General features: G+C 39.5%; 22 protein-coding genes and 2 long non-coding RNA genes across 132 annotated transcripts; 12 read left to right on the plus strand and 12 right to left on the minus strand.

The window, feature by feature from the left end:
* The first annotated feature begins 12161 nt into the window (after positions 1 to 12161).
* Positions 12162 to 41133, plus strand: MMEL1 (membrane metalloendopeptidase like 1). 6 transcript variants are annotated; one of them, XM_041124649.1, is made up of 24 exons: positions 12162 to 13013; positions 13151 to 13314; positions 21282 to 21341; positions 22210 to 22371; positions 22789 to 22869; positions 23361 to 23456; positions 24074 to 24192; positions 24890 to 24955; positions 27249 to 27383; positions 27989 to 28078; positions 28345 to 28481; positions 28986 to 29079; positions 29315 to 29443; positions 29730 to 29828; positions 30523 to 30606; positions 30889 to 30992; positions 32870 to 32928; positions 35069 to 35188; positions 36275 to 36408; positions 36971 to 37036; positions 37737 to 37797; positions 39187 to 39282; positions 40201 to 40277; positions 40693 to 40805. In XM_041124649.1, exons 1-23 carry the CDS (start codon positions 12964 to 12966, stop codon positions 40233 to 40235), a joined length of 2241 nt encoding a protein of 746 aa, XP_040980583.1. In that variant the 5' UTR covers positions 12162 to 12963; the 3' UTR covers positions 40236 to 40277; positions 40693 to 40805. The 6 variants fall into 6 exon arrangements, with proteins under 6 accessions (XP_040980583.1, XP_029875246.1, XP_029875247.1 ...); XM_030019386.2 differs by lacking the exon at positions 37737 to 37797 and having other exon boundaries at positions 12171 to 12975; positions 40693 to 41133; XM_030019387.2 differs by lacking the exon at positions 37737 to 37797 and having other exon boundaries at positions 12171 to 12677; positions 40693 to 41133.
* Positions 41134 to 44757: 3624 nt separating this feature from the next.
* On the minus strand, positions 44758 to 55656 carry TNFRSF14 (TNF receptor superfamily member 14). The gene is made up of 10 exons (XM_030019391.2): positions 55311 to 55656; positions 54902 to 55007; positions 54183 to 54308; positions 53414 to 53569; positions 52897 to 52987; positions 52192 to 52349; positions 51864 to 51880; positions 47434 to 47534; positions 46764 to 46866; positions 44758 to 45069 (listed from the first exon to the last, which is right to left on the minus strand). Exons 1-9 carry the CDS (start codon positions 55407 to 55409, stop codon positions 46827 to 46829), a joined length of 894 nt encoding a protein of 297 aa, XP_029875251.1. The 5' UTR covers positions 55410 to 55656; the 3' UTR covers positions 44758 to 45069; positions 46764 to 46826.
* Positions 55657 to 64136: 8480 nt separating this feature from the next.
* Positions 64137 to 90745, minus strand: LOC115343226 (transcription factor HES-5-like). 3 transcript variants are annotated; one of them, XM_030018938.1, is made up of 4 exons: positions 90727 to 90745; positions 65758 to 65825; positions 65396 to 65576; positions 64137 to 65267 (listed from the first exon to the last, which is right to left on the minus strand). In XM_030018938.1, the coding sequence occupies exons 2-4, from the start codon at positions 65818 to 65820 to the stop codon at positions 65026 to 65028; spliced, it is 486 nt and encodes a 161-aa protein (XP_029874798.1). In that variant the 5' UTR covers positions 65821 to 65825; positions 90727 to 90745; the 3' UTR covers positions 64137 to 65025. The 3 variants fall into 3 exon arrangements, with proteins under 3 accessions (XP_029874798.1, XP_029874796.1, XP_029874795.1); XM_030018936.2 differs by lacking the exon at positions 90727 to 90745 and adding an exon at positions 66597 to 71167; XM_030018935.2 differs by lacking the exon at positions 90727 to 90745 and adding an exon at positions 66403 to 71167.
* Positions 78892 to 89981, plus strand: LOC115342985 (transcription factor HES-3-like). Its single transcript, XM_030018324.2, has 6 exons — positions 78892 to 79011; positions 79337 to 79517; positions 79736 to 79997; positions 88267 to 88348; positions 88484 to 88649; positions 88748 to 89981. Exons 1-6 carry the CDS (start codon positions 78946 to 78948, stop codon positions 88999 to 89001), a joined length of 1011 nt encoding a protein of 336 aa, XP_029874184.1. The 5' UTR covers positions 78892 to 78945; the 3' UTR covers positions 89002 to 89981.
* PANK4 (pantothenate kinase 4 (inactive)) lies at positions 90728 to 117982 on the plus strand. Of its 3 annotated transcripts, none has more exons than XM_030018918.2 (19): positions 90925 to 91184; positions 94512 to 94594; positions 95460 to 95668; positions 97850 to 98033; positions 98574 to 98666; positions 100115 to 100268; positions 101259 to 101440; positions 102991 to 103072; positions 104227 to 104327; positions 106242 to 106397; positions 107368 to 107480; positions 108002 to 108089; positions 110008 to 110159; positions 111644 to 111699; positions 112292 to 112341; positions 113740 to 113847; positions 114260 to 114360; positions 114866 to 114934; positions 115513 to 117982. In XM_030018918.2, the coding sequence occupies exons 1-19, from the start codon at positions 91025 to 91027 to the stop codon at positions 115724 to 115726; spliced, it is 2355 nt and encodes a 784-aa protein (XP_029874778.1). In that variant the 5' UTR covers positions 90925 to 91024; the 3' UTR covers positions 115727 to 117982. The 3 variants fall into 3 exon arrangements, 2 of the variants coding, with proteins under 2 accessions (XP_029874778.1, XP_040980581.1); XM_041124647.1 differs by lacking the exon at positions 90925 to 91184 and adding an exon at positions 91455 to 91830; XR_003924035.2 differs by lacking the exons at positions 114866 to 114934; positions 115513 to 117982 and adding an exon at positions 113141 to 113233 and having other exon boundaries at positions 90728 to 91184; positions 114260 to 114278.
* LOC115343222 (probable glutamate receptor) lies at positions 117237 to 133499 on the minus strand. Of its 5 annotated transcripts, none has more exons than XM_030018921.2 (11): positions 132177 to 133499; positions 129871 to 129978; positions 126736 to 126767; positions 124177 to 124236; positions 123526 to 123705; positions 122412 to 122638; positions 121471 to 121568; positions 120714 to 120931; positions 119222 to 119447; positions 118345 to 118592; positions 117237 to 117768 (listed from the first exon to the last, which is right to left on the minus strand). In XM_030018921.2, exons 2-11 carry the CDS (start codon positions 129941 to 129943, stop codon positions 117667 to 117669), a joined length of 1464 nt encoding a protein of 487 aa, XP_029874781.1. In that variant the 5' UTR covers positions 129944 to 129978; positions 132177 to 133499; the 3' UTR covers positions 117237 to 117666. The 5 variants fall into 5 exon arrangements, with proteins under 5 accessions (XP_029874781.1, XP_029874782.1, XP_029874785.1 ...); XM_030018922.2 differs by having other exon boundaries at positions 129871 to 129981; XM_030018925.2 differs by lacking the exon at positions 132177 to 133499 and adding an exon at positions 130956 to 132135.
* A 2690-nt stretch (positions 133500 to 136189) lies between these two features.
* PLCH2 (phospholipase C eta 2) lies at positions 136190 to 256102 on the minus strand. Of its 18 annotated transcripts, none has more exons than XM_030018914.2 (24): positions 189344 to 190551; positions 181241 to 181387; positions 180635 to 180878; positions 179971 to 180100; positions 174196 to 174366; positions 171199 to 171292; positions 167423 to 167626; positions 166203 to 166323; positions 164051 to 164222; positions 163689 to 163796; positions 161095 to 161253; positions 159189 to 159281; positions 158620 to 158720; positions 157568 to 157665; positions 156569 to 156751; positions 156009 to 156116; positions 155703 to 155827; positions 152660 to 152744; positions 151990 to 152136; positions 150973 to 151052; positions 142880 to 143939; positions 140291 to 140320; positions 139262 to 139286; positions 139064 to 139153 (listed from the first exon to the last, which is right to left on the minus strand). In XM_030018914.2, the coding sequence occupies exons 1-22, from the start codon at positions 189462 to 189464 to the stop codon at positions 140310 to 140312; spliced, it is 3762 nt and encodes a 1253-aa protein (XP_029874774.1). In that variant the 5' UTR covers positions 189465 to 190551; the 3' UTR covers positions 139064 to 139153; positions 139262 to 139286; positions 140291 to 140309. The 18 variants fall into 18 exon arrangements, with proteins under 18 accessions (XP_029874760.1, XP_040980092.1, XP_029874763.1 ...); XM_030018916.2 differs by having other exon boundaries at positions 139090 to 139153; positions 139262 to 139289; XM_030018900.2 differs by lacking the exons at positions 140291 to 140320; positions 189344 to 190551 and adding exons at positions 241661 to 242146; positions 256005 to 256102 and having other exon boundaries at positions 136190 to 139286.
* A 6335-nt stretch (positions 256103 to 262437) lies between these two features.
* PEX10 (peroxisomal biogenesis factor 10) lies at positions 262438 to 269181 on the plus strand. The gene is made up of 6 exons (XM_030018927.2): positions 262438 to 262641; positions 262953 to 263033; positions 263552 to 263958; positions 264773 to 264948; positions 265249 to 265384; positions 268314 to 269181. Exons 1-6 carry the CDS (start codon positions 262530 to 262532, stop codon positions 268383 to 268385), a joined length of 984 nt encoding a protein of 327 aa, XP_029874787.1. The 5' UTR covers positions 262438 to 262529; the 3' UTR covers positions 268386 to 269181.
* Positions 269182 to 270873: 1692 nt separating this feature from the next.
* On the minus strand, positions 270874 to 278184 carry RER1 (retention in endoplasmic reticulum sorting receptor 1). Of its 5 annotated transcripts, none has more exons than XM_030018933.1 (8): positions 278064 to 278183; positions 275121 to 275236; positions 274751 to 274836; positions 274092 to 274196; positions 273717 to 273816; positions 273095 to 273173; positions 272854 to 272989; positions 270874 to 271971 (listed from the first exon to the last, which is right to left on the minus strand). In XM_030018933.1, exons 3-8 carry the CDS (start codon positions 274829 to 274831, stop codon positions 271882 to 271884), a joined length of 591 nt encoding a protein of 196 aa, XP_029874793.1. In that variant the 5' UTR covers positions 274832 to 274836; positions 275121 to 275236; positions 278064 to 278183; the 3' UTR covers positions 270874 to 271881. The 5 variants fall into 5 exon arrangements, with proteins under 5 accessions (XP_029874793.1, XP_040980107.1, XP_029874794.1 ...); XM_041124173.1 differs by having other exon boundaries at positions 272854 to 273014; positions 273095 to 273148; positions 275157 to 275236; positions 278064 to 278177; XM_030018934.1 differs by having other exon boundaries at positions 273095 to 273170; positions 275157 to 275236; positions 278064 to 278177.
* Positions 278185 to 278318: 134 nt separating this feature from the next.
* LOC115343224 lies at positions 278319 to 460898 on the plus strand. Of its 17 annotated transcripts, XM_041124170.1 has the most exons (13): positions 278319 to 278937; positions 279747 to 279845; positions 280974 to 281084; positions 282582 to 282660; positions 289476 to 289575; positions 291171 to 291267; positions 295679 to 295786; positions 307495 to 307571; positions 315493 to 315578; positions 330464 to 330537; positions 433943 to 434001; positions 460450 to 460505; positions 460851 to 460898. In XM_041124170.1, the coding sequence occupies exons 5-12, from the start codon at positions 289537 to 289539 to the stop codon at positions 460471 to 460473; spliced, it is 564 nt and encodes a 187-aa protein (XP_040980104.1). In that variant the 5' UTR covers positions 278319 to 278937; positions 279747 to 279845; positions 280974 to 281084; positions 282582 to 282660; positions 289476 to 289536; the 3' UTR covers positions 460474 to 460505; positions 460851 to 460898. The 17 variants fall into 17 exon arrangements, 1 of the variants encoding a protein (XP_040980104.1); XR_005932626.1 differs by lacking the exons at positions 289476 to 289575; positions 307495 to 307571; positions 433943 to 434001; positions 460450 to 460505; positions 460851 to 460898 and adding exons at positions 283152 to 283205; positions 294481 to 294601; positions 317841 to 317920; positions 333850 to 333886; XR_005932624.1 differs by lacking the exons at positions 289476 to 289575; positions 307495 to 307571; positions 433943 to 434001; positions 460450 to 460505; positions 460851 to 460898 and adding exons at positions 283152 to 283205; positions 294481 to 294601; positions 333850 to 333920 and having other exon boundaries at positions 282582 to 282755.
* Positions 459770 to 607896, minus strand: SKI (SKI proto-oncogene). 3 transcript variants are annotated; one of them, XM_030018919.1, is made up of 10 exons: positions 607797 to 607896; positions 603534 to 603678; positions 602460 to 602558; positions 579255 to 580176; positions 475380 to 475505; positions 474782 to 474897; positions 472734 to 473008; positions 471441 to 471742; positions 468575 to 468805; positions 459770 to 464805 (listed from the first exon to the last, which is right to left on the minus strand). In XM_030018919.1, the coding sequence occupies exons 4-10, from the start codon at positions 580164 to 580166 to the stop codon at positions 464617 to 464619; spliced, it is 2151 nt and encodes a 716-aa protein (XP_029874779.1). In that variant the 5' UTR covers positions 580167 to 580176; positions 602460 to 602558; positions 603534 to 603678; positions 607797 to 607896; the 3' UTR covers positions 459770 to 464616. The 3 variants fall into 3 exon arrangements, with proteins under 3 accessions (XP_029874779.1, XP_029874780.1, XP_040980094.1); XM_030018920.2 differs by lacking the exons at positions 602460 to 602558; positions 603534 to 603678; positions 607797 to 607896 and adding an exon at positions 580289 to 581180; XM_041124160.1 differs by lacking the exons at positions 459770 to 464805; positions 602460 to 602558; positions 603534 to 603678; positions 607797 to 607896 and adding an exon at positions 466824 to 467778 and having other exon boundaries at positions 579255 to 581188.
* A 4959-nt stretch (positions 607897 to 612855) lies between these two features.
* Positions 612856 to 618503, plus strand: FAAP20 (FA core complex associated protein 20). 5 transcript variants are annotated; one of them, XR_005932621.1, is made up of 4 exons: positions 612856 to 613354; positions 615117 to 615264; positions 615457 to 616573; positions 617947 to 618503. XR_005932621.1 is itself a non-coding variant. In XM_030017642.2 (4 exons), the coding sequence occupies exons 1-4, from the start codon at positions 613251 to 613253 to the stop codon at positions 618017 to 618019; spliced, it is 948 nt and encodes a 315-aa protein (XP_029873502.1). In that variant the 5' UTR covers positions 612863 to 613250; the 3' UTR covers positions 618020 to 618503. The 5 variants fall into 5 exon arrangements, 2 of the variants coding, with proteins under 2 accessions (XP_029873502.1, XP_029873503.1); XR_005932623.1 differs by having other exon boundaries at positions 612862 to 613354; positions 615929 to 616573; XM_030017642.2 differs by having other exon boundaries at positions 612863 to 613354; positions 615951 to 616573.
* Positions 618504 to 619475: 972 nt separating this feature from the next.
* On the minus strand, positions 619476 to 689547 carry PRKCZ (protein kinase C zeta). 5 transcript variants are annotated; one of them, XM_030017611.2, is made up of 19 exons: positions 689388 to 689547; positions 687859 to 688067; positions 682658 to 682779; positions 678066 to 678155; positions 677601 to 677651; positions 657886 to 657971; positions 654811 to 654942; positions 653529 to 653610; positions 652753 to 652805; positions 650540 to 650728; positions 647492 to 647589; positions 642964 to 643050; positions 642099 to 642234; positions 640600 to 640687; positions 639738 to 639857; positions 638720 to 638799; positions 638054 to 638143; positions 624982 to 625097; positions 619476 to 622237 (listed from the first exon to the last, which is right to left on the minus strand). In XM_030017611.2, exons 2-19 carry the CDS (start codon positions 687927 to 687929, stop codon positions 622150 to 622152), a joined length of 1779 nt encoding a protein of 592 aa, XP_029873471.1. In that variant the 5' UTR covers positions 687930 to 688067; positions 689388 to 689547; the 3' UTR covers positions 619476 to 622149. The 5 variants fall into 5 exon arrangements, with proteins under 5 accessions (XP_029873471.1, XP_029873470.1, XP_029873474.1 ...); XM_030017610.2 differs by lacking the exon at positions 689388 to 689547 and adding an exon at positions 688891 to 689240; XM_030017614.2 differs by lacking the exons at positions 677601 to 677651; positions 678066 to 678155; positions 682658 to 682779; positions 687859 to 688067; positions 689388 to 689547 and adding an exon at positions 672749 to 673003.
* Positions 689548 to 689571: 24 nt separating this feature from the next.
* On the plus strand, positions 689572 to 783776 carry CFAP74 (cilia and flagella associated protein 74). 10 transcript variants are annotated; one of them, XM_030017584.2, is made up of 40 exons: positions 689572 to 689790; positions 691889 to 691999; positions 734266 to 734416; positions 735398 to 735488; positions 736858 to 737004; positions 737758 to 737856; positions 739702 to 739806; positions 740941 to 741114; positions 741683 to 741793; positions 743023 to 743125; positions 743868 to 744025; positions 746007 to 746217; positions 747116 to 747298; positions 748373 to 748546; positions 749688 to 749806; positions 753555 to 753621; positions 754077 to 754166; positions 756060 to 756230; positions 758152 to 758326; positions 759667 to 759779; positions 760617 to 760739; positions 761854 to 761975; positions 765991 to 766119; positions 769283 to 769370; positions 769975 to 770148; positions 771482 to 771615; positions 772264 to 772540; positions 773029 to 773136; positions 773818 to 773972; positions 775214 to 775348; positions 775752 to 775861; positions 776247 to 776302; positions 777038 to 777157; positions 777432 to 777584; positions 778449 to 778578; positions 779120 to 779274; positions 780333 to 780471; positions 781234 to 781361; positions 781857 to 781991; positions 783210 to 783776. In XM_030017584.2, exons 3-40 carry the CDS (start codon positions 734293 to 734295, stop codon positions 783321 to 783323), a joined length of 5100 nt encoding a protein of 1699 aa, XP_029873444.1. In that variant the 5' UTR covers positions 689572 to 689790; positions 691889 to 691999; positions 734266 to 734292; the 3' UTR covers positions 783324 to 783776. The 10 variants fall into 10 exon arrangements, with proteins under 10 accessions (XP_029873444.1, XP_029873447.1, XP_029873442.1 ...); XM_030017582.2 differs by lacking the exons at positions 689572 to 689790; positions 691889 to 691999 and adding an exon at positions 732784 to 732916; XM_030017581.2 differs by lacking the exons at positions 689572 to 689790; positions 691889 to 691999 and adding an exon at positions 732791 to 733269.
* On the minus strand, positions 694668 to 726063 carry GABRD (gamma-aminobutyric acid type A receptor subunit delta). Of its 4 annotated transcripts, XM_030017620.1 has the most exons (10): positions 724813 to 725464; positions 722436 to 722554; positions 713666 to 713778; positions 713013 to 713080; positions 711882 to 712102; positions 710982 to 711064; positions 708567 to 708704; positions 707499 to 707654; positions 706688 to 706899; positions 694668 to 705410 (listed from the first exon to the last, which is right to left on the minus strand). In XM_030017620.1, the coding sequence occupies exons 2-10, from the start codon at positions 722489 to 722491 to the stop codon at positions 705111 to 705113; spliced, it is 1347 nt and encodes a 448-aa protein (XP_029873480.1). In that variant the 5' UTR covers positions 722492 to 722554; positions 724813 to 725464; the 3' UTR covers positions 694668 to 705110. The 4 variants fall into 4 exon arrangements, with proteins under 4 accessions (XP_029873480.1, XP_029873477.1, XP_029873476.1 ...); XM_030017617.1 differs by lacking the exons at positions 722436 to 722554; positions 724813 to 725464 and adding an exon at positions 725957 to 726063 and having other exon boundaries at positions 707499 to 707651; XM_030017616.1 differs by lacking the exons at positions 722436 to 722554; positions 724813 to 725464 and adding an exon at positions 725957 to 726063.
* Positions 783777 to 788874: 5098 nt separating the features above from the next.
* Positions 788875 to 795215, plus strand: TMEM52 (transmembrane protein 52). The gene is made up of 5 exons (XM_041124171.1): positions 788875 to 789101; positions 789142 to 789203; positions 790149 to 790193; positions 792218 to 792387; positions 793061 to 795215. The coding sequence occupies exons 1-5, from the start codon at positions 788985 to 788987 to the stop codon at positions 793378 to 793380; spliced, it is 714 nt and encodes a 237-aa protein (XP_040980105.1). The 5' UTR covers positions 788875 to 788984; the 3' UTR covers positions 793381 to 795215.
* Positions 795216 to 818730: 23515 nt separating this feature from the next.
* On the plus strand, positions 818731 to 864726 carry GNB1 (G protein subunit beta 1). 8 transcript variants are annotated; one of them, XM_030017634.2, is made up of 13 exons: positions 818731 to 819086; positions 838850 to 838912; positions 840355 to 840406; positions 847669 to 847776; positions 848457 to 848495; positions 850298 to 850404; positions 852225 to 852288; positions 854503 to 854665; positions 857360 to 857426; positions 858954 to 859155; positions 859535 to 859751; positions 862521 to 862632; positions 863018 to 864726. In XM_030017634.2, exons 4-12 carry the CDS (start codon positions 847720 to 847722, stop codon positions 862625 to 862627), a joined length of 1023 nt encoding a protein of 340 aa, XP_029873494.1. In that variant the 5' UTR covers positions 818731 to 819086; positions 838850 to 838912; positions 840355 to 840406; positions 847669 to 847719; the 3' UTR covers positions 862628 to 862632; positions 863018 to 864726. The 8 variants fall into 8 exon arrangements, with proteins under 8 accessions (XP_029873494.1, XP_029873496.1, XP_040980101.1 ...); XM_030017633.1 differs by lacking the exon at positions 818731 to 819086 and adding an exon at positions 819724 to 819961; XM_030017638.1 differs by lacking the exon at positions 818731 to 819086 and adding an exon at positions 819724 to 819961 and having other exon boundaries at positions 863021 to 864726.
* Positions 864727 to 881718: 16992 nt separating this feature from the next.
* NADK (NAD kinase) lies at positions 881719 to 912653 on the plus strand. Of its 8 annotated transcripts, XM_030017622.2 has the most exons (13): positions 885421 to 885636; positions 885911 to 885995; positions 890990 to 891203; positions 896281 to 896364; positions 900859 to 900988; positions 901523 to 901631; positions 901873 to 901958; positions 902250 to 902352; positions 903199 to 903350; positions 903864 to 903963; positions 904598 to 904755; positions 905949 to 906031; positions 907138 to 912653. In XM_030017622.2, exons 3-13 carry the CDS (start codon positions 891031 to 891033, stop codon positions 907283 to 907285), a joined length of 1326 nt encoding a protein of 441 aa, XP_029873482.1. In that variant the 5' UTR covers positions 885421 to 885636; positions 885911 to 885995; positions 890990 to 891030; the 3' UTR covers positions 907286 to 912653. The 8 variants fall into 8 exon arrangements, with proteins under 8 accessions (XP_029873483.1, XP_029873482.1, XP_029873481.1 ...); XM_030017623.2 differs by lacking the exons at positions 885421 to 885636; positions 885911 to 885995 and adding an exon at positions 881719 to 881815; XM_030017621.2 differs by lacking the exon at positions 885911 to 885995.
* Positions 884299 to 885233, minus strand: LOC115342754. The gene is made up of 2 exons (XR_003923887.1): positions 885005 to 885233; positions 884299 to 884640 (listed from the first exon to the last, which is right to left on the minus strand). It is a non-coding gene; the product is annotated as an uncharacterized LOC115342754 (long non-coding RNA).
* A 1070-nt stretch (positions 912654 to 913723) lies between the features above and the next one.
* Positions 913724 to 927572, minus strand: LOC115342751. 6 transcript variants are annotated; one of them, XR_003923886.2, is made up of 10 exons: positions 927383 to 927569; positions 926960 to 927032; positions 926239 to 926392; positions 923108 to 923253; positions 921309 to 921485; positions 920400 to 920513; positions 917904 to 917985; positions 917245 to 917331; positions 915060 to 915207; positions 913724 to 914572 (listed from the first exon to the last, which is right to left on the minus strand). XR_003923886.2 is itself a non-coding variant. In XM_030017640.2 (9 exons), the coding sequence occupies exons 1-9, from the start codon at positions 927418 to 927420 to the stop codon at positions 914541 to 914543; spliced, it is 969 nt and encodes a 322-aa protein (XP_029873500.1). In that variant the 5' UTR covers positions 927421 to 927554; the 3' UTR covers positions 913724 to 914540. The 6 variants fall into 6 exon arrangements, 3 of the variants coding, with proteins under 3 accessions (XP_029873500.1, XP_029873501.1, XP_040980103.1); XR_005932619.1 differs by lacking the exon at positions 917904 to 917985 and having other exon boundaries at positions 913724 to 914116; positions 914208 to 914572; positions 927383 to 927554; XM_030017640.2 differs by lacking the exon at positions 917904 to 917985 and having other exon boundaries at positions 927383 to 927554.
* LOC115342755 lies at positions 917119 to 918801 on the plus strand. Its single transcript, XR_003923888.2, has 3 exons — positions 917119 to 917226; positions 917497 to 917724; positions 917824 to 918801. It is a non-coding gene; the product is annotated as an uncharacterized LOC115342755 (long non-coding RNA).
* Positions 927316 to 961826, plus strand: CDK11A (cyclin dependent kinase 11A). 9 transcript variants are annotated; one of them, XM_030017596.2, is made up of 28 exons: positions 930268 to 930283; positions 931431 to 931525; positions 933446 to 933971; positions 934705 to 934840; positions 935948 to 936075; positions 936990 to 937110; positions 937456 to 937509; positions 938151 to 938223; positions 938916 to 939061; positions 944483 to 944618; positions 945304 to 945419; positions 945955 to 946079; positions 946677 to 946815; positions 947388 to 947518; positions 948710 to 948832; positions 949998 to 950093; positions 950772 to 950900; positions 951702 to 951767; positions 952354 to 952529; positions 953266 to 953356; positions 955008 to 955129; positions 955473 to 955578; positions 956203 to 956324; positions 957252 to 957359; positions 958361 to 958477; positions 958758 to 958906; positions 960492 to 960681; positions 961713 to 961826. In XM_030017596.2, exons 3-28 carry the CDS (start codon positions 933647 to 933649, stop codon positions 961803 to 961805), a joined length of 3318 nt encoding a protein of 1105 aa, XP_029873456.1. In that variant the 5' UTR covers positions 930268 to 930283; positions 931431 to 931525; positions 933446 to 933646; the 3' UTR covers positions 961806 to 961826. The 9 variants fall into 9 exon arrangements, with proteins under 9 accessions (XP_029873453.1, XP_029873455.1, XP_029873454.1 ...); XM_030017593.2 differs by lacking the exons at positions 930268 to 930283; positions 931431 to 931525 and adding an exon at positions 927316 to 927446; XM_030017595.2 differs by lacking the exons at positions 930268 to 930283; positions 931431 to 931525 and adding an exon at positions 927796 to 928201.
* Positions 961827 to 961882: 56 nt separating this feature from the next.
* Positions 961883 to 986535, minus strand: MMP23B (matrix metallopeptidase 23B). Of its 5 annotated transcripts, none has more exons than XM_041124166.1 (10): positions 984848 to 984927; positions 979234 to 979288; positions 978298 to 978632; positions 974275 to 974420; positions 971236 to 971375; positions 969865 to 970032; positions 967751 to 967915; positions 966704 to 966814; positions 965583 to 965709; positions 961883 to 964890 (listed from the first exon to the last, which is right to left on the minus strand). In XM_041124166.1, the coding sequence occupies exons 3-10, from the start codon at positions 978466 to 978468 to the stop codon at positions 964716 to 964718; spliced, it is 1203 nt and encodes a 400-aa protein (XP_040980100.1). In that variant the 5' UTR covers positions 978469 to 978632; positions 979234 to 979288; positions 984848 to 984927; the 3' UTR covers positions 961883 to 964715. The 5 variants fall into 5 exon arrangements, with proteins under 5 accessions (XP_040980100.1, XP_040980098.1, XP_029873492.1 ...); XM_041124164.1 differs by lacking the exon at positions 984848 to 984927 and adding an exon at positions 980210 to 980369; XM_030017632.2 differs by lacking the exons at positions 978298 to 978632; positions 979234 to 979288 and adding an exon at positions 986371 to 986535 and having other exon boundaries at positions 984848 to 984953.
* MIB2 (MIB E3 ubiquitin protein ligase 2) lies at positions 986464 to 1039123 on the minus strand. Of its 6 annotated transcripts, XM_030017603.2 has the most exons (21): positions 1038992 to 1039123; positions 1038406 to 1038539; positions 1029656 to 1029790; positions 1022470 to 1022820; positions 1021827 to 1021998; positions 1012245 to 1012351; positions 1008624 to 1008818; positions 1007178 to 1007320; positions 1005022 to 1005129; positions 1003685 to 1003789; positions 1002777 to 1002939; positions 1001636 to 1001769; positions 999512 to 999660; positions 998726 to 998882; positions 997841 to 997995; positions 997080 to 997206; positions 995424 to 995654; positions 993528 to 993706; positions 990396 to 990580; positions 989547 to 989612; positions 986464 to 987699 (listed from the first exon to the last, which is right to left on the minus strand). In XM_030017603.2, exons 4-21 carry the CDS (start codon positions 1022714 to 1022716, stop codon positions 987458 to 987460), a joined length of 2865 nt encoding a protein of 954 aa, XP_029873463.1. In that variant the 5' UTR covers positions 1022717 to 1022820; positions 1029656 to 1029790; positions 1038406 to 1038539; positions 1038992 to 1039123; the 3' UTR covers positions 986464 to 987457. The 6 variants fall into 6 exon arrangements, with proteins under 6 accessions (XP_029873463.1, XP_029873464.1, XP_029873466.1 ...); XM_030017604.2 differs by lacking the exon at positions 1029656 to 1029790; XM_030017606.2 differs by lacking the exons at positions 1003685 to 1003789; positions 1029656 to 1029790.
* Positions 1039124 to 1054851: the final 15728 nt, after the last annotated feature.

The raw sequence follows: 1054851 nt of genomic DNA on the forward strand, positions 1-1054851 counted from the left end.
CATTTCTTTTACTATCATTTCCCTGCGGAAGATTAACTGTGTTATCATTGTACTGCTTCTGCATCAAGCAATTTCCAATTTTCCAGGGCTCTGAGGAGTCGCTGTCACCATTAATTTAATGTGTTACATGAAATTATCCCTGGCATTATAGTCTGCCTTTGGAGTCTTGGCTATTTCAATTATATTTCAGCTAAACTGTTCTATGTTGGAATCTGTTGGTTCAGTCAGCCATTACTCAATGACACCTTAAGGAAAGTGACTCATTACTTAGAAGGCACAGCACTCCAAAGCTGTGGGGTTTGGAAGGCTCTTTCTCCTCCCACTCCTGCTGTGCGTTCCAGGAATGACTTTTTCATATTCATTTGTTCTGTAGGATGCCAAAGAATACTGCAGACCTGCACCTGCCTCACAGATGTGTACAACTCTGACACCCCAAGCACAGGAGCAGTGGTTTATTTGATCACAAAAGTGCTTGGAGGGTAGAAGACAAATACAGGATGATATTGCTGTTTGTAGCATTCAGCAGTTGAGAACATACAAGAACAGGTGGGGAACAAATTGCCATCCCAAATGGCAAGGTTAGAGAACACGAGCCAGTCCCAAAGACACATTGGCAGAGAGCGGAAAACAATCATGATCATAGTGACATTCTTTTTGGTTTCTCACCAATGGACTGGCAATAGGCATGCAAGTGAAAAAACACAGCTTCTATTCTGGTCAGCTGCCATTGCCCAGTCTTGGCCTTCCCTTTTGTCATAGCCTGCTGCCACTGACCCTCTGGGTTCCACGCCTCAATACAGATGTATAACCTACACGTCTAAGACACATGCAACTATTTAATTTTCAATTAATTTGATTTCCAAAGTTTATTTTGGCTATATGATGCATGGACAAAAACTTCCTTGAGACCTTGACAAGTCTACTCTGTGTTCCTGAGAACCACTGAGTACTTCTTCTGCATGCAATTCAAGACCGAGTTTAACCTGCCAGATTAGCTGTGGCTTTAGGTGTCTTACCATCCAACCCGATCATTTTTTTATTTGGGTGTTCCCTACACGATTCCAAAAAATGAAGAGTTACAGAGAATAAACTAGCATAAGGATTTCCCCACAGACTGTAAAGGAAATTAAGAACAGTATCTGATAATTTATAAGTTTGCATGTCTCATTCCTGAACTGCATCACAGTAAATGAGAAAATTTAGCTGTAAAGCCAGAGGGGGAGTATAGTAGGGAGCAGGAAACACAGGAGGATGTTAATGATTCCATTCCATTCCTGTTTTGCATTTTGTTATGCCCCTCAGTTGTACTTTCATCTGCAGGTCAGTGCTGCATATGCCTAATGCAACCTAGCAAATATGCTTCACGGGTGTCACGTAGCATGATGTATAGGGCTCTGAAGTCACAAGTGAGCCACATTTTTAGATCCAGATCAGTAGCGGATAAAATGAAAAACTGACAGTGATTCATATTTTCCCACTAAAAATTACCATCTCATGGAGCATCTTGATTGCTTAGAAGCCTCAGATGTCATATTATAAGACATTCAAACACTGGTAATATACACAATATGTTCTCTAAAAGTCGCATTAAAATCTTACGATATTAGGAACACCTCTGAGTGCTGGTAACTGTGTAGGGTTTGTTCTTTTAGTATAGAGTTTTAACAATAGAAACATTTATACCTTACCATTTTCTTTTTTTTTTTTTTTTGCAACCTTGCCAACAGTATTTTTGCTGTTTCTTTTCTTCTCATGCATCATTTGTCCATTCTTGGGCAATAAAATCTACTTACTGGAGAAACCAGGTAATTAGCCATCTACATAAATTGCCCTGTGTCTACATCATTAATTTGTTTGGATGTTTTAATTGATTGCATTCTCAACTGTTTTGGATGGCTTAAATGCCAGCTAATGCAATCCAATTAAGCCTCTTAATAAACCTGACTGATGAACTGCAATATAATCACACATCAAGTAGAGATGTAGAGGGAAATGCCACTGAACTGACAGTTTAGAATAGACTGCCATTTTGAAAGACCCAAATCACTTCTCAACAGGGAAACTTCTAATTGACTATAACTGGTGGTGGATTTGCTATCCAAGATCTGATTCAACACACCTTTTAAGCACACACTTAAGCCAGTTCCTATCCACAAAACATTTTACATAGAATCATAGAACAGCCCAGGTTGGAAGAGCCCTCAAAAGATCACCTGAGCCAGCCTCTCATGGGAAAGGGAGCCTAGACGAGATTATCTAGCACCCTGTCCAATCGCACCTTGAAAACCTCCAGTGATGGGGACTCTACCACGTTCCTGGGGAGGCTGTTCCACTGATTGATTGTTCTCACTGTAAAAAAAAAAAAAGTTTCTTTCTTGTATCAAGATGAAACCTTTCCCAGTGCAACTTCCACCTGTTGCCCCTTGTCTTCTACATGCGTCTCCTTGTGAAGAGAGAGCCTCCATCCTCTTTGTAGCTGCCCTTCAGGTACTGGAATACTGTGACAAGGTGCCCCTGAGCTTTCCCTTCTATGGGGAGAAAAGACCTAAATCCTTCAAGTCTTTCCTCATAGGGTAGGTTCTCCAGCCCTTTGCTTATCATCACCCTCCTCTGGACCTTCTCCAGTCTGTCTGCGTAAGTCTGTTCCTGACTGAGGCTCCTCCCAAGAGCTTTCCCTATAATTGTCCTCTCCATTCTTTAATATTTGCTAAAATTTATTGCCATTTTTGAAATTATTTATTTCCTAGACTTTTCAAACTCATAGGGACATCAATTTATTCAACTCATAGACATCTAAAGAGTTTAATCAACAAATATGTGAAGCGATAAGAGTCCTAGAGGTAAGATTAGGAGTTTTTATTCCACATTTATTTTAAGCTAAGCTAAACTAAGTAGTAATTTTACCAGAAAACTGCCTTTTAATAGTCTGTGATCAGTCACCTGACTACCAACTGTAGAGTTAAGGTTTCTCAAGTTGATTGTATTGCTATTATTTTTATTATATTACACACAAAGAGCAATACACATAAAACCTTATTAATGAAGGCTCTAATTCTACAAACACTGGACCACTCATATTTCCAAAGATTCTCATCCTATAGGCATTGCAATAGGGGCCAAAAATTTAAAAAATAAATAAATAAATAACCAAACCAACAAAACAAACAAAAAGCAGCAGAGAAATAAAACAGATAAGATGGGAGAGAAGAAATTAACAGTAAATACTGTACACACTTTCTAAAAATCATCTAGCATTTTTTTAAATTTTGAAAAGCCTAAGTCCTGTTACCTAAAAGAATGAGTTAAGAACATATGTAGACTAAAGGAATAAAGAAACTCAATGTTGTCAGCTTCTCCTGGAGAAGGTAGCAACTTGATAATTATCTCTAGGTAGCAACAATACAAAGGAGATTTCAGGCAATATAGGGGCCTCTTAAAAAAAAAAAATTCAAACAAAACTAGATGAGGCAGCTAAAAGTTAAGCTCATATTGGAATATGATGCAAACTTCCAATAGTGCCCTGCAAGCAACTTACTTAAAGATGGCATAGTGTCTTTATGTCAGCTCTGGAGGTCTTTTTCTAAACCCAAACAGAGGTTACAGATTTAATGGAGTAATGTGTGTGAAATTCTCTGATCTGTTCTGCCAGATGCCAGACAAGACATAATAGCTCCTCTGGCATCAATGTCTATTAATCTAATATTGACTTTGATTCTCTGTGACTTCGTTTCATCTGTAGAATGGGGATAATACTCTATTTCAGATGCTTGTCAGTATCTCTTAGTTCTGGGTACAAAGTGATGTGAAGATTACATTATTTTTACATTTTACATTATTGTAAAATTGCTACAGATTCTCATCAAACCCTTTCCCCAATCAGCGTTGCTGGTAAAGGTCACCCCTCTGTTCTGTGTCTGATACCCACTTGTTTATTTGTGCAACTGTCTCTGGCACAAGTAAAGGCAGAGCCTCAGCCCTTAGTGGGAACAAGAAAGCATCCTGGGCATCCCACGGTATGCAGCCCGCTGGTAGAGATTTTGTGTTTACTTTGTTGACAATGGCAAGGGTTAAGAAGCAATAAAAGCTTTTCAATACCTTCCTACAGGCATGACACTGCCTAAGTTTTAGCCCCAGAGTCTTTGCTGTACTTTGGAATCCACATGCCATTTAGGCACACCCTGTACTGCAGGCAGAGTTGGCTGCTTCTGAGAGCGAACCGTATGCCAACCAACTAGTACCTAATGCGAAACTAACCACAGAGGTGCATCCAGAATCCAAATCCTTTTCTAGTGGGCAGTCAGGTACCTCTGCATCTCCAGAGCCAGAGTCCATTCCTGATATAAGGCACCTCCAGCAGTTACTACATGAAAGAAATGGCCAGACCTCTCTGCCTTCTTTTTTCCTGCAGGTCCTGATACTGCCACAACCACTTTCCACACAACCACCAATTGTTCATTCAGGATGCAAGTTCAATACATCTTCAGACTGGATGATGCGGAACTTCTAGTTTCCACAACAGTGTCCTAATCATCAGTGGGCATGCAAGAAAGAGGTAAGGTATGGGTGAAAAGGGGAAGTTTGCTGGAAGTTAAGCATATTTATAACCATTTTGATAACTCAGGACTTCACACCATGGACAGTCTTGCTGAAACCTAGTGTAACGATTTATTGAAGAAGGTCTCATGGTTTGGTCTTCTGTGTTCAATTAAATGATAAGTACATGGTGTGTAAATGCATATGGCTATGGTTATATACTCTAAATTTATTCAACTGGTCTGAATGTCTTTCCTTGGAAAATGGAACTATCTTCTGTCATTTGCAAGATATAAACAGTACATTTAATTGATATTACAGCTGAAATTTGTATGTGCTCTGTCGCTGAAAATAATTTCAAGTAAAATATCTTAAATTCATTTTGTTTGTAATACATCTTCCCATACAGCAAAATAATGCAAAAATATACCTTTTAAGTCATGCACATATAATTTTAAAACATTGTGTCATTAAAAATGTAATTGCAATATTCCTCACTGTACTGAAATTAAGTGTATGGAAAATGAGACACAGCCTTCCAGAATACGTCTTCCCACCACAGATATTTGAAAAAATCTCTTGGGAAAGATGTAAAGCACGTCATGTAAAATGAGAACTTTCCTAAGAATGAACTACTGTAATAGGACGGACTTTTCTAAATGCTAACAAGCTAGGAAATCATCTTGTCCACTTAAGGACAGTATTGCTCGTGCCTGCCGCACAATCTATTTTCCAGTCTAGATATAAAATCAACTGATTTCAGATATGGTTGAAAGGGTTAATTCTCCCCGATAAGTCTCTGAGCAGAGCATTTAATTCATTGGGCATTCTAAGCCACCTGTGCGTGAGAGTGAACGTACAAGGGAAAGAGAGAGGGAGATGTAGGCACAGTACTTTGCAAGACCTTTATTGGGCAAAGCCTGTTAAAAGAGATCAATGCTGATAATAAGAATAAGCATTTGTTTCTGACTGCCAGAAGATGTAAACATTCTAATTACATCCCAGAAACTACACAAGCCACCTGACCTCTGCAGCTGAAAAAACATTCTCCACAAGACAGAGGTAAGACAACTTCACATTTTTACCTGCTTCTCTGTGCAAAGTGCATGCCTTTAGGAATTCATTACAGAAATCATTGCATACCTTTTATACATAATACCACTAATGTCTGACATTTTTTTCTTCTGATGTTCGAAATATCATTATCTCTAAAGGGAAGGCAAGTGAAGAGTTTTGAAACATCATTTCAACTTCAAATCATCTAAACTTCAAGGTTTTCCCAATTTTAATCTGTTTCAGATGTGCACCTACTAGGACTTATTTACACTACACACATCTGGTAGCAACCAGCTATGAGAAAATATTTGAGTACTGATTTTTTTTTTTTTTATGCTAGTTGACAGATGAGAGGGTTACACTGGCTCTCAAAGACAAACTCAATTATTTTTGAGCACAATGAGTTATCCTCTGTAGTCGGCATCCCTGCTACAATAAATCAAAGGGTAGCATCCAGCCATTGTCCTGGAGTCATGCATTGTGCTGATTTACTGGGGGCTAGGCTCTTTGTTTGTTTGGTTTTAATGTTATCCTATAGCTTCAGATTGTTTTCTGCATTTAAAGTAAATGCATATACTAGGCTCATTTCTATCAGTTTCTTAAATACTCCTTTCACTCTTCAGAAGGCAACTGCTTAGACTGAGGTTAATGAAGACATTTACTAACATTCAACACTACTGAAATAGTTATACTGTTTTGGTTACTAAACAAAATTAGTGATGTTGATAGTAAATCTGACAATTTTAGACATGCATTATAAATCTTGGTTCAGGTGAGTTTTCCTATTTAGATTAATTCATATACACAGAAGAAATATAACTTTGTATCTGTGTAACCTGAAACCTAGGTCACAACAGAGTGCGAAATATTTGTTATCCATCAGTAGCAGAATCCAAAGCAATAGAATCAAAGTGAAATGCAAAGCTGGAATGCAAGGTAGCATAAGCATGTGCTTTGCCTATTAACACATTCATTTACATTCTTTATTGTGCCCCCACTAGAACTAAGGTGTCACCCAGTCCTAGAACTCTTGTAAGTTAAATAGAACACAATATCCCATATTGCTGTGTTTTCCTCTATTGAAAGAGGAACGGGCTCAGAAAGAAATCAGAAAGGAAAAAAAGCAGACACGTAGGACAAAAAAGTATGAAATCCATTGGTAAACTACTTGTCCTTGTTTTCTCACCTATGGATGACTTTTCAAAACAAGCTGCTTTTGCTGTTTGTGTCGGAGACAAGGAAAACATCTTTCCACAGAGCAATTCTTGTTGATTTACTATTGGAAGAAAACTGTCCATCCAACACACGTTATAGAATTTTTGCTTCCTAGAGTTTGCAGTGTCCTTCTTTTTGCATGTGCTAGTCAAAAATCCCTATGTATGTTGTTTGTATACGTGCATACATTATAGAATTGGGAAATGAAACAGTAAGAGAAATTTTCCAGCTAATCAGTTCTCATTTCTAAAGCCAGAGTCAAAACAAATGATCAACAAGTGCTAAAGTAATGCCCTTTCTGCAAGATTTGTGCTGAATTTTCAGAGACATGATTGCATGATGAAGTGCAGGGTCCTTTCCAGTCCTTCCTTGGAAGCTGCATCTGCATTGTGCCAGTTTGACAATAGTGCTGCTGTATCAAAACAGAGATAGCTCTTCACACTTTGATGTGCCAGCAATACGCAGAACAGAAGGCTTGGCCATTCCAGGGGAATAAATTTATAGAAAAGTTACACATCATAGCCACATCACACTCCACTAGGACTTGCATGGAATTGTTGTGGAATGTCACATTGCAAGTAGTTGCCAAGGCCAGCCCATTAGAGCCCTTCAAAAACCTCTGCATTAACCACCAATGTACAGAAGTGATGTCAGAAGTTGCATGCCCACGTCACTTTAGATAACTGCCTGGCATCCAGAGGTATGTGATTTTCCCTCACATCTTAGTATGGGTCAGTTTATAAGGAGATACAAAGTGTAACAGATAGAGATGGATACCTTGTTTCCATGGTAACAATACTTAAGACACATCATACTAAAGATGATGTCAGCACCATGTCCTGTTTGATTTTTATTGCTTTAGAACACAGAGTCGTTTATACATTTGATGTAGCTGATTAATACCTGCATGAGAACTTCAGAGCACTGGCTGCGAAGTAACTACTCTATTGTTCATGCAGTCCCTGATTTTCTTGGAGTACAGAGAGAGTAGCAACCATTAGAACATCTATTCAGATGACCAAGCATATTCAGTTACATCAGTACTAAACACAATAAATTGTCTTAGTGCAACCTGCCTAAGTTGTTGAGAGAAGGTCATAGTCAGCACTGCGGAAAGACTGTGCAAAACCTCAGGATGGCAGGGAACTAAATGAGGTGATGTATTCTCATATAATCCTAGCACAGGGTTTATGAGGTGCACATCACCGATGGTAAAGCAAACATATGCAGAGAAAAAAAAAATGCACAACCCTTCACAGTTTTGATCTTTAGAATCAATTCCTTCTAAATAGAGAGTTGAAGCTCAATTTGACATTGCAGGCAACTAAGACATAGCAACCAAACTTCTGAGAAAAGTAGTAGTATCCTTGAATACTATCTTCTCCCAGTGCAGTGTCCCAGGTATACCCATGGTTACTCCAGATTCTCCAAGGGAAATATGAAAGCAGAAATATTCACAGCCCTGAATCAAGTACAGTCTCCCAGGCAAGTGAGGCATGGGCTCAACTATTTGCTGTTCAGGGCTGGAGCTCTCTGACCATAAATTCCTCCCCAACTTGAGAAACTTTCCCAAGAAGAAAAGCATTGCATAAAAAACTCCAGACAGCTCCCTCTCTCTTGGAACCACAGTAGTTCTGTGCAGTTGGGATGCCTTATGCCTGAGGAAGCACCTCTTTAGTAAATAGTCATATATGGGGTCTTAAAGTTCACAGTAAAAACATCCTAAAAGGAGGCAGTCATCCAGATTGGCTACTCAAGCCCCACCCATCCAGGATCCAAGTGTAAAAATCTATGATTTGAGGCTTTTTTTAAACTGCAACCCTGCCCTTGCAAGATCTTTACAAATCCAAAATCCAGTAACAGAAGGAGCTCCTTTAGTTACAAGCAAGAGAAAAGGGAAAAATCCTTTCCAAGTAGTCCAATAGAAACAGCAAATGCCTCCTTGCTTCTGTATTTTGCATCTACATTGCTTTGGGGAAAGAGCATGTTTTCCAGTAACTGAAAACCCCTACTGTTTCTCAATTTCTGGAAGAAGAAATCTCCAGATTGGTGTTCACCTTCACAGTATTGCAAAGAGAGATTACACTTCTAAAGCTAATTTGTAAAACAAGGGTCTAATGGATTGTGAACTAGACCAGCAGATGAAAGGCTAGTACATGAAAATTTCTGCAGGCGGTGCCTGCCATTGTAACTTTGGCAAGTCACAACACTTCCCTGTGCCTCAGTTTCCACATTAGGATATAAAGGAACTGCTTTTAGCAATTTCCAGTTGAAATGCACTGCAGAAAGAAAAATTTTTATGAATAATTTAGTCAAATGTGAGGTTTAGGGAAAAAATAACAAAAAAACCACTTCTAATTTGCATCATCAGATCTCCTTTGCCATAAAGGCTACAAGGTGATACTGAGACTGTGTCAGAAACCAAAATAGGTCTTTCCCCTTAGAAGCAATGAACAGGGACCTCACTGCACTAGTGGAGAACTGTCAAAATGACAGATTACTCTATTTCAGTGACCACACAAAGTTGCTCAAGACAAATCAAAATTAATGATTCTGCAAATATGTCCTTTACAGTTGCTGGTGCTTTTCCTCATACAGAAGAGAAGCACTTTTTTTTTTTTTTTTTTTTTTTTTTAACTTACAGCACAGCAATCTAAATACTTGTTACTGGATTTCCCATCATGAAGAGAAACATCTAATGAAAACAAGATACATCATTCTTAAATCAAATCATACTGTCTGGTATTGCTATCTCTGTGTCTATCAACATGTATTTTATAGCTCATGTCTCCCCTCACAAACTTCAGCACAAAGCAGAAACGCATCATGTCACAAGATTCTCTCACGCCCATAGAAGTCCTTTACAAAATATTCAAGTCTTCCCACCCTCAGCACGTCTATACTCAGGGCATAATTCTGCTCTCACACACATAATTACAGCTCCCTTGACTGCCTTTAATATTAGCTCTGCTTGCCCCTCCTTAGGGGGGGAATTTGCCTATAGATGTATCAAATAGAAGAAAAAATACTTCCTTCTCAGTTAAAAGGTGCAAAAGGATTCTCTTCAGGAACGTCCACATCAAATTTTCCCAGTATCTTCCATCAGCAAAAGTGCTCAGTTATTTATTTCACCAATACCTTAAGAACAATGACCAATTTCAGCTTCTTAAGGTCCAGCACATGGGATTTTATTATCTGCTTTCTGTATATTCTGTATAAATTTTATTGTCTGAAAGCACACACCAATGGGATGGACGCTCATTAGTTGCAACAATTGCTCCTAAGCCTACAGGCTGTTCTGATTGTATTCAGAGCCTGTATCGGCTCTGCCTCACTGTCAGGCACATCCTATTGGCTTCCAATTGACTTGGTTATACTTGCCTGGAAAAGGCAATGTATATATACCTATGACACTTAAATTATGCGCTGTGTTTGCCAATCAGTCCAAATTTGAATCTTAAGAGGATAAAAACAACTTTTCCCAATAGAAAATGGTATTAATAGTCAGGCACTTCCTTTACTTCTCTGCAACAGCTGCGAACTTCTGGATGACTGCTTTGGGTTATGCACTGCTATTGCTCACCCAGATGCTGACTTAGTGTAGAAAAACGGGTAAAAAAAACAATTTAAAATAGGACGTGAAGGAACATGATAAACTTACTAATCCATTTTCTCCGTTTTCTGACATTCTCTAACCCAAAACAGGCTCAGCACTACCTCAACCATTTGTCACTGATACCTGGCTGAGAACTGACAATGGAAGTATTTTCATTACAAATACTAAGCAGTTTATTTCAGAGCTAAACTGCAAGAGTAAAAGAAATAAAAAATATTTGTCAGTACTGACTTTCCAGTCTAATGTTCAGCTTGGCCTAGCATAACCTTTAGAAAATGCAAGCCAATGCCATTGCTACACCCAAAGTTCCTTGTACTTCCTACTGGAAAGAGTATACCTTTTCCTCAGCTCTACAAGGAAGTGAAGCCATTAGAGATACAGGAAGAGATTCTTGATATAGTTCCCACTTCCCCAAAAATTTAAAAAAAAAAAAAAAAGTATTTCCTTTATGATTAGGTCAATGCTTTTTGAGGGAATCTATGAATTTTCTGGGGACATAAAAGATCTGTATTCTTGGTGCTCATGTACAACCTCAATTAAGTCACTTTGGGCCATGTTCAAATAATTTATACAGATGTTACTTAGGACTTTTTAAGTCCTCTATCTCTTGATTACAGGGGCGGCTAGGGTCTGCAGGCTGAGTAGCAGGCAGTCTGAATCACTCAGAGCATTCCTAGCCTCAGAGACTGTGTTAGTCACAATGGCTACAACAGGCATGCATAGAAAGCAGTAGGAATAAAGCTCTTCAGTTCTTGGCATCTTAATTCGCCACCGGTGAAACGGGCAAAATAATGCCCTTTGGTATCTTATAGCCATGTTACAAGAATAACTACATTAAATCCTGTGAGGCGCTTGTCTATTGCAATAGTATGGACCTTAACTAGGTAGACCTTCCTCAGAGCCAGCTTAATTGTAACAATAAAGCTGTTCAGCAATAAGGAAGATTCACATCCATAGGAAACTAATCTTTTGTTAGCTGTACAACTTCCTGCAAACAGAAATAAGAGCTCACTGAACTCATTAAATGTATAGCGTTGTCCTTAAAAGCAACCTTCCCTTCTGTAGCTAGTTTTCACATATGGACACCCAGGATCTGCAAGTGCATGCGTTTCTTTCAGATCCTTGTGTTCTTATACTCCTCCTCAGATGGTGGGATGAGAATAGCTGCCTTCACACTTGACAGAAGCCTAAGATTAACATGACTCTGAAAAAAAAGGCAAATTCTCATAGGGGTTTTGAGGCAGAGTAGCGACTAGAAGAGGAGACTTAGACTCCTGGCAGAAGACACTGGCATTCATTGTTTCCTACCCCATTGACGGAAACAGGTCTGTGTTCACATTCTTGGAACACTCTGCGTGTACGTTCCCAGTAAACAGGGCTGCCACAAAAAGATCCTGCTCTGCCATCAGCCCTTCCTCCCAAGTATACACAAAACTTGGAATGCTGGTGAAGCACTCGGGTTGAGAGAGGTACCAACCTTAAAATTTGTACAGTGTGAACTTTGGCAGCGAGTTACACTAGCTCAATAAACCTGCCTACGGGGGAAAGAAAAAAGCCCAACCAAAAAAACCCAACCCCACCAAGCTGGTTCTCCCTCATTCTGAAGTCAGTTCTGGAAAAGAATAAAATAAAACCCCAGGAGAATCAGATGCCTATCCTGCCCTTGCTTTTACTGTCTTTCCCAGTTGTTACCAGATAGATTTCCAAGCAGCAGCATAAAAGAATTCTCTGCATAGCCTGCAACAATCAATAAATCGGTGTGTTTTCAAACGAGAAGCTGTTCCCGTATATCACACCCAAAAGCTGCCAGCACTCCCAGAGCCAGAGGGTTTCGATAGGTTTGCACCTCCCTGACTTCACGCTCCTTCTGCGAGCGCAGCAGCCAACTAAATAACCTGGGAGCAGGTTTCAGGAAAGCTAGAGGAAGTTTAGGAGAAGCTGCGGCAGAGCGGAGCTGGTGCTGCTTGCAGGCTCCGAGAGCCCAGCGCTCTCCGCTGCTGTGATGCAAGCCCTCCTCCCCCCGCCGCTCGGGAGCATTTGCCTGGAGCTGGGATCCGCACACGGCTGAGCTCCCAAGTTGGAGCATGGCTCCGAGAAGACTGAGAAGCTGGAAGGCACAAACTCCTGCAGACCTGGGAGCTGACACGTGTTCTAGGAGCCTTCTACTTTCCCAACCCTTCGCGTGTGCTAAGGACGGAGCAGACACGGCTCAAAGGCGCTCACACCTGGAAGGATCTCTTTTTGGATCCTGCTGCTGGTAACAGAGCTCTGCAGACCTACTCATAGCCACAGAGGAAAAAAAGAGGAAAATTCTTTGAAACAGCAAGACACTTTTCAAAGTGAGGAGTCGAAGGAGGCAGTTTTTCCCCTCCTTCCCTGTCTGGGAGAAAGGAGTTGCCCAAGCTGGTGATGAGACTTTTCCATACTTCGCAAAGCAGGCTCCTGAAGTTATGACACTGCACCACTGAGAGCCTAGGGTAGTGTAGTCCAGAACAGCCCCCAGCAGCACACCCCGAGTGCAGACAATCTGGCAGGCACAGGAGATGGAGAATGAGGTTGGCAAATCTGTGGACAATCAAATGGACAAATACATGTAATAATTTGGAAGTTTTCTTTATCTGTCTTTGCTTTTATTCTGCTTCCTTTTTCTCCCTGATTTGTCATGCATTTATCCCTCTATTGATTTAGCTGTGCTGTTAATTCTTTCTTACCCTCCCCTCCTCAATTTAGAGTTACAATAATGGGGAAATCAGAAAGTCAAATGGATATTGTGGAAAAATCAACAAAATCTGGGAAGAAATCCTGGAGCTTTGTGGCAATCGGTCTGGCTGTCTTGCTGCTCCTCATGACTTGTGCAGTGGTCGCCCTGGTGATCCTGTATGCCAGCAGCAGAGGTAAGGAACCTGTGAATAATTCCCCTCTTCCCTCTGCAAACAACATACAAGTCTTTTCATTTAGCTCTGCAAAAACAAAAATACAGGGAGACAGTGAGGTCACCTCTGCAAGGGACTTGGCTATTTCTGCCTTGTTCCATGCTCATGCACAGAGAGGATTATGTTGGATTTTATTTCATTTTTAAATTACGTGATGTAAGATTCTATGCTTTTAATTAATTCTATGCATTTTATTGAATTCAGCATTGTTTTGACAAAGGTAAAAAAAATGTTGCACTATTTTAGAGGAGAAGGTGCGTATCTGTGCATCTGTGTGTAAGGCTTGACATTTCCTTGTTTTATAGAAGCCTGAGTTAAGATTCATTATTGCCAGGAGTTACAAAGCAACAGCTGCGTAGCAGATCTAAAGGGGAGATTGCTTATTACAATGTGAAAGCTTTTTTTTTTGGGGGGGGGGGGGGGAAAAGCCAGTGTGCTGCTGAGGAAAGAGAGACTTTTTAAATATTACATCAGGCAATTTGATCTCTAAGTGAGATTTGGTTCTGTGACTTTCATGCAAATGTCTTGTCAGGAACCTGACAGTGAGGCATATTACTTTGAGGTGCTTTCCCTAATATGTTAACTGCAGAGCATGCTTACTCTCAAAATGAAGTTTTTCCACTAGCACACCAAATGCAAAGTCCTGTTTAAAAATTCTGTGAAGCAATCGACATGATTGGTAGCAGCACCTGCTTCATGTTTGTCATTTGCATGAATGCTTCTTGGATTCAGAGCTTTGCTAAAACACTAGAGACTAAAACTAAGAAGTCTGAACAGCAAAACTGAAGCAAGGCATTGCTTTCTCCCTAAAACATCTCTGCATCCCCTGCCTGCAGTGAACTGCTTGCTTCAGCACTCGTAAGTAAAACATTGCACAATTCTGAGTAATAATGCATGAGAAAAGTCTTTCTATTGTTTACTACTTTTGCTACCAGCAATTGAATGTTATCAGCATTTGTTCCAGTGTTAGATGAAATCTGTGAGTATTTGGTATTCATAATACTCATCAGAAAGTTGCTTATATTTATTGTATTAGCTCGGGAGACAGGAGGAAAGAAATTCCCCAGAGCTAGGTCCTAGGTCAGGAGTTTCTGTATCAAAATATTGATGTATGCAGAATTTTGTTGCTTGCGTGCATAAAGGATTTGAGAAATCTGCTCTACATCTTGCTTCTTAGGTTCAGGGAAATCAGAATTTGGGTATTAAATATAATTTCCAAAATGTTCGTGTCTCATCCAAATCCATGACAAGAGTCTGTGCACGTAAAGCAAGTGCTAACTATTACATTTCTTTGATGGAAGGCTTATCTGTCAAAAAACAGTTCCAAAATCTAAATATTTTGCAGGCTTGTATCAGCAATTAAACTGTCATTGGAAATGTTTCCCGGATTCAGACATTCCTGAGCAAAATGCAAGTGCAAGGTGATCAGAGAGCTGATAATGCTGCTTGTCCTGTACAGCGTGCAGCTCCTCCCGGCTCTTTTCTCATGCCTTAAAGAAGTGTTTTCAGCACTGACCTAGTGTCAGTTTCTGCCGGTTTACATCGGAGCGTACATAGTTGAAGTACTGCAATAGGAGACACCAAGATGTGGTCGTTAGACTCTAGAGTAGCCACAAGCTTTAGGTAATCCACAGGTAGGAATTGAGCAGCAGGAACTTTAGTCTACAGCATTTTTAGATGCGTGCCTATATGCACTATTTGGGTCTAAAACTGAGAAAGCAAGAGCTCTTCAGTGCAACCAGTGAATGTTCCTGCAGAACAGGAACATTTTTGTCTTGAAAAGTTTTGTCCAAATGCTCCACTTGGAGCATTCTGTTTTGATGTTACATCTAGGTCCATACCCAATGCTCAGTCAAAAGGCTGAAGTCTTTCTTAGACTTACCAAGTGAAAAGCATGTATTGCTCAAAGCTGTGTAACAAATATAAATCCTGCACAGCAACAGGAAGAAAATGTAGCTGAGCAGCATTCTTGTGTTGGAACTAAGAATGTTATCCTTGGGATTCCTTTATTTCTAATTTCACTCAAATGTTAATTTTGAAGTGTGTATGGGACACTGGATTGTTTATTAAGAGCAGATTCAGATTCACCACTTCATCTTTGTACATCCTGTATCAGAATGACACTGCCCAGACAGGCTTCTAAAAAGTAATTCTGTTTAGCTAATGGCAAAATAAAAGGATTACCTGTCCTGCCTTACATTCTCTTTTTTTTTTTTTTTTTTTTATATGAAGGTATACGTAGGCTTTGTGGTTCAGGGAGTACATTTTTGCTCTGCTTGTATATAGCTTGCAGAAGAGCATTGTGGTGCATGAAACAGGCCTTTGGTTATAGCAATAATGCCCGTAATACGTGTTCATACTGACTGTGACTTATCTATATACCCGGACAACAAAACCACTGAAGCTCTCACAGCAATGCAGTTATACAGTTCTAGAAGCAGTTTGAGGATTTTTGACATCCAAAGAAGTTTTCATACCCATAAAACCTCATCTAAATAAGCTAAAAGAAAATATAGTAAGAATAGCAGAGTAATATTTGGGTGATCATAGATAGGGAAGCAGACAGAACTGAAGTAATTTGTTTTTGAATCTGAATACACCACGCTCTCAATCTTTCCATCACACCCACGCATACATCTTTGCAGCCTTTTCACAGCTCTTTCTCAGCTATGTTCTACAAATATTTACTAAACTCCAAATCTCATCACTTGTTGGAAAGGTTACAGCCTGAAGAACATTTCAACACTTATTGTAGCTGACATCAAGTCACAGTGAGTGACTTTTCCAGACAACTTAGTTACAAACAACTTCCATTCTCACCTAATTGCTGGACCTGACTGCTCAAAAGTCATGTTACTAGTTTAATTGATATTTTATTCACTTTCTGGCTTCCACGTTTGTAGGTTTCTCAGAAGGAAGATTCACAGATTATCTTTTTTGTGTCTGCATCCCCACAGGTTATCACTATTCACATCTATTACACAGGCTGCTAGAAAGCTAGAGGGCACGCTTATTCACCTACGCTCTATCCTGTTAGGCAGGCTACAAACAAATAAATGAAGAGAAATACAACACTGGAATTTAGCAGCACCTTGTTCTGGGAGTGGATTTCAGAAAGCCATGTTATGCTCCTGCATTTCCTATGCTGTGAATGCAATTAACATGCACTTGAAAAATAGATTTGCAAGAACCTGCTGACTAGGGACAATATCTAAACTGGTCACTGGCACACTAAGAAAAGGTTGTGGTTGAGATCTGGCTTGTCTCCTAGACTGCTGCCTAGTCATTCTTTGACTTCATGAACGTTCATTAATGAGGCATCTATTCAAAGGAAATGGAGAATTTAAAGAAGTGGCAGCTAACACAAAAGTCACGATGAAATGACATTTGGGTGGCAAGACTTCTCAATTGTACTCAGATGGAGCTACATGAATGTGGAATGACAGGCCATACAGGGCTGCAAACGTGGGCAAATACTCAGCTTACTGATTCTTACATGAAATTCTGTCTCCGCCATGATTATAGGTAGACTATAGGTAAGAAATCATAAGAAAGGTGGAATAAAAACAAACACTTGTGTTATGGAGTCCATCTGAAGACACTGACATCTGGTATAGACAGCCCTCTCGGAGGGAGAAAAGCTAAATTTGGCAATTACATTATTTGTTGCAAACAATTCACTGTTAGCAACAAAGGCAGTCTGCAGTGCTGACAGCACTTCTGCAGATGAGATCTGTGTGAGAAGAGATAAGGTGCTGAAAGGTAAAGCTCACACTTGACTGCCTGATGACAACTGTGGATCTAATTGTTTCAATGTGTGCCATCCCCAGCCATCTGTGGTCCTCAAAATGCACAGTGGGAAAACACTAAACACAAACTGTGCTTCAGAGACTGTACGGAATGATTTGCTTTGCTTTTGTTGTGTAAAAAACTTCAATAAGGCTGTGAAAAGCAACTTGTATTTGAAAAAAAATTGTCATTCAAAAGATGACCTGCTGAAGAGGACTACAGTGCTCTACAGACCTCAGAAGTTATTCTTATATCCTGCTGCTGACCAGTAAATGTAATATTGTTCGATGGCTTCTTGTAAAGTCAAATTAAGACAATAGAATTCTCTACACTGAAGCTCCGTGTGCCCTGAAGCATGTCCCAGCTCTGCCATTTTTCAAGTGAGCAGTTGACCTCTGAAGTAGCGTCTGGAGTGCTTATTTTCTGTCATTTTCTTCCATCTGGAGTAGTCCCACAGCTCAGGTAATTTTATTTAGCTCCATTAAAGCTTACCTTCCCTTATCAATTCTCTGATGGTGCTCTGTCAGACTGAAAGTGAGGAAAGCCTTCAGTCTGCAGAGGGTTCAATGGTTCTTTTCTATTTACAAGACTATCAACAGAGCAAGAGTATGACTTTCTTAATGAAGTAAATGCAAGGGTGATACTGCAAAGGTCCTGAATTTTGAGAGCCATGAAGGAACTTCGTACTGCACAAAGCAGTTAGAGCGATTAAATCTTTCTGGCCCATTTCTGTTCTTTTGACATCTCTCTTTGATAGTTTCAAAAAGTATACCCAAGGAAGGGTATCTCAGAAGAAAGAGGTGGGAAAATGGAGTAATTAATTTTGAAAGAGAAAAAAATGTAAGTGGCTAGATCCTAGATGAACTTGGCTGTGGGAGAAGACAAGTATTGATTCCCCACAAATCCTTCCACTGATGTGTTTACTTTCTGTGCACCAGGGGGAACATGGGATTCAGAGCTGAACAACATGCCAATTTTCATCTGCTGCAAATCACTAGCTTCATGCCTTACAGTGTCAAACATGAGCCCATGTCCCACTTATGATTTTATGTTCAGAAATTTCCCATCACATCCATCTAAATCCTGCTAGACATTTGTTTTGTTTTGACTTTTAGGCTTTGTAGAACATTAATCCGAGTTGTCCCTCCCATGTCTGTACTTCCAGCAGTCTTTGTCCATGGATGTCAAAGTAGGAGTCTCTTATGTCATTACAGCTCAACATGTCAGCAATATTTAACCAGGAAGGAAAAATAAATACATAGAGAAATACCTATGTTTATACTGAAAACTTGGGCAGTTGTTTCTCAAGTAGTTTGAGAAAATGAAGTGCATACAGTTGTCTAGCTGAGACTTTAGAAGGTGCATTTTACATTTGTTCCTAGTTATTTGAAGTTCAAGAGGTGCAGTAGGCAGAGCCTCAGTCAAGTGAGCAAAGACCCAACAAATACATTGTGAAGCAAAACAGGGCAGTGTTGGTCATATCTCATACGGAGTCAGGTTGGCTTGGTTCTTTGTCAGGAATGGTACTGAGGCATAAAAGAGATAATTGATAGAAAAACAAAGGAGCCACTTTTAGAAGTAAACTGAGAGCCCCTCACCAGCCATTTCTAATTATCTGGTTTTGTGGCAGAGTTTCAGAGTCCTGAGTGTGCAACCAAGGTTTCAAAACAGATTTGGCTTCCCTGCTTATACAGCTCAATTACATTTTCACAATCACAAGGGCTTTTTGAACGTGGAGAGTTAGAATCTTGTTGAAAGCAGTTGGTTCTGGAAAATGAAGTTAAACATTGTCAGGTTATATTAAAGAAAGAAGCTTTGATTTAAAAAAAAAAAAAAAATTATCTCTTTCTCACCTTGCCCATTGCTATTTCTCCTTTATGGAAAATTTCCATATGCCTTTGAACCACTAGTTTCTTTTCCCCCAAAGGATTTTTTTTTTCTTGGAAATACTCTGGACTTTTGGTGGTTGTGTTGGAGTTCTGGGGGTGTTGGGGTTTTTTGTTTGGTTTGTTGGGGTTTTTTTTTTGGGGGGGGGGGGGGGGGCTGTTAAATTATTAGAGAGTTTAAGAAACTCCAAAAATTGGGCTTAGCTTCATCCAGTGCTAAAAAAAAAAAAAAAAGCTAAACCCCTCTATGTGAAGCTTCACATTGTTACATGTATTTTGCTCATCCCATGTTCAGACTGCTAGACACTAAATTATAATAAGGCATGCAGTTATTCTACTGCAGATCTACTCCCACACAGCACGACAGCACTCAGCTGAACCCTGAACGTTACATTCCCAATCACAGTGGGGGCTTTTTATGTTGCTTCCACTCATGAACTTCCAAGCCCTCTTTTCTCCCCTACTGTTTTATTTCTGTCTGAATTAGTGTAATCTTGTTTGCTGTCATGTAAAACACTTATTTGCATTGGAAGGAATTTTTTTTAGTAACTCTTTTCTGCAAACATCGTAGTGTAAGGATCAAAAAAAATGTTTTAAAACATGGCTAATCCTGTTGGAAAGTAAGGGTATCAAGTTTTCGTTTTCCAGTGTGGAACCAAGTAGTTGTCTATTTAACATAAGTAGATACTAAGCTAGTCCAGTTTCACAAGTGGGAAATTAAAACAGCAAAATGAATTTTCTTGTGCCCAGGGCCAAGGCCACTCATCAGGCTGGGGTGTTTAGATACCTCCCATTCCAGTTCTACAGTGAACAGCACGCAAGAGAGTGACACGACCAGCATCACAAACACATTCACTATAGCACTCAGCGTAAAAAAATCATGTGTTCATGTACAAAGGCTTCGGCGTAAGTCTACAGTAGAACTTACGGCTGTGAATTCACATCAAGACCCTCTGGAGTCACCACCATCAAACTCCTAGCACTACATTTAGTGTAGAGCACCAAGCAATAAAAGCTAGGGTCTGTTCCAGTTTCTGCTCACCATCAATGCATTAGAAGTGCATAGGCTTTTTGTGGATCTTCTTCACTGGAAGAATTTCACAAACTAAGGCTAAGTGGTCAAAAATAGAAACTTAATATCCAGGAGGAGCGCTTTCCAGCTTCTGCTGGAATGAGCATACAGACCCATTTCCCCACATAGAGGCACACATCAAATTCTTCTGTTTTGGAAGTCACAGCAAAATGCTTCTGCCAAGGTTTCATTGCCTGTGCTCCCTCTCAAATTCCCTGTCACATCACTCCTTCTTCGTGGGCTGAAACCAGCGAGTCATGAAGGTCCCCAGAGTTCCCAAGTTTGACTGCTTTCAAACTACTGAGGAAAGTGATCAACAGGACTGAGCCAAGGTCTTAATGGAACAAAATCTGTGTTTTACTAGAAGTATGCTCATGTAACAACTGAAACAGCTGGTAACTAGTACACCCATTAGCTCTTGGCACAGTTTGTACTACACTTACTCAGATTTGCTACTTGGAGATCACCGATAATGACTTCACTGGACTTTTCCAGGCTTATCTCAAAGGCAGAACGCAGACTTGAACATAGGTCCACAGTCTCCATTATATGCTATTTCATCAGCCCTAAACATTACTGATTAGGGAGCAACCTCTCTGCTGAACAGCAGGGAGTAACCTTGAAGGGCATACCTGAAATTTTGACCAAACACTGTTACCTGCTCCCCCCTCTGCCTATTTGATCTTTGTGACTACAGTGTGAAAGCGGTAAATCCAGCTATGGGCTTTTTGCCCCCTGGTTAAACCTCTCAGTCATGGTGACTTTGAAGATCACAGAAGAGCTCAGATGCTCAAATCATCTTAGTAGATTGTCTAGAAAAGGATCTCATACTTTCGGTACGTGTCAGAAAGACTGTAGAGGCAGTTGGCAGGTAAAAAACAAACAAACAAACAAAAAAACCACAAACAAAAAACAAACAACTGGTCTTAGCCTCCTTCCAGGAAAGTTAAAATTCACTGTCAAGACTGTTGTAATACTGCTTCCAATACATTTTCCTCATAAATCTGTAGATAAGATGTTTCTTCACAGTTGTCATTTGGTATCTTTTACTGGCACTAATATTCACTCGCTTGCTTTAAAACTAAATGGAGCTGTCACTGAGGTTGGGCTGCTGGCAAGTGACACTGGTAGCAATTCCAAAACAACTAATTCTATCTGCTTTCTTATTCCTCTCCCTGCAGGCACTCACTATGGCACCAATTCAGGCAACATATGTACCACACCTGGATGTGTTACAGCAGGTAATGATTGTTACCATGAATGATTATTGCAGAGGTGATGTTTTACATGTTGTTAATTCTACTGAACCTGAATAAACAATAGCTCAGGCTTTAAGACTGAAGAAGTTGAAAAGGAATGAAATTTCCCCTTTGGCTAGATACACATTGCTAACACTGTCAAAGGCAGCAAGTACAGCTGTCCTCAAATACAGTTCCATGTGTAAAAACTGAGCAAAAAACCCTATTCTTACTTCTGCATTGTATACTTTCTTTGTCACCAGGAGTATCATTCATAAGGAAGTAGTACAGGAAAATTCCCAGTGTGGGCAACAGTTCTCTGGCTCTGGCCTGAGCCACAAGGATGTGGATTGACCAACGCAGTCTGTATCTATGAAGTATAATAAGAATCCCCTTAGACTGAATTTTCTCTCAAAGAGAATGTATTCTACACATGGGGCTATTCACCTTCTTATTTTTGGCATCTACTTGTACACCTCAAGAGAAGTAAGACTCCAGTCCAGATGTTCCCAATTGCACCCTGGAAACACTGACTTCATGGGTAGGTACCTAAGCTAGGACCCCAGGTAGAGCACTGGGCAGCATGCTCGTGCCTGTAAGGCATTGTGCTCTGGGAGAACTATTCTGCCATGCAGAGGCTCCGTCTGTAAAGCAGTACAATTGCAATACAAATGTTTGCCGTCAGATGCTTCCGTGCATTTTTAAGCAGAAAATAGGATCCTTTGAGTCATAATACGTGAGAATGAGTCTTTTCCACTATAAGCAGCATAAGCAAAGTGCCTTCTTGCCAAGCAGCTTCTTGACAGTCTTTGGTAGTCCCAGAGATTACCAGGCAGTCTGTGGAATTCAACTCTCCAATTTTGATACCTAGCTGCTAGAATAATTCAGAATATGGACCCAACAGCTGACCCGTGCAAGGATTTCTACCAGTATGCCTGTGGGGGCTGGCTGAACCGGCATGTTATCCCAGAAACTAGCTCCAGATACAGCATTTTTGACATCCTGAGAGATGAGCTGGAGATCATCCTAAAAGGTAGGAATGAGGCTACTCTATCCTTGGTTATGCACTTGTGTTTAGTTTCAGACATTATTTACTGCACATTATACAGAGAAATAAACTTCCACAAGTGTTGATTGTGATTTTTTTTTTTCTGTAGTCCTTTAATCTCTACATCTCTTACTACACCCATTTTGTGGGAACATCCTGTTCCCACTAAAAATTAGCCATAGGTGATTTGGTATTAACTTCAAAAGCAGCAGGACAAGCTGTATGCATGTCCTTCTTCCTGACGCTTTTTCCATTAATAGCTCTTTAAAGAGCACTCTAGTTTCACAGTAATTGAAGCCTACAATAACAAGTATTTATCATAGCCCTGAATTCTCAGTGATTTCTGTGAAAAGATCAAAGCTCTCCAGGGCAAAAATCTCACTGCAATGGTTCCTTCCCCAGGTGTGTTGGAGACTTCAGATCGAGGGGACAGAGAAGCATTTCAGAAAGCTAAAATACTTTACAAGTCATGCATGAATGAGAGTGAGTCTATTCTTGTTCCATTGATTGATTCTCCTGTTCAATACCAAATGTACAAAAGTACCAGTGTACTTTTAAGCAAAAGTCCAGTTAATATCTATCTTATATACATGGCCTTGCCTGGAAAGCTAATCTTCAGATGAATGAAGATGCCTTGGTACATCATTAAGGCTTAATATACACATCCTGGAATGTAGAAAGGACGGATGTGGGTTACCTACCTCTGGTGTCAATGCAACGCCTTCCCTTCTGAATGCAAAAACGTGTCCCATTTCATCCTTTCCAAACCGATTCAGTCAAAATTGGTACTGAAGTCAACAGAAGTATTTTCATTACTTTTCTGAAGACTAATGTAGGAGACAGATGATTTAATGGTCTCTCATTTTCTGCTATGACAAATTCAGTTTCAGATTTAAACTGTTAGGCCCATTACCTATTTTTCTTCATTTTTTTTTCCTATAAAAACAATATAGTATTTGTTTTTCCTCTCTCAGGTCTTATAGAGCAACGAGATTCATTGCCTCTGCTAGAGGCCTTAACGATGGTTGGAGATTGGCCAGTGGCTTCTGCAGACTGGAATAAGACCAAAGGTAATTCTGTGCCTGAAGGAGTTCAGTAGTGTTAAGTCAGAATTATTTACTGCTCTAAGGAGACTCTGTCATTGAATTAGATCCTCCATTTTAACTTTTTCTTCACAAACAAAAGTCGGGGTATCATACACATTTAGCACGCAGTGATCTGTCTAAATAAGATAGTATAAATTTAATACCCATATTATAAGATCTCATTCATGAACAGTGTACATTTTAAGACAGTTAGGAAACCTAAAGGACCAACATAAATAATGAAAACAAAAGCAAAGTAACCAATATAGCTGTGTTCTAATGCTTGCATATTAATTAGGGTTTGGAGTGTAACTGCCTAAGTAGGCAAGGTCATGGTGATTTATACTATGCATCGGCAATTGTATATATAAAGTAATCAGTAAATGATTTTTTTTTATATATATATATATCACTGAGACAGATAAGGCTAGTAAGAACAGTCTAGCAATTTCTAGCCACTATAGGAATGTCCTGTACAAATATTCTCACATCATGTCCAGTCTGGTTCTAAACAATTTCAGCAATAAGCTTGCAAACTATACAAGTTAATCAGTCCTGATACATATTGATAAATGTTGTATATTTTCCCTTTTACCTCCTAGAGCCAAATTGGAGCATGGAAGAAAAACTCTCCATAATGAACTCCAGATTTAACAAACGTGTCCTCATTGACATGTTTGTGTGGAATGATGACCGGGATTCCAGCAGACACATCATTTATGTAAGAAAAAAATTGCAGGGAATTATTTATATGCCAGAATCATAATGGATAGTTATTTACACTGCCTACACATGAGCTTTCCATAAGTCAGTGGGTACGCACACTACTGGCAAAACGCATGCAACAGTTCCGTACCCCAAGCGGCAGGTCTGTCCCAAAGTCATATTGGGAAACATTTTATGGTAGCATAATTTTTGTTTCAGTTAAAGACATAAAAATCAATGGACCTGTGCTGATTTACAGTATTTAAGCGTTATAAATTCTTGTGACTTGCAAAATGATGGTGAGGTTTAATATGTAGCAGGAAAGCATGTTTTTAAAACATGTAATAATATTTCAGAGTTTGATCATGTATGTTTATGCATAAAGTCTAGCCCTCAAGTCAAGCAACTTCTTTTCCAAGTTGCTTGAATTTATTCTTAGATCTCAATGGTTACTGAAAGATTTTGCTTAATAATCCCAACTAAGTATCCATCCTGTCCTTGTCTAGAAATCCAGAGACAAAAGTTGTACCTTCCACCTCACCCCAGTTCCTAGAAAGCTAAAGTTCTCTGATATTTGGTAAGAGTGTACTAGCATCATTCCAAGACTGAAAGGATGGCACATGTAGCACAGTTCGTGTTGCCTTTCAAGGATACCTTTGGACAACACCAGTTCCTTTTCATCACTAACTAAAGAAATGTATGATTTCCTTCAGATTGACCAGCCAAGTTTAGGAATGCCATCCAGGGATTACTACTTTAATGGGGGCAACTATCAAAAAGTAAGTATTCCTTTTAATTTATTTAATATGTGCTACTAAACCAACTTTATTACTTATCCCTGTGTTTTGGAAAACTCAAATATATGAATCTTCATGTTATGCAACAATCAGAATTAGACTGTAACAATCATTGCTACATTTTTTCCTAGTTATGCCAAAATTTTGTAAAGTTTACAAAAGGTCTGAACAACTGTATAAATATCAAGCCCCGCCCCCAAACTGGCCAATTCATACAGATGAGAACGTTATGGGAAAATAAAATCGTTGTGTTTTAGAGCTTAAAACAGTCTCTAATTTTGAAGGATAGGTTCACATTTTCAGGGCAGGTTATCTTGGATTTGCTTATATCTTCTTCTAAAGCCACTGGTTCTGGCTACGATTTCACAAGGTACTGGAAAGATGGATTATAGATATGGGAGAAGAATTATCATACTGGATCATATCTGAACATACAATACACCAAAATACGTTTTGTTAAACACCAAAACATTCAGAATTTTTCACGTTTTCACTCAGAGGAAAGAAGTTAAAAAATAAAAAGTGTTTTATGTGGAGCAGCAAAAGCTATATTAATGGAACAGATACTCAGCTAGTAAGAATCTGCTGCCACTTACTCCCCCTTTCCCCCAAATTACCTGAAAACTGTGAGAGATTATTTTCTAGCTGCTTTACTCTGCCAATTCTCAGAGCAAAAACGTGAGGGTTTCTGTAGATACATAGAAAGCTGTTGCAGATAATTTATCCATTTCCCAAGATGAAAATACTGCTCTAGTACATTTTATTTGCCTCAATTATGTCATACTAACAAACAGTATTTGCAGCCTAACATCAAACTGATTTTCCTAACATGAATGGAAGGGAATACAGAGACACAACAATCAGCATTTTAGACTCTTTTGTCTAGTGGTTATAAATGGAGATGAAAACATCAGTGAGAATAGTTTTCTTCTTACTTCAATGTATTTGACTATATTCTCATCTGTAATACAGTCCAAAATATAGTCCTGTGAAGTTTTTATGAGATTGTTTCCAGACCCTCTGGACACCTACATCAACTGCCAACTTCTATTATCTGTCTCATGACACAAAACAATCTCCATGTAGTTGTGTTGGGAACTGCAGATAGCTACTGGGACTAGGATTCTATTCCACAAGTTTCACCTATAGAGTGGCAAGTTACAGTAGAAAAGATTCATTCAGTTGCATGAAAGTCAGACTTAGATTGACTTGTAGGAGGTAGAAAATCAGGTACAATACATAGCCAATCCTAAATTAGCAAAAGCAAATCAGTACTGCTTAAATACAGTTTTAATTTGAAGCTATAAAGAAGAAGGGCTAAGGCTGTGTTTTTAATCTTAATGAATGATGAGGAGACACAACCCCTTTTTATTTGCTATTTAACAGCTCGCTTCCCACAGACAATGACCCAAACTCTGATGACCCAAACTCCCCCTGTGCTTAGTCCAGCATCTTTTGGCAAAACTCCTGCTGAGGCCTGTGGGAGTCTGGCCTGATTAAGGCCTCAGCATTCAGCCTAAAAACACAAACCATCATCATCATGTAAGTGCCCAGACTCAATTTCACAGTTACTGTATTTATCTGGTTTCCAAGGTCTATGGAGGAAGAAAAGTATGCAGGAAGAATAAGTAGTGTTAAGCTTTGCTGTACGAGAGATCAGTACTCCCTCAGCAGCCAAATATCTTTTCAAGGTCCATTCTGAGACATAAATCACAGCCATACCCTCCTATTAGAAATAAAGCAAAGGTATCACTGGGAACCATCTGAGACGGAGCTTTTCTTTCAGACAGTAAAAACAGAGTTTAGAAGATTTACGGTATTACTTTCAGAGAACTTAAGCCTTCCATGTTTACCCTGGTATTTTGGCTAGTAGGGATCACTATTCCCATAGTGTAACTCAAAACACAGAGGCTTCTTTTTGCTCAAGCAGTAATTCTAACTCAGAACACCAGAGCGTTGGATTACACAGGGAAGCAGAAAGTGTTGCTTTCACTATGTATTTTGAGACTGGCAACTGCACTGTAAGGTATTTCAGGTTGAACTGAGGTCCTAGGTATTGCAGTAGTATCTATTATAGCAGGAAAAGAGAGATGAGAAAATGGAGTGGGGAGGGTTCCACTGGAGACAAGGGCAGAGGCTGTGACCCCTGGACCCAACTTTTTCACAGCACACTGTAAAGCTAAAATAACAAAAGAATGGTTTGCTGAATGCAAAATGCTAGACAGCAAACCTTTTCTTCACAGTGCCACACACATGTTCTCTTTCTTGTGTGCAGGTGAGAGAAGCTTACCTGCAGTTCATGATCACCATTGCCAAAATGATCCGGGAAGACAAGAACGTGTCTAAAGACGATTCCTTTGTCCAAGAGGAAATGGCTAGGGTTATGGAGTTTGAAACAGAGATTGCAAATGTAAGTACAGAAATCAAGAACTTCTCAGGGTGTTGCAGGGGCAAGGGGTGAGGGGGAGAGTCTCCTGCTGTTTTGTGCAGCAGTTTTCAATATAGCAGAAAACCCGCAGCCTCAAAGAATGCAGGGGGAAGATGACTTTTGCCGTGAGCAGCCCAGAAATCAGAGCCTCTGTGTGTATAATTATGTCTACTGCATACACTGCTACTGTGTCTGCTCTAGTCCTAGCCATATTTATTTTTGGAAGTCTCCTAAAGCAGGATAATCTTCTGCTAAACATACACTATGATAACACCAGGGCTAGCTCCCTTGCATCCTTAGAAGTCTACAGTACCCTAAAAATCTCTAAGAGCTTAGTCTTCCATTCTAAAGAGGATAGAGGGAACTGCTTGGCTCAACATATTACTGAAACATTATTGAATACTGGGTCCTGAGTTCCTGTACTGAAGTTTAGAAAGCAGCACCAGACACCATCATGTGAGCTTTCTTTTCCAAAATAAAGTGGTTTAGTCACATATTATTTGAGCGTGTATATGTGCATGCATGCAATTTCAGCCATTGACACTTGTGTCAGTTGATTCTAGTAATAACTTTGTGAATGTCTTCAGGCAACTACCCCAGCAGAAGAAAGGCATGATGTAACCTTGTTGTACAACAAAATGACCTTAAAAGAGCTACAGGAAAAGTTTGCATTGAACGTAAGTGCTTAATGAGCAGTCTAATACTTTCAGCCTCCTCTTATTACCATGCTAATTGGAAATGGCTTCGTGAAACGATCCATGATGCAACAAAGAGAGGTATAAAGTCATTCCCATTCTTAATCTTGTCCTCAGAGTCTCTTAAAAAGCATTTTTCTACTGAACAACACTGCAGCTACATTCAATCCCACAGACTGCAGAAAGTCCAGACAGTTACTAAGACACTTAAACACCTGACATTGATATCTGTCTTTCTGTTTGCCTAGGAATTTAACTGGACCTTCTTCATCCAAGGTGTCATGTCTTCAGTAAGTGTTCAGGTTGACCCAGAAGAAGAGGTTGTTGTATATGGCATGCCCTATCTGCAAGAGCTGAAAGCAATTATCTCAAAGTACTCAGCAAGGTAAAGAAACTGGAGAATATCCAAGACAAAAGTAACGGAAGTATTGTGGAAATGTAAATTATTAGGCCCACTTGCTAGTTCTGCCAGATCTTCCACTTCACTGTAAAACATGGGTAATGTCTTCTAAGGTCCCAGGGTCCCAAACTACTGTGGTAGTCTGTGTCTCACCTGCTCACATGCTTAGAAAAGGTTAAATGGGAAGGAAAAATACATCATAGGCTTAGCTCTTTTTACACTCTAGAAGGGGAAAAACAAACAAACAAAAAACCCCACTTAATCCCTGAACAGATATGGTAGTACAGTCCTCAGCCTGGATGCCTCTACAGTTAGCCAGCCTGTTAAATAAGAACAGTTACCTGTAGATGCTATAAAACTGATGACTGGCAGCAATCATCTGCTTTATCTCCATTCAAAATTAAGATCTCCCTCTGACTATCTGCACTAGTGGTTGGGTTTTTTTTTTTTTCATCAGGGGATTAAACTCAGTTTTGCTTTCCCACGCAGCACTATCCAGAACTACCTCATTTGGCGACTGGTGATTGATCGAGTCAGCAGCTTGAGTCGACGTTTCAAGGATGCTCGGGCCAGCTACAGGAAGGTATTTCCTCTCTTCCTAAAAAGGCCATAGAGCATAGTACTGGAAGAGTCCCAAAGTCACCAAGTCAAGTCCTTGTCAACACCATGACATGATTATGTCACATAATCCCCAAACAAATCTAAGAACAGCAGTCACAACAATGGAAACCTTAGTCTTAGGTTAACCTCCTCTTTAGGCAAAGATTTAGAAAAGCGATGCGTAGGCAGAATTAATCCTGTGGCGTTTTGTGTTACAGGCACTTTATGGGACAACACTGGAAGAAGCCCGCTGGAGGGAGTGCGTGAGTTATGTCAACAACAACATGGAGAACGCAGTGGGAGCAATGTATGTCAGAGAGGCATTTGCTGGTGAGAGCAAGAGGATGGTATGTAGTTTACCCTTCATACTATTGTACATCCACAATGTCTACAGTGCCTGTTCCCCTCCCACCTGATCTCCCAACCTATTTTGTCTGTTAAAGATATCATCAATCACCCAAGAGTCAGAAGGCATAAGAACTCATTTATGATGCTCTTTTAAAGCTGAGTACCACAGTTTAGAGCATAGAATCTGGGGACATCATCTTTCAGTAGGAAGCTTTTCAGCCCTCCTTAGCTGTGCCTGGGAAAAATAGCATATAAATGATTAATTTCTTACTGCCTCTCTTTTAGGTCCGAGATTTAATAGATAAGATTCGTGAAGCATTCATCGAGACTTTAGATGAGTTACAGTGGATGGATGAGGCATCTAAAGAGAAAGCTCGTGAGAAGGTCAGAGACAACAAGGAACTTCAGTATTTCGTCATGAATATGAAATCTTAGGAATTTTGTAGCCTCACTATTCCCAGTTCCTCTACAAATGAGAGGAAAAAAAAACCTTTGATGTTCACTATCCTGTTATCCATTATCCTATTACATTGTCCTTTTCTTTTTAATCCTTTGTTAGCTCACATATATTTTTATTTCCTTTAATGAGTCTTTTGAACCATGTTATAAATGAGGAGAGAAGATGGCACAAAATGTGTCAGTTAGAACGACAACCGAACACAATGCACTCCCCCCCAAAAAACTTTTCAAACTCTTCATGGACTTTAGGACCATCAGCACTGTTCTAATAGCAAGGAAAAAAACCCAAAAGGCACTAAATGATGGTTAAGCCCAATCCATGTCAGATGGTGCTGTAGGGTCTGTGAGTCTACCATAGTGGCTGGACACGAGGAGATGAGAGGAAGACTCTATGTTCCATATTAAAAAAAAAAAAACCAAAACAAAACCCTCTCACTAGGCAATAGGATGCATTTGAACAAGGTCTTTAAATATTTGCATCCAGTTTCTCACAAACAGGTGGACAATAGCAATAAAGAATTTGAACTATTATGTTTTGAAACTTAAAAAAAAAAAAAAAAAAAAGACCACACCAACAAAAACCACAATTAAGAGGAAACATTATACTCTTTTCTTCTAGGCAATGGCAATTAAAGAACAAATAGGCTATCCAGATTATATTTTGGAAGATCAGAATGAAAAACTAGATCAGGAATATGCCAATGTAAGTATGCTCTGCATACCTCAATAAGTACCTCAATATAAAAGCCTGCACTTATTTTCTTGCCACTTGGAATACTAACACCTGTGCAACTGTCATTTCCAAGTGACTGGACAGCATACAAAATTGATTGTGTTGAACATTTTAATAAATAAGTTCACGCAAAGAGCTAACTATTAAGTGATACCTTGCAATCAAAACGTTTTTTAGAAGATACGTTCAGTGGTATGGGGAATTCTTCTTTCTGCACAGCTCACTAACACACTTGGATATCTGTTTCTTTAGTTAAACTTCAGTGAACACAACTACTTTGAAAACATTCTGGAAAACCTGAGAGCGGGAGCCCAAAAGAGCTTGAAAAAACTTCGAGAGAGAGTTGACCAAGATATGTAAGTTTCCAGACTGCATGCTACAGACACAATCTAAATTCTGAAATAATAGTTATTGTGTTTCAGTCCTATGCTGTAGATAGCCGAGAATACTTATGTCTGAGATCTTATAAGTTATTTCATGGAATTAAACAAGTAGTTCATTGTCTCTTGTGGTAGTTCATCCAGTTCTCTTGGACTCTCTAATCCTTCATCAAACTGCTTCACATTCAGGTGTTAACATTGCAACTACTTCACACAAAAGCAGTGACAGATCTTTCTGACAACTCAGCAAGGAGGAGATGAGATAAACAATATAATGGAAGTTCTGAAAATTTATATTCAGGGGAAAAAAGTTTAAAATATTCTGGCCAGAATTCTGTTGGCAATATGCCCAATCTTGGGGAAGTTGAGCACCAGATCTAATTTATGTCTATTCCCAGCCGGTTACTTCACACTGTACCTAGTAAAGTATAAGTGTATTTTTCAGGAACTTCCTGTCATAGGTGCAGATTTGGCTGCTTCGTGATCCCTTCTTTGATTCCATGAATGCATCCTGAGTAAGTCTCAGGTCTTCACCTCTATTGCCCTAGCTGTTACCTCACAGTTTTTCACTCTCAGGCAGATCTTCAGCTAGTGCTAGTCTTAAAACAACCAAATAAGAGTGACATGTTCATAAGTTGTTACTAACATCTCCAAGGTGAGCAGCTGGCATCACTAACCAGTAAGAAGCATTACTACACAACATCACCAGGACAACCCCTCCAGTCCTTCAAAGTGCAGTTGAGTTCTGGCCAGTCCATGACATGGGTATGTCCCAGAAGCCCCAGCTTGCATGTTCAGCAACAAATGCCTTGGAATACAACCTGATTTCCAGAGCTATGAGTTAGCCGATCTGAACTTTTAATAGTCCGGTTAGCTGCGTTGGAGGTGTCTGTCTCAGGAAGCTAACTGGCAAAGCTGCTGCTGAATACATTAGTGTCAGATCCACTGTAATGGGCGGCAGAAGTAAGGAAGCTAATGCCAACTGGATGCATTGTTCACTAGTAGGCTTCCAGCCTGTGTGATGCTGGAAGAGATGTCTTGTGACAAAGGAAAGTAGATTCCAGTAAGAATTTCAAACACCTCTTCACAAAACATGAAATAACACAGGAGTTATTAATAAGCAAGCAAACAAAAACTCTCCAGAGGGAAGCATGAGTCAAGTTAATTGTTGCAAAGCCTATTCATTTTTTCTATCCCTCTTCCTGTGAAGTGGTTTTAACTCAAAAGGAGAGTACACAATGTAGAAGAGAAGGGGAAGAGAAAGAAAAATACAAAGAATAAAAAGTTAGAGGTATTGGAGAGAGTTTCCAAAAGTAGCCTGCTCAAAAATTACTTCCCAAAGTTCACACTCATCATCTATGAAATATTGGACTCCAAATGCAGATATTTAAAACTGAATAATCACAGACAGATATTTTTTCTGATTTTTCAACAGACAAGTTGGGTCCTAACTTCTGATTTGAGTAACTGCCTTCTGCTGCTCAAAACATCCTCTAAATGCTAGTTTTCTTTTGAATGTAAACTATTGTTTCTTCTCAAGCTCAGATAGGATTAAGATGAGCTGGTAAACAGTTACCACATTCCACCCCAAAGTGGCTGTTCAACATTCAAGAGCAAAAGCATTTCTTAGTTTCACTTGGCATTGTTTTGGATGAAAGACGCCCATAAATGAGACAGTTATTTCCTGGTATTAGTATTTATTTACAGCTGTGTTCAATGGCAGCCTTCTTCCCTACCTCAATCATTTCCTTATATGCAGCCTGCATTTTTTAACAATAATAATTCAATAAACAGAATGTCTAAAAAATAAATAAAACAACATTACTAACTTTGTGTGCAACGTTTATTTTTAGATGGATAATTGGAGCTGCAGTGGTCAATGCATTCTATTCCCCCAATCGGAACCAGATAGGTAGGTTTACGACAGTTTTAAACAGCTGCATGGAAATAATTAATCATTTTTTGCACTACAAGGGTGCAAGTCTGCTATCCAGAGGCAAACCTGCCTGTGCCCTTATGGAAATTCTGGGCAAGGTAGACAGGCTGTTCTTTTCAAGCAGTTGCTTTGTTGATGACTATTCAGCTTTCCCCACTCTGCCCCCCCAACTTGGCAGGCATAGCTTATATACTGTAATTGGAACAGCCTTATGTTTGAAGGCCTGAGACAGTAGCTGCTACTATACGAGTGCCAGCTTCAGAGACCAGAGAATGCTCACTGTGTATTCTGGGCTGTTTGTACTCATGTTTCCACATCCCTGATAAACATATGGGCAGCTCTCCAGTTTGCTATCTGTACAGATGGTACTTAAATTATGTTGATAAGAGGAATACCAGACTGAAGAAACCTGCCTCTGCTTACAGCATGTCAGATCTGCAAGTTTTTGCAGAGTTGCTAGGCTGACCTTTCTTGTTCTTAGCAGAGAAGATCTTCAGACTTAAAACATAGTGAACCTGTCTGGCTCCCCATGCTCCTCGATCTCCAAGCTGCTGCAGGTGACCAGTAGTTCAGGTTAAGCCTGCAGATGCAGAGTCTTTGCTGACTTCTGAGCACCTCAAACAGGAGAGGAACCAAATAATTTCTACTAAGTAGTGCTTATTCAAATTCCCAGACTGCCAGGAAGATCTGCCATCCAAGTACTGCCAAATACCATAAGAGGAAAAATTCATGCCTTTTTTTAGACCAGACAGCAACTGTATCCTGCTCACAGGGCAAAGGCCAGAAACAGAAAACAACCCAACCAACCAACCATCACAAGGGAAAACTTAGATAATGGCTAAAACCAGAAACACCCAAAGCGCCAATAACTTAGCCCTCTGGCCTCATCAAAAAGGGCTGTTTTCCATTTGTGTAGCTTCCACTTACCTCCATATCACAGGTACAGTAAAAGCTGTGACCACTCCTTCAGCCATAGCAGGGTACTTCCTCAGCTTGCTAGTACATACTGTCTTGGAGCTATACTTGTAGTCAAGCTCAGGCTCCCTGTTCATCCACAGTGGTTTTATGCTGATAGTAATCAGCTGTGAGCCAGCTTTCCAGGCAGGGAACTCGGGTCTTAAAGAAGACTGGTTCCCCTACAACTTTGCCCTTGTAAGTAATATGGAAGTAACTGGTTTAAGCAACTTGAAGATGAACATGCAGGCCAAAAGTCCAAGCACAGCTACCCGCAATAGTGTGGATGTTGGTTAAATCCTGTTTCTCCCTGTCTCTAGTTTGAGGAAAATAATTTTCCATACTGCTTTCAGTTTCCTGCTTCTGTCTTACTGCAGGCTGTCTTACATATTTCTCCCTAAAATTGTATGGATAAAACCTTCCATATAGTCAAAAAGGTTTTTGTCTTGAAATGAAATATTTGCTATGTAATTTCAGTATCTCACTTCTTAGAAAGTATCTTATTAGAATGAGTTGCTTGCAGTCTTAAATCCTCTAGAAGCATATATGCTTTTCATCTTAGGTAGATGGGATGAAGACTAAGTCCCATTGATCATATATAAGGTTTTTGCCAGCAGACTGGAGAAGGCTAGACCTCCTATGCCTCCCCACCCCCTGCCCTCGACTGGCATCCAAGTGCACTTGGTGGTCTGTAGGAATTACTACTGTGCGTACAGTTTTACACACTGAGTATTGTTGGTAATCAGCATATGATTGCTAACCTTTCTTTAACAAAAATAAAGCAATAAAACATCCATGAGTTCCCCTATAAAATGGTTCTAAAACATAAACTGTACCTATCTCCAAAAGACAGTTAACTAAACATTTTGTTCTTGACTTACTGCAGCATACATTATGGACCAAATTAGGCTAAAGTTGAAATGTAAATGATGCTTGGTTCTCAAACAAGGAGATATTGTAGTTGCAGATGTGCTAAATTAAACCTTCATTAACTTGTCATTTTCCATTTATCGAGAGAAACAATCTCACATGAGGAGGCATGATGTTGTTTCTAATCATTTTATGTTTCTTCCTGATCCTTAAACCAAGCAAACAATCTGTCTGCAAAGTATGCAAAAATAAAGCCATCTTACAGCATCTCCCTCTCTCTTCCCCTCTGCAGTTTTTCCTGCTGGGATTCTACAGCCCCCCTTCTTCAGCAAACACCAACCACAAGCCCTGAACTTTGGAGGGATCGGGATGGTTATTGGGCATGAAATTACTCATGGGTTTGATGACAATGGTGAGAAGATAACTGAGAAAACAGTATTCTTTCAATTGCACTCATTACACCGTAAGAAATCAAAGTTACACGCTGCTGTGACTGAACTATCGATGCACACACAATCACATACCCGCTACTGGGAGCGATACAAGCACACTATTAACATTCTGTTGAACATTTTGCAGTAAATGTTTCATAAACTAAGCAGGTCACACAAGAAGTAAGCAGATGTTAAAAATAAATTGAGTCAATGACAATTCTCAGTAAAAGCTGTTACTTTTACAGCATCATCAGATTGGAAATACAATGCAAGCAGCTATACTGGCTCCTAAAGTAAATTGAAATCTGTGAACTACATTCTTGGGATGGAAGAGCTGTCAGGACTGTCTTGAAATCACAGGAGGCTTTTTTTTTCAACATGAACGTTTGAAATAAATTGACTTTATTATCTTTCTAGAATGCTATGTAAAATAGTTTTGGGCAAAAACTCACATCTGATACTGTAAGCCAGTAATTTCTTATACATGGATTTTCTTCAGTGTGTTTTTTTTATGTTAAGAAAGCTCATGCAGATTACACATAAGCATACAATATAGCCTCAGAAATCTAGACCTATAGTGAAGAAAAAGCAGCTCTAGCCAGAGAGCTGAGAACGCAAACACCAGAACTGCAATTCCAGCTTTCTCCTGGTGTGGCAAAGTAATTAATTCTTTATGAGCCTCAGTTCTGTCACATGGACATACAGAATAAGCACCTTAGGCACCTCAAAGGTGGTGGAAAGTTTTGTTACATGATGTCTGCATAATCCAGTTTGAAATAAAATTAGGCCTTAGTGCTGTAACTGAAGTTGGGGCTGCTGACTGAACAGGAAATCACAGAATAATGGAGAATAGAGATGAAAGGACCGCAATTGATCTTGTCCATTCCCTTGTGCCAAAGCAGAATCGACTGTGCCAAAAACATTTCTGATAAATCTCTGTAGCACAGACCATCTAAATCAAAGGAGTAAAGAGGGGAGGAAGTGCAGCTCTAACATACTGGAAGAATGGTTGCTCTAACATACTCTCACTCAAAACTTTCCTCTTTTCTTGGACTTTTGTACAGGTAGGAATTTTGATAAAGATGGAAATATGTTTGACTGGTGGAGCAATTTCTCAGCTATGCATTTCAAGGAGCAGTCTCGTTGCATGGTTTATCAGTATGGGAACTACACATGGGAGCTTGCTGGAGGACAAAATGTAAGTAAAACCAACTGTTTTCACACCACTAGTTTTTTAGACAGAAAAATAATGTAAATGGAGAATCTCTACAGACGATAAGCATAAAACCCCACATACTACAGGCTAGTTGTTCTGGAAATAAGATACAGGGGTTGTTTCTTGTAAATTGGGGATACTAGTGTAGCCTAGAAAACCAGCAATATCCATGTGCAATTGGGTTAATGGTGAAATGGGCCCATGTGTGCTTTTTCTGTCAGACACTTTGAGGTGTTTTTGCAAGGGGGGGGGAATCTGGTGTTTGCTACTGTATTTTGCCAGTCCTGCTAGCATATGTTCTGCCCAGTAGCCCATACTCTGTTCATGTTATATTTGTATATATTTTCACTATTCTAATCTACAGCTTTTACCCTATTAATTTTTTATTTTCATTCTCTCCTTTCTTTGCCCTAGCACAAAGTCACTGCTTCTTTCTGTTCCAGACACGACTGTCTATCTGTGATGTATGACTGCTTCAGCTTGTGGTTCTTAGGGTTGCTAATGTTACTGACTGTAGAGTAAATTAATGATTATTCTTTAATAGGTCAGTGGAATAAGCACATTAGGAGAAAATATTGCAGATAATGGAGGAGTCCGACAGGCTTATAAGGTAACTTTCAAATATACTGTGAGTTAACTTTACCCTTGGGATTCAGCAATGGGGTTACTTATTCTGACATAAAAAACCTGATAATTAGCATGTAAAGTACCATATTAAAAAACTTAAAAGCCTCAATTATATGTCTAGAAGCTTATGTCCCCACAGATCCAATCACAGTGTAGGATTGCTGGCATTCTTGCACCCAGCAGACCACCACCTAATTCTCCTAGCTATACTTTGATGTACTAAAATCCTTGATGCTGCATACTTCTGTCTCAGGTAAACAAGGGCAGTGTTCCTAAATAGGCACACTATTAGCTAGGAAAAAGGTAAAACACCCTCCGTTTTCTAAAGCCCTTAATTCTGAAAATGGCAGCTACAACTTCAAACAGCTTGTCACATGGCAAGAGAGCACTAATTTCTTGGCCACACAGTTTGGTGATATTACGAAGCAGAGCGACTGTTTTTTCCAAGTTGATTTCTCTCACGCTTTTCATCTTTGATCTCAAAAGTGACACGTCAGGTAGGACATGAAAAGAATAGATGGAAATACCATCTCTTTCCCAAGAGGGACACAGATCATATCTACCAAAATACCTGCCCCTAAAAGCCTAGCTCCTTTTGTTGCTTTCTTTATGTGTTTTATAAGCTTTAGGAAAATAACACAAAGAAGTCCCTTCTACCGTGCTGCTATTTATTTTCCATGCAGCTAGAAAGCAGAATAAAAATGCAAGGATTGATAACCTCAGAACTGCCTGCTGCTTTCCAAGGTAAAAGGTTGCTTCAACCAGTCAGCTATTTTCAAACCAAGAGAAAGGCAACTGATATTTCAGAGCACGACCTCCATGCTGTGGTTGAAAAACTATTTTGTTTGGCATGGTTTTTACCTGTTATAAACACTACTGCATATCACCTTATTTTTCCTGCTCTACCAGAGGAAGTCAGCTTCCAGACTCAGGGAAGTCCAGTATCTTTAACCCTCCAGGCTTACAAACCATCATTATGAATAGCAACACAGTAGTTGTCGGCACAAAGGCTCTTTCCATGTGGAGCTCAGGTGTGAGCATGGAATGTTCTTTTCTACAAATAATCCTAACAGATGTCATGGTAAAACTTTTTATCTCTGGTGTTGTGAATATGGCAACAGTTAAGGGTGTTTATAGAAGACCATCCTGAATTTTCAGAAATCTAAACTGATGATTCTGACTCTGAGGGATACCGTTAAAATTAATTACTTAGTTAAAGTGAATATGTACTTGCTTCTAAAAGCTATTACAAATGGGGAAGAGTAGTATGGTATGACATAAACTGCCTGCATACAGAATCCTCTGATGTTCTCTGGTGCTGAATGTATTTTTACCCTCACCTCCACCTTTTGTATTTTGTGTGCTTTGGGACTATCTCAGCAACTAAGAGGATAAGGTAATAGAACGTTTGAAATTAACCAGCATGAGGACACATTAACTTGTCTCCATTATGTCAATATACCTAAAAAAAGAAAATTGGCCAATTAATGTGTAACAATAACAGGTAATGGATTTAACATTGAGCAAGGTTATTATCTGCTATTTTATGAGCAGTTACCTGAAGAGATAAAAATCATCACTACAGAACTGTGGAGAAGACTTAACACTTTATTTCCAGATACAAATTCCTATAGAAAAAGTCAGTGAAAGCTCACGATGTGGCGTGCCTTTCGCTAAAACGGCGTGTGCCACCTTGCTGAAGAAATTCAGAGTAGATCTCCAGGTGACTCCGTGAAGAACAGGCATAGCTTCTCGCAGTGAAGGTCAACTGGCCAACAATAACCACTACTATAAAACTCCACTTGCATATGAGAGTTTGGCACTTTTTCCTGTTTTATAAGTTTTCAGTTCAGAGATTACCATACTTAAGAAGCTGAATGCAAATTATCTTTGTGGTTTGGTTTTTTTGCTAGAAAAGTCAACAGAGTACTTACGATGACAGCTTTTTCATAAAATTGGCTGTACTACTTGTATTAGAAAGATAAAAACTACACAAATATAGAAGGGAAGACGTGTTGGGTTCATATACATTGTGACTAAAATCCCTCACCCCAAAATAACATTCATAATACCCATCATGCCTGAATAGGCCATCCTGCAGCTTCTCTGAATTGAATCTATGATCATTTCTAGGCCTACTTAAAATGGCTGGAACGGGAAGGGAAGGAGCCAAAGTTGCCTGGACTGAATCTGTCCCACAAACAGCTTTTCTTCCTCAACTTTGCCCAGGTAAGAACGGAAGGATAAATTAGGTTATCTTAAAGGTTAGAGAGAAAATCAGTCCCAAGCTCCACTTGGACAGTGATTCACCATTGAATGCACTCATCAAAAGATCCTCAAGAGAGATGTGAAAAAGATGGGTTAGTGATTAGAGGAAAGAGTTTTCAGTAACGTTTCTGAGGGCACTACTGAAACCTGCTGGAGTGAGGATACAGAGAAACAGGGCATCTACCAACAAAAAGGCATGTCAGACAACAACTTATGGAGGAAAACAACCTTCAAGAGCTTGCCATTTCATGTAAATATCGGTTCCACTAACATTTATGACAAAACTCCTTTTGCTTTTGATACAGACAGGGTTTCATCAATTTTTTAACAAGTGACGGAGAAAACTGAATGCCTGAGAAATACAAAGCCAGCAGCCTTGAAATAGGAATACATATTCAGATCACAGATGTCGCTACAGAATCCACTTATTTTCCTCTATATCACTTTATTACAATGCAGAAACAATAAGTTTGCCGAGTTGAATTTCACCCTTCAGCCTGGATAAGAAACTCCCATATGTGTACACTCTTAGAGTAACAAATATTTAACAATAGGTTAAATGTTTGACAGTAGGCCAACATACTTAGTGTTGTGCCTCAGACTCTCAGACTTCAGCTCATCTGTTTGAAGGAACACATGGGTGAAATCAAGAGCTAATATACCTATCCCAAAGCATCAGATCTTGATCCAAGAACTCTGTAAAACAAAAACTAATTAGTAAATAACTGTATCTATTCTGCCTCTGCTATAAAATGTACTCCAGCTATATTGTAACAAATTGGGATGGCTCTTAGGGAAAACTTTGAAAAACAGTGAGAAGGTCCCCAAACTGAATTCCCTGTAATACTGACCCACTGATTATTAATCCTCCTTGTCTAGGTTTGGTGTGGTTCCTACAGACCAGAATATGCTAGCCAGTCAATAAAGACAGATGTTCACAGCCCTCTGAAATACAGGTGGGTTTTACTAACTGATTTACTAATTGATAACTTACTTGGTTCAACCCATTGCAGCGCAAAAGGAAGGAGTGGCTCATTGCTAGCAGCTATATTCTAACAGACAAGATAAATGTAGACTAACTTTCAGAATTTCTCCCATAGCTTGTAGGACACTGCTGAAGAGTACATTCCTTTACTTGGCCTAGTGAATTTGCCAACCTACAGAGAATGGACCAAAACCCAGACCCACTGTTTGTTCTAGCATTTCATTAGTCGTATTAGCTATATTTTTCTTGCATCAAGTATCCTGTATTCTGAGACAGCAATTGAGTTAGGAGACTCTAAATCATTTTATGGACGTGGCTTTCTGTTTTCCAGAGCAACAATCTCCATGCACTGTATCCACATAAATAAGTTCCTTCTCTTTGTTTAGGGTGATGGGATCTTTGCAGAACTTTGAAGCATTCTCAGAGGTGTTCCACTGTAAAAAAGGCACAGCCATGCATCCTGTAGAGAAATGCAGAGTGTGGTAACCAAAAAGAACACTGGCGAGAATGACGCATACTCTGGTGACACAACAAACAGTTCTTGCCAATGATGTGCCTGCTGTTCTCCCATTCAGTCACAGCCAAGGCTAATGGTGCAGCTACTGTGGTGAGAATCAAGGAAACTACGGCACTCAAGCTCTTGCAGTTCCACTGGGAAGTAGACAGGTATCTCAGTGACCGATGGGCTGTGCTGAAAGCCGCAGTGTGCTCCAGAACAGAAATGACTGTTTCAAATGACATCCTGACTGTTATTAAGATACCGCATCAGGGTTACAAAGACTAATTCTTAAATAAAAAAAAAAACAAAACAAAACAAACAACAAACAGCTATATATCTATTTTTCAGAAAGGAACAATACTTTTAATATGTCTTACAACTACACCTTCTGAGACTCAGCAAACCTGTTTGAGATGTCTCACTGAACTGTTTTCCAGCATTCATGTTTCTGGTGCATTCTTCCCAAATTCAGGTTAGAGCTAGTTTTAAACTCTTGTTCTGTCTGTATACTTGCACTTTGATTACTGCTTTGTTGTAAGAGATTGCTATTTGTCTTGATATGTTACAAAGTGAGCTGTATGTTAAGATGCCTGTCGGCTGCTAACTTAATTGAAAGCTGCACTCTCCTACTGCACTTGAGTTCCTCTGCTCCAAAGAACAACTGTAACATGACCTTAAAGTGAGGTATTACTAGATAGAAAGATCACATTTTTAGGAGTACAAATTCTGTTGTTATGGTTAAAATTACAGGGTCCCTCCCTTCAGAGATATATTTAAAATGATGCTTATTCTTGTAGAAAGTGTATAAAATACTTTTTGCCAAATAGCAAACATGTATCCATAGAAACAATTAAGCTGTTTTTAATCCTGTGCCTTTTCATTTTGCCATAGGCTATTTTTCAGTATTTACACTTAAAAGTGTAACAAGTATTAATTTTTAATTAAAAAAAAAAAAAAATCACGGTAGCCAATTCAGCAAGCATTTTACTATAGAGAGTTTTGGGTGGCTTTCCTCAGTAAGCATTCTAATATAAGGATAATATTTGAAACTGCCAACACTTCATAGTGAATTTTAAATTCTCTTCCAGCAAATGCTTTTCTTTCTAGCACAGAAATCACTGGAAAGCAAGATAGCAACTACTAGTGTTTAGCTTACGAAATGCCAAATCACACTATTCATTTGCTTCACAGAAGATTTCGTTAACACACCGCTAGCAAAAGCTTTGATTATCTGAACAACAGGGAAGGAAATTAAAATCACTTAACAGAAGCAGCTTTGCCATTAAGAGATGACCCACTGAATTATTCTGGCCATTTAGCCAGGTAAAAGCTGGCTAAATCACTGAATGAAACCCTCCTGATTTTTGCATGAATTTTACCTGCTAAAGTGAAATCAGTCTACAGATAAATCGCCGCTTTTACTGTAGCTGAGAATATATAGTTCAATTACGCTTTATTTCTATCTTAAGAGTAATCTTGGAAGATAACTTTGTCAGAGAATCAGTGCTACCTCAGGGATTAACCACTCTTCTGTGCCCTTCAAAGTTTGAGAGTTAAGTACAGAAGGGAGAATAAGTAGTAAGAGGGTTTAGTTACAAGTGTATTTATTTAATCTCTCTTCAAAAGACTAAGAACAGACTGTTCAGCACCCACCAGCAGTTGCCTACTGCAAACAAATATTACACAAAGCACAGAATTTGGCTTTCAACGCAGTTAATAGTAATACAAAAAGTGTTTCACATCTAATTCTTTTCTATGCTGCACCTCACATGACTATATATATAGACCTCTTCAGGGGAATGCAACGTGAATTACATTTTGGTTTTGTGTTTATTTCAGCTATGTCTGTTACCTGAGGAGAATTGCACTTGACCACATTAATTCTAACAAAGATGCCGATTCAAGGCAGATTAAGTGGCAGGAAAGGCTATTTTTTTCAGATGGGAATTGTTGGATTCACATATATAAGTGCCTGAAAACCTTAGGATTGACTGACACTAAAAAAACAACAAAAAAATGGTGACTAGGAGAGTGCACTAACAAGCTCTGAGAGCCCTTTAAAAAAAAAGTTCCAATATTCCGTGCTAGGATTAAGCTCCCCTTTAAGTGACTTAAAAGCTCTTAAAGGAAGCCTGGAGGTACAGAACCTGACACATTTGTGTCCTGCTCATGCCTCCATACAGTTTAAAGTGCTTCAGGTATGAAAACTTTTGGTTGTACTGAGACACATAATGAGATGTTTATTTCCTGTTAGATAGTCAGATAAGGTACTGTGTGTTCCTGGTACTTTACCTCAGAGCTGGATTAGTTTAGAATACAAAACACACAAATTCACAGTAGTTTTGCAACACTTAATGCTTGTCCGTTTTGGTAAGTTCCAGTTCTCTCTGATACTGAACACCAGAACCTTTTGAAGTCAGACTTAGTAATGCTACTAAAACACAACAGAAGCAATTTCATATAATATCACACTAAATCATCCATGCAACTCAAAGATTAACAAAGTGGATACAAGTTAAAGCTAGTTAGGAGATAACACAGACTGTAAAACAGAGATGGACAGTTAACTAATTTAGACATTAATCAAGGTTCAACTCAAACTATGACTAACCATGAGCTTTTGGCTCCATCCAGGACTAGAACCATGTAGTGAGATCACAGATGCAGCAGCAGATTGGTGAGATTCTCATGTCCTTAGAAGGCTTCATGCCAATTATATTATTTTCTGCCTACCATCATTAGAGAGGTAAGAGGCCAATATATCCATGATCTGGTGAGAATTATGAAGCCTAAGTTCTACATAACAGCAGTGCTGTAAGATGTTTGCAACTGGATGTTGAAGACAAGTCTAATTATGTTCTATTCTGGTTTTTATTCACTTTAAAAGAGTTTTTGCTCTTGCATTAACCAAATGCTCATGTCCCATGCCTTGTTAAAACTGACTGTCATGCAGACTAGGTTTGTATTTGCCCCTGGATTGGATTATACATGTAATAGGCTAGGGACTTAATTCTTCTAAATTGCACTTTATCAATAAAAATTGACATGATCTACAACCTTCCTTAGTACGAAATGCTGTCCAAGCTTTGTTCTGGCCATTAAGTGAGGTTCACCTTTCTCATCACATTTAAAACTGATGTTCATCATTTGACTACTGTTTCCTATTGGAAGGATTTGAATTTGTTTTAACATTAAATGACTGGTTACAAGACAGTCAAGTGCTCTGATAAATCAGCTTTTGTTATTTAATTATTTGTGTATGGTGGCAGGCAAAATAAACTGTATTTAACTGCGTTTTGTCCATCTTCACTTACTCAGATTTTCCATGCCAGATTGCATGCATACAGTAAAGATAAATTCATAGTCAAGTAATAAAAACTGCTTCCCTTGTGTAGCTGGTATCTTCATGCGGCACTTCCAGTAAGCTAAGTGGGCCAAAGTATGTTTCTTTCCTCTGTCTTCACATGCCTTTAAAAGCCAAGTGTTTACACTGCCATGGACTCTCCAAGAGAAGTGTCCTGGCCTGAGGTGCCTTTAGTATTTGTCTCCTACATATCACAGTAATAGAAACCTATTTTCTCAGCTTGTTCTGAGAAAAAGGAGTTATCCTAGGACTCCTCAGGGGAGTCCTGCTCTGCTGTGACCATACAAGTCCTTTTGCAGCTTCCACTCAAGAGATCCATCCTAAGAGTTACGTCCAGATTAGCCTGACAATCACAGATTTCATAACAAGTTCAGGTAGTTTGCCTGGCATCGTGGAAATGTTTTTGTTCTAGGGTTGTTAAGAAGAGGGTGACATTTTAAATACTACGCTGTTCAATAGTTTAACTTGTCTATTAAGTCGCCAGTAACAGTACCTCAGGATAAACTACGATTGGAATTCTACTTTAGGAACAGGAAAATTAGGTAGCCTGCTTCTTTTAGCAGCAGAATATCAGAAAAAAGAAGCGAATTTGAGGAGGAACTTTTTAATGTAAAATCCAAGAGACAACATATGAAGGGCAAAAAAAGAAATAACACAAACTATTCATTGCCAATATGAACGATATCACAAATTCAAGGATAGAATCTGGCACAGTATCTTTTACATATAACACTTATTCATACTTACAGTGGTCCAGCTATCATACAAGACTATTAATGCAAAAAGGCAAGTTTACTGCAAATAGAGTAACAGAACAAAGACAGTCTTTGCCAGCTTCATTTTTGCTTAGAAATTTCATCCTCCTGTTTTTTGTTGTCAGATGTAGGCCTCTTCATTGCACTGTAAGAAATACAGAAGCAATTGTGGTGGGGGAGCAGGGTGCATAGTCCAGTATGTTCCCAACATGCTGGAAAGGTCCCTTGCTCACGACACAGGTCAGAGAGTTATGCACAAGAAGAAAAGCATGAGATTACAGAAGAAGAGTCAGCCCAAGTTGTGACCAGTAATACAGTGCTATTAACTGTCTCAATTGGACTACAACAGCTACAAGTATACTACAAATATTAGAGTAATATTAACTTAGCATGCACTCTACAGATAACAGAAATGGTCCTAGGGCTAGTCAGATTTGCATATAATCCTTCTCTAAATGTACAAGTTATTGTTCTTTGTTACCATATTCATATTTTGGCCTTGAGAATTGCATTCTTTTTGATTTGTTCACTTAAGTCTTAGCAGAGGGACTATGAAACTGTCTGATACTAGATTGCTAGGCAGTCACTGCCTACCGTGAGGGAACTCAGGGAAGTGACAACAGAGTCTGTGTGTGTGTATATATATATATATATATATGCCAAGCAAGGGAAACAGCACGCAACCCTGCAGAGGTCAGGTGGAGGAGGTTCACGTGGCTGACAATTTAATTACTCTGCAAAATCATTAAGCTCTGGAGATGTGCCATTAGAAGTTCTGGCACATGCAACTGCTGAAGGGATAATTAAAATGTGCCTGGGAGGTTTTATTCCAAGTTATTATTACAGCACATGGAAGTTACTTTATTTTTTCATGTAAGTTTATTATGCCTCCCACCTGCAGAAGACTCTTTCCATCTGTCACTTTGTGTCCATGCCAGCACAACCCAAGGGCATAAGCTACAACCTCCCTTTACAGTCCCACACACATCCTTCTTTTCTACCTCTGCTGCATTCACACCTCCCCTCCCCAGTTACAGCCCCCTACATCACACTAGCTACCAATGACCTTGATGAAACAAGAATAGAGATGAGAGAGAGGCTCAAAACAACTAGGGAATGGCACTCCCTATTGACCGCTACGTTCCTGTTCCATAATCATATGTACAAGGGTCACAGAAGAGGAGGAGATGTGCTACTGCAAGTGAGAAACAATTCAAGTTGAGGACAGGGGCGGCACCAGAGTTTCACTGACCTTAACCTATCAGTGAGTGAGCATCCACAAAAAGATAAATGCAGAGGACTTTCAAATTAAGATTGTGGCTTGTTAAGCAGGGTCTGTTACTGTGCGCTTAGTTCACACCTGTGCCATCTGCAAGCTTCCCTTCCATCTAAGTTTAAGGCAACTGCCAATTCAAAGTTCAGAGCAGAGATGGTAATACGTTTCCAGGAAGATCCAGGTCCTGACCAGACTAAGCTTCAAAAACCTTCAGTCTGTCAAGTAAAATTTTCCAGCACAGCTTGTTAGTATCGTGTGGTACAACCAACCATCCTACTGTCCAGCTGTTGCGCTGGACTGTCTGGCATCTGACCATTACGTTGCATGTTGCTGGTGGCAGCAGCTACATACTGAGTTTGTGAACACCAGTGGTAGTGACAGAACACAGCTTTACAAGCATTCTATGTCTGAGAGCCAGTGTTAGTAGCAGAGGGACTGTCCGCTGTGCTTCTAAGACACTGATTATCATTTATCCCATGATCAGGTGAAGTTTCAAGCTACAGCTGGTTTCCCCATTTCAAATCAGGACAGCAATTTCAGCTACATGCAACACCTGCCCCTACCTGAGGTTTCATACTTTCTTCAGCAGCTGCAATGACTTTACAGTTATTTTCAAAGGAACAGAGTCACCTAGGGAGGCTTGTACAAGACGGTCTTTTTCTCCACCTGCACAAGTAAACAATGTATTTAGCATTAGGTAAGAACGAAACCGTTTGTCCCCAAAACAAGGTCTGTAATATTTTTTAAAGGAATTTGCAATAATCCAGAGCTTTAACTACTGAAACAGGGCTTATGCGCTTCAGGAAGGAACAAGATGCATATTGATAATCTGCAGAGCTTTCAGACATGAAATACTCTCCACACACATACTGCCCTACACAGACCAAGACAATCTGTCAGACAACAAGACTGACACACACAGAGCACTTCTTTTGTCATTTACAGTTGCTTCCAGGCTAAGGTACGTATAATGTATGTTTATATGTCTCAGTCAGGCACTCTGATGAACAGCCTCCATTTTAGCCCCCTCTAACACCCTTCATCCCCAACCACAACAGAGCACCTTAATCAATAACTAAGACAGTGGACAAATCCATGTAACTGGACAGAAATTGGCAGATCCTGCAGAAAATACTTTAGCCTACTGGAAAATTCTGTACCCAGAGGTGTTTTGCTGCAGATTCCATTTTAAACTCGTAGGCAATTAAGCATCAGAGCAGCTTTCTTACATACTTAGGAAAAGAAGAGAGATTCCGATGTTTTCCAGAATGAAAGGAACATGAAGTCTTTCCTTTTCCCATGCTGCCACCTGGTGACAAATCAGGCTCCAACTCCTAGAACAGACCAAAAGACATATCTAAACATCAGCAAGTTTTTTTCCAGACTCCATCAAACACACACTTGCTATAGACATTAAACACACTGCTGCTATGGCAGGGACCCCCCAAAAAAAATTTTTTTTTAGTTGGTAGATTGCTGATCCTAGTCTGATGCTGCATCCCGTCTCTTTACCTGACTGTGCAAAGCTCCCAGCTTATCTAGTGTCTTCTTCCAACTGCAACTGAAGTCACAGAAACCAAGAGTTCCCACCCAGGCCCAACTGCCTGACAGTATCTTTTAAAGGGTCTTTCCAGTGGTCAGCAGGACAAACGTGGTTTCTCAAGTCCACAGCAAATACAAGCTGAAATGTTCTTTGTGGTGTTGGCCCCATAGGTTACCTCTTCCTACAAGTCTTGCCTCTCTAGTCTCAGGAGTAATGCAACAGCAAAGTTTCTGTGCTGTTTTAGATACGCATCTCTAGCTTCTCTGATCATCTAATAATTATGGGGCTGGAGGACAGACATTTCTTTGCAAAAACATCTTTGGAGCAACTGGTGCCTAAACACTACAATAAATCCCTCCTCCAAATGACAACACTGAACAAGAGTAATATTTAACTCCTCTCCCCTCTTAAGATCTTCATCTGCTTTCACAGCTGTTTAATTAAAAGTTCATCTCAGTAAAAAAGTAATACTGAATAACTTATGATCCAGAGTATGCCAATATAATAATTTAAAGATCACACAGACTCTAAGGTACTCAGCCCATGGTCCAGCAGCAGCCTGTCAGCACATTGCAGCACCTAGAAAAGGTTTACGCATGTCTAGCACCCATCTACTGAGGTTTACAAAGTGCTTTACAGACTCTAATTAACCCAAGGTGAGAATTAACAGATTATGCAGAGACGAACAGCGATCAAATCTTCAAAACTTGAATACCACCATATTAAAAGCAAGCTCTATGGCCACCAAAAAGCCAGGCACTCTGTCAGAAATGTTACGGCCAGGTAATGAATTGCACAATTGGCATTTCTGGAAGAAAACAATGTACATGTCAGCCAGCAAGGTACCGAGTAAGCTGAAAGCATAGCGAGAGTTGCAAAGTTGCAAGATCTGAAGTCTGTTCAAAGCCACACGTATCACTAGTGCAGATGCAAAAGCAGGATGCTACCCCTGCCAAAGTAGGCTTTCAACAATAAGATTAAGTGGCTAGAAGATAAGAAAAAGCCAGAACTTACCCCAAGGTTGGCATCTAGCACAGAGAAGGCTGAAGTTTCCTTGTCACTGTTCCCTACACTCTCTCCATTTGAGGTTTTGGTTTTACCTTCAAAGTTTGCTCAAGAAAGCTTTTTACTAAACAGTGGAAGTAACCCTTCACACGCAAGCATTGTAGAGGAACAAGCAGAGGTTAACCATTAGAAAATTCTATAGTCAGCCAAATGTTGGAAAACATCCAACCCTAGGAAACATTAACCAGCTACCAAAGAACTAATCTAGAGAAAAAAGGTCAGGAAAAAAAAAAAGTTGTGTTTGCCCAATGAATATCTTTACTGTTCGTGGTGACGTATTCAGCAAGTCATATCAGACCAGCCACAAAACTGGCAAACTCAAAAAATAGTAATGTATTTGCTGGGTGCCACTGATACTTTCAGAATGATGTTAGAACTGCCTTACTGACTTGTCACATATTTGACCACCGAAAATAAAACTGATTCTAAAAATGCAATAAAGTCAGGGCTTGTTAAATTCTTTTTGTGTGACTGTCAGCAGACACACAAGAATCGACGAAGTCTGTATCTCTTTTACTTTAAGATACTTTCAAACTTTGACATTGGGATTGTAAATACTGTGGGCATCCTTTTTTATATAAAGACAGCTAGGAGTAAAAGAAATTGTAGACAGTTTGCCCTTCCGTGATTACTGCAATGTAAAGGTTTTCATAAACATGACTTTTATTGGGACTTTTAAAAAAAACATTAAAAAATCACAACAACATTTTTATTTTTAGAACTTTAACAGAAGGTATTTCTTCATGGACAGATCTGCATGTATAGAGCAGAAATTTTAAAAGGAATTTTAAAGCATTCTCTAAAAGCTTTAACTTTCCGTCGCTTGCAGCTTGATTTTACAATAGAGCTGTACTTTTGTACAGCTACCTGTAGCCATTCTTATAAAACATAATGTTGAGTTTCTGGAATGTCACCTTATTTTGCAAAAAAATACAGAACTAATTCTGTGAACAAACTAACAGAGTTTTATAAAAAATATGAAGAAGTTGTCTATCACATTTTCCCTAAGCAAAAAGACAACCATTTCCCATTTTCTTCTATTCCTCATAGTCATGTGGGGAAGAGGTATGCAAGTTCGTTGGTCAAAGAGCTGTGGTTCCTAGATCCGTGGCCTGGGTGAACATGAATTCAGAGGGACTGCATTAGTGCAGCAAAAACACAGGCAACCTGTGTCAACTACTGCAAGCTCTTCTCCCGTCTCCCTTCTACCCCTCTGCTTTTCCTTAGAGTCATTCGAAACAGAAATGCAAAGACACTCGCCATGTCAGCCTCTCTCCATTTCCACTAACAGTTCCTTCTGCAGCCTGTGCAAAACAGGCTTCTGATGCTTTCACCCTGATGCTTTCACAGTACATCTCAGTATCTGTTCATTCCATCAGGTCCAGAGCCTCCTCCCAGGTGTCCCACTGCACCCATCGTGTGCCTTCTCCATGCCTCTCTCCATCTTCTTCCCCATCTCATTTTATATACAATTCTTCACCTGAGGCTCAGCTGATAAATTAAGCATTACTATCCTCACCAAATCCTTCTTCAGAAATCTACGTTCACCATGATGCTCTTTAAGAATAATGCTTTTCCTCAAGATAATGCCAACAGCCAAGCAACTTGGTGTTTTCCCTTCTTCAGGTAACAGGAAAGTTCTTCTACAGAGAGAATGTGGTTTTGTTAGTAAGAACTTTATTTCTAGACATAATGTTCACGTAGGACCTTAACTTTCTTTGTCATAACACGATTGCAGATTAGAGCAGATGTGACTAGCAAAAGAGAGTAGTTGTGTATATGTCATTCACAACATTACTAAAAGCTAAATGTTTCTTGCTGTGCAAGATTCCTCTTCCCATCAGTATTTTCTTCATTTCCAAAAAGGAAAAACTTGTACAAAATGCATTTGGAAAACGTGTTATATATTACTTATGTGGAATCTTTAAAATGAAAAAGAGCTATTTTTTTCCACCAACAAACGTATCTTGGAATAATGACATGCATATCAAGTGATAACTGTCCAAGTTGGTAAGTAAGTAAGAAAGAAATTCCAGGCGTACCACACAGGCCGCTGCTCCATAAAGCAAGGAAAGAGCTTTACAACCTCTGACGATACTGACCAATACCTCGATTGCTCAGCTATTTCAAACTTTGATGCCTCAGAAGATGCCACTTGGCTACTTCCTGAGCTCCTTTGCAGATCCTCCTTTTCATTTTCAAGCTGTCTTTTTTCTCCATGAATATTTGGAAGAAAGGTTGAGATTTTTTTGTTGGGGTGTTTTAGGTTTCAGGGGAGGGGAGGTTGTGGTTGGTTTTTTTGTTTTTTTTTTTTAAAGCCAACTTCATTGGCTACAATAGTTCAAACAAAAATGGCTATTCAGGCCCGGTTTCTTCAGGGTCGGCAGCGGTTTCCTGCACAGGAACAGTTGTTTGATTCCCACTCTCCATGGTTAATATCAAAGCCTGACCCTGCTGTCCAGTCTTTAATACATGTCAAAGGAAAACACAGAGTATGAAGAGTCAGCTTTTATTAGCAAATGCTTGCTATTTTCACTACTAACAGCTAGACTTTTGCATCTTCCTTAAGAGCAAGAGTCACTGCAGGTCCCCTCAAATCAGAAGTGCAATTACACAGTCCATTCAGTGTTTTTCCTATGAAACACATCCCTGTCTGCACAGATATCAGATCTTGCAAATCACTAACAGGACCTTTTAGGGGATACGTAATACTGTAGGATGGAGAGATAAACAAACACAATTGTATTTTTTAGTAGCAGTCCATCTCCTAAATCCCCTTAAATACTCATTCTTGGACCATGTCAGGAGATAACAATGGCATTGGGACTAGATCCCAAGCCTCCTAATGAGAACCATATAAAATGCATTTCTACTGCATAGCCTTGGGGATTCTGGAACTCACAGACACTCCCAGTGTCCACAAGCTGCTCCAGTATGCACTGAGCCCATCAAACACATGGCACATACAAACACCAAGCAAAAAACCTACTTCAGATTTCAACGTATTACCAAAAAAAAAAAAAAAAGGAAAGAAAAGAGAGAGAGAGAGACTCACCCCTGATTCCTGCACCGCTGCAAAGAAAAGGAAACAGTCCCATCAAAATGCGGTAAGGTGAACTTTTTAGTAATGCATTTTTCTAATCACGTTATCTTGTTCTTACATGTATGTAGGAGTGGTTCAGCAGTGAGCCTGCATAGGCACACCCCCTAAGGGAAGCATCATTACAACAGGTTAACTGTGGCACACAGGAATGTAGAAATTTCCTTACGGTTCACCTCTAATTGGCTGCTAAGGTTTCAGCTCAACATCTAGTGAAATGACGACCATTCTTCAGGATACTATTACAAAACTACCCCTTTATACGCACACTATTCGTACTTACGTGGCACGTAATTTTTCCTTCTCCTCCTTTGCCAGATATATGTAAGGGCAGCTGCAACAACTAGCACGATTCCAACAACAGAAACAACAATTGCTGTAACAGAGGGATCTGAGGAAGGGTTGCTGTCGTCTCCTTGTACCCGGCCATTCTCCTTAACTCTGATGTGAGAAAGAAATAATTGTGTTCTTAGAACCTGTTGACAGACCTTGCAGTGGAACTGCTGTACTGTTTTTAACATCACACCTCCACATCCAGGCACATTCACAAAGGTCTTTCTGACTTGGTGGGTAATCCAGGAAGGAGCTGACTTTTACCTCTTTGTTTTAATGCTTGTAGATGCAAACTGATTCTCCCCAGAAGCAACTCTCACCTGTTCTACTATAGCTAAGGGATGTGCCAGCCGAAACCCAGGTACCCAGAGGAGTGCACTGCTCTTCATGGGTCCAGATCCAGCTCTGTTAGAGCTGTCTGAGAGTCTCCTGTGCAGTGACATGTTAGGACAAGAGGCTGAAGGCTGAATCTGTCATGTTAATGAGTTTATAAAGAGAGAAGTGAAGCTGTTCCCAAGAAAGAATGGGACATAGGAACAAGCTTCCACACTCGGTGCCTTACTGGAAGCAGGAAACTGCTGTTTCGAAGACAGCAAAATGCAAACCCAACAGTTAGAGAATAGTCCTGTGCCCATAAAGAGTAAGAGCTGCTTACGTGGGCGACGGTATACAACTGTAAGACATGTTGGCTGTTGAGGAGGTTCCAGGAGGACAGGCTTCACACACATTGTCAGTGGTCTTTGTGCCTGTAAAGGAGAAGACAACAGGATTTCTATCTGCACCTATGGCTAAGGAGAGCTTCAGTTCAGCATGATCTTTGTAAATGACCAAGTGATTACTGCAGAGACTCTTCACTGCAGACAAAAGCTCACACGCTTCTGTCTTTGCAGACAGAAAAAAAGCATTCTTGGCCACATCAGCTACCTCAGCATCTAGGACTTACATGGATCCTGCAAGCTTTCAGCTGTGCACTGCTGCTCTGACAATTACAGAGAGTACAATGGACCAGTATACATCATACCTAGCATGCGCTGGCCCTATCCATTCACACTGGTCCTTCACTAATTTTTTTTCTGGATGAACTGACAGCCAGCCTCCTCAAAGTCAAACTCCAAAGGCATTCCCCGTAAGAAGCTTTTGCTTTCGGTGTTATTGATCCTATGTTGGCTTACCCCTTTCCTTTACCATACTGCCAGGAAAGCAGACAGTGTAGCGCTGACAAAGTTCACAGTCTTCGGTCCCCAGATAACTGCAGAAATACCCAGGCAGACAGCCACACACGGTATTCTTCGTATAGGTACATGCTACCTCTGGCACTAGGTTGGCTCCTAAGAGAAACGTACACGCACAGCCACAGTATTTACACGGGTACAATCAACAGATAAAAAAGCAAGAGTGAACATTTAGCCTTGCCTTGATGCACTGGTGAAGAGCACCAAAACTAGCAGGATTAGTGAAGATGACTCCTTTTTTGATGTACAATGAGAGCCCAGTTCGTCACAGACACAGCATCTTGGGTCACACTTAACGTCTGTCCTAAGCGTTGCATGGCAAAAGCAAAATACTCCCAACTCAGGCGTTTTTAAATTAGCTGTTCTGCTAATTAACTGTCCTGCTCCACCAGGAGCTCTTTCAGGCCTGCCTTATCCCAGTATTCCAAGACAGCTCTTTAGACATCATGCCGCAATCTAAAGGAGCCTTAAAGTGTTAAGAGAGGCTGTAGATCAGACTTCCAGTGGTGCCAGCTGAAGATCTATGGCAGTTTTTCCCTTCCATCACCCATAGACAGCATTCTGAGGTCTGCACAGTGCCAAGAGCCTCTCCGTTCTTCATACTCTAACCGATTCATCAAGCGAATGAAGCAAGAAAGGAGAAGGAGAGAATGTATCCATGAAAGGCATGAAAAATCCATTTAAACTGGTTCTTTAGCATCCTCCTTACCTTTATCACACAGTTTACATTTCCTGCAGTGTTCTAAACCATTGGGATGATCTGTGTACGTATCCTCAACACAAGGTATGCATGTCGTGCTGGAATTTGCAGTGCAATGCTTGAAAACCCGAAGTCCTGAAAACCAGAAACAACCCCCCAGGGAAGCGGCTCCATTAGCAAAGCCAGACCAGGGACTGACACGGGCCTTAAACTGCCCTTAACTACCATAAATAACCTACAAGGACCTCAGAAATACCCTAATAGCAATTGCAGAGACAATCCTAAATCAGAAACCAGGACCCAAAACAAAAGTCCTTGGGAACTGTGCAATTAACCAGCTACCACAGCAGAGAGACTGTGGCGATCCTTGCTTCCCCTCCAAAGGCTCCAAGGAAAGGGACGGGGCCTCGCGCTGTTGTAAGCGGGGCGGGAACGCAGGCTGGAAAAAGGACATTCTGGCGCGATGCTTGCCAACTGTTGAGTTCCAAGTGACCCTTGTCGGGGTGCAGCCGTGGCTGGCTACAGCGGAGAAGGCGGGAGGCAGGCAGGGAGGGAAGCAGGGAGGAAAGCAGGGGGGGAAGCAGGGAGGCAGGCCGGGAGGGAAGCAGGGAGGGAAGCAGGGGGGGAAGCAGGGAGGCAGGCCGGGAGGGAAGCAGGGAGGCAGGCAGGCACGGAGCCTTTCTCCGCAGCCAACGTGGCGAGCAAGGGAGAGCTCGGCCGTTACCTACCGGCAGCACACATCGGGCAGCACTCGGCCCCGACGGGATACTCTCCCAGCCCGCAGGCCAAGGCCTCCACGCGATCCAGCTGCGTGACCAGCACAACGGCGAAAACCTTGAGGCAATACAAGGGCGGGTTTCCACATCGCGGCTTGTTTACGAGACGTTCGACTCTCGAAAGGCCGGCCGCCTCGCACGGCGGAGGTCCTGACGAGAGGACAACACACACACACACACACCCGCCCTCCCCCGCAGGGCGCTGGCCGCTCCCCGTCCCGTCCCGTCCCCCGCGGGACGGCGGCGGCACCGCACCCCGAGGCGGGACGAGAGTCCTCCCGCCCCCCCTCACTCCAGCCCCGGGCGGATCACCGGCGGGGAGCCGGCCCCGCCGCCGCCCGGGCCCCCCCGGCCCGCTTACCAGGCGCATGGTCCGCCGGGCCGGATCCCGGAGGCGCGGGGCTCCGCGGCGCCTCAGCGGCCTCCCCGGGCTCGGCGCGGCCCGCGGCCGCAGCCCCATGCACCGGCCCGGGCCTGGCCGGGCCCCCAGCGGCCGACGGAGCCGGGGCGGCGGCGGCAGGGAAAGCGAAAGCGACAACCGCCCCCGCCCCGGCGGGGAAGGAGGGGGCAGCCGCCGCTTGGGCGGGCCGGGCTCTGCTTCAGCTCCCGGCGGGGCATGGGCCTCGACGAAAGGGAGGCGGGAGAGGAGAGGCTGAGGGGAGACGGAGGAGAGACTGGGGAGGAACTGAGGAGAGGCTGAGGGGAGACTGAGGAGGAACTGAGGAGAAGCTGAGGGGAGGCTGAGGAGAAACTGAGGAGAGGCTGAGGGGAGACTGAGGAGAAACTGAGGAGAAGCTGAGGAGAGGCTGAGGAGAGGCTGAGGGGAGACTGAGGAGAAACTGAGGAGAGGCTGAGGGGAGACGGAGGAGAGACTGGGGAGAGGCTGAGGAGAGGCTGAGGGGAGACTGAGGAGAAACTGAGGAGAAGCTGAGGGGAGGCTGAGGAGAAACTGAGGAGAAACTGAGGAGAGGCTGAGGGGAGGCTGAGGAGAAGCTGAGGAGAAACTGAGGAGAGGCTGAGGAGAGGCTGAGGGGAGGCTGAGGGGAGACTGAGGAGAGGCTGAGGGGAGACTGAGGAGAGGCTGAGGAGAAACTGAGGAGAGGCTGAGGGTGATAGCATATTTCCGTACATTCTGAATGGTATGTCTAAATATTTTGATGGTTTTAATATTTTGTACCAGCTGTGGAAACTGGTTTGCTGCGAGGTGACTGTAAAAGTGAGATTTGGTAAATAATTATTAGAAATCTTACACTAACATGATGATTGAAACAATAGACAAAAGTATAGCCAAGCAATTAACTAGTAGAGGTAGTTACTCATAAGTTTTGCAGTTCTTTGCTCTTATGACTAGATGTTCCTGTATGCTAGACAAGAACAATGTTGAAACTGACCACATGTGATTGAAGCTGCGTTAAGCTTCAAGATGAAGGAACAAGGACAAGAATAAAGACTTCAAGGACAGCCAACAAGAACTTCAAATGGGTCGGTGGTCGCAAAAGCAGCCCTTTGACTCAGATCCTTTATTGCGCATGATCGGATGTAGGCAGTATTATGATAATCAGTTGCAATCATTTTTATGTATATGTATACTAATCTGATTAATATACAATTAGTTATTCTATATAACCTGTTTGTGCTAAAGCTGTGGTATGCACGCTACGTGGAACTATCCCCCGTGCATCCAGCGCTGCAATGAAGAATGCCTGCTTTCTAAAACTCCAAAACAAGTCTTAGAGAGTTTCTTCGACCGGCTTTTTGGTATCAAGGGGAGGCTGAGGGGAGACTGAGGAGAAGCTGAGCAGGGCAGGAGCCAGCAGCTCCCCGGTTCTGGTAGAGCTGCTTTCCTCATCCACCCAGCCGGTTACACCAGCGAAGGTTTTGTCAGGGAGGGAGCCGGGCCCCGAAGGCTGTAAACGCCTCAAAACCGGCCGCCTTTGGGTCTCTTTTCATGAAAACCTCTTCACAACTGCACGCGAGGCTAAGCAGAAAGCAGTCGGCTATTGACAAAAGATGTTGAGGATGCCTGGCTGAGAAATTACTTGACCAAAGAGCAAAATGCCCGAGTCTGCCGTTACACTTGGTTCAAGTTCCTTCCGCACCTCCTGTGTGTTTTGCGGGGTGGGCGAGCTGGATCACTAAGCTGGTTTAAGGTGCTGGCTGTCAGTCAGCTTCAGCCTCCCAGCAGATGTTTGGATTACCGAAAGCATAGGCAGCATTTAAAAACAGCTGTTGTCATGAATATTAAAAATGTTGTTGAAGTGGGTCACTGTTCCTCGAATACTGCGGATGAAGCAGTTTATGTAAATGCAGATTTCCCCCCCTCTCATTTTGAAGAAAAAAAAAAGGAAAAAGAAAAGCGGTAAGACTTCACTAATTTCTGAAATGAGCGGGCAGCATTTCTTGCAGCAGGACACTGCACGAGAAGAGTGCAAAGTGACGAGCTTTTTGTCTAGGCCTTTGATGAGGGCAGAACTGCAACGGATCTCTCATGGAGCAGGCAAGCAGACCTGCGAGACAAGGGAGCTGTACATCTGCTCCTCTGCCAGGATGTCCACCAACTAAAACCGGCCCAACTAGACCGTGGCAGGGATCGTATTTTCGGTCCGCATCTGGTAAAAGTCAGTTACCTGCCTGTGTAGCTGAAGAGGCATCAAACTCCTGTTATTAGCATTCCATAATTCTTGACGCCTAAGCTTTTCAGGGCAAGCACACCAGGACTCCCCAGTCAGTTTAACTGGCACCAGCTGCTGGAAGAAGAGGTCTGTCTCCTTTCGGTCCCATCCCACCAGTCCCACCGCGCTACAAGTACACGTGAAGCAAACGGCAATTGGGAAGTGGCTGAGGCTAGAGTCAATTCTGACAAGCAGGTGAGAGAGTTGTCTAATAGCGTTAGTTTCAGTCCTCCGCGCCTCAGCCTATTTCACTCTGCAGCTGCAAAACAGTAACAGCAGCTGCAGTAAGGGAGGGGTGCTGGGGGGGTGGCAGTGCTATTGCTTTCCTGCATCAGCGTGCCTGCGCTGGCTTACGGCGATGGCGAGGCGGGGTGGCTTGCCAAAGACCATGCAGTCAGTCTGGCAGAGCGTCTCCAGCGCTGACTTTGGAGATGCCGGGGATGGCCAGCTCTGGCACACGCACAGCGCCCAGAGCATACGCGACCAACGCTCTGGGACAGGACGCACAAGCTGAGTGACACCATGGCCTCGTTACCAGTCCCGTCTCTAACTTGTGTTGGTGGCGCACCGTGCGTGCAGTTTGCTCAACTTTTCCTCTGATTTTCAGGTGATTATGCGGACTTATGTAGCTATTTGGCGTGGACAAAATAAGATGAAAGAAAGTGAAAGCTCCTTTAGACAGGAAAATGGTGAAATATGAATGTCAGGCTTCCTCTTTTCATAATGACAGAGCTTGGGGGGGTTTCTAGATTTGGTGGCTGGGGGACAGAGTTACTTTTCCACTGTAAAGTGATCGCAAGTAGTCTCTTGACATGTACTGATTTTACCATCCGGCAGCTGCCTCGGTTTCCTACACATCACCAGTTCTTTTCCACTGCTTCGGGTTTCAGTTGACATGGCAGATCACACTTCTCTGACAAAGGACAACTGCTGCTCATGTGACAGGAAGGTCTGAGCTTGCCTCACCTTGCCCTGGCATGGGTTTGACAAGTCAAAATTCATTGGTATTATCACTTCTGCAACAGGATTTTCGCTGTTAGAAATCTCTCGGGCTGCGGCCAGCATTCAGCGCTAATATAGCACTAAATTTTTAGGCAAGAAATCAGTAGTGCTGTCTACCACTGTGATCTAAGCAGCTGGGAGAACCAAGGGGCTGTCCTACTTTAAAGTGCAGTTCATGGCTGGGTGGGAAGTACCTATTTAGCTCAGCAGTATTCCTCTAATCAGGTCATTCCCAACTTGTCTCCCTAACTGCAGACCAAGGTTGGGTTGGGGTTTGTTTTTTTCCCATGACCCCATCACCATTTCAGAATACAAAACCCCTGAGCCTGGTATAGATTCATACCAGCTTCCATCAGACTCCAATAATCACAGACTGGTTGTGCCTGGTTCTTCACAAGCAAAAGGACTTTCCCGGGTGTGAAGGTACAGAAACGCTGCTCTGGACGGCTGAAGGACAGTAGATATTGTCTTCAAGTGATTTAATACTGATTTACAGGCCATAAGAAATAATAGATCCTGAGAGAAGCCTTTCAGGACTATGAGGAGGGCAAAGACCTTCTCCCCCTCCTTCACACACGTGCACGCACGTGCAGCATCTTTAGTCCAGGATTTACGTTTGCAGGTGCCCTCTATACAGCTAATGTTCAAAGGTTTCCCAGAGCTGCGTGCCCTTGATCACTTCTCAGAAGGTTAAAAACCACCAGTCTGACTCCTTAGTTTTGTTATTGCTGGTAGAAGACATATGGAGCCTGGAAGTTAAGATAGCAGCAGTCTTCTCATGTTTTCAGGGTTTTTTTTAACCACTTATAATTTTACCAGTCTGTTTGTTTTTTTGGACTGCAGTATAACAGCTGTGCTCTTGAAGTGCAAATACCTCTCCTGGGGAAAAAAAAAAAAATAATCAACAGACTTAGTGCAGTCTGTTTGAGAATGAAAAAAGATAACATTTCCTATTGTGATCAAATATGTTTGTGAGCAGTGGAACTTAGAAGGACAAGTTTCCTGTAGCTGTACGTCTCATGCTCGAAATATGTTGTGCTTGATAGGGTACAAGCGCTGATCAAAGCTTGTCTTGCGGTGGAAAGACTTGTAACGTTTCTCTCGTCTCCAAGTTCTTCAGTATACAGCAATAAAGGTGAGTTCCTGTTGGTGTCTTTCCCTTAAGGGACTAGCAAATTTGAATCTCCCTCTCTACCTAGTTACCCATTTTCCCCAAACTCATGTCAACATAATATTCCTGAGACCTCCAACTGTCTTTTAGGTTTGGTTGAACTGCCGGTCAGTCTCAGTGGGTTTTTTGCTCCTGTTTTGACAGCAGCACCAGCGTAGCATTGTGCATTTCAATTTCCCCAAGCAGGCAGTGTGAGACTGAGGCACAGAAGGTATCTCTGTTAGACAAACCAGAGACAAATGAGGTCTGAGGCATCCTGGAGCGACCAGACAATCAGTTCCAAATTGGTTATCATCTTCGTGCTCTTGTGGTTTTTTCCGTGAGCGTCTGAATCACCAACTCCTGCAAGTAGTTACTGCAGTTCTCTACTTCCTCCTTGCTGCAGGACGATGACTGCACAGCAGAGCCGACTTAATTTATGCTGACGTCTTAATTCCTCATATAATTGGTCAAAATATTGAGCAATTCTTTATTTGAACCACACTATGCAGTTCACATGATACTGTAGTCAGTAGATCCTGTGACAGGAGCATTCAATTTATGAGATAAGACAACAGCAGTCCTGTAGAGATTCCATCGTCGCGTTTGGGAAGATCCACGTACGTGCCCTTGCCCAGGAGCTTGCACACAGCAAGGGCATTGCGAGGTGTGGAAGGCAGAGCCCCAGTCAAGGCTAGAATCTGAGCCTTCACTGTTAGGAGAGAAAGAAGAGGGCAAAAGAGTAACCCTAGATCTCGGGCAGGGGATGAGAGGGGATTAGTTCAAGACTAAGTAACGGGAAGTCTGTTTATGAACATCTGTTTATGCATCTCCTATTGTTCGTGCTTGGGCACTGAGCTGACGGGGGCCAGAGCCACCGTTCCATCTGCACCTGTCTGAACCTTCTGACTGGTTCCAGTCCAAAGCTGTGATTCCAGATCAGGAATCCTGAATACGCCTCAGTTCAATGGCCATCTAACCCTGGATTATGTAGTGTAACTGTGGTTGCTTTGGGACAGCACCTACAGAACATTTCCAGGGTGCTCTCTACCTGCATGTGGTAAGGTTTCTATGACTCAGGTATCTCTCAGTGTGCGCTGGTGACTCATACTTATATGGGGTTTTTTTTCTGGCTGGAGAGTGGAAATCGGTTCTATCACTGTCCCATTGTTACGCACTCAGATTTGCGTTCAGATGTGTAATGGCTGGGGCTGAAGACTTTGCTGAAGACCTTAACTGCTTTAAGAACAAACAACAGTCTTCTGCATCAGGGTTCTGATGCAGGCAGGTTGCATGCAGCTTATCTGTATTTTGAGAATACAGACCAGCACATGAAGATTAAAAAAAACTAAAAAAACCCCCAGCATTATAAATGTGTTTCCAATAGCATACTGGTCTATGATCCAGTCATCCTGTACATTTTTTAATTTTCATTGCCTATTTGTTTTGGTGGGTTTTTTCCCAGTGCTTTTTTCCTGCTGTAATGTCATGACAGACCCATATAAGCCACTTGGAAAATGTGTCCAGAATTAAAACTAATATTCACTAGTAGATATAGTGAAATGAAATTACTTCAATTTAAGTGATATTGAAGACATCGGACAGAGAAAACTCTTTGTTCCTTCTAACTTTGATAATTTCTAAAGCTTTATCTTTAGGAAGCATCAATAAAAGAACACGTAAGTGTGTCAGTAATACATCAGTGGTGTCTTTTTAAAACGACTCTAGCGTGAAAACGTTGAGTAACATTTTGTGTGGGCAAAACCTTTAAATGTAAATGGAAGCAACAGACCTGCAAAGTCCTAAGTTTTACAGCATCAAGGAATTGCTTAAATTATCCTTTACAGATCAAATACTAGTGAGAGAAGTGATAGAAAGTAGCTTTTGCACCAGGTTTCACAACTAAATTTTAAAAGAATTCTACTCCAGTACTGCTAGGAAAAAAAAAAAAAACTCTCTACATCAGTTGTATGCTTCATCAAGTTACCCTATTCATCTGTCCACATACAAACAATTACAGTGTCATATACGGAAACTGGGAGATGGAAAAGATTTTATGAAGTTTCCAGCACTGACTGACATCTGATAGCTGATCATTAAAATGAAGCAAACCAAATCACATGAAGCATACACTTGAAAAACCCTAAAATTCTGCTTGAACTGACTTCTTTACTCATCCAGGGGGAAAGTGTTTTTACAGTAACTGTGACCCCTGGTGGCTAAAAAGAAAAAAAAGTTAAAATATCATTTATAAACTTTGCAAGGGCTTTAGTGTCATAAAATTGTACTCACAGTGCAATATTAAAAAATTGTATATATCTAAAGAATGTTTTGCAGTAAGGACTTTTTTTTTTGTTCTAAATGCTCTGACAATCGTTTTGCATGGTTATAGAAGTTTATATAGCAAGTTCTCCGCATCATGAGCCAATTCACTTGCTGGATAACAATAACAACATCATGTCATTATTACATTATAGTAACATCTCAAATCCCCAAATGAAATTAAGGTATCGCTTTACAAAGTTAGTGCCAAGAACTCCAGCATAAAAGAGTGTATAGGGACTCTGTCACTTAATGGCATCTCCTACCACAGACCCCAAATTCCCTATTGCAATAAAAAGCATATATATGACAAATCAGTGGTAAAACGTGGCAGAACAAATCATTCCTTGTCATAACAAAAGACAAATGAAAACCTGCATGAGCAAGCAATGTGTGATTTCTGGCTAACGTAACTGGATTACATATTTCTAGCCAAAAAATCCCATAACTTCATACGTAAGTTGCAGAACTATCACATTTCTTTTACCAAAAGATAACATTTTCCACCTAAGTTTGTGCTTGCACAAACTGAGTTTATTATCATGATTGGTTTATTGTCAGAGGAAGGGAATTTGCACTGAGCTGTAGGGAATATGCCCAGTCGGGGAACAGACTATGGATGTTTCCTGTTGTGGTGTACAGTTTTTTGGTTTTTTTTTTTTTAATCCACTACTGCTGTTTCAAAAGCACCTGTGTTCCACATGAAAGAAATAGAGCTGTTCATTTAAGACATGCAACCCAGAACAGGATCTTGGCTATTTCTGCTGGCCAATATTCTGAAGTTTCTGAAGAAATCACGCTTGCAATAACAGTTAATAGAGGGTTTCTTTAACGTTAGGAGCATATAATTTAGCAATTCAGTAATTACTACAAAGAAAGAAGGCTCTCCAGGAATCCTTTTTCTACTCTACAACTCTTTATTGCTGAGGGGAGAGATCAGCTCCCCCCACTTGAGTCAAGGTCCTGGCTTTTAGGAGAGCCCAAACCAGCATGAAGTATTACCGACGCTACGCCATTGCTTCCTGAGGAAGCAAGCTAATGGGAGGGCAAGGGAGCCTAGGCTAGAGAGATTTCCTTCTTCACTACAAATTTCCTTCGTGATCTCAGGCCAAGTAAATACAGGAGGTACAGTTCATTGCTCTACCTGTGCGTCTGCTGCTTCTATAGAGATACCCGAAGCAGTTCTAAACTAGCTGCCTTTGGTAGAGAGCAAAACCGCTACAGCACAAAGTTGAGCGCAAACCAAACGTATTTTCCACCCGTCCTCGCACGGAGAGGGGACGGGCTGCAGGTGGTGCCGAGGCCCCGGCTGCCAGGCACATCCCAGGGATAGAACTTACTGCTGGCTCAGGCACAGCTCCCACGAACTCTGACGAGGGGTGCTCAAGGAGCGCCGAGGGAGGCGAAACAGCAACAAACGGCCCAGCCCAGGTCTGCGTGTCCCTGCCAGGGCAGCGCTCACCCGTCCACGTCTGCAGGACCTCCACGGCTCTGCCACCCCTGCTCCGTGCTGCTGCAAGCAGAGCTGCGGCAGGGCTCTCCCCCAAGGCTTTGCGGGACGGTTTGTTTGCCCCTCTGAGCTCTCAGAGAAGAAATGGTGGGAAGGCTTTAGAGGACACACAGCACTGCAGTGATTTGAGTCTGGTTCCTCTCAGTACGAGATAAAACGATGGTGTGGGAGGAGGACTCGGGTTCCAGCTGCTGCCTGTAGGGAGACCAGGTGCCCAGGTCCAGGGCTTCACTACTCGGGGGAGAAGGTTCTGTGTGGATAGGAGGGGCAGTGACTAGGGAAATGCTCAATACGATTCAGCTGAGACAATCTGCGTGACAGGAGCACTTGCTTGGGGTTAAGGGTGTAAGGGACTCAGGTGATGGGAGTCATGAGAATACACAGAGTAGATGAGAATAGACAGAGTAGACGAGTATATGAGCTCCTTTCGCTTTACAGAAAATCCCACCTCTTTAGAAGACTAACATCTTAGTCCTTTTCAGGGGCGCAAGTGGCTGCATATCCCTCAGAAGGAGAGAACCCAGACAGAAGTTGCACACAAATGCATTTTATTGCTCTCTACAAACACAGAGACGCATACATAGTATGCATGTAAGCCATAGGGCTGTCCCAGTAGTGGGAGAAACGCTATCCACCATGAATTAAACCACTCAAAACAGACAAAAATCATTATTATAATGAAAATGCTAGAAAAAGCATAGCTTACACCCAGAATGTATAACATTGACAAATCAAGCCTTTTACCTACTACCTTTTCTTTAACATAAAGCAGTAACATATTCTTTTTCTAAATTGAAAAAAGCAGCAAAACAGTAGAAATATTCCACATAGTTTCCTAGCTTCTGTTCATCCATCACACTTTATATACTAGGACTATGAAAGGGTCATTGGGGAAAAATCCAAAACAAAACAAAAACCATCTTTGATGCTGTAGAAGTTATAAGCAAACAGAGGGAAATTGATTTTAATCAAGTGTGCATGAACCAAAGGGTAGTAAATTTATCCTCCGGAGTGACTGAGCAAACAAGTGCCACTAGTCAAGCCAGAGCAAAGCTGATGGCTCTTACAAGCAATATGAGAGAAATCTCTCCTACAGCAATTCTTGTCCGTCACAACTGTAACATTTACAAAAATACCCTCCTTCATTTTGAAGACATTCACCCCCTGACTGGGCAGCATGCTGTGTTACTGTTAGCAGCAGTACCTACACAGCTTCAATACCACTCAACAGAATGCCTGAACTTTTGCCAAAGGATCCCGTAAAAGTCAAAAGTATGCCATTCCTTTCACACATAAATAAAATACACGGGGAAATAAAATTCCCTACAGGAGAGAGGATCAGAGCTGGACTATCAGATGCAGTCAGATCCTTCCTCTGGACTGTAAAAGGCAGAGGTCCGTGAAGTAAGGACTCCCCCGACTACCAGGGCCTCCAGAGAGTACTGGCATCTTTCGGAGATGCTTGCTTCAGGGTGCTGGGGTTCCCAGGGGAAAAGGAGACCTCCGTAGCAGCTGACTGGCTCTTCTGGAAGTGGCTTAAAAGTTTGGTCTGTGTTTCAGTTCGGACTTTGTGAAGAGAGAGGAAATGGAAAGCTTCTTGCAAACACCTAGAGTAGCCCTCTCTGAAGTCGAACTGAGAGCTTTTATGGAAGGATCCTGCAGCTAGAGAAGGGAAGAAAAGAGGGAGGGGCAAGAAAGAATAGTTTAGAGCAACTGTGCATGGCTAGAGATTCATAAAACTGTCACAGATTTGCAGTAAGCTAGAGACTGAAACAAAATTCAATACTCACTCTTCATCTGCAGCTGGCTCTGCTGCTTCAGGTAGCTGACAGTCATCTCCAGGATGTCGGCTTTCTCCAGCTTGGAGTTGGGCTGGTGTCTCTGAAACTCCTTCTCCAGGAGCAGTTTCAGCTGCTCGATGCTGCTGTTAATCCGGTCACGACGCATTTTCTCCACCACCGGCTTCCTCAGCTGTAAAAAGCAAAGGAAAAGAGACCTATTATTAGAAGGATCTTCTCCCTGCCATTTCACAGGACTGTTTGTTGCCCGTCACCGTTCCTAAACAATGTGGACCAGTTTCTCAGCTGGTGTAAACTGCTACGAGAACAGCTGAGAGCGTGGCTCGGAGCTGCCTTGCTGTTCCCGGACTTACTTTGTTTTTCTCCTTTGGTGTCAGCAGGTTGTCGGGCTCCATGAAAACAGTGCTGGGAGCCATCTGTCCTGAGGAAGGAAGGAAGGAAGGTCTCAGAGTGGAAGTCCGGGAGAAACGTGTTGCTGGAAGCTGCCTCTGCCCGATATTTATACTGTACAACCTCACCGAGAGTCTGTGGGTCTCCGGCTTGGTGGAGTTTCCCACACTCCACAGCCAATCAGGCAGATAGGCAGCACAATAGGAGAAGCATCTATTCTTGCATGCTCCATTGCCAGTGAATGGCCTGGGGATAATGACCTTCTCCCAGATGAGCAGGTGGGGAGTGTGTGGTACGTGAAAGGCTGGGATCAGAATTACGTGTCAGAAGCTGGGAAAGAGCTGGCCTTCAATGGGAAAAGGCTGCTGACTAATGCCGCAGATCAATAGCATTCCAGACGCAGCCTTGGGTTCACATGCGTGGAGGAAGGAGGAGGTCAGCTGCCGACGGCGAGAAGTAAACCACTGCAGGCAGGCTGCTGCGTGGGGCTGCCTTCCTCTCTGGGGACGCACGGAGGCACACGCTTAAGCAGGCACAAGTGCACACGCACACACGAGCAGCTTCTGGCTTTCTGAGATAAAGAGCAGAATTTCTTTAAATCCGCTCACCTTGTTTTCTCTATAAGCCAGAGCCAGTCGTTCTCCCTCAGGTGACTGTGACACCAGTTTTGCCCATGTGAAACAGAAGAAAGCTTTTCCCGTTTGGCTCACTGCAAATAAATACTCTTAATTGTAAGTACACGCAGTTACTGAAAACGTTTTCTGTTTTGATCTTTGTTCTCTTCCCTTGGTATCTTACGCACCTCTTCAGAATACTCTCAAGCCACGTCACAAGCGCTTTATGTTTCCATTTTCAAATACCTTCAAGATAAATCCGTGAGAAGGATCTCAGACTGTTTTGGGATCAGTTCAGTCTCACATGCTGCTTTCTCACTCCCTCCTCAAAACATGTTTTACTCTAATTATTTTCATTTAATCCATGCACAAAGGAAAACGGAGTGCAGGAGAAATTTACATAGCCCATAAACTTATTAGAAATCAAATTCCTGATTCCTCATTATTCTCCACTGGGCCAGTTTCTGCATTGAGATGCACAGTCTTTGCTCAATAGGTGCCTGCAGCTGGAGGAGTTAACGGTCTTGCTATTTGTATTCTATAAACACACAGCCAGAGATTCATATTGGAAAACTTGAACCAGATCCGCCTGCATTTATCCTGCCTTCTGCTGGTGCAAGTACTGCTTTCTTTTACGAGCTCTAACCTCCCACAAACAGCTGAAGAAGGAAATGGCAGCAGAGTGTTTTCTGCATCCTCTGGATGTGCAGCCCGGACGGTGCGGAGCAAGGCTGACAGCAATGTTGCCCTGTTATACTACAAGAAGGGCGAAGCGGGCAGGCAGCAGCATTAATCACACATCTAGAACCACGCGTTCTGGTCCCAGATTTACTCCAAACGTGCTATGATGTCACCTAATCAGTTCAACACACTTCTCTGTGAGCATCAGTATCTCCCTCTATAAGATTCAATACAGGAATAATAATAATAATAATCGGATAAATTACTGTCAAGTAATGTTAGGGCTTATGTTTGGGGATCTCTTGCTGTAGTAAGTAAATACTGTTTGTGTTTACATTAATGTATGTGTATTAGTGTATATATTAATATACTGTTTGTGTTTACATTAATGTATGTGTATATGTATTAGTGTATATATTAATATATATGTGTGTGGTCATGCATGTCTTTTAATGTGAATACACATACACACAGACACACGGACACAGTTCTCTCTCACTCTGCAACTCATTATTCGTAAGACCAGGTAAGGCTTAAATGACCTCTTCCAGGATCTGCTTTTCCATCCCTATTGTACTGCTCTTGAATAGGCTCCCTTCTTTTCGTACAGAGCAGCAGCTGTTGAGCTCTGAGTCTTTTATGTCAAGTTGTGGGAAAGCTTTTGTGACACCATTTCACATGTTCTCCTCAAAGCTTGTGGATTATCTTTGAGCCCATGTAATGCCACCTCTGAAACCAATCTTTCGCTCTCTGCATCCCTCTTGGGGAGATTCTCTGAAACAGAAACTCCTGGGTAGTAACTCACTTCTTGAGCTCGTTAATCAAGCGCATGAAGAAGAAATATGCCAATCCTGTGATCAGCAGGCTCCGCTAGCAGTTTTGCTAGAGACAGTTTCTGTTTTCCAGATTAACTCACTAGTAAGCAGCTATAAAACCAGCAATAATTTCCCCTTCCGGTGCAAGTCACATAAACAGGCGCTCCAGTTTTAGTCCAACAAAGCTGTTTAAAGTGTCAGGTGCCTTCTCTGCAATTACCCACAGTACACAACAAGAAACTAAGCCTGCTTCTCAGGAATCTGTGCATTATTGCATTCCTGCATCGCAGGACTTTTATTTTGGGGGAGGACAAATTAACTTCCCATGATAAAACTGTAGTAGAGCAGATGCGTGACTTGAGTGACTTGGTCTGCCTTCGGCTTTCTTCTGTCACGTTTGCAGGCTCTGGCCGTTTCTGGGATTTTCGCAGTAGTTCTGAAGGTGTGAGGGGGAGAGGTGAGAGCCCAGAGTGGCTCTCGCTGCCTGCGCTGGGGCAGCTGCCTGCAGCCCCTCAGCCGATCCAGATCAGGCTGAAGGCATTGCCACCCCCACGTCTGCCACTGCTGATTCCACCTGGGATTGCTACAGCAGGATTTTACACGTGAACCTCTTACTTATCCACTCAGGACCCAGGGGATTACAAAGTTAACTCCAAGGGAAGAGTCATGCTAGCCTGAACCACCTTACTCTCCTTGGTCTTGCTAGAAATTTTGCTTAATCCGCTATTACAACATCTAGCTCAAGTTAAAAGAGAATGAAAACCTCTATCTCCTTTCTTGCTCCAAGAAAGTAACTTCCATGTACCTTCTTGAAGGAAGGATTTGTATGGATAAAAATGCCCACTTGATTTTTTCCAGGATCACAAGCATCAAGTCCTGTTCCGTGTCTGTTTACTGCGCGCGCTTGAGATGCGATGGACCTTTTTTTCTCCTGCTGTTTAGTAATTACATGGTTAGGCATTGTCGCTGTAACCCAAGCCTTCAGATTTCCTGCCTCGAACTCTGCCACGGGCTCAGTGGAGCACAAGGCTGAGAGCAGGTGAAGGCACACCATGCTCCGTGCCTCACGCCGTCTGGATGTGGCGAGCCCCTTGATGCCTGTACCCTCATTTTATCACCCGCATGCTGCTTTCAGAGCAACGTGAGCTCGGGTCCCTTAGGAAAAAAACATAGTCCAGCAAAGGCAGTACTGGCTTTCCTAGCGGCGATTCCAGAACAGCTCTGCTGCCCCACATGTGGCCAGTCCAAAGCCAAATGGAAAGGAGTAGGAGATAGTTGTGCCAACACTTTACCTGATCGCACTGCGGTAGTGGCTGTGCACTCCACACGGGTCAAGGGCTCAAAATTTCTTCTCCGTGAGGATCCAAACTGAGCCAAAGCCTGATACTGAGCAGGCTGAATGCTAAATGATCTTCTGTGGCCTCGAGAAATTCACTTAACCATAGAGGCTGGAGGCCCCACATATTTAGAACGTGTGTGATAATAAAAATTACAGTGTTCAATGTATTATTGTGAGGTGAATGTAGCAAAATCTCCCCCAGATGGTAAATCCACTGAGGTTCCTACTTCCTCCCCCTGTGTCACACGTGAATTTTAAAGCATCTGAAATAAAAATATATATTTAAAATAGCTTTTTATTTCCTTTTCAGTTTCACAGTCTGTCAGGGGAAAAATTAGCCAATTACTGACCATCTTGGGAGAGTTACTCAAATTAGATGCTCAATTACCCCAAATAGATGCTCTGCTTCTGCTTTGGCTGGAAATCCTGAAGAAAAGTGGTAACAAAAATTCCTCCCTATTATAAAGTTAGCAGAGTCAGTGGACTTTACGCTAAGGATAATGAATTCTGAATTACACACCTTCTACTATGGTTCCAAACATACACCGTATTGCATAGAAAACTTATTAGGGTCCCAAGATACTGGATCTGGATAACACGTTTGAAATACGGCATTAGCAATAGCCTTCCCCCAGAATCTCTGCCAGATGTTAGCTCTTTAGGAAGACTTAAAGACGCTGCTGCTTTCCCAAGTCTTGAGAGATGCTCACTGCTCTCCCATTGCCTCCCTCCTGATACGTGCTGCCCAGATGGCCTTTTGGGAGCAGGGTTTCCCACTGAACACAATGCAGAGGCAAGCACCGTTGCTAATGTGGTTTGTAGTCAGGCACACTTCCTTTGTGGCTGGAATGAATATGGTTAAGAAATGGTGTGGGAAACTCAAAAGTACACAATCTTCCATAGCCTTATGCTAGTAAGTCATTTAGAAAGCTAAAAACGCTTGGGAGCAGGGACAGAGTAATGCTTCTGAATAGAGAACGGGAAAGGCAGCAAAATGTAGGAGACTCAATTAGTGCCGAGCCCTACAGACCATCCTGAGGTGAAAAATAAAATGGGTCCAATCCTAAGGACCTTACCTGGATCCTCACTGAAGTCAGCAGAAACTTTGGACTCCATGAAGAGTGAAGCAGACTGCTAGATTTGGCCTGCAGCTTTCGTACCTCCAGAGCTATTTCCTGATCTCCGGTAAACTGGTGTAAATACAAATTACCTCTACACCTACAGTGGAATTTATCAAAATCCTAATCAGCAAAATTTGAGCCTGAATTTTCACCTACCAAATACCAATACCAGCATCTGGTCTATTGTTCCCCCTTTCTGTCATCCAAGCAACACAGAATAGTTTAGAAGTATTAATGAAGATAAAAGCTTCCCCACAGTATTACTGGTATAAAATCTGATCTAATTTTCTTAAAAGCCGAGCCCAGCTCCTATACATCTATATAAGGGTCATACAAAAGTATCATGCTATCCTCATGGTCCGTAGGAGCCATCTTTTTCCCTCAGCGCTGTGCAGCAAAGAGGCGCAAAAATCCCGTTGCAAAACTACGATGATGGCTGCCTGAACGGGACCTGCACTGGTTGTGTTTCAAAGCTTGGTTTTTCCACGTTTGCTCAAGGAAAGCACACCAGCTGACACGTGGGGCTAGGGAGTCGGTGCCCTGCCGTACCACTACGGGTGATGTGCTGCAATGGTTGCCGTCATATTTGGGCAGGCCAGCCTTTGATAAAAAGAACAGCAAGACAGAGGTACTGAGCGACAAGCGACGCCTGGTAGCAGAGTCTCTTGGTATCTCTCAGTGACTCCATGGGGAGTCCTAGCAAAAAACCATGTTATTCTTCTGGGCAAAGCTGAGCTGAGGCAATGCCTCCCCTACAGCAGAGCATCTCCAAGCTGGCAGGAGGAAATCGGTCCTGTATTTGAAGCCCATATGTAAATTACAGCAAACAGCAATTCAGATTAACATGCCAGGGCAATTAAGGACTGGAGCAGCTTCTCTATGTGTTTGCAACATTTTGCATAAGCTTACGAGCAGCTTGACTAATATCAAGGGTCTGTGTTTCCCAGGACATACTAAACAAATCTGGGGAATTAAAGAGGCGAACAGAACATGTGGCTCAGAAGTCTTCATGTGGGCCAAAACCACGTCTGCCACCTTCGGTGGGACAATTTTCTTTGGCCTTACTGGTGGACGGGCAAGGTTCTGCTCCTGCAGCTCCCTATCCTGTCACGTCCTCCCAGCCCTTGCTCTGCTGCTTGGCAGTCCCTTGTTTGAGTCTGGCGCAATTTCTGTTTGTCTGCATAGCTTCCTTCACTTTTTTCCTTTTACTCGGGGTTTATTTTGCCTTCATGCAGTTTTTATAATCTGATTTTTCATTCTGTCACTCTTTTTCCCTCTGTCTGTCACAGGCAGATGTGGTTTGAGGGCAGGAGTGTCTTACAGACCCGCAGACTGTGTGAGTTTGGAGTTCCTTCCAGTTTCCCACACTGCTCTCCTATTCACTGCATTCAGGCAGAGGATAAAGGAAGTGTGCCATGCTACAAGCTGAATTAGAAATGGTGTTTGACTTCCCTTTGTACTTCACAGAAACCTTGCTCTGGGTAGACCATCTGCATAGCACTCACTGTGGAGAAAACCATTGATCAAGGCCTGTCAGCCCAGCTGGGGGAACTTGGGAAAGTAATTCCTTGTGCCACTTCAGTTCTTTAGGGCTTAACATCTGGCTGGAGGGGGAGGCGACAGTTGATGGTTTAACAGTCTTGCTTCCTTTCAAGTTTGGGATGCTGTTTTGATCCCTGATAAGCCTTTCTGAAATCCTGATTTTAATAACATGGAAAGCATCCAGAAGACCAGGAATAATGCACTGGCTTTGCATTTTCAAAGTGCTTTACAAATACCAGCTAATGAATTCTCAGCAACCTCCTCTGTGAGATAAGGATGTATTAATAGCAATGTTTTACAAAGGAAGAAAAATGAGGCACGCAGGAGAAAACCAAAATTTCAATATTTCAAATAACCTACTGGTTGCAGTGCTTCTATTGCCAAGTGGCTATTTGAGACATCTGGTTTACAAAGATGCTCAGCGCCCACTTTTGTTTTAATTAGCTTTGGCATCTCTGAAAAGCTGCCAACTCCCTAGCTTGTGGGAGAATTTGGATTACCGGCCTGGACCACACTCGCAGTCATGCACCACCAAGATAAGCAGATGCAAAAGTTCTCCTTTGTACTCAAGTTCAGTAGCAGTTTTTGAAAATGTTATTTATAAGCCCATAAAATGGCTGAAAAGGAAGATGCACTTAAATCCTTGATCAGGAAATACTTAATGATCTATTCGACAGAAAATAACTTGATCTCTCTAGAAAGTAAACTAAGTTTTAATTTGTTTATTCATGCTCCTGAAGACCTACCAAAACCTCAGTCCTAAGCTGCAGCTGTCCTTAGTCCTTGTGCAGATCTGTCTGTCAGCACCATTTAATTTCAATCAGCTGCCTCCCAGCGGTTACGGTTATTCTGGGCTTGGAGCTCCCTGGAGGAGAGGGTGCCGTGTGCCCTGAATTACACGAACTCTCTGAGTTTATAAGGGAATTTCAGGCCCCGGACACTTGGCCTGGATAAAACCAGTGACTCAGAAATGAGGAAGGGGCCATTCTGCTTTAGCTACAGTGTTGTGGTAGCGTGCATACCAGATCCCCAGTACCTAGTGCTGCAGATGATCGTAGGGCACGGTTTATACTACCAGCTACACTGGAGATGTTCTGGGAGTCCTGGTCCTATTCTTAACCCTCTCTAGACCGTTTTCTTTAGAGTCTGGTTCTGTTTCTTGCACTAAATTCCCCTGATCCTGACATCTGACAACATGTGGCGTGGTGATGAGGGCACCCAAACTCTGCCTTGCAAGGACCAGAACTAGACTATCTAGCTTTTGAAAAATGGTTCTTGCCTGCAAAGCAGGTGCCCGCTTTTCTCAGACATGATCTCTTCATTCTACTGCCGGCTGAACGTGGCACAGATGTTGTTCAGTCCTCCAAAATCCACCTGCCTGGCAGGGTGGGACCTGACACTGAGCCCCAAGACACCTTCACCAGACACGCGTCCGTTGTGCTCCACAGTGTGGTGACTGACAGCCGCCAAGCATGAGAAAGTGGATTCCGGTAGGATCTTACATCCCAAAACTCAGGCTGAGCTCAAGGGAAGGGGAGAAATTCACTGGGGCATAAGGGAGAACCAGCTTCGCGTTACAAACTTGTTCCCAAGGTAGGGAGCAATCGGATGAGGCTCAGGGGACACCAGGGAAGCCTGTGACTGTTATCTCCCCTCTCCATCGCTGCCCTAGCTAGAGCTGAGTGATTAAATATCTGACAGATGCAGATAGGATTAATTGCTGCTCTTATAAGGGGAGAGGTGACTGCCCTCCTATCTGGCACGAACACACCATTCCCATCTTGGCAATGACAGCAAGTGGTTGTTGGGGCCAGACCTCAGGAACCACACTCCCAATTCTCAACCTGCTCCTCTGAAATATTCTCTCTGCAGGATACCTTCTCCTTGCCAAAACGCTTGGCAGCACTATTTGGTAAGTCTTGTGATTTTTATCGTGAGACTCATAATACTTATGGCCTTCAGTAAGACTTCACATCCAAGCCTCATGATTATATGAAGAGAGAAAATTAATGATATTGATCCAAACAAAGTCCAAATGCTCAATAATAAAAAACTAAGTAAAAACAAAACTCCCAAACTTTTATTTTTATTAGAAACATCAAAATGTTTTTGTTAAATCCCTATGACTTTCAGCCGATTTCTTGGCTTCTTGAAGCCAAAATTTTGACATTTGAAACGTTGGCAGTAATGCCAGATCCTCAGAGATGCTGAGCCCGTTGTAAGAACTGAATGCCACCGTCTTCCAAAAAACCCCACCCAAAACAATGAAGGAGGCGCATGAGCTCAGCAGCTTCTGTGTTTGCTCCCTCCACCCCACTGTTAGTGACAGGCTGTTCTCCTTCCTTGGCCAGAGCTGAGTAAGTGACAGACTGCGTGATAGGGTCTGCGTATTTCAGAGGACTTTTGGGGAGCGTGTGCTCCCACTGAAGTCAGCAGAATCTGGGGTGCTGTAGAGCAAAACTCAAAAACGTCTGGTAGCACGTGTGAGAGAACTGCCAGGTCTCAGCCCTGTTGCCGAGATGGGGAACGGTCACGTTACCAGGATAATAACTAACCCAGCACTGGCTGGTGTAACTATAGAGCAAGGCGTAGCCGAGTCCCCTGGTAAAAGCAGAAGGATAGGATATATTCTGTGGTTGGTTTATATGGGGTTTTGAAGGAGGAGGGTGGTAAACACATAACATGGTGGCTCCTGCAAAGCCTGCTCCCAGGGCAATGTGTTCCTTTGAGACATAATTGATTCCTGCCATCAGGCACCAGCCTGCTCTCCCTCAGGGTCAGCGCTTTCCCACATCCAACTCCATTATCCCACAGACCATGCCTTTTGTACAACACACTCCAGCTATTCATGTGCAAAGCAGCTGTAATCCCCAGACCTTTCAGAGTCAATATACCAGGAAATAATAAATCCCTCTTGTGCACTCTTGAATATGCTGAGAGGTGACTTGTGGGAATTTCAGCTGGGCAGAAAAATAATAAATTCTCCTTAATTTTTAATTATTTGTAATACTCGCTGTAGAAAGACTATGTCGTTGGTGCATGACTACTTCAGGGTCACCCACACAAGCAGCTATAGAAATTGCTTTTGCCTGTAACAACCCTGAAAATGCAGATCCAATTGTCTCATATGTTTCTTAATGATCAAAGTCCACTCTCCTTCACTTATGCACCTGGGAATGGCAGTATATTAAGCATTCTGGATCTAAAGAAAAACTAATTAAAAAAGGTTAAACCTGTGAAGAATGTACTTTACACTAATAAAAGACCCCTTTTTGCCAGGGTTCTAATGTCTAAAGGAGGCAAGATAATGCCATGCTAATGACATTTAATGGAATACTTTATACAATAGGTCTAATAACAACATAACCTTTTCCCCTGAAAGAGGCAGATTTCACTACCCCTCCACTCCGTTTGTTCACACAGCAGAATTATGCTTGGCTTGTGAGAGCGGAAGAAGCCAATCCTGAGTAGCAAGTTTTACAGGATAATTTCTTTATATATTGCCTCCCATGGCAAACAATTTTTAAACTATTTACCGTGTAGAATGTAGTATCACTGAAACACCCTGAGCAGAACACGGTGGGCAGGGTTAGCTGCACCTGTGGGGCTGGGAGAAGGGATCTTCATCTGTGACACCAAAGGAAGCAGTGGCTCGCAAGTTAAAAACTGTCAGAGGATCATCAGGGTTCACCTCAGATAGGTGGTACCCTGTCTTTTGAAACCTTATCCAAGAAACCTCCACGGAGCAAGTCATAAGAGTATGAGGATGATGAAGGGATGTGGTGATACTGCAGGGACTTGTGGTGCTAAAATCTAGGAATCTTAAACATTAGGACATGTCCAGCCGGCAACAGTAAGGTATGAGCGTGGCACAACATACAGACCCAATAGTTTCATCAAGCATTCAAAGGTAATAATTTCCACACAGATGTGTCAGCACAGGTCGACTTGGGACCCCGGCAGGCGTCCTCATTGCTACTGTCTTCCTCAGCGATGCTGCCACTAGCGCATCACCTGTGAAAGTGAGATCAGAGCTAGCCAGGCCCTAAAACACATTTTACCTGTGTCAATAAGCCTTTCCAGCAATGCTAACCACGGGCTGGCCTGAGGAAGAGACAAAAGCCGACTAGAGATCAGCCTGTACACAGGCCAGACCCTGCAGGGCCCTGCTCTCCAGGCAGCTGGGATGGCAGAGGGGTGTCCCAGGGAAAAAGCATCTCTGCCAGGCTCCCAACAGATGGGGAGAAAAGAAATTCCTCTGCAAGACAACGAGAAGCAGCCACCCTTAGCACTCCCACTGCAGAGGAGCACTGCTCCTTCTCCGCTTCGTTCTCACAGGTGTTCATCCGTATCCTCAAGCGCTGCCAGAAAAGCACGAGGGCCGCTTCAGCCCTGTCCCTAACCCCCGCCACAGACACGGGCTCAGCTCCCGATTCCGAGAGGGCTCTGCCAAAGGGTTTAGCAGCACCGCTCCCATTTCCCAGAAGAGCAAACTGAGGCACGGTGAAGCAAACCAGCCGTCCCCCGGGACAGCCAGTGCTGCAGCTGAGCTCGGTATTCCTGCCGGCCACCCCTGCGTGTGAACCAGTGTTTCAGCCCCCTTGCCCCATGTTGCCCCTTTCTCTTGGTAAACAGAGACCTCTGAGAAACCCCTGCCTGCATGGCGAAACATGCGCTTTTCAGCCTTACTCGGTGAAAAAGCCATGTGAGTTCATCGTGCCTTGACAGAAGCGCAGGCTCCACAAAGGAGTTATTAGCACCAGGCTGTGTGGGTTCGAATTTCTCTGCGTTTCCCATAATTTTCCCCTATTGATAACATTTCTTGTTGGGACAATAGAAGTGTGCCTTGCAACTACTCGCGACATTAGTGACGGTGCTTGAGCCTGAATGATTTAAAGGGACAGAATCCAACTCCCAAAAGACCATCTGGCTATCAGTTATAATACAGCAATAAAGGTCAGGGCTGCTTCTCAGGAGTTGGGAAAAAGATGTTTTTTGACACTGAAGAGTCTCTTCAACCCGCTTGGTACATGCCTACCTGTCGGCTCCTAGCTTCAAGGCCTGCCACCATTGCTCCCTTGCTAGGAAAGGGATAACACAGGACACCAGCTCCTGGAGGAAGGCCAGCCAAAGAACACAGGAAAAAGGCCAACACCTTATTATAGCTGGCAAAAGCTAGGGCATGGTTTCTGAGCTGTATCTTATTTTGTATCGCAATCCTTTGACTGCTTCAAAGCGTTCATGAGATGTCTTGTCTCCTGGCTTTCCCACAACGCAGGGAATAAAGGGCTCCAAGGACAACATCTGCCCTTCACAAAGAGCTAAGCCCATTCAGGCCCATACAATGAAAACCACGAAGCTGGCTATTTCAGTGACGCCTCCCTCCTTCCTGTCAACTGCCCATTAAACTCAGGCTTCACTTCAGGATTTCCAAGTAAGAAATTGTCTTTGGCTTTCTTACCTCACTGCACACTTCCCTCCACCATTTCCATTTCCAGATTCTCAGCCACGCTCACCGTGCACGAGCGGTGCACTGGCAGAAGACGAGGACACAGATGAGGGTCTGCCTAGGGCACTACAGGCTAGACCCTCAGATGGCAGGATGCAGCACAGCTTTTCTCAGGTAGGTTCTGGGTTATTTTCGGTGCTGCCTCAGGGACTGCATCCAGGCAAAGATTTTTTCTCGTAAGACAAAATCAGAACTGACCTAAAGTGTCCACGCAACTTCATTCTTTTTCTTGCCTGTACCATAAAAGAAATAACGTTTGCTTAATTTTTACCGAAATTTTCATGCAAACACGATCAAGCAGCACTATCCCCATTTTCCAGATAGGAAAACGGAGCGGGGATGACACGCTAAAGGTTACACAGGGAGGCAATTACGTGGCCTCTGAGATCTCACGTTGGGCAAACTGCGGCAGGTACAGTCTGCCGCGGGGCAGTGTGATGCTCCTTGGTCAGATGAGAACAGAGCGCACCAGAAATCTCGGGCAAGAAGCAGAACTGACCTCCTTGGTGAGGTCCGAAGATGGGCCTCGGCCACTAAATCCCATTCACAACCTGCCTCTGACTTCCCAAGGCCTAGGGCTTCTGGTTTGAATCTGATGCTACTCTTCCGCCCATCTCAACCATCATTCTTGTAAACATCTGTACGAAAGAGAGAGAGTAGAAAAGGTAAAAGAAAGAGCTACAGGGGTGATGAGGCACGGGCCCAGTTCTGTGAGGAGGTGTGTGGCTGTCCTTAATGACGGCAATGGGAACACTGGTGCAACGGGCTCACAGAGCCTGGGGCGTTAAGGGCAAGAGAGAAACAGAGGTTACTATTCCCATTTGCTTCCCATTCCCGCTTTATTCACCCTGTCCATCCAACATCCCGCCATCCTGACTGTCGATTCTCCACAGCATTTAGAAACGTCATGCAAACAAACCTGTCGTTTCCCACCGGTAACGCTTTGGCTCACCCATTAAAAGTGTAATGACTGTACGGACAAGCGCAAATACACCCACACTCTGGCCAACGGCACCTCGGAGGCTGGCTGTAAAGTGCCCTCTCTAGAAAGAGCAGAGAGATGTCCTTGGTGCTGTTGATTTTAACCCCAACAGTGCTCCCCTTCTTCTTTTCCCGCCTTCCCCCAAAAGCGTGCCTCCTCCATGCCACAAATGTGACGGGCACAGGCAGGGACTCAGGAATGCAATTGATCCCAGACAACCAGCTGGAGGGTCAGTGTTTTCCCAGATCCCTGGGCAGCCCCGAAGAGCCACGCTGCACACTCCACCAGTCGGCGTGGGCAGAAGGTTATTCTCTCCAGGGCATTTGCAATCAATGTACCATGCACTAATAGATGCTTCCTCTATTGTTCAGCTGTGTGCCTGGATTGGCCGGATGGCTGTGGGAAACACCAGCAATCCCCAGACTCACATATCTGCCGAAGCTCCCCGATGTATAAATAGAGGCAGTCGGTAACTGCCAAAGCATAGCCTCACGCTCAGCGCAGCAGCCCGACGTGGGGGTCTCTGCCCAGGACTGAGAGCGCTAAGAATGGCTCCCAGTAACACTCTCATGATCCACATGGAGGAGAAACTGCTGCCAAAAGAAAAGAATAAAGTAAGTAGAGCCCTTGACAGGATTGGAGAGGCTGGCCTGCGCTCTATGCAGTGGGCTGCCACTATCAAATAAATACTACGTGGGGAAAAAAAGATGAGATAAGGAGGGAGAAAATGGTCTGGGGGAAGGCAAATAGGTTAAAGAGAGATAAAGGAGACTATGCAGGTTTTTAAAAATGAAACTGAGCGGGGAACAGGTAGGCAGCATCGCAAAGCTGTCCTACCAAAAGAAAGCATCTTTGAACATGCGTCTACCAGGGCATCAGAAGGGGAAATTAGGTCAGGTTTCAGAAAATCCTTAACAATCTGCTGCATCTCTCTTACAGCTGAGGAAGCCAGTGGTGGAGAAAATGCGTCGTGACCGGATTAACAGCAGCATCGAGCAGCTGAAACTGCTCCTGGAGAAGGAGTTTCAGAGACACCAGCCCAACTCCAAGCTGGAGAAAGCCGACATCCTGGAAGTGGCTGTCAGCTACCTGAAGCAGCAGAGCCAGCTGCAGGACCAAGGTGAGTGCAGAACATGTATTGCACACCGCTTAAGGTCTGCTCCTCCCAAATAGCCCTGGCCCCTGAAGCACGCAAGGGTATAACACACCGGGTCTCGTCACAGGAGCGAGGCTCGTGAGCGCAGGCTCTTGAAAGAAACTTAATGTATGAATCACCACTGTCCCACGTTTTAGTCATGATCTTAACCCACTGCATTTGCGTCTTTCATTCTTTTCTAGCATTCATTCACAAGAATCTAGAGCAGGACTTTAACAGTGGCTACCTGCGATGCCTCAAGGAAGCTATGCATTTTCTGTCCTACTATGAACCCAAGAAGGAAACTCAGGTGCAGCTAATCAAGCATTTCTGCAAAGCTCAGATGGGTGCAGATGTCACGTACTCTCCTGCTCTGCGTAGTTCACCCCTGTCACCCTGCCTGTTTGCCAGAAAGCAACCTGCCCAGAAGACTGTGGCTGCTGCTCCTACCATCTGGAGACCGTGGTAGACCTGCTGAGCTTTGCTTTATTCCTGTGTTTTGCTACAAAGACTAGAGGGACCTGTGATTTAATAGTTCCTCTTTAAAGTAGGAAACATTGCTTTCCAAAGGTGGGGGGGGGTGGTGGTTATTGTTTTTCTGTCACAAGAAATGCGGGTCACTGAGTAGTTTCCCTTCATAGTGAAGGACCGTGTTTGTATCTTGCAGCAGATTTGCTGCTTTTATTGGTGGCTCCTAGCCAAAGAGAGGACCAAGTTCTGTGGTGATTTAGAAAGCCAAATGCCTTTCAGTTTCCATCACACTTTTGCTTGGCAAGGCTGTTGAGTCTGTGGCTGTCAGTGGAAATCTTTCTGCTAACTCCCTGGGTCATGGGTTCAAGTGCTCCATTGTCTCTAGATAATATATTGACCTTCCTAAAGAAGAGCACTTTGAAGAATGTTTCTTGTATCATAAGGAGAGTATTGAGCCTTTACCTTTTGAGTGAAAGATGTTATTAAGAAATGCTGATTCTTCTGAAGTTCCTATGCTATTTTTAGTATACCTTCTTACAGAAAGTTATGATGAGAACAGATAGCTCTAGGGAAAATTCTCTTAATGTCAGTATGTGCTGCTCTCAGTTGAGGGATAACTGATGCCTTTTGTAAAGGAAATGCCTGTGATATACCTTAAGGAAAAGGGGGAGGAAGGGAGGCAATGAGTACTTTATAATCATTCACTGAACATGCTAAAGAGCTTAAAAAGCTTTTATAAAGTTGTGATGTATTCATCCTGTGTGATGTTCAACTTTGGTGTCTTCACTGTACAATACAATAAAAATGGTTTTAGTCATTAATCCTTTGGTCTGAAATGATTAAAATGGCTAATACTCCTGGACTAAGCGATGCATGTAGACTCCTTCTGCAGCGGGCAAGCTACCAGATGTCATATTTCTGAGCCCTTCATTCCAGTTCATAGTTTATATTTGTGAAATTCATTCGGCAGAACAGGATTTCAGATCCTGCAAAGAAGGAAGCAACCTCTGGCAAACTTGTCAAAAATTAAATCGGAGGTGAAATTGAAGTGAGACACTGAGAGGTGTAGACCTAGATACTTAATAGCAACCTATTCAGGCTTCAACAAATCACTAATTTCACAGTCACTTTATTTCCCCTCATTCCCCATTAATTTGCCCACCAACTTGCATTCAGTCTTACGCTTTCTGTCCATTTAGGAGGTAGCAGCATGCAAAACCCCTAATAACTTCCAAAGAGCTTGGCACCTGACTCTGCTTGGGGATCTTACCCTCCTTCTTGAAAATACCCACAATGGGGTGAACTAGTTTTTGTTGTCTTTTAATTTTAGCACCTCCCATTACCTAAACACAAATTCTGTTAGGCAATAACAGAATTGCTTTCTTTACTGAAGTGAAATATGCCCATATATGGCTAAAAGTATACATAATTTGATAGCAAACAGAGATTGAAAAAGCATTTCCTCTCCTAATTATTTCCTCATAATCTTCTTTTCTTCAAACATTTTATTCTCTTTCTCTGACATCCACCTAAGGTTCCAAACATGCCATGAGGAGGGCCTGTGCGTCCGAGTTAAGAAACTGCCACACTCCACCAGGCTTTTGAGTTTTTTTTCTATCCAGCCTGTTGTAGAGATGGTCTCTCTGCCAAGTATATTTTAAATGATCCTCCCTTCATTTTTGCACCCCACCTCAATGCAGAAAACAAATCTAGCGTATCCTCTTACACAGAGGCTTACAACAGCCTGCCTACCTGGCGTGCACCAGCTGAGTGACCCAAACCGAGCAGCCGGGCTTCCCGTGAGTTGCAGAGAGAGGCACTGCAGCATCCGTGGGCAGCCTCAGCTCGAGCCCCGTTAGACTCTTCTGCAATTCTCTATGTACAGGCCGTGTGATTCCCGTCTCCTGAGGATTAAGTCAGCTGCCCTCTGGGGATGTGAGGAAGACTAGTACCCATTATAAAGGATGTGCTTGTCCTTCTCCCACACAGCTACGCAGAGGGGATGGATGAGGTGAACGAGCAAAAAGGGATTCAGAAGGTATTTGGGGAAGCAGGAAGAAAAGCACGAGAAGGGGATCCTAAAGTCACCCTTGAGCACCTTAAATACCAACAGCCTCTCTAAAACACAGCACCCTCCCCAATAACATTCACTCACTTTTCCTTAGAAGAGTTCCCATTCATTGCTCGGTGAGGACCATTCACCTTTTATTTTCCCTTCTCTTCAAAGCAAAATAAATCTGCACAAATAATCAGTTCACAAAACTATTATCTAACCGCAGTAACACACTTTTTTGGATACATGACAGGGAACCTACTCATTCTTCCAGAGATACATTAACATCATGAAACACCATTGGTCAGCAATTTCAACTCTCCTCAGATTCCCTGGGAGAGATGCCCTTGAAAAGCTTCATTTCTAGCGTATGCTTTTTTCCTTAAGCAAAAGGAAACCTAGAATATCTCATCTTATCCAACGGCTGCTTAGTTAAGCACTAAGCAAACTCAGATCTGCTAAGCTGACAAGATCAAACCACATTCAAACACTGCTAGCTGTACCTGGCCAGTCCTCGCTTGATTTGTGATGAAAGCCTCTGTTATATGTACGGAAAGGACCAAAAAGCCAGCTAGCCAGGTCAAGAACACGTTGCTCTACCTCATTACGGTTGCATGGATCATTTTGGTTATCATTTTACCCTGAACGCATCAGCTGGTTGAGTGCTCTTCATCTGTCTGCCAGTGCAATACAAGGTGGGGTTTTGGTACAGTTCTGCCATTCATCAGGGGCTGATACCAATGCTGCAGAGAGATCTGTTCTTCCTAATGAACTACTAAAAAATTCAGAAGAGATATTTTTAGATTTTGTGGTTGCTTAGCGATCTTGAAAAAGTCACTTCACTGCTGTGCTCAACTTGTCTTTGTCAATTAGTACAGGCTTCTGAATCTCAGCAAAATTCAAGCTGTTCATCCACGCCTGTGCATTTTTTAATCAAACCTAATTAAGGCAGTTTGCGATAGGAAGTTTGGGGGAGTTCAGGCTCAGCTGAAATGCAGCATGCCCCAAAGCACACCGCAACCTGACTATGCACCACAGGGACTGGGAATAGAGTCACCCATGGCATGGAGAAGTCTGCTGCTATTATGTGGATGGGTATCTTCTGCAGCTAATGCGTTGCCACCCAAGTAAACCACGTAGTGAATGTCACAGTTGGCAGCATCACTGCAGTTTGTTTAAAACTGACAGCATAAACAGAAAAGAGAAAAGGAAACCAAAGAAGAGCTGCACAAACTGAAGACTGTTGGATTTGAACCCAGTCCCTCTAGTTCTAGGCTAACATGGGACCAGGCCGTCGAAATGACAACTGTGCAAAACTCATGTGAGATCACAGTCAGACTTCTAAGCCCAGAACTCCTGCCACCCATATTGGCATAAATCTGGAGAGACACGGCTACTGTCATTCAAACCACAAGGTCTGATTCTCATTTACACTGAGGCTGTATTACATTACTCTGGCTAGAGTGGGGAAGTCAATCATGCTTAGCTTTTAGCGTACATGAGATTCAGACCTACTGTTTGAAGAGTGGTGTAAGGGAAAGAAGCAGTAAGTGCCTCCTTGCTGGGCAGGGGGAAGAAACCAAACCTCACCAGAAAGCCTCCATTTGCTCCAGGGAGTCAGATCCATGGCTGGTGCAAGCACACTGCTTCTGATTTTCGCCAGCCAAAGACTTGCCTCTCTGGGCTTTAGTCTACCAATTACTTGACAGCTAAAAGCCAGACCTCCGGTTTCACCAATTTTAGCACAGCAAAGGTTATGTTTACAATTTATTAATTATTATCACTTATAATAATTGAACGCAAAGGTTCTTATTGCTCCTCTGTCCCCTGGGGTGACTCTCCCCTGCTCCAACACATTCCCACCCTTAGGGGAGATGTTGTTTATTATGCTGATCCCACAGCCCAGGAATACTCTCCTGACAAAGCCCCTATTAACCTCAGAGTGTGGGCCTGAGTTTCTCAGAGTTTCCCACACTTTCTTCCCTATTTATGACATTCAAAGGGACCACAAAGGAAGCGTGCCTCACAACAGCCCACATTAGTGACGCTTTTTGGCTCTGCATTGTGATGACCAGCAATTCCTGTCCCGATAGACCATCTGGAGAGCTATTTTCCCAAGGAGCACATTGATCGATCAGTATTATGCGAGAGCCCTTTTAAAACTTGGGAACGTTATGCTCTTTGACACTAAATAGGTGTCTCGAGAGGGGTTGTCAGAAAGATTTCAAACCATTTAAGGAAGGCACAGAAAAAATAAAAATCGTAATTATTTCTTTAAAAACACCATCAATAGCATTTGTGAGACACGCTGACAGGAAATGGTCTAAAATAAAAATGCTCTGAAAGTAATATAGAAAGGAAAGCTTTAAGCCATCAAGTTGTGTGCTATAAGGACAGCCACAGACATACAGGAGCATTGCTTTTTAAATCTGCATAACATAGACAATGAAATTCTGGTTTTCTGGACTGTTCCCTGATAGTCCACCTTCCTCCCGACCTGGTGCTACATTGCAATACACTGGGTTCCCCTCCACAGAAAGCTAAGTATCAGATGAGCTAGGAAAGCTGCCAATTGGTATTACAAGTAGTAGCAGCTTTTGTGAAAACTGTGTGTGTAGTTAGTCTGCACCTGGGCTGAAATCACCACCTACAAACCAGAAGCAGAAAGCTCCATGGCCCAGTACGAATTTGCTAGGCTAGCGGTCCTCCGGCTGTTTTGATTTACGGACTATAATGAACACAAGCCTACTGATGATAGTCTTGGGGTTAGCTTTACCTTTCCTGGATCCTCTGCGGTTGCTCCTCAACTCAAAGCAATCTATGGCACACAGATTGTGCACCATATCTCAGGGTCAAAGGGTGAGCAGCTACAGTTGGAGACAATTAACATGGTGGTTCTTGCCTTAGGAAAAGCTAGGATTCCTGCCTGACATGCAAGGTCTGTTAAGTACATTGACAGTTGTTGGCAGATTTCTGTTTCCCCTTACACGCTTCAATATCTACACCACATGAGAGTGGAGACACCTCCCTGTTTTCACGTGTGATTCTGAAGACTGCATCTGCATGACGCAACTCATGACTGTGATGTGATTTATAGAGAAACAAGGCCACTAAGAAAGCAAGCCTCTTTGTCCACAGCATCGCTGTCATGTCTCAAGAGCGGGTCCAAATTTCACACCATCCTCCAAAGGAGGGAATTATTGCATCACATTGTTTAGTCAACTCCACGTTTCGCAATTTGGGGGATTTGTTTCTTTTAATCCTTCATTCCAAAACCAGGGAAACCCCTGCTTCTGAGCCTCAGGCAATCTTTCATTCTGGCTCTGCAGCAACAGTCAGGGAGAGGCACAAACTTCTCCCATGGATATGAAAGACAGCGACAAGGATTTGGATCACAAATGTGTTTCAGTGGGACAGACTATTGCACTAACAGCTGAATTTTTAAAAGGCCCAAACTGAGCAAACTAGTTACAGTCTTTTAACAAAGAGCAACCGGACTGCCTACAGCACAGGATTTCTTTTCCTTACCGAAATCCTTGCAGGAGGTGCATTCTGCACCCAGTTCCATAACCAATATATTCTAGGGACAGCCTTAGTCTAGACAAGTTATTATTTTGAAGCATCAGTTGGGAAATATTGTTGCCATTAAGTTTTCAGGCTTTAATAATCAAACCAAACAGGGTGGGGAAGGCGGTGGGGGGAATATTTGTTTCTCTTTTATCCATCAGCAGTATACAGCAGGTAGGTGAGGCAGGCGAGGGGGGAACTGAAGATTTGCTCTCTTTTCAACTAACAGAGAGAGGGGGAGAGAAGCTGGGAGTTGGTGAGCCCAGAGGGCTGTTGTTTTGTGCGCTTGCTGCAAGGCAGCATGCCTGGTTCACCATTCACATCAGATGGTGCGAGTCCACAGTTCCGAGGATTTCCCACATTGCCCCATTCACAGTGTTAAACTGTCAACAAAAGAAGTGTGCCTCTGTGGGTCCTGAGAAGAAAGCTAACGCCTGCTGCACCATCTGCCCAGCACTTAAAGGAAGGGATAATGCTTTAATCAGTGGGAGTTGGTTTAGCCCTTTGGAGTCCAGGGGCATTGTGCTGGGGATAGGATGGCATTATTTAAAACCACTCATTTCATATTTCCAGAACTGAAAATTGGGTCAAAGCTTCCCTCCCATCTCACTGGGCCCGCTGCTGCTGCAAACATATTCCATCCCATACGGTGCGTGGCAGGACCTGCTGTCCATTCCATCTCATGTGACCCCTGAGAGAGACGCACAAAGCCCTGTGCTTGACTTCAAGCTCCAATAATGGCAAAAGTACAGGCAGCCAGGGACTGCCCTGGCTGCAAGTAATACTGCTGATTACAAGCTGACAAAATAATTCGGGGAACTGATTTTGAATAGGACTCGTACTGCCTATTCAATTACAGGTTTTTGACAACCATCAACAATTGAAATTGTTACACCCTAAGCGATCCATCTAAATGTAAAATGTCTTTGGGCTGGGAAGGGAGGAGGGGAGAATGGCAGACCTATGAAAATCACTGCTGTGAGAAGCCAGGAAGTTAAAAGGGGCTTTGTAAGCTTCAGATTAATAACTAGTTACAGGATCATCCTTTGCAGGATCATATCCTTTTATGCAACAACCCTATGTCTGCTGGAACATGTTGCTATCTATGGACCCACAGACACAGGTTTTGGCCCTGGCTTATCGAGAGGGATGCTGAGGGCAGGTGAAAGAGGCTGACTGCAGTTGGCAGTGAAATGAAAGGTTTCCTTTCTGGTTTTGAAAGGCAGACACAGGAAATAGGTAGGGTTTTCATGAATATTGTTGTAGTAAGAAATAGATATTAAAAAACTAACATCCCCAACCTGCTAGCCTATTAGCGATAACCTAGGTTTACTCCCTGTTCTAGGCCCTGACCACGGAGCATGCATTAAGGAAAAAGAAAATTATGCCCACGCACGACTCCCCTTAAACCCACAGACCTCCACACGCTACAGCTGAAACAGATGTACCATAAAGCATAACTGTGAATTTGTCAATATGAGGCCTCACATGCTTAACTGACAGATCTTAAATGTGACTAGCTTTGTATTGGATTGTGCTGGGGGGGGGGGGGGGGGGTGAGGGGGGTGGGCAGTAGACCTGGAGTAGGCAACCTAGAACAGCCTGAAAAAAATATCTCAAAAAGGCAGCTTTAATCCTGGATCCTATCTGGTCCTTTCCACTTCATTACCTGTGTTCATTGCAATACACGTGGCACATATACTGAGAAAGCCCAAGATTGAACAGAGCCACAGGATACCCTAGCACCTGCATTTACATTCTGCAAGTGGGATAACACAAGCAAAGTAATAGACAAGAATTGACTTTTCACTGCATCGCAGTTGTCTGTAAAGGGAAGATATATTTAGGTGCTTTACATGGAGACTCAGGACCAAGGGAACAGTAAGGCATTTACAAAGTGGCATGAAATTAAATAGGACATGTTCGGGAAAGGCATCATAATCATTACAAGTCACGGGCTGCTGTAGGAAAGCCCAGATTACCCAAACAAAAGCAAGGAAGAGCTCTGAATATAACTTATAGAGGGACTTTGAGTATTTAAACAATGGAGAGGAAAATATTTCAAGGTAACTGCTTAGCACAGATTGTTTTAAGGGTTCTTCCCTCGATTTTAGTCTCTAGTTGTCTGAAAATTATCTGGTACTGTATTCATCTAAGCATGGTTTAACGTCAATGAAAGGGTTTAGTCCCTCTAATTCTGCATCTTTTCCTTTTCAACCTTTCTTGGTCATGGGCACAGAGCATTATCTCTTCCTGGGATCAGTCTTCTGTGCTTAATTTCACCACAGCCTGGGAAAAGGCAGCACATTGAGATGTTGACATTCCCAACATCAGGCAGAAGTTTGATTATAATGACGGCAAACGCTTTCCCACGTTCCTACCCCAGCGCCGTAATGCCAAGCCCTATTGTGTCACACACTCCCCAGTCCACCTGCTCCTTTGGGAGCAGGGTATTATCCCCAGGCAATTCACAGTCAATTTGCCATGCTGTAATAGATGCTTTCTTTATTGTCCCAGGGCATGCATGGATTGGCTATCGACTGTGGGAAACTCAAAGTCGCTTAGGACCCATACATTTGTATGCAGCCACTGCGTATAAATAGAGGAACTCCCGGCTCCCTTCTCCACCCGCTAACCAGCAAGCTCTGAGCTGAAATCAGCACTTGGGATAATGGCACCCAGTGCTCTCTCCCTGGAAATCCTAACGCCCAAAGAGAAGAACAGAGTAAGTATCTGCTGTCTCTGTCACCGCGAGGGCAAAGAGCTGAGAAGGGCTGAACCCCTTTAGCAGCAGGTTCTATAGAGATGGGAAGGGGAAAGTTTTCACTGCTAACTGTCCTCTTCCCATTTTGTGTTACAGCTCAGGAAACCCATTGTAGAGAAACTGCGTCGCGATCGGATTAACAGCAGCATCGAGCAGCTGAAACTGCTCCTGGAGAAGGAGTTTCAGAGACACCAGCCCAACTCCAAGCTGGAGAAAGCCGACATCCTGGAGATGACTGTCAGCTACCTGAAATACAGCCGAGGTGAGTACATCCCCCGATCACGCTTGCTGCCCTTACTTTCAGGCAAAACTCCAGTCTGAGTCTCCCTGTGTAACACTTCTCCTCTTCTGCCCTTGCAGCTTTTGCAACATCTGCCAAAAGCCTACAGCAGGATTATTGCGAAGGGTATGCCTGGTGCCTCAAGGAAGCTCTGCAATTCCTGTCTCTCCATTCAGCAAACACAGAAACGCGGATGAAGCTGATCTGCCATTTCCAGAGGTCGCAAGCGGTGTCTAAGGACTCTGGTTCTTCTTCTGCACCCACTTCCACCCACCAGCCTCCTGCAAAACAAGCAGCACTGAAACCCTCCTGCAGCCTCTGGAGGCCTTGGTAGGCCAAAAGTACGCTTATGTGTTTCCTGGACATTTGTTCGTATTCCAGAGGAGATCGTGACTTGCTACGCAAGTCCCCCCACTCCTCTCATGAGTAGGGAAGAATGTTTTCCTTTTGTAGAGCATTACTATGCTTGGATGTCTGCTTCCCTTCTTCCAGAAGGACCGAAACGATCCCACCAAGTGGAGAGAAAGTTATTCTAAAAGAATGTGAGATGTAATCCTCCTGCTAGGATGACTGAGAGGAGTTGTTCAGAGAGGAACACCGACTGTTCTTAACCTTAGTGAGGTTGTACGTGTACATCTGTTGAGAAAGCAGTAACTTCTAAGATGTTCAAGCTAGTATTTTCAAAAGTGTCTGTTCAGGAGGAGCCCTTTCCTCTGACCTGCCCCACTTGAGACTCCTAAGTGTCCCAAGCTACCCACACCAGTCCTGCCCGGCTGCAGCTGTAGCCGCGGGGGCCCAGGGTGTCTCAAGCAGAGCAGCTAGTCTAACCGGACACGTTTGAAAACCTAGCTTTCCTATGGGTGCCATAATGGGTTCTATAATATTTGTAGTCTGTATTGAGCATGCTCCGAAAATGGTTAAAACCATAACTCAAACTACGTAGAGGAGATTCCTCAGGATGTCTTGCTCACAAAATCAGAGTATTGTTTGTGAGGTTCAGGATACGTATGCCTTTTATAAAGGCAAAAGCTCATTTTTATATCCTTATAGGAAAGAAAGTTACGGCTGTGTTGTCGATTTTACAAGAAATATTTATCGAAGTCTTTCATGAAAGGCAGGTGTACAAATTATATTTACTCTTTGGTACCCTACCACCAGGGGAGAATGTGAATTCCTTACTGTCCTTGGAGGATGCTATGGCATGTTATGTGTGAGCCGCACCAATTGTATAACCTGTGCCAGAAATTATCTTGAACTTCAGAAGTTGCAGAAACTTTTAACAGTACAAAAATAAATAAAAATCTAGTTAATAAATCCAGCAAGTTATTCTTTCTTGAGCAGTTCGCATAGCTGATTTCCCTGCGGTCCCTGGCGTTAGAGGACACGAGACAAAGATTCCGGTAAAAGTAAAGATATTCAGAGCTGGTATTTAATGGCCTCACCAGTTTTGCGTCCAGTGGGAACCCCTGCAATGCCGCTTTCCACAGCAGGGAACATACACAGCTCCGAAATATCAGACCCCAGCTCCCTCAATGCGAGATGAAAATAGGGGGCACGCCTAAACCAACAAATCCTCTGGAAATTTAAGAGCCCGGAGACTTGTCAAGAAAGGTCACAGCGAGGGTGAACTCGGGGAGACCCGTGCCCGACTCCCCAAAACCACAAAGTCTTGATTATCGGGTACAGCCCGCCAAGGCACGTCACCCGACACCTCGCGCTCTCGTGCCGCGCACCCCACTCACGAAACAGCCTGAAACGCAGGGAATTTAAACCTTTTTTTTTTTTTTTGTCTAAAGGGCAGACGCCCACAGCTGCCCAACTGCACGCCTGCGTGACGCGCGGGTCAACACAGCTGACGTCAAAAGCAGCGCCGCCCTTGCCAGTCGCACGGCTGAGGCAAAAACTGCCAGGGGACCGTGGGCTTGGACGTCTCCCGTGGGGTGGGGGGGGGGGGGGGGGGGGGGGGGGGCCGAGGCTGACCGAGCCCCGCCGCACCGAACCGGCGGCGAACGGCTCCGCCGCTTCCCTCACGGTCCCCTCACGGTCCCCGCCCTCTCACCTCTCTGACGTCACTTCCCCTCCAGCGAACGGCCGGCCGGGCTTCTCCGCCGCAGGCCGAGGCTGACCAAGCCCCGGGGCTGAGGGGGGGTGGGGGTCTCCCCTTAGCTTTGAGGCCCCACTCGCGTTCGCGGCGCGTCGTGCCGTGACACTCGCCCTCGCCGCCCCCCCCCCCTCGGGGCCGGCGGGCCGGCGGGCGGGGCCCCCGCGCGTGCCAGCGGGCGGGGCCGGCTGCCGCCTCATTCGCATAATCTATGCGCCAGCCTTGTTAGCATGCAGATGTATGCGCATGCATTTGCATGCCGATGAGGCCAGGCGAGGAGTGGGTCGCGTTCAAAATGGCGGAGCGGGGCGGGCGAGGGAGCGGCGGTCACGGCAGTTTGGACAAGAGCATCACCCTCCCGCCCGACGAAATCTTTCGCAACCTGGAGAACGCCAAGCGCTTCGCCATAGACATCGGTAACCGGGAGGGAACCGCGGGGAGGAGGGGGCCGGCGGGGAGCTGGGGAGGGGGGGGGGGGGGGGCGATGGTCGAGGAACGGGCGGCGGCTCTCGCCCGCTGAGGGGACGCGCGGGGCACGCTGGGAAATGTAGTCCCCCGAGGCTCCCGGGCCGGCGAGGGACCCCGCAGGCCGCACTACAACTACCGGCAGGCACCGCGGCGGGGGAGGCGGCGCGGGGCACGACGGGACCGGTAGTCCCGCCGCCCGGCGGTGGCGAGGCGGAGGCGGGGAACGGCACTACAAGCCCCAGCGTGCCGCCCGCGGCTGCTAACGGGCCGCGGAGGGAACCGGGTTAGCGACAGCCTGGGGCTGTCCTTGGCGGCGAATGGGGGGGGGGGGAGACGCAACCCCAGCGGGCCGTCCTGCCCAAAGGGGAACGGGGCCCCGGGTGAGAGGACGAGGCACCGGGACCAGCGCCGGTTGCCCTAGGCCCGACTGGGGAGCAGCGCTGCGGATCCCCCCCCCCCCGACCGACCCTCGGTAGCTGGCCCCGGCGAGCAGGGAGCTGTGTTTGCTCCTGGAACGGACCTGCAAGATGAAGGGGGGCTGGGGAGAGCTGCTTTTCCACCCGCCCTGGCAAAGCAGGGTGGCTGCAGAGATGAGTGGGTTTGGCGTGGATCGGGGCGGGGGCCTGTAACAGCAGCTGGCAGCACTTGCTTCCTCAGTCACCCCCAGAAACACCCCACGTCCTGTGCGTAAAGCCTGAGAACATAACGCCTCTAGGTGTACAACAGCCTGCACCAAGGGACAGATGGAGTCATGCACCTCAAAGTGAGACCCAAGCACCGCAGCAGGGAGCTGTGCTGGTGGAGGGGGGCCGTGCTGGGACACAGCTGAGCTAAGCCTGTTAACAGTAGTTTCACCTGTGCAGGGATTAGCATTCCTTCTGTGGAGAGCTGCAAAACCAAAAATGCCAGCGCACACACTTCACTTCTCTTTCGCAGTTACTAGGTTAGTGGAACTATTTAGTAGGAAAGCTGGAAGAAAGTGTTCTTCAGCCACAGTACCGTGTGGTACTGGTGCAAGCCTCCATTCGTCCTCTGGCTAACACCACTCTGGGTGGTGTAGACTCACTGTGTAGTGGGAAGAATATACGCACCATAATATACAATCTTGTCATATCACAAATCTGCTTAACTCCTTCAGAAGCTACTTGTTTCATGCCTGTTAAAATAACAGCTGGAATCGGTCCTTTCTGTGGGTCAGAGTGGAATTAGAGTTGTGGGATTAGTTATAAAGCCTAGTTACATGTCTCAGCTGGTGTTCTGAACGGATTTAAGTCTTTAAAAACTGGGAGAGGAAGGGGAGAATGTGTAAAGCTTTACATAGCATTTATCTGGTGGTAAATTAATTGCTGAAGCACATTTATCATTATCAGTGTTGTACATTCCAACACAAGCTTCGTGATTCTTCTACTTAGAGGTTTGGAAGGAAGCTTTTCCTCATAGCACAAAGCTACTGAGTTTAGTTTTTTTTAAAAAAAAAAAAAAAGCAAGCCAAGAAGAACCTCACCTTTAAGCAATAAGCTAGCAGAACAGAGTTTGGATTTTGTTTACCAGAAAATTTAAAGCATTAGCTAGTACACTGAAATAAGACCCAAGGTCAGGAAAACTTTACTGCTTTTGTTACTGTAAGTGTCTGTCAGTGACCGCTCAAAGTTGACGTCACTTAAATTTTGCTGGAGAAAGCCACCTATTTTTCTCCTACAGGTTGCAAAAATTTTCCTGTTTATTTGAGCACTATGGAAGAGGTGAGAGTACTGTTATGAAAGCAAAGCTATAAGCATTAGCTGATTATTTTTCACTTGCCTATGCTGTATTTCTTGATTACGCTTGTTTTATAAAGGCAGCAGAATGTAGGGCCACTGAATTTAGCCATTATGTTATGATCTAACATTGCCAGGTTTTTATTTACTGTTGGGACTTTAATTTTAACCCAGTAGTTGGTCATGATTACATCCTGTCTTGTATGCAGTGTGTTCTATGAGATGCATGGTAAGGTTGCTGAAGGGGGTGATATGCCAGATCTTTGGCAAGAGGCAAGTAATGCATGCAGACTTAAATTCAACTACACATTAGGCCTGTAGCACTGAGAGATATGGACGACCTGACTGCCTTGTGCTCCTGTTCTGAGAGCATGGATGAAAAGTTAGAACTGACTTTCTGTCCAGATAAGGGTGGTTATAGTCTGCAGCCCAGGCTACTTTTTATGTCAAGTTAAAATTAAGGGTTTTTCTCCAACAGCCAAAGCCACTTAGAGGTTGATGAAGCAAACAGATACCTTAATAAGATCCTGATACTCAGGAGTGGTTGAAGAGGCATTTTTCTTTCTGAAGGGGAAAAAAAAGTTAGAAACTTAACAAAAATAAGCAGGCTTTGACAGCCTCCTACTTTCAGGCTCAAATATCTGCTTGATTAAGATACCGGAGGTATCGGAAGCACCAGCAGGTACTGGTTTGGCCTAAGGAAAATCAGTTAGTGGAGTTATTCAGTCTAACTTCATAAATTCACTTCTGCAGGTCAGAGGCCAAGACAGCACAGATAGGGCAAGTGGTTAAGTTCCATTTCAAGATGAGAGTTGGAAGTTTTATTGTCTTGATGTAAGCGGACTCAAGGCCTGAAGAGGGCGATGAGGCTGGTCTGCTCAGACTTGCATGTTGGCTAGTATCACTAACTGGTATGCTTGAGGAACATCATTCAAGTGTTCTTTACCCCAAAGCCAAGAATAATCTTGCAAAATAGTTTTTTGTACTGAATAGAGTCATCTTCTAAGCAGCTATGAATGTGTAGCTTGTCCTTGGAAGCAGGTTAAGAATATTTACCTAAGTGTTCCTGGTGAAACACTTTTTGATTGTGCATATGGCAATGCATTGCTCAGTTGTGGCAAACCTATTTATAAAATCCTCTTAAAAGCAGCAGATTTGGGGGTTTCTATAAAGAATTTTCATACAAGATAAATAACAGTGATACATGCACTAGCCTAACCAGTTAAGAACTTCCACTTATTTCTGCTCATCTTCAGTCATCCCCACATCAGTTGGGCATAAGCTCAGCTTGTGGAGCTTTTCTCATAAGTAGCGCATCTAGAGTTAACCATGCCAAATCAGTTTCTAGACAAGGGTTCTTTGGCTCTCTGCATTATGCATTTAGCTTAATTATATCTGGCTTTAGCTGAGGAGATATTAAAACCCAAGAACTTTTTGGTCAAGCATACATAAACATAAGTTAAATTCTTTGCTCTAAGGTAAGGCATTAATCATAACTTGTCATCTTTTTATTAATAGGTGGTTCATTAACCAAGTTGGCTTATTATTCAACTGTGCAGCACAAAGTGGCAAGAGTGAGATCCTTTGATCATTCTGGAAAGGTGAGAATTATATCATTAATCAGTTGCACGCAGTTGACTCCTAAGAGTGAAGTACTGGACTGGCTTCTCACTTTAGAACAGACTTCATCTGAAACCCATCTAGTAACTTGTTCTATATAAAACTTTAACTAGAACTTCCTTATAGTTTAAGTATGACCTTCTGTAAGTCTGTTGTTCTGAAGTTGTCACAATTGAAATGTTTATTTTCAACACACATTCTAGTATGTACTGACGCTTACAGCCATCCCTAAGCATTTGTACTGCAGCTCAGATGAGTACGTGGCTCCTGTTAATAACTCTTTGCTACGTTCCAGGGGAAATTAGCCGTTAGCATGGGTTTGGCAATTATTTTTGCTTTGCAAGCTTAATGTAGCTCTAGATCTAAACTCATGTGATGATACATCATACACGTTCTCTTTACTGAAAGACTGATTGCAGGGCTTCAGAGTTGTGCAGCCCAGGCACAGGCAAACTCGGTTACATTCCTTACCTTCTTGGAAGTGCTCGTATGACCAGTTAGTGTTTGAAATAGTTATTTTCTAGACAGATAAATTCAGTACTTTTTGTAAGGAACCCATACTCCCATGTAAACTTAACTTTACTCATACAGAGATATTTCATTCATGTCTAATACATGGGAGAATTGATTATATTCTCAGCTTACAGAGAACTAAGATCTGTTGAAACTGTATTCTTCTTTGAAAGTAGCTTGGAACGTTATGTTGCTTGGGGTGTTTTTAATATCATTAACACAGTGTCAAGGCAAAGGAAGCACAGGTATTGATGTTCAGTAGTTTAGCATATAACCTTGTTTCTCGAGGAAGGATTTTGAATGATCTATAAGAAATTCTTTTCTCTTTTAAAGGACATAGAAAATGAACCTTTGTATGAAATATCGGTTCAGGAGGAGATTACAGCTCGACTTCACTTCATTAAATTTGAAAACACTTATATTGAAACCTGCCTAGATTTCATCAAAGACCATCTTGTCAATACAGAGACAAAAGTCATCAAAGCTACAGGTGGTGGTGCCTATAAATTCAAAGATCTTATTGAGAAGAAATTGGGGTTGAAGTAAGTGGAACTGTTTAAACTTAGTTATAGGAGTATTCTTCTTCTTTGATGACATTTTAGTAGGCTAACTTTCCACTTTGCCCATCTGCCCTCAAAAGCCATCTGCAGCACAAGAGTGCAGCAGTAGAATGTGTGCATGCATCTTGGTCAGACCAGGCTGACTCGCCTTGTTAGTGAACATAAGCTGCCAGAAGATAAACCGTATCAGTAACTGACACAGTAGAGGTGTAGGAATAGAGCCAACAGACAGGAACACAGGGTCCAGGAAAAAGACGGTAACAAGAAGAAAGCAAGGTATTATCACAGCTTTTTTTTCTATAAAGGATCTAACTTGCACCTACTCCATTTTCAAGTTAAATTAGTCTCAATTATGATAATGGTTTTTACTTTTCACCTCTCAACTAGCAGTATTTCAGTGATGGGACCCTAGCTATCAGTAGCATGCTTTGGATATACCGTTGAACTCTACTGGAATAGACACCCAAATACACAAAAGCTACAATGAAATACACAAAACCAATAAAATGAAGTAATATTTGAAATAAAGTAGTAAGTAGTTAGTAAATTCATTACTAACAAGAATTTTAATTGGGAATCTTTGATCAGCTACTGTGATGAGGTGCGTTTAAGTGCGTCAGTCTTTCTACTTTAAGGATGAAATTCACAAGGCGACTTCATTATTACAAGCCAAAATATTGCTGGCAAACACTTTTCTTTCCTGGATGTATCTAATCCCTGTAGTTGCCTGGGTTCTCCAGTTAGAGTTCCAAAAGCTTCTAACGTTTTTCTGTGCATGCTCAGAAGTGGGTAATTAATATGATGTAGTAGCTAACTGTATAGCTCCTACCTAAACTTCATACAGAAGCATAGGATTGCAGGAGACTAAAGGGCAGTCTCATGAATTTACAGCCTCATAAATTTACCATGCTATCAAACACCCTATGTTAAGAAGCTGCTGTAAGTATAGATAAAAAATATCATTAATTTACAGCAATATAAAACATTACCTGATGTTACTGGGGAGACCTTCAAGGCACCTCTCACGCTGTAACTCTATGTAATACATTCTTCAGTTTCTGAGGTACTGTGTTCATCCTCTTTTATACTACTTTTGCAAATTACTTTCTTCTGATAGGTAGGATTCTGTTAACTTTTTTTCAAGCCAGCCTACATCAGTACCTTATTGGCTGTTACTAAAAATCAGTTAATTGAGACAAGGAGGCAGTTCTCCCCCTTTTCCTCATGTGGTGCACCTGGGTTTTGTTTCTTTGAGGTTTTTTGGTCATGACATACTTAATTGGTCCACAGGCCCAAAAAGCAGCACCTTCTCCATCCTGACAAACTTAAAGCATTCTGTGTTAATTCAGATTTGTATTTGTGCTTTGTTCATGTGTTTTCAACAAGGCTTATGATATTTCATGTAAGAAATTTAGTATATTTCATTTAAGAAAATAAATAAGTAACAATAAATCAGTAACAATAAGTAACAATAAATCAGTAACAATACATAAGACATAGAAGTTTACAGAAGTCAGTAAGTGTTAGCTGACTTAACTACATCGTTCATCTTATCTAAATTATGTATTGTGTTCCCAGACTCCATACTCGGGATATATACTGTTGTGAATGCTATTATTCTTGTGAGAAGTCTTTTTTTCCCATGTTTCGTAATCCCAGCAGTAGGGTTCTCGCAGTCACTTTAATCTGTCATAAACAGGTGCTGAAATGTTGAGGGGGCCCTTTTTTCCTTTATTGAGAAGGAAGGGGAAGAGCAATAGAAAATGTTAGGAAACTGTTTTGTTAGGTTAATTTCCAGATAAGTTTCTTGACCTACCTTATTGCACAGGTGCACATATACTTGTGCTAGCACCAGGGCACCAAAGAGGCAGTGTAAATAAGCAAACAGGGGAGCAGGATTATTTTTAATGACAGCATGATTAATGTAAGATTAAAGTTACTGTGTAACTACAGTCTAACTTCGGACTCTGTGTTCTGGCATAGAAGGTGAACATCTGCAGATGTAGGTTTCATGTTTTAAGAGATCTGGACTTTTGCCATGTGGTGTGGGCTACTATCTCCTCTTTGTAAAGTCTTTAAAAACTATTGTTCTAAAAGCATACGTGCTTATCAATAGGACTGTGAAGTTTACGTAAGGGTTTTTTTTCTCCTCCTTCCCCTCAGAGTAGATAAAGAAGATGTAATGACCTGCCTAATTAAAGGATGCAACTTCGTGCTAAGGAACATACCCCATGAAGTGTTTGCATACCAGAAAGACTCAGATACAGAGTTCCGATTTCAGACAAACCACCCAAATATTTTCCCCTATTTACTGGTGAATATTGGCTCTGGGGTTTCTATAGTGAAGGTGAGTGGTTGCTAAAATGTTTTATTGTTGAATTTGATAAAGGCGATCTGAAACATCTTACTGTTTTAGATTTGTAGTTGTTTCTTCCTGGGTACTACAAAGTTCAGAAAGAAAATAATGATTTTTTTTTTTTTTTATTTCCATTTCGTACGGAGTTATGAATGCTTTTCCATTCACTGCCATAGTTTCTTTTTAGTCACATTTATTTTGGTGTTTAGAAAAGTTGTTACATTAACAGATGAGGACAAAGGCTGTCAGTTCAGAGTGATTTTTAATATTTGTTTGTTTGTTTGTTTTGGTACACTGTTGAGGGGACCAAATTTTGGCCAAGAATTAAATACAAAGATTTCAGAAACTGCTTGTGCTATAAGTATTTGGAACATGCACCTCTGGAGAGCTTCTCACCTGATATTTACACAATTAATAGTTTCACCTACACTAATTCCACTGTTCAAAAAGCCCCACACGCTCTCATATCTGACCGTGTGCTTATAGTTATAATAGGACTTTCTAGACAAATCTGTCCTGTTTTATTGACAGGTAGAAACAGAAGACAAATTTGAATGGATTGGAGGGAGCTCAATTGGAGGTGGAACCTTCTGGGGTCTTGGAGCACTGCTCACAAAAACAAAGGTATCAAAGTGTCAGTTTTAAGGGGCGTGGGATTAAATGACATGCTAAGAGGAAGCTGGAAATGTTGGAATGCCAAACCCTTTGAATGGGGAGAAATAATTATTTTAAGTAATGTTTGTATGGGAAACCAGAAGTCCAACATTAGTGTACTAGAAGATGAAAAAGATTATGTCTGCCTCTTAGGGGGTTTTACCTTTTATTCAAAGAATTGTTGCCCTTGTGCAGAAACAGAACAGGCAGTTCTGCAATGCTCAGGACAATTTTAATACTCTCCATTAGGTGCTTGTGGTCCTAGACTGTTAGATGATAAGGCTAAGTCCCTGGCTTATGTTCATATTTTTGATGCTTCTGATGCATAAAAGGAAGCTTTAAATGCAAAAAGATAACAGTAGAATATAGGGGCAAAAATGATAAGGTGCTCATCAGTGGCAAAACAGTAATCCTACTTGGGGCTCAAGGAGTTTGCCAGCAAGGACAAGTAGTGTCTAGAATGCAGAGAATAGCCGCCTCAAAGTGGCCTGTTAATTTTCTGTACTCTTTTTCAACATTAAATGCCTGCCTAGTTCCTGCAATGTTATCTGCAGAAGCAAAGCAGAGAGCGCCCAATTACTGCAAAATGTCTGGGAGTAGAGAGAAGGAATTCTAACTCTCTTCATTACACATCACGGTTTCAGGGGTTTGTCACTTAAATCCTAGGTTGGTGATCTGCCAGAATAAGGCCTGATTTAGTACTGCTCTGCCTAACTCAGCTCTTAAATCATGCTGGTTTTTTCCTGTCTCAAAGACCCATGTGGCTTAAATAGGTGTCCCTAAATGTCAGCGGTGTAGAAAAAGCTAGAGTTACATATGCACCAAATGAGAAAATGTCAAAGGGAAGACCCATACTCGCAATATTTTGTTTGATGCTTTTAAAAAAAGAAATCTTAGAACATGACAATGTCTGCTCTTAATTTTCTCTGATTTTGTAGAAGAAATTAGGGTTAATGCAAGCTTAATTTCAGGGACGTTAATGCATTTCTGCAACAGTAAAGGCAGACTTAGTCTTTTGGTTTTTAAATATTTTTTTCTTATGCTTCAAGAAGACATAATTCTGTTTGCTCTTAGTTACTGTGTTTCTGACTTCAATCCAAGATAAGAGATGCGTGAGGCTTCTGACTATTTTATATGTGCTGATCCATCTCTAGTTTTCAGGGTTAATTCAACAAATTATTTGCAGATAACTGCAGAGGACAGTTGTGCTTTTCATCGTTAAAGGAGCTCCACTTAAGATCAGTGTCTGGATAAGTCCTTAAAATTGGAAATAATGTATCTGTTGTTGGCAGGGTTGATTCTAAGACAAGCCAAAACCCCTGGTTTTGCTCAGCAAAGATGCTGCAGAACTCTGGGTTTATGGGCAAGGTTCTCTGGCTGTCCAGGAAAGCTAGAGTAATTCTGTTTCTCATCCTCAGAAATTTGATGAATTGCTGCAGCTTGCTTCAAAGGGACAGCACACAAATGTAGACATGCTGGTGAAAGATGTGTATGGAGGCGCCTACCAGACCCTGGGGCTAAGTGGAAATCTGATAGCTAGCAGCTTTGGGAAATCTACTACAGCAGATAAAGGTATTGGTATATATAAAAAATCTACCCAAGATTTGCTATACAGTTAATACTTTATATTGCCTGTCAGCATGGATTTGCTCCTTGTGCTAGCTTCCCGTGAACAATTAAATGGATGGAAAAATAGTTGCCAGCTTCATCAGCAGAAACATATCTTGCCTTATCCATTTCCCTATGTTATGCATGCTGGGCTGAGAGGGGACTTGAAGCACTGCTTGAGTTGCTTGAGTTATTTGGAATTGTTGTTTGAAACTAATGAGAAGAAGAAATGCAACCATCTCCTCTGGCCCTTGGGAATCTGATATTTATAATGATCTAAGAGGTAGAGCTGGAAAATAACCACCAGTCCTTTCCATGATCTTGCTTACATGTGTTTTGCCTGCACAATATTATATTGATTAAAAATATTATATAGTGCTGCCTTATAAGCAGGCATTCAAATTTTCAATTTGGGATTGCATCAGTCTAGGCAAATGACAAAAATAGCTGTCTAGTTAGCCCAATGTTAATTCGTTCCTGTGGGAAATATAAGTGGCTTTCTTGAAAGGACCTTTCCAGAAAAGGACCTATGGCAGTGATTTACTGTAATTTGCAGTTTTATTTGCAGTATTATAATAAAATGCTTGCAGTGTATCTCAGGTCAGGATGGATGGATGAACCATCATCTGTGATTCCTAGAAAGAAATGGAGTTCTTGCCATTTGCTGCTGCCTTTCAAGCAGGTTTCTTTCAAGCAACATTTCACAGAGGCTTAGTGTTTTTTTCATGGTATCTTCAGTCAAATACACACACCTTGTTGTCTGAAGTACCTTTTTTATAAAAGATTTTTGGCCGCGGGGGAACACCTTTCTTCTACATGCATAAAGAGATTGGTCAAACTGCGTTTTGTTGGTTTTTTTTTTCCCCCAGCTGTAAGCTATCTTTTAGAAAAGTACAGTCCATTTGAGCATTCTTCAGCTGTGTTTAATTTGGTTTACTCTTTCTTTCCTTTAAGAATTTTCCAAAGAAGATATGGCAAAAAGTTTACTACATATGATCAGCAATGACATTGGTCAACTCGCCTGCCTCCATGCCAAACTCCATAACTTAGATAAAATATATTTTGGAGGATTCTTTATTCGGGGTCACCCTGTTACTATGCGCACAATAACCTACAGTATCAACTTCTTCTCCAAGGTAATGAAAACAGAGATTTTCCTAATAGCAGAGTCACGTGTTTAGTTATCTTTCTAGGTTGTTGTGAGACTTTAATAAATGAATTTGCACATGAAGTAAGCTTAGAGGGCTGCTGTTTAGGTAGGTAAGGCAGGGCTATAAAGATCTCTAGTGGGAGGGGTAAAATCAATGTGAAATGCCTGGAAGTTCTGTCTGGCCTCTCTTTCTCTCTCCCTCCCTCCCTCTCTCTCTTTATTATTATTTTTTGATTGACAGTCTGTCTTGTAGCTGCCAAGTAATGAGTTTTCACTATTTTCTTAGATAGCTGCCATTGTTATTCAATTCCTCTTGCTGACTTGCATCTATTTCTTTTCACCCCTTAGGCTATGCAATGTGGGATTGTTCTGCTGAGATAGTTAGCAGTTATTATCAGTGGGGTTTTTTGTTGTTTGTTTGTTGTTTAAAAAAAAAAACAAAACAAAAAAAACCAAACCCAAAACCCAACCAAGCTGTAGTTCTTTGCAGGTGTTGAAGCTGTGGAAAATACTGAAGATTTTTCGCTAGAAAAACAGTCAAGTCCAAAAGCTCACTTAATGGTTGTTACAGGTAGATTAGTTCCTGCACTTTTGCAATTTTATAGAATAGATGACACAATTTTTTTTCCTCATCTCAGTGCTTCAGGCAAGACACTCCCGTATGCTACTTTTTTTCACCCCTTTGTTTCACCATTGCGGTCCCTTTCTGTAAAACTGTGTTGGGTTTCAAGAAAACTATTGCAAAACTGCAGCTTTAGATTCTTGTAAGAATAGCTTTATCAGTGATTCAAATCAAAATCTCACCATGAATTGTAGCCAATCTTTTACTATAGTTTACTCAGTGTTAACTGTTCTCATAGTTGCTGCTGCAGACATAGCTGATCCTCCTTCAGAGAAGACAGCGTCTCACCCAGGCTTGCCAAGGAAAGCTAAGAGACCCTGCTGCTAGGATGGAGGGTGTTCTTATTCTCCCTAGCATTTGTGTATTATATTAACAATTAAACTAACTAATTCGATGGGGGAAAGGCTTGCCTATGGATAATATACAGAGTGTCTGTATCTTGTTGGATGTTGAATAGCAGTGTAGTGAAATAAAGATAACGAGCAATGTCTCGAATGTGTTGGATGCACAGTGGCACACACTTCGGTTGATGACCTGGAAATCAGATGACCTTATGTTTCCAGCCTGTTCAAGCAAGAGGAGTTGAATATTCATGGAACAATGCAGTGGTCTTTTCTAGTGAAGGCACTAGCTTCCCTCTGCTTCTGTGGTTGTGCAGGCTTAGAATACACACCACTTCTGCATGTATTTTTTTCCCAGCTGTTTAATAATTGTGGAATGATGTATGTAAGCAGTTCTTCCTGAAGCTGTGTTTCAGAAGCACCATTAAAGTTACTGAATGTGTTAGAATGTAGCACAAATGAATATTACCATCTTCTAGTTGTTTCTGTTAAATTTAAGTGTAAAACTAGTGACAAAGAAGTACATGTTAGCCATCAGGGACCATCCAATTGCAATGTTTCATATTGTGGCAGGGAGAGGTTCAGGCATTGTTCCTGAGACATGAAGGCTACCTGGGAGCCATTGGGGCATTTTTAAAAGGAGCTGAACAAGACAGTAAGTACAGCACTGCTATGTTCTGTATATGCTGTGTTCTGAAATGTCAGTGTAATGTCCAAGTTTCTCTTAAGAGGCTGCATGTAAGTTCTTGCCTAAATAAATACATTTGGTACTAATAAACACAGATGCTGGGCTTTAGTTTTATATATTCTGGCAGGGACATCTTAATGTCTCACTGTTTTTCCTGCTCACCTTTGAGAAGCCAGCAGGATTTGGCTCTTCTCTTTTCTGCATTTCTGCAAAGAGCAGTTGTAACTCTAAATCAAACTGGGGAAATGTGGTTTCTAAGAACTTTCCCCCTCTTTGAGTGACCAGCTTCTATATTCAGTGAATGCACTGAAGAAGACCAGCGTCTCAAAACTCTGTTTGTTTGAGAGTGAAAAGCCTCACAGACATTTATGAAGGATGAGACACTTCTGTCCAGCATTCTTTGGGTATAGGATGCTTTGGTTGAATTCTCCATTTTTGTTTTTTGTTGTTGATGTTGTTGACTAGCAAGCCAGTCAGTATATTAGTTATAGTGGAACAGATAGTGGGGTTGTTAATGTTACTTAGTTTTAGTAAATATCAAATATACCTCAGAATAATGGATGTGGAATTCTTTTCATACCCGTTTTATAGATACGGGCAACGAACTAACTACTGAGGAATTAAAGATGTTGCTTCTGCAGCATGTACTGTATATCTGAACTTGATTAAACTTCTCAAAAAATTTCTAGAAGTACCTTTAGTGTTTATATGAAACTTACATTGTGCTTTTGAGAGTTTTGTAATTATATTTTGTTAATAATGGATATAGATTTAGAAATAAGAAATTATTTGTATGATCAATGATAGTGCTTTGAAGGCATGCTGGTTATAGCCCTTAATGACAAGGAAAGGGTGTTAAAAAAAAAGAATGATTTTTAGAACTTTAATTGTCTTATGTTTCATTCAGGTTGAAGCTCTTTAGAGCTAGGTAATTCACTGAGTGGTTGAAACATTTCTTTTGGGGGTTAGAGGGAAAAATTATGTTTACTGATATAGACAAGGGAAGATGGCTTTTGTAGTGAAACAGCTCCTCTGAAGGGATGCTAACTCTGGACTTGCTCATGGGAGTATTTTCAGTTTTATTTTCAGGTTATGTGTGTCTCTGTCTTTCTCTTTTCTAGATCCAAATCAGTATAGCTGGGGAGAGAATTATGCTGGGAGTTCTGGTCTTATGAGCACATCACCTGATGTTTACCCTATGCAGAGAACGAGGAGTGGTACAGTATGTGGTTGTCTTTTCTAGAACTAAGTGCCTTCTGTCAGAAATGGTGATTTGAAAATAGATTATTATTTTCAAGCTAGTTGCTTCTTGCCCCTGGGACTCCTGGTTACCAAAAGAAGTGACTAATATGGTGTCTTGTGTCATGTGTGATGCTGTCTTGTGTCTTGGTTTGATGTAATGTCTCATAAAAACAAATTGTGGCTGCTACTTTGTCTTATTCTCCTTCACCAAAGCCGGGTGGGGTGGAGGGGGAATGCTCATCTCTTACCCTTTCTCTGAAGTAGCTGGATTTTGCTACAGCTGAAACACTGTGCTTCAGAATTTTGAATCTGATGTTCCACTGTCTTTAAGCAGCGTTTATTTACTTCCTATGAGAAGAGAAATATATAATTGGACAGAAGAGCATGAGCCCAGTCATCTCTTAAATACACTGACAATACAGTAATTCCGATTTCACAGTGAAACTGGCATACAGTAAGCAATCAGAAAATACATTAAGGTTCTTAAAATATTCTAATACTGCATCTACTGAAGTGCTTTTGAGAAGAAGCTAGAATAGTGGAGCTCATTGTGTTACACTGTCTTTTACCAATCCGCATGTCAGTGTTTTTCATGTCAAGTTTTTTTTTTTTTAATTTACTCCATCTTTGATTTATCTCCTCCCAGTTTTCAGGAATTAGTTTCCTAGACTTGCTGTAGGGTGCGGGGGGGAGGAGCAGGCTTTGGTTAGTTGTTTTCTGTTGGTTGCTCAGCTTTTTTAGGCCTGAAGATGAGGTGCAGAACTCTTACTGAATGGTTTCCCACACCAAGCCTTAATATAAGTCCACTATGAGCTGCAGATGATGGATTTTGTGGGTTGTGCCTATATGTAAAAAATGTATCTAATTTTAAGCTCTGCCATAATGAAAATTATTGTAATGAAATTGTGGATTATATGTATGACCAAAAAATAAAAACACGATCCTTCTTAATTATAAAATATATGACAGATTTTTAAAATATTTATGCAGATGTAATGATCTCCTGTTGTTTGTCAACCCTTTAATCTGTGAAAAGATTATTTTTTTTTTCATGCTGGCAGTGGTACAGGAGTCTCAAATCAGCTGTAATGTACTGTCCACAGCTTCTGCATTTTGAATTCTTCTATTGTTTGGCACTCACTTTGTTCACATAAATTGAAATCTCTTTGCAACAGTCAGAGTTCAGAAACGTCCACTTTTCAGCAGCGAAATTAATACTGAAGACAGCCGTTCTCTAGCAACCACTTTGGTTTACGTACACAAAATCTTGTTACATTGTGGAATTTAATCATTACTTAGCCTGAACATTTCTAGGCCGTGCAGTGTTCGCAAATGCAATGCTATTATCTGGTTGTATATAATAAACGTGCACGGTTTTTTTAGATGCAAGAAATAAGGCGCACTTTATGTACAGAGCTGTGTAACTATACATATTTCAATTAATCTCTGTCCTTAGAAATTTGATCCCAAGCATTGTTTTCACAAGGCGTAAGGAAAAGTTTTGGAGACTTGATCAGGATTGTAAAAGGAAGTTGTAAAGCAGCATAGCACTTTACAAATAAGCCTGTGCTTAGCTCTTCCTGCTCTTGTCTTTGAACCTGATAGCCCAGCAGATTTGACAGTACCGGGGAGGAAGGGAAGGAAAATAATAAAATAGGGGACCTGTAGTAAGTTTTCAACATGAAACTTGATAATCTCTTTCTGTAGGGTGGACATGGATAAATAATCCATGCAGGAGAGTGGATTATTTATGATGACATTTACTCTAATACAGTTGTCTGCAAATTTGTCAGTCTTAACTGTGGATGGACTTCTGTAGCTCTTATACTAGTTTAGTTTGTTAAGAATCAATTTCTGAGTAAGTTCTAATAAATCTCTTTCATTTTTCACCTAGTTTGACATGCTTGAAATGGATAGGTTGGAGAGACCGCTTGTTAACCTACCACTGCTGAAAGACCCATCAGCCTATATTCCAGACACTGTTGACCTCACGGATGATGCCATGGCCAGAAAATACTGGCTCACCTGCTTTGAGGAGGCACTGGATGGGGTAAATGTCACAAAACAGTCATATGTATGAATGATGCAAATATTTAGCAAATAAATCTTCTGTGGACCAACGCGTTTACCCTGCAAAATATACCTGCTGTGTCAAACCTATTGTGTGTAAGTACAGTTCCTCTTTCCCACTGTTAACAGAGGCATCGGACTTTGTCGCAGTCTCCTAAGGAAGGGCTTGATACCTTCAAAGGCAGAAGTATCTTTCTCCTGTGGTGCTTTTTTTTTTTTTTTTTTAAAGGTGTTTTCAAAGCGTCTTCCTGCTTAAATGGCCCTTACCACTTCTTTATACAGAGCTGGCAAACAGGATGGTTACACAATCAGAGGCCAAAAAGGCAAAGGCCAAAGATACTTGCATTGTTCTTACTCTTGGGAGCAGTCCTACTGACTTACAGCCACTTTTGCATTCAAAGAGCATGATTTAATCAGACATGAGTTATTTTTTCTGCACTGTGAAACTGATTCAGTCAGTGCATGCTAGTGCTTAAGAGCTGTGTATACTTAGTAAGCCAATCCAAATCAGAAACTTCATGAGTGTGTGTCAGGAGGAAAAGGGCTGGGAAAAACACAGGGGCAACACATTGACTTGACCTTACTGTAGTAAAGAAAAAAAGAACCCAAGAGGTTGATGTGGACTGTTAAATTTCTGCTTGTTTCTCCTTTTGTGTGTGTTTGTTATTTTTTTCCCTCTCCTATAAGTAGTTAGAGCTTGTGTTTAATTTCTGAAAGTACAGTCTTGAAAATAAACTAAATCTTTTGGGAAGAAAGGGGGTATTTAAAATTATTCTTTGGTCGTTGGAGTAAAGGAAAGCTGGAAGATACTGTGTGGGAGGGACTGGAAAGTATGCAGGCACTGCACACTATAGCAGATGGAGGGGTTATTTTTCAGAATGAACTTCAGATCAGTTACATCGAGGAAGAATTTGTTTGGTAACTTCAGTCCTGCCTCATTTCTCTACCAGGTGGCAAAGCGTGCTGCAGCCAGTCAGCCAGACTCTGTTGATGCACTGGAGAGAGCCGAAAAGTTCCGACAGAAATACTGGAATAAGCTCCAGACACTCAGGCAGCAGCCTTTGTAAGTGTCTTTATTTTCCCTTTTTCATTGCTTGCTGAGCAGAGCAAATTAAAAGCTAAGAAAAAACTAACTAAAAGCTAACTAAAAGCTAATTAGCTTATGAAGCAGAGCAAACTGAAAGCTATGTAGGCTGAAGGCTATAGCAGGTTGATGTGCCAAACGTCAGGTCCTTTGCACAGAACTTTTGGATCTCATATATTGGAATTTAACAGAAAAATTGTATCTCGGCATAAAATTTATTACTAATAATGTTACATTGTTATTAAAAATGGTAGCATGTTAATTCCAGCATCTAGCTTTGCTCTGAACATGTTCCCTCTCTGTATTTAAATAAACTGTGTAGTAGATTTACCACTTAGAGACAGTGTTTAGCACATGTGGGATGTAAAGACTTTTAACTTAAGTACTTGTGTGACATGCTATGACTTATGGAGGAAACAGAGAAGAAAATAACATTTTTCTGTTTGAAGTAGTTGATCTTTTTTTTTTTCCTCCCCCCCGCCCCTTCTCCCTTTTTAAAGTGCGTATGGCACCTTAACGGTTAGAAGTCTTCTGGATACAAGGGAACACTGTTTAAACGAGTTCAATTTTCCGGATCCCTATTCAAAGGTAAGTTGTTCTTGCTTTACAGGGTGGACAACATGTAAGTTCAAGACACTTTTTCCATACTCTGAAACTTTGTTTAAGTAATGGCTTATAGGGAAGAGATTAGTAACTGGCTGTCTTGCAGCAGTTTTAACCAGTTGGTGGTTGTCACTGAGGAGAAGCAGCAATGGGTAATGGGATATAAAGCCTTTGACCTCTAATGTGCTCATGGTGAGGATGATGCTAACCAAAAATATTCCCAGCTTCAGTTGTCTGATACTTCTGAGAAGTGAATTGATGGTGTCAGTTATCAGATACCCTTGTAACTTGGTCCTTCAATGAGGAAGCTTTTCCTTCAGTTTAGAACTGAGGAAGCTGCATGGAGAAGCCTGCACTTCTGATTATGGAGTACCTCACAAGTGACCTGAGAATTTCAATTTTGAGGACAGTCAGTTTATTTATTTCCCTTCATACTGAGGCTACTACTACTGCAGTCTGACAGACTGCAGGAGTTTTTCTTTTTTTCTCTCCTCATTCTCATAATTCTCTTCATGGTGTGGAAACCATTTTCAAATTTAAAACTATCCGTAGCTATATAAGTACTTTGCAATAAATATGTAAATTGCAGACAGTTGTAAAAGACACTTGGCATTGTTATCTTGTAGAGCAGTTAATCTCAACAGCTCCATGCAGAAGTCGGCAATGCTAGGAACTCCATTTCTGTGTTCCTTTAACTACCTTCAAGTGTGTTTTCTTTTTTTTTTTCCTTCCCCCACCCCAGACGGAAAGAAAAGGAAGGGGGGTGGTGTTCATAAGCAGATAGTCATCCTCCCCCATCTCATCATGTCCAAAAAAGGCCTGAAAAAAAAGAAAACCTTCACACATTCTCTTAACTTGCTGAGGCAGTCTCTCCTTAAACCAAACTGTGCTGCTTTCCTACATATTGTCTCTGGATTAATTTACTGCGATGCTGTGAAAGGATTCTTGATAACTTCTGTAATTTTTGAGATACTCGGCAGAGTGGAGTTGAAGTGTATACAAATGCATAACCTCTAGCTCTTAAAAATATCTGTTGCCATTTGGCAGCTTTGTATTTTATTCTGTAACAGAATATGGTTGGGGGAGAGGACATGTGAAGTCAGTATTTCTCAAAAATAACTTTCTGTAGGTCTGATCCTCACCACATGTCTGTGGGGACATATCAATAACAACAGTGCCAGTGTCTGGTTAGAGATATTTTTCTGACTGTTGATGTATTTCTACAAAATACGTAGAAGGTTTTCCCTAGTTGTATTGTCACATGTTACATTCACTCTAAGAAAGAGGTAAAAAACATGCGAGGTGGCTTTTACTTATGTTTGTGTTTTGGTAATTGAGACAAAATACTGCCAAGAAAAGGTCTTGATGTAAAGATGGTACCCAGTATCACTTCTAAATTTTTTAAGATAACTAGCTATGTAACGCTGATCTCACTGTAGAGAGAAGCAGAGAAAAAAATTCAAGAGCTTCTAAGCATCTGGGATGATGAAACTCTTGATACAAAAATCAAAAAAAATCTTCTCCAGTTTTTGTAAAACTGCTCGTGGTAAGCCTTCTCATGGTAATTACCTGGGTTTGATGGATCATGTTACTACTAAAAGTTTTTTTTGTGTGTCCACTCTGCCATTCCCCAATCTGCTCAAGATCTATTGCACCTCTAACTTATTAAGAAAAGTAATTCTTGGGCTACAGATCATATCCTAGCACTAATGAAGCTTTTTATTAGAATCCCAGGAAACTTTTTTCTTGTTGATACTAAGCATGCTGATAACAGTAACTTGTTGGTCCATTAGAGGCCATGAACGTAGAGGAGAATGCTTGAACGTGGTCTTGGGACTGAGACAACCAATGATGGGTAAGAAATTTTTGTCTATAAATCCAATGTTTCATGTCTTTCTTACAGGTAAAGCAGAAAGAAAATGGCATAGCCTTAAAATGTTTTCAAAGCGTAATCGAATCTTTGGATTCATTAGGCTGGGAGGAGAGGCAGTTTGCTCTGGTGAAAGGACTTCTTGCGGGGAATGTCTTTGACTGGGGAGCAAAAGCAGTCTCAGAGTAGGTGTTAAATATTTTAAAAGCACCCTTTTAAGATACAGAATATCCGACTGTTCTTTTTTTAAAAAAAAAAAAAATAAAGTGCACCAATCTAATTGTAGTTTTTATTTCACTTTAATCAAATGTTGGTTGTTTATTTACAAGCATTGTTGTGGTGCGGGAAAGTTTATATTTCCACCCTTTAAATCTGGCAGACATGTCACTGTGAATGTTTGAATTAAGTGATAGAGCATTTAATATTCCAGTCTGGCTGCTTTGCTTGTAGCATTGTTATTAGCACTGCTTTTGGGTATGCGTTGTACTATGTTCTGGAATAGAAAATATCTATTTTTCTGCAACCTCCTGTTGTCCTGGTAATCACAGTATATATTCAGCAGGCTGTAAGTTAGGTTGGGTAGTCTCTTTTGAGGACTAAATACTAATTATTTTTGATCAACATACATTTCTGTTACCATTTGGAGAGCTTTTTTCCTTCTGTCCTGTCAGCAGCCATGAATTCACTTAAGGATATTAATGCCAACAGTCTTGAAGTATTTTTGATTTTTCAATTCTAGAACTTTCTTTTTGTGGGGCTGATAATACAGATCCAAGAGCATGGTAGAGGGATACGGTTTTACAGCTGACTTTCAGCACTTCCTTTCCCTTTCTGCATCTTTGAGGAGTTTTCCCTCTGATTAAATCAAGAAAAGTCCATTAAAAACAAGGCGATTCAAGGCTACACGGGCATTCTTAGTCTTGTGTTACTTCTGATGTTGCCCACAACCAGAAACTTGAACTGACACCAGTTAGAGCAGTTAGTCTACTTGCCACTCGTGTTACTGTAGCTCTCAGTCTCTTTAAGGAAGGAACTAAGAGTTACAGACTGAGCTAAATGTCACTTAGTACTAGATTTAGGGAACTTCAGGAGACTTGTCTGACAAGCATTGCCCACATGGTGTAATATTTTAATTGACAGCTTAAAATCTAGCCATCTCATTACGTAAATCCTCATCACCACCTATGTGTTTGGGGCTACTTTACTATAGATATAGCCAGTAGCAGTAGCTTTTAAAACCTTTATCTGGTTAATTTAATTCCTTTTTTTCCCCCGCAGGTACAACTTTAAAAAACTTTTGTAGACCAGCCTTCAAATTAAACTTTGTAAAGCACTGTTTTACCATGCAGATATTTTAGATCATGACTACATTTTATGCTGGTCTGCAGACCAAAAGATGTCTCTTTTGCCTGTAGTCTAGTGCCTGCAAACACTTGTGTATTGCTGAAGCTTTTTTCTTTTAGCGTAAGAACTCTGATTTAATGTACATCTGAGCCTTTTGTTTTCAACATAAGCACAGAGTATCTGTTTCTCAATCATTGGACCTGTCCACACTCCGTTATAATCAATGCAGTAAAATTGCTGACTACCTGCTAAAGAAATGTTTGAATTATATTCATGTGAGATGAAGTTACTTAATTGTGTACCCTTTATTTCTCTTCTGATACAGTGTTCTGGAATCTGAGCCACAATTTGGATTTGAAGAAGCCAAGTCAAAACTACAAGGTATAGGGAGATCTGTGGTGGTGGTTGGAACTGGATGTTGTGTTAATATGAGAGCGGAGGAGGGTGTGAACGTGTTTATTGTGGCAGTTCTGCTGCCCAAATGACAGGAAATCATCAGTACTTGCTAGGGTTATCTGAAATACAGGCTACAGAGTTTTGGTGGAATATTCCTGTTTGTGTTCCAAAGGAATTGAAATCTGAAAATCTCTCTCCTTGAGCAGAAGCCTTAGCCACACAGATATTCAGAATATCTTGCCCATGCTATTTTTCATAACAACTGTTCTAACCCTATCAAGGAGATAGTGTCCTGGGAGGTACAACACCATCCATCCTAGGATGAGTCGTTATGATAGCCAGCTTGCATGACTTCATTGCTTTATTATGAAAATTCCATTTCAAGACTGCTGTAATTGAGCTAGTCCCATAATTAAGAGCTCGGGAACTCTTTGAATCTACACGTTCAACATTCAAAACCTGAGCTCAAATACTTTAATGCTTAAGCATCTGTAAAGAGGCACCTCCTGCTTTTCATCACGTGTAGAATGACTGTTTGCCTAAAAGAAATGCTAACATGATTTTGTCTGTGACGCAGAACGTCCCTGGTTAGAAGATTCCTACAGTCAGTGGCTAGAGCGACTGAAGGTACGACTCCACGATTGTTGCTAACCACTGAGTAATTAAATACCTTAATCATAAAACCACCTTACTAATCCTGGCTTTTTAAGAGATTTAACAGAACTCTGTTATACAGTAACAGTACCGGTACCGGTAATTCAGCAGCCTTACCATAAAGAAAGGAATAAAAGGAATTAGTCTGACGCTTCATTACTTACCAAGCTTCTTAGCTGAATTCCTTCAGAAACTGCAGCGTTTGGAATCCAGCTGCTTTCAACGCTGTTCCAAAGTAACCATATTGTGTCCCTTCCCTTCTTTATAAGGGCACTTACTTCTATAGAAGACAACGCATGATTTTGAAAACTTGGGCCCAAATGTAATATTTGGATTGTTCCTCCATCTAAGGAGCCAACCTTAAAATGACATTAATTGAGGAGCTTGCTGAAAGTAATTAACTTACCAATTAGCAAAGCTTTTTTTGCCCTGTGTGATTTCTATTACTATTTAATCAAGGTTAATTGAAAAAGCTTTTGTTTCTTTGTGTAAATCTCTATGTTGGCAATGATAGCCAAAAGGTTTGGTGTGAGTAGACTACTGCAAATCATTACGTATTACATCTTAACACAAAAGTATCAGCTAATCTTGTATAACAGTGATAATTAAGGAACTTCAAGCACTGTCCTGACAGTCTTTTATTAGGAATTAAGCATTGTTCACTATAAAAATTCTTCTGCTGGTATGAACTGGAGTGAACTAAGTTTCATAACATCAGATTTAGAACAAATTAAAAGGTTAATGGAGAATAGGAAATATCTTTTCATTTTAGGATGTCACTGCCCCCAGCAGTCCATCCTGCCCTTTCCTGGCAGAAGGGAATCCTGTTCACCCTACAGCATGCTAGCTTAAAACAGCCACAAAGGTAGGTTTACCCTGATAACCAACGCGTTCACGTAGGCAGCTGCCCATGCTGCTGCTTCTATTTTAGAGAATGGCATTCTCCAGCTGCATGGCATAACAAAACGCTAGCCATAATCTAGCCTCCAAACAGTAGGATTATAGGCCTAACTACCCGCCGTTCAGAAGCCTCTGAAGTACGTTCCTGCTCAGAGCTGCTGGAGTTAGGCATGTCTTTAATTGGCAGATGCAGGTTTTATTAACAGAGTTTGAAAGACCTCTCAAACAAAGCAAAATAACTAAAGGCTGTTTTAAATAACTGTGCAAAGACAAGGTTAGGGAAACTGATTTCTTCCAAGGTCAAGTGTAGGTGATGTCCTGATGAGTTACGCTGCTACTAGATAACCAAAATTGCCAATCATTTAAGGGCATAAAATGTGGGGTCTTAAAGTGAGTAGTTCTAAATAACACAAGCTATTCACTGAAATGAATTGTGAACTCAATCCTGAATACATTGGTTTTCTCTTACAGGAGGGTCCCCCTCATAAATGTGCCTTAATTTTCGCAGATAACAGTGGAATAGACATAATTTTAGGAGTCTTTCCTTTTGTCAGAGAGCTTCTTTCTAGAGGGACAGAGGTAAGTGGTTTTCATTGTGAATTCACCGTGTAATGGAGCTTTGGTAATTGGTGAAAGGTTTGTTAACTGCCTACCAGCAGTACCCTTTGCCAAACTGGCTCCTAACATCTAAATTGGGACTAAGCCAAATTCCTGGATCTCCAAAGTCTAACTTTAAGTAGACTGTGAAAGGTAGCAAAGCAAAGCGAGCCTCTGTCAGACCTAAGTCTGTTGAACAAGGGTCTGTAATGTCAGAAGACCTGAAATAGCTGGTTTAACTGAGGGAAAATGAGGACTGAGCCTCCGGCCTTTCTCTTCGCATTTCCTCTTTTGTAAAATAAGTCAGGTAATAGTGATTTTAAACAAACGAGCAGCTCTAACACCATCTGTGGACTGCATTAATTGGTGAACTCTTCTGACATCTTCACCTCAGGTTATACTGGCTTGTAACTCTGGCCCTGCCCTAAATGATGTCACCTACAGTGAATCCCTGATTGTTACTGAACGGATAGCAGCAATGGATCCAGTTATTCAGTAAGCATATAACCAGGCTTCATTATGTATCACACAGTACGTAGAAGGAAAAAAGCAAGCTAATTGTTACATACTTAGTTCATATTTAACTGTGTTTCTTGGTGTCTGAAATCTGCAACCAGGAAGTAAGCTGAGGCCGATCACTTACTTTCATTAAGGTGAAAAATCTAGAAATTGCATCTTTCTTGAACATCCATAATGATATTTGTTGTCTGTGTCTTTCCTGATAAGCACTCAAGCTACTAAAACATAAATTTCCTATGTTAATAGAGGAAAATACCTGTATTTCACATATAGAGTATCCCCAGCAGAGGATACATAGCTGACTAAATAATCCTTTTGCTCAAGGAAACATTATGTTTCTTGGTGAAGTCCTAGCAGTAAAAGAAGCCTTTGCAAAGAAGACTTAGATATTCATTGTCATCTGGCTTATTACCAGATTTGCACGTCCCTGTTGAGGTAGCTGTTTAATGTTCTTGTCTTTTTTTTTTTTTTTTAAATAAAGATCTGCGCTGAGAGAAGAGAAGCTGCTGTTGGTTCAGACAGGTTCAAGTTCTCCGTGTCTAGATCTAAGGTATACCGGCAAAGTACCAATTTGTTACTTGTCTCCATCAGCTGCAGGATGTCCAGAGACTTTGCTCTGGAGCGTCTCAGCCGCCTTTCCTGATAGGAATCAGTTTTGCACAACCATTAAGGGTTGCTTGGTCTGGATTTAAAGGCTTGTAATACTGATCGAGCCTTCCTAGTTGTTGGACATCTTATTTATCATGTTTGTGTTCAGCAATGACACATTGTCAGTTTCATGAGCAGCTTAGTTATGGGTGATGTAAAATCCTGCACGTGACCAAGAACTCCACTTGACTGTAAGAAGCATGCCATGTTGTTAACCTATTTATTTTTAAGTAGCTCCTCTATTGGAGACAGAGCTTACCTGTGTTTTCTGGGCAATCCCAATTCTGCGTGCATGTCATCAAGCTTTTAAAACTATGTTTCAGTCTCACTTCCTTTGATTTAAAGTGTTCCTGTTTATTGGCATCAGTTGTTCCATCCCCCACCACATTTTATGTAAATCATAAAGCCCTTATAACAGCCTGTCCTTCATTTGTAGCATGTGTGAAGATGACTGTTTCTAAACCAGACTTCTCATTTCAGCCGTCTGGATAAAGGTTTGGCTGTGCTGGTCAGAGAACGGAAGACAGACTTGGTTATCATTGAAGGCATGGGGCGTGCCATCCACACGAATTACTACGCGGCTTTGAAGTGCGAGAGCCTCAAGCTTGCTGTTATCAAAAACTCCTGGCTTGCCGATCGTCTCGGAGGGAAAATTTTCAGTGTCATTTTTAAGTATGAAGTGCCATGTAAATGATACGGATCTGGTCAGCTGGGTGAACAGGAGCAGCAGAATGGACTTGCACTAGTTTTACTTTAACTGTAAAGAATGTATTTTTATTACAACAGGGAAAAGAGTTCACAGGAAATTCCGTATTTATATTGTGCTTTGTGACTTAAAAAGCAACAATATGATTCACTCTATAGTATACACACTCAAATATATATATGTATATCACTCATTGTTTATTTTGGTAAGTGTTTATTTTAATGCTGCAGTATTTGTGATGAAAAGACTTTATTTTTTTGTTCTGTGAGACATTCATATAGAAATATATTTAAATGTCAATGAAACCTTTTTTTATACATCTCTGCCTATTCTGCCAGCGATGACATGGCACATACCAAATAGTTTTTAAAGTGCTAAGTGAAATCTGACATTGCATTTTCCATGTCAGCTTTTAAAACTTACCCAAAATGTTCCGTGCTTTTTGCAGTTAATTTGATTGAAGGACTGATCCACCTTCTAACCTAACAAACATTGCTTAAGCTGTATTTAAAATAGAACTGTCATGACCTGAGAGCGCATAGCAGATAACCAAACAGCACTAGTTTACCAAGGTGTGGAATAACTCGTAACTCCTATCGCTTTCACTGTTTGTTGTTGTTAACAGTTGCGTGGGCGGGGAACTTGGCAACTATACTAAATTACTTAGCAGTAGCTGGAAGTCCAGTCTCACTAAGTTACCCTCAAAGTGAATGTGCAGTGCTTTATTCAGGAACAGCTAGTTTTTTTCCTGTCACAGGGATGTTAGTTTCTGTTGCCTTCAGGTATTTAATGCTGGGACTGATAAGAATCAGTCTCTTTGTTCATGCAGTGCAGTTAAAGCCATTTCCAAGTAACTGAATTTGCCTTTCTTTTCCCCTCCATCAGATGTGCAGTACATAAATGGAGTAATTTAACCATGAATTTGCAAACCAACGTGTGCATGCATCAATCATTCCAGCTCTGAAATGAAAAACAGCTTAATTAGAAAAGTATTTAATATGCAGCTGAGATTACTGTTCCCCATGAATTTCAAAGATTCTTCTTTGAGAGCCAGAGAATAATGCAAAACACTCACTGCCTCACCTTTGCCTGGTTAACTTGTACTTTAATTGACTGATTACCAGACTTTGTGCTCTACTACTGTTGGAGTTCAACTATCAATCTTCTTCCTAAATACTTCTTGATCAGGTTAACTAGGATAAAACATCCTCTCTAGCTAAACAGTGAAACTTACCCTATGCTGGGAAACTGACAAAGGACAAGTCCATGTCTTTGCATTTCCTAAGTCTAGTAGTTCCTTAATTGCCTGGTCTCCCTTTCTCGGGTTTAGGCCACTGCAGAGAATGCAGTTCAAGTCCTGCATTTTGGGGGTTTATGCAACAGTACTGTCGTTTCTGATTCAGAAATGACCTTCACAGTGACCAGCATCTTCTGCTTAGAAGAGGGGGAGAGTACAGTCTGTTTATAACTAAAATGTTTAAGAAGCAGTTGTTCTGGATTAGAACAGTCAGATGAGAGCTTTAATTTTTCAAGATTGTACCTCATACTGTAATTAGTAATCAGAGGCTTCATATTAACCTACCCCAAGTCACTTACTCCTACAGGCGTTCGTGTACTTACATAGTAAACTTCTAAACTAAATACGGATCCACCATCTTAGCCATCTCAAATTTGTTTTCCCAAGTTGTTAACCTCCCTTATTTTTAACAATTACACTCTATCCCTTGTCAATTTAAATTCTTCCAAGCCACTTAATTTTCTTCTGTATCCAGCTCCACCACCAATCCAGAGGTGTTCTCTGTGTGTGTTTGTAATTAGAAAACTAACACTCTAGCCTTGCAGAAAAACATCTTTCTACATTGATGTAGTTCCTATGAAATACATATGGTATAAACCTAATACAGGCCCATTCCTTAAGCAAAAAATTCTTAAGCATTAGCCCTCCCTGAAGTCTCCTGGCTTTGTCTTGTATTTTCTTTTATACGTAGACGAGTGCACATTTCTTCTGTAAAAACAGAGCAACAAGATTTCTGAAAAACAAGAGGGGAGGAAACAAGGGGGTGAGTTGTTCTGTGTCATGGAATCCACACGTAAGTGCGCACAACCCATCTGTTGGAATGGGTCGAGAACAAGGACCCCAAGGTGCACATTCAGATACTAGGGCAGTTTTCATTTACATGTGTTTTCCTGCTTGTCAAATGACTTAAGAACAGCCATACTTGAGAATAAACTTGTTATTGATGATTTACTGTCCTCTGTACACACTCAGCATATTGGAATACGGTTTGGCTGCTGAGGAATTACAGTAAATGTTTCTACTTAATATTTTTTGGGGGGCGGGGGGTTAAACAATTTTATTATTGTTACCCTGTTCAGGCTGCAAAACTATCACACAGCCCAAGCGATGAAATTTCAGCGCTTTGAAGAGTAAATATGTAGCATGTCTTCCCCCTTCCCCCTCACCCCACTGCCTTGCTTTCCTTAGAAGAAGCAAGATCAGCATGGAAATCCAGCGTTGTGCACAGTGGAGCACTGGTGCCTCGCTTGTCTGTGCTAAACACAAGGGGTGCAAGGAGGTGGGACGGGAGAGGATAACCATCACCTACCTTTACGTGTCCAGCGGCGTGTCTGCTCTTATTCGAGAGCTCCACCACAGCTGCAATCACTCCCAGTGCCAGGCCAATTGCAAGAGTAAGAAAGAGCCCACCCAGAGCCTGGGGCTGCAGCGGACTCCATCTGTCCCTACTTTTGTGAAGGCAGCTGGTCTCCCACCACTTGTTGCGCAAGTAGTCGAGATCGCCCGATTCGCGCAGTTTGAGGACAGCAATGGAGAGCTTCTTAGTCCACAGGGATGCTGGCAGCAGTAGAATGAGAGAGAGAGAAGAGCATGGGAGAGATCACAGCCACTATAACATTTTTAAGCAATCCGCTGCTATACTACCACACGGGCTTAGCTGGGTGCTGCTTCCCAATTTTCAGATGGTCATTCTGCAAACAGAATGCAACAGACTAAGCCAAATGCTTTTCTTCGGTAACAACCGTTCCTGCCCTGTCCACAGAGATACGATAATACTTGCAGTGTAATGACACAGCGAAGGTACTTTGAGAAATACAAGCAGTCGTGCTCTGCAAGAGAACAAACTGCCTGCCCTGCTAACTACATTAGGAGCTCTGCATTACTGGGACCAAGGCAAAACCAAAAAGACCCACAGGAACCAATGACACCCCTGAGAGTTGGAATTTTTTGCATATTACAGTTCAAAGTAAGAGTCAGTGAGTGCTAGTGGTAATTCATCTACAGAATGAAAACGTAGCATAGCAGGGTTACCAATTTGTCCATACTAGGTTATTAGTGCTAATGCAGAAAATGCGTGCAAGTTTCAGGACTCGGCTATGCCAGGCTTTTTGCTCTGTCAGTCTGCTACTTCAGACCCATGAAATCCAAGTGGAGAAGTGGGACAGAAATGGTGCACAGTGACTAACCCTGGGTAGTGGCAATGCCAAATCCTCTGGCTCCGATAACTTCAGGGGCCCTGATCAAATTGCAGTGCCTGGCAGCTGCAAGGTCTTGAGAGATTGATTCACCAATGAAGGCATAGTTTGATTCCATCACACGTTGAACTGCTTCCTGGTAGGTTTTGACTAAAACGCGGTCTCGTCTCTTGTCCATATATTCATAGATCATCTGATGGATAGGATTCTTGGAGTTCTGCGGCCCAAAAATCCAAGTGTCAAACTGAAGTGTAAAACAATCATCTGAAAAAATCTTCCTAGATGTGCAGTGGTTGCAAAACAATTTGGAGAATAAGAGTACTTAAACCATTGCCCTTTGAGCTCAACAAGGCCAAGTGCCGGGTCCTGCACTTGGGTCACAACAACCCCATGCAGCGCTACAGGCTTGGGGAAGAGCAACTGGAAAACTGCCCGGAGGAAAAGAACCTGGCAGTGCTGGTTGACAGCCGGCTGAATATGAGCCAGCAGTGTGCCCAGGTGGCCAAGGCGGCCAACAGCATCCTGGCCTGCATCAGAAATAGCATGGCCAGAAGGAGCAGGGAAGTGATTGTTCCCCTGTACTCAGCACTGGTGAGGCCGCACCTCGAGTCCTGTGTTCAGTTTTGGGCCCCTCAATACAGGAAGGACCTTGAGTTGCTGGAGCGTGTCCAGAGAAGGGCAACGAAGCTGGTGAGGGGCCTGGAGCACAAGTCTTATGAGGAGCGGCTGAGGGAGCTGGGGCTGTTTAGTCTGGAGAAAAGGAGGCTGAGGAGAGACCTCATCGCTCTCTACAACTGAAAGGAGGTTGTAGTGAGGTGGGTACTGGTCTCTTCTATCAAGTAACTAGTGACAGAACATGAGGAAATGGCCTCAAGTTGCACCAGGGGAGGTTTAGATTGGATATTAGAAAAAATTTCTTCACCGAAAGGGTTGTCAAGCATTGGAACAGGCTAGCCAGGGAAGTGGTGGAGTCACCATCCCTGGAGGTATTTAAAAGACGTGTAGATGCGGTGCTTAGGGACATGGTTTAGAGGTGGACTTGGCAGTGCTAGGTTAACAGCTGGACTCGATGATCTTAAAGGCTTTTTCCAACCTAAACAATTCTATGATTTTGTGATTAAATATTTCCCACTCCCCCAAACAACCTTTGCAGGCATCCAGTTAATGCATCCAGAAATTACCTACGTCAGTCCTCGTGTTCAAGGTACACAAGGATAACCCCTGAAGACTAGCACTGCTTTCTTAAAAGAGAATACACTATAAAAATATAATTCTCCACATGCTTTTCTCTCTGAGAAAAGGTGGAAGAAGAGGTGAACAAAGCAACAGATACCAATCACATTATTTGAAGTATTACAGGAAAACTGATGGAGTCTACAGTGATGAAAGTGGTAAAAGGACCTATAGGCACAAGCTGGACAACTTGGCCCCAGTTTAGCAGTTCTACGGCATGTGTGTATGTGCACAATGAGATTCTCTGCACCTTGAAGAAGTAGAAAGTAGAGGAGCCGTCCAGAGTCCCAAACTCAAGCTTTCTTTGCTTCACAAGATCTTCAAAAGTCTGGATTGGGAGCTGCTCACTGCCAGAGCTCAGCAGAGCGGTGAAGTTGGCGATGTAGGCAGCCAGCAAGGCGATGGTGAACAGCCACCAGACAGCAGCGATGACCCGCACAGAGAGCGCTTTGGGCCGAGGGGTGACACCTGCACGACCAGAGGAGCCGATAAAACGTATGGGAGGTGATGTACGGTGAGAGAGAGCAAAGAACTTTAGATCCATGAGCCTAACTTAGACTTCCCTCTAAATAAAGGCCAAACTGCAAAACTTGCCCTGCAGCTACTTCATGCATGAGCCTGAAAAAACCTACTGTGGCTGGTTTGAACTGCATCAACACTGCATGTAATGCAGAGTTGAAGCAACATCAGTACCCAAAAGCAACATCAAACAACTCCACTCTACAAAGCACCAGTGCGATGGTTAGCTTGACATTCCCTAGAGCAATTGTTACAGCAGAAAATATATGTTCCTCAACTGAAGCCAGCCATCTGTACAATTCCAACAAGTTTGCAGTCAAAACTCCCCAAACGGGCAGTTTTAGTGCTGCCAGGTGTCTCTATTGGAACATCTTTTCCCCCATCAGGATAGCACACCAGTGTTACAGACAGATGAGAGGTGGCTATACAATCAGCTTAAAAAACCATACTGCTCCCATAGCTGCTTTGTTGCAGTCCTCCCAGCTCACCTTGCAGGGCAAGTGCTCCTGCTCCAAACCAGAGGCTGTTCAAGAAGGTAAAGTGGTTCTCTTCATTCTTTGGCTCATTCCATTCACAGGGGCTCAGTCTGTGGGAAAATGACAGGATAAAACCAGACATTTGGGGGGGGAAATTATAAATAATCCTGCAGTGTGACTGCAGCAGTGCAGATAGCCTGGAAATGCCCTTTCCTTTCCATGGTAGCTCCTCCTTCACCCGAGTTCCAGTTTAACCAGTGCAGAGGAAAGTACTCCTGCTCAATGCCTCAAGTAGTTTGCAACAGTGATGGCTCAGGGGGTCCAGTCACAGGTTTGCCAGACACTTTCTTCCTGAGCCATTGCATCATCTAGTCTCCCTGGCACACCTGACTGGCAATATTGGCTCTGTTCCAATAGTGTCAGACTGAAGGCTGCTCCTTGGAGCAAATCCTTACCTATAAAGATTGTGCATAAAACTAGAAAAGGAGCAACAGAGCTTCTGTTCAAGACTACAGCTGCAGAGAGCATTAGTGCAGCCTAGTCGAGAAAGGGGAAGAAAGCTGAATCTCCTGGGAAGGGGGTGGAGTGGTGGCAGAGAGAATCTCTTCCACAAGTCAGCGGAGGATATAGTGCATAAAAGCACACCAGGAGAGAGACTTGCACGACAGAACATGGTCATAGTTCAAAACAAACTCTGATAAAAGTGAGAAAGAAGAGCTGAAGTACAAACACATAGTCCTTTTAGCAACCCTAGGTAATCCACATAAAGAGATATGGCGCTTTTCATGGGGAGATCCTGCTCTCAATGCTGTCTTAGTCTGACGTGACTTAAGCTTTATTAGCCCTGGTTCTGGACCTGTACAGAAGGTTCCTCAAAGCAAAATGCTACCTGGTACTTCCTTTAAAACTGAGATCTGACTTGAACAAAATCTGTGAAACAAATTCATTTATACCTGGCAACAAGAAAGAGGCAGAAGCACGTCAGCACATAAGCAAATAAAAGGCCAGTCCAGGTCTCCTTACTGAAAGGAGCCAGGAAGTGGAAGAAAGACATCTCCTGAGAGGCGGTGTCTTTTCGAAGCAAGATTCCAATCCCAGTCTGCAGGAATGGCGTGGTGAAGGAGACCACCTCTTCCCTTGCTGACGTGACTGTCAACGGAGCCACTGCAATGTCTGCTTCCTTTAAGATGGAGATAAAAAATAATCAAGCATCCAACCTACCTGAAGATTTCTGTCACTCAAACAGAATGGTTCCCAGGCTGAGTGGGCACACATCTGCATGTCAAATCCCTTCTCTGTGTCAACAGACAGCTATCATCTTAGACCGTGAGCTCCAAGAAATAGGACAGTTTTCCATTTTGCATTGTTCTTAATGGGGTGCTGGTTGGTACCTGGGGCTTCTGGTTTCCTACTACAGCATCACACACACAAGCTGAGGCTGTGCACCATGAACCACATTGGGTTTGTTTACCAAAACCAGAAGGTATGTTCCTTTCTGTTTCTAGCTGCAGCAGCTACGTGACTGACAGCTGGACACATGACTGACTTCAGAGGAGCAAAGAAGGTTTAGTTCAAATGTTACCAACAGATGACAGAACGCTAGCCATAGGGAATGGCACCTGACGGGGTAAGATGTGCGTTCAAGCATCTCCTTGAAGAGTCTAAGGGGTTACCATTCTGAAAGAGACAAGTTTCACCTAGTGGTTAAGTTCAAGGTAAGTTTTCCTTACAGCCATTATCTTTGTTTCATTAGTGAGCTAAGATGTCTGTACAGTCTCTAAGACTACAAAGAAACACTGGGTAACCTCTGAGACAAGACAAGCACTGCACCAGGAGCGCCTTGTTGTAACAATGATTTCCTGCTGTGGCCATTGTCTCCTTGTTCCTTAGTTTCCATATTTGTAGGCCAAAACCAACTACAAGTCTCGCTATTCATTAGTTCTACACAACAGGCAGGATGACTCCAAGTTGTGCAGTCCCTGAGCAAATCCTAACGAAGTCTGAGAGCTGCTAGCACTGTTCTTTCCTTCTAGAGCTGCAGTTTGTCAAAAATAAAGTGAAAATTACCTGTCTCAAAATTTCACCAACCATCCCTGTCCAGTTCCCATTGGAAGAGACGGCACCATACTGCCCATCGCTCACCACCTTCACCTTGTAGCTGAAGTGAAGCATTGCAGCAAGTGCTTTCAGCAAATCAATGCAGTATCCCTCCAGTTCTGCACTTCTCACCATGACATAAGGATCTTCCTGCATATTGAGGGAAAAATACACAATTACACGCTCCCACAGTCTGCAGTGCAACTGACTGTGAATTAAACCGTTTTTTTGGCAAACCCTCCCCAAAGACCTGTACCCACATTATTGGGGGGACAACTTTTCCAAACCTGAAAGATATTCACTGCAGTCATGTGCCACCACTAGTCATAGACTACAGCTTCAGCAGGGCAGTCTTGACAGAGCAGTGATTTATAGAAGTGTACACCCAGTCCATTTTGTGGGCTGACTTTGATAGCCCTCAAACCCTCCCACTGCAAACTCCAGACAGCTTGCACCTCTACACCACTGAGCCAGTGCTCCAAAAACACTCTCTGTGATGAACAGGGATATCGGTGTCAAAGACAGCCCAAAAAACCACCTGCAAATATATGGGTGGAAAAAAAGGCAAAGTGTAATTCCAGCTATCTCCCTGCCGCTATCAGTGTTGCGTCACTGCCTTACCAGGATTGTTGTGACAGTCAAAGTTGGAAGACCCTCTTCTGGTCCCCTTGAGCCAGTGCCCTGCAAATCAAAAAATGAAGAAGAAATAATTGGATTTCAAACTCCCATACATGGCCCCACTTAGCTAGGGTGTGTCTTACATTAGAACCTGGGGTGGATGTCGGGGGGGTGTGTGCATGTATTAAACCAGCTATAAATCTGCTCCTGTAAGATGCAGCAATCTCACCACCATTGTTCTCTAACAGTAATAAAATCACAAGCATTTCACTTTATTGCGTTTTGCCAGCATACTCTGTCCAAATAAAAATCACTTTAAATGCTGTCACAATTCTTCAGATACTCAGTGCGTACAGTCTTCCAAAGAGATCAATTCATGTTGCAGACAAAACAATTAGCAGCCAATTAAGGTCTTATTAGAGAGCAATTCCAGGAGACACAGAAGAGTAGGAAACCCGAGAGGAGGAGGAGAGGAAACATGGATTCACTTCTGCACAGAACGCTGAATTCAAGAGTACATTTTCCAACCTTACAGAGTCATACAACTCGAGGTAATTTCTGATCAGTACTACTTTGGAACAATTCCAGCTTTTGCCGGTAAAGCAGTCTAATTCTGTAAGATTTGTTGGTCTTAAACGTATCCCTTTATTCTAAAATTACACAGCGATGTTTCTAAACAGAGTGAGAGAGCATGGGTGTGTGTGTATGTGTGTATATATATATGTATGTACATATGCAGTACAAGATCTGCAAATGAAGCTCCATTTCTTCCGGGAGCAGAACGATCTTCTTTCAATTCTCTCTCGGCAAAGGAAGGATTTGAGGGATGAGCTTTGTCTTTGAAGCTCTGATCAGAAGTTACCTAATGCAGAGTGTTCTGGAAGGAATGTTATTATTGCCAGATAAGCTACAATTTGCTCTTAGACAAAAGCAAAAAAGTCACATTGCTTTTCAGTTCTGTTTAAAATATTTATGCCTACTGAACAAGAGGATGAATAAAACAAAAAATCCTGGCCTATCCCTCTTACTCGGCTTCACCCACTAGTTATTGAAGGTCGAAGTGGTTCTTAAAAAAAATAATCTCAACAACACACTACAACTTTTGTAAATATACCAGAAAAGTATTTTATTGGGCAAAAGTTGCAGGGTTTCAGTAGCAGGAGGGTGGGTAGAGGTGGCACAGGGGTGACGTCTGCAGGAGGTCACAAACTGCCCAGTGCTGGACACGGCCATTTCAAGCTGGCTTAGAAATGGACAAAACAGACCCACAGCACACCAAACCTGAATGAATCAGACAAGGTTAAAGACGTTTTTTGCATAGGCACCATGAAAAAGGGTGGTAACTGCTGGATAAGAGACAACGCTAGAGCAGGAAGAGACACTGAAGACAATATCAGGTCAGGAAAGTTGCCCAAACAGGGGCAAAGGAGAAATAAGAAAGCTACCAGAGCAGGAGGGACGGTAGAGTGGAAGAAAGGCCAAAGAAGAAGAGCCGCCCCAAGCGAGAGCAGAAGCGCAAGAGCTGCCCCAAGGAGGGACAGAGAGGAGATGCAGGAGGAGGTACAACCGTAACGGGGCTGCAGTGAGTGGAAGAACCTGTGCAGGAGCAATTGAGGAGGAACCACACAATATTGACCCCAATCTCCCATGCCACCTTGTTGCCTCACCAAAGGGACTGAGTATAAAATGCGTGCAATGAGGGGACTGGAGACCAGGAAGAGGGGAGGACAAGAGAGGAATTGTGTTTCTCTAGGGTTTTTTTGTTTGCTTGTGTTTATTTCTCAATGCTGGAATCAACAATTGGACATTTATGCCAATTGAAACTGATTGAAATTCCACGACTTTCCCAAAAACGCTCTTTTAGGCACATGACAGGCATCCAGCATGCTTTGAGATTGAGAAATGAGCTGAGATTCACGTGATACAAGTTCTGTCTCTACTTATGCCATTTGGACAATTAATTTCAATTAATTGAAATTACGTTACCATAACCAATGTTACCATAACCAACTCTCCCATCATTTTTGATTGGAAAGTCTGTACGACAAATACCGCATTATGTGAATATATACGTGTTCTAGCAGGTTAGATTTTAAGTGGCATTTGCCATCTTTCTTCCAAAGCCTGAGGAATTACGCCCCAGACATACCCTTTTTGCGTTAAGTGCAAGCTTTTGGAAATAAAACACACAATCTAAGAACTAATAAAGGTATCTCTGCATGTTCATATGTGTCTGAATTTTTTAAGTTTATAAAGGTCATAAGTGACGCAATAAGTCTGAGGTTTAAACTCTATAAGCCGTGAAGACAGGGCTATGTGCAGATTCTTCCTTGAGGCATGATTGAATTTTGAATTCTGGACAAAAGATTGAGTAAAAAAAAGCATAGACATACAGACTTAGGTATGGCCATCACTAGCCATGAAAAGTACATTTAAAGTAATAACTCTTCACAGATTAAAAGCATTGCACACTATGATCACATCTATTTCTGCATTTAGAATGTAAGTCCTTTTACACATATGCCTTCGTTGGTAGCTCTGCACCAATGAACTTAAACATACCTTACTCACAGCATCATCATTCCTCGTAGCTCCTGAAAAAACACAACAACAAAATCAACTTCTTGCAGGGCTTATATTTACAGCTCCTTAAAAGTGAAGTTTCATACCCTCATTTCATATTGCACTTAAATAAACAAAATTATTATCCTTGACTCACAAGCTCGTAGTGCAGTCGACTTGCAGCAGTTTTGTCAAGTTTGTTTCCTTATTCACAGCACAGTAATAGTTAAACAAACAGAAGCAGAAGTAGACACCACTAAATTCAGGCTGCAGAAGGTTCTAATTGTAACCTAATGATTATGGCTGTCACTCGCACATTGAGGAATGGACTCTGCAGAATCAATTACCTTATTTCCTTATTGCCCTCCCTGACAAGGTGAAAAGCCAGCTCTCCTGCTACTTCACACAACTAAGACTTCCCCCTAACTCCTGCAAAACCGTGTCTATATCCCCAAGGAAAAGCCCTGTAAACAACCAGAAGTTCATCACCATTAAGTTCCAAGACAGTAGGTTTTCTTCTTCTTCCCCTCCCCTACTAATGATAGGTTCCTACTGTCAAAGGAGCCAAAGGGGTTGCAACCATTGGGGTAGAAACCTTTCTCCACCACGTCCTACTCCGTTCCCCCCTCAAATTATAAGCACCCTGACTTTTCATTCCTGCGAAGATTAAAACCTCCAAAAGGGCCATGACCAAAACAAAAAACCAACAGTGACAGCACTAGAGAAAGAGGGACCAGGAAGCCTGTCTTGTGTTGCCTGTTCTCTGTATCCCATCAAGGAACAGAAAGTAAGGAAAGTACATAAAATTGACAAAGAATTGAGAAAGAGTTCAAGTGTGAAGAGAGCCGGTGCAACCCTGTAAGCACCATTGGCGTAAACACCAAATGTCAAGTTGTCAAATCTGCTATTGACCTTTTCTGGATCACTTCTCCTTCCTATGCCTCGGTTTCCCATTTGTAAAACCAAGGTAAAGATACTCCCCTCTTTGGTAAAAACACCAAGACCCACCCATAAAAGTACTATCACTGAGGTTAGTCGTTCTTCTGGGTTCTACTCTGTGCTCTGCTGTGTGACTTTTAACAAGACCTGTTAAATTATCTGACCCACAGCTTCCCCGTTCATAATACTCAGGAGAACACCTCAATCCCACCCCAGCTGCAAGAGAGCTAAACTACAATGACCGAGATGCAGAATTAAAACCACAATTGTGTCAATATGTGACTCATTAATTGCCCAGGATGTTTTTTCTGGAATGTGCAAAGCATTGCTCCTTGGAATCAAAGAATTCACAGCGCAAAAGCCAAAAATCCCTCAAGAGAAAACAAAAAATCTAGGGTGTTTTCACTCTTTCAAGCAAAAGCTGTGAGTTTTTCATGAAATATAACAACATATTCATTCATTATGTGTTATTCGTTCTTTGGTTTTGCATTTTCTGGCCTTGTGCTGAATTCTACATTATTGTAAAACAAAACCTGTTTTTTCCCTCTCCACTATAGTTCTCCATGGGAGCTGGAAATCTTCACAAAGGAGTTCTCTTGTCTCCCTTTAGAAGCTCATTAAAGCCAGTAAAAGCTTTTTGAGGCTCCTTTTTGAAGACCTGCTAGGGTTTCTTGGAAGAAAACAGTCTGTACTGAGGGCTTCAGCTCCCCTACAGTGGCTCTGGATGCAGCTGTTCAAAGCCCCATTGTAGGAACTCCTGAAAGGACCGTCAGTAATCAAGTTGCAGCACTAACTCAAAGTTCATTGCAGTGACACTGCTCAGAAGCCAAGTCCTCATTGTGAGAATCCTCTGTGAGAGTCTACAAAAATGTAAGACAAAGAAAAGAGGCTCATCCCTCCACTCCCGTTCCCCACAGGCCTGTGGTTGCAGGAAATGACTGTGGCTGCAAAAATCAGCCTTGTCCTTACCCCTTCTACTCTGAACACGCCCAGCCTTCTAAGGGGAGATGGCTCCCTGCTTAACTTCTTGTGAAAAAGCTTGTAGCACTCTGAAGAACTGGCCAACCTCACCCCAATTTTCTACCCCATCCTCCCTCTCTAGGCTAGTACCCTCGCCGTTGCGTCCTTTGCCAGCATTTCCCCTTTTGCAGCTTGTGAGCAGGAGGGAGAGCTGAACTAAAAGAAGAGGCGATGGGTCAGGTGGATTACAGTTTTGGAGTACGCTGGGACATTCAGGATGAGGGAATTCTCAGTATGAGAGAATTTGACCATCGTCACAAAAGCAAACGGCTGAAGTATCTGTAACCTGAGGTGAACTGCTGCTACCATAGCTATGCAGTTACCAGTTCTGGGTAGATAGGAGATGGGTGTGCAAGATGGACAGGAGACACAGCAGAGGAAGTGAAGTTGCTCTCCCAACCCTCTGAACAGAGAACCAATTTTTATCTCCCAGTAATTTTGCAAGGTCAAGCTACTCCTTAGCCTGAGTCTAGACTCCAGGTACAGAACACCAAAAAGCCACAATAAGATTGAAACAGCAGCATTTGTTGTTCAGTTGCAAAAGCAAGCTTCCCAGCTCCTCACACCGAGAGCAAAGTGTGATCCAACTGGCTGATCGCTGTGCACAAGTCCCCAGCAGGCTCCTACTACTGTCCCTTAGGAACTTCAGGGGGAACGTAGCGTTACCGTTTGTCTACAAAGTCTGGACACTCACAGAGCTGACAACTTCAATGCACTAAATCCCCTCTTCTTCCCAAAACATGCCGCGAGCAGAGGGGCTAAACAAGTAACATGGAAAACATTACTCACAGAAGAACAAGTTAATCGGCGTATCTTGCTGCAATTCAATGGACCATAGACTCAAAAGAGTGCAGCTTTAACAACAATAATGGTGTTCGAGGACACCTAACCACCCTTTTTCTAGGCTTTCTCATTTTCCCTGATCTCTGTCACCTGATTTACAACTATAGCAGCAAAACCATTTAATAACAGCGCTCATGATAAAGTCACAATCACAAGCTGTTAACAACAAGGTAGGCCTTGGTGATGTCTTAATAACCAATTTAAAAGAAAAGTCTTAGATTAAGGCAAAATCCTGTAAGCACTAGCAGTTAAAGACTGAGAGAATTAACACTCTGTAAAGAAGAACAAAACCAGATTTGGATGCAGCCAGCATTTTCAGATCATTTTTCTCACCTGTCTGACTTGATTCTCTCAGGAGCAGCATGGTTGCAATCACGCAGAACATGAAGTGAAGACCTTTATCCATTGGAGCAGAAATATCTACTGTCTAAAGGAAACTTCCTGCTAGAGATGAAAGGCAAGTAGTTAAAGCTGGTTGTACAGCTCCTCATTGCTGGGTTAAAATCAGCATGTCCTGGGTTTTCTGCACCTCATTCTGAAGAGTCCCAATTCAAACAAAGGTCTCCAGGTGAAAACATGGTCCCTTCTGAGACCAGCCATAACAAATACTAAAGAAAAGGTTCTGGTGAACACTTCACTGCAGTGAAAAGGAAGTAACAAACCTATCCAGTGGAGGTATCCACTGGTTGTTGCACTGTTTCTCTTGCAGTCAGCTCTCCACAAAGGAAGGAGAACTGTGCCACGATCAGTGTGCCAGCTCTGGAGAGAGGCAGCTGTAGGTATGTGCAGTAACAAGGGGCACACGCCCATGGGTTCCCAGAGAAACCAAAGCACTGAAGCAGACTGCTCCTGAGTACTAGGTCCTTATGCTCTGAGAAATGGGAAGGTGCTATTAAAGAAATTTTGGTAGCCAGCTGAGGCACTAATAAACCAACCTCCTCCAGGAGGTTCTCATTTGGGGGGCTTAAAAGCAAAACCTTAATTTCACTTTTCATTTGGGTTGCAGAAAACAAGGGTGTTTATTTCATTTGCACTAAAATGATCTGAAACAAAGCTGTTTCACCTTGCGTCAAGTGATATGAGAAACCGTTTCTGAAGCCCTCTTTTGTCTCAACCTCCTACTCTTAACTGAACAAGGCAAAAGGGGTAGGGGGGAAGAGGGTAAAAACCAGCATATTTAGTAACTTTTTTCATTTCAAACTCTGCAATGAAATTTCTGCATGGCTTGAAATAATTGTACATTTTTCATTGTCAAACAGCAACAGAACTATGAAAAACAAACAATGCCAGGTTATATTAAGTCTCAAGCTGCTGCAATATTTTTGATTGTATTTGTCATCATAGTGTCAAACAAGGTTCAGAACACCATTAGCCCAGAAGCTATAAAAACTGTATTAAAAATGCCAAAGAAAACTTACCATTTAGGAGACTATGTAGGCAAAAAAATCCTACATATGGTGTTACTTGCTTCTGACTGATGCTCAGAAAACACTGGCTTCAGTTAACCTTAGCTCATCAACTTTTATGAAATTTTCCCCAAATCTGCATTCCTGTGAAAACTCTTGACATTACAGCTCAGTAGTTTCCCCTCACTCATTTTCTCTACATTTTTCACCTAATAAGAGAGGTGAATAAAATTTACACAGACGATTCTTTCTGGGTTAAATTTGTTGTTGCTGTTGTTGTTGAAAAAAAATTTCAAAAGGGGAATACTTTGATCCTTGTGAAAGGATGAAAGGAGAGGACTGACATTTGAGTTATGGATCAGCCTACATTTTCTAAAAAAGTAATTGTAGAATAGAGACAAAGTGGTAGCTACTGTTAGCTGTTGCCAGAGCAGCACATGAACTGAACAGCTAAATCACCCAGCAGGGCACATAAAGGAAAAGTAGCAGCAGTCTTCAGGTTGAGCCAGTGAGGAACAAAGTTTTTCCTGGTAGATTTAACCTGTAAAATTACTGCTACTTTTTCCTTACAATTTGGTACCTACTACAAAATGATCTTTATTTCAAGTGGCCTCCTTCAAAAAAAGCTAATCAGAGCTGGTAATATATTGCTTGCATCACCTTGAAAAGAAAGAGTTGTTAACACACTGGCTGCTGACTGTCTAGAAGAACAGAGAGAGTGTAAATATGTGCAAAAAGAATTTTTGCTAAGGCTAATCCAGTTCCCTAGCTCCAATTTAGTACTAGAGTCATTTAAGGACAAATGGAATCAGTTAGAGAGAGAATAATGGGAGGGCAGAGGGGATTAGTGCCTCCCAGTGTGTAAAGAGTTCCTTAGATACAGCTTAAATTAATCGTTGCGATATCCATTCACCATCTACCTGAGGAGGTACTACAAAGTTTTCTCATGCTGGCTTTACAGCAAAACAAACTAAGGATTTTAAAAGTTACTTTGCTAGAATCAGCTCTCACTCCTCAGAAGGTTTTCGGTCTTTCAAAATGTAAACAAAGATGACAACATCACTCCTCAACCAGTCTTCTGTACGCAGTGCTGAGGGAAGGCATCGGTATTAAAACAGCAGCAGCAAAGATGAACAACCATCAGCTAGGAAGGAGACAGCCTGTTGCACACAGGCTTTGATCCTTGTCATCTAGAACAAGAACAGCAGTGACTGAAGGCAGTATCTCACTTACAGCGATTCCTTTAGCCTCTCCTAGTTCCGTTTGTCTGACTGGGTACTAGCAGAAGCAACGCGATGAACAGGCACAATGAAACTGCTGGAACACTGAATGCTCACAGGCATTCAACACTATTATACAGTTAAAAGAGAGGGAGGAGCCAGGCTAAGGGGCTTCTGCAGGACATGCCAGCTCGTACTGCAGACTCTAGGGGCACCTTGGGTTTTGGGAAAGAGAGGAGGAGACTACACCCAGCAAAAGGACAATATTTGGAAGCAGTTGATCCAGCAGCTGAATACTACACTGAGGCTCAGAAAATACTATTACTGGGTTGCTGTGTGGTCCTGTAAAAGTCCTCTTTCTTTAGAATAGCGTCCTATCAAGCTGTGCCCATCTCTCCTGTCTACTGATAGCGTAAGCTGCTCAAGACTTTCTCTACTCTGTGACTGTCTCGGAACATCAGCTGGGGGACTCATGTATAACACCAAAAGACCCCCAACCTCCCAAACCATTACATACCTCTAGTATTTCCTCGCAATGCCCAGACAACTGAAGGAAGGCCTGAGCTTTAAGGTAAACCATTAAATCCCTCTCTGGATTGTACAGTGCTGTTTAATACACAGGCACACAAGTGAAATTCCTGTCCCCTTCACCCTTCCATTTACTAGTTTCACTTCAAAAGTGAGCTGAAGTACAACGCTGCCAAGTGGCCAATTCTGTTGGGCCAGGTCATTTATAAATACACACTTCTAGGCACTGTAATAACAAAGAAGGACCTTCACAGGAATTCAGCAGAGTAAGCTATTACAACTCATCCTGCAGGGGAGTTGGAATATGTCCACACTTAAGTAAGGAACAAAAATTTACTCCTTACTTGACTTTAAGCACTGTTCAAGATGGAAAATTCTCCAGCAGCTTGCACATCTTGGCCTTCTTTCCCTAAGCTTTTTCTACACATGCCACTGAGTAAATCAACTATTAAACATCAACACAGCTTGCCTTCTGCAGTCAAAAACTGCTTACATTTCAATAAAAATTGCTTACAAGACTGCATTTAGTGAAGCTTGCCCTAACAGAGTTCAAGGGCTTGACTCATAGCTCACTGCAATTAAGGGGAGTCCTTAGATCACTTTTAATGCACTTCAGGCCCCAGATGGTGTAAATCATTCTTGCAATGTGAATTATGGCAAGATGCTAAGATATGTCATAAATGATAATTACATCCTCTCTATAGGACAAAACAGAAAGAGAATCCAGAAAAGTCTATTCACCTTGGATTTCTCTCAGAGGCTTTGACCTGTTGAGAGGTTCATTTCCACGTGCTATCTTTGGTAGTTTGAATGTGATTTGTTCTTCACATTCTCCCCTGATAGCTATGCCCTAGAGATTCTGGCAAAGGGCTACATGTAGGGGGAAGTTAGCAAAAATCAGATTAGCTGAGGTTTCCAGCTGCTTTTCATGCATATTTTCAAGGCTTTAACAAGGTAACATTATAGTATGTGATTTTTCACAGCTGGCAGCTACCGAGGGCTGATAAGCTCAACTACAAGCAGGTGAAAGCATCTCAGCACAGGCAAAATCAGTTTTTAAAAATACAATCAAATGTTCACCATCAGTGTTCTTAAACACTAAGCTGGAGGAATACAAACCATAAATCCCAAGTCCAGCCACCTATAATACACAGCTTGTAATTTGGAAACTTTGGACTTCTAATCTTACAGTTTAATGAACTGAAAAACACATACGAGAAGAGCAGCTCTGGACAAAGGAACATACTTGCTGTCTCTGTACAAGCCAGCAGGAATAGATACAAAATGGGCTTTCTCTAGGCAGTGTTACCAATTTGATTGATGGATGAGGTATAGCCAAGGAAGTGTTCTCACATGTTAGTAGAACTCCCTTACCCACACTGCCTTTCTCTCTATCCTCATCCAGCAGTTTAATCGTCGGACTATCAGACCTATCTCAGTAGCTTTTCAGTCAGTCACTGACCTTTGTGAAGAATAACGATTTCAACTGCCTTTCTGAGCTCCTTCACACCTGCAGCCAGGCTTTTGTTCCATTGCATACATCCTGAATGGAGCACACAAGAAATCATTGTGCTGCATTAGCAAGTGACTCTGGCCTAGATTTGCATGCCTCCTATGGATTCCTAAGTCTGTTGTATTACATGTGTGCAATTCTAGTAAAAATTTGCAGCTACTATATGGCAAGCAGTGATTAACGCAGAGTGAATGCTACTACCTTAGCAGATGGCATGCACTGACCACTGTGGTTTCATGCTTAACCTGTGTCTACAAGGTATCTGCCCGCAATTTCACGTGGAGGAGGGAGAATCTGCTTCTTCATCTTGATTATCATACGAATGGTAGAGAAGATCATCAAGAAAGTAAGAGCAGTGAGGCATTCGTAAAATGAAAATCAGTGCTGCTTGGAACCTCAACTCCTGACTCCCTCCACTGTTACCGAATCCTTATTGCTTTCCTTACCATTTTAGATAGCACCCTGCCCACTGAGAAGATCTGAATAAGCAATTTTCCTCTTCCCCGATGAAGACCGGATGAATGATGAGCAAAACTGCATAGTAAGCTTCTGCTACTCAACAGTGTAGGTACCATGAAATAAATTCCATTCATAGTAATGCACATCATTAATGGTCTTACGTAGTGTAACAAAACAAGCAGTAAAGATAGTTACTATTAATTTGGAAGCAGGAGGGCAAAATTCACATGTACTCTAGTAAGATAAATCCAGACACTGTTTTTTAAAAATTCAAACAATGATAAAAGTTTTGAAGTGCTACATGATACTGCCTTCTGTGAGGTGCATTAATTTAACAAGTATTGCTTAATCAATTAAAGATAAAAATAATCTGATTGTGAAACTTGGTCTTTGAAAAGACACAAATAGGCCTTTTAAACATTAACTTTCTAAAGCTGTCAAGTTGCATGTACTTTCTTGCTTTAAAGATAAAAAAGCAGCAACGCCCTGCAGCTTTGCAGCCCAAAACTAAAGTATTACAGAGTGACTTTTCGTCTAGAGAATGTTAATGAAATTTGCTTTGTGTTAAGACACAATGTGAGACTAATCTTGGCAGATCACACATTCTGCTGCTGATTTACCTTTTTTTCCTTCAGAGACTGCAGTGATATTGTAGGGTTACTTCAGTGCATGTTCCAAACCTTTGTTGCACAAACCTCAAGGGCCTCTCATCCAAATTATGAAGACAAGCAATGAAGATCTGAGCCAGGATGGACAACTGTGAGAATATTTTTAGAAAAAACATACTGAAGACCATTTGAAAAGATTTAACCAGAGAATTAAACCCCTCCCAGCCCCTATCTCCATGTCATGATGATATCATTAGCTACAGTGAGCCTTACATTTTGCTATCTCAGAGTTTAAATGCTTGTGGCCAAACAATACTAAAATTAGAAATCAAGAACTCCTTTCTAGTCCCACAACCCACAAGTAAGCTGACAACCCTTCCAGGAGAGAGTATGAACTAAGAAATGTGCACTTTCACTGTGCATTTTGCTGGGACAGGAAGAGAAGATATTTTTGAATTGGACAGGTGAAGAGCAAATTTTTGCTGCAGTATTTTCAGCCAGACTTTAAGCAACCTCAGTGATGAAACAGGGTTATCTATCTTACTTAGAGAGCTGTAATAGAATAAATTAGGTCCTTGGATTATGTCCGTTTGGCTTCTAATTACATGAGTTCCCCTAGAATTTTCATCTATAGAGCCATCACTGGCTGCCAAAGACAGACATCAGTTTGAAACGATCCATGTGCTCTGTCACACAACAACAGAATGCCAGTCTCTACCAATACTTGCATGCGTTTTGCTGGACCTGAGAAAATTTGAGCTGGATCTGAAATGGCTACCACTCTGAAAAAGAGTAAAATTAAATGTTATCCACTAAGGAATTTTTAAAACAAGGCAGATAGAATTAACCATGTTTGTATACCACAAACTTCTAGACAGCATAGAAAAAGTGTGATGTTACAGCTAAAGAGTCAACAGCTGGAAGGTTAAATATGTTTATTTTAGTAGTGTAAGGTAGTCTTACAAACAAATTTTTAGATTTTGCAATATACACAGAAGAATCATTACAAACAAAAGCAAAATATCCTCTCAATAATAGAGACTCTATGCAGCCTGAAATAAAATTAAACCTCTGTTTCTCCTTAAAATGCATCTCAGTAAACATTCTTCTCCATCACTGATAAAATGTACATCTATAATAAATGACATAATAATTGGGGGGGAGGGATCACATCCCTAAAACTAAAAAGTAAAAAAAATCGGGGAGGAAAAATTATTATTCTGTTTAGGTTGGTATTTAATTCTAAATATGTCCATCTAAAAAAATTAAATATCTCTTTTTTAAAACATATCATTGAAAATTTTGCATGGCAGTGCAATACAGAAATAGTAAAATTCATCCAAAAAGTGCTATATACAGCAGCATTCTTAAAATACCATAAAGAAGGGATGGTGCTGTGTTCAAGAAGAGACTAGCATGCTTTTTAGCCATGTCTGAATTAAAGTCAGAAGATATTCCTGTCTATTTCTAGTAATTCCCTTCCCTCTCCTGTCTCATTCCCACAGATTATATTTTGAGACAAGGAACAGTCACAGTTCAAGTGTGTGCATGTATACATATATGTGCAGACATATATTTGCATACACACAAATGTATATCTATATTTATATATATAAACAAGCTTGGTTTATAAAAGCATTGCTTTGGAACATAGTGAGAGCTCTTCTTCAAAGAGAGACAATATGGATTTTCACTGAAATAAACAGGTCCACGATGGAAGATGGACTTTACTACATTATTAATTCCCGGAGAAGATACCCTCAGAGGCCTCAAGCTCTTCCAAAAAACTAAAACAGAACAGGGAGTATGGTTTTAAATCCAGCCTCTTTTCATGGATCCACAATTTGTAAGAGCAAAATTTACCTTAGCAGTCATTAACATCACATAGATGTTTACCCATTATAAGAAGCAATTACTGAAATTAGTAAAGAACATGAGATTTGCACAGAGCAAACTGCAAATGCAACAAGTGGTCACACACAAAGGAGGCCAAATTTTAGGCTGGGAAAAGTGTAACTAAAAAAAAAAAAAAAAAGGAGGTCAGCTCATCAGGACTGTAAAAATATTAAGTCTCCGATTTCACTTGATTGTTCTATTTCCACAAACTGCTGACAATTTTAACACTCATCTATTCTTTTGGAGTCATGATATTAAGTATCCTTACAATCAAGAGAAGGCCAGGAAGCACTAAGCCATACGAGGATATTTGTGCCTCTCAGGTCACTACGTTTTTTGGACAGGTATGTAAACATTGCCTTATTCAGTGCTCCCCAGAACTACAGTTTCAGCATAAAGAAGACTTCTGTGTCAGTATTAAAATCAGTTTGGTTCTTAGGCTGGGATGTAAACACGGCAGGAGAAGCTATATCCATACAAACTGCTTTTGCAACGCTGCAGGCTCCCTCTGGATTTCCTCTCTCCTCGATGGGACTCCCACTGAGCTGGCCTAGGCTTTGCAGCCGCTGTCTCTCCTGAGCTTGCTTAGCCCTGTTGGCAATGTACCGCACCCTGCTCTGACTGCGAGAGGAAGACCTGCGAAGGAGTCCCAAGCTCTCCCCTTCCTCTTCAGATTCAGTTGGATCGAGACTGATAGGGGAAGTGATGTCATTTTCCTGCTGAAAGGCTGTCAGCTTCTTTAGCTGCTCAGTCAGTTCATCCTGGGATTTGACTGAGGATCTCAGGCCTGAAGAGCGGCGCTGCTCTCGCATTGATCGAGTGACAAAACTCCTGCTGATGCTACGGTATTTGCTTTCAAAAGTGCACACAATATCATCAGAGGTAAGGTCTCCAAGACTCTTGGATTTTGCCTGGTTATTCCCAACCATATCGTGTGCTTTGGATTTGTTAGAAGACTGTCTGAGACTTTCCATGTACAGCCTGCTCCAGGTATGCCTTCTAGGAATGGATGAGAATGCATCCTGAGGGCTCCTGGCAAGAGGACGGGGGCACAATTCATCCGCTGGCAGCTGGCCAGACCTCAGGTTAGGATTGGATTTGCTCTTGCTCACCATTGGCATCTCGTTACCGGATGTTGTAGCAGATCGTGGGCGCATGCCCTTTCTTATGGCAAGGGGCTCAAAATTTTCGTGACGGATGCCAAGATCTGGAAGGCTTTTGCGAGCTAGATTCGGTAGAGAGAGATCTATCACAGTGTCATTGGAGGACATGCTGGAAGAGGAAGACATGCTGTCACGATGATTGCTGCAATCTAGCTTGCTCCAGATCCGGTCATTAACAGTGGCATCAAAGTATACCTCTGCTGCTGGAGACAGGCTACTTGGAATTTTTATTAAGGCTGAGGAGTCTGACATCTTCAGTCCTTCACTCTTTGACCTTCTTACTAACATGTAAGAGCTGGTCTGAGAAACAGGAACCGGTAAAGCCTGGGCTTTCTGGAAAGTGTCTGAAAGCAAAGTTGTCTGTGTGCTGTTAATCGCATTGTTTTTCTGGAGTAGAACAGCTGCTGCACCAATTTTTTGCCCTTTGGATTCAATGGTGCTTTTCATGTCTGCTAATACCTGACCTGGTTGGTCATTTTGCTTCTGGCAGTTTTCACCAGGTTGGCCAGCAGTCTTACCAGCTGCCACTACCAGCCAGGCTTTTTGAGGATGCACTGCCAATCCAAGCTGATCTTCAGCTTTACCGCATGCCTGTGTCCAACCATTTTCTTCCTTGAGACATCCTGCTATGCTTGTCCTCTCATCTTCTTGGACTACTAAACTTGTGTCAGCTGCTCTGGTGACTACCTGCACTTGGTCTTCTGCATCCAGATTTGTTCTTTGTTCTCTAGTGAGTAGAGATTCTTGAGGCCGGTTGGATGTGCTGCTTACTTCTGATCGAGATTCAGTGGAATGATCAGATACAGACCCTTCTTCAGAATCACTGTAAGGAGTAATGGGTAGAGGGAAGAAAAGGCTGGCATGTTGGTTTTCATTGGCAATAACAGGCTCTTCGGTGATAGTTTCTAGGCTGCATAAAGAAGTGACTGACCTCTGTATTGAGAAATGGCAGACATCTACTTGGGAGACATGAAAAGATAGGAAAAAAAAAGAAACAAGAAAAACAGAGATACAGGGTTAATTAGCTATTACAAATTGCAGTTTAGCTGAACATTTATTCTTTATGTTTATCATTTTGTTTTTAAGGTAGTAATTGCATATATTAATCATGATTTTTAAAATAACTTATGATTTCAAATGCCTGGCTAACAGCGGCAAAAATTTCTGCTCGTTCAGTTTTAGCTGCCCAAAAGCCCTGTTGCTTTCAAAACATCTCAGTCCATGCATAATAGCATCATGTTACTTTCCTGATTATCTAATTCAAACAACTGTATCCATCAATTTCCTTGTGTCCTTTGTGTCTCCTCTCATAAACTAACTTTTCTTCCTCCATCATCCAGCACCACTTGAATCGCTTTTCTCCTTCCTTCCAGCACTCAAACATGTCAGCATATCAGATCATAATCAGACCACATATAATAATCAGAACACCACTGCCCAACCAACAGTTATGATCCCAATGATCCATTACTCAGAAGAGAAGCAGCATAGGACTCCTGGAGCAAATTACAAATAAAATGATCTGTACGCATACAATGGAATGTAGTCAATATGCCTTTTAAAAACAAAACAAAAAATTTAAACAGACTAACTCTGTTTTCCTAAAAAAGTTTGTAATTTATTTTTCAAAAAACTATACAGATGCATGGTTCATGAACACCAGGCTGACAGTACAATCCTAAAGAATCACAACAGCCACCAATTACCTGAAGAAAATGCTCCATCCATCTGCCATGTTTATAACCTGTACCCTAAGAGCCAAAGCCATCATGCCAAAAAGACTATTTCCCACAACTGCAAACCACAATGCAAACATGCATTCAAGAACTAGCAAAGCACCACTGAGCCAGACAACAACCTTAAGAATATAGGAGCAGTTAATTATAAGGCAGGAAACAAACAAAAACCAGGACTACAGGCAACAAGGCGCTTGAATCAGTGACACTCAGTAAACAGTTACCTTTGACTTGCTTGTCCTTTCAGTTCTTAACTAGAGAGAGAGAGTGTGCATGTGGAATAATAGGACAGAACAGAGGAAAAATCCAGTTAATGTAGGGAAGGCAGGTGCAGATAACAGGATAAATTAGTGCTGAGGGAGGGAAGGGAAACAGACAGAAATATTCACACATTTTTGTAGGATCCTAAGAATTTCCGACCAACCAGAGCACTCAATGGCATCCATAAATGGATGGATATTATGTCCATTGCTTTGTCATAGAAGAATAAAAAGCAGTTTTTGCTATTGTTCAAGAAATGCACTCCACTGGAATGGGGAATGGAATCCGGCCTCCCCTTCTCCAAAGCCCTCTCCTAATGCTATGAAAAAAAAATCATCTGCATTACCAAAGAATGCCGAGGAAATACCGTGCCTTTCCTTTCAGCACCAGTATTTCCAATCCAGCGTAGTGGCAAGAAGCTTAACAATGGAGACAGCTGTTCAATGGCCTATATTACATTCGTTTGGGAGTGTTAAAAGGGAAGAAGGCACATGTGCCCATAAGCAAAATCCACCATTCACAACACAGCAGACTTTTCAGTATCTGAAGGAGTATCGGGAGGAGTCCAGAGCTGATCAGACTAATGAGCTCTCCTTCTCCCTATCTAGGCTAGGCCATCAGCATAGATTAAGGCACACTTGCAAGGCAAAATGCTGGAAACTGTAATGCGGTTGCCATAAAGGGGACAACTAGAGACTATAGTTTCCTGTCTCATCCTTGTGGCACTTCCCATCAACAGAATGTTAATTATGAAATGCAGCCATATTAGGCTAACGTTACTGGTTTCCTTGGTTTCTTGGCCCAAGGCACTAAAATAGCAGGCAGATGGGGAAAGCATGCTGTTTGTGCAAACATAGTGTTTGTCACTGGATCATCAGCATCCAGTCCAAGTGACTATTTCACCATTTTAAAGGTTTGCTGATTCCATGCTTGAGAAGTCAGATGGATTTAATCAAATTTCAAGCATATCACAATATTTATTTAGTGACTTGGGGGGCTGGCGGGGGACCTGGCACTGGTAATGGGAAATGGTTTCATATGTCACACTACTCAGAGCTTATGAAAAGCCTAATGCCAACAATTTGGGCATAGAAAAAGTTCTGCTGCTTTGGATTTATTTCAAGTCATGGGAACCGGCAAACTTCTCCCCTCCCCCTCCCATTGTCCCAGTATTTTCCTAAAAGCTCAAAGCAGATATTAGAAAAAATGTATTAAAAAAAGAGTAAAAAAAGAGAAATGAAGAAAAATTGTAGACACTCAACCAGATTAAATTGATCAAACAAACAGAATATTTTGAATTTCTGTATGAGGTTTTCAAAGAAGTCCACTATAGGTGGGCAGTCAGAATCTGTTACTACAAAAGGAATTACTTCATAAGAAGCATCAAAGTCACTTAACTGTTCCTGAAAAGGTAACCATCAATGTCCAAATTCCTTGGACAATTAAGGGAGAGGGGAAGGGATTTGAAGAGAAGCTCTTGTAGTCATAGACAAAAGCTGTATTTCTTTACTTCCTCTTCACATTTCTATGAAACAGAAAATCTTGTCAAAATCTCTTCCCTTCCCTCCCCTCCCTGCCAAATCAGGATTAAAAAAAAGCCAGTCTCCTTATTAAAATATATACCTTGGTTGCCTCTGTTCCTATTTTCCATCTTTACAAACATACAGTTCCTGAGTAAATATACAGTCACGTGATCCCAGTGACCACATGCATTTTCCTGGCTTGAAACAACCGTAAAATGCTGAAGCTTAAGCAGCCTTCTTTTAAATGGACGCATTTTACTTCGCAACTGGGAAATGCTAACAGTCCACCTAGCTTGGCTGATGTCAAGTAACATCAGCTCACATACCTTGCTGCTTTATATTGTGCAACTGTGCCCTCAGGTCACAGTCAAATCATATACATAACATTAAGCACATCTATAAATGTTTGCATACTAGGGATTTATACATTTAGGACCAGAATGGTCTGCTATGTTCATAACGTGTGATCTCCTGAATAACCCAGACCAGAGAATTCCATCCAGTAATCCCTGAACTGATGGCAGTAATTTTGCAAGTTCTTTGAGGAAGGAACTGGTTTTATTGTTAGCAGAGTGCACATTAGATATCATTTCTGATGTGGTTATCCCTCAATGAAACACAAATACTGATAATGGAAATACTGTTTGTTAATATGGGTTTACCATATTCAGTCTCTACTTAATGCTCTGGTTTGGATCTTAAAATTTACTTAGTATCATACCACATTCACTAAAAAAAACCCAAGGAAACAAAAAACCCTGAACAAACAATCCAAACATTCATGGACTATTGACAGTTTTACTACTGCAGATGGTTAGCTAGGCATGGAAAGGACTAATCTAAACCAGACACGTCTAGGAAAAAAAAAAAAAAAATTTATGCACTTTTTTTCTGTCATTGCCAAAAATAAAGAAAAAGAGCTCTTGATAGCAAAACAACATACAGGAGCTTCTAAGTAAAGATGCTATGCAGAAGCTGAGACAATGATGTGATCTAAGGTGGAGAAGGGTGAAGAAAATCTGGTCTTACCAGTAAAGAATATAGGGGATTTACTTCGAATTTCCTCCAATTTTTGAACGAACAAGGCGTTCATTTCCCTCTGTAGGGTGCCCACTTGCCTTCGAGAAGTTTCAGACCAGTGCTTGGGGAATTCTGGGCTTCCAAGGCTTTCTAGACTGCTGGAGTTGGAGGATACAGAGCCATTGCTGGCTGCAACCAAGTTGACAGTGCTTCCATACTTGCCACCTGATTGGCACTGCCACCGCTGCCGGGAATGAGCCTTTATTCCGTGACATTTAGATTCAACATTTTTCTTCCCTGGGGTCACAAAAGACTGGGTGCTCCTTGTTAGATCATCGGCAGTTCCAGGGCTGCTGCAAGACTGCAAATCTGATTGCCGCCTGGGCTGACCTTTAACACCCCAGTTTTTTAGCTCTAACCTCTCTTCTCCGGTTATACTGCTATACTGATCATGGTGAAGTGTATCTTTAGCAATAGGCCTGGAAGGATGGTCACTCCACTTGCATTCTAGATCTGGGCTTTCTTTGGAACCAATCATGCATTTCATGCAATTGGTGGCCACTCCAATCCTACCAGAGCTGTTGATGGCACAGCGTGCAAAGACACTTTGCTTCTCGCTTTGGTGCTCCTGAAGCCGGACCCTGTTAGACCTCTGTATGGGTTCACTGAAAGCAGCACCCCCTCGAGCACAACTTTGGCTTTTGGCTTTACGAGAACTATGGGCCTTACCTTTCAACCCCTTGCCATGCACCTCCCCACTGGCACCATCTCGGGGAGCTGGTGACAGAGAAGCACTTTCTGGCTCTTGCTCAAAGCGAGGCTGTGAGGCAGCTTCCACTTCACGGTCTTCACCAGCTCCTTCAGAGCTGTTGTCTTTTGTGTCAAAAGCAATTTCAGGAAAGCCCTTCTTGTTCTTCTTCTGGCTTTTGGTGGGTGCACTGGCTGTCCGTCTCAAGATGTGGCTGCTAAAGGAATGTTTGCGATGGAGCTGACCAGCAGCATGACTGTCCAGAGAGGCCTGCTTTGGATTTCTGAGAAACAGGCCTTTTAGACCTAGAGCTTGTTTGGCCTGGAAAAGTTTAAAAAAAAAAAAAAAAAAAAAAAAATCCTTAATAGAAAATGCAAGTCTCTTCCTTTGGGTGCAGGAACTCACGTACAACTGATCAGTTCACATATGCACACACATACAGAGTCTCCTGCCATATTCTTATCATCAGCATGAGAACTAAACCAGAAATAGGACAGAGATTAAAAATGAAAAGAAAAAAAAAAAAATCAGTAACAGCAGCTTTGCAAAATTTAACATTTTTTTTGCTCAACTATGTTTTTAGATAAAATTTTTCAACCAGGCTTATCTCTGTATTTGTCATAAGTTTCTTACTAGCATATAGCTACCTACAACAAACACTAGATATTGAAAAGAAAAAGTAAAAAACCCAAAATATTTCAGTCTACAAGGATCTAATTCTGAAAGCTGAAGAGTTTCTCAGTGTGTGTTAAAAGCCACAAAGCTTGAGGTATTCATAATGCCACACATTTCAGACTCTTTAAGACTAAAATCAGAGTGCTTCCTTTTTAGCAATACAGCTTTCTGGGGTTTTGTTTTTTGTTTTTGTTTTTTTAAACACAAAGCTCTGTGAGGTATGGGTCAGTTTTCCAACACAATGTGCACACATCTGTCCCAACAGTTTAATGACATGGATATACTGCAGAACCTGGAGGAGACATAGGAAATCAATTCACCACAGGAATCCAAGGATAAATGGAGACTTGCAGATTTGTTGCAAACTTAAGTCGTTTCTTTAAAGAATGTATGCTAGCATTTATGAGATAATTATACAAAATGTAAATCAACCCCCAGCCCCCACTTAAGTTAAGATGCAAGTCTCCTGGATTCCCAAAGTCATCAACTAGAATAGCAGTACTTCTCCAAGGGCAACATGGAACAGTTAAAATAGGTTCTGGCTCTGAACCACCTCTGAAAGGACCACCACTGGTTACAGAGGGAGAGTACAGAGACCAGCTTTCTAATCTGGGCACCCAAAGCATATGTATTTAAAGTAGGTGGTGTAAATGCTTCTTCTGAATTGCCACAGAGGAATTAGTACAACTAGCTTCTGCACTGTGAATTCACATTCTGTGCAAACTGTGCTCTAGTAGGAAATCCCGAACAAGGCTTCTGCATCACACTATAATAAAAATAAAGCAACAAATGCTGCAAGCTTATGTTATCTTAAAGTGTCATTACTAACTTTGAGGCCTTGCCCAAGTTAAGTCCAGCTGGAAAATGCAGTAGTTAAAAAAAAATTTAAGCATGTTTTTCAATAAAATAAATCACCTGCGATTTTGTAGACTTAAACACGTTAGGACTGGGCCAATTAGAACTGCTGGTGATTTCAATTAAATTGGAAACACAGAGCTGAATTATCTGCCTTGTGCAGAACATTATACTTGGGCAGAACTGGACATCGGATGTTTTCCTGTTTCTTAAACTGGAAATAGTGATTAGCACTCATACTTTAGAGAAGAAATTTGTGGCATGGAACAGAGGTTCCAGCTCTGGAACAAAACTGAATGCTCTGAGTAAATGAGAAGAAACTGAAAAAACCCCCAAACCAAAAAAACCAAACACAAAACAAGCTATAGAAATGGTGATAATTTTTAAAAGTTGCTTTAAAATCATTTGAATTTTACTTTTCATGCAACATGAGGTGGTTACAGAATTTAGCTGATAGTGACCTTTTAAGCCAAAGAATATTCTTGACTTAAAACAGATAATAATAAATTGGATGTTCAAATGGAGATTTACATTCTTTAGGAACTGTTGTGAAATAAACAGTGGATGTAAGAGTATCATATTTTTTCAGTATAAAGGAGATCAACACTTCAATTGAATTGAGCACTGTCATGAATAGCAGTTGAACTATATGCATGACAAATGATCATCCAATATTTCACTTTCTACCTGTGTGATTACATTTTGATAATTTCCTACCATACAACACTTATCCAAAGACACTCATGTATGTTTTCATCACTGAAAAAAACACACTATAAACAAGTGAAGTTAGTCAGGGTGATAATACAGTACTTCATATACTTCAGTACTTATTTAAGCATTAAACATATATATTCACCATCATAAATCTCCCACCATCATACAACTGATTTACATTTGAAACAGAGAGTTTCAGCATTCCTGTAAAATTCCAGGTGTACTTGCCAACTTTAAAAGCAATAGGCTGATGCCTGATAAAGAGTATGTTGGTTTTGCTCTGTACGTAGAGTCTCGTACACATAAATCACTTAAAGCAGAGCAAGAACCATTTCCCTCCTAATCTACTTCTCCTCCTTTGTTCCCTTTATTTCCCAGTTAGATCAGACCCTCTTTAGTAGCTGTAGCATAAAGAATTAATAAAAATAGAGTACATAAGCCTGTGATTGAAATGCATTGTAAGAAACCCATGATAAAATTTGATCAGCATCCATGCTTGTTGGCACTTGCTGTCAGTTCAGTTTTTACCCTGTGATGTCACATGAGATCACATTTCTGCAGTGCCAAACAATGGCACATAAATGTCTCATTTAAATTACAATGGTCTATCTTTCACCCCAAGATATTCAAGTACGTGCTCATGCATTTCAAATTTTGCTTTGTAGGACTTAATGGATAGATATTAGCTGCACTGTACAGTAAGCTGTACAGGAAGCTGCTTCTGTTCACAAATGTCCTGCACAATCTGCCATATGGGATCAAGGTTTATTTGTCTGACACAAAGCCCAGTGAAAGCATTCAGAATATTATTTTTATAGTTGACTGAAGTTTAGTTACCACATGCCAAGATCCAGTGTGAGGAGGAGATGATTAAAAAGAGACTTAAAATGGCCTTTAAAAGTATATACAGGATAAGATAAAGAAGGTAGGGATTGATTTTTTTCCCATACAAGGCAAAGAAAATGTAATTTAAATATTAGTAAACTTTCTGTGAGAGCCAGACTACTGAACAGTCTGCTTGGATCATTGTGGATTCACTTTCACTAGAAAGCTTCAAAAGGAGATTATGCATTTGTTCAGGAGAGAAGGGAAAAAGCATTCTGCTCCAATGGATAAAAGTTGGCAAGTACACGAATTTATTGCTATAAAAATCAGACAAAATAAATATTTGCAAAACCCAGAAAAAAACTGTCATACACACACACACAAATAATATCCAACAAAAATAAAAGCAAAGCACTGATGGAATGGGTGACACTCAGTGCAGGGGCCAAGGTATGATTCTAGCTTATTTGGTGCATCTTTGTTAAGCTAGCCACTATTGCTTGAATCAATGGAGTGATTCAAGAACCCAAAGACAAATTTGGTTAACGGAGGGGGAAAAAAAAAAAGGTTTAAAAAAAAGAAAAAAAGAGAGCCATTTTGATGTAGATCCAGAACACGTGCTTTCAGCTTCTAGTCCAGATTTTACAGGACTATTTCATTCTTTAAAGCAGACTTGAAAAACAGCACAAGAGGCTTTCTCACAATTTAGCGAACAATTCACTGTTAATGTTCTTTTCCGTGTGAAAGAAGTGCATTATAGTACACCAGAGAAAAGGCAGTAGAGGTAGAGACTCAAAGAAGAGAGAAGGGAAGGGTATAGAAGGACTTTCATCCTGGATCTGCTTCATACATAGAGGGCTCTCTGCCTGATCAATGGCCCAACAGAACTGACCAAGTCAAATGTTGCAATTCATGTTACATGAGTTGAAGAGCTTCAAAATGCAAATAAGGAAACATTGATGCTAATGAAGCAACTAGTTAGAGGCATGCAGGTGTGTGGTGGTGGTCACTACACCTCCCTGAGACAGGAGGGGGTACCTTCAAGGCGTCTAAAAACGCTCTGCTTCTAAAAGTAGACTTTTTTGACAAAGAGAAGCCCACTGAAATCACAAACAGACAGAGTAAAGGCAAAATAACAGTGAGGGAGGATCTCAGAGATATGCACATCTAGAAAACCACAAGAAATTCTGCAATACATGGATAGACTACAGAAGAGACAGAGACAAAGAAAAGTCTCCAGGAGATAGTGCAACCTAAAAGAGATTTCAGTTAAACACAAGTTAAGCTGAAAAAAAATCTAAGACTCTGCTTTAGTAATATCAAGCTACTGAGCAGGTAGAATATCTACATTTAGAAGAAAGCCCCAAAAGGTTAGTGCTTGCATTAGAATATCTGGATTAATAAAGGATGGGTAAATCCAGGCTGATAACTGTGGTGATTTTTCTGCCCATAATTAAGAGAGGGGAAACAGAGAAATAATTCTAGTTTTAACAGAACTTTGTTAACTGAAAAATCAAAGCAGAACATGATTCAGAGAGACCAAACCAGAAAGGACTCTGTAATATTTGTTCCATATTTTCAGTAGTTTTTATTAAAAATTATAAATTACCCCCCCCCCCAACATACAAGCTTTCCTTCCAAATCCTTGTATTTTAATCACATCAGTGCACAGCACCAGCGTCTTAACACCAGCAAACCCAAAGAGACTGCAAGGATAATAAGAAACAATAAAGGATGTCTAATAGACACAGAACATGAAAAAGGAATAAAGCAATCAAAAAAACAAATCAGTGCAGTAGATTGGAATCTAGTGGATAAGGACAGGGAGGAGACACCATGATACACAAGGGTCTTTTAGTTGTTTAAAACACTTACCAAAAAAAATCTAATGTCCTCAAAATAGCTGCCAAGTTTAAATCGGCATGTTGCCCTACTGCAAATTATAACTATCACCAGCCAGTTACTCATGAAGAAGCCAATCAGAGCAAATAATCATGAAAGGCTAGGTAAAGGAAGGATTAAAAGAGAGATAATGCGTTGCAATATTGCCAAAGGAGATTTGAGGTGAAAACTCTTAAAACATTCACAAAGACTATGAACATTGCCTCTTTCATGAAACACTGCTATCCAGAGCAGTGACTTGGAAACTGATGAAGTTAACGAATCAGTGATTAAGGCAGGCAGACCCAGTTTGTCTTTCATTTAAATATCCCATTTGCCAGTGGATACTAAGCTACAGACTGACTTCCAATGAAGGATACTGACACATTTGCTATCCTTACAATAGTACTGAGAGAGCAGTGCAGAGGACACCACCTGAAAGTAGCAAACAACTGGAGCTTCATGAATGCACACAACACTGGGAAGAGGAGGAGAATGTGCCTATTCTCCATCCTTTTGACTAAAGAACAGAACAGAAAAGAAGAATTTACAAAAAGGATGAGTAGGGCTAGCCAAGGCAGTTGTCATCTCTACTGGATGCATGCAGCAAATAGATGCCTGCTTTCATTAAAGGACACAGGTGAGGGACAGAGTCACTAATCGGATCAATTCAATTCCCACTGGCCTCGTGCCCGAGGCTGAGCTATCTGATTTTCGTGGTACAATCATGGAGAGTTTGATAGAACTATTCGAGAATGAGCAATAGATCTGGACACAGGAACTCCAAAGAAGTTCATGACAAAATGTAAAGCTGTTTGAATCAGTGCCAATGCGTGCATCCAGCAAGTGACTGTAAGATTACTGTCTCAGTAACCTTACAGTCAAAACTACCCACAGTCAAAACAGGCATGACTTACATCCTATACAGTTCCCTTGAACCCAAAAATATAGTCAAGAAAGATCTTAGCATTGAAATGTTCAGCTTGCCATCACTTTTCCTTGAAGCCTGGGACTAAATGACCATTTTACCATGACCTGGGTACTAGCCTTTTATCTGTGACAGGTCCTACAGTCCAAAATTAAACACTGCTCATCTGGTCTGTCCTGCTCAGACCAACACCAACAACCTCTCTTTCACCTAAATCTTCTAAAGTCTCTTGCTCAATAGAGCTAAATTTACACAGATTCATAATGCCATCACAGGGAGTTTCAGGCACAACTCCTAGCCCTGTCAGGATGAAGCTATACCTGCCTAAAGGTTTTGCATTAGACATCAAATAAAAAAAAAGCAGGAACTGAGCTAAAATGTCTAAAGTGACATTCTTTCCAGAAATAGCCCTTTTTCCTATAAATACAAAATGAAGCTTTCCTGGGATTTATCTCTGTTTCATCCCACAAGAGTTTGGATTAAAATCTAGCAGTTGAGAAAGCTGTTTTCCTTTTTAAGAATTTTTTATGTTTATAAACATATGAGAAATGTTTTAATTCCTCTTAATGAACAGCACCACAAGCAAAGGAACTCACGAATTCCCGGCCTATTCAATGCCGCCTCCTGCTGTCAGGATGCTGATTTTACAGCTTGCTACTACGGAAAGCTCAGCCGGTCATTGCGAGTGGATATAAACTGGTTTTGAGATTCTAAAGGCACTGCCAAGATACTTAGCTACCTGAATTTCATTGAAATTAATACCACAGAAGGAACTAAATCCAGTGCACTGTGAGGAAAGAAGCTATCTCATTTTCAGCTGGCCTAGGAAAAAGTTTGAAGTTAGGGCTTTACTTTCAGCTTGGAGTTACTCATGTGAATGTAGATATAGCACCCAGATAGTTGTATTTTTCCTGCATGTGAAGCAAACACACTCTTAATAACAGAAAAGCGGTGAAAATAAGTCCAACAACTATTATAAGGATCATCTTTCCTCTGCATTTTAAGTGTTATTATAGAAAAACCCCAAAGCAAATAAGCCTTAAGAATTTAACTAAATGTAAAACGTGAAAGCATCAGGCAGACAGAGCCTTTATAGAATAAGCTTTTCAGGCAAGAAGCACTCGTGGTTCAGGTGTATAACCTTTTGTTCAGCAAGGTGCACTTAGTGTACTGGACACAAGCAGACTTATTTATATAAATGTGTGCATGCTGCAATGAAATAACCTTCCCTATGGCTCCCTCAAAAAGGCATTGCAAGAATCTCTTTATAACTTTCCCTACAATTTGCCTTTATCTCCATGTATATTCAGAAAGATCTCAGGCTACCATGGCAATCACAGAGATGAAGTTTACTCTAGTTGAACAAACACGTTAGCTTGGACCTTCACCCACCGGGCTTCCCTAGTGTGATACAAAATCCTGTCAGTTTATTTACATATGCAAGCTGTACTATATTACACTGAAGGCACTCACCTTACCACAGATGTCATTAACAGCCACATGAACAAAGATGGATGCCTCTTCTATACCTTCCAGGTACACGTGTCGATAACCTGAAACAGAGTGAACAAAGCTGACAAGCAGTTGAAACAGATGATAGGAAGAGACTTTCCTTTTGTAAACAGCAGAAGAAATTAACTATTTTTTTCCCAGCTCCTCCCTGCAATAAGCATCCAGGCTTGTGCATCACCTAGCCACACTCAGTTATCTAAGAGTGACACCACTTACGAACTTAACTGCCATTTCTTCTTGTCCCTTTTATTTTATAAAAAAAGCCACATCCTGTTTTTTCCAGTGTCCATTATTGCTGCTGTCAATTTGTGACTTAAAGTTGACTACATTCTCCCTTGGGGACTTACAGTCCATTATTCATGCCGCAAACATTTCAACTAAGTTCATTTTATTGAGACTGGATGTTTGTTTTTGATCTTAAACACAAACTTTTTTCTTTACTTTGAAAGAAAGAAGAATATACACAGAAGACGCTTGAATGTGAAAGAAGACTGAATTGAAAACAGAAATAGGAAACTGACAGAAAATGCACTTAATAACCTGGATCCCATAATTAGAGTAGGTAACTATCTGTTCTATATTAAACTACTACTGACAGTAATATGACCAATCAAAACTCTAGTGTCTTTCAAAAACTGCTGTGAAGAAAATGGAGGAAAAAGCAGTATGAGATAACAGGAGTAAAGAGTCTGTATGGTAGTCTTCCAAGCCCAAAATATTTAGCCATCCTGCTTAACAATCTTACCCTTTTTTAAAAATCTAGTCCCATAGAGTTAATTGATTTATTCTTCATCATCATATAGGTCAGTTGTGGACCAAGGTAGAGAACTCAGGGTCCAAACTCCCAGTGTCTTGTTCTAACTAGAAATTTCTGCAGCAGACACACGCACACACATTAATCCAGCATTCGCAGCTTCAGTTATCACAGAAGAAGAAGTCCTAGCCAACCGATTTGGGATTTCACCGTTTCTGTCTTACCTGGCATCATACTGCTGAAAGCTATTGTTCTCTGTCCAATAAAATCACGACCAATTGGATCATGATCCCACACAAGAAACCGAATCAGTGCGATCTCTGGCATGTGTAGTGTGAACACCAACGTTTCCTCCCACATTGGGTTAAAACCTTGGAATGAAGGAATCAGCTTTAGATATTTTGTTCACAAGATGCAAGAAGAAAGACAACTGCCTACATAAGGAATGCCTAAACTGCAATGTCATTCTCATATTTGTAATAGTTCGATCATTGTTCTTGGAAAACCCAGTACTCTCACTCACTTCAGGTAGAGGCACAATAACACAGGAATTTGCATGAAATAGAATTGGATCTTACTTAAATTTGGCCCTGCTTTCAGCAGGTGTTTGGACAACCTGACTTTCTTTTGACCAGAGCAAGCTCAAAATACCCTTCTCACATACAATGAGAAGTCAGAGAAATTACTTGTTTTACACCAAAACCTCCACAACGTTATACCAACTCAGTCAAACAACTCAAGATCCAAGTCTGATTAACATTAAGAATGCTTAAATCAATTTTTTGGTGCTTTGCCACTATAGAGACCAAATTTCATCTACTCATCTTTATGAGCAAAACTTGCCTGAATGAGGATATTTCAGCCATAAAAACCCTAAAACCCACATAATCTTACCATTATCATCAACTACTCTAGTTTGTTCTTTGAAGCAATCAACGGGTAAGCCTATAACTTCTACTTCAACAAATGGATCTATGATCTGGAAAACAGAAAGTAACAAATATTGAAAGAGTGACAAGGATTAAATTCAAGCACATAGCTTTTACAGTGTGAGTATTGTACATTATTGTCTTAATTATTGGTCCTGAGCCTTTCTGTAATGGATTATTATGCTGATGAGAGATCTCTGGCTAAATCATCTAAAAGCATAATTTAGAATAATCATGTTGTATGCATTTGTGATCATTTCTCTCTTCTGTTCTATTTCTGTGTTCTCAAATGAACTTTAAACACTGGTCTGCATATGAACGTTTTCTAACGTAGTAAATAATTGAGAAAAAGCTTTAAAATATATTCAAAACAGACATTATGATAAACATGTTCTAAAGCAGCAACATTAAAAAAATCCCAACAAGAATCAAGAGTCATCTGTTAAAAATCTCAGTGTCATGGCACAATGGACAAGGCAATGGTCAAACCAAATGGGAGGTCGAGTTCTACCTCTGGCCGATTTGCAAACATCTCCTATTACTACCTTCCATTTCCGGAAGAAACTCTGCTTAGAATGTAAGCTTGAAAAACTAGAGCATGTCTTGTAGAAGGTTGCTGTAATTACCTAAGACTAGAAAGCCTTTGACTCTGTGGAGACCTCTTTTAATTAAATGTGAACCTCAACTGAATTATAAGTTCCCTGAAGGCAACAGTGGGAAGGACATTCTGGGGATCACAAAGGAGGACTATCCTGGCACTGAGTCTTTACATTCACATCCTACTAGGTAGCCACAGAGATATTCCTGTAATTAGCCTGAACCTCTTCAGTTTTTACTTGTGTTCTCTGAAAGGACGACAAGTTTTGACAGAGTTGAGTCTCAGAGTGACACCTCTATCCCTATTCACAAGGAGTAGGAAAAGGCAGGTAGCTTTAAAAGATTAATCTGTGTTCCAGCCTGTGATGTGGCTCATAAAAAAATCTATGCTGGACCCATTCAATTATATGTCATTTGAAACAGCAACCTGATACCCAAATCTACCATCTGTCTCCCAGTAAGTAAAAGTAACATTGAAGACAAGAGTACATATAACCAACTATTAGATTTTTTGAAAGCTTGTTACTGCTTTCAGATACCAAGAATGTAAACAGCCAATGCAATCTCAGCAAGAATGAAGAGTCTTTTTGATGCTTAGGGAGAACACAGATGTTCCTTGTGCCCATGTCCCTATAGAATACTCTACCACTAAAGAAAAATCAGAAGTGTTGTATCTGCTTTTTGTTACTTTTCGAAAGACACCTCATTCTCAGTAGGAAAGACTACACAATGTATTTGTCAAACATCTTATCTTGTTTGCCTAGCTCTATTCTATAAAATCTTTTTCGTAACATAGAGTGGTCAGCACAATAAAGGTCTGATTTTTCTCTGGTATAATTATACGCAAAGGAAACATAAAATAAAACATGGAATTTTAAACACCACCTAACTTACTGTAGCTTTCAACAGGGCTTTTATTTCTGAGTAGGCTTATATAGTGTAGATACCTGACTTAGCTCAGACACTGACAGCAATCAAATCAGGGAGCACAGGAAATTGGGTAGGATGAGCCAGGCTACAGGTGCTTGTCTGAAAGTTAAACTAACCCTTGCTCAGGGTTAAACTAACTGCAAATTTGGTATCTGGACAGACTGGGTGCAGATTGTTCCTTAAGATTATTTAGGCATTTTATCTTAACAGTGTTAATTTTCTTATATATTGTTGGCCCCTGACATGGGGAGTAAGTTTGTATGTTTTGCAGGCACTTCTAGAGTAATCACTTCAAACGTGACTGTTAACAGTTGTAGGGAACTGGCTTCATGGGCTCAGGTAGTTTTCTTCCAAGATTATGTTCTGCATGAATTAATTCCCCTACTGTTCAGGATAAAATGAAATTCCAACAGATTATTCTTCATATTCTGAAATATGAGTGCAATCTGAATTAGGACAAATTCCATGTTGTTGCATATTAATAAGAGTGGAAATAAATAAAGAAATGGAAATGGAAATAAATTAATTAAAACACAGGTAGGTTCACTAAACCCTCAGTATGACTCTACTGTGTTTGTTTTTTAGGGAAGTTTACCTGGTTTGATGTAGTCACCTAAAGAGTTCTGTGGAGAAAGGGTATTTAGAAGCTGATTGCAACATTCATATAAAATTCAAGCACGTAAGAACTCATTTGAGAGGTTTGATTCTAATTGCAAAAGGCTAAAATGAAATTTTAACTCTGACAAAACTTCATCCTAGTATTCATTAAAGACTAATATTTAATAAAGTCATGTGGATGACATTGTGACACCAAAAAACAGCACAAGAAATGAAGAAAGCTTCTTTAAAAAGTTGCCAAGAGGTTGCAGATCTGGCTCCTTTTAGTCTGATACTTCATTAAGTGAAGTTGCCAGGGGTTTTATAAAACAAATAAGGGAGCAATAAAAAAAGAAAAAAAAAATTAAAAAAAGAATAGATCACACAACAGAAGCCAGAATGAAGGACAGAAAGAAAACATGTAATAATACGGTGCTAAATGGAGGACTGGGAGCAGATTCATGCAAGCAGAGGGAAGGACTCCCAGGTAACCCTGCTTGCCTTGCATGACAAGCTCAGCAGTTTTCTACATTTATTTTTTTTAAGAGACAGACTGACTTGGCACTATTTGCAAGGGTGTTTTGAAGGAAAGAGGATGTTTAGAGTACTATGGTGAGTAAAAACTTATCATGATGAGCTTGTTGGCCCTTTTTTGCTTCTCCTGGAGGCACTGTGTTGACAATTGGAGGAAAACCAGCAGACCATTCCTGTGATGCAGAAATTAAGAAAACCACCTAAAGATCTAGAATGCTAGTGACCTATTTTATTCATGTTCTATGACTCCTGACAGATAACTGCAGGAAGTTAAATCCTCATCCTTAGCCCAGCCAATATGGAAATAAACCTTCTCCAACACACAAGAACAATCACCAATTGTCCCATACCTCTCCTCTGTCTCCCAACATGGAATCACGTGGTTTTGGGAGTTGTTGACCACTGATAATTCTCAGAACCAGCTGTTTCTTCAATTGACCAGGCAGTGGGTCTTCAGAATTTGGATTAAAGACACCTGTAAGAATGAGAAGTCACATAATGTGAAAGAAGTGCAATTTTCGTGATCTAGTTATAGATACCTTCTGTCTCATTTGCTTCGAGCATCAGAAATGCAGTCTTAAACAAACTATAATAAGGATCCACACCCACTCTTCTCACGCAATAAGTGATCCACTTATTTTGCTTGTTTTTCTTACCTTGACACATGCAGTTTGGTTTGAGGACATAGCCACAATTCCCATTGGCACTAAATTTGGCCCGGTTCAGTTGCAGCATTCTTCCCTCTGACTGGTAGTTTAGTGCAACTATATAAAAAAACAGGAGGTGATATTACTTACTGAGTACGTTAACACCATTCTTGTTTGTAGAACCAAGTTAAAGGAAGGACACCTAAATACATTTTCACATTTTACTTCTTGGATGCAAAAACTCAAATGTTTTATGAAAAAGAATTCACCTACGTAACATACATCACAGCCTCAGGGAGAGAAGCTCTCCAAAAGAGTCTGAACTCTGAAGTCCCCTTGCATTTGAGAAGTTCATTTATTTCCATTTATCAGACAACTACTTGGATGTAAGACACATGTTTGAGGTAATCTATCTCGGTAACAACATAGACAGGAATAAGGAAGACTCAGTTGTCAGTAAAGTTGGATGAGCAGAGAACTCGGAGTATTTTAAGAGGTGATTCCAGTGTTCCTATTAAAATATCCCTCCTAAAACAAAACAAAAATAAACAAGTTTTCTTTCTGCTCACCAAGTTGGCATCCAGCATTCCAGAATGGCTGGGGATTGTAGTTGCTAGAGTCTACACGATAAGAAGATGGGTAGATGCGGGACAACTGATGCTGGTTGAAACGTAGATACTGTGCTGGCTTTTGCTGCAGTATCTGGTGGGCTTTTGTTTCACTGAAAGATGAAACCTGCCAGCTGGAAGAGACTAAAGAGAAGAGAGGAGGACATGAGAGGTAATCTCCTTATTTATTTATTTATTATCTAGATAAAGCGTTCAAAGCTACATGGCGCTAGTTCCTTATAACTATCAAGCATCATTTGAATACATCCCACTCAGAGGGAGCTATTACAGCAAAATCATTGTGCTTAATGGAGGAGTTATGGTTGGGAAAATGAAGCTGAATATAAGGAATGACCTGAATCTTCATTAAGAAGTTTTAAAAAAAAGTCTCTAAGATTTTTTTTTAATTTGCTCAAGGCAAGTTTGTTTTCTGGCAAGCAATTCTCTCTTTTTGGCCCTTTTAACTAAAACTTGATTCCTGTCAAAATAAGATACAGAAAACTTAGAAAGAGGACTGAAATATTCTAGAAATTTAATGCCCGATGTTTCATCAGATCTGACTTAAGAATCTAGACTTCAAGCTTGAAATGCTCTTCAGACCACTCTCCCCAAGAGCATAACTAAGTCCTCTGTTATTTCCCAGGATTTAATTGTTGTGTGGCAGCTTTTATACAAGCTAGCAAAGACTACATGTGTACTACTTACTACCTGTAGTAACTTTTTCTCCTTTATGGAAGCTGTCACACAACTTTAGACTCACTTTGTGGATTCTGAATAGCAAGTGGTCAGCTACTTCAAAATAGTATAGCTTTATTGTGTGCAGCTCTTCTGTTAAAATCTTTTCAGGGTCAGGGAGAAACAAACAGAAAACCAGCTTTCAATAAGAAGATATGTAAGAACATAAACCTTTCAATTTCTTTGTATAGCAATTATTTTCAGCAGACTTTTAGTTCAACCTACTTTCAGTTTCAACGTCATGGGTGCCAACAGACTTTGTGTATTTCACCAGGTCAGAGAGCGCCCTGGACAGCTTCATTGTCTTCTTCTGTCGGTTTATTCTAGAAAGATAAAACAAATTAATTTCCCATTAATCAAGGGGTAAATTTTATCTTTCATATTTAAAAACAAATCAGGGTAAAGAAACATAAGAAGGTTTTCTTCTACCAAGGAGGTACTTAATAGTTTTATACCACTTCGCTGTCAAAGCACAGCAGTTGTGGGACCAATGGCATGAAAGTACACGGAACAAGTAAGTCCTGTTCTTTCTTGTTAATGGCAGACATAAGTATTCACCTACTAAGATCTGGTGGGGAGGACTCTAAATTGCTTTCACGAAAGGGTGGAACATCTATTCACATCTATATTTACTTCTCAAGTCAAGGGCTAACAAAAAAAAAAATTTAAATCCCAAAGAAATAGTAAGAAAGTAATGCTCTGATCCTCCTTATTTGCTTCAGGTTATCACTAACAACATATCTACTAAACTCCCCCCAAAAGCTCCAAAGTATCCTAGAGAACTGCTTGATCTGATTTCTTACTTTTGAAGCCTGAAGCTTAAGCAACCATCCTGCAAAGGATCTTTGATGTCAGGATTTTTGAAGAGGCAATTTCAAAAGAAAAATCAAAACCATCACCTGAATTGTGATGCAACTTCATTTGGCAAATTATAAAACAATAAAAAAAATCAGCTGGGGACCTGATAAACTGCAAATCCACCTTAATGGATTCACTAGGCCACCAGTCAAATGGCCTATATTTCAGCTGGATGAGATGGTAAGAGCTCAAAGCACATACAAGGTCTGCTGTACTTCGCTAATTAGTTTGAATGGCACCAAGAGATCATTCTAATGATCTTGTGGCAAACATCGGATCTACCCTTATACCAGATCCCTGTCACATGCCTGCAGCCTTCAACAAATTGACTTCTAGACCTGAAGCATATCTATTTAGTGGGTATATTTATGTAGGTATCTTTTTCAGAAACAAAATTGCCAAATCACTTGTTAACAAACCTGCTGTAATGTACAGAGCTCCTGGCTAAATTTCCTTGAGAATCCGAATCATCTTCACCCTCTTCCAGACTTGTTGCCTTTTTCAATTTGCTTCCTTTTTTCTGTGCCACAAGGAAATAAAACCATAATATCATAACAGTCTGATCAACATTTGAGCAGCTGGATACAATTCTGCTTTGTTACAGCTATGAGTATATTACTTACAGAAAATAGGAAACGACAGCTTTTGTAATACTCAGTATTGCAGAACAATATGCATGCACGTGGGGAAGACTCAGCCCGAGGTCAGAGCCTTTTTATAAAGGAATCAGATCCTCAGATAAAAGGTGCAAATTAAATTTTAAGCTTTTCAGATTAGATCTTGGGATACTTTTAGTCCTTGATGTAAATTGAAACTGTTATGCACCATTATAACCAGTTATCCAGCCTACCCATTCAGTGAACAGTCTGATAGCAAGCCTCTGCCAGACAATGCGATTATGATATTCATCTCTACCACTGTGTGCAAAGAAAAAAACCTATCCAAGAATACAATATGTAGTGTAGACCTAATCTACCGAGTGACTCACCTTGCGTTTAGAAAAACTGCCCATCAATGACCGGCTGTGCCTTTTATTGGTGCTGAAGTCTTCCCCAGATTCCACATCATCCTCAAGTTTATTCTAAAGCAACCAAAGAGAAAGAATAATGTAGCAGACCAAATAGAGTGCTACAGACAGCATATCTGAACATCATCAGAAATAGTTTGGGAAGCAATCCTCCCTAAAGTGTCAACAGAACTGGAGCAGACCAATGCAGGCTTTTTTTTTTTTTTTTTTTTTTTTAAAGCACAGGCTGAGTAAAAGACCTTTTATCCCAGCAATAACTGCCATCATTTTTGTCCATGGGAACTTTCAGAGCAGACAGAAATCTCACAAATATGTAACCCCAATTTTATTTTCATCTAGGCAAAGTTTGAATGCCCCTATGCCACATAACATTCATTGACACCAGACTGGTTTATAGCTTAATATTTGAAAAGCATAGTTTAACTGGACTTATTTCTGCCAGCTACACAGTTTTCCTAGGATACTCCTAGTATCCAAGGCCAAGAAGCCTTGGCCTTGTAGTGCATCTTACAAGAATAACTGTCTGATACACCATGTAAATCATTAGGCTTAAAAGTACATACAAAACTTATGCCATAGAAAGTTTTGGGAAGCTGATTTTTAGTTCTCATCTAGTTTTAATCCCTAGTTAGTACACTTGCTTATTATTGGAAGATCTCCAATGTTTTTCATTTGTATGCAACAATCTTCCTAAGCTTTTTGTGGCTTATTACAAATTCTAAAATGACAATGCCTCAAGTTCGTTAAGTGTAGTCTGTGGGCTGAGTACATTTTTATAAATAAGCATTAGTATAAAATTAAAATCAAATGTAAATGCATAGAACATAGAGAACCAAGGCAAAAAAGCCCAACTTTCATATGCACTTTTTATAACGGAAAATAAAATTCTTTCTGTTGAAAAGTAATTTCATTTTGTATATTTCATGCTCCAATTGCTGTGTGAGCAAGAAAAAAAGCTTTGCATATCTGACAGTGATGTTCACCTGGCATCATCATTAACTGAATGAATTCAGCTGTGAATCTGAAGTCAATAATATATGATTTATTCAGTAAGCTAATAAAACACAACAAATGGAAATGCTAAACTTGTCTTTGTCTGAAATCACTGAGAAAGACATTGGACTTTAGAGAAAGAGGTGGTTAGCATTTCAGTTTATATTTTGAAGGACTGCCACATTTCATTATTCATCTGCAATAACTGACTATCCCTCTGCATCAAGTGTGAATCATAAAAACAGCTAAAATTAAAATCTTATTATCAGCAAATTAAAAAGCAGCTTCCACTAAATGGACATAAATGTGAAAAGTATTCTTCCTTTTAATACAGCTTTTATATAAGCAACATGAGGTATTAACTAGGTGTCATGACAAAATATTACAGAAAATATTACAGAAGAAGGGAACATGTTTTCTTATATATTGAATTAGCTAAATAAGTGTTCGTCAGGGCAGAATGGAAAACAGCTTCAAAATCCCAGTTCCACCTACGTCTGACTGGGCATGTGAACCTGGCTTTACCACATCCCAGGGGAACATTTTGGCTATCTGGTTATTCTTGAGTTGTATTATCCTAGTTAACCTAGACAGGAGACAGGAATCTTTTCATCGTGTGACTCACACTTATCTTGTTTTAAGGAAAGTGCTGAGCATTCTTTAGTTTCATTAGTACGATGATGGCTGCAGATACCTGAGGTAAACTGAGCTATCTTAACTGGGGAGTCTCAAAACAGAATTAAAAGCCCAACTTTAGACATCCACCTTTGAAAGAACAAGCATTACCGTTATGAAATAATAGTACTATATAGCTACAGAGACAAACAAAACAATCAGGTCTAGGGGCAAGTGAAGTACGATAAAACATGTTCACCTTCTTACTATCTGACTTTAGACCAGCCTTTCCTGATGATGGTAGAGTGGTAACTGTAAAATTGTTTGGATCTTCACAGTCACGGATTTTGGATTCTTTTATCAGTGAATCAAGTTTTTTCTTTGCTATATTCTCCACTCTTTTCCTATTAGTAGATGCCTACAAACAAAACAGAATCATTAAACTAGGTAGTGATGAAAAAAGTCTTATTAATTCCAGCCAGGATTAATGCAAACTAAAATGTTGTATGCAAGAAAAAAAGTAAAAAAAAAAAAAGTTATTCATTTGCATAATGTGAAGCAGTTACCTGCAGCTCAGTATCAAACAATGTAAGGTATGGAAGCATATGAAGCCCTGAAGTAGATGTTAGATCTAAAGTATAAACAGATTGTCTGAAGTGATGAGAGAGTAAAACTCATTAAAACAGTTCTACTTGAACCAAGACTGACCATTAGCAGACCTATTCAGATGTCATGTCTGTTACAAGCCAAGGATGTGCTAACATAGTAATAGTTATTACTGAGATGACTCTCCATACTGGACTGGATTAACATATGCTATGTTTTGCAACACCAATTTAGTAAAAAATCTGATCTATTCCACTGTGCTGTCCAATAAGCCATTCTTCACAGAAATTTAATAGTAATGGATACATGTCAAAAATGACTATACGGTATTTCTCTCACACATCAGGGTTGATGGACAGCATTCATATGCTATGTCAGGGTTGACTCTGCAGCTACAATAGATGCAAGCTTCTACTGGATGGAATGGGAGAAGATTTAGAATCTTGATTTCAGCAGTTCAAGGGCAAAATGTAAGAGAACTCCTTCTGTGAGGAAGTGGAGGGAAAAAAAATAGAAATCCAGAGTTTTCTTTTTCATCCAGGAGGCACAAACTCACAATCCCAGGTCTTTTAAGAGGTGACAGATTGTGTTTTCTCAGTAGGCCTTAAGAATTCCCAGTTAAATTTGTCATGAAACAAGCTATGATTTTCTGAGCTCTTCAAAATTTGGCTTGGAAAGCAAGCCAGCTGTAGCAAATCTCAGATTTAAAGCATCACTAAACCTCACAGCAAAGTGAACTGTTAGTAACAAAGACAATGAGGTCAGCAAAGTAATGCCTACTGAGCTTTTAGTGAGAATAATACACCCAACCATAACATGTTACTAGCTAATTTTGTTATGAAAGATGACACTTTCTTACTGGCATTAATTTCTCCATCCATTCAATGGAAGAAAAATAAACATTCTTTGACATCTCTTTATAAATAGTATATCTGTGGGCTAAGTTGAAAAGAATCACGGCAAAAGTAATTTCTAGCAATGAGAGACCTGCTAACATTTCTGCTTGTTCAAGCATTGGGATTAGGATCCTCTCGAAACAAGCCATCTTTAAGTATAGAAAATTTCAGCAGGCTTGTCAAATCACCTGCCTTGTTGCCTTTGGATATTGCCTGAGATACAGACAAAAGAACTAGAAAACATAGGAAAACAAGCTGAGTGAACTTTGTTGATCACAGTGAAGTTTCAAAGTGAAGAAATGTCCAATTCTCATTTCATTAGTTTGTGCAGTTCTAGTTTCCCTGCACAGTCAGCTACGTAGGTAGCCCCCAAATGGGTTGTAAAAGCTTTTGGTTTGGCTTTCAACTCATTTTCTCCCTGTTCAAAAGGCTCATGTCTTGATACCAGGCCTGATCTTACATAGGTGGAAAGCCTGCTGAACTGAACTGTACCACACCACTGCCTGTACAATACCTTCCACTTTGAAAAGCTGCATCATGTAACAAGAAGGTGTCAAACCCCAAGAAGTATTAAAACATCACAGATCTCAGCTTTAGAATATTGAAAAGCGATATGCTAAAACATAATAATTTTAAAAAACAAACAAATTATTTTTCCCGTTTGGTAGACTTATTCATAAAGAAGTTTCTCTTTTAGTTTTAGATTAAAAGGATCAAATTCATAAGATAAAATGAGGAAATATCCTGGAGGAGAGAGGACTGAAAATCTCTCCAAGGCAATCTGGGTTATGTTATTACATGGTTTTGTTGTGTATTTTATATTGTTTCTGTAAGATGCAATGTCACTCGCCAGAAGATCAAAATGACAAAAAAAATTAACTTTTAAAAAGGATGGAGAAATAAGGGATTTTCAGATTGAAGCAAGCAGAGATTAAAATATTCTCCCTTTTTAACACCTTCTTACAGTAAAAATCAACTAAACACAGCATTCAGCAAACCAAAGGGATGCTGTGTAACAATGACCACAATTTGACATAAGTAGAACTTTTTTTTCTTTTTTTTGCATTTGAGGGGAAGAAGACTATGATGCAATAAAGAATCATGAGCTATTACTATTTAAAATATTAAAAGACACAAAAATTCCAAACTTGAAACTTAACCACTAGAACTGATGCTGTCTAGTATGCACTTCTGTCAAATCTGTCCCCATGAAGGTTTAGAACCTAAAAGACTTGTGAGGAATCCCAAGGATTAGACCACATCCACGTTCCAGAGAACTCATACAAGGTTTCTTCTCACTGGGATGGGAAAACTTAACATACATTTACATCCAAACTGTCACTTAACTTACATCTCCATTCATTAGTTTACAGTCATCATCAATCTCATCAGCACTGTCCTCATCAGAAACTTCACCTTCCTCTGCATCATCACTGATGTTGGCTGGAAGTTTCTTCCCCTAGAAGATAGAAAGATTATGCAGGCGGGTTAGCACGCAGCTCTTGCTATCACACATATAAAAAAAAAGTAAAATTATTCAAAGCATGCAGCCAGGCTCTTGCTGATTGACAATACATTTGTTCAGAACCTTAACTACCAGGTTCTTAAAGACTGCTTTTTGTAAAATGATTTAGGTTAGGGTATAAGTGATAATCAGGCAGAAATCGTAATCATCACAAAAAAAGGGATGGAACAAACGAAGCAGGTTTTTACCTTAACCAGTATCTTTCCTTTAAGACTTGCTGGGGAAGGGAGCTTGGTAGAATCATCATTGTGCACAGAAGACAGATCCAGTTTGTCTCCCAGAATTTCTATAAGATACTGAGCCATCTTCTTCTGCTGAATAACACTGCAATGGTTCTCAATTGACAAGATAACAGGGTACCTGGCAGAGACATAAGCAAGTATCATCAACTGCAAATTTAGTTTTTATAGCATTAAGAGGATAACAGTTATTACTGTCTGAGCCATTCCTGTAACAGACATCACCACCAATGAAATCCACAGTGGTTCGATAAATCAGTGTGGGCACAGGACTGATACTCCACTACTCACTCCAAACTGAGTGGTCGTTTTTTTGACAGCCACGGGATAATTAAACTTCTGCAATCTGATTTGATGCATTTTTTTCCAGAGCACACTTTTTGCCTTCCTACACTACCCAGTCCTGAACTTCATTTACTATCAAAGAGATTCTAGCAAGCCATTCATAAGGAAAAATTAAGTAGTCACTGCCTTCAACTCTCCTCTCCAATCGGTCCTTCAGCTCTTTTGTACTCTCACAGATAAAAGTAAATAAAGGTTCCAAGAACTGAAAAAATCCCCAATGGGGCTTTGTCTTTACCTTCCCACTTCCAACAACCAAGCGATAAACCTGTTGTGTTAGTTCTTCCATGAAAACTTTTCTAGCTAGCAACAGAGCAGTGTCATACAAACAAGCCTGCAGATAAAGCCTCTTCTAGAAAGACAGTAAGCCTTATTTCTAGATTTAGTTTTATTGTTGTCATATATTGTTGATTCTCCAGGTTGAGGCCAAGAAATAACGTTTTTTTGAAAGGCATCATCAAGATAAGATTTGTGAAACATCGATTCCAGCATGGTTGGTGCCATATAAAATCACACTGAAGATGGATTTCTGTTTAGAGATGATGCATTTTTAGGATGAGCACAAAAGCCAGCACACAGTGCAGTTTTGTAGGGCTGAATTATGAGGGATTCATTAAGTAAAAACTAATTAGGAATAAAAAGATGTCTATCATGACATCTGGCCCTCATTAGCTCCTCATCAGGAAAAAGGAGGCTTTCAGCCAGACAATGCCTGCAGGACAAAACTTTCCCAACTGATGACTATCGTTAGATTCCTAGCTTTGCCTGAAGCTAGTTCCTTAGCTGAATTTGCAGCCTACCAACAGCTAAGCCTCCAGCCTGTCCTGGGAAAAAAAAAACACCTGCAAGTCTGAAATATGTTTTGTTCAGTACCAAACTCTGACTGAGCACCAATATCTATCAAGAAAAAAACCCACCACAAATAAGTTGTAACACAGTCCCACTTAGCCTTTCTGTAAAGCTTTTAAGAACTGCAACAATTTCAGAAGCATTGCCATATATCCTGCTGGCCAGCTTTCCTTTGATTTATTTACCATGTCTTCAGGCAAACTCAGAAAAATTCAGGCTCACAATTAGTTTACCTGGGCTGAAATTTCAGGGCAGGGTTAGCTCTATTAATGAAGACAGATGGACTGCTTAGGAGAAGCTACTGGAAAATTTTTACAGAGATAAATTTATTTGTCTTAAAAAAAAAAAAAAAGAAAAAGATAGGTTGACACACACATTTTGACTCTCAGGAGGAGGACAGTACTGCCAAGGTATATGAAACTTCCCATTGTATAATTCTCTGATTTCCTGAGCAACATACAGGTAGGGAAAATAACCTATTTCTCTTGAACAGTCTGCTTTCTCCACAGTTGGGCTACTGTCTCTTTGTATTCCTTTGCTGCCTGACTTGCTTCCTATCCCTGGAGTAACCAAGCGTAACCTTGACATCACTGGAGTACACATCCAGAGAGATATGTGGTTAAACCGTCAGCCTTTCACTAAAAACATTCACTGTCAAAACATGTTAATCCTCTGGTCTTCTACAAACGGGATAAAGACAGTCCCACAACTACGTACAGACTGCCCCGACTCAGACAGTTTTGCCCTGTTATTTCTTTCTGAAGGCTTTCTCCCCACACAAAACAACTCAGAATTCCATCTGGCATATGCAGGAACAGGTTAGATTTTCACTAACTGCCTTTACAAGGATGCCAGGGAACACTCCAGCTTATAGCCCTGAGACTCAAAAGTTGGCAGACTGTATACATACTCATTCTTGACAAAGGCATATTTGTTGATAGTTTCAATCACATCTTTGAAGAGAATTTTGGAAGTCAAAGTGTATCCATGGTGGACAATTGGTTCACCGTCCGGCCCATCCCAGCAGTCAACTGTAGAATAGAAACAACGACACCCATCAGACAAGTAACATCTGGGGCCACCACCTGTGGAAGACTATGAGACCCTGCAATTCCCTTCAGCATCCCAGCCAGGCATGTACCCAACAAAGCAGGGTAAAGGTTCGTTCCCACCCTTCATCTGTATCTCCCTCCTCACTGTGCTCAACGTCCTTTCTCTAAAGAAACTTCCTGGCCTTGACATTCTACTGTGTACAGATGACTGTTCCCATTGTTTGAGAAAGCCCCAAGCAAAAAAGATCTCCTTTTAACAAGTGCTGAGGATTATTATGGCAGGAAGAGAGATGACATAGCATAGCATTACTTTCATTATGCTACTGCTGAACCTGAAAAGGAAAGCAGAGAATCTTAGCCAAGCTTCTCACACCACAAGCAAAGCCAAGACCTAGTCATCTCTAGCCCTCCTTGGATTTTGCCTAACCTTATATTTGTTTACAATCATATTTCCATGAAATGTTTTGCTCCTCTGAAGTATCCATTGGCATATCCACAATCTAACCTGAGCAAACCATGGTATTGGCCTTCTCAAAAACTGTGAAAACACTTTGATGGTCAGGATATTAGAGGTGATTATGAAACGGGTACTCTCTCAGAAAGGCACTACAAACATCAGAAGAGATTTCACATAAAGGCTTCCTGGTCACTGCAGAGACTGTCAACATTTCACGTAATAGAACCCTACTTCCCTTATCAGAAATATCGGCTTTCCTGTTACGTGTAGCAGGAAATCTGCCATATTTTTGAGTTTGCTTGTCATGCACTCGGCTAGAAAGTATATACACCAATACATTCTACTGAAAGTTACTATTCTCTCTACAAAAATATTTTTACATTTTTTTTCCCTCAGTACCAATGACACTACTCTTCAAATGTCTGCCTTATTTCCATGCTCAAGAAAATTTGTCCATTATACTGCAACATTATTTTGTTGTTCTTTATGAAGGAAAGACACCATTTTACTAGGCTTTTCCCTCTGCCCAATTACCATGTCCTCTGCAGAAGTCATCAGTCTTCCTTTACAGAGGAGAAACAAAACTATGGAGCCTACTGATGATTCCCTTTTGATCTTTACCTTCTACGCAACGACAGCCAGATTGTAGCACCCATGCATACATGTCCACCCTAGACTGGGACATCAGTTGATCTCCCATGAGGTAGGTATTATGTGAAGAGGTAATGAAATAGTGACTCAAAGGAAAACTCATGTCCTGATTCACTTGGTAGTGTTCTGGGTTGAATATGTCCCCTGATGGACTCCTCATGTAATTGGTGAAACCTGTAAACAAACAATACTATAAATAATACAGTTTTGTCCTTTTTGTTGCTGTAGCCTTCCTAAAACCAGCCTAAAAATGCATCCCTACATTCACCAACACATTCATGAACATGTAAGATAAATACCACCACCACACTCCAACTGTCACGATGCCCAATTGCAATTATTGCTTTCAATAAATTTATAGTTGCTTTGTACATTTCCCTGCTCTGCCTTTCCTAAAAAAATATGTCTATTTAATCCAAACCTGACATTTTAGGCTTATAATTTTTGTCAAAAGACTCTGCTGGGACATTAAGTTGCATGGCATACAAAAGCCTCCAGGGATCTGTGGTCATATCCTGGCATTGCTCCTCAGTGAAATGAGTTGAAAGATATATGGTATTGTACTATGTAGAGACAGTTTCTAGTGGCCCAACACAGTGTGAAGCAAGGGAGATACTCTCCTCTCCCTTATTTCTCCTGAAAATACCAGGAGAATGTCAACACACATTGGCTTGTACAAGCAACAGTCTCTCATTTTGATATGACACTGCATGCACAAACATGCATGTGGCTGGGAGAGATCTGCAGTATTGTATTACTGTCACTTTATGAGACTGAAGTTCACTCCAGACTTAACACTGAAAAATCATTTATCTGTAGTACTTTCAGTGATGCTACTAGAACTTATTTTCTGAATTAGTGGGATGCTTGCAAATCATGCAAACATCACCTGGACAATTTCTGTATTGCAATCACTCTTGTTCAGAAGCAAAGTTTTAGCAAGTTACATTTTTTATCTTTGTATGAAATGGCTGCTCTCAGATCACCAGTATACATTTGTGCACATACACACAGACTCTTTCACAAGACAGACTAACATTAAAAACTGTAACTTTCATGTCAAGCCTCCCCAAAATTCTTTTTGTTCACCACTAATGAAGGACTAAGATTTCCATTCACATCCTGACTTTAACAGCTGCTGACAGCAATGGTGCCTTTATTCAAAAGGTCTCTGCTTCAAGACTTCTAATTCTCCTGACATTTCACTCATTATTCCATAAATAAAACAGTGCCCATATAAAAATCCTGCCAAAGTTACACAAGGCAAAACAACTCCAGTCTTCAAAATCAATCTCAGAATACTGGTCTACAGTACACAGTGAAATTGAGCTTGAATAGAATTTAAGATAAAATGTCACCTTTATGACGGTTCTTATAGGCTTTACATCTTGTGTTGATGAAAGTTTTATTAAAGGAAAAGAGCTGATAAATACAAATAGCAGCCAAATCTTTTTGAAGAATACACTAGGAAACAGTGCTAGGGAACCTCAGTGTAGCCTAATATTTGAGTCTCTTGAGGCACATATCATGATCAACTAGCAAACCAGTAACACAGCTAGAGTAAAAACAAAAGACTAACCAAGTCAGAGCAGATACCGTGAAAAATTGATAGGGCACAGTGTCAGCAAACATACAGCTAATCACTTTTGGCAGATTAATTATTTCTTCTTACTACAAACCAAACAGCTGCTACAAGATTAATTCCACACATCACTGTTAGGGCAGCTTCTGAACCAACACTATTGTTTGCTTTAAGCGCTTGTTAAAATATAGTATCAAAATTGTTATAATGAGTTCACACTAACTGGATCTATCAGCCCTACAATGAAGAAATACGAATGAATCGAGATATTGGCAGCAGTGTGTACCATAGATCTCCAGTATTTACATGCTCAGGAAAAGCATACTGACACAGTGTTTTATTTTGATCAACAGAGGAAGGTAAGAGGTTTTTTGCAAGACTCTGTTGAATGAGCTAATTGTCACAGGCCAGTTCAAGGTGCTTCATGATAAAAGCCATCACAGCTGAGGACACAAGGCACTACAGACACATGAATGAACATGAATGGGCAAAGAACACTATACTATTATTTTACTACTACTGAAGTGCCTCTATGTGTGGGCAGGATGCTCCTGTCTGGGCTGTACCAATTTGAGGAATAAACGTACAGCTTCAGTTTCCATAGCTGTTGTATTTCAGTCTCCCTAGGCAACACTCGATTTGTCTTCTGGAAGACAAGAGGAATCTAAAGTCTCAACTACACACAAAGACAAGAAAAGAACAACTTCTCTGTGTGCATGTGTGTGCACACATGTGCATACATTCATATGCATGCAGATATATATCTATGCTTTTTAAGCAGTTCTTTCTTCTTTGTTAGTACCCAATCCAGCAGCGTGCCCCTTGTCAGCTCCTCAGTCAGCTCTGTTCGGATGTTATCATCAATACACTCCAGAAGTCTCCTGTATTGGTTAAGCTCTAGATTAGATATGTTCTGTTCTGTTGCACTTCCAGCAAGATACTGGAGTGGTTAAGTCTCCCATAAGAAGCAGAGCCTGCTAACGTGAAGCTTTTTCCGGTTGTTTCAAAACAACCTCATCTTCTACTTCCTCCTCATCAGGAGATCTGTAGCAGACACCCAGCAGAATGTCACCCATGTTGGGCTGGTCTCTAATCCTAACCCATAAACTCTCAACTGTTTTATCATCCGTTCTTAGGCAAAGCAATTCTATAGATCAGGTTAGTTTTTTAAAAGTTTTCCCTTCTGGTATGAAAAACTACAATAGTTTGAAAAGCCTAGTCTTACCTTTCTAGCTATGAGGAAGGCAAAATAACGAACTTGATTATTGATTATTTATGTGACTGCCAGTGACTGTAAAGCACCAGAGAATAAAAACATGAATATGGCAACTCCTACACTCACTTGGCATTAGTATAAGCTTTAAAATAAATTGAAAATTTAGCCTGAAAGTAGAACAGACCTGAATCCACCCTAAGCAACCATCATTTCTTGAAAAAAACTCCCACCTTACACAATATACCAGAAACTACCCACTTCTTCATGCAGTAAACCAAACTGAACTTATAATTGGCCACTTTTCACTATGACAACACACCCATAGAAATAGACAAGACTGATTTTCAAAAGGTCCTAGAACTTTTGCACAGAATCTAATTCCTGAGGAACGTACTCTGTCCTTGAAGTCAGCGAGATCTGGTAGAAGATTTACTATTTAGGGGAAAGGATTTAGAATCAGTCCTCAAAATAACAGCTACCATCACGATGGTACAGCATCATTATATTCAGAGTGAAGGCTTTAGCAGCAGAGGTCATGAAAGCATGCTTCTATATAAATTTCATCTATCAACCCACTTCACATGTTTACTCTGGATCAGATCACTCCTCTTATTAAAACTTAAAGGATTTCCAAAAATACCTGCAGGAATGATGCAACTAAATTCTACTGTATTTTCCAAAAGCACAAATAAAGACACATCCAGCTCCAGCTGATCTTTGATGACTGCTACTTCGTCATGATATGTACCTTTAAAAATCTTCCAGAGAGTACCAATTTCCCTTTACGTTCCTCAGCAAATAATAGATATTAAAAAAAACTACTGAAAAGCATACTCTATACAACATGACAAAATTTGCTGACTATATATTATGCAAACAAACGTTAATATTCTCATAAGCATTTAAGCAGTTGCCTCTTTCCTATGAAAGCTACCCCAGCCAGCTTACCATCAATCCCCAGAGCTCCCTCCTGCTTGTTCTCCAGGCATGGTTCAAACTTGCTGATGATTTCCAGGCAGTGTTCTTTAGTCACATTTGTCATCTGTAAAAGTAGCAAAAATGAAGTGTTAACTAGTAATCACAGCTTCTCTTAGCTCTTTTCTCTGTATACAGTTTAACAGCTGGCCAGAATATCCATAGTGGTACTAAGGATTTCCAGTTACCCAGTGAGATTCTTACTCCTGTCAATCAGTGTCAGGTCAGATAAGAACTAGACTGCTTTGTGAAAAGTTTCTGTCCTATTGGCAGCTGCCTGATCACAGCCAATAAAGACAGAGTTCTGCTTTGTAGGTCAAATCTGGTTAGAGTGTTATTAGGCACACAGAGCATCCAAACAGAAGCAGCTTTGTCACAAACCAATGGCATTTTTTCTCTTGTAGGATTAAAGGATTAGTTTGCATTATCAAAGGTTTTTACTTTAAAATAAAACAAGAAAATGCCTCATCTTTATGCAGCAGACAGAAAAATCAGTTACTAGCAGGGTAACGTAGAATCAGGACATAATGCTCTCAGAAAGCTCCTTGAGGAAATCTGTTAACTTCAAGGTTGCTTTGCATTCTCAACTGAAAAAGGAGAGAGTACAAAGGGAAATACATGTTTGTAAATGTTGTCATTTACAAAAAAAGGTGCATTTATGATAAGCTGTAGCTTTTTTTACCTTGCAAAGTTTTCGTAATTTGATTTTAACACTATTATTTAATATTCCTGCTATTTACTGTAGATTTTTCCTCTAATTACTACCCCTGTTATTATTGAATATTCCTGTCCTGAGTGGTCCAGCAAATCCTTTCCATTAGGTGCTGTACATGCCACATGAAAATCAGCCCTTGTCAGCAGAGGGAACTGCCAATAAAGTGACCAAGTTGATGACTGCTTTGGCAACATGGAATCTTTGCTTACGGGGAAAAGAAACCACCAGCATATCTACTACCAGATCAATGCCTTTTCTGGGGGTAATTTAAAATCTAATAAATAAAAGTAAAAGAAGAGCAAAAAAAAAACCTAACCCTTTATTTGCCCATACATTATAGGTTTGCTGGGTTCAAAAGATAAAGCTCTGGAACAACAGAAGGTTTTTCTGGTACAGTTTCAAATGCACAGAATGAATACTTGTTTTCCCTGTACAGATTGTATGAGAAAGGGTAGCACTAGGCAAGGGAGAGAAGCCCCACAGGCACGGGTTGTCCACATCAGTGATTAGCTGAGCCGATTTGTGTCCTGTGGCGAGTGTTCATTTTCCTCTCACCATCTGGAGGATCAATTGACCAATGAAATGGAAACATACCCCACTTATCTAAAAAGATAACTGCCAGAGAGGTATCTTTTTTTATTCATTCATTTCTTAGACAACATTTGAAACTGATGGAGATTTATGACTTACAGGCACGCAGCTTCAAAAGAGATCATGAGAGAAAAAGGCAAAGATGAGTCAATGCATTTGTTCCTGCATTGACTGCATCTTGCTATCCAACTATTTTTCCTCACTTCATAATCTTCCACAAGTCTCTAGATGAAAAATCATAGAATCATTCAGGGACCTCAGGAAGTCACCCAGCCCAAAATCCTGCTCAAAGCAGCATCCACTACAAGGTCACATCAGTTAGCTCAGAGCGTTACCTAGTCTGGTCCTCAAAACCTCCAGGGATGGAGGCTGCACAACCTCTCCAGGCAACCTGTTCCAATGGGTGAATGTCATCATGGTACAGATACTAGATGCCTTGCCGTTTTCTGGTCTGCCAAACTACCATGTACCAGAAAGACTCAAACTTGTTCTGATCAAGGGGTATTTGGGGTAGGAGTAAAAGTGTTAGGCTTCCAGGTAGCTTGGTTACAAAGATTCTTAATGCCATAAAGGTTCAAGTCAGTGACAGAGGAAGCAGATCAGTGGGCAGGAATGTGGTGCACCATACACACAGAGATAAGAAACTTTTGTCTTTTACCATTATGTCCCAAAAAAAGAATATATCAACACTAGTTTCCTTTTTTCATGAAAACATATGTGAACTGTCAGAAAATGGACTTCCGTAACTTCAGTGCGCATAAGTGACTGATGGACAAAATTTCTAATGTGACTGATGTAGGCTAGCCGCCTTGTTAAATACAGTAACACAAGTGGATAGCACTTACTGCAACAGAGCACATAGTTTGCTGGTATTTTGCTGAATGTGCATAAACAACTATAAGCACAATGTATAGGTGCACTTCAATATCTGAATAGCAAAGCTTATAAAGCTGTAAATTAACATCTCTGGAGAGCTGTAAAATGCGTCACATTCATGAACACCGTTAAATATCAAGCTTATCATTATCTACTGGCTGCTGCCACCACCCCCCCCGCCCCATATTATTATACAGGGCATATACACATTACCTGGTTTGTCAGAGAAAAATACCTCACCTGTTTCAGCTCGGCAAAATGGGACAATAGTCTTTAAGACCCACCCCAGCAATGGAGTTAAAGCACTAAGAGACAACTTAATATGTACTACTATATATCCTCAAAAAACTTTCCCAGACATTAATTATCCTCTCAACAGCTCTTCAGAAACATAATCTTCCACTTTACAAACTGAGATAGTGTGACAAAGTATTTCAGTGTCTCATCATGGACTATGCACTAAGTCAAAAGCAGAGTCAGAAACACCATCTTTGCACCAGGCTACTGAATACTGGGAAAAAACAGATACTGAGGAAATTGTCCTAAGAGAACACGTGAAAAAGAAAGAAACTGCAGAGGCTTTATTTAGGGGGACAACGAATGTCTACAGAAAAAAGAGGTAGTGAGAGCAAGAAGATTCAAGAAGGAGTCATGCCAGCCTACAAGATGAAAATCAAGAGGCATCTAACTGTCTATTTTTCACACGCATGACAACGAAGTTCCCACCCCTTTTAAATGGCAAACAGAAAGGCATGCAGACTGGAAGTCTTTTCCTGGCTTGGGCCTACCTTCTGTTCAATCTCCAGAAAGCGTCTCAGATCATCTGTATCTAGGTAGTCCTTGTGATTGCTGTAGGTGAGCATTAGCAGGTACAAATCACGTCGTGTTGACATCATCTTATAGAAGGCACAGAACTCATCAAAGCCCAGCGTGCCCTGGTTATCATCCGTATCAGCCTCCTGCATTACACAATAATAAGGCAATGAGATACCCAGTTGCCCAGCAATAGCCTGAACAAACTTTGAATAAACAAACTCCTGCATGAGAATAAAGCAACACTGAAATTAAATGCAGGTTGATACTGCCTGACATGGCTAGTCACTGTACAGCCTGCTAGAACAGATTGATTTATCAGGCTGATGCTTGTCATGTGAATGCTTTGCACAGCTTTCCCCTTTGAACCTCTTAAATGTATGCACTAGTGAATCAGCCAAGAAACAACTTTTAAGGTCTTTATTGTTCCACAGGGAACCCTGCTCGAAGGATTTCTTCTGTCTATGGCAGTGAAGTAAGACAGTGTACCCTGCAAGATAGAACAGAACATGCATATGTCTGGCAGAATTACCCATTTGTATTTTCTTGAGAAGGTCATTAGAACCCAAGTCATCTTGAAATTAATTTTATATCTGGGATTTGGGAGGATATCTGTTAAATGCACAGCCATAAACTAGTAAGATCTGCAAGAATACTAATTTTGCAAGTAAAGAAAAAATCATCAGTAAATGACACTATATTGTCTGGTATATCTATCCCCTACAACATATATATTTCTTGGTTCTTTACTTTTTGGGGTCAGGTGCCCCAGCCCGTGATCCAAACCATGCTCGGTTGCATCAGCAATACTACTTACTGTTTGCCCACCGTGGCGATAGAATTTCTTCAAAGAAATCTTGTGAGACTCTGATCACAATGGGATCCACCCAATGATATAACTATTTGAAGGAGAGATTATGGAATTACTGTGTTTCCTAAAAGCCTTTTCCAAGAAGTGTGAAAAAATGAATGAGAAATTCTGCCACGGGAAAGTATGAAAGAGGAAAGCTGCAATGTTTCCCAAACAGGATAGACAACACTTGCGCATTTTATCAAAAGAGGCTTATCTAGCACTCCCTACTTTGTTCTCAATAAAGGAGTTGTCAGCATATTGCTTTACTCACGTTCACTGTAGACATGTTTAAGGACATTTCAAGCCACAAAATTAAAAAATAAATAAATGAGGCAGGTTTTTACCAAACCTTCATATTTTGCACTGAATTTCCTTCACGTACTGTCACACGTGCACTTGTATCAGTTGAGGAAAACACTGATAATAAGCTCTCACAACCACGGACAGCAGCACTGAGCAGCCTTCACAAAGCACTTCTGTCCTGGCAAGCTGACATCAATTCACAGTTATTTGCCCAAGAACAAAGTACTGCCATGACCCTGCAATTCATTCTAATGTACCCACAGAGATTTTTAAAAACTTACACAAACAGCCTACTCTTTCCTTGTTCCCAAAGGACACCCTGCACTTGTTCTCTACTCTTTAATCTTGATAGACCTCACTATTTTGTCTCTTGTCCAGTCTCACACTTCAGCAGTTTCGGAGCCTGTACCAGCTACAGCACTGCAGCTGACAGTACTGTGGAGGAAGTGACTGCAAGAAGAATGAGGAGTCATGAAGTCATAGATGAAGCTTCTTTAGAACTGAGCCCCAGGTGAAAATATGAATGCATTTGTGAACAAGAAGTAGCTAATAAAAATGGCTTTTGCCATTGTAACTATGGCAAGATTTTTTTAAACAACTCACTACTACTTTTTTAACTAGAAAAATTAATATTAAAGGTAACTTTCTTTCAGATCTACATGTAATCTACCCTATTATATCTTAAAATACTTGGTGTAGTTATTTCATTAACCAAGAGATTTGATTTTTAATTTCAAGGCTGCTTAATATTCTGATTCTAAGCTATCAAATAGCAATTATATTTTCAGCTGAGACCAGCTCAGTTTCAATTATGCATTGCATGTGGAAAAAGCAAACCTATTCTTCTTTGTTAATAGCATTTCTAAAGCACCCAATATGTATAGTAATTGTCATTGATTACAAACAGTAAAACCAGAACACAGCATACAACAAGCACAAATTTTTTCCCAGGAAAGTTTTGCCCAGTCTCTTCTATTTGGCTTGCATCAAACCTAATGGTTCATCCTGGAAAGGGAGTCACTTTAATCTACTAATTTTAATGAGTTTTAAAATTCAGTTCTTCACTGAGCTACATCCGTAAACCTAGTGTTTGCTGGTGTGAAAGAAAAAAACTGAAGAAAAAAAAGTAACCGGTGAAACCCCTTGGTTTTCTCTGGCTGTACATGCATGATTCTCAAAGGCTTTTGAGCCTGGAATGTGTCCAGAACTGAATTTTTGAAAATCCTATTGAAAAGGCTAGCATGACTTTCTAGTAAACTTGAAGCAGTGCTTGAACAGCTGCCATTCCAACTGTGAGATTTTCAGGCACCTAAATGTACATTATGTTTCTGAAGGTACATACATACTCTGTCCAGACATTGCATAAGAAAAAGTAAAATAGCTGAAAAGTCCTCACCTCCAATACTCTCATAAGGTACAGGCTGCGCCCTAGAGGTAACAATTTTCTGTATGGAAACAATCAGGGACTAACACAGTAGCCCATACTCTTGCAGAAATACGATCACAAGCATTCATCCCAATGGCCAGTACTTTTGGAATTCAAAGAACTTTCAGTTGGCAGAAGACATCTCTTTTGCACGAACTGCTGTTTAAATGCAATAGCCTCATGTAAAATTTTTTACGGTCATAACCATACAGGTCTTAATCCATCAATTGGATAATTTATCACGTGCAGAAATGAAAGACACAAACTGACTTTTTTTCTTCCCTAAACAAAAGCAAAGGCAAAGGAGAGGATATTTGCAAGTTCCTGGTGACTAGCATTTCATTCCATTTAAAAATTTCTTTTTCTATTTGGACATGTATATGGTGTTATAATGCAATTGTGTGCAACAGCATGGACAAATCTACTTTCAAAATTCATTCTGGTCCACATAAATTTTATGCAACAGAAACAGAAAATGGTAATCAAAACAAGGGCTGGCATAGTAAGAGCAGCCTGAGAGAAATGAGCACCCAGCTTCCTGGGGCATCTGTGTGTTATGAAGCTTTTATTTCTCTTTTATTCAGTAACATACAGAAAAAATGCTCAAGTATTTTAACTCTACTTCTAAACTTCTGTTTAAATTTCCCCCTAGCTGCAAACTCTTTTTCTGCGGGACTTTCTGTTCCTAAAGAACAACTCACCCAAATGATGGCAAAATATTCGCCTGATGCATACACTAGGATAACCTGTATCAGCTGATTACTGGAAACTTTCCAATCGCCTTTCCTTCCTTCCCCATAACCTTGAGTTGCTGTGGTTTGCAAAGTTATCCTGTTCTCCGTGCTCCATTTGAGCATCTTTTACCATTTTGGACCCACAAAGGAATTTACATTGCACATAGGATGCAACCAAGCAGGCTTCAGCATCAGCTGTCAGCAGGATGAGAGAAAGAGCAGAAAGAGATTTAAGTTAAAAATGTTTTCAACCCAGAGGCATTAGAATAAAAACATACAGCCATGGAAGAGAAGGAACATTTCAAGGCCCATTTTTAATCCAACCAAACTAGTCAGAAGATTTCCAAGTTACACTCTTTCCCAAAATTATTCTCTAACACTCGTCTCTTCTGCTAGATATAAAAGGCCATAATCAGAGGCCATAAAGTCAGTCTATAAAGACTGTCCATGGCAAAATGCTGCGGCTACATCGGTTTCTAACCAATGAAAGAGATCATTTTGCCTTCCTTTCTTTTCTCAGGAATAAGTTAAAGGAATGACAGCTTCACATCCAGACTGATTACAAAATCACCCGTCCAATTGTACATTCATTTGTTCAGTTTCATGTTAAAATACTTATCAAAAGTCGTGCTGACTGCCACTATTCTTAACTTCTCCTTGATCCCCCACAAAACTACCCATACTGTGCATGTTTCCATGAGGTCTGCGCATAGGACTCACTGAGCTATGCAACATTATGGCAGTTTATTAAGGAACAAGAGCCGGCATACTAAAATTTATTTGCACAAGATTTATTAATCGTATCGTAAAGCCCCAGTTGACTGTTTCTTTTTATTTTTTACTGTTCTTTAGCAATGGAACAATTCTATAACTAGTGGCTGTTGTCAGCGAAAGTGCTTTTCATTCAAGGTTCTTAACACCATCTAAACCTTGAAGCTTAGGTTTTACACTTCTTACCATTCCTCTCTATATGGATCAATTTCACACACAGGTAGGTAATTCTCTAGGGAATACTAAATTCAGAATAATGGAACAGAGCCCTCCTAAATGATAAACAGAGCCTAATTTTTACAACTTAGCAGAGTTCATGTCAAAATGAGAGCATTCGCTCACTAGCGTGAATCAGTAAAATGATTCCAAAGACTCTGATATGATTTCAGGTTTCTATTTCATAGGACTGAAGGTTTCTAATGTTCTTGTCCTAGTGCACTGAAAGAAAGATTAAAAATAAAAAAGGAATTTTTACACTTCAGCAATACCAAAAGGACTACTTGTTTCAAAGTGGTCTTCTACCCACACAGCAACAGGAAAAAAATATATGCCCAGGCAGTCTCATTCCATAAGTACTTCATCAAACCAGGAAAAATCACCCCAAAAAAGAAGAAAAGCTTCAGAAAATGAAGACATGAACTTTAAGAAATCTTTAAACAGCCTTAAATTGATTGCAAACTGCCCAGGAGTTGTACTACCTCAGTAGATGCTTAGAATAAAAGATGGCTCAGTCTTCAAGCACCAACAGAGAACAGAATTACCTTTGCCTTGCCACAGATCTTTGTGTGACCTTAAGCAATTCACTTATTCCTGCTTCAGTTTTGTGAAATCAGGCTTAGAATATTTCTCCACCTTAAGTTAGGCAAAACTTAAGTATTCAGCTATACACAATGCCTCGGACAGATTCAGACTGCCTAGAAAGTCATTGGTAGATAGGTATTTGATCCCTTTCAGTGCTACTGAAATTCCAGTATTTAGTTTTCTCTGAAACGATCTCTCACAGCCTCTCCAAGAGAACATTCTTTAAAATACCAGAGCTGCTGCAAAATTATGCTGAGATGTCCCTGACTCCGTGTAGGGCAAAAGTCATAGTAGTTCACTATGCTGAAAACTATTGATTCAACTTCTGCTTAGGTCCTTCACACAACAGACTTTCTGATTACAAAAGCATACACATCTCCATAGTTCAGTTGCCCAGTAAATTGGGTCAAGGTCAGTAGAATGCAATGTCAAACAAATAGCTCTTAGCAATGCAAAAAACCTGACAGATACGGAAGTTTGCATACTGGATATTTTATTAGTACTGGAGGATATTGGATACTTTACTAGATGCTATTTATTAGAGAGAATGTAATCAGAGGAGGAAATGTGACTGAGTTTCAGATCAACAAGTATAGCAAAAAAGCAATCTCTGTACTGTGTGTCTTTATGTTATGTAACACCAGGAGGTACCTGGTGTAATGCCTTTTTCTATGAATAACTATTTATGATGTGTTTCTGGAGCCCTTTTTCAATTTATGAAATGGACTGTGTAGTATCTCTCAGTAGAGTGGAAACAAACCAGATGCTGAAGTATTTACAATCTCTCCTACCAGGTTTCACATTAAATCTCCAGCAGCTGAATCCTTGTTCTTTTAGAAGAAAACACATTTGAATTTCTTACCTTAAACATTTGCTTGACTTTTTGTCGGGGTAGGTTCACATTCAGTTTGTGCATTAGCTGGAGCACTTCACTAATACTCAGACTGCCATCACCATTTTTATCTGCCTCATCAAATGTCTGCTTCAACCACATTGAACAGGAGTTAAGGAACAGCATGGAATATTAAGGGATATTACTGAACATTATGTATATATGATTTTTTTTCATGTTAGGAAAGACTGTATATGAGACCGAGGATGAAAGAAAGTTCAAGGTATAACTCATGTTATTTCAGTAACAGTTTCTAGAGTTGCTATGCTCAATATGCAACACATGCTATTTACCCATACTACAACACAGAAGAACTAACTTCTGAGCAAATTTCAATGTTGCATCACACTTTGTCCTGTATAACCAAATGAAATGGACAGCTTTACACAGAAAGTAACAGACGAAAGAACATACCTGTATGTTTTTCAGTCCACTCCAGTCACTCATCTCCAAATCTTGCCCAGAACAATCCTCTTCAGGGACTCTGTCTCTGGAAACAGGGAATACAATGGGAACCGCTTTGAAGCTTTAAGCCTAGTGCTTGTTTTAGCAAAACAAATACTTAAAGGAATCCCTATGCTATTGATAGCTCTCCACCACTGGAAAATACTCTCAGATAGTCTAAGAAGGATATTGGTCTCTGGTCCTTTGGCGTTTTGAGAGGCTGTCTTCATCACTGATCCCTGCCATCAGATATTTTAGCCCTGTGATCCAGGTGCGTGCTTCCTCTCCACTGGAAGATACCAGGTCAAGAGATTCCATATGGTCTCCATAGTAGATGCTGAAGCAGCAGTTGGGATCAAAACTGCCATCGGCATAGCGCTGAAAGATCTCTGATTGCTTCCCCTCGCAAACTTCCTGAATAGAGTCGATAGAAACTAGAATGACAAAAGCGTGTAGTTCATTAATGACTGTGTGCATGCCCTAGGCCAGACAAGATGCATTTATTCTGTAGAGAAATCCTGTAGAGAAAGGGCTCAAAGCTCACATTGCAAGGTCCCCAGTTCACACAGGTTTTGCCTGCAACTCATTTACAACATAATACAGTACTGCAACCTGCAAGGCTAACAACAACAACTTAATCTTCATAAACTATTAATCATAAAATAATTTACTGCCCTTTAAATTCAAGTACAACATTCTTCTTGATCACCCGTGAATGAGCCAAATCCTTCATTTTTGTTTGTTGATAAGAGACCCTAGGAGGAATCAGAAGAAAGGTTCTGTGGTTGACACTCACTTTTGGCTTTCTCATTCTTTCGAGAGGGTCTCCAACGAATACATGACTTGTGCTCGTCCAAGTAATAGAAGCGGACCAACCCTTTGGAACTGCCACGGAGTTTGATCATTTGGGTACCAGTTTGCATGGAACTCATACATCTTTCCACTGAAGAGAGAAATAAAGTGATACCAGTAAGTCAGACTTCACTCCCTTTAAAATCACCTTTACAGGAAGAAAACATATCAAGCAGCTACCAAATTAACAGTTCAAGTCAAAGGACAAGATTTCCTGTACAGTCTAATATATGAGGTCAGATTACATGATCAAAAAGTCAGAAAGATTCTTGGCAACTATGGACTTACCTGTAAATGTGAAAGTTTTCATTCCCGTATTAATAGGTATGAAACATACATATGTTAGAATTGGTGTAAGGTACATACCCTGCTTAAGACCATCTTGAATGCTTAATTCAAGCTCCTACAATATGTAAAATTTGTGCTGCACACAGTATGAAATTTCACCTGGAAGTTTGGATCCTTGGCCAGCAAAAACTAGCACAGTTCCACCCATGTCAGGAAAGTTATTTTCATTATACCTCAAGTTTTTGCCTCTTAAGCATACAGTAACCTTGTGGCATAACTTCAGTGAGTTTTTTTCACGTTCCTCTCTGTAAATTCTGGAGTTCCTGTCAGCAGTATCACTGTTTAGAAGTACCATGGCTTCTTATGAAGCAGTTTAGTTTGCATTCTGTCTATTCAGAATCCAATTAGAAAAAAAAAATTATTACCCAACTTGGTCATCAAAAGTATTCTAGGAACCCTAAAAATTCAAAAGCTTTTATGTACAAATGACTTAAGAGTTAAACCATTTTCACTGCCTTAAAAATTAACAGCAAGAAGGTGATTAGAATCCAGTGTGTGACTGCAAAGATGAGGCCAGCTTCAAAGGCTACATTCTTATAAAGAAGTCTACAGTCAGGGTCAACAACAGAGTAATTGTAACCTACACCGGTCAGGGAAATGTATAACCAGACAAAAATCCTAACAAGTAGAGGGGGGCATTATTTTGATTTGCCTTCTCTAATATAAATAATATTTTGCTGTGCTTAAAAAGATTCCAGAATTTTCTTCTTGGGAAGAAGCTGAAAGAACAATACTGAACAGATATTCTTTGCACTGATCAATGTTTTGTGTAAGGTGCTCAGATACTACAAGGATAAGTATGAATAAAAAGATATCAGTATTTTTTTTCTATCCTATAACATATATTATGAGTAAATCCTCACATTTACATTAAAGTGGATCCAAAATATCAATTAAATATTGTTCTTTATGACTGAGTTAGAAAAAACATTGAATGCTAACAAAGTTGGATTTGTAGCCCATAATCTGGTGCTATGGAAGAGCTGTAATTTTCTCATAAGCACCTTAAGTTCAGAAGCTCAGTTCTACAAATACTCACCCAGATAAGCTGCTCCCAGCATGTGAACAATCCTAATAAGCAAACTCAGAAAAACAGCTCTCCCTATTAATGCAGTTACAAGATTAGGACCTAAAATGCCTAGTGAATCTATATAATCATATTTTAGTATTCAGTCCTAATTCATAAACATTTAGCCACCATTTGCCAATACCCATGACTGATGAAACACAAAGCACATTCAAAACTCACTAATAAGCAGAGTATAATAGAACTACTAGCAGCACACTTATTTGGGAGGATTTAGAGAACTACTAATACTCACTTTCTGATCACTCTCTAAATCAAACTACTATAAGTATCGGTTTCTAGAATAAGCACAAGGAGATTCAGACACTATTCCTAACTTGCTTGTTAACACCAAGGTATCACAGTATGTCTGCAAAAAAGAAACCAGATTTGTAACGGAAATGTTTGATCTTTCACAAGAGAAAGAGTCTGAGGCAAAGCTAAGCTGAATTTATCAGCAACGTTATTTTGAAGCTCCTTTAGCAAAAATATGGCATTTTTAGAGTAACAGAACAACACTAGGACTTCTGCAAACCATGCAAAAGCTTTATAGCCCAAACGTTTACTTCCCACCAGAAGCAAGAATGCCCATTTTCATTACATACAGAGCCATCACAAAGGCATTGCATGTCTGCTGTTTACATCACACTTTTACTTGCCATCCAGGCCAAAGAAAATAGTAAACTCTGGAAATAGTACTTTTAGAAAGTTGAGATGGAGTATCAGCTTTGCCTCCCATTGCTTCTATGGATTAAGTCACTGATCCTACAAATTTACTTCCAGATGTTGCGGCAAAAATCTAACAGACTGTTCTTCCAAATCACTTAAAATCACGTTCTCCTAGGTGGTGGCCTTTCACCTATATTGTACTTTGTCTCTGGGCCCTTAAAACACGTTCCCCTCCCGGGGATTTGGCAGCATTACAGACAGTGCAGCCAGCGGCCTTCAAAGAAGCAAGTCTTAGAAGAAGCTCCCTCAAAGAGCTTTGCTGTCTCTCAGCAGGGCTCCTCCTCTTTCCTTGGGAACTGCTGTTAAGCTGAGGCTCTTGCATGCAAAGCCCCTGGAAGCAAGGTTGGGGCCATGCCCATGCCTGCCCAAAGAGGAGGCATTCTTTTGAAATTCAGCTGTTGCAAGGAGCTAAGCTTGACAACATTAATGCAAACTGTTAGCAACTGGCTGTGTCCCAGGAATGAATGCAGAATCTCGTATTTTCTGCCAGGTCGCCCATTTATTTCCCATAATGACAGAGCATAGCCTGTGACTTAATTTTCTTGTGGCTTTTCTGCCTGGTCTAAGTAAAATTAAAACTATTACCATGTCCAATGTATTTATGTATTTTTTTCAGACCTAGAGATGAGAAGTGTAAATTACTACTCAGCTTCTGGATGGAAGAATGAAAACCAATACATAAAATACATATTCTACTAAGTACAGATTTATAAATAAATAAAAGGAAATTCTGAGGTCAGGCTCCTCTTATCAATCTGTACATACAGATTACAGATGAAACACTGTCCAAACTAAAACACTCATTCCATGTATTCCAAAAATGCATCAAAACCAACAGAATTCTTTGCAGTGATTCAAGCCTACCTCTTGGGCAAAGGCAAAAACACCCAAGAGAAGCAAGGCAGAGTAAAAAGAAATGGAAAAAATCATTAACGTTCCTGTGCTTTAGAGCTTATATTCAGCCAAATTCAATTAATTTACTCCGGAAAAGAAGGTTCAACAAAAGGTTAATTTGAATGCAAATAATTAATAATAAAAGAAAATTTAAATTTAAAGCTACAATTCTGTAGAGTACATTGTTTATGTTAATAAAATATTTACAGAGAGAAGGTGTTAAATTGAGAACAAAATAATCCCCATGTAACATTTTGTTTCTTAAAGCTGGTCCCTTGGCTTCAATCACAGATGCCCTTAGATTAAATCAATGTGGTCAGCAGGTATCAGTCATAAAAGCAAATGCTGTGCTACGGTTCAGAAGCATTACTGGAATTCACTACAACATCAGATCCAAAGTGGATTCAAACTCGGCTCGACCATTTCCCAGACACTGCAATTTTTTCAATATCTGCTTTCATTCCAGTTCAGCAGAAAGATAAATACTTCTCAAATTTACTGTGAGATAATAATTATGGAAAGCTTAAACTTATTTTAATTTCACAAGGTTTATAGTTTTTTGAAAAAAAAAAAAAAAAAAAGATTTTTGGTCAAAATAGTTAATGAAATTTCTATTAGCCCTAATAACACAGACTTCAAATCACATTAAATTTCCAACTTCCTCTTCGGAAGTTATTGCAGTAAATACTTTTATTTGAAGAAATGAGAAGAGCAGAAATGGGAGAAGTATCAAAAGAACACACCTGTTACAAAGCAGAAAATAATAAAGAAGCACCAAAATAAAAGTACACTTTATACAACATGCATTTACTTTGCTTTTACATGAAGTAAGAACATACTCCTTGGCTGTTAAAATTTTAATAAGCATCCTTGGATAGCTTTTTTAATGCAGCTGTTCATTTCTGCTGCAGGATTACTCACCCAAACCCTACCCAGTACCTCAGCAGCTGCCCTGCTGCCAGTTCCAGCTGATCTGGACATTGGACTGTTCTTTGGTGATTCAATGCACAATTGCAATTAATGTTTGAGGACAGAAACTTGAGTTCAGTTCTATACAGCGTACCTGCCAATTGAATGGTCAGACCATACCAAATACTTGTTTTAACTATCTTTTTAGTTTTGGTGACACAAGGAAAGGAAAGCACAAGAAATGTCTTCCTCCTTCTGTCAGGAGAACAGCAGCAGCTTTTCTGGATCCTACCAACATGACAGGAAGGAAAACCTTTAAGGTAGTGCAGAGGTGTTAGCTAGGGGTAGCTAGACAACAACCAGGAGATTGAGATGGAGAGGGGAAACAGTGCACCTCTACACCTCTACATATGTTTGTGCACTGAAATAGACACCCTTACCTGTCTACATGACTGAAAGTTTAGAGCCCTAGAGAGACTGGCAGAAAAATTTGTGGGTGAGGAGGAATCATAGTGGTACTTATATCAAAGAAAAAATAAGATCTTTTTTCTGAAATCTTTCACAGCATATAAATGAGAATAGCACACTGATGAGAAGACAAGTATAACTGCTTCTCCTTACCATTGTCCAGATACCTTCTTTAAGGATTCATTTCTATACTTCAAATAAAAATCCCTCAGTCTTGAAATGAAACATATTTTGGAAGAAATAGCTCCTAACTATCTTCAAAGGCTAAAGTTTTCTTCTTGGTTAAGTAATATTTTGCACGTCAATAGTACCTTTGTGCAGAATTCAGTCGAGCTTCAGCTCTCTTTTGATCTAATGAGTTGCCTCAATTTGCAACCGGACAAAATACAGTCATGGAGAAATGGATCTCTACTGCGGCAAAAAGCACTGTCATAGCTGAGCAGGAAACAGAAACATAGAACACTTAGTTCCATTCTTGTGTTCTTACAAAGTGACACTAGGCTGATGCAGCAAAAAGACTCAAAGTGATTTTTCATAGTTAATAGTAACATTTACAGTTACCGTAAAAAGTTTTAAAGTAACAATAAAAAACAAAACTACAGAAATCATAACTCCCTACAATTTGTCCTGATACAACAAAATAAAAACAGAGGCCAATACCATGCTTATTGTTAGAAACATGTTCTAATGTCTGTTAATTATTTATGGTTCAGTAGCATTATTTTCTTTTAGGAGTTTCTGGGTTTGATGTAAATGTGTGAAGGAGTGGGAGTATTTTAGCATGTGAGGATGAAAAGAAGTTAGAAGGATTGAGTCATTGAGTATTTTTATACATGGACCAGCTTTGTCAAAAGATTCACTTCCAAAGTTCAATACGGCTCCAGGTTATGTTGTACAGCCTTGGCCCTAGCCAGTCTCTTCAGAAAAAGTCCGAAGGCCAGCACCACGCAACACTGCTGAGTTCCGCCCTGTTAACAGATTCTGACAAGATGCATCCTGATAGTATGGTTCAAAACAACCACTCTTCTAAATACTATAAGGAGAGGAAAATAGATTTCAGAGGCTTATTTTTCTTCAGGGCCTCCAGAAGATGCAACATGTTGGCCAGCCTAGAGAAACCCCTCCAGTACATGTGCACTATAAGAGCAAGCTGTTCCCTTAAAATATTGCCAAACCAAAACAGCTTTCCAGCATGCAAACAGAGGACTCCCACACTTGTCATACATTCAGCACTGCACATCCATTGAAGAGATAATAATTGCTACGTTCTTTAAAAGTCTCACTGGAAATGGTTTTGCAGCTATGACTGGCTCATCAGAAGGAAAAGCAAAGAACTGACTGGCTCCGAGTACTCCTGCCAGGAATATCAGTTTCAGTTTAGACAGGAGGCATCAAATATTTTTAAAAATCAATATATAAATATAATAATATAAAAGCATATTAAAAAATACATAAAATATATCCAGTACAGTGTGATGGGAATTCTGTTCAGCTGAAAAGTCTTGGATATAGAAGATATTCTGAAAATTCTGAATATGAACTGTACAATTGATTTCTGTGAGCTTGAGGAATATTCATGACAATTCATCATACCACTCTCATAATAAAGGCTCCCAGAATGTCACTTCTGACCCCGAAGACATTCACTCAAGTAATGGTCTTATCACAGAAGTTTTAACATTAATCGTTGGCTACAGCAGCCTGGTTTACTCCTTATACCGGCACCTATGCTAATGGAATACATCAGTAGTAAATCCTACTTGACCCATTGCCTTATGAATCAAATGAATTGCTATTAAGAACAACTTCTGTTACATAGAGGATTTAGCATCCTGTGGTACATAATGGAGGCAGACCTTCTTTATTTATTTATAGTCTTTAAACTTATTTATTTTTTATATTTATTTATTCTTTATTATTACATATTTAAAGTACAGTCTTTTCCTACAACATGAACTCATTGAGGGAGATGCTGGTTCAGTTTTCTCTTACATAAAAACTGGACTGTTCACTGGGTGGATTTTACTTCACACACACAGAGAAAACCCCCAAACCAAATAGAAAAACCCAACCAACCAACCAAAAAAAAACCCCAAACCAAAACAAAACACCCAAACACAAAAAAAACCCCAAAACCCCCAGAACCAAAAAACACAAAACCAAGAAAAGGAGATATTGTCATGCAGTGAGTGGCATGATCAAAAGTTAACCTAAGGTATTTTCTGTCTACGGTGTTCATAGATCAGGTATAGCAGGCTGATTTGCATCATTATGCCAGGATCCAATTAAAAAACAGACCACATCCAACTTCATTAACCTTCATTTTTTTCATTTTTGCAGTCCTACAGACTTGTGAGCAGTTCCTTCTCACCTTTTAAACTAACCATCTTATTGCTAGTGCAAGAAGTTTCTACCCCTTACTCGCTCTCACTGACTCAAGCCTCACTAAATTTCAGGACTCTACTATTCTTTTCTTTGGCAAAAACATTTTAAAGTATCTTTGAAAAAGAAAATTTCTGTATAATCCTGCCAGCAATGGTTTGGACAGTGTTTGCTGCGTACAAGAGTTAATGCAAGACTGAATCCATCCTTAAAGCGCACAACCCCTAATAAATGAGATGTTAATGGGAGAAGAGATGCTCTTAATCCTGTGGAAATTAGGGTGCTTAACTCGAGGTCAGTCTGTCAGCTCTCCATCTCTTGGTTGAGACTCCATCAGCCATCTGGATCCAGGGAAATGCAGCAGCAGAGTAGCATGGCATTTCTGGACCTCTGCAAAAAATTCCTATTAGTTTCTAAGCTATCTATACCTCCAACTTTCTTGTTAAAAAAAAAAAAAAAAAAAAAAAAATCTTTGACTGGCAAAGCTGACAACAAGTAGGACAAAAAAGTGCTTCCAACGCAACAGGTGGTTCTGGTCAAGGTCACTGCAGATCTCTTTACTGGACCTGAGCAGCTCAAGAAGACTGCTTTTAAAATGCATTTACTACAACAGGAAACATATAATTTTTCTAGCCATTTCCAACTAGGTTTACTGGTTTTATTACCTATTTAAAAGAAAGGCTGCTATGAAGCAAAAAGGGACCCTTCTCAGATAGCTAGTGAAGCTTAAGAATTTTGCCATTGTATATCAGCATTCAGAAAACAACCTCCCGAGAGTCCAGTGACCTACTATGGAAGAAAACGGAGATACTTCTAAATGCTCATTTCAAAGATTGAAAACTACAAATATTGCATGAAAAATTGAAGGGTTAAGAGATGTACAAATTCTGGCAGATAGCAAACCTATCTTACTGTGAGTATGGAGAGGGAGATAGATTCTATCTATGCAACAGAAAATTTCAAAAAGTCTGCACACGTCAAAACGTACAACTTTGCATTTGCTTTTCCAGAATAATGTAAAGAAATCAGAAATGAAATGATAACTGAGAGGTTCTTGAAGACCAAAAGAACTGCACTAGCAACCATGCAAAATAACATAGGACTAGGGCTGTGTCTCAAGTTCTTCCTTCTTTTCCACTCCCCCACGCTACAGCTAGACAAAGTTGTCACTAAATACGATTTAAACATGAAAGCTTTCAAGATGATACCATCTTGCTCAGTTAAGTGGCAGGTATTCAGCCTGCATCTTACCAATATGGCCGATTTTCCATCTCGGAGAAGCTACGATGCTGCCACCAACCCAGAAAAACTCTTCAGCCAGACGGGCCACTGAGAACTTATTTTGAAGCAAGGGAGTTTTTGAGGCATCCATATCTGAGACAAAGGGCAGCTTCAGAACTGAATATAAGCACTGACGGCCTTAGTAGACATCAAGATTCTGTAGTACCCATTTTCAAAAACGCATAAAAATAGCATAAAATAATAAATAGCATAAAAATAGCATAAAAATATTATCAGGAAAAAACAAGATAATCGGTGATTTCCAAAATCCAGTGGTATTTTTCAGGTTGTTACAGAGAAGTTTCACAGTGAATTTAGGCCTCCTCCCCTGTCCAGATTTAGAATATTAAAATCCTAACAAAATCCTTTTTATTCTATGTGACGTACCTATATGTATATTTTTGAGGATTGGGTGGGTTTCAGTTCAACGTTTTAAAGAAGACACATGATAGACACGGACAGGGCCACGAGGCAAGATGGCATGTAGATGAATCCATTTCTGGACAGAAAGGCCTCCCGATGATATTCTTTTTCCTTTGTTACTTTACCAGCTGCTAAGCATCCACCAAGACATTATAGCAATTTACAGTTGTTGGCTTCTCCGTGCTGCCTCATCCTTCTGACAGCAATTCCTACACAGAGCTACCCCTTTTATGTATTTGATTACTAACAGATTTGCAAGTCCCACTCTTGCTGAGGGCTTTACTTGCTCTTCAAAACCAACCAACAATATCCATTGCAGTAAATAAGTGCACAGTTAATAGTACAATCCATTCCCCTCTCTGCCCTGCTGAGCCACCCTTGCCTTTCACTGCGAATCTGTCCAGGTGCGTAAGCTCTTCAGTCTCTTTCCAGGTCTGAAAAAGCCAGAAAAATCATACTTTCTTCTCATACAGCTCTTCAAAATATCATTGTACCAGTCCTCATCTTTTCTCAGAAGGTTCTCCTCAGTATTTTAATGGACATGCATGATAAAAGGAAGAACATTTCTCCCTAGGCAGTAAAAACTAGATACAATGCAAACACAGCAACACATGTTTGCTTCAAATCCTAAATCCATCATACGCACTAATCCTAAAGCCGTGGTTCTGCCCTATCCAGTCAAGGGATTTAGGTGACATGTTACAGCTGTAGGGAAAAAAAAAAAGGTTTAAAAAAAGTGCTTTCTTCTTCTTCTTTGCCTACATTAGCAGCATCTTTCCATCTTGCAACACATTTAGGAATATCTTTGCAAACTGTCACAACCCCATAGAAGATGCTTGCTTAGGACACAAGCCAGTCAGCTACACTGTACAGAGCAAATGCTGTACACAGAAACCAGGAACAGTGCGGGTGCTTGAAAACTGACAGAGATAAAAGCAGGTAAGGATTAAATTTTAAAAAGCACTAAGTCACTACTTCATTCCATTTGAAATGCATCCATTAAACTCCAAATACAGAAATCTGTCATTTATGTTATTACAACCTCTTAATCTACATTAAGATTTAGGTACGATATACAATTGCTCTTGCCATCTGTGATCTGTACAAGGAGCCTAATATGCTTCTAGCTTGATGAGCTAAACACAAATTGCCCGTTTAAAAACACATTCATTAAGTGCTTCCTACTTCTCCTTTCACAGTTTGAAAAAGTTTTAGAGTAGTTAATTCTAGAAATGACTCACTCTCAATTAGAACTTGTTTATTTCACTATGCCCAGAGTTCTTATATTAGGCTGGACTCTAAGTTTAACCACAGATTAATTCCAAAGAAAAAACAAACTGGGTCTTCGCTAAGGGTCAACAGTGGCAATAATGCTACGTACGCTCTTGTCACATTCTGCTGTTTATTCAAACATTTCAACAATAGCCTTCCATTCTCCTAAGGCATCTTTCAAGACTAATTTAGTGACATGACTGCAAACTAATTGTCATCAAAGGAGGAGTAACTTCCATAAAATGCTAAGAAGCATATATCCATACCACAGAAAACCGCTACACAGAAGGCAAGAACCCATGAAGTATTGTTCTAAAGATCCTAAACCTTTTTTCAGATGAAGCAAGATCTAGCATGGGCCAGAATGACACCTGAGAAATGTGAGCTTAATTACCTGCTCTACTGCATGCTTTTCTGAATTTCTTAAATAAATCAGTAAATGTCTTTGTGGGTAATTTCCATGCTATAGAAATAACATCTTAAATGGGGAGAATGACATTGTTGTACCTCACAAGGTAAACTTTAAGCTCTAAATTATAAGGAGGCAGAATTAAGGTAAACTTTTGCAATAAACCAAAAGTATTGCAGTTGTTTAGCCCCTTTTTTTCCTCTTGCAACACTAATCAGGAGGATTCCTTGTAGTCTTCCTTGTTGTACATGCAGCAAAATCTCAGTAGCTGGCACTTTGTGTGCTAGGCAGGAAGAGGTACTCCTTTTAAAATTCAAAAATTAATTCTGCAAGGACATCCTAGATTCTCCATTAACCATTTATGTGTTATCAATCTGGGGACAAAGGGAAGGGAGAAAAAGAGTGAAACCTAAGTCCTATTGCAGCATTGCCCAAGATATTCGTTTCACAGTTCAGAATTAGAATTCTGCACAAGCAGGACTTTGAATATGGATTTGTTTTTATTTGTGTACGGAGAAATGCCAGTGATTTATAGCACCAGAAATGAAGAACTATTTCAATGTTCAAGTTAAAGTTAGATTTGTAATCCAAAACCCACCCAGAGAAGGTTATTTTAAATCATTTTAGTTGATGCTATCAATCCATCTTTCAGGCCTCCTAAGAAGATGATCACATAAACAGAGAAAAATTAAATCTTTCAAAAAGCCCCTCTATTTATTGATTGCGCTAGATACTAGGTAACTGTGGGAAAGCAACAGGAAACAAGAAAGGGTTAAATGTGACATAATCCCTCTCCCAACTCTTAAGCATACTGAGCTGAGTACTTAGGATATAAGCCTACTGAAATGGGTTTCTATTCTTGCCTCATTTGACATCCTCAGAAAAATCTTGCTCACCTGACACAACATGCAGATTAAAGACTTCTTTCCATGGCACTTTAGAAACTTCTTATTCTCTGAGTCTAACAAAGGCTTTTCATGCCACAAAAAGATTTGAAAACCAACAATGTTTGAGTCTGCAGGCTGCTCTGTGGCTTAGCTAAAAGTGGAACTCAGAACACTTGACGAACAATGCTAGAATGTCAAAAGCCTTCAAAAGAAGACATTCACTTCAAGAATGGCAGAAAAGCCAGATTCCATCATACAGAGCAAGAGCATCTTGCAGAATATATAGAAGCACAACTTACATATGGTTTGGAAGATGGAGAAAAGCTAGCAAAATGGAGATCCTCCCTAGACAAATGGACTTATTATTAATGCAATCCATCAGGATGGATGGATTCCTTTCTAACATGCATGCTTTACTGTTGAGAGAAGGAAAAAGTGTTAAAAATTATTTAATACATAGGAAAACAGCTGTAGCCCTCAAAGTAGAAAAGAAAAAACTAAAAATGTCAATGTGGGAAATCTCAATACAGAGGCCAGACTCTGATCTCTCTCTTGTCTTCTGTACATCAGGATTCAAGCAGAAGACAAAACAAAGAAGCAACAGAAGAGGTAAATTAGGCTCACAGTGCAGCAAGCAGCTTGAGCATATCAGGTAACAGCATGCAGACACAATTTCTGTACTTCAGCTCGCTGCCAGTTGAAGATGTTACAGAAAATACTCGAGGCTTACTTAATAAACTGATTTTCAGAGTTCAAGATATTGATTGTCAGAGACATTAAATATTACAGACCTGATACTGTAATTGACCTGTAAATCCACAAAGATTAGACTTGTGACTTCATGGCTATATACTCCATTTGTCCTTGCATGAACACACTACAGACCCAGTTTACCAGATTAACAAACTAAACTCATGATTCTAAAATACTTGGAAACACATGGGCAGCCATTAGTGATACACGTATTAACTTTAATACAGGTCTCACTATTTCGCACTTTCTATCCATGGAAATCTTGCTCCTAATGGCAGTAGAATAAAAAGAGATGATTGCCAACCCACAACACAAGTCATAAAATAAAAGGAGGAAACAAAAGGGTTTAATGTCATCTGGCACACTGCCATTTATCTGTACACTCTTCCTCTCACTTACTTTTACCCTCCCCATTGCAATTTCAGCTGTAAACATCAGTCAGAAAGCCCTGGAAAAACTGCAGAAATTACAGTTACAGCTACATCTCAGACACCCCAGCCTAAAATCTTCATACGAGTTAGTAGGCCTGTTACTGTCTAAATGCCGAGAAGTTTCTAAGGGAAATAACAAAAGCAAAGAAATCTGATTGAAACGTACATCACTAAATACAGTTTAGAAATACATCTGAATTATGGTAAAGGTTCAAACCCCAACATACATAAGCACAAACATGAAAACAGCAGGAGCACAGAAAGCTTGACTTGATGAACCGAAATCATGATGCTCATTGACTGCTTCTAAACATGTGATTTATGTTTCTTCCCTTTCCCTCAGAAATGCTGCTTCCTAAAGGACTAAAGCAGCATAAACTAGACAGCAAGACCAGTCAACTCGGTTTCAGTTTCTCCTCTCCTGGAGCCATTTGCCTTCAGGTTTCCATGGCGCTCTATGTACTGTGTGTCTGTATGCAACAGCTGCCTATGTTTCTGGTATGACCTCTTCCCAAGAAGAGGGATACGGGGAGTATATGCTGATGGAGCATAGACAACATCTGTTATATTTTCTATATATGTCTGACAACTTAAAAACTCCTGCATTAGTTGTATGAAGAATTCGCTAAAACTACCACTTTCGGATGGTTTTGGTAACTTCCAAGGAAGGCACAAATTCACATACATGGACAGTTATAACCAAATTTCCTGCACTCATTCAATCACCCCTTCACAGGCTCAGAAAGGCCAGAGCACTGGCTGGACCACAACATTAACCCCACTGTGTATAAGCTGCCTTTTCCTTAATTCTAACATAACCCTGCTCTACTGACCTTTGACATGGACACAGACAAAGCTCTAGTCTACTACAGACTGCTAGACCATCTGGACGTCAACTTTAAGCACAGTAATCCACACTCAAGATTAAAGCCACGCATCTTGCCTGTGGCAAGTGGAAGCCAGGTTATTTACTAGCTTCTGTTTCTCACCCACCATGCTCCAAAGCTCAATATTTTTGCACTGGCTCAGAATATACTCAAGTTATTCAGTTTCACCCAAATACATCTGTCTTCAGTACACATCAATTTACAAAGTCACTAATTCCACTGGGAGAAACAGCAATGGCTGTAACATTGCATGTCCTGGTGCATCCTTTCAGTACTGGAATTCACAATGGGTAAGCCCAGAGACAGCTGCTTTAGCTAGGCAACCACAAATATTAATGTTTCCAGAGCTTTCCAAAACTGTTAGAAAGTCACATTATTGAAATGGACTGATCCTGAAATTTCCTTAAATTACTTTATTCACATGAAGGCATATTCGTGGAACTGAGAACCATTAGCAACAACAGCACCAACATAATGACAACAATTAGTCTGCCTCCCTCCGTGATGTTTAGTTCTCTTGAGCTCATCTGAAAAAAATGATGCAATTATTTTAATTAAGTGAGAATAGGCTTCATGGTTTGGGCCTTTGAGTAGGTTTTGCATTAAGGAAGATTGTTTTTTTAATAAACAATATATTAAGATTTTTGTGTCATGTTTTATCAATGAAACTGTAGAAATATTATTAACCCTTTTCCACTTAAAACATTCACGATCTTTGAGATATTTCTATAGTTTTTGCATTCAATGATTAAGATATAACAACAGTAGCTTACTAATGAACTCCACTAAGAATTCTGATGCTGGTTTTGGCAAAGGAAATTCAATTTTCAAGATATCTTCCATAAAAAGGATTTAAAAGCTATTTGAAGTTTTTTCCTGCAAAGCCGTAATATTGAAATTTTGTTGATTGCAGAAAAATGTCAGCATAAAATAAAAGATTTTAAGACTACAAATGTTGCTCTAAGGTCACCTTTTCTCCTACCTCTGACTTGTATAAGAAAATGTTGCTACACACTTAATTGAAGTAAGATCGTAAACTCTTTACATTTAAAGATCTTTCAGCACTTTACCATCTGTTCAGTGACATGGGTCATAAACACTGAAAGGGAGATTAAGGCAGGTTGGGAGGGAAGAAATCCATCAACATGATTGAATGCCTTCTATGAAAACACCTCTAAGCATTCAAGAATCCAAGTCAAAATTGGTACAGGAAAACAAGACAGATTGAAAGACATTCAGAAAAGACATCTACTACTGAAATGCATCACCACAAATTGATTTTAACTCACAAACTTTGCTTCCATATTTGTGGGTGAATTTTAATATATTCTACCTGTAAAAGACTCAGAACTCTTCTAGACCTTCCTTTTGTGTCATACACATTTTTTTAAATGTGACAAACTCCTTATTTGTTCAAATATATACCAGTTTCATGAAACTGGGAAAAAAATGGAGCTTCATTGTCTCTAGGAATAACTCAGTCTTCATCTTCATTCAATGCTTTCCTCAGCTTGTGTGTCATCCAAGAGACACCCTTATGAGGGTATACTGTAAATTGAGAGAAAAGAGTGGGATTAAGCCACCAAGCTCAAATCCACAATGGAGGTGAAGGTCATCATGCTCTCTCTCAGAAATGCAGGCAGGTTACATGGCAGCACAGAGCTGCAGATGCACAAAGAAGAAATTGCAAGGTGCTTGCTCAGTTACAAGGGTTACTACTCTGGGAAGATGTAGCTGACAGGTGAGAGTGGAGAGCTTCCTCTAGAGCCACTAGCTTAGTCTGTTTGTTGCTGAAAACAAAATGTCAGAATCATTCATACAAAAAATTAGAAATCTGTATGCAGCAAGGCAAAGCAGATGGCTTGTATTTAAACAAACTGGGAGCCAGAAAGTCCTGTGCCCTGGAACTTCAGTAAAGAAATGTATCCACCTCTCACCTTTGTGACTTCTTCCTATGAATTATAATAATCAGGCATGCTCCTCCCCCATCCCAAGGACATCACAAAGTTCCAGCCTCTACCGATAGGCCTGACAAACCAGAATTATTTATCTAAATTTTAAATATCACAATAACTTGAAGAAAATGAGATTTGGCTCAGAACCATATTTTGGCTTTGAACTCTATTAACAAGAAGACACTTTCATAGGGACTTACCTGATCTTGGACATTTTCTTTTGACTGGCAGGAGAAGCGGTGGGGAGGTGACAATATACCTTTCATTAATTATTAGCTGTTTCAGAAAAGAAATAATTTTTTCTTGTTTCTACCTTCTAAGAAATCACGAAGCTCACATTCACATCCCTTGTTAACATTTTAATGAGCGACTGTTCATGAAACTGAAATGAATAGGTGAAGCAATAATTTTGTAATCTGAATCTATGCCACAGTTTACAACATGCAATCAGCGCGTATTCGGAACAAAAGAGCATGAAGCACTGAGCAATGAAAACAGAAATGTGATTTTAAAATGATGGAGGGCACTGAAAAAATTTCCAATAGTGCCTGTAACAGTAGTGTTTGATTACAAAGACTGTGCAAGGTGTAAGTTCAAATAGAGCTGAATCTTCCATAGGCTAAAATAAGGCAATGCACTTTCATGGGAGATCACTGCCTCAAAAGAAGTTGGAAGTTTTAATATTTGTGACAGAATTGAGAAAGCACAGTCCCTCATCTACTTCTTATTTTCCTTTCAAAAAGATATCACTCTATAGAACCCAGGATCTGTAAATCTTAGAAACCAACTGCAGGTCTTTTTGTAAGCTTGAAAGACGACCATAATTGTGGTTTTCTTCAAGCAGGAGCCACCTGCTGTAATCCCCAAAGGGGAAAGATTACAAACAGTGGGAAGCACAGTTGCACAGTGAGTGCGGGCTGCTGAGTTGAAGTCCACAACAAGGTCAATGACTGCAAGTCAGTACAGCTTATTGCCCAATTTTTTTTAGTCTTGGATTCAGTGTAGTTGAGGTAAACATGCAGGAAGTAAAGTAATTGCTTCTGGACTCTTACAGGAAAAGTATTTGTATCTTTCGCTATGGTCTCCAGTATCCACCTCTGTTTGAAACAAGGCAGTCTGACACATTCATTTCCCCCCAGGGTTTAGAACCAGAGGACAAGCAGGCATGTGAAGGCTGATGAAAGAGTCAGCTTGCTGGCTGAACTGTGAAAATGGGCTCTCTGGAAAATATTTTACAGAGATCCACATTTAACTGTGTTTCTGGACTTTGTTCAGTACTGGGCTGGTCCACATTCATCCTGTGTCAGGCCATGTCATACCATAAAATTTAGTTGCTCTCTGCCACATAAACCCTTTAGATCTGCAGAGACCAATACTGATTATCTCTCCTTCTGTAATTCCCTAAAACGAGAAAGCTTTCCCTTTTAGCTGAACTAAATTGACATTCCCCAGTCAAATTATTCTATCTAGGGATAGAAGGGATATTAATCACAAGAATCTGCATGTAAGGTATCAGGTTTTTTAAGCTGTCCACTTAGCATTAACATGAAATTTTCTTTGCAACGTTTCTCTCTTTTTTTAAATCAAACTGAAGATGAGGTGTCTGTAAACTGTCTACAATTGAAGTCAGAACAGCAAAAAAAAAAAGTGTGTGCATCTTTAGTAACAAGGCAAAATCAGTAGACGTGATGCTGGAGAAATAGAGAACACCTGTGTACTGATTTTTCTCTGGTGACCTACATTCCAAGAATAATCACCTTGATTATATCAACTCCTCACCAGAAGACTTTTAAAGAACCCTTGCAAATGGTGAAACAGAAATAATATCTAAGAAGGTGGATCATACCTGTGTAAGTCAGTTTAATTATAAGCCATGTTAGTATCAGGACCTTAAAAGAAAATTCTGTTCCTTTTTTCTGCTTTTTTCAATTAATCATAAAATTAACATTAACAGTGACAACGGGAAAAATAATTTTGCTAGAAAATCTCTAAAAATATAACTGAAAAGCAAAACCGTAATTGTTCAACAAATCAACAGACTTCATAAAATGAACCTATAACAAGCTGATATTCAGCCCAAAGAGCAGCAATTATTTCAAAATTAAAATCCTTTTGGAACCCAGACAGAAATCATGTCTTCTCCCTCACTGATTAATATCACACCTGTGTCAAACTAGCATAACACAATGGCAGATCCACAACTCTGATAAAACTGAGACAAGAATGATGTCATTACTGATACTTATGGTCTTCACCTCAGAAATTCTGCACTTCTGCTAACTTATTGTTTCCCACCATCAACTCACAGTGGGGTTTGGAGCAGCTATTGCTATGGAACAACACAGAAGTGTTAAGAAAACAAAACCAAAACCAAAACATGCCATGATGTTAGTGAACATTAAAATAGCTGTTTCAATGAATTTGTTTTGCCAAGATTTCTATGACTGTCAAAATAAAGGATCCATCTTGATTTATGTCTTATGTTGTTCAGCATGAAGTTTAACCTGAGAACTTGTAAGATGTCACAACTGCTAGATAGAAAAATTAACTGAAGTACATCAAGAAACAAAAAACACATGATGCTTTAGGTTCCAAACCTATGCTTGCTAAGCACATCATCTCTCATCACCATGCCATACCAAGGACTTCTCTTATATCTTACTGAAGATAAAACCTGCTTTTTTATTTATAGTAATGACAATAGAATTTCTCAACTGAGAAATCAATTTACAATCCTAAAATTAGATAAGGATCCACAACAGCTAAGTCTACCTTTAAAGAAGTATTATGTTCTTCCTCTTAGAAGGTAGATATTCATCATTTCCTTTCATATAAAGTCCTCTAATTAGTTGGGGAAAAAAAAAAACCACCAAACCACAGCAAGAAAGAGATAGTTTTACATAGAATATTTTATTCTGGTTTTCTCCCAATTAGTTCTTGTGAAATGAACAAATTCCTGCAACATAAATATATGCATTCAAAAGCAGTCCCACAAGAGATAATTTTGGTCATTGACAAGAGAATAAAGAAAATATTGCTTTAAAATGAATTTGTTGTGCAGTGTTCATTTCCATTGTGCACTTGTTTCTCCCACATATAGATAAACGTTAATGAAGAGGAAAAGTTAATCCTACATTCATTAAACCCTGTGCAGAATTTTCCAATTAAATTATTTATACTGAAAGTTCTTGGGTTTTCAGCTGATCAGAAATAAAAATGTAATTTATTTATCTGCTTAAAATATCTAGATTTGCCACAGAACAAAATCTGAAAAGATATTTGCATGATAAATTCATCTGAGAAATACAGCTGAGAACGTTAGTTCGTGCTAAGAAATATAGAAGCTATTTTTGGAGGCATTATTTTTTCCAGGCTCCTTCCTCAGTTCAGCTAATGGGATGCTGAATGACAGACTGTAGAGTTTCAATCACCTTAAAAAGAAGAAAAAAAAAAAAAAAAGATTCTACTATAAAAGGATGATGATTCTGAACGAGCAGCATTTCATCGTATCTGATTTCTACTGGACTTCTTATCTTTTACTCTGTATTATATCTAATTTACTCAATATCAAAGATGACAACGCCACAGGAAGAAATTCATTAAAACTACAAATCGGATAGCCTGTTCAGAATCACTGCTCTTCCCGCAGTGTCTGAATACATCAGGAAAATAGCCGAAGTTCTTCCTTTGGATCAGAACAAAAATTTCTGACAAGAAAAGAGGATCCATGGCAGCCCAATTTTCTCCAGCATACTGAATTTGTGAACTTTCACATTTTGATTTTCACTTAGTTTCACATGAGCATTTTTAAAGAATACCACTAGTCTTTATTACAGTAATAAATACATTAATAAAGTGTTTAAAAAAGATAAAGAAGTGTAAGTAATCTCTTTTCCAGACACACATAAAGGGACAAAAGCCTGAGAATGATTCCTTGTATGCTGCCTAGGGACTTCACTAAATGAGAAATACATCAAATCACTATACTTTCAGTAATAAAGCATGCTTTCTTCTTCCCAGTGTTTAATAGCCTTAGAGTCATGTTAGTTACTTTATACCCTACTTTTTTGGTAACAAACAGGTAGAATTGCATAAGGAAAGCAGAAGGTGTATTCCAGCAAATTTCAGATCTCTATTCCAAAGCACAGAGGCACTTTATGTCATAATTTCTGCTTGTGAAAAGTGGATTTAATAAGTACTTCCACTGATGCAAGGTGAGAACTGAGCTTCGGAAACATTCTCCAGTTGCTTTTTACAAGTACAATTGACTGCACAAGATGCAAGTTAGTAAGAAATCAGGCCTGAAGTGTTTTCTGAAGACAAAAATAAGCTTTTTTTATCCTAAGTAGTTCACTGATCCTTCTTTTGGATAATAGATGCATGATGCTCATTCTCACTCCACTGCACTTGCACAAGTAGAGCAAAAGTGGCTGGATATATTAGCTTCTTCAGCTGAGTTCTGGTCAGTTTATTCTCCAGATCTAACTATAACTGATCTAAACTGCCTGCTAAATCAATGAAAGAAAAGCTGTTCCTTCCTCTGAGAAACAGGAACACTACCAGAAAACAATTTCACTGAGGCCTTTCCAGGATGATGTAATATAGTCACCCTCCAACACTTCAGCTAATTTTAAAGCGAGTCCACAGCATATTAACTTGAAGCCTATAGCAATTAAGCACAACCTTCAGAAATGGACTTCTCCTCAATAAAATTTGAAAGCAATATCCCCATTTTAGGATAAGGATCTAAACTTGGACTGTATTATATGATTTTTCCAAAGTCAAACAGATATATTAAGGAATAGAGATGGGAACTGAGTTCAGTTCTTCTAGGAATGATAGCAGTACTTTGCCTAAAGCATCATTCTTTATTTACTGGTAGAAGATAATGGTCATACCTACCTTCACACAAGGATAAATGGGCTTCCAAACTTAGGAAGGAGCTGAGGGCATGCAATTACAGATTCATCAGAAAAGGATATTTACCCATGGAAGGAGTATTTATACATTTAAAATAATTTTCTTGTATTAAAGTTCTGTCTGAGATCACTGGGGCTATTTGACCATTTCTTGACCTCAGGTTTCTGTAGTTCTTACTGATGATCAAAGACAAGGAGTTCGCTTCTCAGTCAAGGTAGGACTTATTCCCAGGTGAGAGGTATTGTGCAAATGCTGTTCTCAGGAGTCTGTTGCAGTTTGGAGGCTGAAATTCTGCAACGACAGCTCGCAAGCCCTAATCTTCATCAAATCAAAAGCCTTTGGTTCAGTCAGGTATGGATCTTCAGATTTGGATCTGGAGCTCCAGCTTCTTAATGCTCCCCAGTTCATACAAATAGTAATCAGATGGTATTACTGTATTTTTGTATATACTAGGAACAGGACTATGTTGCCTTTGAGAAGGACTAAGTTTTAATCAGAAAGTGATTGTGAAATGGTGTTCAATCTCACTACAAAAGGTAAAGCAGACTAACAGAAAAAGACATGAAACATCACAAAAGGTATTTTCTGCCTAGCACTAGCTAAATGAGCAGCCAGGATCAACTACAGTGAAATGAATGGCAGGAAGCACTAAAGAGGCATTCAAGTAATTGGGTAACTACAGTGTCAATAAAAGATACTACAGACACACTCCGTTCACATTCAATTACCAGCTTGTCACTGTGAAGTGTGGATCTGATTCTGCTCTCCATTAAGATGGTGTAAATCCTTAAAATGATGTAGAACCTGTCATTTTAAAAAGATTACCCTGATTTACAATAGATAATCTGAAAGCAGAATACTTGTGCTTTCCAGGTTAGGGATGTTGGATCTCAACTCCAAATCCAACTGAGTCAACGGAATTATATGTTTTGTAACCAAAGTCCAATTCACCACAAACACAGACTTCCTCGGACATGGGAGGTAGAAACAACTTCCATCCCAAGTAAAGCTAAATGCTAAGTCACAGTAACAGAAAAAATGTAGGGTAAGCAATACACATTTTTATTTGACAATATATGCATTTATCATAAATACTGAGAGTATAGAGTTATATTCAACCATACACAGAGTAAGCAGGTAAGTCATGCTCAAGCCAGTTTCTAACTGGCTTGGCAAAAGGATGAAAGAACCATCTCCTAGGATTCCAGTTTTCCCATCTCTCCCCAGAGCACAAGGACCATCAGTCTGAACCCAAAAAGTACTGTTGACTTTGGGTTCTCAGCAGGATCTATTACACTGGATCCTTAGCTGCAGCAAAGGTAGAAAACAACTACTCTAATACAGTTTTTATATAATGATATAAAGATGACAAAGCCTTCATCAATACGACTTTTTCTCAGAAAATGTTTTCCTGACCTCTGTGAAGTGGGCAAACAGCTGACACACAGCATATGGCTACAACAGGTAACAAAACGGGCAAAGAAAAAAACACTGAACAAATCACAAATTTCAATCTCACCAAATAGACCAGAGCAAGAGAAAACACAAGCCTTAGCTGGGTCTTCCAGAGCTTTGTGAGGTGTTACAACGGAAGGTGGTTGCCAGCTGTCACATTCTTAAAGGACTTTCCCAGACAAGATGCTTTACTCAGCATGTGGCCCATTCTTCTCCCAATGCTACTCTGACAGACAGTATGAATTGTTTCTTTAGTGATAGCTGAACATTTCAGAATTACTGGGAATAAGTAATTTGTTAGATGATCATTCATGACTCATCAGCTTCTAGGCAGCCAGAACCTCCAAAAAAATAAGGGAGAGTGGCAAGTCACTAGAATACTTAAGTCTTGAGAGTCAGCATGTTAGTACCTCGTTATGAATGTTTTAATAGTACATCATATGAAGACTTCTAGAGGCATTCATATATTATGGAATTACTGGCTTTAGTTGCATCACCACTGTTTTATACTTAAGTGACAGGAGAATCATATTTCCTTTTAATGCTACAGATGACAGCAAGAACGTGGCCACCCTTTAAAAAGAAACTTCATTCAACTGCCTTGCCTGTAGCTTCAGCTCATGGAACCTCTGCTCTTTTTTAAGTTACCCCATTTGTTTTCAAGGTGCTTCCACTAGCTAGCTTAGAATGACACCATCTGGCAGAAACACTGAGTTGGTGAACATCCTTAAATCGCAGTCTCAGTATTTTCTAACTACAAACAAAGAATGAACCTGAATAACTGCTACATGGATGATTCTCCAAGGAGATCCTTAAGTAAGGGCCCCTCTCTCTTATACCTGTTTTCAGAAGTTGGAAGCTGAACCTAGTAGTAAGAAGTGAAAACGACTTTGGGCAACAAAATTCCTGCTCCATCATACCTTCCTCGAGGACCTTGTCTGTTTAAAGTACAAATGAATCCACAATTGTACCTCAGGTTTCAGAGAACAATACTTAAATGAGGAATACTCGGTCTGTGCCATCATGACATTTTCAGAATGAAAATACTTTGGTTTTCAGTCCTGAAACACTTCTGTTAGAAAATGCAGTCAATAAAAGTATGTTAAATTAAAAGGTTTCAATCAAACTGTACCATTTCAATCAATCCAAAAGTTGGGGATTTGCAGCTTATGAAGATTTAAGAAAATCACCTTCTTTCCTTGGAACAAGAGAAATTCTTGCACATAGGAAATAGTTTCTCACCATTCTCTCTATTTAGCATCTTGTTAAATTAAAGCTTGCATGCTTCTGAATCTCTAGACTCCATGCCAGAAATATGGCACAGGTAAATAAACCCTTACGCCAAGTTTTAAATATGCTTCAAGTTTTTTGCTATTTAAATAAATATTGACAATGCCTAAATGCATCTCATCATCTCTGCTTCATTCTTAACAAATCTCAAAGGAAAATATTGGTTAATGTTTTCCTGTTCTTCTAATGCAGACTGAGACTCTTTCATTACTTACCTGAATTATTTGCATAGTTCTCACAACTGTTAAATCTGTCACAGACTAGAAGTATTCTTTGATTTTACATTATTTTTATTAATAAAGAATATCATTACCAAAATGGTCATAAAATACAGAAAAAGCAATGGGCATTTCTATTTACAACAGAAGAGTTTTCTATGTGATGTTCTATGGACATCCTCTTTTTTTAATTTACAATTCTGCTCGATGAGACTCTTCCAAGTAAATTTGCTTTAATTTTCACATTCACATCCTTCTTCAGTTACTGGAACAGTATATGCTGCGGTGATTACTGACTACTAGGTACAGCCACACCTGTCTGCATTACCTTTTCTCACTTTCTGAATGAATAGCATTGCTTTAGCTTATTTTTGGTATGCTAATAATAAAGACACAGAGGAGCCAAAACCAGAGTTAATGGATGCCAGGCTTGGTTCCAACACCTAAACATCAAGTTAGATCCAAGTGTTTTTCCACTTTGGTAAAGTTTTAATCTAGATATGATTTTTTTGAGCCAATGTTACAAAAGAAAAGTGAACTTTAATGAGTGTGTCCTTCAAAAGATATGGCAAGATATTAATGAACACGTGACCAAGTATTCTATTAGTTGAAAATACAGGGAGTCAGGGCTACAGATATACCTTCCCAAAGACATGAGGGTATTAGAATAGTATCCAGTGCACACAGAGTAGCTTTTCTGAACACACAGAAGCCATACTTCTTTACTTGTTGCATAACTATTGTAAAACCACATGCCTAACAGGCATAAAATACAAAATGCGTAGAGACAAGCAACTAGGCATTTGATTCAGTTAAAATACATCACAGGTAAAGGTTTCTCTCGCTGGGCTTTTACCAAATAAATCAACAAGAATATAAAGTTTTTAAAAAATAAAAACTGGGCTTTTGAGAATTGGTCTTGAATTAATGAGATATCTTAAGAAGCCATCAGTACAGGAGGTATGACTTCCAAGTTCAAATTGCAGAAAACTGCAGCATAGTTATAACAGCTTGAGGCAATTCACAGAGAGGACTGAATTCATCCCTGGTATAGCTCCACCAGGGACAAGTTCAACCCGAACTGATTCTGTGCACTCTTCTTGTTTGATGGGTATAAAGAAACTATATTTAATTAGAAGCAAATCACACATTTTAAAAAATTTAAACAATACAGCTGACTCACAATAGTACTGGCATCTCTTTTCTCTATTCTAATGTGGGTAGCAGAAGATCTATAGTTAAAAACAGAAAGCCTTTCTTTATGGTGACAGCTAGCTACTTAAGCGAGCAGAAAAGGGACATGAATATACCTGGTGCACTCCTTCTCTGCACTCTTCATGCAGGAAGAAGCAGCCATTAGAGATGCATGTATTATTTAAGGTTTGGTGGTAACAGGAGGCAAAAGTATGGTACAGCAAAGGCTGCCTTAAGAAACTGCTATGTATTTGTTATAAGCAATTAAGTTCGAATAACAGAAAATAAGTGTCCAAGAAAGCTCTGTAAACTATACTTTTCACTGTAGTGAAACTAATTTCCCTCCAAAAGGTGGTTAAAATAACATTTTGCCTTACCTTTATCTGGGCTGAGGCATTTAATGGTGCTTGCATCATCCATATTCCAGTGAGAGAATCAAGTGAACAAAACACCAGAGGAAGCAGCAAAGACCATATGTACATCACTGATATTTCAAAAGACTCTTTTAAATAATGAGAAAAATAACATTGCACGTTGGTCTTTAATGTAACATCAGAAGGTTCCTAAGGATGCTTGCTGCTTCTGGTCTGAGCAAGCTCATTTTTTATTCCCTGTATAGTAGTATATCAGGAGCTGCTGACAGGTAGAAACCAGCACAGGAGCTCAATGAATGTTACCAGCCTTTCACTGCAACTCAAGTGTTCAGCCACCTGGGATAATAATTTATTAACTCTTTGTTTTCCCTACTCTCAGATAGGATATATGGATACATTTTGCTTCACTCCTTCAAAAAAGAGCTGAAGGAAAAACTTGTGGATATTAGGAAATAAGCACAAAAGATAACTCACTTTATTCCTCTGGAATGTGTATCATTCAGTAGGCAACAAACATCAAGAGGGTGCTACTTCATTTAAGAAGGAAAAAAAAAAAAAAATTTTTTTTTATTTTAATGCTTCCCCTGTGTCCATACAGCATCCTACATATTGTTAAGGTATCCTCCCATACTTGCTTAAGTTGAGAAAGCAAATCTACAGTTACTGATAAAAATAGGCAAGCTGTTCTCTTCAGACTTCTGTCTGACTTCTTTTCTTGGCAAAGACCATGTATTTCCCTCCTTTTTAACTTGCAAGGAAATATTAATGTAGAATTAATGGAAAAAGGCTAGGAAACAATGCACATTATTGTATGCTGTGTCCCAAAACACAATGCACAAGGCGGCAGATGCAGACCTTTGAGGTCTGCCTAAATTCTGGAGAAGAATTTCCACATCTTTATTTGATGGTGCTGCCTAAAAGTTCCAACCAGGAGTAGTTCCTGCCTATACTATATGCCACTGAAATACACAGGATAAGACAATTTGTGCCTTTGAGTATTTGAAATCTAAATAAACAGGATTGATAAATCAATGGAAAAAGATTATTCTCTCCTTTAGAAAAGGAAAACTGATGCATGGGGTCAGGGTAACAAGGATAACAGTATCCTGCTCAAAATACATGGCTTATCTGCTATAGAACCCTGCAGGCATTCACTCCACACAGATTTAGCAGTCATTGTTGCTCTTGATCTCCCCACCTCAACCGCAGTAAGTGAAGTCAATCCATTTGTGCTGTTTGACATTGCTCTGTTGCCTTATAACGCGTCATTTCAGTCTCGACCTACTTAAATGTGTATGTGAGGTGCTGTGTCATGCTTACAATTATTTTTCTCCCACCCTGTTCAGTCTTTCCAAACTAGAAATGTTGAGTCTCAGTCACAGTTTCCAGTTGTTACAGCTAGATTGTCCTGCTGTTTTCATTCTATATTGTCTTTGCATTTTAGGCATCAGTCAGCATTCCAGACAGATCAAGATCTTTGCAAGATCTGACACAAACCCCCTACAATTTTCCTTTAGGCATGAATACCATTGTCCTTACCATATAAGGAATGATTTCAGATTTTGGCTCAAGTCTATTTTCAGCAAAACATTATTCTATTTGCTTACTCGTTTTCAACACTAGCTATGTCCCCTGAGATATCATCTCCTGAGCAACTCAGTTCAGGAGCACTTGAGGAGCACTTATTCCAGGAGCTTCCTGGGGTATCATGTATTTACACCACATTACACCTGGGTTATTCCTATTGCATTCACTGCGTTTTTAATATATGCTTATCAGGGCAAATACTGAGGACCCTTGCTGCTGTACTGCACTGTGCAAGCTCAAGCTGACATAATATACACGACAGTGGCAATGGCAAAAGGCACAAAGATACTGCATACATCGTGATGTTTTTTTGACATGTGAAGAAACCATAAGCTGCATAATAGGTTGAGGTCTGGCAGCCATCATCCTCCAAGCTTTTGAAATAAATGATAATTTCATATATAGTCTGCTTGACTACTGATACACCACTTACTGAAGGATAATCAATTCTTTACACAGAAAGCAATATAGATTTCATCTGCTAGTAAATTAATTGCTATTGAAAGACTCCAGTCCTCCCCAAAAGCAAGTCAAGAACTAATTTAGAGTATTTTAAAGGCAAAAATATATGCAGCAGCTGTATATATTATGAATGCACACAGCAAATCCTTACAGAATCCAGCATTTCTTCTGTGCTTTCCATCCAATTTAGACTTGCATATCTAATTTAAATAAACTAACCTAACAGGTAAAACACATTTATGAAGGACATAGCATCATCCTGTGCCCATGAGGGAAGCTGGTTTTCAATAATGGAAGTGTTATTATTTAAAACAAAATGCTGAGAAAATAAACATTCTGGGAGGTAACATTTCACCTTTCAAAGCTAGCAGATTTCGATGTGACAATTATTTTTTAAGTCCACAAGAAAGGCAGCTCCAAAACTAATCAAATAATGATGAAAATTAATCAAAATCCATTGATAAGAGCACAAACATGAGGAAATTTTGATCTGATTTGTTGGTGTGTGGAAAAATAATCCATGTAAGTGTGGATTATCTTGCCTTTTTTTCTTAATTATTAATTTCTCTTTTTCTCTTTCTTCCTCTGTACTGAATCCTACCTGTGTAAGACTATTCATATGTTACCCTGGAACTTCAGAAAGAGAAGAAATTAGAAACAGAGACAGTAACAGTGAAAGGGACCTCTTACCCTTACATCCAGACTACTGTTACCAAGAAAGTCTGTTATAAAATGTCTTTCCAGATTGCCTTTCTGCCTATCCTGAAATAAATCAGGTTTCTTGGACTCACAGGACCAACAAGCCCTTTGTCTTAACGGTGACAACTACATCATACAATGCATTTAATAGAATGTTCCAGGTTTATCCTAAAAGAAACTAGCATTTCTGTGCCACTGTTCTTATTTCTTGTAGGCAAGTACAGGTTATCAACAAATCACTGTCTTGTATCGTAAAGGAGAAGCAGGGCAAGGGCTGAAGCCCAGAAAATGTCTCTAAGACAACATCTCTGGGGAATACAGGGACAGGAAGCTTTCACACTACATACAGGCTAGGCTCAATACATTGCCTAGAGACAAATCTCCCATTCAACACCAGCTATTCTTCACAACTTTATCAAGAGACAGAGCAAATTAAAAGATAACAGCTAAGACTGATCAACTAATTCACTGATTAGCCACTCAAACTGATCAAAGTTTGTTGCTTTTCCAGGATTTACCTTTAAAAAAAAAAAAAGTTAACTACTCACAGCTGAGACTATAATAGATTCAGAATCAGTATTTAGTTACTGTAACATACCAGTTTCATAAAATAAAATGTTTTATTTCTCTGGGAGTTTTTTGCTATGCAGTTAAAACTGAGTCACAGAACAAGTGCCAGAGAAACATCTGAACGCATTCACAATACATGCAAATTTTTTGAAGTAAAGAAAAACAGATTGTGCTATCATAGAGACCAAAGCATTTTACAACTAAAAGATGCTCTTACTCAGAGTAACATGTAGTCTAAACCACAGGAGATTTCTATATGAAAAGCCAATCCATTTGCTCTTGAAATCAATGACAAATTTTTATCTGGCTTTCATGGGCTCTGAATTGCACCCAGAAGTGCGTATGTGACAGGGAGAGGTCACTGGCACTCCACTTTGGAAAGCACAATACTAGCATGGAACAAATCTATGCCACTGTCAGTTCCATATGATAGAAAGTATAGCATGCCCTAATTCCTTCATTCTCCATCCTCAGCTATCTAGTTCTACTAACCAGAGCAGAAGAGTGACTTGTGGCGTGGTGTTATCGCATCACAAAGATTTAAGTCCTAAGAAGGGACTAAAAGGGGACAAGAATTCTCTCAACTCCTACTCTCCCAACTATGCAGAGAATGCCCAATATAAGGCCACTGACCAGCTAACACTTCTAGTTAAAACAGCTAAGCCATTATGTGACAAAAAACTGATCTTGCTTCTGTTCAGCTAAGCCTGAAAAGCACAGCACAGTATCTGATGCATTACTACACTCTCATCTGTAAAATACACCAACCTTTATTAGGGTCCTTAACATTAATTTGGATGCAACTTCATCACATGGTTGTGACTCATTGGCAACTATAGGTCCCCAATCCATACAGGATATAAGTCTATCACAGACTCTACTACACAGCCACAGCACTTCAGCTCTGGCCACCATCCTAGCTAGGCAACTAGGAAAGGAACCAAGCACTTCTAGAGCAACAGCATGAGCTACCTAACAAGCTTCAAGTAATAACCAAGGTTTTGTCTTGTGACAGTGCTACACACTATAAGGTTGCATTACAATTTGACCATATTTTCACCTGCACATTCATCCTTCATCCTGAGGCTCCAGAGGTACTGCTGTCACATATTATCACATTTTAAGGCCTATTTCCTGATAGAAATAATAGATCTTAATGCCTAACCCAGGGGAGGAGTGTTACTGCTTCTGAGGACAAAATAAGGCGACTGGGAAATGCAGCACAACAACGTTACACTGCAGTTAAGACCAAGTGGAGAACGTAACATCCACAATGCCAACGACATTTTAAAGAACTCATGAAAGTAGACTACTTCGCTCTCATTGAAAGCCATCAAACTCCATGCCATATAGTTCCATATCTCACAATGCACGGCATCACTTCAAGACCTTCTATAAATCAACTTCAACACATGTGGGTGTCTGTTCTTAAGTTTTTGTTCCCATAGTTACCAATGTACTTTACCACATGAGAAAACAGCAGGTGGCTAGACATAGAACAAAATCACCATTCTTTTAACATAGAAAGAGTTGGAAAGTTTCAAATTAAGGTTTTATTGCCAAATGCTTACAGACAATTACCAAGAGTAACACAATCAGATCAGCAAACTATAGGATCCTTCCATATATCTATTTCTCAGTCAACAGTAAATTCAACAACATCCAGTAAAATGATAAATTTCCAGCCTTGCATCTGATGATGCCACAGGGTTGCACAATCTAGTGCAGAAATATAGTTTCCTCTTTTTTGTCATTTGAAATACTCCCCAGGCCCCTTTGATACCTTTACATGTGCTTTCTACAGAGAAAAGGTAAAGAAGCCCAGCACACTGTGTACAAGATAGATTTCTCACAATAAAATCATCTTTGTGGGGTAAAAACAAACACCAACAGTCTGTTCAACCAAAACAACAATTTACTTGAAGGTTCCTATCAAAACTATCATACCTTGCAAGATAATATCTTTTCCATTTTCCACTAAAATAGAGGATAAAATGCACTGACATTTTTCTGGCATTGAATGTGCTGCAAATGACAACATGATGTTTTGCATGAATATGTTTTGTGACTTTTTGTATAATTAAATAAGGTGTTGTGGTACTGTGTGCTGTCCCTTACCTTTTGCTTTTTTTAAGGTAGATGAACAAAACTAAGGTCATTCACATGGCCAAATGCCTACAGGCTCACTTATTGTCACGTGTGTATGACAGCAGGACAGGAATTAGAACTTAACAGTTAAATTTTTGTATCTGCTATAGAAATCCTCTGCCACCCTAGCCAGCTCATTTCTCTGGGGCTCACTAGCCCATTTATAACATGGAGATAACAACTGTTCCTTTGACTTTTGAGATCCTCCTCTCCTACTCCAAATACACTCTAACAGGGGGTTTAAGCCTCTGCTCACCACAACCACCCAGTCCCTGACAGGCCACTGTCAGGATTCTTCCTTTTTGTGCCTTGATAGATTGTTAATTGCATGTTTAACATGCACTGAAACTTCAGAAAATAGATTTCTTTTTTAAACTCCAAATGTTGAAATAATAGTGTTACTATAAGTAACTTCTTGAAGCAGTAGGAAAGACAAAGGGAAAACTCCATGAACATTAGATTTAACTTGAAAATGAATTTTACTTTATGTTCAGTCCCTGCTATACCTTTTCTGCAGATGCTTTCTACAGATGAGAAATAAAAAAAATTGTTCAAGTTCCAGGCTACTCTCATTATACAATTAATTAGACAACATTCTGAGAAGCACTCCAGCCTTAACTGCAGCCTTTAGTAGCTTGGGAGGTTGGAACTATGCCATCCTGCATATTTTTACTAGGTGTTCTGCCTTAGCACTCTCTCTGTAGTACTCTGCTATACCCAGATCTAATGTGATATATAAAAGTTTCATCAAACATCACTGAAAATTTCAAAGTGTTAGGAGCATATCACAATTCTGATTTTATAAATGGAATAATAGAGGCCCACAAAGACTATGCCTCCTGGCCAAAGATCCCAGAAGCCAACAGGATTTTCTGAGAATGAGCTCTACTACAAGATCTAAATGATTCATTTAGAATTGAGTGAACAGGAAGTTGAATATTGATCTCCTCAGTCCCATTTCATCACAGTAAACAAAACCATCTTTCTCTTTTGTAGTTACAGCTTCCAATTTATAGTGGGCTAAGTGAACTGTGCCTACTCGGCCTCCGCTAGGCACAACAGGGCAAATTCTGTTCTCAAATTCCATTGGCCTAGACGCAAAGTAGATTGACTGACTTTGATTTGTACTGCTGGCTTTTCAGGTGAAGCAACAATACTTTATACCGCCATAATGGCTGCAGTGGCTTTATGTCAACATTTCGTATTTTGCAAGCTACTCGTCATTCTTTTTTATCCATCTAAGGTGCAAGCATCCACTTGAAGCTCTTCGGGGTTTCCTCTGGAGCTCCAATATCTTTGTTACTGAAGAGGTTCTAACATTCTAGACTCATAATGAGATGGGCTTGTAAAAAAATATTTATCAGCTCCTTGTTCTGCTGATATCAGAATACAGTTTGCCCCTCTGTCAATTAAGACTGAATAAAAAGCAATTCTTGACAATTCCTGCTGCAAGTGTATTTCCTCCATTATATAGCTGATGTCAAAACTAATCTTTCTAAAACCCGTGTTTTTTACTGCAGGCCACAAAGCAGCTTTTAAATTTAACTTTAGGTCACTAGTAAAATCCTGGATTATCAACCAGTTTCACTAGCAAAATGATACTGTTACAGTAAGCATTCAGTCTCCAGCAGCTTCCCAGAACCCCCATGGCCGGGCTGGCAATAGCAACTAGATAAGGAATATGAAACACACAAAGCAAAAAAAAGACAGCATCGGCAGGGAGAAATCAGGTGCTGAGACGGGGATGGGAGAAATACTATAAATGTGAAGAGCTAGCAGCATAGGAACCCTATAAGTAAAGGAGGTTTTCAATATAGAGAAAAAATATCCTCTAGCTTAGCATCATACTAAATTGACGTTATATTGTAAACATCCACAACACTGAAGTTTAGGTAGGAATACATTTTACTGATGCAATATTCTGTGTGTTAGCAAATAGCTGTTGTTTCCAGGCAAGAAAATGAATTACTAACTGAATGTACAATCTTTCCATAATTGGTACTGACAGCCAAGCTCACTCCTTTCAGCAGTAGCTACAGTGGGCTTACTGCTCTTTAAAATGTATTGTATTTCTATATTTCAAAGTCCAACAAGTAAAATTTCTGTTGAAGACTAGAAGGCAAGAGAACACCGAGAAAGTTGTTTCAACTGAGCTGGTTTAACCTGATTTTTCCACCACAGCATGTCTGAATAAACAACATGCACAACCTTTATTATTTCAGTCTTAGCTCCTTTTCCAACTCAGATACTGGAAGAACTTAAATACTTCATTGGCACATTTTCTTCAAAGACCCATAAATCATCTTGGCCATCCAAGGTTTTCAGGCAACCCACATTCTTCCAAGAAAATCTGTGTTAATCAAGGTTGGAAGATGCTTGTGTCTAGCCAAGAAGGGGGAAAGGCAATAAAGAAAGAAGGAAAAGACAGTTTCAAATAGATCTTGGGTCTTGGAAAACCTTAAGAACTAAAGCTGAACTATCTACCACACTGAACTAGTACTGATGAGCTCTCAACCACTTCAGTGAGAATAGTACTCCATAGTGCTACAACTTCAGCAACACATATACCATAAGCCCTTATGCTACATTTCTATTTCCTGTGGTGTTTTATAAGCAAGTTTCCAACATGTTTTCAAACTTCTGACTAAGAATCTGGAAATGAGAGAAGGACTATCATCTGGGCCACCTTGCTTAACCAAAAACACTTTGGTAAGTAGTTTACATTGTGTGCAGCAGATAAAATCTACAGCTGCTCCAGTGACAGCTGCAGACAGACAGATACAAGGCTTAGGCTGTTTGCTGCTGGAATGCATGCTACTTATTTTAAGATCATTAAAAGCAAAGTATAAAAATCCCTTGGCTTGTTCCTCCTCTCTGTCCCTTCAGGTTTTATAAATGAAAAGTCAAATGATGTGTTATATCTTGCTGTAGAATTGCTCTCACTGTAATATCATTAAATATCTAACAAACTACAACCAGCCCATATTCAACAGTAAAAAACAACCTTTGAGTGTGACTATGTGGCTATGCAGATGCCTCACCTCCAGCCATAGCTGTTTTCAAAATGTATTAAGTCTGTACAGAGTTCTCAGGCAAACATCTTACCTGCCTTCAGGAAACAGCCGGCTAAGGGAAGGCAGATCTTAAAGGTACACTAGGAAGGAGTCGTGTTTGAAATACAACCCTGAACTGTGGTATTCCTAATGTCCATATTTTATGGGGAAAAAAGGGAAGCAAAATATTTTTATCCACCCACAAAGAGGAAGCCCCTACCAGAAGTTATACAGTCAAGCTGAATTATACAGGTAGGCACACTCCCACTGTTAATACTTGTGAAGAATCACTAGTGCCCTCCTGACATCAAGAAGTATTTTACTAGAATGCATCAACCAGTGAAATTTTGATGCCTCTACTATTTAAGATTAGAAACTACTAAGCCTTTCTAAAGGTCACTCTCAGAATTTGGATTCTTATCATCCCTCTTTGAAGAACCTTTTTGCCACTGGGAAGAATGAGGGGAAGGACATTTCTCAGTGACAAGATGCATTTGCCGATCATTCAGCATCAACCACAGACTTAGGAGATATGGGTGGTCAAATCCTCATTCTGTCACAGCCTTCCCAAGGAACATCATAAGCCACTTAATTACTCTCTGCCAGATTTGAAAAGATGTTTATGCCAGTAGACATGTATATAAGTACCTCAGTTTCAGAACAAGAGAGGCATCTACTTCCTATTTACTTGAAGAAGACTCAGTCATCTAGAAGTTTTGAAGATTGCATTAGCTGCCTACATGTATCTGGGAATGCAAATAATTTAAAAACCCATCCAACGTTAAAACAGAAATTTTTTTTTAAGCTTCTGCCTTTAGGCAAATTGCAAAGCATTCAGTTATCAAGGGAATAAAGTCCACTTGCATACTTTTCTGAAGGCTGCATTAACTGAATTTCAACTTCACATTAACCAAAACCAAGTCAAACTTTACTCTAACAGCTGTATTAGCTACTTTAGATTGTAACATTGAGATTTGCTAACTTTGAATTGTTTGAATGTCTCCCCTTTGGCTTATAGCCTGCTCTTTAAATCCAAATGGCCAGGGGGACCATAAGAAGTATAAAAAAAAAAAAAAAAATTACTTTTTTAGAAGAAACCTCATCTACTTCCATAGTCACACCTTAGAAGTACAATCTTAAAGGGGAAGACCAGAGTACATGGCCTTCATTACCAGTTGTCAGGCACTTATCTTTGGCCTTTGTTAGCACCTAACAGGACTGTATTCAATATCCAGTACAAACTGCAGTCTAAGAAACAGTTCAGGTGAATGTATGCATATCTGAAAGGACTGATTTTCCACACATTCTACTCTGCTGTGAAAGGGTGTGTGTTTGAGTATATGTAGCACTGAACAGGACATCAGGCTTAATTCCTCATTCAGCTACTAACCTGAGGATCATTTCCCTTCTCGGTAACTCTACTGTTCCTATCTTCCAATACTTTCCGTGTCTTTTCTACTTAGTTTTGTAAACTCCTCCAGTGAGGGTCTAAATATCAGCTACTATAGCACGGGCCTCATTATTACAGATGCATCCAAGCAACAGAGACACAGCTCACAGATTAACACTAAATTACCTCAGATCCCTTTGTTTCTCCATACAGTCTTTTTTCTCCCCTTAAAAATAGAAATGCATTAAAATTCTTGCTTGAATGCAGCCCAGGACAATTCCTTTATTACATTTTTTTTCTGTTGATAGTGGAATGGGGCATGCTTATAGCTCCCTTCTCTATGCTTGTTTGTGTTACTGCTTTTAAAATACTTTTACCCTACAGCCTATTGTCTGCAAAGCTCAGTTTCCTCTAAGCAGCTAGTGTCAGCGCTTTTAGAGAGCTGTGGAAAAGGCGCAAAACCACCACAATCAGAAGACAATCACGGCTACATGACTTGTCCTTATAAACAAGTAATAACATGCTTCATGATAAATTGCATCTTTGTTGTGTGCTGGGGACAAGATACAAGATACCCAAAGACAGGAATGGAGCCAAGAAACAAGTTAATCTTTTCATTTTTCAGAAGAGAGCAGACAGAACATATGACATATATGACAAAATGTGTGTAGTAAGTAGCATTTGGAAGTGAAAACTGTCCTGAGCTAATTCTCTCCCCAACATCAAAACTTGTAATTCATTCAGTCACAACTACGACCTGGATTTCCAAACAGAGACACAGTTTTCAGACAGTTGAGCCATGAAGGGCTGAAAAATGCATAGTGAGGTGGTCTTAATTACTAATTAGTCATAGAAAACAACATATGTTTGCATATATAAAAAGCAGCTGCGTTGCACTCTGCTCCGTTGTTCCAAATAAATTGAACAAGATAAATGCATTGCTCTGTATAAGCACTAAGTAGATGTAACATTCATGCTTTGTTAAACTTTCCAGACACTCGAGGGTGTTTGAAATTATGATGCATGTTAAATTTAAGCAGATTTATTATCCACGTGTTCTGAATGTAATGAACACTTCACTGCCTCACATTTCCTACTTAAAAAATAGTGAATTTTCTAAACAGAAAACACGCGTAGCTCATGTAGGTCTAACAGAAAACCTTTAGTCATACTGAAGTAACAGTGAATGCCTAATTTTAAACATTTTCCTATAGCTTTTTTATTTATGCACACACAAGTTCAAGTGCCCACAAGAGCAGTCACAATAAAACAGACTTCCAAAAGTGTTGGGTGTTTGTAAGCCAAAGGGAACTTTGTGTACTTCGCACTGGAAGTTCTTAAATAAAAAGTTTCATCATGAAAATTCTAGCAAACACACTCAGGTCACTCTACCTGCTACCAAAATGAGAACAAAAAAATTCGCACTGTCAGGCCTCATATTTAGATAGTTGCAACTCTAATACATTTGATTTTGGATATTTTCCAAGCTTCATTTTCACACACAAGATAGAAACAGAAGATTAAGATGCAGCTACACAAGGAAATCCATATAGAGTGTGGAAATTATAGTTCACTAACTGCACTAATTTGGACTCTGGATACTTATTAAGATGAAGTAACACACCTTTTTGCACAGTAAAAAGGCATTTCGAAACAGAAGTTATTCCAGTGTACTTTGCATTTTGTAATATATAATAAAGTCCCTAAGCAGATACTATGGGGAGAAGGTTGCAATTTCCCGTGTCAGATTTTCAGTGTATAGATGAACACCCAAAATGAGATGTCCAAGTCCTACTTGAAAATTTAGGGCTTGTTTCTTTACTTCCAAGCACTCTTCTTATGCAATGCTTTAATTTAGACTATCCTGAGTACTGGTGCAGAATTAATCAGGTCAGTGAAAGCAGACTGCTAGCCCTGATTACTACACCTTTAAATACTTCATTTTACTGTCAGTTCAACTGTTACTCTTCTATTTTTAAATAGGTTTCAAACTCAAGACCCACAGGGCAGGGGGACAAGCCCTTCCCCAAAAATGCTGTTGACGAGAGGCCAACACCCTCAGCTCTTGAGGTTATTCCCCTTTTTTTCCACAGCTTGTTTACTGGATTGTTAAGCATCCTGGCAGCAAATGGAAGGGGGTGGGGAAGAAGACGAGCTGCCACATTTCTAAAATTAGCATCTTCTGTCTCCGAGAAGCCTGTGGAGATTTAAAAAATTAGGTTTCTCTGCAAGATGCAAGAGAGATGTGGAATTTAAACTGTGTTACACAGCTAATGTCTTAAGCTCTGTTTCATACCAGAAAGCTAGTTCACCTTCCCTTCCCCCCGCCCCCCTGCTCCCAGCTGTCAGTCAGAGACTATTACCACAAAATACCAAGTCCATTTTATTATATAAAGTAATTGCATTCATTTGCCCTGTCATCCATAAGCAGCTCCATGACATCTTCCACATGAGCTTGCCTATAAAGTCACAGTCTCATTCCCTTTTACAGGTCACTCCCGCTGTGCTGTCAGAAAGGCATTGCGAGGACTGCAATTCCCTGTTCAGTGTGTTTTTCTCCTCTCAGCTGTATTTTTTTGGTCCTCAGATACCAGGTAGTGCCCTGCTCAGACAGTGTGTTGTGTCCTTCTTCAGTCTTTAAAAGGCAAACATTCATAATAGAAGCTGCTGCAGTTAACTGCTGTATCATATATGCATGTGTAGATATAGACATTACTGTACTAATCCTAATTGCAGAGCAGAATTACAGTAACATGTTTTTAACACACCTGCTGCCATGAAAACACAATGAAAAGTGACAATATTTTGATCTTTGTTATTTATTAATAAAACCCAGCACTAAAAAAACTGATTGTGCCTCAGTTCCTGTCAACCACACTCATGCTACCAGTACCACTTGCTCTGTATAAAAATATCAGAAGCAGAAATAGACCTGTGTTGCAAAATCTTAACTCAGAATGTTGGTCTTTCACAGATGGGCTTTAAGTTAGAAATGGAAGAGACTCAGGAATGAAACTCAAATTCCTTTCCAAGAACCAATAAGTGTGCCAAAGTCTTACTTTGGTTTACCTCCTGAAGGGAACCAAAGACTCAGCCATGAAACAAATGCAGGCTAGCACAAACAGATTTAAAACATATGAGATTGGAAATTTTTGTTCCAAAATACTCCCCCCCCCCCCTTGTTTAAGCAATTGTATTTATTCTACTCCTGTTAGAAGTTTCAGTTCATGTCTTATAACAACCATATTTGCTTAGATAATCTCGCATCACTTCTTTCAGATATCAGAAACATCAGTGGACAGTGTTGCAGCAGAGAATTGTGAAAAGAATTGGAAAGATTTTCTTTCATGATTTCTACAAAGGGAAGTGCCCAAAATAATACATGTATTTTGGATGAAAATGTTTTGTTCTGTCAAAATAGTTACTGACTTAAAAAGCACAAGACAGAAATATATACTAAGTAATATACACTACTTACTACTAAGTATATCTAATATATAAAATATATAGTGTATATATAAGTAATATATACTATATACTACTAAGTAACATTTACTATATACTAATATAGATAACCTTAAATGAGATGTTTCAAAACAACTAAAGAATCTGCACATTTTGTTCCAAAACTGAAGAAACAGGTTTATTTGAACATTGTGAAATGCTTTTGTATTTTTAATCTGAAATGAAAAACAAATGAAAAAATTCAATTTTACAAAGCATTTCACATTTGGTGAAACACCACAGATCCAAAGTAAGTGATTTCATTCAAGTTACTCTAGCAATCTGTAGTTTAGATGTTTACTATAAAATTTTTTTGGACCTGCTTTGAGTCTTGAAGTTAACAGGAGATGGTCTTTTCAAGTACTTCCTGACTGGAGACAGAAAAATCTACATAACCATGAACCAAAATCCAACAGGGCTAATAAGAGGGCTCAACAGACACGAGTTTAGACCTTGTCACATCCTAAGCATTGGGGCTGTCCTACAAATATCACAGAGATGCTGTAATTCAGAGCTTAACACAGGAACTTTCTGCAAGTTAAGTCTCTACACACATCTCGCTGCTAAATCAAAACTGCTGTCACCCCTTTTAGCTATTTCCCACTAATTAAACGAAAGCATAGAGTTCCATTTATTTTATTAGGCAGTCTGAGCTCCAAAAAAATCACCTGCATGCAGCAGCTTCACTGTTCTTAGTGATATCCTGTATGCACTTTATGTTTGCTCTGACCTCTCAGAATTATTCCCAGGATCAGCCTTTGTTACTAAAACCTAAGCCAACTTAAAGGTGACCAACAGCCCTGATGCATGAAAAAACCCTGCTCTTTCTTTATGAGACACCCCTGCCCCCAACAACACAGTGAATTTAGCCTGTCCTCACTGTCCACAGGCCATGGTTTGTTCATTCTTGCTAATAAATTATGAATGCTCCCCCCCATACGCATCTGTTACTCAAATCACCAGCTAAATAATGTATGAATAGATGAAGAGACTCTTCTGAGGGGAGAGAACTGTGGGGGACTAAACTTTGAATCATGTGCTACAGCAGCAAGCATCAAAGCTTTACTACCAGGTTTGACCCCAGCTGGGTTTTATTTTTTAAAAGGGTTAGAACTAACCTCTTATGAACATGAATGGCTAAACAGCAGGGGCATGGCATGAAAGCTTGCCCAGAAATGAAGGGAAAGAACAAAACCCCAAATGAAGAAACCTGCTAGAAGCACATGGTTATCAAAGGTCTTCGCTATCTTGTATCAGTCTGAACTGGGACAGAAGGTTGCAAGTGAATTGATAATTTTCACCAGAAATACATCAACAGTTAATTCCCACTAACAAAGGCAGTGTTCTGGTTCAAGAGAACTGATGCAATTTGAAAATACAAAGCCTGCAGAATAAAACAAAAGGTGAAGAAGGGCTCCTCAAGGAAGTTTCTAGGCTTAGAGTAAGCTTAGAATGTTAGAAAATTAGAAGACAGTCCTTGACAATATTCACCTAATCGAACCACAGCCACACAGCTGCACGTAGAAAGATCATAAACTTCGTTATTCTTAGTAGTTCTTTATGAGGCAAATTTATAAACACGTGTGCAAATAATTCACAGTTTCTGTTATCCAGAGATCTTACTGCTGTTTCAGGCAAAAAGAATCTGCATTGAAATACATCTGCAAAACTGTGTTTCAAAACAATACCTTTGGAAAGGGGAAAAAGGGAATTGCCATACTGCATTAGGCTGTATCTCCACATAAGACAACCGAGGTATATTCCTGGAACATCCAATTAAAGCTTGTTAGACCAAAGTTTGAACAAATTTGAAACAAACTAAAATCTGCCTAACAGATCAAAGGATGAAGGAAGTGTCCTAGCGTCAAGAAAAGGGGAATTAGTTTCATCCTTGGATGCCTTATCTGATTACACTTTGTACCCAAGGAGTCAAAGTATCCAGTATTATCTGGAAGTACTTGTTTTAGACAATCTCTGATGCATTACTAAGGATATCTGATCATTGGCTGGCATGTTGAATTCCCTACCAACATACTATAGATAAGCAATTTTTCTTTCTTCATCCATGTAAGTTGGTTGAGCTTGGCAGCACCACTTTTAGTTTCATCCCATGGATGCATAAAGGCTTCATTACATTTACAGATCCAGCAAGTCAGTCTTTAAGTCCATTTACTGTTCTCATTATCTTAATATTCTGCCCTTTTCTTGAGATGCAGACAATCTCCTGATTTACATCAAGCAAGTTGAACAGTTACCTTTTAAAAGTTTGTGACAACAAAACCAGTGCACCACAATTCCAAATTCCTAGTGGATGCAGATAGCCCTGGAGCAGGAAGAAGGCATTTAAAACAGTAGCTTTCTTCCTCTCGGAAGTCTTCATAGACAAAAGTTCCATGAGGGCCATTGCTATAAAAATCCACATTTGACTATTCCATCTGAGAGTTGTTATTTCAACTTTTTGACCAGTCTTTCTCCTTAAAACATGATGCAACTGAAAAATTTTTTAAGGATGCTTCCACTGTAACGTTTTCCATGTGTGTGTTTATTCTTCTATACATTTTCAGCACTCCCATGCCTCTAGCTTATTAGAAATCATTATACAATAACTTCACATCTCCCTCAATGTTAGTGTTCATGTTTTGTCCTTGTAAAATACCTTCTTCTAAGAATCTTTAGGAAAGTTAACTTATCAAGCCTTACAGTCCATAGCAAACGAAAGATTCATACTGAAAGAATCACTTTCCCTCCAAGACAGACATGGGAATGCATTGAAGGGAAAGCGCCTATCACCTGTAAGCATTTTTTCAGACAAAAGCAAAACCAAAAAAGATCACGTTACATTGCACTTTCAGGGAGAAGATTTATTAGCAAACAAAAAGGCTTACAAACATCTCTAGCATCAGCTCCAGAAGAAAACCAGGTAACCATGAAAGTTTCCATACTATTGCTGGGCCTGCCTGTTTGGAGAATATGACCTTGCAATGGCAAAAAATACCAAATCATGTTAAAACTGCCTATGTACCTTATTTAGGCACTGTATACAAATATTTGTAGATTAATAAAGCAAGACTTACCATTTCTCCAATTCTCAAAGAGAAGGACAAAATTGCTTTATACTGTTATCACGTAACTGACAGAAGCCAAAGCTGCAGGTGGCTTCTGAACAACAGCACTGACAACATGACCACTTAATCTGAAATATTTGCAGCCCGATGAAAAAAAAAGTCTAGTTTGTGTTTTGTTGTTACAAGTAAATCAATGACATGTATTCTTTGTGCCCTAGCTCCTCAGCAACATACTAATTATCCATAAACTTCATAGTGTAATTTCCTGACCTACATCTGGGACCTGCTTTTTCCCAGACACTAGGTGGAACAGTAAGGAAACTTAAGACACTATAGGTTGCATCTGTTGATAAAAATCACATCGCTTAGTAGAGATGTAGCAGATATAATCTGTTTAATGGCCACTATTCCCAGTTTAATTTAAAATCAAGTAGTCACAAAATACAGGCATACTGGCAGGCTAAACATGAAAACAGCTGTACAATGCAAATTCAGTTTGGTTAAACTTCACAAGAGCTATAACATCCAAAAGTTATGTTGTCAAACCTTCTGCAGAGAAATTAGCATGGCACTCATGAAACTCACAGGTTTCCTGAATTATTGCATAGCAGAGATATAATATAAAAATTACAAAATAGGATTTCAGATTCCAGATCTTACTCTGATTATAGTTTCTACTGTAACGTTAACTTTGGTGCAAAAGTTAAAAGCATCACCTTACGATATTGTTCTTCAGAAATGCTGAAATAAGTTTAGGTTGGAAGGGACCTCTGGAGATTGTCTAGTGTAGCCACTTGCTCAAAGCAGGGCTAAAACTTCAGATTTAGGTCAGGTTGCTCTGTACTTGTTGACTTTTGAAAAGCTTCCAAAATGAAGATTCCACAGCCTCTTCAGGCAACTTGGTGTAGCACTTAACAGGTCTTAATCACTGTCGTTGAGGTCCTTGCCCGCCGCGTTCAAGTTTCCCTTGTTGCAACTTGTGATCTTTGCTTCTTGCCTTTTCACAGTGTACCTCCGAGAAGAGTCAGGATCCACCTTCTCTGTAAGCACCTATTAGCAACGGAAAACCGCGAGTACATCCCCTCCTTGGTTTCTCTTCTCCAAGCTAGCCCCGTCCAGTTCCCTCGCGCTCTTTCCCTGTACATCAAGTGCTCCAGACCCCTAACATCTAACCAAGCGCTCCTGGAGTCTCTCAAGTGGGAAACATCACCCATGTGTTGAGGAGCCAAAACTGGAACCAGTATTCGACGGGGGCCTCAGAAGTGATGCTCAGGAGGGAAAACGATCGCCTCCCTCGACCCCCCGGACACCCTGCCAAGGCTCCCACCAGTGCATTAGCCCTGACTGCCACCGGGATGCGCTGCTAACTCACACCGAACTTCACACCACGGAAAGAAAAGCCTTCCCGTCACGTTCAGCAGGCTTTGAATGAGCCCCGAAAAGTGCTACCGCTGTCAAGGGCAGGAAGAGAAAGAGAGAATGGCACAGCTACAGACTGTTCAATCTTCACGGAAACTGGAAATATACCTTTAATTATTTCGCTGTGGAGAAGGGCACGAGAATTCAGTGCCCAATCCACTGCATGAACTAGAGATCTTAGGCATAGAAAGCTATGCCAATGCAGGCTAGTGTCTTCCAGGTAATTGCCAAAGCCTCCTTACTTTTTTAGTGCAGCTCATCCATCGAAAGCATAAACATCACCTATTCAGGTGCTGAGGACACATACAATATTTATTTCTCTATTATAAAAATGAATAGAACAATCCATCACTGCAGTGTCGCTTGTCCCTAAATTATCTAGTTACGCTGCACATTTCACAACGAAAAAGTAGCACGGGACTTCACAACTCCCTCACGCTTCTAACTTTTATTATTGCCTCAAACTTTGTTCTAATCAAACTGGGAAATCTACATAGCTTGGATGTTACTTGAAGTCAATTAGCAACTTTTACTGAGAAGTAGACAGCAAACTGCACACAGCACAATCAGTCAAGTCACCTGGATTCACAGCAGGAAAGAAAACCAGGTTCTACACCAGACAGTAAAGAACCCAGCACAGACTCTCTGATGATAGTTATTGGCAAAGTCACTCTGATACCAAAACTATATTTATGGGACATCATGGCTGTGACACACAATGCAGAGAATACAGACCTTATCCCTATCCTACCAGTCCGTAAGAAGCTTGAATCTAACATCTGGTACTTGCACTATTAAAAAACGCTCCTCCAGCGGAGGATTAATCATAAGCATCTCAATAATACTGTGGCAAATGCATGCTAGAAGAGTGGGAAAGGTTATGTAAAGCCCACAGAGAGAAGAAAAATGCAAGAATAGAACTGTTCCACTGGAAGAATATCCCTAAGGTCACTATTTCTGTGGCCACAGAAAAAACAAGAAGGTAGCACTACACCCTGTAAGACAATTAAGTGGTTGTTCAATAGAGCTTAGAATAAACTCTAATCTCCCCATTTAATATTTTCTGAGGACCTGGCTTGCACAGCACCTGAATGCCTGCAGGTGCTTTTAACAGTTAGATGCATTCCATGTGTTAGCTGTAATTTACTTGTCAGTCATTTACTTGGCTAATTATCTACTCAAAATGGCTCATCACACAGGATACCTGAAGTGTTACAACCATCATTAAAGATGTGATAGCTTTATCCTCTAACAGAACAAAGATACAAGTAACATCATCCTCCATACAAATATGCTTTGTCATAAACATACAATTGACATATGCATATACAGAACCACAAAAAACACACAACACTGGAGAATAAATCTGAGATCTAAACATGTTAATGGCTTAAATGAACTATGTACCACAGCCAAAGATAAGAGCAACTGCATAATCAAAACTGATCAGCATAACCTACAAGAGCAAAACTACTGTATAATCACTGAGAGAATGCAGGTATATCAGAACTGTGTGGCAGTTAGCATAAATTAGTCTATTCCAGATACCAATGATTAATGACATTAAGAAATGATGCATAGCATTTAGCACACTACATTGTGGTGTAGCCCCTCTTATTTAAAAGCCAACCTTCATTTCCTCCATCAGTAGTTTGTAAGGTACACTTAAATGTAATGTCTATAGCTAATGAAACTGCTCTGAAGTAAACAAATTTGTCAGAGAATTATGAATTGCTCTATCTTTAGCATTACCATTTCCCTGAAGCAGTACATATTTCTTTTACAGTAAGTGGAATGGATTTTCATTTACTTTACAGTCTTTTTACTCATCTAGATACTATGGCCATAATTAATAAAACATGCCTGCCCAGAGATAAAAGAGCTTTTGGAATGACAGTGTGCTGATAAGGTCTAAAAAATATTATCCTCTAAACAAACAGGGTCAAACACCTAAATAAATATCTCTGAACAAATGAGAAAGAAGGAAGAGTAATGTGATGTTATCAAAGTACTACTGAAAAACAACTATGCCCATAAGCACGAGTACAATTTATCCTCTAGCTAAAATTCTAGTGTATACGGTAAAAAGAATAAATCCACCTACTGTGCTTCTGCGGTGGGCTTCCTAAATCCATTGTCTTGTAGAAATAAGAATATTTTTTTCAATTGCCTGTGTTAGAAAGTAAAAATACTCAGCATTTTCCCTCAGTCTTGCTCCCTCTTCTGCAAGTCCCTCTTTCTGTTCCTGTGAGAAGGCAGTTTAAATTTCATCCCATTTATTAGCTCAGTCACTGAGGAATCACTGTCAGTTTTCCGATGGTACAAGCTCCTTTACTGTACACAACACCAGAGGAAGCGGGGGAGAGAGAAGAGGTAGGATTTTATCTAAACTACTTTTTGCTGGAACAATTAACTCTTCATTGACTGACATCTCCTTCCTGGTATCTCTAGTGTCAGTTGACACCGAAATGTCTGTTCGTGTAAGGCAACAGGGAATTCTTTATGACAGCTGTTTAATGCTCATGTTCCTTCTTTTAAGATTTCCTCTGCTTTTCTCTTCCACTGCTTAGCAAGGAACTACAGTCAGACACTGCCACAGCCATGACTTCTTACAACCATATGAGGTGTCCCTTTTCAATTATGCCAGAGTGATTAAGGATCACAAATCCTATGAACTTTCTGAGTTTACTGTGATCCCCAGTCACTAACGGCTTCTAAAACTTCTAGAGATCTCTAATACAGATTTATTCTCCACCAACTAATGCTTGCTTCTTCTTCAGGCAGAGTATTTAAAACCTCTAACCCTGAACATACAAAATAACAGAACAAAATTATTTGCAAAGAAAACAAATTCACTCCCTCTAGAAAAGTAAAATGTGGATGCACCTGTATACACCACCTTTCTCCCCAAACACTTAAGTTTTCAATGTAGCAGAACAAAATCATGTTCATTCCTTTGCTATGAATTTACAGTCACATAAGAAAGGGCAATCCTACTCCACTTTTCTCAGTCACCTGTTCTAATAAACACAGGTTAGTAACGCCACCCCATAGCCTAGCCGGTTCAGTATAATCAACCGGGACTGAAAACGTTTTCACAAGTTTAGTGTTTTCCTGGGAGTACTATACGCTCTGTAGATATTTACATCTCTTAAGAGGGAGTTTTAACTTGTTAGTCACTGCCCACAGTAAAACTTCTCTGATGCAAATTTTTACCTAAAGCTGCGTGAGAAAAACCAGTCAAAAGAACTAGATTTTCCTAACTAATCATTTTCCTTTGGAGGACAGCATGCTGGATTAAGCACAAACCAACCTTTCCCCCCACCCTGCTCCTTCAAGCAGTACTTTGTTGTCCATCTATTCCTTATTTCTGCTAGTAAACGATAAGAACAAAATCTGTTCTGCAATCATGGATCCGAATGCCAGTGCTTCTAACAAATTACCATTTTGAACTTTCATTAAGCTCCATTTCTTGACTTTTAAGCTTGATCTTGACAGCAACCCAGCTCCTGCACCTGCCACTATTACAAAGATTTGTCTAGTGCTGGAGCACACTTTCTTGGAACAATTTCCCTCTGACTTTCACTAATGGTCTTGCACACTCTAAGTATCTGTATATGTAAGCTCAAAGTTCATTTACTGTGACACAAACCTGAAGTTTTTTTTCCTCCTTAGATCCAATCACAAATCCTGCTAGCCTACAAGGAACCTACACACCCCCTTCCGGTTCAGTAAAAGATACACGTGGGTTAAGGGGATTAGGATGGTCTCTAAACAGGTGCAAAATCTTTGTCGTCGTCTTTACTAAGCCAATTGTCTAGAACTTCAGCATTTCAGGGAAGGAAAAAGATCATTACTTCAGGGAAATATCAGTTGTTCTGGCAAGTGGTGGAGTATTGGATGAAATTATTTCGTCTACTGACTATAGTTCCATGTCCTGTGACTATTAAAAAAAAAAAAAAAAAAAAAAATCAAACTGTACCTTCTGAGTGGTTTAAACAGTTGGTCTCAATTCTCCATTAAGTTTTGGAATATTAGCCCTAGAGGTGGTTAAATGAGTATTATTCAGAGAACTGTTCTAATCAAATCGTTATGAAAATGGCCAAAATGAAATATTAAAAACCTGATTTATCTCTATCCTATTGTTTCACAATTATATAGTGCAGTGCAATACAGTACTTAATCAACAACACTCAAATATTTAAAAGCATAAAACGAAAAAAGTTTTAAATACAAGGAAAACGTACACAGGCAGATCGGCATGATGACATCATATAAAATTCAGTAAAATGCCAAAACATGTTCTAATATATTCAGATCCTTGGTGAGCTTATTGCCTGAACCTTGGCTCTTAATTTCCTCCCAGAGAAGCATCTCCCAGACTTCACCAATATCAAAGGAAGAGAGGAACTTGTTATAGTAAAATGAAATAAAGGACTGAAGGTTTCTGTATTTAAAATACATGCCAAGGAACACTCATAGTAGGGCAAAGGAAGCCTTGTTACTTGAGATAACAGCCATGTAATAACAAAAACACACACCCTAAAACCCACCACAAACATTTGAGAAGTCACTAGAAAAGCCGAGCACTTGTTGAGGTAAACTCCAGCTCTGTAATTACCAAGTATGCATATTATATAAGTTCCTTTATAGAGCTGCTTAGGTCCACTATCTGCAAAAGCTCTTACTATACAGTTGCACGGCACTGTTCTTTCTCATCTAAGAGAACACTATTCAGGCACTCTTCCAGGAATTACAGAGGAGGAAAAAGGGAAGAAAAAGAAAAAAAAGAAAAAAAGAACACACATTTGCTAGTAGAACTTCTCTCATAATTAGAGGTAACATTAGTTTCTCTCAGCAACATCATCTACACCAACTCAGAAGGATATCTTTCTCGGAAAGATGTCTTTAACCATTTAAGATATTTTTGGCTTCATACTAATGAATCTCAAGCATTCAAAGAAGCAATAGGTTCCCCATCATTGCAGGCATGATCCTTGAGACTCATTCTGATCACTAGCTAAGGAGTCTGTCTCACACTGAGAAAAAAATTAACAAAAACTTAAAATATTGCCAAAAAATAATCGCATTCACTCTCTCTATAAACCATTCACAACTCTTCTATTTTGTGCAGAGCATTTTCAGCATAAAAGGTCCATAATAGAACAGCTTCGTTTCACATTGGCTACACAGGTTTAACTCATTGTTTGTATCTCTGAGATCATGAGTTCAAAAGCAGAGTATTCTCATTTTTTTTACTACATAGCCAGAGACGCAACTGAAGAATCCCAGATTTGCCTAGAAGATAGCAGCAGCCACACATAAAGCAGTTCCTCATAGTTCATTAACTGTAGAAAACCACTATGATTTGCTTCAGAAGACAACTGAAGTTATTTGTTCTGTCAAGAAACAAAGCATTCCTCTCTCTGATGTAGTATTTAACCTCTGATCAAACTGACAGATAAGATTCTGACGTGAACAAAGGTAAAAGAAAAGTGCTTGTAGATGAAGGGCATTTAAATGTTTTGGGAGGTAAGCAGTATCTAAAGCCAGGCAGGTTTCACAGTATCACACAGTCAGGGATGGCTTGGATTTTAAAAAGCCATTTTGCGAAACTCCAAATGCAAATCAAAGCCAGACAGTAGTCCATGCTGTAAGACATAATGGCTAAAAGTCACTTGGCTGTATCTGCATCCAGTGACTTTCAGAAGGATTAAGTTTACCAGAACTATCAGCAGATACAAATAATTTACTTGTGAGAAAATGTGTGAAAGAATCAGCTTTCATTTACTGTGCTTACAAGAACAGCATCCTTCTGAGCTGATTTGATTGACAGACTTATTCACAGCTAATGGCTGTTATCTTAACTTCCCACAGATAATGCCAATACAGTTGAACTTCATTAAAGAACACTGGATTTCCCCCTCTCCCCATATCTTGGACAACCACACAGGCTAAGCGCCCATCCATGAAAGGAACACATTTTTCCCCTTGCAGCATTATAAAGACTTTATTTTTGATTGTTCCAGCACTGGTTCAGTCAGTCCAGAACTTAGTTTACTACCTCTAAACATACTGCACTTATTCTAACCATCTGACTGAGCATTATTTTTACTTATTTCACTAGTTTCTAAGAATTAAACTATAAAGAAATGTAACTTCCCTGCTACCAGATACACACACCTATCAAGAACTTTTATTCTGCCTTGCAACTAGCAGCAGTTTTGAGGGAACACATTAGTAGTTGCCCTAGGTAATAACCATCAAGTGATGCCAGGTACAAAAGCTCTAGGAATAACAGTACTCTGACAGAACTGGTTCCGAGGCAGCATGAAACTTTGCAAACCTGCATTCTAGAAGCATGAAGTGAATGTTTTGAGGCTAGGTAAATATAAGCACGTATGCAATGCGGTCTTCTGTGATTTCTCTCTTTCACAGGAAGCCTGCATAGTATTCGTCATATATGGTAGAAGATCCATATTTAGGCATCATGTTTTTGTCACTGTACTGTTCACAAGAACTGTTTAATAACCATGGAAGATAGATAGATAGATATAAAATACAACTGTTTCCAAAGTGTCCTCTCTTTTCTTTTTAGTTAGATTTGTGTTCATGATGCCGGCTTAGCATTTGTGCATTCATCCAGTAGATGGCAATAGTGATACAAACAAACCATTGTATTAGCAATATTCTTATCCTAAACGCTGGAATGTGTGTGCGAACAGTACTATTTATTCTTCTTGAAGTGTCCCATTTCCCACTACATACGTCTAAAATCTTTACAGGCAGCAACAGATATACAAGAGAAAGAGCAAGAAAACTTGAGGGGAGAGATTTGGTGGAGGTGGAAGAAGAAAAGGAAGGTAACATTCAGGTGAGCTAGTTTCTAATCCACGTTCGACCATAAAAGCTCTTAACACCAGCATACCAAAAATTTAATACACCTCAGGCTTTGCCTCAACAAAATAATTCCACTTCTTCCACAAGTGACACAAAAAAAGATCCATTAACATCACAGTGGTAGCTGGGATCAGACAATACTATTATACTGATAGCATATTACTCAGTTGTTGCGGTCTAAGCCTAAAGTAAAGAGGGGCTTGGTCAGTCTCCTCTCAAAGATGGTTCTTTCTGTAAGGGCAATATAACTTCCTCACAGATTCTCTAGGGAGCTTTAAATCGTCTTGGAGTAATATAACAGTCTTTACCACCTCAGAAAGGGCAGTCTGAGTTGAATTTCTGCTCATTAGAAAGATTTAACTCATCAAACCTGCCATTTGTTACTTTCCTTTTCAAACTTTAGACTGAAGGCCTAGTGATTTTAAGTTACAGAAATGAAAATCTGAGATGCAGATTTCTACTATAAAGCTAACATATGGCTGTATCTACATGTGTAGTACACTGCTTTTTTTCCCCCTGTACAGAAAAAACACTGATTTTGCAACATAGTTCAGTCAGTACCTTTCACCCTGTTTTCATTACTTAACTTCTACAGAAGAGACAGACCTAGCATATAAGTTGACTAGCCAAGTAACTCACCCCTTTTTATTATAGTCACATGACTTCAATAGCACACAACAAAGAAAGGTGAGGTCAAACTGCAATATTCCTATTGACAATGGAGAGCAACCAACAAATCAGACCTCTGTCTAAAGTACCTTTATGGTTCCCGTTGCTATTTCTGAGTTTCACAACCTTCTATGCATTTAACCTAACAAAACTCCACTAAGGCAAAGACAGGTCGTTACTTCGTATTTCATGACTCTAAAACCAAATCCCTATCCAAGGTCAAAGCATGTGTGAATTGGAGACAACAAACTGGAGACCTCTCTGCTCCACTCCAGGTGCCAAATTCAATAGTATTTAGGGTCCTCACTTCCAGCACATTTCAGTGGGAACAGCTGTGCCTAAATAGGAGTTAGGAGACTAAACACCTTTAGACATCTTGGCACAAAGCCTCCAAGAACTACATTACAATACACTTTACTAAAAAACAGGCAAACAAAACCCCCAAGCAAACAAAACCAAGAAAGAAATGAATCTAGAAAGCTTGACAGTTTTTCATTGCCCGTCAAATCTATTTGGGCTAAATGGCAAGGCTTAAAAGGCTCATTTGATTCAAACTAATATCCTTAAGAAAACAAATATACACTCCTCAAAGGCAGAAAAAAGGAATATATCAATCACATCAGCTGAAAGACAAGATACTAATGTTCACCACAGTCAAAATGAAATGCAAGATCCTTACACTGCTTGGTCCAGATTTACTATTGAGCTATGCCTTGTATCATCATTTATCCTACAGAAGGATCAGAAATAGATATAAACCGGAAGAGTACTATTTAAGGTCACTCTGTAAATAGGTAAAGGAATATAATAGCTGAGAAAGAATCCAGGTTGCAGAGAGCTTGCATTCGTCTAAACACAAGCTAGAAGGTTTAGAGATTTATGTTGCTTTTGTATCGTGAGAGTGCAGATCAAGATCATTAAACTGGACTGAAATATTCCAGATTTATTCTATGTAATCTTGAAATGCTTAGTCAGATGAGTTTTAACCGGTTCATCATGAGTGTTAGCAGCCTCAAGAAAGATTTGCATTCAGTGTAGTACATCAGAGTACTTCTGAACCCTATTGGACCCCTTTGCATTTTAAATGTTGCATATACAGCAATATTAATTTTTGCACAAATTATCTGAAATATAAATTATCCGCTTTACATACCTTTGAATAACTCAAAACAAAACAAAAAAATTACCCAAATGTACTGCAGTCATTCCAGACTATCCATTTACTTAAATTTTCCTAATGCCTTCATTAATTTCAACTATTACCTCCCCTCAGTCTGTTTTCTTATGCTGGTTTCCTACTGATTTGATTGCTCAGTTATGTTTTGTTCATGCATCTTAAGCTATCCTTCTCACGTGCACTTCAGCATCAATTCAGGTCCTTTAATAAAGACAATGGTTAATACAATGAGTATGAATGTCAGTAACTGTTATGTACAAACCTTGCCAAGTACTTTCAAAATTTTTGTTGCAAATTCTCAAACTAACACTCCTCAGCTGCTGCAAAATAAGAATTGTGTGCATTGCTGTAAAATTTTTTTTTTTAATCCAATGATTACATGGAAATACAACCCATATCAGGGATGCTTACATGGAATCACTCGTGGCAAACAAGCGACAAAGTGTAATAAGCATTGTCTCTATATGTCATCATCTGTATCTTACTCAAACTTCAAATGATTTTATAAATCTTAATTTTCAGGAGGTACACTTAAGCAAATACTAAATTCTAGTGACTTTTCTTACATTTTTTTAAAATGAAGGTTGCTGAAATAATCGGCAAGAGAAACTCTAATGAGCCATCACAAAAATGATTGTTCAAGTTTCTGTCAAGCTACCTTTTGCAGCTGGAAAGAAATACTTCAACGCCCTGTAACCTGGGCTCAAGTGGTTCGATCTGGACTCTAAAGACTGAGTCTTCTGCTCAGCCCTTTTCTGGTGGAAGGGAAGAAGGGACTGCATACTGAGCCAAATGTCTTCCTGGTACCTTCTGTCATATATAATTCACAAATCTCTGCCCTACATCAGATGTATGTAATGTATGTATGGAACATGCATGTATATAGTGTAACGAAAGTATGGATAAAATTAAAAACACTGCTGCCCTCTAGTGTTAAGTTACAGTCAGATATTACCTTCTGTATTGCAAAATAACCTGCGGAGTGGAAGTTACTCTTGTCATCAGGTAATTCAACACACTTTCCCCTTTACAAGGCACACTACATAAATGGCACAATTTCTTACAATTCCGTCATCTGTTAATGGGAGATAAAACAGCTCAAAGGCTGAATTCTTTCAAACAATTTTTCTTCTAAGACTTTAACAATATTAAAGAATGCTACATGAGCATGGATAACAGAAAACAGCTTTTTTCACAAACTGAAAATTGATTCAGTTTCACTGCTTCATCAGTCCTCAGATCTGCCCCAGACCACCACCACCTGATTGTGATCTCTCAGGCAAAACACCCACCTAATGTTTGGCTGCTTATTTGCATGTATAGGCCTGCAAAAAGAACAAATTTTGTCTTAAAAAAACTGAAAGTCTGGCTAGAGATTGCCAGTCACATTCTGAATCTGCATTAGGAAGCATTAAATGCCTAAACTCAGAGAAATTCTAGGCTGAAATGTGCTCGAGCAATAATGTAGAAATACATCTCAATCTATGTAGCTCTACTGTACCAAATCCCAGGTACTGAGGTTCAGACAGAGCACTAGAACTCAGAGTTGCAGATATGCATATCAGTTGCAGCATAGGTCTCTAACACTTATGAATGTCTAAATGTTCACACCTCTTCTGCAAATGAGGTTAATACTGTTAAATTTGTTGCTCACCCAGAAGCCTCAACAGAAATTCATCAAGTACAGTACACATAGAAACACTTTTGGGCCCTCTATTTATACCCTTTTTTTTAAATTTACGTATTCTAGGACAAATTCTGCCCCTCAGATACACACAAGTTTGCTTCCAAAGGAATCATCGTCTTACATCCAAGGCACAGAATTTACATTATAGAAATCCTGATATAGGTGAAATGTTAGTCTGAGAGGGACTGCAAGGGAATTCTCTACCCAGACTAGGGAGTGTCTATCAACTGGAGCAGGCATATATAGCCGACTGCTACACAGATAGCGTGTTATTGTCCTCCATTTTAATCCTGTGAGGCACAGAGCAAGGATTCAGCTCATCCAGGATAACTGCAAAAAGCAAGCAGCAGAATTTGGAAACTGCTGACTGTCATCCTTGTGTACAGTTCACACCACAATTCACAGACACAGAGCTCAATCAACATTTCTTATAGCCCCACTCTAGGTCTTTCTCCAATATTTTAAAATGTTAACCTGACAAAAAGTAATAGCACCTTTTCCCTCCCATTCTTATAGCATGTCAGTTCCTTGTAGATTTAGATCAGGCATCCTTAAATAGAACAAACTGGTACCTAGAATACATAATGAGAGTGCTAAAAGAACATTTGCCTTATACAACAGATGCTTCACTTATTAAGCAGCCCTTCACCAAAGACATGGCTTTTTTTTTTTTTTTTTTCCATACAAACCCATCTAAATCTAATTTTAAAAAATTCTGTATGTTTAGATGAGGTGGCTTGGCCTTTTTTTTGTTGTTGTTGTTGTTGTTTGGTTGGTTTTTTGGCAGGAAAGAGCATAAATAACATACCAAACTTATTTTCATCTTAGTATTTCCAGCTACACAAAACTTCCAGGGTTCTGACTGTTTTGAGGTCTACAGATTGTATTTTGCAGTACAGTTCCCAAGCAGCTGGTATCAGTACCCACAAGTGTCACTGGCTAGAAGGTCTTACCATAGTTATTTCATTTCTGAATTGTTTATTGTTTGAGAATTATTATTATTTGTATTTCAGCACAGGTAATAAAGACTGAAGTGGGAAGTGTCTGTTGTGCAGGAGTAGCTGTTCCCATTTATATTCAAAATAAGAGACAACAGAAGGACAAAGCGAAGTTACAAAAACAGTCAAACAAGAAGTCAGTAACAGAATCAGAACCAGTGAATCTGGGTCTGCTGAGCAGTCCAGTATTATATCCTTAGATTCATGTCTTTATTACAACAGTCCATGGACTCATGAACACTTTAAATTAGTATAAGCTGCCATTGCCGACAAAGGAAACAGTAGTGCATTCTGCAAGCCTCATTTGTTCATTTCTGCCGCTGCAGCAAAAAGGAGAACAAACAGCAGCTTGCAATGTTCATTACACTATAGCCTTACTCTCCATTCAGGAAGGAAAAAAGGTGTTGAAAACAATTCTTTAAGTTAAGACTACACAAAACCTTCAGGATTTGGTGTCAGAACTTTGTAGTATCCACTGTCTATGTAGTACCAGATCAAGGAGAATGACATGTTTAAGTTTAAACACTTGGGATAAACAGTGCATCTTTTCAGATTTGCTTCAAACTGCATCAACAAAAAACAAACCCAAACCAGTATCCATTCTGCAGTCACTCACTAATACATGCAGAACTAGTGGAACCACAATATCAGTTCACATTTTATTTTTAACTGATGGGCAGTTTCACAGAAATCTAGCTTTGTCTGCTCTTCAGCTAAACTTGTATCATAAAATGGTTTGGGTTGGAAAGGACATTTACAGATCATCTAGTCCACTCCCCTGCCACCACAGAAGCACTGCTCATGTAGACAGGCAGCATGTTAAAGCCACAATCTGAAGGCCATCTTAAGTACTTCTCCAGGCTAATCTGATGTACTAGATATCTAAGCAAACAGGATTTAGCATGTCTGTGCACAACACACTTTCATCAGATTACAAGGGAAAAGTAAGTCTAGACATGCCAGAACATATTAGAAAAATAGAGGATTACCGAATTTGCCATATATCTCCTTGATTTTGGACTCTCCCTATGTTGCTGTAATAATGTTGAATCACATTATACAGCAAAATTATGTAGACGTTAATTGCATTCCACTCAGATTTCCTTTTAACATAGCAATCTTATTCCTCATCCACATACAGCCTACACAGAAAAGCAGTTTTTATTCCAAAAAAAGCAACAAGTTTTGAAAACTGTTTGTCTCAACTTATGAAACAAATCAGAAAACTGCAGAAGAACGCTAAGAGTTTCCAGCTGGCTAAGATTAATAAGTATGGTACAGAAGTAGGTTGTAGGTAGCTATGATACTATGGGGCCAAATGATCAACTGAGGAGCATTTATTTAACTGCATGGATTTATTCCAACCAGTGATTTAACTCTCTAGCTCCATTCTTTCCTAAATTTTCTTGCAGATATATTCGCCCAAATGAGAAAGCTGGAGTATTACGTTTGACAGCATAGGCTTGATAAAGCTGAAATGTCGTATCTGAAAGCATAGGCTACTCAAGACAACAGCTCAAAAGTATTGTGATCACTTCTGTGTGTATTGTAAAAAATGCTAAGCAATCTAAAGGCAAAATAAGGTAAGAGCTGTCACTGCACTACACAGTATTTAAACTAAGTCATATAAAGAGTTAATTAGGGAGTTAAGAACAAACTCAAGTGGGTGTTCTGAACAAGTCTGCAAAGGGATTCCTGAGCGGCAGACAAGCTTTTGTTTAGGTTCAGACCCACTGGCATCGGAATGCTGGAAGTGCTGCACAGGCACAATGAAGACTTTCTCTCCCTCCAGCTATTTCTGCCATTTCTTTGCACTTTGTCCTATGTTTGCACACTGATAGAGCTTTATGTACTGAAGTATATAATGGACAATTCTTGTTCAGGAGGCAACAAATTACAATTCAGCATATGAATAAAAAGTAGTTGCCTAAAAATCAGTTTATATGATATAGCAGTAACTGGAACATACCATCTCACTTTTGTAGTGCCATTAAACACACAAATGATGTAATACACCTATTTCACCTCTAAATTTCTGCACTTTCCTTTTTCAAACCCCTTGCAAACCAATTTATGAGAAAGAGCTAGAAAAAAAAAATTATCATAGTTGGTGTGATCTGCAGGTGAGAGGCAGGAAACAATTTCTATAATTATTTCTCTTTTTCTATTGACACACTATAATAGTAGTACTGGGGCAGTCTTCCCCAGAGCATATGAGCAAGCATATCTTCACATGCTGAAGAACCACAAGATATGAATCAAACGCTCAAGAGTTGTGCAAAGGCAAGAGAGGACAGTGGAATGCTAAAGATCCCACTACAGGCCTTCAGTATTCAAGAGATTCATCAACTAAGAATAATACCTCTTAGGAAAGGTCCCAGTTTAGCAAAATACTTCAGCACATGCTTCATTCCATTGCTAGTGATTGTGACACCCAACGCAAGCTTCATTTAGCCAACTGCTTGGGCATTTGCCTAAGCTGCAACAACGCAAACAGGACACTACTAGAGGCTCAACAGACTTTTGAAAGAATAAAAAAAAAAAAAAATCCTACAACACTGCTGAAAAAATACGTATACTTGTAACACATGCATAATAGCAAAACTCTAGTTACGGTTAGCAAGAAGTTAAAAATGTGTCCATTTCCTTTAGATTACCTTTCAATTAAGAATATGCTTTATTGTTATTTAAAAAAAAAAAAAAAAGAAGAGCAGTCGCTGGAATAATTTATTTGTGAACAGATGCTCCACTTACCTGCATAAATTCAAGGAGAAATATAGAATAATTGAGTACTCACTGCATACAGTGAACCCAAGAAGCACATTGAGATGATCATCAAACATGAGGGCTACCTCTACTAGGAAAAAACTAGTATCATTAAATATACAATACGATAAAGATAAGAACTAGTGTAATGACAGTTAATTATGGATTTTGTTTTCACTGACAAACTGTTTTTAATACAACTACAATACAAATATATTCAGGCCCATTAATGCTAGTAAAAAGTTTACATATCAGCCCAAATTGTAAGCCAGCAGAAAGCTAAACTGATCTCACAATTGCTGGAAATCTGGCCTAAATGATGAAATTGCTTCCTGTGAGAGCTCAACCAAAACTTTTAGTGTTGTCTACTTCATGGCCATAGGCAGTAAATGAGTATGTATTTCAACCAAATGAGTCCTGTGTTGAATACATGAAGTTCTGATTAAAATCTTGGGCTAAATCAACTTTTTTATTTTAAATGCAACAAACCAGCTCCTCCTCCTTCAGATCTCTCCTGTAGCACAAATTCATCTGCCACAGACATCAGTTACACAATTCCTTCCCTCCTACCCAATCTCCAGTCAACACCTGATGTGCAAAATCACATCTGTAATCTCCAGAGCTTCCTAAGAGAAGAGCTCATTTTCCTCTGCGCAAGCTGTCAACACTCAAAAGAGCAACAGGTAACAATAGTTATTCTTTGAGCTCTCTATCTCCCAGCTCAATTCAGACAACTTCATGGCACAGAGCCACAACCTGAGGCAGTATAAATCCCACTCTCATCAACTTCAAGGAAGGTTTTCCAGAAGCACTTGAAAGAATCAAGGAAAAAAGTTGCAATCGGTTTTGACAGTCTCATCCTAGGATATTAATTTACATTTTTAAAATGTGTGGTCCAAAATGTTTTGCTTTGAGAAAGAGGTTGGGTTTTCCTTGCTACTCTTATGGCCTTCATAGCTGCATTCTACTGCAATGCTTCCTCCCAGTTTTCCCAGCATTTAGCATTCTGTCTGGAATGTATCTGGTAAAAATTAAAGAATAAAATATTTAGGAGCACTTGGTGCTGCTGAATAATGAAGCCTGGTTGAAACCCAAAAAATAGTTGATAGGCAACTGCACTAGAATGACCCATGAAAAGGATAATGCTAAGTTAAAGGGCTACCACTGTTTCTTTCTTATTACTATGAATTGCTTTGACAAGAAAAATAATTTTTTGACTCACAAAAAGATTCAGCATACCTCACTGCCTTCTGAAGAGGAATTCAGCAGACACAAGCATTTGCTCCAACAAAGCTGCATAGACCAAATGTCTGTAATTCTTATACATTGTCCTTTCTCCTATGATCCTCCTCCCTCTCAAATCCTCTGTTCTTTAGAACATGATTTCAGTCTAAAGACTTTGCTGTTTTAAGATCGATGACCAGCACAAGATGCTTCAGAAATCTATGGAAATAAAACTTGCAATGCTAGATATGAAGATATGTATCTTTCCTCCTGCTAGATATAATCCCGATCTCTATTAGTTCCTGGATTAAACCCTAAAAATGAGGCTTAATTGGGATATGACTGATACCTTTTAATAAATGGCAGACCTCATTTCTACCTGCATTCAAAAGCCAGTTCCTTGGCCATCTTCTGTCTACCTGTCTTGCGAAGAGAAGTGATACACATTCCTTTTAAATTCCAGTGCTTATCTCTTACATCACCAAGACTTTGAGACTTCTGTTCTTTTTCTCTCTCTCATCTGTGTTTACCCATCCTGACAGCTTCATTTTTACATCTGTTGTTTCCAACCCACATTAATTGCCAAAGGGAGCTACAAGCGACCAAACTACTACCCACTGAAGATATTCCAGCTAATTAATTCATGTCTCAAAAACATCTCTTCTAACCAGCATTGGGAGGCAGCTAAAAATGCAATGGTCAAATTTAAAATGGGCAGGTTTGCATTCTTGCAGAAGAGTGTTAACTGTTATTAGCTACATTTTCAAACTAAACGAGATGTCTATTATCTGTTGGGGAGAAGAAGGGGTAAGAATAAGCAAACAGACTAGTATTAGGTTCCCACTGTATTTGGGCATGAAAATCTAAAAGCAGGAGCACAGTTTCTGTGTACAGCTGCTTGGTTTTATACTTGAAAATCTGCTTATGTTGGAAATACGTTACTTTTTGAACACATAGACCTTATATTCTTACAGATACAATGAAATTCACACAGCCAGGAACACGGATGCATCTGTTGGTTTCTGTAAAGGCACCAATGTTATGATTCTTTGTTAACAAATCATGGATGATATGCATATCATCTGTGGTTTCAAAAGCAGATACGCATGTACCTCCCATTTTAAACTTCATCTATTTAGCAAACCAACAATTGAAACATTCTTTGCCCCGAGAGATTCAGTTAAAGATCAGAGGGATCACAGGCATTTTATCAGAAATGTGCATACCCTACTTAAGCCGCAAGTCAGACAATGATTCAGAGCCAGTTTGTTACTGACACAAAATTGTACTGTTTGAAGGTCTGGTAAATAAGAGTACTCTTATGTTGTCCTTCCAATCTACCTGTGAATTTTGCCATGTCCCCATTTTTTGCTATACCATTATTATTTACAGCCACAGAAGGCAACATATCAAGATTCTAATCAGCACATTAGGTGAGGGTACTATTTGTATTTTTCCTTAACATGGGAGTAGAAGTCAGTTTCCCATCTATTTATGTGCATCTCAAAAACACTCCAATCATTTATCTAAGTATAAATGCTACCAGTTACATGAAGATACTATGCTGTCTAGCATGTCTTGGGAAACACTGGTAACATTAGAGTCATAATCTTACGTTATCATGCAGCTAAAGTGTTCATAACAATTCATACTGTACTTAACACTGAAAAAGCAAGTAGTTCCTTCATGCAAAATAGTTTATAATACACAGCTAAATTTCACCTTCCATTAAAATGGCCAAGGAACTAACTTTTTAATGGAGAAAAGAGTTTAGGGGCCAGGGGGCTAGCCTAGGTGTCAGTTTAAAACAGCCAAAAAAAGAGGCTCGGTTTTAATCATATCTACCTGCATGTTAGAGGGTTTGCTACTAGTAGGCGAATACAACACTGTGCTGATAAACAAATAAAAGCAGTTTGCAAATGTAAAGTTCATCATGCAAAACCTCCAGTCTAAGAATATGTGATGAGAAAATTTTAGCGATTCTACACATGAAGGTCCCTCCCTTCCCATGACTCAAACGTCACAGACTTTGAGTACAAGCAAGGCCATAAGAAAGACTGATTCAGAGTATTGTATTAGGCAATATTCCATATTTTATTTAAACTTGCTACAATTTTTGCCTTCTAATATCATCTCGTTTAATTCCTGGCCTATATCTGCTGTTTACAGTCTCATATATGCCACCAACTACTGGAACAAGTCAAACACAGGCCAGAGTAGTGACACTTTGTTTGCTGGTTTTGGGGGGTTTTTTGGGGGGGGGGGGGTGGGGGTCTGTGTTTTGGTTTTTGTTAAATATGCTTCACCCAAACTCTAGTCATCATACCAACTACACAGAAAAAAAGAGACTGAGGAATACACAAGCACAATTCCCTCAAACAAATTTAAGGAAAACTAGAAGTCCCATATGCAATATCTATACAATAAAAGTAAATTGGGAGAAAAAGAAAGTATTTTCAATACCAAACTATTAGATGAAAGGACCGTAACCTTTCACTTACCTATTGCGATGATGTTTGCAGAGAGGAAATTGAAACAGTTTCCATCACAGAGCATGAGTTCTTCTCTTTGTGTCAAATCCCCTACTACAGATTTTGAAGAAGTCAGAGCCATCTCAAGCTTTCAGAGCAGCCTAGCAACAGTGCTTGCTCCAGGTCAAACAAAGTATTTCGGAACAGATATCTGCAGAAAGATTCAGTCGAGTAATAAAAGTACCTGAGAAAAATCAAGAATTTCAGGATGTTGCTGGCTTACTTCAGAAGTCACAGTGAGTTCCTTCTCTGGAATTCCACATTCAGGAGACTGTCCTGGTTTAATCCTGCTGACACATATTCCATGCATTGAAGAATAGAATTTATAGCATCAGTGTGGAGAAAGAACCACCACTGAGTTCAGTCTTGATGGAATGGATGCGATGGCCCTTCCCAGGAACAAAGTAGTTACAAGTATTCAGTGTATCATCCCAGGGTCTCTTGCATATTGCAAACCTGGAGAAGACAATGTTTTTATATAGTGGAAGTTGCTTTAACTGTTTATTATACAGTATTTACTACAGGAACATAGCTAGATGACATACAATGGACTGACCTCAGCAGTTGCTTATATCCAGATAGCTCCTCACATAACAGAAGGCACTGACTCTTCCTTCCCTCACCCCAGTATTTTCTATAATCATAGAAAACTATGCTTTTGCCAGCAGCAAATTCTCCAGAAGCCAAACTACTGATGCTGGGTTTAATTTTTTTTAATATATATATATATACACACACACACATACATAGATACACATACATATAATATATACACATACACTTAACTCAATCATTCTACATAATAAGTGAATGTATCAGCTATATTCCCAAAGGACACCTTTGAAAACTATCTGCTCTGATGTTGGCTTGTTCTTTCAGTTCTGCTTCTTACCTTTTACAGCTCTTTTCTCCTCTTACACACCGTCAACCATCTCCACACCATCTCTTCATCGTTGTCTGGCATTTTCCTTCCCTTTTCTTACCTATCTCCTGCCCACTGGCTACAGAAGACTCACCTTACCAAAACTTTCAGACAGATACCTTCCTCAGAGAAAGAAGGTCAAAGGCTCGCTCCAAAAGAGCAATCATACAAGATAGAAACCTGGGATCCTACCTTGTGCTGGTAACTGTTTGAATCTATGGGAGTCTCCTTCAGTTTGTAATTACAAGTTGAGCTCTGAAACATTGCCCTAACATGTTTTGTTGTGAAAGCACAGATCCAGTTTGACGTTGTTTTAAAAGAGAGAGGGCAAGGAGGCATTACTATTAATTTACAGTGAGTAGAAATAGAGGGGGAATTTGAGACATTTGTAGCAAAAAATGACTAAGAGATGTCCCTGTTACAGCATCTGCCAGTTTGAAATTGTACCTCTCCTTGTCTTTGGTCCCTCATTCAGCTTCTTTGGGAAGTCATTTCCTCTCTATGACTATCTTTTCACCAAGCCCCACCTTCTCCACTCTCTATCTTGTCAAAATCTCCTCTGTTGAGAGGCGGCATGTCAGTCAATGAAGTAATACCCATACACGGAGCCAAATGCATAGCAACTTCATATATGGGACAGTAGTGCTTAGCAATACTAATCCTGCAGAAATTCAGTATCATTAAAATCACTTGTTTCCGCATTTAGATGGAAAATATCTCAAAGGGTATCCTGTGGCTCTGAAATAATTTTGGGCATATAAGTGGGTGAAATTCATTTGGTGAAGAATACGTTTATTACAAACCACAGCTAGAGTCACCAAACCCAAAATTATAAAATTAGGACAGATTTCATAAACTGCCTGGATTGAAAGGGAAGGAGATAATGGTTATCAAAGATACTCCACATTGCCCCCAAAATACATCCTTCTACATGCTGGCTCCATAATTGTATCCCTTCATCATTGTCCAACATTTACATAATTAGTTAAAAGAATACAGAGCAAACATTCTGCTTTAGACGGAACAAAAACAATTAATATATTTCCATGTATTCATTTTGTGCATCCCAAAATAAATGTTTTTTCCTTTAGTTAGTCCTCAAATTAATACCATAAATATATTTAAATACACTTACAGAGCTGACTCGCCAAGGGTCATTCTAAACTTTTCTATCCTACATATACTTTTCAATAGACCCTTTACAGAGGCACATTTGTGATTCTGACACTTTTTGAAGTCCAGCCGCAACTCTTTGGCTTATGTACACTTGCTCCTACACATAAGCTGCGTCTTCTATGATACCAGAAAATAGGTAAACATTCATAACTCTTTCTTGGCAAGACGCACCATTTTAATACTGGAGGTGCACCTCTTGCTGCAGTTCATTTGGGGATGTTCTGATGAAACTAAAAGTGTTTCTTTCAGCTCTTATTGATGTGGTAAAAAGATGTTATTACCCCTACTACATCTTCAATATTCTACCATGAGTATAATAAATGGCATAGCAGCCTGCCGAACTAATACTATGCATGTGAAGGAGGAGTAGGAACAAGGTACTTGAAGCAAGTAGGTGTCAAACACAGTAGATACAGGACTCAGCAGCAAGCCTGAGTTATCTACCAATAGAATCTGGGGGCAGATACCAACTTTTTGCTGCAGCTCACTGTATGTGTAACAAGCACCTAATAAAACAGAATATTAATTCACGACCACCCTGTAAAAGCATGTTGATAGATATATTGATCTCACTTGTATTTTCAGATGTAGCTGTCTACATGACAAGACCTGGTTTCCTGGTTACCAATAACTGCTGTCTTATCAGCATTATGGAGTTTGCAAACTGAACCCCACATCCTGGGTTAATTTCTCTATTCCATATAAGGTGACAATATGAGAAACTCATCCTACGGCTACTGGTCAGCTTCTGTCTCACAAGCTGTCTGCTAAATGCTGCTCTAACAGAAGGTTAACAGTGCCAAAACTCTATTCTGAGTTTATCAAGTCTATAACCCTTTCTAGATACTACTGTGGTTTTACTGTCTGTTTTAAAAATCAAGGACAAAAGAAACCCTGCAACCTTTTACCTGTATGCAATCCCTACACACATCCTACACCACAGACAGAAAATATCACCACCTAGTCATGGTACTTTGCCCTCTCTTCTCCCACCCAACTCTCAAACAGAGAATTTTTGGAGGACTCTAGAATCCAATGCAGATATTGAAGAGTTAGCCAAAGCGGGGGCGGGGGGAAGCTTTTTTTGGTGTTTGCCTTTCAGTGTGAAAGCCTTGGGGTAAAGTAGCTTCTGAAATTTAAGTATGCCTGTTTCAACTCTGAGTGAACACATATATATCTTTAAAAATGGAAGAAAATCTTAAGCAACTTTTGTTTCTAGTTAGTACATGTTCTTCAAATAAGCATGGACCATGCATACCCCGTTCCCTTTATTTTTTTAAAGGAATTAGGTTTCTCCCTTTCTGATTGTATCTACCCACTACCTATAAAATCCTACAGCTTAAACACAAGTCTCTTAGGAATAAAATAGTCTAGTTATCTCTATACACAGCACCTATTACAGGTGTCCCTGAAAGGGTTCATGCAACTGAAACAATAGTAACATGTTAAAAAAAAAATAGAACTTCAGCAAAGGGATTATCCTAGTTTTTACACAGAGAGCAATGGCATTGTAGCAAGGTTAAGCCAAAGAAAAAACCTACACAGCCAGAAAACAGTCATTGCACATACTACTCAAACATTTCCATATGTCAGTGAGTAGAAGATATTCTGCAAATATAGCTCCTGAAACTCAGTATTCAACTGTGCAAACAATTTAGCAAGAATCAGACTCCTCACCTGAAAGGAAAGCCTGGTCTGCATTCAGTGTTGATCCTGCTTTGAGCAGAAGATTGTACCAAACCACCTACCTTCTGAGGTCACCTCAGAATTATTCTAGAAACTGAAATGAATTTATTAATTGAAGTAGAAATTGTATGATACTCATCAGGATAATTAATGACCCTATAACCTACAAGGTCCTTACATGGATTAAAATACAAAAGAAATATATTTGTTAATGGCTTTTGTAGAATTATCAAAGATCCCAAAGTTAACAAAGAGCTGCCAGACTCCTTTAATGGCTTCACCTTATTCAGTAGCAATGTCATTAAAGCACACATATGCTGTAACAGTAAAGCGGTTCTTAGATGAAGTGAGCAACATTTGCTTAAGACTAAACCTTTCTTTTAGATTTGTTATGGCTGCTATTCCCATACATTTTTTATACTTTGCAGTTATGTAAACTTTCGCTGAAGAGAGAAAATATGCTGAGACAGAGCATAGCAGAGGAAAAGGCTTTAGATATGATCCCACCTTGATCACTCTCCCCTGTAGCCTCTCCCTATACCTTCCCAAAATCAAAGCGAGGTGACAGATCTTCCTTGTGTAACTTTCCCATCCTACTCAATAGGCACCTTCAAAATTTCCTGAGCATGACAAAATATGTCATGTCAAGAAAGGTAGACTGAATACAAGTAAGAAGTGAAGTAGCTATAGTTAGATAGATAAATGCACATTTGTTCAGTATATTTGTTTTCACTGCACCTGCCCCGATTTACAGTGAGTGAGAAAAGACTCAGAAAGGGGTTTTTGGAACTTTAGGAGAGAGCCAAAACTAGATGTTAGAAGGCATCTCAGGATTTAAATCAACTATGTCCACTGAAAAAGCAAAACCACACTCAACAGCATTTCTGGAGCTACTCCACTGCATACTCTGAGCAAGTACTTCTACATTCGACAGGCACTGCCTTGCAGCAGGTGAGTTATCTGTCTGCTCTGGTCACCTGGGCAACTTCTCCTCCTAACCACAACTTTATAGCCACTAGCCACAAAGCACCATTTCTGGTACACGTGCATTAAGTGTTTAATGCTGAGATTAATCCAGAAAGCCACAGCTCACAGGACAGATGAAACTGTTTTAACACTGAGACACAAGCTATCCATTTCCTTTTCAGAAAGTTGAACTCCTTGATAGTTATTTTGCCAGACTCTCTCACCTCTTTGCTTTAGGGTTTTTTTGAGAGGTCATTTCCGTTGTAGAAACTTCAATCACTGTGACTCATTATACACCAAAAAACATATCCATGAGAGTGAGGAAGACTTAATGGGCACAGATGTTCATGCCGGTACACACTGGCATCATTTCAGTGAAAACAGATGAGCTGCAATACTTTACAGTGTATGAGGATGTGGCTCACTGATTATTTTATTGTCTTGAGTCATGTCAAATTCACATTCTTTATTCTTTTTTCTGATCTGAAAGTGAAGCTATTGTGACTAAGTTGATCTCTAAATCTCTTCTGTTTTCGTGCAAGAGATGTTCTTTCTTCACTCTGTCCATCCCTTTGAGCTTCTGTACGGATCCTCAGACTTCCCTCTCTACCCCCCCTTCCCTTCAGCATACCTGTATTGTTAAAAAAAAAAAAAAAAAAAAAAAAAAAAAGCCCAGCCCCTCTCCCCAAAACAGCAAGCTGAATGTCCCCATAAATCCTAGGCAGCCAACAGAAAAGCACACAGTTAATCCTTAAAAACTAAGCAGGATTCAAATTGGTATCTCAGAACAAGATTCAAGATTCCTATTAAAGTAAATGAAAGAAGCTCAGCTGGCTTCCCTGGAAAATTTCTTCTGAAGATTGTATGATGAAAACTATCAGTTACATTCTCTGAAAATGTTTCACCTCTGTTATACTAGGAAACACTCTGGCTTCTGAGCACAGCACTGCTTGCTGACAAAAGTCACAAAATAGCCAAAAGAGAGCAACTGTATCTGTTCAGACCACATAAACAGTACTTCAACTGCTCAGGTTAAGAGCCCTACCTAAACATTACTGCGTGAGGCTCCATATTCCTTTAGAAAACGGGACTTAAAACCCTAGAGGCAGGATAGATATCACTTACAGACAAAAAAGCTGTGTACACCATAAACAATCCTGTAGCCATTTTTATATCACCTGCTTTTGTGTTCAGGGAGATATCGTGTGTCACCCACCAGAACTCAGACAAGCTCTGATATCCTTCCAGAACAGATACACTGATACTGTGGATGCAACATAAAAAACTAAGTCATCACTTAAACCTGAATAGTTTGATCAGGAAGCAGATCAATAGGATAAGAGATCAAATGGAAGAAAAAAATACATTAAAGTATTTGAATCTGAGACTTGGGATTTGCTTTTAAACTCTACTGCAGTTCACTATGACATGCTGCTCATTTTAAAGAATGCAGCTCCATTCACTGGGCAATTCCATTTGAGATAACTTGCACGCCCAGGCATGTTACTTCACATCCAAAGCAACTGCAAAATAAAAGAAGTCTGTTTCAGTACTATGGAACAAGGGGGTAAGCCCACACCTTAGGGTGTGATACAACATTCTTTTTTCCCAAGGGACAGAGCATGCACAGAACAAACTGGCATGTGATACAGAGTTCTCTGGCAAATAATTCAGTTGAAAATATAAGCAGAAGCACAGAAAAGGCAGTAAAGAGGACATCAGAATATCTGTCTGGCAGCCTGATGCATTCACCTTACACCCAGAACACAGTCATCCCACTTAAAAGGAACACTTAACATTTGTCAGCTTTTCTTTACCCACCACTTACAGCTTGAACTAGAGCTGCACATGCAGGAAAGCCCTGCATTTTTGCTGAATGATGTAACTGAATATTCCTTATGCAAGTAAGGAGACTTATTATTAAATCCAAATAATTTATTTCAGGCTTATCTTGACTGTGTCATATGACCTTAGCATTTACAAAACAAAACTTTTAATTTGCAACAATTTCTATGTATAAGGGACAGACTTGTTTGTAACCCCTTTTCTATTCATCCCAAGTCACCACAAACCCTCTCAGTTTCATAATCATTACTCGTTGCTAGCCCGTTCCCAGACCTATCTGAAATGACAATGGAAACATAGCACACAGCAGCCTCTTGCTTCTTAAGAACATTTGAATTTCTTATTAGCAAGGGAGAACTGGAAATTTTTGTTAGAAGAGCAAAGGGAACTAACCAAGCAAGGCTCTAAATCTCATCCAATAACTTGGCTCAAAAGTACTTTGAAACTACAAGTTTCATACTATAGACCATGAAAACCAAAAAGCCTCAGAGAAGGAATAGGGAGAGGAAGATCTTATTAGGAGACAGACAGGAACTGACTACTGCTGAAAAACTAAGCTTTTACTGCACATGGGAATTTGTGAGTCATATTAAAGAGGAGACGCAGATTATGGGCTCCAATGCCATTTGTAATCAAGAGATCTATAATACTAATAATGTTTATACTCTCAATTACGTTAGCAGTCTTGGTCACTCTCCAGAAGCCCAACTTTTTTTAAAAATTTTTTTTTCCACCTTATCTAAAGAGTCAGGGATTTCTTGTAAGAATAATGCCTATGACCCTTAATCAAGCTGCTTTAGTTCTGTACAGCAGTTTATTGCTTTATGGATCAATCTGTTAGATATTAAGGAATAACTTATGCTGGGGAAGTTAGAAAGGAGGTGGCAACACAAGTTCGCCTTTTTCAAGTCAGTGGTAAGTGATCAGCTTTCTCCTGAGGATGCCTAGTAGGACGAGATACAAAAGCCTAAAGCAGAGGAAGAAGGACAGTAAGAGAGAACAGGAAATAAAATGAGTATCTCTTGTTAGCTAAATGGTGAGCTAAAATGGTAACAATTTAACTATTGCTAGTGAAATGAGGATATTACCCTAATTAAAAGCAAAGGTTTTTTCCACCAGCCTTATTCCAGCCATCTTTCAACAAATATTTATTGTAGTTTTCCATCACCTGTATCATTACTAAGACAAAAAGTTCTATAGCAGAAATTTATATATATAACCTCAAATTGGAACAATATGAAAAGCCAATCAGGGTAAATGAAAACCTTTCAGGTGCACGGAACAGATCCAGAGCACAGGTTTAACAACACTGACAACTACATTTTCCAATACAAAATGGCCAAAACTCCTAGCAAGGGAAGGTATGCATGTACTACAGCATCTTTGATCTGTACCCTAATTTCACTTCTCTAATCTACTCTGGGTAACTGGAAAGGGATAAACTTTGGCTGTGTTTGACACAGCTGAAAGCCAATAAGCAGGCTTCATACCACCGGAGAATATCAAGCACATGCACACACACTAAAAAAACTGAGCTAATTACATGCGGCTTTGGGAGAAGAGTACACAAGCCCGTTCGATGAAAACTGGAAAGATAGGACAATCTAGTATTTAACTTCCGCAAATTGAAGTCAAGACTATTATCTTCAGCTACACCATAGCTCCCTCTTTACAACATTGTGCAAATACTCCACTAATTTACACTACTTCTGAACATTTGACTTTGCTGAAAGCTTTACACAAAGTAGAAGCCAGTCATGACAGACTTCAAAACTAGAGATAATAGAAGGACACAGAAATAGTGAAAAGACCTCCAGTAACAGGGAGAAAGGTGATGAGCAGAGAGCATGGAATACCAATTCCAAGCAGAAAAGAGAGAACGCAGGCTTTGGAAGGATCTCTTACAACTTAGATTGCTTCAAAAATTTCGCACCATGGATTTAAATAAGTGTAAATGCCCAACTTACTTTGCAATTTAAAGCAGCATATGTGCTCCTTCGAGCATCTCAAATCCAATGTATTCTGCATTGTCCTTAGGGTCACATGCTGCTTTTTGTTAAGATTAATAACTGATCTATATTTAAGTGCCTTCTGTGACAAACAGTTGAGTTGGGGAGCATTGAATTCTCCTGGTTTGCAATTCACACTTCATTTCCAATAAATACTCCTAGAAATGTGTTGATGATAAAAACATGTTGTGTGCCCTCTCGTAATGCCATTGTCTATAAAGATCATCTTTCAGACATTTTTGAAAGCTTAGTAAGTCACCATCCTGGACCTAAGGCTGGGCAAAGGTTTTCTTCAGGATTTGCACAGCTGGCAACATTTTAATTTACCACAGTAAGGAACCTGAACAGAATCAAAAGCATGGTCTCTTTTCAAGCGGGTCTTTCTTCATGCCACCCTACTATAAGACAGAAACCGAGTTGGTGAAAGTGACTGCTACACGTGTATACTGCAAACAAGAAAAACATGCTTACACTTGGCAACTTAAAGAGAAGGCTGTGTTTTTAATTTTTTGGGGGCCACAAATGCAAACCAATTTCTTACATTAATGAATCTCCTTCCCCATTGGCAGGAAGGGGTCTGGGAACCACTCAATCCATCCTCATTTTGTCAAATGGAGGGCAGCGACATACACAAACACTAACTAATGGACTTGCTACAAGGTAGCAAGTATTTAGGGCCTAATCCAATAAATGTCAAAGTACAGCTCTGCTTTGTTCACCACCTTACGGTGGACTTTAGTACTTTGTTAGTCAATAAATAACATTACTTCAATAACCTCATCTCATTCAGAATCTGTCTAAACTCACAGGAGGGGAAGAAAGCAGCGGGGTAGGTCACTTTATACTGTAGGAGACAAAAAACCCCTATTAAGTTATTTAACGAAGGATGACCCAAAACCAAAATCATAGACTGTAATCGCACTATCCAACACATACAGCACCAAATCCACTAAGTGGTTTCTAAGTGTAAACAAAACACACACACACAAACCAAATCTACACACCAGAGGCCAGCTCTAAGTGGGCATTACAACAATAGGTAAACCCCTTCTTCACCAAAGATGCACCCCAAAGCCAATGGAGTTTATGCAAGTCTTTCTGGCAATTTCAGCCATCTGACAACCTGTCTTCAGCTCCATTCACAGCCAGCTACCTCTGTACAATCCAATGCGGTCACATCCTTGACACACCAAATCAAGTAGAATATATTTCACTTAGGCCTTGCGGCAATCCCACTAAACAATACCAGCACATAACGCATCCCAAAGTTGTCTGGTTTTCACTTTCTCCTCTGCAGGCTACATAGCTTCTTCTAGGCACCTCAATTGCATGCTTCCGTTGTTTCCTCAGGCTCCATTCCTTGCTCTTTTTTTTTTTTTTTTAAATAAATAGAACACGAATTACATGTTTTCAGTTAAAGGCAGACAAAACTTCCAGAAAATCTGTTCCAGCATCTAAGGGCACTAGGAAATCTGGCATAACAAGTTGTGGGGGGAACAGGACGTTGAAAGGGAGAAGAAGCAGGGAGGAACTTCTTTTAAGTTATTTTATAGTAACTAGTCCTGCAAGGAGAGCTATGAAGAGACATCCTCTTAACATCAGATTCAACACAAAAAATAGTATTGCAAGTTTCTGCATAACGGCCTTTGGCAAACAACACCTGGAGGGGATGAGAACTACATAGTTTCTGCAGCACTTTCAATCTCTCCCAGGAATGTTAACATGTAAAGTTCCTTCACCTTCCCACCTGACTTCCCTCTTAACTTCTGAGGCAATCCAGAGCTTCCTGACAACTATTAAGATGTCAGAAGATTCTCCAGGAGCCATTCCTTAATTAAATGGAAACAAGTAAGGCTGCAATAAACAATAAAAAATGCAGGGCCAGATCAGAACCAGGTATATGAAAATCAATCTCTCAAGTTGCATGCTGTATTTCTGACTCAAATGGATCTGAAAACCTCACTCAGCTAATGCTTTCAGCTCCGTGGATACGGGGAAACCACACTTCTAAAATTATTTCAGTGTTTATTTTAATGTTTACCTCATGCTTGCTTGAAATCCAACGTCAGATGGATCAAACAGTGAGCTCTTTAACAAATGAGATCCAAAGGCCTGCAGGCTAGCTTCAAGCAGCTAGAGGCTTAGCAACAAAATTCTTACATAGCTCTTCTCTTCAATAGAGCCTGATGCACTTGACTCAAAGAGTATATTTTATTGTGGCCATTTTGCACCTGAGGAAGTTGTTCATGACGTAGCCTGAAACACCACCTCCCCGTCCAGAACCCTATCCTCTTCATTTTCTCATCTCTTAAGTGAACACTTCAGGATTTTGGTTCAACTCCTATTTGAAAATCAAAGAATCTTTCAAGAGTGGATTCCAGCTACCACTGTTCCTTTATTAGCCACTAATAAGTCCTGCAGGACAACAGAAACCAAGATTCTCAAAATGCTGAAACATTAGACCTGCTTGTTTTGATGTCTCCACTCAAAATTTCTATCAATAATGCAGAGGCTCACATGCAGTCTGCCAGACAGCAATGTACGGAAAAATCACAGGAAGGAAAGCCAGAACTTTGCCTAAGCATGTGTAAAGATTTGTCACAGCCTGTAGTTTTACAGGTACCTATCCGATGACTTTACTGTGTACTTACATGTGCTGAAGGCAAGTGCTCCACCCCCACAAAATGGAGGCAGATTAAACAATGAATAAAAGGTTTGGAAATTCCCTACAGATTTAGAGTTTGTGTTCTAAGCAGTAATGTGGAAGTCCAGAACTTCATAATAACTTGCAGGAAATACTGGGCTGAGATGTTCTACAAAGTGGCCATGTACTTTATACTTAGCTCATGGGCCAGGGAAGGAGAATAGCTGTCCCTTTGGAACAGGACTTGGCTCATGCTATACAGGACTTTTCTTCACTATCATCTGATCCTGAATGCATGGTCTGTACTTACTACTCCCTTCACATATGCCGTTAAGAATTATTCACAGTAACTGATATACAAGAATGTTTGCTATCATTTATAAAGGCCGGCGGTATCAGTGGGAGCAGAGGTTAACTCACAAATAGGGCCAAGACAGTGGAAATGAAAGGAAATTCAGGCATGACATTGAAGTATGTATTTCAGTAGTAAGACCAGAATAATTTAAGTCTATCATGGCAAGCAGCAGGTCATTTTATAGATAACTAATGCAGAACTGAGGTGTCTTGGTGTATGACAAATGTATTGCAGTAAACTCAGATGATCCTTAGTAACTGAGAGACTGTCTTCAGGGAAAAATCTCTTCAGCCTTATCCTATTACCCACTCAAATTTATCTACACAGTCATTTTCTCAGCTCTGGACAAATTAACAGGACTAACAAGACCAAATTCCAGTGATATTCACAAATAAGTTGGCCCCTTTGAATTATATTTAGGAACTGAGTGCTCTGTACATTTTATTTTAAAACCAAAGTAAGGTTGTGGTGTTCTAAAACTGTGAACACAGAACTTTAGAAGAACCATACACTCTGTATCATTAAAGATTTTTTTACAAAAAGAATTTCAATCTTTCACCTCTACAGCTTTTTACAACGTGTGAATGTTATCAACAAGCTTTCACAGTGGAAGGACTTGCTGCAACAACATTCACTTAGATGCTCTCAGACAATTTAAGGTAAGTATGGAGTAGCTTTTAATTCAACATAAATTACAGAAATTATGAATGCCACATAAAAAGAAAACAAAAGCCTTTTCAGATAATGTAAAAGACACTTGGCCATAAACTAGAAAGTTATCATTTTTGCAAAGCCAGAACAAAAACCAACCAAAAGCAAGGAATGACTGAAAATTTTGCAGTGGTCTACAGGGCATGAATTTAATAGGTTTCACACAAATTTACAGGCAAGATATTCCATTGAAAAATCTCATTTACTTGCCAATGACAAGGCATGAGTTAACAAACTATCCACATATCTGTGGCCCTAGAAGACTTGTGGTTCTATAAGATGAGAATCTCCATGAGTTGCAAGGACAATCAGAGAAAAAATTAACTTCCCAAGACTAACGTAAGGATTAGACAAACTAACAAAAAATACTCGGATTAAAGGAAGCCATACCTTAGGCAGGTCATCAGAACGATAGATTCTCTAGGCTGAGAAGGATCAAAATACGATGCATTATAGGAGCTGATCTTCCTAACAGTCATTAAGTATAAGAATCAGCAACCCCTTAGTGTTTCAAGATTCAGTTATACAGGCTTATATTATACAAGCATGTATGACAGAAGTAGATCTGGTAAAATATTTTGCTTACGAAATAAAAAAGCTCACTGTTAACTGATCTGTCATGTCAAATGTACCTATATCTGTTTGTGGTCTCTAGTCTATATATCATCAACCTTCAGTGCCCAGAAGCAGACAATCTAAAACAAGTAGTCCACCTACAGAAGAGCTCAGAGACAAGTTAGCATTTATTCATCTGTTCTTCACATGCTGGCACTGAGGTCATTAGAATGCAATAACTATGACACCATGCAATCTTGCCCTCATTTAGAAAACTAGTACATTTCATCAGTAGTCACCGACCTTCCCTCACAACCTCTGTCCTTCATTTGGACTAAACAGTTCCTTCATACCTAATCTTACTAGGCAAAAAAGAATTCTGCCCAGCTAAAGTTTTTTTTTCCCCCTCAGTTAGAACAGAAAAATCTCTCTTAATAGACAAAACTTAGACCACTTTCTTTTGAACAATAAAGAAAAAACTTAACTTTGAGCTAGATTCTCAAGATGGCATCAACTTCCCATCTCAAACTTACCACAGTCAGCAGTGAATCTTACTCCTATTTTATTTTTTAACAGTTGAACCTACCTCTACCATGAAACAAAACATGATCCTAGAAGTTATCACCCTTAGGATTTGGGTTATGTTTAAGATCTACATCTAAACTCTGGAGCCCAAAGCATTTGAAGCATACACAGCACTAGCAATTTGGCCATATCTCTGCAATTGTAACCCACATTCGAATGCCAGGAAAGAACTGAAAATTCCTTCTCCACAGCCCAAAACAACGACCAAAAAAAAAAAAAAGCCAAACAACGCATACCCTGTCAAGGGGTCATGTGCGTCTTTCCTTCCAAGTTAAGACTTACCAACTGTTCAGTCACAGAATCAGCCAGGTTATATTACCTAACTGGTATTTTATTTAAATATCTAAAGTTTATTTTACATTGAACTTCTCTTATCCAAGTCAGTTTTAGTTTTGCTTAGTATACCTGTGAAATCTCAAGGCTCAGGTTATCCTTTCAGAATGAATGCGCTAGTCTCTCGTGTTGAAGAAAGTAGTTGTCCAGTTAGAAAAGTCTAAACTTAAATCACAAATGCAGTTTGCTTCATCCCTACAAGCTCACAGAATCTAAAAACTTAGGACTAACAGAATTCCAAGGTTCCTGAACATTTTCATGAACAAGAAAAAGCATGACCAAAATAAAACAAGCATTAGACATTGTGCTCTTTCCATTCTCTCTCTTCCTTAAAAAAGACAAAAGCAAAAGCAGTAGCAAATTCTGTTGCAATCGTAAAGCTAGATATATTCCTGCGGTAGCATATTATAAAATTTGTTGCTAACTTCTAAGGGTGAGAAAAAGTGTTAAAAGTACACCAAAATGATTCCTGAAAGAGAAAGTAGCAAATTAAAATAAAACAAAGAAACCCAAGAAAACCCACATACCTTTGTCTCTTCTCTCTGGACAGTGCAGACAAGCTGTCCTAGCTTCTTTGCACAGTGCATCAGAACCTTCATAAGCATGACAAAAAAAAAAAGGAGGGGAGGGAACTGCAAAGTCTGAAATAAAGGCTCCTCCCCTGCATTTTACATGTTAAGTGCTCTCAGCTCACTGATCACAAAGCAGCTCTTACAGTCCTTATTCAAACAGTTCAGCTCCAGGGTAACAAGTTCAAAGTGGGAGGAGGCAAAGGGAATCAGAGGGTGGTAACAATCCTGAACAGACGTTTCGTTTCTTTTACATCTGCAGAACCTGTTCTTCAGGTTGGAAACTGAAACATCTGCCTATTGCCCTGTTTGAAAGCTGCACTCCAAACCTCTTCTATACTAACAGGTCTGCAGAGGTAAAACCGTATTTAATAATGCACAGACAAGCAACATGTGGGAGGAAAAGTTAATCATTACTGTGCACCGAGTTTGTTTTACATTTTGGACTTCCTTATTTTAACGTCAGTGAAGCAACTCACTCCCTTATCAGGTCTGTTATAAGGAAAAGTAGAGAAGCATGCAATGGAAATAAAGTCTGCACAGAAATTTGTCTTGCAAAAGCTTAAGTAAAACACAGCAGCTAAATTTTAAGAGATATGGCAGTTTTATGCAGTTGCCAATATCAATCAGAATACAAAGTAGAAGAAACAGATTTTTCTTGCTGATCACTGTGTAACAACTAACATTAGTATGGTCTTGCTGTATGTGATGAAGGGAACAATTAGCCATGTTAATCCCAGGGTCTTTTACCATGTCACTTCCAGTATCAGCTGAACCATCACACTGGTAAAGGATCAAAGTGGGCCAATAATCTATATAATAATTCTCATGATACAGTGCATTCAAGAGGCTTTCATCAGGTTACTAGGCAGCGTTTGAAAGGTCCTAGAGCCTCAGGTCCTTGAGGTATGTCTACTGTGTTTTTTCAGCTTAATACACTTAACTACTTAGTATTAGGTTAGGAAAAAGTGTTCGTTTATTATTTTGGTGAATACATTGCATATTTCTTCTCCTTACAAAAACACAGCGACTTGTACAGTCTGCATTCAGATCAGCCACTTCTCTCATTCTAAATCTTTAAACTCATGATTTTGCCAGAGGATGGAATCTATGGGAGAAGGAGGTTTGGCCCAGATCTACAAAAAATAATCCTGGATCATATGACATACTTTTTTTTTTGGGGGGGGGGGGGGGGGGCAGGCAGGGAACAGCTGCGAGTCTGGGAGCAGGGGTGAATAATTCTAATTGTAGAATTACCCTCTACTGCTTCCCAGTCCAAGTAGTAATTTTGTTGGGAGGTTTTGTAAGGGGGTTGGTTGTGTGTCCCCACACAGCAATGAATACATATTCCTATTTAGTGGATTGCATTCTCCATTGTACAAAATAGTATTGCCTATAAACGTTGCAGTACTCATTAGCCCAAATTCTATGCATTGCAAATTATGTGAAGCAAACAGAGAAAAATCTCAGTGTAAAACACCACAGAGGGCTACATTCAGGAGGTCTAAACTTTCTACACAGTAGAAATATAAAAAAAGAAAAGACAAAACAAAAGGAAAAAAAATTACAAATACAGATTGATAAAACTTCTTTCAAGTGAGAGGTGAGCCCCAGATACACTAACACATAGAAATACTGCACAGCATTGGAACAGGAGTCATCTCATGTCATATTCATATGCCTATCAAGAAAGGATTACTTACGAATCCATTTTCATAGAACAACTCTGCTCTTTCAAAATCATTATTCTCCAAAAAGGAAGTATGCAGAGTCATATGAAGTGATAAAATGGAAGGAAGGAGAAGTAAGGCATAATTCATTGGGTACTCCACACATCACAAAACATTTGCCAATTCATGTGTCCTCCCTCAGACTTTAAAGAATTGGCTAGTGCGCCTCACTTCCACATGACCACTGAACACTATCATCTTTAGCACGTATATATACAGAACTTGAATTCACTACCAACAAGTTTCAGCCTCACTTCTAATCAGCAGTCAGAAGTCGTTGTGCAAAGTACCACTTTATAGTCCTTTTGGTTAATAAGTAGAGCTCCACAAAATAAAAACTAAGACAACTGGTTTTCTGCAACCTCCTCAGAGAAAGAGAAATTACCTGAAATATGCAGAATCAAAACAAGTATGAGTTTAGACTGACACCTGCAGCACAACACTGGCCCTCAACAGGCAGTGTTTTTTATTCCCTTGCAAAATCTAGTTTCAGAAGTACTTCCTTCACATGACATATGGCAGCACAACTACTAAGGCAGTAACTAACAGGAATAGCAAAGAGAAAAAAAAGTGAGAGAAAGAATAAATAAGGCAAAAGTGGAAGGCAGACCAAAAGAAGATGTCTCTTTCACTAGCCAAGCATCCTAAAATTCCCCAAGAGTTTGCAGAATTGAATGTTTAATATTAAATTATTTCACTTTGTTACTTGTCAACAAACAGTCCTACCTAATGCTTTTAATTTTTTTGTTGTTTTCATTTGCCTGGTTTGTATTTTTCCCTGAATATTCACACTTCTTAACTGTTACTTGTTTATGAGGAGCCAAATCATAGGCTACAAAACATTGCCTTAATAAAAAACTACTAAAAAAAGTCTGCCCACTATAGAACTATTCACAAGAGCAACTTCTTATCAGCAGTGAGGGTTTGTCCTGCAATAACAGCTACCTGTCCAAAAGCATATATGAGTAGTTGTAACATGGATACAAACAGTTTCCTTTTTCCTGCGAGCATTCAGGAGATTCTCAGGTTTAAAAATAAATTTATCTAGGTACTCCATTTTTCTTATAAACAACATATCGACATATACACTTAAAAAACCAGAGCACTTAAAAATATAGCCCAATGCTGCATGGGCAAAAAGACCTGTTCCAGCAGACAGAACACTGAATTAAGAGTATTTCCAACTCATTAGTTTCTAGATGTCACATCACTTCTTTGTTTCCCAATTTATCCCATCTTCCAAGAAGAGATAATGACATTGATTTATTATGTACTTTAGTGATGAAAAAATAAGTATAGGAATATCATCACTGTTATACCCACATGCCAATGGAACTTCTCATGTGAAACACAGCAGCTACCTAAACAATTCACGATGCTGGAAATCAAGAAATTAAGAATGTGTTTCATTACTACAATAATCAGTTACAACACGAGAGGTGGAAAGAGAGTTCTACCCCTCTCTTACTTGCAACTTTCAGTGCAAGCAAGCAGCTAACTACAACAGAGGTCAATTCTCCTCAAAGGTATATACATGAAAGTTGTCTACACAAAATTGAGATGTTATGTGGCATGATGTCATCTCCTCCATTCAAAACAAAAAAGATATTTTTAATTATTTTCTAGATTTGGACCACTATTCTCCTTTTGAGAGAAGAACATATATTTATTGCCATACTCAACAAAACCCCCAGCCTTCAAAATATCGCAAACCAACTTAACTTTTAGAACATAACGAAATCCATTTAATTTGTCAAGAATGGTCACATACAGAGAAGTTAAACACATGTTTTAACATTTGTGGGAACAGAGTCTTGGCAGCCTGGAACCCTAGGTGATAAGGATCAGTTAATGTGTGAATTCAAAAACATCAGTAAATAATTAATGAGTTGACCCCATAAAACATTGATGCAAAGAACAGACAATGCACAGAAAACTGAAGCAGTTACAATACAGCACTGAAAACTGCTTACAATTTGGATTTTCAGCTGTTATTAAGGTCAGTTTGGGGTTTCTACCGCAAAAAGTAGGAAGAGACCCCATAATCAGTTACGCAAACCTCTAATGGACCATAAGAGTTTATTACCTCGTTCTTCTTACAGCTTTCAGATACACTTTGACTGTGCTGTTAAAAATAACTAACTCCACTAAAAAGAAAAAGTACTATTTATCACACAATCCCCCCAAAATAACAAATTTTTAAGGAATGAAAATCTGACCTTCAGAAGCCTAAACTTATCTTCAGCTTTATAAATGGTTTCCAATCTAATAATTAAGTGCTCATCAGCCAGCATTTCAGCTTTGCAAAAAAAGTCTTTTGAGCTCTTCTTTGGTTTCTTGACCTATAAAACAAGAAATCCGTATTTACCCACTTCAATAAAATAGCAACAAACATCTACCCTGCACAGTTAGTAAAACATATATCTCATACAGAGCACAAATGAGAAGTTATACCTAGCACCCTAATCAACTTCTCCAACAGTTGTTCACAACCAAGCAGATACCGCCCTAAGCTAAATTAGTAGCTCTAACAATATATCACCATTTGCTCCTAACTCCCCCTAGACTTCTTATGTTCCAATTTTCTCAGGTGCAACGATTTAAGAGATCTTAACCTCTTGATTGCTGAGGGAAACCATAGGACACAAGACAAAGGAAATACTACCTATCACAGTCAGTAGAAAGATTAAACTATGGTTAGGATGCACTTGTTGCACTGCCTGTGCAATGCTGAAATAGCAACTAGTATTTTTGTAGTGAGAAAGCTTCCAAATTCTTTAATTTTAACCACAATCTTCCCATGTTTGGTATTTTCCTTAACAATTGAGCTGTTGGACACGTGAGATAGCATGGAAATCATAGCTCTCACTTTAAACAAAAATCAAAACATATGGGAGTACGAGGCGAATTGGAATGCTGAACAAAATGATCTGAAGATTGGTCAATTGGTTTTAGTTTCGCATTTTTTAAAAAATGTTATGATTTAGGGTAGCAGCTTCAAGTTTCTTAACTTGGGACATATCAGATCACCATGATACATCAAGATTTAAGTGAGAAGCGCACACTAGATGTGAAAATTTCACATTCCATATCCCATTTCTCATGGGATATTTTCTTATGCAGGTGCTCCCCCTACTGTTTTACTAAATAAAATGTTGTAATGTTTTTCCTTAATTGCACTGATTTTATAGCTACAGATCGAACAATCTGCAATTTTATTTACATCATACACCCTTCCATACAGTAGCAAATAAAAATTTGAGTTGCACCTGGAGCAAGGCTGGAGGGGCTAGGAATGTATTACTTAACTGTAAGATTCATCACAGCTTTACTTATAATCTACAACTTTTGGTACAGTGAATTAGATCTTTGATGACACAAGCTGTGTTGCTAATAACAGACTACTGAAAACTAAAGGACCACAGATATCCAGTTTACTTGTGTTTATGTTTGTCGGTGGGTAGCCTTTCTTTCTGCTTCTCAGCACTAAGAAGAAAAAAACAAGTACAAGCTCCAGCTCTTTCACAGTACTTTCAAGCATGTAAACTTTTCTGGAAAACATCTATTTTAATCCAACTGAAAGCAGTTTGACATATAAATCAATTACATTGCAAAACGGTTTAACTTCCCCTTCACTGAAGCATGTTGCAAAACTGAATTTATAACTTACATGACGTTAAAATCTGCTAAAAAAACCCAAAACACATTTTGACAAGAATGAACGTATCAGACTTCATGATGCATATAGGTAGTAAACACTTTCAGAATGCTATTACCTTTGTTAAAAAGGCCATTGTTTGTAGGGTGTATACAAAAAAAAAATTTTTTTTTTTTTTTATTAAACACTAGGCACACCTGCAACAGCCTCATAGTAGGTAATGGGATTCTGGCTGCCTCCATCAAGAGCCCAATAAGCCTTATGAGGAGAGCGCACGCTCGATTCCCTAAATGAACTAGCAACTAGACACAACATTGAGAAATTTATCAGAAACGCTGTTGACCGCGGCCTTAACGCTTATGTTCACTCATCGTTGTCTCTCCAAATCCCACCTTTTCCCAGTGAATCAACCACAAAAGGCAACCATCCAGCTGACACGCTGTGGCAGACGGGCGTTCGGGACCAAGCAGCGCCGTGCTCCCAAAGGCTGGATCCCTTCAGCCTACACAGAGACGCGCCTTCCAGCCGGGGCACTGGGGAGGGCTGACATACCCGCACGCCAACGCTCCCAAGCTTTCCCGGCGGTTCGGGCGGCTCTCTGGGAGCCCGGACTCCCGCCTTCGCCTGGCCCATACCATTTACCTCAGCCAGACGGGGCCCGGGCTTCTGGGCCGCCGCCCCTCAGGGAGGAGGCGACGAGCCCGGGCTAGCCCGCTCTGCCGCCGCATTACCAAGCGCGCTGAGGGAAGGCAAAGGCGGCTGCGGAACGGCCGCTGGCCGGCGGCAGTGCCGAGCCCGGGCCCTGGCTGGGCTGCTGGGCATCCACCCCGCGGCACTCGAGAGAAGCCCGGCCGGGAGGCTGCCGCTCCCCGGAGCGAAGCGGCACCGCAACCACCGGCGGGAAGAAGCCGCTCAGGCGGGAAGCGGCAGCCGCACCGCTGAGGAGACGGAGGACAGCGGCTCCCGCCCTCTTACGAGGCGCCTCCTTACGGGAGGTCCGTAACGACGCAACATCCCTGCGCCCGCCGAGGGTGCACCGCCGCCTGTGGAGAGCCGCTTCGCCTCCGCGCAGAGTTACGTCTCCTTCCGCGCGGGATGGCGCTGGCGCCCGCCGGGCCGGCGCAGCTGGTACGCTGCGGGCAGAAGGACGAGCTGTACCGGAGCGGGCTGCGGAGCGGAGCCGGCACCGCGCTGCACGGGCTCGCAGGTAATGTCTGCCGTGGGGGGGGGGGGGGTTCAGTGGACGCCGAGCTCTGCCGAGGGGCTGGGCCGCCCGGCTCGGCGTTGGAGGGGGGACGGAGACAGACCGCGGATCGTCGGTGCTCCCAAATCCGCCGACAGCAGCGGTCTCCCCCCCTCAGCCCCCTCACAGCTCTCGGATGGGGTGATGGAGGTGGGCCGATCCATCGCGGGGACGTTAATCCAGTGTTGGGGTGCCCGGGAGAAATGGCGGGCGGAGTGTTTAGATCAGCAGGAATTTCACGTCAAGTTACTGCAAGGATTCCCCCCCTCCCTTAGGTGCCAAGAAGTGGCTGGAATGGAGGAAAGAGATTGAACTGCTTTCTGATGTCGCCTACTTCGTCCTTACCACTTTGTCAGGTAACACGCCTAGTAGCTTCTGATTTAGCATTTCTCCTGACGGCGTGAAAAATGAGCCGTCTGTCCTGGGGGGCTGCTAGTTGTTGGTGACCATCACCTGCAATGAGACTGCTTGACAGGGATTTTCTTCATTGTGGGGTTTGTCTTTGGTTTGTTTTTCTATAAATGCCTTTTATTAACCACTAAATTGCCAGAAGCTTGAGTTCAAAGGCAGCAGTTTATCAACCCAGATATAGGTTCTTTTAAAAGCAAAAGTTCTTTTTCAAAAACGGGATGCATGATACTATGAAAAAGCATCCCTGCTTTAAGCCTAAAACTATGGCAGGTACTGATGGTGGAGATGCTCATGTAAACGTAATGGTCACCTCATTCAACACAAAAAAATGCAACTGTTTCTGAAACTCCAAAACCCGATGTGTTCTGAACTGAGCAGCCTGTCACCGCTGCTCAACCATACAGAGAATGATACTGCAATTGCCATCTTACCCTGCGTGTTTTCTGTTGCACACATTATTTAGGTTATCAGACTCTGGGTGAAGAGTATGTTAACATTGTTCAAGTTGACTCAACCAAGAGAAGGGTACCTTCTTTTCTTCGACGGGCCATCTTCGTTTCTCTGCATACTGTAGTACCCTATTGCTTAGAAAAGGGATTACTGCATCTGGAACACGAGTTGCAGATAGCAGCTGACGAGTCCAGAACCTCGCAGAGCAACCCAGCACTTGGCTTATCCAGTAGGACCTTAATACGAAACTGGATACAGAAACAAGTCGGGGAGCTTACAGAACAGCAGAAGAAAACAGTCTTACAAATTGTGTATGTTCTTAAACAATGCATACCTTTGCTCCATCGACTACATCTGGCAGTATTCTACATAAGTGGCACTTTTTATCACCTGTCTAAAAGAATCACAGGAATCACGTATGTAAGTGGATGTATTTCTTGTTTGACGCTGGTGTCCACTGCAGTATTTTGGCCTCTTTTGGGGTGCCATGTGTGTAAAAGGGACATAGAATTTGGCTATAGCTGATTAGAATATGGGCAGAGCTGAGTGGGTGAGAGGGATATTTTTAATACTATGTAGAAGGGTTATGAGTCGCTGGAGTTGAAAGGTTATGGCTAATACCTGTGAAGGTACTGTGAGAAGTTAATACCCTATGTAACGTCAGAATACTGTCTAGTCCAGTCTGTCTTCTACAAATATACAAAAAGTGAGAAGTGGCTTAATAAATCCATGGGAAATACTTCAATATAGTTTTGAACAAAAATCAGTACAAGTTCAGATAGCATTTTTCTATATGAAGAGCTTAATTTCACATGGTCTTTTGAAGTATCTTTCCAAAAAACATCAGCCACTGGCCCAGAAATGTGTATAGACACAAGATTCCCCAACAATTCCCATGTCAATCTGGAAAATCGGTATTTGACTATTTGCTCAGAGCCCCATAACAAAACTGAACGGATTAAAGCAGCAGTTTTGATGGACAGACAGACAACTCAAGACAACTGATCCTTGCACAAACAGCAGTTAAGTGTAGCCTGACCGAATGAGATACATCCAGGACACATTAGACCTCCTGAGACAGCAGGTTGATGAGTCCTAGAAACATGTCAGTTTTTTTGACAGAAATGAGAATCCCCAATCAAGGGGGGGGGGGGGCCGCAGAATATGAGGGGGGAGAAGCACAGTTTCATAAAACCACAGTAACGAAACATCTCCATTTCTGTGACTGATGTAGCTGCATTTTGGAGGACTGCAAAGAGAAGATCAGAGTATTCGATCAAGTTACAAGTTTCTTGGAATAATTTCACTCTTCCATCTTCTTCTAACAATTGGTGTTCAGATGTACAGCTTCAAACAGAAGCAGAGAGCAAGGCAGGAATGGAAACTACACCGCAACCTAGCTCATCAGAAGTACGATAATTTTTACTTACTAGGAAAGAGATGGAAGCAATGGTGGGAAATGTAATACCTTTTATGAACAGGGACAACACTGGAGTGACACTTCGACTTAAGTTAGAACCCAGTGTAATGTAACGTTTGATGCATTCCTCACTGTTTTAAGCATCTCTTAGATTTCATGCTTTGCTTTCATGTTTTTGAAATCTTCACAAAAAGGGTTAATACTTGAAGATGAGGTTTACTTTAAGATTGTGTTATCAAATATTTCTTACAAGCAGGCTAAATAAAGTAACACATAACTATGTTAATTAGAAATATGACCAAGGAAAAAACTACTGGGCGCCACTCCCGCTGCACTTTGTGTTTGGAAGAACGGAGACATACAACAGCCACACCTTGTGGCCACCTCTTCTGCTGGGAATGCATCACGGAGTGGTGTAACACCAGAGTAAGTACAGAAGGACAAAAGGAGGCTGGAAGGGGTAGACATGATGAAATTTCTACTTGAAAATATCTTATCAGCCTGGGTATTGAGATAATACCCTTTCTCTCACTAAGGCACCCAAAATCCCCACACGAGAGTTCACCAGGACCTATGTATTTTATTAGAAAAGAATGACTATGCATTACATAGATGAGGTAAATAAGGTGAGCAGTTTTCCGTCTCAACCACTGAAATGCAACTGAACTAATGTGGAAGTCAGACACGGAGATAATTCCTTTATCTACAGACCTAGGCTGTAATTCTGACTGCAAACAAACAACAAAAGTGATAATGTTCTGAAGCCGCCTTCACCTGATTTCCAGTAAAAAGGAATAAGTAAGTTACAACCAAACTGAGCTAGCTCTTATGCATGGTATTTTAAACTTGGATTTTGCTCTGGATTAATGAAATACAACAGAATTTTCATCCATTAAGGATTTTATAAACATTGTGGAATAAGATGTTGTCCATTTATTTTCTCTAAAGAGTGAAAACTGCTTGCCAGAAAAAAGGCATCAAGTGTTACTTACATATAAAATGTTTGCCATAGAGGCTACGTCTGTGCTATAACTCAGATGTATTACTGCAGCTATTTTAGAAATGAGTGGTGTGATCTACTTAAATTTTCCTATACAGATACTAATTTGGCTGTGGCGGGCCAGAATCAAGCAAATACAACTTCTCAGAGAATTTCTCCAAGATCCAAAATCGATCTTGACACTAAAATCAGTATAGCCAAAGGCCTGTATTTAAATGCACCAAGGGTTATACCTATGCAAGCTGTTAAGTTCTATGACAGATACACCATTTGAAGCCACAAACTAGAACGCAGCTTGCGATGAGCCACTGCCTTCCTAACACCGCCCTGACACAAATCAGAAAATGTCAAAAGTCACTTCAGATTTGCTTGTAAAGACCGAGCCAATGTTTATCAGTCTTGCCTGGATGCTGTCGTAAGCCGTGGTAAAAACTTTCATCTAGCTGCAGGGAAGGAGTGGTAACCTACTGAATTACTCAGATGTGTCTTCTAAGGCTGTGAAAATAGATGCTTTTCTTATTGGGTAATCAGATTCATTTAATCCTTTAAAAAAAAAAAAAAACAAAAAAAACCCCAACAAAACAAAACAACATAGTTTGCCTAACACAAACCATACTACCCACCCCTCCAGTTAGCATTTTTCAGCTTATCAGCTGTTTGTTTCTGAAAGAGAAATGCAATGGAGGCAGCAAATGTTACCAAGTTTCAGCTGGATATGCAAGTCCATTACACAGTGATAAAACTGAGTGTTAACTAAAGCAGGTACCTAAAGAGGGCCCCTTAAACTGAAACTATCCTGCTAGACTGTAACAAAGTATTCCAGACCCTTTTCTTAACCAGATAGCTATCAGCAGAAATGAGTTATTAGAGGAATAGCTCCCGTACAAAGATTTCCTATCACTTACAGTGTTCAGAATATGATATTTGATGAAAAACATAAGGAAGATTGTTGAATATCCTTAATGCGACAATAGTAACTCCCAAGTACTGCCTTCTTATGAATCTGAAATTAAAAAGCAAAGAACTTAGTCCACTTTAAAAATCAAGTGGGGGGAGGGGTGAAGTCACTCAAGGGTGATAATTAGCAAGCAGATGCAAAATGGATTTTTGTCTATCTGCCAAAACTTTAGTTTGGGCTTTTTTAGTTTCCAGTAGGAAGCTGAAGCATCACAAGCTAAAGTTTTCACACACATTTTCAAATTTTGATTAGAATAATTTAGGTAAATTATCCTTTTGCACTGTGGCCTTAGTCAAGCTTATTTGGTCCCTTACGTTGTTGGGCATCAATTAAAAAAAAGTCGTTCTTGTAATCTAGAGTGAAGATTAGTCCTCACTTCCCACCACACCTCTGACTGGAAAATTAAGGAAGAACTTCAAATGAGTTAGCATTAGAAATTGCCCTGCTGACTCCCTGCTTGAAGTATCTTCAAATGAAGTGGAGGCAACAGAAATTTGAATACAACAGAAGTACACTTAGAAGGCTACTGACAATTTCAGTTATTAGTTTTCAGTGTGAGTACTAGCTGACAATAGAGCTGTATCTGTTAGAGGACATTTATTTTAGACCATTTTTTGCATTTTTGTCAACTCTAAAGCTGTCCCAGATGCACATATCTGTAGGTACACAGTATTAAACATGCATTACACAGTGATATTTCAGATCTGAAAACATCCATTCACTATAATTGCATCTTTACCTTATTCTTTTCCCTAAAGGCCTGCTAATTTACTACTCAAAGAGCAGTTCAACACCCATGGTAAAGGATTTTTTGTTTCAGATACAGAGACTTAAGCTTGTTTTTTCTTAACACTGACAACAATTGTTACCATTTTAGTAACTTTTAGTCTTTTGGAATGTGCTGACCTAATAAATCCTTTTGACTCCCCCACTGGATTCACCAGGCAGAGATACAAAAATTTCAGAGCTCCGAGTTAGAGAACTAAGAGTATCTTCTAACACACAGTCAATACCTTTTAAATTCTACTTCTAGTGTACGTGAATGTTTCCTCACACTGGCTCTAACTGTAGTTTTTTCTGATTCCATTTGTTAGCAAAGTTAACTGAGGAAGTAGTATTGCCACCTAGATTAAAGAACAAACACACACCAAAAGAACTGTTAAGAATCCATCCAGTTTTTAAGTACCAATATCACCTCAAGTCGCTCTTTAAATTGGGCGAGCTTAGAGTGCTTTACATGGTTAAGCTTGCATCACAAACTGGACTGAAAAAAATGGGGTTTTGATTATGGATGCTGATTATTTTCTAGAAGTAGTTAAACAGTTATATTTGGATTTTTTTTTAACTTTTAAATACAGCAATTCAGTACATCTATCTAATTTCTTTTCTTTTTGTAGACAGAATGTCCACTGTGCAGAGAGAAGTTTCATCCTCAGAAACTGATCTACCTACGTCACTATCAACTGTAAAGGAAAAACCTATTCTGTTTCATGACAAGGGCCTTTATAAAGTTGTCATACAGCTTGAGTTAGTCCAAGAAAAAGACTTTATTATAAAATTGGTAACTGCCTGTGCAAGGTGGCACTTCATTCCTGTTTTACAGAATAAATCTACTTCTGCCTCTACCCTTCTGTTTCTTCTAACATGGTTCTTGGCCATATTAAAAATATGTCTTTCTAAAAAGTGCTTAACACAAATGTAGTAGTTTTCTTCACTGTGGACAATGAAAAATTTAAATCAGATTCTCAATTTCTAAATATAAGTGTAGATAACAAGTCTTCCAACCTTTCATAGCATGCTTAAGGTATTAGTAAAACTCTACAATTTGTAAGACTCCGTTTCTCCTGTAACTTAATAATGAATCCATGCTGTAGACTTCAAGGGAAAAGGACAAAAACTGTACACAAATCCTTAGTTTAACTGCAGTGGAAGTTCCAATGATAGATGTATGTCATGTACCATTCTGTTTTCATAACAAGGTTAAGAATAAAGCAGGTTTCCTTGATTTGACAAACGGTGAATTTCCCTTAGATCAACAGAAGCAACAAATGCAAACCCATAGTAATGCTGACTACTTTGCACGTTGATCAATTAACATTCAGCTTCCAAACTCAAAGCTCTTCTATCACTATTAGTATCGAGACTTTTCATCAAGTATTCTAGACATTGAGATTATAGCAATGTAACAAGTGTTGTTTCAAAAAAGCCCTAGTATGTATACTAATAAAACTAAGGTCAACTATAAAACGTTAGTTTTGCAACACAGCTTAAGTTTGTCTGTGTGGTGTTTTCTACAGTCTAACACAGATAGGGAAGAAGCTGACTTCAGCCACAAGACCCCCTCCGCTCTTTATGGCAATAAGGGCTATTTCAGCTAAAGGAGGAGGGATTCTGCAGCATCACCTCATCAAGATTTATTCCCGTAAATTATTATAAGTTCAATTATACAAGTGTTCGGAGAAGCAGGGAAAAAGAAGATTGTTAGTTGTTAACATATCTTGTCATTCTTGCATGACAGAAAATGTACAAGATTCATTTATTTGTATTCTTTAAATACAGATGGGGAGAAAAAGCCAGATGATCCACTCAGTGGATTGTGAGTTACAGTTTCAATAAATCTTTCACAAATGGTACTGAATACAGACTTGGGATGGCAGGGGGAGGTGTGCTACAGTAAGAGCACTTCTTTTAAGATGGTTATTTGTACTGCAGAGATCCTGGTTAGCTAGTTAACAATTAAATCTCCAGTGTTATCATAAAAACCCCAATAAAATTAGTTTAACTTTTCATCATATCTATAAATGAAAAAAAAAAAAAAAAGGTTGTGGTAACTATGCGAACACCTCTTCATTACTGTACAAAAGTGATTTTCAGAGCTGCAATAACCATCACTTTCTTACACCAGAAAACTTTCAGGCATCCCCCACCTATTTAAAACTGCCAAGGCAACAGTAGAAGAAAAGTGGTCCGTATCACGAAGCAAAACATGACTACCTAAGGAAATCACTGCCTGATCTCCTTACTAAGAAAACAGTAAGGAAAAACATTTAGTTGCACATAAAAACAAATAGGAAGCAATCAATGACTGGGAAGTATCTGTGAAGCTGTCAAGCCAAGTTTTTCATGCTTTCTCCAAGGGTAATTTCTTTTTAGCACTTGTATGTGATAAAAATAGAGCAAAGTTTAACAAAATGCCGTCAAACTTGTCTGGCTGTTGCATGCTGAGAGTCAGCTAGGGAACTATACCATTGTCCAAACATCATCTACTAAGAATGAGAAGGCATTAATCTCAAGCTGCCACTGAAGCTCAAAATTAAGTGGAGGTAAAAACATCTAACTTGCAACGGATATCATTAACACTCTGTTGTTTAGTAGGAGTCATCCCAGTTGCTAATTTTAATATTAATAAATATCTTTTTCTCCCCGATTTGCCCCTATTATTCAGAAACTCCAGCAAACCTGAAGACAGCTTCTCCAAGTCAGGGCTTTCAGATTTTTAGGCAACGAACTGCAAGTATCCATGACTGGTGTTTTTATAAGGCCCTTTTTGGTTACTGTATTTCCATAATTTTAAATTTTGGCATTACTAGTTTCCACACTGCTAATAAAACAAACACACGCAACCAAACAAAAAAACAGGTCAATGTGAACTAAAACTACCTGTCATTTTCCCAGGATTACCGAAGGCTGAATTCCAGAGCTCCATAATGACTTCATTTGACAAAATCAGATGAAAGGGTTCCTACATACATTTTTTTCAATTAGGTGTCTGTTGAAGTTGCCACTATTCTCCATTCAGAATCCTCAAAGAGCTAATCTTTTCCTACTTTCTGCAAGTGAATGCTCCCTGAAGAGTTGAAAAAGGCATTGCATGAAGATAAGTTGAGGGTAACCATTATTGAAAAGGAGCCATAAATGCTGTTAGATGAATATATGTATATAAAGATAGAGAACAAGTAAAGGGGGACACTGTCTTTTAATAAATTTTGGAATTAAAAAGTCACTTAATAAAACTGCAGTTGTATCACATGAAAAAGTTTACATGCAGGTCATTTACCTCCGATTTTTTTTTTTCCCCATAGAAAATGAAAAGCTGTGTTAAAACCCACACTGTTTGTCTGCTATGGCCAGTTTGGATACATTCTGAAGGGGCTGCATGAAGTCATCTTAAATTAATCAAGAAACCCTTAATTACGAAAGAAACTCCAACTAATAACAATTAAAATATATATTTTATAATTCCAGGTCCTCAAAGGAAATTGTGATAGAGTTTGAACGAAGTTTTGAGTTGTCATGATAGAGCCCAATTTTACCATCTGCTAGGAGATGTAATGGTGAAACTGGCATTAAAACCCAACACAAACGAGTTACTTTAGAAGCTATATGAGTATTTTTTCCCTACTGCAAAACCCATAATTTAGTGGATTTCTTATTCCTATCTACATTTGTTTGGCTATAACTCAGTAATACCATGCATTTAGGAAACTGGCTTAAGTTCTGCATCTGTTTAGGTCTACTGAATTTTTCTATGAAAAAAGCACATGGCCATGAAGCAGAAAACAGCATCATGTGTGCCATCTTACATTTTTCCTTCACATATGTGCACAGCACTTCAGGGTGACGTAGAGCAGGAGAACTATGTAAAAATACCCAACTCTAAGCCATTAATCTCTCCAGTGCAATGGATCTTGAAAGAAATACATTATCCCAAATCCATGGGATTATCCAAAGTTTCTCCAACTTCTTACAAAAGATAATAAACTCAATGCAATTTGGTTAGAATGCCAGTTTCTTCAAGAAACTGATATTTCAGATAAAAATAGCAAGATCCTCTTAAAATGAAAATTCAACTGCTTTGTCACCACTCTGAATCATTTTTTATGAAGAAAAAAAGGCATTGTTACAATGGCTCAAAATCGTTCCTTTAGTTAGAAGTAGAATTGGTCAACAGGTTGATTGCACCTTCTAGCTAGCAAAGGTCTTTCCCACATCTTCTTTCCCTTTGTATTTCCTCTTGCCATGTGTGAAGGGTATATATCTGTACTTTATCATGTGCTGTAAAGAGAAAAGATCAATTTTTGAGGCAAGAAACTTACACAGGATTTACAAAAATGTATTATAATACACATTGAAAATTACAAAGTCCTCTACAAAGACAGTTCTTCAGTATTTTAAGGGTAATGAAATAGCTAATCATACACCAGTTTACATCTAAATAGGGGTATGAGCCCAATCTTATAAAGCTCAAATTTGGGTACACCCAACAATTTATACTGTACAGTGAGGATTACTGACTGGGGAATCACAGGAAACTGGAGAGAGCACAGAGGTATTAATTCTTTACTACCTTTTAATCTTTAATTTACAACTTTGAGTAACAGTACCTATCCAAAATTCTCAATGTCTGGGAAAAAAATTGGCTCTCTTTTTAAAATGCCAACAAACCATAAGTAGTTTGTTAAAATTGGTCTGAATGAGTTGGCTATGTTCTTCTTCCCCTTCTCCCCATCTACGTTCTTGCACCAACTTGTCAGAACTTCCTTTTTCACCCATCAGAGATCCTACAAGACCTCTTCATTAAAAATAGCCATAGTTAACTGAAGAAAGGAAGTGGATGAGAAATTAAGACTCATCCTGCATAAAAACCTGATATTAAATTCTAAGATCGAAACCTTTTGAAAGCAAGCATAAGATTTTGTAATGTAGTGTATGAGGACTTCTTTTACGAGCTATTTTTGTTTTCCATCAACAATATTTGTCAAAGTTGCAAATATGCAACACTTGAACTGTTCAAGTGTTAGTTGTTCAAGTTCCTCTAGCAAAAGAAGTGTGTGCAATACATTTAATACCTCTGAAGTGCTCAACTGGATGGACAGTTTGGAACAATACTGTAAATTCTGACATCACAAATGGTACTATCTATTCTTGGCAAGTTACCTTGATTTGCCTCTTCATAGTGATACAAAATAGCATAATGAAGTACATCACAAGGATTGGCCAAAACACAGGAACGTTGAAAGCCTCGAAGAATGTACACGCCATAGCAACCAGGATTCCTTTAGTGGCAGAGTGCCTTAAAAATAATATTAAAATTAATCCTTTAACCCCAGCTACCACTAATTTGATGCAGATATTTATATTTTTCAAAAACAGAGCATGGACAGATGGATCCACTCACCAGAATTTAAACTCTGGGAGCCTTCTAATGAAAGGCCGAAATTCTTCATTTTGCCTTGTGGGTAAGGAAGGACCATCATCTGAAAAAAACAGAAAAAAAAAAAAAAACCACAACAAACCACAAACCCCCTCACACTAATTCTCCACATATTTGGACTCCAGATTATTTTTACTTGTTATCTTTAAAAAAACAAGAAAGAAAAACTTTCACTGTTACACATAGATTCCAGTTACAGTGGCTGTTTTAATGTAACTTAACACTGATTTCCAAAAAGAAAATAGGTAACAAATTAGTGCCAGGTCACTTGAGTTATTATGGGGAGAACTTAAGTCACATAAACCTTCTTTCAAAACACAGAAAACTAATACAATATGGAATATGTTCAAGTCCTGGGGAAAAAAAAAACAAAACAAAAAAACCCCACAAAAACAAAAAACAAACACAAAAAAAAACCCTGACAAGTTTTATAGTAATTCCTGATGTCATGTTTTATAGATTTTTTGCAAGTCTAAAAATACAACGTCATGCTAAAATTGCACATCTTTACACTACTGTATCAGACAAAAAGAGCTGGAAGTTTGACTAAGTTCAAAATTATCGCAAAACGAACTATTCATCATACCTGAATCTTCCATTAAAGAGGGGTCTACCTTTGGCGACAAGAAAGCTATGAAGAGATTTAGATGGTAGATTCCCAAGGCATATGTCACAATGTACCAACCCTGAAGCAGGGAGGAAAAAAGAGCTAAGATTAAAGTCTTCCCGAAAACCGTTTTCGGACACTGATTTTTCAACAAGATTAACAGTCTGGATTTTTTGCTTCCTTGAGAAGTGCTCTTTTACATCCTCACATTAACACAAAAAGTTTCCTGGACTTGTTAAAAAAATATTAAAAATTCTCACTGTAAAAAGTAAGCATTCCGACTCTATGAAAAGATGAAATCACCTCTACGAATCTATTTCTTTTATTTGTGTATTGACAAATAAGTTTTCTTACCTGCAGTAAATAAACTCTAATCATGTAGATAAAACTCAGACCCAAAGTTACAATCCATCGCACTGCAGTATATGGAGTAGATTTGTCTAACCAGGATTGGTAGATCTAGGAAGAAATATAAAGTGTACATCTGTAAAATACATGATGCACAATGAAGAAAGTTTATGACAGGGTAGCATTAAAAATAGTAAGCATTTGTGAAGAGTATTTTGAGAAGGAGAGTAACAGGAAACATTTGTATTCTTTATTAGAAATAAACTGAATTAAACAAACATACTTACAAGCATTTGAAAAGTTCTATATTTTTACAAAGGCCAAAAAAAAATAATCCTAATGCTTGCATTGTAAAGCAATTTAAGTTTTCAATATTTTATGCAAGTTTACTTTCCTTAGGATGAATCTGACATGAAATCTGAAGTCACTCCTCAATTTTGACAATAACCGCGTATATTTTCACTGTGCAATGTTACATATACACACATTAAATATTCCATTAAGCTATGTATTATAATATTTGTTACCTATTTTTAAAAGGTTTCAAAAGAAATCTTTTGTACAGATTTTAGTATTTCAACAACTCATCCGAAAAGTAATGAGTTCAAGAAGCTGCATTGAGACCTGCTTCTAATGGAGTCAGAAAAACCCTACAAAAAACCAACCTGTCCAAGTCTTGAGAAAAATCTATAGACCACAGAAGGCTTTCCATGCACAGACTCACCAATACTGTCCCCTTCTGACATGGTTGCTGTGGAAACAAAACATGACACATAGGTAACATTTAAAACAAAAAGCTAAGCTCAGTGAGGCTTTACAGTACATTATCTGAACCAGCATTTACATATGATTCTTTTTTGGATTGCCCTGTTTGAAACACATTATTTTAAATGAAGTAGTCTTAAAGAGAAGACATTTATTCCAAAGAAATTAATTTCTGAAAGAAATTGTCAAGAAAGCAAAGAACAGGGTATTTTACAAAGGCAAGACAGGATCCAATCCATTTTAGGGAGGGGAAAAAAAAAAAGTCCATACAGAAATGCAGGAATGAGCCTTGTTAGACATCTTCACCTTGATAAGGCAGGAGCTGAGTTATAACATCTAAGCATTGAGATATGAACTGCAGCACCACCCTCCTGTCACCTCAGTTTCTAAAGGCAAAGAACAAAACCAAAATAAATATATTTTTTTAAAAGCTGCTTAGGATTTTTAAATACTGAGTAACTAGATAGTGAAGAAGTTTAAATTCAGGACTCTCTACACCAGTGGTTACAGACCAAAAACCTCTACCATAAGTACCTAAACCAGAACACTGCCCACCGCTAGAATTAGTCAATGAGTTTATCTCTCTCTTGAACATGAAGAGCTTAGCAGTCGCAGGAAAGTTTTATGCATGAGCAAAACTGTGTAGTGAAAGGGCCAGGATTCTGAACTCAGATTAAAAAAAAAAAAGACCAAAGGGAATTATTTTTTAATACATGCTTCTGCTACCAATTTAAGATCTTTATTCTCCTTTTCAGTTAAGCTCAATTAAGTTTTATAGTTCACTTCAAGATATAAAACAAACAAAATAAAATGGATTCTAAACAGAAACATTTTTGCCACATCACCAAAAGCAATCCCTGACATTACTTCCTGGAGTCCTCATCTGTGGGTGGGACTACATAATTCTGGGATAGTGGGAGTACTTTCAGCCCTACATTAATATCTCAAGAGCCTCAGATGATAATAAAGATATATGAAACATTACTAAATCAGAAAAATGTAAATCAACTTAGATGCTGCAATACAGTGACTGCTGCAAAAAATAGAGACCAAGGACAATCTGGGGAGGCACAGAACCTTGAAGTTGTCTATTTTTTCTGTAAACATCTGAAAACTACATCCTATGGAATAATTAGTAAGTAGAAAAAAGGAGTCCCATTACACTTCAAAAGATAAGGGGATTCATTACGAGGCTTCAGGAGCTGCAGTCCGCTTTAATTCAAGCTATAGCTAAACAGAAAAAAAAAAATCAAATAGAAACTTATACAATATAGATACAGACTTTTTCATTACAGGCAAAAGGAAGTAATTGTTATTCTCCCCATCCACTGCACTGCAGAAGAAAGAAGTTACTCAGCATTATTAGCTGAGCATAATTTTGTGCTTTATTTTCGGGTTTTTTGAAATGCCCTGAAGTATAAAGCCATAACAAAAAGATATTGAATCTATCGATCAGATAGCAATTCTCTAAAGATCATGAACAGAAAAACTCTCATATTCTCAAAACTAATTTTACAGATACATCCACAGCAAATATGGGCTATAAGTAGACCTAACTTTACAGTCTTGTCAATGCAGTTCAAGTGAAGAATCATGTATGTAGGGCTACTGATGGCTTTATGATGGAGTAGGCATTTTGCTTGGAGTAACAGACTACATTATATGTGATTATGGATGATTGTTTATCATACATACAGTTCTTCCACAGCAGACCAAGAAATTAAACCAGCTAACACTATCTGTTTTACTGAAAATAAACCGCTCACTGGCTCGGTTTAAGTAGCACAGACTGAAGCATATCACATGACATGGTTTAGAATTTAAGTTAATATTTCTTATCACATCAAAACTTTACTGAAAGAACATCTGTAATTAGACGGTTATCAAGAAAAGCAGTATTTGGCATTGCTTTGAAGGTAGTTTACAGTTAAGAACACAAGTCAGATCTCATTAATTTAAGGGGAATAATTAAATCTACACAGTAGCAGTCCCCTTCATAGTGTAACATAAGACTTTACTGTTCAGCATAATGAGTTATGATAACCTTCAGCCATTTCAGTAAAACCAATAATCAGGAAGATATACAAAGATTATTTAACAAACAATTGAATAGTTTCCTACTAGCAGAATACAGACTGCTACTAAAACTTAACCATATTAAAATCCCGTATTTTTCTCTGCTGAAAAGTACCAAGTAGACAAATATGTGACCTTCAACAGTCAGGCTTTTTACCACAGTTGTTGTGGTAATATCATTAAATATACCACTGCATCGCTGAGTTCTTAAAAATGACAGCACCTGGGGCAGTGCAGGCATTTAACTCATGCCTCGCATCACCACATACAGAGAGGTACAGAATTTTCAGACAACTCCCTGATCACGGTGGAGATTTTTCTTAAATTTAAAATACAAATGAACCACATAACTAGCAAAAACACATTACTGCTCATACAAGTTTCCTTATCCCACAGAGGAAACGTCTTTGAAGAGCAACACGCTACAGCCGCTTATTACTAACAGGGCGAGCGGACAACCACAGGAAAATAACCCATGGGTTGTGCAAACTGGGGGGGGGGGGGGGGGGGGGGGGGGGGGTATGCTAAAAAAAAGGCATTGGTTAATTTTATCCATCACAACAGGAGCCTGGTCCGTCAGAAACTCACGACTGCCTGAACAGCAGCAGGGCAGGGCACCAGAGCTCCCTGCATTTACCCGGAATCGTGAGGTTCGCCCACCCCGAGACCAGAGAAACGCCGTGGGACGGCAGCAATACAGGGCACTTTGGGGAAGAAAAAAAAAAAACCAACAACAAAAATCCCCCAAAAAACCCGAGCGCGGGAAGGCGGGCACCGTTCTGGCACGGAGACCGTGAGGAGAGGCCCCCGAGGCGGCCCGCTGAGGTGAGGAGGGACCGGGATACGGCACCAGCACAGCCAACGCCTGGCCCGGAGGGAAAACGAGCCCGCCCCGGCCAGCCCAACAACGGCAGCCCCGCCGTCCCCGCCAACCGGGAGGCGGCGAGCGGCAGCGCGGCCCACGGGGAGCGCCTAGGCCGCGGATACGGCAGCCGTCGCCGAAGACCGCGGAAACCCCCAGGCTCCCGGAGACGGGGTGACCACCTGCCGCCGACCCTCCCTCCCGCCCTCGGCTCCGGCCGGGTCTCCCCCCCCCCTCCCCGCTCCCGGCGCCGACGCGGGGCACCAGTTACTCACGGACGCCCAAGCCGGGTTCTTCCTTCCGTTCCCCCTCCCCCCCCCCTTACTATCCACAAAACCCAATATGGCGTCGCTAACGGGGGGGGGGGGGGGGGTAAAACATTCACTTCCACTTCCAGGGTAAAAGGGGCGGGATAAAGGCCGGGTTCTGCCCCGCCATTGGGTCCCCGGGCGGGAGGGGGAAGGGGGCGTTGCCGCGGCGCCGAGCTGTGAGGAGGGAGGTGGGTGGCGGCGCGGGTGAGTAAGGAACGGGCTGGGGGAGGCAGAGCGGGCGGGTGGGTGCCGTTATGGCCCCGGCTGCAGGCAGCCGCTGCGCTACCGGCAGGAGAAGCGTGGCCCCGGGCCAGCGGGGACCGAGCACGGGGCGGCCCTACCCGTTGCCCGCCCGCTCTGCCGGCCCCGCCCCTCACTCCCGCGCAGCCAATGAGCGCCAGGAGGTTTTTTGGCGGGGGCGGGCGGTGAGGGCGGGGCCCCCCCGCCATTTTCTCACCTCAGCCCTCCTCCGGGTGTGTGTGTGTGAGGTAGCGAGCTTGTACCATGGCAGAGCTCGCCGTGTCGGTCTCCTGCGCGGTGCCGCCTCAGCCTGGCCCCTCGCCTGGAGGGGCGAGGACGAGTCTCCTACGACCGCCATGTCCCGTCTCTCGTTAAGACGAAGAGACGCTAAGCCCGCGCTCCTGTGTTTAGGCTAACGTAAATACAAACGCTTTTCCTCTTATGGGTTTGCTTTTTTTCCGATGCTGGCGTTCTTGTTTTAAGTCAAGGTAGCGTAGTCGCTAACGCTTTAGTTTCTGGCTGTTCCTCTGTAGTCTGTCTGTAACGCTTATAATGGCCTTGAGATATTTAAGAGCATGGGTTCCTGTTACAATGTAAAGTGAGTATAAATAGTCACCAACGTAATATATATTTTCACATAAATGTTGCTTATACTGAAGTTTTAAAATGGGTGTCCCTGAGTAAAATTGGTGCTTTTACTTTTGTATCACTAGTTATTCAATTTTTTATTCAATTTTCAATCTAGTCTTTCTGTAGTGTTTAAATAACATTAGTTGTGTTCTCTTAACACGATTGGCAGTGGGGTGTGTAGAGGCCTCAGGTGGGTCTGAGGAATTGGAGCCTTTTGGGTGTACTCAGGGCCCTGACCTGAGGAATATAAATGAATTAGGCTAGGCTTGCAACAATCCTTTTAGCTTTTTTTTTTTTTTTTTTGAAAAATAGGGTAATTTGTAGTCTTTAAACCCTTTGCATGCTATAAGACAGACCAAGAAGGCAAATAGATCCCCCCTTTTTACACAACACAGTAGATGATCATTATCTGTAAAACTAGCATAGCTCTAGAGCTTACAGACTGCTGTGGAAGTCAGATCCTTGATTTCAAGAGTTTTAGTAACTGTAATGCCATTCTGTTCTGTTAGAGCCAATGGGGAAAAATTCAATTTGATGGATTTAGGATTTCTGCCATGTATATACTCTCTAAATCCCTTCAGTTGGGGTCAATGTTTAGATGCTAAGATAGTAAGTCTTAAAAGTCTAAAGTATGTGGAGGTGCTAACAATACATAGGTATAAATTTAATCATATAAAGGGGAAAAATAAGAAAAAGTTTCAACTTTTGATGTGAGTTGAAAGCAGAGGTGGACGTTTGTCTATTAAAAGGGGTTGGAAGTATTGTTTTGTTTTCTAGGTCAGGACAAGCTGTTCTTTAAAGATGGAAGTTACTATGAGGGCAAGCTTGTCAGTGGAGAAATTATGGAGAATGGCTTTCAATACTGGGCATCAACAGGTGAGCCTGTAACTTACAGACCTTTAAAAAAAAAATCCCTATCTCATTAAATTCTGATATATAAATACATATCATGAGCAGCCAGTCTGATTTAGTCCATGTTGTCAGACTTCCATGATGTTTATTGAAGAGTTGTGGGTTTTGTGTTTTCTTGTTGGCCTCTCAGTTTAGGCTGGGTTAACTTTCTGTCACCTCAGAAAGTTAATCGAATGTGTCAATGGTGGAAACCAGAAACATGTATCATCAATTTTTGATAACAGTCTCAGTCCTTCAAAGAAGCACACGTATGCAGACTTGTGCTCATGTGAAGTGCTCCACAAGATCAGGCCAAATATGTTAAAGGATTTAAAGAATTTGAATAAACTGTCCATTAGGAAGGGATATCTTGTGCATGATTTACCAAGGGAATGTTTCAGTGAGCTCACTCTGTCCTAGCATCCTGAGCAGAAAGAAGTTCTTTGATTAAAGACATTTCCTAGTAAGTTGCTCCAGAAAAGAATTTCTCTTGTTTCCATTTATTCCTGTACAGGTAAGTCAGTGACTTCTCTACCTGCCTAACCCCTGACAGAAAATAAAGGGGTGACCACATGGAATACAATGTATTGCATAAATAAATTGGGTAAATACTTGACAGAAAAATAGTTATCTGTCATTCTAAGATCACACATACATCAGGAGAGTCTCAGTACAGTACTTCTAGTGCTAAGCAGCTGTTTTGTCAGGCTTTGACACAAAGATTTGAATGAGTACGTGCCATCAAGAAGCTGTTAAGGTGACTATGAAATTCAAGTACTTTTTTACACGTTCCTTAACCATAAAAGAACATGCTATGAATCTTTTCTTGTTAACACATCACTGTCAGTTGTAAAGACCAGAAGGATTATGATTCATTAGTTTTAAAATAAAGACTGAATGAGCATGTTTATAGTCTTCATTAGACAGCATTAATAATAAAAAAAGGTAGTTGTTAATTTTAAACTTCTAGGCTTTTAGAATGTCTTCTATTTGTGCTCTATAGATAAAATATCACTTATTGGTGAACCTTAAATTTATCTAAAAAAATTAAGCCATGTTTGACAGATCTATTGTTTCTTTCTGTATTTAACTTTCTCATATATTTGGTTCAAGGGAACACTTATTCCGGTCAGTTTATGTTTGGAAAGCTCCAGGGACACAAAGTCTTGTAATATAAAGATGGTGGGAAATATGAAGGAGAGTTCTTTTATAGAATGAGAGAAGGTAAGTTAGACTCTTTGAGTAAGCTTTGTTTAAAATTTACTCTGTCATGACTGAACAGACCTGTTTATGCTGCATAAATATGATTATTTAATGATTTCATTTTTCAAAGATAGCTTTGATCTACTGACAGACAGGAAACTAAGCTCTTGTTCCTGCTTTATGTTGACTTAATCTGTGAGAATTAGTTTTTGTTTCAAAAATAAGAGCATAAAATACTGAGTAATGTTTGAATATGTATTTAGAAATAGTAATACTTAGTAAAATTTAGAGGTGGAAAAAAAGTTGTTACTGGCTATAATTTACGAGGGAAAAGTCCATACTGATAAGATGTTAAGATTGAGAAAACAACTGGCACTGTCACAATTATAGTTTGGTAACATAGCATGGGAAATGGAACTGTTGCCTCAATGAATTGCCGCTATACAATTGATTAGTTTTCAAACAGAATGAATTGTTAATCAGGAGAAGCTTTATGTCCAGCTCTTACTTCTGGTCACTTTTTCATATTTAGGAATTAAATACATTTAAAAATATGCTTAAATGAAAAAAGTTACAGGTGAATTCTGGGACTCCTGTACTTTGGCCAAATTCAGAGATGGGACAGTTTGGTTGACTGAATTTGTAACACTTACATCATAGGAGAATTTGATACTTTAACAGCCTATGTGCTAATTGATTGGCTACAGCATTTGAAATGATTGGAATGAGTTTGAGGGCTCCTGAAAGTTGAAGAAATACTTCTATAGTTTTTATTTGGTTTCAGTCTAGCAGGACTAAAACAGTTGTGATCTTGCATGTATTTAAGACAGAGTTTACGTACAGTTACTCAGGCTTGTAAATAATTTCTTAATTGACTGAAATGTAACCAATTTAATATCCCTGTCAAGCTCCATGTTAGGGTATTTGCACTGAAGTCAAGTTACTCAGTAGTGCTAGTGCTTGCAGTGCTACTGAATAGTAAGATCTTTGGAGCAGCAATTTCATTGTGTATGCAATCAGTTGCCTGTTCTGATTTTACTGTAGACATTCATCCTGTATAAAGCTATGTGTGGGGGTTTTCTTCCTCACGTTTGGAGTTTACTGTGCATGGTACCAATCACTGTGATTTTATTGAGGGTAGGTAACTTTCTGCTAATTTAAGCCAACTGTAATTTGGAAAAAAAATCAGAAGGCTCTGACCGAAAAGTTGCTGAGTACTTATCAGAAGTGATCAGGCTCAAAATGAATGAATGAATAAACAAGATTTTAATTTCCAACTTGTTGAGGGGCATATCATTCTCTTTCTCCCTGATGAAAGGTTGGAATGTTGTGTTTAAAGAACTGAACTGTGCCATTTCACTGGTCGCTTGAAGTTCAGGGAAAGGACTGTAAGAGTGTGGACTAGATTTGACTGCCATGGCTTATTGTTCCTGGCTCACTTTCTCTGATAGTCTGGTGTATCAGGTCACCAAATCTGTTTTCCTTTAAGAATTTCTTATTTGTTTTTCTCTGTTTTAGGAATAAGGATAATTATGAAGGAGCCTGGATTCTAGACAGCTGTCAAGGTCATGAAATATTGCCTTGTGCTGTACATGAGGTATATAAAGAAGACTTATGAGAAACTGTACTGATTTGTTCAGAAAAGCTGAAAGGATCATGGTAGAGGATGCTTCAGGCAGATAAATAGAAAAGGTCTATGTTTAGAACTAGTACTGTTAGTTCATTTAACAAGTTCAGTCCCCACTTTTAATCGAGTTACACATAAAGATATTTCAAATTTGAATTTTTTTAACATATCCTAATAGTATTTTGTGTAGTTGAACTTCAGATTCAATTTCAGTTTGACTTTTCTTGGATATGTAGTCTACTTTGGAGTTTTCTTGTGATTATTATTTGGATTATTCCTTATTTGTAAAACAGGAGTAAACATAATGGTTTGAGGGTGGGAGGAAATGTATGTGTATACATGCATAAACACATACGAATACTCATACTCACTGACACCTACATCAAGGTAGAAAGATCAGGGAATATATTTTCAGTGTGAACTAAACAACAGGATAAGATGTGGTGTGGATTATCTTCCAGCAATTCAGTGAGACGACCTTGATGTCTGGGACTTAAGGACCAAATGTGGTTGTGGTAGGTAAATGAATTACTGCATGACAAATCAAGAATAGGATTCTGTTATTGCAGTCACAGTGTCTGAGGGTTAAAAAAAAAATTTGAAATTTATTACTGAAAATTTGAGAAATGAAATGACATCAAATCTGTGCTTGTCTTGGAATTTTTTTTATTATTATTTAATTTGACATCATTTCTCTGGTAAGTGTTTGGAGAGAGAGAGAGATTCTCTGAAGAAGTAGCATTTTATACTTTGGAAGTAACTTTAGAACTTGAAAACAGTAACTTTTAATTGTTGCTTACATTTTAAGGTTTGGAACAGGCACTTCATAAACTATTTCATTACCCAGTTAAAATGAAGTTCAGAAACCCAGTACTGATTTCATCATTTAAGTCTCTTTTTCTTTCTGACTTTGATCCTCATTCAGTTTTCTTTGTTGAAAAGAGGGGGTCTCCCTAGGTTTAGTGGAAATTTGGAGAACTACGTGGTCAGAGAAGCTAAAAGGTAGGGGAAGGCTATTCAGTATAACTTTACTATGTGTCTTTAGCCAACTGAGGTTTTTCCCTATGGGTATGAAATCACAACCAAAATTCTACTGAATACTGTTTATGTAGTTAAAATGGAGCATAAAGCACTTAGCTATCTTGCAGTTCTGTCTGCTATTGGTATATACATAAGGAGGTATCTTGGCTTTTCAGTTAAGGGTTTGGTTTTTTGGTTTGGTTCTCTTTTTGTACCTGTCAACACCCCCAGATTTCTTTTAAATATACATTAAATCTGTTAATGTAAACTTAATTTTTTTAATACAGTTTAAAAATCTTTATGTATTTTTCCAGGAATATAAGAAAGTTGGGAATTAAAATCAGTAGGACAAGATAATAAATACTTTTTAGATAAAGAAACAGATGACATGAAAACATGTACGAGTGCTGTTGTGCACTTGTTTCATTATAACCTAAACACTGTTAAACAAAAATTATGTTGTTAAAATAGCTTCTCACTTCTTGAGACATTGAAGACAGGGTATTTTATGTATATATATTTGTGTGCGCATGTATGCACACACAGTTTTGTACCACTGGGTGTCTCTCTAGCATCTGTTTTGAGACCGAATTAGTAAATTCTTCAGGCTTACACTTGTTCAGTAATTGGCCTGTCTCTGTAGGGTGTGTTTAGTACTGTATTTAAGTTTACACTGGATGTGTGCTCAAAAGTGACAAGATATTTGGCCAAAAAAAAAAAAAAAATCCTGACAGTACTGATAACAGTATCTTGTTGATTGATTTAGTATTTATATTATGCAGAAATCAAAAGACAACCACTTAATGCAAGTGTTCACTCAGAATATACTGCTTTCAAATTATGTAACTTAACATAGGAAGATTAAAGCGTATAAATACTTTTTTTCAGGCAAAATAATAGGTTAAAGTTCTTTTTTTAACCAGTTACTGTAGAATTATGAAAGAGCTAGCCAGCCTTCTGGAAAGGGTCTAAGACACAGCTGTGACCTACACCTTACAGGTGAATGATTTAGCCATGTGTTTCTACAATTTTAATCTTTTTCAGCATGCTGCTTGTAGAGCCATTCCCCTGAGTGGTGGTAGTATAAGGATTATTCTCCTTTCTGTCTTTCTGCCCCGAACACCGTCTCAGATCTTAAGTCTTCTATGGCTCTGTCATTCTCTGACAAAATCTATAGTATGCCTGGTCACTTCTTTTATGTCAGATTATAAAGCTGACGGTAATATATTTTGAGAATAATAATCAGGAACTTAATGGATATAAAATTTTCAATACTGCCTGTTTTTTCAGCAGCTAGTTTTGACACAGTACAAGTAACTAGTAGAATCTACTACCTGCTTTAATGATCTGTTGTCAATGAAAAATTGGCAAAAACTATGTGATTGGTTAACCACTGGGTTTGTGTGCACAGTATTTATTAAGTTTATATCAGTACATTCCCGACAGATACGGTAATAGATCAGTATACAATGAAGTCCAACCAAAATCAAGGCACGGTTCCAGCAAAACATGAGTCTACGTAATATGGAAATAAACAGGAAATATGTGAAAACTAAATAGTGGAATTATGTATGGGCAGCGCAGGGGATGCAAACCCAGTCATAACACAAATGGTTAGACTTGGTTTGGTGCCCAAAAAAGGGCAAGTTACTAAGAAACTCAAGTTAAGGATCTGTAAATTGTCTGCTTTGTCCACATAAACTTTTGTGCATGAGATTTTGAAGTTTCTTTTGTATGGTCAGATATCTTGATTCAGTGAATATCAAAGTTTGTAGCTAATCAGTTAGTGTACCCATACTTGGTGCAAATACTTCTGTGCTTGTAAACTGTGTGTAACTGTAGGGATTTTGAAAAAATAAGAATTTTTTTTCCTTTACTGAAATAGTACCTTGGACATACTGAAGTCATCTGCTAGAACAAAAAGAACATGGGCAAATATTTCAAGCTCTAGGGTATTCTTCTAGCATTAGTTCTGTGTGGTATAGAATAGATTGAATAATGGCATGAAAGTTGAATTTGTTTATTTTTCCTCTTCAGTTTGAACTGTAATAATGTCAGGGCTAGGTGTTTAGATAAATCTTTTGCAAGTGATAAATTTTTAGTAAGTGGATGCTGTCAGTTAATAGCATATTGTAGTCTGCGAACCTTCAGAGATTCAGGTCGATTAAATGTCCAGTAAACAAGCAATAATTATATCAACAGAAGAGTCCAATAATAACAAACAACTCTGATTTATTTACTGCTTAACCATAAAACGGATTTCATGTTGGGTAAAAATGTTGTCGAGAGATGCAAGATAGAGACTATAACTGAACACTAGGGAACATGTAACAAAACAAAGCCCCTGACAGCTGCTGATTTAAAAAACAAAAAAAAACCCAAAAAACCCCACAACAACAAAACAAAACAAAAAAACCAAACCACACCAGTGAGCTATGGTGGCCTGTCTGGTTTTTGTGCATTTGTATGTGCACACATTTGAGAATGAAAGAAAACAATGACATGTAAATGAAGTTTGCAGAGGTTAATGAAGTAAAACACTCATTTTCTTCATGAAAGTATTTCCTTTCTGTGATTTCTCATTTCTGGCTGCTGCTTAAGTCCCAGTAAGCAGATGCTGTGTTCCATTCTGTCCCTGTTGCTACTTCTTTGTGTGTTTTGGCTGTGTTCAGTTTGTCTTCTTTCCCAGAGGAAGGCCTGCTGTTTGATACACCTGTTAACCACACTAAACAGGTGGCAAGCCTTATGGGCTTTTTCACCTGCAGGCTTTTGTCCCCCACCCCCCCTAGAATCCATTTGAGTTACCTGTTTGGAAGAGTCATAGTTTCAGTTCTGATGCAAATTATTTAAATTACTGGAATTTAAATTGCTCAGAGTTATACTGCATACTAGTGGATAATACGAAATTTGAAGATACACTAAATCTTCCCAAATCTTTATTAGGATTATAATTACAATATAATGATATACAATATAAAAATATAAAGCCATTGCTGATATAAAGACCGTGAATGAGTCTCCCTGCTAGTAAATGTTAAGCTCTATTTTAATTGCTTGTGGATAGGACCACAGACTACTGCATCACTCATAGCTCTAGTAAAATTTAGAAGTTACTATGTCCCTGTAGTGGCCTGGAAGTGGGCTGAACATGTTTCTGAATGCATAATCTGTATATTTAATTGCCTTTTCGAGTGTTTTTTAGTGATCTTTAGCTGATACGTAGTTCTGATGCTTGATAATAAGATGTGACAAGAAGAGAGTGGGAAGATGTAATTAGCAGTCTTCATGTAAGAATAAAGACCGGTAATGGGGCGGAGCAAAACAAAACCAAAACCCCACCAAACTATTATTTCTGTAGTTTATCTAGATTTTGCTGTAATATACATATCTTACACTGGGGATTTATTGAAAATCTTTTATTATAGTAGTCTGTCTTGCTAAAGAGACATGTTGTTGAATACTTTCCTGACTCAGCCTAACAGGGAAATCATCAGGGTTTCACTTGTTACCTTCACTTTAGAAGACAGATAATGAAAGGCCTTCAGAGAAGGATAAAGTAAGGTTTTGGTAAAAATTATCAGACCAGAAATAAACCCATGAAAAAACTAATCGGGGAGGAAGCTTGTATTTAAAATGGGTGCTAAATTGCCTGCAGAGTTTGAGGTTTTGGTCTTATTCTGAAGTGCATGCTGATTTGAGAATAAGGTAGTCTGTCAGATCACACACATTCCTATATTAAAAAATGCCAGCTAAACATTGTTCTCTAATATGTCTTGATTTAAAATTATATTAATACTTTATATTTATTTCCCTGTTCAAGGATCAAAAGCATTGACAATTTGTTGGGTTTTTTTATGTATATTAAGCCAGTGTATTTTCTTTTATTAAAACTATTTGAGCGTCAATAACTTTCTGAAATGTTGTATAGAAACTCTTTGAAGTTTGAGGAGGAAATAAAACCTTGTGTGTCTTTTGACATAAACTGATTTACATTTGAGACTATAGTTCTTGGAATAGATGCAGATTCTCCCAAGTTCTGAAAACAGGCTATATAGCATGAACTATCTGAACATATTCAGCCAGATAAGTAGTCAGGATATACTGGAGTAACTCTGTATTTAAATGCATATGTGTTTGTCTAAATTGATGTCAGCTGAGGCTGTATGCTGTAATGGCAAACATTTTTATAAAGGAGAGCATGGTTCAGTTGTTACTCAAATCTGTTAAGTAATTTTAACATGATATTTAAGATCAGGCCCATACAAATAAGTTTAAGTGGTTGAAGCCAAATAATGAAAACAATTGATAAAAGCCCAAATCAGAGCATGTGGAAATCATATACTGTTACAGGCAGGCAAGTTGAGTGTAGAGGCAGGCAAGTTTGAATTTGAAATAAACTCAATTAATTGCAATAATAAGTGTAATAGCCACTAACTGAAAAATGGAAGCCTCATCAGTTAACTGGAAATCGCTCCCTGAAATAAAAAAGAAGTGGTGAGTGCTTCTGACCCATTTACAACATCTTTTTCTAGATTCTTAAACAGATGTCTTTGAACACCTTGCCCTGCTACACAATGTTGGGAGTAACTAACATTAAAAATGTTGTTAATTCCTGAAGAAAAACTGACAAAGTGTATATCCATCAAAGTTAGTATTTGAAAATCTTGCTTAGTAAGAGACTCCCCTGAGTAAAGCAACATGTGAATTTCTGTAGTTAATTTACTACTGTTTAGTTGTTTTCTTAGAACTAGTTGTTTCAAAGTTTTCACCCATGATGAATAAATTCCTAATGTCTCAGTTTTTTTAAACACAAAATGAGTCATGCTAACCTGTTTTAAGTAGGCTGTTGCAGAAATGAATTAATATGATAATATGACCTTGTGAAATTATTACTGTTCCTGTACTAAATGTTCTTATTTATTACCCATAGCATTTAATTGGAGTTTAAATAAATTCCATATAAACACATGTACTTCAGAAAACAATCAACAATTACATTGTGCAGTTACCAGAATAAGTTCTGTATTACTGATTCTCAGGATAGGAGGATTTCTGTGGTTGATACCTAGCTGATGATAAACAACTTTGCCTTTATGAGTTACTGTTCTTCATCAGCTTCTTTATTTCTGTTTTGGTCTCTATTAGTAGATTGCAATATCTTTGTGTCTACTGCATTGTCTCTGAATCACAGAAAATACAGGACCTTACTAAAACTCAGGGATTTTGTTTTGTTTAAAGCAGAATTTCCTGTTCTAGTTTAAAAACAAAACCAAACACAAACAAAAAAAACTCCACAGCGTAATACAGCCCATTGCTGGAAGCTTGTAGCTTTTTATTTTTCTCCATTTCCTGCTCCCCTTTGTTTGTGTACTAACTGGTAGCTCTTTTTCTGGAGGCCCCTATGTCACTCTGGTTGTTCACGCCTTTGTTTCTCTGCATAAATGTGTGATGTATAGATAGTGCTTATGTGGACGTCAGCATTTCCAAACCTTGCATGTGTTGCATTGCTAAGCAACTTTTAGCAACACTTATCTCTCGTCCTTATGCCATCTGGAAAAGAGGATTAGACAAGGAAATGTGCCAGAGAGAGACAAAGGCACATCTAAGAAAGAGGTGGCTTAATTACTTAAGAGAATGAGTGACATTAATAGTAGGCAGTCATCAGAATAGATTGAAAGCAAGCACAATGCCTTTACAGGTAGCAATAAGGACCCACTGAGAAAGGTTGCATATTTTATACTCCCCTGTCGTTTTTCCTTCCCTAGAGCAGTACACAGCTGAATCCTACTGCATGTTTACGTACAGGGATGCAAGGTGAAGGCCCCTATGATTTCAGTACATAATTTCGATACAATTCCAGTTATAGTGAGTTTTTTCTAGACCTTCTTCCAGTTGTTATGTACATTCAGGAGTATAACTACCTGACTACTGTTTTAAAGGTCTCTTCCACTAGGGAGAGAAGATTGTGAACATGCCAGTGGAGCTTGAAGCTTGTGTACGTTTGTTAGCAAGAGTACTGCTATCATTGGGGTAATGGCTGAAGACAGCATCATATGCTTTAAAGTGAAGGAAGGAAGAGACCAAAGCATGGAAGAAATACACCAAAGCAAGTAGTATCAGAAGCGTATTTCCAAAGAACTGCTTTGTCTTTGCTTTTATCTTCTAGCTTACATCTGTAATTGCTAACGGTGTAAACAAAGTGCTAGAACTTTAGCCGCTAAATCCATCTGGAGTTTCAACTGGGTTCACACACATTTTAGAATTATAGTAGCACTTTATTTGGTACCTCTGCTGTTATCACACGAAAAGCCAGATATCCAACTTAATAGAAGAATGATCACTTCAGATTTTAGACATTCTTATTCTCTAGTTCCTTATGTACTCTAACATTGGAAGAATGTTGTCTGATAGCTAAACATGATTTAGTACTGTGTAAAACAGTGACATTTGTTACTGAGTTGTTTTACTTCCCATACCCGGACTTTTGACTGTACTTTGACCGTTGTCTGATTATTTCCATATCGGTTTCAACTCTAAACTCTTCCAATAATATGGGAACAATTCAGACTAATTTTCAGTGACAGCTCTATGATATTTTTACATGTATCTTGGAGTAAAAGTGCATGCTACAATATACAGTACTATACTTTTCTCGTATCTGAAACTGAAACCAGTATTCCTGATTGTGACCTTCCCTGTCAGCAAATACCTGCGAAATGTCTGACAAACTTTCCTATCCTCCCCTAGTATAGGACCACAAAGAGGAATCGGCTGACTCTGCTATCAGTTAATGTTAGTAAAATAGTGGCCATGACCTAATAATCTCAAGATTATACTATATTGAGGAGGAGAGGGTACACTAGAAAAACTACGTATACATCATGACGTAATTCTAAATTGCACGATTACGTATGCACATTTAATGTTGCTAGAAACTTTAATTGGCTCATACCTAAGCTTCTGTGGTATGTAGCTTTGCAGCCTTAGGAATCTTTAAACTTTTATGTAAAGCGTGTATCTCAAGTGAAATGCAGTCCAAATTTAAATAACTGAAGCTTTTTGGAATTGAGTTTGGTACACTATTTCACTTTTCACAATCTTTAAAAAGCAAAATAATGTGTGATTCTGTATGTGACAAAGCAGTTATTCATTCTTGCCATGTAATTTAATGCGATGTAATATATGAACTGAAGGACCTCACATAATAGTATCCCACAGTAACAAACCTTGGGCAAGAAATGTTTGATTCTCCCCCCTTTCCCCTTTAGAGGAGTGCCACATAATCCTTGGTGGTTGTGTGGTCTCCTATTCAACTTTTCACACAAATGTTGGAAGGGTATTTATAAAAAGCCTTGAGGACCACCCACTTTGCTATTGAAAATTGGCTGAAATAATCCCTTCTTTATAATTTAGCTGTGGTGGTGTTGAAATTTAAAATCCATGTGTATTTCTGTTTAAAGGGGCAGTGGAGAAATGACGTATTCGATGAACGGGGTGCTATAGTTAATTGTTCTGGTGACATCTGTGATGGACTGTGGATCAATGGCTACCCTGCTGGTACGTACATTCATTATGCTCTCCAGTTATTAACAAGTCTTTGACATAATGCTTTGGTTGTCCCTCTTTTGATTAATATGATTTGACTATAGTGTTTAGCATCCTCTAAGTACTTGGTTCTCCTAGAATGCGTAGTTCTCTGGAGCAAGGGGGATAGCTATTTGACTGAGACCTTTCCTGAAGGGAGTGAGCTGTTCATTCAAATTAAATGCACAACTACACTGAGGTATCAAATGTTCTTGTAATGGATTTTCATTCTTGCGATGAGGGAGAGTTTTTTAGGTTTAATAATGTGGATTTCTAATTTTAAATTGAAAGCACTTTGGAATTAAAAAGTTGGAAAGATAGCAAAAGAAACAAACTCTTGTGTGTGCGCGCATGGTATGCATGTGTATGAGAGCATTCCCAGTTTAAATTATGTCATTAGAAATAGTGAAGAATTGCTCAGCAGGTTATAATTTAAGCACAGAGCAGAACTGAATCCCATCGTAATGCAAAGATACGGACTCAATGGCTTAATAGAAAGCTTTTCTAATCCAATTGACTTCTGCATGAGGGGACTGTTTACACAGAATATCGTAGTTCCAACTTGAGTGCAGCTGGTCAAGAGATGCTTGTAAGTAAATTTTTGTGTTGCCTCACTCAGATATGAATGTATCACCTCAAAGGAAATGATCCAAAGAACTTGAAATACAGCATATATGCATGTACTCTTGGTGTCAAGCAGCAAAACGTACGGAATGGAACTCGGAAGAACAGATCTGTGCAGCAGCCCATCTTAGGAATATTTGCATGTCAGAAGCTCTACTGTAGGATGTTAACACTCTAAAAATGAAATACTTAAATCAAAAAATCAGAAGAATATAACTCCCCCGATTGATTGATTTCTATCTTTAATATTAGACTTACTTCTAATGCTAGGTCATATTTTCTGAACCCAGAATGAAAATGTTTATTTTTAGAAGCATTTTCTATAAAGGATTAAGTTTTTGTAGGTTTCATAAGTGTCACAGTAAAGTGCTTCTTTAATTCAGTCAAAGTTGATAGTAATCAAAATTCATAGCTATGTTCAAACCCTAAAAAATGTTGTGATGGTCTGCTTCATGATTAGTTAGCAGATGTTAACTTTAACAGGCCCTTTCTTCTGGCACTGTAAGCTGAACAATAAGGAATTGAATAGGTCTTGAAGAAATCGTTACACAATCATGGAAGTATTCTCTTCAGATTACTATAAGGATATATTTGAAGAGAGAAAATTTGTGCCGCTCCTGTTCATTGGATACTTAGAAGACTTAATTTTCCCTTTTCTCAGCAGTGCAATCATTTACATTCTGTATTAAGAAAGCATGATATTCCTGTTTATCGCTAAAACTTAATTGTTTTTTAAATCTTTTTAAACTGCATTTTTTTGGCAGTCAAGGTTATTCACAGGACTTCAATTCAAAGTAAATGTCTAGATAAGTATTTCAGGCAGAACGATAGCTTAGCTTTTGTGAAGAAACTGCCTTCATTAAAAGGAGTGATACCTTCTTTCCATCCTTCTGGGAAGACAGGTTCGCCTTAATGTCATGATTGTCCAAGCCAGGTATAGTTGATATTGTTTGCTCTGTCTTTGCGAGGCATTCACCTTCACAAGGATTGGAGACTCTGGATGTCTTGGGCAGCATTTTTAGCTGTACTTTTTTGCTAGCTTTCTGTTGGAACTTTGCAACAAGTTTATCTACCAAAGCTTCAAGTGATTTTTACTTAAGTGAACTATTTAGTTGTTGAGCTGCGTTTGTGTTACTTTACCTGGAACATATGATTGCTTTAAATTTTACAGTAGTTACACCAGGAGAGAGTCAAGGTCATAATTATTTCCTTCACTTTCTCCTGTTCCCTGAAACAACAAAGAGAGAAGAAATTTTACAGCTGCTTAATGCAAGAACCTGCTGTTCTGAATCTATTCTTAAATAAGCAACATAAAATTATGGGCAAAAAAAATAATGGGGAGGCTGCATGGGTGGCCTTTGTCAGAAGAGGCCAGGGGCTGCCCTGTGCTGGATACTGCAGGTTCCAGCTGGCTCTGCAACGGACCTGCTGCTGGCCTAAGCTGTGCCCGTCAGCAGAGCTGTGGCACCTCTGTGAAAACTTACTTAAGAAAGGGTAAAACATGCACAACAGTGAGGAGTGAGGGGAAGAAAAGTGTGAGAAACAATACTGTGGAGACCAAGGTGAGAGAAGGAGGAGGTTCACCAGGTGTCAAAGTAGATACTTCTCCTGCAGCCTGTAGAAGTTTTGCAAGAAACCATGGTGGAGCAGGTGTTTCTGTGCAGCCTGTGAAGAGGACTACAGCGGAAGAGATGATCACGCTGCAGCCCATGGAGGACCCCACATTAGAGCATGTGGATGTTTCCTGAAGGAACTGCAGCCTATGGAAAGCCCATGCAGGAGCAGGTTCTCCTGACAGGAACTGTGGCTTGTGGAGGACCTGTGTGGGAGCGGGGAAAAACATGAGGAAGGAGCAGCAGAGAGGGACTGTTACGGACTGACGATAATCCCCCATTCCTCATCCCCCTGCACCACTCAGGGAGGTAGAGGAGTTGGGAATGAAGGAGTGAGGTTGAGGCTGGGCGAAAAAGGACATGAGTTGAGGGGGAAGATACTGTTTTAATTTATCTTTGTTTCTTGCTGTCCAAGCCTATCTTAATTTGCAATAAATAATTTTCCCTGAGCCCATTTTGCCCATGGTGGTAATTGGTAAATGATCTCCCTGTCTTTATCTTGACCCATGAGACTTTTCATCTCACTTTCTTCCCACTGTCCTGTTGAGGAGAGGAAGTGAAAACACAGTTGGGTGGGCAACTGGCACCCAGCCAAGGTCAACCCATCACAGATGTTATGGAAGATATAACAAATAAAGTTACAATGGATCATCCCATCCAATTGATTCTGATTTGGTTGAGATTTTCTTTCACTTGAGTCATAATTTTTAACATTCTTCTTAATTTTACCCTTAGTCGTTGTCATCACGCATTTACTTTCCTGTATCTAATGCTGCTGGCCAAAACAGAGTTCTGTTGCTTTTTTGAGTAAGAAGTACAGTAAGAGTGTTTTATACTCTGACTTAAAATCTTTACCTGAACTTGTAACGTAGTGACACAGTAACAGTAAGATAGTTACTATATGAATGTGACATACTAATTATTGATTTGTTGTTCTTTTGATGATCAGCTGTGATTAGTCGTGGTCTGGAGATCTGGGCTGGCATCAGAAACCACCAAATCCCATCAAGGTCTGCTACCAACTCATTTGAGTTAATTAAGAAACTGAGAGGAAAACAGTTAACTCCTGTGTATGTACTGTGGGGAAGAGCCAATTTCATTATATATTTCCCTTGATTAATATGTGTATGCAGTAATCTAAAACCAGGTAGTTAGTTTGCCAACTTGATAAATTACAGCAAATGTGCAAGTGTTACACCCTAAAAATAGTAGCAACTACCGTTTTTAGATGCTGAGGTGTTTTTGAGATTGTCAAATATACTTTTATAATGTAATATTCAGCCTTTTAAAGAGTGCAAGTTGTTTCCTGCCCTCCCCTGCCCCCAACTGGTGGCTTCTGACTGTTCAAGGAAGGATTTCGTAATCAAGGAAATACAGCAAGCTCTGCCTTCAAAAAAAATAGGACCATAAAAATCATCCTTCTAAATACTGGTTTGCGATCCTAAATTAATAATTGATTTCTGAAGTATTGATAAATCCCCTAAAGTCCCTGGAAACTGCTGAATGTGTTAGTATGTCTAAGAAACCAAGAACCTTTAAATCTCACTGAAATTTGTTTCAAAAATCTCACCCAGCATTTGGTTTCTCTGTATATTTCTATAGAAATAATTTTCTTTTTTTCCCTGTCAAGGATAATAGCTGATGTCAGAGTTGTAAATACTCAACAGTAATTATTTGAAGTATGGTACCAGATGAAATAGAATCTACAGTGAAATATATCTTTGAAGCTGTGAAACTTGATTCTTTGTTTATTAGGGAAGTCACTGCTTTAAGTTTGTGCAGCATTTCAACCTAACTTGGAAAACACAAGGAGTAACCTAAATGAATTATATTTCCCCATTTGTCAGCTGAATCTCCAGTTTGGCAAAGTCTAATAGACTTAAGCTGTTGGAGAGGCAGTTCTCAATAGTATGCTTAGTGTATGTTTTCTGCTGTATACCCAGCTGTAAATTTAATATATTGAGTACCTAATGGCTGTCATGGTGAATTTATTCTTGTATTTGGTCTTAATTAAGATTTAAAAACCTAGCAGCACAAACAAAAATGTCAGAACTATTTTCTTTCACTGGATTTGAGTGTGTAAGCTATCTTTTGACATATGTTGCATCTGGAAACTGGGAACTGAAGTCTACTGTTTCTGTCATTAGCAATTCTGGATTTGCACTGGCTGATTTACCAGTCCCTAAGGGAGATACAGCCAGAATCTGGATCTGACACCCTATGTGGAGCAGGAGATGCTTCGAGCAGCCAGCATGGTAAGTAAAGATAATGCATTAGTTGACTGCTCAGCTTTTTAGTTAACTGAAAAATGAAAAAGTATCTTTGCATAGCAGTAAAATAACTTGAGAGTGTAAGAAACTGCCTTTGTAGTATAAACAGGTAGTTCTTAAGTGATTTTCTTTTTAGCACGGAGTGTTTAATTTCTCATAATAAATAGAAACAAAACAATTTTAGGACATTGATTCCATTTTATAAGAGAAATCTATCCCTCCTAGGTTTTCTCTTCAGTTACTTTAATCAGGCCAAACATACTGGTGTGCTGTAAGATCAAAAGAGTTCAAGTAATAATTTCTGCAGTCTTAATTCATTTACCAAGAATGAAATAGGGCCTAAAATTTGAATCTGGAGTCCAGATTTTATACCCTTCGCTAATGTTCAGAAATACTGCTGGTACTTCACATACTCCTAGTAACAACTTTGACTGGCATGTGGAACTGGTCCCATAAATTGCAGCAGTGGGAGTGCTAGTTTCAGGAAAAATCAGAAATATTCAGCCATATAGGCTTTTACGTCCCTGCAAAAGCCATTTTACGTTGATATAAAATATTCAAGCAGATGGTGCAGGCAGAAATTTTTAATTTTTTCCTGACTTAATATTCTTCTGTTTCCTGTCATGTCTGATTTATAATTCTTGGTGAATGAACAGCCAGCAAGCTTTAACTTGTGAATTACTTTGGTGCTGGAGTAACAAGTACTGCTAGTCCAAGCAGTGAGAAGTTGAGAGTCAAAAAACCGCTTTTCCTTCAGAAACACCCATGACCTGATTTGGCTTGTTAAGATTCTAAGGGTGGTGAATTTGGGTTCTGTTTATTTATATTGTGAGATTTGAAACATCAGAGTTGACAAAGTCTTACTCTGTATCCATAATACTGGAAGACATAAAACCTTCCCTTGATCCCCTGATTGCCACAAACAGGTTTAAGAAAAAAAAACACAAAATACTCCAGGCCATGTAATAAAATCACAAGAGTCAGTCACTTTGATTTGAGGTTTCAAATTTGATGCTTCTGAGGAGGCTTTTTGTTGCTGAGGACTTGGTAGCGGGGACTGCAAAGGTAACTGTCCTAGCTATGTGTTACTTCACAAAATACATTAAAAACAAGCAGTTGTTTTTGCAATCCATGTGCAAATCCTGTCTGTGACTCATGCAATTTAATCAATTAGAAACAAAATATCTTGTGACTCTGGATGGGGTACCATATGTTGCAACAGAAAAAGAGCACTTTTAGAGGAGGCATTGCAGTGTTTTTGGAAAGATGACATTGCAGAGGAAATGTAGAAAATGTGTTTTGCTTTAAATATTAGGACTTCAAAACAAAAACCTGTAATTCTTTCACATAGTCCACTGAGCTAAAGATATTTTGGGGGATTCAAGGCATCCTGTTATTACAGGCAGTCAACCATAGTTTTCTAGCCTTAAAGTGTCACTACTTGGGTATGCAAGTTTGTGTGCATGTGCACATGTACATGTGCTAATTGATGCATTTTGCTGTGTCCTTTAGGAGGATGGAATAATACATGTACAAATGATTGCTGTGTTTTCCATAATTTTGAAACATTCTTTTGTCCTGTGAAGAGATGGAACAACAAAGTGACTGTGCAACAGCCACACACACATTCATCCTAGCCATCTCTGTCTCCCGCTGTCCCACCCTTATTTTCATTCACACTGGCATGCGTAACTTGCAAAAAATTACTAGTTCATGCAGTTCTATTTTGTCCATTTTCAATTGTTTTTTAACTCACCAAAATAAATGGAAAATGCTTACTTAACACCTGAAGTATTAAAGATATCCCAAAATTACCAGTATTAAATAAATACATCGTCCTTTTGGTTGGCTTATTCCAAGGGCATTTCATTACCAGATCTTGGGGTAACACATAAAAATAATGTTCTTGCTTTTGTGGGACACTAAAACGGAAAGAGCAGAGGTAGAGTTCGGCACAATATTTCCAGATGTCAGCCTTCAGCAAAAATCCTTATCCAGATCAGGTAGATGCTTCATTCCAGTTGCACTTTTTAAGTGAGAGGAGGAGGAGGAGGAGTAGTATTACTCTGTATTCTCTACTAAGAAAATGCAGATTAATTTCCATGTGTTTTTAAACTTGAAATCTTTCATATAATTATGTATTTAAGTAATCGGTCTTCTATGAAAGGGAGAAGGATTATAAGCTCAGGTGCTATTGATAGCATGTGAGGTCAGAGGAAGCAAATGTGGACCTTTGGGGCATGGTATTTTTCATTTTTAGACTTATTCACAGGTCAAGTTTGCCCAAAGCAACTTGTCTGTGATTGTCCCTTAATGTGACCATTCCTTCAGCAGGACTTCTTGGACCACAGAATTCTAGTCTATTCTTAAATATCCCTCACCACAAATGTTTTCTTCCTTGGGGTTCAGTGATTAGAAAATGTCAGCTGCAGCAAAGTATGAGGACCCCGCTACTCTGTTGTCTGAATTGTATTTAAGAGTGCAGTGTTTTTACAGTGCTGGGATTTTGAAGAATTAGGCTTTTATTTTTGAATTTTTAAATTGAGTTTTTAAGTGTTCTGTTGAGGTCACATGTAGAGTGATTTCTTCATAAGATAGCATTATCTTTCTGAGTGTTCATGGCAGACAAATAGTGGGACTTTTCAGAGTTAACTAATCATCATTGATTTCAGTGAACGAATTGTGTGTTTTGTCAGGGACATTTGAATAATTGGTACTGGAAGGCAAGTTAGGTGAAGTGAGGCAGAGAGGGTAGAAAGAGTGGGGAAAGATGCCTAGGGGACTAGAAGAAAGGAAGGAGGGAAGAAAGAAAAGGAAGAAAGAAGAATGAAGAACACTTGAACAGCTATTGAAAGATTCTTTTCTCTGGCCATTGCTTTACTGATTTCTCTTCTGATTCTTCTCATCTCTGCTTTTGGAGAGAAATGTTGGCTAACGCTCAAAATACCTTTGGAGTAACTTCTGCTGATGGGTAAATGATGAGATCCTTGAGGCTTTTATGCATCACTGCCTATAGTATGGATATAATCATGCAATGATGGAGAATCATCCAGTTTTTATCCAGTATTGATGAACTGTCAGTGAAAGAGTTCCAAGACGTTTTGTTGTTTAGTAATAACATATATGTAGCTATTGTTTAAATAGGGATGTTTTTCCGTATTTCAATTAGGTAATGAGATCCATGCCCATGAAAGATGTATTAGATGTAATTTGACTGGAAAGCCTCTTTAGTCGCTATTTAGTAACATATATCTTAACGCTTACAAATTAATTTCTAGTAGTTTCATGGTGTTGGCCAAGCAAGTAAGCTTGGTATCAGTGCAGCTCTTTGGGGTTTGGTTTTTTTTTTTTTCTTGCTACTAGTGATGTATTTTTACAACATTTTTTTTGTTTCGGTATTAAATATTTTCCAAGACTCTTTTTAGAAAATGCAATAATGACTGCTTAAAGTAGGATTAGATACATTACTAAATAGGCTTTGAGTAGCAATGTTATCTTGGTTTTTTCAGTTTGCTACACTAATGGAAGCAATGCGTGCGTGTTGAGAATTTTCTCCTCCATATTCTTCATGTTATTACAAGACAACACAGTGTAATAAAGAAAGAAATTTCTAGGCACTGATATCAATGACATAATGCTGCTAGTTGTCCAGATTGTTGTAATCCCTCTGTTTTACATTTGCTTCATATCATCACATTTCTGCTGCATCAGCTAAAATATTTTTCATATTTTTGCATTGAAGAATGTTATTGTGCTGCATGTCTTAAATTTAGGGGAATTTACAAGACTGAGTAACAAGCTTTCAATTGAAACCAGGGCTAGGAATGTACGGAGCTTTTGTATTAAGCCAACTCAAACATATCGCTGGTTCATTGTTTAGAAGATCAGAGCTGTAAAAAGCTCAAGTTTTGGCTCCTACTGTTTTTAGGTCGCAAGTGCTTATCCTTGAGTATTCTGCCATCTAATTCAAGCTTATCACTATTTGATACTTTTTCTTCCTTCACCCGCTAACTCCACTGAGTTCCAGTAAAAGTATATCTAATTGAGATACTTTTTTGAATGTTCGTTATGGATGAATGGATTCCCTTCGTATTTTACCATTGTGCGTGTTCAACTGATAACATTGTTTTGTTCCTCTTTCAAATCCACACCTAGGTGAAGTAGTAACCGATAATTTTAGTCAGTCATTTAAGCTGAAAGATTGTAGTTCAGGTAGACCTACATTAAAATTACTGGGTAAGCAGGATAGAAGACAAACAAGACTGGGTTTCCAAGATTGGAGCTCATGGAATTGTAGACAGTTTGTTTAACAAAAAAGGGAACAAAAAAGAGCTACTCTTCACATGATAATGTCATAGCCCCAAGCTAACAAAAAATTGGCTGCATGCATAAATTTAATCACATAATAAATGTTTCAATGGATTAAAATGGTGCATGTAACTAAATAGTCTGTGGGGGAAAAGCTTATTTTGTGCCATTCCATGTTTAAAATGTTTTGGTTTTAATAATGTTAAAGTTTTCTTTATGGCCTTGATAATTCAGGAGAATACGTGTTAATCTGTAACAGAAATAACTTGAGCATAAATGTTTTGAGATTGTCCTTTAATTGGCAGTACTCAATTTGATTAATTGAAGTTTTAGATTCATCAATAGTGAGAAAGTCCTATTTTACAGGAATTCGTACATCGAAACTTACCAAAAAGGGGGGAGGGTAAATAAGATGATGATTTAGCTTTAGAGCCTGCAGGAAGGCCAAGCCAAACCTGCATTTTTTCATATGTAGTTGGACATGTGACAATGTAAGGATTTGAAGCAATTTTATAGTTGCTAAACCAGGGTGCCCCTTTTTAGACTATTTGACAAAAATGAATGTGTAACTTAATTCAGGAACAGCATCAGGTGACACGCAGGCTGTCATATGTTAGTTTAAAAAAAAAAAAAAAGAAAAATAGTTACCATAACAACTGATTTGCCACTTGTATTTCCAAGACAGAGAGTATCTTAAAAGAAAATGTAATAGGTCAGTCACATGCATGTTAGTAGTGTTTTCAGTGAAAAAGCGCAAAACATTTTTTTTTATGGGGGGCAAGAATGATTTTTTCTTTTTTCTTTTTTCTCCTTACTCAAGTTAATGTTTTGATATCGGAACTAAGATTATGCTTCTTAGATGGTCGTGTCCATTACTGGAAGCAGCAGCAAGTAAGTATGTTTAAAAACAAAACAAAAACCCCCAGCCCTGAATACTTGCTTTCTAATCGTATTAGGGAATACTCTGGACAGCTGACCAGAGAGAATCTGTATTAAACAATGCACTATCAGGTGCCTCTTTTTTTTTTTTTTTTTTTTTTAAATTTTGAAGACTCAGAACAATCTATTTATATTTTTAATTAATTGTTGAGGATCTGATTCTGCTCATGTTTGAAGTCAATAGGAGTTTTACCTTTGACATCTGTGTTTGCATGTTCAAGCCTTGACATGATTTATTTTCTATTTTGTGTCAGCTTCTCTGAGCTAACTTCAAAGCCTACTTCCAATCCATGTTTCCTACTTCTCCACTGAAGCCCTTAGTGCTAAAACTCTTGACATCATCAATAGAGGTAGCCTGAGGATCATCAAAGAATTCTTTGAAGACTTGTTAGTAATTTCCACTACAGACAAATATTCTGCTGAAAAAAAGGTTTTGACTCTACCCCCTCTTTCCTGCAGGCAGTGATAAATAAAGAATTTCTGCGAATCAGATTATTTTAAATCTGGCATTTCATATGTTCTCCTGGGTGGGGGCAAAGGGAAATTGCAGCTATAATTAGGTTTCTCCTCTATTCTATTATTTAGTTTTGTTCTTATCTGGCCTGCATTTCAGCTAGCAGTTTCTGCTTCTTTTAGCCTATAGATATGTATTGTAATTTTGATCATTTTATCTGGAATTTTATGTGAATCCATCGCTGTAGTAATTACTGTATTTCAAAAGCAAAGAAGCCTGACTTCTCCACATATGACATGAAGAAAGAAATACTAGGTTTTGGACTCATGTAAGTTAGTCATCTAAGGAGAAATAATTTTTCGTTAGCAACAATATGTAAATTTAGTATCTAAACTGTCTACAATAACTTTATTTTCTTAACAGTTTCTCTCTTAGTTCTCTTAAAGGTCTGAAAAGACACTTATTTGGGTATGGTAACGAGAACCTGTTAGAGCCCACAGTTAGGCATTTCATTGATGTGCATGCAGCCCTTCCTGAGAATCACTGCTTCCCATTGATTTCTCAGTGCCACAAGGTGGTTGCTTGAAAGAATGAATTAGTCTTAGTGTACAGTAGTTCTGTGAATTTAAATGTACACATTTAACTCCCTTGAGACAAGCATCAGGACAAGAGACATAATGTAATTACATGGCCAGAGCGCACTATCTCACGGTTGTCTGTAGTACGTCAAGAGATCTCTGTTGTACTCACTGGAACAAAGTGTGGTTATATAGTATTTCTCTGTTCGTCTCATGAGATTTTGAAGTAATGCTAGTGACAGAATTGCAGCATCTGCCTTTTCCACTGCAGTTTCTTTTAATGTTGCTTAAAATGACACTGTTTAGGTTTATAAACCCACAGATTGACCAATCTTATTATTTTAAAAGTAATAGGGGAAGTCTGCATTCTAAATATCTACATGCTTTTTAAATCTACTACTCAAATAATAATGAAAAGATTATTTTAATGGACCTAAAAGAAAGATGTTGAATGTTTCTTCAGCTGCCTCTGTAGCAGCTGGAATAAAATATTACTAATGCTGATCCCAGATCTTTGTTGTATTGCCATGGTTTTATGTGAACATTTTTTAAAAAAATTGGCATCAGAACCACTGTTATAGGTACCTACAGAAATTACCATGTTTATTTTGAGTCTATTTGCTGTATGTGCACAGTAATCTTTACAAATTCAAGGGATATTTTACATAAAACTGTGCATAATTTAAAAAAATAATAATATTAGAAGGGAAAAGTTAGAGCAGTACCCTGCGTGTTTGACAAGAACAGGTATAGGGGTACACTGACTTTGCTGTGCACAACTGTACATAGTCGGAGACTAGAATCAAGTTTTGTGAGGCCCATACAGGTCTCTCCGATATCATCCTTTTCTTTTATGTATTGAGAATGTTTTGTAGCTTTTATTTGCTCTCTCTTCTCATGTACCTCTCCCTCTGCTGGAAGAACGTGTCATTTCCAGATGGTAAAACAATTATTGTGTATGTCCCTGAAAGTAGGAATAGATATAAAATAAAAGCTACTACCACTATCCATAATTATTTTTTGGCTTGGCGGAGGAAAAAGACCAATGAGTGAACCTGCTTTGTTGACAAATGACCTAACAGATGATGACAGGGGAAAAAGAATACCAAAGGTGGGAACTTCAGTTGACGGATACCTTGGGGAAAAAATTCAGTTCAAAAAAGCAAAGCCATGGTCATCTACACTCTCATTTTTTAAACCCATGTGAAACTTTAGAATAATAATTTTGTCAGAGTTCAATAATTTCAAGATTTCAATAATTCATGTGATTGTGGGTTTATAAAATCTGATCTCAAGGATTGTCCTCTGGCAGATAGATACATTTCTGTTGCTATTTCAGTGCAACAGGGTGAGCTTTTTCACTGAAAGTTAGATACAATAGTCACAAAATTGTGTAATAAGATAAGTTTATGTTGTAGATTTTAATTTTTTTCTTGCTGGACCATCTTTTTGATTTTTTTGCTAGACTGTGTCCTGCAGCATTTCCTGATATTAAACAGAGTTCTCTATGCAAGGATTTTACTTTTTGAGGAATGAGTTACATTGCAGTCAAACCCAGATGTATTGACTCCTTGATCTCAGTTCAGCTAAGTCTTCCATAAACGATCTAAGATGTTTTAAAGACAGTGCAATTTAAGTATATTTTTTTTTACACATTCTGCATGTGGTAGATTGTGTGGGATGAATAGTCTCAAGTCCGTATTTTTCTCAAGGTTTATATTGCAATGAATGTTTTTGGAAAAAAAAAAATGCTTAGATGGAGTACACTTTCTTATATTGCTATAGGGAGAATGTTGAAGAAGAGTATAAGGCATTTATAGAGGAGGGTGCAGCCTCGCTGGACATAAAATAGTAAGGAAAACTGTTGTTAAATGGTTATTTTGCAGATTATACCTTTGAGGGTTTTTGTATCGAGGTTTTTGGATTCTTCTTCCTCTAAAAGTGATGCAGACTTTGGGTAGGACTGGCATATTTCTTCATACTTTATTGGTGGAAATCATTGTGAATTGTTTCAGGCCTTTCATATACGGAGAATCTAAAACAAAACGGGAACCATTATTGTCTTTTAACTGATTGGATTAAATGCGTTCCTTCCAATCACTCCCATCTTGCATCTTCCTTCATTCCAAATATTTTGAGTCTTTGCAATGTAGTACTTAAGCTTGTATGTGGAGTGAATAACATGTCTGGTAAACATTAGTCTGTGCAGATTTATTCTTTTCTTTTATTTGAACTTCTGATGATGTTCTTCATCTTCTTCAAACTTCTGATTTGAACAATGATGATCTCTCTTCCCCATCCCCCACCCCCCCTCCCCCCCTTTTTTTTTTTTTTTTTTTTTTTTTTTTTTGGCAAATGAGACTAGCTAGATATGTGCATCCGAACCCAGAGAGAGTCTGCCTTCTGTCTACTATTGTAATTGACCAATCAATGCACTGTACATATGTGTGAACATATATATACATACATATGTGTATATATATGCAGTGCTTGTTTTGTTTCTTCTAAACCATCAGAGTTACTTCAGATGGGATTTTACAGTTAGTGCTGACTGAAGAAAAATGCAAGAATAACATCTTGCGTTGTGCAGAGTTACAGTTTATAAATTGAAAAAGAACCAGAAATGCAATTGATCCTCATTCAAGAGGAATCCCCCTTCTCTTGTGCAGGAAAGTAGGATTTAAATCTCTCTCATTTAAAACATACCTGCCTAATAGCCTTTTGCTTTTCAGCACTGAAGAACAGTGCATGCAGTAGTTGAATGGAGGCATTCTGTGTGAACACAAGGAAGCTCAAGGTTCAGTGTATGTTAACCTTCCCTGTAACCCCTGAAACTACTCGGCGATCACTATGGAGTAGTTCTGACTTTTTATCTGTACCCATTTTTCCATTGGTGGTAATGTCTGGATAATGACAGCTCTGGAACTGACAGATTTAGCACTACTTTCCATTGCAGTGTTCACCCCTACCCTCATACCTTCTCCCCAATAACCCCCTTTTTTACTTAAGGGTTTTTGCAATCTTAATATTAATTAAAATATTCATTAAAATAAGTATGCTATAATATTAGGAAATCTTTGGCGGGGGGGAGGAAGAGAAGTCCTTTTTGTACAGGTTTGTACTAGAATGTGTATAAAAGTTGGTAAAATGGCTGACATTTTAGACAAATATTAGTATACTGGTAGCCTTACAGAAATATATCTAAAAAGAAGTAATTATGAAAAGGATCTTACAGTACTGTGTTGAAATAGTAGCTAAATTGATTTGTTAGATTCCTCTCTATAATCTCCAATACACATCCCTAATCTCATTTCACAACAACAGGGCAACAAAGTGATGATTAAACATGTTTGCTGATTTTGCAATTAGAAACCTTGGGCTAGCCCTAAACATGCTGATTCTATTAGACTTGCAAGGAGTGCTGGAGATGTTGCACTAATTGTGATAAAAGGGGTCCCAGCATGTGTCAAGCACATCCGCGTTAACTCAATTTAATGAGGCATCAGTTTGGAGTTAGAATCTAACTGTACTCTCATCTGCTTTGCTTTATTGCAACTTCTATAGCCTATGATATGTCTCCCAGGTAATTATGTTATTCTGAGACTTGTTAATTATTTTTTTAAAAAGATAAATTATTGGGTGGTAAAAGGAATGAATCTAGATAAATTCAAAGTAAGAACTTTGACATGAAAGCTTAAAAGTTCCTGTATGACCATTTATCTTGTCAACAAAAAACACAAAGGGCAACCTAGATAAAATTTTAGGCTTATTAGGTTTATATTTTTACTGAAGATGCTTCTTGCTAATGTCTGTTATACTTCTGTGTTCTCATCAAATTCAGCGTTCTGATTTAGTACTTTTAATGAGCAGAATTTATTTGTTTTCATCTGTTCTGCTTGTATCTTCAATCTAAATTAAACAAAGCTGTGGTCCCCAAGCATTGTGAAAAATGGGGGGGAGTGGTGTATTTTTTATTTTTTTTTTCCCCTGGTAGCTACACAGAAGTAGAAGCCGCTCTGAAAATATAGATGCTGGGATGTAGTGATGACCTTTTGAGAAAACTGTTTGTTAGTAGAGTTCAGTCTAATCCAGAAACTTCTAGCATACTTTATTTTGACAACTAAAATACTTCCTTCTCTAAATCATGCAATAAAATAATTAGGGATTTTTAATCTGACCATATAAAAGGATCATTCTGAGCCCTGAATAAGGGTGGTGGTCATTTTGGTGCTAAGCTTAAGAAACTAAAATAAAAGAACAATTACTATAAAATGCTTTCCTTTGGATTTTTGGTTTGTTTTGTTTTAAACTTTCAGATTGACTGCTCGGCATTTTGCTTAAACGAGAAGCCAAGCTCACACATATGGAAGATTGCCAGATACTCTAAACCCTATTTTGGTGAAATTACAGTACCCAGATTTCGGTAACAAAGCACATTGATTTTATATTCAAAAAGATTTTTATATTTAGTCTGTTAACCTTTTGTAATTCCCACCCACAGCTTTAAACTGTAGAACATTTTTATGCTAATTGTTGTCAGTAGGGTATCTGCCATGGCCCCTTGGTAATTTAAATCCATTGAATTGTAATGCAGGTGCCGATAATTGCAGAACTGTTATTGTCTGACTGGCTGCAGCATATATGTCTCAAACAATTCTTTTCAAACTGGATTTGAGAACAGTTTAAAAAAACATCCCATATTTGAAGATAACCTTGCATCATATTTACAACAAAGAAAAAAATTGGAAGAATTTTTCCTCTCATTTCTAAGACAGTTTTACATACTTGCAGTTTTCAAACTGTATTCACTGTGGCAGATTCTAAGGTTCAACAGCTATTGTGTAGTTTTTAAAATGTCTGTTAGTCTCTTTGGTTTTGGATGTTTGTAGGAATTCTTGTCTAGTAGTTTCTGAAAACATAGTTGTTTGATGTAACATCATAATCCAGTGAATATGACATGGGAGTGAGAGGAAAAAAGAGGGTTTGTGTTCTGAGCCCAGATCATCTGAGTGATATTGGACAGATTAGATTACTTCTAGACTTGCTTTTCTCAGTATAGAATAATGACATTGCTTTTCCTTTAAACATCTCAAAACATTGCGTCTAATCTGAACTGCGTTATAGCCAACAAAAATCTGTCCTATAATCTTCATGGGCATATGTGTATGTGTTTTCTCTCCATAAGAAAACTTAGTATTCTTTATTTTACTAGGATCTTCATTATGTCCTTCATAAGATCTACGTAATGCAGACTTAATGATCATGCAATAGTACTTTGTTTGGAATACACAATATGCTGAAGTGCTGCCTGGGAAAATATTTTAAATACAGAGTAGTCATTACTTTTATTAAATGATTATAATTTTAGTGGCTTTGATGAACCCTCCCTCTGAGTGAAGTCTTTGTTTCCACAGAATGCTTTAATATGGATGAGAGTCATTCTCACGAGAAAAATCTTTGGTTAACTGAAGTTACTATGCAGAGAAAGAAGGTAAATTTAGGGTCAAAAATAGAAGCTTTTTGTAGTCTTCACTGTAAAATGTTTTTTTGTTTTTGTTTTTTTTTTTGATTAAAACCACTTGAATTCAATATTAATTTCCAAAGATGGAATTAAAAAGGTGTTCTAACAGTTTAAAGGCAGTGACCAATAGTAGTGAAAAATCATTGCTGGAAGCTGAAGTTCCAGGTTCCTGACTGGGAGCATGGCTTTCTCAGCAGAACAGGTTTTAGGATTCAGCATGGGCTGGCTGGTTTTGGCTCTGTTGTCGCTTGCTGTAGAAGTTCTGTTGTGGAGATGTAGTTATATAACTGTTGCAGTATCTAGTTGTGGTAATAGAGTGATTAACTCCAGTGGGTTTGCATTAAGATGCAGAATGCAAGATTCACTGCTGTTTCCTCATGCCCCTTTATAACTATTTGTCTGGACCTAGTTACTGAAGTTCTAGGGATCTGGACACTTTTTTTCTTTTAGCTTCACCCTGAAATAGTTAATATGGCTTATTTTGAAGCAAAATGTATTAATGTTGCTAATACAAGAAAAAATTCTGTGGCGGTTAAATTACCTAAAGAGTAGTAGTTCACATCTCTTAGTGAATATTCAGATTTAATTGGCTAAAAACTTCAGTGGTGAATAGCTGGTTGGAGTAGAGCTCCTGCTCTGCCTAGGAGTTACTGTTCCTACTGGAAGACTGTCCATTTAATTCTTTTCAGGTCCTGTTGAACATTAATCATTTAAAAACAGATTTATTATATAAAACTACACTTGTCCGAGGGTCTTTTGAACCAGAGATGTTTTTGTACTTCTGGTGAATAGGTTTATTATTTTTACTATCTTATTCATGTAACTAAGATACTCTGAGCCTGTCGAGATAAATGGGTGCAGCTTTTACTCATAAAAACATACATCCTAACTCGTATGGTACTTTAAATCCCTTCTAATACATGTTGTCTGTATATGAAAACCTAAATGCAGGCATTAAGATGATAATTTTGGGGAGTAAACCCTGACTGGAGTTACCTACTTGGAATTCTTGCTGACTCAGCCTCGCCGGTTCAGGATTTTGGGGATTCTGTTTACCTGTACTACAGTTATCCTGGTGCTAGTAACAGTTCTTCATTCTTACTTCTTGAAGTGTTACAGTGCATGAGGATGCTGAATAAGGTCTTTACCCTGTGGCAAGACAACTCAGGCTCAAAGCATAAACTAAGGATAATATAGAACCCTTAGATCTTAAATGCTTGGGTTTTGTCAAATTAACCTAAAACCTTGCTCTGACAAACTATTGGGGTTTTTTGTTAACTGAAGTTAGCTTTGCAAGATACTAATGGAACAGAATTTTCTCAGTTAACAGTTTATTTCAGTCTTGGTGCCTTCATGGTTTCATGTTTTTCAACCAGCAGTGAAAGCAAACTATTTGTTAAATATGTTGCCTGTGTTTTACATTAGGGAAGCTTGGGTTTTGCTGTTGGAAACACGCAATGTGTTTTCCTTATGGAAACTGGCAGTCTAGCTGTGTGTGGTTTATTTTTATTATAGGTAATTTGAACACCATTTTCTAACGCTGGCTGTATCTTAAAGCAGCACTGAGAGATAAATTCACCTAGTAATTGTTTTACTCTGTGTGTGTGTGTTTAAAAAAAAATGGGGGTTTGATCTAGTAGAATACCTGTTTTGGAATGTTAGTAGCTTCCCAGACAGGATTTATGGTGAAAAAGATCAAAACTAAGCAGTATCAACAGGCAAGGCACAGATTCCCACCAACTATACTGTGTTATAATACTACCTGTGTAATTTACGCCTGATGGAGCCCTTTCAAATAACAGAAAAGGACACCGATTTATCCACTAGGTGTGCCGGGTATAAATTTTATTCTGGTGGCATCATATTAGATTGGTATAAAGTGCTGTCTAGAACTAGGCTTGTCATTCTGAAAGGTTATGTTAACTAACTTGGTCACCAAGTATCAGTTACCAGTCCCAAAGGTAATCTACAGCTGAACTGTGACTGGGATTTTGTCATTTCAAAATATTTGCAAAATGTAGTGTTCTTTTAAAAAAAAAAAAAATTTGAACCCAACTGACAACAGCCTCTGGTATGTTAGCAGCCAGGTGTAGCCACAGATATTGTTTAACATTAGTTTAAGAAGGAATATTTATATAAAATATGAATATGAACATATATTTAGGTAATTAACAGTAATGACATAATTATATTACTGCATATGTTGTAATATAGCTTTTAGCATAAGACCTATTGAAATGTAGTCCTAAGGAAAAGGAAGTTTTGGAACTGAATTAGAAGACCTAAAGCCAATATTATCACAAGTTGATGCTTACTTCTGTTGAAAGGAGAAAAAAATAAATTATTTGCTTAATACTAACAGTCATGATGTTCACTATGGAAATACAGTTTTATAGTTTCTCAGTTTTACTGTGTTTTACCCATTTGCTGAGCAGTGATAAATGGAATTTGGCAGAAGAACTAAATTACCTCTTTGAAAATGTCTGGCAATACATGTATTCCCAATGACCAAAGAGGGCATATCATAGGGAAAAGTATACATGTGAAAGAGATGTGACTATACATGCTTTTGTGTAATGCTCATATGGTGTGTGACAATCTAAACTGTAGTTTCTGTATCGTACCCTGCCTCACCTTGAAAGGTCCAAAGTAGGTCATATGAGGTGCTGAGAACTCAGTTGTCCTTAGCTGTAATAGAAAGTGAGGGTGGCTGTCAACTTTTCCTGTCATATCACATGGAGACGACTATGTTAATCGATTGCTCTCCTTAGGTGTTGATAATCCTGTAATGCGACTTGATAATCTTTCTTGGTTTTAACCTTTTTATTTTATAGCAACGATTTATTTTATAGCAACAGTTCCATAGCAACTGTTGGTTCCATTTGCAATCATAGTACTTAGAGTACTAAAGCTTCATAAAATTCACCCTGGATTTGTAATGTTGGGTGGCTAAAGACACCAATATTTGTTCATGGAGACATTCCTTTTGACTACATTCCAAAAATAATACTACTTGTATTATTCTTATGTTGATTCCTACTGTGTACCAGTTTAAAGAGGTTTGCCAGCAAAACCCATTTCTCAAGGAAATTCAGTTGATACCAGAACTCTCTATGGGAAATGGACACAAACATCAGCAGTCTATTAAGGCAGCGGAAAAAAACATTAAGTGTAGAATAGTCTTTTGGAATAGAAAGTACTGGTAACTGGCTGAGGTGCAGTACATAATGTACAAAGCTGTCTCAAAACAAGTCTTAAATAGGAGAATGCCTTTTAAAAGGGACACTCACAGAACAGACGCCTGACCAATTTTTTTTACATTGCTTAGAATACTAGGGAAGAATTTTTAGGTACTGCAGCAGTGATTGTGGTGTAAGAACGTACATAGAATAGGCAAAACTAGAAGAGACATTCCAGTAGGATCTTCTTTCATGCTGTCTCTTTTTCATCAGTCTGCAGGTGGAACAAACAGTGCTTTTCTTTCAGAATACTTTTTAAACAGCACTGAGCAAAGACAAACCTGCCCTTTAGAAACAGTGCACTGTTAGTGTTACAGAATAGGCAGGGGAAAAAAAAAATCCCCATTGGCTCCTCTCTTTTGCTGTAGTATAATTTTTTTTTATTTGAATTTGCAGAGTTAACATCTATTTTGTATGAGCCTCCTCTTTGCAAAGTACTTGGGAAGATTCAGAAGAGTTACATACCTAGCCTCTTTGAAACTTTCTTTGCACTCTTGAGTGGTATGGAACACCCTGACTATGAACACCCTAAAATCCTAAGAGATCCTAACCCCCTAAAAGATTAGACTCTGTGTTCTGTTCCTTGAATGCATGGTATATCGTATTTTTCGGTTACAACAGTTAAATCTGCAGTCCGTAATGGAATTTTCAGAGCTTTCTTTTTTAGGAATGTAAGTGCTAATGACTTTCAGTATGCTATCTACAAAGAAATTGAAGGTGTCACTGTAGCATAGATATGTGTTCTAGCCTTAATCAGGCTGTATTAAAAATTATAGTAATGAAGATGAATCAGAGTAGGCTAATAAACTGGCAGTGTTCCTTGTAAATTCTTTCAATTTACACACAAGTCTTTCACTGCTATAGTTACCATACTGACAAGGGAGACCAAAATTTTTTGCTACAAAGAGATTGTCAATTATACTATGGCCATACTGTGAGAGTTTTAGCTTCACAACTACTGTTAAGTGCTTAACTTCTGCAGCTGTGTTGTCAAAATATTTTTTTATACTTTAAATTCTGTCCATCAAGACTGCTGAAAGGAGCGGTCTTGCCTTGCTGTTTCAGATACGGACTAGATAACTTTTTCTTTCAGGTTCTGTTAGCTATGCTGAACTAAACGGTGCGAGACTCATTTAACAGCAATTCCTGTGAGAAGAGATCCTTTAATGTACTCCTTTCTGCCATTTTAATTCATGAATGCTATAAATGAAATAGATTCAAATTTTGGTTTTGTTTGCATACATGTTTTGCATATACTAATGTGTTTATACATGTACTCATACTTTTTTGAGGTTTGGCCTCTAGCAATACTAATGTGAACATAAGTTAATACATATTTGCTTATATACTAATATTCTGCTGAGTGCATTATTGTTGATATATCGCACTTGACAATTTTCTGTGGGATCAGTATAGTAGTGAAATAGACCTCAGTAGCTTCAGTTAATATTAGTTTATTTAACAAAAGTTAAATATATTTTGCTTTCTGCTGAGTAGATCATGTCTTCCTTTTTTTTTTTTTTTTTTTTTTTTTCCTTCCCCTTAATGAGCAAAGCTCTTTGGTGAATTGACTCTAACATTAAAGACTAATGCAGTGTGTCTGGTCACCTTTAAATGAAATGTCTATTACCCCTAGGACCAATAACTCTTTATTTTTAAAAAAGTTCAGTTAAATGAGGGTGATATTACAGCATTTAGTCTGCTACAAACAGATAATAACTATTTGCATGGTGTTAACAAATGTTACATCTGCACCTGTAGGGTTACTGCCTTGTCATCTTCCTTACTGAGGGTTGTTCAGTGCCAATATTTTTTCCTTCCCTTCCCCAACCGCCCCCCGCCCCCAACTTCTGGCTTGATGTCCTACACAAGTGATTAGTGTGCTGTAATTGAATTGGCTGTAAAAAGATAATTAATTGATATTTCACTCCCAGAGAGGTCAAGCTGCCCTATCTTGCATGGTTGTTATGAAAGTAGTCATCCTGCTGGCGCTTATCCCTGGAAGGTGGCACACGATCTTTGTCTTGCTGATAGTAATAATTGTTGTAATTAAAATTAACATGAAGGGGGTATTTAAGGAGTGATTCTCTGATTTGGATGCCTTAGCTTCACTTTGAAAGCATTTGAAACTGGAATTTATAAACCATATTAGGTAGTTGTCTGGGTAGTATTTTTTTAATGCCTGGCACAATACTATCTCATTTGCTGTCTAAACCTTCTTTGTGCCATATTACCAGTAGTGTGGGGTGACAAATATGACTATAGATGTGTAAGGTTTCTGAGATGACTAACGTGAAATCCTGTCAGGCACCTTGAAACCATTGATCTTAAACACCTTTCTTTGAACAGCTGCTTGTTTTGAGATTATTTCAGCTAAAGATTGGCATGAAGAGTTTTTTAATAAATGGATTATCTATATGTAGGACTTCCACTGATGTTTAAGAGGCCCTTAAATAAGAGAGCAAAATTCTACAAGTGACTCTCTTGGAAAAGGTGGGAAGACTTTATAAATAAAGTCTGGGAGTTGGGTTCGCTGTCTCCTGTGAAAGGTGTATTTAATTATTTACTTTGTGTACTTAAAACTGTATTAGAGAAGGATTAGGTGACGCAGTAAGTCTTCTGTAGGCCTAACAGCTATGGCACTTACTCTTTTTAAAGACTATTCACAACTGTAGACTTGATGACAATTAAATAATTCTGCTGTTCCTAGTAAGCCAGGTATGTACTGTTACTTCCCTGTGCATTAGTGTAGGGTGACTTGCTCAAGGTCATACAATCAATCAGGGTCTGAATTCAAGAGTTGGTTTTTTTTCCTAGTGCTTTCTCAGATCGCGACTGTAGCAACTGTAGTCTTTGCTTGGTACTGTAAGTATCTTGACGCTCACTGTGTGAATAAATACATTATGGGCAAACCTCCTGAAGGCTTGTGTCAAACAGGAAAACATTTGCACTAGAAATGTTTATCTCTTCTTTCTTCCTTAAAGGGTCACTGATGTTCGTTCTCTGCGCTGTTAAAGAAGAAAAGTTGAATGGGTCCGCCCCCCCCCCCCCTTTTTTTTTTTTTTTAACTTGATTTTCCATCCCTAATGACAGTTATACTAGCCTTGTGACTATAGTGCACTGCTAAAAGTATCTTCTCAGTGTTAAACATTTCCTTTGTAACTGTGTGGCACAAGAGCTATCAATTAATAATAATAAGTTTAAAAAAGGTTGAACAGAGGAGCCTTTCCAAAACTGTTAGTGCATTAAGAACCTGGAGTTATTCTGTAAGCAGTGTGGTTCTCATTCATTGCCCAGAGAATAAATACTGCTACTACAGCAAAAGCTAATGGAGAGAAAGATGTTATTTAATGTCCTTGCAGAGGCAAAGACTTAACTTTTATCTTGCCATATAATGATAAAGTTATGGCACTGTGGAGATAACTGCGGCATTCGCAACTGGAAATTTATCACTTTAAGGTATTCTAGCTAGGGTAAAGTATTACAGTTAGAACATTATCTTTCTTTCACACTTCACCCTGCAGAATTTGAGACAAACTACTATTTCTTGGTTTTGTCCTGAATTATTCAGCAACAGCTTTCCAACACAAAATATTCCTGCCATGATGGGAAGTTACCTACCAAAGCATTCTCCTGTCTTCTGGTTTGTATTATAAAATGCTTCAAGTTTTCTCTCATTAAGAACATGACCAAAACAGCCTTCTTGCAGGTTTTGCAGGGAACAGAAGTTATTTAATTGTGAAATTTGAGTTCCTGCAGGATGGGTTGGTATAAAATGATCATGAGTAATTGTAGCATTACGTATTGTTTGCTGTGTCGGTCGTGACAAAAACCACATGAGATGGCATTGGTTCCGTTACACCTGAATGAAAAGAGGAAAAAGCCCCCCTGTTTTGTGTAATGCTGTCAACATAATTTCTCAGGCTTTGCAGTACTTCTTACAGTGGGATCCTGAAGAACATTTCAGAAAAGGAAGAAAAGTAAAAGCCATTAAACTTACATCTATGCCAACCTGAATGTTAATGCTGTATTTGCATAGATACGATACACTAAAATGAAGAAAACAATGGTGTAGGCATTTAAAAATTTTAGGAAATAGTCCAGAAAATAACTTGGTGTACTAACTGAAGGCTTGAAATTGTACTGGGAAAATTCTAGGGAAAAGTCTAGATACTATTGTTTGAACTGAGAAAGTGAGATGTGCCCATTCTGAAAGTTCAGGTAGAGATAACTATTTACTTCACTCCCAGTAAGATTTTTAGTTCTAAAAAGGAAGAGCAGATAAGACGTTCAGATGTGAGACAGTTTGATACAACTTCTGGTTGCAAAGTCTTTTGACTGTTGAGTTGTACATTCTGACTTTTTTCTGGTTTTATGATTTGGCTGGAATTACTGTAGGGGATGCTAATAGTTAGTGACCAGGATCCAATTTTGTTTACAGAAATAAATAATAGGAAATCATGAGAGAATCTTAATATATGTAAATCAAAATCCACCATATTCAAGTGCTGATGATCTTGCATTTGTTCTTAACTTATGAATGCAAAGGAAAACACTAGCACATCATAAATTACACCATTTTTGGCACTTTCCTTAGGCACTACAGAAATACTACTTTTTTTCTTCTTTTTTTTTTTTTTTTTCCCTTGTAGAAAGGAGGCAAAAAGCCAAGTGGCAGGATATCTGCTGAGAAAGCTGAGAAGATGACAGTCTTGCAGGAGAAAATGGAAGACAGCAGGTATGTGTGAATCAGTATTCCTACTGCTCAGCTGGAGAATGCTGTCTGCTGAAAGCAGTTTTATTTCTTTGCAATACACCATTTCTGATTGGTGTTATTCTCTTGGACAAATGGCCCTGTCTTTTTTTTAGGTGACCACTGTAACATAAAACTACCTGCCACATTTTATGCCAATACATCTTTACTTCCTTCTAACCTGGGCTTGTGCTTGCAAGAACAATATTTCTCAGTCCTTCAATTTGGAGAGCGTTTGGTGTTGGGTTTTTTTGGTGTTTGGCGTTTTTCTTAAGTGCTTTTCTTGTTTTATTACAGCTTTTTCCCCCCCTCTTTCAAATGAAGTCGGTGAGGGAGGTTTCACTACACCTTTAAAATTGCCATCAGATCTACTACCTGTTTTTTCAGCTAAGTTTTGCAGTCTGCTCTGACTTCTGTGTTGCTGTGATTACACTGAGTAATTACATCTAACCCTGCTAGTTTAAAACTGGTGTGTTTAAATGAAACTCCATAATTGCATTACATATGGTGTAGATAGACAGTTGAAAAGAATTAGGTAGAGAAGAAAAACTCCTTTGCTTACTAAATTAGTCAAAGTTTGCACGTGTGATTGGAACAACTGTGACAACATAAAAGTTATAATTTATTTAAGCACAGAAAATCCCTGCTGTCTGGGAAAAAAAAAAAAAAAAAAAAAACCCAAAACCTACTAGTTTGAGTTTACTGAAAATCTGGAATGGAATTAGGTGAATAAAGTAGTGTATTATGACCCTTTGTGGTGTTAATGTATTAGAAATAGACTCCAGCTGTAGATTTTCAGTGCGTGTTTGGCATATTTTCTGTGCTTTTACTGTTTGAAAACAAAACACCACCACTGGCACTGCATTTTTCTGCTTACAGGAAAGAATTATCTTGCACTGTTTCATAATTACAGGCTTAGGAAGGTATAGATATCTTATTTTGCATGTACTCTATAGTTTCATATTATGTTCCATGTTGAGATTCATGGACAGTATTTAATTAAAATGGAAGTATCAAAATTCTCTTTGAACATGTACCTTCAATTGTGGATGGACAAACGGCAAATTCCTTCATGCAGGAACGAGGTAGAATTATCATTATCATAAAAAGGAATTGGGATGTAATCCAAAAATGCACCTGAAGTTGCATCCTTATGGGTTAAAAAGAGAAAAGTTATTTCTAACTTCCATCAATGCAATTACATACAAATTGCAGATTGTCTAGATATTGATCTACTTCTACCTATCAGAATTCAAATCAGCTGTTGAGAAGTTTGTGATTTGTTTCATAAAAACTTTTGTGACATATTTCAGGTAGCTTCCTATTTCAACCCCCCAACAGTACTGACTTTGTACACTGACTATAGGGAAGTTTGTTTGTTTGGGGTTTTTTAATGAGAACAATCTGCGTAAACTAATGATTTTTAATGCTGCAAATAGAAGCCACAAATCCATTTCCAACTCTGCAACTCAGAAACTTAACTGCAGTCTGTAAAGTCTTACCTGGAGTAAGCTTTCCTTGCCCAGTGTCAAGGTCTAGGTGAACTTTTAAATCTTCTTATCCTGTTGTAGGGAAGAATAAGGCGTCTGCAGCAGCTCAACTTGGGAAAAGTGTTAGCTGTCCTTTATCATACTGGAACACTTAAAATGTAAAATTCTGTCTTGGGCTGATGGTTCATTTAGCTGTTATCTGCTTCAGATATTAGTCACAAACTTTCAAATCCTATTCCTTGTAATTCCAACTGGAAAAAGAAAAGATGCTCATTTTGCTAATGCAAAGGTATGGCAGGCAACTAAAGTAATAGGAGGCTTTTTAAAAAGTCAAGGTAGCTTTGAATAGCCTGGAAGAGTAAGAGAACTTGTAAATGTCAGGATACTGCTTTAGAGAAACTCTAGCTTTCAACAAAGAGAACATGACATCTACTGCTTTCTTAGGTTGAGGTGATCTATTCTGATACAACTGATTTCTGGAGTCGCACCAAAGCTAAATTTGGCTCAGCATGTGTAACTTGCTTTGTATGTGTGTTAAAAAGTATAGTAGAAACGGTTTTTTGAGCAGCGTTATTTCCTCAGAACAAGAAGTAATCTGTTTCTTTCATGATACCGCTTAGATGTGAATTAAAAATACGTTTTTAGCTTTTGGATAACTTTATGGCTTTTCAGTTGTTTTCTGAGAGAATGCATATGCAGGTAGACCTCTTAGTCTTACTTTTTATGTTCAGTATTCTCATACAGATATTTTTGCTAGGTGACTAACTGGAAGAACAAACTGTCATGTCAAGTACAGTGAATAAACCTTCCTTTTTATAAGTACCATATGAGAACACAGTAAGTAAAAACTCTGGTTTCTCGTAACCATTTAATCGATATGCAACTCTGAAAGCAATACTGAATCTTCCATGATCCAGCCACAGATGTGCTTGCATTAAGGCTGTGGTATGAGATGATAGTAAATGAAATTGCAGCTACAGCAGCAAGTATTAGGGGGAAATGAAAATTCCTGACTCAGAGGAGCAGGGCAATGACAGAAAGACTCCTCATTATAGATCTTTTCATATGGAGAAGAATGACTAGTAAATGAGGTTTCTGTGACACAAAGAGGATGGAAATACAGTTGGACGTTCATGCAGAAATTGTGCTCACTGTACAAAACAAATAGAAGAATAGGGGATATCTAATTTGCATTTCTTAACTGACAAAATGAGTATGGAGATATCCTCCGAGATGGATGACAGTTGCAACAGTTAAGAGAAAGGTATTGTTTAACTTTCCCATTATTTGGGTTTTGATGAAAGTGACTTTTACTGTAGCCTGCTTATTGGTAACTTTTTCCAGTGTTTGCTTTATTTACTGTACAATAGGTTACAGGCTTTTTAAAATACTGACTTGAGCAAATCTGCCATGATGACTAATTCTCCACCTTTTTCACTAGTTCAGCTAATAGCAAAGCATAAAATAATTATAATGGAACTTGCTGACATGAGCAGGCATAGCAATTCCAGTGTCTAATCAGGTTGTTCCCACTGATTTGCAATAGCTTCTCTGTAGCAGACAAGGTATTTTTTCATCTTTAACCAGTATGAGAAGTCACGTTTATAACAAAATAGACAGGACAATGTGCATTGGCTAATAATAGAAATCAGAGGTACCTAACTACTTAAAGCACTTTCAAAAGTGCTTCGTTTAGTGCATGCAGCACCACTCTCTCTCATTTTTGCAGTGTGACCAGGGAATTTAGTGTAGACTGGATTTTTTGTTTTGTTGTGTTTTTCCTTAAATGGCTTCACTTGGCTGCATTCCAACCCCTTAGTCTGAACCTATTTTGCTTTATCCTATTAAGTGGCCTAGAGAGTTGCGAATTCCCAGATTTCTGGATCTAGAATAGCTGGGGGTGCCTTCGCATAGGATGCCATCTCTCTTCAGTGATTTGTCTTTGGGCATAAGATACCTTTTTTTTTTTTTTTTTTTTTTTTTTTAAATACTTGAAAAAATAAAAAAAGAGAAGGCTGTCTTTCAGGCAAGATTAGTTGGACTTTTATACTATGATGTGAAGGGTATGTACTTGTGTGCTGAGAAGGGGATCTACCTTTTCAGGTACGTGAGAGGTACTTGAAATACTTGACTTTGTCTTAAATATTTTATACAATCAAAGATCAGGAATAACCTATATAATCAATGTCTGTAGAAAAAAAGACAATGTTGAATTTTCAGATAGGTCACTTAATGTACTTGCAGCTGTCTCACACATCGATCTTCACCACCGTCTAGTGATTCCTTCAAACCTACAGTAAGCCATACACTGAGTCATTAATTAGCTTCACCTAGAAGTCAGTCTCTGCCTACAGCAGCAGCCACTCCATTATCATCTGGTGTATTTCAAACAATAGAAATGATTGAAACGGGAACTCCTACATTTCGATGAAGATTAAGAATGGCACGCCACCCTGTAATTTAGGTAGTTGTGCAAGTTTTCATTTGCATTAGCAGAATAGTGCAGATTGTGTTGAATTATTCCATAAAAATATCTTCAGGTTTTGAAAGATTTACTGTGCCATATGTATGTTATTTATTTTGGAGTGTTCTGGTTTGGTGGTGATGGATTTTGTGGTTGTTTTAAATGTGTCTTCTAAATGAAGATGAAACTAAGATTCATTAATTCTCTAGAAGCCTAGAGAGTGGCACATTTGAGTCTCAGTGCTGGTTTTAAGCCTTGAGAGCTACCTTAAAACTCTGAATTACCTTCATAGAATAGCTGAATTTAGCTTTAAATCTGTCAGTTCCATTTCCTTTATTAGTAAAATGAACTTCTTTCGTATGTGACGCTGACAGTTATTGCAAGCAAAGATTTGTTGTCACATGTTTTTGTTTTCTTCAGTTATGTGGTAAGTAGGGTCAAGTTTGTGTTATAATTAATTCAAACTAATTGAAATTTGCGTTTACTTGAAATCTGGGTGAAGCTGGCTGATGTAGCTTTACATATATTTTCCTGTGACTTGTATGACTTTGAATGGTTTAGACAGAATAGTACTTAATCATGCCAAAAGTGTAATTGGACGTTACATAGTCATGGCTTAAGATTGTTTTCATCGGGTTTTTTTGTCCCTTTAGCTTCTCCATCCATTTTCTGAACACTATTTTTAATCCATTGGGTACGCTTTAAAGCAGCACATTGTATGTTCACAGAAGGATGTCCATTTTTGGTGTCACTGCAGAGATCTTTTTTTATCAGGATGGTTGGTCAGAATACTTCTGTGTAGGAAAAAGAGGCAACAATAATTGAAGAAGCTTACTCAGTACTAAAAGTTGATTCAGTTATTTTAGAAGAACTGGAACTTACTTGGCACCTTATTCTGCAACTGTAACTCAGATCAGTGCTGCACATTTGAATTCAGGATTTTGAAGGAAAGTAATGTTTACAAAATTAAGACATTTGTTGATAATAGTGGCAGGGCTATACAAACTTCTTTTTTTCCCCGTTAAGACATATTTAGTTTTAGTTTTAGAACAAAAATGTTGTTTTATACACAAGATAGTGTGTTGTCATCTGGGATATGCAAAATTGTTGCAGCTAGTGATATGGCAGACTTTCTGTGGCTGCAAATAATATTTTCTAGAAATCTCATGACAGCAGTCGGCAAACAAAATACTTTGTGTTATAATTTATGCTTTGGACTTTAACATTTTATATGCAATGTTGCATCAAAAAATGTAGGTCCTATGTATGAGTTACATGCAAGTGGAAAGTTGGTTTATCTAATCACAAGGCACACTTTTTTATTCCATTACTCATTTTAATACATTGTTTTAAATAGATTAGTCTCAGCTGTTGAGGTAGAAGCAGCTTGTTATTTTTCCATAGCAAAGGTCACTATGCATCAGGGTAGTCAGGTGGCTGGCAAATAAAACTTAAAATAAGTTTTATATGGCCATCTTGCTTTACTTGAAAAGGATTCTTTTAATTGCCTGATCATTTTATTTATGCAGGAAAATTCCTTGCATATTACAGAATTACACTGTGTGACAGAGATCCCTGTCAATTCATGAAGAATATTGAATAGCTGAAGAGGACGGGCTTGATTTAATGTATGAAATATGGGACTTTACCCAACAACGTATGAAAGTTGTATATGAATCTTTGACTGGGTTGGCTGGTGTGAAGATGGAAGAGGAAATGTCAACTTCCTTTATTATTTATTCTGAGCGATATTAATTACCTGTTTTGTGGTTGGAAAAAAGCAGCCACATGCAGAACCTAGCCAAGCACCAAGCCCTAATCCAATCAGTCTGATGTATGCAGAAAGTTTACAGAATGACCTTGTGCATAATTACTCATTTGATGGCTGTTAGTAAATGGCACAAATGGAATCTGACATACATTAGAACACATTAATGATTGCCTTCCTCCCTCCATCCTCTTCTGTACAGAAAAATGATTTTAATTAAGACTTCCGTGATTAGTCATTTAATCAGTCATTAGGCCAATACAGATGGAGTCAATTAATTTTTTTACACTTGAATAGAGACTTGATGCTACTGCAAACCGTACAATCTACTTTTTTTTTAATGTTGTATCATGGGCAATTGCCTTGATGTCTGTCTAGTAAGTGTACATCACTCTTCCAAAAACTGGATAGCATTTATAGCACATCAGTATTATGGCAACTATAGGTATGTTTTATTACATGCTATCTGAATTTTAATGAATCGGTTCAGGTTTTGAATTCAGACTGATGGTTGTTCTTGTTGTGGAGTATCCTTTATTTTTTAAAGAGTAGTGGGGCAGAGTTGCCTTTTTGAAGCAAATGTATTCAACATCTCCTAATGTATTGTTATTACAAATGATAATACTTTGTGTTTCAGTGCTAAATTTCATGCAAGAATTTCAAATGTTTTATGAATTTAAGGGCCTGTTTCATTTGGTTTGGGAAGACTACCTACTCGGCAGATTCAAAAAATGAGGTGTATATAGCTATGAAATTACTTGCTAAAAATCTTAAGAGGAGCTGTGATCACCATCCGTGTTAGATCAACAATATTTGACATGACTCATTGGCTGTAGATTAAAGTCATTGGTCATTTAAAGGACAAAAAGAGAACAGAAGTTGTCTTTTGGTTTTTCAGACTTTTAGAACTATTTTGGAATAGGTCTTCACCTATTGTGGTTGGCTGATATATCTTCTCTTTAAAAGATAGCACTCCAAAACAATATCAAAGCTTGTTTAAAAAAGACAAAGCAACTGTTATTTCTATTCTACGAGCAATTAAATACAGAGAAAATTAATAAACTGATGAAATTTCCATTATGTTTTTATTGTCTGCTGTATGTTGGCTCATAAAGCAGCATTGGTTGTTTCTAGTGGTGCACATTTGTTGAGATCTTATTGCCCTATTTAAAAAAAACACAAGAGCTCCAGACTTTCTTCTTGAGGATACATTGTGGATAAAACCAAAAATAAAATATGATATAAATGATTAAAAGAAGCGTTGTCTTGAATCCACACTCTTGCCACTCCTGCCAAACTAAGTTCAGCAATGAACTAAATCTGGGAGGACAAAAGAAAGCACTTACTGGTAGAATGGTACATAAATTGATCCCATCTGAAGATACCCGTGAAAAAGGAGCAAGAATTGTAATTCTGAGTTTCTAAAGCAAAGTGTCACTGTTATGGAATTGTGGAATCGTAAATTTATGATGGGTTTGAAAACAGCAGTACTGTATTCTTTAATCTTTAAGTAATTACTTATACTGTTTACAGTGCTACTTTTCACAAGAAAGAAGGATTTGGTGTATTGAAAAGGACTGAAGTGTATCATGCTTTGTATTGAACACGTTTGCATATCTGGGAATACTAGTCAGAGGAAGATTAGAATTAACATCTGCAGTGTATATTTCATAGATCTGCTCTTGTCCTCAACAAGAAATTGCTTTGTTCCTCCTTTCAGTTGATTCTTCATAGTGTTCCTTTGCAGAATTCATGCTCACTGACCATTATAGTTTCATGCAGACAAACACTGTGGAGTCATGCAAAGTGTTGATGCAGCCTCCAAAGTGGTAAGAAAATCTGCTTGGAAATTGTTATTTTTAAAGTGAGATTTTCAGGGATGGCATGCTGTAAAGACAGGCAAAGTAGCTTAGATCCTGAGAATACTGTTTTGTATAACCTTGGCAGACCTATGGAAGGTAGGGTGGGAGCAGTGAAAATCTTCGGTAGTACAGGAAACACACAGAAAATCATTTTAGTAGGTTTTGTTTATATTCAGGAGCGTAGAACAGAAATGTCTGTATTCTGTGCTTATGTTTAAGCAGTATTACAACTCCATCTGCCAACTCCGTCATGTTTCATCCACATTTTCACTTACCGAGAAAGCAAGATGTGTTCAAGGGTAAAATTTTGAAAAGCAACTAGCTGTTTTCTCATTGGCTCCCACTCCTTGGCTCATGCTTATTTAAAGCATAGTGTTTGGTGAGCCAGATAGTCTAGCTACTGTGGATATCCTTCCTGATCATCAGGTTGCAAAGAAGGGAAGAAGCAGAATGTCTCCCCCATAACAACTGAATGAATTGCAAACAAGATACGAGTTTGCTCCATCAAATAATAACCTGGTATGCTAGTTATGAGACGAACAACTGCAAATGGGAAAGTGTTTGTGCAGTAAGTACAAGGAGGTCTGGTACATTTGGTTTGCGTTTTAAATGTGTCTGAATAATTACTGTTGAGCAGTTAATTAGAAAGATCCTAATATAAGGCTAGCCCATGGCATGAGAAGATTGCAAAAAGAATGACTTATGAGTCCCTGTCTGGAAAAATTACTTGATAAAAAAAGGACAATCAAATGCTGAGGCACTGTGATCCCCTAATAGAGAATAGGAAAGCAATTCAGCTGGACTGCCAACAAACAGGCTCTGTGGAATGGTAGCTTGAAATAAGTACAAGTGGAGATCCCGCTGTATAAAGTAGTACATGAATTAGTTTATTAATTCACTGCCACCCAAACCTCTTGAGTCCATTTCCAATGTAAATTAAAAACAAGGCAATTAAAATCCATGGGAGTAAATGGGGTTAAGAGTCTATGCTAACAGCAAATTTTTGTAGTTGGTGTTTCTGCTCCATTTTGCTGTGTTGTTACCATGCTGGGAGATAAAAGGGAGCTGTCCAGCCTCAGTATTTGAGTGGCTTCCTGTTAGGTCAGATCCTCACCATGTGAGTAGTTTGTTTTAATGTTGTCTTGGTGGGCTGTTGCAGAGGCAGAAGGGAAAGGAATAGATTGATTTGTGTCTGTCTTAAGAAAGATGGGAAAAATGAGCCCCGTCTTGTCTAGCCCAGGAATAATAAATAAAAGCAGGTGTGAGGTGTTGGAATTGAAAACAGCTGGATATGACGGATGTGATCTGACTTCTCTAGAGCTTCAGTCTTTAATCCCTGTGGCTCAGTGTGAATATTTCCCTCCTGATGAAATGCAGAAATAATAAATAGAACACAGCATATGGAAGGGTTCCTAGACTGAGAAAGGAGGAGGGAACAAACCACAGTTAACTCTCTTTATGCTCACTTTTCCTTGTATATGTATAGCCCAGCAACCTTTCTTACTGCATTCTACTAATCCTCATTGTCTGTTTCTTGGTGTTTGCAGCAAGGCATGTCATGCTAAGATGAAAAAATTAGAAGCCTTTGGAAATTTGTGTTGCAACTGGAATCTACCTTCATCCAGAGCTTTGTTTTTGAAGACGTATAATGATCCCCTCCCCATTTTGGATGTAGCTTTTGCACATAAACGCTTCTTCCCAATTAAAGTAAACACTGAACCATCACTATAAATTGCAATGAAATGCCTCTCTGTACCATTAAAATGATCTGATATTCAATTAAAGTACAGAGTCATCCAGCCTTATTCTGTAGCTTGAATGTTGTCAAATCCTGACCCTTGTAGTCTGCCAGAGGATGGGTTTGTCCACTGGAAAAAAAGCCATCTGCTTTGGAGCGTTCCATACAAGGAATGGATAGGAAGAGCAATTCAGTTGATTAGAGCTAACATGGTATTTGAGATGACATCAAATGATTCATTACACTTGTCTGAGACAGCAGGATTCGAAAATAGGCATAGTGCAATTCTATCCTACCCACTAATGTTTTTTTATTTAACCTGGGTTTAAAATGCTTTGTATGTTGGAATGAATACTTTGGCGTGGATGTGAAGTAGTATGTAAAAGAAACAAAGAAACGCCTGCTGAAGTAAATGATATGTGGGTTCTTTCTTTCATGTTTATTCTATTCCAAGAGTAATGATAAGATTCATCAGGGTCACACTTGGAAGCTGTCTTGCAAAGTAGATCATTTAGAAAAACGCTTTGGCACCCTGCTGTTTTGTCATATATTCCAAGCTGGTTGTGCCAAAAGAGAATTGTAGAAACTGCTGTCATAGAGTACAAAATCATTGGATTTATAATAGGGAGCCAGTGGCGAGAATTCATTATACATTCACACCTGCAGATAAAGAGCATCTAAAATTGGAAGTTTTATTCCACTCATCTTTGATCCTGATATTATTAGATGATATTAGCATCATCCTACACTAGATTCTGGAATTGGAGCAGATACGAATTCCATCCATTAATTTTTTCATGTAAGTCATTCTTTCTATACAGCAACTGTATCCTGTATTTAGAGCGGTAATTCTGGATACTGAGACCTTTGGTTTCTGTTGTTATACTGTATGGTCCTAGTCTCCTATATGTAATTTAACTTTTGTAAACTAATAATATAAAAATCACGCAACTCAAATCATTTCACGATCCTGAAAGAAACTTTTTCATACTTCTGAAGTATTTGGAATCATTTCATCAAGTTCTAGACATGAAGTGATATCTTTACATAGAATTTGCTAATTTAGGCTCTTTATTTGTATTTGTAAATACATACCTCTTTGTCAAAATACCACTTAAACAGTAACACAGACTAAGACTAGGAATTCTCCTTAATCTCAACCTAACCTTGGGAGCCCAGATTCTCTGTTTCAGCTGAATAATTGTGATACTAGTATCCCAATTCAGATCCTCCTGCCCAGTTTTAGAGATTAAACCCCAAATTCTACATGTGCTGGTTCCTTTCCTTATCCTGCAATAGCTATGTTATTAATTTACACTTCTACATGTTCATACAGAGCTATTTCAAACAGAACTACAAAATTTGGGCCAAGTTTGTATCTTGTGTAAAATAGCCATAGTCATATTGAAACTGATTGGTAACAGCTGAGTATTTCACCAGTTGAATCTAGTTAAAGATGAAAATTATTTGCTATGAAGAATGATCACAGCCAGTCAATTCTGCATTTCTAGCTGTTTGAGAGCTAAATTTTCAAAGCTTGTACAGGGAATTTTTGCACAGTTCCTGTTCCTTGCGTAATGGCTGGAGATACACGACTTAAGTGTTTCAGTAGCCATCATCTGTGACAACTTGCGTTGCCATAAAGAGAGTTTATAGCAAAATAAAGGAAAGATCTGCCACCTGAAAGTTCTAATTTGTACCCTGGGGAAAGTTAAAACAGGAATGCGGATTTTTGTCTATTGTTGTAAGGGAATTGGTAGTTTACTCAGATGAATTTAGGCAATATTATCTAAAGCTTTATAGGCAAATACTGTACAAACTTTGTGAAGGCAATTAAATATCTAATAGCAGTCCAATTAAATTATTTTTATGACTAGACGATGAGTTACTGCTGGTTTATTTGTAGGCAGCCATTTAAGTAAATCCTAAAGGTTACATACTGCACAAAAAAAAATCTAAATTCAAGGTCCTGAAGACCTCTGTTTTAAATACTCATTCAGTCTGGACATTTTTTACCATATAGACTCTGTATTCAGCTAAGAAATCAGCAGTGCGTTGAATTTTTCTGATTTTAATTGATGGGGAAAATGGAATACGAGTTAATTATCCAGAAATAATTCCACTTGATAACTTCCACAAGAGTGTGTAGATTTACTTGTGTGGTCCATCTTAGTATTAGTTTGTGATTTTCATCCTGAAAACTTAGAGAAATTAAACCCATATCTGTTGAATTACATGCTTTTTAAGTAGACTATAAAATAAAACTAGTAGTGTAGCACTAAGATAGCAGCCAAAATTGAAGCCGGAATAGCAGTTTGTACTGAGTCATGCAAACTTACCATTGTCTTTGTCTCCCAAAGGTCATGGTACTGACATAACAATAAGAGTGGTAGAATGCACATCTGTAGAGTGTGGAGATGCCCCTGCATTTCTGAGAGAGATTGATAGGAAATCATTAATGCAGTTTATAAAAAGAAGGCAATTCAATTGATAGATTCACCTATAACTGAGGATCAGACTGGCTATCCCTAGAACTAAAAGAGACACCGTATGAAATGTAAGGTTTTCGAAATGTGTAATTTTGGAAAACAGAATGTTAAAAATAAGATTTTACAGGTCCACAGATTAAATTAGTTGGCTTCAAAATCCTGTTCACCAACAAGGAATCCTCCTGGAATTTATAGAACAGCTTGTCGTTCACAGTGCATTGGACACATTCATCATTTTATCTGCTTGTGGAATATCTTCTGGTAGACTGAGATTTATTTTTTCCATATACGTGAAATGACTGGCAAGATTCAGTCACTTCTGCGGTACATTCTTTGGCAAATACTTGCTGGACTCTTTTTCAGCAAATGCTCGTATTAAATAGTTTGTTGTTAGGAGAGGTATATGCCTAGCTGTAGTTAACTCATTGAAAATCTTACGGAAAGTCTGTGGAACAATTTTTGTTTGCTGCTTTACTCCATGTGTAGAGAGGGACTTGAAGCAGTAGTGACCCTGTCTCTTGAACTTCAGTCTTATGGCAGAGTCCACCAAGAAGTAAAGCACTCTCTTTTGAGACCCTTCCTAAGCAGCAGTGAGTTGGAATGCCTTCATACAGGTGGAATATACCTGTTTTTCTTTCCCTTTTCAAGTGCTCATTTGTACAACTTTGATTAACTATGAAGACTTTTAAATCAAACTAGATGGCAGATTCTACAACCCCTCCCATGATATATTTGATCTATGGCTGCTGAAGTTCTAACAAAGAAAAGAGAAAATGATACTCCATTTCTAATTAAAGAACTAATTTTCCTTTGCAAATAGACTTTTTATCTCAGCTACAGTGTTAAGGATCAATGGGTTGTCACATGTATGTCTTTTTAGTAAATGCCAGCTGAGATGACATTAAAGTGATAGACTGATCACTGTAATCAATGCAATTCAAAATTACTTTATGTCTTAAATGAACTTGGTTCCTTTCTGTGGTTCTCCTACAGTTAACATTGTCTGAGCAATGCAGTACAAGGTTACATCTTAGTTTGAAATAAAAAGTGATGATGATATGGAAATAAAATTTTTTTACATAGGTGCAGGTTTTGCAGTTTTTAACTCCTGGTTTTATGCAATTCAAAGGACCTCGCTATATATTCTTATCGCAAAAAAAACCAAATAAGAGCAAAAAAATAAATTTAAAGTAGAAGAAAATGTGAAGCTTCCCCTTTCTTCCCCTGTGCACTACCTTCCTCCCATAAAAAGAGTGGCCAAGGCTTACTAAGATTTTTATTTGCTTAGTTGTCTTATGTTAAGCCATGAATATTGACATTCCAAAACACAGTAATTACTCAACTCAAAGGCAATCAGAATTGGTTTTTAAGCACAAATGTGTGGTTCATCTTAAAAGCATAACTGAGTATGTTGTGCAGTGCCTGTACATTTAATGCCAAACATAGCCTTATCCATACTATTTAAAATGATACTGATATGTTTTAGTCTCCCGTAAGCACATCTTCCCTGGCTTCTGACACGGCGATGCATCTGTGAAAAAAGACAGTTCTACTGATGATGCAGTTGGTGGTGATACAGGAGGGCAAACATAACACCAGAGAACAGTCTAATTTTGAACTAAAGGAATCTTTCCATACCATTATTCTCACAGTCTAATCAGTGTCTTTAAAATCTATTTATGCGGAATACTTCAGAACTCTTTTCTTGTTCTGGTTTTATTTTTTCAAAACCCTAGAGGTTCTGTAAAAACTCTCAGGATCCTTGTAAACCTTTTTATTTCTCTTAAAGTTGGCAGACTGACAGGCTTTAGTTATGCTTAGTGCTAAATTATTTATCTTCCTTTTCCCTCCTTGCCTGACTTCTGAATCTTTAACTTGACTCTTGGGATGTATATTTTTTTTACTTCCCCCACCCCCACCCTTTAAAGTGAAGCCATTTTTATCTTTTGTCTTTAGTGTTTTACCATTTAAAAAAAAGTACATGTAAAATTTGAATGTATAAGTATGTTTAAGACGCAGTATCTGATTTTTTGTAATGTAATTCTGAGTCTAACAAGGTAACTAGGTCGTATAAACCATTTTATGCTTACTTGTATGTGATTCTTACTCATCACCTGCATTCAATAGTGGAACTCAGAATTATTTGTATTTTTTTAAAATACCATTCTATACTATCTCATATCATCTTATAGAACAGTCTTGAGGCTTTCTTCTCTAGGATCAAAATCTTTTAATTGCCAAGAGTTTTCAACAATGATGTTGAAATGCTGTTAAATAAAAAGTTAAGCACATAATCTCCTTTAAATCCAGCTCCCCACGAAGTACAATGTAGTGTCACTATATCAGTCTATTTTTTATGGGACATAAGCACAGAATTAAGTACCTTCCTAATAATGCTATTGTGTGCTTTAAGTTATGTATGTCCTAGTAACTTTCAAGTAGGAAAGAAGTGAATAAATGGTAGAAGAGATAACCTTTTTCATTTTCATTGCTCATCGGTAGTGAGAAGTGTTTATTTTTACAAAATACAAGGATAACTCCTTAAATACTAGCTTTTTTCAATGTTTTAAGCTTTCTTATGTACAAGGAGTTTCATACGCTAAAGTATCAACGTGTATACTGTAAGACGTGAATAATATGCTATTTTTATAAGCAGCTTTGTAGTCTACAGCGTAACATGGTCGTGACTGTGACTCGGGTAGCACTTGTTAGACACTTCCTTATTTATAATTTTTGAAGTATAATTTTTTTTATCTCACAAATATGTTTATACCTTTTAAAACAGTTACATCAATTGGTAATATTGCTTATTTTGACAAAGAAGGCAGCGTGGCTTCAGGATACTGAATGCTTTTGAAAATCCAGCCTAAAGGATTTGAAGTTTGTTTGCGACATCATTTTGAAAGTGGCCAAGTATTTCACATTACAGTGAACAATACAAAACATTTTACAGGAGGAAGTGTCTTGAATTGTCTTATGAGCTAGTAACACCAAGCTCTCATCAACATGTAAGTAAGCGTCATTATTGGTAGTAACAATATATTTATTCTAATCTTTAGATCTCACATGACATCCAAAGAATACAAGTTACAAAAGGATCAGCACTTCACAAAGAATTCTGAGACATTACAAGGTAAAGATCTTTTCTGTATTATCATATTCATCAACTGAAAAGCTGTAGAAGCTGGTTTATAGTATAATTTCAGGACTGAATGTATGGATCATGAAGATTATGTTAATCCTTAAATTACTTCTAGGATTAGTAAAGGAAGTCCGTGAAATTTTCCTAGAACTTTTTCTTTCAAAACATTTACCTTTAGTGTCTTGATTAAGTGTCTAACATGTATCTGACAATTTTGTGTGCTACTTTTCGTTGCATTCTGTGGTTTCTGATATTCTCTAAAACCATTATATTTATCTTATACATGATTATAAACAAGATTGTGGGAACCTTCAGTCTCCTGCTCTTACAACACCAAAAAGCAAAGTCACATATGGAAGAAAGCTTTTGTTGAAGTTTACTTTGAAAATAAGTACATGGCAGTAGTGTGAGAAAGTGTGACTAAATGCTTGTTCTAAAGGCTACAGAGGGAACAGGAGAAGCAGTGCTGTCCACTAGGTCCGGATCATCAGTTCACATCAAATAATGTCACTGAGTTATGCTAGTGAGGTTGTACCTACTTTAAGTCATAAAATTGGCAGTTACTGTCCAAGGGGAAATATTATTATCTCCTGACTGGAGGGAAAACATTAAAAAAACAAACAAACAAACAAAAACTTTCATTTCTTTAAAATGGATGATGTATACTTGTTTCTTGTGCCGTAGCGAGTTTTATTAGTCGTTTTAAAAGCTCAAGATATTTGCCGTTTCTTTAAAAACATGACTGACAAAAACAAAGACCATTGTTATCATAGGAGTCATGCTTCCTTGATATTTTTATTACTGTGAGCTTGAAGCATCCCATGCATACAGCATAAGAGTAATGGAATGGAAGATCAGCTTTCTTTGCTATTGTCGAATGCACGTTCTTAAAATAACCTTTTTTGGAACGTGTTTCCAAGGGGCATGATAAATTTCTCCATCAGTTGGTGTCTATAAGCCCTGATGCTAACTTTCCCTTCTAGCTTAAAGCTATGAATCTGCATACATGTGAATTTAAAATACGCAGAGTGTTCAAAATGCATCTTATTCATCTTGAATATTCTAGTTTTGTCTTTCTTCATTCCAAGCTGTTGACAAGGTAGATTTTCTTATCTTGTTTTATTAGATTGTTCAAATTGCCACGCATGATACTTGCTATAATACTTCTGTTTCATTTTTACTCACATTAGTATTAAACAGTAACTTTCTATTCTATTTTTGAAGTTGGTGACCTCTGAAGGATTTGGAACTCTGAAAGTTTCATTGGTGGAAAAATATCTGATATCATATTCTGGAAAGCCTATGGCTCATTAACTTATGTCTATTAATGGCTGCAAAATTCATAAACCTTTACATAATGATTTTCTTTAACTGTAGTGCTATTAATTTTTATGGTAATTTTAGTGTTATTTATGATCGTCAAAAGAGTCTGTTGGAAAAAGAGATAATTGCACACAGTTTCCAATTTGTAGATCCTCTATGCCTTACAGTAATTGTTGCAGGCTCTATTAAAGATTAAGGAGGTTACAAGCTTTGACTTTATAAGGTGAAAGTAATTCTTTGAAGGGAAAGTTATATTATTATTAATAGTGATTGGAATTGATTACTCAGAGCTATAGTAACTCATTCATGGATTCCATTCAGTTTTACTTCTTTAAAGGTTTAAAACATTTCTGTCTAATCTGAGGGATCCTAATTTCCTTTTGTCTGCCTGCTTACCAGTTATAGGAGCTTTTACACTCTTAAAAAAAACCACAAACACATACACAAGCAAACAAAGAAACCCCAAACCCCTGTAATTAGAAACAGTTCAGATTAAAAATTTAAATTACTATGTTAGCTTTAAAAAATACTGGAGAAAAAACAATCTGCACTTCTATTTATCTCTCCAGAATATACAGAATGTGTGGTAGTTCAAGATCTATCTGTATATGGCTTAGAGGTATTTAAAAAGACTATCGTCTAGATAATGTAATACACCAGAAATAGAGCAGCTAGCAGATACTTTCCGTAAGGTGCATAGTAAATACCCTATATTTTGATCCTTTTTACATGCACAGGGTAAAGCAAAGAAACATGTAATACAGGCAGGAGATGTTGAGTTTTAGGAGATGTTAGATTGTTTTATTTGGCATCCCACAGATTCATAGGTTCATATAAGAAATTCCTTTTCTGTTCATAATTCAGAACTAGCACAAAAAGCTGCAGCCTGAAGTCTCATTTAAGATTTGCAGGTGAAGAGACTACAGGTTCAGAGATTGATCGATCTGTAAGTTAGGATTTTTTTTTTTCTAGTGTAATTGCAATGTATATAGTATCTAAGATATTTCTTTCAGAGGTGTGGCACTATTTCTTGTTTTTCAATCTCATTCTGTGGGGGAAAGCAGTATTCCTTTAAAATTATTTCCATTGTCTAAGATCTACTTTGATTTTCAGACTTTCCAGCTATGGCTCTTTACACTACACAACCATCATGCATGTTTATTATTTGAGTTTAACCTTCCATCTGCTAAGGCAGAACAATGATTGTAGTCTTGTCTATTTGTCAGTGTTTTGAAGGCTGTCATTATTTTCTAGAAGATTTTGAGCTTGTACATCTGGTATGCGTGGACATTAGAGAGTCTAGGGCCATTTTTGTAAGAGTCCTCAGTTGAACTTTCTCTATTCACTACTTTTCTTATTATTACAAACCTTGTAGTGGATTGGTGGCCTGTTTGTGTTAGTCTTGCGCCGTCATGGCAGCTTTTCATGGGAGTTGTATATATTGGTACTCATCTAATTTTACATAGATGAATAGTCCCATAGGAGCTATTAATGCTGTTCATATGCATAAAGGAGAGTACATTTATACATGCTTATGGGACTTGGCCTATTGTTTTTATTACCTGAGAGCTTTTGATAGAAAGTATCCTACAGATACACCAGCTATTATTAAAATCCTATATTATCATAAATCACTGTTTAAATTACCATTGAGGTGTCTTTGCTGTTTTAACTGTATATTGTCTTGGGAGATTATTGTATATGCTAATAAATGACAGTCCTAATTGGTAGCACAAATCGTTATGTTGTCTACTCAATGATTACAGTAGTCTTCTGTTTGTGATTTAGCAGATATAACAGCATTTGGCATTGGAATTGTACAACTTTTTTCATACATTGTTTTAATACTTACGATTGTAAATTTTCTTCCTGTCACTTCTCCCTGTTTGTGTACTGAAACTGTTTTGTTTGGAGGAGGTTTTGCTTTACTCTTTCCCCATTTGAAATGTTTAATTCCCAACTTTCCCTTATCTTTTTCAGGCCACTATGTGCTTAAGGTCCATGAAGTGACCATGCCCCCATTCTTGGGCCAGACTCTCCCACCTGCCTTCAAACTCTTGAATTTTTCCAGAGAAAATCAAAACCAAGAACAAAGAGTCTTTCAAAGTCACCAGCAAGTAAAAAGGATCAAACCCCACAGCCAGGGCTCTTATCCAAGGCACACTGAAGTCAATGGAATTTTTCCCATTGAATGCAGTGGAAGTTGGATTCAGTCTTTGCATCCCAGTCACCTTTGTAACGTTTTTCATGCAGGAATGGGGCTTCAGTTTTGAAAATTGTAGTCTTCTAATAACCAAGAAAATAATTGACTTGGAGATCCATGTCGTGGTCATCTTCTTCCTATTAACATTTTAAAAGAAAAAAAAGAGATATTCTCTGTAGAGATTTGAGATACAGATTAAAAATTTTTATCAGTTCTGTTTTTCAGTATATGTTTGGGGGTCTGTTTGTTTTGAAGAATTTTGATCAAATAATATAGTAAATTAATTTTTGTGACAATTGTAATTGCATCTCTAATAACATGTTGAGATTGTTTCACGCAAGTCTGGTTCATGAATTACCTCTGTCGCATGAGGACAGCCAAGTAACATTCCTCAAACTGATAGAGAATCTACCAGCTTGAAACAACCAGTTTTCAAAATAATTATTTATCAACTTTAAATCTTACTGGGTTTTGTACAAATTTATCTAATGATTGCAAGCAGCAGAGAACATTTTCATTAGGAAAACTATGCTGATGCACTTAGCTGCTCATGTACATTAATGTCCATGTATTATTCACTGTATGAAGAAATTTTCACTTGAATAAGGTAGGAGTCCTCTAAAAGCCTCCCAATTAAGTCCAGTGCCTTTGTGTGTGGATCAGAGGTTGACATCCATAAAGGGGAGCGCTAGAGTTAATTCACATCACTGAATCAAAATCCATAGCTAGGCCTTATCTTAGATGTCCGTTGTTGAAGCGAATAGAAAAATTCAAAGTAAAAACAGATAAAGCACCTTAAATCTAACTCAAAGTTCTCCCTCAAGAGCCTCTTAGAGTAGAAATCAGCTTTAGAAATGCAGATATGGCATAGCAAGGCATGCCCATGGCATTCCGTAACTTGTAGTATCTTGACTTTTTTACCTTCAGAATACACCTGATTCATCATCATCACTTTTGCTCCTTCTTTGGAGATGTAAGAAAATGTGAAAGAAATAATAAATTTCAATGCACTCATTTTGTTTGAATAGTATTAGCAGTTACAAATAACAGCTGTATTTGGCACTTTGCCTCAGTCTTCATTCAAGAATCTCAGACCTTCTATTCCTTGAGGTTATGGCCAAAATTTCACACCAAGATCCACTAGTTTGCTGTGAAGTCCCAGGTTTGATGCAGCTGCATTATACATGACTCAGTTAATCACAGTGGCTTTTTTGGGCCTTACTCTAATGAACTGAATGAAGGATAAATGCGATCAGTTGAATTACCTAGCATTTTACCACCTGCTTGGTGCGTACTTGGGCGATTACTGTGAATCAGCTGTGATGATAACCAGTAAGTTCTTGATAACCCGATGATAACTTATATCTCTGAAGTTGTTGAGCCTTTAATTTCCCTGGAAGGATGGTTTTGTAGTTCTACAGGTGGAGAAACAGAAACTTGGTTAAATGCAAAGGATCACAGACCTTGGCAGTAGAACCCAGAAATCTTGACTTTTGTAGTCCTCTGCAATGCAACTGAATGATAGTTCTGTTATTTTACATCTCACTTGCATGAGATCTTCATTTATTCTGAGCATTATCGCATGCCTTTTTTTAACTATAAGAAAAAGCCCCTCACTATGAAAGAAGTGATTTATCTGCAAGTACTGTAAATGTATGAGCTCCTTAGTATCATAGGTGTCTTGCTGCTTTGTCCCCAAGTAAATATACACCTGCCAACTTTATTATTAGTCAGAACTAAGATGTATTGTGTCCTTTATCAAATACATGATCAACTGCTATGTATTGACCAAAAGATACATCAAATCCTGTAATCAAAAAGGCTTCATCCTTCTTCGGTCTTTCCAGATTTTATCTCTTCATTTGCCCTCTGAAATACACTTTTTAATGAGCAGAAAGCCTGGAGTACGAAGTCTTTGTACCAGTGGACCTTGTTAACTGGCCATTTGTGAATTCTTTTTAGACTCCAGAATAATGAGCTACATTTCCTACTGATGTAATGACAGCTTTCACTATGAAGAACCAGTCTTGTGCTTTCAGTTCACTTAATCAAGTTTTAACAGTAGGCCTTTTCTAGGTTAGCTAATTTTGAACAACTACATACTCTAACATCATGTCTCTTGGGACAATAAGAACTACACAAACTATGTTTCTTAGAAAAGCAAGATTCTCTTTGTCTCAGCCTATCTGTTTAGCAGTCTAATTTTCAGATATGTTATTTAACTCAGCTAGATCACTGTCCCTTTCCTTGCTACCATGCAGACACCAGCTCAGTAAAACAAATAAAACAGAAATTCCTGATAATTCTTTCCCCAGTGACATTTGTTGCATCATGTGTTAGGATTAGGGAGACTGTATGTAAGGGCCAAGATCTCAAAATGTAACAGTAAATGAGATGTTTTGATATTTTGTAGTATTTCCATGTGGGTTTCCTCCTTGTGGAAACTGCATGCTGCTATGTGTTAAGTTTGAACACTTAGTTTGAGGGTGTAGGGGGAGTAACAATAAGTTCTGCAAGATGAGAATATTTAGTGGCTTGGCCTTTCATGTACTAATTTACTATATGGTACTCTGTAAAATGCCTTTCTTTGAAAATTGCTAACATGCAGACAGTTTTAGTGATAAGGTTTTGATTTTGTTTTCATTTAAAGCTTAGGCACTTTGCTTAGAGTAATGTCCCAACAGAGTCCCTGGTGTGAAGCAATTGCTAGCTGTTAGTCCTATATCACGACAAATTTTTAAATTTAGATTTCTGAATCTCCTGCTGACTAGCATCTTTCTTGAGACTGACAGTACTTACAAGTAGCCAGTCCCTCCTTAGCGTGGTAGATGTGCAGAATGGATCATTATCACACAGTATACTTTAAGGCTCAGTATGAAACACGAGAAAGACCTCAATGTTGCTAGTGAAGATACATAGGAGACACAGCTACATCACGTTTTAAAATGTCCTTTAGAGCATTGTAGTGCAGTCAGTCAATGTGTCTCAGCATCAATATACAATATTTTATGTACAACTAAGTATTGTTTTTATTCTTCCTCCTTTGTTTAGTTTGTCATAATTGAATGCAAAGTTGGGGCTGAGGGAGGTTATACAACAAATAATCTGTGATCTTTAAAAAATTAATGACCTTCCTATTTTATAGTGAATTTATAGGATTACAGAATGTGCAATCAAAGCCAAAGCCTCCTTTTGTGTACACACCCCAGTGATGGCAAAATAACAGACCACAACTAGTGAGAGAATCGTTTATTCTAATCTTGTAGAACACTCATGGGCTGTGGTGCTCCAGAAATTGTAGGTTGTATTAGCTGCATTTTTATACCTTTAAAGAAAGTTTATTACATTGTCTACTGTATTTGTTATCAATTCTCCAGAAAACAATTGCTGTGTGAACGGTACTGCAGGCTTATAGTTTATTAAAATGTACTGGGCCAAATCCTGATGTCAATGAAATCTGTTAAATTCCTCCCAGATATATTTTTTAAATATATAATGTAAAACAGCTGCTTTCTAAATAATCTGTTTCTCATGTCGGTAATTATATTTGTATAGATGTAGGTGAAATCTTAAATATGCAGTCCTCAAGGAGCTAGCATATTTTTAGAGACAACTTAAATGACCTTTCATCTCATTGTTTTTGCTTTTTGTTCATGTTGTCTACTTAGTTCCCCACTTGGAATTCTTTATTTCTATATGTGGTTATGCTACTTAAAATGGGATCTTCATTATTAATTTGAGTCTCTAAATGCTACAGTATTACAAACAGTGACTGGTTTACTGTTTCTAACTTTTACTGGTTTTTACCAACATAAATTGTACTCTTAATGTGAAGAATGCTCTTCAGTGTACTTGAATATAACTCTTTTCCCATTCTATCCCACAAACATTCCTGACAGATGACTTTTCAAAGATTTTGAAGAGAATTGGTAATTTCAGTGTGCACACTTTGAACAGATACTTATTGTGATAAATTTTTTTAAAATTACCTGTATGTTCTAAACTGATCAAATATTGAAGTAGGCATAAGGAGTTATGGTTTCAGAATGCACATGCTTCCTCAGTTGTGTAAAACTGATAGAATTTTACTGAAGTCAATGGCATTGTATGAAATCTTTTCTATTTGGAGCGAGGATTTGTCTCTTTACTCACATGTAATAAGTTACTAGTATATGATATTTAGTGGAACTACAGTAGTTTCCATCTGCTGAGGATCTGACCTACCTATTTTAAATTCGTGTAACATCCATGTCCTTTAACTCAGAAGTGCTTTTTCAACTTCAGATGAAAAAACTGAAGCAGGGAAAGATTAATAATTTTTTGGATGGATAAAAACATAAAAATGGTAAAACTGAAACAGATACCTATAAGGGTGCTTTTTTTTAAACCATTTTCCACTTCTATTCCTAGAACTTTTAATTTCTTTTTCTTCTATCTTTATCTTTTTTGATAGTTTTTCTTCAGTAGAGTTGAAATTGGCTCCATTTTGTGTTATTAGCACAAAGATTGTTCTGTTAAGCAAACAGAAAGGCAAGGAATTATGGCACAGTACTGGAAGTTACCCAAGTTAATCCATACCAGATAGTGGATGTTTTTTCAATTCCAGCAAAGCTAGTACCAGTTAGTTAATAGAAATACTCTGTGGGAGATGCCATAATCTATGTTTAATCTTAAAGTAAATCAGTAACTAGCTGTATGTGTGTACTTTATGGCATTGCAGTTTGGTTGGTCTGTCCACTATTTTAAAATACTGTTTAGAGAAATCAGTCACATGTAGGATAGCATTGCTTTGTACTCTATAATTTTTAGTGGTAATTGTATAGATTTGCAACAGAAGAAGAACGAGGGATTCTAGCAGGAAATTGTGTTGAAGACGACCTTGAATTTGAAGTCTTTCTGCATTTTTATAAGTATTTTCCCCATCATCATGTGGCTCAGGAGTGGAGAAGAAAAATGAAGGTAATAAGAAAGAAAGAGTTCTCTTTGTTTTCTTGTGTACATATGTTGTAATGAAGGTGAACCCAGAAAGTTGTTTAATGTTTTCCTGGCCTCTTCCAGATGTTGATCTTTACTCTTTCAAACCAAACTTTTCTGGAGGAATGTTCTTATTTTATTACAGATATATACAATTTACCCCCTAGCTATCAAGGCAACCAATTCTAATATGTTTAGAATTCCAGTTGCTTGGATCCCATCTGATTCTTCAGTCTTTGAAAAGGCCAGCAGGTAACATTGTTCAGGTTTTTTACAAGATTTTGATTTAAGGTTTTCTTAGTGGTCTAATGAAATACAGTTATTTTTCTTCCATAATAGAAATGTATTCTGTAGCCAGTTTCTCCCTAATTGTAGATCCCAGCAGGGACATATGGAACAGATGACACAGTTTGGCTTGCATGAGAAATTGTGGCTAGGAGTATGAAAATACCTAAATAAGAGACCTCATTTGATCAGCAATCACCTAGTTTCAAAAGTAGTCTGTTAGGCTATAAATGGATTTACAATGGCTCGGTGTGGGGGCTGATTGGGAGATGATTCCGTCTGTAGCTCTGCAGTCAATGACTGGAAATCTCAAAGGAGTTAGTTTGGAAATTAGAAGGAGTTTAAGAGTGTGCAGATACCTGTCTTTCCTGGCCTTATGGGTAAGACCCAGCGGCAACCCTAGATAGCACTTCCAGCCATCAGGTCAGAGGAGATACAATCAACTAATACATCTGTCATGGAAAAAGGGAAAATGAATAACTTATTCTGAAAATCTTGATCAAGATAGGAGTCAGACAGCAGATAATTCAGGAAATTAAGCCAATGAAAATCGAAACCCATACAGAAATGGTTTACAAGACAATAGGCCATTTTTTTTTCCTGTGGCAAAATTTTTCATTTGGTGATTTCCACAGTATTTCAATAAAACTTTTTGCCTCTTTCCTCCCCTTGGCAACCATAGGCTACTGAGAATGTGACGCCATTGAGCAGTTTATCTGCTACTTGGACACTTTTTTAAGGATAAAGTCTTAATTTAAATGTTTCTGGAGAGACATTCCCTTAATATTGTATCAGAGGTCTTTTGCATGTTGTTAACATACGGTCTCAGAAGCAATCCTCTTTTTTGACCAAGAAAAACTTAGGACCAGAAGAACCCCAGCTCCTTTCATTACAATGCCAGAGCCAGAGGGAAGAGCATACAAGCCAAGAAATGACAGCATCTTTTCTATGAAGCTATTTTTTCTCTGAATGTCCACGTATCTTCCCTGTAGTCTTTGGACCTGACAGTCATTTCAGAAGAAAATATTGTTTTATCAATGAGCTTCATTATGGTAGTAAAATCTGTAAAGGAGAGCTTAACTCTTCCTCAGTTTTCTTTAGTCCTGCAGAATTTATTGAATACTGAGAGTCCTATAGTAGTATCTAGAAGACAGATTTCCATATATGACAAGATGGTTGTTGATTTGAGAATCTTACATTTCAGCAGGATGATGTATTAAACAATGATATAGTCCACAATTTTTGAAGTAACTTCACAGCATCTCTGTACCCAGTCACAATGTGCGTATAATCCAGAAAGATAATAGGAAGCATAGACATTATAATTGCCTCTTTATCCCTCTAAGGTACACAGGATTGGAAGACATTTTTGAAGAGTTGGAGTGAAACCTTTAGTTAAGAAGTGCAGGTGCATTGCACCTGCAGAATAAGGTTTTGTACAAAGCCATTGAATTAGAACATAGATAATATAATTATTGCTTAAGGCTCAGGAACCAGTATATTAACTCTGGTAATTTTTCACTTTATAGACATAAATAAGTTAGGATGTTCTGTTTTGGTGGAACCTGAATGCTGGAGTCCTCCATGGGCACTATTGAATGAATGAATCTGGGCACTCATATATGTGGGAGATGTGGTATCTTAATCCATTCTGGTGCTTGTAGAAGCTGTCAGGCTCAAACTGGTTTTTTTTAATGTAATCCCAATGATTTCAGTGGAATAACAGAAAATATAAATCAGGAGGAGTGAATAGATCGTACTGATTGAATGGTACTAGCTGAAAGCAGCGTAGCTGTTTTTTGTTGTTTTATCAGGCACCCATTCATGAAGCATAGAATCTTTCAATTGAAACTGAGATTGTTCATCCTTAAATTTCTTATGGGCTGTAAAAGACAGTGTTAGCGTGCTACTGTTCTCCTACAAGAGCCTAAACCATGTTACTCAGTTTAAATGTATAGCGATGTTTTAGCATACCATTTCAATTATAGCCAGCCACCACAGAGGTAAGAAGCAAGAGGGAAGCAAAGGTACGAGTGGAGCAGGACAAAGGGGAGTTACCAGTGGACAGACACGGTTCTCTGTCGCAGTTTTATTATCAAAGAGGAGTTTGCAAAATATTTGGATGCCGAATCTGCCAAGACACTTACTGGCAGGATTGTCTTGTTTTATTCTTCCACCTTTGGTTGCAGTCAACAGAAGGACTGTAAAAAATGGGGCAAAGTCTGGAATGATGTTTCTGATTGTGTTGATTTTCCTGCAAGGACATACTCTACCCCAGAACAGTTTCTGTCTCACCCACATCACAAGGCAAATCCCTGATGAGGAAACTGTCACTGTCTTTTGGCTGTTTGATGGAATAGAATTTTTTATCCATAGAGTCTTGTGAATGTTTTCTGAATTTCAAGTACTGACCTAAATTAAATAATAACTTATTCAGAAGTCTTGAAGAAGGTAAGGAAATACAGTGAATTTGTTGACTTTTGATCTGTTTTATTCTCGGTGGGGAAAAAATACCAAAGTTCTGTCTTGTTCGCCAAATTCTGACATCCAGAACTACATAATACTATGAACCTGAATGTCAAATATTTAGAGACATCTCAGATTAGAAGAGCAGAATTCTAAAAAAACTTAAGGTTAAAACAACCTAATAGAAGAAATTAGAAAAATAGCTGAAGATGAATGTCCAACACTGCAGCTGATTATATTGGCATAGTTCAGCTGACTTGAGTAGAGATGAGGCTATAGTACAAAAGTTTCAAAACACAAATTTCTCTTATTTATTAGGCTTCCTAGTACAGATAGCCTTGTTAATTCAAATTTTAAAATTATATATAAGATTGGAATGCATGGCTTGCCCAGTGGAAACCACCATCCTTTCTTTTCTAGTCATTTTCTGTTTCTCTGAAGAAAATAAAAATAAGAGACAAATGTGTAACAGAGAAAAGCAATAAATAATGTTCCATAATGATCAATGATGAGGAATATGTGCTTGGAAACTGGGAAACAAATTGTTCCGGAAGCATGATTTGACACTCGTTAGTGCTTTTCTATAAGGCAAGGCTTTTTGTCTCAGTGGTAGCACACGGGTGCTGTGGTTGCCATGGTAAGGTACATGTTTTGTTATGAATGCTATAAATAGTCACATCATTGGCCAAAAGCATAAGTGAAGATCCTGCTCTGGTCGTGTTTATTGTGAGTTTTGATCATGGTCACAAAGGCTAATGTGATGATTTACATGGTAAATTAAATGGGCATAAAGACAACCATCTTTGTGTGTTTCTGTGATAGAAGGATCTGCCACATATGTAGTCATTCTCTCATAAATCATAAGTACTTCTGAACTTCTATCTTTAACTGACTTTGACTGAGATTTGGTATTGTCTTTCCAACATTCTGTCGCCCTGACCTAAGGCGAATAGACTGCTGGGTAGATGTACATAGACCAGAACTGAAATTTAGAATATATAACCTTTGTACCTAGATCTGCCACAGATGTGCTGCTGTTGAGTAATTCTCTATAGCTGAGAAGCAAAAGCAGTAGAAAGGGGTAAACTGTCTCCTGTATTGAGATGGAAAAGCTTAAGTCTTCAATGTTTCTGAGCATTTTGAGATCTTTGGGTGAAGAATGCAAAACATTACTGTGGCATTTCTTGACATTGTGCATTTGGACTGTCCTTGTGATTGTGTACAAGTCAGGTTTTATAGTAGTATGAATATAAGGGTTAAAACAGGATTTTTTCAAAGTTGTATGCAAGTTGAACTCCCCTTTAAAAGGAACTGTTGTCAGAGTAATTCCAGATCCACTCATGTTAACAAATAGCACATAACACTGCAGTTTGATTGCTCTGAGGAATGGCAGAATTGCAGAATGAGCCTTTCACAACACTGCTGCACTCTGATTATAAAGAATTGTTTCGGTTTTCCTGTGTAATTCAGTCAATTTTTTAAAAATTTGGCATCATCTCAACCTAGTGGGAGGAATTTTTCAGGACTGAAAAAGTATGATGATAAAAAAATCTATAAAATTTTAAAAACCCGCTCCCATCTCAACCTCCTGTTCCCCAATTAGAGCTTTTACTATCTAAATTTTCCTATGTCATTTGGAAACATGGCAGACCTGAATTTTCTGTCTGTTATGTCAGTGCGACAAGATCTGTAGGAAAGTCTATAAATGTTTGTTATGGAAACATTTGCCTAATCATCCCTGTAAAATTTTTGAAAAGCTAAGAAAATAGCCTGCCACTTAGTGTATGACATGGTGATACAGAGCACCATACCAGGAGAGCTATCCTGTTCTCAGTAGTTGAATTTCTGTTACAAAACACATGCTTTCTAGAAAACACACAGGGAAAGATTATGTCCTCTTTGAGTCCTAGTGAACACGGTGTAAAATTAACCCTTTATGATGATTTGTGGGGTACTTTGGAAAACCTGGAGAAAAAAATTTCCTAAATACACATCTTTTCTCAATTATACCACCTTTAATTCCAAAGTAACTCCATTCAGTGTCTGTCGGGCTGTCATTTAGTATCAAGAGAGCACAGTCCAGAGTTGTGAGAAATCTTTTTCCATTGCTGTAAAGGAAAGTTGCATATAAAACAATTCCCTGTGATTCAGCATAATACTTACTAAAAAATAAAAGCCTTCCTCACAAGCTGTCAGTTGCTGGGTGCTCAAAGTAGAGCTTAAGTGATAAGCTAAGGCTGAAGAGATCTTTGCATTCTAATAGGAGCAGTAACTGCATAGTGTCTTGACTGCCTTACTATTACAAAATAGAATATATGTACAAAGTTATGGAAAATGGAGCTGTGTGTGATTCCTGGGGACCTTGCTGAAGGAAAAGGGTGAGATAATTAATAGCTAAATCAGAAAAACCTTGCTGAGGCCAGGGCGGCACAGATTTAAAAAGGTTCTGAAGCATTCATCAGCACTCACTTTCTAGCCTAGTGAAATTTTCTAGTGATATTTCTCATTCTGATATGCGATGCTGAAAATTTGCCTGTAGTCAGAGGAGTTTTTACACTCTTTACAATGGTGGAGAGTTTACTAACTGAGAAAATAAGATGGGTGGACAGATTAATTCCTTATGGAAATAGGCACGTAGATCTGATTGTTAGCAGCTTTGTAATCGTATGCTGTGGCAGTAGTGTATGTAAGATAATGATTGCCATGCAGTAGTCTTTCTCGTTCTTCTCTTTGGTGCTGTGTGTATCAGTGAGGTAAGTGACGACTTCTTATTTGTCAAAGTATTTGGTGTTGTTTCCCACAGTATGTTCAGATTATTGCTTTACTAATTTCCTTGGCTTCTTTTCAATTTATGTCAAAACAAACCAACATCAAGTGAAACTTTTGATGTTTATAGCAATACAGAAAATGAATCAACATTTTTCAACTATATGGACTTAGCCTGAAAAAGCTGAAAGCACAGGAAACAATTGCAATATGAATGCACACATCTGCTCACAGAAAGTGTTGTAATTGTTTATGGATTTGTAATTGCAGGAGCGCTCAGCAGTGTTACATGATGCATGCTCTTGGGTAATGCTGGCGTGACAGCTCTGGACACTGTTTCATGAGATTTCAAGAGCAGAAGCAGAATAAACTTGTCGTTCCCACCTTGGAAAGTTCACTTCGCTTTTCCTGTTGAGATTGCTAGCCAGACTGCTTACCAGTGCCAGTGTGGTATAAACACCTCTTAATTAGCAGCTGGGTTGAGTTTTCCAAATCATTGTAAACAATCCACTGAATATCCAGCAGAAGCCAATCAATTTCATTTGTTACTGAATGTCTTTGGTTAACTAGCAGCAATACCCATTATACAATTCTTTTAGTCCTTTGGCTAGTAGGATCCACACCGGCCTTCTGTCTCCTTTAATTCTGTGGCTATCAATAGCAGTCCCCTTTCTAACACAGGTGGAAGGAATGCATAGGAATTAGTGTTTTAGGAGCTTCGTAATCTTGAGCCATCATCCTTCTGCCACAGTTATTACTCTGGCCCATGTCCCCCTTTTTCTGTCATACAGAAAGAGAGAGTGTATTATGTAGAACAGGCTATAGCTGAAGGCTTTCTGGTTTAGAATGAGATTTATGTACCTCTCAAGATTAAGCAAGGGAATGAAGAGGATTGGGAAATGTTACAACCGTGATACTAGTATTTTGAGAAGTACAATGAAAGCTTTATCCGTAACACTTCAAATATTGCCATTGTTAATATATTCTGAGGGAGAGCTGAATGCAGATAGAAAAAGTTTCTGGGGTGTACATCAGTAGAAATGCTATGTCTGTCTTTTTCATTCTTTGTAGACAGGACGAGCAGTTGCTAAAGCAGTTGCTTTTGAAAAATGAGTTAGCAGTCAGCGTATCTGGAATGTATTTTTCAAAAGTTTGGAGCGTTTCCATTAGTATGCAAGTACCAAGAAATATATCATAAAAGCCAGTTGGCCTCACAAACTTTGAATCTAATACCAGTTAATTGTATCAAGTTGCAGTTGTTTTAATGTTTTCTATGTAAGGGGTCAGAGTTCCAGCAAACATGTTTCTGGAGTTGTTGGCAGCTAAAAGAGAAAGGCTGCTTTATTGCTCTTTATTGCTCTTTCATAACTGTTCTGATTTCCATAGCCAAGAAAGCACCATTAGAGTTTTTATTATTTTTAATTTTCAAAATGCTTTAGAAAATACATTACACAAGGACACCTGCAGGAGCAGAAGAGTTCTGAAGTTTTGGAAACGAATTCTGCTTTGGAAAGAGACATTTTCTTTTATATGCTAAAGAAAACACAGAATTTCAAAACCTTTATTTGTGGCTTTGTAGCAGTGCTAAACTTTGCTGGTCACATCTTCACTGTGCTTTTAAACCAAGACCAGTCTTAGCTTTCATTGCATCTTCACTCCCATTTGTGGTTTTTAAGAGGTATTATTAACCCAAATTTGATACACGCCCTCAATTCCTAATACACATGTGATGTTTTCCCCTTAAATTTTTTATCTATTCTATGGGTAGAGTCAATATCTTTTAAGAGAGACTGCAGATGTAACTGTCAGCTCCCCTGGTCCCATATCAAGATGGAATTATGTAATCACAGAAATCAGAGATGGGGAAAAAAAAATCTATTAGGTCATCTTGTCCATCTTTTCTGCCAGTTCATAATGACTCCCTGCAGTATGTTCTCCAATGAGTTGTTTAGCTTAGTTCTGGGCAGTTCTTTTGAAAGGACTGTAAAGCCTTTCCTATGATTCTCACTAAGTATCTTTCACTTCTCTGTTTTTAGTCTTGTATGACAGGGCCAGATTGTATCCGTATTACTCCTGTAATGCAAATACAAGAGCAATTGGCATTTTTGTTGAATAAATTATTTGGGTTTTAGGACCAAGCCTACATCTTCTGGTTTTGGTAACTGCCTGAGGAAGTAAACGGCGGCTAAGAATTTCTGCAGTAAATTTCCCCTGTTCTTGTATCTTCTACAAATAGTTCATGATTTCTGCATATTTACTGGCAATTTGCTGAATTGTTTCTAGGAATAGTTCTTGGTGTATGGTTCTTTCACAAGCAGTTTCAAGTGACCCAGAACTGAAATGACAACTGGTTTGGTTAAGTACTGAGCATGTGACATTTTATATGCCCTGACAGGTTAAAATTAACCCAGTTCAAGTGGCAAACATGGCAGCAGGGAAAGAGTGTCTGGCAACTAATGCAGGAGGCAAGTCTGATTTTTTTAACCCTGGCCACACTATTGAATCGTAAGTAATTTCATCTCTCTGTGCCTCAGCTTGCAATATATAAGTACTGTCAGAGGATGAAATGACGGTGAAGTTACCTTTCTCAGTAAGCCTTTGTGAAGATTTAGGAGACTTTGAAATTCCTGGATGGATGGTGCTGAAGAAGAACAGCGATCATCACCATTGTCTGTAAGGATTATTTAATAACTTAAACTCAATTGGATTTAGAAATTTCATCTCCACGTTCCACTCTGCTGCTTCAGTGCCAGAGGAAAAATTTTATAATAGGTTGCGTGAGTACTGCTGCTCCCCAGACTGACAAGTGGTAGTTGCCTGTTATGCAAATGTTCCCTTGTATTGAACTGCCTCTCCTTGCCTTCACATTAAGCAACATGTTTGCGTTATTGTATTGCGTGACCACGTAGAGGTCAGAGAGCAGAGTGTAGAATTGCACAGTCCCTCCCATCCACTGGAAGGGAAAGCAAGAGTGTGAGGGGAGGTCAGCAAAGGACTGCAATGCAAACAGCTAGACATCGTTGTTAAATCAGATTTTGCAGTACTTGACAGCTCTACATACAGATATATAGGACACTGCACTCAAACAAGAACTGATAAAATTTGTAGATCTTGGTTCCAGTGTAGCAATTGCATATTAGTAGCAAGCAGACTGTGTGAGAAGACTCCAATGTAGCAGATTTCTGTAAGACATGGAGGAGTTGGCTTTTGTGACTTGGAGAAAACAGCCCTATGAATTCCCTTGTTTCAATCTGCAGCCATATGTTAATTTTCACATATTCTGTGAGTAGGGCAGAAATGCCTTCTCATAGGGTATGCTAATTTCCTTCCTAGGGATCTTTGTGCATCATTTCTGTGAATGTATGGCTCATCTGTCAGAATTTTTGAGACAGAAAAAAATATGGCTTATGCTTTTGAGAGGCAGTGGACACAAACTGAAATACTTTTTTCTTATGTTTAAGTAGAATTTCCTGTATTTTTACTGTGAGTGTCATTGAACAGTGGAACAATTTGACCAGAGAGCTTGCTTATGAAGTCTCTATCCTTGGAGATACTGAAAATACGACTGGACAAGGCCCTGAGAAACCTCCCCTCTTAGATCCTGCTTTGAGCAGGGAGGTTGGACTAGAACTCCAGAGGTCTTTTCCAACCACATTGTTCCTATGATTTCGTGATTATCAGAAAAGCCCCAAACTTGGAAAAATAGGGATTTGTCTCTTGGAAAGGGACAGGAGTATCCAGATTTCAGATAACTTAAAGTTTTGGATCCTCTGTATCTGTCTTTCTGAAAAATATGCTGGCTAAGTCCTAGATTAAAACTTGGGGTTTCAAATAGAACGACACCCTCATTACGTTGTTTTTACTCTTCAGTCTTATCATGAAACCTAGTCATTGCCACTCCCGGTCTTGATTTCATAAGTTTCCTTTAAATTTCTAGACAAAAGAAACGGGCACTGCCCACAAGAGGCTGCAGTGAACCTCTGTTAGCCCTGTATTGGCCACTCATTTCTCAGGAAGGCCCTCAGGATTGCTGAGTAATTGTTAATCTACAGGAGCCTGCTCTCCTCTCTGCTGTCCAACCAGTCACGAGAGACCATAATCATCAGCATTGCCGTTCTTTCCGTGAAACCACATGTACGTACTAGGAAAGCGAGGAAGGAAGAAAGTCTCTGGTAAATCCAAACCCATGCTGCTGCTCAGCAGCAACTGCTTTTTCATAAAGCTTGAATGTCCATTATAGGATACTTTAGCATCTTGCAGAATGCAAGGCAATATATAAATATTGATTTCATTAAAAATCCTTTATGTTCTCATTACGTGGTCATTTTGAAGTAGTAGATTATGAGATTTAGAAGGTTTTGAGAGGCATATAATAATAATGTCATACAGTCTTCATGGTCTGTTGGAAAGAATTTCACTGTTTAAAAAAAAAAAAGCAGCACTCCTATATGGCATTGTGGAATGATAAATAAGTATGTGAGAGCTTGCCCCAGGAGCTTAGCTTCTGGTTGGGCTTAATGTCAGTGCAATAGTCTCTGCAACAGGAAACAGGTTTTTCCCATAATGAGCATTTTTCCAGTAGGAAGAAAATAAGACAAGTCTCAATCTTATGAACACATGTAGACTTTTATGACCAGAGTGCTCTAATTTTTTTTCCCTTTCCTTTCTTTTCCCTAAGTATCTAGTTTAAGTAGCATTATTCTGATAGGTAGTAAAGCACAAATGTGATGAACAGAAGAACTCTATGTGAGCTCTGGTAGCTCACCCCCAGAGAAATGAACAGCTGGTTTACTTTGGCAATTTTCCAAAACCCAGAAAGAGTTAAATTGCATTAACTAACTTTACAAAGAACTAAGACACTTGTCTTCACTGTGACTGCAGTGTCTTCTCTGAAGAACTTAAGTGTTTTAACCCTGTCTATGCCTTTTGAGATGCCTCTGGATCTCAGTCAGGGACACTACCCTAGTAAGGATGTAAGGAAGAAATTGCATGGGAATTGTGAAGAAAAATAGGTGGTTCTGCATCTTCCTACTATAACTTTATTTCCAATTTATTTATATGTTTACCTAATAACACGAATCAGAACGGATATAAAGAATTGATGGGGTTAAACTGGAAATGCTCTAATTACTGCCTGGAGGGGGAAGGAGGATAGACTAGTGTGAGTGTGTGAGAGCTATCTGGCATTTGGCTGCATCCCAACACAGAGAGGGTACAAGGCTCTCGCTGTGTTTCCTGCCTAGGGTGGGGTCACCTCACATGCCTTCTCTCTCTTCCACTTTCCCTTCGTCTTGAAATTGCTTTTGGTTAACATCTGGAACTTTTTTTTTCTCATCAACATCATTTCCTTAGCTAGAGCAGAGCATTTTCGTGATTGGGGAATTCCTACGGTTTGAGATCAGCCAGAAAAAAGTCAGAGAGGTTTTGGCTTCACTTCCCTTCTCTCTCTTTTTTTCTAACATGAGAAGTGTGTCTGAAATTTCTGTAATGCTTACTTCACTGAAAAAATTAAAATTCCTTAAAAGGAATACAGCAAGTTCAAGGTTTTACTAGGAACCTTTGTTTATCTTTGGGACTCTAAAAGCTATTACACGGTACAGTCTTAGGGACACAGTGATGTAGTTTAGTGTCTGTAGCAGTTCAGATCTGAAAACATGAAGCGTGTTGTGAATTCCACTTACGAATCACAGCTCCTCTAGGAAAGTGTATGAGAGGTATGCGGGGATCATCCACCACTGAAGAGGAAGGCAAACGCTTTTAACTTCAAACACAAACGTTTAAAAGAGAGTGAAGAGTCTGGGGGCTTTGGAATTTCCATGGGAATGTAAGAAATGGAATATGTGTGTTACTTTTGAAATTGAATACTGAGCTGGAAACCCAAACTTTTCATGCTGTCACTTCTTTAATAAAATCAAGTGATAATGAAATTTTTGTTGTTTGTTGCACGCAGAAGGAAGCCTTTCCTAACCTAAGTTCCCATGAGTGTGACATACCAGAGCAAGAAAGAGCGGCCTCTATTTAATAATACCGTGTCTTGTTCAGTCCAAACACACTTTTGGTGCCTTCTCTGCTAGATAGAAGCCAGTGTTGCATTAGTCGTGGTTACTCAGTTGTTATTTTCAGAGTGCAACATACTGTAATGATTCTTGATGGCAATCTTTTTTCATGCTACCTTTTGGTGCAGTCCTCAAGTGTTTACTCTTTCCACACAGAAAATTTTTGCACCCCAGACTCAACTTTGTTGCAGTTTTGTCCTCTTTGTGGTTGGCATATAAAGTTATTGGAATGTAGATGGCACAGAACTCCTAATATTTCTGAAAGTTGTGTTTGGGGATTCTCAGCCGTCATATATTCCTGGAAAGAGAGAATGGTCTGAGGTATATAATTGCGTTTCACTGATAAGGAAGGGATAGCGTCATTGGAAATGTCTCAAGTAGAGAAGATACATCAGCAACTGCTCATCTCCCTCAAAACTGTATTTTAAAAAAGTCTTTCTTTGCTCACCCAAATTTCCCTCTGTTTCTTTAGCTAGTAATTTTCTTTGTAGCTGTGCTGTTTTGAAGTTCTGTAGTTGTGAGGTGCTGGGAGGTTTATACTGTTACTTGGCTTATTCTGGGAGCAGAAGATGCTAGTCTCTGCAGTTGCTTAATAAAAATCAATTAAAATAGATATACAGTGATACTCCATCCCACAGTACCTTTTCTTCAGCTTTGAGATAGCAGTTACATCAAGTATTGAGATATAGACCAGTGTTGTATGGGATCTGTTTTCTTACGTGAGCTTTTTTGAAGTCATTACATGGTTTTAACTAATCCTATTGCTAGTACCTTGAAAAATCTATTGCTCTCATTTTCTCCTTCACCTACATGCACATACACTTTTAAAATGTGGTGTTCACAATTTTAGCAACCTACAAAAAGCAAGTTATATACAGTCAGCTTGGAAACAGAGTTAAATACCCGTAGGGAGCTGCCCCATATAGTATTTCACTCCAAACAAAATAATACTCAACCTTGAAGTTGCACTTCTTATCATTAGTGCACTATTGATACAATAAGCTGTTTGAGTCTATATAAAGGAATATTACGTAGCTTTTATAGGCATGAAAGCAGCACGGGAGATGCAACATGGTAAGTCCGAGGCTGAAGAGGTAGTAAGTAGCAGAGCTGGTGCTGGAGTTCAGAGATTATTTCAAATGTTAGGAACTTCAGCGTAGGTTTGCCAAATCATACAAGGAAGTTGGGAATGTCAGTCAGGCATTCCATTTTGGTGACTTTTATATAAACTGTCTCATGTCTTTGTGCTGTCTGTGAATAACGCTAGCTGTAGCACCAATGGGGGTACTAGTACACTTGTTGTTTCTGAATGACCCTATTCTGTTTGACAGAGTCTTGATACTGTTAGTACTTTGACACACTCTCTAAATCTTACAAGTAACTTAATAAATACTGCACGCTTCCAAAAGGAATTAAAATTCCTCTTGCTTCGATGATCTATTTCCTAAGAGTGAAATGATCTTAACGTTTCTTTCCAAATGTTTTTTAGACTCTTCCTCCTTGGCTTTCCCTCGTTGTGAAAAGCTGTTTTTGGTTTCTTGGCCTGATTTTTCACTCACATAGTTAATCTTCCTCTGGCTTCTGATAAGCTGCCAAGTGTTTAAAATCTGCTTTGGTATTCCCTTGTAAAAGAGGTTGGATTTACCAGAGTTCATCACTGTAAGCTACTTCTGAATTTTCAGTGTTTATTTTGCTATAAGATCTTTCTAGCAAACGAACAAACAAAACCCCCATTTTACTGGTTACTTGTTGTCAGGAATATGAACTGTCATTGCGCTTCTAATGAATTCCATCCTTTCCTCTAGCACAAACATTGCTCTCATCATTTGTAATGATTTCGTCCAGACTCAGTGGGACTCCTGTCTCTGAGCTGTTGCAGCTATTGGCTGTTTTTGTAGCTCTTAAGATGTTGTTAGACAGGCTACATGCTTTATGTAGATCATTCTGGAGATACTTCAAATGAGCTTGCTTCATATCTCAGTCAGCAAACTCTGCTCTTAACTTCAGACTAATATTCAGAATTTCTTCACTGGAAGGGGTGATTTCTACTTCTTTTACTGTGCTGTCGCAGTACTCACACATTGCAGGCATAGTTTATCCACTGTACATTAATTAGTAGCTTGGCTTTTGCTGTAGTAAGTGTGGCTCTGAAACTCAAATTTATAGATCTGTACCTACAGGACACATTTATCATCATCTGGTCTGGCTTTCTGCAAAGCACAGGCTAGAGATTTATACCTAGTTACAGAATCAATTAGGAAGATATTTGATGAATAGGAATCTGGGCAAGAGGGGTAGATCCTTTCATCAGATTTCATTAAAAAGCTGGTCATTTGTCACTTGTCGTTTTGCAGTAGTACTGATTTATAGGTGGAAAATACTGATGTTAGGATGATAGATTTTTGGGTGTTCTTTGTGAATGATAAGACTTCTCTGAAGCATATTCATCAGTATGCTAGGTGAATGTAGAATGTTGTGAGAGTATTGGTGCCCATGATACTTTGTGCATGTTTCTTACGCAGGCTAAAAGATTTGACTACCGAGTGAGGAAGTGGTCGTTCTTGTCCTATACCTGAATATTCCTATGATCGTCCCATTTCATTTTATAGTTCTTTGTGAAGAGCTTTCTTACTGTGTTCAGATGCATCGTCTTGCACTTACAGAGAAAGGTCCTGTTGCTGTTGGTTAATTTTTCTTGCACTGTGTATGGGTTTGTGCAAATGGGAATTTGCTCAGCCTCTGTGTCTGCCAATGTATCCTGCCTCCCGTGGTGGTGACCGTCTCTAACAACCAGCAGCACGCATGCATGTGTAATTTGCCGGGACAGCAACTTGGCAATGCAATGATATAGTCCTTCTGTATACCTACAAAATCTTTTATAGCTGGCATTATGAAGTTACAATCGTACTTGCAAAACACCTTTTTCACAATGATATGCTTCACTAGTTCCTACTGAGCAGCTGTTTATTCTGTAGGCAAATTCATTAGAATAATTACACCATTTGGGGAATATTCAGAGTTTTGTGAAACCTCCAGGGTACTTTTTTTTTTTTTTTAAAGTGGCAAGCATTTGCAAACATTTTTAGTGTATTATTTTTAACTTCAGTTTAATTTAAATTATTTAATTTGTGAAACAATGTTTTTTAGAAACCCAAATCTAATTATAATAGAAGCCTGTGCTATGCTATCAGTAAGATGTCTAGCTGGAATACCACTGCTGGTTGTCTCCTAGGGAAGTCCTATATTTTGTGAGGCAAGCGTGTAGCAGGGAGCCTCCCAGGATGTCTTTAGTTGCTGCAAATTGCAATTTGAAACCCAATACTTCGCATATTTCTTCACATATTTTTAGAGGCTTTCTAAATCTATAGCCCATTAATTTACCTTTATTCTCTGCAGTAGTATTTTCTTTGAAAATACTGCATGTTTCTACATCTTTGCTGTCGTGTTTTCGTAATATAACATATTTGACTTTTACCAACACAACAGGTTGGTGCTGTTGTGCTAATGCACGTGTAAATTGAAATTGTATACACAGAAATAGAGAACAGGCTCTGAAATGAAGGTCTGTGGACTAGGTTTGGCATACAGTTATGAGCTGGATGAGAAGCAGGCTAGAAATAGTGTTTCACTAGGAACTAGTCCTGCTCATATGCGATTACCCATGTGAATAAAGGCTACTTAAATGATTTTGCATTGTGAATTTGGGCTTTGTGATAGCACAGGTTGGCCTGAATGGATAAGCTAGAAAAACAAGAAGTTCCCCTCCACTGGTTAAAGAGCATGTCTGTAGTAATACTGCTCTGTTGGTTACTCAGAGGTCTTTGACTACTTACTGTCTGTGGCAGCAAGCTGCCTGCCTTTGCCAAAGCAATTATGATTCATGACTCTAATTAGTTTTCATTTTTTCTCTTTTTGGAATTATTTTCTGTAAGATGATTTAAGGAAATGCACAGTCGACCAGTCAAGTGCATAATTCATTTTTATTTGGAGAATACCAAAGTTGGAATAAACCACATCAAATTAAATGTGCTTCATGGCTCCACAGGCGTTTCTGCCTTTTCTAACAGCAAAGGTCTGACATACAAGTTACCATGGGATAGAATATAAGTAAATATGTGGGCAGTTATTATGGGTAGTAAACAAATAAGCTTGTGTATTATTTACTTCCAGTAATTTAGGTTATTGATCCTAAGAACTGAAAAGCAAAATGCCTGCACCAGAAGTGGTGTAGCTGGTTTTGTTACAGCCTAGGACCCTGATCAGGACCCATTCTCTTAGGTGCTGGAAAGCTGCTTAATAAGAAACAGTTTTCTTGCATTTCTCCATGAACATAATACAAATAATAAACTAGATACTGTACATTGTGAAATGAGGTTTCAGTGAAGTAATATTCCCTTAGAATAATGAGTAAATGTTTGCAGAAGAAATAGGAGTAATGCACCTTTCTAAGCACCCAGTAGGTACCCTGGCTCCTTCAGGATATATTGGAAGAATTCTACTTGCTCTTTTAGAAGGAAGGCATTACCCTCCTTAGACTGTCATGGATGTAAAATTTTTGTTGGTGTGTGTATATATAAAACATGCACAGTATGTCTGACTCTTGCCATTATTTATTTGCACACAACACAATCCCAACTTCTTTAAGTATTTTCGAAGCACTTGCAAAAACTGAGAAAGTATCTGCTCTGTCCTCAGCGTTGTCCTTGTGCTGTATATGTTCAGATACAGAGAAAGTGGGAAGCTTACTTGCTCAATGCCTCTCTGATATCTTTAACATTTCCTTCTCAGGAAGACAGACAATCTCTATCGTGTTTAAAATATCCCCACGTTATCCCCACACGTAACTGTGATAATACATCCTCTGGTTTTCATTAGCAACATATTCACTTACTAACTATTGTTTCTAATGTTTTGAACTGGCCTGGATTGATGTTTATTATTAAGGCCTGCAAATATTATTCAGCTCAATGCTGTTCTTTATTGCAAAAGAAAAGCAAGCAGTTTCGTTTGGGAGTTCAGATTTCATGCACATTCAAAAGCCTGTGTTTTAAGCTTTGTGTTTGAAGAAGGTTTTTTGTCTTTCACGGCACCTTTCCTTTCCTTTCCTCTATATTTAGAATATTAGCTTTATTGGAAAGTTAAAGTTTTTGAAGTGCCTTTTTGAACTGTCTGGGACCCAGTTGTCAGCAAACAGTTAAGGTTCTGGTTTAAAATGTCTTTTGCTTCTGGGCTGCAGGAATAAAAGAAAAATTAGTGGTATTCTCAGAATTCATACTGCCAAAGCCAGCTGCTAGTGAATTTTTAACATTCCTTGTTTGGTTCTGAAATGTAGAGTCATCCAGTCTCTAATATCCTTTTTACCTATTAGTTCGTCAAGTAGCATTTTGAAAAGGCTTAGAGCAAAAAGAAAGTTGTGTGTAGGTAGCAAAAAAATTGCCCTCTGCTTGTAGCAACATTTTGGGAACGGCCACCTAGCATTTCTTCTGTGTTGTTGCTTTTCAGTGTTCTTTGTGTGAGTCTTTCACATAGCAGCAGAGTGGTAAAAACATTTTTAATAGGCAAACGCAAATGTAAAATAATAAACTCCAGTTTCATCACCTGGTGCCAAATCAGAATCTTTATTTCATTCAAACTTGAATACTGACAAAATGTCAAATCAATATTGGCCATTTTAATTTTGAAAATATTTAGTTAATATTCTGTTTGACTTTTGCACGTATGGAAGTCATGTGGCCCTAGAAGCTAAAAGTTAATATCTTACGGGAGAGTATAGTCCTGTGTTTCCAGCATAAGACAAAACCAAGAAATACAGAAAATAACACTGAAGATGACAGACATTCCGGAAAATGAAAGCAACATCAAGATCTCAGGATTTTCACTGTTGATTAAACCTGTAAGGCTTTTGAAGTTCATATAGCTGTAATTACTAGAACAGTTTCTGCCGCTAACCAATGTTTTTTCACCAAGCACTTGATCCATGAGATATGTCCATTTTGCTGTCTAACAAGAAATAAGTGCTTATTGAGGGAATCTGCAAGATCCACCAAAGTACAGAAAAGTTTTAAGTGATGCATAGGGTGTTGTGTTGATTCTTTTACATAAATGTCAAAGTCAATCCATGACCTTTTTTATTACCAATAATCTAAATTGCTAACAGGAAAAATAGAACCCATGCAACAGTTTTCTGATTTATTTATGATTTAAGAACAGTTTTATCAAATAGCCATGCCTCAAAATAAAAAACATCTGGTTGGCAGAAGTGCCCCGTCAGCAGACAGCAGCAATTACACTGAGGCCAAACAACAGCTTAATTAGTTACAAGGCAGGCCAACTGACAACGAGGGGAGCTGTTCAAAGCTAAATAAGTCTGTGGCTAAAGTCATCCTTTTATTTAATGTATCCCCCCCTGCCACCACCACCCCTTTTTTTTTTTAACTTAAATCTCAGACCGGAAGAGGTCTTACCAGAAGTGAAATCAAGGCTAAACTTTGACTAACAGGGTGGACTCCAACAGGAAATGTTGATCTGTATTAACATTTTTGCTTTTAATTTAACTTGCCATAACATATGCAGTGAGCTCCAGCTATTTGAATGAATTTTGGTGAGGGGGGACTGGTAGGATGGCAAACAAGAGGGTATTCAAGCAAAAGGCTACTCACTTAGCCTGACAACCTTTCAATTTTCCTTTTCCTTTATTGTCAATATTTGTGGAAGAACTTTCAAGCTTGTTTGGCTCTTTCTCCAACTTACTACTACCACAGCTATCTATAGGTATAGTCTAACTGCTGTTGTGTCAGAACACTGTTATGTCTGAGATGGCTTTTTTCTTTGTTATGTCCCTGTCAGGACTCACCAAGTGGTTTCCACAAAGTCACTCGGGATGTCTGTGACAGAAACGTGTTTTCTGAACCACGAGCAAGCATGCAAACCAATGGACACTCCCCTCTCTTCATGGGGTGGTATAATCTTATTCTGTTGTTATATATCTAATATCATATATGTCAAAGATGAAAAGACCCAGAGGGGCTTGACGCATTTGTACCTGTTGCCAAATTTAATTTTCAACAAAAACCAATGGGGTTATTGTAATAAATTGCACACACAGCATATAGTGGTTTGCCAGGCACTATGTCTGTTGAGTTGCTGATGAAGTCACAGATTTTATAGTTAGTATTGACTCCCTCTTTGGTTTTGCTTCATCCAGCAAGGGAGTCTTGAAAGCTGTGGGAGTTTCTCCTCCTCTGGGACTTGTTACATGTTCTGTATTTTCTATGAGTAATCAGGACCTTTGTCAGCCAGATAGTGAGTATAGTATTTTGTTCATGTTGCTAAGGCCCATGTTCTTATAATAATTTGGATATCTAATGCATAGATATTTCAATTCATATCAAGATATAAAAAGCATTAAAATTTTGGATCTGCATCCTCTTTATAACAAATACAGATGAAAACAACCTGTTGTTAGATGATTGTTATGAAGATAATAAAAGGAATCATTTAATGTTTGAGAAGATCAAGTTAGCATCTAATTTTTAGAATAGAAATCAACATTTTATCTCGTATCTTGTGTCATCTTATATACGTACAGCACCAAATAATATAGGCTTTGATTTGTTTGTTTGTTTGTTTGTTTAGGCAGCATTGCAACTGTGGAGACAGTAATCTAGAACCTGAGTTCCATGTGTATCTTTCTTCCAATCCAGAAGACAAAAGCAATGCTGTTTAGCTTATCCTGTGTGTGTGTGGTGGTGTGTTGTGCCTGCCCCTCCTTTTTTTTTTTTTTTTAATTGATGCAGGAAGGGCAGGAACATATCTTTTACTTTACATTTCAAAATATACAGGAAAAAATGAATGGGTTGTAGCTATTGCGAGCGCTGTTGCCAAAATGAACTGGAGGATGTAAGGGAACTGCACTCTGTTTCTGATATTGCTGATGATTTCCTGCCCTTACCAGTGCTCTTACCAGACACTTAACCCATAACCACCAGAAATAATCCTGATTTTCCCTTAATTCTGGAGAAAAGGAGGTGTGACCCTGAAAAAATGAAGTCTGATTTGCTCAGATCTATAGGGAAAGTATGGGGTCTTGCCAGACTCTCCCAACTCAAACTCAAAGCCAAGGAACTGGGTGCCTTATATTGGTGTCCTGATCCTTTTTGGCCTCATGGACAGCGAGGGCAAGAAGTGAAGCTAAAATGTGGAGTGAATTCAGATGTGCTTGATTTCTTCAGAATCGCACATGGCCCGGTTCCTAAAGGGACATCTCTTTTCTATCCATATTCTGTTCCCGTTTTATTCAGCACCTTTATAAGACAGTGGGCATGGTCAGAGGGAGAAAAGAGAAGCTGAGATTAAATACAGAGGACTTCTAGCACAACTTTCATTCAGCTGTGTGCTTTCTTCTGTGCATTGCTCAAGCATTTGTAGAATCAAGACTTGAGTAAAACATGCCCTCCTTGACACATACATCGTAGTTCATTCTCTATTAGTGTACCCACCATCCTACAGTACAGTGCAGCTCAATTATCTCATGAAGAACAGTGAAGATGACTCAGCCACTGGCATGTTGCCTAGTTTCTGGATTCCATTTCTGAGTCATTAACGTTATGGATGGGGCAATGTTACATGGATACAAAACAAGTGCATTTCAGTTGTTTGAACTTGTATGCCCAATGAGGAAGGAGCAGGGACAGAGATCAGAAGTTTGGTGGTGAGACTACGGAAAGCATGGGAGCCATCAGGAGATGCTTGGCCACGTAATGAGTTTCAGTTTTTGACTTTTCCAAGCAGAAAACAAGTGCCATTTGAGGCTTTCTCTTTCTGAATGAATAAAAAAAGATTTCCCTCCTTTAATGTTTCTTTGGGGATTTCAGCTGAGGAAATGGTAGTGGGAGGAAGTTTGAATGTAAGCCTGGATACACAAGCAAGCATGAGCCATCAGCCAAGTGCTGAATCCTAAACTATTTACTATAATGAAGGTCTTACCCAGTAGGAAAGTCTGTCAGGCTCAGAGAGCAGGTAAAAGACTAGAGAAAGTAGCAACCTGTATTTCAGCATTCAGCTTGGGAGAAACGTGGATCTCTATGGGTAAGAGGTAAGTTCCTCCGGGCTTAATCCAAACACTGTATTTCAAATTTTGAATTTTTCTGGCTTCAGCTTACAGTCATTGCTTCTTCCTAGGCTCAAGAGTCATCTGATGCCTAATCTTTTCATCTTGCATGTTGTATTTAAGTCACCTGTCGATCTTCTTTTTGATACATTAAATAGCTTTCTTGGTCTAATAATTATCTTAGTACAAGCTATTTTCTCCAGACCTCAAATAATTTCATCCTGTGTTAGTTCTTTGTGTTGTTTCTAATTTTTCAGATATGGTTATTGGAAAGTTTTATAAGATATGCTAGCATTACCAGTGCTCCATGTGAAGTTAAAATCATCCTTCTGCTGCCTATTTCCATATTTACACATGCAATAATCCCATTAGCTGTGTTTGTTAGTGTTTTGTTAGAGTAAAAAAAAGAACAACATGAGAAAGGACTGAAAAGGGAAGTGCAACAACTATTTTCCATTTAATCTTTATCAGTGTGTCTTGAGAAATGGAATTTTAAATTTTATTTAATACCTTTTGCAGAAAATATTTATCACTTACAAGCCACTTAATATTAAACTTAGTAAGTCCCTGTTGTCTCCACTTATCCATGCATTCAGTTATATAGAACCCTTAAATGGCTTCACTGAACTTGCTGGTGGGACAGACTTACAAATGGCTGGAATCTGGATCATCCAGAGGCTCTGTAGTTGTCTTCAGTCTCTGTAATGCAAAAATTCATCAGAAGTGGTACATAGAAACCAGATCTGCTTTCTAATTCTGCTGATTCCAGCATATATAGAATGTAATATAGTGACAGTTAGAAAGTGTGTAGTCGTGAGTTTGTTATGATAATATCGCATGCTAAAGGAAGCCTAGTTCTCTAATAATGTAAAGCATCACTCCCTGGAATACATACATGTATCTGCTTGTGTTCCAAATGTCACTGGGTGGGGCCATAAGGAAAACCAAGAGCAGCTGTGGTGGTGAAACAGGGTGCATAAAAGTTTGAATTATTGTTAACATATGTACCACTGTAATAAACCCCCAATTTGATCACTTACATGAACACAGCATATTGCTGAATAAACCCCCTCTGGATACGTTTGTATTCCAAAACATGTCATAAGGAAAGATTAACAGTTTTGGAAAGGGATCTCTTCCTTGGGATGAAGATCTCATTTCCTTGCCTGGTACTCTTGGAAGCCTTTCAAAAAGCTGAAAGCAAAATAAAAAAAGTCATAAGATGGTGTGTTAAAACCTGACCAGTGTCTTGTTTAACTAGCTAACTAGCATAGCAATCAAGGCCAAAGGAGCAAATGGCAAGCAAGGCATAAATTCGTGGTCTTGGGAAGGCCAATTTTTCTCTGTGAAGTAGGATAAAAAAAAATTAGGAGTTACTGCACTTTGGGAAGTTTGCAGTTTTAAAAAAAAGAAAAAAAAAAAGCTTAGGTCTTCTAAGAAAAATTTTTTTCTCTGCTATAAGGAAATAGTATAAAACAATTTTCTCAAAATAAAGATATTTGTTTCCGTTCTACAGGATTGAAAGAGTTTCACTTTCACATCTGCCTTCTGCCCTTTTATTGCAGTCCCTAGAGAAATGTTGAGATCTTTCTGGTTTCACCTCTCAGTAGTATCCCACTGCCCAAATCCTGCTCCAACACTCATACCTTGTAAGTCATAAAGACAAATCTGCATCTAGTGATAATAGCCTAAATAATTTCGGGAGATGAATAAATGAGAACAACTTACATCAGTGGGACTGCACGCTTTTTTACACCAACTGAAGATCATGTTTAATCAGTTTGTTAGAAGGATTTTTGAGACCCCAGTATGGTCTCTTTATTGAGCCATATTGTTCTCCAGTTCTTCCTCACTTACAAATCAAAAAAGCACCTTCTCATCTACCTCATTCTCACTAATGCGTAAGAAGAGCAAAGATAAATTACTGTTGTGGACTAGTTCTATAGAATGAATTGTAGCCAGAGGAATAAAATGCAAAGTTAATTACTGTCTTACAGTCAAGCCGGTTTTCAAGGGCTCTTACAATGCTCCTATCAAGAGATGTTTTCTTGTGAGTGGGCTTACTACAGCATGCTGCATTTCAGATGCATGACATGGTATAAAAAAAAAAAAAAAAAGAGTGCTATGCTTAATTGCCATTAGAACTGAGGTATTGCATTAACCCTGATCCAGAACACAGTGAAGCTCAGCAGATTTTAGTGCAGCCTTTTGAATGATAAAGGCTGAAGAATGCACTAAATGGAGTAGCAGAGGGGATTTGGACAGGCATGCTTGAACGCTAGCACTATTTGTGTACATAGCTCGTCCCATTTTCCAGTAATGATGCAGCTGCACTTTTGCTAGCAGCAGCATAGTCGGGCTAGCTACCTAGTAATTAATAGATATATGAATTTTAAGACCAGAAAAGACTGTTGTCATCATCTAATACGATCTGTTGTGTAATTTCTCTCTATTCATTCCTGCCTCAGATTCGGTAGTGGTGCTGGAAGTGGAATGTGGTGTTGCATTAAGAGCTCATCTTTTGCTGTTTCTCATTGCTTCCAAATATATAAGCTTATGCTTGAATACAATAAAAAATATTTTTTTCTTTATAAACCTTACAGAGCAACTCACATTTTTTTGTTATAGGTGATAAGTACTGTTCATTATTCTCCTTGTTCCCTTTTGTTTCTGTTCTAAATTGTCTACACTTTCTAACTCTAATTTATAGGTGCTATCAATTTCTCTTATTTCATCTATGCTTTTTGTAGAATTAGCTGTATGATTACTTTTGCATCCTTAGTGTTTTATAAATGATTTTATCTGTTTTTAACTAACTTAACATTCTTTACTGTTAGTGAGATTGCATTTTTTCCCAATAAGTAAATGCTCTTATATAGCTTGCAAATATTATTCACTTTTTTCTTTTATTTTCTCTAAGCTTTTTTCTTATAATTGTTTTTGTCATAGTGAAATTGTCCACTTTAAAGCAGCAAGTATGTGTATTATTGATTCAGCCTTTATTTTTTCAAAACAAATACAATCAAATAATATTCCAACACCACTAATTTTTTATTATTAAATAGATTTCTTTTCACTTCTCAAAAATTCCACTATGCCAGATACAATAGTTTTTGAGGGAGAAACTGATTGGTGTCGTTTGTAAACAGGAATATTTTTTTGTTTGTGTGTTTCTGGCAGCATGAAACCTTCAGCAGACAGTACAAAGATGGAAATCACTCACTGTAATACATTTTTCCTACCCATTTCAAACAAATGTTTAAGAAGTGGACATTTATTTCTCTGGTGTGAGGAACTGTGAGTTCTCTAGTATGGGGAAATATGATGTATGGTGTAACAATTCAAATACAATATGATGAGAAGGCAATGCTAGCATGATGGAAATCAGCGATGGGATCCTGTATAATAGCTCCTCCCTTGGGTCATAAATGGGATTGAGCTCTTGAGCTTCAGAGCTGAAAATCTAAATCCTTACCTCATGAATTAAAGAACTCTTGCCTTCATTATCAGTAGCAAAATCTTACTCCCCCATCAGCAAAGTAACAGTAAGATAACTCCAGGATGCACATTGTACTAGAGCAGGTAGCATTTATACAAACAAGATGCTTTTTCAGGAGTGTTATTCAAAAGTAGAAAATAGGAATCTGTTTAAAACATAAGAGCAAATCAAAACTGAAATATGAAATTGAGAAACGAAAGAGGGGAAAGACAAAGGAACACATGATGCATATTATTTGTCATGTAAGTAACTACTCAGAGCAGGCATGTTCACATAAGCAGACTTACTCTTAGTTAAGTCCAAAGTGGGCAACAGAGGAAGCGGCGGGGGGAAGTAGAGAAGCACTTCAGGATGAGTGTAGGAGCTGGCAATTGCTGTGGTAAAAGACAGGAAGACAGTATGAAAATGGTGAGTTCAGAATTGGCATCGCACTGGATAAGCCTTCAAATATGACTTACTAGTTACGGGCAGGAGAATATTCTAAACAGAAAAAGTGTGTCAGTGGCTTCTGAATTTTGTCCCAATATCCTTGAAAGTACCATACAAGGAAAGAGTCAGACATATCACATGTTTGAAATCGGTGTGATTTGTTCATCACCTCACTGTCAAATACAGGCTACTTATAAAGGTGTCATTAGCATTCAACTGGATAATTTCTGTTCTTTTTTTTTATCACTGGTCCGAATGATCTCAGTCGAGAACTGTTTGTATATGGCTGCAGACACAGTATGTCTTTTGTTTTCTGTATATCGCAGCTGAATGCTGTACTTGTGGATAATTAGTTCATTTCCATAACTTACTGTATGTTCTTATAAAAGAGAAGCATACATGATCACTCTCTTACAAAGTGCTACTGGGATCTCTCTGGATACTTTATGTCTACTCTATTGTCATTATTTTTCTTAGTCTAAAATAAGATATTTTGAATTGTAAAATGTGTATTTTGGTTTTTGCTATGAAGGGAAGCAAGTGGTCCAGTTATAAGGGAGGAAATAGTCTCTCCGTTTCTTTGGATGACTGTGATATTTGCATGTGATACAGCAGAAATTCTCCTGTTCATGGCCTTAAATCTCCTTCCCCTTGTGTACACACTTAAATTGCACGTGCAGTCTGCAAGGCACCTTCCTGCTAGCTCCAGGGACTGACCTCAGTGCTACTCCCATCAGGCATGTCCTGAAGGACCTCAATAAAATCACAGCTCTGTTCTGCTTTACAGCCTGCCCTATCACGAAGACGTTACTTCTGTAGGCATGATAGGCAAATAGGCATCCTAAAGAAGGGGACTAAGGCATTTCATGCTACAGAGACAGCTACTAGCTAAAGTTGCCTGGAATGGAAAACTTCAGTTTTCTCTTTTTTCCTTTGTTTGTTTGAAATGGGGCTTAGCTGGTGGAGACAGGCGAATGTAATGAATAAAGGAAGAAGTAGCACGCTGAAGGCAGAATGTAAGCAGGAAATAGGAGGAAAAGAGAATAGCAAGAGATACTGCAAGAATAAGGATGAGGTGAAGAAATAGCAGTAGGGGAGGGTAACATGTCTATAGGCTAGTCAGGGATGCGTTGTGTGCTGCTACATGAGCACTGAACTGTCCCTGTGTGTGGAAACAGCTCAGTGTATTTAAAAGAGAAAAAGAAAAAGAGATCATAGGCTGGCCAATCCCTGATAAAACAGTGTATGCATTGTTTTTGTGCTGTTCTGAAGAGCAGTCTGTATATTCTCTCGAAATAAAAAAGAAACAGCCTTTTTATTGAGTGTAGTTCTGTGTGAACACCAGCTCTTCCCCTACACTTGGTTTTCTCAGAATAATTTATGGTACAGGCTGCAGTGAAGTGTAAACACTCAATGTGCTTGTAAATAAGTGAGTTTAGGTGTTGGAAGACATCTAGCCACGTTACTATGAAGCTCCACGTGGGTTAATTTTCCTAGCTTCTCAATGCTGTGCTTGTACACTGAACTCCAAGTGTGCTGTTTTGCAGCATTGACACACCCTTAGGAATGAAATTCATCCATTTTCTGGGTGCAGTGTATTTCCGAATCAGTAGCAGTAATGTCCTGAAATTAGAATAACTAGAAACAGGTGATAACTCTTCCATGCAAGGTTATAAAGTAGTCAATGCCCTAACGAATTTGGGGGCAGTTTGTGACAGGTTGGTATATACTATAACCGAGTGCTGTTAAAAGCTTCTGCCTTCTGCGCCAGAGGTGACTAAATATCAGTAACGGGAGAAATGATACCTGAAGTTTATAAAGCATGGAGTCTTCTTTGGGGATCAAAAAAGCAGTGAAATTCCATGCTTGCTTTTGGTCTATTTTTTTCTTTTTATATTCTATCTATTTCCATGTATACTCGCCCCCCTCCTCTATCCCTCTTAATCGTTAGTGAGCTATTTATCTGTCTACGTATCTTTCTGCAGGGTACTGAATGTTTAGAATCTCCTTTGCAACACTGACCTTTCTGAAGGGGCTGTGGATGTTTTACTAGGATTCTTTGAATCAGGACCTTGTGAGACAAGGAAGAGACAGCAAGCAGAAGCTTTCATGTGTCTCACAGCTGCCTTCCTATCAGAGTCAAGATCTGATTTCATTCCTGAAAGGTCCTATTGTTTTCAGTAAGGACTGTGAAATAGTTACTTGTTGAGTGACAGTGAATGGAAGGGCAGCTGGGCAAGTGGGGATGGTTCTCCCTGAACAACTCACAGCTGTGCACTATGATGGCAGATGTGAGGATCTGACACCCCTTTTCCCCCCAAGACATTATGGGAAGCTGCTGTTGTCAGCCTAGATGAGACTTTGCATGGCAAATACCTTTCCAGATCTGAATAACCTCCGCTTTCTCAAAGAGATAGTAAGGTGCTCTTTTATACAAGTTATTCCCAAAACAAATTTATGTCAGATTTTTGGTCCTGGTTATTGACTAAAAAGAAAATTGTTATATAACATGGACAGAATAATGCAAACAGTTGTGGCTGAGAATGTATGCACAAATCAGAGAGTTTTGATAAGCAAACAGCTGGTAGCACATGTAACTTCTACTCGTTTTTCTTGACTCTAGGAACCACACAGCATCTTCAGCCTGTTTTTATGAAAGTAACTTCTGCACACAGCTACAAGATTTCTAGCATTTATTACTTTGTCCGTAGTTGTTCAAGTGACTAGTTCTTTGTCCTTTCCAATGGGAGACTATTCTGCTAGCTTCAAATACATTATTCCCAGTAGTCATATTGAGATTTCATATTGCTTTGTTTCATTTCATTGCTCCTGAATTTATCCTGTTATATTTTCACTGAGCAATACCACTCCTTGTTTTTTTAAGGCATTACACACTTACCAAGTTTATATCTTACTGTTTGTTTTCATATCTCTCACATTATTTATTGGTTGGCTGAATAGTGAGCCAAAAGTTAAAGTTTTGGGCTCTCTGAGATATGGACTAATTAGTGGGAGGGTAAATACGTAAATCCACAAAGTAAAAGAGCTTCAAGTATCACTCAAAACTCCTGCAACAAATCAGGAATAAATTTTAAGGGAACAGTTCAAAGTTCCAAAGCCTCACAATCAAAATTTAGAGACAGACAAGACAGGAATAGAAGAGAGACCAAAATTTATTTCACATCTGTTTTGGAAATGAGCAAAGTGGTAGACAGCTGAGAGCTTCCTTCAGTTGCAATTCATATTTTTCTGGAGTTGGAGTTGGTGGGAAAACAAGGGTTAGAAATTGAGCAGCTGCTAATGTTGACGAAGGGCCTTTTGTCATGATCATCATGTTCTACCCTATTGAGGGGTCTCGTGTTAGAAGAAGTGAGGAGTGAAAATTGCACTGCACGTTATAGAGCAGTCTTTCTGTTGTCCCCAAGCAAGCGGACATATCTCGTGCAATGCGTGGCTTGAGAAGGTAACGCCTTTACCTACAGAAGCATCACAATTCAGTGACCACGCAGCTTGTTCTAGCCATAAATAGGGATACAGTTCTAGACTATGACTAATCACAAGCTCCGTACTTGAAAGAATCTTAATAGGTCTAACTAAAGTGTGGAGGCCAACCACTGTGGAGTGAGAGGTAGAGGCAGATCCTGGAACTTACGTGATACTGTGTTGTGTTGCGGACAGCACTTGCTTTCTCTGTCATTTATAATTCAGGTGTACATACATGCACCGTAGTCAGTACAGTATGTAATAGCAGTAGTGTTCTGTAGCTTTTTGGAGTTCAGGTATCTCAAAGTAGTAAACATTATGTTGCACAAGTCTCCCTCCCGCCGCAGTAAATCCTTTCCCCATTTGGCAGATGGGGAAATTTTGTTGAACAAAGATAAAATGCTTTTCATGTTCTACAGCACCTGGGCAGCAGACATGACAGAAGAATACAGATTCTCTGTGTTTTACTACTACACTCTATGCTCTATACTCTGCCGTCTGCTAAGCAATAGAACCTCCTGTGATTTCTGAGGCAAAGCTATTTTCTAGTAAACTTTCTCAGCTTAAACTGGTAAAAAGAAAAAATTAGGGTGGTGCAAAAGAATAGGTGGTTTTAACAATAAGTTAAGCTGCGGGCCTCACGGTGGGAAGATCATCAAATCTTTCTTTCCTGTAACGGCGTGTTCTTATACTTCAGCAGTAGGATATTTGAGAAATGGTCTAAAGCAAAAAACTCCAGCTGCTCTCTCCTAGACAGAGGAATGCTCCAGAAATACAGCCAGTGGGTGGCCCAGATTCTGTCACTTGCGATACTGATGTTTTCAAGCAAGCAGGCTATGGCTAGCACCTACTGTGGTGACTCATATATTGCTAGGTATATAAAGACACCACAAATGGTAAGCAGCAGTCTGTAGACCTTGGGGGTTCAGGGAGAACTGGTAGGAGCAGCACAAGCTGTCATTTGTCTGGGAGTGGGAACAATTGCATTTTCTGAAAGCTGGTCTTAGTTTTCTAGGGAGGGAGTTCCTGTTGGGAATGAATGCCATTTGCATGCTACTTTACCCTGGCCATCAACAGCCCATGGTTATTTGAAGTCTATAAATAAAATAGGACAAAAGCAGCTACCTGCATGGAGTCTGTAAGTGCTTTTAAGAAGGAGAGTAATTTGTCCTCTGAGCAGACAGACCTAACATCAGTATTCATCACCCTATCCCTATTCTCAAAGCCCTTGAGTCAAATCATCCTCAGATTCCCTGCCATAGTCCCAAGAGCGTTCTTGAAATCAGGGGGTTTCGATTTAGAGAGACTGAGATTACATCAGGGCCAGACCTAGCTGTTCTTTTGAACCCAATTCTGAACTGCTTCCAGCAGTTTGTTACCTCCCTTCCTGGGCCTACAATAAGGGACACCAACTCCTATGGCCCAAGTAGCTGATTAGCTCAATGGCAGAACTTGAAGATCAGGTGTAGAATAGGTGTCCAACAAAAAGCACAAACCCTTTAACAGATACAGTTCTATGTGTACATGCACGCACTTCAAAATACTTGCCTCTACATAAAACTACATGCAGCCGTAATGCTAATTTTGCCCAAATTAAAACAAGTACATATCTGTAAGTGAACATACGCCAACACACACACCACTGCGTAAACACATACCTGATTCCAGGCTCACAGTCCACATCCTCATTTGCTTTCTGCAAAGCTACCTCCAGCACATGAAATAACCAAATCTCAAGCTGACACTCAAACACGTGTGTTCATGTCAACAAAAATACTTCCACAAATAAACTATATGGACGCATTCATATATTGCAATAAAAATGCTCTTCAGCATATTTACACATACAAAATCTTACTGCTTGCAGGAACAAAAAACCACACAAGCAGCGCGTACATACACACGCATACACAAAAGACAGGAATCACTCAGCAGCTATAGTGTTTATGCTGGCAGGAGAATGTCAGTCACTGAGCAGCCTGCCTCCAAACAGATGTTTGATTGTTTTTGGGTTGCGGTTTAATTGTTGGATAGTGTTCCAGCACTCAGAGGGGATCGAAAATACTCCAGGTCTGCAGCTGCGGCAAATGCCAGCCTTAAAACAAGGCGGATTCTGAAATCATTGCTCGGGGGGGAAACTGCTTGCACAGGAAACCTTAGCCAAGCTCTGCATTAATACTACTTTGAAGTCAGAAAATTAATCTCTGCCATTTAAAAAAGTTCTGTTTTTTCAGGGTCTTTTGTAAGTTTATCTAAGACAAGCCAATTCCTTCTGGGCAAGTGTGACAGTTTATTGACTTGCCCAGGCTTAGAGACTTTATTGGGTCTCTCTTCGTTTTCCAGAAAATCTTTCCTGGATTCTGTCCTGCACTTCAAGGCTCCTGGTGGAAGTGAGAAGCAACTTATTAGTCAGTCTCTTAGTTGCTAGTCAGTTTTTATTTCATTAAGACTTACTCAAAGTAATTGACCTTTGTCAGAAAGAACGAGTAGTGGAAGACTCCATCTCTACTTCTCCAGCCACATAAAGTAGTGGATTGCATTATCTGAATGTGCCACTGGAAAGAGATGCTGGGACTTTAAGATTGGTAGTAGATGAAGGAGTGTATGGGACACATGCTCCACATTTAGCTTAGGTTTGTGGGAAGAAATAAACAGAAGGGAGCTTGTAGCTGTTCTCTTGAGGACTAGAAATGAGAGATATTTGAGAAGTTCAGTGATGGGTAAGGAGTTATTCAGAGGATCCCCCGAAGAAAACTTTACTGAGGATAATGAAAATAAAAATCAAAAGTGTGCATTTGACCAACCATTTTGGATTCATTTAAAAGGATAGTTGCATCACTGGCTCTCTTGACTCATAATATTCTTGGGGAACAGTTTCTTTGAAGTAGACCAGACAGTGTTGGACTTGTCATTTAAGAAGACCTTATGACTGCCTCCTGCAAGAAAAGCAGATGGGATCTGTATCCAGTAAGTGCTATGTCTTGCAAGTAGCTTGGGGTTCGGAATGTTGTATAAGATCTCTGTTATCTACAGTGCAAATGTAGAGCAGGTCGCTATGGTTTCCTCTGGGATGAGAGACACTAAATAATTGCAAGTTCTTGTGACTATTCTAAATATGAATGAATCCTCTATGTGGCCTTTTAATAATATAACCATTGTAGAATTAAATATTTTTTCTCTATTCTTTTTAAATTAAGAGGGATATTTCCTGCAAGACTGCAGAGGAAAAGTATAGGCCCAAGCCCAGAAACCAGCTTTCCTAGTTTCATCTGGCATTAAACAGTACATGCAGAGGACAGACAGTAAATTATTCCTTTGGTACTCTAAACCAATCCTAGAATATGCATAGAAAAAAGTATCCTGAGAAGACAGCCAAGAAAAGAGCAAAGAGCTTCTGTGCAAGGTCTGTCTCATTCCCAAAAATCCACATGGATTCTGTTAGTGTCCGCTGCAGTGCTACCTTGACAACTCCAAATGCAAAAGCTGTAGATTTAATAGGTGTCAGGAGCAAGGACTGGAGCAACAAACTAATTTAATGGCCCATCAGAGCAAAATATGACATCATGGAAGTTGCTTGGTCAGCCCTAGGTTAGGTAAGCCTCAGCACAGCTGTCTCAACTAGATTCTCCATTGCAGACTTCCTCAGCTCTGAATTTTGGGCCCTATATGGTTTTTTTCACTGACATTTTTCCATTTCCATTCCCCTCCTTCCCTTGGAAAAAAGAACAGCTGTAATTCCAATATTTGTTCCAGTTTCTGTAAGCTACCACTCCTGCTGAATTGACCTGTCCAGATGGTGTTCCTTTCAGCTCACACATACTAGTCAGGAAAGTAAAGAATCTGAAGCTTAAACACGTTAAAAATCTATATTGTGCAATTTGGGGGACAGATGAAAGCAGTGGTGGGCCTTCCTCAGAGCCATGTTATCTTCCTGCTGTCTTTCCACTATAGCTTGTTTTGTCTTCCTGTAGTCTGATAGCAGATGATAGTTTTTTACTCTTTTCTGAGGCAAAACCAATTTTCTTGTCATATGTATGCACGCTGCCAAACACAGTGATGTATTCACTTCCAGACTCTGTTAGAATACTAAATAAATATTTTTTTAATCTCTTTCGACTTCATCCAACATTCTTTCCAGGCCTTGTGACTCTCCCAGATCTTATTCTTGACCTCTGTGTTAAATACTTGTTCCTTTCTTTTCCCACAGCTTTTCAACTGCGTTACTAAGTGTCTTCTTATTAGCATCCATTTGCTACCTAACATCAGTTTCAAGATTTTCAGCAGAATGCTGAAGGCTTCCTGCTTGTTTCTTTCTTCTCAAACTGTTTTCCATGTTGTGTTAATTCTTCTCTGTCTTTCTGAAACCCTTCCGGAAGTACTCTACCATACTATTTAAAACAGTCTCCAAAACCTTACTCCTCTAACAGTCACAATCTATGTAAATCTTCTAGTTTTACAAAACCACCTATATTAATCCATAAAAAATATTTCACTGATTTAGTTTGTATGCGATGAGCTACCCTGGAATCACTCCAGTTTAGACGGCAGGCTTCTTGGAGCAGAGACTACATTTTCTTCACTGCATTGTCTTGAAAGAACCCCTAATACAGTAATAACTTGAACAAAAATGAAGTTTCAATTCAGGTAATGTTGAATGGGTTTTGAGCCAAGCCGAGTTCTACTCCTATTATGCAAATACTGCCAACTTGATCAACACTGGAAGTTGCTCCGGTCTAAAACCAAGAGTCTTCCAGTTTGTACTAAATGGAAAGGCACTCAAGCAAAGGCACTCTCATACACCCCAGTTTTGTGTGGTGAAATTCAAAGTACACATATATGTACTGATAACAGTGGGTTACACTTACTTCAGACCATGATTAAGCTATGTAAGTAGATGCCTTGTGAGTTTTCCCACAGCTTTTCAACTAGGTTACTAAGTGTCTTCTTATTAGCATCCATTTCCTACCTAACATCAGTTTCAAGATTTTCAGCAGAATGCTGAAGCCTTCCTGCCAAACACCTGCCAGAGAAAGGTCTAAAGTAGCAAAGGTGTAAAACCAAACACGCAGAAGCAGTCAAGTTATCTTAGCAGTCTTACTGGAAAATCTATATAATGCAGAGATGTGAAATGTCAGAGGAAAGATAATCAGTAAGCGGGTAGAGTTAGTTATCTGCATGCGACAACAGATACTTGCAAGCTTCATCAAAAATCAAAGAGCTTTTCTGCCTCAAAAAGCTTTCCTATTCTGCAGGAAAGCCCCCAACTACAATCCAGGAAGCCAGTTTCTCAATTATTTTTTAACTTACCCTTAACAGTTTAATGGTGCCAAAACCCAGGAACAGATAAAACTCAAAATGGAAAATTCCTGGCGTGAGAAGAATAATTTATTATCTACTTTGTACGTTTTGTACATCTCTGAGAGGAGATTTCAAAACGAAAATGAGCGGTGGAGGAAAGGCTAATCCTATTGCATTGTCCCTCCTTGTGGAAAGACCGGAATGATTCACTAATCTAGGACTCCAGCAGAACAGAAGTCAAGTGGGTCTCAGCCCTGTTACCAGTATCTTTGGTAATCACCTGGAAAAATATTATCACTTCCTCTGTGGCTTTTCAGCCAGGCAATGTCCAAATACTGTATAATAAAAGCCAAATATCTAGATAGATAGCTGGGTAGATAAAGGTTGAATGGTCCACTAAGGTCCAGCTTCCCTCCTTCTCCTGTTCTTCCAGACGGCAGTAGGTGGAAGGAAGCTGCTAATGCTCAGCTTGACCTGTGTTCAGAAGCTTCCTAAAGTTTTCAATCTGTCACTTGTAGCAAACTTTTAAAGCCTGTCTAATCAGGCAGAAAGTTGAAGGAGTTAGTACAGTTTACCTAATTTAGTTCTTTTCCACCTCTTGAACTGAGCTAAAGCTGCTAAACCATGATCCTAATGTTGTTCAAGTGTTGGCTTTTTTTAGTTAAACAAGTTCAATTGAGCTATAATTCTTGAAAAAAAACACCTTTTTCCTAGTCTAGACAAAACCTAAGAGCTTTAAAAACCAAGCACAAAAGGACCAAGTTAACACAGGACCAAGTTAAGGCAGGACAGCTATGATTCAGACGTAACTACCATGCTTCCAGCTGCCTTCCTTAGAGCATGCCTTAAGAATAATAATGAAAAAAAGTCAAACAACTTATGTGAGAATTCTGCTCTTTGCCTTTTCATGTGGCTGATTGTTTTGTTAAGCCAATCTTTGAAAGGAAAGGAAACGAAAAATAGGAACCACATTCTTTCCTGCAGAAACTCTCTGCAGGTAGTTTTCCAGGAGCCTGTATGTTTTTAAACAATTACTTCTAATCCTAGACTTGCTTTATGCTCTGAGAAGCCATTTCAAACATGATTCCCCACATAACCAGGATGTTTCTCCCCCCTCCCACTTTCTCCCTCCCTCCCTCCCTCCCCTCCACTACCTAGTTCAGCTGTGCAGCACTGTTCTTTCAAAGTTTTCTTGAGGGAGTATCCTGCATCATCTTGCCAAGCGATGCTCTGCTGTGGTAACATGATGGAGCATTAATGTGATCTGCCGTTCATGCCAAAGTCTCATCCAGAAGGGAGGTGTTGTGCATGTGCTGGATGCAAGAGAATTCAGGGAGGGGAAGAGCTGAATAATTTATGCCTTTTGCTTTACAGCCCTATCCGAGGCCCTTTTAATTCTTTCCTGTTTGTTTTTCTCCCTCCTGTGGCAGCATTTAGTCATCTCCTCACAGTGTGTCTTCGACAAGGGAAGGGGAAGGGAAAGGGGAAGGGAAATGGAGTGTTTTCCAGGAAGACATATCATTCTTCCCAACGTGGGTTATACAAATTGCAGTTTAAGCAGATCAAACCCGTAGGTCTGGGCTACTGACAATGTTGCTTACAACAAATGCTGCTATAAGGGAAGGGGTAAAGTCAGAGCTAATCTCTCAGATGTTTTTCAGAAAATATAGTGTCAGCATATAGAATTCTGTACTCCTTTGAGACATGTTTCCTTCACTTTATTTGAAATTGGCTTAAGACTAAGTAGTAATGCACAGAAATTTGGAAAACTGGATGTAAACTGTGAAGAAAGGAGTCGGCATGAAGTAAACTTGGAACAGGCTAGCAATTAATCCAAGCATTCATCCTGTCTTTAAAAAAATCACAACCACCCAGGAACGGGTGCTATGTGCAGTTCTTACTGGTTTTGACTTCTGCCAATAATATTAGGTCATATTCCTACTGTAATGTAGGGCCTGATCCTGCTTCTACTGATGTAAAGATTCCCCTTGATATTTTAGTGTCCTTGAGCTGAGGACTTCATCCGAACCTAACAAAAAAATAGGTACAGATTGTGCTGGGATTCAGTTTCCAGTCACTTTTCCCCAACTCTTCTTATGCCATCCATGCCAGAAAACCCCGTGCACCTAGAACCCATGATGGTTCAGACTTGCTTTAAAGCCACAACCCAGTGCACCTAGAACCCATGATGGTTCAGACTTGCTTTAAAGCCACGTAAGTAAAACACAGTCTTTAGGGGAGACTAGTAAAACATTTTTTAAAAATAAACAAGAAATGTTCTCAGCGATCTAAGATATAATTAACTGTGTTTGCATTGATACAAACATTCTGTCAGATTTAAATGAATATAAATGGTTGTTCAAAAATAAAGGAAAGGATTCTTTTTTTAAAGAGCATAGTCTGCTCTAATGGGATCTAATAACTCTTAATAGTCCTCCATAAAAGTAATAGTGTACTTAAATCTCCACTTGGCAATAATCCGGGGCAGAAAAAAGTGCATTTTAAAAATGGGAACAGCTCAAGGCTGCATGTTCCCAGCCAGCAATGACAAGCTGAAACAATACAAGGAATCCAGATAATGAAGCACATATGTCTTTCCAGTACCATGCAAGTCAACAGCTTCCTCATTTACGCTATCAAAAGGGGAAAAACGGTCCCCCATTAATCCCAGCACCTGAGGTGAAGGGGTGAGGAATGCAAAACTAAATAAGCCCTCATATCAGTGTTGACTAAGATTTACATAAGTGAACTCACTTTGTGCTTTGATTTCTTTTCTCTTTTTCCTTCCCCTCTCTTTCTTCCTGGTATATACATTTTCAAACCTAGGGACTCTGGGAAAGCAGATTAAAGCCAGCCCTAGAGGTTTATATAAACTAAATGAGGCACATGGCAAGATGCCTGGCATGAAACATAGGGCCCGATTCAAAAAATAGTTCAAAAGCATATCTATAAAGTTTAAAATGGGGGGGGGGTCTCTTGGCCATAGATTGTAGCAGAGTTTCTCAATAGAGTGCAGGCTGCGGTGCCACTGAAAGAAACCCTTGAGGCTTCTATTTACAAGGCAAATGTCGCATTTTACACGGCTAGAAACTGAGGCCTAAGTGAGGCCTATAAGTACTATATTAAGCAGTCAATGTAATGCTCCTAGAAAAGAGAAGGAACCTGTATCAGTGGTTCTTTCAATACTTTGAAGTAACTCCCTCTAGGTCATTTGTATTGATAGTGCCATCTATAGGGCTCAGACCTTTTGGCTTATAGCATCCAGCTATAGCCATTGGAGTGTGATATATTGCACCAGTATAAAGGTTTGATCTTTGCCTACTGTTACAAATGGCTATAAGACTGCATTTTCATTTGCTAGCTGTCTGCCACACTACACAATACCTTTTTTAACCCTGGATATAGAGGGGAGGGGTGAAAGCAAAAAAATTGAGGGGAAAAAAAAAGGTATTTCTTTTCAGGATGTACTTGAATGAAACCCAGCACATTTTTCATCTTGAGTTTTAAAGTCATCTTTCATTTGTAATCAACTCAAAACACTCCCGAATCTACTAGTCTAAAACAAAAGAGTGGCAACTTGTGGTGGTGTATTTAGGAAAATGAATTCCGTTTGAATTCAGAGTAATTTTTTTTCATAATGGGAGTAAGAAATCCCCCCAGACTGACTAATAGCAGATCCCATTAACTGCAAAGGCCAAAGGGGAAATTGACAAGTGAATGATTTGGCTATGAAATGAGGTGAACTAATTTGCAGAGGAATGAGTATTTCTGAGCATCTGGTGGCTGGCCTGCCTATGATAGCATGGATACACTGCACGCAAAAACGAGTATTTGGCTTGCTTGATAGTAGACAGCAATGGCCCCAGAACTCTCTAGTGATTTGGAGCTTACAGAAATTCTCTGCGTTACCAAAGATTTTCTTTTTTTTAAACTAAGCTCTTCTTTCCTATCCAAGTGTGTTCATAGCTCTGTTCAAAGTAGCAGTGAACAAAGACTATTTAGGCACGCAGTCACAGATGTTTCCCCCGTTTGTGTGATCTACGTGAAGCAGATATTATTCCATGCTACGTTATCTCAGAGATTAATGATGGACAAGTTTCAAAAGGTTTGAAATTTGCAAATAATTGACTTGGAGGAGCTCCCACAACAGTGAAGCTTCTTTGGATCTTATCAAAACTCTCTGTACACAGTGGATCTGTACAAACAGCCAAAGATGACTGAAACAGCGAAGGGAGCCCTCAACCCCCTGCCAGAGCAGAAGGGATACAAGTTAGTCAAGCACATAATGAAAAGGAAATCACTTCTGTGACTTCTGTGGAGGGAAAGTGTTTCAGAGAATTATGTTCTCTAGGAACATGTGCTCATTTTCCAGAATCAATTTGGTTCTGATTTAGTGAATAAAAATTTGCAATTTAATCATTGTCATTTTATTTACCTGAAGTAGACTTGGACGACTACAGCATTTTTCAGGTGAGTGACCTTACCAAAAAGCCAGGAAAAATCTCTCTTTTCTGTTGAGAAGATACAAGGAAATTGAGTGGAAATTTTGATACTTTTTAATTAAAAATCCTTCTTTGGAAAACTAACATTGGTTTTTTAGCCAGTAATTTTAAAGTAAGTATGTACAATATACCTGCCGAAGACCCTTTCCTACCATCAGGGAATAAAACACATTTGAAAGTAATAAAACCATATGGAAATTGAAGTTTACATAGTGAGAAGTATGTAAATAAGTGAATTGTGTGTGATTCTTGCGTATTTTTCAGTCAGTGAGTGCTTTGCATCATCAACAGGGAAGATGCTCTTTCAGTTTGTTTCTGTGTCAGGCTCTAGCCTCACAGAGAAAACTAGTGAATTTGGCAACACTCCCTCTCTTCTTGCACGTTGACAGATCTTGCTCTTGAAACCTTTCAGAAGGGACCTTCTCTCCAAAAGCGGGAAGTTATTTCCCTCTATTCTGTGAAAATATCCAAAGGCCCTCCCCACTGCTGATGGCTTTACCCACAGCTAAAGGAGGTCTTTCCAGTATTCTGTGAGAACAGTCAGGGAGCGCATACCTCAGTTTCCGTGTAGCCGTACAACAGCTGAGTTGATGACACTCAACACAAAGAGTTGTTATGTGATGACTCAAGGACAAGTTGAGAGAGAATTAGGGATAATGTTGCTGAGTGGCTCAGTTCCCGTGGCCGTTACACAAGAGTTGGGGTTTATAAGAATGAAGCCACAACGACATTGAGATTGTTAGTTGTGAACAGACTGATGGGAACGTTTCTTTCCAATTCTTTGCAACTCTCCATGCTCTGACCTATTATTTAGAGTAGGTGCTAAACTCCACTATGAAGACAAGGGCAATTTCTCAAGTAACACATGGATATTCACCCTTTGTGCTCATGGGGATTATTCCTTGCAGAACTTCAAAGGAGGTATCTCGACTTGAGCAGGAGGGTAAAATTGTAACAGCAGAAGCTCTCCCAGAGGAGTCTTTTAGAGATGTCCCTTGAATTAACAAGGATGACACAGAGCCTGCTAATTAGTTATACTGAAATGTTCTTCCTACATATTTTTGTTTTTGGAAAAGCAATGGAGTGGAATTATGAAATGTGTAGTCTTGTTTGCTAGAATCAGCTGCCTTCTTTCTGAAAGCATTTTATGAGAGAAGGGTTGAAGAACATGAGAAATAACAGGCTTTACTCCGGGAGTGTTAATTGCCATTTCTCATTTGTTGCTATTCTCCTTCTAAATCAGCTTGCATACATAAAATCATAAAATCCACAATTTTAAAAGTTGTTGCCATTAACTTCTTGTTTTGTGGAGGTAGCTAAATGGCAAAAGATAGAATTATGAGATGGCTGTTAAAAGAGAGAAGCAAGGTCCTTAAGGAGAACTGTCTTTTATAGACCAACTATTACAATCAGAAGAAGCAGCCAAGTGATTTGGTACAAGCGGATAGAGAACTGATTTGGTATCTGTATAAAATGGAAAAAGGAGAGCCAGAGCAACTTCTCAAAGTGACGTAAAGCTGGACTAAACCTTTTGAGGCCAAGGAAGGTACAGCAAACCAGAGATGAGAATGAAGACCATAGAATGTTTTATCTCAGCCAATCAGTTTCATTCGTTATTACATACTTTTATCTCTTCTTTCGATTAAAAAAGACTGTTTTCTTTGTCTTTCCTGATTATAGAGGACGCATTGGTTGCTCAAACCCTTTTTTTGCCTCCACTCTCCATTGCTCTCCTGCTGTGTAATCTGTACAGTACTGGGTCGTGCTGCTGAAGAGCATTGTTGGTGCTGGAGTGCTCTAAGGTGTTTTTTCCCCTTCTCATTCTCGGTTGCATTGTAAACTGCACTCTGGAACCATGACAGAGAGAACTGCCCATTGCATGATTGCTTTCTCCTTTCACCAGTGAAACTGTGTGACACTCAGTCTTATCTCAACCAAATCTTGTCTGCAACATCAGCATGTACCAGCCCCCATGCAAATCCTCTTTTTTTTCTTACAGCTAAGAATCAGATTCTCCAGTTCATTGACCCAGCTTCATCCATCTCTTTGCAGGCAACCAGTTGGTTGAAAAAGTGGATCTTTCACTGTTAGTAAACTTGATTACCAGTGGACCAACAGGAAGAATGAGTTACATAATTGAAAATGCATTTCCAAAGACTAAATGTATTAGGAAAATTAGTTTGGTTTTTTCAGCTGCTGTCATGAAGGAAAGCACTGTGTAGGAGGACAGGCAATGTCTTTGAAAACTGTTCAGCCTATTTACGGCCCCTATCAAAGTCAGATTAATGATTTTATATCAAAATGATACACTTTTAATAATTTTTCATTATCCTTGTAGTTTGGTTAGAAATAATAACCATATCAAGCTCTGGGTTTTCATGTCCTGGGGTCTTCGGAGGGAATAGTTGCATCTCAGTGCAGTGAGCGCTTTAGTAAAGCTTCATGGATTTAATCAAATGCTATGTTATAATTTTACAGTGCATTCAAACCACTAAATTTCACAAAAATTCAGACCTCTAATCCCACTAATCCAAAAATGAAGAACTTTTTTTATGGCATATCTTGGGTAGTTCTATTTTTTAGTCAAAGTAAATGCAAAATGCTTCCTCTAATATGAATTCACATTTTTATTATTAATTTCTTATATCCCTTTTGTGCAATTGAAAACAATGAAACAAGGCATATGGCAAAATACTGTGCACTCGCATATTTGTGCCAGCCCAACAAAGCAGATCCGCTAATTTCGCACAGCTTTAGTCTATAGTCAAAGCCCATGGAGAGCTATGTGCAGTGAAGTGTGCCATGCTATGTCAGGCAGCCTCTCCCGCATGAATAAAAGACTAGTGGTACACACGCGGTGATGCTCTGTCTCATCTGAAGAAGTTTCTGAGTGCGTTTAAGAATCACCAGCCTGAGAACCCTACCGCACAATTTTTACATAAATTGCAGTGAAAATAACAACCACCTAAAACCCCATTTTATCTCCAAAAATGGCTGGAGTCCTGCAACAAGATTAGTGATCCTGGATTCCCGCAGAGTCTGCTCAGATACTAGGGAAAGAGCCACTCCTCTGGATGGCTTCCCTCCTTGTGCTCTTGGCAGCAGCACTGTTCAGGAAATTGTAACAAACCAGAGACATAACATAGACATTGCAACGAGAACTGTTTACATTCCTGTAAAGAAAGCTGCAGCAAAAACTGTCAGGACCACTGAATAAGATACTACAGAGCTCCAACATTTAAATTTTTGCTTGTCCATTTCCTGCAGGCATCATGTGCTGCTGTTGTGATGCTTAGGTGCTCTCAGTTCAGGCATCCTGAGTGATACCTTTTCACTGTTAAAGTCTGGATATGTTCCAAGTTCTGGATACTCAAGGTTTACGGGGCTCAAGTCAGACTTTGGAGTTTAGATTGGTATCTTCTAGAAGTGGAGCCATCTAAACCAGGAAGAAAATTCCTGAGACAAGAGCTAATTGAGGCTATGTCTGACTGTCATTATGTGATTTTGTATGCTGTACTTTTTATATATAGGAGAAGATATATGTCATCAGCTGTATGCATCTCAAAAGTCTGATGGGGCTGTATCTTAGAAAAGAGTGTGGGTTGTTAGGTTTGTTATTTTATATCAAAGATGCTATTTTAAATGGGAAGGAGCACACACTACAGAACATGGTGAGATTTCTACTTGCCATTCAGTATACCAAATAGCACTGGTTGTTCAGTTTCAGAATTTTGTAGGGCCTGTGATTGCTTCAGAATCATCCATGAAATACAGTGTTAGGAATCATGTTTCCAAGAGGCAGATTTCTGGGCTACAAAGTACAGTATAGAGAGCTTCTGAAAGAACTCTCATGCTGCATATATTTTACTTAACACATCTCCAGTACCTTGCAGAAGGTCTGGTGGGCCATGGCTATACACGTTGCTTAGGAAAAAAGGGAGTTCTGTATTCTCAGCATGGTTGAATGTCCCTGTTCTCAGTGTAAAGTGGCTGGTGGTCCACTCTTAATAGTCCCTAGATGACATGATTCCCAACTGTAGAGATATGGGTACAGACTTTACTGGTAGTGATTAAAGGCTATGCCATACCTCTTTGCTGAGAGGTAAACCTCTCATTTACCCATACAGAGGCAAGGACTGTTCTAAAAACCATTCCCAGAGCTGTGAAAGCAGAAGTGGTCTGACATGCACGTGATAACATCCTCGTCTTTCAGCCCCTGAGACTTTGCATAGGTCGTCATGCGAGAGGGACGTGTACGTTCGTGCAGCCAGGCTACAGGTGTGACGTCATAGCTGCATCAACAGGTTACATCCAGCAAGAAGCCTCTGAATGCAACTCCCCATTAGTTAGCACAATGCGAAATTTTTCCTTCATTACACCACAGCATCTGTCCTGCTCCGTAAGCTCTCCTGCCAGGTGCAAGTGCCCATCAGGTTTCAGACATGCTAAGTATTTATCTCTGGTGAATGCGATTACAGCAGGAGCGTGGTCATGGCACTATCTTGCAGACGTAGGAAATACAGGTGACTATAGCAGTGGGATGGGATGTGTGGGCTAAATGAATGTTGTGTAGAGGATGTGTGATGTGTTCGTAATGTCTTTCAGTGGCTCTGACCGTGTCAGAATGTGCACTGGAATGCTTTGATCTCATACTGATACAAATGCGATATAGAGGCCAGAACATCATCTGCTGTTTGCCTGTGAAGCTTGGTTAAAAATTCCACACAGTATTCTCAATTTAAAGCACCTAAGGATTTCATATTCTGTCCAGAAAACAGATTCAGTTGTCCAAGGCTGGAAACAAATGCTTTAGGTCGTGGTGCCAGTTGCAGCAAATGAACTGCAACTTATAAAAGTCAGTAGTTACAGTAGTAATATCACTAAGCTGAAAGAAAATGGGATCTCTGAAGATCCATTTAGTGTCAAACAAAATCAAATGGGTTTTTTAATTAATTTTTATTAATCCAGCTCAAATTCAAATGTTATTAGCAATATATCACCTTTTAATCTTGACGCACTTGAGTTTTGTACTTTCTTTTCCTTCCTAGATTTCTTTACTTCCTCTACATTTCACAAATTGAATGTAGATGTGAAGACTTCCCATCCTCCATTGTCTCAGAAAGAGACAGAAGGGTTTTAATAGATAAAATCATATTAGAAATTTTTTATAACTAAGATATAACAATTTGTGTGCTCAGCCCAAAGCAATCTCTGTGGGAGTTTTACCACAGACATTAGTTGAAACAGCTCAAAAACAAACTCCAAAGACTTGAACCTTAATTTTGTACTAAAATTAATTTAATTTTATATTTTTATTCAAATTATTGCAGTATCTGGAATTTTAAGCTAAAGAACAACTACTCTGAGGTTTTTTTGTGAATTACAGGTATGGGTTAGATTTGTATAATGCGTATCACAAGGAGGGTAGTCCATCAAGGACTGCTTCTACGGTTAGTTACAACATAAAGCATCACTTTCAACTGCTCTGTAATTTCTTTGCACTGTTAGCTTCTACCTATTTATCCAAGATATGGTGGAGACAGTAAAGAGGTTAAGCTGAAACTGTGAGGAAATTCTGTCCCAGTTGCTGATGCCTGTACATCACAGATAATCAGAGTAAAAATTTTAAGGCACTGAAAATTGGTACCATATAACTTACAGACTGCACCAAGTCTGTAACCTTGTTGTACTTACATAAAGTAATTTCATTTTGATTGCCTATTGAATAAGTCTGATTATTCTTTAAGAGTCACTTTGGAATGGAGCCTGAAGGTACAATATAAAATAATTGAATTGAGTGTAAAGTTCCAGCTGGTAACCTTGTCAGTAATTTGAACAAAGATCTTGTATCTGTAATTTAGAGAGCTGTAGATGTGAATGTGAAGTGGATTCTACTAATACTTAGAAAATTTACCCCCTCCTTTTTCCTCCCACCAGTGTAACTTCTGTTCTTACCAACAAGCTCATTTTTATCGAATTAACATACCAGTTGACGGCAGCACACTGGAATTAGAACTGTATGGTTGGCTTGGATTTATTTCATGCTATATCACAGTATGAACTTGAGGAATGATTTCCAGGAGACTAATTATCACATTATACCAAACTGCACCGTAAGTACAATAAGTAGAGCGACAGGATTCTTTTTTATCTTTTCTGAGCTATTTGTTGCAATTTTTGAGCTCCTTAGTGGAACTTTAAAAAAGAGGAATCCTAGCGCTGTAGCCAAATGTTCTTTAAGAAGTGACAAAAAATACTGCCACTGAGGTCCTGGAGTATAAAATCCAGACCCTTAGTAGTTCTGAAAGTGGACTTGAGTGTGTTCATAATTTGAGTTTTGATAGCTGCTGTCCCTGGGCCAGATTCTGCGCTGCTCTGTAATGAAGGTGCAATCATGAAAAGTATAGGGCAGCGGATTGACGGTAAGACAGTTCAAGTTTGTCTCACCTGTAAATTTAATTCAGGGGCTCTTCAACAGTTGGTAACACTAGCCCTTCAGACTTGTCCTCACAATACCCTCTCACTTTACAGGTGGTGTATTAAATCTGGACAAATTGGCCTCCAAGGATCTAGGCAGGAGTTCAAGAGCTCTTCTCTTTATTAGGACAGCCTGTTAATTTCAAAGTGAAACTAAAGATGAAATCACTTGGATGCTAACTGTTATCCAGAATTTTCTCACAATTTTACTTTGTGCATAAATGAATGAGAAATTTCTCTTGCAAATCCAAGCAACTCCCTTTTCAAATTCTAAATTATTAATAACTGCAATAGTTACAGAGAAAACAAAATACTGAGGAATTGAAATTTAATGCTATTTGGGATATGAAAATCATGCAGAATTTGTTTTGTGTTGCTTAAAATCCGCATTCAGCTAGAAATAAGTTTATCGATCTTTTTTCAAAATTTAGGATGTACTTTTTTTATTGCAGAGGCAGCTTCCTTAGTTAGACAAATCCAAACGTGGAAATCAACTTTTTGCAAGCATCAGGATAAATGGTATGTTACTATGACATTTTGGATGCCTTCTTATTTACTAAGCTTTTTAGCCCTGTGTTGCTAAGATGCAAGGCTGATGCACAAAACAATAGGCCATCATAGTCTTCAGTTAATAAGGTCAAAGTACAAAGTCAGTAGGATGTAATTTTCCACAAATGGAATGTGTTCTAATTAGAAAGATTTGATTTCTTAAATACTATTTGAAGTAAATGCTTTCTGATCAAAATAGACTAGTTATTAATAAAATCTAATTCACTACTTTGTTTTAATAACTGGTAAATTTGCCAACTTGAAACATGCTAAAAACATACGTGTGTGTGTGTGTCTTTTGTACACTCCTTGGCCACCTGCCATGAGCCATAGCTAGTGACACCAACACCTTGATTTACCGTCTCTGAACAGCTATGTCTCATTTCATGAAATGCTTTAAAGAAATGGTGCCAACCATTCCATGATGCTGTTATACCTCCCTCCTCTTTTGATAGCTCCCTTCTTATGGCCCAGCTGGTATTCCTTGGAGCTTTGCCTTTGGTAAACTGCCATATATTCTTTGCAAATATGCCACAGCTATTCACTTTTCCTTCTACAAATGACTCGCATTAGCTTCTATTGTTGTTTCATGTCAGTGAGAATATAGTTCCTTCAACTCACTAGCTGCTATTATTTTTCTCTAGCTATTTTCCATTAAGATGCATTTCCTCCCAAATGTTATGAAAATATATTTTTTTTTCATTTACTTAGGAGTTCGTAAAGCTTTTCCCATAGATAAATATCTCCCACAGGACTGAACTATAGAGAATGTGAGAGGTTGTTGCTGTTGTTGTTCTTTTCCATCTGCAATGCATTTCCCCCCCCCTTAAATTTATGTATGTGCCTGCTCCCTCTTTATGGATACATGTGGGAAGTAACTGTTATAGTAAAAAAAGGAGTGTCTAGTGATAGATACATACGTGTTTGCAGAGAGAAGGGACAGTTTTGGGAGTCTCTGTGGATAGTGCATTGTGGAGAAAGACTTGTCTGTGTATCTGAGCAATGGGAGTAGGTAAAAGTATGTGTGTACCCATCAATTCTGATCTATACTGGTCTGAGTCTTATCCCGGTTAACATCTATACTCTGTATACAATCACACAGGTTTCAGTAAATTTACTTTGTGCTTTGCAACGATGCTTCTTCTTTTATGTCACTGTGGAATTTCAAATATCAGTGGAGATGTACTTTTAAATGTCCAGTAAGTCAGAGGTGTCTTTTCATCAGGATGAGAGGACAAGCGTTCTCACAGGATCTTGTTCAGTTTGGCATAGCATCTATACCTTCGGATTGTGATGTGAATTATTTAACCCCTTTAAGTGTGCAAAGCTGGAAATCTTACCAAAAATTGCCTTAGAAGAGTCATAAGTTTTCTTTTTATCAAAGTCCACAGATATATCTATAAACTCATATTTCTCAGAGGATTGAAATTTTTCTCTGTTAGCAAACAGATATAAGGCATGTCCCAGCCATTTCACAGTGTGAAAAATAGGGTAGCTTGGATCTGGGTCTACAGAAGCATAAAGGGGTTTTTTTTTGCCCAGCTAGTTGCCCTTTCTTTGTGACTGATGATCACTTTATGAGTGTTAACAACTTAAAGAGGTTGGGCAGTAAAAAATGAAGACCAGAGTTGATAGCTCAACAGCTGGGATGCAATTTAGTGGAAGATCTGTTCATATTGTCTCCATCTAGCACTACTGAGAATTAGGGATAGTTAAAGAAAACAGAAATAGTGGAAAGTATTTTTAAAATGTAAGTATTTTTTCCCAACTGTGACATTTTTTTTTCTTTAACACTTTTCATAAATTACATTTTAATGACGCAGAACTTTGTTGCTTTCTTTCTGTCAATAAACAAGACTAAATAAAAGTAGCAATTTTTTTTTAGCTTGCCCTTTTTCTTTCTGTTGTACCCTAGACTTCCTTGAAGGAATTTTGCTTGAGTATGGATTGCAGTATTTGTCTTGCAGCATTACGCTGTACTTTTAAAATTGTATTCCAAGTTCTACAAGTTTAGAATTTAGACCATGGTACCAAAACCAGAGTGGGAGATAGTAGATATCAAACAGTACCATGATATAGATACATAGCTTCAGCTCTATAATTGGGTAATAACCTGACCCTCCCTCCAGCATAACAAAGTCCAAGAAGTCTTAGCATTAATCTCTTCTGTAGTATAAACAGACACACTAGGAATTTTTTTCTCTAAGATCTGATTAAGAGTAATCCAGCCAGTTCTACTAAAGATAAAAATTCCTTCTGAGGCAGTTGGAGAGGTGAGTTCCACACAGTGAAGGACTCTCAGGATTTCTTTCAAGCTGCAGGAAATAGACGATAACTACATTAAAGCTCAAGATTGTTTTCTGCACTGTGTGCTGTCTGAGGTCTGTCAGAAGAGCTCTGATCCTCTGCTGATAACAGTAATACAGAAAACAAACCTCACGCAAGAGCATGTTCTGACGTAGTGAATCAAGTGAGAGTTTTCAGAGACAACTTATCTTAAGACTAACAATGGAATATGCCTTCTACCCACGTATGAATAAACAAGGATATAATGTATGTCCCGTAACTTGGGCATAGTTTGTTGGTTTAAAAACACATACTTTCCACAAGGCTTATGAAAACATTTGCATTTTGCAGGAAAGATAATTTTGTAGAGTGTTTTGCTGGAACCTAGGAACTCTTAGTTTCAACTTCATTTCTGGCATGTACTACCCCTAGTACTGTATCACTCTGCAGTAGCAGTACAGCTTGTCTTTTGTATTTCATTCAAAGTAGAGGGACGATATGATGGAAATAGAAGAGTTGCTCTTGAAAGACTTTCATGCACTGAGATAGCAGAAACTGTGTGAAATCAGTATATCGAGTGAGATTTGTGCCATTCGGAGCCCCAAATTTTTTCACATTGCTTCACAGCAAATCACTGCTGGTTGAACACTAGCCCTCAGAAAAAGATGTTGTAGCCAAAACTGGCCTTTATAGCATAGCCTTGAATAGAGAGCACATGCAGTGCACTTGCGGCATATAAATTCTACTGCGGTTTTGGCTGCATTGATCACTGGTGCTTGTGCTATGAGTCACCTAACTTTATGTTGTCACAGCAGTATGTATATTTTTAGGATGTGGAAAAAAATAAGAGCAAATATTTTATACAAAAGCAGGATTTCAATTCCTGTCTTGAATATTTGATCATTACATTGGTCAGGTAAGAGGCATTGTTATTGCAGCTGAACAGTAAGGATAAAGTAGACCTACTGGTAATCTAGCAAAAAAGATACATTCTCTGCTTAGATTAAGCAGGCACAAATTGGAAGGGAGGGAGGTGGAACGATTCTTCACATAACCATAATTGTGTGCTAATTATATCATGGAATGAAAGCAATTGCCCAATTATAAGACAATGTATCACTCTATCACAGGCAGTGCTTTGAAGGTTTATGTTCTTTAAATTACTGTGACATTCCCAAGGCTCCTCTGTTTACACATTTGTCTCAACATCTTCTAGCAACAGCAGTACTATGACTAAAGCCATTAATTCTTATACTCCCTGTGTCTTTGCAGAAGTTACAGAGTCCTGTTCAGAATGAATTTTTGCCGTTTTGTAAAGTAGCTTGATTTTCCTATTACACTGCTAATTACTAATGACCACTCTGGGTTTGATAACTGAGGGTAGGTGAGGTGGGTTTTCTCCTTTACTCTCCTTGCAAATGTTTTTCTGTCAGTGCACCCTCTGTATTACTCAATTTCTGTTCCTCTCTGAATTTTAATATAATTGTATTTGTCCCCCCATGACAGTAGATTCTCCAGTCATGACATTATTACTTTCTGGACAATCAGAATGAATGAGAGGAAAATCTTGACCAGTAAATCTATTTTCTTCTTTTTTACCATCAGTGGGAGAATACATTGTATGTTGACGAGTATTACCATTTTATTTTCAGTTAGTTATCAACAGGTGTTCATCATTGCAGCAGGTAAAATTGTATTATATGCAAGTCTATAACAGCATTAATCAAGCTAGACTGAATAACAACCACCGTGAGCATTCAGTGACAGAGACTTCAGCGTGGTCTGCAAGAACCTGACAAGAACCCCAGGTATGTGGTCAGATAGCTATACTGTACAGAAGCTTAAATATTTGCATCTTCCCAACTATTGTTGCTTATCCTTGCAAGATTAAACCTCTTGCAAAACTACCTGTAAAACTACATAGGAGTCAAGCCTTTATTTGCCATTAACCACTTGTTCATTAAACAGACAATGAAAAGCTGTCCGCAGAGCACTGGGATTTAGATTCCTTTTTATCCTTATCATGAAAAGACCCCATCCTTGTCCATCACTTGAAATACATCCCACTGGTTAAGTCATGTCGTATCTGCTAACACGCCTTTCCTGTACAACAGCCTCTGAGCCTCAAAGCATAGAAAATCAGTGAGGGCATAGCAGCGCTGCTTCCTCATCTGCTTTCATGCACCTTCTAATAACTAACCATATGACGAGTTAAACCTTACTCTACTAGGCATTGCAGCGTGCCTAACAGGTCATCTAATACCTGCTACTTTGGACCTTGGAAGAGGATGGATCCTTCCAGGGAGTGGTCTCCCCCAGAGCACCCTTATCTCTAGCAGCAGCATATGAAGAGACAGGATCTCGCAAGCAAATGGATATGAGGTTTTTCTGCATACTATTGGTTAAAACCAAATTGTCAAACCCCACATATAAATCAATAGGCTGTCAACATAGATCTTGGCATGCTGGGAACCAGTTAATAAACAGGCTGCCGCATTCTATACCAGCTTCAGTTCGCAGATAGATTTAAGGTGCAGCCCCAAGTACAGCACCCTGCAATATGCCTTGCTGTCAAAGGAAAAACTAGGGAGTGTTGACTTATTCAGCAGTTTCACACAAGGACAGGCTTGACAGGTGGCACCAGAATGTGAGGTCTGTTTCAGATTCTTTCATTAATTTTTTGCAAACTTTAGTGGCTTTTGAAAGGAACCATATTGATAACACTAGAGGCTGCACTCTTCTATTTATCTGTAAAATATAAATGGGAAGGGATAGTGCAAGCTTACCTGTATGCTAATTTTCCTGACTGAAAAGCATTAGCTCTTCTCTATGATGTTTCGTGGGAGTGAGAATGCAGCTGTCTCATTCAGGAGGAAACGTGTACAGAGCCATGTAAGGTAAAATGAGCTTTTCCAGCCTGTAAGTGTTTCAGTGAGATGTAATGGGGCATGCGTCTCTATCACTGACTGCCCTGCTAGGGACCCAGGCAGGGCCAATGTATTTTTTTCATTAAAACAATGCTTCCACACAGAGAAGTGGGCCGAGACTGAAAAAAGTTATTTCACAACCAGCAGAGAGCACTGCTCATAATTTTTGGTACCTGAATACCAGCAACCTTTGCCCCTCTTTAAAGGGGACAAAGAAACGAACTGAGGCCTGATGATCACTTTGCTCCTGAAACAACTGCCCAAATGCTTCAAAAACATCACAGTTAGAGACTTCTGATTTGGTTAAGGACACTGAGGTTCTCATCGCAGTTAAATAATACCACAGTCTACAAAACTGGGTTAGAACATGAGTGGAAGTTACTCTTCACTGACTGCAGAAATCACAGGAGAAGACTTCTTCTCAGGCTTTTACAGCCATTACATGTCCAGGGCTCACAGAAGTCAACTGCATCAGTTGAAAAACTCCTGTGAACTTAAAGGGGTTTAGAATCAAGCCTTAATATGGATTACCAGAAAATGCAGAGGCAGCTTCAAAAGGGCCAGTTGACATGACCAACACTTGTTCAAATTTCTGATAATTCTCTTCAAATTATTTTCTCTGGTTAGGGATTCATTAGGGGCTTCTGAACTGTTTCCTCTTACTAAAATACAAAAGGAGACTCAGATGATAGTATCTAGCATCTTCATTGGAACCGCTTGTCAACTGGATAGCATCACTTTGTTCCACTTTTTTTCCTTGTTTTATTTTTTAAAGGTATTTGCCTGGGTTTATAGTTATTTATTTTGGATGTTTATCAAAACCTGTTGGTATCTTGCTATTTTTGCCATTCTTTGTGAAACAGTATTAAATTAATGGCTGTCTGGATCACAAAAGTCACCATGCAAAGTGCTGGTAATTGGCACCTCAACATACATTCCCAGCAGAGGCCAAAGACCAGGTAGTTTCAGAGATGGAATGACCATCTGCCTCTTCTTGGTGGTTCCTCAGGGTTGACTGAGCAATGTCAGGAAAGCTTGTCTGCTTTACGTTTTTTGGGGACAAGTCAAGGATTTCTCTACTACCCATCTGGTACCTGATCCTGGCATTATATTCTTTACTATTTTTACGTTAATTTGTCTTCCTCCCCCCTCTCCCCCATGGCAAAGCACTTTAATGCCCTCGCACTCATATTTTTTTAAGTGGCACCTCGGACGGTGGAGACAAATGCGTGACTTGCCATCCCCTGTGTTTCACTTCCACAGGCAATGCTAGCGGATAGCCTAGTTCCCTGACGCAGTACAGCCTAGGTGTTTGGCATCTCTAAGTACCCAAGAACTTGGTATCTTCCTTTCCTGCACTGTTCTGATATTAATGCTTTGGCACATAAAAAATGCCAACAGATGCCATCAAGTGTAAAGAGACAGGTGGTGTCAATGCGTCAGAGGAGGGACTTCCTCCAGAAAGATGGCACTTGCTGAGTTATGTAGGCTGCCCATGCAAATCCTTACCCATGTGACATCCATCTCCTTGTGAGACAGTCCTAATGTCCTTGTGAGCCGGCACAATGCCATTCGCAGCCCATGAATAGAAACGTATTGTAGGTACTTTATAAAAAACAGATTTTACATGGTAGATTTGTAAGTGATGTTTCATGCTGCATCTGTGTATCACATAGATGTCAGTATGACACAGTGGACTGGGTAAAAGCCTGTGAGCTAGGTAACACTTTAGTCTTAGTCACTGCTGTATGCGTTTGGTAAAGTGGCTGCATCTTCAAGTTACCATCTGTAAAAAAGTGTCGTGTCCAGATTTCGTAGTCTTTGTTTTTTGTATTATGCAGCTGTAGGGACACTGTATTGTGTCAGAGATATCAAGTAAGAACACTAGAGACTTTATGCATACAAGTTTACTGTTCTCCCACAATCTTTTTCACTCTTGCCTTCATGCCAGAGGTTTTCTGTATTTCCTTTTACCTCTTTCATATTTTGCTTCATATTTCCAGTCATATGACTATATGAGCTACGAGCCCAGACCTTATTTTTTGGCTTCAAAATCCTTCAGCAGATAATAGGCTTAATTCTCTAATATGGGCAGACAGCTTAACGAAATATCTAATCCCCAGACAATGAAAAAAATGTTTTGTCTGTTTTTTTGTTTTACATCATTACTGACCTTTTATATATCTTACCATTATATCATCATTCTTGTATGTTAGTTCAGTGTTCTGGAATCCAAGGTGGAAGGTATGGTTCTCTGTCTTTTGTCTCCCTTATGGGTCAAGTGGCCCAAATGTCATCCTTTTAACACAGCAATGCAAATGTAATTGACCATACTTCTATTCAACGCCTGTAAGTTATTACTATATGGCTATATTCTGTCATCCAGAGATCTCTTCCAGGATCAGGACTCTTATTATTGCAAACACAGAAACATCCTTGCTTCTGTCTAAACGTATCCTTCAGTCTAAAACGTATGACCTACTGAAATTGGTTGGGAGAAGGCTAAAATCAAATAGCTTTGCTTTACACAAATATTTGCCTTTCTAAAAATACTTTAAGGTGCCACTAAGCTCACCAGTCCATCAAGTCGTGATTAATTTTCTGACAGGATACATCAAGGGTGCCAGTTGTATGACCTGCCAAATCAGTCTTTGCATGTCCCATTATGCCTGCTAACTGAAATGCATCTTTTTGTCGGGTAGAGGGTTTATGACTTTGATTCCAGTTATATGAGCTTCTAGTAATATGACAGCAAAGGGCTGTGGGCTGTGGTTTACTTCCCTTTTGTACTTCATTAAGAGAGCTGTCCTGCCAGATATTTAGATACCAGCGGGTTGGTATCTAAACAGAATGAATTATTTACACCCCACCATAACTGAGTGCTCAAATATGGGTCTGCATACTCTGTTTGGAAGCCACTCTGCTCACAACCTTTCACAAACCCCACTTTGTCTTTTCTGAGTGCGAGGAGCAAACGCTGTGCTCAGTTTTTACATTCTTTCTTTACAACTACTGACTGCTTAAAGCTAAAGGGGGGCTTGCAGGAAATATAATTAAAGGCAGAATTTGCCTGCTGTAGCTTTTCAGGGAGATAAAGGGCACTCCTCCTCTCCAGAAGGTCTCTATTCCTTTCCCAGTGATGCTGTAATCTGTTGCTAAGGCAGTGGCTGTGCTGTAACATAGTGTTCTCTCTCTCATTGTGTTTATGAGCAGGTGGAGCAGAAATTGCTTGGTTTCTACACAAATAGCTATAGAACAAATGTACCAAAGGAAATGGGGGGTGGGTGGAGAAGATCCACAACACGATTAATATGAAAATGAAAGATGTGAGAACATGCCATATTTGAGTAGTAAATATATAAATAAAGTTAATCGTTGAGCACCTTCTCCATGTGAGGCAGTCCAATTCACAGAGGATCAGACTAAACATCAGGAAATCATAATTGTATTCTTAGCTCTTCCACTAGCCTGCTGAATGGTTTTAGCCAAGTTATTTTCTGATTCTGTGCTTCAGTTTTTCCGTCCTTATAGAGGGTTGCTTATTCTTTGTAAAGACGTATGAAAGCTGGTGTAGAAAAATACTGGTCGACATCTGGATGTTACTGTCATAAGAAGTAGGAATTTGGTGAAGCACTAGGAAGGGCTGTTGCTAAAGAAGAGTTCAGAAGGACACTAGTAAAAGAAAAAGAAAAAAAGTATGCACCAAAGAAAAATGATTCAGTGGGGAGGCTGTTTGCATTCCTGTTTTGTATAATTTCACAAGGCCAAAGAAGTGGAATCCAAACCCTCTCTCAAGTCCATTTACATCACTGTGCTGTATCTGCAGACGTCGTTACCTTGACATTAATGTATAACCATTCACAGTGCTGGCGTTAGCACAGCACGTTTTGCCATGTATCAGACACATTGCACTGCAGAGGAAAACAAAGGCAGATGAAGTGAGAAGTGGGAGTCATGAATCATTTAAAAAGAAATAGCACACACAGAGCCCACTGTAAAAAGAAAGACAGCGTCACCATTCGGAGCGCTGCCAGCCGGTGAGAGTGCAGCAACCGCAGCTCAGGGCAGGCGGAGAGGGAAGAAGGCATGTGCTTTCTGAAGTTGAGACAGGCACCTGGTTTCGCTAACCGTCCTCATAACTTGAAATTAGGACTTCTGTAACACGTTCAGTTAATTTCTATCCATGCCCTTCGCAGATGCTGAGTTTGTACAGGTACACTTACTTGCACACGCACACACAGACTTGTAACGCTCTCCTGCTGTGTGCCCTGTGCTGGGGCCACCCACACAGTGCTCCCAGGAGGTGGTGGGGAGAATCCTCTTTGTTAACTTCTTGTATCGACTTTGCATATCCTCTGGAGGCCTGATTCTTCCTTCACTCTCCTGAGTTTTACGCTGGTATGACGTCGGCGATTTGCACGGTTGCAACTGTCGTCGTAAAAGGGGGATAAACCGTTTACGACATGGTGGCAGGTAATATAGTTACATGCACAGCTCTGAAACTCTTTGTCGGGCCCCAAGCGCGCTAGCAGCCTCCTCTGGGGCCCCCACCTGCACCCCTCACCCCTCTACCCATGAGCTCAGAGGCCCCATTTAAGCACAGGGCCAGGCACCCACACCGCGCTTGAGCTACGGTGTAGGGGTACCTGGTTTTAGCTGTGTCGCAGCTACGCCTGGCTATGGACCCACACCACACGTACCCTCGTGTATCGTGACTTCCTATCGACTGGCTGGCTTAATGTCGGACCTGCCTCATCGCCACCGCGAACCTGCCGTCCTTGGGCCGGCCACGCGTCCTTGCTCATGCGCTGTGGGACTGGCCCTGGCTGGTGAGGCCCCTTGCCCTTGCAGGCTTGTTGTTGCGCTTGGCTTACAAACCTGTGGGGAGCAGCGGGCTCTCGTCGCTCTCTGGTACTCTTACTTACTGGTAGTGCAGGGTTAGCATTTTTCTCTTCCAGATCTATACTCGGCTTGCTCTTTAGGAGAACTGCTGTTGTCCCATATTGCTTTGGTTTTGAACAAATAAGCAAGCTTTTCTCCTGGAAACGTAGTGGTGCAATTCACAGATACACTAATGGCTTCAGATGATTATGTAGTCATCGTGCTCTGGGCTGGATGAAATAGTGAGTCCTGATAAAAATGGGTCACTAAAATCAGTGGTTCTGTGACTCTCTCCTTTTGAAAGCTTAGGATATTAAAAGCTAATTCTTTCATCTGTCCTTAATGAAGGAATTTAAAGTTCTTGACAGTCTGGGTTTCTGAACTTTGTGTTTTGTCCTGAAGTATGTCCTGGAGTTCCTGTTCATAGTGTGGTAGCCTTTACAGGCTTTCTTCTCACATAAATGCCTTCTCCTGAATGCTGAGTTACTCAAACTTTGCAGATGATTGTCAAGCATTTTTTTCCTCTTCATTAGCAGGGGACTAGCTCCAATTACTAATTTTGAATAGTTGCTGCTTTTCTATTGTAGCCTATCTGATATTTTCTCAGGTACTGAACAAATCGTGAATTTCATGAAATTCACATCATATTAACCTCTGTAGAGATAACCATTCGGTACCACCCTGGTCCACATAGGACTCTTTGACCAGAAGTGATGAATGTGCAATTGAAATTATGAATCAAGTACTGTTTCAGTTAGGAACAGTCTGGGCCATCAGAGAAAGAAATTCAGTGGTTTTTTAGAGGGTTTAGAGCATAAAGTGAGTACTCTTGCATGATAAGTAGACTGTAAAGCTTTAGTCATTTAATGGTTGTAATGAGTGAAAAGGTAAATTGGTAAAAGATCATTTAAAAGACCCTGACTTGAGTCATCACAGAGGACCCTTATCTCGCAGACTAAAGTCTAGGGGAACTCTTAGCCTCAAATCTTTCATTCTCAGTAAATAAAACATGTGTCTATCTTGCCTTTGGTTTTAATCCCACTTTAAAACAATTTACTAAATTTTACCAGCGATGACTATAAGTTTCAGCAAAAAACATGCTGAGTTTTGCAGAGTTTATATAGTTAAAATAAAATTACTCTGAATTCATAGGTTAAGTGTTGAGTTTTATTTGAAGTGAAAGAAAAAAAGCAGGTTTGATTACTAAAATGAGCCAGTTTCCTTGACATAATGTAGAAGCAAATAGAAAAAAATCAAGTCACTTAATGCAAAAAAAAAAAAAACCCACCCCAAAAACCCAACTGCCAAGACAACATTTTTAACACTTACACCAGACAAACTGTTGGATTTCAAATTGGCAAACAGTCTGTTATGACAGTCCTTTGATGGAGCAATTCATAGAAAGAAAACTATCAGGAAAACTCCACTCTAAGCAAGTGGGGCTTCTAATCAAGAAGATGATGCCACTCACATCTAGATCAAAAAAGAGTCATGGAAATAAAAGACTTGATTCCACAGTGAAGTTTGTGTGGGTAGAACCAATTGCAGGGTAGAATCCTAAAGGTAGCTGTGATGATGCAGAACAGTACTGAACCGCGCTGTGTGTCAATCAGTTATACATTTTTATTGGCTCCTGGCTGATGTGTTTTAAGCCCTGTGCAACATCCAGTTCTCTTAACAATGGTGGGAATACAGTTGTTTTAAGCAACCTTTGTTTTCTACCAGAATGATCCATCCTGCGTTCTAGAACCCAGAGAACTTATTTGGGTAGCCTTGAGTAGTTGCTTAACTTAAAGTAGCCCAAAGTAATAAGCTTCACACAGAATTGTTGAAGGCTTCTGCTGCTACTTGGTGCTACTTCTATGTGCCCTCACTTGCGAGAGTCTGTGGCTTCGCTCCTGAATCTGTGTACAGTGGGCTCTGTAGTGCAAGAGTTAGGGGAAGAATCCTGTCATCCATTTCTTTCAAGCTTTCCCTTTGCTTAAAATACTTTCAGGTATTTCAGGATTTGGGCTTTTTTTAAGTTCAGTATTGCCAATCTTATACTAATAAAGGCATAAGCCTGTACTTCAAAATCATGAGTGGCATAATTATGACTTTAAAAATAGAACACTTTTTCATAAAGGCTGAGGTATTCAGATGACATTCAAGCAGCTGCATCTTCAGGAGAAATAGCACATATTATGGTATTGCTAATAAAATTGTAAGTACTGGCAACACAGTACTTCATGTAATCACAGTCTTCAGAATTTGTATTCACTACTTGAATTACTTTGAACTGACACATCACATTGCATGCAAGTACATCTAACACACAAAGTCTAGTTTGCGACCTGGGGGCCACCTAGTGATTATGACACTAGGCTCCAGTTTAGATCTGGCTTTTCTTTTTGTTACGGACTTTTGGTGTTAACTTGAGGAAAATCAACATTCAACCTCAACTGTAGAACACATGTAAACTGGGAGGTATGTCTTGATCCTTCAGGTAGATCAGGGTTATGGACAGATCGCGCTGTATCTCCCACTACACTGCCTGCTAGGGACATTGAGAAACTTTCCCAAATTGCCCCAAATTAAACAGATTCAGGTACTGTACTTCACAGCCCCAGCTTTAAAATATGAGTAACAGCACTGCCTTATATCACAGAAATGTTCAGAAAATTAAAGACTTTGAAGCACTTTGAGATCTAATCAGAAGTGCTACAAAGTGTTGTTAATTATGGTTAATTTGTTCTTTGACTGGCTGTACATAATTTTTAGCATGAGGTTCTCTGATACAATGATAATGAGGACTAAACTGGTTTCTTACTATGATTTTCTGTGATTGTCAATATGTAATTCACTTGCCATGTATTTCCAGCAAAGTATGCATAAAATTAACTGTCACAGCAAAGAATATTCAACTAGACATATTGGAACAAAAGCTTTAACTAATGCTTATAATCATGGTATTTTCTTAATGAGTGACAGGTGCTCTTGTTTATGTGCCATTCTCACAAACCCTCCTTTTTCATTCAAGTAGGTTGATTCACAAAAACGTGCACTGTTTGTGTAATCAAACAAGTGGTTTAAGAAAAAAGAACTTTCCAAATTCCTGTTGGGCTCTACTTTTCTCTTTAAACTTTTTTTGTTGCTGAACAGCAGCAAGGCTGCTTAAACTTTAAATCACTTAAATGGATGTGTTACACCTACAGCTGAATGAATAATTCAGTTCCTAGTCACTGTCTGAATTTGATAGGAAGAAAAGGGGAGGGTCCCTAAGGGTCTGAATGTGTGAGCAGAGGGGGAAGGGGAAGGCTAATTAATTACACATTTACAGTAGGGAATACTTGAAAAAAATCCACTTAAGTACTGTTTTTTTGTTACATATTGCTGATCACAGCTGAGAGCATAATACCAAGGCAACCATGTTCTTGAAAACTTAACTCTTTGAGGGCTGTTAACAACAGATTGAAATGAAGAAAAAAAAAAGCCCAATCCCAAACACCAGGGTTATGTTTCATTAGATAAATGCTTTGACTAAAGAATGATTCATCACCTGCTGATGTCAAATTCATTACTGATGCAATTGCAATGTGAATTTCTTTTCTTCTCCATGTTATTTTCGGAGATCTTCTTTCTGAAAGCAGTGCTGAGCTGGCTGCATCTCCTGGAGCGTTAAGGCAACATGGTAGTATTACCATTGACACCAGGGATGCAAATTATTTTTCTCTTGGCACTAGGAAGATTTTTGCTGCCAAGAGAACTATCTCTAGATTAAGCTTTTTTTAAATACTGTAAACTATTTTGGTAGCAGCAAATTACTGTTACTTGGTGGTACGTGATCTCTGACTATTTTTAATGCCCCTGTGACAGAACTGCAACATGCTTTCCAGTGTACATGTACGGTCATTTTCTGAAGGAATCAAGGCCCCTTTTATAGCCAGACCATTTCCATTCTCTGCACAACAAACAAGGACCACAATTGGAATTGATTTTTTCAAATAGCTCTGGAATTCTCTCTCTCTAACAAAAACCTACCAAATCAGAAGCAATTTTTAATGACTGCTTTTGTTTCATGTTCCCATGTGCGTTTATTATTCTTTCTCATTTTCTTCTCTAAAAATTGAACAGACTTTGATCCTCCATTGCTCTGCATCTTTAGTAAAGGAATGTGCTTTCTAAAAACCTGCTTTATTTCATTCCAAAGTTGGTCATGACAGAGTATGTGTTTGGGAAGATGGTGATTATTGAATGTTTGTGCATTTTAAGGCATCCCTATATCCAGCAGGCAAAAACAGTTGGAAATTTACTCCCATAGGTCTGCTTCCTTTACACCAAACAGTTGCCATGAGTATTTCCACAGATAGTTCAATGCAGTGCAGCCGCCTAACGAGGGTGTAGCGTGCTATATGTGATCCATGTTAGTTCATTGTGGAATCATTTCCTTTCATAGTAAATGACAGAAGAAGATTGAAGTGTTGAAATACTAGAACTTACCACTACTGTCTGCTATCTACAAATACGGAGACGTGGTATTTCTCAAATCATTTCCCATTCTGTGTCCCAGGGTGGGGTCAGCAGTTTGTAAAATGTTTCAGAGTCCTTTGAGTGAAAAGTTCAAATGTTTTGGTTTGGATCCACCAGTTCAACTGCATGATATTTATTGTGGGCATCAGGGAGAGGGAAAAGTCTAGGCCTTTAAGCCTTGTAGAAAGAAAGTCCACCTAAAGCACATCAGTTGCCAAACTTTTCTGTCCCCCTGAGAATTCTTTGTCGTCTCTGTAGCATATCACATTCCTGTTGTTCTCTTCTTGTTGGAAAACCATTTCCATCTGTGCTCCTGCTTTACGCTCCCACCTTGTAAGAGGCAAAGCACAAGCAGTATAGAGCCAAGTACAGCACCCTTACACCCCTCTTCAGGCGGTAGGAATCCTCTGTAACTAAGTTATGCTGGAAGACCTGCCTGTTAAGTACAACGAAGTTTAATAAACAATATTCGAAAAGGAAAACCACTTTTTCCAGCAAAAGATTCCTTGGAAATTAGAACTGTTCTGGAAGGAGTAGTACTGTGAGACCTTTTCAGTTTAGCCTGAGTTCTAGCATCAGGAAAAACAAAAGCATTACCAGCACATCCCCTAAACTTGCTTACCAGCTCCAGCAACAGGTGGAGTAGAACAGAACATTATGCTCTAGCATTAGTTGCTTCTGGAAAGAAATGGCATCTTGCCTGCAGACAGCTCTTTCATAAAAGGATGGGCTCTGTTTACTCTTTTCCACACTATGTTCCAGATGTGCTACTCTGAATGACAATCCTCTATATCCAGCAACTCAGGAAAATTGTTTGAAAACAAGAAAATTATTTCCACAGTTTCGGCAATCCCTCTTTTTGAAACATTTCGGGACTTTTTTACCCGCTAGTCTTTATATCAAACCTGAATACTGGAGTTTAATGGCTAACTTTTGGGAAGTGATACGGTCTTTTTAGGCAGTGCATTCCTTTGCACTCTTTCTCCAGAGTACAAAGAGCTCTCAATTTAGAATGGCTCTTCACTTAATTGTCCATCCTTTTTCATCCTCAGTTATCAGTTGCATAATAATATCAGTGAAACTGGTGAATGAAAAATTCTGATTTGGTGGCACATAACACAGATGTGTAACACCTGTTGCCCTCTTCTGCCTTTGTCTTTTTATGGAACACTGAAGAAAATAATTTCACCCTCTGACTCGGTTTCCCCATCTGTAAAGTGGAGTCAGTAGCATTTGTTCAATACTGTTATCTTATTTTTAATTATCTGATGTGATAGGGTACTACTCTACCGCAGTACAAAGTGATCAAAGTTATTAACTGGCGAACCACATCTATAAACTGAATTACAGGGTAGGGGTCTTTTTTGTTTCTCACATGCAATCTTTGCCCATTTAAATAAGCATCTAAAAACTGGGAGAAAGTAGCTGTTTGCTTAAGGCACAAGGCTGAGATTGAGGAAATCTGGATTCCTCCTGATACTGTCACTGACTCTGTGATCTTGGGCAAATCTTGGTGGATAATCATCCTTCTGGCTGTTTTAACTGAAGTGAGAACAGTGTTTTTTAGTCATGTCAACTGAAGTTTTAGGAGATGCTGTAGCATAAAAGTTTATAAGAATGTTCAGAGTAATTTAGTTCTGGATTAAAATACAGCTGGCAGGAGAGATGGGCAATTACCTACTCTTTAATATAGATAGGGAATGTGTTCTTCCTCCCAGCTATTATTGTCCATACCTATTATTTCAGAACTACTGGACATGATCATGCCTCACTGTGGCGCAGCTTCCACAATGAGGTCACCTGCAGCTTGGAAGTACAGCTGTTTCCCCTGCCTTCATTTTTAATTCATAGGCTTGTTGTGGGTGTTGGTTTTTTTTATCTGCTGTTTATTCTGCAAGCCCCTTTTGGGCACATTGATGCCTCCAGCAAGCTTTGTATGCCAGGGAATTATGGGTCCAGAGATTCTGCAAATCTGCATCCCAGCCAAAGCTTTTGAAAGCTGCTTCTTTTGAATGCCATGCATTTGGCTCGCACCCCTCCTTTCCTCTCTGTCTGTCTCTCTCTCGCTCTCTTCCTCCCTTTCCCCTCTCTTCCCTCCCTTCCCTCCTCACTCTCTCCCCCTCTTACTCCTCTTTTTTCACCCTTCCCCCTTTTTCCTCCTGCCCCCCCTTCTCTCGTCTTCCCATTTCCCCGGTCCCTTTCCCTTTCTTTTTCCCTCTTCCTCACCTAGTGATCCCCTCAGTAATGATGGGAAACTGTCTGCACTGCATGGTGAACAACTTGGCAGGGAGGAGTAAAAGGGTGCTTTTCACTTCATAAAAGATGAGCTAGAAGCTGTTCTACATAATGATTGAGACTATTCATTGCAGTCTGTATGAGGACTAATGTCTGTAAGACTGCACATGCTCTATAAATTCCCACCTGAGCACCCCCAATATGTCAGACAGCTTGAGGTGTTCTGACACTCACCTCCTCCATCACAAACCCTATGATGTCTATGTCATTGCTCCATCAATAGGGATAACATCCTTTCCCTTCTAGTTCTTTTTTCCCGACTCTATTTTATTTTTAAATATTAAAGTGCTCTGGGTTTCCCTAGTAAATCAGTGTGTGTGTGAAGTGCTGGTTACTTGTAGCTGGAGGCTGTTTTCCCCCTCTGATGGACTGCAAGCATTTTTTTCTAAAACCGTCTCTTCTTTTCATCACTCCTGCTGTCCCCTCCTCCCCCGCCCAAGCCTCAGCAAGCTCAGCTGCACATAATGACATCCAATCTGTTCAGGAAAAGAAAAAAACAGGAGGGGGAGAATATTTCCCTTTGATTTATACAGAAGCTGAGTTGGCAGAGAACTCAGCTCAGGGGTGGGTGGAAGGGGAACCAAAAAGCAAATTTGTGATGCATGGGCATACTCTCCCCTGGGGTGGTGCCAGTCAGCACAGCAGCCAAAGCCGACAGAGAAGCTTTGCAGGTTTCATGTGTGCGCCCAAGGCATCCTCCTTCCCAACGTATTACTATCGCCATGCAAACACACCCCCACAGTCTGGGGTTAATTTAATTTTAAAATGACATTAGAGATAACACAGGCCGGCTCATTAGCACTAGGCAAAACACAGATCCCTGTGTAAAGACAGACTCTGGAAGAGGGAGAGGTCAGCAACCGAGTGCTTTTCTCATTCCAGGAGTCAGTCTTTGAGCTGGGGTCAGTTCTTACATGAGAAGGACATGGCTAGGTTTGGAGTGAAAGGGTAATGAAAAAAAGGAAGGAGAGTCTTGTGCTGCAGTTCAGGCATTGGAGTGGGATCTCCTGGCAAAAAATCATAATGTCAGGTCAATGAAATCATATTGACGTGTATCGTATCATAGAGGATGTTCCCTAGCATTTTATACCCCCATTTTTCATTCATATAAGACAACATACAAAAAGAAATCAAAAGAGGCCCTAGTTTTATATTTGATTGCTTTGGGAGTGATTATGAGTGGAAGGGATAGCAAGAGGTAGATGCAGGATATGTGGGCCGGTTCCATCAAGTCCTAATCAAGTATGCAGAATCTCCTGTCTCCATTTTGATCTACCACACAGTTCTTCTGAAACACTTCAGTTCTGGTCTGTTATATCCTTATTTCTCCATTTAAAATCTGCCTTAAACTCACACATACAGAACTTTATTAATGCACACAGATTTTGACCTGCAACAGTCCTGCTCTCCCATGTTTGTACACAGATGCTGCTATGTTTGCATCACAGATCTAATCATCTCCTTTTCCACCATTTGTGCCCCTTCCTGGCCTTCCCGTTGACTTAAGTCTTGTTGTCCAGCTATTTTCAGCCTTCATCCCAGGCTGGGGTATTTCCTGCTGTTCTAGACCTTAGACCCGTTCTGACTGAAACCTGTTAGTTACATTGAGGTGTGGTGATTTCTGTTCTAGACGGTAGTATTACGTATCAGTTAACTACCAGGACCAAACCACAGAATTCATGGGTGCCTCCAAAACAAAATGACTTTAGTCCATTGGATAAACTGATATCCGTGCATCATTTCATTACAATATTGGATGTATCTCATGGACAGAACAGAAAAAAACTTAACGAACGCAGCAATAATTTGCCATGCATAACTCTCTAGTGAAACTGATACTGGCTTATCGTTTAGTTAAGTTTTGCAACAAGGCAAGATGTGTGGTACGGAGAATAGAAAGTGCTGCAGACCCCAACTATGAATTAGAATGGGTGTCTATTTTATGGGGCAGTCTCCATCGATTCTGATTGATTAAATACATTCCAGCTAAAATGGTAATTCGGCCTAGTCTGAGGGCCGTGGGGAGTGATAAACACTGGCAAGTGAACTTGATGTCGACAGCACAATCCAGATTGCCATAGAAATTAACAGTGTGTGTCTGTTGTTATTAGAGATTTAACCAGATGACCTGACAATAATTAATGGGGGGCTAAATTGAGAAGGTCTGTCTCCCTTTGGAGAACCATCCCTGAAACCTAGCTATTCTCACCGAGTGTACATATCCTGCATACGCTGCACGGGTGAGAGTCTTTGTGCTCCTTGTGTTTAATAACCAAACTGATGTGGGAACTTGGTGGGATGGGACTTCAGGTCTGCCCAGAGATGGTCTCCAGGGAAAGAATAGGAATGCATATGTTCCAGGAAACAATATACATTGCAAGGTCATTTGTGACCAACTGTAAAGAGGTAATGCCAGAGCAGCCTCATTGGCTGGGCTTTTCCTTGGCTCAGACCCACCTGCAGACACAAAGCCAAGCAAAAGCCAGGGCTGTCAGCTTGCAACAGGCTCATCTGTCCATAGACACTTGTGATGGGTTGACCCTGGCTGGTTGCCAGGTGCCCACCAAAGCCGTTCTATCACTCCCCCTCCTCAGCTGGACAGGGGAGAGAAAATATAACAAAGAGCTTGTGGGTCGAGATAAGGACAGGAGAGATATCACTCATCACTTACCGTCACGGGCAAAACAGACTCAACTTGGGGAAATTAACTCACTTTATTACAAATCAACCAGAGTAGGGTAATGAGAAATAAAACCGAATCTCAGAACACCTTCCCTCCACCCCTCCCTTCTTCCCGGGCACAACTTCACTCCCGGCTTCTCTACCAACCCCCCCAGCGGCACAGGGGGACGGGGAATGGGGTTTACGGTCAGTTCATCACACGTTGTTTTCTGCCGCTTCATCCTCCTCAGGGGGAGGACTCATCACACTCTTCCCTGCTCCAACGTGGGGTCCCACCCACGGGAGACAGTCCTCCACGAACTTCTCCAACGTGGGCCCTTCCCACGGGCTGCAGTTCTTCACGAACTGCTCCAGCATGGGTCCTTTCCACGGTGTGCAGTCCTTCAGGAGCACACTGCTCCAGCGTGGGTCCCCCACGGGATCACAAGTCCTGCCAGAAAATCTGCTCCGTGGGCTCCTCTCTCCACAGATCCGCAGGTCCTGCCAGGAGCCTGCTCCAGCGCAGGGTTCCCACGGGGTCACAGCCTCCTTCGGGAAACCCACCTGCTCCGGCGTGGGGTCCTCCACGGGCTACAGGTGGATATCTGCTCCACCGTGGACCTCCATGGACTGCAGGGGGACAGCCTGCCTCACCATGGTCTTCACCACGGGCCGCAGGGGAATCTCTGCTCCGGCGCCTGGAGCATCTCCTCCCCCTCCTTCTTCACTGACCTTGGTGTCCGCAGAGTTGTTTCTCTTACATGTTCTCACTCCTCTCTCCGGCTGCCGAATCTGCCTGTCCCAACTTTTTTCCTTCTTAAAAATGTTATCACAGAGGCGTTACCACTATCGCTGATTGGCTCAGCCTTGGCCGGCGGCGGGTCCGTCTTAGAGCCAGCTGGTATTGGCTCTCTCTCGAACACAGGGGAAACTTCCAGCAACTTCTTACAGAAGCCACCCCTGTAACCCCCCCCGCTACCAAAACCTTGCCAGCAAAACCAATACAACACTGTTGAGTTTCCAGGTTAAAAGGCTGTGCTGAACTGATCAGCAGTGGCTGCTCTGGCACAGGAACATAGCTCCTCTTGCATGCGTAATCCTGATGTTTGTGTTCTCGGTGCCTCTGCTCCAAAGGACTCAGAAGATTCCACTGCATTTCAAGAATTTAATTCGTAATCTCTGGAAAGATAGGTGAGCATTCTTGTTCTCTAGATAGGACATGATGGCATCCGAAGGTGATACGGTTTACCTAGGACATAAAAGACACAGAGTATGGAATAGAAGCCTGACTTCATGTCTTCTGGTGATGTTCAGAAATACCTATTCGATTCATTGTGATTTTAATGGCATTTGTACAGCTCTGGGTTAGGCCCCAAGAACTTGGTGACTCTGCAGGTAAACACAGACAAGCAGATGTTGTGTATTTAGTTCTGGACGGTTCTCGGCATTCAACTCTGTTTTACTGCAAGGTGGGGCAGGGGATCGCACATGACAGACATGAATCCATAGACTGATACAGAATAATTGAGTCAACCCCATTTCATAGGTTCCATTTAATTGTTAACAATATTAGAATGTAAACTAAGGATCCAAAAAAGTAAAAACTGCTGTGCTGCTAAGTGCTAAACACACAGTGAAAGGCAGTCCCAGCCTCAACAAATTTGCAGTCTAACTAAACATACAGTATAAGATAGAGGGTAGGAAAAGACACAGATGTTCAGAGCTCTGCCCCCAAGGAAATTGAACCAGGCTTCCCTGGGTCTCTAGCCAGGACCACATGGCTTCTCAGTTTCCCTTTCAAATTCTCCTTTTTGTTGGTCTCTTTTCTCTAGCATAGTTTTGTTGGATCAGGGTGGTTGAGGAATGGACATGGCTGTAAGCCTGGCTTGCTTTTGAGAGAAGAGTAGCCTGTAAGCTTAGTACTTAGTCACAGTTGTTCAATTTCTGAATACCTCGGTTCCCATTTATGCCACGGTGGGCCAACACCTGTCCTGGGGACACTTTATTTGTCATCTGCAATGTCCTGTGGGGACTCAAGCCAATCGTAGCCAGATGGCCTGTGGCCAGAATTGCTGGAAAACTGAATCCCTAAGACAATCCCCTTCTATTTTACTCCTCGCAACAGGCATCTAGCCTCAGCACCCATCTGGATGATCATTAAAACCCTAGTCCTAAACTCTCCTCTCTACTCTCTCACAGCTCTTCCCCCAAATAAGGTTTCAGTCTCCAGCTATCCCCTTCAGTTGCAGGGTAAGAAGAAATTACTTCCAGTTTTCTACATAGGTTTGTGTGCGTGTGTGTGTGTGTGTGTGCGCGCATCTATAAATAAACAGACCAATATTCTGGTAACTGAATTGCTACCCTCCCCTACCCTGCCTCAGGAGCATCTTGTTCCCATCTCCCTCCAGCAGAATAGTGAGCCAGAATGAAATGCCTCATTCCTAGTAAGTACTGTCAGCACAGCAGCTGGGGAGAAGAATATCTGAGGGAAATGCACAAGTGCACTGGCATTTATTTATTTCCTGGATGTATTTATATAGCACAGACCTCAGAGCAGAAGTGCACTTGATGCTTCTGTCAACTAAGAAAGGGAAACGAGACTGTAACACAGGCTGTACTGTGCATTTTTTGCTCATAGAGCCCCCCTTAGCACTGCCATGGACGGACCCCAAGGCTCTGAAGGCTACTATGATTGAATCATTGTGTCTGACTACTGCTTGTGGGAGGCAAACAACCATGCGGGGGTGACACTGTAGAACGAGATTAACTGCGATCACTGATTTGACTATTGTGCTCGTTCTCATGTCCAAAACTCTTGAGGACCACTTAGCTCATTGAGCCCTAATTCTATAACTGAGAAAAGATTCATAAGCAGCTTACCACAAACTACTACCCTTCCTCGTCTCTCCCTACAGTGTGCACAACCCTTTGAAGATGACAAGCATGGAGGAAACAGTGTGGTGGTCTGCTAAGACAAGGCAATTAGCAGTCTTGGCTCTGTTCAAAACTGCCACTGGTTCTTTTCATAGCTTTTAGTAAGTCACTTAAGGGCTTCAGCCTACCCCAGATGTGCTTTATGTGAGGTAATGAGCACTGGAAGACCTCTAAAGTTTAGAGAAGTCTACCAAGAATTTCTAGTTGCCTTGTGCCTTTAACAGACTGTGTGTTATCAACACAAAATCCAATTCTGATAGATGCTCAGAATCTCATAATCATTCTCTGAATGTCTCTCTGTAATTGGTTTTATTGCAGAGAGCTACTTATACTTTCTAGGACCCTGCATTTTTTGGCCCACTTGTTTATAACTGGACTGAATTTCCTTATGCTTGTACAGTGTTTCATATGTTGGATCTAAACCAGAACCACGCAGTCAATGTCACTTAATATTCCTATGATCTAGTAAATAGGATCTTTATCTGAACTGGCTTTTCTTTTATTCTGCAAAGCAAGTTTACAGCTGATGAAGTTTTGCATGAAATCAGCAGCCCAGTTTTACTTAGTCTGCTGCCATGCTATAGTTCCTCTATGGGTAGCTAGCTTGTCTGATGAAGATCTAGCATTCTGGGACCACTCAGATATCTGCACTATCCTTCTGTTCCCCTCTTAGGATTATCAAAACTTGCCAGTGGTAATCCAGGATTACATATTAAAAGTTGAATATTATTTAGCTGGTTATATACAAATGGTGGGGACCCTGTTTGGTTGTTCTAACTGCTTGGTTTCTATAATGTTTCCTCCTTAAGGAATTAACACACAGTTCCTGGAAAATGAAATTTGTGTTTCCACCACCAGATGCAAACACCAAACCAGTGAAGCTTCTTTTGTTTACAATGATGAAAAAAAGGTTTCATTACTAATACGCAGAGGTGCGTGTTAGGGAGGGCATCTAGCTTTTTGTGGGGCCCTGGGGAAGTCATAGCACCTTGGTGCCTCAGTTTCTCTCTGCAGAATGCACAATAACCTCTCAGGAACCATTATTATTATTTAGAGTGTGCTTTTCTCCCCTAGGAAAATTCCCTGCAAAAAAGGTAGCATCACCATTTGTCAAAGGTATAGTTCTTTCTTCTTTACTAAGGCAGATTTGCCTTGACTTCCCTGGGAAGTTTGCCTGAGCAAACAGGGAGGAAAGCCTAAATCAGGTTTTAATCGTCCATGACTTGCAGTTTCTGAATTTTCCCAGCTCATTCCTCCCTAAACACTAAACATCCCTATGCTCCCATTTTCTGTAGACTTTTCAGAGTTTCTCTTTCCACTTAAACTTCCCATGTTCTGAAGAGTACATGTCCAGTGTTCAGAACTGGGTACATGACAGCAGCATGGATCCCACTATTTAATTGCAACTCCTTTTCCTGGGCAGATGCCTGGCCCTGCACTCATGCGGCTAAGGACAACTGCTACTGTACAACATTTCTACAGGAAACGAGCACCTATGTCTGTCATCTTGTCTCATTCTTGTTTCACACAGAAACCAAGCCTAATCCTACAGAGACCTCGCGACGGCTGCGGTCAGAGACAGTGACTTGCAGTTATTTCCTGCGCGTGTGCACCTGGGCCCGTGAACTCAGCATCCATCTGCTGTGGGGGAAGAGGAAGAGGGAGGAAGAGGAAGGGCTGGGTCAGTGGTCATGCAAGAGGCTGGTTTGCTTCCTAACACGTTGCCTTCATCAAAGCGACTTGCTGAGTAATTAAGAGCCCCTTTCCTTCCACGCTAGCAACACCAGACAGGGGAGATCTTTGTTTCTGTTTGGAGGGTGAGGGCTACAGGAGAAATTAGGAAACACAGAGATGAGAGCAATTTGGCATTGTTCCACCAGTACACACTGTTTTATTAATAGGAGTTGCACATGTTTCTGAGCCATGGAGCCAGCCAGACACTGCAGCAGCAGCAGCAAGCCGGGACTGTCTACTTACTGCTGTCATGCAGTAACTTACCACCAGTGCACAAGGCAAGTTGATGCCCTTCTATGAGGATGTAATGGAAGTGAAAAAGGAACAACAGTCATGCAGTTGTTCCAAGCAGGAATTTATTTACTAAGAACTGGTCTTTTAGGGTAGCTATTTTCTAAAGCTCTACTGACTTCAGTGGAGTTCTAGGCAGATGATTTGTCCCCGAGTTCATTTGCATAGTTGTAGTTGAATCAGCTATTACTTCCACCAGTGAAATACGTATGATCTCTATTGACTTTGAAGTTCCAGAAGCAAAAATATTAACCAATTTTGAAAAACTTCTGATATGCGAAATTGGACTTCTCAGACTTTTTACAGCAAGCACGTTCTCTTTGGTGGCATTAGAGCATGGAATGCTGGACTCCGATAACCTTATTCTACCATTTCTTCAGTACCTGCTGTCAAGCAAGTAACGCTCCCAGCCCATGTCAGGGGTTTTCATGATCCTCACCACTATAGTCCCTGTCTCTCAATCTATAAAGTATTTACCTACTCCTTGTCCTTGTTAAATAGGAGAGAATTGTTCTTTCAGCATTTTAGATAGGAATCTGACAGCCTGGAATGCTAAATAAGTTGGCAGAACTCATATGGAAGATCTGTCTTGACAAAAGAGAGTGAATACAGCTCCCCATAGATGATAATTTACAGCAAATATGGCATCTATACATATTGTTAATTATTTATGTTTCAGTTATGTCAGCTTCTTTGTCATAAATGTGTTTCATTTATACCAGAGATTTTTTCCCCATAGGCTTTTTTCTTCTACCTTTAGGTGGGTATTCAGATAGCCAGTCAACTGTTAAAAAGAAGCAAGCTCATCTTCCTTCATTTGTCTTTTTTCCTATTTGCTTTTTAGAAGAAGTCATGATAGGTAAGACTGCTACCAGTATTCCTTTCTAATTTAGATTAATTCTGTGCAATTTATGCATGCAGACAAGTTCAAAGGAGAAAAAGTCATCAGTAGCCCCCTTTATTTGGTAACGTTTTTATCTTATTGATTAGTAGAAAAAGCAGGGGCATCCCAATGTTATTAAATTGCTCAATATTCCTTGTTCTGTTTAGGAGCTGCTATTGTGGAAACAGCACTCCATATCCTACTTGTTTTTTCTTCACAGCTGATGTACACAAAATTGTTTCTGTAATTGACATAATCTCTGTTCTATTCTCATTAGATTATTCCCACCTACAAATATTCTTCATAGGTCTTCATCCATGAAATGACCTGCTATAATACAAGCTGTCCCAGTGAGCCCACTGGAACTGGTACTTACATGAGTAAGTCTTATAGCACTTGATCCCAAGCTATTTAGACTTTAGTCACTCACTTACTGTCTAGTCCTACAGGGAGGCAGGATGACTGCATACAACAGAGCAAGCTAGGAACATTTGATTCACCATCACAGATTCTTTTGCCTGTGTCTGCCTATTTGATTTAAAAATATATACATGCCAAGGGGCTTGATATGTCTCTTGTGCCCCATTTAGCATCTGCTGAGCATCCCAGAGCAGCCTGCAGTGTAACACAAGTCACTGGAGGATAGATTTGATAGAGGGAAAAAACAAAGCAATTGATACCCTCAGGCTCCAGAAGTCTTCAAACTGATTCTTGCTGACTACAGGCAACAAAGCAATTTATGGCAACATGGTTGAAACTTCTTTTTATTTCAAAGCTGCTAAACCCTCCCTGGCACTTAAAGTCGCTTTTCATAAGGCAAACCCAGTGAGCTTGCTGGGTTCCTAAGATCTCAGCCCCAGGAAGCTTTTAACAGGAGTCAAAAGAGACATTAAGCACTGGGGAGGAATCGGGGAGACATAAAACAGAAATTAGGGTTTAACACAGGGCCATGAGGAGCTCAGTAAAGAAGAGGCAATTTTTTTCATGTTATTTTCTTTCTATGGCATTTCCCTTTTGGTCAGACCCTCAGTATAGCTTTTTTTCTGTGGAAGTGGCCCACTTTGTCCAATGAATGAAGTGCACTCTGCAGATGGAAGCTGGGGTGTTTGGAAGCGGGTGTTTGGAAAGTGGTAGCCAGATTATTTTATTTTAAGGCTCTATTGCAGCAAAAGGCAGGAAAACAGACAGGGGGAGAGTAGTGAGTGGTTCACTGGCACCGATTGTCTACCACAGCAGGTTCAGCACTTAAATTTGAGTGACTTCTCTCTCCAGATGGTTGGTGGGAGCTGACTACCCAGATCTTTGCATAGCATGCTCCATAATGAAAACGTATGGCATCACTTGCTATCTTTTAAAAGCTTTTTTCTTCAACCCAAGTATAGCTCACTGTATTATGGATCCCTTCTTTGCCTGATGCAGAAAAAATGGGTATCTGTCATACGCCTAACCAGGGACTCTGATCTAGGAGTTCCTTTATTTCAAGACAGACTAGCTCATGCTTTTACAACTGCATAATCCTACAATAATGTTAAGTGTAGTCTTTCTGTCCTTTTGATGCTGCCACTGCTGCTCTCTTCACTTCCACTTTAACCGAGGCTTGTTTCTCTCCTAAGTCACATCATAAAATTATTCTGAAAAATGCAGAGGATTTACACTGATTAAAAAACCTGTTTTCTTAGCATCCAACTATACTGATTCTCAAAAAAACAAGAAACAATGTAGGAAGATGTACTAATTAGAAGTACCCCCAAGAAAAACAAGTCACAGACAAATTGATAGAATGCCCTTAATTTTGCATACTATGTTGTCAGTTTGCATGCTTTTCTCTGACCTAAATACTCAGTATAACAGGTGATTCATGTACAGTCACTGATTCTATGAGAACTGAGAAATTCAAGTAATCTAAAGAACGTATCTTTGTATCCTCTCACAAAGCAACAGTTATTTTATGGAAGGTAAACAAACTTACAGAGGCATCCTCTTCAGAAATGCTGGATAGACAACATTTCCAGTTTTTACAGGGTGCATACCAGTGTCTAGCTTTTCTAGAAGTGCAGTATAATGTTACCTGTCCAATAGTACCTAGTGATTTTGCTTGAATGAGGAACAGAACTATATTCTTCTGAGTTCTGGTGCCCAAACCAAACTACTTCCCTCAATATTGTAAAACAGAGAAAAAAGTCAAACGGGTTTTGCTCCAGTATAAGCTACAAGCTGTCATTCATTGTAACTCAGGTTCAGATAAAATTATGATGTACACAGCTTTATATGCATCAATTCTCAGTGACATCTTGACTGGTATCTTGTCTGAAGCACCCAGGTCACTAAGCCCATGTTCAATATAAAACTGTTTCCATGTTCTGTAACTTCATTTTCTGGATATGAAAAACCACAAATCTGCCCTCTTTAGCATGTCCCCAGAATCTATGGAGTAGTCCAGTGACCTTGTTTATTTGGTTTTTTTTTTTCTCAATGGTGTCAGGATTTTGCATCTAAGTCATTAGACGAACCTGGGTTACATTGGATTCTACTGACTCCTTTCCAGGCAAAAGTAAGTCTTTCCTAGACAGCCATTCTCATGCTCCGATTAACCTCAGCTTATGTGTTACACATGATATGTGTGACGCACTGGATTCCCTTTGTTTCCCCCACTTTTTATTTTCCATCTGAGATGTGGCGTGAACTGGGAAATGCAATCAATGAGAATATACAGGAAATAGAAGCCATAAACAAAAATGACTGGTTGAGTCTCCGTGAGGTCTGGAGTACAGTTGTTGAAACAAACCACTGGTGACCCAGAAAGATCTGAAGCTAAACAGAATGCTTTCAAGATGGAAATGTGGGACAAAGATGGCATAGATGAGTTGGTAATGGTCTCATCTTTTCTTTTGTAGGCTCTATTCCAGATGTAGCTTTAAAATAATAGCAGCATGTTGGACCCACAAAAGGGCAAGCCTGAGAGTTAGGAAACCTTCATCTATTGTGAGACTCTCATTGTGACTTTGCCTTTCTAAACCTGGAGAGCTATCTTTTAAAAGATCCCAATAGTCAGAGCTGGAGGCACATTATCAGAATAATTCAGCTTCCATTTCAGGACTTGTAAATACATACATTTACAATCTGTTTGTGGGACATATAAAAAGAAGAAAATACCTGTTGCTAATGTCTGAGATGTGCTACGCAAGAGAGACTGTTCTTCCCAGCCTTAAAAATCTATAAGCCTGTATAAGTGTCCAGATATTCAGCAACTAGAAGCTTCAGGCTTTATCCATTAGCACAAGGTGAACAGGGAAACTGTATTATTCTCAAGAAGCAGCGTACAATGAGGGGATGTTATGTGGTGTTCTCAATGGGAGATACTCGGTTTTGAACTTTGGAAAATCTGGATGCTTCTCACAGATGTTAAAAAGAAAACGTAGGGGTTTGGATTCTGACCTATGGTGTGGATGCTAAGCCAGCTTGAAAATTTTGGCATCAGTTATCTCAGGTTTTGAACAAGAGCTAATGAGATTTCTCCTCTTTTTTTGAGGCTAAATGCCACTAAATGCCAAAGTTCACTACATCTAGTTAAAATAAAAGTTTGTTATTTAAGCAATAAAGGCAACAACTAGAACACCTTCATTATCTCATGCTGGCCTAACTGTACAGAAAAGGTTATCAAGCAGGTATTTGTAGTTTGCAGGCAGTGTGAAGCAGCCATACCTCACAGCGACAGTGTGTTTTCTAGGGTTTGTGTGACAAGGGTCCTAGGATCCGTTCACAGTTCCACCTTTCATTTTGCTCTTTGATCTTTGGCAAGTTACATCGCTTTTCTGCCTCCATCTTCACAGCAGTGAAATGCAAAGTGCATATTTGTATCTGCGAGGATATCTGGGATCTGTGAGGCCTAAAATTAAATCAGCAAAGGGCTCTGATGATTATGATAGTATTCCAGAGTAAGATACTATATATAGGGACAGTGCCAAGTTTCAGTTATTTTCTTTAAGTAATAGAGAGCATAATGGTATGATAAATTGAGATGGATTGAAAACTGGCTGGACCTGGAGGATTCTAGTCAGTGGCACGAAGTCCAGTTGGAGCCAAATCGGTAGTGGTGTACCCCAGGGGTTGATGCTGGGCCCAACAGTGTTTAGCATCTTCATTAATAACCCGGATGATGGGGCAGACTGCACCCTCAGTAACTTTGCAGATGATAACTAGGAGTGACTGGCACACCAGATGGTTGTGCTGCCACTCAGAGGGACCTTGACAGGCTGCAGAATTAGGCAAAGAAGAACCTCATGAAGCTCAACAAAAGGAAATGCAAAGTCTTGCACCCAGGGAGGAGTAACCTCGGGCACCAGTACATGCTGTGGGCTGACTGGCTGGAAAGCAGCTTTGCAGAGAAGAATCTTGGGTCCCAGTAGACAGCAAGCTGACGATGAGCCAGCAATGCATCCTCACAGGAAGGAAGGCCAACATCATCCTGGGCTACATTAGGAGAAGCATTGCCAGCAGTTCAAGGAAGGTGATCCTTTCCCTCTACTCAGCACTGGTGAGGCCACGTCTGGGGTACTGCGTCCAGGTCTGGGCTCCCTAGTACAAGAAAGAAACGGACTTCTTGTGTTCGGTCTAGACACAAGAAGAAGCTTTTTACTGTGAGGGTGGTCAAACACTGGAACAGGTCGCTCAGGCAGGTTGTGAAGTCCCCATCCTTGGATATATTCAAAATCGGACTGGACATGGTGCTGAGCAAGCTACTCTAGCAGACCCTGCTTGAGCAGGGTGGTTGGACTAGAGGATCTGAACCTCAATGATTCTGTGATAAACTACATCCTTGTTTGTGTCATTCTGAGGACTCATATGTGACTCAAAAATCTTTCTGTTCTAAGAATTTGCAAGCCTTACCATTAATTTAAATAGGACTGAGATAGATCAGGTTCCAAGATGTCAGAACGGCAGAAAGCTCTTTATCTCATAAAGCTCCTGGGCACCTTTTACTGGAATTAACTCTGGGCTTTTTTCCCTTCAGATATTCTCCAGCCCTTGCAAAGGAAACTGCAGTAACAAATCAGATTCTGCAGTAACACATTTTAAGTCCTGAAGCAAAATTCAGCAGTTTTAGAGGGACAGCATAAAAGGGAATGGGGTGGGGGAAGTGGGGTGGGAAGTATTTATAATCCCTTTAATATTTTAAAATTTAATTATTTCCAAATTGGGTTAGCGAGACTGACAAGAATACTGCATCTAAAGCATGGAGCCCAGAGGCAGCATTGGAAAATGAGAGGAGAAATTAATAATAAAAAAAACCCTATTGCTTCAAGGCAGCAGACTGGAACACTGACATTCCATTACTCCGTCTGTCTGCTGAATTCATTTAGCATCTGTGGCCTAAATAGGCTAGTTTTAAAGAGGCATGCTCCAGTTTTAATGTTGGAAGGGGGCGGGGGTTGTCAGAGGATTTTTCTTCATTGAAATCTGTCTCAAGAAGGCACATCAGACTGTAGTTAATAGGGTAGAGTAATGCTAACCTCTTAGCAGCTGTAGTTAAAATAACATCTTGGAGTGTTTCGTAACGCCTTACAAGTTGGGGACTGCATCTAGCATTCGGGCCACTGCAGTTAGATTTCTGAGGGCAAAGCTGGAGCAATAACGTCGCGTATATAATTGAAGCAGTAGGTCTAAATCTGTAAAGGCATGACATCAGCCATCACTAAAGTACAGACATTTCCAACATCTCTGTACTCAAGGTATTAAAAGTGGAGATTGTCAAAATGCTCTCCTTACCTCTTCTCTGAAAAACACAGGATTGCCCAGTAGCCCAGCATTCCTTGACACAAACCGTTCTCTTTCAGGAGTGCCACCCCAGACATCATTGCTGCAATTGCTGCAACACAGTCTTTTCCTCGGGGTGCTCCTTTTCAACTGCCCACTCCATCCACCTTTGCATGGCTTTTGTGAGATCCAAGATCAAAAGCCTGAGGCAGGCTGTCTGCAGTATTACAGAGAACTTACATGCGTGTACTGGAGGCTAGATAAATGGCTTGACAGCAGGCTGGAAGGGAAAGAAGAGAATGATTCTCCACTTTATTTCCTAGAAACCTACAAGTGTTTCACTTCTGGGTATTTTCTGAAACATCTGGATACCAGGAGGATAAAAGGTACCAGTGTAACCTCCCAGTAAGATCAATTGTTTAAAGCTTTCTGTGTATTTCCAGTCGTCTTTGGCTTCCTTCCCAAGATTATAGAAACAGGTCTGTGAATTTCCTTGGAGTAGAATATAATGTATTCTCTATAGTTCTATTTTTTCTGTTTCCATTTTATGCAAATAATCTTTGATTCCCTTTCCCCTAATTTATCATCTTCAAGGTCTTTGTGTAAATTATGCAGAAAGGAAAACCATGAATTTTATGGAAAGTCATATACAAGCTGTTAAAATTGGCCTTGTCTCCTCCTCTTCATTGTTCTTTGCTCTCAGTGTGGATTTTATCCAAAGTTTTCGTCAAGTTTAATGGAGATTACCCAACAGACAGAAGGCTTGATAAAAAATTTTACTGATGCAGTCTACCATGAAACACGGCCATGCTTTTTGATTTCAAGCATATAGGGTCCTATCTAGCAAGATTCTCAGAGCTACCTACAAAGTCCAAGTCTTCAACTCTCATTAGCTAAGTGAATCCCCGTGGTCTCTTGGACCTTATCAACTGTCAGCTGGTAGAGAACGACTTTGTCCAGTCTTGAAGGGAAGAGGAAAGGCTAGACCCTCTGATTTCTTTAGGTAGTGTGCTGGGAGTAAGACCTCATGAACTGTCCATAGTTGCTATCTAGTTTGCTGTCAAGGAGATACTGCTGATTTCTGAGAAATTTACGCTGGCTAATATTTTGGATCTGAAGAGAATCTTGCCTATTATCATCCAGCCATAATCAACACTGACACAGGCATCCTCCAGCAAAACACCTCCTGCCCTAAAAATGTATTCACAGGTTTATTCCTTTCACTGGCATTTTTTTCCATCACTGAATACCATCATCGGCTCCTCTTTTGGTCATCTTCTGCTTGATTCTGCAGACACTGAAGTCAGAGCTAAATTGGTTTAAGAATGTAGTTGCTAAGTGTAAAGATTGCATTAATGCTTCTTGATATCATCCACTTACAGCCTCTACCTTGGCTGCTACTAAAACTGTGTACTCTGTAAACTTTTTTGCTTTGTCCTGAACTAGTTATTTATGCTTCCAGAAGGGCTATCTTCTTTTTTTGCATTTCAACAGAATTGAAAATAAATACCTGGCTTGCATCTTCCCAAACATGTGTGCTGCAGGCAAGTCTAACTAAGGGGAGCCAGCCTCTGGAGAGTTGCTTTCAAAAAATTGTATTATTCCTTCTTTCTCCCATTAGGCAGCAGTCCAGCCAAATCTACCTTTGCTTTTACTTAAACATATTTCTTTTCTATTCTTTTTATACAGCAACAGTCTGGCCTTAGGCAAATCTCCTGGGAGACTTGGTTAAAATGCACCTGTGCTACACAGGCAAACATATATTACAAAGTTGAAGTTGCTCTCTCTTGGCTAAAACAGTAATATTTCACTGTGGCTCATGCTCCTCCTCACAGTTCTTAAGGGATTCATCTCCATCACAAAGGAAATGTCCTGTAGTGTTGAAAGAGGACTTAATTTCAGTTATCATTATTTCATAGAATGAGAACTGTACAGTTATAAATCACCAGAGAATTTTCTGCAGTTTTCATTGAATTCTTTCTCCTTTGGGCTCACAACTATTTCTTCCAACTCACAGCCTTTTCTGCTAAGCTTCCTTCTTTCTTTAACCTCTCACCTCTGCCTTTCCTTTTTTCTCCATGTAGATAAATAACTACCAATTAGACCCATGCTCAAAATTATCCAAGGTTATTCCCTTTGCTTACGTATCTTAATGGCAGTGTCTGCCTTGTCTATGGTGATAACAAACAATTCTGTAATTATATCAAAACAAGCACAAGAAGACCTATTTTTGGTGAGCGTATACATATTACTATTAGAGATGTGATTATTAATGGTAATAATAAATCATTGGTTGCAGTGATTTCACTGACTTGTATTTAACTTGTATTTGACAGGTTCCATCTCTTTAAGAACTTTCCTTTAGGGAGCAGCTTAGTTCATTTTTCTGAAAAGAAGCAATGCCCTCCCCCAGGTTGTTTCTCCACTGAAGTAATTGCTGTGACTACTCAGGTCCCAGACAACCAACAGATAATTAGTTCCAATTAAGTTCTCTCACAGGTGCTTATGAGATTGCCATTTGGAAGCAGCAGTTTCACCTGAAAGGTGAGCTGAATAGTGTGGAAGGGAACACCACAGATCAGAGCAAGATGAGAAACAGCAAAAGATGAACTCTGGTATGGTGTTGCTTTTTGTTTAAGCAGGGGTATGTATGAAGTATCTTTTACTTTTAAAGGTGTGACTGCTCAGTGTGGGTCCTTGTTGGGCTTCTCTTCCTGGTTAAAAAAAAAAAGGGGGGGGGGGGCAAGCAAAATTTAACTTTAGAGTAACCATTGTGTGTGAGCTATGCTGGATGTTGAAGAAAAGCCTAGTGAATAGACAGCACTTCAGTTTTACCATGAAGTAAGTCGGGCAGGAACTGTTCTAGTAGGTTACTGACCTTATCTGGTTCACCTCATAGTAAGTCTGAAGTGATATGTTTTCCTTTGCAGAGAGCTTGAGTTGCCTAAGAACCCCTAAGTAAAGCATAGGGTCTGGCCTTTTCTTACGTTGGCTTCTTACTGGTGTTAACTCTGTTGTGTTTGTCAGAGCTGCTTCTCATCCTTATCCAGGGAAGGATGTCTTTAACTGGCTTTAACCTGTTGCTTTGTGTGGGAGGCAGGAGGGAGTTATAGAACCTATATTTAAGGAGAAAAAGTATCTATAAACCTGACATGTGACTAAAAAGACACAAAAAAAGCTACAGGTTTTAATCCCTTTCCCAATTGTCATTATTTCTGTTTGTCTGCCCTTAGTGGTGGCATTTGTTATGTTGTTTTTTTTTTTTTTTAACAAAAATGCACTTTCAGATTTGTAGGTTGCAGTGAATGCTGCTCTGTGCTTGCATCGAGTTACTGTAGGGCCTATTGCACTGAATTTCAATTTGTGGCAGTGGTTTGAGCCAAAATAGTGCTCTTTATTTTAGACTGCAGAAAGCAAGTGTATGTAAAACACTAGTAATGTTAATCTCATCCCCAAATAGTTTCACCTGCTACCCTGGGAAGAGTTACTACTTCAGTGGCAGTAATTAGTGAGTAGAACTGCTTAACCTGGGTTATATAGGAAGTAGGACTGCATGCCCTTGAAGATGCTCTCTATGAACCTAGAAGGCCCCTCTGAGCTCTCTAGAGCTACTTAAGCCACAGCACTTTGTTTGGGCTGTGCAAGTGTATTTTATGCTGTGTTATGTAAGTGGCCACCCTCTGGAAAGATCAGAAAGCTTCATAGCTGTGCATTTCATGGATTCAATTATTATTTCGTCTTTTTGTCACCCGTAAGCTCCATCAAACCTTCCATGGTAGCAGCCACAAAAAGAAGAAAAATCGAGTACCTTTTCTGAATTTTGAAGGCAGGGCAAGCTCTGACAGTGGTTTGTGTCCCACTGCAACTGAAACCACAAACCCTACCAATATTCAACAAGTAACTAATGAAACCTGAGACAACTATAATCATCAAAGCGTTAAAAAACTTGTTTAAATATATTCCTACTTGGCGAATGCATAGGACTGGATTAACTAAAAGAAATTAGACCCTTTTAGGAAAGGTGCTATATCTGGCAGGATTTTTGAGACCACCCGGGATATCTTACTGTCCACTGATTTTGGTGGCAGGTAGGTAGGTACCTCTGTGGTCTTGGAAATCTAAGTATTATCTACAGGTTTGGATACTTAAACGCTTTTAAAAGCTATGCACTTAATCCTGTGCCACTTGCCATGTACTCTGCCTCATTACAAAAGTGGAGGATAGGTGCAACCCAAACAAAATATTCTGGGTTGCTTGAAAATTGGAATATTAAGATAGTGCTTATTTTAATCCAACTATTTATCTGTAATTTATTCAGCATCTATATTACATGCCTTCAAGGATAGTAGCAAGTTAGCCCATGTATCAGTTTAGCTCAATTTATGCATCTTTTCTACATACATTCAAAGAAATAGGTTTGTAATCCATATGGAAATAACTTCATGATACAGGGATCATGTATGTTGCCTTTGCAACATAATGTACAATGAAATCTGTAATGTAACAGATTTCTGTGGTGGGAGAGGAATGAAATGCCACCTATTCCAGTTGTTCGTGATATGTGGTCTCTGAAAAGCGTTTCTTTTTTTCTGAGAAAAAGCATTGGACATATCTTTTATCTAGATGTAATACCCAGCTGTTATGCAGTTATGTTTTCTTGCTTATGAGATCTTTAGTTTATTGAGGAGACAGCCTGTCTTGTGATCTCTAGTTTGTTCTTTTACTCTGCCTCAGACTGTATTCTTAAAAGAAAGTCTATGTTACATGGCTGAGATCAAGCAGGAATAGCAGATAGGTTGTTAGTAATGATTGAAGCTAAACGTGAATCAGCTGAATAGAGGGTAAGTTCATTAGACCATGCAAGTGAAAAAGATACCTAGTTTTATATGGTGGTTTTCAAGGCAGCAAATTGTTACTAGAAATTGTATTCTATTCTGTCACTCTTGTTTCTGTGTTGTGCTGCCTCCTCATCTGGTATAATATCCAGTTATGAGAATGAGAAGGAAGACATATGGAGAATGCAGATAGGCAATCTAACTCTTGGGTGAAAATTATACAACACTTTTTCCTGTTATTTGTATAATTAATTTGATATTACAGGCTTTACTTGTATGATTATTTCTAGTGGCTTCTGATACTTTATTCACTTGGTTAAAGACACATTGAGAAAATAAGTGTTTCAATTCACTGACTTAAAATTGTAGCGTACTTGAAATTGTTCCTCCATATTTGTGTTTGGCATGACAAAGAACAGCAAACTTTGCCTGTGCAAGGGTAGGCATATTTTGAATATTGTGCAACACTTTGTTCCATCTTATATTTCTATCTGCTGCATCCTGCAAAAAAGAAATTATGTTTTAATAACTGGAAGAATAGTTACTAGTTTCTATTTTCTGTCTCTAAATCTAGAAACTTTGATTACGGGGAGTCTAAGTATGTGGACTTCAGTGGCAAAGGAAAAAAGTGTATCACAGTCTATTATTAGCCCCAAAGAAAACCATTTTTTTTCCTTCTTTTTTTTTTTCTTGTTTTTTGAACCCCAGGAATATCTCTTTCTACTGATATAACTCAGCCACTTCTCATCCTGACCTTGTGTAGATCTTTGGGCCTTAAACCTATCACTTTTCTCAGATTGCAAAATTCAGACTTTATTCACAAAATGGCACTGGCCTGAATACCAAGTGCCACACTTTATGTGGGAGGAAGAAGACAGGAAAAATGTTGTGGCAGGTGGCTTAAAATAAATAAGAATAAAACAAGCTCTATTTGAAACTGCTTGGAGCTTTGAAATGTTCGAAGCAGTCTCTGCAAACCTGGGTTGCTTTGGAGAGCACTTGTGAGAAGGTCAGTCGCAATTATCATATGGTTTTGCAATTTTTTTTTATGGATATTATTACAAACACAGTGTGTGTGCATTTGCATCCTAGGAGATACATAAACTAACCTCTAAATACCACACCAAGACCCTAATTATAAATCCAGATATAGGGTACATATCATGGACCTGTATGTTAAATATAATGCACCTGAGACTAGGATTTGGCCTTAAAGCTATAGTTTCACTTAAGTTTTTCTCTGCCTGGATTATAATTTTAGTAATGTGAATAAGAAACTGTGCAGATGCTAACCAGATGCTAATATCAAACTGTAGTTCAACATGTTTCCGTGTAATAACTACAGTGTTACTATGGTGATAACAGATTCACTAGAGGTTTGATTTAATAAAGCAGGATTGCATGTTAGTATCTGTACAGTTGCCATAGTTTTAGCCAAACAATTGTGCTTCTTCTGACTGAATTGATGGTGTTGCCACTGAGCTTAGTTTCCCTTGTAAATCTGTTTTTCAAGAATAAATTTGCTATGTAAGCAGGTTCTAGTATATCGCTTTAATTGACCTCTCTTGTCTCCAATGGCAAAAAAGCACGGTTTTTGTGCTCATATTCAAAACTATTTTGCCTAGAGGTTTTTTTTTCTTTCCCTCTCTCTTTTTTTTTTTTTTCTTCTCCCCAAATGCTGCATTTGACTTCAACTTTAAAGATATTTGAGCCAACTGCTCAAGACTTCCTGAGAAGTTGGAATAAGCAAAGAATCTAAATTGGCTTTCATGTGAGATCACCTGTATTTGCAAGTGGCAGAAAAGGATGTTCAGTTTTATTGCCACCCATCCAAGAAACCAAGCGATAAGGACTTGCATGTTACAAAATATTTTAAGCTAATAAATGGCAGTCTGGTAGATACTGAAGGCCAAATTGTGCTATAAGTTCTGCAGTTAGCAGCTCAATAGATTTGTGGTGTTGGTCTGAACACACACTAGGAGAACTGCGTATACTTTCATTCTTGCATTTTGGTTTTGATCTTCCTTGCCTTGCATCCTGTCTAATCATTTACAGATCTACAGGGCAGCTACCAGCACCGTGAGAAGAGAAAGCAATAGAGTTTCCACTCGCAGCACTCTGCACAAGACACAGGAAAGTTGGGTCCAAATGAGTCAATTTCTTCCCTGACCTCAGACCAAGTACTATTTCTTCTCTAACTAGCGGAAAGCTTTGTAGCTTTTTATGTTGCAGGATCTTCTTAACCCTCTGTAGCTCCGCTTGCATCGATAGGGTTGCTTGAAGTGGAGGGCAGTGTGTGGGTCAGAACTGGGAGCTCATCTGTTTTCTGGGACCAAGAAGAGCTTTTGGCTTCTTTTATGTCTTAATAATAGAAGTAATAATAACAATAATTAATAACTATAATGATAGTGATAACCTTCCAGCTGAACATGTGCAATTTGTATTGCCTCAGCATTATTCCCAGGCAGAGCTTCATTGATATTCAGAGCATCGCCGTGTCTGTCACTGCTCTGTGCACTTTGGGTCTGGAATCCTTGGGGAGCCTCGCAGCTGTCAAATTGACTTCCATCATTTCTCCCCAAGCCGAGAGACAAATTATCCAGCCAGCCATCAGACTAGACTTTGCAATCGAACTTGCAATCTCTAAGCGATAAAACGCTGCCTCCCAGGTCAGACAAATAGTTTGGCCTGTGAGGAGGGGGAGGCTGGCTGGGGGTACTGCCACAGTTTGGTTTTTGGTGTCCCTTCTTTACAAGCTGCTATTGGGCTGCTGCTTTTTCTTCTTCTTTTTTTTTTTTTTTTTTTTTTTTAAGAGGTATTCATGGTCTAATGATTTGGCAAGCGCCTGGGTGAGTCACTGACATATGTCGGCTCAGAGCGCCGCTGGGAGAGACTGCTACTCCTGGGCACTGCTGCCGGGGCTCGCAACGCAACCTGCGAGGACGGGCACGGCTGACAGCTCAGCCCTGGCCGCAGGAAGGCAAAATTTACCCCATCAAGGGGCTGGGGCGGTGAGGTGAATGGGAAAGGCTTTCCCAGTTTTTTCACTCGCTGGAACTGACCAGAGGTTTGGGGGAAGCTTGTTCTAGTTCTTCGGAAAAGCGATTTTGGGAAGAGCCCGAGTCCCCCTTCCCCGCGACTCCGGAGCTTTACTCGGGATACCGGTCCCGTGTTGGAAACGCTGACCCAAGCTTTTCGAGGCCTCGAGATTTTCCCCGCACCCCTTTGTTTTCGAAACGGCCGGCAGCTTCAGCTGGAGCTGCGGCCTTTGGTGGCAGTGCCGTGGGGTTTTAACGAGGGGATGGGGGGGGGGAAACCCCCGTGGGCTGGACTCGGCCGCTGTCAACTCCACCGGCGGAGGGCCGCTTCAACCAGGCGGGGCCCCCGCTGCCCCGTCCCGCCGGCGGCTCGGCTCGGCTCCGCTCCGGGCGGCTCCGCGGGAGGCGGCAGCTGCGGTTCGCTCCCCGGCCCCGCAAGGCCTCGCACCGCGGGAGGCGCTCGGTTTAACTGGCGGGGACGTAACCCCGCGGCTTCTCCCCTCCGCCCGTCTGCGGCCGAGGCGGCGGCGCCGCCCGCGCCCCGGGTGCTGGCGCTGCCGCGGCTCCTCGCCGCCCCCAACGGCGGGGGGAAGGCGGGCGGAGCAGCGGGCCGCCGAGCTGAGGCGGGGGGGGGGGGGGGGGGGACGACGACGGGACGGGACACACGGGCCGGGCGGCGCCCGCCAGGGGGAGTCGCCGAGGCTCTTAAAGGGGCCGTCCCTCCGCGCCGTCGGCGAGGGACCGGCCCCGGGCCGGGGCACCTCCGACGGCAGCGGCTCCGCTCCGCCTGCCGCGCCCTGCCCTTGGCGGGACCCCAGCGGCGACGCGCGTCCCGCCGCTTCCCCACACCGCTCCCCCCAGCTGCGGCAGCGCACGGGGCCGGGCTCTTGAAGCGCGTCAACGCCCGGCGCCTGAGGCGGCGCGAGCGCCGGCGGCCGCCATTTCGCCGCGGGCAGAGGCCGACCGGGAGAGCGGGCTGGGGAGCGGGTTCCACGCGTGTCGGTCGGTCGTCGAAGGCCGCGGCTGGGCCCCTTCGCTGCAGGGCTGGGCCCGCCTGCAGCGCCGTTTCCTCCTTTGCCAGAAGCAGCGTGGCTTCCTCGTCTGCTGAGGATTTCGTCTTGCTGCTGAGGGGCGTGAAGGTGGAGGAGAGGCGGCAGCCGTGTTTGGAAAGGGATTGTGCGTGGAAAGCTGCGTGAAAAGAAAGTAGCTGCTGAGCGGTTAAAAAGGCCTTTCCCCGGGAGGGAATCTCGGTCGGGCTCGGCGTTCGGTTGAGAGCCGAGAGAAGCCTGCTGCAACGCAGAGGAATTCCTTCCCTGAAAAATCTGCTCAGTGCGGTGCTGGCTTGGGACAGAAGCACCACTGACGTGCCGGTGGCCCCTGCACCTGCATGTGCTCTCCCCACGAACAGGCTGTATACAGAGGAATCCAGCTCAGGGTAGTGCTTTGACCCATTCTTCCTCCTCAGTGCGGTTTATGGAAGTCCTTCCTCATAAGAGGAGGAAGTGAATCAAAGAGGTGAGGTTGACTGGAAGTATACTGTTAGAATCTACCTTTGGGTTGTTTTAGAGGCAGGCAGTGGGGTTTTAACGTCTAGAGCAAGAGATCGCTCAGCAGTTCTCCAGCCACTTGTATTTTCCCCCAAAACAGAGGTTGCCCACGTACTTGGAAGATCAGACATAGCCCCTAAAGTATGACATACCTCTCAGTTTATCATCTTAACTAAGTACATGGATGGTCAGCCTTTTAACCAAGCTATCCAACTTCAGTCTCCTACGACCCTATCTCGTCATCCTCCTAGGTCTTTCCTAGATGCTTGGGTTCCAGAAGAACAACACATCTCAATCCCTAGGAGCTTGTTGCTGGGAGAGGAAGAAGACATCTGGGTTACTTAAGGTAGCAGTCCTCCCGGGGACAACGTTAGATGCCATTGAGCAAGCTGCCTTTGTTAGTGGATTGTGCTTTTCTCTAGATCATGTCAGAGGTCGAGATTGGACCTGGAATAAAAAAGATCTATGAGAAAACAGCACTTCACAGAGCTGACTTCTTCTCTTGGTGGTCTCCCTAATGACTTTCTCCTCTCCCTGTTCTCTGGGGATCTAGGTTAAAAACAAAATAACACAGGTCTTCCAAACAGCATTTTCTCTTTAGCTTGTTGATTTTAAGTAGCTGCTTTTAAGGGCTGGTTTCCGTTCCATTTAAGAATTGTTAACATGAGTTTAAAAAAAAAAAGTGTTTTATTAGTATTACACTTCCACGTGATAAAGAGGCAAAGTGTCAGCTCAGTCAGTTTCCTCATGGCCACATGGCCATACCACATCCACTGGCTGCATGGAAGCTCCTAGATGGAGGTCAGTTTGTCCTGTAAAGCCATAAGAGATGAGCATCTGCCTTGTAGTGATCCAGCTCTTTTTGTGTGTGATCCCACTACTGTTATAATCAGCTGTGTTTGGGTGAAGCTGCAAGCAGGATCTGCAGGCAGGCAGTTTCCTGATGAGGATTTTCATCTGCGCTTGAAATATAGCCTGCTCCTTCAGAGAGGCTCAAGTTTTGTTAAAACTTAGAGATGCACTTTCAAGTCCATGTTTCCTGACAGTTCTACTGTTTCTTTGCTCATTTTGCAGTTGGAATTGATCAGTGTTCTACCTTTGGTTTTGTAATCTGCATATGGCGCTCTCTTGAAGATGCCCAGAGTTGGTGATAAAGTGCTTTGTTATTTAACTTCCAGCATATTTATGTCAGATTTAAATGCAATCTACAGTATTTCTTTTTCTTCAGAACGTTCTGAAGTCAGTTAGCATTGGTATCAGGTCTAAAGTGCATTCACTTTCAGGTTTTTCACTTTCTTCTTTCCACCACCTCAGCTTTTAATTATGGCTGTCAAATAAGAGTACAAGCCAGACGTGGCATTTAGCAACCTAATTCTGCCATCCTTCTTTTTTTCCGTTTCCTTTCCTATAGGCGTCCACAAATGCCTATACCAGTGGGTACCTCTGACATTTCCAAATTGCAATTTGACAGTGTCAGAAAAGTTCATGAATTATTAAAATGTCTCAGCATCATAGAGGTTGGAAAATTACATATCATTTGACAAAACAGGCACACACAGAAAAAGAAAACCCCACCCAGGCATTCCCAAATCAAGAGAGCACCTTTAAAACTTTCCTTTGAATTTGCTTAAAAGGCTCGAATAGTAGGAGAGATGCATGAGTCATTCTCTCTCTGTCTCTCTCTAGAACAGGAAAGCTAGCAGAGGGTGGAGGCATGTCAGCACATAGTGTGGTACACTTTAAAATACCAGCTGAAATGACTAGGCTGAAGAAGTGGGAGGACTGATATTAGTCACACGCTATTACATAGTTCAGAAGATGAAGGCAGAAGGAATTACCGGACAGGCATATGCCACTTGGCCCAACCTTTTAAAACGTGTATCTTGACTTCAGATCTCTTAATTCTTTCTTCAGAATGCCTCTGTTTGCCTTGCACTGTGAGTGGGATTCATTAACTTGGCCACACAGAGAACAGCTGACTGTTCTTAAGCTGAGATGTTAGAAAAATGGTCGAGTTTACCACACAGACAGTATCAGTACCTTACATCCATGATTATTTTGCTCAAGCCTTTTGTTCCTTGTCCCACTGGACAAGCACAGGAGCTGTTGCGATCTTCCAGCTCCATGAGCATTAGTGGAGAGGATGAGGATCTGTGTAGGAAGTGCCAAGATCATGGTGATATCTTTGATATGATTTCCTGCCCTGCTGCAAGCAATTCTGTGTTAGCTGTCTGCACAGTGAAGTAATACATTCTCCATTTCTCGGGCCCTGTACCTTCACCGTTCTTGGCATTTACAAGATTACGCAGAGTTGGCCTACCTTGCAGAGAAATAGGCTGCATTTTTTCTGGTGACCACAATACATAGGCCAAGAACTTGGATGTAAGCGCTACGTCAGGCTTTGTGATAGCAGTAGTAACAGAAATGATTTAGGTTCAAGGAAAGGGGCAGTTTATCCTTTGGATGTGTAAATTTCCCAGTTATAATGGAAGAAAGCTTTTTGAACACCGAAATCTTTCTAACATGTTGAATATTTACTTTTCCTTGGTGTCTGCAGCTGAAGGATTTTGAAGCACTTTACAAACCTCGGTTCACCTCTGTGTGCTCATCTTGCTCTCCCAATGCATCTGAAACTGTTATTTAAATCTGCTTTGTATGCAGAAGTTAGAGTAAGTGACCTGTCAAATTTTGCAAGTATCACAGCCATAAACTGAGCTCAGGAGTTATCTTTTCCAGTTTGTGTAAACTGCTTGTCCATGTTAGCTTTTGATATACTGCAAAAAATCTTGAAGCCAAGTAAATAATAGAATGCAGATCACACGGCATAAGATCTTGTCTTGTCCTGGGTTGAGCATGGATACTTCCAAATTTAACTGCAAGGCTCCCATCTTTCCCAAGCTCTCTGTTTTTGATAGGTTTTAAGTCTAGGCCATGTGCCTGGTGCAAGGCAATTAGTTGTGCTGTGTAGGTCTGGAGGTCAGTCTTTCTTGAGCTGAGTCGTAAACTGCCTTTGATAGTAAGATAGAGGGGTGGTCCCTGTTTTGCCCAGGACTTAGTGTAGTATTTCCTTCTTTTTACCTGTTTTATCCAAAGATGGGAAGAGGTTTGTACTTGGATAAACTCATCAATAAATACAAATAACAGTTTGCTGGTCAGACCCTCTGCTTGGGCTTGTAGAGATTTACGGGATACAGCCCTTTTATGTAGCTGAATTTTTAACAGAAGGTGTTTCATTAAATAGGCCACATCTTGTCTCGGTTCTATACTGCTTTATCTCTCTGCAGTACATCTGATAATCTTATATATCACATTTAACCAGGCCAAAAATAAAACCTGCAACAGACCTTCCTAGTTGTCTGTGACTGTCTTGAGAAGTACTTCCATCAGCCCTGTGAACCGTTGTGGATTTGTTCTTACCCAGATTTCAGCCTGTTTGCCATGTGCAAATATTTCCTTAGTACCACTCCTCAAGAAATATTTTAAATGTCAGATATAATACCTTTTTCTTTAAAGGAAAAAAAAAAAGGTCATGATAATTTTCTCTTAATTTTCTGACAAATTCTGAAATTAATTATTGGAATTGTACCACTCCTCTGCCCAAATTGGATAGCTGGAAAGTGTCTTAACAGCTGTCAAGAATTCTCAAGTGAGTAAAATACATGCTAAAGCTTATGAAAGTTTTTATAAGTGAGCTATTCTAGCTGATGTTATTAAATCATTTCATTTGTTAGAACATCCAAGGTAGTTTACCCTTCCCTCTGGTTAACTTGCTCTGTAGGCTGGCCACAGCTTTTTTTTATGGCATACATTGAAATCTCCTTCCCAGAACCATAATTTTAAGGATAATAAGGGCAATAGCAGGCAAAGAAAAAAGACCCTCTTGCCTTTCATAGTGAAACTTGGCTTTCTGAGTGCATTTGTTTGCTTTTTTGATTTATTTTCTTTTGATCAGAACCATCTGACCCTTGTGTTTAAAGGAACATTCTTTGCAGTTTTGAAGTCTGCCCATTATAACATCAGTTCTGCAACCTGCAGCGAAAGGAGCAGGCGGGTGCGTACTCGGCTGTCTCTCTTGGCGTGCAGAATCCACACCTGGAGCATATCAGCAATGTCCTTGGTCCCTATACAGGGGGTAAAAATCCTGGTTGCAAAGTTATAGATTCCCTCAATTTGTCAGAATTTCCATACATGTGCAGAATACTGTACACAGTTTTCTTGCATGAACCTTTCCTCTTAGTGTTTGGAATGGCAGTGTTCTTGCTCAGTTTGAAATACGTTTTCCTCTCCTCTGCGCAAAAAAATATTCCCAGCCTCTCCGTTACACATGCTGTTTTTAAAGGCAAAACCAAAAATATTGGATGCTAAGAGAATTGCACCCAGCAGCATAAGAAAAATGTGCTAACAAGTCAGCCAGTATACACCCATTTCATGCACGGAACCAAGATCAATGCTTTAGTGGTGAGATCATGCAGACTTCGGGAGGAAACAGAGAACCGAGATGGGGATTGCTGTGATATGTGGGCTCCATATTTTATGTTCCTACGAGCTCTACTGTCAGCACAGAGCAGTAGACAGTTTGTGTTTAGTTTATTATGGAATGTCGGAGTAGAGAGAGAAGTAGTTCCTTTCCTGGGGCCATGTTTCTTGTTCTTTGAGGGTGCAGTTTCATTTGTCAGTCAGGCTGGTCTAAGTTGGCTTTGCCTCCCAACTACCTCATCTTGCCCCTTTCCTTTTGCAGGCAGTCATGATTGTGCAGTTGGTCATTGAGATGAGGCAGCTGAAATCTAAAGCTTTTTTGTTAAAAGTGAGCATGGTTGTGTGTTTAGCAAGTTTCTAACACAAATTTGTGCAGGCAATACTAGAGAGGGCTGTGCTAACTACGCAGAAATTTTACTGCAGTCAGTGACCAGGTACTTCTCTGGAAATGATTCCTAGCATCTTATTTCATTATCAGACGTAAAATAGGTCACTTTGTGGCTTTGAATTCTGTAGTGAATCTGTTCGGGTGACCTCACAGCAGCATCCTACAATCTGGCATGGTGGGTTGGAGCAGCAACAATTTCTTCACAGCATGAACCTGCCACTGCCCTTCCTGGTTTTTCTTTGAAGTAGGTCAAATCTATGAATTGCTAAGACTCTGTGGACCCCTCATTTATTTTACCTTCTAGCTTCCAGCGTGCGGAGTAGAGAAATCACCTACCTCATTCTGTCTGAGCACTAGCAGCTTAGGTGCAGAAAACACGGATAGCGCATGCTAGGCCTAAATCGGAAAGGCTCTCAGTAGCATCGTACTTCAGCTTGAAGAGGATAATCTGCAATGGGAAGCTCTTAAGAGAGTGGTTTTCATTCAGTTGTTTACAAATGATTCTTTTCATCCCTGTTCTCTAACTTTCCTTTGGTTTTCTGGAAGTGTTACTGTTGTATCATCTGTTTGAATAGATTGTGTAAGTTGTGTAACGACATTTAAGGTTTTACTGACGGCTGCCTCAGCCTTCACAGCTTCAGGAGAAACCCTTGTATTGGATCGAGGAGAGTCGTCTGGGATACCGTGCTCAGAGTGGGTCTACTCCAAGCACAAAGGTGCCAGTGGAATCGTGTTGAGGGAGCAGGGGGGGAAGAGACAGGGAGACTATTCCAGTATATTTTGGTCATGGGTAGACAAATCCTGTAAAGACTTGAATAACTGAAAATATCTCTGGCTTTATCTGCATGTTTCTAACTGGGATACAGGATGTCCAGCATCTCCTCAGTAACTGAGCTGGATGTACTAGAACTGCCTTGTATTTGTCTCATTGCAGTCTCACTTGAACCTGAGGGGGTTAGAAATTAATTCCAATTACCTGAACTTTACAGATTTTCCCATAAATATCTAGCTTATATGTGTGGCAAAATTTCCATTCTGGACATCATACAAGCATGGTTTTCAAAAGAAAACTACTTTTAGTAAACACCAGTATCATTATTTAACCCAATTAAACAAAGCAATATAGATTATTTTTTTTCCTTACCAATGAGAAATATAGGGTGCAGAGCTGTATTGTAAGATCTTTATTAAATGTATTTGAGTGACCCGTTTGAAATGCTGAGGGTCCTTTGAGCATGTCTCTATTTGTTGTATGTTTGTACAACATCTAACGCAATAACCTGTAAAATGTATGTCTCCCACCAGAACAAAGTAACAACTACTAAATGGACCTCTACCTACCTTTGTTAAAAACTCATTAAAGCAAACTGTTCCTCCTCAGGACTTTCCTCAGTTTTACCTATCATGCAGTGAAATGCTTGAGTCTACCTTTTGACTCGTAAGTCTCTTAGTAAATTGTTCTTTTAGTAAATTGTTGACATTTGAGGAAGGTTGAATATGAGCTTTATTTTTAAAAAATTTTTTCTACATTCCTCTTCTAAATTTGCACTATAACTTTTTGCACTGCAGCGAGTCATCTACATGTTGGGTTTTTAGTTTGATTGTTTGATAGCCTAGGTTCTGTCTAGATGGTCAGGATGGTCATCCCTGAGTGGAAACAATGGATAGTCAAGCTGTGCCCATAGTTAGGATATGCTGTGCTCATTCTTATCTTCAGTTTCAATTAATTTTTGGATGAAGTAATGTTTTACAAATTATTACTGTACATCTGTGAACCTATACTTACTCGGAACTTCAAACAATAAAATTCTAATACACTTTTCTCCTCTGTAGATATTTCTAATTGGTTTCACTGCTGTCTTCAAACAATTCACACATACAGCATTTTATTCCCCTTTTCAGCTATCTAGTGGGGGATCATTTTGATATTTTGTGGCAACAGTGGCCACAAGGGTAAAGATACGTTCTTTCTGCTCCGATTTTGAATCATTCTCTAAAATCAGAGAAGGATAAATGTTGTTAATAGTGCATCTTGATAAGACAAAAACCTTGTTTATTACTTTTAATTATGGACTAATCTCGGAGGACAACACCCTTTCATTAACTAAGCCAATCAACCCACATGATTAAGTATTAGTAATAAAATGGTACACTGTTGTTGCTACTTCAGGAACAACTTTGCCCTCTTAGGAAAAATCTCAAGAATTTTGTTCCTGCATACTATGTTAGAATTGGTTTATAATTCACTATGCTTGATCACCATCTAAGAGTGAAAAATTCCTGTCTAAACTGCAGGAAGTCTGACAGCAGCTGCTGTTGTCTTCCCTAAAAATTACTTCTGAATTTTTCAGCAAAAGTGCAAAACTACTTCTTTTTAGGAGTGTCTATCTTGACTTGTTAATTTGTAGTTACAAACTGGGTGGGAATGTGATCTAACCAGCTAAATAATACTTTAACCTTACTATCGTGAGCGTGTTGCTTACTTTCATGCTCCCTGTATGCTAAGTGATCGCATCCTATATTCTGCATCTCGCATAGCCGTATTTAGCCTTTGATAGATCAGTGATAGAATCATCTTTAGGTACGAGAGGCTGAATATATGTAACAATCTTGGTTGCAGACAGAATAGAAATTATAATGGAAATACGTTTCATCTATATATTTTGGCATCGCGCTGCCAGTTGAAGTAATATTTATTTTAAGTTAATAAATGTTGGGTCCTTTTTTTTTATCTTGTGTCTGCATGTGTGTGTGCACACAAGTTTTGATCTCAAGCATGTTATTTGGGGAAATACAAGAACTTTCAGCAAAAAATTGCTCAGATGCACTCCAAATAATAGACAGAATTTGAGCTAGGACTCGTGTTAGCAGGGATACTCTATCTCTTACTTGTATCTGGCAGGCTCAATCCTGAATCCTGACCCCAACACCTATTTGTACTTTGTACGTGTATTTCTCACATAGTGATCATCTTCTTGTATAACTATTTTCTATTGTTCTGACATGTATAGGTTCACACATAACCCAAGGCTTTACTGGTATTATGTACAATTATTTGAAATCATTGCCCATGTGTCCGGAAGAAGACTAGCAGAAATAAAAAAGCAATGGATTTTTTTTTTTTTTCTTTTCTGTTTCCCTGATGTTTCATGGTTTGGCTAAGACCTTTCTTTTTTTTTCCTTTGAGTTGCTACCATACAGCTTTTTATGTAGACCTCTTTAGAAATGTTCTTTGATGTCTAGGCTATTTAAGCCAAAATTCTGTTCATTTTTTCCTGGCGGCAGTTATTTCACAGCAAGTACATTAATTAAAATTTGTGCTTGTCAAAGACTGCCCCTTCAGTTTTTTTGCCTTAGCAGAATGAATCTTTTCTTTAGCCCTACTAGACTATCACAGTACAGCCATAGAGACAGTATAGATTCTGAGATCTAAAGAACAAAGTGTCACCCTGGGAGCGTCAATTTAAGCCTTATCATACTTTTATGCACTTATATGGGTACCTGATTTGTAATAGTGCTATTCACCAACATCTGCCGTATTGATCAGATTTGAGACATTATTATTTTATACTCTAGATGGTACAAATACAAATAGCTGTCAGAATGGTCTAAGTCATTTGCTATCAGTCTGATATGTGAACTGCTTCTTCATGCTAAAAGATAGTTGGGATGGAAAAGTGGGGAACATTCTGCTGCCCTCATGTTGGTGATTGTTGTAGCCCACTGCCAAACTTTTCAAAATCTTCATTTGCCTTTTTTTTAATATCTTTTTGTACTGTTTCTTATTAAGATTCTGCTTAATACAAGCATTATTTCACAGCTTCAAGCAGGTGCCCAAGGAAATCTGCAAGCAGTCTACAAAGTTACTTTTAGAGCAAAATCCAGATGATATTTAACAGAAAATCCATGTGTAATTAAGTCTTAGGGCCTTAGTGGAGTGTCTGTCATTGAGTTCTGGGGTTTTTTTAATTTTCTTCTCAGGTAAGGACTTTATTTTCACATCTTTGAGTTGGATTTACAAGCTGGTAAAAACAAGTACAAAATGTTACCACTGTTTTGTTTAATTTTTTATTCATAACAAGGGAAAGCAAAGTTTCCTGTTAGAACAGGTATTCTCAAGTTTCACTAGTGAGTATTGGGTGAGAAACCTAAAGCAAACATTTATAACTTTGTTATTGATATGGATGGGAATATGTCCCAAGATACTTGGCAGCTGGTCTCCTCCTTTATTAATGATATTGCACAATTAGCTATTACATGAAGGTTTGTCATTAAATGCTTTTCTAAGGAAACTATATATAATTTTCCTCATTTTACTGACTGAGGAAGTTAAGGTCTAGAGAAAGGAAGTGATTATTCACAGAGCCTGGAGAGGAAATTGAGTCCAGAATTCTGTATAATAGACCATGTAGACAATGTAACATGCCCTAAAATAACCACTGCATTTCAGATATGCCTGTGTTGCTCTGCATTCCAAAGACATAAAATATCTGTTGCTCTTCTTTTTAACCAACTATCCCTCTTTCTCTGTTTTCCAGCTAATATCATGGAGCCAGGGTGTGAAAACACAGATGACTTGTGCCCAGCAAAATTCTTGGTAAGTCAATTAAATTTCAGACTTGGAACAAAAGGAGTGTGATCAGTGATCCTGCTGTACGGCTTTACTTGCTAGTCAATTAGTTGCAGTAGAGCAGGAAGCATACAGCTGTTCAGTCAGACATTACTGCTAATGTGCTTGTGACAACAGGTGAAATTGTGGCTTTCAACAGGCTAGCAGGGAAGACTTAACCCACTGCAAGGAAGGTGCAGAGGAGGAAACAGTGCCGGGAGAATGGTGTCGGTGGAGCCTAGAATGCAGAAACCCCTTTATTTGCTCTGTGACTTCAGGTCTCAGCCCAGCTCTTTGAAACTGTGAGTGTCAGTACTCAGCAGAAGAGTAATAATGTGTTTCCACAGCAGCTTTATTTGTCTCTGTTGATGTCCTTGTGCAAAACACAAATCTTGAAACAGCTTGGCCCAGAGTAGCTAGATGAATTCAATCTCTTCTGAAAGCTCTTGTCTCTGTGGGGCCCTTACACAGCATGGAGATACTGAACTAGATGTTGACAGGTCTCTTGTTGTGCACAGTTTGTGTCTTTTTTGTTTATCTGCCATGAGTAAAGTCAATGGTCCTGGTCTTGTTCTTGTCAGACTAATCCTGTCTGTGATGGGTATTCTTTGAGGTCAAGGGGAGTTGCCTGTGCCTAGTGGCCTTCAGAGCTTAGTCCACTGAATTCAGGGAGGTCTTTGCCTAGAATTAGGAGCTACAGCCTGATTTTGTTTACTGCCGTAGTTAAATCTGAGTAGGGTATCCCCATATTCATTCATTCTTTAAAGCCATGGGTACTAAAGCAGGCAGCATCAGCTGCAAAGCATTGATTAAAAAGACAACTTCCCATTGGCTGTAAATCAAGATTGCCATGAAGTTAAAGTCAGAAAATGGGATGGTTGGGGGGTGGGGGAAAGGAGGAGGGCTTGCAGGGTCTTGCAGCTGTTTTCACATCCTCTCTCAAATAGAATTTCTTCAGTTAGTAGCAAGGATTTTATGCAGGAAAACTTGGAAGAAATCAGGTCGCACAAATGCTTTTTTTTCCAGGAGCTGCCATAAGTTGCATTACTGCATGTTATTTTATTCCTCTTTTTTTCTCTCTCTGGAACTGCAAAAGTGACAGTGCTTTAAATGGAAAGATTTGCAGCAAGCCATCAGTCATTGTGCATGGAGGATATATCTCCTGGTTTAGTCTTGCTTGTGCTTCCATAAATCAGCATAGCTAAAATATTTGTGGTTGTCTGTAGGAGATTTATGCAGGTGGGAGATTAGAGTCAGTCTGTCATTTTTGTGGGGGAAGTGAGAGATGGAACGGGCTGGGGAATGCTGGCTTGCAGGAAGGAAGGATTTATAATAATGTTGGTGGATATTTAGGGGTTCCATAGAGACAATTAGCAAAAAAATCTGTGTGTGTCTGTTTGTGTACATGTGTACACATCTCCCTGATTTGGAAACAGGCTGTTGTTTCCCTGCATCATTTCGTAGTTAGTCTAGTCAGAGAGAGACATTATATGGAAGTATTCCTTTTCTCAGATCTGCCTTCAGACTTGGTTTTCTTTTTTCTTTTTTTTATCCTTAGGTCCAAAGTGTTCTGTATATGGGTTATGCCTTACTTTTGCTGGCATATACCTAACTTGCAAATTGGCTGTGTGAGTAATTGTGTCAGGTTAAAAAGATCTTGTAGACTGCCTCTCATCATACAATCACTGAACGTAGGCTTAGATACCTTTGCTAATAATTGTGACTATGTAAGTTCATCTGAGCAGGGAATGAAGAGGAAGGAGGGGCATGAGAAATATGTATTCTAATATTGGCAGCAAAATCCGGGTCACATTTTCAATTGCTGTAACATTGTATGACTCCGCTGACCCTAATGTTTCACTAGTTCATAGCAGCTATGAACGTGGCCCCTGAGTTTAGTGGAGATACGCTGATTTACACTAGCTGATATCCCGACACTTTATTTCTGCGTGACAGAAGCGGCCCACCAGGAATGCTAAGGGTGGAATAGCTGTAAGAGTCCTCTAGGTCTCTGCTAGTTAATCTTCCCTTTGCAGTCTCAGGCAAAGGCCAGGACTGAGCCGTGTGAAGGTCATCACTGTAGCTTCTCTTTTGCCTCATTACTAACCTTGTTCTGAAGCGCTTGCTAGTTTAGTCAAGGTTCAGCAGGCAGTGGGGGGAGGCTGCAGAGCCCCGAAACCTTGTAAATACATTTTGGAAAGCTTAAAAAAAAGTGCTGCATAAAATATGATACTCAAAAGTTCTGTAGCCTTCTTTCTCCAATAGTGGGTTTCTGATTTTCCAAATACCTCTGTTTTGCACCCTCTGATTATTTTTTTTTCCCCAGTTTTACTTCAGACTGAGCTGTAATATGATACAACCAGTCAGCAGCGGCCAGCCTGCCTTCAGAGCGTAGCCTAGGGAGTCCTGCGTAATTCCAGCAGTCAAGTCTGCATAGTCCTATCCTGAGTACTTTTCTTTAGGATCTGAGGAAGAGGCAACTCCACCTACAGGACTCCCAAAATCAACACACTGACCAGTGGTACCAGGACCTGACTAGGTGAAAAATTACCCCCTAGTTCATTAAGCCAAAATGAGTCTCCAGTGCTTTACTAATAGAGGAGAGATGCTTTGCCAGTACTATTTAGGGTGGGGAAAAAAAAAATCATGAAAGGAAGTGTTAACAGCTTTGCTGAAGTCGCATTGCTGTGCTGTGTCACTATCATGTATGCTATTAAACTTAAGTAAAAATAATTTCCCGGGATGTGTGTAATATGAAGGGACATACTAGTTTTAAATCAGATTTTTTTTTCTGTTTTCCATCTTTGCCAAGTCCCTATAAATCTTTGCAGTTGTAGAGACAGCCTAAAAAACTGCTAACATTTTCAACTACAGAGCATAACACTGAATAAGGATAGTTGAAAAATTTCTGTCAAAACTGTGTTTAATGGAAAATAAGAGTTTTGATAAAATAGCATTTTCACTGAAAATAGCTGCTTTCCATGGAGAATGTTAGTTTTTTCACTGCAATATTTTGACAGAAATTTTAAAATCTTGGGCTGAAATATGTACAGCTGTTCAAGTCCGTCTAGTGCCACTCATATTTCTTCACCTCCTCAAATTTGAGGTATTTTGCCAACTCTTTGGTTTTTAACATTGTGATACTTGGGAGTTTTTGTCAAGCTCACCTCTAGATTCATGTCATAGGACTATTAGCTTCATGTTTAAAAACCTGAGTTTCTATGGCTTTTGAAGTTGGAAAAAAAAACCTCTTGAAAATGCTATCCAAGTATGCCAGGAATTAGAAATCAAAGGAAGCAAATGAAAATTTTGTTTGCTTGTTTCAAATAACTCTCAAGATTTTTAAGCCATTTAAAAAATATTTCTATATAGAAAGTGTATCACAGTCTGATTAATTATTTTGAATACATTTCTCTGATAGTGCTTTTTTGCATAAGTTCCAAATGTATGATTTGTTAACCAAATTATGTAAGGAATGTTAAAAAAACAAAACAAAACAAAAAAAAACCAAAAACACAAGAAAAACACAAAACCAAAACCGCCTTAATTTTCTGCTGTGAAGTGAGTGATAATGATGTCTCCCTTACCAGGCTGTGGTAAAATTTATTGGAAGTATGTAAAACGTTGTGTGATCTTAGTACATCTATATATTGGTTGTGTTTTGTAGCACAGGTATGCAAGCATCCAACAGCTCTGTTCTAGCCGATCTAGATTAACTGCAGGGGTGGCATAGCAGGAGTTGGCATACAGACCCATTGCAAGGGGGACAACACATGGGATACTTATTCCCTTCGGGGGGGCTGGGAGGAAGCCTGTGATACCAGCTCCCTACCACTGTTTCTGTCTGTGCTGGCTAAATTAAATCAACATGAAAACAGATATACAGTGTCAGGCAAAAGATTTGTCTGTCCTAATCCTGCCTCAGAGTATTGCTCACGTCATATGCCCAGGGAAGTGTAGGAGAACAGAGCAAATGTATTGTGATACCTACCCTGTATAGACTCCCAAACTCCATGTTTCAAGGTCTTGAGTCAAATGTGCTGCTTTTTTATGTAGGGTTTGTTGGTGTTTCTTCTGTTTGTCAAATTGCTTTTTGAATTTTAGCAGCCGCAACATGCTGTGGCAAGGAGTTGCAGTTTACTTAACTGCTGTCCGCATAGAACTTGTTCTGTGTCTTTACCTATCCTATGCTCCATTTTCTGTACCTTTTCTGGTTCTATTATTATTTTTTTTTTAATGGGGGGAAAGAGGGCAGTACTGGATCTGAATGTGGGCATTATTATAAATTTACCTAGTGATGTAAAAATGCTGTCTGTTTTGTTTTACTTTTCTAGTGATTCCTCACGTTGCGTTTGCCTTTCTGCATGTCATTAAGTATTATGCTGTTTTCATAGAACTTTTTGTTGCAATCTGAAGATGTAGTTGCATGGCAGCTAGAATTGGCTTCTCTCTCCGTGTTAAAATGACACCTTTGTTGTACTGATCAAAAGGGACTAAGAGGGTGAAAGAGGTGAAAAGGAGGAAAAGGGAAGCCTCAGAGACTTGTGGGCAGGAACCATTGTTTTGTTTGTGCCTTCACTAGCAGAGGCACATCTGAACATTTCTCATTATAGCCGGTATTGATTGGTGCTTTAAGATCCCTTTTTTAATTCCAAAATTAAGCTGCAAGCTGCCTGTCTTAAGAACTGTTGTCGTTGTTTATTCCAGGACAATAGTAGAGTGAGGGTGTAGAATGACGGTCTAACAAGCATACAGCTTGCTGGCAAGTGCTAAATGGTGCTTGTTCCAAAAGGGACCTGGAAGCCCTTTCAGGAAGTATTGTTAACTGTAATATTAATTTCTGCCATAATAAAGCCTTTATTTTTTTGTTTTCCATGGGTTCTCTGTTCAGAAGTTAGCATCCAAGTAGCAAAACTTTATTCTAGTAAGCATCTGGAAATCTTAGGCTGTGTCCATACTAGTAAAATCAAGGATGCCTGGGAATGTTCCCAGGAATGTTCCTCAAACGTGGAACATGATACTGTACTACTGAAGTGCTGGAATGTTTCTTGGCAGAATTTTGGCCCATGCCAGCTAGTATTTTTCTAAACTGTTCCCAGGTATGGTTTGAAGTTGGAGACCGTTCCCAATAAGTAGTTTATATGCAGTCACCCTGTTGCAGAGACTTGAGAGAGATTTCTAATACAGGCTTGAGCCGTTCTCTGTCCGCTGCCCTTAATGTTTGGGAACATTCCTATCTGCATTTAAGTTACTAGTCTAAGTATCTTTTACACAAAGTTAAACTCTGGTTAGCCTCCCCCCCCCACCCCTTTTGCTTTTCATGTCACCTTTACTTTTTAAAGAATGTGATAGTACCTCTGAACGTATTTCAGGAGATCGTTTACATGGTGTTTATTTTAAATTATGCTCCAGTGGATGTCATTGTAGCTGATTCTGTGTTCACTAATTTCCTTTGATCAGGCAGACATACTTATGGTGATTTAAAATGCTGTTCACGGGCATGAACTTGATGCAGGAGTGTGTGTGAATATGTAATAAACTTTTGAACAATATTAATTAGTTTGTGATGTGCTGGCTATAAAGAGAGATCAAAGATGTACTTTTCTAGAGCTATGTTCATATGTAGTAGGAAGTTCCCACCCCCAAAATACTACTGTTTCAAGAGCTGATCTACAAAAGGAGTGTCTTAGGTTCACCCTTTTGTTTATTTGAGGGTTCAGGAAATGCAGGGTAGTGGCTAATGTAAAATTCAGGCACTTGTATGTTGTAAAAATGAACACGTGAAATAGGTATGTGCTCAATATATAGATTGCAGGCATCTTTTTTTGTATGTGTTCACCAGAAACTAACAGTTACTGTGGCTCTTCATTTTGCAATTGTTTAAATTGATTACCTTGATTATAAATAGCTAGATTAATGGATAATAAAATTATAGGATAAATTTTCATATATAGTATATAATTATAATAAATAAGATGACAATGATCAATATTTTGCTTACACATTCTGAATAAGTTGAAGTTTGTTTGATTTGTCAATATGAATTAAAAATGAGTGCTTCTGTCTCTGGGTTCTGGGGTGTGAATTTGGGGTTGACTCCATGTTAGTTTCTGGTAGAATCCTTAACCCAGTAACAAAGAAGTGGTAGTAAATGGGCCTGAGTGATTCTGGTGAACGAGAGTGTCTGGTCCATTTAGAATAAATGATGTACCAGTAGTAGAGCAAAGCTGGAAAGCGGAATGTGTAATTGAGACATGAAAGAAATAAACGCTCCAGTGATGGGAGGTGCAGGCTTGCAGGAGATTTTCCTACCGGAGAGCAAGCAGCTTCACAGCTCCTTTAAAACAAGGCATCAAGCAGATGCCAGTTTACTGGTTTCCATGGCGACTGTTACTCTGATGTGCAAATGGTGTGACCTCTGTGATCACTTGAGGACTAATATAAGTAAATTTGGTTAAAAAGTTAGGTCTGGCACTGTTGCACTGAGACCTGCACGCCCTGTTCTAATCTGGTGGAAGGGAGGGAAGTTTAGCCCCTGCAGAGTGGCGCATATGACATTTCATACAAAGTACCCCAGCCGCTAACTAAACTTCTGATCACAGAGAGAATAGTTGTCCTCAGCTTTACCTCACAGAGTACTTTCTTACTGAGTCACTCACAAAGTGACAGACATTAGCAGTTTGAAAATTTGTAGCCCATGAACATTGATGTGAGTCCTTCCAGTTGCCTCAGTGGGCTTTAAATCCAGCTCACAGAACAGAAGTTTAAAATTCCAAGCTTCCACAACAAAATCACAGAGCTTGTAAAAGAAAATTTCCCAGACTTATTTGAAACCAAGTTTTTGCATTGTTTGAGATGAAATGCTTATCAAGGTTTACAAGCCTTCCCGGTAAATTTTACCCGTGTGTCGGGGGAATTCCCCGCAGGGGGTGGTGGTAAATATCGAGGAAAGAGCTGTAATGTAATTATGAAAGCATGAGAAACCATAGAGGGTTTTTTAAATGAATTTTCAGGTTCATTCACAGCTTGGCTGAAGAGCAGCTGTGGGAAACAAACCTCCTCAGAACTGAAACCACTGAGCCTAGCTCAGAGTTGCAATGCTTCTGTAAAGCAGGGAATTTAAGCATTTCAGTGTTGGGGAAATGAAACCTGCCAGTGCCCTATTTCACTAGGTGAGAAAGCAGGCCTTTCTGGGTGGTTTGGACTTCATTACAGAGAAGTTTTCAAGATGTAGGAAGAGGAAAGAGTTATTTTAAAGTTCCTTTAGCCCTGATATGTCTGAGAAGGGAAATATTTTTGTTTAAAATTTCAGAACTAATCATCAGTGGCTTAATTTAGAGAGACATTGAGCATTATTTTTGAAAGCACTGGGTCCCTGTAGCTGCCACTGAGTCAGCTGGAGAGGGACACAGGTGTTCAGCATATGATGAATGAGCAAAGATGTCTTAATTGTTCTCACGCTCCAAACTGAAGAAGGGCTCATATTCAGTGCTGGGATCCTGCTTGGAACTGGTATTCTATCACAGAAGCAAAAGTACATGAAGACTTTTTATATCTGTCAGTGAAACTAGGGGATACTAGGGTAGAAAAAAGCCTGAAATATGATCAGAAAACAAAACTAAATTGACCAAAGAATGTTTATAAAGTATTTTCATGATGTTACAGACATTTATTTAATCCACTTTGTTTTAACAGAGGAGGACTAGCCCTTTCTGTGTCTTTGCCCTGTTACACTAAGTTACACAGTGGTGTGAAACTGGAGAGCTGTGTTATAAAAATCTAAGCAAGATGTTTTTGTGCAGCATTCCATGCAAAGTAGCATTGTAGAGCTGAGCCTGCAGCTCCTGAACTGTACTTCAGTTTCCCCAATCATGTGCAGACCAGTTCTAACACAAGTCAAAGGTAACTCTGAATTCTTCCCCTCCTTTAAAGGTTCTTGGGCAACCAAAGCTATCTTTGCATGGAGCAATGAATTCAAGGAAGATAGATGCCAGTATGGTACATAATTACGTATTTGCAGTTTGTTCCTGAGCCCAGTGGCTTGTGAGATTAGCTTTCTTCACTAATTCATGCTCCAGCCTTGGACACTTGACAGTGCGTTCTTTCCCTGCATTACAGCTGAACTGCATCCCAGCAAAAGGGTCCATATGAGAAGCATTCAGAGAGATGATGCTTTGGATTTTTGTTAGAAGAAATCTAGCTTCAGGCAGCCACACAGCCATGCAGTGTCCCTTTTCTTAGATTGTATAGGGTATTTTTTCTAATGGACCTTTTACCAGACTAGCTTGTATTTTTGCTATGTATACAGACTCCCTGAGTAAACACATGTAAACAATTTCCTGAAATATGTCAGTGGCACTATCAAATTAAGGATTACGATATGCTTTCTAGCTATTTTCTCTGTGTATGGGACAATATGAAGTGTGGAGCATGCTTCCCTTATGATTCTTCTCTTTATAACCTAAATTTGCAGATTCATTTGTTCCAACAACTCATGAAGAATTAATGTGGAAGAGACAATTTTTTTGAAAAGTATATTACAAATTTGATTGCATTTTAAAATCAGTGCCATTGGGATCCAGATTTTCAAAGACTCCCAAGTGCTTTACTGTCCAATGATTTAAATTGGAATGAGACACCTCTATGTCTTTTGAAGGTCTGCAACTTTATCTTTTAATTGCCACTGTAATAAAGAGATGGTGGTTTTTTTTTTTTTAAGCCTGCCTGTCGTTCTGATAACCTCATCTTCTAGTGTCCACCCTACAAGACCTCCCCAGCTTTTATCTCTAAAGCACCAAGTTCTTTGAATGAATTTTCATTTGTTCTCAGCTAGATAAGCAGTATCCTTGTAATATCCACTTGCTACACTGTCTTCATTGACGCATATAGCCTGTGTGGTTAAGTCTTTATCAGATTAGTGCTTATCAGACTGGACAAATGCAGCCTGGACGCTCTTCTTGTATCACCAGGGTTACATTAAAGACTAGTCTGCCCTGTAGGTTAACAAAGTCTCTATTCAGGAAAGTGTTTAAGTACATGCTTAAGCAAGTGAGTAGTCCCATTTAGTGGTAATACAGTTACTCTTTTGCTTTGTTAAGAATATGCTTTAACATTTCCTCAGATTAGAGCTTGAGGTTGGCTGACGTATCATGTAAGTATTCATCTGTACAGGAACAGAAAGGATATAATTGTCAAGATGGAAATAGGTTCTGATGTTGCATAGTTAAATGTGAAAAGTATGCACCTATTACAGGTGGCGTTATAGGAAGAGGAAGTATCGGTTTTCCCAGTAGTACACAAGTAGTTTTGAAGCATGAAAAATATTGGCAGAAGACAGTGTTGTGCTGAAGAAAGCGCTGTTGTGCGGATGCACTGTATTGTGAAGTCTAACTAAATCAGATTTAATGCAAGAAGATCACTTCTGTAACGGAAAATTGAAATATGGCGTAAGTGCACATGATTTGAATTCACGCTGAGGAAAAAAAAAAAAATCCACAGAAAAACCCAGTCAATGGTCAGGTTGTTGCCAAGACAAAATAATGTTGCTTTTAAAGTAAAAAGACTTTTTATATTTCCTGAAGCTTTTGGGTGGTAGAAACCCAGAGATGACAGCAATGCTCACTGATAACACAGCCTGTGCAGTTAGCAATCAAGGCTTAAATTTAGTGGAAGGAATAGTAGGTCACCTGTTCCCTTGCCCTTCAACCTGAACTGCTCAATATTTCTTAATCACTGATGTAACTGGGACTGACAGCTAACCAACAACTGTGGAATTCTTATGAAATGTATTCTTGCAAAGGTGACAGACATTCAGCCCCATGAGGGGAAAATTTCACTGCAGGATTTTTCCAATTTGTAATTGAGTTTGCTTTGGGGAAGACAAGGGGAAGAGGAAAAAGCCCTGGAACACTGGCAATGGTTGTAGGTCATGACCTGTGACAGTGAGTCAAAAACATGCCTTGGTGATTTCTGCCAGATGGCTTGGGGCTTTGGTTCCCCAGAATTTCAGCTGTTTGCAAGAGATAAAACCAGGTCTTTGGTGAAAAGGGAGGACAATTTATTTTTTTTCCCCAGAAAAGTTTTCCTGGATAGGGTACCTTGCTTCGTGGCTGGTTGGAACACAAGTCTTGGACAGATAAATAGCATTGTCCAAAAAGAGATACATGTATCTGGTTTTGTACCCTGGCTTTAAAAGGTATCGTTCACGGCATAGAGAAGCGTTTGAGGTGTCTGAAAATACCAGTACATTCAGCAGTTTGAGTTCTCTTACGACTTCCTTACTCATCCTACTAGAAGTGCCAAAGAAATAAAGCTCTTCCTTTGTATCCTTCCAAAGTGGACAGAAAACACTCCCAGATGTTCAAGAAAAGCACCAATTGTAATAGAATGCCTAAAATTCAGGGAACTTGTCTATCCCTTCCTTTCTTCCATGAACTTCAGTGCAGTCGTGTATATCTGTACAAATGAGGGGTTAGCATCTGATTGCTTTGATCACCCAAACTGTAGATAATGAAAAATCAGGCCTGAGAAATTTGATATGTTCTTGAAGAAGCGACATCTTGGCTCTTTCAATGAGGAGTCTTAGTTAACTTCCCAGTATTGGTTGTAGTTTTGTGAATCCAACCTGTGGTAGGTGTGAACCTTTCACAGCTTCTTGTTGGGAATCGTAGCTGTTTCTGACCTTAGGTGTAGGATTAATCTTTGAACTGCAGAGATCCTTGGACCGATCTCCAGTGTGGCAGCCAAGATACCAGCCATTATACGCAGTAATGAATTATACTGAGTTTCAATTCATATACGTTTTGTAAATTATTAATAGCTGCTTTAGTAAATAATTGTTAACCCTAGCGTGTGTAGTGCCCTGACCTGTAAAATGTTTATAATATCTGTGAATAGTTTATTGCTTCCATATAAACTGCTTATAAATAGAAACTTAGTATGACGTGTGACTAAGCACAAGAACAGAGGAGGAGGGGACAGGGTGTTTGGCCTCTCTTATTAAGATCAACTGGATTCTCATGACTTTGTAGGGATGTGAGACCCTATGTAGCTCTGTAAGCAGAGGCAGAAAATTGTTTCCCTTAGCACTTGCACTGTTTAGTGTACATGAGCTAGAATTTGTCAGAGCCCTTTGGTCTCTAATACATATGGGATTTATCTTGAGAATACAGATGAGAAGGTATTACGATGACTGGCAGCTGGAAGAAAATGGGGAAGTGCTGCCTGTTTCAGTGCAAGAAGGCACTGGATCGCTCTCAGAGAAGGTATGTTGCATTTCCATTGCTGACTTGTGTGGTGTTGGAAGAGTCAGTTCCTTCCTTTCTCAATGCCTTTCATTCTCCAACCGCTTTGTTTGACATACCTATCTAAGTCACAAATCATTTGGGGCTGGGTCTGAGTCTCATACTTGGTTTGATCCTCCAGATTCTACCCAAATGTAAATAATCAACAAAATATGAGTAATAAAACCCACAAATATCTTTCAGTATAATTGTGATAAACATGTTTTCCTTTATTTTTCTCTTCCATCTTTCATTTAATGATGCTTTTGTGGCTGGCTTGAATCACCCATGTTTCCTCCATTTGGATTGGCTTCTGGTGTGAAGTTTAGCAGCTGTACCTTTTTTTTATGTGTTCTCTCTCACTGCTGCAGTATGTGAAATTGCAGCTTTCTGTATGTCAGACAGTTTCTTAACGTGACTACGTTAGCCAGAAAACACTGCAATATCAAATAGACAGAAATCTGTACTGTTATTACCTGGGACTAGAAGAGCCTGTGCCATGCCCTGCCCCACACCTCCAAAACCCAAAGTCCTAAGGGTGCTGTAGGGTTCAGTTAAATCTGAATTAACCCAAGTGTCCTGGCACGTGTGTTTGTTTTTCATGGGCTCTTTTCCTTCCACAGGTCCATTCATGGGGCTAAAATAACATGAATATAGGCATAAAAATAACATAGGATCTCTTCTCTTGATCCAGGCTTCAAAAACGAGATGAACGTGTTATACGATTGTGTGAAGGCTATGTTAGTTTGGCCCTGCAGATGACTCCCTGAGGCATATAAAAAAGCCTATGGAAAAACATAAACACGTATACTAGGAGTATCATAGAACCATAGAATGGTTTGGGTTGGAAGGGACTTTTAAAGATCATTTAGTCCAAACCGTAAAGATATTTTTCCTCATGTTTTCTGCCCTGATCCTGGCATGTGGATTTAAGAGAGAGCAAGGTGAAGTCTTTTTTTGATGAGCATCCCATTAGAAAAGTGTGGAAATTTCTGATGTCTCAGGTTGTTACAGTTGTGATGGTGGTAGACAAAGCAGACAGAATCTAGCTTCCAGGTCCAAAGGTGAAGTCTGACCAAAATGATAATGTGTTTTGAAAAAGTGAAGCCAATTTAAAGTAATGGGTAAAATTCTGTGGTCTTTACTCAGTTCAGATTCATAGATGAAACTCTAGTTTTACATTTAATCTCACATGATTCTGAGAAGAAGGAGTCCTATTGATAACTTGCGTGACTAAGACCTATGCTACATATCTGTATGTTACAGGTACTGTTTTGAGGGCTTACCAAATCGATTTTCTGTTACTATATATAATATAGAATATTGTGTCTACTTAACGTTGTAACAAAATGGGATCTGAGTTCAGGCTGAAGTAGAAGGGCAACCTCTCTGGAAACTTGAAAGCTGGGACCTGAATTGTTGGAGAGAGTGTACAAATTCTTAGCTTCTCAATCATTTCTAGAGTTCTTAAGTACAAAGCACTGTTGGGTGTAGTTTGGTTTGTTCTTCTGTGTGTCGTCCCGCCAAAGGCCACCTTCTCTATCTTTCAGTCTAAGTAACTTCTGGGAGCTCACATGGATGTTTTGTGCTGCATCATATGCACAGTAGAATCTATGAGAAGCAGAGATGCCAAAATGATTTAGTATCTGTTTTTACTGGTTGGTTTACATTTGATAAATACTTGCCTGGATTCTTGTGCTGCTGTGTCTTTGGAGAATGGAGACTAGGAAGGAGGGAAGAGTTATGAGCAATTCTGTGCTTTTTTTTGGGTGCAGTTTATTTAGCACCTCTGCAAGATTTAACATGATAACTCTTTAAATCTTGGCACACTACTCGGAGAGGTAGAATGTCATAAAGGTGTCTGGTAAACAGATGTTCCAGTCTTTATAAGCTGCTGGGAAAGTGTGCATCATTCTGAATAAATATGGAAGCAGCTGCAGCTTTGGAAGCTTTAGTTTCCCAAATAAATACTTTGGATATCTATTCCACTTAGGCTGTGGTGATCTAAAGATACAAGTAAAGCATAGTTTACAGTACTAGGCAATATCTTTTATTAAACCAACTGATAACATTAGAAAAAGAGATTCACTTTCAGGCAGTTAAGTCCTCCTTTGGATTTATTAGTACTTCTTCAACTATCGCACCTAGCTGATGAATGTACATAATGCAGAGGGAATCTTTTCTATTGTAGGCTTCTGACAATTGAGTACATTTTGTGGCATTCTCTTACTAGTTTAGCTCCTTTAAAAACCATTATGATAAACAAGAGTAGAATTCTTCTTGGGAGGATTTCATAAAAGTGCAGATGATAACAAAATCCAGAAACTTAATCTGATTTTCCTTTTTGAAAGGAAAGCATTAGTACCTAGCAGTAATAGATCAGGATAGTTTGCAGTCAAGGTTCTCTTTTTACTGGTAGTGAAGAGGTGTTACATGCTTTAATAATGGTGGTACACATCTCAGTGCTGCAAGATCACCAGAAGGTACCTAGAAGTAAGAGTTGCAAGGCTTAATAACAGAGTAATGCAGTGAGAACTTGGGTATTCACTTTCTGGCTTTTAACTTGAGACACTTTCGGCAGCTGGTTTTCAGAAAATCTGAGTGGCTGAAGCTCTTATAATTATGTTGGATAGCCAAAATTAGCACCTGTCTTTAAATAATACGTTTTTAAAATAAAACTTGAAATGGGCATTCTGCCCAAAATCATACTAGGAGATTGCAAAATCCAAACCAGAACTCAAGACTCTTGCTTGAGCTCCCAAAATTGTTACGAGGTTTAAATGAAAAATATGCAGGGAGGAAAGAAATGCCTTACTGGATGAGTCTAATGACATGTTCCGTGCCGCAACACATAGATAGGCTCAGCGGGGTGAGCTAAGTGGGGATTTCCACCATGAGTAAAACTCCTGCTTCTTGGAGGTGTAGTTCAGACTTTTTCATTATCTGATCTCTGGGTTGGTTCATTCTTTTTCCATGTAGCTGGCTATCCGTCATATTTGACGGAGAAATTGCTATGACAAAATGCTAAAAGCTCTTGCTCTGGGCTATTTTTAATCTACTGTAGGTGAAAGATCAGAACACATTTTTGGAAGATTTATGTGTTGTTCCCTTGTGCTGTGCTGCATAGGATAAATGGGAGTTGACAAACTACAGGGCACGAGATTTAAACCATTGACCTCTGACATTAAGAGTCATCACAACTATATGTTATCACATTTATGTTCAGCAGTTAAAGGCTTTGCTCTGTGAGGGAATCTCATAAATGCTTAGCAGAGGTACCGAAACACAGTTCTTATTCAGTCTTTAAGCTTTATTGTTGGTGATCAGGAGTTAAATCTCCTCTCAGGCCATTGTGGATTTTAGTGCAGAATATTTGTAAGCAATCTTTTAAGTCTGCGGGTTGTTTTTACGGAATAACACATTTCTGTTTCTGGAAAAGGGCGTAGCTACTTAATGACAGTTCAGCTTGAGCAGACTTGTAATTTTTTGCTGATCCTTTAATAGTCCAGTCTTTCAAACTACTTCCCAACTCTAGGATCTCTGTTAACTGTGTCCATTTCTGAAACAAAAGCCCTGATAAAGCAAAAAGACTTTGGGATGTATGGAACACTGTTTTCAAATCAAGTATATACTTAAGTGTTCTGCTGAACTAAGCCCCAGATTTCTGCAGCGCATCATAATGCAAGAGAATAGTAGGGGGAGGATGGATGCATGCAGCTGCTCCTCTGCCTGTATAACAGATGTCATCTAAAACACTATCAAGCCTTTTTGGAAAACGGGGAGGAGAGGAATGAAGAAAAGAGGGTGAAGCTGGTGGAATGGAAAGCGAGTTGAAAAGTGATGGCTGAAGGGAAGGACTGAGCTTACTGCAAGTTGAGGCACTGCTCTTGACAGTCACCAGGCTGGAACCTGTCCCATGTAGATCACAGTATTTCATTGTCTTTATTGCCGTCTTGTGATTTTTCAGGCATATGTAGCTGGCTAGCTGACCCTCTGAGTTCAGATACAGGCTCTATGAAATATTGAGTGCTGTTCATGATGTTCATCATGCAATGCGTGCTTCCTAAATTATACATCATTATGAGGGGCACATAACCAATTAGTATATGGATTTGTTCTGCATGTGCAAATCTTTTCTTGGGCTAAGGAAGTGTCATACAGAGACTTGGCTGAAGAAAAAAAGAAAAACAGTTTAATCTTAAATTGTAATTGTCATCCTCTGGCTAATGATAAGCAATATTACGGCCTACATATCAGCTGTAATTAAGCAGTAAGACACAACAAGGTGTATGTTACAGAGAGATAACACAGTGCTTAAGAGCCAATGACCTGCAAAGCACATTATCTCCCAGCTGCACAAGCCCTACAGAGTCAGTTTGTACATGTGTGGTAGCAAATCCACTGTCCCCTCTTCCCCCACCTTCATTCTGCTTTTCAAGGTGCAAAAATTGTACAGGATTTTCATGTTACTTGTTGTGTCATATGATTTTTGAAAAAGCTTCCTTTTTATATTAGTCAACTTCTGCACATATAATAAGCCAGTGTGAAACATTCTAAGTTATCATTCACTGGAGTTCTGGGAAATTAGCGTCACTTAAAATGAGGCCCTTCAGTGTTTTGTTAGACAAGTAGGTATGGAGCGTGCAGGGAAGGATTCTCACTGATGATCCAAGCACCAAACTGACAGCGACTCTTTGTTTGCTCCAAGAAAGATTTTATGTTGTTTTCAAAGAGAGCAGAGGGAGCTTTGAGCTGGAACATAGTGTTAGATGAAACTTGTTTCAAAGTAGAATTGATTCTTGGTTAGAATTAAGGATTGGAAGTGTAAAGCTTGTACTGTTTGTACTAAACATGGAAACTTTTCCTATCAAGGTACCATTGCCCATGTAAATGTCCTCTATAGACTGACCAAACTGATGCTGCATGAGTGACTGAATTAAAACCAGGGCTGACGTTTTGTGGCACAAGCACTAAAAAATTACACATCAAGAAAACGAAGGGGATTAGTGTCTGAGTCCCGTTTCTTTGAGGAGGAGAATGCGTGGTTTCTGTTGTATAGTGTAGGAATCCTAATGTAAAACTCGTGTTGGAGGAAGAAACCGTAGTGAATGAGACCTTCCAAATAGTGACAGAAAATGTAGAATAGGATCAGTTTTGCCCTGTTGAGTCCTATCAGGGTGTTTCTCTGATCAGGGTAGAAGGTCTGCTAAAAGAAAGGGAGGTGGTGATAGGGAGAGGCATGTGACCCTTCCTTGTGGCATTTGCCTCTGTGAAGAAACTCCTGGAAAGAGGGCCAAGTGCAAGTATCTTTGTGCCAAGTTTTAATGGCATATTTGTGGTGCAGGATGGATGTGTATTTATGAACATAGGCAGCTACTGCATGTTTAATTTTTGAACAATGAGATACACGTTTTGAGGCTTATTCCTTATGTTACCCCTAATGAAACTTTGCAGGGCAAAAAACTTTGTTGATGTTCATCAAATTTTCACTTTAAGCATCGTGGACATGGATCTACTGCCTCTTGGTATTGGGCAGCTATGTATAATTGTACAAAATTAATATAGAGTACAGTAGGTCAAATTGCTTAATTTTGTTCCTACGTAACAGTCTGTCTCACACTTATGTATTCATGTTTTTGCTCCCTCCAGCCATACAAATTGAATTCCAGATACCAAATTAGAATGTCACTGCAATCTTTGTAACCAAACTACTGACAATTTAGTCTAGGCAGAGTGAGAAAAGCAGCAGTAAGCTGAGGCAAGAAGAGAAGTGTCTTATCTCGTGTCTTTTAGCCAGTAATTGCCAGAACAGAATATGTATTTTTTGATTTCCCATATTTTGGTAATGTTACCCATTGACATGGGTGGATACTTACTTAGTCAAATGCAAAATTTCAGCAGTATGGAAGGACAATCCTCTTGTAGCCTGAGTTGTGCTATAAATTGCCAGAAGCAGGGATAGGTTCTTAGGGTTTGAATGGCACTTAGCCCACCTGGACCCTGATTTCAGTTGGATGTCCTAGATATTACTGTATTAAAAATATAAATAAATAAAGTTAGGCATAATATAAGAACAGAGAGACAAGGCAGAGGCAACAGAGACAGCTGTCTCTTCCTCGGAGCCCTTCTACTGGGTGAGACTCTGTTTCTGATTACAGCTGTAGCACTATAAATGCCTGCTAGATGTCTGGTGATAATCCATTCAAAGCAATTACAAGGCATCCGTCACCAGCAGGGGCTGAGCCACAGGCTTCTTATCTGGGAAAATTGATGGAAGAGAAGGGGGGAGTGAGGGAAGAAATCAATGCCTTTCACCAATGTTATCTGCCAAATTGAATTAAGCAGCATGGGATCCCTGCTTTACACACTGTGAGAGCCAGACCTTAAAGAATCTCTTTATAGTAAGCTCAGTCCATGGGCAAGGCAGGTGGGGGAGCTACGCTTTACTTCTACTCGCCTGCAATTTCTTGGGCATTGCCTACGTTGGACTCGTGTGTGCAAAAGGAGTTCAGAACTTGACAACATACAGAACCTTTAACTTAATAGCACCAGTTCCAGTTGTGAACTTCGTGTCTGCTTGCGATCTTAACGTATCATTCCATGTGTTGAATCCTTTGGCAATGCAGTTGTGTGCATAGCATGTAATCCAGTGCTGAAATCTAGTGGAAGTCAGTGGATCTTGAGTTCAGGGGCAGGGGCAATGCCTACCGAGGTTTTGAGTGGGGTTTTTTTGATACGCGAGGGAATGTAGCGCATTGCTGTGGGTTTTGGTCTTTTGCTTTCGTTGGTGTATCAGCTTCTCACTTCACTTAACCTTATGGGTTGGAAAGGTAAGTAAAGTAAATTTGACTTCTGTATGAAGTTAGAACTGGTTACTTACTTTGCAAAGCAATGTTGAAATCCAGGAGCTAGATTTAGAAGTGCTTAGCAGTATTACCATCCATAAAATGACACTTTCCCTTACTGGGCCTGCAATCAAGATTGCAAAAGCCACCAGTATATCTATGGAGATGTTTGGTAGGTGCTTCCTACTAGGTACATGAACAAATGGGAATGTAGATCCGTATAGAAAAGAGCAGGGAGCTTGCCACTTGGGGTACTACAACGAAGAATCAGTTTTATCTGTGGGCTGCGTAGCCAACAGCTTTGTTAATGTATTGTGTAGTACCTGGTTTTCTACCTTGGCCGCATAAAGGTAGGGGGTTAATGACATTTTTTGATAACTAGCCACTAAAGGAGTTTCCGCAGCTCAAGAGCATCTAGTGTTACAGGTCTTGGAATTGAGTCCTGCTGACAGCACATGTAGCCACTCTTGTTTCATGGACTCAAAACATCATGTAGGTAAACTGGGTTTATAAACTTCTGTTTGTAAGCTTTCTTCCCAAGATGATGCTGATCACTCAAGCTTGTAGTCTTTATGGTGTTTACAGAAAGGAGCAGATTTTGGAACAAATCTGACCACCTTTGAAGCAGTAAAACCTCATTTTCCTTTGACCCATGCAGGTTTCCTCTTGTCCTGTGGGGTTTTTCTCTCGCGGTTCATACATATGGGAGATACAAGAGTAGTCATTTGGGATCAGTGGTAGAAGGGCCAGAGGACTAGGGTAGCTGGGCCGGAATAGGCTCTGGGGAAGTACTTAAAAGCATGAAATCCTCAAGGTTCCAGATTAAGGAGCTGACTCAGCAGAAAACAAATACAGAAGTAAATTCAGAAAAATGAGCCACAAAACCCATGGATACTGTACAGAACAATTCAACTAAATCAGTTCAGCACAGAAATCTGTGGAAACTTTTTTCCCTCCCAAATAAAAGTGTATGGGAATTTGCATTGCAGTCAGGTATACTTAAAGTGCACGTAAGCCATCTAATAAAAATTCCCCTGGAGTGTACGTCATACAGCTGTGTTTTATTATATTTGTGCTCTCTTCGTACTGACAGTGCCTTTATAACTGGATTACTCACATATCATCATTAACTCTGACACTCCTGGGTTTTTACTGCTTCCCTGGTTCCTGTCATCTTCTGCAAGTTTTATCCCTTCCTTGCAGAGGTGCCAAGGTGTATTTCTTTAATATCTTTTCAGCAAATGAATGTGGGAGCATGTAAAAAGTATGGTTTAGATACCATGGGCAGTAACAAGGGCTCTCATAATTTCTACTGAAAATCCCTATCAAACCTCTGCTCTGCTACGTATGTGTTAAGTTTTCCCTTTGCTCTGTTAGGTATAAATGAGGGGTGCTGCTTACAGTAAAATGGAAATGACTGAGGTGCAGTGCTGAGCTGTTGTTTAATCCTAGTTTTGATATTTTGTAGCCATTTCTTTTGGTTGTACTCCATACAAGTGCTTAATTTTCTAGGTATCTACCATGTTCAGAATGAGCAGCTCTAAGAGTGTGTGTGGTTTTTGGTTTGGGTTTTTGTTTTGTGGTTTGTGTTTTTTTTGGTTTTTTTTTTGTTTTTTTTTCCTGGTGGCTGAATAACATAAGCTATTGAATAAGACATGAAGACTTTTTACTTCAGGCCTCAGGAAATTTGATTTTTATTTCTGATATCCAGCAGCTAGTTTGAGCTTGGGTCAGTTTAGCTCACTTTGCTATTGATTTTTTTCCCCCTTGTTCTTTGTTGTTGCTGTTTGAATGAAAGTTCTTTGGGCTAGGGACTGTAGCTTACTAAGCATTTGTAGAGAACTGAGCATACAGGGGTCTGAGGCCTCTATTAGACTCTAAGTATTTTTATGCTGTGAAATTAAGTTGAACTCAAGGGTTACTTGAGCATACCAAGTTCTATGAGTCAGGTTTCTGTGTACATTGCCAGCTTTAGCTGAACTGAAGAGTATCAATTGATCTCAAAGTATTTTTATTGTGTTCGGGAAGAACAGATCCCTGGACTTTTGGTTGTGGACGGGGCTACAGCTTACTGAGCCATGCTCATTTTTAAGCCATTCAGATTCCCTGTAGGAGCTTGCCTGAGGCGCTCAACATACTCAAAGCGTCTCATTTCAGAATGCCCAGAGTTCTGCAGGAGCCCGCAAGCAAGCTTAGCGAGCTCTCACTTCCATGCGAACAGGGATTGTGGCAGGTGAGTCGGGTTGTGAAAATAGGTTACAACCAATTGATTGACCAGTAGCATATGTACCTGTAGGACTTCTTGCAATATAGAAAACGTATTTTAAGTATAGCAACAACTTGACAGCCAGTATATGCAAAAACATTTCCTCCAGTGCTGTTCCCTTCACATAGCTTACACTGAGATCGTAGAAAGAGAAAATACTGTGTTGATACTCAATGCATCCATGCAGTGACAATGTGAATGCCCTTCTGGTTTTGGAGGTACTCAAAAGTGTTTGACTGACTAGGTTCGTGTCTGATTCCTAGTATTTTGGTTCTTACATTAAGTACATTAAAGTTATTCCAGCAGAATAACTAGAATTTTCAAAACCCAGTTACCCCCTTAATCATAAACACAAGGCAGCTTGACTGGTCTTTCTTGCCAACATGTGTTGTTGCACTCGGAGTTCCTTGGTGACAGAGTTTATAATAACATTTTCAGCCTCTGCTATTAAGACTTGTCAATCCAAATCTGGTTTTATATTTTGTTTCTGTAAAAGGAATAGCATGAAAAGTCGGTCACTCTGAGAAGTAACACCAGGAGAGGTGGCTCATCTCTTCAACGCAAAGTTCTGCTCTAGACATAGCCAGGTTCCTTGAATGGTCACAAGTGCTGTGTGATTTAATATAACATGTTAGGCAATACGTTGCATTTCTATGGAACTACATCCTCAAAACAGACTAAACAATTCTTCTTTAACTCTTGTTAAATCGTTGAACAAACAATGCCAAAGAATTCGCTTAATTTTCTTCTTTTCACTCTCTGTCATTTGCCCTGTATTTTAAAGAACAGTCATCTTGCTCTGGTTCGTCTGTGCAAATGGGCATTTCAGGCAATACATTGAGGAAGTTAAGAGGTAGTGATGACCTTTGCATGAACTGCAGCTGCATCGGCAGAGGCATGTTGCCAAAAGAAGGACTATAAAAATCCAGAAAAGGTGAGGAAAATGGAGTAAAAGAAAAGCTTTTTTTTATTAGTGTTTTGGACATCTCAATTTCTTGCTGCCCAGTAAGGAACTCTCTAACAGGCACCTGACTTAATGCCTTTGGAATATATGGCTCTTCTCAGTATGTCCCCAGCTGTCTGTTTAGACTCACAAAACACTCCTGAACACCTAATTTACAATGTCAAATTAAACTAGCGTCCTTGATACACAGCTGTAGCTGGCAAATTAGAAGCTCTGGGGGTTTTCCTGTGTGATTTTTGGTTTTATGTATATGCCAGTTAGCAAAAAAAGAAATTGATAGCAATTTTGTGGATCTTTTCAAGTTTTGCCAAAATTTACTCATAGCTCCGTGGGGATCTGTGACAGTCATCTCAGGTATGCATCTCCCATCTGAAAGTCTTGAGTTCGGGACAGTGGAGGAGGCAAATGAAATACCCATTTTTTTGCTTTGTGTGTTTGTGCTAGTAATCTAGGTCAGTTAAATGAAAGCTCCTAGAATACAGAGTAGCCAGATAAATTTGGGATAGCTGAAAAGGGATAGTCCAAGAATAAGGAAGGTGTCCAATAGGACTGGATAGCTGGATTCAGGCATCAGAGATTTCCATGTGTGAGGCCAAGCCTTATTTCCAAGTTAGCCTCAGCTAACTTTAGAAAGGAACTAAAACAAACAAGGTTTACTCCTAAATCCTTTTGAAAACTCTAGAAGCGCTACGTCCTTCTTACCCGAGTTGGCAACTGGCACTAACCCAGGGCTGATACAGATGCAGTTCTGTCGAGAATGGCAAAAATACAACCCGTTCTCATGGGGGAATTCTCATTCTCCTGCCAGGAAGGGTTGCTTTTGTACAAAACGTTGGCCTACAACAGTACTGTTTTAGCACTGGATGTCGAGTGAGCTTGAAGCCATTTTCATGGTCTGGAAAAATTTGTATCTTGTCTTTGTCTCCTTGCATAATGATTTTGAAGTGTTCTTTTATCAGTGTAGGTAGGGGTAGTAGGATCTGTATCTATGTGAATTTGAGTTAATTTACTGCTATGCAGTAGAATGGTAAATGAAGTTTCCCCCATGTTCCTAACTGAAGGAATTCTACTATTTCAAGTTAAGAAAATGAGCTGGTGAATTGTTTAAAGAGCTAGGAGTGCAACTCCTGCCCCTTGTGATATGAGAATATCTATCTTTCTTTAAAGCCGTTTTGCTCCAGAATGGGGTATTTCCAAAGATACTAGAAATTTCAAAGAAAATGTCAATGTGATGTGCTGACAGAAACACAGCTGGTCTTCCTGAAAGTAACTGGCAATCTGGTCTCTTCAGACCTGTGCTTTGTGTACAAAATCTGTGGAACAAAGTTACTTGAAGTGTATCGCTTAAGTATATCGGAAAATTGGAAAGATTTGTCAGTTGCATACTTTAAATACAGAAGATAATTGTCAATAGAGAAAAGTTATTTGAACTTTTGTTTTTGATTTTAGAAACCAAAATCGTAGTAACAGATGTACAAGTGAAAGGACATGTATGTGAATTGTATATGGGGGCACAAGATCTTTTTACAAGTGAAGGATATGGACCTGTGTTTAGACTTAAAACCGTATTGATTCCACTTGGTACCAAAAATGGGTGAAAACACCATATTGCTGCTAGTCATTTGGGGGCAGGTATTACTAATGCAGTTGCATCACATTCTTTAAGGCTTTAGACACGCCAAACGCACAAGTGTAAGTTGAAAAAGCCGGACAGCTTCTATGCACTTACTTGGATACTTTAGTTAGTGTTTGCAGATTCCAGCCTTACTCTCCGTTCACTTACGACCTCCAGGAATTGCATCTGCGTTGGTTCTCAATTTTCGGAAATATTAATGGGTCAATTCACCTGTGGTCCTTCAGACAGATTTCTTTGTGTACATTCAAATTAATTGTGTCAGAAGACATTATATACAACCTGTATGAAGTTAACTTCTAACACTTTGTCATTATCTTATTACTGTCTTCTAAGTTTTTTCCAAGGTAAGTTTTTGTTATCAAGCTATTATAGGAACCCTTTGCTCTAAAACCAAATCAGTCTCTACAACGCTTCCTGGGCTGTTGTGGCTTGTACATGTCTCTTCATTTCCAGCAAATGCACAGATTGATTGATTGATTGATTGATTTTTCTCCCTGTTGGGAGTGGGAGAAGGAAATGATGCATTTGATTCCCAATACTCCTAAGTGTCCATTGGAGTCACAGATAGGTAGGAAGTGTTTTTGGTAATGAACTCTGCTTTCACGGGCAGTTCTATGCTACCTGTTGGCAGAAGGAATTAGAGTAGAGCAGTGAAGAAAGCAATACAGGTGCCAGAAACTCATGGGCTGTAAGTATGCTACAAAATGAGATTTTAGCTAGAGAGACTCTTTAGCATAGGACCAGGCAGCTTACAGCAGAAAAAACAGAATCAGAGTCTCTGTTTGAACAGTTTTCTTTTGGGCTATAGGGTTTTAATACAACAGCTGAAGAAAGAAAGAATGGAGAAGGGATCTGACTTTTCTGTGGTAAGCATTTTGAATTTAGGCTGATTTGTGATGTAGGCCTAACGGTGACTAGAACTAGGTGCTTTGCTGCAGTTTGTCCGTGTTGAAGAAAACTCATTTGTAATGTACAATAATCGAACACCGTCACAGGCAGTTCTAGCAAAACCAAGAGCGAGAGGGGTATTGCTCCGCACTCTCCATACGGAATGCAGCGTATACTGATGTCGGTCCAAGAGCTCCTCACGAAACAGAAGGCTTTAGACTTCAAGCCTGTAGTTCCAGCATCATTTGTGAGCAAAGTTCCCAAAGCAAAGCTTACAGCTTTTTGTGTCTCTGCTTGTTTTGTCGACAAGGGGGCAAGGGGGAGAAGAAAAAGCCAATAGACAAGTGATATTCTGGGGTATGTTGGAGGAATACGGCTAAAGCTTTGTATCGGTGCGACAGGCCAGGAACATTGACCGAATTTCACCTTCCAGAGAAAGATTCAGCAGCTCAGCCTGGTTTTGCCCACTGTAAATATCCAGGTGGTAGAAACAGGAAATAAATCAGTCCCTTAGAAAGCAAGGCTGCAGTGAGTCAGAAATATGAAGTAGAGATTTTTTTTTTAAGCTGTTCAATCATTCTCTGGCTTTTCCGCTGTTTTACAAGGGCATGTTAAGAAATGTACCAGAGCTGTGGAAATTCTGCAGCCATTTCTCAGAAAACCATGAGAGAATTACTTTAACATATGTTTCCATCTTCTGCTTTTTGCATTTTTCCCCTCTTGTATTTCTTCTTCTTTGACCTGGTACAAACTTTTATATGCTTACAATTCTCACTATTCAAAAGAAACTTCACTTCATTGTTAGAATTTCCCCACAAAGTGGCATGCATCGTTTCCAATTAAATGCCATTCTCCTTACAATATTGTCACGTGCAGACCCGAAAACGATTGTCTGTTTAAATGATGCCTTAGAGAGGCTTTTTACTGGGCTGTCCGGGAAACAGTGTGCTGTTCTGACTGTCAGCCTCAGGTTGTTAATGTGCCTCAGCACACTGAGGGTGATAAGGCAGACTTGTTGGTTTTGGTGTGCCAGAAAAGAAAAAACACGGCGGGAAATCCGAGCTTCCCTCCAAGAGAATTTAATGCTACTTCCACCTATAGATAAAATGGGGTTTGTTATTAGCGGGGGGGGGGGGGGGGTGCGCGTGACTGTTAGAGGATGAATACGTGGATACGGTAGACGATCTCAAAACTGGAAACTGGCTTGCAAGCTGAAAAGGGTTAGACCTGACTTGGATATGCATGCAGTAAATATACATGTGGTAGTATTAGCATGTAATAATGAGTTTTTCTGTCATCAGACTTCTGAGGTGGCACGTCACGTGGAGACATCGGACTGACGCTAGCCTTACAGTCCGCGTCTGCGCGTGTCCGCGTAAGCCAGCGGCCCGCTCGCTCCACTCGCCCGTCAGCGCCAGGCCGCAGCAGGCTGCGCAGCGGTCCCTGTCTTAAGCCTTTTCTTGGGGTGGTTCGAGAGCGTCCCAATTCCACCAGCCCACAGCCTCATGTTCAATTAACAGGGCTCTTGCCCAGGAGCATCTTTGTGGTCTGGATTTCCTTCCCAGCACCGAAGTAAGGCAGTGGTTTTTACTATTCTTGCTGTTAACCTCTGTTGGTGCTTTAGCTACATATACATGCGCGACCTGGGAAATGAATATAAGGCAAATGACAGGATCCAGCGGTTATCTGTGTGCACGTGTGCAGCAGAGTTTCTGTATGTTTGTGGTGTTTAACTTAAAATTAAGAAGTCTGGAGTTTTCCAACAGAGGTACCCAGCACTTTTTCAGGTAGCTGTACGGTCTCTGAAGTTTGCCTGTCCTGAGCAATTAGGCCACAGCTGCAAGCACAGAAAACTCAAAAACCATACCATAGCTATTTATTTTTTTCTGGACAAACAATTTTATTTTAGGTAATGCGTCTATACACTGTACATTCAGTCACTGTGGTATATAAGCATAGCTATTTTCATACATAATCTCATAAAGTCCTTTATTTTACAATATTATCTGCTTCAAGGGGAGGGGATGTGGAAAAGGGGGTGGAAAAGGACTATCAAGGTACACAGCGAAATAGATAAATATGCCAAGCTTTTTTCTTATTTTTTTTTTAAATCAGGCATTTATAAACAAGAAAGCATACATTACTTACATAAAAATAGTTCTAGAATAGTAGAGTAAGTCATAATATTGTCATTAGCAGCAGCATAGGAGAGACCAGGATAACAAAAATGTGCTGAAATGCTATTGGCTATTATAAATGTAAAGATTTATTTTTCTTCAATTGAAAAAATGTCATTTCTGTGAGTTCTTTTGATTAAAAAAAAAAAAAAAAAAAAAGAAAAAAAACAAAACCAAAAACAAAACAACAACCAAACCAACAAAATACTTCTCTCAAAAACACATGGACTGATGAGAGGGCAGAATGGAAAGAAAATCAATCTTTTGGTAATAAAATACTTTACAGTGAAAATAAGGACAAATAAAATGCAAATGATGGAGAAAGGTTAACCCACATTTAAAACTTGCAAAAAGATTTTGTTTTGTTTTTCCTAACAGACAGCAAAGGTTCTTCTTAGTTAAAAACACAACTCATAAAACAAGACAACTACCAGGTAAGAAAGAGTTTTGAAAAAGTAAACACCATATACACTTATAATACAACAGTGTAAAATGAAAAAAAGTATTTACATGTTGAATTTACTTTTAACTTTTTTTTTTTTTTTTTTTACATTGGCTAGTTCTGTTTGAAAAGCAGAATATTATGTATACTAGTTAGCTGCTCCATAGATATGAATGTTATTGCTGTTGGTTTTTTTTCCCTTCGTTAAGTCTTCTTTCAGTAATAGAAACAATGAGTAATTAAACTGAATATACAAGTATTAAGTAATATATTTTTAAGTACAGGGAGAGTCAACAGCCTGTATGAAACACCTCTTCTCCCTTTTAACTTCTTAAAGGAAACTAAAGAGCAGATGAAATGAGAAGATGTGACTTTACAATTCCTACACTCACAGGCTGGAGTGCAAATGGAATGCAGCAGGGACTCCACGGTAAGTCAAAAGGAAAGCAGTTCCATCTGAACGGGCTAACAGTTGTTTTCCTGAAGTGTTGCAGACAGAGAAATTACACACAGAACTCCCTCACCTTAAGCACCTTCACGAATTCCCCCCCCCCCCCCCCCCCCCGCCGAAGACTCCCACTGTTTTGACAGCCCTTTTCTAGGATTAGTGTCTCTGTGGCCATCTTCTGACAATTTTAAAATAAATTACATGCACAGGAATTCTGAATTAAATTATATATTCTGCAGAAATAAAGACTTTGTTGTTTAAAATGTATTTAGGAAAGACAAAATTAATTAAGATAGACTCCTATGCTGTAAACCTGTCCTACTGATTAACTGCTGGTGTAGAATGTTTGTTCTCAGTCGTCTTGCACCTTATTTCATCTTACCGATTTTTAAATCGTAAGTTATAGAAGTGTTTTTACTAGGAAGTTTTCACTCCCAAGGATCAAATACTGTTGAGTCTTAACCTCAAACAATGTGAAGTTCATTTACACTTCATCGAATTACCATCATGCATGGTGAAAGAAGAAACCATGGGTTTGTAACAATAGTTGTGACTTTATTTTGGGGACTTCTTTCTTGCAAATCTTATCCCTGTTGGATGTGAAGCACAGGTGATGCTGCTTGTTTGACGAGACTATTTACTATTGATAAGCCTATTTACTGTTCTGTTTTTTTCCTTTGAAAAAATGCAGATTTCATTAATTTTGGAGGATAAAAGCATCATATGCACAGCAGAAATTGTGCCAGTGAATCAGCATGCTCCCCTAGACGCACAAGAAAGACAAACTGTCAGGTGCTGCAGGTAAGTGGGCCGCTTTTCCTATGAAAAACACAGAGAAGGACATGTTGCCATTTTGTGTTGAGTCCTAAGGGGTGAGATGCAATCAAAGCTCAGGGGAAAAAACCCAAACAAACAAAACTTAAGACGTAAGGCTTCAAAGAAGCTGGCAGTGGGGGTGGGAATACATTTGTTCTATGTGTAATTTCTTAACATGGCAGTAAAGCATAGCATATGAGGCTTTTGAAATGCACAATGATCAACTAAAGCTAAAATTATTTAGTTTCCCTTGAAGAAATACGTGAATAATACAGATCTGGAAATCATAAGGCTGAGAACATTTTTATGCATACTGCATAACAAAATAAACCCTTTACATAAGACAGTAATAATGCCCATTAATGAATATACGTATGGCAGAGATTTTAATTCCATGCATATGATTTAATAATCGCAGAAAAAAAACATACAAAGAAGAAAAAAAAAAACCCCACATTAAAAAAACCTGCTTAAGCATAATCAAAATTCCTTTTGCATTGCACTTTAGAAGAGGAGACCTGCATCTAGACTCAGTCTCCAGCATCCCAAACACACAAGGGCAAACCCCTGTATAAACGGACAGTTTCATGTAATTTACTTGGTATAACTCTTTCTTGCTCCCAACAGTTTTACATTGTCCCAGTAATTGTACTCCTTTCATATTTCTTCTTTTTGTACCTAAAACATATATATGAACTTCTTTGTTAATGCTCACAGTTATTATAATGGTTATCATAATGGTTTCAAGCAAACAGCTCTTGTTTAAAAAAAAAAAATATCTCTCTAATGTAAGTAAATACTATAATTTTAGGATTGGAAGCCGCTTTCTGTCTACTGGGAAATAATTTTTAAGATTAAATAGTTTGCATTAATGTCCAAAAGCAAATAAAGATTACTGGAAATATGTTTCTTCGTTTAGAATAACTTCTGTGTATGATGATGCATAGGGGTTTTTTTCTTTTTTTTTTTCTTTTTTTTTTTTTTTCCGTTTTTATTCTTTAAGGTAAAAAAAGTGTCAGCATTGCCTGTATAAGATGCTGAGAGGAAAAATGAGCTGGAAGGCACGTCTGCAGCCCCAGATCAAATTTTCACTTTATGCCGATACGCTTGAGTGTGTAAGAGGTGAGTGTTTACGGGTGAAAATAACTTTTCTCTTGTTCAGTAAAGCACCAGCTCTCTTTAAGCACTTCCGGGAGCATCTCGACTGCTTCCCAGCTGCTGTTAGATACAAAGTCACGCAAAACAGGTTTAAAACTCAACCAGCAGCGCACTGGTCTGGTGAATTCGTATTTGGCAGCATTCGGTACCTGCTGAATCCTCACTGCATACATGTAAATGATGAGGCAAGGTGTCACATGGTGGAAAATGGGGTTGATGATTTTCACATCTGTTAGGCAGGGTAGAATCTAGAATGCTTGACTTGTAAACTTTAGAAACGTGGAATAAAATGCAGAGTAAGATTGTGACAAAGTGCAGTTTAAAAAAAAAAAAAAATTAAAAAATCACCACCACCACCAATAACAACAACAACAATAAGACAAAGTGATGGCGTGCTGCATTTTTATTCCGGGGCTGCGGCTTGGATCCCAAAATTAAAGTAATTGCTCTTTTTAAAAACAAAAAAGTTTTTGTTTTTGTTTTGTTTTTTTAAAAAGATGTAGGCTTATTCACAGCAGCAAAAATGTTTTTCTTTTCTGTAGTATCTGATAATGCAATGTTGCACTCTCCTTGGGCACAGAAATCCTGACTGATGGTTTATAATAAAAGCAGGTAAATACTGAATTTATGGTAAGATGGTGCAACAAAGACGAGTTTTCCAGAAAACTGAAAGCTGAAGTAAAGATTTCAGAATGACTTCAAAACGCATGTGTCTTCTGCTTTATTTCTCAACCGATCATCCATTTCCTTCCTTTATTTCCTTCTTTCTTTTCCTAAAGCTGAAGTGCTCTTGGATGAAGTGAGTCTTTTGAACACATCAGTTAATGAAGATGTCTTTAGAAAAGATGGCATGATTTGCAAACACTGAAGTCTGTAAGGCTGGGTTTGGAATTCTAAAGCGTACATCTTCTCGTCCCCCCGCCCACCCCCTTGACAATCCTGCATCTTCCTTTCTTCTTGTGTTCAGGACAGGAAATGAAGATAATTCTTTCTACAGAAAAAATCAACTTTGAAAAGCACTCTGAAATTCTCATACAACCACGTGACGGGATTAAAACTGTGACGGCTTCCTAGATGGCTGGAAAACTGCTAATGAAATGGCATCATCACCAGAGGGCTTCTACGTTAAGAATCCCAAAGCCTGTAACAAGTCATTAAAAATTGTGCATTGAAGGTTTTTTTTTTGTTTTGCTTTTACAGGTTCATTATAAAAATCTTGTTAATTTTTTAATACCAAGTCTGTGTAATGAATTATTTTAAATAGCTTATAAGAAAAGTTTGTTTTTAAATTCCAAAATGTTCCAACAGGCAGAAGGGCAACATAAAAACACTGCCATGCTTGCCTTTTACTCTGATTTTAGTTGGACGATGCTGCTTGCTTGGAGTTTGCCAGTAGAAAATTTGCTGTGGACTTAAAAGTATTTTGTTTATAAACACTTTGTGTTTTATAGGCACAGTAAGATGTTGTGCTATATGGGTTGGAAAAAAAAAAAAGAGGCGTAATTCAGTGCTTCTGTTATAAAGAGTAACATTGGCCTTCCACCTAGTAAGAATCCATATTCACGGATCTGTGTGCCAAGACACAACTACTCACACATGCACTTACACACGTACCCCACGCATCCTCCCTTACTGTGCATATATGTCATTCTGTAGGTGTATTAGATGATGTGGTGGTGGTTTAGTTCTCCATGTTGCTTGTTGTGTTTTCACTGCTGGGTTGACTGCTTGATTTAGGCCACAGTTGTTCCTGAAGTTCCTTGACTACTTTTTCCAAGTGTTCCCGAGCCTCCCTTTCATGCATCAGGTCAGCTCGGAGCTGCTCCCTGTCAGCCTCTGCATGCTGAAGCTTAACCTGTAGGTCCTCAATCTAGAGAAAAGCAAATTAAGAAACATAATAAACTATTTTAGTATTTCAGTTCCATTGTGATTTTGTAGACTTTAACACAAACTAATGTCTTAGCACAAAGTGAGAAGAGTAATACAACCACATACTTCCAGAGATAAGATTATCGAAGTTGAGGTGAGGAAGAAATTCCCCTTTTTCTATGTTTTTCCATACACTACTGTACAATTACGCAAGTGCAGTGCATGAACTGTTTAGCTTGGACATTCTTAAATATTTCTGGTGGCTTAAGCTCCAGAAAGGTGGGTGAAAACCAGAATAGTTAAGAGTGCCTTTGTATAACAGAACGCTGGACACCGTACGTCTTAACCCATTCCTGTTATTTCTTTAGGCAAAGTAACCTACAAGCAAAGTTTGCGCAGGCAATTTCCTTTCAGATCTTTTACAGCGGTTATTCACGTGAGCGACAAGAAACAAACTAACTCAGTTGCCTACGTAACAGGCCCACGTCTCAGCTATAGATTAACGTCCAACGAGCTACTGCAGCATCCTCTTGTACAAGAGCCATTGCAGCCTTCGTACTGAACGTAAGCAACTGTAAGGAGGCAAGACGGACAAGGAGGATGTGGAGGTAGGGTGTAGAGGGCAAGGGGATTGTGGATATGGATGAGAGAAAGTTGGGACACAGCGAGTCCTCTGAATGAGCAGAAACTCTCCAAGCAACAGTGAAAATTAGCACCATTTCATCTCCTAAGAAAGCAGCTGGCAGGAATAGGACTGAACAGGTCCTAATATGTAGTAACTTTGGACAGAAATGGACTTAAAGAAATACATGCTCCAAATAGCCTTAGAAGAGCTCACTTGCTGAGATCTAACAGTCTTTTTTCCAACTTACAGCAAGACACGCAGATGGCCTCAGCCTCCCCACAGGCCTCAGTAGTCCATCTTCCTATTTTGTGCTTACTGATAACAAAGGCAGAGAAAAGCCCCACTATTCAAGGGTGGAAACATGAGAAAAACTGCACCCGTTTGAAATACGCAATTTTAGGCCACAAACAGGTAAGATTAGCAGTTATCAAAGAGTGCCATTTAACAAAGGAAAGGAAAACTCGTATGGTTTGGCCTAAAATGAAGGCTAACCCACCACCCCATCCATATTTGGATCTTGGTATCAAGGCAGGAAAAAAGAAAGGCCTAAACCACCCTGATATATTCAATAGGTATTAAGCAGCTAATACTTTAAGCTGACACAAAGACATTTACACCCCTGAATGTGTTGTATTTCCTCTCACGCTTGTCTAATGCTCGTTCTCTCCGACTAAGCCTGTCTAGAGAATTGTGGTTTCCTCAAAAATAATAAGGGATGAACACAACCTAAGTGACAAACTTCCTGTGTGTGCTCCAAATTAAACATAAAAGGGATGTACAAAGCTTTACTTTAAAATTTCTCACATGACTTCAGTTCTTAAGTCATACTGACATCTTGTAAAACTCAGACTTTGAAGTTACTTAAGGTATTTCTCTATTAAGTGCGTGCCATGCAGAAATTGCTGCGGTAGTTGCTAAACGAAGCAACTGTTCCAGACCCTGCGACATTAGTTGCCAGGTGACATTTTGCCCAGGCACAGCACTAAAACAGCTTTCGTGCATTCGGGGCTTAATGAGCGTCCTTACGCCGCGGCACTGCACTCTGGTGCTGTAACGGCAGCCTAAATACATACAACAGGACATTGCAGTTGATACTGCTGCGACTGTGCCATTAGTGGCTTCTATTAGAAAAGACAAAGCGGCAGAATATTCAGCAACGTGAGTTCTTTCTGAGGGGATTTTAGCCTGCCGTATTAGGAAACCTCATTTATTCCCTCCCAGGGAGGGAAATGTGTTAGGAGACTGAAAATCCACATTGTCAAAAACCGTCATGCATATCACAAAGCAAGGGAGGACACACCTGCAGATTCGCAAAGCTCTATTTGGTACATATGGCATCTACTTTTTATCTGTGCTTGCTCTTGCCTTGGTTTTTTTTTTTTTATTTTTTTTTTTTTTTTCCGAGTGGAAGTCGACTGCTGGTAACGCCCAGCACAGCAGCTCTCAATCTGGTTATGTTTAGTCTGGACACCTCTTATCAGTGAGACATCCTGTGATGCTAGAGAGGAAGCCCGCATCATTTCCTGCTTCTGGTCTCCTGGTTAGACGTGTCTCATAGTGGTACAAGCGGACCACTCCCCTTCCCGTTATTGAGAGCCTGGAGTTAGTTGTTAGAAGAATTTCTGATTGCTAGTGCTTTTTCTTCCCCCCCACCCCAGCCCCCTCCTTAAAGTGACCACACCAAATATTGGCAGCTCACGCTTTACGGCATAACAACAGGTTCACGAAGCACGTGTGCTTAACAACATGCCTGGCAGGAAAGTTGCTACAGTGAACACGAAGAGGCCCCTTTAGCTTTTTAATCTATCTCGCAAATGTACGACACCGACGTTGCATTTGCATGTAAGCGCTATATCCCTGCTGTAGGAGTTTTGACTTGGGCAAGTGTGCCCCATTTTTCAGAGCCCTCCTGCTGCTAACGCTTGCTGACCCTTGCCTTCTCATGCGTTTCTGAGCCAGGCTTTTAGCCTGGGAAGCAGTGGTGGGGACAGCGGGTTGGCAGCGGGATATTTAGGTGGGAGCAGGTCAGAACAAGACTCCAGGGGAGGCAGCTGTGGCAAGGAGAGGAGTTAGCCTTAATGAGAGGGGCTGTTTGGGAGCCCCTCTCCGTGGCAGGGTGGAGGGGGTTAACAATGGGTGTGGGACCATGCCCTTTTATAGGAAATGCATTACTGGGCAACTGGGATCATTTTATTGGAGGAAGGGAAAGGCAGGGCATGCAATGGATTCCTCTTCAGGGCTGTTTCTCACGGAAATCCAGGAGGCTGCCATTCTGCTCTCGGCTCAGCCTGTTATGCTGGGTCATTTCAAGGGGCTAGGAACAGTGGATGACCTTGCATTCCACATGCCCTGCAACACCAAGACACAACAAGGCGACTTAAGGATGTGCAGCCTGAGCTCTGGGTTCGCTTGGCTTTGGATGGTTTAAATAAACTTCAGAATCTTTTATTGCAAGAGAATCTGATGCAGAAAGGGCGGGGAGGGATTTTTAGGTGGAAAGCTTAAAGCATACGTGTTGCTTGTAACAACATGTTCCTGCATTCCTAGAACTTTCACTGAGATCTAACTGGAAGTCTTTTCTTAGACCTGCCCATTTGCTGCTCTTGTGCTTCACAACTCCTCTAAACATCACTCCTTCCCAGCACTGCAGTTTGCTTATTGATGGGCCTTGGTTTCTTCTCTTGTCTTAAATAGCCCAGATTTATGGGAACTGATCTCTTCAAGGAAAAATACTATTAGAGAGAGTGGCTCTGCCTAATATTTACAGTACTGAAATGGAGCGCTGTGCATTGGCAGTGCCAACAGGGTATTAGCGGAACTGAAATAATGTCTAGCCTTTGTCTTACTTCTCTGTAAATGGTGATTTTTCAACTGCCAAATGTGCAAAGTTCTAGGCAGAACTGTGGGACTGACAGAGGTGGTTGGAGTGCAGGCAAGTCGGTAACACCTTGCATTAGGACTAGGGTTGTCAATTGACATGACGGGGGCAGAGGCAGTCTATAGATACGAGCTGGACTTGTATCAAATTAGACAAAACAAGGCCACTGGCATTAGAGGACAGACAGACAGACACTTGAACCAACCCTGAAAACTGCAGAAAGAGTAAGCTTACTTGCTATTACAGGTTTCAGTGTTCGGGTCTTACCTGGGCTGAGTACTTGGCCCGGAGCCTGCCTGCTTCACAGCCCTTGTCGCACACCCGGATCTGCCTGGCTTGTTCCAGTTCCCTCTTCAGTCGTATCCGAGACTCATTGGCTTCCTTCATTTTCTTCTCATTCTCAGCTCTCAGACGTTCTATCTCTTTCCTTAAGTTGCGCTTCGCCTCTGTTGCTTCTCTCAGTTTCTCTTTCTTAGCCACTCGTAGGAACTCCAGCTCCTAGAATACGAAAGCAGTTAACTTGTGAGAACTGAGGAGCAGAGACAAAATTAGTGCAAGGAAACAGGACTGTAAAAAGGAAGCGATCCAAACTAAATTCCCACCTTCTGTTGGTAATGACCAAGGCGGCTCACGTCTCAACCTCATTCTGAACTTTGTACAAGCTCTTCTCCTTTAAATCGACACTCAAGATACCCTGAATTCTTGGCTAATAAAAAGCTATACGCTACAGCCACATTTTGCTTTGTCAAGCAAAATAGCTGTGACCATCTGTGACTGAATAAAGATGAACTGCAGTTGGAGAGAGCTACTAGCAATGTGCTCTACACTAGCTCAAAGTTTCAAACAAACCAACTGTAATGCCTGCGCTTTAATTGAAGGCACTGAAGATGCACAACGTTGTGATAAAAGCAATTTGTGAATGCCCTTTGTGTACAGCAAAGCTGAACAAGAAAGTTTACTACTTGCTGAAGAAATCAGCATAAGCAGTTCCCTTTTATCAAGCCCGCAGAAAATCCACTTAAGGCAACTATGAGAAAAACCAAGTTGTGTATCTTCTTTCCAACTCTAGGTGCTTTTGTTTTGCTACAGGTAACTGGTGTGTAGCCCTCAGTCTCCTGGCAACCAGCCAACGGCCTGCTCTGTCACAACATCTGGAAAACTCCAGGCTAAAACCTTAAGCTAAATTGAAACCATGCTTTGCTCTGGAAACTGCCGCTCTCGCTGTCCGGGTTCTTAATAGAAGCCGCTACCTTGAAATCTCAAATCCAAGAGAGAGCCATTAATTGAAGCGGTAATGATAAGGAACCTAAATGGTACAAAGAAAGAAACTCCTAAGCTGTTAAAAAAGCTGTTGTTAAAAGACATGCTCATCTTAAGCACAAAAACGTGGCTCACTAAAGGTTTGTCTCCTAAATGGTTAAATTAGAAAGTAAAGTTCAATTTTTTTTTTTCCCCAGAAGCAGCATTTCCTCTCTGTCACAGTCAAACCCTCACAGCAACGTGTTTCTGTTAAGTAACACTGCAGTCGGGTCATGGGAAATTCACTCTTTTGACAATCTCACTTCCCAGCCAGGCCATTGTTAGCCCAGCCTTGCCTTTGGAAGCGTGCACACATGTACTTTCTCTGTATGTGGAACTGGAAACCCACAGCTGCCCAAACGGAAAATGATGGCCAGATACCCTAGTCCCTCTCGCTCTGACATGTTGCTTGATTTAATGCCTCAACACTCAATTCTGTTTCATTGACTACTTCGTGTAATTCCTGCTTCAAGTACACACTGCGTATTTAGTTTAGATATTTAAAAATTAGCTTTACACATGTATTACTTATAAATATTTACTTCTAAATACATAAAATAAAACATGTATTTACTGGAACACAAGGGAATGAAGTGATTTGCTCAAGGTGACAACGAGCGGTTCAGTTGAAAAGACAGCTCTTGGCCTCCCTTCTCTGGGACCTGGAGCTGCAGCTAGTATGTAACGAGCCATCTTCACGTGAGAGGTACGCAGCACAGAAACTGGCTTGCTATACTGCAGCTCTTGCAGAAACTTTTGTTAAAATTCTAATCGCGATCATATCCACGCACTTAATACCATCTCTCTTTCACCTCCTCCTGCCTGCTAGTAGAACACTTGAATCTACTACTGCGGTTTTGGGGATTGGATTTTTTGGGGGTTTTTTGTTGGTTATTTTTTTTTAAACACAGCAGTCATATTGGACACAAATCACATCTGTGAGCTACTGTCCTTTGTTTCATTCCCCAAAGAAACAAAATGCCCTGTGCCAGCTAACGAGACTGTATACCTGCTTTTGACCAACAGTACAGGTACTGGTTTTCCGTCTCCCCCACTAGATGAAATAAGGCCCTTATTTTACAGTTGGCACCCCAGATGCATCTAATTAATGGATTAATTTTCTAGCTTGGTTACAGCTCCACATACAATACTCGAAGAGGACATGCTCATCTTCTACATTAGCTCTATCTTCCATTTCTATGTACTACTTTTGCCGCAGCTCAAATGAAAAAAAAAAAAAGTTCACCCGCCATTCTGTTCAGCCACTGTGATTTGCTCATGGCCAGTACCTATCTGCAGCTTTTTTTGTCTGACCGCTCTTTCTTTGATATGACCAATGTATCAAGGATTTCCAGAAATAAGGAGCTTCTTCACTGAATGAAGCAGAAAACATTCAGTGAAGCACAGCTAATGGAATGCTTAACAAAGCCCTGTAGTTCAGCTCTTCATCAGAGCTTCAGCCAAGTGTCTCTGTGTCCCAGGAACACTCTCCCTCAGCTGGGCAACGGCAGGATTTTCACAAATTTTTAAAACTACAGATAAAGCCTCCAAAAGGACAGAAACGTTTCTAGTTCAGTGAAATGAAAACAAAATGAACTGTGCTGGACTAGAAGATTTTTTCAGTAATGAAAAGATGTTGATTTTGGTAACCATGGATTTATACCCCAAGGCAAAACCAGGTGGCAAGCTTAAAAATGTAGGAATGGTTCCTGTACACTTCGGTATCCCGGCTGAACTTACAAACAGTACCCCAGCAAAGGCCGTTGCTATTTGGGAAAAATGAGGCAATTCTTTTTAACACGAGACTACCTAAAAAGCTGTCTTTCAACATTACCTGGTGTAGACTGCGTTTGGCTTGCAAGGCAGCATTTAGCTTCTCTTCCTGCTTCACTCTCATTTTAACAACTTCATGGAGGAATTTTTCTTTGGCTTCTTTTGTATCTAGGCCACTGTCCAGGGCCTGCCGTAGGTGCTCCAGCTCAGCTTCCAACCCACTGCTGTGAGAGTCAGAATGTGGCGCAACCTCGTATGAACTGTTGACTGTGACTGGGGCCTGCATCCCAGGTGAGCTCATGTCCTTTGCAGAGCTGGATGAAGTAAAGGATGGGGAGGAGAGCGAGGATAAGGAGGAGGTGACTGAAAAATAGAAACATCGAAAATTAATAAAAAAAAGTCTAAAACTACTGTACCTCAAAATATGCTGAGGCAATTTGTACAGAGGAGATACTCAATATTCAATGGAAAAAAAATGGGAGAAGGAAAATACTCGTTTTATACTTTGATACTTGAAATGTGATGAAAACGCAAACCTGACTGACTGAAGGCACCAACTTACAATTTGCCTGAATTGTGACTTTGGAATTTACGTCACAAACAGTGTTTTCTCCATGGGGTGTGAAGAAACAGATTTCTTCAGGGAAGCCTACATGATCCTGCTGTTTTCAGTGGGCAAAATTTCTTCTTTTTGCACGAACTGCACGCACTGAGTAAGGACCGAACATACTGAGGGCAGCAGCAGAATTATTTAAGTGACATTAATGAGGTGATACCAGTGTCTTCCTTCGTCTTTCGCTGAGAGGCCCGATACCGGAATACTGTTCAAGAACATACTGGCTCTTGATCTCTGCTTTCTGTATTCAACTCCATGGATGCAGTACTGAAAATGTGTGACCACGTTCTTTGTCTGACACAAAATTCCACACTTGCACGTGTGCGCGCTCTGGAATTTTTACGGGCTATTTGTGTGTATCCCACAAAGGCTTTTATAGAAGGCTCTTGATCAGATAGCAAACCATCGGTGTTTATGTGAACACCACATACATTTTGTCCTCTGCACAACATTTACCTGCTTTAATAAAAGACTCTGGGTTAGTGGACACCTGGGGTTCGTTCAGGTGCTTCTTTTCGTCGATGCACGTTCCTCTCCCAGGAAAACACCCCCCCAACTTACATTTCATTCTTGATTTTCATTATTACTTAAGGTTGTATTTTTACATCCTGTTGAGTTATTAGGCTTCCAGAATTATATTTAAAACACAACAGAAGTTGAACAGCTATCTCCTGTGGATTACTGAGGAAAATCCGGCACAAATAAAGCAAAATAAAGGCAGATATAACTGTCACTTACATTCTTCCCTGGTTTCCACTTCAATTTCTGCTTCTGATTCCTTATCCTCTTCAGTGGCAGTAACAGTGGCCGCAACAGCGGCTGCTGCTTCTGGGATAGCTGTGTTCTCTGCAGCAAGTTTTCTTTTCCGCGGCTGGACAGTGCTGCTCAGCGGCTCACTGCTCCGTGATACTACTGTGGCACAGGGGGGGTTGCTCACAATTTTCTGTTGGGCTGGAGGTGCAAGTGCCACATTGGGGGCCACAGCATTTTCAAAGCTTTTGTAGGAGTAAAAACTGTTTTAGAGGGGGAGGCAAAAGGAAGGAGAAAATAGTCATATTCTTGGCTTTAAAATGCTTCCCAATCCATGTGTTACACCGGAACTGCAAAGCACTTACTGGAATGACAGTGAAGTTCCATTGATTTACACCAGCTAAGAATCTGCCCATATATTTGCTTAGCGTTTTGCACTCATTTAAACACGGAGATGATTCATACAGCTAATCTCCACCCAGTTCAGAAGGGACGATATTTGAAGTGCCACATATTCTAAGAGCACCAAAAAGATGAGATCTCCCAGAGTCTAAATATTATAATGATGTTTCCTCATGGTCTTCATGCATTACTGTTTTACCTAACTGCACGGTTTTACTTCTGTCTGTCCACAAATGTTTTATAAACTTGGAAACAGCAATTCCTTAAGAAAGGCTACGGGAGCATATTCTTGTGTATCTCTAGTTTTTGGACACAGCATGCATCTGAGTGCATGTATGTAAAATCACAGTTAAAAAAACCAACAAACCTATGTTAAAGGACAGTAATATTGTAACGTCAAATACATAGAATTTTACAAAAAACGTAGCAAAGACTGCCTTTGCAACATCATTCAGCATCTACCACATGATGAATCTTCAGTTACATGTTAAAATTTCTCCTGAACCTGTTGAAGGTGGGTTTTTTCCCCCAAGACTTAAACTGGCCAAATTTCTCACAGGGATACCAAGGGCATACTCTTACACCAGTTTAGCCCTTCTCTCCATACCTAATTTAAAAGCCTCTTTAAAAGCAAGGATATATGCCAGTAGGCTTTTTTTTTCCTCTCTTTTTTTTTTTTTTTTTTTTTTTAAAAATCAATCCCCACAGCTTCTAAGAAACTTGTTCATAAGGGCAGCAAAATATGTTCTCCGTAACGCTCCCTAAAACCACCTGGCCACTTTAGTCAAACTTTCCAAAGAAATCACTACCCTTAGGCAGAAATCTGGCACAAAGATTTTTCAGACGGAACGGTTCCAGTCTGGCAAAGGAATGTAAAATTGCCCTGACACTTTCGGTTCTAACTGTGACACCAGTAGTCCCACCTATTATGGGTGGTGACTCATTCTTGTACCGGTTTAATTACGTTCCTATCCAAGAGCAGAATCTGGCCTACAGCATCAGCTTTCTGAAGGGTCTTACAAGCTGAGGAGTCTTCCGCAGGCTCTCCTGCCCAGTGTGCTCTACCACGACCCCTCCAGGACCACTGGCCATCAAGAGGGAACGGGGTAGCCTGTGCTGTCCGTTCAGTCCTTCATCTTCCTTTGGTATTGTCAACAGAGGAGGTAGCATGCAGCTGTGTTGGCAACATGCTGACCGGCCAGTGTTACAGAGCTGCTGCAGTCACCAATTGGCAGTTGCCTGGAAATAGCTGGCTGGTCCCTGACCACCTGCCCCTAAGAGAGGAACTCAGTCGTCCTTTAAACAGTGAAGCCCGAGAACTTCTGATGACTGTACCCCAAAATGATCATAAGTTCATAGAGGCAGCCTTCATTTCAGACTTTTATGGCATGTTTCACCTAAGAAAACCTGTTTAATGAATGCACAAAATATCAATACTTTTTTTTGTTTCCCTTCTGCGAATTAAAACACTGCAGCTGCAAATGCTTTTTAATCTGATACTAGTGGCCTGACTGACTGACTGAATTACAAAGCCACCAGTTAACAGTGCAAGGGAACAAACATAAAGCAACTTGCTGTCAAACAGATCTCCAAGGCTGCTAACCCCATTCTCCCTTCAGTTCACGTCTCCTTACCTGTCTCGGATCAATGCGGGAAGATGGGTTGAGAGCTCTTTCTCATTTGCTGATACAGCAGGGGACCAGGGCCGGAAAGCTGAGAGACGCTGACGGGGATGGACACAGCCAATACTCTGGGAAGGAGGGGAAAGGAAAATAAGTGAATACGAGCAATGGAGTGCTAGCGATGCTTTTCAGTACACTTTCTGTTATCTCTAAATCTACTCCCCCACTGGCCAGGACCTACTTACTTAGTAGATTCCACTGGAAGAGGTGAACTGTACTAATGTAAAACCTCATGGTTTTTCTTTGCCAATAAGTTATATGTAGTTTGCAGAGGCCACAAAAGGCTCCTGAGTCTTGCAGGATTCTTGTACCTCAAAGGCATGAAGGAATTGCTTACTTCATTGTCACAATCAAAGTCAGTGAACACTGGAAGACGGCAAGGAAACTGGGAGGACTGTATAGCTCAATGTTTACTAGGAAAAGGGTAGAAATGTTACTAATTTAGAAAACCTGGGCAAGTTCTTTCTCTCGTTTTCTCTTCTGGTTTCAGTAGAGTGATGCTATATGCTAATTTGATCTCTCTTTTGATTACAAAATATTCAGCAGTCACCTTGTTAGATGAACTGGATAAGGACCGTAACCAACTGGACTGTTTTTCCTTCTCAGTAGAAGCTGGAGATTGGGAAGCAGAGTCATCTATTTTGGGCTTTTTGGAAGCAGGAGGATCTGAAGGGACCTGAAACAAAGACAGGCAGGAAAAATCAAAGACAGAATTACTCATTTTGCAATCAGCAAAATTTTGTGTTTAAAAGAAAAGACAGACTGGGTTTTTTTTTCTGCTTTTTTAAACCTAAGGACAAACAAAGGAGTGGAAACAAGGGACAGACACAAACTATGACATAATGGGGCTTCATTCCTTCATTTAAAATACTCCGACAAAGCGTAGATGGTGCAGGAGTATAGGCAGTAATACAAGTGAGACATTCGCACCATGTTGCAGAGAACCATCGGCCTTTTATTATTTTTGTATGCAGAAAGGTAAGGTTTAATGTGGTTGCTGAACTGGAAAGATTATTTTAAATGAGAACAGAACAGACTTTGTTATTCTGTTTGCAGTGGTTGTTATGCCGATGACTTCACTACCCCACAGCTGCAGTGGATTCTGGGGGTGCTGCCAAGAGCTGCTTTGCCTTTTCCACAAGTGGCTCAGCTTGGCCCATAAATCATCCTCAAGCATAAGAAAGCCCTTTGGCAAGCAAAACCCCTTTCCTTCAACACTGTGAAGGAATAAAATTCCTATAGTCCCAGCGTGGCTTGCAAAAAAATTGGTAACTACTGGTTTAACTGGTGCACTGGGGATACCAGCTTGAAGGCTTGCCAGTACAAACACATCCATCAGCAGGGAGGGAGAAGGTTCTGGACCTTATGCTGCATCATGACTAGAAATAATAAGAGAAACATACCACCTCAGTTTCTATTCTCCCCCCCCCCCCCCCCCCAATTCCAAACTCTCTACCTTTCCATATTCCCATTCAACCTGGTTCTAAGTAACGTGGCAGAACCATGCTGCAATAACTAGTAATCGCTCGTATTTGCATTAAATTTTTTCATCCTTACACCTTGCTGTGATTTTTGTGGGCAAACAAGTATTTATACAGGTGTGTCTGTAAAACACACGCATGGCAACATTTTGAGAGCCTGAAATGCTTCAAAACCAGGTCTATTTGCCAACGAAAGAAAGGCTCTTACTTGCCAATGTCTTGTGTTCTGAAAATCTGTCCCCTTCAAGGCATCTTAAATTGGCAACTTAGAGACTGCTTCTCCAAATGATTATTCACTCCTGAAAATTGTGATCTAAATGACTTCACCTGAAGAGTCCACGAGGAACTGAAAGCAGTACCGTTAAAATGCACTCCTCCAGACTCCCGACTGACTTCCAGGCAAACCCAACAGCTATGTAACTAGAGCAATGCCATCCCTTTTGCACACCTTAATTAAGAGGAAATTATGACCTCATGTCCATGAACAGCCTACTACTTTCATGGAAGCAGGGCAGTAGTGTGGAACTATGGCTCAAGCCGATGACTATCTAGCTAATGCCAGTTCATCTGGCAGCATGCACCACTCTTACCACTTCTACAGCCCAGTGCGCATAGTAACGTAATCAAACCAAGTCTGGAGGTTTTAGTAAAACATTCCTTGGCACTCTGGAGCTTGGGGCAGCCTTCCATATGTAGCAGATGAAGAAGAATGACATGGGTGTGTATATGTGTAACCCCCAGTACAAAATTAGCCCGTGCCAGTGCCAAATGCCAGCTTCAATGGATTTGCAGAGGATTCTTTCGGCACAGCTTCAGGCTTCCCTAGGGCTGACTCTTGTAGAGGCGATGGCGTGGTCCCTCCCATCTAACTCAACTAAGAAAAGGCATTTCTAAACACTTTTTGTAGAAAACGCAGGACAATGCATTGGAAAAGATTTGTTTTTGCTTTCAGAGATGCTGTCTGTGCAGAATTAGTGACAGCATTAGAAAGGTATTTGGCAAGTGACTACTGATCCCAACCCTATCCACTGGGGATGGTGAGCTGTGTGGGGAGGGGAACTTGGGGTGGAGGGTGGGGAGGAAGGGGGGCTTGGAATGAAAAAGGCAACAGGTGGCAAGACTCAGCATGGAAACCCGTTCCTCCCCCCGACCATCCGCGCTCTGCTGTCTGCAGAACATTCTGTTCAGGCAGGCGTGGAGATGGCCATCCTGGGCCCGGTTTCCCCTCCGCCGCACTCCTCACACAGCCAGAGTGGGATCAGTACCACGGGTCACGCGTAAAAACAATCAGCTTCGGGAAAAGGAGAGCAAGTGTCAGGTTTTAGAAGGGTTGGAGGACAGATATTTCAATAGAACAAGCTCATTTGCATTTTTAAAGAAATTGTGTCTCATCTCCAGCTTTCTCCACTGTCCCCCTTCTTTCCCCTTTAAATCAAGGCTGACACCAACGATCAGGAGGGCTCTGAGCACACAACATTTCAGTGGACCTGGGAAATGATGCTTAACCTTTTGTTGCCAGGAGCCAGTATTGATCTGCTAGAAAAAAACCCAGCAGTAAACAAGGTGTGTGCATGGAGGAAAACCAGGTTTGCCTTCCCCACAGAGAGATGGAAATGGAGTGAAAAAAAGGGGAGACAAAAGCAGGTGCTAAGGGCGGCATGCAGATTTTTCTAACTTCAAGTCATCTCCCGTCACAGGACTCTTCAGTATTCCTAACAAGCTCGTGCTGTCTAATGTGGTAAAGCACTTCAGCTGGACTCAAAAAAGGACTGCTGCCAACGTAATTCTTGAACTGCTGTGATCACCTCCGCCAGTCTTCTTTCCATCCACTATCCCATTTTGTTTACACAGATCATCTGCTGGTTGAGGCAGGAACTGCCTCTCGGTACATGCTTTAAAAAAACCCACCATGCCTTCAGGTTCCATTTTAACAATGGAAAAATGTAATAGTTCTAGTAGTTTCCCACCTGGTCTATGAAATACTGAGGCACTACACGTTGCTATTAGTCAAGAAACGGAGGTTCATCTCTGAAATTCATGAAACGGAAGGTTTCTGACTACAACCTGTAGTCATTTGATTAGATTTTTGCTCTTGTGTATTTCTATCTGCTTGGACATCCCGCTGAAAACACTTTTGTACCCCTCCACAGAAATACTGTGGCTGTGTCATGAACTCATAAAAAATTCCATCTATAAATATCCAAAGCAGGTCAGTAATGTACTGTACTGCACTTCTCTTGTTTTGTGCAGCCTTCTGACGCTGAAAGAGGCAGAAGCAAATTTGCTCACAACTATAGGAAGATACTTACATGTGGAACAAGACTAGGTACTGAACACAAAATCGTCGCTTCATATGACTCACTGATTACATCCCACTCTAGGACAGATTCCAGGCAACAACATACCCCACTCTGACACTTCCATCCCAGCCACAGCAGCCAGCAAACCTTGGTATTGGCTCAAATATGGATGATTTTATTTCATTTTCTCTCTTTGCCAAATAATGAAACATACAAAGTTGCAAAAGAAATACTGAAAATCTGATGTAACTTTTTTGCCATTTTCATGAACGACTTACGAAAAACTTGAACCCAAACCCTAGAAGACTGAAATAAATATTTCCTTATTTCCTATTCAGTTTTTCTTCCATTGCAGGCAACTTAACAATTTGTTGTCAAATGGGCTTTGCGCTGGGCAAAGCGATTTATTAATAAACATTTTCTCCAATCCACAGATGTAAGAAACTTCATGATACAAAGTGGGCCCAGAAATGCTACGTGAACCATTTACTTAAGCTTTTGGACTGTTGTTTTCTGAAGCAATTAATTTTTGAGGAAAAACCGATACAGAAAGATTTATAAAGCTACCAAAAAAAGATTTCAAAAGTACATTCCAAAGGGAAATTTGGGCATGTGAACTTTAATGTCAGCCATTTTAAGGCAAACTGAAATTACACGGCCCAATTTGGCCTCTAGCCAACCAGGGCCACATTTGACATGTCAGATCAAATTTTCTACTTCAATTAAGTATTACAGTAACAAACCATGAGACCAGTAGAAAGAATTTTTGACCCTCTCCTCCTCAAAAAGACAAGCCTTCCCCAGTGCTCTGTACCATGAACAGAACCAGCAGTCCAAGCAGTACCAGATCAGCACGATACATCAACGTTACTTTTCGTTGCAACATAGAATGGAAAACGCACCCAGAAAAAATTCTTAAATTTTAAGATTTGGGAGTGCTCACGAATATGATTCTTGGTGCCCGAGGATCTACCAAAATACATTTCCTGAAGCAATTCACCTTCTTTTCCCTACCTTATTTCCAACACCAGGACACTGGGCTGAGTAGATGACTTTTGCTCTCTCCTCATTCTTTGCTCCGCTGCACCAAACAATGACTCCTGTATCTTCACGACACTCTGTGATGTGAGCAGCTATCCACTAGGGGATAAGCTAAGACCACTACAAACACGACAGCACTCCCTTTTGGAAGGACAGAACACTAGTACAGGCCAAATCCTGCAAAATGGTAAAGTCAATGGAACTGCAACTGGTCTTACACAATTGACAGTCTAGGCCTACGTAAAGGCATGTATTGCGTGCGCTTCCGTCTTGTGTAAAAAACCAGCCAGCGCTACTGAACAGGGCTAAAACTCAGTGCAACCCCATGTTCACAAGACACCAAGGACCCTGTTAAAAATCCTTCAAACTTCATCGCGCTCTTCGTTAACCCAGATCTTGCTATGTTGCTCAGCTAAATGTAACGTAATAGCAATGTAAACTGTGTAGCGATGCATGCGGTAGTGAAAAATAGGCTTCTTTTGCCTTGTTAAGAGTGGAAAACATTAGGTGAAAGGAGCTGAAAATATTTAAGAGGCCTCCTTGTCTGTGGAACTTTTAGCTTAGAAATGGACCTTCAGAAAAGCAGCCCATGCTCCAAAATTGTGATCTATCCTCTGCCGATAAAAGCTCCCCATAACCAGGTCCAAGTTTGGCATCAAATTCCAAAACCTAATTGAAAACACAGCTCTCTGTTAAAAAGGGGTAATGGCATATGATTACGTGTGTTCGTAACCTTTCCCAGGCTAGGTGTGAATGCATTTCCACTATGTGTGGTGAAGGATATGAGTGAAAGAATAAAAACTCCAGGCTTCTCTGCTCTTCAAATTCAGTGATGCAGTGCCAGCCTGGTGTTGTAGTGGCTATTATTGCAGCTTTGAGAACATCTGACAGGCTGGGAGCAGGTGCAGTGACCCACACTGCATGGGGCGACCGATTCATCTCTGCGTAGAAGCTAGACAGTTAAAGGGACAGGGCATGCTCTGTGCAGATACTCTGATGAGGCTGGGGGATCTGTTCCTTTGCCCAGTCCACCCCTTTTAAAGATGGATTGGAAATGCGGATACCATACCAGCAGACATCGCTGCATCCTATATGGCATCTTTAGAAAGGAAAGATTTAATGCCCCCAAAAGCTATCGTGCTATCCCAATACACAGAAATCCGTATTTCAGTTTCTCGAAAAAATTAATTGGGAAAATACTGGGAGGCTGAAGAATTCAATTTCATACTCCTAACTCGGGTGTAAATCAGAAACATCTCCATTGAAAACTCAGCAGCTAGAAAACCATGTATAACCAGAATAGGCAGAAGAAAAAAAACAAAGGGCCGTAAATCTATAGATAGCATACTATCGTCTTGTTCAAGCTATTGCTTCTGCTGCTAGTTCATGCAAAGAGCTTAGTTCGGTTATACCATGAGAAAGGGTGGGGCTTCCTGTCTCATCTGATACTCTGTCTGGGTGTGAAAATTAAGCAGCTTTCTCATTAGGGGCACAAACCACAAGACCAGACGCCGGTCTGATGTAAGCATGGAGAAACCCCAGAGAGAGAGAGACTACTCGGGTTCAAAATGTGTCAGACATCAGAAGATAAAAATACATTGAAAGAGCAAAAAAGCCGATAGTGAGCACATTTTACCACTAGCATCAAATGCTCACGTTGGCATTCAGTGCTAAAGCTGCTGCAGGAGTACAGCACCACAGGCACCACTGGTCTGTACCTGGGGTTCACTAAGGGTCCACTGGGTGAGCAGGGTCTTCCCACTAACTTAGTGAGGCTTTGATTAAAAATTATCTGGTTGTTACCTAAGGTGTTTTTCCTGTTAAAAACTATCATCTGACCACCTCAGCTCACATTTACTCATTTACTCCAAGGGAATCTGGAATTTAGGCAAACACCAAAAGCAGCAGCTGTGCTACAGAGAGTGGTAAAGGTGTGAGACCCTACTGGCAATGAACACATCTGCACCACAGGCCATGGAAATTCTGAAAGACTAGCTTACCATCTATTCTCAATAAAACTTTCCTCCTTAGGTAAACTGGATAGGAAAGATGATTTTGTAGAGGACGCAGGGGTGGAACACACAAACAGAAAAGGGCTTGTGACTCCAAGTTTTGCTACAGATTGATTTATAAGATCCTAAGCATGATTTCCACTACCCTCCCCTAGGAAACTAACACTAATTCCATTCTACTTCAAAAGATGTGTCAAGAATAAAACCCTCTGACACTACAGATACACCAGTAAAAATGTTACAAAAGTGCCTGAAGATTTTCACCTCTTTCAATTTACGGATACCAAAAGTTTTCCAGAGCAGTGAAGAGCCATCTCTAGCAAATTCATGCCAGCCAGCAAACAGGCTTGTTTTTCTTAGCTACTTTATAGAGACCCATCTGTTAGGTCCTTGCTGGGTTACAAGGAATGAACTGGACAGGTACACATCTTATTGGGAAAGCTCAGCATCACTTTAACATACTCAGGGAAGTCAAGGACCCCGTGGGAGTTCAGTCAACGCTCTTTCTCACATTTCTGAGGTGTTCCTCTATGTCAGAATTTAGGCTGGACGGATGGCATTTTCAAAAGCTCCTAAGCTCTACCAGAGCAAAAGCACATTAAAAGCCAGGAGGAGTCACGCTACTGAGATGCTCTATTTATTCTCCAGGTTTTGCCAAGCTTATTTCACCAACACTAGCTCGCTCTTGAGAATAAACTTATCCAATAGCAAAAAAACCCCGATACACAGTGAAAAAGATGGATTGAAACTACCTTTCCAGGCAACTGCACTGCATTCATTTATGGCATCTGCAAGTGAAGCATATGAGAATGCTGCTAGTGCTTCTTATTTGACTTGGCAACTTAACTGTTAACCATTACTGGGACAAAGCTTTAAATGCTTTATTAACATCTCCTTGCAGGAAAGGCACTACAAAAAGTGAAATGTTGGGAGTCGAAGCACAGCAAGGGAACAAAAAATTGCACAGATTATTACTCTCATTACCCGCACAACTATTCAATAAAATAAACTAAGTATGAGAAGCTCTGAAAGCATCTTTGTACAGGAATTGATGGCTATTCTTCCTCAGGGATGAAAAGCAGATCTAAGCAACTACCCCAATCTCTGCATTTCATGCTACTAGTAATGCCTGAAAAGCCCCAGGGAAGTCTCCAGAAAATATTTGCATAGACCGTTGCTGAGAAATCAGAGTATATGAGTTCTGTTCCTACTCCATCAAGAGCGCATTGAGTAATACAAGTGGGAACTGAAAGACAGAACTTTTAGGTCCAATTCTAAATGGCTTTAGTTGTTCACTTGGGTGACCACGGACCAGTTACTTAAAACTCGGGTGACCTGTAGATATAAAACAGGTAATATTACTTACCCATTTTTAAAGGGTGCTATGAGGTTTATCTTCTACTTTTACTTGGAAGAAAAGGATGCAAAGTCTTACTTTAAGCACAATGAAGTCACGGCACTATGTGATAACTCTTCCTCTAGTAGTACCCATGTAATTCTCTTCTTCAGAGCCCTAAGACTGGTTCAGGCTCCTGCTGGCATAATGATGGTGTTATGTTGCACAGCAATGTAAAACGGCATTGCAGAAGAAAGGTACCTTTACCAGTGACAAGTGTTCAAAGCTACTTCTGGAGGTTACCAAGATGACAATTCCTGAACTTGGGAACTGAACTTAGAATTCTCCACACGGTGCTTTTATGAACCGCAGGCCTGAATCTACCTAAGAACAGGCTGAACCACACGAGATCGGAGTGCTCTCTGTGCTTCTCTGGTTGTCTTAAGACTTCTTTCAGGTTTCTAGTTAAGATCAAAACTAAAAAATGCAAAATGAGAGGTATCTTCAATGTGGGGAAAAGGGCCCTTTATCTGCATCCTTTAAGCCTTCACAAGCATGTCAACTGATGGATAGAACACTTGCTTCCTAAAGCCTCTTTGTGACGCGGTCCAGAAATGATTAATAAGGTATTAGAGGTCTTTATAAGGACTGCACTATCACGTGGACTAAAAAAAAAAAATAAATATATTCAGCTACAGATTGAAAGCTATGAAGGGTTGTCTTGATAATAAAAAAAGCTAAAAATAATGCTGTTCTATGGAGCTGTAAGAAGATTTACTGCTTGTCTACTGTATATATTTAACAGAGAAAAAAACTACCACATTGCAGTGTCAGTTCTAGGGAGTGTATGTAGCATTTGTTTTATTTTTCTTTTTTACAATTTTGGTTTCATTGGGCAAGAGTCCAGACTTTCCATCTTCCCATTTTTCACTGCTCTGGTGGAAGCATAAGTACTCATTTTACCCTGTCATTTTGGGATGTGTGATTACGGGAAGTATTTGCTTTCTATTCTTGCCTTCACAGCACACATGCTGGCTGCCAGTGTGTCCCCCAAGTCTGACCTGTGGGGAATCTTCACAAACCACAGTTGAGAGTGCTTCGGAGAGCACCTGTTATACACACGCATGAAAAGGAGCTGTGAAAAAAAACCTCACGGGAACTAACCTGCTCTCCTCTCCTATCGATGAGCCTACAAGGACCCACTTTGTCTCTTCCTGAGACGGGATCTTCTGGTTGGGCAAAGTCTTGATTTTACTTCACTGATAGCAACAGAAACGCAACCTCCCAGCTAGTCTAAAAGAATGCTATGTAAAGCAGTAATGTCTTAGTCATATGGTAGTATAGGAAGTTCATCTTAAAAAATTGGGAACTGAGTTTTTCCCACACCTGTGCAACAATCTTTAATTTCTATGGCATCACATCCAAAATTTACAACAGAAGTAGTGAAAAGGGACTGGACTATTTTATTTCCGACACTATCTCAGTTTAAAGCAAATTCCTACAGAGCACCCTTTGATGAATTCATTTTGTAAAGGCAAATTTAAATTATTTTTCTAGAACACTCTACATAGCCCCTGGCGTAAGTCATCATCTATTTTCAAAGCTTCTTGGCTAGCATAAAAGAAAGAAAAAAAGTTTTCTCTCCTGTCTCAACATTACTTTCCTTTTATTCTTTTAGTACAAAAATGAGGCCAGATCACATCTGATGACTGCACTTATCCTAAGGAGCAAACAGTAAGGCATTTCTAGTAAGCTGTGGTATAGCAAAACCAGCAACAACCTCCCAGGTAAACCCCAGATCCAGAAACTTGCTTTTGAAATGGAGGGAGGAAATGCAAATAATCTCACCACTTTTCTATTTCCCAAAGATTGGCAAGCCTTCTAGGATTCTTCTGGGCCACTGGAGACTTTATTGCAACTTGCTAACTTTTTCCTCAGTTCAGTTATTAATGAAGTTCGGTTAGTGTGAAGATGCAGCTAGTGCTACCTGGAAACTTGCATTGAGAAAAAATCCTCAGCCAGTTCAACTAGCTGTTTAAACCCTGATCTCAACAATTAGTCTTTTATTTCACTGTTCTGCTCGTACATCTATCATATAAAATTACTCTTTGATATAGATCTCATCCTATAAGTCCTTAAAACTCTCCAAATCTTCTGCAAACACTGACTTTTTAATAGCCATTCTTCTGGTCTCAAAATTCTACGAATCTTCAGTAGTTGCTCAACAAAATCAGTATTTCCCATTCAAAGTGATTCTGCTTCTCTGATTCTTCTAGTTGAAATCCCTCTGCTATGGGCAAGCATAAGAAGCACAAAACCATTGTAGTATGATACCCACTGCACAGATGGGAAAACTGAAATAAGCCAGAAACAAAGTAAAAGCCATGTATGAATGCGGCTGTCAGCTATCTCAGTGTTAAATCCCTCAAATAAAGTACCCCCCGATTTTTTTATTTTTCTTTTAAAGAAACATCTGAAAAGATAGCTGATTATTTGTTACACGACGTACTCGCTTTTTGGCTCTTGGCTGATGCAACTGGATGTCTCTTTTCCATTGGCTAAGAGTCTGTTTTGCCCTTCCAGTGGAAACTAAAAGTTACAGCTTGAAAAGAATTCCCTGCCCTGTGGTTTAAAACAAAACAAAAAAGTTCAACTCACACTTCCCACTGGTTTAGTAGAGCCATGATCGAGACTAGTATAAACCAGGTCAGAGGGGCTACGAAGAAAGAATGGCCCCTTTTCCTCTGGTCGTTTTTATTGGCAACAGTTGCCTGGGAACTCTCTGATGCCCTGTCAATAAGAAGGGAAGGAGAGCAGGACTGACTGAGGAAAACAAATGAAGCAGGCATATGCGCCTGCATACACACATGCATGGGTGTGCCAGGAAAACAGAAAGCAGGTTTGGCAGTTGGAAGGAACTAAGGGCTCAGCTCCTCTTGTAACTGAAGCTGAGGAAGTTATGCCATCAGATTCAGCAAGGAAAAATCAAAATTTCCTCTAGGAACAGATTTGCTTTGCCCAAACTTTGCTGAATTGTTTGTGGGGTCACGGTTCTGGTAATTAAAAAGCCATTTGCGGACAAATTTTTCTCCTCACATTTTCTTTGAAATGAAACCAGGCTCTCTTGCTGTAATTGCACTAAAGTTCCAGCTTCAAACTCTCTCCAAGGCATCAGTTCCTGTATTGTGGAGACATGTCCACTCTGCCAGCCAAGAATCTCGTTTTAGTTTCAAACGTTACATAAAAGGACAAGTACTCCCCTTGTGATTTCCACTAATACCAGCTCTCTACCAGGCACGGTATTCTTCTCCAAGTACCAACTAACGCATAATGAACTTCAGCAACCAGGCAGTTCATGAAGCCAGGAAAGGGGAGAGCGGGCTCTAAATTGATGGAATGCAGATGGGCTTTTGGTGCTGTTTTGTCAAACTCTCCTGCAGTACCTGGGCAGATAGCTGCCAAGCTCTAGACCGCCCTGATTTGGGTTCTTCCCCAAATCCTCTTGTGCCTGCAGAGCTCCCTAGGGCACAGAATCTGCCCCTGATTCAGCATGGTGATGCAACTATAAAAAGCTACAAGCACCCTACCTTTTTTTTTTTATTACAAGGACTGGCATTTGTTAGGAGACCTTTTTTCTGTTCAGAACATCTTCCTCTTGGGTTCATCTGCCTTTATCTCTCTTACTTTAGCCTCTTTCCCAAGCACAAGCCATACTCACAGGTTTCATGACTATTAGGGTGACACATTATTTTACCACTGCAGTTACTAAGTCCCATCCTGCTAGAATCTGGTGTCTTCACAGCACATTGGCTTCTCCCAGACAAGTCCAAGAAGTGTGCATGTCTGAAGCCACAACACCTCCAGTGCAGTTAACAATCGCAATGGTGAGCTGTCAGGGCAACTGTCTCCCATCTATAGCCTTCTGTGCCAAAACTTCATTAGGCACCTTGATGTTAAGCCAAAACCCTACCACTCTTACAGCAGTGCACATCAGGCAAAAATACAATCAAGATCATATGGATCAACTTTATGGATAGTTACCAGATCTATGGTTTCTCGAATAATTTTGTATATTTAATTGGCTGTGCATTTTTTAAGACAAAGCTCAAAGGTCTGTGTTTAGTTTTAAATCAGAGTAACTATGGGAGGAAAAGAAAACAGCACATAAAATAGCAAAGTCGATACGCAGTGTATATTTAACAATCTCTCACAATTCAGTTGAAAAAAAAGGCCTTCAGTCCTTGCCCCACTCTTCCTCTCAACACCTAACTTGCATAGCAAATACAACCCCACTCGTCTGCACCGTGATCTATACTTACCTGAATTTATTTATAGGGCTCTTTCTGAAAACCTGCTCTGCATCCCCACCGTTCTACTTAATGAAAATGCATTTTATCAGTAGATCTAGTTTGGTTGTAGTGTCATTTTGGTAATCAACAATACACTAGAATAAAAACTCTATTAAACAATTGGGATCCTCAAGGCTGCAGATAGGCGGGACTGCCCTAGGGCTGCTGTACATTTCTTTTTCACTTGTATTTAATTTACTTGAGATGACTACAGGAAAGCTTGAGGCTATTCTAGAAGATACGGTCTACATGTCTCATGACAGGACTGGGAGCCAGGCTTTTTGCTCTGAAGTACAACGAGGTATAGGGAAACAATAGCAATTAGCTCAAATATATTCAAAAAGTCACTGACTGAGTGACATGAGATGCATCACCAGTGAGTCTGAATTTTCTGTTCTAACCAACGGACAGTGCAGTTTTTAAACCCAAGACTGCTTTAAATACATATCGGTGAAAGTATACTGTCAATACATTGATTGCGGCTTAATAGTTGAAAATCCTGTTAAGGTTAAAAGACAGTGCAATGGAAAACCCCTAGTCCTAGTGAAACAAAATGGTGTAAGGCCTCAGTTATCTATCCCGTTCTAACGGAAACTACCACCTTGAGTCTTTTTATCAAAAGATTACTACATTTTTGACTGAAGGAGAAGAGTAGTAACCATATAGTTATGGATATTTTAGGTGCCAATAGCTTTAAGTAAGATACTGAGCAAATTTAATATCATTAAAAGGAACTTATTTTTCCTTCATATCTTTTCAGTCAAGGCAGGCCATTTCTGTAAGAACACACTTTTTGAGGAGTAACTTCTCACCACCCATATATAGAAGACAGGAAAAACCTAAATTCTTTGCTTACAAAATGTTTTGAAAGCTACAGACAGGCAGATGCTTCCTTAAACACCCGACAACTAACGTGCTCTACAATTCTAAGAAAGCCACAAGAAGCTCATCTACTTTAAGTAACAGTTATTACTTCTGAAACCTCCCCAGAGCTCTAAGGATAAAGGCAGACAACCAATTACAGTCTTAGACTTTCAAAGCTTATTTTGCTGCCTTTAGAAATAAGCATCACATGCTCCTTCCACCAGATGCTGAGTTAAGGGTGGGGGTGGAGGTGGTTTAAGAGGGGAGGGAGAGAGGAGGAGGAATGGAGGGGAGGAGAGGGCGCTTTAAGTATACTCTTTCCGGCAAACCCATGCAGCAAATCAGTCCTCCTCTGTCAGAAAGGGTTTGCTTTGGAAGAACCTGTGAGTGACTTGTCTAAATAGAACTAATTTTAGCTAGGACATTTACCATGCAGGAGTGATACACTTAGAAAAGGACTTTTGTCCTTCAAAAGGGCTAGTAACATTGAGAAAAGAGAAACATTTGCAACAGTTACAAAAAAATTAAAATAACTGAGCAAAATATTACCCCCTACACTGGGGCGATTGACATGAACACCAATACTAAAGCAGAAGCCTTTAGCAAATTGTCTCATTCAATACACAACGTTTTGACAAAAAACCCACCCATTTTTTCTTTTCTTCTCCAATGTAAACTCACCTTTTGACTACAGATAAGAGATCTAAGAAGAAATGCCCACAGAATGTATGTGAATATGTATAAAGAGATGCACAACATCATTTCAAAAAAACTACTTTGTATAACATAAAATGAGGCAGCAAAAGATAATTTGAAGGGAAAAATGGAAGGGGAATGTGATGGACAGGAGGGGGAAATCTGGGACACTACAAGAAGGCTTTCAGTTCTTGTATAACGTGATAGATTTTAAGCCTTTAGGGGGAGAACTGGCTAAGCAATATTACAGTGCAGCGTGACTGCCCAGCCACATGGGTTGTGTCTGCTACAACTCTATTAATAGGAGAGAAGATTAGAGAGGTTTGACTATATACAGTCTATATCTACCAATATAATTCCTGCTTTGTCTCCCCGCTGCATTTCTTCTCATTGCCACAGAGACTCCTAGGGATGTTAGAATGTGAACAGCACCCCAAAAGGGCCCACTGGAGCAAACTGCTGTACAAGACTGGACCTTACTCAGTTGAGGTATTTGCTGGCCCCAATTCATCCTTCATATCTGACAAGGCATTCAAAATTTTGTTTACATCTATTCAAAATTAACAGGCTTTGAATGCAGATTTAGCTTTTAGTACTTAAGTGAATTGCAGAATTTAGGCCTCCATTGGTATATGTATAATGAGTTATGTTTGTCGTGCCCAAATAATAAATATGAACACCCACCGGGCATGACATATACTGGTTTTTTGCTCTTACTTCTCACTTTCTTGTTACAATGCGAGTTCTATTCCACATCCCCATTCTGTGTGTGCAATGTGCCTGACCCCTATAAAGATGGTCAAATAAATATCTGGTGACCTCACAAGTATGAAAATAAGCTTATTTGAAAGAAAAAGTATATCTTCAGGGGGTTTGGCAGTAACTTTCAATTATTTTTAATTGCCTGGAAAATTAAAGTAAGAAAATAGTGCGGTATAAATGTTAGGGCACATTATTAAGCCGTTTTCATAATATCTTAGCCATAAGCTTAATAGACAAAAAGATTTTTTCTAAGCCTCAGTCATCTGTTCAATATGAATGGACTGTCTGTTCCCATACTTCCTCAAGGGGTAACTGAACTGAAATATTCCGTGATAGAAACCAGATTCAGTTTGACCTGGTAGGCAATGAGAACTCCACAGAACCTTCAAAATTTGGGTTTAATTACAAACCACCATGGAGTCTGGACTGCAGCCTGAGATGAGAAATACAAAGAAAGGAGTTGAGAGAAAGTTTGGAGCTATTAACACCAACTTCCCTTCCCCCACTTTTCTTCTCTTAAACCATGGGATGGATTTTTTTTCTTATTATTGTCAACACAACTGACTTACAAACTGCAAAGTAAGTAAGATTTCCAAGGTAATAGTCTAAGTCTGCCTTCCTTTCTTCTCGTGGAATTACACTATCACAACACTGACACTGCATCAAATGCATCATGGGAAACAACACAGAATTGAAATTCAGCCCTGGTATCGTGATGGCTTCAAAGTCTCATATTTTATTTTCTTCTTTTGTCTGAAACTTTGAAGCCTCAAAACCAGTTATGAATTGAACTTTTCTAATGAAGCCTATAACGCAGCAATTGAAACACACAAAACTTCAGAAGTAACGTATGTTAAAAACCATCACGAGCAGCCTAGCCAAAACAAAGCAAGCAAAACCTTACATAAGCATAGGTTTGTGGCCTTCCATATTCCGTGCAGAGTAGAAAAGTGCTGTATTTTTGCCAAAGTTGTGGTAGAAATTAGCAATAAATGCCTGACCCAGAAGTCTTGGATCAAGGAACAGTCTGAATTCAGGCCCTCACTCCATGAAAGCAAACACCGTAACATCAGTATGAGCAGAAGGAGGCAGATCAGACCTGGGCAAAGGGAACGTAAGTGCTCAGTAACACAAATAGTTTCACAGGGCCTGCATTTCAATGCTGTTTTCATACATCCAGCATTCAACAAATTAAAAAAAATCAAAGCCCAAAATCAGGGAAAGAGATGGTGTCTATCCATCTAGAACAGGGACAGGAAATCCCTGTCTAATGACAGGAGCTGAAGCGAGGGTGGATCACGCACAGAAGGGAACTTAATGACCACAGGCTGAGTCCTGTACAGGAAATTGTGATAACATAGATGAAGGGCTTAAATCTGTGGGGTGGCATGAGAAATGTCAAATATCTGCATTCAGACACATGCTCCCTTGCTTCTGGAAGGAAAGAAGGAAGGAAGGACAAAGAAAACTACCGGTCATTTTCAAGAGGACAAATTTGGGCACGAGGTCCTGTGCTGTTGGTCTTTGCAGTACTACTGTGTATTTCTGGACAATTCAATAGGTATGTGCACCACATGTACCAGACTAAGGCATTCGCTTACTAGAGAGAGACAAGGATGAAGACCAGGAAGATTACTGTGTGGAACAATGGCCTGACATCTTCCCAAAAGGACTAAAACCATTTTGCTTTTTGCAAAGAGAAATTCCTTCTCTTCTGTCGCTCTGGAAGACAATTTTCTTTCTTCTCTCTCTACAATCTTGCCACGAACACCACCACCACCCCCAAAGGGAACAAGTCCATAAAAGACTACTTGCTGTGTAACCTTCATAAATCTGACTTAAATGCAGCAGGTAACAGACTAATAATGAAAATCCAAGCAAACAATCTATTCCAGTGTCACTCATCATGCCAGCACAATCAGTCACATGAGATACGAAGAATCAAACAACAATGCAGTCCTCCAGTACTGGAAGATGGGTAGTCCTATGGTTTGCTTTGATCTTTGAAGTTCCCCACAAGGCTAATTTAACCTATCTTACACTGACACAGCTTTACTTGGGTTAAAGGATGTATAAAAGAATCACAAAACTGTGAGAATAAACTGGCATAAGGACTTCACATATTTGCCAGCCACCATACACTGAAGTGTCTTGTTGCACTGAAACACCAAAAGAAAAAAATGCACAACTCAAATATGAAAGAAAAATCCGAAATTAAACTGACCACCCATTCACTTGTGCAACCCAACATAAAATGGAGAGCCTGGATAGACAAAGTCATGGATCGGATGCTACTGTTATAAGGTGGCATTGGGGGTGAAGAGATGTTCCAACTAACACTTTTTATTTATTCCCTGCTTAACCATGAGACTATATGTCACCAATTCCAATCCCTGAATCTTTATCCATCTCATATTAAGGATCTCTCTGTTCCATTTTTCGGAGATTGGACATAAAAAAAACCCAGGTTAACTTGAAGGTTTAATGGAATATACCCATGTCAGTTGAAGCCTAAGACCTGCACTGGAAATAGAGCAACAAAATATTACACTGATCACTATCCCAGCTGGACAAGGTGTGTAGCTGGCTGGCTGGCTCAAAATCATTCATCTCTCTGTGCAAGGCACCAGCCTGGCAGGAGGAGGCCTGAGAAGGTAATGTATCATGCAGAAATCAAGCAAAAGTGGACAAGATGGGTTTGGTGGAGGGATGACTCCAGACAGGGTAGATTTTTGTCTCCGAAAGGAAAAAAAAAAAAAAAAACCAGCCTGCTGGTATAAGTGCACCGTCCTGTCTATGGTGTAAATTCAGCTTAGAAAGCATGAATCAGAGGGAAGTTGACATTTCACCTAAAGAAACACTACTGAGGCTGAGAAAAACAAAAGTTGATCTCAAGGAGAATCTTGTCAGCCAACAAAGGAAACAAAAATTATCACCTTTAGGTAGATATAAAACTAAACTTACCTGGTGCAACAGCCAAAAGCTTCAAGGGCCTTGAACACATTAAGGCAAAAATCCTTTGCAGTCACCTAAGCTCTCACATACATGTGGCTTGAGGATTATTTTCCAAGAAATTTGGGCAGGTTCTCCCAACGATGATAGCAAGACTTCTGCTTAAGAGGGAAAAGAACCAAACTATGCTGCAAATTCACCACCTCTGCTAAACTCTCTCTGGTAAACCTGCAATCCTGTTCTCAACAAGGCCAAGTTTAGTCAACTTCCACAAGAAACAGGCTGAGCCATTATTGTACAGAAACAAAATCCTGCAAACGGAACAGGGAATGGAGGTAAAGCAGCAGATTTCAGGAGGAGGGAAGGAAAAGTTATTTGACATACCAAATAGAATCCCAAACCTTTATTAAAGAGTACAGATTAATTTTGTGGGAGAGAATTTTATCATTTCAACTGCTGCTGCTGAAGTGGGAGGAAGGAACTGTGGGAAACCAGGCAAATAATGCCCGGCTCAGCTGTTCAGGGTAGCAGCTGTCCCAAAATCCTCATTGGAGGGAACAAGCCAGGAGGTCATGGAAGTCATGATTATTTGGAATGAAGAGGGGAAACAATAGGTTGGGGCCCTCTGTCTTCTTGCCTTTCTCATGTCTTTTGTTAGCTGTTGCCTTCCCAGAATAGCTGGCTGGCTGTATTCTAGGCAGATCTGGGTTTGGTTTTGTACAGGCCTTTTCTTCCCTGCAGCTTCATAATTTAAAAAAAAAGACACCTCCACCTCCCTCATATTTATGCATCTGACTTGCATGCACCTCTTCCAATTACCTTCAGTTGACCAAGGATGCAGTTGGAGGCTTTAAGTTCTTCAGCAAAGGATAGTATAACTCAGCTCAAAACAGAGACAGTCCCTTGAAATTTAGTTTTCTCGGATCCCTCTTTTGAGTTTCTCTCCTAGGGCAAAGCTAATGCCATGCTCCAGGGACATGATAACTAACAAACTTGTCAAAATCACTGCTTCGATTGCAGGCAGGAATACTGCTGTTGCTCTAGTCATCACTGAGAAAATTTACAAAGAGGGGAAAAGATTAGTGGAGATACTTGTTCTGTTTGTATACAGTATAACAGAGCTTGAAGCATCTTGAGGGCTAACAGGGCTTGTTAACAGTTCACAAAGTTTAGTGAACAAAAATGGCCAAAAATTGGTTTGTTAAGATTTTGGACACCGTAGTCAAACATGATTCTTATCCTGCCTCTCACACTGCAGACTTGCATGACCTTGGGCAAGTCACTTAACCCTGATCAAACTAATGCTTATGTCACCCAGGAATGCTGTGAAGCTGATTAATTTGCAGAAGAGCTTTGAAATGGCAATCCTTACATAACGGTATAGTCTCACTGTTCTAGCTTAGTAGAGCTAAAGTGAGAGTGTAAACAAGGACTTAACTGCAAAACGCAGCTTCCTCAGAATTTCAGATAAAGACACAGGCAGAAAAGACTGACTTTTCTTGCAGAAATTTTATAACCAAGACTCACATATCCTGACTCCTACTTCATGTGAGTTTGGAAAGAAACAAGTCTTAATTTTCACTCTAGGATGAAAGTGGTGTAGTCCAAGTCTCAATTTTCACTCTAGGATGAAAGTGTTGTAGTTCTGCTGACTCAAAAGATCAGGTGAAACTGTAAAAAAATGTAGCAACTGTAATTCAGGATTAGCAGTTAGTGGTAAGACCTTCCTTGCCTATAGTAGTAAGGATGAACACAGAGCCTGCTGAAAGCTATGCTGCCAGTAATATTAGGGTAAAACTAAGATCAGAGAAAAAACATTTTTCATTTTAAATAAGTGGGGTTTCCCCCTCTTTTTTTTCTCTCCATACAGCTTTAATATTGATCCACAGATTAAGGATTTTTGTTGGGTGCCATCAGAATTGCTTAATGGGATACTTCTTGTGTTATAATCTTGGTAAAGAGACCCACGTATGGATTTGAATAACATCTTCAAAGTGCAATAAGAAGGCAGACAAGATTGAAAGAAGTTTAAAACTTCATTTGATCCCCAACTCCCAGGCAAAGCATGGTAACTCCTCCCTTTTCACCATCCTACACATACCTGATTCCTGACACCATGTTAAGAGGTAGAAGGCGCAAGAATAAAAAAACCCAACAAAATCCAGAAGGTTTCACTTTATGTTTGGGACAGGTTTAATGTGTTTGCATAGGAGATGAAACCACAGTACCGTTAGGTGATTTTCATTTTGGATACCCACCATCAGTAGACTTGAAATATCCTGTTGTAAAGCAGTGCTATGTGATTTACAACACCACCATACTATTTGTGAGAGCTAAAGCTTTTATTTTTTTCTAACGGTATTTGGCTTGGCTTGGTTTTCTGAACTGCTGTCGCTCTCAGGTTCAACACGAGACATGTTTCTCTAAGCTGATTTCTCTATGGCTGAGGTTTTAATCAGATCAAAGTAGCGATTAAAACATAGGCTATAACCACAATCCTTAAAGGGATAGCTGCAACATTAAGCCCTCCCCCATTCCCCTTTAAAATCCGAAGTAAAGTAATATCTATCTCTGGCAAATGTACGCTTTTGAAATATCTTGAAAATTTGCTACCTTCTGGGTCACCTTTCCTCTAGATAAGGTGAAAAGCTATTGGTAAGTACCCAGAAACTAAGATATGCAAATGAATTAAGGGCTGCACTTAATGTGAATGCATTAGCACCATCAAGACATCCTTGAAGGTGGGTTTTCTGACACTCACTTTACTCCAACACATACACTGTAAATTTCCAGCACAGCTACCTCAGACCCTGTCAGTGCTCTTGACATTCTTTCCTACAGTTTTCCACTTGCTACTTTGTAGGTCTGTGGTTCTTTTCATCCATCCAAAGACAGCACGATAGCATGTTTAGAGTGGTGAGAAACAGGAGTATAAAAAAATGTAAGTGGAGCAGCATTTCCACAGCTCTACACAGAGTGAACCAAACATTAAGGCCAAAAATGCTTTTTTAGCGACAATTAATTTCAGAAATTAGGCCTGATTTTACAGCAACTTCAATCAGGACCTGTACGAAGAGCCAACAAGCTGTGCCATCAAATGCATGAGCCCTGTTCCCATCTTCACACTGCACAACAAAAGCAGGCCAAGTGATTCACTCCAGTGAATGCCAGAGCTAAGGATGAAGACTGCTGGATTCTGGCTCCTGATCCTATTCTCTAAACATGAGAAATCACTGGCAGTTTTGATGGGTATTATTTTCAAAGATGTAGAACACGAACAGCTTCCCCTGAGCTTCATGGAAGCTCTGCATCACGAGTACCAAGGGATATTTTCAATTAATGGAGAAATGCGTGTTCCATTGGAAGTCAATATTTATTTGGTAAGCCTACTTGGCAGTTTAGTCCTCTCCACGCTTCCATCGCTGTGACACCTTTGAGATACCAACTCCTTGGTATGTGGGATAACATCTTCTTCCAAGCTATTCTTGACACGCTACTCCTACTCCTCTTCTATGCGTTTAACCATTTTAAAGCTGATTTGGGTCATGACTAATAGGATTAGATACTAAAATCATGTGCTGCTAGCAAGAGTCATTGTAGAACTAACAGAACTCATGTGGAATGCAAGTTGGGCTAGCTTTCAGATGGGTAGGAAAGCATTCATGTTAATGTGTTCTTTCTTCCCCTTTTTCATTACAATTAATATTAAAGCTGGACAAAAATCCCACCAAAACCCCAAAACTTCAACTTCACTCTTTTTGTAGTCAATTTCTTTAGTTTGCATATCAGTCTAAAACCCAAATTCCTAACAAGGGGTGATGAAGTGGTCTTCAAGTACTGCTAGGAGTGAATACGGACACTGAATAAATAAATGCCAATAGCCTCATTTTAAGATCCACTGAATTAAACCAGGCACACTTGTTTTTTAAATCTAGGGTCGCAGACCCAGGTTTTGTGCAAAATTCACTGGTTCTTGCTACTTTCATCTCATTCTAGCTACTGTGAAGGGCACATGCCCTTCTCATGGATATTTCCAATAACTGTTTCTTGTTTTCACAGAAAAAATATTAAAACAGAAGAACAGCCCCCCCCCTCCCTCCCCCCTTCTGACGTTTGGAGAATGATCTGTTTATTTGCTTTAGGGCAAGAGTAATAGTTACAAAGGCCTGAAGGTCAGGATTACTGTATTTTATTCCTGGCTCTGCTACTGATGTTATTTGAATGGCTTTAGGTAAATCAAATAACACATATGTTTCATTAAACTACATTAGTGTAAACAGTATCAGAATTTCTAAAGGAGTTTGAGATTTTCAAATAAAAGGCACTACAGAAACGAGACTAATGTTTTCATAGAAAACAAAACCCAAAGAATCTAATTTTCCTAATTCTTTAATAGGGTTAAGCACCATTAATTCCAGCTGGGAAACAATTCAAGATGGAGCTCATGAGCTTTGTCTTCTACATGTTGAGCATTCAGTTTTCAAACCTTTTTCTGCAACTTCCAAATAGTTACAGAAAACTATTGCAGGACATAGTTGTGGAAACTCCCAACAACTGCAAACATCTCAGTGTATCATTCTGAACAAGAGCATGCAGATTAATTAAAAAGAAGATTTAAGTTAGCCTACTATAATGTTCTGAGAAAACTGGACATTCCACAGGAGTTGCTCTTTTTTCGCTTCTTTTCCTGACACGTCTCACCATAAGATGCTGTAACAAACATATCTGTAGCCTGATCTATTATGACAGATCTTTTCACTATGTTCTCAAACAGTAAGTTTATGTGCCAAGTTCTAACCTGAGTACCTATATGCGGAATATGGCTACTTAAAATCGGGTTCACCATAGACGTGAGATCATCTGCTTTTAGATGTTTACAAAGGAGTTGTCTACATTTGAGATAGTTGTCTAGATTCCCTTGCGGTCAACAAAAAGGCACTTTTAGACTGCAGTTCATCCTAAAGTAGATGCTTTAAAACATACCAGATAATCTATCAGTTAGGACAGACTTAGATTAGAATTAGTGAGAATTAACTTTCCTAAGTTTATTCAGGTTTATGGATGAGAGAAATAAGCGTCTAAATATCCACAGAGAGAAATAAGCGTCTAAATATCCTTGAAAATCAGGTTGAAACCCCCTACAAGACTGGTCCCTGTTTAAAGGGGCAATGTTTAAGCATCTTTTCTCCCAGCTCACTTATGTCAACTGACCAAGATTTGTCAACATCTAGGACAACACTTTTACGCCTCATGCATAAGTCAAATTTGTTTTCATGGTGTTTTCTCCTCCACATGAAACAATGAGGCTGAAGAATTATTTTAATGAATGGGTCTCTTTTAATGATTACATTTTTCAGTAGGACAAAAATGATTTTGTGGTTCAGAACAGCAAAGAAACCAATGTACATTTCTCCCAATAAACAGAAAGCCCTTGGGGTAGTGATCAGATAATGAAAGGCAACTCCTTCCTGTCAGCAAAGATGTTTTACATTTAAATGCCTGAAACTGCACCCAAAATGCAGACCACGAATAAACTAAGTTATCCTTGTGTAAAAGTGTTTTAGCCATCATACACAAGATACAAAGTTTTGAAGGTTTTTACCACTCCAACCGCATGCCTGAATCATTTTACCTGCTATAGCTGTTACCCATTCTGATGGGTTTATTTGCAGCATTAAGAGGAGGTTACAATTCTGCAGGAATCATCAACAGTCTGACTAATGTCACCTTTGTACATACAGTCCTAGTAGGACACTGTGCCACGGAACTACACAAACTGACTCCCTTGTTTTCTTTCTCCCTAGAAAGGATTCTACAAATTCATCTCCAGGAGAAAAACAGGACACCAATATATTCTGTAAAGTCACAGTGCTTCTAATGTAGTGCTGAGGTTGCAGTTTTTCTCTGTCCTCTACTTCCACTTTCTCTTATGTCAGATCACATTAAAGTAACAATCAATTTTTCTGTCTGGCTCTTTCCCGCACAGTGCAAGCACCACCCCTCTTCTATCCCCTCCACTCACCCCGGTTCTTTTAGAGGCTAGGGAAATTTGGCTTACAGCCCATGGTTCATCAGCTACATGGCTAGTGGAATAACCTAGCAGCAGTTTGTCTTCTTTCTTCTTTTTATTGGCTTATATTCAAGCCTCATGCCTAGTAAGTATGATTACTACAAAGATTAAAATTTGCAGAGGTGCAAAATAAAGATAGCGGACACACAAACTGGGCAAGGACATAGCTGTCTTACCAGTCAAGGTTTCACCTGAGCGACTGAACAAAATTAACCCCTTCTTATGATTCCAGCATCATACTTGATTTTAAATAAAAATGTTTCAAATGGTCAGACAGGCACTGTACAGAACTGTCAACTAAGTACTCCAGCCCAAGTACAATATCAGCTGTATACTACTGAATTCTAATGTTAAGTAGAAGTTTGAGCAAAATCCAGATTTTTAAATCCCCAGGCACGTAGAGATGAATCTTTCTTTAAGGAATGCACAAGCATGATGGTTTCACTGCAGTTTTTACTTTACCACAGGTATGCCAGGTTCTTAGGCAGAAACATTTGATCAGTATTTAAACATCCACCTCTCTGAGCCTGTGTCTTGACTTGAATCTTGTGCGAACTGTAAAGTTTCAATTCCACCCTAAATTCATGTGAGATTCCAACAGGAAAATTCCACAGTGCTAGCACCACTCAGTCATAGCAAAGTTACAGGGAGTTTGAATCCTGAGCTCCCACCACCCTGCTTGCTCAGAATGGACATCATTAGCGTCAGGTACACAGGAAGAATCAGCGCAACCGAGAAAGGGGTTGCATCTAGGAGACTAGGTCTCCAAAAGTTGTGCTCGCAGTATTTTCCACTATTGTAAATGCTGCATGTACAACAGTGAGAACAACACAGAGGATCACCTGGCACTATGTACACACTCCTGTTGGGTCCGTGTGAAACCTGGGAGGTACAGTCTAGGTGACCGTAACAGTCAAAACAAATACGTACAAAAGGTCCCGATTGCGCAAAATATACTGAAGCAGGACAGGTAAAATTGTTGCACACAGGATATAGAATAATCCCTGGATTCCAGCAACAACCAAAACTCTTTAACACAAATTACTATGCCCAAGGCACCTCAGTTTCCCCCGAAAATGGCTAGTGTGCTACTTTGCACAGCTTGAATACTTTGTGTATATCAATACAAATTCATAGAAACACACCACCTTTCCAAATATTTTGTAAATCTGTCATTTTAAACAAAAGCTATTCAACTTCTAGATTGGCTAGGAATTTTTGTAAAGAAAATAAAAAAGAAATATAATAAATCGAAGTTTTCACTGTTACCACTGCACTGACAAAAATACGTTTATGACGTGCTTAAGGAAAATAAGTAATCTCATTTTCAGCCTCAACTTTTCACGCAGAATAACAAACGCATTTACCATGGCCACACCTTCTCATTCATCGCTTACCTACAGACAGGTGTCCAGAATAGATCTGCTCTGCCTGAATTATTACATCAGTGCTGACAGCCTTGTGCCTTTACACAGTTAACAGTCAGTTTTGAAAAAGACTGCTGAGCTCAACAGGATTATTTCCCACTACCAAAATGGATTTTAGATCAGAGGAAAGGCACTAGACTCCCTGCTCTATAAACTAAAAGCCACTGTAGCTATAAAACAAATGCTCCAGTAGCGCAAGTGCCATGCAAAATACCCTCAGCTACTCTTCTCAGACCAGAAGAGGAAATGGATTTCCAAGGCTCATTTGGTCTTGGTCTCTCTCCTAAGCCTGCTCAGCAAGGCACTGTGTGTGTACCCAGAAAAGAGGGAAACCCAGTGTCTCCGAGCTTTGCTGATGGACCAAAGCTGATTATTTTAGCTTCTGCCAGAAGCTCACAGGATTTTAGGGGACGAGTGCAACAGTGCAGGTGTCTGTGAAAATAAAGAGAAACCACCAAATCTCCTGGGAAGACGGACTGAGAGGAGGAGGGGAATTATTGTGGTTTAGAAAAGGGAAGGGGTTGTTCAAGAGAAATGCTATAAAAGCACCATGACTACAGAACAGGGTGATGGAAAGGTCAGTCCCTTTCAATAATGCTCTTTTTTTCTTGTCCAAATGAAACACTTGGCCACGTCCATCGCCAGAGTTCAGTTGGAGGTAAATGACTAGACAGGGGGGCCATAAACTGTCTAGAGATGTGATGCTGTTTGCCATGGGTGGGGCCTGCCCTTCCAGCCCTTTTCCCCATTCTTCTACCAAGGCAATTTCCACAGCAAAAGACTCCAAAATTGCACCAAACAAAAGGTGCTCTTGTACATCTCACAGGCACAGAGTTGGACTGTAACTCCTATTTACCTCAAGCAAACACCTTCTGATGCCTAGAGCCCATCATGAAGGATTGCAGGAGTGAAAAGGAAGGTATTTTCAATAATGAAATAGTGATTAATCCTGATAGGCATGCAGCCCTTAGAATTACTTTTCAGCTACTAGTGGTAGGTGGTCAAATTATACCTTTCCATCACATTTCCCACTATACTGCACATCTCCTCAGTACATTTTCTCATGAAACACTGTAAGGATTCAGAACAATTAAACCTAACCACTGAGTAATTCCCACTCCTTTTTTCCTCCAATATGAAATCATTCTTTCTAGTGCTTTAGGAAAATAAATGTAAGCTCTACAGCTCCAACTCAGTATTAATGTACAAAAATGGTGCATTATAACAAGAGATGCAATACAAAGACTTATTGTTCCACAGTAGTGGGTGCTATGGGCAGTTGAATGGTCATTTAAAGTTTTCATCTATGCAGGACAGGTGGAAAAGCGTTTGGTGAAGGAAAAAAAAAAAAAATCATTGTATAAGTGAATGTTTTTGATGTTATACAAACGAGGACATTTCCTGCCTATCACAACCTTCCTTAAGACTGGGAGTTTTTTCTCTTTGTTATTTATTCACTGACAACTTTGATCCTTCTAGTTTATTTCTTAAGAGCACAGGAGTGGTGGCACATAAGCAAGTATGTCAGGGAGCAAATACACAGTACTTGAGCTCCTCTACAGCGACGTATTTCTGTAAAGCCAGAGTAAACTTTAGGTAGCTTTCCATTCAGTGATACAGCTTTCCCTTCGCCACTAAAGGGTGAGCTACCATGTATTTACAGAAGCTAAAAGTCTTTTATCAAAGTAGCTGGTGTATGGCAAGTTCAAATCTCAGCTTACCTGCAGTAATGTGTTTGTGTGCCTGTTACTCCTTTAGTAGATTTGCTTACTGATTTTACATACCATTCTTCATTTCCAGATCCCTCTACCTCAACACAGAGAGTTTGTTTGCTTTAAAAAAGAGGGAGGGGGCAGAAGGACGTGATCATTTCTTACTTTCATTGAGCAAGTTGTTTTCTATTTTATTTATCATTTGTTTTTTAATGCTTTCCCCTTCACACGCTCCTTTGGAAAAATAAAATGGAATAGTCCCTTCCATTCCAAGTTAACTTTTAATATGCATGACCTGAGAATCTAAAAAGAATATGCAGAAAGTCCTTTGTTTTTCTAGATCCTAAAACTGCAGCTCCTCCCTGGCAAATTCCCTATCATACTTTTCCCTAGTGATACCAGTTCTCTCTTCATGGTCACTAACGTTAAATATCCGGCATTTCAGCTAGATGACTGGGCTGAGCTGGTGTAGTTGGGGGGGGGGGGGGGGGGGGGAGGGAACTGAAGGGATGCTTCGTTCAGGACTCTACTGGCATTAAGGATCAATAATACAAAAAGATTTAACTTTTCCATCAAGAATTAGAGGAAACACTAAACATAAAAATGAAACATGGGATGTTGTGGTTATTCTGCTTGGAAAATTTATTTACTAGGAATCTGAGTAAATCAAAAAGGAATGTTTTATATGAATATTAATTTTGTATGGCTACGTTTACAGTTCCTTAGTTTACAACCTGTTCTTGGGCTCTTCTGAGTTTTGCCATTAAAAAGGCTTTACGAAATGGCTGACAGTTTTGCCTCCCTTCATTTTTCATACACTATCAGAGAGTGCATTTTCATGCATACTTTTCATCAACACAATTTTATAATCCAGTCTACAACCTGTGCAGAAGGAGCAGTGAGGCTCTAAAAGTATTTAAAGAACAGCATTAAAATGGGATGTTTGGATATGCCAAGCAGAAAAAAAGGAAAAGAAAAAAAAAAAAAAGTAGGGAATGAGCAGAACACTGCAGGCAGTAATTATAACAATACCTTGCTGCCTTTCTAAGTGTTTCATAGCATGACTCATTAGATCCTAACAATGCCTGTAAGATAGGAAGTGTCATTATCACTATTTAATAAGTGGAGAAAACTGATGGAGAAAATGGGAATGTACTTGTCCAAGGTCACATACCAAACTAGTACCAGAACAGACAGAATCGAATCTTCTAACCCCCAGCCTTGTACTTTCCTCTGAAGTGGTTACCCTTTAGCCGACAAATTGCTAATGTTGAATAGGTTGATGATATCCTTTCAGTAGCATCCACTGTGTTATGACTTCGTGAAGAGATCACCAGAATGGAAAAGAATTTGAGCTGTTAAATTACATAAGTGTGTAGTCACCACCTAGCAATGGAGAAAAAAGGGCTGGATATTTTCAGTTACAACTAGATTTTCTAACCAGATGGCCAGAAGAACTGACGTCACTCACATTCCAAATTATAGAGCTGCTTGAAAGCTGCTCCAGCATTAAGGATGCAACCAGGCCTGCATTCTAAGTCAGTTTTCCAAGCCCCATTCTGCAAAGGTATCAGGAAGGTTTTTGCCATCATTTTTGCTACGCTGTTGAGAATCTGCTTTTTCGGGGACACGCCTGTCCCAAACTCCCTCAGGGATGTTCACATCTCTTTTTCCTGGAATGAGGTCCCAATTCAGGCTTAGCATTTAAAACAAGCTTCAGAATACAGCTTAACAGGGTCCTCAGAAATCCTTATCTTAGCAAGTTTTCTAACTTTCACTGAAAACTTCAGAGAAGGAATTGTCCACTAACATTGACTGCTCATATTTAAATCACCTGATCAGCTAGTGTTGCACTGCAGAAGAAAACCCCAAGCAATGCACAGGAATCCGGGCGGTGCAACAAGACAATGGGAAAAAAGAAGACAGAAAGTGGAAACCTACCTGTTCTGAAGTTTTAAATTTCAGCTTCAACACAAAACCTGAAATATTTCAGGTCTGCTGTACTTTTTCCTGCTCTTTCTTTCTCTCTTTTTTTTTCTTTATAAATTTAAGAGCAAAAAGTCAGTAAGAAGCCAGCAGGAGGTTTGCAGCACAGGGAACGCTGGATCAGATTCAAATGTAAGAACCCTCTCCATCCCAGCTAAGTAAAATGTCTGAACAAGTTCCAAAAAAGCATCAATCATTGGCTGGACATTTTCCCACCTTCAATGAAATGAAATACATAAGGGGCCTGCAAAACATTTTTAAACCAAGCCATTTCAGAGTTATGGGAGACCAACAGAGAAAAACAGAAAGACCTGAAACCACAATATGTTGTATTTTATAAGACAGCACCTGAAGAATCAGAAAAGTAACGTTATGTCTTTTAAAATACTATTCCTCCTGAGATCTGATATTACTGTACTTCAGGACAGCTGGCCACATTTTCATGGAATGCTAATACTGACAGGCTGTAGAGTATATACAGATGTACCACATCCAACTGTGACAGGACTAACATTTCTGTCTTAAGAAGCTATTCACCAGAGTAAGAGGACAACTTCTGGGTAGTATACAATCATAACTGAAGTCTGTACTACGAACAGGGCTTAAAAACGAGAGTAGAGTCATGCACTGGATGGCATTACCATTATTTTTCTGTTCACTGCAGTAACATTTTAAGACGACCCATCAGGAGTCTGTAATTAACACATATTTGCAAAGTCTTCCGAGATCCACAGATAGAATTGCAAAGCACTATCACTATTTGCACACACTGAAAAAAGAGCAACAGGGAAGAGCTCCTTCCACTGGCTATTATCCTTAAAGACATACAAGAGGAATGTTAGTAAAAGTAATCTGTTGCAAAATACACAATCTTGAAGGTGGTAGAGGAGAAGGAGTAACACGAAGAAAATAAGTTCTAGTATTTCAAGCAAGAGGTATATTTCTTTAAATCACCCTCTGTGCAAAGTAAGCCCAGTATTAGTAGCGTCTGGAAGCTGGCATGTGAAAGCCTGCCAAGTTTCCATGCAAAATAAAACCTTTTATTTGTTCAAATTTCTCTCCCCCCCCCCCCCCAACCCCCCGCAAAAGATTCATGGTTTGGCATAGAATGATGAATTATACATTATAGCTTAATTATGATGAAATATGTTAAGGAGGAATAAAAATTTGGGGAGGGGGGAAGGAAAGAAGGAAGATAACACTAAGTAAAGTAAGAAGAAAAGAGAAGGGAACTCAAGGAACTTTTGGAAAGCTGAGAAATGGTAGGACGTGCTACTGCTCATGGTTTTAGAAGAAAAGCCAAATAAAACAGAATAGGGAATGAAAGATTTCAAAGATGTACTATAGTAGCCCTCAGTTAGACATCAAAACGCATCCAGAGCCTTGCTCGCCCTGCAGGTTACTGAACATTTGACAGGGAGAAATCCTCTCCAGTTCGTTTGGGAGCATGTGCATCCCCTAGGGAAGTAGCTGTGGTAACTTCATGACCAAACCACAATTCGCAAATATAAGTTATCTGAACTGGGAGACGAAAACCCCAGTTATAGTATTCCATTATTTCCTTTTCCGTAGTAACTGTTTGCTGTAAAAGGCCATTGAAACAGAAGGCATGTGCCTCAACTATAAAAGTTTTGATCTATCCATGCAAGAAGAGGTTAAGAAACACTCAGTAACGACCCTATAGTCATTATGACATATAGTCAATGTTCTTCTCAACATGGATACTGTATGACGTAATGGCCACTGCACCAATTACCGAGGACATGGTTGGAGGTTGACATGAGGACAGTTGATTTCTTCCTTCGACAAACGTCCGGTACTAAGACTCCCCTTCACAGATCTACTACTTAGCTGCCAGGTTTTAACTATTTCATTTTCCAAAATGTTACATATCAGAAGCCACAGAGAGTCCATAATTAGAGAAACTTCTCAAGAAGGTAATATGACTCTCTGTGATATTCCAGTAAAGTGTTGTCTATTTCACCCCCAGAAAAGAACAAAAAATACAGTAGTAGAGAGGCAATCTCATTTTTACAGGCTGTCTTCAAAATGGTTTAGTGCTTTTGTTCAAATGGAGTTTTACCTAAAAACCAGATCAATTCATATAATAGTTCACGTAATGAGAAAAGCTAATAGCAGCTGTCAGTTCACAAGATCTACAACTGACAATTATGGGAGGGGCTGTGTCACTGAAATACTAGAAAAGCATTGCTTACACTATTATTATTGGCTACTATTATTGCACAGAAACATGTACACACACCTTCATTATTCATTACCCACAGTCCCATGCTACATGACTTGGAATATTCGGCTATAATAATGCTTCATGACTGCCCTAGTCTTGAAAAGGTCAAGCTTCATTACTGATTGCTCTTTATGTTCACTGCTTACATTGGCTCAGAGAGCCCCAAGTCCCAACAGTAAATATGTAGTATACAACTCTCCTTGTGCTCCAGTAATCAGACCTAACTGCAACCTGCAGACCCATCAATCACTACCACAACATTACCAAGAAAATTTCGTCTAAGTACTTGTCAGAAATAAAACACAAACCAAGGTAATGCATTTACACTGAAAATAACTAGGAAAACACGTAAGGAACTGGCCAGCTTTGTGGTGGAAAGCACACACAACATACACACAGTTCTGCAATCTTCCCCAAAACTCCCAAAGTCCCACAGCTGACTGTGGAAAAATTCAGTAAGTGACAAACCAACCCACTAACTTTATTTATTTCAAATGTTGCTTAATAAACGGTCTATATGAGGTGGTCTGCAGTCTTTCAAATTATTATTCTTGGTAATAAGGAAAACTAACACTTTTACTGAATAAAGTCATAGTGTCTAGGGGAGAATTTCAAGACTGCACTCCTAAAAAAAGAAAGTACATTTTGCTCAGCTCTGCCCCATCTCTACCAATGCAACTGTGTCTACACTATAGACATTAATAACTCCATGGCAAAAAACACTACCCTTATTTATAAACACAAGATGCCACACACACGTCTAAATTTACTAGTTGTGTTAAAAAGCAATACTTGAGTCACTTTATAAATACTTTTAATCAGTGAAAACCAGCTATTAATTGCAAACCTAATGTATTGTAGACTGAGACACTTCTATAAACTCAAGAACTCTCCAAGGAACATACTGGGATTAAATAATAGTCTTATAGTCATTAAAGGCTCTTTGCTTCTCCATGCATTGGGTTTTCTTGCACTAACTGGTATTTTATTACACATCAGTTGTCCTAGGCAATTGATTATCTATCACGATCAAGGGAGGTGAAGAAGGGTTGTTTGACTACAGCTATTAAAGATCCATAGGATTTGTTAAAAAGGGAATAATTACTCCATTGCTTTTTTATTTTCTCTTTGCTTTCGCTTCCTCGATTATAAGAAAGTCCACTTTCATCAGGGATCACAGGCTCAAGCCAGGATCTCCTGCAGCTTACTTCACTGACTAAGGTGTGCCAGACTGAATTCTCCAAGAACAACCACGCCACCCCCACCAAAGTGGTTGTTTTGTCAGCCTTGGGAGCCATCATAAATGTTTACTTACAATCAATACGTTAATTATGAAACAAACCCCATAATACTAATAATTTAAAGTGTTATTTTTTAAAAAAACAAACCACAATAAAACCCACCTTTTTTATTATCAGGCAATATAAACTCAACTGAGAAACTGCAGCTAATGCGTTTGAAAGGATCTCCCTGAAACGTAACAGGCATGAAGTCAAGGCTAACACAAAAACTGGGGTTACTTGTACTGGATGGTTTGATCCATAACCTTTGCAAGTCCTGTTCCAGCAAAGACATACATAGATTCTAGATGCTAAAATAATTTCCCACATGTACTATGGGTAAAGGATTCAAGAACAATACAAAAGTCAAATATTTAACTCAGTCCTCTGTAAGCACAACAACTTCTCGGTATTTGCATTGTATACAGAATTTATGTATCAGCGTGAAAACAAACTAAATTAACGTGGAAAATAAATTCAGAGTAGGCAAAATGTTCTATAAATCCTGTTCATAGAGAGTTAACTCAGGATAAACTCATCAAGCAAAAGGAAAAATCATCCCGTGACAGTCTTCAAGAAAGGACTTCATTTTCCTATGAAAGATCTGCCACCATGAACTTTGAACGCTGAAACCCATGTTTTAAGTGCTCAGTAAAATGCCCGAGTTCCTCCATTATTTGCACCACAGTTTATTTGTTCAATGACAAAGATGATCATAGCTTGGCAAAGCATGCTCAGTTCATTATTCTGCCAAATTTGGGCTTTATTTAAGAAAATCAGACCCAGAAGACATAGTAATGTTGAAATTGACTACAGGCATCTTAGTCTCCAGAAAAGTGAAATTATTCTCTATGAGCAGAATAACAGCCCTTTCTTATCCATAGATCTCAAGCCACTATACTAACAGGTAATTATTATCATCACTACCATTTTACACATGCGGCATGTAGATGAGTGAAGCAACCTGCCACGTGGCAGAGCCAGGAACAGAAGAATGGTGCTTGAAACCAAGCTTGGTAACATCATCTTCAAGGTTTTAACAAACACACAACCCATTCCTTTCTAAATCATGTGCGGTCTGTGGAGTCGAGTCAAGTCCTTGAAAGAGTGAATATTCCAGACATACAGACAAAATAAACAGCCTTACAACCCAAACATCCAGCACAATTAGACTAAATTGTTGATCATTCCAACAGCCCGAAAAGAATAGATGATGAAGAAACATCTGTGTAAATTAAAAAGGATACTTACAGCCAGAGGACCCTTACTTGAGATTTCAGGATGCACTATAAACACTCAAAGCAGTACTCCTATAGTTTGTGCTAACTTTGAGACAGCTGTTACGCATTCATATTTTGTCGATGTCGTTTACTGTTGCTATTCAGATTTACAGTAAGGTAGCAAATGCTTTTAGTATAAATAATCTTTTTGAGAAGCAAACGTTTTTGCCCAAATTCAATGTGAACAGCTAGAATGATGGAATGCACAGATAACATGGGAAGAGAAAGAGGGCGAAGTAGGTATTATTATTTCTACTACATAGCTGAGGTGCTTTGGAATTCGTCTTTAAAACAAACAACAGCAAAAATCCAAACTCCCAAAACTCTGATTCTCCTACCACTTCTGCTCCTTCCCAAACACGAACAAGTTTATTTCACAAAGCACCTATTATAGAAAACATTTGGGGCACAGTCTTCCAACCTGTGGAAGAATCTTTACAGAAGATGACAGGACTGGTACATGCACACTGACGTTGCATGGACACACCATCTTCGCATGCAAGATCATTCATTGGATGGAATTCTCCTGCTTGAGTTTATCCACAAAACCTCTATAGTCCTCCATTTAGAGCACTTTTCTGCTCTCATACCTAATATGATTTCAGGTAAACTGGAAGACTCTACTGGGTGAAGGGAGTTGATATGGTTTACATTTATATATGTATATTTAGTATTGTGAGAAACAAATCAGGTTGCAAAACAGCTATCTTGACTACTGCTACACCTACGCATTACCTTTGTCCTCCTCTGAACAGTCTCATTCATTTGCTTCATTTTCTGCTAAATTAGGTTTCAAGAAGTAAGGAAGTTAAATGCCTGTCTATGCCTTTATAGAGCACAAAGCACAGAAGGTCATGATTCTGGTATCCAGCTTCTACTACAGTACAAATAATAATGAATCTGGTCTTGGTATTACTGTGAAATGGAGCCTAGAATCACAACATAAGATCAGAAAGGAACATACGACTACTAGCATAGAAAGAAACAAATGTCAGCAAATGAATGCTAAGGCAATGTCAATGGACCCATTCCAGATACAGAATTGTCATAGAAAATCAAACCTGAAACTGGGAGGGAAAAAATAAACCGTTCACTTGCACAGATTATCCTCCTTAACCACAAGTACTCAGAGGTGTAAGAGGATTCAGCATAAATTCAATTCTTTCAATTGTCTATCCAACATCCTAGTTTGACATAAACCTGGAGTAATTCCAAATTGTTGTTGGGAAGAAAGAGAAAAAAAATAATTAAAATGACTAGCTGAAACTCTTAAAAGTAACAAATTAACTGATGCAATAAGAAGACATTTCTTCTCTCGGGTCTTTACAGAATGAAGCTTAATCTGGATGAGAAACTGCTTAAACTTAAGCTAAAATTCTGCGTGTTTTTTTTCCTTTCTAAGGTCAAAACTGTCTATTTAACAAGGTCTCTTTGTTAATTATATATGCATATGCAGTTTACAAACTGAGTCAAGAGAGACATTTTGTGCCATTTTTGATAACAGTTCAGCAAAGACTTAAACACCTATTTAGCACTCCATCTATGAGTCAACACTTCAGCAACTGACTCTCTAAACTGCTGTTTTTTTCCTATGGCAACCACCATAATCACTTAAATGAAAACATTCTTAAAAAGGGGGGAGAGTGGGATTAAATCTTTGCCAGCTCAGTTTCTTCTACGATCAAATTAAAAATAAAAAAATCATAGTTACTAGACGGTGCACAGTTGTCTGAAGATTCTCCTACAGGTCATACAGAAAAGCATGGAGAGGAAGTAAGAGTCAGAAGGCCGGGAAAGGATAAAAATCTATCTCAACTTATGCTCTCCATAATCTCTTTTTTCATACCAGCGGTGGCTCAGAATGCTGATGCATGTGTCTTTTAAAAGTTAACATTTAACAGAGATTTCAGGTCTACCAAATTCCAAGAAATAAAAATAAACTCTTGCCCTGCTTTGGCTGCCAGCTGAGGCCAATGTTTACTGAGGGGAGTGCTAGGAACCAAGGAGATTTTAGGGTGGAAGACTTCCAGCAGACTTGCTGGCCTGTGCCCACCTACCACATACACTATTTCCAAGCAGGCAGCTTGGACCCACTGCTGCTTTTCTCTGCACATGCATGCCTCCTTATCAAACTTTTTCAGCTACACATTATTAGTGGAGTTATTACAGATAATCTTATTTCTTGTGGTTGTATACAAGGGTAAACTGAATAGCCTCCCTAATGTGCTAGGCACTATTCAGATTCAACACCTCAGTCCCAAACACGCCAACACCGGAGCATATTCTTCAGTGTGCAATGGCACAAGATCATTATGCCTTCATCTGATAGTCCAGGGCTAGGCTGTTGAAATAAGGAGGATTACAACACAAGTGTCTCACCCTCCAGACCATGTTGCAATTAAGATATTTGAAACTGCCTTTCCTGCAGTGAGTGTCTGAACTGTCAAAATAAAAGGGCAAATGTGGTTAAGTTTACTAAGTGCTCTAGGCTTTGTTCTAAAACCACCTACTATAGGAGAAAATCCTCATTTCCTAGGCTCTTTTCAATGCTGACCTTTGGTCTGCAGCTAAAACGCTCTTCAAAGTGACACTGTTCAAAAATATCAGGACATCCTACAGGACATCAGGACATCCAACAGGAATAGCCAGATTCTAAATCAGGCACATATGAACAATTTGAAACAACTTTAACAATAACAAAATCCCATGCAAGCTAGTCCATCTTTTTCTTACCACAAAATTGCTTTCCATTGTCAGCCAGACAGGTGATGATCCACTGTGTATGTCTGTACCTTGTCCTGTACTTTCACCTGTCTTATCCCCAGGTAAAAATACCAGCATACAAGAGGCAGATGCAACATTGTTTGAAAAGAAAATTATCTCTATTTAGTAAAAAAGAAAAGACACACTGGACTGCCTGAAGCAAGCATACATTTATCTTGAGATTGTCTTTAATGTGCAAGATTCTGATGGGTTTCTTCTCTTTTTTTAAACAACCTTTTCTCTGTAAAAACAATATATAAAAGAGCATGCTTTTTGAATATTTCTGAGAATATTATCTACCTGTAAAAGCAATTACACTGAGCCCTAAGGTGCAAATAATTATGCCTACAGAGTACAGAACTTGTTCCTTGATTTGCCTTGATTTCTAATGTAAAATGTGGAAGCAAGAAGAACCCAAAATGTGACACACTTATCAGCACAGGGAAGTTTACACAATCCAGAACTAATAATTTCTTTTAAAGGCAAAGATACCAAAGTTCTATGACTCAGCACTTCTGAGGGAGTTACCTTTAGGTCTTAAAAAGAGGGAATATTCCATATTATGAGGAACAACTGAATATTCTACCATGAGAAACTGCACTGATGGGGTTTTTTCCTTCAGCCTGTATACGTCCTTTGACTATTTCTGAAGGCAATAAATCCAAAACTCAGCGGGGGCGTGGGGGGAACACAGAAATTCTGCCTGGTTTCCACACAAACCATAAATTGCTCCCAGCTTCCCTGAAACCCAGCTCCAGGTCTGGTCAGAAAACAAGTTTCCCAATCTGAATGACCTCAGTCCAAGTTTGAATTATTATAATAACACCTGAAGACCCTAGAATTTCCTTCTAGTTTGAGGTCTGGGACACTGCAGAGAGAGAACACCAGCTCTTGTTTAGGACTGCTTCGGTTTCTGTTACGAGTGAAACGCGGGTGGGGGGGGCCTCACCTCTAGTTATACGGCAACCCAAAGCTACAAAATGGAGAATCGAATCCTGCAAGACTGCAGGATTCCCACTGAATACAGAAAACATGTAAAGGGTTTACAAGGACAGGTTAGTATCAACGGCTGACTGGAGTTCTCCTGTCTTAATAAGACTAGAGATGCAAACAGCTTTGGAAATCATCCAAAAAACCAACTATGAAGTAATATATTTAAAAATCGACATCTCTCAAGAGGATGGAGGCCAGAGTATTAATCTGAGGACAGATGATTTCTTCTTGATTTGTTTTGGTTCCTTCTGCATCCCGATCAGAACACATAATGTCTCACCACTTTACAGGAAGCTGCAACTCCCTAGAGTCAAGATCTTAAGAGACATCTTCTATACCAGGCAGATGGAGAGCAAGATGATAAAACCCATTCACTTCCATTAACAGAAAAGTTGCAGGGGCTTTTATCTGATGCCAGAGGTTGCTACTGGAACACTTGAAATATACCTACTGAAACGTAACTTACAATGTAGATGGAATAAGAGGGGTAGCAGTTTGAAACTACTCCTAGAAGAGTGGGGCACAGAGCTTGCTGAGATTGACTTAAAAATCTAAGAAAGGCAAGGGAGGGTTTGGAACCACTTGCATGAAACACTTGCTCCATTAATCTCTAATTCTGCAGATCATCCAGAGGCTTTGACAGAAATACAACCTAAAGCACCTCTGTGATCTACCATGGGTGAACCTTAATCTGTTTCCCACATCACTGGACATACCAGCTGGGTTCGGCTATCAACTAAATTGGCTTCAGGGTCAGAAACCACCCCTGCTGAAAGCACACCTCTGTTAAAGATACATGTATTTCAGTTTGACTTTGCAAGCCTGGGAAGTCAAAAACCACCACGTACAATTCAAAAATGGGGGGAGAAGGGTGAAATCAAGATTTTGCCTTCAGAGCACACGAGGATCACATTTCTTCTCCACCCCGCACTCCCCTCGCCCCCACCCCCCTTCCTTCTTCTCCTTTTTTAATACTCTTCCAGGTCTGGCAACCACTATGTTTTTTTTTCCTCCATAGAAACCGACATAACAGCAAGTTTGAGCCAGCCTCCAGCTCCACAAACACAGCCTGGCCCAAGGCAGACTCAAGAGAAACACGGAGACATGGAAAGAAATGTCCAGGATACCCACAGGCTGCCAAGCACATCTGATCCTTCAAGGTATTGTTCTAAACTACTCAGGATAAAGGCAACAGTTCCATCTATCTAGTACCGAGAGGCCTATCCAGGAAAGCAACAGAATGTTGTGCCCTCTACTCCACACCATACATACAACAAAAGTTTTGCTAATTTCTTGCTTTTTATCTGCCTCCTTATTTTTTTTCTCCAGCAGTTAGCAGCAGAATGAACACTTAGAGAAGGAGAGGGATCAGACATCCGCAGGAAGACTGTACCAGGCTCCGAGGGTCTTCTAGAACACTAACCAGACTGCATAATCCTAAGACCCTTGAATGAAAACCTAAGAGCTCATTCACATTTCTTTGCAAATAGTATTGGCACAAAAAAAGGACCTAAATACATTCCATTCCCTATTGAAAGGACATCTGTGACATGGGATAAATACAAAGACAACTCTCAAAAAGGTTATGCTGGTTTCCAAAGAGAAATAAAACTAGTGGCAATGGTAGAGCAGCGAAGACTTCCAGGGTAAAGCTGGTCTAAAAGAAGTAACATTCCTTCTCCCAAACTCTATTCCACACAACAATCCTTCTGAGAAACCACTAATTCACAGGTTTTAATCTCTCCTGGACATGAGTGCTAACGCGACCAAACCAAAATCACCACTGCCTTGGGGGAGCATCTACAGAGATCATCCATCCATCCATCCATCCATGAGCCACGTCTTCAGTCCTTTGGACTTCTGTGTCTGCCCACCTACAGCAAAAAAGCCCATGTTTCTGGAAAGGGATTAACAATGCCAGCAGCTCCAGAATACTATTTTGTACAGTGGTGAGCTAGTAAGGTTAATTTATTCTTCCTCTCTGAAAGGGCAGGACTGCCCGAATGAAATGGCCTTGAGAAGCCCTGGAAACTTCCCTAGAACAGACTTGGCTCCCTCTACTGTGTAAAAAACCTACTGTTCATCCAGTTAGGTTCATGTAACGCTCTTGACATGCTTGCTCCTGCAAATGGGATGTTTCTTTGAAGTTTTTTGTACTAACAAGCAATGAAATGGGCCTGCTGCTGACTGGCACTGCCCTTGCTCTGGAAGATGCTTACACAGCTCTGAAGGTTCTATCTGGACTCCAACTGCACTGTGGGCCAACCCAAACATGGTAAATATTTATCTCTTATAGTAAATATTATCTTTTCCTGTCTCACTTTCCCTTAGAGTATGGAGGTGAACTTAATGAGAGAGGTCAAAGGTTTTAATGTGTATTGTACACTACTGACACAAGCACAGTATATTATTTTGGAACTCTTACTGCCTCAAGTCATCTTGAGATTAAGAACAATTTTGCAATTAAAAGAAAAATAATTGTTTCATCACCTTTCACATAATCATACACTTCTGCTATTCTTCTTCTAGCTTCATCAATCTCCATGTGCCAATAAAAATAACAGCTCACCCCAAAATTGAGACAATATGGAAGAAAACTGAAAACAAAGTAAAACTAAGTCTTTTTGGCTATCTGCTGCTCCATTTTAGCTCTTCAGTGCTCCCTGGCCCATGGTGAATTTCACAGCATATCCCACTAGACATCAGCACTCCACTGCCTTTGAAGCATTTCTGAAGCACCACTGTCAGAGCCTGTACACAGCATGACACATGCTGCCCCAGCCTTTCACAAATCTCTTTAAGCCAAGTATCAAAAAGGACACTGTAAATCACCAACTGACCTTAAATTGTTGGTTTATTTGGGTCACATCCTTCTAATACAGCTTATAGTAAGTCAACGGTTGCAGCTAACAAATAATAGAGGTGGGCGGGACACAGAAGACTTCACACCTTAAACACAAAATATTATGAGCAGAAGCCAAGGATGCCCAGGAGGACACCTGAAATAGTCCACTGTCTTCAGACTAATAAACAATACTGTGAATCGGGACTCCGGAGTTCTTTTTCCACCCTGATGTATAAGGACAGATCCTTGAACCTATCTAGCATGTTCTCATGCTTATACAAAATAAGCATAACAATATTACGAAACAGTACCTATCACAGATAATTAAGGACAAATTCAAACATGACAGAAAAAATAATGCGCACAGCATCGCACTAAAAAAGCAGGAGTTTGTCTAGACAGTTTATAATATTGCAGCATACGTCATTCATGTATGACTTTGCAGACATCAAAACACATAAAAGTAAAACAGAAGTTTTTAACTGACCTTCTGCAGTTGGAGAAACAGACATAAGAGGACACAATAATTTGCCACAAAAAGCCAGTACAACTAAGAACAAAACCCAATTCTTCTAAAATTCTGTTCTGCGCCCTAACCCACTGTACAGAATGAGAACAGCTCAGCTATGTGTCAAAAGCCACGTGTAGCTATTAGACAGTTCTTCTTTATCTAAGCAACAAGGATTTATGCTTGCAAGAGCAGAAGACTGTTTCCAATGTTAAAATGAAGTTCTGAGTGGAGAGACTGTGAGAAAATGCCTTGCTGGACACTGATTTGCTCCATTACTGTACAGCATTTCACTCAAAAATCTCATACAACAGACTGATGCAAGAGAGAAGAACAACAAAGAAGAAAGAAATGGAAGAAATGATTTATCACAGTTTAGGGGTTTCTGTAGTATGTTTTGTTTGCCTTTCAAAACAAGAAGCCTCAAACCTTTGAAGAAAAAGATTTCCAAAAAGGTCAGAGTAAGTGAACTCCCAGCCTTGCAGTATTACAAATACTCTTCTGCAATGTTAGGTAAGAAAAACAGCATAGCTACGGAGTATGGAAATGCCAAGTGAAAACAATTCCTGCTATCAAAAGAGGCAGGCTCAAAGCTCCCTTGCTGCTCTTTCCCTCCCAATCTGCAGGAAACACTAGTCTCCCTTGTGCACTCACTGGCCTCCCTTGTGCGCTCAGAAAGCAGTAAGGGACAACAGAATAGGCCACAGAAGGCTTGTGAGTCCAGAGCTAAAGGAATCCTGCTTTTTGGAGAGAAGACGAAAAAGGGCAGAGACTGCTCACAGCCAACGACAATTACCCCTGCAGGCTGTTGAAAACAGCGTGTGCAGGACAAGTTTGGTGACTCCTGGCTTTTGTGGGGTCCCTCAGGGCAAATGGTGATTCAACTCTGGGAAGAAGGAAGTTCCAACACTCCCTCCCCTCTCCTCTCTAAGGATAGAGGGACAGAAGCCTGTAGAGCACCACCACAGAAGCTGGCATTAAACTAGACCCCATCTGCTCTTCCATGCTGTCAGAGAAAGAATATGGTTATGTGGTAAATGCAGCAACTGCAGATTTGGGGAGAAAAAGCGCTGGGACTAACAGCTGGATTCTGTGAGATGCTACACACCATGCCCGTAACTTAGCGAGGCCTCCAGCACACAGTTAAAACACAACTCTTGTTTCTGATGGCAGTTAGAACGCTCACATGCAAAAAGACGATGCTTGTGCAGGTGACTGATTCAACTTCCCTGTTGGTGGGGTGACCTGAAACTTTGTGCCAGGGCATTAACCATGATCCACTGTGTAAAGCAGACATGCAGAGTCACTCAAATGCAGAGAATTAAAAGACTGGACTCTCCATTCCCCCCATGCATGTCCTCAGGACATTCTGCTACCTCTGTGCACTCCTTTTAACCTTAACAAATGCAAAGAGAAGAAGAATCAAACAACTCTTATGTTTCAGTTAAGTCATATTGGAGATTCCCGTCAATGTACTGCCATGTGACTTCCAGAAAGTCATCTTTGATTTACCCTAGCTCAAGAGAGATTGGGATCAATCCAGCTGAGCTAAACTCCAGCTCTCATTCTGTAACTTCACCAGTATATCATCTCAGCATCACAAGAGAGAGCTCCTCCTGCACCCTCATCATCCTGCTTCCATTTTTTCCTCTTGCCTGCTGCAGTTCCTCTGTGACCCTTGCAGAGTCACGCATTTGGTTCGAGTCCAGAACGCAATTGCACCAGCAATAAACAACTTTTCTCAGAATTTTATTCCCAACCCCCCCCTTCCCCATCCTATGTATTTTGTCTGAGGCTGTGGTTCAAAACACCCAGACAGAATTATTGCAACCCATCTTTTTTACACACTGTGCAGACTGTCTCCTCAGCATGATGCATTTTTAATAGGTTTTCTAAATGCAGACAACCAGGCTGCTAATAACAATCTCTCCCCCCCCCCCACTTCTTTCCTCCTCCTTTTAAAATTTTTTTTTCCACAAGCTGCAGAGCTTTGACATCTCACTGCACCTTACTCAAAGGAACACAATTTATATGGGAAACAATTGCAAAATACACAGCACTCAAACTGTTAAGACTGTAACATTCACCATCGGAAAGATTCTAGTGCTTGCTTGCCCCTTCTGTAAGGTCCACCACAAATTTTACTCTCACAAGCCACAAAAAGATTACTATTTGAACATGAATTGAACAAAAGCTTCCAGGATGCTGGGCACTGAACCAACGAGAGAGAGAAACTCCAAATTTAGCATGCCACAGGCAAAGCCCATCTCCTCCTGCAACACTTAAGACAATTTGGGGAGAACTCCTCCTTCTTGTTGGACTGAGATGAAGAAAAGAAATCAAGCTATCTGGTTAGAACACTTTTCATCTCCTGTCCTATCTACATCTCTCCCATTTCTTTACTTTGCAACTAAGCCCTCTGCTTCCTTGGTACCTCGTAAATTGTAAGGCTATCCTTGTACTGATCAACCCATATTTACCTGAAAAAGGGCTGATCCTGCATTGCAATGTATTGCTTTAACATATGCCCCAGGTGTGACAGGCAAGTTACTAAATAATAACACGGAATAGAAGGATGGAAGGCAGTAAGCAAGAGGTTCTGGCACTGCGCATGGGTGGGTGGGTGGACAGATAAACAAAAGATGGATAGGCAGGTAGACACTCCTTGCTATTAAAGAAAAAAGCATCACCCTTCTTAAGCTTTCCTAAACCGATTGCACTCTCAACCTTTAAAAGCAAAGCTACAGTTTAGCTTCACTTTTGCTGAAAAAAAATATGCATATAAATAAAAACCAGGAGCATTGATGTCACTAACTTCTTTTCCCCCTGCTTTTCCAAAAACGGAACTTTAAAAATGGGCCAAAATTCAGCAGAAAAGGCTCTACTGTCTCCAGAGCTAAAATGTACCAGTTTGACTTGGCAGCTGAACAACTTTCCACTGATTTGATGCTTTCCCCCTCCTCGAATTCTCCCATCCAAATGCAGCTGGAAATGTCGTTAGAGAAAAGAAGAGGCATTTCCTGTGCGGTTCCCCCTTCCCCCACCACATTCTTGGCACAAAAGGCAAGGGAAAAGCTAGAGAGACAGAGTGTGCATAAGAGGGAGAAAAGAGAGGCAGTGTGCAGGGATTTCTGGCTACTCACCAGAAAACGTACAACAGGAATTGCACGACTCAAAAGCGACAATTTACCCCCTTTCTCCAAGGCTCTGAAACCAAGTTGAAGAAGCACTTGGTTCAGTATGGAACAGCGGTCAGAGACATGAGGATGGCACCACATCCTGGAAAGGATACTTTCCAGATACGTAGGGTCCCTAGAGGAGAGATCAAGGATACTTCCCATAACCAGCCACACAGAGCTTAGTTATTTACACCTTAAATCCAGCTTCATTAAAATCCTTCAGTGCTCCAAAAGTATAACAAATAATGCTGGGGGGGGGAACAGGGATGGGGACGGGGACGGGACACAGCGGAAAAAAGGCTTGTTTTAATGCTATGGTCTTTGACCATATTTGATCGACTTTTTTAATATCCTTGGTTTGACATTTGAAAAACTGACCAAAGAGCACACATTTTGAAAAAGGCAACAACCAAGGCTTTTCATATGACAAGCTTCCAGCATCCTGTTTTTCAGAATGTGTGTATTCAGCACTTTGTGAAAATTAAATCCCTCTAAGGTATCCAAATCCAAGCACTCAAAGGGACTGGCACTTCTAAAAACAGTCTGAAGAACCCCAAATGTGTCGTGACACTGGCTGCCGCCCAGTCATTTCGCACTGTTGCACACTGCAGAACGCAGCCATTGTCCCAGCTCCAGAATTCATGATGCCACTCCCAAACTGCTTGTAACATTCAGTGTTCTTTGTGAAAATGATCCTACAGCAAAAGTTGTAAGCTGGGGTATTGCAAGCTGACTTCCCCTGGTTTCACTTAGTCACTCTTCTCCAGAATGGATCAAAGCCTCCACAAAGGTTGAGTCAATTTAAACATTCAGTTTGCTTCTTGAGCTGTGAATTAAATGCATTCTTTGGTGGCTGGGTAGGGGTGGGTGACTCAGTCTGTATAAACATTAACTGACTCTAAAGCTAATGGAAAAAAGAAATATGGAAAGGAGAAAAACAGAATACTACGTAACTTCTTGTTTCAGCTGGCAGCAAAACCAGATTAGGTTGGTGCACAACAGCTTGCATGGACTCTGTACCATTTAGTCTATTTTTTTCTAGGTAACAAGTACACCTCTACCTTTAAGGTTCTTTAAGTCTCAGCCTGAAATTCACATCCATGCAGGGGAAGGGAACATATAAAGGGTGCGGCCTAATTACTTCCTTCTTTGTTCTGCAATCAAATAACAGTACGAGGCTATCTATACCCTTGCTTCCTCCTTGGCAGAGGGGAAGAATTCTCAGTTCACTGACAAGACCTTGCTCTCTCTAAAAAATTTCAATCGATCCCATTCTTCTGGTACGAACATTGCAAAAGTTTTTACATATCTCAAACACGAGCACAGTGCTACAAACACATGCATATACAAGCAATTCTTATCCCAAAGAGTTTACAATCCAAAGAAGGGGAAAAGAAAGGCCCCTTTTTACAATCTGGATTAACACGATTTGGATCATGCTTACAGAGGATTTATGTGGCAAAGGAATTAGATTTACATATCCTTAGTCCCAGCTTCAACTGGAGCGACTGCAAGACACTTCACTATACTCTAGTATCACATGCACCACACTGTATCTAGATACCAGCAAGAGACACACAATACAAGCACTGTGTACGGGCCACTTACAACACTCAAGGCACACTGCCTGCCTGCCTCTGTCTGTTCAGAAAAAGAGATGTTCTACCTGGAGCTGGACTGTCCCTTAAATATGAAAAAATGGCAAAGAAACAGATACTGTATTGACTTGCTAAACTGGTCCCAACACCTCTGTAAACACTATCCCACTCCTTCGAGGGCACTAACCTTTTCTTATCTGTAAATGGCTGCACTACTCAGAGAGGCAATGATAATATGCACTTGGCAGGCGGCATCAGGAACTGTTTAATGCTGTTTGACTTCAAGATGATTTAGAGGGTCAGCTCCTGCCGTTCTATTCCGCTACTGCACTTCACTATCATCTCTGTGTTCCATTAGAGCGGGGGAGAGGTGGTCCTCAGGAAATCAGCTACACTTGAAAACAGCTGTTGATTTTCCCATTTGTGTGCTTGGAAACTGGTGACGGACTGTGCAGTGCATTCTAAATTGCATTAAAACCTCTTTACAGCAGCATAAAGGAGCCTCAAAGTAAACAAAAAGGCCCTGTAAGAATAGATTTTATACAAATGGTTTCTGTAATGGGTCAAGTTCTGCTTCAGCCCAACCACAGGTGTAACAATGCACTGTGTGTTTGCACACTGCAAGGATATGTCTATACCCAGAAACAATAAGACAAAGCAGCCTCGGGGCTGCTCTAAAGTTCTAACTGACTGAGAAAGCTTACCTTGGAATGACTACTAAGGATACTGCTTGTGGATATCCACTTTTCCACATATGCAGACATCTGAGCCCTCATATCTACCATCTTCTGAATACTTACAGTCTTTTAAAATAAATTCAGAACTGAGAGGTGAGAGGCAAAAGCTACGAGCCAGATTATTGAGGGAGAACTAAACAAGGGTCATCTTGGTCTCTTCCTTCCTCCACTAAATCAACCAGAGTCCCAAACACTAGCAACTGGGCACTGTATATAAAGAACAGTGCACATATTCCTTCATATAAGTAGTAAAAACTATAGGAAAGCTCAGTAAGGCCTGCTTCCTGCATTTTTCTGACATCTCATGTAGGCATGCATTAAAGACAATTCAAAGCCTTGCAGAGTAGAAGGTAAAAGACAATTTCATATATTGCTCTAAATAACAAAATAACCATTAGAGCCCTATATATAGGGAAGGAATGTTCTGGAACCAAAGCAAAAGCAATTCATTCTCATTAAATTGAGGTGGTTTTCTTATGTCCCCCTTCCACAGATTCTCCCCAGTGCTGCAGCATAGCTCCGTTTCTCAAAGCATGCATATGGGGCACACAGGCAATAAGAACAGCATTTATCTATAGTTTGCTATTTTTCTAGAAAAGGAAGTGAAAATGCAGTAACATAGAAAGAAGCTTAAATTAACGCTGCAAATCAGCAAGAGCTACACCACACTGTCTGGGTGTCTCTTGTGGCCCCAGCACGCAGTATTATCAAGCAAACTTTGCAGACAGTCTTAGTCATGTCAAGACCATGTAAGCAACTTTTTTCCTCCAGATGTCCTTCTCCCTTTTCCTGCATGTTCAGAGGGAGGTGTCCATCCACTAACCACCAACCAGGTGCTGAAATGAAATCCAGAGCTCCATTGCACAGCAAAAGAAAAATATTATGATGGAAAAAACACTCCTCTGAACTAACTGAGAAGCATCTCCCAACATGTCAGTGAAATTCTGGTCTCTGAGAACTTGGAATAGTTTAGACCTGCGTATTTTCAGTGGCAGAAATAGATGGAGAACACTTCAGAAAGCTGCTGCGGGATAGTAAGGAATTGTAGGCCTCACTCAGAACTGGAAAGCTTGCTCACTTCACAGCACGATACTGACGCGAATCTTGACATTACCAAGAATTAATATGAGCCACACTAGCTATGCCTGTAACTCAGGGCCCATCTGCGCAAGTCCTCATTTCAAGTGTTCTGAGCCTTTAACTCCAGCTTACTGTCCAGTGTACATGTGTAAAAGAGAGAGAGAAATTATCTGTAAGGACAAAACTGCTGGAACAGATTGTTCTACATCCACTGCACTAGGAGCAAGGGGGTTTTCCCTGTATGTCAATTCAGTGAATGCCCTTGAGCTGTTCCCCTGCCTCAGTTTTCCCAGAGGAGAAACAGGGATAATAGTCACCTGCCATTATAAAACACCGATCTGTGCAATTTGTAAGGCTTTAAAATTATTACTAACAACTTAATTTTTGAACTCATTTCAGAGTCTGACATTGCACAGTTTATGAAGTCACTTTTGAGTAATGAAGCACACGGGCACTGTTCATAACCTACCCCAACGTGAGTGTGGTATAAGCGTTTCAAACAAATGCTCAGCTCACAAAACAGATCCGCACAGGTTCATTGTCTTACTACAACTACAGCTTTTTCCTTCCGAAGTTGCTAGTCTTTACCACGGCTACCAGTGTGGTTAGATTAAGTTAAGAAACCGTGGTTAAATATTTGTGGTCATACTAAGTAAGTGAAAAAAGGTGGTTGAACTCAGTAGAGGTGAGGGTGAACCCAGACAAGGAGGAATGAAATCTGTTAAGTATCAGCTTCTCAAACCTTCTTTACACGACCAGCCATGCTCACTTTGTTCTGGGAAAAATGAGGCAAAACACCCTCCTTTTTATTGGCAAATCTCAGTGGTGATAACCAGATGTGCTGGAATTTACCAAGCAGTGACATCCACATGCAAATAAACACTTCAGTTTTGTCAGGATGTTTATCCCTGGTGTGTGGATATTACTGCCAACTACACTTGGATACTCCCAGCTGTTATCACCATTATTTTGCGTTACAAAACTAGAAGGATGGAAAAACTTCCGAAACGCTAGTCAAGTATCAAATGGCAATGGAGCTTTCTTCATGTGTGAATTGCCACACATTTTACACCCAGTTACTGAGATTACTGGGCCCAGGTGGACAAGAAGCTGTACTGTGTCTTCACAAAAAGTGACAGGCTATGGTACTTTGGCCAGTCACTGCCCCTTGATGACTGACAAGTCTGACATGAACCAGCCTGGCTTCTATCTGAGCTGCTCTTTCGAAGTCCCTTTTGTTTCCCCACAACACTTTGCATACTCACTGTCTGTCTCCGCTTCCTCCTGCTTACCCTGCGGTTGGTGTGGGGAGCCAAGGGACCAGGGCCAATTAAATGTGGGAGCAGGTGGCAGCCAGGTGGAATTATGGGAAGGAGATATGAAATTTCCTCTATTCTCGAGGATCTGCTCTCTCTGCACTGAGATCATACTTACAAAACAGGTGCTGCTGCACCATATGTCTCAGAGAAAGTCACACTAAGCAAATTCTATCTTGCAACAGAAGAATCCCTTTTTCCTTTTTTTTTTTTGATCCCTCAGGTATCAAAACCCTCTGGGGAGGCACTGGGTTGCTTATGTAAAAGGTGCCAGGAGCATAATATGTATTGATGAATCTTACGGTTGAATTTACATGTAACAACATTTAGTCCATTATTCCCTTTCTGTATAAAAGATAAGAACTCAGACACTGTTGTAGCATCATATCAACACAGCATAGAGACACATACAGAGGTCTTCTGACTTTAACTGCTGCTTTTTCATACCATTCAGTGAATGAGTAGAAAAGCAGTCCAAAAAACCTCTCGGACATAACGATGTTACATTTTATAAGGAAGCCATTAAAGAATTATTGGGGTTGTCAGAAAGGCCTAACAGAAACACTTAAGTCATATGCCTACTGTCCTCTCTTTCACCCCTATTTTTGGCCCTTCCTTTGGAGATGAGTATCTTGCACAAACAAAATTACCTTTGATTGCAACAGCTGAACTTTTGAGAGCAGTGAAAAGAAGCTTGCTGACTACAGGGAGTGGGCTGCCACAGACATAAACACAGGAGAGCAGACAAGAAAAACAAGTTGTAATTAAAGCCACTTCTTGATAATTTTCCCTTTTGTATCATGAAGTTCTAATACACATCTGAAGAGTGTGATACAACTGGCACGGTACACGAGCTGATTCAGTGCTTGAGAGCAGGGTGGCAATGTGTGAAAAGCATGATCCTGCAAAGAGCTGAACACCTTCAAATCCAAGAGACTGCACAATGCAGCTATAGCAACAGTATCTCTTACGACACCAAAAGACGGAGCAGCAAAAATATTCCCGTATTACTTTCAAAGCTCTAGGTGAAAATGCAGGAGTGGTAATAGTGCTACAGCACTTCCAGAGGTCCCAGCAAGGGTTCAGGGGATGCCTATGCTGACATCGCTCATACTCATCCCTCCCAGAAAAGCTTACAATTTGACTTAATATTGCTGATAGAAGGTGGAGGAGTGAAGGCGGCTTGTTCAACATCACACAGCTGGTCAGAGGCAAAATTACATGTACCTCCTGAGTCTCCAGCCCAGTGATTTCTATAGCCTGCATCACAGTGTCCCAGAAGAACCAGTAATTCTCAAACAGAATTTAACAGCCCAACTTTTTACATCAAATGTTCTAAGCTTAATTGATGTAATCTGAGAGAAGAATTTAGGGTTATTTTTAGCTAGTAGCTGCTGCTGCTGCTTTTTATGTATATATACTAAGTAGAGAGCCATTACCAGTATCATTTTACATTATGTTCACGCATAACTGGACATATGAACGTTTTTATACATTCGTATATATACACACATTCACACACTCACTCTCTCCATATTTTATGTATTTTTTACATATATGCCTATGTGCAAGGAACCTAAGCCTATAGTGTATCATCCTGCTACTATGTTAAACAATTTCCTTTAAACCAATTACATCAATCTTTAGAGAATTATAATTTGTCGTACCATCAGAAGAGATAAATTAATCTATAGCATTGTAAAAAAGAGTAAGCACAATAAAACAAAATTTGCAATTCATGGGCGCAGTGGTTTTCGGGGGGGGGGGGGGGGGTTGACAAGGGAAGCTGATGAGATTTGGGTTTTAAACCAAAGGGACCAGCGTGCCCCCTTCCCAGCTCCCTACTGACACCCCCAGACCTTTTTCCAAGTGCACAGTGCCTGTAAAAATTCCTGCGCGCTATTTGCAGGCAAGGTCACTGTGAAAGGGCATGGCTAGGAGCCAGGGTGTTTTTCAGCCGAGCTGCAGGGAGGGGAGGGGAGGCTCAGGAACTCAATTATAAGTTTCTCCAGTCTAGCCAGGAGGCTGGGAGCCCAGACTGCGGCTGTTCCGTCCTGCGAACGCACGCCCCGTCTGCCCAGCTCGCCGTCGCCGCGCCAGGACTGACGCATTTCGCAGGCATTCTCGAAGCCGCAGCAGGGAGGCCCGGGAAAGAGAGGCTGTTTTCCCTTGATGGCCTGGTAAATCCATATGTGGTTTTCCGGCATGACATACCGGTATGCGAGATGCATGTCGCATGTCCTTTAATAGGCATTTGCGCTACATGCAGTGGACACGAATGTTGCTCTGTGTACGTGTACCTGTAGACATGTTTAAGCAAACGCAATCTTTGGTGGCAAGTCCGCTTAGAAATCTGCAAACCTGACTGTGCATGTGACAGCACAGTCCTGTGCTGTCGGCATTCACTCACCCAGCCTGCAGACATAAGCCACTCCTTTGTCATTCAGAGACAAGCAGGGTCATCCCCAGCGAACAGATCATTAATTCTCTGAAGCCTTATTTGTCTCAAGGCAGAGGAGTAACGCACATGGGCTCAGTAACGCGCACCGTATATTTGAAATACTGTCGAATGTCACCCAAGGGGAACCTTTGCCCTAAAATTGTCACACAATTTCCCTGGCTGGGACTATGTCCAAGGCAAATCCATTCACCAGCACCGCATGACTTCCTCTTATGCCTCCAGGACAGGCAACCCCCTACTAGTGGTTTAAAGAAGCATTTGCATGGAAGCAGCTTGCTGCTTTCTGTATTTCTGCGCATGCAAGTGCACGTGTCCACGTGCTCCACCCTAAACATTACCTTGAGCTTCTTTCAGGTTTCTGACCTGAATTCTCAGCCTATGGACTAGCAGCACAGCAAAGGCTGTTAGACAGATAGCAAGGTTCTGGCACTAAAAACTGCCGCCATAGTGCCTGGGAACAGAATATTAAAAAAGAGTGTTTGGATCCCATAAACATAATGCCTGCTACTTTTCAAAACACCACGGAAGTACAATTCACGTGCAAAGGTTACTCACACTCAATATATTATAAATCCCCCTTCCCCCATGTTGGTTTTCTAGCTACATGTTCTAATTTGAATCAATTTGGCTTATCACCTGGGAAATGAAATGGCATCTTTAATCATCTACGGACTATTTCATATATAGAACTTTTGAATATGTATCCATATACAGACATTTGCATCCTCCTAAGTATTCACTTTGCTTGCTGAAATATGAGTTTAAAACTTCAAAACAACAGTGTTAATGGACCAGCAGGACCTTCTCTCACCTGAATACTGGGCAGCGATTACATAATTGCACAACGAATCCTCAGCTAACAGACACACAAGACAGTCCAGAAAATCCAGAAGCCTGAATTTGCTCTACAATTCGAGGGGCTTTTTTTGTGGACAGATTCCAATCTCACTGAGGCTTGCATTGCTTGCCTGAAGCCAATGTATACCAGCATATCTGAAATTAGAATCCATTTTCTGAAGTTTTTAAGGTCATGTCACCTTAGATTTTTTTGATAAAGGCTGAGTAGTGCTTGCCCGAGAATAAATTCAGCCAGTCCTTAGAGGCGTTGTTGCATGTCAACTGAAGGAAGTGATTAAAAATTAATGCAAGCTAGGAGAGAGAGAAACCTGAAAGGGTGTGCCTGTAAAATACACTTTCAATCTGTCTCGTCAGCAAAAGAGAAATCAGATTCTTACAATACCAGACTCTTGGGAAGTGGTTGGGGCATGAACTCCGTGTTCTTTTACAGATTCACCTCAAACAGTTAAGAACAAGAAACTCCACATTACCACAAAGATGTTTCTTTCTTACTTTCCGGGTGGGGATGCTGGAAGGTGGGGGAAGGGAGAGTGGGGGTGTGGAGGTACAGCTGTGGGTGGCAATTACAATTACACTGCTGGGATGTGTAATCTCACTAATTCTATAACATATGGGAGTGAGCTGTCCTTGTGCTATGCACTTCTGGCTGGTTTTTTTATTATTATTATTATCATTGTTGTTTAAGATACATCATTAAACAACCTTGAAAGAATACAGAATCTGTTTCTCAAGGCTTCTCTATGTTTGAGCTGCTAGGGCACAGAAAGTAGAATACATGCACAGCATGAAAGGGAAAGACAAACTTCACAGCTTTTCAGGAAGTTGAAGTCAGGGGTAATTTCATTGTTTTACACTACCTTCATGCACGAACCTATGTTTAAGATACTTAGTTTGGCTGGTAATGAAGATCTGATGTACCAGCAAAAGAGCAGAACCTTCCGTTGTCCATTAAAGGAATGTTTGTCCTCAAATTGGAAATGTACTAATTTTCCCCAGAGTAAGCAATCCTGTTTGGAAATTTCATGGGTATTTGGATTTTAGGAATTTAATAAGCAGATATGGTTTCGTCTCTTTGGTGTCCAGGAAATAGCAGGATTCAATCTTATTCTCCTAAACAGATTGAAACAGTTTATCTGGGAAAAAAGTTAATTTCTGGTTTGAAAGAAAAATGAGGTAGGAGAAGGTATGTAGTTCATTGGATTAGCAGCAATATTCACAGTTAAGCTTCATGAGACTTAACAGAAAACTTGGGCTGCTATTCTTTCCCAGTATCCTCACTTTCTCTGCCCAACACTAAAAAACCCAGTCATTTCATTAACAAGTTCAGACTGCTTCTGATCTTTCCAGTAAAGGGTCTTAACCTGTGACCTTTGCCATTTTCAAGCCCTCTTGACTCCTCCATGCACCATCATCTACCCCTGGGACTTCCTTTTTTTACTGCTCCCTCTCCATTACTGGTAGTGTAATGAAAGATGGAAATGAAGCATAAAAAGGGATAATGCTAAATGCACGGCCTTTATATTATGACAGAGCTTGTATGTTGTGACAAGAATACTTTGCTACTGATACCATCACTGACTGCAAGGCCTTGAAGAAGGCTAGCATCACGCCCTTGGGTCAAGACCTTATTACCTAGCAGACCTACATATCCCAGCACTGCAGTTACTAAAATAAAAAAGTAAATAAATAAATTAATCAATTCAGCAGTATCACCATCAGGTCACCTTATAAAACCACTCAGGGACAAACTGTTAAGGTCTCTAACAAACCTGCCACTGACCACTGTGAGAGTACTACCAGCGCAAAAAAAACCCCAAACAACAATAAATGTCACTTGGGGGGAATCAATAGAGAAATGGACCCCTCATCGTTTCTTCTCTTGAGCATAGAGCACACACCACTTTTCTTAATTATTCCTGATGTTCATTGTAGGTTGCATCATTTTGGAACACCGACGGTATCATTTTTAAAACTCTGGTTGCCATGGCAGCACAGAATGTGGCTCTTAAATGTACTCTGCTTGCACATTCCTCTGACGAGAGGCTGCTTTTCTTTTTTTTTTTTTTTTTTTAAGGGGAAAAAAAGCATCTCCACTGAGAAACATGATATAATGACAAAAAAAAAAAAAAAAAACCTAGAGAACAAGCATAGGAAGAAAATGGTGGCTTACAAAAATATACGGGGGAGGGGGCTGAAGCTAGGCTGAAAAAATATAGCCAAGAGGACACTTTTCTTTTAAAGGCAGAATCTAAGCAGTGCGTTTTGGATTGTCTCAGGAAGGTTGTAAATTCAGACAAACCAAGCCACTTCCTTAGCGACAGCATTTATAGCACTGTATTCAGCCATTGTTTCCCTTTGTAAGGTCTTATGCTGGACTGGTTACTCTAACCCAGCACTTTAAACCTTGAGCAACCTTTCAAAGAAGTGGTGGCAGGTGATAAGGGATAGGTTTCTATGCAACCAAGCAGACACTCCCTTACCTCAACTGCTACCCCTTTTCTAACCCTCAACTGTCTGCAAGAGCTCTCAAGGGCAAAGCAGGAAGTAGGCAGGGCAAAAGAGCCACTGGGGCAACACAGCCACTTGCAAAGCAGACTTTACCCACGTCCCCATAACGTGGTAACTATGAACGTCGATTCCAGTGTGACACAGGAGTCTTCTCAGAAATACGTGATTTGTAGAGATTGGGAATAGTGAACCCTTAACATCACCACCAAGTCTGGCACTAAAAAGAAGCTGGTACTAAGAATAATGATCTCTTAACAATAAATTTTCCAGTTGACAGTAAAAAGTTTTGCCATCACTTTAGATGTACTGTATGGTTTAGAGTCCTAAGGGTATTTTTTTCTGGTCTTGTCTCCACTCCAAAGTCCAATCCTTTCATTAGGGATCTTCTAAGCAAGAGCCTTAGCTCAAATTAGCAGGATGCTGAGCAGTCCCTATTTGAAAAGGAATGGCAGAATAGAGTATTTTTTGCACCTCATAGGACTGTGTCCTTCAACACTAGTAGTAGGGTTTGAAACCTAGTTTAAATAAGAATGCAGTCTTGTCAGTGATCCTCCAACCTTATTCATTAAAAACATGGGTTGTACCTCTTTCATGGGAACTGCTGCACTTCCTGCTTTCCATGAGCCCTAAAAGAAAAAAAGCTTGCTTTTTCAAGTATTTCTTTCCTTCTGGCTTTCACAAGCAGCAAGAGTGAAAATTTAAATTAAAATCTATTTCTCCAAATGTTCAGTGCAGTCTAGTTTTGGCACAAGCACTCAAGCCATTTTATCCTTCCCTAACAAGCAGCCTATCAAAAAAGATAACCCTCTAAGTGCTTCATACAAGTCTATAAGCAGCATTATCTCCATTTTTGCAGATAGGTTAACAGAGGCAAGGATTTTGAGTCCATCACTCAGCAACAGACAGAAATAGAAACCAATTGTTCTGACCTTCACGCCCGTGCCCGATTCTTAAGATCACAATATACTCTGATCATAAGAAAATAAATGATGTCCTAGGTCAGAAAATCAGCTGGAATGATGTACAAAGGAAAGATATTGAGTAAACGAGAATTAGAAAGACATAGCAACCTCCTGATTTTAATAAGGTCATGAGATGTTGCTCCAGGTAGAATGACCAAATAACAGTTTGTTCTGCCTGTAGTACTGGTTTAAAATTATGATTTTACATGCCTATATTTCTGGGGGGCAAGAGCAAAGTTCAACTAAAATCAGGTCCTAAAATCAAGATAAAGAGATCTAATTTTCAACAGCTGCCCAGTCATTACTGCCTTAAAAATCAAGGCTCACAGGCTATCTTAGGTAGTCCACCTAAATTCACAAACTACTTCTGGAAAAGAATGTAAATTCCTGGATTTAAAGTTTATGCGATTTCATTTTTTCTTGAAGATTTTCAAACAGCTAGTAATTCCACATTTCAGATAGCCCCGGGTTCACTCTATGACCATTATAATCAAGATAAAACTATGACCCAAGAATAAGTCTCATCCTCCTTCTCTGTTACAATCACGAACCATTTTTTGTATGTTCTAGAATCTCCTCAAAGAGGTTTTCCTCACATAAAATACTGAAGACTAGCAATCAGTCTTGTTCATATGTTTAAAGAATCAATGTTTTGTGTCTGAGAAAATAAGACTCACACAAACCTCCTCATTCCCTTGTTTTTCTACATGGGCAACTTCTTCAGAACTTCACTGAGGGGTGAAGTTAGGAGGAGGTAACCATAACAATCATGAAAAGGAAAGCACATTAACAGGCAAACTAAATAATAGGCCTCTACTGATAAAATATTGTACTTGGAGTCATGTCCAAGTCAGATTTTTACCATTTTAAAATTGAAGTATTTCCGAATGAAAGCATAGCAGCAATCGATGTCTCTCTTGCCCTCTCTTCCTTGCTTGCACAGAAGCAGGTAGCTCCTAATTTGTTGCTGTCATAGCTACACAATACAGTCACTGATAGAGTTCCCAATGACATCAGAAGTGCTTCTGTGGACACCTTCATTAATTAGCTATTTCACAAGTTTATTTTGCTGCCTTTGACAAACTGTTCCTGGCTAGAGTAAAATGCATTCCCCAGTCACATTAACCACAAACATCAAGTTGTTTATTTTTTGTTTTGTTTTGTTTTTTTAAAAAGTACCTGATTTTCTTCATGCAATTTTTAACACAACTGTTCATCCATCTGCAACACTGCAAGTGATGAGATATACAGGAACAGAAATGGGGGGGGGGGGGGGGATGGTGGTGGCATCAGAGCAATGGTCTAATTAAAAAACCTAACCAACCAACCAACCAACAAACAGTTCCCTTGCAAGAGGACCAAGTTTCATGAGACTGAATAGACTATGCAACCTCAGAAGAATACTTCCTCCTTTTTTTTTTTTTTTTTTTACACTACTGCTTTATGTGCTTCAAAGCTCGAGAATAACACAATACACCTTCTTTGCCCTCTTCTCAGGTGTAATAGCCTACTTTCTTTATTTGAACAACTTAAACGGGAGGAGTAGTGTCCTGACTCAGTCAGACAGCTGATGCTGCTTTTATTGGTGGAGATTAACTATAAACTAGATTGTGCCCTGAGTTCAGAGTTCAGCCTTATCTACGGAATCCTTCCCCTCTTTACACATTCCAAGGGTTCTTACAACTTCAAGTCACTCAAGCCTGTAATTTTAACCCCTAAACAAGCTTTCACAGAACCATCGGAAGGAAAAGCAGGTTTGGAAATTTTTTGACAATATATTTTTAAATGCACCAGTTTGCAGAAACAAAACAATTTTCACTTCCTTCAAAACAATCCTTATGTCCATTTTTGTGTCTGTGCTATCTAATGCAAATCATTCTGCTTTCAAGTTGTATACAAATACAGACCAGGCACTTGTCACTGGATACACCAAAAAAAGCAAATAATCTTGTAAACAGTTATGCAGCCAACAGGGACACCTCCCTGTGACCCTTCCTTTTTCAGATTTCCTCTGAAAGTGCAGCTGGGAATCAGATCTATTCCATATTCAAACACTGACAGGCAGATTTGATGTGATCTGAATGTTGCAGTATCATTATTTCCTGGGACACAATGCCAGTGTGTTCACAATGGCATTTCTGCTTTTTGCAGTTTGTAAATTGCTCTAGCCTGATAATCAAGCAAATGGAAACTGGTGACTATTTTTGGTTGTTTGTACGACACATATACCACTGCATATTGGGGAGTTAGGTTTTCTTCCTCCACCTATCTACCGCATCCAGTTAGTTTTCTTTGGGCTTATGTACTAAACTTCTCAGGAGTGGGAACATCTATTCTGTCCTTAGTACCTCCAATTTCTACCATAATACAAATAAACTATGACTAAAAATATATGCAATGATTGAATAACATTTTGTGGAACGCTGTATGACATATCTACAAACCTACGAAAGTACTCATTGCTTCCCAGAAACTGAACCCTTTTGAGGTGGTTTTGGTTTCGACAACCAAAAACAAATATTCACTTCCTCACTTTCAACATTTTGTGACAAAAAGGGGAAAGTTCAATAGCAGCCAAGATGCTGAACTTTGATTTTGAACTGCTAAGCAAAGACACCAACTCATTCCACTAAAACACTACCAAGTAGCAGCTTGGAAGTTCTGGGTTAGGTCTAGCTCAGCTCTGGGCAGACAGGCTATCAGCCTACAAACGAAAGGAAGACTTAAGGAGGAAAGTCAAGATCTGACAAACTTTTAAGTTGGCCTTATTTTCATTGGGGAAAAAAAAATGCTTATTTTAAATACTTCTGAATTAGTGTCTTTAAAAATATGAAATTCAAGCATGCAGAAAACAAAGCTTCATCTGGTAGTGGTAAACCCCAGAAAAGCCCATATTACAAGCCCTGTGGCCTGAAGTCACCAACTTGAAGCCATGTTCCTCAAGAAAACGGCTTACAATGAAAAACCAAAATACCACAACACTAACGTTGTACGGACTAATATAGTATGTGCCTGTCTCCTCTCTTGGACTCTGCTTTTTAAACAGCATCTCAGCAAAACCTTTTATTTGAACGCCATCTGCAAAGCACAATGTTACTGAAAAAGAAAGCCAACATTTCTAATCAACGCAACTGAGGTTTCCCTAGAAGTATGAGAAGAGAAAGCAAAAATTAAAACCAGAACTGCAGTATAATCCCTCTGCTTTTCCTATGGAGATCCTTATCTTAATTAAACACATCTTCATTTTTCTGCCTGTTCATAGCCTTAATTTTTTCACAACTTGATGAGCAAATGTTTCTTTTTGGGTCTTGCATTTTTTCATTTTTAAGGAAAAAACACTATTCCAAAACATTAGCCTGTTTTTAAAGTTGTATATGAAATTTAAAGACCTATTCCAATATTTAGGCTGGTTTCCATTATGTATCCAGTTAGGCTACCTCAGAAAAAGACCAGGTCTCCTTCTACTAACTTTCCAGGGGTTTTCTCAGAAGGTGACCGTGATGGATTCGAAAAGATGCCAGTGAATTATGAAAGCTAATATGCAACTGGGGAATACGCACTTTCTCTAAAGATACATATAAATTCTGTAATAGAGAACAGCAGCTTTGCCGTACTTTTGCAGAAAAATGCCCTGTTACTGTCTCTTATCAACAAAGCCCTAGAGGAATCCATTTGGAAAATATTTTCGTATACTGTTTACAAGGAAATTAAAATGTAATTTGATTACAATGCATAGGAATAGTAAGACGGACGTCTTTTAACAAGAAGCAATAATACATAGCACTGGTGTTCAAGTGCTTTAATGATAATTTGTTTACATTCTGTTTGTTTGCTTGTTTTAAATACATTGGGAGGGGCAGTACTAAACTACTCCTATCACAAAAGAATAGTCCCCAAAACCACAAGGAATCCCCAGTGAAACAGCAGCAGATATGCTCCACCTTTCAAAGGTCACGGTAAGGACAAAACAGATCTTCCAGTCAGAAAGCAAGACATTTATCTGGAAAGAATCTTCCAAAGCTAACATCACAATTTAAATACAAGACACAAAATATGCATTACTTACCTACTCCACCATCCAGCACAGACAGAGCAACAAAATGTGTGTGTGTGGGCGATTCTTGCTCCTTCTCCCCAAGCCTGTTCATTTCTCATCAGAATTTAGGTGTATTTTCTTTGTGCCTCTTGTCATAGCAAGTCACGTTTCCCAGAATTAAGTTGCACATTTTCAAGGGAAAAAAAAAATCCTGAGGGCCCTTGAAATGGTTTATGGGCATAGTTTATGAAATGTACTGGGCATCAGTAAGCAGTAGTATACAAGTCCTTCACTGGGTAGTGGAAGGATTCCTGTTGTTAGAAAAAAGAGGCAAAAATGATGCATAGCTGTTTCTCCCCTATTGTCAACCCTGCTATTTCTCCTATACTTAGGCTGTTATTCTAGGCTGCTGTGAAGTCTCGCAATTGCTTCGGGTTTTGAAGTTTTTTGTCTTGTTTTAAAATTAAGGTAAACACTCAGCTTCTCTTAAAGAATAAAAATATTTCAAACATTGATAGCCAACATTATTTCTAGAACTTTCAAATGAGCTTGTAAGAAAGAGAAAGAATGACTACTTCACCTAAAAAAACATCCAAGAGTCATAAAGAAAGAGATAACACCCCTGACCTGCCTGATGGCCTGGCCAGGACTGATGATGGTCATGAAATGGGACCCCTGAGAACTAAACGGAAGGTAATAAACATACACACACGAGCTATGACCTTTTGAGCTTTGGATCTACACAAAGGTACTAGACATGACAGTTCCACAGGGGAAAGATACCTAGTAGTTGCAGTGGCTGCAGCTCCTTACTCCTAGTGCTTGCAAGCCTTTTAAGGGATCCCCGGGTTTGAACCAATGAGCGAGGCAGGCAGAAAAACAACAGCCCCGGACAACTAGGCTACAAACTACTGCTATCTTAATAAATTATATGCAATTTAAATGTCAAGTTGGATGCCAAGACAATCAAAGAGGCAGGCATACACTAAAATGAACAGCCTGCAAACAAATGAATTAACAAGAGGGAAAAATTCAGACGCAAGTCAATTATCCCTTGAAATATCAAAGTAGGATGCTAGTGGATTATTTTAGCTATATTACTGAAGTATCACCTGCATTCCTCTGCTGCCCTATACTATCATCCTATCAGTAACAACTATGCCAGCAGAGTTTGTAAGCAAGCAGATGGTCCCGATGGTCCCTACAGCAATCAAGGAGGAACAGTTTTTTCCTGACCACTTTCACACTCACTCCCAAGTGACAAGCACCAAATCCTGACATAAATCACTCACGCCTGCTTCATCTACCCACCTGCATGGCAGTTCCTAAATGCAAAATGTAGATGTGTCAGCCTATTTCCTGCAGAACCACCCTTCTAGCCTCATATTTTACAAGAAATCATGTGTCCTGTGCTTTTTAACATGCTTTAATAAACATTCAGACCAGTCTTTCATGCTCAACAGTTGATTGATAGCAATTAGTTGGCACTGACAAGGATATTGCTTGATGTGACAGACCAACAAAACACACCAATTTGTGCCAAGAAAATGTGTTCAAAGAAGGTGGTACATCTAAAGCTCTAACAGGGCTCCTGCAATAACAAAAAAAAAAAAAATTAAATATAATAAGCAAGTTCAGCAGAAATAAAGGGACAGTAGCACCTCACTGCATGGATGTATATGGATTTAATAAGCTGTACAAGCTACTGTTACAGGGCAAGGTTTGTTTGTTTTTTGTGTTTTTGTTGTTTGTTTTTTTTTTTTTTAAATCATCACTGTAATAAGAGTATCAGGGCAAAATTCAGTTTTATGCTAACAAGGCAACTTTGTATTACCTTACATATTATCTTTGCACCTAACATCACTTTCAGCTAGGCCAAGTCATTCAATTTAAGTGATTTTTATATGCCAAGAGTGTTGTTAAATAGCCAGCAGAAAAAGACACAGTTCAATTGTCATGCATGTCAGGAGTCTGGCATCCACTCAGTTGTTAAACTTCCTCTTTAAAGGAAAACAATTAAACTGTGCATGAGGAAAGGAACACCGATACCATTTCTACACTGAAAAGCTGCACTAGTTTCAAACTAAACTGGTGTCAACAGCAATGGACTCCTATTTTGTGTTGATTATACTTAATTTTAAGATGTTCCTAACTGACAAATCCAAACAAAAAGACCATTCTTACCAGGTCTGTTTGCACACATACCAAGCACAGCTGCACTGACTTAGCTGTATGAGTTTAAATTCACCCATTAGGTTAAATATTACGCAGATTTTCCATGTGGACACAGCATGTTGTACATCCCAGATGTGTAAAATCTTAGGACCTGATTCTACAAACTGCTCACCACTTCATGTATACCCAGAGCCCACTTAGAGCTCCAGTGTCAGCTGGGATGCTTAACAATACTATTTTCTCCTCTTGGGTAAAAAAAAAGGAAAGAAAAAAATCCGAACCCTTCCTTTATTTAAGGTAGGCTTCACGGGAGTTCTTGTTATCACAAGCTGTTACGCTAAAAAGCGCACAATATACTTTCTTTTCCTTGCTTGCACTTCTTACACCCCATACAAGCATTAAAATTAATAAGTTGAAATATTTCAACCACCACTTTAAAAAAATATTGCAGAGCAGCTTTTATGAGCACAATAAGCAAGGGCCTCTAAACGCTACTTTCTCAAGAAAATACAGTGTAAAAGATAGCTTTTCTTTTATAAGGTGAAGGTGCCAGAAATTCCCTTGCCTCTAGGTTCTCTGACACATCTGGGAAAATGGAGAAGAAACAAAAAGAGATGTTTTTCGTATCTCAAATATAACTGGGGAATTCATTGCCACAAGATACGGTGGATGCTGAAAGCTTGTAAAAGCTCCAAAAGCAGTCAGAGGAATTTGTGGAAGAAAAATCCATCGAGGCATAATAAAAAGGGCCAGGAAGCTCTGGATCTGCATGCAGTATCTGGCAAAGGTATACTAGGAAGGTATCACTAGATGTTTGCCTTTTTAATAACTATACCTGGTGCATCTACCTAGGCACTCTTAGGAATGGACTACACTAAATCAACCTTAGATCGAATCTGCTAAGCCAGTTCTTAGGTTGTCATTGCTGAAACAAGAAGAAATGGCAGTTTTGAAATGGCTTCTGTATCAAAGCATGCGTTTCCATATTTAGAGCGGGACTGTGACTTACTAAGTTGCCATAAACAGCGCTGCAAGCATTTTCCCCTAAGGCACAACTGAGTAACAGTAGGGTAAGCTCATTTTTCTGAAGATATGGGCACAGTACTCGAGTGCTGCCCTCCAGACATTTTACATTCTGTATTACAGTGTTGTTCAACCGCAGATACTTTTGCCAGGCGACCAGCATACAAGTCATGTGCTTCTAGATGCGTAACATCTTCCATGCCGTGTGCCACTTCACCACCTATGCATACTTGTGCAAGTAAGCAGACAGAGCACCTACCTTCCAGGGTAGGGCAAACCTTTGTGTACTGAAACTGAAGGAAATAGTCACACAAGACACAGTAGTGACAAAAGCCATCAAGGATTGTCACGACTATTTGAAAAAAAAAAAAAAACAAAAAAAACCCCCCAACATTTAATTTCTTCGAGGCAGTCAGGACAAGAACCGTGGAAGTTCTCCTTCATCTGCATGCAAATATACCCCTATTGTGAAATCAAGGAAACGGCACTGGAAGAAGATGAACTACCTGTAGCCTCTCTATCCATCAGAGTCTTTGCTTCTTTATGTAACAGCATTTAAAACAAACTAAAATGAGACAATTTATGCCAGAGCAGGATATAAACTTGCACGCATTCTGTAAAAGCTCCTAGATCTCCCACTAGACACACACTGGGTAAGAGAAGAAGTACTTTGTATGAGGACATGCAGAACTGCTGGACAGGAAAAAAACACTTGGCTAACAAAGTATGTTGTGACTGGACGTCTACATAGATTAAGGTAGGTTTCTGTGGTTTTCCGGTAGACAGTTGTGACTGACACAACGCTAAGAAATCAGCCCTCCTTCTTCCCCTTCCTGTCTCATGACCTTTAGTGCCACTTGTTAAGGTTTACTCTATGTAAGAATTCATGAAGCATGCTTTTAGTTGGAAATGCAAAATAACATCCTTAACTCAAGAGAGTCTTAGTTCTTGAAAAATGCTGTGGAAGTTTTCCTAACCTACCAAGAGTACCAACTCTTCTAACTCTTGCAGGACAGTAGTAAAAGTAGTACAGAGTTTTGCTAGTGTTTATTTCTAACTTTCTACTACTAGACACCTCCCCAGTATGTCTAGATGAATATGCGTTGTGTGTGAGAAGTTTCACTGATATTTATTAACCCAAATTTCACTGAGCCAAACTTCTGGATTTATAGTAACACTTTTAGATTCAAGTTCTGGAAAACGTTGCTAGTCAGGTCAGATCAGTATTCTAATGTGAAGCATCTTTAAAGCACATGGTAAATCTTAATCATTTTAAGTCCCTAAGAGAATTATCCTAAGCAACTTCTAAAATTATGTCCTGAGAATTGGGATTTCAAAGTAAGCATTTCTAATCTTCCATGCATCATTAGAAACCCTCCAGCCCTCAAAACTAACCCCTGCCATGCTCCCCTTGGCTACTATACATTTTGGTTTAATTCCCCGCTTTTAAACTAGAGGCCCACTAGGAGTACTAGCTTAGTCTAGGTAGTGATATTTTAATTTCCATGCCATTCAGATCTGCTGCAGCATTCAGGCAAAATGGTGGTTATAATTCCAGGTTCCTTAGCAATCCACTATGACTATGATAGACAAGGCTGTAAAGATTGCAGCAACAACTGGATATTCCAAACAGAAAAGTGTTAGTGTAGACAAAAACTCAGATAGCATTCACCCATCACCTAGTACACTGGTTACTCTCAGCCCCTGGAACTTTAACAATGGGAATGAAGCTGTGCATAGATTTTCATGGTATTCTGAGCTCCTCAGCAGGACACTATATTGAGCATAAACTGGCCGTTTTAATAAAAATTGCTTGGCAACAGGCGTTTTGTATAATACAAACATTTCTACATAAAAACCCAAGGTAGCTTTCTCCATGTGATTACAGCCGGGTCCACAGTAATGCAAACCAGATGTGCATTCTGCATTCCAGCATATTTGTTAATCTGGAGGTTCTGTGTTGTGCGAGGGGGGAGGGAACAGTTTACAGAATGATTCACATTAACCAGGTATGGCTATTTTAAAATGGTCTTTATTATTCAGAAAAAGAAATTGAGTTCTCTTCTCTAGAAAAACCTCATCTATCACCTTAAAAACATTCCATATTCACAGTTTAACCTCCCTCGTATTTTAGACTTGCTCCTGGTTCCAGACATTTCCCTCTGAATTTTGTTGTTGTTGCTATAATACCTTAAGCCTTATTCTGCCTGCCCACTGATTCTGCAGTGGGTGTAGCTGCATGCATTGATGCAGTTACTCATGCTCCTTATTTTCTTTGTGAGAAGCAGAATCAGGCCGACTGGTTATGGCATTCATTTAATGCACAAAGCATATCTGTCAGATGTTACTCCCGTCACATCTGGTAAACTGGAATTTTCAACCTTAAAGTGAGGGTGGCTACATCACTGGACAAGTAGCTGAGTGCGAGGAGCTATAATCGTATACAACATGCAAGTCAGCAGAAGAGAAAACCTTATACAGTTATTCCAACTTTTACTTTCCTAGGGTATAATTCAAAGAAGTATCAGATCTGCTGAATCATCGACCTGTTTTCCCCTTTAATGTCATCTGCTTCTGCGATAGCATTGCCCAGAAGTGCTCTACTGACAATGCATCATCTCTTTCAAAAAGATTTTGCATGCTACTCTAAACAGCAGTCTCTGAAATCTTCATCTTCTTGTTTTCCTCCAAGGTCTGGTACAGCAGCATAACAACCTTTTATAAGCTACTAATTGTGTTCAGGGAAAAAAAAGAAAAGTAACCGAAAAGCCTGAACTTGCCAGTTCATTGTTTGGGAGGCTGCCTGGCTGCTTCATCTAACTACAGCATTTTACAAAGTTCAAGCTGTGTTTAATTTCTCTGTTCTCCCAAGCGCTCCAGCAATCTGAGCCTGCGTTGCCCAGCCTCCACCCACAACACAGGCAGCAACATACGGGAGAAGGAAAGAAAGGGGTAGGAGGGGCTAGCGAGGACAAGCCATTTTACAGTCTCTCGGCATTCCAGTCCCCTGCCTAATTCCCATCTTTGGAAGAAAAAAGAAGGGGGAGAGGACAGTCTGAACTTTTGACCTGTAGCGCAGACACCCAACCAGATCAGAGAAGAGTCATAAAGGTGTCTGTGCAGGGCCGTGATCTCACGACAATCGTCTGCAGCTTGTTTCCTCACCATCCTCCTCAAAAAAATGTTGATTACTTGTTTTATGATTGCCAGATGGTGGACTCTACTGAGAACCTTCTTCCATCCACAGTGACTGCCTGACCCCACATAAAACTGGAAGGGGCCGAACCTTTTTCTACCCATCCCACCACAGGAGGATGCAGAGACCTTCAAACCTTGAAGAAGCTGATCCCATTTGTACCAATGTGTTTTCAATTCTGTGCAAGGAATTCACACCCAGATTCAGAATCAGCAGCAGGTTAGCCATTTGTAAAACATTTACATTATACCGAGAGCATATAACATGTTTAAGAGGCAAACACAAGATGCGCTTCTCGTTGTCCTGAGAAGCAGATTTAAACTTCGATACTGCCCCTGTAAACACGGGCTGCAGACATTCCGTCTTAGGGAGCACTTTGCAACTATTTCTCTTGATTGCTGTTCAATGAATGAACGGTCACCCAGGTAAAGCAAAAGTGCAATTTTAAAGATATGGCTTGTGGACACACAAAAAATTGCAACACGTATTCCAGAATGGCTCCCGTGTGGATACAGGACTCTAGAATAAAAGGCATTTTATGCTGTAGTGACTAGTGAGCTTCCACAGCAGAGCTCTCTAATACAGTCATTTTTATTCTAGAACAGAATGCCCAGGCAGGGACCCATTGTGGAAGATACACCGGACTCTTAACTTTTCTTTCCATTGCACTCAGTTTTCCCCCATGGACAGGCTCCGGACTTCCAACCACACTTGCCTGTGCTAAGACTGAACAATACTCCAGAGCCTAGGGCAGGGAGGGAAGACATTCCCATTTCTACTTCAGTTGCATACAATTCTTACATCTTGTTTTGCCATAACCGTCCAGATTCTTTTCCCCGAATCCTTTTTTCCTCTTGCCCTAACCCATCACCATAACCATTCAGCACATTGTGCATACACTACAAAGACCATTTTCATCTCTCCCAAGCAGACACCAAAGAAATTGGAAAACCTTCCACCAAAACCCAAAAAATCGCATGGAGTCATTTTCCAAAGAAGTAGGAATTGCCACTAGGGAAGCCATGGATCCATCCATGACTCCAATTTAACAAATCTGGTTATTGATAAATCCTAACCATGTTCCTCTGGACTTTTCTTTGCCTGAACAGTGTCATCTGCTGCTTCTACTTCAAGGGCTGTTGTAAATCAGCACAGCTTCTTTCAATTAGTGCAGCTGCATAGATCTTCACTGCTAAAAAAGCATGGACACCAAAGGTTCTTCCTACAGGGACAGACAGGATTATGAAACTACAGGAACTACTGTCACCAGTTAATATGCACTGAAGTGGGTGGGTACACCACTATCCCATTGCAAATGCCGTGACAGTGATACAAGCAAATATGTTTTGTTTAATATCCACTTGTAACAGGCTAGGACTACCTATACCCACTTGCTTATCATAGCTCAGCTGATGATGAGGTATGGCAATTCAAATGCCAGTGATTGTTTGTATGTAACTTGACTTTTCCAGTACTCATCAGAATTAGCTTTTCACTGGAGACAACAACACTGATAAAATGGAGTACGGACAAACTCAAGGAAGGGAAGTCCCTTAAGGCTATTAAACACAAAGACTTAACTTCCAACTCAGGAAGCCCTTAAGCCACACAGGACTGGAGTATATATTGGGGAAAGTATCTCTGTACGCTTAGCCCAGTCTCTTCTCTTTCCTTCAACGCTTACTGTCATCCACTTTCTGAGACAGGATACTGGGTTAGATGGATGCGCAGAATGACCATTCTTACATACCACAGTTAATAAGGTTATTTTTTTCCCCTCTAACTCCAGCCCACAAGCAGTTCACACTCAGAGCTGAGTCACTTTGCCTTATTCTGTTATTTCATTCCCTTCTTCTTCAATTACTCCCTCTGCCATTTTAACTAATAAAACCCCAAAGTTCACAACCTCACTGTCCTAGGATTCCCCTCAGATATGGTATCCTCCCCCACATCAGTGATAAATAAGATTTACAGGGATGCTGACTGCATCATCCTCTAATCTCCCCCCAGACATACCAACAAGCCATAAAGTTTAGTGTGACCCCCTTTCTGTTGTTGTTTACAATACAATCCTGCTTTAGCTTCTGTCTTGAATAGCCATCACGAAGGTCAGTTGGACCTAATTGCTCTGGGTGCCTCCTAATGACCACAAATAGCACCTTTTTAATGAGCAGAGAAGGGGGAGAAAGAAAGAAAATGAAAAAGAAAAGAATTCAGCCTTTCAAAACCAGAGAAAGCCTCAACTCCATGCTTCTCAATTACACACATCTTTAACTTCTCATGAACTTTACTAAGAAATGCACAGACAGGAGCTCAGAAGGTATCTTAATTTTTACCACCTAGATTTAATTAGGGGACTGATTCTCCTCTCGCATACTTCAGTTGGATTTTATTGCTCTCTCTTCTCCCTTAGGTGTTCTCTTTATTCAGTACATGATTGTAACACAGCAGCACAGGTTCACCAATGTTAGCAGGAAGCCACACAGTCACACATGCAAAGCAAGTACCTATGGTTGGTTTAGGTAGAATTTCTTTTTTTACGTGCAGATCTCTTCAGGTTCAATCATCACTTAAGTTTTATTTTTCTTGTATGAATTCATCCTGGTCTGATACAATTTTCTACACAAGCCACAGTCCCAGAAGACTTTGCAATCCTCATTACTACTTTTCCTTGTGATCCTGATCTTACTCTTGCTAAATAACAAGCCCAAATGTTAGCAGGCATCCTCAAGATAACACATCAGAGTCCTTCCCAGGACAAAACCAAACCAAACCAAACCAAAACAAACCCATACAGGTGCATAGTATGTTAGATTAGACAACTTGAACAAATTTCTGTAGGTTTGATACAACAGAATTAAAACCATAAATAACTTATGAACGAGTCCCAAAAAGAAATCAGTTTAACGGTCAACATAGTCCAATATTCAGTAATGACCAGAACCAAAGAATATGAATATGGTTACCCAGTTGTTCCACTTGGGGGTGAATACACTTTGCTAATCTCTTCTCTTAGAGATATACACTGTTCTGGAAGTGAAAATTTCTTTGCCTTAAAAATGAGCCTTGAGTTCTTTGAGAAATTCAGCCTCATCTCTGTCTGCTCTTCCCCTTTCCCTACTTCCAGAAAAATGGAAGGGTTTCCAATTCTGTTCCCATGACAGAGTTCTCCTTATTCACTCCTATGACAAAGGATACATTAATTTGGCCATACTGAGTTCTCTTGCTATTCATTGTAAAACCTACATAGAGTTGAAAAGCAGATTCTTAGCACACCTTTTTTCTGCCATTTTTGGCTTCGGATTTTGTATTTTGGTTTTCTTTTCATCTAACATCTGGTCAGCAGAAGGGCTGATACATACATCCCTCTTATTTACTGCATGCATGTAACTTACATCCCAACACTAAACAAAGACCACATGAATCCTTCCAATACGGCCAAAGAGTCTGACACTTTCAAAATACTTATAAAAATGCAGAAAGTTACTTACTGAATTTAACATGCTCTTTGCCTACAAATAAGTTAACACTGGGGGGAAAAAAGAGGGGTTTTTTTATTAATTAACACTGCTGGGAAACATTTTGAGAAAGGGGTATGTGGAATGTAGATACTTTTTATAGTGGCGCCTGAACACAACTGGACTCACTCTTAAAAAAAAAATAAAAAAAATTATGAATTTACATGTACATCCCTAATTTTTCTTTAACAAAGTGACAGATCATCCAGGAACCAGTCCAACCTAGAATGAACACTAGCCAGTCAAAGTATGTACAGCTGAATTAGAGGAAAGAAACACGAGTTTAAGGTTTACTATAAAGCAAGATATGTAAAGTTTCCATTTACAGTCAATTCTTGCTATAATTAAGAGGCTCAGGTAAATCGTTAAGTATCTCCTTCAGCATCTTCTCTATAGTGTAACATACCATAAGCATCCTTCATTAAAATAAATACTAGTCTGCAAAGCATGTTTCTGCAGAAGGCTCTCCTAACATGCAATGCCATATAGATACTTCTCCCACACAAACGTGGAATACAGTTTGGGGGGAAAACTAGAGCTAAACACAACTTCCGTTTTACAAAGAAACACTGCATATGGGAAAGAGTATTGTGATGCGTCAATCTAGTGCTGTTTAATTCCCCCCTCCATAATTTATGCTCATAAGAAACTCTACTTTGAATGCAGCTCAGGGCATTTTGATAGTCATCCAAACTTTTGTCTTCCTTCTCTTACACTGAGGTTGGTTTCTGGGTTTTCTACTTCTTCAAAGAGGCACCACGTTACCAAACAGGATCCTGCTTAATTTTTTTCTGTGTACAAAAGACAACAATAAACCTTTCCAGGATCTCACCAGGCCAAAGGCAGCATTTGGATTTTCTTTAAGGTACATCCTTCTGCTACTGACTAAAAGCCACACTCAAGCAGACTGTAACCCCTTGTTCAGGCTATCCCTGAAGCGCTGGGAAAGGAAAATTCTGAACATTACATTTGCTATCTCACCTGTAAAGACAGTACAACATTGCCAAAGTCCATATGCATCCATTCAAATGGGTAGAAGAAAAACAAACGAGCAAACCACCATCAAGAGCAGTACACAGATCAGGCACTTAACTGGGAAAACTGAGGCGAGCTCAGAGGCAAGACATCAAATGTGCCACAGAGGGAGAGAAACTACCACTTCACACAAAATCAGAGCTGTACATTGCCTGAAACTGACCGGATACACATTATCCATTCATAATTTTTCGTTCATGATGTTAATGAAACTCTGGATTTCTTGAGAATTTTGCTATCTGGTTAATAGTCTACTGGTTACAGCTGCGTGTCAGTCAATGCAAAGGCACGGTAAGGGAGCACATGGAACAATTCACGTCTGAAGCTTAAGCTTTCCTAACTGTGGCCTAGGTGTTCCTGGAGTTACATTAACGGTAGCACCTATTAAAAAAAAACAAAATTTGACTTAGAACTCCAACTGACATAAGTTTGACTTTCATGTGCCAATTTATATGGGAAGGAACCATGAAAGAGGTTGCAGAGCAGACTTCCTATACTGTTCACATATAACCTGAAATTATATATGCATAGTATTTCATCCTAACTTTTGACCAGCCGCAATAGCCTTTTAAGGAGAGGCAGTAACTTAAAGTTTGTGGCCTATTAAGAGAAAAACCTACATGCCAACAGACGAGATCTCAGACACAAAGCTTCCTTTACACCCTTGTTAATTGGGATCTCCAAAGTGAAATGGCGTAATACCTATTTTTATCCCTGGGAAATGACTGAGAGGAAGAAGGGAAGAAACAAAGACGAAAGAGATATTAGATAAATTGCATCTAGTTGTGCACTACAAAAGCCTCTTAAAAATACCTGGTTTTTTTCTTCTCCAGTCTTGTAAATTTCAATAAAGCATATATTTATCTAACACAATGTAAATAGCATGCATTACCTCAGGTTCTCTTATCTTTGTGAATCTCTAAAATGTTTGTCTATTTAATTTTCTATCAAAATTGCAGAATCCACACAAAGTTAGCACACAGAAATTAAGATATAATTTTAAATTATTTAGATAGTTATCAAAAGTGCCAGTACAGACACATGAAGATGAGTTGAAAGTAACATTGCCTCCAACACAGAATCCCATCAAAAGCATGGAAATCATTTTTTAAGAAAAGCTTTTTGACATAAGCCTGCTATTACTTTCTCACCTCCTTTTTAAGTGTCTCATCACCCTCCTAACCACAGTGATGACTGCTGTATAGCTGACTGTCCTAATCTATACCCTTAATGATATTCCCTCCACTATGCAGTCTTTCTCAAGTTAGCTATCACACTCATCAAGGCTCATCTGGGACATTCAATACAGGTCATAAGACCATGCAATACCATCAACATGCTTATTTTCATTACATTTGATAATTTTCCAGGCATGCAAAGAGCATATAACAATTGCCTGATAGGAAAACCTAAGTGGGGTGGATGTAAAATAACTTCAGAAAGAAGCCAGATTTCCTAAAATGATGAGTGATTTTGCGAACCTCTATGTTTGGATACTCTCCTTGGGATATTTTAGTAGGCCTCTATTTTCACAGTGCAGGACACATATCTTCTGAAAATCAGACCCCAAGGAAGTATCCCAAAGCTGAAAACCCCAAAACTGAAACAGGGGGCAGGAGGAAAGGGAGAATATCTGTACTTATCTAGAGCAGTACTAATCAAAGCAATCTGAAAAGTTCTAGCAGTGTCTAGGGAGGGCATCAAGTTGCAGGGCAGCTACCAAGTCTACGCTCAGTTAATCTAAGGCTGCACTAGTTCAATGGAAGCTGGCAGGTCAAACTCCTCATTGACTACACCGTTTCCTCTGGGCACTCATACTGCAGCTTGCTGCTTAAAACAAGAGACTGGTAGTCATGACACCCAGCTTTTCTTCTCAGATCTGGAGATACAATAGGGAGGTCAGAACACCACACTGGAGGTGAAGACTTGCTGGTCCTGGGCTGCATGCCAGGAGGAAGAGCTTATCAAGTCATCAGAACACAGCAGAGCCTGGACTCTAGGGTTCTAATTGCAGGTCTACCAGATAACTTCTTGTGTGGCCACAGACAAGCCATCAGGTTGTTCTCTATCTGAGTTCACTCCTCGAAGGAGCAGATAAAATAAAACTCTTTGTCACGGGGTCACACAATGGCTATTTAACATATGTAAATGATTCTAATAGTCTCAGGAAAACTAAGAAGGAAAGGCAAAGCGCTGCTGGTGGTATTGCTGTTACTGCAGTCCTGACAACGTGTGATGTCACCGGGGCAGCGAATCTGAATGCTGAACACACAGAAGTTTCTTTAAATGCAAAAGCAAAGCGCCGTGAAAGGACTGTGTTCCTAATTATGCCTCCTGTCACAGCCCTGGCTTCCATTTGCCCTGAAATCCCAGTGCGGCAGCACGGTGTGCGTGTGCGAAAGCGCATGCATGCCTGGCCTCTCCTTTTGAAAAAAGAATCTAACAAATCCTTCCAGACAGCATTAGAGACGAGAGGAGACACTACCAGATCAAAACAGCCACCTAAAGTGACCCCTCTTCTGCTTCAGAGAGAGTTACGTAAGCTTCGTGCAGGAGTGGGAACCGACAGGAATGTGGCACAACAGAACGAGAAAGCTCTCTTGCCAACAGGTTCCTTTTAGCTGATTACAGGCAGGTACTTCTCCAATACACTCTGATGTAATGTAATGGGCCTGCCCTTTAAAAGCCAACACTAATAATCAACTGGCCACCCTACTCCAAAGAAGTGGCACCACAAATGTAAGAAGGGACACGTTTCACAGAGAAGTACAGTCTCTCATGTATATTAGACCTGAGAAGTTACACCATACCAAAATCCAGCCCACCTAATGTTCAGACACATCAAAAGTATCCCTCATTCACAGTCATTGGGAAGCCCCAGACAAAAAAAAACCCCCTACCTACAGCACGTTTATTTCTGCTTGGCCCAGCTCCTTTACCTAAGTACAGTGTTTAAGAAATGTTCTCTGAGGGACTGAGATACACGCTTAAGTTCTGTGGCTGATTAAGCATGTGCTTCTGACTCGGGGAATAAAAGAACTATCTATCTGGAAAAACTGTACGCTAGGATCAAAATAAAGTTGGGGGAAAAAAAAAAGTAACACCTTTTGAACTCATCTGTGTGAGCAAAAGTGAACAGGCTGGACTCAGATTTACCAAGAGTTTTGGTTTATTCATTTTGTTTTCTGAGTATCTCCACAGTCTTAATGGAAAGTGGCAAAGGGCATTCTGAAGATCTTAAACACTCTTTATCCTGTAGCAACCCAGAATAGCATCTTATGATGTACTTGTGAAATTTGAAAGAAGCCGCACAAAAGCCTAGAAGCCACAGGCAGTGGAAAATGGAGCACAGCAATGCAACTTATGATCACACAGACCACAGGAACATACATAAGAGGAGAGAAGAGAGACATTCATTCTCTAAATGAGTAGTGAATGGGAGCCTGGGAACTGCATGTTTGGGAGAACTTTAAAAGGGACTTTTAAAGAAGGGGCACAGGCTTTCCCAGCACTGACCTGCCACCACTAAATCACTGAGTTTGCTGGCTTTTTACTACTACTAGTATGGTCCTGTTTGAGAGCCTCAACAGTTTTCATCAGTATCTGACTTTTAATTGCAAGCTGCTCCCAGAAGATACTAGGGCACAGATGAAAGAATCCTAAACACTTTTAAAGGCTTTAGCCAGGGACCTGTGCTGTGGGTAATTTAATTAACAGTTCAGCATCCAACACATGACCACAGCCAACTCTGATACTGCAAGTCTTCAGTCCCTTGGAGAATGACCTGTGAATATTCCAGAAGAGAGAATACATCTCCTCTTGCTTACTGATTCTTCCTAGACAAGGTCACTAAGTAGAATACCACTGTGCTTCCTCCCCTCGTTCTTCTTCTTACATTAAAAGTCTTTCCTTTATTACATGAAGGAGGTGTTCTCTCCCCAGAGATGTTCCTCAATGGACTGAAAGCAACGCTGTACCACTGCCCATCCAGCTGCAGCCATCCAGGCTCTACGATGTTAAATTAATACTTGACGTTACTCAGAGGGGCCCTGAAACGTGGTTTAGAACACCGCAGCGCTTTCAGAGATGTTCTAAAAGTTATTGCTGAATCAAGACTGCTTACGGGAATGGACCATGAAGTATTTCTCAATCTTTTCAAGCAGATTTCACTAGAACCTGCTGATCTCCCCTCTTAAAGAGGAAAGAACAAAATACGCCAATAAAAGAGGGGGAGGAAAGAGTCTTTCTTGCTAAATCCTTTTTCTGCGAAAGCAGAACTGGATCTTTGAATCTACATTCAGGTAGTTCTGCTTTTGCTCAGTTCAAATGGGAAACCAATAGAAAGAGAGAGAGACAAACAATATGAACAGCCTCTGTGGCTCCACAGAAGAGCCACCTACCAAGCTCCTTCAAGTATGCTTAGATGCACACCATGGATATTGGCTCAGTTAAAGCAAGATGTGAAGGACAGTAGGTTGCTGAATATTTTGCTTTATGTCAGCAGAGCAGCAGAAGGCTGTATGGCTGAGAAACATGGAACAGAAGAAAGTTACCTTGTCTTCTCCAACTGGCTTCCCCCACCTTTCCTTTTCTTTCAACACTCCTGGACAGAACCACCATGACTCAAGTACAGAAAACATGAACTTAACACTCCCTGTTTCTCCATGGGCACACAGCTACAAATTTTCCAGAGGCTCGGTGGAGTTTACAATTGCCAGTCTCGTATGACAAGCAAGAGATGAAACAGAACAGATTTTTCTTCAAAGGTACTACTAATGTGAAATTATTTTCATCATATCAAGTTTCGGCATCAAGTGCAAAGAGATATCTAAAACTTCAACTGCATCAACATGCACAAATAGGAGTCAGAAGCTTCATTTCTACCATCCTATTCAAACAGATAATGCCTTGTGCCCGATCACAGCCATTTCGAAGAACAAAGCAATCCTGTAAAAAGAGGCTGAAAAACTTGATGGACCTTGCTCTGCACTCAGCTATCCATAAGCACGTCCATTCACATCGACACAAATAAAAGCTGTCAGAAAGGACAAGTTTGGGCTATCACTGCTTACCAGCTGCATGCTGCATCTAGAAACAACCCTAAAGTTTTGAAAAAGTTACTTGTATCTTTCAATATTGGTAATTTTGGAATATGCATTTGGCACTTTCTGAAAAGCAGGCCAATCCCAGGCATGTCCAGATGTACGCACAAACTCACTAGGTTCTTTTGAAAACCATAGGCAATGAGCAAATTATGTTCTAGTTATGTCAGTGTATATCCAAAATCAGTGGAGTTACACAGGCTTTTCACTGAGAGCAGTCTCTGCCCTATTTACTGTATCAACCACACACAAAGTACAACTGACATCTTACTGGCAACAAGCTGAATGAGAACATGCCTATCATAGCTAGCATTTAACACTATAGATACATGTGAATATGTATTTCGGAGTTACTATTGTTTTCTTTTCTCTCTAAAGAGAAGACATTCCCCATCCCCCATCCTTCTGCAACCCTCTCCACCTCATTTCCATCTGGCTGACACTGCATTAATGCTAAACCTCCAGCTGGATCCCACAGTATTGTCTTGAACATTTTGTTCCGGCAGAGCTGAACTCTAGGAGACTCTCGGCTCTAAACACAAATCACAAGGCTTTATGTACATACAAGAGCAGCCTCTCAATAACAGACTGTGCCCCTGGTACCGTGGCGGACAGGCTGGAAATAGGGCTAGTTCATGGAAGGAGGCCAGTTGTTGTGCTCTGGGGTTTTTTGTTTTGGTTTTTAGACAGTGCCTCTTTTCACATAAAGCAGACAAACAGGGGAGACTCTCTCTCTTTCCCTAATGAGAGGGGGTTTACTGTGTAACTCTTAAAGCCTTCCCAGACTGTGATTTGAGGGTGGGAGCCACCCTCACACAGTGTTACAGAAACACAGTATTTTTAAAGCAGGATTCATTGCAATAGGCAAGTGAACTGAAAGAGCCCACAGCACTCAAGTCACAGTTCCATTCATTTGCACTTTTCCTCTCCTCCAGTGAAATGTATGACCGCCTCTGGCCACAACAGAAGCCAAAGCACGGGGCTAACTTGGAAAGGCTTGAGCTCCAGCCCAGGTCAGATGAATACCAGTGAAGATCAGCTGGACCAGGCTCCCAGTTAAGTTACCAGAAGAACATTTGTAACAGGCAGTACCTTGCATTTATGAAGGCAGGTAGTTTCCTAATGACTACTTCAGGCAGAAAGCATAATGCCTTGCAGTAAGAGTTAACAGGACTGGGCTGTTTTAATATTTTACCCTCATCAAACATGGTGAGAGGCCTCCCATGCTGGTAACTCCTATGACCCAGTTAAAAAAGACAGTGACCCAATTCTGTTATGACAGGAATGAAGCTCTTCTAACTTTCTCAAACAAGAACAGTTTCAACTAAACAATTCAATTCCATTAGAAGCAGCCCTTTCACGGAACAGAAATTTGCAAAATTCCTTTTTTATTGCCATCAACTTACCCTTTTATAGCACCATTCATGCCAGTGTATCTTCAAGTACTTTACAAATTAAGAAAGCACATTTAATATAGAATAATTGCCCATATTCAAATTTCCCTCTTGCTTTCAAAGGTAAGAATTCCAACCTCAAACCAGAATGAGACCTTTCCAGTAACCATCTGCACTGTTATGAGCGCTGCTTTCAAGGCAATATTACTCCTAGTAAGAAATGTACAAACTATTTCTCATTAACACTAAACTCCCTTTGTCACTTGAGTAAAAAGGTAATGCAAAAGCACCATGAAATGCATATAAGCACATTGGAAAGTATCTTTTGTACTTCACAAAAAGATATGTTTGATGAAAGCTGTCTGACAAGACCTTTGCATAGGAGAATCAGGTGCTAAGTGACATACATATCTCACTGCAAGTACGAATATGACAACGTGAAAAGTCAGCCACAAATATGGAGAGCAAGTGCTAATCAGTGCACTTGTGTTTAAAACAAGGAAACAAAGTATTTGCCTTATGTGAAACTTTTTTACTGTTGTGTGAAGTTCTGATTTACACAAATCCTCAACCTGAAGCCTACTAATGATGCAATTTTAAAATCAATTAGATACATGAAGACTTTTCAAACCTACCTTTACAGTACAAAGCAGAGAATGAGTTGGGACAGGGGGAGGACAAAGGAACAGGTTAAACAAAATTTCTTCCTCTTTTAAACAGTCACCACTAGCTATAACATCTGGCTGTTCAGTACAGGTCACCCCACTGTGATCACACAACCCTTACAGGATCAGAGTTGCATCAGGGGTAAAAGAGCACACAGAGCCATGACAAACAACAAAAACCTCCCGAACCTTAAAATGAAGAGAATTCAGCCAGCAACTTCTGCCTCTAGTGAAAATCAACCAGACTTTTTACGTGTGTAGCATGGTGATTGCAATTTGGGAAAGGTATGTTCTGTACTCAAGAAAGAGAGATCTATTTCCCTCAAAAAAAACATTAACAAAAAGTTTGAATTTCATTCCGTCTTCCACCACTGAAACTAACTTTCCTTTCTCTAAACAATAAGCTGAATATGGGGCCAAAACTGTAAATAATGAGTTACATAAAGATTTTTTTATAATTCACAAACCATTGATACTAGCATGCTCATTTTCTTAAAAGGTAAAGCATATTCACTTTAAACCACACAAATACAGAACTTTATAAGAACACACACACTTAAAAAAGCTCCACCCCTGCAATTGTTAACACACACAAAACTCCACGTGAAATCTGTAAGTATGCTTCTGCGAATAAAGGTATGTATCTGCTTAGAAGTCGCATGAATAGAGTAAAAACACCATTGTTTCTTTCAAAGATTTCAAAAAGACAAATATGGCTTAAGGAAATCAAGAAACCCAAGACACAAAGTGCACAAAGGTTGGCCCTGCAAATGAGGCAATCACTGCACAAAGATGCTTGCTAGGAATGTTTCAGGGGATTAATTTTAAATCTGATCGTATGAAGCACTTCTAGTTTACAGCTTCCATCATTAAGTTAAAAACCAAAACCATTTCTGTAACCAAACCGAACACCACCCCCAGCAGCCTTTATCATATAAGCCTGGACTAAAAAACTTCCGAGCGCACAGAACTCCTCTAGAAATTCTCAGCTGAGTTTGAGCTGATAAACAGTCGCAAGAATGAGTCCCAGAAAAGGGACAGGCAGATGGGTAGCCATGCATGCCTGAGTATTTTCAACTAGCGCAGAAATCCACTCATGTAGGGGTTTCATGAGTTTTTCTGGGGGAAGAGTGAGCACCAAATGTTTTACTAGTGTAATTAAACCCAATTATTTTATCACAGAACTCCCCTAAAATGTCTGAAAATCCATTACATCTCTTGAACCATCCAACTTGATAAGACCTGTGGAAGAGACAGGGCTATAGCATTCTAGAAATTTCTAACAAACCAATGAGAACAACAGTGATGCTTAATCCATTCTACACCAGTTTATGTTTCTTCATGTCACAAGGTCACTTTTTAATTCATTATACCCACAATGCGTGCAGTAAATACGATGAGATTTTAGAAATGAGTGTTAACACCCCGACCAAAAAGCACAAACAAGACGTCAGAATAGGAGGAAGCACAGTTGTTTATTCAGATCTGAGCTTTTGACACGTTTCTATCTGACCTAAACTTGCCTTGCCAACACAGTAGACTAAAATCTAAGATTGCTGGCTCTGAGCAGGACAGAAGATGTTATCTGAGAGCTGTCATTATACAATTGACTCATATCACCTGAGAAGACCTACAAACTACAAGGCTGGAACATATATTATAAAGCACTTGGTACTCACATACCTCTGTCTTTCAACAACTTCAACTCAAACATGAAGTCCTGTGACAACTCAATGCAAAAAGGTTTTTTTTTTTTTCTTCTTTTTTTATTTTTTTAAATAGACAGGACAACTGAAACAGAATGAAATACTGCCAGAGCTCAAGAGTAACATCCATAAAACCTTACCAAAAAAATTCACTAATTCTTCACATGGCATCTGGGAACACATATATATGATAAAATAACCAGTGTTTGGCTGTATGGGCACCAGCACCACTGCAAATCGGCACAGTAGTTCAAACTAAGGTCATGGCCATATCAAGTCACTCTGAGCCACATTTCCATCCTCAGTACATTGTAGTTTGCAAGAAGAGCATATAAGGCAAGCTTATGGCCTTATTTTTCAGTTTCCGCCAAAGAAAATTCTCCCTTAACAACACAGGTCTGCTATGGTCTCCTTTACAATGTTCCTGCCCTTTTTCCACTCTGTGTAAAGGATCAAATGAGATGAGGATCACATCCTTCTTTCCTTTACAAATTGGAAACCCTCCCAGCTATGACCACTCTTTCAAAGCAGCACAGCTGCACTGCGGTACTGATTAAAAGAGGAAGTTTTCCTTGACACCACAAGAGTGACACCCTGGAGACAGTGCTTGTGCAACCTTCTCGTGGGTCTCTGTGCTGTTGATTCCCCTGTCAAAGCTCAGTTGTCAGGATTCAAAAATAAAACTATAGCACAGTGTTTCATCATTATTTCTCCCCTTCTGCCTCAGCAATAAGAGCTGTATTGTAAGGTCTCACAAAAAGGTCTGCAGAAAAATAATACATACTTAGTTTGACAGGAGCCTTCCTAGCCCCCACCCCCAAAATGCTACCAAAAGGACTGCATACTCAGAATAAATACATTTTTCTTTTAACACAGTGCTAATTAGAGAAGAAGAAATTGGGTTTGCCACTTTCTCTTCTGAGGATGTCGCCAGCTTCTAAGGACAACAATACTTGTCTCTTCCACTACCTAAATTCAGAGCAACCACAAGCCTGGAATGAGTTGCATGTGAAGGCCGAGGTGAGGTAACATCTTAGCACCTTTCATACATATTCATAAAGAAACAACAATTCTCAGGATTAATACAATGCTGTATATATGTAAAATGCTTCACAAAAATCCTCTTAACACCCCTGTTGGGGAGGAAGGTAAAATCTGTTAGTCCTTTTTCACAGAGAAGTGAAGCAACTTGCCCAAAGTCACCCAGTTAAATGGTGTCAAGAGCTGGGACTATAAAAAAGTTAGTTCTCTTGACTCAATCTTCTGCCCTACCCACTAAAGCAGTATTACCTCCCCGCACCTTTGGTAATAACAAAAGGAGGACAGTTCCTTCCCTACCACCCATGAACAAGTTATACCTAGCAAACACCAAGTAATTTCAGAGGAGGAATAAATGAACTCCTATGTAGTTAATTCCAGGAGCTGATCCAGTCCAGGCCTGCCCACTAACAGAAGGAAATTCTTTCACATACACAGGAAGAAGAAAGAAAGAAAAGGAAGAAAGACAAAAGTGAAGTGCTACATATAGAGTAAAGCTTCGTAATCTCTGAACAGGAGATAAAACAGATTGACCACCCCAAGAACTGAGCTGCCTGAAGAGGGACGCAATTTTTAAAGTGCGTAAATTTCTTGCTAACCTGACTTACGCTGCAAAGCCTCCAAGGTGTGCTTGTGGCTTTAAATATTTTCTTGTTGCTGCTTTGAAGGCAAGAAGAGACATGATCTCCAAAGCATCCACTGATATGCAGTTGGGGGAGGGGGGAGGAGGAGGAGGTGAATACTGTAACTAGCTGAGAACTGTCAGATTGTGTTTGCCATCAAGGAATGCCATTTCCCAATGCCTGAGTTTAACTCTGGAATGAGATGCACGCTGCTGCTGACCCCTCTGCTGACATTCTATAGACTCCCTTATCTCATCAGCCCCTGAGCATCCCATCCTCACTCCTCCGCGTTCATGTTCCCAAACTGTCAATCTCTCTGCAATGACTCACAAGGTTCTGAACCCACCATTCGCCTCTATGAGTCTTACTATTTTTTCATACATGTCCTTCTGGTTTAGATTGAGAGGCGCCTTATTCTTCTTAAACGTTAAAAACAAAATTAAAAAAGAATCACTGAAAGCAATATGCCCTCAGCACAACAGCCTCCCTGAGAGCACTGCATACTTCAAAGAAGAAACACAAGAATCTAATTCTGCTCTCCAGTTAGAGTGCTGTAAATTAGGAATAATTCTACTGAAGTCAATCAAGCCATAATCGTTATAACAACCACTGTGAGCAAAAGCAAAGCAGGGCCTGCCTGTGGGCAGATTTCAGGAGTGACAATGCATTAGAAAATACATTGCAAGGGTGTACTCAAGTTTAGGTCAGCTTTACAGATTCTCTATGTACTCCCCTTACAACCCACTTAAAACTAGGGTTTTCTTTACCTACATTGTAATCCTCATCATTATATATGACGAGTTGTTTATGCATTTACCAGATTAGCTATTCAGAAGCAGTGGTGCAACCACCACCTGTGCATTACTAACACAATTCTGAGGAAGGTGGAGTGGTTCGACATGGATGCCAACCAAAATTCCAACACAGGCTTCATTCGTCATAGCTACGTGGCATGCATGTATCATCCACTATGGATGGCTTCGGTTCTTTACCTTCTGTCACCTCACAATTCGGATTATCCCATATTAAACCAAAGGCTCACTTAATACGGCATTTTTAAAACTGGTAGAGTTCAGCAATTGGTAATGGAACTGTTTTAATGCCTTCTCATCCAATCCCACTGCACAGAGCAGGAGGAAAAGAACGGAATAAACTAAGATGGATCTCCCCAAAACATTTACTTAGATGCTTTGATATTCCTTAAGCTACTGAGTAACTTGACCAAAATGGAAAGGGTTAAAGAAAACCTAACATGCTTATTTTTCAGAGAGCATAGAACCAAACACAAACATGCACATCCATACATTATTGGATTTGCTGGTTTAATCAGCAAGTACCAGTGACTCAATTAGCCTCTTAGCAGTGCCTAAATGCCACTAATTCAGCCCGCTGGCTGCTGCAGCATACATACACAAGCTTGTCCCTTTAGATTTAGCGGTAACAGCACCGCTATTCTTCTCATGACAGCACTAGGGGCCCAGACAGTCTCCTCCTCTCTCTCTCTTTTTCTCTGTTCTGCCAACCACACAGAAAGAAAAGACCCCAGGGCTGACTGTGTGTGAGCGTTGAGTAGGAGGAAAAAGGAAGAGGGAGACACTATTTCTATTCATTTTACAGCTTCATCCATCAAAAGCCTTTCTAAAAAAAAATGAAAAATGCATTCCCAGAAGCTCATGGTTTAGAGCAACAGCCTAATAAGGTGTTAAAGAAAAGATACTGACCTAATCTTTAGCAGCCACATCTACTACACAAAAGTTTAACAAATTACAGAAGCTAGGGCTGAAGATCTACTATTTGATTCTATTTAATTCACACCCCATTATTGTTAGTCTGTTCCTTATATTGTTTGTTTTTAGGATAAAGGATAAAGCACCAACAAGTAAAACATACTTTTAACTGAAACTTTCATACTTTTGGCAATCTCCAATAATAATACCAGTGAACAAACCAACCAACCAACCCCGGCTTGCTTTTTCTGTACACTCAACAGCACATTTGTTCAGTTAATTTTTGTGACTCTCCCTTATATAATGACTAATTTTCAGGCAGATTGATTCCCTGGTGAGTTGTTGCACATTGTGCAGCCATAAAAGCACTAGTGACAGTCAAAGAAGGTGACAGGAACAGTAGGCTGGTGTTAGGGCAGAAGCCAAAAGGAGTTTTGGCAGCAACTAGGTGTATGTCAAATTAAAGTGACCAAGCAACTACACTGCTTGACTCAATATGAACAAAATGTGCTGTCAAAACACAACATGTCAGAACTGAGCCCATCAGATCTATTTTACTTCATGACTATACATAGAATTACAGGTCAGGAGAAACATAGGAGATCCCAGAGGAGGAAAAAACGTTTGCTAATTAACTTAAAACGTGAAAAGCAGACTATTCTTACCCAGAAAACAGAGCAAAAGACACATGAGCTCTTCTCTCTCTTCCTCATAATCCTTCTCATCACTTAAAAATGAATGCTGATTAAAAAAAATGGTCAAAGGTGCATTCACTCTAGGTTTGAGAGCCACAACATTTGCAAAAGAGGCAATATTTCTTTAAATCTCTCCCAGCAGCTTCCCAGCTGACAGTCACTTGGCATCCAAAGGCTAGGTAGGAACTTGGCAACCACACGGATTTCGACAACAATATTTGCAACATAAAATGAAACAAACAAATAAAAAAGAATACCCCTTTCAAATACTAGACAGTAAATAGGCCTTGCACTCCCACTCCCCTTTCTTCATTAATATTCAACAGTTTAAAATAAAGATGTACCAAAAAACCACCAGGGAATCCAGGGAATTCATTAAGTCTTCAGTATTTCAGTTCACCAGTCTCTGACTTCCAATCAGCTGAAACTGGAAAGTCATTACTTCAGCTGCAGCCCAGGTCAGAGGAAAGACAAATCTCAAACTCACAAAGCTGCCAGATTTCAGGTTCGGGATCAATGCAAGGTGGGTTTGGAATTACAAGAAGCTCAGGCAAATGCAGTATCTTAATTAAGGAAAACCAAACAACCTGCCCCCAACAAACAAGGACATATATTCAGCTAGCATAAATCAGTGTTTCTTAGTAGAAGCCACTAGATCCACACAGTATGAAAACTGTAAATAGCATGGCAAAAAATTGACCACGTTTCCTATTCTTGTATGTAAACTTGGATACCTCATTTTGAGAGATATTCAACGTATAAATTTTACATATGCTTCACACCTACCACCCAAAATCAATCATGAATACTCAGCTATCACCTCAATACAAATAGATACTGTCAAGACTATTCCAGAAGCAACACCAGCACAGTCCATACTACAGAACTCCTTTCCCCGTGCACAAAAGCCCACATCATCTTTTCTGCAAAAAGCAGAGGAAATTGTTGCCACTTCAGGGAACTCCATGGGAAGAGTGTGCAGAGACAATACCCTGCTTGGTGAATCCTAGGAGCCAGGCACAGCTTCTAAAAATGGTCAGATTTGCACAGCAACTCTGCCTGTGTTGCTGTATCCAGTGACCATATCCCCACTCCGTTCACTGCCTGATAAATCCCTTTACGCACTCATAAAGCCAGCTGCTCCCAGAGCACCCCATCTAGCAGAAACTGCTGCTCCTTTTGCAACTTTGGCTTTACAAAAACCAGCAGAGCAAGATAAGCACATCTTTGTAGCATTTTGGGGTTTTTTTTTGTTTGGGGGTTGGGGTTTTGTTTGGTTGGTTGGGTTTTCTTTTAATAATCAGAGCTCAACCACCCATGGTGTAGGTAAACTTCAATGTGAGGAACATGCCACAGAAATTGTAAATTGCAGCCTGATATTCAGTAAAAGCTGCATTTCCCTAAATACTGTAGTGAGCAGTCCAGACAGTTCTAAGCAAATGAAGAGAGATCACAATCAGATAAAACGAAACTGAAGACTGTTCAAAAACGTTATCTTGAGTAGGTGATGTTACTGCAGCTTATGGACATTTTGTCTTCCCTTGTCAGAAAAGCTGGCTTGCTAATTTATGGGCAGAGTGGGAAAAGCAGAGGGATACAGACAGACACAGAATACTTAAAACAGGACTCAGAACGGAGACAAAGCTCCCCTTTCACCTCCTGCTGCTATTTACCATCTGGGATCCTGAAAAGGGGGTGATGGGTAGTTTTGTGATAGGTTTGGCAAGGGGCAGGACATTTAGGATTTTCTATGTGTAACGAGGTCATGTGTCAGCGCCTTCGCACCACATAGGAACACTATCCAAAAGAAGGTTCAACAAAAGGGTTGCCCTGGCTGAACTGGAAAGAAATTCTATTAAAAATATCCTGGCACCAATGCAGGATCTTAATAGGGTTAATAGTAATAATAAATTTGAAGAAATTGCCTCCAGAACCTAGCTTGGAAGAGCACAGAAAAATGAAGGAATGAACACATCCAATTAAAAAGGTGGATGTTATTTATTATTACATTTTTAGAAGTGGTATGATATTTAAAAGTAAAATGAAAACTCTGAATCACAGCATTTACACTTCTACTTGGAAACCAAACGGGTCAGTTGACTCCATGTGTTTTGTTAACTTTTGCTTTCTTGATCCCCTTACATTGTGATTAGGAAGTAAGACCTCGACAGGATTATATAAGATGTACTGCAACTCTGTGGAAAGGCAAAAGTACTACTTATTACAGTATTCTTTGACATTTCCACTAATATTTGGGGTTGAGGTGGTGGAGATACAGCAAGGACTGAAATCCAAAGTGCAAGAAGCGTAGGGGTTTTTTTTTTCTTTCCTTCTAACATAGCTTTGTTTCACAAAAGCAATTTACTAAAAAGCGGTTACATCAAATGAGGAGTTCTGGTTTAGAAATGTTTCTTCTGTTTTCATAAAAAGAATTATTAATACGGTGAACTTCCCATCATATGGTGCCACAGTACATCTTAAAACAGGATCCTTTAATCAAAGGACCTGAAGGAAACATGAGCATCCTAGCCTTTTGCCCAGACTGGATGTCTGCTGACTAAAGTGATTCTAACAACACTGCTACTGCAGACTGTAATCTGTGCATTTAAATTATTTAAAATCTATACTCTACAAGATGCACAGATGCGAGAACTAATCACTAGAACTAATGCAGTAATTTCTTATCCATGTGTCTCAAATTCCTGGTTGGTAGAAACTCCATTTTCAAGTCTAAAAGCTTTAAACTGAGGATGTCACTACTACACCATCAACTATACAGTGAAGCTAAAGGCAGTTTGTGCGTTGTGGAAGACAAATGAGCAAAATTTCTAACTGTACTGATGGAAAATGAAAAAGTTCTGTCAGATCCTGAAGAACAGATCCTTTAAAACAATCACTGGATAATACCTGTAAATCTGTGGTACAGTGGACTGTAAGTGAAAAAGTTGTTCTTGTTCCTCCCCAGCCTTTCCTCCACGCGTGTACATGCACACGTGCACCGATCCAAAACGGGAGCCAACAAGCAGGAAAAGGAATCACAATCAGCATGTTGCTATGAGACACAAACGGATGGACACTTTCAGTCCATCAGAGAAAGGCTCTTCAACGTATCAGAGATCACGATCGCTCAGTCCCACAGCAATGGAGTCAGACTGCAACAAAAACCCTTCTACCATAAAAGCCATACTACCTATCATCCTAAGAAACTACCGGTGAAGGCATGTAGCACCAGATGTACTCCTGAGTGTCCACTTAGGCAAACACTGCTCAGCATCCTGCCACCCAACACTCTTCTTTCCTGACTTCCCAAGTGTTCCTGTTGTGTTGTCTTCAAATTGCAGAAATGCGCAATGGTTGACCATAATGAGAATGGGGTCCTTTAACGAACCATGGGATCACTGACTGCATACTACAGTTGCTCCAAGGAGCAAGCTTCACATCTGCTTAATAATGGCAGATTTGCATATGTAACGTCAGCATATAATGTAAGCAGACTATCCAAACTCTCAAACCCCTTCACTTATCACCTGACTACTGCCTAGAGATACTTTTAAAGACAGAGGAGGCAGCTGTTCCTCTGAACTTACATTTAAAACTTCTGCAGCATTTAAAACAACGCAGCTGGGAGGTCGGGAAAGCTCTTTGTACCAAAACAGCACTTTCCAAACCAACTGCTGCATTATAGCATGGTGCTTCATGGCTAAACATCCTCCAGATCTTTCATGAGTTATCACTCCTATTTGTTCCTGTGCATTTATAGTGGCATCCTGGTATTTGGCAGCTTCAGGAAAGGAGGTGGGAAGTGAGGAAGAGAGAAATACCTACAGGCTAAGTGCACAAAAGTTAGCCATGTTTTTCTCTACAGCCAGTAGGCCTGAATGACAACAGATGATAAACTTTGCTTTGCAATTCATATCTGGCTTTGATATATCTACTATCATAGGGATAAATACTATTTGTTGATGTAAACGGGTATCAGAACAGCAGAACTGCACCCAGTTATACTAAAAATTGCAATGTGCCAGGAATCTTAGTAGCTAGACCATCTGCTGTGCTGAGCCAGAGGAATGGAGGGTCACATACTCGTATCTGTCCTGGGATACATTCAAATGTGATTTGGGGTTATTAAGGGAGGAATTTATAGAAATTAATCTCGTTTCTTCTGTCTCCTAGGTTTTTGCCTTAATTCTACCATTCCCAGAGATTCTCACATTGGGGGCAGGAAGAGGGGGGGAATTAAGGAGAGAAAGGGAGGAAGAGAAGAACCAACATGTAGCTGGAGTCTAGATGTTTTAAATCAGATGGTCCTGGGCCAGACTATGGAGGGATCCATTTGAACGCCAAGTATTTTTCTTATGATTTCCCAATCTAGAAAACATACTGAGCCTTTTGAACAAAGTATTTTCTCAAAAATAGTCCTCTTGCTTTGGTTATCAGTTCAAGAATACAAAGCAACCATCAATATAAAACTGAGAAGTAATAAGATATAAAGCTACAGCAATCAATAATCTGTCTTACAGTCTTGATGTACATATGTCATATGAGTGGTGATACAGTAATGGGTGATACCACATCGTTCCATAGCACATTTTCCCACCCTTAATGTTTTAAGAAACCAAACACAAGGCCACAAGACAGCACCATCCTGATACATAAATCAGAATGGCAGGGATGGCCTTCTGAGTATCACAGAATTAAACGGTGCCACTCTCACATGCTCAAACATTCCAAATGAGGAGGTGTGAAACAAAAAACCACCACGTTTTACACCAGCACACAAGTATTCTTATTTGTATTAATATTGAGTTACTTGCATCACTGCAACGCCACTGACACAGCAACATACTGACATTCTGCAGTGGTGTAGAAAAGAAACTTGTCCAGACAGAATGTGAAACAAAAGCAACCATTTAATAAAATGCATGACAACCACATTAGGCCGTTACACAGATACTACTATAATAGTGTCATCTAGCTACAAAGAACAACAAATAAATGGCCTTTCACTCCAAATTTTATGTACAAAAATCCTTAATTTTTTTCTTTTTTTAATGTATTGTTCTACTCTTGAGACAATAGTTTTGCTTTGTCCCCACAGCTTTGAAAAGAGGTTTATAAATAGAGGGACACACATACACAGAAGCAGTACAAAGGTCAAACGCACTGGGCAATACTCAGTATTTGAAAATGTTAACCACCACCCCCCCCCCCCAAAAAAAAAAAAAAAAAAAAAATCACAGTTTTGATAGTTCTGTGGGAAAAAAAACTTAGCAAATTTGCAACAAAACTGTTAAGTAATTAAGGCAAGACACTTCACACATGAACTTAAACTGCTAATTAAATCCCCCTGCTTAATTGACTAGATTTGCATATCATTCAGTGAGGAATGGGAATGGCTTGGGCATTACACAAGCACTTCCTTGCGCAGAAGGCAGCTAAGTAAAATAAACTAAGGGTAATAAGAAAAAAAAATGACAGTTTTTGAATGAAACAGAGATTTACAACTGAGATTTTTAAAATTTCTTTGTTAAGAACATTAGAACATAACTGATTCCAATCAGTTACTATTCCAATAGTAATATTCGGAACTACAGCAAATGTTTTATACCCATGCTAACTATTCCCCTACTTTAACCTGTGATCACTACTGTCTGCTCATATATACAGCTCCTAGTTACTCTCAAAAATGGGTTTACACGCAAGAGAATCCATTTCTGCTTAAAAAAACCAAATACCTTCATTTCAATAACTGTAGGAGAAAAAGTATCAATGTCTGCCCCTCTCTGCCACTAAACTTAGTGTGAATTTAAAGAAAGGTTTGAGAAAACTTTCAGACCGGTAGCAGGAAAAAAAAAACCCCTTTGACTCTAAGATCAACTAGAATCAAGGAAAACATGCAATTATCTGCCAGCTACATGGTTCATAAATGACCCAAAGCGTGCAGGATGAAACTAGTCTGTCAAAAGCCCTGCTCCAAGGATGTCGATTATGATTTTCTATTTAAGAGGATAAGGATTCAGAGTCAAGAACATAACGTCCCCACAACATAAAATGGACTCATTGTTTCAGGCTGGTTAACAGACACAGGCAGACACTACAGCAGAAGTTAATACCTGCTCACATTTGGAAGGTTACCACTGCAGAAACGATGCTAATGCTTCCCTTTTAAAAAGATGAGATTCTATAGCATTTGAAAATATTGTGCAAGAAAATGAGTTCAGCATACAAACCAGAAATCTGCTAGGCCTGCAGCAGAGCACTTCCTTCTATCTCTGAATGTCATACTTGTGTGACAGAGATGCTTTCGTGGTTTAAGTGTTGTTATGATTATTACATTATCAACTTTTATCAATTTTGGTTCTCTAAACTAGAAAAATAAAAACAATACAAAAGACATTCAGCTTATTTATCTCAAGGGGAAAGGATTTTATATACAGCCACCGATAAAAACATCAGAACAGTTCTGATGCCTAGAGTTGCACCATTACAAAAACAGGATTACCTGAGATCGTCACCAAGCTTACTACTTGTAAAATACCCTGAAAAAGAGGCCAGTTCTACGAGTTGTTCCTTTTAATAGCCTGCTTTTTCAAGTGAGGCTTCTTATACCAATAATCTAAGAACAAACTTTTTAATCTAAGAGCAGCCCCCATTTATTCCAGAAATGGAAACAATCGTGTCTTACAATAGGTACAATCTTACAAACAGCAACAGGAAGGGCCACAGGGTCAGCTTCATATTGTTCATGCTGGTACAGATGATGCTGATACCACTTCCACACTATCATCAACTACAACAGAGTCGCTGCAGCCTTAAGCCAGTTTAACGTTCTGCATTAGTACTTGCTTTGACAAATAAGACTGAGTAATAAAATGGTAAGAGCTGGGGTGATTGCATCTGCACTATACATTAAGTGGGATTTAACACTCATCATTATTATGATATCTTTAATGAGACAAATACAAGCAAGGGTTTGGTTTTTTGTTTGGCTGGTTGGTTTTTTTACATCGAACTGTTTTTTAATCGGTCTCCGCCTGACCTGACCAGGAAGGGGAATGAGGACTGCAGACAACTGAGTATAGTTGCTCTCCATACTTTTTGAGTGTTACAGAAACTTTCCCATCAGATTCTCGATGAACAATCACTGATGCAAAAAAAAGAAGAACTTTCAATACTGGACTCCTCATTCATTGCACAGATTTTACTGCTCCCAGCTGAAGCAACATTAGGTTAAGATCAGAAAAGCTACTTTTTTCTTTTGCTAGATCACTTATTAGGCCAAGCAGGAGAAACTTAATTGCAATCAAATTACACACAGCTAATACTGATATGAGCAACTGAAGAATCGGGGCCATTTTTACATCAAATCTCAGAAAGAAGAGAGTAGATCGTAACAAGGTATCTCACGGAGCTCATGACTCTGTTGTGGAAGTTGATACCACATCAGTTGATAGCACATTCCATTCACAGATATTGATAAGGAGATTTTTTTTTTTTTACCTCAGCTTGTATTTAAAAAAAAAAAAAAAAATCCATCCTTTATCTCATTTTTAGGAGGTTCTGTAAGTCTTTGAAACATTAATATTCTCCCTAACAAAGCCAGCAGCTGCTCTGCCAGTCTGTGACATGGATGGTTTTGTTAAGAGGTTTTCATGTGGTTTTTTTTTTTGGGGGTTTTTTTTTTCCACTTCAGTGTGCTTTGCATATGAAACAGGACATTTCTCCACCCTCCACCCCCATTCCCTCCTAATCCAGAAGGGACCTTACTTCCTCCCTCTCAAACAAGCAGCTCATTCAGCAAAAGGGAAATCCCAAGATGCACTTGGGCAAGAAGCCTACAAGAAGGAGCTTGGAAAAAAAAAACAAACCAACAAACCAAAAAACACCCCCCCCCCCCCCCCCCAAAAAAAAAAACAACTACCAGCGTGTCCAAAACAGCAGGAAGAGGAGCAACTGAGATGGTAATTATGAACTTACTTCTGCAAACTACTACTTTAGGACATGGATCTGCCATGCCGGTCATTTAAAAAGTTTTTCTAGGGTAGCAATTCAGTTTTGGCCCTACAGTAATATAACCCACAGAAATGCAGTTCTCCCCTGCCAAAAAAGAAATTACAGAAGGCCAGTTTGGAGAATCTTTTACATGATTACTGAGATAGATTTAGTGGGGTGAATTTGGAGCAACTCAATTGTTACTTTGCAATTATAATCTAAAGCAAAATTTCGTTCTAAAAGAAATGAAAATGAAAACAAAAAAAATCAAGCAACCTTTTCTTAGTTAAGAAATGTTTGAAACAGGATGCGTCTCCATATTTCTCTTCCATGAGACCTAATGCTTACTTTGTGACGTCGAAACTGTCTACAGCAATTAATTCTGACGTCACAGGGGATTATGATTTTGACTGAGGGAGTAAAAAAGTTCAAAGGGGGGGGGGGTGTCTCATTAGTAAAAGAGATTTTTTTCAATAAAAACCCCCACAAAAAAATAATACAGCAACTTCAATGTAAGGGTTTTCACATCTGTCAAGATGGGATCCAGCTGCTCTTTAAGAAGAACATGAATGAACAACCCTCTTGGAAACAAAGAAATATATGAAGTCTAGTGTGAATCTACTGAAATGAAATCAAGTTATACTAAGAGAAAACTGCACCAATAAATTAGCCCAGCTGAGGGCAAATTTGATAAATTTTTAGAAACCTAAATTATAAATTTGCATGTAAATTCATAACACTAGAACTTAAATGTAGGAACAGACTTCTGAAAAGATAACCTCCAATGAAATCCCATGAACTACTCAATTTTCACTTGTAAAAATCTCAGCAGAATTTAACCCTCAAATTATAACCAGTGAGGAAGAACTGGCTACATTTAGAAGCTATGACAAGCGATTTCCACTCTTAAGATACATTTTGATAAACTTGGACCAAGTCCATTGACTTCGCTGTAGTCAAACCACAAAGCAAAACGTTGCCTCAATGACCTTCCCTGAATTAAAGCAAGGCATTAGGTCCAATTATGACTATACTTCAGGGTCTGTTTCAAAGAAGCTCCTATTTCTTCCATTTACTTGAATCAAGTTCCTGGCACGGTATGCATGACAGCACAACTACGCTGATGTCAAGTGGATTACTCTTACTGCATACCAGGCAAAATAAACTGATTGAAGACCCTCAAGGTCTAGACCACAGAGTCATTTAAAACATTACCTCTTCTCTATAATGGTAAAAGTTAAACCTCATCTACGCATCTATAAATACATAAATATAACTCTGCACACTAAAGCAATTCAGTAACCTAACACAAGCTATGGCTGTTTACACAATACTCCGCAATGATACCAGGGGAAGATATTCCTGCTGTCAGCTTCCCCACATACTGTCTCCTCCGTTTGTGTTAGTATAGCTTCTCCTATAGCTACACTCAAACAGCTGAAGCTTTACAAACTAAACCAAAATCAAGTGAAACAAAGAGAACACTGCAATCCTTTCTTACCAATTTCTGTCTCATGGACTCATTTTGGTTTTTAAAGACTGGACTGTCCTCTGGTTCATAGAATTAGAAGCTGCTGTCAGAAAAAAAAAAACCTGAGTCAGTTGTGCAGCACAGCATGGAAACTACAGGTGGGGCAATAATCCATAGGCCGCTATTACTAGTAATCTGGCCAAAATATGAAACCACAGCTCATACTCCAGCTCCTTCCTACTCTTCCAGTGTAGTATGCATGTGTCCCCTAACTGGGAAAAATGTATGTAACATTTTTCATCCTGAGCTGCTAAGCTCAAAATAAAATAAAGCGAAGCGTGACGATCTGTACAAATGCAAATGTCCCAAATGCCAAGACTAACGTTTCTAAAACCTAATTCAACTCTTTCATTTCTTAGCTGCAGGCCGTTTACTGCCACTCCTTTTTTCCACCCAAACAAAAGACGAAAGGGATGACTCAAAGCAACTTGAATTTCAAGCTAAAGCCACAAAGCACTGAATGCCTGATCTTTAATATTAAACAGGTGTGCAGATGATATTCATTCAAGCCTCATCACGGCTAGGTTAATTGTTAAAAGAAACTGCAAAAAGACCAAATTTACTTAAAAGACACATGGATAAGTTAAACAACGCTATAAATAAAGATGCAAGTCATATGGTAAATACAAGCAAATAGTAGTTACAGCACTGCCAACTCCCTCTACTCCTTTTTCCCTCCGAATCACTGATTTTTCTTTTTTTTCCCTTTTCATTCACACAATTTTATATAATAAAATTATATAATAATTTTAAATACAAAATTATATAGTAATAAAAAATAAATTATAATTTTTTCCGCCAGAATTTATTAATATCACACACACAATCTTTGCTCGAGAATCAACAGGGCTAAAGAAGAGTGAATGAATCCATTATAAAAAAGATTTTCACATAAATATGTTTCTAGAAATTAAATTTTTAGAAAAGGAACTCCTAATTCACTGTGCTGAGGGCCAAGGCCTTTGAACGGTAGTTCTGCGTATCCACTGAATAGTCTAATAGAGCACTTTACACCACCTTCACCACTTATATCACTATCTACTGCTGAATATGGTCCAAAGATTACTTGGCTTCACCAGTTTTGCAAAAAACTACACTGTTGTGGCAAAAAAAGAAAAAGGCAAAAAGCCAAACAAAACTAAATCTTTGGATATATTAGTGCAAGGACTCATTGTATGGCATGTTTCTCATTAGTGAATGAATGGGAACAAAGAAGTATCAATAATGGACCCAATGCTGCAGTCTGTACGCTTTTGAATCTGATTTACTGCTCACAGCAGCTCTGCACCACTCTAGATACGTTTATTTCAAAGGAATATTTCTAAATCATACCAGCATGGGTGACATAATTCACACCCACTGAATAAACCGAAACTGCTAGTGGGGAGTTAAGAATGGTGAATTCTTTTTTTTTTTCTTGAATGACACTCCATTATCTTTCAACTCAGATAAGTTTTTCAACTGTGGAATAATGGTACTTTAGAAGAGCATGCTTAACATATAATTTCATGAGAAATTCTTAACAACGGAAGTGTAAATCTGAAATCCATTACATCAACAAAGGTTACTGAAATCAGACCACACTGTAGCCTTAATATTGTCTATTTTCTGCCTTTCTAGCCCATTACTCTGTATAAAAGCTATAAAACTTATTTTACTGCTATAAATATGTAAACCTGAAAAATCTCGAGGCTTTTTGGTTGGTTTATTTTGAAGACACTTGTCAAAAAAATACAGGACCTAGAGAAATTTTATAGAGGGGGTTTTAATTATTTAAAGTAATTCACTGCTTCTAATTGGTACTACTACAATCTCTGTTTTAGTAAGCAGCAGGATCCCCATGCAACCTGTATTTTTTAATACTCAGCAGAATTAATTTTGTTAGCTACATCCTGAAAACAGCACCTACAAGCATTATGCATGCAGTCTAACATACGCAGCACTCCAGTATTACATAATAATAGAAAAGAAAATTACTATCACGATCCCAATTCTGCCATCTGAACTGCATGGACAGCTCTTTAGATCTGTGCAGCTCCCCCACTGAAATTGATAAGGGTTGTGTGCATAGGTCAGCTGCCAGATTTTGGACTGCAGGATACAGTCACACAAATGCAGAAGTTCACATTTAAGCAAGAAGTTACTTTGGCCTCTTCAAGTTCAATAAACGCACTTGACTGCAGAGCTTTCTTCTCCTGTGTTAAGTGACCCAAACCAGCTTAATTTTGCTGAAAAGCAACAGGAAAGTTTTTGCTAAATGGTCAAAGAATACTAAACGCAGCATTACAGAAATATTTTAGACTCTCTTCACTGACAGAACTGGGAATCCTCACCATCTTTATCTTCTGTTTAATGGTAATAATGGCAATATTTTTCTTATAAAATGAGAAAATCTGAAGATTGAAAGAAAACAGGTGGTATTATTGCTGATTTTAACAGTACCACTGGCACATAACACTAATGCAGACATGCATTAAAAATTCCACAGACCCCCTCCCCAGGAGAGTGTCCAACTGAGTGCCTGGCTGATTCTACTTGGGCATGAAGAATCAGAGCCTGTAACACAGGTGATGTAGGAAGTGGAGGGGGTAGGGGACTTCATAAAAATGCAGGGTATGACAGTGAAAAGATAAGCAATGGTTTTTCTTTCAACCCTAACAGATGTTGTCCAATTAAGGATGCAAATAAATCACCCTCTGCATCGCGAGTCAGAAAACACATACATAAAAGCTTTCTAAATACATTTCGGTTTAAACTTGCATAATTCTCCCAGTGGAGAAATCATCTTCAACTTATGTAATCCTTAGAAAGAGACATTATTACATACAATTCTGTGCCACTAAGAAACAAGGAAGACACATCTCTAGAAGAGGTGCACCCACACACAATTAATTATATGGGTGTTGAGGGAACAGAGGGGAAAAGCTGTAACAGGGATGTGAAGACCAGACTCTGCTGTTTCCACAGAGACTGATCTGTAACCAAGCTCAAGGGGCTGCTCCCCTTTCACCAGCCAGAACTGTCTGTTATACTTAACCCAGACTTCCGAACACTTGATATCCTGTCTGCTATTTCAATGCCCTTACTCAATGTTTCAGACAGACATTACACAAACTGGCTGGTGAAAAGGGTTGAGAAACCAAGAAGCAATCCAAGTCAATGACCTTATTCTATAAAACGATACCATTGACTGAACAGAGGATGAAGAACAAAGCACAGGGGTACGTCTTCTGAATATAACGCTGAAATCTTCCATAGGAAAGGACAAGCACTAGGCTCTATCTTATTTTGTTAATGTTGCTGCTGTCTTTTAATCCTTAAAGCCTAAGCAATTCTTGTGCTTCCAGTGCAACTGATTCTCATACCAAAACAGAAACAGCTTTAATTAAAACCAAAAACAAACAAAAAACCCAACAGAAAACCAAACATAAAAGTCACATTTTCTACAAAGCATGTGCAAAGGTAACTGTACATAAATCAATAAACAACAAAGCCAGAAACCGAGTTATTGATTAGCTCTTTTGCTGTTTATCTCCAGTATACAGAATGATGCTGCAATTTTTACACAGAATCTCTATCCTATGTACGTTTTCCCTGACTTTTTAAATAAGACTGTTAAAATAAGTAAAGACTACTTAACACGAGTAAGGGTGGCAGAACCTGTCTCATCTAACAGAACGTATGACTATGCAGCTTATCAGGTTGTTTTAATATGCATCCACTGCTTGGAGAAGCCCAATTTTATGTGATAGCAACCAAACCACAGATGGAGCCAATGATAAGAGCTCTACACATGGGAATTCCCATTGGCTTCCGGAAGAGTTCTGTCCATGAAACACTGACAGGATCAGAGCCTGAATTTGTATCAGTGTTTTTGTTACCTCATCCAACCAGAAGTCAAAGCAAAATAATTAGCTCAGTGCAGAGGGGCCAATGTCTATCAGCCAGCAGGCTTGCCCAATACCAACAAAATAGGCACACTCAAAGAACTGCACTGTACCTGGTACAATTCTGAGGCCAAGTTTATGGTCCTTGAATTTGCATCAGAAAAAAGGGCTGGCCCTTATCCCAACTTTAGACATATTCCCTCATCAGTAAAAATAAATAAATAAATAAATAAATAATTGACCAATCCTCAACACAGGAACAAAAAATCCCACCCTGTTAGATATCTTGCATGTACCAACCAGCAGACAAAATCCTTTCAGTCTGAAGCCAGCTCCCAGTTGCAGAAACTATTGCCCCATCCAGTAAGATCTGTCACGATCAGAGCACCATCAAACGTCTATGAAACCAAAACCTCATTAATAAGCAAAATGAAAATACTGCAGTAGCAGAACTACAGGTTCTGCTGTCAGCTTTAGCACAGTCCTGTAAATGCCAGGTAAGGCCACCAGCTTAGTGAAGCTACTTTGTCTCAACACCGGTATATCCTGGTTCAGAATCTGTCCCTCTATTCTATGACTGCAAGTACTGCCAGTCAACACACAGGAAGAAGTCTGATACATATACAAGTCTTCTGTGGTTTGTGGGTGAACTGGTTCCAATTACTGTGTCAGCTGATTGCTTGAGTGAGAACTGCAGAACTAGCCCCAAAGCCCCAAACCTTCAAATTAACCTCATATGTTCCAGAAGATATGGGAACAGGTGATTTCAGTAATAACCTGAGTTTGAATCTCTACACTGACAATGAAATGTAAAAGACATACAAGACTACACAAGGCATAAATGAGGAAGGTAAGGGATCAGAGCACATCTTTTCAGAACAAACTTGCTTCTCTGTAATTATTTTCCAAGAACACATACCGGCTGTATGAGACACAGAGAGTGGAACAGCATTTTAAAAAGTGGTGCAGATTTATTAATGTATATTACCTAGATTCAGAAAACATATGCCAACAAACTAGATATTATTTAATAAAATGTATCATTAACACACATAGTATAATTGACACATTTAAAACAAAAACACACTACATTACTACATTTTAAAGTAATGCTTCCTGTACATGAAGATCAATTTGAATTAAGTGCTCTATGGCCACTCAGCTAAAATAGATTAGCCTAGTAATTGACAGTATTATATCGATAGATTCTCTACAATTCAGTCTGTTGGTTTTGTCTAAGCTCTAATTTCTTTCCAAGAAGCCCCTGTTGGATTTAGTGCAACTGTTTCATAACAGTTCCCTCTAAATAAGAGTTAACAGTGTCAAGGTCAAAGTTTGCTTTTTTTAAAAAAAAAAAAAAAGTGAGAATTAAAAGATTTTCTGGGTCTAAGCACTGTGCACATTGAAACACAATTCTTTGTGCGATGGCAAAGCAGTTTGGCCAGCTAAGCCAGCAATGTAAGCTCCAATCATCAGTTATCACCAGTAATAGGACAACCGGCCCACTCCTTGCTGTAGTCAGTACCCTTGAAACCCCTTAACTTTGGCAAAATAACTTTGCTAACAGAAGACAATAACATGAGTTTTCAATAAGAATGGACAATGCATCTCTTTAGATACCCAAATCTTGCTCAGGCTCAACCACCTAGATGTAGCCCCAAAGTTCCCCCTGTTCTAGCAGTGTTGAGAATAAAGGAAGGTGTAGATAAGGTACAAGTGGCTGCCAGAATTTTAACCGCTGCATTGTCTAGACATGCTCCGAGCAGCCTCATACAGACGCCTCCAGTTGCTTTTACAACACTGATCTAAATGCGCCTCTCAGCAAGTGAAAACACACCCTCATTGGTCAGTCAGCTCAAGCTAGTGATAAGCATGTTCATATCCTGGCAGAGAGACCAGGTGTTAGGCTCCTAGCACATCCAAAAAATAAACTGTGTTTACGTGCATCTTCAAAGCATGCTACTGTTTGGGCAGAACATACGCCCAAGCCCGAAACCACAGAAATGGAGAGGCAAGCAAGACAGCCCAGACAATGAAGGGAGAGGCAGATGTTTAAATATTTTAGGCAGTGATTTTCAAAAGAAGAGATTGCATATAATTCCCTCCCTAATTCAAGAGGACTAAATTCAGGAACTTAGGAACTCTTCTGGGGCAACAGAGAGCCATAGTTGACTCAACATCATTAGATCATTATTCGCAGCATATTCTTTGTCTAACACACATGCACGTACCTGCTTCTTTGTTCTCGATCTACAACATCTATAAAGCTGTTTGCACGCTTGGGAAAAAAACGCTGACGTCTGCTTAAACACTGACACCTCCTCAGGTACACAGGATTTTGTTTAAGTATGGTATCGTTTTTGAAGTTCAACTTTTAAGCTGTAAAAGGATTCTGAACTAAACTACTGCCTCAAGACTTCAACATTTTTGTTTTAGGGACTTCAAAATTTTTACTGGAGAATCTCTAATATAATTCTTGAACATCAGGTAAGAGAACAAATTACTTCACTGCTCCATGGAAAAAACAATTGAACCCTCAGTTCTTAGACAAATTTTTCCAAGAGTATTTATCAAGTCAGTTTGTACCAAAATAATAAATCCATCCAGCTGTCGGAACACTACTGCCTGTGAATAAAATCAGAATCTCTCTGCTTATACCTACCATAGGATATATAAACTATTAACAAATAAAGAAGGTTACTACTGCCACGAGGCAGGACTTTAGGATAGAGAAAGATACGCATTCTAGCTCTACTACTGCAGCATTTCAAGTGGTCAAAAAGCACAGCACAGCAACCATTGTGCAGCACCTAAAAGTCCACAGCTACCCTACAACTCAGTCAGTACTGCACTATTTCACTTTCAGCGATTTTTGTTCTTTGATTTGGCTGCACACTTGACCTGGCTAAACCTTACTCCAGCTGAGAAAGCTGCATGTTGTGGCAGCACTGGGTTGGTAGGCATTGTGAAATAAAGTGGGAGGCCTTATGTGCTCATTTGTGTGTCAGTACCCAGAATGCTGCTTCTAGCTTCCAGCTACTTCACAGAAGTGCTGCTGGGACTTGAACCGTGGGAACACTGCAGTGCTAGCATGTGTGGGTGTGTTCACACGTGTGCAAGGAAAGCTCTCTTATTCTCTTAATGTCTGATCACATACAGTTTTGCTAAAAGTACAGATGTCTGGCACACAGGTAGGAAATATGAAAGCACTGTCAAACGTTGCTCAGTTCAATATTTAAAAAAGAAAAAAAGGGTTCAAAAGAGACAAGAGTCGAACCCACCCTCCTTTACTGGAAATAGCAACCAACAAAGCCTTCAGGCCTGCTTTTTGAACTAATTCAATCATAGAGGAGGCATACTGATGTTAAAAAAGCAGAGAGCTGTCTGTCACACAGACGGGGAAAGAGAGCGTGAGAGACACACCAAGGCCGTTATCTATACCAGCAAGTGAACACGTAACATGCACCAGCTGCTGAGCTCAAGAAAAAGGCTTTGGCACTGATGATGGATTTCTAGGACCCTGTTTTGCAACCCTGTCAGGTTATTCACATTTTAAATTTCTAGAAATACCCCAGAATGTAATGGTTGTGCTCCATGTCAGTAACGGTGGATGAAAAGAGAGACAGGTAGGGAAATAGGATACCAGCTCAAGTAAAAGCCAGGTTGGTGCATGGAGACTCTCAAAGACCAGAGAGCAAACAAAGCAGAAAAAAAAACATGCACGAGCATGCAAGAAGGTAGAAAACCCAGTAACGGATACAAACAGAGGAAAATGGAGAAGTTATCACATGGCTCAAGAAAAGACAGAGCTGTGGGAAGTGAAGGAGCTTATGGGAGGTCAGTCACTCATCCAAGGATGAACAGGGAGAATATTTAAAAAAAAAAAAAAAAAAAAAAAATCAAAATGTTATAAGAGGGTAAGGGAAGTGGCTGAGGCCTCTATGGTTCCTGCTCTAGTGGGGGCTCCAGCTGTCACAACTCCCTCCCATTTTTGGTTAAGACCCTTCGCTGACTTCATACACATCTAGACAAAAGATTCTTCTGCAAGTGGCAAGACCAGGCAACATGCATTTTGTTCAACCAACCAGGCTGACTGAGGGACAATGTATCTGCATCTATGTATCCATCTCTTGATAAAGACAGATAGATATGCACAATGGATACTTGATGCATATAGAAATATATGTTGGGAATGAAGTATCTAGGTAAAGCTATGCCTTGTAGCAATGGTTTAAAACTACACCAAGGAAAAAAAAAAAGAAAAAAAAAAAAAAGACGGGAAAAAAGGCAGTTTTGCCAGTACGCTGAATCTGCAACAGGGGCTTGTGCCAACCCAGCTCCTCCATTTAAGTCAGACCCTTAAAAGGCAGAGCTGTGCTGGCAGAAATCTACATACCTCATCACATAAACCTCATGAAGACACATAAAAAGGTCAAAAAACTCACTGCTGCTTAAACAGCTTAAAAATGGTCATATATATTCCATGCTACCAACATACTAACAGAGCCCCAGGGAAAACACAACACACAAAGCAATGTGTACGTACACACACACGTAAATAAATAAATTGGGAAACTGATAAAAAGCCCACTCTTAAAAGTAGAAGACCAAATATCTGACACAGCAGATTACGGCACACAACACACACAAACACCTCTGTATAAAATAGAACAAAGCAATGCAGAGATCTACATCAAAAAGGAAGACCACCACAAAGACACATATGCTTCACCCTTTCATCCACAGAGACAGACATACACACAGAGAGACCAACAGACACACAAACCCCACACAGACTGACAGTAATTAACACAAACACACAGACACAGGCATGGGACCATCCTTGCATTTCCTTACTAGGCATCTAAACTTTACTCCAGTGTTACTTGCCCCTGGCCACAGTCTACCAGTCTTAGAGCCTGATTAAATCTCACCATAATTATCTGCACACACTGCTACAACACAAATGACCTTAGCATATGATATCCGTTGGCTAAGCCCAATGGAAAAAGACTTCAGAAAAAGGAAGGATAAGCGCACAAAACTCTGCCAGCACTGTCAGGGTCTCAAGACTGCACCACATTAATAGGAGAGCCCTGAAAACAGCTCAAAAGCCTTGAAACTTAAGCCCAGGTCTGCATAGGATGTATGATAAAGCGTTCTTTTTTCTCTACCCCATCATCTGAGCACACACCACTCTGTTCTTCCCCGTCAAGCTCCTTGCCACCTCCCAAATGAACCTATGCAGGAGACTTAACATTTTATGATGACGGATTTTTGGCAAAATTTCTGAGAAATAGATGGCCACAATTTCCTTACATAATTTCTGGAGTCCACTATCAGGTATCCTGTATTCACTCTGCAAGAAGTGCTGCGTTGCATGCAGATTTTGGAGGGCAGGGGAAGAGTGCTTGCCATGTTCTGAACTAGGACCTAGTAACGGGTCACCAAAGTCAGGCAAACGCAAGATTTAATAGTTGTTTCTTGTTCTCCACCTGCAACCTCACCTGGGGCATTGGATAAATCGTACAACTGAATAGAATGCCATAAAAGCCTCATAAGAAAAGGAAAGCACACCTCTACTAACATACATTTTAATCAAACTCTGGAAGTGACCGCGCTAGGGAAACAGTACCTTTCTGCACAAGAATGTAGAGATTTCTCAATTTTGCTTCCCAAACAAAGCATGCCCTAGAAAATTCATTTCCTAACATGAAAAATGCCTCCACTTTCAAAGCCCTATTCTCCTCTCGCAGACATTCATATACATCTATCCCACCACTCCATCTTAGCACATGACTGACGGAGAATAGACAAGCCATTAAAAACACATCCACCTCCAACCACGGAGATAATGTGGCTCATTACAGCCTAGCTTTGTCACAGCGGTTCTGACACTCAAGCGGGAGGAAAAGGAGGGGTGAGGACAAGAATTGAAACAGGGGCTAAACATAAGACCAGGAGAGAAACTGGAACTTGAACGAGTGAGACTCTACTCCTCAATCAAAAAAAGGAGAGGCCAACCAAAAGAGTTAACTAGGCCTCTTAGGCTAGCTGTAGGAATTACTGCATTGTTTGCGCAGGATATTTTAAAACCCCCGGGTTTTGTTTGGGCATTTTTGTTGCGTTTTTTATAAATAAAAGCCCTATTTAAGTCTGAGTGCATGTCTGCCCCCTTAAACAGGTATTTGGTAAGGTAATTAAGAATTTTACTGAACATTCTCAGTGGGCTTTAAACGTTGCTTCTCTTTTTGAGGCTTGTGTCATTGCCCTTCCACTCCAGATACATAAAACCGAAGAAAAGTTCGGAAATCTCTGGCAGATGAGGCAGAATCCAACCAACAAACCTGCAGCATAAAACTCAATAGGCAAGAGTTTCCTTTAACCTTATATTGGGGGGGAAGGAGCGGAAAGCGAATTGCTCATCCCACAGCCAATTGCACCATCGCCAGCTAGCCAGACATCCTGGTGTCTGTAAGCAAGTCCTCAAGGCCTTGTGGCACTGCTGCCCATTGATCAGGACTGGTGCCAGATGCCAAGGCAGCCTCCCACCCACACACCAGGGATTCTGGGATCTAAAGGCAGCTCAGACTGAAAGAAAAACAAAGGACACCTAAAAAAAATGTGCTTTAGCTGTCTGGCTCAGCACGGCATGGCATACCTTAAGAAGCTGCTGCAGCTGGCCCTAGACAGATTCGTTTACTGAATGTACACATAATCCAATATACAAAAGCCTGTCTGGTGGGGAGACTCAGACTCCACAGGGATACTCTAAGAGCAGTAAAGCATCTCCATTCACGTTCCGCACACTTAATCTGAACACCAGTAACCTGCATTACTGTCAGGATTTTTTCTTAGCACACATTTTATTTCAATACAAGCATTTAGACAATTTCGCCCCCACCTCCATCCCTGGCGGCATGCAGTTGATCAGAAAATTGTATATATTTGCGTCTGGAGCGATCAGTAACTTACTTTTTTCTGGCTTCTGCCTTGCCTTGAGCCCTAACTGAAGCTCTTAAGACCCAAAATCACATACTTCCTGCTGAAGTCTGGGATAGCATGATGGGTTTCAAAGACCAGGTTCCATGTATAGTAAGATATGCAAACACACATATGTAATTTAAACAAACTCCAACCTGGTCTAGTGGAATGCGTCCTTGCCCTCGGCGGGGGGGGGGGGGGTGGGGGGGGGGGGGGGTGGAACTAGACGATCTTTAAGGTCCCTTCTAACCCAAACCATTCTATGATTCTATACCGTGTTCAGAACACAACCAGAGAAAAAAAGGTGCCATCTCGAACACTGCTCGTCTACATTAACACGTGGTGAGAATTAAGAACATGATTAGACTGCTAAATGACTCAAAGGAAAAGCAGCTGGTAACAAATTGAGTAGGTCAATAGATGTTACCGAAATTATAGAAAATCCCTTTTCTCCTTCTCCCCCCACCCCCTTTAGAATCAAGGGCATCACTTACCCTGGGGGCTTTCCTCTTGTATTTGTTGTTATAGTCAAATTTTTCTTTCATTTCATCTAAGAGCTGGCCCAGTCTAGCTTTCTCCTCTTTCCCAGTGTAATCCTGGCTGAGGAGGATATAGGATCTCCAGTTTGCGGAGTCAAAGCCCCAGTGGCAAGTCCTGTTTTCCAGCGATTTGTGAGAGTGGACCACAAATTTGTGAGGTGGGTACATAAGCCTGCAGTCCAAGCACTGGATGCAGGCTGCGCTGGGGTTACTGTAAAGCTCTGGCACCAAGAGTCCCTTACACTTCCCAAAGCACTCATGATACACCTTGAAGCTCTTCTCTGTAAGCTCCAGCTCAATTGTGCTAGAGAATTCCTTCTTGCAGTGGGGAGGATAGGTGCCACCATAAAGCAAGGCGTTACAAAGCCTCTCAGCATCAGTTTTAGTGATGAGCCCGCAGGAAGGAGCAGAAAAGGGCAGGATGCCCATGACTTTGAGGATTTCCAGCTGGTCAGCAGTGCACCTGGAGCAGTAAATATGTAGCTCATCACACACCGAATTAATCTGCTGCAGGGAGAAGTCCCTGAGCACCGAGTTCAGGATCTGGGGCAAGCAAAGCCGCTTTTCTCCACCCACCACGAAGCAGGAGATGGTTTCCCCTTCCAGGATGGTCTCGCACCTCTCTGTTGATCTGTCCGAGGGCATGAAGAAGGGACCAGGCATTACCGGCGGAGGCTGGATAGGGGGCAGATGCAGTACAGGTTCTGCTGGGTCTTTGCCATTGTCTTTCTTGTACATCTCCTGTGCCCATCGTGCTGAGAAAGCAGCAGGGCCACCCAGGGAGCTCATAGAGCTCAGATGAAACTGTTCCAAGGTCTTCTGCAGTCCTGGATGAGGCTGGAAGCTGCTTCTACTTACAGTCTCCATTTTTTAGTTTCTATTCCCAAAACAAACAACAAAAATCCCCAGTTATCTTCCACTCTGGTACAAATCCACTTAAGGGATTTTTTTTTTAAGAAAAAAATTATGAACAAAATAGAACAACCCACCCTTGTTTTTTTTTTTCCTTCCCACTCAGGTTTAACAATCCACTAACGAATAGGAAATAAATCCTTTTGTATGCGTGTCTCTCTCTTCTGTCTTTTCTGGTGGTTCGTTACAATTTCAAAATCTCCAAGTCTCCAAGCTGCCCCGATGGAGCACAGAGTCACGGCAAAAAGAGGTCTTCATCCGAGCACTCACCCCCTCAGCCAACCCCCCAGGCAAACCAATCCCGCCTCCCACACCTCCACCACACACACACACACACACACACACACACACACTCACTCACTCACACACACACACACACGCACACGCCACCCACAGAAATACAAAAAGTCTGTGCCACGCTCCGAGCACCAGGGGCTCAAATATGTTCTGGCGGCTGCTGCTTCTCTGCAGTAATCACCCTTCTGTCCATATCCACCGAAAAGAAGGCGCGGGGGAGGAAAGTAAAAAGCAGGAGGAGGAAGAAAGCTTGGTCTGTGGAAGGGAACAACGCAGAAGAAAAGGCCCAAATCTCTGGCACTTCCAAAACGGCGCGGGGGCTTCGGACGGGCAATAAGCAGGCTCCCTTCGCCCTCGTGGTCCCTCAGCTTGATCTGGGAGGACTCCTCGTCTCTCGGTTCGCCTTTCTTCCCTTATTTCTCTCGGTCTTCTCGCCGTGCCGTGGGGAGCCGCGGTAACAGAGCGCACATCCTCCCAGCTCCTCTTTCCAGCAGAGACTGAGAGTGCCTGAGAGCTGAGCTAATGCAGGCTGGCTCAGCCTCCCTCACTCCTCCTCCTCCTCCCCCCGCTCTGTTTGTTGGTGTCTGCCTCAGTCATTGAATCCCAGCCAAGAATGTGACCAACTCCCCAGGCCGGGCTCTTCCAGGAACAGCGGCCGCCTCCCCCCTCCGCTCTGCGCTGAGCTTCTGCACAGGCAGGCGCGCAGCACAGCCCCGGGCGGCAGCGCCGGGGAGGGAGGGTAAACTGCTGGGTTCACAGACCGCCGCGCCGCGAAGGAGGGGCGGTAGGGCGAGGGCTTTTTCCTCTCGCCGCTTGCTTTCTGGACAGCGGTAGAAAGGGAACAAGCGAAAACGCGCCTGCCTCACGCTCGCACGCACACAAAGTGCAAGCACCCCACAGGAAAAAAAAAACAAACCAAAACCAAACACGTCCGTCGCCAAACCCGCTTACAGTTCAACTTTGAGCACACGCCCCTCTCTACGAGCAGAAATCGCAGGCGTACGGACACGACTGAGGGCCGAAAACGGCACCCGTCCCGCTAGCACATCCTCGGACGCCCGACGTGGCGAGCCGCGCACCGAATGTACCCAGCGCTGCGTGCACACGCGTTGCCTGCTCTCCACACGCATGTCACACGCCCCGCTCACATGCGACGCCTCTGCGCGCTTAACACGTGGAAGGAGCGTGAGGAGCGACTGCAGCCCGGCCGTGCGGCAGGCAGGGGAGCTGCCCCAGCCCTCCCTGGAAGTAGTCAGGCAAGGGAAAAAACACACGTCTGTCGCAAAGACGGGCAAGTCGCCATCTCCACCTCAACGCCAGGCGACCGGGGCGGGGGGGGGGGGGGGGGGGGTGGCCGAGGGCGGCGGGCACGGGGACCGCGCGGCGCGGCAGCCCCGGAGACGAGCGCCCTCTACCGAGCGAGGTGCGGCGCGGCGGCGGCTCGGAGCCGAGGAGCCGGCCCCGCGCGGCCGGGGAGCGCTGCGGGCGGAGGGCCGGCGGCCGCTGCGAAGTTCATTAGGATTTTATTACTCGGATCGGGAACGAGGTGCTCTCTAGGCTCTCTTAGTATCGCATTTCAAAGCAAAAAAAAAAAAAAAAAAAAAAAAAGAAATTGGCTTCTCCCTTTTTTCCACGGGCTAGAATCCTAAAAAATATTTCAACCGGCGCTGAGTACGAACGTAAGAAACAAGCTTGAAAGGTTACGTCTGTTATCTCCGAACTCTGTCCGCTGTGCCTGCCAAAAAAAGCCTGGAGAGCAGTTTCACACCAATACAGTTGTTAAAATATTATTCCTAATGCAACAGTGACGTAAAGCACTACGCATAGTATGGAATCCTGCTACACTGAGTGGCACAGAACTTTCGCGTTCGGATCGTGTCCTCTGAAAGAGTTTACCATTACAGTGTAAGAGCAGAAAAAATGGGTAGATCAGGGCAAAAGAGGAGGAACAAGCAGACAAATACCCCAACACTGTTTCAAGGAGCACGCAGAAAACAAAAAGGTTGTGATTTACTCAGAATCAATGTCACAGGGCAGGGAACAGAGCAAGCTCTCGTATTTTATTTGTATTTTTATACTCTGAAACCCCAGTCAGAGTAAAGGAAAGAGGTGCCACAGAGTTGCAAAAGAGTTTTGACCATGCAACTAAATCAGCATCTCTCCAGAGGAACCCACTCTCACATACCCAACCTAGACATCAAGCCTTAAAGGGGAGTTTGGAGAAGGCAAGAACCAAACGCATTGATCCAAGTCATCAGTTATGTCTTCATGTGCTGGGAGAAGACACTTAGAGACTCTTTACCAAACTGCTTTATTGCAGAAAGCTGTTGGTGGCAGGAAGTACCCTTTCAGTTTCTGTCTATACAACGCACCGCACATGGACTTACTGATCCACGAGTGGAATTTTTAGGCATTACCGCAATACCAAGGTCTAAAGATGTGATCTAACAAATCTAGGCCATACAGTCCTTGTTGATTCCTGATGCTAAAGAGGTTACCACGTTAAGAGAAAGCAGGGCTAGGAATATTCTTCACTGAGTAATAGGGGTATCTAAAAGGCTTTAATTGAGAAGAATTTTCAATAATATTCTCCAGTGGCACCTTTTGATAACATGACGGACATCTATGACGTTCCATCCATTCCATCATTTCCAAACCAAAGGGTGTGCTTTCTTGGAAAAAAAACCCTTCCCACCATTCAGCCTCGTCTCAGAAAAGTTCTGACTACGACAAGGGAGAAGTACCGGCTACACAATGAAGTCCATTACAGATACTGCAATCGAACTATCATCAAAGGTACTCAGATACGATAGTGAACAACAGCAGCATAATTCCCTAGATGGATTTAGTCCCGTTTCAGTCATTACTTTTTTTAACTCACTAAAATATAAATGGCCAGATACACTCAAACACCATGTATGGAGTTCCCAATTCTTTTAAAGAACAAAACTAATGCTTGCAGGAAGTTTGGATAGCAACGGAGAAGCTTCTCAGCTCTTGAAGCTGGTTTTTTTGCACTCCCTCTCCTTTACCCCTTAGAAAGAAAGGACAGTAGTAACTGCAGTTCGTTTTAAGAGAGGTGCCATTTTCCCTTCCCAATGACTCTTTTATGCGAGTAAATCACTGGATGGTGCAACAGATTGTTTAGGGGTGGAATTCATAAACGGAATTCCTGAAGCAGAGGGGACTACCAAAAAGACAGGAAGGATGGTCTTGTGGTTAAGACAGAAAACTCAGGACATCTGGGGTCTATTCCCAGATCTCCCACAGACTTCCTGTTGCCTTGGGCAAGTTGTTTAGTCTCTCTGTGCCTCAGTTTCTGTATCTGTGATATCCAGATGGTGACCAATTAGAGTGGCAGCTTCTGAACCTAAATTCAGGACAGGACAGAAACCAATTTTCAGCTCCTGCAGTAACAATACAGTAAAACTTCCATTTCTTTGTATCTCACAGACTCTGCCGAATTAAACGGCAGCAGGGCCGGAGAAGGGGGAGCGACGAGAGCTGTCATTTGGGATTAAGGTGGCAGTGGCTTCTGAAGTCTCTGCCTCCCCTGATGATGGACTGTAAGCACTACACGTCTTAAAATCATATTAATCTTTCCCCCAGTAACTGTTTGTCTTGCTCCAGTTCCAAAGCCCTCTAGCTGGAGAAGGGAGAGGGGAAAAATATCTCTGAGGAAGGGCCCTAACACCACAGTGTTTTTCTCACTCTCTCCCTCTTCTCCTCCCCCTCTCCATTGGCTTCAAGGCCAACAGCTCCTGGAACACAAACACTCTTGTAAACTTCTGAACCACACAGCCCTATGGTGGGTGGGTGTTTGCTCCCTGCCTGCCAGTTCCAATCCACCCACAGATTCCAAAGGCCCAGAACAAAAAGCAGACTCCATTTTCCATATTTAACAGGCAATTCGTTTCCCTCCTCATTGCCTTCATTTGCAGAACTCGGCGCCTCTCACAAGTATCGTGTCCCACCTTTTACGCGTTCCCCAAGTGGAGGGTATTATGTTTATGCATGTGTTTATATAGGCATACGAAAAGTATATTCTAAACGAATTCACCCCAGTCCCCTCTGGTTTTAGATGCCTGCTTAGCCAGGAAGAACTGGGGATTATGAAGGACTGTGCTGCATATTGCAGCTATTTGACAAAACGTTTGGGAAGGGCCTATTGTGAAGATTGTGAAGAAGGAAAGTAAGTGAAAAATAAGTGTGGGTGCAAATGTGACACATCAAAATTCCTACTGTAGCTCACATTAGACTGTAAATTCTTTATAGCAGCAAACATCTAAGTTCTCCATGTTTGTACTGCACATATTCATTTCTAATTGTGACATTCTGGTACTGGAGTAAAACAATTTCTGCATGACCAGGATATTTCCTTCCCTCCTTTTCTTTAGAGACTCATCTGTTACAGGTCATCATTTTCATTGATCATTTCCCTTACAATGAAACCAGGGAATGCCAAACTATCCAGAACCTGCAGAATAAGGTTTCAAACTCTCTGTTGAAAAAGACATATATGAGATTCAGAATGTCTTTTTCAATAAAATATTTCAATTTTTCATCAACACACAGATTCCGCTTGCAGACAATTATTTCACAAATGTGTACCAACTTCTTATCTTTTTGGCTAAAACAAATTTTGAAATGCTTATTTTTAAAGCGACCACAATTTTTTGTACATGTTTCTCTTACATATGTACTGAAATAAGTGACTTTTAGAACACCTAAAAAGTCACAAGAAAAAGAAAGTTTCATGAATTAGTCATATTTAAGATGAACTAAACAAAAAATTTCACTGTCTGAGAAGGTCAGCAATGGACTCAGGTTGACAAAAATGTTGTCTTTTTTTAATTAATGGAGAAATCAACTATTTACACAAGGCCTTTCAGGCCAAAAAGCTCAGTGAGGTGGCTGGGCCATCTATGGTGTTTACCACCTATCAAGTTCTACCATTTTCTAGGTGAGCTTTGAGATGCTGCACAGCCTTGAAAATCTACCCCCTATACTACACTTTATACAGACTGGTTACAGGTTTGATTTACATACTAATAGTTCATTTATAAGGTTATTTTAAGCTTTTACTGTGCTCCAAGTAGTGGCAAGATCTATTCTGGGAGCAGTAAAAACAAAATTGGTAATTACGAGGCTGTAAGTGGGGAGGTGGTATATAGGTAGATGTAAACTTTTTGGAAATTGCTGAGTTACATGAGCTGACAGTTGGTGAAGGTTTCTTAAGATAACCTTGGTGTATAACAGGATAAGCGTGAGGTCATTCCAGTGGGGAATTCCACCCTCAAAAAAAGCACACGGGAAGCAGAGCCAGAACTGAATCTGGGTTCTTCTGGTGTTCCCAAGGCACCCTCTGTGAATCTTACTGCAGTGTTCTGGCTATAGGGAAAATCAGTGGTCACTATTTGGATCAATAAGCTAGTGAGCTCAGGGTTTAGTGATCATTTTCTCTTCATAATAAATGCCATTAGCATTTAGAAGTTACTAACAGGTAAAACAGCAGAACAGCAGCGCATTTCACTTACTGTCTCGAGCCTGATTCAAATAGCAGCAAAAACAAGTAAGTGGAATTTTTTCACTTGCCTGATGGCACAGAACAATGTGCACTTCACCTTGCTGTCCTACCCTCCAGCCCTTTCCACCACTGGCTGAAGAAACAGACACCTTATCATTTACTGGACTTAATCCTTTCTCTTCTTGGGAGAAAGCATGGATGATTCTAGCTTCCAGAATCCCTGTGGACGTTAGACAGGTACTGAGTGTTTGTAATAACTACCACCACCTTCTAAGGTCCATATGCTGTCTCAGTGCTATTGCAGTGAGTTTCTGAACAATGGAAGAAATGCAGTCTTTTTTTTTTTTTTTTTCAGGGAGCCTTAAAGTAAAACTTTTTTTTGCCACCTAAATATGCCTGAAAAATCTTTCCCTTTTTTTTTTAAAATTTGTTTTAAGATCATAACTTTGGCTTTATGGCAATAAAGATCAGACCTAAGGTCTTAACATTAAGCACCCAAACAATGGTCTTTATTTCCCATTAGAATATGCAACCAAATCTCTTAGTGATTCCTTAAAGATATGACTTGAAAGATGTGATTTGTAACTGTATGTCTACGGTAACAGTGCTACAAGACGGTGAGAATCAAAAAAAATCTAGGCTCTGCCCTTCACTCCTTTGAGCCAAATTTTGAAGGTGTTGTGGTTTAAAAGGATAATCCAATGCATAGAGCAAGACTGCAATCATGCAGCATCTCTACCTTCAGTTGCCCAGTAGCTTGAAAGTCTTGTAGGGTTCAAATCACGGGAAGACTGAGAAAGCAAGTCCAGAGTGAGAACAGAAAAGCAGAGCTCTCCTTTCACAGGTTATTCCCAATCCAGCTATGCTGTGTGGTTTCAGTGAAAATACCCAAGTTGGGTATTTTGAACAACAAAGGCTAAGGAGCTACAGGGCTGAACTCTACCTCCTGGAAGGTAGAACCAACTTGACTGTGCCACATACAATCTATAGTTTGAGAGAAACTCAAGACCAAGGAATAAACTGAAGAAAAAAATCACAGTGACAGAATTTGGGAATGCTGGAAACATACTCTGAGGCATATGCACAAAGCAGGCATACGTAAAACAGAAGAGATCTTATCTTCTTCCCTTTTAGCATCCATGACCTGGGCATAGATGATAAAGCAACCTCTCTGTAGGATGCCACTCCTCTCCAGGGTCTTGCCTCTCCTTTCTGTGCCAAACATACTGGTTTAATATCTGATCTTTTCAGTGAAGGAAGCTAGCTATGCTATATTTTATGGGTTTTGTTAAGCCAACTGATTATGTTATGATTATGTTAGCAGCTTCTGCCACCACTAAGAAGAGAATCCCATGGATTCAGAAGTCATCGTTATTTTCTTAACCCCATTCATAATTCTCGGTTCCTGTCCAGCTCAGCTCCATAGCCTATCTCCTTCTATATCTTTTACTTCTTTCCAAAGTACAGAACCTCTTGATCAATATACATCTTGTATTCCTCTATATCCCTGATTCTCAGAAGATAATCATCTAGGATAAGATTTGGCCTTTAAGCTCCGGTTACAGCAACTGATGCCTTTTGCTCCAGAAGTCCCTAGTGCTGGCCAGCATAGCAGCGATCACGCTAACACAATTCAGCACGCTATTCAGAACAAAAGCTGTCTGACTCCAGTGAACTTAAGAACTGGCTTGAATCGTCACAGAGTTTGACTAATAGGCATACATCCATGGTTAATATATGTAATGAACACATGACCTGATTAAAACATGGCTTGCTCTCACACCTAAAATTCACATTTAAATGGCAAGAAATCATCAGGCATCCTAGGAAATTTAGGAGGTGAGGGGTTGTTAAAAGCACATGAAAGAGCTCTCCATCTTTTAGAATTTTTTTGTCCCAAGTTGCCTGGTATGTTGCTCAGGGCTGCCCCTCCCACCCACACACTCTGCACCTACATGCCCCAGTGGACGCTGCCAAACACCTAATTTAAAAAAAAAAAAAACAAAAAACACAAAAACCAAACACAAAAAAAACCCATGCTTGCTACTGCCAATAAAAAAAAATAATTTACTGGGAAAAGTCAGAGAAGGGAATACAAGCTGGAACTCTTAGAATTCCCAAAGGAGCTTACAGAATAGTCCTGTTAGGTGACTCAGGGCTGCACAGACTTTTTGTCATTTATATTAACACAGAATCTTTCATTTCTCAGCATATCCAGCAATAAGCAAACAAGGCATGGCATACACATCCAATAGCAGAAGAGATAAGAATACCAAGCCAAAGCCTTGTCCCTGTAAAAAGAGCAACTGATCTGTTGCTATCCACCCTCAGCATTTCCTCCTAGCATGGTTCTTACACAGGCTATTACAAGATAGTCGCTATCACCATTCAAGGGAAGAAAAATCAACACATTTAAGACAAAGTTAAACCTAAGACTTAAGCAAAGCATCTCCCCCAGCTCAGGGCTTATAGCCATCTAGCGTATCCCAAAGCAATCAGTATCAAAGGAAATGAGCGTGCCAACCTTGCACTACAGGAGTTACTGATTAGCAAAACCTCAGCTTTGAGCTTCACCAAAACAAAGTGGGTTAAGTCCCCTCCCTTGCCCTCCCACACACACTCTATCATGCAGAGAAGCTGTGGGAATACTGATTTGATCTACGGCAGCTGCTGTGGTGAGTAAAAGGGCAACAGAGCTGGGCTCTACAACTAGCATGTATCAACTTGCATGATGGTACGATTAATACTGCCTCATTTCCATTTCACCTGAAACTCATGTGCAACCTTAAGGCCAAACATTCCCTTCCTCAATAGCCTCTCACAGACTCCAGGGAATTCACATCTCTCTTCTGTAATCTCTTCCATCTTTGAGATAATTTCTCATCATCATGGTATCCATACTTTGCAAATAATATTGATATGCTTAAGTGCAGGTTTGCTAGAAAGACTCTGTAAGACCTTATTATCTGCTAGTTGGGTTACCACCAAGGCTTCTGATTCTAGTCTCTTTTCTCATGTTCTTTGGTACATACTTTACAACAGTTTAAGATCCAAAATCATGGCGGGGAATGAGCCCCATGGTCTGCTTGAAATTTATGGTATCTACCCCTTGTTGTAAAGTGATCCTCTCTCTGCTGGTCTGACATATGAACCTGCAATTTATTTTAAAGGCCTGTGTCTCCTATAAATAACACACAGAGCATTAGGCACTCTATGGAGATAAGTGCTTGCATCATCACTTCAGTAATGCAGAACGTGCTGTCCTAAAAATCTGGAATTTCTACTCCTTTCTCACAAATTCTCATGGGTTGATCTCATATTTATTTTATTTATGGGCTTTCTGAATGAACCTGTGATTAAAGCGTATGCACACCTCATTAGCATAATGAGATTTTTCTTACAAGCATGTAATGAAAAAGAAACAAATTCATACTGTCATTTTACAGATGTGGAACTGAGGAACAGAGAGGATATATAACTGGCTTAAGGCCACCCTGCAGATCTTTATCAGAATCCAAATCTTTTACCAAGTTAAAATCAACTGCTTTAACTTAATGACTATTTTTTTCTAACAAAACTCCCCTGGTATTCCTAGAACTATTCCCAAATGAAATTTATGTGAGAAGAGAATCCAACACTAAAAGATAGGTTTTGGGGCTTTGTTTGTTTTGTCCATAAGAACTCTTTCACAGTCCAATGGACAAGACAGGCTGTTTTTTGAATCAGACACTTCAGACACTTTCAGTCTGGTATAATCAGGTAAAGAAAGTCCTCCACAAGACTGGTATTCACTGAAGTGCCTATGACTTAACATTGCCCTATTCTCTTTTTCAGGAAAAGACACTTCACGTTTTAGTTTCTAGACAGCTTAAATTGTCCGACTTGGGTTTATGTAAAGCATTTTCATTTCAAGTTTCTTCAATTTTTAATTATCTATGTCAGAAAAAAGGAGTGCAAAAGCTAGCAACAAGAGATGTTAAGGCAGCAGGTTCTCAATATCACAACTCCTGTGCCACCGCAGAAGGACATTTCAGCAGCCTACTGTCTTCTACCAACACAGAGCAGAAAGGCAATTGTAAGCTTTCAGCATGACTTGCATGGGTACTGCTCAAAAGAGCTTACACCATAGACTTTTAGTGAGTTTCACTTCTGTTTCCAACAGTCCTACACTTTCAATACTCCCTATGTCTATACACATAGTACTTTTGTAGATTAGACTCCACTTGTCTTATGTGGCCCTTTGACAAAAACAATGGTCTCCGAAATAATTAGGGTTTAAATTATTTTAAGCAAGCGATGAACTCATATTCATAACTTTCTATACTATTTGTATAGTTTCTATAGCATTTGTATTAAAAAAATAATAAACAGTGACTGTGAAAAGAAGGATTGCCTTGCTTAGATTCCCCTTTTCCATCTCCACCCTTTCAAAAATTTCTACTAGATTTCTTTTCTGCATGCAGCAGCCCTAAGAATGGTACTCTCTCTCTCTCTCTCTCCTTCCTACTATCCATCATGTAATCCAAAGCCCATCTTGAAGCAATGATCATGTCTGTACTATGCAGACTGTAGCATTACCACTAGGACCCAAGATCCATCAGCTAACATGCCAGCTGGCACCTTTCCCTCCCCTCTGCTTTCTTTCCCTGAGCAGGAGAAACCATTCATTGCCTTCTGGGGCTAGCACTGGACCCACACTGTTCTTAGTAATGAATGCAACCTGTTCTAACGAATGTGAAGCTTATTTGTGAGCGTGGAGCTGCACTCAATTGCCTGACATTTCACATTTCTCACCATAAATCTGGGTAACACTTTATTTTAATTACTGGGACATTTTCTAACTTTTATTGTTTCTGGCAAACACAGGCAAAATGAGCTCATTCATTATATAAGGTATGTGAGCTATTTCTTCAGGGGAAATTGTGTTCTATATTATCCTTGCCATCCAACAAGATGCCATTCACCTCTCTTCTAGATGTCATTAAGTGTCACAGAGACTGAGAATAATTAACTAATTTTTTCCTGAATGACAGAGAGCTTGGAAGGTGATATATCCATCCATGCATCCACCCATCCATTCATCTTTCTGCATTTCTAACACACCCATTAATGTAAGTAACTAAGGGTCAATACATCTCATGCCTTTTTCACATCCCCACTCCAAAATGGGTGTAGATACCACCTTGAGATAGTACAAAGGAAATTCCAAACTGCAAATTTCAGACCCTGATTTGATTTCTCCAAGGTAATTTTGATCTACTTGTGTTACAAAGACCAATACAAGAAACAGCAGGCTGATAAAACTGATAAGCACTGCGTTCCTCAGGAAGATGCTCTGTATTGTGGACTAGGCATCAGAGACTACAGTCAGGGCCCTGGAGAGAACCAAATGATTTTACAAATGCCTTGCAGCCTCAATGTAAAAATCCCTTTACATTGCCCCCCCAGCAAAGTTCTATAACTTCACTAAGATGAACAGTACTATAGACTGGAGAGCTTGAACTCTCCTAGCTCTCCAAGGTTAAATCAGATCTGCAGAAAATCACACTCAGCATCTCCAGGCCTTATTTGTCCCACAGCAATCAGTGCCAAATTTCAAATGGAGTCCAAACAAAGATTAAGTTTAGACTCTATCTCCATAATGATAATTTAGGGCCAAGATGCAGTAGGTGCTGAACACTCTGCAGGCAATATAACCTCTCACTTGTAAAACCAGGCCATAACTTTTCAATTAGTGAATTTAGACTGGACTGGAGAAATCATAACTCAGACCACCTCTTTTGACAATTGTTTAAGCTTTAGAACTTTAGACTCCTGCTCTTGGACTGTGGAGCAATGCCTCTCCCCTTGTCTGTGCATTACATCCCCTCCTCAGACTGTACCTTCCTTGTTCATACTGCTGAGCCTGAGATGATGGAATTGGCCATTTGCCCAGGTGGAAGAAAAAAAAAAAAGCAGTTACTGTAATGGAACGGCTTTCTGACTTTTCTGAATACAGTAAGTGAAAATCCCATGCAGATAGCGCATAGCATGTTTAATGACTCATGCTCCGCATTTTCACCAGGGAAAAATTTCAGGCCTGCACTCAGTTGAAAGATGGAAATTTTTATAAAACTTCCATTGTGGTATGTTACCATCTGTTCAGAAATTAACAAAAACAAAATCCAAGTAAGTAAATTGTTTGATTTTCTTTCTTTCTTTTTCTTGTAGTAAGAGCTTTCTGTTCTATAGATAAGATGTGAAACTCTGGGGGGGGGCGGGCATGTGAGCATATACAATTCAGTACAAAAGAAAAAAAAATAGGAGACTTCAATCTAATTGCTTGTTAGCTTTGGGAAAATTAAAGTCCTGAAAAGTAAACTATTTGATACATAATGGCCATTTTCTCATACAATGATTAGCAGTGTCCTGTATCAGTCAGGGACCAAGAGAATTTTGTGTCTGTAAGCATTAGCATGTGCTTAGCCCCAAAAAACCCTCTAATTTGAACAGCCTCCAAGGTCTTCTGATGAGACAACTTTACTGAAAAAGTGTTCTCTCCCTTGGGAACCAAGCCACTAAGGATTTGGATGAAACGTGTATAATAACACAAAATTTTAAGTTTCGGCTGGCAAAAAAAAAAAAAAAAAAAAGAAATTGCAGTCAGCAAATTTTGCCCCTTTCCTTTCTCCTTCATTCTTTCTAATGCTTCATAAAAACACATGACTTTTTCCGCCTGTTTTTAAGCAAGAACATATATTTCTTTCTTTTCAGAGAGTTGAATTCTTGGAACTCATACCATTTTCATTTAGCTATTTTTACCCGCCCTGCTCCTTCCTGTATCCATGGAGTTTCATCAAAACATTGAATTCCAGTCTCTAATGACATAACCTTCCCCTTTCCTTCCTGTTCTCATGTCACCTCTCATTTTCTCACCAGCTCCATAGCCTTCTCTGATTTTTAGACTTTTTCTGCTCTAGGCTTCTTATTTTCTTTATGTACTTTGCAACACCACTGGCCTCTTCTCCGCAGCAGGGAATATTATGAAGTCACAAACTTCTGCATAAACAAGCAAAGAAAAAAACCCCACCAACTGCCTCAGCTGAGGAGAACACCTTCTCTTCTTCCCTACTCTAGGGAAAAATCTGACTTCAAAGTCCTAGTTTTGAGTTTTGTCTTACATCAGCATCAAACTGGAATGATTTGACTATAATCACTCTATGAGATTCTTATCTGTCATGTTTGGTATAAATCAGCTATAGGACAGCTATAGGGAAATAAACAGAGATTGTCATGTAAAGTTGAGACAAAGGGACTGTGACATACGTTTAACAACTCCACTGATTGTATTTAACAATTAAATGTGAGATAAAAGTGCTATTCAATGTACGTCTGAAGTTACTTAATGGATTAACACCAGCAAAATATGCATCATAGTCTGGCCCTACAAGATCTTTCCACATGCATACTACACTTTGCTACAGCTGTATATTTCTGCAAGACAGAGAGTTCCTATGGTGTGGGAGTTTTAAGGGTAAAGGTAGGAATAGCAATCTGGCATAAACATTCCTTGTCTTAGAAAAAAATTGAACTGCAAATGGAATTCATTTGCTGATTTGCAGGAACAATGAAGTCAAGCAACAAAACTTAGCAAACCATATTAAAAAGTATTCTCACAAGTATTTTTGCAGGAGGCAGAGGTGTTTATGAACCAAAAAAAGAGGTGTAGAAGTTACAATTGCTCTAGGGCAAATTTTAACTGGTTTCCCTTCCTTATTAGATTTCTCATTCATAAAAAATTGCTAGCTGACTTAGCAGTCATTGCACCACATGGGATTTTAGGTGCTTCTAACCATCTGGATGTATTTTTTCCATTTGTCTAACTAATTTTCCATTTTCAATTAATTTATCTTAATTTTAGCTCTTTGTCTGTACAATTAGAGTTATCTGGAACATCAAGACAAGCTTTTATTTCAGCAGGAGTATGGACAACATATTTGCTCAGAAGCAAAGAATACAAGCTCTAGGCTATCACAAACTCCATTGCCATTCTCAGCTGGCAATACTAAAGAAAGTTCTTGATGCTGTAAATCATGTTTGATCCTGACACTTTTTCCTAATCTGGATCCTGAAAGTTCAGAGTCCTTCCAAAAGGTGTCACTGAAGTTTCCAGTCAGGTTTGCTCTCAGAACACAACATACTCAGATTCAGAGCAATGGCACTGAGTTAATCAATTTGAGCTCTACGCTGACAATCTGCCAGGAACCCAAAGCTAAACATAAAACTGAATTCTGTAAAGTGTCAGGTGCCCCAAATTTTCATCGAATTCAACGGCTGAGCCGTTGAATGGGATTCAAGGATTAGAACATTAATGTGTACAGAGTTACACCTATCCGTAACTTCCCTGTGGGAATGCAGTGCAGGAAGATTACAAGACTAAGTCAGCAACTTCTGAGTCCTACAGTCTTATCTCTTGGTGCCCAGCTAAGTCTTCTATCAACAGAAAACAGTTGGAAAGCTTTCTACAAAAAGTTATGATCCTGCAAGATTCAGAATATTATTTGCACGATAAGCTGAGAAATTAGGTTTGAAGTCTTTCCTGTGTTTAAGCCTAAAAAGAAAAGCTTAGTAAGATACAGAAATGCCAAGTTTAGTCATCTTACACACAGAAAATTAACAGTCTGTTGGGACCAATGCAGATTATTTGCAATGCACAGCCTACAGAAGCTCCGTGGGGAGCACATTCAGGTTAAAGAAAGCATGCAAAAGAGAGGTATAGGATACAGATTTATATTGCCTTTCATTTTTGTTCATACCTAAAAGAGCTCAATGACTAACAATATCAATAATAATGCTTTCTTTGAAATGTTCAGTCTTACCCACACTGGAGTTGTGTATGTTCAGGATTCACCTGCAATTTATCCATATTTAATCTTTTTCATGCCTCCCTTCCCTGCTTACTATACTTGGATCATTGACATTTTTATCAGTTGCAAACAATTATAAAGACACTTGGCATGATGGACTTAAGCAACTTCAGAACTGAATCTCTGATTCTTCCCCACGTTGGCAAGGCCATTTTCAGCAAGTCAATTCTGCCTTCCTTCTTCCATAAAGTGGAAATGCATAATATGACTTCCTTTATTAGAGCTTTACCTGGGGCCACATAAAGAGCTGTGTACTACAAGAGGAAACAGTCTACTGGATCATGTTTAGCACTAGAAATAAGAGGGCAGCTTTGTCATGACCTACTGTGTTACCTACCTTAAGCAAGTTTTTGTGCCATGTTTATATTCCTTCTCACACCCATCATCAAAAGGAGCTACCCATTTAAATTGCCTCTGTGAAGAGAGACTCTTCTCACTCAGCAGGAAAAACAATGAGGTCCTTAGAAGGGCTGACTAGAAAAAAATCAACTAGTTCACATAGATGCTTTGCCATTTTTGCCCAATACCCAATGCTCTTCCTTATGTAATTGATTAATGAAGTCCCTGAAATTCCTCTGGAGATATGCCAGACCACAGATCCTGTTCTCATTTTCTTTTAATTCTAGGAAAAGCAAGCAAGAAAAAATTGCTTCTAAAAAGTTTCAGCTACTATTCCTGACACTTTGTTCCCACAGACATCCATCCATAACTGAGTAACTAGAAGGTCTGATTGCCTTGTTTTCAGAGGTGGGTGATGAGCTGTGTTTGTTTGCACTGGTCTCAGTCACCCGAGTGAACAGCCATCCAGATTTTTTTTAATGGATTTTGCTGCTACACAGTTTAAGCAACTGGGAATATGCACTGTTTGTGCAATTTCAAAATCTTATTTGAAAGCACTTCATGTGCACTACAGACACTTTCTTATACCTCCATGTTCCCCTTCCTTTCCAGTGCTATGCATTGCAGTGCACTGGAACGCTGGCTTCCAAAGGCATCTGAAGTGCCCATGAATCTGTCTAAACAAATACACGGGCAGATAATCTAAAACAGAGCATTTCCATCTGTTGAACCTCTACAAAGCTGACCTTTGGTAATGACCATCACCTCCTAAAGTGCAGGCTGCACCTCCAACTGAAGACATTGCCAAGCATATTCTGATTTTCATTTGCAATATTTAACTTGGAAAGGCTCAGTGACAACTGCACAGTAGAAGTTAACAGCCAGTTAGAATTGCTATTAGCATGCCAGAAGGAGGGGGCAGGGAGGGAAATAAGACCAAATTAGCTGTGGTTTGTGAGCAAGGGAGGTCATCTCTGAAAAAATAACATGATCCCAGTGGGATAAACAGTACAGGAGATAAATCAGTAACTGGGCCAATCATGAAATACAGGTTCTGCAAATATTTCACAGAGTAATGGAAGAGGAGCTAAGGAGCAAAACTGTTAGACTGGTTAGATAGAAATACTCAGAGGGAGCGTACAGTCTCTAGAAACATGACACTGGCACAGGGTTGGTGGTCAACTAACTCCAAGGGATTGCTAAATGGAACACAAATCAGCCAATGACAGATAGTTCACACAAAGTTATGCTTCGGATTTGTGTTGTCAGTGGCTGAGCACAAAGGCCTCTGCACCTCAGCAGAGGAGGTTGTGTAGCTGATGCTCTATAGTAAGTCAAAGGTTACCTGCTTTATCTTGTAAAGTTGAATTTTGTGCTCGCTAAACCCATGCTAATTGTCTTTACTAACATTTGAATTTTTAAGATGATGTTTCACAGACATTGGATTTGGTATAACAAGTTACGCTATTTGAAAGCATAAAGATTTGCCTCATATGTTCTCAACAATGGACTCTGTTACTTAGTGCTCCCAGGTATTACTCACTAGGAATCTAAAGTGCAGAAAGAAATCCAGAAGGTCAATGTAATCAGTAAGATTCTGAAAACTTTCTTCAAAAAGTAAGAGAACCTTGAAAACAGCATACACTTAAGCACATAAAGGAATTGTTTTCAATATACTTTTCATTACACTAAAAAGATTGAAAGACTCTTTCCTTCTTCTTTATTTTCTTCCCGAAAAATGAGTCAGAGAACATATAAAACCAGCACAATTTTCATCACAAAGAGCTGCTCTGACCCCTACTTTATATTAATTGACTCAGGGAAAGAAGGGGAAAATTTCCTAAAAACAAAAGAAAGTAGTAACTGTTAAGTTCAGTGTAAATAAGTAATCAGTTTAGTGTTAAAAACAATCTAGAAATACTTAAGACATGGGCTTCAATACACAACTCGTCATGAATGGGATCATACAATCAACATAAGCTACCTATTTTTTCCCTATATTCCAGATACTGTGCATAGATCTGTATTACTAATTTAAACAAGTCTGAGCTTGTTCTGTGGGAGTGTTTCATGCCATGTGGCCACAGTACATGTCCACGACATCAAGTTACCCACCTCTAAAACAGGATGGCTGAATGCAAAATGCCTTGTATGAATGGGCTTTGGCTCACAACAGCTCTTGGACCACAGTCAGAAACTGAAATTGCTAGTGGGCCCAGCCAAAACCATGCAAAAGCTCTTTCAACAATATATCCATCTACAATGACGTTCCAGAGCCCAGCAACCTTTCCCTAAACTGGTAATTTACCAGCATACCTGTAGCCTCTGATTTCTTTCTGTACTGCTTGCAGAAGTTTAAAGTTTGGAAGCCACTATGCATATTGGCCATTTCCTGTTGACACAACTAGACAGAAGAGGGGAAACATCTGCAGATGTTGCTGTAACTTAAAGGCTATCACTACACAGCCTGGAAAGACAGAACTATTTCTCATGTGCTTTAACTCACGGGAAACCTCTGGTGCCAACCTGCTTGATGCGGCTTAGCTCAAAGTGGAGGATTAGGTCTGAACTGTCACAGACATCTTAACATTCCACAAAATCTTTGAAGAAGTGCTGGAAACAGGAAAAGTACCAATTTACTGAATGAACAGTTAAGGGGGTTCTAGGAATGAAAGGCAAGGTAGAATATTTCCACTTCCAAGTACTGAGGTTATTTACCAGCTCAGTAAAGAAGCACCTGGTAGAATATAATGTATAACCTCCATCTAAGGATTTCAATAAGTCCTCCATCAGCATTTCAAAGCACTTATGAAAGTTATACTGTACTGACAAACTGAGGCAAAAGAAAGAAACAAAGTAACTCTCTCAAAAAACACAGGTCATCTGGATAGAAGCACAGGTTTCCTCTGCTTTTAACCAGTCATGAGTGCACTGCCTCATCAAACTCACACACGTGATGGAAACTCATCAGAATCAAGGATAATTATGCAAGAAAGAGGATACAAGAATGGTAAGACACATTCATCCACCAACTCATTTAAGCCATAACTCAGAACAGGAAGTTTCACAGTCAGACTTTCAATTCCTACACCAAGTTAAATCAAATACATTTAAAAGAAAAAGCCTTGAATGGAAAAAACAGTCTCTTTATGCCACCCGCTACCAGAAAGATTATTGTTCTTGCTTCAAAACTATTTCTGATTTAAAAGCTACTTGAAGTTCAAAATCCAGGCATTGGATTATTTTCTCTCCGTTTGAATTTCTACACAGGAAAACTGACTAATTTGTACAGTTAGCTAAGCCAAAAAAAAAAAAAAAAAAAAAAAAAAAAAAGAAGAAAGAAAGAAAAAAGGCAGGGAGGAGGATGGCCACTACTGGATTAAAATAAATTTATGCTGATAGAATAACACTGTCAAAAATCCCACAGGAACAAGCATTTTTAAAAGTCTTAAGCCAGGCCTTATATTAATATTTTTTTTTCTCTCTCTAAAGCTTACTTCTCTGATCCACAATAATTTTGGGACCAAGCCTTTGTGTCTTGACATCAATGTTGTTCGTGATATTTTCAGCACAGGAGTTGCTTGAATGTATCACTTATAATGTCCACTACCCTCTTCCTGACACTGGCCACAACCAGCTGCTTCGCAGAAAAGTTTAAGACACTTCAAGAGGCACCAATCCAAAAAAGAAGTGCCTCCTTCACCACCAAGAGTTAAAAGGGTTCTCTTGTTTCCTCTCTGATGTTGCTGCATTTTGTTTTAAAGATCATTACTGTAACAAATCTGGGTGTTCTTGCTATCCATACAAACATCCCATCATTTCTGAATCCTTCTAAACTCTCAACTGTATATCCAGCAGTACACAGTTAAATATATATATATATATTATATGTATTTGTGCTTCATGGTAGATGTTACAAGCTCAAGCCTGTGCTTCCACATAGAAAGGGAGCTGAAGCAGTAAGGGTCCGCTTCTGCACTCTCTTTCTCTTTTTTTTCTGTGCTTTTATCACCAATGAAGGATATCAGACATGACAGCCCTGGAGACTGAAGTCCTTAGTCTACACAAAAGGTCCAGTTCTGTCAGCAAGAGGGGGGGACTTCATTTTCACACTGTTTCAACAGTATGTTTCAATCAACAATGCCTTGAGAAACTTCCAAGAACCACCAGCAAAAGTCAAAGGAATGAGCAATATTAAGACTAACTAATCAAGGTTCTTTGAGAACTCTTTCTGAGAACTACCAAGGAAACCAATTAAGACCAATTGCATTCGTCATTTAGGCTGGAACACATCTGAGACCACGTAACTGTTTATTTATGGGTCACTTAAAAATAACCCTATAGAAAACAACCATTAAGTTGCTACTAGCACATACTGGATCTGAAACAGCAATTAAAGTTTCTCATTTCATTAGCAAAGGAGTCTGTTAGCAAAGCACACCAGTCCTCACCAAAAGCAAGCTTACAAAAGCTAGGGTGGGAAAAGGGTTACCAACATACATGTTAAAATGTCAACAAAATATGCTGCGCGCTCTGTTCTCTAGAGCGATCTCATTATTATTTTTCCACTAGCAGCAACTCCACAAGTGCACAGGGGTCAGAAAAAGAAATGGAAGCAGTTGTGAAATTGTCCCATCTACTTTTACCATCCACGTGGAAAAACACACAAAAAGAATAACAGGTGTACACTGGGGAAAAAAACCCTAGATTAAGTCCTTAAAATTCTTTTTTTCATAGTTTTTAAGGATAAAAGTACACTCTGAATGTGTAAGTTCTCCAGAAGCACTGTCTCTTTAAAGTCGGAATGTGACTTTTTTTCACCCATAAGAAAAAGTGCAGTTTCCCAGGTTCTTACTGGAAAGTTTTCTTGGGAAAATATTCATTTCCAAAGCGTTTTTTTTACACTTTTGGTTCACTGGTTGTATGACTCTTGTAATGCTTTAATAGCGTTTTTACTCCATGAATGTTTGTAATAACTTAATCCATCCTATTTCCTACAGTATCTCCTTTTAAGGATAATTATATCAATATGCTTCTGACATTTTGTAATCCAAACAATTTCTTTTTTCTAGATTTTGTTCTCAGTTGGGTGATTCAAAACAAGAGTTAATTGTATGTTCCTGGCCCTCACAATTTTCTGAAAAAGCTGCTGCACAATAAAACTCAATAAATAACCCCCAAAACATTGGAAACATGGATAATTCTGTGTAGAATTTTGTTAAATTCTCACAGCTTTCTTTTCTAATAAGAGAGTTCAAGATTAGCTATAATCTGATGCATTTTCCAAGACAAAAATCTCATGAATATATTTTGTGTATACCTGCCCTAAGAAAGCTTTCTTTGGTTTGGTTTTTTTTCTTAAAAAAAGCTGCAATGGTATGTGTTCTGTGACAGGCTAAAAATATATACCCATAATTAAATGCTATTACATATGGCATTTAATGAAGACCCTAACTGTATCTATTTATGACAGTAAGCTATCCAAGAACCTAAGCAGATTGAATAGGCTTACAGAAGTTTTTTTCAAAAGCTACATGTGGTTTTCTACAGAGGAGATAACATTGTTCAACCCAATTCTTCCCAACTTCTGCGCTATTTTGCCACAGTCAAGCCTTAAAACTTTTCAGATTATTGGAACTTAGGAATTAATATATTTTATGGTTCCACAGACTGGTTTGGGAACTACTTCTTTATCACTTCAGAGTTTAGCTCCTCCTATCTACCCTAAGGCAAAAATCAGGCCTCCTCTGCTGCCTTTTCTGATAATCCATTTATTATATAGGCTAGCAAAATAGCTCTAACACGTCTGTTGCACTTGATCCATATTTAGAACATTTTTACTGTAAATTTCTGTAAATTATTAGATTTAATGACAGTGACCATGTCAAACAGGATCTGGTCTTCATTGTGTAAGGTACCACACTGCCAGTAAGCAGTCCTTCCGCTGATGAGTTTGCAAAATATGGGAGTGATGTAGAGATGAAATGACTCACACGGAGCTAGTCAAAAGGCCAGTTTCAGGACTAGTGACAAAAGCAGGTTTCTCAAAGCAAAGATCAGACTCCATTGTACTTTTGTGCCTCCACATCAAATTAAAAGACAACATTGCAGTCTAACTAGAAACCTCTGGCTTTAACGCGGTTATTAGCTTTATTGCTACTTAGACTACAGACACATTCTAAGACAGTCAAGGAGAATTTTGGTAGGCCTAACATCTATTGTCCTCTCAAAGGTCCTGTGCTTAATACTGAGTGAGGGAAGTGGTAAAGCTGCTTCTTAGCTGTTTATAAAGGAAACCAGAAGATCCTTTGATAAGATGCTATCTTCTTTCCTTCCTCTCACTGTATTCACTGTGCAACAGGGGAATTTTAGCTTTGTGTTCCCTGTCCTATACAGCAATCAAAGGCTCTAAAAGGGACCTTTCTAGCACACCAGATCAGACTATTACCCATTAAGTCTCTTGTTCTTTGTAACACTAGAGATACTTCTATAACACATCCAATATGTATCTGGTGAAAATTGTTACCAGAATGTTTCAATCTCAAGCTCCCGCTCTCTGTAAATAAGTTACAGAAAGGAGCCAACTGACAGCACTTGACAACATGCAGCATGGTGCCAGAATGCAAACCAATAAAGTTTCTTCTTCTTGAATGTGACAAAATGCTTATTTTAAGCATACTGAGACAATAAAGTGCTGATTAACGAGCAGCATGTTCTTCAATGAAACTTATGAGTGTGCAGTCTTGTGCTAAATAGAGAAGATGCTGAAGGTATGCAATCACAAGTATGTGAACAGCTCCACATAAAGGTACCAAAAGTTAGCTTTAAACTAACTCACATTAATACCAGTAACAGAATATCTTCAGCTACATGGAGGACTGACCCAGTGTCATGGACATATTTTTCTGAACTCATTAAGCGTAAATACATGTGTAAGGTTTATTTCTCAACTAGCTAGCTTATAGCTGTCTCAGACATATCTATGCTGTCTGTAGTCATGTCTTTCACTGCTACCTTATGCTGGTATAAATGGGTATATTGAGTCTTCAGGGATTGCTAGTGAGTGATTACTTTAGCCTTAGCTAGAAATTATGATACTCTATTCGTAGATAGCCTAATCACATGTTAACACTGTGTTCTGCAGAAATTAATATAGACAAAGCTGAAAATAATACTCACCCACACAGTCTAAAAATAAGCACCAAAATTTCCCCTCCTCGTTTCTTTCTGATTTTTGTTTCCCCTCAGGTGATGACACCATTCTCCTTTCCAGCTCTCCTGAAACGCATCATGTGCTCTGGGTCACCGATTGTACTGGGGATCTTTTTTTTTTTTGTTATGTTTTTAATGTTATACTGTTGGGATGTACTGTGTGAGGCAAATCAAGAGTCTGTCTATTAGACCAGAATAAACAACAGAAGATACTGGTTAAACATGGCCTCCAAGAACCAGATACCTAGAAACATATTTAAGCATATAAATAACATAGGAAGCATAGGCACAAATGTGATATGCACTAATTACAGTAAATGTGGTGTTTTCAGCTGCACTACCATGAAGAAATATATTCCTTCAGAGTATTTTTGGTATGACAGACTCTGTTCAGTTTAGTCCTGCAGCTCAGCCCATTTCAGACTTCCAAAACCAAGCCAATTAAAATACCAGAAACTTACTGCATATTGATTGCTTTAGACCATGCAATTTAATGCAGCCTTGTTTCATGGAAACACAGGAATTTTGAGAGCACTAGATCCTTAAAATCAGTAAAAAGGGTAATAATTTAACAGGAGCACTGCAGAAAATACTTGCAGTTCCCGCCAAGCAGACAAGCTTTCCAACAAGAGGACAAATGGAGAAGAGTCCAAATGAAACTACCTGACCTCAAGGAGTAGCAGTTCTAGTTTTGGGGCAGTTTGATACGTACTTCTGTAGTATTGATATGTCCTCGTGCATATACTTTATGAGCCAATAAAGTTCCAAAACCAAAAACATCTTACGAGGCAAGCAAAACAAGTTTCCACTTCCCAGATGAAAAAAGTGAGGTCAGTAGGTATGAATACAGATGGAGCTGGTTCTAGAAGTGGGATGAAGAACATGGAGTTCTGGGATTATGCTCCAGACTTGCTACTTTTGTGGTATTTAATTCAGAGAATTTGGTGAAGGGAAGGAGAAGAATGAGTTTTTCATTACACTTTATGTATATATGCATGCAATCCCTGACATAACGTGTCCCCAACCTGGTCTAAGACCTACCTCAGGTAGCACACTGTAAAACTCCTCATGCCCAGATGACTGAAGCAGAAATCCATGGCGGCGATTCTCTGCATAGAGGGCACACTGCACACCACAGGAATAATGCCATGCTGCCAGATGCATGCTCCATTACATTCTTCTAGTCCTAAAGGAAAAACACTTTAAATTCAGTAATATATAATATTCCTGTTAATGTGAGACAGGAGACTGGCAACATGCCACTAACAGAGACAAGCAATGGAAAAAACAGAGAACTAGTACAGTCTCGCAATCTGAAGCAGACCAACCTATTGTAAGCTGTCTCCGTCCTTGGGGCTGGATGGTCCAGGCTGATTTATGAGCACAATATTTACAACTAACACACATGAAATACATTATGAGTAGAAATAAATCTCCTAACATGCACAGAGAATAGCTAAGATAAAAGAATGCATATGGTAAACTAGGTGAATGTTTGTCATTAAAAGCATGGTACGAAAGCCAGAGCAGTCTTTGGGGCAATGGAGACTGTGTATTTGCACTCACGTTTATCAATACTCTGGAAGACACGAGGTATTAGGCAAAGACTTTCAGAAAGGTGTCCTATCTTTTTATTTTTTCTAGTGAATTCAAAGCTGGTGAAAGACACTGTGTTGAAAGCCCTTGGGAGTAAAACACTGCTTGAAAGGAAGATTAGTCTTATGTCTGTGCAAAGACCCAGTGAACAACAGGCCAGAGTTCAGTTCCCAGGTCTTGCATTATCTCAGGCAATATCCTTAATTTTTGTGCACCCGTGTTCCATCTCATAAACAGGTATAAGTATCAAATAAGAAAGGGCTACTTTAAGGCCAGACGGGACCGTTGTAATTAAGTATTCTGACTTACTGCATCAAGCTACAGGCAGTAGAAATTCCCCGAATTAGTTCCTAAATTACAACATCACCGAACAGATAAACTCTTCAGAAAAACAAGCATCCCTTACTAGCAAATGGGGATGTCAATTTGAGTTTCTCTGTAATTCCAAAAAAGAAAACCCACTCCCAAAAGAACTGATGACAATTTCCTGCTGATCTCTCCTGTCTTTTGAACCTTGTACAGCAGACTACATCAAGCAGGCTCCTCTAAATCTCATTTGGTTTTAGAGGGAATATGAGGCAGCTATCACTTAAATGCACCTATATTTGACATTTCTGCCTACAAAGCTGCATTGGTCATAGATTGTATATCATGGCCAGCCAATCCAACTAGGCGAAAACAGCTTCTTGTAAGGACCTGGATTCATCTCTTCCTTTGACACTATTTGACACTAAGGTTTAACAGTGCCAATTTTTTTGCAGCTCTTTGTGATGTTGACTCTTGCCCAGTGGGAGCTGCATAGAAGCTAACCAACTCATTTTATGCAGGGTACAGAGCAGCCAGAGAGCTGTGAAGCTGCTACTTCTCCTCACAATCTTCTGATAAAATATCTGATTCCAGTATGGTAGGACATAGTAATAAAAAATAGGCTAATAATGGAACCAGTCTGTGGTACAAAACAGAGTAACTACTTTAGCTAACTAAACATACCTCCTGTCCTAAACCAACATCACAACATGTTGTTTCAGCTCCTACACATCTCTTTTGGAGTATTTTCCACTGATTCAAAGGGAACAATCAAATTTCTATGAGAGCAGCACAGATGAATTGAAGGAACGGCAAAGTGGATTTGGGGAACAGGAGAGGTCAGCTGGGGAAAATACTCCAAAATCAGCCCAATTTTAAGTTCCCTTCTGAAAGGAACAGTAGCATGAAGTTACCATTTGATAGCAGTAGTGTTCGGATGTGGCAGGAAGACATCAGCTTGTTTTTCTTGAAGTAGTCTAAATGGATGTGATTTACAGATGCTGGGAGCTGCAAAGTGACAGCAAAGGCAGGCAAACACCTACTTTAATATCTCTAACTAGATGTTGCAGTTCTGTCATAACAAGATATATTCCAGGCAGAATGACTTTTCACACTGACAATGTCACAAGATAGTTTCAGTTCAGTGGGTATAAGACAATGTAAATAAACCAAACTCAGCCTGTGTCTGATACAATTAAACAAATGATATATGGAAAAAAAGAAACTATAGCTCTACTGTATTTTACTGTCAGGTCTTCTAAATCAGTCCCATTTTGTATTTCTTCTATCAAGTTAGGCACTAATGACGGACAGAGGGAGAATGAATATGAAAAAGAAAAGAATTTAGGAAGGGTAGCAAGGACATACTGCATATTTCCAAGACATTTCCGTAATGCAGCAAAATTACTACACCACTAGATTGCAACTAAAATACATCCTTCTCAGTGAAAAGATGTATACTTACCTCCACAGCTTTGATTATACCTTCAGATGTACTAGATTTTCTTTCTAAAACACTAGCTAGTCCTTAAAAAAATTGCAAAACTAGCTAAACCTACTATCCACATTTGTTGAGGCAATAAATAAATACTCATCTGTTGAATTACATTCTATTTTAAGCTGATTTTATACACCACTCTAGTTATGGATAAGATCACACCATATTAACTAGGGTTAGTTATTTTGCCCCACTGTTTCGTGGTTTCATGCCCATAAACAAGAAAGGTGATTTTCTGTAATTACTACAGCTATTATTTATGGATTTTTTTTTTTTTTTTTTTTTTTTTTTCCTGTGGAGCCCTTTAGTATGTTGATTTCAAATGAAGGAATGATACACAGCAAACAGGAGGAACTCAAACTGCTATAGGGTGTAGTACTGTGAGACGCATTTTAAAAAAACAAACGAACAAACAAAAAATCACAAAGCAAGCAAGCAAGCAAGAAATATGAAAACCTCAAGCCATATTTGATCCTAAATTCAGAGCCAAAATCCTTTAAAGTATGGGGAGATCACACAACTCCCTCAGCAGAATTCTAGGCTGGGCCACAGAACCCACGGCTTCATGCCATCAAACCTAATCTTTGTTTGAGATCTGAAACATTCTCTCCAACAGTTTTCAGTCACATTGCAAAATTGTGAGAGGAAGATGAAAGGCAGATTCTTCCCGCCTCTCTTAGACTAACCCTAGGGCCTAGAAACATCAGGACTTGATTTAACCAAACACACACTGGGCCAGAAAAATGATGACTGATACTAGGACTTGACTGACATGCAGAAGACTTCATCTGATTCACGGTTTTCCAACACAATCATTGGATCACCTTAGATCCTTGAGCAGATTGTGCCCAGCCAGCCAAAAAGCATCCCCTCGCTGGCCAAAATGACAGCAAAGTCAGCAGAGTCTCTGTCAGTCAAAATGCATCCTCACTGGGGAAAAGCACATACATTACCAAATAAACAGCAACTTCACAACTTCAAACAGGCAACATCTTCAAGAAGCTAAGCCCCTGGGGCCTTCTCCCTATAAGGCAACTTATCCTTGCAGAGCTACTACTAACAAAAAAGGCCTCTAGACCTTCCTTCTTAGTCAGCTGAGCTCCTCTCCACTGCGTCTCTCTTCCAACAAATTTACTGTCTCAGTCTGTACCACATAAAGGCTGGACCAAGCTAAATCTGCTGGCTCCCAAACAGGCTTCTTAAGCCTCTAGCAAATCAAGAGTAGGATATTTGTTTCCAAATCTCCAAAGGAGGATTAGGCAGGGAGATTATAATCCTAACCAGCCTCACACCTGCCACTCATTCTTAGTGAAGGAGAGATGCATTTTAGTAACTGGAAATTACTAGCAGATGAACCTCTGTCCAAGGGAGAATATCACAGATTACAGTTGCTAGCGCCCTTGTTTCTTGGCTGCACAGGAAAAAAAAGCTTTTTTTCTGTGAAACAAAAGAGTGGATATAATTGTTTGCTTTAGTTCCAGTGACATTGTTCCCTTCCTTTGCCATTCTTTTTTGTCAGTACCATCTCTCAGTAATTGAGCCTGATCTGAGGAAGAACTAGAGCAGTTGGGCTATCTTCTGAAAACTTCTCCCTTCATGTCCCTTTATTTCAGTGCCCCGAACAAAAAATTAGGTCAGTGAGAGGCTTTTTCATATATGCTGTCCAACCTGCTTTGATCATAAAGTCTTTGCATTTTATATGATTTTTACATATAGGTCCTATTGTAATGATGTCAGAGCCTCCAAATACAATTTTAGCACAAATCAAAGTGGTAATGTTCAGAGAACCATTTATCTTTATACCGTAGGAGTTTCAGCAGTGCTGTTGTTACTTTTGAGGGGGAGTTGTGCAGGCTTCTTGTCAATTGGTTTAGGTTGCCTAAACAAAGCCAAATTGGTCTTACCATCTCCAGCTGCTGCTGCTGCTGACTGCATGTACTGCTTTCTCTACGTTTACTTTAATCCATCAGCCAAGAGCAAAACAATTTTCCTTCGGTGCACCTCCTACAAATAGGGTATGGGAAGAAGAAAAAAAAAAAACACACAAAAGAAAAAAAACCAAACACATCACTTGAAGCATCTTTACATGTAATAGTAACAGTCTCTTGGTGCCATCATCAGCCATGGCATTTCATTCACACAGAACACTTGTGGGCACATCACATATGCTTTTCCATTCAATGTATTTTTAAATGTTTCCCAGGCAACTGTTTCAATACAATATGCCTCCTTGGCAACCTGGTACCCACAAATGCCATGCCAGTCTCCCTAGTCCTCTTTTTAGGTCTTCCCATCTTGGCATATGAATGTCACAAGGCTTGATTTTCTATATACAGCCACAGAGGTACTGATCTGTCCTTGTACTTGAAAAGGGAAGGCTGAATTGAAAAGATGAGTTGTGCACTGGACTCTGAACATTAACAAATTCAGGCTCTGGCAAGCTACCAGAGGAAGCAGGTTCCAAAGGCAATGACTTTTCATTGAAAAGACTATGTTACCTACAACTAAATTTAGGGAGAGCCTACAGAACTGTCTCTAGAAACAGCAATGAGCCTGCACTTCTCAAATTGAAACTGCATGTCATCTTTATTCTCCTGACTATGCTAAAGGAAGTCTTACACAGCTTTCTTAATTTTGTGGCTTGAATTGTAATACATCATGTTGATGAAAATAGTCAGACTTTCCTATTTCACTACAGACAGTGATTACCACTATACTGAGTGAGCCAATATGATTAAGTTACTCTTTCCAGTGCTACATTTGCTGCCACTAGGCTGTAGGAGATACACCGTAAAGTCCATTTGCTGCAGAAGCTTTCACTGATGCTCTACAGTATATGTACTTCTGTCTCCTGTGGTATCTTTGGGGACATTTTCCTTTATGGCATTTAGCAGAATGGACACGCTCATCCTTGAGTGAAGTCACAGACTATTTGACAAGGAGAAAAAATTATCAGCATATACTCCTAAACCTAGCACTGATTAGATAAAATAATTAAAACATATTGTTATGTTTCAATTTTCTAGCAAGGCACAGTTTATTCTGAACATTTTTATCTGATACAGAAGCTATCACTACAGAACCAAAGACATTTCAGAAGGACTAAAACTATCTGCGAGCATCAGTCCCCATAAAAAAAAAAAAAGTTTTAATAAAAACTGCACATTTTAGTCTCAAAGTGGTACATTAAAAAAAAAAAAAATAGCTCATGCATGCAATTACATCAGGCTCTGAGAGGAACCTAACAGAAACTATGGCATCTCTTCTTCATTGATTACTCCATAACAACAGCTGAAAATTACAATTTTTCCAGGCTATAAAACGCCTAGCACTCCAAATTCTACACCGGCAGCAAAAATCTCCTCCCTGTCTGTGAGCTGTTGTATCTGTAATAGAGACCCTGCATTACCAGGCTTTCTAATTCTTCCCAAATGCAGAAGCTCTCATTCAATGTTGCAGCTGTTGGGTAGGAAATCAGAAATAGCAGAAGGCGGATTAGTTGATAATGTACCAGTTCTTCCCCAGCAAATGCTGGCACCTGCGTTTTACACTCTCCTCTTTCCCTCAGCCCAGGAAAAGATCACTTGGTTTGTTTGGCAGGCAATTTATAGGCTTTAGTGATTGTGGAATTGCGAAAGGATTAGAATTTGTTATAACAGCCCCTTCTTCCTGAGAGCAAAAGTTAAAACTGAGGCCCACTTTACAGCAAGAATCAGGGACCATGTAAGTAAAGATTAAGTGTGTGCAGCTTGATGAGACTCTACAGGGAATAGATAACTACACATGCTGGCACTCCATTTACAAGGAAATCCCTAAAGATAATCTGTAGAAGCATTCTAGCTTCCAAAAGCTCAAATCCCTTGACCACTGGCTAAAATCCAGTCAAGGCTGATGATAATAAAGACTACTCTGCATTTCTAGGAGAACTTTTTTCTAACATCACAAAACATTCTAATTATTAAATTATGCAAGACCCGAAGTCAAGCAAGAAGTAATAGGATTTCCGTGTCATTGGAGGAAACAGTAGATATGATCTTGTGCAACAGGGCAGAACCAAGAACAGGTCCTATTCTACACCTCACCTTCATGCTGTAAGAACATTATTAATTCTGGAAAGATGCAGATGAAAAATACTGAGTACACACAATGGACAACAATTTCTATAGAATGCTAGCTTCAAACCTACAGGTAGTTACAGAAGCAGATAGAGCAAGAATGAACACATTCACTGACACGCCTGCCCCCATAGGTTATAATGGGTATGCATTAAACAGATAACAATGAAAAAAAATAATCTTACAGCATCAAGTTTTCAGTTAAATCCACAAAACACAAAACCAACTACAAGCTCTAGTTGCTACAGAAGCATAGTTTTTCCCTTTTGCTTTTTACAATCCACAGCTGTAGTAATAATTTTCACTATTCTCTTTATTATACTCTTTCATTTGTGGCCCTTACTGCACAATAACCATTTTTTATGCTCACCCATAATAAAGCTTTTGCAAATGCTATAATGCATGACTCACAGTACTAATAGTACCACACAGCAACACCTTCAGCATGAAAAACAGACTACACTTCTGATTGCTGTTTCAAAAGAAGTCATATCTAACAAAATATGCTGTTTCAAAAGAAGTCATATCTAACAAAATAAATCTGTTGGTACAATGCACAATTTAGGAGCAGAGGATTGTCAAAGTAGTATCCAAGGGGTCATAAGACATATAAAACACTAACCCAAACATCACAGCAACAAAAGAAGAAACCATGTGGCATAAACAATCATTAACATAGATACACCTAGAAATATGTACAGAGGCCTGCAGACATTAGCTCAATCTGATAGCTTTCACTGCCCCTCAGATTTTTTTTACAGTAAGATTTTTATATTGTTTGCTGCCGCCAAGTGGTGAGAATCAGTGCTGTGTCTTATAATTCATAGCAGTCATGAAGGCCGGCAAGTAAAAAACCCAAAATGAAATATTTTGTGGTTTGTCTTCTTCACTTAGCATCAGCAGTTGTGAAATCAAATTTCTACCCCTCCTCTGTCATCTCATTTTCAACCACTTACATGGCTGATCCCCTCTTTCAATCTACACTTTTTCTTTATTTTCATAGACTTCCTCTTGCTATTCTTTGCTCTGTGTCGGCTGCCACCACCATCTTTCTTTTTCCACAGCAGGCCTAAAATCTTCAGATTCAAATTTGCCCCTTGCCTCTGTTCAGCTTACCTTGTTCCGCCTGGAACTTTTGGGAGAATGCCTTTCCTGACAAACAGGGAAAGGAGGACCTGTTTCCTGGAATCTCATTTCATCTCACTGGGAAGCAGCTTCTAAATGGCAACAAAAATGAAAGGCGGAATACTGTAACAGTCCTGGTATTTCTTGGGTACTGCAGTAGCTGTAACAAATATTATTATGGGATAATGCTAGTCTGCATGACAGTGATTGGCTTTTCCATTGTCATTTCTTTCTTCCTGAATTTCAATCTCATTTTAGTCTGCCTATCACATAGCAGAAATGCTAGCACTCTAGTATGGCTATTGGTTTTTATTATTTTTATTTTTCAGCTGGGCTATCTACTGTAAAAACTTACACAGTTCCCATTAGTAACCAAACACTTTACACTTCTAAGATTTTTATCCACACTCCTACACAAAAAGAAAACCCATTAACACTCTTCTAATGTTAAAAAATTAGTTATTATATAGAGTAAAAGACATTACCTCACTCCATATATGGACTCGCAGAATCACAAAGTATCTGAGTTAACACAGGAAAGCTGTAAGCTGGACTGAGCCTCCCAGATCTCTGGCTGCACTCTAACTGAATCATCTTCAGCCTGTAACACAGTTGGAGGTGGCTGTCTGGCTGTACCTGTCACTTCTCAGGTTAAATCTACCAATCTATTTCAAATGTGAATCTATGGACTCTGATATCTGAATGCCATTTTCCTGGTTCAGATCCGTTCAAGACATGTAGAAATGCAGGTCAACTGTTACTTAATACATTTTTGGTGGCCTGTGTGCCCAACAAGTCACAGGCATAACTTTGAATACTGTGCTGCAGTCAATACCGATACCTCCTTTTTAGTCCGAAGAGTCCAAGGATGAAACAGTCCACAAGACATTCAGTGCTGCATAAATGCGGTTATAGAAAAGGAACGTGAACTTGGATTCATCTTTTACCAGCAATAGATTGGTTTTATGAAAAAGAGCACTCTGTACCTGCTCTCCCTCATAAACACCTGTTATCAAACAGAACTTTTTATTTCCTTCTACAATTATACTTGTATCAATTGTGAAGAATTTAATCAGCAGAGTTACTTTCTGATCCTTTTATCTACTGCTGGAAAATGATGAAGAGTGTCATCATTTCTCTATTATGTCTGTTTTTGAAAAGGCTGCAGCCTGATTAGCATGTCTATCCATTTCGAAAACTACCAGTGACGGTTCCACTCTAACAAGTGCTTTATTTCAAGTCACTCAGCGACATGCCTGCCAAAAAAAGACAAAATGCATCACTTCAACAGATTCTTTCCTGAAAGAGAAATCAGATCGGAGATACACTCCCAATCTACTTTACTATTTGGATTAACAATCTTTGGCTTCAGCCTTATACTGCAGCAAGCACATCCCGGGTATCAGTACAAAAACCAGTTGAGCGCTGCTGAACAGCGCTGAGCCCACCGCCATTTTGTCCCACTCGACCAAAGCCCGGAACATTCTGCCTTCTCTGACTGGCCCAGCCCGAGGACTACCCAAGACACCGTGGTGATCCTACACAAAACTGTCACGCTGCCTTTCCACGACGGCCGCTCCACATCCGAGCCCCGCATACACCAAACCGCTACAAATACATAAAGTTCAAGGAGTAAAGATAATAGGGAAAGGATGGCTTTCGAGGCGGACAAGCACCGAGCAGCTGAGGGTACTACAGGCCCCGTCGAGCTCAGCGCGGCGCTGACGGCAGCGGAGGGGCTAAGAAAGGGCGGGTTTCCCCTCAAGAGAAGGGCGGGTTTTCCCTCAGGCGGCGGCTGGCGGCCGTCCGCTGCCCTCCCTTCCCGCGTCGTTCGGTCAGGGCGGCTCCGCGGCCGGCCGGCCCGCCCAGAGACGCTGCCCTGGCAGCGGGCCCGTCGGGAGGAAGAAGAGGAGGAGGAAGAGGAGGAGAAAGAGGAGGAAGAGCCGTCGGCCCTCTCCGCCCGCCCTCCCGCGGACGCCAGCGAAGGGAGGGGGAAGCTCTGAGGCGGCGCCGCTCCCGCCCAGGCGCGCGAGCGCGGCCCCTCGCCCGCTTCCCGCCGAGAGCGGGGCTGTAGCAGGGACATCCCCCCCCCCCCCCCCTTCTCCTCCCCTCGGGGCCATGTCTGAGGAAGGAGCCGCCAAACTGCGCCTCAAGCCCAGGAAGGCGCCGCCAGCCTGCAACCCGGAGCCCAGCCCTGGCCGGGAGTCCCCCCGGCGGCGTCAGTGAGTCCGGGGCGGGTGGGGGAATGGCCGCCTCAGCCCGTCCCCCGTCCCCCCCCCTCCGCTTTCCCGCCGGGGCCCGGGCGGCTGCGGGAGGCCGGAGGGCCTCCCCTGAGGCGGTGAGAGGTCGGGCGGGACGCGCTGTTGCCGGTGTCAGTCGTGTCGGAGAAGCGAGAGCTCAGCCCTGCGTCGGCCCCCGGTGCCGTAGAGCTGCAGCTGGGTCTTCGCAGTCACGCTTCTAGCACGTTGCTGATGTAAACTGCAAGGCTGCTTCGTAAAACACCGCCTGTAGCGCCTTTAAAAAAACTGAGAAGCCGGCTGCAAAATAAAGCGCACCGGGCCCTGTGCCTTCTGCGCGTTCTTTGGCACAGAGTAGCACCGATGAGGACGGGGCCCGTGAGAAACGTTAATGTATGAAAATTAAGTTTTCTTTCTTCAGAATAAGGCTCGCAGGAGACCAGAAATAATTCCTGTTTTTTCCAGCCCTCGAGCAAGGGAGGGTTGAAGAAAGGCGGGGTGAAGAGGCAGTGAGTGGTTCGGTTCTTGTTTGAGCCTGTTGGGGTGAGCAAGCCCGCCGCCAGCTGTGCCCCCTCCAAAAAAGGGCTTTGCAAGGCTGGTCACTCGGCTTTTCAAGGGCTCGTAAGACTTGTCTCTAATTTCTTCTCAGTGCAGCATCATTCCTGGACAGTGACCCAAGAAAACGCATCAGTAAGAAGGGGGAACGCTGGAAGTAGTATTCTGATGTTAACAATCCATCCTGCTCCTGAAATTGTCTTTATACAGCATTACTAGTATAAAAACCTTTGAATTTATAGTTACTTTATAGTTAAACCTTCCTAATGCCTTCCTGGGATGCATTAGATCAAGTTATATAGAAAAATTATCAGTTATTTCAGATGGCAGTATGGGATTGGCCAAGCATACATGGGAACCAATGCAGTTGCCGTCCTCGGTGCAAACACTTCAATGATTTCTGTGCTCAGCAGGTGTCAAGTTCGGTATCTGAGATGAAAAAACAGCGGCTACACTTAACTATTTCACTTGGAAGTGAAGACAGTAATAAATACACCTGTTACAAGTAGAAAGCAAAGCTTTTAGATATTCTTTAAAAAAAAATTGATAATTTTCTTCATAGTTGTATGAGTTATCTAAGTCATGGCAAGCTATAAAAATTAGTTTACGGGCTAAATAATGTCTCTGTGTTCCAGAAAAATCTTGTTGTAGGCTAGATGGATGGTCCCTTGGTGAACAAATAATATTATTATATCAGCTAAATCTTTTTTCCTCCATGGGCCATCTTGCCTGTCTTTTAAACTCAAAAATCTGCATTTGTATACTTGTGCCTACAAAGGCTTTTTACGTGCCTCTTTGTGGTTTGATCATGGCAAAGTTGTCATATTATTCTTGGTTTAGCAGGCATAGTGCTACTTGATCAAAAGAAAATAGGTAAGGATGGAGTTTTATGTTGTACAAATTGAAAAGTTATACACATTTTCAATCATAAAATCCCTACCTTGTGCTTAGCAATTTAGAAAAGAGGTCACCACACTTAGCCATTGAATTGGGCTGAAAGAGGTTAGTGCACTGTCAGCTACTAGAAGTTAATTTTAAAACTTCTGTTTTGATAAATCACAGTTAAAGATAGCTATGTTTTTTGAAGCATCAGCTTTACAGGAGGGGTAAATCAAATTAAGAGGCAAACTAATAGCAATACAGCTTCCCTCTCCCCCACCCTCAAACTATTGGACTGTCTCTGTCTTTACAGGACAGTGACTGACAGATGTTCCTGGTTTGAAAAAGATGACTTAAATGAGTGTGAAAAACCCTGGGTTTTGTTACTGAACACCATCAGTCAAGATTTACAATGCACAAACTGGCAAACAGTGCCCAATTTTCCAGAGTTCTTCGGAAAGGTAGTGTGCTGTATCCTTGTTGTTTGCACTTTATGCACTGCTTACAGTAGGGACAGTCTGAATGAGGACGTTAACAGTAATAGCTTTTAAATAGATGATGGTTTTGAGCTCTTTAGTCTCTACATATAGTTGGGTGACTTTGCATTGTGTGGCAGGTAGTGTAAAGACAACTACTGGGCGCTTTTTTTGCAGTATGGCAAATTCTTTACAAGATTTTGCTGGAAAGAGGTAACCTGTGTAAGTATACTGACTGCTCATAAGCACTAGCATCTCCCTAACTGAATGAAACTGGAAGAGGCAAATGTTAACTGAGAGGTTAATTACACAGAAACAACCATTACATTGCTCTGACAGTATCAGGCAATAACACAAAACCCACAGTTCTTCTGAAGTAGAATCTTTTTTTCCTGAACAGCAGCAGGTTGTTGTTTTCATCCTTGGTCTCTGTGGAACATATTAAAAAAGTACCCTGTTGTATCAATTTAGATATGTTAAGGGAAGCCACATATTGCATAAACTCTCCAGGAAGTTCTTGATTGCTTTACAAGCGCTGGAGATGGATGTAAATAAAATGTTCTTTTCTTCAATGTAGTTTAGCCTTCTCAGTATTTGTAATATGTTCAGCCTTGGTTTTATGTATTGATTGAACTGCACTTGTTTGAAGTCACTGTGTGTGTGTGTCATAGAGTTCTGAGGAAGAGAGTCTACAAAAACAAGAAGTCTTTACAATTGGAATGAAAGACTTTCAGTGGGTATCATTCCCATCTTTTTGCAAAGAAAAACATCTAAAACCAAAGGATCTTAGCTCCCATCAGCTAACACAGAGCCAGATCGACCACTTACATAAAGGACAGGGCGAAGCAGATAAACTGAGTTTACCTTCTACAGCTGAGAAAACATGCTGTGTAACTATTACAGATCAAGCAAAAAATATGGTTGGGGAGGACACAAAAGGTATTTCAAAACTGGATGCAAGTCCTAAATCACGTAAACTCACTCAACACGGAAGTTCTACACACCGCTTGACATTGTCGCAAAGCTCTCCAAAAGCTTTTAGCTTTCAACAGCACTGCAGAGCAACTGTACAGAACAGCAGGGAAAACAGAAAAGAAAATAATAGGAAAGAGCTTCAAATACAAACACATCAAGGGAATATTTCATTTGGTGAGGCCAGATACGTGTCTGCAGAAAAGAAGCCGCCTCTTGTGAGTGTACCTGGAACTGAAAGCTGCAAGAAGATGGAAAATCAGAGTGAGGGATCTTCAACTCTTGACAGTTGTCCAATGTGTCTGATAAGTTTTAGTGGAACGTAAGTATTTTTCTTTTTTTTTTTTTTTTTAATAACTTCACAGTATACAAAACCCAAAATGGTTCTGGATGCATTCTCTATATACAAAGTAATGAAAATAGACAAAACTTCTACTGTAAAGTACTTTTTAACTGTCAGAATTACCTACTTCTAATTCAGTTTACAAGTTCACAATTACTAGATTATACTGCTTCAAAGAGAAAGCTAAGTTTGAGCTCTCTGGTAAACCTTGCTAGTATACGCAGAATGAAGATTTTTAAATACTTGAGTATGATAAGACTTTTTTTGAGAAATTTGTATCATAATCTAAAAACCATTCCAGTGCAGCACTCTTGATAGTTAAAACCTAACTTTAGAGCTAGACCAATTAATCTCCTACCTGTCACTTTCAAGATCTAGACTTCACTGTTACACTGTATTGCTACCTGTTCAGCAAGTACCTGGATGCCTTTGGCTAAGCAACTGTACTCTTAATTTTATATTTAGCTTTCAAGGTCTGGGCAAGATGGAAGGAAGCAGATTTTTCTTATTCAAGCTCTGATTAGTACAACTAAATGAGACTTCAATCCTCTGTTGCTGTCAGGCTACCTGTATTAAAAAAATCCTCCCTTCCAGCAATTAAGTATCTACTCTACAATAAGAATTACGTTGTCTATTGAAATTACACTGTTTAATAGTATTTAAGCTGTCATAGTTGCTGAAAACGCGCTTTTCAACAGATCCTCTACCACTGTAAGACGTATTGGCTGCAATTGTCTTTTCTTTCTTTTGGAGGCTGAACAAGGAGACAAAAGGATGGCTTCATTAATATTTATAGAATTGTGGTCATTATATCAAGAGATTTAGACAGAAAGGCTAAACATACTTCAGGTCTTCATATTCCGTTCTGTGCTACTGGTAACCCTGTGCTGATTAGGATTAGTTTCATTTTTTATAGAAGCCACTTTACAAAAAGTTATTGTAATACGGGCGCGTCACAATCACAAAAATAGCATTCCAAAAAAGGAAACTGAAAGCAGATGTGAGAAAGCATCCTTCCTCTATCAGAAATCTCATTTCCTGTATCCTCAAGCTGGATGGGGAATAAGGTAATGGTTTTCTATCTTGTATCAATAGCCTAATGGTTCCAAGGATAGCATTACTTGTCCCGAGTATATGGAGTGTGAGCAGTCTTCCAGTAAATGACATTATCAAACTATCTAGCAGCAGGTAATAGCAACTACAAGAGTTTGTGGCAGATTGAAATGCTTCTGAGCATAGGAATGACTTACCCGTTAGCTATTAGAACAGTTCTGTGATTGTTTAGGTGAAGAATAGTGTAAATAAAAGGATTTGACTTTGTTTCTCACTGAACAAATTCTGTGTATTTGCAGACTGTCACAATTGGATATTGACGGCCATCTTGCCAGGTGCTTGTCTGAAAGTGCAGATGACGTAATGTGGTAAATCCTGAAGAATGAAGAGCAAAGGAACAAGGCCAAGGATGAACCTTTCTCAAAGGAAAAGGAAAAATGTGTCAAGGAAGCACATCCTTGTCTCAGACTTGCTTAAGGATCACAAACCAGTAACTCAATAGAAGGTCAAGTGCTACCTGCCTTTTTGGGGTCTTTTTATTTTAAATCCTCTCAAATGCATGTAAAGTAGTTCTAGTTCTGAAAATGGTGCTATAGGATATCCCGGAGACCCCTGGGGAAATCCATCTTGGTACTTCTGTAATCTGGGTACTTCTGAAAAAAAAAATGTACTATTGTAAATCCCTGAAGAACCTGTTCTGTCTGATGCACCATAGTTCTGAATTTCTAAGTATAGAAGAAAGCAGCTGAACAAAAGATAACTGTTACTTAATCTAATGCAAAAGTTTACTGACCTCTTTTTTTCCTAAACAGGTAATCTGTGAAAATAAGCTTAATTAAAAAGTCATTCAAGCTTAGTACTTTTCATTATTTTAATATCTAAGTAAGAACTTCTATGATTGTACAGTTGAGTCTGTGAGTATATGTTAAAAGAAAACACAACCCAGACCAAATAAAGGGTGTGAGGTTTTTTTATCTTTCTGAAGGAACACAGCTAAATTCATAACCTTACTTTGCGTAGGTTTCTATGTCAGTATCTACTTGATTAACATGACTAGTCTAAACCAATTAGGCTCCCGAACGAACACTTCTCCTGCCCGTTTCACAATACTGAAATGCAAAGCAAGATTTAATATAGTCAGTCAGCCAAACCAGCTTCTTTTTGAATCAGTTCCACCTCCCACCCCCCTTGGAAACCATCAATGTTTGAGAATAAAGAACACCTGAGAGTTGTTTTGGCTAGAAGGTATTCAAAAGACTCATCTACTGTTTTGGTAACAACTTAATAGTAGCAGGTAAACATTTTGTAAGCTTGAGAAAATCAGCCTTTTCCATGAGTGACAATAAATGACATTTAGTGGTAGTTTAGTAACAACAAATGGAAGGGATGAAATAAACTGGAGTAGGTTGTTCATTTCTCCCAAGTATAGTTAATTGTTTACTGAACAGGGTATCTTATTCATGCAGTACACCATGTCTCCAGTCACAGCCTTACAATTCAAATTCATTTCTTGTCAAAGGGCCATATGCAAGAGTAGTACAATTGTGCCTGCTTCAGCTACTTTGATCACAACTGCCTTCACGTACAGTGAAGAAAAACGCAATTCAGATTAACAGACTTCAGTAGCTGAATGGTTTCCCATCCCGACAGACCTGCGCCCTGGACCTCAAAAACATACACGGTTCAGGTGGGATCCAAAGATAGAGAATAAACACAGAATACAGTATCAAAATACAGGAAGAATCCTATAGATTTAATTTACAATGGGGTCTCTTTAAAAAGTGCAAGTTGGACATGGCTCAGTTTACTGATAAATAATAACAGTCTATTAACTTTTTCATTAAAGTCTTTAATAGATGTGCAAGAATATAAATGATCTTAGCTGTTATGGATTAGTATACCATCTTCTGCACAATTAAAACTGGTCAGCAAAGATCCCAACTAATTAATTATACAAAACTACAAGAACATATTTACTGTTTTACAATCATTAAATTAGCTAGAATTTTCATTTACTATTTCAAATAAGACAACTATATATCATTACCAGATCCATTTGTAATATATTAGGATTTTTTTTTTCCAAACCACACATTTAATTACATCCTTCATTTTCTTTTATTTATAAAACAAGTACTTTATATAAAAAATTTCCCCTTCATCATGAACAGAACATTATTCAAACACTTGCACACGAGCAACCAAACTTGTATCCAGCAAACTATTTGGCAACACAGCAACATTGTAAATGCCTGTAAATTTTTAAATAAAGTCAAGTAGTCTTTACAATGTTTGTTTAGCAAATGTGTCTTTCTGTTCTTCCTTCCCTCCCTCCCAAAATGTTCTGAAACCTAGAAAAAAGGTTAAAAAAAACCCCAACCCACATTTCTAATATTTCCATTTTAAAGTCCTATGCCCTGGCATGTCAAAGGACAGCTTAATCTGTCATACTTCCATTCATGAGCTGCCTGCAGTCACTCTGATAACTATCGATCAGTTTTATTACCAGGGGAGTTGAAAACACTGAAAGAAAAATTGTTCAGGGTAAATAAAGTAATTGCCAGGGAGAAGGGAAGAAAGGAATAATTTAAAAATGTCAGATTACATTTAAAAGGTAAATGTTTCTTTTAGTAAAGTATCTAAAGTCCAGGCATTTGAGGCATGTATTTCTTACTGGTTAAATTACTTAGTGCTGATTAAAACACATTTTGCTTAATATGAAAAGCTACAGTCCAACAGAGAGAAACCCACAACTTAAATCTGAATGGGATTAATATAACTAAATAACCACAGGTCTGCATAAGTGCGGCTAATGAAGGGATACAAAATGTACATTATTAATCAATGATGAATTGAAAATTTTAAACAATGTTTTGGCAGTCTTGTCCTAGCACCTCATGAGTTGGATGTGAATCCGAAAGATGTCATGTTCAGCACCTAATGCAATGCTGTACCCTGAGAAAACCATATGTTAATGTAAAGAAAGTGTTGCAATATATCCTGCATTTTACACCAAATTAGGTGAGATGTCATGGCACAGGGTTTCTCTTTTTTTATTATTTTTCCTTCCCCCCTATCTCTACAACCCACACAATGTAGTTGAACCAAAATCTAGCAAAAAGAAATACTGCCTCTGCTGTTGTTACTTAGAGGCAGGTAAAACTTCACAGCATCTGAAGTTTCAGATAGCAATGGACGCTAATCCTAAAATGTAGCGACATGAGGTTTTCTAAGCTGATAAATTGTTAACCTTTTTGATGTAAATATACCCTTTGCCTGCCCTCCCACTCCCCCCAGTTTCCACAAGAAGGGATTTGATAGTTATCTTTTGCTTTATCCAATTTCTTAGGTATTAATTTTTCTTCCATTGAAAAAATTTACTACTTTGATGCAAATCATTTTACCAAAACATCCCATTCTCTTGTGTAGAATGATTAGTTATTAATATACACTGAGTAATTGAAAGCAGTTTATCATAAGTAGGAGGTGTGCTTTATCAGGAAAGTATATTTTATATTATGGTTATTCTAGATTTACTATTTAAACTTTAAGGCTATGCTTTATTATGCTTTTGCTCTATTTCTGAATATTTGTATTGTTGATAAAAATACTTTTCAAAAGTCTAATATACAACACAACATCATTGTAGGTGTAGGCACTGCTTTAAGTATTTTCAGAAATCCTTTCTGTGCAAATTTAGTTTTCTTCAATCTATAAATTTTGGTAAATTTAGAGTTTAAGACAACAGATTTTGAAATTGATCCTGCAAATTCTAATTTGGAATTAATATTGCTGAGTCACTCTGCATGTCAAATTCTATAAAGATGCAAATGAACATTAGGCTGCAGCTGTGAACTATATGTTTCATATGTAAATGGTTACTTAATATTAACAAGCAGAACTTACCAGGTTTAAGAACGTTCCAAATATGTAATAATTCTTCAATGCAGTTTATCCATTTAGGCACTTAAATCTTGTACCCAAATTTATGTTTTGATTGCTAATAAAACACAACTCCTTTTAAATATATCTGAGACGTTTAGACAGGTACCACTTGTGAAAAAAGGCATCAAAAATAAGCTTCAACACCACCGTAATATATTTTATTCTTCAGGATGTTACACTGTAATATTCTTCAATTGGTAGCTCATTGCATCAAAAGTTTGTAGAAAGTGTGTGGATCTCAAAGTTTTTCAGAATCTCCTTTTCCAGGGATGCAATGAACATTTCAATCCTTCATGAAACAGGCACAAATTGCAAAGTCCTTCATTAATGAAGCCAGTTGTGTCAGCGCCCAGAACTTAAGAATCACTAAGTGGCAGAAGACACCCACTAAAATCATTATTCTCTTCTTTGATTTTCAGCAGCAATTTTTTTTTTTTTTTTTTAAATCATTGGTCTCCATCCAAAATCTTACAGTTCCCCAGCCTCGCATGCATATACTGTAGTTAAGGATAAATTTAAAGGTCATTCACATTGTCCACAACGAAGATGTCATTCCTTCATACTGTTTCTTCTGTTGACAGCAACAATGGGTTAATATATTCAAATCCTTCAAATTCTGACTGATCTATTCGCTTTATTATATCTCTGAAAAACAAATAAGAGCATTGATTTAGTTTTATCAATTGCAAATACTATTTTTGTTGCCATACTTTTTTTCAAATAACAACAAAATACCTTACAGCAATGTATGTATATGAAGTTGTACAGAAGCAATAAACTGAAAAAAAAAAGTCTCTGAACATACAAATACCTAACACTAATATTTTATGCCAATATCTAAAGCAATGTAACTGGAAATTTTGAAACATCTGATAAAAAGTTTCTCCTGCCCTCCCAGTTAGGTGGCATGCATACCTATAGGGCCCAAAAAGAAGCATGTAATACGTGACTGTTGTTTTACAATACCAGTTTACAAATAAGAAACATATTTTGCTGTCAGCAAGAGCTGCTAGTATTATATTTAAGATAAATACTACAGAATAGTCAAGCGCAAAGCTAATACTTTTTAAAAAAATACATATTGTATGCACAGAAAATCCAAGGAACAACTTATAAATTGATGTATATGAGGAGACAGAATTTCTTTTAAGATGTGATGTTCATAAAACTTCCCGCTATAGGTGTGCATACACTTGGTATTTGTCATTTTTTTGTCAGGTAGAACCTGTAAAGCACAAATATGCCTTGCAATTCTTTGGTATCATACAAACAGTAACTGAAGCACTTCACGCTTTGGTTTCCATTCAGCTATTCACTTCATATATGCTGGACTCTTGAGAAAGAGAGAATTGGTTGTGAGCTATGGATCTATGATATATAGGTAACACTTTTATAAAATTCAAGCCTGAGTGCCTAGGTACACAAATATGCACAATGAAATCTCCAAATACATAATTACTTGAGGATTAACACCTGCTACCCAAGAATGCAGCAAGAGAGAGACCCTGTAACAGTGAATTTATTGCCACTGGAGTAGACTCAATGGATTGCTAGTTACAGTGTTCATTTTTACCACCACAAATTTAATCAACCTTAACATTTATTTGTACAAAGAAAAATTCCCTGACCAACTAGCTAATCCTGGGGTTGACCTAGGATTAGCAGGCACTTTATGAAAGAGGCTTTGAAACAGTATTGTCTGTCTTACAGAGCAGTTTAGCTTTGTTGGGTAGCAACAAAGAAGTGGGAAAAACTAATGGAAGCCCATAGGCTGGAACGTGACAATCCTGCGCCTTTAATTATGAAAGCCTTTGGATAGCATGCAACAGCCTCTGCTTGCCAATGTGGCATCCCACTACATGCAGTACTTCAGACAGTATCTAAGAAAGTAGAAATCATAAATCCATTATTAAAATCCCATTTCCAAAAGCAATACTTTAGAATCAGCTTTATTAAACATCTGATTAGACCCAAATATTAATTCTAGAACACCATCAATCAGTGGCTCTACAGACTTCAGTTAGAAACTGTAAAGAATGCAAAGTGCTAGAAATTTAAGAGGTAGGTTTTCTTCAAATAGGAAGCCAGGGAACAGAACAAAAGGCTGAATACATTTGGAAAAGAATGCATTACAGTCTTCAGAGGACATCTAGTCAGATAAAGAAAAACAAACATACATATGAAATATACTGGGAAAATTTAAGTGTATAATATGCAAGCAAATCTTTGCTGCTCTCACAGCAAAGCTCACCTAAAAATCCTACCTGCGCAGATTTCAGGATTCTGAGTCTTAGATTTTTAATAAACCCCAAATCTCCTTTGATTCATTTTACTTTTGTATCAAAAGGCTAAATAAGCAGCAGAAAGTTTCATTGTATTTTTGATAGAATAGCACAAAAATTTCAAAAGAAAACATGCACCACTATGCTCCTTAATAAGAAACAGTATTTTGAAGTTCTTTAAAAGGTGTATCCTAAGAGCCATTTGGCATTAGTGTCACACACTCAAGCTTTGAAAGAAAAATATACCTTGAAAAAAAAAAAAAAGAATGGAACCCCGCCCAAACTGTTGCATTCCTCATCAATTAGATAAGACGATTCTCACACCGATATCATTTGGCCCACCCTCCCCCCTTAGCTTGGATAATACATTTATCATCAGACATATGCTAAATGCTTCACAGACAAATGAAGTCAACAAGACCATTTTTTTTCTCTCCAACATTTTCCTCCATTGCATAGAGCTTCCTCTTGTTTTTCCAAAGGAAGTTCAAGCTCCAATTTTAAATTTTCATACTTCAGTAAACCCTCAAAACTGTGTACAATTATTCTCTTAGAGTTTGGGCAAACTGTCTCCCATCTAACTACCAAAACTATAGCCTGTCATCTTATATGCCACCCTCTATCTGAAGGAACTTCTTCCTTCACGTACAACAATCACTCCTCAGCCTTCAAATTTGTTTATTAAAGTGTACTTTTTCTTCCTGCAAAATTTTTCCATTTAAATAATAGTTTTCTGTAAGATTTTCCTGTTATATCAAGCTTACTTTGAGACCCAAGGAGCTGTGCCTCAATTGTTTGTCCCAAGTACAGAAATGCAAACTCCCTGGGTCAAGAATCAAATTTCCATCTCTTCTTTCAGTGCCAAGCACATGCTCGACAGCACATCAATAGTGTACTCTGAAATTTTATTAGAATATTAGGCAGTCTTCTAATACATATGTATGACAAGTTATGCAAGATAAGTAGGATACAAAGAATTTCAAAATTACCTTAACTTGATTATGTTCTAATGCTAAGTACATAGTCTTTTCTTCGTAATTTTCAAGTAATCTATAAATTGATTTCTTAACATGCAATTTTATTTGGAAAAAAAGAAGAAAAACATACTCATCATCTGGGGTTAGCTGCACAGGTTCGCTGGTGAACTGTGTATCAAAGTTATCCAAACCATAATCGTCTGTGATCTGAGGCTGAAATGGAGGGGTTGCTTGCTTCTTTTCCAGCTAAGAAAAAAAATATAATGGAGGAAGGGAAAAATTAAAATATTGAGTATTTACAAACTCCCCTAAGAACATCAGCATACGTTGCCTCTAGAGTACATGCACAGAAAAGTCAGTATAGTTGAGTTTAATATTGGTGGAAGATATAAACATGTTCAATACAATCTGACAGCAAGTTTTAAACTAGCAGATTTTGACACTAAATGGTACATGCTCATCCTGTTTATCCTATTGCTGTATTTCAAATACAAAAACTTCAAAAATTATCAGAAATCAATAAAAGTTCATAGAAAAAGCTGTTTCCCAAGTCTCTTGCCCTGTATATTAAGAAAAAACATTGTTGCTATATACATCTGGCTCAACAGTTTTTAAACTGAGAACGTACTCCAGAAGCTTTCCATTCAAGCCAAGATGCTTTGCCAGAATATAACTCACTTTTCCCTTTTATAAGCACCTCTAAAGTTGCCTCTTGTAAAGGCAGCCTCTTAGATTATGTCAAATCAACGTAACCAGGCTTATTTTTTAATGTTAATACCAGCACAGAACAAAAAAGTAAGCAATATTTACGTCCCAATCAATCAGTAGCCACATGGGTAAGCAATCATTAGGAGCAAAGTAGTGCTAATCAACAAAATAGCTAAAGCAGCCCAGAATTTTATTCTGCAATTAAAATTTAACCATGAATACATTTACATACAATATTTCCTGCTACAGGAACTGGAAACCCATATTTATCTTCCTCACCAGGGACAGTCAATGAAACATGAGAAATATTTTTTTGTCTCAAATAATGCTGTTGTAGTCATTAAGAACCTTTTCTCATTTGCTATGCCAGTAGCATGTTCAACAGCATCTATAGTTTTCTGATTAAGGTGAATCCTTACTATCCTCCAGAGTTATTAGATCACTTTTATCACAGGTTTGAGTGATACAGGAGCTGATGACAGATTCAATGTTACTATTTATTTAAACCACTACCCATGGCAGTTCCAAAAAGGTGCAAGAAGAACTCCGCCTTTTTAAGCTTATTTTCAAGTAGTCATAGTTCCAGGCCCGGCAGAAAGTCACAGATAAGAGTTTTAGCTTGTGGAAGCCTGAACAACCGACCCAGCTAATATACTGGAAACCAGTATAACAAAACCAGTCAATAATCATGTTTTGAGATTTCGCATTACCAGCTAAGTTCTTAGCCGATAAATCACTTTTTACCACAAATGACAAGTAACACTACTATGTTTTCTACATGTTACATCTATCATATTACTGAGTCTCCCAGTTGAAATATTACAGGATAGGAAGTATCTTAAATTACAATAAACCAATGGAGCTCTTATAGAATTTACTATGAATTATTCAAATGGATTTATACTTGTCACATTTGTCCTAAAGTTGTTAATTATACACTACTCACTTTTGTGAACAGAATCTTCTTCTTCATGACTTGCAATTTCACACTGCACCCTAATATAAATACTGTCTAACAAACCAAAGAAAGCTCTCTTCTGCTTCATAAAGAGAAAGAGGGAAAAAAAAAAAAAAATCTCAAGTGCAACATACTACTTCAATTGATGCTTAAACTCACTGGTTGCAAATCAGCATCCATACAGTCTGGGTAACATTCAGACTATTCTTTTACATACTAAGCAGACCATGCAACAGCCAGGTGATAGGAACGGCTCACTTCCTTCACACAAGCAAACAAGCTAGTTCCAAGCACTGTATTTTGGAAAATCAATAATAGGTAAACAATACTGCTTAACATCAAAGACAGGAACTTAATAAAAACATTGTGAACTGAACCACATTGATAACATGCAACGAGAATAGCTAATTTTTCAAACACTTTTTAGTCTAACTAGAAATTCACAGCATTTCAAAGACATTACATTGCTTAACATCATATGATTTTAGTTAGGTTTGTTCTACAAACTTCTGTGTGTTTTATGGAAAGATGATTGACTAAATACTGATGTCCATAGTTGTTAATATGCTAAGGTAATGCCTTTTAATAAAAATATGTAATTCAGGGATGGAATATGACAAAGGTAACAAGGAATGCATTAATGTTAGAGAAGAATCATGTATGAAATAGCGTAACATTTTAGAAAGTGTAAACAGTACCTCTATGCATTTCTAATGCCTCACTAATTAGAAATATTAAGAAAACCAAAATATCTGTGTGCTGCAGTAAGCAATGACAGAAAAATAGAACTAAAACCAATTAATAGTATCTTTCATTCTATAAACAAGATCCTCACACCTACACGTTGATGAAAGGTATGGCAAAATGGGCAAATTGGCCATTAAGAAATCTTATTAGCTCAATAAGTAAAGAATCATCATATTCACTAAGCATTAAATAAGAATATGTCATACACTGAAGTCTAAAATGAGCTCACAAATTGACATTAAAAATTCATAAAACCACAGAATATCTCAAGTTGAAGGGGACCCATAAGGATCATCGAGTCCAAAATTACAAGCAATTGATTAAGTTTTCCTGAATACTCCAGATTTACTCAATATTGCATGGGCATTTGGTCTGAGAAAACCTGTTTCTTTAAAGAAGATACTGCAATGAGTTTGGACACTCACCTGGATTGGACTGAAATTAGTACCTTAGAAATAAGCAACTCTGAGTTCTGACCTTAGCTTTCCCAAATGCCATGCAATACTGACCACACCACTTCCAGAGTTCTCTCACATCCAACATCCTGTATCTCCTCCACCTCCTCTCCCATGATCACATGTCCATCTCTCTGCCTTTTTTTTTTTTTTTTTCTTCCCTCCAGGCTACTCAAAAAATACAGGTTGTTGACTACCAACCAATACAAGTGTCCTGATCAGACAGCTGCTTTTGAGAAACAGAACAGATAAAAGCTGAATTCCTCTGTCTTCCCCCACTAGGGAACTAAATCAGTCTCATCTACCAGGATGCTCATTTTCACATAGACCAGAAAGTAGTACCTTTGAGATCTACCTGCCTTCAAAATAAGCAAAACTGATGAAACAGCTCAAAACTTATTAGGGTTGTAACTGGCAAACGAACAGTACAGTGTGGAAGTCCCTCTTCCTTCACTATTATATTAAAAATACTATTGCTGTAACACAAGCATTTGAAGGGAGTTACATTAAACCTTTCAAATGGAGGCTCTATCTGATTTAATGGAATCAAGACTAGTTTTAACCTACAGAAAGTCATAGAAGCTTGACCAATTTCCCTTTCACAATCTACAATCTGTCTTTAACAGCTCAATATGTAATACTCAGAAGGTATCACTGGAAGTTTAGTTCCCAAATCACATACAACTACATCATACATTCCAAGCAGTAAGACGTATGCATCAATACAGTAAAAGGCAGGAAGATAAATCAGACATTTTCAACTTGCCATTCAAAAGGTTTAATTAAAAGAATTTTGAAATGGCTAAATCCTACAAACCAACTGGCTTATATATTTACTTTCATATCAGTGAACTCCCAGATGTAAATACCAAGTCTTAGGAATTTGGAGGATCAGGCAAAATTGCAACACATTGACCTTGGGAGTACTGTGAGAAACATTAAGATTAACTGGAAAATTCACCTTGTCTCCAAAATGTCAATGCTTATTATTTCTTTTTTAAGTATTTGAATGAATCTCCTAATTTATCTATTAAAATATTCTGCTGTTGAGTCTCATGCTCCAAAATTATTTTAGGACCAGGTTTTGGCACTTCTTGGTACCCACACATCAGACTGAGAAAACAGTTTCATTAGAAACCCAACTTCAAAAGGATTTAACGAGCATGCTAGTTACAGAGGAAGGCATGGCAAGTTATTAAACTGGCAATGAAATATACCATCTCAATGAAGATGCCAGCATATACTGTCTCATAAAATGTGCTTTTTTATCAATTGTAGTTTTACTTTTTTACAATTATTTATAGATGCTAGTACATTTTGTATATTTTGTGAAAAGAATGCAATCCTTGCAGCAACACTTAAAGAGCTGCTACTGAACTTTAAAGAAAGTGAAAATTTAAATTTGGCCTCGGATTGCCAATGTAGTAATTGCTATAACCATAACTATGGTATATGTAATAGATAACCATGTATTTTTACAATTCTTCTATTTATGACCATCTAAAATGCCAATTCTGCAAAACGTTTGTTTAATTGGTCTGCTGCATTCATAGAAAGCTCCTTTAATTTAAGGAGGCACTGACTACACACACCAATCTTGAACCCGTAAATAGATTCAAGTCATTACTCTGCCCATAGAAGAAAACGATAAAAAAATTTCTGAGATAATAACACAAAAAAAATTGTGAGGATTCAGTTTTTTCAGCATTGGCACATATATTTCTTCACATCCTTTCTGAATAATGATTATAACATGCTTGTCAGTATTGCTATTTCAGAGTGGAGCTTTCAAGCTATATTCTTTGCTTCCATAGTTGTTTGAAATGGTCTTACAAAACACTAGGGATTTCTTATGTACGATACAGTTAGGAATCTGTTTTCCCCATTTAACATTACTGAATTAAACATTAATTAGAAGAACAAAAGAAAACAGAAAGTAAATAAATCCAGGCTTCCAACATTAGGAGAGTGTGCTTGTCACTATTGTATGGGGTTTTTTTGTTCAGTGGGTCAACTACAGCAGAAATTACAGGACCTTAAACAGGATCAGCATCTTGTTGTGACAGGCTTTGTGAAGAAGAATCTCAGAGCTACATCAGAACAGAGGTACAAAACTTCTCACATGGATCCCCTTGCAATAGTGAGGGTGTATGCTGGGGAGAACTGAAGGTAACACAGCAAACAGAAGGAAGGATAGCTGTAAATTCTAGGTAACAGAGTCACTCAGAGACAACTGTGAATGCATTATGTAAGTTATGACAGGTGATGTTCCTATTCCTGCTGGAAAGAATCCTTTGGTCAGATCCTAAAGGGACAAAGATGCCATAGCAAGTTTATTTTTCTCCCCTCCCTCAAAAAAAAAAAAAAAAAAAATCAGCGTGGCTTAAAGATACAAACACAAATCTCAGCCAGAATACTTGTGTAACAGAGTTTACGCTGTAATATTAATTATACTCAAAACATCCAGATAGGCTGTAGACCATTTCACAAATAATACTGCCTCTCCAAAAACAAGAGCTTAGCCGTCACTGATAACAGCAAGTCAGACTATGTAATTACTATCCTTAATAACTTTAACTTGAAGACCCTTATTAAATTCCTTGAAAATTCTGTATAAAACTAAAATTCAACCTACTCCAAAATTGTTTTAGTATGTATGGGCAGAAAAGATGTTCTCAGGGAGAGTGAGGCTAAGATTTCAAATTATGTTACATAACTCATTCACTGCTAATAATTTTCCTTTTGGTAATGATACCAACAGGCATGCAATTGATAAAGAATAAATTGCTAGTTATTTCAGAATGAAATTCTGGTTAAATGAATTCTTCCTGCCTTCTCTGAATTGTGGAGGGGTTTTTTTGTGGGTTTTTTTTTAATCATAGAACGTATAATCCACTTACATTCCCCCTGTTATATTAAGGAATTTATCACCACAGGAGTTTGTACTTAAAAGCTGTGGTTAAAATACAGGATGTTACAGAATTTTCTGATCATTATTTTTGATCTATACATCCATACAATCTATATCAACATTCATGCTACAGGGCATAAAATTGACCACTACATAAATCAGAAGGAAGTTAGTTATCTGTATGAGAAACATTGTAGGCTAGGAGCATTTGGAACCATTTTTACCTTCCTCTGAAGCTTCTGGTATTGGCTTTGATAGAGACAGGCTATCAGACTTGATCATTATTCTGATCTGTTATGGCCTATGTGGTATATACAGTTTGGGTTAGCCTTGCTGGCCACTGGAGGTCACCGTTCCTCTAGAGAAACATCAGATACAAAATCAACATTCAAAACTCCCTTTGGAAGAGACCTAATAACACTAATGGAAAATTGAAAATCACAATTTGTTTTCATGCAATGCACCCTCAGTGATAGTAATAAATGACAAAGCGACAAGCCTGTTTTAAAATGTGGTTTTGTATGGAGACTGAACTTCCTTTACGAAGTTTTGTTTTCACATATTTCATTTAAAAATTAAAAGTACATTAATCAGGCTATTAGCCAACCACTACTTGCCTTTTGCTGGGAAAGAAGCAGATAGTCTTCTCTCTCTGTTTCACCATCTTTTGAAATACTAAACACTAGATAGTATTTAGTACCAGTTGTAATTTATTTTTTGAAACATCATTTGGTATCTGCTCATGCAAAAGCAAAGCCCAGCTTTCTGTTAATGTCAATTACTGTGAAGTTGCCAGTAAGGTGAGATCCATTTTAAAGAAATGGTAGCTCTGCAGTTTGCACTGTCTGCATTCTCTTCTACTGATTAGAGAGTAAAGCCTCATCAGCCACGCTGTACATAAGTTTTTCTTCTGAGATTTAAACAATTCACACCACACTGTTTAGGTTTCCAATTCACTTTCTACACTACTATTTCCAGCAATCTACCAGCAACTTCCAGACTTTTTTTTTACTTTTGAGCCATATATGGCAAGCTAAAGCACCCTAACAATAAAAAAAAAAAAAAAAATCCTATTGATACACATCCTCTTTGCCCCCCGCCCCCCTTTAATACATTAGTGAATTTCCAACACAGACTCAGGTTAAAAACTTCCCATTTGGACATGTGTCTCACCACATTACAATATTTACTTTGGCTTATGGAAAGTACTAACTTTTCTGCAGTGAGAAATTTAACATTTTCCTGGTGACATACTTAGCCTTCTTTGGTCCCAGTAAGACAGTAACAGAATTCCACAAATGACATGGAATAGTCTGTTCAGACTATAGGAAGCTCAGTAACAAATTCAGAGATCAGGAGGGTCATCTGGTATCACTGAGAATTAACAAGTTATGCAGCTAGATAATTTGATAATCTCTCTTCTGATTTGAGAAAGGAAATGTACATACTATTTGCAATTCAGACCTCCACACTGTTTCAATAAAACTTCCATTATGCTTTCTCCTTTTAAAGTATGTATCTACGTTGCTACAAAACTAGAGTGATTAATCTGTGCAAGCATGCTTTTATGTAGGGTATGTGCTTTATTATTCAGGGTGCCTAAGGAGAAAGAAAACTCTTGGGAGAATCTAGCCCTTTAATTTGTAGGGAAGTAACAGGGATTTTCCTGGATAAATTTCAGAAAAGGCTGAACTCCTGTACTCCCTTATCTAGGCTATTTTTTTTCCTATAGATCCAAATCATAGTCCTGCTTCCTTTCAAGAAACGGTATCTGCTTCAGTGTGGCCAAACAAATTTGGAACTTGTGCGAAAGCACTTCCAGAATAGAATGAAGCGGCAAACAGTGGTTTTTCACTGCAGACATAAGAGAGCTTGTGACAAGAAGATGGAGCAATTTCATACCTTTCTGCAGAGGATAGAAAACTAACCTACTACTCCTTTAAGTAATGATGGGAAAATATCACAAGCATAATCACCCCATTTGCATGATTTTTACAGTTGTGAAAAGACATTCCGTAAAATGTATACAAGATATACAGCTTGCATAGATTTTAACCATGATTAAATTTAAAATAGCTCCAAAACCTTCTGACAAGCCACCTCAATTAGGGATCTTTTTAGTTCACTATCTCACTTCATTCCTGACTTGAATTCCATCCTTATGGTATTCACATGTGGATCACATTCATCATATCCTATTCACTATTACAACAAATTCAGTAAAATACATTTTTACAGTGACTGATGTTACTTAAAACTTAAACCATCTGCTTAACTGCAGTTCACTGTTTTATTGTCCATTAAACCAAAAGATAGGAGATTAAAATGATGTTGTTTAACCTCAGTAAAAAGCCAAAGTTAGTATGACAACTAGATTTCCAAATATAGTAATATAGGGCAATATTGAAATTACATTTCAATAGCCCTCAAAGCTGTAAGAAAATGTAATGTTTATGATGAGTGAATTTAAACAATTTTGTTGTAATAAAAAAGTCATGTATGTTTTGTCAGAATTCCTGTAGAAAGAAATGAATGACCATTTTTCTTTCTGATCCCTTACTGCAGAGTCCATCATGGATCACTGCCCAAGATTAAAGAGTCAACTCTGATTTCTCTGGTTCCCTAGTTAGTATGGTGGTGGTATGTTTTCAAAGGCTTACAGTATTAAGAGTTAAAAAGGCTGAAAATAATTAGAAAATAAGAAAAACCTTTTTTTATCATAATTGGAGTTGCATTTTTAAGATTTGACTGGAAAGACCTCCATGATCTTTGAATTTGATAAACAGATCCAAAAACTGCCCTCCCTCCCTCAGAAGTACAAGTACAGATTTTTTTGGTCCAGCCTTCTGAGTCTAGAGGTAGCAGTCTTAAGGTAATAGATGATGGTCAATTATTATCTAAGAGCAGCTCTGATGCAAAAAGCCTTGCTCCCTTTTCTCGATTTACTCTTGACCAGAGACTGTTCTTCCTCTGAATTCTCATGGTATACTCAACTTTCTCTCTGGCTCCAGCTTCTTCACAGGTCTGGATGGAACACACCGAAAAGAGGGAACTTCTACACCAAGATCTGCAAATTCTCTTAAAGGTCTTGCAGATTCTTCACACTCCTTTAGCTGTATCTGGCTAACACTGAATAGTATTCAATTTCATTAATATAATTTTGAAGACTTTTTCTAAAGAAGGTTCTCCAGCTACAATGAGGAATGCACTACGCCTATCATGCCTATGAAGTTCAACTGCATTTTACAGAGGCCTCTGAGTTGCTGCATACCAGTAACATACTTGAGCTATCAAGTCCATACGTCATTCACGTGTTCTACCCAGAACATGCCAAGTAAAATGGGCAAATTGTACGTCTCCCAGAAAAAAAAAAAATCCTTTCACCACCATTCAATGTAAGATTTTTTCTTAATCGTCCTGGTCGTTCTTATATAAATTGTCACTTTTGAGATAAAATTATTCAAAACATAAACAGTAGCTTTTGCCCATTTAAAACAGAAGTTTATACAAACTGTATTGGTTCCCAAACTCTTAACTTGATCCATTTTATAAGTCAGTTTCATAGGAAAAAAGGGAAGGCTTCTGTGTGTTTCAAAACAACACTAACAACAAAATCCAAATTTACACAAATACCAAAATCGCATACTCAAAACAGAAATGAGTTATTATAGTAACATTTTCTGTAATAATTAACAAAAGAACTCTACAAATTCAACTACATTAAATGCTATTGGAGAGAAATGTCAAAATACCTAAGTAATACACATTACAAGCCAAGCAACAGACACCAATATAATTAGTGCTCTGCATTTAAAAACAGAAGTACATAAATAATTCAGCCATTTCAGTTTTCTCTAACTTGGTAGGTTACACAGAGGATTGAAAAATTCCCACACAGACGCTTACTGCTGCAATACAAGAGTTAGCACAATATATTTACTTCTCTTCCTGAGGAATAGCATTTGTGTGCAATCAGAGGAAACTTATTTGATATATCATAGGTCATAAATAAAAATTGCAATTGTAATTTAGATCTTAAGACTCAGATTTCTAGTTTAATGTTCTACAGAGTTGCAGAGGATATAAGACTGTAATAAGTAACACTTGCAATTTAGGAATATAAGTATAGAAGTATGGGAAAGCTACTGATCATATTTAGCAGGAAGGGAAACTTATGCCATATTAACTGCAACACTTCTATACAGAGTAAATAACTTGAACTAGCCCTTAACCTTAAAGTTTTACCACCACAGCTCTGGAGACAAAAAAAATCTGTCACTTAGTCAACTTTGTAGTAGCACAGACAGCAACATTCTAATTCTAAAATTCATATTCAGTTAAAAAAAAAAAAAGCCAAAGCTACAATCTCCACAACCTAACTTAAAAAAACAGGTAAGCATAATGTAAGTGAAAAGTAGCCACCACTGACCGAAATGATTACTTATATTACCAACATGGGTAGGAAACCTGGTTTTAGGGCCAGGACATGTCATTATGCTTGGCACAGAGTAAACAACAAAAAGGTGATTAATCACAGAAAAATCTTGCATTCCAGGATTAAGACAAAAGTGTGATGAGTACAGATGGAGATATGAGGAAATCACAAAACTATAACTGGGTAGGGAATCTCAATACATCAACATCCCATCAGTTATCAGGTCTTAGAAAGCATCATGAAATGAACAGTTGTAAGGAAGATAAAATTAGCTCCTCCCAAACAAGAATGTCAGCATGAAAGAAACAGCAAAATGAATATTTAAAAATTGAAGTAGGGTGGTAAGATTGTCATTATGAGTCAGTCGTAGCTATGCATTAACATTTCAACAGCAAGGCATTCAACTACATGTTAAACATGTGACTGCCTCTTTTATGTTGTACTCAGTAAAGCATGAAAGCACTCTTAAATAAACTATATAGTGAACTTGCAGCCTTTAACTTGAGAAAATGAGTAAAAAAATATGTTGGTACAGCTCTAGAAAAAAAACCTTACTGCTTCTGTACACAGTTAACAGTAGCCATGGCTTCGTAGTTCTTTTTCCAGAATATAATGGATAAATACCATAAAACCAGGCACTAGGATAAGAACAGACTTCAGGTACTGAAATAATTATAAAAAGGTTGTGTTGGTACTTCCCTGAATGCTGTTAAGCCATCCTATACGCAGAGTGAGTAATGTAAAATGTTCTTAGCTGTGCCACACACAACTCAGATGACTAACACTAGGAAAAAAAAGTTTATGGTACATGTGTTCACTTTACCATAATTTATTTTTCCATTTAACTCAAGCTTCACACAGAAAAAAATTTTAGTCAGCATTAGACTCTTGTTTCCTTGTGTTTCAACATGAAAAGATTTGGAAAAACTTTTAAGCCAAAATTTTTTACTCATCACCTGCAATTCAAAGAAGTTTCCAATAAGTAAAAAAGCTTTCCAAATATTTTTTTCATTTTCTCCTGAATGTATTTCCCAACACTGTAGTAGAAATTTAGCTTAATATTTATATGACATTTTAGATCCTCCTGAGCAGCAGTCCTTATCATATCACAAAACAGCACAACCACCTAAATCTTTCCATTAGTTTTTTTAATAGATAATTAATACCAAAGCTTTCAACCAAAAAAAAAAAAGATTAAAAAAAAAATCAAAATTCAAATCAGCATAAACATTGACCAAGTACCACCAATTGCAATTAGGAGTTTCTTATACAAATAAACAAAATACAAATCCAACCATCTTCCCTCTTTCCCTCTCTCCCAAAAAACTGCAAAACAGAACAGAAACCCTGCAGTACACGATGCTTATGCTCTACCACAAACTCAAGCAAGTTGCAATATAGCACCACTAGGTAGCTAACATTAAAAAAGCTACGGCTTAAGGGAGAATACAAAACAAGGGATGTCTGACAAAATTAAAGACAGCCTTCATTACATGAATAATTTTCTAAACACCAGGTATTTTAAAACACTGGCTCCTTATGTAGCAAATGTCTTCTCTGAAGAATGTTAACAATGAAGGTCTGAACAGCAGGCTTCAAAGTAAAAATGTAATCATGCAGTTTTCTGTCCTCCTCTGAACCTCCTTCATGTTATTACAGGCACTGCTGCCTGCCTATTTCTACACTTCCTGTAGACTTCCCAGGACTATGAAAATATTATGTGCGTATTTTTTCACTGTTCAACTAGATATTAAAAAGAGTAATGCTGATAAGGCAGTGTTCCCGACTTAATTGTTTTATTGCTCAAGTGTCAATAAATGTAACAATGCCATTTCTGTGAGAGTTTTCCACAAAGAAGACAGAAGTAGGCACAACTATCAAGTAACAGAAGCTTTTAAAAAACCTACAATTTCAATACTATTTTATGCTTGCAAAACCACTGAAATGCAAGTCATCTACTCCACCATGAACTAAAAAATTCCCTCACACCAGCTATAATAAAGAAAACCTGAAAGCAATAATCAGAGAATCATTTCAGGTAACCACACTGCTTTCAAGCCACATCCTTAAAAAAAAAAAAAAAAAAAAAAAAAGACCTGATCCTACTCACAACCACTCATGTTACTAAACCCCATTACCTACTTACTACCTGAATAATCCTACTGATCTTAAATATTATATTATTTGTAGATTCAGTCTTGTGTTTTGTTTTGTTTTTGATTTTTGAGGGTTTTTTGTTTTTGTTTTTGTTTTTTCCTAACGTACTACAAACAGATTACAAATGCTTCATATATCTGAAGTACCTCATCTTCCATGGCTGTATCTAAACTGGTTTCATAACACTGTACCCAGTCTGTTGGCTGTGTTAATCAACTACTAACCTTCCTGTCAAGGCAGAAAGGTTTCTAATCAGCAAAAGAAATGAAGTACTGGAATAGCATTCCAATAGGCTGTCTTTGCTCGTCCACACTTCCTTGTTCAGTGGAGCTTGAAATGTTTACTGATAGGACTATATGAAATGACCACCCAGAATAGCAAGGCATTGAATTCTGATACTGGAAATCAATGCAGTCCTTCACACTACAATTGCAGGTACCTTGCATGCATGCTGGATAAATTTTATAGCAGCAGAACCCAGTGCACGAGTTTGCAGAATCTATAAATAGAAACCAAGAAATAAATGGTTCCACCAACACTTTAATATGTTTTTTAAAATTCATCATATATTTTAAAAATTATACCCACAAGTTGTAACCATTCTTAGAGTTAGGAAGCAAGCCAGATTTTTGGTCATGAAATAAAGCTTGTTTCCATTATGGTCATGAAAGAAAGCTTGTTTCTCCATCACCTGGAAAAAGCAACATAGCTTTTACATTTATGGAATTGAATGTCACTGCTTTTAATGGAGTTGTTACATATGCACACAATTAATAAACTGAAAGAATCTATTCCTTTTGAACACATAAAGACAGAAGTAATTATTTTTACCAGATCCCAGTCTATGCTGCGGAAAAATGTATGAGACTTGATATCAGAAAATCCTGTCTGCGGCTGACAACCAAGTCTTTCTTTGGGATCCTGCAGAAAACACAGAAACTCCTATTACATACTTTAAGCCAGTTACAGTCCATGTTTGTCAAAAGCCCACATACATGACTCCAGCATTCCCTATGATTATGCAAACTGCTGCTAAGATAAACATATTATGGCTATCAAGGGATTTTGGTTTTTTTTTTAATGAAGTTTGTTTGAAATTTTATTTTTAAATTATATTTTACAACTTCTTAAAATAATAAAAGATTTATTTAGTAATGTATAATTCATACCCTTCTTTTCTCCATTAGAAATCATAATGGTTCTACAGATTTCAAGCAGCTTAATTAAATGAGTAATAAGTATTACAGAAAAGAGTTTATAAACAAACCAATAGTTTTTTTTTTTTTAACTAGGTGCAGGCTTTTAAATGAAGTATGTGCTGTGGAATTCCCTCAGTAAATTAGCAACTAAGAAGTGGGGTTTTTTTAACATATAGGATACCAAGGTTTTATAGATTTTTCTCAATCGTAAGCAGATTAACTTCTTAACTGTATTGCTTTCAACAGGAAGCTCTGACTTCCAGAACTTAGATGCTAAAAATAAGAGAATGTTATTTACCTTGTTTAAAAATCCTTTTAACACATGGGAAGCCTTGACAGAAAGAAACCTTGGAATCCGGATTGGCTTCTCAAGAATAACTGTTACAGGTTTAAAAACAGCAATATTGTTTTTTGTTTTATGACATTGACCATGATTTCAATACAAACACTGTATTATTTAAATAGGTTACCATGGGAAGATATGGTAATTATTTAAAATAATGCAAACAAAAGGAGCTACAGTAATTCAAGGCACTGTTATACCAACATTTCAAGATTTCCTAAAAGAAATGTTAGCTTCATTATCTTTTTTCTATTGTTTGTAGTACAAACAGGGAATAAAACTTTTTCCAGTGTCCTCAGTATACGGAAAAGTAGGCTCGTCAAGAAGACCATGGCAGATTCTGTTACATAATTGAAGTAACTAGTTTAAAAAATGGTTCTGCATATTAGGGAGTAGACAACTTCGCAATTCCCCAAACTGTTACAGAGTTTCTGTTGTAATAAATACAGCAAGTATTACTACTTCTGTTTAGAAAAATTCATACATTACTACTCCTGAAGTGTAAAACTGTTACAAAAAGTTATATAAATTTCATCTGCAGTTAAAAAAAAAAATTAAGAGTTGTCTGGAGCAAAACTACAGGTTGATAAATTTCTGTCAAGAAAGATCCTCCTATCATCTCATGTAACACCGAATTTTGAAATTCATACTTGGTCTGTGGACTTCCTTCTAACAAAGATACCATTCCATACAATTTCTGTCTGTTATTTCTGAACTGTGGACATTTTTACAAAATATTTTATTGTCTCTAGAAGGCTTCCTAATTCCAGACCATTTTATCTGAGTTCAACAAAACAAATTCCTGGAATAAAGAACTGGAAATATTGAGGTCCTTTATCTACAGTAGATATACAGGCAGCTATGGGATAACAATGGAAAAGGAAAACCTAACTGTCCTACTGGAACTGCTAATTTTCATTATTTCTCCCCCAAGAATGAAAAAAAAAAAAAAAAAAATCAAAATGACTAATACCTTGGAAGAGGTAATCTTCAGTGTTCATGTCTGGATTGTCAGTAATAATGTCAAATGGAGACCTTCCTGCCATCATTTCAAACATCAACACACCGAGAGCCCACCAGTCCACACTGAACCCTGTAAATATGTACAGAGCAGATTTTCAGCCAGGAATCCTTGAATTTAGATCTTATCTCTCATAAATGAAGATTAAAGGCCTGGTTCTACTAAGTACTGAAATTCTCTACCTCCACTGAAGCCACAGACATCATGATTTACACTATCACTGGATGAGACTTGAGAGTTTTCTGAACTGGGATTACAAACGTAATCTGTAAAGGGGTTTGCAGGTGTCTGCCAGACAGCAATGCTTCAATGAAAATTCAGTGTATTTAAGCTGAAAATTTTCAGTGTGGTTTGTTGTTGTTGTTGTTTGTTTTAAAAGTTGAACATTTTAGTATCTTGTAACTGACAGATTCAACCTATTGATCAGATCAGTTCAAACAACAACACTGGTTAAAAAGACTTATACTTTTGACTTCTGCACGAGCAATAACTTTGTTATAGCATTCTATAACCTTGTCTGGAAGACAACAGTAGCTGGGAAGTCAAGTTCTTCAAGGACTGGACTTGGCTTTGCTACAGTATCATTTAATAGTTATTTTTCAGGTAAAGTATGATTTAAAAGAAGTTGAAACGAGTGATTGCAAGAGAAAAACAAAAATAACCTTATTTCAGAAAAAAATTAAACTGTACAATATGCAATTTTCTCACGACAAAAAAATGTGGAAATGTAAAGATAATTGTATTTGAACCAACCTACAACTAGACCTTTGCTTTGTGATTTATTATAACTACAAATTGTATAGTCACAGCTTACCATATTCTTCTCCTCTGAGGATCTCTGGTGCAATATAATTTGGTGTCCCACAGAAAGTGCTTGTAGTGTCACCAGGGCCCAAACCTTCCTACATGCATAAATCATTTCATAAATTAAAAGCTGACCTCCTTTTCCAGGAACTTCCCTTAATTAGACTTATAAAGGCAAGTTACTTAGGGAATCTAAAGACCTTCCTTTCAAAAAAGGCAATGCTAGAGAAAAATATATACTCACAGTGGTCAAAGCTGGCTTATGACCTTACAGCTTATATTCAGCAAACTAACTGATTAATACTCAGCCACAACACATTTTTAACAACATTTTGTTTAGTATTTACAGATACATTTAAAAAAAATTCAGATTACAACCGATTTGGAAGTCCTTTTCAAATAGATGTTGGGAAAAAACCTTCTATTTTTAGGAACGAAGGAATCAAACTTTTACGTAACTGCTACATTCCAAGTGAAGCCCCACAACCTGTGCACTTTGATAGTGGAGAAATGTTCTAGTCCAGCATTCTTAGAAATTGGTGCAATATCTATTCTATGGAGGGAATGAGACAAGCTTTCCTCATTACGTCATCATAGCATGCTTTAACCATGTTCTGAAATAAGCTAAATAAAAATTCGTATTATACACTCAATCCTTGGACTTTTAAGTATCAACACAATGCCAGTTGCAATTCTGGCTTCAGAAACTTGTTCTCACCAAGAAATAGACTGGACTCTAGTCCCATTTCACATACTAGCCAGAAACAGTGTGGCAATAACAAGACAACTTGAGGTCAAATCAACAGCTCTAAGGGGATAGCAGAATTCTTGTCAGATTACAACCACTTCAGTCATGTCTGGCATTCCAACTTTACACATGTAAGTTTTAAATTCAGTATTTTCTATACTCATTTTCTATTGACATTTTCCTGCTTTCCTCTGCATCACGTTAAGTACATGCTACACGTTACCATGTGCTTCGAAAGCAATGCTCTCTAAATTGCCTCTCAGTGCCAAAGACTGCAGCCTAAGAACTGAGATACTACAGAGCCCGTGTTGGTTAACTACCTGTACAGTCCAGCCACAGAGAACGATGAATGCAATTCATGTCCACAGAACCTCAGTTACTAAGAGATGGAAAAGACCCTTTTAAAAACGTACTTGTCCTAAAGATAAGTTTTCTAACTTGGGTCACATAGGAGACAGATAAAATAAATAAACTTGGCCAACGGGCCAAACTTCTTTTGTCCCCCAAAATGACCAACGTAACTTGAAATACACAAAGCAAAAAGTTACAAATGTGGCTCTATTCTTCAACAGTCATTTTTCAAAATAAAGTTCCTATTTCACAACCAAATTCTCGGCTCAGTAACACTAGCGTTAAGGGAAGAATAAATTTTCTCAGTTTTCTCTTATTATCACTGGATGCAGTATTTGACTTAAAAGCATAATCAGGGAGATATACTACTGAATGACAAAGTGACAAAAGAAAGGTAAGAAAAAGCCTACCTTGCACATGCCATAGTCTGTTAATTTGATATGACCCTCTGCATCTAAAAGAACATTGTCCAGTTTTAAATCTCTGTAGATTATGCCTCTTTCATGTAGGAAGTTTAGAGCAATACAAATTTCAGCAGCATAAAACCTGAAATTAAAAAGGAAAAAATTCATATTAGCATTAAGATTGTACAAAAGCTGGTGCAATAAAAAAAATCTGTTCTTAAAACATCACGTTACAGTCAGCTTTTATCTATCAACAGTACACCAAAACCAAGCTACGTTTATTCATAAGGACACTGATCTTGTATATTGTAAAACCATTCCTTAAATTAAATACAGGTGGTTTTTTTTTCATTCAACTAATTAAGAAAACATTTATTCTTTATCCTACAGAATCTTTTCTGAAAAATCCAAGTATGACACAGAAGATCTGTATTTTCAGCTTAAGAGTTACGAGACTTTATGTAGCGCAAAGCCACGCAAAATAGATTTTTCATCTTCTCCTACCAACACTATATTAATTCACTGTAAGACCAAAATAAGTAGAATAGTTACATCTTCTATCAACAGGTCAAAGAAGCATTACCTAAATATGAAGCAATAAACAAAAGTAAATAGGTATAACTGTTAGTACTTATCAAATGCTTGCTTTCTTTAAAAAAAAAAAAACACAAACCAACCCCCCCCCAATATATCATTAAAAAAAAATAATTAACATCTCCTCCCAGAGCAGTACATTCTAAACTTAAGAATCAACCTTTCGTTCTTTCTTTGCTATTCATATTCTTCTATGGAATAAAGTTTGGGAAGCATTTCATACAACATTAAACAACTACAACAGAAGAAAACCACTATAACTCCGTTAGTAAAATACCTTGCATGTTCTTCAGGAAGTTTCCTTTGCCGTTGCATATGAAACATAAGATCTCCCCCATTTACATACTCTATGACAAGAAACAATCTGAAAGTATATAATACAATTAATGGATTCCAAGGAAACTCTCAAGAAAAACTATTCTTATCTTTCCAATTTGAGCCATTTTCACTTCCACTCTTGAATTCGACTTCTAGAATTTCTTACAGTTACAGAAACCAAGAGAAAAAATAGAGTACTTATTTGATCCATATTATGTAGGATCACATCCTTTATTTAAATGCCAGACTAAATGTTAAGGAGAGGCAGCTGCATACAACAGGCTACTATTTGGTGTGAAACCTGCAGAACTATTTAAACAGTACAGAAGACAACAGCATTTGCCTAACATAATGAGGTACTTGCTCAGCAATAGATGTAAACAAAAAAAAAAAACCAACCCACACCCAAACCCACAACCCTAAGCATATAATGATATAGACTTCCTTAAAAATTACTGAGAAGATAGCAAAATCATGGAGATGTGCTAGAAGATGACACATGGCAAAAATGAAAGTTTACCCAGAGAAGGTAAAATTGTCATTCATTTGAAAAAGACATAACAACAACAACAACAAAGTTACATGACTATCTCTTATTCAAAGATGTTAATTCTTTTGACTTTTATGGAACAAAATTCCATGGCATAAAATTTGCTCAGTGAGCTCCCTGCTTTGAATAAGAACATCTGATTGACTGAAAAAAAGTAAGACTGCCTGAAACAATGCTGTTAAAATAAAGGTTTTAAGATTAAAAAATACTTTAAAAGATGCATCAGTTTAAATTCAGACCTTTCTTATTAAATCTGACATTTACCCTGATGTAATAATTAAATTGTTACTCTGCTTAACTAAATATTGTTCTTTCCTAATAGCCAAGTTGCAGCATTAAATCTGAAGAGCTTTGTAGATGAAGTGTAGTTTATATACACCTAAGTCAACAAGGTTTCTGCATGGGCAACATCTGAAAATTCTAATTTGTATTTTTTTTATATAGTTTTGCCAATAAAAGGTCACCACCATAAAAAATTACTTCATCATTAACAATAATTAATGAGTATCTGGCAATATTACAGAGATCAGTAAGTTTCGTAGGATTTGTGATATTAGTTAAATATATAACCATGAAGCTTGCTGTTTGTGCTGTTTCAGCCCCTGAAAAGCTCAAACAGACTATTGAAAGCAGGATGACATGAGTCACTTATGTAACCCAAATTTACTTTCAAAAAAAAATATACAAGTTTAATCTGAATAGCATGACACAATAATCTTTTTTCCAATTAAAGTTACATGACCTAGCATATTATTAACATACACATACAAAATTATTTCTATTAAACCCCATGATCATCCCTGAACTCCTCCTGATACACTGTTAAGAAACATACTGTCACTCCTAGAAGGGAAAAAAAAGTTCTGTTTTATTTGTATAGACAGACTGAGACTAAAGAATTTGAGGACTGAGACTCCATTCTCCTATGTCCATTATTTATCAGAGATGAAAACTAAATTTGGTGAGCTAGCAGGACAGATAATGAAATCCCACCCTCCCTTTACTTTGCCAACACCTTTATCTGTAGAAAAACATGAATTAAAAGAAAGTGTAACCGACCCACTTCTGTTATTCTCTACACAGCATATTCACTAAATGGAAGACCTGGGCACAGAAAGGCTGCAGTGTCAAGGCTTATTAGTTCCTCTGTAGGACAAGTTTTTGAAACAGTCTTCTCAAAACAAACAGGAGAAAAGTCAGTAGGGGAAAGAAATATAGGTGGAATCAGCCATATAAAAAAACCTTCTATTACAGTTTGCAGGAAAGGTTTCATCCTTGGGAAAGTATGATGCCAAGGTCAGGGAGACCTACAGGATAGAAACATGCTGAGTGAGAGTTTCTTATGAAGGTTGCAGCTGTCCCAGGAGGCAGTAGTTCCTTATACACCTAATATTCCATGAGTTGAAAACTCCTTTCCATATATCCACACACTGGAAAACATTCCATTTGGTAAACACATGCTCCAGTCTCTCAGACCATTCTAATTAGTAACAATTAAAGAAGAATTCTACCCCCCCACCCTTCCTTTGAAAAGGGATTCTTCATTTGAAACACTTAAAGTATTAAAAACTTAAAAGGTAAACCAGGAAAAAATTCTTGGACACAACCCAGCTTGCAACTCTTTCAGTGGCCTTCCCACAAGAATATAAAAACTAAACTAAAATTAAATAACCAATCAATAAAATAGATAACAATGCCATTAGTATTTTATTACAGCATTCCTGATATTTTTTGCTTCCAACTTTCCTATCCTATCTAGGAGCTTCCAATGTTATATCACCATTCAAAACCTGCAATCTAAAGTTCCTTGTGTCAAGTCATGTTCAAGCACGTAAGTAAGTCGATACTGGTAGTTCTTGCTGGTTTTAGAAGGATTTACTCAAACACCAATGGTTTTGCAGGATGGAGATTGCAGGATGGAGATTTCAGACTGTTACCATCTTGGAAGACACTTATCTGGCAGTTCTGGGCAAGCCCAAGACACATATTTTATTACAATAATAAAACAAGCATCACTAGTACCTGAAAATGTAAACAGCTACATTTAGTATCAAGTAGCATCTTTAAGTACACATTTCTTTTATCTTCAAAAATTTATTTAAAATTCTATTTAAAAGAAAGGACATGTTCTTTTGCAACTTCCCCGTCCCCCCGCTCCGTCCCCCATTAGTACACTTATACACAAACTGTTGTCATATTACAACTTGTTTTCTTTGGGCCAGTTAACGCAATCCAATGTTGATGAATTTATTCACTTGAAATCAGTTTCGTGCTTCTCTTTTGTGTAATGAGGTCATAATTGTGATTTTATAACATTACAGCTATAACCAAATTTTGAATTCATGACACTATGGCTATATCCATGGCAAATGGCTGAAGTTATAAACAAAAAATTATAGTTTCACTGCAAGGAGAAGCTAGGCTGCAAAAACAGGACTCCTAAAGATACAACAGGAATACAGTCAAAGCTTTGACTACATTCAGCATTTTTTTTTTTTTTCTATTTCTGCTCCTCGACTATGTCAGCATAACTACCAAAGTGGCATGCAAAAGATCTTTCTATTGCTGACTTCAGCCTTTTTCTTGTTTCCAGTATCTATATGAAACCTCATTCTCAATACTTCACCCTGCCCAACCACTTGAATTTCTATATTACATGTTCACTACTACTTAGTGTTTGGTGAGAAGATGTTTGTGAATGTTGTTTTAACTTAAAGGGCCTTTCACAAGTTTGTTAGTTGTCTAAAGACTTAGTTTTCCTGTCTGGAAGACAAAGTTCTTTTGGTCAGATCCTTAGTCACCTTTAGAGATCATTCTTTCTCCCTGCTCCAAAATACTCCCTAGTCCATGTACCTTCAGAATGCTCTTCATACAGCTTCTTTACTTCCTTTATCTTAGCTATGTTTTCCCTGCTAGGAAAATGCTATTTCCTATGACTATAACCATTAACGGGTTGAAAGTTTGGGGACTGAAGAAATGGTACAGTGCATAGCGTCATATTTTAAAAATTGATAATACACACTGTAATGAACAGGTGATTATTCTTAAGGATAAGTGACTAGATAATCCATGAAAACTTCTTAAAACTGTTTGCATTCTACACTGCATGCTATTCAAGTAAGTCAGATAGAATGACTTTTATCTCCTGATTATGATACATATGGCACCAGACATAAAAGTGTAACAGTAAACAGGTGCCTGTGAAAACAAAAGACCCCAAACCACAAAACCCCACACATCCAAATTCCCCAGTGACATACATAAGCATGGGCATGACAGTTCTTGATTTTCTTCATATTCCAATTGCAAACTAAGAAGTGGATTGTGCATACAAGGACAAAAAAATTAGTATTTCAAAGTAGCTAAGAGTTTATTAAGCACTTCTTCAAATCAAATCACATACTTCATCGATATGTGCTAAGGGCTCATAAGCCTCATAGGTAAAAAATACTTCATACACATGTAGGTTTTTAAGTTATTATTAAAAGCTGTTATTACTGAGCAGGCCAACTCTTACGCTATTTTGAAGAACAGAGAACTACAGTTTGGCCCTCCGAGAACCAGTTTGGCCCTCCCCAGTAGAATCAGGTATTATAAACTATCTCTTACAAAGCTCTGTTTTACCCCACCACCATCCTCCTACTCCTGAAGCCACACAGCCTGTGCTCAGGAAGACAGCGCGCAGTTCCTCCTCTTTCTCATGCATCTTATCCCTTCAGATCTGGACCTGGAAAACCCTGCCCTTTTTCTCTAAGCCATATTGGCTAAGCTACCCCGCTAGAACTTGCTTTGTTGTAGTAGTGAATCCCTGACAATACTAATGCTTCCTTCCAAAAATTACTGACTATGTGATGGCAGTGGTTATGTTTGCTTTATGAGAAGCAGTTAGTACAATGATCAAGATTTTCAAAACAAAATAATTTCAGATCTTTCTTACCGACTTGTTGTTTGAAAGCATGAATGTAAACCAACTAGGAATGGGTTACTGGATGCCTGTTCAAACACATGTTTCTCTGTCTGTACCCAATCAATATCCTGAAATAGAGTAATTGAACAATCAGAACTCCTGCTGGATAACCACTGTGGGTATTCCCAGAAAAGAAACTGTGAACATCTATGCTCCCTTACATAATACCGTCATTGTTACATATGTTCTTCAGAAAGACAAAACCCCCTAAAATCTGGAGGAAGTTATAAAACAATTCAATTACATATTCAGAAGTTTCTTAACCATTTAGTAAGGTCTGCACAAAATTTAAGCCATTTAAAAAACATCATATATCTGCAATATTTGATACACAGCTCATACTGCTTCATAGAAATAAATTCAATTATCTTAGATAAATGATCCTAGGGCTGCTGAAGCAACTCATGCCAGTAACACAAGCAATTTGAATATCCAATTTTTAAAAGGTTCAAGTAAACTGAACTTCATTTTGAACTTCAGATGAGAAAATGAATTCAGTGGAACTACCAAAACCTGATTATGATTAGTTTGTCCAACCAAAATCATTCTTAAAAGTATCACAGACTACCTTTAATACCTCAACAGGGAGAAGTCCCGAATAGCCAGTGCAATACCATGTAATAAAAACCTATCAAAATTTGAATGATACTGGCATAGTACTGCAAAATTCAAACCTTACAGACAACTGTGTTTAGCAGTAGATACTCACTCTTCATGCAATACACCAATCACATTCCACCCTGCAAACACTCAGCACCCTGCCAATAAACTAGAAATATAATTGTTCTAAAAATTCTCTATTTCCAACAGATACTTCCAGCTTCCCAAACAATCTAGAGACAACAAAGAAAGACACTGAGAGACCAGACCTTCTTGTCAAGGATAGTTAGCGAAACTGAAGTCTCAAAGGAAATCAAGAAATGTCACCATCAAATTAAATCTGTTAGGTTTTACGTTTGGACACTCCTGAAGATACAACACCTTGGAAGGTTAAACCTGGGTCCAAACACGAGCCCCAAATCCAATTTTTAATAAAACAATGCACATGCTCACTTCTCTTTGGTTTTGCTGAATGAGCTTCTCTTTAAGAGTCTTTAAACTAACCCCTTCATTATTGCACTTGTGTACTTATTATACTGGTGCACTACTGTTAACAAGATTAAGCTCAGAAAAATTTAATAGCAGAAGGCCAGGTATTTGATTTGCTTCAATCTCATTTAGAAAATAATCTTTACTTCTCTCCAATATCAACCACTACCTGGAACGCACTAGGTGATTTAAACATACTGATACTTGCTATATAATTAATTTTCTTTCTCCATGAAACACTTAGTAGGTGAAGTTTCCATTACTTGCAGTATCTCATGCATTCACAGAGTTCAGTTAATTTCCTACCAATTCCCAGAACTTCATTATACAGCCTATCTTATAGAAAAGAAAAAAACAATTAGCTCAGCCTTCTATGCAATTATCTATGAGAGCCACTATTCAAGAACGACTTTTCTCATCTACCTCTGATTCTCAGGAACAACTGCATAACTCATTAAATAATATTCTTCTTTAGCTTCTACCTTCTTGGAAAAACCTATGTTAAAAAGGAAACTCTAAACAAACCACACAACGGTCTAATCTTCGGTCACGGAAAGAAACATCAAATAAATGAGCAGGTCAAAGTATTTTAGAAGAACTTTACAACTTTACTTTCCTAACCCTAGCCTCTGGAATAATGACAAAAATGGCAACCAGAGAAACTAACTGGAACTACCAACACAAATAGTACTTAAAACAATGTATTTTGTTGGTTTGTTTTTTTTTTCCAACATTCTTCTTTCAAGAAATCTAGTCTTCCTAACAGCATAAAATTAATATAACATCATTAGCTTAAAAATTGCATTCTATTTGAAAAGTTCACTTTATATTGTAAGAACAGCTATATAAGAAATTCTTTATGAGGTGAGACTGATGGTCCATCTCTTATTTTAATTAGAGTTTGGGATTCCACCCAAAAGGATGACACAGTACTACTGTACTCTTCAAATATTTAATAGTGTCATGCTTTATGTACCCCATCATAGACACTGCAGCATTCCAATAAAGCTGGTCACCTGACAACATTTATTATCATTTTGTCAGGCCTCTCAGCCATTTTATCAGGGCTGTGGTCTGGCCACATGCATTCCAGTTGCCCCATCCCCTGTTCCGTTACTTAACACAGCAGGTTCCAGTCTAATGGCATTGTAGGTAGTTCAAATCTGCCTTCCTTGCGTGCTGTGACTGGTTCATCACATTTATGAAAAAAACAGAATGGATATAAACTCTATACCTTTCAAGAAGTATGAGTATTACAGGAAAAAGATGAAGGCTTTTTTCTCCCTTTTCTCTCCCTCCCCACCCCAACTTGTACATTTGAGATCCTGTATTAAAAAAAATTTCAACAGGATTTTGAAAATAATTGAGAAATGCAGCACTGATTTCTGTGACAGATTTTTTTTTTTTTTACAAGCCAGTTAAACCATAGTGACCTCAAATAGTAGTAGCAGAATTTTTTTTAAACCCATGGAAAAAAAATACCCAAGTACTGTGTCACTTGCACATAAGCTCTATAATCGTAAACGTAAGAACACAGTTTCAGCTCCTATGCTGAAATACAGACAATACTTTGCAGCTACATTCATTTGTCTTGGAAAACATCTTTGTTTTCTTTCAAAATTAAGTGCCCAAATTCCACCCTATTTATCTCATCACTTGGATTAGCACATGGAGGTTGGAATATTTTTCACATGCATACTAAGACAATTAATAATTGTCAATTGTTATTAAAATAAGGGACATTTCTCTCAGATTTAATCTTGGTGCTTCATGCAGACAGTTGATAACAGATGAGTTCAAAAGTCAATAAAACTTCTGTTACAGAAATGTTGTCTAAAACCTTAGCTGCTTTCTTACTTGAATCTTTTTTGTTAAAGCATATTACGTTTTTACAGTATGTAACAGAACGCAATTAACACAGTCTTTTACCTCATCATCATGGACCAATTCTTTTTTCACTACTTTCATAGCATAAATTTGATCATTCTTTTTTAACCGAACTAAAAGAACTTTGGCATAACTTCCACGTCCGATAACTCTGATTAAATCAAAGTCCTGTAGTCCAAGCCCCTGAGAAATCTTAATTCCATCCATTCCATCAATGACTGGTTTGATATCCTGTATAAAAAGAAACAGATGCTAGAAACAGAAGACATTTTCGTAACAAGTAACTATTAAAGCAATGAGGTCTTTAACCACTGGACAGAACTTGCTGAGTTTCCTTACCATTGCCACTGGCACACAGATCTGAATGGCTGATTATAACACATTAGTTTAGAAATGTTTGTTTGGTATTGTTCTTACTAAAAGTTACTGTGTTTTTCAAGGCAGTAGTTCATTCAATGAATCATTTAAATATTTCCTACTGGAAAATGGAAAGCAATGCCTTGAGAAATGAAGTTCTATTCAAATTCTTGAACTGCAAGCCACGTAGAATTATACTTTGTACTAAGTGAAGAGCATCTTTCATATTCTGACAGATATTGTAGTACAAATTAATGAAGGCTATGTAAAAGACGACGGATAAGGAAACATTAGTTTGCTAATGAATATACCTGTCTTGGTTTCAGTTTGGGCAACAGCTGTCTGTATGAAGTTCACTACAGTTTTAATGAAAATGAAGATTTCTAATAGGTGCCTGGGAACATACAGAAGCAGACGCCAATTTCTCAGAAGTGAGAATTTGCAGGAAATACTCCACTATGAAGAATGTTATTTTAAAATTCATTACTTTAAAAGATACATTTTACTTGGCTGTTTGCTGAAATTAGACGTGAACACATGAGACTGAAGATCAAGCAGTTGAACTAGACAAATGCTGCATGTACTTTACCATTTTATGTTTTACCAATATATACAATGCTTTGACATACTTCTGTGGCCTATTTTTATCTGACCTCATACTACTGTACTTGTAGACAGATCAGCATTCTGCTGAACTACGGAAAGTATTTATATAAAGAATCTTGATCTAGGATTGACTGCTATTAGAAGAGATTGCTCTGAGCTTAAAGATTGTAGTCAACAAAGCTCCCAGAATGCCACTTCCTCTCTGTAGGATACCTTAAAATATTTTAGTAAAGCTCAACAGCAAGGTGGGAAAAACAGAGCAGGATAATTCAGGACACTTGAGCAAACAGCACCTATCAAAATTTAAACACAAACAATACCTACCTGAGCACTAACCATAGCTGAAGTCAGCAATAGTAGATAGCAATTAAAATTCTCTGACATGTTTTAAATTTATACCCTTCCACCTCTGAATTTGAGATAAAATCTAAAGCCACGTGACTGAAAATAAGGCAGTCACTTACCCAAGAGCAGGAACTACTCAAGTGTGAAATAATGGTAGTGACAAGTATTGTAGTAGAGGTAGAGGAAAAAAAGGTGCAGGCTTGTTAAAAGTGGGATATCAAACAAACTGCTAGTGTTCTGCAGAGTGCATCCTATTTATTTTAAATATGCCAGAAGCAATTTTTAAAACAAATGTCTTGAAGCCCTTTAGAATTAAAGCATATGAGGATTTTTCAAACTGCTTTAAGGGAATAACATTCTTGGTATGCAGAGATTGTGTCAGACTGTCTACAAAAGAGCTGAAAAACAGAGTTTAAGTGTATGTTATTCTACTTGGATTTCCACAGGAGCTGTCTATAAATTATTAGGTATTATTTATATGAAACATCTCAGAGAGCTGGACAGTTAATGTACCAGACTGAACCAACTTTCATAGTGATAGCCTGTAGAGGTAGCCTGAGGGTGATAAAGGGTGTACATCCATTAGAGAGAGCAAACAAGACAATGTCAAAGCCACCATTTACTGCAAGTACCAATAAAGTCAAACCCTCTGCTAAATCACTGTTCCAACACAAATGGAGGGGAGGAAAAAAAAAAGGGGGCGGGGGGGGAATCTTTCTCACATCATGATTGGGATAACAAGAGCTATATACAGAAGAAATCTGAAAAATCCAACAAAAATGCTTAAAAAAAAAAAAACCGAACCAAGCAGTTTTCAGAAGGAAAACCCAGACCTCTTTTTTTAAAATGTAGCAGAAAAAATAGGACAAATAATTAGCTATTTTATAAGAAGTTGTATGATTTAAGAGTCTGTAAATGTGGATTATGAAAACATTTTTAAAACGTACCTCAGAGTCATCTTTAATGTTGTCATGTTTCCGGTTTGAAGGAATGTAGGGAACTGGAAAAGAAATCAAACAAGTAGTGTGGTTATTCAGGCCTTCATTAGAAATAATTTTAAAAATTGATAAATGGAAAGATGATTTAGTAGCTTAGGGTCAGCAGTTTGCTTTAAATACCATGGGACAGTTGATCAAATTTTTCCACCTTACTCTTGTAATCCTGCTAGCAGATCCTAAGGGCACTGCAGTAACAACCAGCTCTGAGACAGTAAGAAATTCATCAAGGAACCTTTGAGCTCATAATAGTATCTGACAAAGGCCAGAGTCATTTTGGAGAATGAGTATGATAAATGGGCCCTTAAAACAAGACAGGTTAAACCATCAAAAATATTAACCTAGAAAGAGTACTCCAAATTGCACAAAATTAAGAAATACTTAAAGTCTGAGGGTGCATATTAGCAATCATATTAGCATCATGGTTTGGATCTGAAGTACAGGTCTTTTGTTTGTTTTAAAAAGCAAATCTATTGTTGCCAGTTGCTCCATGCTTAACTTCATATTCCGGAATTGTTTCAGAGCATACGAATTTAGGATGAAACCAAACCAGATAATATGCTTCAGAAGTACATTTACTGTAATTGAGTCCCTAAAGAGCATTTAGTTCATGGGACTAAACTAGAGCTAATCTGAAGTAAACTTTAAAAAACCCGAGCAGGTAGAGTGGAAACTGGGCCTCCAAATGGGGAAACACATGAATTCCAACTTAACAAGAAAGTACTCACTTCCATCAGTTTCTTCTGAAGGGAGGTCAACTTCATCATTTTTATCATCTAACTGAGGTTCCTGGGAAGGCATGACCGAATCCTTGCAAAACACATAAGTTACATAGGAAAAAACCACTGGTTTATGCAGTCCCTTAAGTGACTATGTCTTGCCATATAACTACAATACAGTGAGAACCTTACATTTGTATCTTCCAGAATGAAACTGGATTTTGTAGAAAGTATTTCCGAATATGAACATTTTGTAATGCATTATAAAACCAGCCTACCAAAAGCCTAAATGCTATGTCAACCATTCACTGCAACTACAACAGCTGTTTAGCTGCCTTCTAAAAAGTAAGACTACCGTATTTTATTGCAAAGTTCAAACTTTAATTCTATTTAAGACTTCTGAGTCTGTTTCACATGGAACTGCAACAAAGTAAACACTTCAGCATGAAGTTACACACTCAATTTAGAGCGCCTTCCTTTCCTGTTTAAAAAGCAGGAATTGTTATTCATTATGCAAGAGTAAAGATCACAATACCAAATAGTTTTACAGTACATTTGGACACTGGTCTCATTCACAACTCGTGAGACATGTAGGACTACTCCAGTAGGTATAGCAACATGCATAAATAAATTGGTAAAGAATCTAGTAGTGTCAAAACAAATCACATGCAGTACCAATAAAGAAAAATATTGGTTTAAGTTTACAGTTAGAAAAAACATGATGCAACAACCAGCGAGATACTGGTTACAGTCTGTGATAAGTATGGGGAAGGGCTAAAATTTAGGGATACAGATTAATGTTAAAAGCCTAGGAAAGACACTAGCATTGCCACTGGAATATATGAGGGAAATGGAGAGGATGAGAACAGTACTGGAGAAACTGAGATGGCAAGAACATGAAAGCAACAAACCTTTTTGCAAGCAGTAGTGCAAAAACCACACAACTGCCTTAGTTCTTAAGGCATTCCCATAGGCTAAAAGAAACAAATGCTACAATTGTCAATGACAACTCTTTATCTGTCTGTAAAATACAGTACGTCTACTGGAGAAGTCAAACTCAAGCTTGCTCACACTTAAATCATATCACAAGTTTTCTTTTCTCACTTTGTCTCTACTGCTTACAACCCAGAGGCTTGTCCTCCACAGACATTTCAGAAACTGAAAACCAAATACCACCAAGTGTTATAAATCTACAACCATGCACAGCATTTAATTACTTACAATGCACATCTACAAACAGCAACACAGGACACAGTGAAACACCTTAGCATTGTACAGAATACAAACTTACCATATGCCTTTTGCAGGTCAGTGGAACAAGTATATGACAACGTTTATGGACCAACAGTTTGCAGTTGATACACTTGTAGCCTTGCCTTCCGAGACCCCATATCCTTTCACTGCACTGGCCACAATACGCTCTCTAAAAGCCAGAATGCATATTATCAATTCAATTATCAATTCCTTTCTGTAGGTGAGTAGTTATCTAGCACCAAGAATCCACCCTGCAAGAACCCATCCTAGTCACCTCCTAACAGATGTTCAATAATAATTCTTTTAGAATATCCAGCGGTTCCCTAATAACTGAAGGTTATACTTCATACTTAGAATTCAGATAAATGCAATCCTTTTTCAATGAAAGTTAAGAAAACAAGTCTCTCATGCTTATGGAACATATCACAGTCTAACATTAGCAAATCATTCTTAGAGAGAAAATATATTTTGAATTTCAGGTTCTGACAGAGGTTATCCAAACAAAACTGACAGGAATTTGTACTACACAAGCATGCATAAAAAGCACCCAAACCGACTGCTGTGGAGAACACTGGCACAAAATGTTACAAAAGACAAGTTAAAGTATGAAGAATGTTCTATATCTGCACCTATATACTTTAACAGTGGTAGAACATCAGTAGAAATTTCGCATAATTAAAATTAATCTATCAAGTCTGATGTAAAACCTCTGTATGTTGCACTATTTAATAGAAAAAATACACAGCCTTTTTTATACATGTAACAAAATGGCATTTGAATAAATTAAATCAAAATGAGGATAAATTAAGAAGCCAGACATTCTACTGCTGACTTTAACAGGGCAGGTCTTTAAATTTTTCCAGTGTGTGTGCTGTGGTCATTTTATCCACTCTACCCAAAGTGCCAAACAGCAATCTGAGATTCTTCCATACCAGGAAGTCACCTAGTCTTAGTTATTCCCTCTACACAGTACACAGGTTGCTAACAGAAGAATTACTCATTATTCCCTATCTGCAAATTTTCTCCAGTAATTACTGTAACAAGCTAAGACATTGCCTATCATTCTCCAATCTGCACATGAAGTCCTGCGCTCATCCCCCATTTCAGGCTTAGACAGAACTCTGCAACTGTCCCAAAGCCACAAAACAGTGAAAGTCTGTTCCTCCCAGCAAACTGCAAGTTAGAGTGTGGTTATTCAGATCCTCAGACTAATGAATCACACAGGGTATCCTGCCCAAAAGCATTAAGCTACTATAAATCCTTACTAGTAGTATTAGAAAAAATTTAAAAAAAAAATAAAAAAATCAAGGAATGGATCATTTTTAAAAAACTTTTTCTGTATTTATTGCCCTTTTCATATTTTCATAGCTGTAGAAAACAAAACTTAACTACATCGCATTCATCTGTACAGCCAGTCCTCCTTGATCAGGAGAAACCCAAACTGCATTGCCCAGGAAAAAAAACCAAACAACATACTGCCTAATACAACAGGAAGCCTTGGACATCTATAGCCACTTATTTCAAAATTCCTGGTCCATCAGACTTCCTTCAGTATTCTTGTATAGGTTTGGCAGCAGTAATATTAAGACTAAATAAAATGTCTTAGGCCCTGGAAATGACATAGAAGAAAATAATCTCATTTACTTCAGTCAGATGCAGGGAAACAAGGGGGGGGCAGGGAGAGATGTAGGGGCAGATCCCAAATTCCTTCAGTAGTACAGGTATCCCTCTCATACCTCTCCAAAACACATACAAATACATCCATAACAAAGAGTTAACCTTTACATTATGTTAAATAAGATTAAAGTTTAGATTCTCACATGTGTTCGTTTACCTGAATTACCTGAAAAAATTTTTAAAGGTTATTTTGAAAAAGGAATGAATTCATCAAGTAATACTCCAGTCGTAAAAATCCAGTCAGCATTAAAATTTGGTATCAAATTCAGTACTACATATATGGCCATAACTTATTATTAATTTATACATTTTAATGTCACATTTTACAGTTCATGTCAACTTTATTACTGACTTCAGTTGGATATAGATTGTGTTCTGCCTTTATATGATTTCAAACAGTTATAACAAAGTAGTCTTGTTTAAGACTGTTGACAAATGAGCATGCTAATAAGGTTTCAAAGTCTTTATGTGTATATTCACTATTTGCCTAATTTCAATTAAAACATCATTATCTACAATGTTATGGATTATTAATGTGGCAGGTATGCATTCACAATGTTTCAAAGAAATATGTTTTAACTATGTAGCAAAGAAGCACAAAAAAGTATATGTTTCATACTATAAATTTAAAAACTTGAGTTGGTATACCACATTATACAAATGCATGTTATAATTCAGATATATGACATTTTTCACATGTCTAGTGATAAGATACTGAGTTTTAAGAGGCTTTTCCTTCTCTCAGTACAGTTTTTGGGGTGGGAAGCATTAGGAAAAAAAATACGCTAATATCATTTAAAAAAAAAAGTTACTGCTGAATCAAAATGTTAACTCACCTCACTGTTTTGTACAGAATTCCTAGAAGTGTATACTACATTTGTATATATGCTGCAATACTTAGGCATAATGAGATAAGTGAAGGAGGTGTCTCAGCCTTAAAGCTACATTCACTTGCTCATGTGGATTAAGTCAGATTCTTAACGCCGTTGTATTTTAGCTCAATAAACCAGATATATTTTTTTTTCTTAATTAGATTATGTAATACCTCAGATTCAAAACAGTTAAAGCTAACATCAAGAGCTCTAATCTTTCAGAACAACAAAAAGTACTGAAGGTAAAAGATTATGCTAACATGCAATCAAAATCACATAGAATGGAGAGAAGAAAAGCTGCATCAGTTTAAATAGTCACAAAACCAGTTTTTTAGAGGCTTTAAAAACAATTTCCACCAATCATATATTATTAACTCCATCCCAGATTCAAAGACTTTCAAGTTTTTCTGACCTGAATAACACTGCATAGACCGAGAAGTCACATGAATAAGCATCTTGCTTTTCCTTTCTTTTCAACACTCAAATACAGAAAAAGCACAGACTGAGAAAACAATTTCCACAGAACATTACCAAAATCCAACATTTTATGCAATAGTACTCACTCTGTTAAAACGTTTGGCTTGAAACAAATGCCCATTCACTCGGTACAGCTTCCTCCATCTTCTGGCTCCACGTCGATAGATTGATTCTAAGAAAGAAATTAAAAAGGTGTAAAGCAGCAGCATGGTAGAACAGCAATACCAGAAACACTATGTTAAGCAAGTTGTGACTTAAAACAATCTTGCTTTTCTAAATATCAACGCACAGCTAAAAATCCCTGCTGATTTTTTTTTTTTTTTTTTTGAAGGCAGACGTAAATGACAGCTTCTGCAGGATGTGCTTTCACCACTGCCTCTCCCTTTTCTCTATCCCTGTCTCTTTTTCCTCACATGATCATAATCTTGTTACAGTTTCTTGGCTGCTTGCTGTTCAAGCTCAGGTGAGAGGGACAGATAACTGTTAAAAGAAACAGCTTCCTCTGGTAAAATTACAGTGCTGATCTCACCATGTCACCTTCATGTGTAAACACGTAAAGGGTGTTTGGTGCTAATAATGCTTTAGATATGCAATATTAAAGATGTCACAAGTCTTGAGAGTTACATTATTTGACCTCATTTTTATCTTGCCATTAAACATTACCAAACTATTTCTTCTGTTAGGGAAACACTTCAAGTGCAGGTCTGCAGTTATTTCTAATATATTCTAAACACAACAATAAGAAATCATTTAATCTATTTAAACCAGACTTTCCAAGGGGCCATATGTAACAGTACCTAGCATCTACTCCAAATTACTTTTGTTGTCACTTTTCACGTATGTGCAATTTTTGCATGACTAGCTAATTAGAGAATTTGATATTTAATATTAAGTGTTAAAAACGCATTGTGCAACACCAGTCCTATTTAGAGCTACACACAGCTGTAACGGTGACACAGACAACCCCTGCCGCATAACCAGGATCAGGAGCTTTCCATAGCAGGCAGTACAAGTGGGTACCGGGTGGAGTAGGGAATACAAGGGGGAAAAGAAGGGGGTCGCTTAAGCAAAAAATTCAGCAGTGATGTTAAAACTGACAACATATTCCTGCTATTAAGAGGCTAAAAAATTTAAAAAAAAAAAAAAAAAGAAAAAAAAAGTCAGATTTGCCAAGATTTTAACTGCTGAATAATTAGTTCCAATTACATCTATTAAGAGATTCAAGTTTAGGAGTTCTCAAAGTGTACTGTAATATTTAAAGTTAACAGGCATATTTTAGGCAGTGAGATAAGTCTGACAGATCCCCTTAAAAATTTCCAGGAAAAGTATTTTACAGTGTTTTTATGGGTGTTATAATATCCTCTTACTTGAAAAGAAATGTGAAAGACTAGAATAGCTTTAAAATAATGATATCGAAATAAGAGTTATCTCTAGTAACACAATGAGTTAAGATTTTCCAATACAAAGTTTCATGTATGCCTTTTTTAAAAAAAAAAAATTATTTATACTAGTTATAACGCAACTTAACCCAGTTGGCAGCTTGTACAAAATATATTTCATCTACTTCAAACAGAAGAAATTATTAAGTATGGCAGTTTCATAGGGAATGGAGAACTGAACAGCATAGGAAGTATAAAAAACTCCCATCTGAGAAGACAACAGTAAAATACACACTTTTATGGTATCTTCTGGATGGCTACATATATGCTGTATTTGGTACCTAGGTACACCGGTTCAGACAACCAACTCAGTTTCATAATAAGAGATTGTATTTGGTCAATATGAAATGATCCTCACTTCTTCCCTGTCACCTTAACAGGGTCTATCATAGCGCTTTATTTTTCTCTTCTAGAAGAGGTGCAGCTTCTCCCTAAGAATCTCAATCAGGAAGTTGAATGGGGTGGGGGGAGTTGTGCTGGGTTTTTTTGTTTGTTTTTAAGCTGAGAGTTCAGTATTACGTTAGCTGTTAACGCTATTCTTTAATCAGTCTAATACAAGTTAAACAATCTATAATAACCAATATAGTATGTAGAAAAATACGTAACGTTAGCTACAGCAGCCCATACAACACAGCAAAAAACATGTAAAATAAAAACTTTGATAGACTTGATTGACAAACATCACTACATTCTGACAGAGTATTAAACTGTAAATTTATAATCCTCAGAAGTTAATGCAAAACCATCTTAAAGTTTCATCTTCAATGTTTCTGTCTTTCAATTTTTAAACAGTTAAGTTTTAAATACCCACACCTTAAAGATGAAGTTTTTTTTTTTTTTTAAATAAAAAAACCCCAAACGTTTGCACTGTCAAAAGATACTGCAAGTAGTAAAGAGTTTCTTTGTTGAAAAATTATTTTACATTAATATTGAGCAAGCCAAAACCATAGGCTACTGACACACAATGTGTGAACACTGATTGCAATACTGGGTCTGATTTTAGATACTCTATTTTTGTCCTTCAAAAGCAAGACACATAAAAGTATTGAAGTTTCTGTGACTCCAGAAATCTAAAGTGCCAAATCCGTAAACATTTATATGTTATTCTATTTGCATGTGCAAATGTTTACTTTGCAAGTGTTTGAAATGGACATTATGCTATTAAATGAACTGTTAACAATTTGGAAAAAAACCAACTTCTCGAAGGAGGCTGAAAGACTACATGCCATAGTAGTGGCAAAGATACAGTTACTAGAATAGAGGTATATCACTTGATAATGTTTATTTGACTCATAACTCTTCAAAATCTGCCAAATACAAACTTTAAAGCAAATTAAAAAAACCCTGCTCTTCCTAAGTGCAAAGAAAATTTAAATGAGATCCTAGCAAAACTATTGCAAAGTTTTTGCCTATAAATATGCTTAAACACAAACATCAATGAAAAACCGTTCCACCACTTGTAGGATGACTTTTCACCAAGAGAAAAAAACTTCACAAGGATTTTTTCCAAAATAGCTAATTGATTCATTAGACAAAGCACCATATGGAGACAACCTAATACATCTGCGTTCCGAACATTAGCTTATCACTGACATGAGGAATATTAAGTGAATGATAAGTTAACGAGCAGCTTGTGCTGAAGAAGTCTGTAAATAAAGGAGCAAGTCACTTCCCTAATTAACAATAAATATTAAATCAAAGTCAGGGTTTTATATCATATACTTGTGAGGCAACAGTCTAACAAAAACCAAACTTAATATAGCACAGCTTTAAAAAGTAGGAACACCTACAATTTACTGCTATGACTACCACTGATTCAGTGTAGGGTCTAAGGCAAATCAATTCCTATTCCCTGTCTCTAAAAGGGGCCAAGGTAAAAGATGACAAAACAGCAACCATTGTAAGACACGCCTTCATATCACAAGTTCTATTATTATTACACAATAAGATAAAATTTACATGACAGAATAATATGTTCTTAGTATTATCAATAAGAGTACTCATTTTTGTAGTCTATATTCAGTCAGTGGCACAAAGTCTAGTTGGAATCCAGTGATTATCAGCGTTCTCCAGGGGACAATACCAGCTCCAATCCTGTTCAACATCCTCATTAGTGATCCAGACAGTGCAGAGCATACCCTCAGCGAGTTCGCTGATGATACAAAACTGGGAGGAGTGGCTGATACGCCACAGGGTTGTGCTGCCAGAGAGACCTCAACCCCTGAAGAACTGAGCAGGCAGGAACCTCATGAAGTTCAGAGGTAAGTGCAAAGTCCTGCACCCAGGGAGGAATAACCCCATGCACCAGTATGTGCGAGGGGCTGAGCAGCTAGAAAGCAGCTTTGAAGAAAAGGACCTGAAACACAGGAGGTTCCATCTGAACATCAGAGTGAGAGTGACTGAGCACTCAACAGGTTGCCCAGAGAGGTTGTAGAGATATTCAAAAGCTGTCTGACATGATCCTGGGAAACCTGCTTGGAATAACCTACGGAACTGGACTAAAATGTGTATTCTAAGTATCTAATAAAGCACTCATGAAAGAGGACATCCTCCCTAAAAATTCACTTAAGGATAAAATGGCAGATTATAAAAAGGAGTTTGGGTTTTTAATATTATTTTGAAACATTATCAGCCTAAAAAATCCTAACTAGAGCTATACTAGATCAAAGAAACCATCCTGAACAATAAACAGAATCTTAAAATGGCAGTAGGTATGTATCTTGAAAAAAGAAACAATTTATCATCAGTGTTCTGTGTGAACAAAGCTCGCATCTTAGTACGCTTTTCACCCCTACACTTCATATGGGAAAAGGATACTTTTGAACCTGAAACAAAATGTTTTGGTACACCTTTCCAGAACACTTTAGGATAAAACAAGTAACGGATTCCATGATTCTTGATAACCAAGAACTAAAACAAGTTTTTACAGCCATGATTGATTCCAGACACCTAGAAAAAGGAATGCAATCAGAAAAGCATGAGGATTTAATTACTGTGTTTAATGAGAAGGGCTACTTTTTAATTTATTTTACAGTACACATCAGTTAACTCATTAAGGACTTTGAGTTAGCTGCTTGGAGGCTGAAGGAGATATCATACCCCTAATTAAACAAAGTAATCTTTCCTCTCTGATTGATATTAAAGACAAGCCTTTGCCTAACAAAAAAAAAAATTAAACATTAATTTTGTATGTGAACAAGTTTAGAGGAAAACTCAAAAGATAATTCAAGCTGCTAACAGGGATAACAAATTTTTATTGGGGAACACAAATATATATTCTAATTACAATGAAGGTACCAAACTTTATCTGCTTCCAGGATTGGAAAATTGGAGGACAAGAAAAAGAGATTGTTTTTCATGTTAAGATTACAAGGGAAATAAAAATACTCAAACTGAATGCCTGAAACAAAATTAACCAGCTGTCTCTACATAAAAAGCAGTGTGAAACGACTGTTGCTGTTGTGCAATTCTTCCCTCTGTTGTCAAGCTGTGCAACTACATTGCTAACAGTAATGCACAATGAACCTTGTAAATATATTTAATATTGTTTTTTCAAAGACATTCCCTAGGGTTGGGGTTTTTTTCATCTTTTAAAAAATATTGTAGAAAAAACTTTTAAGAAAAAATACACAAAAAATTAATTGTGGATATAAATGGATAAGCAATTTGTCTATTGTTCAGTGTTCATTACAAATTTACTCATCTGCAGAAGATACTCCCCCAATTCACTAATGACCTCCTCAGACCTTAGCAGAAAGCATGTGAACCTTGCCTTTAGAAATGTAACTTGGTAAAGTAAGGAGAAATAGAAGGCACAATTACTTTTCAAGTGACAACCTTCCCAGCACTGGAGAAAAGAAAGAATTTAAAAGACAGGTCCAACCTGCCCCCAAGCCCAAAATATTATTTTTCCATCTGAAAGTTTAGAAATGCTTATATTTTCCAGAATATGTAAGAAACTTCATCAGTTGCCTGAAAAGTGTGGTTTGCACCAATGAATGGCAGTAAGATGGCCACAAAAAAATTATTTCCTCTGCATTTGGATTTACAAATGCAATTCCAGAGTCTGCTTTTATGTGATCAAACTATAATGAAATCTTTTACTATACTAAGCACAGAGATAATTTGCTATTGCTGCAAATCACTTCTCAGAGATTAATGCAACTTGTTTACAGGCCAATTACATTGCCTGCCAGCTGGACAGTATGAGAATGCCCAGTTTTTGTTTTGTTCTTTTAATGTTTTGCTGAGCAGACAAGTGAGCATTCTTTCAAAACCAACTCATGAATTACAAGTAGGAAATTGAAATTGGTATTTCAGATAGACTCTGAATTAGATAAAAAGATTACATATAAAAATAATTACACATAAAGATAGAATAAACTTCGGGAAAGTAAATTCTAAAGAACTTTGATAGTATGTTGGTTCACATATCTGTTACTTAATATGTCCCAAAGAGTTAAATTGAAACAATAAAACTGCTTTCTGAAGCACATAACAGACATACATTGTATGGGATGTGAACTGGCTCCTCTTTTTATTATGAATAAGCTGCTCTGTACAATTGCCATTCCTTTTCAGAAGTTAGAAAAGTAAAAGAGTATCCTCAACAATATACAGGTATTAAGTGCTTTCACTTCTTGAAGTTATTAAAATGGTCAGAAGACAGCATTTTGGTTTTTATTTAATTTATCTTAAAACTGATTAGCAGTTGGGGAACCGTATCCCCGTCCTTCTTTTCTTTTTCAACAGACACTAAAATTAACTACAAAGTCAGATCAACCTCTATTTAAAAAAAAAAAAAAAAAAAAATCAAGCACAATTAAGAGAGCAATAATGACAAAGGAAGTGTACTACATACAGCATCAGCAGAGAACCAGTAAGGAAATAAAACTCAGTACAGTTATTATAGAACATTAATATTTACCCAGCATTTATTGCAACACAGCTAGAATACTGTTTGAATATCCTATTCCCCACTGACTTAGAAGGGGGTCAACTGACTCCCACTTGAGGACTGCTAGGTGGAAAACCTGTCCTCCATACACACTCTTTTCTCATGCATGATCTCTTGGCTGCTTGTATTCATATCCTTCTGTTAAAATGGCTCCATGCCATTGCAAGGTGATAAGTCACATTTATGAAGACAATGCCAATAAAAACAGAGCTAACATCTCATTTTGAAGAAGTCTCTGCTGCACTGGTGCTGTATGCCCCTTTAGATCAATCACACCTGTTAAGGCCTTATGCTCTTTCTTGGTCTCCAAGTTAAAAAGCTCATTATGAATGACAATTAGAAAATCTGGATTGCCTTGTCATTAAAAATACCGATTGCATTCAAAATACATGAGAAAATTAAGAAACAAAGGGATCTAAAAAACTATTTTTAAAACACAGGCTTTCACCTTCAAACAAAAAATACAACCTTATATTCACAGAAATAACAAAAAAATAAAACATTTAGGCAATACATAAGTTGTCCTTAAAAGTTCCCTTTACTTGTGATCAACAGAGGCACTGATCAATCGGAAAAAATATTGTGGATGAGGCCTCAAGAGGTGCACCTCACAGAGACACCCAGTGTGGAAGACAACAATGCATCCTACCAGAATAACAAGCAAGACAGTTACTTCAGCTCTCAAACAGGAGACATCCACGGATTTGACCTAATATCTCTTGAGCAAAAGCAAATAATCAACTGATACTTTAAAAGATATATCTAAACATTTAGTAGCAAATACAGTTTACAGAATTATTTCTTGAAAATTGTAATGGAAATGTAACCCTCCAATAATCACAGCAAACAAATGCACGAGATAACTTGGCATGTTTCTGCCAAACAAACAAAAATAATAAATGAAAGACTTCAAAAAAATCTCATAATAAGATATAGCAAAACCCCACATTTTTAATTGATCCAGATTGCCTTAACATCAAATATAAGAACTGTAATTGTTTTGGTTAGGCCGCTGAGTGCAGTAAGTCCCACGGCTAAAGTGGCCATCTGTCTGGCTTGGATACAAGTTAGGCAATGCACAGGACAGACAGTTATAACTTGAACCTCATGCAAAACTGAACATCAGCACAGAAAGATTGCACAATTTAACATATCTACATCACATTCAACAATGTTTCTTTTCATTAAAGACTGCTATGCATGTAAGATTTGAACAGTTGAATACGCTTGCAACGTTACCAAGATGGATGAATCTGGTATTAAACTAGGATAAGAGTAGGATTCTCCCGGTCCCTTGGTGGAGAAATTGCAGCAACTGTGGGTGATCCACTTACTTCTACATTGAATTCTAGAATGCCAACTGTGAAGTCAATCACAGAACTTGAATTCTCTTTTCACTTGAGAGACTAACCATTTATTAACTAATCACTAACTTTTAAGCATACAACTCAGTGACTAACAGCCCAGAGTTTACTCATACCTTATTACCTAGCCAAAGCAAAAATGTTTGTCAATTAAGTGAAAACAAATTTGGTATTCATGCATCAAGACAGTTGTTTGCTGAAAAGTGTTGATTTAAGTATACAATGATACATTGACCTGTATACAGGGTCTATAGAAGTTTTTGTACTCTTTCCAGCATACACTAATGAACTTAAATTTTCATTTTCTTTGGAAGAAGGGTAATTATTTTGGAACCAAATGCCAAAATATAATAGCATTACAGGACAAAATAATAGAGGAGAGCATTATTTTAAAATCCTTCTTAACCAAAAACCCCAAGAATTTAAGATGGCTGATGTACAGGAAAAAAGGTATCACTTAAAATATTTTAAAGTGGCTGAAGGTATTTATGCTTTCAGTATCCAAAAGACACTTCATTACTTCACAAGGCTTTTTCTTACTGCTTGTTGAAGAAATAACTTGGAACTCGAACACATTTTTCTACGCAAGGGTCACGTCTTTTCTATAAAGATCCTAATTTTGCAATCCGCGATCAGAATTTTTATGATTTTGTGGAATTTATCAAACATACTTGAAAATAACATAGCAAAGTACACAAAGCGTCGCTCAAGAAATCCTCACAAATTCAGTTATGGTGTGCTACTCCAGGAGTGAAGATGTCCCGATTATGAGGATCTCTGTGCATGTCAGTGATCACAAACTGTTGTATGTCCTTCTCAGCGTCTCTTGCTGACATGTATGGATTTTGCAAGGCTGTCCCTAACACAGGATAAAATGATGCTGTATTTGTTGCTCTAATTTGAAAGAATATGTTATGAAAAGGGACAGAAGACAATTGCTGGTGGATCCATACTTCTGAAGGTGATTAATATTTTTGTTTAGGAAAGAAAAAGTTCAAATTTTCCCTTCTCTAACATGGCCTTCTATGCAATTTTAAACTTCACACCCTTTCATGATGTGTCTCCTGTCTACAAAACCACAGTGGTTACCTGCACCACAAAACCAAGCTTGCACTGCATTGTAATATAAGTCCAAAAGGCTTCTTTTGATGACTGCATCTTATAGTGTCCCAAAATAAAAATCACTTCCATTAAAAGATTTACTACAATGAAAACTGCATTTAATGTTCTATTAACATGAATTAAGATCTTCATTAAAATGTTTTTTAATCAAGCTGAAAGAGTACTGAACCAGTACTTAGGTAAATTAAATAATTAAATTTAAATAACTTAGGACTCAAGTAGATCAAAATGAAGTTCTGAATATTTAAGCGATCTGTAGCAAAATAACTTCAGCAGGAGATGAAGCATTTCTTTAGTATTAAACTCCATTTATGCAACAGAGACCCCTGAGCAGTATTCTACTTACCTGAACTAATGAACTGGCACCTTTATGTAGGTATATTTTTATCCACACGTTGCTCATTTTTCACATTTGCAAATTTTACATCTTCAACTAAACTTCTATAATTTGTATTTAGCAAGCACTTAATGCAACAAAGCCCAGATTACTGAAGCAGAACACATTCATCTTTTCCAGTCTACATCCGCATCCACTTTGCAGGCCACTTTTTTTTTTTTTTTTTTTTTTTTAAAAAAAACCAAACTTCTATGTCTTAGTATATACATGAAGTACTACTTTCTATTATAAATAAAAGCCTGGTAACAGAAAGCCTGTCTTCTATGCAATCTGAAATTACCAGAAGCTGCAAACAGAAGCAAGGAGCAACCCAATGAAGTTCCCTGCAGGAATTCAGTTCTACTTTATGTTATCAGTAGCCTGCATGATTTAAGACTTGCTAGGGAATCTTAATCTAGACTTGACACTACACATTTTCTAGAAAAAGTTAATCCTTTGAGTACACATGATTCATACCTATTGGTAGCTAAAAGGGATAGGGATGGGAATTCCAGTTCTTTCTGTGACTGAGTTTGACAACAATCAGAAGAAATGGAATCCAGTTTGTTGAAGTGTGATCAGTTAAAACTTGGTCAGTACAAATTTTCACCTAGTCTCATTTTTTATCCTAAATGGCAAGTTGTAACATGTCTATCAAAAAGGTTGGAGGGAAAAAACCAAAAGCTAACTACTGACAAATCCTCTAGAAAACATTTTAGAAGACTTCATTTTAAAAGCCCCGCTTCTTGTCCTGTAGGAAACTGATTTCGCTTAATTTGTGCCATACATGATTTTTAAATTAATTGTATCATATTTCATCAGCTGTCTTTTTCTACATTGAAGTCCTAGTCTTGCTCTCCTTGCACTGAAACCTTTCCATAGATTTGGCTGTGGCCCATCTTGTACACCTGATTTTCCCCTTATTTCAGTTACCTGTACAACTCTCTGTATTTTGAACCGCTATTGAAAATCAAGCTGATCACAGAACTAGCACATGTTTCCAGAACCTGTGTTCAGAATGAAATGGAAATTAAAATTAGCTACTACCTCCCCCCCACTTAAGCAATGCATTTACCATGGGCTGTTCATAACTACTTCTCACGAAAAGCGTGGAGTTCCTATTTTTTAGATTGTTACCATTTGTATTAAATTGATGTTATTTCTTAAGGTTTTTTTCCAGTGCACATCGAATTACTTGATTTGCCCTCAAGTGATAGGCATCAACACCTATTTGATCAGATCATCACTAAAAATGCACAACTGTTCAAAAAAACCCACCAGCTATTCAAAATGGATTTAACATTTATTTCAAATTCATAAAGCTTTTATATGGTGGCCTTCACAGTGCCCTTGAAACCATTATTTGGTTCCTACAGTCTCAGTGTTAGGACACATTTTCTGAGTCAAGCTGTTTTCCTTCACAGCATGGTTCCATTCTTCAGCTTATGATCCACTCTAAAACAGTTCCATTTCCCTTCCCAATGTTTACATTATTCCAGTATTAGTAGAATGACAGAAACTCAGTTTAGCTATTACTTCATAAAGGTGTACTTTATCTTTCCTAAGAAACCAGAGTCCCGAGCATATTTCTCTGAATTCTTTCCAATTTAATCAGTTGTCTGCTAAAATTATACCCAGAAAAGTATGCAATACCTCAGTATGACAGAGGACACTATTACCTTGCAGCAGGACTAACTCTCCAGGTCTACTGCTTTTCAGTCTGACAGTTTTGACACATCTGTACCTCGCAGTACCTTATTCTGCTTCTTATCAGGAGGAAAGCAAGTTGAAATTAAGTGCACATAGTGTCCATTCTTATATCACAATTTGAGTTCTATGAATTATGCTCAGTTTTTTTCATTCAATAAATAAAACTAGTCTCTGAGAGATTCTCCCATTGGTACTTTTACTCCTAATTTTCCTCATATACTATGTGGATATAGCATTTATACATTTCACAAGTATAACATAAGAAGTAGAGTTTGCAGCAATGTAAAGTATCACTAACTTATCATTATTTAGTGACAGTAGCTAGATAAAAACATCTGAATAGCTTCAGGAGTTACTCATCATAGCCGTTAATATTCTGGATTAAATCATTATAAACTAATTCTAACAGCAAACTCAGTAAGTCTTCCAGCTTAGTCAATTCTTTTATGATGCAGAGAATTACTGTTTCCCAAGAAAGCAACCTTCCGTCCTAGACCTTCTCATCCTTATGGGGAAAAAAAATTGCGTACGATATAGTCTTATGTACCTGCCCTTTCATCTGGTCTGTCAATGCAAAGCTATAGTGTTTAACATTTTAAAGAAAGCATGTTTAAATCTTTCAAATTAGTGATGGTATTTGTCTTTCAGCTTTTGGAAGGGGGCTTTCAACTCGCCCCACAGAGGAAAGGAAGATAATTGTACCAGATCTGCAAAGTTTACAAACTGCTTCCCACCTAAACCCCTTTTGACTTCTACTGTGCTCTCCATTATCTGTGTATAATACAAGATCTGCTGTGTAAAATCATTTTATGATAGCTATTCCTTCTAACAAGTTTCAAGTAACATTGAGATAGCTTGTAGTGCTATTGTTAAAAACAACGATTGCACCTTGACATTAATGGATCAGTTCCAATCCCAGACCTATTGTTTCAGGCTCTACAATATCTATTTTACTCACTGCCTGCCTGAGGTTTTCCTTCCTTTGCAATCCCTATGGGTAAGAATAGTTTTTATCAGAGTTGACAATCACAGAGCATCTGTACCTGCTTTACTGAAGGATGCAGTAGATAACCTAAATTATAGGAAGAAGCATATAATAGTATTATTATTATTATTAGAAAAAGCATGTTATTGTAAAAGTAAAGAGGACTGTACTAAGATCTTGGGAGTTTTGCCTTCAAATAGTTTGTTTCCTTTTCAATATTTCCCCAGCTAATAATTAAAGGACAAGCACATACAGATGCAGAAGAATTAGTAATGGAACTTCAGAACTACAAATGAGGTGCTTTCCAGTCAGTATTGAGGATCTCAGTTTTTCATTTTTCCCACTACCCAAGTCACTACCTTCCCCCTGTGGTTTAAGGACAGAACTGCATAGTCTGTTCCACACTTAACTCTTGCACTGACAGTGATGATTAGGGCTCGCATGCCTGTTCTGAAAACAACCCTTTCAGCATGCCTGAATTTAGCTGCTTTTTGCTTTTTTACTTCAGGAGATTTATTTACCATCCAGATTTGTACTGACAGCAAGTCTTCAGAGGCTAGCCAACTGCTGTCACTACTTAGTCTTACAAGGCTTCACTTCTGAAGTGTTCTCCATTTCAAATTAGCAGCACCCAAAATCTCTCACAAAATCTGGTTTCCTACACAGCAACTCAAAAATCCAAGAGATAAACGTTGAAGAGTCCATTTATCTGCCCTGCAGGCCTCTACTGCTATTTCTGTGGCTCAGTTAAATATTAAAAACCATAACCCGCATAAAGCAACGAATTTTAAAAAGTATTACACAGAATCCCATGTATTATATATAATTAACCTTGACCATATCATTTAAAAGGTTACACATTAAATAGCTCTTTCAAGCCACTGAAACAGACAGGCCTAACAAAGGTTTAAGAGGCTCACAGATGTCCACTAATTCCAACAAATAACACAAAAGGATTCATCACCTTCTTACAAATTTAGTTACCCCAAATGCCTGTATATCAAAAGTGGATTTACCAACTTACGAGAACTATATAGACTGGAAGTATGAGATGTTACACAGGGGAATGGAGCTAGACATTACATTCAAGAGAAGTTTTCTAAAACCAGATGACATCTTTCCTGCATGATTATACTATATTCTGAGCAATAGCTAAGAGGGGTGTGTGTGGAATAAATAAAAAAAAAAAAACAAAACCACACGACAAAAAAGCCACACACACTATTTGTTATGACGCTTAAAAAACTAACCAAAGCATTCCTTATTCCATTGTATTTTTAGTTTATAGTTTACAAATTGGTATACAAACATCTACTAAGACATCCAGTATCTTAAAGTAAGGTAAGATATCAAAGGGAGGCCTAGCCCTTTATTCTTCACTGGATGTTTCATAGCTAAGAAAAATGTTGAAATTATTTTAGAATTAAAAACATTAAATGATTATAAGCAAAACAGACCTTTAACTATAATTCTGTTTTCAGTAACTTACCCTGTCTCATAATCTGTATGTGTATTTTTTCAAATATGCCACATAGGAAAAAAAACAAACATGGTACACAGTTAAGACAGAGGAACAGATTTCAGGTATTCTTGAGAAACTATGACACAGCTATTTTCAATTCCTAAGCAATAATACATCTTACATCAAAAATAGTACAATTTTCCCCTCTGTCAGTTCAATTACTAAAAACCAGGAGAGGGTTACTAGCAGTTTCAAAATTGCCTAATTATCCAGTGCAATCCAATCTATGTCTTCAGAACAGTCTCTATAGTCGCAATAGTTCCTTTCTTCATTGGGGGATGAAATTGGTTCACGTGCTCTGAATAACCTAATCACTACTGCCAATACAGTAACAAATGAAGGGAAAAACCTGCCTTATGAGCTAGAAAAATATTTACAGGCCACACTACTGTAGCAAGAAGCCTTTTAGAGCTATTTTGTAGTATCAGGCAGAATATAAAGCAAAACCAAATATCTATACCTAAAATAAAATAGCTCTCAACAATAATTAGGTTAGTAAGATACCTTTACTCAACCCTATGACGAAATTTTCAAGAAAGACGGCTTGGGGAAAAATGAAGTCCAAACACCTAATGCTAAAATACTGAGCAGATAAACAAAGAGCATAAGAGACATCCACAACACAGTGTAATCATTACCAAAAAAAAAAAGCAAAAAAAAAAAAAGCAGCAAAATCAGCCAGAAATATCAGATAATAAAAACATTAGCCTACTGTCATACTAATGCCAAAGGTACTTATACATTAAAAACATATTAATTCTCTTCTGTGAAATTATTTAAAGGTTTCCTAGTCTGCATTCTTCTATCTAATGAAACCAAAAATTTGTTAGCACTAGCTACCCAAATCCAAGATTAATTTTAACATTAAATACACACAGCTATTTGTTTGGATATAAAAATGCAGAAGTGTACTAGCACAGTTTATTCTGACAATATTAGAAACTAAGTAAGCCTTAAATCAAAACAAGTATTTCACAATTAAAAAACATCCATCTAAGACAATCCACTAAACACAATTCAACAAAAAGGCCTCAGAAAACGATGCTTCTAAATCGTTAATCTTTACATCAGCAATCTTACAATAAACAGGCCCTGAACACATACCATCAGGGTTTTTTGGATACATTTCTTTCATTAATCTCCAATATTAGCAGCAGCAGCATCACTCACTCTTCTGTTCTTTTCCTCCTAAAATACATTCCCCAAGAGTCCTTTCAATGCAATTTTATCAGCATTTCTGAGAGGTCTCTCAGCCACATCCCTACGCACAAGAGGCAGCAGGAATCTCTGCATTTGTAACAATCTATGGCTGCAAAGGAGGGTGGTAGGCAAAGCAACTGTATCATAACCAAAATGCTGAGTTCTATTATCTACTGCACCACACGTACACACATACTGCATCAATGGCCTCAATTCATAACAGCAATCACAATGATGATACATAAAATCTACAGAAAAAGCATGCATTACTCACTGGGTTTTATTCTTTAGCTTCTTCAGCATGTAATTCTTTACGCTTTACAATGTAGTAGGTATGAAATGAAACATTTTCCCTTTATTCCACTGATGCCGCTGTTTGAATACCATTAGATACCAAGGACAATAGGCAGGATCAGCTCGAACATTAAGAGCAAATATTTAATGGAAGACTGGTTACCCCCGTCTCTCCCTTTCACATCTCTGCCTCATGTATCCAGGCACGGGTGGTACTGGCTCCCTTGAGAGGCTGTAGCTAGCAGCTGAGGCACAAACTAAAACATGGCATGGATGTCAAGGAGCTGATGTCACAAAAACAAGTATTTCTCTGATAAAACCGGCAATTCCATTAGGGAAGTCCTACTAATCGATAGAAATTGTTCAGCTTAACATGCTTTGTTATACAATGCACTGCAGCACCAAGAGCGATAAATCAGATCAAGATCTGCCAGTGTAAATAAGCTGAGACTACAATAACTAAGTTATAAAACTGCCAATCAGATACCGTGCTTTGTATCAGGGTATCAGGAAGGCTATCACTTATGAGCACAGAGGAGAAATACACACCTTGACATTTCAGAAACAACCTTCTTTAATATCAATTCCAAAAGAATAGCTCATCTGCTAAAAAAGTAAAAGTATTTTTAAAGACAAGAGACTGGCCTAAAAGTCTGCCATCTTTATCAGGAAACATTGTGATAAAGAATCCAAGGCTCCAGTCCAGCAAATGCTAGAAACGCCTACAAGGGGTCACATTCAATATCTGGGAAGAGATGCAAGATGGTTTAGAAATCCTGCCACCTCACCCACATAGCAACACTGCCATTCCCGTCTGTGGGGATGGGTTAACTGTCTTGCTGAAGGTAAAAAGTTCTTTTTCTACAACAGCAGCGGTACATTTATAATGGGAGCTGGGCCTGGCAGGGAGAAGAGAAAGTGCAAAAATTCAGGAGCAAAAGGAATACAAAGACAACGCAACTTCAGATGCTGGGGACTGTGCAAATTCTATCTTACAGACAGCATCACATCAATAAAAGGTAGGTTCTTCAAGCACAAAAAGAACTTTTCTTAAGGCATGCAAATAGAACTGAAATATTAGTCAGATGGTTTATTCCAGTAATGGATTACATGCATTTATTTCAAGCTTTGCTGGCTCGTACAATCTCAAAACCCTATCAATTTCACAAATGTCCAGGACAGCCTGCAACTGTATTACTAGATTTCAACATAAATGCAAAACATTCGGTATGTATTTCTGCACTCTTCCTCCAAAGCATTATTGTTCTCAAGGAACTGGAAAGAAAAACCTATAATTCTACAGAAATTCACCACAAAATACTTGCAATTCAGAAGATCACATACTATTAGAGATAGTCACTCTATGACCTAATACGAACAAGCCTGAGCAATACACTGCAAATGAAATTATTTTGGAATTGAATAGTTTTGTTTAAAAATTCCATTTCAAACTGTCCACAGTTCTGTAACAAACTAGAAGTCCACACTTAGAGACTGCTAATTTAAGTAGAAGCCCATTTTGGACAGAGCAACTAGTTAACTGTTTATCTGTCTCTGGAAATAACTTGAGGCAAACTCACAAGTTCCACAAGCTCCTTTAATAGTGTAAACATGTTGCTCTAGAAAAGTGCATATGTGATATCCTCATTTTTAAAAAGGATTTCCTATGAACATAACTATGGCGATAAAGCCAAGTAAAAAAAGAATTGGAAACATACCAAATATTTTCTGAACAAAGGACAATATTTTAGTCCTGTCAAAATAAATAGTCCTCTCAATAAACTGTATATCACCAATATGAATAATATTTCCATACAGTCTAAGTGCAATGCAAATATTTGTTGTATACCTTTAGCTAACAAGCAATAACACTGAATGCATTAGTTTATGCTAAATTAACACCGATACAATTTAATACGTCTGTTGCAAAACAATTTGAAAATAATTACAACTAGCCCACAATACCAGATTTCCACGCAGGCCCCATGGATGCAAAAAGGCAATATGCACTGAATTAATTCATTAAATTATGAGAAACCTGACCACAAATCACTTACCAAGCACATCCTACTAAACAAGACTTTTTAAACAATCAAAGTATGATTCAACATGACCTGTAAAACCACGCAGGGAGAAATACCCTATAGACGGAATAACCAGGTCAACTGAGTCACATTAATCTATGTGCTTCTGTAGTTCATCTCATGGCTTGAGATAACTACAGCATCTAACAAATTAACACAAAAAACTTCTATACTAAAATATCTACACTTTTAATGAGATCATTAAACTGCAGTGAACTTTATCGTGCCACATTATTTGCGCAGATACTCCTTTAAACAACAGCCTTTTCTCTCCTCCAGTTAGCTTACTCTTCTTGACAGTATTTCACATAAATTTGCTTTGTATTTTCACAAACAAGGGCAAATAATTCTATTTGGGACTATCACCAGTCTAGGTTGGTACAACATGAGTATTTCTTCCTTCCCTCTTTAAAGAGCTATGAGAATGGAAGCAGAGCTAGAGTCAGCTGGTTCCTTCGGTTCTTGTATTGGGAAAGCAGAGCAGCACGGATGCCCATATGAGCTCACTCCACACAATTTTCATCCAACAAGTTAAAAGCAAGTTAGAAAAAGAAAACAAATAGGTTTCAGCATGTTGTGAAATACTCTCAAATACTGTAGTGATGCCAGACTTGGTTGTTCCATTATTAGTTGCAGAATTGAGGGGGGAGCCACCCCAAAGTTAGAAATTTAAATGAAGTCAACTGTTCTGTCTTCACTGAAAGACAGCTGTTTCACAGAACACTGTCTGAAGACCTATGATCAAGTATTAACAATTCTTTATCTTTGGCATCAAAATCTGCCTTGGTAGAACATTACATGCATTCTAAGGCTAGCTAATCCCTAAATTCCATCACTTCCCTTTTACTGTAATTCTCACAAAAGACAAAGGCACACAAGACACTGAACTACCCAAACATCCTAAAACATCATTACCAAAGTAAGATTTGGGAAAAGTAACAAGATACAGGGAAAAACAAAACTTCTACTGTTGCTAACAACATTTTCTGTAGATACAGAAGTTCAATTTTTGCCTGCCAATGCAAACCTGACACTGCTCCAGGGAAGAGATTCAGCTTAGGACATAACACCTTCTGTAACTCAGGTCCCAGAATAAAGCAGTGTTCCTTGTATACAAATTCACATCAAGAACACATTTAAATCTACAGAACTAAGACCTCTCTTTCCAGAATGATCATGAAACTTGAGCCTGAAAATATTTTCCCACAGTTATTTTCAATCTGTTAAGCTAAACTGGAAAGCGACAGCATAGTAAAGCCTACATATTTTCAACATACAGTAAAATATAACTACGCAGTCCTCACTTGAATTTTAACTCATGGACAAACAAGTATTGAAATTAAGTCTTATTTGCTTGCACGTGCAGTAGAAGTACATTACATGATACAGCAAGATGGACTGGTTGCCCATTTCCTTGTTGAAACTTGAGCAAAATTAATAAGAAACCCACTGAGCTACTACTCAGATAGATACAAGGAAGTACACAAACAAGAACATTAAACAAGGCATGAAAAAAATCAAGATACATGGAAAATAATATATTGCAAACAGCTACACAAATTCTTGCTTGGCTCACCCCAAAAATAAACTGGGAAGACCACATAGATATCATCTTCCTTCTGGAAAAAAATGAAGTGTCTCAAGGAAAATAATTTCTTTAACAGTTCTAATCAGTGTAGAAAACAGTCTTTATTTCCTCTAATTGGCTGAACAAGGACAGCAGATAGCATTGCACATTTACTCCGCTTTCTTTCTATAAGACAACTTTAATAACCTAGTCACAACATAAAAACTTTTCTGCTTTTTACATTTAACCTTTCACCTACTGTAGTTTAAATGTAAAAAATCATATTTAAACTGTAATATTTTGGTATTTATTCCACCTCACTCCATCTTCTAAATTTCAGTAAAAGTTCTCAATAGAGCAATTATTAGTATATTAGTATTATTTCTCTAATTAAAAATACTAATCACAACTATTGACCACCGCATTACACATTTTTTAGGCAGTCTGTCATTGTAGATCCCAATCAACTAAGTAGTCTTCTCCTAGTATGCATTACTTGCTTTAATCAGCAATTATTTTTATCTGTTCTTGTATCTTCCAAAGAGAAGAGCAAAAGTCCTTCAGTTAGGTTTTACTCATACTACTGTGACTAGCCAAGCATCATCTGGTAACTCTGTCACCCAAATATTCACGTTCCTTTCCTTAACATTTACAAAGATATGAACTAATGTACTGATGACATCCCTCCATAATAAAAAGTGACTATATACCTATTTAATCATTCTATCCCTGTGCAGTTTAAGTTATTGAAATACAGATAAACCATATCAATCACGTATCCTTCCTCTGGAGGTTTATCTACCTTTCACAGATGTTTTTTAGAGATTTTATAAAAAAGGCTGTATCTCCCTCTTCTTCAGTACATCACTTCTTTTCCCTGCAAGTTAAGAAACCAAAAGAACTACAAAAGCAAAGGACCACATTCAAATATGCATCTAAAATCCTGATCTCTTTTTCTCCCGATATATCAGTATTAATCCTCTGAAACATTAGAACATTGCTACAATGTTGATTTACATAATTTCTCTGTTGATAAAATATTGAGCATTTTACATTCTACCAAGAAAAAACAAAACAGATATACATGTACTTAATACTAGATTATGAAAATCTTTCAAAGTATTTCGTTTCCATGTGACTGAAAAAATTAAGTTAAAAAATGATAACATTTTAGTACTCACTATCTTCTCCTGGACAAGGCATGCCGGGTTTCTCTGGAATACTTGGGAAAACTAAAACAAAAACATTAGATTTTTTAAGTGAAAAGGTTCTCAGTAGTACTTTTTCCTTGATTCTTGGATATATTTACACAAAGACAGTTTCTGAAAGCCTTTAAATAATTCTGCGTGAGAAATGACAAAATCAAAATTTGGTTCCATACTGGCAAGATCTTAATACTTCAGTACAGCATTAACAAATCTGTGCAGTATAGAACTTGAGGTTCTCTCAAAGCCTACTATATAGTTTCAGCTTTGCACTCCACACCCAAAAGAACATTTCCTTCTTAAAACATCAAACTATAGGGCATCAGCTACATAAAGAAGAACATTATCTGACAGGCAAAGGAATTGTTCCAATCTCACATTTAAGCAGCTGTTAGGATTATCAATAAATGCACACAGGTTCTTGAACTATGTAATACTTGCCATGAATAATCAGCCCTTCATCTCTGTTTTGACAATACAAACGGAAGGCTTCTTCCAGTTCCATCTGAGATGAGATGGTACATGGGTCACCTAATGAAAAAGCAACACATAGGCAAATTTATGAGTGAAGAATTAAGTGGAGAATTTAAATTAGTCACTAAGAAATGTACCAGCCTCCAGAATTGCTTTTCTTTCAATCATTTGACATTAAGCTGATATTTTGGCTTTGATCAAAATGCATCAACTTAATTTTTTTTTTTCTCCTTCTGATTTTATCAAAACTGAGTAGATAGAGATATACCATGTTGGTTTGCAAGGAGACAACAAAAGTGAATAGATACGCTTAAAGATCTTTAACACTCAGCAAAAAAAAGAGGCAAGATCACTTCCTAGTAACCTGAAAATTTAAGTTTAATTCAAAATTAATTTATGCTTTGTTAAAAGGCCCATTATCTTACTACCTTAACTTCATTTACTGCAGAACCATGATAACTTAAAAGTTACAAAGGTTGTCATCACAGATAATGTCCACGTATTTGGAACATTTATCTTTTTGTAAAAGAAAAATGCACAACTCATCTTTAAGTTTAACAACTCCTTTAAGCACTCTGCTGCAAGATAACTAGCTAACCTCTGCGAGGTACAGAAGTTTCATGGTCACTCCCCAACTTATTACTAAGTATTATAAACACTCTGCTACCTAAAGTTCTTGGGTTTATAAAATTAATTACATTGATGACATCCTGTAGCACTCCATGCACTTCTGGCTCCAACTCCCTTGCTGCAATAGCTTGCCTATGAACGATGCAGTGGATGAGTTTCCTGTGTGGTGCTCTCTGCAACCTTCCCCCAGAATCCTTTTTTTTTTTTTTTTATTCCAGTCAAATCAGCCTCCCTATCAGTGAAGACTTCCACAGTTTTTTTCGTAACACATTGTTTTTATTAAAGTCATTTACTGTTGAGATTGTATCTTTTCTAGTGCATCTTTCTTTCCTTCAGTGATGCACAAAACACTACGTCTTCACATCTCACTATCAAAACAGAAACTAGCAAATACCATAAGCTGAGACATGTTAGAAACATCTGTACTTTTATTCAACCATATAGCAAATTTCCCACACTGCACTGTTTTAATACTTGTTTCTTCAAACCTTCAGCAATATCTTCTACGCATCTTCCAACAGTATTTTCTGACAAAGGAATGCATTTCAGTTTGTCGCGATTTTGTTTTCTTGTATATTATTCCAGCCATTTTTACCATGACAGGAAGAACAAATGTTTCCCCGATGGTATGCAGCTTTTTGCCTTCTGCTATTAAGTAAAAAGCCTCAAAATTGGCTTCTAGAAATTTAACAAAGTTTAGTGAAGTTTTGTAGAGTACTGAACTGAGTATCACAAGATTTAAAACATCAGAGAAAAGAGGTAGAGATTTGTCTTGTTCTGGATACTTAGTTTTTAAACGTCTTGCTAATCATGATGGCTTCATACTATCGTTATCTATTATCTCAAAACACAACATACACTTAAGGGTGAGGTTTATCATTAAAAATAGTGTACGTAAATACATATTTCAAATACTGGTCTTGGTAATTTTGAATCTTTTTGACTGACTTCTTGTCAGATCTGACTAGATAGTCATTGTGTTTACCCTGTAGTGTGGCTGACAGTTCATACTTAAGAGCAGGAAAAATGTCAGCTCCACCATTTCCTTGTTGTCTGCTTGTGCTCACATTATTAGCATTACCTTGTGAGGGTTATTTTAGTTAAAACTAGATAATTAATCCATAAATCCACTTAACCAGACACACGTAAACTGCAGTACGTCACAATACACTCAAAGTGACCAAAGAGCAAGGGTGTCACTCTCAACCCCTGCAACTTTGTGGAACACCCACTCTTCCCACAGCACACCTTGTCCACCATGTGACACATGACCCTATGATATACGGGCTAAGTGATGACACCAGTGTCGAGCCACATATTAAATCAAGTAAAGCTTAATTTCTTATTTTAAAAATCTTATTTTTTTAAAAAGATGCACACCAGGGTGCATCTAGCCCTCTTTGAAGGCCACTGCTTTTGATGATCTATAAATACTGCAACAGTGCAACATGAAAGACAAAAGTATTTGTACTGCAAATCAGCAATCCATTTTCCTTATATGTCCATGGGATTTTATCACGAGTGAGTCATAGTTCAAACATTTTGGATCTTGTCAAAAACAGAGAAACACTAAAAAAGCCCACCAGAAAATTCATTTTCTTCAGCTCTTTGGTAGGTTTTCTTTATTCATTAAGCCATCAGCAATTGTTTGCTTTAAGTTAGTTCAAAGAGAACATCTGTTTGTGCAATCAGTCAAATGAACTTAAATTACATGTGGCAATAAGTGGAAACATTCACTCATATGCACAAATAGGATAACTCATAAAACCTGTGAGGATTGAGGGCAGCCAAAACAGCAGATTGGTTGAAACTTAACTACTCAGAATCAGGAATTAGAGAAAGGGTTGTACATGTATGTATTTAACCAAGACTAGAAGAAAACACTTGTTAGAACTGCAACTAAAAAAAGAAAATCATTGTTTTAATTTAAGTAAACCACAAAAAGCCAATGCAACAGATATCCAAACCAAGAAATAGTTAACAGGAATCATGTCTTAAAATCCTCCAACTCAAAACTCCTGAGGTTTTCTTCTTTCCTGCAATAATCTTCCTTTTATTAGCAGTCATGCAGTTCAAATAGCTAAGCACATGCAATGTAATTATTCTCCACGCACTTCTGATCAGGTTACTTTTTATTAGACTGCCATGAAGCTGAGGGTTAGGAAACTAAAGTTAGTACAGCTGCGTCTGTCTTGGTAATCAGAAGAGGAAAATTTAAAAATAATTGATACTACTCCTTGGCATCTTAAAAGGACTGAGTCTTCTTTCACTACAGGTTACCTCCTTCCTCAATCATTATTTTGAGATTCCATTCACCCACCAAACAATGCTACTCGGCTAAGAGAGCAGTATAGGCTATCATTAAGAAAACAAAACACATAATTACAAATCTTAGCCAAACCAATTTAGTATTTTTTCATTTTTCTGCATTCAGTTCTAGGGAGTTCTGCTGCAGACCATGGCTTTGGCAAGGTGCAACAGGAAAATAACCGAGCACCTGTGCGGTTGCATAATTGTATAGTAGCTGTTCTCAACCTACTAGGTCAACAGCTCAGCCCACCATGAGTTATGGATACACCACACGCCTGTTAAATCATAAACAGACACATACATTCCAAAAGGAAGCAAAAAAAAAGTAGCAAAGGCACTCACTGTCAAGTATCACCATTTCACTACTACTCACAACAACCAGAAGGCTCTAACTTAAGGCTGCAGAGAACTGCCACATTTTACGGCAGAAAGAAATACGCAAACCCATCTCGCATCGTGCCAATATTTGAGACCCTGTAGGAAGGGCAAAGAAAAGGTAAGTTTCTCTCACACACAACTGTTCGTGGAGGAATAATGATAAACTGCTTTACATCTGAAGATAACTTAGAACAGTAAGATCTGGCAACGTCCACCTTTCCTGCAGGAACAGCATAAGAAACAGAGACTTTCACAACAAATTGTTTTTACATGATTTTATCAACCCCACATTTCACAAAACCAAAAGTTTACACTATTTTTCCCAGATATGAACCCCTCTCCCATTTTCTTTTCTGGGCATTTTCCCCACCACAACGGGGAAATGATGTATCTCTGCTAAGTTTTTATTTAATGCCTATTATCTTTGAAAAATGGTGCTCTGAATTATCAGTCAAGTGGAAAAAACATAAAACCAAATGCAAGTCACCTTTGTTTCATGTTTGGTCATTGTATTTTACATCAACAGGATATTAACAACCAATTTAGTATAATGCTCCTTTAAATATAGACAACATCTACCCTCTAATTCTCAAATAGTGTATGTTAGACCATTAATATAATCAATACTGCAATCACTGACTATCATACAGTTGCCAGGGACAACCACCATAAAGTTAAAATCAATTATCATTACTGGAACTCTTAGCACCTACCTTGCATAAAATACAAAAATCCTAGAAGAGTTAAAAACAGTCTTCTGGTATTACAATTACATTGCTTCTCAGAAACACACTCATTCAAGAGAGAAATCACAATTCAGAAGACGCAAATGCCTATGTCATTCTGGAAGCTGACAGCGTTAAAAACATCAAAAAGTGATCTTGCCAAGAATTTGAAATGGGAGAATTTTGAGGGGTACAGCATTAGGCCTATGAAAGTCTGAAATTAAAACAAACTTTGCATTCAGCATAGAAATATGGAATAGTAAAACATTAAAGTTCGACAAAGCGCTCACTTGTAACGAAGTGAATTCAAGTGTTACTGCAATCAACCCTCATGTTTTAAGGCTCATTTCTCCAAGCTCCCTGCTTTATAAGACAGGGTTATGTACCCTGGTATTTAGAAACAAAAAGTAACTCCACAATATGAAATCTGTATAAACAAGTTTCCTCAATGCCCCTTCTTTGTACCACAGTGAACAATAAACCCAAGAATGCCTAAGTAGTATTTCAGTACAATACCTTCATCATCAATCCACTTGAGGGTAATTGGCTGTTCCTGTTGTAAATTACACATCTCATGCACTTCATCACAAAGTTCATCATAGCTCATTGACGCAACCAAGTTTGTTATCAGGATGTCCCTGCATGAGATGAAAACATAAGCTTTTATCAGAAAATATCTGCATTAGCCTGCATATTCCAACAATTCCATCTATGGACTCTAAGCTCAAAATTCATACTCAGAGAATCAGCATTCCTCATATAAAATGCTCCCACTAATGTAAATTAGTTGCCAGAAGTCAATAGGATTACATCTCACAGTGTTTAACTTTGGTAAAATACTTTAGTATGGAGGAATTAACTGTGTTAATCATCTATCTTTAACACACGTTCACTTATTATAACTATCAGCATTTCAAGTGTTGTAAAAAACATACGATTTTTTAAGAATTAAATTTTATCCAGGTACTTCTTCCATCAGGAGATAAGTAAATTCTCAGTTATTGTAAAATCCTTTTAAAATGCAAGTCTTTCCTCACATCCACTATATTGTTAGAGAGAAAGCTTTGAATAGGTGAATTCTCAGAAGATATCATTACAAGAAAACTCAGATAAAATCTTACTCAAATTCTGCACCTTGTGCTCTACCTTTATAGTGTTTTCAGAACATGAACCCAATACTGAACTCCACCAATGCAGACCATATAGTATGTTCAGGCATTTGTGAGAATAACTCTTGATATAATGAAAGCCCACACAGTACTACCAAAGCAGGACAAAGATTAAAAAAAATTATGCAAAACAAAAATCCGAGGATACAAACTAGACTTTCTCCTGTTTTCTAAATATTTTTCAAATGACAGCCTCAAGGAAACCAACTGATTAAACAAGTGCAGGAAGAAAGAGGAGATGTACTCAAGTCATCTCAGTGCTTTCAAAACCTTCTACAAGATAATTAGGAAACAGTCTTGTAGTTAATGGCCACTGGCATATGTAATTGTTTCCCCTCTCAGATTAATACAGTAAATATATCAGAAGTTTCCCAACATGACTGAGATAGTTTTCCTATTTTCATACTGTGTGGCAAGTCATTTTAGAAAACCTGTTAAATTACATATTTTACTTGCTTATGCCTTTCAGCCAGAAGCCAAAAGGTACTACACTGAACTAAGAACCTTAAATTCTACAACTAACATTTTAAATGATATGCACTAATAACTTTGCATTTTACCTTTGCTGACAAAAATTACAGTAAGCAAAGCTCTAAAACAATAATTTTAAAGATCTGTACTGAGATTCAAATTCACATTAAAAGCACTGCTACCTTTTCAAGTGTACCTTTAATCTACAATTTGTAAAGTTCTCAAAGAACAGCAGCTTAGTAATTCTTCATAACAACAATGGAAAAAGAAATACGTACGTTAACTGCCAACATGTAAAACCATATTATTGTACAATACTGAGAGCTGTCAGATGAGGTTGAGTTTAAGAACATCTCCCTGTCAAAAAAGTCATATTTTATGCACTTCTGAAAGTAAGTGACCAAACCAGTTCTCAAAGTAGTGTTTGAGGTCTGGTGCAATGCCTTGCACCAAGACAAAGTCACTAACAAATGCAGCTTATTACTTAATGCACTGCCACTGCAAGTTATTCATGAAATCAGGTAGCTATAGATCTGTGGTAACTCTGGACAATCATGCTTTTACAAGTATCTAAAGAATATTCAAAAACTGAAACTACACAGGAAGATGATACTCTACTATGCACACTGCAAACTCCAACTAAAGCTGACAAATACTAATCAGCCTTAAATTGTTAAAATTATTCTAAGAGATGGCACTGCCATTCTACAGGTAAATTAATAAACTTCATATTGGACAAAATACAGCTGAAGTATGCTAAATAGCACCTACTGCAGATACAAACATTAATGACATAATTATTATAAAATTATTATCTCAAATGAAGTCCATGTTCCTTTGAGATTTACTATGTTTAATTTCAATGTCTGTATAGCCACATTAGGCAATCAGCACACAGATAAGTGAAAATCATTCACTGTTTAACACTAAAGAATCCCACAGGACTCTTTCATCAGGTATCTGAAACGGGACACTACAAAGTAACATGAAAAACAAATGAACAGAAAGTGATGTATGAGCAGCTACAGCAAGAGAATCATTCATATTGATAGATTAAACGTGTCACCATTTAGAACCAAGGTAACATAGAGCAAACAATACTGCATAACTGCTCTATTTAAATGAAGTGATTTCAAGTAACCACGTATAAACCAGATAAAATAAGTAACTGAAATAATGAAATGAAAATTACACAAGTTTACTTTCTTTTGCAATCTACTTATGCAGTCATTTATACTGTGCTATGTTAGGAACTCTGTCACACCCAGAAACACGAATACCTAAGATACTAGGACTCCACAGCAATAGACTCAACATTCACGTGTTTTAAAACTTCCTCATGCTTAGATTTTTAACTGGGATCTCAAAACGATATATTGCACTACTATTTTAGTTCTTTAGCAGCTACCTGAATGAGCTTGTCCTTAAATCTGAAGTTGTCCAGCATCAAAGATTTCTTGCAGTTTGTCAAATTTGTTCAACTTTACTGGAGATACTGAGATAATCAGTTATACAGTCTATAATGCCCAAAATATATAATATTTTGTATTAATTGATTAATATATAATACAATATAACACCCAGCTCTTAAGAGAATTTGATCAGTAGAACAAAACCAAAATTCATTGAGTTTGGAACTCTTGTTTTGTGAATTGAGATATTAAAAACTTCATAGCTAATGGAAATTACTGAATATAGTGTTGCAGGAGAAACTACAGTAATAGTTTATTGTAAAACATCATAATTACACATGAATTCTAATAGTGACACAAGTATTATCAACTCCTCCATTTCTGCACAGACAAGTTCTACAGACACACTCCTTCCACTTTATATCAGCACTATCTGCCAGCAAACTATCCCAAATTGTTTACGCTAAGTTCTATTTGTGTTTATAGTGCCTTCCTTTACAGAGCTAAGGCAGCTCTCCTATTGCTGTTTCAGAGAAGCATGCATATCCATGCATCTGAGACAAGTGCAACACACAAGTATTTGAAGTTCAGGTGTTATTTTCAACTTAAGCTTATGTATGACATGATTCAGCGGTGTATGATAAATTATGGAGCAGAAAATAATTATTAGTAATGGCAAATATATGGTATAGATCTTTCACCCTGAGTTCATAAAGCAGTTTACATGCATCTATTAAATAACCAAAACAAAACCATGGTGCAGAAATTACTGAGCAACAGTAACAAAGAACCACAGCATGCAGTCCCATTTACTTTCATGCATGAATTTCTTGTAAAGTAAATTTTACTTCAAGCAAAGTAGCAAATTTCTGTATTTTGTTAAGACATAAGTTTTGACATGAATTCTCACCACTAAAAGCTCATCTATGTTTTTACTAAGCAAGTTTTCATATGAAAATTTAACCTGGAGATAAATGAACTGTAAATTAACAGATTCTACTAGCCTTTCAATTTACAGGTGGCAAAATGAAGATATAAAAATCAAATTACTAGGCCTAAGGAAAGAATTAAAAGGCAGTAGCACAGCTAGAAATTGAAGCCAGATAAAGACAGATACATTTTCATACTAATTTATGAGAAAACTGGCATTTACTAAATTAATACAACTGCTCTAGAATTCTAAACTCAGGACCTCAAAGTACTTGGCATTGACCTGGTAGACAAGTTTAACAAGAAAGCATTTTGCTTTCAATGAAATTTGGTGGAGTGACTTTCATAATTACATTACATTTAATTCAAAAAAGCATTTTTCTACACCACAATAGAGGAACCACCACAGTAGTAGCAACATTTACTTATTTAGCAGTAAAACATCAGAAGAGATGACTTGGGTCACTTATCAAATGCCTGTAAGTTCAGTTTAAATAGTACAAATCAAGTCTAAGGATTACTTAGGCAAAATATTTAAGTCCTCAAATGACTTAAACTTACGCCTTGGAGGAAGAGAGCAGGGACCAAAGCAACATTAATTTACAAGGTCCTCACAGTGGCAGCAAACCAATCAGACAAAACATGTCTGAAAAAACAGATTTCATGCTGAAGTAATAAAGTCTTCCTGACTCTGACAACTGACTGAAGTTATTAAGGACCATGACTTTTTTTTTATTAGTTTTAAATCAGAGCTGCAAAAATAAGCATTGTGAAGATAACTACAGCAGCTGTGTTAACATCTCATTGTCCTTCAAGCTGCATTAGTCAAATTACTGGGAGGGGATCGGTGGAATCAGCTATCAAAAATTAAAGGGCAAACTATACAAGACTTTTAATATTTATTCACAACAGGAAAACAAAGATTGTGGGTTTGATTTATTTATTTTAATTACTTAAAACCAAGTCTTCAAACACCTTGCATAGGTTCATCTAAATTTACTGACAACTTGCGATCTAAGCAAAATGCCCTCATTTCTCATGCTTACCTAAATAATTCCAACAACAATTCCTTCTAAAATTTCTATAAGACAAACAAAAAAGGACAAAAACCAACGGCACCCACTTATTTCAAGACTTACGTATCTATCCACATAAACACCTCCTCTAATTTTCCGAGACAAAGTGCTGTAAGTTAAAATAGTATCTAAAAAGCCACACTAGAAAAAAGACTCAACATTACATGTTTTGTCCCAAGGAGCACAGTCACAAATTGACATCTATAAGTGGAAACCTGCACTTCATAATCTCATGCTAATTTCAGCAATAACTTGTAGAGTTCATTTGTAGGATTTCTCGTATCTTTATTCTCAAGTAGATATGATAAAATGTAATAACTGCATCTGGATCCAAGATATGGATTCATACCCATCTGTGACCACAAACACTTGTAACAAAACAGAAATCAATAACCCATCAACCCAGAAAAACTGCCAGTTTTGCACATTTCCCCCCTTTTGAGAGAAGAATAAACTATCAGCTCTCTTCCACAATCAGCATGCTGCAGGAGCCTGGATGGTATTTTAATAGCCCAGAAGTTTACCTGCCTGATCTGACACTAATTACAAATCCACCAACGCCCTGGTTACTCTATCACTAGGTCAGACTATGAACTCCTGCTCAATACGCTTCAAAATTAGACAAGACACAATTTAGAGGAGAAAACATGCTGACTTACCCACTATAATGTGTTTTTACTCTGATGAAATCTTTGTTCAAATCAATTTTTGAGCCCATTCTGCTAGGCATGGTCTGTATTTAGCAGTCTAAATGAAATTGTAAATATACAGAAATAAGTTCACTCAAGACAGATAGCTTGTTCAATTCTGAAGTGAACAGCTTCACATGTGAAATATGTGTTTCTCCTCCAGATGATTTTCAATCCAGCTGCATAGAAGGAAAACCAGAATACAGATGAATATACACACACTCTACTAAACAAATGAGTTGTGTCAAACTTTATAAATACAAATAGCTTTATATAGAAGAGCAAGAAATCAAAAGGAAAATATACACGATCATTGACCTGCACAGAAATTAAATGAGATCATTTAAAAACACCCTGTACAACTTCGTTTTACAGAAGTATCCCAAGCTTTTAAGGATTTTTTTATTTTTTTTTTTTGGTAAATAAAACATCCAATAGTTCCCTCTTGGCCAAAAACACACCACAGTAGCCTTTACTTATTCATCAACACAGCTTCTGGCTCTTTTCTTCCAAAGAGTATTTTAATTCAAAACAGTTTTTATATACATGGAAGACTGCTATCAATTACTGTTCATTGCAAATTTACACAAGAAAAGCAGAAGAGGAACTCCAAGGGGTAACTGAAGTTATCTTTACGATTGGAGACAGACAAACATCCCGTTTATTCAAAATCACCACCATCTTCTCTTATACATATATCCAGACAGCTCGCTAACCCCGCTGTCTGGGGAAGCAGGGCCACAGGTACCAGGGACAGACCCCAGAATTCGGCCTCCCGACCCCTCTTCTCCCGTGGGGTCAGCAGGAACACGCAAACCCTTCCTGACCGACCCCAGGGGACCCCCCCCCCCCCTCAGCGCCCGCCGGAGACACGGGCTGCGCCCAACGCGGGTGAGGAGCGATCGTGAGGTGACATTGTCACTCGGGACCGGGACGGCGGGGGGCAGCGGGCTCCCCCCGGCCTCCCCACCCAAAGCCTTCGGGACTGCCCCTTCCTCCTACCTTCTCCCACCGAGGGAGGTCCCGTCCCAGAGAACTGGGGCCCCACGGCTCCCGCTTCCCTCCCGCTCCTCGAACCCGCCGAAAGCGGGCGATTCTCTCCGCCCGGCGCCCGCGCCCCAGCGGTGCTCGGCTACACCTCCACGGCCTGAAGTTGCTCAAAGTCCCGCGAGGAAGTTTAGGATCGGACTTGGACTCCCACCGCCCTCCCTGCCGCCGGGTCCCCGGAGAAGAACGGCGGCGGGGCGCGGCGGGAGAAGCCGCCGACTCCCCCCCTCAGCCGCCGACCCGCCGCCCCGCCTCAGCACCCCGCTGCCGCCGGCTCTACCGGCAACGGCGCCACCGCGCCGAACATGGCGGACTAAGAAGGTTAGCGCCCGCAGCCAATAAGGACACCTCCTACACTACCTGCCAGCCAATAGCAAGCTCCGACTCACCTGGAGCCAATCCCCAAAAGGATCCCGCCCACCCACGACCAATCATAGGCCGCGAACCGTTACCTGGGGAGTAGGAGCGTCTCAGCCAATCATAAAGTGAGCGAGGTGAGCGGTAGGAGAACACCTGCAGCCAATCGGAGAAAGAAGCGCCAAGCGCGCCGCTCCTGTCAGGGCGGCGGCTGTGGTGGCAGGTGCGGAGGGCAGGGACAGGCGGGTCGCCCTTCCTCCTCCTCCTCCTCCTCCTCCTCCTCCTCCTCGTTCTCCCGCTGCCGCCGTTCGCCTTGGCCCCGCCGGAGCGTTTCGGTGCCTTGCCGTACCCGTGTAGCGCCTCCGCTCTCCCCGAGACGCGCTAGCGCCGTGAGGGAAGAAGGCCCTAGGCCTTGAGAGGACAGGCGGCTGCCAGCGTTCCCGCGCTGGGGGGGGCAGCGAGCCTGCGCCTCCACCCGCCTCGGAGCCCTCTGGAGAGGTACTGAGTGACTCCGTCCCGGCTGCCCGCAGGCCTGTGGCTTCCCGATGCGGCCCCGCCGGGGCTAGTTTGGGTGGCAGCGGCGGTCTACCCCCTGGGGCTCCTCTGCCAGCGGTGCCCCGAGCCGGGCGGGCGGCAGGGGGCGCGGGGCCGCCTCAGGGCTGGGCCGGGGCGGTGCTGGGGCGCGGGGCGGAGCGGAGGCCGGGGAGTCCCGAGGGGTGGCCTGGAGGAGGAGGGAGGGACAGAGGGGGTGGGTGCCTTTGCTGTGGTCGTCTGCAGGCACAGCGCTCGCTTTCTCTCTCTCAACACAAAAAGAAAGCTCTTCCCCCAAAACAAATACCCCCGACCCCACGTCCTGGCCTGGCTGCCGCACCCGAAGCTGTCGGAATTGCTTCCTGGGAAAACTCGCTTCCACCGGAGTGTAATCTCCCATGAGTGCAAATATAGCGTCCAACTTTAAGAGGTTTCATTCAAAACTGTTAAGGCAGGGAAACCGCGGCCGAGACAATAAAGAGGAAATAAAATAAAAAAGATGAACAATATTAGACTTCTGAGTGGCCAGACCAGAGGGGAGAGAGGAAAACAACGGAATGTGTTGTAGCAGTGTTGTTGAATTAACCGCAATCTCACAAGAGCAGGCCTGTGAAATGGTTAATGCCCTTGGCTTTATAAAGTTGTTTTTTGTTGGTTTGTTTCTTCTTTTTTTCTGATGATACTTTGAACTTTTGATTTCAAACTGTGAATCAGCTGTGATTGAAGCAAAGCCATCTCCCGTGTAAAGGAGACCGGGGCTTTGCCTGTTCTTCAGATGAAGGCGTGGAACAGTAAACTCTGAGACTCCCCTAGTGGAATTGCAGCTTATACTTGCCAAACAGCTATTTTCCTTGTATACCTTAAGACCATTGTCCAAGCAAAAGGTTTGCTTTGGGGCTTTTGTTGATCTATTTATATCCGCTATTGGGCAACAGTAAGCCACCAAATTTGAAAAGCAAACCAAACCAAGGTGTCACAGCTGTTAGACTTTTTTGACTACCTGGAGTTGAGCAGTCATAATCTGTATTTTGAAAAGGGGGGGGGGGGGGAATCGTTCTTTAGTCTCTTGCTATTACCTTGTGTACACCTACATCAAGTTCTTCTTAGACACCATTTAGCACTTTCACAATATCTTTAGGGGGGTTTGTGGGTGTGTATGTGTTGATGAGTTTGCATCAGTGTAGCCCCGAGCCACCCTCTGGTGTTTCTACAGTCTTCCAAAATACAAATAAATAATAGTTAACACTAGTTTAAGTAGTAGTAAAGTGGCAAAACTTATTCCCATCAGTCTAGATGTTTTCCCTGACACCAAGAAAATGCACCAAATGGTTTCATTTATCAGTCTTTAATCTGAATTATTCATGTATCCACTGTTAATTTTATCTTAGTGGGAACTGTCAATATGGTTTCAAAATGGGCCCTTAAATCTTCACGTGTTCCAAATTTCCTTTGCTTAAAATGGAGCACATTATGTAAGATATGTCTACAAACATAATTCTTTCAGGGCAAGCTAGACTTTGATCTTCCTGGCATGTCAGTTAGATGAGTTCAGCTCCTTGAGTTGTTGGATTTGGGAGATAAAAGGTAGTGCAGTTCTTCAGAACAGTGATTTGAGGGTTTGTGTGGTTTATTGTTGTTATTTTTTCCTAGCACAACTTACTGAGGACAAAAGATTAGGTACATTTTCAGTGCTTGAAGAAAATCTCAACAATAATATTTTTACATCTTGCAAAGATATTTTCTGGTTGATCACTTAGTACTAATGCTGTTATTTTAGAAGTCTTATTTTGAGTTGGTTCGTATTTTCTTATATTACAAGACTGTTTAAAAACTTGGATTTCTTAATAGATGCTTCCCACTTCTGGGCAGATGGCATTTTTTGGAGAGGATGTCAGCTTTGCTCTGTGCATTAGCTAACAAGGTTGTAACTGGTTTGAAAATGCAACATATTGTATGATCCTTGTTTCTGTCGTATTGTTTTTGAAACACAGTCGACTTCTGTTGTCCTAGAGCTGTAAATCCTGAGTGTATTCCTGAGCTTTTTTTTTTTCTTTCTTTCCCCCAGATGGCAGGGCATTACACTTTTATCTTCTACTGAACTGTCCTCAGCTTAATAAAAAGTTATAATATTGCTGTCCACTACACCTAGATTTGAAGAGCTGACAGGCTCCTACAGGTAATTTAATTTTTATTCTATTCCAGGTTTAAATATTTATTGCATCTAAAATTTTAGTTCTTTTTTAAATTATTATCTTTTGATATCACGTCTTTTACTCTGAAGAGCAGACTATGAAGTGAACTGATCTGTTTAAGAAAGAGAAGGCTTTAAAAAGTTTTTTTTTTCAAGTATTTCAGTTCTATTATTCAGTTCCGTTATATCCAGCACAACAAAATGAGAGTTTCTGGTTCTTGCGTTCCTTTCTTTATATGATGAGCTTTGGCAAATCACAAATCTCTGTCACGTGGCCTAAAACAATTTTTTTAAGAGGTGGGATAATAGTGATTTCCTTAGCAGTATTGCTAATTAAGTTCTGTAAGAAAGAAGGAAGAGTTCCCCCCTCCTGCTGGAAATAGCCGTGTGGATTTGCCTTTCTGTTTTGTTTTTTTAAGTCAGTGTGGCTTATTCGCAACCAGGTTCAATAGCAGCCAATACTAACCAGGAGCTGCTGAAGCCTAGCATAAGTTATCTTAAGGAGGACATAATTTGCAGAGAGTTCGTAGTGAAATGTGTCAGGATTTCAGGTGCTGTGTTAGCTTGTGTTATTATGCCCTCACCTCATATACGGTGGAGCTCCTCCTGTTTTATACAGGTATGCCCATGGTGATCATCTGGCTTCACATATGTAATACCCCATTCAACCTCGGTGTCCAATTGTGCCACAGACTTATAGCGGCAGTGAAGAACACTGGTTTGCTAAGGAATCTACCTAGTAGTCTGATGTTACCTCATTATTGACTTGTCTTTTTGACTAAAAGTTATGAACATGCAGAGCATTGGTTTCCGAACTTAATGTCTCCTTCATTATTTCATTGTACTATTGTCTCTGACAGTAACTTTGAAGCCTGTATTTATTTAAGCATGTATATCTGCACATTTCCAGCAGATGGCAAGATATCCCTAGGCAACTGTCTGGGAAACACAGTTGTATGTACAATGCTTAGAAGTGCCAGTTCTTTATTTTAATGCTACAGGCTGTTGAGAACTGTTCTTTAAAAGCTAGTTTAAAGGGGAAAAAATTATTTGGTGTTAATGATAGTATTAATAACTAATTAATAAATAGTACTGCTTCAGGGGTCAGATATTTGTACTAATGTCTGTTAATCTCACTCCAGTGCAAGTTTTTTCTAGCTGTATTTTCCTTTTTAAAATTCTAAAAAAACATGTGCTACTTAATGCGTTTGGAAACTCTTAGACTATGCTGTACAGCTGTTTTAGTGCCTCTAACAAGAATGTAGTAAACTTCCTTATCTCCTTTTTTAGTTGGTGTCTTGAAAGAAAGAGGCTGTGGTTGCATAGGAAAACTGTGTTGTAGTGATACACATTCCTTGCTGTCTTGGCTGGCCCATTATTCAGATAATAATTTGTCCTGCATGCTTAAAAAAAATGAAGAACCTAAATACCTCACTGAATCCACAGAACAAAACCAAAATAATTTATTCCAGGCTTCACATGGAGAAAGTAGTGTCTTTAAGCCTTTTCAGTGAAAGGACTAATATTCCAAAACCTCTTGGAGCATTTTCTTTATGTGCACCACTCAAAAGAAACAACTAATTGTCAAATATAATTTTATACACTACAGCCAGGAGGAAATAAAAATATTTCTGGATTGAAAAGTTATCTGGCTTGGTGAATACTGTGAAATAATTTGATATCGCAGGTGTAGTACTTGTAACTAGTATTTTGGCACAAATATCTGCAAAACCAGCAGAAAAAACTAACAATGTACAGTTTTTTTCTGTTTGTTTTTAGGTCAGAGCAAACCATTTTCTCTTCAGCTGGACTTCAGCATAACCAAGAGACAGAAACAAATTTTATCTTGTCGTCTTTGCTCATCCTGCTTAGAATCTGTAAGGCATGCTTTTGTGTATTGAATGTTATTATATTTTAACTCTCGTGCCTATTGTTTCCACTGTGCATTTGCCTCTTTCTGATCTACTGATAGATGCATTTGTCTAATGGAAAAGCATTTTAACTTTTCCAAATAGCTGCAACCTCCCTTTGCAAATAATCTCAGCAGTTCTTTTTTCACATTTTGATGTACAGATCTGTTTGAGTGCTTGTGCTTTATATTAACCTATTGTTATTCTGCCAGCAACAGCTGCTGCGGAAAGAAAGAGAAAAAGGAGTATCCTAATGCTTACCCATTCATACTATGTGCTTCCACTTGTACAAGTTGGTATTGTAAAGATAAGTACAGATCCAAAAAACGTGAGTCTGTGAATCCAGGCTACAAAAAATGGGAGAGAGATTTAAAGACGGTGCTGGGTGTTTTGCTTGCGTAAAAGAAAGCTTAGCCAATTTATAGCCATTAAAAAGAATGGTTTTGCTTAGTAGAGTGCAGTAAGCGGTGTTTTGTGTTTCAGCATATGAAGTTCATGCAGTTTGGTTAGTAAACAAATATGGTGGCTTATTCTTGTGAACGGTACTTTTGGTTAAAACAAGTTAAATCACAAGTGGAGCAACTCTTTAAATATTTATGAAGCACTTGTGCAACATGGGCATTGCGATATTTACCATATTAAAATGTTCATTTAGTGGAGAAAGGGTTATAAAATCAGATGAAGAATGGTCTGAAACAAGATATCACATTAAAAATAATTGAGAATCATCACAGAAAAGAAGATTTATTGAGTAGCAAGGTTTATTTTTTCTGTAGCTCAGATCACAAAATTGTTTTTTACTAGATACTCTTGAATCCCAGGGTTTGAGGAACCAAAGGATCTTGACTGAAAGGGATACTCACACTCACTAAGGAACCGTTACGGCAATAAAGAGAATTTTTCAAGGCAACTTAATGATACACGTAAAAATCTGCTAGAATGCCTCAAGTTAGTTCAAAGTTAGTTCTGCCAATGTACCATCAGATGATCAGTGTTTTACTAAAACAGGCATGCTCATAGATTGCTCACTGTTTTGAGATTTTCATGTTGAAGTGCTTTGTCTTCATCTTTAAGACTTGACTATACATTAGTTTAGATAGTCTGTCCGATAACCGTTATCATCGTGTATCCTAGATCCTAAAGGGAAAAAGCTCCGCTATTTAACCCAGTGAGGACTACTGAGTTTAACGTTTAAGGTGCTACTGCTTGGTGCTCATTCCAGGAGTAGGAGAATTGCAGATTACTGAGAGAAGCACTCCAGGTCTGCTGGTTAAGATGTGAGTGGGAGGCAAAGGCGCTATTGGACTGAAAGCGTAACATGAATTATCAATCATACCTAAGAGGCTCTTAGCTCACTATCACTGCCAGTTGACCCATCGCATCTCCAGAGCACTATCTCTGGCTTACAAAAGGCTTTGCTTTGAAAGAAATATATCTCTTTAGAAACAAAGATCAAAGAATACGTATTTGTTATGGTTCGTTTTATTTCACAGGTGAGGAATTCAGCAGGGATCAAGACTCTGTACTTGCAGTTTGGGGGCTATTGTTGCTACATTGATGTTTACATATCCCCTTTCCTGGGTGTGAGAAACAGGGAGGAAAAGCTCTCTGTTTTAACTTTGATAGTTCAATGAACACATCAGTTTCTGTAATTAATTAGCAAGTGGCTCAGCTAGGACCTTTATTGCTTAAATGACTAAAACTATTGGAAATGTTCCTACTACTGCAGGTTGTTGAAGAACCATTGCTCTATATGGACTTCTCACAGAATAGATTATGTACAAAGTTACTCTTACAAATTAGACAGAAAGATATATAGCTGTAAGTTTTTAAACCTGATGACTGGGTGGCAAGACTTGCAGATTTTTCTACCTTTTCTTTGCTGCAATTACTTTTTAACTGCTCTATACACAAAGTACTTGTATGTTTCCGACAAGGTTGACCAAAAAAATCCTTCTCCTTTTCTCCCTCCTAAATGCTTCAATTAAGACATCATTATGACGACTAGTTCTTAAAGACAATTGTTGAAAAAAAGGGGGCAGTTGGTACTAGTTTTACCTCAGCAGAAGACAGGTATCCTATTACTTGTATTAGTGACTTCAGATCTTCAGCTATATTAGGACCTGTCAACTTTCCAAGGTTTTAAAGATTTAGTAGGGATTCGAATGATGATTTCAGACTATGAACTAAACAACAGATAAATTGGGAGAGACGGCTACTATCTTCAAATATATGTGAAACGTGAGTAACCAGTTCTGTGTCACTCTAGAATGAAAATGCATCCCCATAGAAAGTCTTCTTTAGCAGATCAAACCAGCAACATGTGCTCTTCAGCCTACTTACCCTTTTTTTGCTAGGCAAGATATAAGCTATTGTTTCTATCAAAATCAATGGCAGTGAAATCATTGAGTCCAGTGGGAACAGATTTGGGCAAAATGCCACTAAGTTTGGATAAAAATTATAAGGGAAAGCATTCATATATTTTAACATAAAGTGGAGTAAAGCATATATCCTACATAACATCAGAAATCACCATGGAAATTCTTTGCAGATTTTCTTGCTGGATTGAATATTAGTGTTTTTCTAGCCCATGTTAAAATAGACAAAATGAATAATGTTTCAAGACTATTTTAAGTCAACACCTCCCTTACTTGTCTGTCTTATATAAGACAGAAGCACCCAGAAGCTAACTCACTTTTGCTGACACCACATTAGCCAGGAGGATAAAGAATTCAATGGGTAGCCCAAGCTACATAAGTTTAAAAGCAAATAAAACCAAACCTCTATGCTTCTGTATTTATTTTTTCAGGATACTTAAATAACCTGCCTATGTAGAAACACAATTTTGGCCCGCTTTTCCTTTTGTATGCGTTCACCAGCATACAATACACTGTAAATCATAGGGGCTCCTTTCTTCTTCTGCATAAGCTGGTCCTAATCCTTTAGAAAGCAACGATCCCTATTCTGAAAGATAACAGTGAAAGAAACTATGGAAGAAAGAAAATGGATGCTTCTACCGTTGAAGACACGCAATTGTCATTTCAGAGGATGGAAGAAAATGGTGAAAATATTAACAAAAAAGGCTTAACCCTGAGGATCAAGTTTTCACCTTGGTTCCTCAAGAATCCTCTTTTTATTGCTTTCCCTGGACCAGACTTAACTGTGCTGTCCTAAGTTCTCATTATTGGTCCAGCCAGCATTCAGTCTGAGACAGGTATTCTTAGTTCAAAATATTCCAAATCCAAGAAGTGCCTGATGGACCCTTTAATAAGCATGCACAGAACCATCATCGCAGGCAATCTGAAAGTCATCATAGCTGACACATTAAATGTTTCTTCTTTATAAAGTACAGGTTCAATTTTAAAATACTATATGCACTATCATTTATAAACAATATATAGAATCCTCCTGTCCTTTATATATATGCACATATGAACATGTATATGTAGAAGTTGCACACACAACCTGGAAAAGATGAGGGTGGGATAATCTTAAATATATCTCTAAAAACTAAGTTTAAGATGTACAGAAATAGATCTTTTGTTTGTCTAAATCTGAAAGAAATGTAGCAATAAAGGAAGAACAGTCTGGATGGAGTATTATACCAGATGTTTTACAGATTACTTTGTATTTCCTCACTCAATCTTTATTTAATCTTAAAACCGTAGTAATTGTAATACTGGAATAGCTCAATGGCCTATATATTGTTTTGCTACTTCCAGCTATGCCTGTTCCAAATACCTACCCCTTAAAGCTGGCCAATTATTTATTACTATGTAAAGAAAAATGTCCTCCCTACACCCTCTGGTAACCCAATGCAAGAAAATGGAGAGGTTTGTGATATTTGTGCTAGCAAAGGTAATTCCCAGTGCTGCTCTTGTTCAGATTGCATCAGTTGCTTATTGGGTAAGTAAACCTGCATTTGTTAGTAACTTATGTTACCCAGGACTATGTTAAAGATGTTTGGGCCAAAATTATGATCTTCAGAAGAGCTTGTCTGACTGTGGAGAATTTGAGGAATGCCTTAAACTATTTTTTTTCTCTCTATTGCATACATGGGGCTACCAGTGTGTTGTGCAAGAGAATGAACCAAGGGGGAGAAAGACCATGTTTGTGTGGGAGTGTGCTGGTTAACTTACAAAATTATCACAGGGTTGAGTTTCTTGCCTTTTAAGTAATACTCATTGGAAGGTACAAAGGTTTGTAAACAGAGACTTTTAGTCTCACTGTTTTTCATACCTGTGTGACTAGATTATATTAGTTTTGCCTAATATGTTCTCAAGCCAAAGAGAAAGAAAATTTCCTCTTTTTTCCAAAGTGTTAAATACTTTTCAAGTAAAAAAAAAGGGAAAGATAACTGAGTATCAAGTGAAATAGAAGTAATGCAAGAGTTAAAGAAAGGGATACGTTTCCAGAGGTTGGATTCCTTTCACAACTGTTAAATTTGCAAAGCTACTTTGGATTCAACTCCATCTGACCAACTTGATAACATGTCTCCTCCTTACTTACACAGGATGTATATACAATTTATTTTTGCTACTCCTTTGCTAGTTGAGTTTTTAAAGTTGTTGGGATAAGTATTATCTCTCAAACGTATCTTTAAAATCCCAGTAAGCTAGGAACTGTAATATTAGTTGGGACCTTTTGTAATAAATAATTGTATTATGTATTACTAGTTACATGGTAGGAGCCAGATCCCACTGGCTCTTTAAGTGCCACGCTTTCCGCTGAAGTTGTTATGGATCCTGTGAACATGAACATTTGAGCTTGTGACTCTCAGGTCTTAAAAGACTGGTTTTCCTTATCTTTATTTCTTCTTACATCAAGTAGTTAAAAGAAAAAGAAAAAAAACAAAACCACTAACAACAACAAACCCTCAAAGCCTCTATCTATTTGCAATAAAGTAAACTGAGCCAACAAATTAAGGAATGTAACTGTAGAATTAAATTTCTATTCAATAAAATACTGCCTCCTAATGCAAAGGAGGCATAGAAAGCAATATTTTGTTTCTGAAAGCTCCCAAGGATCATCTTACCTTAAACAGAAGATAATTGTTCTCTATTGGTTAATGTTTTATGGCTGCTACAGGAATTTAAAAACTATTTAAAAGCAATCAGGAAATAAAGAATGCTCAGCCAGTTGCATAATAAAAATATTTGTTTACATCCCCTGTCCCTTAATGCATCTGTAGGATACTATGAGAAATCCTCTTCTTGTCAGGTGAAATCTGGACTACCTGCAGGGCTAATTGCTGTTGAACAACTTAGTTTCAAGGCCTGAAAAATATTTGTTACGTATTTCAAATATTCTTTACCTTTCTGAGCACCTGTCTCCTTACTATCTTAAAGTATTCCAATTAAGCATTTAAAGAGTTCTGAAAAGATAAGTTAAAGTATTTTTGGTAAATCCCCTCATGGAAATTTCATAGGCATTGTCTACACAAGGAAGTTCTACCATTAGCTTGGGTGCTCTTTTTTGTGCGAGCTGAAATGGCAGTACTGACAAAATGAGCTTGTGAAACTAATTTGGTTAAATCAGTACAACTTCTTTTGTGTAGATGAGATGTACAAGTATAAAAGCACTTTTCTTTGGTTTGTAATATTGTCTGTCTTTGCCCCAGTTGAGAACAGAAAGAGCAATGCTTCTGAGTGGTGAGCATTACTGGTCTCAGTAAAAGATGCACATACTGAGGAACTCCTTGACAGACTTTATACCAAAAGGTGGAGCTTGGACGGTGAGCCAGAGGGATCTTCCGTTCAGTGGAATTAGTCCTGTGTTGGAATTAGTCGTATGTATTGGTTGGCCCTAAATCTAGAATGATGTAAAGAGGTTTCAGATATCTCAGAAATGAGGGATACTTAGATTTCTTTTTTTGGACCAATCTTCTTGCGGAACAGTGAACTCCCAATAACATCTGATTAGTTCTGTTGGTACTATATTTTCTGACAGCCTGGGCTTGACTGTCTTCTCAGATTTGTTTTTACTGTGCAGGACTTAGTAAAAGGAATAGCCATGACATAAAGCTGGTATAAGGAGAGAACAGATCCCTAATGCATTATGTAACGATGGGCTTAGATCCTCAAATTCATTTCATTTAACACGCAAGCTATAAAGGCAGAAATAGACAGTGCCTGTCTCATTTCAGCTACCAAATCCATCCAAATAGACGTGTTCATTGCCAAATTTTTATTCGGTTTTCAATAAGAAGAATTAGCTATATATGTTTGTAACATATATTGCACATGGTATTATTATAACATCGAACAAGCTTTCAACCATTGAAAGTGTTTTAAGCTGCTATAATAAAGAGGGCGTGAGGGCATCGCTTCAGATTATTTTTTTTTAAATGAAAATATTCTCAGAAACTTTCAGTAAGCTTTTTGTTATCTATTCTGCTTCATGGACAAATATGCAGGGGTGCTGTCTTCTTCCTAATGTGAAGTGCTTTCTTAGGTTAATGACTCCGAGTATTTACAATCAGAGCAATCATTTTAAGGGTTTTGTTGTACCAACAGTAGAAGCCTCATTGAGTTAAATTGGTTTCGCTACATTATCTATTGGATTAGCAAACTGGTTAAGAACTGATGTGAGAGCTTTTACTTTAACTTGGATAAATGCTTTCATTTTTACCCAGAAACAGGACAGACATTTCTGTATATTAACCTCTTAACAGTGCTGTCGCTGCCAGCATTACTTTCAAACAAATCATGCAGTGTCTTGCTCTTCTTCATCTTGTGCTTTCTGATTCTTTTCAACCTCTTGAGGCAGCAACAGCTATTTTTTAACATAAATACAGTAGTCTGCATAAGTGCCCCACAGAAAGCACTCATGAATACAGAATGGTACTTTCTCTTCTGTTGTCAAGACCGAAGTAGAGTTTTACAAGCCCTTGGGCACTGAATAGCCAGGATTTCATTATGGGATGAAATCTCTGAGGTTATTTTGAGTTTCCTTCTAATGCATTTTATCTTCCAGTTCAATAGTTGGAATGTCTATTTTGTCCATTTATAGAAGCTCCAATTTCTGTATATCTACATTTTATTAACACTTCACATTTAGAATGATTACATTAACACATATCCCACTCTTTTTCTCACAGACATACCAGTCCATAGAACAGTAATCCAAATTGCTGAAAGGAATACAAATGCCTTCAGGTACAGCACAGAAAAAGTGCCTTCTGATCTGTCACATACTTTCTTTCCCTGCGCCCCCCCCCTCCTTGACACTAGTAAAACCCATCCAAAGTTAGCATTCAATTGACATCGAATTTAGTTTATTTCTGTTTATTAAGGCCATCATGAAATGTTGAGCAGGGCATTGTCTTTAGATGTTAATACATCTAAAGCATTAATGTCTGATGATTTTTAAGTATGATGATTTTAAATGAAAAAAAAAAAAGTATAGCACACGCAAAGGTACAGAATATTCAAATTTATGCAAAATTCCAATCATTACACCATACTCCTGTACTGAGGTTTCTCCTTAAAAGAGTTTGAATGGCATCTGACTTTTCTATTTCTGGCTCTGGAAACAGATTTTAAGAAAATCCCACTCTTCATGATGGAGGTGTTTTGTCTTGTGCTACTCATGCAAGTGCAGTAACAGTAGCTGAAACACCTGTTCTCCCCTCTGAGTCACCTTGTTCCTGGAATGGACACAATTGCCATATGTATGCTCCCAGTGCACACTTCTGACTGCCTGCAATGTTTTGAGATTTTTTTTTCCCCCCTTTATTTATGCTTCTGTCTACAACATTGTGATAGTCAAGCATTCTGGCTTTGGTTTTTTTTGAGGAAAAGATCACTGCCACCTTTTACTTTGATCAGTCACAACCGAGCTGTGCACCTTGAAGATCTGCAGTCAAACTACAGAAATAATTGATTGAATATATCTTTTGAAGAAATCAGCAGGGCATGCAGCCTATGACTGTCTCCCAGATGGAGAAGCAACTAATTTTGTCCAATAACCCCATGTGATTATTCAGTTGGCTTCAGTGTAAGGAGTTATGTCAGGTGCACAATTACAAACTATTACTGCTGAAGTAATTAGATTAGACATTGCCTTTGTAATATATGCAGCCGACTTCTTGCTAATTACTCTAAATAACCAGCCACTGCACACTAGAGGGACTAGGTCAATGCTTTGTTCTCTGCTCTTTAATAACTTTAATTCCAAAATCATGGATTATTTTCTTATGATTTACACTCCACAGGAACTTGCTGCAAGTATTTCTTCAACTGGATTTAGTCAATAATTTCACTCTTAGCAGCTGACCCTGACAGGCAGTGTAATAAACCAATAGCTAGAGAAACCAGCAGGATACCAAAAGGTTAAACTCTGCTTTCACAGCAGTAGTTAATCTACTGATTTTAAACCAAAGATTATTTCTGATTTATGCAAGTGTAACAGAGAAGAATAAGGCACTATGGCCTTTCTAAAGGGTGTAGTACTCTTGTGGTGATACTGTTCAAAGGGCTGAGCAGAAAATTTCAGACTTGCCTACCATCTTGCCTTGCCTATGAAAGTGCATCATCCAAGAGTTACATTTAAACTTCTGAGGCCAGACAAGAATTTGGTCAGGTGTAAATTGAAAAAGTTCAGGTTTAAGCTGAAAGGAGAGTTAGAAAGGGGACTTAAGATATGTCAAGGCCCTGACCCACGATCGTGGAAAAACAGCTTAGTAAGGAAAAGGCATTGTAAAGTCATGCTTCTGCTGTTTTTATTCCACTCTGCACTTAATCATTATATAAAACAGTAAGAATGATTCAGAAGAGAGCAGGAGGGGTTGAACTTCCTTGGGGAGAAAGTGATTATGACCAAAAATGCACTTCAAAAAAAATGGTGTATTTCTGTATTGTAGCATTTCATCAACATCAGGAACAAATACCAAGAAAAATAAAATGGAAAGAGGGGAAGCAGGAGGAGAAAGAGAAGCCTGATTACCTGCATATATTGAAGGAGATGCAGAATTTCATTAGCTTTCTGGATAAGGTGAAAGTTGAGTGATACTTTGCTTTAATTCAGTATGTGAGTCTCAGAAACTATGGTAAATAGCACCACATAAGTACTAGTTGGATGCACTTACCTAGTTGGAGCATAAGTTTCTGTCTCTCCTGAAGGGTTTTTCTTCTGTAAACCTCAAAGATACAGGAAAGAAATCAGTATCATTATATCAATTTTGCAGATGATGCAGTGAAATTATTTAAGTAAGATTCCCCAACAAGTCAGTGGCAAGATCTTGGAGCAGAATGCTGGTGTCTCAGTCCAGGGCTAGACTGGTGATAACTTTGTGGAACGATTATAGCTTGAAGTCAGTTTGCGCTTTCCAGCACACTGTTGGCAGACAGTTCTTCCATTATAACAGAAACTAAAGATTGAGGTGAACCTAAGCCTGACTTAAAATGGGAGTGTATTTTCTATTATAGCTCAGTTCAGGATCATTATTTTTTCTTCAAAGCATTCTCTTACTTCAGTGATATTCAACAAATCTTATTTTAAGTTATAAATGTGTGTTAAAATGCTCTATCTTTCAGTGCTGGTCATATGAAATCAAACCATACGTCACAGATAAGTAATGCAGGAGGAATGTGCGCATACTCCACTGTGATCAAATGCTTGTTTCATCCTTATGGCAACTGCAACTATTAATCATGAGCCACTATGTTCAAGATCCCCATCTTCAAAGCCCAGTGCAGCTCTTCTCTTATCTACGTATTTTGGCTTGTTTAATCTCGCACCTCCGCATGCTCCCTTCCATCATAGCTTTCAGCCACTTGATTTGCTTCCTTCTTTCCCTCCCTCTCTCACTTCATATTTTCTTTTGTGTCAGTCTCTATATTTAAAACAATCTCTCACTTTCAAGGCAACAAAATTCTCCAAAAAAAAATTCCCTTTTGAAGTATCTTACATTGGTTTCCTACACTAACAATATTTCAGTTGTACTAATCCATATCCCAATATATTTACTGTGGAGGTTTTTAGAGATTAATTGTGAAACTTGTGTTTGTTGTGAATACTGCGTTTGTTTGCTGAGTTCACTGGAATTATTTACAGAACAAAGTGTTATTTTGCATTATTTGGGTGAGAGGATCTAGTCCTGAATTAAGGAGTGTGTATGAGTACCCACAAATTTCATTGTCAAATAATGGAAGTGAAGAGGCCTAACATATTAGGTCAGCCTCTGAATAAAAATGGCAAAAATATCCAAAGCAACTGAGTAACTTAAAGCCACTTATCACATTTTTTTAACTTTACTCAGCTATTTAGGGACAGATGCAAAAAGGATATTTTCAGAGGCACACATGGTAGACTGTCACTGAAAATTAAAAGAACAAATTCTAAAGTCCTTCCTGAAAATGAAGTCTGAGTTCCTTCATTATCAAGCACCTTTAAAATTTTTCCCAATCCAACATAGGAAGCCTGAGCTTTCCCTGTGTTTCTAAATCACTTTTATCTATTTTGGGGCCTGTTAAACTAATAAACATTACTGTGTTTAAGTGTTTAAACGTTCATTAGGTTAGATCTTAAATGTAATACAGTCATTATTAACAATTCAGTAGAATTTTATGTAGTATATTTTATTTCATGCTATGACTAAGAGCATTGAAATGTTTTCAGTATTTTATCCAAGACAAATAATAATATAAGAAAAAGCCTCCACTCCCCTCTATTCCCTTTTACTTTGTCCATGAGATTTTTATGATTAAAAACTCCAACTTTACCACTACTATTAAACCTAGACCATCCCACAGAAGGCCAGATGCAGAAAATCACTCATGTGGAAGTGAGGAATTAGCTCTTCCATTACAAAAAAGGAAATGATCTGAGTGTGAAAAGCCAAATCTTCATTACTGATCAACCCTTAAAGTGGAGGAAAAACATGGTAATTTAAGACTTAACCTTTTGCTGCAAATATGTACATATGAAAAATTATCTCATGGTAATACAGGAAATAAGGAGCTGGGATTGTTTGGCAGAGTACAGTTACTACTGTGTCAAATCAGTAATAAATTGCTGCTTTTAGTAGGAATTGATAGCAGGACTTTCTTGACTTTAGAAATGCCTCGAGCTCATTGGGAAATATTTTGAGAAGAGATGGATCAATACAGTTTCAGCAAGGGCCTTTTAGTCCGTAGGTATTGTTCAATTTGTAGCTCTTCACATGAATTTTCTTTTTTTTTTTTTTACATTGTGTATGCAACCCAGTATATAACATTGACTGCTGCAAAGGCTGCTGGGAACACAGCTCTGGCATATATATCAATGGTATCAGCATCAATGGGCTTAAAGAGGGACTTCAGACCACTCTTTTTATCCAGTTTCATTACTTGCTGCAGTTTTGTCTCTCCAGTTTCTATTTCTATTGTGCCATATGATCCAGGCAGGCTTCTGGGAATTCGGTGCTGCCTATGAGAAATGGCCAGTTCCTGGTTCACACCAGCTATGGAAAGGGAAAACAGAACAATGGCATTCTTCACGTTTATCTGCAAAGGAAAGAGGAGAACCTATAATAGCAATTTATAGGGCAAAGGTAGTGTACTTCATCCAAGCTAGCCATGATACTGACATGGTGAAATACTTAAGAGATCCATGAGTGCTGAATGGTATTTATCACTTGCTTTGGCAGAAGGACCGCTGAAAGACCCTGTGCTACCACGTCTAAATTCTGGGTATAATTTTACATGCTCTGAATGACCGAGGCACCATTGAGACAGCATGTTTAGGCCCTCCTGACTGGAAATAATTGACTGACTTCAAGGAGACAGTTATCCCATTGTGTGGCCAAAGCCAATAGGCAGTTCTCAGGCTCTTGTCAAAGCTGAGAGAATGTGGAGGTGGGACAGAAAATGAATATGGATCAGTCATATCCGCTACAGCTTAATAAAATGAAGTAATAATAATCATGAATAATACCCAACGTGCCAGAGAGTTCGAAAATATGTAGGCCTGGACTACAAATTGTAAAAAAAGAAAAAAGTTTCTTAATCAATTCACTCTGCTTCACCACTAACATGCATGTATGGACATGAAGAAAGCAGCAAAGTGCATCTGGACTTCCTGGAAGAAATTCCATTTATGGACTCCTTTGTTCAGTTTCACTGGGCTTCATTGCTACAAAACTTATATCCATGCTAATTATATCTGTATTTACATTACGCAGCTTGGGTGTAAAAAAATGTAATCTCCAGGGAACAACATTGAAGACTACAGGCCTAGTTTTTGTTTTGCTAACAGCATTTTATTATGCTGTAGCAGAGCTAAAAGAGTCTTAGCAGAAGCAGCTACTAAAGAATACCTTCTGAGAAAAGGCCTTTCTTCCCCATCTTATGTAATACCGACATAATAACTTTGCCCTGACCCTACAGGAGCAACTCAAGGTTACCGTACCTTACATTGAGGACTGGACAAATATCAAAGAGTCTAAATATATTCTCAAAGTGCAAGATGTACAAATCTGGCTCAAGACATGCTTCAAGACATGCTTTCCCTCTCTTCTTACTCGTTCTCTCTTATCCTCCATTTCCTATCTTAAATACAGCAACAAACCACATAAGAATATGTTGTCTTTAGTGCTAACCATATTCAAGGGGAAATTAGCAATTGCGCTTGGTTGCTTGTCATATTAAGGTGACAAAAGAATTAACCAGGAATTATTTTTTTTTTTCAAAAGGGGTAGAAGAATTTGCTTCCATAGTAGAAAAAGGTCATGATGCAGGGTGATTGCTTTTGCAAAGTTACTCACAGTATTATGCTTACTGACCTCTCCACTCTGCCTTCTTGCCTTTATCTTGTTCTTTTGCTTTTTCATGTAGTCAGCATTGAAATGTGCAAATGCATATTCTACCAGTGCAGCGAAGACAAACACATAGCAAATCCAGAAGTAAACATCAAGCGCCTTGATGGCAGATGCTCGTGGAAGCGAAGATCGGGCACTGACCATCAGTGTAGTCATAGTAAGAACAGTAGTTATACCTGCAGTGTAGTGTGAGAAATTTTACTTTAGGTTTCACAGTATACACTATAATAAGTGTATTTACTAATCTGAAGCTGAGGAATATTTTCACAGTAGAAGCCCCTTAATATCGTGGCTTCTGATTTTCAAAACAGGGGAGCTTCTAAAAAACTGTGCATTTGTATGACTAAGGCAGCTTTGAACATGTTATCCTTGGTTTTGTTCTAGATCAGGACAAACAAAACCAGACAACTTAACCCTCAAAAACTTTTGCATCTGGACTTGCAACCCTCACTTAGGCAAACGGATCCACAAGCTCTAGGAACATTTTTTTGTCACTGTCCCAGTTCCTTCAAATCAATTCTTTCACACATCTGCCTCATTCACTATTGCTTTTAACCCTCTTTAGGCGGTTTTTTTCTGTTCTTTACTGAGGCAGCTGCTCTGATAGCATGACAGAAATTAAAACATGAGGGAAATCTTTTCAAGGACCGTCTCTTCTGCAAATGTAAACATAGTATTCACAAATGCACCTTCATGGAAAATGAGCATTATTAGAGAGCATAACTACAACTTCAGCATGCCCTTCCCTGTTAGTTCCCCAAACTATCTGTTTTACCTAATGACACCCTGGCAGGCACAGCTGACTGACTGATCCAGAAGGATACCCATGACATGGCCACTAGTAAGATAGAAGGAACATAAGACTGAATGATGTAAACTCCTCGATTTCGCCGAAGGTGGAAGTGGAGACTGAGCCTGGGAAACTGACCTGCTGGAAAAAAAGAGCAGACAAAGGAAGATTCTGAGTGTGTGAATTACAGTTAAACTGATATTCAAAATAACATTTCCTATAATGAGAGAGATCTACATTCTTAAACATCTTTTGGACAAGTATCACAAAAAGCTTTTTTGAATGTTGTTCAGTTAGTCTTCATAAACCCTGCACGAGGTACTGCAGTTCTCATCAGCTAAGAATAGGTCAAATGATTTGTCTCAGGTCATATCAATGCCAAATCTGAAAATAAAATCATGAGTCTTCTCAAATAACAGTATTGCTTCAAAATGTGTACTGTCTTATCATCTGCTGTAGAAAGTCCTCCAGATACTAAATTTAGATTTTTTAAAAGGCCAAGTTAATTTCAAACTCAAAAAAGAGCTTAGAGGAGATGTGCAGCATAAATGAGAATCTGAATACATGAAAGAGGATGAAAAATCAGCAGGAAAGAAATGACTCCAATCTTTTACAAACATTGCAATAAACCCAATGATACGCATACACACCACTGACTTCTACTGGATAGAATTAGCATGATCTGACTGTACGTCATAAGCCTCATAACATCAGGGCTAATGGAAATTTTTCTTCATCCAAAATTGTAAATTAGGTCAAGAAAATGTGAGCTATACCTCAAGTGTTTTTTATCGAGTGCTGACTGGCTGCTCCATGGAGTATTTTGTCAAACATACAGAGCTAAAGGACAAAATATGCTACAGTGGCTGCCTGAAGGCTCAGCAAAGGTTGGCATTTTTTGCAAGTGTAAGCTAAGGAAAACTCTTATCAGAAACCTGACGTGTTCTTAAATCAGTTACTTAAGAAGAGGGATTTTCTATTATAGATATAGGAGGTTTCCCTAGGCAGGAAGAAGTCTGATACTGTCCCTGAACTGAAGACAGATCCTGTTACCAGATTTGAAGTTCATCATTTCTGTTGTGAACTGGTAATTGGTAATTGTGAATTGAGCAAGCTGCAGCTTATCCAGCCCATGGATTTCCTCCTGGTTTTCTGACCAGTGGTAGACGATGTCCTCTGAAGAGTAGCCATCTGCCAAAAGAAAGCTGAATAAACACAATGTTTGAGGAAGAAATTAAGAACTTTAGAGGACTCATAGTGCAAGTCCTCTAATTCCTCTGCTACGCTGATTTTCATCGGTCCCATCGCAAACATGCTGTGATTCCGTCTGGGTAATTCAGTGTCCTGGCAACATCAGTGTTGCCAGTGTCACATTGGGGTAGCTTTGCTACAGGGAGAATTACCCAAGCTGATTCACACTGACTAGCAATATGTGGTATGGCACGATGCACTTCAGTGTCGTGAGAAATATCCAAATTATCTCTCAAAAAGCTCATTTGCATACTCACTTAAAGTAGAGTAACTGTTACTGTAGCACTCAAACTAGCCAACTTACCCCTGCACTGTGCTTGGATTTCAGAGTCACAGAAATTTCTGATTGTAAAAGAAAATGTCTACCAAATCTAATCTATCTATAGCTATCCTACTGAAGACAGATCAGAGTGTAATTCTGTACTGCAAGTCTATCTCCAAGTTCATACATTGATTTTATGAGACAGGTACTCTGTACCAGTCAGGCAGTGTTGGAGTAACTTCCCTTTGTCAGGGATTCCCCCAGTGACCTCAAAAGGTATGCGTCCGGTCGGCTCTGTATCTCCCCTTGCAAGCCCTACAGTGCTTTTACAAATGGACACTGCATGAAGGTAAAGTATACAGCTGATTTGTTCATATGAATCCCCACTCGTGGAAACAACTGTTAGGGCCTCCCCCAGGCTTAAAGTAGTTTAATAAGAAAACAAAGCCTATGCAAACTGCCTATGCAGTGTTTTTCTGTCAGTTCTCCTCCTAACAGCTTTTGAACTTCCTCAGTATTTTCAAACCAAAATGACAAAAAGGTAAAGGTTTCAAAGATGCAAGATTCTTGAAAGTTTTGTAAGAAGTGGTGTGTAGAGAACAGAAAATCAAATTTGTGCATCCAGTTAGAGAACAGCAGTATAATTGAGACCTATGTGCATTGTGAGATGCACCAGCTAGCTTGACAATCACCACGTGTAACAGCCTATTAGTGACTGCAGTTTGGCATGGGCGGCAGCTGGAAGATAACTGCTAGGGAGAGGTGCAAGGCACCAGGGACATGAGAGAAGGCGGGGGATATGTATGAGGGGATTTATTTAATATGCAGATCCATAGGAAATTGATCTTTGCTAGTTTTGCTGTTAATGGACAACTTGCTACTAAACCATTTGTTTAAAGAGGCTTTATTTCTACAGGTTTGTTTCACTGAAATCAAAACCCTCAAATTCAATTAAAAAATTCAACCACCACCAAAACTCCCTGCAGAACTTGCTGGGAGAGAGAACTGATTGCTGGTTCACTGTCTGCTGCCTCTGCATTTGGTGATTACATAAGTAAAACTGTAGATTGCTATTTTTGACAGGATAAAATGGTATTGTGGTTAATTGCCTAGAAAACAAAGTCAGTGCTATAAAAGAAAAAGAGAAACTTGCATCAATAGGCCAGTGGATCTGCTCAGAAATTGCTATTCACAAATCTCTGGAACCCTCAGGACCTGTAGACTCCTTGATATAAAAACCACAAAAGGCCAGATTCATTAACATTGATTGGGTGGCCCCTGCTTGTGTCAGTGGTGAATTTCATTCAAAAGTATTAATGCTCATGGGAATTACATGCTGATCATAGATAAAATACAGGTTGGACAAAATATAAATTCATTCTTCACTCTCCTTTGTGAGTACAAATGAATTTAAGCCAATCCATCCGTTATTCTGACGGATTTCTGTGTAACATATACAGGAATGCCTAGGCAAGATAAACAGCTACGTAAGGGTTAGTCACAATGCCACTCATTAAAAGCAGGGAATTCTTTCTTTTTCCTGTTTTCTCATAAAGAAAAAATAGCACATCAAATTTTGCCTGTGGGCTTCTCTACTTATTCTCACTGGATTTGATGCAAACCTCAGTAATGCTAGTGACTGTCACAATTCCACTAGGTTTTACATCAAGCACAAAGTTCCAGACATTTGTCAGCAGGACTGTAGGTTGTTCATCTTCACTGAATTAAATCCTATAGTTTTGAATTGGATCAGAGCTGAACTGGTATTGAAAAGTCCATAGTTTAATGCCCAACACAGAGAATGAACAGATTCAGGTTTGTGCCTTTAATTTCTAAATCCTTATATTTCATTGACTAAAGCAGAATCATTTCAGCAAACTCCAGCAAGTTAAGTACCACATATGCAGACTTTAAACAAAATACAGATTACATGAAATGCTGTACTCAGCCCTTACAGCTCTCCAAATCCAACATGCATTCTTGCTCATCCATTGGATACTTGGAAAGGTCCATGTCACAGGCCACTGTTGAGGTAATCCTGTTCCAAGCAATGTGAACACCGGTTAGTTGCATTCAGATAGAGCCTTTTCCTCAGAACTCGAAAGACTAAATGGAAAACTTTGAAACCTTAATACTAATACAGGAAACTATTTTCAAAATCCTTATGGCTATTGCCTTAGTACTAAGTCTGTGGTAAATCCAAAGGTGGGGGAAATTGAAAGGTCAAATGACTTGTCTAATGTCAGAAGACACTTTAGCTACTTCTGATGATAAAAAGGACTTTTCTGAGTCAAATCTACTCCCTTCCGCTGTCCCCAAGATCACTACTAATACCTTAAGTGTGACTGGACTTACAGTTTCAAAGGTGCACGCTCATTTTTTAGAACATTACACAATTAACTTTAAATATAGTTAGTGAGTTCTAGCAAGAACACTCTTCCAAAGTGAGGAAATACTACTTTCTCTGTTTGAAAGATGGGGAAGCTGAGCCTAAATCAGGCTCATAGTTCCCTTGGAAAATAGTGAGAGAGTGGAGAATGGAATCTTTGCTCTGTATTCAGCATCTCCTTGCCTGGTGACCAAATAGTTATGAGGTGCTTATCTCCCATTAAGGACATTCTGAAAGCAATCAGTGATTATGCAGTGGAAAATGTGTTAGTGTTGCCAAAGATACCTTCCTGGCAGTGTAATTGTTGTAAAGCAAAGGAATCTCTGATAGGAGTCACCAGTGCTTTCTTCCGTTTTAAATTAATAATTATTTTAGGAAATCACCCTAGGAAAACTGAGTGATTAGTTTATAGTCTGTTCAAAAAGTTAATACATGATGGAGTACACTTGCACTCTTTCTCACTCACCTGATGCTGTATAAAATGACTCCATCTGGCTGGAGCCTGATAAGTTTGTTTTCCACAGTCACATCATGGAACCAGGCAGACTTGGCATTTACTATGAAAGTATCTGGCAACCAGAGCTTGTCCACAAACCGGCTGTCTAAGCCCAAAGTTTCATTGGTGTGGTTGTAAGACAGACGGTCATCTCGCCAGCTCTGGTGCAAAAATACCGTCATGGTATATTCCTATGACAAGAGAAATCCCAATTAAAAAGTGATGCTAAACAAACACAATGATAACGTCTTGGGAGTTGGTCAAAAATCATTGTATTAGCCTAGAAATGTATTAACTGCTTCCAGTGCAAATAATATTTTTATACTCAGTGAACCAAAGAGCTGCCCAAGGTTTTTAATTTCTGTCATATGCTCCTACCATGGATAAACCCAAGATATCAAAAAGTGATCAATGTCAGTGTTATATATAACATGTTGCAAGATTTGCATGTCTTAATGAAGAAATCAGTTTATGTATCTCTAAAAGTACAACTTTTGGTTTTGAAGGTTTTTTAAAGCAAAACTAAAAAAATCAGGTAAAGTTATGCATCTGTAATGAAGGGAAAGGATGGAGGGAAAGTCAAACTTTTGGTTTTAAATTTAAATCTATTGTGTTCAGAAATGCAGTTAATCCATGCCTATGCTTGTTTATGTGACTTGTAAGTTGTTATACTCCACTGCTTTATTAGAAGGTCTTTACACAAAAAAGAGGAGCATCTCACAACCAATCATTCCCTTAGCTTCTTTTTAGAAGTATCTGTGGTGAAAAGGAATTTGAGCAGAAGTTGGTGTTAATACTTAAAATTAGGCTTTCTGTTAGTGAGTGCTGCACAAGTAGTGAGTCTTGCTACAACCTTGCTAACTCTAGTAAGAAATCTCAGTGACTTATACATGGCTAGATTCTTGTAATTGCCAATGTCTGCCGAAAGAGACTCTGCCTGTGTCTTAAAATACAATGTTTGTTCTTTGCAATATCTTCTTGTGGTAATTTCTCCACTCCAAACATGTTGGGGATCAACTGTCTCTCTATTTAGTTAGTTTTCTACACTTCCTGTCCTTGCAACATACATTCACAACTTGGTAGGTTTAACTGATAACGTACCATGTTCACTTCTGAGATGTGGTCAATGCTGGCTACTTCAATTGCAAGAGCAACATTAACGGGAGGACCTGAGAAAAAATGTTTGAATGGGGTGATTTACATCATCATAGTACCTATAAAAATATCGATGACCCAAGACTGTTAATTCTTTCATACAGAGTGAATTCATAAAAGTGTTTTTCCATGATAAAGTACACTTTCCAAGTAAAATCTACCGTAAAGCAAGAGGTTTAAATCTTTTACAGATTGCATCCTCAATTTCCAACAGAACACCTTGCTTCAGTGATAAAAGATATGAGATATAATCACAACTACTGAAAATTATGGAATCCTTTCTGGAAACCACATTATCAGGTTTAAGACAGCATGACTTGAAGCAAATGCAGAAATTATTGCCATTTAATGTAATGCAAAATTCCTTCTACTTGGGTATCAGTGGCATAAGAACTGTATCAGCAAGAAGACTGCATTGCTAATTCGGTTGTACAGTCTGTCTTTTGCCAAAATCAAGCAATTGTTGATTGTTATTATTTCCAGTATACAACTAACAGATAATCACAACCTTTTAATCATGTAGAGAATGAAGTTTACATAAACATCAGAGGGTAGAAGGATTGTAAGACACAAAAGAGACATTATTCTCAAAGTCTCACCTCCAATCCCAGGCCTGAAATTACGTGCATACCCTTTCATTAAATCATCCAGGTTGGGTAACCAGGATATTTCGATGTTGGAACCTATGTAATCTCCGATGTCATTCATAGCTCTGGGTAAAGAGAATAAGTATCTTTTAAAACTTGGCCATGTATACAAACAGAAAAATAACAGAAAATGGAAGACATTGACTTTTTTTACACCAGAGACCACCTACAGTATAATCAGCTATATTGGTAATTTAGTGCAAAAATACTGTATATAGATAGGAAAACCATTTCAGATATTTCGGTTTCAATTACAACATATTTCAGGGAAGACTATGGCCTCTTTCTGAAATACAAGCACATAACCTTTTAAAGTTTTTTCTTTAAAAAAAAAAAAAAGTAGGGAAAAAACAATTTAGAAATGTAAAGAAGGCACCAGGGAAAACAAGATACTTTGTATACTGCATAAAATGCATCTGTGGATGCTGAAATGCAGCTATCTGGGTAGTAGGGCACAGCAGCTGTGACAGCTCCTAGTACCACAATGGAACAGCTGAGATCAAGAAGGCTGCTATGTTGTCAAATGTGACGGGAAAACAGTAAAAATTACACAGCTGGAATTTGGATTTAACATCTTCGATACTGTGAAAAGTACCCTTGAGCCTCAGAAATATGAAAAGCAATGCTAATACAAGGTGTACAAACACCTAAAAACTGCAAAGATATGGTCAAAAAGGAGATCTCGCTTTAAAAGTGAACAGCTGAAAGCACAGAAGCACTAAAGGGGGCATCCCCACGGCCCCCGCCTGGCACAGAACTCCCCGTGGGCCGCACCCGAACCTTGGCGGGAGCGGGCTGTGGTGCTGGAACTCAGGAGGGGCTGTCTGTGGTGCCCCGGTGGTTCTCCCTCATTCTGAGCCAAAGAGGTGGTTGCCTACAGTCCAGGCATCTCAGGGGCCTCCAGAAACCTCAGGAGGGGCCGATGGTTCTGCAGTGTGAGATGCTGCCCATAGTGGTGAGCCTGAAGGATTTGGCCATTGTCCTGGAACCTGTGGTGTGGTCCACAATCCTGGAAATGTAGGGGCAAGAGTTCTGACTATGGTCCTGCATTTGGGGCCATTCTTGTCCATGGTCTTGAGCGGTAAGTGAGGTAGGTGTAATTGCTGGAGGTGACTTATTGATATGTCCACCTCTTAAGGGAAGGTAAATCTCCAGGGTGGAATGCAGTGGATATGCAAGGAATCTGTTCCATAATAATTCCCTAAGCAACATAACCTGCAACGTTAGATGTTAGCAACACCAGGGGAGCTTGGTATGCTAACTCTACGAGGAACAACACGGAGGGTGGAGCGGAGTGGAGACACCGCGGCCAGGCTCTGTGATACCACCATAGGGATGGGAACTGGGTGATACTATGGAACTGATAAACCGCATAATTGTTAGCCTGAGCCAGACCTGAAACAGCAGTTATTCATTTTCTGTCAAAATCATGTCTTCTGGGTGAACTTTGCTCATTATAATATCATTATAATACCAAAACACACCTCCATCCCAAAGGCTACCCTCCTTCAAGGTACGACCACCCCTCACTGAGCATGCGCTCTGAATTTCTCTAGCTTATACCTTTAAAAGTAAAGCGAGGAGATTTTATACCAATCATAATAAAGGTATGTATGACTAGAGTCACTCAAGCTCCCCCTAAAAATAAGAAAATAGTATAAAATAGCTTAAGAGAGGAGGAATGCTAGGGAAGATACCATCGCAGACAAGTCAGGAGGACATCGCTGACTCCTGGGATCAGTCGACAGGCTGATGCCTATTGGGTGAGATTCGAGCCCTCGGTTACACCGAGTGCTTCCCCGGGAAACTTAGAAATCTTTATAGAGTTATTCCATAATTTAACGCGTTTGTAGTTGGCTGTATTATTCATATTCTTGGTACTTGCACGTGCTTTGCAGACATTGTATTTATCACCAGCAATCCAAAAGAATCAGCACTTCTGTTGCTTTAATAAACTGTACTATTTATTAATCTAGCCGTGAGAGTTCTCACTGAACGCGACCAAACTTCTTAGGCCTCGGCAGTGTCAGGCTATGCATTTGTGTGGTTTTAGGAGCCTGTTTAGCAAGGTTTCCTGTCAGCAAGAAGCTAAGGAAGTCCTTGCTCCCAAATAAATTTCTGATGTAGAATATGCAGCTTTGAATTTGGAAAATGAGGTGTTGAATTCATCATTGGCCTTTGAGAGGAAGACAGGAGAAAAACTAGGAATCTGAGTTTATAAACTTGTGAGTGAGAATAATCATCTTAAACAACTATTGGAAAGGGTGAATCAGCTCTTAGATAAAACCTGATTACAAATATTGCTTTTCAAAATCTATACTTAAATTACTGTTGTGAACTTTATTCAACTGTGAATGAATCTCAGGCTGCTATTATAATCTCTTTAGATATAAACCGTTGACCAAGTCTGAGACTAGGAGTTGATTCAGCAGCACCTAGACTCCGACAGGAATTTAGAAAGCAAGGGGGTCTCCTCTGAACCTCGTGACTCAATGGGGGGGTCTCCTCTGAACCTCGTGACTCAATGGGAGGGTCTCCCCTACCTTTCTACATTCTTTCTACACCTTGCCATCGAATTCTATGAAGTCGCACTTTTATAAATTCCTATTGGATCAGTTTTGCTAATACCCTTGAAGGTGATTCTTTAGCAGTCCAAACCACTCCTTTTTGTGACAGGTAGGTATCCATAGCACTGAAATGTCTCTGTCACACTCCACCTTCCCACAGGTTCCCCAGAGTTTTGGGCATATAGGGATGGTTCCATCATGCTGGGAGGGCCCCAGCTCACCTGTTTGTGCTGTTTTGCACTTGCCAGCATCAGGCAGTGTGGGTGTTTGGCCACCTGTCCTCAGGACACTGTCAGGAGTGTGGGATGCCATAATGCAGGCATCCTTTTGTAGTCACTCTTGGGACCTGAGCGAGCCACCAAACAGGCAGTAGGTTTTGTTTGGGAGGTAATGTGTTGCTGTCAGATTTGTGCAGCATGCCACAGTCCCCCTCCCAGAAATAAAGCTCCATCTCTAAGGTGCTAGGCATATGCTTCTTTCCGATCCAGTGATGCTCCTTGAAGACATTAGCACAGTTTCTTGTTGCCATTTTCCACCACCTGGCAGATGCCAGCCCCTCAACCCTCCTGGTACAAGCAATCATGTGGATATTCCATAATCTCTTATAAACAAAGACAAGATAGTATTGTCTTCATTAACTGTTTAAACTGAGCTGGCAGACTTCATCTGAAGATCTGTGCCTGCTCACATAATTCCTCTTGCCAGCACTATGATTGACATGACAGGAATAGATAAATGAAAGACTGTGACAATGTCTACCACAACTATTTGCAAAGAGAAAAATTGCCAGTGGTTTGACAGGGCCTGTATCTGAATGCAAGTACTATATAAAAACAGTCTGAGCACTGTTTCAGCATCTTCCACTAAGCCCAGCAACAAATACGGCATTTGAGAGATACATATCACTAGGAACGGAAAAGAAACTCATTAAACAGTGATGAAAGGCTGCAAAATAATATACCATGAACGTATTCTACCTTGGTACTTACATAACTTTCCTAGAGTGTCCATGAGACATTGACCCACATAAAGCACATTTTTTCTCTCCAAAATATGCCCATCTGGGCATTCAGCTCAGCACATCCAGTTACTGCTAACACAGTAGCAGAGTATCCTACAATAACCAACTCTTCTTCTCACAGGGGACTGAAAGAAAAATCTTTGATTGCCCTGATCATAAAATTCTTGCCCCACATGTGTGGAGTCAATTATATAAGGAAGGAGTTGTGGGATTACAATGTATAAATGTAAGTTCTGAGCAGCAAAGACACTGAAAACTTGCATTGACAGAGCTGCCAAAGCTCATGTGACCTTAAAGCATAAGTACGCTGCTCCAAATTGAAACTGCATTAGTTCATGGCAAAATCTTAAAATTGGGTATATATATTAAATTGCATTTATAATGTTTCCTTGCCATGAACACACTGCTGTACGTTAGTCTCAAATGACTATCTCAGGTATTTCTCAGGTTCCTGTATCTCTTCTGAGTAAGGATCTTAACATAATTGATTTAGACAAGGGCTTTGAAGATTTATAACAGATGTTGACAGAGTTTTTTCCTTCTTTATTGGGTCTCATCAACTATATAAACACTTCTTTCTATCAGACTGCTGTTTCCTATGTGCTGCTCTTTCAGTCATCTAACTGTCGGTATTTACTTCAATGAAATTACAGTTTCATAATACTTGGCAAGATCCAGATGCTAAGGTCAGGCTTTTTTCTGCAATACCATCAAACAGTGAAGTTCAGAAATTCTTTCATCTATTTTCTTTTACATTCACTACCCTATTTCTGGAGATGCTAAGGCTACCAGTTAATACAGAAAACAAATAATTTTTTAAGTTCAGGCCTTGGCAGATTAGAGAATGTGAGACTGTGTTGAAATGTTTAAATGTGAGACTATGTTTAAAAATGTACTTATTTGTAACTTCTACGGCTCAGCCATAGATAAGTAATGGTATTCCTAATCAGTAAAATATCTGAGCTCCTTTTATAGGTAAAGAATCGTACTTTAAGACTTTACGTAATTAGAGTAAATAACTAGAATACACATGAATTAATATATGTGCCTAAAATCTCTTTGCCTTTTCAATAGAAGGTAGTGCTTTTCCACTCCTGTTGCTAAAACCGCAGCCAAGTTCTGTAAAGTGTTTTGAAAACAATACTCAAGTCAAAAGGTGACTACACAGTAGTGACCTATCTTGTGTGCCTGATCTGTGAGGATGGGAGAATCTAGCTTATGCTTCCTACATATACAATAGTATGAAAGTGCTAAGTACAAGTCGTTGTAAAATTAGAATACCACGTATATTTATGAGTACTCAACCTGAGAAAAATAATAAAACTGAATTCTGCTGCTCCCCTTTCACAATAGGTGTTGCTACTTGCGTGCATCAAGAACTCATCCCCAGAAAACTAACATAATCAGTCACTTGCTATAAAAGAAGTAATGTCACTATAAGAACTGCCAGGAGCCTCATCTTTTTTGAAAAAGCATTTACAGTATGCAGCAGTTATCCTGTGTCAATATTCTATTTTAATGGAATTAAGGAGAGCCATAGAGCTAAAAGGAAGTTAAAATGACGCAAGTTGGGTTAAAAACTGTGGGCTGTAGCTTGCCATGTGTTTTAAGCAGATTACAATCTAGAGGGAGTTTTACTTAAATATCCATGACACAATTAAAAAGAATCTTGTTTCTATTATTAATAAAGCCTTAGGGTCAGATCATCAGTGTAACAAATGTGTTGAAGTTAGTGGAGCTATATGCACTTAATACCACTGGGGGTTATTAAAATATTACTGCTGAAATAATTTTATGGCTAGATTTACTTTGTTGATGTTTATACTACTAGTTCATTTTTAAATTTCTTTGAAATAGGCAACAAAATTACTCTTACTCAGTTACTGCCATTCTCACACACTAGCCTGCTGCTCACAGAACGGCTCCTAGATACTCAGAGAGAATATGTGAATCAGAATAACCTACAGTTTCATTTACAAACAGTTATCACTGAGTTACCAAAAGCTTTTGCTAATATTAGGCTGTTTTCATGCTGATGATTAAGGGACTAGAGCATCTCTCATATGAGGAAAAGCTGAGAGAGCTGGGACTGTTTAGCCTGGAGAAGAGAAGGCTCAGGGAGGATCTTATCAATGTATATCAATACAGGAAGGGAGGGTGTAAAGAAGGGAGAGCCAGGCTCTTTGCAGTGGTGCCCAACGACAGGACCAGAGGCAACGGGCACAAACTGAAACACAGGAGGTTCTGCCTGAACATCAGCAAACACTTGTTTACTGGAGGGTGACCGAGCTCCGGGACAGATTGCTGAGAGAGGTTGTGGTCTCCCTCCTTGGTGATATTTAAATGCCGTCTGAACATGGTCTTGGGCAACTGGCTCTGGGTGGCCCTGCTTGAGCAGGGGGTTGGACCAGATGACCTCCAGAGGTCCTTTCCAACCTCAGCCATTCTGTGAACCTATACCTTTAAACTACCCACTGATAACTTTAAACAGCCGTGTTCTTCAAATTACATTTTGTTAGACTGACATGGAGGCTGATGGAGCAAGGGAAATAATGCAGACATAAGAACTAATGTAGCAGGGGCCGTACGCTTGGGTGTATGATTCAGCACGGTGTAAACGAGTCCAAGCTCTGCTTGTGTCAGTCTGATCTGTGCTCTTTAGGTCTAAAGTCATCCAGGTACTCCAGCATAGTAGAAATCTCCTGTTCCACTCTTTTTTTATCCCTCAAGAATATTAAGGGAGAGGTGAAACAACAAACTCAAGAACAGTATTCTACCTGTAATACTTTCATTTCTTTTTTATCTGATGAAGACAAAAGTGTGAATATTAACAGATAGTATAGCAGTCCTCAGTCAAAAATGATGACTTTGGAAAGCAGACCTTTATTTTCATGGAAATTTACAGGCCAGTTTGTGATAACTCCTTTGAGCCATTCCTCTAGACTTCTGCACACGAGATCCAGTGCTTAAGTTAACATGAAGGACAGTTGGAGAATCTCATTCATCCTTGATAAGTAGTTGGGATTATATATGGCCTAAAATATTATTCATTTATTGTACCTGAAAAAGGAAGACCAGCATAGAAAAGACACATTGGAAAGGATTAACTTTTCATAGTGTAAGCAGTAAAGATGAAAAGAAAGGAAACTACTATTAGTTGATTCAGCAAGTTCACTTCTTGACGTAAGCTGCTGTAAAGCTTGTTTTAGTAAGAAAAGGACTTCGCAAAATTAAGCTATTGATTTGTAAAATACACAGGGCATAACAGCTCATCAAAAAGCTTATCTTTACTTTGCACCAGGCCAGAGTGGGGTGCCTAGCTGACTGAACAGCAACATAGTCATGTGTGCTAATATCACTCTGGAAGTCGTTCCCAAATCTAAAGCTGAAGAAGATAGTTTTCCATCCACACTCTGACTCTGTACACATCTCATTTCAAGCAGATATTCTGGAGAATATATTTGCATCTGTCCATATCTGGAGTTCAAGCATTGTGAGAACTTCAACAGAACTCATTAGCAGTAGAAAACAAATTGCTGCTGTTTAAAATACGAAAAGAATAGTTAGTTGTCTTGCACACTAGACAAAGGGGAGAGGAAATCACCATTGATAAACCTGGCAAAACTATGAAGTTCTTCTTTGCCTAACAAAACTGTCCCTGACACAGGTTAGGGAAAGCAACTACAAGCAATTAATCTCAAATGACAAAGAAATACATCTCTTTCAGAGCTAGGTACTATCAGTTCTAGAATAAAAAGTACATATATCCCCAAATCCTTTCTATCCAAGCTGACATCTTTCTCTGAGCTGCTGCAGGACCATTGCATTCTGCTAATGTGGAGTGATCTTGAGGAGAAGCATCAATCAACTTGTATGGCGCGTCTTGTCAGGCAAGTGAGGTATTAGCCTGTCTTCACTCTTCCAGAACACTGCTTGAAAACAGTTGCTAGAAATTTATCACTATTACTAGAAAAAATCTGGCAAGTATTTAAATTACACCAAGGAAAGAGGCAATCTATATGTTCTGTGTGAATGAGTGCACTACAGCAGCTGAACAAGAGGTAACATTAGCAATACTATTTTGGCGCAGCAGTGCAAAAAGCTCAGCAGCATCTTTAAGTCAGTGGCCAATGAGATACTGATTTTAAATCACACTTGGAGGGAGAGTGCGCTAACCTTTTGACAAACATGTATAGCAGTAACATGTGGAAAATCACTTTTTGCATCTCCTGTTTCTTCTTTAAATCTGCTAACCTGATTCTTTTTAGGACTGTGACATAGTTGTTATATCAATCTTTTAAGATGGTAGATGGAAATACTGGTTTGACTGATACTGAGGACTGGGATGGAGTACATTTCATTTTCTTTGAGATAATCTTTTGGGGGCAAATGTCCCAGATGTCACTGCCACTCAAGAAAACTTTTCCTTTGGAAAAAGACAAGGAATATCCTGCAAGGTCAGTGAACAATCTGGCCTCTGTCAAAGTCCAGGATTATCCAGAGCAGTATGTGTATCCTTCCCATCTGCCATTCCTGACTCTAAGTGAAGCTCACTGTAAATATGTTTCGTATTTTGAAATGTAATTGAAAAAGCATTAGGCTTAATTCATGGCAACCTTTTGAACATAAAAGCCCTTATTTCCTCTCTGTGAGTTTTAAGCTGCAGAAAATGGACCATTCTTTGCTTATATTCACGTGTTAAAGCTGCTCTGTTTCTATGAATAGCAGTAAAAGGCTGGGGGAGACACACAACAGAAGGACAATTCTATGCAAATATATAAAAGTAATTTAACATAGTAGAATCTTAAATATAAAAGATACACCTATTTTTAATTAGAGAATTAAAATCTCTTCCAGTAAAGAATTAGAAGTACGGACATACACCCCAAAACTCCTATCAATATACTCTTTCCCCGCGCAAATGAAGAAATATTTCACTAAGTGTCTTTCAGCAGATGATCTCATTCGCTATGACACATTTATTATTGCAGCATCCACAGCATATCAAACTCATAAAATAATGGAAGCTACAGTCTTTGCCCCAAAGAGCTGTCAATCATATGAATGCCAAATTTCTTGCCACTAATCACTGCCTCAAGCAGACCACAAAATACTACTTTTTAAAAGTGTTTACCTGAAAACAGCACTGGCGTAAGTAGGATGTGCTGACTTAGGTTGAATTTGGCTCATTCACTTCAGTCAAATAGCACACATGACAGAGAAATTGCTTCAAATACAGCCCTCTAAAGCACCCTGAAAGGATATTCAAAAATGCTGTGAGGAAGCAGGCTACATGTATTCCCCACTTCCCTCCTCTGCCAAACCTTAACACTATTTTAATAGGTAGTTTTGCCTTTGGGAAGTCTTATGTCATACCACTGAGTTCAGAACTCGCTGAAATGTTCTTTCTTTTTTGAATATGTTTTTGCTTACACCTGTCAATATACAGTCCATAGAACTCCCAAGCAGAGAACTTAGTGGTGTTGGGTGGCCTCTCTCATCATAACCATGGATCACGTTACATTCAGAAAACAAAATCAGAGCAATAAAATGTAGCTATTGGCAGTTTTGCCCATTGTTATAAAACCACAGTATTAATAAAATAGTGCTCTTCATAAAAGCATCTCTTACCAAAAATAATTATATGTAATATCATATTACAGAACTTCAAGGCAGAAGAATAAGGAAGTTAATGTGCTTCTTGGGCCCTTACAAGGGGAATTATTTCATAGGTCATCTATGTGTGAGTAATTTTACTGATGCAAGGACAAAATTCTGTTTTCGTTCTCTTTAACTCATCGAAAGTACACGTGTAAGCAAGGTTACTCACTTTTTATAAGATTAAACCATGTTCTGCCATAGCCATGCTAAATCCTGCATCTTCAGAAAACAGTTGTACTAAACAGAGCAGCTTTCTTTGACCATTGAATGTCTTACACTTTGGCATATTTGGAAAACTACTACAAACTGAACAGTTGGAATTTCACAAGCCAGAATTTGCCTTGCCTAACTCTCTGCCATGCGTATATATATATTTCTAACAAACAGCTCATCACTATTGTGTAACTGGAGGAAGAAAGTCAAGTAACTAGGTAATTAATCCAAATATAAAATAATTTATCCAACAAATTATAGGTTGCACATATCTTGGCAGTTGCTGTGCCTAGAAACAGACCTTGAAGACAGAGGCTGAGAAGGCTGACTCTTCCTTATAATTCTTTTTTTTTTTTCTTTTATACTCAAACACCACTTTTCAACTAAAATGCTTAATGCTAGCCCAAGAGCAGATAGAGAAACAGGATCATTGAAATTATGGGCAAGATCTTGATGCCCTTAGGTCATAAGCAGTATTTTCTCTGCCTTCACTGTAATACTGGATTGCTTCAGAGCATGAGGGTGTCAGGATCTGACCCTGGATAACAGATTCAAGGTCATAAGATAAATCATTATGTCAGTCCTGAATAAGAGCAGTTGACTTGACACTTCCTGTAATGCAAGATCCTTTTCCTTCCCAGTGAAAAAATCAGATTGCACTAATTAATTCCAAAAACTGTAACGGCAATGTTATGTCTTACTACAATTATCACTTTGCTTCTTATACTCCTCTGAAGCTATTAATAATGTCTATAAAGTAGAAGCAGGAAGACCCCTTTAATACCACAGCCATCTCTGCTGTGGATGATGTAGGCATGTTTTTACATGCGGCAAGTTCTTTTTTACTCCCCCTTCTATTTTCATTGCATAATCATGGCAAGCTTTCTCCACATGCAGCCTCCAGATCTGTAGAGAATATATAGAGAACATAGCTGGTTGCCTAGCTAACACCTTCAGAATAAATGTGACTGAGAATTGCAAACATATATCTTTACAATTTCTTATTTTAAGAAATGGTTGGCGTTCTTCAAATGTTTTTTCTAAGATCTCTGCCAGTCTCTTCCTCTTATCTCAAGTTCAGAACACTTAATGAACCCATTAGAAAGGAGTGCCTGTATTTTGGGATTTTTAATTGTACCTATGGAGGCCCTAAGCAAAGATGTTCAGTTAGTACCCCACTGGTTGTGCTGGGTTTTATGGAAGAGTTTCATGTTCAAGCAGGCCCCCTACAGAGCTGTTTAAGGGGATGAGGCTGCGCTGGGATGTGCAGTGCCATTACAGAAAGTGTTTGCCCCCAATTTAGAGTAAGTGCCCTTGGGAAAAGGCTTCCACAGGCATCCTGTTAAAAACACACCCCTTGATTAACCCAAGAAACTGCTGCTCAACTGGCTGAAGTGCATCCTCTGCTAGAAAAAGAAGAAAAAAAAGGATGGGGCACATTGAGGAAACTCTTCAGTCAGGACCCCTTTTTCTACTGAACACTCACTCAAAGCAGTGGTAGCCCGTAAAAGGAGAGCATCCCTGGGCAAAAGTGGGAGTGGGAGCTACAGGCAGACCTGGCATTTTTCACCCCAGCCACACCGAAAGAACGGCTGTCTAAGGCCAGCCTAAGAAAGAACGATAAGGCGTCCTCTTACCTGATACACCTGTGCTGTTGGGTGCACAGTAGAACCAAGGCAGGAAAAACCCAGGTAAGAAATTCCATTTTACTCCCATACATTAGACAGTGGCACACAAAACCCAGGTTCCCTGGCTCTCTTGGCAGCTCCAAAGCTCCAGTAGCGTTGCCATCCTTGCTTGCCGGGCTAAGTTGAGGCTGAGTTTAAAGCAATGTATTGTTGCTCAGCAGCAGCAACAGCCCCCACAATCTCTACAGTGCCCGGGAGCCATGCAGGCAGCCAGAAATACGGAGCAGGTAGCCGGGCAGCTCGCTCTCCTCCTCGGCGGGGTGGCCCCTCGGCTGGGCTCCGCCGGTTCAAGCCCCCCCCCCCCGGCTCCGCTGCCCTGCTTTGGCAAACCTCCTCTGCCGCTTTCAGAAGCGCCCGGCTCTTCCTCCGGCCGGTCCGCCCGGGTGCAAGGCTGGTTGCCGAAAATAACCTCCCATTAAACGATAGCTTAGTCCCACCGAGCGCGGGTGGGAGCAAAGTAGAAGCGCTCCGGAGATACTAGACCCGTCCTGTGCAAATCATCCCAGGGAGGAGGAGGAGGAGGAGGAGGAGGAGGAGGGAGCTGCAGCCCGAGCTAAGGGCAGAGGCGATCCAGCCGTAGAGGAGGTTTGCTCGGCACGGCAAAAGGCATGCGAACGGCAGGAACGGAGTGCCGCTGGGTGCTGGGAACACGCTGCCACCTCCCCCCGCCCCCCCGTTCCGTTCCGTTCCTCCCCGCGCAAATCCCGGCTGCACAAGTCCGGGGCGAGCGCAGCTGCAGCCCGTCTTCGAGCAGCTTTCCAAGGGAAGAGGGAATAGGAATAGGGGGGGGAGTGCCACCTCCTCGCTGTTTAAAAGCTGTCCCAGGCTGGCGGGACGAACCCGAAAGAGGCAGAGCCAAGGTTTTACAAACTTCTGCCTCGTCGCTCTCAGCTTCCTAAGGGGCTTCTCTAAAGTGAAACGCTTCAGGTTACTTCGGCGAGCCCGGAGCTGTGAAACTGCGTTTGCAATCCTCCATCCCAGGGTTGCTCGGGGGCTGACAACGTTAGCGCTCAATAACGCCGTGCACGTTTCCACCTTTTGTGCCTTGCAAACTCTCGGGGACCTCTGCTCGCTCTAAAGGAACGGGACTCACCGCAGGAGGGTCAGTAGGGAACCCGGCCAGAAGGCTTTTCGGGAGTTCGGTTTCATCTTGACTTGCAGGTCAAACTCGATTTTCTCCTCCATATTCGCTCTTTTCTTCTCTCCTCCTCCGCCTCCTCTGCTTTTTGGTGCTGTTCAATCTAGAATGACAATTTTAAAACCAACCCACAAAGGAAACACTGTGAAGGAGACATTTTAAAGAAATTATATCGTAAAGCAAAAATGAATGTGCAGACACCTTAATCAAATGAAAGGATGCACCTGGGGTAAAGTGTTCGATTTATCTTTACGTATGCTTAATTTTGTATTACTATCTAATACCAATATTTCAAATGGCAACTAAGGGGCGGTGGGTGACGGGACTAACAGCCCCGTGGGATCCAGGAGGAGAAGAGATGTACAGATGTACACAATACATACACAAATGTACAGACACACACATATAAGATCATATGTCATAAACGTGTAAGGATGATGGGGGGGGTACTTTCTTTCTGATCTTTTCCTTCCTCTGCACATTGCAATGGTCATGCCTGCAGCTAATGCACACTAAGGAGGAAAAGACCTACATTTAAGCTCAAGTAGTTGGATTGTTGCATGAAAAGTGGTTTTTTGGAGGAGGGAAACCAGAAGATTTTTAATGGAATTTACAGGATGACACAGAGGACTGAATGATTTTGTCTCTCTGGATAACAGAACAGATTTACACCTCTCAGGATATTTTCAGTTGACATTTTTTTCATATTTTTCCTACTCTTAAGGATGGTGTTCCAACGAGCTATGTACCTACTCTGAGAATTCCTTGGTATTGTTATTCTCTGGCTAGAGAGCTGTCCTCTAATTGACTAGTGAAAAAGAACAGTTTTCTATGTCTTCAGCATACATCTGTAAAAATAGCAAAAATCAGCTGAGGCAATTTGTACATTTAGAATGAGTGTGTGTACATGTGTATTTTATAGACGTATAACACATATGTAAGTGTGCGTGAGCGTGTGTATTTGTGTGTTGGTGTAAGTACATCATGGCAACATATGCTCTAAAGGGATAGACGTTGCTACAAATTTGACCATTAAAACAAGTAAAAATACAATGGCAATCCTCTAAAAGAATCATGACCGAAAGAATTGTATTTCTACAACAACTACACTTTCAGAACTTACTCACTTTGATCCCACGAAAAAGTTCTTTGCTGTCAGTGGTTCTAATACTGCAAAAAAGAAAAAGAGGAAGAGTATCACCTACATATTTTCTCTAAATTCATTAAGCTAGTTCTCTTTCTTACTTCTCTATGCTCCTTTTTCAGCAGCTAAAAACAGTAAGGTGACTGCCCACAAAATCTTCAATGCAATTGTGATGGGAATATGTTTAGCTTCAGGTTTTTAATAATTTTTCTGAAAAAAACTGGTAATCAAGGTATATTATCAGGGTTCTGATTATCCCTGGAAAAAATTAGCTGTCCCATTCCTTTCACTGGGCATTGCATAGGCATATTTATCCAACTGCTGAAATCATCTTGAATGATCAAGGTTTTATACTGTAGATTTGGATTAATAATGGCATAATGGATGAAGGAAATATATATAGGGAGTTTTCCATCACGACCCTAATAGTGCCTGGGTTTAACAAAATCTCATGTTATTTTCACAGGACTGATTTAGCTACCACTTTGTGTCTGTACTTCAGAAAAAAGAGATGTTCTAAGATCCATTCCCACAAAATCCTAAAATAAATGTGTAACTTCTCTCAGATAAATAAATTACATTTGATGTATATGGGCCTTAATTATATCCTCTATATTATATAGAAGAAGGACAAATGCTAGGTCATTCAGCCTTGGCTTTAGTGGTTTCTGCATATAAATACATATTTAAGCAAAACAGGCTCTTACATATATATACACATATATATATATGTACACACACACCCCTCAAAATTCATAATTCCTATTAGCCAAAGGGAATAGAGGGGATAAAATAATAATGATCAACAATATATTTAATTTCCTACAATTCTAGCAGAATATCCCAAACTCTTTACAGTCAATAACAGATTAAAATTGCTCAAGAGGTAGATTAAAAAACAATTGAAATTGCTATTAAAACATCAAAACAAAACAAAATAAATAAGCTGCCCAAATCTTTCTCATCTAATCCTCTTGAAAAGAATTAAAGCTTTCCTTTAGCTACTGGCTTGGAACTGTCAAGTATTCTTAAAAAGATGGCCCATGATACTAAATGTTTCTTAAGCCTTTTTGTCACTCTACTAAATTACTACCTCTCCTCAATCCGTATGGCTGCAGGCACTAGCTTTTATGAAAATACCCATCCTATGATCTGACCTTGCATATGGAGCTCAGATCGATCGTCAGAGACTGCATGGGATCAAACCATGTTCCAACATGACCAGGTTGTCAGGCCAGAGTTACACAGTTTGGAACAAACTTTCATCTTTGCTGTTGTACACATAAAGCTAGAGTAGATCTGGCAAAGCAATGTAACAGTGACCGACATGATACCTAGGTCAGTATTCCCGTATTATCTGACCGTGTCAGTCTGTCAAAAGTTGATGGGCTCTGCCCATATCTGGACAATATTATTAGTTATTATATTAACAATTACTAATTTTTGAAGTATTTACCCTTTCTCAAGTAGGAAGCAAAGGTCACAACTTTGAAGTAATATTTTACTATAACTAAAACCAGAAACCCCCATTTCGAAATCTGTCAAGTACTTTTCTTCTGGAACATGTAACAGGTGTGACTTTTTCCTGATCATAGTCATCCATACTTTTGTAACTGCTACTGTAAAATAATTTATTGGAGGGCATAATTTGATGGGATTGAGGAGAAACATGCTCAGTGATTTGGGCCAAATAACAAGTTTTCATAGTCCTTTATTACCTCAGGATTTTGAGAGCATATCAAAAGGACAATATTTAAACTTATTTTACAGTTGCACTGCATTACCTGATATTCTTAACAGAGCATTTTCTAAATAGGACAGGTGGTTTTACTGCCAGCAAAGTAAAGATGTCATATTGTCACATTTAATTTTTAGAGGCAAAAAATATACCACACGGATAATTGGTTTCACTCTCCCACGATTCCACACAAACAGCTCGTGAAAGACTGTTGTGGCAATGTCACCAAATGTCTCTAGATACGTAAATTACAAACATATACCTATTTTTATAAATGAGATTTGGGAATATCATACTGGCACTGTATGAATGTCCCGTGGCCCCAACACAAATGTGTCTGTATTGAATAAATATCAGTATAACCACAACATTAATTTTCCTTTCACCTTTCACAAAGCACTGGCTGAGAAATCTAGTTTTATCTGTTTCCAAATGTTCTGTAGAACATCCAGTTCCTCCCTCAGTCTGCATAGATTTTTTTGATATTCAGAAAGCGCAGTGCGGCCAGACACTTTGCCCTCTTTTTCTTTTCTCTGTGCAACAGATTTGGGATGAAACTCACCATTTTGCCCCTGAGGCAGGGCTAGTTCCAGGACTGGAGATGATTATTTTACTCCAGATGTGTTGCTCTCAGTGGTGCCCTCCCAGCTGATCTCATCCCTGGTCCTTGCTCTGTGGAGTGCTCTGATAGCGAATGCCCCTCTCATTCTTTCTTACTACATCTGTAAGGATGACTCATTGGTAATGATGCTTATCAATGTTTTGCCATTGTTTACAGTCCAACGTTGATCCATATCATAGAATAGGGGCAGCGAAGTTGTTTTATGTAATCTGATATGAACTGCACCGCAAAAATCAAGATTCCGTTATTGGCATGTCTTCCTGCCTAAAAGCTAGAAAGCTCCATATATGAGCTACTGTCACCTTGGAAACGTTCAGAAAAGAAATACCAACTGCCTGTAGAAGCACAGTATGTAGCCATATAGCAAACTGAACTGTCCAGTTCCACTAAGTTTCAAACCGTCATGAAGTGGAACTAAAGTAACTTCACTGAAATGCCGCTAAATTTAACTTCACAGTAAGAAAACAGCAGGGTTTTAATTTATACATGCTTGCTCCATTACCAGTTTCTCAGAGATGTATCACTGGTGGTCAGTACCTACAAAATTTAGAAGAGTAGCATCAACCAATGCCTTTTTGTACATCTCCTGGAGCTTAAAGCTGGAATAGATTCACTGACTTTAAGTTGATAGATGTAAGTTGTGGACTGGGAGATAAGAACTTGTCTGGGGAGCCATAATTTACCATCCTCAGAGGAACTGCGGGTTCTTCTCTCTTCTCGCATCTATATGGGAGATAAAAATTCAGATTGCCTTTCCCTAGTGACAAATTATTCACCTGACACAAAGTCATGACCAGTGGCCAGGAAATCATGCAGTTAGATGTAACTGGTAGTGTCCACTCTGAAATGACTGGTGCTGATTGGAAGGGGGCTGCTGTAAAACTTTAATAACAAAACACCTGGTATTTCTGTATTAAATTGGATTAGCAATTTGAACTTTTTTCCAGTTCAGAGTGAATACTACGTCAACATTTCCTACGGAACAACGGTTCAGTTTCTAATCATCTCCGAATGCTATGTCTCTGGCTGCAACAGTGGTTGTAATCCATTATGGTTTACACCAAAGTTACAAATCAGCTATTCTTTTTTGACTCAAGTGCTGGTTAGGTTTTTAGGAAACTTAGAGGTTAAACTCATGTTTATTTATTGCTAAAACTACAGTTATCATTTTGTGTTGATGTTGTTGTGAATGTCACCCAAACAGTTGTAAACTGGGACTGAATAAATACCCCGATAAAAATATCACAGGAAACTGAAAATCAGTGATATTGCCAGGTATTCTTACAAGTGTTTTGTTGAGGGAAAAAAACATGCTTGGATCTTTTACATCCTGACGATAGAAGTGTGAGAACTGGCAGGTTAAGTGTTAACAACAGTTATATCTATTCTAGATCTGCAGAGAGAGCTATACAGTTAATCACTGCATATTTTTAGCCTACATCTTGTAGCTTTAATCCTGCAAATGTCTGTATGTAATTTGTTTTATGTAATATGAATAGATGCCATAAAATCCAGATTGCACCATCTATAGAGCTAAGAATGTCCATATATTTCTAAAGAATGAGGACCTACAGCATAAGTGTAGGACAATGAATTGGTCACTGTGAGTAATATATACGGTATACTGTGGGTGCCAGTGGAAATAAATACTTAGATTAGCAGCATGTGCTTATATGCATGGTATCAAAAAACTAGACCTTACTTCTTATAGCAACTATAAAAAAATTACAGAAATATTGCTTACAATCGAGGAACATTTTCAATTAAATAAATCCGAGAATGCCTTCCGTCTCTATATACAGATCAGTGTGTATTTTGGTATAGAGCTCCGCTTAAAGAATGATGTCCCAGTATTTTAATAACTGAATTGCTTTGAATAGCTGAATTTCTCTAGCATGTCATTTAGGCCTAGTGCCAAGAATAAGGGGACAAGAATCTGCTTTTCTGTGAATCGAACTGCACTGTTCCTTAACTTTGTCAAGGTAATACATGGAAGAGAGTAGAAAGGAAACCTAGTTAATTATCAGTTAAGAGCTAAAACCTGGTAACTGAACGCATGGTAGCAAACACGCAGGTTCAGAAGATTCCTCTGAAGAACAGCATAGTCCAACTGAAACACCTTTCATAAATATTTGGCTTTACTATGTAAATTACTGAAATATCATCTAAATACTTGTTCATTTAGTGATTTTGTGCATACTTGTAATGATTATTGAAGTGTTACAAGGAACCTCAAAACCTGCAGTTGCTGCTGAAGCTAGAGGAAGCATTCAGAGTGTGGCATTATAAATGGGCGGCGTGATCAGTACACATTATTTTTGCTGTAATAACCTTTAATTAGTAACTAATGGTGACATCCTATTGTCAGAATAGTACAGGCTTATTTCTGAGAAGACATTTAAGACAGCTTCATTCTGGATTGAAACTTGGCAATCTTCAGTACTCTAAAATGTGCGTGCTCCAACCTCAAATCCATATGTTTTCTGCATTGCAGAAGGTCACGTGAATTCACCAAAAAGATTTTTTTCAATCATAGTGCCACCAACTTGCTAAAATTTATAAATGTATGTAGAACAAATACTAAGCTGAAAGTTCACTGACAATTTCTCTGATTTCAGTTACCTGCAATCACCCCAACTAGATGGCCAAGATAGGCTAAACAGGGGTCACGAGTACTCCCGCCTCTGCAATTATTCACATTAGTGCGATGGAAGCGTTAATGCCGCCGTATTTTTGAAGAATCAGTCATCCTCTTATATATTAGAGAGCGCGTCAAAAGCTCACAAAAATGTATTAAAAAGCCTTGCCAATCAAAGCCGGAAAAACGTTGTGTTTCATAGTAGTTCATATTTTAACCTACACTACTAAAAATAAAATAATCGTCAAGTGAGGGGGAAAAAAAAAAAACAAAACCCTGATCAACCGCTCAGCTGGTTCAAATCTTTGTAATTCATTGGCTTGAATAAACCCATGAATATCCGCCCTACATCTTGTAATTCTGCGTGCTTACAAGGGTGCAAATTTAGAAGCGAGAATTTAGAACCAGGAATTCGCTCACCCTACATTGATTCGCCATTTCCCAATGTAGGCCACGGCCTGCGGGCGGGCCGCTCCCGCCGACCGCCCCGGCACGCACCACCCCGCCGGGCGGAGGGGGGGGGGGGGGGGAGCACAGGGAACCGCCAAGCACCTCCGCCCTGCTTCAGCGGCTGCGGGGAACCCGGACAGGAGGCGGGCTCTCTCCGGCGCCCCTGCCGCGCCCTTCGCGGTGGTTTGCTCCGTTGCCGTGGCAGCGGATCTAACGGCCGCCGGGTGCAGGCGCGGAGACAGGGAGCGGTGTGGTGGCGGGGTGGGCCGCTGCTTGTGGAGCGTTTTTCCGCGGCCTGTGGAGCGCTTCTTCGCGGCCGGACGGTGGGTGGGGGTCCCGGGAACGGTCCCCCAGCCCTGCCCGGCCCTGTCCTGTCCTGTCCTCCTCCGCGGGAGGGAGGCAGGCGTTGTGGTCCCCGTGATGGCGTCTCGTCTTCTCGGCCCCGCGCGGGGGGCACCGCTGTGGGCCGTCGGGCTGGTCCCGGTCCCGGTCCCGGCTCGCTCGGCGGGCTGACCCGTGAGCGGCTGCTAGCAGAGAGACGTTCCGGTGAGGGAGGTGTTGCCGGCCCCGGGGCGGGCTTCTGGCAGTTTGCAGGGTGGTGTCCCGTAGCGTGGAGTTGAGTGTGGTGTTGGTGGGATGTGGCGGGAATCCGAGGTCGAGATGGTGTTTTGACGAGGCGAGGTTCAGGTGCCATGTGGTGGTCTGGGACGCGGAAGCGATGTGGCTTTCGCTGCCTGGCTTGCGTCTTCCTTAGGGAAGGCCTTTGGGCCTTCTACCGTACTGTAGATTTTGGCCTAATTTAGCAAAGCTCTGTTGCACTGGGAGTTGTACTACCTGACAGTGCAGTGCCTTAGCAAAAAGTATTTGGGTTACTACTGGTGCATTGGCAGCTCATTTATGTTTGTGTTGCTTTTTAGTGCCACTAACTTCCTTAAATCAACCATAGCCCCGTGTAGGAATTCTGTCTTGGTGTGAAGGTGGTTCTTATCATTTAGTTGGTCTGTTCCATATTTCAAATTCCATGGTGTATTTTCTCTGTTCCTTAACTAGAGAAAATAGCTATTCTCTTCTAGTTTATGTTTTAGAGTTATGCGAAAGGATTTACATAAATGAACCCAAAGCCGAGCCACCACATTCATTAAAATTAATCACATGTACAAGTCTCTGAGTCAGATATTGATGAAATGCCCAACCATGTGGTAATAACTCATTCTAGATGACAGATACAATTTACTGTATTCTAATAAATTGTATCAACATTTGAGAACAGTTTACTTAACATTGGAGAACTGCATAACACACAAGAACAAGTAGTGTTTGTTGGAGTTGTTCCCTAATCGTTCCGAGTAAAGTGGTTGCCTAAGTGGATAAAATACATTCAGAAAGTTTGTTTTATTATTGAACTGATTGTTATTAAAAAAAAAAAAAATTAAAAATGGCAGTGTCCTTTCTTTTCTATGAGAGATTTATCGAAGTTGATACTCAAAATGTGTGATTAGTACAAAGGTCTGTGATTGTATCCAATCATTTCACATGCATTGAGTATTTACTGAATGCTATTAATTCATCTCAAGATATAGTCACCATTTGCAAGTTCAACTATTCACAATAGTCAACTATTGCAAGTTGTTGAAGATTATATATGTAAACCATGCGCTCTTCTCTTTCTTAGCCTGGTTGTTTTGAAAGAACTATCGGTATGGAAGATAATGAGATCAGTTATAGTAAGGAAGAAGAGCAAACATCTCTTTTACCGTTTCTGGAAGAGGAAGAAAAAGAAGACAAAGCTGGACAGTGCTCTAATGTGGAGGAACACTGGGAAGGTGAAAATGATGAATTGTTTTGGTAACTCACAAAAAAACTAACATTAAGGTGTCTTCTAACGTCGTAGATGAGAACAGTACAGCTGTAAGGTTGGATGACATTCCACGTAGATGCAATGATTCCAGTAGGTGTTCTGTAACATTACGCTACACAGCTGTAACTAATCCAAATCCAACCCATTGTTTCTGTAGCAGTAAATTCTCTACTTTTTACCTCTGTCAGGCATTTTGATTCAGAGTTATTGATGGTAAAAATCTAATATTTGACTGTATGGAGTTGATTCGGTTGCGCATACTTTGGCATCTAATGCCCCTTGAAGCGCTCTGGACTCTCTCATCTGGCTCCAGAATGGTATAGGTCTTCCACAGATTCAACTCTATGAAGATACTGGATACCCTAAGACATCTAAACTGGCACCAGATACCTCTTAATAGGCAGCCAGTTTCTCTAATTGTGTCCAGAGGTAGATTTCGGTATAGTACGTGAGGCAACGTATCTACTATTTTACAGATTAACATGTATGGTGTAGCGCTGAATACTGATCTTTATGTTAAAAAGAGTTCTTAGGCTATTCTTTCATTGTCATTTTCTTGATACATAAATACTTTAAAAAATTTTGTATCTCAACAGTGCAGTAGGATAAGGTAATGCAAGATAAACGTATTAGACTGTTGGCCAAAACCTGTCAATACATTAGCCTACCCCCTTCCCCATTCTTGTTTGGGTTTTTTTCCACATACATTGGATTGTTGGTGAGGCTTCCATAATGAAGGCAGAGAGCACTCTCCTGGTTTGGTTTGCAGGTGTACGATAGTAGTTCTGTGTGTTTTGCTGTATGAATTTTTTTTATATACGCTGCAGTAATGCTATAAAATGTCATCTCTGATTCTCTATGTTTTGACTTGACAGCAAGTATACTAGGGCTTTGCATTTTAAAGTTCAAAGTCTCTTTCTTAAGTTGCTGTTTTAATATCTATTAGAATACAAGCTTGAAGAAGAGTTGGCTGGTGGTGGCAAGATGGGAAACAAGGACACTTCTGAAGGAGTTGGAGACAAATATGATTCTAGCATGTAAATAACTTATTACCAGTTCTAATAGTAATTTCCTTTGTAGTGTTACCTTACCTTTTCAAGAGAAGGTTTGGTCAATTCAACTATGCACCTTTTTGTCAAATTAGTCGTAGGCAATATAGACCTTTCCACAAAAAATAAATTGGTTACTACTGTTAAAACAATATGCTGAGTAAGATAAAGACAGGCTCTGGGCACTTTTTAATCTGAAGTAATTGTAGGTATGTACATAGAACACAACGATTGCACCACACTGATGTGAGCTAATTGCTCTCCTCAAAGGAGCGTTACACTAACCAATTTACGTTTCTTCTAAAACCCAGCCAGCTCTTCGTGTTAATATGTAGTGTTGTGTTCATATCCCTCTGTACTTGTAGAACTTCAGGAGCTGTTGGAAAAAGATAAGTTTGTCTGCTGAAGAATATCAGTGTTGGATTGTAAGTTTTTTAATATATACAGAGCTTTGTACCGCTGTGTAAAGTCAATTAGCACAGAATTGGTATGATGATAGATTAGTACTACACTGATTTTACAAGTAGGTGGTACAGCGGATTTATTCTCCTGAAGAAATAAATTTACATGTAACAGAGGTCATACATGAAAAGGAATTTAGTGGTTTGAATGTGCCCTTAAGTAGTTGCTGCTCTGTTCACAAAGATCAATGCACGGTTTGGCTTACCTTTGACAAGACTGTTAGTCTCCGCCCTGGAATGACCTGGCATAGGGTTATAAGGCATGATGAAAAGCTCAAATAATGTTTATTAGTATATGTATGTGGGAAGCTGCATAGGACATATGCCTACTACCAGTAAATGTTAACAGTGTTACCATTATCAACAGAGAAATTCAAAATACACCAAAATGATTTAAAAAAACCCCAACCACCCAAACCTTCAGACCTCTTCTTGCTATATGTTTAAGCAGACCAAAATGATAAGAGAGATTAGCTTACTCCACCAACTTATCAGCTGTATATAATATGTTTTAAAGTAGTTTAGAATGTTCCCTTTGAAGTTTTAAACTATTGTTTGGGAAAACTAGAATTTGCAAAGCCTAGGTATAATCAAGAGGAGCCACAGGCATTTGAAAACCAAGATATACAATTAATGCATTAAATGTGGGTATAAATATTCAACATCAGATATCCAAGTCTAAAAGTCTTGGCTTAAATGCACGTATGTAAACTTCTTGTACAGATTATGTTCATTTTTTTTTCCTTATTTATACTGGTCATATTTGTAACAGTGCGGCTACAATAAAACGGAAAACAATTAACCCACAAATGTATAAGTGCATGATGTACAAAGTTCACATAACTTTTCAATTCCTTATTATGTTTTCATTGTTAATCGTGTGTTTCAATTCAAAGGGAAAGCTTGGAACACTATTTGGGTGATGTTAATAATGTTCAGGCTGTGAAGTATACAGATAGAGTTTGCGTATTAACCTTACAGAGGAACCTAAAAGAGCTCAATGACATAGCCAAAGAAAAGGAACTTGTGGTCCAAAAAGTAAGGTTAGTGTTTAAGCGAACATATTCAATCAGCATAAATCACCATCAAATACTGTGATACTGTATCTGTTATAAATATTCATAGTTCATAGAATTTTTTCATTAAAGTTACTTGATGTAAACACTTGTTTAATATAACATATCCAATATATGACCAAACCCTTGTAAAGGTAATTACATACTTGAAAAAATGAAATACAATAATCAATGTTAAAGAAGAGGTGTTTGGTCTGGGAGAATTAGATCCTAATTCCTTTCAGTGATGTCTACACAATCCTGCTGGTTCAACAGTCAGTTGGAAACATCAAGTGGAAAATTTGTTGTAAACATTTTCCTAACTATAATAGAAATGGTAGATTAGAATCGGTGAAGTTACATACTTTAAGAAAAGCACCTGCTATGAGTGTTTTGCTATGTTAAGGTCACAGAGATATTCTTTACAAGCAAATATAGCTGAAGAAGGCTAATATAAAAAGATGTCATTTATGCTGTTGTCATTTTTTATATATCTGAACTATGGATGAAGTCAAAATAAATTCTTGTTACATTTTTCTGGATTTTTGGAGAAAATGTTTGAAATTAATAAGGGCTTCCGAAGAACCTCATAGTAAGATCTTAAAAGAAAAAGTGGGATGGTGGTGGGGAGTTGGGAGAAGGAAGGAAATCCTAGCTGTGAATCTTGCTCCCAGAAGGAAGAGTTTCTTCGGAAAGAGTAAAGAACTTATAAACTATAAATAATCTGTTTGTTTCTTGCAGAGACAAGCTGAGTACCTGTCAACTGCGGATCAAGATGCTAGCAAAGCAGCTGGATTGTGTAGACATTGAAATAGAGAAAGAGGAGGAGGCTGGCAATGTGTAGGTAGAGAGTGTTTCTGGGTACCAAAGATTACAGGCATCCATTATGTTTATCTGTGTGTAATTAATGAGATAAACTTTCCTGCTTTCATCTCTTCCTATTGTTGAGAAGTTGATAGAATTTTTGAGCATGTATATTAAAGATGTCAATAGATCAGTGATGAAACCCATTGCCATTCTCAGGTTAAGATGTAACTGCATTAGCTTGGAAGGCTATTCTGATACAAGGGTATTGCACTTTCAGCTAGAGAACAGAACAATGCGTTCATTCCCATGCTAGTGAACGCTAATCTTGCAGTCACTTTCTGGCTGACGTTTTTAGCAATAATTCCTCCTTTTGAAGTGAAGGATAATGGTGCATTGGCTTGGGAATCATTGATCTCTGTGCTTTCTGGTCTAGAGGTAATACTCTGTTAGGTAAACCAGTGCAGAAAGAGGTGGAAACTTAGGAATGGATAGGAAAGAGGCATATATTTTAAAATATAACAACAACATGTTATTAAATCAGCCTAGCCCATTACTGTCAATTATGTTTATCAGGGTCTCCATCACTTCTATTCAGTATGATGAACCAACACCAATGTGCTATGGCAGTTTTAGAGGTCATGGTTTTGCTTCTGGTAACTATTACAATCGGGATTTATGGATATATATGCCACTTCTTTTTTTGTTTTATGTTGTGAAATGTACAAATGCCTTTCGGGAGTAGTTCTGCATACAGGAGCTGTTCTGAAACACTTTTGCTATAAAGTGGGAGGCAATTTACTGTACTCTTCACATTTGGTTTAAATAGAAAGAAGTGGGTGGCTTGTGTACCAGGAACCAGTGTATTGTGAACAAACTTCACAGCTGCATTTTATGACCTGTGTTAATCTTCAAGTTAGTATATCGATGAATGATAGAATGATAAAGGTAGGTTAGCTGCCAAACTGGAATAGCTGCTTTAACAAAAAATGATGAGTTGAATGCTAATGAGACTCCTGTGATGGGTGCTAGTACTCCCTGTTCAGGATCTCAAAGAGACAGTTCTAGTAACAGAAATCAACAAAGACAGAAAAGCATTGTAGAAGTTCTTATGCTTATGATGGGTCAAATTTTGAGGTCTAGATATGCAGAAAAATAGCAATGCTCACAATCTTATATTTAGCAAGTGAGTAGTGGAGTAAAAAGACTTGATAAATTTCCGGCTTATAAAGCTTGAAGGTATCATGTCTTAGCAATAAAGAAAATACTAGCTACCATTAGCATTACTGATGCCCAATACAAAAATTTTGAAGTTAGAATAGTAACTGCAGGTAGAAGATCATTTCCAATTTTCATTTTGAGGAAGGGAGTTTATGTTGAATATTGCCAGTGCACTGTCTGTTGATTCTGTAGTGTGCTGTCTGCTAGTTTTCCTGGGTGGAGAAGACCAAGGATAATCAACAACTGTGTGGCAACCCTGCCGTTCTAGGCAAAGTACATGGAATATTGTAATGCCTTTTTAAAAGCAAAATCAGTCTAGGTTCTCTAGGTTTGCCTAAACTTATTTTTGTTAATAATTACTGCTTTTATCAGCTTGAGAAATGAATAGTCGCATTAAGCCGCTGGTCCGTGCTTTTGAAATAAATACTCCTCTGTAAATTTCAACCAATGTATAATAGTTGAAAGAAACCTATACCTTTGAATGAAGAATGGAGACTTAGAAGGCTAAATAAGAGACTGCATAAATCAGTGGATTTCTAATACATAAATCTCAGCCTCAAAGCTATTTTTTATTGTTGCTGATCTTGGGGGGGAGGATTTTTTTTTTAAATCTTTATTAGTTCCAATTTCTTCCTGATCATTTCTTTTTAATGTTAACAGCGCAGCCTTGTCCCGCCTTCAGGCAATGCACAGACGACTGTGCACTGAACTGGAGAAGGAGAAGGATTTTGAGTTGAAAATTGGTTTGACACTAAAAGAAAACATGTAAGTGAGGGAATGAGAAAACAGTGTGATGGGAGTCAATCTTTATTAAGTTCTTCATATGCTGTTTAATAGATTCAAAAGTCAATCACTACAGAAGTTGCTTGTAAATACTGAACTACATTTGCGGTCATGTGAGGCTGATTGCAAGGCAAAGGCTCTTGAGAGCGACTTTTAGCCTGAACAGTTCATTGCTTAGGAAATTGGTTGCTGTGGTATAAGTTGTGCACCTAAACAGGTCTCACTGTAAATGGAAAATAAGCTGAACTAAAGTAAACCTGTCTGTGATACTGATCTCTGAATGAGCATAAATACTTCTAATTTATGCCTCTTAGTGTTTTTAATAGGGCATGAAGGAAAAGATTGAAATTGAGGATGATGGAGACATTGTAGGGGTACTGTGTATTTTTATGCTAAGCTAATATTGCTGCTTGTAACTGTTCACACGTACTAAATTATTTATTTATATAAGACAGAATAAAACTGTCTTTTGCAGAAGGCAACAGGCGAGTGTGCTTACATTTTGGCAACAGAGGTACAACTACTAATGCCCCTACATCAAAGGAAGAACACAAGCATGAGTTTGTAGATGTGATTAACCAAGTGGTTAACCAGAATAGCGTATGTTCTGCTGCAGTGTTGTATAAGAGCTTTGAAGTGCTTGACTCATTTATTGTGTGATTAGCAATCACTATATTAATCTGTTTATATGTATCTCTATCATATCTAAATTCTTTCAGCAAAGCACAGAAGAATAAAAGCTATGGTGTCTCCGTGATGTTATTTACTGTTGAAGAAAAAGCTGTTTTTCTAATTTTTCTTGGTTTTCGTCTTTTCTTCTGGGCAAACAAGAATTTGAGAAACAGAGGCTTGAGCTTTATTTTTTTAACTTTCTTTTTAAAACCGGTATTTTTAATGTCTTTAAAATGAGATACGCTACTAGATATGAGCCTTAAGTCTGAAAGGTACAATACCTATGTCAGTAACAGGATATGATTTACAATATAATTTAAAAAAATAAAACAAAGCATGGCTAGATTTTAATTTTCACCTTAGAGCCTTACCTACTCAATAGCCTTAAGTAAGTGAAAGAATGTCAGTATTTCAGTGAAAACAGCTCATACTTTGCTTTTAAAGGCTTGAGATGTGGCAGATAGAAACTGAGCAGGGAAAATATGAAATCCTCCTTGAACAACTTAAAAAGGATCAGGAGGAGCTAGAGATGCAATACCAAGAACGAGCAGAAGTGCGGATTTGGAAGGAAAAAATAGCAGCACTGCAAGCGGAAGAAAATCGTCGGTCTAGAGAAAAGTAAGCGCCTATAAGTCAGACTCTGCTTCCTTTCTGCATATTATTTTTAGCCAATTCACTGTTTCAGGTGTTGAGAAGATTAGCTAATTCAAATACTAGTGGTATTGTGTTTCTTAGCTGGGTTTTGTTGCTTCAGGAATATTTTATGATGAAATGGAATTAAAGGAATTGCCCAAAGTCTTGCAGTTACTCAGGTAAAGGTTTCTGATCTCTGAAAATAAACTTGCTAAAGACAAAAACTGTGAATGCTTTTTGTCTAAGGAAATGGAGTTTATTAGATGAGACTAACTGCATGTGTCTGCATTGTTGTTGGCCACCAGGACCTTCTGAACTTACGATCAAGTTCATCAAGATTTCTTGGGGAGAAAGCAGATGCTAGTTTATCAATTTGTCGATAGGTTTTGTGAAAACAAGAGACTGGGGTGGAGGGGAGGGTGGCGGGCGGAGACTAATGTCCTCATTTCAGCACATATTAGTAAACTCCCCAGCCCCACCCTTAGATGTCATTGTGTTGGAAGCAAGATTTCCTTAGTCCTGCTGCAACTGTTGGTTTGCCTGTGTTTTGTAGAAAAGAGGAGGAATCCCGGAAAGAATATGAAGAAAGGCATAAAAAAATACTGGAAGATGCCAAAAGGAACCATGAAAAAGCAGTCTGCTTCCTGAGAAAAAGCATAGCAAGGTTATTGTTCACTCTTTTTCTATCATTGTATATTCTCTGGTGTACAATACTTTACCCTTTAGTCTTTGAAAAATAATCATTTTTCTGCTAGGCATGTCTTCTGTTACCTTGGAAATTTTCTGCCACAGTACCAGTGCTGTGAAGCATTCAAATCTTACATGGCACAGAAGGACTTGGAAAGAGCAAAATCCATTTACTGTCCTAGTGTGGTCTTCAGGTTCCCTGTAGCTGAAGGGACTGTCTTTTTGATGAGATGCAGAGGGGTCTGATTACTTGTAGGCACTAATAATGATTTGAAACATTTTATTACATATGTGTGTGTCATTAGCTGAAGTAGTATAACTAAATTCCAGGTTTGAAACTTGCATTCTGCCATTCTATATTCCCTCTGAAATGTGGTAAAAAAGCTTGCTTGCTGTCTGGTAAAATTGGTTGGTAGGCCATTTCTTTGTGCTCCTGTTCTTTTCTGGTTGATGGTAAATTAAATGTTCTCTTCATAGGTTTATATTTATATAATTACTGTAGTGTTGATTTATATTGCTACTAAAGAAACTGTGAACATTTACTTACTTTTACTTGTATATTAGGACTTTGATGAAAAAATGATTGAAATAATTGTACTGTTTCTGTGTTTATTTTTCATTAGATGGCATGTGCAAACTTATAATAATTAAGAAAAACAAACAACCAAATAGATTTTTTTTTTCTTTCCTCTGAGTAATGTATCAAATATATTGATCTTACTGATTTTTTTCTAGTTTATTATTATATTAGCTGGAATAGTCTCAGGCTTGATTCATGCCCACATATTTCTAGCTTTTAGAGTTTCTAGGGTTTATTTTTAGTGTGGGTACAAGTGGTTGGCTCATATAAAGTTCACTACGTAATTGTTTAGATATTGGTTATATGAGCAACACCTGAATTCTTACTTTATTTTAGCAACTAAACATATGTCATAATGTGGAACACATTCTTCATATTCAAAATTGAAAAAAAAAAGTTGTTGAACAAACTAGTTGAAAGCCTGTTGGCACTTGTAACTTGAGTGGTACCATATATAGAAGAGTCTTCCAACTGTTCCACTTTACCCACACCCAGTATCATAGTAAACACAGAGGCTTACAGGAAGAATGTTTGGTGACATTGACAATTACTACTTGTCAGGTTAAACATTCTAATACTAAAAGCTTTCCAGGATATGAGCCTGAAAGATTTTACTTTGCTTACAGAATTCATGAAAAAAATGCAAAGGAAGAAGCGAAAAATCAGGAGCATATGGAGAGAAGGATACAAGCTGTGCTTTCCCTGAAAAACAGCATAACTTCCAATAGGGTACTGCTGCTGTGGCTTAGATGGGGAATGAAGAAATTAACTTGTTAGACTGCTAGGTTTTAATGCAAGTAATTTCAGCTTTCATTGCAGAATTGTTGTGTGATGCTGTCAGACCACTGACCAAATCTCTTGAAACCGGGGAGAATTTAACTATAGGAGTAATGGTGTTAGATTTGCATGGGCAGATTTTGACACATCTACTTATGGAGTTTATTCTGTCAACAAGTTAGTTGTTCTGGTAGGGTAACCCTCTTGAAAATAATGCATACTACAAGTAAGTTCTCTGAAAACTCAGCCAGAAGCATTTCCAGTTATTTGGATCCCAATGCAGAAATACTTCATATGGAGAAAACATGGAAGAAAAACAGTTACCTAAGAATTTAAGTAATGTAAATTAAGAATTTTCTGAGCTACGCTACTTCGCTCTTCTACTTATGTTCTGTAGAATCTGAAGGAATTATCTTAATTTAATACCGATTTGGTTAGAACTGTATCTTTTCACATTGCTTCATTGAGTAGCATTTCAAGGGAAGGCTAGAAGGGTAAAGAAGTAGCCCTGACCTTTTCAGAGTTTCTGCATCTCAGCACACCATGACTACTCTGTATATTAAAAACAATAAGTTCTGCTTCAGAGAAATCTACCACAAATTTATACTTAGATAAGGGGACCAACACTAGATTCTCTGTTTTATATTCTTTAATATGTGAATCAAATATGTAACTGGTTTGTATGGCTTCATAGGAAAAACTCCAAACTCTCCAGGTTTGGAACAAAGCAATGGCCTTTGAGGCAAAGAAGCAGGAGATGAAAATGAGGGAAGCTATCCTAGCAGAAGGAGGCAATGTTGCCAAGGAAATTTTTCTCCATAAACGACTGCTAGAGCATGAAAAACAGAAACAGTAAGTATTCATATCTTTGTTAAACCCTCAGCTGCTTACTGGTGCTCATGCAGGAATATATTGGAGCTCTGAATCAGATTCCGAAAACATAACATCTATGATGCTGTCTCAAGGGAGTGAACTCATTCTTATACTCTGTATTTGTGATATTTGTATAGTCTGTTTAAAGTGCCTTGAACTTCTAGCTTAGCTGTATTATTCAGAGAGCCAAAGTTAGGATCCCATGTTCTATGAGTAGTGCAAAGAAGATGAACTACTCCAGGAGGGAAATTCAGTGAACCTAAACTGGATGCCTGAAGTAACTGTACTTCTGCATCTCCCGAACACTTTCCCTATAAAGATTGAATAGCTTTCTTAGGCTTTTAGAGACAATCTCTGGAACATTGCACTGCAGTAAGGTCAGAAGCAAGGTACTTTTTTTTGATTGAAGTTACTCCTCTGCCTTTGTAGCAAAGTTGATAGGTATGTGCCTGCATCTCATCTGCTCCAGTCCAAAGCTTAATTATTGTTTTTAACCACATATGAAGATGAATTTGAGCTAAGATATCAAACAGGGTGGCTGAGGTATGTGTTTCTGCATGCTGGCTCTGCTACAAGGGCAGTAACCTGTAGCAAATGTTAGAGATTTAAAAAGTAAAGGTTCAGTAAGTCTTAAGTTTTGATTAAATAAAGCTTCAGTCTTGACAGCTGCATAACAGCACTTCTGCTATCCCTAAATATGTTCTGAAAATCGTGTTAATAAAATAATCATATTAGTTCATAGAGGTCTGCTGGAAATATCCAAATCTATTTAAGTTTTTAATCCTTTTCACCTTGCTTGCTTTCTCCCTTTCCCTGTTTCCCTTTGCAGGCCAAGGGAGATCACAGTTTGTTAGTCTTAACGTTAGTTATGTCATGTTCCTCACAGCAGTTCTTTTCTAATTTCAGCTACCATCCTGCTAATCTGCTGAAGAACTGCTTAGTTATTTCTCCCAGGGCTGCCTTTCTCCTTTTCTGTGAAGGGATATTCTGTTTTCTCTGAGTATATTTCAGGGTGAATATATACTTCTGAATTATCTGCAAAAGAACATAGCTCTTCAGTCATTAAAGCCATTATGTCATTGATTTATATATCACCTATAAAAAGATTCATAAAGACAAGAACTGATCATAGGAGCAAAGGATGGCTTTATACCTGGGGCATATAGCACTAGGTATAGCATTGCTGTGTCGTTGTAACCATGATTAACTTCTTTGTACCATGATTTTCCAAAAATGTGTTGTAAATACAATGCCATTTATCTCCTGCAATGGGGCATCATGAGGCGATGTGCTTAAAGTGGCTTAAGCTTAAAGCTACTTAAAGTGCTTCAGTAGGCAGTAGCCTGTATTTAAATGAGAGGTGATATTTTCTTTGCTCTTATTTAGAATCAGTAATTATTTATATGGATTAGTTGAAGAGGTGAAAGTCTGTATTAAAAGCCATCATTAGTGTGGGTAATATTTGTTGCAGAAAATTGTGTATTAAATTGCTGGTATTAAAACTGAGATTAAATTATCTACTGTCACTTTTGTCACATTACCCACAGTGTGTCATAGAATTTGTAGTAGCTTTGAGTTCATATCTTCCAAGTTCAGTACTTGCATCCTTACCTTTAACCATTCTTCCTCCCTTTTATTAAATCCATTGGATTTCAGATAGGCAGTTTTCTTTAAATAGCTAACTATAGGTTAGGAAAATTATTTTAAAACTTTCTTTTCAGTAGCAATGACTGGTATGCTTTGTCAACTCCTCAACTTCTAAAACACTGTAATTGAGTATATTTAGTCCGCAAAAATGTATAAATAGCCTCTGAATCGCCTGGTGTCTTGACACAAATTACCACTGCACCCAACTTAAAGACTTATGGTTTAGCTTAAAGGCTCAGAAGAAACTGGACTGTAGTTAATATTATTAGCAAACAACAGTTGGTTTAATATTTCTTACAACATTGTATTACAGAGCTTCTAGAGAACTGCAAAAATCAAGAAAAATTGAGATTGTATCTCAAATTTTGCAAGAAAAAGCTTCTCTTTACAAGCAGAAAAAAAGTCAGTCCTGTACTAAGGCAATTAAGGGTGGTGGTAAACTTGACGATTCTTTACGGTGGAGAATGAAAACATGGCAATATATTGAGAAGACCTGGAAACATTCAGCTGGAGCAATATCACAGGTGAACAAAGGCCTAAGAATTAACTGTCTTTATTTTTTGTCAAAGGTGCAGGGCAGTGAATTCTTTGGTCTGTGAATAGCACAGGCTACAACCAAACAGCAGACAGTACAGAACGAGTGGGGAGTAAGTTCTCCATTAGATCTCTTAATGACTTAGTCTCCTTTTTCTTGAGTGTTGGTGCTTGTATGAATAAAGACATTGTCCTGTTAGGTGGGAGAGGGCAGGGGTTTAAGGGCATTTGTAAGAAGAGGTGAATTTTGAAACACATGAATTGCAACGGGCATCAAAAACCACGCAAAGTACCCTCACTTCCTGTTTAATTACCTTCATCCCTGAGTAAAGATTCAGATCAGTTTGTCAGCACAGGAGAAATGTTTCCACTGTATTAGAAAGGAGACAGTGGTTCTCTCCAGCTTCTTGGATGTTTTTTTTTATCTGTGCAGTATTCCAGGGAGTACTGGCCTGGAAAATGGAGATGGAGTGAATTGAACTCCCTGATGAAACTAGTGGCTTCGTGCAATCTTTAGGTATTTAAAAGAAAAGGGGTGGGGGAGAGGTGTTTGGTAGAAATAGTCATACTACAACAAAACAACAAAGTCCTTGGTTATGACGTGATACACAAAACGTTCAGAAACTACAGTCAGTATTCTCATGCCTGAGGACTAGTTTCTAGCCTCCTATAGTATACAGTTAACGTCATATAGATGCTTTTAACATAAGATTTTGTCAGTATTCAGTGTCTTAAGAATGGATCGACCTAAGTTGTCATCTTTGGCCTCTGAGCTTTATAGACCTGTCATTTTTGTGTTAAAAGATCTCCGAAACTGTTAACTGTTGAAGTAACTGTCCTCTAGTAATTTTTAACTGTATCTTCAAAACTTATGTTCTTTCACAAAAGTCGTGGTGGTCTCGGACAGCTTGTTCCTCAGCTGATGTGAGAACTGCTTCTGTAGGAGAGATTTCTGAAAAAATACCCCATGATGTGCTCTGTGAAAGTGGTGAAGATGAGAAAGGGAGAGACGACACCCTAGTAGAACCAGAGTTCCCAGGACTTTGGAGTCAGGAATGTGACTTGCACAAGGTAAATGTTGTGATACCTATTATTAGAAATAGAAAAGAAAAAAAAAAGTGGATGAGATTCTTTTGTAATTGACCCATTGTGAAATTAGCCTTCACAAAATTTTGACAGTATCCATAAAAGTATCTTAATGGATTAGAAAAGTTTCATTTGCCTTTCTAGTTATTATATATATCTGAAGTAATGACACTGGCAAGTGCTGTTTTAGGAACCTTGCTTAAAAACAGTAATTATCTATTTTGCATTTAAAATGCAGACTTTATTACGTAGATGTAGAGACTCAGATGTGAGAATATCATCAGAGTAATTGCTGTTTGACCCTGTTCTTGTAGTGTTTGTTCTTTTAAAGAGAAAACAATACTTCAATTCTAGTTCAGAGATATGTGAAGACATACATCACATCATGTACACTTGTTTAAAAAAAACTAAACATGACTTTCTGTTGAGTCGGCAACACAGTTTCCTTTATGTGGAGACAACTTTTTTCGTACCATACTAGGCAAAGAAAAGCATATCTTCTAGCAAAGTAGTAGTATTCTATACTCTAAACAGAAGTAAATAATACAGTCTTATAGAGTGGAATTGTGTAGTTAAGATCTTAAATGTTATTCCAAGGTATACTTGCATATTCTGCTTTTTTGAGATGTAGAAGACCTTTAAGAGCAGACTTTATAATCAATCAAAAAGAAATAATGTCAGTACATATTCATAGACTTGCATGAAAGAAGCACTGGGCCATAACTGAAATGTTCCAGTGCAGTTAGCTGCTTTTTTTCTGAATGGGTATTTGTTTAAGAAGTTGAGGGGAAAAAACTCTTTAAGTGCAGAAGAGCTAATACTCCCATTAAAACCACTATGTCATACTGTGGGATGATGATAAGCTACACAACAGACAGCTGAAAATAAATTAAATTCTTCATGTAGAAGTTGGGAGGCTGAGTTTGATCTGGAGAGAAACAGACAAAGGCTGGCCAAATACTAAAAGATTCCATTTGCAGACTTTTTTACTTTGAGCTATGGATTCTGTGATCACACTTACTTACAGTCATGGTGGTTTTTACTGATGTTCCTTATTAGATATCCAAAGAAGAAATGGGTCCAAACCAGCTGGCTACAAGGGTAGTGACAGAAGAGATTTTTGAGAAAAAAAAGGAGGAGCTCCAAACTGGAATTTTTCAGAAGCAAATAGGGTCTGGTCATGAACGTAAGGGATGTACTTTCTATAGTAAACCAAGTTGCATTCATTTCAAGGTTAGTGGCCATTCTGCATAGGATCTATAAAGAAGATGTATGTATCTACTGTATGTATATACCAATGTCTTGATCAAAATTCTGTTGCACTGGGAAGAAAAAAAAAATTCTTGTTTTTAATAGCTCTAGTCAAACCTAAAACTGTATTCACCTTTTTTTCTAGCAGTCTCTTAGGTAAGTTATAGTCAGCTTAAATAAACTACTTAATTTTACTACTTAAGTCTAAATTATAAAATACTTCCTTTACTTAGGGGAATTTAAATACTGTCAGAAAGGTGAGCAAATGATGAAACGTCTTGTTAGACTGTGTTCCATGTCTTTTAGAAGGCAGCTTAACTGTTACTTATGTATTGTTTGTATATACATTATTGCTAGAAAATAATGTCCTTAAAGAAGTCATGCCTACAGTCCAGTTAAGATTTCAGTTTGCAAGTGACCATCATATTGTACTGGTCACGAGGAAATGGAGCTGCAGTTTATCTCTGTATTCTAATTAACAGGTGTACTGTGAGAAAGCATAACAATACGCCTAGTTCTCCTCTGTACTTGAAAAGGTTGCTAGTGTGGCGCATCAGACAAGTCTTCTAACTGTGTCAGAGAAACTTGCTGCCAGTTAGCCTGCAGGACTCTTCTTGTCTGTGTGTTAATGAATGTGCCCAGGTATACAGCTTTCATGGTGTTCTGGTTTTATTAGGAGCTGGGAGCCTGTCCCTTGCACTGAAACAGCAGACCTCCATTGGAAGACAGTGGCACCTAGCTCTGTGTTCAAAAAATCTATATTGTCTTTGCCACACGCAGTCTTAAATTGTTAACAACTCTATTAGACCGTGAATGCGACATGAGGTCTTTGACATTCACTGGAGGAAAAGACAGAGCAGCTTGGTGCATTAGCTGTGCACAAACCCAGATAATGTTGCCCCAACCGTGAAGCATGAGTTCCTGGCTTTATAGGCTGTATGTTTTAAACGGGTTTGTTTGGAGCAAGGCAATGCTTTATGGGATTATACAATACTTTGAACACAGGCCTGTGATCCCAGTAGGGACTGTGAGCACAGCTGTGGTAAAGTAGTTGGTCTTGTCCTTACATGTGTAAATGCTACTTCCTGTAATTCACACCACCTGGTATGTTTGGTATTACAAGGATTTTGATGTTGGTCAAATCTACAAAAAGAAGATAGTTTTGATAAATGCATCCTACAGTGTTAACTTCTGCAGACTAGTGGGAGTCAGTGAATGGCTCAAGGACTTCATCAGTATTCGGTAAGTACAATTAACTGTAGAATAGTTGCTTGTTTTACCTTAGTACTGCAACAGGAGATGTAACCATATTCTGTAGCAAATTAAATAGATTTCAGTAATGTCGTGGTTTAACCCCAGCCAGCAACTAAGCACCACGCAGCCGCTCACTCACTCCCCCCGCCACCCAGTGGGATGGGGGAGAAAATGGGGAAAAAGAAGCAAAACCCAGGGGTTGAGATAAGAACAGTTTAATAGAACAGAAAAGAAGAAACGAATAATGATAATAACACTAATAAAATGACAACAGCAATAATGAAAGGATTGGAATGTACAAATGATGCGCAGTGCAATTGCTCACCACCCGCTGACCGGCACCCAGCTAGTCCCCGAGCGGCGATTCCCCACCCCCACTTCCCAGTTCCTATACTAGGTGGGACGTCCCATGGTATGGAATACCCTGTTGGCCAGTTTGGGTCAGGTGCCCTGGCTGTGTCCTGTGCCAACTTCTTGTGCCCCTCCAGCTTTCTCACTGGCTGGGCATGAGAAGCTGAAAAATCCTTGACATTAGTCTAAACACTACTAGCAACAACTGAAAACATCAGTGTTATCAACATTCTTCTCACACTGAACTCAAAACATAGCACCGTACCAGCTACTAGGAAGACAGTTAACTCTATCCCAGCTGAAACTAGGACAAGTAAATACATCTAAATTATTATATTCCATTCTTGGTCGATGTGGAAAGGAACTGTGCCTCAGAGCTGAGGAGTAAGAGGCTTACTGAGCCTGAGCTGCATGTCATTGGTTTCTGTAGTGGTGATAGCAAGGGACCAGTCCCTAATCTGTGGAAAGCAAGGTAGACCTGTGGTAACTGCCAGCCCTGAACAAGTAGACAGCTTTTTTCAAAAATGTCAGACCCTTTTAAAAAGGGGAAAATGATCTCTTTGTAGGTACAAAGAAGTAAAAGAGGACCCAAGCTTCTTTTTAGGCCACGATAAGGGCCTTTGAGCCTAGGGAAACCTCTTTCACCAGCTGCCATCCTTCATAGCATGATTCACACTGATTTCCAGATTACTGCTGAAGTTTAAATGTGAAGAAGCTGATGAAATAAAGGAATCAAATCTCAGAGCAAAGAGCACTTAAATTGAAATCCTGTGGTCCTTCCATCAATCCATTCATATAATCCTGATGACAGGTTATATAATGAAGTACTCTGTCCAGTTGGGAGAGATTGCAAGTTAATCTCAGTTTAACTATATTGATAATTTTATTTGACTGTTTGTAAATAAACAAATAGAAGTATTCCTAAATTGTTTCTTTTTAAGAATAATTCAGAGACTAGCTTTCTCTGGAGATATTCCAAGCCTTTAGAAATATGAAATACTACTTTACACAACTTGCCTTTTATCTAAAAAATGAAGTCAAGAAAATAATATATTTACTTGGAACTCTGTGAAACAAACAAAAAAATTGATTGTAGTTTAGCCTAAAAGTGAAAAAATGCTAAAGCTCTTGTTTGTGTGTAAGTGAAGCTTATTGACGAATAGCAGACATCAGAGGAAATTCATTTGGCTAACATAAAAAGTTAAGGTTTCGACTCTTATGGCTGACTGACCTGAAGAAACAATTTCTGTGACTGTTTAATCATACCCCAGTGAAATAAACAAGTTGTATTATCGCAGTAACTGATTTCCTACTCCAGAGATCCTTTTACAGCTCACTACCCACTGCCACTTCGTAGTGATAGATTGCACTTGGAATTCCTAGCTAGCTTGATAAGAAAAATTATGGTGCATAGTTAAGCCATTCCTTGCCCACTTAGTCCCTATAAAAGTACATTGGAATGTGAACATAGTGCAGTTCTTGACTGAATGTAATCACTTGAGAGCTATAAAATCTGAATCCAGCTGCTGTAAAAGATCTTGGTAAAGATGTTTAGCACTTTAGTCACAGACTAATGGAGATGCATAATTGACCATGATACAGCAGAGCACTTAAGCTTTTAAACTTGCTCTGGTGCTCGGCTGAATATGAATGTAGTTTTTTGCTTGTTTTGAAATTATGGTATGTGGATTTAATTTTGACCCACTTATAATACATGCTTAATTTCTATTACAAAGCCTGAAGCTACTATCTTCTGACAAAAAGTTTTTTCCTGCTCTCAAAGACTGATTTTTTTTTTTTCCTCACTTAATATGTTGGACAGTTGCATATTTTAAATCAGCACCTCTGATTTGTGACGAAAAATGAAACAACTCTTTCTGAAAGGCCTAAGTCTTTCCTTGTTATAATTACCTTTCAAAGTACTCTCCAAATACAAATTAAACATCAAATATTGTGAATAGAATGAGTCAATGATTTTTCAATGTCTGATGAATGAATTCCATTTTTTTCAAATTGGTTACCCATACATTTGCCAGATAGATAGATAGATAGCAAAAATAATCTATCGATCTTATTATCCATTGTCATATTACTAACAATTTGAACAGCACAGTTCAGATTTGTAGGCACTGATCTTACAGATAATGCTTATCTCTTCTCAAGTAGAACCATACATAAATTGTTTGTTAAAAAATAGTTTTACCAAGTATTTAGAAAATACCCAGTACATCTAAGCTGTCATGATATCAGCTGTCCTCTAAATCACTTGCACAGATAGTTATAGACATAATGCTTGAGAACTGTTATCAGTGATGGACACTATATTTGCTAGTAAAAGGCTATGTTTTAGTGGTTAAAATGAGCATTATTACATCCCCACGCAATGGGAGCGTGTTCTTAGCATAGTGGTTCTGTGTGTGTTTGTGTGTTTGGCAGCCTATGCTCTAAATCATAAATATTTTATCAAGGTAACATTTGAAATAAAGGAGCTATTACTTAAAGCCTTTCTCAGGAGAAACTGCTAGTGATCTGTTCTGAAGGTCAGTATACAGATGCTTATTTCCCTATTCACATTTTAAGCTCCTGAATTCTGAATAGTGTTTCCCTTTTTGAAAATGTTTCATCTTGCTTTTGTTTGGTTTTAATTTTGTTTTGATAAAATTGTGATTAGCGTGTATGTTCTGTATTTCAGTATGGCCCAGTTTGCTTAGGTATTCCCATGGCTAACAACATTTAGTTATCTATTTTGTCTAGCTTCCTTTCTGTTTCTGTCCGGCAGAATAGGTCTCCAGTAGTGCCTTAATTTCATTCAGAGTGCAGCTGTGAGATTTCTTGTCTTCTGATGGGCATTTTACTTGCATCACAGAGACCATGAAATGAGGCATTGAAACGAGTGGCTGTTTCTATTCAAGATAATTTTGATACAGTTTGCAGCAAGCAGCACGTTCTCTAATCGTTTGCAGCTACCTTCTTTATTTTCCCTCTTTGTTTACTGTTTGGGCAGGGGAGGTGTTACAGAGCAACACTCAAAATGGATAATGGGAGAAGACTTCTGCCTAGTTGTTAGAATAGGCGATTGGTCCACCCTGTTCTTGATGATATTATTGAGCCTCAGCTTCTTTGTGTGTAGCATGAAGGCAATAATTCTTGTCTTTTAAAAGCACTTTAAGACTTTCTGAGTAAAGCCTCAATAAAGAATCATCCTTTGTAGTTTTACCATTGCAGCAGGGTTCTGTAGCTTTTCATTAATCTGTCACTCATTCTGACTTTTCTAAGTAATTAATCCAAGTGGGGAAAAAAAAAAATCTTCCATTGTTACCAGAATAGGAGCTGGATGTTTCATGCATAGCTTTAATTTGGAGTTTTATGTTTATTATCTCCATAGTTTTGACCCACCTGGCAAAATGTCTGCTGGAATGTCTTGTGAAGTAGTGGTAACATTTAAGCCGATGGTAAGTGCACCTGAGTGCTAAGTTACACAATGATGAGAATCCTAGTATAACCCACTAGTCTGATTAAAACATCATTAATTTAATTTCTTAACTGTTAGTAAGGAAACAAACTACATTTCTAGAAAAGGTACTGTTGTACTTGGACAACTGTGTGCATGTTCAAGCTCTGTTAAATTGTAATAAGGCATATTCTAAGTGCATGTTTTTGAAGAATGCATGTCACTAAGTATTCTTGGAGTATGTTTTGAAACTTGCTTCAAACAAAATGATTTATAATACTGCCTAGCTAAAGTTAGCCAGGCAGTTACCAAAGACTCTTTTAAAGTGGACATGTAGAATCTGTAGATACATTTTCATATGTTACTCAAAGAATGAGTGAAAGCATTTTTCATCAGACTACACAGGCTAAATCTTTGCAAATTACATGGTTGGTTTTTTGTTTGTTTGTTTCCTAGATAAATGAAACTCTGGAAGGAGAAGTCATGTTTATGGCACAGACAGGTTCTTTTTCTGTTCCATTGAAATGTACAGCCAAGAGATGCATTGTAAGTGACTTTTAAGTATGTTCAGAGTCAGTATAACAACAGTAATAGAAGTGTGTGAGAGCATAAACATTATTGAAAATATTTAGCAAGAGGTATTTATATTTCTTTCCTTTTTTTCCTTTTCAATGGAGAGTCTCTTTCCAGAAAATGATTCATTCCTTAGCTTCCCAGACTACACTGACATTTATACAAAATTATCTTAATGGATTTACTTAACTATGAACTGCAACTTTAACTTCAGAGTGGAAATAACTGAACTAGTTCAGTTTAGAAACTGATGACACAATGTTACATTGTGACTGGAGGGAAGAGAAATGGTGGCCGGAAATGAGCTATGTTTTTCTCCCTGTAATTTTCGGAAATTCCATCCCAGACCTGCAGTAGTTTATTCTTAACTTTAATTTTCTATGTGGACAAAAATCAAAATATCACAATATCTTTCTATCTTTATTGGCATTTATATAAAGCATCTAATCTCTCCTTTCTTTCAGCATCTCAAAATCTTTTGAGAATTCTATACTGAATTTTAAGCTAAGAACATAATTTTCTTACTGTTAAGAGGTGAAACTACAGGCAGCACTTTTTTTAGATACCTTAACTTCCTATGAGCTAACGTGAAGAAAGTATTTGATAAAAGCAACAACTTTGTTTTTAAATTACTTCCTTCACAACTAAGAGCAGCCTTGGCTTTACAGGCCAAAAGAAATTATAGATGAGAATATACAGTGCTAGAGGAAAAAGGTTATTCAAGGAGACACCCAGTATTGGAATAAGACTGGCAAATGCAAAATTTGGGGTATACTGGGAGCATACTTATTAATAAAAATTTAAAAATTATTTTTAAAATGCTTGAGACCTATGAATGTCTTCCTGGAGTTTGTAATATTATGTTTCAGTAAAAAGAATAAGATTGTATGTAATGATTCTTTACTGGACTGCACATTGAAACTTTTGTACGCAGGGAAGTGAATCAAGAATAATCTGTTACACAGAAAATAGAAGCGGGAAGTAACTGAAAGGTAGTGCCCTATAATTATTATATTAGCACTCTAGCAAAGTATTAAAGGATGTGCTTAATTTTAAGAACTTGTAGGAAGCTAAAATGATACCACATCAATATTGTGTACTTAAATCTGACTATGTGTATCAGACTCTTTGATGGTTTTCAGTTAAAAGACCTCAAAGATGAGAATGCTCAATGCAGTAGAAAGCCAGCACATGAAGCTTTAAACAGAGGAGTAGTTTTCTTCACCTAGAGAATTCATACCATCATTGTGTGGTATTTACATGCAGGAACTCCCGTTCTTTATGCCCTGAAAGTGGGAGGAGTTCTGCTGTAAGCAGGATACTAGCAAGCAACCAAGTTGTCTTTGTCTTTTGGTGCTTTAACTTGAATTACAAGCCTTTCGTTATCCTACACCCGGTTACAAAGTCATGAAAAAATTCTATATGAAGTAGTGTATTACTTTTTAAACTGGTTGTAAACCATGGTAGCTCAAAGAAACAAGAAAGGATGTGTTATAAACTGATAGATAGTCACTATATGATGTTAAATGCTGCTTGCTTCTCAGCTTGATGCTACTAAAACCATTTTACTGTAACCCAAGAGCAACAATGTTGAATTAGTATGTAAATATTAACCTACTTCCAGAGTAACTACCTGAAGACTCACGCAAGCTGCTACTATGAACAGAATTTAACCTTGGCTTCTACAAAAAGTTGTTGGCTTCTACAAAAAGGCAGAAGGATACCCACAATTCATGTTATTATTTGATACCATCTTTGAAATGAAATAAGAACTTTAAAGTCCTATTCTTGAAAAGGTGGATGCTTATTCAGTTGACATTACTGACTATCTAGGACAGCAGTAATTAATGGTTTATCTTCTCACAGCTGGCACTAGATAAAGAGCTCATTGACTTTGGCAGCCATGTGGTGGGAGAGACAATTTCACGGACCATCAATCTGACAAACAGTGGAGCTTTGGGAACAAGATTCAAAGTTCAGACGTCAGCAGGTGACAGTAGTACATGCAGAGCAACAGCAAAGTCTTCTGGAAGAATGGTAGGTTCAAAAGCATTTCCCTAAATTGAAAGAAACGTTTTGCTTTGCAGAGTGTGATAATCATACAGAATCATAGAACAGATCAGGTTGGAAGGGTCTTCGGAAGATCATCTGGTCCAACCTTTAGCACTTTGTTTATGTTTGGGGTGGCATATTTTAATATAATCTGTTAGACCCCCAAATATCACAAGACAAATTTAAAAACAATTATTGGGGGGGTGGAGCCAACAATGATAATTGTTTTTTAACATTTTAGTCATTTATGTCATGATTCCTATTTTCTCCACATCCATGAAAATTAGGAAGAAATACTTTAGTTAAAAGAGGAGATTCTGACAGAGTCATTTAACATCCCAGCTCCTGGACTTCAGAAAAATGCCAACTGTTGCAAAACTAGCAATGAAGTAATGAGAATTGGAAGCACTAGCCTGTGATCTTCCTTTAAAAATTCAGAGCTGTTCGTTTAAATTTCCTGTCAAAGAAGGACAGTCAGAGTTACTGACAAGCCGTTGTTACAAGGGTAGAAGTCTTCTTAGTCAAACTAAGAATTACATTGAGGGCTGTTGCCTGAAAACTATAATAATAAATAGTGTTAAAAGAATTGAAGAAAAATGTCTGAAATCAATAGTAGAATGAATGCAAGTGATTGTAATATTGTGTCCTGTGGAATGTCCTGGGTGGGAATGAAGTGGAGACTGTTGAAGAAACATACCAAAACTCACTTGGTGCAGATACTTGGTGCAGAGCTGACAAAATGTGTGGTGTTAGACCTGATACTGATTGCTCCTACAGCATGCCAATTTCAAAGTTGACAGAAAACTGAGGAATTCTGACAGCTGTACTCCTCCATGTAGCAGATAATTTTAAGTGAGAAACATTTACAAAGAAAGTATGCATACAACTGTCTTTGCATGTCAGCACTGTGGGGCAGATTTCTGAGAAGACTGAACAGCTTAAGTCTGAAGATTTACTTGCTCCTTTTCGAAGTAAGTTGTGGATTTTATTCTTAAAGTGGGGAAATCTTCAGATTTAAAAAACCAACCAAACAAAAAAAAATGCACCCAAACAACAAACCCAACCACTACCCACTCATTGTGGTAGGAACTTGTGCTTTGTAATTCCTGTGTTGATTAATGTAATTATCATAGATGTTCCTTTTTCCTCAAGTGTTGCATAGGTAGTACCCATAAATAGATTTCACAGGTCCTTGACCAGAGACAATATCACTACTAGGTTGCATATCTTTGTTATGAAGTGCCTACATGTTCTTGTAAACACAATGCAGATGCTTCATCTTTGTTCCATCAGTGCAGCCTTTAACTTCTTTGATTGTTGAAGAGCAATTGGCTCAGGTGGTTTTCAAAATCATCTACTTGACAATCTAACCCAGTTTTAAGTTTTAAGAGAAGGGTTGACCTCTCATTTTTTTAAGCACTACATTAAATAGTATGTACAGTGAAACTGCTGAGCTGTTTGCCATGGTTTTCAACTCTCGTACTATGCTTATGTTAAAAGTGTGGTTCAAATAAAGAATTTGTGAAATAACACTGTCTGGGTTTTCCTTCTGTATTCTGTCTTTTGTAGGTGTGTAATAAACAGAAGTCTAGTTCTAGGAGACTTAGATTTGGCATTGAACTGCCAGTGTTAGTTCTGTTAATTGTAAAATAACTAACACTATGTTGTATTGCTGCTGTTATATTATCTACCTGTTTTGGGCAGCCAGCAAAAATTAAATCTGCTCATTGATAAAGGTCTAGTAGAATGTGCAGTTTTTAGAAAGTGCAACATGTTTCTCCATTTATAACGTGGAACAGTTGCAAGAAAACACAAGTCTGATTTGCAACTGCTTAATAAAATTGCAGCTGGCACAAGCTAGATGACCAGTTGCAGTATAAAATGTTTTTTCTGTGTTTTCTAATAGGTTACTCGACATTTCAGTGACTGTGTCCCTGAACAGAAAGTCAGCAATAGTCCTGTGACATCTGTAGTTGAAAAGAAGGAACAAATTTGTCCTGACCATAGTGAAGAAGTGACCTACTGTGTAGCCCAGGTGGAGCAGCAGAGGACTGAGACAAGCCTGAGCAGTAGTTCCACAGGTGAGATGACTATTTTAGAAAATTGGCAGCACAGTTTCCCAGGCTAAGCATTATCCATTTGTGGAGTTTCCTGTAAAGAACTGTGGAATTCAGTTTGCAAAGTTACTCAGTAAATTAAGTAGTTCATCATTCTAGTAGTAATGTTACATTTCTTTGTATGCTGTCTCACAAAATATTACTAAAAATAATGTACTGACACCATTATATCAAAAGCGGCAGAGAATCTCACTTCTCATTAGCGATCAACAATTCAGTCTCAGAAGAATACAGAAACCAACTAGCTTACAGAAACTGCAAAATTGTTATCATTCTTGTCTCAGCAACTGAATACCCACTTCTCGGAATAGAAATCCACATGACAGGTTTATTTTTATAGTCTGTAATTCTAGGAACAAGGAAGCAGAAAGATGAACCTCCTCAGACATTTTCCATCTCCATTCCTAATGTTTACGATGTGCTTAATAAAATCCAGTCTTGTAGAAGAAAGACTTTCTTAATTTCTTTATTGTCTGTATTCTTTAATGTTTCTTCTGGATATTGATCGTTCCAATTGCAGGAAACTAAAAGTTCCATGAAAATGTTGTGGGTGGTTTTGCTTTTTAAATCTGGGATCTGTATTGTGAAATGGAGTGATTCCATAAATCACAGTAGCTGTCGCCACAGAACGCATACCTTTAAAGATGTTTTCAGAATTTAAAAAAACCACCCAACTAAAAATTCCATTGCTTTGGCACATTAACATATCTCACGACATCCTCATCTTTTTTCCTGCTTAATGTGAAGCATATGGTTGCCAGTTGATTACTGCCATACAGTCCAGCGTCAGCTTCATCTGTCTCATGATGCATTAGTTTAAGGCACTTTGAAGCCCTGGTCGGAGACTGTTTAATTAAAAGGTACTTATTATTGCAGTTGTTTTGAAAATGAAGTGCAGTAGCACTTCCACTTGCTTTGCAGGTCCTCCTGGCTGCATTGCTTTGTCCCACTGAAATTGTTCTTAAAGCCCAGTTCACACTCTCAGCTGAATTTGCGTTCTTTGATATAACAATCTCCAATATATACTGTATCCTACTGAAACATCATTACTGTTATTCTGAAGTGGAAGGCTCAGGTTCCTCAGGTAGACTTCTGGACCTGGGCAAAGTTGTATGGCCAAACAGAAATTTCCTTCTAGACATTTATATTTCCCCATTGTTAGCATATATTATTGGATTTGCAATGTTGACCAAAATCAATGTACTTCTGCTCTGTTTGATATTTTTGTTTAGTGAACAGATGCACACATCCAGCATTTTGTAGGGTTTTGTTTGTGTTGTTTGTTTTTTTTTTTTTTTCCCCAGAACAACTTGGCCAAGATGTACTAAATTCCAGATCAGATGTAGGCACAGACAATGCACATAATTTAGTGGAACTTTCTCCTGAAGAAACACCAGTCGAAATTATGCTTGGAAAGGTAATGAAAATCCTGAGACACAGACAAGATTTTTACTAGTCTAAGCCTACATCAAATAAATTACTTTCGCTCTGGTGGGAAATGCTTAAGTACGTGACCAATTTCAAGTCCACTGTACTTCACTGTATCACAGTTAATTCTTAAAATGAAATCACATGACATATTTGCCCTTTCTTTTGATGTATAAAGACTTACTTGAGCTGAAAGATTGTGTATACATTTGCATTTCTCATAATTTAACTTTTTTTTGTCAAACTCATTTTTCTGCTGTGTCGTTCTGTGGTTATACGAAGTCTAGTGACAACGCAAAAGATGGGGCAGGAAGAACATCTGGGAAACATCAAACTTGAGCCATATTAAAAATACCTGGGTATGAGAGTCCAGGTACTAGTTCATACTAGCATTTATGGCTTCTACCTACACATAAAAAAGGCAGGTGGACTTAATGCTGAAATCAGTAGAGCAGATCTTTAAATGGTAGCACAAGACAGCTTCTCCATGTTTTAGTTACATGTTCACCAATACATGATGGAAAACACTTTGGTAAACCACGCTATCATACAGAGTCTTACAGTAAAAGAAGACTCTGTAAGATTCTGACCATGCCTGGTTGTGAAACCATGTGTCATGCCAAGTCTTTTCCCCACGATAAACTTCCTAGGGAGCTACTGATACCGATTTTTCCCTTGCATAGTGCATTCAATCTAGTTACAAACTAGGTGAAGTAGAGTGTTTGTATAATATGAGTATATACTGCTGCTTTATTTCAGTACAATTTATAGACAACTACAGTAATATGGTCAGATTTTCATTAAAAACTTGTTACTTCTTGTTTAGGTTACTGAGGGTGAAATTGGACCCTTTAGCTCAGTCAAACTTCAGATTATATTTATTCCAGCTATCCCTGGAGATGTGCGGGCACAGTTTGTGATCATGTTTGACAACTCAGACTGCAAACCAGTGAGTGATTTTGTGCAAGACTTGCTTCAAAACACTGTAGAAAAAGAGCTTAAAATCCTCCTACTTCTGCTTTTCCCAAGAATTAAAAGAGCTCAGAGGAGGAGATAGAGGACAGATAGGTTTATAACATTATGAGAATTAACACTGAGGTACAATACGATTATGTATTATTTGGTTTGGTGGGAGGTAACTTTGTAAATCATGGCTCTTCTTTCTGATGCAGTATGGTTATTAAGCCTGTTGATTCTCTGAAATGTCTGTGCAAATAATCCTGATATTCCCATTTTGTCAGACATCATACTGGAAAACATCTAATGTCCTGGAAACAAATACGAAAGTATTCTCTATTCTCAGCCCATGTAGTTTATTTTCTTTCTGATATATCAGACTTGGAATTATTTAGCATGCAGTAGTGAAACTGATGTGTGAAAGCTGGAAGAGATGACAACTTTAGTTACCACTTCAGCGTATTTTGATTCCACACTTTATTGGAAGCTGAATTCTGCCTGGGAACAGTTCATAGAAGCTTGCCAAAAAAATAAAGAAAAACCTCCAAGAAGCTCAGTAGGCCAGTCTTGGCTCTCCCCATAGTCTACAGATGGAGTAGTCTACAAAAGGAATTGCAGGTGCATACTGCAGGCTCCTATGGGTACCCTCTCTTTCAGGATCATTTTATCCAAGCCTGAGCTGTGTGGTCACTGATGTCAGACCTAAGGTCATTATAGGAAGTACAGCACTGTGCTGCCATTACTGTATTTTTTGCTGGCTAAATGAGCTGCAGTCTCTTGAGTTTCTGAATTATGGCACATTCCCTTAAGCTAGATGCACTTTAAATATTTCTTTTCAATATAACAGGCAGCATGCTATTCCTTCACGTTCTCTGTCAAAGAATCCAAACCAAAGTATAGATCTTTTTCTGCTGGGACACCATAACATCTAGGGTTTATTTTACAAATTATTTTCATAGCTTTGCCTAATTAAAGAACCTGCTGCAATATGAATAATAAAATATTTCACTCAGCTGTAATTTATAGCAGAAATTCTTACTCTGTCTAGATCAGTAAGAATTTCCGACTAACAAAAATAATTACACTCTTGATTTGTTTATTAACAGCTGTGCTTTAGTGCCATTGGAGTTTCTATTGATGTGCCAGTTTGGGTGCCCAATCCCAACATTGATTTAAAGATTTGTATGTATGACCAACTTTATCAGGACTGCATTGTCATTCAAAGCAGGTGAGCTACCCTTTCATTATCAGCTGCCTTCTATAGCTAAGTAATGAGATCTTAAGTCATTAGGTGATGTCTTAAGGTTCAATTTTGCCAGACCCTTCTTGTTATCATAGGAAGCTGAAGAACAGTTTGTTTTTTACCTTGGCATTTCAGGAGGACATCCTGATTATGGGCCCTCTGAGTTCCGTACTGCTGTGGAAATTGGGCTTGGGTATCCTGCTATCCCAGATTCCCAAGACCAGATGTAGCTATGAAGTATCTGGGTTAATACATGCCTTTCCACTCCTACAAGATTTCCTATGTTGTGTCTGTTCTGTGGTATAACTGTAAAGTCCCTAGGGAACAGCAACCTCAGAGAGTTTCATCATGTGGAATTTGCACACTAAACATTACGGAGATAAATGTGTCTAAAGTGAAGTGCACATTGGGCGTAACTGATTCAGCCAGGAAATTTTATGAAAGAATATTTTGTTATTTCTCAGCTATTTTACCTTTAATTAAAGTTCATGGGAGACTTAGGATCTGGAAGCCAGCCTCATGCCAACTGTTCTTTATTGAGAAGGTCAATCACCAGTCTTTGCAGATTTGGGATATGATGCTGGATAAATCCTGTCAGTCCTTTTGCATTTACTGTAGAATAGGAAGGGTACAACTTTTCCTAACCCATACAGGCATTAAGCACTGCACTGGCATGACAGATACCTTGTAAGTACGCAGATAATGACAAAATACTAATTTACAGGGGAAAAAATACATGGGTGTTTCTGTAGTCCAAGTCAGTAATGTCTGAAGACTGCTTCTGTTTGCGCTGTAATATAAAGATAGTCTTTTAGCTCATTGGCTCCCAGAGATTTCATGCTATTAGAGAGTGGTTACATGAACTTTTACTCACTTAATTGTCTTCAGGTGTGGGTGTCTTCCCTCTACCTAATGTAGTCACTATTGAATGCTTATTTTAACAATTTGCATTTCTTAGGTTCTATTTAAATAGGATTGGGGTGGGTTTGTGGGAAGGTGGGGGAGGGATTGGTTCTGTAGAAGGCATCCATTCTAAACCTCTTACCAGAATTACAGACTGCAGAGATTCTTCACAGTTGGAAAGAAATGAGTAAAGCTGTTATCTCAGAAATTCAGCTTACAGATATGACAAGCACAAGTTATGTAAGTGATTTTACTTGGTCTAGATAACCCAGGGATAAAACTTGTAAGTATAGCAGCAGAATAACTCTCCTAATGAAAACTTAAGATTTCAAGGGGATCCCAAAGATAGAAGCTGTCAAATTGCTTAGGGCAAAACTTCTTAACTGAGGGAAAAAAAGTGCTGATCCTTTGCCAAGTTTCACTAAATTAAGAGCACTTAATATGTAGTGCACTGGCCTTAGTACCTTGGCAAATCAAGTCTTTGATTTATCACCCAATTCCCCGTAGTTAGGAAAAGTTGTCTTTGTTATAGAGTCATTTGGGCTGAAATTCAAAGTATTTCATGTGCAGGAATATCATGTCTCAACTTTTTATCCTGCAAAAGTAGATAGATTTCATCATTCAGATGTGGTGCCTGAGAAGTTTTTTCCTGTAGTAGCTATTGAAATTTTTCTGTAGCATGTATCAGAATGAGGATTCCTCATTGTTACACGGTACATGTCAAACTTCTCAAACAGAATTAACTTAAACTGTTGAAAATAGCTATAAAATACTATCAGTCAAGAACATTTTCTTAGGTTAGACTAGTAAGTAGCTGTATTTTAATTGCAATAGTGAAAAACTGTGGAAAGGCAGTCTTGCTAAGGTCTATGGTCTGGAACTATGCACAGACAAAGGATCCAGAAACTAAGAGAATTATCAGGCTAGCAAGAAAACATCCAAACTGCTGTCAACCTACAACCAAAGATAATAGTTTGTTACAACAGCTTTACGTGTGAACTCTGTATCAGCTAAAGAGTTACTACAGTGCTGTCTGTGAACTAATGCTCGTAGCAATCAATCACTGAAGGAGACCAAAGGTAAGATTACCCCAGCCCAGCTGAAAAGGCTGCTTGTCTAACAACTGCTGAAATGCCTTAGCTAGTGAGAACTAGAGTTCACATCCAGTAGATGTGAAATCTTATTAGTGTAACTTCTAGAACAGGGATTCTTAAATGTTAATTAGATACTTAAATAATCCTGCTATTCAGGAATATTCTTACAGATTTCTGCTTCAATCCCTAACTAGTTATAGCAAAAAAGAAAAATAACAACCCAAACTAAAACTTGTAGCAAGAGAATTCTGTATATTTTGGGGGCAAAAACTGACCCAGACCTGAGGGACATGATGTGTTAGAATAGCCTTTTGTTCACCACCAGTACACACAAACATCTGACAGAAGCAGAGCAGAAAGAACTTGCCTGTATCTTACAGCTGCTGCAATCTATGATATTGTAGTCTATAGCATAAGTAGAAGATCAAGTTTTCAAGTTAGATAGATCTGGCACTTAAGTCCACCAGCAAGCTCTGTAGAGTTGCAAAATGTTAGTTAATACTGGTTTTGTTTTGGGCTTTGTTTTTTTTTATTTCCTGGTCACATAGAATATGGTAATCAGGAAGCATAAGTAAGCAGCATAAAGGGTGAAAGTGTCTTATCAGAATCCTGTCCAATATAAATCACTTTGAAAAGTAATTTCTTCAGCAGGTTATAATCTGCACTGATTTAATGAAGTAGTATATAGTTCTCTTAGATTGTCAACAGTCAGAAATCATTCCAGGCTCCCAGTACCACATGCTATTGCTGTTGATTTAGAGCAGACCATCTGGACTGACAGCTTGTAAACCAGTCCAAGAGAAGGAAAATGACAAGCTGAAATATTTGTAAATTGCTTGGCAATTTTGCACTTAGACATAAAATTCCAAAGGAGGGTATGGTTTGTGGCTATCACTATATTATCATATTATAATATGGCCAGAATTCAGTAAATGGGGAGATGTTTCTTGGCTTCCAATATGTTATTGATAGGGCAAATTGATCACAAGTTTTAGCAGAGGAACTGGCAGTACCAGCTTAGCCACACTATGACTTCTAGCCCTATAGTACGTCTGCTGTTAGAGGAGAAGTTACAAGAGATCTGTGAATTCACATCTATTTAAAAGAAGTCACCACGGTTTTGGGGAGAAAAACAAAAAGTAGCAGCACTCTTGGTGCATTTCTGGCATAAGACGTGCACCCCTGAGTTTGAGGTTTTTTTCTTGCCTGTACAGGCTTAATTTTTAGTGTTGAAGGTTTTGAGATAATCATGATGCTAATGAGGATGAATGGAATTCACAGACTGGGTACATGTTGATGTTTTAGGTGTATTATGCTCTTTCAGGTTCGTTCTTTTGATTCTTCTGACTACAGGCTGGGACATGAAGTGCTTGTTAGCCACTTGAGCAGCATCTAGGTATCCTTGGCCCCACTTAGGGGTCGCTGGTCTTCATTTTTCTGTTTCTCAGACAGCATAACAGATTTTTATTTGTTGCATCCCACCCACCACCGATTGTTACATAACCTAGATCCAGCATTACAAGAAGAATACTCCTTTTCCATCTTGAGTGGGTTCTGTGCTGCAGCTAGGACCAATTAGGTGTCTCAAACATTACGTGAGTCATTGCTGTTGATTCAGATAGAGGGAGTGTATGGTAGGAGCAAATAATTAGCCGCTATTTCACAATAATTTGGCTTTGACTTTCCCCTGACCTTACTTACTACTGTGCTGTGCTTTGATAATTATGTTCTGATCAGCTGTGTATATTGCTTAAAATACAGACGGGTTTACTTACAGTACCTCCAAAATCTTGTTTTCTGTACTTAAAAGAGAATACAACTATGTGGTTTTGCTGTAGCATTTTTACATGCCCATCATTTTCAATGGAAGCTTGGAATTGTTATAATCGTAATGTAGAGATGCAAGGGTGGAGGAGGGGGGACCAAACTCCAAGGGCAAGTGTTGCTGAGATGGCAGTACAGGTAGTCTCAAAGCCACCTAAGCATGTCCGATTTGTTTGCAGAGCAAAAGCCACGCTGTGTTTGAAGTTTGAAGTATGCAAAGAACTGAGTAAGCACATGGAGTTGCTTCCAAAAACAGGTTACATTCAAGCTCAGTCTTCCTTCAGTGTGCAATTGAAGTTTCTGCCCAGGTAACCTAACAACATTAATCTTTTCAGTATTTAAGACAATATCTGTAGGAGACTGTCAGTGGAAAACCTGAGCAGGTCAAAGTTTGTTTTTTTTTTTTTTTTTTTTTCTTCCTTCACAGTGTAGCAGGCTGGACTTCACACTGCTGGTGTCAATGCAGTCCTAGTCTCCCCCCTCCTTCCCCCTTAAAAGTTGCCAGATGCTCAAGGAGGAAATTAACTTGGATCACATACCTGTGAGGAAATGCTTTTCCTGTGGTGACAGCAGTAGTGTGAAAATCTTAGCAGTTGCATTCCTGGTAGGCTGCTCCCATTTCTGTGGGGAAGCTATTCTTATACAAGAGAGAGGTTATCTAGGCAGGTGGCTACTTCATGGATCACTGATTAAATAATTTCTGGAGAAGAACTCCTGTGCTTGCTGATTAAGGTAAGAATGGTTGGGCTTCCTGTTCATACCTCTCCTACCCATGTGCATTTTTCTCCAAAATATGAACATATTGATCTTGAATTTCATGTGGCATTTTATATAACATCGTCTAAGATGTTAAAAGACTTTCCCCAGCAAGTTTCTCTTCTCCATTTCATGATACGTCTACATATACAAACATAACTCAGTTATAGGAAACAAAGAATTCCATTTTTTCAGTATTTAAATTCAAGAGATCTTGCTGACCACTGTTAATTTCATTTACCTCGTCATTGCCATCCTAAAGAATTTAGCAGAACATTTCTTTTCAAATATAAATTAAATTATATAGATCTCAATTCTGGTGTACAGCCAAGTACTTCATCGGCTTCTGCACTGGTTGCTGCTGTAAACCTGCTGCTTTTTTCCTATAGATTATCCAGTCCCATTGATGTAAGTATATTTGGATTTTCACTGATGGGCTCAGCATCTCTGGATTTTAAATTGAGAGTCTAATTACTGATTTTGAAATTTTCACCAGGTTAATATTCAAAGAACTAAAAGTATTTACAGTTCTTCCAACATCTCAAATCCTATCAGATTACAACAACAGTAACCATTATTATGACATTTTCCAGTTCCTAAACTTCAGATGCTGTAAAGCAGTGTTACACTTACTGAGTGGATAGAAGCATAGCTTGGATTTAGGACATTAATCTTCCTTTGAAAAATGGGGAAGCTTCAAAAAGGAGATTTGATGAGATTAAGGCATTTCTGACACACAAAATAAGTATCTGGCTGTTTCAGCATACAGATCAGTTTTAAAAGACCTAACACACAGGGGGAGTGCGTGTATGACAGGAAGATGAGCTTGCTACAAGCTGATGTGAAGTACTGAGCTAGTGACACATTTCTGTAAATGCCTCCTCATTGACTTAGTATTATAAGCTTGTTTTTCTCAGAAGAAAGAATAGCTATATTAAAAGTAACACAAAAGTAAAAAGAAACACTCATTTAGCAGTGCTAAGTGAACAGATAGAGGACTGAAGGCTTGGGAAGCTCTCCCAAGTATGCTGTGCGCACTGAAATGCTTGGTCAGATGTTACAATACTCATAACTTTCTGGGTGTTTGAAGCAGACATTTTCTGTTTATTTGAAGGCAAGTTCTCTAATCTGCTGACTTTCAGAATTCCCAAATACCACAGCTTTTAGTTTTTCTGCATTTGGAACTAGTCCTGCAGATGCTGGCAGTCTAAATCTGATTTGTCTTTTATGCTTTTCTTTAATGGCTTTTAAGCATGAAGATGCCATTTTCAGAGAACTATCTGAAGGATTTCAGTATCTTTTCCCCAAGTCATAACAGCTAATTTAGACTCCATCACTGTGTATTTACAGTTACAATTTTTTTTTTTCCCCTCTGGATTATTTTGTAATACATTGATTTCTTCTGCTGTTCTAATGTCCTGTGACAAAGTGAAAGCCGATACTTTATTCCTACCTTGTATTTAACTCCAGTTCCTATCTTTAAACAAGTTAGCAATACCTTTGAAGATCACCTTCTAAAGTCACAGTTCAGACTTGCAAAATAACAGCCAGCAAGATTTCAGATCACCGTGGTGACTGAGTGGGTGCTATTTATTCATTAACTATTCTTTAACAATACATTAAAAAATTGCATGTAATTCCAGTAGTAGTAGTAGGAACGTTATCACTGTGGAGACCTAAGAACAGGAAGCAATTCACTCTGATGCTGTAAGACACTATAAATAGACCAGCAGAGCTAAGTATGCTAGAGCTTTTGTGTTGTCTTGGCTTGAAGCTCTGAAATTGAGCTTATGATAGCAAGATGCTATCACAGCTACAGAAAACCCATATATTTCTTATAAATTACTAATCTGGTATATAGTCAGACACTGTTGGTCTCCAAGTTGGTTTCACTTTATTTATGTCTGTGTTCTTTGGGATACAATTGGTTCTGCCTCAAACTGGCTAGTAGTTAACTAACATCAGTGTCAAAAGCAAACAATTGCCTAGGTTGGGTTGGTTATATGCTGTGGTTGCAGCAAAGATGCAGAAGGCTTATATTCTAAAGTAAGCTTTAAATTTTTCAGAATTTTAAATGACTGGGTGGCATTTTAAGAAAGGATAAATGGATGCAGACCTCTGTGAATAACTCCCTTAAACTCCTGTGTGTCCAAAATGCTGTTTTTAAAAAAAATAAACAAAAATTCCAACATTAACGTACAAGGTCAATTATTCTAACTTCATTGCTAGATACCCTTGCAGTTTGTGCATACCTGCTCAGAGCAGATTGTCTGGAGGTGTGCCATTCTATAGGAAATCTGTGACAAGTCCATAATGTTCCTGATCTCACTGCACCTTCTTTTTCTTGGTCAGGAGCTGGAACTTCATAGGTCACTAATTGTTGATTGGCATTTTCTTCCACCATTCTTCCACCGTTTTCCCTAATACTTGCATATATCTTGCATACAAGATTGTAGTGACACTTCTGTGAAGCATTGGAGTTGATGCTTAACCAACTATATATGTGAATACTCCTATTTGAGCACAAAGGCTGTGTTAAGATTAAAAGCTGTGAATAATAAAACTTTTAGACCTTAAGTAGTATGTTTTGTGGGTTTTTTTGGTTTGTTGGGGTTTTTTGGTTCAGAAATACATCCATGAAAAGTTCATTATTCCTCTTAACTAGAAAACAGTCACAGTATTTTAATGAAATTGAATGTACTTTTTGATTTTTAGGCACTCTCTTCCTAAAGATGCAGGGAGCTATTTTAATGAAGAGACAAGAGTTCTGGAAGTTCCAGTGACAATACTGATTGTGGATAAGGTTAGTGATTTTTATTATGCTGGTTATCAGACTGACAATAGATGTAAATTATTTTAGTGGATGTTCACTTAATTATACCTAATCTTAGATTATTTCTTTACCAGTTGAAGTCCTATGGTAATAGTAAAAGGCGCTTAAAGTGATAACACCAATTTTATAGTTTCTTCTTGTCAGTGTGTTTACAATACAGAAAGTTAAACCCTTTCTAGTTAGTGCTCATCTGTTCCCTAGTAGTTTATTTTGTACCAGAGTTATCAGATACCATAGCACAATCTTTTTGTTCTGATCTGTACTGTAGATGTCACATGTTCTTAGAGTTTACATTTCCTGGAGATGCAGGTGTGATTCCATTCTAGCATATGGATTTTGAGATACAGATTTTTTTTTTAATTTTGCTTATCAAAGAGATATTTCCTATTGTTTATTTTTCGAGAACAAGGAGGCTGAAGTTCAAGATAGATACGTTACATTTGCATGTGTTATTGTCAAGGAATAGAGTAGAATAACTTTTTTGCAGTTACTTTTTGGATGACATTTCACTTAAATCCTGTCCTTAAATGCTACAGATGGAGGTTTTTATCCTGTGCGTTTGCATTTGTTTCAGGCTAAAAAAGTTAATATTACTGTCCATGCAATTGTTACTACTTCCGATTTGGAAATCAGTCCAGCACAAATCAATTTTGGATACTGCACAGTCTATGAAGCTGTGCAGACAAATGTCACGCTAACAAACAAATCCATCTTGCCACAAGAGTTTGGATTTGTGAGACTTCCAGAGGTATGTAGTTATCCCACACACATCTCTTCTTGTATCAAAATATATTTAATTATTAAGAAAACATGCTTCAATGAAAATAATTCATGACTGTTTCTTGCAAACCCATGGAAATACTTCTGCCTGCAGCACTGTGGAAACATGCAGATTAGTTCTGGTACTGGTTTGTGTAAATTTCATCTTCTACCCTAAGCATTTTCCAAGCAGTATAAACATCTTCGAGGAGATTTTACTATTCTCATCTACATAATATTATTAGGCTAACTTTATGCTATTAGAATACCTATTTTTTACGCCAAGAAATCTACTAACAGAATACCTGGTGCACTTTTCTTTCAGACTCACAGGTCGCTTATACTACTAGATAAAACAGGCTTAGGGCTGTTGCTTTGGCCTTGAGGCTGAAGAATATCATACAGTTTGCATCCAAATGACTAAACGCTTTGTCTTTAGAGCAGGATTGCCATGTCCACACTGCTTATTGGGAATCATCCCCTGAACCATGCCTAGGTATTTTCTGACTGGCTGTAAGTTGATGTGGAAGCTAAATTAATCACAGGAGCTGCCAGTTTTGTGTGGGCTAGGTCTACTGAATTTTTTTTTTTTTTTTGCAAAAATTTAGCTGTTCAAGCTTCATAATAGCATGATGATCACCGTATGAAATGGTTTGGCATATTGGAATCAGAGCTAGAGGAACCTGACATTTAATTAGACATTCTCCCTTTCTCTGCTGTTCTAGGGATTAAAATCAAGGAGTTAGCTAAAAGAAATTGGAATATTCAGCTTCGTTAAAGCTTACTTCACAGCATGTATTTCATGATTAGCTTAAAATGGGATGGGGAGACATTCTTGAATCATCATCAACTCATAAACACAAACCAATATACATTTGTAGTTATTAAAATGCTACTTGTCACTATGGTATCTGCACATCATACAGGAATCGGCTCTTCAAAGATACAGGGGGAACTGTTGAGTTTCTTATCATATTTCATTCAGTTGTCTATGAAGAATAAATAAACATCATTAGAGAAAGGTGATTACCATAGATGGTGAGAAGCTGGGGAAAAAATTCTACTGAAGTCTGAGTTAATGGGTTTAATGCCTTTCAAGTTACTTTGAGATTAGAAATCTGCACGTCAGTCAGACACTAGTCACTAACTCAAATGAAAGCTTCTTACTAGAAGGTTTCTGGTTTCCTGAGATTTGTACATTTAATAACAAAATTTTCTTACCTCGCCAGTAATGTCTTATTTTAAATTATTTAATAATTTGATAATTTAACTCATAATTTCTTATTTTAATAACAATAATTTCTTATCCTGTCATTCTGAAGTTTGTTGAAATTCAACCCAATGACGGAATTGGAATTCTTCTTCCCCTTGAAAGCCTGACATTGGACGTTATCTTTAAAGCTGACAAGGCAAAAGAGTACAGCTTTGAACTAACCTGCAAGTCAGAGATCAATAGGTATGTTAAGAAACTGATTCAGTAGTAGGTAATCTAGAAGTCTAAATCACACTGGATTTTCACTGTTAAGCTAGTTCAGAAATTAAATCCCTGCCTACTTTGAAGAGGTAAGGCTAGGATAAAAATGTGAGGCAGGTAGGAATCCTCCAGTTGACAAGAGTTGCTCAGTGCCTGTTTGTTTTATCCTTTGTTTACATGTCTGTCTTTACTGACATGACTTTTCATATCTCACGCAAAACTTATCCTTGTTACATACCCAAGCTGCAAGTTTGCCCCAGGTCATCTTAACCTGCAATGTTCTGCTTGCTTTTCCAGCAGAATTACTGAAGGATTTTTTTTTTTTTTTTTTTTTTTTTTTTTTTTGGTAAAAATGCTTCATACATTAAGCTAATGCTACTAAAATAATGATGGCATAAACTTTGATTTGACTGGATATATTTCCAGAAGTTCACAGAGGAAGAATTCAAGTAGGGACTCTAGCCAATTGTGCATTAAAAATAGATAGTATTATTGTTCATCTTTAGGCAAAATTCCCATTGCAAGCTTGAAATTCTGCTTAAATAGGGACTACAGGATTAGTTCCCTATTTTCCGGGCTGATTAAGAGACTATTTTATGCTGAGACAATTTATCATGTGTTTATTTTTAGACAATTCAAGCTGTCATGCAAAGCAGTTGGAGTCCACCCACCTCTTGAATTGTCTCATTCCTTAGTTCAGTTTGCTGCAACAGCTTTAAATGGTGTGTCTACAGCAAAACTGTATGTGATGAATTCCCATGCGAGTGTCAACCACTTCACTCATGCTGTCCCAAGAATTGGCAATGGGGAAGTTGCCCCTGTTGTACCCACTTCATTTGAATTCTGTGTGCCAGAAGACTGTCCAGTGACAATTACACCTTCTGTTGGAACTGTGTTGCCTGGGAAGGTAAATTCACTTTAAATGTCAAGTGTTCTGCCAAATCTTTTGATCTTCTACATCCCTACAAATGTTGTCACTTGTAAAAGAAGCTCAAATGTCAGCTATTATGAGAATAGCTGGAATATGTTATATTGTTTGAAATAATGTTTTAAAGCAGACATGAAGGGTTAACCATCTAATCTGGCTAATGCTTAATGGGAGCTTTCACCCTGAATGTTCTTTCCCCAGTGTTGTCATTAAGATTTATTTGAAGAATGTTTAAATATCAACAATAGTGGTCATGTAAAACCAGCCCACTGTAACATAGTGGACTTCCAAAAAAGCTGCAAGTGACCTTATCCTTAGGATCATCTTATTCACTTGGAAAAAAAATTGTATTTTATTTGTTAATTTTTTGCTGTCGTGTTTATGCTCCTATTGAGCTTTGTAGGTATAATGCATGTATGAGGGCTGAATTTTGCCTATCATTCTTGTGTATGCTCTCACACTCCCAGAAAAGCTTGATTCAAGTGTCCTTCAGACCAACATTGTCAGATCAGCTAATCAGAGAAGAGGCAGTTCGGAGGCTTTGCAGAGCAGCTGCGACAGGGGCAGAAATACAAGTAAGGAATGCTAAGAACTAGCACATGCTGTTGGTTTGTTACTTCCAGATATTTGTTTCTCTGGATGGTATTTTTATCATAAAATTATTTGCATATTAATGAAGCCCAAACTCACGATCCATATAAGACCTGCCTGTAAAGGACAAGAGTGTGACTGTGCTGGTGCACTTAATGTGTAGTCTGTTCACTGAGCAATAATTTAATTTCATGCTAACAATTTCAAAAGCATTCCTAGAGGATTTTCTTGCAAATGCTAACTGCAAGTACTCTTAAAAAAAAAAAAAAAAAAAAAAAAAAAGTTTCTATACTTCTTGCAGATTTACAGCATACATGGACTTCATATGCAATGCTGTGGGTCAATTAATTTATGTAAGCACCTATGGTTGTCTTTAATTATGAGATAAATAGGTAAAATTCCCATGAGAGAGACAGTCTTTTTACTTGTCTGCTGCAATAGGGGAACTCTTTTTTTTAAGACAGGGGAAAAGACGTCCATTTCAACTTAATTTTACATTATTCACAGAATCATAGAATTATTAGAAATGTATGAAATAAATGCACTCTATCACCTCTTAGGTTCTGTAGCCTTGGGCCATGCACTGTGTATCTGTAAACTGATGTCTTGATTGGATTACCAGTGATCACCCTCAGTGTATAATGTCTCCGTGTGTGTATTTGCAGAAAAGGAAGAAAGATGAAAAGAGAGAGGGAAAGAAATTAAGCATTTCCATTACCAGACAGCAGTCTTGCAGACAGCTTGTAAGGGATGGAAGCAGTAAATACCTGACTTCGCTGTATAGTTCTGAACAACCACAATCCAAAGACTTAAAGCCTGAGTAAGTCAGCAAAAGCATCTTGTACTACGTAGACAACATTCTCTTTATAAGTAGTTTAATAAATCTACTAAAGCCTATAGGTAGACAAGAAAGCAATCTGTGGAGAAGAAATAGCTTTAGCTATGTTGCAAAGGCTGTTTCCAAAATTAGTACTGCTTTTAAGCCACACAGCTGTACCCTCTCATGTAAGGCAAAGAATCCCTTTATGCATCAGAGGGATTGAAGACTTCAAAGAATATATCAGAAAGCATGAGATGTGACTGTATGGGCAAATTTGGCTGAACCAGCAAGGGTGTTATTTTAAAGGGCAACTAGAAAGCTGAATTTAGGTACCAAAAGAGACTACTACTAATACACCTTTTTCTGAACAGGTTTAACAGACCTGAATACATTCAGCCCAGATGGAAACCATCTGATGGCCCATATCCATGGGTTGTTTTCTGGGATTTTTTGGGGGGCTTATATAGTCCATCGTATCAGTCATGGTCATCTTCAGTCTTGGAAATGTAAAAATGTGCTTTTTAAATAGTCATTTTACAATATGTGTCCCTCAGTGAGAATTAACATTAATAGCACGTGCTGTCTAGAAACTTGGATATTTGGATGCAAAATCTGATACTTGAGGTCGCTTGTTTAGCATATAATTCAACTTTTTAGAACCACGCTTCTGCCTAACCTGAGGAATTTAGGAGTGTTTGAAGTAAATACATGCTTAAACACCAGGCATTTGGCTGTACTGGACATTAGATATTTTTGACTAAAATCCCATGTCCGTTGCAATCCATTAATTATAATTTTTAAATACTTTCAGTACAGGTCACAAAAGTAAAATTTATATTTGAAAACTCCCATTATGAAGTATAGCTTGGCATATTGCATTACAGAAATGTGATCATGTGTGACTACATATCATTGAAATGATGTGTAAGTACTGGAAGACACTGGAATACTTAATATATTCAACATAAGGAAATCGTACTGAGTTTAACAGTATAACATCTGTTCAGTATAACATCTGTTATCTGGGTTTATAATTTTTATTTTGGTGAGAAAAGCAAGCTGCTTAGTAGGGTGGGTCCATTTCTGTGTATCAAGACAGTCGCTGAGTTTCACTGTTATGTTCAATTTTGAATATATGACCAAGAAACAGTAAACGCAAATAGCTCAGTAGGTATCTATTTGATTTTTTTTTTTCTTGCTCTCTCACTTACTAAGATGATTCTTATTCTTGGATTTTCTAGTTCAGATGCTTATATGGCAGCCCAGGCTTTCCTGATGAGGAATTTCAGTGGGAGGTTTGAAAAATTCATCATACCGTGCTTTGTTGCAAGTGGACAGATCGATGAAAAGAAAGGCTCTGAAAACCTAAGCTGCAGGTATTTGCAATTAGATATTTGCAATTCATGATAGTTCAGAAATTTGAGGGGGAAATGGTGGGCATGTTAATTTATTCATTTTGGGAGGAAATTTGTTTTCTGATCTTAATTATTTCATAGGTCAGTGGTAGAAACTCATGCTTACAACCCACTAGTTGGATAAGAATCAAACACATAAATATAAAAGCAGCTTAAAGAATAGTTGTATGAAAAATGTAAGCCAGATTTAGTTCATCTTTCTGCTTAGGCATACACAAAAAAGTCAGCTGCCAAAAATTATGTATTGATTTGTAATACCAATTTAATGATCACCTGTGATATGAACAGAATAAGAACAGATTTCTGACAATAGTTTTTATTTCTATATGGTCCAAGAGCAAATATCCTTTTACTATCTCTCTAGCCCTTACAACACTTTGTACTTGGAGTTGCACTGTCCAGCTGTAGCACCATCTGTTGTGATCACTTCAGATAATGGAAAAAACACAGTCAATTTTGGTGATGTTGCAGTAGGTATGAAATTTGAATTAAAGTTTTGAGTTTTTTCTGTCTGACGTTAATCTCTTCTGAGCATAGTATTGCATTTTCTTTTACATTGTTCCCTTGATTTTCAGAAGTCAATATAGAAATTAGCCCTGTAATAGGTACTTAGGTGGAAAATTAGGAGCCTATGTGGCCAGCTGAGGCATGTAAAAAAGCAGACTTGATCCCAAAACATGGAATTGGAAGCTCTACAAGTGACTGTCCAAATTTGAAAGTATTTTGGTGACCTTTGACTAGTGTATTAGCCATAGAAATGGAATGAATGTTTGGCCCAGGTAGAAGCATGAGTAAAAATGAGGAATGGTAGTGCATGAGTGAGCATCATCACTTTTTGAAATGTTTTCATTCCTGTCAGGCCACAGAATGATTAAGCGAATTACAATACAAAATATCTCCCCAGAGAAGCTGGAAGTATCCTTGTTTGGAACATGTAAGTTAATCTGCCATTCAGCTTCTGTTTAATTTGACTATTTATCTGTAGGAGGAACTGTTTGACACTAAAGCAAGTAGGAGGTAGCAGATTTCAGACTTAATACACATCTTTCAGAGTGAGGCAGGTGATGTGAAGGATATATCGGACGAGCCTAGGTGACCTGCTGGAAAGCTAATTCCATTCCACCCTTTTAACTACAAATAATTCTACATAGAGCCAAACTTGAGAAGCACTTAACCACTTTCTAAAGAGTATAAGGTACTGATGACAAAGCTAGTTTCACTACAGTATTACGTACGTGTGAAACGGAACCAGCTCCTCAATTTTTGCACAATGCTTCTCTGAATTTCTGAATATCTTGTAAGACGAGGGTACTATGCTGGCTTGTCTGGGTTAAACTGTATAGGATAATATAGGAGAAGGTGTGTCCTGGGTCTTCGGCTGTTAATGACCCATTCCAGGCAAAACCTGAAAATGGAGTTACGTGGAGATCTTATTGACTGGAAAAGGATCTTGCAGCTATTTGAATTCAGTGGGGGGAAAAAAAAAATTGGATTAGTTCTTCTTTTCTCTGAGTTAGTTACTGATCTCTGAAAAAGCTTATAGACAGTTGGTTTGTACGTCTTTGGTCTGAACAATACTTAGCATCTGTTCTTACATCTTTTTCCCCAATCTTTGTTTATAATTTTTTTCCTTGAGTTGCACTATTTTAGCTAGGATTCTCAGTTCTGAATCCCAATGGTCCCTTCCTGTTGGTCAGACCAGTTGGAATGCTTGAGGCAGGTGAAAATAAAGCCCTCATCGTCTCTTTTTGTCCAAATGAGAATAAATGGGTGAGTAAGAGATACAACAGTAATGGAGAAAAACAGGAGAGATGGAGAGATGTAACAGGCTGTGTAATATACACATATTACTGACTGGAATGAGGCTGTATAATAATAAGAAAAACTTGTTACCTGTGCATAGCCCTTCCCAACATTTGGATCTTTGTCTATGCACTAAATCCAGAAGTTCTGTAGTAATGGCCCATTCGTGGGAGGGGGGTCAGTTGGAGGGGTGGGGGATGTTTTCCTTCAGCAGATGGGCTAACAGACATCCTCTTGGCAGTTTTGTGAAACGCTGGACATCCGGACGGCAAAAACCAATCTAACCCTAAGTATCACTGGTCATGGGGTGATGCCATCAACTGTTTGCTCTGTAGAAGAAGTACTCGATATGGGATATGTCATAGCCAGAGAGAAGGTGACTTCCACATTCAAGGTAAAGCCCTCTATGCTGAACCAGAAAGCACATCAGCAATTTTTGTAAGGAGGAAGAGGAGGTCTGTAGTTTCTAGTCTGGCAGAACGTAAGGCTGAGTGGCAAACTGTAGACAAAAGAATATAGCTTTAAAAGCGCGTCTGGCAGAGTGATTTGGTGCTGAGACAGTTTCAGGCCAAAGGTGACAAAGCTGTGCAGGGAGGATCTCGTTAGCTGCTTCTGTCCTGCCTGCAGTCTGTACAAAAAATAGAGATCCAGTACCTTCTATAAAAGAAAAGGAGAAGTGGTCTGTGTGATTTTCTCTGTAGATCTAGCCGGTATGCAGAGGGATGTGAAGTCAGAAATGCCTTTGCTTTTACCAGTGTTAGAAATATTTGCTCTCTTTCTTTAATCTGTCCATTAGTACTATCACAACTGAGGCTGCTCTGTGTCCACACAAAGCAGTGACAGAGGTATGTGGGTGAAATGCAAAATTGGTCCTACAAAGAGCACGTGAGGGTCTGCCACGGTACAGTCTAGGGAAGTTTAACCGATTCACTCATTCACATACTGCAGATGCCCACAGACTCAGAAACGGGCCAAGATCTAGGCAAAATTTTTCTCCTCTCAGATTTTATCTGTCAATAACCCAAATATATTACTTGCTGCAAGACTCTTAAAAGGAGCCTATTCCCTGTTGTTGGGGGGCGGGGGTTGACATGATCCATTACGGGTAGCCATAACACATGCTTTTGGTGGCATCTGGGTACACAGTAGTGCAGTAATGCAGTGAAACAAATTCAGCCAGTTCACAAACTATGGATCCTGCAGGCTTGAGAATCAGTTTTCTTAATGAAAATGCTGTTGTGTGAATTAATGTCTTCAGATACAGAACACTTCCACACTGACCCTGCAATACTCCGTACAACTAGATTCACTTTCATCAACAAGGGACAAAGATCAGCAGAGTCTTCCATCCTTTATTACGTCCTCTTTACAAAGAACAGAGTTTGTTGGTAAACTTGTTTTTTAATTTTCTCTTTTTCTTTTGTTAAAGACTCGTGAAGTATAAAGCAGCATTACTTGGCCCTGGTAGAGCTACACAACTGTCAAAACCTGGGGCATCATGTCACTGAAATTAAAGGCATAATTTTGTTTCCCCAGTAGGAGCTGTACTAATTCTTTCAGTATAGGTAGCTGTAAATTTATGCAGCCTGAGCAAATATCCACAACTAAGGAGAGAGCAGTGTTTGCGTGGGTTTATTTAGATTCAGTAATTGCATACTAAAGATTACATTTAGGGATGTCCATCTCTGTAAAAACACGTTAGAATATAGGAGGTGTTTGGTGACACTTCTTCAGTACTTCTAGAGATGAATGCATTAAACTGATAGATGGATTTATCTGGTACTTCTAACACCCTGTTCTGCTGCAAAACCATGTATCAGGTCTTATTTATTTGCTGTTCCAACAAAAATTAAATGGGTTTAAAATATATGAAGTAGTAAAGCGGAGCTGTCGTCCTTTCTTATTTGTATCCTCACTTTTATTTACCAGGAACACAGAACTATAATGGCTTAAGTGTGTTCAGCATCTTTCCAACAGAAGGAGAAATTGTTGCTGGGAAGAGTCAGGATTTTATTGTTACTTTCAGTCCTGATCATGAAAGTCTGTACTATTCTGACCGTCTCAAGTTTGTGCTCTTTGGCAAGGTGAGACAGTCAAGATACCTGGATTATGAAATCAATGTCTACATATGACCCACGGTGATTTTTACCACCATGGGTCTTAACAGGAGTTTCAAATAATTATATCTAGTAGACAGCATTTGTAGGCAGAAGTATTATCTTTATTAGATTAGATATAGGTAGGAGATGGCAGGTTTGGGGCCCACTGACCTTTTTTAAGGTTTTAAATATTCAGTTATTAATCCATAGCAATAGTGACTTGGGATTCAGTCCTGTTTTCTGCCCAGCTGTCCGCACTGCGTAAATGAGAGGTGATGGGAGCTAGGCTGCTGCCACACTGCTGAGCACAGCTCCAAGTGGATTCTCTGCAAGTAGCATTTAAGGGCAGCGGAGAGCGAAGCGACACCTGCGCCGTGCAAACTGACAGGTGCTCTGAGGTCCAGGAAGCTGCTTCTGCAGTCGCTCAGCGTGAGGAAGGAGGTTTCCATCTGTAGAGCAGCAGTTGAGCTTAGATGGAGCCCAGGTCAGGATATACAGGCTGGCAGCATAGCAGGTGGCTTTATGCCGTGTTCCAAAAGAGACTGACCAAAAGCTAATGAAGGGTGCCGACTAATGACCATCAGCAGGCACTGCAAACACAGAGCAGAAACTGGTAGTGAGCAAGTAAGCACTGTTTCTCTCCTTGCAAATTTTGTATCTCCAGGTTATCTTTGGAATTACAATTAAGAATGCAAATCGGACTAAGTTGAAGACGAATGGAGACTGGTCCTAGTTCACAAACTTTAGCCACGTTTGGCGGCAGATAAGTTTTGCCTCTTTCAGTGGCTTTAGTATAAATAGTTTGTCCAGTCCCCTCCTGAGGCACATTGCCCAAGAATGAAAGGTTGTTTAAAACACAAGTGCCTGAGCGGACAAGACAAGGGGAAGATGCAGGATTCTTGCATTAGAGTACAGGGCCTCTTGGCATTTATACAGGCAGATGATGTAGTAATTTCTATGCAACTGATGCTGCTGTGTCAGTATTGCAGTTACATTGGTACTTAAGCTGTAGCTGGCATGTGAAGCATTCTTGTCTTATATAGAAAATAGCCCACGTGATCCACCTAAAGGGCGCAGCAAGAGATCATCCAATGTTTGTGGAAGGGGGAGTTCCGCTGGATGTGCCCATTGAGTCCTTGGCTGTGACATTACCTACGTCATCGCAGAAGGCACTAAAAGCAGGTAATGTGCTACCGCTTACACTTTATTACAAAACAGTGAGTGATAAGACATGAGCATGTTCCTCATCCTTTATGAAAAGGTAAATTCTTCCAGAATCAGAACAAATAAGCACTATGGTATAGCCTATATTTGTAACACACAAAAAAAATGCAGGAAACTTTCTCGTAAGGAAAGATTTTCTCTTCATTTTAATGCAGTTATATCTTAATGATGATCATCTTTCTTTGCAATTTACTTTGCAAAAAATGATTGTAATTTAATGCTACTATGAAGTATTAAGATGCATTTGCTTTCTGCCACTTCTATAAAATTATTTCATATGTAATAATGTATCCTGGAGTCTCCCGATTTGTACTGTTATGAAACAGACACACTTTCGGGGTTTGAAGTTATCCTTCCTTAATTTCTTTGGACAGCATCTGTGTTCAGAGACAGTATATAACCAACTCATAGCTCCTGAGCTATAAATAAATCCAAGCACATACCGTACACAAGTAGGAATATAGTACACACAATGTATGTGCCATGGGGCTAGAAAACAAGCATGAATCTTGATAAACAATTAACAATTACAGTTTGCAATTGCAAATTAGCAAAACCTCCTTTTGCTTCACTGTAAGAAGGATCTCCTTATCTATGCCGACTCATGAATTTGCTACGTCACTTTGTTTTGAACCATCCTGGTGTAATTTATGCTTGTTCCAAACTGGTAATCGCTCAGTTTTGACTGTCTCGGAGTTTACTTGATTCGTATTTGTTTAGAGCTACAAGAACCAGTGAAGTCTATTCTCCTCATGCTGGACTACATCGAGGGAGAGAGTTCTCCAGTGCCAGCAGTGACAGAACTGAAAGTTGGAGCTATAAAAACAGCTCAGTTTGCATCTAAGAAGGTGAAGAAAATAAAATGCGCAGTTTTATGTCAGATGCTATAAGGAAAATACTGACAGTGCACAAATGGCTACTAGTTCCTTCTGTCAAAAATTCAGTCTATAAATTAAACACAACTATCAGTGTTTCTGACAAACTTTACATTATAAAAGCATCAGTGTTTGAAAAGAAAAGATTATTTTTCAGGGGCTAGTATGAGGAATTAGCATTATCATATTAAGTCAGCAACAAAATTAATTTAGCAGTTTCCTTCCCTAATTCTGAAATACAGAAGTTCGAGCACAGAACTGAATTACAGGTCTGATCCTGTTATTTCAGTATAGTATTTTGTGACAACTCGACACAATGAACAAGATGGATCCTTGCAGTTTCAAAGGGCAGAAGCAATCTGGCAAGACGTGGGCCCACATATAGCATTTGGGCAGTGCAGCCTTTAATAAACAATCATTGTGTTTGAAGGAGCAGAAATGAGGGTGTGTTGTGTGTGTCTCTCGTAGAACATGGAGTTCAGTTTTGATAGCCTGCCACTCCTGCAGCAGAAGGGATTCACTATTGAATCTGTGAAGGGAACGATTGAGCCTGGTCAAGTAAAATGCATCAGTGTTTCTTGGGTGCCACCTGCTGACTTTCGGGTAAGTTACAGTTGCTACAGCATGTTGCTGCTTAAGCTGGAAGTGTGTGGCAGCTGTTTTCACCGACTTGTAGGAGCAATACAAAAGCTGATCTTCAAGATGTCAGCAGTACAGGCTGCTTTGACACGTTGGGATGACGGAACACGTGTGGTTACCAAGGGGACTATAGGCTGGTATAAACACTGATATGAGGATAAAAGCCAGGAACAATATGTATGATTTGGAGGCTTGCTACCTCACCACAGACTTCATTCATCTTGTGTGATGAAAAGAACAAGCATTAGTCACTTGCATCTTACAGAACTTAGAGTAACTTCTTACAGGTCACTGCATGATGTAGCACCAAAAGGCCAAAATGCTGCTGCTGTCAACTAAAAGGCACAGCTTTGATCACACTGAAGTGAGCTTTTTAATGCCCCCTGTGCGAGAAAACCTGCGGTCCTGCTGACACAGAACTAACTTTACAGGGATCATTCTGCTGCAGTGTTCACATTTCTTTTGGCCGTGGGCTGCCTTTCCTTTGGTATATTCCTGGAAGTCAGTGGGGCCTTTTGGATTTTCCACTTTATTAACTGCTTTATGAACCCCATTTCCCTGGCTACTTCTGCCTTTTTGTATTGCAAAGCCTAGGTATGAGGTCCAAACATCTCTACAGGGCTGTGACTGGCCTTCCTGATTCATCTTCCTGGGCATTCATGGAGACTGAAAGTATTTACTCCCCTGCTCTTTGTTGTGAGCTGTGTGTGGGATGGCAGAATGAGTAGCTTGTTCCAAAATTAAGATTGCTGCTGTCATGTGCAGAAAGACGGCAGTAGAGTTCCTGGCATGATGTGTCAGGTTGACATCGTGCCTCTTGGTAACCACTGGTTGTTACATAAGATTTAACACTAACTGGTGGCTAACAGGATCCATTTCTTTCCCAACCCTCACTGCAGCGTACTCTGTTGCTGCTGTGCCCAGTTGTCATGGCTGTAATGTGGTGACGGTATCTGTAGCACTCTGGAGATAGAATGCTTAGTCATTGCTACTTTACTTACTGCAGTATGAGCGTTGCGTGGAAATATAAAAGAGCCAACACAGTGGGAAGTGAGGTAATCTATAGCTATAACTGGTACATCTTACAACTGAGATGTGAAATACTCGGTTTAGAACTTGATCAACTAATTTTTTCTATCTACAAAAAAAATAGGTTGGGTTTATGTGTGGATTTTTTTGTAGGCTGATGACCCTCTGCTTGTGACAGCCCTCCTGACCTTAAAAGGTGATATTAAGGAATCTTACCGAATCCTCTTCATGGCAAAAGTTGTGTCTGCATATGCTCCCACTAAGTGAGGGAACCAAGCTAAATGGAAAGGAAGATGGAGGCTTATATTACAGGGAAATCACTGGATCTCACTTGAAACATGGAAAGATTTTGAGATTGTTGCAAATGTGAGGGGAGCAGGGAAGCGGGAAGGAAAGTGACATGTCGTATTTCTGCTTTTTTCCCAAAAAATTTCTATGTAAACTCTGTTTCCACTAGTTTAATTTTCAAGCCGACTCTGTGACAATGATCTTGTAGCAGAAGAAAGAATTGATGAGGGGCCCAAGTAGATAGATCTGCTGTTAATCGCAGTGTCTTCCAAAGGTGGGCATGCCCTCAGAAGGAGTTATCTTTTTTTACATCTACCTGGGTGAGTTTCAAACAATGTATCTTTTTCCAATTTCAGATGCGTTTTAATGGTTTCGGAAAATCCTTGACCTTTTCCCTCTTAAGACCAGAATAAAGCTGCTTATTCAAGTCTCCTCCAAAGTGTTTGGGCAGTCATTTTTACCATACAGTGTGAAATCTTCCTGATGACACATGGTCAAGGAGGAAATAAAGACCATGCTGTTCACTGAATCGCTGGATATGGTTAGACACTTGCCCTAGATCATGGCTGTCCAGGAACATTGTATTTCTATATTTGCTTTCCTCCGAATTCTGACTAAGAGTAGATTTCTGTGTGTTGCTGGGGAAGTTGGAGTGCCCTGCAGGTCTATGTTCTGTCAGGAAGCAGTAGCTAGTTCAGGGAAGAGAAGAGTACAGAGGCACTACACTATGGAGAATGAAGGGACCAGGAAGTTAGGAGACATCATGGATAATCTTTCAAATCTTATATCACACTCTTTCTTGAATCACAGTAAGTCTGTGGCAAAATTCCCTCACCACCGCTCCAAAGGCATATTGCCATTTGGCCCTGTGTAGCTGTTAAAATTGCTTTAGATTATGCAGTAAGAAAATAGAAACAGACTGTTTGTAAATATCCCTGAGGTAAAATGTGTCAAGCTAGTTGGACTGCAGGAAAAAGCAGTAAAGCAATTGTCACAAGAAATACATTAACTAGTTTTCCCCCTTCTATAGAGGAAGCTTGTATAACTGATGAAGAGGGGTTCCTTGTTTTGCCAAAGACAGTACGTTTGATCCATTCAGATCTGTTCTCATTTAATAATGGATCAAGTGGCTGCAGAGTTACTTAACTCTTCAGTCTTAAGCACTACAGATGCCGGAGCAATAAACAGTCACCACGGGAGGAGGCAGGAGCGGGGAGGAGGGTGGCAGTGCTAGCCAGAGACAGCTCTGCCTTCGTAAGAGAGGCACCGAGTATTTCTTTCTGCTGGCACAGCTGGGGCGGTCGGGTGGAAGTTGAGGACAATGAAGTTTGTGTGCTGGTTCTCTTACAGTCCTTGCAGCCCTAAAAGGGAGATTAAAGACCACTACATAAAATGAAACTGTTGCAAATAGTGCTGCACAGTTGACAGTTACCTAATGATAGGGAAGTTTCCAGTAAGCAAGGAAGGGCACCGCATGTTGGGGTGGAAGGTTTATTTCAGGCAGTTAATTTGGGGGTATCCGTTATGTGAGGATCCTTTGGATTTCACTCTTGGAAACTGAAAAGTGACGGCTGAGAATAAATTAGTCTCTGGACTCTCATAACCATATAATCATCTGCTGAAAATAAGTCTAACATTATCTACCAGGAAACAACACCCCTGTCTTAGGAACCTGCTGCTTCACAGAGGTCAGGTACAGTGAAAAAGCATCCAAAGGATTAAAAAAAGTAAAAAATTTAAAGAATACATGTAAAGACTGTAGTGATGTTCAAAAAATGCGGAGGATGCTTGCAAGAATAGGAAGGTGGCTTAGTAAGCAGAAAGAAGGTGTGTACACAAGGACTAGCTGGTCCAACCAACAGTATTTGCTTGGACACCGAATCTGAAAGACTCGTAACAACTTCAGAGAGCTCTGGATGCGCCCATTCAGGTGTAGAAGGTGGAGGGTCAAGCACACAGCATTATATTGGTGCACTCAGAAAGTTAAGCTGGTTATAAAGAGCAGCTGCCGTTGACAGGCTTAAGTCATTGTCTGTACTGAATAGCTTAAAAGGTAAGCAAAGGGTGTAACCTATTTTTAACTGCATTCTTTGGACTTGATCTTGAGAACCTATATGAATAATTTCTCAGACTTGAAGTGAGCATAAGGTTCTGGGTTTCACTGGTCAAAGTTCCCATGCTTAAATCTAAATGTGTATTCATTTTCTCCAGGGGGAGTGTTGCACTGTGATAATAAGAATAGGTTACTATTTCTGGAGTACTGAAAATAAACTATGCTTGCAACACACCCGCTGACATTCTGTAAAACACTTAAGGAAATCTGAACATTTTTTACTCTCTTTCATGAGAGAAAAGCCTGTTATTTTATCTCGGGCCTCTAAAGTAATCATATTTGACTTCTTGGGGGCATAATGGCTGATCCTTGCAGGACTGGGTTTTCCTTTCCTATTGGATTGGTTTTGTTCTTTTGGCACACATAGTTCAATGTTCCTAGCTCTTGCATGAAGCAAAACACGAGCAGTGAGGGAGATAAGCTGGTGTGAAAGGGAAAAGCATATTGATGTGGGAAAGCAGATCCATTGTAAAACTTAACGCAGGCATGCAGACTATGCTTCTTCATCTGAACACAACTAAAACTTGAAAAGTAAAAGAACAGTTAGTTTTTCTGCAGAAAGTAGCCCTTGGATGTTTTGCTATTATTCAAATGAGAATTACCACATTTCACCAAGGAATAGAAAACAGTGGGATCCTTTCCAGAAAAAAAACAACTAATCCTCTGATGTATTTGCTGCAATTCTTGGGCTTGATTTAGCATTTAAGTTTGTCAATCTAGAGTAAAAACGTTGCCCTTACTAGACATCTGACAAAGCTTGTTTCCTTGGCTAAGCTGACTGAAGTGGAAAAGTCAGTGCCTAAACCCTGTGACAGTTGTAGGCTCTTTCGTCAGTGGAGCTCTTCAGTTGCTTAAAACCTCCTGCTTATGTGTGTGGATGTTGAGCAAGCAAGCCAAGGATTCACTAACAGATGACTTCTAAGACAGAAATAACTAAGATAATTTGATTTAGATTAACCTGGTACTTTTGCTACGTTTTTAATTGGTGCTGAGCCTCTTTAGAATCTTCACAATGCAAATTTGCAATGATCCGCAGCGCACACTGTCAGTCTACTGAAAATTTAGGAATCCTATGTGGATGCTCCTACCTAAACAATTCTTACGTATCATGTATATGAAAATAGCTTCTTATCTTTCCCTAATACAGGAAACAGAGATGACTGACTAGTGGAAACAATTCTGCTAATTTAGACACACCAAGCTGAACTAGAAATAGTGGGTTCGTAGGTAATTAATTCCCTGAGGACATTGCATTCTACTTGCATGCCTTAATGCCAAGTTCACAACCACCAGAAGCAGCTCAGCACAGCAGCTCTAGCCTTCATACAAGTTAATCTCTTGAAGAAGCAAAAAACCCTGTTCAATACTGTGCTTCCAAAGCAGGTTATCAGCAACCATAGCAGATTTGGTATTAAAATTGCCAGGAGATTCTAAACATGTAATCTGATGTTACCATATTATAGACTCCAGTAGGGATGGAGCCCTTATTGTGAGGATAATACAGAAAATGTAATCTCAGAAATATATCTAAGTTTCCCAGAAGCTTAAGTTTTCTGTTCCTCTAACTGCATTTCTGAACATTATGCTTTCAGACTGAGTTTTGCAGCTGTCATCACTTTTGGGTCACTGGACACAGACTCTTGTGCTTTCAGATTTGGATCTAAATGCAAACATGTTCTTTTTGGCTTTGATGCAGTGCTAGTTTAATAAGAAACCAATTCACATCCGTGTATGATCTTTATAATCCTTAAAAGCTATATCTAGCTTATTTCTAAAACAGAAAGGAAGTGAAAGAATAAGTATTAGTGTCACACACATGTTATTAATACATGTTCTGCTTATGCAGTGACCTCAGAGATTGCTTCACACTTACAAATGCAGCTTTTCCTAAATGAGCAACGATCCCATGACCCTGAGCAGTCCTATAGGAAAATACTTTAGCCAGTATGCCACACGCCATTACTAAGCCTTGAAACACTGTTTTTGAGCCTTATGGAGCAAAAGTAGTGGATGTCATCTGGAGAATGGTCTATCGAACCCCAGACTTCCAAGCTCCTGTGTCTATCGTTGCTCCCAACGGCGTGATCGCCCCTGGTGTATTGGAGCTTATCTGTGCTTTCTTATAGAAGAAACCTCTGGCGACTTAAGTCCAAATATATTCTCCTCCTGTTGCATTAAAATCTTAAAAAAAAAAAAAAAAAAAAAAAAAAAAGAAAAAGTCCTTGTATTTTGTCCCAGTCTCATTACTGGAGGAGCTTTTATATACGCACCCACAGGCACACCTCGTAGATATCAGGGACCTCAACAGATAGGTCAAAATGTCATTCTTTTAGTTGATCTTCCCCTTTCTTCTCCAGCTGAAATCTTTATAATCCATTAATTAGCTCCCCTGCTTTTCAGCTCTAGGTGTCTGTCTTTTTGTTGCTTACCCAGTCATGCATTACTATCACCCTGATTCTCATCACGTGTTATATTGATTAACACCTTTTTTTGCCATGTAACTGACCTCTGCTATGTTAGTGCTTCAGAGGCGCCTGACCTTTAAGTCACGTTCTGCTCTGAAGCAGAAATAATCCTTGCTCGTTCATACGGTGGATACGGTTGACCTTTGGCACATGTTTTGTTCTGCCCTGGTGACGGCCAGACTTCCATAACTCGTAGCAAGTCCTAACTACGAAAGGGGCTTGGGGAGCTTTTTAGCATGATGGGCTATATACGATCCTATTAAACCAGCTAGACTTCACCCCGAAGAGAATTGCAGGAAAGCTGTCATTTAGAAATGGGCCAAATTGCTATAATGATCAGTATAATCACAGCAATGAAACATTGCTCTGTGAAATTTTGACGAAGAGTATCAGCGCTAGGGGTTGAGGATAGTGATGTGCAAGATGACCATAAAAAAACATGCAGATATTTCAGCTGAATTTCTACGTTTGAAATGTTGGACACGGTTCGATTATCTTGGAGCAACCCGATGTTCGGAGAGCAGTCAACACCTTTTCAGTCACGTTTCACGCGTTTCAACAGGAGCATTTTTTGACAAGGGAAATGCTCTGCTTTCCCGAACCTCTGTTCCTTTCGAGTATTTCTCATTCCTTTTCCATTTCTCCTTCCACATCTCTCCGACACAGCGCAGGCACAGGGCTCCTGTCCGGTGGGCCGTCTTCTCTCAGCCTCCCGAAGCGCTTCAGGGAAACACAAACCTCCGAAAGCCGAATTCTCTCCGTTCTACCCAACCTCGCGGCCCTCTGCAGGCTGGCCAAGCTCGGGGATGGCGGGGGGGGGCCGGCGGCTCTGCCCCGCTCCCCACCGGCGCCTTCCCCGCCGGTGGGACCGGGCGGCTCAGCGCCGTCCCTCGGCGACAGCCGCCCCCCGCGCCGCCCCCACGGCGGCTGCGCTCGCCGAGCGCGGCCGAGCCGAGCCGAGCCGAGCCGAGCCGAGGGGAGGGGACGCGGGGGCGGCCCTGCCCGGCGCTCGCCGTGGGACGGCCGGCGGGGCTGGCTCGGTCACGGCAACCCCGCGTGATAATGGCGGGTTATTTATTGAGCTGCCTGCGGCGGGGGCGGCCCCAGAGCGCGGACCTCGGGCTCCCCGCGGGCTCCGTGCGGTGTCCCCCCGTGCGAGGGTCGGGCGCTGCGGCCGCTCGGCTGGCCCCTGGAGCAAGCGGTGCTGTGGCGGCGGCGGCGGCGGCCCTGCTTCCCCGCGGGCGCCTGGAACCGGCTGCACCGCGGGACTCCGCTAAGCAGGTGCCTCAGATAAACCAGGTGCTTCTCCCGCGGCCGCCTGCTTATCGGTTCTTTTTCGGTTTTGCCCGTTCTTGGGCATCGCGCTGTTCATCCGAGCGAGAACTCTGATCAGTGAGTAACCGAAATTTGTCAAATGTCTGTTACCAAACCTGTTCCCGTCACGATCGAGTGGCGTTACCGGACCAGAACGATGGCTTGCTGGCGGCCATCCGTTGCTGCTGCTTCTTTTATCCCCGAGATCGTTACCAGCTTACAAGTTTGACTTGGCTGGCCTTGCTCTGCAGACCAAGGTGAACGATCCTCTCTTTCACAATGACTCTGAAGTGTCATCTTCTGAAAAGTCAGTTTGCAGGTCCTCTTCTGTGGCCAAAGGCGTTGTTCTGTTGTGTGAAATCCATTGCGTGCAATTCACTACGTACGATACTGTTGCGGCAGCTGCACCCCTGAAATGTAATAGAAGCTGTTCTTTTTTTGTACTGTAAGTAGATCTGGAAAAAACCATTTCTGGCTGCACTGGAGCTATGAAAAAGTAATTTAAAAATAACTGGGGGAAGTAGGCAGTTGTCTTGGGCTGCCATCTCAGACAGGCCTATGGTATTAGGTACCTCATCTCAGTTAACTTTAAATAACTCTTTGATTTGTTTTTCAAGAATCCAGCATGTGTAGTTCTCTCTCCTAAGCAACAGTAAAGTAGCACTTTGTAAAAACACTTATTGACTCAGAAGCCAGCATTTACAGTGGGATTATTTGCATGTTCTCAGCTGGAGTAATTTTACAACTCTGAAGAACAGTCAGTCCTCTGAAACTAAATCTAAAGGGGTTTTGCTCCATACTCTCACTGATTGCTTTCCTTTTTTCACCTCAGAAATTGTGTGAAATTCATTCCCTGTCATACTGTTTGACTGTAGATATTTAAATCGGTGAATCATCTACCTTCCTTCACAGATGCCCTCAGAACATGTCTAATTGGACAAGTCTGTGGTATGTCTGGTAAGTTTATTATTAATCTTACTAACCCAGAATAATTTGAAAGTTATTATGAACAGTAATTGTAGTAAGGCAATGGAAACGCTCTTCTCTCAGACAGGATGGAGGAAAGGGTTTCTCCTCGGTTTTATGAAAGCTACCAGTGGAATATATTACAGATGAGACCACAGGGGAGATAAGGTGTCAGGCAGGGCACAGCATTCATCGAGGGATATGTCATCCTTCCTTTCTGAGCACACTACAGTGTAACTGTAGGGCTTGTTTGTTCTTCCGAAATAGACAACTTTGCTGAACACGACGGCAGCTACGCAGCGTGCACTTGTTGGGGCTCGGCACTGTGTTGCCTGATGCACAGTCCTCGGCTCTCTCCCTTTTACGGGACAAGAGAGTGTTAGCTTAGAGTGCTGCATTTCCATTCTGAACTCAAGCCGATTGCAAACCTGTTTACTGGCTGTTTGAATGACTGAAAGCGGGGAAAACAGTGCGAAGTAAAAGGGTAAGCTCTTGTCACAAGTGTGGATTTGTCTCTTGCCTCACACGTGCATTATAGGTATCCCAACATTAATTTTATAGTTTGCATTCTGTCAATATATTAACTTTGATGATAGCATGCAGAGTGAGTTGGTTACTTTTAGCTGTCATTCAGTCTGGACTAATTTTGGTTGATATTCTTCGCTTTCTTAGAACGTGCTGATACATACAACTGTTTAAAAATACATAGTTACATGAAATATTTTAAGAAGGCTTCTGTAATTAGGTGGTGTTGAGATCGTGAAAGCTAAAGAGCTAGTGCTGAGATTTATACTGCTGAGATGCCTTTACCTAGGTGGTATCTGCCTTCATCAGAGGGCAGCAGCATTTGAAGGCATGATGATTTCACGGAGCACACTAGCGTGCAGCCTCTGGGGTGTCAGGAAATAACTGACTGGCTAGTGATGAGGTAATACACCTCGCACTGGAGGAATGTTTCAATGCAAAGTTCCAGCAGGGCAGCATGTTCTTCTCACACACGGTTTTAAGTTGCCTGAAAGTGTTTTTCTAAAATAGTAATTTGCAACGAAATGCATGAAATTTGTGGAAGTTTGAGGCCCTCAAATCCAACCTTTATATCGGTGTGTATCATTTGTACACAATTTGTATCACTCTGTGTATCATCTGACTCATACTAATAGAAATATACTCTTGTTAAAACTAAATAAAGCAGTTATTAAAGAGAGGTTTATTTTGGAATCATGGTTCTTATGGGCAAGTACTACCTTTGGTTTGGAAAAAGAGTAAAATGCTACTGAGGCCATTTCTACACATATTTAGGGTGGAATATAATCCTAATGAGAAATTCAGGAGCATGATCTCTCACACAGTAATTCCTGTCAAACTACTACGAGTGTACTTCAACTTGGTCCTTGGACCTACTTCTTTACAGGATTTTCAGGCATTTCTTATTACCTCATCTTTTCATGACATGTCTTACTGCTCACCTAGCTCATGAGAAGAGTGCATTCATTTGAGAAATTGGGGGGGTGAGAAGGTAGAGTTTCAACTGCGAGGTGGACCTGAAACACTAGCCCATTGACCTAGGTACACTACAAATTGTTAAATGATAAACTTTGTTGAACGATAGCTAGAGATAGAATTGTGTTTTCAAGACATACTGCAAAATACAGTTTCTGTGCTCATTTATAAATATAGGTCCCACACTTATGGAAGTTTGTACTTGTATTTCCTTCGAAGTACATACCCACTCTTACTGTTGAAAGCGGAGCCATTCTCACTGCATAAAAGTTGAAAATACAACCCAAGATAATTAACATTACAGCCTCTGTGAGCCAGAAAGGATGGTCAGTAGTACTTCAACTTGTGATTAAGTGTTCGTGATCCAACTTTCTAATTCAGGATCCAGCACCCATTCAGAACTAAACCTAGGAGGTTTGGCCTGTCTTTCACCTGTTTAGAGCGAAACTATATTTAGCCCTGGAAGAAGTAAAACATAAGCAATGAAATTATGATCTTCTCCCTCCTTCTCTAAGGTTAATCTTGCTGACTGTGTTCCTGCTCCTGCTCTGTGGGATCACAGCAAGCTGCATCAAATGCTGCTGCCGGAAGAAGAGGCTTCCAGTTGAGACCTTCCCTAGGCACCCTTGTGATTTGACAGTTACTGCTACTGACAGTGACAGCACTGCCCATAGCACAGTGACCTGTAAGTATCCTCTGGGAGTTAAATATCCAACAGTGCTTTGCTATTGAACGTGTGCCTAGAATGCTGTGTCTAGCCCTTGCAATAACGGGGACTTTCTGATGTACTCCCAGAACAACTTTCAGCCCCATAGCGTGGGCAAGAGAGATGAAGGAAGGTCATCAGGGCAACACAGTAAGTGAGTGCGGAAGACAAGTAGGATTTAGCGTTATAGAGGTTAAAATAAAGTCTGAGGTGGGTTAACCTCTTATGTGTCATCTCCCACCTCTGTTCTTATTGCCATTCCCTCATTTTTTTAACTTTTTTGCCCATCTCACTGTCCAACTATTCCAGCCAAAGTTATCTCTAATGTGAGGAATTGTTCACAGCTATTCATGTACGAACCCGACTGAAACTACCTCTGTTACAACATACATGCACTATGACAGGTATTTCACAATAATTACTGGATGGTGATATGCGAAGACATTTTGTCTTCTGACTGCTTTCTTTTGGAGAATGTATAGATTCCATCGTGGGTAATTCTATATTGATAGCTTTTAGTATATAGTGCATATCTTCTGACACCACAAAAACGAGTCCATAATTTCTTGGAGAAAAGCAGGATTAGCCCTTTATATATCATCATTCCATGCAGGTGTTTAATTATTTTTTTTTTAATTCCTTTTCTTCACAGCATATAGCTCGTTGCAGTACCCTCTAAGTGCCCCTATTCCTTCGATATTTATGGATATGGATAAGAACACTCTCTCCCCTCCAGCTTACAGTCTCTATGCAATGGACTTGCCACCTTCTTATGATGAAGCTGTCCAAACGGGTAAACAATACATTGAAGTAGCACAGATAAGCCAGAAACTCAATGACATCCCTGGACAGATGACACCAGGTGGGCTGAGTCCCATCCAGTATTCACCTGATACAATCAACGGAGATCCAGCAACACAGACAACTTCAGAAAATTCAGAAGATGCAACACAAGAACAGCCACGGCTCTGACTCATTTCAGACGGGGAGTAAAGGAAGGGAAGGACTAAGAGTTAAAGAAGAAATGAAAAGTTTGGTTTTACAGGCAGGTTATGATGGAAAGATGTTTCCTCTCATGCGCTTGTAATGATCTGTGAGTTAGAAGAATGTTTTCTGTGACTGTTGTAATCTGGTAAAGCTTCTTCAAGGATATGAAATGAAGTAAAAGGGCAGCAGTTTAAAAATGCCTGTGAAAGTGGGACACGGATGCTTGTTCATCTTCTGATTAAAAAAAATAAAATTCCTTGTGTCCAGCATATGGCAATAAAAAAGGTCAGGGGAATTTTGCTGTCTTGGGAACATACATGGAGAGTCAGAACACTACAAACAGCAAGTTGTTGTTCTGGAACAGAAGCAGCCCAAACTGGAATTGAAAGGGAAATCCTATCAAGTCACACTGAATAGCCTCTGTAGTTTCTCTTCTTTTGAGAACCTTAACTGTCCAGCAAATTGCTGGAGTGTAAATTGCTACGTAATGGCACACGTTCCTTAAACTGAAGGAAGATGGCAAACGAGGACAGGAAAGTGTTTGGAGGGAAATGCATTATGTTATGTTTCACAACTAGAGACAAGGAATGAGACATATAAGAAAAGATATTGTTGTTGTTGTTGTTGTTGTTGGCCATGAGACCTGAAGGGATTGTTTTTGAGGTTTCTTTTAATCTTTAAACTTCTATTTTCAAGATGAGCTGGCTTGTGGTGGGATCCTTTTACTACTTACTTTTGCCAGTTAAAGTACAATTTAGTCTCAAAGAGACATTTGCACAAATGGTTAAGTACTACTAATGTGTTTCAAATATTCATCAGATATTTCAAAGATGCCTTATACTTTGTTATCTGTTCAGGTATCAGGGTCTCAGTCAGTACAGAAAAGGAAAAATCAAAGATTCCTGGCAGCTGTCACCTCTTTGGTACATAGATGAGCTCAGTAATGTGCAGGATGAAACAAAGCATGCTCTAGCTGTGCCATCTAGAATAAGTTATGAATACAAAATACCATAGTCCAAAGAAATTACTCTTTAGGGACGATTCTTCATGAAGTACTAATGGCAACAATAACTGCTATGCATAATTTTAAAACTGGGAGCTTGGAGTTGATTACAGTGGTCTCAGCATGTACAAAAATATGGGCTATGAGAGGCTTTTTAAATGACAACTCTTTCCCTTTCTTGCACCTCCCATATTCCAAATAGTATGAATTTTGTCCGCTCCTGAGTGGTGATTTTCTTTGAATCCACTTCAGCAGGGTGCTAATTTGGCTACGTTTAAGAACATGAGCAATCTACAGGATTGTTCATTGCTATGGGATTTTCTATGGGATAACAGCAGGAACAAAAGCATGAGCACTAGGTACTATTAATGAATGTAACATGAAGTGTGGAGCGCTAGGTCAGAATTAATGTTGACTGACCTCCTGCTAACAAGAATATGACTGATGGTCTTCATTTTTGCGGAAGTTGCTTTGGTAGCTGTGAAAAGGGGCTACCTTCTGCAAATAATTTAGGTGTCTGTCATTAATAAACAGTGGAAGTGGTGGGCACAAAACCTTGCACAGCTTTTACAAGATACTCTCTGACAACCATTACTGCAAGAACTACCCTGGAAATGAGCACTAATAATTTAAAAATGAAGATCTCCCTGCCAGCCAACAGTAGAGAGAGTAGAATCTCTGCTACATGTTCATGGTGTGTGAGCTGTTCATGAGTCCAGCTCCCTAGAGAAGTGTTGGTTCTATATTTAACTTCCATATAGCTTACTATGGGGGTTGCAGGGAAAGATTGGTTTAATAAATCTGCTTCTCTTCTGTCTCTTCTCTGTCCTTTGTAATTATATTTCTCCTGTTTTATTCTCTCCTCTGCCTTCTTTTTCTGTGTCAAGATGGAGACTAGGCATAACCCAGTGTAGCTATTTGGATGTCTCTAGGTGGAAGAGCAATATATGCCCAGTCCTGGGTGTCTCCAAGTCACAAATACAGCAGATTGTTTTTATTTATTGAACTTTTCCATCAGGACAGTACAGAGAAACAAATCCTGTGCCTTTCCAAAGAAGAAATACCTGTTGGAGGGAAATGGCTGAGTGCTCACTCACTAATAGAAAAAGGAATATAAAACCAGGCAAATGAGAAAATAGTGACTGACACAAGAGGGCAGTCCTTCACTTTTCAATGTATTGTATTATATCACCACTGGGAACAGCCTTGTAAGAGACGAGATCTTGGTATTGCAAAGAGGCGAGGGTGCTTCTAAGAGTCGGTTTTGCTCAGTTCTTCAGAGATTACTCTGCAGTGCAAGGACTGAGCTTGCTTGAGGAGGACGCGGGAATAGAATAATCACAATGGTTTGACTTTCCTTCCCTTTGTGCTTTTGCTTGCACAATGCATCTGTCTTGTGAGTTGTCAGCAGTACCTGACAGACTATCTACCAAACTACAAGGAGATCTGTTTCCATTTGGTTATGGAGGACAATAGTTCTAACTGCAAGACCCCAGTCAAAACCCTAAATGTCCGTGGAGGCCTTACAAATCAGATCTGACTCCATTACCACCTGGATTAATAGAAAAGCCTGTCTCACTCTGGGGCACCTCTATTGCCAGTCTAGCCTAGTTAGAACTGCCCTGCAGTAATCTGTCGCTCGCTCGTGTCCTCTTAACTGCATATTTCCACAAGTAATTATCCAGACTAAAAGAAAACAGCTGGACTTGCCTTTTCTTTACTAGAGTACAGAGTAGGCAAAGAGGAAGTAACACTGCAGGAACTGAGTTTCCACGTGTGTATGTAGGAAGCAAGTGTCATTTGACACAGCACAGTGAATAAAGCACTTTTTTCCCTGACTTCTTAGGAAGGGCATAATCTGGTGTTTTCTTTCTAACACCTAAGGAAAAGTCTGGTGTCTTGCCCAGGCTCTTGCCTTATAACATGGTTCATTAATTCAAACATAAACTAATTGTTGAAATAAACTACTGACCTAATCAGCCTGCAGGAACACAGAATTTTCTTTGCACATCAAAAGCAGCTCAGTTTGCTCCTCACAATGTTTTCAATAGTGGTGTCTCAGCCCTTTATCAAAATCATGACTCCTCACAGAAAGCTGATAATCAAAGCTATCCCTGGCCCTCTGTCTTTGAGGAGGCAGATTACCCCCACAACTGTTCATTAGTTACATCTCCACTTAACAGGTTTCTTCAGCTCAATAGCATTGCAGAAAGATCATCACTAGGGGATTTACAAATTCCATTTAAATTCCTGCAGCAAACAAAGAGCTCTCCTCCCATCTTGAGAACAGTTTATGTTTGTGTAAAAAGTGCAGTTCATCAATTAGAATCACTATTGCATGTGGGAACACAGTGAGAGAAAATGACCCCTTAATGAACTACTGTCAGAAAAAATAATTAAAAGGGTGAGCTCCTGAATCCTGGTCTAAACAAGCAACAGCTTGAAAATGTTGCTCCCGTATGCCTTATATAATGCTCAATAGGAGCACGTAGAATGGAAAAGAGTGTCCATTGGTCATTTGGGTCTTTTCTGTTTAAGTGGGCAAGTCAGAGGAAGACAGACTTTCTTGTTGTTAATGTCTATAAAAATAGGCTTAGTAGCCAGTTTCCACTCAACATGCATTTTTGCAATGTGACTAGGAAGAGGACACTATGAGCTTCTAACCCTACTGTATGGTAAGTTAAAATGAACTTCTTTGTTTTAACTGATGTTTTAAAACTCACTAACCAAATCCAAAAATATGGAATGGAGATTAATGTTGTGTCTTAATTTCCACTGCTGTTTTCCATAAAAGTTTCTCTTTTGACTTTTGCTTTGTGTTCTGCAAAGCTCTGATTATCTCTCAGTATGGGATCTGACTTTATGGTCCTAGAAAACTTTGTTTTGTTGTTGATGCTCTTAATGAAGCCCAAATAGCAAGTAGGATACTTTCAAAAGCTCCCAACCTAGATAGACATAGTGTTCCTTTGTGTTTATTCTACTGAGTGTGTAAAAGGGAAAGGAGGGATAGGACTATTCTTAAACTTTACTTGTTCTTGCCGGATATGATGACTGGGTCCCTGGTTTTGTCGATGAAAGTATTTGGAATGTAAATGGTTAGTCTGCCTTTAGGTTTGGATTTTGCACAATTAAAGTCAAAGGAAACAAAATGAGATTCTACTGCAGAAAAAGAGCCCGCTTCATGTTCAATTTTATTCCGCTTAGCCTCATATACATTCCCTCCCACATTTGCAAACAGGTATGACATCTCAATTTCTGGTCAGAAATCTTGCACAATGTTGCTGTAGGCTCTTTAAGAACCATCAAATAGCATCCAGAGGTGGGTGTATATTAGTGAGAAATGAAGTGATCTCTATGGATATATTTCTTTTAGTCAGTTTTTAAAGTACTCTGAAGTTTCAAAACAAGACACTATAACTGATACTATTTATTAGTGCTATAGTCATCTAAACTGTGAACGTCTAAACCAGAAGCCTTTCATGAGAAATGTGCTATCCCTGTTGGTAGTACAGAATAGCGTCTTAGGAAGATCCCCTCGTAAAGAATTAATCTATACATTTTTTCCCCCCCTCAAAAATGCTTTAATAATTAACAGGTTAAAAAAAAAAAAATTCCAGAACAGAGAAGTGAATTTAAATGGACAGATTAAAAAAATTCAATTACTTTCTAATAAGGTAGTCATTCAAGCATGTCAAAATAATTTTAAATGAATGCCTAATTAATTTTAAATTAGGCAATTAACTAAACAGCACTTAACTCATTAGATCTGCTCAGGGTTACTCTGAAATAATTTGTCTTCAATAGGTGTGTATCACAACACATCTTTCATACAAGTCTCATGCCGTTTGTGTAAAAGATGTAATATCACAGGTACATAAAGAAGCTGCAGGTGTTACTGTGTGGTACAGCAAAGAAAGGCGATATACTTGCCATGTTCTCAGCATCTTTCAAGAAAGCTCAGATAGAAGATCCCTAATCTACTGCTAAGTGCTGGCCCCAAATGGAAAATGAACTCTCCCTTTCGCACTGCAGAAGAGGGCTAGGCAGTTAGTCATCTAGGGACAGGGTTTCTTGAACACATTTTATGGCTTCAAGAGCTTGAGACTAAGAGCCCTATTTTTGGAAGACTTGCTTCTGAGTATCTGCTTGAGAGAGGAGCTCACAGCCACGCTTTGTGTCTAACAAGTCCAAAGGACACATCTTCCTAAACCATGTATTTTAAAAGATAACTATTACAGATACACTTGCTAGGAATCTCAGAAAAGAAGATTAAGGGAAAACATGTGATGGATGTTTCCTTTCCTTTAACCTTTTGAGTAATAAGAAATAATCCATTGATGATACTGATTGTCCCCTGGTACTCAGCTGGTGCAAAAATTACTTTTCCTACTTGCAGGGGTAAGAAAAGGCCTATTGCAACAACATACCAAAGATTAGTCTGGTCTATGCTGAAGAAAGCTACAAACTCTTTTCAGGATTGCTTACACTAAATCAGCACCAGTGGTCCTGGCAGTATTGGAAGCCATAATCTAGACAGGTTGCTGATGACCACAGTTAACTTGGTGATTTTTAAATGCAGCATTTTTCTTACCTAGAGCTACATTGACGGCATATTGATGCAAGTGCTCACATTTTACTATTGGTTTTATCAGGTTGCTCTCACCTGCTGTAGGAAGGCACTGAAAAGTGTGAACTCCTGTCAACATTGCTATTGAAGCGATTCCCCTTTATAATGCTGAAGTTTTCTACTCCCTGGCTAAGGAAATCTGCTTGCAGCTGCCTGTGCGTGTGCTAGTGAGATGTGTTCTGTTTGGAAGTCTGTTAGGTGACCTCCATCGAGCCACTTCCTCTCTTATGTCTCTGTTTCTTTTCCCAGCCTGTCAGTCTGGTGTTTAAGACTTATGTTCTCTGGTGCAGGAAATTCTCCCACAGTGCCTACCATAGTGGGAATCTGGTCACAGAGGGATCTTGTCCATATTCAAATAATGCCAACAGTTGGGGAGGCAACCCCCCCCCAAAACCCACAAACAACCCACCCCCCTACCCCCCCAAAACCCCCCCCCCTTTGAATTCCCTTAGCAGCAGAAGTGATGGAGCCTGGTTTTCTAGATTTATAAATCTATGACAAAGTTCCCTAACATTTAAGAATACGTAACCTTCAGTAGAAGGTTTCCTTATAGTTAGGACATGCATAAGATCTTCCTTGTGTGCATTCTCAAGTGCCTAATAAGGGTGAGCTTATGCTGGAGTCTTTCTTGCAGTGGGAGTATTAAAAGATCCCTCTTCTCTACGCAGCTCCTGTTTTCACAAAACATGTAGAAGCTTCTAAAGGAGGTCTTTGAAACCTCCAGTTCTCTATCGCCTTGCTTGATATTGGTCAGTGGATTCAGAAATTATTAGCTGGGTGTGTAGAGTGGAAGGAGGGGAGACAGGACACAGATTTGACTGTGATTACAAAGCCTCACTTCCTTAAGAAACCAGGTTTAAAAAGAACATCAAATGGGAGGCTTGGTCCTACAGCAGGTTGTATGCTCAGCTGGGTGGAGGATCTAAGAATTCTGATTTGTCAGTCTAGTGTTTTTCACCATCACTATATCCACTCAAGCCTGATTATATCCACACAAGCTCTGTGACATCTCTAAGGGAAAAGCCCCTCTCTATAATTACCCAAAGTGCATTTTTAATTGTGATTTGAATTTGGTGCTCATTTGGCACTGCTCAGCATGCATTTTTTCTTCTCTCATTTGTCCAAAATGATCATTTTGCCAGTTATTTTCTGTTGTTATTTGCTGTCTGTGTGAAAGAGCCTATGATGGGGAGATGTACTGCTGGACAAGTTGATGCTTACATCACTGTCAGCAGCTTGCAGTCCTGTCTCTTTCCTCTCACACACATGAACTCATAATGAGCACTTGTGCTCAAAAAGAAAATGCAGACTTGGAAGTAAATTGCCTCAATAATTCATAGGCTTTATAGCCCAGAGCAAATTATACCTTGGCTCTGTCGTGAAATTCAGGTTGCAAATCCCTTTATAGCCAAGCTCGTTAACAATATAAGTAAAGTGGTACATCTATAATGGCTTTTATAATCGATGCATTATAATCTTTGGAGAGTATTAAGTGGTAAACCTGCAGCATCCAGAGTGAAGTATCAATAGGGTCTGGATACAGTAAGAGTCAGAGGAAAAAACATTTCTTTTTCTGCCTTGCAGTTGCCTTTGTCTGCCTTGCTGCCCCCAAATAGCTTGGAAGAAGGTTTGGTTTGTTTGTTTTCTAACTGCATTTCAATTTTATCAAATGCATTTTTTGACGGAAAAGAATCACTGCTGTTGCCAGTACTGATGAGTGGGACGCTTAGACACATGTGCAAAACCTGCTCACTTAATGGAATAAAATAGCTCTCACAGAATCACTTTCCAGATTCTTGCTCTTAGCTGTCTCCTGGCTCTGATTCTAATCATCTTTACCTGTTGGAATTATTTTTGCTTAGGAAGACATTTACTAATTTTGCTGCAAATAGCAGAGGCTCTTTCCTTTACCCACAACTAAAATTCAAACTGTGAGAGAAGCCTTTGAATCGTATTCGGAGCAGACTATGAAAAAAAAGTATCATAGGGGAATTGTGCTCTGTAAAAATGGAGAAGACAATGAATGTTTTATGAAATATTACATCCTAAGGTTAAATCCAATGCACAAAAAAAGAAAGCTTAGGTGCAAAACCACATCACTGGGAAAACATTTTGTTCTGGTCAGTCAAAACTTAGAATATAAAAATGCCAGAGCCCTTTTTATTTTACTGGGGGAGAAAAGGGGCTGTAGAAAAGAATGCAGTCTTTCAAAGATATTTCACGTCTTTTTAGAATAACAAAGCTCACCTTGGGCACTTAGAGAAAGGAGAAAATAAATTTCTATTTCAAATCTAGAAATGCCTGAATCTGCATTAAAGTGCTTAATTTTTACTCACATTTTTTACCCTGCTTTCCCAAGTAGCTCAAAAAGGAAAAAAAAAAAAAAAAGAGCCTGATGTTGAGCTCTTATGTGTGCATTGTTTTTTCTCATTCCATGCTAACAGTTTATGGCATAAGCTACTTCCTCCCCACAAGTAAGGAAGTATAGTCCCGAGGTTGAAGTATTGACCTGGGAAACCCAGCTCAGCTGCTTGTTCTGCCACAGATTTCCCATATGACACTGGGAAAGTCACTTAGTCGCTACTGTCTGTGAAACAGGGACTGTAGCACTATCTTATCTTGCAAAGAATTCTGAGGATGAATACATTGAGCGTGGGCTGCACCGTTATAATGAAATACAGATACATAGTCAGAGCATGATGAACTTTGTGTGGGACATGAAGCTCAGGAGAAAAAACCCTGCTCTTTCCTGCTCTTGAGGGGGGCAAATCTAGAGAAGAAACTTGGGCAAAACAGTGTGAGATTTAGAAATAGCCTCTGGACTTCAAGTGCCTAATCCAGTCATCATTACAACATTCCTAACTCGAGGAAGAAGCAGAGGGGAGAGAAGTTTAAAAGATAGGCCTGATGACGTGATGGTAGGAGTCTTGTGACACCAGCTTATCTTGCAAAATTGCTGACCTGTTGGGGATCAAACGTCCCGAGAGATACCACCTCAGATGTAAACATGCAAAAGAATGGTACTTCTTTGTCAGTTTGTACAAGCACTTAATTTTTATAAATTTGATTTCCTTCTTGCTGAAACTCAGCCTTTGTTCTGTGATCTATAATCTTTTGGTCTAGTTCAGAAGGCTCTGCTTTCCACCCTCTCCACACTTATCAGATCAGACTAGGCAAGAAGCTTTGTTTGGCTCCATGGGGCAAGAAATGCTATCCTTTTACCCCTGAACAGCACTTGCCAAGTGGCTGCATCTCTTCTCAGAAGGCAGTTGTTGGAGACACGCCAGTCTTCTGTGAAGAAGGTAGAAAGAAGCTGTTCTGTGCTGCACATAAGGTCACTTCAGCTCTTTTTAAAGGCAATATAATTGTGATTAGCTAGCTAACCAGAAGGCCATAAAAATAAAAAAAACCGTGTTATTTGGAGAACTTGTCCCTCTACTTCTGTTATTCTGGCTAAGCTGCCTTCTTCCACAAGATGGCATAAGTGAGCCTAAGTGGCCTGTGTGAATGTCGGTTTCTTAGACACGGAGCTGGAAGGCAACACATACAAAGTCAATTTAGTTTTCTAAGAAGATTAGTTGGAGGAAAAAACGTTATAAACTTTTATTCCTTACTTTAAAATTGCACATATAGAGTAGACTTTTTCATCTTGATAAAAGGTCCCCCACACCTACTGTAAAATACTGAAGTCCAACTGACTTGGGCCACATGGGAAGTAAAAAGCGTGTGTTCTGTTATTTTCACTGTAATAATCAAGAAAAATTTGGTGGTAATGGGAAGGGCTAACTTTCAATCAAGAAACGTCCTTGAGTGTGACAGACTCCAGCTCTACCACAGATATCTTGAGCATCTATACATGTACCACTTTCAATGTCTTTGGCTGTATTTTCCATTGGTAAACAACTATAGAATCACAGGAGTTGGAAGGGACCTTTGGACATCATCTAGTCCAACCCTCCTGCTCACTAGGGTGTCAACTAGAGCAGCTTGCTCAGGGCCCTGTCCACTCTGGCTTTGAATTCTCCAAGGATGGAGATGCCACTGCCTCTCTGGGCAACCCGTTCTAGTGTCTGACCACCCCTAGAGTAAAAGGAGTTTTTTGAATGTTTGAGTGGTATTTCCTGCATTTTGGGTTGTTCCCACTGCTTCTCACCCTATCAGTTGGTACCCACTGAGAAAAGTCTGTCTCTCTTTTTCATGCCTTCCTATCAGGTACCTGTACACATTGATAAGATCGCTCCTGAGCCATCTCTCCTTGAGGCCAAAGAATCCCAGCTTGCTCATCCTCTCCTCATCTGTCAGATGCTTCAATCCCTTAATCATCAAAATTTTTAACCTCATCTTTTGTCCAACTTGTCTAAATCGTTCAGGAATTTAACCTCAATTTAATTGTGATATTTAGTCTATTTCTACTGAATGTAGGCCTAGAATAAACAGTTGCATAAAGCAGACCATGGGAAATATCATGTGAGCTGGATACCTAATCACTGTTTGCCTCCTCATACTGTGCTGGCAGGCTGTAAGCTTTGCTGATGCTACCTATGCAATGTTTTTTATTGCACTACTTAGACTGACATTGCATCATCTCATACAGTGAGAGTTCAACACAAGCTTGTGATTACAGCGGTCAGCTCAGTATGCTGCTGATTTGTGTCCCAATGGTAAGAAAATTGGCAAGATAAAATCAGACAAAAGGCAGAGGAGAGACGAGATGCATCTACATGAACTGTTTAATCAGAAATGGATAAGCTGCTTGAAAGCAGGAAAAAGAAATGCAATCTTCCTACTGCTTTGCATAGTGCTTTTGGGTGGAAGATGCTATATAAATACCCCTCCCATGGGAGATCATGCTTTAGAAGTACAGGAAATTGCCTGGATTAAAAAAAGAATATAAGGAATAATGCTCTTCCATGCCAGAAAAGGAAGAGATATTTCCTTTCCTTTCTCTAGTTTATCTCATTGTCACCAACAAGAAAACCGTATTTCATCAGGGCATGCCTGTGTTCCCACAGGTTTCAATCAAAATGATCAGTTATTGACAAAAAGTATTTGCCCTCGTTTTCTTATATGAACTGTAGCTAGCGATACCATAAACCCACTGCTCAGTGATATGCTATAATAAAAATGAAAAATGAAAGTTTCTGATCAGTTCTAACCTCTTTATTTCCTAACATATCCCACTATTTTAGGTACAAAACTTATACCCCCAAATCTCTAAGCTTTAATCCTTTAATCAATGTGCAAGATGCTAGGTAACACATGTTAACATAATTAAACAACAGAAAAAAAATCAGGATAAGGGTAATTTGAGCATCTGTGGGATTAGTTTGGTGACTTCTTCATCCATTTATAATTATAAAACATACAACTGCAAGTGTGTACACGTGTCCAATCAGTTGATAGTTCTATTACTTACAGCCCTTCTTACTGTTCACCTACCCTGTTTGTTTGCTTAGACCTAGTCCTTTAAGATGGCTATTTGGTGCCTGTTTCTTTTGTATGTCAGTTTGTGCAGTCACATATGCATGTACCCATGATTAATCCAGATGCCCAAATTGGCTACTTCACAAGTCTGAAACAATATTCAGAGAAAAGAAACTGAAAAAGTAGGGAGTTTCTTATCAGTCTGGAGATGGGGTGGGGGATGGAAGAGGCAACTGCTAGGTCCAAAAATTAGTCAGATAGTTCTTTATGAATTTACAGAAACACATGAATCCCTAAACACAGGTGTGGATGCAGAAGGGTCTTTCTTCAAATCCTGCATGTCTGCAGTTCTAGTGATTCATATCTTAAGCCGTTGCCACATTGTCTTGAATTCAGGGAAGGCTCCAGTATAAAATCTCTGGCACAGGAAGTTCAACTTCCTCTCCAGATTTCCTTCCTCCACCTCCTTATATGCAGAATAGCAGGGAACATATTTAAGCCTTGCCTGTGGTGAGTGAAAACTCTTAAGATTGTAGAGCAGTTTGCATTTATACCCAATACCTTCAGCTGAAGCGTTCAAGACAGGCAGCACAAAAGACAGTGGTTTGTAATGACAAGACTTAATCCCCCAAATATCCTGAACTGTTGAGTTGCATTTTGTAACTGCACACAAAGCTACAGCTAGTCCTTAAAGCAAATATGATCAAAATGGGTGATAAAAGTGATGCTTATTGACATTCAATCCCATTTCCACAGTGAATTAGGTAAAACTCTTATTAATGACAGTGGGGAATTTAGCCATAATGTAAATTTGCTACAATTGCAGAGTAAGAAAAACTATGGAAAACCAGGTCTGGATCAAGTCAACGCTTAAGCTATCACTAATTTTAACAGGCTAATTTCACTTAGTAGATTTTTATCAAGGCTTCAGTGTCCTTTAAAAACTAGACTCCAGACTGAGGGCCAGTCAGTCCAGTTGTCCAGTTTGAGCCTCAAACTGAAATAGGTAGGAAAAAAACCACGAACTATGTTATAACTAAGCTCTGGAAGTGCCTGGTAAGTATGCTAGGAAAATGACAATGTTTAAAGTGTGACACAATGTTAAAGACCTAGATCTGTAAAAACTGGCACTACTTTGTGGGATATATGTATATGTGCAAAGATCCTTGCTAGGATCACAGAAGCAATATACACACAGTAGTGAAGCACCGTACACCAGGGCTAAACTGAAGTATGGCAATACACTGATGTAGCTTATGATGCTTTCGGTTCTGGAATTTGCCTGTTGACCTAACTCTGGGATGTGTGGCTATGCTACTAGTGCTTTGGAGTACTGTGTATATATTCCCTACTATAATGCTCTCTTGGTATAACAAAACCAGCATGCTGTATTTGCAGAGAGTGTATGACTAAGCTCTACCAAGCATAGTTTATTCCATCACCGACCTATCTCCAGAACAGAACATGCTATACTGGGGAAAAGAACAGTAGCAGCACCTGCTTCAGTACCTTTCACCAGCATAGCTAGAATAGATGTCTGTACAGCTGCAATATGAACAGAGAGAGGCCTGTACAGCTAATCGCTCAATCGTGTCATCCAGAATGCAGACTATTCTGAGTAGTTATACTAGGAAGAGAACAGGCAGAGAGCTATAGCTCTTTTAGCCCCCCTGGATCGAACCTTTCTGTTCATAAGATCTCCCCTCGCTTCTCTGACCGCCATATATATGCTGGCAGAAGTAAGTACACAGATCTGGTTTTAGCTGTAGCACAGGCTGAGCAAATGCATTATTGAAAATAAACTAATGCAGTCCATACAGATAGAGCAGAACACTGCCCTTGAATCATATTTGACAGCTTTCTTATGAGACACGTGTTACTAAAATGCAGTCTACCACAAGACTGGCAGAAAGTCAAAATCTGAAAGCATAAAAAGGGGAGTCACTTCAGTGCCAAATGCAATTGCTTGCTTTGGGAAGCAGTGAGTGTTTAAAATCCATACCATGTCACCCACTTATTCATAAAAGAAAAAAGAATACAAGAGAACCATTGAGTTTCAGTCACATTCAGATGCTCAAAGGAACAGAGATTAATAAATAATAAATAGCAGTACCATCAATAACAAATGCCAAAGGGTGATGCTGTATCTAGATGTGTATCTGCTGACTAGTGCATATTAGTAAACCACATAGTGCTTTTAGCTTCGACTCCAACATTAATTTTGGCAGTGGAAAGAGGTTTTATTAAAAGTACTGAAAATGTAATTCATCTTTATTTGTATTACATTTGTTATGAGGATTTAAACCCCAATATAGAAGTATGGGGAGATGCAAAAATTGAAACAGACTAATCTGATCATAAAAATAAAGGGAACTCAAAACAGAAAATGACGTTTCAAAAAGCAAGAGGTACATTCACTTCTTATATTTCTAATACCATAAGGTGTTACTGATAGCACTTGTTTTTCAAGGTTTGCTTTTTCTCTAAGGTGTTCTTTCTAAATCCCTTGCAAGCTAAATTATCTGTAGGTACATTATGACAGTAGCCCATAATCCATAGGACTAAAAAATTAAATAAAAGGTAGGAACATGGGGAAATTAAACCATTTGATTACTTTTTTGAAAGATTAAATGAAAAGGAAACAAAACTATTCTTTAAGGTACTATCCAGTAATCTAAGCTGTTCAAAATACCACAGTAAGTTCACTTATTCAAAACAGTCACCATATTTTTTTTTTATTGTTTTTAAGTGCTGAATAGCATATTGGTATGTCAGTCTTTCACAATGCTGAATCTTTTCTAGGATGTTCTAAAGCTTTCAGGAGTCACTGAAGTTAGCAGGGAATTTTACTTACTTGCAGGCTAGGATCCATAACCTCAAAATAGGATGCATCAACAATTCTCTAGATTGGTCTGCTGCTGTTACATTACCAATGCAAATCCCTACCGGTACCAGTGTGGTAGAAGTCACAAAAGATACAATGGTCTTTATGTTTTATTGGATTAACATAATACACATCAGTAATATAACAGCATAACTCAGCGTAAACACACACAAGCAATATTATAGCTCTGTTGCTGAGCTTTTGTAGGTAAGAAATTTGTCAGCATGTTGCTCACAGTATAATATAAAGCCTGGTTTCCAGCTGTTACAGTTCCCATCTAAAAATGTCTTTAATCAAGCATCAAAACTCAACACACAATAATCACCTATGAATAGAATTTATTATCAGTTCTGAAACTAGTTTGTTCAGTTAATTAAAAGTTAAAGTTTTTTGGAGAACATTGGGTTTTTTGATGGGTTTTCCTCCTAGTTTTGTTTGCTCATGGAGACCTGTTACCATTGGGGAAAGTGGGTGGTTTATGTTACTTTGACTATCTATTTTTTTGAATGTGTTCCTTGACCCTTTAGAACTTCTTAGTCCAAATCTGTTTGTGTTTTAAGGTTTATCAAAATATTTCCCATCAAAATTATTTCTTCAATAAATATTTTGGCTTGACTAAGCAAAAATATACATGTAGAGGGGCTTATTTTTTTTCCATTACGTGTAATTGTCTTTGTATAAAAACTCAGTTTTGCTTGCTGTTTATTTACTAAAACGTTAATTCTTCCCAAGAGAGAAACTTCCTACTGGCTCAAACACACACAGATATTTCCACATGCAAATCTCACAAAATACAGGCGAAGGATTGTAACTTTTCTCATCCCATATCCTTGCCAGTGAATTTTGAATCCTATTTTCCAGAGCTGAGAAACAGAATTCAGTAACAGCAGCAACAATAATTACAATTTCTTTATCTTTTCCAATCCAAGAATCTTGAAGTACTTTGAAAGCTTTACTGGATTAAGTTTTGCAATACCACTGTGCGTTACTGTGTCCATTGGCGTGTATAAAGCAAAGCAGCTAAATAATTCATTCAAAATCAGCCTCCACAGCTAAGCAAAGAATAAAACTTAAAAGATTATAGAGTCCCACTCTGGAATTTCAAGCCCACCTTCTTGAAACAGCCATAACCCATTTATTTTGTGCTATATGGGGGAACTATCAACAAGACTGTTCTGCAGGCAGGATAAACTGTAAATTGATTTTTCTTTAAACAAGATAACAGACTAAGATAGCAAACCATTTATTGACACCCCTGGAGGGAGCTGAGGAGTTATAAAGATAGTGGAAGCATGGATAAGACGAAAACTGAGGTTAGATTTCCTTTAAAGTAAATGACGTTCATAAACAATAGCTAGCACCAAGGAAATGCTACGATACAGTATTTGAAATACACAGTATGGAAAGGTCTATATTGTATATAAAAACAACACAGCCCACGCCTTATTTCCAATGTTTTCAATGGGAGTTATTTCCGTAAGAAATAAAAGGCAGCACCTAAAAAGCAAAAGTACGTTTTATGGATTTCAACACGGAATTTTGTATCAAGCCAATTTGTGGATATTGATGAAAAGGGGAAATGAAATGAAAAAGTTATGTTACTGCTTTATAAATTTAAAAATAAAGCTATGAGAATCTATGCGTGTTCCTTTTTATCCAGTGCTGAGTAATTGAAGCTGCCCAGCTCATAGGAAGTAAGGCTGGAGTGTATGCTCACTTCTCTGTTCATGATGGTATTTGCTCTTGCATTTTTTATTTTTTTTTTTATAGCCAGCTTAAACATTCAAGCACGCACAGTGAAAACTCCTGCATATCATGTGTTCATGTAACTTAAAATCTCTGAACTCTTGGAATAGTACTGCTTGGTTTCTGAAAATCATGACTCTACTAACCAGGCAACTGTGTCTGTCAGTTCCCTTGGGTAGTGGCTTGAGAGATGTTTCACTTTATGTATGTATGTTTTGTTTTGTTGCTTGGAAACATGAATTTTATAAGCACATTTTTTTTTTTTTTTCTAACAGGTGCTCACAAGAAAGGGTTTTGCAGAATCAGGATCTTTGCTGACAAATGGTTTGAGATTTGGGATGTTTAGTATAAGAGAACCCCAGGGGTCACAAGAAAGTTCTCTTATTGTAAATTAGAAGACTCACCCCACCCTCTCATTCAAAGGACATGAATTTTCAGAGATATGAGAAGTGTAGACCTTTGCTGCAAGTTCATTCTTTCTTAGCAGCAACTGAACAGCAAGGTAGCTAGGGGTCCTGAATGCTCACGCTTTGATTCCGTTAGCTTGGTTTATTGCAACTCAATTCTATAAAGAAATTTCCTCCCTTCTGCTCCTCCCATGATCTTATGAATTTCTCATACTAACTAATTCCTTCTGCTCCGGTAAGTAAGGAAATGCAATATGCAGGTCTTTCTCGGAATCACTGTATCATTTAGCCTGCTCGGGTTGTGGTTTAATGTACCATTAGAACCAATTTTCTCTTCTAGGTTCTCTAAGCAGTGCTTTCCCGTCCGAGCTCAGCACAGCAAGGGAGTACACATAACTAAACCCACACAACATGGGACCTGATGACTGGTCATTCTTATTGCTTCTCTCACAACTTCATGCCCAGCTGTGTCACTTAACCATTTTGTATCTTCAGACCCTAAAGCTCTTAGGGCCACTTAAACAACAGCCTACATTACCATTCAGTCTATGAATAACCCCCACATACCTTCTATAACATTCACAGAGATTTTTCTGGAGCTGCTTCTGAAATAATAAGACTAGCATGCATTTTTTGTTCTTTGCTGAGTTCTCTTCCACTGCAAGAACAGAGTGGTTGGGCTGAGTTCAGTTGCCAACTTTGCTTGATATGGATGATGGAAGTCTACCCATTTTTCAGACTACCTTTCCTCACTGTATTTTGCTCAGTACAAGTACACTTTCCCAAATAAATGCTTACTTTTGAAGTACAGGATGTAACCATTATTGAATCTACTCATTTTATTACCTATTGTGATTAAATTAATGACTACTGAACTTTCTAAGCATGCCTTATCCCTTTCCTGTATCATAAATAGGCTTTGTTTTACTAAACCTAGGTTCTCCAAGGACAGTAGTACAAGTCCCCCTACTCCAAATATTTTTGCTTCATGAATGTAGGGCGGGGGGGAGGGGGAGTGTCTGGATTCTGGAATCTGCAGCAGCACCAAGCCTTCATTCAGCTGCAGCAACAAAACAAGGTAAGGCTCTTTGGAATTACTGAAAGCACTGTTCTTTCAACATTTGGTAGCTGCTCTACTAGGACACACACCTCTGCCCGCTTTCCAAAACTGCTATGTCAGGGATGGAAGAATGTTCTATAGGAATCTGACACTTAGCTAGGTAAGCAATTTTTTTCTTGCATTTGGAGGTATTTCTTGCAGGCAAACTTCGCTGCAGGTCTGATGCGTCCAACATCATGGAAAGTTTAGTAGCTAGGCTGAATTCTCAATGTGGATTCTAAGTTCTCAGCATCTCCAGGGTACCAGTTGTTTTTCTGTTGGTTGCTCAATAAGACAATGATCCCCTTGAGGAAAGTTCCTTTAAATGGGGAAATAGTAGGCTTTAAGCTTTTACTCAAACTGCTTAATCAGCATTCATGCAACTTAAATGTTACTTAAAAGATTACTTACTTAAAGGAAGACCTACAGGTGTGCAGTTGGTTGTGTGCACACATGTGTGTATTTGTATGTACATGTACACACACACTGTAGAGTCTGATCTCCAAGATTATTATAACAATGCCCTTTGTTGCTATTATAGCTGTGGTATAGGTGTCCATACAGGGAAACATACTTCCATTTACTTGCTTCTAAATATCTGTACACTTACTCCCTTTAGTTCCACCTCAGTGCTGAACGACCTATGCTCAGTACAGGATATGAGATTTTGAAAAAATGTTCATGCCCTATTTTATATTCTCCCCTGTTCCTAGCAATCTTTGCTGTGATTCAAGCCACTGCAAAGCCAGCTATGTTTGTTCCATGCCACTAAGGGATTTAATCGTGTTGGAAAAAACATCCATTGGCCCAGGTAGGGCAGCCTCTTTGCCAAGAGCACCAAAGGACTTTTAAGAGCTGAGCTATGGCTTGCCAAGTTTAAAGGTACAGCAAAAAATGTAAATGAGTAACACACACTTGAATATGAAGAAAAAAACAGAACAAGACCCTGTACAATCCCCACCACATGGAAAAGAACTCTGATACAATTCTGATGGTAGGAAAAAAGCACCAAACCCCTATTCTGGCTCTCTCAAAATGGCTTTGTACAAATAGAAGGAAAAAAAAAAGGACAAATTGGTTGGTAACTGTGCAAACAGTCTTGGACCAGCCTTAAGACACCTCTATACGTTTCAAGGTTGGAAGATGAACATCTAGAAAAATTCAGAACTGAGCTTGCTCCCAGCAGAGAAGTTCTGTTACTTTGTTGAAAAAGTATAAATACAGATTACAAAATTACATATTTGTATCACACTGTAAGATTGTATCACAGAATAAAATTACGTGCTGACTGCAAGGAATACTACGTCCAGGTTCAAGCAACCCTAACATTTCATCTCACTTGTTTCCATAAACTGTTGGGTGGTAGTGCTAAATAATTTCACATCGTTATGCATCAGTTTCACTACTGTTGTCTTAGACATAGGATATTTTTTGGCTTTGCAAAATGCTTCAAGTTATGCTAAACATAACAATTGCACTCAGGAACTAGGCAATAAATTTTTATTATTGTTGAAGTCAGAGATGCTTATGGCATTGACTTTTAAATGGGTCACAAGGCAATAGGAATAAGGTTTTCCTCTGGAAATAAAACTACCTCAGTGAGAACTTATGAGAAAACAAGACTGCATATAAAGCCCTTTAGGACATATGTAGACCAGCGTATACTGTTCCCATATAGCTTATTCTGCCTCTGTCAGGAATGAGATATACAAAGACAGCCACGTAATAGATGTGCTTAGTACATTCACAGTAACATATATGTACATTGATGCGGTAGAATGAGATCTATAGGAAAGCTGTGGGCCTTCACAACTCTGTTCTACTTCGCTTACAGACAACAATGGATTTTTTTCAAAGGATTTTCAACCAACTTGCAAAGTCTCTCAACAATTCTGAATTAACTGTTCTTGAATCCATTTCACAAATAAACCATTCTAATCCATACCATAAGTAAGAAGTTCAGTATCATCTTCCAAGACTGTGTTAGGAAACTCGGGTATATGGATTTTTCTGCCTTTTTGTCCTAAATTACACGAAGACTCTCAAAACTAGTTCCCCCTGCCTTAAAATCTTGTCAATTATATTCCCTTCAGATTAAAACAGTTTTGCTAATTTTATGCTTTGTTTTCAGAATTTGTTCAAAATAACTCTTTTGTTCCATAGTAATAGGCAACTGAAAGAAACTGTGAGAATTCAGAATGTAACTAAGGAGACTGAGTTACTCCTACTTTTTCCTCTGCCTGGTCTCACTGAGTATTTCTATTCAGTACGCTTTTATTTTCTTTAATGAACGATCTCGATACTCTGCTACCTGGGTTCTTGCTCAGCAAATAGCAGCCATGATTTTCATTCAGTTGTTAAAGGACTGGCAAATAACAACAGGCTGGAACAGTTCTGAATCAGTTTTGTAAAAATAAAACAATTAAAAAAAACAAAACAAAACAAAAAAAGAGTTCCTGATCCTCTGAATAGACTTGGGACTGAAGCATAGCAGAAACTATAAACTTCATTTAATTTTGGCAGGATGACAGGAGAAACAAGGGTTCTGCATTGCTTTTGGGACCACATGTAGTGAGAGCTTCAAGCAAGATCAAAATCATGTGAACATCTCTATGAATCTCTACAGTTTTAACAGAATGCACACTATAGAAATCAAAGGACACAAAGGCAGACAAAATATTCTGGAATGGGAAATAGTGCTGGTGTGATTCTGGAATACGAGGTGGTCTTTTGAGTTATTATTTCGGGTAAGTCAATTAGAAACCCTCACCTGGGAAGTCACAAATAGAGAAGTAGGCAAAACAATTATTTATTACTTCTGTAGTATTTTTATACCATCTGAGGAGCTATGCAATTTTGAGAAGTACTGATTTTCACTCTTTCTTTAGAAAGCATAACGTATACCTGTTTGGTGACAGTTACTCCTCCAGAGTCCAGAAGCATCTTGAGTTCTCATAAGAATGGTACAGTATATTTGCTCAGATAACAATATGAAAATTTTGATTATAACAATGCAGTAACAATGCTATTTGTATATAAAAATGAATTACTTTCTAAGGAATTACAAAAATACTGACAAAACATTTAATAAAACATGAACACAGTATATTTCTAAACAATGTGCAATGGCAGTTTCACTTGCAAATAAAACCCATACTCATTAATACACTGGGGACCAAGTTACATCCTTGCTGCTCTTGTTGAACAAGAATGCCTTCTCTCAGGAGTATGCAATATCTGTCCGTCTATCTTTTTGCTTTTGAACAAGACTTCCTACTCCTACAGCCTAAGAAAAGCAGCAACTGCCTTTTTAAACTATTACACTGATAAAGATGGATGTCTCCAAAAGTACTGCAGTATGCATTATGGCATCATTAAATGAGTAAATTTCACTGTTTCTAAACAATGCAATATGGCTTTGAGAGGCAAATTGCCTTACAAGTGGCTTAGCAAAGCAAAAACCAACCAAACTAATTTTAAGGTGAAGTTGCCCCAGCTTTTAAAGGATATCATGTGGCATGGTTACTTCTCATACAAGCTACTGGACTCAACAATTCAACTGTACTCTCCCGCTCTGTATTTCTAATTGCCTTAGTATTAAAGACACAGCCATACTTCAGACAAAGTGTAGTTGGGACTCCTGAGGCGGTTCATTAACATAACCTGTCTAGTCTGCACATTTGATTAAAGGTTATTGCCTCTGAATAGGAGGAGATGTCTGAATAGCATACACATGGCTATCTGAGCCACTAAATTTCATCGTGTGGCATCCTGCAGATATGAGACAAAGTTTTACAGATCTGATGACCATGACACTTGAGCAAGAAGACCAGTAGGTATGAAACATTCCAGGACTTCCACTCCCTGGAATTACTCCTGCTCTCTTATGCAGTGCAAGACCTTTGCAGATGAGGGAAGAAAAATAGCATTTTTGGTTGTCAAGTTTCCCAAGTCTGCATTTCACAAATATTTTAAAGCCTCTCAGTAGCCTTTATTTTTACCTGTTGATGGCAGTCACACACATGTAAGAGTGAAAGCAGAGCCTGGAGGCTGAAATCTGGAAAGCAACTTTTGATGTGTATGCAACCATTGGCTCTGTTTAAGCAGATGCCCTATTAATCAGGAGTTGGTAAAAGTGTAAAACTATGTGTGGCGTAACTGTTCCCCATTTGGAAAAGTTTCATGGTAATACTGAGACAGCCATTTTTCATTTTAACAACCAATTTCTTTGTATTCCCCAAAAGGCTAGAAACAAGGATTTTTCACAGCCCCACGACCAGTGTGCGATAGTGGTGCTGTAACATGCTGGTTTTGAATGGCAGAGCGGCCTGCAAAAACAGGTGTTCTCACAGCATACCAGGTATGACAGATTCCGACTAGTTTTGTCATCATGTTTGAGACAGCTGAAGAAAGACACAAACTAGTGAAACTGCCTAAAGATTCATTTAATTCAGTATGCTTTCTATAAAGGGGTTAATATCAGCTGATTGAGAAAAAGGTGCAAGAAATTTTGCAACTGAGAACTATGGAGCAACCTGCTTACAGGAGAGATTTTCTTTAGATCTAAACCAAGCTTCAGGAGAAAAACTTCAATTTTTGCTTCAGCTGACCTAATCCTAGCATGTGCGGAAGCCTCAGGTTTGAGAAGTTTCACTATTTTGTGAAATTGTGTGAGTTACACTTCTCATCTATTTCAGGTATTTTAATTTGCTTTGGCTATACTAGCTACTTCAAAGTGGACTAACAAAAAAACATAAAGATTTGGTTTTGTTAATTACGTATATTAGATCCTCAGGTATTAGCAGATATTTTCAGCTAAATTTTTAGTTACAAACAATATTTTTGTAATATACAGAAACAGATAAATTCATGCATCAAGGAAGTCCACTGATTTCTGGTGATTTGCATACTCTTCCACTGAATACTACAATCTAGGACAGTTTCTGTATGCACATACAAAATAATTAAGATTAAAAATGAAAAAGAAATTTAAAAAATAAAGATAATGCATATACAGTAGCTTTCAGCACAGGACTATATGAAGATATCAGAATTAAACACTGTGTTGCACACAATAATGTGCGATTCTTCTGAAAGATTTTTAAATGCAGCAAAACTGATTTGTCCAGTGAGATTTATAAAACAAAACAAAAAAACCCCACCCACCCCACCTGAAACAACCCTCCACCCTGTAAACAACCATTTCCAATCTTCATAATCCCTCTTCATACCAGTAGTATAACTATATATCAATCAAATTTTTCACTGGAGAATAAGATATAATTAAGTCACTGGATCAGAAACAGGAACTACTGCAACAGTTGTATTTTCACAAAAGAATAGGTGTGGTGAGAAATTAGTTATGTGTATATGTGGCAGTACTCAGCATGTATAAACACAATTGGCTGGTCCAGTTTCCTTACCCAAATTCCACGGATTTAAAGAGGTGGCAGAGCACAGACAGACCTGTGGACAGAAACTCCCTTTAGCTCTCATAAAACAGAGAATGCATAAAAACTAGAATGCAAAAAAAATTAGAGATTCCTAGGAAAGGATAAGATCTGAATGTGTACTTTATTGAAAAAAACAACCCACATGTAGGTACTACAATTGTCCCACTACTAAAAGCATGTAAGAGAATTATGAGGAAGAAGAGCAGTGTTTGTATGATAAGGCACGTGCAATGGGAAAAAAGCATGCATTAGATTATTATGATATAGTTAATTCACACAACAATTCTTCTAGTCCACTAACAAAAGCTCAATGCCACTACTCTCTCGAAGGAACAAAATGTGATTTACCATTTGTTATGAACCTCAGAATGTTATTTTTGTTCATTACACAGATTTCTCCTGTATGATCCAGTGTTAGCTGAAAATTTTCCACAAAACCTCATTAGACTTACGAATTTTCCTTAGCAAAACAAGGCTTTTTCTTTTTTTTTAATCCTTTATGTATCATACTTCCCCCCGCCCCCCCCAATGTAGTAAGTGGTCATTCTTTTCCACACAAATCATGGTGTATCTCCAAAAGGGCATTTCAATCTCTGCTATGCATAAAAGCAATCTCTAACTAAAAAAAAAACACCCCCCCCCCCATGTAACTTGCCTACCATAAATCTCCCTGAGACTTTTTGACTTAAATACTGCAGTAATGTGTGTAACCGCTTTTGAAATCTCTAGAAAACGTTGCAAATCTCTAATAAACTTGTGGTGTTTCTTAAGCACTTACATTTAGTCAGCATTTTGCAGATAGGAATGCTAGATGAATCAATCCCTAGCGCCAATCTAAAGAACATCCCCTACCTGCACACATGTGGTTCCACAGATTTTAACAGGGTAATTCCTGTCCATGATGCACATGCATGCATATGTCTTTCGGGGTGGAACAGAAATTATTTCCTCATAGTTACTGAACAGAATATAAGCAATTTGGGACTATAATGCAAGAATCCTTTATTCTAATTTCAGTAAATTTCTTACTTTGTTATTGTGAGTCCTAGGGTGAAGAATTAAAGCTTTAGCACAGTGCACAGGTTATTTAAAAACAAACATTTGATTATTATAAAACAAAGGCTTAACCACACCAGGATCTAATAGTTATTCATAACAGACAACCTGAATAATAGCCAACCCGCTTTCCTACAGTTTAATTGGCAAACCTATTCTTTCTCTTACTAATTACAGGTAACCACGCCTACCTTCCCAGAAAGCATGACGACAAGTAACAGTTTGTTTTAAATTCTGGAGAAGCAAGCAACTACTAAGGGGAGATTTTGCAGAAAAAGTACTGGTCTCTTTAACCATTTTTTTTTTAAATTTCTATTAGAAAATACTCTTTCTGGGTAGGTTTTTAATTCAAAATTTGTTATAATGCTGTGGGTTTTTTTACTTTTTATTGTAAATCTACTTAGCTAGCAAGGTAATCTCACCTCTTAACAAAGTATAAACAAATACTGGGGAAAAAAAACAGATTTAGACCTGTTGATAGGAGAAAGTGTGATGCAATACTGTATGTATACTTACTTTGCATTATTAAGTAATGATGTTTTAGTGAGTGCTGGTGTGAAATGATTCCATCTTGGTAACATCTGTACTGCCTGGCTTACGTGAGGCCCAGTCTGTAAAAAAGAAATGGCATTTTTTTATGTTCCCTTATTTTTTCTTTGACTTGTTTTTTTTCTGTAACGCTTTCCAGAGCAATGATGGATGCTCATCCTCTGAGAAGAATATGAAAAGAAGGCTCTGGAAACTTTGGCCGCACAAGTACCCTTATAAGCAATGTCAGAAAAAAAAAAAAAGAAGTTGTGAGCCTACTGAATTGTCACTCCTTGTCAAATCCCTGAGGGAAAGGTGGCCATATGAAGGTATTTACTGCTTGCCAGCCTTCTTGCGGGTAGCGCTTTCAGACCCCTGGCCCTCACCCTCACTCCTGCTGAGCAGCCCGGAGTTCTTACGTTCAAGGGGTATCTGCTCCTCCTCCGGGCCCTGCTCTCTCTCTCTCGGAGAGATTCTCCACATAAATAACGTCGGTTTTCGGGGCTGTTTTTCTTTTGTTCACTCCGGTTTTTTAATAAATACTTGTTTGCGGCCTGGGCGCGGCGGGGCAGAAGCGAAACACCCCCCCCCCACACACCTCGGCCCGCCCGCGGCCTTTGTTCGCGCTGGGGGAGGAAGCGCCCGAGAGCGGGGCCTGAACCAAACCGCCATGGGCGGGAGACGGGCGGCTGCGCGCGCCCCCCCCCCCCCCCCCCCGCTTCCCGCCGGGCTGACTGACTGACTGACTGGAAGGGCGTTGCCCGCCTGTGCGCGCGCGGGGCGGAGGGATGGCGGCGGGGGGGGGAGGCCGGGGGAGTGCGCGCACACCGTGACCGCGGCCCTCCCGGCCGTGCTGGCGGGTCCCCTCCCCGTGTCCTCCGTCCCCGTCCCTCCCCGTCGAGGTAGCGAGGCCTCCGGCGCGGTGAGGCCTACGCTCGCCGTCGAACGGCGGCGGCCGCCCGGGAGGGCGGTAGTGGGGGTTAGAGAGGGGCGGTGCTGAGGGGGCCGGCGGTGGGGCGGGGCGGGGAGCCGAGCCGAGCCGGGGTTTCCCGGCCGGGCAGCACGGGCGGGGCGTGAGGGGAGGGAGGGGGGGTGGTGGCGGTGGTGGTGTGTGTGTGTGGGGAGCGGGGGGGAAGGTTAACCGCGCCCAGGCTCTCGCTTCCCGATGGCTGCGGGGAGCTGAGCGGGTACCCAGCGTGCGAGGAGGAGTCGAGACCCAGCGACACCCCCCTCCCCCGCGGCTCTCTCCTTCCGACGCGACTCCCCGGCCGGCGCTGCTGCCTCCCCGGGACCAGCCGGGTAGAGCGCGGGCGGCTCCCCTTCTTCTTTCTTCTCCTCCTCCTCCGCCCCCTCCTCCTTCTCCTCCTCCGCCCCCCTTCCCCTCCCCAGGCCGGCGGGACGCGGGCAGGAGCCGCGGGCGACGGACGTACCGGCCCGGTTAATGAGCAGCGGCCGGAAGGGCAGGTAACCGTCTGAGGGGAGAGATAAGGCGGCGGGTGGGGGCGGGAGGCAGGGGAGGGGTGGGGGGGGATTCCTCACAAAAGCTTCGTCGCTCTCCCCTGCGCCTTCCCGCCGCCGCCCGGCTCGCCGACCCCCCGTCCCCGTCCCGGCCCCACCCTGAGGCCATTTTCCCGCCGGCGACGTCTGTGGAGGCCCGGGCAGCCCCCTCATCCCCGGTTCCTTCTTCCTCTGCGCGGCTGCGCCCGTCCCCCCGCTCCCCTCCCCCGCTCTTCCTCCTCGCTGCCGCACTTCTCCTTTCCCTTCGTCCTCCCCTTCCGCCGCTCCCTCGGTTCTCGCGTCGCCCGGCCACCGGATTGCCCCCCCCCCCCCCCCGCCCGCCCGCCTTCCTTCCCCCGCCGGGGACGGTGCCCTCCTCCTCGCCCACCCGTTCTTCACGGCCCCCGCAGGAGAGAAGGGCGGCTAATGGTTTGTCCACCTCTTAGCATGGCGGGGTTGGAAATAGCCCCCCTCCCCCGCGCTTCCCCACCTCCTCGGTGCTCGAGCTTCCCCTAAAAAAGAAGTGTGTTTGTAGCTGGAGGAGGAGGAGAAAAAAAGGTGGGGGTGGGACTGGGACTGATCCTCTCTTGAAGGCTTTAAGGCGAAAAGGGAGGAGACCTTGGATCTTGCGGGGTTCCATTTTTAATTATAATTACGCTGTAGTGGTCTCTGCGAGAGGGTTTGAGGTGTTTTCTTGTACGCGTTAAGATACAAAAGGCGAGTTTCCCGAGCGATCCAGCCGGCAGAGGGAATATTTGGAGAGAGATTCAAGAAAAAGCTATGGTGTGTCTGCTGTAATGGTGGAAAACTGATTAAGAGGAGACGGGGGTGAGACAAACAGGGTAAGACTGCTTCCAGCAGCCCCCAATCCAGTGAAGGGCTCGCAGATTGGGTTCATGTTGTGGATACTGGGGGAGGGAGGGGTAGAGAAGGTTTTGTTCTCTTTAAAATCAGAACCGAGGATGGGTTTAGACCGCATATTTGTTGTTCCCCCATGTATTACGGTGCTGCATATTTTTCTGTGCCCGTAGCAGCAATAACGAAGATCATGGAGGGTGTTTGCTACAATAGAAAAATGGAGTTTTCTCCTCGGAAGTGTTGTTAAAAATATTATTTCAATTCCCAGCTTATTTATTGAAAGGATTTCAGTATTTTTTTTTTTATCCGTACAAGGGATATTTAAGGTGTAGGATTTTTAATTCTACAGCTTTGTAGGAAATGAAGAGGTGTAAAGTATTGTATATAAATATGAAAGAGGCGAGACGTTTTATTAAAAAAAAATCTTGTCCAGAAGAAAATCAGAATGATATAGAGGTTGTTGTAAGATGTCAATTTATCATTCCTGAAGATGAACTGAAATTTTAACGAATGTGATATTTCATTATTCTTCAACAAAGTCATGGTTGGGACTCGTTATTTTAAATAAGGCATCCTTTCTAGGATGCCGACTGCCACGTTATTATGTATTGTCTCCACAATAGAAAATAGGAGGAAAGGACTGTAAATGTAAGGCTTAAGTGATTATTGAAAGAGCTTATGAGAATAGTTGGCTCAACTTGGAGAGGTGATTTAAGACTGAAAAATTAAACCATTTTGCTGCTGTAAAATATCTGCACCTAACCGTGAGAGATTTATCTCGTATTTTAAGCTGATGTGCTAAACACAAGGATGTGAATCAAGACAAAATGCTGTCGATGTGTGTGTGAAATACATGTGGGAAAACGAAGATATTGTATTAATATCTAAATTTGTTCTAAATGTAATATATCAGAGCTTATTTTTTTCCATTGTGTGCTTTAGGAGAGGAGAAAGAGAAGGGGTGATAATAGTGTAGTTGTTTTGGTAGCTGCAGATTAGCCAGGGTGTGTGTTTGATTTTCTTTTTGCTGTGAATGAATGGATCTTTCTGTGCCTGGGCCCAATAGCTGCAACAAGATGGCGTTTGCAGCAAGGCAGCTCTCATTTTTCAACTCCTCCTCACCACAGCTTTGCCAAACTAGATCTTATTTCGTAATTGTATTTTAGATTTACGTTCTCGTTCTCTTTGCTTTCTTCTTTTTTGGGGTTGGGGTAGGAGGAGTATTTGGAAGATTGTTGCAAGAAATCTGAGGTTTTTTCTTAATTTTTGTGAGCTCCTCCAGATAGGAACTAGGTGGGAGGAGTAAATAGTTTTATTGAAATGTTCACATAGGCTCTTACCGGATAAAGGGGTGACATGATTTTCTTTTTTACCTTGCAGTGCCTGCTTAGTACCATCAAAATGTTCTTGGCTTTTATGAAGCCTGTTGCTGAAAAACAGCTTTTTAAACCTAGAGCACAGGTATACAAAGACCCTGCTGGGGCTGTGTACTGTTGCTGGTTCTCTACTAGCTGGGTAATCATCAGACCCCGTGCAGACAGTTATCTTTCTATAATACAAAAGAGTCTCCCATCTGCTTCAGGATGCTAACAATTTGTGGAGGCTTTTAAAACTGCTTTTGACCTGGAATTATTGTCATAATCTAGGTAACTGTTCTTTTTATGGGAAAGAGTAAGAAAGGTTTTGGGGATGTTAAAACAGTTCTGTGTCTCTGAAGTGTTGTATTTTAAAATGACATTACAAATTTCTAAAGCCTTTTATGTGTGTTTTCTAGTATCTTTTAAGAAAAACAGACTTTCAGTTTGTAACTTTTATGATATTTCACTACAGTGCCAAGCTTCTTAACTTTGGTAGCCTAAATAAAATAGCTTGGTTAATACTTGCTATACCGGCCCCAGGTTTAAAATAATACACTTCCCAGCAAGAAAAATAAGAAATGCTTGTTATGTCTTCTGTATTCAAATGACCTCCAAACCTTTGGTAATATCAACCTTTTTAGTACTGTTTATCTATGACTTAATGTATAATCAGTTGCTTGTTAGTTTATTGTAATAGCCCGGCTGTAGTTCATACAGAAGGAAGCTAGGAAGCAAAAGAGCTAATTTGCAGTTGAGGCTTCTGTTGTTGTTGGTTTTTTTTTTTTTTTTTAAAGTTGAAATTAGCTGAATGTATTTTACTCCTCTAGTATATCAGAAACAGTGTTTTAATCAAGAATACTTGTCCAATAAATTACTAGTTCCATTTGATGGTACTTTTAATGTGCTGTTGAACTTGAAACTAGTAGTGCAGCTTTTTTTGGTACTAGTACATGATCAGAAAGGAGTAGGGTGAAGTGGGATCCTGTATTGGGTAAGATAAATTGTATTTATCCTTGTTTAGTCCTTGCAGCTGCTAAGTCAGTACGTAGCAAGCATCCTACCATAAAATCTTTGGCAACATGTAAAGTTAGAATTCCACAGTAGATCTTAGCAGAACAGTTTTTAAATTGCCTCCATACCTCATGGAAATCTGAAAATGTTGTATTTAGACTTAATGAGAATTCTTCTTGTGTAAGTAACCAATAAACTTTTGTATAATTAGGAAGTGTATAGAGTTTTGTGTAGCATTTTTCTTAATATCATCCAAGAAAAAACACTATACAGCTATTAAAAATTTTAAAACTAGAACAATTAAACTAATATACTTAGGATAAGAAAATCCTTCAATTAATGCAATTGCTTTCAGGATTCTTTAATTATCGTAGAAATATATATCTTTTGTGTCTGTAGGATGCCTTTTCTTGAAATTAGGCAAGATGATGTTGGCTGCAGTATGTAATAACTTCCTGGTGCTTTGGAGGCTTCAATTTGGTCATGTGGAAAACAACTATAACTGTTTCTTCTTGAATAGTTACTTAGTTCTGATTTCTCAATCAGTGTGAAACAAGATGCCAGTTCGTATGGAACTTGAGTTGCTTTTGCAGATTCTTATGTTGCGTATTGCTGTCCTTGGGAATGTTAAGGCAGTGTTACATTTAGTTAGTTTTGTAGTTACTGCAATAAAAAATTGGAGTTGCTTGCTTTCTGTGAAACCAGCAATAGATTTGTCTTCTGTATGTCAGGCTCAGCTCATGTTTTAGTCGCTGAATTGGATTAAATTCTTACTGTCCATGGATTTTGGCTCTCAGCATTAGTGGATTGGTAATTGATATTCTCAATTTTAATATCCAGTTTTAGCCATATGGCATAGCGTATTGTTTCAAGAATTGCATTTAGTGCTAGTTTGTTACTAGCAAGTTGAAGTGAGGAATCATGCATTCAAGTGGTTGAATTATGTTTAGGTGAGTTGTCTTTGGAGTCTCTAATGCCTATGATTGTGCCAGTATTCTTTTTACACTATTTTACTGGTTATGTTGGGAAAAAATTTATAACCTTGAAAGCAACTAGCTTGTATTAATGAAATGTTTCTTAAGCATGTGATTGAAGATAAAGTGGAATTTTTTTTAAGGGAGTGTCTTGATTGCTCAAAGTGCAGACTCAAAATGAAAAGAATACATATTCCATTCAAAATGTTTTTTTTCTCCCCACTGATAAGTGTTGGAACTAGTATTAGCCAAGGTCGTGATAAAAAACAAAAATACCCCCGAGCCCCTATGTTTCTATTTAACATAGTATCTCAATTTATTATTTCTTCACAGGGTGCCCAGTATGCTGGGGATTTTGTGTGCATGGATTTGTTTTTCACCAAACAGAAATGTATGCAGAATCCATAGATACTTGAGCCAACTGGTAGTTCAGCAGAACATTAAGAGGTTTTTAAAAGCTTTGAGCTGGCTATGAACAGTACCTTTACTTTAGATGCCAAAAGAATCAATGTAAATGACTGTGGAAGGCTTCCTAGTACAAAAATACAGACACTCCAAAATAGGTTTTGAAGCAGAATACCACGTTTCTGTTGGAGAACTAGAAGACTTCTAAGTAGAGAGAAGGGAAATAGTTAGCCTTTGAAAGAAAATACACATTTAAAAGTATTTTTGGGTACATAAAGATCAGATGTTCTTGGCCTGTTTTTTTTAACAGCTGACCTTCTAAAATGTGTTTGTTACAATTATTATCTTGTAATACTATTTTCATTGATATTAAATGCTTGTGTCCATTGCATTTATTGGAGTGGTATAGAATGTGTTATGGTTTGTTAGTCTCTTGAAATATAATTAAATATTTCTGCTTGTCTGGAAGACTGCAGTTGGAACCTTGAGTGTACTAGGTACAGGGGATAATGTTTGCCTTGCCCAGTATAGTCATAGACCTCCAGGAATCTTCTTTCTTGAACCCAGCTAGAGTAATGACATGACAATATTCATGAATGCCATCTGGAAACAGCTAAGATATGGTATCGCTTGCTATGTATCTCTTATGCTCAGTGTTACTGGGGATGCTGTAATTAGATGCCTACATGGTAATTTGTATGTGTAAGCCAAAAAGAATATTTTTGGGGACATCATGGAAGTGTAATTTGGAAATCATGACTTTAAATTCTGTCCAGGGTTTTCAGCACTGGCCCGAACACTCAATTGTTTTGTTCTCAAAATTTTGAAGTGGCACAAAATAAAGATACCATACAAAATGTTACACATTGACCCGGTTATTGATATTTTAGTTCATTGGGTGGGTGTGTGTGTCACAGGACACAGGAATAAGTGCTTGAGAAAGCAGTTACAAAGCAAAAGTTGTTTAGATGTTGCCAGATTTAAGTCTTGCTGAAATCCAATACAAATAACTATAGCAGATTTCAAATAGGAACGCTTTAGAAGATGTTGTAGATGTTCAGAAGACCTGGCTTTGAATTAATGAATAGGTTATCCTCTGTCAGCTATTCCGTGGTAATTATCCACACCTGCACTCTGAAGATAAATGCAAGGTTATTCAAATAAGCATAGCCCTTTTTCATGGGGGACCAAGTTAATCTTAGTATCTCAAACTCAGTGTAGGCTTAAAGGGTGTAGTATATAGATGGCTGCTATGGGCCAGCTAATGTTGAAAACTTGCTCATGAGTCTGAGCCCTGTTTGGCTTGTGGGCAAGCAGAATCTGCAGGTTAATATCAAGATCTCTGAGGTTTCTTTACTGACTTAAAAACTTGTTTTAAAATTATTTTTTCTAAGTATTTTTGGCTTAAGAAGTGTTGAAAACAAGGTGATTTTGTCACTTGTCACAGACTTATGAGGAGAAGTGCTATAGTTATTTTTTATTTGGTGGGACTGAAGGGTTAAAATTTGATCTTCCTGTGCTGTGTCTGTTTTGGAATCCTAATAATGGATAAGTGAAAATGAGGCTGAAGACCTGAAGAAGGTGATCTGAGGAAGCTTAAAGAAGACAAGATATAAGGTAGCTCTGTAATTGATGGTGGTAAAGATAGGCTAAATCTTCAAATTATTTTCATAGATAGTATTTAGAACTTGATGAGGGGAAAAATTAGCAACAGATAATACAGTGAAGGGAAAGAGAGTAATTAAAAATCTAGTTGCCGTTTTAATGTGAAATGTAGTTCATTTCTGTAAGTAGTTTGCATGAAACTGCTTCATTAAAAATATGTATTTTTATTTAAGTAGAATTTCAGCCTGTCAAATCACTGCAATTTCTAAATGTTCCGTGTGTAGAAAAGAAACACATTCTGTATGTTATAAGGATTAACTGAACTGTAGATAGCTAAATATTTTTTTTGGTGTGTTCCTACACTGGTCTGAGGAAGGTTTGCCTAAAATTTCTTGCCAGTTATGTTTTTCTCAGATGAGAATATTTTTGATGTCTTCTTGAAAACTGCAGTAATGCCTGCCAGTACTCCCAAAAAAGAAAATATTAATTATCTGTAATTAGATAGATTAGATAATTTTTTGTAGCTTTATGTAATGCAGTCCTATATTAAAAACTATGTAAAGATTTTTGTGACTATTTTCAGTTCTTTCATTTTTTTACCCCCCTAGCAAAGCGGGGGGGGGGGGGGGGATAAAACCAAAATATTTCTCTCTGGAACCTCCTGCATGCTGTCTATCAAAGTAGTTGCGAATATTTTACCAGTTCAGGTATCAGTGATGATTTTGCTCGTCCTTATTACAAAATCAAACTGTATTGAGTATGGAGGACAAATTAAGAAATTTTGCAAGGCTTTCTACATGACTTTCAGAAAGGCAAACACCCACAAAGTTGACATCACTGACAGGAAAGCAATGCCTTACTTCTGTGGCTTGTTTTTCTTCTTCTGTTACAGTAGGCTTAATTACAACAGCTGATGCCAGTTATTTTCTTTCTTTGTAAGAAAGAAAAAGAGCTTCTGCTTAACTATTGCAGGTGAGCTGTTAATTCTATACCCCTTTATTTTCTTACTGCTTTTCTGGCCTTCTTGCATATCTTGGGGTAGATTAAAAGTCTGTTCAGTAACATGTGCTTTGTGTTCCTCCGGACATTTTAGGATTTATTGAAATCTGTTAATAAATAGAGGTTATCTAAAATTATTTGCAAAACCATGAAGTTATTTGACAAGCTGAGTGGGTTTTGTTTTATTTTTGTGAAATGTTGAAACAAATTTTCAACACTGCTCTGACAGAAGAGTTTTTAATTGTGCACTTCAAAATTGCAGTTTAACTTCTGTGGAAACTGAAATTTATGTGTCCAGTATTAATGGTGTATGCTTTACTGTAAGGACTATCTCATTGGGACATCTGCGGTAACACAGGATATATTTTACTAGACTTCTTTTGCTGAGGGTTACTGAGCAGGCAGCTGAGCTTACAAATGTTTTTTGGAGTATATGTGGTATGCTTGTATCTGTCCAGAGGTTGTGCCTTGCAAGCTACTGCCTGAGGTGTTGCTGCCCTTTTGTAATTGGTGGGGAATGTGCCTTTCCTCTGGAACTAGAGAAATTGAATTGCTCTTTTAGAATCGGAACACTTTGTGTTTGGTCCAACTGTTTGGACTTTTGTAGGTGTTCAAGGGATTTACCAAAACAATTGAGGGATAGGAGGTGGGGCAAAGCTCCAAGGTTAGAAGTGTACAGAAGATGGTATGAATGTGCCTCTTTTGTTGATGCAGAGATCTTAAAATTTAATGCTTAGTTATCTTCAGTAGTGAAATTTGTAAGGCCAGGCAGAAATGCTCACTCTGTAAGCAGCATTGACAGGAAGTCCCTAAACGTATTTCTTAGTTTGATATGTGTGCAATACTAATATTTTCTATTAAGATCTTTGTGGTGAAAACTAGTGCAGTTAAGTCTGGTTTTGCCATATATGTAAAGTTCTGTTCCATTTAAGTTTATTTAAATTGTTGAACTGATACATCTTAGTTAACACCAAGTGGTTCAAGGTATGTGTTGAACATAGCAATGCTTGAATCTCAAAATAAAAAGAAATAAACTTAGGTTTCAGTATGCAAAATACTGTGAGTTATAAATGCATAATACAAAACTTAGTATATGTTTTGTTTCCAGTAAATGAAGTAATAGTGCTCAACAAAGCAAGTCTATGCGTGCTTCAAGATGCTGAGAAGAAATCTGTTTATGGTCCTCTTGGACTTTTCCTGTTTGGTTCCCAAAGCTGTGTCTTCAGATAGCCTAACAAATGTGTTTGGAGGGCGGTGTGGTAATTTTTCTGTTTGTCTAGAAAAACAAAGTAGATGTGATAGTCTGCTGAAACCTTTGGTACTCAAAATAAGATTATACTGTACTAATTAGAGCTCTCTTTGTTGGAACATATGTTTGATATTGCTGTTGCACATTCTTCGTGAAGTGGTAAAATACTGAAGATACGCTGCTGTCTGTTTAACAAAGGTGTTGTCTGTACAAAGATCAAGAACTGTTCCCTTGATGCTTATGGCAATTAAACTGTGCTTCAGGTTACTAAGTCCTGGATTTCACTACAAGTTGCCAGATATTATCTGGCTAGTGCCTGAAAGCTTACTGTAGAAGTTAATATACTGTTCTTTAATTAAAAGACTGTGTAATAGTTAAAGAAAATAAACTAATATTGAACAGGAACAATTTAACAGATTTAAAATCTTGACAAAGTAGGGTATCTTTAACAGATGCTTGAGAAGTTGGGGAAGTGGGTTTTTTCATGTATGAAAACTCAAATATCATAGAAACTTTGGACAGTGAAGTCAAATTTGTTAGTTCAACTTAGTTTTGTCCTTTATTCTTGTGACTGTAGATAATAGGTGAAGCTTCAGCATTTCAGAAAATAATTAGGTTTGTCCTACAAAAAGATTCATTGCCGATATATGGAGGTGGAACTTGTGCAGAACCTGCATTTTGGGGCTTAATATCTGGGCACAGTAGTTCACAGGTGTGAGTACTTAGGTATCTGATTATTCAAAGTCTCTCATTAGTCTTGAATTTGACATACTACAAATTCAGGATATCCAAGATTCAATCATATAATGATTTCAGAAATTAAAAACTGTATCCTTATAATCAAATGGAGTACAGTATCTTGAAGAAAAGGAGAAAACATCTTAAAAACACTATAGGCTCAGAAACTTTGAAAATAGAAGGAAGTTCTTCCCAATGTTTTGGAAATCTTAGGCAAGTCCTTAGATGCGAGAAGATGCCCAGTAATCTTCATATTTGCTTCTAGTCTGACTTTTCTCTCTTCCCTTTAACTTGTATTAGAAGATGGAACTCATACTTAAATCAGGCATTGGAAAGTCCGCTTTTTGTTCGCTACCCTGGGAATCAAATATAAAGCATCTGAACAGATTTTATTGCGATAAGATGGGATGTTAAGCTGCGTCACCTAGCTAGGAGTGCCCACCTGTTTACCTGGATATGTATCATGGAGAATTCAAGATTTAATTCATTAGGTTTTGATTTCTCAGTCTAATTTGTCCTGTAGTAATTTTTTTTTGTTCCATATCCTTGCTGTTGTGAATTAAACTCAGAAGGCCTCACTCTGGGGGAAGCCAGTTACTGCTGCCCTCTGTCACAAAAGGTGGCACAGACATCTGCTGTTCAGCAGCTGCCTTGCCAGTTCACAACTTGGCATGTTAAGGAAACCAAGATGGGCAAATAGTTTATTACCATGCACTATGCTGCAAAACTGTGATAGTTTGGCTTCTAGTTAATGAGCAGCTTGGCTCTTACAGAAGGTGAAGGAACTTACGAAAGCAAGCTGAGGTGGAAGCTGGAGTTGGAAACACCAACTGTGTTTTTTCCCAAGTCAGAATCCTTAATATACTGTGTAAGGTGGAAGTGGCCTGTCTTCAAAGCTCTCTCCTCTTCTATTTTTAAAGGGCCAAGTTGATACATTGTGTCCTGCAGTTAGTGTGTTTTCTGTTTTAAAAACAAACTCAAAACCACCCTCTCCTTAAAACTGCACATAGTTTTGCACAATAGTGTCCAGGGGCTCCAAATAAACATGAAGCAGTGCTTGTGTAAAAAGGGAGTGTGCAGAGGATCATGGAAATCACTGCAGAAGCTTAAGAGTTACAGATTTCAACTAACCTTACTGGCTGCTGTCTTTGTTAAACAGACTTTGCTTTTTTGACTTCACTTTGCATGTATTTTTTTCCCTAAAATAGATGGGATTGTCTTCTGATGTTTTCAGTTTTGTGTCTCAGTTAATTCCCACCCTGGCTCCTAACCTTAGTAGTACTTTACTTGTTTTCTTTTTATCATATTTCCTCTTTATTTTGATCACCTAACCAGATGCATACTATCTAGAGGAATACAACTGCTACTTAAAGACTAATGCCAGAAGTTTTAAGAGGGTTAATGCAGTACTATGGAAAGAAGAACATCCAAGGGTGAAAGCAAGTATTTCCTGTTGTACCTTTGTGCTCTCTGTTGTGATGCTGTCCCTGGGTTGTACTTGAAGTTTACCTTTCTCATATCAGCATTAAGCATTGTTGCATTGTCTGTTCCCAGACGCCACTTCTCAGTCTAATGGCTTCAAGGTCTCCTGTGTTACTCTTCAGTCTGTCAACCTTGCTTTTCTTGTTCCTGTTCTTCTGTCCCTTAACTTATTTTGTATCAACAGTACGTATCAAAATACAGCAATTGCTGGGAGAAATCAATGAGCTACTGGGGGTATAAATCATTAATATCAAAACTAATGGAACTGCTTGCACATTGATTAAAGATGGGTTATGTTGATTGCAGGGCTAGAGAACAAAGTATTGCTCAGTCTATTTTGGCTAAAAAGATTAGAGAAGTCATGCCATATTTTAATCTCTGCCGAGTATTCTTTTATCTGCTAAATGCATATAATACATTTTGTTGATTTTTTAAGGTCCACTGAAATACTTTTTATCTTCAGACTGGTGCTGGAAAGCAGTTACTTCATGGTGTAGCTTAACTTCTAACAGTGGTCTGTTAATCTCTTACTGAAGATCAGTGTGCTGTTTGAACACTTAAATTCTTACTTCAACGAAATAAATGTATTCTTTTTATTAATTAGCTGAAGCTTGGATAAGATCTTTAACAGAGTTGTAAAGAATTAATATTTTTCTTTTAGATGATCTCTGAAGCCGTTTTGTACAGTCTGTGTAGCAGAGGCACAAAATGAGCAGGCCGTTTGTTCAAATGTCTAAGTACCATATTTTTGTTGAGGCAGGATGTGATGGTAGTTATGGTCAGAAGGTAGTTATCAAGTCTTGTCCAGCCTGGCTCTAAGATGGGGTACCTCTGTTGCTTCTATTGGATTTTTTTATCATCATTATTTTTATTTTTGTTCTAAGTCAGAGCAGAAAGAAGAATCCATGTAACGTAAGTACTCTTTCAGGATTCGATCCTAACAATGAAAGGCATTTAGAGTGGAACTCCTGATTTGTATGGTAAAGCACAATTCAGGTTTGATAGAATATGAATTATCTTGCTGCTTCTGGAAACATGATGTGTTTTTCATTAGTGTTTTGAGGGCCTTAGTGCAGTGAGATGTAAGCGTGTCAGTATCAAAGTTTGTGCCTACATGCATGGATGAGGGGGATGCTTTGCAGAAGCAAATTTGTCCATAAAAGACCACGTTATATCTGTGAATGTCTCCCTTAGGTCAAGAACAAGAGTATGTCAATTTGTTTGGCTATTTCTTCTGGTTTTAAATGGTTTGACTTTTAAGGATGTAAAAAGTAGTATTGCTAAATGTACCATTCTAAAAGTTAGTTGCATTTTTTAAAAGGGTGTAAATAGGAAGCAGCTGGTTCTCCTTTGACTCAGTTGACTCTTTACTAGCTGGCATAAGTAGAATGAAATGGATGATTCAGCTTCTGTTCATAAAATAGTTGAGCTGAAATTTATGGAAATACAATAATAGGAATTTCTACTGATTTTCTGTGCTTATGCATGTACACAGTCTTACTGAATTTTGTTTGTATTTTTCATGTGTAATTTTGCTATTTTTGTTTCTGGTTTTTTGTATTGTAAGTAAGTGACCACACAGCCCATTTCCTCCTCCAATATAATAAACGTTGTAGTGAAGATCTTAATGTACCTACTGATGTCACTGTAATGGTAATATCTGAAACAATACGTGATTTTTAACAAGGTTGAGAAGATCATGTCAATACAGATGTGTTGGCAAGAAGAGCTGAGCAGAATATCGTTCAGGCTTTGGAAAATACTGGTTCTTCTCTTACAGTTTAACCCCCAGACAGTGGCAGTTGATCCACCTGTTGGATTTTATTGTATGTAATCTTTGGGCTTTTGGTAACAGGAAGTGGTGTAATCACCTACCTCTGCACCGGGTTTTGTATGTAGTCATTCGTTTGCTTGTGAATTCAGTGCAACACGATCCAGTCACATACTGTCCTCTCCTCAGCACCTACTGTGAATTATGTGGGGAGAGCCTGAGCAGAACATCATCATTATAGAGAAATACATCAATCTTCATGAGGACTTCTTGAACATATTTAAATCACTGAAAATAAACTGAAGACCTGCTGGAAAGTTGGTATACCCAAAAGTGACTTTTAAAAAACAATCTTTGGAAACTTCATGAGAATTGACAAGAATTATGCTTCTTAATAGGATTGCAACTTACTATAGGCATGTTCTTAAATTGTGGATTACAAACTTGTTTTGATACCTGAATAAATATGTTTCTAAGGTTGACTTTTACTAAAAAGAAACAAGTATATATATTTAGGTGTGTAATGTGTTTTCATTTGCTATTTTATGATTCTGTCACTGATTTATCACCCCGGGATGATGTGTAAACTGGTCCTACAACAGTGTGCTTCCATTTCTAGTTTCTAGGAGAAAATGTACTGTGTATAGCTTACATTCTGAACTGCCCTAAACATCCCACCTGTAGATTCAGCTGATCTAAATGAGAGATTACATATTTTCTCAGAAGATAATATTCTGATACTGTGGCATTACTTTAGGTCCCCTGGAGAAGAAATAATGGATTTCTTGTTTTGTTTCTGGGGTGGGTTTTTTTGCATTATTTTGTTCAACTTCTCTGCAAATACATTGCTGATAACATTTCATGCCGGGCAACCTTCCTATATCTGACTGATTTGTACTATAGTTTTACCCTTGGCTTTTTTTTCCTCTTTTGCAGCTTTAACACTTCTAAATCCAGACTATGAAACTGTTATCATTATTAGCAGCTTTCCAGATAGCTCCTGCTATGTGTGGTTTTTTTCCTCTGAAGTAAAGGTCTTAAGCGTTCCTGATGATAAAGGGCTTATGTCAAAAAATGTATTTCCTCAAAAAATTACAAAAAGCAACTTTAGCACAATTCCAAGGGGATATAAATAGTTAATGTGACTAAAAAAAAAAAAGTAACAGTAGTATCTGGACAAATGGCACAAAGCCTAGCCGATTCATATTAGTGGGCCTGAGAAAGTAACTAAAACCTTTTTGATTTGTGTCTCACAGTTAAAGTTTGGTGTTGGGATTTTTCATGGGTTTTTTGTTGTTGTTGTTTGGTTGTGGTTTTTTTTTAACCCAGCAAGACCTAGTTTTTGTTTCTGCGGCTCACGAATAGTTAGCTGTATGTTAAAGAGAAGATGTTTGGATCCAGCAGTATTTGGTTATATATTCTTACCTTTGTAGCTACTTCTCTGTTCATGGCAATAATATTACTTCTAAATAGTGAGAAATATGGAGTGTGTCAGTGGCATTAGGACTCTGATATCCCTATTATGCATGTGCTCTGTCCTGTTTAGGTAAACAGAGATTCTGGTCAGTTTACAAATGAAGTGAAAATGCCAGTAAAAACTGGAGGTTGATGATAAAAGAGTTGAAGGAAGCAATGAAAGATGACAGTTGAAGTAAGAAACAACTGTTCAGTTACTGTAAGGCTCTGCAGATAGAAGCATCTAGTAATAAATGCTTAGTCATTTCTGTGTTGGTTAATTAATAGTACTATATTCTCCTTTAATGCTGCCTGGGTTTTGTTTTTCAGTCTGGAGGGAGATGTCTAGTAGTATGTGACAACTAAATTGCTTGGTTTTGGATGAAGGGATACTTTACTAAATGACAATTTTCAGAACTTACTTTTCTGATAAATGTAGCTAGAAATCTATGTACAAGCAGGTTCTAAGTTTTCCTGATTTACTATGGTTTGTTTTTTTTTTTTTTTTTTTTTTTTTGGTTTTTTTTTTTTTTTTTTTTTTTTTACAATTGTAAGATCAGGAAAGAAGACAGCCAAAAACATCACTGGCCACTTTGATAAAATTGATCCAGTTTATTGATAAATGTGTTGCTCTTCATAAGGAGTAGCTGCATATAGATAATTTTCAACAAAGGAATAAAACCTAGAGTATTGGCTTTTGACGTTCTTAATAAATGTAAGTTTGTTGAAAACTTTTACTAAGTATCAGTCACTTTTGTTCTTAAAATAAGTTAGCTTCCTATGCCTGCCACTTACCGGGAAGTGTTAGGGTGCTCTGAAATGTGAATTTCTTTCAGAGCAAGGCAAGAAAGAAGAGAAAAGATGTAGTTAGGAAATCTTTTGACTTGGTTCACTAAAGTAACAACAGTTATTAATATTCGTTAACTACTTCAAAGATCTCTGAAGACCCCTCTTCTTAAAAAGTGTGATTTTAAGCATTTGGCTTTAGGCATCTGTTAAACTTGTAATAATAAGTTCTTTTATTTTTTTAACATAAATTCTCTGCTGTACCTAGAATTAAGATTTTTTTAAAATAATGCGCCTAGCTTGCAGATGCATTTAGAAAGGATTAATGAAGTCACCTGTTACAGTCCAGATTTTTATGCTTAAATATTGCATCAGTATGATTTTTTTTTTTTTTTAAATGTAGGTCATGGGATTAGCATCAGGAAATGTGAGTATATTGGCAACATAGGGATGCTGTCTTCCATGAAGACAGCTTGAGTTTGTTCACTGTTGGTGGCAGAAGGAGACAGGCTACTTCACTACAGGGCTGTTTATTGCAAGCATGTGTCCCTGCCGTGATCTTAAGCATTGTTGTCTGCTGATTAGTATTCTATTTTGAGAAAGTGGTAAACTATCCAAAAGGTTTATTTTCAAATACTTGTTAAACATAGGGAGTGATGAGTCCTCAGGCCTTAGGAAATGTAGACATGCAAGCAAAAGCTGATGGATAATGCATGTATAGCTAGATATAACTAGAGTTTGATGATTTTCAGTGTTTTCAGAATTCACTTATTTGTGAATTATTCTGTAAGACTTTTGGAGGAGACAAATGCAGTGTTTCTCTGAGACAGTAATTCAAATTTGGGACTTTGAATGTGAAACTGTCTTACTGAATTTGGGCTTTGCAAGGTCTTGCGAGGTTTCCGGATTTGTTAATATCTGGCTTTTCCCCTGAATTTTCTGAAATAAAAGCTTAATTTTTTTATTTTATTTTTATTTTTTCTGAGTACTAACAGCTATTTATGCTGGATGTTTGTGTTTTTTTGTTGTTTGGGTTTTTTTGTTTGGTTGTTTTGTTTGTGGGATTCTGAACTGCTAAAACTGCTGTCCTCACTGCTTAGTTGAAGCCAGTTTGATGGAAGGCCATGTTGACTGGTCAAACTGTTTCATATAGATCTGTTGTGCCTGGATTTTCCTGTTGTATGTGCCATTTTGTGTGAATAAGGTTACAGGATGAAGGAATGCAACCAGAACTTTGGAAGGACCCTAGAACTGACCTTTATTCTTTAGCCAGCAACTTTCCTGTGTTCTATGCAGCTATGAGAAGAGTTTTTTCCTAATGCAGTCCTCTAGATACGTCAAGCAGAGTAGAAAAAAGTGCACAAATTACTTCAGGAGGAAAGCATTTCCAGATTTCTACTACTAGAAATAGAGGGGGGGGGGGGGAAGGACATGTCACTTGTAATCTTAAAGATCATAACTCCTAATAGGGCTGCAACTTTATACTGTTAAGTCATGAGTGGAGCTTGAATGTAGTTTCCTCAAAATCTTGTGCCTGGGAAACAGGTAAAGGATTTCATTAACCAGAAAAACTTGTCTTCGAACAGAGCAAACACAACAAAACTAATTTTTAGAGTTGCGTTACCAGGTATTCTGCAGGGGTTTCGTTATGCACAAAATCTCTTAAGTATCAACATAGTGACCCTTGTGGAAAGCTGCCTAGTTAAAATGGGACCTGTAATTCAAGAATTGAGCTATATGTAATAATGAAGCATTTGTGAAATCAGTTTGTTCAGTTACAGGTATTTTTATCTTGCGTAATTATTATTTTGTACTTGCACGCTATATTGAAAATGGAAATTTGTTAGCTCTTTAACCAGCTAATGTAACTGTTGCATAACAAGCATTAACACTTACCAACCCGATACTCGCTTGTTTTGTGTGTACTTCACACTAATATATGGAAAAATGTCTACTGAGCACAATGACTGCTTCAGCTGGAAACTTGGCAATTCTTCAACACAAGAAGCAGCCAATACCTCCCACAGAAATGGTTCAGCCATGCTAGCCTTTGACTACAGAAGTGTTTTCAGTAAGTTTTCGAAGGAGTTTGTACAATCTAGCACTGTCCCTACTAGAGTAATCTGTTTTGCAGACCTGTTAGTAAGGTATTGCTTGCTTTTCAAAGCTTATGTGCTTGCAAATTATAGACGCAGCAGATGATTCCCGGAAAGAAGACATCAGAAAAATGAGAAGGGGTTGTATCCATTCACTTGAGCATATTTAGCTTTATGAATTTGCAATTATTATTTTATGCTTCTATAGGCTGTCCTTCAAAGCTGCTCTTGTAGGAGGTGACAGCAAAGACTAGGCTTTCTGGAATACAGATCTGTACTTCACAAGAAAACTCTGAACTAGAATTAACTCTTGGAGGAGCACATACACATGCAGATATCAAAATGTCCTTCAAGTTTCCAGCTGTCTGATAGAACTGTTTATGTTGATAGTTAGGACCAAGCCATCAAGTTGAGAATAGGTTGGGTTTTTTGTATACAGAAGAGTCTTGAAGCATAGCTTTAAATTTCAGACTTCTAATTACTGTTGCCTGGTGGCATAATTGGAATTTCATGTTGTTGGCAGTGATTTGGAAAGGTCGTGTAATCTCTTGGGCATCAAGATACTGTTCTGTGATAATAATCAGCTATGTAGACTATAAGAAATAATTTTAATAAACTAACTTGTAATTCCCAGTTTCACAGATGTTATCTCTACCATGTAGCTGATACGTTACAGTGGTGGTAAGTGTTGGGTACCTGAACAGAAGCATCTGAATGCTAAATTAGTAACTGCCTGCCTACATACAGCTGTCCTTGCTGGGTGTAGGATGCATCCCGTTCAGATGGGTGCATGTTGGTAAGGAAGATATACCAGAGCAGCAAAGTAACTTCATTTGAAATTATTGGTTTACCTTAATAATAAGTGATGTTTGCTAGTAGGTTTTTGGTTTTGTGTTGTGTCCTGTGTGCCCCCCGTCACTCCCCCATGAAATCACCTCTGGTTGAGTGCCTTGGATAAAATGACCTTATGTGCTGCTCTTGCAGGAGGCTGTGTTATGCAAGAAATTTTTAAGATTCAAGTGATGTAATGGTCATGGAAACTAGTTTTTACTAGGGTTGGCTGAGATCCGTTTTAAACTATGTTGATAAAGGTGCTCAAAATACATGTGTATACAGAAGACTGCACACACTGATAAAATCCTCCTCTGAGCCTTTTTCGGGCTGAACATGTCTCTCAGCCTCTCCTCATCTGAGAGGTGCTCCAGTCGCTTAATCATCTTCAAGGCCCTTTGCTGGACTCTCTCCAGTAGCTCCACGTCTCTCGTGTACTGGAGAGCGTGGAACTGGAAGCAGTACTCCAGCTGTGGCCTCACCAGTGCCGAGTAGAGGGGAAGGATCGCCTCCCTTGACCTGCTGGCAATGCTCTTCCCAATGCAGCGCTGGATGCTGTTGGCTGTCTTTGCCACGAGGGAGCATTGTTGGCTCATGTTCAGCTTGCAGTCAGCCAGGACCCCCAAAACACTAAGTGATGTACCTCTCCTGGGGACTGGTTTGTGGTGGGATCCCTCCTGCAGCTGTGCTCGAGATCTCCCTGCTAAAGAGGAATTGGTGTTGCCTGTGCTCTGTCCATGTCCCTACAGCAGGGGCAGCTGCTTATGAAGGCCGGTCAAACCTTGTCCCAGGGTCTGGGCTAAACCCTTGGTGGGCAGGTGTCTCATCTGATGTGCCATGCCTGGCCTTGCATCAAGTGATGTATGAATTGATGGTGTGTTTTAAGAAGCTAGAATCCTTTTGCTGCAGTTCAAATATTGGCCATGGCATCTAGTCACTGTATGTGTAAAGCAGTCTTAAGAAGGTGTGCAGGTGGAATTAACATCCAGAATATTTGGGGTTTAAGTCTGTCATTGAATCCATAGGTCAAGAAGAAAAACATGTTTATGCAGCTAATGGCTTTGGAGAGGGCTACAGTGAATGTAATTAACCTTCTCAGGAAGTTGCTTAATTTTGGAGCGTTGTTCAGATTTGCTATGATGTTAAAGTAAAATACTTCTAAATGCTTTCCCTGCTCTTCAGAGTCCCTTTTTTTCCTTTCTTCCCTCTTTTCTTCCCTGCGTTCCCCAACCTTGTGAAGAAAGTTGTAGTCTCTTCTGCAGAAGAGTCTTCTTCATGTGAAGAGTTGTGTTCCGGTGGATGTTGGAACTGAGATAAATTTTTAGGCCTGGTTGTCACCTTGGTGTAACTACTTCAATATCTTTAAAGAAAAAAGAGTATTAGGCTGACAGCAGTTAGTGAATGCCTGTAGTAGGGAAGCTTTACCCAGAAATGATGATGCTTTTGACTTCTGGAGTTACTCTCGGTTTTTAGTCCAAACTGCTGTGCTTCTTTACTTGGAGCAGAAGGCTGTGGGAATGTGGGGACACTGGTACACCAACCATGTGTAGGGCTGGCTGACCTCCATGTGCTTTGGTATAATGGTTTAACCACTTGAACCATGCTTAAAGTATTCTCTGGTACTTTTTGTTCTCTCCTGTTTTAGAAACCCCAGTTCTTGATGTTGAGAACCTCAAGCTCTCAGCTAAGCAGGGTTATAAGGGCTGATTAAGGCAGAGTGTATGAAGCTGGTTACAAGAACTCTTTCTTTGCTGAACCAGTACTGTGGTGTGGTGAATGAGTTGGCCTGTAATTTTCATGTTTTTTTTACCAGGCTACATTTTAGCTAAAAATGGAAGCTTGTGGCAATGCCGATCTTTTTTCTTAAGTAGCTTGTCTACTTTTGTTCTTAAATGAGCTCCATTTTCAATGTAGAATTGAAAATATCTCTGTTGCCAGGATTGCATTCTACAGGCATCACAGGATGCTTTCAGCTTACCTAACTGAAAACTTAACCTGGTTTAAAAAAGTAAACTGAACTTTGTGGGAAAGTTTGCTGTTATGCTTCCTTACTCTTCTTGCAGGCTGGTTAAAGTAGCTTTTTTGTTTTGTTTTTGTTTTTCTTTTTTGCAGAAGGCATATGAAATCTGCAACACCTCTCCTGCATTAATGAGGGTGCAGCACAGGACAATAATGGTGTGTGTTTTGGCCTTTGCTATTGTGTATTCTGTGTGCTGTTAGTGTTCCAGCATAATTTTACTTGTTTGCATTTCAGGTAATTCTTTCAGAATTTCATTAGATATCATAATCTCTGCAGTGTGGGCAATTTTTTTCTGTCAAGACTTCTGAAAGTTGAATATAGTTGAACTTTTTTCAGAACTTAAAATGGTCATGTCATGTGTTTGTGTCTTTTGGGGGGGGGGTGGTGGAGTGTGGCCTCTAAGTGTGAGTTACTGTTTTATGTCAAAGTGTGGTGTTCTGGCAGTAACAAACAAAACTGCTTACACTGTGATGGTTTCATAATCACAGTATTAAACTGTTCATCTACAAATGAGCTTGGATGAGGATGATCCATATCCTAAGTAGATTAACCTCCACACCAGACACTGAAGTGGTTTGTAAATTTTCCAGCTAATAGTGAACTGTAAAATCAGAAAGATGCATTACATGTAAGCATCTCAGTTTAAAGTATATGAAGTTGTAGACTGGCTTTCTGATTTAAGATTATTTTGCTTCAGTACATTCTTGCTTTGTGCTTAGAATAACTTCCACTGTCCTGATGCAGCGGCTTTGAAGATGTGCACTCGGGTGTCCATTGACATCACCCATAGCCCTTGTCTTGCTGTGTGATAGAGACAGTTTGCAGATTTTTGGAATGTATAAGCGGTTGTCAATGTTTCAAATCTTGGGGTGAACTATAATTATTACTTTGTGCTGCCAGAGGAAAAAACTGTACAGAAATTTCTTACAAGAAATTTTTTCACCTTGCTACAAAACCGATTTGTATGTTAAATCATTACAGTCTTCCAGACTGCAAGTATGTGAGTTAATGTGTCAATTTTTACTTTTTTGCTTAATATCTTTAGTGATTAGAAGTCATAACTCTTTTAGAAGAGTGTTGTGCTCTCACTTGATCTCATTAGTAGGTTTATGTAACTTGATAAAATAGGTATCTTGATACTTAACTATGCTTAGAAAGCAAGCATACCTCAGGAACAGTATTGAGCAGAAATAATTTCAATGCTTTGAAAATGCAGATCGGCGGGGGCACTTTGTAGTGCAGTGAAAATTACAGTCTTGTATGAGTGAGACAATGTTTTGTTACAATCCTAAACTCTCTAATAGTATGGACTTCTGTATCACTAGGGGAAGAGAATTAATGACCTGAGGATTGCAAGAGTTTTCTTGGAAAAGAAAGTTAAAAGTTTCTTGGCATTAGCAATTCTTTTGGTTATGTTAGTATTATTAAAGCAATGCCTATTTCCTTCATGAAGAGAAGCTGGCTGCTTAAGTTAGCTGACAAAAAGTAGTCTGTGCTTTGATAGTATTTAAATTTCTGCTAGATCTGTTAAAAAATTGGTGTTATTTCTTGATAATTGTACTAATTCTGGTTTTGTTTTGGTTTGGTTTTTTTTCAGAATTTACATGTTTGACAGCAGAAGTTGGCTTTCTACTGTAGTGAGAGAAAATGTAAGTAGAGAAATAAGGTAATTTTTTTCTCCTGGTTCTTGAGAAACTCATACTGTTTTTAAAACATGGCCAACTTCAGGTTTTTAGCTGTTAATCTGTGCAAGCCTAAAGTACCTGTTTTCTACTTAGCATGTGTATTCTTATGTCAACAGGAAGGATTTTAAAATGGCCAGGAAGCCTGCTAAATAATAGATGTCAGTGCCTGCCGCCTTTCAGAAATGGAACTGGCAAAGCAGAGGGAGACCATAGATGAAACTGTTTCATCTCAGTGGGGCAGGGAACTGTAATAAATAAAATGATGAGAATAGTTATTCTTTCATGAATGAAAAATTACTTATCTGCCACATTTGACAGAAGGCGGCCAAATTTCTTTAGAGCAAAGTGGCTCTTGTCAGAATGTTCTTTTCAATGTGTCAGTATTATTTAAACAGAACCTAAAAGTTTCAGAGTTTATATTCTGTGTAATTGTAATTATTACTAATATTCTTGGAACAGTGAAACCTTCACTACCTTCCAGACTATAACTTCAATTGTTTTTGCTTCTTGTGAAGCCCTTTAGTCTGTGAGGAACGTTACTAGTTAGCCATGTGTTGTGCAGAAAGTATTTGCTCAGTTAAATCTGTTACTTTGAGTTATTAGATATTTACCTGTTTTTTAAAAAGCAAGTAGCAAGCTAGTGCCCTGTCTCTTTCTCTAAACCTGTCTTCTGAGGTGTTGTTCTCTAACTGGTTACCTTGGTCAACCCTAGACACCTCCAGTGTTCTTTTTTGGAGGAGCAGAAACTGAACACAGTGTTCCCAGTGTAGACAAACCATTGCTTTTACTCAGTGGCATTATGATATTTTCAGTATTTTCTGTCCTATTTTCTATATAACCTTCTTTCTTTTTTAACCGGTGCTGGGTATTAAGCCAATGTCTTTGAGCTACTCAGTGCATGTTCTATAGGGTTTTTTTCCCTTGAAATTAAGTTTGTATCACAGAAGCTTGTGTGATTCTGTACATTTCTTATGTTGTGTTCCTGTGTACCTTTTCTATGATTTCTAACTTCTAAAATTATCTATACTTTTTTTTTGTGATCACCATATGTGGAGATGTGTGTACTTCAGGATCAGAAGGCACTCCTGAATTTTTTTGTCTTCTATTTTGATCATGTAAATGGGAGAGAGCACACCTCAAATTTGTTCCACAAGCAATTCTGATCTTACTGTGTTTTCTATTGAATAAAAGTCAAATAGGAATCAATATATACTTCAGATTAAATAACAAAAAAAAACCTCTCAGCTTTTCAAAGCCAATATGATGTAAAAACATTGGAACTAATGGTGGATTGTGTATAATTCCTTTGTCATTGTGAAAATGTACAAGCTGCTGTGCATGTTGCTAATAGGATTTATGGTATCTACTAGATTAGCACAGCTTCATTTAATCAGATGACCTGCTATGAGACTGTCTGGTAGGCATAACATGAACTCATTATTAGGGCTGTAAAGTTGTGGCTCTGTTTTTGCAAATGATGTGTTTTGCTTTTCTTCTGGCTGTTTCGTACACACAGGACTGATGTGTATTAGCAGGAAAGTTGTTGAGGGAATAAATACTAGACAGCCTGTTGGTTTGGGAGAAAGGTGATTTGGCTAACCTTCTTATGAAATTACTGTACTTAGGTAGTACTCTAACAATATAAATTTAAACCCTCTGTGTTACCAGACTTTGCATCAACAAAGGCTTGGTGGGATTACTTTACTTGTTCGTAGTAGTAACGTGTAGTAAAAACACCTTGTAGCAAACAAAGTTTGGCCATCAAGGGATAGAAATTCTAAATATTTAACTTAATGATAGCTGTGATTTCAAATCTGTGTTCTCTTCTTTTAATCTGTAGAGATTATTCACAGGATAGGCTGTTTATGAGAGGGTGGAAGACTCCTTTCTTTTTTTATTCTTTTTTTTTATAGGAATGGTGTAAGAAAATGAAATAAGTGTTTAGTAAGCATTGCCTCATTGCTGTTACCAGGTATTTTTAGAGAGGAATCATATTTAACCCAAGAATATATGTTTGGATGAGTTGTATTCAACTCTTCCTATTTCTCTTATAATGTAGGCAAGCATCAGTCTACATATAAATGTGATGGTACTACTGATACCTTGGTTTCAGTAACTGGACTTAATTGGATAAGCAGCTTGAGCTCTGGAAATGACATTAAAGTTGTAACAGTGAAATGAGTGAATTTGAGGTCTTCCTCAGCCTCTGAATTGTTCTGTCACTGTTTTCTGAGTAGTGAGCACTACCTTTAAATTAGAATTATTACACTGGGATCCTAAGTGTATCTGCATTTGCAGAAAGTATGTGGAAGTTTTGTAGATTTCATAAGGCTTTATAATCAGTTCAAAGATTCTGTGCAGAGTTGTTCAACAGATAATTGACTGCCTGGACATACATAACTTTCCTCGTACATAGGAATATAGCTGATATAGCTTACAGAAAAACAAACCCAGAAGTTGTTACTTTGAGATGAGCGACATGATAAATCCTTTTGACATAGCTGAATTATGAAGTTTTATTATATATGGAAAGTTAACAAATTAGGTGAAGTCAATACTTGATTTTCTTATGTGGGGAATAGAGGAACAAAGCGACTCTTCTGCGGGTAACTTGTAAGAAGAGATTAGAGGCTTGGGTCATCTGGAGTAGTGAAGAATAGTAAGCTACCTTGCAAGTATGCATATTGTTGTCCCTGGCAAGAAGAGAATTATCTACAAGGTATACTTGTCAACAAGATTAGGGGGAATTAGGCTTAGAGCAGACACACTTAAGCACTTCAGCCTCTGGAAAGGTCTTGAGTGAGTTCAGCAAAGTGAGTGTGTTATTCTTGAGAAGCCTGCCTTCAAGAACACAGTAACATATTCAAAAGAAAGTGAGGTAAGCATAAGTTTGGCTTCTACCTATTTCTTCACAGCTATGATGATAATTTGGAAAAAAGGAGTGTGGAACTTGAGTAGTGCCTTTTTTTTTTTTTTGGCATGAGGCTTGCTTGATTTAGAAATTTAGTAACTTCTTCCAAAACCCCAGAAATAGAAGCATCACCCATATCAAGCTTACAGTTTCTCCTAGAAACCTTCTTTTAAAATGGGGTTAAATGCCTTTAGAACACGCTGAGAAACAAAAATATATTATTTAATGATATTCAGTTGTGCTAGTTTGCGATGAGCATAGATCACATACTAAACAGTCTCTGCTTGTTATTTCTGTCTGTAATATGAATAAATCTGTATGAAAATTTCCCAGGTATCAAGAGTGAGAATAGATAAAAATATTTTTCCCATACATTTTCCTGACCTTACCTGTTCTTGCTCTTTTAAAGATTTATTTTTTTTAAATGCTAGGTGCTAGTAACTTCTTCAGATATATATACAGTTTAGCTGAAAAGTACACAAGAGGATGGAACCCTCTTTTTTTCCCCCATGATCGTGTTTCTGCCATAAATTTAATTGCCTAAGACTTAGTGTAAAAGACATAGAGCAATAGCCAAGTTGGTTGGCTGGTTGTCCCATAACTTCTACAGTCTGCTTCAGAGAACTTACTGTGTTTTAATGCCCTTGGCTTCATTAGGATTTTCGTTTCCTGAGTGTTAGTGAGTTCAGTCATGTTGGCAGGAATTAGAACTTCCTGTTGATGTTGAAACAACAGAGACTACAAAGGGAATGTGGAAATCTGGTTTAAACAATTCCTATGGATGCTGTCAGAAATGCAGTTAGAGTTCGGAGTTGCTTGGAGTGCACAGGGGCTAACTTGTAACTCTAAAAGTGTATCTAACTTCAAGATATGAACTTACCATATGAATATATTACAGATGGGAAAGACATCAAGTGTTGTATGCATTCAGCTACTAATTGTCATGCAGCTAATATTGAAACATGAGTCTTACCTAGCAAGTTACTGAAGGTCAAGATGCATAGAAGCTGCTTTAACAATAGTAAAGTTCCTTGAACACCTTGTTGCCTGTGATAATGGAGGCAGTATCTTGCATGTAGGTGCAAAGGTTTCTGTAGTGTTGGTAAACTGTTTTGAAGTTGTTCATTAAAAGGAAGCTTTCCTTAAAACATTAGTGAGTGATTGTCTTGATGTGGAATTCACAAATAAAGCATTTTAGGAGCTTAGCTGCGTAGTAGCTAGGGCAGGTTATGTACATGTATGTCTGACTAACTGTATGATAAAGTGCATTTATGAAATGACTCTGGAGGTTAGGTTCTGTTAATATGTTTAGTTAATTCCTACAGATTGTGGAGAAGTTTGGGTTGTTCTGCCCCTGCATAAAGCGGGACTTGGAAGAGAATGGGAAGCGAAGTGCTGAGGCAGAGTACTGTCCTGAAGTTGATGTGAGAGTTTCTTCTGTAACAAAAGTATGCATATAGTTACTGTGCTAGGCCTTTCAAAGTGTAATGGAGGTTTTAGCTGTGTGAAGACAGATGCGTACATGCTAGTTAAGCTATAATATCCCATCAACCGGGGAATGTGACTTGTGTCCCTTCAGCTTCTGATATGGCTGTATCAATGTTACTGCTTCTGTGTTACTGCAGAAGACACTTAGGCTGCTTCATCCAGTTTTGTCATTTGCAGTAATACCTTTTAGTGCATGCTCTATTAAGCAATAAGGCACAAGCATGAAATAAGCTTGTATGATTTGTTTTAAACTCAGTGTATGCAAATAATCCAGAATGAACCTATGGGGTTCAGTTTCTGTGAAGTGAACTTTCTCAATATGACTTTTTTCCTAGGATTAGTGTTCATGTCTTTAGGCCTCTTCCTGTTCCATACAAAGAAGTTTTGTTTCATTTAAATGTGAGAGAATTGTATTGCATAGCGCAAAAATTCTGGCAGAAACAAATTGGCACTATTTTAAGCTGTGTGTTACAGGAGAATGTATCTGCTTTGACTGACATTAGATTATTCATCCTATTACATTTTTAAATAAAGCTGCATGTAAATCTTCAAGGTAGTTACCTGTAACTGCAGCTGGAGTTCTGGTGTCCTGAATCTTTATCTTAATCCTGTCATTTAGTTGCTGTGACCTTGAGCAGACCGCTTAAGTTTTGGATCGTAGGTTTTTTTCTCTGAAATAGGAATGATAACATCTCTAAATTCTTTGCACTCTGCCTGGAGAGGCTGGTATTTACTTAGTGGGAAACAGGTTTATATATTAACTTAGAGAATGGCAGAAATGGAACTGGATATCAAAAAGCTAAAAGGTCTGAAAATTTGCATTTTATTCTTAAGAAGAGTCTTTAGAGTTTCTTAATTCCTTTATGACAAGAGTAGTGCATACCATTCACAATGTGTGTGAACTACACAGGAGCTGTAGGCAGCGATGACTGCATGCTAAAAACTGTAGAGACACCCAGCCACACAGTGTTTTGTCTTACATGTGGAATGAACAAAGCATCTTGGGAAACAAAAGAGCATTCAAAAGAGAAGAAGGTGGTTATAGGATAATAAAGCACTCTTGATGGGTTTGTCTTGACTGGATTTTGGACTAAGCTGAACAAGCAATCTTAAAGGGGCTTAAAGATGACCCTGGCACCAGAAGAGAGAAAGGAGACACCTAGTTTCACAATAAAGTGAAAGGGCGTTGAAGGTTGTGTGAATGGAGGTTTTGAGAGATCAGCTAACTAAAATTCCTTTTCTAAAATGCTTTGGGTTTCAGAGGTAAATTTGTAAATGGTAATATGACAAGATCTGACATCTGTTTCTTGAGGTCCTCAGTTTGGAATACTAGCTACTACGAAGAGCTGTGAGATAAGTCTGGATATGTGGGATAGCAATATTTAGGGAATGTTAACCTTTCGAAACTTATTTTCTTTTGACAGTGATTTTTGCTCTACTGCTTTCATTTGCCTTCACCGTATGTGCTCTGTTACTGTGATTGGATAAAAATTTGGAAGTTACCCTCATCTTTCTCCTTGGGAAGGGCTTTAGGGAAAAAACAAACCCCGCGTGCTTGCAAAGATAAATAAGCTGATTAAATCTTAACAGAATAATATGTAAAGCTGCTAGCAAAGCATTTGCTTTATTTAATAGTAAACGGTCAGTTCTGGCTAATAAAATGTTCTAAAAACACACTACCAGTGTTTGTTTATAAAGTCCAAGTGCTCTACGTAACATTCGAAAATGGAACCAATTATCTTGTTCTGCAATAAAAGATAAACTTCATCAGCACATTTCTTCAGTATCTTATATTGGTATCAAGCTGCAGAGATTTTAAAACAAAAGGTTTAAGAACAGCTGAGTTTTAGGTATGGAATGCTAGTGAAAATGCCAACAATATCTTTCTGTTACAGTGACTTTTAAAGATAAGTTGTATGCTTGATGGAAAATATCTATATGCTTATTTTATTGGAAACCAGTCTAATAGTTGAGGAACTCTATAGGCAATAGTTGAGGGTGTGCAGTGATAATTATATTTTATTGAGCCTCAATCTTGCTGGCTACAGAGTACAGCAGACAGAGGGATATATGTTAGTAGTTTGGTGCTTCCTGATGCTAGGAAAATAGAGTCTTAGAGGGGGAAAATGTCTGTTGGCAGCGGTTTCTCAAACTCCTCCCCATACCTAACATTCAAAAAATACTAGTTTTAATCTGACAACATGTTAATGTTAGAATCCATTCTGGAAATCTCAGGGAGACAATGAAGCGATTAACAAGTAAAATCCTGAACATTTGTGAGAGATCTCCTTTTATCCAGATATCAGAACAACATTTCTAATAATCCCTGTGTAACAGATAGCATTCCTAATAGGTCTTTTTACAGCATTTTGCAAGTACTTGTGTCAGTCTGTAAATATTTAATGTGCTTATTCTTTGATAGGAGGATTGCTTACTCTATTCTTAAGACCTACAGGGAAGTTCTGATTTTCATGTCTAACATTGGTGTTGTCTGTTGGTTCACTCTTTGGAAATTTAAGTTTATACAAAACTGAATCAGAAAAAACACTAATGGAAAACAAAAATGCAAAAGAAGAGGCCCAGGGGAAAGAAATAAGTCCAAATTATATTTTATTTACTGTGGCTGGAAAAAGCTAAGCACATTTTTGTGTGGTAACACCTTATTCTGAAGAGATTCCAGAGAAATATTTTCACCTGTATTCCAGTACTTATAAACCAATCTGCCTTTTTTTCAAGTGCCGTTTGAGATGGTTGAAAGGACTTGTCTACTCTAGTAATTTCAAGCTATGACTTGTACTAATTCTCATTATTATCCCCTGTCTTTCAGATTTCTGGTTGTTTCAGAGGTGGCAGTGAAGCACACCTTTAGCACAGGAAAATGAGTGAGCTTGACCAGTTACGCCAGGAGGCTGAGCAACTGAAAAACCAAATCAGAGTATGTATTGTATCAGTAGATCTTGAAGCCACAATACAGATGGATGGTCATTTGTGCTTCTTGAGGAGAACAGAGATGGACAGAAATGATGCATTAAGTTAAATGTTTCCACAATGTCAAAGTTAATGTCGTGGATATTTAGAAAGGGCAAACACATGTAACTGCTTTAGGAAATTACTTTTTGGTCTTTAATATTGCTTAGAAAATAATAGTTACACAAATAATGAACAAAACGGATTAGATAAAAATGAATGTTTACTGAAGTTTTTCTGAGTCAGCCCATAACCAATGTTAAGCAACCTCCTGCTTAAAATAAGTTCAGCTATAACGTTATTCAGGGCTTTGTCCAGTTAGGTCTTGAAAACCTCCAAGGATGGAGACTGCATAGCCTGTCTGAACGAGCAGTTCCATTGCTTGACTGTCTTCATGGTTAAAATTGTGTTACCTTTCTCTCAAAAGAAGAAGAAAACTTTGAAGTTAAATGCTCAATATGCTCAATGTGTTTTGACAGCAGACAGCATATTATGTTCATGCTGCAGTTAGGATGAGTCCTCTCTGGATGACAAGCAGAAATGCTTTCTGAACCTTGTTTTGAGGGTGCTTGATCTACTTGACAAAAAAGAGATAGAGTATAAAGAAATGTACAGAACTTCTTCCGATTTCTCTTTCTTCTGTTGCAGGATGCTAGGAAAGCATGTGCAGATGCCACCCTGGCTCAGGTAAGCATTTAAGAGTTTAACATGAATTATGAAAATTTGCCTCCTTTACAATAAGAAAATATCGTGTAAGAAGGTAAGTGCAAGTGAATCAGTTTTGCCTCCTTTATCAGTTTTTTATTTTGCCTTTAGGTGGTTTCTTCCAGAAATAAGTACATTGTTTATGTTTGTCCAGTTTCTGAGAGTGGTAGCCTTGAGCAGTAGTTTCTTTAAGAAGTGGCTCAGGGCACATCTCTGCTGCTCAATGGAGAATAAAGCAGGGGAGCTCCAGTGTTCTGCTATGGATATGGTAGTAGTACAGTTGTGTTACCATGATAATCTGAACCATAAGACCTGCTGAGGTTAACCTACTTACTAATTTCCGCACAATACTGCACTTATGTTTGAACTGCTTCTGAACCTGAACTAATACCTTTGCATCTTGCTGTACTGTCACATTTTGATCCTATTGGCTTGGCTTCAGTCAACATTAACTTGTGGAAAGGGAAATCTGTACTCTGTAGTACATCTCATGGACATATGGTCGGGTTTTTTCCTAGAAATCTGGTAGGAATTTAGACTGAAACAGATTATTATGGCATTGAAAGAGGTGGCAAGCCTTTGCTTTTTTTTTTTTTTTCTTTCTCCCTAGATACATTATGAATCAGTTGACTTTTGTCACCTACTTTAGTCCATTTGCTTGAATGTTGACTATTAATCCTGTGTGTCTGATTTAAGATAGTTGATACAGAAGTGATTGATATCAGTTTATTAATTTAAAATGTCACTAAAATATCAAGTAATAAAGGTAATACCAACACTTATTTGAGTGTACATATCTTGTGGTTTCATTTTATGTGAGGCACAATGTTAAGTATTTTCCAGGGTGAAAGTATGAAAAAAAGAGGGGGGAGAGGAAAAAAAAGCTTCAGTATTAGTTAATACAAGAGATGTCCACCATGAAAGGAGTTTTATGTCAAGGAAACATTCTTACCTGTTCATCTGAGACCTGAGTCCTAAGCCGTGTTGATAGCCTTTGAAAAGAAGCAGATCTCTTTACTCAAATATACCTTGCTGAAGAATTTTGTAACATGGAGACATGAGAACTATGCAGACATTATCCATAAAATAAACTTACAAACTCTTGGATTTGTTGTGATGTGTACTACTTGCAGTACTGGAAGTGTTTTGTGCTGTTTTCTGGGTTTTTTTTGAACTGTTACTTTTCTCCAGACTGGAGGACTGACTTATATTAAATTTGACTGTGTAAGGACAGCTAAACTGAGGATTGCTTCCTCACTTTGCTATTCACTTATTGCAGAGACTACTTTTATCTTAAAGAGGTTAAATTAATCAGGTATACTATGAATTTAATAATCCTATACTTGGAAGGGAAGGCATTTTGGATGCAAAAGCAAGTAATTAATTAATCCTTTAAAAGTGGAGACATGTTTAAAGCCTGATATACCTCCCCACACCCACCCTTCTGAAAAAAAAAGTTAGTCTACCTCATTGAGCTATACATAAGTAGAAAACCCAGATCAAAGGTCTGAAATCCTAAAAGTTGAAGAAGATATGACCTAAGCAAAGTAATTTCTGAGAGTCTTTATAAAGGCAATGGAGAGGCTGCTTTCTTCATTTGATAGAGATGTACTGCATAAAATGATGTAACTTATGATCAGGTAATTTTTTAAAACTCAGTCAGTATTCAAAATGTGGGAATTTGGTCTGCATTGGAATGCTCATTTAGATATAGTTGTGTATAATGTGTTACTTTTGGAACTATGAAGTGAAAAATTCAGTGTGTGATGCCATTCCGATTTCAGATCACAGCCAATATTGACCCAGTGGGGAGAATTCAAATGCGCACTAGAAGAACACTCCGGGGACACCTGGCTAAAATTTATGCAATGCACTGGGGGACTGATTCCAGGTGGGTGCTAGTGATACAAAATAGGATCATGTGGCTTCACTGTTCTTTGGAAAGTTGAGTGCACAGGACTGTTATTTTTCCTGTTCTTACCACTAGGAACTACTAATTCCAAGAGAACTCAGACAACCAAGAGAATTCAGAAACACTTAATATCACTTTTTTCCTCCTAATATCCCTGTTTTTGTCATCCACATCTAAATTTGGTGCCAAAATACCAGTCTTCATCTACTTGCCTGAAAAATATAGTTATGGTTCCAAATGAATTCTGAGGAACAGTGAAGATAGAATAGATTTCATTATCAGTTGTCTTTTTTCCTTAAGTGCTTCCTCTTAACTACAGATGTTTGGTTAGAAAGAAACTAAATGATACTAGTATCAGCTACTTTCGTTCTCTCTTCTTTACAAGAATTTTAAGGCGCACTAATGGCAGCAAATTTTCAAACTTCAGTTACAAGAATATTTTGCTGCTTCCTTGCAGGAACAGATAGAAAAAAAAAAAAAAATCCCCCTTAGGAATTTTTAAGTTACAACTAAGGAGTTTGTAAGTTACAGCTAGCCTCTTTCTACTCAGTAGAGATTTTTTTTAAGGAAGCTTAATGTTGTTAAAGTTACCTTCTTACAAAATTTGTGTAAACAAGCTGTGCCTTGTGAAAAAACTGCATGAGCTCTTGCGTGTATGCATCCAGTAAATACACTAAAGCAAAATAGCCAAGTGCTTAACAAAGAAGACAGTATACATCATGAAGATGAATAGTAATTCATGATGTGTTATACTTTTAGTTTCTGAATTGCGTAGTACTTAAAAATCAGAACGAACACAATTGTTACTTTGAGTTAAACTTTAGTGTTTTGCACCTCAGTTTTCTATGCCTGTGAAAGAAGCTAATTTCTCACAGATATGTAGAATTCATTGCTTCAGGCATCTCTTTGGCATATGGCTTATTTAAAAGATGGGGATTTGATTTCTTGTTTGGCAAAAGTGTTTCAAGACAGCTCTAAAATACAACGTACAGCAAAAATAATTAATGCAGAGAGACTGGAGTACTTCAATGATTGCACTGTGTTGTTCAAGTTGGAAATGGTCAGATGAAGATACACAGAACAAATTTGAATACCATATTGGAGTATTTTATCCAAAATGACTTGTAAAATGCAGAGACAATACAAATTTTTCATGTCAGTGTAGCTGATCTATCTTTAAGCGCATTAAAAGCAGGTAAGAGAGCTCTGAACAATGCATTAGGTGCATCACATTGCAAACATGATTGCTGGATTGGGGGATTGAGGTGGTGTTGATTTAGAGCAAAAATCTTCCTAATGCTACCCCTTCCATTAGTGATATCTTTGCTGCGTTTCATTTTAATTTCCATTGCATTTCAGTGCTGACATTCATTCAGGGTTTTTGGATGTCTTAGGACTTAAATTCCTGTTTTAAAAACAGGAAAAAGGAAAATGTGTTGATAGTGTAGATTCCCAAAATCAATGAGTCTGAAGCCTGCGTGTAGAACACAGAAACGCTGATTCCATGCAAGTTTTCTCCCTCAGTTTTCAAGACGGAGATGTTAGTTAAATGGCTACAGTTTTTCCTGCAGTCAGAATGTGTTAACATGTAGGCGTTCCATCACACATTTCCATAATAGTTAGCACTGAAATTGCATACTTCCAAAATTGTATTTATAGTGCTAATAACTGAATTGGGTAATGCTGCACTGAAATGGTTTCAAGTACCTTGGCCTTGATAGTGGAGACAAGTGTCATCACAAAGATGTTCCTTCTTGTCTTTCTCCAATGATTGTGTTTACCTTCTGTTTCCTCTCTAGGCTTCTAGTTAGTGCCTCCCAGGATGGCAAACTTATAATTTGGGACAGCTATACTACAAACAAGGTAAGACTAACTGATATGTTGCTATGTAATTCAACTGTAAATACAAAGGAAGGAAATGTTACCTGTCATGATTTTGGCTGCATTACTTTCATAGTCCTAAGACCAAATTTTGAATTCTCCAAAACAATAAAGTTTTCATTTAAAGAATATAGCAGTGTCTTAAGTGCATTGTGTATGGAAATGTGCACCACAAATGGAAAACAATGAAATACTTAATTCTAGAGAGTGTTTTGATTTGTTTTGATACCGCAGAGAAATTGATCAACAGAGAGCAAGAAGTAATTGGCATGTTGCACCAGAATGGTCATATTTAAGCATAGCCATAACAATTTGTTGTCTGCAGTTAAGTACTGAAAGACCTGACGTATATACTGGGTTATCACGTTCTGGCTGCAATCACATGATGTGGTTCAGGATTACTTTTACTTTCATATTATAGTGATTGGTATTTACTGGTTATGGTTACTGTTGTTAGGGCTAGCAACATTTCACATGTTGCCCCTTTGAGTTAGGTGACAGAGCTACTTAAGTCTGTTGTGCACAGGAGTACGGAACTGACTTTATTTCAAATAAGTTTTCCTGACTTAGCTCATCATAGCCTTAAAAACAATTTTGCCAATACACTTGAGCAAATGGCATGCTACAGAGGAGACAGAAGCAGAGACAAACAACTGCAGCAGCAACTCCTAAAGCTGGGGCTATAGTTGAATCCCAGTTGTGAAACTAATGAATCCATAACTTTACTAAAGAGTAATAATACCGTTTGCAAAAAACCCCCACATCTCCCTTTTTGCCTTCATCCTCCTCCTCTGACGCCAGCCTGCAGGTAAATGTGATCTAAATTACTGTAACAACTGAAAGATAAGACAGTAAAATAATCACTGTATAGCATGATTTCCATATTAGTATCTTCAATGAATGCTAATTAATCCATGGCATCATCAAGAGGCAGAAAACAGCTTTCTTATCTGGGGGGAATGGAATCAGAGGTTCTTACTACACTGGTGAAATTTTTACTAGAATCAGAAATAGAACTCTTCAGCTACAAAGCATCCTCCTCCCATACGTCTTGCCAGTATTGATTCAGTGAAATAGAAATTGAGTTAAAACCAGAAAAAAATCCACCACCACCTCACCCCAAAAGAAGTAAAAAAAACCCAAACAAACAAAAACCCCTAAAAACCAAACCACAAAGCCTCTGGAATTATAGGTAGCAAACAGCTTGGTGTTGAAATAGTATTAAATATGACTAGGTAGTACCCCAAAGCAGTTAATGCAAGAATACTTGAATGATAGTCTGCAGATGTTCTTTTGGCAGTTGCAGCACATGTTGGAAGTAACACAGTTGTCATAAATATGATCTTTTCCTATTGATAAAATAAAATGGCTCAAGGTGAATATTCCAGTTAGTTCCTTGGTAGGAGACTTCCAAAAATGAGCTGGTGGGTTTTAGTGCAGGGTATTGTGTTTTAACTGCTGATTGCTGCGGGATCACTGATTACTGTAGCAGCAGAGGAACACACAGTAGCCTTTAGTGTTTACTTAAGAAATGCAGGAAGATTGTTAATATTGCATGAAATCTCACAACATGTATAAGGATATGATTCCTTAAAAATGTTACGAACAAATTTGAAGGATGAATGCAACGAGTTAACAAGACAGAACAGGTTTAGCGTCAATAATTTTAAAAATAAAGTTCTTTGAGCACAGAATGACAAGGGAACATGGGGTAGTTATTTAAATATGAAGCTTGATTGCTTGCAGTAGGTTTCCAAAGAAGGATTTAAATGGCAATGAAAGTAGCGATTTCCTTACTTGTTCATTCATAGCATAAGATCTAAGCCTGGAATTGGCAGTTTTGCTGACTGTACTTGGAAGTCAATATTTTCCTGAACCTATAATAAACCAATAGTAATCAGAGCACTGAAATGAAATAATTTAGTTTTTACCAAAATTAGTGATTAAACGGTATTCAGGAAAGGCAAATCTGAGGGTTTAGTTACGTCATTATTTGGTCTGACGAGCTATATATGCAAGTTACCCTCAAAATAGTTTGATACTCAAACAGCCAAAGACTTTCCTTTTCACAGTTTTCTTCTTGTCCTTTTCACAAAAAGATGATGTATGTCTTGAGAGACAGGTGAAAAACTTCCTGATGGTAAATTATCAAATCAGTTGTTTTGCAGATGAAATACATTAATGTATCTGTTTCAGGTGCATGCTATTCCCCTGCGTTCATCTTGGGTCATGACTTGTGCATATGCTCCTTCTGGAAATTATGTGGCTTGTGGTGGTCTTGATAACATCTGTTCCATTTATAACTTGAAAACTCGTGAAGGGAATGTACGTGTCAGCCGTGAACTAGCTGGTCACACAGGTGAGTATCTGTTTGGAATGATCTAAGTTACCTAAGCACCTGGTGAAGAGTTAAAAAAAAAATATTTTTTTTAATATAATTTCCTAATTAAAAAGGTGTACTTCACTGTGCACCTGTATTTCTCGGGCAGGACCTTAGCTGCATACTGCCTGTCTCCCTCCTTTTTAAAAACTCTTTTTAAAGGATGATGCTCTTTGAACAAAAGTAGTTTAATGAGAATATGTTTTAACTTTTCATGAGACAGCTGCCTTCTGATGGAGATATTCTTTAGTTGCAGAGGTTTGAGTTCTCATTACTTCCTCTTCTGTTTCTCCTTCTGTCCCTTCTCTCCAAAATACAGTAGCTTAATTTTTACATTCAGTTTCTGTTTCTAAGGTGGACTGTCTTGTGATTGATGAGAAAAGACAGGACTTGTAGGCTTTGCCTGGTGAATTAGAATGTAAACTGTAGCTGCAAAGTTCTCTTAGTGACACATAAAGCAAAATTCGTCTTGTTAGGTAAGAAGGATTGTAGAGACACAGGTGTTAGAGTTTTTTGAAGCAAGGAAATCCCTCATGGTGGTTAAAAGCTAGTGTTTTAAGTGTGGGGGATGAGTTGAAAATTTTTCTTTCTGAACAAACCAAGAGACTCAGTGTTGCAAAGTACCCCTAAAAGCAAATTCAGTGGCTGAAGATACTCTGGCTTCCTAAAGAATGTACAGTTAATGCAGATGAGCACCTTATAAGCAGCAGTAGTAACCTAGAAAATGTGAATTGCTTTTGTATATTGTCTGATAATGGACAGATTGTATTTTTATTTTTTTGTGAATGGGATCGGAAATTTTTCAGAGGAAAGCCCAGTGGGTGGTTTCTTGAACTCCTTTGAAAATTAAGACACTGGCTATTTAGTAGGCAGTCTGGTATCTTGTAAAGTACTGGCATAATGTGGCCTGTCGCACACATCAGTAGTCTTCCGCATCCTTGCGGAATCAGTAATACCTCCAACGACTTGAGAAAAGGAATGGACTGTAATTAGGCATTTCTTCTAAAGCTGCAGTTCTGAAGCTGCACGTTATCTTTATGGTCTCTTTGTTTCCACAAAGAGTGTAATCCAAAACACAGCAAAACAAAGGTAGATTGCTCTAGAGGCTGTCAGCTTGGCTCCAGAGAAAATATCTAACAGTTCTTTGGAGAAAATGTTAGGTGGTCTCTGTCTTGCTGGTTTTCTGGCTGATCAATCCTCTAACTATAGGGAGTAAAGAAAATGGTATAAAGACTGTTCATGAAAGGAAGATAAGGTTACTCAGAAATAAGTAGTTACACATTAATGAATTTTATACAGAAAAGGTTAGATGTGAATTAAAGTATGCTTAATGCTATTTAATTTTCTTTCAGCTGTTTTTCTTGCAAAGCATGCTTTATGTAATGTAGAGGGATTCTGTACCCTCTGGGTGTAGTTAAGTGTATGAAAATGCAGTGTTGATTTCACCTTCACATAGTGGTTGTGATGTGACCAGTAAAGTGACTTCTAAGAAGGTACTCTTCTTTTTTTTTTTTTTTTTTTTCCCTCCCACCTGCCCTTCTGGACACAGGGAGAATTGCAATGACGGTTGGACACAGGGAGCTTTGGCTTTCAGTATGTGGCGCTGTGTGTATCAAAATACTGAAAAATACTTTAGCAATAGAAAGAGCATTACTTCTAGAATACTCTAGCTGCTTAATGGTCTTTATGGTTATAAACTGTATAGCTGGGAAGACATGGATTTTTACATAATATGAGAAGCAGAATTTTGCTGTAAAGCAAGAGACATGAAGGAGTACATTTGAGACCTGACCAGTTTGTGTGGAATCTTCTCGAAGGAACAGTTTCAATGAACTGCTTTTCTGTTGCAGAATTGAACAAAGCCTATAGCTGGAAGCTGATGTTTACAGGTTTTCATATTTTGCTGTATTTTGGATTTTCAGAAGATGTTTGTGCTTTGTGAAATAGAGGTGGCAGGCAGGACAGACTAATTTTGTAATCGGAGTTGTTACGTTGATAGTTTGGCACGTGGTACTTCAGTACAAAGATGCTTCAGAACATTCAGATGAAATTCTTTGATGCCACTGTTGGGAAACATCCAATGTATATGCTCTGTTATTTGTACTGACCAAGAATGTAGATTATTTTTTCTCAATAGTTGTATGATACAATTGAGGTCATAAGCATTTGTTGCTCCCAGATGCAGTGACATACAGATCCACTTTCTTAGAAAGTTTAGTGTGTACAGTGCAGGGTTACCTATACTTCTCTCCAGCTTGGCCAGTGGATTCCACACTTTTGCCTCACTACTCCATCTTTCTCTTCCTCCTCCTCTCCCCACTCTACCAAAAGAAAAATTGGCAAGGTATTTCCAGAACAGTGCCTACCCTGTTTGGTTAAGTTGCTTAAGTTTATTTTGTTCTGGTTTACATCTTTGTTTAGGTCGACATGCTGTGATACCAGCATATCACTGTGCTGGTGTAGTGGTTGAATTGGGCATGGTCTGTAAAGAGCCAAACTACGTTTTGTCCAAAACATTGGAGGTTCCTATATAAAAATTGTGTTGTGTTTTAGGCTTATATAGTAGTTCTTGCTGCATCTTCAGGAGAGGACGAAGCAACATATAAGCAAGGCGGTATGCGACGTGAAGAGCAATCCCTGGTCTTACTCATAAACTTTTCATTTTGTTTTCAGGATACTTGTCATGCTGTCGTTTCTTGGATGATAATCAAATTGTTACCAGCTCTGGCGACACCACTTGGTAAGCAGTAAAATTTTGACATGATTGTTAGTAATGACTTTTCACAGCTATACTCTATTATTGAAGGAAACTTTATTCTTTGTAAACCTGATGGTCATCCAGAAGACTAAATGTGATTAATTATTGTACCTATATCACGTTTTTACTAGTAATGGAAAATTTGGGCTTTCATGTTTGATACCTTTGGCTGTTTAGTTATGCCCATGTTCTGAAGATCCTGACCCAATTCTCTGTGTTAAGGTGGTATGGGAGACTTTTTTTACTACAACTATTAGGCTTTCAGAAGTAAGTGTATTAGACTAATGACTCTTCTTCAAACTTGTTTAGTATTCAGTATTTATTACTTTTAAAGTCATATTTGGATTTTTCTAATGCAGAATTTAGTTTATGTTGTTATTCAGAAAAGCTCCTAGAAAATATTCTACAGTGACAGTAGATGGGTTTTTTGAGGAGAATGTAGGTGTATGTCTTAATAAATACTAGCTTCTGAACGAAAAAAAGACCTCAATCTTTTTTCATAGATTTTTCTATTATATTTAATTAAAAGCATTACAGTTCTCCCAAGCAGCAGTTCTTACAGCAAAGGTTGTCTAACAAATACCTCTCCTACACAGCGTCAGCCTCTTTGAATGCTCATCTATTAATCCACTGATTCTGAGTAGCTGTTGAATATATACTTTTTTTAAAACAAAATGTTTCTAAATATGTGTTGGGTTGTTTTTTTAAAAAAAAAAACAGACAGGATTTGTTAACATTATGCTTTTTATAAGAGAATACAGCTGCTTCAGGAGTTATTGTAGTAACTCTACAGTTGTCTGGATAACTGTTTGTCCTTGACATCAGTTCAGCTAAGCTTCAAAGTACAGTCATCTTTTACTTGCCTAGTGCAAATCTGCCAGTCATATGGGTCTGGTTTACTGAGAAATTACAGAAATTAAAAATCCTTAATCTTCCTTAAATGTTTAGACCTCTTGTTAGGGAGGTGATGGTGTTCTTTCATCCCTTTATACTTTTTGATTATCGCTGTAGTAGTGATTTTGCTGTCTTGGGAAAGTGGTGCAGCTTTAAGAAGACAGACATAATTCACAAAGTTACACATTCTCAGTGAGTTTTTAAAATGAGAAATGCTGACTCAGCTGTTGCTGTAGCCTTAGCACTGTTGCTTTAAATCAAGCTTGTAGTAGTACTGGACAATAGTTATGACATGTCACAAGAACTTTGTGTTATGAACAGCTATGAATGTTAGTCATTAGTTTTTTGCACTGTTTTTCAATTTAAAACCCCCAATATTTTAAAACTGAAGATGACTTTTAAAATCTTCTCTGCACAATTATCCTGTACCATAGCCAAATAGTTCAACAAAGAATGTTTGTTTTTTCTATTCTCAATGTATTTTTTGTGAATACTTTATGGAGTTTTACTTTTTAGCAGTGATATAAATAAACAGGTTTAGACAAGAATTGCTGTCTAGATCTTCTAATGGAGCAAAAATATGTTGATTTTTGCCTTTTTAATTATTCTTTCAAGTGCTCTCTGGGACATAGAAACTGGTCAGCAGACAACTACATTTACTGGGCACACTGGAGATGTTATGAGTTTGTCTCTTGCTCCTGATGCCCGGTGTTTTGTTTCTGGTGCCTGTGATGCCTCTGCCAAACTGTGGGATGTTAGAGAAGGAATGTGTCGGCAAACCTTCACTGGCCATGAGTCGGACATCAATGCCATCTGTGTACGTATCAACTTGAACAGAGGACATGGGGTTTAAATCTATATTTTTATATTTCTCTGGTCTCAGCTCTTAATCATGTACTGTATGATGTAGTATTATGGCATATTTTCTATAATTAATAGTTTTTGTAGCTGGGGAAAGTACCTGAAACTTGTGCAACTTCAGATCTGTTGTGGTAAATGGAAATTGTGGCTGTTCTTCACATGCTCTTAATTACTTCACTGTTTTTGCCCATATCCCAGTAGTGGAGAGGTGTATACTATTCTTTGCTGCTTTCTTTTTCCACTTGGTCTGTATAAAATGGTATATTCAATGAGACAGAGGAATCAAGTCTGAAATCATGTGTCTTTTTTTTCTTCCCCCCTCTCTCTCATTAAAGTTCTTCCCAAATGGCAATGCATTTGCCACAGGCTCAGATGATGCTACGTGCAGGCTTTTTGATCTTCGGGCTGATCAGGAACTTATGGTTTATTCACACGATAACATCATCTGTGGCATCACCTCTGTAGCATTTTCCAAGAGTGGACGTCTCCTCCTAGCTGGTTATGATGACTTCAATTGCAATGTCTGGGACACACTGAAAGCTGATAGAGCAGGTAAACGTTTTTGGTTTTAAATATTATAAATGCAGTGTAACATACTGAATGTGTGAGTTGAGTCATACGTACAGACCTGTTACCATTCCCTGTGTCAACTTTAAAACTCTGTGATAACCTGTTTTAGGATGACCAAAGTAGCTTAATGTTGTTAACAAATAAATTGGAATACTGCTAAAGGATAGAAGGGAACAACATATGCTTGAGAACAGGAGGACTGCTATTAAAAACAAGGTTTTGGGGGTGGAGGGCTGTTCTTTTTTTTTTTCTTTTTTTTTTTTTTTACTTTATGGCATTATTTATGTATGAACTGTTCAAAGCAATTCAACATTAATGTTGCTATTTATATAAAAGAATTTTTTTTTTTTTTCTGATACTTGTAGCAGTAGCTGTAGAGACAACCAGCGAAACAACAGACATTGTGGAGATTATCTTTTGAGAAAATGAATGTGAAATTTATGGTCCAAAGCTTAAGATAATTTAACTTCAGTTCTTTAAAATGAAAAATTTTATCACAGAAAAGGAGAAAAGGTATAAATTAAGCTGCAAATGTTTCTTTATTCTCATCAGAACAGGGAATGAGGGCAAGGACCTATTCTGTTACCAAATAAAGTGGTCTAGGCTTTTAAAATTATCCTAGGTGGGTTTTAAAAGCAAACAAAAAACAGCAGCCAAGCAGAATGTTCTTCCACATGTAGTTGAAAGGATTAGTTGCAAGTACATTATTCATGCAAATTGACTGATGGCTTTGGGGGGAGGATATACCGCATGTAGAAGAAAACAGAAACACACAGATAATCCTGGACTATACCAAAATAGTTTCCATTGGGTTTGTTAATTTCTGTCTCTAGCAGCTTTGTTTTACCACTTGGATTTTATTCGTTTCTTCCAAAATTCATTATAGTTTTTTATCAACGCTGAGAAGTTGAATCTGTGGACACTTGGTTCATATATTGTAAAATAGCATTTGGTTCTATTTGCAAGTTAATGGTGCCAAATAGAATTATTTCAGTACTGAAATGCATTTTACGAATCAGCCTTGTCTGCGTGTTGAGATTTACAACTCGAGATTCTTGTACTTTGATTATTGAGACCATAAATGTGTATAAAAGCCTGTATGGAGATGAATTGAGAAATTTCTCTTGATTAATGTCTATGTTAGTTTACAATTGGCTGTATTTAAGTACTGTAAAAACGATTATGTGTTTTTTCCTGTATTTTTCCTTTGAAAGACCTTTATTTAGAAAAAGAACAGAAGGAGGTCGTGATCTTGCTTACCTGTAGAAATGAGAAACAATTCTTTATACTGATTTCGGTTTCTGGTCCATGTACTCATGAAGTGTGATTCTTTATTGCCAAATTTTAGAACCGTTTTAAACAACTGCTTTGTCAAGTATTCTGCTTATTGAAATGTTCTGAGACTTAGGATTGCTCAGCAGATTTGACACTTCTGTCATGCCTGATTTTATATTAAACACCTTTGTGGTTATGTATTCAGTTCAAATTGTATAAGACTTCTTGGTGCTGTCTCTGTTTTACCAACTTGCAGCACTTACTAATGCTGATGGTAGACTGAATTTTGATATATCAATGCTGTTTCTGCAGTAAATTCTAGGTAACTCCTAGGTACTTCTGCTAGCTCTGGGAGCTGGCTTCTGTATCGCACTGCATTTCTGAAGATTGTGTTGTCTGCTTCAACACTTAAGATTCGGCTTGTGCTGCAGAAGTGAACAATTCTGTACTGAGGCTTAGGCACTTGTATGGATTTAACAGGGTCTGGAGATTAATGGTGTTACACAGCATTACTGTTTTTATGAAGTATATCAGAAATATTACTTCTTCAAACATCAAGAATCTTTGCGTATGAAGTAGTCATTTTTACACTGAATTAACAGTTAAAATTATTAGTTTATAAATGTACTTGTTTGTGTAAGGACTAAAACTGACTTAATTCATGTTCTGTATTGGAGAATAGTAAATGGAGGGGAAAAGTCCAAAATATGAATGAGAGTCCTATGAGCAGTGTAATTGACGTAGAAAGATTAATTTTAAGTCCGTCAAGAATATCTTAGCTCAGTGCTGTGGACTGGAAAGAGCTTGAACATAATTAGGTTTTCTTTTTAACTCCTTGAAACTGTTAAATTTAAGCGGATGGAGGAAAATGTTGGCTCCTTTAATTTTTCTGTTTAGTATCTCAATTTTTTTTGTTAATGGTACTATAATTATAGCAAATCTGCATATTGACAAATAGATTGCATGTAGGAGTTTGTCTTGTAAGTGCTTGTAAACGTAGTAAGATAAAATTAGATGAAAAATGCTTTAGTGTTTATAACATACTTCAGTTTGACTTCTGATTTTACACAGTAAAAAATTTTGTAAAACCTAACTGATCTTTATCACTATGGAGAGGAAATACTAAGATCTATGCAATGTGTGGTTATACTATATTAATTGCAATGACATTGTCAGCAGAATTTTTGGGGCTGTGATTTCACAACTCAGGAAACCAGTAAAGGTCATAACATGGGGAATATATAAGGAAAATTTTGGAGTAATGCATTTACTGAATTACCCCCTTCTGAACCCACCCAGTTATATCTAAGTTTGTGCTTATAAAACCAAAAGCATTTAAAAATTCCAACCACATTTGTTCAGGATTTTTGAATGTATAGGTTGACTAATTCAACATGCATGCCTCAGTGTTACTTGAACTGAAATATGAAATCATCAAAGTAACATAATATGTTTGTTGCATGTTCTTATTTATAGGTGTCCTTGCTGGTCATGATAACCGTGTCAGTTGCTTAGGTGTAACTGATGATGGTATGGCAGTGGCAACAGGATCATGGGACAGCTTCCTCAAGATCTGGAACTGAAGTAGGTAGGTATCCAGTTAATTAAGGCTGTTCTTTATTGGTATTCAAAATGCTTTTTTCCAGGTCCAAACAGTGCTGTTTTACTGGTGCTGCAAGCTTATAGTTCAGATTAGGAAAGTCCCTGAGGAAAAAAAAAAAAATCAGTTTGTTTTTTTAGAAGGCTATTTGTTTAATGTATGCAATGACATTTTTATGATGAACCCTTTTTGGCATATTTTATTTTCCTGTTAGGGATGACTACAGTCTTTTGAATCTGGGTTAGTAAATAAATGGCATTCTTGAAAATGGTGAGATAATGGCTAAATGCGTCAGTGGGTAGCAAGAGCAAAGCTTGAAACTTGATTACAGTTTATCAAAGTGCAACTCTTAATAAATCTTTCTGTGTGTCAGAAGAGCGGCGGACTCCATGACTGGAAGAAGTTTCCAACGGTTGAAAATTAAAAATGATAGCATATCCAATCCAACCATACTAACTTGGACCCCCATCCTCCCCAACTTCAAAGGGCAAGATCTTTTCCGTCTCCTGTTGCTGAAATGAAGAGCACAATTACCTTTCCAAGAAGAATTTCTGTGTTGTAAGCAAAATGAAATTGTGCATTCCTTTTGGGACCATTTTTTTTTGTCTTGAGAATTTAAAAATGAAACACTATCATAAAAGCATGACCAGAAAATAAACTTGAGCATAATTGTGAAACAGTTAGCTTTCACTGTAGTTTCCAAGTTGAAGTTAAGGACTTTATCTCACACACTTGCAAATTTTAAAGTCATGTTTGTAGCAGGATTTTTTTCAAGTTTCCTTTTTAAATACATGTCTTTATGTATTTAATTGAGCAAAACAAGGGAGTCCTAGCCCAGAGCATCTGGGGGTTGTTAACGCTGTAAATTTAGTCCCTAATTTTTTTTATTTTATTTTCTAGTATCACAGATAATTGTTGCACAAAACTTGGCATATATAGGATAATGTTAAGCAGTAAGGTAACCAAGCACATGCTGTAAAAGGTAATGAATGCTTGTTTAAAGAATCCTTTTCACCTTTTATGGATAACAAATGCAATCCTTGGTCCCTCCTGCCCCTCCCTTTTTCACCACACCAATTTTTTTAATCTGTTTTGGTTTTGTCCAATTGAAAGGGCAGTTTATATATCCTAACACTATCCTATAAGTCTCAACAACCAGGAATCTCTGTTTTCAAAAGAGACCTATCCTACACTTGGGTATTGAGTCAATTCTTTGTGTATGAAATGATGTACAAATCAATGTTTTGAAAATAATGATCTTGAACTTTCTAAGTTAAACAAAAAAAAAAACCTTTTTTGATTGTTTGCCATATTGGGTGGGTTTACTCTTAGAATCGCATGCTGTAGAAATGCTAAAAAGTGCATATTGGACTAAGTCCTTAGATGTTTTTTCTTTGAAGAAATAACCTGTTTAAAAACTGTAACCATTGTCGCTGTATTCATTTATTGTTGCTACTCTGTGCATAAATCTATGAAGAACTCAAGTACAAAGCTATGCACGTTTTGGAGTAGCGTGATAAGTCACTTTTTTTTTTTTAAAGAAACAGCCTGTTCAAACAATCGCTGTCAAAGATTCTGGGGTGTGGGAGGAGGGAACCTAGACCATCTTCTTTATAAATCAGTTCCTCACAGCCAGTTCCTCTTGTAGGATGAGTCCTTTGCATCTGATCAGAGTCATTTTTGTAATGAGCAGGTTTTCCTGGCTTTCTTTTCAAATAAAATGTTAAAAGCAGCAGTGTTTGGACAGCAGATTGTTCTGTTAAACTTTCCTATCTTCTCACTGTATCCAGAAATGCTCCTTCCTAGCAGCAGTAGTAGCTTTTCTCCATTTTGTTTTTTCTGCAACATTCTGTACAAAAATGTGCTGTAATTGTGCGTTAGGCCTGGATTTGGCATAAAAGATGAATTCCCTCTTACTCTCTTTCATGAAACTACTCTGTAGAGCTTTCTCCACGCCCTGTATCCCTCTTCACCTTTTGTATTTAATTTTAAAGTCAGTGTACTTCAAGAAAGCTGGATGCAAGATAGATACTATATTAAAATGTAATGTTATTTAAGATGTAATAAAGCAGTTTGACATGAGTTTTGACTGATCTGTTTTGCAGCTTATTGTTCAACGCACAAAATGGCTTCTGGCAGGATTTGAGTTATGAAATAAACATATGAGAGAAGTGTATGCTGCCCCAAAACAAATTGTTCAGTATTTTAAAATGGCTTGGATTTTTAATGGTTAATTGGGCAGTGTATGCAGTGTGTTTAGTGTGTATTCACGTGAAGGGATGTGGGTTTTGTTTTAAAGCTAAAAAGAGTTGTAAGATGAACTAAAACCCTCACGATTTTTGTTATTGGAAAGTGTCGCCAGCAGTATCTGAAAACGTATGTGTAAATGTGCAATATATGGTAACACTAAATGGCAAGTATGTGGAGCTTAGTGGCTGCAGGCATTTTACTTCCTCCATTTTTAAATAGTTAAGGTGGATGTATCTTTGATTGCTAGAGCTACTCGAGAGCTTAATGAAAAACTGCTGATAGCCCTCAGCTACTTTCATTTGGAGTTTGAGCTACCATGATTCATGTGGTATAAATCACAAAAATGCTTTGTGGAATATAAGAGAGTGTAACATCTGAAGTAGGAAATCAGAGCAAGGTGTTTAGTAACTTCTTTTAAAACTTTTGTGTCCTTTAATAGGAAAAGAATTGAGTGGAACATCTTGTTATTGCCATTTGAGGATCTGGCCAAATAAGCTCTGTTGTCATTGTTAGCTGTCCTTACTGTAGGTATTGAGAAGGGTAAGTAGTTGTCATTTTAATGCTCAGTAAGAACAAAGTCTCCACAAGGCAGAATTATATCTAGGGGTGGGGGGGAAATGGTTTTTATATCCAGAGAAGCAAATTCCTGAAATGAGGTGTTGAAAGGCAGTTGGTTTAACAACTTGGTATTGGCCCACTTGAGGGTTTTGTTTTTTATTTTTAGTGGGTAAAGTCTCTTCTCTTGTTCTGACCTAAACAAAAGTGGATATTTCATCATTTCGCATCAACCAAGAGAAATTCCAGTGCCATGGCTTGGTTTCATACCAAACATGGAAATTCTCAGCCTCAATGGAGAAGTTTTTAAAAGCTGTGAGTATGGAAAATATGATGGTGACATTACTTAACTAGCAGCCGTTAACTGTGAGCTTTGGGGTTTTGGACTGCAGAATACTGGTAAGTAGCTCATGGCTGGAAATGCTTAAATTTGGGAATTCAAATTTAGTCTTCTCCAATTCCAAATGGTATAGCTGTTTTTTCCACTCACGTGGTATGGTTTTATTCCAGTGGATATTTCATATGTGACTTTGTCCAGTCCATAGTAAAATCAATGCAGACATGATCTGTCTTACCTTCCTTAATCTCTATCCATATGTTAAATTACTGCTTCCTGCCTGTGCTGAGAATGCTTTTGCTGGCAATAAAATACCTGCCAAGATAGTAACTTCTTGTGCCAGAAGGCTAATGTGCAATTTATTTCAAATGCAAGCAGTTGCAAATGCCTCTTGTTATAGGCAGTGCTTCTGTTAAATATGAAGCTTTAAACTCTATTATTTAAATATCTGTATGCTTAGTTATTCAGAGCTGTAACTGAAGAAAAATGGGTATGCAAAGTAAGAAGCACTGAACTCTTGTGTCTTTGACTTTGGGCCAAGTCTTTGAGTTTTGAATGCCTTTAATTTTAGGGTGGGCTTGGATCAGTACTTAAATCAAAGTGTAATTTTATCTATAGCAATCATAGTGTAACATGGTAGCTCCTCCTGTAGGCTTTGAAAGGATTCTGACTTAAAAGATAATTCTGGCATGTGGTTCCAAAAGAGCAGCTTCACCTAGCTGCTGGCGAATTTCTAGAGCAAGGTTTCATAAACTGAGAACACTAATAACAAACTGAGAACGGTTTGTCTCTGCTTGGTCTTAGTGGCAGCGCTTGCAGTTTCTTACATGTGGGCTCCTGAGCATGTATTAGATATATGAAAGGATGAGGAGTGGTGTCTTTGCAAAGGAGGATGGAGTAAAACTTTACGTGTTTATGAAGCACGTTAGATGATGAAAGTGGACAAGACCAATGGATCTAAGGTATTTGGATAATGAGTGGGTGTGGAGGTGGGAAAAGGAGTTACAGTTGTCTGGTCCTGGCTTGGAAAGTGTCATGACAATAGAACGGATTTCCATGGGATTGGAATCCTCGTGGAGCTGGGGGAAAGGAGGCAAGTGAAGGAAGAGATAACAGATTTCTCAATCTCAGTACCGAGACTTAAGACTATTAACTATACTGTTGTCTGTGCCCCTCATGGCCTATAATTTCTTAGTGAATTAAATGTCTTTTAAAGAGCTGAGGTTCTACTGCTAGTAGAAGAAAAGATCCAAGTTGGGCATTCTAACTTTTGACCATTAAGTGCCCTGGAGTGTATGTTCTAAATCAGCTGTGAAACATAAAAGTTACTGATTGAATCATGCCCTCTAACACCTAAAAATAGAATGATCTGGTTTCTGGGAAGTGGCAGAGTAAATAAAGAATAATAAAACCTGTCACCCTTGCTGAGTTCTGAGTAACTTGGTCTGAAACAAATCAGGATCCTGTGTGGTATTATGATTAACACTTTTTAGTGTAGGTTGTAACCATGAATTCAGATTTGAGGGGAAACATTAAAAGAACCAACTAATGAACAAGTTCTAACAGCAGTTGGCTATTTTTGCATAGTGATGCTCCCTTTTTCTTCTCTTCATATAATCTTTAGAAAGTTTGTTTCTGCTTTAAATGTCAGGCTTCTCAACAGATCTGAGTTGAATTGGTCACTTTCTATCTATATTACATTCCAATGTGTAATAATTCTCCTAAAGTATGTGAAAATCCAAGTTTTTTCTGGTTTAGGGTTGTACGAGAAAGGGAGGAAGAGGAGCTGGAGAAATTTTGGAAAGAATAACCAATTGATTTCAGTTTCACTGTTCTAGAACAGGGATGCTTAGGCTATTCCCTTGTCACCCCTGCTCCGAATGGCCCTGTTGAGTGCAAATTCCTTGTATGCTCAGTGATGGGAGCACACATCTTGTATCCTGAATGGCAGCTGCTTGCATCCTGTCAGATGTGCATTTTTCTGGCAGTGTTATTTGCTGATTTAAATAGTATTACTTTGGTCCAGCGTACCTGATGAGTTAAAAAGTCCTGCTCTGTCTCATTCTGGTCTTTTCTTAAACATTAGTGGATGCTGTCTTTTTTTTTTTTTTTTTTTTCTTTCTTTCTTACTGTTCTTGTGAAACCTGATCCACTGGTAAATCAAAATCCATGGGCCTGCTCTGTCAGTCATTTGGACTGAGAAAATGAAGGCCTTGATTCTGAGGTGGCTGGATGTTGTTCCAGGGTTAACTGCTTGTGTTGAACTATCTCTCCAGGAAACACTGTTCAGACAATCTGCGGTTCCCGTTTCCTGACAGGAGACGGTACGTGACTGGTTGGTTTCTGGCCGTCTGACCACAGGGCCTCACGTTCAGATCTCTACTTAGCTGCCGGCTGGTCTGTAATCCCTGCATATTTAAGAGTGTTGAAATGCAGACCAGGGAGAAGTTTTCTCATGTAGCATTTACTCTATGGGTTAAATCAATTCAGTGGAAGCAGGAAAGCTTGAGCTCTCGCTTCCCATGGAGATTCTTAAACTCTTGTCAAATATTGAGAAATTGTGGGGACCCAGATGAAGAGTTGGTATTCCAGAGCACTTCCCCTCTGATAATCTGGGCCCATTCAATGTATGTTCATTAAAGGAAGGTGAAGTTGAATCATTCTGAAACTGTCTACTCAGCTTATTCTTCAAATGCCAATACTAAAAAGCCTCCAAGGAGTATTTTGGAAGTGTGTATGGCATAGTGACACAGACTGTATTTGTAAAATTACCCAGTATGTCACTTAAATGGGGAAAACAGAAGCCATAGAAATGTGAATAAAAGCTGGGCGAGCACAGAGAGCTGGCTGCTAAAAACTCACCCTTTAGAAACACAGGACCCACAAAGTACTCATTCAAGTAACTCCAGGCTTAAACCAAGTCGATTTTGTCATAAAATAGAACAAAGAGAATCTTCTTTTCCTTCTTTAATTATTCATAAGCCATTTGCTCTAGATGAGTGCAGTGAGATATGATTGACCCTGAGATGTAATCATCTCTGGAGCTGGAAGTGGAAAATGAAAAGTTTATTTAATGTAACAGATCTTTACATGGCAAAATAGATAAGGTAGGAAAAAGTCTGTTAAAAAGGAGGAATTATTCAAGACAGTAAAATGCTGAGTTTCATGCAAATCCTATATTGAAGTACAAACCGCGCAGCTCCATCTGGTGGTATAAAACATAATGAAGATGGGTGGTCAGTGTAGAGAAAGCGTGTATGACAAAGAAGCTTGTGCTGATTTTGGCTGCAATATGTGTTCCTAGTGCAAGTAACCCCTGCTTTGTATGGAGGACATCCACTGAAGATGTTCTGATTTTTCCATAAAGACTTACAAACAAAACAAGCTTTCTCTAATGTTTACTTTTACAGGGATTTTCTTTTCTAATTTTTTATGTAAAAACTTCAGATGGCAGAATTGGAGAGGTTAAAATCAGCCAGTGTTAACTGGGGCAGGGTCTCTTAGACAACTTCAAATCCAACTCTTATTTAGAAAATAATGGATGGAGATCATGAAAAGCCTCAGTAATTCCCTGCATGTCTCTGCCCCCCGCCCCCACCCAATATTTCTGAACTCTCTCTCAACATTTTTGACACACCCTGTCACAGCTCTAATCCCAAGTGCTTGTTCTTTTCAGCTTTCCTCCTCTGCTTTATGTAGGAATTGGGATCTGGAGTTTCTAATGAAGATACTTTGATTGACAAGGTATTCATGCTAAGATCAGGCTCTGATGCCCGCTTCTATCTGGCAGTGTAGTGAAGTACCTTTCTGCAGTGGAAATGAGTATTGCTATGATATATACTATTCTTGTATCTGATAGAACCATCACATAAATTCCAAGTCCTTGTTTACAAAAGCAAACATATTTTAAGATCTACAGAATTCTAATACTCAGGTTTTGTCTCTTTTGCAAAATAAGGATTCATGTTGAGTGAAGAGCAAGTAGGCAGCAGCAGATCCTTTTTTACACTGGCTGGTGCTTGACAGAGTGAGTCATACTGTAATAATATGTAACTGCATATATTTATCTAAACTTTCATTGATTTTTCACCATAGTTCCTTATCTTTTTTAGTGATTTACTTTCTGTGATATTATAAACAAAACTGAAAAAAGGTCCAATGGAAATAACCATATTTGATCCTTGGCTCCTTGAAGCTGGTGACTAATCCAATGGAAGAACAAGACAAGATTTAGAGTGAGTGGTCGACAAGATCTGACATTTAAAATTACTCAAGCTTTATAACTGTAAGTTGTTTTGCACTGTGTTCTCTCATACACTGAAGGTGCTCAGAATACCATGTTAGTACCCAGACAACATTAAATAGTGGTTGAAGTGGTCTAGGTACAGATTATGGTTCACTTCATGGAAGGTTATTTCAGCCGCCTCCTTACACCAAACAAAAATGTTTGGAATAAGCTTTCTTGTATCTTTTTTTTTTTTTTTCTTCCTGTGAACCAGCATGTGTGATTTGCTGTAGGATGGTCTACAGACCTACAGAAGTTTTACAAACCCATGATGTGAAATTAGAACTATAACCAAGTTTCTACATTTCAAACCCATTTGATGATATCATGGTTACTTACCTTGAAGCCTGGCTGTTTAATCAGAGTTATAGTTAAAGCTGCTGCCCTTCAGTACATCAGAAACCAGATAACTAGGGACCTTTTTATATTTTCAGAATCAACCACAGGAGTACATCTCCTGCAATTAAATAGGGGAATACCTTTGTTTAATTCTGTTCTTAGTGGCACTGACTGTATTTAAATAATAGAAGAAGCTGTGAGAGTTTCTAAACAATTCTATTTCAGAAAAATAGAGAACTACAGCATCTGTACCACCTGTGACATGGGCTGTACTTTGTAGGTAATACAGAGAAACATGTGTGTGTGTTACACCTCCCTTAGCCTGTAGGTGCATATATGTACTGAAAACTACCAGAAGAATATCCAAGAGGTTCTAATCCCCAGAACAATCAAAAAATTTCACCAGTCACAAACAAGAAAAGTCCTACATATTGATATAAACTACTCCTGTGGCATTAATAGTTCTATGCCTGCATTTACCAATAAATTCTTGCCTGTGGACCCTTCTCTGTGAAAGTGTGGATCTTGTGAATGTATTTAGATATTTCACTTCCATCACCTAGGTTGAGACATATTACCTCTCCAACTGCAACAGGAGGGGCAGGATGTAGTTTGTGTGCTTAGTTTGAGATCATAAATCATGAATGGATTCACTTGCATCATCAAGTAAAGAAAGCCTAGGAATAAAAACCTCTTCAAATAGTATCTTTCAACTCACCTTATCTTCTTCAGAAGGGCTTGGGAAGGCAAAGTTCATCCCACCTTCTGGCAATAGAAAAATGATAAGTTGATGGTATTTGCTGGAGCTGAAGGCCATCCATCTCCTTGAGTCAATGAAAATTTAACCTTATACTGATTTGTATTTTTCCTGTGTTTAAGCATTTAACAATTCCTTTCACCCTCGTTTCTTCCTTCTGAAAGCAACAAAAAATAGGTGAAGAGGGGAGTCATAAGGTGAGACATTGAGTTCCCCTTTGGAGCACCAGTTCCACCTTCGCTTTGGCCCCTCCAGGCCTGTCCAAGTATTCTTGTAGAGCATAGGAGCTGTTTAACTGTTAAACAGCTGCTATTCTTTGCCTAGTGGGGTCTTGAGCTCTTGAATGAACAATAAGTATTCAAGGAGTGACAGTGTTGGGAGTGATGGACACCAATTTGCACTAATGAGAGATCTGGGAGCTTTTCCAAGGATGACTGCATCACTTAATTGAACAATTCTATATTTCATCTGCTACTTGCATCAGGTATGTGTTTAACCCACCGCATTCTGAAAAGCTTGTCAAACCTTGTGCCGGATTCATGCTGTTGAGTAATGTGAAAGAATTGCCCAGGGTATGAGGTATTACTGCATTATAAAGGAAGGCCAAAGAGCTAAGAACATTCAGTGTGGAGGAAAATGAATGAGATGCATTGGCCACGCTGGTGTCAGTGGCAGTTCTAAAAAGTGATGTTGGAATTAAAAAATGATTCTGTTGAGCAGCTCTATCTTCCTCCTTCCATGGCTTATTTCAATCAAGTGATAGCATCAGACATGGTGACAGGAAATGGAGCAATTACAGATAGACTTCAAGGAACAGCTTATCAGAATTGAAGGTTAAACTTCCATAAGCAAAAGGATCATTCTTGTTCTTTGAAGCTTGTCGCAGTTCTATACACAGAGTAACTTAACCAGAAATACCAGATGGGAGCCAGGCAGTCTTGTGACCTCAGCTCTAATCCTGGTAAAAGTTGAAAGTTCCTCACCAAGTCGTACAGCTTAAATTAACAGGGCTAGCTTTTCCATTTTCCACTAAAAACATAAATTAAAACTCTTTGGCCTGTTTTACAGTGCGGCAGCTGTATCCTCCTCACCCTTAGGTTCCAAGTTATTCTGTCAGTTCTTTGCACTTCAACCAGCATCATCAATTAAAATTTTTGGTGCACACTGAATGGAAAATGTGCAGTTAAGGTTAGCAGTACACTGCTAAGAACTTCAAAACTGTCCTCAGTTTTGTTGTTGGTTCTGAATAGTTTAACTTATTAATATACTATTTCTAATGCTTTACTGTTTACATTTTGAATGGCAAGCAGTAGTGCTAGCAATAGCAGGCAGTTCAGCTTTCTCTTGCAGCTATATTGCAGTAGCATGATGTTTGCAAAGAAGCCTCTTTGTTGGAACCACTTTCAACGGGTTTTTTTTGTTTTTAAGAAATCAAGACAGAAATCCATTGCCGAATCTGCACGTGCCCTTTTGAACTACTTTGTCGACTTGATAATGCAATGCCTGCATATGTCTCTCCAGCTAAAAAGGCAAAAACCTCCCAGCAGGTTTCATCACACTCCTGTGAGGAAGGAGTTTCCTCCATTTTGTATGCAGGGTGCCTGTGGCATGGAGGTGCTTGTGATTTACACTTGTCATGTAATGGCCGAGTTGGAATACAGTCTGGCTCCCTGACCTGCAGTTCTGTGTTCAGCGAGAGGAGTATTCCTTTGCGTTTGCTCTTCCTGTCTGACATCCGCTTGCTCAGGCTGATGAATCTTGGCAGTTGCCATCATTTTCCGCCATGCAGAATCACTCTAGTGAGCAGCAAAAGATGATGGCAACAGGATCAGGGTGAGATTAGCATGACATTCTCATACTGTTGGAGGAAATGTCAACTGTAATACATTTGGGTGCAAGCCAGATAAAGCACAAATATTCTTAATTTTACAGTTTATTCTAATAGAGAGAGATAATCTTAGGAGTTGTGTTTGGCTGAGTTCTTCGCAGGACATCCTCTGCAATTATATCAAGGGGATTTATGAGCCTATTCCTCCTACTCAGATGATAGCCCTGTTTTTGTTTGGTATTGTTTGAGAAGCTTTAATGCTTTGCAGTATGGAAATTCAGCTCTGTGGAGGAAGACCAGACCATAAAATAATTGTCTGGGGTCTTTGAAAAGTTATATAACTGGGAAGCTGCATCACATCTGAAAGTTACTTGGATCTTTCCTTCCCCTCCTCTCCCTGCTCTTTTCCGTGTAACAAAGCCAGCAACTCTCATTATCAGTCCAGTGCTATTTAGGATCCATTGGTGAAACAGTCTGCAGGCGACCCTTTTCTGAATGGCTACCTGCACTATCGCTGACTGAAATCGAAAGACTTGTGATCCTGATGGAGAGCATGTGCATTAAAGACCTAATTCATTGTAGTGCCATGCATTATTTAGGAGCTTTGCTTGCATGAATGGTCAGGTACAGACTCTTCAGCTGCTGGGAATTGAAGATTATGCCATATGTAAACATCAAATATTGCTTTTCCTAGGCTTGAATGACATTTGGGGTCTGACTTCTGACCTTGTAGTCATACCTGTATAATTAACTATCGTGTTAATTATATCTAATGAGTTAGATTTGTGGTCACTTATGTTGAAATTTGAAATTTTGGTTTCAATGTGGTGTTTGACAGAACGTGCATGAATCTCCTGATATATTTGTTTACTTTCATAAAATAAAAGAGATGTAAGGGAACAAGACCCTAAAGTTCATCAGAAGCTTTTTCACTATGAATATTGATTCCTATTACTTGGTAGGCAGAACCCGGTACAATTAAAACTTGACCCCCCTGCAGCTTCACACTGCTTAATGTAATTGCCAAAGTAGGGAGCGTTTATACAAGCTGTCTTGCCATAGGTGAAGGTTAGTGGAGGGTATTTCTTAATGTTATGGACATGTATAAAAATAGAGCTAAAACTTAAACTCTTATCTACAAAAAAGATTATGCTCTTGTTATTTGATATGTAATAGACTGTGTTAGGAGAGTGTGTTTAAAATGTGGAGAAAATAGCAGTTTGGATATGAGTAACGTGAGGGTCTCAATTCTGCAAGCCACTTGGTGAGGTAAGGTATTCCTATATAGACCCATATTCTGGCACACTTCTATGCACACACAGACCATAGTGGGGCATGATCTTGTAAATTGCCATAACTGATGTATTTGCCTTCATATGATCTTTTGCAAGACATCTTTCCATGATGAGCATGAAAAGCACGCTAAGTCCGCTGTACCTGGTGTGCTGTATAATGGAACAAAATTTGACTTTGCATGTAATTTAATGTGTCTGCTGGCTTGAATGTACTGGGCTGCAGCTTCTGCTGCCACCTGGTGTTGGTGCCCAGTTTAGCCTGGGAACTTGTCCCGGAGTGATCCATAATACTTTGCAACAGTGAGGGTCTTCCTCAATGTCAAGGTGTGGCCCAAGGGCAAATGAGGTACCAAAAGACAGGAATGGCAAGTGCCATTCCCTTGTTATGGCTGGCTGCGCTGCTGTAGTTGGGGCGTACCAGCTCTGGATGATCCTAAACACCACAACATGGTCTTCCTTGTTGCATTAACCCTGTGAGAACACTCGTAGTATCTTTTAGTGATGTGTGAAGATAAATCTTCACAATGAGGTAAGCTCAGGAGTAGGAAATGTTTTATATGCCTGTCGTGGTTTAACCCCAGCCAGCAACCAAGCACCATGTAGCTGCTTATTCACCTCTCTCACAGTGGGATGGGGGAGAGAATCAGAAGGGTAAAAGTGAGAAAACTTGGGGGTTGAGATAAAGACAGTTGAATAGGTAAAGCTAAAGCCATGCATGCAAGCAAAGCAAACCAATGAATTCGTTCACTATTTCCTGTCGGCAGGCAGGTGTTCAGCCATCTCCAGGAAAGCAGGGCCCTGTCGGGGGTAATGGTTACTTGGGAAGATAAGATGCCGTTGCTCCAAATGTCCCCCCCTTCCTTCTTCTTCCCTCAGCTTTATATGCTGAGCATGATGTCATATGGTATGGAATATCCCTTGGGTCAGTTGGGGTCAGCTGTCCCAGCTGTGTCCCCTCCAAACTCCTTGTGCCCCCCCAGCCTGCTCGCTGGTGGGGTGGTATGAGGAGCAGAAAAGGCCTTGGCTCTGTGTAAGCACTGCTCAGCAGTAACTAAAACATCCCTGTGTTATCAACACTGTTTTCTGCACAAATCCAAAACATAGCCCCACACTAGCTACTGGGAAGAAAATTAACTCTATCCCAGCCAAAACCAGCAGGATGCCCTAGCCCTCTTGTGGTCAACACCTTGGAAATGCATCTAATACAGCATTGGAGAGCATGCCGTGTAAGGTATCTGGGATTTTTTTGTGCCTGTTAACTGTGGTTTGTCCCTGGACAAAGCCTAACTTTTTTCTCCTGCTCCACTTTACATGTTATAAGAATGTTTTTCCAAACGGGGTATGATGTGGTCTCCTCAAAACCTGCCCTTCAGACCTGTCAGTCTGAGAGAAGAAAGCTCAGCACAGTGAAGTTCTCTGAAACCTGGGGCTTCTTCCGTTCTCTGGTCTACTCATCCAGTAGGGCAAAGCTTCTCTAGAGACCAGCTGTTAATTTCATAAGCCTTTCATGGACTCACTAATATTGTCTGAATCTCCTGCATTGCTCTTTCTTATCTTTCTAACCTTGATCCCCTGTCCTTGTCAGCTTTTTTTCCTCTTATTTTTCCTGCTAGGTTCTGATTTATGTAGACCCATACCTCCTGGGAGAGAGGTGGACCCTCTTTTTCCACAACAGGCTTTTCCCACCAATTCTAAGGATCAGAGGGCCTGACAGCTTCCAAGAGGATCCCACAAAAACATTGCAAACATGACAAACTAGTAACACAAAAAGGTGAACAGACTTACATTTAAGTTTAGTATGATGTTAAGGGTCTTCAAATTGTCAAAGGTCATCTGTATTTTTTTATTACCTCGCTTCAATGAGTCATGTGATTATATTCTGAGTAGAGAAATGAAATACATAACATAACCCTATGAAAAAAGTCTTAAACTGTGGGACAGATTTTTACTCCAAAATAGGAGTGTCAGCAATTATACAAAATCTACTAGTAATTTACTGGTTGCTAGTGACTTTGCGGTGTGTGCAGTAGGTTAAAGCACAGGGTAAGATGCCACTTTGATGAAAGACGGCAAGCAAACACTCAGGCCAGCATAATTTTTCCAATACATGATTTATACCAGGAAATATGCCTCACTGCATGTTTCCAGGGACTCTTGTATTTCATAGTGGTTTGGGGATATACAACTGCTATTGTTAGGGAATACTGTTACAGACAATAGTCTTTTGTAAAACCTACAATACAAACTCTTACTGCATCCTTCTGTCTCTCTTAGATGCCATGGTGAAACATGCTGTTTTCCTGAATCTTCTACGTTCATTTATAGACATGAAGTATGATGGGGAGATACTATTTCTTTTGTACGCTCAGTCTTTACAGGCAATGCGTAAAGGAATAGCAAAGCCAACCTTTTGTGTGTTCCAAACTGGGCTGACCTAAAAATTACTTGCAGGGAACTGTCTGGGAAAGACACAAAAATGAGTTGCATTTGGCTGATGGCCAGTCTACTGTCACAGAGATTGTGTAAGTAGTGTTACTGAGCTTAGTTTAAAAGTTCACCTTTTGTGCTTGAACCCGTGAACCCTTAGAGCTTAATGAAAAAGTTCAGTTAAGAATTTTGCACCATCTTATAAACGCTAGAGGGCACTGCTGCAATTTTTACAGCATCTATGTCCCCGTTTCTAAGATTTGGTGCTCCCTGCCCACCTCGGTGCAGGTGTTGGAGCAGGGTGTAGTGGTGCAATAGGAGCAGCAGCAATTGCACCTTCTGCCACTACCTGTGTGACAGATTTGTTTGGGTACCCCTGCCCTGGGGGCAGAGAGACACCTGCTGCTTCTGGCCTGAAGTGTCAGAGTCCCACATCACAAAGAACAGCGTATACCATTGCTTGAGCCTGTGAAATATCTGACGAGCGCCGAGAGGTGACTGCAGACTGTAGGAATTCTAATACTAGAAGCCCCAGGGAAGCTCCAGAACAAGTAAAGGATGAGAATTGGTACCATGCAAGTGTGTGCAGGGTTGCATATATGATTATAGTGTTTTGCATTCATTTACACGCACAAGCTCAGTGTAAGGGGAAGCAGTTACAGCCATATTCATAGGCTGATAGTATTGCATTTACTCTGCCAACGTGTACACATTCTGCTGTGGTCATTGTAACTGACACAATTTTTGTACCCAAGAAAGTTCTACGTGACAAGTCAAACTGGCTAAAACCTGTTGCTTCAAATGTTTGAAAAGGGAACTATTGAATTTGGAATTTCTCATGTATTTCAAATACTTTCACATTTTAAGTCTTTTAGCAAATAAATGTTTTAAAAAATCAGTTGCTGTAAAACTAAACTTGCAAAAGATGTGGGGAAAACCTTTATCCTTTACTCTGCTTTCAGTAGATAATATGAGATTGAATGGGACTATAAATATGTTGGAGAACACTGAAATCTGTAGTGATTAGGTCAGTTAGAGAAATAGTCCAGAAAAAATAGATGACAATTGGTAGGAAGAAATACTGCCTCACTTAAAAGAAATAATAAAATGCAAAAATACAAACAGGGGAAGACAAAAATAAGCAGCAGCGCCCCAGAATTAAAACAGATCCCCAGCTAAATATGAGTCAAAATGTCATGCCAGTGCAGAAAAGGCTAACATCATACTAGGTTGTACAAATGGAACTATCCCTGCAAGCCTTGTAAAGTAACTTTCTTTTCTGATGCAGTAGTAGTTCCTCAGACATTGTAACTATTGCAGATTGAGGAGCTGTTCTGCAAGAAAACATGGATTAACTGGAAAATGTCCAGATGACAGCAATGAAAATATCAGAGATGTAGATATCATGCTACGTAAGGACCGTTTAAACAGTAGAGGTATTTCAATCTAATGAAAAGAAGACTGAGAAGAAACAAGGGCTGCTGAGATTAAGGGAATGTTATTGGTTGGTTGTTTTTTTTTTCCCATGTCCCTGATGAATAGAGCCAAAAGTAATGGGAGTTCAGAATGTATCAAGGAAGTTTTGCACTAGAAAAAGCTTATTAATGTAATAGTTACGAGTCACACTCAATATATAGCCTTAGGTTGCTCTAGTGTTTCTACCCTTAGCAAACCTTAAGAACAGTTTTGGTAGATGTCTGCTAGACATGACATGGATAAAATTGATCCTGTCTTGAGGCAGAGGAATGTATGGCCTCTTGAGATATCACCAAGTCTTATTTTTCTATGATTGGGAGTTGTTCAACAATATGAACATTATGTTGCTGACCTGGTTACTGAAATGTTTTCTGAATAACTAACCTGTTATCTCACAACAGGTCAATACTTAGAGGCAAAACAGGAAGCGAAAGCATGATTCAGGATCAGCCATGCTTACTGGAAATATTTGAAGCTTAGTGGGGAACACTGCCAGAACTGGAAATGCTGGAAAGTTTGTTCTCCAGCAGAGGAAGAAAACGGCCAACATAGGAAACAAAAATGTATCTGTTAGTTTTAAAAAGGAAACACAGTCTTTAAGGAAGAGACAGTTACCTGGGGCAGTGAGGCAGAGCCATTTGTCTGGTGAAAGATGGCAATAGGCATGGATATTATTTTGTGTGATATTGTGGTTTTCTGTTCTGTTTTTTTTTAAAACAGCTGCCTGACCACTGAATTAGGAAAATCAGCTGGGAATGAAGAAGGTAGGTAAATTGGTGCCTAAGTGTAGCTAGATGGTAATCATGAGAACCAGTCAGTCCTACGAGACCAGACTAGTGCTTCTTTCTGATACTTTTTCTAGTGCAAATGTCTTAGGGAAAGGATAGGTTTCACTAGGGCCCACAGTCACTCTCAGCCTTCTGTCTGAAGTAGTAGGACAAGTAGTTTTACCCAATCTATTGTAAATGCAGGTGCAGGTCTCTTGAGTGTGTCATTCTTTTATCTGAAGAATTACCTTGCTTTTTTCTATGGAGAAAAGGATCATCTAACTATAGAGCAGGCTGTTCTTTTAATATGGGGTATTTGGTAGGTATATTTCCTTTTGTGCAAAGGAAAAGGATATCTTCATCACCTTTCTGTGGCTTCCTGAGAACTAGAACAAAGGTTTTGAATGGAGAGGTTTTCAAATGCGTCTGTGATCTGAGCATCTGCAAAATACAAGGGAGTTGAATACATGAAAAGAAGAATGTTAATAATGCTGGGGTATAGAGAATTCTAATGCAAATGAACCAGTAGTTGGCAGAGACTAGTCTCTTTTCATTTCTGTTTTTGACAGTTAGAAGGGTGTGATGTAAGGCTTATATTCAGAATTAATCCTATCTTAAATTAAAGCTTTTGGATTCCAGACTGGTTTCCTCTGCATTTGTGTTGTACAGATCACATCAACTGTTTATATATGTTTCTGTTTTCAGAATTATGTTTAAGTTTTCCCTTTGCATAGATTTTTCCAAGGATTAATTCTGTCTCTTCAAGTCCATGTTGTGTTGGGATTGGCCTTAGTTCGGCTCACCTCTTGGTGAAAAGCAAGCTGGCTCCATATGACCCTCATCAGCAAATCAGGATACAGACACTTATTTTTTAACTTCCTCCATCAAGATTTTAGTTTTATCAACTGAAAAAAAAAGGGGGGTCATGGTAATACCAAGTCACTGGTTAGAATTCTTTCTTTTGCTATTAGATAACTCATAGGACAGCACAAACCTAAAGGTCAAAGGAACAAAGACCCTCAATTACAAGGGAAAAAAAAAAACGAGGAAGAATAACTTTTTTAATCTGGGGGTTGGCATTTTTGGGTTTTTTTTTTTAACAGTGTTTAATACAACAGTACGCTCTCTCTGATAAGCCAACCACTGCAAAGGAGCACTTACTTCCAAGGACTTTAGAGCCATATAGTAAGACGATATCAATAACTTTGCTGACTGTGGCTAACAAAGCTCTTAGACTTCGAACTGTAGTGTCTTAGGGCTGCAAGGAAATTTTTGTTAATGACCAAGCTGCAGATTGGCTGCCTACTGACTTTCAGAGCAGAAGTTTAAATGTTAACTCATAGTGAATTAACAAGCATCAGCTGCATTGCAGTAATGAATGTGCATGTTTGCAGTGCATCATATGACTACTCGGTACTTACTGCAGTCAGCTAGTATGTGGTAAGATTTTTGTTGTGATAACCTAGACATAAGAATGAGTCTTCCATCTACATTCTCTTTGGAATAAGAACATAGTATTTCACACCTGTACAGCACCTGAGCAAGAAAAGCATGCAGTGATAATTCTTTTGCTTGCTAACCCTTGCTGGTGACAAGAACAGGGTTTGGCCATTTTACTTTTCGTGTCACCTGTTGAACTTGTGCCTCTTGCTATTTAAAATCATTCCATAGCTGCAGAACAGTCTCCAGATGTTAGTGTGACTGATAACACATGATAACAAAGAGGAATCGAATGTAAAGGAACCATCTTACTTGTTTCTTTGCTGCCGCTCATCACACTGTTTTCAAAGTTTGGGGAGTTATGAAAGCTTGTGACCCAACTTCCTCCATTATAACAATAAGGTGTTTATCTTACTTGTTTGACTTGCATGGCTTCTGGCAAGTAAAGGACCCAGAACAACCAGATTCCCTTGCTATCAAAAGCCAACTAGTAGCTGAAGTTGCAATTTCAGTATCTTTTAGCTGTTTGTTATGGTGATGGGGTGTGTTCCGATGATAGCCTAGGTGGTACAAATAAGTCAGTTTCCTTGAAATAACGAGAGAGCTAGAATTCCATAAGGCCGGGTTCTGGCATCTCTCCTACATTCCTATCGTAAATGTTGGAAGCACTGGTGGCTTGGGGACAGGTGGCAACTGCAATTGCGCAGACCCTCCCCAAACAGTCAGGGCGAAGGTATTTGATAGAAAACCAAGAGAAGCTTTTCGCTAGAGTTCCCCTTAGTGTCTCCACTTGGAATTGTGGGCAACGTTGGCTTTGTCAACAGGAAAGTTTAGCCTAGTAAAGGTTTAAAGGGGTATTTGACTTTAGAGGGATCCTACATAAAACAGAAATAATTCCTCTAGCTAGTGACTTGGCTTGAAATTCAGTGCTGCAGCAGTGTGCTTGCCTATCAAACACCTCATTCTGTCTTCTCTGGGAAAACTGAAGCCACTAGAAGCTTTTAAATTTTCCAATTAATCAAGCTGCTTCCCTAAAAAGAATCAAAGTCTAATGCGAATCAAGGTCTTTCCTCAAAAGGAATCACCAGGTTTCCTGTGAATGGTAAAATGGTGTAATAAGTAGACCTAGGTTTTAATTCTTATTTGTATTAGGGTAGCAACTGGAAATCCATAAAATATGGACTGCTTGCTTCTCAGGCGCATGCAAAGAGGCGTTTCCTGTATCAGTGAGATTACAGTCCTGACAAGATTGATAAAGAGGGAAGTAATTGTTTTTATCTGTTTTGAAGGCAGAAAAACAGACTCCATTAGTCATGCAGGGAGAGACAGGAACACCTTCCAAAACACCCCAAGCTGTATCCCAAGCCATTCTCCATCGATCTGTCTTTTCTCTATATCCTGCTGCAAGATAGGAGGTAAGTCCTGGGTGCCTATTTTGATACTACTCTTACCATGTTAGATCTCTCCACTCCCTATTACCTAAGTTTTCTTTGCTGGCTGCCAACAGCTCTCAATCCTATCCTGACATTAACAAAGACGATCTGTATTGTCAAGTGGATGGAGTGTGGGGCTACATGCCAACATTCCTGATTGCTTATCTCAGCTGTGCCACAGATTTCTTAACCCTTGTGCAAGTCAATTAATCTAGTTCAGTCTTTAAAATTGGGATAATGACATTTACGTAACAATTGGAGGTGTTTGTAATGAGCCTGAATAATGAATGCAATGCTGTGGCATACATTTCTCTGTCTTTATGTCAGTGGCTTTGCAGTCTGTGACCATTGATAACTAGCTTGCTTGTTGCACTCACGTGCCACCGTTTTCATCGGGATTTAAACTTAGTGATACATTTTTATTTCTCAAGACTCAGGAATTCTGAGTCATCAGAGACTGTTTGAAATTAAGTTTGAGAGGTAAGAACTATGTTCTTCAACCCTGTTAGGTGTTAATAGAGACAACTTGTTAATTGTTTCCTGTTCAGTGAAAATACCTCCTGCTGCAGGTAGGTTTGGGTTGCAGATGGAGACTGAACAGAGCCTCTCTGTATCAGGCACCAGTCTTCTGTGCAATTAGTCAAACAAGCAATAGCGTTATTGTTCACTTATCTTTTTTGTTTATCTAAAGCCAGTCAAATTATATTTCACAGAACGGAGAGCCTTAGTAGAAAAAAACCAGTATGTTTTTATGCTTATTTCTCAATGTTACTGCCAACGTTTCTCTTTATTTTTCCCCGGTGTCTTTCCTGGAGAAAGGAAGCACAACCTGGATTGTGTAACTGGTATTAGGGAGGACAGGCTCAAAAGTGACATAAGACTCTTCTATTTCTCATGGCACTTCAGTCTGTAGATGAGCGAAGAGGTGTTACCAGTCTGTTTGTTATATTCATCCAGACCAGCAAGCAGAGCTTCCAAGGTCGCTGCTGAACCTGGGCAGCTCAGAGCTGCTGTTATAACTGTAGCTCTTTTATAAATAGGATAGGCTCAGCTGATTAGCAGTCTTATCTCCATCAATTAATGAGGATAAGCGTTCATCATGTTGCAGACTTCATGCCTCATGCAAAATGTTGAGAAACTGCATGAGGTTACTGTGCATGGGGAAAAAACCCTGCCACTTTGAAATGTCTTTTTTAACAGCCAATATATATTCTTGTGGAAAACGGTTCTAGTGGTGATTTATCACTTTCATCTTAATGAATTTGGAAAAATCCATCCCAAGAGCCAACTCAAATGAAAATTTACTCCTTGGTTAGCTTTTGTAGTCAGTAATTGGGTATGGACAGGCATGGTTAACAAAGGCACTGTGTCCGAGCATGGTTCCTCTCTGCTGGGACGTGTTGTTTTATTGCAGCTTTTAAGATGAATGTTTTGACTCTGTAAAACTTAGTGCTATATTCCTTCCTAGTGTCATGTTGTCCCTTTACAGTTTGAATATCTCTTTCAGCACCTGAAAGATGTTAGAGTCTCCAAGATATCATTAACTTCATAGAACTGTGTATCATTTCCTTACTTCCTTGCAGACTGGGCTCTTAACGTTGTCTGGAAGGAGGATTAAAGAGAGATTGGGACTCAAAATACTGCACTTTTTAGAAAGTAGTGTAACATTGCCTATGGTATTTCCCCGTATGTAGCAACTGCTTCCTCTTTTTCAAGTTTGTCTCATCATTTGTTGACTGTCACTTCTTTGCAGCTCCCCAGTTTCCTGAAAACATAGATTTCTGCATAAAGGAAGAAGAAGAAAAAAAAAACCCCAAATTGCCACATTCTCAAAGGGTGTAACTTCTTCTCACTTTGTGGATTTATCCTGATATACAATCCCGTGAGCTACATGTATGAGTCTATGATCTCTTTAAAGTAGTATTGGTTGAAAATGTGATTTAGAAATTAGAAAACCTGATTGGTTTTGGTAACTGTGAAAGATTGTTTTCATGTTGGCATCTATACAGGGGCCTGATCGTACCTCTGTTGAAGTTTGTGACAAAGTTCCTGATGATTTCAAGATCGCGTGCACACAGAAACCAAATGCCTTTTTGTTTTGTTTCACCCTTGCTCAAAATTTGGTTTCAGATCAAGGACAGGCTGGAAAATGGTTTCCTGCGTTTCAGGGGCTTATGTTGGTAGTTGAGATTAAGAGCGATTCTGATAGATTAAGGTGGCGTGCGTTCTCAAGCCAGAATTTTATATCAGAAAGAGTATGTAACCGATGATCTAAGGAAAGATTAAGGTGAAAGTTTGCAGCAGTTATTGCAGGGTAGGCGAGTGTGAGTGAAGTGTGTGCAAACAACTACAGCCATAGCAAAGGTATTAAAACGTGTGGCGTGAACTAAAGGGCAGAAGGCCGACGAAGGCCATTCAATGTACAAACCTGTGCCTGATTCAAAGAAACTAACTCAATAGCTTGATTAACTATTAAGTAGGTATTCTTTAATGGCAGCGCTGGGTGCACAGGGGATCGCTCCACCTATCGTGCACACCGTCAGGCCTAATTGTGCAGCTTAAGTACATGTTCTACATATGTATTCACTAGATTTCCAAGAAATGTTATACATATTCATTAGTTTTCTGGGAAACTATTAGCATATGCAAATGTCCTTTACGCAGGCGCATTGAAGGTCTCTGGTGGTCTTCAGGAGTCCTCTGGTCTTCCGTAGTCTTCCTCACTTGTCCGCTACTTGACCCTCCTCAGGTGATTCTGCGCAGTATGGTCCTTTACATGTTTTGATACATCAATGCTTGTTAGTGCTCTAACATAAAACATAAGTTTTCATTAGTGATGTAAAACCATACAGCTTGTTTAAGCTAAATTATCTACAAGGACAAGAACAAAGGCAGGAGTTCTTATCTTTTCCGGCCCTATCTATTCAAGCAAGGCCTCTGCTTGTGCCTTCTCAGCAAGATCGTAAATTCATCAAACATTTAATTAAGTTTTGCGATTGCTCATGGCTCCCTCTTGCTCATCACTCCCAAGTACCAGTCTCTGACAGGCTTAATCCTTGACAAACACCAGTCCTTGGCATGTAAAGTTACAGAGAGATAATCATTAAGCAATAAGCAGTTCGTTCTCTGTATCACGCCTGTCCTTAAATTAAATGTTACAGGTGAGATTACCTATGTTACACACCCGGCACCTTCTGAAACATGTCGTAATTTCAGTGTCCCGTCCTGCACTTGCCATGGGCCGCCTGGGCGATGACTGCCGAAGTCGCAGTATTAAGAAAAGACCAAAACCACAGCAGGTCCTGGAGAAGCCTGCAGTTTGTTTAGTCTGAGGAGGGCTGGGGTTTAAATCGAATTGAAAGCAACGAGGGACTCGTTGAAAAGCAGAATACAGCTCTACCCGCCCTGCGACCGCGCATGCGCAACGGTGCCCGCGCCGCCGCCGCCGCCGCGCATGCTCAGCCGCGCTGCCGCTGCCGGTCGGAGCCCGCGCAGGCGTGTGCTGCCCCGCCCGCTCCGGGCTGCGCAAGGGCGGGTCGCCCAGCCTGAGGGCGGTGCTGTGGCGCATGCGCGTTGCCCCGCCTGCGGGGCCGACGTTCCTGAGGAGGCGGGGAGAGGACGATGGAGGCGCGCAGGGTCCGCCGGCCCCGCTCACTGCCCGGGAGCGACCGCGGCCGCCGCCACCGCCAACACCACCGCCACCAGCACCACCACCGTCGGGGTCGACGTGCCGGGCTCTGAAAGGGGCCGAGGGGCCGGGACGCTCCGCCGGGCGGGAGAGCAGGCGGGGGGGGGTGGCCGCGGTGAGTAGGGGGAACCGGGAGGGCGGTTGCGCTGAGGGGAGCACCCCGGAGAAGCTCGGCCGGGCCGAGCGGCCTCCCGCGGCGGGGCCGGCTGCGGGGCGACCCCGTTTGGGGCTGTCGTCCCCTGGCACCAAGGCGGGGCGGGCGAGGAGCGGCGGAGCCCGCATCCCCTGCGGCTGGTCCCGCCGGCACGGCACGGCCCGGCCCGGCCCTGAGGCGGTCGTTTCCCGCGGCGGCGGAGACGGGGGCTGTCGGTTCTTTCGCCGGCTTCCAGGGAACGGCTGCAAACCCAGGAGGACTCTTCAACGGGAACGCACCGTCGGTGCGCGCTAGTAACGTGAGGGGACAGGAGCCCTGAGGGAGGATAGTTTTCCGAAAGGATAACAAGTAGAACCGCTTGATGTGGCCCGCGATCTCCCGGTCACACACGGAGTGTGTGTGTGCGCCATCCACCTCCTCGTTTGTTTGTCTTAACGTCCACCTTTCTGACTAAAGGGATGGCGGTGAGCTTTAGGTTATTGGTGGCTCTTCCTTGGTATTGTAGGAGAATGTGGTGGTGTTTCCGAAGCGGAAGGGTTAACAAATGGACTTGTTTTCCCTGGCTATTTAACACGTGATAGTCATACTATCTGGTTTTTAGTAGAAATAGCACTTGAGTATGTAATCAAAAAACACTCTACTAAATTTTAACTGTTGTCAGACCGCTAAATTTCAATATGGAACACTAGTTTGGGTTTTTTTCCTCAGGCACACTAGAATATGAAGTTCTAAACTAAACAAAAAATGAAGTTTTTTCTGCCCGCTACGGTTGTTCTTTTTTGGATGAGAGGGGGTTTAGTGCCTTAGGGGTGGAGTCATATACATGTAACCTCTATTGGAGTGCTTTCTTCAGCAAAATATAGTAATAAAAAAAACCTTCTCCACAGAACTAAGTGATTAAGCAAACAGGGATCTGTAGCAGTGGGACAAGTGATACCGTCTTTGGATATAACGTTGTCCTCTTACGGCCTAATACAAAGTTGATAATAAGGTACAAAATGAGGAGTTCTGAATGGCTGATACAATTTCTAAGAAATTAGTAGAAATGCTGCAGTCTTGAAGGCGTGTTAAAAGTAGTGTGACTATTTGGTCAGGGTGGACCCTGCAGTAATCCTCTAATCATGATGATTTATGGCAATGCATTTGACAGGAAAAGTTTGTTACAAAATAGCAGCTTACAGGCATGTTCATTAAAAAGGAAATTAAATTGCCTGATGATTTGCAGCCTTATGCTCCTTTTGTAGCTGCTTGCATCAAAAGGTCATATTTCTTTGTATGCTCTTCAGTGCGATCAAACAGTTGAGAAGATGGCTTTTTAAGATGTGAGTGCACATAACTCTTACGTGGCCGCCTGGGTGTGGATTGCATATATATGAAAGCTTAGTAGAATTGTTTCAGACTCCTTTGTAACTAGGACTCTTACAGTCTACCTGGAGTGTGATTCCTTAATAATAGTTGAACAGTGTAGTAAAGCTTTGATGATGTTATGGTATTGTATCCTTGTGTATAAGGATGGTTGGATGAAACCTCTGTGAAGTTCTGGTTCATGGGAACGTTCATTTATAATGACAGAGAAGTTGAAGATGGGAAACTACAGTAAAAGGTTGGATACGTATGAGAGGTGACTCAACTGGCTACTTCATGTCACCATCACAGCAATTTAATATTAAATATTAACACTTTCTCAATTGTCCTTCGTTCTGTAATGCTGAACATCTAAATGCTTTTTTTTTTTTTCTTTTTTTTAATTTTCGACATGACTTAGACCAGAGCAGCCTTTTCACTAGTTTGTTGACATATGCTTAAACTTTTTGGATCCAATCCTGGAAGCTGTTCAGTGATAGTTTTGTCCTTATGTCAATTGTGCTTATTTAATAAAGGTCTTATGGGGAATGTTAATTAAACAGTACATGGTGTAAGCTGTAGTTAAAACATCCTGAATTGGAAAGTATTACACGGAAGGAATATCAAGTTCTTAGGCTGTATTTAGTAGGTCTGTACACCGTCTTACTTCCAGTTTTGTGCTAATCTGATTTTCTTTACTGGCAGCACCTGTCAGATGAAGATACTTCAAACAAAGTCACTTGGAAACACACTTTATTTATTGCTTACTATATAAATTATTGTTCTCTACACCTTTTAGTTAAGGGTGATGCTGTGAAATAGGATGCATATGTATCAGCTGTGAAGTTACTGAGAACTAGTTCTCCATGAACTGCTTTCACAGATGTTGCATTTCCATGCGCTTTGTTAACTGTTGTTGTAATTTTTATTTTCCTAGGCCCACATCAAGCTCCTGGTGTTTGGATAAAAAGGAATGAGGAGTTGATAACCTATGTAATGGGAAAGTAAAGGAAAATGATGTACTGTTAACTACCTGGGCTTGTCATATTTTTGTGTGTGCCCATTTTTCAGTGCAGATTTTTAAGAAATAATGACTTACAATTCTGGCTTTTGAGAGTGGATGCGTAGTGCAGGTATGTGGGTATAGGAATGTCTTTGAGAAATATGCTATTGGGGATAGGTAAGAGGAGATGAGGAAGAGAGGAGATGCTCTCTACTGATTTTCACTCTCAACACTTCTGAAATAGTTTAGTAGCAGTTTGTATTAACAGCTAAATAATGATACAGGTAAAAACAACTGCTCTGTATAATTTCCTAAGGTAATTCTGTGAGGACAGGTTTTCTTTTGGAAATACCTAGTTTCTAAATTTGGTAATAAAACACAGTTGCAGTGGTTGTTGGTATCTGCTCTTTCTCCTCCAGCAGTTCCAGTGTGGTTTTTTTTTCCCCTGTCTGGATTATTCTTGAGGAGTTGATCTCCCGCATTGATGAATAATTATCTCCAGCATTTTTATTGGCTCATTGTACAAAATGGAATGTATTCATGTATACTAAGCATTAGTTTTGATTCACTATAATAGTTTTGGTTAATATTAGCTAAGAGCATGGTATTCCAGTAAAGATATAGTCAGATCTGTAATTCCTTAAAAATCAGAAAGATGGTAAAGTGTGTGGAAGCCTGGGTATATAAAGATGCTGGAGAAGCCTGCTGAACCCTATGAAATAGATATAACAAACATAAGAATGATTTCAGGTTATAAAGAATAATCCTTAGATTTTAAAGTAAAAATTAAGGTATTTGATTTTTTTTTGAGATAGTTGATTGATAGGCCTTTAATAAGTGCATTACCAGTGCGAGTAGCTACATACGGATGGTAAATGAGTGTCTAGTTTTCTAACTTCCTTTATGGCTTTTTTTTTTAATTATTTTAAAATCTATTGGGTAAAGCCATCTTTGTTAAAAATAAGAACTTAAAATTTTGAGTGCTTTCTGTATTTGACAAGGAAGACTTAATTCAGAATCCAGATTGCACAGAATCCATCAGAAATGCTTGTTCAAGTCTATCTGGAATCTCTGAAGTAAAAATGGTGGGCTAGTTTAGATTATGATTTAAAGAGCAAACAGTGTAAGAACTTTCCTCATGCACACAAAGGTGCTGAAAGGCCCTTTCCAGTCAGAGATACTGAATATCTCATCTTAAAGTGACTTCTTTTCTGAAACTTGGTTATCTGAATGACTTGTTTTCTGTAGCTGGTTCAGGAACAACCAGCCAGAGATGTATTCCTGAAGCTTGATGAGGTTGTGATAAAAGCTAATACAAATTAAAATCTAGTAAAAATAATTTATGTTGAGTCAGATTTTACAGTCTGTTTTACATATGTGCTTGCACACCCAGAGTGATTAGGTGCATAAATCAACTAACTGGCACAAAATTTTATTGAGCTTAAAGTTGTCTATAACTAGTGTTACATTTTTTCTAATTTTAGCTGTAAAAAATTATAAATGTGTTGAAATGACTATTTCCCAAGTCATGGTCACAGGTGATGCTAAGCAATGAGTAACCAACAACACTGATATCTTTACAAGTGCAGAATCTTATAAATTATTAATGGCTGACAGTAATTGTACCTCTTTGTAGTGGTGTTCTCTTAGGGTAAGCCTAATCTACAGTAAGAGTAAAAGTATTTTCTAGTTTGATTAGATGGTGGTTTTGTCTAACTTAGTACTGAGCTAGTGCTCAATCTAAAATTACAACTTCATTTTACTGATGCTTTGTTATCTAAAAGTTGGGATGCTGTGAAACGGTACTTGTAAAATTGTGGAGATTGTCATCCTCTGGTAATTTTACAGCCAAATATTGTTATTCTATGAGTATTTTCCACAGCCATAGTCCATTTTAATGGTTACATTAACGTTATGGTCCATTCTCTACACGATACAGTGGGAAGTGCATCCAAAGTGATGAAACTGTTTTAAAAAGATCTGCAAATTTTTAATGAACCAACTTTTTCCCCATGCTGAAATTAACTGACTTGAGGAATGTACTGTTCCTCTGGACTGCGTTATCTTGGATACTATTTGTTTATAGTTCAGTGTTCGTTCATACACTGAAAGTTGCTTTATATTCCGATAAGGCTTCTTCTACTAGGTTCAAATAATGATGGGAACTTACATACAGGATTTCTAGTACTTTTGGGGAAGGATGGTTATTTAGTTTGGTTTTTGGTGGGTTTTTTTGTTGGGGTTTTTTGGGTGGTTTTTTTTTTTTTTTTACTTCTGCAAAATTGCTGTCTAGCTAGCTGTTTATCTTTTATTTGCGCTGATTATTCGTGGAAGTGAAATACTTCACATTTGTCCCTATTTCATCTTGTTTGTTTTGGACCATATGCCCAGTTTGTCACAAATGATTTAAGAACTTTGGTATCGTCCTCGAACTTATTTTTGTCTCTTCTCAGCTTGATATTAATCTCATTTTTTTGAAGAACTGAATTTTATTAAGGTTATCTTTATTGCATTATTTTTGTGCTTACTTTGACTTTTTTTTTTCTGTTACAGCTTAGTGTATTGTAGTTCTGTTTTTTCAATATATGTGTAGCCTAATAGGAGACTTCAGTTTTTCCTGAGTCTTGATTACTTGGCAAATATTTAAAGCTTTTCTTCCTCTTCAGTATCTAACACAAATTTATTATATCCCATATATAACTGGAGACATGAATCTGTGCTAGTCTTGAAACAACTTAGTAATGAGCCTCTTCTAAATCTGGGAACATACACGTTTTAATTCTGGTTGTTTTTCCTTCCAGTGTCTTCTTATTACCTTGAAGAACTACCAATTGCCCAAATCCTTTCTAGAAGTGTTTATCAAAGTGTGTAAACTCGGTGTTTAATACTTATTCTATTAGCTTTGCTAATACTGAGATTTTTCTTCTCTCTCCAACCTGTTCCCTTTCTCCTGGTGTTTTTTCACAGGAATCGAATTTCTCTCTCACTGAGGTTCCTTCACTTCCAGTATGGAGATGAATCGAGAAAAACTGTGTACCAGCAAGGCTGATGTGAGCTCAGATTCTGCTTATCATTGCTCAACATGTCATGACGATGAGGAGTGGAGCAGTACTAGCCGGGGACGAGCTAAGTCACGAAGTTTGTCTGCTTCACCGGCCCTAGGAAGCACCAAAGAATTCCGGTATGGATCTTGGTTCTTCCCATTGTTGCTACCTTTAAGAAAAAAAAAAAAATTGTGTACGTTTTAATTTTTGCTCCTCTTTTTATATAACCATAGTCTTGCAGCTGTGACATGTGATAATGAACAGAAATAAAAACAGTGTTTTGTGGTAATAAATAGAGAGGGAGGTGATTAGTGAACCATCCTATTGTGGTTCATGCTGTGAAAAGAACTTGATTTTCTGAAGTAGCCATGTAGGTGGTCACCTCTAAACTGACATTCATGTAAATAGTTTCTGGCTAGTTGTGAGGCTTGCCTTCTATTTCAGTGTTTCTTGGAAGATCTTAAACTGCTTTTTGTAGATATTTCAGCAACATTCTATATGTGCACATACAGCTTCAGCAAGACAACACATCACTCATTTGTTTTGTATGTGCCATTTAAATGCTGTCTGAAGTGAGTATGTCAGAGTCTGGACTCAGTGAAGTGTTTGCATTTAAAAATGGCTATGGGAAATGTAGTAGATCCTTTTTTTGAAGACAAACTGCACATAAAACTGCTATCTGTAGCATCATGTATTGAAATTATTTCTTAGTAAGAAAGTTAGTGAAGAAAGTATGGGTATCTTTCCAGCTAGGAGAAGTTCTTAAAAGTATAAAAATTTAGAAGGTTATTGTTCATAAGCAGATAAACAAAATATTTTCAAATATGAGGAAGCTGTTGTGCACAAGTACTTGACTTTCAGGATTTTGGGGTAGATTTGAACTTTGAATACTGTGATATTTGTCATATTTCAACCTAGCTTCAGAAATTTTAAGTACCTTCCAGAAATAAAATACAAATGCATCTGTACTGAGCTATGTTAATTCATAGCTTGATAGTAGCTCAGGTCACAAGAAAGGAACAGTTTTGTGCTTGCTTCCCTATCTTTAATTAGTAGGCAGAACTTTACCTCTTGCTCAGCAAGTTGCTTTCAAGGGATTCTTAAAACGTACTTCAAAAGGTTGTTAGTCCAAAATGAAGGCAGGAAGTTAAAGGTTGGGGGTAGACTAAGAGCAGACCTGTAATCAAAATGGCATGGCTGTCAAAACAGGTATCTGCAGAGTTCATAGTCTCAAAAAAGAATCAATCAACAGTAGGAACACTTCTGCAGATTTTTGCAAATGCTCTAGCTAGAGCTCTAGTGCTGTGTATTAAAAACCTGTATGAGTATTTAAGTTATATGGTAATGTGAGGCAGCACAAAGTAGGTTTGTGCTTGCAGATAGTTTCACAGCAGTGAGAAACGCCCCTTTTTTTTTGGAGCCAAATCTCTAATCTAGTTGCAAGGCTCTTGTCATGTGGACAGCTTGGATAGAACTTTTGATTTTTGTGATCTTTGGACCCATTGTAAATATTGAATAGCCTGCTGTGGTAGCAGTGTGTCTTGATCTTGTGGGAAGCATAGCAGAACTTTTACTTACATTGTGGCCCTCTATAAAAGCACGGACAGAATCATGGAGGAGTTTCTCAACAGATGAAATTCTCGTCCAGAGTTACTGCTTTGCTGGTAGGAATGCTCTTGCAAGGCAGAGCATATGTGGGTGAGGCTGAAGATCACAGGGGGAAGCTTTATGGTGAAGGGAGGCATACTAAAAGCCTTTACCTGAAGAGGCTAAAAGGTTAGGAAAATACTTGCTTTGCATATGTAGTTCAGAAAGTCAGTGTACTTTAACGCTTTTGGAAAATGTTCACAAAGGACTGTGCTCTGACTGTACTGTTCTAGCTACTGTGTTGTGTGTCATAGTCAATATGTAAGACTTTACATTAAAAGTGTGCTGTAAAACTGGGTTTTTTTCCCTTCTCCACTTAATCCTTTAAGAATGTAGACTTCAGTCAACCTGTGTAAAAGACCATGTGGTCTAAATTTTTGTGTATTATTATCTTCTAGCTAAATAACTACTTTTTCTTTTTCAAACTAGAAGTGATCTCTGTAGACCCTACCTATTGTGGGTTTGAATTAGGGTTATGGCTTACGAGATTTTTTTTCATTAAGATGCTCTGTATTTGTTCACTGGCTGTGTTCAATTTAGTGCAAAATTGTCACAAGGCATTTTGCAGAATGCCAGAAAGTGATCTCGGGCTTGCTATGTAGTATTCAGATTGAAGTAGTTGCCTATCTGCTTTGAACTGGCAAGTGTATTTTCCTAAAAGATGTATAATTTCCAGCGTGTTGCTGCTTATTCTTAGCAAAGACAGTCTTACTACAAACGACTTTAAATTCTGTTCACTCAAACATTTTACCTTCTATTGATTGAATAGTGCATAGATTATTACTAAAACCAAGTAAAATCTCAACAAAAATGTATACCAATTATTAATTAGAGCTTGCAGAGAAAACTTTGTTTGAATGTCATGAAGTTCAGATGTGGATATTTAATGCCTCTTATAGGAACAGAGTTTAGCCAATTACTGGGAGTGGCACGGAATAACGACCTGTGTTGAAAGAAGGCAAAAAAGAGAGTTATTTGGGAGAAGCAAGTTACTTGAGTAGAGCAAGAAGTGGGAGGTGATGTTGCCAGGGTGTTATTTAACTATCCCGATTTTGAGTGTAATTGTTAACAAGTAGATAGAGACTTACTGTTTCTTTAAATGTATTGGTACACACATTAATCTCTATTTATGTCAGTCCTTGCTCATTTTTCTGTTTTGATAGAAATAACGTAAACTTTATAAAACACTTAGTAATACTCTTATCTGACTGGATTAGTCATGCCTAGACTTATAAATGGAAAAAAAATATTTGAAAAACAAATAATCACTTTTATATGTTAGATGTAGGAAATTAAATACTTATTTTCATTATTGGAATTCAAATCTTACACATGCATATTTTATTAGACATGGAACAAATAAGATGTTGCTGTTAATTCCTTAACTATATCTTTTTAACCTGTCATCTGGTTTTGATTTTTGTTAGATTTCTGAGGAGTTTTTTTTATACTAAGCGTGAGTCATCAGGCTGCTCTGAGCTACTTTATAATATACACAATAGAAGGTAGTGCAGTAATAGATTTGTTACTGCCAAGCAATAGGTTAGTTACCAGTTCCTGTGTTTTAGTTGAATTAAGCACAGGAAGGACATATTTCCCCCCTTTTTTTAATGGAATAAATCTAATAGCATTTACATAATGTTTCAACAGTTACATGACTTGAGTAAGTTTTACTCCCATTTGCAGATTTGCTGAACGATGTGCGAGGGAAGTAAGGCAGAACGGTTCTGACTTGCTCCAGATAATCTCATCCTGGAGCTAGGAGTAATCTCTGTGTTCTGGGTGGGATTTAAGTTTGAGGATAAATGACATTTCAGAGCTCCTGCTTATTTGAAGACAAAGATCATATTAGCTCTTATTAGATAAATAAATGGAAAAAATTAGAGTTTTTCCTACCTATTCAAAACTAAGGCCTGGTACTGCAGATAGGTATCTCCATATACCTTAGGACTGAAGGATTTGCATTTTATTAATTTATTAAGTACAAAGATCTAAACAACAACAAAAAGTGTTTAAATGATCAGGACACCATTACTGTGACTTGACCATGGCAAAAAAATCTGAAGGTGTTGCCTTGGTGTTGGAGACTTCATTGTAAATGCTTGTCAAGCCTTACACTGGGAAACCTAATTTATATAAGTTACTGTACCTTATTGAGATGAAGAGCACTCATTAAGTTATTTTATGTGTATTTATACCACATTTAATCATTCTGCATGTCCTGCTCTAAAATTGTGTGCTCTTCAATAAGATGTAGTGCTTCAAGAAATACAGAAAAGAAGGTATCATGGTTATTGTGTCTGCAGCAGTGAAGCTGAAGTCACTTAAGAACTGATGCAGACTAACCCTTTACACACCCTACTGACACACAGCTATTAGTCATTGTAGGTTTTTTTGCTGAGAACATGGCCTGACAACAGCAGCCTTGGGCTTATTTTTTTGTTTGTATGCTTAGTAGTTTGCTTGCTCGCTGTCAACAGACATTAATGCAGGCCAAAATATTATGGAAGAGAAAATGCTTATACTATGTAAACAAAAGTCCTGGCTTACACTCTGTATTTTAATTAATTGATTAGGCACACTTCTTAAGTGAAGGTTGTGAGACTACTGAATTACCTATAAAAACATGAATGCTGCTGTTCTCTCGCTCAGCTAGTGTTATTACAGAGATATTTTGAGTTTCTTTTGAATGTTGCCACAAGTCTCTCATTTGATAATTTCTCAGTGTTATTAAATAACTTTCTACAAAATCTGAAATGTTCAGTCAACTACTGCTCAAGTACCTGGCTGAGTACTCGAAGTGTTAAATGCTTGTTTATGCTATCATCTTGACTATTATTTAGGATTACAACAAACTGAGGAGCTGAAAAATGTGTCCTTTAGTTATTTAAGTGCCGCCTTACTCTAGCTTAAAAAAAAAAAAAATCAAAGTTTTTTTTAATATGTAAGAATTATATAGCTCATTCTGAAACAGGAATTATCTGTGCTTTGTTTCTTTAACATAGGAATTTTCCTTTTCACAGTAGTGAGACCTTGAAAATGGATTATGTTTCTATAATTTGGGATTTATCTACACATTTTTTTGGTGTCTCTGAGACACACATGTACTTTTCTGTATTGTAGTGTCCAGAAGAGTTGAGACTGAATAGAATCTTTGCAGGCTTGACATGAATTCACAGAACCAACTTGAGAAAACTTGACTATATCTTCTTTGAGGCTGTGATGCTTCCTTTGTGCAAAGTGAAGATGAAATGAATACAAGAAGAATATGTACCTGATGCTAATATTTAGGAAGTGATTACTATGTATGTGGAAGGGATAAACTATGAGTGAGGCTTTGACTAAAATCACTTTCAAGGAGTAGGTACAGGAATTAAGTTTTAGATTTGACATGTGAGAGCTAATATGTGTAAAATTACATTGGCTGGTCAACCACAATTAAGAAATGTACTTTGCCCTGTATTGCGTAGTGCAGCTTTTTCAAAGAAGTGGTTTTGGTGGTTGGGGAGCTAATTATACCCAGTTTGTCATCACATTTATTTATTATTTTTTTATATATGTGTTTAGGAGAACGCGCTCCTTGCATGGACCATGCCCAGTGACCACATTTGGACCAAAGGCCTGTATGCTGCAAAATCCTAAAACGATTATGTAAGTACTTGTCAAATGAATGGTATGATGTTTATTCTATGGGAAAGAAAAAAGTTTGCTTTTCTACTATTCACCCCCTAATCAGGATTGTTTGTATTTTACCTGACATTTAGAGATTTTCATGTTGCTTGATTGCCAGCTTGGGGTCATCATTGCCAAAATTGGCCTGCCTGTTTCATCACATGTTCAGCATTTAAAAAGTCAGTCAGAGGAGAACGGATAGCACTGCTGAACTGTATCCTCGACTAAAACCCCGTTAGATGTGCATTAGCTTGATCTGCATGTTGAAAAATCTAATATGGGGTTGAATGTCATTTTTTGGTTTTTTTTTCTCCCAAGGGGTGACAGGACTTAATCGGTATTTCTCTGTATGGATTTATAGTGGTTTTGCCGGTTGGAATACTTCCTGCAGACATAAAAGGAAATTAATTTTATTGGTTTTACGTTACTAATTAATGTGGTGTTCTTAAGCCCGCTCTCTACTACCTAAACTAATGGGAGTTTTTTCACAGCTCAGTGTATCTATTTTGGAAAAAAAAAAATTAACCATTTCACATAAAATACAGCAGGGCATGTGAATAGTATTAAGTATTGAAGTTTTGTTTAGATGTGTTTTGCCTAATCTGCAATCCACAGTTTGATGTCAACAATGGCAACTATAATGAAGACTTTCCAACATAATTGACAGCAAACTTGCCATGTGTATTAAACACCCTTATAGAAACCTAATTATGATACGGAGAAGCTATTGGTAGCATGTTGTTTATTCCATCTAGAAGTATGTAAAGAGCAGTGTTTCTGAACGATAGAGGAACAAAAATTTTTATGGACAACACAAGGAAAGGAGGAGAAATTGTTCTGTGTACTGTGAAATCTGAGGAAAGCCTTCTCTCGGTATTATGTGTTTGAGCTAGTAGTTTGAATTTTTGTATGTGATCTATGGCACTTCAGTGTATGAATATCATTAAGGCAAGTTTGCTTTTGGACCCTGCAGATAAACTTAATGTGAAAAAAAGGGTTGGTTTCTGCTTAGCAGGCATATAAACATTTTAATTTTGTAGGTTGGGTGGTATACAAGTGTTGCTTTTTACAACTTGTATTGTATACTTAATAAATGGTGTCTTGACTTGGTCAAATGAGGAATGTCAGGGTTCTACAGATTAACCAAGTTAGTGGTCCCTATTTTTGTCCCTTTAAAAAGTTTTATTTCATTGTTCTTTTCAGTTAAACGTAAGGTATTTAAGTATTTATTTGCCTAAATCTTTACCTAAATAGTAGTAGTCTTCCTCAAAACAGGTTGGTGGTATCCTAAGTTTTCCTACGAGGGTGTGGTGGAAATCTTGCAGTGTACAGTAACTCTCAGCTTCCTTGTTCTTTCTGTCAGTTCTAAGGCTGGTGGCTTGGAGCGCTGCAGTTCATCTGAAAACCCAGCTTGCATTGTATGTTTACCCACCTGACTGGTAAATGTGCTCCTCCCCATGGGCTGGGCTGGCAGCATTATACTGTATATGATGAGAGTGTCAAGATCAGTTGAGTACAGAGGCTGCAGGCAATACTAAATGCACGCTGCTTGCTGGGGAAAAGACTGCTTATGCAGTGTTCAGAACAGCTGGGGAGAAAAGGGTGCTCTCAGGTGATTGAAGGAAAGGACTATTTGAAGACCAAATTGTAAATTACTATTCTTACTTTAAGATTTTTGTTGTGGCTTTTAAAAACAGGAAAAACCTTTTTGTTTGGGTTTTTCTTCTCTACAGTCAGTAATGCTGCTAAACTCTCTTCACTGGAGAGATTTTTTTAACAGAAAACCTTAGTTTTTATGTACGGGCAAAAGTTAGTAAAGGTCTTGGTGTCTCTTTAAGTGCTAGCGTTGATGATTGTATTGAAAGACCTGCTTTCCGAAGGCTGTTATGTAAGATGACCAGAAGAATTGAATGACTATTCAGTGAAAAAAGAATCAGGTGCTTGTGTTGTTGAGGAGAGGGGAGGTCAAATACCCATTTTTAAATTCTTTCTTGAAATAGGATTTTTCTTACGAAATCTTGCCTCTGAAGATCTGTAATAGACGTTTTATACAGGATTTTTCTGTAAAGCCTCACAACTTTTTATTGGGACTGATTTGACATACTTAACTGGGGAAAAAAAAATCAGACAAAAGTGTTTCCTTTGAGGTAGCAGTTTATTAATAAGTGATAAAAGCCTCAGCCTTTTTTTTTTTTTTTGGAGCTGTTGCATTTGCCTGACTCCTGGAAAGAAACATGAAGATCTTAGAGCATGTTATGAATAATCTTTCATTTAGTAGAACTACGTGGCATTGGTGAGTACAGTCGAAATAGGCAGACTGTCCTTCGTTTGAATGAAGTCTGTATTAGTTCTAGGTTTATAAGTGAAAAGCAGTGCTGCAATCTTTAGTTATTTGCCAGGTTTAGAAGATTGCCTGATCATCTTGAAATGGTTTTGGGGCGGTTTCTCTATTTGTATTTTTTACCTTTTAATAGTGTTGAAATTTGAGGAATTTAATTTTATAAATTTAACTTTAGTATAGAAAACGCTTCCTTAGTCACCATTTGTATTGGAAATAGCATATAAAACTTCAGCTTTAGTTCCTTTGCAACTGTTTGGCAGCAATAAATACATGAATGCCACTCTTCCCATTTGGTTTTATTTTGTTTTATTTTCAATTTAGCTATTGGTTGGTTAGTCAAGTCAGAGGAAGCCTTCCAGATTCATAGTAATCTCAGATTCATGGCGATATCTGAGACCGAGGATGGTATCTTCAAAGTGCCTTTACACTGAGCCAGGGGATTGGAGTAGACTATCTCCAGACGTGCCTTCCAACCTCCACTGTTCTATGATTCCTTGACTGTAAAATACGAGATGACACATAATGTAATGTTGAAAGCCTGTATGTGATACTGAGTGTAACTGCATAGTTGTATTCTGTGTTATGTAATGATATTTAGAAGGAGAGATGGCACTGTTTGTTAGTAAAGGTTATTGGTATTAGACTACTTCATTAATCTGTAGTTTCTGCTGTATTTATATGTAGAGTGTAGGCATTTTGGAGAGGAAAATTAGCAGGTTATTCCACCTCCAGTATCATCATCTGTTTTATTTTAACCCTTGAAGTGCTAAATCTCTTTGTAAATTTGGCTTGTTCAGCATTTATACTAATCTGCTTTGCTTTATGGATTATATCTGCACCATATGGAAAAGGATGGGATGCTTGTAATATGCAAAATACAACTGTGAAATTATGTAGCTTAGGAGTAGATATAAATGGAGAAGGAAAATAGAGCTGGGTATTCCTAAATCAACTAAATGTATTACAGAGCAACATGAGTGTTCTCTTACTGAACCCTCTTGAAAGCTGCAGAATTATTTGTGTATATATATATTTAGTTCTTGAGGTTCTCAAGTCTTAGAATACTGTCCTGACAATAGGCAGACAGGAGTTTTAAAATGCTTTTAAAAGTTTTGTGGTTTTTTGGTTTTGGTGGGTTTTTTTTTGTTTTGGTTGGTTTTTTTTTAATTGGTAGTTGTGCTGCTTTAAGCAGATAAACTTGTTTGGGGATCAACACTAAAATAATATATAGATTAGAGTTTTAAAGAAATTTTGCACAAAAGTTATGTATGCTTACATATCTGTAATGTTTGCCTGGAATAGAAGTATACAGGCATCTGTTCCTGTTTAAGCCCTTTATTTATGAGGCTTTGTCATAGGAAGTATAAAAGCTGCAAATGCAGACTTCCCAGAATAGAGTTTATGTACTATAGTGTTGTCATAGTTGTTAAGGCTTATCTTGAGGATTTCGTACAGATGACCATGTGAATCTTAATTATTTGCCCTTCTCTTGTAATGGTCTTGTTTAGTATAAAACTGTAGAATTTGTGTCTGCATCTACAGGCTTCAAACTGTATTGAGAAAACTGTGACTGTATACTGGTATCAGTGAAAAAGTGCTGAAGGAAGCATTGCTAAAAAGAATATTTGGGTTGGAACTACTGTGCTGTTTTTTAAATTCACATTGACTTAAGCTGTTTGACTTACAGTATTGGATGGGAAAAAATGTTTATGCCGTAGCTTTTTCTGATTCTCTAATTGGATGTTTCTCCTTATTTTGAGTCGGCTTAAGAGGAGAGAGCACTAGGACAAGATAAGAGGAAAGCATTATGGCTGGAAGCATCAGGGAAGATGTCAGTTCAAGAACTTGATCCAGGACTTCTGTAGTGCTTCTGTTAAAGTCTCCGTTTGCATGTGTTACCAGCATGGTAGCAGTTATAAGAATGGACGCTTTAATACTGTGTTACTACCTTAATATAGTAAAGCACTGATTGGTTTCATGGGGGGAAAAGGCATCGTTACAACACGAACTATTGCATCCTTACTTCTATTGTTCTAGGACTGCGTGCAATTATAATTAAGGATATATTCTTAACTGACCAGAACGTTATCAAAGCAAAATGTAGTAACATTGTCTTTTTTTCTATTCTCTAGGCACATTCAGGATCCAGCAAGCCAGCGGTTGACATGGAACAAACCTCCCAAGAGCGTCCTTGTTATTAAAAAGATACGTGATGCCAGTCTGCTGCAGCCTTTTAAAGAGCTTTGTGTGTATCTTACTGAGGTAATGAAATGTAAATTCCATTTTTAACCATAATTAAAAATTTTACATCTAAACTGTTTTCAATTACTGATTCTGTTGAATGTGGAATGTACAGGAGTGTATAGTGCAAACATTGTTTTACCCATTGCCACTGCAAGTAATAAAACTTGTTTCAGAGCTTAAGTCAGTACTTCAATACTTCAAGTACAGAGCTTAAAAAAAAAAGTAAACTCAAAACTTCGCTTCATTCTGTTTGCAGTTCTAAGTTACAGGGAATCAGATATAAAAAGCTTTAAGCCTTGGACAAACAGCAATGTTACTGTATCATGTAATCTATATTCCAAAGTTTAGTTTAATTCATTAGATGGTCTGTGCGTGCTGCAAAATTCTCACTGGAATTAGACCACACGTTAAAAATAAACCCCGCAACCAAGAGATGCAGACCACTTCTGTAAATTATTATTTATATGTTTTAAACTAATGCAAATTATGGGGAGGGTCAAATATTCTGTCACTTTAAAAGGTTATTAACAAGCTTATCTTATCTCTCTTAAGGAGAACAATATGATAGTGTATGTAGAAAAAAAAGTATTGGAAGACCCTGCTATAGCTAATGATGATAATTTTGGACCAGTGAAGAAGAAATTTTGCACCTTCAGAGAAGGTATGGTAATGATTTCTTGAAAGTAAAGTTGAAGTATATTGCTTTTTTGTCTTGGTATTTCCTTAGTCGTTGGGTCAAGTTTGTAAAACTAATGTGTATTTGCAAACGGCTGCTGTTACATCTTAGGTGTGGTTTTTTATGTTTGTGAGTGAATGTTGGCATGCTGCGCTTAATTTATGTTAGGAAATTAAGAGTGTTGATAAAACTTCATTCAAAACTTTTATTTCAATGTTGATTCTAGATTATGATGATATCTCCAATCAGATAGACTTTATCATATGCCTGGGAGGAGATGGGACCTTACTTTATGCTTCTTCGCTTTTCCAGGTTGGTCTTTATGGGAAATAGACTTAAAGACCTCTTTTCTTTTTGAAGTATTTGAAGGTGGTTGGTTTTTTTTTCTTTTGTTATTGAGGACAGCATTTGTCCTTTGCTGTTCATTCCTTTTTTTTAATCAAGACTGTTTTACCCTATACCTTCTGAAAATAGTCTATGTAATGTGTTGTTTTTATTATGCACAGCTGAAGTTACATCAATAGTCAAAATATTTACAGGCAATTAGTAGAAGTATGAATTGCTTTTATTCAGTAGCTTTTAAATTCTTTTCTTTATTGATAGGGTAGTGTACCTCCAGTTATGGCTTTTCATCTGGGATCCCTTGGATTTCTTACTCCATTTAATTTTGAGAATTTTCAGTCCCAAGTCACTCAGGTTATAGAAGGTAAATTTAAGGGGACAAGGTGTGGTGTCTCTTTTTGTTACGTTTTCTGTAGCTTTTTCCAAGACTAGTAAATTTTCTTAACCAACTCATTTAGGTTGGCCCATAAGATTGAGTCACAAGAAATGTATACTAAACTAACAAAAGCAATGCATTGTATTGACCCATTCAGTGCTGCTTTCTGTACTCTTGTGCAAAGGAAAATGGCTAAGAAATAACTTTGTCCTGTGTGGAGTAAACAAGTAAAAGATGATGCAGAATTTATGTTAAATGATAGATAAACATACAAATAGAGTGTAGCTCTGAAATCTGTGGTAGTCTGTTTCTCTAAGCAGTACAGTGCTTAAATACTGAGAAGTCAGGCAAATAAAATATTTAAGGGAAGAAATACTTTGTTTCTTCAATATGAGATTATTTGAGTTGCATCCAAAGTAGATTCCTGAAAAGACATATAAATTCTCATGTTGCTACAATGTTGTCTTTTAATAGGTGTTTCTAATGCACTCCTTCCCTTTAAGCTTAGCTTTTGTCTTAGTGAAGATCACCTGAGCCTAACAGTGTTTTCCCATCTTGATCATGTCCATATAAAACTTAAATTTTCTTTTTGCATCATGAGGAAAGGGAGGAAGGACTGGGTTCAAATTTTACTTTAATTTTGCTCATTACTACTAAAAATGAGTTTTGAGCTTTAACCAAATGTAGACAATTATCTTGTGAATGAAATTGGGAACGTTGAAAGCACGGGCAATAGAGAGGTGGCATTTCATACAGTTCGCTAGTCATTATGGGGTTTTATTTACCATACTAGCATATCATTTTTGTGCACTTTCTCCTATATTTCACTTCTAGGCAATGCAGCGCTTGTTCTACGAAGCAGGCTGAAGGTGAAAGTAGTAAAAGAGCACAGAGAGAAAATGACAGTACAAAATGGTATAGAAGAAAATGGAGTAGTGTCTACAAATATAGAGAAGGAAGTGGGCAAGCAAATTATGCAATATCAGGTCAGAAGGCAAAATAAGCCAAAGAACTAATACGCTGTTTGTAAATTGCTTTGTACTTGTTTTATTATAACTTTCCCCTTTCCATTAGTTTACCTGCATTAGCCCAGTAGTGTGGGACAGATCCATATTGCTCTAATTCACAATATGGGCACTAAACAATGAGGAAGTGGTGTATCTCATTACTTTCTGCAATCATAAGTGCTAATATTGTACTTTCCTTTAGTAACATTTTCCTTCTATTTTGAAAACAAAGTAGTAGTTCTAAAATGGGATATCCCAAAGATTTTTGTAAGTGAAAAGAAAAACCCTGGACATTGTTAATAACCAGCTTCTGGAAATAATTCTTAACATCTAACAACTGCAGCTGGCACTTGATAAGACAGAACTGTAAAGAGGGTCTAATTTGGCAGGTACTAAATCAGTATGAATTTTTCAAAGCTTGTTTCAACTTGTCATTTATTACATTGCCAAGTCATCAATAGTGGACTGGTGTAATATTTGATGTCATGGCAGGTCCTAAATGAAGTTGTAGTGGATCGTGGTCCTTCTTCTTACCTTTCCAATGTAGATGTCTTTCTAGACGGACACCTGATAACAACAGTGCAAGGAGATGGTGAGTCTGCTTCTTGAGTTAAATTGCTTATTAGTTCATGTGTAGACTGTTGCTATTTTACTGGAGGATTTTCTCACATGGAAACAAAATCTCAAGCTTTTATTCACTGGTGACAGAAAATGTTAGTGTGCAACGAAGAGGTATGTTTATTCATTGGTAGCTAATGTGTTCCACAACGAAGCATTACAGTGTTGTAAGCTTTGTTTATGGACTTGCAAAAGTAAGTGGCAGTTTCTTTGGGTATGGTATGTTAGGTCTAAGAGCAAGAAATAGCGTAGAAAAAATTTGCTTGGATATCTGGAATTTGCTGAAGGCCTAAGATCTCAACTCATGAAATACAGAAGTTCATCTTTAAAGCTCTTATCCTTCAAAAAATGAACGTCACTGTTACAAAGTTGTGTAACCTGAGATCTAGAAGTTTATGCAACTTACATGAAACCATAGAACTAACATGCTGTGCCAGGATTAGAAGAGAGTTTCTGACTTTTTGTGTATTAGACTGCAATTCTCCTGTGAAATACAAGTTGATACATTCTCTGCTTCATTTTCATAACAGTGCTATTTCTTAGTTGTCTTCCAGAATAACACATTGATTGTAATGCTTATGTAAATGAAATTTTTGCTCCTTTCACAGGAGTCATTGTCTCCACGCCAACTGGTAGCACTGCATATGCAGCTGCAGCAGGAGCTTCTATGATTCATCCAAATGTTCCTGCAATAATGATCACCCCAATCTGCCCTCACTCATTGTCTTTCAGACCTATTGTTGTTCCTGCTGGAGTGGAACTCAAGGTTAGCTTCTGTTTTGTTATTTCTCTTTGTAAGTTAAAAACTTCTGTAATAACCACGTGAACCTGACCAAAGCAGAAGCGGTCAGGAAATGCTGTGTTTCTCCTGCATTCTTTCATTTGTAGGAGGACCAGATCAAGTCCGGTTGAAGAATGCATCTTTGTTTAAAATGATATGTACCCACTAGCGGAATACTTCACGCTGCTTCCTACTGGACTGTAGTTGTGTAACATTCTGTAAAATGGGCATCCATACATTTGCATTCTGACTAATAAAATTTTACATCATTTCGGTTAAAGCGCATGTAAATCAGTGGCATTTAAGGGAATGAAAAATTCTACTTTCATGGCTAAAACAACAAATATTGCAGATCTTGAGTATATTGGTAGAGTTATCTGTGATTCGCTAATTATTTTTTGTTAATGCTGTCTTGCAGGAAGAAAAGGCATGCAGTACCTCAATATGAAATGGACTTAGTTAATGTGTTTTTTTAACAAATACCCATGTGTAAGGAAGAATCCCTTTCTGCTTCTTGTGTCTGTTACAAGCTTCCAGTCTACTTAAGCTGGAAGACAGCTAGTATATTTGGAAGGGCTCTTCTAGGGACGGTAGAAGATTAGCAATAAGAAATAAGTGTGTACTGGGTTTTTTGTTCCTGTTTTACAACATAAATTGAATGTTTATTCATGGCACAGCTCAGTCCACAATTACTGTCACGTCAGTGGGTGTTACTGGCCAATGGTAGTCAATTCTTTTCTCTTAATAGAAATGTATGTTAAATATGAGCAAAACTTCCTAAATTTAACAGCTTGAGATTCATTATGTATTAAAATCTATTTTTCTGTATTAACTTTATTCTTCTTGAAAGAGATGCTAAGTCAACTCGTGTAACTGAATTAAAGCATGCACTGTCTGTAATTGGAAGGTCGGTCTGGTTTATAACCTTGTATTTATAACAAGGGGGTTTATTGTGTGTAGAAAAATATGTATATATATACCCCAAACGTGAAATGAAGGTTTGGAACTTGTGTGGTGTGTTACTGCACTGTTACTACAGACAGATTATGAATTTCAGTGCAACTGTAAAGTTGCGAAGAGTCAATTCTGTTCTTGGAGGGATGATGAAGGAGGTGTTTGTTCCTTACTCTTGAAAAATAGGTTTTGGACCTGAAGTTTAGTTCTTTTCTCTTTTTCAGATTATGCTTTCCCCGGATGCCAGAAATACAGCATGGGTTTCATTTGATGGAAGGAAGAGGCAGGAAATATGCCATGGAGACAGGTCAAGCCTTTTTTTGATTGTGGCATCTCTTTCAAAGTATAGAAAATACTGATTCATGCACTTCTCTCATTCTCTAACATCTGTCAAAAGGGTTGCTGGTAGTGAAGAAACAAGCTTTTATAAACCCTAACACCTCTTACAGCACAAACTACGCTAAAAGCATTTAATTTCTAACTTGGGTTTTTTAGATCTTCCTATGAAAGCAAGTGAAATGTTAAGACAAAAGCATGTAAACATGGCATGCTTGGCAAGGAAGATGGACATGTCTTTAGAAAATTCTGTAAATTTAACTTAGAGATAAATCTTAGGAGTTTGAGAAGATGTAAACCAATGGGAGTTGCACGTAAGCAGTGGCTCTGAATAATGCCGTATGGTTTAAACTGTGTTTACTTAGTGAAGGGTTGTGGTCGCTTGTGATGCTATTGCCTTGAGTGAGCAGAATGCAGTGTGTGAAGTTTCCTCATTTTTTATGTGCAAAATGTGTTGGTTTATCCTAATGGGAGGTGATTTAAGGCAACTGTGTGATGTGTGACTGGTAGACTTGCCATTCAAGATGACTTGTTTTTTTTCTTGGTCCATACAAGTTGCCAGGAAGGAAAATGTATAGCTGGCATGACACTCCATCTTGAACTGTTTGTATTTCCTCTGAGGTTGAAAGATCTATAGAACAGATCAGGAGGGTAGTAAGGGTTCAAACATGAGATTTGGCCCTTTGTTAGGTGCTAGACTTTTTATTGCTGTTGCTTGTAGTTGAAACTTAAAGGCTAAGGTGATGACTTACGTTTTCCTTTGTCCCGGTGTTGTTGATGTGAAGACCAGCAAAAGACTGCAGGATGTCATGGGGTGGGTTCAGTAGTCTCACTGTGTCAAAGAACGCTGTCCACAGTGCATCTGTTAACAATTTTAAGCCATATGTTCACTCCATTTAGATGATCCTGCAGACTTGGTTATCGCTTGATTATGGAAACTTGCTGTTTCACCAGATTGGCTGAACATAGCACTATGTTAGCTAGTGAATAGAAGACTTTTTTTTGTTTGTTTTGTTTTGTTTTAAAAATTGCTATTCATTGCCCTTGACTGACTGGGGTATTCCTGTGTTGTTGCAGTATTAGCATCACTACCTCTTGCTATCCCCTTCCTTCGATCTGTTTCCGAGATCCTGTGAGCGACTGGTTTGAAAGCTTGGCTGAGTGTTTACACTGGAATGTTCGGAAGAAGCAAAATAACTTTGCTGTTGAAGAAGAAGAATTTTGAGTGTCTACATCTAACAAGACTCACGGGAATGGAAAGTGGCAGTATCCCTTCTATATGCTTGGATTTTTAAGTTTTTGGCTAACAAGTGTGGTCACCATCTCAGACGTACATAGTGATTATAGTTTATATCTGTCTGATCTGCTGATGGCTGGAAATTGTGCTATTTCTTGTCCACCAAGAGTAGGAATGGAAGAAATTAGGCTCTGATTGTTGTAATCCGGTGTGAATTTCCTTCAAATGAGCAATCTGAAAATGGATTATTTCTGATTGGTATTGACAACCACATCTGTAGATTTGGTTGTAACCTATAACTTACCAATAACATGGTAGGCTGAACGTAGATACGTAATAGAAAAGTGGCATTAAAATACTCCGTTTAATTTGGTATATTTGTAATTCCATTTAAGACTGCTGTGCATATAAAGGCTCTACAAAATCTTCTTTAAAAAAAAAAAAAAGCTCCTGTTTATTAGCTTAAATCTGTGTTGCCCAGAAGAGCTCCCCATCAAGACAGCGCTTAAAATACTTTCTTCTTACTTGCGAATGTGACACAGTGTGAAGAAACACCCATGAAGGATGTTTTTTATTAATAGATGGAACTAGTAAAAAAAAGTTGTGTGTTTTTTTTTTATATATATACATATATATGTATCTTATGCCCATTTGAACAGTGTTTGACCCTTGGCTGTCATCACTGTGTAAACATCCACAAATAGCATGGATGAGCATTAGCGTGGACTTGGTTGTTACAGTGATCTCCATTTTTGTAGCTGAGCTAGTTCATAGCTCTGCAGTTCCTGTTGGTGGGAATCATCAGTGTGTTGTTTTTTCTTATTACTTTTGTTTGATTCTCTGGAATAAATGGTACCATAAGAGACTGTAAAGTGAAAAAGGAAAAAAAAAAAAATTCTCCAAGTGTTCAAGAAGAATCTGGACTTCAATTACTACTATATTGTCTAGTTCCACTATTGTCTTGAAGAAAAGAACATCCTATATGAGGCCCTGAGTGCCCTCAACTTCCATAGATACCTTCCAACTCTTGGTGCTGAGTAATACAGAAAGGGATACTGCATTGGTAGGCTGATAAATGAGAGGACACATTCCCAGTAGAGTAGCAATGGTGCCTTCAGCACACTCAAGATATTCTAAGTCTCGTATTTACTTTTTTAAGATGCTTTCAAATGTTTCTAACTTCTCTATGTACATATTTTATTGTACGTGCTTTTATGAAAGAAAAAACAAAACAGAAACAAAATCCAACAGAAAAACTAGTTGGGGAAAAAAGGGTTTGTACTGTACTTTAAATGAAAAATATCAAACCCAAGTATAATGTTTACATTTATGTTCTCTGTGGTGCAGTCTCATGATCATACTATCCAAACTTTAGCATTTTCAGAGTCTTGCTGCATTGGTCATTAAAAGAATGGATGTTATCTGTTAAACTTAAGCCTATGGCATAATATTGTGGAGGAGTTCATTTACTGATGAAGGTGGGATTTCCTTGAAAGTGGAGTGAGAAGCTCTGTTGAACTTTTCATGATTGTCTTATGTTGTTTATGTGGTCCAAAGTGGTAATGGGAAGTGTATTAATTTCCAAACTCTGCCTAACCTGCTGTCCTCTGATGGTTTAAATGATGTCTCTTCCATTTTGGATGCTGCCCTAGTCTGTCTAATTTTATTAAATCCAGGTGAGAGCACTTTTCCCTAAAGGAGAAGCAAACTCTTGATTAATGATACAAATCACAATGAAAATGTGTTAATATAAATTAATACTCGGTTTGTAAATTTTGTAAAATAGAATATTGGTTTGATTTGGTCTAAATAGACAAATTTTGTGATATCTTGGAGAATATCCAGATAGCTTTTGGAATTTATCTTTCACTTGAATCTGCAGTAATTGTTTTATCACTGTTTTGAAGCTGCTTACGGGTTTCCTAGGTGGAGTATTCAGTTATTTAATAACTGTTTACTTTTTGAACTATAGAAGTGTCGGACTATTTGCTTTGAAACTATTTTATTTAAACATGCAATAATTGAGAAAAGGAACAGGGTATAGTGGCTATATAAATGTGTTGTTAAGTGGAAAACAAGCAGAATACTAGGCATGCTAGGAATTGGAAATCATTTTGTGGAGGTGAGGCGAAATGATTAATGAGCCTTATCTAGTATTTTTTTAAAGATAAAACTATATTCAGCACTTTTTATTTATGCTTTTTATAATAGTAAAGCTATTATTGACTAAATTGCCGAACTTTAATTTTCAGAGTGCATAGTTCATGAAATCTGTAATCAAAACTTACCTAACTACTTTCTCTAGATTAGATCTAGATTAGGAGTTGTCTTTAAATTTATCATGTACTGCAATTGCATTACTGGCTTTGAGGCTTCTGCAGTTTTGCTTGTGCAAGTATTCCCCCTAGATAACAATCTTATTTGGATCACTGCTGCAATTACTGACTAAAGGAAAGAAAGTCATATGATGACTTTAGTATTTGCTTTTTCTTCAAAAAGCTGTGTTTATTATAATTGTACTAGCTGCTTTACATCAAAACACAACCCAAATTGTGTTAATACATTACAAACTTGTCTAACTGTACAAAGTCCCTTTTCAAGGCCTTTAATCTGCAAACCAGCAATTCACAAGCAGGCTAGTGAGGTTTAAACAGCGCTCAAGTTTTGCATATTTAACTGCTTTAAGTGTGGGTAACTTCTGTTCAAACCACAGCTGAACCAGAAAAAAAGCTATAATGCAGACTTGGTTATATTGGCAATAAAAGCTCATTTTGCTCATGTAGCTTACTCAAAGTAACTTCTTTAAACCGTACTAGTAAAATAGGTTTTTGCTGATGAAGAGCAGTGTTTCTAATATAAGGGTTTGTAAATGTCACTGTACCTACAAATCCTTTCCAGTCTACAAAGGGCCAAAATGGAAGCTTGGAAATTAATTTTTTTTTAGTTATTCTCTAGTAGAGAGTTTAAGAAGTTATTAACAACTGATGTAGTATGGAATAAAGCAGTGTACTGAATTTCTAAAAGAGGAAAAATCCTGTTACATATTGTTAATGCTTTGAAAACTTGTTTTAAATATTGTTGAAAACAAATATTTTTCAATCCTTTCAATAAAATCTTTTTGTAAAGTTGGATTTGTAAAGCAGCACTTTGACTGTTGAGAATATAAAATTACGTATACAGAACTACTTGCTTGGAAGGCAAATGTTCAGTGTGGGTTTTTGATACATTGTCTCATGGGACAGTACCATCCGTTTTCTGGAAATATACCTAAGGCTTTTTTGAATATATATGTCTGATACTAGTCTTTTCTCAAAAGTTTCACAATAAAAGCTGGATTTGCTGTGCAAGTTGAAACAAATCTTCTGTACAACTAGTTGGGCTACATTAACTACTTTTTTTGAAGGCCCAAGAGTAGAAAAATGAGGAAAGAAATAGTTAAGGGCAATAATCTGAGATAATGTCAGATAATTTGGATACCCAGTAAATTTAGCATTGAAAATGTAGTTTAAGTGCCCATTCTATCTTTGCCTGTGCACATTGTGGCCAAGTTCTAGACACTTCTTCCGTGAACCTTGTGGCTAATGATCATGATGTCTTTTTATGATTTCATAATTCACCTGTAACCTATTCCAACAGTTCATGCAGGTCCAATGATTGATAAATGTGAGGAAATGTCTTATGCAGGTAATACAGCTGCTTTTAAATGGAGTTCATTTGCTTTGCAAGGTACCTTAGAGTTTTCCATCTTATGGCTGGCTAGTGACAAACTCTTGCTGTCCATGGCCAGAATAATAACCCACCATTTCTGTGACAGTGACACTCTATTGCCTATGCATAAAGCAGGGAAGCAGCATTGCCAAGGACTGGACCCTTATTTTTACAGATGAAGCTTTTGAGATAGTTTATATGCAGTTTGTTAGTCCTGTCTTGCCAGAATGAAGCTTTCTTACTGTTGTCAGTTTAAATGGCCCAGTTCTAGCACTGAGAGCTGTGATCACCATAGTTTGCTGAACCAGCAAAAAGTATTCTCCACCCCCCCCAGAGTCTTTCCAAGCTGAGGTATCAAAAATTTTGGCACAAAAATTAATTCAGTTGGGCTGATTAAAAAATGGCTGTATCGATTTACCCTGGGTTTTTAAGAGTTAGGAGAACTTAAAGTAGCCCAGATTTGGCCATAAACCTGTGTGAAGCCTGAAGCCATCTTTTTCTAGTTTCACCCTGCCCTGCAGCGTGTCTACATGATAGTCTGAAATGGGTGTTGGTACCAACATGTAGTTTAATCTAGATTGTTCACATAGGCATCGGGTGGCAGTATGGATTACAGCCATCTTGGGAAATTAAAAAAAAAAATCTCATACTGGATGTGAAGGTCAACACAGCTCGTACTTGTTGCTGCTGTTCCCTGAAATAATAAATGTTAATTTAATCTGGGTCTCCCGTTGTGTGCAGCAGTCGTACCTCTTGATGACAGTCTCATGCTCCTTGTGCAACTGTGAGATGCCTTACTGCATTGCTAATTAATGAAAGGAATGGTAGAGAAGCATACAGCGTTTATAGTGGTATTAGGATTTGTTTCATAAAAACATGATTATGTTCTAAAGACAGTTTGAATTAGCCATACCAATTAATGACTTATTACTGTGGGGCACAGGATTGCAAAGCCTAAATGCTCTTCCTTACTCTGTCAATGTCTGTCTTTCTGTGCTGTGTTCTTTTAACTTTTCTGGAATCCAGATTAGTATCAGCTGTTGCACATGTGCACAGCAGCTTGAAGCTTTTTTTGAGGGAAGTCATGAGCACAATGGGGAAAAACAGTTTGGTCTCATGTATTGTCCTCAAACAGAAAAGCAGGAAGCTATACCCAGAGAAATGGCATTAAAATTACCAATACTTTGTAGTGATGGGAAAGTAGCAAGTTAATTCATTTTTTCAGTAATGCACAATGAAAAATTGTACTCAAAGGTTTCAACAAAGAACAGGTAGAAGATAATAATGCAAAAATGAAGCATATGAGTGGTTTGGACGTTTTCTTCCTGTTGGGTGCACTTATTTTACTCTATATGAAAAAGTAGCCTCTCTACATGCTGTTTTTGAGAGATTTCTCATATAGCACGGAAAAGATTGATCACAGAGGGGAAAATGTTTGTGTATTTATCAGTTGTTAAGAATTTGTGCAAATTACCTAAAACTGAAATCTCCTTTTACATATTCTGGGTAAAACTTGCTAAATGCTGTTGACAGAGGAGGTTCTTGATGACATGTAGAGCAGTAGCTTCCATTTGTTTGGTATAGTGTGATTTGTCCCTATTGTTTTCCTCTTCTATTGGCGAATACCAATAAAAAATGTGATGAGTAACTTTGCATTTATCCAAAGTTAACTTTGGAATTAGCTGGATTAATCTCCTGCTTTAATAATAGAAAATGTGAAGTTGGTTGTCTGAACCAGTAGGTTTAATGATTGTCTATATCCAGGATTAGAGTGGCTGGGCAAAAAATAAAGTGCTTCAATTTAGAGTAGGCCAAAGATACTGTCTGCAGATTGTGACAGGACTGCGTATCGGGAAACTTTCAGAGATTCAGCGTAGTAGCTCTTATCTACACAAATACTAACTTCAAGACCTTGTGAAAAAGAACAGGCAGATTTCCACAGGAACTTAACAAGCCCTTAGTCAGGAATAAGAACATTTTTCTGTGAAAATATGACGGTTAATTCTCCAAGGCATAACAATATGTTCCTGCTTTGGGGGAGATAAATGTTTGAATGTAATCACAACTTTTTTCCTTTTAATGATACAATTGTTTCTGCCATCTCCTTGTTATGAAGATAAAAGGAGCATAGCACAAGCCTACTTTCTTCAGCTAATTTTGACCAAGTACAGGCCTACTGCAAGATCAAAGTCTTCCCTTGCTGGTCCTGCTCTAGGCAAGACCTGCTGCATGTTTGCTAGTTTTAGAAAAGGACTGAATATGCTTAATCGTGTTCCTCCATTTCAGCAACAATTCATAGTCACATTTTGACTTGTGGAATGAAGTCATAGTCATCAGCTGGTACACTCGTCCTTTCTCTTGATACTGTCAGCTGTATGCAGTCTGACCATAGACATTCAACCTCTTCATGCCTCCATTGTGCTATCAATAAAGTAGATTTGTTTCAGGTTTAGAAGACTAGGATGAGAAAAATATATTTTTTTATAGAAGTTTTGAGATCATCCTTGCACATTTCCCTAATAAGCTGCAATAAACTATTTTAACTACTTCTGCAGTGTACAGATATCTCCAAGTTAAAGATGTATCCGAAGAGGAGTATGATGGTAATGTTCACAGCACATGTGAATTGCAGTTCCAGCCTCTTCCGTACTGGGTTTGTAAACAGGCTTCCCATTGAACTCTTGCTGTTGATACGAGAAATAATTTTCCATGCACAAACTGTGTTTATACTTTATTAAAAAATAGACAGCCAGTAGCTAAAGGTTCCAATCAATAAAATACCAAACTTTTAAATTGCAATATTAAAGGCTTAGTTTAACAGTCAGCCTGGTGTATGAAATGGCACATTGGTTAGATACACTATAGGAAGGCATAAGATTACATCGCGTAGTTTTCATGTGTAGCTGGGATTTAAAAAAACAAAAAAAATTGAAATGTTCCTCCTCTGACTTCAGAACAAGAGCCCTAGCCGTTCTGTTGGAGTTAAGCCGTCACACAGCCATAGCGGAGATCAGGGAATACAGCTGTCACCGAAACAACTTCAGTGCTTGACCTCTGTTCAGCAACAGGTCGGAGTTGAGAAATGATGGTAGGGCAATCCACTTCTAGACTCTGGTACGTAAGATGGATGTGCAAATTATTATCATTATGTTTGTGTATATCCAGAAAAACAGCATTTATATTAACAACATTCTCTACTCACATGCATGTTGTGAACCTCCTGCGGTTACAAAGCAACATCAGGAAAACAACGAGTGAAAGATGCATTGTCCTGTCAGCAAAACTCACTGAATCGAGAGGATTACTGTTAATTTCCCGAGAGCACTTTGCTTTTTAAACTAAGTTACCAGCTGTGCTGCTATAGTTCCCTAGCACGATAGGAACCAAGAAATGTATAGATGTTTTTCTGAGCAACTTCCTATACCTCTGTGAAACTGACCCATTGTCTTACATCCTGAATGCAAGTACTTGATCAGAACTTCCCCGACTACGATTTCACTCTGTAAGAGCTGCAGATAGAACACAAGGGGGATGCTCAGGAGTCGATCCTTCCATAGGAAGAAAACACTGTGGGAAGAAAGGAAGATTAGTCAACGCCAATGCCCAGCAGCATTTATGTCCTTCTTGTAAAAGGAGGTTTGGGTAGTTTAAGATTAGTGGTTCTCTAGGTCCCTTTATTCTGTCTCTCTCAGTTGTTATAAGGCAGTTATACAGCATAATAAAGAAGAAAAATTACATGTATCTTGTGTAGAGGACATTTTTCCACACAGGTCTGTTTTTCTGGATAGCAGTGATTCTTACGTAGGTTAGAAGCAACTTTGACTAATGTCAGTTCTCTTGAGGGAGAAATCACGTTATGTTCCATCCAATCTTCTGAACTTTGTCAGGCCAGTAAATTCTGAGGCTGCAGTACTGCTTGATGTCATTAGGGATCTGCCTTTTATTATGACTATCCCTAACTATTTTCCTGGCTCGACAAGCTCTCTACTTAATTGTGACTGTGATACAATAGGCTACAACCTTCATAGTTAAGGCAACCTTTTTAAGTACTTACTTCTTTCTCTCAGCCCCTGCCCAAAGCTGCGGTAGACATGAATCAGTGCCCAAAACAAAACAGATTTTATTGCAACAGAAATGCAAGAGCCGGTAATGAAAGCAGCTTCCAGAGTGTAAGAATTCCCTTTGCCCCACTCCCTTATCACCTGCAGGAAAATAGAGACATACAACAATCAACACCTAGTGCCACAAAACCCTGAAGCCATAAAATGCAATCAACCAACCACTAAGTTTCTGAAATAAGTCACTGGATAGTAACTGGGGGGGCGAGGAACTGGTCACTTTTAAACCGTCTTACTTTCCCGATTACATGATTCCCTGGCTGCGCGCTGACTCTAGCTAAATGCATACACCATCTCATCTCTGCAGCACTGAAGTCATATGAAAACAGTATTGTGCCCAGACTGAAAGAACGATTAAGCTGAAGATAAGGAAACCAGACTTCATCTTACATCTCAGTTTCTTTCCACTGTAAAATACAGAATGAAGTTGTGTTCCCTGGCTGTCATTGTAATGTTATTGTCACGCATGTCCAGGGGCTGGCTTCATGATCCCATTTTCATTCATGGCTAGCCCGATTACTGTGCTTATGACATCCGTAATTGCCTAACCTGTGCTTTTTTGAGAGGTCTGACACAGAGAATATGGCAACTTTTAATTAAAAGCAACATGTTTATATCCTGCAGCTATCTACTGCATAGAAGAGGGGTCACTGCTCCCATGAACAAAGTATGATCAGGCAAGTTAATACTAAGATGAGAGACCTCTGCAAAAATCCAGTACTGAAAGAAAGATACGAAGATCTAGCAGTATTCTTTTCCCCCTTCCTGCAGGTTTGAGTCATTGCCCTAGCAGGCCTAGGGATCGTCAGGATGAGATTTAAAAAAGCACAGTTCTGACTACTTTGATTTGTTAACAAACCCAATGGTGTGTATTCCAAATTGAGGCAGGTTATGGATGTCCTGGCCAATTTTGGTGCAGTTAGTTGGTTTGTCTATTAAATTCTATCAATTTTCCTGTTTACAGGGTTGTTAGCAGCTGCTATATAGAGTCAAACTAGCAGCTTTTTCAGAGCTGAAGTAATTAACAGTAAGTGCAGTTTACTTTTTTTTTTTCCACCTTTCAGGTAGTCAGATAAAAGATGTTAAAAAGAATTGGTTTGAAGAAGTGACTACATTACAGATCTTTCTAGCAGAGGAGTACTGCATTGCATGTCCATGCCCTCATTTACTGGTCACTCTTGCGTGTTCATTGTTACCATACAAAATTGGAAGGAGACCTAGCTATTTTCAAGTTGTTATGTTACTCTTAATGTCAGAAGCCGCCACCTGTACTTTTCTTCCTAACTGCAAGACAAGTAAAGTATAGCCACCAAAGACAGTGTGTGGTCCTTCTGTGCTTTGCCAGATCAAACAGGCCTGTGAATAATTGGAAGAGCCTGATTTGACTGCATACTTTAATAGAACCCCAAGGACTTGGATGACTGCAGCCACTGGACTCTTATCAGTACCTGGAGACTATTTATGTGAAGTATGAGAAACACTGGCTGCTATCAGCATTTGAGTCCTTCCCATGATGACCAATCTGCTTTGCCCTTGCCCTTCTTCCTTACCTCCTTTCACATGTGTTGTGGGAGTTGCTGGGGTGCCCCAGTGATAAGTGCTTTATTGCTATTATAGTGCCAAAAAAATGCCTAAGACTGGAATTTGTTGGGCTTGCACTGTCTCTTGTTTTGGCTACATCAGGATCGACAGCTGGGGATGCTGCCTAAGAAATTCTTTAAAATACAATGACTTGAGGCCCTGCAGGTGGTCAAATGCTCTGGCACCACTTGAGACTTCTTGTGAAGGAGGGTAGGCATTTTTGAGGAGCTGTGTATCTTGTACTGGAGGATTTTGTTGTATCTTGCCCTAATCATTCCGGACACTTTGCCAGTTGCAGAGACTTCCAGGGCCTCTCCCTCTAACTATCAGTTCAAGAGCAATTTGACATGGTTCCTGTCTTGAAAAGTTGATCCTGAAGAGGTAGGACGTGCCTGCTGCTCTCATTGATTCTAACAGGAGCTGCAACGAAGGGGTACGCTCAGGAATGAGGCACCATGGTTTGGGCCCAAGGATCCAGTAATGAAGAGGAGGCCTCCAGCCTTGCTCCCTGTTATTGAGCAAGTAAGTTTGATGAATTACCGTGTAAAGCAGGTAGATGAGATAAACTACTTCAGGTATATTCTGACCCAGAAAAATCCACACCAGAGGTTTCAGTTCTTTTAAGATCTGTAAAATAAGATGAGATATATACATAACTTTATAACTTGTTGCTATATACTCTATAAAGGCTATATATAGTTGATTTTTCAATAGCATTTCAAACGTTGGTCTAGCTGAGTTCTCAGTTGTAACTTTGTTCTCCTCTTGCCTTCTCTACCTATGTTTTTTTAGCAGGAAATACTGTCTCTGTTTTCCACTGAGCTGGGCCAGGAGTGATGTTGGTGAAATCAGAGCTGGTTGTTTCATGGACACATCCTGACAGCTGTGTGTGATTTGAGCCATCTCGGCATCCTCTTCAGCTCTGCCTTCTAATGCTTACAGTACAACTCCCAGCTAGCTTAAATGGAAAAGCAGCTGACTCAGAAGAGTTGTATTTACGCTGATGTACTTTTTCTTTGGGTATGCTCAGATTTTTCTCTTAACAAATTAAAGTCTTCATAGCTAACAGACTGAATGAAAGCACTCTGACTTTTTTCTCCACCTTTGTTTCTACTACAGAGAAATAAAGTCACTGAGAACTAAAACGTGGGAGAAGCAAGAGGATTTAACTGTCAGAAAAACTTTGTTTCACAATTAACCTTGGGACTTGGGAAAGAAGAAACGATGGACTGCTTTCCGGCAGGTAGCAACTTTCAGCGGTCCTGAACTGGAAGGGCAGGTCTGAGCAAACAAAAGAAAAACAACTGAGTCACTGGGAATGAAAACAGTGACTGCCCCAATACTATGATAAGATTTGATGCATCTGATCAACCACAGATTCCCCCCAAAACCAATATTGATTCTTCTGCAAGGGTCAATATGTGAACCTCTACAAAAGTATTAAGGGAACTGTCCCTCCCCTAAGGGAGTCTGTTCTTTGCCACCTCTCCTATTGTCTCTGTTTTCGGTGGTACTGCATAGTGCTCCTCTTAAGATAAGACCAAAAGGGAAAGGAAAACAAAGGCTGAGAAACAAGAGGAGGGAGAAAGAGACAGTTAGTAATTAACAGGAGAAAAGAGAGAAAATAAATAATGGAGATTAGGAAAAATAAATCCACTAAAGTAAATGGGAGAGTGTGTATATAAATAGAAGAAAAATAACGAAAAATCCCCTTGCGAAATGACATGTGCATCAACCCAGAAATAAGGGAGCATGAGGTTAAGCTGTGCTTTCAGGTACTGTGGTTACCAGAAAGGACCACATATGAGGCATTTCCAAGTTTTTCCTTCTATTATGCTTATACTTTCTGGTGGGTTATGTATGTCTCCGTACCTTTCTTACATAGCAACCTCATAGCATGTGCAGTTTCTGAGAGCACCAAACAAGACAATGATAGATGTTTCTCTACTGCTGCATCTTTCTGCCAGCAGCTGATTGTGAAAAACTTGTCTGAACAGGGTAAGGAAAAGGAGTTCCTATTGTCACCCCTCTGTCAAACTGTCTACATGCTCTAGCCTGAGACAGAATCATTTTTACCTTGGATGCAAAGCTACCAGACAGACCCCTATGAAATGTATCCACCTTTTCTAAGTTGCTGTTGCCCTGCAGTGCTGCCACTTACTGAAATACAGCGCTACATTTTTTTTCATTAATTTTACATTTCCTATTTCTTAGTTAGACAAGACGCTGTTAACTTCTTCCAGCAGAGAAGTCAGTAATGTACCTAGATGGGGTAAAAAGTAGCTTTCAAGTAGTTCTAACATACGCAGTTTTGAGCAAAGGGCAAGAATATGTACTTATCCCTAGGACATTGACTATTACTAGTTGAACTATTAAGAAACACGTTTGCTATTGATGAAAGCATAAGGAATATCACGTACGTTAGGACAAGAAACCATCTAACTGAAGCACCTCTTTCTTTTCTTAAAAGAAGCAGTGCCTCTTTTAATGCCTAAAGGCAAATAAAGGAGAAGCAAAGAACTCATAATCTGTGAAGGGCAACAGGTCAGATCAACTTCGTTTCTGATGGTGGGGGAAAAGTGGCTGAAAGGTTTACACTTTAAATCCTAGCAGGAAAACAGACATGTTTCTCATTACTCCCTTCTTTCCACACCCGATACAACTTAACTGAAAGCCAAGATCCAGTGCCTCACAAAGGTATCTAAGGAGCTCCTAGGAGGAAACCAAGCTGTTTAATATCCCTGTCTGCATTCCTAAGTGTCACACTCACAGTTAGTCCTGTCTGCATTTTTCCTTGCTAGATAGCTGTTAGTGGCCACAACGCTCCAAAGTTCAGGAGAAAGATGATTCTGTGCAACTATTCACCTCAAGTTACTAAAGTATTTTAAAAGCACAGTGCTTGGTGCTAGCTCCATTTTTAGCAAGGAAAGCAATCAAAACGCTTGAAAAGCTGTACTTCAGCTGTCAGGAATTTGGCTGAATGGCTAAAGCAAACACCCAAGGAGTCTAAAAAACCAACCAACCCAAAACCCCCTAACCTCCTTCCTGGTAATAAAAAACTCACATATCTGATGTACTTTGGCCCTGATTGTGCAATCATTCTTGGAACAGAGCTCTCAAGATTTTGGAGGAAGTTCAGTCTGACTGACATGAAAAACTAAATTTCAAGTTCACAAATCCTTACGTTAACCTGAAAACTGCCACTCACCTTCAAAGAAGCTGCCCCAATAAAGGAGCAGACCACTCATCTTTTTGGTGTGGTTTTCTAAGGATATAAGGCCTATACAAGTCTCACTGCATCTGTATATCCATAATAATTTGGAGGACTGTTGCAAGTTTCACCTAACCTTCTCAGAGAGGTAGAAATATTGGAGATAATGTGATCTTATAGGCTTCATTACAGTAGGTGATCAAGCACTGAGAATAAAACAATGTCCCTCAGAAAGGAATAACGATAGTGTGACATTTCATCCTGTACACTCAGTTGAGAGACACAGATTTGTAAGAAACCTGACTTCATTATTGTTGGTGCTCTTGTTTTCTGCTGGGATCCATTCTGGCTCCCTTCCACTTAGCAGTATTACATAGAATGGGATGGCTGTGACTTCCCAGCCTGTGATAATTGCTCGGGGTGAGAACTTGTAGTCTCAGAAGTTGGCTATCCTTGCTAGTGTCGCTGTTAGTGTAACACTTACTGCGATGATGCTAATGGTCACCTTCAGGCAGGCCCAAAGCACCCCTGCTGCCGAGATGATGTTATGTAGAAGGGTGATCTCATGCAGGCTTATCAGCAGAACACACAAGCAGAGCTGAAAGAGAGGAGGCAAAGATTTGGTAAAATTGTTAGTTTGAGACCATACAGCCCACCAAAAAATACTTGACACAGACTCCCAGCAACAGTAAGCTGGGCACAGATCTAAAGGCTAAAATTTTTCCTCAGAAACTGACAAACAGTACAGAATGGGACACAAGGACAGACGTACTTCCCTGTATGCCATGTTAGCAACAACAAAGAACAGGGAAGGCAGTAGGATGTGCTCCAGATAAAGCATAAGGCAATACAGGGTAATACATAGTAAAGTAAGAATGAAGGGTAGTGTACAGAAGTACAAACTCTTTCTAAACAGATCTTGGGTTCCTTTCACTTGTCTGTAACTTCATGTTGCTATCTCACCCTGACTGCCCCACTAAGTCAGGCTTCCCTCTCCCATCCCAGTATCATTTTCTCAAACGCAGGAGACAGCTGGAAAGCAAGAGACTGTAGGCAGAGATGTTGTGCAGTGATAACCTTTCTTATTTTAGGAGGCCATGTTGCATTGGAGCTTCTGGATGCAATTGTTTTTATGGAAAAACTTCCCAAAAATAAGCTTCAGTTCTCCTTTTGGGCAGGACGAGGATAAAATATATGTTGATTCATTTTTTATGGATTTTAACTAAGCTCCCCTATAGCAAACACCTGGAGAGATGACCATTATTAAGCTAATCTTATCTAAAAAGTGAGATACAGGCAGGATTGCTCTAGGAAGTTAATAGTTCAGCTCAGCTAGTCTAAGATTTTCTCAACAGGAGGGAAAAAAGGGAACCCAGGGGAGAGAGTTCTATACCTGTGCCTGAAGATCAAAGGTCAACATGGAAAAACAGAGGTTCAGCATGAAGTATTGCGACTGTAGGCTTTCTAGAGCACCACCCACTCGAAAGGCCATCATGCTTTGACTCTGAATGAGGATGATGGCACAGATCACATCAAAGGAGCCAACCAAAAGGATCAGAATGAAGCGGGCCTGATGGGAAAGAGAAATAAGGATGTGACTGGCCATGCCAAAATAGGGACAGTCTTTAACCTTTAATCTTCCCACTGGAAATAATAAAGGAGTAAGGAGAACCAGGCTGCCTATTAATAGCATTGTAATAGACAACAATTAAAGATGACAGTTTGCCACACTGTTAAGTGGCAAAGATCAGGCCATGATTTTTGCCATTTGTTGCAACCACTTGGTAATAACTGTAAACTCAACCTTGGCTATTTTGGTTTACGTTACCCTCGATGTAGTAGTTTTACAACTGTTAAGAGAAGCATAACCTCTGCACTCCCTATAATATCATGACGACTTTTAGCAAGGTTTTGTTTGAGGTTTTATCATACAGTTTGAAGAAACAGCTTGCTTTGATAGAGACCGGCTCTAAGCTTCCTGTATGGCATAAACCACCTGGTAAGAATCTTCCCTATTGATTTCAGTGGGGACAGTGGGTTATTCTGAATGCTGTACTTACTAAATTTTGGAAAACATTGCTTTTGTCTGGGTTGTATCCACAACTTTGCTGGCATTCACACAAAATATCTGCTGCTTTAAAGATGGCTGAAGTAGCAAAACATCCTTCATAATTACACTGATATAAGAATATTTATACTAGTATGCCTTATTCTGGCTCAGAAATTTTGCTCAGGAAGCAGGAGTTACAGTAATCCAAGTTACTTTTATAGTAGTAAAAAAAAGTCCTTAATAGTACATCTTCTACACCAGGCTTTACTTTGAGGTTCTTGTTTAATATATAAACTGATGACTGGGATCCATACCTTAAAGTAATTTGCATCTCTTTGATGCCTGTTCCTTATTGACCCTAACAAGCCAGTTTGCTGTAGATAAGTATGTTTAAGTAAATGTACAACTGATATGTAAATTGAATAGGCAAATTCTGCTTTGCTGTATCTTCCTAGCTTGGTTGCCATCTCTTCTATCAAAGAGTAATTTTTGGATGACTTCACAGCAAGGAACCTCCTTCTCACATTTGTCGTAAATGTGTGACCACAAAAGGGAGGGACTTCTGAGAAGCACAGCAAGTGGAAGTTTAACTACAAATCTTAGTAACGCATAGAATACAATCCTTGTATTAAATTTTATTGTTATGAAATGCAAACAAGATAATCTGGAATGGCAGTACCTCCCCTAGCACATTGTATTTTTTTGTTTCCTTGCAGCAGGTTACCACAACTCTCATAAAAATACATGGCTGCACTTACGGAGCAGCGGGGCTAATGGCTGTGCCCTTGCATATAGACTTGAGATTCCAGTTCTGTTTGTAGGTTAGATTTACGTGACTTTAGGCCAGTCATTTTATAGATGGAAATCTGAAGGAGAGTAGGTGAAGTGAAGGATACCTTCTGCAGTAATCCCTTGTGAATAAATTCTTTGATATTTATGTTACTTTCAGATACTGCCACAAAGAAACCCATAGAATAGCTCAGAGAAACAGATTTGCTGTGGTGGAGGGGCATGATGGTAGGAATAATTCAGCCTGATTTTTCTCTGTTATCGGTGCCCTTATCACAGCTGTCTTGCCTTTCCAAGATTTTCAAATCCAAGATGTGGAGAAAAGCAAAGTTAATTAAAACCAGGAGACTAACCAGGAGTTTTGGCTTTTGCTCAGCAGAGAGCACTGTGAAGTTGACAATGGAACGAAACATCACTAGCAAGATGGAAAGAACAAAGACGATGAGCTCCTGGCGATTCTCCTGCAGGATTCCTCTAGTCACATAGTATACACAGAACACTGGGAAGGAGAAGGAAAGGTCAGTTACCAGGTGAACACAAATTGCACATGGTGCAATTTTTCGATATGCTTGATCCACATGACAAAATGGAAGTATCAGGACCGTGTAACTTTGGCTCCTCAGTCAAGAGCGTATCTTTATACTTACCAAGGAGCCTGAATCAGATACTTAAAATGAGTACTCTCCCCTGTGTTTAGCATACAAGAAATGAAGTAATTTGTTAGATTTTTAAATTACTTGTGAAGTAACACTTTGAAAACGGCAACATATTAGCTATCCAAATTAATCAGCAGCTGTGGTATGTTATTCTAGTAATACTATATTGAACAGTATGTTGAACAGTGTATTTGAATTCAATGATGCAACACCATTTTTATTGAAGAACTGAAATTACATTATCTTCCCAGTGAGAGTAATTCAAGTGACTAACAAGCCATTTACTACTCGTACTCATACCTCTACAGTATTGTTTGCGTGGTTCTGACCGCTACAAATGGCTTGTGTGTTGAATTGAACTTAGGCTGGATTCCTAACAGTTTATTTTTGTTGTGGAAATTTTGAAACGCCCCACCCTGCAAACTATAGTCCAGAAAAGAACTGGTTCGGACAAGTTCTGAGTTACGTTTTTATAAAATACATCAAAACCCACCACTCTTAACACCACAGTTAGCTGTCAGCGTTGGACCCTACGCTGTTTTGACAAAGCTTAAATAAGGAAGAGGCTTTCCTTTCGTAACAACAGGAATCAGTGCTTTGTTCTTATGTAGGATGCTCCTGCAAACACTAGTTAATTGTTACCATAAACAAAGTAACAATAGATTTCTTTTTCCAGAGGGCTACTTCCTGGATTCCACACATCAAATAATCTAGTTTTTTTAGGCTGGGACATGGGGACAAAGGGTCGTAGCAGTTTTCAAAGTAACATAACAACTTCAGTCTCTCTAAAAAAACGGTCTAGTGAATGAACTTCTTTTTCACTTAATTATTAAGTGATTGAGAAAACTGAAAATGATTGGCAAATTACAAAGTGACTCATACGATTTTTTTGCATGCTTGTGACCTCAGGAAGACCTGCAAGATTTAAGACAGTATTTCCTTGTTTTGAAAATTCAGCTGCTAAATCAGAAGAAGTCTGTACAAATAATTTGAAAACAGACTGCTGCTGAGCATTAAGATTTTTGCAGAGATGGCATATGCACATTTCTGAAATAAAGGACATCCCCTTGTTTGTGGTAAGTGAACATTTTCCAACAAATTAAATCCCAAACCCTCTTTAAAGTAAATCTCTCTAGTGATTTCCAAGAGATTTCTCTAGTGAATCCAAGAGATTGTTACAGCCAGGGCATCTATTTTTTCTTTTAAGAACTATTATCAGTTCTGTCAGTCTTTGTCTAGCCTATAGGAAACATGGTTTTGGCATGTTTGTGGAGGTTAGCTTACACATCTTGAAATCTCAAGGTAAGCCAATCACAGTTTTAACACATTCCTTGAATTATGTTATCTTTACTGACTAATACATTGAAACACCTTCTGTTTACATGAAACCTTTGAAATCTGAAGTAATGTTTTAAAAATACACTATTTTTCCTGATTTAAACCAGAGGCTTGAGAGAGGCGTGCGCTTCTTCCTGTGTGTGTGTTGCAGCATAGAATACTAATTAGTATCAACAGAAGGTAGGAGGGGGTAAAATAGATTAGCAAGCATGCTTTCAACTTCCCCATTTATAACATCATGTGATTCATTTGGTTTGTTATGAAGGTTCTTCATTTTTCTCTGAAGCACAAAACAGTGGTTGCTAACAAAAAAAAGAGTGTGACAGATTGGAGGCACCAATGGTCTGTTCTAACATAGCAATTTTGGTTGGTATGCTGAGTCCTGTGTGAAAAGCTGCTAATCAAACCAGGGTTTTGGAATAAAAGTATTGTTTTATGTGTCTAATTATAGAATCTGGAACAAATCTATTGTCTTTGTTCCCTCTGGGTGAAAGCGTGAAAGCTGGAAAGCAATGACTGCTTATGATTAGCGTGTCCTTCTTGTACACAAGGTGTTACACCCACAGAGTGTATTCTTTTCTACACTGTTTTGGCCAGCGAGCCAACAGCCAAGACCTGCTAAAGCCATTGCAGAGGACTTCCTAAAATACTTACAGTTGTATTTATTTTCATGTTAAGTTTCACTTCTATTTAATACAAATGGACCCAGGAATATGAACCTAAGCTTCTACTGAAGCTCTAATTGCAAATATCCAGGGAAGTTTGGATTTTGCTTCCAGTAGGACAAAAATTATTAGACAAAAAAAAAGAGAGCTTTAAAAAAAATGAGGTCCTTGTTTTCTTTTATTTAAGTACTTCAGGTGAAGCAACATCCTTGCAGGAACTTAACACAGAGAGATGACTTAACGTTTTCTTGTTTCAGATCAAACTGTGTATGTTTGGTTTCTTGCAATGTAAGAAGGTGCCTTGAAACCAGCTACAACTCAGGTGTAAGCATGGCTCAGGTCAGGAGATGTACGTTCTAGGACAAGCCTTGGAGCGTGGACACCTCTGAATTCTCCAGCATATTATGGCACAGATGTTAAAATGGGAAATGGTAAGCTCTTTCTGGCATAGCTGACCATTCAGTATATCTTACATAAAGTGACAGCTGTCTGAAAGCAAAATCATTGCCACATCTGCCTAATGAAACTCCAGTAAGAAAACCAATTACAGCAAAACTTCCTAAAACCTGAGTATTTTTTCGCACTATTCACACATGAATATTATTTTGGATGACACCACATCCATTACTGATCCTTTCCCTAAAATACTACTGGAAAAAGCAACAATGGCAAAAGCATCTAGACGGTTAGTGCTAAACTAGCAGAAGATTCTACGTGTAACATTATCAGGCCAAATGGAGTGAAAAAAGAAACTTCAGTTGCTGCTTAATTACTACCTTGGGAAAAATTGCGTTTGTTTTAAAATACAAACAGTATGTTTCTTACCAACTCCAATTAACTGAATAAGAGAAATGGTGAAATCTTCCTCAGTTTGTCGAACGAGTGTCTCTACGGTTAGCCCTATCACACTTAGCAGAGACAAAATAGTGACACAGAAGTAGATCTTCACAGGAAATGATAGCTCTGAGCAAGGTTTTATCTGTAAAGGAAGAAAATGTTTTAAACACGTAATGCAGTATAAACTAGTTGCTGTTGCTAAGAAGCACATTAAAGCAAGTGTCGTCGGCTAAACGACACAAGTGCAGGGTCTCCCTTGGAAAAAGGAAGAGAAACACTCTGCGATTGAATTCGAACTGCAAAACCGCTGAGGAAGGGAGAAATCCAACTTTATTCCGTGATTAATCTCAGCCTAGATTTTTCTGGTGTTATACTTACAGCCTGCCTTCTACTTTTCTCAGTCCCTCGCGATGTTCAGCAAGCAACTTTTTCCCAGTACCCCGTTATCCAGACTTTCGGTTTTAGAAAACCGCGGAGAAGGGTTCACTCCTGAGCGAGGGGCAAAGGATTTGAGCGGGAGATTTTTTTTTTAATTTATTTTTTTTTCCCATTCACCCCACGCAGCCTAAATCTCGGACACCCAAACTGCACCACGCTAGCAAAAATAATTTTACTTTCTTGTGATGTTTGGCAGTAAGGAGAAAAAAAAAAAAAAAAGGCCGGGGGGGGGGGGTGGCCGTTATTCCCGGCGGGGTAGCGGGGTACTCACGGGGCCGCAGGGCGTGGGGATGAGCTGCCGGTGCCGGGGGGTGAGGTTCGGCAGAGGGGGGGCTGCGGCGGCGCTGGAGGGGGAGAGAAGGGGGAGGGGGAGAGAAGGGGAAGGGGGAGAGAAGGGAAAGGGAGCGGGACGGACGGACGGACACACGGTCACCGACACCGGCCTCCCCCCGCTCCGCTCCGGGGCGGAGCGCGGCCCCGCGCCGCCGCGTTGGGCCGTACCAACCAGAGGTGGGGGCGGGGGGGGTGGAGGGTGTCGGCCGAGGCTCCTCCCCTCCCCACGCCCCCCACCCTGGTAAGGAGGCGGGGGAGCGGGGAGAGCCGCCCCCCCCTCCCGCTCAACGCTTGGTTCCGTCCGGCCTCCTTCCCTCCCTCCCGCGAATGGCGCGAAGCGCTGCGGCCTTCCCGCCGTTACCTGTCGCTGCCGCCGCCGCCGCCCTCCTCCTCCTCCATGGCCGCTCCGGTGCCGTCCCCCTCCGGTAACGGTACCTACATGGCTACAACGGTCGCGCGAGGGTTCCGGGCAGCGCCCGCACTTCCGGGGCAGGCTGAGGGGGACGGGACGTCACTTCCCCGTCCCGGGCGGGAAGCGCCCTCGGCGTTCGTTCCCTCCTTCCCTCTCTCCCGTTCCCCCCCCCCGCCGCCCCCCCGGGGCCTGCGCCTTCTCCTCAGCCTCGGGGGTTCCCCCTGGCCCCGCCGGTGTTGCCGAGCGACCGCTGGTCTCCTTGGACCGTGTCAGGCGCTGCGACGGTTCCCGCCCGGCTGGGTCGGGGAGGGACCGGCCTCCCGTGAAAGGCCTGGCGGGGCTCTGGGGGAGGGGGGGGGGTGTGATCGGCTGCTGCGTCCCCTGCGACCCCCTCTTCCTTTGTTTTTCCCCCTTTTTTTGTGTGGGGTTTTTTTTTTGTTTTGTTTTGGTTGGTTGGTTTTTACGTCCCCATCCTTTTCGTAAAATGGCCTCCCGCTGCCCGCCCCGCGGTGACAGGGAAACAAACGGCAACCGTGACAAAGGGGCGCAGGCCCCGCGCCCTTCTCCGCGGAGGCAGCTCCGTTCCCGGAGCTTTATCCAACCCCCCCCCCTCGGGGGTGTCCGTTGCCGGAGCAGAGCTGGTTCCCGTGGACGGCATTCTGCCCATCCAACCCCCCCCCCCCCCCCTTCCCTCCATCCACTCCGGGCGGAGGCGGTGCGCGGCTCGGCCCGCCTTCCCCTGCCCGAGGCGGCGGCGCGGCGGGGCAGGTGAGAGCGGGGGCGGCCCCGGTCGGCTGCTCCGCTCCGGGGCAAGGAGGGGGGGAGGTGGCCGGTGCCCTGAGGACCGGTGCCCTGAGGACCGAAGCCCGGTTTGAGCGGGAGAGCATCTCGGCTTTGTCAGCGGGAAGCCGCCGCCCCGGGTGCTGGCCGTGATGCGCTGACCGGCCTCGGGGTGCTGTCGGCGGGAGGGGAGAAAGCAGCGGCAGGGCTGTGCTGGTCCTGGTGTAGAGGAAGATCCAGAGGCCGTTGTCTGAAAGCTGCTGGCTCAGCTGCGGCATGCCCTGAGGAGGGAGGTGGTCGGTGTTACCTCTTGCTGCGACGCTGGTGCTCTCTGAAAACTCCTTGAGCCGGCTCGGAAAGGACGTGGTACAGCATCGCTCCCTCGAAGGTCTCTCAGTCGCGGCGGGGAAGGCAGAGCTCCTGCCGCTCCTCCCGTGTTTGGGATGCTCCGTCAGCTCCGAGATGCTGCTGCATCCAAAAACGTGTGCCTGCCTGCGTGGTGGCTGGTTCTGAATGCGAGGAGGGAAGATTTTAGGACTGGGTGACGAGAAATGCAGCTGAAGTGCAAGAAAGTACTAAGCTATTTCACTCTTTTAGCATCTTTCTCTCTGTATGGGAGGTGTTAATAGTTTTGCAATTGTATTTATGGTCAGTGCTTATAAACATCTTAGAAGCTCTCGTTATCATTTAGTGAAACAGTGTTAATAATTACAGCTTACGTGGGATGCTGAATTCCGTGCATTCGTTGTGTTGGAAGCAGCGTTGGGGTGACCTGTGTTGCATAATAGTAGATTAAGAAATACGCACACCAAGCCTCTGTTTTTTCATGATCAGATTAACCTTAGTTTCTCTAACACCGGCAACATTTTTTGAGCTTTTATATTTTTGTGCGAGGTGTAAAGGTGGCTTTATAGAGTTCTTTGTGGATTTTGTCAGACGAAAGTATCTGTCTTTATATATAGGCACTAACAAGTGGTCAGAAAAAGGGTAGCAATGGCTTTTTATCTTCACTGTTAGATGGTGGTCATTCCAAAGTCCAGAGCACTTCCAGTCTTAGGCAAATGAGTGCAGTGAGAAACATGTGTCATACATGAAGTGCTGATTGTCAGAATCTGCTTGGCTATTTAAGAAATAATTAGAGCTTCTGACCATAAGGTATCGGTTTTGAGGTGAGCTACGTCATAAAAGAATTTTGTATTAAATTTGTTAGAGTACCTGACAGATGCTCGCCAGTGAATATATTTCAATCATAAAAAATATTACTTAGTATGCTCTGTGGAAGAATCGTGAAGGACTCTGTGCATAACCAGGGTTGCAAGAGATAGTTAAAAAACACAGTATCTGTAGTGCTGGAAATGCTGTGCTTTATTTTCACGATAAACCATGTCTTGGTATAATACATGTAATTTTTAAAAGATGCTATATGTCCTCTTTCAGGTGACTGCTTTGTCTCTTGTTGCTGTATGTGTTATCTTTAAATAATTTTATTCTTTCAGTTTTAAGGATGGACTCTGGTTATCTTGAACTCTGGCTATATTGTTGGCTTTCTTATTTTTGACAATTTTTTAAAAATTAGGGTTAAACCTGCAGTTTCTCATGAAAAGAAAGTTTAAGTGAATACTGTTACAAGGAATTTTGACATGTGTCAGTGATAATCTCACTGAAACAATTTAATACCCGAGTTGGTTTTATCTCTTGCCTTTTGGTTTTTTATCAAATATGGCTCTGAAAGAACTCTTCATTTTCTCACTTTATGCTTACTTTTCAAGCAGATGACTAGGTGGTGTTAGGGTTGGATGAAGACAGCTCAGCTGGTTGCCCTTATCTAATCTGTAGCTCTATGGCAGAACACCTCAGTGAAGGCCAGGTGCGGAGAGTGTGACAGGGCCCTGTTGTAAAGTTGACGAGCCCTTGCAACTGGATTTTTACCAGCTGCTTCACCCCTTGCGTCTTTGCAGTTTTGGAGGAAGGGGGATGTGACACAGGCCTCCCCTTCACCAGAGAGGGAAAACTGATTTTGCTCCCTTTTAAATTGTGTTAGAAAACTACTCCTGTAAAACTTTACATGAGGTCAGTTTCATGGGTTTTTTTTTCTCTTTTATGGGTTTGACTTCAGTGTAGAATATTATAGTTTCTTTGGAAAACATTTTGTATGAAACAACTAATGCAAAAACATGGTGTGCGTGTCCTTGTTAACTAGTCTTGCTTCTGCATTTTATTTTTTTGCAAAATGTGGTGTTTCTTTTCTTCTGAGACTGTAGAAAACGATCCCTGTAGACATACTGCTCTTACAGTGATGAGGTTAAACTGTACTGGTGTCAATTAAGTGTAGATGATGTGTGTGGATTAAGAGTAGATGATGTGTACTAGTCCTGGTCTGGATTAAGAGTGACCTTTTTCCCTGCAGCCTTAAAATTTCAGGGGGGAGTAGTTCCCCTGGTTTGATCTATCACGTGTCCACAAATATATTTGTTGTAGTTGGAGTGAGAAAAGGCGGTGCTGTTTATTTCAGAAGCTGTGAGCTGGTGCTAATTCAAAATGTTAAAACTGTGACACCATTTCCACAAAAGCACTGTACGGACAGCTATCATTTCTATATATTCATGCAGGCTGGCTGGCAGCAAAACGATGTTTATTCCCATGAAGGCCACTTGCACACAGTAGAAAATAGCATAAGCAATTTAGTAATCGAACCAAGTATGACTGCTCTGTTAAAAACTGAGGGGAGAGTAATAGTTTTTTATTAAAAGTAGGTGCTTAAAAGCACAAGCAGATAATGTCTTTATTTTCTTCACTCTTAAGTCTTCTGAGAAAAGGTTTTTCTCTGCTTCTGTTTTAAGTTGGAATTGAATGTATTTCTGATTAAATTTTGAACTGCTCTGAGTAGAAAGGGAAAAGGAGCTTGAATGCAGGTGGTCTTATGAATATGATGTCTTAAAGCTTAAGAAATTGGCGAGTTGTTGAATTGGTAATTAGCTACTTCTTGTAAGTCAGAATTTGTCTGACACTCTCAAAGCCTATTCTGCGTACTTTTTCCACCTTTAATACAACATTTTTATTGCTAATGTAGTTAAAAGTTGGAGCAGGTACAAGGAAGAGCGTAAAGTGCACTGCATGCTGTTTGTTCTTTTGAGCTGGAAGATTGAATGTCTGTGTGTAATCCAAGAGAAATGGTCTACTAACCACTGCCACGTTTTCATCTATTGGTAAACATCAGCTGCTGGTTGGTCTTAAGGGAAGAAGACTGAATTAGTTCCAGATGGAGAACTCTTTCAGCCCATTTTAGGCTTCCCAGTTGATTTAAGACAGCAGGTCAGTAATTTAGGGGAGTAGTTTTGTTCTTATTTGCTGTTCTGCTTCCTGCCATGTGTGCAATCAGTGATATCAAATATGATATTGCAGTGCTGCTAAGGGTAGGAGTTTTGTGCTTAATTGCTTTTGTTTTTAATCGAGTAATATAAACAGAAGAAGTATTAACAAAGTTGTGATAACTAACCATTTTGAATGTAGAGGGGTATTTTTTTTTTAAGACCTGAAAAAGGAGTCGTCATCAAGAATCCATTTTTCTTAACAAATTCTCTTAAAGAACGCCTATCTTCCTTCAAAGTTTTGTCTTAAACTGGGTGAAGACAAGTATATGGTTTAACGTGAGCGTGTCAGAGGGTCTTGTACCTCGGTGTGCTGCTAGCGTGATTTCCTGGTGAAATGGAAAGAGATAAGGGGATAGGGATGGAAAGCCTCTGTGCATGGTTGTAATAACAGAAATAGAGAACATGAGGAATGGAAAATTTCAGTGTAAAGTAGCTGCTGCTTAGGATATTGAGACTGACATGATATAGTTAACTCTTTCGTACCTCTATATGATTTATTTTGAGATGCCACATTGGACATTAAAAAGGCATGAAGAAAATAGTGTGTCCTATTCACCTGTTCACATGCTAACTAAATCAGGGCAGGTGCAGTAGCTCTTGTTACAACTCTTGTATTTTTGCTTGCCATTGATTATTTCTCGTGCTGCCATTGTTTGATGCACTGTAGTATTATGATCTCGTTTTGGACAGCTTTTCCAAGATGTCTGGTGATTAACTTCCCACACAACAATTACTTTTTAACTGTATAAGGTCCGCTATCTTGGCTATCCAGCAAATGTGCTTCTGGAAAAAAGTATTTAAAATGTAATTTCCCCTAGTATTTGTTTGTTGAGGAGCAAAAGAGGTCATGTCTGTCATTCTTACCTGATTCATCCTATGTTCTTTTGCTTATAAAACACAGACTGCAAAATAGAAAGCAATAAATCCCATTATGTGTTTGTTTTAATGTTGCAGATAAGCTGCTCAGGTGCAATTTCTTTCCTTCCTAATACAGACTTTGAATCTGTTAGTGTTTTGACTAACTAACTAACATTATGTGACTTGAGAAGAATGAAGGTCACGGTGTGTTTTTGTTACCCTCTGTACTCTACTACTCTAACTTGCCACATTTCATGTGATTTGTAAAAGGAAGAAGCTGTAGTTGCAAATGATTTAATGCATTTTTCTGTCAGATCTTTTAATAAGGCTTTAAGAATTATTGCCAGTACTAATACTGAATTGCAAGCTATAATAGTACTGCATGGCAAAATAAGTAATGTTGTGTTATTTACAAGTAATTAAATAGAGAACAAGTTTGTTTGGAGAGCTCTTGGACGTATTTTCCTACTCTGTTCACCTAGGTCTCATACTTACCAGGATAACTGTGTTTATGATTACTGGAAGTTACAGTCCTTGATTATGGATTGTTCAATTTGACTTGAGTTGATAATAGGTTAATTGGTACTAAGGGTATGGGCTCCTGCCCAGATTTTCTCAGTTGTGAAGATTTTTCTGTTGAATGGTTATAAGAAGACCTTAGACTGAGATCAAAGAAACTGTAGAATCTTGAAGAGGAGTTAATTATAATTGAGAAGGCTGTGTTGACATGCTTTAGAGGAGAAAGAACTTAAAAACACATGAAGTCTTGTGTGTGTGTGTGTGCTATTTTAGAATTAAAAAATCCCCCTTATGTAAGTTCTTAGTCTTGGTATCATGATATTAGGAGTGCAAAATCCAGTCTGAAAGACAAGCTATCAAAGTCTTTTTATCTTTGATAAACTGCAGGTGAAATGTGGTATCTTTGCTGCGTTAGGGATTTAAAATGTCATTACGTTCAGAGCTACATACTTTTTTCCTTCTTTCTCTTTTTTTTCATTCTTAGGCAGAAAAAATGGAATGGACCACATGAAGAAGCACGTGAAGTTTATTTTTATGCAAGATGTTATTCGGAGGACCAAGCATACTTTTTCAGGCCACAGGAGATGAAAGACTAATGACATATTTTTGTTTTTTCAAAGTGCTGTTCTGTGCTAAGTCAATGTTGGTTTGTATTAAGGACAAATACTAATTTCTTAATGCCAGCATGTCGACTATGACAAGTGCTCAGACACCGGAGGAACCTAATCCTCCCCCGCTTGAAGAAAAGCCAAAGGGAAAATCACTATTTCATTTCGGTTCGCTCTTTGCTAACAGGAGTGAAAAATTCGTAATTGCTAGGAGTGATAGTGTACCAGAGGAGAATGTTCTGAAAATAACTATCACGGAGACTACAGTCATTGAGTCGGACTTGGGCATCTGGAATTCTCATGCTCTCATCTACCTCACTTTGTGGTTTTTCTTCAGCTTTTGCACTCTTTTTCTTAACAAATATATTCTTTCATTACTGGAAGGAGAGCCCAGCATGCTAGGTAACCTTACCTTTCTTTTATGTTTTAATTCCAGTAAGATATTTGACAATACCAGATACTCCTATGTAAAGTTGAGGGACAAAATTGTTCGACTGAAGTGAAAAAGGCCTAGTTGGGAGATGTGGGGCTGGATCTTGGGGCTGCGAAGTTATGAGTTGTGATCCTGGCCTGTAAAGGGGCTTCTGACTGTCTTTTCCTCCACTCACTGAAAGATGGTATGAAACTTTGCTCATAGAGGAGCCATAAGATGGTGTTTGAGAACTAAGAGCTGGAAAGAAAAATGTTATTTTTTGTTTTCTGTGTTGGAGGGTAGCGTGTTTTTTTGTTTTTGTTTTTTTAAAAAACCCAAAATCTTCAGTCAGTTGTTGATAGTCTCCAGTGCTGTTAAGATTTTGATTGTCTGCACAAGTGCAAAAGTTGCCTTTGTGTGATCTCTATCATCCAATGGGCTGCTTCTTTCTTTTTTTTTTTTTTAAGGGGGTAACAAAGGGCACTTAATCTGTAAACCAGATTTTTAAGGTGTATGCCACCTTTGTTTTATTCTGCTGCCTTGCTGGTAGAAGGAAAGGGCTTCTCTGAGAATTTATAAAATCTAGACAGCAGTTGCCATGTTTCTTAACAGCTAAAAGTACTACACATAAGTTTGTCTAAGAAATTGTCTTATGTTGCTTGATTCGTCATGTTCCCATTATCTTCTGATTTTATTTTATTTTTTCCCCTCATCTTTCTTTAGGTGCTGTTCAAATGCTTTCAACCACCTTCATTGGCTGCATAAAAATGTTTGTTCCATGCTGCTTGTATCAACACAAAACACGCATCTCTTATCCACCCAATTTCATCATGATAATGCTGTTTGTTGGATTAATGAGGTAAATAGTTAAATATTTCCTAGAGATCTGTCTGGTTGCTTTGTTGCATTCTTCTGAACGGAAGCGGTATTTTCATGGCTCTCTTCCTTTTCATTCTTGATTTGAAAGTGTTTGGAGTATTCACCTTTTGCCCCCCAAAAAATCACAGGATAATTTTATTTTTAGTTCCTATTGCAAAATGCTACGTTCCTCTTTCCAGCTGTCAGTTTTTTGGCTAGCTTGGCTTCCCATCACATTTAGCTTCATTCAGAACACACTTCTCTTTCCATTTACTTTCTTCCTGTTCTCTTTTGAGGCTGATGTTTTAGTGTACTAGTTTTTTATTATGATGTTGCTTTGTTCCCTTACCTTTTCCAGCAATTTGCCTCAAAAGTGATACAGGCTATTAACCTTTATCTTTTAAAAAAGTAAATATTTGCTGTGTGCTGGGATGGTATCAGTTTGTGGTCTTGGAGGGAATAAGAACATATGATTTGGTTTCCTCTATGCTGCAAAATTGATAAAGGATAATAGGATTCATATTAATTCAGAGTAGCTTTATCGTAATAACTGTGCCACCCTGTTGTTTAATTTCATGGTTTAAAGTATGGTAAATATGTAGTGTACCTAATTTACACTAAAGATGGATAAGTGCAAATTATAAGATTTCATTGGTGAATTACTGTTTATCAGCAGAATTTTGCTAACTTTTTCAGCTGAGCCTATTGAAAACTTTAGCTTAAAACACTGTCATCTGAAGTTTGGTTAGAGTGCATTAAAAAGTGAACTTTGATGTTTTCTGAAAGTCCATGGCACATCTGTAGAAATTGGACAGTTGCCTAAGGGTGCCTTCGTTTGTGCTAAATAAATAATAATGTTTAAGCCAAAGTGGAAAGAGGTAGACCTGACATGTTCCACCTCGCACGTGCTGAGGAGTAAAGGTGTGCAGCTGATCAGTTACTGCGGTTCAGTCAAACTACTATGATTCGATAACTTGATTGCCAGCTATACCTGTCTATATTCTTAGTTACTGCAGCTCAAATTTATAAACCTGGAGAAATTATAATGCAATTCTTTTTTAAGCATTATTTTATTTTCTGCTTAATTTCATGTGTTGTTCTACTACAGATTTGCAACAGTAGTCTTGGGTCTTGTCAGCTTGAAAAATGTGGCAGTTTCATTTGCAGAAACCGTTAAAAGCTCTGCACCTATTTTTACTGTTATCATGTCTCGGATGATATTAGGGGAATACACTGGTGAGTACTTGACTGTTGAAATGTGATTTTTTTTTTTTTTTTTTTAATTTTTTTTATTTTTTTTATTTTATTTTTTTTTTTAAATAATACTGTCGCTTAGTTGGCCATGGACAAGGAAATTCCACTGAAATACAGTAAATGCAGCTGGAAGAATTATTCTGTTTGAACACTATAAGTAGAGTGTATATATAAGTAAAAAAGGATTTGTTTCAATGCAGCTGTGTAAGGGCAGTGTTGCTCTGAAGTTATTTTTCTGTCAAGAAAATATTACTGCAGCCTTAAATAACTGAAGTTCAGTGTGTTCCTTCTTGTAAGGACAGCTTGCTGCTCAGAATTTAAAATTCTTGAATTTCATCACTCTGTTCACTCTGTGATTAAAAAAAAAAAAAAACCACCACCAACCAACTGGCTTACAATATAATTTCTCCCAGTCCACAATGTAATTTCCTTGCAATTGCACGCTACTTGCTTGAAGAGATTTTGCTAGTTACCAGCTATAAGTCATAGGAGTAATGCAGAATCCATGTATAGATTGCTTTGTGATGGAAAATGGCAAAAGGCTGAAATAAGCCAGAGGAAGAAGAGTAATTCAATCACAGAGTAAACAGGGAGAGTATAATTTTCTTCTGTCATTTGGCGAAAAAGATGAAACGAAGACAGTCACCGGTCCATTTTCTTTCTCCAGGGGAGATAGTTTTATCAGTGAGTATATGTCTATATTTTCAAGCGCACCCTGCTATTGTCTGAGATCTCACTTTAGAACCTCTGTACTTTAAAATCCAGTCAAATAAGTTGCTCTTTCTTTCAACTGAAGAAGTTAAGGTGGAATTTAAAAAAAACCTATAGTATCTGGGACATGTAATTGCAAGTACAGTAATTAAACTCAAGATTTAAATTTTTCTTTTCATTTGCAGGATTGCTGGTTAATCTCTCTCTGATTCCTGTTATGGGTGGGCTAGCTCTCTGTACAGCTACTGAAATCAGTTTCAACATTCTAGGTTTCTCAGCAGCTTTATCCACTAATATCATGGACTGGTAAGGCATAATGATAGTTGTGTATGTGGAATAAAGGAATTTTGTTTATTGGTAGATCGAAGAAAATTGTTGCTTGTGGTTGTTTTATACCAGTGTTTAAATGTTGGTATTTAAAATGTATTTTTAACAGAAGATACAGTTCCTCTGTCATATCTGTTAGCATTAATGAGATTAAAAAATAGTATAACTTTGTTAGTCTAAAGGAGTTAGACCGAACTCCTTTCTGTAGTTGCATAATGTGTAGAAAACGTCCCTACCCATCTAAGGGAAACAACTGTCTTTCTTGTGGATTGATTTATTTGTCTTAACTAAAACACAGATAAATGGTGTTGGTTTTTTTTCCAGTTTGCAAAATGTCTTTTCCAAAAAACTACTCAGTGGAGATAAATACAGATTTTCGTAAGTATTAAAAATATTTCAGGTTTAATTATAGGGGGAATTTGGGCTGCGTAAGGAAACCATGTATTTATAATTATAGTGCACCAAGATTTATGGTTTTTTTTTTTCCCTCACACTGTGACAGCTTTAACTTAAATCATTTTATCAGGGAAAGAAAACTCCTCTATGCTCAGATCCCACTGTGGTAGGTCGGAGTCTCGTAATGGGCTAAAACTGTCCACACACACAAAATGAGTCATCTTTCACAGAAATAAGTCCTTATTCTGCAATCATAAAACATACCTTAACGTTGGTAGGCATGCAGAAATGAATTTAAGAACTCACTCGATATTTTGACTATGAAACACGAGCCAGGAGTAAAATCTCGTGCTAAAATATACCTATAACTATATGTATGTATTTTACCACAAGATAAAATGCTAGCTTTGGTCTTCAAAAGATGTGCCTATTATCTTCAGGCCATCTCAGCCAACACAAAAAGCAAAACACTTTCTTTGCAAGAGATTGCTGAATTTGTTGTCCCCAAAGCTTGGTAGATGGCTTTTATTAATTTTATTAATACAGTAATGATGCAGCTTTGTTCAGCTCTAAGAAAGAGAAAGCTTTTAATAATTTTAACCATTGTTTTTTCTCCTTTGTAGAGCCCCAGAGCTTCAGTTCTACACAAGTGCTGCTGCAGTGGTTATGCTTATTCCAGCATGGATATTTTTCATGGTAATTTGAATTCACTAACATGGATTTATGTTTTCTTTTTGACTTGAGGACAATGTGCAACTAAGATTAAGATTAATTTTTACTTTTAATTCTTCCCATTTTTTTTTAAATCACCCTGAAATGCATTTCATCTTACATGTGCAAGAGATTGGGGGGGGGAGGGGGTGTAAAAAAGAGAAATTTTTCAAAGAAATAATCTAATATAGACATGAGTTGACAAGTGACCTAGAAAGCCTGAGTTTATCTCGGGATTTTTGAGATCAAATCATAATTTTGTCTAAGTGCATTTAAAGTTTTAGATAAAGACTTGAAAACCAAATCTTAAATATTTCTTGACTTTCTGCTGATATTCACATGGTGTACAGGAATATTAACTCTCTGAAAGCAAAATTGAGCTGAAGTAAGTATAGTGTATCAGGTTAAATATGTATCCTTCATATTCTGACATTTCATTGCCATGCATCAGTGTTCAAAAAAGAAAATATCTCACAGGCAGACTGACGCTGGAAAGGTCAGTCAGATGAGAGCTGTTTTTCTAATATATTCTAAACATCCTGTATGCTTTAGGTTTTGTTTTGCTGAAGTTTAAATGTAAAACTTACCTGCTTATCATAATAACGAGTTGGGTGGAAAATCACTTTTAGATTTGCTTATAAACTAAACTCTTAAAGTCCTCCTTTTTTGTTCTTTAGGATGTGCCTGTGATTGGGAAAAGTGGGAGGAGCTTCAGCTACAACCAAGATGTTGTCATACTTCTCTTAATAGATGGAGTCTTGTTCCACCTACAAAGTGTTACAGCCTATGCCTTGATGGGAAAAATTTCTCCTGTGACTTTCAGGTAAAACTGTATTTTCATGTCAAGAACACTTGTTTTATTTTCTTTTTTTCTTGCCTAGTATTTTTGCTTGAGAACTAGGCAGTAAAGGTGTTGTACAAAGAAATAAATAATGTAAATGCATAAACGCTTCAAATTAAGAAGAAAACTTTTCACATCCGTGTCACCAAAACTTGGTGGTTTGCTCTGAGGAGAGCAGCATTTGACCCATGCTGTTGAGCTTATGGAACAGGTGCTCACATTTGCTAGCAGGTGTGTTGTATTCAGGTTTAACAGCCATTCCTTAAAGCTGGTTAATGAGACTGAACAGATTCACTGAACCTCTAGATCCAATGTTTAAGCTGCCATTTGCTTCAGTAATAGGGCAATACTTAGATACATTGTGGTGCAGTACAGAATATGAGCAATCAGCTCTGTATTCCTTTCTTCTGAAGCATGACACCAGCATGTCAAGTTGTATTTGTTGAATTTGATGTGTTCTCTAAAGACAGCTTCCACCTACATTGTCAGTTATTGGCAGCTTTGTTAGGCTGTTGCACAATTCTGATTCAATAATTGGTCATTTGTGTGAATAGCCCTAGGGCCTGTGGGGTAATCCTGGTCCTAAACTCCGAAGGCTTCTGCTGTCTTATGCTTTCAGGTGCCCCTGCTACAGTCTTGTGACAATTCACTGTTACACAAACGCTTACTCTGAAGTTGTTAGTCTCCTCTACATAAGAGGATGTAAAAGCATATATATTCATATTTACATGTATACAAAATTTCTTAATTACTTCCTATAATGTTATTGGTATGATTTAGTTATTGATTCTTTTCAAGTTATAGTGCTATATTACCTGAATAGTAGCAGCATACTTGCAAATGGTAGTTAATGTTGCTAGTGTTCTGTTAGCATTTTCTGGATGTCTGTGTTAGCTAGAAATGAATTGCTATCGCTGTACTGCATACTTAAAAGCAATGAAAACAAAAACCTGCGGTGAATTACTCGTACTAGCTCTAAAATTAAGGTGAGTGTAAAGATAAGAGTGCTGATATACAAGCAATTTGGTATTGGTATTAGCTTCGTGAGGAAAAGGAGAGTCTGAGCTGGTGTTTAAAAAGCAAGCAAAACAAAGAGAGGTCCCACTGCATTAAAGCATAGTTGTGTGTGGGATATGAGAAAGCTTTCTTTGGCTTTTAATTTTTATATTCCTTTCCAGTGTTGCTAGTACTGTGAAGCATGCGCTGTCAATCTGGCTAAGTATTATTGTGTTTGGTAACAAAATCACAAGCCTCTCGGCCATTGGGACTGTTCTAGTGACAATTGGAGTTCTACTATATAACAAGGCAAAGCAGCATCAGCAAGAGGCTATACACAGCCTGGCAGTTGCAGCCCCGCAATCCGCACAAAGTACAACTGAAGATACTGAGCCACTCATTTCCAAGGATCTGGAACCATATGATTAATACGGCCATTTATTCTTCTAACCTAGTGTAGCTCAAAGGAACTCTTCCTGAAAGTGGTTATTTCTTCAACTGTTGATGCTGATTTGGTTCCTTTGAGTTCATGGCAGGTCAAGCCTGGGACTTGAAGCAGAGAGAAAACAATGGGAAGAATCCAGTAAGCTTTGATTTACTGAGAAACTGATATACCAAACAGAGGACCTAGTGTCATGTAATGTGGTAAATGTGGGGTTTATTGTCTTTTCCTTGACTGCAAATAACACACAAGCCTCTATATTAGAGAGACAACTTCGGTGTCTTGTGGGAAAATGATTTCTTTCTCCCTACCCATCAAAATAATGTGAAAACGTGGACCCATCACTGGATTCTGCTTGCTTGCAGTGGAATGAAATTGGTGCATAACTGACATTCCTAGTTGTGTGGTGCTCTACGCCACCCACATCCTCCATCATCTGTGTGCGTTGTAGAGCTGGAAGAAGGAATGAAACAAATGACTTACTCTGGTGTACGTTTAGTTGAAGCAAACTGTGGACATGAGTCCGTGCCCCAAAGCAGTGATGAGCTGCTATTTCTGACTATAAGGCTAGGAATGAAAAGTGATTTTTCTACTAAAATTTAACATAGAAATATCGCATCCTGGTTGTGTATTGACAATATTGAAATGCAAGTGTACACACATATACATACACTGTATAAATGGACTGTTGAATTAAATATTTGCAGTTGCTTAGAGGTAAAAAACACTGAAAACTTTTGGTGGTAAAGGAAGCAGGATCTCTATATTTCTATAAGAAACCATTTTAATATTTTAATTTCTTGCATTTTATTATGTATTTCTGTTATGAGGGAATAAATCGATTTTTTTGGTATTATTTCTAAGAATGCAACAAAATACCGCCTTTTAGAAACTCAGGGTTATAATTCTGACCTATGTGCAAAGTATTTCTATCGTTTCTGATTATGTAAACAATCTCAGAGGTATCTATGAGAGAGATGGAAGAGAGGTCACTAAAGGGAGGAATGTTAACCATGAACTGAGGCTAATCTTTATTTCTACTGCTCTTAAGTTTTCTTAAAAAAAAAAAAAATCTGTTTTGTGGTAGATCAAAGATTAAAAGTTAACTTTCCTTTCAAAAAATTTTTAAGTATTAGTGCAAAAAAGCACATGTAGCTACCAAAACATTCAAATGGACTTTTTGGTAACAAAATTAAATTAACAATTAAAGTGAACTGATTTTTAATAATTGCCACTCTTCTGAAAGATTGTAGCATGGCATTAGAAGCATGGATAAAGTGGTCTTTTGTGGTAAAAATAATTTCTAATGAGAAGTTACCAGTGGAGTTCCTGCAAAATTTAAGCTCATGCTTACGGTTCTGCATGTGAGGTATTCCGTTAGCTTTAGTGAACTATTCCTGCAGAGAGCAGAGCAAAAATGCGTTCCAAGTGAGTCTCTCTGAAGAAGCCTGTCTTCTGTTTAAATAGCGTGTGCTTGTTTTGTCTTATGCTTACTTCAGGCTACATTCCTATACATGACTGGTCACCTGGGGCGTATTCCCTGAAGATTTGAGTGGGAGGGAAATGTGAATTTTTTTCATCATTGTATATGTGATGTCTGTGGTTTTTTGTTTCTTTGTGCTCCTATCACTTTTACAAAAGCTGCGGACTATGGGGTGGAGCTCTGTGGTTTTTTGGTTTTGTTTTTTGTTTTTCCCGTTATGCTTTCAAAAATCTCAGTGTATTTGGCAGAAAACGAAGTCTGGTTTGCATCATATTTCTACTCGTGTTGGAAGACAGAAATACAAATGGCTTTCTGGTTGCCTAGCTCTGTTCTCACGTAAACTGCTTCATCAACTGATTGAGCTTCATTTTAAAAGCTAGGAGGCTTTTGCCTTTCCTATTGCTGGAAAACTTTTTGTGAACCAAACAGCTGGGAGGATTTTGGAACTTGGATTTTCTGACACATGTCTAAGCTTAATAGTGGCTGGTTTATCCCCACCTGTTCTGTGGCAGCATGATAATCGTGTTTTACTAGGGGTTTGTTTTCACAGTGTTGGTCTTACGTACTTTTCTATGCAGTCTTCTTGGCCTTTTGTTAGATTAAACAAACCAACCTCTTTACCGTCTACTTGTAAGACCTTTTCTTCCTCCAGTCATACCGGTAATCCTCCTTTGCCGTTGTTCCTGTTGGGTAAACAAGAACCGGTTTGTTCCATGTTAAGAATTCTTTACCGTATTATACTCCAGCTATCTTGCCTTTTTGTTGCTTTGGATGATGGCAGGGGTACTGCCCGCTTCCTTCTGGAAAGCCCCCTCTTGAAACACTCTAGAGTTTCTTTTACCGGCGTTTCTCACAGCCGCACGCCTGATACTTGCGCACTGACCAAGACGAGCTCTGTGAGCTAGAGATACGCGGGTTATTTGTTTTACATCTGTCAAGGACGCTCTCGTAGAAACAGCACGTCTTCCTTAAAATGTGAGTTCCTGAAATAACACAAGTCCTTGCTGAAGAACACAGACTTGCAGATGGAGGGTGTTACTTGCAGCAGTTAGCATGTTTCTAAAATGATGTAATTTCCCAGCTAAAAGGATGGATGGATAATAAAAGTAGCTGGGCATCATGATCTTTATCATGTATTGTGTTGTAACCTCTAGTCACGGTTAAGTAGCCTCACCCCTTTAACTGCGTTAAGTTCTATCTGCGTAGTCTCAACTAATTTTCCTTTTTAGGAATTGCCCTTCTCACTGAATTAATGTAAATTCTCCTTTGTCGTGTGTTAGTTCTGTTGCCATTATGTAAGTGGCTTGTTTAAGTGATCATTGGAATTCTAATAATAAAATTTAACTTTGTTTTTTACATGGAATTACGAGGATGGTCCTAAAGAACAACACGCCTGGTGCTAGTTTCTCCTTTTCTGCCGCTGAGGTTTGTGTGTGGTGTGGGTCGGTTTTTTAATTTATGGTTGAATAGTCAGCGCTTGGCCGTGAATTAACTACTTTCCTCAGCGGTCGGGGCTGATGCGTTGCGTCAAACCGACGATTTGACAATCCCGTTAGCGATTTTTTTTTTTTTTTTTTTTTTTTTTTTTTTGCTTTCCAGTCAGGCCCCCTCACAGATCGGCCTCCGCCAGCTCCCGCCCTTCCCTCAGCCCCTTCCGGGCGCCTGCGGGCGTCATCAGCCTGCTGCGGCGGGCGGAAGTGGCGCGTTTGTCCCGCGCTGCTCGTCCCAGTCTCCGGTAGCGGCGGCGGTGAGTGGGCCCGGCTCCCGCGGCGGGCGGGGGGGGGGGAAGGAGCGCGGCGCCATCTTCTTCCCCCTTCGCCGCCGCTTACAGCGCGGCCGCGGGGGGGGGGGGGGGACACCCGGCCGGTCTGTGCGCCTCATCGGTGCCGTCTCGGCCGCGGGGCTGAGCGGGAGCGGGACCGAGCCGCCAGCCGGGGCGGAGGTGGGGCCGCAGGTGAAACCGTTCTCTGAGGAGAAAAAACGGGCGGAGGGGTGCGGTGGGCGAGGCTTGCCTTATCCCGAGCTCCCAGCGCTGCTGGTGCCGGGCAGGCTCCGGCCCTGGGGTGCGGTCGTGGAGGAGGCTGAGGTGGGTCCGGCCGGTGGGAGCGAGCGGCGGCGGGGCAGGAGGCCGTGACCGTCCCCACTGAGAACAGCCTGTTCGCGTTACCCGCCCGGTACCGAAGCTGTACGTGACCGGCCGGTGCGTACAGCCCCCTCTGCGTTTTCCTCAGCGGTGAAACGCCGGGCCTTGTTTATAGACGGGGTTTTCGTTTTACTCCAACAGGTCCCCGCGTTCGTAGCAAAGACTGCGCTTTTAGGTTTAAAACGGGCTTTCCCCGTTCAGCACAAGTCAAGTCCCGCTCGACCGTACTTGAAGATGGTTTATTAAGCGTTTGCGTATAAAGAGTCAGTGTAAAATAGGCATAGCTGTGTCAGACTGCGTAGTTGGTGTAGGTTTCATTAACGTCGTGTTCTTTTTCAGAGTTGGTTTTTTTTTTTTAACTCAAATGGGTGATGAAAAGGATTCTTGGAAAGTGAAAACTTTAGATGAAATTCTTCAGGAAAAAAAACGAAGGAAGGAGCAAGAAGAGAAGGCAGAGATAAAACGTATGAAAAATGTAAGCTACCTTCTGGTCTACAAGCATTTCTAGTGAAACCTGCGGAGCTTCGGTGCCTATACCCTCATTTTCTGATGAGAACAAGGCTTCTTGCCTCGTTTGTCAGCGGAATTCCTCTGTGCTCTTATGCATGTTTCGTGTGTGATCTCTAATTCCAAAGTTTGACAAAAATACGATGCTTTGCTGAGATCTTACTGGCCTCACACTGTATCCTGTGCTTTGTTTCATAGTTATTGGTTAGAAAAGGTAAATAAATTGATGTAGTTAACTGGAAGTTGCAGCTCAAGTAACAACCTTTCAAAGATTTTTTAGAAGAATGGGTTTAAATAATTGTTCTTTAACAACTTTTATGTTACTATTTGGTTTTGTATAACTATGTACAAAATAACATTCTTTTGGAAAAAAAACCACAGTAGTTAATGCAATCCTCTTTAATCATTGTTTAATTTTGTCTAGTTACATTGAATTTACAGAAGTTCAGCTTTAATTGCAATCAAACTGCATTTGGCTGCTTACAGCTTTGAAATTGCTGCTTCATAAGTTAGTGTACTTTACTGGTGTGACTAGATGAGGATGGCTTTTGAGACAGGAATGGAAGAGTTGAGTACTGTTTAGATTTTTTCATTTTGTGACATAAAAAATTAATTGCATTTTCTTTTTGCTCTTTCTTGTGTTTCTATCGCAGTCAGATGATAGGGATTCAAAGCGGGATTCTCTTGAAGAGGGGGAGTTGAGAGATCATCGCATGGAAATAACAATCAGAAATTCACCTTACAGGAGGGAAGACTCCATGGAAGACAGGTAAGAATAAGAGAATAACTTTGTTGCTTTAGGAAGCGTTACTGAAATTAACCTTTAGAAGTACTGAGAGGAGGGTTTAAAAATATCTGAAGGGGGAAAGTTTAACTTCTTTAGCATGCAGATATGCCATCTGTCCGTAGAACATGCCAGGGTATCTTTTTGAAGTACTGATTAAGGCTTAACAGTGTATTGTGTTCCAGTTTTGGCCATTATCTAGTAATAAGATATTTCGCTCAAGATGCGGTTGAAGCAGGCCTGCTGAGTTCTCTTTGGTGCTTAAGTCATCCTCAGTTTGCTTGTGTATTAAAAATGCACATATAATAATAGCTTAATTTCTCATCTACGTGACTATGATTTCCTGTAATGTACTGTTAATGGCTTGGTTCAGGGGTATTATGGAAATGAACTTTAATATAAAATAATAAAATAGGAAAAAATGCTTTCTTTTCAAAATGGAGAAAAGCAGAAATAACGCACAGTCTGTTTGACAGTACATGTAACCTTCCTCAGTTTATTACTTTGTCTTGTGTTTTAGAGGAGAGGAGGATGATTCCTTGGCTATAAAACCACCACAGCAAATGTCACGGAAAGAAAAAACCCATCATAGAAAAGATGAGAAGAGGAAAGAGAAACGTAGACATCGTAGTCATTCAGCAGAAGGTTGTTTATTAATATATTTGGATAACACTTCTGGTAGCTTCTCGAGGTGAAGCCGAACAGGCACTGTATGGAGAGTAAATAACAGTAACTACAAACTAAAGAAAACATGTCAGGTGGATAAGACAAAGGAATTTTAAACTGGTATTATTTCTCTGATGATGTTTAATGCCCTTATGGGAATGACAGGGTATATATGTGTTGGAGAGGACAGTAATCACTTTGGGACAGGGACACAGAGTCTACTTTTACTCTTTGAAGTCTGTTAAGCTTCTTTCTGGCTTCACTGCGTGGGCTGAGCTATGATCTTTGTATCTGACCATAAAGGAAAAAATATCCTCTCTAGAAACATTCATGTTGTGCTCCTGTTACTAACGGCCCTTTTCTGGTTTTAATGCAAGTATTTGTGCAAGATCTTACACTCTTCTAATTTTCCAGCACCCTTTCAGATCAGGGATTTTTCCATTAAGAATTTCTTAATAACAGAAAACATGAAAATAGGTTACCATAAGTTTCATCCTTTCTAGTTTTGCTTTTTAAAAATAGGAGCGTGAAGTATTTTGAATAGTAACACTCAAAAATTCATTTTTGTTTGTTTAGGGAAACATGCCAGAGTGAAAGAGAAAGAACGGGAACATGAGCGTAGGAAGAGACATAGAGAAGAGCAGGATAAAGCCCGTCGTGAATGGGAAAGACAGAAACGGAGAGAAATGGCAAGGGAGCATTCCAGGAGGGAGAGGTACATCCATCCCTCCTTCCCCTGTGACAAACCAACAAAGAGATGAACAGCTCCTTCCTCTAAATCTGTCTCTGACTTTTCATTGTTTTGAAATGACAAAAAAGATTCAGAGCAAAAGCTTGTAAGGTCTAATGCCAGTGCCATGTTCCTGTGAACGTGTTGTCTAATGAAAATGTGTTGTTGACTTGAATCACCTTTTGTAAGTGGCTTCGTTACAACAGATGTTTCTAGGTGAATTCATTGCCAGTGTTTTACTACAATGAAAAAAAAATCGCAAACCAGATTTGCATAGTATTGGGATTTATTAACTGAACTTGCTTAATTTCTGTTTAAACCCTAATAAGGGTGGAGAAGCTCATGTGTTTTAGAGTTCATGGTCTTTGTCTTTGAAATGCTGTTTTTAAAGGATCAGCTGAAAAGCTATGTATGTTTTTGACTAATATACAGTCAGTGGTATTGTTGCTAATGAATTTGAATGGCCCTGTAGTTTGTTATAGCAAAACAGTTTTCCTTTACTTCGTCAGCTGAATCTGTAGTGAACTGTAACGTAACAAAAAATAATTCCTTTCTAGAGATCGTCTGGAGCAACTTGAGCGAGAACGAGAGAGAAAAATTAGAGAGCAGCAAAAAGAACAAAGGGAGCAAAAAGAACGAGAAAGGCGAGCTGAAGAAAGACGTAAGGAACGAGAAGCCAGAAGAGAAGGTAACTATCTCTGTATAAATGTTGTTTGGGCTTACTGTCTGCTGACACAATGGTGGAATGGAGGTGTAGAAAGCATTTTTTTACTTAGGTCAGTGCCAGAATTTAAGAAAATTAAAGCTGGGGGGCCTTCTACGTGGGAGGGAATTAAAAAATCTATCAAGTTCTACATGGGGAAATAAACCAATGTCATATGCCTTAAATATCACGGCATATTCATTAGTCAGTAAGTCTTTCCTTGCCTCTTTTGGTTAGTCTGGTTTCCTGTAGAAACAAGATTTACGTAATTGACATTGTCTCTGTGCGTGCATGTGTATCCATCATGATCCCAGTCGCTTCTGAGCTCTTTGGCTGAGTCTAATCCAATTTGATAGAGATTGAAATCTCAAAATTAAGTATTTTAAGGATTTGGGGAAATAGATTGCAAAGGGAGGGAGAGAGATCATGTAAGTACTCCAACCATGAAAAAGGCTGTAGTGAGAGTTGAGTGGGGAAGATCTGATAACTGAGCAATTTAAATTAAATTCTACACATGAACCCTCACTTTCCCTCATAGCATATCAGATACTTGCAATCTAAGTTCAGATCATTCTGATAAAAGGATCTCTGTTTGTCCCAGCTTTCAGAGGTAAAAGTCAGAGCCCATTCTTGTGATCAGGTGACAAAGGTTGTTCAAGAGTAGCAGAAGCAGCCATGTTTATTGCTAGTCTTTCTAGTTCGGCTCATACGGAACAGCTCCTTTTTGTGCTTGGTATTTATGCTGATATTGCTCAATCTAGCTAGCGTTTCATTTTAGTTATTTTTATTGCTCTAAGTGTTCTGTCAGCTCCTTCTAAACCTTAGCTGGTTTTATTCCTTCGTGTATCCTCCTGGTCTGTGCACATCTCTCTCTGGCATTAATGCCTTAGTTTCAGGCTGTTTATTGTGTAGTATATAGGGCATCTTGCTTCTGTTTCCCAAGAATGGCAGCATCTTTCTCTAAGTAGTACAAACCCATATTTTATTGTGCATGAGGTAAATCATAGTCCTTTATTCTCCTACATATAGTTAGATTCCACTTCCACTCCTTCCCATTACCCTTTAGTTTGTAAGGAAAAACGAAAAGTATACAAAGCAGGTGGTTGTGGCAGACAGAGAAGTATTCTAATTAGGGCAGGGAGATGTAACAATTTCTTCCGGTTTTGTTTTCACTAGTTTCTGCACACCATAGAACAGTGAGGGAAGAATATGGAGACAAAGTAAAAATGAGACCCTGGAGTCGCAGCCCATTACGACAGCAAAGAGACAAGCTTGAGCAAGGAGAGAGCAGGAAACCAGGTAGCATTTGCCACTTTATAATACCTTTGCCTGGGGGCTAGGAGGAGCTGTTCTGGGGTAGTGTTTAATTTTTAGTACTAAACTTATATCCCTGGTACTCTATTGAAAGTATTGTCCACTTCAGCCATGGTGGCATAACTCTGGAATACTCATGGACATATACATAGGTACTTTTCTAAAGCAATGCTGGTTTTGCAGGTGATTGTGCAAGCGACAAATTGAATGAATCTTTCCTTTTTAGTAGTAGGAGAAGTAATTTAAAAAGTTTCAAAGTGAGTTACTTCATTCAATGATGAAAGAAGCAGCTGACTGCATTTTTAAAATTTTGTAGTTTAATTCCCTTGCAGATTAAAAAGGGATTGTTTACACTAGCTCCAGTTGGATTTATTATTAGGAACTAAGCTACCTTAAAAAGTTACCTTACAGGGATCAATATAGTTGAAGCATCACTGGTAATTGTCATCTGGTAGAAGAAAATGAATGCTTAAGGCAGTATTTTGTTTTCTAAGCCAGAAAATGGTCCTTCCCATGCCTAGAAGGTCCTAACTGTGAGTAGAGAACTTGCACAATTGACATAAAAGTGTCTTTGTTTAAAGAAGAAAAGCTCTGTGTGTGCCTTGTTAATGTGTGTAGCGGTAAAAATAAGTGTAACTATTTCAAGTAAGCTGATTGCAGAATGTAATCAGCTGAAATGCCAGGTGGAGGCAGGCAGTAAGTCCTGTGAAGGTGCTGTCTAATCTATCAACGGGTATTCACATGTGCTATTTCATGGTGGTCCAGAGGGACTGCATTAGAATAGTAAGAACTGATAGTAAGTGCTGTATACACACACATTAGTGAGACTGTGTTGTGGTGATACTTGTTACCATGTTACTTTTACCTTTTTTTTTTTTTTTTTTTTAATTACACTTAGAGGGGCTTAGGCATATATCATGTTTGAAAAACAAAAGGTCAATATTCCACGGTTTTGGCTGTTGGTCCCACACCACTGCAATTCAGAAAAGCTGTTTGTCTTTTGAGCAGAGTGTGAAATTTTTTTTTAGCACTCTGTATTTCCAATTTAATGACCAGAGAAAGTAAAGCAGTTATCTGGGTATTCAGAGTCTTATAAGTAGAAGTGATATTCAGTCAGCACCCTGTTTTTAATTTGGATGATCTCCAACAGTAAAAGAAGAGAAACCAGAAGAGAGAGATCCTCTTTCAGACTTGCAAGACATCAGCGACAGTGAGAGAAAAACCAGCTCAGCAGAGTCTTCATCAGGTGACTAAATGCAATTTAGTAGATGTAATTAATTGTTGTCCTGGTTTCAACTGGGATAGAATTAATTGTCTTCCTAGTAGCTGGTACAGTGCTATGTTTTGAGTTCAGTATGAGAAGAATGTTCATAACACTGATGTTTTCAGTTGTTGCTAAGTCATGTTTAGTCTAAAGTCAAGGATTTTTCAGCTTGTCATGCCCAGCCAGCGAGAAAGCTGTAGGGGCACGAGAAGTTGGGACGGGACACAGACAGGGCAGCTGACCCAAAGTGGCCACCGGGGTATTCCATACCATGGGACGTCATGTCTATAAACTGGGGGGAGTGGGGGCAGGATTAACTGGGCATCAGTTGGCGGGTGATGAGCAATTGCACTGTGCATCATTTGTATATTCCAATCCTTTTATTATTACTGCTGTCATTTTATTAGTGTTATCATTATCATTATTAGTTTCTTCTTTTCTGTTGTATTAAACCGTTCTTATCTCAACCCATGAGTTTTACTTCTTTTCCCGATTTTTCTCCCCCATCCCACTGGGGGGCGGGGGGAGGGAGTGAGCGGCTGCGTGGTGCTTAGTTGCTGGCTGGGGTTAAACCACGACAATTGTACAGTTGTCTGTTGAGGAAACACTGTTGTTAGAGCGTGTGCCTACTTAGTTGTGTGTTTGATTATTCCTGTACAGAATCTGGATCAGGCTCAGAAGAAGAGGAGGAAGAGTCTAGCAGTGAAGGTTCTGAGGAAGAGGGAGAGGAAGAGGAGGAGGAGGAGGAGACGGGAAGCAATTCTGAGGAAGTGTCTGAGCAGTCAGCTGGTGAGTAACATAAAGCAGGTCCTAGAATGGTGTTTTATGATTTTTTTTTTTGTTTCTCATTCTGTATTGTTTTATTTGAACATTTTCCTTTTCTCTTAGTCTAGGATAGGCTGAGACCTCACAGGTCAAGATAACTAAAAAGAAAAAAACAAGTACAAGTCATATTCATATCGTTTTATATAGAGGTAATACCAATTACTCATCTAAGAAGCCAGATTAGGAAGACAAAAATGGCTTTCAGTTTTCTAAACAGTGTAAGGGTAACAGTTTAAGTAATTTTGTAACACAACAAATGTGTTCTGTAGAGAACAATTCTGCACTTATTTGGGGGGTGGTGAAATACACGTTTCTGTCGTTTTGAATTCTTTTCAGTTGCAAATTTCAGATTTTTTTTCATGCCAATACAAGTAAATGAACATAAAAGTTTTAGTAAATACGTCTACTTACAGCCATTCTTGTAATTAAAAGCATGCCCTGATGGCTGGGTATTTTTCTTTAAAATTGATTCCAGTTAATAAGCAAATATTCATAAGTTTCCTGACTTAATTTATTTACCTGCCCCCATCCCCAAATTCCCAGATAATTAATAAGAATTGTATTATTCCCTGTTGGAAGCTGAAAGGTGCAGTTCTGTTGTGTTAGGGGAAGCATTTGCTTTCCAAGTGAAACAGGAGTATGAGGTCACTAATTAGATAGCGAAGAAGGCCTGGCAAGTTAGAAAAGCATGTCAGTAGTGATCTGCCTTACAAGGAACTACAGAAGTGTTGAGTTTATTCAGTTGAACTTGATTCTGTTTTGCAGAAGAGGTGAGCGAAGAAGAGATGAGTGAAGAGGAGGAACGGGAAAATGGAAACCACATCCCAGTTGGTACAATGCAAATACTGAATATTTAAAGTGTTTTGCTGAACTTTTGCAGCCAAAAAATCTATTTCTGCAAATATTTAGAAATATTTTAAATGTATTTCTTGTTACAGTTTTGCCATCATTCTAAAGCATCGTATATTTGGCCATTCTCATGTCAGAATCAGAACTTCCTTGAAATGTGTTGCAGGGTCTATGTTTAGAGGAAATCAGATCCTACTCTACTGAGCTAATGTTTCCTTCTTTTTCATTTGGGTCTCTTGTCCTGTCCTCTCATCAAAAAAGCTTTGCAATCAGAATGAGATACACTGGGTCAGTTTTCTCTTTCATTCTGTTAGTGTAAAGATTTATTTTTATGACATGCTGTATTTAACATTGGAAATTGTACGCACATGACTGGAAGGTTCTTGAAAGCATCATCTCTGCAAAGAGGAGAAATTAGGCTTCTCATTGATCTTTTCTGTTACAGTAACCTATATTGCATAAGATCTCGTGTGTGGTGATCAGTGTTTCACTACCCTTCCTTGTCTAAAGCTGAACTTAATTGTTCCAAATGGCTCCCTCTTTCCACGACTGATTCTGACTTTTAAAGTTACAGAGTCGAGATTTGACCGAGATTCAGCAGGAAGCGAAGTAGAAGAGGAGGAAGTAGGGGAGGGTACCCCTCATTCCAATGCAATGACAGAAGGAGACTATATTCCTGACTCACCAGCTTCTTCCCCTATTGAATTGAAACAAGAGCTTCCTAAGTATCTTCCTGCGCTTCAGGTAGAGGATCACTTAAAGGATGCTTGAGAATATCACAGGCAAATGGATTTCCCTAGCTGCTTTGTTAACATCATAAACACATATTTTATGGGCAGAATATGCCTTGCTGACTCAGTGTCACAAAATACACATTTCTGTGTGAGGTACTGCTGTCTTTTTTTTGACAAGGAAGGAATGTGCATGGAGCAAAAATGAGATTACTCTTTTAGATATAGATAAGAATGTAATACTACATTTGATACTCTGATATCTTGGTATTGCTAGCTGAAAAGAGATACTTGAGAGAAGAGTTTTGTTAGCGTGAAAATAAACTGATGGGTGGTTATTCTTTTTGTAGCCAACAGCAAAGTGTAGAAACACGAAGAGAAAGCATATTCTTATTAATTGAACTATGTGAAAGGTATCAGTCTAAGGTGCTGAGTTGCCACCTTTGCCGTTGTGGCAGAAATTTCAGTTTATTCTGTGTAAAAGTGAATGAGTGAAGAGTTCATGAAATAATTTACTTAGCCTACTAAGACACAGACTCTGTTCAGGATTCCTTTAAAGATCCAAGTAAAAATAAACCCCAAAGATCCCTTTCTTACATGGTGTAGCCATATTGTTGAATTATCTTGGTAAATTTTAACTATTCCTGTGAAGTTGCTGAAGTTTACCGTATGTCATCTTAAAAAAAACAAGCAAAACCCTCCCCCAGATGCTGGAGGAGTAAATGTTGCTTGTCTTCCTGTTTTTTCAGGGATGTCGTAGCGTGGAGGAATTTCAGTGTTTGAACAGGATTGAAGAAGGAACATATGGTGTAGTGTACAGAGCAAAAGACAAGAAGACTGGTTAGTATAAGCGGTCTGCAGTTATCATCTTCATGGTATTTAGGGCTGCAGTTGTATGCAAATTACAGTTCTGCATTTTTCATTGATGAACAAAAACTAAGATACTTCTTCTTTTATTAAGAATAATGTATGCTTTTTAATAGGATGTGGACTTTGACATAAAGGCTTTACTTCTAGCTCTTTGAGTTCACAAGTAATCTCTGTATTGGCCATGGTGATGTAGAACAATGAACACTATTTCAGTTTCTGGCTCAAAAGGCAGTTATTTCTGGCTTAAGATCTGCTGTAGATAGTTACCGGGTTGGAGGTTTTCAAAATTTGATAAAAGCATTCCAGCAGGCGTCAGTGTAAGCACAGCTACCGATTAGAGAATTCATAAAAGCAGCAGTTGGTGTGCAGTGAGTATATACTGCAGTATTTTGTTGTAGAAAAAAACGTCACTCTTCATTTTTAGATCTCCCTCTCAGAAAACCACTTCTTGTGTATACAAGTGGATTTAATATTTTTAAAACTCAATCTCTTTGCTTATTTGGTTTGTAATGGCAAGCATCTTGAAGAAATTGTTGCATTTCCTATGAATGGTACAAGAGCCAATGATCAAGTCATTTGTATGTCCCTCTTCCATAGTGATTCTTCAAGTGAAAGAAATACTTGCTTTGACAGTTTAACAAAAATAGTGATATTGGTGCAGCACTTTTTTTTTTTTTTTTTTTTTCCCCTGGAAAAAGATATTGCACAGCAAGATATGATCCGCTCTTTTGGCTCTGACCTCGGTTTCCCTGTAATGTTGCCATCACTAGCGATACAAGCTGCTCATTTTCAAGGGGACCGTAGCACAGTAAATTAAATATCTGCAGTTTTAAATAGAGTTGGCAGAAGGCGAAGAGAGCTTGTGAAAAGAACTATGTTCCAAAGCAGACCTAGACAGAAATTAGGGTTATTCTCAGGTTCCAACTGACAAGCTGTGATTTTGGTGACAGGTTTAAATTCTGGTTCCTCTGTTTATTTCAGAATAATATGACCATTTGGTCTCCTTTGGGGAGTGGAAATATACAGCTGGCATTGTGGTTTCTCTGAGTTCACTTGTTTACTGGACAGCTACCATGAGCTTGTTTTAATTTTCCTTCTCTGTCTTGAGGCCTGCTCTGAGGCTGACATAACCATTATTTCCACAGTATCATGCAAAAAACAGATGTATTTAAATGATTCATTTCAGTAATGTTTTGAGTAGCACCTTGGTTTCAAGTTGGGTCTTTAAACAGAGGTAAACTGCATAACTGCATTTGAGGCATTTCTGTCTGCTGTCTTATCTTCCTAACTATGGTGAGAAGTTTAGAGTTAAATATACTTTTTCTTTAGTTTCTTCCCAGGTGAGTTGGAATACACTACACTAAAATCCGTGATGCAGCTTTTGGATTGTTGTTTTGGATTTTATTCTTTAAACTTGGCAATCTTCTGTTGTTGTTGGTGGGGTTTTTTGTTTTTACTTTGCTAATGTGAGACTGACTCTGCTTCTTGGTTCAACATAATGTCTTGAGTAACAGTTTTCACTCAAATAAATTAGTGACAGAAGACTGCGGGACCTCTTGACATGTATTTTATTAGCTATGTGATGGGAAATCTGCAGTTAATAATTCTGTTTTCTTTGCAGATGAAATTGTGGCTCTGAAGCGACTGAAAATGGAAAAGGAAAAGGAAGGCTTTCCCATTACTTCTCTGAGAGAAATAAATACTATTCTGAAAGCACAACATCTAAATATTGTCACTGTCAGAGTAAGGCCACAATCTTCTATTTCAAAAGCATTTTTGTTCTTGAAATACTGCCTCTTGGCTTTTAAAATGCCTTATAAAAATGTTAGCATTTGTAGCAGAGCTGGTTTCTGTAAACAGTTTTATATTACCTGTAAAACTATATAGACATTACTTGTCCCTACATAATCCGATGTTTTGCAAAAATGAGCTGGGTCTTTTTTTTTCCATAGAAAAATAACATTTTCTATGGATTTTACCACTGTCAGGCTCCATTTATTCTCTTGTCAGTAGATTTCTAAAATTCATTTTTGCATGCTTTTTAAATACCGCGTGCTTGTTTTGATCATTTGTTTCTGTGTTTTAGGAAATTGTTGTAGGTAGTAATATGGATAAAATCTATATTGTAATGAACTACGTAGAACACGATCTCAAGAGTCTGATGGAAACAATGAAGCAACCATTTCTACCAGGTACTGTTTGTCATAGTCTTCTATAATTCTCAAAACTGGAAAACTGGTCAACACAAACCTCAGTGTCTTTGGGCTGTACTGACATCAGAGAACTAGCTTTGTACGGTGATGTGTATTGCCTTGGAATGTCCTATGACTGTTCTTTGGAACAGAGACTTCATTGCTTTTTCTCTGTTCGGTCTGATTTTACTGATACAAGCTAAGATAGGATCGTAGGCTGGGAGTGCCGATATTCGTAGTGATACTTGGCTGCTGAATCCAGTTTGCATGCTTAGGGTGAAGTGGAGGTTCAGGTGTGAAATTGAGGGAGTTTCCCCTGTGCTAAACTGAAAAAGAAACACTGGGTTTTAATTTTGGCTGCTTTCTATGTTTTTGAGAGGCATTAATTTCTGAGTATTATTTGGATGCGTTCCAGCTATCCAAATTATTTTTTGCTTTATTGGCAGCTCTCTAGGTTTAACTGCTCTTGTTCCATGACACATTTTTATGGTGCAGTCTATACTGTGCTTTTAACTTGACATCTCTTTCTTCCCCCTGCCCCTTCCCTGTTCTCCAAACAAACAAACAGAAAATTCATAAAGATTTATTCTCTTAAATGCATTTGGCTTCTTTTTATCATTTCAGGTGAAGTGAAAACCTTGATGATTCAGTTACTGCGAGGAGTCAAGCATCTTCACGACAACTGGATACTTCACCGAGACTTGAAAACTTCCAACTTGTTGCTCAGTCATTCAGGCATTTTAAAAGTAAGAATTACATTAAATATACTACACTTATTAAAAAGCTTGTATTGCAGAATTACACTGCATTATAGCTATGTCAAGGGCTGGATAGAATGTTGTGCATTAATCTTTAAGAGGTATGAGATGTGGCTGGTAAAACATACAGTTCCGAGAGAGTGAACTTTACTATTAACGAGACTGCCTTGCCACAGCTGTAAGATTTGTTAGGACGTGACAAATAAGCATGGTCTAGTGAATACTGAATTCGTTATAGCGTGATTAGAAGCCTGCACACTGTTCTCTTCCTGGTGATGCAACGTACCATATGCATGACAGTGTCGTTTACTTTTCCTATAACAGCAATGTAGTGTTTGAACTAGGATTGCTCTTTCAACTTGAGAGATTGTAAGGCTCAATAAAGAATATAAATCTCTGTAGCAGTGCTAAACTGTAGAGTTACTGGTGGAGATGGAGATTCTCTTTACAAAGAAAACATCTTTTAAAAAAGTTGCATACTTCAAAAATCTATCTAACCTTTCACTGACTTCTTACAAAAATCTAAGAGAAAAGCAGTAATAATAAGATCAGGACATAACATTTAAATTTTTAGCCTTTCCCTTTCTCAGGCAAACTGGACTTTGAATTTTTTTCTTGCTTGCAAAGTTGAAGTTACCATCTGTTGTTGTTGGTTTGTTTTGTTTTCCCCTGCCATATAAGCTTTCTGTCAAGGTGATCAACAACAGGAACTCCTACTTGGCTTCAGGAAGGGAGAAATGTTTTTTCCCTTGAGTGGAAAAAAGACAGAAGGTGCATGAGAAACAGTGTATTCCGTGTGGCTATTTTTGAAAGCTGGAAGGCTTGCAATAGCCAACATGGCCAACGCGTACCGGCACTGATAGTAAATGGTATGGTCAATGTTGGAAATATTGCTGATTACCAGTTTTCATTTAGGTTGGAGATTTTGGACTAGCCCGAGAATACGGATCTCCGCTGAAGCCTTACACGCCAGTGGTTGTGACGCTTTGGTACAGGGCTCCGGAGTTGTTGCTTGGAGCTAAGGTACGTTTCTCCTTGTCCCTCTGGCTGTTAGAGGAATGACTCTTCAGACTAACTTTATTTTAAAATTTATAAACAAAGTATGAGTATGCTTGATTCTTTATATTGATTTAGAGGTAGAAATTCTAAATCTTTAGTATTGTTTTTCCTAATAACACAGCTAAAAAGTTTCCATCTTCCCCAGACAGAAGGTGGGTGATAGATTGAGTTTTTCTCCTTTAGAATGCTGACGTGGTAGTGCTGCTGGACTTCTCATGGATTGGTACAAACTGTCACTGTCATCTTAGGTGGCTGGATTTTTATTATTTTTTTTAACCTTGGTTTAAAATTTGTGACACCTGAGAGCAGAACAAGGTATTGGGAACATTCTGGCAATGTTCCCTACTGATTACCTGTCTCATAACCGAAATCTGGATGAAATCAGTAGGGTTCTGTAGGGCTTCTGTGACAAGGACCATGCTGGAAAAAAAATATTCCACTACTACCAAAATAAAAGGGTGCAAAGGTAAAAGAAGGCCTATGCTACCTTTCAAAGATGTTTTTGTATGGCTACGTTTAAGAGAAGAGGTGTACCATGGAGACCAGGTTTTGTGCCTGTAACCTGAGATTGCTGTTGTGGCAAACTAAGGGCTAAGGATCTCTGTGAGAGAGAGTGCAAGTTAAAATGCTTTGCTGGTTGTGATGCTCTGGGAGTGAAAAAGAAAAGCAGCATTGTGGAGACTGGCACGTTTCATCCTGAAGTATTTGTGTATATGAGTATTACTCGTAATTCACAGTAGTAATACTAACTTTTAAATACAGTTGAGACCTGTGCCTCGGGTATTGGAATGACTGTATGTGTTCTGTTCAGAGTGGTAGAATCCTGAAAAAAATAAAACAAACTAAACCAAACCCCAAATAAAACCCCAAACCAAAGCAACACTACCACCACCCCACTCCCCCCAAACAACTCGGTTAAAGTACCTTACTGATTTTATAAGGTATAATATATTCCTTCTTTTCAGGAATATTCAACGGCGATAGACATGTGGTCGGTAGGGTGTATATTTGGAGAGCTGTTAACGCAGAAACCGCTGTTTCCAGGGAAGTCAGAAATTGACCAGATTAACAAAGTTTTTAAGGTAATTTTTTTAAGGCCTTTGCATTCTGACTGGTTTTAGAGACAGGTAAATTAGAGTAGTAAGAAACTAAAAGTGCTTATTGCTCTTTGACGGAGACTCAGCCTTAATAAGAGGCTTATTACTCTGATTCTTGTTTTATAGTACTTACAGTAGGCTAAGACCGTGATTTGTGTTTTGTCTGTTTTCTCTGGATACTTATCAACTCCTGTACCTATGTAATGAATAAGTAGAAGGGTTGCACTCTAGAATGACTTTATTAAGGAGATAATTTAATTTACAGGATCTGGGTACTCCAAGCGAAAAAATCTGGCCTGGTTACAATGAGCTGCCAGCAGTAAAGAAGATGACATTCACAGAATATCCCTATAACAATCTACGCAAGAGATTTGGAGCGCTCCTCTCTGATCAGGGGTTTGATCTGATGAACAAGTAAGTGGTAGCTTCTAGGGTATCCTTGGGAGAATGTGTTCATGTCCTCTGATAGCGGTGGAAAATGACTTGTAGTGAAGCATGGTATTTCACTGCATTTAACCTTGTCAAAGCATGCTGATGCATTTGAAGTTTGTGACATTCCTTGCAATGCTATTCCTCACTCTCACAACAGCTTTATTCAGTGTACCATGCTCTTAACACCTGCTGTTAAACCTCAGTCCAAGATTATTCTTGCACACCTATATCCTAGAATAACAGAAAAATGTTTTAGTAGTAGTTTCAGCTCATTCTGTCGTGTTTAATTATGTGGTGAGTCAGCTATCATGCAGTTTGCTGATGGATCTTGTTAAAACAGTTAAATTGCAGTTGAAAAAAGGAAAAAAAGCAGTACATTCTAGAGATCATATAAAGAATTAGGAAAACAGCAATCTTGTTTTTTTCCTAGATTTTCAAAGTTCATGAGTTCTGTCACATCTGATGTTCTGGCAGTCCTTTTAACTAACTCTGCTGGTGCATTTTGATTGTGTTCCAATTCATTGTTCTTTAAAAGGCTGACAATGGCTTGAGAGATTTTTGTTTCCCCCCTCCCTTCATACTGCCTTTAAATTTCATGATGTGAAGTAGTGGAAATCAATGAGTTTCAGATCTTACTTAGACCTTGTCTCTATTAAAAAAAATTAAACTAAAAAAACACCCCTTTTTTTTTTTTTTTTTAAAGGGGGGGATTTTCAGTCTTTCCCATTTTTAAGAATTATGCTGCTCCAGGTTTTTGAATGAGTTGTGAATAATTTATTGGAAGTTAGATAACCTTTTAGAAGGTCCAAGCACAACTTGTCTTACTAAAGATAGGTATCACATAACTGTCATCTGTACTTCTTAATTGGTTATGATAGGGCTGTGTCTTCATTATTCTGGGTAAGAATGACAATTCTGTAGTATTCTTGTGGGTCTGGAACTTGCAGAAACACACAAGTAAGTGTACGTAAGTCAGTGGAACTCATTACATGTACAAATCTTGGATATATAAGCTTTTACACAGTCAGGGCCAAACACTGTTTGGTAGGATGAATAGTACAGTACAGAAACATGTTTCTGTATTGTGAAAGGTTTAAAATAACCACAGGTTGTACAGTTAAGTTACACTATATTACAATATTTTGTGGTATATCAATATAATCTCAGTTGTCTTCTCTAAAAAGCAAAGCAGCACTGTAAAATATTTTAATTGAACCATCCCGGGTCCCTTGGGAGCTATATCTGACTACTCACAGGTTCTGAGGTGTCTTAACAATTTATACCTCTGTAAATAGATTCCGACAAAAGCTACTTTTGATAACGTAGTTCTAGCTGCTGTTCCGTTAATTATAGGTTCATGTAAGAAGCAGGCCTTTAAAATTAGCTAGCTCTGTTAGATTGCCCATATGTTAGCAATCATATCCATTAATAGAATTCTTTGTTAAAAATCAGAAAATTCTAAATTGTGTTTCTGAAGAATTTATAATTTGGGGGCTAAAATTTTTCTCTTGTCTGCCTCTCTGTGTCTCTTCTACCCTATTTCATTGTCTTCCTAAATTCTTCTCAGCTTTCTGACGTACTACCCAGCCAGAAGGATTACTGCTGAAGATGGTTTGAAGCACGAGTATTTCCGAGAGACTCCCCTTCCTATTGACCCTTCCATGTTTCCCACCTGGCCGGCAAAAAGCGAACAACAAAGGGTAAAACGTGGTACTAGCCCACGCCCACCTGAGGGAGGCCTTGGATATAGTCAATTGGTAAGCATAGCAGATGGATGCAACTGCCACAGACTTCTGATGTCCTCAGACATGTTCACATCCTAATTTTGGAAAAGTTTATGTGGGCTGCATTTTGTTAGCCTTCTGGGGCTTGGGATCCTGAGACTCACCTGCACTTGCATGCAAAACACTACAGAAGTCCAGCCTTCCCTCTGTTCCTTTTCAAAGGGCAGGTCCAATTAGTGTTGTATTCACAGAATTATAATTTCAGTACATAATCTGAGAAAGAAACGATGCCTGGTTTTATCGCTGCGCATGACAATGTTTCTTCTGAAAGTGTATGTTGTTTTACACTTTCAGCTAAGCTTTCAAAGCTGCAATTTATTTTGGAAAAAAAAATCCAAAGTCTGGTAAGTTATGCCTATCTTGGGGATAGAAACCGTCTCCTTTTTCCAATATTTGGAGAAGAATTCAAAAAAGGCAAGGTTGGTGTTCTTTCTATCTGTGGGGATTGTGCTCCCCATTTTGAAAAAAAGCTGGCTGAAAAAGATGCCCTTCTAAGTATATTACAGTCTCAGGTACCTTAATTATATCAACTATTTATTACTATTTCTGTGTCTCAGCATGGATGAAATGGCAGTTATTGTACCCAATTTAACAGATGCAGTAGCCTTAAAAGTTTATTTAGCCTCGATTTTTCAGGATATAAAAATTGACATGGAGGGTATGCAGAGTGTGTTTCATCAGACATTGAGTAAGTGTAGTTTATGCTTATTTGTACAGTGTGTTCACAAATTTTTTTCATATTTTGCATATGCAGTCAAAAGTAGATATACAAACCAGGAATACACTTGAGATGCCTTTAGAAGATAACTTTTGAAATAGCAATGTTTAAAGATGGTGAATAACACTCTGCATCAGCCTTACCTATGATGTTACTAAATAAAACATTTGTTTCTCATCTTCTAGAGATACTTTGATTATTTTGTTGTTGTTTAGATTTTTGTGTTGGAGACAAATGCATCTGCACAGACACTTACTGATAAATGAATTGTAATTGGTTTTCACAGGGTGATGATGATCTGAAAGATACAGGTTTTCATCTGACCACCACAAATCAAGGAGCATCTGCTGCAGGACCTGGTTTCAGCCTCAAGTTTTAAACTCAACATGAAAGAGGAGGAGAAGAAAAAAAAGAACTGTTCATGTGAGTGGATTTCTGAGTGCCCCAGTTCTGTTCTTCACGTCAGGGAAACTCGATGTTTTTCACAGGAAAAAAAAAAAAGTCAAATGTCATCACAGATTCAAAGGCTCTTGCTGGGTGTGGAGTATAACTGCTGCATTCCATTAGAGGACTGGAATTAACCTGAAAAGCCAAGGATCATTACAAAATTTAACAAAGGAAAACTTGAAGTACAATCCTTGAACAGTTTCTGTTTTATTTTTAGTTTTTTTTGTTGGGTTTGTTTTGTTTTGTTGTTTTTCCTTGTAAATTTGTAGAATTAAAATACATTTCTAATTGTTTAATAGTGTGAAGGATTTCATTTCTTCACATGCAGCAAACTTGGATGTTGGTGGCATTAAGTCTTCTAGAGTGGAAACTTATTCCCCCCCTGCTGCTCCCCAGATCTGTGCTGACACTATTACAGCATATTGTCAGCCTGGGCAAACAACTTTTTTTAATTTAAGTAAATTGTATGTGTCTGAATATAGTTGGTGCAAAAAACCATAACAGTTCTGAGGTTTCTTTCCTGTTGTGTGCCTTGGAGAGAGCTAGGCTGGGTTGGGCTCGATACTCACTGACACTATTTTTGGGTGCACTGCTGAGCTGAATACTGTTTGATGCGTTGTATATGTGTATTTATAATGGTACTGGTGCAAAAGTAGTACTAAAAATAGTTTAATTGTTTTTTAAAACTAAAAAGATTTAATATGGAGGCTTGAAACTTTATTTTCTAGAAAGTTCTTTTAAATATGCCCTTTTTCCATAAAAAGAAGAGCTTAGCTTTACTGATTCTATAATGCCATATTCCAGTCCTTGCTTGTAAGATGAAAGACCGGAGGAATCGCATCCTTTTGAGTCTCTGATTTATAATGCTATCATTCTTTTCTGGGAACAGGAGTATTGAGGCAATCAGAACTCAGCACCAGTCCAGTAAAAGGATTAACTTAGAATGTTTATAATTTATCAATTTCAGTACATTTTAAGAGTTTTTCTGGAATTTGGATGTACTAAAATCTGTGTTAAATTTTGAAACCAGTAGGGTTTGTTGTTGTTGTTTTTCCTGTGGAGGAGTACAGAACTGTTTTCTCTTCAGGCCTGATTGATTGCCTAGTACTGAAGGAGAAACAGTTCTATTACTAGTCTGTTAACTGAAATATGCCTGATTTTAGCAAGATTCCTCACAGGTGGAGATCAATAACCCATCGAAAAGCAGGGGTTTTTGCAACATCCCAGTGAGTACAGCAAAGGAGAGCTATTTTGCCATGGCCTGTGCTAAGCTCTAAAGGATTAGAATATGACTGCATATTTTGTATTTCAAGCTGTGCTATGCATCTTGCACTCTGTGAAATTATTTCCTTCCTAGCTTCCTTGGCATTGTTGCAGCCAGCGTGGACGTTGCTGCAAGATGTATGTTCCTGACAAAAAGGATTATTCATCTAAGTTGGGAAAGTTATAGTAAAACAAAGAAAACCTAAAGCTGGATTGCAATGGAAATTTAATATGGTTATGAGAGATATGTGTAACCTCCATTTCTTTTTTGTAAAAGGGCTCTCCCTGAGTAGTGCAACATTGTTTGGTTACTGCATCTCAGCTTTTATTTTGTCTCAATTGTCTATGTTTGCATAGAGTGCTTGCCTTTTATGATCCTGAGCTTAATTGTCCATGCAAAGACACATTTTTAAGTTTTATACTATGCTGTGCTCTTAGCTAACTGTGATGGTAAAACTGTCCTAGAACAAGAGGAGAATTTTACTGATAGAGCCTTTCTGCTCTAATACAGAGGTCTTCCTAGGCTGCTGACATATACTGCAGTGTGTGAGATGCTTTGCAGTTTTGTTGGTACTTTTAAGTAGGAAGAAACTTGTTTCAAGAGGTTAAGAGGACAACTAAAAAAGGATGAACCTAAGACAAAGAGCAATGTAGGCTGCTTTAATACAAGTAAGGGTCTTGCTAAATGTAATGAATGTCAGGGATTCCTAACTGTGCAAATGAATGCTCCACCACTGTAGATGTTTGAGTGTAATAGGCTTTGCCTACCACTACTAATGCTATTTTCCTGTTGGATGCGGCACATTTACCTCATCATTTGGGTGACGGGGGGAGGATAGTGATGGAAATTACCTCATCTCTCTTGAAGGAGTTGAGAGGCTTCTTGATCAGACACCTGAAGGACAAGTTATGAGGAGCTGCTGATGGAGGTAAATAGTCTATTGGGATAAGATTACACAAGTAATAAATACAAACCACAGAAAAACGGTTGCGGGGGGAGAAGACATTCTGTGGATACTTGACCTGAACACATCAAAATGTGGAATGGAGTAAGGGTTTGTTGTGACCCTACATCCTCCTGGCAAGTAAAAGTAATATTAGGTCTTATACTTTTTTTATACATGCTTCTATTGCTATGCACCAGGATCTAAAAAAATGACAGCAAAACACTTACAGAGTATAACTGGTCATTTTCCTTCCACAATACCTTTGCCTCCACTGCAACATACCTGAGCCATCACTCCGTTCGTTCATTTGTTTGATGAAGAGTTATGTTCTTGTTTTTCAGCAGTCCACAGTGATCCACATAGTTTAAATGCAAAATCTGACACTTTTTTTTAAAAAAAAAAATTTAATTCTCTGTACAGCATACTTGATAAATTCTTTATCATTAAAACTAATGTGGAAAAGTTTTGCATTCCAGTAATCAAGTCTCAGAGTCTTTTTTGCCCAAGGTATGGAAGCAGTTGATTTTAGAAGTTCAGTTGCACTACTGGAGATTAAATATAAAATGCCAAAGAAATGTTTTGAATTTGAAACAGAACTAGCAGTAATTGAAGTGCTCAGTCCAGGGCCCTTGTTAGTGCTTCAGTCTGATTCTCCAGGAATAAGTAGTCAAGATTCTTTCTTTTTTCTTTACTATACAAGTGTAAGTTCCTTCATTAATTGCATTTGCAATGATGCTCATGTGATCTTCATTTAAGGATAAGTAACCTGGATATGAGTATTCCAGAAGCTCCTTATCTTTATACCAGCTGTCATAAGAAAAATAATAGAAATTAAACTACAAAGTGTCTAGTACAATGCAATATATAACTTTTGCTGAATAAGTGTACAGCACAGATGGGACTTCAACAAAACAAGGTTAAGTTTTACTATATATTTCAGGTAGACAATGGCAGCTATAACAGGGCACTATCCTGAGTAATTTCAGAGCTTGAATCTTAATGAAAGTTGACGGGAATTTGGATCCTCAGTCTAAACTAACTCATGGACTTCAGCATATCTGTTTTAGATATCTGTTTTAGATACATCCAGAAATAATGTATTTGTACGTTAGTAAGAGCTAACAAACTATTAATTGAAAAGGGTAAATTGAAGACTAGGTTTTTGCAGCATCTGGGCCAGGGAATTCGACTTGATGGTAAGAATTATCTTTGTGCTATATATATGAATTGGATTTTATCCTTTTTCAACTCAGCTTGCTTGTTTCCGATAGCTCTGCTTTCAGCCTAACTGCTTTGCAATGTTATAAACAATATTTGCACACTCCCTTTTCACAGTTAGCCAGCCCCCCTCTTTCTACTCTGAGTGCCAAATAAGACAGTGACACGCTCCAGAAGATAAACTGCATTCTTATTTATGCTGTTTTGACATCCTTCCTCATCCTTTTTGGTATGTAAGCTGCAGTCTCCTAAAGGACTGGAATAAAAGATAGAGCACTTACTAAACTTTGCCTTTTTTATGAATTATCTTCTGTCCACAGCGGAAGGTGACGTTCCTGCCTTCAGAAACAGTCTTGGTTTTTGTCCTTGGTGGGGGCAGAGTAGGGGGGACTGTTGGAAATGGAAATTCTGTCCACCAGAGGTGAGAGAAAGAAATGGCAAAAGTTAGCATATCTCATTATCAAGCTTTAGTCATTCTAAAACTTTCACAGAATTATGTTACCACCTAAGGAACCTTAAAAGTATTAATTTAAAAATGCCTCCTACTGAGCAATTCTTAGATAGACATGTAACTTTATACATATGCAAAGGTAACAATTTTGTGGCTTGTAGACTGACAGAGAAGGATAAAAAAATCACCTTGCCTGTTTCATATATATGGAAGAGTATACATTCTGTATATGAACAGTCCCCTAGAATATACAGATTTGTAATTATCTGACTGCATCTTTGCATTACTGTGATCTACAAAAAGACCTCTGTACTGGAGAAGGAGGTACTAGTTATACCGTACATCATCTTAAAGTCAGTAAGTATATATCTGAAGCTTAATTCCACAGCTGCAGTATCTTGACCTGATCCTGCACTAGTCCCTTATCTGGATTCATAAAACTGAGAGACTAGATAAGGTGATTAACATACTTTATCTCCTTTTCTTCAGAGCAGCTCAAGTCTAGTTGTGCTTGAGATGTCATTTGTCTTATGTCCCATCACTGCATCAGGAAGTGTACTGCATCTCTTATCTCTGAATTTAACACATCAGCATCTCACTTCCTCAGTTGGGTCCAAAAGGGAAGCAGACTGAGGCACACAGAGTAGTTGTGTTTTCAGAGACTCCCGATCATTGGTTCAGTTAACTAGAGAAGAACGGGACAGTTTAAGGTTCTAGTCCACAAATGTTTACACATCAAAGCTGCTTCCTGTTTCCAAGCCTTGATCTTGGCTCAGATACGTAAGAGGCCATCTCTGCTGTGCTTCTCATTGGAGCTGGATGGGGCTAGTCATTTGCATCCACCGATCTCTAGTGTGGAATTAAGATCCTGCCTATCCCTGCAGCAAACTCTGCTTAACTTCCTCCCTCTGTGCAAACCCCACAAAGAATCCCAGAAGAAAAGTTAGATACCGTAGCAGAAGTCACAGGTGGATGGACAGTGCTTTTTCATCAACTTCCTACGTTTCTCACAGAAACCTTTTTGTGCCCATGATGGGCACATAAATAATCTGTCTTTACATCCTGAAACAGGAGACGACAAGACATTAGAGGAATTGGGGTAGACCGTTCTTTCTGGAAATCAAATTGACATTTCACCTAAATCAGATTGTTCAATGTAAATGATAGAGCTGGGATAGGAAAGAATCTAAAACAGGAGCAAATAACTAACTAGAGCAGGGTACCATTATTATGTGAGCAGTGGACTGGATACCGAGCTACTTTCATGCAGGAGCGTCAGTGATTCAAGCGAGTTGCTATTTGTAAGTCCTCCACTAGCTCACGTTTGAAGAGTAGCAGGCAAACGTATTGGAGCTGGAGAGAATCTTGCCACAGCCTGTTTGGTTTGCAGAGAGCTTTGTCATGTATTAATACATCTGAATCCAGCCAAAAGAGTAATTAACAGCTGTTTGCCTTCCCCCCTCCTTTGCATGTGAGCTTCTCCTTTGGGCACCTGATGCTTGCGGATGTATAAATGCAAGTCAGGGCTCTCCACGGCTAAAATTGACCTTTTATTCTTGTATAAGCCACAGTCCCAAAGGCCCAAAGAGTCACTGCCCAGAGCTGGTTGCTGGGCTGGGACATAATGAGCCAGGCACGTGAGAACACAGACAGTGCCTGTGCCTCTGCTGGAGCTGCTCAGAGCAGCCTGAGGACAGGGCGGACTGACCCCTCTGAAACCTTTTCTCAGAACTGCCATCTGGGAAGGTGGGAACACGGACCTCCAGCCTCCCGTCCATCACGTTTGAAGCTAGCAGTGCTGGAAACAGAAATGCTACACCTCCTTTTAGCTCTGCTTTGCATAAAAAGGAGTCAGATCCCTCCTGCTCACTGCCTTACAGCCTAGTCCTGCCAAAGGATGAGGGTCTAACACCGTAAGAGCTCCACAGGATCCAACTGGCACTTCAGGCAAACCTTCTTTACACAGAGGAGCCCAGAGCACAACCTTGCTTTCCTTACCGTAAAGTCTGTGAATTCCCCAGACTTCATCTTGAGAGATGGTCTTTTTCCCAGTCAAAGTGGCATTGATGTGCATGAGGGCGTTGGGATTCAGGGAGTGCATGAGTCCTAAGGCGTGTCCTATTTCGTGAGCTGCTACATGTACCAGATCTGTCAGCCAAACACCTGGAAGAGAAACAGAAAAACAGCTGGCACTGTGTGGTGAAGTACATTTGCTAATCCTGGTATAAAACCAGAGGAAATATTTTAGCACTAGGACAGTATGGTCTTATCAAAGGTTGCCCCAGTTTCATCTTCTCTGTAGCTGCTTGGGTGCAAATAGATGAGCCAATTATTTCCACATGCTTCTAATTTGAAACAGCAGGACACAGAGCAGCACTGCCAGACTACAGGAAAACTGCTCTGAGAGCGCAATGTTTGAAATGAAGGCAAGTGCCCTGCGTAATACTTACTTACTCTCGACAGCTTTCTGCTAACTTTGTTCCCACAGCCCTGAGCTGTAACTGGAAATGGCTGTTTGGGAATGAGATCGCTAGCTGGAATATTCCAGTCTGAAAGAGCCTCCGATGGACCTCTGCATCCCCCCTAGCCTGTAGTTTCTGGGTAGCATCTTGAAGCCTGCTTCCAGCAGAGATGGATTTTAACTGAAAGATGACTCACAAGAGGTGTTATTACCGACACCTATCTTGATACCTTGCACAATTACAGGCCACAAGAATCTCACACAATTCCTGTGTTAAACCCAACTGCTTATGGAAAGAAAGGATCTGAAAGGGGTAGCTTGTACGTGTGCTTAATTCATCAGTACATTAACTAGGAATGCCTAGTGGGTGGATTTTTTTTGGATGATCTTAAAGAATTCTGCTAAATCTCTCTGACGTGACTTGGAAGAACAATGATTTCGTTCTACTTTGTTCCCATTCTTCTTTATGCCAATAAAGAAGGCTAATTTAGCTTTGGAAAGAGAAGCAATCATTGTGAACAAGTATTAAATGGCTCAGCCTTACACTGGCCTTCTGAAGTCAGAAGTGTTATTAACTGTTTCACAAAGGTGACTGAATTGCATGCAAATCAACTGCATGACTGTCTCCATAGAAAAGACTGGAGTTACACTGCCATGATGGAGAGTCAGTGGCAGAACTGGCACTCAGGACACTGATTTATTCCATAATCTTAGTAAAATTTCACTAAGAATCAAGTTTTACAAGTGTCTATACTTGTTTCAACAGCTGCTTGCAGAAAAACGCAGGTTAGAAAAACACATTGTTCCCTGATAACTCTGTAACTTCGAGGCATAGGCTTGTTACCAAACTGATTTTTATTCTACCTGACAAACATTGCCATTTGATATAGTTAGCAGACTTCAGAAGTTTGATGGAGAAGGGCATCTTTTCAAAGCTGAGTATTTCACAAAATTTAATCTGACCAGTTTTTCCTTAATACACACTGACATTCTTGCTTTAAAAATCATCTCCCTCTGGTCTTTGTCCCTAGATGTTATCTGTTGCTGTGCTTTGGAAAACAAGGATAGGAAAAGTCCTTCTACGTCACCTAAAATCTCCTCTCCTCTCTATTTGGTGAAAAGCAGAATATCTTACTTACAAAAAAAGTACTGAGTTGGTCATACAATATGAACCGAATTTGCTAGTCAGGGACCATCTGCTTTTAATTAAAAGTTGGTTTTGATATCACTTAAAAAAAAAAAAAAAAACCAAGGAAAAAAAACCACCAAGCTGCAAGCAACACAGACATTTTTAGGTGCCCACAAACCCAAAAAACCTAAAATGTAAAGAGCCATGCCAACAAGCTGAAGTAATATAACATGGCCCTTCTCAGAGATGCACCTGCCTGGGCAGAAACCAGATGTAGTAACTGAGTATGTGGCCGAACTAGTGAGTAAGTTCACTGAAATATTCAGAAAGAAACGGCACTGCCACCAAACACGGTCCCTTACAGCAGTTCAGTCACATGACAGCAAGACCAACAGCTTCCAAAACTACAGAAAATCACAACCATTTCTGTTGTCTCTTCCCCATACTAGGTAAACCCCAGAACAAGGACTAAAATACAAGTCCTACAGGCATTAATCATGCACTCCCGGAGACACATGTTACCTTTTTTCCAGCTGAACCGGGTATTCCCCAATATCCAATATTCATGGTCATCAAAATGGATTTCCCCGTTGGGTGGGAAGAAGGCATGGGCAAGTTCCCCTGTTGTTCCATCAAAGCAGTGGTGAATAAGAGACTCCAGGCAGTCTGTGTGATTGATAGAGTAGAAGCCTGTGAAAAAAGAAGCAGATTTAGTGTATCTAGCAGGGTAAGGCCATCCAGGACACAGACAGCTGTAAACTTGTGGTTTACAAAAAAAAAAAAAAAAATCTCTTATGGTATCCCACATATTTTCCAACCTACAGAGCCACAGAAAGAAAAATAAATGCAAAGCAATTGTCAGGAATGATGGCTGTGGTGCAAACTATACTCAGCCCTGTGATGACCCTGGATTTAGAGCTGTTTCCAACAGACACAAATGAGTCTACTTTTCAGAAAGGAATGCTGAGCTCTTTTTGCAACATCACATGGAAATTTTTCTTTATTTTGGAGAGAAGTTGGACAGTGAGATGATAACCCCAGGATGTAATTGTTCCATTTTAAATGTAAATAAGCAGATAGCCTTAGAGTCATAGCTGCTTGCTGTCTTTTTGCTAGCACCATGACAGCATCGCAGCGTAGCCTGCGTCCAATGGAACTGGGCCACTTGGAGCTCACACATGGTAGCAGGACAGACCCCTGGGAAGGCATATGGTGTGCCTGTAAGTAGCGTCATGCAACACGAGAGTGAAGAGCACGTTGCGAAACAATGGTAAATCCGCTGGTTATCTCAATATTGCTGCCATCTGCGCAGGAAATAATTCTTTCACACAGACCATAAATCCCAGGAAGAATTTACATCTGGGGTTGAGCAGATAATGCCTCAGAACTAACATTTTTCTAGGCCTGAGAAACTTGGGAAGTATAGCGGTACAGGGGCAGAAGGAAGGGGAGGGGAGGGAGGACAGAGAAAAGATGGTGCTTCAACAGGATCAGCAAAAGGGAGACTAAAACCATAAACACGCTGGAATCCGTCACCTGCTCTGTGTGACCTTGGATATGTCATTTCAATATTCAGTTTCCCCATCTGTGGAATAGAGCTAATCCTGTCCCAGTGGCAGATTTTGAGGGTTAATTCTTGTCAAATACCTAAAGCTTCCCGACTGCAAGATTCACAGAAAGTGTTAATTATGATATGAAGATCTCTTTAGAGCAACTAAAAGTAGTTTCTGTACCTGACTAAAGGCAAACGATGCCCCAGTTCCTCGTCCAAGAGGCCCTGCTATGTCCATACAGCAGAGGAGGACTATCTCCTGCCTCCAAACTCCACAAGTCCCTTGTGGAGTTAACGTGCACGAGACTGTTCCGTCAGTCCAGGAGCCTGTGCAGGCTTACCTATTTTCAAGTCACTCGCTACGTGGCGTGGCACTTCTCTGAAGCTGAACGGTGAAACTTCACTCCACATTCGGAACGCAGCCGCTAGTCCCTTGCGTGTGTCCCTGGCGTTTATGAGGTTTCTTGGAAAGGACAGGATTCTGTAGGAACACAGAACAACTTCAGGAGAATAGTATTCCCTTCTCAAACATCAGCTGAAGGCTCTCAAGGTTGCATCAGACAATCAAGTCTTTCCATTCACTCTAATAGGTTCAAAACAGGAGTAGCTTGAACTGGATATTAAAAATATTTAATAAAACCCCCACAGGAACTAATATATTACAATATATTTACAATCACATGTTCCGGACTACAGCTTTTGTCCCTCCTCAAGCACATCATTTTAGACAAGGTTCTCTTGGAAAACTGTTTTTATCCTAACATCTCCCAGTCTGTTGTGCAGTGTTGCTAGAAGAGGAAACAACTGCATTTCAGCAGCAGACTAGGTAACTCCTATTCATAACACTTAGGCTACAATGTATGTGCACACACTGAATTATAACACTCGGGCAGAACTTTTGAAAGGGTTCCAAAGGATATCAAAAGTTTGACAGTAAAACAGGTTATTTCCTTTGAAAAAAATCTCATCGCTTGGGAGACTCGAGAGCGCTTTTTGCTTAGGCCACAGGTACAGATACAGCTGAACGGTGAGAAAACGACTGGTGCAGGATGGCAGAACCATGGAAATGGATAGATGGCTCCTAGAAACTTACCTTGTCCCAAAAGAAGATCTGCATTCAGGAAATTGCCTGAAGTGTAGCAATTGAGAAAAGCTGTGTATATTCTGCTATCCCCTCTGGTTGTTTTTTAGCTATGCTGTTTATGTTCTCCCTTCGTCCCAGCACATCCTAAAGGGAGCAGAAGGTTTCGTATCAAGCCAGGCTGTTAATGAACGTGAACCTGGACAGTTAAGACTATCATGAGGCTTAGCCTGTTTGGGATAAGTGTAAAGGGAGATACGTTCTCTGCTCAGTGTGAAGGAGTCAGGTTCGTGCCACCCACTCATTCTTTGCTGGGCTTACAGGCAGAATCCCTGCTGTCCACCGGGAAGTAAACGTGTAGTGATCAGCACCGCAGCATCACCCACGGAACAACGCAACAACCACCACCGCACATCGAGCAAATAGGGCCAGCGACAGTAACGACGAGAATTCTGTGTAACCGATGGCATTACAGCTACCTAGAGAACAGAGGTAACTGCAGCATCAGCCACACCTTGCAAATTATCTTCCCGGCCTGCATTTGGGGACCTTGAGCTACTCCCCCCTCCTGCTTCTGTGGAGAAGAAAGGGGTTAGCGCAGAGCTCTCGGACAGATGCAGCTGCTGCCATCCTGCCCACCCCACTCGCCCTCCTCACTCCTTACCTCCGCTGCCTCAGGCAAATCCACTGCAAACAAAGCTCAAAATGCCTTCCTTTCCTGCTTGTTGGTGACAGAAAACTCTCCCACCCTTTACAGTCACAGTCTGGTCGAGTTTTCCAGAGCCAGAGTGTGAGAGAGACCCTCACAGCTCCATAACGATGTCCTCAGCCCAAGGCCAAGAAAAAGCTGCAACACGTATTGCTGCTGCCGGAGGCCACTTACAAGTGTTTTCAGAAATCCAGTGTGACCTGCCATTCAAGCCACTGCAGTTTAACAGTTAGCGACTGCAGCTCTTGAGAGGTCAGGTTTGGGGCTTGCTCTGTACTTTAAAGTCAGGAGTGGCTGGAGTGAGCAGCCACATTAAAAGGACCTTTGTTATCTCATAAGACATTGAAAAAACCTGGTTTGGCTGCTGTGTCTCCAGGAAGGTGCAGACTCTCAGCCAGGAGTGAACAACAGGCCTTTCTTCAGTCAAACCTCCAGGACTCCTGCTAGTCTGAGGTTTCCCATGACAGTCTGATTCTACCTGCCAGTGCTCATCTTATGAAACTGTTTCCAAGGGGATTCCCTGAACCTTGTTCTGTCTGAGCTCATCTTAGCTCTCCTGAAAAACATTCAACAATGCCATTAATATTTTCCCAGAGAGAAAAAGCATCTTTTCAGGATGCTGCCACCACAGCCCATCGCTCTGGATGGTTTCAGGGGCTGTTCAGCCACTGCTAAAGTAAGGAAGAGAGCTGCTCCAAGGCTAAACACCAAACAGGAGCGACATTGCCTTATACCAGCAGTAGCAGTGAAGACAGACAGACAGCAACGAGAAACAGTTCAGTGTGAAAATCCATAGGACTCCATCAACTTTGGCTCTGAACAGCCTGCTTGTTGAAAGTAGTACTAGCACTGCACATTTACACAGCTCCATCCTATCAAAACCAGACCACTCTATAGCTGTACGGTACTGCTGGAATGCTGCTGGTTCTGAGCAGCGGTAAACCCAGCTGGAAATCAGTCATCTGGACAGCCACTTCTCCTCGGCAGAAACATCTGAAAATATTAGGGTTAACATTCACTCACCCTAGAATTGCCAAGGGCTTTTTATTGTTTATTTGTTAGTAATCTGAGAGTTGGCATCCTTTCCCAAAGACAACAGGGAGAAAGAGATTCCTAAAAGCACTCAGCACTAACAGAGCTCTGTCCTCCTGAAATCACAGAACCTTTCAACAGCTATTTCCCTCAATGATAATTTAGGTTCATACAGAACTCTTTTAAAAATACCAAGCATGACAGAGTTAGTATTCAATTCACTACCTTCTGAAGGAAGTCCCTAGTTCTGGGAAGCCTATCTATCTGAAGCCTGAATCTGCCCCTGAACAGTTAGTTTTACTTTAAGTAGCCTCAGCACGCAGCCATATGTGCTACTAGCTTCTAACGCAGCGACGATGCTTTGCATGATCCATAGCTGACGTGAGAGGTGTAGCATTTGCAAAAATACTTCCTAGTTTAGAGCGGCTTTAGCAGCTATCCATTCATTAGCAAATAGATTAGCAACGTTCATATGGTAAATATCTATACCCATGGCAGGAAAAACTCAGACCCCAGTGTCAGAAAAGGCTAACTCTTAGGGCTAATGCAAGTCCGTACTTGTATGTCAAGTTGAAGTGGTCCCATTTCAAGTGTCCTGGTGTGATCGTGTATCGTTTTCTCCGTGCTGGAGGCCGAGGTGGGAAAGCTGGACTGTGCAAAGCAGAGACACTCGCTCCATGAAGACCAGGTGATGTGGCATCTTCCTTAAAAGATAAAACAGGAAGTTCAAAGAGATGGAAGAGACTGCAGGATTGAACAGGGTAAAAGAAAAACTACAAGGTATGGGGCATGTGGAGGCTGGGGAGCACAACTGGTACTCCCTTATGGGTGTCAAGGAGACAAGACTAGCGCGTCAGCTAGTCAGCATTTTGCAAAGCATGCCTGTTCCGAGCGTGCTGAACAAAATCAAGACAGAGCAAAAGAGGGGCTACGCTGTCAGGAGTTCTTGGGGCATGACTTAGATCAGACGTACGAGGAAAGGAAGGGAGCAGCACTCCTCAACACTGGATCACAGAGGGTCAGTGCTGTAGGCTCCCTTGAGCTGCGGCATGATTCCAGAATAGGGCACTGCAGCCACTCCGCTCTCCTCTTGGAATGCGGCACAGATGGAGCAGAAATGAGGCCTCAGTAGGCTTCTGGCCACAGTGAGTGCTGCAGCTCTTCCTGGAAAGCTTTCATTTCCTTTTCACTTTGCTATTGCTCTTCAGCCTCACCACAGAAGAAATAAAATACTGGACAAATGAGTAAAACAGGCAACCCTTTGTGCAGAGAGCTCTTTATAAAGCTGCATTGTGGATCTGAAATGCCTTCAAAGTAAATAGGAGCCCTGGAAACCCTGGAGTGCTTTTAAAGCCATCATACAGTAAAAGACATCATATTTCGTGACACGTCTGACTCAAAGTATAAAAGCCTTTCAGTCCTGAGTAGTAGAGGTAAAAGAATGGGACCCAACACGGTTCTCTGGAAGTCTACCCGCTCTGCCTCCCCCTTTCAGGATTAAGACACTGAATATCTCTGGGTCATCTTTGCTCCAGAGGCACCAAGACACTTACTAAGCGATATGTATAGTGGCAACGTTATAAAAGCTGCACCGGTACAAGTCTGTTCAGCCTCAGAGCACATTCTACAGAAAGCAAGAGCTGTCTTCATTTCAGTCATGGAAGAGCTGAGGCTCTGAGAGTCAAAACAGCATATCCCTGGTCTCACAGCAAGCCAACAGCAAGAAAAGACAAGAAGCCCGAAGCAAGAGCTGCCAGATACTGCCCAAATCACTAGCACCTCTCCATGACTACAGCTAGTCGTGACTGGTAACAGGCTAAGGGACTCTATCCTAGGAAACCAGTCTCTTTTCGCTCAGGTCTGTGAACCATACTAGCTTCTATCTTGTTCTGATCTCAGTATTTTTCTTTCCTACAAGGACAGCCTTTTAGTCTTTCTTCCAGCTCAGCTGTGGGTCTGTCTCACAATTTGAAATCGGCATAGTCTTTGAATGTAAGGAATTGCAAGGGCCATAGAACATCGCCTATGAGACAGATGTTAACTAACACCTTGCCTTCGAAGTTGCAAGCTTTTGGCAGGGTATTTGATGACATTTCTGGGAGCCTTCAGATGCCAATTTGCTCATGAAAGTGACGGGATCACTTTTCCCTTTTAACCTTTGTCACTTTGCTGTATTAAGGGATCTGGTTGATGAACCCATACTTTGTGGCTTGCTCAGCTCCAGGCCTAGCCCCTTCTTCACTAAGGCACGCGTGATGCGAGTACGCTGGCTGTTGTCCCTCTCCCTTCACCTCCAGTGGCTTTTACCTCTGATTCTACTCTGAGAATGCCATTTTCCCTTGATATGAAAGGAAAATTTTGCATCCTTTTGAGCAGCACAGACAAGGTGGAGGATCAGCCAACCTGTGTGTCAACGATCTGTTGGAGCTGTAAGAGAAGCCTGGAGAAGATTAGCTCATAATTACAGGTTAATAAGATATCTTCCCTTTTTTTTTTTTGCAGTTCTTTCAAGTAGGGTAGAATTAAGACAAATCCTTTCTGCCTTTGTTGTTTTCTCTACGATCCCTTGCCAGTATTGGGGCTGATTACACATTCACTCTGGCATCAGTCAGGAATAGCACAGGATTGCTAGTACTGTGAATTCTCAGTCAGTCTATGGGCTCTGACTCAGGAGACCTGATAACTTGTGATGGGATGAGGTAAGGTATTAACACTCTTCAGTAGCTGTCTATCCTTGTGATCGACGCTCCTGCTCCTTAGCAAAGCCAGCAGAACACGCAGTGCATTTGCTTTCTAGCATCTATAATTCACAGCCCAGCTGGTGCCATTTCCAGTTTATGAGAACGCGCTGAGCCGTAAGCTGCATAGGCTGAGTAACAGACACTGCCCATTCTGCATCCTCTGCCACTGGGCTATTAAATTACACCAGGGCGAAATCCTGAGGCTCTTCTTAAAGCCCCCTGGGTATCAGCAGAGGAAAATGAGACAGTCAGAAGCAGCCTGCTGGCTTCTCCTTCTACAAGGAAAACTCCTGCAGCCCCATGGGAGAAAAATTCTTGTCTTCTCTACAGCCATTGAGCTTAAAACCCTAAGGCCACAAGTGCTTAACAAGCAAGGGGGGGGGAAAAAAAAAAAAAAAAAAAAAAAAAGAAAAAAAGAAAAAAAAAATCTGTCCCTACTGAGCTTATCCTCAAAATACAAAAGAAAGTAAGGGTGACTCAGGCCCAACAGCAATCACTGAAACTTGTATCTGACCTAGCCACTAGATCAAGAAAGGTGCAGAGCATTGAGTTCTCTTGCTCAAACATTCTGCTCAGTCTTTGTTCTACTCCAGTCTTTGTTCTACCTACCACTGCTGCAACAGGATGCTTTTAATTAAGAATGTGTTGCAAAATGAATCGGGGAAGGGTGGGGTACCACACATAGGCTGTAGCTCAGATGTAGGATTCTGACAGAAATGGAATGACCTAGTTAAAAATTTCACAGTATAATTTGGATCAAAGGTCCTGTCTGGATGCCAAATAACCAAGACTATGGGAATACTCAGAACTGGAGAGGAGGTCAGCTGCTGCCAGGAGGAAACCCATTCGACTGTGGGTTAAGGTCTGAAACATTCAAAAAGCTTGGGAGGTACTAGAAGGACAGGTGTTTCAATTCTCTCTCTCAACAACTACAACAGACACCAACATATATAAAGGCAGACACTGGCCAACATCCCTGCCTTACATTATCTGCCCTGTGCAGTCAGACCCCCATTAATTGACTTCATTGAGTTGTAATGAATGTAATTCATTCCCTTCTCTCTCCTAGTCATGCAGTTCCCCTCTCATAAACTAAACAGTAACAGAACTCTGTGACTTAGTACCAATTAATAAGAGCCCTCAGCATGTGATGCAAACAAGGGGTGTTATTGCCAGGATCTTCATAAACACGAAGAGCAGGAAAGGATGCGAGCACTTAGAGAAGATTGGTTTTTTATAAAATTAAAAGCTAAAATTAATCTAAAAGCAAAAATTGAGATCAGCTTCTGAGACTCCCAGAGCCTTCCAAGAGTTCCCCCTGAATATTGATCTGTCCCAGCATATCTTGCTAACGGATGGACCTTGAAAGAGAGTTAATACCAGATAATAGTTTCTGTAGGTCCAGCATTAACTCCCAGTTTAGATCCTACACCATGAGCCCTGCCTCTGGAGTTTCTAGGAAAGCTCAGCTGCTATGGAAGTCAGAATATGTGCATGCCACATCATACCAGGCTGGGAAAGCAGAGGTACTCAAGAAGAATAGCCAAAGCTCCGAGGGAAAACAACCCAAATCTTTTGTGCATTCACTGTTTAGTTGTCTGCAAGCTGCGTACACATCTCTAATAATCTGATTCTACTTGGGTGCATAATTACCTTTTAGGATCCTTTGCAAAAAGGGACTCAAACAGCCATAAACAGATCTTGTTGCTTTAACAGTTATTTATATATAGTTTAGATTGCTTCCTGAATGTATGCGTCTTCTAAAAAGAATACACATGCACATATATTTGATATCCCCACTCCCCTTTCAAGCATTTGAGAATTAGATCCTTTATCCTACCTGACTTTTCTGAACTGCAGCTCCAGCTGGATCTCCCACAATAGCCAGCAAAGCCACCACAGGGAATATGCATAAAAATCCCACAATGGTTCTACAGCTATTGCTCTTTTTCTTGTCAACTGAGAGGAAGCTCTTCCTTCTGTTTGCAGAAAGTTGCTCTACTTGATCCATGTCGTTCTTTAATACTTTTTAGAGGGAGATGCGACAGATACTAAGACATTCTCTTCACAGAATGCATTGGTAATCCTTTTGCTCACAGTTGCATTTGGAGTATTTCTGAGCAGCCCTGCAGTCACTGCCAAAGTTGTGCAGAACCACTAGAGTTTCAAAAAGCTCTAAAAAAAAAAAAAAAAAAAAAAAAAAAAAAATGTAGACTTTACATTAAGCCTGTTTCCAATGTGCCAAAGATTCTCTTAGCCTCTGCCAAGTGGTATCATATTACCGCAGCTGAAAGTTGGGCTGGCGGAGGAAAAGCAGCAGTGAAACAAGCTGGGATGGACATGAACTCTTTTAACTGTATAATCAACAGAGGACAAATCTGCAGTTGTCAGCTTTATGTAATGAAAAAATTGGGGGAGGGGGCAGAAAAAGGAATCCAGAAGCCAGCATCATGCCCTTGGAATGTTTCATTAGGGATGCTTAACACTAGAAGAGCTGTCATTTGTCAAGGGCTGTCTTCAGGAGCAGAATGAAAAATGAGATGCTGTGAGAGACCAGGCAGGGTTTCTCTGCTTAGGAAATTCTGGTCAGGGAGTTTACAAACTCAGAGAAAAGTAAACATCAACTCCCTCTTCCATGAAACTTGGCAACTGACCTGCAAATTTCTTGTGTACTTGGGAGCTACCCAGTCAGGGGTTATCATGCTGAGAAAGACAAGTATTTTCAGAATCATACTGATTCGGGGTACCTCAGCTTGAGCACATCAGAAAGACTGACCTGGAGAAGCGGTCAGTTTGTCCGAAGCTGTTAGGTTCTTTAAGGCATCTCCAGGCTGCAGACAAGAAGTCAATTCAGGACTTTTTAAAAAAGCTTACTCAGAAATTCTCAGGTTTTCAGAAATAGCTGCACTTTTCCGCCTGGTCACTAAGTGCTAGACACTCAGTGCTCCTGAGGTGGGGTGTCCTTGGCTAAGCAGTTCTGACCAGAGAGAGGAAAAGGAACTGTGCAATCTCCTAGTTTCCCAAGCAAATGGCAGGGAGGTGGTAGTTCTGTTGCCAGCTAGTATAAAACATTCCTAGGGGATATCCGAAGCATTTGAAAGGTCTCAGAAACTTCTTGCACTTTTAATAATGAAAAATGGTTTCATTCGAATTTTTTCCCTAGTTCATAATCAAGCTTGCAACATTTTATAAGTTTCATGTATTTTCAGACTAAACCTGGCCTGGAGCTTTTAAACAACTCAGAATAAGGATGACCAATGAGTTTGCGTACAATTTCATGAAAATTTTCTTTTTCAATTTTCACCAAGCTCCCCCCCCCGGAGAAAAAAAACATATTTTCTGCAGAGAGCGGACAAAGTGCAGCAGTTGTTCAGATACCAGGAGAAGGACAGAATAAGGAGTAACATGGAAGGAAGTTATGGATAGAATTACAAAGGAAAGCTGGAACTAGGAGGAAGAGAAAGAGCAGAAAGCAACGGTACTGGGCTCTAACTCCTGTGGACCAAAGCAGTCAACTGCAGCAGTCTGAGATATTGGCTCATCTCAGCTATGAGCTGCAACTTTCTAGGGACAGTTACACCTCTTCCCCAGTAGCACAGCTGGCAGAATGAAACATGCCTGTGCGTGAGCACTCTGAAAAAGAGCTTTTTTCAGAGCTCCGAAGAGTGGTGCAAATGCACCTCCGTTTGTGGTCTGAGCTGTAGACCACAGCATGAAGTGGGAAACTGGTAACACCACACTCCTAAACTTACCAGTGTCTCAAGTCCCCTGAACAAGTTTCTGTCAGAGTCTGTAGACGAGAACACATCTGCAGAAAGACTGACTGCGAAGGGAGTCTTGAAGTAAAAACCTGCCTTGGAATGGGGCTCAGAAACTTCAGCCAGGAGCTCTTCTCCAGTAAAGCAGTACCAGCTTGAAAGAAAAATACTGCCAGCAAACACAGCGCTGGAAGAACATTGAGTTTCAGTCATGGAACTGCCTACCAGCATTAAGTGCATCCACCTTTCATACGGCTAGTAAAAGTCAGCAGCGTTTGAAAATATTTTAAATTATGCACTATTACATATGCCCTCTCCTCTCGCCAGAGTGTCTGAGCATCTCACAGTCTCCCAGAGCATTTAATCTCACATCAGTCTTGAAGGTAAGGCAGTGCTATTATCTGCACCTTACAGCTTAAGACCCATAGTACTGTGCAGGAGAAAAGACTTGCCTGAGGTCAAGCACGGAATCTGGCAGAGCAGGAACATGAAATCTTCCAAGTACCCAGTTAGCGCCTTACTGTTTCTGAAGATGACTACATGAACCTGAGTTTTAAAGCATAGACTGAGAACCCACACAACCACATAGCCCGAGGGAACTAAGAACTTCCTTCGTCCCAAGGTAAAGAAAGTAAAAGTTTTTGTAAAATACATCTTGGCTCAGACCCCTCCGCTTGCCCAAAGTTAGTATCTAGAGCTTTAGAGAAAGCGCATTCTTGAGGACCTCACTGTTTCCAAATACTTCTTCACGCAGCTACTAAAGGTTAGCACAGCCAAGGCTTTTTCCATGAGTTACTGAAGTATTCTGAATGGGGAAAGAGACTGTACTGTATATTAGCCATTTATCTTCTTGCGCCACGTGTGGTGGGTGAATGGGAATCTTTAGCTGCAGAGATGATTTGTGACCTCTGAGACATTTAGGATCCTGCTTCCCTGTCAAGGTAGCAAGCAGGTTATACCTTGATGGATCAGAAGGGAGAGAATATGGTAGGAATGCACTGTGCCCATCCACATAAAAATTCAGTGCCTGTGCGTCCAACTTTACCAAACCACTGGCTGTAGAATGCTTTCAAAACTTTTAAAATTTAAGCCAAGTATTTGCTCAGAAACCAGCTCAGCAGTAAGGCCAAGACAAACCTCAGTTATTATAGCAATGAGAGTCAGATGAGGAAAGCTGTTATGCTGAGGTATTCAGAACTTACAGATGCAACTTGCGGAGCTAAGGGAGACACATGAACTTAATGCTGTGCACACTAACAATGCTTCTGATAAAGTCACTGTGCATCTGGATTCTTTGGTGCACAAGCTCTGGCCAGAATCCTCAGTGTCGCTGCTGGTAAAAAGCGAAATTTCAGGTTTATACTTAGTTCATTAATACTGTCATTGTTAAATTTCAAGCACAGCTCTCTTCTGTAGATATTTTAAGGATTATCAGGATGAGAGTGCACATCTGTTGACATTTCATCCGTGTTCTCTGCCCCAGGTTAAGAGTATCATGGCTTTCCCAAGAGAGACTTGTACTTAAAGGACTCTCAGATGCAGCCATCGGTGGCCTCAAATCTACAGCACTTGTCAGAATTTAAGCCTCTTTCAGATGCTTCAGACAACTCCCCAGACTCCATTCTGGGAGCCAGTGTTGCCCTGTGCCAAGGGCAAGAAGTTAGTCAGAACTCTGACTAAGTTTTATCTCTGTCTTTTCCAACAGCTGAAAATACTCTCCGTGCTTTATCAGGCAGCCTGAGCCCCTGCAAGGACTGTTTTTACACAAGTGCAGAGAACTGCTGCTGTGACTTTGGAGTTCTGATGAATTTTAGAGGTCTCAGGTTCTCAAGTGCGGATATTTGGTTTGGACTACAGGCGTGAGTTGTCATCCTGACTATATTTGAACAGAAAAACATTCCTGGCTTTGGTTTCTGCACAGTGTCTAAAAGCAATGGAACACATTACACTTTGAGGGAATCCACATGGTGTAATGGGGAATAGAAAAGGAAGGCAGGGTACAGAACTGACTTCGCTTTGTCTTCATGCTGTTAGCAGAAGTGACCAGGACCTGGATATCATTTATGGGGAGCTGGGATTTTCTAAACAAACAGTCGGGGATGCATATCCCAAGATGTCTGCATGCAATAAATGTCACATGAAAAAGCGGGCTCTAAACAGCTGTCAGAAGGGAATGAATGTTGCATAAAAACTACAGTGGTCAACTAGAGACTACAGAGAACATAAAGGATTGGATCATTTGCACAACACAATACACTTTCCTTGTTAAATCACCTCGGTCTTGCTGTGCTCTTTTCAATCGTAACTGCTGAAATGTTTAGTTTAAAGCAGCGCTGCTGTATAACACGCAACATATGGCTGCATTCCCAAGGGCAAGTTTTAGCTCAAAGATAAATACTTTCCAATAAATACTTCTTTTTCTTCCACAGATTATTCTTAGCATTTCTCTCCTCCCCTTTATTGTTAACATTAAATGTTACTTTCAGCACTATTTCTAAATGGTTCTCTCTGCTACATTTGCCACATTTAAGAGGAAAGGTAGCCCTGGTGCAGCAGGCTGGGAAGCACACTGGCACCGCTTCATTGAAGTCCCCAAAATGACGCAAGAACAATCTATTACAACATACCTATACTCACGCTAAGAGGGGCTACACAGAGAACAACTATCAGTGCTACAACTGCAGCTGTCTGACTATCCAAAACGAAATCTCACCTCTCATGAAACCTCTTATTTATTCACAGACTAAGTGTCTATTATTCAGCATTGCAACAAACTGCTCCGAAGAGCTTCCCCTGTTGTGAACTGGGAGTTCTACGTGGAGGTAGGGAAGACAGGGAAAGGAGAAGGACCTAACATCTGACTCGAGGCATGAGCATCAGCATTTCACCCCTAGGGCACCAGTCCAAATCCACGCCGCAGGCAGGGGAGGGGGAGTACACACAGCTGAATGTGATTTACCACATATTGGCTCCTTGGTGGCCCATGTGAAAAGAATTAGCAAATCCTCATATAGCTCTTATTTTAAAAAGCACTTACATATTTATCCCTTCATCTCACAACTTGGGGGGAAAAAACCAACCCGACATTCTTGCATGGTTCCTGTGGGAACGGCAGTTAAAAACTGTACTTTTTCCATGGGTCACGGACTAAAAAGGAGCATATCTGCTGTAGCAGGGAGCAACATTCCCCAGGGAGGGGGAGAAGAAGAATGTTCTTTAGTCCCCAAGCATTCTCCCACTTTCTATCATGCAGCCCCTCGTGATCAGCATCTGCTGATGTTCCTAGAAAAATCCATGGTCTGCTGAATAGCAAATGAGCTGAAAACAAGGGCTTCATCCAGCTGGCAAAGAAAACGGAATATTTTGCTTAACTGTCAATTTGGAGCTGCAGCTCACAAAAGTGCCTGTACTGGCCTGACCTTCTGTTACCAAAGAGACATGGTCTTGACTCTAGTCAGAAGCTCAGCAGTCCAGTCATGGCCACGTAGCGAGTAGAATTTCAGGAATGAAGTGAGGGAGAGATTTTTCTCAATACACAGATAATAAAGTGCATCCATAACAGAGTAAGAAATGCTTCCCTGGGCGGGGATATTTTTGCTGTTGCTGTTTGGTGGGCTATATTAATAATCTGTAATTCTTTGTGGATGGACCAATCCTCTTGAAATCCTGGGAGCAGAATGGACTAGTGGGAACATAATCAAAGGAGAGATTGGTTCTTTTCCTGACTCTGCCTTTTGACAAGCAATCTCCCTCCCTCTACTCCCTCAGTCTCATGCTGTCTGTAAAACGTGGATTTTTTGCCTCACTTCGAAAGGAAGTGCCTTAGAAACCCTAGATCTGAGTACGAGATGAGCTGCTGTCTTATATTTAAAGTTTTACACCAGAAAGACTCAGCAGGATCTTTCCCTTTCAAAACCATTGCTGTACATTGCTGCAAGGTACAGAGCTGCATTTCAGATGGCAGAAGCCCCAGTGAAAACAAGGAGGTCCCCAGCAAATTTGTGGAAGACCTGTCAGTCTCATTCATGGGAGACCAACTGGTAATAAGCATCAAGCAGAAAGTTACTCGCTATCCACGCTGATTAACTAATAACAATATTTATCTTTTATCTTTAAAGGAGCATTTGCCTACTGCTCTGATGCCTCCTTACCTCTCTTCAGCCCTCGCTGTTCCTATATCCAGCAAGATTACCAATGGGTAGCAAAAGGAGAAAGGGGAGGAACATCTTCCCCCACCTTGCCCCCTCCTTTCCTCTCTCATAATCTCTAGCTAAATTTAATGCAGCTCCTAATCTCAGTCCAGGCTCTTGGCTCTTTTCCCGCTTACTACAGGTATCTTTTTCTTCTCATACTTCAGATTCAAGCCTGGATTAGAGCAGAGAAACTCCCTTGCAGGCTAAGAGTACAGACCAGATTACACATGAACTAGATGATGAACTAGCAAGTACCCAAAGCTAACTGTTTCACCCAGCGTGGCACTCAATTGGCCACAAGTCACTCTCTGATCCTGGCCCTCCACGTAAGCAGGCTTATCAGGAAAGGTAAAACAGCAGAACCCTCTTCACTGCTCCCAAGCCTCAGACTCCCTCGGAGCTGAGCCTGTCATGGGGGGCAAGCTTGCCAAAAACATACCTGGCACATATGGGCATCTGCTTGCCTTCTGTTATCTCTTGTTCCTGTGGCTCCACTGACCATCCTGTTTCTTCTCTGTTGTGGTGCAGCAATTCCCTTCTTCTTACTAGGAAAATGAAAGGGTCAAAATGGTGCTTAACAGCTCAACTCTTGCTCCTCAAAACCAACCGCAGCAGGAACAGGGAAGTGAAAGAATTTACTCCCAACCTGAACACTATGTTTACAAACCATTTCTGTAGTTCTTAAGCAGGTATATTAAGCTGTGCAAAATTCCACCTCTAGTTTGGCCATACAATGAATTTCAGATATGGAAACAATATCAGATCTTGAAATGGAACTTGAATTTTAAAAAATTAAAACATAAAATTAAGGGGAGCTCTTCTTTCCCTACAAAATGTCTTTTCATTAGCGGGGGGGGGGGGGGGGGGGGGGTGGGTCATCTCCATTTTCTGCAACAGCTGCACAGCTTGGAAGTCAAAGGCTGCAGTCTTCCTACAATTTTTTTTCCTTTAGGGAGAATAAACACTTGGAAGCCTCTCTTCATTTAGTATCCAAAGGAATTAATAAAAAAAAAAGAAGCAGATGCTCCCTGTTGTTTTTCCCTGAATAAACTGACACCTTAGGCGTAAGAAATGAGAACAACGCAACAGATACTGAACAGTTTGCCACATCTGTCCCCTCTTCCCCAAGTGGCAGCACACATATACATTTACCACACATGATGAAGTAACGATCAGTTTTACCTTTAGTAAACTGCTTTTGGATTTGATGTAGAGGGCTGTGAAAGAACTACATTTCAAAAAAAACACTTAACATGGGGTTGTGGTAATGTATAGTCTGGAAAATTATTGACTTGCACCAAATAGTGGTTAAAGCAGCTCTTACATTATACAGACGGCTCAGTCTTGTACTTTTTGAAAATAGCCTTTGCACAGTACTTTTCTACTGCTGCCCTACCACAATATAGCAAACATTTTGGGGAAATGCCTGGTTTATTCCAAAGGAATTTACACTAACATGAACTTCTAGGAAATACGTAAATGGGTATCTGCACCTCTGATTTTTACCAAAGTTGATTCTGAAATTCAGCTTTAGTTATTTGGGTGTTAAATCTAACTCAACCAAATAATTTACAGGTTAAATCTGATTCATTTTCAATAGCTCAAAAAAAATCCACTGAAACTGTAACAGCCCCAAAGTGAGTGTTTTGACAAAGATTATCTATAGGAGTCAGAAGTTGTGACATAAGACTTTCTCACAACATCAAGGGATTATGAAGAAGTAATAAGTATTCCTGTAACTACCATATATATTCCACAAAGTTAAAAATTTCTTTAAAAGATTTGCCACCTCTTTGCTAATGAACAAAGATAGTAGAGGAACACAATACTTTTGTTGTTTTAAATATTGCTTGCAATATGTAACAAACAGTATGCTTATGTATAATTGTGTCATTAAAGATATACACCACACACGCAAACATGTACGTATACATACACACACTCATGGCACACTAGCCCTACAGGTTGCCACTTCCACCAACAGTTACTTTACAGGATGGACTCAGTGGATAATATTTCTTCAGTCAGACAGTTGGAAAACACAATACAGCTGGATCCGTATTTCAGCTACTGTTTGTACATTCGTTTTAATGCTCAGGAAAATATATATTTTATTTTATTAAGTTTTGCTGCAAAACAAAGAAACAAAAATGAAATCCCTTTTTCTCATGTCTTAATTATTACTATTTATTTTCTTTACACTTTGATTGGAGTATTTAACACCTGCCTTTGGCATTATGGATAGAAAGCTCAAGAGTCTCTGAACACACAGTTGTGCCAAAAAAAAAAAAAAATGGAAGAAGAGTGTCACTTAGAGGTTAGAAATATTTGTTGCAACAACATATTTTCTCCAATCAGTGTTCACTACTTCATCTCTAAGGCACACACTCTGTCTTTAGGATCTTGTTACACCCAGATTTACCTCTGTCAGTCCAAGTTCTTGTTGAGCCCCTAAGTACTAGCTCAGAGAGCATGCTGTCTTAGGACATTACCTCCCTACCACTGACAGGCATCTGGGAGAACTGACGCCGTGACTGATCTCCTCCGATATCTCCTCACGTGCAGTGCAAGCGTATGCTTTGCCATTGCCTGCCAAGGTATAAGGTATATCCTCCTACAGCATCTCCTTTCAGAGCAACGCAAGGCTGCAAATCTGACGCCGCAGAGCACGAGACATGATACAGTCACCGGAGTTGGATGCCGTCGAAAACATCTGCATATGGCAGTCTATGCGCCTCTGGTCTGAAAGTCTCTTATGCCTTCAGTAGACAGGTCAGCGTTCTTTACTTCAGGTCTTTCTGGTGGATCAGCAGCACAGGGCGAGGGGGCTGCCTGCCCTCAAGCACCACTCCTTGGCTTTACAACATTAGAAGCAGAGGGGACTCCCTCCACCTCCACCCAAGTCACATTAGTTATTTGCTTCCCTCTCCTTCAGGATGGCTTTGCAGGTAGCCAAACACATCAGCCTGACTAGTGCTTCTCATCTAAAATGCAAACAAAAAGGAAGTAAAGGAGGGAGGTGGGAATGGGACGGGAAGCAAGCATATCCTTAGACAAAGATCTGAATCCTCTCCCGGATAGCCTGTCGGCAGATGGGGCAGACAGTAAGGGCTGTGCTGCAGTCTGGGCAAGAGCCATGTCCACACTGGAAGACCAGTTTGATTTGGTCATCGATGCAAATAGGGCAGGTGATGCGCTCTTCCATCTGCCGGTAGCGGTTCTGCAGCTCCTCCATGAGCTTCCTCTGATCTGTGGATTCAGAGCTTGGGCTGCACTCCACCTCGGTGCTGTCTGCAGGGGTGGAGAGCAGGAAGAGAGTTAGTCACTAGTGTGCTCTGCCTCATGCAGGGTCTCTTTAGACTCTGCCCCTCAAGAGTAGCAATTAGTTCAGACTAAACTCTCTTCACTGAGCCTTATCCAGGGATTCCTCAAATAATGATGCTTTTACAGACTGGCCAGTGTGGTTTCCTCCATTTAGCTGCTCAGCTCATTTGCGTGCGTGTGAGCATGCGTGTTTTTGTTTGGGTTTGTTCATTTGGGTTTTTTTAAAGGAAACAAAACATCGTCTGAAATGTCCTGCCTTGGCATTCTGTAATGTGCTGCTGCTACCTTCAAGTAAAAACATTCAATGCTGCTTGTGATGCTCTGCCATACTAGTCCAGGAATCCTTACAGTGCTATGAGTACCATGTTCTCTCAAACTCCTGTTCACATTTCGGATTCAAATTTCTGGTCAAGTCTTTCAGGACACACATGGTAAACCAAGAAGAAACCATCTGACATCACTTAACGTTGACTTTCGCATACATGAAGCTACACAAATAGAGTCATTTGGTCAACTCTATGAAATGGAAGAACCCCAAATCCTGGACAACTGCCAGCTTAGATAAATAGACTCCTCCTGGTTTCAGCTTAATACAGCCCACTGTTCATCTTCTGCTCCTCAATCTCTGATTAGGTATCTTTACGCTTCAATATAGATGACCCTTTCCCCAACATTCTGCAATTAGTTGCACTTCAGTGGTGCAAGAAGTGATTTCAAATCCATAAAGGTGAAGCAAGTTTGGGGACAGGGAGCTTGCTAAAGGCAAACACTGAAGACATCACTGATAGGGAAGTCCTGCTGATATTTTCAGAGACCTTGATGTTCCTCCTCCAGCAGAAATCTGCATGCAAATGTCTCATTCGGAATTCTCATCATTATTTTGTCACCAGTCTGTAGGAAAGACAAATACTCCTGCCTACTGTCAGGTAAACTTATTTTTTGCATTATGGAGTTCCAAAGTGGATTTCTGTCTTTGCCAGCTGCATACGTCCAATGCCATGTGACAGATTCTTGGTTCCCCTACGCTTTTGTCCAGGCATCAAGTCACAAGACTACAGCCTGACTCCAACACAGGAGCCCACAATACTAAGCCATGAGCAGCAGGACATGCAATTCATTTTCACGTGCACTTGCCCTAAGAGTCATCTCAGCTAGAAAGACATCAACTATCACAACTGCTATGGAAAAAGCTTCAGCGGGCAGCCTGCATTAATTCGAAGGCAAGTGCAAACCTGCTTCTAGCTTGCTGACATGCATAACATCGCTCATTCTGGACGCTAAGTAATGTGGACAGGAGACAATCTGTTTAAAAATGGGCTAAAGAGCTTTATCAAAACAATCCAGCTCAATGATTCCTGGATAGCTGGCTGATGCCAGCCCTGCATAGGCACTGTAATTTCAGCCAAGGAAGAAGCAAGGCTTTCACAAGACGTAATTTTTCCTTTCTCACAGTTTTTCACTGTTAAATCACCACCTGTGAAAACGGTTAGACTGACATGTAGAAAACCTGATATTTGCTTTCAATACACAAAATAAGCCAGGCACAGGACAAGTTTCCTCAAATGTCCTGTCTACACAGCTTGAGCTTGGCCCATGAGACCCGAGAGAATCTACCTTTTCCTCTCTTAAAGCTGGTCAATGCAACAAGCGCACACACACACACCAAAAAACCCCCCAAACAAAACAACGACAACAAAAAAAATCAACTCCCTTCCTTATGCTTATTTCACTGAAAACTGTTGATTGGTGCTGCTCAAACTAACACTGTGCAGGACCCTTCCCACAGCATTTAACAGTAGGAACAGCAAACATACCTTGTTTCAGTTTTTTGGTTATTGTCACTTGACATTTGATGCACTTCTTCATTCTCCTGGAGCATTCTACCATGAATGATACAAGAAGAGATTACAATTAAGCTCACTGATGCCAGAATCAAGAGGAAGATGACACACTCAAGAACATCAGCTTTGAACAACCTGAGACCTCACTGGCTGATTAAGAGATTGTTTCTGCACAGAAATTAGGACACCACCTTCTTTTTGAGCTACATCCTGAGCCTCCTGGTTTAGTCTTTCCTACACCAGTAGCAAATACAACACCTTTATGTCCCCAATGCTCTGTGCTACTGGAACTGCTGCACCGTGGACCAAAACAGCACTTGGCTCTGAAGGAAAAGGATGCAGCTCTGGCATACAGTCCTTACCAAATTCCCTCTGGTCAGACTGCGAGTGCCTTGCGAGATAACAAACTTGCTGACATGTCTGAGCAGGCTGCCGTTAGAACAATTGAAACACAAACCAGTAACAAAAGCCAGAGAAGAGGGAAATCCTTCTCAGGAGGTTTTTGAAGGATAAAGCACTGCCAGCTAGAACTGAAACATCTGCCTTTCCTTCTGAATTATCCAGGGCATCTATAAGCACAAGCAAAGCTGCCTGGGGTCCCAATCAGCAGGTAGTCAGAACATTCTGTGCTTTTCATAGATAGCTTTGGACATCTTATCTAAGACAGTGGGGCTCAAATCATGCTGGGGTTGTTTCAGGACACAAACAGCACAATAGCTTTGTGTCTGAACAGAGCTTGATTTATGAGAGTCCAGCTAGGGAAGCTATGTGGTGGAACAGGAAAGAAAAATTTAAAAAGGAAAAAAACCAGAATGGACTTACCTTCACACACAATACTGTGCTGGCATGGGAAGAAATGGATGAGCAAGGCCAGCTCTGAGCAGACCAGGCACTCTGTGGGGACTGCCACACTCGAGACACTAAGGTTGGTCATTGTGTTGGGGGTGGTGTGCACACGGCGAAGGCTGCAGGTGATGGCTGAGCTGTCTGAAGAAACCTGCTGTTCCCTGCAACCATGAACATGTAAAAAAATTGGAGCCACATACTCCAGGTCCTCCTTCAGCAACCAGAAAACATTTGTATTGATCCCTAGCAAACACTCCACGTGGAGACAGAGCAGCAGATGCTCAGGTAGCATAAACTTGCGAACCTTCACTGCCCTAGTGGGACCAACTCAGCCTCTAGCAGCTGGGATTCTGACTGGATCTATCTAAAAAGAAAGGGAAAGAGCAGGGATGACTAATATTTACACAAGTTAAAACTGCTCTTTTGGAGGGCAGCAGTAAGGTATTGACAGTACAACCACCTGCTGGGAGGAGCCAGCTTTTAGGAGCTACGTAAAAAGTGCAGCCCTAAGAATCCTCTGTATTTGCATATGTTCCTGAAAAGTGCCTGGGGTGGTTGTCTGTGAGTTTGCCTCTTACATAACACAGGCTTGGATTCAGACTTCTGTCCCGTCATTATAAGCCCCAAACCCAAAGCCCTCAGCATCCAATCCATCCATTACTTTTCCCGTCAGCTGGTCATCTGCTTGCTAGACCTACTACCTAAACTGCAAGAATGATTAATGATTGAACAGAAGGGACAAGGATGGTCATTTACTAGCATATGCCTTCAGTACTGCCAAGAAATCCCTGGCCCACTAGGAGTATTGCGAAAGAGTGCTTTTTGGTCTTTTGATACAAAGTCAGTAAGTTTCTGGGAGGAAACCGCTACTTAGCTTCCTACCAAAGTGGCAGCAGCTTCATTATAAATGCATATAAACCTCAAATACTCTTCCTCTTGTAGACCAACCAAGCAGCTTAAGAAGGTATAGCAAACTATGCTGTCGTGACGGCTCCTGTGCGTGATGCTGGGTCACACCATGGTGACAATCTAGCCTATGATCTAGCATGCAGCACTCGGTCTACCTTAACTCTGCAGACACACACCCAAATCCTCCAGCTGAACCTCTACACAGAAGCTGAAACCAGTACACTGTCATGAGAAATGTCAGTCTGAAAGAACTGGCATTCTTTAAGCAAAAAAAAACCCCTTAAGCCAACATATACTCTGCTGACAAAACTCCTATGGAAGATGTTGTATTGGTTTTGTTGGCAAGGTTTTGGTAGTGGGGGGGGGGTTACAGGGGTGGCTTATGTAAGAAGTTGCTGGAAGCTTCCCCTGTGTTCGAGAGAGAGCCAATACCAGCCGGCTCTAAGACGGACCCGCCACCGGCCAAGGCCGAGCCAATCAGCGATAGTGGTAACGCCTCTGTGATAACATTTTTAAGAAGGAAAAAAAGTTGGGACAGGCAGATTCGGCAGCCAGAGAGAGGAGTGAGAACATGTAAGAGAAACAATCCTGCGGACACCAAGGTCAGTGAAGAAGGAGGGGGAGGAGATGCTCCAGGCGCCGGAGCAGAGATTCCCCTGCAGCCCGTGGTGAAGACCATGGTGAGGCAGGCTGTCCCCCTGCAGTCCATGGAGGTCCACGGTGGAGCAGATATCCACCTGTAGCCCGTGGAGGACCCCACGCCGGAGCAGGTGGGTTTCCCGAAGGAGGCTGTGACCCTGTGGGAACCCTGCGCTGGAGCAGGCTCCTGGCAGGACCTGCGGATCTGTGGAGAGAGGAGCCCACGGAGCAGGTTTTCTGGCAGGACTTGTGACCCCATGGGGGACCCACGCTGGAGCAGTGTGCTCCTGAAGGACTGCACACCGTGGAAAGGACCCATGCTGGAGCAGTTCGTGAAGAACTGCAGCCCATGGGAAGGGCCCACGTTGGAGAAGTTCGTGGAGGACTGTCTCCCGTGGGTGGGACCCCACGCTGGAGCAGGGAAGAGTGTGATGAGTCCTCCCCCTGAGGAGGATGAAGCGGCAGAAAACAACGTGTGATGAACTGACCGTAAACCCCATTCCCCATCCCCCTGTGCTGCTGGGGGGGTTGGTAGAGAAGCCGGGAGTGAAGTTGTGCTTGGGAAGAAGGGAGGGGTGGAGGGAAGGTGTTCTGAGATTTGGTTTTATTTCTCATTACCCTACTCTGGTTGATTTGTAATAAAATGAGTTAATTTCCCCAAGTTGAGTCTGTTTTGCCCGTGACGGTAAGTGATGAGTGATATCTCTCCTGTCCTTATCTCGACCCACAAGCTCTTTGTTATATTTTCTCTCCCCTGTCCAGCTGAGGAGGGGGAGTGATAGAACGGCTTTGGTGGGCACCTGGCAACCAGCCAGGGTCAACCCATCACAGATGTTTAAAGGGACACATTTCACCTGTTATTTACAGTGGACCAGAAGCATGGCCCATCACAATGGCTGCTGGATGGTTCTTCCTCCAGCGGTAACATGACTGTGGGTCTGTGTCCTCAGATCAAACAGAACTCTGCTTTCGTGTTTGCAAAGTCAAAATCCAAACAGATGCTCCTCAGAACCTGAGATAAAGCCATCTTTAACCTGCTACTCTCCCTTTGGCATTTTCTCAGCTATTTCTCTTATCAGTTGAAAAACAACCATTTATCTAGCTCTGGAATAAGTTCTGTGGATTCTGGTGCCCACTCTTTTGTTGCAACTCCTCTCTGTTTAGACTTTAAACATCTGTAACTGCAGAATCCAGCGAAAGTAAAATAGAGCCCAGAATTACTCTGCAAGAGAGAAGTTGCTCTTGGCTTCACTAGCCCGTTTTCTCGGTCTGCCTCAGGGCTAAGTCAAGAGGCTGAGTTTGCACTGAGCAGTACTAATCTGCTTTTCCCAACTCTTTCAAATAGCAGTATGCACCCTTAAATAACCGCTCCAGAAACACAGGGTCAGAAACCAGCTCCAGATGAAACAGGAGATGCTCAGACTGACATCCAAAGTGTTTCAAAGATGTTTCGTCCCTCCTGGAACAACAGCTGCATGCAGCGACACCACAGTGCTGTGGGAGCACTCTGCATTTTGCAAGGAAGTATACTGTAGCTAGTTTCCAGAGGACGTAGCTTACCTGAATTTCTGTGAGAAGTCTTTGACGATCTGGACAATCCTTCCATCTGTAATGAGGTCTAAAGGAGACTTTCCCCGATGGTTTGCATAATTAATATCTGCTCCTTCTTGTGCTAAGTAACATGCAATTGCAGTTCCAACATTCAGCTCTACATTTCCAAGAAAGCCAGAAGCCTGCAGCTAAAAGATGTTGAGAAACACTCTCTGTTAATAGAAAAACTTTGTTATGTGGCTTTGATCTGTATCAAATTCTAAACAAAGTCTTAATCCTTTTACTTACAATTTCAAAGTGCAATTTAGCATTCTTTTTTGAAAATACAAAAAAATCCTTCAGCATGTAAACAGCAGGTTCAAATCTTGCATTCCAGGAACAAGAGTGCATAAGACTGGTCCTAACTAGTGCTAATCATTACTAATCATAGTAACAGGCATTCACTTCAGGTAGTGAAAAGTCAGTACACTGAAGACACCACAGTACATACCAATTGATGAACAGTTGGTGCATGGACCCCTACGTGACAGCTATTTAAAAAGCCAAGTTTTTGTATACGTTATCCAAACTAATTTGAAGTCAACAAACATTTTCCACTGACTTAAACAACCAGGGCAAGTAAAATTAGACGTGAAGGAGTCTACAGCATCTAGATATAATGTTACTGTAAACAGTATTGGAAATGACATGCACCGATCCCTCATGTTGCTCTAAGACTTTCTGCATCTAGGACTAGCTATTGGCTGTCCCTAGCCCAAGCTAAGGCCCAACAGCTAGCAAAGTTGTTATGCAGACTTTCAGTGAGATGATAAAACCCAGCCTTGCTGCTGACCTCTCTGCTCAAATTTGCCAGCAGAGAAATTCAGAAGAAAGAAGCAATTGCTGAGCTGGTGTGGGGTGTCTGTGGAATGTCAGTGGCTGAACGAGCCTGAGGACCTGAGGCTGGAGCATCTTTGGCTGTGCACTTGAGCCATCAACTCATGCTATCAACACTGGTAGCTTGGTAACGAGCAGAATGGAAGAAGAGCAATGCCCTAGGCTTTTTCAAGCACCAAGAAGCAGAAAAGAGGAATAGGTGGTTTGGCACACAGCATGCAGCCCTTCAGAATGTCGGTTTAATTTATTCTGATCATTTCAAATTGCAATAAAAAAAAAAATCTATGCCAGATTTTCCAGTGTACTAAATTATCCATCCCTACAATGGAATCATTCTCACTCCATCCATAAAGCATAATCAATGTTTGCACTCTTGGTTTGCACTGCAAATCTGGTGTGTGCACATGTTGGTATTTACATGGATAGCAGAACACTTTGAAGGGCTAATTTAATATCTTTGCCAAAAAGCCAGACTAAGCTTCCAGTCCTTGGCATAGCATGCACTGATTTCTAGATCTAAAGCCTTTCCTGAAAGGCCTTATATATCCATGAATACAGAGCAACATAGTGAAATCCTTCGGCCTAATATGTCTCACCTCTCCCATTCTGCTCTACATCTGCCGATAACTGGGGTGTTTGTGGTTAGCTATCCTCATATTTTCCATGCCATCAGACAGAAATGAATTGCTGTGGTTCTGGGGCATGAATTAAACCCAAGACTCTTGGCTCTGCAACTGGATTCATGACCTTTCCCATGTCAAGAAAGAAGCACAAAATGCTAATAAAAATATCAGGGGAGGCAGTATGAATTGTTGTCTGACTATGTGAAGTTTCATGCTATAAATTCAAGCATACCCTCAGAGGCCTCAGAGGATCTATTCTTGCTTTCCCACAAGCAAAAAGGTTTGTTTCCACGCTCCCCATCTGGACTGGCTTCCTTTGTCCCCTTAGATCCCACTATCTACGGTCATTCTAACATCAAGCATTTTCCTGCCCATGGTGCTGGAATTCTCCTACTCCCAAGCTCACCTTGGAAAGGAGGGACAACCCCATCTCCCCTTCACGCTTCTCCAGCATGACAGACATTAGCTGCTGCCGTTCCAAGGCAATGTGCATGGCTGTGTCTCCGTCCTCATCTTCAGCATTGACATCACTGCCTTCGCTGACCAACAGTTGCACCATCCCTACATGTCCCTGGATGACAGCCAAGTGCAGCGCTGTCTGGTTACGGTTGTTCTTGAGGTTGACGTCACAGCGACCCTTGAAGAGAAGAATTGCAACAGAGTGAGCTGTTGCTGCCGAGTTTGGCTGAAGAAGTTTGGCTGCATCTGTGGTGCTTGTTGAGGCCCCAGGTCTCAAGTCCATCTTCGTCAAGACAGCAGTATACAGATCTCCAAGAGTGCTATGTGATCCAGCCCTCTGTATCTTAGCCATATGGCCCACGCACCTCAAGTATCAAGAAAGGGAGGATTGGAAGCCAAGTGCCCAACTGACACACAGATAACATTTTCTTGGTGATGACTTGGATATGACAACTCGTCACCTCCCAGACACAAAGAAATCCTGGAACTACTCCAAGCAAACAGTCAGGGACTAGCTCCTCTAAAGCAATATTGATTCCTTGCTGCCTGCTGAGTTTTGATTTCCGCTCGTCAAAGCAAAGAGGAGAAAAACCTATTCAAATCTGACTCATTCTGCCCCTCTGCCAAACCTGCAGGGGAAGGCAGCAGCAGCAAGGGTTAGAGACAGACAGCCTTTAAAGATATGGCTATGCTAACACAGTGATTATGCCAGCAGTAAAGCAATCATAGTACTAAGTAGTTAGTGCTCACAGACATTGCTCCACTACAGCACTCATTTGTAAATCCATTAAAGCCTTGTTGTAGTGGTTTGGACCCCCTTGTAAAGATGGAGAAACTCAGGCAACAAACCACTGAGAAGAAACAAAACCCAGGAGTGCCGACAGGTAGTTGTTACCTTCGTTGCCACTATCACGTGAAAGCAGAGACAGAGGCTAGCTTTGACTCCACAAAAATCAACAACAAAATGCCAGATAGACTGCCATCCTTCAGTTTATCATTTTCATTGCTAAAGAACGCTGCTCACCAGGGGCAGGTCTAGCACTTACTTAAGACTGAAGAAAGATAAATAACCTGGAGTAAACATGTAAAAATATTTTGTTCTGCATTCAAATGAAATACATGCCTTCAGATAGTCTTTCATGAAAATGAAGAGTGAGAAACCCACCATAGAACAACCAGGAGCCGGGGAGCTTCAGCATACACCTGGAGTGAGGGAAACTGAGTTCTGACCTGTACCTATGAGATAGGGAAGGTTCTGAATACAGATCTACACACTCCTTAATGAGCAGGTTACCAGCTATTCTGAAATCTTTTCCATTCATACCCATCACTTCACTGAACATTTCCCAGCAAGCTGCAGTTCCAACCCACTTTGTTCTAGCCTGCAAGATACCCTTCTCCTCTACTGCCAGTGCCAAAGGAAAATACTCCCAGGAATGCCAACCCCTGTTCTTCAAAGTCTGGCAAACAATGCCAGCTCTTCAAAGAGACAGAGACATTCTTATGAGTCCCAGCATTAACTCAGTAGTACTTAGGAAATGGGGGTTTTGGGAGTGGGACAGATGGAAGTCTTTGTTGGTGGTGGTTTAGTTTTGTTTCTTACCTCTTTGATGAGAATTTCTGCCACTTCTTTGTGATTATTGAGAGCAGCAAGGTGCAGGGCAGTGAAGCCGTCTTCCTTTTTGGAGTCAACCAGCTGCCGAGCTCTTGCTAGAATCTTCTTTATGGCTCTAGAGTGTTGGAGGTTAACAGAGATGGAAGAGTCACTTTATCAGGAAGGAAAACAATGCAGAAGAGACAGGCCTGTCTCTTCTGCTCAGTAGTTACGAATGTTCATGTCTTAATCGGCAGCACCATGAACTGGCACCTGTGATGCAGAGCACTGTCTCTATCTCACAGACTGAATTACAAAAATAAACAGAAGCCCTCAGTTATCATTTAATAAAGTAGGGTAAACTCACACTGCTATGAAAATAATGAGCAGATTTATCCTTGGAAGAATTCCAAAGGCTCTCAGTTAGACACAGTCTTTTCAAGTACTGTTTGCTACAGACCTTCTCCTGTCCTTGCATGTGTGAACCCAAACATCTAAGCAAGACTATCCAGAAGCAGATAGATTTCTTAGCCAAGCTAGGGAGATATGAGAAAGATGGGATTGGGAAAGCCGGCAGCAGTTCCCTCTGAATGCATGAAGGAGGGGAGGAGGGCAACAGCTATACCTAGCCGTATCTAAACCCCAGAAATATATAACCAACCATTTCCTTCCTAGCTATCTAGAACTACATCTGCTACCTTCTTAATGTTAAGACAGCAAGCACAAGTTAACATCTGTAAAAGCAGTAAAAATGAAAAAAGGTCACTTACAGCTTGTTGCCTTTTAGAGCAGAATAGTGGAGCAGGTTGAAGCCTTGACAATTCTGGACAGTGAAGTCTATGTTGGGTACTTCAGTGAGAATCTCAATAACGACTTTGTAATCTGCAGTGATAGCATAATGCAGGGGGGTGTCTCCCTGGGAATCCTATACAAGGACACCAAAGCAGAATACAGGTTACCTACCTCAGAGTAGGTAATGAAACAGCTCCTCAGAGTAGGTAATGAAACAGCTCACCCTGAGGGACAGTTCAAGACAAGATGATAGTGTCACCAGGACACATCAACTCCAGGCCAAACATCCAAACATCACTGGCATCCACAGCAGTTTCATAGCCTTTGTGAAATCATTTCCCCAGGGCTTGATATCAGCTGCTGAGGAGACAGGTGCTAACGTTCCTAACTAGCTTTGAGAGACTGACCCAGCACAGTCCAGTCCCACCATCATACCAGCACACCCTAGAAATGGGCTGAGTCCAATTCACCATCACCACTCTTCAAGTTCCTAAACGCGAGTCTTAAAAATCTCATCACTCTTTATTGCTGGGAACAGGAGTGTTTCAACAACACACATTAGCAGCAGGTCAGCTCTCACTGGAAGCCTGAGCGCAGCACAGCAGAGAGCACACTACTGGATTGAGCTGAGCAGACTCACAATGATGAAGGGGCAGACCCAAACCTGGAATTTCAGAGTAGTGAAGTTAGACGAATACTTCCTCTGTGCAATGCACAGTAGTGCATTTTAAGAGAATGATCTTCAAATTCCACGAAGCAAAAAATGGTGTAAGACATAAAGCAGCACCTCCCTGTCTCAAAAACAAACAAACAAAAAAACCCCAACACACACACACACAAATCCCACAAAACCCAAAACTTACTGGGAGGTTGACATCACAGTTGAGCTCACAGAGGCTCCGCACCACCTCTGTGAATCCTTGACTGACAGCAACATACAACGCTGTGCATTTTGCATTGTTTAACAGGTCTGCACTGGCTCCTTTACCAATAAGCACACGGGCAACCTCAGCTTGGTTTCTGATTTAAAAGCAAGGAGTAAGACAGATTAGATTCAACCCTGTGCAGACAGGAAATTCTTCCTCCTTGCAAGGCAATGGAACTTCTCAGGTTTTGTATCCTCTCAACCTCATCCCCCCTCCTCTTAGCATCAAAAAAAACCCCAAACATACACCAAAACCTTCCTAACTTGTACTCCAGAATCTGCTCTCTCTTTGCTTTAAATCAACAAGAATCTTCTGCTCTTAATGATGAATTCTTCCCTGGTAACTGCCAACACAATTCAACCTTTCATCTTGCTCTGGAAAACATATGCACTTACAGAAACCAACCAACCACACCACCCTCCCATTCCCCTGAAAAAAATATCTCATCACCAAAACCTCTGTATCACTTGTTCTGATCCTCCCCCCCGGCCCCCAAAATTTCTAGCATGGAAACTGACCTAGCTGTGAAGGTTAAATTAGTGCACTAAGAAATGCACTTGTGGCCCTGAAGCTCAAAGGCCAATTTCTAACATAAGGTAAAATCAGAGAAAAGCCTCCATCAGCCACACATCCTTCACACAGACTGCCCATTTATATCTAGAAACATCCTTTTGCAGCCTTTTAGGTCTTGTATCAGAGACAGCAAGAAGAAAGATATCCTACCCAAAAGCTGCGTAGTGCAGTGCTGTATCCCCTTCTTCATCCCTTAGGTTGACAGTAGCATGTGCCTGCAGCAAAATCTTCACGACATCCAGATGCCCCTGATAAGAAGCAATCTGCAGCGCAGTTCTACCCTGGTTCTTTGCATCGACCTACAGGAAGGGCAGACACACAGCAAACAGCTTGGTTAGGAAAGACCTTGCCTCGTCTTCAGGCCTTAGCTCTGTTCTAGAGCAGGCCCAGCAGGATGGAAGTCACTAGCTGCAGAACAGCTGCAGGTTCAGAAATGCTAAGCAGAATCTGTGCCCTGTCGGCTCAGCTTTATGTACATCAACTACAAGACTGACTTTGTCCCAGAATATTTCTAATGGGGAAGGGGACAGCACACTTAGTCAAGAAGGGAGAAGCAAGTGAACAGAACTGGAAGCCAGGGCTCTAATTGCAGCTCTGATGCCAAATGCCTCTATGCCTGTAAGCAGAATACTTCTTGACATCTCTGCCAATGATTCTTTTTCCCAATAGGAAAATGTGTGATGAGATCAAATTAGCTTTACATAAGGCTTTGAAGATGCCAAGTCCCCATTGTTCTATGTTGCTCCAGGTACTTTACTGGGCACAGGGCTGGAGGGTGTATCACAGTGTTGAAGTGCCTCAGTGATATTTTTTAAGAATTAAAGGGACTGAAGAACAAAGAAAGGCTGTATGAAAGGCAAGAAAAAAAAAAAAAGCAGCAGCAGCTACTGAAACCAGTGGGAGGCTAAGGAGAAGAGATGAAGGAGCTAGCAAAACATCAGCAGGCTGGCAAGGAGAACAAAGTTTTTTTTTTTCCCCTGCAGCTGGTTCTATGCAGCAGTCCGGAGAGCCGCACAGGCAAGACTTCCTTTGATTCATCCAAAATGATGGGTGAGTCATTTAGGCAAGGAGGCATTAGAGGCCACTGTGTTATTCTTCCATTCACACAGGACAGACAAAGCTGATATAAGCTGAAAAGGCCTTGACAAGCAATTCCAACTTGCACTACTAAGTGAGCCTCAAATCCAACCTCCTCTTGCTGTATATAACACTCTAAGAGAAATAACTAATTTATTAATATAAATATTAGAATAGAAATAGAAATCTAATAAAAATAACTAATAACATAATGGATTCCTGACTCATGACACTTTCTTGTCCGGGATAAATTCGACAATTACAGGTATTTGTCTATTCTTCCCATCTCCAGAGGCCCCATTAGCTTTGTAAATAAAGAACTATAATAAATACCAGACAACTAACCACTAAATCAGCTTCACAGGGGTTCCTCCAGAATTGATTCTAGTTTTCTTCGTTCACACATCCAGCTGCTCCTGCCAGCCATGCAGACATAGCCTCAACAAAACTGCTGTTTTGTTACCAATGGTTTCCAAGGACACTGCTGAAATACTTTGTTCTCTGGTTCTCCTTTTTTAACCTGTTTATAAAGCCCCTACCCCTCACTGAAGGAGCTTGAACCTTCAAACAGGCAGCTTGAAAGAGCAGTGATTTGAGTAGATGTGATCCTAACAGTTTGGCACTCTGCAAGCACATAAATTGTTCAGCAACAAGTCAAGGCCAGTTCCCTGCTCCAGTCAGACGCAAGATAAGACACTGCACAGACATGCACAGCATCAGGATCTGGGCAGCTTTTCTCTTTCCTGATTCCAACAATACCATTTTGCAAGGTCATCTAAGGACAGACACATTCAGACAGACACAACCCATGGCTTTCTTTTCGAACAAAGGCTAGATACTCAGACATCTTGCTACTGTTTTCATATAGATAAATACCTCTCCCCCTAATTCTACAAGTGCACTGTCCATACAGGAAATCTGGGAAAAGCCAGCTTTGGAAGCGTACTGTAAGGACTTAACACTAGTTCAGATTTAAGGCCACAAACTGGAGCCATTAAATATGCACATTTAACATATAAATTGAATCCTAAATTGCAGCAAAATAATTTTCCACCTGTTAGGAGCTAATACTAGGTATAAAAAAAAAAATCTATTATTTTTCTCCTATCCTTTTCCCGACTTGACTATAAAATTTTATAACAGTATTTTAAAGAAGAGCAACTAAAAGTAACCCATCAGGATGTCTTCAAAACTTGCCTTGTCTGGGTACTTCTGAAGGAGCTCCCGAACTTTAGCTGCATTGTTGAGTGCTGCACAAATGACCAGGCAGCCTGCATGCTCTGACTCTGTCTTCTGCGACAGCAGTTTCTCTAATACAGTAACCAAAGTACCTGGTAGGAATGAGAAACAGCCACAGGTTAAGAGGGCCAAAGAGCACGTGTATACATGCTTACAGTTGGCATAGTACAGCTATATAGCCACAGCATGGGCCTGCTGTACCTCTAATACTTAGCTCACACAAAGAGCTTTACAAATTTGTGGCTTACACAGAACTTTTGCTTTACAAGTCTGATGTTTTGAGAACCGAAAAGACACAAGACCATGCTACAGAAGTCCAACACAGAAAAATCACTACTAAAGGGCAAATGATCTCAAGAGGAATGCATGGTTTTGGAAAGGATGCTGTAGGGAAGAAATACAGGTCCTTTCAGATAGGCCCTCTAATTACAGACTTTTGAGTGCTTGAGAGGACAGAGGTGTTACAGTTCTCCAGACAGAGCAAAGTTAAAAAGCTTGGGCTTGTATGTAAGTTCTCCCTGAAGTCTAACTTGAGCAAACAGTTTAAGACCCACCTATGTAGCAAAACAAAAAAACCAGCAGGTCTGTCCTCTCTCCTGCATGATCCTGACATCTAAAGGAAATACGTACGCTGAGGCTACAAAAAATTTTATGAGCAGATGTGCAAACCAGAAAAAAAATCCCTTCTATACATCATGTGATCCCAAATTCAATTTCAGGGTAGACTGGGCAAAATAATCATTGATATGACAACACTCCCACACAAGGACCTGGGAATATTTCACAAACATTCAAGAATTAGTATCCTCCTACAGGAGATGCAGCAGGATGGAATAGGAAATTGAGACAGATCAAGGCAGAAGCAAATAATGAACCTAGGGCAGTGCTACGGTTAGCATTCCCGAGTCCTAAATTCTGTATTTTCCTGTTAAGGCCAGCTTTGCTTCCCCAGTAAGGCACAGCCTGGTTTTGGAACTCTGTCCAGGGAAGAACAGGCAGCTGGAGTTTGATACTGTCCAAACAGTGTTGCTGCTGTTACACCAGAGCAACCATTTCACGATCCCTGACAAATCAGACATCTCTGTTCTCACTATCTCACTTTTTGATTCCTTTGCATTCTCCGTTGTCATGAGGTTTGCTTCCTCATCTCTCTGGTAGGCTGTCAGGCAAGCTGGGTTAAATGTCCAGGACTGCCCTCCAACCGACACTCGCAAATCTCCATCCCCATAGACTTTGATCACTTTGCCGATGTGCCCTAGGGTCTGCAATGGAAAAAGAGAAATGATTTTTAAAAGGTAAGATGCAGCATGCTTCGCATCCCAGAACCAATGCAATGCTTCTAAGAGCGGTTTCGCAGGCGGCACTCCTGCTGCATGAAAAGAAGCACTGAATAGTGACACACTCGCAGACAACTCCCGCTTCAAGGACACCAGAGGGTTCTCAGCAGTTTCTCTATTACTGGTTTTACATAAGAAGGGTTTCCCAGACACATTATGAATGTCTGGAGAGGAAGGTGGTGAAACAACAAAACACAGTCTGAAGAACCCTGAGAGAACTGATAAAAATTTGGACTAGGAAAGGTTTCCTCTGTGCATTTAATTGCTCCTGGAGGACACCTGTATTCTGCTTTTTAGCCATACTGGTCTGACCAGACCATTTTTCCACGTGGCCACTTTCCTGCCTCATTCCAGAGAATTAGGGAGGGTGCGTAAGAGGACTTGTTTACTTTGGTTAGTAAAACCTCTTATCTGGCTTACTCGTAGCCAAATCCTTCATCAGATTCCCCATTTACCCGCTCTTCTTTGGGTGCTGCAATAGGATTGCATTACCAATAGCCAATAACACCAGGCAACATTTATTTTGCAAGGCCTCAGCAGTCCCAGAAAGGTCTGTGCACTCACTGACCAGCAGGAATACTGGAGGGCAATGCAAGCCCAGTCACTATTACTAATTGCTTGGGAGAACTCAGGAAGTTACTGGACTGTTCTGGAACTGGCGCGCACTCACAGGTGCCATTTCATCTGTCCACTCCCCATGACCAGGTTGGAATCGCTTCACTGTTTCCATATCATCTATCACCCGGACAACATCACCAACCCAAAAGGTGTTGAGCTACAAGAAAAAGAAAGTCATAAGCTTTCGGGGGATGAAGCCAGGAAAAAAAAAAAAAAAAAAAAAGCGCAATCAGTCCCTCCAACCCACCCCCACCCTCAGAAAACCCAACCAAACAAAAAGCCTATCGACTCAAAAAACCAAGGCATTATAAAACATAAGTATGACTACCAAAAAATCTGTAATCACTGCACTGCAAAATAAACATAGTCCAAGGGCTGGGGTATTTCTGTTTTAAGCCAAGTGCACATTTAAGTAGGGAAATAATTTGGGACAGAACATTTTTCTTCTTTTCTTTCTTCTTCAAACCATTCAGAATTACTACCAGTATAAAGTATGTATGGAACTTCCCTTGGTCCATCTCTTCACTATACCTGACTTGGCACTGGAGATTTTAATTCACTTTAATAAGGAAGTTAAATCTGTTTGTTATTTAAAACAGAAAAGGGAAACCAGAGTTTATCTGTACTGGTAATTTGCCAGATGCTCCCTCTGCTCACTGAGCTGAGAACGGAGCACTGTCAAAACACACTTTTCAAAGCAGACTAATTCTGCGCAAAACAGCCTGACACGGGATTTTCCATTGGTATTGGAGTTTTTAGCATTGTGACCTTGTTCAGGTCTTTCAGAATTTTGTAGTCTTCCAGCAGCTCCTTCTATACCTATTAGCCCTGTTTCTAATCATCCACATTTCAAGTCCTCAAGCCGCTGGGGAAGGCCAGAGCTATGAGCTTTAGAAATGCAGACACAAAATTACAAGAGCTGGATTAAAGATTCAGGTCATCCAGAAGAATCAGAGAGAAGCGAGACAAAGAAAGATGCAAAAAGGAGACTATCATGAAGACACAAGAATAAGGAAGAAAACAAAATCAAATGGAAACGATGTGGAAGAAAGTTCACAGATGAAAGGTAGCTGCAGAAGGATGAGCTACTGTAGGTCTCTGTTACCACTCTTTTCAAAGCAGCTGAAATTAAGAAATGGAATTTACCTTAAGAACTTAGAACATCTGAAATGCAAAGGTTCATAAAACTGGACAGCCTAGTAGCCCAACGCCCACTGTGTGCAACCATCTGTCTTAGCTCTGATGGCTTGCAGGAAATTCTGCCTAGAACTACTGCTTTTAAAATAGCAGCATATTTCTTCGGCACTTGCTTGAGACACAGCAGGCTAAAGCGACAGCTATTCCCTGCAGCACTTCTAATTCTGGCCAAGCTCACCTATCAGCACCTACCTTAGTCAGAGCTCCAGGATGGAAAGTCCAACGGGTTTCACTGTTGAACTGGACCCTCACGTCCCCTCTGTCCGTGATTCTGTGCACAGTCCCTGTCTGGCCAATGAACTTTTGATAGGGGGAAAAAAAAAGTAGGGGAAACCCCCTAAATAAATCACATTGCTTAATAGTGGGGAAAGCAGGCATCCAAGGCACAGATGGCTAAATTACCCACCATTTCCAATTCACAGACTAACAGTGCTCCCAAACCTGCTTTAAATGTGATGCAGTCATTGTTTTACTGCAAAAGGAGGGAAAGCCTGCTTAAGAAGCTCTTCTAAAGTAGCAGCATATTGGGGGAGGAGGGCGACAGGAATACAAAGTGCGAAAATCCTTGAAAATGCAGCACAAATTGTCCTCCTCCTTCCAAATGACAAAGGTGGGTAGAGATTACAACGTTGTTCTGTGGTATAATACCAGCAAGGCATGCTCTGAGAGAAAAAAAAAAAAAAGGGGGCACAGCAGAGGAGACTACAGAAAACCAAGTATAGTTGTGTAGTGCAGTATTCTATATCTGTTGATTCTGGCAGGACCTGAGCAGCTGACAGTTTTGAAGGAAACAAAAAGTACTGATTTCTGAGGTGAGAGGAAGTTACTGTTTCTCTGTTTAATATCCCTCTCTATAACTGCATTCACCAACAACAGGAATTCAAAAGTGCAGAGGTTTAACAACCTAGCAGACTATGTTAGCTACACAGCAACATTCAAAAACTATAGCTTTGGGGATGAAAGCCTTAGCTGGAATAAAAAAATTCATGGCTCCACTGACAGCGTTCTTAAAGTTCATGCCAGAAGACGGTAAGTCCCTACCTGCCAGGCTAAAAAAAGAGACCGATGATCAGTTAGTAGATTTCCACACTGAAACTGAAATGACATAGTTTGTCTTGACATTTTAAAGCCTGATTTCAAAACCAGTACTCACCTACAGGGCAGGTTGGGCTAGGATACATATAGAATGTATCTTTATAATTTTATAGCACTGCTTCATCTACCAAGGCTTCAGACAGCTGTCTCGGAATCAGACCTGCAGGTTATTCAGTTTACTGAAATCAGACCTGCAGGTTATTCAGTTTACTGAAATCAGACCTGCAGGTTATTCAGTTTACTGACTCCAGTGTAGCAGGCATTTTGGTCACTTTTGGCTATACACTTCCCTCCCTCTCCAAAAAGCCACTTTTATACAAGTTACTAATACAGGCTCAGATACAGGTCTTATTACCGTAATGACGAGTATCAAAATGTGATTTTTGTCTTGCAGTAAGTCTACTGCACAACAGCAGTACTGCATTCTTCAGTATGTGAAGGAAATTTAATCCATTTTGGGCGATATCTGTAGACTACTAAAAGCCAAGGAAGTTGACTTAAGGAGAAACAAAAAGCACAGACCTTTTAATTTAAATGGCAAATTTATTCATTTAGCTGTTACCATTTCATCTGAATGTAAGCCCACACCGAATGTTCACAACCCCCTGGAGACTTACTTCCATGATGGCCCCCTGAGATGCTATACTACAGTAATAGGTGTCATTTCTATCTTTTACTTCCCCTACTATCTGAGGTTTTTTTAGACAACAGGTGACAACAGACTGATAGCTCTTCAAACTAAAGACAAGACAACAGGCTAAGCTCCAAGAACATCATATGGGCCGAGAAAATTTAGCCCTGGCCAGGGATAGAGCCCACTGTTGACAAAACACATAACTTTCATTAGTAGTAATGCACAGTACAAAAGCAGCCAAACAGAGAATGGATCCAGAACTCCAGGGAACAGATCCACGGCTCATTTAAAAACAAACAAACGAGCCATTAGTTTTTTTGCACTGGCTTCCAAGACTTTTGAGCAAGTCTTTTGACCCATCGTAGACTTTTAGAAATTATGCAGGGCTCCACAAGGCAATTCTCATACAACACAGATTTATCTGAGCCTAAAAATAAATCTGACTCCAGCGTCCTATCACTAAAGAAATTGTATTTGTGATTCAGTCAACACAATATAAATGTAGAAGGTAACGTGTTACACAAAGATGTTCTGGTAGCTTCCTAGCCAGTGCCTACTTATGTAGTCCGAGATAGTGACTGATACATTACCGAGAGAATAGGAGCAAGCAGAAGCATACCTCAGCCATTTTAGGATTCCAGCCGCCATGGCCCTCCTGCATCTCCCGCAAGATGTCAATGTCCAGCAGGCATTTCACTTTGTCCCCATGCTGGAATGGATGCCTGTCCGTGCTTTCTTTCCTCTGCAGTTCAGCTGGTTTTCCTAAAAAGAAGAATGATACCACCCACATACATGCAGGATGCAATAATACGCTTTGGGTCTCATTTGGCTTTGTAACAAGGGTTGCAAATTAACATAGGCTTAATTGGGGCAGAATGGTGTAAACCCCTTTTTCTATTGTGGAGTATGCACTACACACTCTATGGGGCAGCACTATGTAGAGAGATCAAGAGGATTTAGCTCTAACTGGATATTGATATTTGATATTGATATGGGTTAAACATGAGGTAGTTCTAACAAGACACAATTTTGTCCCTTCCCAGAGAGGGGAATGCCTTTGAATGATGCCTCTTCATGTCATGTCAGTCATCAGTAGCTGTTCTTAGCAATTCAGTCACCCACAACTGTTGTTCAGCAGACACACCCACACAGTACTCAAAATAAGTTCTCTTCCATAGGCAGCCACAGAGCTTGCTCTGGGGAGTGCTTTACCCTCCTAGCCTTCCTGTATAGCGAGAGGCTGTACCCCTGGAAATAAGCTTGCCATCCAACCCTTCCCTTTCCTCATGCTCTTGCCAAGCTGCTCAGGGAGAGAAAAGAATGAGAAAGACCGGATTCTGCTGCTGCAAACTCAAGAACAGACCTCTCTGTCTTCCTTCAGGGGAGCAAAAAATGGCTCCTCCACCTCATTAGAAAAATACAACCAAATTACACCTTAGTAAAAAATCCTGCAAGTCCAAAAACACAAGTAGTTTCCTTGGTTTCATTACAGTTAAGAGGAAAGGTGGACTGCAACAAGTTGCCAATATAGACATCGCCTTCTTCCATGACTTCTACTAACCTCCCTGCTGGGCAAGTATTTGTCAGCTCAGAAATCTCCCTTTTGTCACATTCCCCTTCAACACACTTTTTGGTCCACCAGAACAAAAATATTTGCTCTCTAAAAGCATAGTGAACACCAGTTGGACCACTGCTTGCCTAAAGAATGAAAAACTTTGGATTAACAAAACTGACACTGGCTTGAATTCTCTGCTGACAGATGCAGGCACTACCAAGGGAGTTTCATGCATTTGCAGCAGCAAGAAGTTGCCTTGGCAGAAGATCCTTCCTTGGCATACAGCTGTGGGCATCTGATGGTCTTGCACAATCTTACCACTGAAAGGCCAAACCACTTTACTAACCACTCTGGGTTCACACATGGACTACTTTTTTCAAATGGTACACATTATGTGGGAACTTTATAAAACCACCTACTGATTTTCTGTCTTCCAAGCAAACTGGCTTTAGTGTCACGAAATGGCAGCATGAATCAGAATTTCTCAACAGAGGACTTGTCTCTACGCACCTAATTTTGGGAGATGCTCTTTGTAGTAAAAGCCACCAGATGCCTCCACAGTACATTTCAGGTCCACTTTTCCCTTGTGTCCAACTCTGTAGACATTTGTGGTACCATCAGACCACGTGACGCTGGCCACACTGCGTCCGGTCTCTACATCCCAGCCACGAATGTCAACCACACGTCCAGTTTTACCTTCACCACCTGATAGAAAAGAGGGGAAAAAAGTGTCCAGCTTGCATTTTCACCAAGACCAATATACAGAAACTCACCTGACACTGGGATGTTTACTGAGATATAATTGAATGACATTTTTATCTTAACTAAGTAAAAAATAAGGAAAAAACTTGTCAGTTCTCCAACTATTCACCACAGAGAAGTAGGCACGGAGCCAAAAGTCAATAGCTGGGGCAGATGAAATTCTGACAGAGAGGTTGCCATCAGGAAGGATTTCTGTGGGGCCCTATCATAGGCCAGCTTTACATGTTGAACAGAAGCACACAGGTCTGCTTCACTGACAGCATACCGCTGCCTGAAGCAATGCCCTCCAGTCAGGTGTTCTTCATATACATGTAAGAAGGAAATCACACACATACAAAATATTATTCAGCAGCTCATACAACTTCCTCACAGCGTGCATGATTCACCCTGATCTGCCGAAGGCACAAGAGAACTCAGTCACCTTTTTAATTTGGGAAATTAAACCATGACACAACTCAGTTTGACCAGCTAGGAGAGAATCTCTACGTTAAACTCGCCAAAAGCCAGCCAGCCATTTACTTTGGAATACAAATATGGAAAAGCTGAATTCTGTGTAGAAGCAGCCATTCCTCCTGGTGTACAGAAACACTGCCTAGCTAGGCAGTGTACAGTGTCATGGCACCACACTGTGGCAAGATAAAAACACAGCAGCATTGTAAAATCCACCCAAGATCTTTAATCTCTTCCCAACACCAGCCAGGTGGAGGAACATGAAGTAAATTTTGTTCTGGTACTTCTTTTCACCTGCCCATGCAAGGAGGAGTACTATTGAAACAATCCAGAACAGGAGGCTATATTTGTGAGAAGGTAAATCTAGCTGGGCACATGGGACATACTCTCATCTGAGACACAACTGTATATCAAGACTGAACGTAGTGACAATGCAGTCAGATTTGCAGATTCCCTAACCTCACTCTACTGCCAAGTCACTGTGTGAACTTGGGCAAGCCCCAGCACTGGCCTAGCACCTTCCCAAAAGGGGAGAGCAACATCTGTCTCACTGAGTGGACAGTGAGCTTCTAATCATCTGCAAAGCCTTGGAATTTAACAGCTTAAAGGAGTTAACTTCCTCATCTAACTGCATATCTATCTAAAAAGCATAATACAGACAAACTAGTGGCCTTTATTGTCAGCTCTATCAATGACAAGAACACGCCTCTTTAGAGGGCTGGTCTGAGAATCAGAAAGTCCTAGTATCTCTTAATTTTTACTGGAAGAAAAATAATTTTTAAATCCTATCTGCCTTTAAAATCTCTCCCTAGAAATGGCAGGTGGATCCCAGTTCTGTACACAATTTACACTGCAGCCAGTTACCAGATCAGCACTCCAGATATCCACCCATGTGAATATTATCTAGGAAAACACAATTTAAGTTACCAAAAGCATTTCTGTGATGTAACCTTCACAGCTATGCCTAAAAAAGCCTTCCAGATTAGAACCCAGACCCTAGCAATAGGGCAGATAACAGTAATTTTCATCTTCCTTTCTGCAGGTAACCATAAACAACTGTCCAGTCCAAAATTAATCAGGATGACAGCTCTTAGAAAAGAAGGCTACATGCAATATGCAGTTACTGACCTCAGAAAGGGAGAGCCTCTGGATGCTACCAATGTTCAAGCATGGGAACACAGTGACCTTGCATCAACACTGTGTTCCTTTGACTGTATTATTAACGTGGACAGGTTGTAGCAGGTTCCTGTCCTCCCCTCCTCTGTCAGTCTGCAAGAAACCTGGTAGGTATCACTGGCCTCAAATTAGTGCTGACAGAAACTTAGTACCAGTGACAAAAGAACTTAAAGTTCGTCTGTTGCAGCAGGATTCAGCTTGAACAACAACAACAAAAAAGTAATCTCCCCCCTCGCCCTGTTCAGATGCTTTTCTCTGAGGAGGGCACTAGCTTCCACTTCCATGGTGTTTGGACTCTGAGAAATGGTAGTAAGGAAAAATATGTATTCAATGAAAAGGCTGAAGTGATTGAAGAGCTGCCAGGGCTGACCCCGACCACAGCAGAGAAAAAAGTTTGGTCAATTGGCAAATTTTGCAGTCAATGCTAATTTCTGCAAAGGGCTTCAGGCAGCAGGAATACTAAAAAGACAAAGGCAAATAAAAGCAAGACCAGATCAGATTTCTCAACTAGCTGCTATTGCCCTTACCAGACACACAAGACCACATGGTCAATACATGAACTTACCAGGACTCTATTACAGAGTTTGCAAGGTTATTTATTACCACTACTTACACATTACCTCCTTAAGTGGAATTAGAGTTGATGTGTTAGCGCTACCAGGAAGCTAAGTTCAGAAGAGCAAATAGCTGTGGATGGGGACAGCTCCATCAAAGACAAAGCAGTACTCATTAGAGACCAGCTGAGCAGCTGACCTTACGTTCTTCTCACTTGTCTTGCACATATAACTGCTTTCAGGTCACAATCATCGTAAGCAACACAAGTCTCAGACATGTAAATGTTGGTCTGATCTCAAAAGGATGGATAAGCTGTACTGAGCATAAGCTTCTTTTGCTCTCAGACCCTGCAAGTATTTATGTCCTCCACTGAACCCAGTGCTGCAATAAATGGTGGAGTCAACATTGGAACCTGTGGGCTTACAACTTAATTATTAAGGGAAAAAAGAAGCAGTAACATTACAGTGCGTACAAGGCTCTGGAATAGAAACGGATAGTGAAGTTTCCTTAATCTTGTAGCACTACACAGAAATCAGTATCAGTGAATTAGACACAGTCATTACGCCCCAAACGCAGCTCTAGAAAAGACATTTTTGTTCCTTTGCATTTTCAGCCTGAAGTTACAGTTCATACAGAAAGCAAAAACCATTCTCCAGCAATCACAGCAAACAGTTCTTCATTAATGCTGCATGTGGAACAGTCCTTATATATCATTTCTCTTTGCTGTGCTTAAAAGTGTCCAAATAAGGATTTTCCAAAGAACTCCAAAGGAAAAAGGAGTACTGTACATGAAGTCAGACAAACCTTATTCCTACTATGAATAGAAGCTTTTTCAGGAAAAGATGGGTCTCTATTTTCTTGTAACACAGTGTACATTTATAGATCTATACAAGGTCTTCCAGGATGGTTCCCATGAGTTTTCACATCTATGAAACATGAGCAGCAAAAGTTCCCTCCCACACCCTGAATGAATGCGTACAGTTTGTGTCACAGATATGTCTTTAAACAAATACAAGAAAGCAAATAATGTTTAATACTCTAAAGAACAGCAACCTGCATCATCTGAACAGCTCCCACAGAAGCTACTGCTCAGCACATGCATTTTCAACTAGCAATTTGGCAAAACCTAAAAGCAAACAAACAAAAAAATTGAATGGTATTTTACAGGGCATCTTAAAAGAAGCTTACCATCCTGGTTACCCCACTCCCAGTCAGGGCCACGGACTACTTTAGCCCCCTGGAAAGTCCCTTTTAACGTGATGCGAGTCAAATTCTGTCGAGGACTCACTAGGACTCTGGAAAAACAAAATAAGAAAAAACAAATTAATTTATTGTTACTATTCACACTTTATAAAGCTCTGTTCTAGCTGAGTTCTGTCATATGAGGACCAAGTGCACCACACTTAAATACAGAAAAACATGGCTTGAGTTCTGAAGAGCATGTAAGGAGTGAGAGAAAACAACAGAATAGCTGAACAGGGTCTTTGACCCTAAAAGCTGGTATCCCCAGGAAGGTCAGAATACTTAGGCACTGTTCCACTGATGGCAGAAAGACAACTAGTGAATAACACACTGGGCTAAAGACGACCCAGGTTTACCTTCAAACATTACCAGAAATTGTGAGATCCATAGTGAGCTTTAAAAAGGCTGTTTGTGTTTCAACTGTGAGATGCAGGTAATTGGGAATAGAGGCTGCTATGTGAGCATGAGGAACAGCCACAATTCAGTGACAGTCTGTGAAAACAAACATATCTACACAGAAGCAGAAGGACTGTGGTGGGGTCTCTCTCTCATGTTGTTAGATACCAGAAGGTCATCTTGCTGACTCAGGAAGTTGAACACGCATAAACACAAAGATTCAACATGATTACATTCACTCACTCACACACAGCATGCTTAGCCATGATGGAAAAAAGATCACCCTTCTTTCAAAACTTCAAGAGCCTTGAGGGCGCTGTGTAGGGCAAAAAAAAAAAAAAAAAAAAAAATCTAGTAGCTCCGAAGATGAAAAAATTTCCCACACACTCTACGAGATGCACAAACCACAAATTATATTAGGGCAAGGCAGCTCACCAAGGGCCAAGCATGATTACTGTGAATGCATGCAAATTAATACTTTTTAACATAACTATTTACCAGCATTCTACAGCATAAAGTACAACATCTACAAACTAGTCATCAAAATCTGGGTTTAGTAACTTCACCCCATTGCCTACACAGAGCATGGGAAGCCCTCCTACAAATATCATCAAGCAATCCAAAACATCATAGCAGGAGGGCATATTAAATTTTCCTTGCCAGCTGTGCCACTTATAATCCACGTTTCCCAAAGAAGAACACCCAAGTTAATTAATCTAAGTCTCACACCATTAAAACGTATCTTTAAAACGGAGCCTCTGAGAGGGAGGGAAAAAAAAAAAGAGGAGTAAGGAGAAAGTTAATAAGCTCTCCAGAAAGTCTGACATCACTTCAAAGGGAGAGTGAAACCAACTTTCAGCTGCCCTTGTATCCCATCATTAAGTTTAAGGCAATGCTTATGGACATTACTAGGGTGTACGCTGCATGAAAGCAGTAATGGCTCAGGCAGTCTCCTAGTTCAAAGTCATAAGGAGTTCAGCACATTTCATAACCTAAGCTGCAGACTGCACTGCCTAGTTCACTTGCTGAAAAGCAGAGCAGATTAGACCAGCAGTGTTGTGGCTAGACTTTCAAGAGTAACACAGAACTTTCTATCCGCCCTGCAATCCGCATCACAGGCATACACACCGATCCATCTTAAGAAAAAAGAAAAAAAAATACCTACGTGATAGTAAACAGGGGGTCTGATGTCCTGTTAAAGCAGCTTCCAATTCCCATAATGTTACAGCAGCTTCTCTGCTGTTTTTGTGCGTGCTGTTCCTAGTGTCTGTTCCCTAGCAGAAAGCTTTCTCATGAGATACCAAGCCAACAAAGTCCTTATGGACCTGTTTGTGTTGCTTGCCCAGGGTACAATCCACTTTTCTAGGTGACTGCAAACGTGCCGCAATCCATACCCGTAATTGCGCACCTCCTCCTGACAGGCTCTTGGCAACTGCCAGACCAGACAGAGCAAAACCAAGTTCAGCAGCTGTTCCACAGGAGAAGGGGAGGGGAAGCCTACTGGGGGTAGGGCTGACCTCAGAATGCTGTATTTATTTTCCATCTAATACCTAGAGAGAGAAGGTGGAGACTCAGAAGGATAAAAAGCTTATGCTTGAACTTACTGTTTACTTATCCATCAAAAGCCTAAGTCTTTTACCTTTCTTAACTTGTTAACAGATCTCCCACCTGTGCTTTACAACCTAATGTGTTTAAAAAGAGGGAGAGATTATTTACACATGCTCTTATAATTGTTGAACATTCATTATCCAGATTGTAGCTCAACAGGAGGGAGACAAAGACTGTTTTTTGAATGGTTAAGATTTTGTCTGTTTTAAACACCATCAAGGCTGGCAGTTGTTATGAAAGAGAATATAATGAAAGAGGGCTAGGAAAAAGCTCAGCTAAGAAGAAACACTGATCAGCATTCATTTTATTGCACTGTGTCATGCACTATAGACTGGCTTCAAAAACCAGCATGGATTTGTGTACTACATCTGAAACAGCTTAGCTACAACATGCTATTTTCACTGTATTCTGTTGAATGCTTTTCTAACAATTTATCAAAGACATCTTAGTCAAGCCCTGAGACAAAATGATAAAAATATACTTCTCTCCTCCAAACCCTACTCTCATAAGGGAGGGGTTTCAATGCAAAGATTCTCAGGGGTAGTAAGTAGAGCACCAAGCTAAGCTTAAGCAAGATGTTTAAACAGCAAAATAGCCACCATTCATTCTATTCCTAGCATAATTTCCCTTTCTGTGTAATCAAACAGCAGCCATTTCCCATCTCAACAGCTCTCACATTTACCTGCCACTTTCAGTGAAATCTGTGGCTAGAGACTAGGAAAACAAAACAAAGCTGACCAGTTCAGAAAGCTGAGCTCCCTTAAAGAAGAAAGCAGCATAAGAAACTCCATCTCCCATTCTGCTTAAATGCTGGAGGCAATCCACCATAACTGCCTTCTTCCCCTGGCCTCCCAAAAATTTTGACCTTGTCTTGAACCACACTGCTGACCAGCAACACCGAAGAATGATACGAGAACCAGATGTCCTGAGCTGATACATCTTAGGTTTTAATCTAATTCAACATGTTTTGCTCCAAATTCTGGATAACAACCGAAGTTACTAGTGTGTTGCAAAAATACCCTGGGGATAAATTTAATCACTGCAATATTGCCTTTAATAACAATTTTAATTATGACAGCCAAACTCTGCAGCCATTTCTGCCCTACAAATGCCAATGATATTAAATTATTATAGAGTCCAGAAAACACTTGGGAGCATGTACTGTACAGAATGAAGCTATGTCTGTCTTCAGCATGCTGGAACCACCCCCCTGTGGATTACTCTGCCTGTGCTCAAATTTCACTGAGGTGCTTACATAGCCTTTCACATCACTGAGAGCTACGCTCCAGACAGCTAGAAAAATAGCATCATCCATGCTTTACAGATAGAGATTTGAGACCCAAAACAACTGACTTCGAGAAGTTTAAACAGAGACTGCTTTTAATTTGCAGTAGCGATCCGAGGCCCTGCAGAAGTCAGAGCCCTTTCATACCAGGCACAGCTAACATATTTTGCAAGACAGAGGCTTCTCCACTGCAGACAATTCTTATCCAAAGAAACAAGCACAATGCATGGGACTGGAAAGCAAAAGGGATGGTCACCCTGCAAAGTAGCAGGCCATAAATACTGTGTTAATCTTTTCAGAAAGGCATAGCTGTAAACTAGAATCTCAGCTCACAGTGGGTACAAACCCACACTCCTCCTAGGATGTATAAAGATCTACGCAGGCTACCTCAAGAAAAGCCAACACAAAGATCTTACAGAAACTACAGGTAAAACCGACGTCAACGATGCAAGAAATTCTACATTCTCTAATCCTCCCAAGCAAAGCTTTTACTGAAGCACTTCCAGCAAAGGATAAAGGAAGGAAATTCTGACAGATGGCAGGCGGATGCCGATTGCTCAAGCATGAACCAGACTCAGGCAAGGACGCTAGTGAGGGATCAGGATCACAGAAACCTATTTCAGGAACTGTCTTTACCAAGAATTTCCATTGTCAATCCTACCCTTCCTTGCCAAGGCACAGTTCTTCACAAAACCAGCTGTATAACTCAGATCACAAGGTCTGAGTTGGGCTAAATGCTTGCTGCCTTTTTTGCTAGCCTCCAAAGCTAACTCATATCAGACTCAGATCTGGAAAGCCACAGGGGGCAAGATTTCAGACCAAGGCTACTAAACGGGAACTAAAACACGTCTGCGCACCTAAGACTCAACACTGTATTGCAGACAGAAGGTTTTCTCAACTATGCTCTCAGAGATGTCTATACGCAGCCTTTAATGGCGGAATATTGTACTGAGAACGATACAGAAGCACTGGTGAGCAAAGTGAAATGTCTTATCGTCTTTTAAACATGACTATTAGTTCAAAACACAGGCTAAGGATGCTTTAGTGAAGATCTCTCTTGCTTACAGTTTTGATCATGTAATTCCAGAAAAGATAAAGATAAAATATGTCACTGAAATTTAATCCCTATTCCACAAATCAAACAGGATATTCCAAACTAAATAAGGGAAGCCCTAGTATGGGGATATGCCCTAGTGTTCTGCAATGTACATGTTTTTTTAAGGAGGCACAGTTAGGTATTTTACTTGGTAAATTATGGTGTTTTTTTAAAAAGTAAAATTATACTAATTCATTAATAGAATTAATAAATAAATTCATATTAATAAATGCATTAATACTTAACGAGCATTTTAAAACCAGTTAGGAAACAATCACATCATGACACAAGAGCCAGACTTGATTCAAAATGCTACTCACCAAAATTTCTTAGTCTAGCAGCTTAAACTGACATTGCATAAATAACACATGTTGAAGAGATTACTATAGTAAATAAACCTGCATCCCCTTTATTGCCTAGTAATCAAACACCCAGCAGTTGTCACTCAGCTGCTATATCAGCTCAGGCTTAGAGTATAAGCAGTCACAGATGGAAGGCAGGATTATTAAAGCTGCCTTCAATGAGTCTGCATTGCACATGCATACCTCAATGATAGCATGCACTTGTTCTTGTAATGTATCTGATTTAGAAATCCAACTGGTAACTAGACTAGACAGACCTGGTTTAAGAATTATGGCTGAAAATAACACCAAACTCTGTTTTGACAACAGTATAAAACACAATGTGAGAAAATATTTGTATTTCTTATGCTTGATTACACAAAACATTTCCCTGTGTAGTTTGCTGGCTCCTCCAACTCCATTGTTCTCCAGAAAAAAAGAGGACTTTTGAAAAATTGTTAAGGCTGTGATTTATTGGTGAGCGAAGTCTAGAAAATAGCCTGGGTAAAATGCACCTCATCCCCTACTGAAATTCAACTTTGCATCATCCTTGAGAAGGCGATGCATACAAAATGCCATTGCTGCTTTTGCACTTGAATATGGTAATACCAGTATTTTGTATGAGAGGAAGATTATCTCAGACTTGATTATTTGCAGAACTCACCAGAGCGTGCCTGACTATTCCAGCCCTAACATACACCTGATGAGTTTTGCTTTGCTATCCTGCTTACAGACGCCGATTTATCTTCCAATTACTAGGCATATATTCAAGCAAAGGGATACACAATTGCAAAAAAAGGTCTTTACTGAAACTGAGCTGTCCATCCTTTTAAACTAAGGATGAGAGCCTCTCCCAAAACAGCCATAAAACTCGAACCAAACAAGACCAATAAAAACTACCAGCTATTGGCAGATGCCAGGAAGAGATTTTATTTTACTTCAAATGGCAAAATATAAAAAAAAAAAAAAAAATCAGTACTCCCTGCCACCAGAGGTTCCAACTCAGGTCATTTAAGACCTGAAATAGCATTCAGGTAAAGGTGTCTTCAAAGCCTCTTTAGAAAACTGATTGGGAACCCTCTGCAGCATCTGTCTGGGCTTAAGGCCTCTTAAACCCTAGGATTAGCGAGCTGCTACAAACAGTTCTGTGTTGGCCTTGCCTAGGTTTAGCTGCACAGGTGCCATGTGGTGGGTCTGGCAACAGCAGTGCAGGTGGTAGCAATTTGCTGCGCAAGGACATCACACTGCAATCTCTGAAATTGTCCTACTCGAGCCCTTAGTTTCCTCTGTCAAAGGATCAGCAATGGTAGCAGTTGTGAGATGGGATGCATGGTGATGCTCTCTCACCACGGAGTAAGAACGGAGACCACGGAGGGACTGGAAACTCCCAGCTCTTGATCTTTGGTTATAAAGAGACATTTGATGTGACAGCTGCGTAATACAGCTGCATTCCATGGTTCTTCTACATTTGATCTCACTGATGGTAAGCCAAGGACTACAATCAAGATATATAAGTAGCCCCTCCTTCATTATGCAAAACCAAGATCGTGGGATGCTGTCAAATTTGGTGGGCTGTCTCTCCATCCACTCCCCTTGTAAGATTTCTGACTAATTAACACTCCAGCGTGCTCATCACAGCACTTTGCCTGGGTCTTGAAAGCAACACACTACTGTGTTTGAGGCTCATTGTAAAGAACCAAAAGATACCCATTCCCTGCCAGAGAAAGGAGGTGAGACAATGTTGATCTCTAAAGGAGACTCATACTGTGTTTCATAGCCATTCAAACAACAGCGGGTAGCAACAAAACCTCAAGAAAAAACAAATCCACACAGCAGTTACTATGTCTTCTTAAACACACAGGGTTTTTTGGGGTTTGTTTGTTTTTTTTTGGGCCTGGGGGAACTGCCAAAGGTTTTCTCTTCTATTTTATTACGCTGAAAAATAGAGATGCGTGATCTAAGCAATAGTCCTAGGGAGTCATAAGTACGCAATTTTTGTTCTTCGAAAAGGATGCTGCATTGCCTAAGGCAATGTGTCTTTACAGCTCAGACCTCAGTTATTCCAAAGAAATCCTCTCTATGGCATTGTTCAAAGGTGATCTCCCTCCATGCCCCTCATTTCATTTTTTTTTTTTTTTAATTCAAACACTCAATTCTTAATGCAGAGCAATCTTCAGAACACTAAACTAACAAACCATAGGATTACATTTGCATTAAAGCAAAGGCGTTCCTACTTCTTCCTGCTCCTGCACTGCAAGACATTTCTGAGTAAAATTGTTTGTTTGCCAGCTCCCTGTACGAAAGCTCTTGCATGAAACACACATGCGTTGCAGTTATAGTACAGTATTCTACCATCCAACTCAGTCAAACGACTGAAACAAAAAGCATTTCTGACAGCTTGTTTTCTCCAAAAGCTTAGTGACTTTTAAGAATCACAATATGTACCTTTCACTCATCTTTAAAATTGCAGCTTTCCACAACCAGAAGCTGCTTCTTTGAGGGTTTCTAATTTCTCTCCATCCCTCAGCACAGCTACATTCAATTCCTGCCACATAGGAACAGCAGGAAAAATGTTGTATTACCCAATTACAATTCCTGCTGCTTTTTCCTTTACGCCTTACTGAGGCTCCCAGAAACCAGTGCCACATCTGACAGGCTCATGCTGTGTCCCTGATGTCACACACACACCCTTTTTCTTTTTTCTTTTTAATTAGCTGCTTGGTATTAGGAAGATCATTGCTCCTGCTAACACATAGTAACGTAAATAAGAATACTGCTACTTTAACAAGACTTAGTATCATAGACTCTATGTCTAGACTTCCTTTTGTCAACTCAAAAAAAGTTAATTTATGTCACGTCTTCTCTAACCACTGAATGAACCACACTCGCAGAAAAAAGCAAAGCAGTTTAGGAAAAAAACAAATGAAACAAACCAAAAAGCTATTAAGAGGCAAGCATCATCAGACATCAAGTTCTGCTCTAGTGGACATCTACCTCTAAAGAGCCCTCCAGTGCTTCAGTAACATTCCAGAGTGGTGCTGCAGTGTTTTGTGTAAGTCAAACAACTCACATAGGACAGTAGTAGGTCTGGCAAGTTTACTGGCAGTCTTCCAAGCTCTGTTTTCACACTGACAGCGAGCACTCTACTGCCTAATTCAAACGGCAGCTTGGACACAGATCAGATACAAGCTTTGAAAGGAAAAATTGCTCTATTTACATCTTTCACCATTCACATTCCTCAGAAAAGGAAACAAGTTCTGCAGAGGGTCAGACTCCTGGGGAGAAATTGCCTAGCAATCTGCCTTTTGATAAACGATAGCATTCTGGGGTGTTCCTGATGAGGGGCAGGAAAGGCAACAGAGTTGACCTGCTGCCCAAGAGAATGCAGCACTGTGCAGTGCCATGGAGAACACATGCAAAGGCCAAAAAATTTGGACTGCTCCACAACAGTGCAGCCTCTTAGAGTAACTGTTGCCTACTTCTTTACTTTTAAGTGTAAGGACAATTATGTACTTAAACAGCAGAGCATACCTAAAGCTCCAATTAAAATCACAAGGAGGCACCTCTGAGTAACTACTTGGAGCTAACTATAATATTCAGAGACAGAGAGAGAAAAAAAATATATGTATATTTTTATATAGATATGAAATCACAAAGCTCATTTCACAATAGGATCTGGCTGGCTTGTCATATTAACACAAGCTTGAGAAGCATCCTAATCTGGTGGATAAACACAAGCCTCAAAGCTCAGAGGGGACATCTTTGGACAGCAACATCTATCCCTTTGCTAGCACTCAGAATTCTGGCTCAACCACACCGGCAAAACTATGGTAATCAACTCCAGGGAGTGCTTCCCATATGGGAGGAAAAACAGCTGCAAATCTGACACCACTGTCTTTAGCAAAGTAATTACACTTTTCATTCCACAGACGGATGCAATGCACAGTGATTTTTCAAGGGGAGGAAAAAAAAAAAAAAAAAAAAGAAAATCAATGACAGAGACAAGATCTGATTTCCTATTACTTTTCCTAAAGGCAAGAGAATTACAAGATTCATCTTCATGCCCACCTTAGGAGGCATAAATGAAACTACTGTTGAGACTATTTTTCAGTTCTTCCTCAGGACAGGAGAACAGACCTCATGTTTCGGCACATCATGAATGAGCATAAAATTATGGATACTGTTCCACAAGCATCAGTGCAGCATTCACTTCCAATAATGCTAATGTGCAGAGTACAGAGTAAATGAGAAGGTGGTGTTCTTCAGTGAACAGTATAGACCGTGAGAAGAGATCTACAATTTGGGAGTGCAAGATTCCCATCAGCCTCCCTGTGGCCGCTCAGTTATCTGACAACAGCAGATAGCAAAGCATGTCTAAGAAATTATTTAATTGGGGGTGGGGGCGGACGACCAGAGCAGACAAACATTTTGAATTTTCACCTTAATTTAATTTTTCAGAAAAATTCTGCTGAATTCTGTTTGCTGTCTTTTTTCAAGCAGCTCCATAGAAGTCCCAGATCCAGCCTTACACTATTCTGTAGGACAGTGGTCCCCCAACTTTTTTGATCATGCAATCTTATCAGTAAAAAATTTTGAGCACTCTCCAATATATGTACATTTATTTCTTTATAAATTATACAGACATGTACTAGTGAAGTTCTATTATGTTCTTCCTGCACCTCAATGGATCATCTTGCACACCCCCTGGGGCATGCACACTCCATTTTGGAGACCACTATCATAGAACAGTGACCTATAAATGTCAATGTGGTTAACTGGACTTCCCCTATAACACCACTTACGGTTGTGAGTGCGCTGTCTCATAGCGCTCGAAGGAGTGAGACAGATCATGCTTGTTGTTCATGTAACACTGTGTGCACAGGTCATAGTCAAAACACATTTTGCATTTCCACCGCATTCCCCGTATACCATGCTTCTTGCAACAGTCACAGATGATGTTAGGGTGACGGACACCTAGGGGAACAAAAGCAAAGGAATATAAGATCCACACATGATCCAGAGAAACCAGGCTGACCAGGCTTTTAGAACTGCATCAGCATATTTTAAGGAAAAAAAAAAAATCATGTACTGTGCATGTATTGAAGATGATGCAATAATATACAGTGATATGTGTAATATGAAGTATCCAATTTCTGGCTTAAGGGACTCTAATCCTAAAAGTCATGCCAGAATTGAACAGAATGACAAAATCAGCAAAAGTCAGACTCACAGATAAAGAAAGAGTGCAGAAGAGCCTTTGCATAGAAGCAAACAGGAATTTCATTGTCATGAATTGGCTGAGCATACACTGCTGCTCAGCATCAGTCCACAGGCAGCTGCAAAAGGCTTAACGTTCCAGCTAGCACATGAGGCAGGTGTTACATATGCTAAAGTAGATGGATTTACAGCAATAGTGTTTGTGCTTCTTGTCCACACTATACTTACCTATTTGTGCGTTATCATACAGAAGAAGGTCGTAAGCCCCTTGGAATCCAGTCCGGTAATTGGTTCTGTTGCCTTGATCCCACTGCACGACCACAGTCTTATCTGGAGTGGTTGGGCTGCCTGTCCGACCAATCTCTACCACAGTCCCAACATTCCCTTCGCCGCTGTCCTGGCTGCCCCATTTCCAGTCCACTCCACGAACTACCCGCATCCCAACCTGCATGCTGGCATAGGGGTCTAAGTCCATCGATCTGCACAGCAACCCCTAAAATTCTTCCACGTAAGGGGTCTTGGAGACAGGCGGTATCATCAGCAACACATCAAGCATCGTCGGCTGCATGTTCAGCACACCTAATAAGACAACATACAATTAAGTGATGCCACTCAACACACCACATTTTCTCCAGAATGACCTGGCTACGGAAGAGGCCTGACTGCTGAGTAGATAAATCTGTACTTTATTTAAAACAGGGATCCTCACATCTTCAGCACAGATGGGAAGGATACACCAACTAGCCAGACTTCCAAGACACAGAAATACCTGCATAATAGGCAAAAGACTTATTCCAGAGCGCTGGGTATGAGGGAAGAGACCTGGGTAAGAAGTCTTTACAAAACTCCAGTACCAGCCCTTGATTTCAAATTCAGGAATATGCACAACAGCTACCAGAGACACGGTGGCAACAGAAACAAAAAAGCACAGTAAATAGAGTTGAAAGAAATGACCAGAAAAACACCAGCAGCATGATTTTAACAATAAAACAATAATACCAGTCTATTTTTCAGGAAGACTCTTTATATGCATCTTACCACGTAATACTGCAGTGTTGAGTTTCTCTTGCCCAGAAAGTTAGTTTTGGTTTTGATTTTGGGATACAGGAAGTTTTAAAGAGGTATATGAAAGAAATGTTTTGTCTTTTTGCCAAAAGTAATAGCAGTTTTTTAAAAAGCGCCAATGTCAGAGAAAAGTCAATCTTTTGCTGCTATTTATCCATGCTAGCTACAGCAGGAACAGGGAACGGTTATCACTTACTTGCAATAAGCACTGCAGTTTTTGTGCTGAGATCAGTAAAAGCTTGGGATAACCTTTCCAACTGTTGCCACGACAATTGGTAAATGAGGTGAATACCACACAGGTGCAGCAAGCACATCCACAACTTCTAATTAAATCAAATAGAATGTCAAAGCCTCATTTACCTCTTTACTAGAAGACTACGACACAGGGAGCATGGCTTTTGATATTTAGGGCCAAGCTGCTGCTTTGACTTCTGGAAAAATCTACTGTAGCATCCTTTTATCTTTGGGCATCCCTGGGTCTCCCTCTTCCTCTCAAGCTATCCATAACATCCAAAATTTTCTCAAAATTTGAAAAAAACAAAACAAAACCAAAAAACCCACCAAACAACAGAATGCCAAGGGCCAAATAGTGCAGGTTCCAAAAGCACCACAAATCTTACCAACTGCCATGACACAGAGCCAGTTCAAACCAGGCTGACAAACCTGGTTTAGCTGACAGGCTAATAGGATGTGTACTCAGACTCGGCAATAGGAGCAGCTTTGTGCCATGTGACATGTTGTTAACACTACCACCTACCAATAAAGCAACTGAAACCACTGAGGCCTAAAAATAAACTCTTCCTCCAGCCAAACATCCCCTTTTAAATGTATGGAGGAGTAGTTTGATGCAAAATCAAGTTTCTAGCAAGCAGAAAGAGCCCGATTTCTGCTCAGCTTTAGCATCTCTCTAGCTTCAGACTTTTCCTGCTACGCATCAGTGTGACATCCAAACACCTCTCACATGAGAGCAACATCAAAAGCAAACGTCCTTGTGAACTTCATGTCATCTTTCATTCTAATCATCACTAAAGGATGCCTTGGGCAATACTTTCATTTAGACTTCCTTTGTAGAGGTAACATTGCTGAGTTTAAGGTGCACTGGTGTTTACTGTCTTTATCAAAGCAGAAATTATCAAAAAGAAAGAATACAGTTTTTAGAAAGCATTGCAGAGCCTAATGAGTTTTGTACAATCCCCTCTTTCTCCAGATCAGAGATTAATAAAATGGACAATTTATTGCTTTAACTAAGAGGCAAAACTGCTTTTTTAAAAGGGTGCAATCAACCAGTCAAGACAGTCAAACCCACTGCAGAGAAAACAAATGGAAACATCCAACAATACAAAGGTACAAGAGAAGCACAGTTCAATTATTGCTACATGGCTTTTCCTTAAAAACAACAACCACCACCACCCCTCCCATTTCATCCAAGTGAACTGGTGGAAGGTAAGGGGAGGTCATAACAGTGGGAAAAGGAATGGCATGCTTAGAGCGCAAAACAACAAATACCATACGGTTTTTTAGATGAGCATAGAGTGCCACTCCCCAACCTTAAGAGTCTTATGCTATCTCAGTGGACCTTTTCCCTCTCCCCAGGAATGAATGAAACCTCACAGGCTTCAGAACTCTCAGCATTTCAAGGAAGGCAATGCCAGTTCCAAAAATTGTTCATCATAAAAGAATATTCCAGGCTGTGCCACAAACCCATAAAATTTATGTCACCGCAGTATAAAGGAGGATGATGCCTTGCTACCTGAAAACAGCAGAGCAGGCTGACACACTATATATCATGACACATGCTCAACAGAGCAGTCAAACACAGAGTATCAACCTCAAGTCAGAACTGCCTTGGTCCTAGAAATGTGTGACCTACATACAGGCAAACCCACACTTTCTCTGTGCACCTTCCCACTACTTTTCTGACATCGATGCTATGGAGATCACTTCTTTAAACTGCCAGTGAAATACAAAAGCTACATGAAGACACTTTCCACATAGAGTCCTGGAGAAATGCATCATTTCACTGCACTGTGAATTTACTTACAGATGCAACATGACACACCAACATCAGACATCTTGTCGCAGAAGTGCCAGTAGACAGCAATCTCTGTCAATATCACAGGTACCAAGTTGCAAGAACAAAACCCCATCTAATTAGTAGCCCATAATAACCTGGATCCAGATGGGAACAGAGTTTTACTGCTGCCACAGGCATCAAGCTTCCCTTGGTTCTGCAGGTCCCTACAGCTCATAAAAGAGCTGCACATGTACTCATCCCGCAGCTCTAGGAAGCTATTGTAGTTCAACTGCACACTTGTGATGCTGAATACTAGTTAACAGTTGTCTGTGCTGCAGTGACCTGTATGCAATCCCTTGCTCACTAATCTGAAGGCTGTCTTCTTAACGTGAATACTCCATTTTCCACATAAGGCGGCACCAAATGCATTCTGCATTCCCATCTAATCTGCAGGGGTGATGCATAACAAGAGTAAAGAACCATTCAAAATCTTTACGAGATGAATTACAATGCTCACGCAGTCTGAACCTTGCTAGAGATCAGCATTATTTACTTCCTAAGTGGAAGTGTTTCACTCATTGAAACAAATACTCCTCGCTTGATGCTGTCTGGGTCATAATTATTCCAGGGAAGCTGGAATAGGTATAGCTGCCAGAAATGATTCACAGAGAAAACATCAGTTTCCTGTGGGATTTCAAAGTAACTGTGAACAAATAATCCATTATAAAACACAAGCATATTTCTGAATCCTGACCTAACATTCTGACCTCATCTACTGTGACACAGGAAAGAACAGCCCAGGTGTAATCTAGGAGTCCATTCTTAGGAAATCCCAGTAACACTTAACTGGAACAAAGGGAAAATACTTTCGTGCCTTCAGTCCGCAACATTTTAGTTGCAATAATCGTTGCAACTTTCTGCCAATATTCAAACTGTGCTGTTGGTAGAAGGTGCTCTAGAGGCAACCTAATATCCATCTCGTAAGAGGCAAAGGTTGCTCCTGTACTAGCTACACAGTAAATAGAACCGAACAGTGGTGTAAGCAGATTGACAAAATCAGTGCTTGTAGCTCGGTTATCAGGTTATTTGAACCCTATGGTAAACAGAGGAAGATGCAGGTGATTTTGTTCCATTTTGTTGGGTTTCTTTAAAGCAGCTTTGTTTTCTCCTTTACACCTACTCCACAGTTTGAATTGTATTCTCAGGTGAACTACTCCACCTTAGAGAGCTTTGCCTATCCTAAGGATGCTTCCTTAAGTGCTATGGACAATGCAAATCACACACTTTTTCAAAAGAGCAGCCCAAGCTCGCAAAGCTCAAACTTCAATATACCTCTAGTTTCTGACCATCCTTTGTGAACACACACGGACATGGCTGCAGCAGAACTTTTATTACTGGGTCTCTTCCACAGCAGCTCCCTTGAGCCTGAAACACCAAGCTTTCCCAACTGTTAATTCATAAGCCCCCAAAGAAGTCATTATTATGCTAAGCATTTTGGCAAATAACATCATCCCTCATTTCTTATCATTTTTATTCTCTTTGACTCCTCCTCCTCAGTACAGTCTGGTATTTTGGATCTCTCTAATAACTGAAGATCTGCAGCATCCAACACCTACCAAAGAGCTCACGCCACCTACTTACTTTCACCCCCTTGCTCTTCGGTGGTTTTTCCAAGGAACACAAAACACACGCGGGCTACAAACCGCTAAAACTGACGCGACAACTCGATCCTTCGGACCCGGCCCAGGTGCGTTAGGGCAGGGGAAGAGCCCTGCTCCCACCGGAGACCAGGCGGGCGGGCTGCTGGGACAGCAAACGAACCGAAGCAACGGGCCTCCTGCCATCCACCCTCGGCAGCTCCTGACATCGCCCCTAAAGGGGCAGCTCAAGGCTAGCCCAGCCCTGAAGCACCGGCCCAGCCTATTTCCACAGCCCTGAGCCGAGATAAAAGCCATGTTTCCTTCTGAGAGCCGAGGCAGTCACCCAGGGCCAGAACCTGCTTCCCCCTGACATCTGCACCAGGCTGATAGCGAGCGAGGAGCCACCTTGTCCCCTCCAGACAGCACTCAAGAGACTCCCAGCTCTACTCTCCAGCCAGGTGGAGACAGACGTGCCTAGGTCAGATTCCCTGGAGAACGGCCTCGGTGAGCATCACTATTTTTATGCTTTAAAAGCCATGAATTCTGCCCAGATAGCCACAGCACCAGACCACGTGCAATTCCCTCACAGTAATGTTTTGCATCCTCCTTAAGGCTCTCATTCACGTGCATTTTCCTGAACGTAAGTGCTGGGCCTCTGACGTGAACATAACTATGCAAATGGGGTACACTGGAACAGGGCTAGAGACTACCAGCTGGGGGCAAAACCTTCACCTTAGTGAATCCTGAGTGGGCTGGGCCGTTGTCACAGGAGTCAAGATTTCCTCCATAAATTCCCATTCAGGGACAGAAAATACATAACATTACTAAGAGGAGAAAACACTCTGTCCTCTGCCTGACAAAAGCAAGCAGATCAATGCTTCTTGAAACTCAGTATTTGTTGATTCAACACATGCTGTGTTCACGCTGCCCCCATGACACTACTAGGGAGCTATAAACCCATTCTTCCACATGACCTTTTGCACATGGTATGCAATGCAATGAGTAAGAAAATTAAGTTCTGGCATCCTCAGCACAATGCAGAGGGGGGTAAAGCAGCTTATTTTAATTAGGAGAGGATCTAAAGAGTTTTACAGCCTGCCTTCTGAGACCCCTTCTCCTGCCCCGAGTTCCCCTCTCGTACAAATAGTGAGCAAGCAGCACAAGAACAACTACACACAGGCTTGAGTTTATTAAATTAACTTGCAACAGACTGGGAGTTAGCTTACACCCCAGCTACCTCTATAGTCTTTCATTCTCTGTGAAACAGGGAAGGCAGAAGTAGTGATAGCAGCACAGTAAATTACCATTGATGAGATTCTTCCATTGAAAAGCAAGAGAAAGCACTGAAAGGATTAGGAAAACAGACTGTAACTAACAGAACCGTAACAATCAATAATTGCAATTGGCAGTAACCAGATGAAATGAACGCAAACATTCACAGGGATCACTGAAACGGACAATGATCCTTTTGGATCAGTACTGATTAGATCGGTGCTCTTAAGGACTTAACAAGCAGAACAAAGGGATGCCAGGGACATTCCAGCTGTGAATTTTATTAGCAAATGAGTGGAATTGTGCTTCAGTATTTGATCCTCAACTCATCTCTCTCAGGCAAGAGGAAAGCATACCAAGCAGAGCTAGGGCACTGTGCGTAGACACTATTCACTTGACATCAGCAAAATAACTGCAAGTCAATGAACTCTGTCAAGACAAACGCCTCTTGCTTTATCCTTCCTTGATCCCAATGCAGACTGGGCAAACCTCATAAAATGTTTACAGACATCTAGCACAGGCAGCCTGGAACAGAGCACATCAACATCGCCTGCAACAGAAGAAATCCAGAACAATTTCACTGCAGCACAAGCAAGCAATCAGAATGATGTTTGTTCATTCTTCAGGAGACAGTTCAACAACAAGATACCAAAGGACAGTGGTGGTGGTCCTGCTGGCCTCGTTGCTCATTGCACTGGGATTCTGCACAAAAGCAAAGGTCTGCAGTTCAAGGCAGGGATCAAAAGGATCTGCTCCCAACTAAAACAGGCAGCAGAGAGGCACCTGACTCAGTCAGGAACAGTTTCTTCAACCATCCTGTATTATTAAGCTGCCAAAGTGGTTCCTAATCACTCTAAATATTTTATTTTAACCCCTCACCATACACACACACCACATTTTAACTGCTTGCTTCCAAAGGAACTTCAGAGACACAGTGCCATTTTAAAAAGTCATATCAAGCCATTAAACATTTAGATTGATTAACTACCACTACTGTATCGTTTCAAGATTTACTATTGTATATCCTTGCACTAGGAACATCAACAGAGATCCAAACAAGTTAGGTGTAATGGCTAAATTAAGTCAGCTCATATTGGCTTAAGAACTTCTGCTGTGGGTATGCAGCTGCTTTTCAGCACTACTCCTACAGGCATTCGCTTGGCAGGGTTTTCCCCCTTTCCTGACACAAGCAGTGTTTTTGTGAAACCAACCCAAGTTGAACAGCTAAATGCCTGGCCAAGGCTTATCTACACAATTAAGCATTGTTCCCTACCCCAGTTTCCCTACCTGCAATACAGAAATACTTTTGTATTCTTTAATAACAGTCAACAACTAGGATCAAATACCTCTGACCGAGGCTCAAAGCTGCTAAGTTAATTACCAAAGCTAGTATTCATGCCAATAAACTAAAATTCAGACTTACCCTTCGCTTTTCTTTCTCCTCAGCAAACAGTAAGACCCCAGGACAGCACAGCAGCGGACACACGCCTGTGCTCTCACTAACAGGATGCAGTGTAATTTCTCTCGAGGATACACACAATTCCCACAGATATATTCACTATTAAACAAAAGCAGACCAGAAAACCAGCAAAACACACAGTAAGTAATCCTTTTTGACTTACCACTGTATGAAGACCACTTTGTAGCTTTTGCCCCTTCCTGGCTCCCAGGTGAGGCTAGGAGCCGTTAGTCCTTATTGCTGCCAGCTGGCTGCAGTGTCCCAGGTGCACTGTTTTATGCAATTTCGAACCCCGAGGAAGCCTTCCCTGGCTCCCACCACACCTGAACTCTACACACTCAATCTCCAGTTTCTAGCAGAGGCCCTGTCTGGAGACTTTTGCCTATCCCACAGCATTTTATTATCTCAACTCCAATTCACACCAGCTCAATAACCAGCTCTACCACTTGCAAATCTCCCCCCTTGCCTACTCTGAACTTTGGCTTTCTACGCAGTCCATTTGTATTGAGCCCAAACATCCTCCCGTAGAAATACATATTCTAATTCTCTCCCATTTCTCAGAACCAAGTTTATCACCTGCTCCTCAACTCAGGCAGTCTCTTACTTTCAAATAGCTTCCCCACTCATTAAACAAAACCCTTGCCGCCTTAGCAGGCCTCTTCTAAGACGCTCCCTGGTAATAATGCCTTCTATTACCTATACAAAACCCCCAACTAAATGAGAAAAATAACTTTAATATAAGGGCTAATATTGAATTTTAACACATGATAAAGATGTTTTGCTTTCAGAATAGTTGTTTCAATAAATTATTAATTCACAAACACTGGGCTTTAATACTACCTCATAACACAGCACTAGTACAAGTCCCACTTCTTGATGTGGAAAAACATGCAGTCAGGCCCATTTAGTTGTTTATTGTTTTCCAGATCTCATTCCACAGCCCTCGCTCATACAAAGAGCAGCACTGTCAGATCAGGTCTTGTTTAGCTACTGAGACTAAAAGTCTAGTAAGGCCCCACTCTCCATTTTGGAGAAGGCAGTTTCCAAGGTTTGATCTTTTGTGGCTAACACAGAGATGGCTAGAGAGCCCAGTTGCATTGCAAAGCCAAAGTGCCTGATTACAGCACAGAAGACACAAACTCTTAGTTCCCAGCACTAGCGGATCTTCTAAGGTAGAAGACTTGACACCATCTCAGCAACTATATGACAAACTTAACCACTAGAAATTAGACTAAACCCATTAATTCCTCCCCTCAGCCCACCAAAAGGATCTGTGGAATTGGCTGAAGTGAATAGTTTAATATTCCACTGCAAAGCCACAAGGTGTCAATGGTAACTTGGCTTCACTTTTCGTCATGTGGTCAGGATTTTTGTTTAGTCCAAATTCTGCAAAATGGCATCACTGGCACAGAGGAGGAGAGAAGAGCAGATGATGTTTGTGTGGCTTAAATATCAATAGCAGATAAATGAAGCCATTCTACTGACAAATTACTCTCAGCAGAAAAAAAAAAAAAAAAAAAAGAAATGGTGCAGCTGCCACTGTTAAAACCAATCAATCAAGAAAAAGCCTGCATGAGGTTAAACCATTTCCATGCCCCATACCTCACCTGCTCTCAAGTATATTTAACTGTATTACATCAACAGAATAAAGCAGGTGATTAATATGCCTCTGCTCAGGGATTAATATCTTGTCATTTCAGCTTCACTGTGTAAGAGCAGGCACGCATCCTGAAACACTGGGACATAGAGTGAGGAAATGCTAAAAATAACTAGCCAGGCGCTATGCTTAAAGACGGTCCCACTGAGTGCGTTTTATCTCTACAATCAACACTTGTCCTTTACAAATGCCAGCCCATTGATCTGTTTTGCCTAAACTGAATTTTACATTCAATTTACACTGATTGTATTCTAGCTCTGAGTTGTGATGGTGAGAGGGGAACATTGCCTTCCCTTTCAAATTGTAGGAGCGATACTTTCAGTGGTTATCATGCTGGCTTACTATCTGTTCTTTCACCTTGTTAAAGGATGCAGGCCTAAAAGAAGCACCAGCAAATTTATTAGTATTCAATAACAGTAGTTTTGTGCAAACTCTTCTGCAAAGCTTGACCCCAGCATTTTGGTTTCCTAAAAAATGGCAAACAATCTCAGAATAGATCCTAAAGATGGAAGAAGTTATAGAGAAGCTACACATCTTACATTTCTGGGTTCATTATGTGCAAGTACGGCAGTACCTAATAGCTCCAGTTGACACAAAAGCCAACTGAGCCAGCTGCTGCATGAAACACAGTCAAAGGTGGGCTCTGCTTAATTGAGGAAGAGCACAAGAGATAACTGGACAAAGGCAAGATCCTCATTCAGAATTGTGACAGAGGAACACTCGGTGATTCTTCTGAGACTGTCCATGGCAGAGCCAGAAGGACCGGATTACAATAATCCCCGTGGAGTGACTCAGTCTCACGGCCATGCTGCCTTCATACTGTACAAGACATCACCAGAAGAAGAAAATGTATCATAGCAAACAAGAAAATGAAATGCACAGGCACCATCACTTGTCCCTTAGATGGAAAGGCAGTACCTCCATGTTTAACAGTTTGCATAGACTGGACTATCATCTGGACTGCAAGGAGGATGCACTAGGAAAAAACTGGCTCCACGCCCCAAGGAGGTCAGCATCCCATATGCTTCCAAAGGGTGAGATGGTATTTAAAAGACCCTGCAGGGTTATCTTCTATTTTCCTTGTTCTGAAATATAAAATTTCTTGGGTTTAATTACAAACATTGGGGCTGAGAGTCCTTTGTTGTTACACCTGAACACTGTGAAGTCCTCTGTACTTTTGAGACTAAACAGACAAAAAGTGCTGCCTACTTTCAGATCCAGGACCACCACAACTGAAGTCTCAGATAGAAGACACCTCTCCTTAATTTTGATCACAGATGGGACTCAAAAAACCATAGCTTCAATACAGCTGAAGTGTCAAGAAATACACTAATCAGAGAACTTCTTCCAGTTGGGTGTGAAGGCACACACAAAAAGCTTATAGTCTTCTAGAGCTACCAAATCAGAACTGAGTTGGCCTTGAACGTTCAATTCTCACTTTATTCAAAGTTCAACCCACCTGTGATGACAGCAGACACAGAAAAGTGAACCTGCTTCAAAAACCAAGCACACACCTGCATAGCCTCATTCCAAACTGGTTTTGTCACCAAGTTCTAAGGACCAAAAAGGGATTTTTGTAAGCAACAAGTAACAAAATAAGTTAAACAGAAAGTGACAGCATCAGCCACACAATCTACCAGGAGCAAAGACATAGCACACTATTCTTAATGAATCAGCTCAGTGCTAACTAAGGGACTAGACCCGTGAAACAAACTGGATTGCACAGTAGGTCAATATTTGCTTTAAAACATACAAATGCAAACACAACCTTTGGGAAACACCACCAGTAAGCCAAAAATAAACAGCTGTCACAGGCTTCCAACAACGTAAGTCGTGGTACACCACAGTGTACTGGTTTTGGCTGGGATAGAGGGAATTTTCTTTGTAGTAGCTTGTATGATGCTCTGTTTTGGATTTGTGACCAAAACAATGTTGATAACACACTGATATTTTAGCTATTGCTGAACAGTGCTTACACAGTGTCAAAGCCTTTTCTGTTTCTCACGCTGCCCTGCCAGCAAGTAGGCTGGGGATGCATGAGAATTTGGGAGGGAATACAGCCAGGACAGCTGACCCCAACTGACCAAAGGGATATCTGATATGACATCGTGCTCAGCAATAAAAGCTAGGGGAAAGAAATAGGAAGGGGGGACATTTGGAGTAATGGTGTTTGCCTTCCCAAGCAACGACCATACCTGATAAAGTTGTGCTTTCTCGATTTTACCCTTCCAGTTCTCTTTCCTACCCCACCGGGGTGGAAGTGAGCAAGCAGCTGCGCGTTGCTTAGCTGCCTACCAGGCTTAACCCACAACACGAAGGTGGAATACCTCTTGCCAGGTCAGGGATGTTCAAAATTCAGATTTACAAGTCAACATCAGTCAAACCCTACAAAAGAACAAGTTCCCTCTACCAGCTTCTACTGAACACTTCAGGCTTTAAATTGGTGAAATCAGTGCTCATCTGCCCACTGGAGAATTAAGAGTGATTATAAGTGAAAGTTCACACTGGGCATCTAGTGGATCTCTTATTACATCCCACAAGATAATTGCTCATGAGCCCGATGAAATTTCCTTCTGGCTTCTGATGAACTGTGCTCTCTCCAGGAGGGAGAAAAACAGCTCTAGCCATTTGCGTTAATTGGACCTGACAGTTTGCAGATTGCTGCCTCAAGCCTTGAAAAGCTCAGTAGCTGAGGCTGATGAGAATCCACTTTTTCCTCAATAGCAGATTTCAGAGTCAAATTTACATTGCATTACAGCAAAAACAAACACACACCCTGCACAAAAACACACACAACCACCAGGTGATGTTGTTTAAAAAAAAAAAAAAAAAAAAGGCAATTATTTGCTAAGTTTGAATTAAGGTCTTTTTCACTTTACATAGAAAAAAAAATGGGAGAATGGTATTTTAACTTTCCCATACCCTCCATGGAAGATCCCTGTGGCATAAAAAACACAAAAAAAAACTCGCAAGCATTGCATTGAGTGGCTCCCCTCCCCTGCCAAGAATTGCCACCACTTTTCTGGCCATTGGCATTAAGAGGTCAATGGTCAACCACCTGGCATTCCTTGCACTTGCTAGCAGGTCTTTTTGTGCCCATTCAGAACACTGACAAAAGTCACAATATATAAAACAAGAAAAAGTTTAATAAAGTCAAATACGACCCATCCAGAGAAACTAGAAAATCTCCATTACTTAAAGAACCAGCTCAACACATCTATCAGGAATGGTTTCGGTGTAGTTTATCATGCCTTGTGGAAAAGGATGGACTAGGTGCCCTCATCAAAATCCCTTCCAGACCTATTTTCAATCACGTAGAAACAGAGGACCACACAGAAATATTCCAACAGCGAGAAGTCTGTCTTGGCAGCAGATTTCAACTGTGCCCTTACTTAGACATTGCTCTAATACATTTCTCAGAGGCAAGACCATCTGGCCCAGAGCTGATGGTGTTGAGCCCTAGGTAAAGCTCAGGTCAGCATCTCTCTCACACCAGCCGTCAACTCCTATTTACCATGAAAATCCGGGTTAAATCACTTAAAAGTTCATAATCCTCCAATCTATTTACACAATTACCTTGCCTGTCCAGAAAGGCAGTAAGTTTCCACACAAGTTATTCAAAACCAGAAGACTAACATTACTGCAGGAGTACAAAAATCAAGAGGAATTAACACTGAAGTCCTGCTGGTAGATACACGGTTGAATAGTGGGTTAGAGAAAACACAGTACTGTGGTTCCATGATAAGGCAGTTCATAGGTATTTAGACTCCGGTACCCTCAGCAGTGACGATACAATAGGATTACAAATCATCCGAGTTAGGAACACAACTTCCTCCAAATTTTCAAAATGAAAAGTAGCTACTTCAGACTCTGGCATCCAGCAAGCTGGAGCATAAAATTTGCTGAATCTCTGATGAGCCTCGATAGCTCATCCTACCAACTTTCAGATTCCCCTTCAGGCTTCCAGAACGGTCAACATTGCACTCCTGTCAGTTTTCAGCCTGGAACTTGCCCGTTCTGCGCTCTCAAAGCAAATCAAAAGGTTTAAGTCTAATCTACCCTGACATGCCTTTGGCTAGAGAGACATAAGCTGCGTAGAGGCAGAATGAATTGAGTAGTTAGCTGCTGCTTTCCTCCCTGGTACTTAATGAAGGTTTGAGGGTCAGCACACACACACCAATTCTCTTATAAGTTTGTACATTTTAGAAGTACAGATGTTATCTTCCAGCTCTGGGTAGCCGAGTACTTTAAAGAAAGCAAGAACACTTTACAGCTGGGAAATGGAGCCATAGTTATATATGGAATTGGTAGCAGAGCCAGGAACAAAGCTTACATATCCTAGCTCCAAGTTCTATTCTCCACAGCCTGGCCCATGCTAGTCACGGGGAGGGGCAGGGGAGGAAGCACCAACCCATGATCCAGCACACATCCTTGCATTCCTTGGAGTCACGTCAAGGAATGTGGATCAAGGTCTAAGATGAAGCCATTTACTGTCCTGCTAGCACACACCTAACTTCAGTGATGCCACTTTCCACATACAGCCAGCCTAAACGCTACAAGATTTGTTCCACATTCTTGGAAATTTCAAACACCACTACAGCTCTCATTACAGAGGGAGCAGAAATATTTAAATTCTGTAAATCTCCCAAGAAACAAGAGACTCCACTTTCTCACTCTTTCCTTAAGGAGAGAAGAGTATCGAATGATCTCTCTCCAATCAGAGCTTCTAGTGAGAGCGTACTGAAAGTTGCATCGGTTTTCCTCTGAGCACACTGTATTACAACAACCTGGCCCCTCCATAAATGCCCTTGATAAGCCACAAATCAGGATCCTTGAAAAACAACTAGGACTCAAACACTCTGCTCGCAGGACTTCGCATTCTATTCCTGGATCCCTAGAAAACAGCAACTTGAAATGAAACTGCGTGATCAGTGCTGTCACAAGTGGTATGGTCACATTCAGTATGACCCTGAATTCTGCCAGAGCCCAGGAGCGGTTCTGTATCAGAGATGATGAGCAAGGCAAACAGATTTGATGGGAACAGGCAGGCAGGGGCAACATGACCTAGGAGAGCTTAATTATCAAGTTGGAGAAAGCCTACAACTTCAGCGAAACCATAGGCAACCAAGACTGGCCTCTGCAAGCAACCAATACTGATGCTACACAAATTCAAGGCAAGAGTTGAGCTTGTTTCAGATAACTGCCACAGCTCTGAATAGCCCATGGTGATCGTGTAGCCACACACTTGTTGATCAAGGTAGCTTAGAAAGCTGTGAACATACCCCTTTCCAAGAGTAAAATGGAAGGAGTCAATTGCAACCACCATACTTGTAGTACTTCCATGGTTTTTCTAACTTCCAAGACATTTGTCCAAGTTTTAGTGGAAAGAGGCTAGCATGGACTCCCAATTCTTCCAAACAATCCCAGCAATGGATTAGCAGCCATTGCAGACCAAAGCAGGAAAATAACAAATTCTTTATACGCTAATTTGGCACAGGATTTTCACAGTCACAGAGCTTCAAACACTCATTCAAAATAAATGTCAAAACATATGAAGCTATACAGCAATATCATAATAAGCAGAGAATTAAGCCAACCCAAATATCATACAATTATGAAGATTCTTCTCATATCAGTGACTCAGAGAGGTGTGCTGTGCGAAGAGAAAAGGGATGGGAAACATATTTACCTTTTTGAAGCCTAAAAAGAGAATAATTATTCAAGAAAACAGAAGCAGTGGTGACGCTGTTAAATGACAACTAGGTAACCATTAATATGTTGCAGGCAGACTTGCCAGTCCTAAATGAAGTCATGTCCTTCCACCACAGAAATAGACAAGATTAGTATGGAAAACAAGCATAAGGTACTTAAGATAGATCAGCGATAGAGCTGGGACTACAGTGTGAGTCACCTGACACCCAATCTACTGCCCTATTAGTTGGCTGCCTTAAGGAAGAACTTCTTGAAGGGAACCATCATCCGCCCAGTGGAAGTTAGCTGCTCCAGACACAAACCGAGACACCTATAACTCTGAGCAGAAAGCAAAGCTCAAAATAGGGCAAGAACTTCTCTAGCTCTGCCAAGGCTATTGAAGCTTTCTCTTTCTGATTTCCATTATCAACATGACACACAACATCATTCCGATCATAACAATGTGAGTAATGTGGGTTATTTACAGTAATTGCATCCCTTGACAATTCGCTCATCTATATCCTGAAACCATGGATGAAAAATTCAACAGGTAATCAAGTACGGAGGAAGGACCTAGAGGGATGAACAACTGCATTGCTCTTCATAGGAAATAGTTTTAGGAAACCAAGAGCTCTTAAACAGAGGAGAAATAAGAATGGTATCCCATTTGAGCCAAATAAACTCCTCCTATATCAACAGAGAAGTGCGGAGGCTGTAATGAGGCTCTTAGCCAAAAAGAGAAAAGGCTGAATAGTAAAGCCAAGCTCAGGTGACCTCCACGAAGGTGAGCCAGAGCTCACTTGTTTCTAAGCGAGGTAGAAATTAGAGTTTGTTGCATTCCGAAAGTAAGTTCTGGAATGGAGCGTCTGCAGGGAAATCAGAACAAACATATGTAAGGCTTCCAATGCAGCTGTACCATCTTCCCTAGGTTTAAGTTTGGCCCTTGTTTTCACGACTCTTTCCCAGTTCAGGAAGATTGCAAATATCACAGAAACACAGGAGAGAAAAAGCCACACGTGCTTCAGTTCTGAGTTATATTCAGCACACAGCACATGCTCCAGTGATACAAAATGCCCAGTAGGAATCACTGCCAACGTTTCAGCACTCAGCTCTCGCCTTAGCAAGTGAGGACTTACCTGCAGTACCTGTTTCAGAAGAGAAAAACAGGATGTATGTTTACATCCTCCAGGGCAGCCAGCACTCACCACCCAGAAGAAAAGAAATAAAACCGGACTAGGAGCAAGCAGACGCGCCCCGCTACGGACTCAACCCTGGCTAAATGTGGCAGAAAGAAAACCGGCCACTCGGAGCTGACCCATTCCCAGCTTAGCCCAAGGAAGAAAAAGGGAAAAAAACCAGCACGTACCTGACAGAGCCGAGAGAGAACAGAACCCAGGCAACTGTTCAGAAAGCCACCGTCCTTAGCCGAGGGCTGCGTTTGCTTCCTTCCCTCCTTCATTCTCGGCGCGGGACTCCGAGCAGCAGACCTACTCCAGCGGCCTAGGCGGAGAGGAGAAAACACGAGAACCGCCTCAGGTGGGCACCATCGCTGCAGCCAGCCGCCACCGCCTCCTTCCCCGCTCACAGACCTCCGCCGTACCACACTCCAACCCAGCGGCGGCCTCAAGCCCGGCCGCAGCCCCCGCCCGCCCCCGGCGGAGACACCTCCTCACAGCCACCACCACCACCAGCAGCCCGGCGGCCGTCCTTTCCCCCAACCTCCCCGCCGCCGGGAACCGACCGCCTCACACCGGGCTCGGCGCCCCCCCCCCCCCCCCCTCTCCAGGGCCGCCAGATCCCCGGGGTTGAGGGAAGGGGGGGGGGGGCGGCCCTCAGCGCCGCCCAGGGCCGTGAGGTGGCCTCGCACCCACGGTCGGCGGCACCGCGCTGAGGCAGCCAGCCTTCCCCGCCCTTCCCTGGTCCCGGTCCCTCCCGGGAGCTTTCCCTCTTACCCTCGGGGAAGCCGCCGAGGAGCCGCGGCGGCGACCGACCGGCCGACCGGCCGCCCCTCGGGTGCTGCTGCTGCTGCTGCTGCAGCGGCGCCGTTCGACCCCGCTCCCCCGGGGCCGCCCGCCCCGCCCAGGCCTCTCTCAGCCCGGTGACAGCCGGCGGGGCATGCTGGGAGAGGTAGTTCCCTGCCCGCCCCACTCGCCGCCGGCGGCGTCCCGCCGACTACAAGTCCCGGGAGGCCGCGGGAGGGGACCCCGCGGCCCGGTCCCGGTGCCGGTTGGCGGTGGGTTTCCCCCCTGAGGTAACTCCGGGGGTAAGGCCGCGGTGGTTCCGCCCCGCCTTGGGCCCGGTTCCCGCTCTCCCGGCGCGGCCCTCCCGCCTTTAAGCTGGCAAACGGGGCCCGGTGTCGCTTCGGGGCGGGCTGTGCTCGGTGTTTCTGGTTCGCCCGGCGCTTCCAGGACAGTAAAGATTTGGGATGGTTCCCTGTTTTCTCTGCGCAGGCAAAGCGGCCGTTGAAAGCCGCGGGAATGGCGGAGCGTGAGAGGGTGCCGGAGCGCTCTTTTTAAAGCGTTTGCGTGTGCGGGTTTTGGGGTGGTTTTAGGATAACTTAGGCCGCCGTAAGGGAGATTTGGGGGTTCAGTGTAACTCCTTGCAAGGCGCTCTGTGTCTTTGGCCGGCCGGTAGCCAGGAGGGCTCTGAAAGCCTCTACCTGCCGTCTGCCGGCCGGCCTTCTGCCACGCATGTCTTTTTTGCAAGATCACAGCTCCGGTATCGCCCGCGTGGTGGCTTCGGTGCCGCCACGCGTGAATCGGAATGCATGAACCTAAAAGCTTAACGTATTCCTACTTTTATAACGACTTTCTCTTCGAAGAGGCAGAGGCAGGTTACGAGTTTGTATCGCCTCTCTGCTGGTGATACCGATGACGCTGTTCATGTGGATCTCCTGTGTCTGGGGTAGGACACGCTCTACTGACTTTACCCCTGCTGAGGTCTGAGACACCTTGTAAACGCTCCGTTTAAGCTTGCTGGTCCCGTTCTCTTGATCTGAAGCTAATGGATTGAAATTTTGTTTTACATTTAGTCTTTGCAAACATAGACTGGCATAGCAGAACAAGGGTTAAAAGAGTGGTCTGCACTGGTAGCGAAGAACAGCATTCACAGCAGTTAAAATTGAGTAATATGTTTGTGCCAAACGCAGAAGGGTTGCAGTGTGGTAAGTCCCTGCACTTGCAACAGGAATATGGCAGCAAGGTCATAAAAAAATCACATGTGCCGTTCCTTTTCCCACTAGCCCATCAGGAATACTATCTAGAGTTCCAAAACTCAAAAGGAGGAAGCAAAGACACCAGGCAGCAGAGTTGCCTAGGGCTTATGAAAACCGAAGAGAGCAAAATTCTGAGACAAAGAGTGTCACAGCATAGTAGCAGTTACCGTAACTTTTATGCCTACAGGGTACAAAGCTTGTCCAAAACCAAGCTTGTCATTGCTATTTGATAAAAGCCAAATAGGAGGACTCGGTGTCCCTTGTCCTCTGTGTTGCGTAAAAGTGACGTTGGCCAGGCCGCTTAAACACACACGTTGGGGTGATTGTGAAAATGTGAATGTGAAAATGAGTTGAATTGAATGTGACGTGGTTCTGACCAGAACTGCAGTGCATTTTACCCTTTGGCCAGAAGATGGAGAATGAGTACTGTTAAGTACTTGGGAATGTGGTAAGTAGATCTAAGCATGCACTGATGCTCCCTCCCTCAGCTTGCTTTTTACCGGGCAGATTTACATGTTAGTATAAACACAGAAATACATTAGAGACAAGTTAGTACAGCCAACACCAATTGTCTGAAAGGATCCATTCACATTTAGAGTAGCTTCTTTTGTGCTTACTCGATAAATTTCAATATAACTTAGGCTTTACTTTTGCCAGCGCTGCTTGTAAACATGTGAACTTGCATGCCCAGACTGTAAGTTATGTTGGGCTTTTTTTTTCCCAGCTAATCTTTCTTTTCAAAAAAACAAAATTGGAAAACTGTGTTAGACTGTCTGTGAAGTCACCTTCTCAGGCAAACACAAAGTCATACAGCATCAGCAGCTTAGTCCATGGCCAAGATAAAAACTTCACTGTGATTATTTTGATGAGATTTTGCCTTTGTATATAACCACTTGGGAGAGGTGGCATTTTTGTTGTGCTTAACACCAAAGATACCACAAATGGCAAACCCCTCTGGTGTGTAAAAAAGGGTGGGGCAGCATCTAGTGGGGCAACATTTGTGAGAAGAAATGAGCCAACCTGGCATGTATAACCCAGAAGCAGTCTGCAGGACATCAGGAGTTTTCCTTTTGAGGTTTACAACTGCAAGACAGACATAGGGAGTGCTGTATCTAACAGAAGGAAGGACTTGAGAGAAGAAGATAAATGTCCTCATGCACAAGGCTGATACCGAGAAGAAAGAAGTAACCTGTTTTGTGTGCTTAGAGGGTAGGCCAAAAAGTAATGGGTCAAAATGCAGCAATGAAAACTCAGGTTGGATGTTGGGGAAAACTTTCTAAGGCTAACGAAATGCTGCGGAAGACTGGCAAGGGGCTATGAAATCTCTGCTTCAACAGGCATTAGGAACTGGTTAGGCAAACGCTGCTGAAATGACAGGGTAGAACTGATACTGTTTGGTACAGGGTATGATTTGGAGGGCCTCTTGAGACCTTCTGATCCTGTGTTGCTATCATTCTTTCATCCTATATTTCTACAACATGCATCCTCTGGCATCTAGTAAATGTACATCTCTGTACATCTAGTAAATGTACATCCTCTGTACAGCTAGTAAACTGAGGTTCATCTCAGTCTCTTGCTCAGTGAGGACGTTATAATGCTTACCGTAACCGGCTGGAGTTGCATAGCTCTGGATATGGGAGAGAAACCTCTGCTCTTACATGGCCCCTATCCTGGTTTTCCAAATATGTCACCAGGAATCTTTCTTTGCCCACTGGATGCCGCTGTTACACAGAAATATTCACAGGCTATTTCTGTAGGCTTCTGCTCTAGGCACCTTCTCTATCAGACGTGGAAGGCCACTTCATGGTCACCCAAGCTATATGGATTTAGCCTTATTAACCAGCTTTTTTTTACAAAGGAAGTCTCGTTAACGTTTTGCAGCTTACAGACATGGCATATGTGAACCTTGGGCCACGAAGGTAGATGCCAATGTGATGGCAACACCAGCAGCAGAAATCTAGCGGTGTTCTTTGAAGGCGATTGAACAGAAGTAGCATGGAAAACCAAAATTGGCTGCTGAGGGGAAAATGTGTTGTCCAAAATGTAGCTTCAGGTCATATATAGAAGGGCACTTTCCCCAGCAGCTATGTCCTGCAGTGCCTATTTTGCCTGCTTAGTACAGGAATTTGTATGTGGAAAGACTGGTTCAGAGAATTCTCTCCTTAAAAGCAAAGCCTGGAAATGGCAGCTTTCCCTGGCTCACGCGTTGCAAATGTGCACTGAGTTACGATTACACCTTGTGGCACTGCCTTCAGAGGCAATGACCTGGATAGAACAGAAAGGATACGTGTGGCTTCCACTTTTTAGAGAAAACTGAACAGTATTTCTAGTTCAGCTGAGTCTCAGAACAAGCCAGAAAGTGACCTACATCCAATACCCAGCTTTGGGTATTAACTTAGAGAAAGTTCAGTTCCACATCTAGGTCTCTCCTCTGAAACAAATGGAACAGCAGCCTAATAGAATCCAAACCCAAGGGGAATTCCTCTTTATTCCTTTCCAACAATTTTTAGCACTGAAAAACAATTATCCTGCTTTTTTAATCCACATCGCTTACTGGGGGGAAAAAAAAAAAAAAGACTCCAAGTTAATGCAAACCTTAGGGTTTGAATCCCTCACATTCTAACAACTGAACTGTTTCCTGATGTCTTGAGCCATTGGCCTTTCAGGAGCTGGTCTAAACAACGGGAGATTTAAAACAAGCCAGGAGTTGTGGCAAAGCTACTATGACAGTTATGTAACAGATATATATGTTAGAAGGCCTGTGTCTATCTGGGGACACCATCTGTATCCAATAAACATAAAAGCATATAAAGTAACGGATAAATAATAGGCAAAGTGTGGGTCCAGCTTTGTGTGACCTACAGTGGTGTAAATCTGATAACTTTTGAATTCGGTGGAGTTTTTCCTCTGAGCCACCTCATGTATGTTTGCACAGTCTACTGACAATCCTTTGCCATCTTGCTTTTTGCAGCCCAGTCAGTGTGATAAAAAGTACTAGAGACAGCTTGGATCTTCATACATCAGTTTGAAATGTCAGGGGGAACTTTAAAACACTTGCTAACAGATTTCCGCAAAGCATATGCTGAACAGAGCCTGCCGTCAATAAGGCAAATGGCAAATAAATATAATGGTGTCATGTATTCAGCCTGGGGGGGTGCAGCTGTATAATCCTGCTGCCAGTGGTGTCCAGAGAAGGACTGTTCTCTGCTTATGAATTCATCCAGTTCCCTGCAGTCCTGTAAGAAGCAGCCTTTGTCTCAGTTTCATCTGTAAAATCAGGTGAGGGGGATCTACCCTTGTATCCCGTACATGTCACTGCACCAGCTTTGGATCAGGATCTGATCCCACTACGCTGCTCTGAATGACAGTGTAAGAAGCGGTGCGCTGGGTCACTGCGCGCCCACTGGAAACCTATCAGCAACGTCAGTAAACAAGCCAGAATGCTGTGTAGCCCTACAGAAATTCTGGATAGACACGCGTAGCTTATTGTAGACATAGTCAGATAAATTCTCAACATTTTTGTCATGTAATCCTGAGACCTGTTACCGCATGGATTGCATGGTAGCAATGGGGAAAGCGCGCTGTCCTTGGAAGCTGCAGGAAATAGCGGCACTGAGCTGTGCCAAACTGTGGTCTTCCTGCATTTTTGTCCCGAGTGCAGTGTTAATGACCAATAGACAAAGAGCAGGGACCAGGTAGTCACAGATGTGTATAAGGAAAACTGAGTTTGGTGCTGTAGAATAGCAGTCTAGTGACAAGTGCTGAGGTTGGCTTGTACAAATCCAGCCTTGCTGTGTGGAGGATTAGCTATTTTAGGGAAAGGTAAAGTAATGGTTACCTCCATCCATTCCCATCTAATGAAATATAGTGAAAGATGGATTCAAATTAGAATGTCATTACTAGTTGCTGCTCGTTTGAGGTCTTTTAATCCACTGTGGCTTCCTAAGAGAAGCAGAGATCCCACTACTGCTTGCTGTCTTGGAAGTTCCTCAGCCTGCTTCACTGCTTTAGTTTAATCTGGTTTTGGTTCTAAGTTTGCCGCCTGTTTCAGCTACTTGTTTAGCTACTCCTGGATTCATAAAATTACTACAGCTGGATGGCTAAATATCTCTTAGTTGTGAACTGAAACCTTCCCAACCCTTCCCAATCCAAGTGCAGTCTGCGTTTCTAGGTCTGGGATTTCCTTGATCCGTGAATCTGTCTCCTGAGAGAGAGATCCCTCGGTCCTACAGAAATCCTGGCAGGAGAAGGGGCAGTCGTGGGGGTACAGCACATCTCATCCTGGTCTGCACGCTCTATTTCTTCTGAACATGGGTATCTGAAAAGCCAACTGCGCTAGTGTGTGTTCAGCGCTAGAGCATAGGGCAGCAGACTTGATATTCCTTCAGCGTCACTCCTTCAAAGAAGTAAGCTGGCTGATCCGGTATGTCTTGCACCAGCCGGTTTATATCCCAAAGCTTGGATCCAGTCTCTTTTCCCATTTCTGTGCAGGGAGAAACCATGCAACAGTCTTAATAATTGAACGTCTCCTGTTTGATGGTGTTATCACACATACAAATTCTTTCCTTTTTTCCTTCTTTTCTCCTTCAACGTAGTCTAGCCTTATTTCAAATTTCAGCTATTACAGACACACATTTTAATGCAACGACTATTTGCACAGGCAACATTTGAACAATTTGACTCAAATAGCTAATGGATTGGGAAAATATTAGCAACCATTTACTTTTAATTTTTTTTCTGAGCAGCCGGGGCTGTCATCAGCAGAGAGATATACGGCACTGTACAATGTGGTGTTGGTTGAGCTTTAGAAATCACATCTGGAGACTTGATGGTAAAGCACTCTGTAAAGGGTCTGCAAATGCCATTGCTGACGAGGAACTAAGGCCAAGCAATTTTATCCAATGTGTAGTGCACGAGTCAAGAGTCTTGCTGTTTGCAATGATTGGCTCATATAGTCATGATTCATTGGGTGGTGGAGGCACTTACTAATCCTTGCAAGGTTTATTGTAGGAGGCTTTAGCAGGATTTAGTATATTGGAGAGATAGGGCAGACTAATCCCCAAAACTATAGCAGGTCTCATGCTGTTACCTGTGCTTGTTCTTGATTTAGAAACTAATGGAGCATTAGTTCCTGAACCTGAAATAACACCGAGGGCTTACTGCAGCAAGTACTAACCAGACTTGGTAACCCAAGAAGCTCAGTGTGGGAAAAAAGAGACGAGCATGAGAAGAGGGGAAGTGATTCTTTGAGAACTGCTGAGTAAGTCAGCCACCCAGAATGATCACATCTTGACAAGGCATGTCCTCTCCGCTCCCCGTGTTCAAGCAGCAATGTTGTCTTGGCAACTCCAGAGTTAATGTTGGTGGTATTGCCTGATCACTTCAAGCAGCAGCAAGATAGGCTTGCGGGATAACTGGGGACTGATTTCACACTTTCCTAAAAAAGGTGCTACATACCAAGAAGAATAATTAAGAGTAGTTGTCCCGGGCAGGTGACAGACCAGAGACATCTCCCTGTGTGAGGGGTCAGTATCAGTCCCTGTGGTGCTCTCATTGCCAAATTCGTCTAACTGCACTCCTCTGGAGAGGATACAGGCTGGGTGGCCTCATCGCTTTCAGGGAAACAGCTGTAGTTAGTCTCAACAGTGCTCCGGCTTCTGGCTAGCAAACAAAAAACCGTCTGCCAGCTGTGCTGCAGTGATGCCATCTGGAGACGTATGACCTGAAGCTGGCCCTACAGAAATCATGTGCAAGCGTTTGAGAGTACCAGTGCTGCCTTCTTGGAAATTCCCCAGCCCTTTCTAGATGGGGGCTTTCCAGAGCCCCTGGCAGCTGTGGATTCTGTAGTGCAGTGATACAAGGTCCCGCGACCTGGGTGCTGGATGCTGACCCTCAGCAGTGGCCAGTTCCCTGCTCTTTAGGACCGATTCTTTATCTGCAAGTGCTAATTGCCTGTGCCAGCAGTTCTGCTGTTTGAAATCTATCTGAAGTCCCCTCTCCCTATTACGGCTGCTCTAGACAATATCTAAGACAGGCTCCCTCCAATGCTGAGCATTACTGAAAAATAAGGAAGACTGGACCAATCTGTTTCATCCAGTCTTCTGGCCTTTGCTAAGTGTCCAAGTAGTGCCAGGTGGAAGACTGGTGGAGTTCTGGGATGGCTGTTCCTAAAGCCTAGGCTTGAGTGGAGGACTCTAATAAGGCAACTCTTAATGAATTGCCAAATAGTGAGTTCTTCCCCTGCCCTCTGTCCTGCTCACTTCCGCAGAAGCACACCTAGATGCGTGAGGAGAAGCTAAATGAAAAAAAAAATAGGCAAATCACCATTCAATTATTTCATCTATTTCTAACTTTAGGGTTAGAGGATTTCAAAATCAGAAATGTCTTCTCAGCCTTCCCTCTTTAATATGCTTTATTTATTGTGCCGGATGAATACCGCATATGGAATTCTGCAAGGGAAGTCTGTCCATGCTGCTATAATTAGCTACCAATGGTGACAGCAGGCATCTTTGCTTTTATTTTAAAATTCTCGGCACTGTATTACGGGATGAAATTCTACCACATCAGAATGCTAATGTTTGGGAAAGCCTGTCAGTGCAGCATCCTGCTGCATTAACATAGCCTTCAAAATCCCAAAGTGATCCCAAGTGTGACTGCAGTGAAATCAGTGGGATTACAGCAGTCATGAATCTCATCCCAGCCACAGAGTAGACAAGGAAACTAATCCTCCTTTTTCCTGCTGCTGCAATTATTTAAGCAACTTACTCATGTACCTGAGGTCAACTTCTCTGTGGCTGTAAATGAATGTTTGGCATTGTCCCTCCCTGCACCAAGGGGGAATTAGGTCCTTATGCCTCTCTGGCTGGACTGTATACACCATCTTTTTATGAAATAATTCTCTTGCTGTAAATGTTGCCAGATCCTTTCGGAAAACTGTGTTAACTTTTAAAAGTAAACACAAACAAAGCAACCCCACCCTTTCAGTCCTTAATGAAGGCTGGGAGCCCCTCGCAAGTCCACGTTTAGAGATCTTTGCAAACACTGGCTCATGCAGCAGCTGAAAACCCAGGGCATGAAATCCTCGTGGTAGTGCAGGCACTGGGGGATTCATCAGAAGGGACACTACGTCTTTGCTGTAGGACCATCTGCATTTTCCAGGCTGTTGAGGAAGGAGGCATCGCAATGCTGAACGTTTGCCACTTCCCTCTTTCCCCTGCAAGGAGAGTCCATTCTCCACTCCTGACTGTCCTTGTGGGGCAGCTGGGGCCCAGGGAAGGAGATTCGGTGGGTTGCCGTTCTCCTACAGGTATCACTCTCTTCTATCCATATGCCAAATACGAAGTCTGGTGGGAGCAAATTGCAACAAGGAGCGTGTGGTACCGCAGCGTACCTTTGTGCTGAACTGGAGGTAGGGAGGACGTCCCACCGGTAACTGAAAAGCAGGCAAATAAACCAGGAGCCGGGAAGGAGGGGAGTAACTGGCAGAGTTTCAGAGGTAAAAAGCTCGAGTATCAGCATAATTGTCCTGTGCTATGTTCCTCGGGGTATTTGACAGTGCACTGCAGAACTAAGTCTAACGGGCAGTGTACTAACCATCAAGAGTCCCTCATCATCTGGAGAAGAGGGGCTTGAATTAGTTTGCCCTAAAGGGGCTTTTTTCTTGTCTAAATCACATAAAGAGGGCCGGGAGAGTCACTTTCCATGAGGCTTGTTATTTAGTGTTGTGTAAGAAACAGAGTTTATGTGACTATAATTGCTCCTTGAGGTTGAGTTTGCAGGCAGTGCTGGCTAGAACATGCATTTTTGTGCAAGAGCTGAGTGCCTGCATGCCAAATTGGCTGTTTGTGCGTACAGCCACAGGATCTATGAGAGTAACAGGCACTTCTGCAGATTTTATCTCCAAATATGGCCTCTGGTATGTGTGCAGGGAGGCAAATGAGCAACAGCACTTTAAGACTTCTGGGCTGGTCAGACATGTAGAGCTGGATACACGGGCAGGTAACAATTTTTTGTATCTAGAGGTCTTTCTGTAATTAGCTTAGTGTCAACTTGATTGTTGGCCATGGGGAGAATTTTTGACAGGTTAATATAGAACAGGAGCTGATTTCCATTTTTATAGCTCCATGTTGTTCTCCCTGTTGAATTCTTACTATTAAACATATCCATTCCATGCCAGCTGGAGATGTATACATGGAAGGAGGCTGCTGAAGACAACCACCTTAGAAGGATTCCCAGATAGTCAGTTTGAGTGGTAGATGAGATCCTCTTGTCACTGTTCTGCAAACAGATGTGGACCTCAGAATCAACAAAGCATCTCTCTGGCAAAAACATTTAGACTATGTTCCCATTATCTCTGTGCAGGAAAAGCAAGACACTGAATGAAATTTGCAAAAACAAATACATGATTCAGGAAAGTCTATTCTATTTAAAATCAACAATGATTAAGCAATTTAGAAAATCTCACCCTAAATCTGTACCCTATCTGGTGATGGCCACAGTTAAGAGACAGTGGCAAAGCAGAGATGACTTAAGCTCTTGGCTTATGGGGGTATTAAAAAACAGATTGAAATCTCTCTGGCTGACACCCAACATGCAGGGATGCCAGCTTAAGTTGCTCATAAATGATCTTTCCAGCTTGATGCTCAAAATGTGTCATGAACATCTGGATAGCATAAAACCAAACCTAAAGTAAAACAAAAAAGCCCTGGGACCAACTGATGAGGCTGGGTGATTCCAAGAGAATGCTTGTGCAGGCATGAAGCTTCCCCCGGAAAAACACTGGCGTGAGATCATAAAGTAGAAGAATTCACATCTCTCTGTCATCCCAAGATGCTGCATGATGCGGTGGCAAATCCTGGAGGAGGAACTGGAGGTCTACATGTAGATCTGCTGCCTCTGAGTGTGCTGCGTTAGCTCCATGCTGCTGCCTTCTCCTCTCACTGTTATCTGTTTATCTGAGAAGTGGACTGCCTCATTAGGCTTTGGTCTTGGCTAAGCCAACCAGTCATATGGGAACACAATTAAAAAGTCCTCTCTATTTTTCCCAGCAATTCCCCCACAAGAGTACAGTGACAAATGGGACATCACACACAGCAAGGAAAATGTCTGTACCTACAGAATCCTGCCTCCTGATGGTGTGAGAAACTATTGGACACTCCAGAATGGTGTGGCTGATGCAGAATTTCTGAAATATATACTACAAGACAAGTCCAGGGAGGTTTGTAGAACAGTGCCTTGCTGGGTTATGTTATGAAAAGGAAGAAATAAACCCCAGCATCACAGAGGTGCTGTAAAGAATTGCAAAATGCTATGCTGTCTTGGTCATACTAGAGTCCTTCACCAGGCCATGTTACAGCATGTGAATATGAACACAGTGAGTCTGAAACTCTGGTCTACAGATGCTATTCATCAATGGTTAACACTGGACTTCATAAAACTCGGTGGTCATGTAGGAAGAAAAATTTTTGTGCTAGTGCCAGCATTCTCTCCATATACGGCACGATTTCTCTCTAGCTAGAACAGAACTCATGTGGAATAGAAGGAAACAGAAATCCTGGAGACAAATTCCTTCACTCTTAAGATGAGGAAGGCTCATAGCAGGCTGTGATTAGTCCCTGCCAAGCTCTTCTCCCACTGCCCAACAAGAGTCCTCCCTCCTCTCCCCCGCGCCTCACGGATTGGCAGGGCTTCCCTCGCTGCCTCACTGGCTTTACTCCAGTTCAACCATCTTTTTCCAGTAATGCTTCTTCGAGAATGGACAGTTAAAGCTTTATCCACATTAGCCACGTGCAAAGACTTCTGCTGGCATCTCTGCTTGTAACCTGACACAGAGACAAAAGAATACAGTGAAAGAAGAGGAGCCCGTACCACCACGGACTTGATGCTTCGGGGCTGAGCAGAGCGCCGAGTCGGAATTCCCAGGTCCTTCAGTTCATGAGCGGAGGCTCACAAGCCCCGGGGGACAGGCTAGTGACACCCTCCGCTGAATCCCAAAGGCATGAAGCTGCGGAGGCTTGGGCCAGACGCAGCAGCCCTGGGAGAGTTTAGGAATACAAGGTATTTTTGTCCTGTAAGGGGGCTGATGCTGGAACCCCACTGAGAGAGGCAGTAGCAGCGAGTTTAGCAGCACCTAAACAAACCAAAGACCCCTTTGCTAGTTTGCTGTCGTTTTCTGGCAAATTGCATTTTTCTTACCTTTGGAAGTCGGAATGTTGCCTGGCTCTAATAAAAATGTCTGTAACTTAGTAAGGCAGTAAAGACTTTGTGCATATTTAAAGGGCACTAGCTTCCTTTTAAGCGGTTTCATGTGTGTTGCCGACACTGAAAACAAAGAGGCAATGAAGTCACAGGGCTCTAATTGTACTGTGATGCATTTTCTATGGAGAATATGCTCTTTGCCCCTTCTTGTTTTGTTTTGTCCCTTTGAAACCAGTTCTCATCGCTTTTGATTAAAAAGGAACCCAAATGACAGACTGGTTCAGAACAGCTTCTTCTCACTCAAGGCAAGGTGTCTTCTTTGCGGGAAGATTACCAGTCCAAACTGTGAAAGATGAGGTGGAATTAAAAAGTGAATACGCTTTCTTTTTCCAGAGGAATTAAGATGCAATAGTTCACATTATGGAGCTTTTTTGTCAGTGTAAGTGCTTGGAATATAGATTGTTTTTTGAAAGAACAGTGAATTTCTCTAATAGTGCTTTGACTCTGGAAGCTGATGTTTTAAGAAAAGTACCAAGTAACATGCCAAAATATCCAGACATCAGCCACTTTCTGCTGGAATTTGGGTGGGTGCTTCTCAATAGGAATAGCTGAATATGGGTTGTCTTGAAATGGTCTTACAAGAAGTTGTCAAGGGGTGTCTGCCATTATCAGATATGGTTAGTCTTGCATACGTGTCATCAATTTGAGATCTCACCTGCATGGAGGACAGGTTCCTTCCAGCCTGGATCCTGTATTAAAGTCAGAATCATCAGGGTGGGTTTTGGTAAGGTGAGTTCAAAATTATCTGACCTCCCTGAATGCATTTTGGAGCATCTCTGACAGTGTTGGTACAAGGTGCTTCTCTGGCCTTTCTACAGGACAGCTGTGGTCTTACTGAAGGACTGGGAACACAGCTGTACACTAAATCGGGGTAAGGTATGATTCTTCTGAGCCTCAAGGAGGTAGCTTATCTGCTCTGATTGCCCTATACTTAAAATATGTTCTGTGAACTTGAAGTTACCAAGTCTTTATAGATGGATAGTGGCTTTCTACTGGTGTCAGCCTGCTGGCTGTGTTGACACATCTTCCAGTAGTTGTGGATGTAAGCATAGATTTCCTTGAGCTCCAGTTTTTATGGAATACTCTTCTAGATGATGAGTTTGACCCTAGAACCTTGTACCTCAAAAAGTCAGGGTTTATGCTCATTACGTTCCCTCCATTCACATTCTCTTACATTATGGCCATGCCCGCAGTTTGCTCAGCTTCTCCCTAAGGTCTGAAAGGGCTGTGAGAGCATCAAGATTTCTTGGGATCTCATATGCTTACTTTTAGGCATGGCACAGCAGCGAGATGATTCAAAGTACGTACCTAGGCTTGGGAAAGATAACCAAGATAGCTGAGCCAACATGCCATTCTAAGACAAAAAGTAATTTCAACAATGCATTCTGAAAAATGGTCCCAGCGGTTCCCTGGGGCACCCTCTAATGGATCCTAATTAGAAGCTGTCACTTCTTGTTATGGGAAGGAAGGAATGGTTCAGCTTTCCCACCCCTTAACCTTGGAGAGACTGAGATGAGAGCTGCCCCTAGGAATTGTTTAATTTAGGGCACTTTCTCTCCTGCAAGAAATTAATTGGGAATTTCTGTGTGTGGTAGGGCAGGCACCTCCAGGAGGTGCACAACATGCAGACACTTCTAATGCTGTGAATTCATGCACATACGTGCACAGATGCCCACTTGAGAAAACTTTATTTTTTAAACACTTGTGCCTGTTGTTTCTCATACACTGAGACTCCTGCCTCAAGCTCCTCTCCTGCTCAGCCTATACCCTCCAACATTTATGCACTAGATTTCTAGCGTGGGTCTCCCTGGAAGGCACTTTCAAGACCCATAAAGGCTGTAGGGCTACAGTGTCTTGCTTAGTTTCAATGGGTTGTGGATGTTGCCAATTTGATCAGAAGGTTTTTAAAAAACTGTTGTGAAACTGCAACCCCTAAACAATAAAGCCTCCCGTCTGTCTCCTACTACCACATTCCTTACATGCATCTTTCTCAGACACTTGATTTCTTGACAGCATTTACATAACCTGGCTGAAAACACTCCCACAGCCGATTAAATGCCTGCTATGAAATCCAAAGCTCTGATTAAAAGGATGGAGCTTTCCAGGACTGCAATATTTGCACAGATGGTTAATACTCATGGCTTGCTCTACAGGGGGAAAAGTGGCATTTTCTTTACAAGTGCATCCAGTCTGAGCTTTCCCATGGGAATTGCTTGTTTTGTTCAGATTATTATTTTAAAGCTATCATCAAATGTGATCACCCATTGGATTAGAGGAAGCAAAAGGAGATGAACAGATAATCCCTGAGGCACAAAGCATTTTGAGTTGAAGAGAGCTGTCACCTATGGTCAACTTGTTTAGCTCAGGGTCCTTCTCTCCTCTCTACCTTCCTGAAAATACTCGTGCCTAGTGGCCGTAGACCTTTAGAGATGTGGGATGCTGTAGTAATGTGCTCAAGGAAATACCCTCTGAGCTGGCTGATGCGACAACCCCTTTTTCTGAAAAAATGCATGGTTAAAAGAGAAAAGTGCAAAAGTGAATAGCAGGTAAATATCCAAACTAGGTCTTGCAAAATCATCAAGATGTCCCCTTTTCATCTGGTGCATAGAAATCTTTGGCAAAGAGAACTTCTGATCTATCCCGGTCAGATGAGCATAAAGATCTAGTCAGACTAAAATATTAAACACAAATTAGGCACAATAAAAATGAACTCTCTGAAGATGGGGGTTTGTGCCATGGGTCTTAGAACAGAAACTTCAATTACGGGGGAATGTTCCCTAGAACAAGGAAGTCCAATCTCGTTGCTGTTATTTTCCCGTCTTTGTGAACAAGGTTGTGATTTTGACTGTTTATTATGAGTGCTCCACTGAGATACCCTGATCTCTTTGGGGTCCTGCCGTTGTTTAGCTTTTCCTGAAAACTGGAAAACATCTTGTAAGAGTAGCTAAAGCCGTGGAGCCTTATTTTTTTTTTTTTTCTGATGTGGAAGAACAGGACCGAAGTGGAGGATTTTATCACTCTCTGCAGGGGAAGTGGGATCAGCTCTCAGTTTACTGGGATATCACTAGCAGGCCACATAACATAAATACTGGCAAAGCACGAGCAGAAGCAAACCCTGTGGCTCTTTGCTGGGGCTGTACTATTCATCTAGCCCTAGATCTGGTGCAGAAATATGGAGCTAAACCTATAACCGAGTTTATTACAGTGTAGAAGAGTAAAGTGCTAGATCGCAGAAACTTTGTCAATCAAATCTTTCTCAGATAGACATTCCCCAATTCAGGATTGTAACCTTTTCCAGAGTCCTCTCTGTCAAAACCTCAGAAATTCCCAGTGTTTCTCAAGCAGGAACCAGCACATGAGGAAGTAATTAATGACAGCAGGAGAAAGGAAAAAAAAAAAAAAGTGCTGAATAGAGGCAAAACTGAGACTCAAATCCCTCATCCCACAGGCTGCCTCCTCAGTCCTCAAGATGCAGACAAAAGACATTCCAGCTCCCGACAAACAGCCTGAAGAGATGCTGAAGCATTCGACAACCCCCCAGGACATTTACGTAAAGAAACAGTTGGACAGTAAGGCTGATGCACAGTGCCTATGTAGTGTAGGTGGAGTGTCTCTTGAACTGAGGATATGTGAATCAGCAACAAGATTGTCCCCGGTCCGACGTGCAAAAGATCCATGGCAGACATAGGCTGCATGAAGCATCACATTAGTGCTATTCTGGTTTTCAGAAAGAGCTAAGCAGTAAGTCTGGAATAATCAGTTAATTCATTAAGGAAAGTATATAATGTTTTCTGGAAGCTGTACTCAGAGCCAGGACTGTTAGCCAAATCACCCGATTTCCAGTAGGCTGAGTCTCACCCTTGTTCTGGCAGACACCTCAAACAACACACCAAATCCACTTAAAATGCTTGAAAAAAACCCCCACCATAAAAAAACTTTGTTACTTTGGGTAAATCATAAGCTTACAGGAATGCCGTGCCTCAGTTTTCCCATCTGCAAATTAGGGAGACAGGAATGCCATTCAACTACTTCCCAGCAGTACTGTAAAGCTCATTTGATTAACATGTATAAAACCGTGCATGATTCTTGGAGGGGAATTGCTGCTGAAGAATTAATTGTTATGATTGTTGCTTATTCCCCAGATGCCTGAAATACAGAACTTGGCAGAATTCCAGAGGAAGTAACCTTGTGAGCTCAGATAAGAGATGAGCCAACCTGACAGTCAGGCTGTTGGTGCAGGCAAGATTCATTATAAACCTGGGGGTCTTAAATAGTAGATCTAAGCTCTGAACACGGGCAAGGCTCCAGAAAGCTTTGTCTGTCCCATGAAGTATAGAATCA

This window comes from Aquila chrysaetos, chromosome 6 (genome assembly GCF_900496995.4).
Source record: "Aquila chrysaetos chrysaetos chromosome 6, bAquChr1.4, whole genome shotgun sequence".
NCBI lineage: Eukaryota > Metazoa > Chordata > Aves > Accipitriformes > Accipitridae > Aquila > Aquila chrysaetos.

Coding starts and splice junctions, on each gene's coding strand:
- MMEL1 (XM_030019385.2), top strand. CDS start 12,964: ATGGAGAATGAGGTTGGCAAATCTGTGGACAATCAAATGGACAAATAC. Junction 13,014..13,150: donor AATCAAATGGACAAATACAT/GTAATAATTTGG, acceptor TCCTCAATTTAG/AGTTACAATAATGGGGAAAT. Junction 29,080..29,314: donor CTCGGGCCAGCTACAGGAAG/GTATTTCCTCTC, acceptor TTTGTGTTACAG/GCACTTTATGGGACAACACT.
- TNFRSF14 (XM_030019391.2), bottom strand. CDS start 55,409: ATGGGGCTGCGGCCGCGGGCCGCGCCGAGCCCGGGGAGGCCGCTGAGG. Junction 54,309..54,901: donor CTGCCCGATGTGTGCTGCCG/GTAGGTAACGGC, acceptor TCTGGTTTTCAG/GACTTCGGGTTTTCAAGCAT. Junction 52,350..52,896: donor AGTTGTATACCGTCGCCCAC/GTAAGCAGCTCT, acceptor TTCTCACATCAG/AGTTAAGGAGAATGGCCGGG.
- LOC115343226 (XM_030018938.1), bottom strand. CDS start 65,820: ATGGCTCCCAGCACTGTTTTCATGGAGCCCGACAACCTGCTGACACCA. Junction 65,577..65,757: donor CACCAAAGGAGAAAAACAAA/GTAAGTCCGGGA, acceptor TGCTTTTTACAG/CTGAGGAAGCCGGTGGTGGA. Junction 65,268..65,395: donor GAGCCAGCTGCAGATGAAGA/GTGAGTATTGAA, acceptor TCCCTTCTCTAG/CTGCAGGATCCTTCCATAAA.
- LOC115342985 (XM_030018324.2), top strand. CDS start 78,946: ATGGCTCCCAGTAACACTCTCATGATCCACATGGAGGAGAAACTGCTG. Junction 79,518..79,735: donor GAGCCAGCTGCAGGACCAAG/GTGAGTGCAGAA, acceptor ATTCTTTTCTAG/CATTCATTCACAAGAATCTA. Junction 88,650..88,747: donor CTACCTGAAATACAGCCGAG/GTGAGTACATCC, acceptor CTGCCCTTGCAG/CTTTTGCAACATCTGCCAAA.
- PANK4 (XM_030018918.2), top strand. CDS start 91,025: ATGCCGATGAGGCCAGGCGAGGAGTGGGTCGCGTTCAAAATGGCGGAG. Junction 98,667..100,114: donor CACTGCTCACAAAAACAAAG/GTATCAAAGTGT, acceptor TCTCATCCTCAG/AAATTTGATGAATTGCTGCA. Junction 108,090..110,007: donor TTCCGGATCCCTATTCAAAG/GTAAGTTGTTCT, acceptor TCTTTCTTACAG/GTAAAGCAGAAAGAAAATGG.
- LOC115343222 (XM_030018921.2), bottom strand. CDS start 129,943: ATGGATAAAGGTCTTCACTTCATGTTCTGCGTGATTGCAACCATGCTG. Junction 118,593..119,221: donor TGGCATTGCCACTACCCAGG/GTTAGTCACTGT, acceptor TACTGCTGCCAG/CATCCCTGTGGACTAAGAAG. Junction 117,769..118,344: donor ACGCCGCTGGACACGTAAAG/GTAGGTGATGGT, acceptor CTTGTTTTTCAG/AAATCTTGTTGCTCTGTTTT.
- PLCH2 (XM_030018899.2), bottom strand. CDS start 189,464: ATGGATGCCTCAAAAACTCCCTTGCTTCAAAATAAGTTCTCAGTGGCC. Junction 163,797..164,050: donor AAGGAAAGATACTGGTTAAG/GTAAAAACCTGC, acceptor TCTATCTTCTAG/GGGAAGAAACTTCCAGCCAA. Junction 151,053..151,989: donor TTTCAGCAGTATGATGCCAG/GTAAGACAGAAA, acceptor ACTCTGTTTCAG/GTTATCGACACGTGTACCTG.
- PEX10 (XM_030018927.2), top strand. CDS start 262,530: ATGGCGCTGGCGCCCGCCGGGCCGGCGCAGCTGGTACGCTGCGGGCAG. Junction 262,642..262,952: donor CGCGCTGCACGGGCTCGCAG/GTAATGTCTGCC, acceptor CCCCTCCCTTAG/GTGCCAAGAAGTGGCTGGAA. Junction 263,959..264,772: donor GAATCACAGGAATCACGTAT/GTAAGTGGATGT, acceptor TGACTGATGTAG/CTGCATTTTGGAGGACTGCA.
- RER1 (XM_030018932.2), bottom strand. CDS start 274,831: ATGTCAGAAGGGGACAGTATTGGTGAGTCTGTGCATGGAAAGCCTTCT. Junction 273,174..273,716: donor CTCTTTAATGGAAGATTCAG/GTATGATGAATA, acceptor TGTTTTTTTCAG/ATGATGGTCCTTCCTTACCC. Junction 272,990..273,094: donor CTCCCAGAGTTTAAATTCTG/GTGAGTGGATCC, acceptor ATTATTTTTAAG/GCACTCTGCCACTAAAGGAA.
- LOC115343224 (XM_041124170.1), top strand. CDS start 289,537: ATGATTTCAGTACATAATTTCGATACAATTCCAGTTATA. Junction 289,576..291,170: donor TCGATACAATTCCAGTTATA/GTGAGTTTTTTC, acceptor TTCTGTTTAAAG/GGGCAGTGGAGAAATGACGT. Junction 295,787..307,494: donor TGCTTCGAGCAGCCAGCATG/GTAAGTAAAGAT, acceptor TTGTTTCCACAG/AATGCTTTAATATGGATGAG.
- SKI (XM_030018919.1), bottom strand. CDS start 580,166: ATGGAGACTGTAAGTAGAAGCAGCTTCCAGCCTCATCCAGGACTGCAG. Junction 475,506..579,254: donor ACAAGAGGAAAGCCCCCAGG/GTAAGTGATGCC, acceptor TCTTTGTTTCAG/GTCCCTTCAGATCCTCCTGC. Junction 474,898..475,379: donor TATCCAGTTCATCTAACAAG/GTGACTGCTGAA, acceptor CCTCCTTCCCAG/AGTATTGGCTGTGTCCATCC.
- FAAP20 (XM_030017642.2), top strand. CDS start 613,251: ATGTCTGAGGAAGGAGCCGCCAAACTGCGCCTCAAGCCCAGGAAGGCG. Junction 615,265..615,950: donor TTCCAGAGTTCTTCGGAAAG/GTAGTGTGCTGT, acceptor TGTGTGTCATAG/AGTTCTGAGGAAGAGAGTCT. Junction 616,574..617,946: donor CTGATAAGTTTTAGTGGAAC/GTAAGTATTTTT, acceptor GTGTATTTGCAG/ACTGTCACAATTGGATATTG.
- PRKCZ (XM_030017611.2), bottom strand. CDS start 687,929: ATGCCTAGCAGAATGGGCTCAAAAATTGATTTGAACAAAGATTTCATC. Junction 643,051..647,491: donor TGCTTTCAAACAACAAGTCG/GTAAGAAAGATC, acceptor ATATACTTTCAG/ATTGTTTCTTGTCATAGAGT. Junction 638,144..638,719: donor TAAAAGGATTTTTAAACAAG/GTAAATAACATT, acceptor TGTTTTCTGCAG/GATCCCAAAGAAAGACTTGG.
- GABRD (XM_030017616.1), bottom strand. CDS start 726,048: ATGGAGGAGAAAATCGAGTTTGACCTGCAAGTCAAGATGAAACCGAAC. Junction 713,081..713,665: donor TTTCAGGCCTGGGATTGGAG/GTGAGACTTTGA, acceptor ATTTTTTCTCAG/GTCCTCCCGTTAATGTTGCT. Junction 706,900..707,498: donor GCCTGCCAGGGTGTCATTAG/GTAAAACAGATA, acceptor ACTACACTGCAG/GTATAACTACTGTTCTTACT.
- CFAP74 (XM_030017584.2), top strand. CDS start 734,293: ATGGAAGATAATGAGATCAGTTATAGTAAGGAAGAAGAGCAAACATCT. Junction 743,126..743,867: donor ACAGCATAACTTCCAATAGG/GTACTGCTGCTG, acceptor ATGGCTTCATAG/GAAAAACTCCAAACTCTCCA. Junction 776,303..777,037: donor TCTCCCCAGAGAAGCTGGAA/GTATCCTTGTTT, acceptor GCACTATTTTAG/CTAGGATTCTCAGTTCTGAA.
- TMEM52 (XM_041124171.1), top strand. CDS start 788,985: ATGGCGGGTTATTTATTGAGCTGCCTGCGGCGGGGGCGGCCCCAGAGC. Junction 789,102..789,141: donor GGTCGGGCGCTGCGGCCGCT/CGGCTGGCCCCT, acceptor TGGCGGCGGCGG/CGGCGGCCCTGCTTCCCCGC. Junction 792,388..793,060: donor TGCCCATAGCACAGTGACCT/GTAAGTATCCTC, acceptor TTTTCTTCACAG/CATATAGCTCGTTGCAGTAC.
- GNB1 (XM_030017634.2), top strand. CDS start 847,720: ATGAGTGAGCTTGACCAGTTACGCCAGGAGGCTGAGCAACTGAAAAAC. Junction 854,666..857,359: donor TGAACTAGCTGGTCACACAG/GTGAGTATCTGT, acceptor TTTTGTTTTCAG/GATACTTGTCATGCTGTCGT. Junction 859,752..862,520: donor ACTGAAAGCTGATAGAGCAG/GTAAACGTTTTT, acceptor TCTTATTTATAG/GTGTCCTTGCTGGTCATGAT.
- NADK (XM_030017623.2), top strand. CDS start 891,031: ATGGAGATGAATCGAGAAAAACTGTGTACCAGCAAGGCTGATGTGAGC. Junction 903,964..904,597: donor AACAACAGTGCAAGGAGATG/GTGAGTCTGCTT, acceptor CTCCTTTCACAG/GAGTCATTGTCTCCACGCCA. Junction 904,756..905,948: donor CTGCTGGAGTGGAACTCAAG/GTTAGCTTCTGT, acceptor TCTCTTTTTCAG/ATTATGCTTTCCCCGGATGC.
- LOC115342751 (XM_030017640.2), bottom strand. CDS start 927,420: ATGGAGGAGGAGGAGGGCGGCGGCGGCGGCAGCGACAG. Junction 927,033..927,382: donor GGCGGCGGCGGCAGCGACAG/GTAACGGCGGGA, acceptor CTCCCCCTCCAG/CGCCGCCGCAGCCCCCCCTC. Junction 923,254..926,238: donor TATTCAGTTAATTGGAGTTG/GTAAGAAACATA, acceptor TCTCCTTCCCAG/TGTTCTGTGTATACTATGTG.
- CDK11A (XM_030017593.2), top strand. CDS start 933,647: ATGTCGACTATGACAAGTGCTCAGACACCGGAGGAACCTAATCCTCCC. Junction 948,833..949,997: donor AGGAGAGAGCAGGAAACCAG/GTAGCATTTGCC, acceptor GATCTCCAACAG/TAAAAGAAGAGAAACCAGAA. Junction 955,579..956,202: donor GAAGCAACCATTTCTACCAG/GTACTGTTTGTC, acceptor TTATCATTTCAG/GTGAAGTGAAAACCTTGATG.
- MMP23B (XM_041124165.1), bottom strand. CDS start 978,468: ATGGATCAAGTAGAGCAACTTTCTGCAAACAGAAGGAAGAGCTTCCTC. Junction 966,815..967,750: donor GGGAATTCACAGACTTTACG/GTAAGGAAAGCA, acceptor CTCCTGTTTCAG/GATGTAAAGACAGATTATTT. Junction 965,710..966,703: donor CACCTGTGACTTCTGCTACG/GTATCTAACTTT, acceptor TCTGGTGGACAG/AATTTCCATTTCCAACAGTC.
- MIB2 (XM_030017604.2), bottom strand. CDS start 1,022,716: ATGGACTTAGACCCCTATGCCAGCATGCAGGTTGGGATGCGGGTAGTT. Junction 1,003,790..1,005,021: donor ATCCTGGAGCTCTGACTAAG/GTAGGTGCTGAT, acceptor TTTTTCTTGTAG/CTCAACACCTTTTGGGTTGG. Junction 998,883..999,511: donor CTGCACTACGCAGCTTTTGG/GTAGGATATCTT, acceptor CTTTTAAATCAG/AAACCAAGCTGAGGTTGCCC.